This window comes from Schistocerca nitens, chromosome 9, assembly GCF_023898315.1.
Source record: "Schistocerca nitens isolate TAMUIC-IGC-003100 chromosome 9, iqSchNite1.1, whole genome shotgun sequence".
Taxonomy (NCBI): Eukaryota; Metazoa; Arthropoda; class Insecta; order Orthoptera; family Acrididae; genus Schistocerca; species Schistocerca nitens.
This window is the reverse complement of record NC_064622.1, coordinates 342745726-343899158: the sequence shown is the minus strand read 5'-3', so window position 1 is coordinate 343899158 and position 1153433 is coordinate 342745726. Positions and strand designations below refer to the sequence as shown.

Below are 1153433 nucleotides of genomic sequence, written 5' to 3'. Positions count from 1 at the left end.
TACGAGCCTTGATATTTTTATGATAAAGTTTCCTCAAATATATGTATGTTTTTATGTTGTTTTTATATATTTTAAGAAACTGTGATGAATGTATTGTTATGTAAGAGACGTAAAGTATCGTTCAATTTAGCTACATAGGTGAATCGAAGTTATACTACCAAATGCAGATATCTTTGCTAGTTTTGAGACACTGTCCAGTATGAGATTGGTGGGAACTGTGCGTCTGGATTTATCGAGTAGATATCGGTGCGAAATTCACGTCGTAGCTGCTTGTTAATTTGTTTCATGTCGGCGATGGCTGTTATTTGCAAGGTGTATACCATAGAATTCTTTGATTCATTATGTCATCAAAATGACGAACATTAACAACTCGCCAAATTAAAAATACGAGAAATACACTGCACAACGAGAATTAAAGCTATTCTCATGATATCTCATCCGTTGGCTTTACCATCTCTAGCCAGACTGTTACATTATAATGTAACGTATACATCGGGCTCAAATATGAACCAGACTGTCACCACACTCTATATCACAAAACAATTGTATAGAACCAAAATAAATATTGTTTTCGTTCTCTGCCATCTCTGTTCGAGCACGTGTAACCTCGCACTCGACATCATTACATCTCAGGTCAAATCCTACGTCTGGTATCGGCGATTTCAATCCTCATGTTTCCTATAATTTGTGATATTGTGAATTCCAAAAAGCTGGGAAATTGGACAAGGGAATCTAGCGAGTACCCTGATTGAGAGGGAGGCGCTTCTGTCGTGAACTTAACCAGATGTGACTACAGACTTGCCATATTTGAACAAGAATTTATAACCCGCACCACGATCCCAGGTCACATAGCTTTACATCCCGGATGCTGTCGGTTCCACAGCGAAGAGGGTACCACGACGGGAGAATTTAATAATTCAAGGCACAGCAGGAGCGCATCAGCAACAAGTGTGAGCGCTGCAAAGCGAGTGATTGTTCCTTTTGGTGCCGCCGGCCGCCTGCCGGCAGGGTGGCTTTTAATGAGTCGCGCAACCGGTCTCTGGGACTGTCTCGCCCACGGCCGCGAACTGCCAAAAACCATCTCTGCCAACAGCTGCTGCTGCAAGGGCGTCATCACGAAAAAAGCGACTACTTCCAGTAACTGTATTCTTATATTCTTACGTAGCCTTAATGTTAAGTCTTGACAAGGAACGCCGCAAGCGGGATTAGAAAACAAAACTTAGCATAGTGGTTCCATCCTTGAGTAATTACATCCTGATGGGTAAAAAGAAATTTTCTGAGGGGTAAAAACGAAAAGAGTTCGATTACGGTTCCGTAATATAGTAAAATAATTTGTAAAAGTTCATCTTTATGTTCATTGTTCTACATCTTTACTCTTCTGCAAACGAAGGCAGAGGGAACACCACATTGTACCACAAGATTTCTCTTCGTTCCATTCATCTATAGACTTCGAGTAAAATAACTGGTTAAAAGGCTATATGCGCAGTGTAATAGTCTAGTCTTATTCTCGCAATCTCTGTTGAAGTGCCACATACGTATAACCAATCTTCATCACTTGAAGCTAATTCTTAAAACTTTGAAAGTAGCCTTTCTTGGGATAGTTTACGTCTTTCTTCAAATGTCTGCCACTTCAGTTTCTTCAGCATCTCCCTGACGCTCTCCCATAGGTCAAATAAACCTGTGACCATTCGTGCTGCCCTTCCCTATATATTTTCAATACCCCTGTTAGTCCTATATAGCTATGCGTCCCACATACTTGCGCAATATTCTACAATGGGTCGCATGAGAGATTTGTAAGCAATCTCCATTGTAGACTGAATCCATTGCCATACTACTTTATCAATGAACCACACACAGTCTGCCACCTGTTTCACCAACGACTGAGCCTATGTGGTCGTTCCATTTCAAATCCCTACAATTCGTTATACTCAGGTATTTGTACGATTTGACTGATTCTAACAGCTGTACATTGTAGATATATACACAGTGGTCCATTGATAGTGACCGCGCCAAATATCTCACGAAATCTCACGAAATCCGTCTAGCTTGAAGGGGGAAACCAGATGGCGCTATGGTTGGCCAGCTAGATGGCGCTGCCATAGGTCAAACGGATATCAACTGCGTTCTTCAAAATAGGAACCCCACTTTTTTATTACATATTCGTGTAGTACGTAAAGAAATATTAATGTTTTAGTTGGACCACTTTTTTCGCTTTGTGTTAGATGGCGCTGTAATAGTCACAAACGTATAAGTACGTGGTATCACGTAACATTACGCCAGTACGTATGGTATTTGCTTCGTGATACATTACCCGTGTTAAAATGGACCGTTTACCAATTGCGGAAAACGTCGATATCGTGTTGATGTATGGCTATTGTGAACAAAATCCCTAACGGTCGTGTGCTATGTATGCTGCTCGGTATCCTGGACGACATCATCTAAGTGTCCGGACCGTTCGTCGGATAGTTGCGCTATTTACGGAAACAGGAAGTGTTCAGCCACATGTAAAACGTCAACCACGACCTGCAACAAATGATGATGCCCAAGTAGCTGTTTTAGCTGCTGTCACGGCTAATCCGCACATCAGTAGCAGACAAATTGCGCGAGAATCGGGAATCTCAAAAACGTCGGTGTTGAGAATGCTACATCGACATCGACTGCACTCCTACCATATTTCTATGCACCAGGAAGTGCATGGCGATGACTCTGAATGTCGTGTACAGTTCTGCTACTGCGCACAAGAGAAATTACGGGACGATGACAGATTTTTTGCACGCGTTCTATTTAGCGACGAAGCGTCATTCACCAACAGCGGTAACTCAAACCGGCATAATATACACCATTGGGCAACGGAAAATCCACGATGGCTGCGACAAGTGGAACGTCAGCTACCTTGTCGGGTTAATGTATGGTGCGGCATTATGGGAGGAAGGTTAATTTGCCCCCATTTTATCGATGGCGATCTAAATGGTGCAATGTATGCTGATTTCCTACGTAATGTTCTACCTATGTTACTACAAGATGTTCAAATGGTTCAAATGGCTCTGAGCACTATGGGACTTAACATCTGTGGTCATCAGTCCCCTAGAACGTAGAACTACTTAAACCTAACTAACCTAAGGACATCACACACATCCATGCCAGAGGCAGGATTCGAACCTGCGACCGTAGCGGTCACGCGGTTCCAGACTGAAGCGCCTAGAACCGCACGGCCACACCGGCCGGTCTACAAGATGTTTCACTGCATAACAGAATGACGGTGTACTTCCAACATGATGGATGTCCGGCACATAGCTCGCGTGCGGTTGAAGCGGTATTGAATAGCATATTTCATGACAGGTGGATTGGTCGTCGAAGCACCATACCATGACCCGCACGTTCACCGGATCTGACGTCTCCGGATTTCTTTCTGTGGGGAAAGTTGAAGGATATTTGCTATCGTGATCCACCGACAACGCCTGACAACATGCGTCAGCGCATTGTCAATGCATGTGAGAACATTACGGAAGGCGAACTACTCGCTGTTGAGAGGAATGTCGATACACGTATTCCCAAATGCATTGATGTAGACGGACATAATTTTGAGCATTTATAGCATTAATGTGGTATTTACAGGTAATCACGCTGTAACAGCATGCGTTCTCAGAAATGATATGTTCACATAGGTGCATGTATCACATTGGAACAACCGAAATAAAATGTTCAAACATATCTACGTTCTGTATTTTAGTTTAAAAAACCTACCTGTTACCAACTGTTCGCCTAAAATTGTGAGCCATATGTTTGTGACTATTACAGCGCCATCTATCACAAAGCGAAAAAAGTGGTCCAACTAAAACATTAATATTTCTTTACGTACTACACGAATATGTAATAAAAAATGGGGGTTCCTATTTTAAAAAACGCATTTGTTATCCGTTTGACCTATGGCAGCGCCATATAGCAGGCCAACCTAAGCGCCATCTGCTTTCCCCCTTCAAGCTAGACATATTTCGTTATTTGTAGTTTTTTCTTTTGACGCTTATTTTGTGAAATATTTGGCCCGGTCACGATCAATGGACCACGCTTCATAGGGTACTACGTTTTTTTTCGTTTTGCTACGTGCGTAATTTTACATTTCTGAACATTTAACGCATGTTGCAAATCTTTGCACCACTTTGGAATCTTATCAAGATAGAATGAATATTTACGCAGCTTTTTTCAAACAATAGTTTATTACAGACAACTGCATCATCTGCAGAAATTCTTTGGTTACTATTAATGTTGTCTGCAAGATTATTAATAAACAGTATGAGCAGCAATGCTCCCAACACACTTTCCTGGAAGTGTAACCGAAGTTACCTCTACATCTGCAGATGACTCTCAGTTCAAGATAACACGCTGCATCAGTCTTATCACTCAGTCCAGTGATTAATTTCGCTGGACGCCCCAAACAATTGCACTTTACGTAATAAGCATAAGTGTGGAACTGAGTCAAATGCCTTTCGGAGGTCAAGAAATATTGCGACTCCGTGACAGTCTTGATCCTTGTATTTCAGAATGCCCTGTGAGAAAAATATGAAATGGGTTTCACATGATCGATATTTTCGGAATCTATGCTGGTGGCATGAACGAGGTCATTCTGTTCGAGATGCCACATTACGTTTGAGCTCGAAATATATTCTAATATTCTACAACAAATGGATGCCAAGGACATCGGACTCCACTTTTGTGGATCACTTCTGCTGCTCTTGTTTTAGACGGGTGTGACATGTGCTTTCTTGAAACTACGGGGCATAGTGTTTTGTTCGAGGGATCTACCAAATATTATAGTAAAAAGTGAGGGTCACTCAATCACAAAGTCGGTGTAGAATCTGAGAGGGAATCGGGTCCTGAAGCTTTATTGAATTTTAGAGATTTCAGCTGTTTCTGAACTCCAGTTACACTAACGTCTATATTTCTCATCTGTGCAATAGCGTAGAATTAAATTAGGGTGATACTTCCGGATTTTCCTTTGTAAAGGAACATTTGGAGTTCAGCATATTTACTTTTGCTTTACTACTCGGAATTTCAACTCCTGTTCCCTCCATGGCTGTATGTAGACAACACTAACTGTGGTTCCACAAACAGCTTTACATATGACCAGAATTTCTTTTGGTTTTGTGAGTGATCTTTCCTCCTATGATTCGTCTGAGCTATTGCATTCCATTGCTCATTCTGTTTTTATTTACAATGCTGCAAACTCTCGCGAACAAACAAATGCGCTGAAGATTGACTTGTAAGCAATTATGATAGTTCTTTTGACAATACAGTGTAAAGTTCTTTGTATACTGAATCTTCACACATGCGCGGATAAAGTGTTGGACATACTGGCGGCCCAAGAAGTAACAACGTAGGTCTACACAAGAAATGAAAAATACTCGTTCACAGACCAAACTACTCTGCAACATCCATACGTAATAACCACATTAGTCTACAACACCCATACGTAGTAAATCCTATTAGTAACTTGTTTCCCTGCTGTAGAAGTTCTAAGACGAGTTACAGTGAATCAACGTACATTCGCAGATAGTGAAATTCGAGTCGTACTGCATTTTTTCGGACTTTGCGAAGTCACACTGTAAACAGATTATAGCAGTACTGGCAATATTTTGGCGAAAGGTTGTTGGTACGTATCCGTTATTATCAGAATAAAATCTTAATTATACTAATTCCATTCTAGCAGGTTCTAGGTGTAAAAATGAATTTGCGACATCGGCAGATATTTCTTCTGACACATCCATAGGATAGGAATCAGTGTAACCCTGACCTGTTCACGCAGTCGAGTATCAAAAGTAGACCTTAATGATCTAATGTTACTTTCGTGTGAGTGGTATTACAACCAGTAAGTCACTTAGCGTGTGAGGCTAAAATGTTAAAACGCCAGTCTCCCATTAGTATCACTAAGATATTTGCATCAGAAAACGCAAAAGCTTACATATTCATCACAGGCTTCTGTACTGTCATGTGGCTGTCAAGCGCTGGTGCAGTAGTTACGCATTGCGTAATCTCTCTCATAATGAAGTCATCGCATATGGTAAACTGGAGCTAGTCGAGACAGAATGTAAACATAGTCCCGGCAAACAATGTATAACTGTTTTATTGAAAGTACCTGAATAAAAATACTCCTCTTTTTGGAGAAAGTTAATTACTACAATAATCTGTGATAGTTCATGATTAGCCTGAACATAGGCAGAAGGCCTTAATAATGAAACAGTCAGTGTCTTATATTCACTTGGAAAGTAGAGCAAAATAATGTAGTGAAAGTTGACGACCAGTACCAAGTTCCTGGTAGTCTCCAATGCAGAAGACAAGTCCTGGTGATGGTGAAGGCAGGCACTGGCAGCTTCCCCCGTCGGTGGTGGCTGGTGAGGCATGGCGTCATACATAATAAAGGTTCCTATTGAAACTCTGAAGAACTGCGAGAGCAGTAGTCAACTTCAAGTCTAGAAATCAGAATCGAGCGAGACAGGAGCGCACCGGCCGACAGCGTCAAAGGGCAATTGGCAGTACAACGCAGACATACACAACATGGGCGACTGACAAGCAGACCACACAGCGAAATACCAAGACCAGAGAACAAAACTAAATTGGATATGAAGAGGTACCAACTATCAGCGACCAGAGCGACAATGAATAGACAAAGGACCACGAGAGCCCCTACACTACCAGATTTATAGGTGTAGCCCATGCATAGTACTGTGGCAGCGACAACTGCATTTGCAACCTATAGGAATACTGACATCTTGGGTTGTCGGGTGTTCTGCCGGATATCAGCGTCGTACTTGCACGATATTTCGGTCACGTAGCTCGTAACCTTCTTCAGGTGCGACCTGAGACTGCTCCTCGAGTGGACCTGGTCCAGTATTTATGCCTATGGCCTTCCCCCTCCACCAACGGCTGCAGGCGCTTCCTCTGTGGTCCGCGCCCATTCCCTGCGACCTGCTGGAGCGTTGCTGCTCCGTTTTCCGTCCGCTGCGGTTCTAGGTGTTCCCTCTGCGGTTCGCGCCCACCAACCCCGCTCCTGGGGGTTTCATCTACGGTCTGGGGTACCAAGCGTTCCCCCTGCGGTCCGCGCCCGCTCACCACGACCTGTTGGAGCGTTGCCGCTCCGTTTTTCGTCCACTGCGGCTCTGGATGTTCCCTCTGCGGTCCGCGCCCACCAGTCCCACTTCTGGGTGTTCCATCTTCGGTCTGGTGCTCCTGGCAGTCCGTCAGGGGCTCGTTTTCCATCTCCATGTCTCTGGTTCTTCTGTTTGTGCAGTGTTGCAGCTGGCCCCATTGCTCCTTTAACAATTCCAGAGCCGGATCCCAGGCTCTGCTTAGCTGGTACCCTGTGTCACGGTTCATAAGATCGTCAGCCATTTTAATTTCTATCGATTCTCTTATAACACTGTCCCAAAATCTGGGTGTTTGTGCTAGAATCCTGGTATCCTCATACTTCATGGCATGATCTAGTTCTAGACAGTGTTCAGCAATGGCTGACTTAGTCACCTGTCTTAATCTAGTGTGCCTCTGATGTTCTTTGCACCTGATCTCCACAGTTCTTGTCGTCTGGCCAATGTAGGACCTGCCACATTGACAAGGTATATTGTAAATCCCTGGTTTTCGTAACCCCACGTCGTCTTTGACACTCCCCAGCAGTCCCCCAATCTTGTTGGATGGACAGAAAACACACTTGATATTGTGTTTACGGAGGATCCTACTGATTCTGGCAGAAATAGAGCCAGCATAGGGCAGATATGCCACCTTCTTTGTTTCATCTTGGTCTTCTTCAGGAACCTGTGGTATGGTGGCTGGTTGCCCTCTCAATTTGTCTGTCCGTGTATCCATTCTTGGAGAAAACTGTTTTGAGACGTTCTATCTCTATAGGTAGATCCTCTTGGTCTGACAGGGCATGTGCTCTGTGGACTTCATGGCAGGTCCTACATTGGCCAGACGATAAGAACTGTGGAGATCAGGTGCAAAGAACATCAGAGGCACACTAGATTAAGACAGGTGACTAAGTCAGCCATTGCTGAACACTGTCTAGAACTAGATCATGCCATGAAGTATGAGGATACCAGGATTCTAGCACAAACACCCAGATTTTGGGACAGTGTTATAAGAGAATCGATAGAAATTAAAATGGCTGACGATCTTATGAACCGTGACACAGGGTACCAGCTAAGCAGAGCCTGGGATCCGGCTCTGGAATTGTTAAAGGAGCAATGGGGCCAGCTGCAACACTGCACAAACAGGAGAACCAGAGACATGGAGATGGAAAACGAGCCCCTGACGGACTGCCAGGAGCACCAGACCGAAGATGGAACACCCAGAAGTGGGACTGGTGGGCGCGGACCGCAGAGGGAACATCCAGAGCCGCAGTGGACGAAAAACGGAGCGGCAACGCTCCAACAGGTCGTGGTGAGCGGGCGCGGACCGCAGGGGGAACGCTTGGTACCCCAGACCGTAGATGAAACCCCCAGGAGCGGGGTTGGTGGGCGCGAACCGCAGAGGGAACACCTAGAACCGCAGCGGACGGAAAACGGAGCAGCAACGCTCCAGCAGGTCGCAGGGAATGGGCGCGGACCACAGAGGAAGCGCCTGCAGCCGTTGGTGGAGGGGGAAGGCCATAGGCATAAATATTGGACCAGGTCCACTCGAGGAGCAGTCTCAGGTCGCACCTGAAGAAGGTTACGAGCTACGTGACCGAAATATCGTGCAAGTACGACGCTGATATCCGGCAGAACACCCGACAATTCAAGATGTCATTAGATCGCCGGGAAAGCCTGAAGAGTTATAGGAATACTGGTCAGCGGCTGTCGTCTGTCCACGCCTTCAGGTGAGCTGTCAGAATTGTCAGACTGGGACACCAGACCCCTCCCCTTCCCCCCCTCCCCCCCCCCCCCCCACACACACACACAAAATGGGTACATAGAGCCTGTAGCGCCCTGGACGACGTTCTGGGAAGTGAACATGTGGCGTCCCATCAGTGGAGGCCACCAGCTAGTGGAAGGAACGTAGGACTTTGGGCACTGCGCTGTAGAACTGCCGTGTGAGGGATTACTACAGTGCATATGGTGGCTGTGGTGATGTATCGACCTCCATATCCATGTCTACAGGAGCTACCAATGTTGTCCTGGAGTGCAAATGGTACTCATGAGTGGAGGGACGTGTGGGCCAAGGACTGCAACTCAGAGCGATCCATCACTGGAGGTGTAGGTTGGAGGTGAGGACAGAGTTGATTAATGTGCTGACGCTCCAAACTTCATGGGGTATCAACAGTCATAAGATGCTGTCCATGAGTGGCCACTACTGCAGCTGGCATCCATGAGGGTTATGCCCCATATGAATGCCCCAAGCAGCCAAATCTGGAAGATATTGTTCAGCATGTTGGGTCTGGAGTTCCTTGGCTTGGGGTGCCAGGCGATGGAGGATGGTATGAGGCTGTCGACCATGGAGGAGTTCTGCTGGGCTGTGGTCATGGAGAAGGTGGACCTGTAGGCGCTCAGGAATATCATCACAGTTGTGGTAAATGCAACCACAGCCTTCAACGCTTGTTGCTTAAATGTGTGCTCCATCCACTCCACTTCGCCATTGGAGGAGGTGTTTGATGCCACTGGCGGTGCAGAACTGTTCAAAGGCCATAGCTGTGAATTGGGCCACATTTTCAGTTACAATGGAGTGGGGAAGCCTTTCAGTGGTGAGAATCTCCAGAAGGGTATTTGGTGTGACTTGTGATGATGGACACTATCGTGACCACATGGGAGTAGTCGGGAATAAGCATCCATGACAATGAGCCACATAGACCCGAGGAAGGTGACAGCAAAGTCAAGATAAATGTGATCCCAAGGGTGACGGGGAGTAGGCCAAGGGGCGAAAGACTGAGGTGGAACAGCCTGATGGAAAGCACATGCAGAACTGTGGCGAACCATAGTCTCCACATTCTTGTTCAGTCCTGGCCAGCAGACATATCACCTGGTAAGGCTTTCAACCATGATGTACCCCAATGCTCGCGATGGAGGAGTCCCCAGATGTGAGTGCATTAGGTAGTCAGGATGACAACACGATGGGTACCCACTTCCCTATCCACCAGGAGTCCATTGAGGATGATAGACAAATGATGAGAAACGCAATCCCAGGCATAGAGCTCGGGATCAACTGACTTCGAAAAATGAGTGGGTTATCCATGAAGTATACAATGTCTGACATGCCACAAGATAGAAATGCGGCACATGTCTGCCACAACTTGAGCAACGGTAATGGGAAACACCATAAAGGTATGTTGTCATTCCACATCGATGTGAAAACAGGAGATCTCCAGTTGCTCAAATGGCATGTCTTGGCCTGAGGGTAAACACGAGAGGGCATCCGCGTTTGCATGTTGTACAGTATGCTTGTACTCGAAGGTGTAAGTGTACGAGCTAAGGAAAAGAGCCCAATGCTGGAGGGAAGCCGAGAGTGTGGCCCAAAGAGTGCTACTAATGGTTTCTGGTTTGTAATGAGGGTGAACCGGGTCCCAAATAGGTACATATGGGATTTATTCACGGCAAAGACGATCGCCACCGCCTCTTTCTGAACCTGTGAGTAATTGTGTAGGGCATGCGTCAGCTTTTTGGATGTATAGGCGATCGGTTTCTCCATACCATCACGATTACAGTGTGCCAGCACTGCCCCAGTGCCATAGGAAGAAGTGTCTGCAGCCAAAACAAGGGGGCACGATGGGGAAAAGGGCCTAAGGCAGGGTACAGAACGTAACACGCGCTTCAACTGTGTGAAGGCCTGCTCACAGGTCGCCGACCACTGAAACGGAACGCCTTTCTTCTGCAACTGGTTGAGAGATCGAATAATGTATGCTGCCTGCGGAAGGAACTTAAAATAATAATTCATTTTCCCCAAAAAAGCCTGCAACTCCTGGAAGTTTTGGGGACATGGGAGAGTCAATAGCGGTCAGTAGACTGAATCCTGTCTATGGTTAGCAAGTGGCCAAGGTAGTCCACTTGTTCCTGAAAAAACTGGCATTTGGCAGATAACACTTGAGCCCTGCATCATACAATATAGTAAAATGGCTACAGAGGTTATGCTCGTGGCCTTGGTGCATAGTATCTGTGACAAGCCAGGATGGACATGGTTAACTATTCCAGATACCTCCAGATGATCGCTGGAGCAGAAGAGGTTCCAAAAGACAAATGCTTGTATTTGTATAAGTCAAGGTGTTGCGATTCCTCATCTATTGATCATCGATTTAAAATCTGCACAAAGTTGGAGAGAGCCATTTGGTCCAAGCACTAGTTTTGTCCAGTTCTATGACCCCAGCGTCGTGAAAGCGATCGAATTCGAACTTAACGGCCATCCATATAGAAACTGGAAGAGGATGTGCTCGACAGAAATGAGGCACCATATCTTAATAGAAAGAAATAAGTGCCTCGAAATTGGTGGTGCACCCCAGACCCAGCTCAAACAGAGATGCAAAAGAGCCACAAAGGTCATCAAGTCCCAGGAAAGAGACTATGTCCAAAATAATCTGAACTTTGTCTGTGATAGAGAACGCCAACAGCGAGGAAGCATCCACGCCTAAATGTTGCCAGCTGAATGACTGCTGACAACATACAGCGTTAATGCTATGTAATCATATTGTGTATGACCATAGTGGTGAACTGACCTCTGACGGGAATAGAGCTGCCACCATATGCAATCACCTTGAGAGAAGGCTGGTCCAATGCTGGGTAACCAGATGAGTGCATGTCAGGAGATTGACCAGGGAAACTGTCGCTCCCGAGTTGACTTGGAAACGGATGTCCTGACGAGCAATCTTGAGATCAATAAACAATTTGGGGGGCGCAAGTTAGGACTGGGATTTGACTGACCTGATGCCTGATGGCAGATAGTTCAGAGATGTCCATCCTTTTCACAACAGGTGCAGTGCGCTCAACGACCAGGGTAGTCTGCACGTTGGTACATCACAAAACAGTCAGAAAAAGAAGGCAGACCCCGCAGTTCGCGCCGACGTGGCTGGACTGGCTGCTCAGAGGTCATTGACGCGTCCAAAGGTGATGAGTCGCGATGCCGCCCTCGGGAAGAAGGCTTGGGAGAATTCCTTCCCCATGACGGTGGTTGAACTGCTTCGACCTGGGGTGGGTCATGAGACGTTCATTTGTTGCCTGCGCCATCTCGAAAGAGAGTGCGATATTCAGTATGACGTCCAAGGAAGGACGGTCTGGTTTGAGGGCTGCAGTGAGCACTTCTGGATCGGGAGCCAATTGGACCACTACGTCACGAATGAGGGAATCAGCATATGAGGTTTTCTAACACGGGTCAGCACAGGTGGAATCACAACGACGACTCAGACATTGAAAATCCGCCACCTATGAGCAATAAGATTGGCACAGTTGTTTGTGGTACTGATGGAAGTCGAGGCGCGATGCGACCACGTGGAACTACTGTGAATAATAGTTCGACAGCAATGACTACATTTCCTCGAAAGTGAGTGCAACCAGGTTTGAGAGGGAAACCAGCTTCTTAAGTGAGAAAACTGTCTCCAGGAAGCCCAAGAAAGGAGGAGCGACCGTTGGAGAGCGTCGTCAGAAACCTGAAAAGCGGCGAAGTGCCGTTTCAGTCGCAGCAAATATGTGCTCCAGTTATCCTTGGTAGCGTTAAACAGCGGAAACGCGGGTGGATGAGACTCTGTCTGAGACGTTACCACAGTCTGGACAATTTGTTAACCTTGTACCTCTAATAGATCAGACAGAAGCTGAATTTTCTGACGCAAAACTGCTGCTGGAACTGCTGTTGCAATTGCTGCTACAGGAGCTGCTTTTGCTGTCCCACAGGCTGTACAAGTTTTGTGTCCATAATGCACTATTAATCTTTGACTCCACTGCCAATCCTAGTAGCTGAAATCGAGCAAGACCGAAGCGCGCCAGCTGATAGGCGGACAGCGTCAACGAGGAACTTCAATACAATGCACAGACACACAACAGAGACAACTGACAATACAGCAAATACCAAGACCAGAGAGAAAAACCAAACCGGATACTATGACGTAGCAACTATCTGCGACCAGAGCAATAATGAATAAATAAACGATCACAAGAGCTGTAAGAACACAACTGCAGATGCTTTATAGGACCACCGTGAGCGCCGATAGGACGGCGCGGCGGACGTGGCCCGTGCACAGCGCTGTGGCGGTGACAGCAGCGCTCGCAGGTTATAGGGGCGCCGCCTAGAGGCTGGCGTCTACATACATGCCTTCTGGTAGGATCTCAAGATTGTCCGACCGCGATACTAGATTATGGAAGATGACTTAGTGCAGCACTGCCATAAATACACAGGCCGCATAGAGATACTAACGGAACTACGTTTGGTCACATGGCCCATGGAGAGAAAAATGTCCACAGTGCCAGCTACCTCTGGCATCACTTGCACTGCTGCCTGTTGGCCTACGTAGTGCACATAATTCATGCTCTATCATCCCCTTCGAGTTTAGGCCACTGATAAACCACTGGCGTAAGAAGAGATGCCACACAGTACAGTGTACCACCAGTGTGCAGCATCTCTGCCCCTTCCGTTGAAGGACAAGAGGATGTGACAGATCATGATGTCTGAGCAACTTGACGCCTCCCCTTTGGGCGGCTGTCGAACTGGTCACCCTGGTGGGATGAAGTCATTGTCCATTGGAGTTGGTGTCTAGACTGGGACCTGGATATCCTCACCATGGGCCAGAGGGCGTGGAACCAATGGCTGTTGCACATGTGCTGTGTCGTCAAGATCTCGGTAGTGATGATGTCTGACTCTGGAATACAACACCATGACAGTCTACCGCTAGGCGGCGTTGCTGTTTTATGTGGGAACAACTGATTGACATTCTTGTGATAAACAGTGTCATTGTGTAGTTGTACTTATGGGCCATCCAGATAAATGCGTGACTACTGCTGGGGCCGAATTGACGACGGTTTTTGGACAGGACCAACGTCCTGACGTCAACTTCGACGGAATAATGGTGGTGCCAAGGCCGGTGATGGGGAGATGGCGCTCTTGTAGAGTGAACGATCTTCACTGGTGCTGCCACCCACGGAGCTTTTCGCTAGGGCTGACATCGTCCTGAGGAGTGGAACCACAAGATGCCACATCATGATCATGGTGCGACTTTGCTGACAGTGACTTGACAGTGCGCCCAAAATGTCCTGCTAATCCTTTGAATGTTGGATTAAATGCGCTGTGTGCATAAGGACAATGGTGTTGGAAGGAAAAAGAGGTAAATTTGGAAGATGTGAACTGAGGTCTGTTGTCCGTACCATAGTTTTTTAGATGATCTGTGCCAGAGTCTTGATGTTCTGTGTCGAGAATGCTGAAGACAACCGAGAAACGTAGACGAAACCTGTTCCTGCCTCAAACATGATACATCGTGAATAGCCAAGAAAGGTGCCTACAAAGTCTAAATGAACTTGCGACCATGGCGTTGTCTATTTCCTTTGGCAGACGTCATGCTGCCACCATGTTATCAGTATCTGCATTGATGCCTCACCAATACATACGTTGTTGAGCCAGGTTTTCATGAGCACATCTCCCCTGAGAGAAAATATTTGGCCAGAAGATGGATGGTATCACGACACGGTTAGGCCATTTTCTACTTGCTACAAGAGGACTCCACTGAGAATGGAGAACCCGTGGTGCCCATGCCAGAATGCTTAGATTTCTGGATGATATCCACCACCAGACAAAGTAGTTCCCAGGTAAATGAGTCCTCAAAGGAGTGATGGTCGATGTGTTTTGCATTCAGAGGAAGAGTAGCTATAACTTCTTTGTCTTATGTGCACAATGGGCAGCAAAAATCTGGTGCCAAATCGAATTCTGTATCCTGTCCCAATTCGAACTGGAGGAGAAGATCAGTGTTGGCATGTTGAGCTGTTGAGCAATATCTGATGTCACTGAGTATCTAGACAAAAACAATGCTCACCTCTGAAGTCAGCGTGCTGATTTGGTTGGAATGTTAGAATCTACCTTAATTAACGGTAAAAGTGATTTTTGCTCAGTCAATAACGTGAAACGTTGGCCATACACAACATTGTGGAATTTCTTGAGAGTTAACCCAGTAACCAGAGCCTCCTTTACTACTCAGTTGTAGTTGCATTGCGCCAGAGTCAATGTTTTGGATACGAATGCAATAGGACTTCCTACAACATCTACTTCATGGTATAACACTGCCGTTAAACCCAATCTTCCCTCTTTCTTTTTTGGGATAACACTGAACCAAAGCCATAATCAGAAGTGTGAACTGTTCTCATTAAAGGTCCCGACAGATTGCAGGCCATAAGGCAGAGCACGGAGTATGTGAGATCTCAGAAAGCCTTATCAAGAGGGGGTTATGTCGCAGTTGGTGAAAAGGGGGTAGAATGCCATTTCACGTTTTTGCACAACAGCTGATGAAACAGTTCTGCTGTGGCCACGGCACGTGGGATGCATTTCCGATAATAACGTTGCCCGAGTGCAGATTGCGGTTGCTTCACGTCATTCTGGACAAAAAGTTGCTGAACAGTTTCGAAATATTGTGGCTGGGTTGTATTCATGAATCACTAAGAATGTGACCAACGTATTCCACCTGTGGGACGAAAAACAGCATTTGTCTCTGTTACATTTGAGATTGACTTGTTGCAGAACAGCAAACAAGTGCATCAACGTTAGCCACCAACTCTTGAGCGTTTTTACAAGGGACTAGAATGTTCTCCAAATGGTTCGCTGTTCCAAGTATCGTTGAAAAATAGCCAGAGCATTGGCAATATCAAAAGGAAGCCTGTTATAGTAGAATAGTATGAATGGAGTGTTAATGAACACAATGTTCCGTGAAGCCCCGTCCAGAGGAAGCTTAAGGTAAGCATCTCACAAATTAGTCTTGGCAAAAATCTTGACACTTGCGAGGCATGCCGTATCATCCACTTCTGTATTCATTAGGTGTCAGTGACTGACTGTGCGTTAATTATCACTTGAACTAACCACAAATCCAAAGTGCTCAGATGACGGAGGTGGTGCAGAGGTTAGCACACCAGACTCGCATTTGAGAGGACGATGATTCAAACCTGCTTTCAGTCTCCCAATTTACGTTTTCCATTATTTACCTAAATCGCTTCAGGCAAATGTCAGGATAGTTCCTTTGAAACGGCACAGTAGATTTATTTCCCTATCTTTCCCTAATCGGAGCTTGTGCTCCATAATGATCTCATTGTCGACAGGACGTTAAACACTAATCTCCTCCTTCTCCACCTCCGAAGTGCCCAATTCGTTTTTTCCACAATAACGTTGAGGTTGGCCTACTAACTACTGGTGAACGGTGTGAAAGCCGTCTCGGAGGTACTGGAGTTTGTCTGTGGCCTATCTTGGAGAGCAAATAGAACATTCTGAGCTTTGAAGATGCGAGGAGTGGCTGTTGGAAGAGGGTGATGCCGGTAGTAAGATGAGAAAACACTGTCTTGTACTTGGAGTATACGACGTGTAAGTAGGAGTTAGCTTCTGATGGCTGAATGCTGTTAGTATAGCTGTCTACGTCTAAGCCCAAAGCGATAAAAAGACCAAATCAAGGATGTTTTGGTATATTCAATGTTAACCATCAAGATACACGTTAGGAAGACGGTTGAATGATACTGAATGTGAGTCGTGAATTTTCGTATCATTTCGATAGTGTTATTGCTGTAAATATGCAGTTGGCTTGAGAATTCCTGTAGTGGAGGTGTACCCAAATTATGGAAGAACCTGTATCAACCTGGAATTCCCCCACGACTGTGTTGATTCCACTGTGAAAATGCAGTGTGGACATGTAACACATAAAGAGTGTAATGTTGGGCACCTCATCAAGTCCTACGGCAGGGACATTCATGCAGGTGTAATCAACTTCACCTTGAGGGACAACTGGCAAATTTCCGCTTTGTGTCACGTCTTGCTGGAGGAAGAACATTTAGCCAAGTGATAATAACACTGTTACTGTGAGTGAGTGATAAAACACTTGCTGCATGAGGGCAGACATTGTGGGTGATGCCCATTGGTCAAGATTCTGCCAGCTGCAGATAAATCAGCAGTATGTGGCTAGGGTTGTGCCGTTGAGTCTAGCGAGCTGCAAAACTTGTGAATGGTCTTGCAGTGTCGAAGAGGACTGTAAAGACTGCTCAAAGGACCTAATGATGGGGAGGCAAGTCCAAAACGGACCCTAGAGTAAGGAGGTCGTTATAGAGTGTACCATCAACGGAATGTACGAGAATCATGTCTCCCACTACAGAAGTTGCGTATGACTGCTTACATTGAGGTTTGCACACTGGAAGATCATCCACTAAACTTCTGTCAGCTAAAACCTTTATGGCAGATAGCAGCAACGTGCACCTGAGAGACGAAGTATTCTAATACACTGGTCTTTAAGCAATCGTATAGAACATTGGGCTCCACTTCAGGGTTGAGTTGCTGCAGTAAATCGTAAATCTCTGTGTCTGCAAAGGCTAAGAAGAATGGGCGTTCCTGGGTGTCTCCTGTCATGCCATGAGCCAGGAGATGCTGCTCTTTCTTGACATGTAGTTTTCTCAGGGCTCGATCTCCCAGTCAAACCCTGTAACGGCGGCTGCGTCCTCTGAATCCTTCCACCAATGAATCTATGCAGGACAGCCAGTTCTACAGCTCTGGATCAGATGTGGTGATGTTAGGCATCCTGTCCACCATCGCATGCATGACTTGTGTACGTCCTGGAGCGCCAACATCATCTGAGTAAAACATCTGCACGGCTAGACATGATCGAATAAAAATCATTATCTTCAGGATGTAGAAGTCATATACACACACCATCACTGTCCACGTGGGGCGTAAAACACAAATGAAAATTTTGGTTAACAGAAAAAATTCCTCGTCACTACTTCATACGTCTTGTGCCAGTTGAGGTGCAATGCGAACACAGCCCAGGTAAATAATGTATAACAGTCTTATTGGAAAGTACCCAAACTGAAGTACTCCTTCTTTGGGGTAAGTTAAGCACTAAAGTAGATCGTAATTAGCGCTGGTTTTGCACAAGCTTAAACTTAGGCTGATGGCCTTAATAATGAAACAATCAAGGTCTGATATTCAATTTAAAAGTAGAACAAAATAACGTAATGAAAGTTGATGGCCGATACCAGCTTCCTGGTTGTGTCTGATGTAGGGGCCCAGTCCTCAAGATGGTGAAGGCAGGCGTTGGTCGCTGCCTTGGTCGGCGGTAGCTGGTAGCGCACGCCGTCATACATAGCAAAGGTTCCTATGGACACTCTGACTGAAGAACTGCTAGAGCAGTTAACACCTGGACCAGAGCTCGACGGAAGATACCTTAGAGCAGTTTTGTGCTGCCCTTAAACACCCATGGCGTGAAGAGATACTGTTGGAACTATTTGGGGTCACGTGGCCCATTGAGGCAAATAGATCCGCGGGACCAGTGTCATCTGGCGGCAATCGCGCTGCCGCCTGTAGGCCTAGGCAGTGTGCATGATTGCAGCTCTGTCATCTTTGAGCTCAGACGGCTGTTAAACAATGGCTGTGACCTCTAACTTGGCAAAATTGGCATGCAAAGTCTTTCAAAGACTCATCTTCCTCAAAATTCGTGAGACTATGAATTATCAGCGAAATATATTCCAGAAAGTGTAGAAGGATGTCATCAAAAATTGTTTTATGGTGTGCAACTGCCGATTCACAATTCGCCAGTGTCCACTACGATCATGTATTTCTTATCTGCGGACTGCATATTGACAAGTAGCGTTTTCCAATGGACATTTCAAAAATGGCTCTGAGCGCAATGGGACTTAACATCTGAGCTCATCAGTCCCCTAGAACTTAGAACTACTTAAACCTAACCAACCTAAGGACTTCACACACATCCATGCCCGAGGCAGGATCGAACCTGCAACCGTAGCTGTCGCGCTGTTCCAAACTAAAGCGCCTAGAACCGCTCGGCCACACCGGCCGGCAAGTGGACATTTCTGATTCGTCTGATCACATATGATATCGTTACAGAGTGTAACACCAAACGGATGTCTTAGTTGTAGGTTTGCATCGCCACTGGATGACAGAAGGGATCCTGTCCATTCTGAACTATGGTACTACCAATACCCACTATTTCTTTGTTGAATCTGCTGATCCAGGAGTATTATACTCATTTCATGGTATTTTTGATGCTTCTTTTGCCCGGAAGGATAATACTCCTGCATATGGCACAAGAAAATTTCAAGACTTCTCTGGCATTTAGATAAAATCTTTGGCAGGTTAGTAACAGAGTCAGGAAGTCTTGGGGAATACTCAGATGTGAGTATTGGTGACTCTTGGGACAAAAGGCGGAGACTTTTTACCCATTACCTGCATAACTAAAATGCTACGCGCCTCCGACCACCTACATCTGTTTTCTTGACCATTCCCAGTATCCATCCCACATTCTTTTTCCTTCACCAAGGAAATATAATCTTTTAATTTTCTATTCAATGGCTGAAGAGTGGCAATGTAGCAGTGCCGGCCCGTCCCTTAACTGTGGACATGCTACATTTTATATTACAGTTCACTTCATCTTGTCAATACTACAAGTATTACTTGTCAATTAACGGATTACAAGTAAGTCTTAAACATTTGTTAATAATGCTGACTCACTCCTCCAGGCCTTGGTCAGCATCAGAACTCCGGATACAAACGTATTAATAACGGCAAGATGCGTTTACGACCTTAAACAGAAGATGGCTATACCAGTATTCATCATATTCCGTAAAGTGACTTTCAGGTATATACACTGGTGAACCAAAACAACAGTGATTCTGCGTGGCACAGAGTGGATAAGTCCTTGGTAAGTTTCAGAGACATGTGACACCAGACTTCTACGCACAGATCACACAATCCCCGTAAATTACAGGCTTGTGGACGCGAAACTGACACATAGGGTCAAATCAGGTCTATTTAGTGCCACAAACACCAACATGCGTTCACTATCGTGCTCCTCAAACCATTGCAGCACGACTCTGGCCTTGTGACAAGGATAGTTATCTTGCTGGAGGATACCATCGCCTTTGGGGAAGACATCAACCATTACAGGGCGTAGGTGGTTCGCAATAATGTTCACACAGTCCATATCTGTCATGGTGCGTTCGATTACTACCAATGGAAGCCCAGATGAACGTCCCCAATAGCATGAAATTACTCCCACCGGCTTGTGCCCGTAGTGCAATGCAAGTATCGAACATCTGTATCCCTAGATGATAGTTAAACTGGGCACGATAATCGACATGTAAAAAAAAATGTGACTCATCCTACCAGGCAACATGTTCCCATTTATCAGTGGTCCATTCTCGAAGATCCATAGCCTACCACGTCCATAACTCATATTGTCGTCTCTTTAACATGGGGACATGAAGTGGTCGTCTGCTGTGGAGCCCCATGTTCAACAGCCTGCAATGAACGATGTGCTGCGTAGCATTTGCGCCGGGTCCGGTATTGTACACTGTCGTCAAATCTGACAGACATCACCGCCTATAATACTTTACAGAGCGAGCAAGCCTACGACTTCCACATTCTGTGACGAGGTGTGGACTCCAACACTTTGTCGCCTACTCGTTGTTACACAGTTCTTCAACCACTTTCCATAGACGTTCACGAAAGCACCAAGCGAACAGCCGATCAGCTTCGACATTTCGGAGAAGCCCATTCCCTGGAGCCGGATTTGCCCATCGTCAAAGTCGCTTGTATCAGTCGATTTCCCCCTTTGTGACCCTTATCGTCGCTAGCCTCCTCCGTGAACCATGGACCTCGCCAAGGTGCCGTGGGCCACAAGCCTCAGCAATACAGATAGCTGCGCCGTAGGTGCAACCACAATTGAGGGGTATCTGTGAAGAGACCAGGTTAACATATCGTTCCTGAAGAGGGGCAACAGCCTTTACAGTCGTTGTAGTGGCAACAGTCTGGCTGACTGATTGATCTGACATTGTAACATTAGCCAGAATGATGTTGCTATACTGGTACTGCGAAAGGCTTAAATCAAAGGGAAAAGACATGTATGGTTAAATGAGGATTGCAGCCTCTACGGTAAAATATTCCGATGGTCAAAGAGTCATCCATACATATCTCCAGGTGGAGACTACTCGGGAGGATGCCTTCATTAGAAAAAACTAAACTGGTTTTCTGCGTGTCACGTGGATAATGTTACATGCCATATTCGGTTATGCACGCAAGGGAATTTGGAAAGGAAAGTGAATAATTTGAAATTAGGTAGAGTTGGGATTAGTGAAATGCGGTGGCAGGAAGAAATATAAAATCAAATAGGGGCAATTCAGGATAAGGTCTAACAGTGATTAAGTAAATCAGAACGTGGGTAAGCTTCTGTGGTCAGCATAGGGAACGCATTATCGTAGCCAAGATGGACATGAAGCCAACACCCATAATAATAGTACAAGTTTATATGCCAACTAGCCTGCAGATGATGAAGCGATTACAAGCATGCATGATGAGATAAAAGAAGCTATTCAGGTAGTTAAGGGAAACGTAAATTTAATTGTGATGGGTAACTGAAACTCGAAACAAGGAAAAGAAATAGAACAAAAAATAGCACGAGAACATGGAAAGTTGAAAGAGGAAGCTGCCTAGTTGAAGTGGGAGAAAGGTAGGAAATTAAGAAGTTGGGACATGGATAAGTTCGAAGAACCAGATGCTGTAGAGACTTTCAAAGGGACCACTGACATGTACCCCCCCCCCCCCCCCCCCCCCCCGATTAACCATAGACCTTGCCGTTGGTGGGGAAGCTTGCGTGCCTCAGCGATACAGATAGCCGTATCGTAGGTGCAACCACAACGGAGGGGTATCTGTTGAGAGGCTAGACAAACGTGTGGTTCCTAAAGAGGGGCAGCAGCCTTTTCAGTAGTTGCAGGGGCAACAGTCTGGATGATTGACTGATCTGGCATTGTAACACTAACCACTGAAGGGCATGCAGCTTTACTGTATGGTTAAATGATGATGGCATCCTCTTGGGTAAAATATTCCGGAGGTAAAATAGTCCCCCATTCGGATCTCCGGGCGGGGAGTACCCAAGAGGACATCGTTATCAGGAGAAAGAAAACTGGCGTTCTACGTGTCAGAGCGTCGAATGTCAGGTCCCTTAATCGGGCAGGTAGGTTAGAAAATTTAAAAAGGGAAATGGATAGGTTAAAGTTAGATATGGTGGGAATTAGCGAAGTTCGATGGCAAGAGGAATAAGACTTTTGGTCAGGTGAATACAGGATTATAAATACAAAATCAAATAAGGGTAATGCAGTAGTCAGTTTAATAATGAATAAAAAAATAGGAGTGCGGGTAAGCTATTACAAACAGCATAGTGAACGCATTATTGTGGCCAAGATAGACACGAAGCCCACACCTGCTACACTAGTACAAGTTTATATGACAACTAGCTCTGCAGGCGACGAAGAAATTGAAGAAATGTATGATGAGATAAAACAAAGTATTCAGATAGTGAAGGGACACGAAAATTTAATAGTCATGGGTGACTGGAATTCGATAGTAGGAAAAGGAAGAGAAGGAAACGTAGTAGGTGAATATGGATTGGGGGGAAGAAATCAAAGAGGAAGCCGCCTGGTAGAATTTTGCACAGAGCATAACTTAATCATAGCTAATACTTGATTCAAGAATCATATAAGATTGTATACAAGGAAGAAGCCTGGAGATACTGACAGGTTTCAGATAGATTATATAATGGTAAGAGATTTAGGAACCAGGTTATAAATTATAAGACATTTCCAGGGGCAGATCTGGACTCTGACCACAGTCTATAGGTTATGAACTGTAGATTAAAAATGAAGAAACTGCAAAAAGATGGGAATTTAAGGAGATGGGACCTGGATAAACAGACTAAACCAGAGGTTGTACAGAGTTTCAGGGAGAGCATAAGGGAACAATTGACAAGAATGGGAGAAAGAAATACAGTAGAAGAAGAATGGGTAGCTTTGAGGGATGAAGTAGTGAATGCAACAGAGGATCAAGTAGGTAAAAAGACGAGGGCAAGTAGAAATCCTTGGGTTACAAGAAATATTGAATTTAATTGATGAAAGAAGAAAATATAAAAATGCAGTAAATGAAGTAGGCAAAAAGGAATACAAACGTCTCAAAAATGAGTGCAAAATGGCTAAGCACGCATGGCTAGAGGACAAATGTAAGGATGTAGAGGCTTATCTCAGTAGGGGTAAGATAGATACTGCCAACAGGAAAATTAAAGAGACCTTTGGAGATAAGAGAACCACTTGCATGAATATCAATAGCTCAGGTGGAAACCCAGTTCTAAGCAAAGAAGGGAAAGCAGAAAGGTGGAAGGAGTATATAGAGTATCTATACAAGGGCGATGTACTTCAGGGCAATATTATGGAAATGGAAGAGGATGTCGATGAAGATGAAATTGGAGATATGATACTGCGTGAAGAGTTTGACGGAGCACTGAAAGACCTAAGTCAAAACAAGGCCCCGGTAGCAGACAACATTCCATTAGAACTACTGACAGTCTTGGGAGAGCCAGTCCTGACAAATCTCTAGCATCTGGTGAGCAAAATGTATGAAACAGGCGAAATACCCTCAGACGTCAAGAAGAATATAATAATTCCAATCCCAAAGAAAGCAGGTGTTGACAGATGTGAAAATTACCAAACTATCAGTTTAATAAATCACGGCTGCAAAATACTAACACGAATTCTTTACAGACAAATGGAAAAACTGGTAGAAGCCGACCTCGGGGAAGGTCAGTTTGGAGTCCGTAGAAATATTGGAACACGTGAGGCAATACTGACCCTACGACTTATCTTAGAAGCTAGATTAAGAAAAGGCAAACCTACGTTTCTAGCATTTGTATAGAGAAAGCTTTTGACAATGTTGACTGGAATACTCTCTTTCAAATTCTGAAGGTGTCACGGGTAAAGTACAGGGAGCGAAAGGCTAATTACAATTTGTACAGAAAGAGCAGTGGTTGGGAAGGGAGTGCCACAGGGTTGTAGCCTCTCCCCAATGTTATTCAATCTGTATATTGAGCAAGCAGTAAAGGAAACAAAAGAAAAATTCGGAGTAGGTATTAAAATCCATGGAGAAGAAATAAAATCTTTGAGGTTCACTGACGACATTTTAATTCTGGCAGAGACAGCAAAGGACCTGGAAGAGCAGTTGAACGGAATGGACAGTGTCCTGAAAAGAGGACATAAGATGAACATCAACAAACGTAAAATGAGGATAATGGAATGTAGTCGAATTAAGTCAGGTGATGCTGAGGGAATTAGATTAGGAAATGAGACACTTAAAGGAGTAAAGGAGTTTTGCTATTTGGGGAACAAAATAACTGATGATGGTCGAAGTAGAGAGGATTCAAAATGTAGACTGACAATGGCAAGGAAAGCGTTTCTGAAGAAGAGAAATTTGTTAACACCGAGCACAGATTTAAGTGTCAGGAAGTCGTTTCTGAAAGTATTTGTATGGAGTGTAGCCATGTATGGAAGTGAAACACGGACGATAAATAGTTTGGACAAGAAGAGAATAGAAGCTTTCGAAATGTGGTGCTACAGAAGAATGCTGAAGTTTAGATGGGTAGATCATATAACTAATGAGGAGGTATTGAATAGAATTGGGGAGAAGAGGAGTTTGTGGCACAACTTGACTAGAAGAAGAGATCGGTTGGTAGGACATGTTCTGAGGCATCAAGGGATCACCAATTTAGTATTGGAGGGCAGCGTAGAGGGTAAAAATCGTAGAGGGAGACCTAGAGATGAATACACTAAGCAGATTCAGAAGGATGTAGACTGCAGTACATACCGGGAGATGAAGCAGCTTGCACAGGATAGAGAAGCATGGAGAGTTGCATCAAACCAGTCTCAGGACTGAAGACCACAACAACAACATTGTCATGGACTGACTGAAACAAGGGTGAGGAACACAGCAGAACACAAATGGGTAGCTCTGAGAGATGAAATGGTGAAGACAGCAGAGGACGAAGTAGGTAAAAAGGCAAACCCCAGTAGAAACTTTGAAGTAACGCAAGAGATATTTAATAGAACTGACTATATGGGAAAATACAGAAGTGCAGGAAAGGAAGGAGGCAAAGGGGAATACAGACTTCTAAAAATTATATTGACAGAAAGTGCAACACGGCTACACAGGAATGCCTATACGAGAAAGTCAAGGATGTAGAAGCATGCATAACTAGAGGAAAGGTAGTGCAGCCTGCAGGAAAATCTTTGAAGAAAAGAGAATCAGCTTTATTAGTATCAAGAGCTCTGATGACAAGTCAGTACTAAGTAAAGAAGGTGAAGCTGGAAAGTGGAAGGAATATATTGAAGTGCTATGTAAGAGAAATGAAACTGAAGACAACATTACATAAAGGAAAGAGGAAGTAAAGGATAACAACTTGGGAGACATGAAAATGCGAGAAGAATTTTGTAGGTCACTGAAACTCCAAAGGCGGTACAAGGCCCCTGGACTAGATGACTTTCTCTCATATAATAATTAGTATCCTTGGGTGAGCTAGCCATGACAAAACTATTCCACGATATAGCCTCACCTTCAAGTAACAAGTAAAAAATCCAATTCCAAAAAAAAAAAGATAAAAAAGACAGACGCTGCCAGGTATGAATATTCTCGAACTATCAGTTCAATAAGTCATACTTGCAAAATACTGACACGATTTATGTGCACAAGAATGGAAAAACTGGTAGAAGCTGAACTCTGAGAAGATCATTTTGATTCCAGATAAGAGTAGGAATGCACGATGCAATATGATCCTATAACTTACACTAAAGTTAGGTTACAGAAAGGCTAATAAGCCTTTACAAGATTTGTAGATTTAGAGAAAGCTTTTGAAAATGTTGACTGTAACACACTCTTTGAAATTCAGAAGGTATTAAGGATAAAAAACAAGTACCAAAAAGTTGTCTACAATTTGCACAGAAACCAAGAGGTATTTATATAAGTGAAGGGCATGAAAGGGAAGCAGTAGTTGAGACGAGAGTGAGACAGGGTTGTAGAAAAGCTCTATGGTTTGCCTGTGACATTGTAATTTTGACAGGGACGACAAAGGACATGGAAAACCAGTTGAACAGAATGAAAAAGAGTTTATAATATGAACATCAACAAAAGTAAAACAAGGCTAATGGAATCTAGTCAAATTAAATCAGATGATGTTAACGGAATTAATAAGGAAGTGAGAAAATTAGTATATGAATTTCATTATTTGGGCAGAAAAATAAATGATGATGGTCGAAATAGAGAGGATATAAAATGCAGACTGGCGATAGCACGAAAAGCATTTCTGAAAAAGAGGAATTTTTTAATATCTAGTATAAATTTGAGAGTTAGGCATTATTAACTGAAGGTATTTGTCTGGAGTGTGTAACTTTGTACGGAAGTGAAACGTGGACAGTAAACAACTCACACAAGAAGAGAGCAGCAGCGTGAGCTGTATTTGCAAAACACAATTTCCGTACGTTTTTTGTGCAGCTGTACGACTGGTTTTACACCACCACCTTCTCTTTCAGCCATCTCACTGTCGTCTGTAAATTTTTCTCCACGAAAGTATTCCCTCAGTTTGGGGAAAAATGGAAGGACGAGATCTGAAAGGTATGATTAATTTGCTAGAGGTTCTCGTATGCAACGCACGGCGTATTCACAGGTATGTGGTAAGCTTCCAACTCATCATCGACTGTCACACTGTTGTCCAGAGAAACATCTTCTTGTTCCGTCATAACTGGAGATTTGCATTTCGAGGGATCTGTGAGTATGCAGTCACTTTGAATGAACTTTTCTGCAACCAATAGTTAAGCAACTTATGTCTCATGCAATCAACAAAGGAAATATTTCTGCTATTTTTTTTTTTAAATTACCGCACCCTTACTCTTCAGATTAATAGTAATAATTAACGGTCAAAAATAAGTTCCTTTAGTTTCGAAATTTGCCAAAATGCATCCTATATTCTTCCTTTAAAGGGCCGTTTGACACATCGCAACGTGCTATATTCAGAGACGACACAGAAATTTACCCTTAACCGTTCCAGACTTCACATTTCTTTACGATTAGTTGGTTGCTTGCTTGATTTCATGGAGGGGACCAAACAGCGAGGACATGGGTCCAAAAGAATTAGGGAAGGACACGGAAGGAAGTCGGCCGTGCCCTTTCAAATGAACCATACCGGTATTTGCCTGAAGAGATTTAGGAAAATCACGGAAAATTTAAATGAGGATGGCCGGACGCAGGTTTGAACCGTCGTCCTCCCGAATGCGAGTCCAGTGTGCTAACCACTACACCACCTCGCTTGGTGTGGTGAGTTGTATGACGTTTAATTTGGAGAACGACGCTCCATTCACAGTGAAGAAGATGTAAAAATCTCCTAAACCAAATCTGAGATGTTGATGGTCAGTAGACTCAAAATAATTGACTCTTCGCTTGCCGTTGACTAGAAATGGAGCACAACTGATGTAAGAATCGTTGTATGCGGTTCGTGACTGAGTCTCATGCAGTCTATATACAATTTAATAACACGCTTGTGCCTGGTCATCTCGTATATCATGACCCTAACGGACTGGAATACATTCTCGCCAGAGATTATCCGTCACTTGTATTTAGAACGTACTGTAAAGCAAGTGACATTAGCTTTGACCACCAAAATAGCTTGTGACTGTGTCAAGGGAACGGAAGATCATCTAGCAACTACTTCAAGCAGGACATCGTGAAACTCGCGAAGGTCGTATGTATCACCTGGTGCACCAAAGACTAATAGATATTTACTAATTCAGGATTCGGAGATCCAGCCGAGTACTCAGTAAGAGACGATGCTGCAAAATGCTCATGAGGGCAAATAGTGCCCAGTGAAAGTGACAACTGTCATATTAGAAGGCAAGAACATTCATATGAAGATAAAGACTAAAGGATAACGACTTGCTTATTCAAGTCCACTTATCCGTACCGGATTTAGATCTTAATCAATTGTACTAATAAGCCAGATTCATGGAGGAAAGAATCTGTACACCGACAAATATGTAAAATTCACCCACCTATTCATTTTGCTGCAGTAGCAGAAATGAGTCATCTGATGAAATCCACAATTTACATACATATATGACAACGGTAAGTGCACATCAACATCTCTGACAATGTAAACTCTTTTTTTGTGTACCTACAGCCACCGTTACGTTTCTCACTTTGAGACCACCGGTAAGAACTGCCACGAAAGCTTATTTTCATCAGTCTTTCAGATCTACCTGTTTGACTAGATGACTTAGTGAGTAAATGTGAAACCGAGCATTCAAAGCTTCTCGGTTCAATTTGCAGTCGCCCTTAAAAAAATTTCTCTAACTTCTTGTGTCCTTCACCCGCGGCAATCAAAACAGCTTTCAGTCGTCTCGGAATGGTCCTGTATGGCTTTCAAGGGAAACTTCTACCATTCTTCCTGCAAAATAGTGGTAAGTACAGGTAACGAAGATAGAGACGAGTAGCAATCACGCACCCTTTTCTCTAAAGTAGACCAGGGAGGCTCAAAAACATTGACATGGTGACAGGTGGCCAAGGGACATACGACAATTCACTCTCTTGCTCAAAAAATCGGCCTGGACGATGCGAATTATTTGAACGGGGGCCGTATTGTCTTGGAACACAAACATCAAACATTGTACCATGGGCTTGACCTGACCAGGCAAAATCGTCACATAATCCTTTGCAGCAATGCGACCTTGCGGAGTAACCATGCGGTCCATGGTATATCCCGATATGGCTGCCGAAATCATCACCGACCCGACGACGTGTTTCATTCCTCGCCCTAACCTCAGCCAGCAGTTAGCAACAGTATGAAATAAGACTTATTCGACCAGATTGCTTTATTCCACTGTTCGATAGATTCATGTCTTCTGTACCAAATTTTCCTGTTTAAGGACATTTCCATCACTGAAGACTGACATTCCACCTCGTCCTGCAGTTCCGCGTCTATGGGAGTTGCTTCAGTGTCGCTTTGGTGCTGACAGGATTCGCGAGAGTATTATTCAGTTCTGCAGTGTTTTTTGCAGTTGACGTTCTTCCATTTTTTCATTTTTCGTCACAATCCTCTTCAATGACCGTACAGCATCACACACCACACACTTTCGTCCGCGTTGTGACTTAGCGGATGATGTTTTTCCGTTTTCTCTTTATGAGGTATGAATCTTCGATATGATGCATCTTGAAACACCAAGCACCTCGACTATCTTGGTTACGGAAGCAACCATCATACGAGCACCAACAATTTCCCGCTTTCTGCTTCACTTAGCTCCGACATGAGCACTCACAGCAACACAGAACACTATCCTGACCATGACTAACACTTTCGACCTGTTGAGGACGTTTCGTAGGTGCCGTTCGTGGTTAAATACATCAGCGCAAGCTGCAGGCTTGGCTAGCACCTGCGTTTATGTCCAAGTATGCATTTCTGGTGATGTTTCCATATTTTTGTCTAATTCCTGTTCAATAATTGTGCGTATTTACAACACGTGTCTCTAATGCAAGAATTGCTTTTCTCCCAGTAGGTTCATCGAGTCTGTCTCGCAAAGTCTCTCTGGGATTCTGCACCTATTATATCAGAGTAGTTAATCCCTCCATGAGACCATGATGGGAAATTTAGGATTAACTCGGAAAAATAACTTGATTCTCTCTCTCTCTCTCTCTCTCTCTCTCTCTCTCTCTCTCTCTCTCTCTATTCTTCGTTTTCCCAAACATGACCTCAACCACATGACGTCACACGCGTGGACTGCCTAAGTACATGGACAGGGCAATGATGTCACCATCTAAGTTGACGCAATCCATGACCACGCAGTGGCGGGAAATTTGAAAATATCCAAGCTGGCAGAGCTAGCACAGTTGTCGTAAGTTAAAAATGGGTGGAATTTTTGAAAGAAATGGTGGAACTAGCCCAGTCATGCACTGCAACCACTCTGACGTCGCAATCCCAGGTAGTGGAACTAGTCCATTAATGCTGGCGGCCATTATGGTATCATGTTCAAAACTATCTGAACAATCTGAATTGCGTAAATTGGCATAATGTTCAAAAGTATGCGAATGACTTGAACTGCAAAAATGAGTGCCATGTTCAAAAGTATCGAACGACCTGAATTGCATAAAATGGCCCCATGTTCAAAAGTATCCAAACAACTCGAATTATGTAGACCAGTGTCATGTTCGAAAGTATCTGAATGACCTGAATTGCATAAGCGAAGTAGCCAGTGAGTATGAGTCAATATGTAGCCTCAGAGTCGAAAACTTTGCTGTGCTCAAAGTATCTTAATGACATGAAATGCTATAAATTGATGCCATGTTTAAGTGTCAGAATGACCAGATTTATTTATCAAAAATACGTAAGGATACTGACAATATTGATGTCGCTTACAGTATTTCCACATCTAAAATGTATGTATTGTCAAAAATATGGAAGCATAAACAGAATGCTTATATCAAGTGTCACACCGTTATTTTCACCTTTAGAAAGTCTGCATTATTTATTTAAAAAAAGCGTACACACAGTGATTATATGAAGCGTCGAACTGTTGGTTCTACGAAATACTATGATCTAACTTACATGTTTAGCTGCACTGTACAATGACCAAACTAGGATCTTCGTATCACTCTTGGTGCAGGGTGCAATAGAGCCCAAATTAAATAATTCCACGTCTACATTGTTTGCATTATTGGTCTATACCTGTATAAAACTCATGAACTCATGTTAGCTAAAATAATGTGTCTGCGACTGTGAGGGTACAATATTATTGTGTAACATACAGGTTAAGATACACTTGATGTCTAAACCATGATTTCCATGTCTAAATTGTATTGTTATTATATAACAATACAAAAAATATGTCGGTAAAATAACTGCTAAGCAGCCAATCCAGTAATGGTTAACAGTTTCTCTTTCACTTAAATGAGGCTATGTTACTGGTAGTTCAAAAACGAACCTTCATCACCCGACCAAGCATCATTTTAGAGTGGAAGAATATAATGCATCATGTTCTACACTAGAAAAATCTAACTGACATTATTGTCTGTCTAATATAGCATTGTTACTACTTTTGATCTTCGACCAACCTGTGCTTACATTTCACTGTTGCGCAAAAATAAACTTTTTATCAAGGCTACAACATTTGTTTATCGCAACTATGGTTCCCAGACTCTGAAAAAATTTACAGACTGTATCTCCATCATCAAATACTAAATAATTCCACTATTTATAGCATGCGTATCCATCGACGTCACATTCTCCGAGGCTTTAGCACAACTAGCCATACTAAAAACGGTGCGTTTTACGAGATCCTTAATGAGATTTACTACTTAAAACTGCGTATTTTGGTAATATGCAAGTATAACTTCGAATTGCTCCAGACATGATGTGTTAGCTTTGTAAACACTATTGTTTTGGTTATGGCAAATGCAATGACGAACACAGTTCCACACATCTCTGACCGTAAACGAAAATTCGAACTTTGTGTATTGCGTATTGTTTTTATTATTTATCAAAATATGTAAAGATTTCTTCCATAAAAGCACAAAACGCGTGTGGCACCACTGGCCTAACTTTAAAAAATAATGTGTTGATGAAAATAGTTCAATTCTTACACCATGCTTTAAAGAAACTATAATCTGTCTGTATTATTTATCAAAACAGAAGTGGCTAACTTATTGACACTACTGCTCCAGCTTAAAGGTTAAGGTACATTTGGCTGACTTTGAAAAGCAGTTGAAAATGGGTAGTTGAAAGCATAGCAACCCTCATTTCTTACGTATACTTATGTATATTAAGTTCAGATGTTGAACCTACTGTTCAGTATGCTTTTCATCGAGGCATCATGTAGTTTCCATTGCATGATAGCATAAGTCAGTCCACACAAAGTGCTCTTCAACCTGTAACTGAGAACAATAGTGCCAATAAGCGAGCCTTGTGTGTGTTTTGATAAATAATAAATCTACATACATTTTAATAAATAATATGGTCAATGTGATGTTTAAAGCTTTCCCGGCGTACTGATTGTTCCATAAAAACACGGGAGAACTGCCGGATATCAGTAACTTCCTGCCACGATCGTGGCAGGAAGTTACTGATATCCGGCAGTTCTCCCGTGTTTTTATGGAACAATATGGTCAATTTTATTCTGGTGCAGAGACCGAACTTTTGTTCACAAACAGAGATCTGTATGGAACTGTGCCCATCATTGTCTTTGAGATAAGCAAGTAAGCAGCATTTACGAAGCTAACATACACATATTATGCTTGGTGCATTCTGAAGTTATACTTGCTTTTTACAAAAATATTCAATAAGAATACGTACAATGCAGTAAAGATCTCATCGAAACATATCATTTTTCAGTTTGATTTATTGTGCTAAAGTCTCGCAAAAGTGACGTAGTTGTATAAACGTGGTGTAGACGTTAGTTTGATTTAGTATTTGATTATGGAGATATTCTGCAGACGTTTTTAGATAGCCTTGGGATCTGAGTTGCAATCAGTAAATATCGCCAACTTACTCAGATGTTGGTTTTTGTTCGCAAATGGAATATAACCATGGTTAGACCGAAGACCAAAAGTAATAAATAAAGTTATATTAGCCAGTCAATACCGTTAATTATATTTTCCTTGGTGCATTAACTTCTTCCTCACTAAAATAGTTATTGGTCAGGTGATAAAAGTTCATTTTTGCATCACCAATAACATAGCTTCGTTTAGGACGAAACTGAAGTGTCAACTACTAGTGCACTGCCTGCTTAGCATGTCATTTTAGCAAAATGTCTTTTGAACTGTTACAGACATAAATACAGATAATTCAGACATAGAAATTTCATTGTGGCACCTAATTTCAGAGTCCACAGACATGTTTTATTCGTCAAGTGTATCTTAACCTTTAAGTTACACAATAATTGCATTCTTCCTGTAGCTGAGACATTATTTTACCTAAATTGAAATAAACGATATCGGAATTGAAAAACAACTGCTATCACTTAGTAGCGGAAAAGCATCCGGACCAGACGAGATACCCTTAAGATTCTACAGTGATTATGCTAAAGAACTTGCCCCCTTTCTATCAGCAATTTATCGTAGATCTCTGGAAGAACGTAAAGTACCTAGCGACTGGAAGAAAGCACAGGTCGTTCCCATTTTCAAGAAGGGTCATAAATCAGATGCGAATAATTATAGGCCTATTTCACTTACGTCAATCTGTTGTAGAATAATGGAACATGTTTTGTGTTCTCGTATTATGACGTTCTTAGATAATACAAATCTCCTTCATCATAACCAACATGGATTCCGCAAACAGAGATCATGTGAAACCCAGCTCGCCCTATTTGCCCAAGAAATTCACAGTGCCGTAGACACTGGCGAGCAGATTGATGCCGTATTCCTGGACTTCAGGAAGGCATTTGATACGGTTCCGCACTTACGTTTAGTGAAAAAAATACGTGCTTACGGAATATCGGACCAGGTTTGTGATTGGATTCAGGATTTCCTAGAAGAAAGAACACAACATGTCATTCTTAACGGTTCAAAATCTGCAGATGTAGAGGTAATTTCGGGAGTACCGCAAGGAAGCGTGATAGGACCTTTATTGTTTACAATATACATAAATGACTTAGTTGACAACATCGGTAGCTCCGTGAGGCTATTTGCAGATGACACGGTTGTCTACAAGAAAGTAGCAACATCAGAAGACTCGTACGTACTCCAGGAAGACCTGCAGAGGATTAATGAATGGTGCGACAGCTGGCAGCTTTCCCTAAACGTAGATAAATGTAATATAATGCGCATACATAGGGGCAGAAATCCATTCCAGTACGATTATGCCATAGGTGGTAAATCATTGGAAGCGGTAACGACCGTAAAATACTTAGGAGTTACTATCCGGAGCGATCTGAAGTGGAATGATCACATAAAACAAATAGTGGGAAAAGCAGGCGCCAGGTTGAGATTCATAGGAAGAATTCTAAGAAAATGTGACTCATCGACGAAAGAAGTAGCTTACAAAACGCTTGTTCGTCCGATTCTTGAGTATTGCTCATCAGTATGGGACCCTTACCAGGTTGGATTAATAGAAGAGATAGACATGATCCAGCGAAAAGCAGCGCGATTCGTCATGGGGACATTTAGTCAGCGCGAGAGCGTTACGGAGATGTTGAACAAGCTCCAGTGGCGGACACTTCAAGAAAGGCGTTACGCAATACGGAGAGGTTTATTATCGAAATTACGAGAGAGCACATTCCGGGAAGAGATGGGCAACATATTACTACCGCCCACATATATCTCGCGTAATGATCACAACGAAAAGATCCGAGAAATTAGAGCAAATACGGAGACTTACAAGCAGTCGTTCTTCCCACGCACAATTCGTGAATGGAACAGGGAAGGGGGGATCAGATAGTGGTACAATAAGTACCCTCCGCCACACACCGTAAGGTGGCTCGCGGAGTATAGATGTAGATGTAGATGTAGATGTACAGTAACAGAATAATAATAAAACCAAGTGCTGTATATAGACTGAAGTTTGCTAGAACAGTAGTGTGTATTTAGTTAGGAAATTAATATCAACATAAACCAATATTAGCAATATCTTTACCCATTTTTACAGATATTTTAGATATGAGAATAACATTGTAACACTTGACATACTTATTGTGTGCATACTTACGTATTTTTGATAAATAATACAGATATCATCCATATCATTACCTATTTTTGATAAATAATTCATGTCCTTTGTATATTATATCAACCACGCTGCTGGAGGTGCCATAAGAACGCAGTCCAGGTAAACAATGCAAAACAAGTTTATTAGTAAACACATGAATTTAATTTCTTCGCCTTGGAGTAAGTTTTTACACAGATGGTATATGGTTAAAACAGAGCTATACTTGAACGACACAATAACTGATTGTTGGGCTGACAGCCCTAAAATAAATCAATGTTAACTGCTGAGTTCACTTCGGAATTAAAATGTTAATGACAAAAAGCACTATAATTGTCAATACCAAAGTCCACACAGGTCTTCGATACAGCGGCCACCACTTAGCAATGCCTGGTGAGGGCACTAGCTCTCTATGCAGAGGATGCTTCTGTTTGGAATATAGTATTGAGGATCCTTCCGGTTCCTTAACGAAATACTGATTGATGAACTGCTATTGCAGTCAATGTCTGTCCCAGAGAGCTTCTTAGGAATGAACTGTTTGGCACAGCACTGATGCTGGCCTCGAATACTGTGAAGGGGTCAGGTAAGATACAGACAGGGAGTATTTGCACCCACTTGATTCCTTGGGTGCCAGGAGGACTACTGGTCTAGCGCCCTCTTGTAACGATCATGCTGCCCCCTGATGGCCCGATAGGCACAAGAAATCTTCTGGCTTTCATCTGCAGAAGTGGCTCATACCGCTTTGCTGTGTAGGACACACGCCTGATGCTGATATCTGACTGGTTGTTATGTGAGAGGGCGAAGGTCCCTGGTGAAACCTCCCTCCTCCTTCCCGATGGACTAGTGTGTGTGATATATTGATATATCTCAAAGTCCCAGGAAGTGATGGTCTCGGCATCAACGACTTGCACAACCAGCAAACCCAAAGGGCTGCTGTCAACGTCCATGGTAGCATCTGGTTCATGAGATTGATGACCTTGTTTGTATTACAACTGCCAGCATTCAGCTTTGACAGCTCTTGGAGAAGATGAGCATCCAAACCTTATCCTACAAGGAGTATCAGTGGCAGCCTGATCACCGAAAAGAAGGAGAGGCCAAGGACAGCCAGGTGAATAATGAAGAGTTGTGATCGATGCAGCCTACCAGGCAGTTTATCAGCTGGACTGGACCCATCGTGTAAAGAGCAGCAGGAGGCGGCTAAAAACAATGTGAGCACCTCATTGAAAGCATAGTGCCACTGCAGCTTGACCATTTGTGCCTTCAATTTGTGGACAAACTTCTCTGTGAGACCAGTAGAGGCTGGAATGAAAGGAGCTGTGTGCTTGCAGGTAATGTCATTCTCTGAACAAAAAGTGCCATATTCAGCAGATGTAAAAGTGAGTGCCAGTACCTGTCATGATGGTTTCTTTGAGCTCTGTGGTGCAAAAATGTGGGCCAGGGCTTATTTTTATTGTTTAAGTCATTCGGGATACATATGGGAAAGCACTGCCTGCATCGATGACTATTAACCAGGAGTATCCCAAGAAAGGGCTTGCAATCTATAAGCGAAGGCGAGCCTATGATGATGATGCGTCTGGCCGGCAAAAATATTGCTGAGCTGGATCTACCTGTTTAATCCCCTGGATGAGGCATCCTGCAACCATTTAGCAATATCTTTGTCAATATCTCTCCAATATACAGATGCCAAACCAGTCATTTGGTCAGAACTAAACCTCAGTAACCTTTGTGAAGGAACATCAGGACGCATTGTCTCAAAACTTGCAGAATTACCACTTGGTGTGACCATTGTCCCCATAAAACAATAGGATGTCATTGAGAGCTGATGCATCATTTCCGTGTTATCAGTATGCTTGTATTTTTGGGTGGTGCAGATGTTTGTGGTCTGCTGGCCACTAATCGAAATACTTCCCTGATGACTGGCTCACCTAAAGATTGGCAGGTGATGACCACTAAATCCTAAGGGAAGTTGGCCACCATGTCTTTTTGTCAAATAGCTGGAATGACAAGGACGCCATTTGGAATCCTCTCACCAGCGTATCAATGCGTGACAGATAGAGATTTCCTATCGCATTATACTGACGGTAGCCACTGCGTCCAGCAGATATTCTTGAATTTATTGCATCGTCTGGAGAAGCAGTAACAGTTGGACTATAATGTACTTTGGCTCAGTCATGCTGGGATGGAAATTAGGTCAGTTCATTTGAAACTTGGAAGTTAATATGAAGGATACACTGTCTACCTGGAACGCAGCATATGTTTGAAAAACTGAGTTCAACAAAAAACCCTCCTCACCAACTGACATATCCCATGCTGCTGGAGGCGCAATAAGCAACCCTGGTAAAAAATGCAGAACAAGTTTATTAGTAAACAAATTAATTCAAACCCCCTCCTTGGAGTAAATTTTTACTTTGGCAGTATGTGGTTAACTCATGAACTGTATTTGAATGGCATAGTAACTGTTTGTTGTACTCATGGCCCCAAGAAATATCGAAGTTAATCGCTGAGTTCACTTTGGAATGGAAAGGTTAATAATACAAAGCTCTACAATGACACATACCGAAGTCCACACATGTCCCCGGTGCAGAGTCCACGTCTTGGCGAAGCCTGGTGATGGCTATGGCTCTCCATACAGAGGATATTACTATTTGCAGTACGACATCAAAGATCCTGCTTAGCGGGACTCTTAAGGATGAACCACTACTGTGATCGGCTTCTTCCCCAGAGAGCTTGTTAGGAATGAACTGACTGGTATAGCGCAGGCGCTGACCTTAATATCGTGAATAGCCAGGATACAGCAGGGTCTATCTACAGCTACATGATCCCACAGGGGCAAGCAAGTCGGCGGGGACAGCGCCCTCTTGTGGCGATCATGCTGCTACCGGCTGCCTCAGTGGGCAGGCGATCCCTTCTGGCTGTTGTCTGCTGGAGTGGTCCTTGCAGTTTTGCTGTGCAGGTTGTTATGTGCGAGAGCAAATGGCCCTGACATAGAAATGTACTTTTGAACATGGCGCCAATTTACACAATTCATGTTGCTCAGATACTTTTGAAGATGGCCAAGATGGTCGCTAAGGGGTTACATAGTCAGTGGCTGTTTTATTTATGCCATTCAAGTTGTTCAAATATTTGTGAATACGGTGCCAATTTAGGCAAATCAGTTCCTGCAGATATTTTTGGACGTGGCGCCAAATTAATAAATTCAGGTCATTTGGATACCTTCGAAAATGGCGCTAATTTTCGCAGTCCATATTGTTCACATACCTTTGCAGATGATGCCATAGCTGCAGCTGGCAAATGTGGATTAGTTCTGTCATCATGAATTTTTTTTATTCCTACTCTCTTAAACTGAAGACAACTGGATTAGTTCCATTATCACACATTTTTTTAGTTTTCCCTCATCAGCACATTGGATTCCACCATCTTGGATTGTGACGTCAGTGCCCCTGGAAGGAAGCAACCCATGTATGACATCATGCAGTCAAGGTCAATGACTGTGTTCAACATCATAAGTTGCCTTGTTATTAAGGGGACTGCCAAGCTTAGAGTCATACAATTGATTAATGCCGATCGACAATGTCTTACAGCAAAGACTTTGGACAGTCTAGTGTAGCGATAGTTAAAGTTTATACTCCGCACAGCCCTGGGGCTTAGCTAGGCCTATGCGAGGGCCCCGCCAAAGAACAAAGCTAAAGAACAAAGCACATCAAGCCTTGTCACACACTAGATAAGCCGGCCGCTGTGGACGATCGGTTCTAGGCGCTTCAGTCTGGAACCGTGCGACTGCTGCGGTCGCAGGTTCTAATCCTGCCTCGGGCATGGATGTGTGTGATGTCCTTAGGTTAGATACGTTTAAGTAGTTCTAAGTTCTAGGGGACTGATGGCCTCAGATGTTAAGTCCCATAGTGCTCAGAGCCATTTGAACCATTTGAACACTGAGATAAATGAGTCTCATACACTAAGGTGAGAAAAATCATGGAATAGCGATATGCACATGTACAGGTGGCTGTAGTATCGCGATCACAAAATATAAAAGGGCAGTGCAATGGTAGAGCTATCATTAATATCAAGGTAATTCATGTCTAAAAAGGTTTCCGACGCTATTATGGCCACCTAATAGGAATGAACAGATTTCGAATGTGGAATGGTAGCTGTAGCTAGACGTGTGAAACATTCGATTTCGGAAATCGTTTAAGAATTTAATATCCCGAGATCCACACTGTCAAGAGTGTGACGAGTATTTAGGCATTACCTCTCACCATGGACAACGCAGAGGCCGGCAGTCTTCACTTAATGACCGAGAGCAGCGGTGGTTTGCATAAAGTTGTCAGTGCTAATAGACGAGCAATACTGCGCGAAATAAGCGTGGAAGTCAGCGTGGGGCGTACTACGAATGTATCCGTTAGGACAGAGCGGCAAATCTGGCGATAACGGGCTATGACAGCCGACGACCGATGCGTATACTTTTGCTAAAAGCACAACATCGCCTTCAGCGCCCCTCCTGGGCTAGCGACCATATCGGCTAGACCCTAGACGACGGAAAATCATGATGAGTTCCGATTTCAGTTGGTAAGAGATTATGATGGTAGGATTCGAGTGTGGCGCAGACCTCACGAAGCCATGGCTCAAATTGTCAACACGGCACTGTGCAAGCTGATAGTGGCACCATAATGGTATGGGAAGTGTTTACATGGAATGGACTCGGTCCTCTGGTCCAACTCAACTAGTCATGGATTGGAAATGATTATGTTCGGCTACTTGGAGACCATTTTCAGCCATTTACGGATTTCATTTTCCCAACCTATGACGGAGTTTTTGTGGATGATAATGCGCCATGTCACCAGGCCAACACTGCTCGCGATTGGTTCTAAGAACATTCTGGAGAATTCCGGGAATTGATTTGGACACATGTCGAATATTTATAGGACAGAACAGAGAGGTCAGTTCGTGCACATAGTCTTGCAACGGCAACATGTTCGCAATTATGGACGGCTACAGAACCAGCATGCCTCAGTATTTCTGCAGGGGACTTCCAACGACTTGTTGAGTCGTGCCGCATCGAGTTGCTGCACTACGCCGGGCGAAAGGTGGCCCGACAGGATATTAGAAAGTATGCCATGACTTTTGCTACCTCACTATTGATGCATCATCGTTGGTTTCAGAAAAGTTGTCTCTTCTCTCAGCGAGTAATAGATGAAAAAAAGGCGACAAGCAGCATAATAATTCACAATAATGCTACGATCAAAACATACAAACAAAAAAATTTTGCTTGCACGAATAGGTATGTGGCAACTCGATACTCATCACTACATATGTACGCAACTGCTGTGCTGACGCTTCCTCTCCCGCACCTCCCCCCTCTCCCCCTCCACCCACCCCCTGCCCCCGCGCGCTGTCTTCTCTACATACGTCACTACACTCTCCCCATCCCTCCCTGATTCACAAACAGCTCGAACTGCCTGGGAGGATTCCTCTACTTCGCTATACACTGGTGTCCAAAGTTAAAGCAATAAATCGCTCTTTCCCCGTCCTGTGTCAAATTCACGCTATACTCATAAAAACTGTCAACGGATGTCCTTAACCATTATATTCCGCATGGAAGATGGCTATAAGATATTTAAGAATAATAAGTTCAGTGAGGGCCTCTTCCCCCAGACTTTGGTTCAGAATAACAGTGCAGATACTAAACTTGCGTTTATTGTGTATTTGCTTAGGCACCTGGGCCGACGATCCCCCTTCGGGGATCTGCGCCCGGGGTACTTTTGCCCCACACTTTAAACATAAAAAAAAAAACGAAATGAAAAATTGGTGAATACTGTGGCTCAATAAACAGAATTCAACTAAAGTAACTGTCGTTGATATGTCGAAACAGTCGGGAAACATCTCTGACGTGGGAAAAGCATTAAAATTTTGGTGCTCTCACCGGTACAGTAGTACTGTGGCGTGATATTAAGTAGATTAATAAAAATTCACATAAAATTATTTTGAGAAACCATGATGAAAATTTATAAACGTTTTAAAACGAGAGAAAAAGCCTGTGTTGCAATAAATTTTATTTCATTTATTAAATGTTTATTCCTGTGGCTACCTTCTTTTGTTGTAACGCACATTCATCCGATCCACTCACCTGCACCCCCCCCCCTCCCCAAACACACACACACCTCTAGTCGTCGGGTGGCGACTTCCTTGTCTCTGCATGTTATGCAGCAAGGTACTTCCGAAGATTTCCATGGTGCCTGCTAAGATGCACCGACATTTAAAAAAACTACACTCCCCGACTCCAAAGACTACATGATTCACTATTTTTTTTTAAATACACTATCTCGACTGGACTGATTTTGTCGACTTTCGTTCAGATGGTACCCAGGCAATGATTGGTAAAAGAGCAGGAGCGGTATCACTGATAAACAGTAAAGCGTCAAATTGTAGTAGCAGCCGTACAGATGGGACCCAGGCAATGATTCGTAAATTAACAGGAGCGGTATCACTAATAAAAAGTAAAGCGCCAAATTGTAGTTTCAGCTCCTGGATCCTGCATAAACAAGCATTCGCAACAAACAAGATGCTGGCAAATCTAGTACTGGTTCTTGATGAAGCAGGAGAAATAATCAATTACTAACATCACGCCCTATTCAGTACGATTGTTTCCAGCACTGTGTGAAGATTATGGAGGCAGACAAAAACATTGCCTTCTCACACTAAAATCAGAAGTGGTAAGACCACAGCAAGATTTTTCTAACAAAGAGCTGAATTACAAGCTTTTATGACTGACATTTCTTTTAATTTGATACCTTTGGACTGACGTGACTTTGTTGTTTCTGGCTACCTTTTTGGCAGATACACCAGGAAAAATTAATGAACTCAATCTATCTTTACAAGAAAAAAGCAAGAAAAACAAACTACAGCTCTCAGTACTAACAACAAAACATCGGCCTTCAAAAAGCATTACATTTTTAGATTGCCTGTGTTGGTAAGAGACAACTAAAAAGCTTTTTAACGGTTTATGTGTTCTTTGCTGGAACAGCAGAAATACCAAGTTGAGTTAGTGAAGAACTCGTTCAGTGCTCTCACGATATGCGGCCTTCATCTGAGACGTATTTTTACGAAGAGCAGGATACAAAACAGAAAGTTAATTCATCGGTTCAGAACCCTTTTGTAACGAATTTTCAGAAACCAGAAAACTATGTCAAACGAAATTTTCGAATCCTTTCCACAAATGACATCAGATTCAAGCATGGAACCATTGTTAAAAACAACGTCACTTACTGATTTTTGGTGGAGGGTTCAAGCGAATATCCACAACTTGATACACTCTTGACTGTTCTTCTCCTGCTCCCAACAACAAATCTGTGTGAAACGCGACTCTCGGCTTTTGCAATAAAGTGCATGTTGAGCCTGACATGTGTCTTCAACTCGCTTCTATCAAGAAACAGTTGCGTACCTCCCAATACATGGAAAAATTTTTATCAATTTACAAATGGACAATACAGTATTATTTTGTGTACTGTATTATTGTGTGTTTTTCTCCATATAGTTGTAGAAGTCAGCAGTGTACAATGTACCTATTTTTGTATGACATCCATTAAACGATTACAATTAAAGAATGGATATAAAACCAGGTTTCGCTTGTTTTAGGTCTCCGTAAAATATTTAGTATTTCAAAAGGCTTCTGTCTCTCCAAAAATGTTTGGAAACCGCTGGTCTGATGAGTGGTGCCATCTGACTCACATTTCATTTAACATCTTTCCAATGGACACATCTCTGCTATTAGTGTTTTACATTCACTGCTACATACTACGTAGTATTTGGCACGACGACGTGTTATTAAGAAACCTGTACAGAACTTGACAATGGACACTGGAAGCCCTTAAGGATGTACAGTATTGTTCAACCCATAATATGCTTGTGCACACCGAATATTGTTAAGTGGAGGCCACGCCATCTGCCACTGATATTCTGTGGCCGATAACTTCTGTATATACTTTGTACTGTGAACAAACATGATAACCAGTAGTTACTCGAACCAATCAGCAAGCTAAAACTACTAATGCGACGTCAGATTTTTATGTAGTGTTAGTCAGAAATTTAAATGCAAATATGAGGTTGGTTTCGTTCCCTTCCATGCGATATGAGAACAGAAGGCAGAATACTGTTGCACGTAGCTGATAATTCGATTTTTGTACGGTGTACGCACGTTATGTAACAGCCTGTTTCATCGGAATGTGAATATGATCCGCACATTAATTCATTTGGTGGTTGTAAGTAAAGTGGTTGATTGAAATGTACTCCCATACGTCCGTACACTTCAGCTCTCTCTTAATCGTATACATCTTATCAGCAAAATTGAATCTACTGTAAGACGAGGAATGTCACACACGATGTCTAAGGACATTATCAAGATAATAAAACAATTCTCTGGCTACAACGTTCATTTATATAATCACAGTCGAGTAATATTGTCATATCCTGAAAGGAAAATAATTCTAATCATTAAGCAGTTACAGAGCCTATTGTAATAGCATTATTCTTATATATCTATAGCTTTGTCGTCTCTCTACAGTGTCTTGGCCATACTGGATTGCTGCATTTCCCTTGCTGACGGAGTCCTACACAATAGTGCATGTGTCCACAGAGTCTTTCGCGGTGGCATGCTTCAAATAAAATCATGCTGATTTACAAACGCGTCATTTCGAATAAAGCACTCGACCTTTCGATATCTGTCTCCACCATCGTCATCAGGAGTTGAAACCACTGACTGTCGGGGCTGGCACGGTGTCCTGCTTATATAAATGTAAAGACGGCTTCTGGAACCTTCCAGAGAGACTTGACGCTTCTGGGAACGCGGGAATAGCGGTTTCAAACTCGGCGCCTGCCGCTCGCGTCATGTATGTTACTCGGTTCCGCGGCGCGACGGAGCTGCCCAACTTGAAATCCACACACGCGCTAATTTGGCCCTTCCGGGAGGTTCCAGACGCTGTCATTACATCTATATAACCATAACACAATGCCAGCCCCTACAGTCAGTGATTTCATCTCCTGATGACGGTAGTGGAGACAGCTGTTGAAAGCTAGAGTGTTTTATTGGATACAACGCGGCTTGCAACCGAAGAGTTTTTATTGACGATATTGTATGGTGTGACATAACGTTTACATATAATAATACTTGGTACAGCATAACCCAAGCAGAAATAAAATCTTTGAGGTGAAGATTGTTATAGCTGTACCAAAAGGGCCCATCAATACATCAACCATACCAAAGCACAGTATGCCAAAACACACACACACACACACACACACGCGCGCGCGCGCGCGCGAGTATCAAAAAGGCATCCAATCACATTAACTGTGTAATTTTTTAGTTTTTCCTGGACTCTATCAGGTGCACTCGACAAAGCAATTTATTCTGTTCCTCGAATATTACACGACATTCTGAATTTGTTTTAACAGTCCTGAGGTTTATAACAATTCTGAAGTTTTATAACAATCCTGCAGCTATTTAACATTGATCTGTAAGACCGTTTTCGAAAAGCTTCAGATGTCTTCTGTTGGCGTTTTTGCAATATAACTGCTGAGTTTAGTTTTATTCTGTTATTTCTGCGCAAAAATATTGTACAGAAAATTGATTACAAGAATAATCTACAGAACCAAGTGGGGAAATAATATATCTCCCGATGTTCCAATACTCGAAAATATTCGACTTCCGTAAAGCTATCTTATTAGAAGTACATAAAATAAAAACAAGCTAAATTATTTATTACACGTGTAGGAACATGGCGTTGCACTATCGGCTGCGTAAAACACAATGAGAAGTGTATATAAGGCCAAGGAATACAGAACTCCACTGAACGTCAACTGCCATTAAAAACGGCATACATAGAATTAAAAGACTCTTCGTGGAGTGTAGAATATTCTGCCTTTCCATGTCATTGTGTCTGCTCCAGCAAGACTGGGATACCGGCTACAGTAGAATGGCGTAAAAAATCGTAGCAGTTGATGCCGAGCTGTCATCTCTTGGTGGGCGGAAACATTTATATAAAGTGACATATAGCTTAAAGGTAGCACATTCACCACTCTTTACCCACGAAAGGGAAAAGAGCTAAATGAAATGACGTGAAAAAAGTCTTTATTCCACTGAGGTACGACTGATCATTTCCAATTAATTCAGAAAAGACATGGAAAAAAAGGAGGAAAGCGAGAAGCTGTCCAGCAATTAGACAGGGAAGAAAGAAGATATGGCGAAATACACTGACGGAAAAAAAATTGCAACACCGAGAGAGAGCTGTAGAGCTGTGCGGCATAAACGAAAGTTGGTAGGCGTGTTTCTATGTCTGAAAAATAATATATATTCAAATTTCTCGCTAATCGCACTAGAGTGCCGCTAGTAGCGCCACTATGAGGATGCGAATTAGATTTGCTTTAAATACAGGCTGTAACGGCCGTGGCTGCTAGTTACTTTTGAGATTGGACGTGGTGAGTTGATAGTCATGAATGCCTTTAAGGCGACAAAGACGCTATTATGGACACCTTACTGAGTTTGCGCAGGGCTGTTCCTTTAGCGACACTGCAGAAAGACTTGGCAGGGATGTAACCACTGTACAGGATTGCTGCAGTGGTAGTCACGAGAATGAAAGATCGCTAGAAGACCTGCCTCCGAACAGTCTCTTTGCACTACCGAGAGGGAAACCCATCGTATTCGGCGTGCGGGTCTGGCGCGTCGTACTGCATCTGCAACAGCAATCTGAGCAGCTGTTGGCACAACACTGACAGAACGAACTATTACAAATAGGTTACTCCAAGAACAGCTCTGAACCAGACGCCCTGAAGCGTACATTTCACTGATCCCAAACACAACCATTCGTGACTTTAAGCAGCAAGCACCATTTGCAACTTCAGTAGTGTGAATCAAGAGCTGATTGGAGGGCTGGGTGGATGGCTGTTGTGTTTTCTGATGAAAGCTGACTCTGCCTCGGTACCAGAGATGGCTGTGTGGTGGTTAGAAGGAGACCAGTTAAGGACTTGCACCCAGTCTGTCTGTGTGCTAGACACACAGGATATACACCTGAAGTTATGGTGCGATTTCGTATGACAGCAAGAGCTCTCTCGTGATTATTCCACGCTCCCGGATTACAAAACTGTGAGGAAATCTAGTGATTCGCCCTGTTGTTCTGCCATTCATGAACGGTATTCCAGGGGTGTTTTCCAACAGAATAACGTTCGCCCACATGCCGCTGTTGTAACGCCACATGCTCTACAGACTGTCGACATGTTTCTTTCGCCTGCTCAATCATCAGATCTGTCTCCAATCGAGCACATATGGGATATCATTGGATGACAACTCCAGTGCCATCCACAAACAGCATTAACCGCCCCTGTATAGAACGACCAAGTGCAACAAAATGGTTCAAATGGCTCTGAGCATTATGGGACTTAACGGCTGAGGTCATGAGTCCCCTAGAACTGAGAACTACTTAAACCTAACTAACCTAGGGACATCACACACATCCATCCAGAGGCAGGATTCGAATCTGCGACCGTAGCGATCGCGCGGTTCCAGACTGTAGCGCTTAGAACCGCTCGGCCACCCCGACCGGCACCAAGTGCAACAGGCATGGAACACCATCCGGCACCTGTATAACACAATGCAAAACACGTTTGCATGCCTAAAATCAACATTATGGCGATTAAACCGGTTATTAATGTTCAAGCATTTTACATCTGCAATACCTTATCTTAACTGTACATTAACTTGAGAACTTCCAATGTTTATCACCTAAATATGTTAACTACACAAATGTAGTCTTTGCTCTACGTTAATATATAATCTTTTGCTGTTGCGAGTGTATATTTACCTCGCTTCTATTACCAGAATTTACTAAAAATCTTGTCACACAGATAGAACATAGTTCCTCATTAGATTCTGTTTGAGTACATACCCTTAAAACTGCCTGTAATTATTAACAATGACTGAGAAAAATCTAATTCTGGATGGTCGGTCCGAGGTTTGGATCTATAGAAAAATGAAAATTAGATACAATAATGAAAGATATAAACGAAGCATAAAGAAATGAGAGCTGAAGAACTCTTTTGTGAAAGTTCATTTGATGGACTCGCATAGATAAATAATTCACATTTCTTCTGAACAGTTATACAACGTCAACACGATCCACCGATAAAATTTCATTTTTTCAGGGTTATTTTTGGACAAGGGGTTCTAGTGGCTCGTTATAGGGAAATCGCACTTCGTTTGAGTTCTTACCAACATTTGGGGTATCTTCACCTATACAACAAACCAAATGTCTATGGTATGCGCTATGTGTCTTTTATAGAAACAAATTTATGGCGCTTGCTGTTGAGAAGTGTAATGTTCATTTTACTCTTCGGGGTGAAGCTTTTATTCAGTACTGCTCAGTTCTGTCTCGGGTTTGTTTTTCCAGCAGTGTCACTACGCACTCACTGTGATACACAGACTTATGGATGCGTTCACTGACGAAGAGTTGAAAGTATTCACTGAATGCAGTGTCACAGCTGGTCCGCAGCAACGGCGCCAGATCACAGTACTTTTGCATCTGAGGGTTACTGCATTACCCTTTTTTGTGTTGTAGTACAAGGTGGGGCTAAATGGATTGTTTCAACATTTTGAACCCCAAAGGGATAGTACATATTTTATTACGTATGTTAAATTGTAATGGTGAATAGGTCCTACTTATAAGTTATGTATGATAAAGGTACATTGTTTCAAGATCTATTCTTCTTCATTGTAAAATCAAAATTTAAAATGTTGAAATACTGGAAAAGTCAAAAATTTGTGTGGCTATTTGAATCGTAAATGGAGCTAAGTAAATCATTGTAAAGTGTCATATAGTTGTACACAATATGGACGATTACACTTTTAAACTGCTCCAGTGATTGTTAAATACATTTCCCGCATCGGAATTGGTTACGACCAGCAGCCACCACACACATTTCGTGAAACAGCACCTTGCACTTATCACATCTGATTCATTCCCCTTTCTTCACAGATCTAGGGTCATAATATTTAATGCTGAAGATACCAAAAGGTATGTTTTATTCCTCTGACGCAGCTGCAGATGGGGGCGAAGATGAATCCTCTTCTGAATTTGAAAGTTTCTCTTGAACATTTCTGCAACCCTTGACCTCCTTTCTTTGGGAGTTTTCAAAGTGCAATATTCTCTTCCCTCTTCAAAGTCTGAGATGCACTGGTGAAATCAGAAGGTAGGTTGAATTTTGCTCTCCTCTCGCACCTGTGGTAGAGTCCGCACAGGATATGATGGCCGATGTGCAGTGACCAATTTTCGTCCAAAGCACTGGGCGAGTTCACTCTTCTGTTCGGAAGGGGGAGCCGACATTTTTTGCCACTTTCCAATCGGTTGGTGGTGACAGAATCGAGGCACACACCCTGCAATATTTTTCAAACTATTTTATAGAAACTATACCGTAAAAAAATTCGTTCTTGCTTTTCTTTTAGTTTTATATATCAGGTTCACTATTATGTACCCTTCATTTCGTTAATGGTCATAGTTATTGCGATATTTACGTGGACGACACTACACGAAATTCGAAACATTTTTAATGAAAAATAGTGAGTGCTATGATTTTGCATTTGGTGCATATCACACAATATGTTGTTGCGTATGAAATTTAGCTAAAATATTGGATTTTTCTTTAGTCTTTGGTGGAGATCTCTACCACCAGTTTCAATTAAACTGATCTGACACAGCACATTCATTTACGATAACGCCCTGTGAGCGATATAGCCAGAGTGAAATATCCACAACATTCCTCATATTTCATAAATCGTTTGAGATACGATATTTTGGCAAATGATAGCATGGAAAGAAGAGAGTATTTTGCTGTTTGGTCATTATACAGAACTTAATTATCTGCCATGTTATTCCCCTAACCACAGACTTTTTCGCTGCAAGAATGGAATTTTTAAGAGTTATCGATAGCTGGTGAAACGAGAAATGCTATGGGTTTTGGAGCAGCATAAGTGAAGGCATTACACGTTTATTTTGTACCGAGGATGTGCTTTTCATAACATATTAACCCTACTTCTCTTGAGTTCCTCACTTAATAAACTTAATAAACCACTGTTTCAGAATTCTCTCGCAACTGCGTCTGCGCAACATGTTAGTGAGGTGAAACTGTGTAAACTCCGCTGTTTTTTGGCAAAAGAAGCACATTTTAACATGGCAGCAAGTGAAGTGTGTAGCTTTTACTCAAAATTCGCCCCTAGTGGCACTTGTCTGAACATTAAAAATGGTTAACAAGCCAAGCGAAAATAAATAACTGCATTTTCGGCGGAATTCTTTTTAGATACTAACCAATTCAGAGGAGACAGATCTTTTTGAATGGTCACCATGCAAGTGTGGGCGTGGAGGGAGAACTGTACTTCCCCTCCGGCGCCCGGCATTGCCCCCTATAGCACTTGCCCGCAGCCCCCACCATTACCGCTCTCCCCACGCATACCATGGCGTCTGCGCATCTACGTGCCACGGTACTCTGCCTGGACTCTACCGGTGTTTACTTTGGGGCTGGCAAAACAGATGAGGATGATGACGATGAGGATGGGGACGATTATGATGATGATAATGATGCAGATCTCTAACTTTCCGAATTTCTTGGAGAATTAGAAAATTTGCACGATCTGTGTAGTCTTCTGATTCCATGGTAACTAAGCAAGACTCATCATTTATGAATGTGCATGAAGGGAGGAATTTGTGTGATGGTACTGTGTTGGGACAAAAGGAAAAAATTCCAGTGCACTTAAATCCCTTCACAGCATTTCGTACACTACCTCCATGTCTTCAGGAACGTCAAAAATTTTACCAATAGCAAATTTTGTTGTACAGACTGAGTGATTATTGTGTGAAATTAGGCTACATAAACACTTTAATAAAAAATGTAATACATACATTTACATCCGGAAATCCCGATGAAGCCTGATTCACATGGCTCCTTTCTCTGATTATTTTCTAAATGTAAGCAGTTTCTTAAGTTTATAATAGAGTTTCCCAATTGTTCTGTTGATCCTCCAAATCGACGCTATACAACTAGCAGCAGAAAGATTTATAGCTAGCATTCATGTATTTCAACAATAGAGCCATTTTTAAAGACTTTTAATACTGCATGGCGGATTGTTTTAAGCAATACTGTCTTATCTCGTCATTTCCTTCTGGATGACTATTTTGTGGATTAAATACAGTTGGAAAAAGCTTCTTGCCACTATTGCGCAATTTGTCTAGCAATGGTACCGTAACATAATGGCGTCCGAGCTGTGCACAACGGCTGAGCAGTAGAATATTTTCTTATTTCTATCCACCCTTCCCCATAATTCAGAGGCACCACCCTACCCGACATTTTGGTGACGGTGTATTTTTTTCACAGTTTTGAAGCTATTTACACGGAAACAATGGCAACTGGGTAACAAGCCGTTTTAAAACATAATTACATTATTACTATACAACGACCCAACAGAGACCACGAGACCCTGATAACAAAATACTTCGAAAACACCACTTAACAATTTCCGAAATGTTTTCAGTATCGTTCGAGTTCATCACTTATAAGTGCATGAAAATTTATCAAATATTTAGAATGAAAGAAAATGAAAACAGAGAACTGGAATTCACTGTTCGCTTCGGATACAGAATCACAAATATGCTTTAGATTATCATTTGTCCTAGATTAAAATGTTGTCGTGAAGCAGCCTGTAGGTAAGGATAAAAGTAATACCTCTAATGTGAGAGATCGACTACATGTGCTTTCTCTACAAGGTTCCAAGGAGACTTTAGAAATTAAGTTTCCAGGTCCTGCCTTGTACAGGTTATAGAGAAACCTGTGAAAAACTTGAGGGAAGAAAATTTTGCAAAGACTGTACATTCAAAAATGATTGATGCCTCTTATATAATATCTACAAACAAATTTAAGAATGGTGTTAGCTTCACAGGAAACGCATTAATAAACGAAATGGATCCACGAGCATTTCAACATTCCTTAACGAAAATGAAAGTTACAAATTAAAATAATCTGGTGGGCAACAATCAAAAACTTAAATTCCATACACATTTTTCGTGGCAAGGAGTTTAAAGGAGGAATAGCTGAAGTGTTAAGAGTTCATCACTCTGCCGATGTTAAGTACTCTCTGAAATGAACAAGACAGGACGAGGATGTTCTTCTTTTGTGTACCGCGAGGACACTAGGCGGTGGTCATTGGAGAAAAAAAAGAGAAAAGAAAGAAGATGAGTATTTAATGCGCTGTTGATGACGAAGTCATTAGACACGGAAAAAGAAAGCGTCAGTATACTTTCCAAGAGACCATCCCAGTTTCTGTATTAATCCATTTCGAAAAATGTCAGAATATCTAAATCTTAGTAGCCAGGCGGGAATATAAAACCCGCATCTCCCAAAAACGAGTCTATTGTGTTACCCACTACGCGGATCATCATTCACTCCTTGCGCTTGGTTATTATACCACAATAACTGTCGTCACGCCTTTATCATCTTTCGGGTTTGGGCGTTGTTAGTGATGTAGCGTTGCTGGACGCCTTCCTGGGACGGTGTATGAGCCAGACGCTCGTGCACGCATTGCAAGATCATCAGCATACTGTACAGTAGATGGATTTTCTGCTCCATTGTAGTGCGTCTGTCTAGTACTACAATCGAGCTAGACTTAGGGGACACATACTTGCTTCAGCAAAGGATACAGTTACTAAATTGATCCATTTTCACTGTAATTCTGCCCCCACCTGCAACTATTAGCACATATAAGGCTCTTCTAACGTACAGGTCAGCACTACGGAAAAGATCTGCTGTCCACGATTTTTGTGATTTCCATTTATTCCGTTGGAGAATACTCTCCTGTTATAATGATATTGCCTGTAAACTGAATAACCTGCCTCCTTCCCTCGTCCCATTCCTACCTTACTCTAAAAGACTCGTATTCCTCAGCTGACCTCGAAAAAATAAAGCTGCATAATTAACTTTTTGTTCGTTTGCAGGTACATATTTGCAGTCCTGATACTCACTGCAATTATCGGGCCACATTACCGCAGAACACTGTTTGAGGATCCAAAAAAATTGTCGAAGGCTAGTTGAGTACTTACATGGGGCAGGCGTAAAATCTTAATTATCATCTAAGAAAGGTAGTTAGTACTAACATTTTGTATATTTGGAGGTATATGTCTACACTCCCGGTACGCAATGAAATTGCCGCACCACACCACGCTGCAACAAAATGATGTTGCCCATGTGCACTCTGTGAATGGACTGCTTCGCTGTTGAAAGCAACTTACTGTAGCACAGCAATTTCAGTGTGTACCATGACTGTAAGACATGTACCACCAAATATGTAACTCTCTTTCTTCTAAGTGATACTTAAAACTTTATGACTACCCCCCCCCCCCCCCCCGTACTTTACAAGATAAATAAAATGATGACGACAACAATAACGTTCTGTTGAATATAGGATGCTGTTTGTGCCCCGGACCCGAGAAGTTCTGAGAGAACGTCGTCGCAGCTCCACAGGAATAGTTGAAGTTTAACGCCGGCCGATGTGGCCGAACGGTTCTAGGCGCTTCAGTCTGGAACCGTGCGACCGCTACGGTCGCAGGTTCGAATCCTGCCTCGGGCATGGATGTGTGTGATGTCCTTAGGTTACTTAGGTTTAAGTACTTCTAAGTTCTAGGGGACTGATGACCTCAGATGTTAAGTCCCATAGTGCTCAGAGCCATTTGAACCATTTTTGAAGTTTAACGTCAAAAGAAAGTACATCGGACAAGGCTATAAATTCGAAAACTTGGTAGACCTATTGCCTAAGATCATATGCTCCTGATAGATATTAATAATTATACTGAGAGTACAAAAGTCATCGGTTAGCGATATGCACATATACAGATGGCGATAGTATCGCGTACACAAGGCATACAAAGGCTTTCCATTAGCAGAGCTGTCATTTCTACCGAGATGATTCACGTGAAAAGCTTTCCGACGTGATTATGGTCGCAGTACAGGAATGAAGCTAGACGCATGGGGCATTCCATTTCGGAAATCGTTAGGGAATTTAATTTTCCGAGAGCGACAGTGTCAAGAGAGCGCCGAGAAAACCGCCTTTCAGGCATTATCTCTCGCCACGGACAATGCAGTGGCCGACAACCTTCACCTAACCACCGTGAGCAGCAGCGTTTGAGTAGAGCTGTCAGTGCTAACAGACAACCAACACTGCGTGAAATAACCGCAGAAATCAATGTGGAACATGCAACGAACGTATCTGTTAGGATAGTGCGGAGAAATTTGGCGTTAGTGGGCTATGGCAGCAGACGGCCGACGTGAGTGCCTTTGCTTACAGCACAACATCGCCTGCAGCGCGTTTCCTGGGCTCCTGACCGTATCGATTGGCCCTTACACGATTGGAAAACAGTAGCCTGGTCAGATGAGTCCTGACTGCAGTTGGTAAGAGCTGATTGTAGGGTTCGAACGTGGCGCAGACCCAATGAAGCCATGGATCCAAGTTGTAAACAACGCACTTTGCATGCTGATGGTGGCACTATAACAGTGTGGGTTGTGTGTACACGGAATGGACTGGGTCCTCTTGTCCAACTGAACGGATAGTTGATTGGAAATAGTTACGTACGGCTACTTGGAAATCATTTGCGGCCGTTCATCGACTTCATGTCCCCAAGCAACGACGAAATTTTTATGGATGACAATGAGCCATTTCACCGAGCTACAGTTGTTCGTGACTGGTTTGAAGAATGTTTTGGACAACTCGGGCAAATGATTTGCCCAGCCATATCGTCCGACATGAGTCCCATTGAACATTTATGGGACATAGCTGAGAGGTCCTCCCATGAACCATGGACCTTGCCGTTGGTGGGGAGGCTTGCGTGCCTCATCGATACAGATAGCCGTACCGTAGGTACAACCACAACGGAGGGGTATCTGTTGAGAGGCCAGACAAACGTGTGGTTCCTGAAGAGGGGCAGCAGCCTTTTCAGTAGTTGCAAGGGCAACAGTCTGGATGATTGACTGATCTGGCCTTGTAACAATAACCAAAACGGCCTTGCTGTGCTGGTACTGCGAACGGCTGAAAGCAAGGGGGCCGGCCGAAGTGGCCGTGCGGTTCTAGGCGCTGCAGTCTGGAACCGCGTGACCGCTACGGTCGCAGGTTCGAATCCTGCCTCGGGCATGGATGTGTGTGATGTCCTTAGGTTAGTTAGGTTTAACTAGTTCTAAGTTCTAGGGGACTAATGACCACAGCAGTTGAGTCCCATAGTGCTCAGAGCCATTTTAAAAAGCAAGGGGAAACTACGGCCGTAATTTTTCCCGAGGGCATGCAGCTTTACTGTATGATTAAATGATGATGGCGTCCTCTTGGGTAAAATATTCCGGAGGTAAAATAGTCCCCCATTCGGATCTCCGGGCGGGGACTACTCAAGAGGATGTCGTTATCAGGAGAAAGAAAACTGGCGTTCTACGGATCGGAGCGTGGAATGTCAGGTCCCTTAATCGGGCAGGTAGGTTAGAAAATTTGAAAAGGGAAATGGATAGGTTAAAGTTAGATATAGTGGGAATTAGTGAAGTTCGGTGGCAGGAGGAACAAGACTTCTGGTCAGGTGACTACAGGGTTATAAACACAAAGTCAAATAGGGGTAATGCAGGAGTAGGTTTAATAATGAATAGGAAAATAGGAATGCGGGTAAGCTACTACAAACAGCTTAGTGAACGCATTATTGTGGCCAAGATAGATACGAAGCCCACACCTACTACAGTAGTACAAGTTTATATGCCAACTAGCTCTGCAGATGACGAAGAAATTGAAGAAATGTATGATGAAATAAAAGAAATTATTCAGATTGTGAAGGGAGACGAAAATTTAATAGTTATGGGTGACTGGAATTCGAGTGTAGGAAAAGGGAGAGAAGGAAACGTAGTAGGTGAATATGGATTGGGGCTAAGAAATGAAAGAGGAAGCCGCCTGGTAGAATTTTGCACAGAGCACAATTTAATCATAGCTAACACTTGGTTTAAGAATCATGATAGAAGGTTGTATACATGGAAGAACCCTGGAGATACTAAAAGGTATCAGATTGATTATATAATGGTAAGACAGAGATTTAGGAACCAGGTTTTAAATTGTAAGACATTTCCAGGGGCAGATGTGGACTCTGACCACAATCTATTGGTTATGACCTGTAGATTAAAACTGAAGAAACTGCAAAAAAGTGGGAATTTAAGGAGATGGGACCTGGATAAACTGAAAGAACCAGAGGTTGTACAGAGTTTCAGGGAGAGCATAAGGGAACAATTGACAGGAATGGGGGAAAGAAATACAGTAGAAGAAGAATGGGTAGCTTTGAGGGATGAAGTAGTGAATGCAGCAGAGAATCAAGTAGGTAAAAAGACGAGGGCTAGTAGAAATCCTTGGGTAACAGAAGAAATATTGAGTTTAATTGATGAAAGGAGAAAATATAAAAATGCAGTAAATGAAGCAGGCAAAAAGGAATACAAACGTCTCAAAAATGAGATTGACAGGAAGTGCAAAATGGCTAAGCAGGGATGGCTAGAGGACAAATGTAAGGATGTAGAGGCTTATCTTACTAGGGGTAAGATAGATACTGCCTACAGGAAAATTAAAGAGACCTTTGGAGATAAGAGAACCACTTGTATGAACATCAAGAGCTCAGATGGAAACCCAGTTCTAAGCAAAGAAGAGAAAGCAGAAAGGTGGAAGGAGTATATAGAGGGTTTATACAAGGGCGATGTACTTGAGGACAATATTATGGAAATGGAAGAGGGTGTAGATGAAGATGAAATGGGAGATACGATACTGCGTGAAGAGTTTGACAGAGCACTGAAAGACCTGAGTCGAAACAAGGCCCCCGGAGTAGACAACATTCCATCGGAACTACTGACGGCCTTGGGAGAGCCAGTCCTGACAAAATTCTACCATCTGGTGAGCAAGATGTATGAAACAGGCGAAATACCCTCAGACTTCAAGAAGAATATAATAATTCCAATCCCAAAGAAAGCAGGTGTTGACAGATGTGAGAATTACCGAACAATCAGTTTAATAAGCCACAGCTGCAAAATACTAACACGAATTCTTTACAGACGAATGGAAAAACTAGTAGAAGCCGACCTCGGGGAAGATCAGTTTGGATTCCGTAGAAATACTGGGACACGTGAGGCAATACTGACCTTACGACTTATCTTAGAAGAAAGATTAAGGAAAGGCAAACCTACGTTTCTAGCATTTGTAGACTTAGAGAAAGCTTTTGACAATGTTGACTGGAATACTCTCTTTCAAATTCTAAAGGTGGCGGGGGTAAAATACAGGGAGCGAAAGGCTCTTTACAATTTGTACAGAAACCAGATGGCAGTTATAAGAGTCGAGGGACATGAAAGGGAAGCAGTGGTTGGGAAGGGAGTAAGACAGGGTTGTAGCCTCTCCCCGATGTTATTCAATCTGTATATTGAGCAAGCAGTAAAGGAAACAAAAGAAAAATTCGGAGTAGGTATTAAAATCCATGGAGAAGAAGTAAAAACTTTGAGGTTCGCCGATGACATTGTAATTCTGTCAGAGACAGCAAAGGACTTGGAAGAGCAGTTGAATGGAATGGATGTTGTCTTGAAGGGAGGATATAAGATGAACATCAACAAAAGCAAAACGAGGATAATGGAATGTAGTCGAATTAAGTCGGGTGATGTTGAGGGTATTAGATTAGGAAATGAGACACTTAAAGTAGTAAAGGAGTTTTGCTATTTGGGGAGCAAAATAACTGATGATGGTCGAAGTAGAGAGGATATAAAATGTAGACTGGCAATGGCAAGGAAAGCGTTTCTGAAGAAGAGAAATTTGTTAACATCGAGTATAGATTTAAGTGTCAGGAAGTCTTTTCTGAAAGTATTTGTATGGAGTGTAGCCATGTATGGAAGTGAAACATGGACGATAAATAGTTTGGACAAGAAGAGAATAGAAGCTTTCGAAATGTGGTGCTACAGAAGAATGCTGAAGATTAGATGGGTAGATCACATAACTAATGAGGAGGTACTGAACAGGATTGGGGAGAAGAGGAGTTTGTGGCACAACTTGACCAGAAGAAGGGATCGGTTGGTAGGACATGTTCTGAGGCATCAAGGGATCACCAATTTAGTATTGGAGGGCAGCGTGGAGGGTAAAAATCGTAGGGGGAGACCAAGAGATGCATACACTAAGCAGATTCAGAAGGATGTAGGTTGCAGTAGGTACTGGGAGATGAAGAAGCTTGCACAGGATAGAGTAGCATGGAGAGCTGCATCAAACCAGTCTCAGGACTGAAGACCACAACAACAACAACAACAGCTGAGAGGTCAGTTCGTGCACAAAATCCTGCACCGGCAACACTTTCGCGATTATGGACGGCTGTAAAGACAGCATCTCTGCAGGGGCTTCCAACGACTTCAGTTCACCCCACGTCGAGTTGCTGCACTACGTCGGGTATAAGGAGGTCCAACGCGATGTAAGGAGGTATCCCATGACTTTTTTCACCCCCAACGTAGGTTTATAATACACAGAAATCGGTGAAGTAGTGGAAGAGAAATAATTTCTAAAATCTAATAAATGTGTTATAACTGTGCCACTTGTGAAAAATACTTTGACATTAGCTAATATCTAAGCTTCTTACAACATTTACATACGGAATATTCCGTTATTCAAAATATCGAATGCAACAGTAAGTGGAGCTGGAAACAAATGTTACTCAAACATCAACAGTAAAGGAGCTCTAGTCATATGGCTCCCCAACACATGAGATTTCACGAATCTTTCTCCCAAGAACTGGGTCATCCATAATTTTTGAGAACATTTCTCGTGGAGAATATTGCCAATGGTAGCCAGTTTCAGTCAACTGCAACCATCTTCAGCCATACTACACCATGGTGGCAGCCGGCTGCGGTGAAAGGAGTAGGTATGGTGGATACGCCAGTTACAACAGTTGTCGGCCAGTTTATCTCAGGAGAGAATACAAAGGATTTATGACATCCTTCCAACCGAATCAGTGCATACATCCAGACCAGAGAGGGTGAGACCTCACACAGATTTTTTTCTAAATTTAGTTCGATGTTAATATCACTCAAGTTGCACTTCGTTTCGCCCTCCCCTTCTAGGCGCTTTCCTTTATTGTTAGGTAGCGTATTTCTTACGTAACTGAAGTTAGCCCACGTAGTTTCACACACATTCTGAGTGTGCCGAAGAACACTAAATTTAACTGCTTTTTTTCCCCGTTTAATCAAATTTTATTTACAAGTGAACTAAACTGAAATATACTCCGCCGTTATTTAAATGTTTATTTTGTATCATACAAGGCTAAAACTAACGATGCACACATTTACACCAAGAAATAAGGAACCTACTCATATGTCTATTGGCAAGTTACTATTTAACCCAGTAACATGCAGCAATGTAAAAGCAGTACAACAGTAATGGATTTCTTGTTGTATCGTGACAACTGAAGGGTCACAGTAATATTTCAGAATAAGTTACACTAAACTAACACAAAATTAAATTCAGATTTAATCATGTTATTCAGATTCAAGAGAGAGCCAGAAGAATGAGATGAGGAGTTCCAAGTAAATAACGCAGCAAATGTGTGTTCCCGGGACAGAAACGGGTACGTGTGGTGATCAACGTAAGAGCGAAGTGATTTAATATGAGGGTGATACTATTTCCGAGTGATTAGATTAAAAATCACTGGCGTAGGCACAATTTGTTTTTCCCACAACTGAAGTTTGTGGGAGAGGAAAGCGTACCGCTACGACGCTGAGAAATTCCCGACAGCTGTTTGTCGGCAGATAAAAAATTGTTCAAATGGCTCTGAGCACTATGGGATTTAACATCTATGGTCATCAGTCCCCTAGAACTTAGAACTACTTAAACCTAACTAACCTAAGGACAGCACACAACACCCAGCCATCACGAGGCAGAGAAAATCCCTGACCCCGCCGGGAATCGAACCCGGGAACCCGGGCGTGGGAAGCGAGAACGCTACCGCACGACCACGAGATGCGGGCTGTCGGCAGATACCTTTGCTTGATGTGGCAGAAACCTCTAAGCTCTTAACCTGCTAACCTGCAACCGCGTGTGAGACTCGTGGTCCTGTATTCGGGCCATATATGGTGATCACGAGCCTGGACCGTGGTACTGTACGTCGGTCGGTTGACATGTAAACTTCGCGGGACTGGACCGTGGTATGTTTGTCGCGACTTATGTGCCCCACAACAAACAGCACCGATTCTTATTATCTATTTGTATCACATTCATTTACATGTTATTCTTGGTCATGTTCGCACGTCGAAATACGCTGTTCTTAAATATCAGGGATAGGTCCCCACAGAATGTATTCAAAACGTAAATGTGATATGTTGATAATCGTGCCACCGACAGTGACAGTAGTGATTGCATACGTTCTGTACGACAAAAATGCAGGCGATTGATCATTGATGATGATACCACTGGCGAGGATCAACTGCCAGAGCCCTGGATTTGGAGAGAAATACGAAATTGTCGAACAATCTGGAACCATACAATTACTCCTGGCACAATAGAGGCAACGTTACGTCAGGAAAGAGAAAATGAAAGACAACCAGATATATTTAATATAATAATTTATAATATATTCTGAGAGAATACAGCAACCGATACTAACCGGTACCCAGACAACAACGAACCAATACAAACTGAATACGAAAACTCGTCAGCTATTAGTTTCCTGTGGACTGTAATGAAATGCAAAGATATTTTCCATTGTCCATAATAATGGCGCAGGTGAAAAAACACGAAGTATTCGACTGATTGGGTCAAGAGAGCTGTTACAGAAACGCCATATTTAGAAAAATAATGCCGTCAAAAGATATCGGCAAATTACAAGATGTTTGCACTCTGTAAATAATGATCTGTTGCCAATACAGACAAATTGAGCAAAACAAGACCTGTGACCAAGCTTCTGAATCAACAATTTAAAGAAGTGTATACAACGAAACAGAACATTACCTTCGATGAATCGCTCATGACATTTAAGGGAAGTATATCTTACAAACTATTCAGTTCATCAAAAATGGCACGATTGAGTATTAAGTTTTACATCTTATGTGAGTCACATTCAGGTCACTGTTGTTGTTGTTGCGGTCTTCAGTCCAGAGAATGGTCTTCTGCAGCTCTCCATCCTCCTCTATCATGTGCAAGCTTCTTCATGTCCAAGTAACTACTGCAACGTACATCCTTCTGAATCTGCTTAGTGTATTCATCTCTTGGTCTCCTTCTACGATTTTTACTCTCCAAGCTGCCCTCGAATACTAAATTGCTGATCTCTTGATGCCTCAAAACATATCCTACCAACCGATCCCTTTTTCTAGTCAAGTTGTGCCACAAATTCCTCTTCTCTCCAATTCTGTTCAGTACCTCCTCATTGGTTACATGACCTACCCATCTGATCTTCAGTATTCTTCTGTAGCACTACATTTCGACAGCTTCTATTCTCTTCTTGTCTAAACTATTCATCGTCCATGCTTCACTTCCATTCATGGCTAAACTCTATACAAATACTTTCAGAAAAGACTTCCAGACTCTTCCGTTCAACTGCTCTTCCAAGTCCTTTGCTGTCTCTGACAGAATTACAATGTCATCGGCGAACCTCAAAGTTTTTATTTCTTCTCCATGGATTTTAATACCTACTCCAAATTTTTCTTTTGTTTCCTTTACTGCTTGCTCAATATACAGATTGAGTAACATCGGGGATAGGCTACAACCCTGTCTCACTCCCTCTGCTTCCCTTTCATGCCCCTCGACTCTTATAACTGTCATCCGGTTTCTGTACAAATTGTAAATAGCCTTTCGCTCTTTGTATTTGACCCCTGCCTCCTTCAGAATTGGAAAGAAAGTATTCCAGTCAACTTTGCAACATTGTCAAAAGCTTTCTCTAAGTCTACAAATGCTAGAAACGTAGGTTTTGCCTTTCCTTAATCTATCTTCTAAGATAATTCGTAGGGTCAGTATTGCCTCACGTGCTGCAACTTTAAAATATGTACGGGCCATGATAGCTCCTCCGAAAGTGTTGTAAAAAAGCTATCACAGTCGGTGTTACACAGAGGACACACTTTATTCCTAGATAACAGGCACTCCTCAGCGAAAGTTTTTACGAACTTCGCAAATTATAAAACAAATGTCATTGGCACAGTACGTGCGAATACAAAGAATATGCCAAAAGATACCTGTAAGTAAAATTAAAGAGGGAGGAATAGACAATGAGAAGCTGCAATCGAATACTTGCTGTAAAATGGAAAGATAGCAAGATGTTCATATTACGACGACAAAACACGAAAAAAAAACAAATGATTAGACCAGGATCCAAACGTACTTCGAAACCGAGTTGTGTTATTGGGTACAACAACGGAATGATTGAAACTGATCAGCAAGACCAAATATTAGCGTGCTTTCCAATCACGAGAAAATATACGAAAAGGTATCAAAAAATTTTCTTTTATCTGTTCGTTATTGGTCTTTCAGTTCGTACATTTTGTGCAACAAAATAAATAACTGAAAAAAATACAGAATTACGTTGATTATAGGTTTGAAATAGGCGAATCATAACTGAAGAATATACCAAAACCAGATTACAAAGGACGAGGATGAGTATCGTACGGAGTATCACCAAAGAGACTGCTCGCGAAACAATGTGCCGATTTTCCTAAGCGTACTAACACAAGGCCGGCCGCTGGTGGCCGAGCGGTTCTGGCACTACAGTCTGGAACCGCGCGACCGCTACGGTCGCAGGTTCGAATCCTGCCTCGGGCATGGATGTGTGTGTTGTCCTTAGGTTAGTTAGGTTTAAGTAGTTCTAAGTTCTAGGGGACTTATGACCTCAGCAGTTGAGTCCCATAGTGCTCAGAGCCATTTGAACCATACTAACACAACAGCATCAAAATGAAAGCCTTCTCTAAGGTTTGCACGAAAATAGAAAACGTAGTGAAACAAAGTGGGAGTGCAAGAGATGCAAAGTTCTGTTACATGGACCCGTATGTTTCGAAAGATATCACACCCTTGAAGACTACTGATTTGTGTTGTTGCGTTGTAAGAGTGCTAATTATGTGAATTATTAATGTATCCAGAAACTGGAGATAAATGCTATTGATTTATATTTATATTGATTTATATCATATTGTATTGATTGTTAATAAACCTTTTGTGGTATTTCTAACACAAGTATTACATGAAGTTGTAATTACTTACGAAAATTTCGCAAAATTAAACCCGTTGGATCTTGTGAACTTAAATTCCGTAAGTCTTACGAGATTGGTACACGGTCGAACCGATTTGCTGAACTGTGGAATGGCTCGACGGGCGAGCGATCATGTTTACATCTTCGTCCCAGGTCGTTGGAACTAGGTTAAGCGGTTAGGCTGTCTATTGTACTCCCGAACATAGGGAACGTCCAACCGTTGAATACGGCAGCGGCAGGACGGAACAGTCGCTCGAAAGATGCGAGCGGATGGCCGCTTGGACTAACTTTCCCATCGACAGAAGCACGTGGCAGAAAAACATAGAAATTCCGATCACAACATGTCTCCAGGAAGAAAATATTTGTCAGATTAATAGAGTGGCGCCAAGTAGGCAGTGCAAGCCATGAGTCCGTAACACAACATCCCACTGATTGGAGAACATACAGTGGATGAATCAGTAACAGTAAGTCACTGGAAAAGGAGAATAAGAGCTGCAGAAGACTTTTTGTTAGATAGCTCAGTTCGACTGGAGCCGAGGAGGAGAACACTGGGACGCAGAGCTCTGTCCAATTTGAGCACTGGAGCAGTTTGATGCCTCACTAGACGTCGCTGCTTCGAGAATGCAGCTTCGCCAGCTGTCTACATTCCGCACACCTCTCCTAGGTGTGGACGTGAGGGCCGTTGGCTACGCAAGCCACCCCAAAGCACGCTGTTACCTGCTTCTGCTGTTCCGTCGTCGATCTAGTCCCAACGGTAGTCCTTTGATTTTCTGAAGGTCTGTGCTGTTCTAAAACCTTGTCTTACTGTAGACAATAAGAGTAACTTGTAATTCCTTATTTGTGTCCGCAGTGCTTGCTCAGGCAAAACGTCAAGGGAGGATCTTGCTCTTCAGCAGTAGCATGTCAGCATTTGGTTTTCTATCAGTCACTCAGCTTTACAGCTTTTACCACTTTGTTTATGCTTATTTACTATGATTCAACACACGTGCGTACCAACATTAATGTTTGTACGACATTCCTACCAATTCACTTTTACGACTGTACGCACATTGTAGCAAGTTCAACTGCTTTGTAGTAACTAGCACAGCAACCAGTTCAATGAATAAATTTATCTCTTTAAACATAAAATAACTCCAAACAAATTAATTATTCTAGGATTGAAGTATCAATGAGCAATTAATTAAATTAGAATTTCAGACATAACATTTTGGGTCCTACAACCTGGGCTGCGACATTACGGTAACGAGTAACAAATTTAATTTCTTTTAAAATGAAGTTCCATGTTTTCTAGAAGATAAAAATTTTAATTTTCAGGAAAACGAAACATAAATTACTGAAATGTGAGATCACAAACCCGCATTAAGAAGAAAGAACTACATGTAAGCCAGAGAGAACTAATTCGTCCGCAGCTCGTGGTCGTGCGGTAGCGTTCTCGCTTCCCGCGCCCGGGTTCCCGGGTTCGATTCCCGGCGGGGTCAGGGATTTTCTCTGCCTCGTGATGACTGGGTGTTGTGTGATGTCCTTAGGTTAGTTAGGTTTAAGTAGTTCTAAGTTCTAGGGGACTGATGACCATAGATGTTAAGTCCCATAGTGCTCAGAGCCATTTGAACCATTTTTGAGAACTAATTTGAATCGACAAATAACTTTACATTTAAAACAGGGTACAAATTACTGAGCAATGTTGTTAGAAAGGCACTTTGAGAAGAAAAGTTATATTCTATGAACAAAGTGAAAAGCTAAGTTGTTAAGTAAGAAACAAAACGCAACCTAGTAGGCCACAAGTTATATTAGGATGCACAGTCGCAAAGCAGCTTTTATATTACTAAAGGGCTAACCCAGGGTACAGTCACCCGGTTCCAGCTGCAGGTTGCGTATAACGACTTGCAGGGGCAACAAAAATTTGACTTTCAGTATTTCATATAATTACTGACCGCATTTAAAAATTTAAAATACTGCCATAATCTACTCATCAAGCTGTACAACCATGCTTTAAAGGTTTAACACAGCAAGTAAAGTTCTACAGTTGGAAAGAGCATACATGTCTCTAGGTACTGTACCTTACGGCTTGCAAAGTAGCCGGACTATACTCATCCACTATATGACGAGTGCACTTGACGAGTTACGACAAACTTTACACATAATTTAAAACCTCTTCAAAACTTTCTCTCGGATATATGCTATACGCCAAATATTTATCACATTAACTCATTTTGAATCTGTTATATGCATGCGAGTTCGCTTCATTAAAGAAGCGCCTAGAACCGCTCGGCCACAGAGGCCAGCGGAGGTGGTTCATAATGTTCTAACATAGTATATGATGCAGAATCCTACTGCGATTCAATGTCATAGGTTGTAATTCAGTGTATTACTCATATTTCCTTTCTTGATTATTGGTGCGACCACTGTAACTTTTCTGTCTTTGGGTACGCATCATTCGTCGAGCGAGAGATTGTTCATGATTATTAAATATGGAGTTATTATATCAGCAGATTCTGAAAGAAATCTAATTGGTATACAATCTGGACAGGGAGACTTTCCTTTATTAAGTGATCTGAGTTGTTTCGTTACACCGAGGATATTTACTTCTGTGTTACTCACGTTGGCAGCAGTTCTTGATTCGAATTCACGAATATTTACTTTGTTCTCTTCGGTGGACGAATTTCGGAAAACCGTATGTAATAACTCCCCTTTAGTGCCACTGTCATTAGTAGCACTACCACGCATACTCTTTCCTAATATGAAAATCTACACTGAAGTGCCAAAGAAACTGTCACACGTGCCTAATATCGTGTAGGGCCCCGCGAGCACGCAGCAGTGCCGCAACACGACGTGCCGTGGACTCACTAATGTCTGAAGTAGTGCAGGAGGGAAATGATACCATGAATCCTACAGGGCTGTCCATAAATCTGTAAGAGTACGAGGGGCTGGAGATCTCTTCTGAATAACACGTTGCAAGGTATCCCAGATATGCTCAATAATGTTCATGTCTGGGGAGTTTGGTAGGCAGTGGAACTATTTAAATTCAGAAGAGTGTTCCTGGAGCCACTCTGCAGCAATTCTGGATGTATGGGGTGTCGCATTGTCCTTCTGGAATTGCCCAAGTCCGTCGGACTGCACAATGGACATGAATGGATGCAGGTGATTAGACACGATGCTTACGTACGTGTCACCTGTCAGAGTCGTATCCACACGTATCAGGGGTCCCATATCACCCCAACTGCACACGTCCCACACGACTACAGAGCCCCAACCACCTTGAACAGTCCCCTGCTGACAAACAGGGTCCACGGATTCATGGGGTTGTCTCCATACCCGTACACGTCTATCCACTCGATAAAATTTGAAACGAAACTCATCCGACTAGGCAACATGTTTCCAGTCGTCAATAGTCCAAAGTCGGTGTTGACGGGCCCAGACGAGGCGTAAAGCTTTGTGTCGTGCAGTCATCAAGGACACACGATTGCGCCTTCGGCCCCAAAAGCCCATATCGATGATGTTTCGTTGAATGGTTCGCACTCTGACACTTGGTGATAGTCCAGCATTGCAATCTGCAGCAATTTTCGGATGGGTTGCACTTCTGTAACGCTGAACGATTCTCTTCAGTCGTCGTTGGTCCCGTTCTTGCAGGATATTTTTCCGGCCGCAGCGATGTCGGAGATTTGGTATTTTACCGGATTCCTGACATTCGCGGTACACTCATGAAATCGTACGGGAAAATCCCCACTTCATTGCTACCTCGGAGATAGTGTATCCCATTGGTCGTGCGCCGGCTATAACACCGCTGTTAAACTCAATTAGATCTTGAAAATCTGCCACTGTAGCAGCAGGAACGATGTAACAACTACGCCAGACACTTGTCTTATACAGGCGTTCCGACCGCAGTGGCGAATTCTGCCTGTTTACATATTTCTATATTTGAATACACATGCCTATACCAGTTTCTTTGATGCATCAGTGTGTACGCTTTGTCACCTTAAAATTTTTTTGTTCTTTTGTGTTACGTAAGTTGTGATGAATACTCTGTTCTTTTAAATTGTATCTTACTTCATGTACACTTTTATAGGCCCTAATGCTCATGTGGACTAGCTTCCACTTTGCAATAACGACAATGATATCAAGAATTATCCAGGAATATTGCTCCCACGTAATTCTCGCACCACTGCAAAGAGAAGTAACACAGATATCATTGTCTGTGGTTTTGAGAAATAGCTGAAATCGCTAAAATTGATCAATGCTGGACTCATTTCTGATTCTATTCCTAGATTTACTTCTGAGTTAGATCCCTCGAACAAAAAACGGTGCCCATCGACTGGAGGAAGGAACACGTCACAACCAGTTACAAGAAGCGCATCAGAAGCAAACGACAAAATAAACTCGAGTACCCTTGAGATCCATTTGTTTTAAAATCTTAGAACGTATTCTGAGCTCAAACGTAATTACGTATCTCTCCTCCATGCCAAAAGGCGTGGATCCCGAAAACATCGACCACGTGAATCCCGACTTGCAAGTCAAGTAGATGTAGTATTTCTCCATTTCCGAAAAGCATTTAATTCAGTACCACATCTACGATTACTATCCAAAGTACGAACGTATGGCGTATCAAGTGAAATTTGTGACCGAATTAAGAATGTTTGGTAGGGAGAACGCAGCAAGTTAACTTGGATGGAAATTCATCAACAGATGTAGGAAAGTCTATTGGGAGTCATGTGATAATATTGTACAGCAATGACCTTACAGACAATATTCTAGTAACCTCAGACTTTTCGCATACGATGTAGTTATCAATAACGAGGTGCTACCTGAAAGAAAGATACACATATACTAATGAGCCAAAACATTATGATCACCACCCACCGAGAGGTTGAATGTCTTCTAGTAGTGATGCGGATACGTGACGTAGTAAAAATGGTCAAATGGCTCGGAGCACTTTGGGACTTAACTTCTGAGGTCATCAGTCCACTAGAACTTAGAACTACTTAAACCTAACTAACCTAAGGACATCACACATATTCATGCCCGAGGCAGGATTCGAACCTGCGACCGTAGCGGTCGCGCGGTTCCAGACTGTAGCGCCTAGAACCGCTTGGCCACCCCGGCCGGCGACGTAGTAAAGAAAGAGCGTAAGCGGAAGAGAGAGGAATAGGCAGTCACTACAGCGAAAGTGTGGGCCGCAAATGCCGAAATTCATTGATATCAGCGGTTTCGATAAATGGTACATTGCTCACGAGCGGTTAAAGAAATGGTGAAATGACGAGTAGGCCGTATGGTATCGGACGACCACGTCTCATCACAAAACGGAGAAGTCGGAGGATCGCCCACTGTGTAATCCAGGGTAGGCAGCGATCTGTGGCAGATATGACGACATAGTATATTGCTGGTGCAGACACAAGTATTTCGGAGCACACCCTTCAAAGGGCATTGTTGAACATGCACCTCCCATCACACGACCCCTACGCATTCTTGTCGTGATCCAACGACATCGTCAGTTATGATCGAAGTGAGAACAGCATCACTTTAGTTTTCACCGTGGACCAATATAAAAGTGTCCCTGTCGACTTAATCGCATTTCTTGTTACACTAAGGTGATTGTTGGGTCATCCAGGCGAATGGCTGCACGAAACATGCACCGCGCCACAGACGCAAGTCGATGAGAATTGTGCTATGGGGTACATTGAGTTGATCTTCCATAGGATCTGTGATGGTAATCGAAGGCGTCATGACAGCAGTACGGCAATGACATCTGCCAGCAGAATAACTGCCCGTAATGGAAGGTCAGAATGGTGCTACGGCGGTTTGAGGTGCATTATATTGAACTCACATTGATGTTTTGGCCAACAAATGTGCCACCGGAACACATGTCGGCCGCTAGCTGCGTGCCCGTAAACCACCATCCCGTGATTTGTGGGAATTGCTTGACCTGTGCGTAGACATCTGGTGTCACATACTTCTGGGATCCTGTCAGGGACTTGTAGAATCTCTCTTGTACTGCGTTTAAAAATTGGAACAACGCGCTATTAAACAGGAGGTCATAATGTTTTGGCTCATCGGGCTATATTTAGTTAGACCGTGATAAGATTTCAAAGTGGTGAAAAGAATGAAAACTTGCTTTAAATCTTCAGAAATGTAAAATTGCGCACTTCGCAACAGTAAAAGAACGTGGTATCCTATGACTACAATATTAACGAGTCACAGCTGGAATCGGTCAACTCATACAAATGCCTGGAAGTAACAATTTGTAGGGCATGAAATAGAACGATCACATAGGCTAAGTTGTAGGTAAAGCAGGGGGCAGATCGGTTTATTGGAACGATACTAGGGAGATGCATTCAGTTTATAAAAGAGACTGTATACAAATCACTTGTGCGACCCATCTTAGAATATTGCTCAAGTGTATGTGACTCGTACCAAACAGGACAAACAGGGGATATTCAACGAAAAAGAGAAAGGCAGCGCTAATCGTCATTGGTTTCTTGACCCATGGGAGAATGTCACGGAGATGCTAATGAAACTAAACTGGCAGACGCTTGAAGATGGAGGCAAACTATCCAGAGAAAGTCCAGTTAGTAAACTTCAGATACCAGATTTAAATGATGAAGTTAGGAATACACCAATCCCCTATGTATCCGTCCCGTAGGGATCGTAAGGACAAGTTTAGACTAATTACAGCACTCGATGAAGCGTTTAAGAAATCAATCTTTCCGCGCTCCATACGTGAATGGAAAGTTACGAAACCTTAATAACTGTTACAATGAGAAGTACGCTCTGCCATGCACTTCACAGTGGTTTGGATAGTATGGATATAGATGTAGAATTATTGCTATTAAGGAAATTCTTTTCATATTTTAAGTCACGGAAGACGGCACTGGTTAGCACTAGGCGGGGGAGAAAAACTACGTACAACCTATGTAACTCACTTCGACGGGCTAAACCAAAAATCTACCGACAAACGCTGGAAGGTAGTCCAACAATATTTTCTGAGTATTTTGGTGTAAGGATAGAGCGAAATGGAGACAACGGACCCATGCAGCGGACCCCACAGGCACGCGGGACAAACGCTTAAGGAAAAGAAGAAGATTTTAGTATAAGGACCCGTGGTCTCCAGTGGCTCGTTACAAAGTAATAACGTAATTGCGACTCGACAGGCTTTTTACCAGAATTATCTTTGTTTCTGTAAAAATACTTTCACAACTGTTGTAAATTTGTGGTAAGGTCTTACGGGACCAAACAGCTGAGGCCATCGGTCCCTAAGCCTACACACTACTTAAAAATGTTTTTTATTCCAGTCTTTGATCACAATATGAATTCTTTAGACGATGACCGGTTTCAGTCCGTAATGACCATCCTCAGATCTTTTTTACACCATGTCCTAAAGTGATTAGGCCACTTTAGGACATGGTGTAAAAAAGATCTGAGGGTGGTCATTACGGACTGAAACCGATCATCGTCTAAAGAATTCATATTGTGATCAAAGACTGGAATAAAAAACATTTGACAGTATTGGATCACTGTTTGTATACGCGACCATGTCGCAGTTGGTGTACACAATGATCTAACTTAAACTAACTTACGCTAAGGACAACACACACATCCATGCCCAAGGGAGGACTCGAGTCGCCGAAGGGGGGAGCCGCACGGACCGTGACAAGGCACCCGAGACCGCACGGCTACCCCGCGCGGCTTTCACAACACTAATACAGTCTGTAATACGCAATCACCAAAGTGTAATACATGACATGCATGAATACGGTTATTTGTGGGTGTCTATGTACATTTGCAAAACTGATGTTACTTAGTTGCTGTCGCTACGGGAACAGCTGATCACATCATCATTGTGTCGTTTTCCCATTGCATTCATTGAAACCGCCCGATTTTCCGTCAGTAACGCTTTCTGTACTTTGTGTACCACTTTTAACGTGCAATTGACTCTGCGGGAAAATAAACCCGAGACTGAATCGTGCAGTGGAAGTTTGAGGACGAGAGTGAAGGAGGTCTTACTGTTAACAAGAGTAAGTGCCGTGAGTGAATTGAACAAGTTTCTTTCCAAAGAAAGGACACACGTTGTGCACCGTCGACACTGTCACTGTTTTGCAGGTATTTGCAGAGCGGCTGAGTTCTGGTTCACCCTGTATGCGTGCAAAATGCACTTTTCGTTAGAATGACCTCATAAATTACATGTACCATATGCTGATCTGCAAGTATACACCATGCTTTATTGAGTAGAAGAGATAAAATTTTTAAATTCCGTTTCTGTAATTCGGTTTCAATGTTTTCCATTGCACTTTATGAAGATCTGGCCGTAAGTAAAAACTATTATTAAAGGGTCCGACAGTAACAAAAAGAATTATATAATCACTTCCGATTGTAAAAATTTAGGCATTAGAGTTCTTGTTCGAGCAGCCCTAGTCCTCATCAGCACAGCACATAAGAGCGCGCTGGGGCGGGCATTTGGCTCTTCTACCTGCCGGACAAGTCGCGGTTTTGGCCATGGTGGGTTAGTGGACCCTTCCTCGACCTTTCCTGCGTCCACATTTCACTGGGTGCGGTTTACAGGGCACCCTCTGTCTCTCCTCCTGTCACCTGTCTCTCTCTCTCTCCACCTCTTCTTCCATTCTCTATCTGTTCATTTCCTCCCTTCCCACTCTCTATGTCCATTAGCCGCCCCTCCCTCCCTCCCTCCCCACCTACAATTTCCGTGAGCCTTTTTCTTGTTGTTATTGCCAACGAAAACTGATTGGGAATTGAAGCCGCTTAAAATAAATGGGTAAATCGATTGGAATCATTGGTATACGGGGCATGAGAGACTTATCCTGCTGTGAATGTGTGAGAATAGAGGCTTCAGTGGCAGTGTATTCCATAGTTTTAATCTGCAAACGGGTAGCTGTACAAAGTTACGGACGATTCATATTTCACAATAGTATTCTAATCATGAGCTATTCTGTTTAAAACTGATTACGAGAAAGGATACGAATGCACACATTTTCACAGCACAGCATTTTCTTTCTCGCAGTCATTTGTAACAGAAACCTGTATAGTGATGTTCAATACAACGGCCGGCCGCTGTGACCGAGAGGTTCTAGGCGCTTCAGTCCGGAACCGCGCTGCTGCTACGGTCGCAGGTTCGAATCCTGCCTCGGGCATGGATGTGTGTGATGTCCTTAGGTTAGTTAGGTTTAGTCTAGGGGACTGATGACCTCAGAGCCATTTGAACCATTTTTTAATATATCGTATGGAATTCAGAAGTACCGCGGTCAATAACTTTTCGAGATTTTGTTAACAACTTTTCCCCTTTATATAGTACATATATATTTATACACCATACACACGAAAAACATGTAGCTTATGTTTGTCCAGACATACATGACAGTACAGTGTAAAGATTTGAAGTAAATCGGTCAACAATTTCTCGAGATATTTGCAAACATTTCCCCTTTATATACAGGGTGTGCATAAAGTCCACTTTCAATTATTTATTGCACAAAAACTAAACACTGTGCAGATGTCATACATACTGCATTTTGAAGAAGACTCTGAAAGTCTTTTTAACAAACATCCGATATGCGAACTATGAGTGACCCGGCAGATGCCAATACGGTAATCGAGTTCTTGCCATACCCGTCCCCGCATGGTATCGTCGACTATAGCAGTCGCTTCCCGTATTCTCTCCCAGAGCTCTGTTGCATCATGTGGTAGAGGCGGTACACCAGATCTTTAATGTGTGCCCACAGAGAAAAAGTCACACGGAGTGAGATCTGGTGATCGGGGAGGCCATTTCATGAAACAGCTGTCCCCTTCTGTAGCACGGCCGATCCATCGATGCGGCAGCTCCGTGTTCAGGTACCCTCGAACTTCACGATGAAAATGGGGTGGAGCCCTGCTGAAAGATGAACGGAGAGTCCTATTGAATTTGAGGCATCAGCCATTGCTGCAACATGTCCAAGTAGGAATATCCAGTGACAGTGCTCTCGGCCAAGCAGAATGGCCCGTGTAGTTTTTGACGTGACAAGGAACAAAAAACATTTACCTTCGAGGAATCACGCTCAAGTTCAATGCATTCGCGTGGTTTCTTACCGTACTTGGTTCCAAACATCCGTTGAACAGCTGTACTATACTTTTTTTTTGTCGAACTCCAACACACAGAAAGCTCGCTCCGCATCTAAACTCGCCATGTTTGAGCGACTATCGGAAAATTACCAAACTACGCTGTGGCGGTATACATGAAAAAAAAAAAAAAACTCTCAGTGTTTCTCTTCAAAATGACATATGCATGATATATGTACAATGTTATTGTACAATAAATAATTGAAAGTGTTCCCACACTGTATGTTCACCCTCCGAACATTTATTTGACCAACGTGTAAACATTTGAAATAAACCGGTTATGGCTATACACAGTTAACACCTCGTCTGTAGTCAAATGGCCAGCGTCGTTGCCTTTCGTGGGAAAGGACCTGGATTCGATTCCTGTACTTTCTCGGGTTTTTCTGTGGTAGAGAGGTCTGCAACGGGATCCATTCAGCCTAGAGAGGCCAGAGCAGGAGATGTTTTAATAAAGAAGCAGTGGTCTCATCGTCAGGATTCATCTAATGACAATAGCGGGTAGAGTGATTGGCGTCATTCTAATCACACGTCCCACGATCAAGAGCCGCTCCGCGTAGTGCCTTGAAGGCAGCAGTCGGCCAGTCGCAACAGGCCTAAGTCCTTGAGTGGTGTTTACGTCATTTTTACTACACGTATTTAATCACAGTACCCAACTTTTTTCCGTTCGTACAGTTCAAAAATAATTAAAGAAATCAGTAAGGTTGTTTCCAGACAAATATATGAAGTCCTTCATATAGGCCATGGTTGACAACCTCTCCAAACCTCGTGTAACTGAGGGGCGCGGCGCAGAAGCCGGGGCCGTTAACACTGACCTGCGGTGGTAGGCCAGCGAATTGAATCCCCCCGCGATAGGGGGCGGAGTAGGCGGCGGCACGAGGTAGGTCGGGGTGCGCTCCCTGACCAATGGCTGGAGGGGCGCCAGGCGCCACGCTGCCACACCGACTACCCACACCTAGCTCCCAGGTAGCATTGCCTCCACGCACCCAGAGAATTTTCCACAGCGTCTTGCCCCGCACCATAATTTTCTGTTGCAGTATAATATTTTATTACTTCCCCGAGTTGCCTCATTTACAGTTTTACATTGATAATTTTGTGACGGGATTGTAGAGGTTCATTTTATTTAATGGTTGGTCATGGTTTATGTTTTTCTGGTTTATTTTGATAGTCAATTATTATTTATGAACGTTCAGATAGACGAAGATTACTAATTAATAAGGGTATAATTGATTGATACGTAGAATGGCTTTGCGGTGATTTCTTTTAAGATATTCAAAGATGGCTGCTCCATAAAAAAAAGGCATTTATTATTTTAGGATACTTCCAATGGCCGACGCAGAGCAGATAGAGAGATTGATTGAAGACTCTGTATTTGTTATAACCGAGTCTCCTCATGCCGGAAGTAAGCTAAATGAGAACACTACAGTTTACGTCATCATTTGACGAGCTCACATTTCTATTTCAGCGTATGTTGCACAAACAGTGAAACAGGAAGTAATGAAACACATATAGTAACGTAAGTTTACTAACGACATTTGCTGAGATACTAGCTACGCGCAGGTCGCACTGTGACAATATTTGCAAACGAATAGTAAAGGCGCTGCAGTCATGGACTGTGCGGCTGGTCCCGGCGGAGGTTCGAGTCCTCCCTCGGGCATGGGTGTGTGTGTTTGTGCTTAGGATTATTTAGGTTAAGTAGTGTGTAAGCTTAGGGACTGATGACCTTAGCAGTTAAGTCCCATAAGATTTGACACACACACAGTAGTAAAGAAAGACCAGGGTAGCTGGGCGCCCGAGATTATGGTCGCCACACTTTATAGCCCATACCACGTGGCGGTTGTTTAAATGTGTACGAAAGACAATCTTACATCGCCAAAAAGCTACTATTATCTTATTATTCTATTTTATTCTAAGGTAGTGTCGACATATTTGTCATATGGCGAAACGATGGTATCTCCCACATATGTAATTACCAGAAGAGTCCTCAGTAGGCGAGTACCCCTAGTCTGCAAATACAACATTATCCAGCACATTAATTCGAACTCAATGTGTAAGTAGGCTATTTAGGTTTTTATGTTGGTAACGCCAAGTAGCGCTCTGTATGAAAATCACTGAATGTGCTGTGTGCAGTCTGTGGCTGGTTGGCATTGTTGGAATATTCGCTATTGTAGTGTTGGTCAGATGGATGTGAACAGCGCGTAGCGTTGTGCAGTTGGAGGTGAGCCGCCAGCGGTGATGGATGTGGGGGGAGAGATGGCAGAATTTTGAGAGCGGACGATCTGGACGTGTGTCCATCATAAAGAGTAATTTCGTAAGACTGCATGTAAGTGATTCATGAAAGGTATAGGTTATTGTTAGTCAGGGCCATTCTTTTGTAGGGATTATTGAAAGTCAGATTGCGTTGCGCTAAAAATATTGTGTGTCAGTTTAGTGTTGATCAGAATAAGTAAAGAGAGAAATGTCTCAGTACGTTCAGTTTTGCTCAGTTGTTTGAAAATCAAATAACAAAAGAGGTTTACCAGCACAGTAATTTATAATTTTCAAAAGGGGACGTTCCAAATGATCAGTCTGTTTATGTCTAAGAGATAGAATTACCAACGAGCGTGTGTAACTTTTGAAGTTCTTTGGCTTAATTCTAGACCTGTCACCTGTTCGTATAGCTTACCTGTTCATGTAGCTTAGTGTGCATCGCCATAGCTTTCGAGACAAAGAGGTGATTGAGGTGAGCCAGACTGAGCAGGCCATGTGACGGCTTAATCACCACTGATCTAACGAATCGGACAGCGTGAGTGTGCTTCCCCTATGGTGGTGACACACATTCGTTTAACTAAATACTGGGCCGATCCCCAAGTTCCGCCGCATTAAATATAATGGCTGAAGAAAACAGTGAAGTACCCGGAGGACACGGTCGGATGCCGTTGTAACTTCGTATGCTTGCACACCATTGTGTGGTTTGTAGATGATTAGATGTGTCCTCTGGTAGCCGTTCTAGCTGTCACAGAGAATTGTATTAGTGCTGTTAGAGTGTCGTTAGCAGGCGTGGTGGGGTATATAAGAGGCGTGAACAGCGTCAGGTGTTGAGTGAGCACTGAGAATGTCACGCAGATGTCGCGTACTCAAGGCCGGCTGATCAGATCGTGTTATATCCTGATTTGTTGGGCATTGGGACGTGACAGCGGCCCGATCTTGGGTTGCATGAGAATGGGAGTACATACATCCAGGTCTGAAGGGGTGCGGCGTCATACTGATAGTACAGCTCATACTGAAAATTTCCTTTTAAATTTGACAAATTGTTGTAATCGCTGAAATAACATCACTTATCCGTGTACTTTCATTTCATTTCCCTCTCCCTTTCTGTGTACTTCACATTTTTTGCCAGGCAGAGTACGATAACACACAGAACAAACATCTACACGATTCACAAAGGTTAGCTGACGACTATGACGATAGGAAGGGCATCCACTCACATAGCAAAAATAAAATTAATGTAGCAATCCATGAAAATCAGTGGAAATCCTTTAAAGACTTTTGGCGCCCGAATGAAATAATCGTTATCTCCTGTGCAACAAATGAGATAACCCAATTCTTCCCAACATTATTGAACATGAGAGACATTTGTGTTCAATTTTGTGGCTTGTTATGCTCAGTGACCATTGATGCTACAATTATATCATAATCACTGATGTCATCTTCTATTTGTGTAAAAACAAATCATCATTAAGGTGAACCTGTCTGTTGCCTTTTCGTCTGGTACATCATCTTGGATGTTAGAGAAAGTTTTTGAAACAGTTTCAAACAATGTTTGGTCTTGTGCGGTACCTAGCGACTTTGAATTATTCTCAACGTATTATAGTGTGGGCGATTAAAATCCCCCCCCCCCCCCCGTGATTGGGGAGCATATGTGCTAGTGTACCGTTTCCATCGAAAGTGTTACTTACTTCCACAGATGAGTATGGAGACCAACAGAAGGATACAACTACAACTATAATCCTATGTTTTATAGGTATTCTTGTCGAAACCATTTCGAACGCAAACTCAGCTTCCGTCTCAGCTGAGTTAAAAGTCTTGTCTGCTGTTACGAAATTAACGCCTTTCATTTCACGGAGCTTGAATTTTCGGTTTCAGCCAACTGAGCTACCAAGTATTATGTGTACCCCACAGCTTTTCAATAGTGCTTTAGACCGCAGCACTTTTTCCAATTGCTCATATAGTCTATTATTAATATTCTCACCTACTGGGAACATTACTTGGGGTCTGAGACGAGTATTTTGGAGCGCTACGCAGCAATATTTGTTCTATCCGGACAGAGAGTCGTCTAACCTTTCACTGACAGCGGCTCATTTCCGTTTATTTCTGTTTTTATCCCAGTTGATAAGATTGATTCTTACTTGATGCACCGGAATTTTACGAAAAGGGACGTCGAGCATATCGGTTTCACTGAAAAGTCCATTACTTCGCCAACATCGTAACTTTTTCCCATTCGTGCTCTAGGTGTAATGCCACATGTCAGTGGAAAGTGAATATCTAAGAGAACACAGTCACGTCACGTTTCTACCAGGTATAAGCATGGGCATCTAGCAATGATGTGGAACACGTCAACTGATTTACAAAAACGATACATTTTCTTAATGAAAATATGGTTACATTGTATATAAAGAAGAGGTTTCAATTCATACATACACAACACTTAGTCTAATTTATGTCGCAGACTAAGGGTAAGGCATGAATAATGAAGTCATTTTTGTCCTTAGTGTTCTGGTTATCAATACTAGAGATATCTTAAAATTCTGAAGAGTCAATAACGATAAGCCGAGTACCGATAATGGACTAGCTGTTGTCAGACTGCCTAATTAATTATACAGTTTGCAAGGGCAGAATTGCCCAAGAATATAGTTACAAAATACACATATGTTTATTGAACAGTGAAGACGTTAAGTGTATTCAAATTTAGCGGACGGTTCAGAATTGATTAACCTAAAATTACTCTAGTCGCACAAAGTAACGCTACATCAGTCAGTTCCAACAGAGAGTGGCAAAAGGCTTTAAAATTTTGAAGGATTTATTTAGTCGTGGACCTAAATGCTGTGGTCGTACAGTTTCGACACCCCCTCCGGTCGCGCGCCGCAGCCGGGCCGGCGGCAGCGGGCCAAGATGGCGGCGGCGCCAGCGCGCCAAGGTTACGGCTGCTTCGGCAGGGGCGACGACCCTGTCACGACTGCTCAGGGCCACCAACAGCCGTCACACGCGCTAAGCTCAAATTAAACATGTCGCTGTCCGTCGCGGACTCGAGCTAAATTCTCTTGTCAGTTCTAAATACCAGATCACGCGCTGAAACAATAGCTTGCGTCTATGAGAAATGTATTGTTTTATCTTAACACACACATACACACAGACAGAGTATATCATAATTACTAGCAAAAACTAAAACTCGTTTATTATTCACCTCATTCAATCTTTCCAATAGTGTGACCCCTTTAATCTTAAGCTAAAGTGAGTATAGCTGCCATCAATCCGAAGATCATTTTGGGCACCATAGTACTTTACTAGGCATGGTTCTGTTGAAAGTGGTATACTCTTGCCTTCCTCCGAACTTATCCAGCCACTTATAGGGTCTGCTACAGTTTAACTTGGATTCCGAATCACGGTGTGACTCGGCATTTTTAACATCAATGAACTTTGCCAGAGGTTAGGATAAAAATCTTAGGATTAAGAGAGAAACGAAACCGAGATCACTGGATTTATACTCTGACACTTTATCACCGAGGCACAGAATCTTAAGCTAGCAAATACATTTTCAATTGCTGTTTTCATGCCTCTCTATGTCGTGCTGTCCTGTGCCAACTGAAGCCTACGACTTTCTGCAGTTCTTTATCCCAACGGTCTGGTGGTCTGCCTTGTAATCCCCGTCCTTCTGCGGGGTTCCACTCTAGCGCTCCCTTTGTCCCCCTTCTGTCCTTCCTTCGTGCGACATATCGTCCCCACTTCTCTTTTAGAGCCTTTCCCCTTTCCACACATCCTGAACTCCTGTTACTGTCATTATGTCTTCATATGTTTTCCCATCTTTCTTAATAAGACCTACAGGTAACCATAGATGAGCCTGAAACAGTTCGAAAACCGGTTTAATGGAATAAACGAGTATTTCGAAAAAGTTAATGTTTGGAGTTTTTTATATTTATACTGAACGAACAGCCAAGGGTTCTTGCCATCAGTAATAAGTAAGCTTAATCTTTTATTAAGAGTGTTGACATATTACATTTAAAAACTGTTGCGTTTCTTCCACAAGCACTCCAACCTAGCTTGAGTCGTCGAAACATTTCATGTTTTAAGTCTGTTTTGATATTAATTCAATGTCCAAAATAAACATAGTCATTGACTTTTTTAGACAGTTGTTCAATATTATTTGTCTCACAGTTACCTGCTTGTTGTGAATAGTATTTGTTTTGTACAGATTTATCTTAAGGCCCACTTTTTCACAGCAATCTGATAATTTTTTTTTTTACAGAGTATTGCAATTCTATCATGTTTAGAAGTAAACATTGGTCTGAATAATTATGAATGTGTATTATGGGCCAACTAGGACTTGAAATATTGGCCTAGCTAGTGCAACTCATGGTTGGGGGATGTGTTAGATGCGTGATGGGGCAACAGCACATTATATTGTAAGATGATATCAAATTCGCCAGTATTGCATGAGGTGGATAGTTTGAGCTGTACCTCGGCCCATTGATCACCTAATGTCAATCCACTGGTTTTTTTTTTTTTTTTTTTTTTTCTGGGGCCACCTCATAAGTGAAGTGTGCAGCACTGCCGGTGATACGGTCTAAGATATGATGTAAAGAAATGTAGTCTTCTCAAGATTTACGAAATGATCCAAAAGTGATTGAAAGAAATCATAACTCACTGCAGTGTTGCATCCACAACCAGTTCTCTCGGAAACGTCTGGTTTCTGGAGACGTGTCAACTTGAATGTTTTTGCTTCTGTTTATATAAAAGGTAATTATCAACTTTTAATCACAGTACATGCCAAATCGCGTAGATAACATTAGAAAACATACAGGAGCAACGCGGATCTGAAGACCAAAAAGAATAGAAAAGTTTGAACGAGGCTTTTATCCACCAATGTATATCAAACGGCTTCGAATTTCAGTCTGCGGAAACACACAATACGTGTATAACTACTGTCATGGCTTAGTAAGTAACTCTCATTGCAGTTTCGGAGCTGAAGCATCAAATTCTGCTACGATAAAATCTATAGTCACATTTCTAATTGTATTTTACTGTCACGAATTATTATTCTTATAAGCAAGTCGTCTGCTATTTATAAAAACTTAACTTTCGATTTATCGCAGTATAAAAAAAACTAGAGATCTACAATGAAAAATTGAAATGAAGTGCTTCCAACTACACATGATAATTTAGAGAATACTGGTGCCTCGTGTGTTTGTAATTATCATTTCAAAAAATTGTACAGGGTGAACAAATGGAAACGGACGGTTTTCAAATGAACAAAAGTACGTTGATTTTTAAGAAAAAACTTGTACCCATCGTCCACTGTTCGGTTGATTCCGAAATGGCGAACAGTCTCGATGTGGTTGCCGTATATCCAGCTCCCTATCGTCATTTACAGCAGTGTACCAGCCAATCTAAAAACGTCTGTTTCCCATAGGTCACCCTGTAGTAATGAATCTAAATATTCAAACCATGAATATGCGCTAGATTTCTGGCTGTTGTGAACACACTGAAATCTTAAGGGTTTTCCGTATAAAGCCGATTTCGATTTAATAAACATGTGCATTTAGTCGAGTACATAAATAGAGCATGTCGTGTAAAACATGCATATAGCATGGAAATTGCTGTACAGGCTCGTTACGACCTGTAATAAGACACAGCAAAGATTTATCAGCATCTAGAATCAAAAGAGGTTACTGTAACTGTTTCTGAAATTTGGGTAACCTTTACAAAGAATTCTCGTCATTTAAAGCGAAATTGCATTGCAGTACCGAAATTCAGTTTATTTCTGAAATAAAAGTTTCTTTGAACGCAGATTTTATGGGTCGGCTTCAGTAGTCACAGTTTAAAAAAAACTAGATCTGCAAGCAACCACTTTAATTTTGATGATTTTACAGTGCCTGGCATGGTCTCAATAGTGCAATCGTCCGGGGGATTGTCTTCATGCTTATGAATTGTGAAATATGATTTTGACGCGATTTTGAGGAGATAATAATCTTCGCCATAGATAGTCTAAGCACTGAAGGTTTTAATTGCATTTTGTAAAAGTTTCCAGGCCACAATAATATAGTGCCCCTAGACTGCTTGCAATATTATTCATGAAAAATATATTCCAAAATTTACTAACAACAATTAATGCGCGCACACAGAATTGCTCCATTTAGTCTCATATGTTATTTGTGCTTCTCCCCCCCCCCCCTCCCTCTACTATTCTCTGTCTCTAACCAATATTCCACTGCATTTCGTTTACAACAAATCAGTAACTGCTTTTACACCAGTTTTTCACAAATACTGGCAGCCTTTAAAAGAATTTGACATTTTTCAATACCTGTTGCTTGAATTACAAGTGAATTACAAGTTGGGAGATAATGTACGCATCAGTACGACAGTCGGTTATGATGCTATACGTAGCACAAAGTTAACATAATATTGATCAGTTCGAAATATGCGCTTTATAAATACGGAATGGAAATCAATCAATTGTTGAAACTTCCTGGCAGATTAAAACTGTGTGCCCGACCGAGACTCGAACTCGGGACCTTTGCCTTTCGCGGGCAAGCGCTCTACCATCTGAGCTACCGAAGCACGACTCACGCCCGGTACTCACAGCTTTACTTCTGCTAGTATCTCGCCTCCTACCTGTGAGTACCGGGCGTGAGTCGTGCTTCGGTAGCTCAGATGGTCTTACATCCTCCTGTCCATTTCGTTCAACTGCTCTTCCAGGTTTGCTGTCTCTGACAGAATTACAATGTCGATCAATCAAGTACGGCTTGAAATATATGAAGAAGTCAAATACTGCAAAAATAAAACACTGAGTGTAGTATATCTGTTAGTCAAGTGTTACGTTCGTGTTTATTAGTATAAAATGGGGTTACAGCTTGCAAAATGCATCGAATGCACATAATTTAGAGGTATAATAGTTTGCCTCAACAGTGGGTACAATATCTTTGAAATGTAGATCAATTTACATGTATGGCAGAACGTCGATCTCTCCTGACAGTCATAGGAAAAAATGGAGGAATACCCTGAAAGCAACGACTAAACGTTTCTTGAGATGGTCCTTTACCACAGTTAAAAGTTTTTTTATCAGAAGATACACGAAATTTAAACCATATAACATACTGCCACACGAATTTGACACCAAAAAAGATTATAAATATACCGCTATGTCCTAAAATGAGTGACACACATGTGTTTACTGCATGAAAGAGGCATCAAGCAGCATAATATGGCGAAAAAGGTAATATTTATGTGCCGTACTGTGATATTCCATGTTGCTAATTTGAGACTTAGGCTGTGTAGCAACATAAAATGAAGTAACATTTTAAGTAGAAGGACGGGCACTAGTGTTCTGGACACATTCCGCCAAAGCCGTAGTGATAAAAAGAATCCGGACACCTATTAGTGGATATTTACGTTGGGTATGACCACTCTCCGCTTTTATGATGGGTTGAACTTTGCTGAGGACACTTTCAATAAGGTTTCTAAATTTTTGCGGACGAATGGCACCCCATTCTTCCTCACGAGCCGAAACCATAAGTGGCAGTGACGTTAGACACAGGGCCTGGAATGATATTGACGTTCTAACTCATCCCAGAAATGTCTGCTGCGTTCAGACTTCAGAAATGTTATTCTCCATAAACCATTACCTCAAAGATGCTGCTTAATGACAGAGTGCATTGTCGTGATTATACAATCAAACATCGTCTCTGGAATTTTGCTCTGCGAGATGTGTTCATATACTTCCGCATTTAACGCTTCTTGAGCGCAATAAGGGGACTACATACTAAACACGTCTGCATGCCCATAACGTGTCAGCACCTCCTCCGTACTTGACTGACTCTCAGCACTACACATGATGCCAGGTAACATTGTCCAGTCATTCGCCAAACCCAAACCTTAATCACTACGAATCACTAGTTTCCAGACATCCATTGTCCAGTGGCGTCACTCTTTATACAGTCTCAAGTGTCGGTTTGCATTGATTACTGAAATGTGTGGCGCATAAGAAGCTGCTCGAGCATTGTTCCCCATTATTTTTATCTCCCTAAGCATAATCATTGTGCAACCTAGACTGCCGTTAGTATTTTGAAACTCACAAATGACTCCTTGCGTTTATTTCATGCTATTTTTCACAGTCACCTTCCGCAGTGCTCGACGGTCCCTGTCCGTCAATACATGAGGTCTCCCTGGACTTTATTTAGCCGTGATTGTTCCTTCGTGTTTGTATATTACAATCACATTACCAACAGTCGATCTGGATAGCCATAGATGGCCTGGAATATACCTGATGGATTTGTTACTAGTCTACGTACTACATCACTTAACTCACCTGGCCGGCCCATTCTGCTGCTACTGCCTCCCTGCTAACAGAAAACTCTACGCCTTCGTTAGCATTGTCGGGTCCACCGCTTGCGACATCTAGCAGTCAATTCTGAATTACATAGATGTATTCCGATACTTTGCATGCAAGTCATCTTAGTTCTCCTGTGAAATGTGGTACTTGTTCACTATCGCTCGTTGACGCCAGAATAACAGGAGGAAAGTGCCCAGATGTGGACCGCCATTTCGTTTTTGATTTTTTAAGTAGAAAATACTAAAAAATGTGTTTTAAAAGCAAGTAATATTTACATTATAATGTTATATATCATTTACATTGTACGCTTAGAAAATATAATGGAACGTTATTATGAAAGAATCGATTTTCAAATATCTTACTCTAACCGAGTTTGAAAAATAGTTGCCAAAATTGTACCCCTTGTAAAAATAATCAAAATAACACTAAACATAGGGTTTTAAATCAGAGAAATAATAATCTAGTTCGTCCAAAAGGTTACAGAATTTCTATGTGTTTTCTTTTTTGCGCTCAAGAGTGTACATCTTTAAGCACCTCGTTTTATATCTAATTCCCCCGTGTTATCCCTGATATAATTTGACCACAATCCAATATGGAGTGTACTCGAGTAACGCTTAATAATTTCTAAATCAAATGTATAACAGTCAAATAATGGTCTTTCTGTGGGGGGAAAACGTAGTTCACTTAAAATTAACCCGCTATCGCAGTGTTTTTCAACCTGTGGGTCACGACCCCCTGGGGGGGGGGGGGGGGGGAGGGGTTCGCAAAACCTTGCGTTGGGGGGTCGCGGTCGCAGGAGAAAGCAATTGCAGCATGGCCGGTAAAAAGCAAAAAAAAAAAAAAAATTGTCCACTTTATGCTCGCTCAGAGCGAAGCGCGAAGACAATAATCACGTCCGTACATGCTGGCGTACTCGGACAGTTGTCCGATTGTAGTGACCGAAAACGCGCGACTGTGCCCCCGCTGACATCTCATCCCCACGCCTCGGCCGCGGCAAAGAATAAAGTTATACACACAAAAAAAAAAAAATTCATCACCACGGTTCCGAGAGTTCCGAAACCTGGAATAGAGATCACTAGAAAGAAAATTAAATACGTTCCCTTTTAAATCGCTGACATACTTTTATTATGGTTCTGGATGTCGCCAGAATATTTTTACTTGGAAAGGGGTCGCGTATTCAAAAAGGTTGAAAAACACAGCCCAAACGGAATCCACTGGCGACCACTGTAAAACCTGATAAAATTTTGTAGTTGTGTGTACTGTAACTGTGTTATGTTTCAGAAATTATACAACTGCAACTCATAGTGAGCAGCGCAGTTATTTAAATCAATAAACTCGCATTCGGGAGCAGAACGACTCGTTTTCATTTCCGGACGTTCATATTTAAATTTGAATTGCCGTCACCAGATCACTCAAGAAGAATATGGTATGAATTCTCGAAGAGTATAAAGTCCATTACCTTCCCCATGTATGTCCAACAAATGTCCGAACGATAGCTGCGCGGTTAACGCGATGGATTGTAGCCCGAATGGGACCGGGTTCGATTCGCGGTCGGGTTTTCTCCGCTATGGGACGGGGTGTTGTGGTGTCCTTACGTTCGTATCGTCATAACTGACATTTCACTATTGAGACGGCTGCATAAGCACGTTCCGAAAGCCAATAAATTAGAAAAAGAGAGAGAAAGCGTTTGTTCAAGGCGACAGTGTGCCCAGTCTCAAATTACAAGGAGATGTGAAACCTTATCGTCCATCCTGCTTAACATGTGATACGTAGCTGGCCACTTGCGAATCCTTGCAGTAGCTCACAGAGGAATCGCAGTTCTAATGAACTCTGACATTCTCGTGATATGCGGACAATATGTGCTTGTAGGCGCCAAGACGAAGAAATACATGTTTGGCCGTTGCACATTGTTGATTAGTTTTCAAAACAAAAATGCTGGTAAATATATGACACAAAAACACATGTGAACTAAAATCTTACGTCAATATCGAATATTTCCCTTATTGATAACCGGTTTCGGCTCATTGACGAGCCATCCTCAGATCAATCTTTAATGTTGTTTAATGTGGGCCAATCATTATACATCGTCGTACTCTTGGAGCTAAGTCGCCCTATAATGAAAAATCGTGGTTGGTTCTGTAAACTGACAACGTTAATCACTAATCATATATTGTTAAAGCATGATATGATTAGTGATTAACGTTGTCAGTTTACAGAACCAACCACGATTTTTCACTTTAGGGTGACTTACATCTAAGAACACGACGATGTGTAGTGATTGTCACACTGAACAACATATTAAACTGATCTGAGGATGCCTCGTCAATAAGCCGAAACCGGTGATACAGAAAATTGACGATCCTGACGTAGGACTTTTATCCATACATGTTTTAAATTAGTATATCGCATGTCCCCACTGGCATTGTTAAAGAATAACATTCAGTGTTTCTGACTGGCAGCTTTATGCCAGTCATTCATTATCAATGAGCTACAAAAGTGATTGATAAAAGCCCACCTGGACATTACTGATATGCCCTCGAAACCCATTTCCCTCATACAGCAGCCTAAAGAGTTACCGATGTATTTCGTCAGGTGATAACTACTTTGTGGTACAATCTTTGTATTTGTTAGGTTATTATTCGTGTAAATGGCTATGTTGAGTGCTTTACAGTGTAGTATTGTGTTTGTATTGTTGTGGATGATAATTCCACTAAAAAGAAGTGAGAAAGTGGATTTTATAATGACTCATAGCCTACTGCTCTCGAATAGGAACAAGAGGCCGCTGAATCTAAATCCCCCTCCGACGGGCGGATTATCGTCAACAGAATCACATAATCTCGTTCCGCGAGCCACTGTGGTTAGGTCTGGGGTTTCATTCATGCCAGTGGCACAAAGTCTGATAAGGAACTGTATGCCACCAACTGTAAACGTCTTGCTACACAAATGCCGGGTATGAAAAGTCCTTCCCCATCTTGTAAGTATTCAACCGTCTACTTCTGAGCCGAGCGCCACAGAATCGAACTGAGTACTAACGTGATATGAGTAAGCGAATTTAACTTAATTTAATTTACCTTTCACATTCGCCTTCGAATTCACTGTTTATTAATACTGGACGTATTATCGAGAGATAATTCTTACTTTGTGTAAAATTGTTGGGAAATGCAGTTAGTTGTGGCCTTCAGCACTGAAACAGGTAGAACCCAAAACCCAGTTCGTCCGACTGAATGTGAATCCTCGGGCAGAACAACTGCAATCAGTGGCCTATTCCTGTTCTTTGCAATTGTGCAATTTCTTCTGGAAATATTCACAAACAAATTTTAACCAGCACTGTCCGTGAGACTGAGACGTTATTCTTTAATACACGCTTAATATTATGATCTGAGGCATTATTCATTAACAACTGCTTAATAAGACGATCAATTTTGTTTCTAACATAGGCTCACATTGACCTCTGCATAACAAGAACTTCCTCATTTTAACTTGCCCCGAACGCTCAATAAAGTATATCAGCCGTCATAAGCGACATACTTATCTTTTAGTGTTACACACACTTTAAAATGAATCATAGTTCCAAAAACTGTTCTTTAATCAGTGTATGGAATAATAATATACATCTTAGATCCGCAAAAAAATCCTTAATCCATGGAACTCTTTAAATCATTTAAGCATGTTTTTTTTAATAAGTTTATCCTGATCAAACTCCTTACTTATACTAACAGCGAGCTAAGAGAAATCACTGTGCCTCACTCTCTCACCTAGTTTACTGCAAGAATCATTTGATTAAGTATTTTACTGTATGAGTCACAATATTCACCTAGATAAATTGAATGGATAATATATATAAACGAAAGAATGCAGGAAGTTGTATATTCTAACTGGGGAGAAATCATGTATGGGGCTCAGTATTAGGTCCACTGTTGTTCCTGATCTATGTAAACGATCTTCTGTCTGATATACAACAATCAGAATTAATTCTTCTTGCAGATGACTCTAACATTTTTATCCAACCAAGCGTATATACAGAACAGAAGTTTTAAAAAGACACAAAGTATTCATTTCTACGCATCTAATGATGATGAGGATATAATAAATAAGGTGGAAACATCAAAATTCTTGTGTGTTCATACTGATGAGAATTTAGATTGGGGAAAGCACATTTTGAAACTCCTAAAACAACTTAGTTCATCCACATCTACATTTAGAATCATTGTAAACCTTGTGGCAAGATAAATCAGTAACCAAACGCATTTTGCATATTTTCATTCAATAATGTCATATGGAATAACGTTCTGGGGTAACTCATCTTTAGGAAAGAAGGTGTGCACTGCGCAAAACCGTGCTCCAAAAGTAATATGTTATACACCCCCGTTCATCTTGTAGACATCTGTTTAAGAAATTGGGCATTCTGACTACTGTTTCACAGTATATTTATTCCCACATGAACTTAGTTGTAAATAATCAACAGCAGATGAACAGGAACATGATGTACATAATTACAATACCAGAACGGAAAACGATATTCACTATTCCAAAATAAGGTTGCCTTTATCACAAAAATGGTTGCATGATGCTGCAACAAAAAATTTTTATCACTTTCTCATTGATATAAAATATCTGACAGTCAGCAAAGAAAAATTAAGAAAGACAACTGAAAAAGCTTGTCATTGACAACTCCTTGTCTTCTGTAGAAGAATTTGTATTACTGTAAGGTGGTAGGTAGAATTACTAACTCACATCTGTAGGTATAAAAAAAATTATAAATTTTCAGCAAATACCCATATTTAAAAATCAAGTTTCGATGTGTATGTGTAACAAATTGTTCCATATCATTACAGTCTATCGTCCAAATGATCCATGTAACATAAAACTAACTAACTAACCCTAAGATGTATATGGTGCCCCATTGTAATGACGCAGTTTGCTACAGATTTCGACTTGGTCTAAAATATTTTAATTGTAAATGCGCTTAGGGGGCATAATAAATAAAGTGGCCAGGCATATTTACGGACAGGACGACTTTTATGTCACCTTGTCGTCACGGTACTTCAATAGAACGCTTACATCGCCCTGCTCCGCGCCAGCCGCAGGGTCTGCAGTTTGCTGCCACATGAAGTATCATGCCCGACGAGTCATTCTCATTTCAATTAAAAGACAATATAATAATTAAAACATCACTCAATATCAAACGAAAAATTAACGACCGTATTTTCTGTATTTTAACAAAATGAAAGAGGCAACGTGAAGAGAAGTGCAAAAATAAAATGAAAATATTGACATGTGGAACATCTCTTTCTTGGGGTCAGTGAACAATAACCCAGCTTAAAAAACTTAAATAGCCGCATAATCATGCGATTTTGAGCAGGAAGAAGCATTGGGCTTTCTGTCAAAGTTAGAAGTTTCTCATTCCCAAAGTCAGACAAGATACATCAAAGATAAATTCGACGAAAGAATTTGTGGGGCGATCAGTGACTTCTTATCTGTAGTATATCAATCAAAGTCGACTTTAGAACGATAGTAATAGTTTGGGGTAGCATTCTTGCTTGTATTTCATCGATATTTTTCTTTTACCAGTGTAGCACTGAACGTTTTTATACTTTATGATAGTGAGAGGGAAATCATAAGTGAAATGCCAATGACCAGGGTTTTAGATGGAAACCTTACTCGGCGTCGATAAAACTACTGAATTTGGCTTCTAAAAAGTAACCAGTCCAGAAAAACAAATCCGCTCTTTATAGTGATTCTTCCTTGATAAATACCTTGCCATTGTATCTGAATATATAAGTTGTACCGTGTACAATGGCAGCGATAAGAAGCTATTATCTGTCAGGAATAGCCGAGAATTAACTAGTATAAAATAAGGTCTACGTTAACAGATTCGAACATACAAAATATCATGAAAGGGAATTAATTTCCAAGAAGTAAAATTAACAATGTAAAGTAAACTGAGTTATTTTCTAGCTCCAACCTCAGACAAGTGGAAAACGTCGACGTTTTCCAGGCTCAGTATGTTGCAACCACTTAATTGCACTGAAGTGGCAAGAGAAATTCGTATTTGTTGGCAGGAGAACGTCCTCCACTATTGACTCAGAAGTATCAGGACACCTGTCAAGCCGGCCGGGGTGGCCGAGCGGTCCTAGGCGCTACAGTCTGGAACCGCGCGACCGCTACGGTCGCAGGTTCGAATCCTGCCTCGGGCATGGATGTGTGTGATGTCCTTAGGTTAGTTTGGTTTAAGTAGTTCTAAGTTCTAGGGGACTGATGACCTCAGAAGTTAAGTCCCATAGTGCTCAGAGCCATTTTTTGAACACCTGTCACCGGACATTAATATGTGAGGGTGTCCATTCTTTATGATGGTTGAACTCAGCTGGAATGTTTTTAATCAGGTGTCCGAAAGTTCGTGGAGGAATGGCAGCCCATTTTTCCCTAAGAGCTGAAACCAGAAAAGGCAGTGATGCTGAACGCTGGGTCTGGAGTGAAGTCGACTTTCTAACTAATCCCGAAGGTGTTCCAAAGGGTTCGAGTCGCAATTCTGGGCAGGTCAGTCTACTTCAGTGATGTTACTATCTACAAAGCAAGGTCCTCCAGTTGCTGCTGCACGAGAGGATGCGTTTTCATGCTGATACAGTCATCGTCTTCGAACTTTTCCTCTATTGTACGCAGTATAAAATGCTGTCAAATGTTTTGATACCCTTCCGCATTTCATGTTTTCTTGAGGCCACACCCTAACCGCGAAAAACATTTCCATATCATATCACCATCTCCTCCATATTTCTCCGTTGGCAGTCATTCGCCAGACCCACACCTTTCCATCGGACTGCGGTATAACGTGATTCCTCTCTTCACATCACTCGTTTCCAGTCATCCACTGTCCAGTGGCTGCCACACGCGTTGGACTGTCGTACTCTATTCTTTTTAACAAGTTACACACAGTCACTGTGCCAGCTAGACTGCTTGCAGCACTTTGATTTTATTCGATTTTTCACAGTCACATTCTGCAATGCTCGACAGTCCCTGTCCGTCCTTACATAAGATCTGGCAGCTTTCGACGTGGTTGTTCCTCCGCGTTTCCACTTCACAGTCACATCATTAACAGTCGATTTGGGTAGCTTCAGAATAGTTGTAATATTCCTGATGGCTCTGTTACGTTACATCCAATGACAAGTCCACGTTCGAAATCATTGGCCTCTCCTGACCGACTCATTCTGCTGTTTATTATTGACTGTCTTCTCACAACGCGATACTCCCTGCCTCCTTGAATACTGACGGATAAGCCTCTGATGACATCTCGCGGCCAATTCCGCATTACATAGGAACGTCCGGATACGTCTGATCAGATAGTATACCTCAGTTAACGGTACCGGCAACCACTGCGGTTAATTTTGGACATAGTTTACTCTACTGGCATGTGGCGGAAGCCTAGCACACACTTTCCGATTACATTCTCCAGTTGTGGAAAATCATCAAAATATATTGCTGTAATAAGTAATTCTACGATGTACTTCGAATTTCCACATTAGTTTGTTGATGCACATAAACTCTCATCGACTTTTCGTGATTAAAAGAAAATTATTTCTCTAACATGGCATTAATCACGTAAATTTTTGCGAAGCTGTCTGATAAAGGATCAACTGATGCAAAAGGAAAATTCCAGGCGATCTTTTTAATAACTCCTGAAAATAGTCCATGTTCTTAAACTAACTTGTAAGTAGTGTAATGTGTATGTCATATAGTATCAAGTGAGATTATAACCAAAATTTCTGATAGGTAGTGACGTTGCAAATATTACGTACGCATACATGTTCACTCCGAACATATTTGTATGTACTAATATGTCACTTCTTCGTGACTCAGATTTATTGGACAGGAATTAAGCGAAAGTCACCATTCCAAATGTCAGTGCTCATTAGCTGTTAGGACATTAAATCCGTTTTTCTGCGTTTAAATACATATCTTACTAGCATCTATGGACTACGTAATCAATTTATGCCTCTGTGTGACAACTTTCACATGTCAAAGTGAATATATTTTACTATCTACGTCCCGTGCTTGTATTACCTTAGAGATGTCGGTGGAAAACTTCCAAGTCGTATGAAAAATTACAGCCATTTATTCCCTGCATATAGTATGCCAGCTTTGGTGAATTAACGAACGACTTGTAGTAAGCGAAGGAAGTAACGAACATTAATAAACAGTTTCCAGGAAACTATGTCATTATATTGTAGTTATTGGCAAGAATGTGGTATAGATATCTTCACATTTCGGCTCATTCGCAAGTGCAACATGAATCTCGTTGATTCACGAACTGCTTAACTCAGCGTAGCGTTTCCGTTAAGGTAAGCTGGCTTTGTTATGTCTTCTGCTGTTTTATCATTCCATTAGCAGCCAGATAATGACAGAATATTTTACTCGATGGTATACGCTTGCAAGAAAATCGATTCATCATGTCATCGGAAACTATATAGCTCTTTATTCAAAATCGAACTGTTCTCGGTTAAGTATGCGCTTATGTCCGAAACTCAATAACAGTTAACTGATCCGGCATCATCACTGGTGAAAATTCAGGGCACTTGTAACATTGATGTTGCTGTCTTGCTCAATAATCACACTTTGCTGTTATACATATTACTGCAGGTTTTTTCCAGTCATCCCTTAATACAGAAATACACACTGTCAAGTCACATTAATGTGGCCACCTGTCAAAAGTCTGAATAGCCGCCTTTTGCAGCGAGGGCCGCTGCGAGACGTAGAGAAAGAGGGTCATTGAGGTTCTGGATGGTACCGGCAACGGATTGGAGCCACGCCGACACCAGTTCGGTGACCACTGGCGCTAAGTTTTCGGTTGAGGATCCATGGTGCGAACAGAAATATCGAGGCTTTCCCGCAGATTCTCGATTGGATTTAAATCCAGGTAGTTTGGTGGCCAGTGGAGTACGGTAAGCTGATCAATTTGCTTTTCGAATCACGCATGTGGCTGTGTGAAACGTTGCATTGTGCTGCTGGTAGGTGCCATCCTGCTGAGGTAAAACAACTGCATGTAGAAGTGGACATAGTCCCCAATGATATATGCATACTTGTGTTGATTCATTGTGTCTTCCATAATGGCGAGATCACCCATGAAATACCCTCTGGCCTGGCCGCTTTCGACGACTGTTGAAGGGTGCTTGCTTTCAGATGTTTCACGAAGAACACACCAACGGCCACTTGTCCGGTAAAGTGATTCATCCGAAAAGGTCTCCGGTCGCCACTCAGTGGACGTCCATTTGCGGTATCGGCGTGAAACTTCCTGTCTTCGTCGCAGATGAACAGCAGCTAGCATGGGTACATTAACTAGGGGCCTGCTGCAGAGGCCAATACGCAGGAACGTTCGCTGAACGGCTGTTGAGGAGACACTGTTGGTAGCTCCTTGGTATATCTAGGCGGTCAGTTGCTCAACAGTTGGACGTCTTTTCCCCCGTACACACCTCCGCAGTCGTCGTTCATCCCTGTCATCTACGGCCGTGGTTCACCACTGTTACCTCGGCGCCGGTTTTGGATAGCACCGTTTTGCCATACACGGTTTACTTTAATCACGGCGCGCGAAAGGTTTACAGACTTAGCCGTTTCAGAAATGCTTCCACTTATGGGACGAAAGTGAATGACCATGCCCTTTTGGGCATCAGATAATTCGCTCTGTTTCCGCATTACGATAACGACTGCACTGATTACTGTGTTTACCCTTCACTGCTAGTGCTGCCACCTACCGTCTGTGAGTGGTTACTGCACGGTGACATCGAACATAGACGTTGGTGACATTAATGTGACTGGACCGTGTATACGAATGGTTGTAACGTTACCATTAATTTACTATCAACACAATTATTGTTTTCATGTGCTTTTTTAATTTTCATTTGTGGCAATTTTCGTTCACTCTAGCAGACTACTACTCGGAGACGATACTAGATGGAATTCCTGTGCCCTGTGCGTGTTCGTGATCTGTTTTCCAATCATATACATACACCTTGTCGGCTGTTGGAACAGACATAAGCGTGGTGTGATGCTTACCACGATGAAAACGAAGGGATAGGAAAGTGTGTGCTCTGGCCGCAGCGTAGACAATGTACGACCTCCGTTCGTTGTGAATAATCAGTGGCAGCATTCAAGATGAAGGCCTAAATATTCAAGAAAGAGACCGCCAGCCAGTAAAGATATGCAGAGAAGAATATCAATACACTAGAAATGAAAATGAGGGTTTAACGTCTAGTGGACAGTACGATCACTAGAGACGAAATACGAGCTCTGGTTAAACAGTGGCGAGACAGAAAATCTGCTGTTGCCTTTTCGGAGGAATCATCCCGACATTGCCGACCGGAGTGGCCGAGCGGTTCTAGGCGCTACAGTCTGGAACCGCGAGACCGCTACGCTCGCAGGTTCGAATCCTGCCTCGGGCATGGATGTGTGTGATGTCCTTAGGTTAGTTAGGTTTAAGTAGTTCTAAGTTCTAGGGGACTGATGACCTCAGAAGTTGAGTCCCATAGTGCTCAGAGCCATTTGAACCAATTGAACCATTCAGACATTCACAGCAAGCGTTAGGGGGGAAGCCACAGGATAGAGGAGAGTATGAACTCCGTTCCTCTTCCGAATGAGACTTCAATGGCGAAAGCACTGCGACATCTCGCTCGTGGGAAACAAACTAACGATTCAGGCAGTCCGAAATGGCCTAATTACACCACATGGGAGGTGTCAAACAAGTGCTGCTGGATGATGATAAGAAGGCCTATGGGAAATAACACAAAAAATTATAGATTTAGTATATCGAGAATTGAAGTAATCATCTTCTCAAAACACGGCTGGGGAGGCGTAGGGAGCACGAAAAATGTCCCAGCTGTTTTACCATGCAGTATCATTAGTCAGTGCTATCAAATCGAAAACAAGTTTCTCTCAGTATCTTCATAAAGGTGGCTCAGGTACAAAGGCCTACTAATGACTACCCATCTGTGAGTGAATTTTCATTATGGGCTGTCTTGGTTGACTACTCTCAGTTCTAGGAAAAGTAATTTTAAAACCATCTTTGTATCCCAAGATCGCTAATCACGCTAATAATGTAGTAATTGGCCTGGATGCAGTCGAATCGTATGCCGACAGAGAAAGAAATTTTCATCCCCAGTGCTTGGTCCGCAGGATGAGGAAAGTCGATGGAACACAGTTCCCAAGCATCAGACTGAGTGCTAATTTTCTTACGTAATTTGCAAATTGCCCCACACTGCCTCATGGATTGTGTGTGTATAATATTACTGACATTGATCCGTCCATTGGATGTTGGTCTCAAAAGAGATGTTGGAGACCCACTGATAGCATTCAGAACGAGAAGGCTAGGTGTCGGCAATGAGTTTCATCTTCTATTCTTTCATTCATATTCGTTCGTATGCAGATCACAGATACCCACACGTCACAGACATGCATTACAACGGTTAAAAGAGAGAAACCCTACCTCGGCATTACACACATTCCACAAATAAGTATTAAAATTAATCACATAGTTTGGAATTGACGCCAGGCACATAAATTCTTAGCACCAAGGAAGTAGGAAAAAGAAGGATCTAATGTTTCAATAAATTCGCTGCGCCACTAGAAATAGTTAAGATCACATTAAATTACCGACCATCGTCTCCTTGTCTTGTAACATCGCCAGTTCACTTGGCTGGCTGATCGCAACATGGACCTGTAACACTCATTTGAGGTACGCCCGAAGTTACTTTTAAATCTGAATACTTCTGTCCATTGATAATGACACGCAGTGTTCTGTCTGCTAAAAACTCTTCAATTCCATCACACAGCTGATCTGATATTCTGTACACAAATACTTTATTCATTAGGTGACAGTACAGAACTGTATCGAATGCCTTACGGAAATCAAGGAACACAGCATCAACATGGGCGCCGGTATCAACCATCTTCGTGTCTCGTGGACGAAGAAGACGATATCGGCCCCACACGATCATTATTTCCAGAATTCATGTTTATTTCTGCAGAGGATATTATCGGTCTCCTGGAATGGCGTAACACGTGAGAGTAAAACATCTTCCAAAATTCTAAAACAGACCGACATCACAGATAAAGGCCTACAGTTTTCTGCATCTGTTTAACATACATGGAAGGACCTTTGCCTTAAGCAGTTAGCGTCATACAAACTGATACAAGCCTCTATACCAAGCAACAAGATGCCTACAGTGATATGAGTGCATATGTGAAGAAAGGCAAATGACACGACATTTCTTACAAGTTGATTGTGTTGCAAACTAAGCAAGCAAATAAGGTTTTTTTGTACCACTAATGGATGTGTGTGTGTAATTACTGTATTTGGCACATCGAATTTCTGTAATATTAATTAATGATCATGTCAATTGTAAGGTGTCAAACAAATGACACACCTTGCATTGAATTCCTGAAACAATTCCGGTTAGCATGATATGTCACATGACATAGTTATGTGAAAGTGTATGAATTTTATTGATATGCATACTGAACAAATAAACTAACATCTCATGAATATAAACCACTAACATTCACACTAGTAATTGCACGCGGCCCGCAGCTCGTGGTCGTGCGGTAGCGTTCTCGCTTCCCACGCCCGGGTTCCCGAGTTCGATTCCCGGGGTCAGGGATTTTCTCTGCCTCGTGATGGCTGGGTGTTGTGTGCTGTCCTTAGGTTAGTTAGGTTTAAGTAGTTCTAAGTTCTAGGGGACTGATGACCATAGATGTTTAGTCCCATAGTGCTCAGAGCCATTTGAACCATTTTTTTTTTAATTGCACGCAAATAATTTCCCCGACTTGAGCTACAAGAAGCAGTTCTGAGGGAAGGAGAATTTTACAGTGGAAATGCCTGTCCCATGCAGGCCGAAAAAAAAACACAGCTGGACACCGAGAGGACACAATGAGACACCGGAGCTACTGCACAAGCCATCAGCAAAAGCCGCCCGCCTTGTCTTGCTTTTGACGATGACCCTTCGGAAAACCTTTCTACAGGAACACGGAAGGAGGTGCAAGATAAACGTTCGGAGAAACCCAACTCAGAACACTGTAACCACCTGTGTTAAAACTCACGTGAAACAAAAAGCTCTTTATCTCAGTATTATGTAGCAGAAGTTAAATTCTGGCCTATGAAAGAAACGACGCCTGTGATAGGCTACAAAAACTCTAGTGGATGGAGTTATAACAAGTACGAATGCTCTGACTGGTCAGAAAGAAAATGCGTGGCCACCAGCTTTGATGCAGGCAAATAGCAGGCAGCAATTCGCTTCTTCCCTTGCAGAAAATCGTCGAGTGTTTAATCAGGGCGACTCGCGCCGCACTGAGACGATAGCGAGAGGCATTATGTGAACACTTGTTCACAGGCTCGTCTTAACTGATAAGGAGTTAAACTACAAAGCCTTGTAGTATGGAGAGCACCGACAGTTAATGCTTGCGAGCGATTTACGCGCTATTCGAGCCAAATAACGTGTACCATGCCAATTAACTTAGCTAGGGAATAACTAGGAGTCTCGGCTTCACCGAAGATGAAGGAAATGTATCCAATTGGTGTTTAACAGTTGAGAGATTTAGAATAGATTCTCAGGTTCACAGCTTGCGCTGACAGCAGCCACTGCCGCCGCCGAAAAAAAAGGTAAACACACACACTCGTGTGTGATATTCAACTGACACTCACAAGGGAACCTCCCCATCGCACCCCCCTCAGATTTAGTTATAAGTTGGCACAGTGGATAGGCCTTGAAAAACTGAACACAGATCAATCGAGAAAACTATGAAAAAAAAAAAAAGCAAAATATACAAACTGAGTAGTCCATGTGCAACATAAGCAACATCAAGGATAAACTTTGCGCATGAGCGCCGTGGTCCCGTGGTTAGTGTGAGCACCTGTGGAACGAGAGGTCCTTGGTTCAAGTCTTCCCTCAAGTGAAAATTTTAATTCTTTATTTTCGTAAAGTTATGATTTGTCCGTTCGTTCATTGACGTCTCTGTTCACTGTAATAAGTTTAGTATCTGTGTTTTCGCGACCGCACCGCAAAACCGTACGATTAGTAGACGAAAGGACGTGCCTCTCCAATGGGAACCGAAAACATTTGATCGCAAGGTCATAGGTCAACCGATTCCTCCACAGGAAAACACGTCTGATATATTCTATACGACACTGGTGACGGCATGTGCTTCACATGACAGGAATATGTTGTCGACCCACGTAACTTGTACACTTGGCGAATGGGTAAAAAGATTCTTCTACCTTGCCCGATTTAGGTTTTCTTGTGGATGTTATAATCACTCCCAAAAAGTGATGAAAACATAAGAGTTTGTCACATAAACTGCAACAAATGAATGCAACAGTTTCACAGTCGCAGTTTTCCCTGTGCTCTGTCAAAACATATGTTTTTAACGTTTTCAAATTTTTCCGTGTGTAGACCGTCAAATCCTGCATATGTGCAAGCAAATCTGAACATGTCCTGGAATTTTGGAGAGCGAAGTTGATTATGTGTGAGTGCCTGAACTTTGATAATTATCTGAAAACAAAAAATTAAACTTTTCACGAACCAAGTACCTCTCGTTCCGCAGGTGCTCACGCTAACCACGGGACCACGGCGCTCCTAAGCTCACATTATCCTTCATGGACTAGTCAGTTTGTATATTTTGCTTTTTTTTCATAGTTTTCTCGATCGATCTGTGTTCAGTTTTTCAAGGCCTATCCACTGTGCCAACTTATAACTAAATCTGAGGGAGGTGCGATGGGGAGGTTCCCTTGTCAGAACCACGGTCATCTCCGTCTCTCCTTTTTTTGTACATTCAACCATGGCCTGTAGTTAAACATATTCACGACTGTCGGGCTTAAATGAAGCAGAAACGCGAGATACCCTCTCTAACAAAAAGGATTGGTCAGCCACTGGATAGTGCTTTATACTATGGATTTGATGAACTGTTTTAAGGAATTTCGCTTCACAGTTTTGAACATCCAGTATCAATATTTTACGATCCTGAACGTAATTTTTCTAGAATTGCTCTGTCATGAAGTAAAAATAAACCTTAATAACGAAAATCGAAGATTTTCATTTTTTCCTGAAACTGTGCACTAATTTCTGTTAGCGATAACGTTTCCTTTACAGGGAGTGTACTGGAACAGACATTGCGATCATTGATTACATCACTGACCATACTGATGCACTCTTCTGCATGCATTCCGCATGCATGAAATGGTATCTTCCTACCTTGCAGGCCATAGGTTCAACGCCAGATTTCCAAAAACACAGAGGGTCCTTGCACAACTGTGGTAGAAAGGCAGATCAGAACCAGTCGCACACATGTTAGTTTCCTGTTAAATCAAATGTTTATCACTATCTTTAAAATTCTGTTCATACATTATCCTTTCTATCTTTTATCTCTTCTTTTCAATAGTTCTTATAAGATTTTTTTCCCATTCATCTTGTACTGCTTTGCTTCGCAACCTATGAAGATGGTAATTAATTTGGTCACTTCTCGGTTTGTGAGGATGGTTGTTTTTAGGTGTGAACTGTCACAATCAGAAAGCCACTGTTCACGTATCAATTTAAATTTGTATAAGCGAGTGAGTTAGCACCTACAGGTTTCGTACTGTGACAGATAAGTGAAACTAACTCTTTAGATACTGGACAATATTGGATAAAAGAGTAAACCAAGAAGAAAAAAATATCGTTGGGAATATGATGTGGTCATCTTGACAGATGTATTTTTGTTCTGTAGGTTTACTGTGGCTACCGCTCTGAGTGTCTGCTTTACATGTAAGTCCACCTTCAGAATGGAAATTATTCTACTGACAAATTGTCTCTACATAAGTATGTCGCTACAATAGTCTCATCTCTCAAGGTTTAGAAATTTTCCAAGTTATATGATGACTGGTTGAGGGTCTTTCACTAGACGAAGTTTGTGAACCAGGTATATAAGCAGAAGAAGCTTCAGTAATGCAAAGAGCACAAAACCTAGACTTTACCGGACAAATTTAATGGTCTAACGAGGCTACTTTCGCATAGTTCCAATGGCAACGCTGAGAGAAAAGTAATTGCTATCGTTTATGAAATAATTTTAGATGACTGTGTTAGTTCCACATCTACATCTCCATTTACAAACATTTTCATCAACCGATCGTATGGCGCGTGGTGGAGGGTACCTTGTACCACTACTAGCCATTTCCTTTCCCGTTCCATTCGTATATACAGCGAGGGAGAAAAGACTGTCTATATGCCTTGGTACGAGCCCTAATTTCTGTTGCTTTATTTTCGTGGTACTGAAGCGACATGTATGTTGGCGGCAGTAGAATCGTTCTGCAGTCAGTTTCAAGTGCCGGTCCTCTAAATTTTCTCAACAGCTTCCTCGAACAGAACGTCGCCTTCCCTCCAGGGATTCCATTTGGTTCGCCAAACCATCGTTTTAATACTTGCTTGTTGATAGAAGCTACCGGTAACAATTCTAGTAGGCGGCCTCTGAATTGCTTCGACGAATGCTATGTTATGATGGTGGTAATTGTTCTATGCTTCGCGCACCAATTTTTTACAGATGCACGAATCGCTACTAACTTTTGCGTATCGTCATTTGCACGTTCTCTTTTGAAACGAGAGTGGAACTGTCTTCGCTTCCTCAGCGTTTTTCGAATTTTATTACTGAAGCACGGTGAGTGTTTCCCGCCCTTAATCCACTTACTCGGCACTTACTTCTCTAGAGCGTGATTTACAATCCATTTAAACCTTGCCTATAATTCCTCTACATCCATCATACCGGAAGTAAATGATGGGAGTAAATGATGGGAGTAAATGATGTACATTCATTATCTAAGTTCAACTGGGGAAGGTATTGCTCATTGTAGGAGACTGCATCTTCCAGCGTATAATTCCTTTTTATTCCGCTCTAAAGGTCCAAGTGGCCAGTATTACAGAAACCATTTATGGTAAAATAGAAGCATAAAGTGCTCTAAGATAGTACTATTTTCATCATATTTCAAAAGATAATAAACTACACTCCTGGAAATTGAAATAAGAACACCGTGAATTCATTGTCCCAGGAAGGGGAAACTTTATTGACACATTCCTGGGGTCAGATACATCACATGATCACACCGACAGAACCACAGGCACATAGACACAGGCAACAGAGCATGCACAAAGTCGGCACTAGTACAGTGTATATCCACCTTTCGCAGCAATGCAGGCTGCTATTCTCCCATGGAGACGATCGTAGAGATGCTGGATGTAGTCCTGTGGAACGGCTTGCCATGCCATTTCCACCTGGCGCCTCAGTTGGACCAGCGTTCGTGCTGGACGTGCAGACCGCGTGAGACGACGCTTCATCCAGTCCCAAACATGCTCAATGGGGGACAGATCCGGAGATCTTGCTGGCCAGGGTAGTTGACTTACACCTTCTAGAGCACGTTGGGTGGCACGGGATACATGCGGACGTGCACTGTCCTGTTGGAACAGCAAGTTCCCTTGCCGGTCTAGGAATGGTAGAACGATGGGTTCGATGACGGTTTGGATGTACCGTGCACTATTCAGTGTCCCCTCGACGATCACCAGTGATGTACGGCCAGTGTAGGAGATCGCTCCCCACACCATGATGCCGAGTGTTGGCCCTGTGTGCCTCGGTCGTATGCAGTCCTGATTGTGGCGCTCACCTGCACGGCGCCAAACACGCATACGACCATCATTGGCACCAAGGCAGAAGCGACTCTCATCGCTGAAGACGACACGTCTCCATTCGTCCCTCCATTCACGCCTGTCGCGACACCACTGGAGGCGGGCTGCACGATGTTGGGGCGTGAGCGGAAGACGGCCTAACGGTGTGCGGGACCGTAGCCCAGCTTCATGGAGACGGTTGCGAATGGTCCTCGCCGATACCCCAGGAGCAACAGTGTCCCTAATTTGCTGGGAAGTGGCGGTGCGGTCCCCTACGGCACTGCGTAGGATCCTACGGTCTGGGCGTGCATCCGTGCGTCGCTGCGGTCCGGTCCCAGGTCGACGGGCACGTGCACCTTCCGCCGACCACTGGCGACAACATCGATGTACTGTGGAGACCTCACGCCCCACGTGTTGAGCAATTCGGCGGTACGTCCACCCGGCCTCCCGCATGCCCACTATACGCCCTCGCTCAAAGTCCGTCAACTGCACATACGGTTCACGTCCACGCTGTCGCTGCATGCTACCAGTGTTAAAGACTGCGATGGAGCTCCGTATGCCACGGCAAACTGGCTGACACTGACGGCGGCGGTGCACAAATGCTGCGCAGCTAGCGCCATTCGACGGCCAACACCGCGGTTCCTGGTGTGTCCGCTGTGCCGTGCGTGTGATCATTGCTTGTACAGCCCTCTCGCAGTGTCCGGAGCAAGTATGGTGGGTCTGACACACCGGTGTCAATGTGTTCTTTTTTCCATTTCCAGGAGTGTATTTATTGACGTCGCAGCTACGTAAGGTGAAAGGAGCATATAATAGAAACTTATTTTACCGTATACTTTCAACCGTGTTGGTTTTCGCTGTTAACTATAATACATGCTGAACATTCTGTTGGTCTATGTCTGTTCGTTAATACTTAAAATAGATGTAACATATAGGAGAAACACGTGTAGATCAATAAACAGATACAAGTGATTTCTCGTAAACTATTTCTGCCTTTCTGAAGTGACTCCTGTTTGCAGGATACATCTTAAAATGGATGTACAAAAGTCGTGAGGCTGTGTTTTAAACACACAAATAGAAATGTTTGTCCGTGGCTCCTTGTACATGTCACACAAAAGATTTTTAATGGCATGATCTGTGAAATTGTGCTGGATTAATTAACTAGCATTGCCAAGAGGATCGCAACGTCTGCTAGTTGTAAAATAAATAATCAAAGAGTTTATACGACATGAAAACCAGCCATCGATCGATAATGTGTTAAATTAGAATAATTCGGCGGAACTGATAGTCCATGTCATAAAGTGCGGGTAAAGAGAAGTCTGAAGAACAAAGAATGGACCGAGAAGACAATTTATCTATTTAGAATAGTGGTAACTCAAATTCTCTATCAGCCCCTCACTCTAAACGCAGCAGAAAATATTTTTCCTGACACTATAATGCCGAAATACTTGTTAGTACTTTCGGTGGCACTTGGCACTCACCAGAAGACACGTGCTACTCGACGTCACACAACAATGGGTTAAGAATTTTATTTTCCTGGCGGTAGCACATAAGTGTAAAAATCATAGTAACAATATACTGATAAAGCGATGTCAGCCTAATTCTCCTTGGACTGCGAGAATACATTACCATAACCAACTGCAGCTATTTATTTTCTGTTCATACTTTACGACTTTAACAGTACCTACTGCTTACGCAAAGATCTATTTACCCTGCAGCTGAGCTCCACAATTAAGAGATGGCACAAGTTATCTGCTATTAAGGACCGGGATAAAACCAAGCTATGTCTATCATACATTTAACGCCAAAGAGTACTCTTATTTCTCCTGTGCCTTGATGCTTGTTGATGTTTTACACGTGAAAAGTCTTCGTCGGATTTAGCTTTTCCGATGAATTTCTCGTATCTGTTCACTTTCTGTCGTACCTATATACTTCTCCAGTATTAAGTTGTCTCTCTGCAATCACTCGTCGTTTTGTTAGAGAAGAAATTGACGTAAAGTTTTCTCGGCTATTAAGATTTAAATTCTTGGTGGATGCTGAGATGCTTCCTCCAAAATTGTCAATGTCACCGCCTTCCGAATCCCTTCAATCTTTCTTCTATCAGCTCAAGCAAACATGGGTAAACAACATATCTCCACTTCAAGGCTATCGCCAACTCAAGTCATAATCTTTGGTTCGAGTTATACTATCCGATTAAATTATGCCTATCCTCAAATATTGCTTCTCACACTATACTCGCGTTGTTAAGTTAATATTCTGGCTCATATATTTTCTGATTTATTTAATTTATGGATTTATTTGCCATCGTAAGATCAGTCATAAGGCCTCTCTTATGTACAGCCAGGAACTTTCTCATTTTCAGAGGATTAATTGTGACACGTTTCGTAACATAATTCAAATTATATCTTGCGTTTTGTATTGAATATAACGTTTAATGACAGTTATTACAGCAACAGCTACGACAAAAATAATGTTTGTGAGTAGGACAGTATCAGAGATAATTATCACTGTTATGAATATTTAGACTATTGTAGAAGTGGATGTGACGAAGGGGAGGGGAGGGCGAAGAAGGAGGGATAAAAGAACGTGCGGAATCTAAGTGGAGAAGAGCCTCAGGTAGAACGAGGAGCAAGAAATGTGCAGCACACTCCAACCGAGGCCAAGAAGCCTAGGTATGTACAAAGCCTTAGGAAGAAAAAAGTGCTGCTTCTAGGTAGTAGCCATGGGCGAGGTGTAGGCCCTCGGTTACAGGAAAGTTTAGGGGCAGCGTACCAGGCCACCAGTATCTTCAAACCAAATGCAGGGCTAGTCATGTGATGGAGGACCTAGGGTCTTTATGCAAGGACCTTACAAAAGAGGACCATGTAGTGATAGTGAGTGGGGTGGGAAACAGTTTGGACAGGGATGGGGCATATGACATAGGTGGTGACCTGGACAAGATATCTTTCCTGATTCATGGCACCAATGTGCACTTTGTTGAGCTGTTCAGGCGTCATGTTCGACCACATCTTGATGGAGCTGTGAGGCGAATCAATGTGGGGTTAGGGATGGCAATGAGGACAGCCAATTTTGCTCATGTTTCTGTGGTTCCCGTTGGGACTATCAACAGATGGGGTTTCATTACGCATGGCCTACACCTAAACAGGACTGTGAAGGGAAGATTGGTACAGCTGATTCATGAAAGTATAGGGGTTGGATCATGGGCCACACATGGTCAAATACCTGTTGTCATAGGTAGGAAAAGTAGGTCTTTTTAGGATAAATCCAGACAACAGGTTCCCCTGCCTAAAGAGTATCTCCAGCAGTTTAAAAAATACTGAAACAATCGCTCACAAAACAGAATTTAACACTTCAAATATCACATATACCAGATGTCACAAAGAAAAACAAACCACTGGAAAGAGTAACATGGGGCATTTCACAGACGTAACAATCCTCCATCAAAACATACAGTCAATAAAAAATAAAATACAACTACTAGAAGTTGAGCTCCAACCTTTGAACTGCACAGTAGTTTGTATTACTGAGCACTGGTGTAGAGACACAGAAATCCAACATGTAGTATTATCATTGTATGAAAAGGCAAACTCATACTGCAAAACTACTTCAAGGGGTGGAGGATCATGCATTTTTAACAGAAAGGGAACACAGTTCAAATCAAGACATGACTTCAGTACAGTAAGTGAAGACAAACACTTTGAAATATCAGCTATTGAATTAACTTTTTTCGATAAATTATGAGAAGTTCTAGATAAAGTCTCAGCTACAAAGGTCAACATAATTCTGTGTGGGGACATTAACATCAACACTAATATCATAAATGGATCCAGCAGCACCTTCATAAACATCCTTCAAAGTCTTGGCAAGTCCCTATTGGTCAACAGTGCAACAAGGGTTACTACAACGATTACATCAGTAATTGACCATGTGGCCACAAATATGGACAGGGAAAAATGTGATGTAGCTGTAAAATATTCTCGGACTATCAGACCATCTCTGTCAAATAACAACAGTAAAATCAGGCATCGAATCCTTCCCTAAACTACGAACCTACAAACGACATCTATCAGAAATCAAAATAAAATTTTTTTCAAAAGAACTAGAAAAGAAAAGCTGGGATGGAGTGTATAAGGAAACCAATGTGAATATGAAATTCTCTAAATTATCCACATTGTTTAAATTGAACTTTGAAAAGGCATTTCCAAAAGTATGCATGTCTGTATCAACATCTCACAAAAACAGATGGATAACAGCAGGTATTAAGAAGTCCTCCCAAACACCTCGGTTCCATGAAAAAGATTCGCAATGATCCAGAACTCTTAAATTTCTATCATAGATACAAAAAGATCTATAGGAAGGTGGTGATTGCTGCAAAAAAGTTATTTAATGACAAAATAATATGTAATGCAGAGAATAAATGCAAAGCAGTCTGGCATGTTATAAAAAAGGAAACGGGGATAGGCAAACAAACGCAGAATGACATACTGCTAAGGGTGGGGGATAAGGTAATAAATAATCCACAACACTTAGCAAACTATGTGAATGAGCATTTTTCAAGTATTGCAGAGAAGTTACATCAAAAATTCCCCAAAAGAAATATAACACCTGTAAATAATGTTGAACTAAATACAATGATGTTACTTCCAACCACAGAGAATGAATTCAATAAAACTGTTCAAAAACTAAAAAATAAAAAGTCGGTAGGCTTAGATGAAGTGCCAATGTGTGTACTGAAACAATGCACAGAGATTATAAAAGGCCCCTTAACAAATGTAATAAATGAATCCTTCACATCAGGGACATTTCCAGAGCAGTTAAAACAAGCAAGAGTTGTACCTTTGCTTAAGGAAGGTAATGCAGAAGACGTAGAAAATTACCGGCCCATTTCCGTGCTGTCAGCATTATCAAAAATAATAGAAGCAATTATGAAAGACAGATTAATGAATTGCCTAAATAAATACAAGCTTTTAAGCGAATCACAGGTTGGTTTCCGAAGTGGCAAAAATGCGGAGTCAGCCATAGTAGAATTCACAAAAGTTGGACTTGATGCTCTTGATAAAGATGAGTGTGACACAGGCATATTTTTGGATCTTTCTAAGGCGTTTCATACAGTCGACCACACGATTCTATTAAATAAATTAGGAGCATTAGGAATAAGAGGGGTAGCTAATGACTGGGTTCGATCATACCTAGCAGATAGGGTACAAAGAGCAGAGATAGCACATACTTCAAATAGATCTAAATATTTAGTAAAACACTTATCAGAATAAAAAAACATTACCTGCAACGTAGGATATGAGGGCCAATACTGTTCCTGAGATACATCAATGACTTTCCCAGTAGTGGTAATCATGGTGAAAAAATTCTCTTCGCTGATGACAGCAATATTATAGTCACTGAGAAAACAAGAGAACTCCTTGCCGAGAAAGCAAATGAAACTCTCAAGGAAGTTTATGATTGGTCAATAAGCAATAAAGTGACATTGAACATAAAGAAAACTAATGCTATGAATTTCAGTTTGAAGAGGAAAAATGACAATGTTAAATTAAATGTAGATGGCACCTCTATAGACTGTGTAACAAATGCAAGATTTCTAGGAATGAATATTGATTCTCAGTTGAAGTGGTGTGAACACACAAAGATATTTACAAACAGAATGCCATTAGCATGTTATGCTCTTAGAATCCTATCATCAGTGTGTAACAAGCAGTGTCTTTCAGTTACATACTATTCATTCTTAGCTGTGGCATTCTTTTTTGGGGAACAAATGCACAAAATATGAACACAATTTTCAATCTCCAGAAAAGAGCCATAAGAAATATAACCAAAAATGGTAGTCGAGCTCATTGTAAAGATCTGTTCAAAACACCAAGGATTTTAACTGCTTCGTGTGAATACATTTACCAGTCAGCTGTACACATAAAAAATAACATTGGTAATTACTGCACAAACAATTCTGTCCATGACCATGGAACAAGAGCTATACTCAACTTACGTTTGCCAAGAAGAAATAAACATAAAACTCAAAACAGCATTTTCTAACAAGGGAATAAAACTATACAATAAATTACCAAAAGAGATTAAATAAATTGTAAAAATACATTTATTTAAAAAGGCAACTAAGAAGTACTGCTATGCAATACATTTTATCCATTGAAGGATTACTTAGATAAAACAGAGTAGGGTTTTATAAAAAAATGTTACACAAATAAATAATAACAATAATAATGATTATAAAACATCCTACATTCCACATAACACCTTCAATTTATGTTGTTTTCCTTCTTTTTCCTTCCTGGAAATACTTACCCCCAAGCTATGCGTAGCACAATACTAACACTTCCTCTTTCTGAGCTCGACATCTCACTTATTATGGAGGGATGCTGATTCAGTTTTTCAGGATAGCAAATGGGAAGTTGCAGTACAGAAAATGGCCCAGAGATTACCAGAGTGTGTGTGTGTGTGTGTGTGTGTGTGTGTGTGGTGAATGAAGTAATATGAAACAATGTGTGTATAGTGTGTGCAGTGACTGATAGTGAGATATGAGTGAACAGTGTGACATTACATTATTTAATAAGATACCAGGAATAAATCTAAAGATTATCTCTAACTAGCCGGCCAGGGTGGCCGAGCGTTCTAGGCGCTACAGTCTGGAACCGCGCGACCGCTACGGTCGCAGGTTCGAATCCTGCCTCGGGCATGGATGTGTGTGATGTCCTTAGGTTAGTTAGGTTTAAGGAGTTCTAAGTTCTAGGGGACTGATGACCTCAGAAGTTAAGTCCCATAGTGCTCAGAGCCATTTGAACCATTTTTGATTGTCTATAACTAGAAGGCTGTAAATATATATGTATACGAATTAGCTTATTTTAAATTGTAAATACTTTGAAATGTCCCATATCCTTGTAAAACGAGATCTACAGGTGAATAAAGCTACTACTACTACTACTATAGAGAGGGAATTAACGACGAAAGCTGAAAAGATAACAAACAGTCATTATATTAATTTCAGAGAGAGAAGTCACAAGGATGAAGAAAGTAAAGGCTTCCTCAAATTCTTGGCTGCAACGTACTGATAACTATTTCGAAGACTACGGGGCGCTTCTTTCCAGAAGTTTGCAGCAGCAATGAATTATGTTTTTGACAATGTTATTATATGGGTGGATGGATTCAGGGCACAAAATAATTCTGTGACATGGCCGAACAGGTGAATGGTGTAGACGTCATGTACATAAACATTTATAGTCAGCAGGAATTTTACACTAATAACAAGAAGATACTTCTAAAGCGTTTTCTACTAGGGTAAAGAAATCTCATAGTAGTATAATTTACACTTTTCGAAGTAACGTGCGAAGTTTAATAACCATCATACTTGGGCCTATTTGTGAGACATTTCAATAACGAGTAATTTCTAAAGATCTATTTTGTTATCTCCCTGTTTATGATTTGCAATAAGAGAAGTAGCAGCTATTGCTGCTACAAATTTCTTCGTTAACGTAAATTGAAAATAAGACCAATTCCAAATAAAGAATCAAACTTATGGTGTCTGACGAAGAAGTAGCAGACGGCAATGTCACGTGCGAGAAGAAGAATTATGTAGGTAATAGGCAAGCAAACTTCTAGAAATTTAAGACGAGTATTTTGAGAGTTTCAAGTAACATTGGTACAATTTCTCACGAGAAACGCATGTTGAGGTCAATGGTCATCCGCCAAGCACCGTAACGTAGCTTTCACGGTTTAAATACAGCATAACCAAAGTCAGTAAGACGAAGCAGTGTCCAGAGCGTAGATAGGCGAATCTAGGTCTAATTTAGCTTCCCTCTCTGTTGGTTACTGTTCCGAAGGACCTAACTGGTCAACTTAATAGAACTCTCATCCGTCCACAGTTGTCCCTAGCCATGTACACTGCCTTCGAAAATTATTGTTTTTTATTCTCTAAATAAAACACTTGGTCGCGAATGCACGGAATTCGGCCAGGAAAGATTCTCAGAGGAAATAGTACCGTCGTCACGTGCACATCTTAAGATGACAATGACAATTATGTCATTTGGCTGAGAGGTACTTCATGGTAAGAATTACCTAGCCAAAAAACTTCTCGGCTATGGCTGAATCTTGTAATCTGTGATTTACGTAATGCAACAGTAACATATTACGCACGCCGACAATACATTCAAATAAATTCTTTTTCCTACGCTACACAACTTACACATTACCAATAAAAATAGTGTACGTATGTATTGGTTTATTAATATACAGTTTTTGGCTCATATTGGGAACGTAATTTAAAAACTGTTGAACGATTAAAGCACATTTATATCACTGTATGCGTTGATTTAGAGTGAAATAAATGAACCATAAAAAAATAACGCGTTGTGGTAAATCCGCAGAGGGACTTCACTATAGCATAACTACTAACAATCCTGACCCCAAATATATGAGAGATTTATTACCAGTCTCTTTTAACGCTACAGACAAGCTGTTTGAAGGAAGAAAAACCATAATTTAATCTGCCGTCGACAATGAAGTCCTTAGAGATGCATAACTATGCCAGGCCAATAATGACTGGAATGACAGCCAGCTATGATTTATACGAAGAATCATTCTGTCATTCGCCGGGAATGATTTCGGGACACCACTGAAATTTTAAATCGGAGGGTCACGTCGGGGATCTGACCGCTGCACCTGCCGAATGAGAGTTCAGTGTCAACCATTGTGCTACCAAGTTCGCAGACTGCGCCGAAAGCTTTCTCTTATGACCTCAAAATTAAAGCAGGAAACTGTGAACGCCCTTACAACAAGCGACCTTTGGATGCTCATAGCGAGTTCGTGAATTATACACTCCTGGAAATGGAAAAAAGAACACATTGACACCGGTGTGTCAGACCCACCATACTTGCTCCGGACACTGCGAGAGGGCTGTACAAGCAATGATCACACGCACGGCACAGCGGACACACCAGGAACCGCGGTGTTGGCCGTCGAATGGCACTAGCTGCGCAGCATTTGTGCACCGCCGCCGTCAGTGTCAGCCAGTTTGCCGTGGCATACGGAGCTCCATCGCAGTCTTTAACACTGGTAGCATGCCGCGACAGCGTGGACGTGAACCGTATGTGCAGTTGACGGACTTTGAGCGAGGGCGTATAGTGGGCATGCGGGAGGCCGGGTGGACGTACCGCCGAATTGCTCAACACGTGGGGCGTGAGGTCTCTACAGTACATCGATGTTGTCGCCAGTGGTCGGCGGAAGGTGCACGTGCCCGTCGACCTGGGACCGGACCGCAGCGACGCACGGATGCACGCCAAGACCGTAGGATCCTACGCAGTGCCGTAGGGGACCGCACCGCCACTTCCCAGCAAATTAGGGACACTGTTGCTCCTGGGGTATCGGCGAGGACCATTCGCAACCGTCTCCATGAAGCTGGGCTACGGTCCCGCACACCGTTAGGCCGTCTTCCGCTCACGCCCCAACATCGTGCAGCCCGCCTCCAGTGGTGTCGCGACAGGCGTGAATGGAGGGACGAATGGAGACGTGTCGTCTTCAGCGATGAGAGTCGCTTCTGCCTTGGTGCCAATGATGGTCGTATGCGTGTTTGGCGCCGTGCAGGTGAGCGCCACAATCAGGACTGCATACGACCGAGGCACACAGGGCCAACACCCGGCATCATGGTGTGGGGAGCGATCTCCTACACTGGCCGTACACCCCTGGTGATCGTCGAGGGGACACTGAATAGTGCACGGTACATCCAAACCGTCATCGAACCCATCGTTCTACCATTCCCAGACCGGCAAGGGAACTTGCTGTTCCAACAGGACAGTGCACGTCCGCATGTATCCCGTGCCACCCAACGTGCTCTAGAAGGTGTAAGTCAACTACCCTGGCCAGCAAGATCTCCGGATCTGTCCCCCATTGAGCATGTTTGGGACTGGATGAAGCGTCGTCTCACGCGGTCTGCACGTCCAGCACGAACGCTGGTCCAACTGAGGCGCCAGGTGGAAATGGCATGGCAAGCCGTTCCACAGGACTACATCCAGCATCTCTACGATCGTCTCCATGGGAGAATAGCAGCCTGCATTGCTGCGAAAGGTGGATATACACTGTACTAGTGCCGACTTTGTGCATGCTCTGTTGCCTGTGTCTATGTGCCTGTGGTTCTGTCGGTGTGATCATGTGATGTATCTGACCCCAGGAATGTGTCAATAAAGTTTCCCCTTCCTGGGACAATGAATTCACGGTGTTCTTATTTCAATTTCCAGGAGTGTATGTCGATACTCAATGGGGCATTACAAGTTAAAATTGTTATAAAACACAACACAATGAAAAGATACGTTCGTTCATTTTAGAACAAAAATTAAAAGGTCATCAGAATTACATTTTAGCCTTATTTAGCAGCCTGCTGTTCTAGAACAGAATTCCGGATGGTATTCGTCGCAGAAACAATGGAACACAAATTCGTACATCACTACGCACATTCAATGAAAACCACTGACTTGCAGGCACACTGACGTTCCAGAAGAGGTTCTAGATTACACAGTTTGTTTATATTCAAAAGGATTGTTCTTCTTTCGATCAACATCGATGTGAATCACGCGTATTTGATAATTCCTATGACAGCAAGTGCATTATTTTTATGGGATCTCCCCGTGAAGCGATTATTTCTATATTAATCTTTTGCGAGTTGGAAGCGTTTTGATTTTTTTTCCGTGAAAATTTTAACCTATCTGTAAAAATAAACATACAGGGTCAGAAAACCGTACCGTCAGCATGGTAGCCATGAACCTTAACCACTTGCGCTATGCTCGCTCGACAGAAGCAGCAGTTAATATTGCGGATATACAAGTTACACGTGGAACTTCAACATCGATTTTCTCGGCGACTATGAGCTGTGTTTGATGAGTTTGTGACTCTTGCATGGAGTGACACTTGTAAGGAGAGGGAATGTGTTGGGTACATAGGCTTGTCCGCAGCTGCCTGCAATGTATTCTGGGGGAGGCCAAAGCCCATTTCCTGCACCAAGTTCCCTGCCCCCGCACCAGTTCGTAGTGTGTGTGGCTTTTACCCAGAGTTCGGTACTGCAGTAGACCTCTGCATGGCAAATAGTGTCCCTTTTTTTTAATTTTGAGATAATGGAGTTCACCAAGACCGCAAGACGGAAACCTTTACTGATTTTCGACGGGCATCGGTATATAGTGGGCTATATAATCAAACGAAGTGACTTGCTGGCGTAGAGTGAACTTTAAAAACGATTAATACACAGGAAGACTATCGACAAAAAATTACACAGTTTTAAGGGAAGGTAGACTTTTCGTATTGGACATAAATCAGCAAATGAAGTGCGAAGGAAGTTGGTAAAAGAAACAGACGCTACAGTTTAATCAGCTTACGTTGAATAAGTAGGGCAGCTCTTCAGTCGAGACTATGACTGAGTAACATCACACAGAAGAGGGAAGGACTCGTTAAACTGCATTAGGCGAAAATATATGGGAACTACACAAGAATCCACCTACTCTGAAGGAATATTCTTTCAGGAAAATAATTAACCGATGAATGATGATAGCAACTTTTTACTTGTAGATGATAACGGGGGACTGAATGAAAAAATACTGGTGTTTGACAGCGGAAAGGGAAAAGCATCTTTTTCAAAGTGCAAATCATTCTTTGTGGATGGAACACTTAAAACGTTCGAGTAAACAGTTTGGACAGTTGTTGTTTACACTTCACGCCGACCTTAATAGTCCTTGGAAGGGAACAAAAACCATTCCAGTTGTTACCGCTTTGCTGCCAAATAAAAATTGAGAAAAAGATGAACGTTTGTATAAGCTATTAAAACTAAAGTGCCTGGATGGAAACCTGCATCCCTGGTAATGTACTTCGAAATTGTCATCGTCCAAGTTGCTAACAGATTGTTTTCTGGAACAGAGGATACTGGTTGCAGTTATTATTTTAATCAACGTTTGTGCAAACAAGTAAGTGTTGCGGCCTCGTTCCAGTCTATAAGGAAAACGAGGAAATACACTGTCACATAAGAATATGTTCTACTCTAGCACATTTTCCCCTGGAAATGTTGAATGATGGTTTGCTGCATATTAAGGAGAGCACGCCTGAAAACTAAAAGCTTCAGAATTTTTCTGACTATTTAGTGGATCAGTGGCTTGATAAAGAACACATGCCAAGAGAGATGTGGAATTACAGTGGAAGACGCCATCGCAGTAATAACGTCTCAGCAGGATGGAACCGGAGAATAAATACGTTAATACCAAACGTTCATCCGAATGTATATTTATTTGTGAAAAATCTTCAAGAAGATGAAGAGTACCAGGGACACCAGTTTTACCGATTAATTTTAAACTTAGATGGGAAAAGAAGAAATCAGCAATGAAGACTGACGAAAAGATTGAAAAGGCTTTAAAGAAACTTAGAACTGATAGGACATTAGAATCATTTCTGACTTGTGTGGCCTACGACTAAACCTCAGAGTCATTGAAAAATTTGTAAATATTGAAAAGTAGTTCAATGTAATCATTAGCAATCTTGTAAATATTGTTAATAAGTTTAATGGTGAACGAAAAAAAACTACCTCCTCGTGGTGTTCCCTGGAAATGACACCCCCCGATCCTTTTCTGGGAAGTAATCGCGGCATTCGCCTTGTGGTTTTTAGAATCAAACTCTGTATGGACGGACACCGGAAATCTTTGCAGCGAAAACGCAGCCAAGTAACAGGCAATTAAATCCATACTTTCTCCCTCTGTTTGCAAACGAGCAAACCGGCATAAGCTAGTAAAGACAAAATAAATCATCATAAACAAGTGACTGGACGCAGTTTTGCAACATTTCAGTCCATGTCAGAACTAATTTCTAGTAACACATGACTACAGCAGGTCTGTTGAGGATGCGGCTAGGCGAGCAAGAGCGCTCACGCTCGCTCGCCGTCTGGTTTGCGAGCGCTCGCGGTAAAAGGCGATGGCCAGACGTCGTTAGGTAGCGTAGGAGAAGTGAAAACAATATGCTGCCTTCAAAGAAATGACCTTAATTAGTTTCGGCGTAGCCTTAGATACGAACATACATTTTATACGGCTCGGTGCTTAAGGGGAGACTCCACCCAAAAAATTTTCCTTCTACTTTGCCGATAGCAACCACATTTTAAAATCGTGTCTGTCATGTAAAGATGTAGCAATGCCCAAGTGAAATAAATTCCATAGCTTCATTGGTTTTCGAGTTTTGAATTTCTGACATTATTTTAACGGTATTCTTCACATGCCTGACTTTTTCAGTACATTCACAAGACCTAGTTCAACGGTTCTGTGTATTGATTTTATGAGAAATGTTAATAATTTGTTTTCATCGTTTATTTCAAATTTCAGCCTTAAATTTTGTATAATTATCGGTACATAAATGTGATGACAGAATAAGCAAATTACGTTGTAGACAATATTGATGCAGCGAAGTAAGTAAATTCATCAAAACTACTCCCTGGAAAAATTTCATTCAGGTTGGTTAATATTTATGATAAAAAAAGGTGGCTCACAGCCTAGAAAAACAAACTTATGGTAAAATGGGTTTCAACATTTTATCAAAAAATGAATGTCACTACAGGACACATCCCCATTAAAATTCTCTGGCACAATGACGCTTTCAATTCATGATTACATGAGCCTTCTTCTTGTAATTTCAAAATCAGGGTAGCCTTTTCTTGAAGTCCACTCACAGCCATCTCGAGGAGGTGCAAGGGAAGGGATATCTGTTTGTAAGCCAATGCCTATTTCCTTAGAGATTGTTAATTGTTCCGAACAGGACTTCAGTGTGTTCCTTAAATTTATATTTACACAGTCAGTGGGCAAAGTAATTGATTTCCAACGACTATGTGCCAGCTGTTGCGCTTCAGTTTACCTATAAATCTTGCGTTTTTCCCAGTTTGAGTTTATACCATGGTTGGAGTAAAGATGGTTCTGTTTGATGGTGAGCGAAATCAAAAGTTATCTTTGGCATCTTTTGGTGTACGGTCAGTATTTCAAACATTCCATAGACACACGTGTAATTCGAGTACAGTCAAACCGTTTTTGGATCCAAGGATAAGCACTGCAAAGATGTGAAATAGAAAAGTAGCATAATAGTCGCGTTAGGACCTTCAAAGTGGCCAGACACATCCACATCTACGTATCAGTGCAGGATGTCTATTGAATGCGATGGTGTCTTGATACGCGTAGTGTTATATTAATGTGCTACAAAACTTTGAATACGACAATAAAATTCAGTTTACAACAATGTTACAATATTCAAATAACTTACGGGTTTGCTGCCGGGTGACGTCGTCGAACACCGCCGATATTTCGACAGGAGTACACCCTGCCATTCTCAAGGCACAAATGCAAGGAAGAAAAAATGTGCATTTGTGCCTTGAGAATGGCAGGGTGTACTCCTGTCGAAATATCGGCGGTGTTCGACGACGTCACCCGGCAGCAAACCCATAGGTTATTTGAACATTCGATTCGACGGGAAAAGTTAAGGTCTCACAACGTTACAATAGATTTTCATACAAAAGATCAAAAGAAACACACAATGCATGAATCTGCAGTTATATCAAGCAACAACACTGCTTTTTCATGTTGCAAAGGATTGCGCAGTTTCACTGATTTTCGGGCTGTGTTACAGTGTGGAAACTCTGCTACGGCTAGAATATATTTACCAACAGTGTTTGCATGATTAGTTTCACAACAAAATTAGTCTCGTAGTCTTCTGTTTACCCAAAGTAAATTTTCACGACTTAACAAGTCTGTAGCTACGATTATGTCGATGTTTCGACTTACATGTACATATTGCTATTTTACTGAATGAAGAGAACGAAATCCACCCACAGAAGCTCACTAGCAGATTTTAAATTAAGAGCTTGTCTTCGAATTAGCATTACTCGAAATATGTTACCAGACATTGATCCTTTAGCGAAATGCAAAATAAGTAATATTCACTGACATTTGTGTATTTATGTTTAACGTTTAAATAAAATTGTAAGGAAAAATACATTTGTCAATTTAAATTTCGTCCTAAAACGGCAGTCGTCATAAGGTTGCAACAGTCGTTAGAAATATTATGTTTCTTACGTAGCTGCCCCGGTTCTTTTCATCATCAAGATGAGAAAAAGAGATGCTGAATTTCGGCTCGCAGAGCAGCTGAGGTGAACTGCTAGACTGTTTAGCGTGGCTGTAACTGTGAAAAGTCGGTTAGCCCAGCCCGGAAAAAGACCCAGGCTCCGTGCAAGTGTCACTCCGTGCAGATGTCAATCTGTGAAAGTGTTCCAACCTCCGCCAAGCCGCTAACCTGGTACACAGAACAGTTCCCTCTACAACACACCCACTACTCTTCAAACTGCGTGATTGACAGGTCTGATGGCCGTCTTGTGAGATAATCTGACGCTGCAGAGTCCATCTTCGGCAGCCAGTGCAGAAATCGTCACAGAATCAGCTAAGTAAAAAGTCCACGCAATTCGCACGTTTATGTATAAGTAAAAGCCAATTCGGAATTTTTCTTTGTGCGAAACTGCATGTGCCAGATTCGTTTGCAGATTATAAATTCTACATTCGCATATTTTACTGTTCCTGACGCTTCTGCATACTCTTTCACTGAATGTATCAATATCTTTTGTGTTGTGATACATTGTGAAATTTCGAACATTTGCTAGTGCGCAATAAACTCGTACTGTTATCGCCAAATGTAGGCTTAAACTTACCTGTACTCTTTTAAAATTTTTGAGAACAGTAGGCCTATCCTCGTTCAAAATAATCGTTCTCTAATTTCATTGTATAATTATGTGAGAAATAAGTTATATTGAGAATTTTCGGATGCTTAAGAAATCTATATTTTTCAAAATTTTCGTAAGTTACTGGTACGAATGTTGCGGGCAACTTATTTTTCGCAGAATATCAGCGTTTGCAATTCGCAGTTAGTGCCAAAGAATAGATCACCCCGAATTTCAGTGTATATTAATGCAAATAAACGGTATGTATTTAGAATTTTCAGAAATTACCATTGTCCTGTGCATAATCTAATTCGTAGCAAATCGGCGTTTGTGATTACTTACGGTAGCAAGAAAATGTAACTAACATATTGTGTTACATTTGGTTTTCTCCTAATGAGGGGTGTATACTATCTACATTTATCGTAAATTAACTCTATTTTCGTGTTTGTTAACGAAACTCACCTCAAAAAATTTTACGAAACTAATTATTTTCACCACAGGGTTTTCGGTTGTGTTAATAGAAATTTTATTTTGTGCATTTTCTTCAATTCTTATAGGTAATTAGTAATTTTTAGGTCACAATAAAAGATAGACAGGAGGGTTGGTTCAAAGTTCTTAGTTCACTGGCTTGTAATACGCTGCACGAGCCACAATGCAGCCCCACTGTAAATGTTGTTCTCGAACTTGGGATCAGTTGGATGACGTTCGTAAGCAGCTGTAAATCACCCTGACTACTGTCAAACGATTGGCGACTGCTGCGAATCGATATGTCGGAAGCTGAAAGAGTTCCCGGGAGTCTTTGCGTGAGGAGCCATTACCAAAAGTTCCTCAAATATCATGTTCTCTTGTGGATCCTACCTCCTCTGAAGGGAGTACGGAATGTCATTAGTCATCCACCTGACTGGGAGTGGCGTGTCAGTGGTAGCTCTTGCACCCTGTACGGGTTAGACAGTGGTGTTATACCGATCCCTCTGGATAACACGTTCAAGGTTATGCCTTTCACTGAAACGGAAACTGAGCCAGTGAGACTCACTTAATGTGTCCAGTGTCAAGAGGTGACAAACGCAAAAGGGTAGGGGTATATTAATTTTTGGCAGTTCATACCACGACGAATAATGGTACCCCTTAGGGAAATGGCAGCAAGGGACAAGAAAAACACCAGTATATATTCCTGGGGGCCTCATCTGATTTGGTGAAGCGGCTATTCCGGCAGCCGAGGAACAGGGTGCAACCAACTGCAGGCTGTGAGGCAGCTTCGAACAAATCTTGCCTGTCATCTGGCCTCCAACGTCATACATGGATTATTCAAGCTCGCGAAAGAGAATGTTGAGAAGACCAGCCTTGCGCTTAGAATTTCAGCGAAGCTCACAATTTGCGGCAATGTCCCCAGAACTGATGATGGTCCCTTGGTTCTGAGTGGAAGGTCGGAACCAGAGACTTCTAAAGTTCTGTAACAAGCTAGGCTGTGACTTCCTGGACTGCCGCCATAGGGCTGAGAACTGTATTATCCCCCTAAATAGGTCAGCTGTGCACTACACATCAGAGGCCGCTACCCTGGCAGCATACTGTTGTGGGGTGCCCAAAAGGGTTTCTAATCTAGGCGACTCGCCATCCAGTCCACATAACGACAGCTGTAGGAAACTCATAAGCGTAAGATCCAAAAGAATGCCTCTCTCCCGCCATAGGCAAGAGTATTAAACTCTTAGCAGTTAACTGCCGAAGCATTTGTAACAAAGTCACTTTGAAGCGCTCCTGAAAAGCAGATGTGCAGAAAGCTGGTTGAAATCTGAAACTGAAAGCAATGAGATTTATGGAGAACATTTAAATGTATATCGAAAGGATAGGCTAATGGTAAACAGATGTGGTATATTTGCGCAGTAGGCAAGTCACAGCCAAGCTTGAATTTCTGTCTCGGAGGTCACATCCGATTACAAGAAGGGTAAAAGACGTGATCCACGAAACTACTCTCCAACACTCTTAACATCGATTTGTTGTAGAATTCATCACCAGGTGTAGGAAAGTCTATTGGGGGTCATGTGTTAATATTGTACTGCAATGACCTTACAGACAATATTCTAGTAACCTCAGACTTTTCGCATACGATGTAGTTATCAATAACGAGGTGCTACCTGAAAGAAAGATACACATATACTAATGAGCCAAAACATAATGATCACCACCCACCGAGAGGTTGAATGCCTTCTAGTAGTGATGCGGATACGTGACGTAGTAAAAATGGTCAAATGGCTCGGAGCACTATGGGACTTAACTTCTGAGGTCATCAGTCCCCTAGAACTTAAAACTACTTAAACCCAACTAACCTAAGGGCATCACACACATCCATGCCAAAGGCAGGATTCGAACATGAGACCGTAGCGGTTGCGCGGTTCCAGACTACAGCGCCTAGAACCGCTCGGCCACCCCGGCCGGCGGTTTGTTGTAGAATCTTAAAACATATTCTGAGGTCAAAAATAATGAAGTATCTCGAACAGAATGACATTCTCCATGCCAACCAGCATGGATTCCGAAAACATCGGCCGCGTGGGGTAGCCGCGAGGTCCTAGGCGCCTTGTCACGGTCCGTGCGGCTCCCCCCGTCGGAGGTTCGAGTCTTCCCTCGGGCATGTGTGTTTTTGTGTGTGCATTGTCCATAGCGTAAGTTAGTATAAGTTACATTACGTAGTGTGTAGGCTTAGGGACCGATGATCTCAGCAGTTTGGTCCCATAACACCTTACCACAAATTTCCAATTTTTTCGAAAACATCGATAATGCGAAACACAACTCTCGCTTTTCTCACATGACATACTGAAAGGTTTGGATTAAGGTAGTCAGGAAGATGCAGTATTTATTGATTTCCGAAGAGCGTTTGACTCAGTATCAAATCTACGCTTATTGTCAAAGGCACGACCATGTGGGGCATAAAGCGAAATTTGTGACCGGATTGAGGAATTTTTGGTAAGGAGAACACACGATGTTATCTTGAATGGAGAGTCCTCGTTAGACATAGAACTAAGTTCGAACGTGCCCCAGGGAAGTGTGCTGGGACCCTTCCTGTTCACGCGGACAATATTAACAGAATACTCAGACTTCTGAAGATGATGCAATTATCTGTAATGAAGTATTGTCTGAAAGAAGTTGTATAAATATTCAGTCAGATCTTGATAAGATTACAAAGTGGGGCAAAGACTGGCAACTAGCTTTAAACGTTCAGAAGTGTAAAACTGTGCACTTCACAAAACGAAAAAGCGTAGTATCCTATGACTATAATATCAGTGAGTCACAGTCGGAATCGGCCAACTCATACAAACACCTGGATGTCACATTTTGTAGGCAATGAAATTAAATGATCACATAGTCTCAGTCGTGCGTAAAGCAGGTGGTAGACTTCGGTTTTTGGTTTAGTAATGGGGAAATGCTATCAGTCTACAAAGGAGGTTACTTACAAATCACTCGTGCGACCCATTCTAGAATACTGTTCAAGTATGTGGAACCCGTACCAAATAGGACTAACAGGGGATATTGAATGTATAAGAGAAAGGCTGCACGAATAGTTACAGGTTTGTTTGACCCGTGTAAGAGTGTCGCAGAGATGCTGCAGAAATTGAACTGGCAGACTCTTGAAAATAGACGTGAACCATTCCGGGAAAGCCTGCTTACAAAGCTTCAAAAACCGGCTTTGAATGGCAACTCTAGGAACACTTTACAACATCCAACGCTCGCTCTATAGGGACAGTGAGGGGAAGATAAGATTAATTACAGCACGCGCAGAAGCATTTAAACAATCGTAACTCCCGCGCTCCATACGTGAATACAACGAGAAGAAACCCTTGTAACTGGTACTGGAACGTACCCTCTGCCATGCACTTCACAGTGGTTTGCAGGGTATATGTAGATGTAGACAGTAAACTGCACGGGATAGTATCTGCTTCATACAAGGTACTGGGACGTTTCTGTAAATCCGTGAACAGAACTCTCCAAAGGAAAACAAATAGTAAAAAGACGTATGCAATATCTGGTCATGAAGTGTTATCAAGCTTAACCTATGACTTTCGCTTTTGTGACCAACATTGTCTTAAACCATTTCACCCCAATGTTATGAAGCTCATTAACCAGTTGTCTGAATGATAATATTCTGGCACACGGCTGCCATTGGATGTACATTATTATAAAGACAATTAATTATTCATTAGAGAGTAAGGAGTGCTCTAGTTTCGTTAGGGCGAAATTTCAACGCGAATAACCGTTCTTTCACTGATCTATGAGAGAATAACAAATGTAACAACCGCCACACTGCCTGGTGTTCACGTAGCTGCACACCACTGGTTCTCGTGCTAATTTATTCGTACAATATAACTAAGTCGCCGTTTGAATTTGTCTTAATAGTAGAAACTTCATCAAACTTTTTCTTCTTAAATAGGACTGAAAGCCGTTTTGAAATAACAAATGTTTTTACAGTGTCTATTAGATTAAGTTCTTTCATGTTTAGAAGTAATACCCCTATTCTTTAAAGAATAGAAATCCCATGTCTAAAACAGCTTCAAATGTCTGATTACTTTGCGGATGAGTTCATGTGTTAAACATTTGATGCTAAGCATGTAGCGAGTAAAAGTTTAGAAGAGGTTTGAAATTATGATTGAAAGTCTCTAATACTGTTTATGACGTCACATCTCCTGAACTGTGTGTCTTACAACGATATTATTTTGCAAGTACATTCACTGGTAAATGTGTCTACCGTCTGTAAAATGTGTTGCGAATAGAGTAATAGTAGCCGGCCGCAGTGGCCGAGCGGTTCTAGGTGCTTCAGTCTGCAACCGCGCGACCATTACAGTCGCAGATTCGAATCCTGCCTCGGGCATGGATGTGTGAGATGTCTTGAGGTTAGTTAGGTTTAAGTAGTTCTAGGTTCTAGGGGACTGATGACCTCACATGTTAAGTCCCATAGTGCTCCGAGCCATTTGAACCATTTTTAGATTAATAGTAAAGAAGTGATAAATTAAAACCTCATACTTGATGATAAAGTTTTACAGCATGAACGGCGAAATTGTGGTAATCAATAACGTTTTTAACGTTTTTTTTATTTTTTTATTTATTTATTTATTTTTACTTTCGTCATTTTATGGTTGGATCTTAATTGATTAAGTTGTGTTCCAAGTTTTTTGCAAGTCTGTAAGGGCTCTCATTCTTAAATACTGGATAAATATAGACTGGGTAATCTGAGATACGCTGCTTTAAGATATACTCGTATACACAATTTATAATTATAATAATTAATTTATTGTATTAAACCTTTAACGTAAGAAACCTCTTAATGAGTGGATTATGTCAGCATTTTAAAGTTTTAAATTCTGTTAATAATTATATGAAATATTGAAAATTAAATTTTCGTTGTCCTTGGAAGCCGATAGACAGGCAACCTGCAACTGAGTCCATGCACCGTGAAACATGAACCGGGTTTTATACTAAAGATTAGTGGTCAAAACTCCTAGTCGATTTAATAAGTCGCTGGAAAAAAATGGGTTTTATCTGTTTCAGTTTCACAACTATCGTACCTTCATCTTCTTTTAATTGTTAAGAAATTGAATTTCGGAAAGGATTAAAACCGATTTCTGGACCATTAATTCGAGCTAGGCCGGCAGATTAAATTCGCCAAACAGCGAAGTATCAAGCAAATTATAACACTACACCAGATAAGGAAGACGGAGTGAAATATCTGCTTTCCTGAACCAGAACTCTACTTAGTAATACATATCACATACCAATGTGATGATCCTAAAGTAGTTCACCGAACTACTCTTCGTTCTTCAAACGGCGATGGACGAAGGACCGTCGTAACACGACTGAAAGACGTAGATAGACAAATTTGATAGCTATTATAATAAAGAAACGTAGGGTTATGCAGGCGTTAAGACGTAAAGCACGACGTTCACATCATACCTGAGTGTACTTAATGAACCAACCGAGGTGGCGCACTGGGAATACATTCCATATGCATTCGGTACTACGGTAGTTCATATCCCCATCCTGTCATTCAGATTTGGGTTTCCCGCTATTTTTCAAAATCTTTAAAAGCAAATGCTAGAACGATTCCTTTGAAAATGACATGGTCTATTTCTTTCACCATTGTTTCTCTATCTGTGCTTGTGTTCAGTCTTATGAATTGTCGCCGACTGGACTTCAAACCTCAGTCTTCCGTCTAGATTTATCTATTACGTGAAACAATAACTTGTGGAACTTTTCTCGTTTTGCACATAATTTATAGATCGTAAGTGCCAATTTCGCCGTAAGTCACTATGCAACGATATCTGGGATTCTATTGGTTCAAATTGCTCTGAGCACTATGGGACTTAACATCTAAGGTCATCAGCCCCCTAGAACTTAGAACTACTTAAACCTAACTAACCTAAGGACACCACAAACATCCATGCCCGTGGCAGGATTCGAACCTGCGACCGTAGCGGTCACACGGTTCCAGACTGTAGCGCCTAGAACCGCACGGCCACCCCTGGGATTCTATTATGCCATGTCTTCAGCTCCTATCTTGCTACCTAAACTGTTTATGGAAATTGTCTACTTTTCTTCTGGTGGTGGTTCTATGATAGAATTTTTAAAACTGACTTAATATATTACTTGACTAGAACGCATTTAACGCTGAAAAACTTACTTTGACTTGCCGATAGACAATATTTCGTTTATTCTAACATTAGAAACTCGTGACATGTTGTTGACACGCAAGATTTCAATAACTTTATATAGACACCGGAGCCTAACACGTCTTAGCAAACAAGCGTTTCGTATAATAATGTGGTGACACAATCTTTCAACTGTTGGACTGTTATGAGTGTTGTCTTTTAGGTTTTACATGATTTCGCTAAACTGCTTCAGGCGGGCTAAGACAGATACTTTTTTTGTTTTTTTTTTTTCTCTCAGTCATTTTCAAATGAGGTCGCGTATCATCAATTATGATTCGAAGTCGAGGGAACTAAGGCTCAATTTTTCTTCTTTCAAAATGGAACGTTACTAAATAGTATGTAAGCCCCCCCTTATTTGCAGATAAAAAGAGGGCAGTTTACTTTATTTCCAGGTCTGCTATTTCACGTACGTGAAGTGAATGTATCAGCGCTGCAGTACGTACGGAGTAAGGAGCGAGCGGTAGGTTCCCATGCTGGCTAGCAGGAGCAGTTGGCCATGCGCTTTCGGAGCCAGTAGGATGAGGTGCCGATGCAGAAATCTCTTGTGACGCCACCAAAGAGACAAGTAGGGAAACTACATTACTCTGGCATGAATCAAGTACTTGTTATTAATAAAAATTTCCTAAAAAAGCTGCGTTTTCACACTCAGGCGTTACGAGGAGTCTACCGGTCATAAATACTATCTATCAGTAATTTCATAGCGCCAGGTAACCTTGACATAAATAAATAAATGAGTAACTTTGGCGTAAATGAAGATGTACGATCTTATATGAACTATTCCGATTGTAGCAACATGTTGAACATCATTGAACATATCAGGGATGCCTTGCAACGTGCTTTTCACAAGAGATCTCCCCCCCCCCCCCTCTCGTACTCTTACGGATTTATGGAGAACCTTGCAGGATTCATGGTGTCATTTCCCTGCAGCACTACTTCAGACATTAGTCGAATCCATACCACGTCATGTTGCGTCACTTCTGCGTGCTCGCGGTACCCCTGTGCGATATTAGTCAGATGCACCAGTTTCTTTGGCTCTTCAGTATGGATGTTGTCTTTGTGTTTATCTTGGGTACGATAATGCTTTCACTATGCTGTATATAGTAGTTTACCGCATTCATACTTTCTTCTTCATTATTAGAACTGCTGCTGCATTAACCTTACTTAATTTTGTTCACTAACCTGACTAGAAGTCTTGTTCTTCCCACTATCGAATTTTACTCATTCCCACAATATCTAGTTTCAATCTAGACATCCCTCTTTTTAAATTCTCTAATCTACCTACTAGTGTAAGGCGTCTAGCGTCCACGCTCGAACCCGTTGAACGCCAGTCTTGAGTTTGCTGTTGTTGACATCCTCCAGATTAGTCCCCACTCGGACACCGAATGGGTAACTGCACTGTTCTGTAAAATTAAGGACGAGATAGATAAAGCAACATTACATATTACCTACTCGATGGAAATGAATGAAAGTGAGGTCTTTCAGTCGTACAAATGAAGTTGAACATCACATGGCTTGAGGCCAGCGTGGCTATAGCGCCAACTGGGGCTGCCCCCCCCCCCCCCCCCCCCCCCAACGCGAATACTTCGCAGAACGGGAAAAGTCAATGTGTGACCATCACTGTGCAGTTACGGTGCAGTGTGGTGGTGGTGTTCATTACACAGTAGCCTGCAGGTAATATTTCGAAGAGTTTACACGGGGAAGAATTGTCAGGAAACAGGAAGAAGGACGAAATGTGGCGAATGTAGCCCAGGAGTTTGGTACAGCGTTTCATGTGCCTGGCGATCGATCTGAAGCACAAAGGAGAGGAGGTGGCTGACCACGGTCAACTACACCAGCATATGACCGCTACACTGTGCAACAGGCGAGAAGGGATCCACGTCAAACCGCGGGTGCAATTGCAACCACATTTAACAGGACTGCCAAGTACGCAATTTCAAAAAAATGGTTCAAATGGCTCTGAGCACTATGGGACTTAACATCTGAGGCCATCAGTCCCCTAGATCTTAGAACTACTTAAATCTAACTAACCTAAGGGCATCACACACATCGATGCCCGAGGCAGGATTCGAATCTGCGACCGTAGCGGTCACTACGCAATTTCACGCTAAACAATGACACGGCGGCTGCGTGGGGGTGATCTCTTTGTCGGAAGGCATGCACATTGGCGTCACCGTTAATAATGGTGCCAAGAGGATAAGGGAGTGGATAAACAAGTTCTCGGACGAGACCTGATTCAATCTAAGTAGTGATTCTGGACGTACCCTCATGTAGTGAGAGGTAAGAACACGCAAAGCATCCAGATACATTATTACCAAGCACGTTAGTTTTGGTGGTCAAGTGTTATGGTGTGAGAATGCATAATGTTGCATGGACGTGCAGACCTCCAAATCTTTGAACACAGTACACTCACAGGTGAACGTTACTGTGACATGTACCCCTTTCCCACGAGCATATTTTCAGCGCTGCATTCGGCCCCAACTTCATTTTTATGAATGACAATGAGCGATCGCATCGAAAAGTGCAAGAGGAACTCTTGGAACGAAAAACATTCGGCAAATTGACTGGCCTGCCCGTTCCCCCGTCTTAAATCGCATAGATCACATGTGGAATGCGGTGTGAAGGCCTACTGCACCACGTCCACTTGCGCAAGGGCCATGGTGGTGGTGGAGGAATGGAACGCCCTACCATAATAACTTCTTACCTAGCTTGTGCGCAGCATGGCAGCACGTTGCGGAGTATGCACTGCTGTCTGTCGTGACCACACACCCTGCCAAGCAACATGTTCCGCCGTTTGTATCATCCAGGCGAGCATCACGTACCGTGGTGACTTCAGTGTACTTATTGGCTTTGAATAAAAGTATCATTCTGTTCATCACATTGTGTATTACTTTCAGTTACCTCATGTAGTACAGTGTAGCATTTATTTCTATGTATGATACCAGTTTTATCAAGCGATGTTACTTGGCAGTGACACATGATATGAAAGTTACTTTCGTCCTTAAATTTTACACACCAGTGTATTTTACCTACGAAATATTTTACCTAAGAGGGTGTCATCATTATTAAGCCACACTCCTGCATGTCATCGGAAAAATTATGGCTTAAGTTTCCCTTCGTTTTCAGCTGTTCGCAGTATCAAAAAAGCAAATCGATGTTGGCTAGTTACAAAGCCTCATCACTCAGTCATCCAGACCGGTACATCTGCATAGGCTGCTGTCCTTCCTCGGGAACCACATATTTGTCTGGCCCCTCCACAGATACCCTCCGATGCCGCTGCAAATGCAGTACAGCTATACGTATCGCAGAGGCACGCAAGCTACCCCACCATGGTTCGGCGGGTTGTCGGTGGGGGAGGGGGGAGAGGGAGCAATATATGTAATAATGTTAATATATATATAAACTGGCTAAGCTGTTTAAAGCCAAAAATATTACGTTTCATTTCCATGTTAACTGAAATTAGTTCGGTAACGCTTGTAAGAAACTAGACAAAATTGGAGGTTTAAAACTATGTACGAAATATTACATACAGAAAGCTAGAAAAATATGTAAGAATCTTTAAACACAACACAGTGATTACTACAGACTTCAAAAACACGACTTCAGTTATATCAACGGATACTACAGAAGCATGTGATATTGGCTCTTTACAAAAAATCCTCGAGTGTGTTCCAGAAGCAAGGGTCTTTGGAAGAAATTTAAGAAATGCCCTACATTTTAAACGGAAAGACGAGATCCTAACTAAATTATTAATTTAAAGGTATATAATTATTCAGCAACTCTCTCCATAAATTATGCAAAAAGGGTACGTTAGTAATTAGTGACATATATAAATATAAGAATCTTAAACGGCAAGAAGCTCATATTTGCTGAAGGTCTCATAGGCATTCCGTTAACAACGAGAGCAAGATTTATTTTGAACTGTGACTTCTCTATCCTAATTTAAATAACTGAAATTGAATTTTAATATTTTTATATAATTACAACGCCCAGGCACTTACTATGGAAAACCGTGCTGTTTGACAATATGTTCTTAAAAAAAGACCATCGTGCAGATAGACAACAGCCTCTTCAACTATTCGCTGATTGCGACCCTCTTACGATTCGCCATGTACAGCAACACAACGAAGTCATAACTGCAGCAAAAAGTGATAAATTCCTGGTGAAGAGCTAACAATGTTCTATGTTGTATGTAACGAAAATAACGAATTCGTATCGAAACTTTGAGCAACAGTGGAACCAGACGACAGCAGACAGGTAGTTTGTGAACTGCCCCACCCCCTCCTTTTCCACTATTCCCTCCAACGATCTACAGTTACGTTAGGTTTCATGGAAATAAGTATGCTAATGCAATGTATAATTATACCTACTACATTTTGCATATATGTTATACACTGAATCGCCAACAAAAGGAAGATATAGGCATGCGTATTCAAATACAGGATATGTAAACAGGCAGAATACGGCGCTGCGGTCGGCAACACCTATATAGGACAAGAAGTGCCTGGCGCAGTTGTTATATCGCTAACTGCTGTTACAATGGCAGGTTATCAAGATTCAAGTGAGTTTCAAAATGGTGTTGTAGTCGGCGTATGAGGAATGGGACGCATCATCTCCGAGATAGCGATGGAGTGTACCGCGAATATCAGGAATCCGATAAAACATCAAATCTCCGACATCGCTGCGGCCGAAAAAGATCCTGCAAGAACTGGACCAACGACAACTGAAGAGAATCGTTCAACGTGACAGAAGTGAAACCCCGCAAATTGCTGCAGATTTCAATGGTGAGTTATCAAAATGTGTCATCGTGCGAACCATTCAACGAAACATCATCGGCATGGGCTTTCGGGGCCGAAGGCTCACTCGTGTACCCTTGATGACTGCACGACAGAAAGCTTTACGCCTCACCTGGGCCCGTCAACAGCGACACTGGACTGTTGATGAAGAAGTCAAAGATCCACCGGCTCCACAGTAATGGTGATTTATAAAGTAGGAAAGTAATTTAACTTGATAAAAATTATAAAGGAGAGTTGTAGTAAGTTAAAGCACACAACAACAGCTACTTACCAAATACTTTAAGTCTAATTTTTACGAAAATCTTATGAAAATAATTTTACAAACCCTATAGCACACCATGAAAGCTGGAACACCCACTAGTGGGCGGTAGGGACCAGATTGACAACCACTGACATAGGTTCTATATTTTTAAATATACGTGAAGTAGATATACAATAGGGAAAAGTCGTAGCAAACATCTCGAAAAGTTCTTGACCAATTTATTTCAAATTTTTTTACGAGAGTCCTTTTTTTAACATTTAGATGGACATACGCAATATACTTTTTTAAACACAAATGTACAGGTATTCTATTGAAACGTGAGAAAGAACCTGGTGTGCTGTGAGAATGTGCGGTTTTGTTTTCTTTCTCCCAGTCAGTCGTTACTATCAAAGCACGACATTTAAACCATTAGACAAATTGTTCTCCAACTTACATTCTTTCTGTTTTTAATTTCAAACAAAAATTATATACTCAACTACGTGCTGTTATGCTTTTTTCTTTAGTCAGCTTTAAGAGCAAATCGGATGTTGTATTTACGGCTTACGGGCTTATAATTAGAATGCCACTGCCGAATCGGAACGTCCAAAACTTTGTAATACTACCCGCTTGTAGATCAAAGCTATGGGAAATCTCCCACCGAACCTACTATCCTCACATCCAGCAGCGGGAGAGGTCTCTCATATCCAGTATACAAATGATCCTAGCCGATTTACCCATACATTTTAAGCAACTTCAATTCCCAATCAAGGTTTCGTTGGCAATAACGATAAACAAGGCTAAAAATGTCGGCGAGAGAAGGGCAGATCAAATGGACAGTGGAGGATCGCAGGGAGAAAATAGAGAGGGGGATGGAGGGGGTGGATAGAGAGGTGGTAGGATGAGGTGGGGAAAGATAGGAAGGAGGAGATGGGCAGAGAGGGGGAAGGATGTAATGGAGAAGTGAAGGTGAAGAATGTAAACAAACAGATGGGAGAAGAAGAGGTAAACAGACAGAGAAGGGGGGAGGGGGTTAAGGCGATCAGAATACATATCCAATTGCCATACACATTTAGCAAATCGAAGCATTGTCAGGTTCGCTAATGTACGACAGCATCAATCAGTTCAGTTTGATTTCATACATGCCGGCCGCGGTGGTCTAGCGGTTCTAGGCGCTCAGTCCGGAACTGCGCGACTGCTACGGTCGCAGGTTCGAATGCTGCCTCGGGCATGGATGTGTGTGCTGTCCTTAGGTTAATTAGGTTTAAGTAGTTCTCAGTTCTAGGGGACTGATGACCACAGATGTTAAGTCCCATAGTGCTCAGAGCCATTTTTTTGATTTCATACACTTCATGGCACCACTTCCAATTTGCGCTTTGGCTACCAGGTGACTCAAGTCACCTCAGCGGATAATAGAAACCGTCTTCTAACTAGCCTGGTAAGAAGCTGTTGAAGAAAAATTAGCAGAACAGCCCGCACTTCTGCACTGCAGATATTAAGATTACGTTCCGCCCAAGTGGTGACGTTAACAGATCAAACAGAAATAGACGATGATCTGTGTATTGAATATTGCTTCACGTCAGCCTTCATAAGCTTCACACTAATCAAGGCACCTCTGATGCTATATCAAAGCATGGTCTCACGAGGCTTAGTGGATGCTGCGAGTCTTCCTTGCACCGAAAAAGTGCGAGCGGACATCAAGATTCGAGCGCTTAGACAGTTCGTCAACATCATTTGCGTTAGTTAAAAAGACAAACACACCTAGGAAAATAAAGCAAAATTATCGTCTCTTCAGGTGTTAGATACATTAATTAGAGAGAGGTATCTGCCTTCCACGCCTTTATTCTGCTTCTTAGCCCAACTGCAACCTCCTTTGATGGAACACTTAGTAACCATGAGCTTTGATTTTCCTGTTATAAAAAGATTAAATCTCTTAAACGTCTGGTGTTGACTTCAAAATTCCTCGAAATGTCGTTTTCACACTATCAGAGTCAAGATGGTCTGATTGTTGCATACGTATTTTTCCTTCATAATATACTGATTCATTTACCTTTTGGCATTGCATGTTCCTATCAGGCTAACGATGTGCTAATGCGATTTCTGTCTTTCGTTTGTTGATATGTTCATTGTTAGAACCCAATTTTCGCTGTTTGCAATGCACTGTCCTCTAAGGCCGCTGATCGCTCCAACTTTTTTCTGCTACCACCAATGCAATTTTATCCCTTGCAATACACGTCAGTTACAAAAGTCTGCCTTCTTGTCCTTATTTTTATTCATTCCTTAGTTCCAACCGAAACTCGTTCGTTTCTGTGGTGTCGCCCAAAGACCGGGACCTCAACGCAAGGTTGGCACCTCGCAACGAAACCACGGAAGAGTATAGGTAACGATAGTCGCTGCTCGCCGCACCGACGAATGAGAAATGCCTGCGCAGACACGCCTCCTGGAGCTTCTCTTCGCCACCGCAACGGCTCGTTTGCTTACGGCTGAGCAGAGGAGCGCTAGGCTCAGTTCGCAGTTAACGATCAACACGACAGCATCGTCCACATAGGCCTACGGTATATTAAATCTTAGGCAGGACATTATGTGAACATTACGTCAGTAATATTTCAAGTGAAGAGTATTAAGAGTTCCACTAGATTTCCTCCCGGAACAAACAAAAGAACCCACCATTGTACCTGTGAGCATACTTCCGTTCGGCACAACTGTTTCTGTGAGTGAGTGAATTGTGTAGTTTTATCCGCAGAGCCTTTGAACGCAGTTCGAATGTTCCTTCATGCTACACCCAATCTTATACTAGTGGAACGATTAATCTTATTTTTTTTATGACTCCTGTCTACTGTTAGAGAAGAGGTAATAAAGAAGTTATTACTCGTCACTCGTCATTTTATTGAAAAAACAATCCTGGCATACATGTGAAAACATTTGCAAAGTCCTAGGAACTATAATCGGATAGACCACTGACTCTCACTGTGGTTGGTACCTCACCACTGGGAGGTGGTGCGAGGAAATCAGTGAGCGGTTACACTGTTTTGGACTACTATGAGAGGGGGGTGCGGGCGATTGAGCTGGGTCTGAACCTACAGAGCAAATACCAATATCTTCCTCACTTCGAGTTTCTGCTCTTGGTTGGTGGTGACATCTGGTGAGAACGGTCGAAATAACAAATGCCATCCATCGCCAACGGCCGGCCGCAGTGGCCGAGCGGTTCTAGGCGCTTCAGTCCGGAACCGTATGGGACCTCATCATCATCACCAGCAGTACAAACCAGCAGCTACCATAGTGCCCAATTGTGAAAGAGTCTTCTCTAATGAGGCCATGAAGCCTTCGAGAATAATAGAACATCTGATAGTGGCACATCCTGACATGGTGAACGTGGTTTTAAGTTTCTTTAAGTGCCTCCAAGTTAAATTTGACATGCGACCAGCTCTCTCAAACATGTTTCGCAATGGTTCACAACAAGTTACTGATGTTGGCTTGCAGCAAACAACATTTCACTGTTGATAGCTAAGCCCAGACACCGCATGCAATAGATGAGGGACTCATCCATCCATCATATTAACGGTTATTTGAATGTCAGTTCAGAAGATTAATTCTGTTTTGTCACGTTTCTGTGTAAACTCGCTGTCCATTATTAAATTTAAAAGCAATGTCAATTTTTGTTTTTAAATAACGTGGATCACTTTTCCGCATTTAGATCTTAAAGATTAACATAAGATAATTCGGGGGTGGGGGATCGCTGAGAACGAGAGCTTTGACCAAGTGGGCGTTAGAATCATCGGTATAGACATTTGAACTCCGCTCCTCTCAAATACGCATGTAGGCCAGTGGGCTATGATTTGTTGAGAATGTTCATTCAATCCTCATTTGACTTCTCGGGTGCAGCCAAGTGAGGTGACCAGTGGTTGACACCCTGAACTTACATCCAATAGGTGAAGGATTCAATCACCAATCAAAATCAAGATTTTGCCGGTTTTTTCCCAAATTCCTTTAGTCGAATGCAGGGATATTTGCTCTGAAAAAGGCACAGCACATTCACTCTCCCTCTCCTTGCATACATGTGTTTTACGTCTCTAACGATCTCGTCCTCAATGAGAGCTAAATACCAAACGCCGTTCGTTTTCACATTGATCACCACATGAAGAAATTCCTTTTCGTAACGGATGTACTGTGCGTCTTACAAGGACGCATCTGCGTTCACTATAGTCGCTAGACCGCAAAATATCCTTAAAAGTAAGGACAGAAATTCACCTTTAAGGAAGTACTCTAAGACTCCCTTCCTCTTCCATTGCTCTTATGGGCCGAAGTGCTAGTTACCAACAACTTCACAAATTTCCAAAAAGGCAAAACAGACGTACTGAATCGCTTGGGCTAGCAGACGGGTCAACACAACACGAAACAATTCCTAATGTTCTTTTTGGTACGTTTATATGACCGATACTATTACGTAAACAAGGATCGCCTATAACAAGAAAAAGCCATTAAATACCACTGCGGACTGGGAAACACCGGAAGGCACTGTGCAAATGGTGGACAAATTTAAATACCTGGGAGAATTTATAACAGGAAGGAAGAGGAGCAAGGATAAAGAAGAGGAGGTCAGCCTTCTGCATGACGAGAGAGATATACAATAAAAAGAATTTATCCATAGAGGCAAAGATAAGCCACCAGAAGGCAACCGTGAGGAATGCAGTATTACATGCTGCTGAGACGATGGCACTAGGAAGAAATGGGGCAGAACAACTTGAGAAAAAAGAGAGAAAAATACTAGGTCCCAAAAGAGGTGGAGAGAGGTGGATGCGAAGACCTATGGAAGTATTGACCCGGAACATGAGAACAGAATCCGGGGAAATCACACTCAAAAGGGCAAGGTTTGCTGGACAAGTAGTTAGGATGAGTATGGACAGAATGACGAAGAGAGTGTGGGAAACAACAGGGAGGACAAGGGGAAAGACAGGAACCAAGTGCGTTGTTGAACTTCGAAAGGACTGGTTGAAATTGGGGATCAAGGAGGAAGGAAAGGAAAATTGGAGGAACAAATATACACCTACAAATATGCCGGAGATAAATGACAGAGAAGAATACAGGAAAAGGCTAGAGTGTCACCAGTGGAGCCGACAGGAGAAACGGAAACTGAAGATCTCGCAAGAAGAGCGGAAGAGAAGAAGAGAAAGAATGGAGACGTTCTGGGAGAAGAAGAGGAAAATGCAGTCCACGAAGGGGCTATCTGTGGTCCTACAGAGGCCGTAACGCAAGATGAAGAAGAAGAAGAGATGCAGCTTCATCTGTATGAGTCGGAATGACGGTTCTCCTGTTCCGGCTAAATAATTTTTGGGTTAATCGCTAAATCTTCAACACGTCTTTTACAAACCAAGTGAAAATATTTGTGACAGTAATGCTAAGCCTTATTCCGAGGCGACGTATCTGCTGTGCTCTGGCGTGGGCTGCCTAGTCGGCTGCAGCGGCGCGTGCGCCCACGCTACCACAAGGCAAGGCGCTGCCACGTGGGCGAAGTCGTAAGCCACCTCATTTCAGCAGACTGCGTGCCTGCATATCCTCTCTGAGAGAGTCCTCTCACTCTACCATCTAACGGACCGCCGTGTAGACGTACACTACTGGCCATTAAATTTGCTACATCAAGAAGAAATGCAGATGATAAACGGGTATTCATTGGACAAATATAATATACTACAACTGACATGTGATTACATTTTCACGCAATTTGGGTGCATAGATCCTGAGAAATCAGTACCCAGAACAACCACCTCTGGGGTGGACGAGCGATTCTAGGCGCTAAAGTCTGGAACCGCGCGATCTCTACGGTCGCAGGTTCGAATCCTGCCTCGGGCATGGATGTGTGTGATGTCCTTAGCTTAGTTAGGTTTAAGTAGTTCTAAGTTTTAGGGGACTGGTGACCTCAAAAGTTAAGTCCCAAAGTGCTCAGAGCCATATAGAGAGTCAACCACCTCTGGCCATAATAACGGCCTTGATGCGCCTGGGCATTGAGTCAAACAGAGCTTGGATGGCGTGTACAGGTACAGCTGCCCATGCAGCCTCAACATGATACCACAGTTCATCAAGAGTAGTGACTGGCGTGTTGTGACGAGCCATTTGCTCGGCCACCATTGACCAGACGTTTTCAGTTGGTGAGGGACCTGGAGAATGTGCTGGCCAGGGCAGCAGTCGAACATTTTCTGTGTCTAGAAAGGCCCGTACAGGACCTGCAACATGCGGTCGTGCATTATCCTGCTGAAATGTAGGGTTTCGCAGGGATCGAATGAACGGTAGAGCCACGGGTCGTAACACATCTGAAATGTAACGTCCACTGTCCCTATTAAAACATAAATATTACAGGGAGTGTTCGCTATGTTGACGTTGTGTCCGACGTTCGTACAGCATATGTTTTGGATTCTGAACGTCTATGCGAATGTTAGAGACAACAGCGTGAATATTCAAATGATTCTAAGAGGATGATGAAACGACAGGACCTATTACCAGCCAGTTGTAACTGCAAAAGGAAAATGTTGCGTACAGGGTGTACATAAATTGACCCGGCGCTATCTACAAGGACTCAAAAGGAGTCCGTCACGTAGATAATTCGAAGACCGTAGGCACAGTAATGAGAAATAAACATTACTGTTATTGTCCTGCTTTTTTCCCATTACTTGGAAAAGTACTTAACGAACGGTTTTGGTAGATATGTTTGGAAACGAAGAGATGTCTTCAAATTTGAAAATCATTCTGAAGCTATCTCAAGCCCCGCTGATGTTCGTATCTTTTCTATGTTGATCCCTAATTGCAGTTTAACATAAAAGATTATTTCACGAAAAGGAGATGTTGATACTCACAATGTCTAAAAGAAATTATTTAGAAGGAAATATCTCATGTAATTTTATCCACACCTAAATAATGATTGAAGGAATACATCAGGAATCATGCATTCTTATATCATAAGATGATGTATTAACTACTCACTCAAATACACTGGAGTTAGTAATATATCCACTTCATGTAGTGAAAAACTTAAACTAGGAAAGGAACATGGTATTCAGAGTACTACGGAAAATCAGTCTAAGAAAAATAACCCGAAATTAATCGACTCTAAGAGGTGCTAATGAAATTCAGCCGAAGCTAAGTAGGCTGACTCACAAACTAAAGAAAATTCAAGTGTTTTATTCACTACGAAATATGGATTTGAGATATGTACGTTTGCGGGAAGCCGCAAAAAATAAGTAACTGGGTTAAAGGTTTTGTACGAAATATTTTTAGTCCGTAAGCCTATTTTACCGCCACATCAAACTGAACAGTTATATACTGGAAAAATCCGACTTGTGCTTCAAAGTTCAAGAAAATGTTAGAGGTGTGTTAACTTTTTCTGCTGAGGATTATGTAGGCACGTGCTAAACAGTCAGATGAATACGACGTAATATGTACGAGAGCTATGAAAAAGCAGCTAAACAATGATAAAACACCCATACCAGGAAAATGAGTATAGAAAGTGAACAAGCCTCAAACATTTTTGCTCTCTGTTAAACTTCTCTGTTCTTCGTTACATTTTCTCCTAAGAGCTTTTCCCGCAGTTATCCGCAGCCTTCATGTCTTTTGTTAAGTTCTCTAAATGTGTTTTCTTCTGTGGTAGCAAACTCTATTACAGGCGGAATAAAGTCCCTGCAAATGCTATTTCCAAAGATGACGTCTGATACAGAACGAAATGAAACCCAATGGAAAAGTCAAAACACAAAATGACAATTAAACAATTGATAAGAATTCTTTACTTTTAAAAATAGTTCCGTACAATTGTCTTAATCATACAGCAAAAGTAGTAATAAAAGCATAGTATCAGGTTATGAATATAGTATCAAACAGCGCCACATGAAAGAAATGAATCACTTTCCTTTATCATTTCGATCACTCTGATACTGAAATGATTTAGTAAGTCATCTGAATATTATGTAACAAAAATAATAACAAGATAAAATGGAAAAGAAGATTACTATCCAACAAGTATTCGATAATGAAATATCAATGAATACTGCAAAAGATCATAATTTTTTGAAATGTACTTTGATGCTTATATTCACGAACGGTTCTACATGAAATCTTTGTTATGCTGAAAGCCTCTTCATAGAGGACATACACAAACTTGACCGACCGTACTATACATTTCTTAGTAATTGAGTAAATTGTTTGGAAAAGTAGCATAAAGTATGTAAACGCTTAATATTTACTAAATAATATTCTTAACTAACTTTTCTGTTTATATTGTCAAACCTTATTTTCCGGACGACTCCCGAACATGTTTAACACTTAAGTAAATGTGTTAACAATATGCTGCTAAACATCTGCGGTACAGAAAAAAACGAAGATTCTTTTGGTTGCACATTTTCTGTAGTAACACAAAAAATAGTGAATTTAATGTTCATGCTAATTGGTAGATTTGAACCATTCATAACAGGAAAAGTTGCTACCATCGACGGTAGGATGCGCCAGGCTTTTTAGTTTTGTGTCTCACATGCGTGATATTTACTAGGACTCACGTATTAAGTACAACTTCACAACGACCTTGAGGTCAGCAAGGAGCTTCTGAGCGTTAGTGGGAGGCAGTACCAAATCATTTTTTGTCAAGTAGGGAAGACTGTCAACAAAGGAATGTGGACAGTAGTTTCGATTTGGCTCAAATTAACACAAGCAAAGTGAAGATTTTTAACTATGCGTTCTTTACGAAATTGCACCTCTCCCCCGACAACTATCTGCCTAACTCATAAAGCGGTTACGAAGTTTATTCTCGTTGTAAACATTCGCTTTTCAAGACAACACCCGTCGAGACGGAACAGCAGTAGCGCAAAAATTAAAGTTTCTTGCTACATACTGTACTTTAAGAAATGAGAAACATTGATCAGGAGCCAACTGAATCACAAAGATATAGAATTTATGAGGGAATAGCCGGAAAGAGTAACGAAGCAAAGTCCACAATTTGGAACGGAATTTGTGGTCAATCTCAAAATAATTAAATCCGTAATAGAATTTAAGTCATAATCTCCCAGGCTATCAATACTAACCACAAAAGCCGCAAATAAAATATACACAGTGATAAATCCCCATGCCCAAACGAATGACAGAAAAAATAAGAAAGAATACAGACCAGATATGGGTGAATTTAGGGAGTTTTTAGATTTCACAGTAACATTCATAGATAAAAAACACCAAAACTTTAATTTGAGATTTTAGTGCCAAGTTAGGAAGGAAAAGAAGATATAGAGACGAACTAGGGAAATGGCCAGCATAAGAAAGGACAAACAGGAATGGCATGAAAATGGTGGATTTCTGCATACTATTTGAAATAAGCTCAAACTGAACATACTCCAATAGAAGACCAAATAAACTCAAAACTTGGAACCATCCAGACTGGAAATAAGGAGAACGGCAACTGAATTATGTTTGTATAGATAAACATTACAACAGGAAAATCTACAAAGGGAAAGTTCTGAGAGGACAGATAGTGTATCATATCATTACATGATAAAAATTATACTCACCTGGTTGACAAATAAAAACTCCCATCTCAAACAGAAGAGAAACTACGAACCTCATAAACTGATAAATAGCAAAAATACGAAGAGCAGACAAGGAATACAAAAATAATAGATGATCTAGAGGAAATAGTTCCCAAGTTAAAACAGATAGCAGAACAGATAGTCCCAATGAGTCAAAGAAAAAACACCAATGGTGGAACAACGAGTGTGATAAAACAGTGATAGATAGAAACCAAGCCTGGTTAAGGCACCCAAGTCAGAAAAATCACATTTGAAATTCACAGAACAAAGAAAGAAAACCCAAAGGGTCAAACGCCAAAATCAAAAAGATATACTTCTAATGATAGAAACAAATAGCGAGAAAACAATATCGAGGGGCTACTACAAAATATTTAGCAGACAACTACAAAGACATGATCCACCAACATTAATGTTAAAGGATTAAAATAATAAGATGGCCCAAAGCAGTAGAAAAAATACAAAAATCATGGCACAAACACTTTAAAAAATTGCTAAATTGCGAAGATATCCAAGAACTACTTCATATGAACACAGATACCCTATTAAAACACCAGCAGAAAATATAAACTCACCTGCAATCCATGATGTCCATAAATCTCTGAAAGAACTCAAAAACTAAAAAGCAAGTGGAGAAGGTCGAACACCTGCGGAACTTTCGAAATACGCATTACAACCAGCGAAGATATCATTACCGCAACGCACAGTGAAAATCTGGAACAAAGAAGAACTACCAGAACACTGGACTGCAGTTGTAATCCATTATTTACACAAAAACGGAGACTAATCAAATCTAGTAAACGATAGAGGAATTTTCCTCCTGGATATCAGATATAAAGTCATGTCAAGAGTTCTATACAGACGTTGTAAAGGCCAACTTGAACTGGAACTAGGAGAATACCAAGGAGAATTTAGATCCAGGAGAAGTTGCCCAGAACAGATAATCACATTGAAATTGGTAAAGGACTACTACGAAAGAGGACGAAAACTGCAAGTTACTTACTTTGTAGACTTCAAAAAAGCTAATGATTGTATAAATACATCTTCAATGTTGAAGTGCTAAGGAATTTCGGTCTCCACCCCAATTTAATTAAATGATAAACTTAACTCTAACAAACAGGAAATCTAAAGTAAAATTCAAAGGAGAAATATCTCAGACATTTACGATACTCTGGACTACGTGTGAAAGAATGGTACAAGCAAAATCCTAAAAAAATAAAACTGGGAACCAAAAATGAACAAAGAAACTTAATTTGCTTGGGATTCGCAGATGACTTAGCGTTACTAGCTAATAACAGTCAAGACGCCAGAAATCACATGACACGCCTACGAAATATAGCACAAAAAAGGATATCTGATATCATTCGAAAATACTGAGATAATGGTAGCAGATCCGCTAGTAGTAAAAAACACGACAGTAAATAACAGGAACGTGAAAATAGTGAAACAATTTAAATACTTATAATTAATCTAACATGGAACTTGGACGAGAAATCTACATGGCAAGAGAAAAGTAATAAAATTACAAAAGCTCAAAAATTAATATTGTATACATATAATAAAAAATATCTGTCAGTCAAAACTAAACTAAAACGTTACAAGACAGGTACAACCAGGAAAAACAGAATCGGCAAAATCCTAAAAGTAGAGAGAAGAACAGTTAGAACGTGCATAAATAACAAATATCAAAAAAATGGACGGTACTATCACAGAAAAAAGAATCCTTTTTTTTTTTTTTTGGTCACGTTGTGAGGACACCGGAAACCAGATTACCAAGAAATATTAAAAAGAAGCTTTGGAACATGAAGCGAGAAGTAAGATACATAAAGGGAATCAGTGAGGATTCGAAAAGAAATAGAATCAACCACGGACGATTTGCAAAATAAAACAGAAAATTTAAAGAAACTGAAAAATATAAAAATAAAATTTAAACCAAAAATAGACAAATGACAATGAAAAGTGTATTTACAGATGAGAAATGGTAAAAAAAATCAGAACATGTGTAAGACACTGCGCAAGTCGGAAAGAAAAGCTATTGAAGAAGATGACCAGAAAATGATTGGAGCGGTCCACTGAGGCCGAAGAAGCAGAATAAGAAGAAGAAGACACTGTATATAGTGCTAGTTCATGAGAAATCTGTTGTCATCTCGCAGAAGTTTTAGGTGTTGTTTTCAGATGAAGCTTTCCTCAACTTCGTTCCTATTTTATACAGTTGTGAATGTCTTTCGTGCCATCACAAGCATTCCAAACATAACTTGTTTATTCAGTCACAATTATACCTCGCCTATATCAATGGTTACATAAAAAGTTAAATGTCTGTGCAGTAGGTTAATATATCTCTTTTTACACAGATTTTCATTGATTCTCTTTTCATCATTGACCAATGGTACAGAAAGCCCTATTTAAATGCTTCTGATTTCAATACAGTTTATTCTGACTGTATATAAACAAAGAATATGCGGAAGAAGTAATACTTTTAAGCTAGTCGCTCACTGGAATTTTAACACTCGTTTATCGAAAGACTGTTTCCGAGAAGTTTCAGTGTCAAATACTACTTGGTGCCAACAGTCTCTTGGCACTATGAAAGCGACCACTGATTTTCTAGATATGTTAACATGACGTCGTAAATCGGCATCAACCCAATGCAAAACGTTTTATCTACACAGTACGTCCTCAGAAGGTAAGTCCCATAGTGCTCAGAGCCATACACAGTTCGTCTTCAATGCAGCAGCTAATAATAACACAGATCCATGAAGAATGAAGGACGACGGTTTGGCAGAATAACAATCGAGAACTCAAGTAAAATAGAAAGTACTCAGAATCGGGAAGGGAACGGTGAACCAGAGAGGAGAAATGGGTTAAAATGTATTCAGGTAAGTTGATGTAACAAAATACGAAACTTTTACGGCCGTGAAAATTGATGGGTACATTTTCGGTTTGGAAGCGAAAAGTAGCCGGGTTTGAAAAGCAGTGAAACGATGAAAATGTTTGAAGAGGCTGAAAAAAAAGGAACCTATCGGATGAAAGTGAAGTAGGATGTCATATGATGATGACAGTGTTATGGAGAAATTAGAATGTTACTATCGCAAGTTGTCCTCGAAGATGCCCATAGAAACTGGAATTCGATTTTTCTTGTCAGCATACAGATCACGGAAGTTATTTCTTTCCTATTAACTCTACTGCCACCTGCTTTAGTGTTTTACCATTATTTAACTATTCATCTCGATTATTACGGTTGGCGTAATTTGCAACAGAACTCTCTAGCAGTTTCTTGATTTCTCTCAAAACTGTCAGATTTCTTAACAGCAAACTGAAAATAATAGGAGGATACCTGTTCATAGAAAAACGAATAGATCTTATAAAAGGACTTAGCATCAGTCACGCTTCATTTATTTTACGTCAGCTTATCGGCAAACAAGGAGAGTTTTGCCAAGAAATGGATTTAGATTTGATAAACATTGAGAGACTTTGGTAAAACCCGAAGGCAAAGCTGCGAAACACTGATGTAACCCCTAATATTGTCATCAAATATTTAAGAACACACAGATTCCTGGACGCTGGTGGAAACTAGTAGATCTAGTAGGAGGGTATAAATGAATCTCCTAGACTTCAATGAGACACAACTTCGGTTGCTTAGAGCCCAATTTTTAAAGGATTCAGTTGTCATCTGTCCTTATGAGGCTTCTCTGCACCTTCCTATTCCTCAAAACTCGAAAATCGAACCTAGAACCTTTGAGCCTGGAGCTAGGAGCGCTAACCAAGTCAATGGGATTAGCAGAACATTTAATATGGAGGTAATTAAATAACTTACAAAGTGAACCAAAAATAATATTGTGCACGACAGTTGGTCTCTCTCTTAGTTGTACAGAAAGATGTCCTGGGTTTTACATGAGAAGCAAGGACGTTATTTTATTTGCGATTGATCTTGGTGAATGTGCTCTACATTCTGTCAAAAGTTATATTAGCTGAGGAGCAACAGTCATTCTGTCAAAAGTTATATTAGCTGAGGAGCTACAGTAATCTATCAGACATAAACTACAAACTTTCCGTATAGCAACTGCATACAAAGCAATTTGAACGAAGAAAGATACGGTAGTAGAAGACAAAACTAGGTACCTTTTACGGAAAAAATCGCGGCACAGTAAAATAATCGAGTGCGAATTTCGAGAAGAAAGAAATTTATTCTACAAAATAAAACACACACACCTTTTTTGTTATTTATGTCCGTGTACGGTAGCTGCTATACGGGTACAGTTCGCAAACATTTAAATGCGATGGTGTAATTCTAGAGAAATTTTATAATATGTAACCACTGTTAATTACATATGCAGATTAATCACGTATATACTATACATTGCAAATCGCAGCTTTAGATGAATAAAAATCAGAAAGATTGTATGGTATTACAACCAAGACAAAGGAGTGATGCGATGTAATAATATTATGAACTGGTTTGGGATGTACATATCTACCTGTTCAGAGCATTTCATATCTGAGATTTGGGAAGGAATCTTCAACAAGCAGAAAGAACTGAGATTGTTTGGAAAGGTGTTTTATGGCAAACATGACAAGTCCAGAACTTATCGAAAACAAGTAGCTGCACAAACTTCTGCGTTTGATTATTGCGATTTTCTACTTCATCTTTGGAAAATGTTTCTGGAAACTTTCACGCCATTCTGCAAACCCACAGCAAAGAGAAATTTTTATTTTATCTCCTTGACGACATACAAATGACAAGTCGCATCTTATGGTGTAAATAAACCTTAAAAAATCGGAAACTTTAGCATCCTACAGAATGAATAGCGTCGTCGCGGATAACAACAATGTTAAGACGAAGCCAGAAAGAAACAGTAAGTACCATGACGAAGTACAGAACATAGGACAGTGCTGCTAGTACGACAGTAGCTGTGAGGGCGCTGTCTGAAGAGCTCAGTTGGTTAGAACATTGCCTACCATAGGCAAGGTTCTGGATACGAATTCTAGTTCGATGTACGGCTTTAATCTGTCAGGTAGTTTCAAGTAGTATCTACAACTACATAATCTGGAAATTACGATTTCTTAAGAACAGAACAGTGGCTGTTTTCTTAATCGTAATGTACGTGATAAAACACGCGTTTCACTAGCCTAAAAAAAAAAAATCACTGGTAAGAGCTGCCCGGACCTATGTTTCCCTAAGACGCTAAATCACATATCCAAGACCAGGGCTCTACAGCCGTAATATTCATCATGATAACGCCCCATCAGCCGAAAGGAAGATTTTGCTGGCTATTTAGGGCCGGGCGCTGGTGGCCGAGTGGTTCTAGGCGCTTCAGTCTGGAACCGCGCGACCGCTACGGTCGCAGGTTCGAATCCTACCTCGGGCACGGATGTGTGTGATGTCCTTAGGTTAGTTAGGTTTAAGTAGTTCTAAGTTCTAGGGGACTGATGACCTGAGATGTTAAGTCCCATAGTGCTCAGAGCCATTTGAACCATTTTGAGCTATTTAGGTGAAAAGGCTACAAGGATTCGGAGCACGCTCCCTAGACCGCTTTGTAGGAAGTAAGACGTAAGTCGGTGGATGGAAAGGGAAAGTTTCAGCTTAATGGATCCCATTTCAGGTCTGTGTTATTCTATGTGTCGTACCTGAGTGAAAAAACGCTGAAGCGAAGTAGAATGACCACGGGCAAAGCGCCCACATCGGCCACAGCCCGCAGGGAAAGCGGCAACACACGCCATCCTGCGTGGTTATCTACCGCACCGTGGCAGGGCTCGCTCTGAATGAACGTAGCCGCGTGACACACCACGTGTTCAAAGTAAACGGCTATGTACTTCGCTGCATATCGGCTGCACCATGTGGCAAACTTTATTAATATTCGGGTATCGTAGATCCTTTTCCCCGTAAGTAACCGCTGTACAAGACAATGTTATTTAGGTTCATCTCATCAGATCACTTCGAAGAACACATATTTCTGAGCATCCAAATCCTTCTCATATCTCTTACGAGCGCGGGTACAACGAGACTGTCGTCTCTTAAGGGACTGCGCCATTTTTTTAGTGTTTGATGATTTTTATTACCTTTTAGGTAAGTCTGCTATTCTCAAGTGACTCTTATGATGGGCTTCTTTCTTTTCGATTTGGTCTTCTTGGTAGCTGGAGGATTTTTAAAGACATGGTTGCTTCCTCTCGTTGATAATGTGTGAACTCATATCTTTAGTGAACAGACGATACGAGACAAAACAAGATAATGTGTGTCTCAGTTTGTTTCGTTTCTAAGTAACATATTGTATTCTATCTGTTTGGTGAAGAGCCCTGCTTCGCTGTTCACAGTTGCATTAGATTCTTCTGAACGTAGATTCCTCACGCAGCTCGTCAAGTTTATCCACGTTCATAACCTCATATTATCCGCAAACTATTTTTTCATTTTTAATACCTAAGTATCTGTGGCAGGAGAAGCTGCCTAGTATGGATGAAATACGAAAAAATTCGTACAAAGCATTTTTCTCTACTTCAATGAAAACCATTGTTATATTCTACAAGATGACTAAGACCTGCTTTATTGGAGCAGTAAATGGTCATTTGAACACCGTATGGAAAGTTAGGAAACTATATACGTAGTTACTACAACAGCAATCATTCGAGTTTTTCTGAAACTCCCAAGGAACGTTCTTGCCGGTGTCGGCAATAGAACAAATTTCTACCGTATGGGTTTTACAAACGTTGACCAATCAGACACGGTGGCGGGATATACCGGGTGATCAAAAAGTCAGTATAAATTTGAAAACTCAATAAACCACGGAATAATGTAGATAGAGAGGTAACAATTGACACACATGCTTGGAATGACATAGGGTTTTATTAGAACCAACCATATTGCTAGACGCGTGAAAGATCTCTCGCGCGCGTCGTTTGGTGATGACCGTGTGCTCAGCCGCCACTTTCGTCATGCTTGGCCTCCCAGGTCCCCAGACCTCAGTCCGTGCGATTATTGGCTTTGGGGTTACCTGAAGTCGCAAGTGTATCGTGATCGACCGACATCTCTAGGGATGCTGAAAGACAACATCCGACGCCAATGCCTCACCGTAACTCCGGACATGCTTTACAGTGCTGTTCACAACATTATTCCTCGACTACAGCTATTGTTGAGGAATGATGGTGGACATATTGAGCATTTCCTGTAAAGAACATCATCTTTGCTTTGTCTTCCTTTGTTATGCTAATTATTGCTATTCTGATCAGATGAAGCGCCATCTGTCGGACACTTTTTGAATTTTTCTATTTTTTTGGTTCTAATAAAACCCCATGTCATTTAAAGCATGTGTGTCAATTTGTACCTCTCTATCTACATTATTCCGTGATTTATTCAGTTTTCAAATTTATACTGACTTTTTGATCACCTGTTATGTTCCAGACTTTATGGCCATAAAGACAAGGCAAGAACGCGAAACTTTACGTAATAAATTAGTAATATAAATAGAGAATTTTTTATGCTGAGGAAACTACAAATCTCTAAAACGTTTCTAAGTAAACTGTCATGAAGAAGAACTGCAAAATGCAGATGAACAGTTTAAAAATATCGCCATTGTTTCCTAGGGAGATAAGCATGTGCTATGTCAATGTACACTCCTGGAAATGGAAAAAAGAACACATTGACACCGGTGTGTCAGACCCACCATACTTGCTCCGGACACTGCGAGAGGGCTGTACAAGCAATGATCACACGCACGGCACAGCGGACACACCAGGAACCGCGGTGTTGGCCGTCGAATGGCACTAGCTGCGCAGCATTTGTGCACCGCCGCCGTCAGTGTCAGACAGTTTGCCGTGGCATACGGAGCTCCATCGCAGTCTTTACCACTGGTTGCATGCCGCGACAGCGTGGACGTGAACCGTATGTGCAGTTGACGGACTTTGAGCGAGGGCGTATAGTGGGCATGCGGGAGGCCGGGTGGACATACCGCCGAATTGCTCAACACGTGGGGCGTGAGGTCTCCACAGTACATCGATGTTGTCGCCAGTGGTCGGCGGAAGGTGCACGTGCCCGTCGACCTGGGACCGGACCGCAGCGACGCACGGATGCACGCCAAGACCGTAGGATCCTACACAGTGCCGTAGGGGACCGCACCGCCACTTCCCAGCAAATTAGGGATACCGTTGCTCCTGGGGTATCGGCGAGGACCATTCGCAACCGTCTCCATGAAGCTGGGCTACGGTCCCGCACACCGTTAGGCCGTCTTCCGCTCACGCCCCAACATCGGGCAGCCCGCCTCCAGTGGTGTCGCGACAGGCGTGAATGGAGGGACGAATGGAGACGTGTCGTCTTCAGCGATGAGAGTCGCTTCTGCCTTGGTGCCAATGATGGTCGTATGCGTGTTTGGCGCCGTGCAGGTGAGCGCCACAATCAGGACTGCATACGACCGAGGCACACAGGGCCAACACCCGGCATCATGGTGTGGGGAGCGATCTCCTACACTGGCCGTACACCACTGGTGATCGTCGAGGGGACACTGAATAGTGCACGGTACATCCAAACCGTCATCGAACCCATCGTTCTACCATTCCTAGACCGGCAAGGGAACTTGCTGTTCCAACAGGACAATGCACGTCCGCATGTATCCCGTGCCACCCAACGTGCTCTAGAAGGTGTAAGTCAACTACCCTGGCCAGCAAGATCTCCGGATCTGTCCCCCATTGAGCATGTTTGGGACTGGATGAAGCGTCGTCTCACGCGGTCTGCACGTCCGGCACGAACGCTGGTCCAACTGAGGCGCCAGGTGAAAATGGCATGGCAAGCCGTTCCACAGGACTACATCCAGCATCTCTACGATCGTCTCCATCGGAGAATAGCAGCCTGCATTGCTGCGAAAGGTGGATATACACTGTACTAGTGCCGACATTGTGCATGCTCTGTTGCCTGTGTCTATGTGCCTGTGGTTCTGTCAGTGTGATCATGTGATGTATCTGACCCCAGGAATGTGTCAATAAAGTTTCCCCTTCCTGGGACAATGAGTTCACGGTGTTCTTATTTCAATTTCCAGGAGTGTAATAGCAACTGTAGGAATGCGAAATATTTTTGATACATTCCTGTGATTAACTTTACTGCTGAAGAGTCTCGGTCCGGGACACAGTTTTAATCTGACACGAAGTTTCATATCAATGCACACTCCGCTGTAGAGTGAAAATCTCATTCTGGAAACATCCCCAGGTTGTGGCTAAGTTATGTCTCTGCAATATCCTTTCTTCCGGGAGTGCTAGTTCTGCAAGGTTCACAGAAGAGCTTCTGTGAAGTTTGGAAGGTAGGAGACGAGGTACTGGCAGAAATGAAGCTGTGAGGAGGAGTCGTGAGTCGTGCTTGGGTAGCTCAGTTCGTAGAGCACTTGCCCGCGAAAGGTAAAGGTCCCGAGTTCGAGTCTCGGTCCGATACACAGTTTTAATATGCCAGGAAGTTTCAACTTTACTGCTACGTCATTGTCAGTATACTCTCTTGTGTGCTAGGCTATTCACATGGGGATGTTCACTGTAACAGGCAACTTCCACAAAATGCACAAGTGATCTAAACATAGCTTCTGTGTTCTTTAGACCGAAATTAAGTAGTCCCAAAATCCGTAAATCACGTCTAAAGCGGATGCCTGCTCTTGGTGTAAGACCTTCTCGTAAATTTGGTACTCTTTCTTGCCCATGGCCTGGAAATGGAGTATTTCACCTGTTCATTAAATTATCAGAGAGCTGTAACACATCGCATTTACAACCCCACTATACTTTGTTTTGTGTTTTAGTTTTCTTAAACCCCATTTCACTTTTACAATATCACTTGCGGGAGATCGGTCAGTTCAGAAAACTCTTTCGATATATTAGCCTTTTTTATGAGAAAATCTTATTTGTGTAACAATGAGCTCGTGACAATTCTCCGCCTCTGGCTCCTGTAAGAATTCTTTGACACGTTACTGGCACAATAATTTTTATTACACTACCGAAATAGAAGTTCGCTCATATTGGCAAACTATAAAAATTCATCAACACTAGTTTGTGCAACATGCTTTCTGTAAAATCAACGCTAAGGTTTAACGTCCTACCGACGACAAAGTCACTAGGGGAGGAATATAAGCTCGAATCACACAATCGTGACACAGGAATCTGTCGCCGTGGCCTTTTCAAAACTCATTCTGGAATTATTCACGGAATCCATTAAAAATCTATATCTGGATGTCCGGACTAGAATCGTGAATTCAGGTCATCCTGATTGCGAAGCCTTTCCATCCCTAACCACCGAGGGCGCTGATAACCTCGCCGTTGAGCGCTCGTGGGTACCAAACACACACACACACACACACACACACACACACACACACACACACACACACACCTCCACAGCACTGCATTATGCCCCGTCAAGAAATAGTTCTCACATAATTTTAATGGTTTACACGTAATAGCTCGTATTTGTGGCCATACGCTATGTTACGAAAAGGAAGGGACGAAACACATCCAAGATACAAGTTTGTAAGGAAATGTTTAGGTGTTAAGAGGTACAATATGAAAAACAGAAAAATGTGGTTATAGTTTAGCGTATGCCTTTTAGAAGAAAACAACTAAATTCTAGAATCAGAAGATGAAATTGTGTACATTGTACCTATAACGACAGACAGTCCAAAGGAATTATTCGTCATCAGTCAGGAGTGAGAATAAATATTGGCAGAACTAACGGAAGGTGGATTCGTTAAGTACTAAAGTAAAGCTTCTGAGAACTTTTGATCTAATGATAGACAGAAGAACAAGAAGAAGATAAAGAACGAGAACAAGAACAGGAACAAGAATATAGAAAGATGTTCCTGATGCGGATCAATGACTATTTATAAAATTTCTTATATTAATGGATTCTCCATCGCTTCCTGGTAGAAGAGTTTCTTTTTTAACTCTAGAAAAGGACGTCGTTTTGTTATTATTTATTTATTAAGAATAGCATTTTCACTTATTAGCCTAAAATTGGGTAACAGTTCACTAGCATTTTCAAATATAGTCGCGGGTAATTAGGCCCTTACACTAATCCTTAGAAACTATTACTAAGTGCACAGCGTTTGGACCATCCTGTTGTTGTGGTCTTCAGACCAAATACTGGTTTGATGCAACTCTCCATGCTACTCTATCCTGTGCAAGGCTTTTCACCTTCGAATAACCACATCTTTTTGAATCTGTTTACTGCACTCCACTCTTAGTCTCCCTTAACGAATTTTACCCCCCTCCCCCCTTCTTTCCCTCCAATACCACATTGGTGATCCCTTGATGTCTCAGAATCTGTTCTATCAATAGATCCCTTCTTTTAATCTCGTTGTGCCACAAATTTCTTGTCTCTCCAATTCCATTCAGTATCTCCTCACTAGTTATGTGATCTACCCATCTAATCTTCAGCATTCTTCTGCAGCACCACATGTCAAAAGCTTTTTTCCATTCTTGTCTAAATTGTTTATCATCCGTGTTTCACTTCCATACGTAGCTACACTCTAGACACATAAATACAGATAATACTTCCTAACACTTAAGTCTATATTCGTTATTAACAAATTTCTCTTCTTGAGAAACGTTTTCCTTGCCATTGCTTGTCTAGATTTTACATCCTCTCTGCATCGGCTATCATCAGTTATTTTACTGCTCAAGTAGCAGAACTCATCTACAACTTTAAGTGTATCCTCTGATATTCTAATTCCTTCAGCACCATCAGATTTAATTCGACTACATCCCATCATCATTGTTTTGCTATTGTTGATGTTCATCTTATATCCTCCTTGCAAGATATTGTCCATTCCGTTCAGCTGTATTTCCAAGTCCTATACTATCTCTGACAGAATTACAATGTCATCGGCAAACCTCAAAGTTTTTATTTCTTCCCCATGAATGTTAACTCCGACTCCAAATTTTTCTTTGGTTTTCTTTACTGTCTGCTCAATGCACAGATTGAATAACATCGGGGATAGGCTGCAACCTTGTCTCACTTCCATCTCAGTCACTGCCTCCCTTTCATGCCCCTCGATTCTTATAACTGCCGTCTGATTTCTGTCCAAATTGTAAATAACCTTTCGGTCACTGTGTTTTAACCCTGCTACCTTCAGAATGTCGAAGAGAATATTTCAATTAACATAGTCAGAAGCTTCCTCTAAGTCTACAAAAGCTATAAACGTAGGTTTGCCTTTCCTTAGCCTATCTTTTAAGATAGATAGCATCATATATCTGGTCATAGGAAATGTAATATTGGTAGTTATTGATATGCGTCAATTACTGTGCATCTAACTTTCACTTACCGGTTAGTGGGTAATGTTTTAATTACTGTAAATGGCACCACGGTAGAAATAATAGTTACCATAAAAGACACACGTAAACACTTTAGTTCAGATATCAATGGGCTGTACTTCCTGTCGCAAAGTACACACTGATACAAATCCTCCGTGCATGGGACACACAGACACATATTACACAGAATCCTGATTCCTTCATAATAGTGTACGAATACATTTTTCAACTTTCATACCACATTTCAACTAGCGAAATAAGCAGTAATCACAGAAAACTGTTGTATTTCTTTTTAATTACAGATTCGTTTACCCTAATTAGAATTCATGTAACAGGGCATTCTTCACATTTTACCAGTATGCTTCGTTAATTAGGTGTTTTATTTATCATGTAATCGAACATATAGAAACAGTAATGATTGAGAGAATACTACGAGTAACCACAAAATCATGATGAAAACATAGTTAAAAATGTCTGTTAAGAATAGAATAACAGAGGGAATTTACAGGTGCTTGCCTGAACATAGCTGTGACAGCAGAGGACGTGAGGAAAACGATAATGGGAAGGGATAGAAGAAATTGGCGAGTGACAGAAAACACGTAATGAAGAAAAGGGGAAAATCAAATTAAGTGGAAGAGAAAAAAATATAACTGTTAGTTTTTGGGAGAGAAATCACATGAATGACAAAATAAAGAGCTTCAGCTTTTGCTTCAGCTTTTTCTTAACAGCAACAGAATGTTGTATTTTCCGTACAGTACAGGGAAGTTTCTTTCAGACGGATAGCGACACTGGAGAAGGGGTTTGAGAATATTTTTATTTTGCGGATAGCAGCAGTTAGGAAACTAGATAAGCGAGATCTTGCGTTTATGAGAAAATGATAGATACTTTATATATGATGTGAGATGTCTGAAAATGGGTACAGGCTGGAGTGTTGCTTCGATTTCCTTCTTTTCTTTCTTCGCATAAGTTTCATATGGCTATTTCGATGACCATGCAAAACGAATTCTCCTAGAAATGCTGAATAATGGTTTACGGTTAGGCACAAGCTTACAAAGTCAGCTAAAAATTAAACCTTTCATTGCTCTGCTGCACGTTGCAACCGCAATAAACCTTTCAGGAGAGTCAAAACAGGTGACCGTACCGAGCTCCTGGTTTTCTGAGAGAATAGGATGGGTAATCACGTATTACAATTCTTCAGAACACTTCGTTCTCAACGATGGGCTAATTATATACGGATTAAAATTTGTATAACATAGAAACCACTCTCAGGTTATCGAAAAATGCCTTATGAGTAGAAACTGGGGTCACTCTAAGAACGTTGTTGTTGTTGTGGTCTTCAGTCCTGAGCCTGGTTTGATGCAGCTCTCCGTGCAAGCTTCTTCATCTCCCAGTACTTACTGCAGCCTACATCCTTCTGAATCTGCTTAGTGTATTCATCTCTTGGTCTCACTCTACGATTTTTACCCTCCACGCTGCCCTCCAGTACTAAATTTGTGATCCCTTGATGCCTCAGAACATGTCCTACCAACCGATCCCTTCTTCTAGTCAAGTTCAGAAAATATTGGTAATTACTTTACTAGCTGTTCTACTTATTATAAGGAGATTATAGCTCCAGAAATTTACTAACCTTATTAAGGAATAGACAAAAATTCTAAAGCGAAAAGTTTCAAACTAAGTTTCTAAGATAAATAAAGTGATATAAGAAAGCACAGGATCAATCACAGAAGCTATTACAACGTACATCTTAAGCAACAGAAATTAAGCCTGAAAGCCAATGTGATTGGCCTAGCAGAAAGATCTGAAAAAAAGTTGTAGTACAAAAAGATAATAAAATACGTTCAAATGGCTCTGAGCTCTATGGGACTTAACTTCTGAGGTCATCAGTCCCCTAGAACTTAGAACTACTTAAACCTAACTAACCTAAGGACATCACACACATTCATGCCCGAGGCAGGATTCGAACCTGCGACCGTAGCGGTCGCGCGGTTCCAGACTGACGCGCCTAGAACCGCTCGGCCACACCGGCCGGCAATAAAATACGTCTTTGTTTTTGACTACAGTAAGAGGCCGAAAACATATGTTTGATAAATACTGATTCTCGCAGCTGAAAAGCCCTTGATGCAAAGGAAGAGGAACAGAAGACGTGTCGACGGCAGTTCATTGATTCCGATAGACGTATTTCGCTGTTGTCTTCAGCATTTTGGCTTCGGGAAGATGGTGTGCCAAAATAACAGCTTGGGAAAAAAGGGAAAGGACTTGAGGAGAAGAGGTAGAAGAGAAAAGAAGAATTTGTATTTCCACTTAAGGGTCAAATTAAGCAGAAACGTCCTATTTTACGTGGGCAAGGGCCATACTACCTATTGTACTTATGAATGGTCATAAGACGTCTACCAACTGTTCTTTCGCATACTCCACGTTTATCTTGTTTCACACTCTTTTTTGCTACGAAATCAAAACCACATCCATTTGAAGCGACCTCTCCGCCTGGTAAATGGGTAAACAGCTCTATTCTAACGTAGAAAAAAAATTGATTTTACAAAAAATTTAGCTGGTGAATTCATTCAGACTTCAAAAGTTGTATTAAAAAAAAGACACCCGACATATACAGAGCCTCGGCGTTAGAAAATTATATCTATTCGATGCACATGTGATGTTTCTTTCCTGGAATAAACTAAATCAAGAAATGTGTGAGATCAACCATCACATTCATTTTCCGCGAACATACGACAGACATTTGATGCCAAACCCTTCAGTGACATGGCGAAGCAATTAACCACGAAACAGTAACAAGAGAAAAAACTTCTATAAAAAGAATGAATGTGTTGTGACGAGAAATCGAAGGAGCATTTGGTGTCGTGAAACACGTCAGCGACATGGTACATACAAGACTAGAAGTCCCTTTCGTCTAATTAGAAAGTAAACACATACAGATCAATTCCAGCGAATGAAATGATGTGATGCACATTCACTTCACTTCGCAATGTGTTTCTTTCAGTCAAAAACTGAGCAATAAAATAAAAGAGAAAACCAAGGAACATTTGTTTCTCCAAAGATGATAACAGTCTCTAACGGATCAAGCTTATGAAAAAAAACACATATGAAAAAAGAAACGTTTGTCATAAAATGTTAAATGAAATTCTCCGAACTACAGAAACTAAATTTATCCAACTTTTAAATGTCGACTTTGATGTTACATTTTACTGTCCCGAGAGAGTATGGAAATAATTTATGCATATTTTGTCGTCAACGAAGCGTTAGAGGTATAAATAATATACTAGTATTTCCTGTGAAGATTCGGGAATGATATAAAAATACAGTGAAAAGTAGTAAAATTCATTGAACATTACATTTCCCTGTCTCTCTGGAAAATTATCTTCTTTTTTTCCTCACGGTCTGTGGGGCAATCTGAACAACTGATACTTGGTGACTGAATGAGTCACGACACCGTATGGGTCACAAAATCATATTTTAAAAATTATGTGCTTACTATGTTGTGGTACGACTCTACGTGGATCCCTTGCAATTATAATACTTTTATCTCATCAGAAGATGAGTCATTACTAATTTTTTCACAACTATGCAATCCCAAACAGTTCTTATAGCCAGTCTAATGTAATCCACTGTAATCCCACAGCGTCATGGAAGAGCGCCTGCATATTTGAGAAGGTATGCAGAATGTCAGTGAAAAGTCAACACCTTGAGATGACCCGTGTTTAGTGCAAGTGAAAGAGCTCTGTACTGTGAAAGCAAGTGCCAAGATGAAATCTCGATTCGGCATACAGTCTGAACATTTCAGAAATGTTGGACGCGTAAAACATTTTTCTACAGCATATGGCATTACATTTCTTGTAGCCGTCTGTTTATACTGCATTGGAGATTCAAGGTCGCCTCCTTGTGGAAAAGTGCGCAAGTATAGATATCGCACCAGTAGATAGATATCGCAAGGCCTTACTAATACGTACGACACGGACGAATCAAAAACTTTGTGTAATGAAACTGGAAGACCAAAATACAAAATGAGAGAGCAGAAATAATATCGCCGAATAATAGCATTGTCACTCATCCGAGTTCAAATTTTCTAGGGTTTCTTAAATCACTCTACACGAATTCTTTGTTTGTCGCTGGAGTTCTGGTTCACTCTCTATATAAAATATCTAGTGAATAATGTCGCAAGTTCCGTAAGGCTGATCGCAAAACATGTCAATGCACACAGGAAAATTGTAAGGCCACAAAACTGTAGAGAAATGTTAAAAGACATGTAAATATTATATTATTTTACTATAATATGTAAGCTGGGAATAGGGAGAGGAATGAAATAGAAATGACATTATGGAATAAATCTTCACGACGAAATCGTCACTTTCGGTTTCTTTGCTGGAAAATGGTGACTGCTCAACAGAACAAGTGCGAGAAGCAGCACGCACAGCAAGAAACCCCAGAGGAGGAAAAATGAAACACTGCTGAATTCGGAAAACAAACTACATGGCTCCTGGATATAAGTAGTATTTAACGACGAAAATAAATTCTGCTCTCTTGAGTAATCTGTAGAACAAAGCTTTTGTCGAAACTAAAGCTCAATAAAAATTTTAGCCAAGGGCGAAATATGGAAAAATAATCAACGTAGCGTGATTATGAACGCTAGAGGCTTGAATAAGTAATTTCCATAAGTTATACTAGTAACTGAGATTACATTACGGATATTATATAGCAAAATTTGAAGCCTGCTACGAGAGAAATAGTCAAAACACCTTTAATAACGTTAATTAGACGCATTATGTCTTTAAGCAATGGATGCCTTATATCAGATTCATGCGCTCTCAGATACGGAAGTCACTGACTATATACAGCGGCACTCACGCAGAACTGAATTACAAACGTAGAGTTTGCCAGGAAAACGTTATAACAAAATATTGTTTTGTAAAAATATAGCAACGACTTTAGAGTTATAACAGAGACATTTATAGGTACCACACAGTGGTTCGATAATAGTGTTCTCACTTATGAAACTGCTCTGGGTACAAGAATATTATAACTACAGGCTACATTGTGGGTCATTTCGATGCGTCCCTGGCAGCTGCTCGTTTTAAGAGACTCCGAAAAGAAACATACAGTACTAATGTATTGAGATGACAGTGGTATGCCATCCCATTCATGTCACAGAATATCCGTCCGTTTTTCACCAAACGAAAACAATTTGTTTCAGAAAAACAGTTTAAGAGTCCAGTTATTACAGTTAAGTTGCAATTTCACTGTAGCAGTCTTGAAAATACCTTCTGGAAAGCATCTTTACATTTTCAAAACAGAAATTAATTTCAAAAACTGTCTGAACACAATAAGCAACAACTGACGTGGCTCACAAATAACCTACCGTTTCCTTCACCGTGGTGAGTAAAAAATACCACACTAGATACCTAGAACCTATCTTACTACTATTATCACGAGATTTTCTTGCTGTTATTACAAATGTATTGGACAAGGTTCTTTCGAATATTAATATTTGAAGAACGAGAGCGAAATGAGCTTTTGTCGCATAACGCTGTATGTTTAACAGGCACAGGCGACCTAGATGAGCAGACATATTTGTTGTAAAATTCAGACTGCCCCTATATTTCTACTAGTTTCGAAACACAAGTGCGTAAGCATTCTACTACACCTCGTAAATTACCAAATACTACTGGGTTAGCATCAAATAAGTTTTTTCTAAAACGGAAGTGTCATTTTTTGAAGCATTTCAACAAGCATCTGAGTGAAGGAAACCAAGCCATAACAATAGTTCCCCAGAATATGAAAGTTACATATTTATTTTGAGTTTAAAATAGTGATATGACCTTTTTGCTTGTTGCAACTGCCTGTTACTTCAGCTAGTTTTTGGAGACCCCGCTTGTGAAATAGACACAATGCAAAACTTCTCCGATACAAAGCTTATTCAATTCACGTAAACTTAAGCGCGCCTCAGGTAATTCGCTGATAATGTTAATGAACTACAGGAAACTATTAACCCAAGGCAGTTGTACACGAATCCAGATCAAATCTAACAACATTTGTGTAAGGTGTAATACATGGCAGCTAGTGTTCAACATTATCCTCGATAATGCAAATCACATGAGGAAAAATCTCGTAATTTATGAAAGAAAGTTAGAATTTAATTTCCTTAGAGCACAGAGTTCACTAACAAACGAAAAAACACCGTTTCAATTCACATGATCGGGGAGGAAATAGGTTGCGAGCTTTCTGAAGTAGCTGTCACACCCTACGACTGATGCGAATTAGAGCAACCACAGTATTCTGTTATGGTATTAACTATAACTGGTCTCAGTCATAGCGATTAAATACCTAGTGGAGGTTAGGCGACCACGCAAAGTCATTTTCAGACAACGGGAAATGTATATGTTTAGGAGAATTTCGGGATGGTTAACAGCATCTGCAAAGTAAATAGCACAGAAGTTTCCCGCCAGACTTCTTGCGTACTACTCCAGTGTTTGAAAGAAGTTGAAGAAATTCAGAGGCGTACCAAACCAACTAATTAGGTTTATATCCTACCGTCATTATCGTAATGTTAGTATGGACCATAAGGACAAGACAAAAGAGATTAAAGCCTACCAGAGGGTATAGCATCTTCATCATTCTGTCCCAATGCGAGTTTTACAAGGAAGGGAAACAACTAAACAGGTACATCATGTCCTTCGCGGTGTTATATTCAATGGTTTACTGAGTAAGCATCTACAAGTAAATGTGAATGTTTATGTATCCATATTAATAACCAGTAATGCTGCTCGTGCGCTTTTTACGTAAATAACGAGTACAACTATGAGAAATAAAAAAGCAGAAAGAAAAATCGTTGAAATCTGTTATGTAGCAACATTTCAAAAACATCTTTGGAATGATTACAGAACATACAGGGTGTTTCAAAAATGACCGGTATATTTGAAACGGCAATAAAAACTAAACGAGCAGCGATAGAAATACACCGTTTGTTGCAATATGCTTGGGACAACAGTACATTTTCAGGCGGACAAACTTTCGAAATTACAGTAGTTACAATTTTCAACAACAGATGGCGCTGCAAGTGATGTGAAAGATATAGAAGACAACGCAGTCTGTGGGTGTGCCATTCCGTACGTCGTCTTTCTGCTGTAAGCGTGTGCTGTTCACAACGTGCAAGTGTGCTGTAGACAACATGGTTTATTCCTTAGAACAGAGGGTTTTTCTGGTGTTGGAATTCCACCGCCTAGAACACAGTGTTGTTGCAACAAGACGAAGTTTTCAACGGAGGTTTAATGTAACCAAAGGACCGAAAAGCGATACAATAAAGGATCTGTTTGAAAAATTTCAACGGACTGGGAACGTGACGGATGAACGTGCTGGAAAGGTAGGGCGACCGCATACGGCAACCACAGAGGGCAACGCGCAGCTAGTGCAGCAGGTGATCCAACAGCGGCCTCGGGTTTCCGTTCGCCGTGTTGCAGCTGCGGTCCAAATGACGCCAACGTCCACGTATCGTCTCATGCGCCAGAGTTTACACCTCTATCCATACAAAATTCAAACGCGGCAACCCCTCAGCGCCGCTACCATTGCTGCACGAGAGACATTCGCTAACGATATAGTGCACAGGATTGATGACGGCGATATGCATGTGGGCAGCATTTGGTTTACTGACGAAGCTTATTTTTACCTGGACGGCTTCGTCAATAAACAGAACTGGCGCATATGGGGAACCGAAAAGCCCCATGTTGCAGTCCCATCGTCCCTGCATCCTCAAAAAGTACTGGTCTGGGCCGCCATGTCTTCCAAAAGAATCATTGGCCCATTTTTCAGATCCAAAACGATTACTGCATCACGCTATCTGGACATTCTTCGTGAATTTGTGGCGGTACAAACTGCCTTAGACGACACTGCGAACACCTCGTGGTTTATGCAAGATGGTGCCCGGCCACATCGCACGGCCGACGTCTTTAATTTCCTGAATGAATATTTCGATGATCGTGTGATTGCTTTGGGCTATCCGAAACATACAGGAGGCGGCGTGGATTGGCCTCCCTATTCGCCAGACATGAACCCCTGTGACTTCTTTCTGTGGGGACACTTGAAAGACCAGGTGTACCGCCAGAATCCAGAAACAATTGAGCAGCTGAAGCAGTACATCTCATCTGCATGTGAAGCCATTCCGCCAGACACGTTGTCAAAGGTTTCGGGTAATTTCATTCAGAGACTACGCCATATTATTGCTACGCATGGTGGATATGTGGAAAATATCGTACTATAGAGTTTCCCAGACCGCAGCGCCATCTGTTGTTGAAAATTGTAACTACTGTAATTTCGAAAGTTTGTCTGCCTGAAAATGTACTGTTGTCCCAAGCATATTGCAACAAACGGTGTATTTCTATCGCTGCTCGTTTAGTTTTTATTGCCGTTTCAAATATACCGGTCATTTTTGAAACACCCTGTAGAAGAAGTAATAGTACAGTTATTATCTGAGCTGTGTTCGAGCCTTTTGTTTCACTACTAATAGTGTCATTTAAAATGTTTCCCCCCTGTCCTACAGTCTCGGGTTTTTTCCCTGTACGATGTATTGTTCTAGTTTGTTTATAAACTAACGGAACACGAGGCTGTACATCCCTCACATGCGGAATGTACCACAGAAAAAACTGCCGGACTGGCGTAAAGCTATCGTTTCACGATATTTTGTCTATCTAATATTATACAATTTTTATTCTTACGGGGAAACAGCTGATTTACTACTTTCTTTCCTACGAACATTTCTATAGTACCATTTCAGAGATACACTTTTATGTGTTCGGTATTGTACATTGTCAGCAGCATTCACAACCGAAACACAACATATGAAGATATTTTTGTACTAGCTTGTTGGTCAACTGCCTTTATTCTATTCCAACGCGTATACTATTAGTTTCTCCGTACGTTCGTGTAGGTTTGCCATTATTTCTGTCGTTCGCAGTACTGTTCCCTTAACGGCTTCCTAAACGTTCGTAAAAATAATGTTGTTCGGTATTTTATCCTGAATACGTCACTTTCGCAAAATAAGCAGCACAGATGAAACGAGACAAATGAAGAAATGTTACGCTACAACGTACCGTCGACGGCAGAGTCATTAGCGAAATGTCACAGGCTTGGATTGAACTAGAACAAGGAAGGGAATCAGTCACGTCTATTTCAAAGAAATAATTTCGGCATTCGCCTTAATCACTTTAGGGGAGCCATAGAAAAATTAAAGCTGGACATCCCAGCAGGTGTTTGAGACTCCCTTCCTCCCTAATGCGAATCGTATGTCATGATCAACGCGGGTACTTGCTGCGTGTGGTGATAACGAAGCCAGACAATATATACACTCCCTTTCAATGCTTTTAGACAAAATCAAAGAACATGAAGCTAATCATAATTGTAAATATTTCTGTGACTATATAGAAAGAAATAAAGAGAGTGTATAATACCATAATCACTTTCTCCATCGTCAGAACGTCGTTCTTCCAAAGATAGGCTCATGTTTTCACAAGGTGGCACAATCCATAATTTTGAGAATTTATGTGGAATAATTTTTAATACAAACTACGACAAATCTAAGTATATAATGTAATGACAATTTTATTCGCAAACAGTTATTTTATTTATACTCAGTTCGAAATTCCGTCTTCAGTCTATTTAGTATTATTCAATAAAATAGAATAATGTAGTACTCACTAAATCTAAAAAGTTAATTATAAATGCAGATTAGGAAACAGAAGCAAAAGACAAATCTATTCTTGCCAAAAGCCGTTGGTATGAATCTGAGTATAAAAATGGTGTTTTCATTCTTAAATCAAAGACAAAGGAAGTGTTGTGGGTACCTTGCAGCTGTTTCTTATTGTTTCCTATTCTTAACTAGTTTTAGTCCGCATAATTCGCAATTTTGCTTCCTGGTTATGCGAAATTCCCTCTTTCTTTCAGAACGTTTGCAAAGACCCTAATGCTGACTGTAAAGTTTAAGGGAAAACATTCAGAAAGTAGAAGATCTTATTATATAACTAACTGGGAAAAATGTTGGATGGCCAAATATTAACAACATACAGAAAGTATTTCAAGGCTCTGATTTCCACATAGTGGCAGTACGACTGATTACATATGAAGGAAACCTTAAGTGAAGTTAGAAAAAAAATCTTATACCTACAATATAAATCATCTGATGATGTAATTTCCAATGTCGCCAAAACTCGTCTTTGAATATTGCAAGTTTGGTTACTTATGAAACAAAGTAAAATATTGTATATTAGCAGAATGAGATTTTCACTCTGCAGCGGAGTGTGCGCTGATATGAAACTTCCTGGCAGATTAAAACTGTGTGCCCGACCGAGACTCGAACTCGGGACCTATGCCTTTCGCGGGCAAGTGCTCTACCATCTGAGCTACCGAAGCACGACTCACGCCCGGTCCTCACAGCTTTACTTCTGCCAGTATCTCGTCTCCTACCTTCCAAACTTTACAGAAGCTCTCCTGCGAACCATGCAGAACTAGCACTCCTGAAAGAAAGGATATTGTGGAGACATGGCTTAGCCACAGCCTGGGGGATGTTTCCAGAATGAGATTTTCACTCTGCAGCGGAGTGTGCGCTGATATGAAACTTCCTGGCAGATTAAAACTGTGTGCCCGACCGAGACTCGAACTCGGGACCTATGCCTTTCGCGGGCAAGTGCTCTACCATCTGAGCTACCGAAGCACGACTCACGCCCGGTCCTCACAGCTTTACTTCTGCCAGTATCTCGTCTCCTACCTTCCAAACTTTACAGAAGCTCTCCTGCGAACCATGCAGAACTAGCACTCCTGAAAGAAAGGATATTGTGGAGACATGGCTTAGCCACAGCCTGGGGGATGTTTCCAGAATGAGATTTTCACTCTGCAGCGGAGTGTGCGCTGATATGAAACTTCCTGGCAGATTAAAACTGTGTGCCCGACCGAGACTCGAACTCGGGACCTATGCCTTTCGCGGGCAAGTGCTCTACCATCTGAGCTACCGAAGCACGACTCACGCCCGGTCCTCACAGCTTTACTTCTGCCAGTATCTCGTCTCCTACCTTCCAAACTTTACAGAAGCTCTCCTGCGAACCATGCAGAACTAGCACTCCTGAAAGAAAGGATATTGTGGAGACATGGCTTAGCCACAGCCTGGGGGATGTTTCCAGAATGAGATTTTCACTCTGCAGCGGAGTGTGCGCTGATATGAAACTTCCTGGCAGATTAAAACTGTGTGCCCGACCGAGACTCGAACTCGGGACCTATGCCTTTCGCGGGCAAGTGCTCTACCATCTGAGCTACCGAAGCACGACTCACGCCCGGTCCTCACAGCTTTACTTCTGCCAGTATCTCGTCTCCTACCTTCCAAACTTTACAGAAGCTCTCCTGCGAACCATGCAGAACTAGCACTCCTGAAAGAAAGGATATTGTGGAGACATGGCTTAGCCACAGCCTGGGGGATGTTTCCAGAATGAGATTTTCACTCTGCAGCGGAGTGTGCGCTGATATGAAACTTCCTGGCAGATTAAAACTGTGTGCCCGACCGAGACTCGAACTCGGGACCTATGCCTTTCGCGGGCAAGTGCTCTACCATCTGAGCTACCGAAGCACGACTCACGCCCGGTCCTCACAGCTTTACTTCTGCCAGTATCTCGTCTCCTACCTTCCAAACTTTACAGAAGCTCTCCTGCGAACCATGCAGAACTAGCACTCCTGAAAGAAAGGATATTGTGGAGACATGGCTTAGCCACAGCCTGGGGGATGTTTCCAGAATGAGATTTTCACTCTGCAGCGGAGTGTGCGCTGATATGAAACTTCCTGGCAGATTAAAACTGTGTGCCCGACCGAGACTCGAACTCGGGAGCTATGCCTTTCGCGGGCAAGTGCTCTACCATCTGAGCTACCGAAGCACGACTCACGCCCGGTCCTCACAGCTTTACTTCTGCCAGTATCTCGTCTCCTACCTTCCAAAGGCATAGGTCCCGAGTTCGAGTCTCGGTCGGGCACACAGTTTTAATCTGCCAGGAAGTTTCATATCAGCGCACACTCCGCTGCAGAGTGAAAATCTCATTCTGGAAACATCCCCCAGGCTGTGGCTAAGCCATGTCTCCACAATATCCTTTCTTTCAGGAGTGCTAGTTCTGCATGGTTCGCAGGAGAGCTTCTGTAAAGTTTGGAAGGTAGGAGACGAGATACTGGCAGAAGTAAAGCTGTGAGGACCGGGCGTGAGTCGTGCTTCGGTAGCTCAGATGGTAGAGCACTTGCCCGCGAAAGGCATAGGTCCCGAGTTCGAGTCTCGGTCGGGCACACAGTTTTAATCTGCCAGGAAGTTTCATATCAGCGCACACTCCGCTGCAGAGTGAAAATCTCATTCTGGAAACATCCCCCAGGCTGTGGCTAAGCCATGTCTCCACAATATCCTTTCTTTCAGGAGTGCTAGTTCTGCATGGTTCGCAGGAGAGCTTCTGTAAAGTTTGGAAGGTAGGAGACGAGATACTGGCAGAAGTAAAGCTGTGAGGACCGGGCGTGAGTCGTGCTTCGGTAGCTCAGATGGTAGAGCACTTGCCCGCGAAAGGCATAGGTCCCGAGTTCGAGTCTCGGTCGGGCACACAGTTTTAATCTGCCAGGAAGTTTCATATCAGCGCACACTCCGCTGCAGAGTGAAAATCTCATTCTGGAAACATCCCCCAGGCTGTGGCTAAGCCATGTCTCCACAATATCCTTTCTTTCAGGAGTGCTAGTTCTGCATGGTTCGCAGGAGAGCTTCTGTAAAGTTTGGAAGGTAGGAGACGAGATACTGGCAGAAGTAAAGCTGTGAGGACCGGGCGTGAGTCGTGCTTCGGTAGCTCAGATGGTAGAGCACTTGCCCGCGAAAGGCATAGGTCCCGAGTTCGAGTCTCGGTCGGGCACACAGTTTTAATCTGCCAGGAAGTTTCATATCAGCGCACACTCCGCTGCAGAGTGAAAATCTCATTCTGGAAACATCCCCCAGGCTGTGGCTAAGCCATGTCTCCACAATATCCTTTCTTTCAGGAGTGCTAGTTCTGCATGGTTCGCAGGAGAGCTTCTGTAAAGTTTGGAAGGTAGGAGACGAGATACTGGCAGAAGTAAAGCTGTGAGGACCGGGCGTGAGTCGTGCTTCGGTAGCTCAGATGGTAGAGCACTTGCCCGCGAAAGGCATAGGTCCCGAGTTCGAGTCTCGGTCGGGCACACAGTTTTAATCTGCCAGGAAGTTTCATATCAGCGCACACTCCGCTGCAGAGTGAAAATCTCATTCTGGAAACATCCCCCAGGCTGTGGCTAAGCCATGTCTCCACAATATCCTTTCTTTCAGGAGTGCTAGTTCTGCATGGTTCGCAGGAGAGCTTCTGTAAAGTTTGGAAGGTAGGAGACGAGATACTGGCAGAAGTAAAGCTGTGAGGACCGGGCGTGAGTCGTGCTTCGGTAGCTCAGATGGTAGAGCACTTGCCCGCGAAAGGCATAGGTCCCGAGTTCGAGTCTCGGTCGGGCACACAGTTTTAATCTGCCAGGAAGTTTCATATCAGCGCACACTCCGCTGCAGAGTGAAAATCTCATTCTGGAAACATCCCCCAGGCTGTGGCTAAGCCATGTCTCCACAATATCCTTTCTTTCAGGAGTGCTAGTTCTGCATGGTTCGCAGGAGAGCTTCTGTAAAGTTTGGAAGGTAGGAGACGAGATACTGGCAGAAGTAAAGCTGTGAGGACCGGGCGTGAGTCGTGCTTCGGTAGCTCAGATGGTAGAGCACTTGCCCGCGAAAGGCATAGGTCCCGAGTTCGAGTCTCGGTCGGGCACACAGTTTTAATCTGCCAGGAAGTTTCATATCAGCGCACACTCCGCTGCAGAGTGAAAATCTCATTCTGGAAACATCCCCCAGGCTGTGGCTAAGCCATGTCTCCACAATATCCTTTCTTTCAGGAGTGCTAGTTCTGCATGGTTCGCAGGAGAGCTTCTGTAAAGTTTGGAAGGTAGGAGACGAGATACTGGCAGAAGTAAAGCTGTGAGGACCGGGCGTGAGTCGTGCTTCGGTAGCTCAGATGGTAGAGCACTTGCCCGCGAAAGGCATAGGTCCCGAGTTCGAGTCTCGGTCGGGCACACAGTTTTAATCTGCCAGGAAGTTTCATATCAGCGCACACTCCGCTGCAGAGTGAAAATCTCATTCTGGAAACATCCCCCAGGCTGTGGCTAAGCCATGTCTCCACAATATCCTTTCTTTCAGGAGTGCTAGTTCTGCATGGTTCGCAGGAGAGCTTCTGTAAAGTTTGGAAGGTAGGAGACGAGATACTGGCAGAAGTAAAGCTGTGAGGACCGGGCGTGAGTCGTGCTTCGGTAGCTCAGATGGTAGAGCACTTGCCCGCGAAAGGCATAGGTCCCGAGTTCGAGTCTCGGTCGGGCACACAGTTTTAATCTGCCAGGAAGTTTCATATCAGCGCACACTCCGCTGCAGAGTGAAAATCTCATTCTGGAAACATCCCCCAGGCTGTGGCTAAGCCATGTCTCCACAATATCCTTTCTTTCAGGAGTGCTAGTTCTGCATGGTTCGCAGGAGAGCTTCTGTAAAGTTTGGAAGGTAGGAGACGAGATACTGGCAGAAGTAAAGCTGTGAGGACCGGGCGTGAGTCGTGCTTCGGTAGCTCAGATGGTAGAGCACTTGCCCGCGAAAGGCATAGGTCCCGAGTTCGAGTCTCGGTCGGGCACACAGTTTTAATCTGCCAGGAAGTTTCATTGTATATTAGGTTTGACCAGGAATAGATAAAGACTGGACAAAATGTGTACATTCCATCATTTCCTTAAGTATCAGTGGACATCGAGGATACAGGAAAAAGGGCAATAAGAGTCATCACAGGCTCGCTTGACTCACGAAACAGGGTAACAGGAACGCTGAAAGAAGCCTAATACTTCTATAATACGGACCTGGGAACCTGCAGAAGTCGGACCAAAAGAGAATCTGCTGATACTTTTCCTTTACGTTTCTACTTGGAGGTCATGAGGATAAAATTATTCCAATAACAGCTCGCACAAAGACCTGTTTGCATTCTTTCCACGTTCCGTTTTTGTACGTAACAGGGACAAATGTTAATGTATGAAACCTATACGACGCACTCCTTGCTGATTTTAAGCATATACGTGTGGGTGAAGGGAAACCCACATAAAATGGCTCCTCATTTCGGTTTAGGGGTGTGTGTGAAGACGTGCTAAAGTTTAAGTATGTTTTATTTATAACACTGAAAACAAGAACGTGCCACACAGCAATGCGCAACACAAAATCAATCAGTCAATGTCTCAAATAAGACGTTCTACGATCTAAAAAAGAACCACAGCAAATGTTTCATTTTGGGCTTATACATGGGTATAATGACGTAGAGCGGTTTTACCCTGAAGATAATTTAAACAATGAACGTGATCATACTTTTCTCGCAAAACAGAAACGAAATAAATATGTCAAATTACAGTACATTTTCCAAATAAGATAAGCACAAAGCTCTCTGCTCGAATGGAAATTTTGAAATACTTACACAAAGAGTCGTGAGCTGAATCTAAAAACATTGCACTTAATTTTCTGCGGGCAAAGAACAAAACCTTATGTCATTACAGTAAAACATAGCTCCGTCACTTGGATGTTTTAAGTCCGTTATTTTTCTAAATTATCTGATCTTATGGGTTCTTTCATTTTCTTTGCTCCATTATTTTATTTTACTATTTTTAAATATTAAGATCTTACTAATTCTCTTACATACTGATTTTTTTCTACTTTGCTCGTCGATGGAATTATCAGAAACATAATGAAAGATAAATTATGAAGTACAGAGTTTCTTTTGCACTTAACAGAAATATTTCTGTTCTGTTATTACGACTCAGTTCTATTAAGAATATAATTTGCACTGGATACTTTTATAAACTGTTTCACCTTCCGTGTCATGATGAAACAAGTTCATAAGTTTCAGCATTTGCAGTCTAGCTTCGAGCAAATTGATTTCCACAGACATTCCTAAATCAACAGTGTATGCCACAAAAATGTTATGCACAGTGACACTCACCACTTTGTTTCACACTACGTTTAATACCACTATAAATGAGAGAGTAATGTTTTAGCAATTCTTATTTCCTTACAGGAAACGAAACTGCATTGAGGCATTTAACATACTGTGCCATTTTAAGCAGAAACGTGGGTACGTCATTCCGTCAGAGTCTTTAGTTGAAGCACAACACTTTGCCATATTTTTTCGACGAGAAGCTTGGTGTTGCTTGCACATTGCACAAATTAATATCCTATATTGTTCCAACCTCTTAAAAATTGTTAAAGTAACGAAAACGCTAATGCGAAGAACTATTTCCTGCCCTAGAACGAAACATTCAATCGCCTAATCTTGTATTTTGTTCTTTCAGGGTAAAACGTTTCCACCGATGTGCCGCCATTAGCGCAGTAATGTGACACGCTATGCACGTAATAAGATGCCAGTTAAATGGACCACGTCAGTGAGTTTTGAAAACAGGTAATGTGTCATTTTAGTGCGATACGATCTTTTAAGACGGTTACTTTTAACATTTCGTTTGGCGGTGTCCATAAAACTAGCCACTGTTTCCAAGAAAGTTATTTTGGGTATTTGACCGCGCCGTCATGTTCTTTTATAGATCAACGTTCCAGCCACTGTTGTTAAGCGGCCCATTTTTCCTTTTATATATTTTATTTCGTAGTGTTCCGACCCGAGGGTCCTTATACCCAACTATGTAAACATTTTGTATAATAAACATAACATCATAATATTGTGGCAAAAACTTACAGTGGAGGTAATAAAAATGTAGCAACGTGACAAAGTAAAGATTAATATATAAACATGTCTGTAGATTAAGTTTTGTGTTACAACGACTAGTTCATAACTAAATTTTAATGAATGGTGGTTTACAAGGATTCTTATATGTAAATATTACACAACACGCAGCACTATAATAAAAAAGAACGGAATATTAATTACAATGGTGTCTGATCTGTAACATATGTGAATATGTGATTAACAGTATCAGATTTGGTTGTTTATGCTGGTCATGTATGTCATACGTCGATAATTAACAAATTAGTGTGTTGACTGAGTAAGTAAGTTTGCTGTAAAAGTTTTCAGATGTGGAGTGGATTTCTTCTGAAGCAGTTTTAATTTTTAAACCATTGTGGATTGTTGAGTTTGTAACGAAACATAGAGATTTAATGTTATACAAATACTAACAAAGATATAGAGGGGCTGGCCAGTACTTACCTCAGCTCAGTACAGCCGATAGATCCACAAAAAACAGAACCGAAAATTTACGTTCCTAGCTTTCGGAACAAATGTTCCTTCATCAGGGAGGAGAGAGGGGAAAGAAAGGGAAGAAGGGAAAGTGGATTCAGTTACTCATAACCCAGGTCATGAAGCAACAGGGAAAGGAAAACAGGGAGGGTAGCAAGGATGGAGGCATGTTCCCTCTGACAACCATGCCTCCATCCTTGCTACCCTCCCTGTTTTCCTTTCCCTGTTGCTTCATGACCTGGGTTATGAGTAACTGAATCCACTTTCCCTTCTTCCCTTTCTTTCCCCTCTCTCCTCCCTGATGAAGGAACATTTGTTCCGAAAGCTAGGAACGTAAATTTTCGGTTCTGTTTTTTGTGTATCTATCGGCTGTACTGAGCTGAGGTAAGTACTGGCCAGCCCCTCTATCTCTTTGTTAGTATTTGTTTCACATCTTTATATGAGATTTTCCATTAATCATTTAGATTTAATGTTATGCGCGATGTCTTATTTTGGACAGCCAAAAGTTTGTTAATTTGCGTAGACGCAGCTTTTCCCCAAATGGGGCATGCATAGAACATTAATGGCCTTATTATCGACTTGTAGAATAGGTAAGTAATTTTCCTTTTAGAGACGACCTTCTGTTTGTCAACGGATATAAGGCAGCAACCACACAGCTTTATTTGCCACGCGTGTTATATGTTTTGTTGAAGATAAGGCGTTTGTCCATCAGCGGCGTTCATCGGGAGCCTGTATTTACTAGTTCATAGTGAGAGTACTGAGCAGTAGTACATACAGTACCTTGATGAAGGCCACTTGCAACAGCCAGTGACCGCAGCGTTGGTCTACGGAACAACATGACGACGCGGTTACTTGCCCGGAGTAGTTATACTGAGGGTGACAATGCGACCTGTATCGTTACAATACGAACGTGTAACTAACGCCAGAAGCTGGACTTTGCGCCACTCCGCCACGACTGTGCGGCGTACGCGGCACGCAAATTTTTGCACTGCTGCAACAGCAGCAGCGAGGCGGGTTCGCGAATTAGGCCTAACGGGGCGTGCGGCGGGGCCGCGGGCCACTCGCCGCCGCGCGGGGCCCTACCTGCGCTCCGGGAGCGCAGTTCTTCCAAGATGGTGCTCACATGTCATCCAATGCGCTTTTTATTTTATTTCGACTTACATACCTCATTCATAGCATAAGCACCTTTTTTCAGTCACAGCAATCATGTACGTCGTACTTCCTAGTCATCTATTGACAACTACATGGAACAGAGCGGTGCAAGAGCATGTCCGGACAGCAATGGCGTTAAGTTGGAAGTGAGCTTGTCATTTTGATTTTTGCAAGTTATCACTGTGCACGTCAGAGAGAGAGAGAGAGAGAGAGAGAGCAGGTTATGTTACTGTTAAACAATCTTTGGTCTTGTTGTAGCACAGTCTTTACCCTCTCCTCAGTCTGATACATTTTTAGTTGAAGTGTGGTAGGTGATGGACGTATTCAATAGTGCTACGTTGACTTGTGATTGAATCTGTTCGGTGAAAAAAGATTTATTGTAAAGGCCAGCAAGGATGAATATTACGTATATATTGAAAGGCGAAAAGAACATAAGCTTTGAAGAACGTTATTTTTTCTTTAAGAGAAGAAGTTTGAGGTAGGATTGCGACACTGCACAGCTAGTTTGTCGGAATGATTATTATGTCATTGCTCAGAGCTGAGAGAAAGACCACTTCGCTTCCCTGAGTCATGCATTAACATACAACTGATTAAGCTCTTTCGATTTTGTAGAAATTCTCTTTTAACATTATATCCTTTTAAAATCATTGTTCGCTATGTTAAGCATAGCATTGTTCAGACCAATGTTATCTATGAAGATCACGCGAAGCTTTACTCCGCCTTTTTGAATATATACTTCATTCCAAAATCTTTGTCCTGAATATTGTTTGCTGTCGCGCTTTCGAGAAATCTGCAACCATGTTGTCGAGTCGCAAGATAAGTGGATATATTGATTAGGGCCAGATAAATGTTTCACTTTAGTTGTGGGTTTAATGTAAAGACAAGTTGTATTCAGACCAGTTACAGTTCAGTTCAGCTTAGTTTCTGATTAGTCAAAGGTTAGCATATGAGCTTAAGTTGGATAACAGCTTGTTGGTAAACGGTTTTCGTAACACGTAGACTTTTTGTAGAGTAGGAGGTAAATTTGGGCTAAATTTCATACAGAAACACATCTGGGGACCTTACAAAGGAGGAGGAGGAGATGAGTGTTTAACGTCCCGTCGACAACGAGGTCATTAGAGAGGGAGCACATGTTCGGAATAGAGAAGGATAGGGAAGGAAATCGGCCGCGCTCTTTCAGACGAACCATCCCGGCATTTGTCTGAAGCGATTTTGGGAAACCACGAAAAACTTAAATCATGCGGGCCGGACGCGGGTTTGAACCGTCATCCTCTCGAATGCGAGTCCCGAGTGCCCGCGCCATCTCGCTCGGTGGAACTTCCAAACTGACCACGGAAAGTTTCACCGCTGTCCTCACCCTATTGTTTCACGTTCGTGGCTACGCTTCGTTGGGGGTTTGGGAAGAACGTCACTATGAAATCTGTATCTCCAGTATATCAACAGACAATTCCTTTTCTCGTAAAGTATGTAGATGATACAAAAATGACTTACCGTATTCACGTTTTGTATACTGTAAGAATATGCAGCTGTGTTATTACCATTAGTTTACACGGTATATCGACCAAGTGTTCATTGTTCGCTGTCTGGATTCCAATCAAACTGTTTTGTTGGAAACCAAACAGGGAGCAGATCAGCACTCGCGACACCGAAGCCATGGAAATAAAATGGCTGCATTAACTCAGCTGCAATTAAGGTATTTTGAGAATATCAGGTCGTCGGAAAATGTGGAACAGTCCTATCATTTGTATGAAGTTAAAACAAATTCTGCCTCGATGAACGAAGTTTCTTGTGTTCCGTTCGTTTGGTGCAACACAATAATCTTACAAAAGAGATGTGTTTCTTTGTAGTCCATACTGTGCAGTTGTTTTTTTCCCCAAGATAAGTGATATCAAACGAAGGAAGATAAAGTCAGAAAAAAATCGTTAACATGCTCCAGATTCAGTGAGTTTGTTTTTAGCGTGTATGTCTTGTGCTTTCCTATTTAGAGCAAGATTAAATCATGTCTGTAAGGATACTATTACAAACACAATTAGGTAGAAAGTAAATTCAGTAAAGGAAGCGCAAAAGAATGTCATTATTGCGTGCTTGTTATAGTGCAGACATCTTCTTCGGAGGAACATGTGCATCTGTTGTAAACTGATCCTAGCCCATATATTTTCAGTTAACATCTGCAGGAGGGTTAGGGTTTCTTATCCCAAGTCACAAGAAACCTCCAAACGTTGAAATTCATGCTGTCAGTGATGCCCTCTATATGTACACATATATCTATCCAGCACGATAATTCTGCGAAATGCATCCCTACAATGTCGACTGGTTGTCACATCGACGGTTCCCATTGTTGCTAGTTTTAAGTACATACTCATTTGCAGCTCTAGATTTTACGTTACACTAGTTGTAAATAGAGTAAAATAATTGTTTTCTTTAATAAAAGCAAAAATTTCACTATTTTTAATATTACTACAAAGATTATTTTCCATCTATGTTTCTTCACTGCCAAGGTAACGTTCGTTTGAAGATACAGGCGGCGAAATTCGCACTGACGCATCTCGCGACTGTGATACCGCTACTGCTCACCGAGAGTGAAATGTCACAATTTCTGCGCCCTTATTAATGATAACTTCGAAAGCTATGAAAAGACTTAAATTAAGTTCAGAGGATTTACTGTTAAAACCGGAACATGTGGAGTCTAAATTCTGTCTACCTTTTTTGGTAAGTTAATTGAGAGTATTTAGAATTCTTGTGTCACAGAAACATTAAAAATTACACGTAAAAGCCATGAAATATAATAAAACACAGCGTGAAATAACTACTTTGAAATAAACATAGATAACTGAATTTTAACCTGCTTTGAACGATAAATAATTTCATGATCATTGTTAAATGTGCCCAAAGTAGATCTCTGCGCTGTAATGAAAGATTAGATGTGGTATCGTCTCATCTGTTGCTGTGCGGAATTCACTCCGATGAGCTTCAGTCAGCACTTCGCTTCCAAGTACAGAATTAATTCTCTCCTCATTGCCTTGTTTTACGTTAACAAGAATGATTTGTCAACTATCAAATACCATCTGCTACAACATTTATCGCGCTAAATGCAAGGGATTTTAGCCTGCTTCCTCAGAATCGGTATTATTGGGTTTCATGTGCGGCCTCGAGTCGCAGTTAAGACAGCGAGAGAGTGACAACAAAATAGATTTTGTCATTTCAATGCGTATCCAACAAGTGACGCGTCTGCTTGAAAGATGATTTTATTCAACGTTTGTAAAAAATTATTTCATAATTAACCACTTTCGTTGTTAATTTTCTAAACTCGTGTGCCTTGGCCTTTGTTCATAATAAAGTCAATGCTTTATTTAATAAGTTATTATCTTTTTGCTTTGGATTTTAACTGGAACATACACAACGGTGTATCGTGCGCTTATAATTAATACGTTCCTTAACCAAGATTTTAACACAATAAAATATTATAAGACTTGCACCAGGCGAACGGTCTACCAGACGGGAGGCCCTAGCCACACGACATTTCAATAAAATATTATGACGTATTTTAGTATCAAATATCTCAAATGTTCTAAGACTGAAACATAGCAGTCTTCTCATACTTGGAATCTATGAGACAAAAAAATAAAATGAGATATAGGCTAACTAAAAGCTACGACAGCGCAGTTTCTGGCAAACGTTGTTAAACATGTGGGCAAGACGCAGAAACATGATTAATACTGCTACACACATAGAACTACAACTTGCAGCTTTGAACGAAGGTATATGACAAGGAGTACCTTCGCAGAGGAATACATTTAAAAGAAAGTGAAGGAAGAATTTATCCATTAATCATAAAACAAAACAGTATTACAGCCAACAATATAAGGAGTCTCTCATTTCAGCGACGATATCCCGCCATGGACAGAGACAAAAATGCCTATTTTGAAACCCAAAAAAAAAAAATATCGTAGACCACGGAAAATTAGCGGCGTGGGGTAGCCGCGTGGTCTAAGGCGTCTTGTTACGGACCGCGCAGCCTCCCCCGTCGGATCTTCCAGGCCTCCTTCGGGGATGATTGTGTGTGTCGTCCTCAGCGTAAGTTAGTTTGGATTAAGTAGTGTGTAAGCTTAGGGGCCGATGACCCCAGTATTTTGGTCCCAAAAGACCTTACCACAAATTTACAATTTTTTACCACGGAAAATCAGATCCACTACGAATACACATAATGAGCTTTTTAAGTACTGCGAGGCTCTCTTTTCCGTGTTGACAAGTTAGCAACATGTTGTTAACGATTATCACAATGAGACAGCTTTCTTAAGTACGTGCAAGTTTTGTATAAAACATATAAAAAAGTGTAATATTAGACTACATTTCTGCTGTTGAAATATACGAAAGTACATTATAAATATGAACTTTGACAGCGACTACCATATTTGTCTCGTGCAATTAACAGTCATTGTCATTTTCTGTCATAACTATCTGCCGAACAAGCAATAGTATGATGAGGACAAGTTGGTAACAGTTTACTACCGTATACCCGTACTCACCAGGAAACAAATGTCTCTCAGTTCGAGTAAGGATAAGATCTTTTTTTTTAAAAAAAAGTCACTCATTAATTTTCTTAGCCTTTGCATGACAATAAGCACATACTAACGTCAAAATGTAAATTTTTGTTATATTCCAAAAATATACAATTCCAGAAGTTTAAAAGCTATTACTGATAAAACCAAGAAGAAACACCTTTAAATTGTTTAACGAAGCCCCTATTTTTAACGATTTAGGAGTTTTTGGAACGGCTGAGGTACGTTAATACTGGAGTGTCTAGGGCATGTTTGATCTCGCCCCTCTACTGTCAAAAATGGAAACTTCACGCCCCCTCCCCCCCTCACAATAATAATACTGTATTACCTACATCAAACACCTACACATGCGACCGATTATCTCATTGTCTTGGCGGGTGGGGGGGGGGGGGGGGGGGGACGGTTAAAAGGTAAAGTAGCGTGTACTTGGTGAGGAGAGAGTGTCGTGAAACAGGAAAACAAGAAATGCGTATGTATTAATTCTCTCTCGGCACTGCCAACATAAAGCTGCTGCGTGCGCCTTGTACAAAGTAAATATCTCACGGAAGTAACATGAATTCATGAAGACTCATTATTAGAGCCCCATTTCCATACACTACACCGGTTCCCGTGAGATCACCGAAGTTAAGCGCTGTCGGGCGTGGCCGGCACTTGGATGGGGGACCATCCAGCCGCCATGCGCTGTTGCCGTTTTTCGGGGTGCACTCAGCCTCGTGATGCCAATTGAGGAGCTACTCGACCGAATAGTTGCGGCTCCGGTCAAAGAAAACCATCATAACGACCGGGAGAGCGGTGTGCTGACCACACGCCCCTCATATCCGCATCCTCAACTGAGGATGACACGGCGGTCGGATGGTCCCGATGGGCCTCTTGTGGCCTGAATACGGAGTGCAAAAAAAAAGAAAAGTTCCATACACTACCATACCTTAAAAATGTCTACATTCATGAACAGCCACAAGGTCAAAATTGCACAATTAAGCAAAAAGCAATAAAAATACGCAGTGTCAAAATTAAGTTTCAGTTTTATATTTACATTTACTTCATTTTCGCATGTGCTTCTATTCGAAACGTTGGCCGACGGGCATCAGTTCCGTTCCGTAGAAAGAGCACGCACCTGTGGGTCGACAACGTGAACACGACGGCAAAACAACATTCCCTCTGCATCACGTACGCCTTTGAGGTAAGTCGCTAACTAAAATTGCGCGTACAGCAACCACAACAACAATATTCATTGTTAAAAATTATTTCCTAGGTTCACTTTGGGACAAGATCTCATTTTGCAATAGTGGTAAGTGCGATGAGTACACTTCACAGTTCTGTACAAATTTATATTGATGTTTACGCGTACATTGCATTAAGAGCGATAGAGTATCTGTTACAGTACGAACATTTGAAGTTAATGTTTTATCTCAAGGGCGTGCTGGTGTAGGAGAGCGAGAGAGAACCATTGTCACTGTAGTGAGGGGTGACGTGAGAGGGGCAATGTTTATCTCTCTCCGGTTCGGAGCTGCCAACCGACGAGATCGCGCGAATCTTGCCAGAAAGCTGCAGTGGTAAAAATTTGACATGGAAGAAACGTAGATTCGAGACTGCGTATTACAGACTGACGTTCAACTTCAAATGCGTTACTCACATATATAAAGAAAAATCTAACTGTTTTAATTATGTTAAGCAAATTAATCGCTCATTTCGTTATTATTTAAATTGTCAGCAGCGCAGGTAACACACCACGACACAGCACCATTTCCCTAGGGTCTTTAACGACACAACAATAAGATTTTGACGATGGCGCCAGTGGGAAAAAAGATTCATCGATACGAAGTGTTCAGACATGCCACGGGAAGAACAACTAAAAATGTGCGTTCCGTCGGCCACTTCCTTTGCGGGCGACAAGGAAACTTTTCTGCTTTGTCGACTAACATCTTAATATAGACATGGAACGAAAATGGTTTAGGCCTATTGTGTTGTATTTTACACACAATTGTATGAAACGAAGCACTCCAAAAATTGAAAAATTTTTTCGGTTCTAAAATTACCACAACTTTCACGTTACCTTCAGTTTGATCACAATTCACACGTGAAAAGAGAGTAGTTATTAGGCCTATGCAAGTTATTGCAACACCTCCATTGAAGGCAGGAAAATTATTTGTATCCCTTATAAATTTCTAAATAGAAGACACTAAATACAAAATTCTTCGACATAGGCATTTATTCCTTGAAATGGTCAATGCACGTTTATGCATGGAAATTCGGGCTCTACCCATTACAGAGTTGCCAGTTTCAAATACGGTGCTTATTTGTAGCAAAAAAAATGTGAAAATAATTAAGCCCGTTGGAATACATCGCAATGAATAGAAGAAAAATGAAAACTGCTGATAGATCGGTGAGGCTGCGAGCACGCTGAAACAGAAGACAGCTCACACAAAGTGCTTCGAATGAGGGAGATATTGGACGTCTGAACTATGGCTTGTCGCAACTGTTCGCGCGGATAAGAGTAATAAAAAAAAAAGTTCATAAACTTTATAATATAAATTTGTGTTGTGAACATATACGATTTGCACACACATTTGGTAATAAAAAAACAAATAAATCAATGTGATGGGTGAGCTTGCACATTTTTGCAAAGATTTTCAATTCTTGGTTGAGTAGAAGAAAGTGCACTACGTAAACCACTAGCAATATCAAATTTGCTTTTGTATTTAGTTTTAATTGCTGCAACTGCTGAAAATCCCGTTTCGCACGAATAGATGCTTGAAAATGGTAAATGCAGTTGCAGTGCTCACTTTTCTGTGCTGGGATACACTTTCAGATATTTTATCCAAAATAACGGCTTATCTATCTTCTCAAAGTCATATCTGGCTGCAGAATCGTTTCTAATTTCCAAGGCTTACTCTTGCAGTGTTTCCTATAGAACATCTGTGTCAACGTAAAAGGATCCATTGCCAGTCTGTAAGAGTCACTATAACACGAGCTAGGGAATTAGCGTTTGAATTCGTCAGTTAGATGCTGCAATTGATTTGATATTTTGTTCGTAGTATCAGTTTGCTTAAAGAGTGCTTCTTCCAGCATTCCAAATAATTTGGGAAAACAGGAATAATTGCAGGCTATAATTTTACGTTTCCAAAGTTTAATTATAGGTATACGTTGTGATGGCATCCCGATGATAAATTATGTTCGAACCTCCATCTTGCAAATTCAAGTTCAGTAAGTTCAGGGAATAGCAAATATCTAGCAGAAAGGCCAACAAGTTGAATACTTGGCTTCTGGAGTTCCACACACAATTCAGTTTGGTTTTGAATTCCCAGGTTCGAATCCTGCCACGGGCATGGGTGTGTGTGATGTCCTTAGGTTAGTTAGGTTTAGTAGTTCTAGGGGACTGATGACCTCAGATGTTAAGTCCCATAGTGCTCAGAGCCATTTGAACCATTTTTTTGAATTCCCAAAAATTGAATCACTTCATCTCTAAGTTCAAATAACCTATCATGTTTGCTTTTGATAGCCAGCGTACTTCCGTATGAAACAGCAACTGATTATGTTCTGTTTCCGAATCTTCACACAGGACCGTAAAAAGATGAATATTTGGCGCACTTTTATTGACATGAATTCACAGTTTTGATGCATAATTTTAAGACGTCGTTGATTTCGTTGGAAGTGTCTTAGCTGTCAAAGCTTGGCGGTGTATAACACTGTGAATTGAAAGAACATTGGGATACTTTTCTCTGACCATCTGCACGAATTCTGAGCGAGATCCACGACGGGGGGCCATTTGTGCATAGGCCGATTAGCTTTTGCCACGACAGTTCATACTTGCAAAAGAATTCAGATATCGCTGTCATCATATGAACAGCTTTTGAAGCAGTTGTTAGCTCCGTAGAAAATAGCATCTCGTTTTTAATTTTTTTCGTTTTGTATGTATCGAACACAAACTAACAGTTGGCAACAATTTGCAACATCAGTATTTTCGTCTAACTGAATTGCGAAAAATTGTGATTCTTTCAAGGTCTGTGCTACCTGGTTTGTTATGTCTTCCGCCACATCATCAGTCCGACGTTTCACAGTGTTGTCAGAGAGCGCTATTTGTGGAAGTTTTTGTTTACTTTCTGGTCAAAGAACAATATCAGCTGTTTTCAAGAAACAGGGTTTGATAAGCGTTTGTAACACTTATCAGCTAAAAGATGTGGGTCGAAGTCCACGTCTGCTATATGACATTACATATTAAGTGTACATAATTAATTTTAGCAACGAGCAACATAAAAACAACAAATGATACAACAAGTGTGCTAAAGGTTAAACCATATTACACATACCCATTACAGATTTTCCGACACGAGCGCCGTGGTATTAACCTAAATACTACTTGTGTTTCACCCTACACGTTTCTGAAATTTAGTACTAATGGATTTTCTGTTTTTGAACAAGAGGAGCCAGAAATAATACAGTTTAGGTCACCGTGAAACCGTAACCTTTGTGGAGGTTATAAAGTAAAATAATAAAGGACTGGAACAGGGCGTTGTATCATGCCAAAATAAGCTTATGTCAACACAGAACACCTAAGTTTACTGCAGAAATAGAAGACAAAACCTCAAACAGTTTTTAGCGGATATGCTTATAGATTCTGTTAAAAATAAATTGCACAGCTATGATACCGTAAATATAGAAACACGAACTTGTTTTGAAGTGAGTCACAGAACATGACGGTATAGAATTTTCTGTGATTTGTTGTTTGAAATGCTGGAAATGCCGTCTAATTTATCAGATCGTGGTTAAAAACTCAACTCCTTCGAAAAAAATGGGGGTACTGAACACATGTATTACTGTATAAGTGTATAAATGACACTCGGAGAACATACACTATCTGATCAAAAGCATCCAGACATCGTATGAAATACGGAATTGACCACTAAATGTCACGCCAGTACAAAAGGGGGGTAAGAGTATAGGGGTCGGTCAGGAGAGCTCAGTGAACTAGCCATCGGATGTCACCTAAGTAACACTCGTGCGTTCCAAAGAGCAACGAGAAGTCCAGCTAGCGCACTGATTCTGCGTAGGGAGTTAAAAAGAATGGGATATAATGATCGAGCCCCTCAGAAGCCACACTTTTGAATAATCGATGTTAAGCGACGCTGGAGGCGGTGTCAAGTATGGTGCTACTGGACAGTGGATGACTGCAAACCAGAGATTACGTGTAATGAATAACACTACATGCTGTGTCAATCCGATAGAAGTGTTTCGGTTCGGCGAATGCCTGGAGAGCGTTATCTTCCATCACGGGTAGGCTGACAATGAAGTACCGATGACGTGGTGTTACGGTCTGGGTGGTGTTCTTCACGTTTAAGGTGTCGTCCGCTTACTTAAGAAAATGCGGAATTTAGGTAGATATGGACTGATTTTATAGCATAGTGTACTGCTTACTGTGGGGGAAGTGTTCGGAGACGATGACTGTATCAGCATGACAGTGCACTCTGTCATAAGCTGCCTGTGTGAGGAAATGGTTTATGGACAATAACATACCTGAAATGGATTGGCCTGCTGGGATGAGTCAGAACGCCGACTTCGCTCCAGACCGCGGCTCTTCAAAACTAAGCTCCATAGACACTTCATTAAAAATATCCACAGTAGAATTCAAGCCGTCATAAAGTGGGTGGGCACGCCCAATATTAATATCCTCTAATGGAAGTCCGGTTACGTTCGATCAGTCAGTGCTTTTTGCTATCTGTGTTCACTGCACATAAAAAGAAATTCATTACATGAAGAAACAGAAAACAGCAGCATATGCCTAGCTTGCAAGGGGAGACACTTGTGTTACTACATACCGTGATAATTTCACTTGCGACATTTGAGGATTAGAGATTGTTTTAATCATTGTAACATCTAATACAAGTGTCGTCATTTGCAGGAATATTTGCAATGTTTATCTTTGTGAAAATTTAAGTAATACTTTTGCTCCGAGTCTTTGAGATTATTATGTGAAGTATGCTCATTACCTCTTTATCTAGTCCTGCCCCCCGTAATACTTGGTTCAACTAACGTCTGTAATAATGTTTTTGAAGTTTTTATTCGTAGGTCAAGAATAGACTCGAGATCCACTAACGACCGACAGAAGGTAACACCACAGTACTTTCCATAAGTTTATTTTTGGCATTTATTATAAGGAAAATTATTTATTAAATCTATGAGTTTTAAAATTACAAATGTTATAGCAAACAAAGATATAATTTCCAATTCCAAAATATGGGTTATGTTTCTCTACAATAGTATTCTTTTGACCCTAACATGTGACTCACTAGCATTTATAAATACGTGTCCGATAAAATTACGTATTATTTCGCAGTTATATCGGAAATCGTTGTTTTATATATAAGTAATTTAGAAACTTGCTTTTGAATCTGCAGCTAAGGTTATAGCCCAAGAAGTCCTCTCTGACGAAGAGCTAATTTGTTGTAACGTTCTCTTCGACTAACCAAATATTCACTCGCTGAGTACTCTCTTCCCTAGAATAAGAATATTCGACAGACACTTTCAGTGAGCATATTTAGATGGTAGCTATCAACATAGGTTCTTTGTATATTAGTGATGGCAAGGGGTTGTTGGAAAGAGCCAGTAACAAGATATTTTGAATGAACTGGGACGTTTCGACTCATTCTCATAAAATTCCATTACATAGCGTGAACGAGGCAGTCTATCATCGAAAATCATCTCACTGGGAGTGACGTAATAAATGATGCAGTTGCAGTCAGGTAAAAACAGAATAATAATTTTTTATGCACAGTCATCATCGCATTACTGAAAATTACTATCATCTTGGAAGAATATTTTTCGAAGGATATAACAGAGCATCATATTTAACTTCGTTCCATCAGCGGATTGTTAGTAACAACGCTTGCGGTGCCATCTGCGTATAAAACCTTTTCCCGGATGACGTACCCTCAGAAATATTGCGAGAGTAGAGTCAGACAAATTACGACAGCAAGCAGATTCTACTAAGATGTCTTCAACACGTATTTTAGGTAGAATAATTCAGTAGCAGAGTTACTTGAGTCTAGTTCTGTCAAGAGCTTTTGTATGTGTAGCACGATACATAACATTAAAAACATATAACAGCTTAGTTTTTGTACATTTATGAAAATATACAGTTTCGACTGACATGTACAAAGATTCTGCAATGGAACAATTAAATATTAAGACAAAACGTTCAATTATAGCATTCTAACAGTTTTAATATTTTTCGCTTTTAAGGGAACTTCGCGTGGTGTTATCATTTGTACTGCATGACTACTTTTCATTCACTCTCGATTCCATTAATTGCTGTTTCCATATATTTCATTAACAGTGCAAGCTCCAAGATCGTATAGTACCTCTAATCCTGGGGCAACGGTTCTTGAGAGATGGAAATGTTTGTCTTTCCTGATACTTAAGTCTTGCTTAGAAAGAGAGAGAGAGAGAGAGAGAGAGAGAGAGAGAGAGAGAGAGACTGGCAGACAGAGCTTTTTCGTGGCATCTTATCGGTAGACAATTTATAAGTAGTTGATAATTGTCTGTTTATAAATATGTAACTGATATATGACTTTCAGAGAGAACAAATTCGGGATTATTAACCATTATACGTTACGTAAGTACGAATGACTTGGAGTAATGAATCACACTACCCGGTGGCAATCCGCTGGAAGGATTTGGGTTTGGTGAATGCCTGGAAAACATTACATGCCATCATGTTGGCCAGCAATGCAGTTGGATGAGATGGTGTTAGGGTATCGAGGCAAAAAACTGTCTGTCGTTTGTGTGGAGCATAGCACATAGCTTTTTCGTATCAAACGTCCTTTTTATTTGTGGAATGTCAAAACCACGTCACAACAGATAATCTTCTGTCATATTTCTTCAGTTTTATGGGAGCAATAAAGCATTAACTTTTTTCGTGTGTTAGAAGTAACCAATGTTTTAATATTGTCGTTTCTTCCAGAGCTCCCCATCCATTCATGGAGCAGCTCTTCAATAAACTCATTACTATCTGCCAAGTACAACTTTCGTTTTCGTATGACACATACTTTTCCTTCAATGAACACACTCGCAATTTTCTGCCCTTTTTTTAAAAAAACTATGATGTGCACCCGACTAGTAACATTATAATTTGACAACCTATCTGATGACAGAACTTGAATGTAATGTGAAATACTTTACATCGTTTTTATATAATTAAATACCATTGGGATAAGGTCGGCCGAGTAGAGTCGAGAGGTGAATTACGTCAGTTCTAGAAATTTTATCCTGGTCGTCACATACTAAGCGGTAAAAGATGTATTGCCATGTCACGTTTACTGTTGACGCTTGATGTATACATTGGGTTGTAGTAAACAAACATTCCTAGATGTGTTCAATGCTGTGTTAATGTTTGTGGAAGATTATGCTGTTTGCCTGAAATTCTGAAAACATTTTTCTTTGTAAAATAGTTTTGGATTCAAATTAATGTATCTCTGATAACTCGTTTAGCAGTTTATTAAGTAATCACTAGCCAATGAATTTATTAATGAAGATGAGGGTATAGTGCTAGCGGCAAGATTATCAACTTATGGGGAATATGTTTTGCATTTCTGACGAATCGGATCAGTAAAATGCGGGTGAAACCCGTCAGTTATGTTTATGTTAATTTATTCAAATTATTAATTGGTTTTTCTTTTGTATTGTAGATGGAAATATATAAAAGAAAAACTACTTCTTCGTTGAGTGATAAAGTTATGCAAAATGAAATTAAAGCTTATCGTACGGGTAAATGTCAACTCCACGCAGCGAACTTATTCGCTGTGCCATATTCCCGTTTACGAAGACGACTGCGATGTGGAAAAGATGATTCAAACAAAAGTAGAAGGTGGGCAAACAGCACTTAGTATGAAGCATGGAAGATCAAGGGGCATGGAAGATCAACTAGCTCATGTTTAAAAACATTATCAGGACTTTACGAATGAAAACAGCAACACAAGCAGTTGTAGAAAATGGATTTTTGTAACAAATGTTTTCCCAGTGAATGGAAACACAGTGGCTTAACTTGAATTCTTGCCAGCTAGTACATCGTCGAGCCAAGAAAACATACAAAAGGAAAATGATCTTTAGCCTATGTCACCTAACGCTAGTCCCATTCAACATTAAAAAGTCATCTCTTTCATTCCACTAGTTACAGCTGTCTACAAATAAATGTGCAGCAAAATCTTATGAAAGGAAACAGAAATCACTACTTCTTACATCCCCAGATGTTATAACAATAAAAAAGGAAAAAGTCTTGGCATTTACACATTAGATACCCTTATGTTTCGCGCTATGCTGTGCCCGGCCTATTGTGTCTTGCAACTGTCTTCTCAAGAGCTCTCTGTGTCAAGCGGTCAACAACCGAAGTAATTTTTCCTCTTCAACGGCCTCCTCCGTTGTCTACAGAGATTTCTTGTTTTTATCTGAACCTTTCCAAAACTGTGTTTTTTGCAATCCGCCGCATTCATTTTGGGCTTCTTTTTCTTATCACTGTGAGCTTCTTTGCCGTACACGCGCTTGAACAATTGTCTATATTGCTACACTTATAATAAGTTTAATTCAGAATTATTTTACATTTGGTGTCTTGCATCAGACGTTGCATTCAACTTTGTTTGAAATAGTGCAAATCGTTAACGTAAGACTTCTGATATAGAAAAAATTTTCTGCAGGTAAATCACAAATATGAAATTTTCTCTGTTGTTTCACACACCAATTTCTTAATTTCGTCATCCTTGACAATGAATAACAAATTATTACCCTCTTGCAATAATGTGGCACGATTAATGTTTGTGATGTAATTTGAAAACTGAACTGTAGTGGATTCTGCTCAAACTGAGCCATGGACGAAACTCTTCACCGGCAGCCCTCCAAATTTTATCGTTCAGTTCGTATACAAAATTACAAAACTCTCACGAACAGCGTCCACCTTCTTAGGGCTCAAAATAAAAAATTCATATTTAATTAACTGGCTATTTCTTTATGAGGAAGTAAATCGTCTTAACAACTTCCGAAAACCACCCTACTTCTTTTCCAAAATTTAGTCGTATGAGAAGCCTTCAGGGTGTGCAGAAGAATTAGTTCGCCCTGTGTAAGTACTTCTTCTTACATTACAGTTTTAGATTTCGAAACGCCTTCTTGTCCTCAATATATCACTAATTTAGTGCTGTATGTGTAGTGATTCTCAATTTAGGATTCTATTCGTAATTAGCCTCCTTTTCAATTTTTTTCTATACGTGCATAACGATGGTGTATATAATCTCCTTCTTCTTGAGAATAATCGCAGTAGGAGGTAAATAAGTCTTCATGGATAATGTTCCTTCGATGATACACATGTAATTTTTAATTCGTCGCTATCGACAGAAAATAAATTAATTGAACAACCTCAGTGAAAAAGAGAAAGACTAAAATTTTACTATAATCCACTTCTGTTACATGGAAAGGGTGCCGTCTACGGTTAAATATATCTGAATTAAAGTCTACTGGCAGTAAGTTTGCGGAGAAAAAAGCCATTAAGCAATACAAGAATTTACTTCATCTCAATTTCACGCGTTTGTAGCTCAGTTCTCTCTCTTAATTAACGAGAAACAATATATGTAAATTAATGGTTGCTTGGAACGGTAAGAACGATAGTATAGAGGAAATGAAAGTTGTTACTGGATTAAATGAAATCGTGTAAATGTTATTTATCTTCTGGGCAATAATACAATACATACCTTACCCATTTTTCTTAGGTCTTTCAGGTGAAAGCTATCAGAGTGACATGAGCAAAAATTTTCAGGTAATATCAGCACGTTTTCCTGCTAAAACATTTATCGCACCATAAACATATATTACTGTTTTTCAAATGAGAAAAAACATTGATGCTGTGTTATACATCTTAATACTTTCGTGTACTTGAATTGTAATAAAATCGAAAAATTGTCTGCCTCCTCGTCATGTTTTGCGGTGACCTATTTTCAGTATGTTGGAAATTGTATGGTAGCATAATATATCGTTAATAGCCTTTATCATCTAATTTTTCATGTTATCCATCTTCTTCTTTCAGATGATTTATCACTGATGGAACCAGTTATCAGGTGCCAACTGAAAACGTTGTTTTACTAGTAGTAATTTATGAATTTTCCATAAAATTCGTTATTTGTGTCATTTTTTAATCTAAATTTTCATCTGAGAACAAAGAAATACAAGTATAATTAAATGTTGTCGAATTGTCAGCTTATGTTGTGGCAGATAGATTAGCAAATAAACGCTGAAAGTAGCAGACAAGTTCTGCTGTTTCGGCAGCAGAATAACTGATGACAGGAGAAGTAAAAAAGATACAAGTCCAGATTCTCAGCGGCATATATTCTCCGCAAAGAATGATTGTGTTAATATCGAATACAAATTTAAGTGCTATGACGTATTTTCTAAGAGGATCTATCTGGAACGTAGCCTTATCGGGAACGGGAATGTTGATTATGGACACTACAAACAAGTAGAGACTAGTAGCTTTTGACTGGCGCTACAGAAAAATTCTGTCAATCATATAAATAGATTTGATAGCCAATGAAGAGGTACTGAACCCTAACGAGGGAAAAAAATAGTTTTACGGCACGACTTGACTAAAGATCGCATCTTAACGTATCGAGGAATGTGTGATTTGGTAAAGGAAGAAAGTATAGACGGTAAAAACTGTATGGGAAGATCGAGGCTTGAGTTAGGTGAGCAGGTTCATATGGACGTAGAATGCAGAGATAAAGAAGCTTGCACAGCACAGACTATCGTAGAGCGCAACATCAAACTAGTCTCCACATTGAAGACGATCTTCAAAACTAGCATTTGTTTATCGTACTATGAGGAAACTTTTGCGTAAGAAATGTAGACAAAAGAATGTTTTTTGATTTTTAAAACAGCATTTGGTTCTTCTATAGGCTGTTCCCGGTACCTGACGCGAACAGTGGGTGATAACAGCAATGAAACCTCAGTACACAGAAGTATTCCTTGTTTTCTTTACGATAGTCGTTACTAATGTGTTAAATAATGTAGCCAACCCGTTACCGTATAACTTTCGTATTGTAATGCATATTAAAAAAGAGTAATACCTTACATGTATTTGTAATCGAACACTTACTGTAGTTACAAGAAAATAGTTGTCATCTCGCTTTAATTCTTCTCCTACGATGAAGATGACGTATGTTTTCTGCTATATTCCTCATGCACTGAAGATACTGTCATCAGTCCTATGAGACGTCAAAGAAATACATTCTAAAGTTCTAGTTGCTTAGAAGGTAATTTAGTTAAAGACCCTCTCAAGATCAGAATTCGGACGTTAATACAAAAAATCGTCGATGGACATTTTCAGGTGCTAAATTCCTCGCATTTATGTCATACTCGAGTACTGCACACGGTTGCGCATTCTGAGGATCTGTAGTTTCATGTGTAATATCCTTATTCTAACCTCTAGTAAGAACTTACGTCAATTCTATATATGCGCTTCCAGGAATTACCAGATAAATTAGCTTGCAACTTCTTTGCTTCTGCCGGTGAATAGTCTGCATGGACAGCCAGCCTGAAGCACCGCAACTCGAGAGACCAAGTAGCAGCACTGTCTCCAGCGTAGAGGAAACGTGTATCCATTACCATATTCCTTCGCTTTCTTCTTGGAGCAGTAGCCTGTTTCGAGAGTATATCTATTTTTCGATTGGTATCTTGCTACTTGCCAGCCACCGATTGCTAACAATTGCTTGCCAGGAGAAGTGACAGCTACATTTTTACTCCTAATTGGGCTAGCATTGCGTTACATGAGGCAACGAAGTGCAAATCCACTCGCCAGTAAAATAGGTGATTTTGCCATTGTGTTCATTAGGGCGGTGAGCTGTGTTTGTGAGATAGGAGTATGGGGAAATGATATGAGATTACTAGATTGCGAAAACCTAGTACTTGTTGCTCCCCATCCTCACCATCTATCCGCGACCCATCTCCCCGACACTAATAAACACATAGCGAGTCCATGAGATTTTCTTGCTATTCTATGAAAATTACAAATGAGACCACAGTATTTCTTCTAACAACCTCATGTACACTTAGTGGGGCCATTCGTCTTCATTTGTGGGAATGAGGCAGTTACACGATCAGTGCTAGATGTATGGAGGACTCCAGCAAACTTTGAATTTACTGGAGTTCAATTGTCAGTAGATATTTTGAGCATTAAGTTTGAGCGTTGACATATTGAAAGAGTAATCATCTGATCTCTGTTTTTGGCGAATTATTTCAGACGCCTCTTCGAACTGAGCCAGGTACTGTCTCGCCTCCCATTTTCCTCTGTTTCTTGAGGGTCAACCAAAACATATTCCAACACTCATCAAGAGTGTACAAAACAGCCAACATTCTTTTCTTTTGAGATCAGAATATTAAATTTCCATCGGTAAATCCCCATTATCAACACTCAGTTGGTTGTAGCATCATAATAATAATTACAGAGGCTCAGTCATAGGTAAAGGTGGTAGACTTCGATTCGTTGGTAAGATATTGGGAGAATGAGTCTACAAAGGCGATTGAAACTGAAACTTCCTGGCAGATTAAAACTGTGTGCCCGACCGAGACTCGAACTCGGGACCTTTGCCTTTCGCGGGCAAGTGCTCTACCAACTGAGCTACCGAAGCACGACTCACGCCCGGTACCCACAGCTTTACTTCTGCCAGTACCTCGTCTCCTACCTTCCAAACTTTACAGAAGCTCTCCTGCGAACCATGCAGAACTAGCACTCCTGAAATAAAGGATATTGCGGAGACATGGCTTAGCCACAGCCTGGGGGATGTTTCCAGAATGAGATTTTCACTCTGCAGCGGAGTGTGCGCTGATATGAAACTTCCTTGTCTCCGCAATATCCTTTATTTCAGGAGTGCTAGTTCTGCATGGTTCGCAGGAGAGCTTCTGTAAAGTTTGGAAGGTAGGAGACGAGGTACTGGCAGAAGTAAAGCTGTGGGTACCGGGCGTGAGTCGTGCTTCGGTAGCTCAGTTGGTAGAGCACTTGCCCGCGAAAGGCATAGGTCCAGAGTTCGAGTCTCGGTCGGGCACACAGTTTTAATCTGCCAGGAAGTTTCATATCAGCGCACACTCCGCTGCAGAGTGAAAATCTCATTCTGAATACAAAGGCGATTGTTTACATAGACTTGTGCGGCCCATCCTAGAAAATTGCTCAAATGTGTAGCACCCACACCAAATAAAGCTAATAGGAATACTAAACGTTTACAAAGAGGGCCATAGGTTTGTTTCTTCCCCACGTGGAGGTGTCACGGAAATTCTGAAAAACTGGAAGTGCCAGCGGCTTGAAGATGGACGCCAATTACCCGCGAAAACCTACTTACATACGTGCAGTAAGTGAGGAATATATGAATATATTACACTTCCCTACGTAATGGTCCCGTTGGGACACCACAGACAAGGTTAGGTTAGTGTTGTTTAACGTCCCGTCGACAACGAGGTCATTAGAGACGGAGCGCAAGCTCGGGTTAGGGAAGGATGGGGAAGGAAATCGGCCGTGCAGGGAAATCACGGAAAACCTAAATCAGGATGGCTGGAGACGGGATTGAACCGTCGTCCTCCCGAATGCGAGTCCAGTGTGCTAACCACTGCGCCACCTCGCTCGGTACACCACAGACAAGATTAGACTATTTACAACGTGCATAGGGCCATTTAAGCAGTCATTCCTTCCGTGTTTCATACGTAAATGTAAAGGAAGAAAACCCTACTCCTAATAAGAGAAATACTGGGAAGTACACTTTCCCATGCTTATCATAGTAGTTTGCAGAGAATACAAGGGATAGTCATAAAGTTTTTTGTGTCGAAAAAATAAAGTTACATGATTAATGTTTTATTTGTTTAGAGCTTAAAGCGTGCACCTCCAGTACACACTGAAATCCCTGCAGCGCAGCACAGCAGCATGTCACTATTAGGGCCTAAACAAAATGGCGCAGCCTATTGATGAAGGGTATCATGTGGTAATTCATTTTCGGCAGCAACAGAAATGTTGTAGTTGTATCACGCCCATCCAGATGATTTCATCTGCCATCTGGATTGGACCGACACACCTGTGCTCACAGGATTTCACACTTGTATCTAAAAACAATAGAAAATTAAACACGTAAATTTATCTTTTCGATGTGATAATTATTACTACTCATTTTAGATGTAGGTAAGGCTGGAAAAAAGAAAGATAGGTTGGAGTTTGACATGTCGTTTACAACGAAGTCAGCTGGACACGAATAGGGGCCTGTGACCTATTCAAGGAACCATTCCACCACTCGCCTTAAGTGTTAGATAAACCAGGGGACATATAAATCTTGGTGTCTGGGGATTTGAGCCACGCTGCTCCATAATACCAGACCAGTATAACGAAACTGTCCACAGCTCATGTTCTAGTGGCTAGCGTTGCTACCTCTGCATCACGGGGTTCCGGGTTCGATTCCCGGCCGGGTTGGGGATTTTCTCTGCCCGGGGACTGGGTGTTTGTGTTGTCTTCATCATTTCATCATCATCCTCATCATTCGTAACTGTGGATAAATTGGGCTGTGAAAAAATTGGGACTTTGTATGGGCGCTGATGACCGCGCAGTTGAGCGCCCCACAAACCAAACATCATCAGCTTAACGAAACTAGATTACTTCTTCTCCAACACTATCGTTTCCAAAATAAAATGCGACACTACGGATTTTTTGAAGTATATATTTGGTCCATCTGCTTCAGTACCCACACAGAAAAAATATTTCTTACTTTAATATGTTCTTGCAGAATGGTGTGGAATGCAGGTGCAGACTACTTCTACGTTATCATATGACACACGTCGGTCTTCAGCCGCTAGTACTACATCAGCGCTATCTTTTGTGATTATGAAGAATGTGAACCAGAGCTTCTCGAAGCTGAAACTCTCTGCACACTACTTACAATATTATATAATGAGGTGGGCACATATCTTCAAGTACTGCAAACATTTCATTAAGCCTTTGATTCCTGCCAGCCACCAGTTTTTTTCTTCCAGTGCGACTTCTTGTATGGGAACTAATCAACAACTACAGTAAAAGTGAGAGATTCAGCTAGTACTAAGCGCTGCAGTGCGTTTATGGAGAGGTCTCAACATCCAACAACTCACAGTGCAGAACCTCCTTAGCAATCTTCATACACATCTGTACCACGTATGTTCGGTATTGCTGCCTACACACGTTGTAAGTGGTTTAGTTTTGTTTCAAATATGCAGGAGGGAACGTAAAATATCACATGTTAATGCTGCTCTTCGCCTTGACGAACACTTGAGGTGTGAGAAATGGGAGTGACCACTCTGCTATTTGTCACTGCTTTCATGCATATTACTTTCTCACGGAGAGCGGACACAATGTTAGTCGACGGATGAGTAGCTAAAAATTGTGCCAGGCTAGAATCCGCTCCCATTGAGACAATTATCTAACATGCCTGAAACACAGCAGTAAACGAAAGATAACGAATTGCCCGTTAAGATCTTCATTTTCAGAAACATGATAACCTTTCTGATAGGTCAGAGCGAGGTGACACGTTAACTAGGGCAAGGAATCTGAAGGTTGGTTTCAGCATTTCAATGTCTTAGGGATGATTCATTTTGATTCTGTTTTTCCTTAATTCCACTGCTTGACAGAGACAAGTTTGAATCCGACTCACGGTGCAACAAGGTATTTGTCATACAAAAAACATACGCATAAGTGAAAGTTAGATTAAGTCGAGGGCAAACTGAGAAAAAAATCATGGAACTTAGCAGCAGTTAATCCGTATCTGAAGCCATATAACTGCACGCGGAGGCACTCAGGTACACTGGGGAAGTGCTCTGTTCGAATTTCAGACTTGACCTAACAATTGGATGTGGAGCTCTGTCATGTCGTACATTACTTCATATGTGTGTGGAAGATATTGACTATGTAGTGAAAAAATTATAAAATATTGCCAGTAAAATTTCTGAAATTCGTGGCCTTAGCGTAGGAATGGAAATCCACAGATGTGTCAACGTGCAACACACAACACAGTTAAGATGTTGGTAGAAAAATCGCCGGCCGCAGTGGCCGAGCGGTTCTAGGCGCTTCAGTCTGGAATCGTGCGACCGCTACGGCCGCAGGTTCGAATCCTGCCTCGGGCATGGATGTGTGTGATGTCCTTAGGTTAGTTAGATTTAAGTAGTCCTAAGTTCTAGGGGACTGATGACCTCAGATGTTAAGTCCCATAGTGCTCAGAACCATATGAACCATTTTTTGGTAGAAAAATCCACAAATGGGCAGCGCTATGTAAACAAATTGTTTTACAAGCTGAAGTATCGCTGCCAAACATCAATCTAGTTTCCAGTGCTTCTCGGCGAGACATAAAGTGACCTCTATAATATACTAGATCCGAACATTGCCGCCTATGCGACTTAACACTTATATTGATCGGGCAATCTATGCCTGACACAAAAAGAAAAAGAATCCATTTACCAGCAACGATTTTTTAAGTAATGAGTGCAATTGATAAGTTTCCACCCTGGAGTTAAACCAAACAGTTTATAATAGAATTTTTAATCAATAGCGTTCATTCGGCTGGATCTGTTCAGTGGGAACGGTATTGGTATAGTACACGAAATGGACAAAATAATATGAACCCGTTGCGATTCAGAATTCTGATAGAGATCACTGCATACTAATTCCGAATTATACTCGATAGGATGTTATACTAATCCTTGCAAAGAAACCTTTCTAGTTCCTTGTGGGATGCTGGATGAGTACAAAACACTTCAAATAGTGTTTTCACTATAGACAACAGTGGCTCGATAATACGCAAGTACGGATTCTTTGAGGACCTGGAAAGAAATGTAATTTTCTCAGAAAACTAGCCTACAACAATTCTTGTAGTTGGAGTCGGGATACGATAATCCTTGAAGATGGATTCTCTTGCTGGGAACAATGTCTGCAGCAATGGATGAAAATTGTCCCTACAATAATACACAGAACTAATCATTTCACTACCACCATACAACACGCTAAATGTCTTGATATGACTAGTCTTCCTCTTAGAGATAACAGTACTCTTCTCTCTCGTCCACTATTTTGTATAGCAAACGACGTTTTCTTATCACGTGGTATACTACAAGCTCTAGATGCTCTTAGCAGATATGTGATAGTTTTCCTAGCTGCACTGACAATTTTCCATCATTGCACATCTGCAAGCTCAGAGACGATGAGTAGATGGACACAACACAACGATCACAGGCATACTGTCGGCTCAGAAGAGTTTTTTGGAAGATATTAAAAGTACAAGCGAAAGGAACTGTCGGTTAAATAATAACAATACCAGCTCAGGAGTGTAGGTATTTCTATCACGGAGCTTACATCGCAGTACATACTTTATCCCGGTCCTGTACATACACTCCTGGAAATGGAAAAAAGAACACATTGACACCGGTGTGTCAGACCCACCATACTTGCTCCGGACACTGCGAGAGGGCTGTACAAGCAATGATCACACGCACGGCACAGCGGACACACCAGGAACCGCGGTGTTGGCCGTCGAATGGCGCTAGCTGCGCAGTATTTGTGCACCGCCGCCGTCAGTGTCGGCCAGTTTGCCGTGGCATACGGAGCTCCATCGCAGTCTTTAACACTGGTAGCATGCCGCGACAGCGTGGACGTGAACCGTATGTGCAGTTGACGGACTTTGAGCGAGGGCGTATAGTGGGCATGCGGGAGGCCGGGTGGACGTACCGCCGAATTGCTCAACACGTGGGGCGTGAGGTCTCCACAGTACATCGATGTTGTCGCCAGTGGTCGGCGGAAGGTGCACGTGCCCGTCGACCTGGGACCGGACCGCAGCGACGCACGGATGCACGCCAAGACCGTAGGATCCCACGCAGTGCCGTAGGGGACCGCACCGCCACTTCCCAGCAAATTAGGGACACTGTTGCTCCTGGGGTGGCGGCGAGGACCATTCGCAACCGTCTCCATGAAGCTGGGCTACGGTCCCGCACACCGTTAGGCCGTCTTCCGCTCACGCCCCAACATCGTGCAGCCCGCCTCCAGTGGTGTCGCGACAGGCGTGAATGGAGGGACGAATGGAGACGTGTCGTCTTCAGCGATGAGAGTCGCTTCTGCCTTGGTGCCAGTGATGGTCGTATGCGTGTTTGGCGCCGTGCAGGTGAGCGCCACAATCAGGACTGCATACGACCGAGGCACACAGGGCCAACACCCGGCATCATGGTGTGGGGAGCGATCTCCTACACTGGCCGTACACCACTGGTGATCGTCGAGGGGACACTGAATAGTGCACGGTACATCCAAACCGTCATCGAACCCATCGTTCTACCATTCCTAGACCGGCAAGGGAACTTGCTGTTCCAACAGGACAATGCACGTCCGCATGTATCCCGTGCCACACAACGTGCTCTAGAAGGTGTAAGTCAACTACCCTGGCCAGCAAGATCTCCGGATCTGTCCCCCATTGAGCATGTTTGGGACTGGATGAAGCGGCGTCTCACGCGGTCTGCACGTCCAGCACGAACGCTGGTCCAACTGAGGCGCCAGGTGGAAATGGCATGGCAAGCCGTTCCACAGGACTACATCCAGCATCTCTACGATCGTCTCCATGGGAGAATAGCAGCCTGCATTGCTGCGAAAGGTGGATATACACTGTACTAGTGCCGACATTGTGCATGCTCTGTTGCCTGTGTCTATGTGCCTGTGGTTCTGTCAGTGTGATCATGTGATGTATCTGACCCCAGGAATGTGTCAATAAAGATTCCCCTTCCTGGGACAATGAATTCACGGTGTTCTTATTTCAATTTCCAGGAGTGTATCTTCTACTGAAGTTAGTCCGCATCTTGTGGTCTACTGATAAGCGTCGCTGCCTTTAAATCGTGACGTTCAGAGATCGTTTGCCAACCGTGTCGGAGCTTTTCTTCGCTCGGGATCTGAACTGCCCAGATCGTTTCATCTCATCTTCATCGACAGGGAAGTTGCCGAAGTCGCATCAAATGTAAAGACTGGTACTAGGCGGCCGAACAAGCTAGACGGGGTCACGCTAGACACTAATGCCATACGATCATTTTTCTACCACATTTCTGCATAGTTTCCTGCATTACTGCACCATGCATCGTAAAACTGCATAGTTTCCTGCATTACTACACCATGCATCGTAAAACTGTTTCAGTTTTTGGAACGGTCGTCATGGATAGTTGTCACTGTTTCATACACAAATGGTCGTATAAAGTCTGCCAATCACAACGTGTGTGTTGCCATAGTGAACTGTCTTATCTCTTTAATCACTGCATTTCTTCTCTCCAACAAAGAATCTGAATAATATGTGACTGTACAACAATATGTCAACATAAGCGATGCAACAGGAACTGCAGAAACAAGTGAATGCAAAGAAAATTTTATAGCGGTACAAGAAGAACGCCTACTGCGGACCGATGGGATCAGCTAACATGATCCGAACAACCTCTTTTTGAATGCTCCCTACCACGAGAAGTGATTACGTATGAAGAACGCCATGTAAAGCGAACATTTGGCATGGTCTCCTTGGAAGCATGGTGAACGTCAGTGCTTTTTCGATTAGTATTGATTTTCAGTGAGGTTATAGGCACACTGAAAGATATGCTAAATGATATATGAAACTATTTTAGGTGACCATTTTCATTCAATGAGACAGTACGAGATTGCATATAAAGTGATATGGTCCCACTCACATGGATGAATATTTTAATATTGGACGGATGCACATGAAAATAAAATAGGGCGTCTTCATTCTCTTTCAGAAACGCCAGAGATTGATAGTATCAAGCGACTGTGGCCTGTGTTGTAAAAGCAGTCAATGGCTCATTTGTCCCCCAACAATAGTTTACTTTTTCAAGCTATTGCATCGTACTTACCGTAACTTAGTATTCATATGTAACGACCACGTGGAAGATTTAGACTATCTTCGACCGCAAAAATGCTGCTAACCCATAATAGGTGGATGTTCACGTTATTCTGTTCAGCGCCTGCGTAAATATCACGCATTTCTGTCAACGTGCATGAGAACAGTGGAAAGTGCTATAGCGCCGGATTAAATTTTTAGCATGTGCCTACAGCGAGTAATGGAAGAAAATAACGCCCAAAAGAGGCTACAAGACGTGTCAGAATGCGTGTGATAAGTGAGTGCGGCAGACAACAGAGATACAGATACGGCGGCAGGTGGGCTGCTGTAGCGCGAAGCCGGCCTTGAACCGGCGACCGTCGGGGCAAGGGCAAGGCGACGCCGCCGCGGACCCGACCACCACCACTGCAGCTCTCTTATCAACCATCTTTATCAGTTTACACGTGTTCAGCATATCCGCAACGAGATTCCATTTTTGATCTTGTGGATCCCCATCCGTTCTTCAGATTTCACTTCCCATGTCATCTTAGCTATTCTCTGTAGTGTATCGAAAGTTCGCACCGTGTTCATTATTTTATAAGCCAATGCTCATTTCAGCAACCTTCGTGAACAAATACACAAAGGTTTATCATTATTAACAACACCTAATTAATGTTGTTGTTGTTGTCGACAGCCAGAAGACTCGTTTGATGCAGCGCTTTACGCTTGTCCATCCTACAAATTATTATGTTGCACCACTTTCGAAGGTTTTTGTTCTCTTCTTGTCTGCACTGTTTACTGTCCACGTTTCATTTCCAACGTAAGGCTACATTACAGACAAATAGTACCAGAAAATACATCCTTTTACATTCAGTATTAACCAATTTTTCTTTTTCAGGAAAGCTTTCCTTGCTATTGTCTGTATTTTCTATCCAGTCTACTTCTCCCGCCATCAGTTATTTTGCTACTGGAATAACAGAACTCATCTACTTATTTTTAGCGTCTCATTTACTAATCTAAATTCCCCAGCATCATCTGACTTCAGTCGACTGCTGTCTTTTGTTTCTGTTTTTCTTTTATTAATGTTCATCTTATGGGCTCTTTTCAAGACATTATCCATTCTGTTCAACTGATCTTCCAAATCCTTTGTCGTTCCTGAATGACTATGTTGTTAGCAACCGTTACTGTTTTTATTTTTCTCCCTCAACTTCAATTTATTTTCCAGATTTATACCTGGTCTTCTTTACTGTTGCTCTGCACATAGATGATTCACATGGGGAAGATCTTATAACCGTGCCCCACTTTCTTCTTGACTACTCCTCCCTTTCGAGTCCTTCGACACTTCTAAAAGCCGTCTGGTTTCCGTATCAGTTGTAGATAACCCTTTACTACCTGTATTTTATGCCTGATAAATTTGAAAGTAAGCAAGATGCCTGTAAAGCTACTGTCTTTTGTCCAGAAGACAACACAATATCTTTGAGAAATATCAATTAAAAAAGCAACAGTAACAGTAATATAATGGCTAACACCATATGTTGAAATCTACGAGAAACAGAGCAAAGTATTTTTATATATAATTTTATACTATTCTCTCATTTTCTCCTCATGGCTCTGGCCCGTGCCACAACCAGTAAAGTTTACAGTGCGTCAGCATGATATTCTTTTATTATTCCTTTCACTTTTCTGTTTATACTTCTGGTTTGTACCATTTTCAGAAACAGCGTTATTGTCTTCTGTCTCATGTCACACAGTATTAGACACACTGTCATCGCATGTCGGTTTTCTTGCGTACCTGAGTCGCGTGATTGAAATGCCAAGGCGGTCTTCAGTTATCTTTACCTTTTATTTCCGTGTAAAATAAACAGGGAATTAAGATATCGATATTTTGTTTTCGTCATGTTTGTTGGCTTTTAACATATTACTACGATCTCGCCAATGAAAGACCAAAAAACGAAACAAAAATATCTGTATTCGTCGTTATGCAGAAGTCACTTTAAAGAATGAGTAGTGGAATTGATAGAAACAGTTCCTCTGTTAAAATAGTGAGTCAGATCAGTTCCAAACAAGTCACAATCGTATAATGCGTCTCTCAACTACAACTGCTCGTTTCGATGGGCACTACTTAGTAACGGCAACTATTAACAGATTTGCTTGAACAATTTTAATACATTTTGCCTGTTGAGTTTGCGTTACTTTGTTAACCATAATACGACATCCAAAACTTTAAACACCTCTCATAATTCACTCCTGTAAAATAATCTTTCTTCTATTGCTCTCGAAGGACGCTCGGAAAGAGGCATAAAGTCAAAGTTGAAAGACTGACATCGACAACTGTTATCAAAAGTAACAGTAACTGAATGACACACACGGGAAGAATACGTTGAAAACCACTTTCTGTCACTAATTGTGGCCATTGCATTACGTTGTCCATTTCAGGCTTCCTGCTTAGACTTCAGTTATTTAAAATTCATATACACATTTTCATGAAGCCTAATTTTCGCAAATAATATTTTAAGCGAAAGCATGGTACCTATTTAGTTAAAACAGCTGATAACTCATGAATATATTTATTAAACGCCATAGCCACTGGAATACTTTACGAATTTAGATTTTAAGGAGAATGTCATTCACAGAACCGATCTTTTGTTTGTTATGAGTCTACTGATTCTGCGAACGCTATCTGTCACTTACAGATGATCGTACAGTATCATTGAAGGGAATACGAGGGTCATAGTTTGTTTTCGCCTATACAGAGTAACAACACAAACCTTCCAGTTTTTAATAATCTACGTAATAAAGATGTAAGAAGCGTTGGCCTTAGTGCTGCATAATTCGTAGCTTTCATTAACTGATTTTCACACTACTTGATTACAACACTGGGGAAGCTACTCGCTGGACAAACATTTTCTTTTACTTCTCTCCAGAAAAGCGCACGATGTCTATAAAACGTGTTTTCTGTGTAGAGTAGCATGGGCTGTGGATATGCAGACCCGCAACAGCTGGAAATTGAGTGAGAACCTGGAAGTTTATGAAAAGCTTCTAGGAATCAGTAGCTCACGCTCTGGACGATACCGCGCAAAAATGATTCGGTGCATCTCGCGTTTCCTTTGTATCTTTTCTTCTCTTTTGTTCTATTTTGAGTGAACTGCTTTCCACGGGAAACTGTACTCACTGATGGAGCACGTCCACCGACAGGTCATTCCCCTCTCCTGATCGTAAAAAAAGGGAAGACAGGCACAGAGGGAGAGACAAGAAAATTAGCATACCAGTTCCGCAGGGCCGGGGGCGCGTCACACGCACTCGCGTCAAGATGCACAAGCAGTGGCCACCATTCCCACACACGTGTCCCCTCGCCCTTTCCTCGACGGCGTTCCTTTACATCGGCGAACGACGAGTCGTGTGACGGTCGGGGAGCGGCGCACAGCACGGCACGACACTGCTCACCACACCACACAGCACTCACTCACTCACTGCACCGTGCGATAGCGTGCACGCCTACCTACTGGCTGCCATATGGAGCCACCGCCACTAGCTAGCTTTTCTGTTTACGCTGTCGTCATTACTCGCTGACACTTGGCTCGCCCCGCGCGCGCTTTCTCGCCCTCTGCCATTTCGCTGACGAGCGCTTACGGTGTGGAAGAGGGCAAACAAAGAAAAATGCGACTGGAGAGGAAAGGAAGGCGAAAAAACAAAAGGGAATGACCGGCAGCCGGCGGTGCCGCTCTTTAAACGGCCGACGGTCCGCCGGGCTTTAAAACTGCGCCACGCGGAGAGAGAGACAGGCAGGCGGGTCGGTGCGTCGCGCTGCGGTAATCGCACGACCAGAGGAGAAGTTCGCGAACGCCGCGGGAGGGGGCACAGAGAAGGGAGCGGAACGGGGGCACAGGGGAAGGGGGCGGCTAGCGTCCTCGTTGCGAAATTTCTTTTCGCATCGAGTGGAACGACGACGGCGATAGCGGTGACGGCAGACAGAGGGGCAGAGTCGGCGTCGCCGTCGCAGCCAGGCCACCCGCCGTTGGCCACTCTTCTCCCACTCCGAAGCGCCAGTTCGCCGTGACCCACATATTTCGCGTCGCGAAATTTCCTGTCCCGCGGCCTCTGGGAAGCAGAAACTGTACGCGCGCTCCACCTAGCGACCGCCGGCGGTGTCACAGGCGACCGTGGCGCCAGTGTGCGGCACATTGCGTAACTAAAATTCGCGAGCAGAAATGGTGAGAGGCCGTTGAACCGGACCGCGCGAGCGGGTGAAAGGAGCTGAGCGGGTCTTGGGGGGGCTGGGGGAGGGGGGAGGGCAAAGGAAGGGGGACGGTGGACGGGCCGCGGCACTCGCGAATAAAATGAAATAGAATAAAAAGAGGGATTCGCGAGCGGCTGGCCGGAATTGAAACGGTGCCAAGCGGGCGGGCGGGCGGCCAGAGGATAATAACCCTAGCGGCCGGCGGGCCCGCGCCGTTTGTGGAGCACCTGCGGGTTGCGCAGGTGGGAACCGGACCGAGTAGCCGTCCGCTCGTCTTCCATCACACTGCACTCTACCTCAGTTCAGATTCCCGCTTGATCCTCCTGTTCTTCGCTACGACAAACAGAGGAAAAGGCGGTGGTCACGTGCAGCAATGGCTGAAGAAATCAACTAGGAAAGAACAAAGGCGTTGCAGCAAATGGTTCATAACTTACGGATTCGGAGTAAACTACGTCAGAGATTAGAGTTCCTATACAAAGAAATAACTTCATGCACTCGAGAACTGAAACTTCGAAGCACTGAAAACATGCTCTATATAACACAATTAGAATTTAAGACGATGAACTCCTAAATGGAAAATCCTGTTTCTGGTGCAGTGTCACTTTTAGGTGCAATTAATTTCATAGGAAATTACGTCTTTCTTTGAAAGATGGCCTATGCATTGTACGATTATAAAAATTTCATATGCCATTCATTACACTCATAAGTTTTATCTTCGACATCTTTGCAAAACAATATGCTACTTCTGCCAGTACATAGACTATATGTTGTAACGGTTCGAGAGAACCCCCATCGTAATAGCCGATTCCGGCTGCCGTGTCTTTAAATTTGAGTATCCTTCTCGGATATATCCACCAAAATTTCAGCGCCTACAGTAACAGGCGTTCCTTTACTACATTCGTGTTTTCAAGAGCTTTCGAATGTTGTTAAAAAAAGAGTACAGTGCTGCATTTATAAAACACATTGGAAGTCATTTTACAGTGCATGGTAAAGGGTACCTGACAGCAATATTAGCGATTCCCTGGCCTCTTCCATTAGTGTGTTCTGAGAAGAAAATCATGTCTTATAGATCAAAAACATGTCTCGCATTTACGTATACCAAGTGACTAATACTATATAAGAGAATTTTCTTTCGAAGTCTGACCAACAAGTGAAGTATTGCTTATCAGCCGACATTTCCCCAAATATATAACTGAAACTCGTATGTGGGTACGGTAAGGCTGAAATAGTACTGGTTAGCCTCCGGGATGGAAAGGATAGGATAACACTGAATTCTTTTTTTTGGGGGGGGGGGGGGGGGAATTTGTGGTAAATTTTTATGGGATCAAACTGCTGAGGTCATCGTTCCCTAGGCTTACACAATACTTAATCAAACTTAAACTAACTTACGCTAAGGACAACACACACTCCCATGCCCGAGGGAGGACTCGAACCTCTGACAGGGGGAGCTGCGCGAACCGTGGCAAGGCGTGCTAGACCACATGGCCACTCCGCGCGGCTGATGACACTGAAGAATAGCAAAACAAAGACGAGGAGTTTACAAGAGAATGGGAAATATAGTTTATGGCGGACAGTGCTTCGCTCTAATATTACAGATTTTAATTCTGTAAATTTACCCAACGTCGTCTTTCAGCCAAAGATTCCCAGTTACGTTTACTGAGCACGTCTGTTGTCCTTTCGTCTGCCTTGTTACAATCCTATCAGCGCGACCCTTAATTCGTCCTATGTCTGCTTTCACGCCTACAGTACTTTATAAGGACTCCAGACGCTGGAATAATAAACTGGAATGGGTTACACTAGGGTACTGTATGCGGTTTTCTTTACACCTGCATTACATTTTCCAAGAATCCTTCCAACACCACCAAGTCTTTCATAATAAGAGTATGATACATTATTTTACTTTGGGATGGCATATGCAGATACAACCGAAGTTGACAGAAGTTCAACACTGAAACATACGGAACATGCAGCAAAATGTGACTGTTCCTATTAGTCAAAGACTGAAACTTTGTTGCTGCGAGTTTAAAATCACAACCCCTGAGTGTGGTATGTTTTCGGTTTTTATATCTCTTCTTTTTCAGCATCACTTCACTGTTTTCTTTATGTTTACTGCAGCAACAACAAATTGTGTCGTGTACTTCCGGCTTCTTTTCTAACAACAAACAAAACAAACGACAGTTCTTTCTCTGCTAAGTGACCACAAAAGAAAATGAAAAAATCTGGTTGAAAACTGTGATGAAACAACCTTTACATATTCTTTTCTTTTCCCATGTTTTCCTTTTCCTTGGTCCATCTATTTTTACGTCTATTATGTCTTCGCAATTGAATTTCTCATGTTCTTAAATACTAGTTTTTATTTTTTATGGCCTTACAAGAAGTTGTTTGTCAAAATGAACAAAGGAATTACATATATCCAAATGGTTCAAATGGCTCTGAGCACTATGGGACTCAACTGCTGAGGTCATTAGTCCCCTAGAACTTAGAACTACTTAAACCGAACTAACCAAGGACATCACAAACATCCATGCCCGAGGCAGGATTCGAACCTGCGACCGTAGCGGTCTTGGGGTTCCAGACTGCAGCGCCTTTAACCGCACGGCCAATTCGGCCGGCTACATATATCCATTTTTCATCTTTCTGGTATGGTCTTTCATTTCTTCCTCTACTGTCGAATACACTCAAAGATACTTTTTCTTCTTAATTCATTTCTTATTAACATTCTTTCCACTATCTTCAACATGCAATCTTAATTTATGTACATTTTCTATTCCTGTTACATGCATGTCGCCAGCTCGTGTTTATCTTCTGTTGCTCGTATTGTAGATGATACCTCTTCTGTGTTTGCGTTTAGTCAGAGCAGAATCTATTATATAAATTGTCACTACACACGATTCGCGGTCACTTGTGCATCTAATGTAGCGAGAATCTGCCACAAAACGATGAGTGCCAAGTGAGCTGCAGTAGTAGGGCTACCTTCGTAGGAGCACATTTTTTTAGTGTGGGTTGCCTACATCAGGGGCAGGTATGAACTCAGGGGAAAACCTATTGTTCTCCTTTGATTGACAGGTACATAGCCTATTTTTCTGCTAAAAGCTTCCTTCCTTTGACTGACAGGCACTTAACCTATTGTTCCCCCGCCCCCTCTCCCCCAACCCCCCTCCATCCTCAATGTACAGGTACACTTTCAGGTCTGAGTTATTGGAATAGACCCTGTCAATACTATCAATTTCACTATTTAATTAAATTGATCAATTAATTAACCTCTCACCCAATGGTAAATCCCTTCCCATACCCCTCCCCACCACTCCCCCAGAAAATCGCGGGAAATTCAAGTTCCATCAGGACAATGCAAAATACCATGACTACCTCCACTAACTTAAGAAAATGGCGGGAAAAAAGGCACTTGGGCCACCTCCACTAACCTACGCTATCCAACAGCCACCTCCTCCCCTAGAATTGGCTGGAAGAGGATGCAGCCTGTGCTGGATAGAATGGACATAAGTCTTACTTAACCTATTGTTCTTTAAGTGGTTTTCCATGTCACCTCACCCCTTCCCTTAAACTATTGTACTGCCTTTGATACCAAATTAAGTAATTAGTTATGTCCTCCCACCATTTTCTGCTACATTTTGCGAATTTCACATGCTTTTGAACGCCATTTCTGAGTCATTCTTCTTTGTCACCCACCCCCTTAAACAATTGTACTGCGTTTTACATAAAAATTATGCAAATTAATGTAGTGTTCTGCATTTAACCTACTGTTATGATCCATGTTACCCACTCACGCACCCCCACCCCCCTTAACTATTGTATCGCTAACACCATATTGGTATAAAAAATTTACGCAAATTAATTAAATCGACATTTTTCACATGTGGAGGTAGTTTTTTTTTTAATTCGGAGCATCCTATTGGTCAGTGAAATCGATGGAATACAGTTTAAACAAATGATCACTAGTAAAAAACACATCCCACACTCGACGCCCGCCGCCACCGCCGGCATCAGCTGCCAAGCAATGCGTAGGTGTCAGTTCAAGTCCCACAAGGATGAGGCAGCGGCAATACAGATGATCATTCTTTTAATGTCAAAGTGTACGACATTGGATCTGAACCTCAACTCATAAGGAATGTTGAAAGCTCCTCTTTATAAAACATGCTTCTTCTTCTTTGCAGACGTCAAGAGAAACATGATGCATAGATGTCCACAGAGGTATGTATTAAAGTCCTGAGAGCGCCAACAATTGTAGAACACATGTCTTCTGTGAGTGAAGTATCATTGTAATTCTTCTGGCGGTTGCAAGTCACCAAATGAGTAGAAATAGTAGTCGATATCCGCATTTTTCATAACATTTGATACCCAGTGGGTTCCAGGGACTTCAGGAAAATTCCACATAGTCTTCGGTAATGTATCCCGCATAAACACACCACGGAATCTTGGTATGTTGAATTTGTTTCGAACAAACTTAAGAAGATCAGTATTTGTGAGTGGTCGATCTGGTAGGACTGCTAATGGGCTTTTTATTTATTTATGAAAAGACCAAGACCTTTCCTGTACGGTTTCAAGTATAGTCCTCTTCCAGTGGCTGCTGCTTCCATCATGCAGTTATGTCTTCTTGCCTCTTCTAACTGTGCTTGGGAGTTTTGCGCGTTTTTGATCGTTCGAGCAATAGTTGTAGCACCACCAGTGAGGGACCCTACTGCTGAGAGTGTGGAGAGGGCCAGGATGAGAAATGGAAGAAAACCGCCAGATGTCTTAGGTATTGGTAGAACTCAAGGTGCTTTAACCGATCCTCATCTTCTTCCCCTATCTTTCTGCTTCAGTGCCTTTTTAGTTGCATACATCGCTGTCAGGATACACTTCAAACAACTCTGTTCGCACCCTTGTCCTTCTTCTTGTTTAGTGCACAATGTGCAGCATTCATTACTCGCTTGAAATTCATCACTCCTAAACCCAACTTAATTTTTCCTCGCATGGTTTTATCAACAGCAAATGCTGAAATGCGTTAACCTATACCAGTATCCTATCTTCTCCATATCGGCTTGGCCTTATCAGCTAAAATCCTATCTGCAATGTGATGACTTGATAGATGTTTATTTTCAGTGTATGCAATGTCATGTTCCATACACACTTCATTGAACGGATTAAACCCCTTTTCATTTCATGCCAAGCGTTTCTGAAGATTTGTACAGGGTGCACAGTAGTTATACGCAGGGATGTGTGATTCCACTGGCAATCTACATCCCACCACCTCCTCTAATGTGTCTCGTAGCATGCATGTTATGCTATTGCGGTGGTTGAGGACTATGCGCACCCATTATATAGCAAATAGTCGGCATCAGTCCAACTGTTTTGTGTAGCAGGAAAAGCAAGCCATTTGACTAGTGTTTTATTTCCACGACATTTTATGAGCCTTCCACAACACATGGATATACACAGACATACAGAAACTTACATCATTGCAAACGCTGTTTCTATGATGGTGAGCATAGACAGTTCATATTTAAAGATGTTGCGTGTGTAGCGTTCACACAAGATGCTGGAATAATAGAGACATTCTAGGTAAAAATTGCATCACTGATGTCTTTCAAGTATGTGAAGTGTAAAAGACACTGAAGAGTGAAAAGTGATTAACACATTTCTACCATGGATTTCACTGGGATGATGCTGGCATACCCTATAAAGGCTATGGTGACAGTGCTTAAATTATTCAATCACACGAATACCATCGTGTTTGTGAAGAGGAAGGAGAAGATATCACAGATGCATCGAATCTTTAAGTTTGCTGCTATTCAAGACCTGGAATTCTACTGGTGTCCTTCTCTCCATCGACTCAAAAACATGTATGAAAAAGTGTTGCTGTATCTGCTTATGAAAATGTAAAATTACTTTTAAGTTGGGTCAGAAATAAATGAATTTTTACCTCCCAACCTCTGTGATCATTTTTCTCAACCCTGCTCCCACTGTGACACTGTATAGTTTTTTAACCATATGATATGTCTGTGGATTTCTTCAACCACAGAAGACATAATTTTAGGCATGTCTGCTATATATCTTTGGAAGCGGACATGGTCATATGCCTCCTGCTCCCATAACCCAATTCGTGTCGCATGATAGGCATAATTCCATGCAACCATTATATATATTTCGTTATCTCACATCTTAAACTTCACTGCCTTAATAGCACTCATCTTCAGCAAAAAATAATGGTGCTCCCACACCAGCAGCAGCAGCAGTTTCATGGGTAAATTCAGTGAGGAACGGGCTTTCCCATGAGGATTGCTAGGAAGAATGCAGCCTGTGCTATTCTGGGAAGCATTGGAGCATCTACAGGGTGTTTCAAAAATGACCGGTATATTTGAAACGGCAATAAAAACTAAACGAGCAGCGATAGAAATACACCGTTTGTTGCAATATGCTTGGGACAACAGTACATTTTCAGGCGGACAAACTTTCGAAATTACAGTAGTTACAATTTTCAACAACAGATGGCGCTGCAAGTGATGTTAAAGATATAGAAGACAACGCAGTCTGTGGGTGTGCCATTCCGTACGTCGTCTTTCTGCTGTAAGCGTGTGCTGTTCACAACGTGCAAGTGTGCTGTAGACAACATGGTTTATTCCTTAGAACAGAGGATTTTTCTGGTGTTGGAATTCCACCACCTAGAACACAGTGTTGTTGCATCAAGACGAAGTTTTCAACGGAGGTTTAATGTAACCAAAGAACCGAAAAGCGATACAATAAAGGATCTGTTTGTAAAATTTCAACGGACTGGGAACGTGACGGATGAACGTGCTGGAAAGGTAGGGCGACCGCGTACGGCAACCACAGAGGGCAATGCGCAGCTAGTGCAGCAGGTGATCCAACAGCGGCCTCGGGTTTCCGTTCGCCGTGTTGCAGCTGCTGTCCAAATGACGCCAACGTCCATGTATCGTCTCATGCGCCAGAGTTTACACCTCTATCCATACAAAATTCAAATGCGGCAACCCCTCAGCGCCGCTACCATTGCTGCACGAGAGACATTCGCTAACGATATAGTGCACAGCATTGATGACGGCGATATGCATGTGGGCAGCATTTGGTTTACTGACGAAGCTTATTTTTACCTGGACGGCTTCGTCAATAAACAGAACTGGCGCATATGGGGAACCGAAAAGCCCCATGTTGCAGTCCCATCGTCCCTGCATCCTCAAAAAGTACTGGTCTGGGCCGCCATGTCTTCCAAAGGAATCATTGGCCCATTTTTCAGATCCGAAACGATTACTGCATCACGCTATCTGGACATTCCTCGTGAATTTGTGGCGGTACAAACTGCCTTAGACGACACTGCGAACACCTCGTGGTTTATGCAAGATGGTGCCCGGCCACATCGCACGGCCGACGTCTTTAATTTCCTGAATGAATATTTCGATGATCGTGTGATTGCTTTGGGCTATCCGAAACATACAGGAGGCGGCGTGGATTGGCCTCCCTATTCGCCAGACATGAACCCCTGTGACTTCTTTCTGTGGGGACACTTGAAAGACCAGGTGTACCGCCAGAATCCAGAAACAATTGAACAGCTGAAGCAGTACATCTCATCTGCATGTGAAGCCATTCCGCCAGACACGTTGTCAAAGGTTTCGGGTAATTTCATTCAGAGACTATGCCATATTATTGCTACGCATGGTGGATATGTGGAAAATATCGTACTATAGAGTTTCCCAGACCGCAGCGCCATCTGTTGTTGAAAATTGTAACTACTGTAATTTCGAAAGTTTGTCTGCCTGAAAATGTACTGTTGCCCCAACATATTGCAACAAACGGTGTATTTCTATCGCTGCTCGTTTAGTTTTTATTGCCGTTTCAAATATACCGGTCATTTTTGAAACACCCTGTATCTCGGTGCTGGACCCACACCGCAGCTATGGGTCATTGCACCAGCAACAGTACCTGGGTGACCATGTGTTTCTATGGAATTTCTCAGGTGTCATGTATGAAAGAGATGTTGCTGCCTTATCCTTGTGGGACCCGAAGTGACACCTATGCATCACTTGGCAGCTGATGGTGGCGGTGGCGTCGAGTGGGGGATGTGTTTTTTATTAGCGATCTTTTGTTTAAACTGTATTCCATCAATTTCACCGACCAGTAGGATACTGCGAATTAAAAAAAAAACTACCCCATACATGTGAAAAACGTTGACTTAATTAATTTGCATAAATTTTTTATATCACTGTGGTGTTAGTGGTACAACAGTTAAGGGGGCGATGGGTGTGTGAGTGGGTGACATGGAGCAGGACAGCAGGCTAAGTGCAGAACACTTCATCAATTTGCATAATTTTTAAGTAAAACACAGTGCAATAGTTTAAGGGGGGGTGACAAAGAAGAATACGTCATAAATTGCATACAAAAGCATGTGAAATTCGAAAAGTGTATGAGTAAATGGTGGAAGGAGATAACTAATTACTTAATTTGGTATCAAAGGCGGTACAATAGTTTAAGGAAATGGGGGTGACATGGAAAACCACTTAACAGAACAATAGGTTAATTAAGTTTTATGTCCATCCTATCCAGCACAGGCTGAGTCCTTTTCCAGCCAATTGCAGGGGACGAGGTTGCGGTCAGATGATTTAGGTTAGTGGAGGTAGCCCAAGTGCCCATTTTCCCGCCATTTTCTTAGGTTAGTGGAGGTAGCCGTGGTATTTTGCATTGTCCTTATGGAACTTGAACTTCCTGCCATTTTCTGGGGGAGGGGAGGAGATTTACCAATGGGTGAGAGGTTAATTAATTGATCAATTTAATTAAGTAGTCAATTAGATTGATAGTAGTGACAGTACCTATTCCAATAACTCAGACCTGAAAGTGTACCTGTAGGAGTGAGTGGGTTGGTAGGGAGGGGTTTGGGGAACAATAGGTTATGTGCCTGTCAATCAAATGGAAGGATCCTTTTAGCAGAGCAATAGGTTAAGCACCTGTCAAAGGAGAACAATAGGTTTTCCTCTGAGTGCATACCTGCCCCTGATGTAGGCAACCCGCACTAACAAAATTTGCTCGTACGAAGGTAGCCCTACTACTAGCTGCTACATTGGCCATACAGAGAAACAGCACAGATTTTCTGTAGCTTTCAAATCTGAAGACTTAGCAGCTCACTCGAGATGAGAGAGCAGCTAAACGCTCGCCAAGCAATGCAGACACGCAGCTCTCGGCATCTTGGAGGACATAAATGTCAACGTAAGATGGCCGACCGCGGTGGTCTCGCGGTTCTAGGCGCGCAGTCCGGAATCGTGCGACTGCTACGGTCGCAGGTTCGAATCCTGCCTCGGGCATGGATGTGTGTGATGTCCTTAGGTTAGTTAGGTTTAAGTAGTTCTAGGTTCTAGGGGACTGATGACCACAGCAGTTGAGTCCCATAGTGCTCAGAGCCATTTGAACCATTTTTTCAACGTAAGATGTCTGACAATATGTGTACGAAAATGTAAAGGAGAATGCTTCCTCATCTAGGTCTAAAATTACTTTTTCGGGTCGAGATGCTCCTAATGACCAATTTGTGGCAAGTGCTTAGCACATAATCTCAAATTGCTGTAACGTCTGCGATTTAGAACGAATGTAAGGCTTCACACGAATGAGGCGTAATATTCATCATGCATCAGCGGGTTGATGAGTACGTCACCCGAATACAAATGTTCTAAAATATTTAACGAGAGACTAATAACTCTTTCCGTGAACTCTTTTGGGAGGTCTCTGTTTCATATGGAAATCTTCTTAAGGCTGACCCAAATCAGACGTGTCTAAACGGAGGCCTGCATGCAGCCCTGGTTAAGAACGTCTTCGCTCCCCAGAAGTTTTCGGGAACGTAATACGTAACACAGAGAACTTTTGCTGGAATTCCAAATGCATCCAATCCAAGTGTTTCGAAACTTTAAATTATGAAGTGCATGTGGAGCCAGCTGTGAGTTTATAAAGCACCGACATATACAACAGCATTCGCTAGTTCTTTGAATATTCGTTCATTGTTCAATGTTCGGTAGTCTGCGAACGTATAGCTTTAAGCTTTCAATAGTGTTAATTGTGTTAAACTACGGAAAGTTTTGTTTTCCGTGCTATTCAAGTCCGTATCAAAGTGAAGTGATTATTGTTTCTGGAACTACTAAGAAGAAAGGAAAAGTTTCGGAGGAAGGCAGGAATCAGTATTTCTTTACTGAAAGAAACGAAAAAGCAATATATATAATTAGTAAAGAAATAGTTTCAGGCCACAAAAGATATAATATCACATGACATAACGGCATAAAACATGCTTCATCATGTAATAAATTTCAGGGTCAGTTCCGTGAAGACGAAATCTTCGAAATTAGAGCTAAGTGTTTCGGAGTATCAGTTACTTTTTAAGAAAATGTTCTCACACTCCAACTCACTCGTCAAAGCGAGTTACGTCGATATGGATATTACTGCAAGGAAATAAAACCCTTTTCATATAGGGAGTTCGTCAAAGAATCCCTTGAATGCGCTGCTGCTTTTTATGCACTGACAAGCAAGCGCTGTTTCCTAAATTAAACTTATTGCGACATACAGTAGTTCATCGTATTGGCGAATAAGCCATCAGTGTTTGCAACACTTTAAAACAGCAAGCCACAGAGTTTCCATTTTCTTCTCTTGCACGCGACGAGAACTGTGATGCAAGCAGTACTGCGCAGTTAGCAATTATTGTGCGGGAACCGATAAAGATTTCAGTGTTGCGGAAAAATTGGGTGACTTAGACCATCTTAAAGAAACCACAAAAGTTAATGATTTAACGGAGGGTATTATTGGACCCATAAGCAGACTTCATTCGGAACTTACAAATCCGTCAGCAATGACAACTGAAGAAAGTCCTTCAATCGGAGGAACCGACGATTAGATAAATTACTCCTGACAGAAGTAGCTAAGGGGGGAAACAGTTCTACAGTGCAATATCACTGCTTAATTCATTACGAAAACTTGCGTGCTAGATTCTCAAACTTAGCGTCTTGAAAGTTGTCACTAAAGTAGTGAATTTCATTCGTACTCATTCTTTGCGGTACAAATTTTTCTTAACTTTTCACAGAATGTCGAATCAAATAGGGAAACACTGTTTATTACATCAATGACAGGTGGCTTAACTATGGCAAGATGTCTAAACGAGTGTCTGACCAAAAAGACAAAATACAGACATTAACGACGGAATAGGGAGGCTTGTTACTGAATTTAAGGACGCAAAATGGATGTGTGATTTTGCTTTTCTGGTAGATATAACAGATCACTTGAATGAACTAAAGTACATCTCCAAATAAAAGACCGGTTAATAAGTACTCTGTATGACAGTGTGGAGGCAATCGAAATAAAATTAAGAAATTGGGAACTGCAAATATGAAATAAAAATTTCATGAGTTTCTTTCTTGCACAAATGCAATCATAAATATTCTAACACAAATTTATGCATCAATCTGACTTAAAACGTGAATTCAACTGAAGACTTCAAGAGTCGGATACCAGTACTAATTCTAGAACAGATAAAGATCTTATCTCACCACGTCCGCTCATACTTCTGGGCAATTGCGTGGATTTAAAATGGCGGAAAAACCCTCTTTTTCTTTCAAGGCCGATAGGAATCAAGTTAACCGTCCTCTTACCTCTTTTCTTATTATAAATCCAATTGCACGAGGATCATCATTCTTGTTCTATACGCAGTAGTGAAAGTATCATGAAGCACCAGCAGCAGTAGCAGAGATCAGCCACCGCCTCCGGCCAGAATAAAAAAAGAAAGAACACTGTACAGTCCAAAGTAATCATTTGTCCACCCATCTATATTTATTATTGTTATTATTATTATTATTAATAATAATAATAGTACATCCTTTGCGTCTGTACTTAAGTTCTGTTATTTTTCAACAGCACAACAGACCCCCAATGCGGTGCTATCAGAAATGTTGGACCAAGACACCCAGCTGTTCGAGTTACTAGCAACCCACAGACGGCCTTCCCGATTTCTCGCAACAGCCATTTGAGTATTCTGTACGCCGCAGCAATAGCAGCAGTCATTAGAGCTTCCTCAACTCACTGCGTCATAGTTAGGTTGTTCCAGAATAATGGTATTCGTCAAAGCCCTATAATTTGATCTAAGTGTGTGTATGTAGGCGTGGCACTTGATAGCGACTTTGAGGTAATAACTGAAATAGAGAATATTCATTGTCTTGGTACTAGTTCAGCATACGTGGTACGAGTGGAATCACTGACGCTCCTATTAACTTTCATTTATTTGGAAGGAACGGTATTAATCGTTGACATGTATGGAGAAGCCAGTACCGGAATGAACTTCAGGCGATACGTCTATTTAGATTAAAGAAGGAAGCGTCATTAAACTGCTGTGAACTATACTGTATATTAGCGATCGTGACAGATTGTGTCGCTGGCACCAGTATATCAGAGCTGCATTCTATGATTTTGTAGACTGTTTACACGAGCGAAGTGTAAATACGAGTCAGTCAGAACAATCTAGCCGGCCGGGGTGGCCGAGCGCTTCTAGGCGCTACAGTATAAAATCCGTAGAAGCGGAATACCCATGCATGTTATTGCTTCTATAGGACTGAATGTGATTCAGGTCGAATTTAAGGCGTAGAGAAATCTATTATTTGCAAAATATTTCGGAACAGATTGATTGTAAATTAGTGACATATACAGGGTGTCCAATTTGTCTTGACCACCCTAAATAACTGTTTGTCCAGATGCAAATTACAAAATGTTTCAAGCAAATGTTCTTTAGCCGTCATGGGGACATCAATCAGCATAATTACCTTTGTTGTAGCTTTGCTTTTTACAAAGATATGAACAGCTGTATGACTTTTTTAAATGGCACTCTGTATTTTTTTCGGTAATTCATTTCCTCTCCTAAAGACCTATTCAAAAATGTATCACAGTGTACCATTCACTGAAACACAACATTATTAATTACATAACACAACATTGACTTTGAGCCTTTGATCACAAACTCGTCCACTTGCTGGAGTTGTCAGAAAACAAATGCTAATCAAGTAAAAACATAATACAAAAGTGATTTTGACCCTCCTGGACCATTGCCCAGGAGTGGAACATTCAAAAGTGCTCAGTGGTGACCCTGGTAACCGATACACTGTGCACTCGTTGAACGAAAGAATGATTTAATGTTTCCATTGCTGCCTGCTGAAGAGAATTACAAGTAAGCACGATACGCTCCTGCATGTCCTCTTGAGTTGTTGGAATATCGCAATAGACAACGTCTTTCGTGCATCCAGAGGATTTAAATCAGGAGACCTAGCAGGCCAAGTAACTGTTCCTCCTCGACCAATCCATCTGGCAGGACACCTTCGGTTCAGAACACGACGTGCACGCAAGGCATTATGTGCTGGACATCCATCGTGTTGATACCACATAAGCATTCTGGTTCTTAGTGGCACTTCATCCAGAAGAGGAAGAAGAATTCGTCTGAGGGAGTTGGCATACGCTGTGCCGTTTAGACTACCATTGAAGCAATAAGGGCCAATAATTGTAGTACCACGCATCCCACACCAGACGTTAACTCTCCATTGACGCTGATGTTCCACCTGTCTACGCCATCGTGGGTTGTCGCTCGACCAATAACGCATGTTCCCTGTAATTACCTGTGCTCTGTTTGAGAAGGGACATTCATCAGTAAATAGAAGATTGGAGAAGAAGTTCGGACTGGAGAGGATTTGCTGCTGTGCCCCCTGACAGAACTGTGCACGATTCTGGAATTCATTCCCATGCAATTCATGATGTAGATGTACATGGTAAGGATGGTACCGGTGACGTGTAAGAATACGATGTACACTGGTTTTAGGAATGCCCATCTCGTGTTCACGCTGTCGTGTACTCACATGTGGATTCATAGCAACGGAAGCGAGAACAGTAACTTTGGCAGCTTCGTCTGTGCGAATGATACGACGATTGCGTTGACGTGTGTTGAAACTTCCCGTTTCCTGAAGCGTCGTAACAAGACGAGAAAACATACGTGAGGAAGGTGGGTTCTTGTCAGGATATGCTGTCAGTACAGTTCCAGCCTACGTAGCATTTTACCTTTCAATAACAACAATAAAAGAAACGTGATGTCGATGCAGTTTGTAGGAACGACAGCCTTTACTGTATGCCTACTCTACACAACAGTATTTAGAAGGACTAAACTACTGTACTAAATGTACCCGTACATAAGAAATCAGTATTGCAATTACTGGTCTGCTAACTCACATTCCCCATAGATGAGTAGCATTTCTACCTTCTCTTCGTTGGTGTACATCCTATTCACACAACACTTCAACTGACGATGGTTGACGGAATGACGGGTGTGCATTCTACTTATGTTTACATTTGTTCTCTGTCAACGTACGGACGTGGATGTGTTCCATTACCCGGAGTACCTGCACTAAGCGCTGGGAGCGTCAACGTCAATGTTGTGTTATGTAATTAATAACGTTGTGTTTCAGTGAATGGTACACTGTGATATATTCTTGAATAGGTCTTTAGGAGAGGAAATGAATTACCGAATAAAAAATACAGGGTGCCATTTAAAAAAGTCATACTGCTGTTCATATCTCTGTAAGAAAACAAAGCCACAACGAAGGCAATCATGCTGGTTGATGTCCCCCTGACGGCTAAAGAACATTTACTTGAAACTTTTTGTAATTTGCATCTGGACAAACAGTTATTCCGGATGGTAAAGATAAATAGGACACCCTGCATATATAATTCCTGCAAAATCGTTCTGAATTTCCCCACGTTCCCATTAAAATGATTTACAAAAATGTGTAGCAACAGCTCGCTGGAGTGTGTGTGTGTGTGTGTGTTAGAGAGAGAGAGAGAGAGAGAGGTGCCCACACATCAGAAACAACAGCATCCCATACTCCTATTTACATTAATTTAACCTCTCTTTCTTCCACTTTTGAAGAAGCCGCATGTAAAAAATACTAGACTGAACAGTTAGTACACTACAAAGTCTAGGAGGAACTGGACAAGCGGTTCAGCGGCGCCACAATGGCCACTGTATCTGTCTAGTATGCGTATATAGCATCAGGCCATAGAGAGCTGCAGCGTTCGCACCTACGTATAGAGCTCCTGCAAAACACAACAGGCAATGGTCATGAGTCATCGCTACATAACTTAGTAACGTCCTATGTACCTAAGAATCCCCCCTCTCTGCGTCACTCCGAGGAGTTAACAAGTGTGGAGGTTGCCTACACACACACACACACACACACACACACACACACACATACACACACACACACCTCTCAGAGAGAGACAACAGTTGCGCCGCTTCCTTCTTTCCTGACAGTGCCAGTAGGTGTGGATCTAATGTGAAAAAAGACGTAATAAAAACCTGTAATCATCGTAGCTTAGTGTGTGTTGTGTTAGATTCTTAAACAGAAATACGTCCGCATTACCATAATCCAGCAGCTTACTAATCTACGGTGACTACAAATAAAGTTTTTTAAGAAAGAAAGAAAAAAAAACACACTGAGAAATCATCATTTTGTTTGTTCCTTTCTACGATCCTCACAGTGCAGTTCAGTAGGAGGGCTATCAATTTGACATAGTGCATTCACAGCATAGTGCATTGTTCGTACTTAGAAATAAGTGCATCACTCTTGAACACTTGAGATAGCCACTGATATCCGACATGACCCCAGGTTTTCCAGCGGTTCAATGAGTTCAAGAATGGACAGGAGGTTGCTGAAGGCATGGAGCGATCTGGACGTCCTTCAACTAGTGATCTGGACAAAAATGTGGCTAAAGCGAAAACACCAAGAATTTGTGTCTCTGGAAAGAACCTTTTACGCCGTTCTCTGCAAAGAAGTCCTTGCACGCCCGTACAGAGCGGTCAAACAGAAACGTTTGAAAGTTGACAAGTGCTGGAAGCTCCACACATGACAAGGCTCCTGCTGGAAGCTTCACCATGACAACGCTCCAACCCACACCACCTTCGTTGTAATCACCTACCTGGCCCAGCTAGGAGCTGAAACTTTGATGCAGCCACTGTACATACCAATATGAGCACACCGAACCTTTTTCTGTTCCCAGAACTCAAGATAAGCCTGTTCCCACCACCCAACAGGCTATCACCGAGACTCTGATAGAGGTTGCAAGACAGCAATACTTTGGACCCATCGTTCTACTTTATTTATTCAGTCTAGCAGACACATCAGACACATACAATTAGGGTACTGTCATTAGGTTAGAGAGGCTCTATGGTCATTGAGACTATTAGAGAGGGTTGACAGTGATTGTTATACTGAATTCAGTGGTAGCTACGCGCATGAGGTTATTAGTGGTCGTGAAACTTAGCGCTTGGTTTGTGGAACAGCCACAGCTATGGCAGGGAAGGTTTATTGGTGACAGGTCAGAGAACACAGTGGGTCGTGAGAGCAGGTGTTGACAGAGCGAAAAGATATTCTGGCCAGTGCTTTCGCATAGTGGACGCAAAGGCAGAGGATACGACCTAAGACACAGGGAAGTGGTAAGCCCTGAGCGGGCAGCAGCGTATTGTAATTGGAAATTTGTGGTAAGTTCCTATGGGACCAAACTGCTGAGGTCACCGGTCCCTAGGCTTACATACTACTTAATCTAACTTAAACTAGCTTACGCAAGGATAACACACACACACACACACACATACACTCATGTCCGAGGGAGGACTAGAACCTCCGACGGGAGAAGCCGCGGGAACCGCGGCGAGGCGCGCAAGACCGCTTTAATAGAGGTTGCAAGACAGCAATACTTTGGACCCATCGTTCTACTTTATTTATTCAGTCGAGTTAGGGTACTGTCATTAGGTTAGAGAGGCTCTATGGTCATTGAGACTATTAGAGAGGGTTGATAGTGATCGTTATACTGAATTCAGTGGTAGCAACGCGCATGAGGTTATTAGTGGTCGTGGAACTTAGCGCTTGTTTTGTGGAACAGCCACAGCCACAGGACTAGAACCTCCGACGGGGGAAGCCGCGGGAACCGCGGCGAGGCGCGCAAGACCGCGCGGCTACCCCGCGCGGCTCACATCGTATTGACCGAGAGGTCAAAGGCAGAACATTTTACAGCTGCTTTCGCCGAGTTGCGACGTACCAAGCCAAGGAGAAGTGCATTCCGCCGTTTCAGCAGGGATCATCACATTGTTTCCTGGGAACCTTTCTGCAAGATCGGTATCAGTTAGACCTGGGAAAACATTTCGCTGCAGCAGCCGAAATGGGGCGGCATTGCAAGACACCCAATACTGCGGCTGTTCCGTTTATTTTTTATTTTTTATTACTTCGAGGCCATGTAGGCAACAAGCCATGCTGTTTCCAATGCGCACAAAATAACAGGTGTTGACACAGACGCCAACTGTGACATCAGAAAACGTAGCAGTGGACACCTGTTTCATCTCTCAAAATATGTAAAATGCAAACTTTCACGGCTGGGAATGTCACAGTTAATAAAATATTCTGGGCTATTAAGCTACGGTCAAACGGATTTTCCATTAAAACCCAACGTTTCTTCCCCATGTGCGGTGGACATTTTCAAGGGGGATCGTAGTTTCTTTGAATGTCCATTTCACACACTCACTCGCTACTGCTGTGGAAAAATTCCGTTTAGGCGTGCTCATGCGTAGTGATCTGACGTCACCTGCTTTGAATAACCCGGCGTTGCTGGTCGCCGTCATCCACTGTTGCTGTCAGCCCATGGTGGAAGACTCGTACCCTTCTTCCGGAATCTAAATGTCATTCAGTTTCCGCCCTTCTCCTTCGTACTGAAATTTAACGATTTCTATGACCGCTGTATAGTCGTGGATGGTATCCGCTTGTGGCTGCCAGTACTTCAGTTCTATCAAAATGAATGTGGTGCTGTCCTGGCTGCAAAGTATGTCCCGCAACCGCTGACCTGACCATCTCTCCCCTCCTACGGTTGCCCTAGTGATCTTCTAGTCATTTCTTGACCGTTGTTTTTGTTGTACCCAAATACACCTTCGCATAACTACACAGAATCCTACAAATTCTTGCTGGGTTTGTCGATTACAGTGATGTTCCGTTATGCCAAGACTTTTCATAGGCGTTCACCAACGTCCTTAACGAAAGGCAGGCTCTGAGCACTATGGGACTCAACTGCTGTGGTCATCAGTCCCCTAGAACTTAGAACTACTTAAACCTAACTAACCTAAGGACATCACACACATCCATGCCCGAGGCAGGATTCGAACCTGCGACCGTAGCAGTCGCACGGTTCCGGACTGCGCGCCTAGAACCGCGAGACCACCGCGGCCGGCACGAAAGGCAGGAAAACTTTCGATTTCACAGGCGCTCGTGCATTACTACAATGTTTGTGCGGCGGTCTTACCTCTCTTTTTACCTCAGCGGATGAATAACCATTCTTAAGCAATGCATATGCGAGGTGTTTTAATTCTGCATCAAGCAGCTCTAGTTCACAAATGTTCTTGCTTTATCTGTCAACACTTTTATGATGCTTCGCTGTTGTTGCTGTGAGCGTGCGTTTTCGGTAAACTGTGTGGCTTACGCTACCACCCACTTTCTTGAAAATTAGCACACCAAGCAAATTTAATCATCCACCAACCTCCTCCCCCATGGTGAACTGAATCATCGGATTAATCTCGTTGAGATGCTTGTGAAAAATACGTAGTATCTCTCCACGACGCCTCCACAAACCAAATTTATCAACTACATAACGGAACCAAATCTCCCGTTTTTATTTGCAGTTTCCAATGCCTGCTGCTCGAATTTCTCCATAAAGAAATTCGCTATATCTGGGATTAAAGGGCTCCCTGTAGACACACCATTCGTCTGTACGTAGAGCTCATCCTTCTATTTGAAAGTGATCACGAGTCAGTATTTAAACAGTTGATGTCAACAATACGGCATATTTTATCAGCATATTAAACAGCACAGTGATACAGCCGGTAGGACATATTACTTAATTTTGATGTGGTATTGCATTTTACTATGGTTTCGCTTGATTACAGTTTGCAACAGCTGGAGTGAATTTTTCCGCCCGATATTACAGAACTGTTTAAATATCGCCTCACGATCATGTATTTCAAATAGAACGATGACTTCTGTGAACAGACTGACGGCGTGTCTGTGGGATGCTTCTTAAGCCGAATTATAGAGAATTTCTATATTCAAAAATCCGAGCAGCATCCAATGGAACCTATCAATAATAGCTGGTTCCATTTTTTTTTCTATGATACGCTTGTTTTTTACGGGCATGGCAGCATCTCAACGGGATTAATTCGAGGACTCAGCTCACTATGAAGGAGGGGATTAAATTTGCTTGATATGAGAGGTTTCAAGAAAGAAGTCTAGGCCATACAGCTTACCGAAAACACACGCACACAGACTGTTATGAACTGCCATCCACAACAAAAGCGAGACACCATAAAAACGTTGGCAGATAGAGCAAGGAACATTTGTGAACCAGATATGTTTGACATCGAATTAAAACACCTCGCTAATGCATTGCTTAAGAATGGTTATTCGTCCGCTGAGGTAAATAAATATCTAAGACCGCTGCGCACAAATCACAGCGATGCACAAGCGCCTGCGAAATCGAAAGTTTTCCTGCCTTTCGTTAAGGACGTTACTGAACGCATAAGAAAAATTTTTGGCAAAACGTTACATTGCGGTAATCAACAATTTTGAATCTACAAACCCATCCAGAAGATACAAGACTATCTAAAATTGGCCAAGATGCTCGCAAATCGCTGGAAAAAAGGGGTAATTTATAGGATTCTGTGTAATTGTGCGGGGGGGGGGGGGGTGTACGTGGGTACAACAAAAACAACGGTCAAAAAACGACTAGAAGAGCACGACAGCAACTGTGGGAGGGGAAAGATGAACAGATCAGCTGTTGCGGAACATGCTTTGCAGCCAGGAGAGCACCACATTCATTTTGATAGAAGTACTGGCAGCCACAAGAGCATACCATCCAAGTCTATACAGATAGGCCATTGAAATTGTTACACACCCCAGAAATTTCAGTAGGAAGGAGGAAGGCGTTTGATTGAATGATGCTGAAAAAGACGTGTACTACTCTTCCACCATGGGGTGATAGCAACAGCGGGCGATGGCAACCGACAACGACCAACTGCGCCCAGTTATTCAAAGCAGGTGATGTCACGTTACTGAACGGGAGCACACATAAAAGGAATTTTTCTGCAGTCAGTAGGGAGCAAGGGTGTGAATTGGAGATTCAAAGAAGCTACGATCTCCCTTAAAAACGTCCTCCGCAAATGGGGGACGAAACATTGGGTTTTAATGGAAAATCTATCTGACCACAGCTTAATAGCCTGGAATATTTTATTTATTGTTCATCATGATGTGTTAGGATTGGAGGAACAATTTTCCCCGTCTTATAGAGGGAGGCTGTACGGTACACAGGGTGATATGTGATTGGCGCAGAAGAGCGCTACCATTTTCGATTGGCGGCTTTTCGATACGTACTCCATGTGGAGTCTTTCACATACTTGCACGAGGCATGGCGGAATGTGTTAGAATTCCATCTGGCGCCTTGGAACCGAAAATTAATTTTGATATTGTGCCGTGGAGTAAGAGGGAAGTCGATTTAAGCTTGGTACCTGAGTCTGGGTATGAAGGTGGATCCAAACGAGAGGAGGAGACAGGAGTGCACCGTTCAACCCCATGCAGAGGCACACTGGCCACCGCATTCGAGATTTCTACATGCGCATGGTGAGCATATTGCAGCACCGGCACTAAGAACCTTTAGAGTGAACATCACTCACTGTACTGTGTATCCACAGCAGCAGCAGTCGCGTCCAAGTAAAGCGCACTGCGATAGTGTGTTCCAGTCTCTGTCTGACCAAGTTATCCATTTTTAAAGTCATAATTGAGTCATTTTGCCACACTCTCTTCAATTTATAAACTGTACTTCAATACACTTCATTTTCTGAACATGAGCATAAATATAATTGAGCTATTTTTCATGTTATTCATGAGTTGTGGAAATAAATCTATGATGATACTGAATTATATTTGTTATTAAGATAGACAAGATTCCTTGAGCTCACGTCTTAATTTTACTTATTTGCCGCGCGGGATTAGCCGAGCGGTCTGGGCGCTGCAGTCATGGACTGTGCAGCTGATCCCGGCGGAAGTTCGAGTCCTCCCTCGGGCACCGGTGTGTGTGTGTTTGTCCTTAGGATAATTTAGGTTAAGTAGTGTGTAAGCTTAGGGACTGATGACCTTAGCAGTTAAATCCCATAAGATTTCACACACATTTGAACATTTTTTACTTATTTATGTGGGGAGTAAAAGGGGTAGCCTTGGAATAAAATACTTTATATCTTCAGTTACTGCCTCGTGATGACTGGGTGTTGTGTGATGTCCTTAGGTTAGTTAGGTTTAAGTAGTTCTAAGTTCTAGTGGTCTGATGACCACAGATGTTAAGTCCCATAGTGCTCAGAGCCATTTGAACCATTTTTTTCTTCAGTTACACTACACAAAGCAAAAGTCTTCTCATTTTCATTTAAAGTCCAATGCGTATAAATTTTACAGTAGTGTAGATGAAGGGTGGTTGTGTGTCTTAGAGATATGCAGGAGCAAAAGTTATCATGCCTGACCACCAAACAGGACATTTTTGTAAGGTCATGGCAGTTGAGCCTTTGCAATGTGGGATTCGCGTTAGCTCTGATATATCGACGACTATGTTAAGTATTTTGAAGAATTTTAACAACATATACCGATAATATCAATAAATTCTTTTTATCAAACCCAGTCTCTTTACCGAAAACCTCTGTATACTTGCAATAATTGTTGGAACATACATGTAGGTTGCAGTAAGTACTGGGAGATGAAGAAGCTTGCCTAGGATAGAGTAGCATGGAGAGCTGCATCAAACCAGTCTCAGGACTGAAGACCACAACAACAACAAACAGCTGCTGGAGGATGATAGTTATTATAACATTGTTAAAACATCCTGTATATATTTGCTTCGAGAGTGTATACACATATTCAAAAACATTATTTCAGCCCAAATAGCAGCTATTACAGGAGAATTTGCGCAGCATTGACAGAGTAACCTACCTGACAGTCAGTAAAAGCAGTGATATCCTGTCACCTGAAACAGTAAATCCTACCAGTGTATTCATATTTGACAATGTAACAGTGGAAAGCCAGTAGCAAATATAGAAATGTTTTTGTTCTGGCTAACATATGAGTGTTGACGTCTTTCATTTGAGCCAATCATACACCAGGATCCCGTAGAAGTTTGTAAGAGACAATGTCAATCTTACTATCACTTTCAAACAGGGCAATAATAATTTGAAACATACGAGGTGTGTGAGAAAAGTAATGATACCGACAACATTGTCAGCGATCTGGCAACGCAACCGGTGTCATTATCCCTTCCAGATGTTCAGTCCAAGTTTCCGCTCCGTACAGCCGTCACGTGATTTGTGAGAGCGTCATCAGTTAAGCTGTGTTTTGTTGTGCGTCACGAAAACAGAACAGCGGAATTTAGAGCAACGTTATGCCATCAAGTTTTGTGCTGAACTTGGGTAATCCCGGAGTGTGACACTTGAAAAGATGAAACAGGCATATGGGCAACATCCTTTATCAAGAGAACAAGTTTTCGCTGGCAAAAATCACTTTTGGAAGCTCGAGACCATGCTGAAGATGAACCTCGCTCAAGGAGACCATCAACTTCAAAGACAGACGAAAACGTCAAACCTGTATGTGTTCTTGTGAGATAAGACCAACGTTCAACAATAAGGATGATGAGTGACCTGTTAAACTTAAACGCTTTCACCACACATGAAATTTTGATCGAAGATTTGTATATTGCACACAAGTGGATACTGAATCATGACAATGCACATATCACATGACCACTTCCATCACAGAATTTTTGACTTCACGAGGCATTCTTGTTGTTCCACAACGTCCCTGTTCATCTGATCTGAGTCCTTGTGACTTTTTTTTCTTTTCTTGAAATTTTAAAAATCTTAAAAGGATATCATTTTGGGACTCTTGAGAACAGAGAACATTCAAAGGAATGTGACTGACATGTTAAAGGGTCTACCAGTTGAAGCCTTTCAGCGCTGCTACCAAGACTGAGAAAACGACTCCGCCGGTGTATAGCTGCTGAAAAGAACTAATTTGGAAGGGGCACTATTGTTGTTTGATAATTTAGTCTCATTGTCTCACACACCTCATATGCACGTAGTGACCGACATAACATTCAATGAATTCACTGCGAAGTGGGGATTGCTGGAATTACACGCAGTATTCTAAACAAAGTAATCAGAATCTCAAATTTTTTTTTACTTTCAAGAAAAAATAAATGCCTCTAATAACAAGATAAAAACTATATGGAACATAGTGAAACCTGAAACAGGAAAAACTAATCTGCAAATAATGAGTTGATTAGAGATACCTCCAAAATTGCAGACACTTCCAACAACTTTTTCGTTTCAGTGGCAGGCAACTTAGGTTTGCATAGTTCCTCGGAAGACAGCTTAAAATATTTAAAAAATGCATTTCCGCAGACGTTTGACGAAATTCAACTATATCTTACCTCACCGAAAGAGATTTCTAATATTATTAGCTCTCTTAAATCTGCACTTCCATAATTAAATGTTTCTTCTCGGAACTTTGTGACATACTGAGTTACTTATGTAATGAATCCCTCCACAGTGGTACTTCTCCAGATAGACTTAAATATGCTGTTGTCAAACCATTACACAAAAAAGGAGACAAATTATCGGTGGAAAACTTCTGTCCCATTTCATTATTGGCTATAATTTCAAAAGTGTTTGAAAGGGTTATGTACAATAGACTTTATAAACACTTAGTACAGAAAAATATTCTCATTCGCAATTAGTTTGGATTTCGGAAAGGATTGACAACTGATCAAGCAATATTCACTTTTACAGATGATATATTAGAATCAATAAATCAAAAGTTATTACCAGTTGGAATATTCTATGATCTGGCTAAAGCTTTTGATTATGTTAAGCATGATATCCTTACACAAAGGCTAAAGTATTATGGGATAATAGGAGTAGCAGGCTCATGGTCCTCATCTTATCTTTTTAATAGAAAACAGTGTGTGTCTGTATGAGGCTTACCACCTAACAATAGTCATTCAAAATAGGAAACCATCAGATAAAGAGTGCCCCAGGGCCCTACTTTAGATCCCTTGTTGTTCCTATTATATATTAATGACCGTCCATATGCAGTGTCACAAAATGCATATTTTGGCTTATTTGCAGATGATACAAGTATTGGTATAAAAAACAGTACCCATGATCTCACTGAGCAATCAGATGATGAAATATTTGTTAGTATCAATGGGTGGTTCACAGCAAATGGATTGTCACTGAATTTTGACACGACCCAGTACATGTAGTTTAGTACCTCAGAAATAATAACTGACCCTATAAGTATAATGTATTCAAACAATGAAATTAAAGCTGTAGACAGTGTCAGATTTTTAGGGCTACAAATTGACCACAGCCTAAATTAGAAAACTCACACTCTAGACTTAATGAAATGCCTTAGTTCAGCTACATATGCAGTACGAAATATAGCAGAAATAGGTGATTTAAAAATGAAGAAGTTAGTTTATTCGGCTTACTTCCATTCACTAATGAGTTATGGAATCATCTTTCAGGGAAACTCCTCTCACCAAGAAAACATTTATAAAATTCGGAAACGAGTCATTGGAATTATATCTGGTGTCAGTCCTAGATCATCATGCACAGACATCTTTAAGAAACATGGTATTCTAACTACTGCTTCTCAGTACATATACTCATTCATGTCCTTTGTCATTTCCAACAAGTCTCTTTTTAGACAAAATAGTGCAAAATACACTCCTGGAAATGGAAAAAAGAACACATTGACACCGGTGTGTCAGACCCACCATACTTGCTCCGGACACTGCGAGAGGGCTGTACAAGCAATGATCACACGCACGGCACAGCGGACACACCAGGAACCGCGGTGTTGGCCGTCGAATGGCGCTAGCTGCGCAGCATTTGTGCACCGCCGCCGTCAGTGTCAGCCAGTTTGCCGTGGCATACGGAGCTCCATCGCAGTCTTTAACACTGGTAGCATGCCGCGACAGCGTGGACGTGAACCGTATGTGCAGTTGACGGACTTTGAGCGAGGGCGTATAGTGGGCATGCGGGAGGCCGGGTGGACGTACCGCCGAATTGCTCAACACGTGGGGCGTGAGGTCTCCACAGTACATCGATGTTGTCGCCAGTGGTCGGCGGAAGGTGCACGTGCCCGTCGACCTGGGACCGCACCGCAGCGACGCACGGATGCACGCCAAGACCGTAGGATCCTACGCAGTGCCGTAGGGGACCGCACCGCCACTTCCCAGCAAATTAGGGACACTGTTGCTCCTGGGGTATCGGCGAGGACCATTCGCAACCGTCTCCATGAAGCTGGGCTACGGTCCCGCACACCGTTAGGCCGTCTTCCGCTCACGCCCCAACATCGTGCAGCCCGCCTCCAGTGGTGTCGCGACAGGCGTGAATGGAGGGACGAATGGAGACGTGTCGTCTTCAGCGATGAGAGTCGCTTCTGCCTTGGTGCCAATGATGGTCGTATGCGTGTTTGGCGCCGTGCAGGTGAGCGCCACAATCAGGACTGCATACGAACGAGGCACACAGGGCCAACACCCGGCATCATGGTGTGGGGAGCGATCTCCTACACTGGCCGTACACCACTGGTGATCGTCGAGGGGACACTGAATAGTGCACGGTACATCCAAACCGTCATCGAACCCATCGTTCTACCATTCCTAGACCGGCAAGGGAACTTGCTGTTCCAACAGGACAATGCACGTCCGCATGTATCCCGTGCCACCCAACGTGCTCTAGAAGGTGTAAGTCAACTACCCTGGCCAGCAAGATCTCCGGATCTGTCCCCCATTGAGCATGTTTGGGACTGGATGAAGCGTCGTCTCACACGGTCTGCACGTCCGGCACGAACGCTGGTCCAACTGAGGCGCCAGGTGGAAATGGCATGGCAAACCGTTCCACAGGACTACATCCAGCATCTCTACGATCGTCTCCATGGGAGAATAGCAGCCTGCATTGGTGCGAAAGGTGGATATACACTGTACTAGTGCCGACATTGTGCATGCTCTGTTGCCTGTGTCTATGTGCCTGTGGTTCTGTCAGTGTGATCATGTGATGTATCTGACCCCATGAATGTGTCAATAAAGTTTCCCCTTCCTGTGACAATGAATTCACGGTGTTCTTATTTCAATTTCCAGGAGTGTATGATTGTAACACCAGAACCAAAAAAATCTGTATAAGGACTATAAAAGCTTAACATCAGTACAAAAAGGAGTCAAATACATGGGTACTTACTAGACCATATCAAAGGTCTTGTAAGTGATAAAGATCGGTTTTAGAGTGAATTAAAGAACCTCCTCTGGCCAACTCCTTCTACTCCATAGATGAATATCTTCACAAGGATTATAGCTAATAAAAATAAAAAATAAATAAATAACTTTGACTCTTTCCGCATCCCAGAGACTCATCTCCAAGGGATCCATGGAAAACGATAAATTTAATGTAATGTACGGCATTCTAATTATCCATACAACGAGAAAACTGAATGATGGGCAATATACACGAAGTTACGAGGAGTTTCTGTTTAAAAATTAGTGTACCAATATGTAACTGTGTCAGTGTATTGTAGATTATGGACAAAATAGTACTCATGCAATTCACTCATTCTGAGGGAATGAAATACAAGCCAAACATATGTTTATACATTGATACGAAAACTGAAGCTACAAACGAAGGGCTTAAAAAATCTATACTAAGGAAGTTGAAAATATCAACGAAACTCTTAAACTTCATGCTATGGAAATGCAAACGTTGGGAGATGCTACGAAAATGATAACTCTAAAGGTCCATGAAATTTAAAAAGCAACTGAAGATATGAAAAAACTACTCCTGTAAGTACTGCAGAAAGAAAAGCTCAGTAGAAAGCAATAAAACCGTCTGAGATTAATCAATGTAGCAAATATAGAGGTTGATGAGACTGAAGCAGTTTTAGACATACAAAGAGAAAACTCCATATAAGTCTACATAAGATGGGTGCTACCTTCAAGTCAGTATAGTATGAAGCAGCATTTAAACAAAATGTACAGTTATAGAGATGCGTAAGGCTATTCCTATACATTTAACCTAAAAATAGAGCAGTTGGAATGAGACCATTCTCTCTCTGAAACTTTTAGACCAGTAACAGAAAGTATTAAACAGCTTTCACACATGAAGGATTGACAGAGAAGAGGAGGAGGAAGAGGAGAATGTAAAATTACCAGTTATATAAACGATCACACTGTTAGCAAAATAGATGTGAGATACAAGGACAGACAGAACCAATGGCGACCATACCTAGGGAGCAAAAGGGGCCCACGACTCCCCTTAACTCTTAGGTAAGGCACGAAATAAAGTATAATCAGGTCGTTTTCTATGTTGTTGTTATGGTCTTCAGTCCAGAGACTGGTTTGATGCAGCCCTCCATGCTACTCTATCATGTGCAAGCTTTTTCATCTCCGAGTAACTACTGCAACCAACATCCTTCTGAATCTGTTTAGTGTATTCATCTCTAGATCATACAAACACTTTCAGAAAAGACTTTCTGACACTTACATCTATACTAAACGTTAACAAATTTCTGTTCTTCAGAAACGATTTCCTTGCCATTGCCAGTCTACATTTTATATCCTCTCTACTTAGACCATCATCAGATATTTTGTTCTCCAAATAGCAAAACTCATCTACTCCTTTAAGTGTCTCATTTACTAATCTAATTCCCTCAGCATCACCTGAGGTTTTCGACTAGATTCAACTATCGTCGTTTTGCTTTTGTTGATTTCATCTTATATTATCCTTTTAAGACGCCATTCCGTTCAACTGCTGTTCCAGGTCCTCTGCTGTCTCTGACAGAATTACAATTTCATCGACAAACCTCAAAGTTTTTATTTCTTCTCCATGGATTTTAATACCTACACCAAAGTTTTCTTTTGTTTCCTTTACTACTTGCTCAATATACACATTGAATAACATCAGGGATAGGCCACAATCATGTCTTACTCACTTCTCGACCACTGCTTCCCTTTCATGTCCCTCGACTCTTATAAGTGCAGTCTGGTTTCTGTACAAATTGTAAACAGCCTTTCGCTCCCTGTATTTGACCCCTGCCACCTTCAGAATTCGAAAGAGAGTATTCCAGTCAACATTGTCAAAAAATTTACCTAAGTCTACAAATGCTAGAAACTTCGGTTTGCCTTTACTTAATGTATCCTCTAGGATGAGTCGTAGGGTTAGTATTGCCTCGCGTGTTCCAACATTTCTACAGAATCCAAACTGATCTTCCCCGAAATCAGCTTCTACCAGTTTTTCCATTCATCTGTAAAGAATTCCTGTTAGTATTTTGCATACATGACTTATTAAACTGATAGTTCGGTCATTTTCACACCTGTCGACACCTGATTTCTTTGGGATTGGAATTATTATATTCTTCTTGAAGTCTGAAGGTATTTCGCCTGTCTCATACACACCAGGTGGTAAAGTTTTGTCAGGGCTGGGTCTCCCAAGGCTATAAGTAGTTCTAATGGAATGTTGTCTATTCCCGTGGCCTTTATTTTACTTAGGTTTTGCAGTGCTCTGTCAAATTCTTCAAGCAGTATCATATCTCCCATTTCATCTTCATCTACGTCCTCTTCCATTTCCATAATATTGCCCTCAAGAACATCGTCCTTGTATAGATCCTCTATATGCTCCTTCCACCTTTCTTCTTTCCCTTCTTTGATTAGGACCGGTTTCCCATCTGAGCTCTTGGTATTCATACAGGCGGTTCTCGTTCTGCATAGGTATCTTTAATTTTCCTGTAGGCAGTATCTGTCTTAGTCCTAGTGATATATGCCTCTAAATCGTTACATTTATCCTCTAGCCATCCTTGCTTAGCCATTTTGCACTTCCTGTAGATCTCATTTTTGAGACGTCTGTATTCCTTTTCGCCTGCTTCATTTACTGCATTTTTATATTTTCTCCCTTTATCAGTTAAATTCAATATCTCTTCCGTTATCCAAGGATTTCTACAATCCCTCGTCATTTTAGTTACTTTATCCTCTGCTGCCTTCACTATTTCATCTCTCAAAGCTACCCATTCTTCTTCTACTGTATTTCTTTCCTCTGTATTTGTCAATCGTTCCCTAATGCACTTTCTGCAACTCTCAACAACCTCTGGTTCTTTCAGTTTATCCAGATCCCATCTCCTTAAATTCTTACCTTTTTGCAGTTTCTTCAGTTTGAATCTACAGTTTACAACCAATAAATTGTGGCCAGAGTCCACATCGGCCCCTGGAAATGTCTTACAATTTAAAACCTGGTTCCTATATCTCTGTCTTACCATTATATAATCTATCTGAAAGCTTCCAGTGGCTCCAGGCCTCTTCAAAGTATACAGCCTTCTTTCACGATTCTTAAACCAAGAGTTAGCTATGATTAAGTTATGCTCTGCGCAAAATTCTACCAGGCTGCTTCCTCTTTCATTCCTTATCCCCAGTCCATATTCACCTAGCACTTTTCCTCCTCTTCCTTTCCCTACTATCGAATTCCAGTCCCCCATGATTATTAAATTTTCGTCTTCCTTAACTATCTGAATAATTTATTTTATCGTATCATAAGTTTCTTCAATTCTTCGTCATCTGCGGAGCTAGTTGGCATATAAACTTGTAATTCATGGTAGGTATGGGCATCGTGTCTAACTTGGCTAAAATATTGCGTTCACTGTGTTGTTCGTAGTAGTTTATCTGCGCTTCTATTTTTTTAGTCATTATTAAACTTACTGCTGCATTACCCCTGTTTGATTTTGTATTTATAACCCTATATTCACCTGACCATATGTCTTGTTCCTCCTGCCACCGAACTTCACTAATTCCCTTTATATGTAACTTTAACCTATACATTTCCCTTTTTAAATTTTCTAACCTACCTGCCCGAATAAGGGATCTGACATTCCACGCTCCGATGCGTAGAACGCCAGTGTTATTTCTCCTGGTTTTCTTTAAAGGAAATGATTTAAAAGTTGGAGTTATGCAGGTTTTTAATAGGGTGCTTCCAAAATATTAAAAATACTCCATACTCCAGGTATAGCCCCCTCAAACAAACTATCTTATGGGCTCCCTTGGCCTCTATTAGTCAAATCTACTGGGAAAGCTTCCTATACATTTAAGTAAGCAGTTGCTACAAGTTGGAAAGGAGTTTGAACTAATACCCAGTTTAGTGGAATAATATTCTTTAAAACTTCTAGCAACGTATACTATGGTGCCGCAACAAAATAACAGATGAGTTACGACTGGTCACTGTATCAGCTGCTACAGGGAATACAGCTCCTAGGAATGGAATATCAGTAATTCCGGAGCTTTGAGAAAAATGTGTTATTGAATAATAATTATGGAGATTGTGGTCCGATAACTCTACGAACGGGCTTATAAAACATTCCCCCTTCACATGTGTCATAATATGAGATTTGCCTGGTTTATGGCGGGCTGATGTTACAGATGTAACACAATATTCACAGGTAAATAAAGGTTTCAAATACATTTTAATGTTTATAGATATGTATTCCAAATTCGTCTGTGCTCTTCCTGTGAAAACAATGACCGGGAAGAGAGTTCCACAGGTGCCTGAACAATTGCTGCAGACGAGGATGAATCATTGGCTAGACAACCTTCAAATTGATAATGGAAGCGAATATTTCAGTAGGTACTTCAAAACTGTAATGGAGCAATGTGGAATAAACCACTACTCGACATTCCCCAGATGAAAGCGAGAATTGTAGAATTTTTGAACAGAATGATAAAAAACCATTTAATCTTCAACGATCACAAAAATGACTATAGAATTTACTACACGAAATCAGGCAGTATAACTGAACAAAACACACAATACAAATGAGACCAATTAACGTTTATGATAACGAACTTCTAAATACAGTACATAATCGTGTTAAAATGGTGAATCCACACAATCAGTAATTCAGAGGTGCATGACTCAAAATACAAAACCGCGTTGAAAAATTTAACCTGTGGAATTGGTCAGTAGAGATAATTATAGTGTCCAAACTGTAAAAAACAAACCCATAAATGTATATCTTAAAGGTGCAGAAACTTTTGGCAGTTTCTGCACAAAGGAATTATAGAAAACCTCTGAATTGGATATGTTTCTCATAGAGTGTTTCATAATATGTCGGCAGGACAAGGCTGTAGTTAAATGGTTTGTCTTCCTATCATCACACAACATTTCACTGAATACTAATGATGTGGTACATAACAGGGTGGACAAACCTCAAACAGTGCCGTAGCATAGCATGAGTGCTAAGAAGTAGATCAGAGAATTTGGCAGTATTTTCAGTAAGTTGACAGTCGAATTACAAATATCTGATACAACTACTGCGGATCTGGAACAAAGCTGAGCTGAAAAAGGAATTAATCTACTAGATGAGGCCTGCAGGGAACATAATTTAGCGTACACCGCAAGTGAAGATTTGACATAATGTCACGATGTTGTTCGAATTTTAAACAATAAAGCTGCTGAGCAAATAGGTATAGGCATAGGGCAATGTATTGCAACATCTGCATTTGATAAAACAATGTGCGCCAAACTTAAATTGGGTGCTGGGATAAATTTCCGACAAGTTATAAACACGACTCATCATACACTAAACACACTGAAGGAAAAGCTTGTGGCATGTCGAAAAATTTGCATCCAGCGACTAAAGATGCCTTGAAGCAGAAAGGAGTAATGAGACGAAAAAGACATGTCACAATGCCTAGGGCTTTATCACTATCTCAGACATCTGGTAGAATTATCCCATTCCCGTGATGCAGGGATATTCGCTATTGGTTCTTTAGCTCGAGGGGTGGCAGCCATAGCCCGAAGAGTGACGAATGCATGAAATGCACAGAAGCGATTACAGAAGGCTAAGAAGTATAATAAAACGACGGAGGCCATCGCTATCAGGAAAGGACTATATTTAAATCTGTACATTTTGTCTACATCATCTTGTATCATCCCACAGTCACTCAATGACATTACCATTCTGTACACCACAGCATCGTCAGCAAACAATCGCAGATTGATGCCTACCCTGTCCCCCAGACATTTATGTATATAGAAAATAATAGTGGTTCTGTCGCAATTCCCCGGGGCATCCCTGACAATACCCTTGTCTCTGATGAACACTCGCCGTCGAGGTCAACGTATTGGGTTCCACTTCTGAAGCAGTCTTGAAGCTACTCACATATCTGGGGACCCATTCTATATGCTCATACCTTCGTTAACCGCCTGCAGTGGAGCACCATTTCAAATGCTTTTCGGAAATCTAGAAATATAGAATCTGTCTGTTGTCCTTAATCCATAGTTTGCACTGCATCAAGTGACAAAAAGGCAAGCAGAGTTTCACAAGAATGACGCTTTTTAAAACCACCCTGATTCATGAACCGAAGTTTTTCAGCCTCAAGGAAATGTGTTATATCCTAATTCAGAACATTTTCAAGAATTTTGCAGTAAATGGATGTTAAGGATATTGGTCTGCAATTTTGCAGGTACGTTCTTTTACACTTCTTATAGACAGGAGACACGTGCGCTTTTTTCCAGTCGCTTGGGACTTCGCGCTGGGCGAGAGATTCGCAACAAATGCAAACTAAGTAAGGCGCCAATTCCGTGGAGTATTCTTTGAAAAATCGAACTGAGATTCCATCCAGATCCGGCGATTTGATTGTTTTCAACTTCTTCAGCTGTTTCTCTATGCGAGGTTCAAATGATTCAAATGGCTCTGAGCACTAAGGGACTTAACTGCTGAGGTCATCAGTCCCCTAGAACTTAGAACTACTTAAACCTAACTAGCCTAAGGACATCACACACATCCATGCCCGAGGCAGGATTCGGACCTGCGACCTTAGCGGTCGCGCGGTTCCACACTGTAGCGCCTAGAACCGCTCGGCCACGCCGGCCGGCTCTATGCGAGGGATGCCAATTACTATGTCATTCATATGGGAGTCACTGGGATGGTCAAACAACGGTATGGTGGTACGATTCTCCTGCGTGCACAATTTTTTAAACGTGAAATATAAAACATTGCCACTCCTTTTGCTATCTTTTACTAACACACCAGATTGGTCAAATAGTCACTGGGCTGAAGCATTATAGTCCCTTAGCGAATTTACGTTGGATCAGAATTTTCTCGGGTTCTTGGTCACATCTTTTGTCACGTTATGACTGTGGTAGTTATTGTATGTTTCGAACACAGATCTTTTTACAAGTGTACGAATCTCTATTAACCTTTGCCTGTCGTCAGTTACATATTCTCTTTTGAACCAACAGTGCAGTAGCCTTTGCTTTCTCGGCATTTTCCGAATTTAATTGTTAAACCACAGTGGATCTTTTCCAGCCTTAACCAACTTACTACGCACATACTTCTCCTGAGCATGCCACAATTTGTTTAAACTTTGCCCATAATTCTTCTACATCCATCATACTAGAATTAAATGAAACAACTGCTTTTCTGCTCTTTCTAGCAGAAACGCTCTCCTAAGCTTCTTGACTTATTTACGAGTAAGAATAGTCCCTATGATGATATCATGACCACTAACCCCTGTCTCTATGCTGACACTGTCGACAAGGATGTAATATCTCTTTTATATGGTGAAGCGATTCAATGCTTCGAAACAAGCTTTGCAGCAAATGATAGCATGCACAGCAGCATATAATATTTTTATAGTGTTAGCCGAAATACTGAGGCAAGTATGGGTTTTTTAAACGAATGGTATACTTTTTAACAGTGTTTAAAAGTTTTTAAATATACAAAAACGGTAATATAACACATGTTGACCTCGGCGTTGAAACTTTTCATGACAGTGTCTGACAAATGTATTAAAACCGAAAGGCGAGTCTGCCGGAATCTACTATGATAGTGTAAACATCGCCAGGTGGGGCTCATGTCACATTGGTCTGCCTGGATGTGAAAGGCAGGCGTTTTCCAGCATCCTCCAAAATATGGATATACAAGAGTGAAGGAAATTAAATAAGAAGACAAGGTAAGGAATAATAAAGCACACAAACGAATAAAGGAAACAACTGCTCTTCCAAATTATATGGGAAGGAGAAAAATTCTAAAGGTGTGTTTACAACAGTGCGCCTTGTGGTTAGTCGCCGTGCGGCTGTAGCTTGCCCCAAACACAAGTAGAGACGCCCTGTGTGGACACAGGTGTGAATGGAATCGCTCTTACGCACATGTTAAGATGCTCCTACACACTTACCTCTCCTTGAGAGGGGCAAACACAGTCACCCGGCGACAAGGCGGAAGCCACACAGTTCTAAATGCAACTTAAGAAAAACTATTTGCAAAAAATTATCGTTGAGGGAAAGATATAGCTGACTAGATGCAGAAGAAGAAGATGATATGGCAATCTGACAGATTTGAAGAAAAAGTATCCTACCAAGAACTAAAGAAAGCAACAAGGAATAGAATGTCGAGTAGGAGAAAATTCAGTTGAAACTAGTCTTTTAGCAAATTTATAAATGGTGTTTGAATATTATAGGTATAAATGAAAGGGACGAGTTGAGGACAATGAATAAAGCAAACTCCTAACAAACAGAGATCCAGAAACCAATGGTTGCTCTGAAATGACGTACTATGAGCAGATGCACTAACACCTCATATCATAGCCCCCGAGGACCCAAACTGAAGATATGCACAAGTGTTCCACATGGTCCTTGTCCATGCGAAGACGGGCTTCAGCAGGTCTCTTCATCGATGCCCATCCAAAATTCCAGATGTGTTTCAAATTCATTGATAACAATCCACAATACATTCCGGGAGTTAATTGGCATTATAAATAGGGCTTAAAACTTTCAAACCCTCTAGAATGAGGTTTTCACTCTGCAGCGGAGTGTGCGCTGATATGAAACTTCCTGGCAGATTAAAACTGTGTGCCGGACCGAGACTCGAACTCGGGACCTTTGCCTTTCGCGGACGAGTGCTCTACCAACTGAGCTTCTGTAAAGTTCGGAAGGTAGGAGACGAGGTACTGGCAGAAGTAAAGCTGTGGGGACGGGGCATGAGTCATGCTTGGGTAGCTCAGTTGGTAGAGCACTTGCCCGCGAAAGGCAAAGGTCCCGAGTTCGAGTCTCGGTCCGGCACATAGTTTTAATCTGCCTGGAAGTTTCAGTCAAACCCTCTGTATGTGATGATGATGTGCCTCGCATCATCATAATCATATCAACACCATATTCTTTTCAGGTACCCTGTGCAACAGAGGTCAAAGTAAACCTGAAATCCAACAATATCATGCATATACACTCCTGGAAATGGAAAAAAGAACACATTGACACCGGTGTGTCAGACCCACCATACTTGCTCCGGACACTGCGAGAGGGCTGTACAAGCAATGATCACACGCACGGCACAGCGGACACACCAGGAACCGCGGTGTTGGCCGTCGAATGGCGCTAGCTGCGCAGCATTTGTGCACCGCCGCCGTCAGTGTCAGCCAGTTTGCCGTGGCATACGGAGCTCCATCGCAGTCTTTAACACTGGTAGCATGCCGCGACAGCGTGGACGTGAACCGTATGTGCAGTTGACGGACTTTGAGCGAGGGCGTATAGTGGGCGTGCGGGAGGCCGGGTGGACGTACCGCCGAATTGCTCAACACGTGGGGCGTGAGGTCTCCACAGTACATCGATGTTGTCGCCAGTGGTCGGCGGAAGGTGCACGTGCCCGTCGACCTGGAACCGGACCGCAGCGACGCACGGATGCACGCCGAGACCGTAGGATCCTACGCAGTGCCGTAGGGGACCGCACCGCCACTTCCCAGCAAATTAGGGACACTGTTGCTCCTGGGGTATCGGCGAGGACCATTCGTAACCGTCTCCATGAAGCTGGGCTACGGTCCCGCACACCGTTAGGCCGTCTTCCGCTCACGCCCCAACATCGTGCAGCCCGCCTCCAGTGGTGTCGCGACAGGCGTGAATGGAGGGACGAATGGAGACGTGTCGTCTTCAGCGATGAGAGTCGCTTCTGCCTTGGTGCCAATGATGGTCGTATGCGTGTTTGGCGCCGTGCAGGTGAGCGCCACAATCAGGACTGCATACGACCGAGGCACAAAGGGCCAACACCCGGCATCATGGTGTGGGGAGCGATCTCCTACACTGGCCGTACACCACTGGTGATCGTCGAGGGGACACTGAATAGTGCACGGTACATCCAAACCGTCATCGAACCCATCGTTCTACCATTCCTAGACCGGCAAGGGAACGTGCTGTTCCAACAGGACAATGCACGTCCGCATGTATCCCGTGCCACCCAACGTGCTCTAGAAGGTGTAAGTCAACTACCCTGGCCAGCAAGATCTCCGGATCTGTCCCCCATTGAGCATGTTTGGGACTGGATGAAGCGTCGTCTCACGCGGTCTGCACGTCCAGCACGAACGCTGGTCCAACTGAGGCGCCAGGTGGAAATGGCATGGCAAGCCGTTCCACAGGACTACATCCAGCATCTCTACGATCGTCTCCATGGGAGAATAGCAGCCTGCATTGCTGCGAAAGGTGGATATACACTGTACTAGTGCCGACATTGTGCATGCTCTGTTGCCTGTGTATATGTGCCTGTGGTTCTGTCAGTGTGATCATGTGATGTATCTGACCCCAGGAATGTGTCAATAAAGTTTCCCCTTCCTGGGACAATGAATTCACGGTGTTCTTATTTCAATTTCCAGGAGTGTATAACCACATATCAACAAAAGTTTCGCGTCACCCAGAGATATCATACATGTGTGTTGCCATTGTGACTGTTATTGCACCGATCGCGAGATCACTCCTGACGTTTTTATTCATTTATTTTATTTACATGTCAAGTTCCGTAGGAGCAAACTGAGGAGCAAATCTCCGAGGTCATGGAACGTGTCAGTACATGAAATTACAACATAAAGGTAATAACAGATAAAAGTAAAATGTTTAAGAACCCGAATAAAGTCAGCCCTAAAGTTTAAATAAACGCAATCAACAATACAACAAGAATCAGCTTAATTTTTCAAGGAAGTCCTCGACAGGAGTGACCCAAGATGAAGCTCTCCAGTTTCTATTTGAAAGCGCGTGGATTACTACCAAGATTTTTAAAATCTTGTGGTAGCTTATTGAAAAAGGATGCAGTAGTATACTGCACTCCTTTCTGCACAAGTGTTATGGAAGCCCGATCCAAATGCAGGTTTGTTTTCTGCCGAGTATTAACTGAGCGAAAGCTGCTTATTCTTGGGAATAAACTAATATTGTTAACAAGAAATGACAGTAAGGAATATATATATATTGAGAGGCCAATGTCGAAATATCCAGACTCGTGAACAGAGATCGACAAGAGGTTCGTGAACTTACACAACTTATTACTCAAACCGCCCGTTTCTGAGACAAAAGTATCCCTTTAGAATGGGAATAGTTACCTCAAAACATAATGCAATACGACATAAGAGAATGAAAATAAGCAAAGTAGACTAATTTTCGTGTCGAACGATCACTCACTTCAGATCCCGTTCGAATAGCAAAAATGGCAGCATTAAGTCTTTGAACAAGATCCTGAACGTGGTCTTTCCACAACAGTTTATTATCTATCTGAACACTTTGAAATTTGAACTGTTCAGTTGCACTATTCATATGCCCATTCTGTGTAATTAAAACGTCACGTTTTGTAGAATTTGTGTTAGAAACAGTAAAAACTGAGTCTTACTGTGATTTAGCATTAGTTTATTTTCTACAAACCATGAACTTATGTCATGAACTGCATATTTGAAAGGAAGCCTATGTTGCACACAATATCCTTTACTACCAAGCTAGTGTCATCAGGAAACAGAAATATTTTAGAGTTACCCGTAATACTAGAGGGCATATCATTTATATAGATAAGGAACAGGAGTGACCCCGACACTGATCGCTGGGGCACCCCCCACTTGACATGCCCCACTCAGACCACACATCACAGCCATTCTCAACATTGTGAATAATGACCTTTTGCTGTCTGTTGATAAAGTAAGAGGTGAACAAATTGCAAGCTACTCCCCGTATTCTGTAATGGTCCCACTTCTGGAGCAATATTTTGTGATCAACACAAGCAAACGCCTTAGTTAAATCAAAAAATACGCCTAGTGTTCGAAACCTTTTGTTTAACACATCCAGACCTCACAGAGAAAAGAGAATATAGCATTTTCAGTTGGTAAACGACTTCTAAGTCCGAACTGTACATTTGATAGCAAATCGTGTGATATAACATGATCAATTATCCTTACATACACAGCTTTTTCAATAACTTTAGCACACACTGACGGCAAACAAATAGATCTAAAATTATCTACATTATCCCTTTCTCCCTTTTTATAAAGCAGCTGTACTAATGAGTACTTTAATCCTTCAGGAATCTGACCATTCCTAAAGGAAAAATTACAAATATGGCTAAATACAGGGCTAACATGTGCAGCACAGTACTTTAATATTCTGCTAGGCTCTCCATCATAACCATGAGAGTCCTTAGTCTTCAATTATTTAATTATTGACTCAATCTCCCCCTTGTCTGTATCACAGAGGAGTATTTCAGACATCAATCTCGGAAAGGCATTTGCCAAGAAAGTTATATGATTCCCTGTAGAAATTAAATTTTATTTAATTCACCAGCAATGCTCAGAATATGATTGTTAAGTACTGTACATAAATGGTTCAAATGGCTCTGAGCACTATGGGACTCAACTGCTGAGGTCATTAGTCCCCTAGAACTTAGAACTAGTTAAACCTAACTAACCTAAGGACATCACAAACATCCATGCCCGAGGCAGGATTCGAACCTGCGACCGTAGCGGCTTTAACCGCACGGCCACTTCGGCCGGCTACTGTACATAAATCTCATTTATCAGCAACAGAAATATTTTTACTAGGAACTGACTTTATATCGTCGACCTTGTGCTGCTGACCACACACTCCCTTCACAACTGGCCTTATGGTTTTAATTTTATCCTGTGAATTAGCTATTATATTTGCATAACACATACTCTTTGCCATCCTAATAACATTTTTAAGCACCTTTCAATACTGTTTGTAATGGGCTACTGTAGCTTGATTGTGAATACTAACATTTTGATATAATTCCCACTTTGTTCTACATGATATCCTTATCCCACTAGTCAGACACCTGGGCTTCCTATTACTGCTAGTACTCCATTTAGAACGTTCTAATGGAAAGCAGCTCTTATAAAGCATGAGAAATATATTAAGGAAAGATTATATTTATCACCTATGTTATCGGCTCTATAAACACCCTGTCGCTTTTGTTCCTTGACAAGGTTTAAAAACTCTCTGTTGCTGTTGGATTAACTTTCCTGCATAGTATGTAACTATATGTGACATTTGTTTGAGTACAAAAGCCTTTTAGTGTTAAAATTTGTGCATCATGGTCTAAAAGGCCATTCACCCTTTTACTAACAGAATGCCCATCTAGTAATGAAGAATGAATACAAATATTGTCTATGGCTGTGGTACTGTTCTCTAGCTTGAGCAAAAATGCTCTGAAATCAGGGGACCTACAAAAAAACAAGAATTAAGAGCTAAGTTTCACTAAATTCAACTGCCCCAGCACAACGTTCAAATACCTGTTCAGTGTAGTGCCGTGATACGTCTACGGACTCAAATGGAAAACTGTTTTTTAAGTACATAGCCACTCCCCCACCCCACAAGGAGCTCCTTGAAACACAGCCAGCTAATCTGTATCCTGGTAAAGGGAACCTCTGAATTGTCAAATTATTTAAGTGGTGCTCCTCCAATATACCAATAATTTCAGAGTCAACATCTATAAGCAGTTCACTAACTTTATCTCTAATACCTCTTATATTTTCATGAAATATGCTAATTCCTTCTCTACTTGGATACATGTCGTCCTCTGAAGATGAGCCCTTAGTTAGACGGACTCCCTTTAAGCAGGTATACCTATCAGCTGACTTCAATCTAAAAAAGGATGCTGCTCTAACATCAACTATTACTGGAATTTTTCCATGAGTGGACCCACCACCACCCACTACTCTGTCACCTACAAGCTTTGCCAGCCTCCCTTCCCATACCTATTGAGGTGTTGGCCATGCCTAGTGAAACCCAGTCTAATGATAGACCCAACTGGCACCACTGAAATGTGACCCATGCCCTCTGCCATCAGCGCCCTCCTCAGCCCCATGTTAACGCGCCTAACTGCCCCATTAAGATGTGGTCGATAATGATGCTGAAACAGTTGCACGAAATGCAAATTAGTGCCGCCAGTTTGAGTAATCTTTACCAGGTCACCACCTATATCGTATTCCCCGTCCCTATGAAGGCTGTTCCCTGCTCAACTCACTATTACCACCTGGTCCTCCTTCATAAAATTCCTACATAAGTCCCCTATGCTGTCAGTCACCTGAGCCAACCCTACACTGGGCTTCACAATGCTGGTGACCTGGTACTCACTCCCCAACACTTCCTGCCCCGCTACAAGAGGCTCCTTTCCACTCTGGCAGTTGGTCAAATCTATTGCATATACGCAAAGTATAACTGTCTGAATACTTCCTCGCGGCTGCCTTCTTGCCAGCTGCCGGTTTCCGTTCCCCACCACCCTTCACCCTCCTCATCCTATCTAGTCCCTCCTTTGCGCGTTGTAACTGCACCTAAAGGGCACAGATCTTACGCTCCTGCTCCTCTATCAACTTATTTCTACTACAGATTCTGCATTCCCATGAGAGGATCCCGCTAAAATGCCCACTGGCTTTCCCGCTGCATTCCCCCCAATGAAAATACTTTGAACAAATCCCACACCGTAACCCATTATTCACAAACCCACGACAGAGTCCACACTTCTTACTCATGGTAAAATTTTACAGTTACTGAAAAAAAACTATATGTCTACGTCACCCAAGTTCAGTTATACCAGCAGAACTATTTAATGAACTAACAATAGCGGTCTCGAAATTCTCTGTCTACTAAGAAAACAACCACCTGTATTAATAGTACTACACCACAGCTAATACCAATACCAACAAAACTTCACAAAATTATTAGCTAAAACCAAAAATTCAAGCGGCCACTGGAACACTCTACGAAGTTAAAACACTGAATGAAAATTTTATTGAAATATTTTACTAGAAGCAATAATAAACGTCAACTGAAAACTAAAGCACGAAATTTGCTAAACGACTTCAACGCACAGAAAACTCTACAAAACACAGCGAGAGAACATTTCCAGACGTTTATTAAATCGTTGTTTCGCCACAAACAGCACGAAACACCACTGAAGCTATTAAATTTAATAACTCTGTAACAGTAGACAAATAACTTTGGCAGTACTTATTAGCTTCATAACCGATACAGCTGCAACTGCACGCCGGAAAATGTAATATCGAACATTACATACACACACTGACATGAGCGTTACCTGTGGATATAACACCGCATGGAATGCAACATTTTAGTTGAAAGTAAAGCACCAGAGACGTCTGTGGAACAGCAGAGTGAAATGTCCATCACGTCACGAAGGGCAGTCGCCACTAATGATCGTGTCTGCATCATCGCATTAAGTGCAGAACGCTTGTCAAACGGGAAAAAACTCGAAGAGTGCACCAGAGTCAAAGTGATGTGGTCGGACATGAAATCTGTCCCAATTGTCAGGCAGTGTGAAGCATTTACACCACACAGGCCGTTCGCGTTCAATAGGTGCACAGGATGATCGATGCCGGCAACTTTTGAATCAAAGGAACCGTGGGCTGGATTGCTCCAGAAATGAAATCGGCGTTCGAAGACGCCACAAATCGTTAAGTATTGCATCAGACTGTCAGAAAACGACTGCATGATGCTAACCTCCATTCCCACGACCACGACGAGTACCACGTGTACACCACAACACCATGGACTTCGTTACAGCTGGGCAAGACGTCATGCAGAATGGACGCCTCATGTCTGGCGCCAGATGTTGTTTACAGATGAATCTTGGATCTGTCTGTACCATCACAACCGCAGACAACTTTTGTAGAGACAACATGGTAATATCGAACAGCTCCAACACTATGTCCCACATGTGCAACAGAGTGGTGTTGGAGCTACGTTCTGGAGTGGCATTACATGGGGACACCATATACCTCTCGTGGTTGTTGAGGGCGATCTCACTGTTCTACAGTACAGGGAAAAGTTTCTGCAGCCAATAGTGGGTCTGTATCCACAACATTACGGTGAAAATTACACCTTAAGGGATGATAACTCGCGTGCTCAGCGTGCTGTTCTCGTGAACATACTACGAACATACTAGGATCACCAGAATGGAGTGACCTGCCTGTTCCCTAGGTACGAACCCAATCGAACGTATATGGAATCGATTGAAACGCGCTGTTTTTTGTCGTTGATACCGACCACATGCTCTGTGCAGCTTACGCAGAATCACCACAGAACTGTGGGACAGTTTGGAACAGGATTGGCTTTATGACCTCATCGATGGAATGTCACGATGGATTCCAGCCTGCATCCGAGCAAGGGGGTGTTCCACCATGTATTGACATTGTTCAGGAGTGATGTGAGAAACCCTCCATGGGAAACAGAAATTTTCGTCGTTACACTTCTTTAATGATCTGAACACACTGCAGATGAATATACATGCGTTCCTCAGAGCCATTTTTCTTTTTTTTGTGTACATTGAATTTCGCAATAAAGGGTTGATGCTAAAATTTTGTTGATGCGTATGTAGGATAGAGAGCACTAATTGAACACTGAGTCTATATGTATAAATGTAAGCTTTTACGCATGCGCCATGATATCAACAGCGATGAAAAGCCATTGTGTGAGTGACCATGGCTGTTGGGAGTCTTGTCTGTCCAGTGACCATGTCTGTTTAGTTTTGTGACATCTGAATTCTCGTCAAGATTGTTTTAAAGTGTAGAAGGTAAATAATTCACAATTGGTCCTTGTGTGGTTTCTAAAACTGATTTGGTATTCGCTATGGATTTCCTGCAGTTTTTGAGAAATGGTAAATGTGAAGTAAGTCGAGAGACGATAATGTATTCTTTCTAAGCCACATTCGTGACTGGTGCTGCCATCTGTTACTGCAATGGGGAACTCTTTGGGGTTATATGACTACCTCAAAAAAATTTAAGAACGGTTAGTAGAAAACTGATTGAATATGAGGTATTAAAGTCCATTTACTAAACGTACTATTTTGTAATACTATTTAATTATTACTTAATTTACTTCATGTGGCCGGCCGAAGTGGCAGTCGGCTCTCAGCCGTGGCAGCGTGCGGACGTCCTCGCACGCCGGCCAGTGCTCCACTGCAGCCGTTGTTCACTTCCGCGTCGTAGCTTTAAGGCTTGTGTCCGTCCACCGTGAACATGTCGAGCGCTTACCGCCGTGCGACCCTTAAAGTTTCCTTCCCGGCTGAGCATGCGCGACCTCGTGCACATGAAGTTGAAACGTTCATACGTGAAGAAGTTCGTTTAGATCCTAACCACGTTATCGGAATCCATTTTTCGATCACGAGTAGTGTCGTTCACATTAAAATGACAAACACCGAGGTGTGTGAAGATGTTATTCGCCGCCATGCCAATGGACTTAAGTTCAAATACTCTGATGGTCACGTCGGAGCTGTAACACTTGAACTCGCAGAGTACGGTCAACGCACGATTAGGGTGTTTGAACTACCTTTTGAAGTGCCGAAGGACGAAGTTGTCTCTGCGTTACAACCATACGGTAACGTCATCGGTTACGTAGAGGAAAAATGGCAAACCTTCACGACCTACCATGTCCTTAATGGTGTGCGTCAGGTCAAAATTGAACTGAAAAAAAACATATACCATCATACCTGACAATTGGCGGGGTGCGAGCCATTGTCATGTACGACGGCCAACCCCGAACATGCGCGGGATGTGGACAAGAAGGCCACGTCAGATCCGCCTACATGCGACGCCGCCTGACCCAGACGCCGGTCGGCGAGGAAGCGTCCCCAGCGGTGATCACTCAGATCCCTGTCACATATGCCAAGGTTGCCCAGGAAGGTAGCACCTCTACACAGGGACTTCCTGCTCCGTTGACGTCGTCTGATCAGGCAGATGCAACCGCTCCTGAAATTCCTTCTGAGGTGCCACCGACACAAGATCCTGGCCTGCCGAATCATCGCAGCACTGTGAATGAAAATGCTACTGAGATGGACGTTGATCCGGGAGTGGTACCTACTTCTGCTTTCCTTCAGACTGGTCCGGAGTCAGACGAAAGCCACCCGCAATCGGACACTGAACGACCTGTTCGAAAACAAGGGTCGACACGAAAGAGAAAGAAACGTAGCCGTACACCCCCTGATGAATCCTTTCTACAGATGGATACCAGGGATGCAGACCCGAAGATGGACGACAAACCGATCTTTGGTGACCAAAGGTCTGATGCGAAAGACCCGCCACAGGCGACCACTGGCAACGAACACCCCTCCTTACTGGCGCCGTCGCCCCCCCCCCCCCCCCCCCAGGTCGACGTTGAAGAGAGCCTATCCGATGAGACGAAAACTACGTCTCCTCTCCACGTGGATGATGTGCACAGCCGATGCCCTACCGCAGTATCAGTCTCCTGGGCAGACGACGTGGAGATCGAAGGGACTGGGGTGGACGGTGCTGATGATGGGGCACCCCCATCGGTTGCGCCCGCGCCCGCAAACTCTCCACAATAGCAGCCTCTTCGGCAGACCGGCAAGATCGACGACCTGTGCCTGTGGGACTCCAACACCAGCATTATCGTGTCGCAACGATTAACCTCGCGACCATTCGTGCACCCCACAAACTAGCGCTGCTCCGCGATATGATCTATGATGCGGACATAGATATTGCGCTTTTTCAGAAAGTGCATGTCGCCGATTTTCACCACCACACGGCTTCACGGCGCATCTTTCTCCCGCTTCGGACACCGGTAGTGGTGTTGCCATCATCTTACGCGAAGGTCTTCCTGCCGAAGATGTCCTATACCTCCCCAACGGCAGAGGTATGGCCCTTACTCTCTTTGGTGTACGCATCGTCAACATTTATGCGCCGTCGGGCTCCAGCTACCGTCGTGAACGCAATGCCTTCTTCGCGAATGAAGTTACACCCCTTTTTATGGGACCACACGATGACTGGGTCATGGGTGGAGACTTCAACTGCACCCAGCGACCTCAGGATCAATTGCCATGTCACTCACCATGCGCAGCTCTCGAAACAGTAGTCACGCGGCTACAATTTGTCGACACGTGGAGACATGTTCACGGTGATCTTTTGGGCTTTACGTACTACACTGCGCACTCCTCTAGCCGACTGGATCGCATCTACATCTCGCGATCCCTAATTCAACACACTCGACAGGCTGAAATCTGGCCTGTTGCTTTCTCAGATCATGAGGCTTACTTCTGTGATGTTGTTCTCACAAGACAGGCAGTATGGCACGGACGTGGTTTATGGAAACTGAACACGGCACTCCTTAATTCACCTGACTGTCGACTTCTAATAGAAGACACTTGGATCAAATGTAATAGACGCCGACCCACGTATCCGTCTACCATATCCTGGTGGATCCAGTGTGCAAAACCTGCACTTCGAAAAACTTTAATCCGGTATGGCAAAGATGTTGTCGCCTGGAGGAAGAGCACTATGGACTTTTACTACAGGATCCTACGAGAATGCTCCACGATGCCAGCCTCACCGGAGCGCCATACAAGGATGAACCATGCTAAGGCCCAACTCTCCAATCTCATGCGAAGGCATTTGGAAGGAGCGATAGTACGATCTCGTACTGCTGATCGCATGCCTCATGAACATCCGTCGATGTACCTTATCATCCAAGAACGCCAAAATCGACGCCGAAAATTGATTCACGTCCTAACAGATCAAGAAGGGCGTCGCTACGTAACCCAATCTGCAATAGGGAATGTGCTTCACGCCCACTACCAGCAGCTATACGCCGCAATTCCACATTCCCCAGAGTTGATCGAGGAAGTCACACAGCTCAACTTCGGTGGTATCCCAGGAGATGCGGCGATTGACTTGATGTCAGAGGTGACTGATGAGGAAGTCCGCGATGCGATCCGGGCAGGAACCATCAATCGCTCCCCAGGACCCGACGGTCTTCCCCTCGAATTTTATCGCACCTTCCGTGATTTGTTAGAGTCCACCTTCACCTCCATATGTCGGGAACTGATGTCTCCGGAAGTACCTGTGCCGGACGCTTTCATGGAAGGAATTATTATTCCTGTACATAAACCGCATGGTGGCAACAATGACAGTGATTATCGGCCCCTCACCCTCCTTAACAGTGATATGAAAATCTTCACTCGCCTTTTGGCAGCACGTCTTAAAAATGTTGCCCGATATGTTGTGTCGCCAGACCAAGCATCTTTGGGAGGGGATAATAATATCCGCACGGCTTTATGCCGCTACAGGGATATGATCGCCGTTACCCAGGCACAACGCCTCTCTGGGGCACTTGCGTCTTTGGACTTTAGTCAAGCTTTCGATAGGGTTGACCATTCGTTCCTTACGGCCGTTCTCCACCATATGGGTTTCCCAGTCGCCGTTATCACGGTAGTGATGCGCCTTCTGCGGGGTGCCTCATCCAGGATTATGTACAATGGCAGACTCACTCCACCGATAAAAATAGGTCGATCCGTACGTCAAGGTTGCCCTCTATCAGCAATTTTGTACGCCTTTTCCTTGGAATCCTTGCTATGTGGACTAAGACAACGTTTGGTAGGGTTGTCCATAGATCGCTACCGATTCTGTTGCACGGCCTATGCTGACGATGTAGTCATCTGTTTACGTACCGCCGACGAGGTTCGAGCTGTTTTGACGTGGGTAGCGACTTATGGTGAAGCTTCGGGTAGCTCTTTAAACGTACGTAAGTCAAAAGTTATGTTCATTGGCACGGGACTTCCCGTGGAGTGCGTTACACCTCTCACCACCGTTGATACCATTCGTTGTTTGGGAATCGATTTTTCATCTGATCTCCGGCGTTTAGCCACCATCAACTGCCGACGCCTCCTTTTAATGATCAGAGCAGGTCTTATGGACCATCGCCTTCGATCCCTAGATATTCTCCAACGAGCTCGATATGTCAATATATATATCGCATCCCGAGTTCCCCATGTAGCACAAGTTCTACCTTTCCCGCTTACTGTGGCACGTCGCATGTTGGCAGCGATGGCATCTTTCGTCAGCTCTGGGCTGTTGTTCAAAGTTAACTATGCAACCCTTACTCTTCCCCGTGAACGAGGTGGGATAGGCCTGTTTCACGTGCCGGATAGCGCTCGCGCCCTGTTTGTCAGCTCCCAGATGACGGTATGGACACGTTGCCCAACGAGCCTCACTGGTCTCCTCCTGTCGGCATGTTCGCCGGTCTCACTGTCAGCCCCAGTGATGATATCGGATGTTCCGGCCCAGTTCCATTATATACGATACTTCTTTCTGGAACTCAGTTATCTACGCCTCCCCTTACCAAGACAGCTTTTACTCAAGACAAAGGCAGTATACAATGTCCTCCAATTAGGTCGTCCACATACCCCGATTGAACAAAAGTTCCCCCAGGTTGATTGGCGTCATGTATGGCGCGCGGTGTTCGCCTGTTACCTTGACACGAATGTTCAATCTGTCTGGTACCTAACTGTCAATGGTAAGCAAATCAACCAATTTCGCCTTCATCGTATCCACCTCGCACAATCACCTCTATGTTCCACGTGTGGAGTGCCAGACAACGATGAATATCGGTTTGTTTTCGGACCAGCGGCGGAGGTTTGGCACTTGGTTCGACGTATTGTGGCTTTTCTAACGCGGGACATTCCGGATCGGATTACTCCCCTTTCATTATTATTTCCGGAACGCGACTATTTTCCTCGGACAAAGACCAATGCTGTGAATTGGATTCACGGACATGCCATTCACTACTTATTTGGACAAACTGTAAACTCTGTACTCGACTTTTGGACATACCTCAATGACCGTCATTATGTCGTTGTCCGTCACCCAAAATACAGACAATTTTTCTCGAACTTCCTTGGGAGTGCTTTCCACGAGCCGCCTCGCAGCTGGAATGTGTTAAGCCAAGAGAGAAGAAGGTTTCCTGTTTGAACCAATGATCATTTCTGAACAATTGAACGGAACACATCAATTTCGAGAAGACGTGACTCAACATATTACCAGCGGGGCGCAGAAGGCCTCTGATCAATTACACAACAAAACTAAACAAAAAATAAATAAATAAAATAAAATAACATAAAAACAATAAAAATAATATTCAGAAAAAGGAAGATTTTGTTTTGTTTGTAAGGATAGCCCTAACCTTGATTTTCCATATTTCCCCTGCTCTATAGGCAGCACTCTGGAGTAGGTTTAGTCAGGAGCCAACGCCTGAAGTGGACCAGATATTTTTGTTATAGGATGAAAAGTGACGGTGGCACTTGGTTTTTTTTAGTTCCATTTTATTAAAGGGTTTTCAAAAAACATGAACAAAAAAAATAAAAAAAGTGGCCGTGCGGTTAAAGGCGCTGCAGTCTGGAACCGCAAGACCGCTACGGTCGCGGGTTCGAATCCTGCCTCGTGCATGGATGTTTGTGATGTCCTTAGGTTAGTTAGGTTTAAGTAGTTCTAAGTTCTAGGGGACTAATAACCTCAGCAGTTGAGTCCCATAGTGCTCAGAGCCATTTTTTACTTCAGGTGGTGAGGGCCTATAAAAGGGGGCAGAATGAAGTGGCACGAGGGGCCGATGGAGGAGGCATTCAAGTAGCGATGAAAGGGACATCAATATTGGAAACCAGAAAATTTTTGAAGTGCCAGTTAAGAGTTTGTATCGACGCCATCGATAAGAAAAACATGACATTATCTGAATTAGTATTCCTTTACCGAAAAAATATGCGTGTCGTAATTCTGTTGGTGTATTTTCTAAGGATTTGGAAATTTCTCTTGCCAATAGAATAATATATTTGTGAAAAAGAGAATTTAGATTCATACAAAAACTTGTGTACTGCATCTTTCAGACTCTCATTCCAGAACAACACCAAACACCTGAAAAGACACGGCTGGAAACGACTGGTATATTTCAATCTGTCAAAGAAACAATCTCTCGTTGAGAAAAGCAGAGGGTCTCTCGAAATTAAAAGCAGCCGGAGTATGCAAGAGATTGTTAAACAGCATTTCGAACTTGTAAATAGGCTTCTTAAAAATCTCTTGCTCCATGACAAATCTACTCATGTGTACAACGTGGTCGAATCAGAGTTGCCACTCAACAACAGACCTCCGAAGGTCACAAAAGCGGTCCTTTCTTCGACAAGCTCCTAAAGAGGCGAGAACCTTACGGCTATCACTTGTAGCAACGCAACAGGTGCGTATCTACCACCGCTTGTTATCTTCAAGGGATAAAGACACATGTCGGAACTGACTGTTAACTTGCCCAATGGATGTATTTCATGCATGAGTGAAAGCGTATGGATAGTTGAGAAAATATTTCTGCAACAGGTAGCCTTTTTCAAGAAAACAGTGTGCCCAGGAAATAACTTTTTATTTTGGATGGGCACCTGTCACTCCATTCCCCTGCCGCATCTTGGGTATGAAATCGTGTATTCAGTTTCATAACTGCAGTGAAAGTTAGCGACAGGTGTTTGTGACGTACTACACTCCCCGTGTATACATCTGTTTGACAGATGTCCTGTTTACGGAGTTAGTGGCGGCATGACGTGTAATTTCACATGTCAAACACCGCTGTTATGTGTTTGTCTCTTCCTTATAAGAGACATCCTCCGTTAATAACGATCATTTTATATAGAACTGATGCGAGCATAGTATAATTTATGAACCCCGAGCTGATGTGAATAGTTGGAGCTATACACCTCTGGAAAGCTGTATTGTACATGTATCACAAGGAATCGGTGTTTTAAGGAAGTAGTTTTTCATTTTACAGTTTATCACCATAATTTATCGTAGAGAAACCTACAAGGAGAATGTATGTCAGGCGCTGGAAACATATTTCTTACATCGGGATGTAACAGCGTTGCATTCCTCACGACTAATAGGTCGGAAACCGCAACGATCTAACAGTATAGCGTGTTTTAAGTGTAGAAACTTGTAGCCTTAGGAGTGCAAGTGTTTATGTTCTCTCTTACCAATACCTTCTTCATAATGACCCCAGACACTAGAACAATACTTTAGAATTGTAGCGCAGTTCATTTACGTAAAATGCAGCAAACTCCGTCCGTCTGGAGCTCCATCATGCACAAAAACCACGCCTTTCTTGTTCTCAGCCCTCTGTTATATCATCACAACAGATTCATATCTACTATCCACCGATAAGGGGTGCTATCCTCTTCGACATTCGCGCATCTGCAGAAATCTTATGCTCCTGGGTGGGTGTGGGACAGCAATTACAGCTTCGGTTCGCACTGTTCCTACACGAAACGCGGTCAGCTGCAGATTAAATCGGTGCCGGTGCTGCAGGGAACATTGGTCAAAGACATTGCGAGGAGATCTTTCGGTCTCTAACTATATCCTAAGAATGCGAGTGCCCTGCGACTCCATCCCACATAGAGAAAATTGTAAATTACGCACTATGATCGATGTGCTAGAGATATGTAGGTCGCTCTCTGGTATAGTTTGGTGTATATGTTCGTAAGAGTAACAATGAATGAACGTACTGCACAGTCATCTATTTACATTGTCGATGATACTCGGAAAGTAGTGGAGGGGCTGTTTAGCGATGATACAGAAATTGGTAGCATGCTGCCACGTCATTGGTCTGTGTTGAAATTAAGATAAAATTGCTAAAATTGATCGTACTATCAACAATAATGCTTATTATTACAGCACATGGACGGTGTCTTTTCCACCCCAACCATCCACTGGTACGCTGTTGATTATCACATAATGATTTACTGACATCGCTTGTTTGAGATGGAGAAAGAGTCTAGGTGGAGGGAGCAACACCTTCCAAGGATGGCTAGCACCGAAACAGTGATCCCGTGCATAGCAGCAATATGAGGAATTAATCAAATGGAACACAGCGCCAACAACTATCCCGTCACTGTGTATGACGAGTTTAAATGTGGGGGTCGTCAGTCACCTTCGGACAGCAGTTTGGAAACGATCCATAATGCCTCAAAACTCTTCCGGTTTCCTTATGTTGTGACTATCTTTTATTTCAATCAACCATTGTGTGGGTGTGTTGTGGGATCAGCAGCTACAACATGATTTACACCGTATGATGTCTAGTTTTCTGGGGGAGACAATGGGTTAATGTCAGTTTAGAAACTGACACAGACGTCGAAGTGGTAGAAAAAAAAACAACAAATGTATGGCAGTGTACAGAGCGTGTTACAGCAGAAAAAGCGGTGTATCAAACAACGAAATATAGACCCCTCTCCTACGACCGATAACTGTAGGAGATGGTCCTCGTGCAGTACAGGCGATGAAACTTCGCTTTGTGCAAGTGACATCGATCACTGGCCGCCTGCTCTAATGGATCAATAACCGTCTATTTAATAGGAACACCGTATATGATCGATGCCGGCATGCAGATGGTATTTGTTTTCGATATATCAGAAGAGAGAGATGGGTAAAAATCTATCGGATGACGTTAGCGGAGCTTTTACAGTTCGTAATTTTTCCCTGTTGTATGGTACAGAATGACGATGGTAGAATGTTTGGCTGATAGACGTAACGGACTCTGAGGGACGGATCTGCTTCGTACTGGAGTTTGGAGATATATCACAATGCAGTAGCAAAATCCTTCTTCCATGCCCTATATGATGTGAGGTCTTCTTATTTTTCCCAACAAGAAACACCACCAGAACTGTTCGTACTGTCTTTTATACTATGTCGTGTTGCAGGAGCAGGCTTCCTTTGGCACTGACCGTACACATCGTAAACGGGTGACGGAGCTACGACAACATGTTCCCATTTCCACAGAGTGGTCAAAACACACTCCTGTAGCATTAACTCAGCTCACCCTGTTTCTACGCGGATTGCAGAATGTTGTAGATGTATCTCTCTCCAACTTCTGGGTAAAACTGACCTCGCTATCAACCGCGGTGTGTATCACAGTACATTGTTCCATATCAACGGTGTCTTTCCTATCCTGACTGTCCACTGGGTACGCTGATGATTACCCCATAATAACTGACTGACATCACTCACATTGGTTAGAGGGAGCCTTGGCGGAACACCAGTTATCTACTACTTACCGCTGTGGGGCATGGCACTAAATGTAGAGGTCATCACCTCCATACAGTTGTTTGGTAGCGTCCCCCAGTGCTACAGACTGGTGCTATTTGCATATGCTGTGATGCCGTAAACATGCTTTTTTTTTTGCACCAATAAGGTGACAGTACCACTTTTTATTTGTACTAACCCATGCGTCTTGTGAATAGCACCTTCCAGCGTTGGTCAACCGGAACAGTAATCATGAAGGAACAATGTTTTTTCGAAATGGAACACCGAGACGTCTGCTACCCTGTCGAATAGCTGTTGGAAGCTCTCTACAGTACCGCAAACTCTTCCAGTTTCCATATGGTGCGATGTCTTCCACATTTTTGTCACTGTTAAACATTGCCTCTGTGTTTTATTTCTACCAGCCTGTGTTGTGGCAGCTGTACAGTTTATGCCATGTGATGTTCAGCTTTCTGCGAGAGATAGAGGATCGAATTGTGTTAACAGCAGCTGACACGGATCTCTGTCATAGTAGAAAAACAAAATGTATGGTGGTGCACACTGATTGTGTGTCTTACAACCGAAAAAACAGTGTATTAAACTGCTTAAGAAGGAATAATACAGGAAACCTCTCGTGTGACTGATCGTCTGTTGGATATGGTCATCCAACAGTACGGGTGATGAACCTTTACATCGGTCTGTGGAAGTGACTTCAATCACGAACCACCTGCTCCAATGAAGCAATACCTGTATATTTAACAGTATCGCCACATACGTTGGGTGATAGACGTGAATGCACCCTGAGAGACACTGATCTTCTTTGAACTGCAGTATCTGTATGTAGTTTGGAGATATGTCGCAATGCAGTAGCAAAATCTTCACCCTTCCTCCATGCCGTGTATGATGTGGAGTCTTCCTAATTTTTCCAACAAGAAACACCACCATAATTGCTCGTACTATTACTTCGTTTGGCGCTGGCCTTATACACTGTACATGGTTGGCGGAGCTACAACATGTTCCCATTTCCACTGAGTGGTCAAAACGCGTTCGTGTCGCATTAACTCAGCTCATCCTGTTTCCCCACAGGGTGCAGGAGGTCTTAGATATCTCTCTAGGTTCTGTTCAGGTCCGACTTAAATTACGACGAACACATGGACGAAGCTACCGGGAGGACTGGGCAGAGACTTAGGAGCATTACAAGATGCAGGGGGACTGTCTAAAAAACAGCGCTGGAGTTCTTGGGGTGTGGGATCCTTAGAAGATATGTTGGAAAAAAGGTGACTCGTTTCGAGATACGAGAGTGGCATGACTATGAGGACAATATTATGGAAATGGAAGAGGATGTAGATGAAGATGAAATGGGAGATAAGATACTGCGTGAAGAGTTTGACAGAGCACTGAAAGACCTGAGTCGAAACAAGGCCCCGGGAGTAGACAACATTCCATTAGAACTACTGATGGCCTTGGGAGAGCCAGTCCTGACAAAACTCTACCATCTGGTGAGCAAGATGTATGAGACAGGCGAAATACCCACAGACTTCAAGAAGAATATAATAATTCCAATCCCAAAGAAAGCAGGTGATGACAGATGTGAAAATTACCGAACTATCAGTTTAATAAGTCACAGCTGCAAAATACTAACGCGAATTCTTTACAGACGAATGGAAAAACTGGTAGAAGCGGACCTCGGGGAAGATCAGTTTGGATTCCGTAGAAATGTTGGAACCCGTGAGGCAATACTCACCTTACGACTTATCTTAGAAGAAAGATTAAGAAAAGGCAAACCTACGTTTCTAGCATTTGTAGACTTAGAGGAAGCTTTTGACAATGTTGACTGGAATACTCTCTTTCAAACTCTGAAGGTGGCAAGGGTAAAATACAGGGAGCGAAAGGCTATTTACAATTTATACAGAAACCATATGGCAGTTATAAGAGTCGAGGGGCATGAAAGGGAAGCAGTGGTTGGGAAGGGAGTGAGACAGGGTTGTAGCCTCTCCCTGATGTTATTCAATCTGTATATTGAGCAAGCAGTAAAGGAAACAAAAGAAAAATTCGGAGTAGGTATTAAAATTCATGGAGAAGAAATAAAAACTTTGAGGTTCGCCGATGACATTGTAATTCTGTCAGAGACAGCAAAGGACTTGGAAGAGCAGTTGAACGGAATGGACAGTGTCTTGAAAGGAGGATATAAGATGAACATCAACAAAAGCAAAACGAGAATAATGGAACGAAGTCAAATTAAATCGGGTGATGCTGAGGGAATTAGATTAGGAAATGAGACACTTAAAGTAGTAAAGGAGTTTTGCTATTTAGGGAGTAAAACAACTGATGATGGTCGAAGTAGAGAGGATATAAAATGTAGACTGGCAATGGCAGGGAAATCATTTCTGAACAAAAGAAATTTGTTAACATCGACTATAGATTTAAGTGTCAGGAAGTCGTTTCTGAAAGTATTTGTATGGAATGTAGCCATGTATGGAAGTGAAACATGGACGATAAATAGTTTGGGCAAGAAGAGAATAGAAGCTTTCGAAATGTGGTGCTACAGAAGAATGCTGAAGATTAGACGGGTAGATCATTTAACTAATGAGGAGGTATTAAACAGAATTGGGGGGAAGAGGAGTTTGTGGCACAACTTGACAAAAAGATGGACCGGTTGGCAGCACATGTTTTGAGGCATCAAGGGATCACAAATTTAGCACTGGAGGGCAGCGTGGAGGGTAAAAATCGTAGAGGGAGACCAAGAGATGAATACACTAAGCAGATTCAGAAGGATGTAGGTTGCAGTAAGTACTGGGAGATGAAGAAGCTTGCACAGGATAGAGTAGCATGGAGAGCTGCATCAAACCAGTCTCAGGACTGAAGACCACAACAACAACAACAATGAATATGATTCACCAGTGACTGTAATCATTAAAAGACGTCTCTACAGGATCCAACGCAAATATGTGGTTGAATGGATAGACTTGATTCCAAATCGCAGACAGCATTTCTACCAGAAACTGTAACACTATCAGCGTGTGTGCCTGTAGATTCAAGACCGCTTTTCTATGCAGGGTGGTAGTAACACAGGCGTTGTTTTTAATAGTGTGCTCCTTTCGCGAAATGTATGTTGTGGGCAGTATAATCCCTCTGTGGTCAGCTTCAGATGTCATTTCTCAGTAGGCTTCCTCGAAAAGAAAATCATTTTCCCTCGACGGATTCCAATTTGACCTACCTGGTGAGCGTAAGCCGACTACTGAAAAAAGAAATTACTCGCCATGCAAACTGTCTCTCATAATCAATTTAATTACTTAGCCTAACAAATTGATATCAATGAGGTGCCGGCTGGTGGGTAGAGGAGATGGCTAGGGCACCAGGGAATGAATCTTGACAGGTACTTCCTTTTTTTTTCACTGCCGCAAGAATTATATCTTGTTGTTGTCAAACATAAAATGAATGATTTTTTTCTCCGACATGTGAGCCAATTGCGTGGATGATTGGCTGAAATGTTTGTAATAAACGCGTGCATTACAGTTTATTTACTGACAAAGAACATGAGAGACGCTCTCAGGTCGTGTAATTTTTTCAACAAGCTGAAAGATATTGCTTAATTTAGATGTATTTTCTTCAGAGTTTAAATTCTCTCTTTTTCTTTACTCCGAAGACGGTTTCGAGATAGTGAGGACATTCTGCGGTGATCTGTAATTTACACAGCAAAACAGTCGAAGATTTCTTTCCTGATTTTACACATGGACATGTCTCTGCTGATCATTTTTGATCGGTGGTGGTTCACTTCGTTGTCATCACAAAATAATGAGATGTGAATTGTATCCTGCAGTGGAACGTGAAAACTATACCGATTTTGCTCATAAAACTAAAAGAAAACGGACTTCACCTATTTTCGTTCTGAGGGGTGCTGGTGTCATACTTTGACTTGAAGACATTGTAGTGTGAAGCTACAAGAGCTTTAGGTGGAAGGGGCTTCCTGTTTCAAAAGCAGCCGACTTTTGAAAAAGCCATCTGGAGCATTCTCGGGATGGGTGGAATTGTACTAAATTTCCCTTTTGTGTTGTCTAGGACCGTCTCCTCAAGGCATGCCGCGTATCGCGTGGCCTACCCTTGCCGCAAGGTGCTCGGGGAAGCAGCTGGCCATTTGAAGAAACATTTGTCGTCCCAATTGATGGATGTATGGAGAAAGACAGGGGGAGGGGGAGGGGGAGGGGGAGGCGATGGGGGAAGGGAGGGGGCCTCGGTTTTCGAAAGTTTATTATTGTTTATCGAGGACAATTTCGAAGTTAGAATTGTGACTCATTTTCTTTTTCTATCAGTTGTGGTAGCATCTATTGGCTTCGATTACCTGGGTAGCAGGATGGTTTTTGTGTAGGCATCTGTAGCGAACCCTGACGTCAAACAATGATGCATACTATATGATAGTAATAAGGCAAAAGTCGTTTCAGTCCATTTTGTTAGTGTAGGTTGCCGACATCAGGGGTAGGTATGCACTCAAGAGCAAACCTATTGTTGTCCTAATTGTTCTGCTAAAAGGATCCTTCCTTTTGATTGACAGACACTTAACCTACTGTTCCGCCACCCCCTTCCATTCCCCTCCCCCCCCCCCTCAGGAAAACTCCAACCCACCCCCTCCCCATCACTGCTACAGGTACACTTTCAAGTCTGAGTTATTGGAATAGTCCCTCTCACTCTTATCAGTTTGAATGACTTGTTGTTGTTGTGGTCCCCAGTCCTGAGACTGGTTTGATGCAGCTCTCCATGCTACTCTATCCTGTGCAAGCTTCTTCATCTCCCAGTACCTACTGCAACCTACATCCTTCTGAATCTGCTTAGTGTATTCATCTCTTGGTCTCCCTCTACGATTTTTACCCTCCACGCTGCCCTCCAATACTAAATTGGTGATCCCTTGATGCCTCAGAACATGTCCTACCAACCGATCCCTTCTTCTAGTCAAGTTGTGCCACAAACTTCTCTTCTCCCCAATCCTGTTCAATACCTCCTCATTAGTTACGTGATCTACCCACCTTATCTTCAGCATTCTTCTGTAGCACCAAATTTCGAAAGCTTCTATTCTCTTCTTGTCCAAACTGGTTATCGTCCATGTTTCACTTCCATACATGGCTACACTCCATACAAATACTTTCAGAAACGACTTCCTGACACTTAAATCTATACTCGATGTTAACAAATTTCTCTTCTTCAGAAACGATTTCCTTGCCATTGCCAGTCTACATTTGATATCCTCTCTACTTCGACCATCATCAGTTATTTTACGCCCTAAATAGCAAAACTCCTTTACTACTTTAAGTGTCTCATTTCCTAATCTAATCCCCTCAGCATCACCCGATTTAATTTGACTACATTCCATTATCCTCGTTTTGCTTTTGTTGATGTTCATCTTATATCCTCCTTTCAAGACACTGTCCATTCCGTTCAACTGCTCTTCCAAGTCCTTTGCTGTCTCTGACAGAATTACAATGTCATCGGCGAACCTCAAAGTTTTTATTTCTTCTCCATGAATTTTAATACCTACTCCGAATTTTTCTTTTGTTTCCTTTACTGCTTGCTCAATATACAGATTGAATAACATCGGGGAGAGGCTACAACCCTGTCTCACTCCCTTCCCAACCACTGCTTCCTTTTCATGCCCCTCGACTCTTATAACTGCCATCTGGTTTCTGTACAAATTGTAAATAGCCTTTCGCTCCCTGTATTTTACCCTTGCCACCTTCAGAATTTGAAAGAGAGTATTCCAGTTAACGTTGTCAAAAGCTTTCTCTAAGTCCACAAATGCTAGAAACGTAGGTTTGCCTTTCCTTAATCTTTCTTCTAAGATAAGTCGTAAGGTTAGTATTGCCTCACGTGTTCCAACATTTCTACGGAATCCAAACTGATCTTCCCCGAGGTCCGCTTCTACCAGTTTTTCCATTCGTCTGTAAAGAATTCGCGTTAGTATTTTGCAGCTGTGACTTATTAAACTGATAGTTCGGTAATTTTCACATCTGTCAACACCTGCTTTCTTTGGGATTGGAATTATTATATTCTTCTTGAAGTCTGTAGGTATTTCGCCTGTCTCATACATCTTGTTCACCAGATGGTAGAGTTTTGTCATGACTGGCTCTCCCAAGGCTGTCAGTAGTTCTAATCGAATGTTGTCTACTCCCGGGGCCTTGTTTCGACTCAGGTCTCTCAGTGCTCTGTCAAACTCTTCACGCAGTATCTTATCTCCCATTTCATCTTCATCTACATCCTCTTCCATTTCCATAATATTGTCCTCAAGTACATCGCCCTTGTATAAACCCTCTATATACTCCTTCCACCTTTCTGCCTTCCCTTCTTTGCTTAGAACTGGGTTACCATCAGAGCTCTTGATATTCATACAAGTGGTTTTCTTCTCTCCAAAGGTCTCTTTAATTTTCCTGTAGGCAGTATCTATCTTACCCCTAGTGAGACAAGCCTCTACATCCTTACATTTGTCCTCTAGCCATCCCTGCTTAGCCATTTTGCACTTTCTGTCGATCTCATTTTTGAGACGTTTGTATTCCTTTTTGCCTGCTTCATTTAATGCATTTTTATATTTTCTCCTTTCATCAATTAAATTCAATATTTCTTCTGTTACCCAAGGATTTCTATTAGCCCTCGTCTGACTACTTAATTAAATTAATCAATTAATTAAACTCCCCCACCCTCTGGTAATCCTCCTCCTTCCCACCCTCCCTCCTGGAAATTGGTGGGAAAAAGACTCAGTTGATCGATCATTTGGAGGGAATTCGATTGTAGTGTATGGAATATTGTTTAAACAATTTAGAAATTGTGTGGAATATTGTTTATTTAAACAATTTATGGGATTCAGGGAGTGTATGGAATATATGGAAATTGATGGAGAGGAAGGATCTCATAATGGGAAATTCAAGGGTATTTGTTTTTTATATAAAAAAAAAAACAGTTTGTGGGGTTGGATTTCTCTCATTCATCATTATCTGCTGTTTGGAGACATGTAGGTCTTGTAAGAAGCAATTACATGGGACAAACATGTTGCATAACCTAATGTTAGACACTGTACTCTGGGTGACTTAACCTAATGATTGGGCCTTTGTCAGCACTTAACCTATTGTTCTGTTAAGTGGATCAAATGATCCCAGTAGGAGTATGCAAAATAAACTCTACAATACACTTCTGAATAAGAACATACAAACAGCAAAGAACATGTACTTGAAGGCAGAAATTGGATCACCCAGGTAATAAAGTAAAAACTATTTGGAATTTTGTAAAGAAGGAAACAAGGGAAAATGCAGTTTGTAGTGAAAATATGCATATGAAAGTGAAGGTCATCTTGTTAGCAATCCAAAAATAGTTGCAGACTCATTAAACAGACATTTAACAGTAACAGGAAAAATGGGTTCACAAGGCTCCATGAACCAAGCCATCAATCTTTTGAAAACCAGAGTACCTAGCTCAGTACACCACTCAAACACTGTTCAAGAAATTGAAAGAGTTATTAAATCTCTGAAAAGTAAGAACTCTACCAGGATTGATAATATTTGTAACAAATTATTAAAATACTGCTGCAGCCATGTAAGTAAAGTTCTTTAACACATTTCTGATTCGTCACTTAAGCAAGGAATAGTTCCTGAGAAGCTTAAGTATGCAGTTGTAAAACCACTGTGTAAGAAGAGAGATAAGACGGATGCTACTAACTATCGGCCAATATCACTACTGACAAGTTTTTCAAAGGTTTTAGAGAAACTAATGCATGCCCGGACAGTTAAGCATCTCAGGGATCAAAATACCATCAGCAAAAGTCAGTTTGGATTTCAGAAAGGTTTGTTGACAGAAGATGCAATATTTGCATTTGCTGGCAAAGTCTTGGAACCTATCAACAAAAAACTAAAAATGGTCGGGATTCTTTGTCACTTAACAAAAGTGTTTGGCTGTGTCAGTCACCAGATTCTTTTACAAAAATCTGCACATCTCGATATAAGTGGTTCATTAGGGAAATGGCTTGACTCGTACCTGCCAAACAGGAAACAGAAAGCTGTAATGGATAGTCAAAATGGAGTCCCATTATCTTCAGAATAGGGTACCATCATATGTGAAGTGCCCCAAGGCTCAGTTCTGAGCTCCCTACTTTTTATTATCTCTATATATGATCTACCTCTCTTTATGGAATATTGTAGATTCACCATTTCTGCTGATGACACAACGCTACTTATTGATAATTCTGTAGATAAACTCGAGGGAATGGCAAATAAGGTTTTAAGTGAAACTGTGAACTGGTATAATATTAATGGCCTTCCTTTAAATTACACTAAAAAATACTACATTCACTTCCACACAACATTCAAATATGAAGAAATAGTAGTCAAAATATGAGAGCTGGTGATAACCAGGGTGGATACCTCAAAATACCTAGGCTAGCATATTGACAGAAAAACTGAACTGGTCAAACCACATCCTGGATCTATGCAAAAGATTGAGCTCAGCAACTTACTCATTACCCATTGTTTCTTGTTACAGAAGTATGGAAACCATGAAGTCAGCCTATTATGGCTATTTTCATCCCATTATGGCATATGGAATTATATTTTGGGGTAATCAGCACTGGCTAAAAAAATACTGTATGCGCAAAAAAGATACATATGGATCATATGTGGAGTCCATACTAGATCCACATGCAGGAATCGTTTTAAGAAACTTAGAATCCTTACATTCACTGCACAACATATGTTCTCTTCGATGTGCTTCATAAGGAAAGAAAAATCCATTTTTAAACTGAATAGTGAGTATCATAGTAATGAGATGAGAAGAAAACATGATATCCACTATCAGCAGGCAAATCTAACACCCTCCCATCAAGAATTAAGTGTCTGGTAGAAGATGAGCCCTTGTTTAAAAAACTTTAAGGCAGTTCCTATTACAAGGATCATTTTATACAATAGAAGAGTTCCTGAACGACAGTGTTCAGCATTTCTTGTATTGTTAAATGCAAATATGTGCCCAAATCTACATTTGTTACCCTGACTATTGTTTATTGTAAATATATATTTTGCAATATTTATTTTCTGTAACACTTTATTATTTTGTAATATTTATTTATCTCTCAAAATTGATTTTCTGTAGTAGAACCTAAGTTACTATTTGCTGTAATATAAAATTATTTTGTTTTTATGTGTCACCATAGATGTCTGACACATTCCATTTCGTGTGATACTGTCACAACATGGATCACCGGAACAAGAAATAAATAAAATAAATGAATAAATAATGCAGAGGATCGCTATTCTGAGGAATCTAAAATTTAATAGTTTCATCTATGTAAGTATTATTTGAACTTAAATGTTTAGAAAACAATAAACTGCAGTTTTATAATGTATTTCCTTTCCATTGTCCATCAGTTGGTTGTTTCCAAATTTAGGGAAGGCAGTGTAAGTCTCAGCATGACAGAATACTTTTGGGAATTTTGGATACTAAAAAAAGAAAATCAGCTGTTAGAAACTAAATATGTTCATTATATTAACAATGACTACTGCTGCACTTTTACATAGAACCTACACACACAGGGCATAAATTTAACATACCAAAATTAGCAAGGATGTTTCAGCTTTGAAAGGAGGCAATAATATTTCATTATCTCCTATTTGTAGCCTAATATTTATCTATGAATGGAAGTCAGCTACTTTTTTAAGATAATGAACCAATGAATAAATTTCATTGTCTCCAAAGATCTGTTTCTCTTACGAGCAGGTCATTTTTTTTAAAATAAGAGTCTTTGTGCAGTTAAGGATTCCACTATGCATTATAAATCATTCTAGCCATGTTCAGCTATCATCTGGGCTGTCTGGCACGCTTGTGTGTGACACTTGATTAATATGCTGAGTAAAAATATTTTTGTGAGCAGTCCTTTAATGTGGTGGAGTTTGTATTTTCCTAAAATCTAATATGGAATATAAAAGAGGGTGTGAGGCAGAAGCTTTGAGTATTGAAAAGCATTTTGAAGCTGCTTCTGTTAAACTGCATAGGGGCTGGGTAACACAATAATCACAGCAGTTTACAGAGCTCCTAGTGGAGACACACACACATTCACTAGTAAGCTGGAGTCTCTTTTGGACATCACATTTACTGAAGACGCCACAGTAATTGCCTGTGGGGGGTTCAACATGGATATCATGCATGAATCTCTATCTAGGAAACTGGTTCTTAATATATCACACAGCTTCAACATATTTCTTCTTATAAAAAAACCCACAAAAACAACAAAAAGAACAGAAAGTTTTATAGACAACAAACTTTCAAATGATGACAGCACAGAGACAGAAATTATTAATACTGACTTAGTGTTATCTGATCATAATGCCCTCATCCTTACAATAGATAAGTTTCTAGATTTAGTAAACTTGTATGATGGAAGACCATCTGTCTAAAAATATATGTAATCTCTGATCTTAGACTGTCTCACAAACTGTAAACATTTGAATGTCAGATATGAATACTATGTCACAAACTGTAGATTCCTTAATTTAAGTATGGCAATAACAATTTTTTATGTATAGTCCATATATGTAACTCTGTTCTCTCAACTAAATTTAGAAAAAGTTGTGTGGATAAAAGTGCCAGCCAATAACATGTAGTAACCCTTGTAAGTAAGGCTCTGACTTATCCAGAAGACTGGAACAAAAAAACCTTTTTTTGTAATCAGTTGAAGTTGGATCAAAATAAATAAATAAATAAAACAGTGATAAATCATTACACCAATGAAATAGTTAGTAATTTGGACAGTAACAGCAGTGTTGTGGGAATTAACTTAGATCTTTCTAAAGCTTTCAATACCGTCAGTCATCACGATCATATTTTACAATGATAAGAGACACACAAAATTCATCCAGCTTTAAAATATATATGCAATGTGCTTGGATCTACATATTAACTTCACATACAGAAACATTAAAAAAACATTTTAAGTGACAAATAACTATTTTTAAATTGATCAGCACTAATATACTGCACCAGACACATTATTTTCCTCTCAAAACTATTACTTTCTTCTATATTCTCAGCACGTGGTCCATTTTTTATTTTTTGTCTTTTTTTTAGTTCATTATTTGACAGGTCATATACGGATTTATTTAGGGAAAATCCTTTGTTGTGGTCTTCAGTCCTGAGACTAGTTTGATGCAGCTCTCCATGCTACTCTATCCTGTGCAAGCTTCTTCATCTCCCAGTACCTACTGCAACCTACATCCTTCTGAATCTGCTTAGTGTATTGATCTCTTGGTCTCCCTCTACGATTTTTACCCTCCACGCTGCCCTCCAACGCTAAATTTGTGATCCCTTGATGCCTCAAAACATGTCCTACCAACCGATCCCTTCTTCTAGTCAAGTTGTGCCACAAACTTCTCTTCTCCCCAATCCTATTCAATACCTCCTCATTAGTTACGTGATCCACCCACCTTATCTTCAGCATTCTTCTGTAGCACCACATTTCGAAAGCTTCTATTCTCTTCTTGTCCAAACTGGTTATCGTCCATGTTTCACTTCCATACATGGCTACACTCCATACAAATACTTTCAGAAACGACTTCCTGACACTTAAATCTATACTCGATGTTAACCTAACCTAACCTAACCTAACCTAACCTGAAAATCCTTAAGGAAAACAAATTGATCAGAGAGAGCTTACAGTCATTAAATAATGTTCCAGTATACCACTGTCTCAACAAAATTTGTAACTACTAGAAGTGAAATGAGTCCATAATTAGAACATATGTCATAAGAAACCTAATACTCATATATAATAGTGGTGTGTGTGTCATATATATGTATGTATGTATATGTATATAACAATTTTGAGGTAAAAATTTATTTAAAATGAAGTTTCTTTGATTTTTTTGTGATGGTCTGAATCCTCATTAATCCAAATTCTCCATAAGAAAACGCTGCAGAACTATAAGATATTATATTAATTGTGTATTTGCGATAGGAGTGAACTAAAGTGCGCGTCATTTATGTTGGCGGCCGAGTTTAGGTTCGTTCTGCGCATCTGACGTCAAAAAATACAGTCAGCCAATGAACAGAGAACGACGTTGCCAGATCTCGACTGCAGAGCAGAGCACGGACGAGTGTCTTCAGTTTTATAAACGTTCAGTCATAAATAAACTAATAGAACAAAAGCAATGTCTTGATAGCAGACTGTTTTTTGAAAGTTTAGAAAAACCATTCTTTATACCAATTGCTTCATTTTCTATTAATTAATTAAACCAAACAAGCAATAACACTCTTAATTCAGGCGATAGCAAGGAAAGGTGTTTGTATCAACGAACCGCTTTTTCGCAATAAAGAACAGCGGTAATTGTTTATTTCCTATTGTACTTCGACGAAGTGCGAGTAATTCATAGGCATACCAACAGTGTTTGTCAGAATTTTGCGTCACCTGTTAGACTCCTTATGGAGAAACATTGTAGGACGAGCTGCGCTAGCACAACGGTTAAGGCGTTGGGTTAGTAAGGTAAAGAGTTCAAACCTTGTGCGATGCTAAATATTTTCTTTATTTAAAAACAATATCGAAGTGTCTTACTTCACGAATTTTATTCGTTTGAGTGCAATTTTTTGAAATTTCTAGTGCTTTGTCTCTTCATTAATCCTTTCGCTGCTGCAGTCACGTGCTCCCCGCATTCCGCGCTGTGCGCGATTTTGTCATCACTGCACTGCTCGCCTGTGCAGACACATGGTGTTCCCACTGCTTTGACACACTTACCCTTCGATTTCACAGAAACTATTTGGCCCAAAAATTAGATTTTTACACATCTTCTTGACTGATACCTTCCCCCCATAAATGACTTAATTTTGTTTCGATGTTCAACCCAGTTATTGTGCAGCATTAAATGTAGTAAACCATTGCACGAAATTTTGAAGAGTTTGCAGAGGTAAAAGTCCATAGCGTATACTTTCCATATGGCCGATTTTAGTTGCCACAATGTTGAGAATGAAATGTGGACAAGGTACCTAAATTTCATATAAAATTTACTGTATAACAATATCTCATTTAATTTAAGTACCACATAGGTGTCGTATGTAATATTGAGAAATATTCCGTCTTTCGCAACTGTAATAAAAGTCTTATTTACACCGGGCGCGTTTGGCTTTATTTTAAAGCACTTCAATCAGTCAAAGGAAGTGGGGGGAAGGTATCAGTCAAGAAGATGTGTAAAAATCTAATTTTTGGGCCAAATAGTTTTTGTGGAATCGAATGATAAGTGTGTCAAAGCAGTCGGAAACACCATGTGTCAGCACAGGCGAGCAGTGCAGTGACAAAATTGCGCATAGCGCGGAATGCGGGGAGCACGTCTCTGTAGCATCGAAAGGGTTAATGCGGCCGTGGTGGCTTTTCTTAATAAACTGCGCGCTCCCCCCTAAACGTAAGCTTGCGAACTATACTTTACTATGGCGTTGCTTCTCTTGGCGCGTGCGTCGTGTGCAACTGGCAATGCAACAATCTCCCGCGTCTGGGCGGGCATGCGCGAGCCGCCAAGATAAAAGAATTCAACTATAGGACTACAGTGTTAGCCAGTATGTGTATATCAGGTTATTGGGGGTTATGACAAAGTTCCTTTGATTTTGCTAACTACTTGTAAAAAGTTTTTGTCATTGTGTTATTAATTTGTATATGTTTCTTCGTTCTCCTGTTATGTTTATTAATGAAGTACCGGGATTATCTGATCATGTACCGGTATTAACTGGTGACGCGTAAAGAGCTAGAGAACTAATCTAGAACTATTACTCTGGAACCAAAATATCGCATGGCTGCATTTGAAAAAACGAATGCGATACATGCGTCTCTGTGATTAATAAGGTTATAGTAACATTGCTGACAATGTACTAACGTACGGAAAATCCGTAAAGAGATGTAGAACTATTATTCTGGAACAAAAAAAAACCACAGTAACATCTGAAAAAACGAATTTGATACGTGCATTCGGTGGTTAACAAGGTCACGATAACGCAGGGTTCGCAATTTTAAGGCCATAGTGAGCTAATCGCCACAGTGAAGAAAGTTTATAAATATCTACAGCGAATCAAAAAGCATGAACAGATGCCTCACTCTATATGAGAGATTCAAGGAAACGACGCTACCTTGGCACAACGAAGCCGGCTATTTAAAACTCCCTCGCCTCCCATTCAACCGGAGAAACTCAAACATTCCAATTGGAATATCGCGAAAATCCCCCCTTTCGAAAAGCCACTCATGACCAGCACTAGCCAAGAGAGAATAGTATTCACATCTGATTGGATTAAGAGGCCACAATGAATGTGTCAAATATGGGCAGCATGCGTGGTATTAATCGTTTGCCATTTTTATTATTACGGTATTATTATTATTGAATTAAATTTAGTACCCTTCCTAACCGTTCCTAATAAAGGCCAGGTAGTGGAGAGTTATGGCCAAATATCAACATGTATTAAAATAAATGTAGATACGTTTCGTGTGTATTCTAGAACAGGGCAATCTTAATTATACTAGTAGGTTACCGGTAGTTATAATGTACTAATTACCAGAGGCGCTGCTATATGTCTCACGTATCCAGGAGGCACAGTAGAGAGGAAATATTGTTTTATATGTCTGTCCCCTTACGGAGACTCTTCGTCTCCGCACATAGGTTCCTATTCACGTCAGTATCTGGTTGGCGCTCTTTCAAGTTCTAGAAGTCTGTATATGTAATTTAAAACTATTCTTTGGATTTTTAATAACATCAACAAGACAAATAACGGAGAATGATGTCGCTTATCTTTAAAAAAAATGTTAAGCAACTTGTTTTTGACGAAAAACATGGAAGTAGAAACTCTTTACAGTTATATCACAGCGTTATTTCCACACTTGTATTTTACCCAGATGACAACATGTTTCAACGAAAAGTACCATCTGTTTTGTACACAAGTATGTATTCCAAAATAGGGATGTAGATCTTCCTAATTTAACAAAAATTATTAAATTTGTTATAAACATTTAAGGTAAGCTCAGTACCTTCGGTTCCCCATTCGTCTGTAGCTTACATTCACATGTTCATTGTAGAGGCTATATATAGATCCGAGAGATAGTAAATTTCCTTGTTCCAAGACTTTGTGACGTGCTCAAAGAAATTTATTGGCATCTGCTTTTGCCGGGAATAATACTTGATCTGGTAATCAAGTTTATTAGTATTGTCAAGCGTCATTAAATTCCTGGTGGCTTATACATTAACTAGGACAAGTAATTTACCGGTAATGCACTTCCTGCAACTAACACATATTTCTAACAGGAATTTGTGTCTCTAAATCACTTATGTATGTAAATCTCAAAATACAGTAATTGAGCTACGTACGAAAGCTGCGTTGTAACGTTGACGGTATCCTTGTCAGAAATAATATGTAGAATTAAAACACGCAGAGTGCAAATCGCGTCCGCTCGATTATTCACTTTAAACTCGCGCATAGATAACCCTCTCATTATTGGCTAGAGTAATGAAATAGTTGAGAATCGCTACCTGCGATATACGATGAATAGTTTTACTTTGAACGTAATAAAAAAAATTACAGTTAGTAGTCTGCTCTACCAATGTTTTTTTTTTATTTTATATAAATATTCCTCATTGGTAGAATGTTGGGCATTTCCTTCAAAAACTATATCTACTGTACAGAACTTCCAAAAATAGTACCGGTACTTCAGATGCAAAACAGTAAACCACAGGACATTTCGCTTCGCATGCCAAATTGATGTACCTTTTTTTCATTTTTGATTGTCTGCTGGTGACACTAGACCAGTCACTGAGGAACATTGCCGTATCGTGTGCTGTAGTCGCCTGACGAGTTCGTAAGCCTGCAACATTACTCCATTCGTCAATAGAAACAGTCACTACCGTACCGGTACTTTATTTAATAATTATATTTAACGTGAAATTAATATAGGTATACCGTACAGGCACATGACAACAATTATGCGTAAGTAATGAAGAATGAAGCACTATAACAGTATTGCTTTTGTTTAATTGTCGTTAGGTACCGGTAATTTGATGACTTTCTAAGTAGTACTTTCTACCGTACGCTGCTCGTATAAGTAGGGTAGTGGTAATTAGTTCGTCAGTTTTATTACAGTAACATCACTATGTACCATTAAAAACATGCACCACTGTCAATATTTTTTATTTATTTATGGTCAGTTCAACTTGAAGATCCCACTTTTAGTCTTTTCTGTTCTTGCCTCTCCTTGCCTCTTCCAGAACATAAAGGAAACAACTGTTTGTTGCACAGAAGTGACTGATAAGCACAAAGCATGGTGTCCTCTCTATAACCTCTTCTACATAACTCTTCAGCTTCTTGGGCGCATGATGCCAATAACAACCACAGAGTACATTTACTATTTATGAAGTTTGTTGTCAACAATCAGCCACAGTTTGGAAACAACAGAAACATTCATAAATATAATACTCGAAAGAGAAATAATTTACACCATCCTTCACTCAGCCTTGGTGTGGCATAGAAAGGAGTGAGGTATACAGCCATAAAAATGTTTTGCTTCCTGAATGTGGAAATCTTTCTGCTTGTTTTACTTGTGCTTTGTACATTAGTAATCAGTTGTGCTACACCTACCTTATAGCTACTGATACCAGTTTCAACTGTACATACCCAAAGAAGTCATGTCTATTTTGCCTTTAGATTTAAAATATTTCTGAAATATTCCCTCTATTGTCACTGAGATTTGACTGAATGTCAGGAATTACTCAAGAGAGACCTAATTAGGCCGGACCAAATGGTCTGGGGTTTCAACAGCTGATCATCAAATGGGAACATAAGAGACAACAACCAGAAAATGGACAAGCAGAGACAGTGTTACAGTTAATCTAAGCCCAACGAGTAACACTGATACTTTGTAGTTTACTACATCTATCGTTATTTCTGCCAGAGTGAAGGTTTTCTACTCTAAAGCATTCTTGTGTCCACCCCCTAACGGATGCCAGCCTCTGATGTATAGTGCACACCTGACCTATTTAGGGAGAACCTAAAGATCTCGACCCTATGGCACAGGTATAAAATGTTACTGCCTAGCTAATCACAGAACCTCTGAATTCTTTAGTTCATGTCTTCCACTCCATTCAGTACCAAAGTATCATGTCCAGTTCTCAGGACACTGCTGTAAATGTGTGAGCTTCATTGAAATTTTGTGATCAAGGTTTATCTTCTCAAACTGCCAGCTGCTGGAATGATGCAAATATGACTTCAGAGACCATACAAAAAGCATAGTTTGTTCCAATGTGTAGCTGGTTGCATTCTGCTCCATAAATGGCTACTGGAACAGTTCTTAAACATGTCAGATGAAGCCTCCTGGCATACACACTGTATGCATGTGGCTATCATTCCAATCCTCTGCTGCCATTTCCTTTTGGGGTACCATTGTCTGATGTACATTTGAACTGTCAATGATTAACACATCCCTGCCCTTTGTGTGTATTTTCTGAATATGATTGTGGAACAAGCACCAGTTTGCATTTACCAAGGAAAAGCAAACAAAAATGCAAAATAGTAAGTCCTGACTCACAGTAATCTAATACACTTATAATTGTTGCAATTATTTCAATGTAACTTTACATATATACTGGGAGAAAGATAACAACATAAGGAGAACATAGATTGCAACTTACTGTAAAGATGATACATTAAGTTGCAGACAGACCAATTAAAAGACACACATGGGCTTTCAGCCACAACCTTTGTCACAAAAAGAAAAAAAAAAAAAAAAAACGCACACACATTCATTCACACTAGCAAGCACACCTCACTCACACATGACTGTCATCTCCCAGGAGAGTCACTGTTCTTGTTACAGCACTCAGTGGTTTCTATCTACAGCTTCATACAAAGGATTAATGTAACTGATTCCTATAAATTATAGAAAGGATAGCTCATAAGTTACTCTTTTACCTTGTTTCTGAATATCTGGGGTTTTTGTGTTTGCTGCCTAATGTCTACCAGCAATCTGTTACAGGCTTTCACATTACAATACAGAACTCAATGCAAATGGTGTCAGATGTAGGAGATATAAATATAAGAAAACTTGTGTACTTTACTTACTTCCATTCTATTATGAATACGAGATCATATTCAGGGGTAACTCATCAAACCAAGCAGAAGTTTCCAGTGTGTAGTAAGACTCATTTGTGGTGTAAATTCAAGAACATCATACAGAAACCTGTCCAGGGAACTTGGTATTCTAACCATTGCTTCTCAGCGTTTTTATTCCTTAATGAAATTTGTTGCATGTAATATATCTGTATTTCCAACCAATAGCTCAGTACGTCGTATCAATACTAGGAATAAGAACAACTTACTTACAGACCAAAGATCATTTACCTTGGTCCAAAAAGGGATCAGATATTCAAGAACAGACATTTTCAATAAATTGCCAACAAACATTGAAAACTTGGTTTCAGATAAAGCACATTTTAAATAGAGTTTGAAAGACTTTAGGCAACTCCTACTCTATAATACTCAAAAGAGAAATAATTTACACTATCCCTCACTCAACCTTCTGACAATTGTAAGTGCTCGAGAACTTGTCATACAAGACATGGTCAAGGCCTAAGTGGAATAGGAAAGACACTGCTGGCCCAAAAAAATACTTAGTATGGTAAATAACAAATTATCTTGTATCAGCAATTTGCAACATATGTCTCAAGACTGAGAACCAGATTACGGAAACGTATAAGGCTGACCAAGCCTGATATATGACAGACTTGGTCAAAACCTAAAGTGGTCATTAAGGTGAGCTGTGTACCTAATCTAGGTGGATTGACTTTGCTGTATCAGAATGTACAAGGACTAGGCAACAAAATGTGTAAGCTGAAGTAATTTTAAACTGTAATCTTAAAGAGATTTCTGTTCTGTGTATCAATGAGTACTGCCTTCAGGACACTCAGATTTGTGTAGCAAATATACCAGTCTTTGACTTAATAAATAGCTTTTTCAGGGAAACTTATGAATATGGAGGTGTATGCATCTAGGTTAGAAGTAACGTTAAATCTAAAGAGGCAAAACGTAGCAAGGTGAAGTGTGAAGAAAAAGATTTTGAATGTTGTATTTGTGAACCTACAGACTGTCAAACTATCATTGCTTGCATCTATAGGTTCCCGTTGGGTGACTTTACCCAATTCTTATATTATATAGATGATCTTTTAAATGAACTGAGAGGCAGGTCACAATGCACAGTAGTTCTTGGTGACTTTAACATTAATTTTAACAAAAGTAGTAAGAACAAGGTACAATTATTAAATCTGTTTAACACACACAACATGCAACCTACTGTGCAGGAAATTACCAGATATGGGGATGGGTCTGAAACAACACTTGATCAGATATTTACCAACAAAAAAAGTTGAGTACAATATTGAAGTAACAGATACAGGCTTTTCTGACCATATGGCTTTAAAAATGATGATAAGGAATGAGAACAGTAAGAATTGCACAGTCACTGAAAAAATATGTACAAAGAAGACTTCTTAATGCAAACTACATAAGGGTATTTAATAGTATGCTAAAAAGGGTGCAGTGAGGCATAGAACAAACATGATGCAGACAAAAAGTATGACAGTTTTCTCACTGATTATAAATATTGTTATGATGTAGCGTTCCCATTAAAAAGAATTAAAGTCAGTGAGAAGACAAACACATGGGTAACACAAGGGATTAAAAAATCAGCAATCACCCTTAGAAACTTAAGCAAATATGCTAAAATAAATACAAAAATAAAACCATACTAGAGGAAATATAGAACGGTCTATAGCAAAGTTTTACAGGCAGCAAAAAGGCTAAGCAATAATTCATACATTAACAAGGGAAGCAATAAATCAAAATGATTTGGAAGGTTATAAACAAAAGCATAGGAAAATGTAAAACCCAAGACCCACAATTTCAAAATTAAAAGTGGGGGTAAAGTAATAGAAGATGTTCAACAGATAGCCAATATATTCAATGAACATTATGCAAACATAGCACCGAACCTAAATAAAAGCCCGTGCAATTCAAACAACAGAAACATAAAAGTACCAACTTGTGAAAAAGACAATGTTCCTGTACCCAGAAACTGAATGTGAAGTCAGAAATGCTGTTAATAAACTAAAAAATAAAATTTATTGTTGTATTGACTGAATTCCAGACAGGGTAATCAAACATAATTCTACCAGTATATATACTCACCTAACTGACCTTATTAATACTTCTTTCAGGACAGGGGTGTTCCATCAAAACTAAAACTCTCCAAAATAAAGTGACTTCACAAAAAGGATTGTACAGCTGACATAAATAATTATAGGCTAGTGTCATTATTGTCAGGTTTCTCTAAAGTAATTGAAAGAGTAATGTATGAAACGCTGACTGACTTCCTGAATAAAAATAAAATACTGACTAATGCTCAAAATGGGTTTAGAAAGAACACATCCACAGAAACGGCAGTCTTCCAATTCATGAAAATGGCCCTAAATGCCTTGGACAAGGACAAATTAAGCTGCGGGATATTCTTAGATTTATCTAAAGCGTTTGATCTAATAAGCCATGCCTTATTGCTTATGAAACTAGAATTTTATGGGGTCCGGAGACTTGCCTTCAAATGTTTCAACTCTTATCTCTCTGATAGACAACAGAAATTACAAATATGTCATGAAGGCAAAGAGTGTATTTCAGATTTCAAAAAAACTAGCTATGGAGTGCCCCAGGGTTCCGCATTAGGCCCTCTGTTGTTCTTGCTGTGTATAAACGATTTGCCAAACCATCTGACAGTTGCAGAAACGGTGATGTTTGCTGATGACACTAGCATTTTTATAAAAGGATACACCAAGGATAATCTACAGCAGAATGTCTCTAAGACAATAAATGAGACAGGAAAATGGTTTAGCGACAATGCTTTGGTCATAAATAAGAATTAAACGGTATTGATGAATTTCAGTAATATTAAAAGTAAAGCTAGAGGAAGAGTGAAAGCTGAGTTAGGAAACTATGTTATTGTACAAGCTCCATACACAAAATTCTTAGGTATGTGGGTGGATGAGCACTTGAGATGAGAAAAGCTTCTAGAAGTTTTGAGTAAAAAACTAAGTAAATGCTGCTATGTGCTTCGGGAACGTTGCAACACTGAATCATTATATGAACAGTTTGCTTAGGTATGGTGTGATCTTCTGTGAAAATACAGGTGTGGCAAAACAAGCTTTCAAACTTCAAAAAAGGGATATTACACTACTGGCCATTAAAACTGCTACACCAAGAAGAAATGCAGATGATAAACGGGTATTCATTGGACAAATATATTATACTAGAACTGACATGTGATTACATTTTCACGCAATTTGAGTGCATAGATCCTGAGAAATCAGTACCCAGAACAACCACCTCTGGCCGTAATAATGGCCTTGATATGCCTGGGTATTGAGTCACACAGAGCTTGGATGGCGTGTACAGGTGCAGCTGCCCATGCAGCTTCAATACGATACCACAGTTCATCAAGAGTAGTGACTGGCGTATTGTGACGAGCCAGTTGCTCGGCCACCATTGACCAGACATTTCCAGTTGGGGAGAGATCTGGAGAATGTGCTGGCCAGGGCAGCAGTCGAATATTTTCTGTATCCAGAGAGGCCCTACAGGACCTGCAACATGCGGTCGTGCATTATCCTGCTGAAATGTAGGGTTTCGCAGGGATTGAATGAGGGGTAGAGCCACTGGTCGTAACACATCTGAAATGTAACGTCCACTGTTCAAAGTGTTGTCAATGCGAACAAGAGGTGACCGAGACGTGTAACCAATGGCACCCCATACCATCACGCTGGGTGATACGCCAGTATGGCGATGACGAATACACGCTTCCAATGTGCGTTCACCGCAGTGTCGCCAAACATGGATGCCGCCATCATGATGCTGTAAGCAGAACCTGGATTCACCCAAAAAAATGATGTTTTGCCATTCGTGCGCCCAGGTTCATCATTGAGTACACCATCACAGGCGCTCCTGTCTGTGATGCAGCGTCAAGAGTAACCACAGCCATGGTCTCCGAGCTGATAGTCCATGCTGCTGCAAACATTGTCAAACTGTTCGTGCAGATGGTTGTTGTCTTGCAAACGTCCCCATCTGTTGACTCAGGGATCGAGACGTGGCTGCACGATCCATTACAGCCATGCATATAAGGTGCCTGTCATCTCGACTGCTAGTGATACGAGGCCGTTGGGATCCAGCACGGCGTTCCGTATTACCCTCCTGTACCCACCGATTCCATATTCTGCCAACAATCATTGGATCTCAACCAAAGCGAGCAGCAATGTCACGATACAATAAACCGCAATCACGATAGGCTACAATCCAAGCTTTACCAAAGTCAGGAACATGATGGTACATATTTCTCCTCCTCACACGAGGCATCACAACAATGTTTCACCAGGCAACGCTGGTCAACTGCTGTTTGTGTATGAGAAATCGGTTGGAAATTTTCCTCATGTCAGCACGTTGTAGGTGTCGCCACCGGCGTCAACCTTGTGTGAATGCTCTGAAAAGCTAATCATTTGCATATCACAGCATCTTCTTCGTGTCGGTTAAATTTCGCATCTGTAGCACATCATCTTCGTGGTTTAGCAATTTTAATGGACAGTAGTGTAGATTAATGAAATGGGTTCCTTGTAGAGTGTCATGCAGGGAAATATTTAAAGAATTTAAAATAATGACTCTTCCTAGCTTATACATCTATGAATGTGTCTGCTTTCTGAAAACTCACCAGGAATTTTCAACATTAAATAATCAGGTTCATAACCATGGAACAAGGGAAAGAGATGATTTGCACAGAGACAGCCACAAAGGAACACTCTACCAGGAAAGTGTAAACTACCAGCCGAAAATACATTTTAGTGCATTGTCTTCTACAATAAAGAAAATTAAAGAATTTCATAAATTCAAGGTAGATCTTAAACAATTTTTACAACACATAGTTTTCATAACACTGAAGAATATCTGAATATGGAAAAGTAATAGTATTTATATATACTGATCTGAAATATTTATATTTATTATCTGAGTTTTTGTAACAAATTAAATATAAGAAATTATATTGTAATTGACTACATCCATACAATGTATATTGTTAACGGATGAATAAAGGGATTGAACTGAATTGATTTGAATTGAATTGAACCTTAGTGTGGCCCAGAAAGGAGTGAGATATACAGCCATAAAAAAAAAATTTTGCTTCCTGAATGCGGAAATCTTTCTGCTTGTTTTACTTGTGCTTTGTACCAGGGACTGGTAGAGCAGCTTAAGTAAAAATGTCTGTTAGACTTCAGTTTTGACAGCACTTGGTCACAACAGTCAATATTAGGTATTTTGTGTATGATAAATTTATTAAAAGTGCATAACTATGTTTTATTCTGCAAATATTAGTAGTTCCAGTTTACTGTAATTATTGACCTATTTTGACAATCTCCTGACAAGTGATCAGGGTATTGTTATTATATTCAATGTTTTTTATGCTATACTTCCTTTTTCCACACCCATGAGAATCATTTCATTTTTGGGTCTGTGGAACAAAAACTGTATCTAATCTAATCTAATCTAATCAGTTCTGAACTGTAGATGGGGACACAAACCTTGTGTGAATGCTCTGAAAAGCTAATCATTTGCATATCACAGCATCTTCTTCCTGTCAGTTAAATTTTGCATCTGTAGCACATCATCTTCGTGGTGGAAGATGTGAATCTTATAATTCATTCTAAATTCACGCATATTACTAAAAATAAATACCATAAATGTATTGGCAACTGAGTGTTAGAATCCCAATGTCCCTTAGAGGCTTTTGCAATATTTTCAGTTATCAACTTTAAATAATATTTTTGCTTATACTTCTGCAGAAAAATAACTTTTTGACCCATGAACCTGTAGGGACAATTGGATACGACTGAGTATTTGTACAGTGTTTATCATCAGCTTTTGACAAATATCACAAGTTTGCAAAATGTTTTTTAAAATAATAGTAATTCATTCTTTTGGTCACAAATTTATTTTTCCGCATTAAGTCTCCTTATTAAATATTCATTGATAGTACACATCCTGAGGCATCAAGAATCATCAGTTTGGTAATGGAAAGAAATGTGTGTGTGTGTGTGTGTGTGTGTGTGTGTGTGTGTGTGTAAGTGAGTTTAGTGGGGAGGATAAGAACTGTAGATGTATACCAAGGCTTGAGTATAGCAAGCAGTTTCAAATGGTTATAGACAGTTAAAGAAATGGGACGACAACGGAGAATACCAAGACACGGACAGTGGAATGAGTTATGTAATGAAGCAATTGACAATCGACTAGTGGCACGAAAAAACAATAGAACAGTAATAAGAAATGAGAATATTGGGAAGAGTTTAAAGAAGAAAAGGAATAAAGCAGCAGAAATAATCGGTTCAATGAAAAGAAAATATAACAAAGATGTACAAGACGAAATGGTTTCAGACTTTAAAAGAATAACGCTAGGGACTTCTATAAGACTTTCACGGATGTTTTCACAGGAATCCAGCCATAGAGCTTAATTTTAAGGATAAAAATGGAAACATGGTTTTAAGCAATAAAGAGAACTGCCAGCTCTTAGCTGAATACTTTGAAAATCTATTAAATTGTGAAGAGCCTATTGACAGATTATAATTTCAAAAAGCACAACATGAAAATCCACCATCAGAGCCACCTACAATAGAAAAAATATAAAAGATTATCAAGTCGCACCAACAGAGGATGGGATAGTGGCAGAAATGTAGAAATTAGTGGCTTATCCACATGGAAGAAAATTCGTAAGTTAATTACAGACATTTGGACAAAAGCAAACATTTGGGCTGGAAACAAGCACTGATCCATACTCTTCACAAAAAGGAGATAAAGCAGACACCATCAACTACAAGGGTATCTCCTTGTTACCAGTAACATGAAAAATATTGTCTGCAGCACTACTAAACAAAATACAGGAACTAGTAGGATCTAACAAAGGAGGGTACAAATCAGGATTTCGGAGAGAAAAATGCAGAACAAATTCTTAATTTAAAAACCATTTTGAGAGCAAGAGCTATACAAAATAAAAACGCAGTACTGTAGACACTTTCTTCACCTCAAGAAGGCTTATGACTCAGTTGACAAACACTATTTCAGATACTTTATGAATCAGGGATAGATGAAAATACCAGAAGATTTGAAAAAAAAATGCTCACAGATATAACATCAAGGATTTAAGTTTCAAGGTGAAATTTCTAAACTGTTCAAAATCAAAACAGGAGTTCAACGAGGAGATGGACTATCCCTGATTCTCTTCAACCTGGTTGTAGATAAAGTAGTAAAAACATGAGAATACACATTAAAAACAGAGGCATAAAAAGTATAAACATGGAACAAGGAAAGAACAAATCTGAAGTAAAATGTTTGGCCTTTGCAGATGATGAAGCATTGATAACTGAAAGCAGAACAGATGCAACTGTTATGCTTGATCTATTACACGATATTGCTGAAAAGACTGGGCTAAAAGTATCTTATGAAAAAAAAACAAGTATACACAACACAAAGACGATAGAGAAAAATTTATGAAACTAATGGATGGAAAAATTAAAAGAGTTGATACCTCAGAAAACAAATTCAAACCAACAGACTGGATAACACAACAAATAAACAAAAAGAGCAAAGTAGTTAGAATTTGCGTACAAATTATCACAAAACCACTACAATAAGAAATCAATATTCATTCAAATGGAGATTAGACATTATAATTCAGTTATTAAGACAAAAGCAGCATATGGATCAGAGTCCCTAGCACTGAATAAGAAAGGTGAACTAAGAGAACTAGAAAAAAGATACAGGAAATTACTAAGAAAAAGTCTATGTCCTGAGAAAAACAATGAAAATAGTGGGTTAAAAGAAGGAATGAAGATTTATATAAAAATACAGAAAAAATCACAGATACAATGAGGAAGAGATGGCTAAAATTACATGGTACATTTAAAAAGAATGGGAGAAACACAGATTACAAAGAAAATTTTTAATTGTCAATAACCTGAAGAAAATGGTAGGATGGATAGAAGAGTGAAGAAAGATGAAAACAAAACAGGCATTACAGAAGAAATAATGTGTGACAGAAATTGCTTCACGCTACTCATATAAAACACAGACTATGAAGAAGATATGCCAAAATCTCAACCAAAGAGAGTGTGGACAGATGTTCAGAGACGAGCAGTTGGAGAGAAATAAAGAAGTACTGGGAATAAAAGAAAAAAAGACACACCGTAAGTCTTTAGTTGTAGGTGATCCATAGGTGGCCAAATTCGTAAGTTTTACACACACACACACACACACACACACACACACTGTTGTATTTATTAAAGCTATAAAACAATGCTACAAACTTATGCACCAACACAATACATGGGCATGACAACTAGCAAGCTGTCTTCTGCATGAATGGCCTCTGCCAGTCTGTGTCCAAAAGACAGGTGGACCACTCAGTTGCTGAACATGTCACCCAGTACGGTGTGCTTCAGTTAAATCGCTGCTTCACAGCCTGCACCATCTAGATTCTTCCCACCAACAACACCTTTTCTGCATTGCATAGGTGCTAGCTCTGTCTACAATACGACCATTGTTCCTGTAACCCCTGGCCTCAACTTTCACAAGTCCCTGACCTCCACTGCCTATCCCCTTCCCTACCTCCACCTCAGTACTACACATGTCTTCTATCCCACCAATACACCTACATAACCCTTTCCTCTGCTCTACTTCTCTCCTCTCTCATCTCCACCATCTCTAACGACTGCACTGTTGACATGATGTTAAACTCTCTCTTTCTTCCTTCTCCTCTCCCTTTCCTCTTCACCTTCATATTAGAAATAATTGAGCATCCTTAATAAAATGTATACACTTTGTCTGACTGCTTCAAATTCTGAGTAGTTGTCATTATCTGACTGAGATACATTTTTTCCTGGCATTCAGCAAAGATAAAAACCATGCACCTACTGTGTTTAATATTCTGTTATGTTTTACAGTCCCATTTGAAATCTAAACTGTTTGCTACTGAGTTGAGTTGCTTTTCTGTACTGTGAATCAAGTTTATTTTATATTATATTCTCAAAAATATGTTGAAAATACTGGCAGTAATGAGATGGATCAGTAATTCTTCACTAATGTTTTATCCCCTTTTTTGCCAAGTGGTTTGACAACAGCATGTTTAAATCTCTCTGCAAAAGTACCACTGTGAAAATACTTATTATGCAAGTAAATCAATATATTACTAAGGTCAGCTGAACAACATTTCATTAGTTTACTGCTGATTTCACCATAACCAATTGGATATTTATTTTTAAGATAACTGAAAACTTGTTTTGGAGATGGGGGATGAAGATGTATTTCATGAAACTTGTTTTGGAAGGCTTTTCTTATGAACTGTAGGCTATCTGCTACTGACATTAAAAAGTTATAAAATATTCTTGTAATTTCAGGCTGTCTTTGATCAACTCATTACATATCTTTCTCTAATTCATTGTGTGCCTGTCTCTAATTTTACTATGTTCCAAAGTCTTGTTGCAGGAGGATCTTACTTTTTTTTAAAAGTACATACATTTCAATGCTCTGATGACTTTGCTTAGGATTTTTCAGTACAGTTTGTAATGTGATTTAACTCTGTTATCAACCATTTTACTTGATGCCAAACGGAGTCTTCTCTTAGTTTTGCATGATATTCTGACCCCATTTGTTATGCAGAATTTAATAAGAAACTAATCACTGGAAGCAGATTAAATGCACCAAAATTCTGTATAACAAATGGGGTCAGAATATCAAGCAAAACTAAGAGAAGACTCTGTTTGGCATCAAGTAAAATGGTTGATAACAGAGTTAAATCACATTACAAACTGTACTGAAAAATCCTAAGCAAAGTCATCAGAGCATTGAAATGTATGTACTTTTAAGAAAAAGTAAGATCCTCCTGCAACAAGACTTTGGAACATAGTAAAATTAGAGACAGGCACACAATGAATTAGAGAAAGATATGTAATGAGTTGATCAAAGACAGCCTGAAATTACAAGAATATTTTATAACTTTTTAATGTCAGTAGCAGATAGCCTACAGTTCATAAGAAAAGCCTCCCAAAACAAGTTTCATGAAATACATCTTCATCCCCCATCTCCAAAACAAGTTTTCAGTTATCTTAAAAATAAATATCCAATTGGTTATGGTGAAATCAGCAGTAAACTAATGAAATGTTGTTCAGCTGACCTTAGTAATATATTGATTTACTTGCATAATAAGTATTTTCACAGTGGTACTTTTGCAGAGAGATTTAAACATGCTGTTGTCAAACCACTTGGCAAAAAAGGGGATAAAACATTAGTGAAGAATTACTGATCCATCTCATTACTGCCAGTATTTTCAACATATTTTTGAGAATATAATATAAAATAAACTTGATTCACAGTACAGAAAAGCAACTCAACTCAGTAGCAAACAGTTTAGATTTCAAATGGGACTGTAAAACATAACAGAATATTAAACACAGTAGGTGCATGGTTTTTATCTTTGCTGAATGCCAGGAAAAAATGTATCTCAGTCAGATAATGACAACTACTCAGAATTTGAAGCAGTCAGACAAAGTGTATACATTTTATTATGGATGCTCCATTATTTCTAATATGAAGGTGAAGAGGAAAGGGAGAGGAGAAGGAAGAAGGAGGAGAGTTTAACATCGTGTCAACAGTGCAGTCGTTAGAGATGGTGGAGATGAGAGAGGAGAGAAGTAGAGAAGAGGAAAGGGTTATGTAGGTGTATTGGTGGGATAGAAGACATGTGTAGTACTGAGGTGGAGGTAGGGAAGGGGATAGGCAGTGGAGGTCAGGGACTTGTGAAAGTTGAGGCCAGGGGTTACAGGAACAATGGTCGTATTGTAGACAGAGCTAGCACCTATGCAATGCAGAAAAGGTGTTGTTGGTGGGAAGAATCTAGATGGTGCAGGCTGTGAAGCAGCGATTTAACTGAAGCACACCGTACTGGGTGACATGTTCAGCAACTGAGTGGTCCACCTGTCTTTTGGACACAGACTGGCAGAGGCCATTCATGCAGAAGACAGCTTGCTAGTTGTCATGCCCATGTATTGTGTTGGTGCATAAGTTTGTAGCATTTTTTCATAGCTTTAATAAATACAACAGATACATATAACAGATACTTCAGTCATCAATAAAATATTCTCCCTAACTATTTACAACAGTCTCCCAACGCTGGGGTAACATTTCCATTCCACGACTGTAGAAATAACTCATCGAGCCATTTTTGGCATGCATTTTCATCCGCAAAGCAAGTTCCTTGAAGGCTGTTCAATAGAGAGTAGAAAAGATGAAAATCTGAGAGCACAAGATCAGGTAAAAAAGGTGGGTTCAGAATGAGTTCCCAAACCAACTCCTAGCATTGTTAGCTGCAACAGACAGAAGACATTCTTTATTGGTGCTGCACATTTTAGTGATTTTAAGTGAGATAAACTCATACTGCAGTGTTGTTCTTAAGCATGCCAGTGTAGATGTGTGCACAGAAACAGCTAAGTGAAAAATCCATGGAATACACACATTTATTTATATATAAAAGTCAACTTCAGAATTTTACTTCATGTGAGACTGCATGTACAACACGCGTGTGCTGATTTGAAGTTCTAGAGTTACATATTTTACTGTTCATATTGCTTCTGCGTACTCTGTCATTAACGGTACCAGCACCAGTTTGTACTGTGATATATTGCAAAACTTCTAACATTCTTGAGTACAGTTGTCATCAATTGTAGGCCTATCCTCGTCCAAAATAATCATTCTCTAATTTCACTGTATAATTATGTGAGAAATATATTACTTTTGAGAATTTTTGGATGCTTGCAAAACTATATTTTCTTTAGTTGCCAATATGAGTGTTTTGAATACATACCTAATTTCATAGCAAATCAGTGTTTGTGGTTCACAGTTACTGCCAAAGAATACATCATCCTTGAATTTCATTGTATATCAATGCAAATAGCTGTGCATTTTTGAGAATTTTCAGAAGCTGTCATTGTCCTTTGCATAATCTACAAGTAATCTGCAGTATCGGCGTTTTTGATTTAGTTATTGTAGAAGATTTTCTAACTACATATCATGTTGCATCTAGTTTTCCCATAAAGAGGAGTAGCTCTATATATTATCTACATTTATTGTAAATTAACTCCATTTTTGACCACAAAAGGTTTTAGGAAACTAGTAATTTTTACCAAACGTTTTTCTGTTGCCTTAATAGAAACCTCATTTTGTATATTTTCTTCAATTCATAGAGAGAATTAGGAACTTTTTAGCTCAATGGATTAAAACATAATGAGTGGGCTCAATTTAAAATTATTTGTTTACTGTCCTGTAATACATTGCACCCCCTCTGTGAATGCTTTCTCAGACATATTGCTTCCTCAGTTGGGTGACATTCATAAGCAGCTGGAAATCACCATGACTGCTGTCAAATGATTTGCAGCTGCTGCAAATCGGTGTGTAGGGCAGCTCCCGAGAGTTGTGTACCTGTGATCCTGGTACCAGAGAAACCGCAAGTACTATCCTCTTCCAAGGATCCTGTTGCCCCTGCAGGAAGTACAGGATCTGTTATTACTCATCAACTTGATTGAGGATGGCGTGTCGGTGGTGGATCAAGCCATCCTTTACAGGTTATAGGGAAGACTTGGGGTGTTGTACCAATTCCCTTAACCAACAAGTTTTAGGTGCAGCCTTTCACTGAAAATGAAACTGAGCTAGTCGGACTCACTTCAGCTGTTTTAGGGAAATCTGTTTTGTCCACTGTCAAGAGGAGGCAAATCCAAAAGAGTAGTGGTCTATTAATCAATGGCAGTTCAAATGTACAGCAAATTATGGTACTCCTTAGGGAAATGGCAGCAAGGGACAGGAAAGGACACCCAGTGTGTACGTCTGCAGGCCTCATTCAACATGTCGAAGAGGCTACTTTTGCAACCATTTAGGGAACAGGGTGCAACCAACTGCATATTTTGACACACATTGGAACAAATGATACCTGTCATTTGGGCTCCAAGGTCATACTTTGGTCATTCCAGTGAATGGCAGAGAAGGTTGAGAAGACCATCCTCGTGCATGGAGTTTCAGTGAAGCTCGCAATTTGCAGCATTGTCCCCAGAACTGATTGTGGCCCTTTGTTTCTGAGTGGAGTGAAAGGACTGAACCAGAGACTTTGAATGTTGTGTGACAAGCTAGGCAGGAACCTCCTGGACTTGCACAACAGGGTTGAGAACTGTAGGATGTCCCTAAAGGGGTCAAGTATGCACTACACGCTAGAGGCTGCTACTTAGATAGTTGCACACAAGGGTTTTCTAACTTAGGCAACTCTCCATCCAAACAAGATAAAGATAGTTGTAGAAACCCCAAAGTACCAGATTAAGATTGAAAGAAATGCCTCTAACAGGTGAGAGTATTAAATTCTAATGGTTAACTGCTGGAGCATTCTCAACAAAGCGACAGTTTGAGGCATTCCTGAAATGCAGTAAAGCTCACATAATATTAGGTACAGAAAGCTGGTTGAAACCCAAAATTGATAGCTGTGAGATTTTTTGAAAAATATTGAGTTTATATTGAAAGCTCAGGTAAATGGGAAATGGAGGTAGACAAGAATCTAAAATCAAGTGAGATAGAAATTGAAACTGCATGTGAGATTTTTTGGGCAAGACTCAATATCAGGGGTGGGCACAAAATGATAATTAGATTCTTCTATCACCCACTAGACTGATGTAACCAAAAACTTTAGAGTAAACCTCAGTTAACTTCTATGTAAAGTTCCCCAATTGTACTGTAATCATTGGTGGAGACTTTAATCATCCAATAATTAACTGGGAAAATTATAGTTTTGTTAGTGGTGGGCATGATAACACTTCCCGTGAAACATTGCTGAAAGCCTTCACTGAAAACTACCTAGATAACTACCTAGATAATTAGGAACCCCAATCATGATGGAAATATATTAAATCTAATGGCAACAGATAGTCCTGACCTCTTTGAGGCTCTCCACGTCAAAACTGGTATCAGTGAGAATGATGCGATTGTGGCAACAATGATTACCAAAAGATACAAAAGACAACTAAAACAAGCAAAAAGATATATATGTTCAGGAAACTAGATAAAAAAATCAGTAATGTCATACTCAGTAAGGAACTAGAAATTTTCAGTACAGGGCAGGAACATGTAGAGGAACTATGGCACAAGTTTAAAGGAATAGTTGACCATGCACTGCATAGATATATACCCAGTAGAAGAGTCCCTAATGGGAGAGAACCTCTGTGGTATAGAGCCACTTTAAAGTAACTTCTAAATAAACAGAGATTACTGCATAATAGATATAAAACAAAGTGTAGGTTAATAGATAGAGAGATGCTGAATGAGACACATTTGGCTGTCAAGAGAGCAATGCATGATGCCTTCAAAAAACCCAAAGAAATTTTGGTCGTATTTGAAGGCTGTTAGTGGCACCAGAGTTAATATCCAGCCCCTAGCAAGTGAGGCAGAAACTGAAACTGAGGGTAACAAATCACAAGCTGAAATGCTTAACTCTGTTTCCAAATATCCCTTCACAAAGGAAAAGCCAGGAGAATTGCCCCAATTTAATCTTGTACCACTGAAAAGATGATGAGAAACAATGAAATTGTTAAAACTGAACAAAGCTCCATGGCCTGATGGAATCCCTATCAGAGTCTATACTGAATTTGCGGCTGAGTTAGCCCATTTCCAACTATAGTCCACCATAGATCCCCCAAACAAAAAAACGTGCCCAGGTCTAGGAAATGGAAATGGAAATGTCGTGTGATGAGGGCCTCCCGTCGGGTAGACCGTTCGCCTGGTGCAAGTCTTTCGATTTGACGCCACTTCGGCAATTTGCGCGTCGATGGGGATGAAATGATGATGATTAGGACAACACAACACCCAGTCCCTGAGCGGAGAAAATCTCCGACCCAGTCGGGAATCGAACCTGGGCCCTTTGGATTGACAGTCTGTCGCACTGACCACTCAGCTACTGGGAGCGGACAGTTCTAGGAAAAAAACACACATCACACCCATCTACAAGAAGGGTAGTCCAATATCTGTAACATCAGTTTGTTGTAGAATTTTAGAACATATTCCAAGCTCAAACATAATGCCAACTAACATGGATCCCAAGAACACCATTCAAGTGAAACCCAACTCACTTTTTTCTGACATGACATACTGAAAGCTTTGGATCACGGCAGTCAGGTAGATGCCATATCTCTTGATTTCCAAAAAGCATTTGACTCAGTATGACAGCGATGATTATTGTCAAAAATATGATCATATGGGGTCTCAAGTGAGATTTGTGACTGGATTGAGGACTTTCTGGTAGGGAGGATGAAGCATGTTAATGTGTATTAAGAGTCATTCTCAGATGTAGAAGTGGCTTTAGGTGTGCACCAGGGAAGTGTGTTAGGACCCTTGCTGTTCATATTGTATATAAATGACCTTGCAGACAATAGCAATACTAACCTCAGACTTTTTGCAGATAATGCAGTTATCTGTGATGAAGTACTGTTTGAAAGAAGCTGCATAAATATTCATGTAAATGGACAGATAAAAAAATCTACTCACCAAGCGGAGGCAGGGGAACACACACACAAAAGGACTGAACTTTCACAAGCTTACAGAGCCAGTGGCTCCTTCTTCTGTCAGAAGAGTTGAATGGGAAGGAAGAGGGGTGAAGGAAAAGAACTGGAGAGGTTTAGGGAAAGGGATACAGTTTAGAAAAGTCACCCAGAACCCCGGGTCAGGGGATACTTACCAGATGGAATGAGAAGGAAAGACTAATTGTTGGTGACTGCACCATATGAGATTTGAAATCCTGAGAGCTTAGGGATGGAAGACAGGGTAATGTGCAAGATAGAGATTACTGCTAAAACATTATGCACGAGTTAATAAGAGTTAAAAGCAAAGTGCATTGAATGTAACAAATGTGGGAGGAGGAAGGCAAAAAATAGACAGTCAGATAATGAAAGATTTAGGAAACTGAAATGGAGTGAAGAAAGGAGTAGATACTGTGAATAAATGCAGAGACGGAAGGAATTAATGTAAATTAAGGCCAGGTGGGTGGCGAGAACCGAGGACATGTTGTAGTGCTGGTTCCCACCTGTGGAGTTCTGAGAAACTGGTGTCTGGAGTAAGAATTCAGGTGGTGCATGTGATGAAACAGGCAATAAGGTCATGACTGTCATGCTGTACAGCATGATCTACAACAGGATATTGTGTGTTGCCTGTATACAATCTCTGCCTATGCCCATTCATCCTGACTGATAACTGGATGGTAATCATTCCAATGTAAAAGGCTGAACAGTGTTTACACATCAGCTGGTATATGACGTGTCATTTCACAGGTAGCCCTGTCTTTGATATTATATGTTTTTCCAGTTACAGGACTGGAATAGGTGATGGTAGGAGGGTGCATAGAGCAAGTCTTGCACTGGGGACGGTCAGAGGGGTAGTAGGAACCTTAGGGTAGGGGTACAGAAGGAGCATAGGGTCCGAGAAGGATATTGTGGAGATTTGGAGGGAGACAAAAAGCTATTCTACATATGGTGGGCAAAATCTCAGACAAAATGTACCTCATTTCAGGGCATGGTTTTAGGACCCCTGTGACCATCCCCGGTGCAAGACTTGCCCTACACACCCTCCTACCACCACATACTCCAGTCCTGTAACTGGCAAAACATATACTATCAAATGGAGAGCCACCTGTGAAACAGCATGTCATATACCAGCTGTTATGTAAACACTGTTCAACCTTTTATATTGGCATGACTACCAGTCAAGGATGAATGGGCTTAGGCAGAGGTTGTATACATGCAACACACAATATCCTGTTGCAGAGCAAGCTGTAAAACGTGACAGTTGTGACCTCGGTGCCTGTTTCAGCACACGCGCCATCTGGGTTCTTCCCCCAGACGCCAGTTTCTCAGAACTCCGCAGATTGGAACCAGCACTACAACATGTCCTCGATTCTCGCCACCCACCTGGCTTTAATTTGCGTTAATTCCTTCTGTCTCTGCATTTATTCACAGTAACTACTCCTTTCTTTACTCCATTTTAGTTTTCTACATCTTTCATTTTCTGATTTGTCCATTTTTTGCCATCCCCCCTCTCACATCTCATACATACAATGCACTTAGCTTTTCACTCTTATTAACTCATGCACAAAGTTTTGACAGTAATCTCCGTCTTGCATATTACCCTGTCTTCCACGCTTGAGCTCTCAGGATTTCAAATCTCGTATGGTGCAGTCACCAACAATCAGTCTTTCCTTCTCATTCCATCTAGTAAGTCTCCCCTGACCTGGAGTTCTGAGTGACTTTTTCTGAACTGTATACCTTTCCCTAAACTTCTCCATTCCTTTTCCCATTCAACTCTTCCGCCAGAAGAAGAAGCCACTGGCTCTGAAAGCTTGTGAAAGTTCAATCCTTTTGTGAGTGTGTGTTCCCCTGCCACTGCTTGGTGAGAACATTTTCTTATCTGTCCATTTACATTATATTATCAATAATTGATTATTTTCATTGCATAAATATTCAGTCAGATCTTGATAAGATTTCAAAGTGCTGCGGATATTGGCAACCAGCTTTAAATGTTCATAAATGTAAAATTGTGCACTTCACGGAAAAAAAAAAACATAATATTTGTATGATATAATATCAATGAGTCACTGTTTGAAACAGCCATCTCATACAAATACCTGGATGTAACGCTTTGTAGGGATATGAAATGGAATGATCACATAGGTTTAGTCATTGGTAAAGCAGATCGTAGACTTCAGTTCATTAGTAGAATACTGGGGAAGTGCAATCAGTCTACAAATAAGATTTCTCACGAATCACTTATGTGACTGGTTCTAGAATACTGCTCAAATATGTGAGACCCTTACCAAACAGGACTAACTGGGGTATGGAACATATACAGGGAATGGCAGCACAAACTGTCACAGATTTGTTTGATCCATGGGAGAGTGTCACAGAGACACTGAAGGCACTCAACTGGGAGATTCTTGAAGATGGATGTAAACTATACCAAGGTAGTCTATCAACAAAGTTTCAAGAACTGGTTTTAAATGATGACTCAAGGAATATACTAAAAACCCCTATGTATTCCTCACATAGGGATTATGATACACAGAGGCATTCAGACAATCATTTTTCCCACATTCCATACGTGACTGGAATGGGAACTAACTCTAATAACCTGTACAATGGGGCGTGCCCTCTGCCATGCACCTCACGGTTGTTTCCAGAGAATGGATGTAGATGTATAGTGTTTTTGTCAATCTAACAGAATGTGAGTGGGCATTATTGTGGAGTAGCAGCACTTTACACAGTCTTCTTGGTCATTGTTCTTGGATTGCGTCTGCAAGACATCTCAGTTGTTGACAGAAAATGTCAGCAGTGATGGTTACATCACAGGAATGCAATTCATAATACACCTACCATTGCTGTTTCACCAGGTGCGTAGCATTCTCTTTTGTGGATGCACGCAGGTCTTTGTACAGGGAGCTGCTGCTTTGTTTTGGCTCAACCATTCCTTTCTTTTTCTTATGTTAGCATAAAGATATGATTTCTCATCACCAGTAACAATACAGCATAGTAATGGTTGGTGTTGTTCATGAACCATTTGATGTCAAGCAAGAAGAGATGCACATATGGCCACTCACTGATTTTTGTGATTTTGTATTTGAGCATGCGTTACCCACAAACCTGATTTCTGAACCTTCCCCATTGCTTGCAAATGTTGCGTGAATGTGGAATGATCACATTCATCAAATTTGCCAGTTCTTGAGTATACTGACATGATTCATTGTTGACTAATACGTTTAAACAATCTTCATCAAACCTGAAGGTCTTCCTGAACATGGTGAGTCACTGGTATAAAAACAATCCTCCTTAAAATGTGAAAACCATTTTCTTGCCATTCTCTATCAAGTAGCATTATCCTCCCACACAGCACAAATGTTTCTGGCTGCCTGTGCTGCTGTCATCCTCTACTGAACTCAAAAATATGACAGCAGTTGAGTGTGCACCCTGCCGGCTGTGCCCCTGTTGGAACTAATTAATATATAGGCCAGATCACATGGCTCCACCAGCCACTTGTGTATTGCTAATTGTATTGTACCTTGTCTTCCAGGACTGTGTTCTTTTTGAGCAGTAAATTACAGTATTCTTGGCTTTAAGCAGGTTGGTTAGCAAACTAACATATGACCCTAATGCAAATGAGATTTTCATAATTATAAAAATTGTGGCTACAAAACTAGGTAAATTTTGGGAATAATCACCAGTTAAAAATGGAATATTGTGGGAGATGAAAATTTTTATTATAAATAATTTTTGAGATATTTTTTGGAAAAAGCAAAGTGTCAACTGAGCTGAGGGACATAGAGATTTCAGATGAGGTACATAACTTAAGTCAAAACAACTTATTAGTTCACTCTGATGTCCACTTGCATGTGGTTTCCCTGGTGTACCTGCTGTCTGGTGTGCACAGGTCAGGATGTGAGGGTTTTGGATATGTTCATTAGAAAATAATGGATTTAAGTGGTAAAAACGTAGTCTATGATATGGCGTACAAGCTATCAGTCATTCAGAGGTAACATAGTGGATGATTGGTGATGGAGTAGGATCCAAAATGTAGTAGGAAAGAAGAGGGAGAGGAAATCTAGCCTGCTGGATAAAGAGTTGAGAGCAGAGAGCACCAGCTGCCTTCCCAACTGATTCTCTGCTTGCATTCTCCATGTCCAGCATTTGATACCTCCAACATGCATTTCAAGCTTTGCCTGTCAGCTACACTAACTACAAATAATTGCTTCTAGGTGGTGACTGTGGTTAAAATTGGCTTGGATTCCATGGTAGGAAGTATCTGATCACTGACTAATATTTGAAGTGTTAACAAGTTATTTCTGATATGTCTTAGACTTATGATCAGCACAGTCCTTTCTCCTTCCATGGAAACAGCAACTATACTTTAAAAATTTCAGCTCCCGTGTAAAACGTATCAAGATTTCATGGCTACATTTCACTTACTTAGCTTGCAGATTGTAGAAGATGTAACTGAGATGTGTAACTCAGGTTTCTTGCAAGTCCTCCACCTAAAATAATATCTGGGCTCAATTTATGTATGTCATGTAATTTATGTTGAGTTAACGTAAAAACATCATAGCCAAAACACTCTAATATAAAATAATATCTGGGCTCAATTTATGTATGTCATGCAATTTATGTTCAGTTAACGAAAAAACATCATAGCCAAAACACTCTAATACTTAATTTCATCACAACACAGAAAAGACTGACACTGGTTTAATGCCTGAGAATTGACTACATACTTACATAATACTGCCACCAGTGTGGGTGCTTGTACAGGTTCCAACAACTGCAAAGTATTGTTTAAAGTAAAGTTAGCTGAATATAGAATTAAGATTCTCATGTTTTACAGAACTGGTTGTAGAATCTAGCTTGACAAATCATAATGTTTCAGATATAGCTAGTATGTTGAATTACTGCAGTTCTCAGATAAAATTTGTGCAGAATGTACATTGATAACAGTGTCTTAATTATTTCCATTAATTAATTTACAAATATAGTGTGGTTTTTGCTCCTACATTCACTTTTCTATGTATGAATTCCTCAAAAGATAACTGGGCCTTTTTACATTATTTTGGCATATTTTTAGTTTGTAGTGCAATATTTATATAAATTAAACAATGGACAATCCAGAATGGAATGTAACAATATTATGGAAAGGAAAGTTGCCACTCACCATATAGCAGAGATGCTGAGTCGCAGATAGGCACAACGAAAGGATTGTTACAAATTAGCTTTCGGACTTAATGGCCTTTGTCAAAAATAGATGAACACACACATGCAAACACAACTGACACACACTCGTGACTGCAGTATTTGGCAACTGAAGCCACACAGTGTGGCTTCAGTTAACATAGGCTGTAGTCATGTGCATTTGTAGTTGTGTTTGTTTATTTGTGTGTGTGTGTGGGGGGGGGGGGTCTATTTTTGATGAAAGCTAATTTGTGACAGTCTTTTCCTTATGCCTATCTGCGACTCAGCATCTCCACTATACGGTGAGTGGCAACTTTCCTTTTCATAACATTGTTACATCTCTACAAATTAATTAGAATTCATCTTAATTGATCACAGTTCATCTTGAGTCAACTTACTGTCACCAATACAGTAATTCAGTGATGTTACAGTTCCAGCTGTTGCATTTATGTAACTTTGTGTAAGCATCGTGAGGTATTATGTGTTTGGAATTGTACTTTTCATTGAATATTGGCCTATCCTGCTACATTACATATCACCCCCCACATTCTCCAAAAGTACCATACATAAGGATGTCATGCACGAGATTTAGTCATGGTATGCATGTACCAGAATAGGAAGTTTGTTATGCATAATAATTGTGGTGTCCGTATCTGTTTGTAAAACAAAGTAGAGAAAAAGTTCTATTGCATAATTTATGTTACATAGATATTTTATGAAACAAATTGCTTTACCATGTACACATTTTGTTACATAAATGATTAATGTATATATCTTTTTATAAATGCCTTCTCAATGATCCTCCATGAACTTGAAAGTGCTGCCAAAACTAATATTTGAAGCATCAGCTATCAGTGTGCCACTTTTCCTCAGTTTCATACAAGTACTGTGTCTTTCTCTGAAATAACACGTAGTCTCCATTACTAACAGTACAGTCAGATCACAACTTCAGGAAATATGTACAGTTCTAAACAATTGATGCATGGTTAAACTTAGCAGTTACTGTACTAACATTAAACAATTAAAAGTTAAATATCACAGGTAATTATATTATTAAATAGTACAAGTATATAATGTAATCATTTATGTTTCAGATAGCAAAACGATATCATATGTAGTGCCTAAAGATCCTTAGTGACTAATGTTTTGTTCTAGCATTTGAGATGCATGTAGAGTATTTTGATTCAAAATTTGCAAGATAAAATACTAATTAAATCTGTTACTAATAAAAATGGATTCAGTCGCTTTGTTAACTCGCCAAGTAACATTAAGAGTATAATAGCATATGTGTCAAATTTTTTTTGTTTCTGCAATTATAAATATCTACTTTATAGTACAATCTCATTTTAATCCTTCAGTTAACAAGGCGTACATGAGTGTTTGCTATTTATATATATATTGCTTATCATGGCGGAAACTAGATAACTTTACATCTCATGTAACAGTACTGGGCAAATCATATTCCACCATATTATAATGTTCCATTAAAGGGAATTCATACAAGTATCAATCATCTAAGCAAATCACTTAAAAAATGTAACTGGCATTTTGTTTAAGACATTTCATGAATGTAAATGACATGGCAGCCATGTCGAGTGTAAGTCAAGCATGTGTACATATAAACTAGTCCATAAATCAGTTTTGTTTCATTGAGTATAGACTTATGTTAGTATCGCTTTCACAAAAGTATAGTTCAGTAATAATAATATATCTGCTTATGCATTGTATAGCTTTGTAAGTACCGGTTGATCAAAAAGTCAGTATAAATTTGAAAACTGAATAAATCACGGAATAATGTAGATAGAGAGGTACAAATTGACACACATGCTTGGAATGACATGAGGTTTTATTAGAACCAAAAAAATACAAAAGTTCAAAAAATGTCCGGCAGATGGGGCTTCATCTGATCAGAATAGCAATAATTAGTATAACAAAGTAAGACAAAGCAAAGATGATGTTCTTTACAGGAAATGCTCAATATGTCCACCATCATTCCTCGACAGTAGCTGTAGTCGAGGAATAATATTGTGAACAGCACTGTAAAGCATGTCCAGAGTTATGGTGAGGCATTAATGTCGGATGTTGTCTTTCAGCATCCCTAGAGATGTCGGTCAATCACAATACACTTGCGACTTCAGGTAACCCCAAAGCCAATAATCGCACGGACTGACGTCTGGGGACCTGGGAGGCCAAGCATGACGAAAGTGGCGGCTGAGCACACCATCATCACCAAATGATGCGCGCAAGAGATCTTTCACGCATCTAGCAATATGGGGTGGAGCGCCATCCTGCAAAAACATTGTACGTTCCAGCGGGTGTTTATCAGCCAGGCTGGGGATGATGCGATTCTCCAACATATTGGCGTACCTCTCACCCGTCACAGTAGCTGTTACAAAACCAGAATCACGCATTTCCTCGAAGAAAAAAGGCCCGATAACGGTAGATGTGGTAAATCCAACCCTTACCATGACTTTCTCGTCGTGTAATGGAGTTTCCACAACAGTTCTAGGATTTTCGGTAGCCCAAATTGTGCAGTTGTGGGCATTGACAGACCCTCGGAGAATGAAATGAGCTTTGTCGGTCGACAACATTTTACTCAACCAATCGTCATCTTCTGCCATCTTTTGAAACGCCCACACCGCAAATGCCCTCCACTTCACTAAATCGCCAGGTAACAGTTCATGATGCTGATGGATTTTGTACAGATAGCATTGGAGGGGACGCGTAAGTCCCAACCAAACAGTAGTGTATGGAATGCCGGTGTGATGTGCGACTGCACGAGCGCTTACTTCCCCATGCATAGATGAACCCACTACAGTCTCCATTTCTTCCTGAACTGTCTCAGCAGCATTACGCCTTGTGCTCAGTCGGCCACTATGGGGTCTAAACAACCTGTAGCTGCATTTGTCAACGGACCTTTACCCATTTGAATCCCCTTCCTATGGTGATAGGATCGTAATGCTGGACTTGCACATTCCCCTTTCTGATAATACAGCTTCACTAAAAGTGCCTTTTCAGGTAACATCAACATGATGCGACTGCTGGCGTATCTGATTCTCTCTCTCATTATAGCTCCTTTCATACACGTTTGCCATGCGCAGTCACTGACGTTTTGCTGTACAGTGCCATCTGTCGGGCATTTTGTGAACTTTTTTCTTCTTCTTTTTTTTTTTTTTTTCTCTAGTAAAACCCCATGTCACACCAAGCACGTATGTCAATTTTTACCTCTATATCTACATTATTCCGTGGTTTATTAAGTTTTCAGATTTATACTGACTTTTTGATCACCCGGTATAATAGAACTGTTGTATACATGTTGAAGGTAAAGTACTACTTGTCAAACATTGGTGCTAACAGGTATACACCTGTGAAACTTCAGTATATAATGATAGCGAATGATAGACGACACAGCGGTATGGAGCACACAAGACACTATATTTTATAGAAACTCAATACATACAAGGATACACATACCGAGCGAGGTGGCGCAGTGGTTAGACACTGGACGCACATTCGGGAGGATGACGGTTCAATCCCGTGTCCCGCCATCCTGATTTGGGTTTTCCGTGATTTCCCTAAATCGCTCCAGGCAAATGCCGGGATGGTTCCTTTCAAAGGGCATGGCCAACTTCCTTCCCCGTCCTTCCCTAATCTGATGAGACTGATGACCTCGCTGTCTGGTCTCCTTCTCCAAACAACCCCAACACAACATAATGCAACCAAATCACAGAGCAAACAAACATGCTATCGTCCACCATCAGATATTTTTCTGGCCAGTGATGCTAATATTCCCACAGGCCTCGCCCCTCCCTCCCCCCCCCCCCCCTCCCAATCTCTCCCAGTAGTGCGGAGCACACTGGAGGTGATGACGGGAGGACAGGAGGGAGCAGAAGTGAGGGTGGTCTGGTGCAGTGTAGAGATGATAGTCACAGAAATCAGTGAATGCATGGACAGTGCTGTCCGCATGGGTGAGCATGGGAGGGAAAGATGTATCCTCCAGCCCCAGTATGTGTTTGTCGGGTGGTTCAGAGAAGAGTTTGCTGTGCAGAGGAGGCAAGGAATAGTGGAATCATCAGTGAAATATGCATGCTGAGTTGCAAGATCAACATTTTTGGGTAAGGTGAGAACTTCTTGAAATGGTGTACCAGAGGCTGAAGTGAGACCATGCAGTCATTGTGGGCCCCTGTGACTACAAGCTCCTTGTCTATAACTGTGATGATCAGATCCTCTGAGTGGAAGCAGCAGACGTGCGGGGGAGGGGGGGGGGGGGGGTACAGAAGTTGTGTAGACAGCTTCTTGTGTGTAACAAGTTACCCACTAGATGTTGATGGAAATGTGGTTTGCTGCTGGAATGTTTTTTTCAATGCAGTAACCTTGTTCTCCAGGCAGGGGAGAGGGGGTCGAGGATGAGGTGGGGGGTGCCGACTTCTTCAATGGGGGTCGGGCAGAGACGTGAAACTTTGATGAGCTGGGGTGGCTTGGTGAGGAGGGTATTGTGTTCAGTGATAGTCAGTTGAATTTGTGCAAGTTTGGGTTCCCGCCATTGTGAGGCAAATGGAAGTTGCAGTGAGGCAACGTGGCTGCCACTGTTGTCATCTTTGGTTACACATTGTTGATTGTACAAAACAGCAGCGCAGAAAATAATGTCTGTGCACTGTTCAACTGATTGAAAGGCACAATAGTGAAAATGTTTACTGTCTGAACGTGGTGCAGTCAAAATGGTAGCATCAATAAGAGCATGCTGTCTAACTAGTTGGATAGCATGCCACTGTCTGTTGCTGTAATGATACTCCTATCTGAATTTTAGTCTTTTGGAGACTGTTGGACGAGATGTTGTGCAGTACTAAATATGTTGATTATATATTCCATGTCCAAGCAAGCCACCTCTTGCACACTGATGGGGGGCAGAACACTGTAAATGCACTGGGCAGTTGGTACATCACATAGTTGTGCCAATCCAAATATAGTTTGATGAATTGCACACGAATGTCCTATGTTGTAATGTAGCACATAAAACAAGGCTGGAAGGAAATTACTGTCAGTCTGCATAAAATACATAGCAGCAGAGTGTGATAATGGCTGCATTCTCACTGCATGGTAACCACCTTGGTAATAAAGTAAGAAAATATGGCATGACGTTGTAGTCAGGGGTCATCAATGTGGAACTCTTGTACGTAGTGATAGAAAATGATAGACAGCACAGTGGTATGGAGTACACAATGCACTTTATTTTGTAGAAACTTGATACGAACAAGAATACACAACATAACACACTCGAGTCACAGAGCAAACAGCCCTGCTACCATCCACCGTCAGAGGTAAGACTGTGAGTCATTTTTTCTGGTCAATGATATTAACATTACCACAAGTTGTATGATTTAAAGCAGAATATGTACAAAATTCAAGTGTGTATATGTATCTTATATATGGCAAATTAACTACGACAACATGATAAAGTGAGAGAACCTATTCTTTACTGAATTACCTTCTCAAACAAATTTAAGAAATATTCTCATAATTTATGTACATTACTGATCACTAATTGCATAAAAACTCCAAATATAATCCCACAGCAGTTTCAAATTCCTGTGACAGAATGTGTTTCTAGACAGCAGTGTTCCACTGATTTCTGTGTTATCATCAGCATTTGATATCACACTGGGACATCATTTGCTGTATAAAGCTGAAAATAGTGATTATGCTGGTTACTACAAGAATGAGCCATGAGCGAACAGTTCCTCCAGCCACAAGCTGTCTGAGGGAGATGCCCCCTGGAATCATTGTTGCCAGTGCCATGCACCACACTGATAAGAGGCTGTCACACAGAGCCTCCACTCTCCAGTGTTTGGGCTCCAGTGTTCCAGCTACAGTGTTACGAGTCCCCAGAGTCTCTGTCCGAAGCCAGCTTAGCTGAGATAGAGTTGAGAGTGCAAGTGTAACAGACTCAAACCTCTGCTTGTTATCAGACATTGATTAAAGTTTAAGAAGGACTTCTTGTTAGTAGCAATACCTGCACATACTCCAAGCTACCATCTGGATTTATATCAGAACATTCAGTGGAATTATTGTACCAAGTTAAGGATACAGTTATATTGCATGTGTTTTTTAAACTCTATTTTTTGCTATTGAACCAAATGCTGTGCAAATGGTCACAACAAAATTGATTGATTGATTTATTTTAACAGGGGAGCTAAAACAACTTAGGTCTGACCCGCCACTGCCCGCACCAAAACTACGTTTATTGTGCTGTATCGCTCCTTGTAGATCTAGTAAAGGAGTCCCTCTTCCAGTTTTTTGTTAGACACAATTTCTTCAGGTCTAGTTGTCCCAAAGATTCTGTATCTTTTACTCTCCAATGCCATGCATTCGAAGATTAGGTGTGATGCAGTTTCTTCACCCTCATCACACATCCTACATTTAGGGTCCTCTTCTGTTATACCCATTATGTGAAGGTGTTTTTTAAAATTACCATGGCCGGTCATCAGTCCAGTCATGAGTTTGATCTCTTTCCTGTTCAATCCCAGGATTACAGAGCTTCTTTTAAAAGATGGCTTGGGCATCATTACCTTACCATGTTTTTGTTTATGGACCTTGGTCCAATATCCTACGTGCTGTTTCCTAAGCCAGTTCCGTGGTTCTAATTTGATCATAGCATTGGTGGTTGTCAGGACAGGCTCTGGTCCAATAAATGGTGTTGTTGCTCCCATCCTAGCCAATCTATCAGCTTGTTCATTGCCACAGATCCCTGAGTTGCCAGGAACCCACACTAGTTCACCCTATTGCTTCCCCCTAGCTCCACCAGAGCCCTGTGGCAATCTGCAACAATCTTATATCTTGTTTCAGGAGCTGCCAATGATTTCAGGGCTGCCTGGCTGTCTGAATAGATGTAGATGCAATGGTCATTGTAGCACCTACACATATTCTCCTCCACCCATGCCGTGATTGCAGTGATTTCAGCTTGGAATACAGAGGCTGGTTTCCCTAGAGAGATGATGCTCTCCAGTCTTGGCTGAACCCTGTACAACCCTGCCCCAATGCCTTGGTCTGTTTTCGGCCCATCGGTGAACCAAACGATGTCCCCCATATGCTTTCGAACTGTTTTCTCCCACTGCTCCATACTTCCAATTATTATGTTTTAAGGATTGTCGAAGCAGTTGGGAGTTATTATATAGTCGGCAGGCATTTCCCCAGCCATACCTATATTTACCTCACTCATTATGTTAGTGTGTGATTCTGGATATCCGAATGAGACCCAGTTTTGGCCAGTTTTAAATCTGTGTGCCCCAGCTGTGGCCTCCATCTTAACCCAAAGGGGAAGTGGAGGCATATCCAGCATGGCTTCCATTCCAGCTGTTGGTGTGGTGCTAATTCCACCTGTTATGACTAAGCAGGCCAATCTCTGCACCTTAGCAAGCTCCTTAGCAGCAACCCGCTGTTCTACCTTCTTCCACCACACTAGGAAATCCTAGGTCTAACCACTGTGGTGTATATCCAGTGCATACCCATGGGACTTAGGCCCCAGTTTTTGCCACAAGCCCTCCTAGTACTCACTGAAGTACTTTTTGCCTTGGAGCAGGTGCTCATAATGTGAGGGGTCCAAGTTAGCTTATCATCTGAGGTTACCCCTAGATATTTCACTATCCCCTTCACAGGTAGAGTTTCATTGAAGAGCTTTAGATTCCAACTTGCATGCTGAATATGTCTCTTCGTAAATGGCACCATGGCAGTCTTCTTAGAATTAACTCTGAGATCCTGTTTAATGCACCATTTTTGCACAATGTCCAACCCTCCTTGTGCCATATTTCTGACTGTGTCAGTGAATTTGCCAAGTATTATTATGACAAGGTCATCTGCATATCTTTGGCAGAAGCATTGTCTGGAATTTAGTTCCTCAATGAGTTCGTTCACCACTAGACTCCACAATAGAGGAGACAAAACTCCTCCTTGTGGGTTACAACAGAATTACATGTGCCTTTGTTGTTGGAAGAAGAAACTGCACTTTTGAATTTGCATATGCTTCCAGTGTGTTTGTACAATTGCATTGAAGCACAATTCTGATTTCTCCCAGAGACCATGTTTAGCACTGCAATTATTTCATATCACAGTGTTTGTTTTTCAAATTGGTTCAGTGGCCAATTTATTGTTGCTATTTGTGATCTATTTTTCATTTTGGTGCACATCACATACATTTTTTCACATTCTGCTGTGTTGTGAGTCATGGCTACTGCATCACTGAACATGTCACTAAATCAAATCATTCAGCAGCACATGGAAGGCATGAATAAGTTACTGCAATTCCAAAGCGATGTGACAGAATCATTCTTTGCTGCCCACACACCACCACAACAAGCAACACCTGCCTGTGCACCACAATTCTGACCATTCAGTGCACAGCAAGAGGAATGGTTTGAATACAGGGCATAGTTTGATGCTCACTTCTCAGCCCATAAAATTCAAGGTATGGACCTACATTTTTTTGTTGACAGTAGAGGTCAAAGTGTACCATCTTACATGTAAATTGTTTCCCACCATCTGCCCTGAAAGTGTTCAGTGGGGGGAATTGCTGGTTGCTTTAGACAAATATTTTGACAAGCAGATGAGCATGGTGGCTGCTCGGTACAAGACTACATATAAAGCCTAACCAAAGCAATGAGCAGTGGTTAACTAGACAATATAAATTTTGTTGTGAGTGTGGGAGATATTACAGTGACACTATATTGTACAATGCAATTACTCAGAACATTTCAGGTGGCCCATTATGGATGAAATTTTCAAGTTTCCAGATCCGACATTAAAACAAGTTCTAGATTTAGAGGAGTCACAAGACACTCTGCACAGTGTTACGGTTGATTTTGAAATGCCACATATTTTTGTCATGCATGCAGGAAGAGCTAATAAACAGCTTGCACACTCAGGCCACGGATGTCACAGCTGTATGGCACAGTCAGTGCCACAACATGATAGTAAACAATAGCGATGAGCCAAGCAGCAGTCACAAGATGTGAAGTCATATCCCCTTTGTTCCAAGGCACACAAGTAGCAGGCATGCCTCTGCGGTGACACACAATGTTTCCATTGTGGTAAGCACGGCCATGTTCAATCTGCCTGCTTACAAAAGAATGGACAAAACAAGGATGTGGTTCCTTCCTCAAAGTGTCATAGAATGAATGTTAATGTTATAATGTTTAAGCCAATTAGTGTTCACGAAAGAAGTCCAGACTCAGTTAAAATCAGTGTTTCACTCTCAGAACTTTTCACTTATTCAACAGCAAGTAAATAAGTTGTTTATTACATTGAAGATTCTCAGGATGTGTGCAAGCAATTAGACACTGGATCATCAGTAATGAATCTGAATAGGTGGACTTACGAGTGGCTAGCTCAGCTTATGCACCAAAAGTCACCAGCAACTCTCCCCGTGTAAAATGGTTCAAATGGCTCTGAGTACTATAGGACTTAACATCTGAGGTCATCAGTCTCCTAGACTTAGAACTACTTAAACCTAACTAACCTAAGGACATGAAACACATCCATCCTCGAGGCAGGATTCGAATCTGCGACTGTAGCGGTCGCGCAGTTCCAGACTGAAGTGCCTAGAACCATTTGGCCACTCTGGCCGGCTGTAAAATGGACAACACATTCCAGTTCTTAGAGTCTGTAGCTTGCCTGTCACAGTCTTTAACTACATTGTGTTCAGAAAACAGTCTAGACATTTTTGGAATGGATGCATTTTATTCATACAGGTTGCAAATTCAGGACAACACATTGTCAGTGAATATTTTTGTGCCTCAAAACAGTGTCTTCAAATTGCGCGAGGAGTTTAGTGATGGAGGACAGTTTAGTAAAAGCATCAGATTTTGAGGTATGTATCACATTGAAGCATAATGTACAACCTAGTTTGTTTCTGGCATGGCCTGTCCCTGGAGCTATTAGAGAAAAAGCTGCTCAAGAGCTGACAAAATGGCAGAACCAAGGCATAATTACCCCCATGATGGCTAGTCAGTGGGCATCTCCCTAGGTGATTCTCACAAAACCTTCTGGCAAATTGTGATTGTGTGTTGACTTTAAGGCCACAGTTAACCCTCAGACAGTTGTTGATTCTTATCCTTTGCCAGGGCCAGAAGAGCTAATGGACATAATAGGAGCAGGTTGCTTCTTTCCTGAAATTGATTTGCAAGATGCCTGCCTCCAAATTCCTCTGGAATTTTTTTTTGTCATCTACACACATTGGGTCTTGTTTGAGTTTCTGCATCTGCTCTTTGGCAGCGCATCAACACCTGGGTAATATACAATTTGTACAAGAGTTAGAGAAAGAATGATAAGAATGGATGACCAAGAATGAAGTGCTCAGATTAAAAAGGGTGTAAGACAGGTATGTAGACTTTCACTCCTACTGTTCAATCAGTACATTGAAGAAGTAATGATGGAAATAAAAGAAAGATTCAGGAGTGGAATTAAAATTCTAGGTGAAAGGATATCAATGATAAGATTTGCTGATGACATTGCTATCCCGAGTGAAAGTGAAGAAGAATTAGTTGATCTGTTGAATGGAATGAACAGTCTAATGAGTACAGAATATGGATTGAGAGTAAATTCAAGAAAGATAAAAGTAATGAGAAGTAGCTGAAATGAGAATTGTGAGAATCTTAACTCTTAATATCAGGATTGACGGGCACAAAGTAGATGAAATTAAGGAATTCTGCTACCTAGGCAGCAAAATAAACAATGACGGATGGAGCAAGGAGGACATCAAAAGCAGAGTAGCACTGGCAAAAAGGTGCATTCCTGGCCAAAAGAAGTATACTAGTATTTAACATAGACCTTAATTTGAAGAAGAAATTTCTGAGAATGTACATTCGGAGCACAGCATTGTATGGTAGTGAAACATGTAAAATGTGGGAAAACTGGAACAGAAGAGAATCAAAGCATTTGAGATGTGGTGCTACAGATGAATGTTGAAATTTAGGTGGGTTGATAAGGTAAGGAATGAGGCGGTTCTGTGCAGAATTGGAGAGAAAGGAATATGTGGAAAACACTGGAAGGAGATGGGATAGCATGTTAGGACATCTGTTAAGACATCAGGAATGATTTCCATGGTACAAGAATGAGCTGTAGAGGGCAAAAAGTGCAGAGAAAGACAGAGATTGGGATAAATCCAGCAAATAATTGAGGATGTAGGCTGAAAGTGCTACTCTGAAATAAAGAGGTTGGCACAGGAGAGGAATTCGTGGTGAATCACATCAAACCAGTCAGAGGACTGATGACTAAAAAAAACAAATCCATATTTTCCATATTATTTTTGAAAAATCCAAAATGTGCACCAGATTGTTGGGCTCTTGTTTTACTGTAAGTTCCTTTTTTTTGTTCTGCAAACTGGTTACTAAAGTTTGAAATCTCGTTTATTAATTTTTTTACATAATTTCTCATAACATCAAGCGTACCCTGCCTCCCCAATGTCTGTTATAGTTCACCGCTTTTTGGTGCACCAGTTTTACTGCCAAACTCAGTATTTTTTGCCTTGATTCTGCTAAACTGTTCCACTATAATGTATTTAGCTGTTTAAAAAGGTCAGTGTTGGGTCCTAAGAGATCACTATGATCAAAACCTCAGAATGGACTGCAAACATTACTAACATTTCCATCCTCTGCTTCCTCGTTATGAATCTGATGAAGTTCCTAATGACTGTTCATAATTATCTCTGCTTCAGTGAGACTAAAACTAAGTTCCAGATTAACATTTAAAACTGCTTCACCATTAACTACTTCTTACTGATTTGTCATGTCTAATTATTGTCTAAATACTTAACAATCCTAAAAAAGAGTTCTTTTGGATGACCTAAAACACTTTCTTTCACTACAGTACAGAAGAAAATCTAAAATCCTCAGTATTTATCTTTGCCTATGTTTTTGATGATGATGTCCCGTGTAATTATTTCCAGTTGTTTGTTTTATTACTTTCCTTATCCATCCACATGTTTCAGTTTTGGTTGATAGTACTGTCAGTGCTGTCCATGTCCATAATTTTGAATTTTGATTTGAAACTTAGTTTTTCTCATGTATGAATACCTGAAACTTAAAATTCGGTTACTAATTTTTCAACGTTCCCAGCTCCCAACACCATGTTAAAACATAACCAATTTTTGTGACTATATTTCAATTACTTAACTTCCTGATTGTGGAAGACATAACCAAGGTATGTAATTCAGGTTTATTGCAAGTCCTCCAACTAAAATAACATCTGGGTCCAGTTTATACATGTCAGGCAATTTATGTTGATTTAATCAAAAAATAATGTAGTGGAAACACTCATTATACTTCTTAAATATTAATTAAAGACTGACATGGGTTCAGTGCCTGAAAACTGATTACATACTGACCTAATATGACTACCACCATGTATGCTTATATAGGTTCCAACAATTACAAAGTATTGTTTAAATTTAAGTTCAATTGAATTTACTTTTAAGATACCAATGCTTTTATAAAATTGGTTATGGAATTTGGCTTCACAAATCTGTATAATGTTTCAGATGCAGTTAGTATGTTGAAATATTGCAATTCACACATTAAATTTACATGGAATGTACACTGATAACAATGTCTTAATTATGCCTGATAATTAATTTACAAATATAGAGTGACTTTTGTTCCTATGATACATCCTGTGTTTTACAGTTGACTATATCACAACCACTATTACTTTTCAATATATGAGTTTCACAAATGATTAATTGGGAATCTTTTACATTATTTTTGACATATTTTTAACTTATAATGCAGTACCTCTAGAAATTAATTAGAATTCACCGTAACTGATAACAGTTCATCTTAAGTTGACCTATTCTCATCAGTAAAGTAATCCAACAATATTACAATCCGAGTCTTGCATCTGTTTAACTTCGCGTAGGTATCACCAGGCTGTATCACATTCTTAAATATGTTTAGAATCATACTTTTCATTAAACGTTGGCCTATTCTGTTATGTTATACATGATAAGATGGGTTGCCCAGGTGGGAGGGGACTTAAATTTTAGAGGTTACAATTAATCCTATTTCTCAAAATCTATCAAAACAAGACATGTAACAGTGGGTAATGTAATTGGTACAAAATACAAGCATTCATGCAGGCTCTTAGTTGTCAGCAGATTGTGTTGTTGGATGAAGCGGTGTAAGTTGACAATGTGTTGGTTTGGTGGTTGGGCTGCCGAGATTGGTGGCAGGCTAGCTCTTGAGGCAGGCGTGTTCGTGTCCTTGCAACACTTTGACAACTGGCACAAAACTAGGGACTCAGAGGAATGTTACACAGTAGTAGTACGTTAAAGGCTAAGGGATGGTTTATAAAAACCTCTAATCAAAAAGCCAAAGCGTCAGATAAGAATTACTTAAATTATGATCTGCATGACACTAGTTAGTGTCTGTCTAATTTCACTGTATATAAAATTAGAGAGGGAGAAAATGTCTTTAAGTATATGGAAAATTTGTTAAAAGCCAATGATTTACTTTAACTACAGTTGTGTGTACACGCATGCCTGATGATTAGGGAAGTACCACCCAGAAATTTAAGGCAGTTAACAGAAGTCTGCACTATCAATATAATTTTTCTTCTTAACATGACAGCCATTACAGGAAGTATTTATGGACTTTGCACACTACAGACACATTAACAAGTTAATGTTAACCAAAGTATTCCACCATGTGTGTAAACACTAAACCCATGTGTAGCTCTTTAATTGTTATGGAAATTTATGTAAAAAACTTGAAACCCATGTGTTTCCTATAACCAAGTTTGTCCTAGGATTACCTTAGCATAAAACTGCAAAGGATTGTATACACTATGCCACTCCATAATACTAAAAGTGTCATGAAAAGAAATAAACATATCAACACCTATAACAATTCCCCTTAGTATTAAATCTTAGCTAAAGAATTCATAGAATAAATGAAGTTAATTTCAATGGCTACAGATCAGTAAGGTCAAAAAACTGTTGGCAGAAAAATGATATAGGGCTGATATTAGCATAGGAATATGCAGTAAAATAGATCAGTATTCACGCATGTAATGAATGACTTGGAACTACAAAAGTTAGAGGGCAAGACAATAAATGATACACAGCTAATATAAAATAAATGAAATGAAGATTTCCCAACCTCAGTAAGTAAAGCACGATGTACAAAATGTTATATCTGTTAGTTAATGCAAATAAAATTTTATTATTTTTTTTTTTCTTTCTTACCCAGTAGATTACACCTTACTGGCTGAGAAACTATTTTGCTTTGAATACAGCAGCAACAGCAAAGCAAACTTACATCCTGTCATTACAAAACAAGTTTTAATTGAACCAGAATCTGAACTCCAATGTGTATAATCAAGGTAGGGGCAAATATTAAAATACTCTTACCCACACAGAATAATCATGTCCTATACTAATTAAAAAACTGTAGATCATACTCCTGTTCTTTTAGGGATGTTGTAAAATGCACAGGCCTTACCAAGTGAATACAAAAATCTATATCCTGTGTTTTACAGTTGACTATATCACAACCACTATTACTTTTCTATGTATGCATTTCACAAATGATTAATTGGGAATCTTTTCCATTATTTTTGACATATTTTTAGCTTATAATGCAATACCTCTAGAAATTATTGAAACAGTGGAGTGACAGCAAATGATACAATAGTCAAACAAATATAAATTAGGTACAGATTCCATCCACCTGACCTACATTTAGAGACAAAGTGGAAGGCTGCATGTTTGACAATACGGCAGCATAAGTTAAAAAATCATCATCACAAGATAATTAATGCCATTGTACTTGTGTGCCCATGAACATTTGTCGAGGGGGAAAGTGTCACCCAGCTACTGCAACTTATTCATGATTTGTTCTACTTTGTGATGACCTCACCTCATGGGAAAAATAAATAGCAAAATCTGAACTTCGAAGTCACCCAACATTCTAGGTGGAAGACCAAACTATTTGTTATACTTCTCAATTTTTCACAATCCCACTTTATTTATGAACAGAAAAACTGAATGTTGACAAGAAATTGCTCTGAAAATGACCTGAGTCAACAAATTTGTGTATATACCCTCTGAAACTTCAGAAACATCAAAGACTATATCAGACAGAATTTAGAAAAGGTGACAAAATTACGTGAATCACATTCAACACTGTTAATAATTACATGAATACTTGGGGGATTCACCACATGTCTACCCACTTTTGAGTATAACAAGCATCTCTCAATACTACGACTCATAGCAATGCAATATCAAAGCTTTTAATACTGTGTAAACATTCCCTACGTGTTTTGACAACTGACACATGATTCACACTCATGGCAGGAAATGCACCAATGGTGAAACAGCAGCTTTTATGTCATTGGCCAGATCTCAGGCAATTATTGCGGTTGCTGTAATTTACGCACGCTGTCATATGTCATGACAAAATACTCTTAGCAGTGACCATCACATTGCTGTACTCATAACAATACATAAAATCACATAAAATAATGCAGCTGCAATAATTTTGTCATACAATGAGAAATAGTTCTGATGAGAGGAAGAAGTTTATATTTACTAGTGTTTCAACATTGACTACTGAGCAATTATTAGTTCATTAATGGTACTTTTATTTTTGATAGCAGAACACAAACATAAACAAGCACAGAAATGATTTGAATAGAGGCCATAATTCTACTACTTTTAATAGAGAAAGAATGCTTTTAGATCATGGGATAGTGTTCAGTGAAATATCCTAACTTTTCATTGCATACAAAGTGTTGCGGTGGGCAGTATGATGTCGATGGGTTACGATGTTGTGAGGGGGATACAGGCAGTTCTACTTGTTAATCTTCTTTGGCAAATGCAAAAACAAATTTTCTTGTTGTTGTGGTCTTCAGCCCAAAGAATGGTTTGCCGCAGCTCTCCAGGCTACTCTATCCTGTGAAGCATCTCCCAGTACCTACTGCAACCTACATCCTTCTGAATCTGCTTAGTGTATTCATCTCTTGGTCTCTCTCTATGATTTTTACACTCCACGCTGCCGTCCAATACTAAATTGATGATCCCTTGATGCCTCAGAATACGTCCTACCAACCGATCACTTCTTCTAGTCAAGTTGTGCCACAAATTTCTCTTCTCCCCAATTCTATTCAATACCTCCTCATTAGTTATGTGATCTAACCATCTAATCTTCAGCATTCTTCTGTAGCACCACATTCCAAAAGCTTCTATTCTCTTCTTGTCTAAACTATTTATCATCCATGTTTCATTTCCATACATGGCTACACCCATACAGATACTTTCAGAAACGACTTCCTGACACTTAAATCTATATTTGATGTTAACAAATTTCTCTTCTTCAGAAATGCTTTCCTTTCCATTGCAAATCTACATTTTATATCCTCTCTGCTTTGACCATCATCAGTTATTTTGCTCCCTAAATAGCAAAACTCATTTATTACTGTAAATGTCTCATTTCCTAATCTAATTCCCTCAGCATCACCTGACTTAATTCGACTACATTGCATTATCCTCATTTTACGTTTGTTGATGTTCATCTTATATCCTCTTTTCAGGACACTGTCCATTCCGTTCAACTGCTCTTCCAGGTCCTTTGCTGTCTCTGCCAGAATTAAAATGTCGTCAGTGAACCTCAAAGTTTTTATTTCTTCTCCATGGATTTTAATACCTACTCCAAATTTTTCTTTTGTTTCCTTTACTGCTTGCTCAATATACAGATTGAATAACATCAGGGAGAGGCTACAACCCTGTCTCACTCCCTTCCCAACCACTGCTTCCCTTTCATACCCCTCGACTCTTATAACTGCCATCTGGTTTCTGTACAAATTGTAGATAGCATTTCGCTCCCTGTATTTTATCCCTGCCACCTTCAGAATTTGAAAGAGAGTATTCCAGTCAACATTATCAAAAGCTTTCTCTAACTCTACAAATGCTAGAAACATAGGTTTGCCTTTCCTTAATCTATCTTCTAAGATAAGTCATAGAGTCAGTATTGCCTCACATGTTCCAGTATTTCTACAGAATCCAAACTGATCTTCCCTGAGATCGGATTCTACCAGCTTTTACATTCATCTGTAAAGAATTCGCATTAGTATTTTGCACCCACCACTTTTAAACCGATAGTTCGGTAATTTTCACATTTGTCAACACCTTCTTTCTTTGGGATTAGAATTATTATATTCTTCTTTAAGTCTGAGGGTATTTCGCCTGTCTCATACATCTTGCTCACCAGATGGTAGAGTTTTGTCAGGGCTGGCTCTCCCAAGGCTGTCAGTAGTTCTAATCGAATGTTGTCTACTCCTGGGGCCTTGTTTCGACTCAGGTCTTTCAGTGCTCTGTCAAACTCTTCACACAGTATCATATCTCCCATTTCATCTTCATCTACATCCTCTTCTATTTCCATAATATTGTCCTCAAGTACATTGCCCTTGTATATACCCTCTATATACTCCTTAGACCTTTCTGCTTTCCCTTCTTTGCTTAGAACTGTGTTTCCATCTGAGCTCTTGATATTCATACAAGTGTTTCTCTTTTCTTCAAAGATCTCTTTAATATTCCTGTATTCAGTGTCTATCTTACCCCTAGTAAGTATGCCACTACATCCTTACATTTGTCCTCTAGCCATCCCTGCTTAGCCATTTTGCACTTCCTGTTGATCTCATTTTTGAGACGTTTGTATTCCCTTTTGCCTGCTTCATTTACTGCATTTTTATATTTTCTCCTTACATAAATTAAATTCAATATTTCTTCTGTTACCCAAGGATTTGTACTAGCCCTCGTCTTTTTTACCTACTTGATCCTCTGCTGCCTTCACTACTTCATCCCTCAGAGCTACCCATTCTTCTTCTACTGTATTTCTTTCCCCCATTCCTGTCAATTGTTCCCTTATGCTCTCCCTGAAACTCTCTACAACCTCTGGTTCTGTCAGTTTATCCAAGTCCCAGCTCCTTAAATTCACACCTTTTTGCAGTTTCTTCAGTTGTAATCTACAGTTCATAACCAATAGATTGTGGTCAGAGTCCACATCTGCCACTGGAAATGACTTACAATTTAAAAACTGGTTCCTAAATCTCTGTCTTACCATTATATAATCTAAATGAAACCTTTCAATATCTCCAGGCCTCTTTCATGTATACAACCTTCTTTCATGATTCTTGAACCAAATGTTAGCTATGATTAAGTTATGTTCTGTGCAAGCTTCTACCAGGCAGATTCCTCTTTCATTTCTTACCCACAGTCTATATTCACCTACTATATTTCCATCTCTTCCTTTTCCTACTATCAAATTGCAGTCACCCATGACTATTAAATTTTCATCTCCCTTCACTATCTGAATAGTTTCTTTTATCTCATCATACATTTCATCAATCTCTTCGTCATCTGCAGAGCTAGTTGGCATATAAACTTGTACCACTGTGACAGGTGTGGGCTTCATGTCTATCTTGGCCACAATAATGCATTCAATATGCTGTCTGAAGTAGCTTACCTGCACTCCTATTTTTTTTATTCATTATTAAACCTACTCCAGCATTACCCCTTGAGCCATGTGCGGATCGTGCTCTTGCCGTTTGTTCTTTGGCATTTCGTCCCATTGATTGGCATCTTGTTTCTTCCTTACTTACTGGTGTAATGAAGTTTCTGGCTTGCCTCCTTGAGTGGCGGCAGCAACGCTTATCCATACTAGTACTGTCCTACTATATTTGGTGTGACCGCTAGTATTTCCGGGTGGTGGTGGTGTGTGTGCGGTGGTCAGTTGGTTGGGACTGAGCAGCGAGGAAGTCTCCACGGTGCAAGGCCAGGCCAGGACTGCTGGTGGCATGCACGCACGGTTGGATCGTGAGGTGCTAGCTGCGAGAGTGACAACGTTCGTTGCCCACTGAACCTGGACACTGAAGTTGAATGATCAGTTAACTTGTTATGAAATCTCAACTATTGTGACATCTCTTCATTCACTTGCTGGTTGTTGCTTCCTGGACCATTCGTGCTAGCAGCAACGTATGATGTGTTGGAGTTGGCGAAATCTAGCAGCCGTCTTCCTATATTGTGATTAATTATTAAACTGACTGTTACTTGCCAGTTAAGTGCACCAGCGGTATTTTCTGCCCTGTGGCCGTTAACGCCCCAGTTACCTGCCCTGCTAGTTTTCCGGCAGTGTGCCTTCCCTCATCGCGTTGATGCTGTCCGGCATGGCGTCTAGTTCAACAGCCTTTTAAGTTGATTGCTTCATATTTTGCATTGAGTGGTTATTGTTCCCTTGGCTGTTTTTGGACGCCAATTTCTGAAGACACAGTGCTGTTCGTATCCTTGTCCTTGGCCGATATTTTCCATCGTTGTCCATTGGTGTTGGTCGGTCCTTGGGCCGTCCCCAGTTTGGGTTGCCATCCAATTGAAGGGTTGAGAATGACATAATCCAAAGCCACAAAATGTAAATTTTTCAGGGGAGCATTTTAAAACTTCGAATAAATCCATAAATCATATTTCAACTTTTCGGGTTTTTTGACAAAACTAGTTTCTTTCTCTAATGTGTTAATATACATGTTTACATAGTTATATTGTGAACAAAGTTAAACATTATTAATAAAAAAATATTTTATCCCTGGGTGACACAACATTGGGCTTTGGCCTTTTCATACTAACTTTACACAAGGTTTACAAAAATTTGTATATCAATATACAACATAACTTACAATGATAGTCACTACAGTGTTTCACACAATATAGCCAATATCTGTCAGCTCTGTTTCATTTTCATCACTTTGTTCCTTTGATTCACTCAGACTGTTGAAGTATCCCTTCGAAACATCTTGTATGTATGGCATTAATGACATAACATCTTTCAGTTTTTTGTCACAAATTGGAATGGGCTTTAAGTACTTCCTCGAGAGCTGGAACGGATTACCCTCCTGATGTGCTCGTCCTTTTTTAGTGATATTTACAGTGTGCTGATACTTCACTTTTAAATGTGATGGCACTCCTTCATCAAAATGAAAAGCTGTCGCTTTAGAAAATCGGAGCTGAGACCCATCATCATTTTTGTCCTTTTCTGCAATATTTATCTGCAGGGGTGTCAGATCTCTAAAGTCTGCTTGCTTCATTTTAACGACTGAAAATGGCTTATTCTTGCACGATTCTTTAATGACTGTAACCCAGTCATGAGGGGTGTACACAGTGCGGTTTCTGTTCTTATCGTGCTTCTCAATTCGACCGAAATCTCGGTCATAGGGCAGTCGTGTGTGTCCAACATGTGGAAACCAATGTTCAATGGCCTTAAATTTTTCTGAACGCACTAGTGATCTCTCTAGTTCAAAAATTGCCCAGTTTTTGTCTTGGCCTCTGCAATTATCACTAATAATGTGAAGAATGTTTGCCTGAGACCTTTGTATTTCTAAGAATTTTATCAGATAGCTTTCTATCTCATCGGATCCACACTTTATTTCATCTTCACTCCACACGAATATATGTCCCTTTTCAGACCCACAATCATGAATACCAAAATTGTAAGTCCACAACTTCCTCTTATAGAATGCAGGCCCAGATGTAAGCCTTGGTGTTGGAAAGGTTTGTTGTAGATCAAAGGCTATCGTAAGATATTCCTCCTGAGCTAATTTGGAAAGCTGTGTAATCATATTTTGTTCAGCAGATGTTTTGGCATGATGTAGGTCCCTTTCAATTTTTAATCTTCTAATAATATCTTCAGAGTTGTTCAATTGTGCATTATTTTCTTCACAATATTTCAAATAATGTTCTTGATATAATGAAGAAATGGACATGGTCAAAGTACACTTTATTGGGGTTCTGTGAGTGGCTGTAATGAATGGCATACATAGGTATATTACTTACGAAATTGTGAACTGTCTGAACTGCTACTTGTGAAATTTTCCTTGATGGGTTCCCTTTTCTTCCTGGAAACAAAGAAAAAGAAAAAGTGATTTTAAAGATAAATGCCCAGGTCAGACGAATTTAGTGAATTTGTGTCTGAATATGATATGTAAAGAAAACACTGGATAAATAAGCACAACAGAACAAAATTATGGTTTTTCTTGGAAGCAACATTAATTTAATCGTTAAATACCTCTTCTGTCTTTTGGAGAAGTGGTGTGCCCATCATGCAAGTATTTTTGTAAGTTCTTAAGACGTCCTTGATTGTTCTGAAGCCCATGCACAATTAAAAATGCTTCTCTGCATACCAAAATATTACAGCCATTAACCTTAACCTGGTACAAAAAAGTGACCATTCACCGTGAAATTGTGCTTTTCCTTTTCTTTGGGTACCTTAAAAGTGAAATATATTAATCAAAATAATAATACTTTATTTACAAAAAGTACATGATATAAAAATCAATTTCAAATTATCATTAATCATAGTTACCTCCTTTGCTCAGAAGGTAGTTATTTTGGCAATTGAAATCACCCATATCCCAAAAAGAACTGAATATCTGCTCTACACATTCATGAATTTTGCTCCAAGACTTGTTTTTACATTTACATCCAGGACCAAGAATTTTACCACCAACAATTTGCCCTGTTTTATCAGATATGTACTCTCTGCCATAATTTCTATGACGTTTACATTTTTCCCTTTTCTAATTGCTCATATTTCTCCTATTTTTTCTGCCTTTAGGTTCTTTACCAGGAGACCTTTCACATTCATCAGCATTCTAAGCCAAATAAAGTATTCAGAATGAGAAAGACCAAAGCCACTTAAACACATATACCAAACATTAATATATTATACAAATACGCTTATAATATTTAAATTATTACCAGTAATGCAGTAATTAATAGGTGAAGTAAAATTTGTTCATGATTCACATGTACATATTTTAATTAGCGAGTATATAACAGTTATAATTACACAATAATATTTCACTGTGACACAGACCTAAGCCTCAATGTTTTAAATGTTTAAAAAAGTAAGTATTTTAGACTTACCACGTCATTTTCAGATGAACAATAACTGCTGCCACTGGACGAAAAATCGTCTTCAGAACTAGCCATTTCTATATGTGAATCTTCTTTTTCGCTTATGCACGGAAGTAGCCTCTTCTTTGGAAGCACCATTGTACTGTGGCTTTGGGTTGTTTCAGGCGCGAAAAAGACTGCTTCCTCACAGTATGAGAACAACAAGTGTGAACTGCTCTGCCATCTAGTGAGGGAAAGTTAAAATATTTACACAGTAGGTTCCCCTGATGAGCAGAAGTTGAACTAACACAAAAAACGTATTTTGAGAAAAGTGTGGCTTTGGACTGTATCATTCTCGCCCCTTCAATTATTTAACCTCAACTCTTGCCTGCCTGTCTCACCTCACCTTATGTTTGAGCTACCTTCTCAGGCCGACCCTAGGAACACTTCTGAGCACCACTTGTTCAGTTTGTTTTAGATTATGATTTTCATTTTAGTTTGGAGTATTGTGTGAGGCCTTCAACCGTGTATTAATTCAGTTCTTTTTAAATTTTACATAAAGGCCTTCAGCCGTGTTAAATTAAAATTTTGAAGATTGATTTTATTTTTTAAAAAATCCTTAAAATTTGTTCTATCTGAAATTGTTTGTAATCCAGGCCCTAAGCCATTAGTTGTTGGATGTGTTATGTGTGCCCTTTAGCCAAGGATTTACGTGAACCCTTTTTGATAAGGCCTTCAGCCATGTGTATTCGTTCAAGGAAAATTTTTATAAGAAAGAAAGGGTTTATTTTAAATTGTTTGTCTGAGTTGTTGTTCAGGCCTTCAGCCATTGTTTCAAGTTTGTTTGTGGCCTTCATTGGTGCTATAAGTTAATATTTTTTAAATTAGGCTTTCAGCCGTTCTGTTGTAAGTTTAAAAAGAAATTTCTTGGTTAGAAAAATAATGTTTATTAATGTGTTTTAATTATAGTTGTCCTTCAGACATGTAGTGTAGGCCTTAAGCCGCTAGTTGTTTTAAATTGCATGTTTTTTTTATTTTTTTTATTTCACCTATTTTTAATTGCTTTGAGTTCTAAGCCAGGCTGTCAGCTGTTCTTGTTTTTGGTGTGGTTTTGGGCCTTCAGCCCAGAAAGCATCTCAAGTTTTCTTTAGAAATGAAATGTTAAATATAGTCAATAGTTTTGGTTTTAAACACACAGTCAATTCCCCAACTGGAATTGCTGCCGATAGTAAAACTGCAGTTGACCACGTTTTATTAGACTATGTGACCTAAATTATAGCACTAATGTTATAAATATGGGTTACAGTGACCATGAAGCTCTATTGAACTGAAATCAGACACTAAGTGTGGACCAAAAGCTAAAATAGTTGAACAAAGAGACTTCAGTGACCAAAAGCTAAAATAGTTGAACAAAGAGACTTCAGTGATAACAACATTAGAGTGTTTAATTTTATGCTGTCAAGGGAAACATGGGGTGATGTCTTTAGTAAAACTGAAGTTAATAGCACGTTTGACAGTTTCCACAATGGATACCTTCACTACTTTCATATAGCGTTTCCAATGAAAAAAAGGATAATTAAGATAGAAAAAAATAAATGGTGGGTAACGAAAGGCATTATAACTTCCAGTAGAAAGAAAAAAATTCTTCACTGTCTTATTAAGCACAGAAATACTACTCCAGAATTCAGAAATTATGTGAAAAAATACAACCAAATATTCAGCAACGTAATAAGAGAAGCCAAAGCACGAAAAAAATGATGAGTACATCTCAAATACAAACAATAAAATGAAAGCTGTATGGAAGGTTATTAGAGCAGAAACTGGTACAGAACAGTCAACTTCACAAAATATCTCTCTTCAAATTGAAAATAACAGACACTCAGATCCAAAAGAGGTAGCTGAAAAGTTTAACATGTACTTTACTAATATCGCAAAGCAGATAATTGAAAATCAATATAACGATGGACCGACATGCCTACCAAATTATTTAAATGCTAGTGTTAAGTCTATATCCCTTCAAACAGTCACGGGAACAGAGGTGAAACAAATAATAAGGTCATTCAAAAACAAATATTCATGTGGACTGGATGGTGTGCCAGACTATGTCTTTAAAAAGTCATCTGATAATGTATTGAAACCTCTAATATATATATATTAAACAACTCCTTATCAACTGGAATCTTTCCCAATAGCCTAAAAACAGCTAAAGTAACTCCACTGTTCAAAAAAGGGGACTCTGGAAATGAAAATAATTATTGTCCAGTATCCCAACTCAGTGTTTTCTCCAAAATATCTGAGAAAATTTTCTGCAATAGACTACTAAGCTGCCGGCCGGAGTGGCTGTGCAGTTCTAGGCGCTACAGTCTGGAGCCAAGCGACCGCTACGCTCGCAGGTTCAAATCCTGCCTCGAGCATGGATGTATGTGATGTCCTTTGGTTAGTTAGGTTTAATTAGTTCTAAGTTCTAGGCGACTGATGACCTCAGAAGTTAAGTCGCATAGTGCTCAGAGCCATTTGAACCATTTAGACTACTAAGCTACATCACAAAAAATTCATTACTCTCAGCAAATCAACATGGGTTCAGTAAATCAAAGTCTACAAAAGCAGCAATGTATAAGTACATAGAATCTGTGCTTAAAGCACTAAATGACAGAAAAGATGCTACTGTTATCTTTCTGGACCATTTAAAAGCTTTCGACATAATTGACCATGACTGCCTTATTCACAAATTACATCAGAAAGGTGTCCGAGGAATCCCAAATCAGTGGATAAGATCTTACCTAGAAAACAGGCAGCAAGTGGTGGTTTTAAGGCATGATGACATTTCAGTACATGGAAATATTATCACAACACATGTCTCCAGTAAATCAACAATAAAGTACGGAGTGCCCCAACGTTCTGTCCTAGGACCTCTACTGTTCCTCCTTTATATTGATGATATAAATGACTATTAAATTGGGAAAACTAATCTTATTTGCTGATGACACCAGCATATTAATAACAACTGCTGACAAAATCTCATTGGAAGTAGCAATAGATACTGTAATGTCCCAAATTACTAGCTGGTTTCAAAAAAATAAAATAATAATAAATAAAGAAAAAACTGTCTTTATGAATTTCCACTCTTCTCCACATGTGCAAAACTTTGTTACAGTACCATACCTTGAAAATACATTACTGAACTCGGTTACTGACACTTAGGTTCTAGGCCTATGGGTACAAGATAATTTAAAATGGGACTGTCATATAAAATAACTTGAGAAAAAACGTTCAAAAGCTTGTTATGCTCTGCGTGTGTTAAATAAAAGTGCAAGCAAGTCAACAGTTATTCAGGTGTATTATGCATACTTCCATGCACTACTTCGATATGGGCTAATCTTCTGGGGAAATTCAGCCACCAGCATAAAGATCTTCAGGTTGCAGAAAAGAGCAATTAGAGCTATCTGCAACCTAAGAAAAATTGGAAACATGTAGACCACATTTCATCCAGATGAAAATAATGAGCCTACTAAGCCTTTACGTATATGAGTGTATCCTGTTCGCAAATGAGTATCTTTTAAACCAAACTGGACATCTTCAACAAAATAAGCATATACACAGTCACAACACAAGAAACACAAATAATATCCACATGTCACAGTGTAGAACAGCACTGTACCAAAAAAGTGTATCACAGAAACAGTTCAGCTATATAACAGCATACCCAGTGATTAAAAGCGCAGCAACATAAAATTTTTTTTTAAACATAATCTTAAGTCATTTATAGTGGAAAAATGTTTTTACTCTGTTAAAGAATTTTTAAATTACAAAAAATAGCCTTGTAAACAATGATTATGTAATAATGGTTAAATTAAAATTGCTATATTTGTCACTTGTAATTTATGATTGTTATCTGTAATTAATTCTCTCTCTCTCTCTCTCTCTCTCTCTCTCTCTCTCTCTCTCTCTCTCTCTGTGTGTGCGCGCGTGTGTACGAGCGCGCGCGCATGTGTGCGCGTGTGCGTGTGCGTGTGCGTGCATGGGTGGGTGTTTCTGCTCCTTTCGCAATTTTGACTTGTCCTATATTCAATGTACTGTTTAAGTATTAATGAATCAAATGGGCCGATAAATAGACCTTCAGCCATATTGTCTAATTGTGATCCTTAAAGTAGTGTGTAAATAAGTGGTTCTTAGAAAAATAAATTTGTGTGTTTGATTGTGCAACTCGCAGTAACTGGTTACAGCCCCATCCACAATTCCACAATTGTAACCTTAGCCTGTACGCTCTCTGAGTATCTACCAACCAGGTTTCACCCCTATTTGATTTTGTATTTATAACCCTGTATTCACCTGACCAGAAGTCTTGTTCCTCCTGCCACTGAACTTCACTAATTCCCACTATATCTAACTTTGACCATTTCCCTTTTAAATTTGCTAACCTACCTGTGTAATTAAGGGTTCTGACATTCCACGCTGCGATTCATAGTTTCTACACAGCTGAATCAGCAACCCAGTGGCATGTATCAAACCAGTGGCATGGTCTGCAACCATTGTTGACATATCCTTTCTTGCAAAGTACATTATGTAGACAGCATTCGTTTATACACTCTGTGCACTGTCTGTGACACTTTTATCCATAACTACACAATTCATCGCATTCATATAGCCATAGCCATAGCCACAAATATGCAGTTTGTTGTTCTTTCATGTGATGCACACTGTAAACAATGTCCACTCTTCTCACAGATCAAACTTCTGCAACGTTATTGAAAGTCAGATATACTGCACAGTTCATTAAAGTCTCCACTTTCGCAGCATGATAGAATGCGAAAGACAACAGTTCCACTACCTGAATATTAATGCCAGCAAAGTTCATTTGTGTAAAAGCACTGTTCGTGTCAGTCACAATAAAGTCTTGTTAGCGGCACTTTCACAGTCCGGTTTACTTCCTCCTAAAGTTTGCTGGTAATGGCTTTATATACTGCAGTGGTAAAGCAAATTACATTCTCATAGTTGGGTGTCACTGTTCATACAATTCCAGGTGCTTTTAATAAAAACATAGCATCATTTTCCTGCACACGCTTCTCAGACGCATCATCCACCATACCTTCTATTACACTGCCTCTGTTTGTGGCTATCAATATCGCTATCACTGTCCCCTGTCTACAGATGTTATATCATTATTGCAAATTACATAAATCTTTATAAATGTTCTTGACTGCATTTTCACAATTAATTATATACCAAAAAAGAAATTTACAAACTTTTCCACAATCACAAAGCAAGAAACACATTTACCTGTTGGCAAACGAAATAATCACAATTACATCTTTACATTTAAAAACCACAGTAGTATTATGTCATCCTGGTAAGAACAAAAGAAAAAAAGAAGAAAAGAAAATAAAAAGAAGGAAAATTATAGCAAAAAGATTTATATGGGTAATTAGCAATGCCTTCACATATGCCCTACCATTTTATCATGAGATGTTCCCCAGAACCTCCCAAGATAAAATGCATCATAGAACAGTACAATCCCACTTAACGATAGTGAAAAAGTATTTTACACAATTCTTACAGAGTACTGACATCAGTCAAGCAAATCAATGTAAGAAATGAATATTTTATATAGTAAAGACTATCACCAAGACATGTGAGTTACAGCACAAAAACAAAAAAATTCTAAGATAAACAAATAATTACAATAAACTTATACAATACTGCTTCAGACTAATTTCGCTAGATCCTTAACTATTTTATATGCTACTTATCACCACACACTCTGGAGTGTCTTTGGAAGAATTTCTAGCTCTACATTACTGAGTTCCATTTCTAACAGCCACATTTACTTATATGCACTCAGTTAATAGAGTTCTTTATTATTTGTCACTACATGTAACTTTTATCCTTTTTGTCTTATATCTTTAAAAAGTTAAGCCACAGTCTACTGTAACAACCCACATCTGATTGCTTAGAGCTACTTGACTCATCACACCATCAAACATGTCACATTTCCCATCAGTTTACTCTCTCATGACAAAATAACTATCTGGTATCAAACAAAAGAATTATATACCGGTATACAAGAAATTATTCTTCAAACACTTCTCATTTACAGTCCATAATCAAAGCTTTACACCATTTACACTGCAACTTGTTTCCTCTGGAAACACCAAGCAGCCATATGTATGGATTAGTGTCTAATTTAACAAGTCTGGTAGATTTAAGTATATTATCTGTTACCCTCTTGGAATTTGTTATTGCTGTGTACATTTCTCATGTTTCCCACTAACTCAATTCCTTCAAGGTTTTATGATGCGCCATACCATACTGATCAACACTTTCCACATTTATTGCTAATTCCTCAAAACCTTCTCTCTTAGTGATCCCCTTTCAACCTTCACTGAACTCTAATCAGTCCTTCCGATTACAAAATGGTAAGGTCCCTAACAGCTTCCCTATAAAACATCCTCTAATCTTCCTTTTTATTTATTTACCCTTCCCTCCATTTTACATTATAATCCTCTCGGAACTACTGCTCATCTTATTTTATCTCTTTCCTCATTAACCTCCTCGTCTATCCCTTCTGCACTTCACCATTTCACTCCATCTCATAATTTTCCTGTAATTATCACTCATTTCATCTTACACATATTTCTTCACTATTACGCTGACCTATTCCTTCCACACTTCAGTAGTTGCCTATTACATTATCTTACCATTTCCCATCAAATTTCATGATTTCACCCAGCAATCACTTCTTATCCTTTCGTCCACACACATCCGCAACCAGATCTCATCCACAGGTTCACTGCTTTGCACCTGTGTCACACATTATCAGTTTTTCTTATATTCAATGACTATCAGTGCACAGCAACTAGAACTCAAATTCCCTGTTCAAGTTACTTATAAACCAGATTCATTACCCAATTATCATACCAGTCTTTCCTTTTGTTAGTACTTTCAACCTTACTACACAAAACTGTTCCCAAATAATTATATTAATATTGTTGATCTCTCAACCACTCTTCCATCACTAACTCCTTATCTTGTCATCATCAGGAAAAATGCCACATTTGAGAATACAGTCACAACAGGTAGTACATATACTATGTCATCAAAAGTATCTAGACACCCCCAAAAACATACATTTCTCATATTGGGTGCATTGTGCTGCCACCTACTGCCAGGTACTCCATATCAGTGACCTCAGTAGTCATTAGACATCGTGAGAGAGCAGAATGGGGTGCTCCGTGGAACTCATGAACTTTGAACGTGGTCAGGTGATTGGGTGTCACTTGCATCATACATCTGTATGCGAGATTTCCACACTCCTAGTCATCCCTAGGTCCAATGTTTCCAATGTGATAGTGAAGTGGAAACGTGAAGGGACACATACAGCACAAAAGTGTACAGGCCAACCTCATCTGTTGACCGACAGAGACTGCCAACAGTTGAACAGGGACATAATGTATAATAGGCAGACATCTATCAAGACCATCACACAGGAATTCCAAACTGCATCAGGATCCACTGGAAGTACTAGGAGTGTTATGCAGGAGGAGAGAAAACTTGGATTTCATGTTCAAGCGACTGCTCATAATCCACACATCACGCCAGTAAATGCCAAATGACGTCTCGCTTGGTGTAAGTGAACAATTGAACAGTGCAAAAATATGTAGATTGACAAATCACGGTACACAATGTGGCCATCTGATGGCAGGGTGTGGGTATGGCAAATGCCTGATGAACGTCATCTGCCAGCATGTGTAGTGCCAATAGTAAAATTTGGAGACAGTGGTGTTATGGTGTGGTCGTGTTTTCCATGGAGGGGGCTTGTATCCATTGTTGTTTTGCGTGGCACTATCACAGTACAGGCCTACATTGATGTTTTAAGTATCTTCTTGCTTCCCCTATTGAAGAGCAATTCGGGGATGGCGATTGGATCTTTCAACACGATTGAGCACCTGTTCATAATGCATGGCCTGTGCGGAGTGGTTACATGACAATAACATCCCTCTAATGGACTGGCCTGCACAGAGTCCTTACGTGAATCCTATAGAACACCTTTGGGATGTTTTGGAATGCCGACTTCATGCCAAGCCTCCCCAACCGACATCGATATCTCTCCTCAGTGCAGCATTCCATGAAGAATGTGCTGCCATTCCCCAAGAAACCTTCCAGCACCTGACCTGCGAGAGTGGAAGCTGTCATCACAGCCAAGGGTGGGCCAACACCTTATTGAATTCCACCATTACCGATGGAGGGTGACACAAACTTTTAAGTCATTTTCAGCCAGGTGTCCGGATACTTTGGTCACATAGTATACTTAGTCCTTGCTCTGGATAGTTTGATAGTTAAACTGTTTTACCGATAAAAAGAATAGTAGAAGAGTAGGAAGCAGTGCAGAAAAATAAAGAATGAAACAGCACTGTTGCAACTTGGGGCCTATGCACACCACTGCACATGTTTACTACAGGGTGGTGAACCCCTGAGGTTCACTCTCCACACCCTATCATCCCTCTGTATTTCCTCGTGGGTCCCAAATCTTGCAAAGAAAATTCATTCCCTTCATTAAATCCACAGTTTTTATCTGTGTTGTTCTTGCCTTATATAGTTTTAAATCAACAACATTCTTAAGAGCAAATTTCTTCTTTGACTGTGGATAAATCACATAGAATGCATTCAAATGTGAAATATTAGCCACTTTGAAAGGTCCTCTGTATTCATTGAAAAATTTGACACTTTGCTATTTATCTCCATGGATTTCTAATAGGCCTTAACCAACACTAGGTCTCCTATTTTAGTATCTACCCTCTTTATCCTGTCATCATGTCTTTTCTTCCTCACCTCTAACCCCTTTTCTACTAATCCCCTCATTACTTTCTTTCTCTCATCCCAACTTAATTCTTCCCTATGAGGAAAAGACAGTGTCTCCTCTGTGAAACTTAAAGACCTCTCTCCCTTCACAATCTCATAAGGAGTAAACCCTGTTACATCATGACTCACAGTATACATCACATCCTTGATATTTTATATGATGTGTCCCCATGAATTACGCTTGTTGCTACATTACGTGCGGCACAATCTTCCAATTTCCCTCATATAAGTTTCGCAGGATTTCCTGCCGGTTGATAAATCGATGTATGTATTACAGTTATTTCATGACTAGCAAGCCCCCCTTTCACTTCTTACCAGTAAACTGTGACCCATAGTCAGAAAGCATAGCTTTGGGTTTACCAATTTTCACAAAGTAGTCCTTTTCTAACTTAGCCAAAATTGCCTTGCCAGTTGCTTTGCACAAAGGATAGAACTTTACAAGTTTACAAAACACCTCCAATACTACAAAAATACAAGCAAAACGTCATTTGGTTTTCAGCAAATGGCCATAAAAATCCACTGCTAATAAATCCATTAAGTCTTTTGGTTTAACATTTTGCATTGGAAGCCTGCATATTTGATTTGTAACTTTTGCTCTTTGACATTTGTCACATGTGTTAACATGGTTATTCACCCTCTTTACCATACTGTCAAAAATTACACATTCTCTCAATTTCTGTACACACTTTTTAGCACCTACATGTCAAACTCAAGTGAATGTAGTCAATTATGTCATCTATGTATTCTCTGAGCCAGCACACCTTCCAATCCTCTGAATTTTCATTGGTTCTTCTAAATAAAACTCTCCCATGTACTTTGTAGTATTTCGGCAACTTATTGTTAGCATTTGGCATATCAAAGTCTCTCTTTACCATTTTCCATACCTCATCATGATTCTGATATCTCCTCATGAATTTACAAATATTTTCTTTTTTCTTATCTACAGGAATTCCTTTTATATAAAATAATTTTACGTGCCCTTCATCTAAATCTTGACCTACTTCACCATTTGCTCCTAGTGGTAACCTGGGTAATGCGTCCATCACCCTGTTCTGTGTACCTTTAACATATTTGATCTCATACTCAAACTGCTGCATAAATACTGTTCACCTTGTCAACCGTGAATGCATCAGCCTAAATTTCTTGAAAAATATGAGAGTTCTGTGATCAGTATAAATGATAGTTTTGTTCCCCCACAGATAATCTCTGAATTTTTTGAATCCCCAAACTATCACTAAAGCTTCACATTCAGTTACAGTATAATTTCTCTCATATTTAGTCAGTGCTCTGCTTGCAAAGGCAATTGTCCTATGATTTTCCTTCTCATCATCCCCAAAATTCTGAAATAATCCCTCTTCGATACCATATCCACTGGAGCCTTTGCAAGTGGAATTTGCCAGTAGCCATCTGTCAGGTATAAGGGATAATATGGCTTGTCCTCAGCTAACAAGGACTTAATAAACTCCGTAAGGGAATCCAACAAAAGTAGAGGACTTTTCAGAAGCATATGCTGTGAGAGTGCCAACAACCAAGCTGGTCTATGACCCCTTTGCCCAACTCGATTGACTATGCAAGCTTCTAGTATCTTGAGAATATTGAAAAACTTTGAAGAAGTTCTAGAATTTTTTTGAAACATTTTCTGCAGAGGACAAAACAGAGGCGACCTTGAGTCAATGTTACAATTCAAGACTTATTTCTTTTTATGTCTCTATTGTCATGCAATGAACACAGTAGAGGATGTCAATGAATAAATTCAATGCCCTCATCTAAGTGTTGCTGATAAGGAAAAAATATATGAGGGCTCAACTTGTATATTGAATGGAATTGATTGAATTGATTGAATGATTGATTGAATGATTGATTTGAACACTTTTGGGAATTGTGTTTAAAAGAACAACCTTCACAAGTTGATGATCATTCACTTCTTCAGAATCAAAGTATACCAAAGAAGTATGAAAACAATTAAACCAGCTCACCGCACACCTCCAAAATCCCAAAGGAATACTACAAAGCTATTGTAGTATGTGAAACGGTGCAATCTTGCATTGCTGGACTCACACAGGTCATTGCAGTTGAACAAGAGTTTTAGTAAACAGAGGTGAAACAAAATTGGAAAAATCAACTAAGTTTTTCAAAAATGACCTAGACATTGAGAGACTGCACTTACACTTGAATATGTTAACCGATATCGCTAATAAAAAATAACTGTAAGAAAGTACATTACACAAAAGCCTGCAGTTGGAGAAATGTTATGTGAAGTAGTGAAGTGCTTTAAGCTTCTCCAAGTAGTTCCAGTCACGACAGCAACAGCAGAACGATTATTTAGCGCCCGTAGACATCTGAAGTCATACCTCCAATCAACAATGGGACAGAAGCGATTGAACAACTTGGCTGTTCTTCATGCCGACCGAGATGTTTTGGATGAACTGGATATCTGACCAGTCACCAATGACTTCATATTCAGCAATACAGTCAGACAGTCGACATTTGCACCCTTCTAAAGACACTAAATGGCATTTAGACCAATATTAAAAATCTTTATAAAATAGAGAAACTACTGCGAAAGCAAAGAGAGCTTCACTCCAAGTTTAAACGCAGCCAAATCCTCTCAGACAAACAGAAGCTAAACGATGTCAAAGTTAACGTAAGGAGGGCTATGCGTGAAGCGTTCAGTGAATTCGAAAGTAAAATTCTATGTACCGACTTGACAGAAAATCCTAGGAAGTTCTGGTCTTACATTAAATGAGTAAGTGGCTCGAAACAGCATATCCAGACACTCCGGGATGATGATGGCATTGAAACAGGATGACACGCATAAAGCTGAAATACTAAACACCTTTTTCCAAAGCTGTTTCACAGAGGAAGACCGCACTGCAGTTCCTTCTCTAAATCCTCGCACAAACGAAAAAATGGCTGACATTGAAATAAGTGTCCAAGGAATAGAAAAGCAACTGGAATCACTCAACAGAGGAAAGTCCACTGGACCTGACGGGATACCAATTTGACTCTACACAGAGTACGCGAAAGAACTTGCCCCCCTTCTAACAGCCGTGTACCGCAAGTCTCTAGAGGAACGGAGGGTTCCAAATGATTGGAAAAGAGCACAGGTAGTCCCAGTCTTCAAGAAGGGTCGTCGAGCAGATGCGCAAAACTATAGACCTATATCTCTGACGTCGATCTGTTGTAAAATTTTAGAACATGTTTTTTGCTCGAGTATCATGTCGTTTTTGGAAACCCAGAATCTACTCTGTAGGAATCAACATGGATTCCGTAAACAGCGATCGTGTGAGACCCAACTCGCTTTATTTGTTCACGAGACCCAGAAAATATTAGATACCGGCTCCCAGGTAGATGCTATTTTTCTTGACTTCCGGAAGGCGTTCGATACAGTTCCGCACTGTCGCCTGATAAACAAAGTAAGAGCCTACGGAATATCAGACCAGCTGTGTGGCTGGATTGAAGAGTTTTTAGCAAACAGAACACAGCATGTTGTTCTCAATGGAGAGACGTCTACAGATGTTAAAGTATCCTCTGGCGTGCCACAGGGGAGTGTTATGTGACCATTGCTTTTCAAAATATATATAAATGACCTAGTAGATAGTGTCGGAAGTTCCATGCGGCTTTTCGCGGATGATGCTGTAGTATACAGAGAAGTTGCAGCATTAGAAAATTGTAGCGAAATGCAGGAAGATCTGCAGCGGATAGGCACTTGGTGCAGGGAGTGGCAACTGTCCCTTAACATAGACAAATGTAATGTATTGCGAATACACAGAAAGAAGGATCCTTTATTGTATGATTATATGATAGCGGAACAAACACTGGTAGCAGTTACTTCTGTAAAATATCTGGGAGTATGCGTGCGGAACGATTTGAAGTAGAATGATCATATAAAATTAATTGTTGGTAAGGCGGGTACCAGGTTGAGATTCATTGGGAGAGTGCTTAGAAAATGTAGTCCATCAACAAAGGAGGTGGCTTACAAAACACTCGTTCGACTTATACTTGAGTATTGCTCATCAGTGTGGGATCCGTACCAGATCGGGTTGACGGAGGAGATAGAGAAGATCCAAAGAAGAGCGGCGCGTTTTGTCACAGGGTTATTTGGTATCCGTGATAGCTTTACGGAGATGTTTAATACACTCAAGTGGCAGACTCTGCAAGAGAGGCGCTCTGCATCGCGGTGTAGCTTGCTCGCCAGGTTTCGAGAGGGTGCATTTCTGGATGAGGTATCGAATATATTGCTTCCCCCTACTTATACCTCCCGAGGAGATCACGAATGTAAAATTAGAGAGATTATAGCGTGCACGGAGGCTTTCAGACAGTCGTTCTTCCCGCGAACCATACGCGACTGGAACAGGAAAGGGAGGTAATGACAGTGGCACGTAGGGTGCCCTCCGCCACACACCGTTGGGTGGCTTGCAGAGTATAAATGTAGATGTAGATGTAATGTTAAATTTTCAGTTTCAGAGTATTAGTACCTGTTTAATACTATATTACTATAGTACTGTATTAGTTATTTTCAAATACTTAAATATTTTTAGGATGTAAGACCCAATTAAAACCCACTATTTACATACTTTTTAACTGAAAGTATTAGGCATACTATATTAACTTTATTAACTGTATTCAATCATTAACTTTGAGATATTGTTTTTATTTAATGAACCCTGAGCCTTATTCAAAGTAAGTTTAAATTAGCTGTTTGACTTATTAATCAAAGTGCTATTACTGTGCGACAGCAATATTTCATGTTTTATTGTTTTAATGGATTGTTTTAGGATTTAATTAAATATAATTTCAGTCTTTTCAGAGCTATATATTCACTGCTCTGCAATAGTCTATAAGCATGATTATTACTGTAAATTAAATTTTTACAAAAATACTGTGCATGATTATGTTTTGTTTCTTTTTTTCAAAGCCAAAAAGTGTGTCAGGCTTGTTGAGTTTCCCGGAGTTTTGAGTTATCGAGAGTCCTGTTTTTGGGGTTCTAATGTTGATCATATGACTCTAAAAATGCTGAAAAAAACTTTAAAACTCACTATTTTTCATCTAAAATTTAGAAAATTTCCCAGGGCAAGACCCCCAGTATGCCCCCCCCCCCCCCCCAATATTTTTTATAAGTCAGCGCACCTGACCAGAAGCACATCTGAAGATGTCCAGTGCTGTTCTGGACAAAACATTAGGAATGTAAAAGTTTCATGGACTATGGCCACACAACCCAGTAGGCTCACCAGCAGCAATTATTTTAGCAACGGTTCTTTGTTAGTATCAGAAATGCATCATTTATCCCAGTGTTATGGGTAGTGTTAGATTGGAAGAAGCTATGTAGATGGATGTTCTGAAAATTAATTTCCCATACTTTTATCAGTCGAATATCAGAAAAAGGGTTTTAGTCACACAAGATTGGGCTGATAAGTAACAGATGCATGTACGCAAGCTGCGTAGTGCTTCTCAACTCAGTTCTGGATTCCCTCTTCTTTTGTAATAAAATGAAGTTTTTAGAACGTACACAACATAACTTTAGAGGAAAAAATTAAGTTTTATTGTCGCTCTGGCATTACAAGGAAACCAACTGTTCCTTTGTTTGAAGTTACCTTTGTGAAAGATTCGATAAATGTTCTGGAGTGTCAATGTGATAGGATGACTAGGTAAATGAAATTACTCAAAACCAAGGGATAATTTCAGTTGTGAAATTTGCTGTGATCATCTGTCCCATGAATTGGTACCAGGTGTTGTGCATAAAGCATTAACTATCAGTCACTGCACCAAGTACTCCAACAGAAAATTATGTGTGTCATGCCTAACTTCTATATGGAGTGTGGAAAAGAATCACATGTTGGTTTCATTAATGAATTAAAGCATATGTGGGTTAGAAACACTATCCACAGGGATCAATTCCAGCAATATGTGAGGGGATTGCTTAAAACATGGCTGTTTTGGGCAAGATTGTATAGTGTGCTTACAAAAGGGTTACTAGATTATTGAAGACAGTTCAGAAAGATCTGTGTAGATGTACAGATGCAAATTGCTTTGTATAATAAATTAAGAAAGTGTAAACACAATGAGAATGTGTAGAACCTACTGGGAGGAAAAAGATTAAAACAGCACACATGTTTCATTCTAGGCTGTTCCCTTCACTAAGCTTCGAGTGAAACTTTCTGCCAGAGTACAGTCGGGACACAAGCAAGAGAACTCAAAAAGTGTGCAGCACAGTTGATACTGGTGCCTCACAAATGCAAACCTACTGCAGAGGCCCCTATGGCTGTCGCTGAGAAGTTCTAGCAGGAGTTCACGAAGTCTCAGTAACTAAAATAAGTGTGTAGCTGATGAGGCTGAATGAAAGTGCTGGTCCACAGGCAGGTGTGTTGAGGGATCATAGGCCTGTAATGTGTGGGTGTATGAGACTTCAGCAAAATTATTGACAGAAGAGAAGGAGCCAATAGCAATGCATTGTGGCTGTTAAAAAGTTGCGTTCATGAAGGCAGACAGTGAGTGCACACTTTAATGGCCTTAACAGTTAGTGACAGATTACCTGCCCAAGCTGAAAAAATGATTGAAACAAATACACTTCTCGGGTTTGCCACCGGATCGTATTGTGTAACTTGCACAATGTTTGATTCATGCAACTGTTCGACATCATCAGGTGGTGGTAGCTGCTGCTGTCACTGCTGCAAGGCGCAACTGATGATAATCGCCCGGTGGCAGTGGAATTTATCATGCCAGGAGCAGGCATCACAAATCAACTCATACAGAGCTATATATGGAGGCCACAAGTTGCCATCATCGAGCGCAACACGGTAGTGTTCTACGCTCTTTGGTGCATAGTGCACATGTAGTCTCAGATGCCGACAGTCCATCTGGTGAACCACAACACATGAGAATGGTTTTCCAACATAATGGCTATTCCAGTAGGCAGATATGCCATGCATTCTGTTCCAAGCAAACTCGAAGCAGGGGTGTAAATGAAGATGCTGTGACACCCACTGCAACAGCGTTCTTGCCCTATTGTGGCAGCATGTCTTTGACAAGAAAAAAATCCTCAAAAAGCATGACATCAAGTGTCTTTTTCCACCACCAGCAAAACTGAGAAATTTATTGTGCTCAGTCAAAGATGACCTTGGCCTTAGGAAATGTGGCGTGTATAAAATCCCATCCAAATGTAGAAAATCTTATATTGGACAGACATGTCGAACTGTGCAAGGATGTTGCGTCAAACACCATCATCGTAGATACCTGGGGCAACCTGATAAATCAGCGGTAGCGGGGCATTGCCTGGACACGGGACATCGTATGCTTTACTTAAAGACAGAAATTTTATCCCCAGCGTCATCTTTCTGGGACTGTGTTGTTAAGGAGGCCATACATATCCTTACGGCGGACAATCTTATCAGCAGGGATGCAGGTTTTCAACTAAGCACCACCTGGAATCCAGCACTGGTCGCCATTAAATCAAAACAGGGAAAACAAGAACTTGTGATTCATCAAGTGATGCAACACGCAACTGAGATTAGGTCAGACTTTAATCTCAGGAGTGTCTGGCAGCACAGTCATTGCCCATAGCACACACGCAGATGGCCTTTCTGCGGCCCCCAGGAGTGTCTGGCAGCACAGTCATTGCCCATAGCACACACGCGGATGGCCTTTCTGCGGCCCCCAGTAGGGGACACCAGGAGTGCCACTTTCCTCCAACTATGAGCGTCTTCCTGCACATATGTACTGCCTGCTCCTGGCATGATAAATTCTTATGCTGCTGCCAAATTATCATCAGTCGCGCCTTGCAGCAGTGACAGCAGCAGCTACCACCACCTGATGATGTCAAGCAGTTGCATCGATGAAATATTGTGCGAGTTACACAATACGATCTGGCGACAAACCCGAGAAGCATATTTGCAACAGATCTATTGGGAAAGAGTCTCATGATTGAAACAGTTTCCACATCACTGCATACACGCAAGGAACACTGGATGTTATCTCAGAATGAACCAATATTTTGGCAGATTGCAAGGATCAGTGTAAAGGGGATGTTCATGTATTGATGTCTGACAGTTGTTTACAGGATGGATGATCGTTATTGTGTTCATGATATAGAAGGAATATACATCATATGGAATTGGGAGCAGAAATGACTGAGATGTAACCAAAAGAGGGTACACTCCTGACAGCAGTTTGAACAAGTGTCAGATGTTATTGCAGAAACATATAAAATTCCACTTGTTATCTTGTCGTAACTGACTGATAAGGTGTGGATCGTTGTAAGGGTACTAGTTTTATTAACTTAGACAGTCAGTCTAAGCAATAAGAGATGAATCCTTTATGTGAACTACATAAGAGGCTGATAACAGAGCATGATGATACCTCAACAACAGACCTCACAAAAGATTATTATGACGCTGGCACAAATGCACAGATAATCAATAAGTGATGAAGGTGAAATGATTATGGATATATAAATACTCATGACATCACCTGTTGACTCAGTGGAATGATTGCTGCCATAAATCTTGCAACTTAAGACCTCTAGGTGGTGTGATGTTCAGTATATCTAGGATTTGTAAAAGCAACTGCAACTACAAAGAGAGAGCAAGAAATTGGTAGAGAGACTGAATTATCACAGCATCTAATCACTGCTGAAGCAACTTGCCTTCGAAAACCATGACAGGTCAGAGCATACAAAAACTCAGTGTCGGGTAAAAAAAAAAAAAGTATGAAACAAATCTTGAAAAAGGATAAGGGCATAACAAATTACATGAAGGAATGAACTTCGATTAGAGCAGCACACATCTGGAGAGTCTAGTGTGTTGCATGTGTTTTTGTTGTATGTCAATCATGTACGATATTATCACCTCTTTGCTCATTTCAGTTAGCTATGGTGAATGATAAAACTCATAACTGCCATGGTAATAGCTCAATTTGAATGAACCAACGTCCACAACATTGGGAAAACCACATATCATGCATGCTCTCATTACCATAGGCCATGCGTCTCATCCTGTTCTGAGAGGAGGCTACTGGCAAACCAAGTTAAGGGGCTCCGGAAAGGCTCAAAATCATGAAAAGTTCAATTTTTACTTTTTTGCATTTTCTGAATCTGCAGACTATTACCTTTTAATAGATATATAATTTATTCAATTCCGAAGACTACAACTATTTTTAAATTTTTTTTGAAATGTGTTCTACATGGGCGTGACCCACTGTGGCACTGTTAAACTGCTGTCAAATGGTGTTATTATTAACGTCCGTGTTCATCAGGTACATTTTAGTGATGTGAGATAAAGTATGTGTTGTGGCTAACCTGTGATGGTTCAATATATATCGCTGGTGTGATTGTCGATTGTTTCATGTTTATTTACTCTGTCGTTATCTCGAAAATATTCATAATTAATTCTGTTTCTTGAGTCTCTGTTTTGTTGAAGTATAATAATGAGTAAAAGAAAAGTTATTAGAAATCCTCTGAAGGCTTTTAAGAAAAGGAGAAATGTTGGAAAGCCAAAGGTATGTGTTATTACTGTAAACAATAAAGACGATAACCAAGTGAGTGAACCTAACCTCTCAAGTACACCTGCCCATAGCAGTCAAAGTGGGAAAGAAAATACTTCACAGAAGAAGCTTGGTTCAATGAGTGAAAACTATGAATGTTTTATGGGCGAATCGGATGTGAATGAAAAATTTGATATGTCAGTTCTCAAAGGAATTTTTTCAAACTGTGTAAGATGTATTCATTGTAGTGAAGTTGGTCTGGAACTCTCCATAATAAAGCACGTAGGACTTGCTAGTGAAATACAACTGAAATGTGATAAGTGTTCATACATGACCACCTTTTGGAACAGTGTTGCAGTAACTGCAACTGAAGAAAATGGTAGCAAAATCTACGAACACAACATTAGATTTGTTTATTCCTTGCGTTCAGTTGGTAAGGGTGCTACTGCAGGTGCAATTTTCTGTGGCATCATGAATTTTCCAAATCCCCCAACCAAGTTTACGACCTATAATAAATTAATAGGGTCTAAAGTAGAAGATGTCTGTATAGAATCTATGAAGAATGCTGTGGAAGAGGCAGTAATGGAAAATAATGGTAACAGAGATTTGACTGCAGCGTTCGATGGTACTTGGCATAAACGGGGACACACATCTCTTCATGGTGTAGTATCTGCCACCAGTATGTATACAGGGAAAGTTTTAGATGTAGCAGTAATATCAAAGTATTGTAGATGTCCACAAAAATATAAAGGTACACATGAAAATAATTGCAAAGCTAACTATAGTGGCAGTAGTGGAGGAATGGAAGTGGCTGGTGTTGCCAGTATATTCCAGCGTTCTGAGGCGTGTGATAAAGTGCGATATGTTAATTACCTTGGTGACGGTGATTCTAAAAGTTTCAAACATGTTCAAGGACTGAAGCCCTATGGTGATGATGTTGTAGTGCAGAAATTTGAGTGTATTGGACACGTACAGAAGCGAATGGGAACAAGATTTTGGCGACTGAAAGCTTCGTACAAAAAACAAAAACTCAGTGATGGTAAAGGGTTGGATGGGAAGGGAAGGTTCACTGACAGTGTAATTGACAAAATACAGAACTATTATGGAATGGCTATTAGGCAAAATACACAAAGTGTCGACGAAATGGTTCAAAATGGTTCAAATGGCTCTGAGCACTATGGGACTTAACATCTATGGTCATCAGTCCCCTAGAACTTAGAACTACTTAAACCTAACTAATCTAAGGACATCACACAACACCCAGCCATCACGAGGCAGAGAAAATCCCTGACCCCGCCGGGAATCGAACCCGGGAACCCGGGCGTGGGAAGCGAGAACGCTACCGCACGACCACGAAATGCGGGCATCGACGAAATGAAGAAGGCTGTTTGGGCTCTTTTTTTTTTCATACTTCTTCAACCGATGAAAATCCCCAACATAGCTTGTGTTCCAAAGAAGAAGACAGTTGGTGTAAATATAACAAAGGATTGCTAACTGGTGAAGTGTACACTCATAAGCATACTCTGCCTCGTGCAATAATGGAGGTGATAAAACCTATTTTCAGAGACTTAGCAGCACGTGAACTGTTGAAAAAGTGTATTCACGGAAAAACTCAAAACCCCAATGAAAGTGTAAATAGTGTTATATGGTTGAGAATCCCCAAGACTGTATTTGTTGGAATAGAAACACTTCACTTTGGTGTGTATGATGCTGTTGCGACTTTCAATGATGGCAACATTGTAAGGTGCAAGGTATTTAGAAATATGGGAATGAAGATAGGTTCTAACATGGTACGAGCGATGCTTACTTTAGACAAGGAACGCCTTCGGGCCGCAGACAGGGCTGTAAAGAGTCTAGAAATACAAGCAAGAGTAAACAGGAGGAGGAACAAGAGGAAGCTGGAGGAGGAGTTTGCAGAGGATGAAGATAATCCATCCTATGGACCTGGAATGCACTAAAAATTTAATCCAATCTTTGTCGCTCAATTCCCAAAACTTTTATTTTCTCATACTAATTACATGTTTTCTAAGGATCTTCCAAACACATTTGTTTCAAACTTTCAGTAAATGTTACACAGTACCTTCTGCATAATTTAACACAGCCTTTTTCCAAAAAAACTGTATATTTTTGAATATATAAATAAAAAATTGCAAAAAAATGTTGTGTATTTTCATTACAATTGAAAAAAAAATCATCTTTAATAACTGAACCAAAATTTTGTAAAATCCCTGTGTTAAGTTGTAGCCCATATTCCAATAAATAATCTGTAAAAAGTTCAACTTCCTACCTCAAATACTTTGTGAGGAAAGATGTAATTTATAAGCGTTATTTTAACATTGCAAGTATAGGGCATTCCGGAGCCCCTTAAGTCAGATGAACCAAGGACAGTCCACTGCCAAATTCCATATACTTTACAATAAGTAGTCGGAAAAAGGAGTTACCATAAAGTAGACTTACCTGCCATTCCATAATCAGGCTCACCACTGCCACTTCAAATCCCTAAGCTCTGGGAAGATAAATGAAAGTAAAAAATTAGGTCTCAGACAGTTATGATACTATTTGATTGTTCACCACCGTGGGGAGATTGCTTCCATACTAAAACCAGTTACACTGTAATTCTCATGGGTGCTCCACAGACATGAGAGCCTTAAGGACTTGCACAAACAATATGTGATGTGTCACACTTACTTCTTTGCAGGGAGGCAGTTCCTATTGAGGGAGCAGAAGAACTGAGATTTAACACCAGCAAAAGAACTAAACTGTTCAAATAGAAGCCACTGTTACCAATGTCTCCTCAGTAGCAGCGATGAGTCAATTCAACAGTTACTGCTGATAGCGTACTACCACCCTATCAACAAGGAGTTGGAGGATGTGTGGACAAACGAGTGATCAAATTGACACTGAACATAAAACATGGAATATTCACCATTGAATACTGAATATTAGAACATTGAAACTCAAATATAGGACATAAAATGAATGGAATTTTGAATAGTAACTGAACAAAACAAGGCTGTAAATGAGATTTGAAGGACTGGCTCACATATAACAGAGAGGTAAGAGGCTGACAGGGAAGTATCTCTCCTGATTAATCCTGATTGCAGTATGTTAAACTCAAAGTCTTCCTGGAATATGGAATATTCAAAACTTCAGTCCAACTAACATGAGTGAGTATTGATGCAAAAGATGATAGAGTTGAGGATGAATTGTAACATGAAAATGAAAATGACAAAGCTGTGATCAACAAGGACTCTCTGTGGTCACTACTACACAATCACAAACCATGAGGCCCCAGAGGATGACTCTGCATTTACTAAGAAAGAGACTAAAATTTCAATAAGAACTACTTGAGAGGACCACACTGTCTCTCTTTAATACATGGCTTAAGGATACCTGGAACATAATGCAGGCAAATGTGCTGGAGTCAGATGATTTTTTCATTTCCTAGCAACTAGGGTTAACTCGCAGCAGACTCACAGAAACTGTGGCGGGTGGTAGTGTCAAATGGCAATGATATGACTTCAGCCTATTATAATGTAATCCCTTAAGTGTCCATACATTATGAAGAATTTCAATTTTATTCTTATGTTATATGAACTATTTCATAGTTTAGACAATATTTAAACTAGTTTGTGAAAGATATTGCATTATATTTGTAGATAAATAGTACTTACCTTGTGAAGTTGATCTCAGTGTCAGGGCTGCTCCTTTGTTCCTTAGTAACTTATTGGAAAGATCTTGTCCAGGTTTGTTTTAAATGACAATTCACTGACACATTGTGCTCTGTGAACTATTGTTTTTTTTTTTTATGAAACATTTTACAATTGCTTAAATAACACTTCTTCAGAAGTACATTGTGGAATTTGCTTGTGCCATACAATAGTTATAACAATGAAAAATAACCAATTATTGATAATACAACGTAAATTAATATTTAAAAAATCTACTCGCCAACAGGTGGCAGGGAAGCATACTCACAAAAGCATTTAACTTTTACAAGCTTTTGGAGCCAGTGTCTCCTTCTTCTGTCAGAAGAGTTGAACAAGAAGGAAGAGGGGTGAAGAAAAAGGATGGAGAGGTTTAGGGAAAGGGGTACAGTTCAGGAAAGTCACCAGAACCCAGGGTTAGGGGAGAATTACCAGACAGGATGAGAAGGAAATACTGATTGTTGGGGACTGGACCGGGCAATATTTGAAATCCTGAGCTTAAGGTTGGAAGACAGGGTAACATGCAAGACAGAGATTACTACTAAAAAGACATGCCAAGTTAATAAGAATGAAAAACTAAGTGCATCGTGTGCAATGGATGTGGGAGGGGGGACGGTGAAAAATAGACAAGTCAGAAAATGAAAGATGTAGAAAACTAAAATGGAGTGAAGGAAGGGGTGATGACTGTGAATAAATGCTGAGACAGGAGGAATTAATGTAAATTAAGGCCATGTGGGTGACACGAAACAAGGACATGTTGTTGTGCTAGTTCCCATCTGCTGAGTTTTGAGAAATTGGTTTCTGTGGGAAGAATCCAGATGGCATGTGTGGTGAAACAGACACCGAGGCCATGACTGCCATGTTGTACAGCATGCTCTGCAACAGGATATTGTGTGTTGCCTGTACATACCCACTGTCTACGCCCATTCATCCTGAGTGATAACTGCGTGTTTGTCATGCCGATGCAAAAGGCCAAAGAGTGTTTACATAACAGTTGGTAAATGACATCTGTTATTTCACAGGTGCTCTCCCTTTGATAGTATATGTTTTGCCGGTTACTGGACTGGAATAGGTGGTGGTAGGAGGGTGCATAGGGCAAGTCTGCAGTGGGGGGATGGCATGGGATTCGGAATAGGACCGTGTTAAATTTAATTGGGAGAAGGTAATTACAGATTCAAGGAATTTTACCAGGCCAGGTTCACGATGAGTCCATATGGCAAAGATGTCATCAATATATCTAAACCAGACCAAGGACTGAAGGCTTATGGATCCCAGGAAAGCCCCCTCCAAGCAACCCATGAAAAGGTTGGCACAGGAAGGAGCCATCCTTGTTTCCATGTCCATACTCTTGGTCTGTCCAGATGCATGGTGCTAAAAATATTCTATGTGTTACAGTTCCAGATTCTGGATTGTGCACATTAATGCTAACATGACAGTCTTAATTCAGATTGGTTTTTGCTTTTAATTTATATATTGTTTTCCGAAAACAATCATTTAAGTAAAGAGTTATAAACTTAATGAATATTAACAAAGGTTGCAAATTTTGACAGTAAGAAATATAGGAGCTTCCTGTTATTTTATAAAATTGATTTCATTATGGGTAGTAAAATTAATAACATTATAAATGAAGACTGAAATTTTGGTTACATAAGAACTGAAGACTAAAAATATTGTCTGTAATGTAAACTTGTTTTAAGATCATTTAAATTAATAACTGCCATTACTAATTTTCGTAGTATGAGATCAATGCTATGAAATATGTTGATATAAATAATAAAAATATATTGACAGAAAAATGGTTTTTTGAAAATCCAAAAATATCTACAGATGAAAAACACACAATTTAAGTAAGAAAATTAATCCACATCTGGCGAAAATTGATATGGAATCCAACATTTCAGTTGACCTGTGAAAGGTATGAAAGGGTTAGCTTTATTATACTACTGGAGTGCACAACCACAAACCAGTCTGCTAACAGTATCTTGACAATGACATGTGATGTCAGATGCATAATCTGATACAGTCTTTCATAGGATGGGAGGAATTTTTTCATCTTTTCCTTTTTGAGTACAAGGTTTCTTAGCAAAACCCAGTCACCTTGTTGGTAAGGCAGTAGTACAATGTCTTGCCTCCCTTAATTTGCTTAACAGTTCCTTTAAAATTATTCTGCTATATCTTTTACCAAATAGTTTTAAGTCACTGTGCCAGTCCTTTGGTCTCACATGAATTAATATCCAGTGGCAGTTTATGTACTCACAGGGAGAACTCATTGTTCATGCATATACAACATTGTCAAGTGAATATCCTATTGATTTGTGGATGCAGCAGTGTAGACAAATAAAATGTAGGGTATATACCTGTCTCAATCATTGTGCATTTTGTTAACATAATAAAATAACGTCCTTGTAATCATTTTATGAACCAATTCAACTCTGCCATTGGCTTTAGGGTGAAAAGGGGTGGTTCTGCACTGCTTAATAATCAAAAGTTTGCAAACATGCACAGATAAAGAAGCCATAAAATTTGTCTATCACGATTGCATCGGTGCTTCCAAAAGTAGGAACTAAATGTGTGACAAATGGTTTCCTTGCTGTCTCAGCCATCATATTAGCAATCAGCACCAAGACTACGTAAGTCATCAGTAATTGATAATAAAAAGTGTTCCAAAAAATCTAAGTATTGCACAGTCTTGGGATAAATCGAGGAACAACTAACCGAGGAATATACTAACCATGGACAACTTTGAGTGTGTGTTGTACGATGCCATTTTATTCCTTGGTTAGCTATTCTTGGAACAGTGTTCCCATCCATTTAAGCTGGCAGCAATAGTAGACTATGCTGGGTGTTTTCATACTCATCACTCATATTTAGTCACTGTCTGCAGAAAAAATGTGTTTAACAGGAGCTATAAGCATTATAGATTGCCATACTATTCACATGTGGATACTTTGAGGCTGATCAATGCTGTAAAGAAGTTCAAAAGAGTAGTAGAAAACGCAACACTGATGCAGTCTCCTGCAATGAGAAGATTAGTCCAAAACATTTAACGGCCTTGTTAAATACCTGTATGTATAGCATAACAATCTACCTCAAAATTAGTTAAAGTGTCAGGTATCTTCCTAAACTTCAGAATAAAGCGTGAGAAAAAATATACAGCAGTTTCAATTCACAAACAACTACACATATATTGAAATAGAACCTACAACAGAAGTATGATTCGTTAAAGAAAGAAAGCGTCTAAATGTTATGCCCACAAAAGATAGCAAAACCTACAGATTGGTGGTAGCTCATATTTCGAACATAAGTTCCAAGTTATGTATACTAAAATAAACAGTTTGATCAAGTTTTCAACAGAAGTATGCCACAGTTAGTTCTATTCAGATGCAACATTTCTATGTAAGATAATATATTGTCATATGTAGCTATATGGCAGATGATGAACTGTAAGTGGACATTTAATACAGTAGCAATTTTGAAATGTGATCTGCTTTGTGAAATCGTTAATGTATGTTCCTCATTGCATCTTTTTCATAGTCTTTTCAGAGTCTGTAACAATATGTGACAATGCAGACATCATGGAGAGTAATTTGACAAATAATTTTGGTGCATGTTACTCACTGGGCAGCTTACTGTTGTATTTATGTCTTAGAAAGATTAATTCATCACTGCAGCAATGGATGTTCTACATAAAGTACACACATAAAAAAAAGTTTTGTATCACCCCGGTTCCCAGAACTGAAGACAGACGTTGACTGTGGATACTGTATCATAAACACGGACCCTTTGACTGTTCAGAGACGTCAATAAACCTGCCCAAAGATATTAGATGGGGAGGGTCCAACAACTGATCAGTTCCAGTCATTCCAACAGGAAGGAGGTGCACAGCTCATGTTGTTTGTAGTTCAACCATGCCTAGACGGTCAATACCATGGTTCAATCGTGTCTGCATTGTTACTTTGTGCCAGGAAGGGCTCTCAACAAGGGAAGTGTCCAGATGTCTCAGAGTGAACCAAAGCGATGTTGTTCGGACTTGGAGGAGATACAGAGAGACAGGAACTCTCAATGACATGCCTCACTCAGGCCACCCAATGGCTACTACTGCATTGGATGACCACTACCTATGGATTATGGCTCAGAGGAACACTGACAGCAACACCACCATGTTGAATAACCCTTTTCATGCAGCCACAGGACACCCTGTTACAACTCAAACTGTGCGCAATAGGCTGCACGATGTGCAACTTCACTCCCAACGTCCATGGCAAGATCCATCTTTGCAACCACGATACCATGCAGCGCAGTACAGATGGGCCCAACAACATGCTGAATGGACTGCTCAGGATTGGCGTCATGTTCTCTTCACCTATGAGTGTCGCATAGTGCCTTCAACCAGACAATTGTCGGAGACGTGTTTGGAGGCAACCTGGTCAGGCTGAACACCTTAGACACACTGTCCAGCAAGTGCAGCAAGGTGGAGGATCCCTGATGTTTTGGGGTGGCATTATGTGGGGCCAATGTACACCGCCAGTGGTCATAGAAGGTGCCGTAATGGCTGTACGATACATGAATGACATCCTCCGACCAATAGTGCAATCATATGAGCAGCGTATTGGCAAGGCATTCATCTTCATGGATGACAATTCATGCCGCCATCGTGCACATCTTGTGAATGACTTCCTTCAGGATAATGACATCACTCGACTAGAGTGGCCAGCATGTTCTCCAGACATGAACCCTATCAACATGCCTGGGATATATTGAAAAGGGCTGTTTATGGTCGATGTGACCCACCAACCACTGAGGGATCTACACCAAATCGCCGTTGAAGGGTGGGACAATCTGGACCAACAGTGCTTTGACGAACTTGTGGATAGTATGCCACGATGAATACAGTAATGCATCAATGCAAGAGGATGTGCTACTGGGTATTAGAGGTACCAGTGTGTAGAGCAATCTGGACCACCACCTCTGAAGGTCTCACTGTATGGTGGTACAACATGGAATGTGTGGTTTTCATGAGCAATAAAAAGGACGGAAATGATGTTTATGTTGATCTCTATTCCAGTTTTCTGTACAGGTTCCGGAACTCGTAGAACCAAGGTGATGCAAAACTTTTTTTGATGTGTGTGCATTTGCTGAATTACAGAACACTATTTATGCATCCACTATTGCAGTTCTTGGGCATATACAAATCCTATTTCTATAACATAATGGCTACTAATAATTATATTGGAAGAATATATAGAAAATGAGTTGCCAACATTTACAATGAACAATGATAACCCATTTTATATTTCTGTGGTAAAAGTTTACCAGTGGCATATATCCTAACTGGAGGCTATTGTCATTGCACCCCACCTAAATATTTGAGAAACAGTAACCACTGAATACATAATTTTGGCTTGCACAATAATCTCCAGCAGCTTTATGTAGCAACTACAGATGTAACACCTTCATTATGTTCTTCCTTGTATTGCACAATCATCTCATCTGAAAACTGTCAATTGTGTTTACGGAATAAAAATACCTATTCTCAACTGTGATAGACTTAGCAGAGTTGCAGATGGTGCTGCTTCAAAAGTTGCATAGTTGCATGATGACAAGAATCACAAGGAGGGGGGGGGGGGGGGGGGAGAGAATTTTATTGGTTCATAAAAGGAGCATAGAGCATTTAGAATTAGAAAAGGAAAATTAAAACAATTTTTTTCAGAATAAAAATATATTAATCAATATATATATTTGTGTATTTTATTTTCATTTAATTATTACAGGAAACAAAATAAACAAAACTGACTCGTGCATATGTTGTCCAATATCATTTACATCCTTTTAATAAACCTGCTGGGTGTTCCCTTGTCAGCATCAGTAGGGTCTCCAGTGGACAGAAGGATATCACCAGAGGAAAAGTATCTGTGTGTCAGTAGTAGCTGATTCACTGATGAAACAGTCATTTCTGAAAGAAAAAAAAATATATATGTGACAAGTTGTGTGACAGGTCAAGACAAAATTAAAAGCATAGCTTGCCAACCACTCCTTCTACATGTTATCATTATGTAAATTCAATAACTAAAGATTTCTTATAGCTGAATGACAAGTACCAATGCTCTTATAACACGCAGGTAACTGTTACTTTGTGATCAGTATGATGCGCTTTGTGGATAATACTAATAATTGAGGAACACAACAGCTATATTCTATAGCTGAGAAAGCATATTTTTCATTTAAGAAGACAAGGAACTGACTTTCCTGTTAATTTTGCTGTGTTAAACTTAGCTTGTGTAAGCACAAATTCTTGAAATATTTCCGGAATGAATTTTCACTCTTCAGCAGAGTGTGTGCTGATATGAAACTTCCTGGCAGATTAAAATGGCATGCTGAACCAGTACTCAAATGCAGTACTTTCACCTTTTTCAAACAAGTGCTCTACCTGCTGAGCTACTCATTGTCACGGTTTTATTTCCACCAGCGCCTCCACTCTTATCCTCCAAACTTCACGGAAGTTCCCCTGTAAAACTTGCAGGACTAGCACTCCTTTGTTCCAGGCGTGCTAGTCCCGCTAGTTTTGTGTCCTGATCCTGTGCTACCTGCGACCCAACAATAAGTATCTCATATGCTTGCCACACAAACCTTTGTGCTCAATACATCATCGTTCTGGCGCACCTTGCTCAATTTAGAACATACTGTACCTTGCCATCATATTTGTTCAGTTTTAAAGCCCTTCATGTAAGCTGACTACTTATATCCTTTAAGTTTAAAAGCCACATCAGGGCACCATGATTGGTACCTATTGCAAAACATCTACCATACATTTATCACTTAAAATACTTCACTCCAAATACCAGGACTCACAACTTTTTCTCAGTTGTGCTGTAATTAATCTCTGCTTTATTGAGCTAGTGAGATGCATAATCAGTTTGCTTTTCCTCACCAACCCACAACCCACAGCACAATCAAAATATGGATAGATTAACAAGGTAGATTTTGTCAGAACATCCTTAATCTGTTTTATTGCTATCTCACATTCCTTGGCCAGTCTCCGTTTTCAATAACTTTGTTGATGCTTTTGTGACAGGAGCATAATCGTGAATAGCTATACAACATTTATTAGCAAGCCTGAGAAATGATAGTACTTCCCTCACATCTGTGACACAGAGATCTGGTTTCACTCCAGTAGAACTTATAATATGGCCCATGTATTGCATGTGAGACTTGCAAAAGAACAAACAGTTCTCCAATTTTAAAATTAGGTTTTCTCCTGAGGTAACCAAAAACTTCAGAGAAAACCTCAGTTCACTTGTACTTGACTTTCCCAACCATTCTGTAATCATCAGTGGTGACTTCAATCACCCAACAGTCAATTAGGAAAATTGCCTTCTGTGAAACCTATCTAGAACAGATCATTTGGGACTCCACTCATGATGCAAATGTGTTAGATCTGATGGCAACAGATTTTATCTCTCCGAGGGTGACCAATCGAAACTGGTGTCAGTGACCATGATACTGTTGTGGCAACAATGCAGCTCATAGTACAAAGGGCATCTAAAACGAGTGGAAAGATGTATATGCTCAGTAAACTAGATGAAGAAGCAGTAGTGTCATACTGCTATAAGGAACTTGAAACTTTTAGCACTCCACAGGAACGTGTAGAAGTGCTATAGCTCAAATTTAAAATAATAGTTGACCATGCACTGGATAGGTGTGTACCCAGTTCATAATTGGGAAGGGACCCTTCATCATATACAGTCACTGTAAATAAAACTTAAAGAAACAGAGACATAAAACAAACCATATGGCTATAGATAGAGATGCTGAATTAAACACAGTCAGCAGTGCAGTGTGTAAAGCCTTCATTGTCTACAGCAACACAATGATCTTTCACAAAACCCAAAGAAACTGAATGCATGTGTTGTTGTTGTTGTCGTTGTTGTTGTCTTCAGTCCAGAGACTGGTTCGATGCAGCTCTCCATGCTGCTCTACCCTGTGCAATCTTCTTCATCTCCCAGTACCTACTGCAATGCACATTCTTCTGAATCTCTTTAGTGTATTCATCTCTTGGTCTCCCTCTACGATTTTTACCCTCCACACTGCCCTCCAATACTAAATTGGTGATCCCTTGATGGCTCAGAATATGTCCTACCAACCGATGCCTTCTTCTCGTCAAGTTGTGCCACAAATTTCTCTTCTCCCCAGTTCTATTCAGTACTACCTCATTAGTTATATGATCTACCCACCTAATCTTCAGCATTCTTCTGTAGCACCACATTTCCAAAGCTTCTATTCTCTTCTTGTCTAAACTATTTATCGTCCACGTTTCACTTCCATATATCGCTACACTCCATACAAATACTTTCAGAAGCGACTTTCTGATGCTTAAATCTATACTTGATGTTAACAAATTTCTCTTCTTCAGTAATGCATTCCTTGCCATTGCCAATCTACATTTGATATCCTCTCTACTTTGACCATCATCAGTTATTTTGCTCCCCAAATAGCAAATTTCATTTACTACTTTAAGTGTCTCATTTCCTAATCTAATTCCCTCAGCATCACCTGACTTAATTCGACTACATTCCATTATCCTCATTTTACGTTTGTTGATGTTCATCTTATATCCTCTTTACAGGACACTGTCCATTCCGTTCAACTGCTCTTCCAGGTCCTTTGCTGTCTCTGCCAGAATTAAAATGTCGTCAGTGAACCTCAAAGTTTTTATTTCTTCTCCGTGGATTTTAATACCTACTCCAAATTTTTCTTTTGTTTCCTTTACTGCTTGCTCAATATACAGGTTGAATAACATCTTGGATAGGCTACAACCTTGTCTCACTCCCTTCCCAACCACTGCTTCCCTTTCGTGCCCCTCGACTCTTATACCTGCCATCTGATTTCTGTATAAATTGTAAATAGCCTTTCGCTCCCTGTATTTTACCACTGCCACCTTCAGAATTTTAAAGAGAGTATTCCAGTCAATATTGTCAAAATCTTTCTAGAAATGCTAGAAATGTAGGTTTGCCTTTCCTTAATCTACCTACTAAGATAAGTCATAGGGTCAGTATTGCCTCACGTGTTCCAATATTTCTACGGAATGCAAACTGATCTTCCCCGAGGTCGGTTTCTACCAGTTTTTCCATTCGTTTGTAAAGAATTCGCATTAGTATTTTGGAGCCATGACTTATTAAACTGATAGTTCAGTAATTTTCACATCTGTCAACACCTGCTTTCTTTGGGATTGGAATTATTATATTCTTCTTTCAGTCTGAGGGTATTTCGCCTGTCTCATACATCTTGCTCACCAGATGGTAGAGTTTTGTCAGGGCTGGCTCTCCCAAGGCTATCAGTAGTTCTAATCGAATGTTGTCTACTCCTGGGGCCTTGTTTCGAATTAAGTCTTTCAGTGCTCTGTCAAACTCTTCACGCAGTATCGTATCTCCCATTTCATCTTCATCTACATCCTCTTCCATTTCCATAATATTGTCCTCAAGTACATCGCCCTTGTATAGACCCTCTATATACTCCTTCCACCTTTCTGATTTCCCTTCTTTGCTTTGAACTGGTTTTCCGCCTGCGCTCTTGGTATTCATGCAAGTGGTTCTCTTTTCTCCAAAGGTATCTTTAATTTTCCTGTAGGCAGTATCTATCTTACCCCCTAGTGAGATAACCTCTACATCCTTACATTTGTCCTCTAGCCATCCCCGCTTAGCGATTTTGCACTTTCTGTTGATCTCATTTTTGAGACATGTGTATTCCTTTTTGCCTGCTTCATTTACTGCATTTTTGTTTTCTCCTTTCATAAATTAAATTCAATATTTCTTCTGTTACCCAAGGATTTCTATTAGCCCTCGTCTTTTTACCTACTTGATCCTCTGCTGCCTTCACTATTTCATCTCTCAAAGCTACCCATTCGTCTTCTACTGTATTTCTTTCCCCCATTCTTGTCAATCGTTCCCTAATGCTCTCCCTGAAACTCTGTACAACCTCTGGTTCAGTCAGTGTATCCAGGTCGCATCTCCTTAAATTCCCACCATTTTACTGTTTCTTCAATTCTACTCCACAGTTCAAAACCAATAGATTGTGGTCAGAGTCAACATCTGCCCCTGGAAATGTGTTACAATTTAACACCTGGTTCCTAAATCTCTTTCATACCATTATATAATCTATCTCAAACCTTCCAGTAACTCCAGGTTTCTTGTACATATACAACCTTCTTTCATGATTCTTGAACCAAGTGTTAGCTATGATTAAGTTAATCTCTGTGCAAAAGTCTACCAGGCAGCTTCCTCTTTCATTTCTTACCCCCATTCCATATTCACCTACTACGTTTCCTTCTCTTCCTTTTGCTACTATCGAATTGCAGTCACCCATGACTATTAAATTTTCGTCTCCCTTCAATATCTGAATAATTTCTTTTATCTCATCATACATTTCGTCAATCTCTTCTTCATCTGCGGTGCTAGTTGGCATATAAACTTGTACTACTGTGGTAGGCGTGGGCTTCGTATCTATCGTGACCATAATAATGTGCTCACTATGCTGTTTGTAGTAGCTTACTCACATTCCTATTTTTGTATTCATTATTAAACCTACTCCTGCATTCTCCCTATTTGATTTTGTATTTATAACCTTTATTCACCTGACCAGAAATCTTGTTACTCCTGCCACCGAACTTCACTAATTCCCACTATATCTATATCTACATCTACATCTACATCTACATCTATACTCCGCGAGCCACCTTACGGTGTGTGGCGGAGGGTACTTATTGTACCACTATCTGATCCCCCCTTCCCTGTTCCATTCACACATTGTGTGTGGGAAGAACGACTGCTTGTAAGTCTCCGTATTTGCTCTAATTTCTCGGATCTTTTCGTTGTGATCATTACGCGAGATATATGTGGGCGGTAGTAATATGTTGCCCATCTCTTCCCGGAATGTGCTCTCTCGTAATTTCGATAATAAACCTCTCCGTATTGCGTAACGCCTTTCTTGAAGTGTCCGCCACTGGAGCTTGTTCAGCATCTCCGTAACGCTCTCGCGCTGACTAAATGTCCCCATGACGAATCGCGCTGCTTTTCGCTGGATCATGTCTATCTCTTCTATTAATCCAACCTGGTAAGGGTCCCATACTGATGAGCAATACTCAAGAATCGGACGAACAAGCGTTTTGTAAGCTACTTCTCTCGTCGATGAGTCACATTTTCTTAGAATTCTTCCTATGAATCTCAACCTGGCGCCTGCTTTTCCCACTATTTGTTTTATGTGATCATTCCACTTCAGATCGCTCCGGATAGTAACTCCTAAGTATTTTACGGTCGTTACCGCTTCCAATGATTTACCACCTATGGCATAATCGTACTGGAATGGATTTCTGCCCCTATGTATGCGCATTATATTACATTTATCTACGTTTAGGGAAAGCTGCCAGCTGTCGCACCATTCATTAATCCTCTGCAGGTCTTCCTGGAGTACGTACGAGTCTTCTGATGTTGCTACTTTCTTGTAGACAACCGTGTCATCTGCAAATAGCCTCACGGAGCTACCGATGTTGTCAACTAAGTCATTTATGTATATTGTAAACAATAAAGGTCCTATCACGCTTCCTTGCGGTACTCCCGAAATTGCCTCTACATCTGCAGATTTTGAACTGTTAAGAATGACATGTGTCCTTTCTTCTAGGAAATCCTGAATCCAATCACAAACCTGGTCCGATATTCCGTAAGCTCGTATTTTTTTCACTAAACGTAAGTGCGGAACCGTATCAAATGCCTTCCTGAAGTCCAGGAATACGGCATCAATCTGCTCGCCAGTGTCTACGGCACTGTGAATTTCTTGGACAAATAGGGCGAGCTGAGTTTCACATGATCTCTGTTTGCGGAATCCATGTTGGTTATGATGAAGGAGATCTAACTTCAATCTATCCATTTCCCTTTTTAAATTTTTCTAACCTACCTGCCTGATTAAGGGATCTGAAATTCCACACTCCGACCCGTAGAACACCAGTTTTCTTTGTACTGATAATGTCCTCCTGCGTAGTCCCTGCCCTGAGATATGAATGGGGGACTATTTTACCTCCGGAATATTTTACCCAAGAAGACGCCATCATCATCATTTAATCATACAGTAAAGCTGCATGCCTTCGGTAAAAATTACGGCTGTAGTTTCGCCTTGCTTTTAGCTGTTCACAGTACCAGCACAGCAAAGCCATTTTGGTTTGTGTTACAAGGCTAGATCAGTCTATCATCCAGACAGTTGCCCTTGCAACTACTGAAAAGGCTGCTGCTCCTCCTCAGGAACCACACGTTTGTCTGGCCTCCCAACAGATACCCCTCTGTTCTGGTTGCACCTATGGTACGGCGCTGTATCGCTGAGGCACACAAGCCTCCCCACCAAAGGCAAGGTCAATGCCATGGTTCATGTGGGGGGGGGGGGGGGGGGAATGCATTTAAAGGCTGTTAATGGAACCAAAGTTAGTGCCCACTCATTTGTGGATGAGACAGGAACCGAAATTGACAGTAGGAAAGCTAAATCATGAATATTCTGTTTTCAGGTGTTCCATTACAAAAGTTTGGAACTGCACGAATTTAATCCTTGTCACCACTGAAAGGATGAGTGAAGCGACTGAAATCGTTAAAACTAAACAAAGATTCAGGACTGAATTGAAAACTTAGATTATTTACTCAGTTTCTGGCTCACTTAGCCACTCTTTAAACTATAAGCTATTGTAGTTCTGTTGAACAAAGATGCATGCCCAGTAGATGGAAGAAAGCACAATGACACCCATTTAAAGAAGGGTGGTAGAAGTAATCCACAAAACTGTCATCTAATATACTGGACATCAATTTGTTGTAGAAGCTTAGAACATCATATGCACTCAGGTGTAATAAGTGAGGAATAGATTTTTATGTAAATAAATATTTTTTGTTAATATATAAGCATTTATTAATGAGATATCTTGAACAAAATGACCTCCTTCGTGCCAAACAGCATGGACTCCGAAAACATTGATGGTGTCAAACCCAAGTTGACCTTTTCTCGCATGACGTACTGAAAGGTTTGGACCAAGACAATCAGGTAGATGCAGTCTTTCTCGACTTTCAAAAAGCATTGACTCAGTACCACACCTATGCTTATTATCAAAAGCATGACTGAATGGAGTATCAAACAAAATTTGTGACTGGATTAAGGTAGGGAGGATGCAGCGAGTTATCTTGGATGGAGAGCCATCAAAATATGTGTTAGTAACTTAAGCTGTGCCCTAGAGAGGTGTGTTGGGACCCTTGCTGTTCTGGTATATATTAATCACATTATGGGCAATATTAATACTAATCTCACACTTTTAGTAGATGATGCAGTTATCTGTAATGATGGACTTTCTGAAAGAAGCTGCATAAATCTTCAGTCACATCTTGATAAGATTTCAAAGTGATGAAAGATTAGCAGCTCTTTTAAATGTTCACAAATGTAAAATTTTGCACTTCATAAACTAAGGAAACATAGCATCTTACGCCTACAGTACCAAAAAAATCACAGTTGGAATCGGTCAACTCCTACAAATACCTGAATGTAACAATTTTTTAGGGATATAAAATGGAACAATCACATACCTCAGCCGTAGGTGACACAGTTAACAGACTGTGGATCACTAGTAAAATCCTAGGGAAATGCAATCAGTCTATAATGGAGCCCATACACAAAACACTGGCATGACCGGACTCGTATTAGAATATTGCTCAAGTGTTTTGGACCCATACTAAATTGGACTAACAGGGGATATTGTACATATACAGAGAAGGACTGCACAAATGGTCACAGGTTTGTTTAATCTCTGGGAGAGTGTCACAGAGATGCTGAAGAAACTGAAGTGGCAGACTCTTGAATATAGACAAACTATTCCGAGTATGCCTACTTACAAAGTTTCGAGACTGGCTTTAAATGATGACTCTAGGAAGATACTATCACCTCTCCCACACCACTACTCCCTCCAAGTATTACTCCTGTGGGGATTGTGAGGACAGGACCAGATTAATTACAGCTCACATGGAGGCATTTAAACAATCATTCTTCCCAAACTCAGTATGTGAATGCTACAGGAAAAAAACCTAATAACTGGGACGGTAGTACATACCACCTGCCATGCACTTCACATTGGTTATTCAGAGTATAGATGTAGGTGCAGACAGATATAACCACGACAGCACGCTTCTTAGCTGTTCACCGTATTCTTCTGTCATCCGTGAAAGGACAATAATATCAACAAGAAATACAAAACAAATAGTTTGTTACAATCGCTGCAATAATAGATCTGCGAGCTGCTTGGAAGTAGCAGGCGTGTTTCTCTAACCGAAATGAGTTCTAATAAGCTTATATAATCCCAAAGGCACAACACATTCCATTTCAGGTATGTCCTGAGGCTCAGTGGGAATCTGATGATAACTTGATTACATGTCCAAAGCAGAAAAGTACTTGCAATTTTCTAATCAGTCAAATGTCTCATCTATGCAAGGCAGCAGATATGTATCAGGAGAAGTCATCATGTTCACTGCTCACGTCAACACAAAGATGATAAGTCTTCCAATTATTAATGTTCTTCTTCAGTATGATTACATTAGGAGATGCTCAAGGACTGAAGGAAGGTTGACTAATTCCACATCTAACTGTTGCTGGATACTTTTCTCCACAACTGGCCGTGAATGATAAGGGATGCAATACGGCTTTTGCACTATTGGTCTCACATTCACTGTTGGGATTTTGTGATGTGGCTGACAAGTACTGGCTTTTTCCAAACAGGCATGCTAATTTCTCCAACACTGGATACAGCAGGTCTCTATCAAATGCAACAATCTTTCTTTTAGCTGATTCCTTAGGGGTGATGTGCTTGTGTACAGTTCTTTAATTGGTAGCAACCTTTGCTTTGAGGGACCTCAATTGGCATGAATCTAGAGACGAGCCAAAAATTCGTTGTGGCTAAGCAGTTCAACCAGAAATACAGTTTCGATAAGCTCTCGGATTTTAGTTGTCACCAAATAACTCCTCCCATACCGTTACATATGATTTCAGGTGCACTGACTGTTAACACTGAGATGTGTGGTTGAATGGAAACTTGGGGAATAGGCTTCTTTCCCCAGTTTCTACCCATCTCTGTGGTGTTATTACTACCAAATCAATGAATTAAAGAACCAAACTGAATATTTGCAACTTAAGTTAATGACTCCCTGACAGTGGTGCAGAAAATCATTCTCCAGAATAACTTAAAAGTCCTAACCTACTTCCTGATTGCCTCTATTTCAACTCTATACTGTCCATCTCCAATCACAGCATCAACACGATGTATACCTAATGGACTAATGATTTCTGTTCCTAGACAACTGATGCGACAACAAGATGGTATCAGTATCTACTTATCATCAGAGGGTAAAACTTGCAAGCTCAACTGAGTGTCTGTATCCTCCTAAATATTGACCAGCATGTCTTCAATATTATCATGTATAATCATGCTCAAGACCTTTGGCCACCTGTGGAAACTGTCAGGGTAGACTGACCTCACTGGGAGTGTGGAGTGATGACCGCTCTGACCCCTCCGTCATATTCCTGATGTGACCTCCTACTACGTCTAAAACTATGAAATCTTCCCTGGCCTCAGTCTGGCCTACCCCATGACTGACAGCAATCAGCACCTAAGTGCCAGCTCCACTACAGTGGTGGCAGCAAGGAGCCCAACACCTGTCAGAAGTGGGACCCAGCTGCTTACATCACCCACAATTTGTCTCCGAGGTAAACGTGCATCAGGGATCGTAATTATGTGAAACTGTGAAGCAAAATGTCCAGCTTCCATCCTTAGCTGTGCAAGACGAACTGCCTCTTGCAAGGACAAGGTCAATGCCCCTTTATTTTCCTCCAGTTTGTGTACTTATTTCTCTGATAAATACATCAGCAGCTTGTACCTCTACTTCCTCTTGTGGATTATCATTCCTTATCTTGTCCAATCCCAAGGTATAAGTACAGCACAAAATTATCCAGATACAATCTGCAAAAGCTTCAAAATCTGTCCCTATCTTTGTCAAAGAGTGGACAATTTTTCCCATAGTAGCTCAGCTCATTTTGTCTGAATACCGCTCTGTTACTCTCTTAGCCAGCGCCTCAAGCTTATCAGAATTTCTCAATATGTTCACCTGTACTATGTAAGTTTGAGGATCTCCCAACAAATGCAAATATGCCACGTTCAGCTGTAATCCATCAGCCCACAAACAAATGTGATCAATGTTCTTCAAAATTATAGTCACATTCTTTCAATGTTTCCAAAACAAAAAACAAAAACAAAAAAAAACTAGAACAAAAGTGACTGCTGGAAAACTGTTACCACACTATGCCGTGGTGTGGGAGAAGTGCCACCCTTATGTCCCATCCCATAACCTTGTCAGGGATAGTCTGAACACTTAATCTGCTTTCGGAGGTGACTCCTGTGGTATCGGCTGCCATCCAGTTGGCTGCATTTTAAAATACGCGTGTTGCCTGTCACCCCGACATATTTCCTATAGTCGCCACCGTGGAATGAAGGCACTGCCATGAATGCTTATGCTATTGCCAATGATATGCAAGCCTCCCCTGTCTGTAGCTTCAGAGGCAGGCCTACTTTAATTTCAAACATTCACAGAGCACTTTTTTGTGTGTTTCCCAGTTCAGATCATTTACAGACTTTCATAGTGGACAGAGCTCATCCTCTATGGAATAAATAGTGTACTGAAGTCTGACTCAATTGTAAACCTTTGTAACTGTATACATTTCAACATTCAAATCTACTGTTGGTAACTGATGGTGCAACAACAGAAAACAAAGTTATATATTACTTTTACTATTTGGTATTAGATGCAGAATAAATTAATATCTGATTTTGTCTCCATGCACCACATCTGTTCCTCACTCCTGTATCCACGAAAGAACCACAAAGAATGTAAAAGAAGTTACAACAATGCCAATGTTCACACTCCCTCCAACTGTTCATGCAGCTGCGCAGCTGAAAATTCTTAAAAGAAAGTGCAACTATCTAATCCTCCAAGAGTTTGGCTGGATCAGCACTACAAGTCTCTACTCCATGCTCCAACTACAAGGGTATGGTAGGCATTTTTCAACCAAGAATGGAGACCAGACTTATAACTAAACAAAATGTTACAAAGCGAAACAAAATCTGCACCACTCTGGAGCATAGCACCTGGAAAGGACAACAGTCCTGTTCTTTGGCTACCATGGTATTCTCAACATCCTGTATTGGCAAGCTGGTGGCAGCAACAGGTTGCTACGATAAAACTTACATTTTATGCAACAGGTAGAAATGGTGGCACAACACATTGTGGTCACAAAGAAATCAAAACACTCAGGGCTGGAATGCTGGCAGCAGGATAAAGCCAGCCCAGCAGTGAAACTAAAACCCTCAGGACTGTGATGGCAAGACTCACACCCAGCTGTGAAGCAGCATGGCAGTGAAACAGTTGCGCTTCAGTGAGGACAGGATGCTGGTGGTGGCATGTGGACTCGGTTGGCTCAGGGTTGTTAGCTGCAGGCATCTCACAGCACTAGGTCCCTGTACTTATTGTTAGGCAATGGCAGCAAAATGTGCTAGGTAACCAGCATGACACTCCACAGTGATGACTGGTGAAGAACTGCCATGGCTGGACAGTACCAAGCCTACTTCACTCTCTACCAGCAGTGATGTTCAGATCCCAGTATTTAGCCATGGGAATACATATTCACTTGTGGACCAAAAGGTGGGAAATTCTATTGCACTGACACCAAATTGATGTAGGTGGGTCAGTGAGTATGGGTGTCTGGATATTTTCATAAGAAAACAGTGAGTCTAAGAGGTAAAAGCAAAGTATATTCTGTGATACAGAGTACAATGGGTGCACCCTAGGCCCAGCATACAAGCCACTAGTCAGCAGAGGGGTCGTAGAGGCTTATCAGTTATGGACCAGGGTTCAAAAGTTAGTAAAAAAGGGGAGGGAAGGAGAAACCCATACTGCTGGGTCAAGAGCAGGGAGCACCGGCCCCCTTCCGAAATGACAGTCACATCCTCCACATCCAGCTCGTGATACATCCCTCACTCATTTCATTGGCTGCTTTGTGGGAAATCTTTGTCTGGGATCAACACTAACTATGATTAACCACTTCTAGGAGGTAACTATGGTTTAAAGAGGCTCTGAGGCCATGGTAGGAAGAATTAAAGTACTGGCCGTTATGAAAAAAGAAATGTTGAATTACGATTGATACCCACAGATTGATAGTGGCCTGCACACTGGCTCTAAAATTACGAGTATTTACTCATTAAAATTATTTCTAGGCTAACCAGTTATGCTATAAGTATTAGTCGCCTGGAAATTACGCTATGAACAATATGAGTTTAAGATTCTCTCCTTGAACAATAAAGTAGGTAATTTGTGGAATAGTAACACATGTCATTCATAAGAATAAAATTGTAATTTTATCAGGGGTGGTATAAGGACAAGTGGATGATTCCAACTTGCTCTGTTGCATCTGTCATCATCAATTGCAATTTTGCTTCAGTGTAGACACAAAAGTGAAAAAAATATTCCTAACTTTCAGTACTGTTACTTACTTTCTCAAGGATAACAGAGGGGAAGGTTGGGATAGAGTGATAAGTCACTCAGAAACCAGGGTTCCTAGAACAAAAGGTGGCAATGATTGAATTTTATCTCTTAAAGGTATGGACTGGGTAGACATTCTGCCTCTCTGTAATAAGATTTCTTAAATTAATTCTGTTTTTTATATAATTTTTCTAAGAAATCCATCTTGATGGTGATATTGGTAGTGTTAATGTTAGTATACTAATTATTTACTAAAGATGCACAGCATATCGATACTTACAAAGTATTCCGATATTGTGTTGTTTGATTGATGATGATAGGAAAGTTTCAGATGCAGCTGTGTGTAATCTGTCACTACATGATGCTGTTATGCAGAAGGATAGTCATCTAATTTTCTACGTCTAATGATGTTCATTCTTATTGTTGTACAGATTCCAATATGAAAGTGAACACACTGGAATTTGAAATGAGAAAAACTAGTGATAAACTGAGTTATGTAGCTGGCAAAAACTAATGCATTAAATTAATGGTTAAATAACATTACACAGCAATATTCTGTTTGTGATTTGTGTCAACACAGTTACCGATGCCCTAACATTTACACAGCTGTACTTGTATTTGTCAACAAATGAAAATCATTATCATGTCTTAAGAATAAAGGCTTTTTATTTACAATGAACATTGATATCTGGCTGCCAGAAAGTTTCCAGTCTATATATATTGAACCTGTTTGACAGTTTCTACAGTTTTGATCCAACAGAGGATTTGTATAAAATGAAATGGATGATAATGTTAAAAAACAATGTAGGGAAACAAGGGAAATGTATTAAAAATTGTTTCTAAATGTGACTAAAGAACATAATACATGTTTTTGTCACTACTCCACCTATCACTAATGAGGCACTGAACTCAGAGATAAGGAAAGATCTAATAAAATGTACAGACAGAAATTAAATAATTATAACATACTGGCTCACATTGCACCTTTTAGGAGTCGCTGGGAAATATACAAGATAGTGAGATACAAACATCGCTGTTGCTCCCCTAGCGGCCTGACAGCCAGGAACGATGGTCTCGTGTGCTATTTCTCTTCAGAGCAGGGCCCCTCTGGTTAAATCCGTGGCATCCTTACAGCCCAGTGGTCGTCAACGAATTTTTCTGAAATTGTAATCATTTGCTTGCCTATACATGTACGTCACATCTATCGATTTCCGTCTCATTTGGATAATTCCTTAGAGGTGCGTCTTTTTTTTTTTGTTTGTGTATTCATCTTGGAAAGTATTGTAATGATTAAAAGTTCTTCAAAATTTCTCTACTCAATTCCCTTTGGCTAACTGTATTCATGATATTTATAACCTTCTTCTGCAGTTCAAGATACCAGCTGTAATTTTCTATGGATCAACAGTGAATTGCACTAGGTAGCGTAAGAGATTTACAGACGTATTACAGAATGTGAAATAGCAGCTTGTGATTTCTGTATTACTGTATCTTGCAATCATGTACAAATTTTTGATGAAGTCCTTGTTAAACAGTTGGCTTAACTGTATATCTGCTCAGTCGAGATTTTTGAAAGGTGGCTACTCCTGGTTTAATCTGAGGTACCGTGTACAGTTTACAGAAGTAAAGTATGTGACTTAGAAGTGTTAGGAAACTCTGTAAGTGAAATTTCAGATGCAAAAATTCTATGTATAACTGAGCACTTAATGGAAGCATAAGAAATTGAAAGTATAGTGCTCCTACAGTTCAAACTAATAGACAATTTTTCAAGAAAATTTACAAAGGTGGAGGGAGTTGCATATTTGCAAGGGAAAGCATTGAAGCCCATCCACTCCAAATATGCTGTTCTTAGAGTGTTGAAAAGGATATAGAACTATCTGGGATTCAACTTACTGATCTCAATTTACTAATAACAACTGTTTCCAGATCACCCTCTGGTAACATAGGCTCATTCTTTAAAAATTTACATCCGTATTGGTTAAAAACAGTCTTGGTTGCAATTTTAGTTTTTTATTTTTCAACTACACGTTTCGCCTTATTTAGGCATCTTCAGGTTATCTTAATTTGGTATTTCTTAGAAGGATTCTTTAGTCAGTGTAGCCAAAGGGCATCGTCGAATATATGAGGCCAACATCACCTTTGTTAAACTCAGTAAAAACTTTTCTAGATGGACGCGAGTGACAACAAGACCTGCATAATGCGTTCCCATTCACTGTGAAATGCTGTTAAGCACTGGTTTGCTGTATGCCACATATGGATTGGAAGAATTTGTATTCATGAAACTCTAACAAAGAGAAGCATTCCAAATATCTCAATCTGTGGCAATTTTAATACTGACTTGTTGAATGAAGGCAGCAGCCAGACAGCCTTCATAAATTTTATGACTTCTTCCAGCCTTCATTTGAAAGTAAAATCTGCAACTAGAATTACATTGCATATTAGTATTGACCAAGTAGCCACTAACATAGAATGTGTTGCAAACTCTGTACATCTAGAGTTCTCAGACCACAATGCTATAATTATAAATGCAAAGTTACCGCATAGGGATGTCTTAGTCAAAAATGTAGTAAGAGAAAGCAGGAACTTTTCAGAGAACAATATTCTAAATTTTTTATCCCACATGAGTAAAGAAAACTGGCAGACAGTCTTCCAATCACAAACCGAAGGTGATAAGTATGAAGCCTTCCTAAACATTTTCTCCCATTACTTCAATTACCATTTTCCTTTTAAGTTAAAAAAAGTTGTTCCTATCTATTCCAGAAAGTGGATCGCTTTAGGCATAATAACTTCCAGCAAAAGAAAGAGGGAGCTTTTTTCCCTGAGCAAAGTAAACTTTGGCAGGAGTGTTCAGTTTAAAAAAATACTTCACTGCTTATAAAAAGATATTCAGAAATGTTTCCAAGGCAGCTAAAAAACTTCATTATGACATACTTCTCAAAAATTCAACTAAAAGAAGTAAATGTATGTGGAAGATATTTAACACTAATACAGGTATGACTAAAAACATTACAAATAGCAGTAACCTAGAAATAAATGGAAGATTGATTACCAATAAAAAAAGAAATGGCTCATGAATTTAACTCATTCTTTACAAATCCTGTTGAAACCCTTATTAGTCACTTAAAGATTAACTCTATGCTGGCCCCTCTTATGAGCAACCCAACTGATTCACTATTCTTATCACCAACCTCAGAAGCAGAAATCAAAAATACAATCAGCCAAAAAATAAAAAAGATTCCTTCTGCTGGACAAGATGAAATCCCTTGTTTCCTTGTTCACAAATGCTCAAGTATAATTCATAAGCATCTATCACATATCATTAGTCCTTCAATTTTGGAAGGCACATTCCCTAAATTACTTAACATAGCAAAAATTATTCCAATACGCAAAAAAGACTCTAAACAAGATCCTGATAATTATTAGCCAACAGCAGTCCTTTCTGTGTTTAGTAAAATATTTGAGTATCTAGTGACTGAGACTAAAATCATTTCTGAATAAGTATAGTATCCTTTCTCGAGATCAATATTGATTCCAGGGGGGGGGGGGGGGGGGGGGGGGGGAACAGTTGAAGCTGTTTATAAATTTCTAGATACAACTCTCACGCTCGTAGATAAGAAACAGACAGCAGTGGGGTTGTTCCTTGATGTTACAAAGCCCTTCAACACTGTAAACCACAGAATACTATTACAAAAACTATAACTATGGCATACGGGGCACTGCCTACGACTGGTTTGCAAGCTACCTACTAGACAGAAAACAGTATGTGCAGTTATGTGAGGTCACCCCTTCAGGAAAATCCACAGTTTCATGTTCTGATATGCAAACCGTAAAACATGGTGCCCCTCAAGGATCAGTTTGAGGCTTGATCCTATTTCTCCTGTTCATTAATGATCTTCCTCTTCACCTACTGACTTGCAATACCTACCTTTTTGCCGATGATACCAATATTCTGATATCTGACTCTGATGATCACACTGAAGCTGCAGGTAACCAATGTAAAGCTCTACTGGATTCATGGCTTACTGCTAACAGGTTACTTCTTAATACAAAAAAAGACTGTAGGCCTAACACTTCATACAGTTCAGAACACAAATCCTATTATCCCAACTATAAAAATAGGTGGAAATAGTATTGAATTGGAAAATGTAACTAAATTCCTTGGAATATCTATCTCTGACGCTCTAAGCTGGAAAAAGCACACTGACAGCTTAGTTACCAAGCTAAGTAAAGTATATTTTATGCTTCTGTCAGGGAAGTGACAAGTATGAAAATCCTAGTCAGTGTACTGTGCTCTTTTCCACTCATTCCTAACATATGTCTCATGTTCTGGGAGCCACACTTCTGAGTCCAATAAAATATTTAAGCTCCAAAAGAAAGCTGTCAGTATAATGTTATTTAAAAAGCAGAGAGACTTGTGTAAAGAACCATTCCCAAAACCAGGTATTCTTCCACGTCCATGCCAGTACATATTGGAGATACTAAGTTTTATCAAGCTAAAATTGGCAGCCTCAAGCAAAATCTGGACTACCACCAGCACAAAACTAGCGGGAAATACTTGCTAACACAGTTTCCCGGGTCGACAGAAGGGTCCGATCCCACGCGTCGGCTTTGACCCGTGACCTAAGGGTGTTGTGTGTGACGTCATGACGGCGCGGAGTTTGGTTTGAGTGTCGCTGCCTCCAGTTCTGTTTTATCTTGTTTTATTTACTTTTCTGATCTGTTCGTTCTATCTCGTGAGATTTTTTTTTTAATTTAAAAACACTTATTACTTATTTTAATTATCTGTTTCCTCCAATTTCTGTTTTAGTTTATTATATTTATCTTTCTGATCTGTTCGTTCTATCCCGTGAGATTTTTTTTTAAGACAAAAAACACTAAATCAGCTACTGAAGCATCTTTATCTTCTATGGGTTGCAGGGGTTACGACCCCTGGGGAGGTGGGTGGGTATTCATGCATGGCTGTCTTCACTTACACGTTGTAGCTACGCAAGGCGTCTAAATTTATTTATATTTAGTTTGCCCCCCACCCAAAACACCCCATTTCCCGCGCTTGTCCCGTTAGTGTCATTAGGCTTCTTGTGGAAAGTGTTTGTGTTTGTTTTTGTTTCCGCCATATTTGTGACGTCATGGGTCAAAGCAGACGGGCGGGATCGGACGCTTCCGTATTTCCAGTTTCCCAATTGCACCAAATTATATAGTGATAGTGTAAAATGCATGGGGATTAAACCTTGTAATCATCTACCGCCACACATAAAAAAACATCAACAATCCAGCAAATTTTAAAATAAGGCTCAAATTGGCATTATTAAAATACTCTTTTTATAACACATGAATATTTTGAATGTGATTTTTCTATGTAATATATTTGCACACTTATGTTTCTGTACTATAATTTGTCTTCAAAATGTAAATTTCAACAAGGCCTAACAAACTTAAAAATTTATCTACTTGTATGTACTATGTAATGCTTATCTGTATTTAATTTTATTTTAAATGTATCCTCAAATTTTAATTTTAATTAGGCCTAGTTGACCTTAATTTTGAACAACTTGTGAGTATAATAATACTATATCTTGTAATCTATAAGTATCATACAATTGTGTAAGTCTAGGTGTATGTAATTGGATGTTATGTATTTTTAAATGTTTAACTGCTATAATGACTTGCCCCATATCATGTAGTAGGCCTACTCTCTGTACACAAGATGATTCAGTGGATCAGTTAAGAATGAATGAATTTATTAATTTCTGGCACGCCCAAAGCGAAACACACAAACAGGTTGATGAATAATGAAATAATGATCAAAGTTGCATCTGCCTCTTATATAAAATTCTCGGAAACTTTACTCGTTACATAATACAGCTATACCAAAGCGTTCTCCGGACGGAAACGTGCTGGAGGCAGTCCCCTGTTCGTTTTCGCCTGCCTAGGTAGCGTTCCCCACCTGCTGAGTACTCGGAAGAAGGCAGTACTGGGAATGCTGTGTAGCAACCTTGCTGGGAACTATCAGGATTCCGCAGCCACGTACTCCTACAACTGATGCAATCGCGCACGGGGAATCCTTATATTCTCAGAACAAAGCACTATTTTTATTTTATTTTTTTTTTATCTGCGTCAATGGCGGTTTCTCCGTTCTCTTGCGGTTTTGCGCGTGAGTGTGAGGAAAGGTCTGCCAAGGTTGTCTGACATGTATTAGATATGTGTGCAGACGTCCAACACATCAGAATTTCTCATCTACAAACAATTCAATATTTCGAAATTAGAAGAAATCTGTGATTATGAAACAGACAAGTATCAAATCCAAGAAACATTTATGTATTCAATAACAATTCTGTTTTCAATAGATGAAGTGTTTGGCCTAGCTGCTGAATAGCGTAGCCAGATACTGCATAATGTGACCTTACAACACAAGCAACGTTTTAAGTAAAAGATAAAAATTAAGTATTATATCGTAAATAAAATCTATAATCACTGTAAAGCTGAGAACTTTACATTATAGCCTAGCGATTACCAGATTCCACAAGAAAATAACGCAGACATTTTCAAAAGCTGGTATTCCGTCAACAAAAGCTTTAGGCCTATATGGGACACTGCAACGTCTCCTCTCTGAAAAGTGCCCCGCTTTACTGCAAAGAGTTTATTTGGAATGTGCCTAACCATTTGTAGACTGTTTCAGTAATGTAACGACGGAAACGTATCTTTTATAGATCAGTACCGGTAACTGGTTTTGAGTCATTTTCGCACTACCTACTATTTTGAAGACCTTATGAGAGTCAACGTACCCCTAATGATCTATTTCAGTTAGTATTTAGTAATAATCTACCGGTTACTATTATACACGGTGTTCCAGAAATGTTGCGACAGACCTCTAGGGGAAGTGGGGTACAGCATAAGGTTGAGAATTGCACAGCAAACCACGGCCGCAAATGTAAGGGTTAAGTGGTAGCAGAGGCCGAAGATCGGAAAGGAAGCAAGAGAGTGGTTCATTTCAAATATTTACTGGACGTGATGAGTACGCAAGGTGTACAACATGAACACAGCTCTGGTGTTGCAACAGATACTCGACGTTTGCAGCATCGGACGCCACGCACGCCTCACACTGACGGAGCACTGAGTGCGGGACATGCTCGAACACACAGGGAGATTCTTCGATTGTTAAATTGAGCATGTTGTGAACACAAGCTGCTCGTCGCGTTTACTGGGCCATCTTCAAGCAAGCCAGGAAGAACTTGTTGCAGAAAGGTCTGATAATACGCGGCGGTCAAGCGGGATGGTGAAAAGTACGGCCCGACTAAACAGTCGCCGACCAGACCGCCCACACATTAGGCCTACGTAACTACGAAACGACGTTGTGCCGCGTGGCGCCGCACGCCGTGCGGGTTTTCTAGTCCCCACAAACGCTCAGTGTGGTGACTGAATAAGTCATACCTAATGAACGTGGGCCGGCCGAAGTGGCCGTGCGGTTAAAGGCGCTGCAGTCTGGAACCGCAAGACCGCTACGGTCGCAGGTTCGAATCCTGCCTCGGGCATGGATGTTTGTGGTGTCCTTAGGTTGGTTAGGTTTAACTAGTTCTAAGTTCTAGGGGACTAATGACCTCAGCAGTTGAGTCCCATAGTGCTCAGAGCCATTTGAACCATTTTAATGAACGTGGCCTCAACAGTGAACAGCACATTAAGCTGGGAAATTCACAACTCGGCCGTTTTGTTGCAGAAATCACTGTGCGAAACGGATTCGTGAAGGGTGGTCATCGGGGTGCAATAACTGCACCCTTTCGAGATAAAAGGCATTTAAGGACGCGGCGTTCAAAACACGCTGACATTCATACGTCCGAGGCAACGACACGTATGCTGGTGCTCGGGTTTAAGGACCGAACGAGCTGATCGTGGCCTGCCCTTTAAGCCCAGCCGTTTCTTAATCACCGTACTAGCACAAAATTCGATGCATACTTGCAAACAAACTGTGGTGCGGATGATGTCTGTCTGGGTAGCGTTCTCGATAATTGCGTACGTCTCCAAGCTCGTCGTTCGTATACCATTCCATGCTCCTTGTATGCTGCCTAGCACTCCCTGTACAGCACCATCTAGCGGCGTACGACGACGTTTGCGGCCATGGTTTGCTATCAGAGATGCGCTGTACCAAACTACGGTTCGGAAGTTTTGGTACAGCACATAAACGACGTAGTAAATAGTAGGATATCCGGTAGTATTGGTAACATTGGCAGGGAAAGAAACAAATTAATGTGTGTGAGAGAAACTGGGAGCCGACGACTTCTCTTTCTTCTCTCTCTCTCCCTCATTCTCTCTTTCTTCCCGCCTAATTAGAACCGCACATCGTTCAGTGTTAGTCCATTGTGTATTTTATAAACAACTTGCATTTTAGAAGTAACATGAAGCGATGTTTGATACATTTTTGTTTTGCAGCTTTTTCCCTTAATTTTACCGCTCTCTGGGAAATTGCGTTTTCCAGCGCTATGTAATAAATATATATATATTTTTTTAAAAAAAACTTTTACTATAAAACCCTCTGATTCATGTTCCAAATCAACAGTTTTCAAATAAAACCACAATTAAACGTAGACAATTTTAGTTTCTCTATAAATACTATTTCTTTTTTAATAACAGACAGATGGATAACTACACTCCTGGAAATGGAAAAAAGAACACATTGACACCGGTGTGTCAGACCCACCATACTTGCTCCGGACACTGCGAGAGGGCTGTACAAGCAATGATCACACGCACGGCACAGCGGACACACCAGGAACCGCGGTGTTGGCCGTCGAATGGCGCTAGCTGCGCAGCATTTGTGCACCGCCGCCGTCAGTGTCAGCCAGTTTGCCGTGGCATACGGAGCTCCATCGCAGTCTTTAACACTGGTAGCATGCCGCGACAGCGTGGACGTGAACCGTATGTGCAGTTGACGGACTTTGAGCGAGGGCGTATAGTGGGCATGCGGGAGGCCGGGTGGACGTACCGCCGAATTGCTCAACACGTGGGGCGTGAGGTCTCCACAGTACATCGATGTTGTCTCCAGTGGTCGGCGGAAGGTGCACGTGCCCGTCGACCTGGGACCTGGACCGCAGCGACGCACGGATGCACGCCAAGACCGTAGGATCCTACGCAGTGCCGTAGGGGACCGCACCGCCACTTCCCAGCAAATTAGGGACACTGTTGCTCCTGGGGTATCGGCGAGGACCATTCGCAACCGTCTCCATGAAGCTGGGCTACGGTCCCGCACACCGTTAGGCCGTCTTCCGCTCACGCCCCAACATCGGGCAGCCCGCCTCCAGTGGTGTCGCGACAAGCGTGAATGGAGGGACGAATGGAGACGTGTCGTCTTCAGCGATGAGAGTCGCTTCTGCCTTGGTGCCAATGATGGTCGTATGCGTGTTTGGCGCCGTGCAGGTGAGCGCCACAATCAGGACTGCATACGACCGAGGCACAAAGGGCCAACACCCGGCATCATGGTGTGGGGAGCGATCTCCTACACTGGCCGTACACCACTGGTGATCGTCGAGGGGACACTGAATAGTGCACGGTACATCCAAACCGTCATCGAACCCATCGTTCTACCATTCCTAGACCGGCAAGGGAACGTGCTGTTCCAACAGGACAATGCACGTCCGCATGTATCCCGTGCCACCCAACGTGCTCTAGAAGGTGTAAGTCAACTACCCTGGCCAGCAAGATCTCCGGATCTGTCCCCCATTGAGCATGTTTGGGACTGGATGAAGCGTCGTCTCACGCGGTCTGCACGTCCAGCACGAACGCTGGTCCAACTGAGGCGCCAGGTGGAAATGGCATGGCAAGCCGTTCCACAGGACTACATCCAGCATCTCTACGATCGTCTCCATGGGAGAATAGCAGCCTGCATTGCTGCGAAAGGTGGATATACACTGTACTAGTGCCGACATTGTGCATGCTCTGTTGCCTGTGTCTATGTGCCTGTGGTTCTGTCAGTGTGATCATGTGATGTATCTGACCCCAGGAATGTGTCAATAAAGTTTCCCCTTCCTGGGACAATGAATTCACGGTGTTCTTATTTCAATTTCCAGGAGTGTATGTAGGACAAAGATGTTCCGTAGGTTACGCTGCGCTTTATATAAGGGGCGTTCAAAAAGAAACGAGCCGGAGGCGTAATTACAGAAACCAGTACCTGTATGTTAGAAGTATTGACCCCGGCTGTTGAGACACTTGTCACACTATGACACAAGACGGTGAATGTCTTGTCTCATACAATTCCTGGGGCTGCGATGTTAACCAGTTCCGGGCGTACAGGTGGACGTCATCGTCCGAGGTGAATCGTTTGCCGCTCAGAGCCTTTTTAAGGGGACAAAAAAATGGCGTAGTCATAGGGACAACAGTGGAATGCCCAGCGTTACTAGCAAGTCTTGACCACCCTTCGCCAAGCGATCAAATCAAAACGATCAGGCAATCTCACCATAGAGTAAATATCTCTGGAGTGAGCATTGCGTTCTGCGCATGTTGTCAACATTAAACCAGGATTGTCACGTGTTTTCGGGACTTCACTGTGCGTGTGTGCTTCTGCAGCGTTTGAAGTTTGTAATATCAAGAGTTTTTGTTGTGTTTCACCGTTTGTTGATAGTGTAATAGCGAGGGTGAATTAGTGTTGTTGCTACGGATGCAAAGAAAAACATGTGAAAGGAGGGATAGTAACTTTTCATGGGTACATACCATGTAGCTCTAATTATAGTTATAATATTAGTAAGCGACACTGTTTATGTTTAAAAATTTCGAGACGCCTTATAATTAAGGCTTGATTCTTAGACCTATTTTTCTGCGATTTTATGACTATAAAACAGATATTACGGCTCGTACAAAAGCTTACAAACAATCGCTTCCTCTCGTAAATTTGCTAGTGGAACAGGAAAGGGAAAGGTTAGTTGTTTCAGTAAATATTATCCTCCATGCACTTATCAGTGACTTGTCAATTATGTATATACATTACTCAGTCTACTATTTATTTAATAAACTGGGGGCAAGTACTTAAAATGCGTTAAATAAATACCTCAAAGTGCCACCAGTAAGAAAAATTGTGCTTTAGGTCGCAAAAACGACTATCACTGCAAAAATGTACGTCAGGCTCTGTAATACTATAAAGTGCCGTATCATAGCGAAAACTATGAAAAATCGAGTGCATCTGAACTATGACACCTATCGCAAAGAAGCAGAATGTAATATCACTTGCCCTTAAAAGTTACGTAGCTGGTTTATTCCCGGTATCAAATGGATATTGTTAAAATGTCTGCGCAACATATATAAATAATCCACGACACGTACGAAAAGAATCCGTCTGTACTAGGGATGTAGTGACATTCTAAATACACAGGGCGCTATACGGACAAACACACGATGTCCCGAGATCACGTGACCAGGCCGGCAATGTACGTTGACAACAAAATCTGTTCTGCGCATGTGAATGCTCACTCCAGAGACATTTACTCTATGAATCTCACCCGTGGGGTCATTCTACTCCACGACAATGCAAAGCGTCATACTGCCAACACAGTCGCGGCACTCTTGCAGAAATTCAAATGGGGGGTTCTCTGTCACCCTCCATACAGTCAGGATCTCTCTCCATGCGATTACGCCGTTTTTGGTCCTCTTAAAAAGGCTCTCAGGGGCAAACGATTCGCCTCAGGTGACGACGTCCAGATGTACGTTTCAGTTTCTAGACGGTTCATCACTTTCAGCTTCTAAGGGAATCTAGGAAGACACTAATCTATAGTCCACGCTAACTTGTGTCTACGGTAGCCTACCTTATTTTTACAACTATTTGCTATGCAAGTCTCACTCCTTATGAAGTTCGTCGAGACATTTCTGGGACACACCATAAAACTATCGTCATGGGTATTAAACTGGACAAAAAATGTTATCTGGTGATATGGCGTTTACGGAACGCGAGCGATAGAGTAAGAAACTAATAGTGGTAAGGAGGAATTCTCATCAGATCAAGAACATCAGAAATATGGACTAGTATGCAGATTGCAGTAAATCGTAATTTTTTCTCTTTTTTTAACCACTTACTACAGAAGGAAAAATCAATAAATGGGATACTTGGCCCGAATGCCAATTTCTGCACTCACCAGTACTAAACTGAATTAAATTCGTTCAGATGCCTGCATCCGGAGATCAGTGGTTCTCTCCATCCGAATGTTCCAATATTATATTTTCACCATTCAGAAAACTTCTGCGACCATACAAACTGCTGCTGCTGATATTCATTTTTTTCCTCAAAGCATTACCGTCGCCATTGTAAAGAAGTGGTGGGTACTAGGGCATTTCAGTTGATTTAGATAGTAAAGGATGAAAATGAGCTAATAATTTAGCTTCTTTACTGCCTGAAATAATTTCTGCTTCAATTTTGGATGTGGCCATTAGCATCGGCAATTGAATTTGCCTGCTGTACATAGACTGAAAAAAAAATGTGAAGCATGTTTGAACATTGATGAGTTGAGAGGATATGTGATGTTACTGAATTGCTTACAAAACTGAGTCAGTTTTATTAACAGCCTGGCAGTATGAGTCAACATATCGCTCTGACATTGCACCCCCTGTGGCCTGAATGCACGTTCTCATTTGGTAGGGAAGGATGTCCCCTCCTGAAGTAAGCTGGCCCCTATCTGTTATAACTGGCTCTCGATATCCCGGATACTGGCACTGTGACAGAGCTGACATCCGAGCTGGTTCCATTCTTGCTGAGTCAGGGACAAATGTGAGGATCTTACTGGCCGAAGGAGCACCTAAGCATCAGGCAGACAGCTCACAGAGACATTCTGTGTGTGGATGAGCATTGTCCCGTTGAAAAATGGCACCACGATGCTTTAGCTTAAGAATTATCACACGTAACTCAGTGTATTGAACACTTACATATTTTGTGACAACATATTTATTACCTTTTAAACAAAAAGTGTTTAAAGATTATTTTTACTTTACTTATTCCACGTCCACGAGGAACACTTCACTTGGGTTGAAATGGCTCTAAGCACTATGGGACTTAACATCTGAGGTCATCAGTCCCCTACACTTAGAACTACGTAAACCTAACTAACCTAAGGACATCACACACATCCATGCCCGAGGCAGGATTCGAACCTGCGACTGCATGAGCAACGTGGTTCCGGACTGAAGTGGCTAGAACCAGTCTGCCACAACCTTCACTTGGGATCTTTGTAAATATTCATTGTGTGTTCGTGTTTTTTTGACATGTTCTGCATGCTAGAGGATTACCTAACTATGGATCTATTGGAACGAAGCGTATATCTAATCAGCTGTGACCTGAAGTCATACCTGATGGCTCAGGAGTAACATCATAGAGCCTCTCCAAAACACTGGAAAAATGGAACGTCACCCTCGGTCGCCGCCAGAATCCCCAGCGATGGTCGTCCTAGACAGAGCAGAGCTGCGATTCACCCTTGAGCACAGTGCGACGCCATTCATCAGCGGTCCATAGTTCCCAATCGCGGAACCACTCCAAACGCAGCCGCTTGTGTTGTGGTGTTAATGGTAGCCTTTGGATGGGGCAGTAATTCCCTATTCCGGCTGTTGCTAGTCTCCGTCCAGTGGTGCAGGATGACACAGAATGCTCCACGGAATCCGTCACTCTTTCTGGGAAGGCAAGGGGTTACAACGTGCTTGGTGCACAATACGGCGATCCCCCTTGTCGGCCATAACCTTGACGGCGAGTACGCCTTCCCTCACGTTATCAAGCAGTGCAAAATCGAGCCACTGTCACATGCGAATACCCTAGAAATCTGGAATCTGAACGATTCGACCAGCTAGTCAAGTGGAGAACCACGAGGTCTCTTTCTAACACTTTCAGCTGCTGACAACGCTGTCTGACACGGATAGGCGGTATTTTAGCGCCCTTCACAGTTATTAGTCAACATCTGACGCTTTTCAAGCATCCCGTATACTCTAAAAGGCCTCGGAACAACAATAAGACGAATAACAGCGATGCACGTTCGTGGCAGTTCCATCTGCCACAGATAACCAACTCTAATCGTTTACATATCTGCTGATGGTGTGTACATGTATGAAGTTACATTGGCTTTCTGAGCACTTCTTTCTCAGGCACTGTATTAACCAACCAAAGTAAGCTAATCGGACAAAATATTAGTCACTTAAAAGGGCACATTGTCACTTTGGAATGCTGTAGATGGCGTTTAGCTGGAGACCTTCCAAGACTTACGTCAGTCATGGCAGTGAAGTTGTATGTAGCTTGTTTGCAAGAATCAGAACTGTTCATTAAATCAAATTTTGGGTTTCAAGTAACTATACTGACCAGTAAAATTAAAGGATCACATTTTCGAAACCCTGTAATTGCCTCCCATGGCGACGCATAATTTTGTAATTTGGCTGAAAGGTGTGTCCAAATTTCCTCAGTAATGGTGGAGAAGCGTGCTGCCCTGAGGCGTCCTTCGAACAGCAAGGTGTCGACACATACGGAAAAAAAAATCCACAGCTCAGAAGTTCAGGTGAGCTGTAAGGTAGATTAATGATGTTACATTGGCACCAAGTTTCACCATAATTCTGTCCAACGCCACCGTCACATCCCTTCTTACGCACATTGCATTCCTTCTTTTGACCCCTCTGCGATGGAGATCAGAAACGCAACACCCAGAGCTGAAATCACACGGTTTTCTTATGGCTGAGCGGTGAAGACATCTGGGACACACTGGCGATCGGAATCGACACGAAAAGGCTTCGGAGGAAGGTATAAAGTGCATCAATTAAACCATCCTTTTACTGGGACGTTGATTCACATGCATTTCGCTGTCGTAAACGACAGTTCGCAGTGCGATGAGCTACAGGAATACGTTCTCGACAGCCACTGAGACTGCTGACGCCCTCGGCCGTTTCAACTCTTCTCTAAGGATATTCCCCACTGAACTGATCGAACCCCTTTGGGGTGCAGCACGACCGCAATTTTTTGCAGTAATGTACAGTTTGGAACCACTAGGGACTGTCCAAAACCATTCCACGAAATCTGTACGTGATGCGAAGCAGCAAAGGATACTTACGCTTCTTCAGCTCTCCTATTTTCCACTCTCCTGTGGCGTGACCACGGGGGAGTGCAACATTAGCACGTGCGTGAATAAAACGGCAAAAGATCTCTCTAAGACACCCAGCTGGGCAACACTCTTGGTGCCACCCACGCAACTTCGTTGAGCACGTCACCAATGTACCTGCCAGAAACTTTGACACCAATTCACCCCGGCGGCTGAAGGTAGGCAAACCCCGCCCAAGGAGTGTCGAAGTGGAGGGAAGGGATGATTTCAGTGCTGCGTGTCGTGAGTAATCACCGAGACGTGAAAAGAAGGAGTAAAATTTGAGTAAGAGGGACTGTGACGACATTCTCGTCGTGTGACACGTCCGCGGTGGCATTGGGCAGAACTGTGGTGAAATTTGGTGTCAATGTGACATAATTAAACCGCCTTACAGCTCACGTGATCTTTTGACCTGTGGTCTTTGCCCCGCATCTGTCGACACATTGCTGTCTGAAGCGTCGCCGCAAACATTGCAGAGAAAGGTTGCAGGCACCTTGGAGCCAAATATCACTCTTATGGGTCGCTATGGGAGGCAACAACGGGATTTCTAAAACGTGATCCTTTCATATTGTTGCCCAGTGTACTACGAGGGTCACTCCAAAAGAAATGCACACAATTTTTTTAAATCCATCTTTTATTCAACATGTTTGAAAGTTTTACAGTGTGTAGATACAATCCTTTGGGAGCAATATTTTCATTTCTCCACATAATGTTCATCCCTCTCAACTGCCTTACACCATCTTGGAACCAGCGCAAGTATACCCGCACGGTAAAATTCTGGCCCAACCTGTTGAAGCCACTGTTTGGCAGCGTGCACAAGGGAGTCATCATCTTCAAACCTTGTTCCACGAAGAGAGTCTTTCAGTTTCCCAAAGAGATTACAGTCACTTGGAGCCAGGTCAGGACTGTAAGGCGGGTGTTTCTGTGTTGTCCATCCGAGTTTTGTGATTGCTTCCATCGTTTTTTGACTGACATGTGGCCGCGCATTGTCGTGCAACAGCAAAAAATCCTGATTTTGCCGATATGGTCGAACACGACTCAGTCGAGCTTGAAGTTTCTTCATTGTCATCACTTATGCATCAGAATTTATGGTGGTTCCACTTGACATGATGTCCACAAGCAAGAGTCCTTCGGAATCGAAAAACACCGTAGCCATCACTTTTCCAGCAGAAGGTGTGGTTTTGAATATTTTTTTCTTGGGTGAATTTGCATGATGCCACTCCATTGATTGCCTCTTCGTCTCTGGTGAAAAATGATGGAGCCATGTTTCATCACCTGTCACAATTCAAAAATGGCTCTGAGCACTATGGGACTTAACATCTATGGTCATCAGTCCCCCCTGTCACAATTCTTCCAAGATATTCATCTCCACCATTCTCGGACTGTTCCAAAAGTTCGCTGCATACAGTTTTTCTTGTTTCTTTGTGAGCCACTGTCAACATCCAAGTTTGAAAACAAGCAAGATGTATGTATCTACACACTGTAAAACTTTCACACATGCAGAATGAAAACTGTACTTTTTACAAAAATAGTGTGCATTTCTTTTGGAGTGACCCTCGTACTTACTCAGAAACAAGGTTCAGTATACAAATGGATACTCAAAATTAAATAAAAAAAATGAATTACACGTATGTTTCCTGATTTGAATAACAATGCGAAAATTAACCCCGTTAGAAACGCACACTTTCCTAGTGCTGCCACATCCAATTCGCAGGAAATGGGGACTTAGAGACTGGTCACATAAAAAATGGCGGCCAGGGATCTAAAAGTCAGGACATAAAAATACGAAGTACGTTTTCAAACATTAGATAACTATTTTATTGTACTACACTGCCTGACAAAATAAGTAAAGCACCCAGAAGACATTGTCGGATGTCAATGTTACTTAGTGCACTGCAAACTGTTACAACTGTAATCAATACTGTTCTGTTCATCAGAATTATTAATTTTAGGGAAAATATTCCGACACACTTCAGTGCAGGTCAACAAAGTACACGAAAATGGGTCAAATTTATGCACAGGGCACGTTTACTCTGAGTACTTTCCTTGGGAAGCGTTCTTGCTAGAACACTACCGACAACGAATGATTAGTACTATAATATACTGAGGGCTCCCACTAACTTCTGGCACAAGTTGAGTGCACGTCTTAGCGCGAATAACATATCTGCGTTTTTGAGCAAGCTGAGTAAATTTCGTTACTCAAACAGCGAAGCTCCTAGGGAGCATACATTTTAGAACTGAGAACAGATAAATATATGTCCGTTTCCAGGAGATTATTCTACTTTACAAGATGTTGTGGTTGTTGTGGTCTTCAGTCCTGAGACTGGTTTGGTGCAGCTCTCCATGCTACTCTATCCTGTGCAAGCTTCATCTCCCAGTACTTACTGCAACCTACAGCCTTCTGAATCTGCTTAGTGTATTCATCTCTTGGTATCCCTCTACGATTTTTACCCTCCACGCTGCCCTCCAATGCTAAATTTGTGATCCCTTGATGCCTCAGAACATGTCCTACCAACCGGTCCCTTCTTCTTGTCAAGTTGTGCCACAAACTCCTCTTCTCCCCAATTCTATTCAGTACCCCATTAGTTATGTGATCTACCCATCTAATCTTCAGCATTCTTCTGTAGCACCACATTTCCAAAGCTTCTATTCTCTTCTTGCCTAAACTATTTATCGTCCACTTTCATACATTGCTACACTCCATACAAATACTTTCAGAAGCGACTTCCTGACACATCTATACTCGATGTTAACAAATTTCTCTTCTTCAGTAATGCATTCCTTGCCATTGCCAATCTACATTTTATATCCTCTCTACTTTGACCATCATCAGTTATTTTGCTCCCCAAATAGCAAAACTCCTTTACTACTTTAAGTGTCTCATTTCCTAATCTAATTCCATCAGCATCATCCAATTTAATTGGACTACATTCCATTATCCTCGTTTTTCTTTTGTTGATGTTCATCTTATACCCTCCTTTCAAGACACTGTCCATTCCGTTCAGCTGCTCTTCCAAGTCCTTTGCTGTACCTGACAATTACCATGTCATGGGTGAACCTCAAACTTTTTATTTCTTCTCCACGGATTGTAATACCTACTCCAAACTTTTCTTTTGTTTCCTTTACTGCTTGCTCAATATACAGATTGATAACATCGGGGAGATGCTACAACCCTGTCTCACTCCCTTCCCAACCGCTGCTTCCCTTTCATGCCCCTCGACTCTTATAACTGCCATCTGCTTTCTGTACAAATTGTAAATAGCCTTTCGCTCCCTATATTTTACCCCTGCCACTTTCAGAATTTGAAAGAGGGTATTCCAGTCAACATTGTCGAAAGCTTTCTCTAACTCTACAAATGCTAGAAACGTAGGTTTGCCTTTCCTTAATCTAGCTTCTAAGATAATTCATAGGGTCAGTATTGCCTCAAGTGTTCCAATATTTCTACGGAATCCAAACTGATCTTCCCCGAGATTGACTTCTACCAGTTTTTCCATTCATCTGTAAAGAATTTGCGTTAGTATTTTGCATCCGTGACTTATTAAACGGATTGTTCGGTAATTTTCGCATCTGTGAACACCTGCTTTCTGTGGAATTGGAATTATTATATTCTTCTTGACGCATGAGGGTATTTCGCCTGTCTCATACATCTTGCTCACCAGGTGGTAGAGTTTTGTAAGGACTGGCTCTCCCAAGGCCGTCGGTAGTTCCAATGGAATGTTGTCTACTCCCGGGGCCTTGTTTCGACTCAGGTCTTTCAGTGCTCTGTTAAACTCTTCACGCAGTATTTTACCTCCCATTTCATCTTCATCTACATCCTCTTCCATTTCCATAATATTGTCCTCAAGTACATTGCCCTTGTATAGACCCTCTATATACTCCTTCCACCTTTCTGCTTTCCCTTCTTTGCTTAGAACTGGGTTTCCATCTGAGCTCTTGATATTCATACAAGTGGTTCTATTTTCTCCAAAGGTCTCTTTAATTTTCCTGTAGGCAGTATCTATCTTACCCCTAGTGACACAAGCCTCTACATCCTTACATTTGTCCTGTAGCCATCAGTGCTTGGCCGTTTTGCACTTTCTGTCGATATCATTTTTGAGACGTTTGTATTCCTTTTTGCCTGCTTCATTTACTGAATTTTTATATTTTCTCCTTTCATCAATTAAATTCAATATTTCTTCTGTTACCCAAGGGTTTCTTCTATCCCTCGTCTTTTTACCTATTAGATCCTCTGCTGCCTTCACTATTTCATCCCTCAAAGCTACCCATTCTTCTGCTACTGTATAGATCTGTATAATTTGAAAGCCTGAAAGTTGCTACTGTAGTTTCGAATTTATTCGAACATAGAGATGGGGCACGTTTACACAGTTCTGTTGGGATATTTTTATTCGGTGTTTTTCATTGCCATCCTAAGACCCCAGTCAAGAAAACTTTAATATAACAGCAACTTAAAACAAAATCTAAAAAATATTGATGTATAGGAGAGTAACAAGTAGGAATTGCTAAAACATAGCTATTTAAACTCAATGCAATTCAATCAGAAATAATTAATTCTATGAGAGCGAGGACTGATAAGAGCAATAAATTGCTAAAAGTAAGAACAAGGAGAAATGCGGTTAGGCCTGCTTCTGATATCATCAGTGTTTATCCAAAGACAGGTTTCCACATGGTAACTCTCCACGCTGTCGTGCCTTATGCCATCCTCTTCAGGTGAGCCTAACTTTCGTTTCCCTTTAAGTCGTCATCAACGTCGTGTCTCTTCCTTCCTCTCGCTAACTCGTCCTTCCAAAGCGTCTGTTAGCAAGAACTCCCGTGTCAACGAATGTCCATCCAGTTCCTTTCTCTCATAACCTGCAGCATTCTGATGAAGAGGATGAAAATTGCCTTTAAAATCATACAACCAGTCAAAAAGAAATCAAGAATGAGTCCAGGGCCTTTGCTGTAAAAGGTGGGCTCACGACGTCTGTGACACAGGAAACATTATTTTCTGTGTGTACAAATTTCAGCTTGAATAATGATAATAACTATGACTTTAACATTCACATTTCTGTGTAGGCCATTTTATGCTAACAGGCGGAAATTCGCCAAAAAATTTGTTTACTGCCAGTAAAATATTTGTATTTTACGATATTAATTGGTGTAATTTTGTTTACTGCCAATTAAAGATATTTTTAAAATTTTAGTAGTCTGTTTTGTATACTTATTATTGCGTTCTATGATATGGTAAATGTGGCTGTATAGACGCGTAAACCCGCCACATATGGGTTGTACGTTTACACATTCGACTTGAGCGTATTTAAAATTATTTTGCACTCTTAAATATAATGTTAAGTTAGAAGTATCTGTATCACCTTACACTTTAATAACCATGTTATAAGACTAAGCAATGTTAAATACGATAAAACTAAATTTTTTTTAATATCATAAAGGTATCGGCGTAAATGTGCCCCTGTCTCCACAACTAGCTGGCGCGACAAGGGAGGTCCGATGCAGTCGATAGGCGACAGTAGTTGAAACACCGTTCAGAAAATAGCAACCTGATGTTAATAATACAAAATCAGAAGTGGCTGAGTGTTTTTGGAACGTACATTTCGGACATGCGTTGAGGCAGCGTCCCTTTGTTTAATCCGCTGACGAACCTTCTGGCACACCGTATCTGACTTTCTGGGTTATCGCCATCGACGCACTCAGAATCTTCCTTCGGAAGTTTCAGATATTCGACCAATTTATGAAGTGAATACGCATTATTTTTCAAATTGTTAGCACGACCCTAAAGTCACAACAATGGTATCCTGGGCAATGTTTACATCAGACGGGTGATGGCACCCCTGAAACCTGGAACATCCCCTTGAGTTCGGGGAGCACTTCTCTGCCCCATCGATCGAAAAAATTAGTCGCCGGCCGCGGTGGTCTCGCGGTTCTAGGCGCGCAGTCCGGAACCGTGCGACTGCTACGGTCGCAGGTTCGAATCCTGCCTCGGGCATGGATGTGTGTGATGTCCTTAGGTTAGTTAGGTTTAAGTACTTCTAAGTTCTAGGGGACTTATGACCACAGCAGTTGAGTCCCATAGTGCTCAGAGCCATTTGATTTTTGAAGAAATTAGTCACAACTTGGCGCCAGAGGATTGTCCCGGAAAACGATGGGTAGCTACCGACCCATCAGTCTTCTGAGTTCGCTCAGCAAGATTGTTGAGAAGATGATTCTCAAACGCATCACTAGGCACTTTTTTAACAAATGACATCCTGAGACCGGAGCAATTCGGCTTCAGAAATCACCACTCCACAACACAACAACTCTTACGGGTCGGCGAACATATAACACATGGCTTCAACACAAACAAAGCAACAGGGGCGGTGTTCCTGGACATCGCTTTCGACCGTCTATGGCACAACGACCTCATTCGCAAACTCAGTGACGCGGGGTTCTCCGACGGGCTGGTGCGTCTCATACACTCATACCTCATAGACAGGAGTTTCAACACTGGCGTGCAGGGAAAACAATCAACACAACAAGGTATACACGCGGGAGTACCCCAGGGAAGCATCCTAGGGGCCCCTACTGTTTAACCTCTACATAAACGATCTCCCAACCACACACAACACAACGATGGCAATCTACGCGGATGACACAGCCATCCTCGTGCAAGACTGGAAACCATCAAACATTACGTCACGATTACAGACCGCACTCAGTAGCTGAGCCTTGGTTAGAGAAATGGCGTGTTAGAGTAAATGTCGACAAGTGCGAAGCCGTTCTGTTCACTAGAAGACCGAAGCAACAGCGCAAACACCGATACTGCAGACCAATAACTCTACATGCACGCCCAATACGTTTCCGCGAGAAAGTCAAATACCTTGGTGTCTGGCTGGACCGGAAATTACTCTGGGAGGACCACATACAACACATGACCAACAGAGCAAGCACGAGGCTCAAACAGCTCTAGCCTGTGCTCAACAAACAGAAGGGTGTCGAGGTCCATGTACATGACACTTATTCGACCCCTGATGACGTGCGCAGCCCCTGTCTGGGGATACGCTGCGCCCACACGCCTGCGCCGTCTGCAGATCATACAAAACAAAGTACTCAATATCATAAGCAATGCTCCACGATACACACGCATCGCGGACCTTCACCAGGAATACCGACTTGAGACTCCCACGGAGGTAATCCACAAACTCACCACAAGACTATACACAAACTCCAGACATTCGCAGAACCCGTTCATTCTGCATCTGGGGAACTACGAACACAACCATAGATGGAAACATAAAAGACCAAAAGACATACTTGCAAGGACCTAACATCTAAGTACACGCAAACAACGGTGCAGGTGAGCCCCTGTTAATCAGACACCATTACTGGATACCCAGTTGGAACACACTTGCCGAATCACTGGCACCACGAAGGGAAGCCGTACCGTACATTACATGCAGACAAGCCACACACACACACACACACACACACACACACACACACACACACACACACACACACACACACACACACACACACACACACACCATATAGTGAGATGATCTACGGCCGATCTCCCACTAATATATAACGATCCTGATTGTTCCAGGAATGCAGCGGCTGCAGCAAACCGGGCTACATCGCCATCGCCTGCCACGGTAATGATGCATGATACCCACACTAACAAACCCAACCTTGCAAGAACTATCGCAGCTAGTAAGCCACTACTGCTCTTACTACCCATCCCACTGTCGCAGAGGTTTTTTTCTCACGGCACGAGCCTTGGCACTTTTTTCCCTCTGCTCTTCAAATTGCTACCCTCATCCGCGTTTCGTTCGCTATGTATCACCTGATGGACCGTGTTAATGCGTAGTCTTATTCAGACGCACGGATAACATCACAGCCCAGCATCCTGCGATCCACCTACTAGATAACTAACATGTTGACGCAGGCGACAGTAGAACTTTTGGTTTGGTCACCACGTTGGTACGGGCGTGGAGGGGCCTCATCTCTATTTTCCTGCAGAAAGCGCAGCCGCTTCTCTCTAGGCTTGTCTGCTTCTCTCTAGGCTTGTCTGCCGGCGCGGTTCACGCCGCGGCAGTTGGTGGCGGCTTCCAGCGGCGAGGGACGCCACGCAGGAAGCGGTTCACATACAGCGGCTCATACCGGTACACGACAAAAATGAGTTTTCCGAATTTCTTGCTGTAAAAAATATTGTATGTAAATTAAGCAAAACTATGTCAACTCCTGTAGTTAGTTTTTCGACAGGTATTCTTTTCTTCTTTTAAAAACTTAAAAGCCACTTCTTTCGGTTTTGTGCATTTTCTTCACTATAAAAAACTGAACTAATTGGCTCAAAACGTTGATATTTCCATATCTTGTAGTTTCACGTTATAGATTTATGATGAAGTGTCTATTTTGTCGATGTTGGTTAGAGTTATTTTGATACCTACTTTACAAGTACTATGTAGCATAAATTTTAAAGGGTTTGCTGTGAAAAATGTGATCGCTGGCTACTTTACGTTTCGTACGTTTCAGGTGACATGTTGGTGCGAAATAAATGTAGCTAATATATCGAAATTGTTTTCAATGTTGGAACGAAACCCGTATCTCAGTAGAGTGTGAGAAAATAGAAGTTAAAATACTGTATTTGTGTATGCTGGCGCCGGTCGCGCTGCCTGAGCGCTCCACAGCCATGAAGAAAAAGCTATTTTATTCCAACAGTTGGATAATGGAAAACTTGAAACATGTCCCACCTTGTCTCAACAAGGCTTGCCAAATTTTCATTTACGATACTTGTCAATCTTCATTTATTAAACGGAGACAAAGTTCTCTGAGTTCTTCTTGTTAAGTATTTCCCAGTTTAACTATTTCCTAGATCTGGTCAAAGAAGCTTTCGGGAAAAACCTATCAAATAGATATTTGTGTCGAGTAACACCTGACCTGAAATTATCCGCAACATTCAAGAAAGAAAAGTAAAAACACTTTGAAAAATTACAGTAGTTTATCATTTATTCTGTTGTAAATGGCGTTTTTTTCCCATATGCCTGACAAATACGAATAAAAGCGGAACAGTCGCATTTTCACTTCAGTAGAACTTTATACCGTTTTCAAGACAATAAAGCAACTTTGCATTAAAATATGGCATGTTCTGCACAAGAACATAACAAATTATCTGAAATGTGACAACACTTATCAAGCGGAGCCTGTCGTAGCCACAGAGGCATTCTCTCTAATATCTTATAGCGCAGTTAACTGCAGAGGTAACCAAGTTGCATTTTCAGTAATGGGCATTTTGGTAGACTACTACAGTACTACATTTGAGTAAATGAATATCTTTAAAGGATAGAGAATCAAGCGACACCTCTGCGAAACTGAATCCAAGACCTAATTTCTTTTTTTGTGTGTCCAGACGTAATTCTATGTCTACATCTATACTCTGCAAACTGCTGTGAAGTGTGTGGCAGTGGGTATGCCTTATTGTACCAGTTGTAAAGGGCTTATTCCATTCCATTCGCGCATGGAGCGCGGGAAAATGACTATTTAAATGCCTCTGTGCGTGGTGTAATCAGTCTAACGTTGTCCACACGACCCACATGGGAGCGATATGCAGCAAATTGACTATATTCCTTGAGACATCATTTAAAGCCGATTCTTGAAACTTTCCAAGCAGGATTTCTCGGGCTAGTTTACGTGTATCTTCAAGTATCTGCCTGTTCAGTTCTTTCAACATCTCAGTGACACTCTTCCGCAGATCAAACAAACCTGTGACCATTCTGCCGCCCTTCTCTGTATACGTTCAGTATCACCTGTTAGTCCTGTTTGGTATGCGTCCCACACGCTTGAGCAGTATTCTAGGACGCGTCAGATGAGCGATCTGTACGCAATAGCCTCTGTAGACTGATTGCATTTCCCCAGTATTCTGCCAATAAACCGAAGTGTGATACCTGACCTGCCCCACCCATGATAAGCCTATGTGATCATTCCATTTAATATCCCTACAAACTATTACAAACATATTTGTAAGACTTGGCTGATTCCAATTGTGACTCGTTGATATTGTAGTATAGGATACTTCGTTTTTTCGAACAATTTTACATTTCTGAACATGTGAAGCGAGTTGCCAATGTTTTTTTTTTTTTTTTTTTTTTGTGGTTTTTGGGCGCACAACTTCAATGGTCATTAGCGCCCTGACTACTCTAAGAATGCACCGCGAGGCACAAGTTGACAACAACAACTAAAAGGGAAAACACAATAAAAGACAGACTGACAGGCATAGGATTAAAAAACATCAAATGTCCTTAGCGAGGTTTGTCAAATTCATAAAACAAAGAACACGAGCAGCTGCTCGTGGGTCATCCGCTAAAATGGCATCTAAAGTAGGAGGCAGGTTAAGATCGAGGCGCAGTGTTTTAAGATCGGGACAGGACATTAAAATGTGACGAACTGTCAGCAAGTGCCCACATGGGCAGAACGGCGCCGGCGCAGCCGTCAGCAGATGGCGATGGCTGAACCGGCAGTGTCCAATTCTTAACCTTGCTAAAACGACCTCCTCCCGCCGAGAAGGGCGTGAGGAGGACGTCCAAGCCACGGGAAGAGGTTTTAAGGCCCGAAGCTTGTTGTCGGTAAGTGCAGCCCAATCGGCATTCCACAGCGACACAACGCGCCGACAAATGACCCTGCTAAAATCGGACGAAGGGACACAACAAGAAGCTGTCCGAGGCTGGAGGACGGCAGCCTTGGCCGCGGCATCTGCAGCTTCGTTCCCAGGGATACCGACATGGCCAGGAACCCACATAAAGCTAACCGGCGTACCGACGTCCACCAGCTGCTGAAGAGAGCGTTGGATCCGGTGTACGAAAGGGTGAACCGGGTACGGAGCATTGAGGCTCTGGATGGCGCTCAGGGAATCTGAGCAGATGACATAAGCAGAATGTCGGTGGCGGCAGATGTACAGAACAGCCTGGTAGAGGGCAAAGAGCTCAGCTGTGAAGACCGAACAATGGCCATGGAGCCGGTATTGGAAACTTTGTGCCCCGACAATAAAGGAACACCCGACCCCGTCATTGGTCTTAGAGCCATCTGTATAAATGAAAGTCATGTTGTTGAACTTCGAACGAAGTTCCAAAAAACGGGAGTGGTAGACCGAACCGGGGGTGACCTCTTTTGGGAGCGAGCTGAGGTCGAGGTGAACGCGGACCTGAGCCTGGAGCCAAGGTGGCGTGCGGCTCTCGCCCACTCGAAAGGTTGCAGGGAGTGAAAAATGAAGGAGGCGACGAAAGCGAACTCCAGGGGGTAGCAAGGCAGAGACATACAACCCGTATTGAAGGTCAAGAGAGTCGTCAAAAAAGGAACGATAAGAAGGATGGTCGGGCATTGACAGTAGCCGACAGGCATACCGACAAAGCAGTATATCGCGCCGGTAGGTGAGTGGCAATTCGCCAGCGTCAGCATGAAGACACTCTACGGGACTGGTATAAAATGCTCCGATCGCAAGTCGTAAACCCCGATGTTGTATGGAGTTGAGGTGGCGTAAGATGGATGGCCGTGCAGAGGAGTATACGAAGCTCCCATAATCCAGCTTGGAGCGGACGATCGACCGATATAGACGAAGTAGGACGGTTCGATCCGCTCCCCACGACATACCACTGAGAACACGGAGGACATTTACAGAACGGGTACAACGGGCGGCCAAATATGACACATGTGGAGACCAGCTAAGTTTCCTGTCAAAGGTAAGGCCTAAAAATTTGATTGTCTCCACGAGTGGGAGAGCAACGGGACCGAGTCGTAAGGACGGTGGGAGAAACTCTTTGTAGCGCCAGAAGTTAATACAGACCGTCTTCTCGGCAGAAAAACGGAAGCCATTGGCGACACTCCAGGAGTAAAGACGGTCAAGAGAACGCTGAAGACAGCGCTCCAAGACACGTGGACACTGCGCGCTGCAATAGATGGTGAAATCGTCCACGAAAAGGGAGCCTGATACATCAGCTGGGAGGCAATCCATTATTGGATTGATCGCGATGGCGAAGAGAGCGACGCTCAAAACTGAGCCCTGTGGCACCCCATTCTCCTGGCGAAAGGTGTCGGACAGGACAGAACCCACACGTACCCGAAACTGTCGATCCATTAAAAAGGAACGAATAAAAAGAGGGAGGCGACCGCGAAAGCCCCACGTATGCATGGTGCGGAGAATGCCCGCCCTCCAACAGGTGTCGTAAGCCTTCTCCAAATCAAAGAACACAGCCGCGGTCGGGCGCTTCCGCAAGAAGTTATTCATGATGAAGGTCGACAAGGTAACCAGATGGTCGACAGCAGAGCGGCGCCTTCGAAATCCACATTGTACATTGGTAAGTAGGCGGCGAGACTCGAGCAGCCAAACCAATCGAGAGTTAACCATTCGCTCCATCACTTTACAGACACAGCTGGTAAGCGAGATAGGTCGATAACTGGAAGGCAAGTGTTTGTCCTTCCCCGGCTTAGGAATCGGGACAACAATAGACTCGCGCCAGCATGCGGGAACATGTCCCTCAATCCAGATGCGATTGTATGTACGAAGAAGAAAACCTTTACCCGCAGGAGAAAGGTTCTTCAGCATCTGAATATGAATAGAATCAGGCCCTGGAGCGGAGGACCGTGATCGGCCAAGTGCGGTTTCGAGTTCCCGCATGGTGAATGGGGCATTATAACTTTCACAATTCGAGGAGCGGAAGTCACGTGGCCTAGCCTCCTCGGCCTGTTTGCGGGGGAGGAAGGCAGGGTGGTAATGAGCGGAGCTCGAAACCTCGGCGAAAAAGCGGCCGAAGGCATTGGAGACAGCCTCAGGGGCCACAAGGACTTCATTCGCGACCTTCAAGCCAGAAATTGGGGAGTGGACCTTAGTGCCAGATAGCCGGCGCAGGCTACCCCAGACAACAGAAGAAGGAGTAGAACTGTTGAAGGTGCTGGTGAAAGCAGCCCAGCTGGCTTTCTTGCTTTCTTTAATAATACGACGACACTGAGCACGTAATCGTTTATAATTAATACAATTCGCCACTGTAGGGTGGCGTTGAAAGGTGCGTAAAGCACGTCGACGAGCACGTATAGCGTCCCTACATGCTGCGGTCCACCAGGGGACCGGTACGCGACGGGGAGAAGAGGTAGGGTGAGGGATGGAATATTCAGCAGCAGCGAGAATGACTTCCGTGAGGTGTGCGACCTGACGATCGCAGCTTGTGAAGGTTTGATCCTGAAAGGTCGCCCTGGAAGAGAAGAGCCCCCAGTCTGCCTTGGAGATGGTCCAACGAGAGGAGCACGGAGAGGGAGTATGCTGCAGGAGATGGATAATACACGGGAAGTGGTCGCTCGAATATGTATCAGCAAGGGCATACCACTCAAACCGGCGTGCAAGTTGGGGAGTACATATAGAGAGGTCTAAATTGGAATAGGTATGAGATGTGTCCGAAAGAAAAGTAGGGGCGCCAGTATTGAGGCAGACAAGATTGAGCTGGTTGAAAGGTCTGCTAACAAGGAGCCCCTCGGGCAGGATGCTGGAGAGCCCCAAAGAGGATGGTGGGCATTGAAGTCTCCAGTTAACAAAAATGGTGCAGGTAGCTGAGCAACAAGTTGCGTCATGTCTGCCCTGGTAACGGCAGATGACGATGGAGCGTAAACGGTACAAAAGGAAAACGTAAAAGTGGGGAGAGTAATGCGGAGGGCAACTGCCTGCAGGCCGGTGTGCAACGTGATGGGATCGTAGTAAATATCATCCCGGACCAGCAACATAACCCCTCCATGAGCTGGGATACCTACCACAGGGGGTAGGTCAAAACGCACAGAGGTGTAGTGCGCCAAGGCAATTTGATCGCATGGGCGTAGCTTCGTTTCCTGGAGGGCTACGACGAGCGGACGATGCGAGCGGAGCAGCAACTTCAAGTCCTCTCGGTTGGAGCGAACGCTGCGAATATTCCAGTTAATAAGTGCCATCGGAAGAAAAGGAAGATGAGAGAAGGGGTCACCTCGAAGGCCGCTGAGGGCCTGGCTTCGAGCGAGCACTGCCGCCGCTATCAGTAGGCGGACAGTCATCGTCCATTGGTTCTATAGGTTCATCGGCCATCTTGGGAAGATGGCCGGGAGGGGGAGCTTCCTCCGCCGGTGAACGGCCAGATGTTCGGCTACCAGCGGTGCGGCCAGGCGAAAGGGATGACGGCCTGGGGCGGCAACCGCTGGGTGGCGCAGGAGAAGAAATGCGCCGTGGCGGAGAAGGAGAACTGTGCTTCCTATTAGCCTTCTTGGATGGTCGTTTGGTGGAAGTACCGGACGAAGGCTGGGAGGTCGAGGTACGTAGGAAGTCTGCACGGGACGGTTCCTTCTTGAAGGCCCGTGCATCTGACTTCTGGGTCTTCGTCTTAGCAGAAGCTGATGAAGGGGCTGGTGTCTGTGGGGTGATGGGACGAAGAGGAGACGTCGACCGCGCGATCTTAGCACTGGCCGAACGGACGACCGTGGTGCTGAAGGTCAGATCGCATGTCTGGGTTGCTACCTCCCGGGTAGTCCGAGGAGAGGCGAGGACAGTGCTGTATTTCCCCGCTGGGAGCAGCGTGGGCTTCCTACTAGCCAATAGCTTGCGAGCAGCCGAGGTGGACACCTTCTCTTTGACTCGAATTTCCTGGATACAGCGTTCTTCCTTATAGACAGGACAGTCGCGGGAGGATGCGGCATGGTCACCCTGACAGTTCACACAACGAGGAGACGGAGGTGGACAGTCACCCTCATGGGCATCCCTGCCACAAGTGACACATTTAGCCGCATTGGAACAAGACTGTCGAGTGTGATTGAAACGCTGACACTGGTAGCAGCGCGTAGGTGTCGGGACATAGGGGCGAACAGAAATAACCTCGTAGCCCGCCTTGATGCGCGATGGCAGCTTAACACTATCGAAGGTTAAGAAAAGTGTCCGGGTCGGTACAAGGTCATTGTTGACCTTTTTCATGACCCGATGGACAGCCGTCACGCCCTGCTCAGCGAGGAAAGATTGAAGCTCCTCGTCAGTCAATCCGTCGAGAGAGCTACTATAGACTACACCACGAGACGAATTCAAAGTTCGGTGGGCCTCCACCCGGACAGGGAACGTGTACAAGAGTGTGGCCCGAAGCAGTTTTTGTGCCTGAAAGGCACTCTCAGTTTCTAGTAATAAGGTACCGTTACGCAACCTGGTACAAGATTTGACAGATCCGGCTATGGCATCTACGCCCTTCTGGATAACGAAAGGGTTGACAGAGGAAAAATCCTTTCCGTCCTCAGATCGAGAAACTACGAGGAACTGTGGGGCAGGCGGTAGTATTTTTGTCACTGTTGGCTGGTCACGTTTCCGTTTGTGGGTCGAAGTCGAAAGCGATGGAGTAGAATCCATTGCGGAGGAATCCCCCATGATTGCCAGCGTCTCCGATGGCGCGCTCCTTCCTTGTGGGGACCCTCTCAGAGGGCACTCCCGCCTTAGGTGAATGTTTACACCTCAGGTCACACCTCCCGAGAAACAGACGGAGGGACCAATCGGCATGGTCAGAAGGTATCAGCTCAGGCAATCACCCCTCCCCGGGCCTGGCCTTTACCAGGGGGTACGCGCGTGCCTTACATGTCTACCCAGGGCGGGGACTTACGCGTTACCCCGTCACCGGCTACGCGTGCAAACGCGTGGGTCGGCCTTCAGACACGCACAGGGAGGAAGGAAGAAGAGGAAAAAGAAGAGAGGGAGAAAGAGGACAGACTGTCTCAAACGCCGAGGCGGAGACCAGAGAAGGCAAGGAGAAGAAGGCAATGAGAAGGCAAGGAGAAAAAGGCAATGAGAAGGCAAGGAGGAGTCAAGGGAAAGAGTAAGGAAGACAGTGAAGTGGAGAAGAGCAAAGAAAGGAACCAACAAAAGGAAGGAAGAAACGAGAAGTGAAAAACCAAAAAGACCACGATTATAGGTCGTGAAACCGTCCGTCTCCGGACGCAGGCGCTAACTACCCCCGTGAGGGGGATGGACTCCTTTTAGTCGCCTCTTACGACAGGCAGGAATACCTCGGGCCTATTCTAATCCCCGGACCCGCAGGGGGGGAGTTGCCAATGTGTGCACCACATCGAAATTTTCAGTGGTGGCTCCTAGGTATACATACTGGGTGCTCACTAATTTTTAAATTCAGATAAATATCAGAGTGCGAAATTAATAACATCTGCTGCGTAACATTTATATTTATCAACATATTTATACAACTTCAGCCGCTGTCAATAATAACAATAACAGTAATAATACGCATAACTTGTCTGAAAAAAGGAAGAATTGTTTTTGTGGAACTTTCTTGTTTTGTACATAATTAAGTCTATGGCATGAACGAAATAATGTTTAAGCTTTCGCTGCTCCCTGTGTAGCATTTTTGTGTAAGTGGAAGTTTGTGCTTTTTTATTTTTTCGGTCTAATGTGCAAGATTCCTAATTTATGTATTAGTTAGGAACTTCCGGGCTGAAAACCAGGCATTCTTACGTTGCATCCACGCAATAACTTACGCTTATTACACATTTCGTTGTTCGCTTGTAGTCACGCTTATTTGATTTCGTCAATTTCTCAGACAACGGGTCTGATCTGGGAGGCCCTGCTTCCTTTGCCATAACTTTTCTCGGTAACTTTCTCCCCTGTTAGCGCTTAATGCAGGTTCAACACAGTTCATGTTGACGCTGCACAGGAAAGCCGATTTCTGTACAGTAAACAACCAACTCCAAGCACAAAACTGCCGTTTGCGGAAATTATTAAATTCAATTAGTACTATCTACTACAACGTCACTGGACGACTAAAATACAAATGAGGCGCTGAGAGCCATAAGGGCCAAAAGCACACAGTCTTCAACCCCTCACATTCGAATGAATACCAGAGAAACCAGTGAGGCAGCTTTTCGTGAATGTTCAGATATATGTACAATGTGAACCCACAGTACAGATAAACCTGTCCCACCCTAAGATCAACAGATGGCAGAAGCATGAATAGATACTACAGTCTCACAATCGACGCTGATGTGCCTTATGGTTCTCAGCGCGCCAAATATATTATTGTATGATAAAATCCAAAACTTAATGTACTATATCTCATTCACAATCCCATAAATAGGTTTTTCTATCAGTATAACTATAACATACACTGATGATCGATCTAATTTTATTATATAGTGAGTGAGTTGGCATATCTGTGAAGTGTGCGCCATGAACTGTGCACATTATTTATCAATTCCGTATGTTCAAATTGTTCTGAGCACTATGGGACTTAACATCTGTGGTCATGAGTCCCCTAGAACTTAGAACTACTTAAACCTAACTAACCTAAGGACGTCACACACATCCATGCCCGAGGCAGGATTCGAACCTGCGACCGTAGCAGTCGCGCGGTTCCGGACTGCGCGCGTAGAACCGCTAGACCACCGCGGCCGGCCTAGAACTTAGAACTACTTAAACCTAACTAACCTAAGGACATCACACACATCCATGCCCGAGGTAGGATTCGAACCTGCGACCGTAGCAGTCGCGCGGTTCCGGACTGAAGCGCCTAGAACCGCTCGGCCACCGCGGCTGACTCAATTCCGTATGTATTTGGCCCATAAGGCAATCAAAAATGTTCAAATGTGTGTGAAATCTTATGGGACTTAACTGCTAAGGTCATCAGTCCCTAAGCTTACACACTACTTAACCAAACACACACATCCATGCCCGAGGGAGGAGTCTGGCCTCCGCCGGGACCAGCCGAACAGTCCACGACTGCAGCGCCTGAGACCGCTCGGCTAATCCCGCGCGGCTAAGGCAATCATGTCACGCTAGTTGCGCATGTGCAGAAGCTCCTTAAAATGTGTAAAAGTGAAGGTGTGCTCACGGCCGTGATGCCAAGTTTCAAGAAGTCTAAAGTAGCAATGTAGCACATCGGGGTAGATTTAGTACCGCGTATTTCAGATTACCGCGCCTACATCTCGTTTAACAACGTTCAAAGAAAAATGACTGATCAATCCGCAAGAGGTCAAAAGTTTGGTGGTTCATGTGCTCTTGTGCTCGTACACAACAGCAACACATCAATGAATATTTATTTACACAGCTACTTCCGGACAGTACTTCAGAACAGATAATTACATGACCTGCTAGAACCTGAGGCTACTATTAATATCTTTCATAAGATCATAAATACAGAACGTGGAAAGCAAGGGTACACCCGAATTTACGTCAACATCTCTGGATGACTCTCTATCCAAGACAGCTTGCTGCATATTCGCTATCAAAACCTCCTCACTCCAGTCACAAATTTCACTTGATACCCCTAATGATCGAACGTTTGATAATAAGCATATGTGTGATACTGAGTCAAATGCTTTTAGGAACTAGAGAACTACTACACCCGCCTGATTGTCTTCATTTATGGCTTTCTGTATGTCATGTGAGAAAAGTACGAGCTGGATTCCACATGACTTATGTTTCCGAAATCTGTGCTGGTTGGCATGGATGATACCTCCTTATGTCTGAGCTCAGAATGTGTTCCAATATACAACAAATTTACGTGAAGGAAACTGGACGGTAGTTTTGTCGATTACTTCTGCTACCGTTCTTGTAGTCTGATGTGGCCTATGCTTCCTTCCAACTACTGGGCACGGTTTTTTGTTAGAGGGCTCTGCGACAGATTGTAGTTAACGGGGAGGCTACTTCCGCCGCAATGTAAAATTTGATAGGGATTCCATGAGGCCCTGTGGCTTTGTTCAGTTTTAACAAGTACATAAACTCTTTACTGATTGCAAATTTTAAGCACACAATTTCTCATAAGATAGGAGGTATTGCTTTAAATTTTATTATAAAACACCTGTATGGAATAACCTTTACAGTTGCTGGTGTTAGAAACAAGAATGGAAAAAATTCGTCGTGACATTAGAGATACTATGAGACTAGCATATTTTCGTTCGGATGCGAGACGTAATTGCTTATATGAAGTTAGATTTTCTGCGTGTCGCTTTTTCTTTTGATCTCATGGTTGGTTACATAATTGCTGTAGCATCTTTCAGTTGCTTCAAGATGTAATATACACTAACTGATTTCCAGTACTTAACACTGTACTGTACTTCATCTTATGTAACTTATTGCTCTTGTGAAAATTAAAATTTTTGCAAAAATATTTACCATTTTGAACCAGTTTGACAGCTATATCCCTCCATGCTTCGGTGCTCTTCCAAATTTTCTCACATTCTGCATCGTACAAGAAGTTGTACTTCTGCACTTGTTCGATAAGTTTTTCTGTTTGCATCATTTCCACTGAGTACACTGCACGCCCACCGATACGACAGATCTGCCCCCCGCCGCTGCTGTTTCAGACGTCGGTGTGAGAACACGGCAAAAAGTTGCGGCAGCTGGCGCTCACAGACGCTGACCGCGGCGGCGAATCTGTACTTTGAGACAGACTGGCGCTAACCGCGGCGTCTGATCGGTCGCCGCGGCGGCAAGACCTCAGTCTGTGTGACCGACACGATGCAACAACACGTATTTCAACGACGCGGCCAGCCCGCCGCTGCTCAAGGTCACAGACCGCCCGGGCAGATCGTGTTCTATGTGGCCAGGCCTTAAGCTGTTCATTGTTGGTACACAGGCAGCAACCAGCTTAGAGAAAAGAGCAGCGACACTTACTGTGGGACTCGCCCGCCATCTCGCAGGACAATGCTCTGGCTCATGTGGCGCGAGTTGTGACTAATTTGTTCGATAGTGCAGTACCACGCACCACATTCCCCGGGCTTACTCTCTGGCGAGTTCCCGAGATGAAGGAAGCACTTCATGGCACTCGTTTCAGAAATGTTGCAGAGATTCGTCAACGAAGAGACAGCTCCACTAGCTACCAACACAACTGATGCTGCTAAGGGTATCCTATAACTTCCACTTCGCTGTCGATGGGTTCTACACAACGCTGGTGACTACTCTGAAGGACAGTAAAACTTTGAAACGTGCATCTACTTTACGGAAGTTTTAGATAAATACACTCCTGGAAATTGAAATAAGAACACCGTGAATTCATTGTCCCAGGAAGGGGAAACTTTATTGACACATTCCTGGGGTCAGATACATCACATGATCACACTGACAGAACCACAGGCACATAGACACAGGCAACAGAGCATGCACAATGTCGGCACTAGTACAGTGTATATCCACCTTTCGCAGCAATGCAGGCTGCTATTTTCCCATGGAGACGATCGTAGAGATGCTGGATGTAGTCCTGTGGAACGGCTTGCCATGCCATTTCCACCTGGCGCCTCAGTTGGACCAGCGTTCGTGCTGGACGTGCAGACCGCGTGAGACGACGCTTCATCCAGTCCCAAACATGCTCAATGGGGGACAGATCCGGAGATCTTGCTGGCCAGGGTAGTTGACTTACACCTTCTAGAGCACGTTGGGTGGCACGGGATACATGCGGACGTGCATTGTCCTGTTGGAACAGCAAGTTCCCTTGCCGGTCTAGGAATGGTAGAACGATGGGTTCGATGACGGTTTGGATGTACCGTGCACTATTCAGTGTCCCCTCGACGATCACCAGTGGTGTACGGCCAGTGTAGGAGATCGCTCCCCACACCATGATGCCGGGTGTTGGCCCTGTGTGCCTCGGTCGTATGCACTCCTGATTGTGGCGCTCACCGCCAAACACGCATACGACCATCATTGGCACCAAGGCAGAAGCGACTCTCATCGCTGAAGACGACACGTCTCCATTCGTCCCTCCATTCACGCCTGTCGCGACACCACTGGAGGCGGGCTGCCCGATGTTGGGGCGTGAGCGGAAGACGGCCTAACGGTGTGCGGGACCGTAGCCCAGCTTCATGGAGACGATTGCGAATGGTCCTCGCCGATACCCCAGGAGCAACAGTGTCCCTAATTTGCTGGGAAGTGGCGGTGCGGTCCCCTACGGCACTGCGTAGGATCCTACGGTCTTGGCGTGCATCCGTGCGTCGCTGCGGTCCGGTCCCAGGTCGACGGGCACGTGCACCTTCCGCCGACCACTGGCGACAACATCGATGTACTGTGGAGACCTCACGCCCCACGTGTTGAGCAATTCGGCGGTACGTCCACCCGGCCTCCCGCATGCCCACTATACGCCCTCGCTCAAAGTCCGTCAACTGCACATACGGTTCACGTCCACGCTGTCGCGGCATGCTACCAGTGTTAAAGACTGCGATGGAGCTCCGTATGCCACGGCAAACTGGCTGACACTGACGGCGGCGGTGCACAAATGCTGCGCAGCTAGCGCCATTCGACGGCCAACACCGCGGTTCCTGGTGTGTCCGCTGTGCCGTGCGTGTGATCATTGCTTGTACAGCCCTCTCGCAGTGTCCGGAGCAAGTATGGTGGGTCTGGCACACCGGTGTCAATGTGTTCTTTTTTCCATTTCCAGGAGTGTAGTTTCTGCTATTAAAGTTCAACCTCCGTATCCAGACACCTATTGGTGGACGCTAATATGAAATGTGTTCACAATTCACCTTTATGGTGGGTAAAACTCTGCCAGGGACACTTTCAATGAGGTGCCTGAATGTCTGTGGAGGAATGGCAGCCCATTCTTTCTCAAAGTCGAAACCAGAGAAGGTATACATGTTGAACGCTGCGGCCTGGAGCAAAGTCAATGTTCTAAAGGCCAATTCACACTGGCCGTCACGTCCCATCCCGTCAAAAAATTCTGCAATGCATTTAAAAATTGCGGCATCCACACTGACCGTCCGGTCCCGTCATGGCACTATCTAGGTTTCTCGGGAATAAAGTTTTGACAGTTGGCGTAATCCATCCATTTTTGTTCAAATTATCTCCAAGCTCATTTCCTCCAATAGATGGCCATGCACAGATCTCCATATTTCATTTCGTCGTGGTTGATATCAGCTGTTTGTTGTTCACTATTAGTTATAAACTGTTCCATTTCATTATTTCTTTTGTTAAAATTTATAATAAATTACAAAAGATTAATTGCAGCAGTGAGGTACCAGTCTGAATTTTACGACATGAGCGTCCTAAATTGCTTGTCCTCTACTACATTTATAAAATGGATTTTTATTCGTACCAGTACCGTATTTGAAGTTTTACAAGGAAATGGATTGCAATATGGCTGCAACTTGAAATGAAAAAAAAAAAAAAAAACACTGAATAGCATCAGATTGATTAGTTGGTGGAATTTATTTTCTTGTTGTCAGGCATTTATAGCATTTCATAAAAAAATCAGACTGATTAGTAGCTGGAATTTATTTTCATGTTGTCAGGCATTTGTAGCATTTTATAAAGTAATGGACTGAAAACTTCAGACACTAAGTCGTTTGTTTAAATATGAGTTTGTGGCAGGCTTGTTTATTGTCAAGTAGTTCTCCGCATTGTGTGTGAAACAGTTTTGCTAGCATCACTGGTCAACATTTCTGTGGTTTCACTGGCTAACTGGCTTAACTATCTGGCCCTCCGGTCCACGGTGGCGATCCTAAATACTGGCGGCTGAGAGGGCGTTGGTGGCGTGTTTCCAGCGAGTCTTGTCGTTGGGCAATATCACATATGAAAACAATACTGTATCATTCTAGATCTCACTGAAGATGCCTTAAAGTAAAAGGCGAAACGTGTCTGGCAGTAATAATAGGCATTGCAGAAAGAAAAGGTGGTTTGTATTCACGAAATAAAATAGATGTTCTCTGTTACAGCGAGTGCTGAGGAAAGGGAATTTAAGGAGACTGCACCAGCTAAGCACACTGGAAAATGAGGGAGATCTGGTTGGAAAGAAGAATGTACAGGAGTAACAAGAACGTACAGAGGCAATGGTAATCAGTATTGCTGCTTTAGTAGATATGTCATTAACTGTCTTATGGTGCTGTAGAAGTTATTTAGTTCTCTAATATAATGTGGGAGGTTATTCCAGAGTCGGGTTCCTGCTACAGAGGACTTCGATAAAGTGGCTAAACGGTGTAATGGGATAGAAAGGACTTGTTCCGATGGGAACGGGTGTTGTTGCCACTCTATTGAGGCAAGAGTGTTAAGATCGAGGATAGATATGAGAGACATTGTACGTTGATAAGCCAATAGAGAAGACAGAGTATGGACATCTCTGCACACAGCCAGGACAGCTGTGCATATGATGGTGAATTAAGAACAAAGAGTCGAACGTCATAGATATAACAAACACAGACATTCTTAATCAGTTCCAACGCCGTGATCTTTCCTGAGAAAGATGTTGTAGGATAACATTGGTGTAATCAAAAATTGGACGCATAAGTGTATGTACAAGTTTCTTTCTCAGATCATGGTGGAAGAGCCTTTTATACTTTTGTAGAGCACGGAGAGATACTGATACTTTCTCGCACATTGTACTTACATGCTAAGTCCAGTTTAGATTTTCATTTGTTATAGCTCGTAGGCTCTTTGCAGAGGAAAAGAAATTGATATTTGTCCCAGAGATTCCCGATGTTTCGAGCTAATGAGCTAGTGTGTACCCGTGGTCTAGGGAGCCGGCACGGTAGCTCAGCGTGTTCGGACAGAGGCTTACGTACCCTCTGTAATAAAAAAAACTGAGTTAATCGATCATCAACGAACTTAATCGGATGTCTTACGACGTCCGCCCCGAGCAGATACAACGAACAAACGCGGACAAAATGAGAGGGAAAAAAGGGGGTAGCGTCTTTGATTCATAATCAAAACGTCTTCGGTCCCAGGTTCGATCCCCGCCACTGCCTAAATTTTGATAAATAATCAGCATTGGCGGCCGAAGACTTCCGGCATAAGAAGTCAGCCTCATTCTGCCAACGGCCTTGTCAAAGAGGAGCGGATAGAGGTTCAGGGCACTCTCTTGCCTAGGGGTGGGAAATTGCCCCTAAAGGCGGAAGAATCAGCAATGATCAACGACATGAGGATGCAGAAGGCAATGGAAACCACTGCATTAAAGACACGTAACGTGTATCCACAGGACATGTGGCCTGTAATTGAAGAAGTGTCATGATGATCTCTCCATTGGCAAAAGATTCCGGAATAGTCCCCCATTCGGATCTCCGGGAGGGGGCTGCCAAGGGTGAGGTTACCATGAGAAAAAGACTGAATAATCAACGAAAGGATAACGTTCTACGAGTCGGGGCGTGGAATGTCAGAAGCTTGAACGTGGTAGGGAAACTAGAAAATCTGAAAAGGGAAATGCAAAGGCTCAATCTAGATATAGTAGGGGTCAGTGAAGTGAAGTGGAAGGAAGACAAGGATTTCTGGTCAGATGAGTATCGGGTAATATCAACAGCAGCAGAAAATGGTATAACAGGTGTAGGATTCGTTATGAATAGGAAGGTAGGGCAGAGGGTGTGTTACTGTGAACAGTTCAGTGACCGGGTTGTTCTAATCAGAATCGACAGCAGACCAACACCGACAACGATAGTTCAGGTATACATGCCGACGTCGCAAGCTGAAGATGAACAGATAGAGAAAGTGTATGAGGATATTGAAAGGGTAATGCAGTATGTAAAGGGGGACGAAAATCTAATAGTCATGGGCGACTGGAATGCAGTTGTAGGGGAAGGAGTAGAAGAAAAGGTTACAGGAGAATATGGGCTTGGGACAAGGAATGAAAGAAATGGCTCTGAGCACTATGGGACTTAACAGCTATGGTCATCAGTCCCCTAGACCTTAGAACTACTTAAACCTAACTAACCTAAGGACATCACACAACACCCAGCCATCACGAGGCAGAGAAAATCCCTGACCCCGCCGGGAATCGAACCCGGGAACCCGGGCGTGGGAAGCGAGAATGCTACCGCACGACCACGAGATGCGGGCAAGGAATGAAAGAGGAGAAAGACTAATTGAGTTCTGTAACAAGTTTCAGCTAGTAATAGCGAATACTCTGTCCAAGAATCACAAGAGGAGGAGGTATACTTGGAAAAGGCCGGGAGATACGGGAAGATTTCAATTAGATTACATCATGGTCAGACAGAGATTCTCTCTAACGCTATAGATACAGCAATAAGGAATAGCGCAGTAGGCAGTACAGTTGAAGAGGAATGGACATCTCTAAAAAGGGCCATCACAGTGTTGGGAAGGAAAACATAGGTACAAAGAAGGTAGCTGCGAAGAAACCATGAGTAACAGAAGAAATACTTCAGTTCATTGATGAAAGGAGGAAGTACAAACATGTTCCGGGAAAATCAGGAATACAAAAATACAAGTCACTGAGGAATGAAATAAATAGGAATTGCAGGGAAGCTAAGACGAAATGGCTGCAGGAAAAATGTGAAGACATCGAAAAAGATATGATTGTCGGAAGGACAGATTCAGAATACAGGAAAGTCAAAACAACCTTTGGTGACATTAAAAGCAACGGTGGTAACATTAAGAGTGCAACGGGAATTCCACTGTTAAGTGCAGAGGAGAGAGCAGATAGGATGAAAGAATACATTGAAAGCCTCTATGAGGGTGAAGATTTGTCTGATGTGATAGAAGAAGAAACAGGAGTCGATTTAGAAGAGATAGGGGATCCAGTATTAGAATCGGAATTTAAAAGAGCTTTGGAGGACTTACGGTCAAATAAGGCAGAAGGGATAGATAACATTCCATCAGAATTTCTAAAATCATTGGGGGAAGTGGCAACAAAACGACTATTCACGTTGGTGTGTAGAATATATGAGTCTGGCGATATACCATCTGACTTTCGGAAAAGCATCATCCACACAATTCCGAAGACGGCAAGAGCTGACAAGTACGAGAATTATCGCACAATCAGCTTAACAGCTCATGCATCGAAGCTGCTTACAAGAATAATATACAGAAGAATGGAAAAGAAAATTGAGAATGCGCTACGTGACGATCAGTTTGGCTTTAGGAAAAGTAAAGGAACGAGAGAGGCAATTCTGACGTTACGGCTAATAGTGGAAGCAAGGCTAAAGAAAAATCAAGACACTTTCATAGGATTTGTCGACCTGGAAAAAGCGTTCGACAATATAAAATGGTGCAAGCTGTTCGAGATTGTGAAAAAAGTAGGGGTAAGCTATAGGGAGAGACGGGTCATATACAATATGTACAACAACAAAGAGGGAATAATAAGAGTGGACGATCAAGAACGAAGTGCTCGTATTAAGAAGGGTGTAAGACAAGGCTGTAGCCTTTCGCCCCTACTCTTCAATCTGTACATCGAGGAAGCAATGATGGAAATAAAAGAAAGGTTCACGAGTGGAATTAAAATACAAGGTGAAAGGATATCAATGATACGATTCGCTGATGACATTGCTATCCTGAGTGAAAGTGAAGAAGAATTACATGATCTGCTGAACGGAATGAACAGTCTAATGAGTACACAGTATGGTTTGAGAGTAAATCGGAGAAAGACGAAGGTAATGAGAAGTAGTAGAAATGAGAACAGCGAGAAACTTAACATCAGGATTGATGGTCACGAAGTCAATGAAGTTAAGGAATTCTGCTACCTAGGCAGTAAAATAACCAATGACGGACGGAGCAAGGGGGACATCAAAAGCAGACTCGCTATGGCAAAAAAGGCATTTCTGGCCAAGAGAAGTCTACTAATATCAAATACCGGCCTTAATTTGAGGAAGAAATTTCTGAGGATGTACGTCTGGAGTACAGCATTGTATGGTAGTGAAACATGGACTGTGGGAAAACCGGAACAGAAGAGAATCGAAGCATTTCAGATGTGGTGCTATAGACGAATGTTGAAAATTAGGTGGACTGATAAAGTAAGGAATGAGGAGGTTCTACGCAGAATCGGAGAGGAAAGGAATATGTGGAAAAGACTGATAAGGAGAAGGGACAGGATGATAGGACATCTGCTAAGACATGAGGGAATGTCTTCCATGGTACTAGAGGGAGCTGTAGAGGGCAAAAACTGTAGAGGAAGACAAAGATTGGAATACGTCAAGCAAATAATTGAGGACGTAGGTTGCAAGTGCTACTCTGAGATGAAGAGGTTAGCACATTAGCACAGGAAAGGAATTCGTGGCGGGCCGCATCAAACAAGTCAGTAGACTGATGGAGAAAAAAAAAAAGCTAGAATGACCAACTAATACCGCTTGGGTTTTGGATGGGTTGAGCTTTAACCCCATATCCTGCATCCATTATGATAGTGCACGAAGGTCGGTATTGAGATACTCTGTAGCTGGCTTCAGGTTTATTAGCTTTGTGCTTCGATACAATTGGCGGTCATCGGCGTTCATGTAGCATCTGCAGTAGGACGAAACTGATGACATATCATTGACATACAATGAAAAGAGTATACGGAACACTGGGGGCGCCATATACTACCTATCTCCAGATGACTTTACAGTGCCGGACATGACGCACTGCTGGCGAGGCGTCACGCGTAAGCAAAACCATTGCACTGCACTTTGCTAGAAATTTAGACTGCTAATTTGACAAGCAAAATGTCTCAACTGAAGTGTGAAAGGCTTTGCTGAAGTCCAAGTAGAACATAATAGTCGCCTCTTGTGCACCCACGGAGCCGGCCGGTGTGGCAGTGCGGTTCTAGGCGCTTCAGTCTGGAACCGCGTGACCGCTACGGTCGCAGGTTCGAATTCTGCCTCGGGCATGGATGTGTGTGATGTCCTTAGATTAGTTAGGTTTAGGTAGTTCTAAGTTCTAGGGGACTGATGACCACAGATGTTAAGTCCCATAGTGATCAGAGCCATTTGAACCATTTTTGCACCCACGGAGAGCTACAGGCCACATGTTACCTTTATTAAGGCAGATGGTATGTTGCGATGTTTACGGAAATCTGATTGATATTCGTCTAGTAGGTTGTTTGTAGCCTAGTAGTTTGTTGGCTGGTCGTGGACTAAATATTCTGAGGCCTTGGGCAGTGCAGGAAGAATGCAAATAGGCCAGTGCTTCAGAAACACGCTCCCTGTTAGGACGACTTAAGGTGGCTTACTGATTATAGTAGTCAATGGAAGTAACGTAAGGACTTATATGCAAAGATAGCGAACGCTCCCCAATAGTTTTACCCGTTTCCGATGTCCGCGATTGATTGCAGGTAGTCAATTTCATGATACTGGCATTTCAAGTATGAGAATTTTCCAGAACGTGCTGACATTCTCCTTCAGGCCTGAAGGAAATGTTGCTAACATTCTCCTTCAGGCCTGAAGGAAATGTGACCTCGTCTCTGCGCTAACATATCAGTGAGGGAGTGGTTACAAAAGACAAGTGCCCTGCCTTCTTCTTTCTCCTGTAGAATTTCAACATCGGCAAGCGTGTGGCTTTTCGCGGAACCAACGCACAGTGAACTATACGCACGCCAGAGGCGGTCGAGGCATGTAGATCTCGTGTCGCAGCCAAAACAAAGAAATATGCGGAGTGCCGCGGGAAGTCCCCTGCCGCCGACGAGATGCATATTAAATGCGACGCTCTAGCAGCGTACGCCTCGGAGACAGCCTGGCGTTTAACTCCCCATTGCCAGCGATATTGTGCTATACCCGGGCAGTACCAACGATGGAGCACGCTTATGCACGTAGCTGTCGACATATTTTCGTGATGTTGCCACTGTTCTCCACCAAGGATGGGGAATATTTCGCATGGCCGGGCCATACTTACCACTGACCTTTTCCGTCGTTACTTTCCTCTCACTCGCGGCCTTCCCTTCTTTCCCTCACGCCGTCAGCGCTGCAGTGCCGAGTCACTTTATCTGAGAACCAAAACAATATTATTTCGCCTCAGTTCGAAAGATGACGCGCGTATGGACGGCATTCTATTTGCTTGTTGCCTACGGAAGAGTAGAAGTGGGCAAAAGAGACAACGGTGAATTCCTTAAATGTGACACATCTTCAACCGAGCTATGGAACAGCAATTACGAGGAGGTGCTGAAAAGTAATGCCTCACAATTTTTATAATGTGAGAACTATTAAAGCTTTTTAAATGAAACAAACTTTATTATTGGGTTGGTGCATAAGTTCGCAGTGTTTTTCCATCAATTTAATACGCACGACAGATACACATAGCAGAGCCTTTAGTCCTAACTAATATATTCTCCTTCGCTATTTACAACAGTTGTAAGAGGCTGTTTAGGTTTTTATGTTGGTAACGCCACGTAGCGCTCTGCATGAAACACTGATTGTGCTGTGTGCAGTCTGTGGCTGGTTTGCATTGTTGGAATTTTCACTATTATAGTGTTGGGCAGTTGGATGTGAACAGCGCGTAGCGTTGCGCAGTTGGAGGTGAGCCGCCAGCAGTGGTACATGTGGGGAGAGAGATGGCAGAGTTTTTAGAACGGACGATCTGGACGTGTGTCCATCAGAAAAAGGAAATTTGTAAGACTGGATGTCATGAACTGATATGACTTTTGAACACTATTAAGGTAAATACATTGTTTGTTCTCTATCAAAATCTTTCCTTTGCTAACTATGCCTATCAGTAGTTAGTGCCTTCAGTCATTAGAATCTTATTTAGCTGGCAGTATTGGCGCTCGCTTGCAGTAGTTTGAGTAACGAAGATTTTTGTAAGTGATTCATGAAAGGTATAGGTTATTGTTAGTCAGGATGATTCTTTTGTAGGGATTATTGAAAGTCAGATTGCGTTGCGCTATTGTGTGTCAGTTTATTGTTGATCAGAATAAGTAAAGAGAGAAATGTCAGTAGTTCAGTTTTGCTCAGCTGTTTGAAAATCAAATAACGTAAGAGGTTTATCAGCACAGTAATTTATGATTTTCCAAAGGGGACGTTTCATAGTCTGCCAAAGCTGAGGTAACTTTTCCATTCCAAGATTGTAGAAATCAAGTGGTATTGAGGCGAAGGATTCGTCGAGTCATGTTCGGAGCGTAGTTTCATCCGCAAAGGAATTTCCGTAAGTTTGCTTCGATTGAGAGCGGAAAAGGTGACATTCGGAGGGTTCCAGATCAGGTGAATAAGGTGGGTGCGAATGGCTGTCCAACCCAACTCCTGTACAGTGTCCTTTGTCAGTCTAGCAGAATGCGGGCGGGCGTTATCGTGGAGTAGCATCACTTCACGCAGTCTTCCTGGTCGTTCTTCGTGGATTGCATCTGCAAGACGTCTCAGTTGTTGACAACAAATGTCAGTAATGATGGTTACACCTCGAGGAAGCAATTCGTTGTACCAGATGCATAACATTACCTTTTATGGATGCGAGCAGGTCTTTATAGGAGAGGGGGGAGGGGGGTTGCTGCTTTGTTTGTGTTCGACTATTCCTTTCTTTTCCTCGTCACCAGTGACGATATTGGCTAGGAATGGTCGGTGTTGTTCACGAGACAACTAATGACGAGCAAGCAGGAATCCACATTCGGCGACGCTTTGATTTTTGTGATTTTGGCTTGGAGCATGCACTATCCATACACCCGATTTTTGAACCTTCCCCAACGCGCTTCATCGAACCCCGAAAGTCTCCCTGAACGAAAAGAGTCACTAATATCGCAACAATCCACCTTACACAGAGAAAACCAATTTCTTCCCGTGCTCTGTCCAATGGCGTTATCCCATACACGGCGCAAATGTTTCTGCCTGCTTCTGCTGCTGTCACCCTTGTACTGAATTCAAACAAGAATATATCGGAAATGTTCCGATTTCTCCACTTGGCACTCAACTTTCAAGCGTCCGCAGCTCTACTCACTATCTGTAAATGACCAAATGACAATGTGTAAACTCAAATAGTAACAATGAACTACAAGTTAAAAAATGGCAATCTATAAATAAACCAATACCGGAATACCAACATGCAAAAGAAAAACGCTAAGAAGTTATGCACCGACCTCATATTATTCTGCAGCTTTATCCTTTCACCTACAAATTTATTTCTCGACATAGTCGCGCTACCACAAACGCATTTCTCCCAGCGAGAGACCAGTTGTTGATACCGTCTCTGTATAGAGTGTCTGACTTTGTTGACGGAGCCACAGCTTCACCTCTGTTTGCACCGCTTCATCGCTGTGAAGTGAAGTCCTTGAAGGTGTTCTTTAGGTTTTGGAAACAGATGAAAATGGGATGGGACCAAATCAGAACGGTGTGGGGATGATCATTACAAGGAACCCAAGGCGTCCGATTGTTGCAGATATCGCAGTGCTCGCGTGTGGTCTGGCATTGTCATGCTGAAGAAGGGCGTGCTCCGTGAGTGGATGAACCCTTCGAATTAGAGCTTTCAGTTTTGTGAGGGTCTCTCACACACCGACGTAGTTACATTGAACAACTCCACATTACGAGGAATAATTCGTAGCCCTGTATTGAAAGAGGGTTTGCAACATGCGTCAGCGAAGCTAAAAGTGACGAAGTGATATACGTGACATGTAATCTATCACAATCTACAGAAAATAGAATGAATAATTCGGAGGCATTACTTTTCAGTACGCCCTCGTAACACACACAAAGATCGAAATCCGAAAAAGTAGTTATCGGCACTACCGTCGTAGTAGAAGATACGCAGTAGTGAGCCATAATTTTATCCTGCTTAGGTTCAAATGGCTCTGAGCACTATGGGACTTAACTTCTGAGGTCATCAGTCCCCTAGAACTTAGAACTACTTAAAGCTAACTAACCTAAGGACATCACACACACCCATGCCCGAGGCAGGTTTCGAACCTGCGACCGTAGCGGTCGCGTGGTTCCAGACTGTAGCGCCTAGAACCGCTCGGCCACCCCGGCCGGCCCTGCTTAGGTACATAAGACTTCAAAGCTTTTTAAAGACTCATTATCATGTATGTTTCCGTGTTCACTGAGGAGAAGCTTACCAATTATCTGTTTTTTTTTTTTTAAATTACGCTATTTGCGTACATTACTTTCCACGTTCCATAACCTTAGTCGTAGGTGTACCGCATTTAAGAAATTTGTAGTTCCATCGTTGTAATGGTGGAGCACGAAAAAGTGTTAACGTAACTAATTAATTTTATTTGAAACAAATAACATAATTTCCTAATATATCAAACTTCTGCAGGAATCACCTGTAGGGGAAAACTGAAGGGCGGTCGCCAATCTGATTGTAACTGGCATATAGTCTTTAATATGCTATTAAGCTTACCAACTCTTCGACAAAAGTTTTTAAAGGACATATTCAGTATTGTGTTTCGTCATTCTCGAAAAGGTATGTAACCAACATTAGTTCACGGCGTTAAAGATGCGGCAGCAGTTCGTTAACTTAAAGAAGAACGTATCCATAAAGCCCGATTTCTCTTTTCCCTGCTCATTTTTATGTTTATACAGTGTAAATGCAGAGGAGCCACCGTCAAGTGCACTAGCTCGCCCCGTGTAAACACTCGCAGCAACAAACATTACTGCGCAACAGAGACCAGCAGTGTTGCGAATGGCCCGCATCTCGTGATCGTGCGGTAGCGTTCTCGCTTCCCACGCCCGGGTTCCCGGGTTCGATTCCCGGCGGGGTCAGGGATTTTCTCTGCCTCGTGATGGCTGGGTGTTGTGTGCTGTCCTTAGGTTAGTTAGTAGTTCTAAGTTCTAGGGGACTGATGACCATAGATGTTAAGTCCCATAGTGCTCAGAGCCATTTGAACCATTTTTTGTTGCGAATGTGTCCCTGACACCACTGTTGGATTACATAGTCGACAATACGCAATTTTCGTGTCGAGTGACGTGTCACCTTTAGAGATGGGGCGTTAGCTCACTTGGATAAGGATGAGGCAATAATACGGCCATGTTGAATTTGAGGAACCATCGTGATATGCGGCAGTGAAGATTTATGAAACCATAACTCAGGTTCGTCGGATGACAACTCTAATTCCACTCATTAGTATCAAAACGAATCTTTTGGTCTATCACAACCCCATTTTGTGTGTTTCTCTCGTGACATTTCTTTATATTTCTATATTCTGACACGATTGTCATAAGCAGTGTGACTAAAATATTACTTAAATATTTATTTGACACTACAATATTGAAGCCATAGTCACAGATATAAAATATTTCCTTTAAAAAGAAAGGTTCCAACGAACGTCGTGATTTTCAAATGTAAAACATCAGTTGGAGAATATATAATGGGGATTATGACCATAAAACTGACAAAAATTACGAGAAATAATGAGACCAGGCAACTGCGGCAATGGTGGCACAACGAAGTCACTACATGTTATCCCCATGCTTGCCCAAACAGCCATTCCATGTCCTAATGTAGAATACATAATAACTACACCGTGATGAAATTTGCGAAGAATGCTTGTAATGTGGCCTGCTGTGGCACAACGATCGTATGGCTGACATAAATTCACAGTTCGTAAGTGTATCAAGCATAGCAAGCTTCCATATGGAACGCAGCACATAATTTTAGCATGCTGCGAAAAAAGAATCTCAAAACACAATGTACTTTCATGTAGGACTGACACACAGTCCTGTAGCCTCAGGATTGATTGAAAACGTCTAAGAAGCGAGATTAAGAGCTGTCGATTGCAGTGGACAATTACGCCAAAGGGTTAGGGATGAAAGTAACATCACTGCGAAGTGATATAGCTCTACGAAACTTGGACCATATATAGAAAGAACTGCTACTGTATAGTACAGTACAATACAGTAGACAAGATAATTGAAAGAAATACGCAATAAGATGAACAGAAGTGACACTGAGTAAGAAAATAATTACACTGAGCTCGCCGCGATTCATGATGGCCCTCCGGACATTACAAAAGACGAGACGTAGTTTTCAATAGGTTGTGCGATCGCCACGGACTGTAGTGCATGCTCTGCAACGTGCTGCCATGCTGGTCACAAGGATGGTGACCATTTCCTTTGGTAGGGCTTTCTAATCCTTCACTAATGCGGTTCACAGCTGGTGGCTTGTTGTTGGTGCATGTGATGTATGTGGTCATTACGTCTCCGCACGCATGCAGCGCGTGCACGGTGGGATTCAACTCGGGGGATCTGACAGGCCAGTCGATTCACCGAATATCGTCTCGTTTCAAGAGCTCCCCCACCTGCGCCATTCGATGCTGTCGCGCACTGTCATCCGTAAAAACGAAATCAGGGCCGAATACACCCTTCAAAAGACGCGCATAGGGAAGAAGTAGAGCGTCACATAACACTGACCGGTGAGTGTCTCATGTCCGTGCCCATGTAACATCATGCCTCGAGCACCATAACAGTCATGTTCGACAGTTCTGGACGTAACCTCACGCGGAGCGAGGTGGGAACACGTAATGCACTCGAGAACTTTGTCAAATACAAGTAGACTCCACAGATGGCACAGTCAATCGATCACTGACGTAACTGACATACTCACAATGTGGTTGGTAGCTGATTTACACACAGGCACGTGACGTGCACCCCAGTGCGCAGTCAATTTTTACCTCTCTAGCGTAAAACAGGCTTTAATGACCTTCTACTGTGGCGCCAATGGGAATGATCAGATATAGATACTGCCTACAGGAAAATTAAAGAGACCTTTGGAGGAGAGAGACACACTTGTATAAATATCAAGAGCTCAGTTGGAAACCCAGTTCCAAGCAAAGAAGGGAAAGCAGAAAGATGGAAGGACTATATAGAGAGTATATACAAGAGCGACGTACTTGATGGCAGTATTATGGAAATGGAAGAGGATGTACATGAAGATGAAATGGGAGATAGGATACTGCGTGAAGAGTTTGACAGAGCACTGAAAGACCTGAGTCGAAAAAAGGCCCCGGGAGTAGACAACATTCCATTAGAACTACTGACAAGCTTGGCAGAGCCAGCCCTGACGAAACTACCATCTGGTGAGCAAGATGTATGAGACAGGCGAAATACCCTCAGACTTCAAGAAGAATATAATAATTCCAATCCCAAAGAGAGCAGGTGTTGACAGATGTGAAAATTACCAAACTATCAGTTTAATAAGTCACAGCTGCAAAATACTAATGCTAATTCTTTACAGGCGAATGGAACAACTGGTAGAAGCCAACCTCGGGGAAGATCAGTTCGGGTTCCGTAGAAATGTTGGAACACGTGAGGCAATACTGACCTTACGGCTTATCTTAGATCAAGAAAAGGCAAACCAACGTTTCTAGCATTTGTAGACAGAGAAAGCTTTTGACAATGTTGACTGGAATACCCTCTTTCAATTTCCGAAGGTGGCAGGGGTAAAATACAGGGAGCGAAAGGCTATTTACAATTTGTGCAGAAACCAGATGGCAGTTGTAAGAATCGAGGGGCATGAAAGGGAAGCAGTGGTTGGGAAGGGAGTGAGACAAGATTGTAGCTTATCCCCGATATTATTCAATCTGAATATTGAGCAAGCAGTAAAGGAAACAAAAGAAAAATTCGGAGTAGGTACTAAAAATCCATGGAGAAGAAGTTAAAACTTTAAGGTTCGCCGATGACATTGTAATTCTGTCAGAGACAGCAAAGGACTTGGAAGAGCAGTTGAACGGAATGGACAGTGTCTTGAAAGGAGGATATAAGATGAACATCAACAAAAGCAAAACGAGGGTAATGGAATGTAGTTGAATTAAGACGGGTGATGCCGATGGAATTAGATTAGGAAATGACACTTAAAGTAGTAATGGAGTTTTGCTATTTGGGGAGCAAAATAACTGATGACTGTCGAAGTAGAGAGGATATAAAATGTAGACTGGCAATGGCAAGGAAAGCGTTTCTGAAGAAGAGAAATTAGTTAACATCGAGTATAGATTTATGTGTCAGGAAATCATTTCTGAAAGTATTTGTATGGAGTGTCGCCATGTATGGAAGTGAAACATGGACGATAAATAGTTTGGACAAGAAGAGAATAGAAGCTTTCGAAATGTGGTGCTACAGAAAAAATGCTGAAGATTAGATGGGTAGTTCACATAACTAATGAGGAGGTATTGAATAGAATTGGGGAGGAGTTTGTGGCACAACTTGACTAGAAGGGATCGTTTGGTAGGACATGTTCTGAGGCATCAAGGGATTGCGAATTTAATATCGGAGGGCAAGGTGGAGGGTAAAAATCGTACAGGGAGACCAAGAGATGATTACACTAAGCAGATTCAGAAGGATGTAGGCTGCAGTACGTACTGGGAGATGAAGCAGCTTGCACAGGATGGAGTAGCATGGAGAGCTGCATCAAACCAGTCTCAGGACTGAAGACCACAACAACAACAACAAAAATGATTGATTTTTTCGACTTAAGGTCTGCTTCACGAAAATACCGTATGCAGACTTCAGCTGCCGACATCAACTGGAATTATGAAATACATCTTTCGCTCGATTTTCGCACCTGAAACTGCCTGGTGTACAGGCCTGTATTTTCGGACTGCACGGCACGGCCTCATTGAGCCACAGCTAACATTAAATGTAGTCGCAATTGTGAATGTGGACAACCATCAGCTGTATAATGGAATGACAAGGAAAATTTGTGCCGGACCGGGCCTAGGATTCGGATTTCCTGCTTATCGCTAGTGGTCGCCTTACGTTTTTTTTTACTGTCCCACATTTAAAACAAAAATACAAATGGACTTTTTCAATTATTAAGGAATCGGATTTGAGAACAAGTGGAATGGTGGGACGAATAATAGATATAAGCAGCTTCGTAAGTACAAAACAATAATGGACTTCGTTCCTCTTCGTGGCCGCGTTTCTCGCCAAATCTGTTAAACCATGGATTTACTTTCAAAATCCTTTCTTAAAGAATTTACTAACGATTCATCAAGAACATTAATACATTTAAACACACTATGTGAGCGTGGATGTAGTTGCCAGTAGGTAACTGATGAAAACAAATTAAATTTCAACAAATTGAAATTTTATTCCTAAAAACCCTTTCTTTTTTTTAAAAAAAAAGGATTTAAAAATTATAATCAGAAAGCACCCTCTAAATATTAATTCATTCAGAGACAGAAACACTTTTTGTTTTTGTTTTTTGACAGTATGAGCTTTCGGGCTGAGAAACTTGCCGCTCCCTTTTAACACGGCCGTCGTCACGACCGCTCACAACAACTTCTGAAAGACTACACTGGTGGAAATCTACAACACACTTTAAACTAAAAATTTTAAGAACTCACACAAACACAAACTATGCACCCCGTAGGAGGGATGGAAATGGTACAAAACACTCACATTAAAAAAATAAAAATAAAAAATTACTTGCCACCGAAAGTGCAACTTGTTTTTAAAAGAAAACTCTTATGGTGGCAGGGTGGCAACTTTATGTACTAAAATGACCATTTAAATAAAAACCCATGAAATGCAGTCTTACATAAAATGTACAGACATGCTCTACATTACATATATAGCGCCTCTCAAGATGATAGGCAAGATAAAAACATATTTCAGGAATTCGGCCTTTACACCTTAAGCAATAAATTCGGTAACACCGAATCCGACAAGCATGACAGAGGCAGCTATTAACGTACGGCAGACCGACAGACAGACAGACACTAACTACCTAACAAATGCGGACAAGAGAGACGAGCAAGCTGGGGACGGGAGACTGACCAAGAAAACAAGTAGAATTTAACAAGCAAATGAAACAACATATCACGAATCACTTAACTTCTAATAAACTGCGATGACTGGCAAAGACCTGGCGCAGCACCCCCAAAACGCTCACCCGAACCGTCCGCTGCCAGCCGCTTCAACGGACGTAGGAAGGCGCGCCGATCTCCCGTCTCACGGCGTCGCAGCTCGCGCCGGCGAGACCGATGTCGTGGGTTGGCTCCTGTTGCTCTCGTGTCGGCCGCGAAGCCACTACCCCTCGCTATACGGCGCGGCCCACTGGACTGACGTGGCGACCTCACATGCGCTGACGCTCAAGACGGACAAGTCATCTTGTGTCCCAGTGCGCGACCGACCAACCGATCGATCCAACCGTCAATGCCCATTGCCTGAGCAACCTCGAGCAGACTGGCGGCCTAACACACGCTAGCACTTCGGACGACAGACAGACACTGACTGCCCCACACTGACCCGGCTGACCAACTGACCAGACTCGCCGCCTAGCGAGATTTTTTTTTCTTTATTGTGATTTTAAACACCTTATACAAAGGCGGGCTTTCAGCAGCACAAGACGCCGCTCTTCAGCCTTGAGTTTGACAACAAGTAGTACATAAAGGTGGCACAGAGAAGACAGTGAAAACGGTGGGCAAAAAATGTAGACACTAAAAATCAAAAAAACATGGAGCCGTTCACGCTGGACGAGAAACATCACTAACACTAGGTGACAAGGCGCACATAACATGGATGATGGCGACGGCACGTGAACGGTAGTGGCGTGATGGCGAACAAACACTACACACAAACGAAGGCACACACACGAAACACTGATGGCGATGATCTCCGGAGCGCGAATGTTCACTGAGCATGTGCGAGTCCGGGGACCTGCCAAGAGAGGAGGAGGAGGAAGGGGAATGGGAGAGGGGAGAGCAGAGATGCCATGGGCAGGGGAGATAGGGGGAAGGGAGGAAGGAGGAGGGGAAGAGGGGAGGCGGGAGGGGACGGGGGGAAAAGGAAAGAGCAGGGAAGAGAAGGGAGGGAGGGTGCCTAAAGGAAAGGACACAGGAAGTGGGGGGGAGGATCAAAGTTGATAGGAGGGGTAGATGGAGGGGAGGAGGACATCATCAGGGAGGGGGAGCTGGCGGAAGCCACCTTGGGAGAGGGTAAGGAGGGTGGGGAGATGGAGACTGGGTGGGACGTGGGAATACAGGCGCGGCAGCGGGCGGGGGTGGGAGAGGATTGGTGAGACAAGCGGATGAGGAGGATCGAGTTTGCGGGAGGTGTACAGGATCCGTATCCTTTCAAGGAAGAGGAGAAGGTGGGGGAAGGGGATGAGATCATACAGGATCCGCGTGGGGGAGGGGAGACGGATGCGATAGGCGAGGCGGAGAGCATGGTGTTGAAGGATTTGGAGGGATTTATAAAAGGTAGGGGGGGGCGGAGATCCAGGCCGGATGGGCGTAACAAAGAATAGGGCGGATGAGGGATTTGGAGGATGGTGGAGGGGTCCAGACCCCAAGTACAGCCGGAAAGGAGCTTGAGGAGACAGAGTCGGGAGCGTGCCTTGGCTTGGATTATCCGTAGATGGGGAGTCCAGGAGAGGCGACGGTCGAGGGTGACGCCAAGGTACTTAAGGGTGGGAGTGAGGGCGATAGGACGGCCATAGATGGTGAGATAGAAATCAAGGAGGCGGAAGGAAGGGGTGGTTTTGTCTACAATGATAGCCTGGGTTTTGGAGGGATTGACCTTGAGCAACCACTGGTTGCACCAAGCGGTGAACCGGTCAAGATGGGATGGGAGAAGATGTTGGGAGCGCTGCAGGGTGGGGGCAAGGGCAAGGAAGGCGGTGTCATCGGCAAACTGAAGGAGGTGGACGGGGGGGTGACGGCGGCGGCATGTCCGCCGTATACAAAAGGTACAGAAGGGGGAGAGGACGGAGCCTTGGGGCACACCGGCGGAGGGGAAAAAGGTGTAGGAGTCGGTGTTATGGATGGTGACGTAGGAAGGACGGTGGGAGAGAAAGGAGACGATCAGACGGACGTAGCTAATGGGAAGGGCGAAGGTTTGGAGCTTGAAGAGGAGACCGGAATGCCATACGCTGTCATAAGCTCGTTCGAGGTCCAGGGAGAGGAAGATTGCGGAACGACGGGAATTAAGCTGGTCGGAAAGGAGTGAGGTGAAGGAGAAGGTCGTCAGAAGAGAAGGACGGCCGAAAGCCACACTGCGTAACGGGAAGGCCACACTGCGTAACGGGAAGGAGGCGGTGCTGGCGGAGATGCTGGTGGATACGTCGGGTGAGGATAGATTCCAGGACCTTGCTGAAGACCGAGGTAAGGCTGATGGGACGGTAGGAGGAGATGGCGGACGGCGGTTTGCCAGGTTTAAGGAACATCAGGATACGGGAGGTTTTCCACAGGTCAGGGTAGTAAACGGTGGACAGCACTACATTGTAGAGCCTGGCCAGGGTGGAGAGGAAAGAGGCAGGAGGAGTGTAGCAATGAGATCCCGTGTAGTGATAGGGGCATTGAGTTCCGTGTGTGCAATGTTGTCCAAGTACTGGAAACCAGGAGCGAGGGGAGGGACAGAGGTGTCAGTTCGATCGCGGACATCCGGGAAGAGGGAGTAATCGAACTGGGGATCATCGGGGATGGAAAAGACATCGGAGAGGTAAGAGGCAAAGTGATTGGCCATACTAAGGGAGTCAGGGAAGGGGTGATCATCATGGAGAAGAGGATAGTAGGGGGAGGGTTTAGTTCCGGTAAGGCGACGGAAGGCTGACCAGAACTTGGACGAGTTGATAGGTAGGGTAGCAGCCTAGCGATTCATAGCGCCCCTTAAATGCACGTGAACAGGCACTCTTTCCCCTTTCCCACCAGAGGGAGACACCAAACCTGCGATTGCCACAGCGGCGCCAACGCCAGAAACGGAGGGCGACTGCATCACACAACGCGCTGCGGCGCGCTCTTCAAACAGCAAATTTTACCGCGGCTCAACTGTTGTACCTCATAATGCAGCCAGGCATGTTTTTGCATTTAAAAACTTTATTTATTTATTTATTTATAACAGCTCATGAGTAGAAGAAAATGAAAGCACTTTGAAAACGAAATAACTCAAAGGAAACAAAAGACACTTCTTTTTGAGTTTACGACGATGTTATCCGCAGGGCGCTATTCACTAGGGAAATTTATTTATTTTATTTAGCGTATGGCTATACATGCAACATTAATACATCAAGTGTTAGACATTAAAATCTTATAACAATCATGAATATAATTTATGTTTATATTGGTCAGTTAAAAGGTTATATCGAGGTTCGAGATCCATTCTAGCGCCGATGGGGATGCCTCCAGGAAGTCGGACCAGTTCCCTGCATATGCTCGCAAGGAGCATTCACCATGGATGTGTTGGATCGTCTGTCTAGGGGCACCGCTGTCGCATTCTGGTGACATCGCTCTTCCCCATTTGTGTAGTGAATCCGCACACCTGCTATGTCCAGTACGTATTCGATTTAATGCGGACCATGTTTTCCGTGTTAGTTCCATTCCAGAGATGTTGCAGTTATAGCTCTCAAACCAGGTCTGTAGTTGGTCATTTGTCTTTTGGTTCCAATCTAGTCTCCATTGTTTCATGTGGTCATAGTTATTATTTGAAGCTGCTCAGCTGTGCGTATGGGTGGCTTTCTTGATTTCAATCGAGTGTGTGCAGTTGTCAGAATTCTTCTTTAATTGGTAGTTTTGGTTTTGTCTCAATCTTTCTGAATTCGTGCAGTAGGGCCGCTTTTCTACGCAGGTCCGGGGGCAGGATATTACATAGCACCGGCAACCAGTACGTGGGCGTTGATTTAACAGTTCCAGAAATCAACCTCATTGTGTTATTTAATTGCCTGTCAATAAGTTTGGTGTGACAGCTATTAATCCAGACTGGAGCGCAGTACTCAGCCACAGAGAACACTAAGGCGATAGATGAGGTGCGTAATGTTTTTGCGTTAGCTCCCCAAGTAGTACCGCTAAGTTTTTGAATGATGTTATTCCGTGTTCCAATTTTTGCAGTGGTGTTCTCCAGATGTTTTCGGTAAGAAAGAGTGCGATCCAATGTTATACCTAAGTACTTTGGAAACTTATTATGTTTGAGGTTGGTGTTTCCGAGTTTTATGTTAATAATTTCATTTGCCATTTTGTTATTAAGATGGAATGTAGATACTTCAGTTTTGTTAGGGTTTGGCTTGAGTCTCCATTTCTTGAAATAATTGTATAGTATTTCAACGTCATTATTAAGGACTTCCTCTGTATTGAAGAGATACTTGTCTCTGGTAGCCAGTGCTATGTCATCCGCATAGCAAAATTTTCTTGACTTTGTGTTTGGGAGATCTGCTATATAGAGGTTAAACAGAAGAGGGGCCAATACGGAGCCTTGCGGGAGCCCGTTGTTAATAAGTTTTGTTTTGCTTGTCTTTCCGTTTATGATGACCTGGAAGGTTCTGTTACTCAGCATATTATGTATTAAGGATGTTAAAATCTGGCAAGGAATCACTCTTAAGAGTTTGTAAATTATTCCATCTCTCCAAACAGTATCATATGCAGATGTTAAGTCTAGAAATACAGCACTTGTTTTCAATTTCTGTTGAAAGCCAGCCTCTATGTAGGATGTTAATGCCAGAACTTGGTCACAGCAACTACCGCCAGGTCTGAAGCCTGCCTGTTCTATAGGTAAGTTCTCCATAATAATGCCGCTAATTCGATTATGGACAAGTCGTTCGAGAAGTTTGTATGTACAGCTAAGAAGTGCTATTGGTCTGTAACTTAGCGGTTGGTCTGCTGGTTTCCCTGGTTTCAGCAAAGCTATTATTCTTGCCTTTTTGAATTCTCTAGGGAGATGGTTTGTAGTCAAAATGTTCGAAAAGAAATTTGCCAACCATTTGACTACGTTCTTTCCAGCGTAGGTTAGAAATTCTGGATGTATGTTGTCAAAACCTGGGGCTTTGCCCGGTTTCATATCCTTGAGGGCAGTAATGACATCATCCTCAGTGAATGGTCTGGAAAGCTCTGATATATTTGGAGTATTCTTTTTTAGTGTTCTGAGTTCGCGCTTAATCATCCTGGTATGTGGTTTGTCTCTCGGAGCTCTTGACATTTCGACAATGTTATTTGCAATTTTCTCTGGTGTTATGGTTGGATTTTTCTGGGCTGGTCTTGCCGTACCTCCGAGTTTACGTAACAAACTCCATGCCTTCCTGCTTGATTGAGTGAAATTCATTCTTTCAGTTGCTTCAGTCCATCGTTGTCTTCTTGCGGAATCTAGATTGTGGAGGAGGTCATCAGCTATTTCTTGGTCACCACTACTAGTAAAATCCTCATATAGCTGATGGCATTTTGCATCCCATCCTGGGATGTATTCTTTTCGAAACCCCCTATGGATGTGTTTTTTAGCTGTGGTAATTATAGCTTTCCTGAAACGATCGTAGCATTTAGGTAGTGACGGTATAAACCGGATGCATTTATCAAGGTCCGCTGAATACTTCTCCCAGTCAGCTTTTTGGAAATTCCATCTAGGTCGAGGGAAGGACCGTATCAGGGGTATAGTGACACCGATGTCTAAAATAACAGGCCTATGCTGGCTGTGTGGGAAATCTGTGGCAACCCTTCTATGTATAGGCGCTGGTTTTCCCTCGTTATCGGTAGTTACAAAGCAGAGGTCCGGATTGTAGTCCCTGCGCCAGGCGGCCGAGTGGAATGTGCCCCTCTCCTTGGAATCGAATATAAGATGTAGATTGTTCTCGTCGGCCCATTCCACCAGCGCTTCTCCGTTTTCATTATTTTGGGTGTATCGCCACATTTCATGATGGCTATTAAAATCACCGGCATATATCGTTGGGTGTTCATGTGCGGGTAGTACAATACTTGGCCAGATTTGGTTTGGTGGTTTGTAGACATTTATAAGTCTTATGTTGTCTACTTTTATATCAACAACATGGATGTTGTTTTCTGTGCTTGTGGACAGCAGGTGTGCATGTTCAATATCGGATCGGGCATATGTGGCGGTGCCATAGGCGTGATGATATGTTGCACCTATTTGTTGGAAGCCTTGAATACGTCCTCTTCTTTTTAAGTCTTCCTGCGAGTCGGTATGTGTTTCCTGAAGGAGTACCACATCGATGCTATTGTCCAATAGAAACTTTGAAAGATATTCAGATTTGGATCGACTAATTCCCTCAATATTTAGCTGGCAGATCCGGACTGATGGTCCCAATCTTCTAATCGGATGGTTCCCAAAGGAATCGTTCGTTTGGTCGCTTCGTTGCATGTTTGAATTACCAGGAGATCCCAAAGAATAGTCTGGTAGCCAAGTTTGTAGACTATTTAGCCGCGATATAATCACGTTGCCCGGGGTGCACCACGAGGAGGCTAGTCTACTACGCACCCCACTAGGGAAATAATACGTGTTCTCAAATAAAAAGGGAGGAAAAAAACTCTACTGGTGTGTGAGTATAAGCGCAGTCCTCGCTGGCTCTGCTGCCTCTGGGAACGTCGTCTCTTACAGCTGAAGGGGATAACCGTTTCGTCATGGCCAGTGTATGTCTCTTCATCGTGTTCAACATCAGCTTCTCATACCCAGTATATTCCAGCTGCGTGGGGGATCTCGCAACGCACTCCTCACGAAATTAGAAAAATATTGTTGGTATTTCTGGTTGTACACAATTTCCGTATATCGTTTATGCAAGTGGTTCCAGAAGTCCAGCACATTCTTGGGGCGGTCGCGAAGCAGATAATGCACCGCTTGTACTCGTATCCATATCACCACGTTCGTCTTCACTCGTACGTAGTAAGTTCTGTCCAGAAAAAGAAAAGTCGTAGGGTCAATGGCTTGTTGTCCTACACGGAGAAGGAAGGAAATCGTCTTCTTCAGTATATGCCACAGTTCCACAGGGGGACCGCACATAAGACGGTGGGTGTGGTCGTCTCTGACCTGACACACTTAGCATAACGGGTAGTTCAGCATATTGATGGCGTGGAGACAGGATCCGATGACTTGTTTACCGTTAAATACCAGCTACCGCGTCCTTTGTGTTTCTGTGCCAAGGGTGGTATGGTGAACTGTTCGCCACATCACCAGCCAGTGGATTGCGGGGGCTGCGCTTCCACAAGGTTGGCGGGGCTCCTGCTCGTGAGTATTCGATAGATATCTCGCGCTGTCAGCGGCCTACTGGCCGGGAGATCTTTCATAACGTAGCTGCATTCAAGGACAAAAATCTATGATATGATGAAATGGTTGAAAAACGTTCTTTATAGTCACCGGCGCAATTCGAGCACCTGGTGTTAGTTTGTCTGTCAAGAGTCCCGACAAATTCGGCTGTTGTCCATCCCACTTTTTCAACATCGCTCTGGGATAAAGGGCCACCGTACGATCGTGAACGTGTACGAACCTGAGGCCTGTGGATAGGATCAGGGCATCATACTGGATCTTGAAGAGTAATCCCGCGCTGCCTGTATGCGTCGAGCGATCATCGTCGGCATCGGAAGAATCTGTGCCTAGTGGGGACTACGCGACGCCAAGTATATATTTATGTTGGCGACCCGTTGAATCACGTCGAAGGCGGTCTCACGTCATTTGCAAAGACGATCCCCAGACACTTTGTACTGTCCTGCATCTGGAAGAGTACAACGCAGTTAGCCGGCCGCAGTGGCCGAGCGGTTCTAGACGCTACAGTCTGGAACCGCGCGATCGCTACAATCGCAGGTTCGAATCCTGCCTCGGGCATGGATGTGTGTGATGTCCTTAGGTTAGTTAGGTTTAAGGAGTTCTGTTCTAGGGGACTGATGACCTCAGAAGTTAAGTCCCATAGTGCTCAGAGCCATTTGAACCATACAATCCAGTCAGCAGGTACTACAGTACCAACATTCAGGACGACCGATTTGTCTACGTTCACACAGCTACCAGTAGCAGCGCCATATCTGTTGATCAGTCCAACGCCGCATTTGTGTCGTTGCCAGTCGGCACCACCAGTAATAGCTTGTCTGCATACTTGCACTGAAAAGTGTGTCCCCATATCGTAAGTCTTCTCAAGTGTTGTACATATATTATCGTGGATAAGGGACAATCTTGTCGCATTGATCTCGGAATAGTAAGGGGCCCCACCAATCGGCGATTAATAAGCACTTTGCAGGTGGCTCCTTGTAGTAACCGCATCGTCGTGGCGGTGTAGGGGCTGCAGAAACTTCTTTTATGCTAACACCTACGAAATGTAGGTATGGCTGACCCTGTCAAAGGCTCGGTTGAAATCTATGGATATCAGAGCTCCACGTAGTTGACATGCTTTCGCAAGTGCGACCGAATCGCGGTAGTCGCCGTGTGCCGCCTGGACGCTGCTATTGTCGACTAGAAATGTCTGGTCAAGTGACATCAAGCGATGCAGTATTCTTGTAAGCCGTGCCTCCATCAATCTGTTAAAATATTAAAATCACTGTTAAGTAGTGTTAGTGGGCGGTAGTTTCTAAGCCGTGTACCGCATGAAGATTTTTATAATGGGATGATCAGCACCTGTACAAAGTTAGGCGGATGTGGCACGTCGAGAGACATTAGTTCGCAGCAGATTTCAGTCCAGCAGTGGGGCACCAAGGTTCGTTAGAACTGCAAGGGGCGCTCCTTTGCCTATTACTTCTACCACTAGTATGGCCTCCGCCTCTTGATCGAGCACCCCAAACGGCGTGTGAGCAACATCTTGTAGGGCCGGCCTGCCATGTTCTTCTTCGGCGTATAAACGAGTGTAATGGTCAACGACGGCATTCGCAATGTCATGGTAACGTAATAGGGCTCTGCGGCGCCGCTTATGTTCATTAATGACATTGGGCATCGAAGGGCGTTCGCCCACGACTCGACGTAGTATCCTCGCGCGGACCGCCTCTCCTGCCAGATGAGAATGCATAATAGCAATCATTCGTGCCATGGCTCGTTGAACCGCCATTGTCTTTCAGGATAGTGGATCTGGTTGGTACATTCTAGTAATACCGTGAAACAGAAGTTTAAAGTTTGCTGTCTCCACTGTGAATGTTCAGGTACCAACGCAATCAATGCACGTCGTACCGCCGGTTTGGTACATTCCAACCACCAACGTAAAGTCGAATGATATGTATATACGTCGACGTCTGTCACAAGATCGCCAGACTTCTTTAATAACATGGTGACACTCTAGAGCTTTAAGGTGGGCTATATTCACTTTTCATAAGCCGTGGCTTTGCCACACCTGATGCCTTTGGAGGGCGATCTTGCAGATATATACCGAGTGGTCGGTGAAGGCATCATTGAGGATGTGAGTTGGAAGTGGCGCGTGACGTAGACGCGATCAATCCCTGCTGGTGGAGAAGTTAGTTACATACGAATATCCAGTTCCGTCTCCATGGATGTGTTCCCATTAATCTACCAACGGCAGATCTTTTACCAACGTACTCAGTTCTGGGCACCCGTTATAATGTGGGACCTGATTCTTCGGCGCCAGCATATTGCTGAAGTCGCCCCCGAGGATGTAATGAGCGTGCCGTCATAGAAAGAGCGGGACTATTTCTTCCACGAAGAAGCGTGATCGTTCTCTTCGTTTATCCGTAGATGTAAATAAGCCGCACTCCAAGTACAGCCACAGCCATTCCACTTGCTGTGTTTAGTCGGTGATGTCCTTCCTTAAGAAGTAGCGCTATTCCACTACCAGTTTCTGAAGCTGGTGACATCGAGTTGTCATAACCATAGAGGAACGGGAATTCGTCGACGTATACTTCCCGTAAGATAGCAATATCTATATCTGCCGCATGTAGTGTATCAGCAGGTAAGGTCGTCTTGATCCGGGATCGTATGATATTAGAATTAACGAATGTGATGCGGAACGCCTTTTGACGTCTTATGTATTGTGGACTGTGCGTGTTAGGCACACATTGTCCTGGTCGGTGTGCTCTACATCGGTGGCTACAGTGAGTCGGCCATCGTCGGTTATAAAGTGGGTTCCGTGGCGGTATTGCTTCAACCGTGATTACCATGGGTGCAGACGGCTGGATTTCCTATCGTCGACCCAGTTTTGCCAAGATGACTCCTGCGGGCGGACCTTCTTAGCCTCTGCTATTATGACCATGTCTTTCTCTACTGTGTCCAGTTCTGGGACATCCTGGGGATTTGCCTGAAAGGTCGATGGTGGAAAGAAGGCCTTCACATTCGATGGTATAATGTTGGTCGTCGTCGGAGACTCCAGCACTCTCTACTGTGCGGCCTGCCTGTTCTCGTTCATCGTCTCACGTACAGAGGAAGCAATCGTCCGACATTGTGCGACGTCTTTTCTTTTGCCGTTCTGGTGACCTCTGTTTGTGCTATCGTTCATCCATTTCCATATCCGAATGCTTTCTGGAATCCCCGTCGTCTTCGAAGTAGGGGACAAAAGCGGCCGTCGGTACCATCAGCCGGCCGATTTCCATACTCGTCTCCGTTCCCACGACGTCGGATTTTTGTTGCTACTGCTCAACGGGGCGTTACTCGCTTGTCATCTTGGACGCATTTTCATCCATTGGTACTGTGGAATGCGCAAGGTAGACTCTTTTCGGAAGGCGGCAGCTTACGACAGAGGATGGATGGTGTCGTGGATGGTGGTAGAACTTCGCCCGTCGATACTTAAATTATTCTCCTTTTGACGCACTCTGTACCTGGCTCTCCTTGCCACAATCCGAGCAGGTCATAAATAATTATCGCTCTGCAGCCACCAATAAGAAGGTAAGATGGGGCGTGCCTTTTATGCTCGATGCGAACTTGCCTCACCCCAATAAGAACGGGATATGTCGTAAAAGTGGTCCATTTTTCGGCGACATGGCTGAGGACGCGTACGGTTGTAAAGCACTGACCACTACGTCTTCCAGAACTACAAAGGGAAATTCGAAAACCCTGCGTGATCGATTGAGACTTTCTGCACGTTGCAAAAAAAAAAAATGGTTCAAATGGCTCTGAGCACTATGGGACTCAACATCTTAGGTCATAAGTCCCCTAGAACTTAGAACTACTTAAACCTAACTAACCTAAGGACATCACACACACCCATGCCCGAGGCAGGATTCGAACCTGCGACCGTAGCAGTCCCGAGGTTCCGGACTGCACGTTGCCATCAGAATGTTTTAATTTCAGCCCATTCTTATGGTCACGTACAATTTTATCACATACTGTGTCGTTGACCAATTTAAGGTAAACCACAGTACTCATAATAGAGAGGTGGATGCCTATCGTCCTGTGGATCTACCCCGATCGCTTCCCATACTAAGCGTTCGATTTCGAAGGCTTTGTGTCGCGCGAATCCAGTAGGGAAGCTGATCTTGATGGTTGACTTTCTGTAGGAGTGAGTCACGCTGTGTCTCTAGCGTAGTTCCGAGGCGTATTCGGAAACTAAGGTCCGATTAGGCGCGGAATGGAAACCGCTGTGAAAATCCTATGGAACTTTGCACAGATATGTTGGGCAGTGTCTTTAGTGTGCCTGTCGATTGCTTCACGTTGATATTTTCAGTTCAGAGAGGAAAGTGATCACGTGGAAATGCCTCAAACAGCAGTATCTCCCGCTAAGTATGTGAATCTGATGAGAGATTTCACCTGAAGCAATGCACCCCACATAACGTAAATGCCATTCGTTTCTTTCTTCAAGACAATTTTCAGCCACATTCTGCAGAGGCAATGAAAGCGCTCCTCGGCGTTTTCGATAGGAAGTGTCTGATCACCCACAATACAGCCCTTAATTGGATCCCTCCGTTGCTCATCTCTGCTCACACGAACCGCTAGCTATAAAGACAACATTCTGGCACAAACAACGAAATTCAGACCAGCGTAATCAAATGGTTCAAATGGCTCTGAGCACTATGGGACTTAACATCTATGGTCACCAGTCCCCTAGAACTTCGAACTACTTAAACCTAACTAACCTAAGGACATCACACAACACCCAATCATCACGAGCCAGAGAAAATCCCTGACCCCGCCGGGAATCGAACCCGGGAACCCGGGCGCGGGAAGCGAGAACGCTACCGCACGACCACGAGCTGCGGACGTAGAGAATCGGCAGAAAGCACAGGCGGCTGCGTTCTTCGACGAGGGTACTGGGAAGTTTGTACAACACCACGACATATGTCTAAGTCGGAGCGGCGACTATTTAGAAAGGTATATGAAGCTGGTATCTGCTCTTTCTGACATGTCCGAAAGAACAGACACCATCTTCAAATATAGTTTAGGCTAACCGGCCATTGACCTTCTTCTTCTGTGCTGGTTGCACACGCATTGCCCGCACCCTTTACGGGACTCGGTAAGATTGTCTGCCGCGAGTAATGAGTGTAATGGGCAAGGGCACAACGGATGTAGTGTGTGGACATTGAGTTGGGAATATGTGTCTCACGGGGAGCATGCCACCTGCACTCACACATCCATTATGTATATTCCCGTATAGGGGATGCATTTTAATTGAAAGTCGCTTGCCCGGTGCATACATATCCAAAGGAACATGCGTCGTACTTCTGAACAAAAAAAGGCACTGTAATATCGTATATGTTTACATTGGTTTGCGAGACGAGCTGAATAGCCGATTAAAAGCAGTCGAAATATAATTTAATATTAACAGAGAAATAAAACTTTCACAATGTTGTTCTCAAATTGTTAAACAGTATTCGCAAATAACTAAATGAAATGGCTCACGCGTTCCCTGGCATGTGCTGCCCTGGGGTCAGGCAAGTACAGCTGTGTAAGCGCGGCTAAAATGCAAACAAGTTGACGAGGAGACGTGAATTACGATGTAAGTAAAGATAAAGGACAATATATTAACAGGTACCATATAGATACAAAACAGCCTACAGCGATGATGACGCTTAAATGCAAGAAGTAAAGTTCGGAACGAACTTAGGTCAAACGCCTCGATCAGTTGTCAAATAAATATGGGTCGTTAACAGTGTACAACAGGATGTCTTCTGTTATTGGTGTTGCAGTCTTCAGTCTAAAGACTGGTCTCATGAAGCTGTCCACGCCAGGCTATACCGTGCGTCTCTCCATAACTGAACCTGCTTCCATCTGAACTCGCTTCACCCTTCACTCCATTACTGTACTGACGATTTCTTGATTCAGTCCCATCAGCTGATCTCTTCTCTTAGTCCAGTTGTGCCATAAATTTCTTGTTTCCCTAATTTGATGCGATATCTTGTGACGGGACAAAAGATTTAGAGTGCCGTCACGGATTCTTTAGCGTTTCAACTTATTAATTTAGAGGTTGGAAAGACGTTAAAACTATGAACATTGTTGTAACTTTATTGATGTTATGGAGCTAATGTCATTGCACGTCAATATGTTGTAGAAAAGCGAGCAAACGTCTGCGCTTAGAAGTACGAGGAAGTTGCGGCAAAGACTCCCCAGTGCGCCGGCAGCAGAAGTCAACAGATGACCGCGTTAGGGATCCCATCTCATCCAGCTGGCCACTACATGACGCAGCGAAGGCCGCGGGACAATAAATATTGAATTGTTAAAAGCGATGGAATCGTAATATGATTGTCAAAAAGTTGGTGCCCCTACGATTAATATGGGTTAGATAGTCAGTTCTGTTTCAGATCATGTAAAGCGAAGTCAACATTTAGTTATTGCGTGTAACAGTCGCCTGTGAAAGACAGACTATCGGTGATCTAGCTGAGATCGCAAACGGTAAATTTGTTGGGAATATCATCGATGAGCTGGTTTGATGTGAGATATCGATGTAGATGTTGTTGGGAATTTTTATCTGTTAGTCTGTGTGATCGATTATCGAATACGAGTTGTGCAGTGTGTCTGCCAGTAAGAGGTTTCGTTCCGTAAGAGAGGATTAGGGTACGTTGAGCGCAGTCAGTTTTTTTTGCAAGGTGTCCAAAAGTGACAATCGCAAAGATGTGTCTTTTTTCAGGAGTTTTAGAGATAACGAAACAATGAAAGTTATTTGTCGTAATATTATTCAATTATAGAAAAGGTTAATTATACATCGGAAAAGGTTTTAATAAGAAAAGAAAAAAGTAATAACTTCCCTAATTAATAGTTTACTTCAAGTATTTAAAGAAATAAAGATAACAAGGCTAAAAATACAAAAAAGATTAAATATCTCAGAGGTAGAATACGCTCTATCGCTGATTCATAGTAAAATTATAACTGATGGCATTGATCGGAATTCACGTTATAAGATACGAGTTTTAAAATTATTATTTGAGAATTCTACTTAAACGGAAATAACCGTAAATAATATTAGCAGAAATTACCAGTAAGGTTTGTAAAGTGTGCTAATATGCATTGAGTTTAATGAAGTAATTTTACGCACTCTATCGTAGAGTATTTCACCGATCGATAGCATTTATTTGCGGTAAAAGACCAGCACTAGCCGAAGTTCTCTCTCACAGAAAAGTTAACAAATATCTTAACGTATTCGAAATTTCAATTGTTCTATTTGATAGTTCATGGTTTGCATAATATTGCGTGAAAATAATTCCAATACGATTTGTTGATGTGAAGATTACCTTAGCAAAGTCCTGTGTAACAGAATTAGAGTTCGTGATTAAGACTCATTTAACAAGTGCCAAGGACACAAGGCTTATTTAATTAATATTTATTATCGGAGAATATACTAGTTCCGACGCTTAAGATATATTTACCACTTTCAGCGTGCCTTAATTTTATTGTTAGGGACAGTTAATTGCATTCATAGCATACTGACGCTTTATGCATGAACTGGTGATTCATGCCAGTGTTCTTCTGTAATACCATTGCACATACGTTAACTGCGCGCAGCCACGATGACGTAAATGTAATAAACAATACTGGATTAAAATTTAACTTTGTATTCGTACTACGAATGAGGTGTTGCTAATGATAATGGCAGGGCTGGAGTCTCATTGACAGGTTAGCGTAGCATCTCGCCACGGCAGTTAGTTCATTAGTTATACGATCTACCCATCCAGTCTTCAGCATCCTTCTGTAGCACAACATTTCAAAAGTTTCTACTCTCTTCTTGCCTAAAGTGTTTATCGTCAACTTTTCACTTCCGTACAGAGATATAATGACTTCCTAGGACTTAAATTTACATTCATTGTTAACAAATTCCTTTTTCAGAAATACTTTTGTCCTACTGTCAGTCTGCATTTTGACCTACTCCTGAATTACCCCTACCTGATTCATAATGCTGTACTCACCTGACCAGAAATTTTGATCCTCCTGCCACCACACTTAACTGATTGCCACTATATCTAATTTAAACCTACCAATTTCCCTTCTTAATATATCTAACGCTGCCTTCCCGATTAAGGGATCTAACATTCCACACTGTGACCTATAAATGCCAGTTCTGTTTCTCTTTTCCTGATAATAAGATCCTCCAGAGTGATTAAAATAAAGTCTTATGTTATGCACGGAACTACAGTCTAAGATAAAAATTAAAAAAAAAAAAACCTCATAACGAAAGACTTATCCAAATGGGACGGAAATCGGTAGATGTATTATACATGTATAGACAAACAAATGATTACAGTTTCAGAAAAATTGCATGATTTAGTCAAGAGAAAGAGCTACACAAACTGAGCAAATAAATAACGCGTTGGTCCACCTCTGGATCTCGCGCAAGCAGTTATTCGGCTTGGCATTGATTGACAGAGCTGCTGTGGCGCGTTAGGTCGTCAAAATCCCAAACTGGTTCGAGAGCCCCGCGAATTATGCTCCATACGTTTGCGATTGTGGAGAGATCCGGCGACCTTGCTGGTTAAGGTAGGGTTCGGCAAGCACGAAGACAATCAATAGAAACTATTGCGATGTGCTGGCAGGCAATATCTTGCTAAAATGAGAGCCCAGGATGGCACCTTAAGAAAATGGCGTGAAAGAAAGGACACTTGTACTAACTTCAGTCGCCCGACCGCCACCTCCTCCTAATTATTCATGGAAAAAAGTACTTGGACATAAGTCTTTATTTAAACAATTTCAAACAGGTGTGTTCAACACAAGGTCCGGACTCCAACTGACTTAGCACACATCGCCACCACCAGAGGGCATTCTCATCTGTGATGTAATCCAAGATGGCGGCAAACTGTGTTTGCCACAGGGGCTGGACTCAAATTGACTTAGTACATATCGCTACTGCCAGAGGGCGCTACCGTGACGTCAGGTGATGACGCAAATACCGTAATCCAAGATGGCGGCAAACAGTGTGTTCGCTGCGAGGCCTAGTACATATTGACACCATATAGAAATCTGTCCGATGGTCAAATGAGGGTATGTTCGTAGGGTAGCGTCAGCTGAATTTCGTTATTAGACCATGATGCGGCTTTTTCATTCTTTATCCACTTACAAGGCACGTAACTCTCCAGACCACGATTTACAATCTGGTTAAACTTTCCAGAATGAGATTTTCACTCTGCAGCGGAGTGTGCGCAAGTTTCGCAGGAGAGCTTCTGTAAAGTTTGGAAGGTAGGAGACGAGATACTGGCAGAAGTAAAGCTGTGAGGACCGGGCGTGAGTCGTGCTTCGGTAGCTCAGATGGTAGAGCACTTGCCCGCGAAAGGCAAAGGTCCCGAGTTCGAGTCTCGGTCGGGCACACAGTTTTAATCTGCCAGGAAGTTTCATGGTTAAACTTTGTCCATAATTGCTATACATCCATCTTACTGGAACTAAGTCACGCCAATTCACTGTTTAAGCGAGATGTTAATTTTTGCTTATCTGCTGTATCTAGCAGAAACACACTCCTAGCCTTCTTCACTGATTTATTAACTTTCGTAATCATAGTTGCTATAATGACATCATGATCGCTAATCGCCGTTTCTATATTGACATTGCCGATAAGGTCCAGCCTATTTGTAGCTACAAGGTCTAAGATATTTCCAATGCGTGTGAGCTGCCAAGCTAGCTGCTCTAAACTATTTTCAGAAAACGTTTTCAAACGCATTTCGCATGACTGTCTGACTGTATCCCCCGGAATGAATCCATAGACATCCCAGACTACACTCGGCAGGTTAAAGTCGCCTCCAGCCAGTACTGCATGATCTGGGTATTTACGCGCTATTGACCGTAGACTTTCTTTGATAAGTGACCCTACACGAGGAGGTTTGAAGCAATCGATCGTCTTCTTAGGGAACATGGGACTTTGAAGCCCACTAGCGACTGGGGGAGGCCTAAAAGGTCGATGATACCTCAACTGGAGGAGGAACTTCTTCGTGCTATTGACAACAACACTAGTGTCAGCGTGAGACAATTAGCTGCAACAAGTAACGTTGATCAAAAGACTGTCTGGGTACGAAGAGTGCTACTTGAGAACCTGCTGTACATGCGAAGAGTTGTACAACCCGAACTCTAACATGAAAATAAATCATTTTCGGACCCATGCCCATATAACATCCACTGCCGTAAAAGAATTAGTACACCATTTTAGAGGTTTCCAATCCACACAAGACTTATTATTGCAACAGTGCATATGAAGTACATAAAATAATTGCATTTACGAGCAGTTCTGAGGTAACAGCTATCGACCCATACTGAAACACTCATATAAGTACATGGTGAAGCCTCCACGGGTGGCATCCAGTCGATTGTACAGGTGGCGAATACTGTTCTGGGATACATTATGCCACTCCTGCTCAAACTGTTCATGTAGCTCTGTAAGAGTTGTCGGTTGACAAGTTAGATGAGCCACTTCTCATCCCGCCATATCCCACATGTACTCGATTGGAAACAAGTCCTGAGATTGTGCTGGCCAGAGAAGCTGCTGCACGCCTTGCAGAGAACGTTAAGTTTCGCGGGTAGTATGTGAGCGCGCTTTATCCTGCTGGAACGAAGTATTGCCTTCCTGCCGAAAGAACGGCAAAAGAACACGTATGACAACACTCTGCACATAGAGAGCGCTGGTTTGCGTCTGCTCCAGAAACACCAAGGGTAGACGAGCGTTGTAGCTTATTGCACAACAGACCATAATGCCTGGGATAGAGCCAGCACGTCTTGGACGAATGCACTCTACGAGACAGTGGTCGCGAGGTCTACATCGTACATGCAAACGACGATCACTTGAGTGCAGGCAGAATCTGCTTTCATCGATGAGGGCCATGACGCACCATTCCATGACCCAAGTAATCCTCTGACACCAAAAGTCGAGCCGTGCACGTCGATGCTGTTGCCTAAGTGGAAGACGGACAGGAGGTGTGTGTGCCCGTAGTCTCACAGCTATTAACCAGTTCGTGTTGACACGATTGGGCTTACAAGCCCTCTTATCTGCACTGTGGCAGCAGTAAGATCGTCCAGTGCTGCCCTTACAATACAACGATCTTGGGGGGCTCTGTGCTGCATGGCTGTCCAGAACCTCGTCTACAGGAGTGGGAATGCTCAGTGACCACTGATATCAGTATCGCTGCATAACCGACGCAGCACGTCCAACTTGTGTGTCAATCCCCCGAAAGGACTATCCCGCCACTCGGAAGGCCACAATTAGACTCCTTTCAAACTCGCTAGGTTGGATACAGGATGAACGAGTACGTCTCTGAGGCATGGTTGCCTGTTTACTTCGCATTTTTGCGCCACACTGAGCCTTCTGGCTGTGAGCCTTCCCTATTAAAGGGTAGACATAGATGGCGCTCTAAAGGATATGCCATATCCTGTCTGTTGGCGGACGAGGGTGAAACGTTTATCGGTATATCTACTATGCCCCAAGCGGAATATGCCGTTATCGGATTAAAATCGGCGTCATTTTTCCAGGTGTATTAATTTTTCTCGGCAGTGTATTTTCTTCCGCTACGTGTGAGGAATGTTTCCTGAAAATTTGGCCATTTCTTTTTGTTTCACTTTGTAAATTCCTACAAACTGTTCACCCAGGTATTTGTATGAGTTGACTGATTCCAGTTGTAGTCATGGAAGACTATGCTTTTTTTTCATTTCACGAATACATAACTTTACATTTCTGAATATTTAAAGCAATTTGCCAATCTTTGTTTCACTTTGAAATCTTATCAAGATCTGACTAAATACGTTTGCAGTTATATTCACCTAACAGACAAGACTGAGATTACTTTTAGTATTATCTACATTATCTACCTGGCCATTATTATACAACTTGAGTAACAAAGGTATCAACAGACTTCCCTAAGGCACACCTGAATTTTCTTCTAATTCTGTCGATGGCTCTGCACCCATGATAACATGCTTTGTCTTCCCTACGGAGAAATACTCAGTCCAAAATTTCGTTTGCTGCCTTTAGTAATAGTACTTTCGTAGATGTGATGAGTCAAATGCTTTTTGCAAGTCAAGAAAGTCTGCATCCGACTGTTTGCTTTATCCATCATGGCTTCAGGATGTCATGTGAGAAAAGCACAAGTTTGATTTCGCCTGTGACATGTCCTTTCTTCCACTCAGTGGACACAGTTCTTTATATACTGGGTGTTACAAAAAGGTACGGCCAAACTTTCAGGAAACATTCCTCACGCACAAATAAAGAAAAGGTGTTATGTGGACATGTGTCCGGAAACGCTTTATTTCCATGTTAGAGCTCATTTTAGTTTCGTCAGTATGTACTGTACTTCCTCGATTCACCGCCATGATTTCATACGGGATACCCTACCTGTGCTGCTAGAACATGTGCCTTTACAAGTTCGACACAACATGTGGTTCATGCACGATGGAGCTCCTGCACATTTCAGTCGAAGTGTTCGTACGCTTCTCAACAACAGATTCGGTGACCGATTTCCATGGCCTCCACGCTCTCCTGACCTCAACCCTCTTGACTTTCATTTACGGGGGCATTTGAAAGCTCTTGTCTACGCAACCCCAGTACCAAATGTAGAGACTCTTCGTGCTCGTATTGTGGACGGCTGTGATACAATACGCCATTCTCCAGGGCTGCATCAGCGCATCAGGGATTCCATGCGACGGAGGGTGGATGCATGTATCCTCGCTAACGGAGGACATTTTGAACATTTCCTGCAACAAAGTGTTTGAAGTCACGCTGGTAAGTTCTGTTGCTGTGTGTTTCCATTCCATGATTAATGTGGTTGAAGAGAAATAATAAAATGATCTCTCATCTCACATGGAAAGTAAGCGTTTCCGGACACATGTCCACATAAGAATGTTTCCTGAAAGTCTGGCCGTACCTTTTTGTAACACCATATTATTATTAATATACACTCCTGGAAATTGAAATAAGAACACCGTGAATTCATTGTCCCAGGAAGGGGAGACTTTATTGACACATTCCTGGGGTCAGATACATCACATGATCACACTGACAGAACCACAGGCACATAGACACTGGCAACAGAGCATGCACAATGTCGGCACTAGTACAGTGTATATCCACCTTTCGCAGCAATGCAGGCTGCTATTCTCCCATGGAGACGATCGTAGAGATGCTGGATGTAGTCCTGTGGAACGGCTTGCCATGCCATTTTCACCTGGCGCCTCAGTTGGACCAGCGTTCGTGCCGGACGTGCAGACCGCGTGAGACGACGCTTCATCCAGTCCCAAACATGCTCAATGGGGGACAGATCCGGAGATCTTGCTGGCCAGGGTAGTTGACTTACACCTTCTAGAGCACGTTGGGTAGCACGGGATACATGCGGACGTGCATTGTCCTGTTGGAACAGCAAGTTCCCTTGCCGGTCTAGGAATGGTAGAACGATGGGTTCGATGACGGTTTGGATGTACCGTGCACTATTCAGTGTCCCCTCGACGATCACCAGTGGTGTACGGCCAGTGTAGGAGATCGCTCCCCACACCATGATGCCGGGTGTTGGCCCTGTGTGCCTCGGTCGTATGCAGTCCTGATTGTGGCGCTCACCTGCACGGCGCCAAACACGCATACGACCATCATTGGCACCAAGGCAGAAGCGACTCTCATCGCTGAAGACGACACGTCTCCATTCGTCCCTCCATTCACGCCTGTCGCGACACCACTGGAGGCGGGCTGCCCGATGTTGGGGCGTGAGCGGAAGACGGCCTAACGGTGTGCGGGACCGTAGCCCAGCTTCATGGAGACGGTTGCGAATGGTCCTCGCCGATACCCCAGGAGCAACAGTGTCCCTAATTTGCTGGGAAGTGGTGGTGCGGTCCCCTACGGCACTGCGTAGGATCCTACGGTCTTGGCGTGCATCCGTGCGTCGCTGCGGTCCGGTTCCAGGTCGACGGGCACGTGCACCTTCCGCCGACCACTGGCGACAACATCGATGTACTGTGGAGACCTCACGCCCCACGTGTTGAGCAATTCGGCGGTACGTCCACCCGGCCTCCCGCATGCCCACTATACGCCCTCGCTCAAAGTCCGTCAACTGCACATACGGTTCACGTCCACGCTGTCGCGGCATGCTACCAGTGTTAAAGACTGCGATGGAGCTCCGTATGCCACGGCAAACTGGCTGACACTGACGGCGGCGGTGCACAAATGCTGCGCAGCTAGCGCCATTCGACGGCCAACACCGCGGTTCCTGGTGTGTCCGCTGTGCCGTGCGTGTGATCATTGCTTGTACAGCCCTCTCGCAGTGTCCGGAGCAAGTATGGTGGGTCTGACACACCGGTGTCAATGTGTTCTTTTTTCCATTTCCAGGAGTGTATATGGTTCAAATGGCTCTGAGTACTATGCGACTTAACTTCTCAGGTCATCAGTCGCCTAGAACTTAGAACTAATTAAACCTAACTAGGATGCACTGACAAGCTGACACAAACAGTCATCGTCTCCGAACTGTTCTTCTGCAGTAAGCGGTACATTTTTTCTTTTTTTGTCATCAGTCTTCTGAATGGTTTGATGCGGCCCGCCACGAATTCCTCTCCTGTGCCTACCTCTTCATCTCAGAGTAGCACTTGTAACCTGGGTGCTCAATTATTTGCTGGATGTATTCCAATCTCTGTCTTCCTCTATAGTTTTTGCTTTCTACAGCTCCCTCCACTACCATGGAAGTAATTCCCTGATGTCTTAACAGATTTCCTACCATCCTGTCACTCCTCCGTATCAGTGTTTTCCACATATTCCTTTCCTCTCCGATTCTGCTCAGAATCTCCTCATTCCTTACCTTATCAGTCCACCTAATTTTCAACATACGTCTATAGCACCTCATCTCAAATGCTTCGATTGTCTTCTGTTCCGGTTTTCCCACAGTCCACGTTTCACTACCATACAATGATGTACTCCAGACGTAGATTCTCAGAAATTTCTTCCTCAAATTAAGGCAGATATTTGATATTAGTAGACTTCTCTTGGCCAGGAATGCCCTTTTTGCCATTGCTAGTCTGCTTTTGATGTCCTCCTTGCTCCGTCCGTCATTGGTTATTTTACTGCCTAGGTTGCAGAATTCCTTAACTTCGTGACCATCAATCCTGATGTTAAATTTCTCGCTGTTCTCATTTCTACTACTTCTCATTACCTTCGTCTCTCTTCCATTTACTCTCAATCCATACTCTGTACTCATTAGACTGTTCATTCCGTTCAGCAGATCATGTAATTCTTCTTCACTTTCACTCAAGGTAGCAATGTCATCAGCGAATCGTATCATTGATATCCTTTCACCTTGAATTTTAATTCCACTCCTGAACATTTCTTATATTTCCATCATTGCTTCCTCGATGTACAGATTGAACAGCGGGGGCGAAGGGCTACATCCTTGTCTTACACCCTTTTTAATACGAGCACTTGGTTCTTGGTCGTCCGCTCTTATTATTCCCTCTTGGCTATTGTATATATTGTATATGACCTATAGCTTGGCCCTACTTTTTTCAGAATTTCGAACATCTTGCACCATTTTACATTATCTAACGCTGTTTTCAGGTCGACAAATCCTATGAACGTGTCTTGATTTTTCTTTAGTCTTACTTCCATTATTAACCGCAAGGTCAGAATTGCCTCTCTCGTGCCTTTACCTTTCCTAATGCCAAACTGATCGTCATCTAACGCATCCTCAATTTTCTTTTCCATTCTTATGTATATTATTCTTGTAAGCAAATTGGATGCATGAGCTGTTAAGCTGATTGTGCGATAATTCTCGCACTTGTCAGCTCTTGCCGTCTTAGGAATTGTGTCGATGATGCTTTTCCGAAAGTCAGATGGTATGTCACCTGACTCATACATTCTACACACCAACGTGAATAGTCGCTTTCTTGCCACTTAGAAATTCTGCCTTATTCGACCTTAAGTTCTCCAAAGCTCTTTTAAATTCTGATTCTAATACTGGATCCCCTGTCTCTTCTAAATTGACTTCTGTTCCTTCTTCTATCACATCAGACAAATGTTCTCCCTCATAGAGGCTTTCAATGTATTCTTTCCACCTATCCGCTCTCTCCTCCGCATTTAACAGTGGAATTCCCGTTGCACTCTTAATGTTATCACCCTTGCTTTTAATGTTACCAAAGATTGTTTTGACTTTCCTGTATTCTGAATCTGTCCTTCCGACAATCATTTCTTTTTCGATGTCTTCACATTTTTCCTACAGCCATTTCATCTTAACTCCCCTGCACTTCCTATTTATTTCATTCCTCAGCGACTTGTATTATAGTTTCCCGGAACATTTTTGTACTTCCTTCTTTCATCGATCAATTGAAGCATTTCTTCTGTTACCCATGGTTTCTTCGCAGCTACCTTCTTTGTACCTATGTTTCCCTTCCCAACTTCTGTGATTTTAGAGATGTCCATTCCTCTTTAACTGTACCGCCTACTGAGCTATTCCTTATTGCCATATCTATAGCCTTAGAGACCTTCAGCCGTGTCTTGCCATTCCTTAGTACTTCCGTATGCCACTTCTTTGCGTACTGATTCTTCCTGACTAATGTCTTAAACTTCAGCCTACTCTTCATCACTACTACGAGGGTTGGAACTTAAATAGTGGCAACACTGCTGTGGAGACACTATGCAATGGAATCTAGTATCGTCGCTGATAGCACACGTTGTTGACATACCTACCTTCCCTCCGAGCAAATGGACTCGCCCGTCCCACGTCACCGGCGAGCGCACAATCAAGGGAAACACAGTCACTTGTGAGCGAGCGGTGTAACGTGTGTTATCCTAAAGCATTTTGTTCCTCCATGGCAGACCGTCAGTTCATTTTTGGAGCATCACCTGCGACAAGCTTTGCGAAGAGAAGCAGCAGCAATTTCTGCGCAACCCACCAATCATTTTGCACGACAATGCGCGGGCGCATATAGCGCAAGCTGTGGCTACCCTGTTCGGTCGATGGGACAGGGAAGTACTGTACCATCCAGCATGCTCCCCGGACTTAAGTCCTTGTGGCTTTGATTTGATTCCGAAGATGAAGAAGCCACTTCGTGTCATTCGCTTCAGAACTGTTGCAGAGATTCGACAGGAAATAGACCGCTCCATTCGCACCATCAACAGAACAGGTTGTGCTAAAGGTATACTACGCCTTCCTCCTCGCTGGCAACGGTTTCTACACAACGCCGGTGACTACTTTGAGGGACTGTAACAGGTGCAAACACGTAACTCTTTTGAATCAACACGTAACTCTTTTGAATCAGTTGTGTATAAATAGTTGCCACTATTTAAGTTCCAACCACGGGTACATAACTCTGTAAAATTTATTCATATCCTTCCGCATTTAGAGTACTTATAAGCACACCAATAGTATCACATCCTAACCAAGGAAAAAAAGCACCCGCATACCGTAATACCAGTTCCTTCGCTGTTGGCACTATGCATGAGGGCAGGTATCGTTTCCCAGCCGTTCTCAATCTATCGGATTGCCTCAGGGTATAGCTCCTCCACAATTTTCGATGGTCCGTGTCAGTGCTTAATTTCTAAAATTTTAGGAAACGGAATGCACCTTTTCAGCCATACAACCTAAACCTCTCCCAGCCATAAAAATCGCGAGCTCCGAGTTTTGAAAATCTGTAGTAAAACTTAGGTGAAAAACCATTTTTTTACAACATACTGTTCCGAAATTCAGTTTTTTAAAAGATGATATATTGTAATAAAAATAGTAAAACCACAAGATTTAATTTAAAGGCGAAATGTACCGATTGCAACATATCTTGGTATTGCTAAGATCGTTGGCAGTGGTAAACAAAAGAGACTCGACACGAAGGTTACCGATAGGTACCGATCAAAGCTTCGGGACAAAGTTCATCTATCATCGGTATAGTGTACACACACACACACACACACACACACACACACACACGCACGCACACGCACACACAGTAAGTCGCCCCACGTTCCTGTCCACTGCACTGCGTTGGTAGCCCATTGTCGGGTTCACCGATGCCGCGGCCGGCCTGGGTGGCCGAGCGGTTCTAGGCGCTACAGTCTGGAACCGCGCGACCACTACGGTCGCAGGTTCGAATCCTGCCGCGGGCATGGATGTGTGTGATGTCCTTAGGTTAGTTAGGTTTAAGTAGTTCTAAGTTCTAGGGGACTGATGACCACAGAACTTAAGTCCCATAGTGCTCAGAGCCATTTTTTTTTTTTGAACTGATGCCGCGGCATCGGTAAGTTACCGTTACATTGCGATTTAATACAGGTGTACTGTTTTAAATCTCCAGTGCAGACTTGTTCCAGCGATTTCAAAAGAATCCCTGGAACTTGCTGGAAAACCGTTTCGGCCGAAATTAAGCCCTTGTCCCTACTCATCAGTTCATTAGGTCTACCTGATCTTCGTTTTGCCGTGGTTGTTCCTTCGCTTTTCCACTTCACAATTACATCAGCAGTTGACTTGGGGCCGGCCGCGGTGGTCTAGCGGTTCTAGGCGCTCAGTCCGGACCCGCGCGACTGCTACGGTCGCAGGTTCGAATCCTGCCTCGGGCATGGATGTGTGTGATGTCCTTAGGTTAGTTAGGTTTAAGTAGTTCTAAGTTCTAAGGGACTGATGACCACAGATGTTAAGTCCCATAGTGCTCAGAGCCATTTTTGAGTTGACTTGGGCCCTTTTAGGATTGAAATGTTGTTGATGGATTTCTTAGCCGTGCTCCGGTGGCATCCAGTAGCTAGCACACGTTGTAAGTGACTGAGCTCTCGTGAGTGACATAAGCTGCTGTTACTGTTTCTCTACTGACGTCAAGACAACCCACGCCTACTTGTGTACTGGCGTGACATTTTGTGGTCACTTCTGCATTACATAGCGTTGCCCGGATACTTTAGATCACTTAGTGTACATCACTCATCCTTGCAGTGTTACGAGAAGTAAACTGAAGCAGTGCTTCTAAACTTCCTTTGTGAAGCGCGCTGCCACTGAATTTATCGAGAGCGTTGAATCGGTAATAGCGTAAGAGCACAGTTATAGGTTAAAATTAAATTCGTGCATTTATACAGATACGATTGCACGGCTGGTTGTAATGTAATGAGACTACTTTCTTGTCACACCTCTTACGAACGGCGTTCAGTAAGTAATGCAACACTTTTCTTTCTCGGTCAATTTCGGTTGAAAAAAATGAGGATTTGTTGCGGGACATCGTGGAATATTTCCACTTCAGCCCCTGTATTTTCATGAAATTCCGATAGGAAGGCCGGCCGCGGTGGTTTCGCGGTTCTAGGCGCGCAGTCCGGAACCGCGCGACTGCTACGGTCGCAGGTTCGAACCCTGCCTCGGGCATGGATGTGTGTGATGTCCTTAGGTTGGTTAGGTTTCAGTAGTTCTAAGTTCTAGGGGACTTATGACCACAGCTGTTGAGTCCCATAGTGTTCAGAGCCATTTGAACCATTTGAACCGATAGGAAGCAGAAAGCTGTAATTGAGTTTCTTTTGGCGGAAAGCTAGGGCATCGCAGATATCACAGGATCTTGCAGAATGTCTGCGGAGATCTGGCAGGGAACAAAAGCACGGTGAATCGTTGGGCGAGACGTGTGTCACCGTCGCGACAAGTTCGCGCAAACACGTCCGATCTTCAGCGTGCCGGACGGCCACACACAACTTTGATTCCAGAAATGATGGAACATGCTGACATTCTCGGTCGACGTAATCAACGGATCACAAACACCTCGCTGCTCTGTTGGTAGTGCTGACACACTCGTCCACCAGTTGGGGTATTCAGAGGTGCGTACCCGCAGGGTACAGGCAATAAGGAGCGACGGAGGACCATTTGTGCAGAATTGCTCGCGCGTTACGAGGCTAATCGTGACGGAACATCGTCACAGGCGGTGAAACACGGGTTCATCCCTTCGAACCGAAAGCAAAACGGCAGTCTATGAAGCAGCACCACACTGCCTCTCATCCGAAGAAAAAGTTCAATGCCGCACCCTCAGCCGGTCTTCTGGCACTCTGAAGGAGTAGCTACGTTTGGTGTCATCCCTCATGGTGCAACGGTCAACTCTGAATTGTACTGCGCTATATTCAGGAAACTGAAATTGAAGGAAACTGAAATTCAGCATTTTCGTCGCCACAAAAATGCAAACGAACTTCTCCTTCTCCATGACAACGTAAGGCGTCGCACAAGTCTGCGCATCCGAGAGGAGTTCACAAAACTTCTAGCCGGCCGAAGTGGCCGTGCGGTTAAAGGCGCTGCAGTCTGGAACCGCAAGACCGCTACGGTCGCAGGTTCGAATCCTGCCTCGGGCGTGGATGTTTGTGATGTCCTTAGGTTAGTTAGGTTTAACTAGTTCTAAGTTCTAGGGGACTAATGACCTCAGCAGTTGAGTCCCATAGTGCTCAGAGCCATTTGAACCATTTTTTGAACAAAACTTCTCCTCCACCCTACAGCCCTGGTTTCGCACCTGGCGACCTCCACCTGTTTGGCCCAACGAAGGGATGCACTCTGCGGGAAGCAGTTCGTGGATGTGGGGAGATTATTGGCTCCGGCGCCGACCAGTAACGTGGTACCGTGCGAGCATACAAGTCCTCCACCTTACTAGGTGGCGAGAGGGCGTCGCACTCAAAGGAGATTATGTTGGAAAATAGGGTTTTATAGCCAAAAGAGTGGGAAATAACATGGCGTATTCTAATCCTGAATAAAACCAACCTGTTTTAAGAAAAAAAGCGTTGCATTACTTATTGAAGCCCCTTCGTACTTCGCAGAGGAAAGGTGCGTTTTTCATGAGGTGAAGCCCGCACTCGTAAATTTTTTAGTACTAAAAGTGGGCGGAAATCGAATTTATTTACTTACTAGCTGACAAACCCGGCTGTTCATTTTGCCAGTTTTCCATTAGAAACGAAAACAAAGAATGGACTGTGTTCGTAGTGTAATATCCCGGACAGTTTCCGCTTCGCTTGTCTACGACGCTATTTTGTAAACGTCTCTATGGCAATGCCTCTTCGTAGCTCTACAGGGTGTATCATAATTAATGGCGTAAACGCATACTGTTGAAAGAAGAAGAAACTAGAAGCAAAAAAGTCTCAGTAAACATAGGGTCGAAAATGCATACCTTAACAGCTACGAGCTATTTTTCATCTTCCATGCTCTGAAATAAATCTCTTCTACTGCAAACTCGTTGCTTTCCATAATTTGGGAAGTGGCAGTATGGACCAAAACAATAAAAATTGTCCAGTAAACATGTGCTCTAAAACGCATTCCTTAAAAGCTATGTGCACTTTTTCATCTTCGCTACTTTGAAACATAACTCTTCTAATGAACAAACGGTCAAACTTATAAGGTATGCGTTTTACAGCACATGTTTACCGGACTTTTTTTTCTTTTTTTGATCCATACTACAGATCCCAAAATAAGGAAAGCAACGAGTTTTAAAAATTGCCCGTAGCTCTTAAAGTATACATTTTCGACCCTATGTTTACTCAGACTTTTCTGCTTCTACCATCGTGTACTTTCAACTGTATGCGTTTACGCCATTAATCATATTAGCCTACACCCTCTATAAATCACACTGTTTTCGCCTTCAGGCGTTTGCGCTTCGCAGTTGAAAGCTGCCGGCTTCAGTAGTTTCTTTAAGTCGACTAGACTGTAGGAGAGTCTTAATAGTAAGGAATGAATGTATTAAAGCTTTATACATGACGTGGCATTTTCACGCATCTCAGTGTTTATGACATCATGTCTCTTGAATTATGTGCCGTACAACGATATATTCGTTTAGTTACACTCAGCGCCATCTGTAGATAACAGTCTGCAAAATGGCTCGCGAATGGAGTCAGTAGTAAAGAAGTAATAAATTTAAACGTCACGCAGAATGCGGCAGTTCTTCGCCCATCTCACACGGGGAGGCCACAACGTTGGGATCACGGATTTACTTCAAACTTTGTACACCTTTAGTAAGCCATCAAAACACCACGATGTGCAAGTAGTAAAGTGCACTGCTCTGGCAATTCCGAGAAAATCGCAAGAGAAGTTTTAGGTGTCTTCTTACCTAACTGATCTCCCCCCCCCATTAACCATGGACCTTGCCGTGCCGTTGGTGGGGAGGCTTGAGGCTTGCGTACCTCAGCGATACAGATGGCCGTACCGTAGGTGCAACCACAACGGAGGGGTATCTGTTGAGAGGCCAGACAAACGTATGGTTCCTGAAGAGGGACAGCAGCCTTTTCAGTAGTTGCAGGGGCAACAGTCTAGATGATTGACTGATCTGGCCTTGTAACACTAACCAAAACGGCCTTGCTGTGCTGGTACTGAGAATGGCTGAAAGCAAGGGCAAACTACAGCCGTAATTTTTCCCGAGGGCATGCAGCTTTACTGTATGGTTAAATGATGATGGCGTCCTCTTGGGTAAAATATTCCGGAGGTAAAATAGTCCCCCATTCGGATCTCCGGGCGGGGACTACCCAAGAGGATGTCGTTATCAGGAGAACGAAAACTGGCGTTCTACGGATCGGAGCGTGGAATGTCAGATCCCTTAATCGGGCAGGTAGATTAGAAAATTTAAAAAGGGAAATGGATAGGTTAAAGTCAGATACAGTGGGAATTAGTGAAGTTCGGTGGCAGGAGGAACAAGACTTCTGGTCAGGTGAATACAGGGTTATAAATACAAAATCAAATAGGGGTAATTCAGGAGTAAGTTTATTAATGAATAAAAAAATAGGAGTACGGGTTAGCTACTACAAACAGCATAGTGAACGCATTATTGTGGCCAAGATAGACACGAAGCCTACGCCTACTACAGTAGTACAAGTTTAAATGCCAACTAGCTCTGTAGATGATGAAGAAATTGATGAAATGTATGATGAGATATAAGAAATTATTCAGGTAGTGAAGGGAGACGAAAATTTAATAGTCATGGGTGACTGGAATTAGGTAGTACGAAAAGGGAGAGAAGGAAACGTAGTAGGTGAATATGGATTGGGGCTAAGAAATGAAAGAGGAAGCCATATGGTAGAGTTTTGTACAGAGCATAACTTAATCATAACTAACACTTGGTTCAAGAATCATGAAAGAAGGTTGTATACATGGAAGGATCCTGGAGATACTAGACGGTATCAGATAGATTATATAATGGTAAGAAACAGATTTAGGAACCAGGTTTTAAACTGTAAGACATTTCCAGCGGCAGATGTGGACTCTGACCACAATCTATTGGTTATGAACTGTAGATTAAAACTGAAGAAACTGCAAAAAGGTGGAAATTTAAGGAGTGGGACCTCCTGGATAAACTGACTAAACCAGAGGTTATAGAGAGTTTCAGGGAGAGCATAAGGGAACAATTGACAGGAGTGGGGGAAAGAAATACAGCAGAAGAAGAATGGGTAGCTCTGAGGGATGAAGTAGTGAAGGCAGCAGAGGATCAAGTAGGTAAAAAGACGAGGGCTAATAGAAATCCTTGGGTAAAAGAAGAAATATTGAATTTAATTGATGAAAGGAGAAAATATAAAAATTCAGTAAATGAAGCAGGCAAAAAGGAATACAAACGTCTCAAAAATGAGATCGACAGGAAGTGCAAAATGGCTAAGCAGGGATGGCTAGAGGACAAATGTAAGGATGCAGAGGCTTGTCTCACTAGGGGTAAGATAGATACTGCCTACAGGAAAATTAAAGCAGTTGTATGAACATTAAGAGCTCAGATGGAAACCCAGTTCTAAGCAAAGAAGGGAAAGCAGAAAGTTGGAAGGAGTATATAGAGGGTCTATACAAGGGCGAAGTACTTGAGGACAGTATTATGGAAATGGAAGAGGATGTAGATGAAGATGAAATGGGAGATACGATACTGCGTGAAGAGTTTGACAGAGTACTGAAAGACCTGAGTCGAAACAAGGCTCCGGGAGTAGACAACATTCCATTAGAACTGCTGACGGCCTTGGGAGAGCCAGACCTGACAAAACTCTACCATCTGGTGAGCAAGATGTATGAGACAGGCGAAATACCCTCAGACTTCAAGAAGAATATAATAATTCCAATCCCAAAGGATGCAGTTGTTGACAGATGTGAAAATTACCCAACTATCAGTTTAATAAGTCACATCTGCAAAATACTAACACGAATGCTTTACTGACGAATGGAAAAACTGGTAGAAGCCGACCTCGAGGAAGATCTGTTTGGATCCGTCGAAATATTGGAACACGTGAGGCAATACTGACCTTACGACTTATCTTAGAAGAAAGATTAAGGAAAGGCAAACCTACGTTTGTAGCATTTGTAGACTTAAAGAAAGCTTTTGACAATGTTAACTGGAATACTCTCTTTCAAATTCTGAAGGTGGCAGGGGTAAAATACAGGGAGCGAAAGGCTATTTACAATTTGTATAGAAAGCAGATGGCAGTTATAAGAGTCGAGGGGCATGAAAGGGAAGCAGTGGTTGGGAAGGGATTGAGAGAGGGTTGTAGCCTCTCCTCGATGTTATTCAATCTGTATATTGAGCAAGCAGTAAAGGAAACAAAAGAAAAATTCGGATTAGGTATTAAAATCCATGGAGAAGAAATAAAAACTTTGAGGTTCAAATGGCTCTGAGCACTATGGGACTCAACTGCTGTGGTCATCAGTCCCCTTGAACTTAGAACTACTTAAACCTAACTAACCTAAGGACATCACACACATCCATGCCCGAGGCAGGATTCGAACCTGCGACCGTAGCAGTCGCACGGCTCCGGACTGCGCGCCTAGAACCGCGAGACCACCACGGCCGGCGTTGAGGTTCGCCGATGACATTGTAATTCTGTCAGAGGCAGCAAAGGACTTGGAAGAGCAGTTGAACGGAATGGACAGTGTCTTGAAAGGAGGGTATAAGATGAACATCAACAAAAGCAAAACGAGGATAATGAAATGTAGTCGAATTAAGTCGGGTGATGCTGAGGGAATTAGATTAGGAAATGAGACACTTAAAGTAGTAAAGGGGTTTTGTTATTTGGGGAGCAAAATAACTGATGATGGTCGAAGTAGTGAGGATATCAAATGTAGACTGGCAATGGCAAGGAAAACGTTTCTGAAGAAGAGAAATTTGTTAACATCGAGTATAGATTTAAGTGTCAGGAAGTCGTTTCTGAAAGTATTTGTATGGAGTGTAGCCATGTATGGAAGTGAAACATGGACGATAACTAGTTTGGACAAGAAGAGAATAGAAGCTTTCGAAATGTGGTGCTACAGAAGAATGCTGAAGATTAGATGGGTAGATCACATAACTAATGATGAAGTATTGAATAGAATTGGGGAGAAGAGGAGTTTGTGGCACAACTTGACAAAAAGAAGGGACCGGTTTGTAGGATATGTTATGAGGCATCAAGGGATCACAAATTTAGCATTTGTGGGCAGCGTGGAGAGTAGAAATCGTATAGGGAGACCAAGAGATGAATACACTAAGCAGATTCAGTAGGATGTAGGTTCCAGTAAGTACTGGGAGATGAAGAAGCTTGCACAGGATAGGGTAGCATGAAGAGCTGCATCAAACCAGTCTCAGCACTGAAGACCACAACAACAACAACCTAACTCAAACATCTATGTGTAGAGGGCGGACGTTAGAGTTCACAGTGGTCAATCGGTTTGCGTTCGAGCTACAGAAGACGAACGGGTATGGGGCGACACTTCAACACCCGCTCAGGCCTTCATTTTTGTAGTACAGGTGTAAATTCTATGATGTTCAAAAAATTTGCACCTACGCTATTCGTTCTCGCTACTTTAGCTACGTCTCACCGCGACGCAGGTTAACTGCCGAATTGGGCCTGTCCGTGTTTGCAGCTCGAAGCCTTGAAGTACAAAGTAGTTCCGGGTACCTTACCAGATTGCATGTGAGCGGGATTTCACAAATCACGACAGGTACACATTTTTAGGAAGAGTCTATGCATTTCTTCGTTTACTTGTCGATAGTTATTAACATGTTGTTCTAATAATTAAATTTAATTAAACATAGTAAGTACTCCAATAACATGAAATTCTCCAAAACTTCTTGCACTTACACGTGGATTTTTAAAATTATATTACCTCTCAAATGTCATATAAATTAAATAATGTGACCAGTGGTGCAAAATTATGGATTAAAAATAGTGTGTGAGTGGGAGTAGCACGAACGGTAACCACTTGTCCACCATGAACTCTTAACGTCCGGCACCTACACACAGATACATCACTAACACAGATTTTCTCGGAATTGCCAGAGTAGTGCACCTTATTACTGGCACATTATGTTGTTTTAATGACCTACGAAATGTGTACAAAGTTTGAAGTAAATCTGTGATCCCAGGGTCTTGGCCTCCCCTTGTCAGTATTGCTGACGTCATATCTCATGATCTATGTATGGTAACAAGATTTACTTTTATAGCTACATTTAGCTGCAAATGTAGATACTGTCTGCGACATTTACTGTGAATTGAGTTAGCAGCACAGAAGTTCAAATGGCTCTGAGCACTACGGGACTTATCATCCGAGGTCATCAGTCCCCTAGAACTTAGAACTACTTAAACCGAACTCACCTAAGGACATCACACACATCCATGCCTGAGGCAGGATTCGAACCTGCGAACGTAGCAGTCGCGGGGTTCCGTACTGAAGCGCCTAGAACCGTTCGGCTACCACGGCCGGCTCAGCACAGAAGTAACAAATTTAAACGTCATACATGATACATGATGCGGCCGTTTTTCACGCATCTCATTGTTTATGACGTCATATCTCCCGACGCATGACAGGCAGGTGGTTGTTACGCCGACAGCGATTGTTGCCAGACACTAAGGGATACGTGTACTAAGTTTGGTTGAAATCTGTCCAATAGTTTAGGAGCGGATATGGAACACACATTTGTGCAGCGTTCGTATTGTTGTCAATCGTTTAGAGCCACCCACGGGAAAACATACAGCTTAAGATATGTAGGGGAGCGAGACTCATCCTTGAAATTTAAAACAGAAGTATACTGTTTATCATGAAGATATTGCTTCTCGATGACTTCCAGGAAGCAGTAATTACCACTGTAAGAGAATATAACTGCTGTGGATATAACGGAGTGGGTTGCAATTCTCTAGCGTTATGTAACAATCAAGATTCAGCAAGCATACCTGCAAACAAAACCGGGGATGTACCTGGCGATCACGAAGAAATATACTTCCTCGGTTTTCCTTGTGTTGCAACACGCCCGATGCGTTGCGCCGCGTGGAGGGCAGATATATAGCAGGGTCTACATGTTACCGAGCCAGTCTCTCCAACATGCCCGTCGACACCATCCTTGTAGGTTTCTCTGTCAACCGTTCGTGCACTACGAATGAAGGTAAATTGCGCTATTTTTAAAGATACATTTCAAATGCTGCGATAACACAGTACGGGTTGTAGTCATAAAGTTTTAATTGTGATCTAATAAAAATTAAAACGATACGTTAAGTTTGCAGCCGTGGTGTACATTGATATTCCCCTGCCACAGTACCTTAACACGCCGCTAGAGGAAACAAAGGAGAATGGCACAGGTCGTTATTAAAGTGAAGCGTCGTGCGACGATTTGTTTTTAGCTGCAGCACCCGAAATGTTGTGGCTATGTCGATCCAGATGACTTTCTTTAGCCATCTGTATTGATCTGATAAAGCTATAGCATTTCCGCTGCTGCCGGAAACGAATTACCGCTCGATACTCCACTACAATAATGTGCTGCGCCTGTTCGTGCAGCCTCTGTTCTTGCTTACTACCGTCCTGTAGCGCAGTGATTTCAGTGTGTACCAAGACTGCAGACTTGTATCTGCAAACAAACAAATAACTAATTACGTAACTTAATTTTTTTGTGGTGATAATTAAAGTTTTATGACCACCTCTCGTAGTTAGTTATCGTTATTTTAAACAATATAGTGCAGCAATGAAAAGATTATAGAGTTAAATTTTACGTTTTTAATATTTTGGTTACGGTTGTATTTGCAGATGAACGGAAAACGTTACTGGACAACGTGGAAAGTGTCTTAGGCGATTACCTTCCGTTATTGAAGTTTCAGAGAAGTATGCAAGTTGGTGACATCTTTGTATCAGTGTATACAGCGGATAGAGACTCTATAGTGAGTGTCAAATGTTTTTCGGCGGGTGGTGTGATTTGTGCTATCGAGTATTACAAGGAGGACAACGAGAAACCACTTCTCAATTTTGAGGTGAGTTCTCCAGTAAAGTTTAATTTCTGTTCTTGTTTTTTGAACTCAAAATGTAAACGGTAGTCGAGGGAGGTCGCCAACGTGTTGGTGTTCGGTCTAGACTTAAAATGATACTGATACTGAAAGGAATCTTCAAAGCCAGTTATGTTTTTTGGTAATTTTTTATTTGCATGTTGCATGGATCGTTCAGTCACCAAGGTAAGAAGAGGTGTTGCCATAAAGCTCTTGTTGTGGGTTAAATCTCAAACCTCCCCACAATGTTTCACATAACAGACGGATTTCGCGGTGTTACTGATGTTCCCTCCATTGAACTGGGTCATTAAGCTTGGCTGCCCCCTGCTGCTATTCAAGACCAATGGAACGCTCACAGAGAACACTTTTCATACTGCATTGTCCACCGTCAGCAACGCAAACACGACAAAACTACGTGCAGGTAGTACCTACAGTAACACACTTTACATGTGCTTTATAAAGGAGCAGTACTATAAGTGAACGAAAATCTTTCTGATGGGATGAATAAACATATCTACCTAGATCTTCTGCCAACGATGTTGTGTCAATTCAAATTACTGATCAGTAAATTAAAACTGTCGGCTGGCTGGTCCAGAATTGAAACCAGAACACCTGTCTTCCATAGGTAATGTGCTGTACTCTTTATATCTAGCGAAATAGGTATGTTACCGCCATCAGCATCTAACCTGTCTTTCTGTTATATATTCCATTTTAAATGAAAATTTAGGTGTACCAATACGTGGTACAAGAGGGAAGTTCCCTCTGTCATTAACTTCACAGTGGCTTGTAAAGTGTAGATGTGAAGTACTTATTTCTGGTTTTAGTCAGCTTTCCATTATAAGCAGTACCACTAAATGAAAGTAATCCTGGGACCGCAACCTAACCACAGCAGTAGGGAAGCGTCCGATTCCACCCGTCTGCTTTGAGCTGTGACGTCGTCATTATGGCGGAAACGTCATCTTGCAGAGTGTACAAAATGGCGACGATACCGTTGCTACGTACGCATGCCAACAAACGGTAACAAAATAAAAGCGGCACAAGAACGTCTCACTTCAACAATAAAATGAAACCAACGGGACAACCGATCATTATGGCGGAAACGTCAACTTGCAGAGTGTACAAAATGGCGACGATACCGTTGCTACGTACGCATGCCAACAAACGGTAACAAAATAAAAGCGGCACAAGAACGTCTCACTTCAACAATAAAATGAAACTAACGGGACAACCAAATGAAATTAATGGGACAACCGCGGGAAGTAGTTTTACGGCGGGGACAAGCTAAATATAAAACAATACGAAACACCACACCATGCCAAAACAAATATTATAAGAGAAACTCTACAGCCACAAAACCAACAGGAATCGTACACTTCACTCGACCTATATAACTCAAACGAAGCCCACGATACCAAAGCACCACATTTCCCTTGACTTAGACAACTCAAACGTAGTTCTCTATATCTACTGGCAAACCACAAATAAAAAGACCACAACCTTAAACTTCATACACGTACATAACTCACAAAACACCGCCGAAGCCAATACTCGAAAACCGAAAGAAGCCCATATTGACTTGAATATTTAAAATGCAGCTGAAATACCATGAATATAAAATAGACAAAGCATCACAATTACTGTAGAATAGTTTGCCCCCAGTAGCTGAATGGTCAGCACGACAGAATATCAATCCTAAGGGTCCGGGTTCGATTCACGGCTGGGTCGGAGGTATCTCCGCTAAGGGACTGGGTGCTGTGTTGTCCTAATCATCATCATTTCATCCCCATCAAAGCGCAAGTTGCTGAAGTGGTGTCAAATCGAAAGACTTGCACCCGGTGAACAGTCTACCCAACAGGAGGCCCTAGTCTCACGACATTTACATTTTACTGTAGAACAAAACCAAAACAAAAATTACCTACCAACAAAAGCCTCCACAAATCATCTCCATAAACGCCATCAACCTCCCACTCACAATCCAACCCCAGCCCACTCAATACTGTTCCCAAAAGCAAAACCCACAAAGAAAAAAAAAAGTGAAAACAAAAATCAATCACACCTTACAAAAAAACAAAAAGCTGCCAACAATACCCACAACCTCATCCCCACCTTCCTCCTCCCCCCCCCCCTACACACACAGACGAATCAGATGCCTTCAACTAACCACCTTGGGCATGTACATCCTCACCATAGCTCTCAAAAAAACATGAAAAACACAAAAATTGTCAGAAATTATCTTCTGCCAGGGAGATACTAATCTAAATGAGATTGCAGGTTGGAAGAGTGCATCTTCACTCTCCCTATAGCAGATTTAATTGCCCCCCAAAAATTCTCCTATGGTGTTAGTGCAAGCCTCAGTGTCACAATCTTTAAACTGAATACTATGGTTAACTACTAAGTGTTCATAACCCCTCTTCCCCAAACACCTATACAATGAAACCGAGCAAAGTGGTGCAGTGGTTAGCACACTGTGCTTGCATTCGAGAGGACAGCAGTTGAAACCCACATCTGGCCACCGTGATTTAGGTTTTCCATGACTTCCCTAAATTGCTTCAGGCAAATGTGGGGATGGTTCCTTTGATAGGTCAGGCTGACTTCTTTCCCTCCTTCCCTAATCTGATGGAACCGATGACCTTGCTGTTTGATCCCCTCCGAATTGGGATTTCATCTGGAACTGGCGACTTATTTGCTTTCAACTCTTTCAGCTACTTCTTTAAGCCAGGGACACCTGCTACTATGTCCTCCAGGAGTCTCTACGATGGTCGAATGATAATATGTTGGTATGATCCTTCAGTGTGAATGATCTCTTAAACAAGAAATTTAAAACTTAAGCTTTCCCATTGCTGTCTTCTACTGCCACATCAGACTGGTCAGCAAGTGACTGGATAGAAGCAATCAGCAATTTTATGTAGGAACAGAATTTTCTCTAGTTCTTGACAAGATCTTCTGCTAACATATTCCCACCATTTCCACCATTCAATGGACAATGATAATGTGAATGGGATTTCTTTGGAATCAACTGTTTCTTGCATGTAGTGAGCAGGTTCTTAATTTTTGCTTTAGAAATTGAAAGTTTTTTCATATGTGTGTGGGAATCGACATTCATGTTTGCATTCATCCTCTTCGTATTTGACATTGTAGGGCCTCTTTTACAGTAATACTCAGGCTTGAATTAAAATACCTTCTTTTTTTGTCCACTTACATTGCGAACGATTAATCCACCAGCCTGGCCCCATTGATATCAGCCACAGGTGGAGATCTTAATGATGTGGTAGCATAACTCAAGAGGTGCTGGCATATATGATCACCATACGCTCTGACAGCGTATGTAGTTGGTGTCTGACACACTGGTGTTGCTTAACATACCATCACAGCATTTTGAAAGAGTACTTCTGTCATAACTACAGTCACATTTAAGGTAGGTATGAAAATGTCATGGCAGTTTGCTCTGAGGCAAATACTTTTAGCTACTTTGTATATTTTTTGTTAATCGCTTCTTGGCCATTTTTGCATATGATTTGCAACAAACTGGTTTTGTTCATCTGACCTTTCCTTGTTATTTAAAACACATACTTCTTGATTTGGTGGTCTATACCTACTAACATAAAACGTTGGTGTATGCCATTATTCTTGATACAGAGCAGGTATGAGTGATGAAAATCTCAGTGGGTTCATAAAGAATGTTACTTCATCTTCTTCTACTACATCTTTGCGTAGGTTCCTTTCATCTTGGTTGCATGTATCTATATTACTGATGTTATTGCCCCAATTAACAACTCAGTCATCACCAGAGCTGTTTGTTTCAATACAGTCTGAATGCTGAAATTTTTCAATATACCTGTGACCATCTAAAGAACAAAGTTCTTTTTTTCAGATTTAAATATAAGAGTGCAAAATATGTTCATATTTCTCATGACTGAATTATGAAATTGAACACTTTTTCTGAAAATAATGGTGTGCTCTTTAGCTATGAGAGATAACATCATTTATAATTGCTGTAATGAACTGAATAGATAAATGAACAGCTATAGCGCCCCCCCCCCCCCCCCCCGCCCAATGGAGTATCATATTGCAGTGGATAAAATGACTTAAGAAATCAGTAAATATATTACTCCAACAGATTCAATTCTTTTTAGCTTACTATCTAAACCAATAAATATCATTTAACTTAAAATGGGCATCTTATTATTTATTAATACACATTTTTTACCTTGAACTCCAAAACGGTTACCAAAAACTGCTTTATGCAAAACCAAATTTTACCAGTTTGTCAGTGGAAGACACCAACTCTCCTTTAGTTAAGTGAGATTCCAGTCCCCCAAACCCCCTCTCCCCCCCTAAGACCCCCCCCCCCTTGACCGACTTCTAGAATCGCCCCTGTCTCAATACATTGTTATGCATGAGATGACACAAATAATGACAAAACATGTAATTGTAATTGCACATAATAAAATTTGTTGGTAGATCTAATCGATGTATGTAAAACATCTGTACTTGCACAGTGAAGTGAGAGCATTCAGTGCAGCACCAAGAGGATGATTTGCCACATTCATCCTTTTGATGTTACGCGGTATGAGTCAGCAGAGTGTCAAAATGGTGAATGTGCTACATTCGTTGTTATGGCACTACAAAGTATATTTCTTTTGAACTTTGAAGATACTGGACTTTCTTCAACACTATCACAACTAATCATATTCAAGATTTTTCCATAGCAAGGAACACAAAAAATTAAACTTCCTGATTAATTCAGAATCACTATTTTGGCACATCTGCATTTTTGGCATAAGAGAGATGATAATACTCTTCTGTACAAGTGCTGTTTTTTACGTGTATATGATGTTTATCTATACAGTGGTCACATACAACCATCAACCCAATAACACGGGTCAAGACAGCTGCAATCAAGACTGTCACAGTACCAGTGTTGGTGCTGTTTTATTTTTTATTGTTTCTGATTTGATATGAGTTCCATTAACTTAGTTAATGAAGGAGCCGTTTCAGAATTTGCCTAGAATGATTTAAAGAAACCCTGAAACACCTGGATCTGGATGGCCGAATAGGAATATGATCCTTTGTCCCCGGATTATGAGTCATACGTTTTAACCAGCACTCCTTGTGGGATATGGAACGAGTAAAGTTTTATAAGATAGACTTACTGTCAAAAAGTGTATATCAGAAATATATAGATTTCAGAATAGATTCTAGTATGAATATCTTGGTTGAGCTCCACTTGTAAAAATATTTGATTTGATTTAATCATCTCTTCAGTTCCAAGCCAGAGTACAATGCTACATATTGTAGAATGTTTCCAACACATGAGCTAGTGCACAATTTTCATTTCTGCAGCAATCCCTTGAAACTAACTTTCCAAAAACTATAATTTTAATGTTATTTAGGAGAGCAGTAATTTCAGTTGAAATATTCTTTATTCCAGTGTATTCGGAAACTTGAGCAAAGTTTAATCAAGAAATGTCATGGCAAAAGGAGCAATGCCTTTCCGGCCATAGAACTTGGAGCTGTTGTCGACAGATACTTCACAGCAGCAGGTAAGCTTATTTCACATGTGCCTTATTATTACTGACTGAGTGTTTAAATTCTAGAATACAGTAACAAATTTTTCCCTTCAGTAAGAATGTATGTATGAAGTATAGAAACAAAATGAGATACTAGCAGTTTTCAAACATGTAAAAGAGCTACATTTTTGGAACTAGTTCACTATCTTTAAAAAACAACCTCATATTATGCAGTATACCATTTCTCAATAAATTTTCGATCATTATTAGTCAATCTATTCTTTAGCAGTCCTTGCCTTCACATTATGTTTTTCCCAGCAAGAGAATAATATCTGAAATTTATTATGAAAAAATTCTGCATAAGATGTAGGCCTAGTTGATAGAATAACAAAATGCAACAAATATTTGTCTGGTGAAAAATAATAATGATTCAAATTCAATCAAGTCTGTTTTCTGGAAAAAGACTGAACAACTAGCATATCAATCAGTTACAGTGCAAGTGTCATCACTTTTCCATATCTGCACCAGTGACTATTGAAATAGTTCATACATTCTTACCCAGGTGCAAATAGTGCTAACAAAGCATGGTTCACAAGGAGATAGCAAGTAACGACCAGAAAATGAAAGTGAATACTGCGTGGAAAGTGGGAATCCATGAAGAATGTGCATTTTCAGTTGTACACATATTGTCAATATTGTATGCTCTTGTACTTGTTCCTGAATACTGCAACACTCTCATAGAAGGAGCAGTCAAATGGAAACCAAACACCCACCACAACTTGATAATGGAATTGTTCCATTCAGAAGTAATTGCCATACACATCAAGACATTTATCCCAGTGGGAGGCATGATGATCAATTCCTCATCAGCCTGAAACCGAAGTCCATGCACGTCTCTCTTAAGGTCATGAAAGAAGTGAAAATCACACAATGAAAGATCCAGGCTGTATGGAGGATGTTGCAGTATTGTCCAAGCAAATTGTCGAAGTGTATCTTTTGTTTAATTGAAAGTGTGGGAGTGGATGTTATTGTGCAACAGGATGCTTCCTCTGTTCGTCAAGTTCCTTAAGTGTGGAACAACAGTCAGTTCGCGGAAGAAGCAGCAACGTGGCGTAGAGTCAGAGGGCCTAGGAATTCTGTTGGACGGAATTATCCTGTTGCACAACAACACATGCCCCTCACTGACAGTTGGACAAACACTAAAGTTTGGTGATTAATCTTTTATCACATGATTTTCACATCTTTGGTGACCTTAAGAAAGACATGCGTGGACATCGGTTTCAGTCGGGCTAAGATTTAATCATATCGGCTCCCAGTAGAATAAATGTCTTAATGCCTGCAGTGATTACTTTTTAATGGAACCAGTCCATGGTCACATTATAGCAGGTGTTCAGTTTTCATTTGATTGCCTCTCATAGAATGAATAGGGAGGCCATTTGTGTGAAGGTCGTGTCATATTATATTTTATGCCATAAGCAGGCAATCATCTCTTTCTGCACTGTCAGCAATTGCTAACACAAAAAAAAACAAAGCAAGTTTAAAGAAGAGGTGTATAATCCAAAGAGTTAAGAATTGCTCATTCTTTTGATTGAATAGTAAATCAAGAAAGGTAGAGATGGATAAGGGGAGGGAAGGGGGCCAGGCTAGGAAGACAGCAAGGGGATGGAATGGAAATGTGAAATTTGTGAGCTCACCTGTGCACAGACAGGTGGGCTGCAGGTACACACAGTCAAGTGGAGGAGTTGACTGGGAGAGGGAGGTGAGATCAGAAGATGATAAAGACTGCAGAGGTGAGGCCGTGAATGTAGAGTGAGAATGAGAGGGAGTTGGAGGTTGTTTCCATTTTGTTTAAATGGATTTTGATAGCTTTAGGCGTTAAATACATCATAAGTGGTTACCTGTAGTCCCTCCATTGTTTCCATTCAGGACTTCCCATATTGTAATTGTAGTTAATGTTCATTTTTTAAATTTCATATTGCAAGTTCTTATTTTGTACAGTGTTCTTTGTGCTCAAAGAGGATAAAAGATTAGTGACTGGAAGGCAATAACATACCACATTCAGGTATTGTCATTATCTTGCTGATATGTTTCTGTACATTACTCCACTGGATTCCTGTTTTCCTACTGGAGTGCAGGTAATATGAGTGTAGTAGCCAAGTAATACATGAAGACGGTTCAAGTAACCCAAATAATGGCTTGATTCATGAACAGTAATGGAAATTAGACTCTCCTCACACAATATTTACAACTGAGAATACTGTACCTGATTGGACACAAGGTGAACAGCATTGGTGATAGAAAGTCCAAATGCCTGAAATGTCTCCATCCTGAATAATTTCTCAAAACTGGCATCAGCAAATTACAAGTAACCTGGCACCAGCAAATATTATGGAGCAAACCACTGATTTGTAAGAGGTAGATACCATAAATTGTTGCAACATGGCAATGTTCTGTTTGTTATAACTGATGAGCCTCCTGTTATAACTGGTGAGCTTCCACATTGGTGTAACTGAGGTCCTTCTGCATGACTGGTGTCATAGGTCTGGGGATTCCGTAACGTTACTGCAGCAGTTGTGTCGAGCTGTAGCCGGATAACTCAATGAAAAACACTTAATTCGATAAATAACTTGGGAGACAGAGAATGTTGACACTATGTCAATTGAGGCTGCTTGGGCTGACCTTGTTCAACTCAGCATTTGGCCCGCATGTTTAATGTTGCCACTGCCGCTTCCTCACACCAGCTGTCATCCTGGTGGGCACATCTTCTGACACTAGTGCCACATTGCCTCATGCTTCAATTTGATCATCCACTGCCAGAGAAACTTCAGAAAATTGTGCTATTTGCCTTCTAGTGCAGTATCTTCTCTGGACTTAACAGATAATTATGTTGCACACCATTGGCCTGTGTAAGAGTTATTACAGGCATCAGTAATGTATTGACACTTGCCCAGGCCCTGTATGACTGGTTTGGTTTCTTGCAATATCAGTATAATTCAACTCCTGTCGCTGTAGTTGGTTGATTAGTTTGTAGGGTAAAGGGACTAAACAACATGTTCATTAGTGCCGTTTTTCTTAGTCAAACAGGTCAAGGATTAAAATCATACTCCAAAAGAATCCTATCACCTGAAATACAGGGAAGGAACAAAATGTGTAAAACTAAGTGTGTAACCACACCGAAGGAGAAAATGAAAGTAGCAAGCAAAAATGGAAAACATTAACTATAAGGAAGAAACGATGGAAGGTTTTAAAACAATATATCAGACACCCTGGGCTGGCAGATTGCAAGACTAAAAAAGGGATGAGCCAACCATTCTGCAGCACATTAAAATTTTCACCCTAATATCACAATGCAAGAGAAACACAGATGGTGAAGTCAGAACAGATGGCACCAGACCAAATGAGGAAAAGTTAAAATACAGGTAGGGTGAAAGCCTGAGTGAGAAGGCCAGACACCTACCCTTAGATTGAGTCATAAAAACTGCCCTCTTGAATAAAACTTAAAACTATATCAGCCATTGAGGCATTGTCACTTACCACCATAGGTAATACATCAGGGAGGCTAAAAGTCCGCCTCAGGGCACCAGGATTGGGACAGTCCAACAATATGTGGACCACTGTCAATTGAGAACTGCAGTGACACTGGGCTGGGTCCTTGCGACGGAGCAGATGACCATGAGTCAGCCAAGTATGGTCAATGTAGAGTCGGCAAAGGACAATGGGGTCCCTGCGAGTGACTCTGTGGGTGATCTCCACACATTTGTTGTGTCCTTTATAACATGTAATGTATTGGGCATAGTTAATGCCATTCAGTATGCCAGTTACCAAAAACTTTATGGTATAATACCAATTGGAGATCATTTTCTGGTGTGCCGATCTCCGGACTCCATTTATGAGTAGCCTCTTTGGCTAGCCTGTCGGCAAGTTTATTTCCCAGAATTACAATGTGTCCTGGGGTCCATATGAAGACTGCTGACCATCCATGTTGTTCAAGGACATAAATGGAACCATAGATCACCATTACCAGAGGATGCTGAGGATGTGAGTATAGCACTGGTTGAGAGCTTATAAGGGACTCAAGGAATTACTACAAATGAGGAAGGACTCCCCTGAGAAGGAACAGATGTACTCAAGAGCACAAGAGATGGCTATCAGCTCTGCAGTGAAAACACTACAGCCATATGGCAAGGAGCACTGTTCAGTACGTCCTGCATAAGCATAAGCGAACCCAATGTGACCATCAAGCCGTCTGTGTAAATTACTTCTGAACTCTAGGATGTGTCAAGAATAGAGGGAAGTAGGTGATGGAGGGCTGCAGGATGAACTGAGTCTTTTTGGACTTGTGATAGGTCCAGACAAAGCTGTAGTCAAGGTATACACCATCGAGGAGTATGTGAGTGGACCCAGAGAAAAGGTAATTGAGGGAAAGACTTGAGTTCAGTGAGAAGGGACCAGACACAGATGGCAATTTTAATCCCTGATCTGGGCTGCTGTTAGGGAAAAGAAGACAGTAATGTGGATGTTGAGGCAAACTCCGAACATGTGCAGTATCGTTGGCAAGCAGTTGTCGCCTGATACGCAATGAAAGAATCCCAGTTTCCACAAGTAGGCTGTTCACTGGGCTTGTTCAGAGAGCTCCTGTCACAAGTCGAACTCCACAATGATGTATAGGGGCAACCATCCACAGTGCCAGGCTCCCACGGTCAAGACAGAACTGTACAAAGGCTTTGTACAGCTATTTAGGGCGATCTGCACCCCATTTGGTGTGACTCAGGCACCCAAGAATGTTAAGGTGCTGTCAGCACTTTTGCTTAAGCTAATGAAGATGTTGAAGTTGAATTAAGCTAGCATCACAGATGAGGCCTAAAAAGTGATAATAGTCCACTACATTAAGGAGATGGTCATTGAGATAAAGCTGTGTGTGCAGGGGAACTGTACAATGGTGAGAGAAGTGCATGGCGTAAGTCTTGGCAGTGGAAAACTGAAAGCAGTGGGTGAGGCCCCATGTGTGCATCTTTAGTGTGGCTCCCTGTAGTCGATGTTTAGCCACACCAATAGTAGATGAGTGGAAGAAAATGCAAAAGTCGTGATCACATAAAAAAGGTGATGTTGAGGACCCCACAGCTGCTGTTAGACCATTAATGGCCACTAAAAAGAGAGGTACTCTCAGTACAGAGCCCTACAAGACACCATTCTCTTGAATGAAATGGGAACTGTGTGAAGCACTGACTTGAGCTCAGAAGATGTGGAGTGATAGAAAGTTCTGTATAACAATTGGGAGAAGGTCCCAGAGACCTCACTCACGTAGTGTAGTGAGGATGTGGTGTTGCCAAGGGGTAGCATAGGCTTTCGTCAGATCAGAAATGATGGCAATAAGATGATGACGGCAGGAAAAGGATGTTCATATGTTAGACTCTAGGTACGACAAGCTGTCAGTCGTGGAACCACCTTGGCAAAAGGTGCCCTGGGACAGAGCCCGAAAGCTCTGAGACTCAAAGGGCCAACACAACTGCCGGTCACCATATGTTCAAGCAGCTTGCACAGAATGGTGGTGAGGCTAATAGGATGATTGCTATCCATATCTAGTGGGTTCTTACCTGGTTTTAGCACTGGAACAATGATACTTGCAATGTGATAATAAAGTAAGAGTAAAGCATTTTTTCCACTTGCAGTGATAATTTGCCATTGCTCCAGATGTGGTTGAAGATGGCAAGGAGATGGCACTGGTTATCCACTGATAGATATTTAAGCATTTGAGGTTTGATACGGTTTGGTCCAGGAGGTGTATCTCACACCACTATGAGATGCATTCATTTGTGATGGTAGTAGGACAATAAACTGCATATGTGATCATAAGTAAGAGCTGATGGATCTTGTAAAGGGGCAAGCTTACACAGTAATTGATACACCTTAGGTGGATTCCACAAGAGGAAGAAGGCTTTGCACAAATTCGAGTCTATCACACTGAAAGCCAAAAAATGCTGCCTGAGTCTTTTTTTTTGGTAAGCTTCCCAGACCTTGGCTGAATCATAATGTGGAGGAAAAGTAGGTGGATAGATTGGTGGAATGTACCCCGTCTGTTTACGGAACCTGACAAAATGGTTGCAGCCAAAGTAAGCTGTTCAATCAGAGGTGGTCGCACGGTGTGCATAATGAATAAATGTGATGAAACTGCACTTAAAGATTGCACATGCAGAAACCATTCCAAAATCATCGCCAGTCACGTAGTAACCAAGAAATACACAAAACCAGTCCAAGTAACACAGATATGACTTTATTTATGAACCGCTGAACAGTAATGGAAATCAGACTCTCACTGATCCCCACATAACAAGGCACAGAGCACTGATGTGAATAGTACAATTGTAAGAACATAAAAGAGAGTCAATGAGAGCTGCTCTGCACATATACATGTGCAAGCCACTGGCAAATGGTGCGGTGGAGACTACACCATGCGCATGACTTAGACAGGCAGTCTCCGGCAGCTGGCTCAAGCTGATACAGTTGGTGACCAATTCAAACACATACATGCGGTGACACTACACTCGGCACACTCACATGCACTAGTAGCAGTATACAGCAATGAGATGTGCATAATCCATGTTGTTAATTTGGAATCTCTCCAGGACTGTCAACATATCAAAAAATCTATGGACAAATTTTACTTTGTTAGCCAGTGAGCATTTGGCTTTCACGATAGTGCTCATAACATTTTTTTTTTTCCCTTAAAAATATTGTGAAACAAATACTGCTTATTTAAAAGGACTATGTTTTATCAGAATTTGAGAATCCTTTACAAGAGGAATACAGTGGTATAGTGCTTGTTGTGGTATACAGTGAAAGTTTTCTTGTTGGTAGAAGTGGACAACTGGGTCAAATATGAGGACCTGTGCTGATTTGGTTGGTCTTAATACATTACACATTCCTTGTGTGTCTTTATGAAATACTTAACTGCAGACTACAACTAGTGTAATGTCACTGTCACCCCTCTTTTTAAAGCACTCATGGATGCTCTTCTTCACCTACACATAGTGAGCATCCCTTGCGTCTTTTTCTGAAATATTTTACTGCAAACCACAGCCAACATCGTATCAATAGACTTCTCTATCAAATGCTCTCAAATACTGCTAAAATGTACACACTGCAGTTTCACTTTTAAAAAGTCATTTTGCCTCAGTATATGGTGAAATGAAAATGTTAGGAGCATTGTTGGCTCAGAAAAATGCTTTACCCTTATTTTATTATCACTTGATGAAAACATTTTATACTGTTTTGTGCTATAATAGGTTATTCTTGTATTTTATGAGTACTTTAAGTTCTGAATCAAAATTTCCATTATGTAATTGGCAACTGCATTCAGCTCCATGGACATAAAATTCCATACAGTTGAATTGTAGCACGTGAATCCCTTATAAACATATTTAGGCTTTTGTAATGTGTTTGAAATTGTTTATCTACAGATGACCGTATTTTGGAATATGACATTGACAGTATTGTATATGAAACTACTTCGCCTTATCAGAGAATAAGAATTATGCATTCTCGAACACTTGGAAATTTACTTGTTCTGGATGAACATCAGAGTGAGTAATCTTCATATTTATTTGTGTACATTATATCTGTGTGTGTGTGTGTGTGTGTGTGTGTGTGTGTGTGTGGTGCGTGGAATGAGTCAATCTAATAATCTACTTATATTTTGTCTACAGATTTGGCTGAAAGTGATCTGATATACACAGAAACATTAATGCAGCGAGGGAAGGAAAATTATGAAGGAAAAGAGATAGTTATTTTGGGTGGAGGAGATGGAGCTCTTTTATGGGAACTTTTGAAAGAGAAACCAAAGTTTGTTACAATGGTAGAGGTATGTATTCACAATTACTGTCTAGTTTATTCTTTTTATTACAGTGACCATTAAAATTTTTTGTCACACTCTGTTTTTGGTAATAAGTTTTTCAAGGCAAACTTTCATTAGAAAACAAAATATTAGTAGATAACTATGTTAAATACAAAAATTTGAAGCCCTGGTGTAGATTATATAGATGATAGATCCAGATGTAATTTCATTAGAAGTGGTTGAATGATGGTTACCATGTAGAGAAGCTGTGTTATGACCCACTCAGATAGCCAAGCAGGATTAGACAGATGGCTCTAAATCCTTTGCATTAACTTCCATATCAGGAGCTAGATGTATACTAACGTAAGAGTAATGATTCGGCATATTACGCACCTTACTATTTTCATGAAAAATCCCACTTGTGTGCTAAACCTGTTGAGGCAAACTGTCAACAGACCATACTGTGTATGTTTATTTATTCTAATCATATACTGTTAAATTTGGACTTAGTTGCAACAGTGTGCATTTGGTGACTTTTTTCATGTTCATGGTTTGATGATAGTCATCAAACCATGAACATGAAAAAAGCTCAACGTATAGGGGTCCAAGAGTATGTGTAACTTCTGCACCACTTGAAACAGTTTGTTATTAGAGCACAGTTAGGATCCATTGTGACACTGAAGTCAGTTACATGACTTGCCTTGCAGTGAAGAACAAAACTGTGTTAATAGAACTCCCAACTTTAATTTGCCTCATCAAAGCAAATGATGGTTGAGAAGAAGGTGATGATGCTACAGCCACAGGCTGTTGTTCATTTTGCAGTATATGTAGCAGAAATTCCTGCTATTGTTGCTGGAATTTCCATTGCTTTTCTTGCTGTTGTTGCAGTTGTTGCTACTGCAGCTGCAGCCATTGCAGCCACAGCTATAGAAACTCATGAGCCATGTTTCCCAGTGAATAGCTGCATGCTGAGAAAGTCCTCATTGCCATGTTTCTGTCAACTCAGTATTGGTAGGATGCAGTTTGATAAATCACACTGGCAATGACACAGTGACTGGTGGAACAAACAGGCAGTTCCTGTACTTGATGGTGGATTTCACAAAGTGAATGACTAGCCAGAAGCAAAGTATATAGCATAGTGAATGTCATCATAAGGTTAGGTTGTGCAAACCACCCATGAAGCAATACAAATTGAAAAGCATAAATACAGGCTAGACCAATCACTCTGATTCCATTTGTGCATATCAAAGGCTTCAGAGAATAGTGAAACCTGCCAGACAAATGTGGGGCTGTGGTATTTAAGGACACTGTCATGTCAGTGGACAGGCCTATTAGACATGCCCGTGATGGTGGCAGTGACTTCTATTGGAGAACACTGCAGCCATAATATGAAGCCCAAGTTTGTTTGCCCTGATATTTCCTCCATATCAGTACTCGGGACTGGGGTGGGGAGGGGGGGGGGGGGGAGCCTGATTATCGTTGGATACTAAATTGGTAGTTCTTCATTAAATAACAATAATTTTCTGTAGAGTGAGAATTAAGATGAACAAAGTTATGTTTGCAGTCTGTTCACAGTATCTATTCACAGTACAATACACTGTAATGAAATGCTGTATGGTGTGCACTTTAAGCTGATGTTTTATGTGATATGCAGACAAGGGAACAAACCTGTTAGGGCGAGACCTATGCAAAGTCTTGGGTGCCATAGGGGTTGTGTTCTGTGTTTATTACTTTTCTTGGTATGTATCAGACAGATGATTCAAAGAAAATTCTCTTTGCAGATGACACTAGTTGTGTTGTGAAATACATATAATGCAATGTAAATAATCTAACTAATTGAGTATTCATAATGGGGATAGATAAAATCTACTCACCAAGCAATGGAACAAGGAAACATAAGTAAACCTTAAGTAAATATGCAAGCTTTTGGAGTCAGAGGCTCCTTCTTCTGGCAGAGGGGTCAAAGGGGTGGGAACAGGTATGAAGAAAAAGGACTGGTGAGGTTTAAGAAATGCGGAGAGTTCAGAAAGGTTGCCCAGAACCCTGGGTCAGGGTAGGCTTACCAGATGGGATGAGAAGGAAAGACTGATTGTTGGGGACTGCTCTGGACAACAGTTGAAAACCTGAGAGTTAAAAGGTGGATGATAGGGCAATAAGTAAGACAGAGATTACTGACATAACATCATGCATGAGTTGATAAGAGCAGAAAGCTAAGTACATTGTATGTGGTAGAGGTAGATGGCAGGGAAAAACTGATAGGTCAGAAAATAAAAGATATAGAAACTAAAAAGAAGTGAAGGAAAGAACAGTTGCTGAAAAGAAATGCTGTGATCAAAGAAATAAATGTAAATTAAGGCCAGGTAGTTAGCGATAATCAAGAACAGATTGTAACACCAGTCCCCAGCTGCAGAGTTCTAAGAAAGCAGTATCTGGAGGAAAATCTAGATGGCACAAGTTGTGAGACAGACACCGAGAACATAGCTGTCATTTTGTGGAGCATGCTCTGAAACAGGGTATTGAGTTCTTGATAACGTCAGTGCATGTTTTTCACAAAGTGGAGTAACACTCTAGTACATCAAAATGGAATGTGTACTTAATGCTAAACTCTTGTGAAATCAAAATTTTATTGTTTCCAGCTGGTCAAACAGTCAGTGAAGTTGCCCATTTTAAATTCTTAAGAGTGACAGCTGATGGAAAGCTGTCTTGCAAGTATCATGTTAGACATACTATACAGAAACTGAGTGCTGCTGTCTTCTCTACAAAAATAATATCGCCACTGTTTCTGACACTGACATGTAATGTTTTGAAGGCTTGTTTACAGCACTTACTTTCACTATATTATCTTGTGGGGTATCATATTTTGGGGCAACTTTGTGTACTGACCAAGAATATTACTAGCCCATAAAAAGTTAGACAGATCTGCAGTGTCAGTTTACAAACTTTGTTTAGATGTCCTGGAATTCTGCCTCTACCATCCATGTACATACACACCACAATAGGATTTGTTATTAACAATATTGACTCATTCAGATGAATCTGCAGTTTTTATTCAGTGAATGCAAGATGGACAAACAATTTGCTGTTAGTTAACACTTTGTTAAGTCTCCTACACAAAGGTCTTTAAATCATGGTTGGAATGTTATGTTGAGGCATACCCGTGTACAATAGTTGCTTGCAGTAGATGAAAATTTTTCTCTCAGATATGTTATTTATTTGTACTCTCTCTAACAATTTTTTGCTTTTGTTTCTTAGTTATTTAGTTTATTTTATTTATAAATTTTTTAACCAGTATTCTGTAAACTATGCATTATCTCATTCCATGTCGAAGTAACTTCGGCTGGCATGGTCCCACATAACCTGATGAATAATTCACTAGTCCATTGTAACTTTTACTCTGTTAATTTCTTCTTTTTACAGATTGATGAGCAGGTGATGCAGGCATGTCAGAAACATCTTCGCTCTTGTTGTGGTAACTGTCTAGATCAGTATAAAGGAGAGAACTATGAGGTTTGTACAGAACTGGCTTACAAACTTGCTATTGGGAAAATGCTCATCAAAGTTGCTTCATATTTAGGAGATATGTTGCTGTTGCCATACAAGGAAGTGTTGTGTTCATAACTATTATGTCGTAAATGTTTTGGATAACTAATTACTTTTTACTTTCGTAACTCCATATATCTCATAATATCTGATAATTATCAGCCTATAGGCAAATTAAGCTGAGTTCAATGTTGAACACTCAGTTCAATTTTTAACATTTGTTGTATGCTTATACAACACTGCTGCCACTGCCATTATACTGTCTGCATTTTTTTTTAGTTATTTTTGTAACTTACTGTTGACTAATATCTACAGTGTCAGTAGCTTCCATACACAAACAATATTGCATCAAATGCTGTTCATAAATGCGTTCCATTGGAGGTGCCACAAGCACAAACATGTCTGAGCATTCCAAAGTAGGGACTGTCTTGCATTTGCCAGTGTATGCTTTGTGATCACATTAACTTGTAATTTTTTTTCTTTTCACAGATTATTGTTGATGACTGTGTAAAAGTACTTGAGAAATTCATCAAAGAAGGCAAGAAATTTGACTATGTGTTTGCTGACCTTACTGACATACCACTATCGTCAACACCACAAGGAGAACTGTGGGATTTCATCAGGCTAATTTTAAATATCTCATTCAAAGTTCTAAAACGAACGGGAAAGTACATGACTCATGTAAGTTGAGACTCTATTGCAGATTTAATACCAGTACTCACAACATTAACAACTATATTAGCAGATGTTATTATTTATGACATATTTTTACCATTATTGATAGACTGTTTTCTTGGGCCCAGCTGGACTGACAGTTTTATTTTTCTTTATTAATACAACACAAAACCTAATTGTTTTCACCATGAGCTTCAAGCAATAGTCATACTGAAAATCATGCATAAAGCACACACACAGAATGGTCACTCAAAGCACTTGATGAAAATTAGATCAGTTATTAATTAGGAAAAGATGTTCTCAACTTGAAGTTTTTTTTGAATGCCACAATGTTTTACAAGGCATGATCCTAAAGGAGGAGACATGCCCTTGCCTCAGGATTGTACACTTGCTTAAAACCAGCACATCTCACAGTTCTGCAATCCATTGACCTGAAATGTCAATATTCCCCATCTTCTTACTGCCTCTGCCCCCTTTCAACTATCCTGCCTCTGCTCCTCCATTCTCCTCTTCCTTTTCCGTCCCCCTTTTTGGTTTCAGATTTTCCCATTTCTTCCTGACCATCATTTAGTATTTATTTTAATTAATTATTCATTTTCTTCATTTTATTTTGTGCTTCTCATGTATGTTTCTGCTATTCCTAGCCTTAGCCCTGACTCCTTCTCCCACCCACCACCACCCTTCTTCTCCCTCCCCCCCCCCCCCCTCTCTCTCTTATGCAAATGCATGTGTGTGTGTGTGTGTGTGTGTGTGTGTGTGTGAGTGTGAGTGTGTTTAATTAATTTTCTCAGCCTGTTTATTGGATGCTTCCTAATGATATTGTGTTGCCATATATTAACCAGTATGAAAGATTTTACAGTGAAACTACTGTAATATACCATAATTGTGAATCTCTTTAATTGACCTATCAGATTTTTTATATTAAGCAAACAGTTACATTAGTAGCAAAATAGCAGTAGAATAAGTACACTTACAACAAACAAATTTGAACAGCTTCTGCAGGATGGACAGATATACAAATGACAAGACAATCATTTAGCTTAACTGCAACCTGTATCTCATTGTTTAGAGCAGTAGGAAAGTAAGAAGATATTACTTATAATACCTGAACCTATTGTATCTTTTCTGCATACCAAGGATTCCAAAATACTTGTTCCTCATCCACTACTTTTACTTTTATCCTAAATTTGTTTTCTTTTGTGAAGAACATATATTGTTACTCAGAACCATACATCTATTGTCTTTGTTTTGTATATATCACAGTTTTTCAGTTTTGTCATGTACTAAGCAGATGCTGCAGTTCTGCCATTCACACTGTTACTCTTTGTTTTATTGACTTTACTGAAATTATCAATATTGTTTTTACACTGTCAAAACTTGTTGTAGGCCAATGGAGTGTCATGCCCAAGTGCTCTCAGTATGTTTGAGTCACAACTTAAACAGCTTCCCGTACCAGTGAAATTTACACGTGACCAGGCCTTTGTACCATCATTTATGGAAGACTGGGTCTTCTACCAGGTGCAGCCAATATGCAGATAGCTTTCAACACAGACCATTTATGTAAATCCGTGGACATTCTATCTGCTACAGCTTGATCTTAAGTTCAATGTTATAAAGCAGTGAAGCATTCTACATTGTGAAATGGTTTAAGTGAAGTAATGTAAGTTACATTACATGAAACAAAATATTTTGTTCAGTATTATAGATGTAGCACATTTTTGTGTTAAATTGACTGATTTTATATGATTAAAATAAACAGTAAATACTATACACTGTGTAAATTTATTTAAAAGTTAAAATTCTCATAAGGATTCATACTAAACTGCATAAGAAAGGAACAGAGAGTCATGAGTGCAGTGAAAGTTTTTGATGCCAATTGTTTGGTAACAGTTCAGAAAAGCAAGTGTAGTGCTCTTGGTTTTGGTTGTCTCTGTCACCTTTACTAGTTATAATGTGTTTTGAATCATGGGACATTGTATCATTTATGTTCCTACATTTTCTAGGGTGATTTAATCTCAAATCATACAGGTCATGTCTACTTGTGCTCATGAATTCCTCTGGAAAAAATATATATTAGACTCTATGTCGTAAGTGTTAAAGAAATAAAGTATTTTCATTTTATCTTAATTTTTGTAAGTGCTATCGCCCTTTGAAAAATGTATATTTTGTAAATAATTCTTAAAACAGTTGAGAGCAAAAAAGAAATATAACTAATAAACCAAAAGTGCTGGAGACCTGGGAGATGTTTTGTATTACAGCTCCCTCTTAGTGTGTTGAAATTTAGTTGATACCCAAACACTAACGGGCTTCCTTTAACTTACAAATTTAAGACAAAAATATGTAATTTAAGTTAATTTTTTCACTAATATTTTTTTTTTTCTGTTCCTAATTTGGAAAGTCATAGGAAGCTCTCTTTTCTGTCATATTACTACATGCTACTTATTTATTTATAAACAGTATCTTCTACATGCCAGATATCTGTATTATGTTAATATTTATTACTAAACATGTAAAAAATTGCATTTTACAAGTTTTTACAAATTACTTATTTGAAAACACCCATCCAAAAAGTTTTGAGAATTGCACAAAACATTGTTTTGTTAATATGTTAGTAGTTATTGCAAACACAGTGGGCAGTATTTTTCCATGTAAAATGTTAACAATTTTTCAACATTCTGCATATTTCGCATCACTGAATTTCTGGTGTAAAATATGCATGTTGGCAACACTGTTTCCACTGCTCTTCTGTTTATAACAGATGAGAACTTGCATGTAAACCATACTGCATTGAGTTTTGTGTTTGCTTTGAACTTTTTATTAGATACAATATCAGTGAGGAAATACAGTAGTGAAAGAGTGAGCTGTGTGGACTACGAAAAAAAGACACAAGTAGATAGTGTTTAAGAAAAGCGGAAAACACTTCACAGTTGTTGGAACTCTATCAGAGGTATTGCAGAAATATCAATTGTGGAGGAATTGCTACACTCACTACAAGAAGAAATTTTGCGACAACCCACCTGAGCAATCACCATCACCTGAAGGTGAAACTGAAGAAGACAGTGCAGATGATTGTGTTCCCGGATTTGAAGTTGTTGATGTGTTGAATGTTAGCATTTCTGTTGTAGGCCCTATTATATCTCCCTATAAACATCCAAAAAAGGTAGAAGCACGAGAAGAAAACAGTCTATATAAAGAAAAGTGGAAGAAATTGAAACAAGTTTTACACATGCAGCTTCTTCAAAACTTTGTGAAATGCATAATGTAGAAGCATTTGATGCAGAATCTGAAGATAGTGATATGTGCATGAAATGTGATGTGTGGTTTCAAAATCTAAATACTGCTATCTCAGCAGCCACCTATACTGAGAAGGTACAGTTACTGAAACTGATATCAGGTAGCTACTCAAAGTAGCAGATACAGAAATACATACCCACTTCCTCACATTATTTAATTTCAAAAGCCTGTAAAATAAAGAGTGAGAAAGGTACAAGTATTTGGGCATGTGCAGATTTTTACTGTGGGCTTTCATTCCAAGATGACATGCTTACTGTTGCTCTGGAATATTACCTAAGTGACGACAAAGATTGCACCAGACAAAGTCCTAATCAGGCTGATGTTATCTCCGTTAGTGAAAAACTTAAAAAGCTGAAAAGATATATGACAAGGCGAGGAAGAGAAGCATTCTCCTAATGAAAAAGAAGAACATGAATTTAAAAATTGACCTCACAATTACACAGAAATGGGCCCAATGCTTTTTTGTATATGTCACCAACATCATGATAAATGTTGGTTGCAGGAGTGTGCTATGTGTCCTGGTGCTGAAGTGATGATTGCTGAAGCATTACACCGTCAGGATACTGACAATGATGTAACGTGTACATTGTGGGAGGTAGGAGAGTTGGTGAAGAAGACAGTAGAGTAATACACTCTTGATGAAATCATCAAGGTTTCTAATGAATTTCTGCCAATTTCAGCACATACCAGGTGATTTAAAAATATATGATCTGTTCTCTTCAGCAGATGCGTTGGCTTCAGTCAAGATCTGTTCAACAGTTCTCAAACTGATTACGCACGACTCTGTTGTTTGTTCTTGGCAACATACGGAGATGCTTTGTGATCAGACATGGATGCCACTTCAGACTCCCTTCTAAAGAACTGATACAAGCGTAACACTATTTCTCTCACTCACTTTTGTAATAGTGGGTGAGATTTGCTTTTACCACTCATGTTGATAAGATTGCCTCGAAATAACTTTCGAAAAAACGCCACGCAGGATGCTAAAATTAGTCGTAAACAGATTAGGCATTGGATCATGAAAGGAATAGCTCAGCATCATATCCAGAGGATTAAGAGACAGGTCGTAGCAGAAGTAAAATCAGCCACATCTCAGAGTACTGACACATAAGTTCCTCATTTCAACTTTGCTGAGAACTGGTCTGTTGCTTTGCAGAACGAAATTCAAAGTTACCATTGGCGAACATCACAGATATCAATATTCACGTGTTGCTCACTTCCTTGGAACATCACACTGTTTTGCTATTGCCAGTGGTGATCTCATTCATGACAGTGCACATGCATGCTACTCTGTCACCATGATAATTGATGACTTAACATCTAGAGGTCATGCATTTCCTAATCGTGTGTATGTGACTGATGGTACAGCATCTCATTTTAAAAATTGCTTTCAGCTTTATGAGCTTGGTCAACAGTGTAGTACAGGAATTACGATAAAAATGGATATTTTCAGCAACAGGTCATGGAAAAAGTGCATGGGATAGAGCAGAAAGTCTCTGTAAACATCTTGGAACAAGACTTAATCGCCAACATGAAGCTGTTGATGATGTAAGAGATGCTATTCAATTTGTAAGCATCAAATCAACATTAGTAACAAACATGAATCTCTTACTTCTAAATGAAAGTACATTAAGGGAATTCTGTTAAAAAAAAGAGAGAAGAGTGGTCTGCTGTGAAGCCTTTGGTAGGAATTCAATCAAGTCACTACTGGGTTGTAAAATCATGACAGAAGACAATAACATCATAAAAAGAAAAATGGGTACAAATACTCTAAATCTCATTTTTGTAATAAAATGCTTTCGAACAAAATTATGACTTGTTTTCCTACTCACTTAAAATGTTTTAAAGTAATTATTTTGATCCAGAAAAACCAGTTTTACATGACATTTATTAAAATCAGTGATCAGTTTAAATATTTATCTGTGCCTGATTTTTTGACCTTGAGAAGAGAGCTGTATCTACCAAAACATTTCTCACATTTTGTACAGCCAAGTATTGCCCATTCTGATTGTACATTCACTAAGTACAATAACCAACTAACATACCATGAAATTTTTAGAACATTCAGAATGGAGGTTTAGGTTTTGGAGAAAATAATTACTAAATTACCAAAATATCTCAGGTCCTTTCATCTTTATGTACAAATATTTTGACAGTTTAAGAATGTTATGCATTAATATCATAGCTGACAGTTATCAGTCTTTCCACTTTATCATTTCTCAAGGCAGTTAACATCCCGTGACTATTCATATTTTCAAAACACAATTTTGAAATTCACAAAAAGTTGCAAATTTTCATAGTTTATTAAAAAAACGAAAAAAACCTCAGAAGTGCTTATGTATTAATCGTGTCTCACAGTGTTTGGAACAAAGTATTTATGGAAAATACATTCAGATCTCTATCACTTTTGGTTTCTTTATTATAATTTTTCAATTTTCCCTTTCGTTACGACATTTTCACAAATACTCTCATTTAGAGAGGTCTGTAGCATTTTAACAAAATCATCATAAAATCAAAATATTGTAGTTGTTGAGAGGTATCATGTGGAACTTCAAAATATATTTTTTTCAGCAAACTTTGAAAAGTGATGTGACACATTCATCATTCGCCTGAATGATTCGAGATGAAATCGCCCTCTAGCCATGTAAATTGGCAGAAAAAGATTATGATTTCTACTTAAACGTGATAAGCATACCAAAGAAAACATCGTAGTAAGTGTTTAATAATGCTTTTCTGTCAGTGCCAGTGCTCAAAAGTGGCAAGTTTTACAGCTTTTACATATGTTGCAAGTTCATTTTTCTGAATACATCAATGACCTAAGTGAACTCACTGTTCAAAAAATTCACTCACTATTTATTTCTTCCATAGAAGTACATTATAACTTTTTAATTAAGATATTGAGATGTAATAAGACAATGGCATACTGCTTAATATTCAGCATAACATTTTTTTACTTGCATGATTTTTTGTAATTTATAGGCAAGTGAACGAAACTAAAAATGCTGCTAAACTTTTGCACAACTCTATCAGAATACACACACACACACACACACATGGCTAAATTGTCCTAGCTGCTTACATTGTCCCTGTTGCTTGTCTGGTCTGAGAGAGAGAGAGAGAGAGAGAGAGAGAGAGAGACTAAGCATAGAGGACTGCAGTGTGTCCACTCCAACATGATGTTAAGCAGTGGACCTGGAGGGAGGACTAGAACAGAAGAAGAGGGAGGATCTGGAAAGAAATGTGTGAGTCTAGAATGAGTGAACTTAGGAGCATGGCAACAAAGGTAGAGGCGGGTCTAGAGAGGGGGATAGTGGAGACTGAGGCTAGGAGGATTGTAGGTTCAAAGGATGTGTTTGCAAAGACATTTCACATGTGGAAAATGGCACCTTTAAATTTTGGAATTTTTATTGACTTAGTACGATAATTGTATCTTATCCTTAGCAGATATAATGTCATTTATTCAGCTACTTTTATTTACTTCTACTCCAGGTTTTGTAGCCATTGGAAAAACCATCCTAAATGAAATATTCTTTCCCTAAACCAGAAAGTGGATTCTGACCTTATTTTAAGGTTACTGATGTTATCATAGTACAAGGGTCTTTTACGTACATACTATTCTTCCCACATGTATAATGGGGAAAAATAATCATGTTAACCAAAAACAGCATTGTTATTTTAAAATGAATTTATGGTACATCAAACAATGAAAATTCCTAGTTGGAATAATGACAACATGAAACCAATAGATTGAGAGGAGTTGTTGAGTGGTAGACAACTGCTAGCTAGTATTAGCTATTGGACTATATCCTCATCTGATGTAGACAAAACACACACACACACTCACAAAAACACACACACACATGGCCACTGTTATCTCCAGGCACAAAGGTCCGACTGCGACTGCAGCCAGCTTCGATCTTGGCTGGTTTAAGGAAGAGGGGGTGGGGGAGGGGGGGATGGGACAGGAGAGAAACAAAGAAGGGGAAAGGAGAGGACTATGTAGGAACACTCGTGGGACATGCATACGTATGGTTGGAGTGGAGGCAGGGAAGAGGATAGAGAAGGCTAGATCACAGTGACTAGCAAAGACTAAGGTCAAGTGGTTATGGAAATGAAGAATATATTGCAGGAAGTGTTTCCCAGTTGCACATTTCAGAAAAGTTGATGTTGGCGGGAAGACTCCAGATGACAGGCCGTAAAGCAGTCATTGAAGGTAAGCACATCATTTTGGCTGGGATGCTAAGCAATGGGTGATCCATCTGTCTCTTGGCCACAGTCTGGCACTGGCCGTTCTTGAAAAGAGACAGTGTATTAGTGGTCGTAACCATGTAAAATGCCCCACAGTGGTTGCAGCTAAGATGGTAGATCATATGGTTGCTTTCACAGGCAGCCCTGCCTTTGGTAAGGTAGGAGATGACCGTGATGGAACGGCAGTAAATGGTAGTGGATGGATGTATGGAACAGGTCTTGCATCTACGTCTATTACAGGGATATGAGCCATGGGGAAGGAGTTGGGAGCAGAAGTGGAATAGTTATGGACAAGAATATTGCACAGGTCGATCGAGTGGCAGAATATCATTTTGAGAATATTGGGCGGGTTAGTAAGTGGGATATTTCTCATTTCAGGGCATGACAAGAATAGTCAAAACCCTGATGAATAATGTAATTCAGTTACCCCAGACATGGGTGTTATGAAGTCAGGAGGGGGTGCTTTTTGCAGCTGGTCTGTGGGAGGATGGTAGGTGACTGGGGATATATAGGGCACAGGAGACCTGTTTCAAGACAAGGCGATGTGTGGGGGGTAATTCTGATCTGTGAAGGTCTCAGTGAGACCCTTGGCATATTTGGAGAGGGACTACTCATCATTACAGATGATGCACATACAGATGATGAGGCCGTATGGAAGGGACTTCTTAGTGTGGGGTAAGTGGCAGCTGTGGAAGTGAATGTATTGTTAGTTATTGGTAGGTTTGATGAGATCAGAGGTACTGATGTATTCATCTCTGAGATAGAGGTTGACATTGAGGAAGATGGCTTGTTCAGCTGAGGAGGACCAGATGAATTAGACTGGGGGAGAAGCTGTTGGAAGTTCTGTAGGAATATGGATAGGTGTCCTCACCCACAGTCCAGACCATGAAGATGTCATCAGTGTATCTGAACAAAATGAGGTGTTCGGATTGTGGGTGGCTAGGAAGGATTCTTCTAGATGGCCCATGAATATGGTGCCATGCAAGTGCCCATAACTGTATGACAGATTTGTTTGGAGGGTATGCTGTCAGAGAAGAAGTAATTGATTTCTGCTCTGGTGGGTAGCGGGGATACAGATGAGGCATGGGGAGGAAAGGGTAGCGGTGCAGGAAGGTGTTATAGTGTTGCATGAGGGTGTGTTCAGGGATGTGGCAGGGACACAGTAGCGGGCTGCTAATATCTCGATGGGTTGGGCAATAAGAGGCACAGAAGAAGTGCGTGGTGGCGAGGAGAAGGGCCTCCCTGCAACATATCCTCCATTCCCATAACCAGTATGGCCCCAAACTTTGCTTAGTCCCTGTCTTCTGCCTGCGTCTAGCCCTTCCCTGCCCCCACTAGTCCCTGAGATGCTATGGGTGTGTGAGTTATTTATTTGTTTACATTCTCTCTCTCTCTCTCTCTCTCTCTCTGTAATGCCTCCGTTATGTGGTGAGTAGCAGTCTGTCCATTTCATCTTGTTGTTGAATTATTGTATACTAACTGCAACCCGTGATATTACAGTTACTTATAAAGAAATGTTAATGCTGAAACTCACTATCCATATGTATGCACCATCACAAAAGTTATCTCTTTGAGATATTGAGGCAAGGGCCATTTGCAGTCCAGCAAATTGTACAACATTGGAGGGGTGGCAGCAAATTTTGAGACTATGAGAGAAACAGATAGAATACATGTCACTCACAACTCACTCACTTCCTTAAGGAAAAATTTTTATGTGACTGAGTATAAAATTACAAAATGTGCTAGAAAAAAAGAGTAAATAATTTAATGACTGTTTGTGACATGCCTAGCATGGAAAAGATCATAATTGTCTTCATTGAATTCAATGAACTGTGGATGAAGCCCGACCAACAGACATTACATGCATTGATCAAAAATGATAGTGCACTGAGAATGGCTAGTTTCTAGTTGAAACCTAGATCTGCCAATAAAATTTCAAAAGGATGACTGATAGCTGAAATCTATTATTTACAAGATTATAAATTGTGCTCTGGACAGTATGTTTGTAGTAAGTGGATTAACAATGGAAAAGACCCACAATGGTTTAACAATTAAATTCTGAAAATTTTGAGAAGCAATGGCAGTTGCTCTCTTGGTTTAAAAGAGAATGCTCAAATAACGACAGGCAAAGGTTAGTAGAGACTTGTGCACCTGTGAAAAGATCTATGCATGAAACATACAACAACTATAACTGTCATACTTTAGCAAAAAGATCTGGCTGAGAACCAAAGAAAATCCTGGTCGTATTTAAAATTGCTAGGCGGGTCCAAGGCTTCCATCCAGACACTTGTTGACCAGTCTGATGTGGTAGAAGAAGATAACAAAAGGAAGGCCAAAGGTTTAAATTTTGCATCCAAGGAATTTTTCATTGATATGGATCAAAAATTAATAAGCATCCCTGGAAAGACTGATTGTTGGGGACTGCACCTGATGAGATTTGAAAACCTGAGAGCGTAAAGGCAAGTCTTGTATATTACCCTGTCTTCCACCTTTAAACTCGCAGGTTTTCGAATTTTGTACAGTGCAGTCCCCAACAATCAGTCTTTCCTTCTCATCCCATCTGGTAAGTCTCCCCAGTAAATCTCTGAACTCTACACCTTTACCTAAACCTCTCCAGTCCTTTTCCTTCACCCCTCTTCCTTCCCCTCAACTCTTTTACCAGAAGAAGAAGCCACTGGTTTCAAAAGCTTGTAAACGTTAAATCCTTTTGTGTGTGTGTTCTGCTGCTGCCACTTGGTGAATAGATTTTTTATCAATCCATTTATATTACACTGTCAATAATTTAACACTGGACAGGTTTATGTAGTGCCCCTAAATTTTTTAAGTTATGTCAATATTGAAAATATGACTCATTTTGTGTAAGAAACAAATAGATCTTTTGCACAGCTCAATAATAATGACATTGCGTGTACTTAAGAATAACATAATAACCAGTAATTGACATAAGTGAATAAAAAGAACCAAGAGTGTTAGTTTTTACACGTGTAATCAAATATGGTTCATCTACTTTACTAGACATGTGTATCTCATTGCATGTCCTTCAGTTTGTGTTCCTTGGTCCATTATGTTACATTACATGAGGAATACTTGGACATCTAGTTTGTCCAGTGATGGATAGCTCATAGAGTTCTTGTAGAGTGGCTGCCACATTCCTCAGATTTAAATCCACTAGATTTTTGTCTGTGGGGACATGTTGTCTCAGGGGGGAGATTGTTGGAGCTTGTGCTTGTATTCCAGTGATGAATGGGTGAAGTCATACTCTGTAGCCTTTACATGTTGTTGTTGTTGTTGTTGCTGTTGTTGTTGTTGTTGCTGCTGCTGTTGTTGTGGTCTTCAGTCCAAAGACTGGTTTGATGCAGCTCTCCATGTTACTCTGTCCTGTGCAAGCCTCTTCATCTCCAAATAACTACTGCAACATACATCCTTCTGAATCTGCTTACTGTGTTCATCTCTTGGTCTTGCTCTGTGATGTTTACCCCCTACCCCCCCCCCCCCCCCCCCCTCACCCACCTTCCTCCAATACTAAATTGGTGATCCCTTGATGTCTTATAATGTGTCCTATCAACCAATCCCTTCTTTTGGTCGAGGTGTGCCACAAATTTCTTGTCTCCCCAATTATATTCAGTACCTCCTCAGTAGTTACATGAGTAACCCATCTAATCTTCAGCAATCTTCTGTAGAGCCACATTTAAAAAGTTTCAATTATTTTTTTGCCTAAACTATTTATTTTCCTCATTTCAATTCCATACATCACTACACTCCACATAAATACCTTCAGAAAAGACTTCCTAAGACTTAAATCCATATTCAATGTTAAAAATTTTTTCTTATTCCTAATCTAATTATCTCAGCAGCCCCTGATTTAATTTAGTTACTTTCCATTAGCCTTGTTTGCTTTTGTTAATGTTCATTTTATATTTTCTTGTCAAGACACTGCCCATTCTGTTCAACTGCTCCTCCATGTCTCTTGCTGTCTCTGACAGAATTACAATGTCAACAGCAAACCTTACAGTTTTCATTTCTTCTCCCTGAACTTGTAACTTCCACTCCAAATTTTTCCTTTGTTTCCTTTACTACTTGTTCAGTGCACAGATTGAATAACATTGGCAATATGCTGCATCCCTGTCTCACTCCATTTTCAACCACTGCTTCCCTTCCATGACTGTTGACTCGTGGAACTGCTGTCTGGTTTCTCTGCAAGTTGTAACTAGCCTTTCACTCTCTGTAGTTAACTCCTGCTACCTTCAGAATTTCAGAGAGAGTATTCCAGTCAACATTGTCAAAAGCTTTCTCTAAGTCTACAAATGCTTTGTCTATACTCAACCTAGATTCTAAGATAAGTCATAGGGTCAGTATTGCCCCGAGGGTTCCTAAATTTCTCTGGAATCCAAAATGATCTTCCCCAAGGTCAGCTTCCACCATCATTTCCATTCAAGAATTTGTGTGAGTGATTTGCAGCCATGGCTTATTAAACTGAATGTTCAGTAATTTTCACTTTCAGCCACTGCTTTCTTTGGAATTGGAATTACAACATTCTTCTTAAAGTCTGAGGGTATTTTGTCTGTCTCATACATCTTGCACACCAGGTGGAAGAGTTTGGTCATGGCTAGTTCTCCCACGGTTATCAGTAGTTCTGATGGAATTCTGTCTACCCCCAAAGCCTTGTTTTGACTTAGATCTTTCAGAACTCTGTCAAATTCTTCTCACAGTATCATATCTCCCATCTCGTCTTCATCAACGCCCACTTCCCTTTCTATAATGTTGCCTTCAAGCTCATCTCCCTTGTACAGACCCTCTATATACTCCTTCCACATTTCAGCTTTCCCTTCTTTGCTTAGGATTGGTTTTCCATCTTAGCTCTTGATATTCATACAACTGCTTCTCTTTCCCCAAAGGCCTCTTTAATTTTTCTGCAGGCAGTATCTATCTTCCCCGTGGTGAAATATGCTTCTAAATACTTACATTTGTCCTCTAGCTGTTCCTGCTTAGCCATTTTGCACTTCCTGTCAGTCTCATTTTTTAAACATTCGTATTCCCCTTTGCCTGCTTCATTTGCTGCATTTTTAAATTTACTCCTTTCATTGGTTAAATTTTATGTATCTTGTGTTACCCAAGGATTTTGCTACGCATTGTCTTTTTACCTATTTTATCCTCAATTGCCTTCATTATTTCATTTCATAAAGCTACCGATTTGTGTTCTACCATATTCCTTTTCCATCTTCTAGTCAGTTGTTGCCTATTGTTCTGAAAATATCAACAACCTCTGGTTTTTTCAGCTTATCCAGGTTCCATCTCCTTAATTTCCTATCTTATTCCTTTTCTTCAGTTTTAATCTGCAGTTCACAACAAATAAATTGTGGTCAGAGTCCACATCTGTCCCTGGATGTGTCCTACAGTTTAAAATCTGGTTCCTAGATCTCTGCCTAACCATTATATAATCAGTCTGAAACCTTCCAGTGTCTCCAGGTCTATTCCATATATACAACCTTCTTTTATGTTTCTGAAACCAAGTGTTAGTGGTGATTAAATTATGGTGTGTGCAAAATTCTACTACGTGGCTTCCTCTTTCATTCCTTTCCTCCAGTCAATAATCACCAACTATTTTTCCTTCTCTTCCTTCTCCTGCTATCAAATTCCAGTCCCCCATCATAATGAAATTTTAGTCTCCTTTAAATTTCTTTTATCTCGTCATACATTTCTTCAATCTTTTCATGATGTGCAGAATTAATTGGCATATAAACTTGTGCTACTGTGATAGGCATGGGGTTCATGTCTATCTGAGCTATGATAATGCACTCACTATGCTGTTCGTAGTAACGTCAACCTATCCATTTCCCTTTTTAAATTTTCTAACCTACCTGCTCAATTAAGGGAGCTAACATTCTATGCTCCAATCTATAGAATGCCAGTTTTGTTTCTCCTGATGACAGCATCCTCCTGAGTAGTTCCCAACTGGAGATCCAAGCAGGGGACTATTTTACCTCCAGAATATTTTACCAAGGGACTATTTTACCTCCAGAATATTTTACCAAGGGGATGCCATCATCATTTCACCATACAGCAGACCTACATCTACATCTACATGGGTACTCCGCAAATCACATTTAAGTGTCTGGCAGAGGGTTCATCGAACCACTTTCACAATTCTCTATTATTCCCATCTCGCATAGCGCGCGGAAAGAATGAACACCTCTATCTTTCCGTACGAGCTCTGATTTCCCTTATTTTATCGTGATGGTCGTTCCTCCCTATGTAGGTTGGTGTCAACTTCCTCCCTATGTAGGTTGGTGTCAACTAAATATTTTCGCATTCGGAGGAGAAAGTTGGTGATTGGAATTTCGTGAGAAGATTCCATCGCAATGAGAAACACCTTTCTTTTAATGATGTCCAGCCCAAATCCTGTATCATTCCTGTGACACTCTCCCATATTTCGCGATAATACAAAACGTGCTGCCTTTCTTTGAACTTTTTCGATGTACTCCGTCAGTCCTATCTGGTAAGGATCCCACACCGTGCAGCAGTATTCTAAAAGAGGACGGACAAGCGTAGTGTAGGCAGTATCCTTAGTAGGTCTGTTACATTTTCTAAGTGTCCTTTCCCTTGGGGAAAATTATGGCTGTAGTGTCTGCTTGCTTTCAGCCAACTGCAGTACCAGCATAACAAGGCTGTTTCGATTGATGTTACAAGGTCAGATCAATCAATCATCCAGACTGTTGCCCCTGCAGCTACTGAAAAGGCTGCCATCTTTCTTCAGGAATCACACATTTGTCTGGCCACTCGACAGATACCCATCCATTGTGGTTGCACCTACAGTATGACTGTCTGTATTGCTGAGGCATACAAGCCATCCCACCAACAGCAAGGTCTTTGGTTCATGGGGGTGCCTTTATGTATTGTCACTAACATTTGCCTTGTTCTGTACACAGTGCATCTAAACACAAGAATGAATGAAGCCATGCTTTATGCTTAATGAAGCATATCATTATTTTTCCAAAGTAATTTTATATGTTGCTATATTGCAGTGCCTGTGTTTTTACAATGTAGTCTGTGATATGTCTGCGTAAGCAGAAGAAACTAACGATCAAACTCCAAACAATTTATTGGACTGTTCAAATAACCAAAACAAATTCTCCAAGTATAACACCAAAACAAAACAGTGATCTGTCTTCGAATCACACCTACATACAAGAATAAGATAGAAAACAACTGAAATAATTTCCTACTAGTCTCCGCCGGAGACTTCTCCGATATACCAAGCCTAATCCAGAGATCAGTGAGAAGATCCAAGCTGGGCTGCTGGGGCGGCAGCTATCCAAGTCTGCTGGCAGTCGATGAACTGCTGATGTGCGGCCAAGCGCCGGCCTTTATACGCTTTGGCGGATGAGTACCTCGGAACTATTTTCCATCACGTGGTTGACGTGTGAAAATAGTTCCAGGATCTGTAGCGACCTCTTCCTTACGTTTACGTGGGCCGGTGGTGGCCCTGGTGTCTTTGCTGTGGTGTTGTTGTTGTGGTTGTTGATGTGGCTGTTCATCAATATTGCCTGTCGGTTGTGTAGTGCTTCGGTGTGCCTGCGAAGGCGGGCAACCTGCGGCTGCAGGCTGTCAGTTTGGTTGCTAATACTCTAGGCGCCATGATGTCTGATGGAGAAGGCCACAGACTCTGCAAGGTCCTTCAGACATGCATGCTTGCATCAGAACATTGCAGAGTATATCGTAAAACACAAGCACAGCAATGTAGTATTTCATGCCAAGACAAGGCCACAAAAATAATAATAAGTCTCTCCTTGGCAGGAATCACAGTAATTGTGCAAGTACAGGATGTAGACACATGGTGACATAGGGTTGGTCCTAGGGCTGTGCTCAGAAATCTGAGGAGGTTAAGATGACTAGTTGTGTAAAGCAAGAAAACTTGGTTTGAGTCCGAGTCTGGCACAAATTTCACTGTCACCAAGACATTGTCCAGCAGAGTCTGATCATATTCATAATTGCAAATACATTTCTTATATTTCATACAGCTGTTGGTTGATTGCAGCAGAGCCTGTTACTTCACACATCCACCCCATGTGTACACCATATAAATTCAGGCACTGTAATATGGAATTTCATGCCAAGACAGGGCTCTGACAATAATCATAAGTCTCTCCCTGTGTGGGAATCACAGCAATTGTGCAAATACAGTACATAGTCACACAGTGGCAAATGGAAGTTTGGGTTGGTCTTGGAGGCATGTTCCAGTGGTCAAGGTGGGGTAGACAAGCACTCATGCAAAGTGTTAAATCTGGGTTCAAGACCTGGTCTGGCACAAATTTCCACTGTCACATTGTACAGCTGGAGTCAGATCATACTCGCAGTTGCAAATACGTTTCTTGAATTTTATATGTGTTTAATATGTCACATGTCCCCCATCCCATTTGAAAATATAAGTTTCATCCAAAGGTTGCAGTTTCTAAAATGGACACCACGATGATAAGATAGTCTCACAGGTTTCCCTGCTCCCCCAGGTGAAGAAACCACCAGTTCATTTTTTAGGAAATTAATTGAAATTTCATATTTCCAAAAGAGTTGTATTCCCTTTTGTGTGTATATTGTGGTGCTTCTGTTTTACCACTGCAGTTATGTAGTGCTAAAAGGAGAATGTAGTAAGATTGCTAATGTGAAGCAGATATTAGCAATTATGAACTTGTAGGTGAGGCCCTTATGTATGACTGAGGACAAAATCAAGGCAAAAGTGTTGAGTAGCTACCTATACAATGCTCCAAGATCAATTTTTTGGCCTGCCAAGGGGATGATGTAAAGTCTTTCATTCTACAGTTTATGACTGTCCACTCCCAGACGTGTTTCCTATGAGAGGAGTTTTGTATCTTTTCTGTCTTCTTTAGCCTACTGCTTTGATCCTGGTTCACAACATACTTCTTTTCATCTTCCAGCTTCCACTCATTCCTTGCATACACTGTAATTGTTCAACTCTTCTGATTTCTGTGAAGTTCTAATGGATCAACCACAAGTAGAACGACTTGACAGGATGGCTGCCAACCTTTTTGAGCCTTGACCTTTATAGCTCGACAACCTGAAAAAATAGGTGTTCCTCAAGGAGAAGCTGTAGTTACCAACTGTATAATTCCAAATACTATCCAGAGAAATAAAGGTTCATTTGTTTTTATTTTTATGTGTATAGTTTGTTTAAAATTTTCATGTTTAATTTTTTTGTAAATAATAGTTTCAAAACCTCTGAAGGTTTAGTAAAGTCTAATGACTGGGTTGAGTAACAAATTAAATGGTTTGTGGATTTATATGCATATTTGTAGGTAGTGTTAAACAATGGAAAGTACAGGACAGAATAACAGCAATATTATCAAAAGTAACAATGTTATGAGAAGGAAAGTTGCTACTCACCATATAGTGGAGATGCTGAGTCGCAGATAGGCACAACAGAAAGATTTTCACACTTAAAGCTTTTGGTCAATGGCCTTTGTCAACAATACACACACACACACACACACACACACACACACACACACACACACTCATACTCACTCACTCATGCAAACGGAACTCACACACATGACTGCAGTCTCAGGCAACTGAAAGCCGAAAGCTTTAAGTGTGAAAATATTTTTGTTGTGCCTATCTGTGACTCAGCATCTCCGCTATATGGTGAGTAGCAACTTTCCTTCTCATGATATTGTTACATTCCATCCTGGATTTTCCGTTGTTTAATATTATGAAAATGATAGATTGCTACTACCATACAGAGTAGGCATTGAGTCACAGACAGGCACGATGAAAAGGCTGCTAAACATTTAAGCTTCTGGACAATGCCTTGTGACTCATATATCTGCAATATATCTGGATGCAAGACCTTTCCCATAAATACTCCCACTACCATCTACTACAGTCCTATCACAGACATCTCCTGCCCCATCAAAGGCAGGGCTACATGTGAATACAGCCATGTGATCTACAAACTAAGTTGCAACGATGTGTTGCTTTCTACATGGTCATGACAACAAGCAAACTGTCTGTCCGTATGAGTGGCCATCACTAAACAGCATGCAGCATGCAAATAGCTGAACCACCTGGTTACTGAACATGCTACCCAACACAATGTGCTATGTTTCAGTCTCTACTTCACAGCATGTGCCATGCTGATCCTTCTTGCCAACACCAGCAGATGGCATCCCTCCCAATAACACATTGTATGTTCCTGTAAACCCTTTGGCATCAACTTCCACTAGTCCCTGTTCTCCACCTACCTATCCCCTTCCCTGCTTCCATTCCAACACTAAACATGCTTTCTATTCTGACAATGCACCAACTAGTCTCCTTTCCCCTTTCTTACTCTCTCCTCTTCCCTCTCCCTTTTCCAATCCCTCTGCTCTCCACAGCATAGCCTCCTAACTCTGCATCTACCAGCCCTATCCTGTCCAAAGTCCAGCACACTCTCACAGGTAGAAATAAATCTTCCCCCACCCCTATCCTGCTATCCCTCCTCCTCTGTTCTCCATGCCACATCTTTACATTCACCACACACCTCAGATTGTTGCTCATGTCAGACACAGATGCAGTCGCTGTCCGCAGTCAGGTCGCAGCAGTCAGATACAGTGGCCATGTCTGTGTGTGTTTTTTCTATTTCCAAAGAAGGACGTTTTTGTCTGTAGGCTTATATGGTTAGCAGATTTTTCATTGTGCCTGTTGTTACTGAATGCCTTCTCTGTGTGGTGAGTATCAATCTTTCCTTTTCATTATATTGTTGTGTAGGTAATGTCAATTACAGGTAACATAGGTGAAAGTGTAGGGAAGATTCAGTAAATGTTTAAGGTCTGTGAGCTTACTGGTGTAGTGACCAGATACAGAGGACAGTTGCTGTTGAGTAAAGAATTGGGGAATTTGTTGCAGGCCAAACACATTAATGATTTTTATAAGATGTATGTTGGCATAATTCAGTTGATAAAACTCTTAAAATTAAAATGAGACAGTCTGCCTCACCAGGACTTACCTTCAGAAGGCAAAATTCTGTCATTGATGATTGAAAGATTTGAAGAAAGTTCAAAACCTATTTTTCAGAACTTGGATGCTCCATCTTCACGGAGGAAAGAGGGATGGGTTGGGTGCGGTCTGGAAAGGTAGGGGCAGGTCATTCAGACAAGGTGAAAGGAAGTACCTGTTGTGAGGATCAGGAAGACAAGGGTAAACATAAAATACAGTTGTTGCTAGTGTTAGATGGGTTCTCATATTTGAATGGAAATTATGTTGGACCTATATTTATATAAAAAACGTTCTGAAGAAGAAATATTTTATACTGAATGACTATAACTTTTAAACGTAACGTTACTGAATAGATCATAGAATTCCAAATATATTCATATGTTATGTTTTCCTAAGAAATATAAAAGCCTTAAATCTGTTGTGAGATATATGTATTCAAAATGGCAACAAGTCATTTCAATTTCTTCATAAGAATAAAGGAGTAAGTTATTAAATGTGATTTGTTTTAGAGGCTTTTGAGTCCACACTAATGTGACAAGTCTATTACCCAATAATTTTCTCCTGTTCCATACATTTGTTTCAGAATTTCTTTCAAGATGTGCATCCAATAAATGTGACACCATTCCAATAGCCACACCTTCCTTTCCATGAAAACCAGAAATCTTAAAGAGAGGCAGAATTACTGGTGACTATTTACCTTCAGAAAGTAAAAATCTGGTACTACGAATAGATACACATAAAAATACATGACACTATCCTAGTTTTTGGACCTATTAGTTCCTTTCTCCACCAGGGAAAGGAAAAAAAATCTCACAAACAAAAGTGGCACCAATGTGTCTATAGACAACCTAGAGAAAGGTCACGGGAAGTGGTGATCCTAGAGACCAACATCTCTCCAAAACCTGAAATCATAGTGTGGGGAAGTACTGGAAATGACAACAGGGCTGGTTTGGTAATTTTTGAAGAGAGACTAAAGGCCAGCATGTCACAAGAATGATAGACCTTGCTGCATGCCATTCATGACCTTGGTACCAAATGGCAGTTTCCAGTAGAATAATGCAGGGTCTCACACAACATTTCACATCACAAATGCCTCAGCGAATGTAGGGGTCCTTCATTGGCCTAGTTGGTCCCGCAATTTGTCACTCATACAGCACATCTGGCATGCTATGGGAAGGCATGTGCTTTCATACCAGCTCCATATGAGTTATTAGTGCTTCTTCCTGTTCCATTCATGTACAGAAGACAGAAAAAATTGTTGCTTAAAAGCCTCTGCGCACATCTAACATTACCTTCATGATCACTGTGGGAATGATACATGTATTGCAATATATTCCTAGATTCCTCACTTAAAGCAAGTGTTTGAAACATTGTAAGGTGAGTTTCATGTAATAGTTTGTGTCTACCTTCAAGTACCTGCCAGTTTTGTTTTTCCAGAGTCTGTAGAGCATTCTCCTGTGGGCCAAACAAATTGTATTGAATCATATTATTTTTTCAGTCTTTTCTTTTCTTACATGGAAGCTGTATGTAAACTGAATGAGTTATAGATGCCAAAGGTAAATTAATGAGATGTTTTGTGACAATGTTTCGATAAATCATTAAATATCTGTACGAAACATAGTAAGAAATACGCTCTTCAATTTATTAATTCCTGTATATTCACCCTTTTGTTTTGAGAAGTGGTACCATGTGAATGTATGCTTGGATCCATCGTACCAGCATTGTTAAAAATGTGTATTTCAACCGTTCATTAAAAGTGTTATAAAAAGTTATTAGAAAAGCACTATTTATTCACACTGTTTAGAGGTCAACTCCTAGCTGTTCATCATTTCACTCACTGCCAAGATCCTGCATCAAGAGGTTCGGCGCAGACAAGAAGAATTTACACAGTATCCAGAGGAGTGTTCCTGCATTGACATTGTCACAATCAAGAATAAACACAATGGAATTAATGTGAAGCAGTACATAATGCAAATTATGTTTATTGACCTTGAATGTGTGGATATTAAATGTCTGTTGATATTGGTATAAGTTATAGTTCACCCAGAATTGTGCACAGATTCATAAATCACCTTCAAATATCTTTCAACTATTCTTTCCAATCAATTTTTCCAATTATTCATCAATTATTAATCAATTTCCCTCATGCCACATACCTATTCAATGGCTATCTTGACAGGCCGGTGCCAAGGAATATATGAACATACCTTTCAATTGTTGTTGTGGTCTTCAGTCCTAAGACTGGTTTGATGCAGCTCTCCATGCTACTCTATCCTGTGCAAGCTTCTTTATCTTCCAGTACCTACTGCAACCTACATCCTTCTGAATCTGTTTAGTGTATTCATCTCTTGGTCTCCCTCTATGATTTTTACCCTCCACACTGCCCTCCAATACTAAATTGGTGATCCCTTGATGCCTCAGAACATGTCCTACCAACCAATCCCTTCTTCTAGTCAAGTTGTGCCTCAAACTGCTCTTCTCCCCAATCCTATTCAATACCTCTTCATTCATTATATGATCTACCCATCTAATCTTCAGCATTCTTCTGTAGCACCACATTTCGAAAGCTTCTATTCTCTTCTTGTCGAAACTAGTTATCGTCCATGTTTCACTTCCATACATGGCTACGCTCCATACAAATACTTTCAGAAACAACTTCCTGACACTTAAATCTATACTCAATGTTAACAAATTTCTCTTCTTCAGAAACGCTTTCCTTGCCATTGCGTCTACATTTTATATCCTCTCTACTTCGACCATCATCAGTTATTTTGCTCCCCAAATAGCAAAACTCCTCTACTACTTTAAGTGTCTCATTTCCTAATCTAATTCCCTCAGCATCACTCGACTTAATTCGACTACATTCTATAATCCTCGTTTTGCTTTTGTTGATGTTCATCTTATACCCTCCTTTCATGACACTGTCCATTCCATTCAACTGCTCTTCCAAATCCTTTGCTGTCTCTGACAGAATGACAATGTCATTGGCGAACCTCAAGTTTCTTATTACTTCTCCATGGATTTTAATACCTACTCCGAATTTTTCTTTTGTTTCCTTCACTGCTTGCTCAATATACAGATTGAATAACATTGAGGAGAGGCCACAACTCTGTCTCACTCCCTTCCCAACCACTGCTACCCTTTCATACCCCTCAACTCTTTATAACTGCCATCTGGTTTCTGTACAAATTGTAAATAGCCTTTTGCTCCCTGTATTTTACCCCTGTCACCTTCAGAATTTGAAAGAGAGTATTCCAGTCAACATTGTCAAAAGCTTTCTCTAAGTCTACAAATGCTAGAAACGTAGGTTTGCCTTTCCTTAATCTAGCTTCTAAGATAATTCGTAGGGTCAGTATTGCCTCAAGTGTTCCAATATTTCTACGGAATCCAAACTGATCTTCCCCAAGATCGACTTCTACCAGTTTTTCCAATCATCTGTAAAGAATTTGCGTTAGTATTTTGCATCCGTGACTTATTAAACGGATTGTTCGGTAATTTTCGCATCTGTGAGCACCTGCTTTCTGTGGAATTGGAATTATTATATTCTTCTTGACGTCTGAGGGTATTTCGCCTGTCTCATACATCTTGCTCACCAGGTGGTAGAGTTTTGTAAGGACTGGCTCTCCCAAGGCCGTCGGTAGTTCCAAAGGAATGTTGTCTACTTCCGGGGCCTTGTTTCGACTCAGGTCTTTCAGTGCTCTGTCAAACTCTCCACGCAGTATTGTATCTCCCATTTCATCTTCATCTACATCCTCTTCCATTTCCATAATATTGTCGTCAAGTACATTGCCCTTGTATAGACCCTCTATATACTCCTTCCACCTTTCTGCTTTCCCTTCTTTGCTTAGAACTGGGTTTCCATCTGAGCTCTTGATATTCATACAAGTGGTTCTCTTTTCTCCAAAGGTCTCTTTAATTTTCCTGTTGGCAGTATCTATCTTACCCCTAGTGAGATAAGCCTCTACATCCTTACATTTGTCCCCTAGCCATCCCTGCTTAGCCATTTTGCACTTCCTGTCGATCTCATTTTTGAGACGTTTGTATTCCTTCTTGTCTTCTTCATTTACTGCATTTTTATATTTTCTCCTTTCATCAATTAAATTCAACATTTCTTCTGTTACCCAAGGATTTCTATTAGCCCTCGTCTTTTTACCTACTATATCCTCTGGTGCCTTTACTACTTCATCTCTCAAAGCTACCCATTCTTCCTCTACTGTATTTCTTTCCCCCATTGCTGTCAATTGTTCCCTTATGCTCTCCCTGAAACTCTGTACAACCTCTGGTTTAGTCAGTTTATCCAGGTCCCATCTCCTTAAATTCCCACCTTTTTGCAGTTTCTTCAGTTTTAATCTACAGTTCATAACCAATAGATTGTGGTCAGAGTCCACATCTGACCCTGGAAATGTCTTACAATTTAAAACCTGGTTCCTAAATCTCTGTCTTACCATTATATAATCTATCTGAAACCTGTCAGTATCTCCAGGCTTCTTCCATGTATACAACCTTCTTTTATGATTCTTGAACCAAGTGTTAGCTATGATTAAGTTGTGCTCTGTGCAAAATTCTATCAGGCGGCTTCCTCTTTAATTTCTTAGGCCCAAATCCATATTCACCTACTACGTTTCCTTCTCTCCCTTTTCATACTACCGAATTCCAGTCACCCATGACTATTAAATTTTCATCTCCCTTCACTATCTGAATAATTTCTTTTATTTCATCATACATTTCTTCAATTTCTTCATCATCTGCAGAGCTAGTTGGCATATAAACTTGTACTACTGTAGTAGGCGTGGGCTTCGTGCCTATCTTGGTCATAATAATGCATTCACTATGCTGTTTGCAATAGCTTACCCGCACTCCTATTTTTTTTATTCATTATTAAACCTACTCCTGCATTACCCCTATTTGATTTTGTATTTATAACCCTGTATTCGCCTGACCAAAAGTCTTGTTCCTCCTGCCAGCGAACTTCACTAATTCCTACTATATCTAACTTTAACCTATCCATTTCCCTTTTTAAATTTTCTAACCTACCTGCTCGATTAAGGGATCTGAGATTCCACGCTCCGATCTGTAGAACGCCAGTTTTCTTTCTCCTGATAACGACGTCCTCCTGAGTAGTACCCGCCTGGAGATCTGAATGGGGGACTATTTTACCTCCGGAATATTTTACCCAAGAGGACGCTATCATCATTTAACCATACAGTAAAGTTGCATGCCCTCGGGAAAAATTACGGCTGTAGTTTGCCCTTGCTTTCAGCTGTTCGCAATACCAGCACAGCAAGGCCATTTTGGTTAGTGTTACAAGGTCAGATCAGTCAATCAGCCAGACTGTTGCCCCTGCAACTATTGAAAAGGCTGCTGCCCCTCTTCAGGAACCACACGTTTGTCTGGCCTCTCAACAGATACCCCTCCGTTGTGTTTGCTCCTACGGTACGGCTATCTGTATCGCTGAGGCACGCAAGCCTCCCCACCAACGGCAAGTTCCATGGTTTTTGGGGGGGGACCTTTCAATTATTGAGATAAATTATTCATATTATTGTTACAAGACACTAATGAAATTTTCGTTGTTTTTGTTACATGTCCATGAGATGGGAAATGATAAAAACATTGAAGGAGCAAATTAAAATTTAATTCTGCCTACAAACAAGATGAGCCAGGAATGCTGATTTCAGCAGTAAAGGTAGAAAGCTGCTATGCTGTATGCTAGTATGGCCGTGCTTGGTTCCATCTCTCTGGCAGTAGATGAGTTCCTTTTCTTCCAATTAATATCCCTTACAGAAAGTGCATTTCTACAGAAAAGACAAAAATTTGTACAAAGTCACAATTAAAGTGCAAGATAAGTCATCCACATTCTATCTATAAGACTGTGTCAGATAATAATCAAGTTCATTAGTGAATATGCAGCTAAACCTACTTTAATTGAAAAGTACCGATACAAACAAAATTTCATTTTTGCAACAACAACAAAAAAATCATTATTTTGTTAAAAACTATTCACAATGGGGTCAAAGGAAATGGCCTTTGTTGAAAATTCATTACAAAATGCAATATGTCAAGATGTCAGAAATCCGAACTTGGCAACAGTTGAAGGTAACGCACCAACTCGTGAACTGGCCGATGGCAATCTAAACAACAAAGTTGGTATCCTACTATCAATAAATGATGACACTTGTTTCCCTCTGTTATAATCATGATGTCACTTTTATGATGCTCAATGAGAAAATTTCTCTGTTCTCAGCGGGAAACATTTTTCTCAAATAGTGAAACTGAAGGGTGCAACAGCAAAAATTTCTTTGATTACTTGCTCACAACATCATGAATGCAAGAACAGGAAACACTTTGTAAAAACAATGTAAATACTTGTGAGACACACAGTTTGTTCCAACACATGCAACAAATAACACAACAGTTTACAAAACAACAGGAATTTCAGGAAAGTGTAACACAACAACTTAAGGGTATAGGACAACAGTTTACACAGCAAATTGAGGCATTTAATGATTTCAAGAATAATATTAGTCAACAGTTCAGTGAGGTGAGCAAAATTATGTGCACTGAATTATCTGACGAACTGTTCAGGAAGTTGACAGAGCAAGATAAACCACTAAAACAAGAAATAATTGCTGCAATATCCCACAATGTGAATATGTTAAGAGAAAAGAGTAGACAATAAGCAGGAACAACTAGCAGGTGAGTTACAAAACCTCAGTGAAGCGTATTCCCAAATTTAGGAGAGGCAATCCCAAGTGGATGTATCAGTAAAAAGTATGACAAATGCGAAGCAGGGTTGCTGGATAAGGGCAGCATCCTTGCTGAAAAGGCAGTGTCAGAGTGCAAAATTTATGTAGATACTGTAGAAGAAGCTCTAAAAGAGAAAAAAAGTCAATTTATAGCTAAAACGGATTCAGGTTTAAAGGAAGCAGAGGAAAGGTTATGAGGCAGTCTTGCTAAAACTACTGACATTCCAAAACAATACTGGACAGAAAACAAACCCATGACTTAGATAAGTTAGATACTTTCACTGGTTACCTACAACACTTGGCTAGCCTGTCGAAGGAAAATAGCGAAGGTTGCAGAATTCAGCAACACTTGCTGGTAGCTGTACCTGTTGAGCAAGCGCAACTGCCATGTGCTATGTCACAAGCGAATGTAAACATACCTGTCACTGACAGCATGGAGTGTTTGTCAACATTACTTGCAGATGAGGGATTACTTAGGCAGCAACAATTTCCAGTATTTACCTCTGAAGGGAAAAGAATAAACTCTGTGGTCTTTATCAGAGCATTTCAAAATGTTTTACCTCATACCTGGACTGAAGCCCAGAAAATTAGATTTGTTGTTGAATACACACAAGGTGACATTCCACTATAGGCTACAGACGTGAAGAATGTTGCCACTACTATGAACAGTTTGAGAGAGCCTTTCTGGATAAATATTGGTGTGAGGCTGTTTAAGTGAGGCTCAGACGTGAAGTATTCAACCCAGCTCCATTCAATAGCAAAGATGGAAGCTTAAGGGGCTATTTTGAAAATATTTGAATAAAACCAGATACTGGACGAACCCGGTATCTGAAGTAGATGTGCTGAAAATTTTAAAGAGCTGTCTTCCTGCCCATGTTAGGGAAAAATTCATTACCATTCCGGAACATACAACCGAATACTTTCTATCTGTACTGGACTCAATGATTTAATATAGAAAGAGAGACCAGTACAACCCAAGCCTGTTAATGCACAGATAGTGCCACAGAGATTTACAGACCAACAAGTGAACAACGTATTCATAGTACAACATGGATGGCAACCTTATCCCACACATACCTATGGTGATGGTAAAGGTAATCACAACAGCAATGGCTAAAGCCATAAATTCAAGGGTCGATGCAAAAGAAATGGGCAAAACTTTAACAAAAACAACTACAACGGGCAAATAGAGTATGGCCAGCCTTACACTATCTATAGACACAAGCTACCAGAAATAATCAGCAGATCACTTGGCAAACTCAAAACAATACCCCAGACAGTCGAATAATCCACAGACAGCAGTATTTGGTCAGCAAAGTAATGCACATATGCCGAATAACATGCAAAGGCAAAGAGGATTTCAGTCCAGAGCCTCACAGGGTACTAATTGGTGTAATCAAACACCAACAGTCCATATAGTCGAAATTACACCTAACCCAGAGACCAATGCCACCATGACAGTCACAGTAGGCTCCAGTTCTGTGACCTGGGAGGAGACTGGGGGACAAGCTTGATCAACTCTTTCTTCATTATATATGATCAAGGTAGTGATGTGAAAGATGATCTGTATACTCTCTAAGTTATATTAGATTTAGGATGCTGGAAAGTCATATTCCAGAATTTATATTGTTAGTTGTTAAGGAAAATTCTTGTTCGTGTTTTTTTCTTATATGTCAAATTTGTAAACGATAATACGACTGGTTGTAACATGAGAAAATTTTACTTTTATGTGTCTAGAGATGACGATACTTTAAATACAATGCTTCACATTGTACGTAGCCCAGTTGTAAACAAATAAATGAACTTGTGAAATGCTCAGTAGCACCCAGTGCAATACACAACTCACCACAATGCAAGTGGTATCAGAGCAATGCAACGCATGCGCATTGGAGAGCAAGCTAGTAACAAACTGCAACCGCGCGCTCGCCAAACAGGCACAGCTGGAAGTGTTGGAGCGCCCAAAACAAACAAACGTGATGAGCTACAGCCCACACTAGCATTTGTAAAGCCGATTGAATAAACAAGGACATAGAAAATTAAGAGTGAGTCTATACTACAACTATGACTATCCACACAATACACACACACACATACACACACACACACACACACACACACACACAAAGATAAGCCAAGGGATTATATACACAGGAATGGGACGCTAAACTATGAGATATTTACTTAAGCTATGCTACTGTACACATTATATCTACAGGGTGTTACGGCCAAACTTTCAGGAAACATTCCTCACACACAAAGACAGAAAATATGTTATGTGGACATGTGTCCAGAAACGCTCACTTTCCATGTTAGAGCTCTATTTATTACTTCTCTTCAAATCACATTAATCATGTAATGTAAACACACAGCAACAGAACGTACCAGCGTGACTTCAAACACTTTGTTACAGGAAATGTTCAAAATGTCCTCCGTTAGCGAGGATACATGCATCCACCCTCCGTCGCATGGAATCCCTCATGCGCTGATGCAGCCCTGGAGAATGGCGTATTGTGTCACAGCCATCCACAATACGTGCACGAAGAGTCTCTACATTTGGTACCGGGGTTGCGTAGACAAGAGCTTTCAAATGCCCCCATAAATAAAAGTCAAGAGGGTTGAGGTCAGGAGGGCGTGGAGGCCATGGAACTGGTCCGCCTCTACCAATCCATCGGTCACCGAATCTGTTGTTGAGAAGCGTATGAACACTTCGACTGAAATGTGGAGGAGCTCCATCGTGCATTAACCACATGTTGTGTCGTACTTGTAAAGGCACATGTTCTAGCAACACAGGTAGAGTATCCCGTATGAAATCATGATAATGTGCTCCATTGAGCGTAGGTGGACGACGAAACTAAAATGAGCTCTAACATGGAAATTAAGTGTTTCCGGACACATGTCCACATAACATCTTTTCTTTATTTGCGTGTGAGAAATGTTTCCTGAAAGTTTGGCCGTACCTTTTTGTAACACCCTGTATATATGTATAATATTTACAAATTTAAGTATTGAAAGTGCATGCACTAATTATACTTCATGGACAAGAAAAGTCTTGCTGCAGGCAAACAAGCTAGTACAGTATAAGTGGCAAACTGAATAAGAGAAAACAATCAATTATTGATAAAATTATTTAATTGGATAGGCAAGAAAATCTACTCACCAAGTGGCAGCAGGACACACACATAAAAGACTGTTGTGTCTGGCAAGCTTTCAGAGCCAGTGGCTCCTTCTCCAGGCAGAAGGATTGAAGGGGAAGGAAAAAGGGTGAGGGAAAAGGACTGGAGAGGTCTATAATTATTAAACAATATTAAATAATTTTATGAAAAACTGAATAAGAGGTCACACCATGCCTCGAATACACTTTATCTTTTAGATTTATAAGGTAAGTAGAGACACACACATTACGTTAAATAAGTTTTGTGATAGCACGACTGCACACTGAAGTGAATGACTACATGGTTGGATATATGAAAAAATTATTAGTAGCCATCGAGCCACTATACACCTATCTAAGAAGATTTAGTTTTAAGTTAGTATTAAGTTTTTTCTTCCAGGGAACAATGCATCGCCATGTCCTAAAGTGAAGAAAGATAAATGCTTGTAGACTGTTAGGTACCATATAAAAATAATAAAAGACTGGAATGATATTTTCACTCTGCAGCGGAGTGTGCGCTGATATGAAACTTCCTGGCATATTAAAACTGTGTGCCCGACCGAGACTCGAACTCGGGACCTTTGCCTTTCGTGGGCAAGTGCTCTACCAACTGAGCTACCGAAGCACGACTCACGCCCGGTACTCACAGCCTCAATTCTGCCAGTATCTCGTCTCCTACCTTCCAAGCTTTACAGAAGCTCTTCTGCGAACCTTGCAGAACTAGCACTCCTGAAAGAAAGGATATAGCGGAGACATGGCTTAGCCACAGCCTTGGGTTCGCAGAAGAGCTTCTGTAAAGCTTGGAAGGTAGGAGACGAGATACTGGCAGAATTGAGGCTGTGAGTACCGGGCGTGAGTTGAGTTGTGCTTCGGTAGCTCAGTTGGTAGAGCACTTGCCCGCGAAAGGCAAAGGTCCCGAGTTCGAGTCTCGGTCGGGCACACAGTTTAATCTGCCAGGAAGTTTAATAAAAGACTGCACTACAAGTAAATATAGTTGTAAATTTATGTTACATATGAATGTGATAGTGTGAAAGTGTGTGAAGAAGAAAACAGTTGCAGTATGTCACATATCATGATGCTGAACTAAGGCTGAGTACTATCACATAATCAAGGGGTCGAAACCTAATTACTGTGAATGTCGACTACCTATGAAAGCATCAAACACCTGAATTACATTGAAATTTTTATGCATGTTTCTTATTTATGTAAACATTGTTTTACACTCATTAAACATATCTTATTAATGATACAACATAGAAAGAACTACTCCAGTATAGTACATAAGGTAACTCAGAGAAATGTGACTAACAGAAATGACACTTTTATTCAAGGACAATAATTACACAGAGGTCATCGTGATTTATTAGGGTCCCCTGGATATTACAAAAATTTAAACCTCCACTTGGCTGACCATATTTAGGTTCCCCATTGTTTCCTTAAACTGTTGTATTGAAAGTCCAAAGCAGTTTCGTTTTGTGATCCTAATATGTTCTCAGTCCTTAATGATTTCATCATCAACAGAACAACAAACCCTAATCTTTCTTCCTTTTGTCGCTGTTACTGGGATGCTAGGCATGTTCAGTAATATGATAGAGAATGCAGTTAAGATTATTACCCATATCTTGTGTTGGATTATTCATAAGTATCTCTGTGGTTTTCAGAAGACAACTATCTGAATATTACAAGACATTGCAGCATAAATGTTTATTAAAGTTTGTAACTGTTTCTTAAAATATCAAACTGTTTCTGCAAATGTGGAGCTCTTAATATACTTGTATAACAGCAGCTTGACTGTACTTTCCACTTTGATCATCCAGATTTCATCACCAAAATTCCTTTAAATCCAGACAGTGGTATCTCATTTACACGACATTAGACATTAGGATAAAATTTCACACCATTTGAAATTGAACTTACTATATATTTTCCTCTGTTTTACATACATCAACAGTTCATACTAATTTGATATGCTCAATTTTTGCAATTATGACATCAGTGTCAACTCAAAGAGTTCAGAATGCTTCCATTACACCATTTTTCTGTTCTTGATGTAACAGGTCTTGAGAACGGAATGAGATTTTCACTCTGCAGCGGAATGTGCACTGATATGAAACTTCCTGGCAGATTAAAACTGTGTGCCGGACCTAGACTCGAACTTGGGACCTTTGCCTTTCGCAGGCAAGTGCTCTACCAACTAAGCTACCCAAGCACGACTCACGCCCCGTCCTCACAGCTTTACTTCTGCCAGTACCTTGCCTCCTACCTTCCAAACTTTACAGAAACTCTCCTGCGAACCTCGCAGAACTAGCACTCCTGAAAGAAAGGATATTGCGGAGACATGGCTTAGCCACAGCCTGGGGGATGTTTCCAGAATGAGATTTTCACTCTACAGCGGAGTATGCACTGATATAAAACTTCCTGGCAGATTAAAACTGTGTGCCGGACCGAGACTCGAACTCGGGACCTTCGCCTTTTGCGGGCAAGCGCTCTACCAACTGAGCTACCCAAGCTGTGAAGACGGGGCGTGAGTCATGCTTGGGTAGCTCAGTTGGTAGAGCACTTGCCCGCGAAAGGCAAAGGTCCCGAGTTCGAGTCTCGGTCCAGCACACAGTTTTAATCTGCCAGGAAGTTTCATATCAGCGCACACTCCGCTGCAGAGTGAAAATCTCATTCTGGAAACATCCCCCAGGCTGTGGCTAAGCCATGTCTCCACAATATCCTTTCTTTCAGGAGTGCTAGTTCTGCAAGGTTCGCAGGAGAGCTTCTGTAAAGTTTGGTAGGTAGGAGGCGACGTACTGGCAGAAGTAAAGCTGTGAGGATGAGCGTGAGTCGTGCTTGGGTAGCTCAGTTGGTAGAGCACTTGCCCGCGAAAGGCAAAGGTCCCGAGTTCTAGTCTCGGTCCGGCACATAGTTTTAATCTTCCAGGAAGTTTCAGGTCTTGAGAAGTCTGTACATCTCCAGTACAGGATGGTGATCCGTGAAATACCTGATGCCACATCTGAGCAAGTATTTCCTCTCACTAAATCACTGTGCCCATCATTCCCCACTGTATACCCACATCTTCTCTCCACATAGCTCACCATGTGCACCATAAAAATAGACACACACTGTTAGCCCATTTACATTGGACATAATTTTATGTTATTTTTTCCTCACCAGACATTACTTTTGTTTTAAGCCTCATTCCTATGTAAAAATGTTTAGGGATGATCTTCACTCCCCTGAAGTGGTATGCGTCACTATAATATACAGAAATAGACACATCAGTGGATAGAGCATCCCTCCAAGTTTTTAGCACGTATTACAGGTGCTCAGTATGCACACAGTTTTTGACATGGCAAATACCATTACGATAGTCACATTTGTGCCTCATACATCCATAGGCAAGAGGAGGCACTGGCCCCATCCTGGAAACTAGGTATAGTTTTTATTCATTATTGAGTTCTCTCAGACTTGTAGGAATCATTTATTGCTACTTGACTGAGCTATAGCAATATAAAACCATATGTCATGTGTTTTCTTAGTTGTCACATTGTTCATGGGAAATTATGTTGATTCCTCGTTGCAGCTGCAGTTTCCATGCTTTGCATCAAGATGGATATGATTCCACATGAAACCATGCTGAAACAATGTCTTGTATCTTTTTCTATCATTTCCTGGTACAACCTCTACCAAACTTCAGAAAGGAGCCAGTCTAATACCGTGGAGCACAGATTCCATAGTCAGTCCCCAACACAATTTGTGACAGTCATCCATCCCCAATTTCCTGTCATACACAATGAAATCACAACAGTAGTTTACCATTTCTCTGTGGAAGACGAAAATCCATGATAGCTTGCTGATTCCACATTCAGTCTTACACAACAGATGTTGTAAGAAAATAGCTGTGCTGTATTGTAGGTGTGTATGTCTATATTTAATTCCAAACGTATCTATCAAAAAATGGAAATACCACTTTCTACATTAAAGGAAAGTGGAAAAAAAGGCTCACCAGGATTGGGACCTCCTCTAAGCCTGTGTGTGCAATAATGCACCATCTGCAGTCACAGAGCTACGAATTCTGCATTCCAGTTGGCGTGCTGCACAATAATGCGGCAAAATGTAGAGATGAGGATTACCTCAGTGCAGTTCTAGTTTGCTAAAAGTTGCTTCTAATGGGCAGTTTGAGAATGATTTTTGGAGGTTTTCCACATTTGTGTAGTCATATGTTGGCCATGGGCTATGCTTTACCTAACCCAGAAAAAAAAGCTGTTAAATTACATTACAATCCACTTCACTTATGCTAGCCAATACTAAAAGAATATAGATCATGAAAATAATACCAAAGATCCATTAATGTGAACAGATGCGAAGTTTTATAAGCCAACAAATTCTTATGTATGGCTCAGAGTTGAACACCCCTTTCTTAAAGTTTATTTTCTGTGTCTCCACTTTGAGGGGTGTTAAGGTAGTATTTTTGTTGATGTCTAGCAGGATTTTATAAATCATCCTCTTTGCCTGTTTCACATTCATTTTCAATCTACCATTATGGGAGTGTCATTTTTTTGTGAATCCTTTCTAGCTTTATTTGATAACTCACTGATATCCTAAATTTAATCATATGAGGACATAATTTCTGATCATCCAATGAAAAAAGTGACATCCATATTCACATTACCAAGATAAAAAGAGGTACTTTGCTTATACTGTTGAAATACACTTACCATTTAGGTACCAAAGTAATCTACTTTAAAACTACTAAGCAGACACATATCAAACTGTTGGCATACAATATGTTTACAGGAAAAATTTTTGCAGATGCACATGTACACATCCCACCACGTCATGTTTAATATCAGTGATTGCATGAATGATCCTTCCATGCAGTTCTTCAATGGCAGTTGAGTGAGGAACACATAATCTTTGAGATAACTCCATAAGAAGAAACCATATCAAGTTGATTCAGAAGTATGTGAGGGCCACTGAAGAACTGGAGTGTCCTGTAGGAAAAACATCCACTGTGATGCTGAGGCAGTCCAGTAATGAGCTGCTACTGAACAACTGAAAGGAAGTATCCGGGAGAACCGTCTTTCTGCAAAATGAAGTCTGCACTGTCTTGCTGTAATTACGGCAGAATTCATTGCTCCAGCATGTCCAGGTACAGTTGACAAAACAAAACTGTTCACACAGAATACGACTAAGTACCACACCGGGCATTCTCGGCATGCACAGCCATGTCACAATTTTTGACAACTCTTTCGTCCTGTTAATGTCCATGTTGCATTATAGTGACAACATATTATCATGCCAGTGAAACATACTGTAGACAAGATTAGAAATTAATACCAATTAAGCATTACATGTGGACATATCAGATATCGAAGTGACTGCAAAATATGTTGTTATCTGACCAGAAACGCAAGAAGCGGTCCAAAGGAGGTCTTGGGATCACTATGCCAGTAGCTTATGGTCAAACTGTCTAGTTGTCACTCCTAAAATCAGAGTTCAGTTCCTCCATATGGTCGATATATTTTCGTGTCCCCATTGTGGCAGTTGCCAATGGCCTTTCTGTGGTAGCTCTTCTTGTATTGATGAGTATAATACTGGTGTATATTATTTGTAGTCTTTAAGAGAACTACTGTAGTGAGCTAAAAGAACCGTATCAAAAGAACTAAAAAATTTATTAAAATGCTGTTGGACACATATAACGATCTGAAAGAAATAAGCAGGGACATAACTCCGTAGATACCCAATGACGTAGTGTATGACTCTTTGGCTTACTACTATTAGAATTTAATTTGCGCAAATGACTATTTTTGTTCTGATTTGACATTGTTTTTAATTTACCCATAAGATACTACCATTACTGAAAATGATTTTGAATATGGAGTAAAGGTGCCTGTTACAGGAGGGTTCACTAACATGTTAATGTGGGAAAGCTACTTTCTGGCTGAAGTAAGTGATCAGCTTTCTTGGAGGGTATCATAATGTAGTTCTCACAGTGCACGAGGCGTACAGCAGTGACAGTAAGACCACTGCAGAGTTGGATATTGTCAAGAATCCTTTCTTTAGAGGTGTTCAATCTCAATTTTTTTGAGTGTATATGCTCGTGGGGGTTTAATGTCTGAAGTCGAGTAGCTGTTTTAACAATATTTGTGTGATCATTCATCTCTGTACAGGGAATATTCAAAACAATTCAGATATGTGACAGCTTAGCAGAACCAAAGGAGACAGAAGCGAAAGTTTTGTTCTTGAAAAATAAAAAGAGAAAAACACCAGAAATAATCTTCCAGTCATTCATAGTATGTTTCGTACATGCAATCTGAACACAAAGAAGAAGACACTGAGTGCATGTTCTGCAGAGATCATTTGTCTGAAGGCTAACAGAGAGAAATGGGCACAGTGCATGGAATGTTATGCTTGGGTGCCCAAAGAGTGGTAACTTCCAGAACAGCTTTTATATGTTCTGACAGCACTTGGACAGCAAGGAAGAGAATATTATTAGTTTAGAGTTTACCTGTTCTTAAATTGGTCAATGCTGAGTGTTTCCTCTGATGGCCTCGTATTAGGACAACATTTCTATTTCCTATTCAAATTTACTTGTTTGAGCTTCTTTTCAAATTGGCATGTATTTAAATGCTAAGTATCACAAATTAAATAAACAAAATGTAATTACAATAATCTGCATCAAGACAGTCAGATAATTTCAGTAATTCGTGATTTTGGAAAAGTACCACATCTACACTTATTGTCAAAAGTATGATCATTATTATTACTATTATTATTATTACTATTTTTAGGATGCAGCATTTTATGTTGAATGGAGAGTCGTAATGAGATGTAGAAGTGACTTCAGAATGGGACCCTTATTGTTCATATTATATATTAATGACCTCATGGACAATATTAAAAGTAACCTCCGACTTTTTGCAGATGGTGCAGTTATCTACAATGAAGTTCTGTCTGGAAGTAGCTGCATAAATATTTAGTCAGATCTTTACAAGATTACAAAGTGACACAAAGATTGGGAACTTGCTTTAAATGTACAGAAATGTAGAATTGCGCCCTCCACAAAATGGGGGGGGGGGGAACCATAGTATCTTATGACTATAATATCAATGAGTCACAATTGAAATCAGCTGATATATACAAACACTTAGGTATAACAGCATGCATGGATATGAAATGAAGTGATCTCATGGAGGTAGACTTTGGTTTATTGATTGAATACTGGGGAAACGCAAGCACTTTACAAAGGAGATTGCTTACAAATCACTTGTGCAACCCATTCTAAAATATTGCTCAAGTGTATGGGACCCATACCAAATAGGACTAACAGAGGATATTTACTATATACAGAGAAGGGCAGTATCATGGATTTTCGACTTCCACAGACAAATGGTACACTACTGTTGTGATTTCATTGTGTATGACAGGAAATTGAGGATGGATGACTGTCACAAATTGTGTTGGGGACTGACTATGGAATCTGTGCTCCAGGGTATTAGACTGGCTCCTTTCTGAAGTTTGGTAGAGGTTGAACAAGGAAATGATAGAAAAAGATACAAGACATTATTTCAGCCAAAACATGGAAACTGCAGCTAGAATGAGGAATCAACATAATTTCCCATGAACTGTGTGACAACTAAGAAAACACATGACATATGGTTTTTTATTGCTATAGCTCAGTCAAGTCGCAAAAAATGATTGTTACAAGTCTGAGAGAACTCAATAATGAATAAAAATTATACCCAGTTTCCAGGATGGGGCCAGTGCCTCCTCTTGCCTATGGATGTATGAGGCACAAATGTGATTATCGTAATGGTATTTGCCATGTCAAAAACTGTGTGCATACTGAGCACCTGTAATACGTGCTAAAATCTTGGAGGGATGCTCTATCCACTGATGTGTCTATTTCTGTATATTATAGTGACGCATACCACTTCAGGGGAGTGAAGATCATCCCTAAACATTTTTACATAGGAATGAGACTTAAAACAAAAGTAATGTCTGGTGAAGAAAAAAATAACATAAAATTATGTCCAATGTAAATGGGCTGACAGTGTGTGTCTATTTTTATGGTGCACATGGTGAGCTATGTGGAGAGAAGATGTGGGTATACAGTGGGGAATGATGGTCACAGTGATTTAGTGAGAGGAAATACTTGCTCAGATGTGGCATCAGGTATTTCATGGATCACCATCCTGTACTGGAGATGTACAGACTTCTCAAGACCTGTTACATCAAAAACAGAAAAATGGCGTAATGGAAGCATGCTGAACTCTTTGAGTTAACACTGATGTCACAATTGCAAAAATTGAGCATATCAAATTAGTATGAACTGTTGATGTATTTAAAGCAGAGGAAAATATATAGTAAGTTCAATTTTAAATAGTGTGAAATTTTATCCTAATGTCTAATGTCGTTTAAATGAGATACCACTGTCTGGATTTAAAGGAATTTTGGTGATGAAATCTGGATGATCAAAGTGGAAAGTACAGTCAAGCTGCTGTTATACAAGTATATTAAGAGCTCCACATTTGCAGAAACAGTTTGATATTTTAAGAAACAGTTACAAACTTTAATAAACATTTATGCTGCAATGTCTTGTAATATTCAGATAGTTGTCTTCTGAAAACCACAGAGATACTTATGAATAATCAAACACAAGACATGGGTAATAATCTTAACTGCATTCTCTATCATATTACTGAACATGCCTAGCATCCCAGTAACAGTGACAAAAGGAAGAAAGATTAGGGTTTGTTGTTCTGTTGATGATGAAGTCATTAAGGACTGAGAACATATTAGGATCACAAAACGAAACTGCTTTGGACTTTCAATACAACAGTTTAAGGAAACAATGGGGAACCTAAATATGGTCAGCCAAGTGGAGGTTTAAATTTTTGTAATATCCAGGGGACCCTAATAAATCACCATGAACTCTGTGTAATTATTGTCCTTGAATAAAAGTGTCATTTCTGTTAGTCACATTTCTCTCAGTTACCTTATGTACTGTACTGGAGTAGTTCTTTCTATGTATGGTCTATGATTCGTCATACTATGTTACTTGCCAGTTCTTTTCATCGTTAAGTTTTGGACACCAATATATGGAAACATTCCTTCATATATATATATATATATATATATATATATATATATATATATATATATATGTATAGAGAGAGAGAGAGAGAGAGAGAGAGAGAGAGAGAGAGAGAGAGAAGGAAACATTCCACGTGTGAAAAAATATATCTAAAAACAAAGATGATGTGACTTACCAAACGAAAGCGCTGGCACGTAGATAGACACACAAACACAAACATACACACAAAATTCAAGCTTTCGCAACAAACTGTTGCCTCATCAGGAAAGAGGCAAGGAGAGGGAAAGACGAAAGGATGTGGGTTTTAAGGGTGAGGGTAAGGAGTCATTCCAATCCCGGGAGCGGAAAGACTTACCTTAGGGAGAAAAAAGGACGGGTATACACTCGCACACACACACATATCCATCCACACATATACAGACACAAGCAGACATATTTAAAGACAAAGAGTTTGGGCAGAGATGTCGGCCGAGGCGGAAGTGCCGAGGCAAAGATGTTGTTGAATGACAGGTGAGGTATGAGTGGCGGCAACTTGAAATTAGCGGAGATTGAGGCCTGGTGGATAACGGGAAGAGTGGATATATTGAAGAGCAAGTTCCCATCTCCGGAGTTCGGATAGGTTGGTGTTAGTGGGAAGTATCCAGATAACTCGGATGGTGTAACACTGTGCCAAGATGTGCTGGCCGTGCACCGAGGCATGTTTAGCCACAGGGTGATCCTCATTACCAACAAACATTGTCTGCCTGTGTCCATTCATGGGAATGGACAGTTTGTTGCTGGTCATTCCCACATAGAATGCATCACAGTGTAGGCAGGTCAGTTGGTAGATCACGTGGGTGCTTTCACACGTGGCTCTGCCTTTGATCATGTACACCTTCCGGGTTACAGGACTGGAGTAGGTGGTGGTGGGAGGGTGCATGGGACAGGTTTTACACCGGGGGCGGTTACAAGGGTAGGAGCCAGAGGGTAGGGAAGGTGGTTTGGGGATTTCATAGGGATGAAATAAGAGGTTACGAAGGTTAGGTGGACGGCGGAAAGACACTCTTGGTGGAGTGGGGAGGATTTCATGAAGGATGGATCTCATTTCAGGGCAAGATTTGAGGAAGTCGTATCCCTGCTGGAGAGCCACATTCAGAGTCTGATCCAGTCCCGGAAAGTATCCTGTCACAAGTGGGGCACTTTTGTGGTTCTTCTGTGGGAGGTTCTGGGTTTGAGAGGATGAGGAAGTGGCTCTGGTTATTTGCTTCTGTACCAGGTCGGGAGGGTAGTTGCGGGATGTGAATGCTGATGTCAGGTTGTAGGTGTAATGCTTCAGGGATTCCGGACTGGAGCAGATTTGTTTGCCACGAAGACCTAGGCTGTAGGGAAGGGACCGTTTGATGTGGAATGGGTGGCAGCTGTCGTAATGGAGGTACTGTTGCTTGTTGGTGGGTTTGATGTGGACGGACGTGTGAAGCTGGCCATTGGACAGGTGGAGGTCAACATGAAGGAAAGTGGCATGGGATTTGGAGTAGGACCAGGCGAATCTGATGGAACCAAAGGAGGTTGGAGAGGAAATTCTGGAGTTCTTCTTCACTGTGAGTCCAGATCATGAAGATGTCATCAATAAATCTGTACCAAACTTTGGGTTGGCAGGCCTGGGTAACCAAGAAGGCTTCCTCTAAGCGACCCATGAATAGGTTGGCGTACGAAGGGGCCATCCTGGTACCCATGGCTGTTCCCTTTAATTGTTGGTATGTCTGGTCTTCAAAAGTGAAGAAGTTGTGGGTCAGGATGAAGCTGGCTAAGGTAATGAGGAAAGAGGTTTTAGGTAGGGTGGCGGGTGATCGACGTGAAAGGAAGTGCTCCATCGCAGCGAGGCCCTGGACGTGCGGGATATTTGTGTATAAGGAAGTGGTATCAATGGTTACAAGGATGGTTTCTGGGGCAACGGATTGGGTAAGGATTCCAGGCGTTCGAGAAAGTGGTTGGTGTCTTTGATGAAGGATGGGAGACTGCATGTAATTGGTTGAAGGTGTTGATCTACGCCAACCCAATGTTTGGTACAGAGTTATTGATGACATCTTCATGATCTGGACTCACAGTGAAGAAGAACTCCAGAATTTCCTCTCCAACCTCAACTCCTTTGGTTCCATCAGATTCACCTGGTCCTACTCCAAATCCCATGCTACTTTCCTTCATGTTGACCTCCACTTGTCCAATGGCCAGCTTCACACGTCCGTCCACATCAAACCCACCAACAAGCAACAGTACCTCCATTACGACAGCTGCCACCCATTCCACATCAAACGGTCCCTTCCCTACAGCCTAGGTCTTCGTGGCAAACGAATCTGCTCCAGTCCGGAATCCCTGAAGCATTACACCTACAACCTGACATCAGCTTTCGCATCCCGCAACTACCCTCCCGACCTGGTACAGAAGCAAATAACCAGAGCCACTTCCTCATCCTCTCAAACCCAGAACCTCCCACAGAAGAACCACAAAAGTGCCCCACTTGTGACAGGATACGTTCCGGGACTGGATCAGACTCTGAATGTGGCTCTCCAGCAGGGATACGACTTCCTCAAATCCTGCCCTGAAATGAGATCCATCCTTCATGAAATCCTCCCCACTCCACCAAGAGTGTCTTTCCGCAGTCCACCTAACCTTCGTAACCTCTTAGTTAATCCCAATGAAATCCCCAAACCACCTTCCCTACCCTCTGGCTCCTACCCTTGTAACCGCCCCCGGTGTAAAACCTGTCCCATGCACCCTCCCACCACCACCTACTCCAGTCCTGTAACCCGGAAGGTGTACATGATCAAAGGCAGAGCCACGTGTGAAAGCACCCACGTGATCTACCAACTGACCTGCCTACACTGTGATGCATTCTATGTGGGAATGACCAGCAACAAACTGTCCATTCGCATGAATGGACACGGGCAGACAGTGTTTGTTGGTAATGAGGATCACCCTGTGGCTAAACATGCCTCGGTGCACGGCCAGCACATCTTGGCACAGTGTTACACCATCCGGGTTATCTGGATACTTCCCACTAACACCAACCTATCCGAACTCCGGAGATGGGAACTTGCTCTTCAATATATCCTCTCTTCCCGTTATCCACCAGGCCTCAATCTCCGCTAATTTCAAGTTGCCGCCACTCATACCTCACCTGTCATTCAACAACATCTTTGCCTCGGCACTTCCGCCTCGGCCGACATCTCTGCCCAAACTCTTTGTCTTTAAATATGTCTGCTTGTGTCTGTATATGTGTGGATGGATATGTTTGTGTGTGCGAGTGTATACCCGTCCTTTTTTCCCCCTAAGGTAAGTCTTTCCGCTCCCGGGATTGGAATGACTCCTTACCCTCTCCCTTAAAACCCACATCCTTTCGTCTTTCCCTCTCCTTCCCTCTTTCCTGATGAGGCAACAGTTTGTTGCGAAAGCTTGAATTTTGTGTGTATGTTTGTGTTTGTTTGTTTGTCTATCTACGTGCCAGCGCTTTCGTTTGGTAAGTCACATCATCTTATATATGATATGGTTATAATAGAGGGAAACATTCCACGTAGGAAAAATATATCTAAAAACAAAGATGATGTAACTTACCAAATGAAAGTGCTGGCAGGTCGACAGACACACAAACAAACACAAACATACACACAAAATTCAAGTTTTCGCAACAAACTGTTTCCTCATCAGGAAAGAGGGAAGGAGAGGGAAAGACGAAAGGATGTGGGTTTTAAGGGAGAGGGTAAGGAGTCATTCCAATCCCGGGAGCGGAAAGACTTACCTTAGGGGGAAAAAAGGATGGGTATACACTCGCACACACACACATATCCATCCACACATATACAGACACAAGCAGACAAGCAGACATATTTAAATATGTCTGCTTGTGTCTGTATATGTGTGGATGGATATGTGTGTGTGTGCGAGTGTATACCCGTCCTTTTTTCCCCCTAAGGTAAGTCTTTCCGCTCCCGGGATTGGAATGACTCCTTACCCTCTCCCTTAAAACCCACATCCTTTCGTCACAAAAGCGCTGGCAGGTCGATAGACACACAAACAAACACAAACATACACACAAAATTCTAGCTTTCGCAACAAACGGTTGCTTCGTCAGGAAAGAGGGAAGGAGAGGGAAAGATGAAAGGAAGTGGGTTTTAAGGGAGAGGGTAAGGAGTCATTCCAATCCTGGGAGCGGAAAGACTTACCTTAGGGGGAAAAAAGGACGGGTATACACTCGCACACACACACATATCCATCCGCATCTACACAGACAGTCTATGTGTATATAGAAGATATGAAAGGCATTCAAACATTTAAGAGATGCTTATTTTGAATCTTCTTCTGTGGTCAGAAGCAAAAAACCTCACAGTCTTTGGATGCTATAATATCTGTCTAGTAAATGAAGTACAAGAATTAAAATTACAGCATCCATTGTGTCAATGAAACGAAATTATATATAACTGCCTATTTCCAATAAGCAACTATTACTTGGAGCCCAGCAAAAAGTATTCGGAAACCTTGATTATCTGGTTTTGGAGCTGCCTAGAGAAATTTTACTTGGCTGATGTTCTTGAAATATAATGACAAACTTCCAACAAGTTCTCCTGTACAAAGAAATCTTCCCTTGAAAGATGCTCATGGAAGAGCCACTGTGCTAGCACAGACGAAAAGGAAATGTTTGAGTTTTTCACTTCTACAGCATTTATTTAATAAGTTCCAATAAAAAAAACTGAGACTTATAATATATCACTGCATTAAAGAAAGCTCAATTGCAGTCAGCCGCCTATTTCCAGTGATAAGGAATAAATAGAAATTGTTTGATTTACTGTTAAACTGGATTGTGGGACTAGTGTACGTAGTAGAGGCAAGCATGACAAAGTTTCAGTTTGTTATTGTATATTAAACAAATCATACACATAATTATCAAAGACATCACATGAACTGTAATCAACAAACATGGACCAAAAAAGTTATTATATTGGTTCCCAACAACTGCTGATGCATTTGAGCAATATCACACAGATTCATCCTTTCCTTGAGTTATTACAATGATGAATATATGGAGGAAAGCAGGTATTATGGAAGAGTAACTAAGAAAGAATGTTAGGTTACTGAGGTGAATCTAAAGTGAAATGTGGCTTTTGTCATAGGATACTAAAATCCTACAGAAAACTGCAGGTAAGATGTAAAACTCAAGTGCGAAACAATACTGACATACCTGTATATTTGTCTATGCATTAATTTAACTTCTAGAAGAGCTTTAAAATGAAAAACTTTTAGGTGCCAGAGTAACTGTACTTTGTTGAGGGTGACGAATTCCAGAGGCAACAGACAAGATTGTCATGCCTGTCACTCCAAAAATATCCAGCACAGGGTCAAAAACGTAAAACATAGAAAAACATTAACGTAGTCACAAATTTTTGTACAGTGGTAGAAGTGACTGCCATGAATTATATACTACAAATCAAGACTGGTGGGGTGTGACCGGGGTCTGGGGGCATGTTTAAAGGTCACTTTTTTATGTTTTTCTTAAATAACTCTAAAACTGTGGCTTAAAGTGAAAATATTTCCCAGTATAAAATTAATCTACATAAAATTTCCTACAATAAATTTCCTATTCATTTTTCTCTAGGGCAAACAGTTTCAACATTGCAGGGGATGGAAAACTGCAGGTTTTTAAAAATAATTTTGTAATAGTCTAAGATTAATGTTTATTAGAACATGAGTTTTATAATTTTATTAATGTGTATTAGTATAGGAACCCCCCACCCACCCACATGAACCTTGCTGCTGGTGGGGAGGCTTGCGTGCCTCAGCGATACAGAAAGCCGTGCCGTAGGTGCAACCACAACAGAGGGTTATCTGTTGACAGGCCAGACAAATGTGTGGTTCCAGAAGAGGGGCAGCAGCCTTTTCAGTAGATGCAGGGGCAACAGTCTGGATGATTGACTGATCTGACCTTGTAACACTAACCAAAACGGCCTTGCTGTGCTGGTACTGCGAACGGCTGAAAGCAAGGGGAAACTACAGCCGTAATTTTTCCACAGGGCATGCAGCTTTACTGTATGCTTAAATGATGATGGCGTCCTGTTGGGTAAAATATTCCGAAGGTAAAAAAAATCCCCCATTCGAATCTCCGGGCGGGGACTACTCAGGAGGACGTCGTTATCAGGAGAAAGAAAACTGGCGTTCTATGGACTGGAGCGTGGAATGTCAGATCCCTTAATCGGGCAAGTAGGTTAGAAAATTTGAAAAGGGAAATAGATAGGTTAAAGTTAGATATAGTGGGAATTACTGAAGTTCGGTGGCAGAAGAAACAAGACTTCTGGTCAGGTGAATACAGGGTTATAAATACAAAATCAAATAGGGGTAATGCAGGAGTAGGTTTAATAACGAATAAAAAAATAGAAGCACGGGTTAGCTACTACAAACAGCATAGTGAACGCATTATTGTGGCCAAGATAGACACAAAGCCCATGCCTACTACAGTAGTACAAGTTTATATGCCAACTAGCTCTGCAGATGATGAAGAGATTGATGAAATGTATAATGAGATAAAAGAAATTATTCAGATAGTGAAGGGAGATGAAAATTTAATAGTCATGGGTGACTGGAATTCGATAGTAGGAAAAGGGAGAGAAGGAAACATAGTAGATGAATATGGATTGTGGGGAAGAAATGAAAGAGGAATTTTGCACAGAGCATAACTTAATCATAGCTAACACTTGGTTCAAGAATCATAAAAGAAGGTTGTATACACGGAAGAAGCCTGGAGATACTGACAGGTTTCAGATAGATTATATAATGGTAAGACAGAGATTTAGGAACCAGGTTTTAAATTGTAAAACATTTCCATGGGCAGATGTGGACTCTGGCCACAATCTATTGGTTATGAACTGTAGATTAAAACTGAAGAAACGGCAAAAAGGTAGGATTTTGAGGAGATGGGAAAGAACTACAGGTTGTAGAGAGCTTCAGGGAGAGCATTAGGGAATGATTGACAAGAATGGGGGATAGAAAAACAGTAGAAGAAGAATGGGTAGCTTTGAGAGACAAAATAGTGAAGGTAGCATAGGATCAACTAGGTAAAAAGATGAGGGCTAATAGAAATCCTTGGGTAACAGAAGAGATATTGAATTTAATTGATGAAAGGAGAAAATATAAAAATGCAATAAATGAAGCAGGCAAAAAGGAATACAAACGTCTCAAAAATGAGATCGACAGGACGTGCAAAATGGCTAAGCAGGGATGGCTAGGGGACAAATGTAAGGATGTAGAGGCTTGTCTCACTAGGGGTAAGATTGATACTCCCAATGGGAAAATTAAAGAGACCTTTGGAGGAAAGAGAACCACTTGTATGAATATCAAGAGCTCAGATGGAAACCCAGTTCTAAGCAAAGAAGGGAAAGCAGAAAGGTGGAAGGAGTATATAGAGGGTCTATACAAGGGCAATGTACTTGAGGACAATATTATGGAAATGGAAGAGGATGTAGATGAATATGAAATGGGAGATATGATACTGCGTGAAGAGTTTGACAGAGCACTGAGAGACCTTAAGTTGAAACAAGGCCCCGGGAGTAGACAACATTCCATTAGAACTACTGACAGCCTTGGGAGAGCCAGTCCTGACAAAACTCTACCATCTGGTGAGCAAGATGTATTAGACAGGCGAAATACTCTCAGACTTCAAAAAGAATATAATAATTGCAATCCCAAATAAAGCAGGTGTTGACAGATGTGCAAATTACCGAACTATCAGTTTAATAATCCACTGCTGCAAAACACTAACACGAATTCTTTACAGACAAATGGAAAAACTGGTAGTAGCCGACCTTGGGGAAGATCAGTTTGGATTCAGTAGAAATATTGGAACACGTGACGCAATACTGAGTATACGATTTATCTTAGAAAATAGATTAAGGAAAGGCAAACCTACATTTCTAGCATTTGTAGACTTACAGAAAGCTTTTGACAATGTTGACTGGAATACTCTCTTTCAAATTCTGAAGGTGGCAGGTTAAATTACAGGGAGCAAAAGGCTATTTACAATTTGTACAGAAACCAGATGGCAGTTATGAGTAGAGGGACATGAAAGGGAAGCAGTGGCTGGGAAGGGAGTGAGACAGGGTTGTAGCCTGTCCCCGATGTTATTCAATCTGTATATTGAGCAAGTAGTAAAGGAAACATAAGAAAAATTTGGAGTAGGTAGTAAAATCCACAGAGAAGAAATAAAAACTTTGAGGCTCGCCGGTGACATTGTAATTCTGTCAAGAGACAGCAAAGGACCTGGAAGAGCAGCTGAATGGAATGGACATTGTCATGAAAGGAGGATATAAGATGAACATCAACAAAAGCAAAACGAGAATAATGAAATGTAGTCGAATTAAATCGGGTGATGCTGAGGGAATTAGATTAGGAAATGAGATGCTTAAAGTAGTACATGAGTTTTGTTATTTGTGGGGCAAAATAACTGATGATGGTCAAAGTAGAGAGGATATAAAATGTAGTCTGGCAATAGCAAGGAAAGCATTTCTGAAGAAGTGAAATTTGTTAACATCAAGTATAGATTTAAGTGTCAGGAAGTTGTTTCTGAAAGTATTTGTATGAAGTGTAGCCATGAATTGAAGTGAAACATGGACAATAAATAGTTTAGACAAGAAGAGAATAGAAGCTTTTGAAATGTGGTGCTACAGAAGAATGCTGAAGATTAGATGGGTAGATCACATAACTAATGAGGAGGTATTGAATAGAATTGGAGAGAAGAGAAATTTGTGGCACAACTTGACTAGAAGAAGGGATTGGTTGGTAGGATATATTCTGAGGCATCAAGGGATCACCAATTTAGTATTGGAGGGCAGTGTGGAGGGTAAAAATCGCAGAGGGAGACCAAGAGATGAATACACTAAGCAGATTCAGAAGGATGTAGGTTGCAGTAGGTACTGGGAGATGAAGAACTTTGCACAGGATAGAGTAGCATGGAGCGCTGCATCAAAACAGTCTCTGGACTGAAGACCACAACAACAACATAGTACATGAAGTGGGTTATGGACAAATATTAAATGTATGTATCATCTAAGAGTAGTAGAACTGTATTAATGGATAAATTGTGTTCTTGGTGTACAACAGGCAGGACGGGACTGGAGGAGTGTGAGGGAGGATAGAAGCATGAGGAAAGACAAGTTGCTCAATTGTGGTCATGCAGTTCTCACACTCTGTACCCCACTAGTCACAACAAGCAACTGTAGGATGTTTCAAAAAATTATATGGCACTTCCCCATGCCCAGAGGGTGGTGGCATCAACACCCGATGGAATACAGATTTGATCTACTAACAATACTAACACAAGAAATGCTTATGGACAGGTGTGCTTCAATCTCTGCACACAGCCAGAAGCAAAATTGATTCTCAATCATCCTGTACGGCAGTTGCATTGCTCTTCCAGGTAAAACGGCTTCCTCCACCATGAACGCTGCTCACTTTTCAGTTTACAGACAGAACATACTTCCTCAACTTTTGCTTTCCACGTCTCTTATGTGAGTAGACAAAATAACATCACTAAGCTCGACATTTATATAGCGGAGTTATTTTTAGTTTATTAAGCAATTACTTATTTGCAACTGCCAAATGAGCTTTTATGTAAAATATGTTCCTATAAAGAATGGCTGCGATGTTTTTAATTTGTGTGATGTTCTCTGCGACCTATGTAGCGGTGATAGGAATGAGACTGGATTGGTAAATGTGGCATCTTGCAGCTGTGTATCACTGACAGTGCATTTTAAAGCCATGTAACATGTCATAGTCATTTGGTGATGAATCAATGAATGGTCCAAAAGTTATTGCACTTCTCTCACCATTAATTGTGTTACTTATTATTGTTAACTGTGTCAGTGGTAGACTACATAAATCTCTTCCATTCAGGAACTGCTGACACTTTTAGAGTGGGCTGCATTGATTGGAGCCATTTAGCACTCACCTACAGAATACCTGATTTTATTTTATTTTTTTTATTTATTTATTGATCCATTTCATCTACAGCTGCACAATGTGCAAGAGGTATTTGAATTTTTTTGTTAATATTAACAGTTTTACATATAATATACCTTTGTACATAATAACACATATTAATATATCAATGAATGATGAATACTTAAATAAATGTTGTTACACTATATACAGAGAGATAAAATACAAATGTTCTTCTGAATGAGACTACATTGGGTAAACACACAAAAATTTAGTTTTGTAGGTATTCATTTACTGTGTAAAAGCAGTGATCAACCAAGTACGACTTCAGTTTAGATTTGAAGTGACTAATGTTTTGTATGTGTTTAATTGTATCTGGTAAGGCATTGTATAGTTTGATACTAGGATGGATAAGGCTGTTTTGAAATAACTTTGTGTTGGCGATTTGAACATGTACATCCAATTTTTGTCTCGTATCATAGCTGCGTATTGTGTGATTTTGAGTGATGAGTGGTCTTTTTGTATGTAAGTTTTGCTTTAAATACATTATATTTTCAAGTATATAGATGCAAGGAAATGGCAGGATCATTCTTTTTTGAAACAATGGTCTACATGATTTGCGATTATCTACCCCTTCCATTATTCTTATAATTTTTTTTTAAATTTTGAAGGCATCTCCAGAACATAATCCCATACCGGAGGTGAGAGTGTACAACTGCATAATACACACACTGAACGGTGTTGTAGCTGGTACAATTTTTTAATGTATGCAGCACAAAACAAGAAGTACTTAATTTTTTGTTCATTTGCTCAATAAGTGCTTTTCATTTCAAGTTGTCTTGTAGATGAAGTCCAAGAAATTTGGTACAGGCTGTTTTGGCAATTTTCTGTCCGTATAGCTCTAGATTGGGTGACATCAGATTTTTTGTTTGTGCTGTGTGTATATCCATAGCTACAGTTTTTTCAGTGTTTATTATTAAGTCATTGTCATCAAAGTAACATGTTAGCTTGTCAGTGGTTTCTTTTATGTTTTTTACAAGAGTTTCTTCTGAGTTTCCTGTAATTAGAACACTCGTATCATCAGCAAATTGAAATATTTTACTGCTGTCATTGCTTATGTTTAGGTCATTTACATAGAGCAAGAACAGAACAGGACCTATTACTGATCCTTGTGGCACTCCATGTTTAACAGTCAGTAGCTTGGAATTATATTTCCTAATGACATTGTCCCTTTCTTGATCTATTTCCACATATTGTTCCCTGTTTTTAAGATAAGAGCTGAGCCAGTTGTTAGCTGTTCCCCTAATGCCAAGATTTTCTAGCTTGCGTAGCAATTTATCATGATTTATGGTGTCAAATGCCTTTGACAAATCTAAAAATATGCCCATGGTAAGCTTTTTGTTGTCTAAAGCTATCAGTGCCTCTAATAGAAAGGAGTGAACTGCAGATTCGGTTGAGCGGTTTGCTCTAAATCCATGTTGAGATTCTGACAGAATGCTATTTACCTCTAAGAAGTCTGTTAGCCTCTTGTTGAAAAGTCTTTCTAATATTTTTGAGAAAACAGAAAGAAGTACCAGGGGTCTGTAGTTGGAAACATCATCTTTGTTTCCTTTCTTGTATAATGGCTTTACTTTTGCTACTTTTAAACATGAAGGAAAAGTTCCTGTAGCAAAAGACAGGTTACATAGGTGGGTTAAGGGCTCAGTAATCAAGTCCCCACACTTCTTTATAATGAAATCAGGTATATCATCTATACCTGCAGAGTGTTTCATTTTGAGACTTTTTATTGTAACCTGAACTTCTTCTACATTTGTTGGGTACAGAAACATTGATCTGGTTGAGATTTTTTTCCCTGTTTCTGTATGCTGTTTTCTATTAGAAGTCTGTTGTAATAGTTTCTCTGTTACATTTATAAAATAGTTATTAAACATATTAGCTACTTCCTGTGGGTTATTAATGTTTTCCAAGCCAGCCTTTAATACTATATTATTAACTCTACTTTTGTAAGATTTGGTTTCTTTTTTTACAACTTGCCAGATTGCTTTGGTTCTGTTTGAAGCATCTTCTATGTATTTGTCATTTTCTCGTTTTTTTGCCTCCTTTATTATTTTATTTAAAATAGATTTATATTTTTTAAAGTAACTATCAAACTCCTGAGTTGTGTTGTTGCTTCTTGCAATATTGTGAAGGTACCGTTTTCTAGCACAAGATTTCCTTAGACCACTAGTAATCCACTTGTTGCTTTTAGTGGTTTGCGTTGTTTTGGCTTTCAATGGAAAAGCAAGGTCAAAATAATATTTGAAAATATTCATGAATGTCTGAAACTTATCAGAAATATTTTCTGTACTATACACTATCTCCCATGATTGTTGTTGGAGATAATTCTGGAATGTTTGTACTGCAGTATTACTGAAAGTTCTTCCCATGTGTGTAGTCTTCCTCATATAATTATAGGATGGATTAGTGTTTACACAAAAGCTTATAGCCTGTGCATGATGGTTTGCCAGTCCAGCTTTTATTACAACTGATTTATATTTTATTTTGGAGCTTCTTATTATTTGGTCTACGGTAGTGCTAGAGTGATTCGTTTCACGTGTAGGGGAGTGGATTGTAATCTCCAAATTTTTGGCTGTTAAAATGTTCATCAGCTCAGATTTTGAATTGCTTCGCTTATTGAAGTCTACATTTAGGTCTCCATGTATAAGAACTGTTTTTCTATTTGTTACTATTTTATTTAGTAAAGTATCAAGCCGAGTGTTGAATTTTTTTTTGGTGGGTATCTGGAGATCTATATAAACATATTACAATTAACTTGAATGCTGGAATTTCTATGCCCGATATTTCAAAATCTTTCTCAGTGTTTAAGGATTCAACATTGTCCAAGTTATTGAATTCGATATCTTTATGCATATGCAGTTCCCTCCACCTGTAAACTTATTTCTACAAGTTTGTGCTGCTAACACATAATCCGTTATTTTCACTGTCTTTAACTCATTTTCTTTCAGCCAGTGTTCAGTTAAACACGGTATATTAACGTATCGTAGTTCACTTGATAGCAAGATTTCAAGCTCTCTTACTTTATTCCTAAGTGACTGTATATTCTGATGCAGAAGAGTGACCTGGTGAGATTTTAGGTTTGTTCTGATTGTACTTGGTTGACCACTTACCTTTATTCCTGAATTTAAATTGTGTGAGAAATCTTCGTTCTCGTCTAGAAGTGTGGTTTTTTCCATTGGTCATAAGAAAATGTCCTGATGGTGAATAGGGGCAGTTGTCTTGTGACAGCCAGAGCGAGAGCACCAGCAGCAGCGAGTACTGTTTGTATAAAGCGTTTATTTTGCATTTTGTTTACGACCTTCCACTAAGGAAGGGATTCTATTAGTGTTTATCTGCTCTGCATAGTAACTAACAGTTCTTGATAAAACTTTACGTAGTTTTCGTGTTAGATTTCTTAGTGTTTTCTTGATCGTTTAGAACAGAAAGCGCCCTAAAACCGTCTTTTGTTTGTTTCGCGGCCGTTAGCCACTAGTCACTTGAATCAGCAGTTGTCTTGTGACAGCCAGAGCGAGAGCACCAGCAGCAGCGAGTACTGTTTGTATAAAGCGTTTATTTTGCATTTTGTTTACGACCTTCCACTAAGGAAGGGATTCTATTTGTGTTTATCTGCTCTGCATAGAAACTAACAGTTCTTGATCGTTAGGAGAGAAATTTATTTTGTACTTATTTGCTGCGCTTAGCTTTTAAATAGTTTTTCTGGGAAAACCTAGCGTAGTTTTCGCGTCTCGTATTTCAGTGAGTGTTTCTTGATTATCAGAGTAGCTCATCAGAAGATTATCTTGGGAATTTGTCACCGTATAGAGTAGGGTAAACATAGTCATGTGTAGGGACTGTGGTTGTTGTGAGCGGACGCAAGGAGAATTGGCCACTCTTCGGGGGCAGGTGGAGGCTTTGTCTGTTAGGCTCATCGAGCTCGAGGCGCAGGCGTCGGCTCGTAGTGGCGTTGGGGCAACTGTGGTGAGACCTATGCCTACTTCGGTGGCCTTGGAATCACATGGAACCCCTGATGTCGCTGCGTCTTCCGGCAGTGAGCATCTTACCGGTCAGCCATCACTCCAGGGTGAATGGCGGACAGTGGTGGGCTCGCGCGTGCCTGGCCGAAAGGCGAAGGTGGGATCTGGCCGCGTGGCAGCTGCCTTACCCCTTTCCAACAGGTACGGGGTGCTTCCTAGTGGTGATGACATCGTTTCCGAGCCACCACAGGATGCCTCGCCTGTTGGGCCAGTGGCCGATTCTCCGGCAAGGTCCCGACAGTCACAGAGGGCGGGCCTATTAGTTATAGGGAGCTCCAACGTTAGGCGGGTTATGGAGCCCCTCAGGAAAATAGCGGGTAGGTCGGGGAAGAATGCCAGTGTGCACTCGGTGTGCTTGCCGGGGGGTCTCGTCCGTAATGTGGAGGAGGCCCTTCCGGCAGCTATTGAACGCACTGGGTGTGACCGGCTGCAGATAGTAGCACATGTCGGAACGAATGACGCCTGCCGCTTGGGTTCCGAGGCCATCCTTGGTTCCTTCCGGCGGCTGGCTGATTTGGTGAAGACAACCAGCATCGCACGCGGAGTGCAAGCTGAGCTTAATATCTGCAGCATAGTGCCCAGAGTCGATCGTGGTCCTCTGGTTTGGAGCCGTGTGGAGGGTCTAAACCAGAGGCTCAGACGACTCTGCGACTATAATGGTTGCAAATTCATCGACCTCCATTATTGGGTGGAGAACTGTAGGGCCCCCCTAGACAGGTCAGGCGTGCACTACACACCGGAAGCAGCTACTAGGGTAGCAGAGTACGTGTGGCGTGCACACGGGGGTTTTTTAGGTTAGAGGGACCCCCCCTTGGGCGAAACGATAAAATACCTGACGGCTTACCAGAGAGAACATCAGCATCGTTGATAAAGAACGTCCGTCCTCAGAGACCAAAAACAGGAAAAGTTAACGTAATATTGGTAAACTGCAGGAGTATCCAGGGCAAGGTTCCTGAATTAGTATCGCTTATTGAAGGAAATAGTGCGCATATAGTATTAGGAACGGAAAGTTGGTTAAAACCGGAAGTGAACAGTAACGAAATCCTAGACACAGAATGGAATATATACCGCAAGGATAGGATAAACGCCAATGGTGGAGGAGTATTTATAGCAGTAAAGAATTCAATAATATCCAGTGAAGTTATTAGCGAATGCGAATGTGAAATAATCTGGGTTAAGTTAAGTATCAAAGGTGGGTCAGATATGATAGTCGGATGCTTCTATAGACCACCTGCATCAGCAACCGTAGTAGTTGAGCGCCTCAGAGAGAACCTGCAGAACGTCGTGAAGAAGTTTTGTGATCATACTATTGTAATAGGGGGAGACTTCAATCTACCAGGTATAGAATGGGATAGTCACACAATCAGAACTGGAGCCAGGGACAGAGACTCTTGTGACATTATCCTGACTGCCTTGTCCGAGAATTACTTCGAGCAGATAGTTAGAGAACCAACTCGTGAAGCTAACGTTTTAGACCTCATAGCAACAAATAGACCGGAACTTTTCGACTCCGTGAATGTAGAAGAGGGTATCAGTGATCATAAGTCAGTGGTTGCATCAATGACTACAAGTGTAATAAGAAATGCCAAGAAAGGAAGGAAAATATATTTGCTTAACAAGAGTGATAGGGCACAAATCGCAGAATACCTGAGTGACCACCATCAAACGTTCATTTCTGAGGAAGAGGATGTGGAACAAAAATGGAAAAAATTCAGAAACATCGTCCAGTACGCCTTAGATAAGTTCGTACCGACTAAGGTCCAAAGCGAGGGGAAAGATCCACCGTGGTATAACAATCATGTACGAAAGGTACTACGGAAACAAAGAAAGCTTCATCATAGGTTTAAGAGTAGTCGAATCATAGCTGATAAGGAAAAGCTGAACGAAGCGAAAAAGAGCGTAAAGAGAGCAATGAGAGAAGCATTCAACGAATTCGAACATAAAACATTGGCAAACAATCTAAACAAGAACCCTAAAAAGTTTTGGTCATATGTAAAATCGGTAAGCGGATCTAAATCCCCTATTCAGTCACTCGTTGACCACGATGGCACCGAAACAGAGGACGACCGAAGAAAGGCAGAAATACTGAATTCAGTGTTCCGAAACTGTTTCACTGCGGAAAATCGTAACACGGTCCCTGACTTCAGCCGTCGCACGGACGCCAAAATGGAAAATATTGAAATAAACGATATCGGAATTGAAAAACAACTGCTATCACTTAGTAGCGGAAAAGCATCCGGACCAGACGAGATACCCGTAAGATTCTACAGTGATTATGCTAAAGAACTTGCTCCCTTTCTATCAGCAATTTATCGTAGATCTCTGGAAGAACGTAAAGTACCTAGCGACTGGAAGAAAGCGCAGGTCGTTCCCATTTTCAAGAAGGGTCATAAATCAGATGCGAATAATTATAGGCCTATTTCGCTTACGTCAATCTGTTGTAGAATAATGGAACATGTTTTATGTTCTCGTATTATGACGTTCTTAGATAATACAAATCTCCTTCATCATAACCAACATGGATTCCGCAAACAGAGATCATGTGAAACTCAGCTCGCCCTATTTGTCCAAGAAATTCACAGTGCCGTAGACACTGGCGAGCAGATTGATGCCGTATTCCTGGACTTCAGGAAGGCATTTGATACGGTTCCGCACTTACGTTTAGTGAAAAAAATACGTGCTTACGGAATATCGGACCAGGTTTGTGATTGGATTCAGGATTTCCTAGAAGAAAGAACACAACATGTCATTCTTAACGGTTCAAAATCTGCAGATGTAGAGGTAATTTCGGGAGTACCGCAAGGAAGCGTGATAGGACCTTTATTGTTTACAATATACATAAATGACTTAGTTGACAACATCGGTAGCTCCGTGAGGCTATTTGCAGATGACACGGTTGTCTACAAGAAAGTAGCAACATCAGAAGACTCGTACGTACTCCAGGAAGACCTGCAGAGGATTAATGAATGGTGCGACAGCTGGCAGCTTTCCCTAAACGTAGATAAATGTAATATAATGCGCATACATAGGGGCAGAAATCCATTCCAGTACGATTATGCCATAGGTGGTAAATCATTGGAAGCGGTAACGACCGTAAAATACTTAGGAGTTACTATCCGGAGCGATCTGAAGTGGAATGATCACATAAAACAAATAGTGGGAAAAGCAGGCGCCAGGTTGAGATTCATAGGAAGAATTCTAAGAAAATGTGACTCATCGACGAAAGAAGTAGCTTACAAAACGCTTGTTCGTCCGATTCTTGAGTATTGCTCATCAGTATGGGACCCTTACCAGGTTGGATTAATAGAAGAGATAGACATGATCCAGCGAAAAGCAGCGCGATTCGTCATGGGGACATTTAGTCAGCGCGAGAGCGTTACGGAGATGCTGAACAAGCTCCAGTGGCGGACACTTCAAGAAAGGCGTTACGCAATACGGAGAGATTTATTATCGAAATTACGAGAGAGCACATTCCGGGAAGAGATGGACAACATATTACTACCGCCCACATATATCTCGCGTAATGATCACAACGAAAAGATCCGAGAAATTAGAGCAAATACGGAGACTTACAAGCAGTCGTTCTTCCCACGCACAATTCGTGAATGGAACAGGGAAGGGGGGATCAGATAGTGGTACAATAAGTACCCTCCGCCACACACCATAAGGTGGCTCACGGAGTATAGATGTAGATGTAGATGTAGATGTAGTTCTCCATCTCTCCGGTCATTTTACTTGTGTAGTCGATGTTGAGGTGGTTTCTGTTTTTGCTGCAAGGACTGCTACTGGAGGTGGTGTTGATAGGTGCACTAGTTATCCTAATTTGGTCTTGAGGCTTTTTGGGAATAAAAAATCTTGTAGATGACATGGTCGCCTTACACTTCTTCTCACTGGATGGAATGGGGCAGATCATGTTCAGGTCCAAAGCAGTAATCTGCTGAAATGAATTGCTTGACTTATTTTAAAATATCTGAAGTTCCGTAACACCTAGGCATGATCTATTTATGTTGCAGAGGGAACCAATTTAAGCTTCTGGGTCTCTTCACAAGTTCCAAGAGCAGAGGCTGGGGTGATGGATTTGATAACCGTCATGTTGGAAAAGTGATCCAGGCACTGACATTAGAGACAATGAAATCTAGATGCCCGAATACACATTGACAGCAAGATACACTTGAGACAGGCTCTTCAGTGTGGCAGACAGTTGGAGCTCATTTAACAACCACAAATAAGTTCCCATTTAAGAAACTGAAAATAGCTGCTACATAAACGTGGAGCTGAGTGGAGTTATTTGTTCACCCATATAAGAGAACTGGACAGGAAATGCTGAGGACATAGAGCTTGTCTGCAAAATAAAAAGTGATCAGTGTTAGTGGTGGAGGATACTGCCTTTCCTGGATTAACACTACAGCTGCTGTACAAGCTGACTAAGAATCAATATCCCTACTACCAGAGTAACACAGTGTTCAGAGATTTACATACATTCTGTCCGTGTGCATTTCTTGTGTTAGTGCTACTGGTAACTCATATCTGTATTCCACGTAATGTTAACATACTACGTACAAAGTAATCGCCATCTGGGCATGTCTAGCCACAGTCACAAACGCGCTGCAGAATGGCCAATATTAACTTTGTGAAACATCCTGTAGTAGCTTTTTGGGGTGTAAGGGGTAGAGATAGTGGGGAATCACCTGACTGCTCTTCAGTTTGTGGACCTATGAAGGAGGGAAATGCGTGATTACAATCCAGCAAACTACATCCCCTCATGCTCTAATCTGCCCCCACCTCCCCTCCCCCCAAGCCCTTCTATTCTTTTACAAGCCCAGAACACAATTTATCCCTCAATACAGTTCTACTGCACTTAGATGTGGTATATACATTTAATATTTTATCTTAACCCAATTTACTTAATAGAAATCTAATTTTATACTATTATAACACTGTAATTTCTGAACTTTTCCTGGTGTATTTCTTGTTTCAACATTTTTGGGTATGCTGTCAGATCCCATCAACATTCGGCCCCGATATTTCAGCCCAGAGATGTCTGGAATCTTCAGGCAAGTAGGCAACTGCTGAAGAGCACAGGTGCACCCATTATATTTATGCCGAATCTCACACAAGCAAAATGTGCTGGCAACTTTCGGGGCACGTGTGAGGTGATGACGTATGTGACTGCCGAGTTGTGTATGCTGCCCTCAGTGATGGAAGTGACAAATGACCTAATTGAGTATCAAATGACCCCAATGGTTCCACTATCAATGGATAATTTTAATTATAGGATTTCAATTTTTATCCAGTTGAAAGCAGTTGTCATGGTGTATAAGATTATCAGCAAGACGTATTTCCACCAATTCTTTGATTAGCTATAATAACAAGGAGCAACACACTGAGGGCACTGATAATGACTATAAATCAACTGTGTTCCTTCCATATTCTGGGAATGAGTCTTCTAAGATAGACAGATTGCTTGGGAGAAATAAAATCAAGGTTATCTTCCATGCAGCAGCGAAGAGCTTGTATCTGGTTGGATCCGTTAAAGATGACTTACAACTGAAAAAAAGTGAGCATTTAAAAAATTCCCTGAGTGTGGTGTTGCATATATAGGCCACATAACATGAACTGTCCATGAGTGTTGTACAGAACACGAAAGATACACCCATTTTTGGCAGTTGTTAAAATCAGCAGTAGCAGAACGCTATATTTCCATGGGATACTAAATGGAACACAATAGAACAAAAATTTTAGCACCAGTTTCCAGGTTTTGGGATTCACTAATCAAAGAATCGGTAAAAGTACATCATGCTGATAATGGCTTTGAACTGGATAAAAACTCTAATCCTAGAACTAAAATTATCCAGCCACAGTCAATGGGGTCATTTGATACTCAATGGTTAGATTATCTCTCATATCCACTACCAAGGTCAGTACACACAACTCGGCTGCCATACGCATGTCATCATCTGACACGGGTGCCGAAAGACACCAGCACATTTTGCACGAGAGATTTGGCATAAATACTGTGCGTACACCTCGGCTCTTCAGTACTTGCCTACTCATATGAAGATGGCCCGCCATCTCTGTACCTATATATTGTAGCAGAATGTCAACAGGAATTGGAGGCACACTAAAAATTGTTAGAAGTATTATAACACTATTTTTAGAAGTAACTGATTTTTCCATCCCCTGCAAAGCAGAAACTATTTGTGCTGGAGAAAAAAATGAATAAGACCTTTCTTGGAGGACATTTAATGTCGTTTAATTTGTACTGGGAAACATTTTCGCTATACACCATCGTTTTAAGAATCATTCAAGAAAAACATAAGAAAGTGTCTTCCCTTCTACAATATTCACAATCCATAGGTCAGGATTTTTTGTATGTTGTTCATCACACTCCCTCTTACCACTGTATAAAAATTTATTACTACACAGATTTTTTCTCCTAATTTTCCTTTGTTGACTGGACTGGTAAGTCAATCTATGCGGCAGAACTAGACTGTGATCTGAATGGTGTGTCTCAATGCGGGTAGCAGTATATGACAATAAAGACACAATCAGCATGAAATGCAGGGAGAACATCTCTAGCAGTCAAAGCGTTAATTAATAATTTTCTGTTCAGTGGAGTATGCAAAGCATACCTGTACCCAGGGACCAAACTTAACCAATTTCAGAGTTAGGATAGGATTTTATATTGTTTCTTACTTGGCTGATGACTATGTTATAAAAACTGGCTTAAAAAGCAGCTTATATTTTCTGTAATCTTAGTGTGTAGAAATACACTGCTGCCTCTCTATTTATGGAAGATGTTCAAGAGACTTCATGTCTTGGAGGAGTAAATGTAAAAACAGGACTTGCGCAATATGACAAACTCCATTCTTTGATGTTTGGGCATTATTTATTCCAATTTGCAATTCTCCATTAACAGATTCATATGACAAAATCTCCAGTGCAGTTTTATCTCCTGTCGGATAACACAACATGAAGTGCTACAGGAGGAGGTAATGACTGTATAATGAAGAATGTGAATGACACAGGATCAAAGCGAAATGAGTTTATTAGTAACAATGTGATGGAACTGCCAGAAACTAACAACAATTATTTATGTCTGCAGCAATGATAGTCTCTTAACATTCGAATGATGGCTGCTATTGGTAGAAATATACCATTAAATACTGCATTCAATAATTTTATATGCAATGGGTGAAGAAGGAAAATGCCAATAGGTTCACACACAAATTTCAATCTGCTTTATAATATAGTCTATTTACATTTACATACATCACTTCATAATATATGTATATATATACATATGTACATCCACAAATGTATACAAATTTGCTGAAATATTACATATAAACTGGACAGTGTACAACATAAATTGCAACTAACAGACATTATGAAGAAATCCATAGCTTGTCACACTGCAATGGTTGTCATTTTACTACCCACAGAAAATAGGTTGTTATTAGACAAAATAAATCTAATGAGTATCACATTAGAGGATGCCAAAATCTGCTTTGGCATTAACAATTAAAATAAATTATCTTGAGAACTAAAATGTTCCTTTACAGTATGAGTGATGGTCCTGGAGACTTAGTGCAAACTATTTATTCCCACCGTGTGTTAAACTTCCTGGGAATGCGATTAATTCTGCTGTCTCCATAAAGCTAAATAAAAATGCTACATAAATAATAAAAAATATCCATGGTCTTCTTAAAAATCATAAAATAATTGCACTACAGATTAAGATGTACAGTTTGACAGAGAGCTGAGTGATCAACAGGAGCTGACAACAAAAATAACAACAACCATTCCTGTCTGGTGTCTACAGCTTTTATGGCAAACTTCAGCGTTTGAAATTAAGATATAATTTTTTAATGAAACTGAACACTAATTGTAAATGATGTTGCTTCACTCCAAAATCTAAATGTTTTTCTTGCAATAAATAAGTGGTTACACTTAAATCGCTATTAACGAACAATGAATCTCTGCAATTCTCATGAGCAGTTTCAGAGATCACAATATTTTTCATATATTTGAAGTTATGTGCACTTGTCAGTGAAACTGCAACAGGGAAGAAAGCTGTGGCTGCAACATAGGATAACTAACATTTTATAGATCAAAAGGAGTGTCTGTCTCAATATAAATTGTGTACAACGCGGAAGTCAAATCATTGAATTTAGCTACAAAAGCTAACACGCCTAAATACAATTGGGAAATTATTGCCATGACTATGATATTCACATTGAAACATACCACCTATGTTTTTTAAAAATATTCAAGCATTTATAAATTCTTTTCTCACCTGTGCCATCCATAACACAATTAAATACGGATATATTTATGATCAGTGTGGCACACAAAACAGGAACAAGTATAAAATGAAAGCTACTGCCATCCAAGAAAGCAGTTTGGATGTTATGCTACCTTTTAGCTTGCCTAACATGGGAATAACCAAATATGATCACACACATTATCTTCTATCATCTATCTGGTAATTATACAAGTAGAAATAAATTAATGAAGATTTTTGGCATTTTAACATTTACACTACACTGTCCAGATTTACACAAGACAGTTAATATTTCATATTAGTCACGATGCGAGAGTTTTAGAAAAAGACCAAAGGCAAAACTTCAACAAAAGCATGAGATCTTTAACCATCTAATGATTGTGACCTCCATGGCTTAAAGGCACTGTCTTACATCTGTACTCACACACAATCAATCATCAGGTAACACTAACTGATCAGCCATCAACCAACCAGGTTTCCACAGCAAATTTACAAAAATAAATTAATGGTACTTATACAAACACGATCTTCATTAAATGTTACATGTTGTACAGTTTGAACATTTGGACATAAGGAATTTTGTTATAAACAATTTGTAGATTAGTTCACAAGGAATGAACTTATTTTTGACATTTTCTATTTACAAAAGGCAATTGAGTAAATAGTTCACTCAACAAACTATTTAAAATAAAAAGATTTCAAAAAATGTACACAGTCTTTAGAAAAATATTCTGTTTTCTATGGAGTTTCAGCAGTGAGAAAGGATCTGAAAATCTTTGCTTTCAAACAATAAGAATTACATATATGTAATTATATACATATTATACTGAGGCTATAATAGTGCTGTTACAAAAATTTGTGTGAATTGTGAAATGCTTGGGGATATCTTTTATCAGCACATTTCTCACAACCTTCATAATACATATACACGCAAAACACGCTGTATTGTAACTCAAGTAAGAAAGTACTGAAGTCAGTGGCAATACTGAATGATGCAACACATGACACAGATACACTAAATATACCAACTTTCAAATAAGGTACCTTTCCATCATCGTAATTTTGAAGTTCTATTTGTACTTTTATCATTGTCAAAAAGCTATCGGTCAGCACTGCTCATACCATTAAAGTACAGGGTACTGATAATAGAATGTTTCAACACTGATATGTTAGCAATCTTAGAGAAAAAGACTGAATGAAAAACTTAAAGAACTGTACCTATGCTATACAAGATGGATATTGGGACTTGGTGAATAGTAACCTGTTTCTTCAGTCTGACTTTTTCATCACAAAAGGTACAGAAGATGAGAAAGTAAAGACAAGTAATTAGTTATGTGAGAAGAAGCTATCTACAAACTAAAGATATCAATACGCCAGTAACAAAATATACAATGATCACTAAACTTTTGAATTCATCAGCTTCTCTTATAAATAACCAGGCAGCAAGTTGGAATACGCATACTTTCACCAAATTACTCTATACAAATCTAAAAATTTGTATGAATTTTTTTTGTTTATTTGGGGATTACAAGAGTAACTGTTTAGAAAGTTCAGTGGGCTAAATGACCTGTCCAATTCGTATTTTTAAGTTCGTATTTTATCCAAAAGATGAACCACTTTCCTTTCACTGAGAAATAAACAGAAGAAAATCTTTTTTATATGAAATTCAATTACGCAGAAAAGGTATACAAAGTTTCAATGTGTCACAAGCAAGAGTGCGTGTGCTAAGAAACATGACCCCCATGGAAGACACTAATTTTAGTTGCAGGTATTACTGGTATTGAGTCATGGAATAACACACAAGATTTAAGATTTAACACACTGCTGGAGTGCCTGTGATTTTTAAGCTTAAAAAATTATAAATGAATGAGAAGAAGCAAAATGCATATTACTTCTTCCAAAATTCTGTAAACAAATCTCTTCCAAGAAATAATATAAATGTGATAGCCTAGTCTGCATACAAATCATTCTTAGGAAGTTATTTTTTTCTTTTCTTTTGTTTTTAATCTGTTAAGACTTACACTCTTCTTAAACAGCAGCTGCTGCAACTTTTTATTACATTTGACTCTAAATTTTATATTTAAAATATTGTAATATTTCTGCAGCCCCATGCAATTTTTTCTTGATAAGGAATATGTCCATCTGAATTAGGCTTCACACCTTGTTTGAAGCATTTGTAGCAGGAAGCCAAATGTTAGGGATTGGGGGGCACTCGCAGATGCAAATTTACAACCTGTTATATAAATAAAGGAGATAACAAAACTTAATATTTGCTGTTAATAAACTTTTTTTTTTAAAAAAAAGCAAGACAGAAAGGGGAAAACAAACAATCAAATCAATCCACAAATATCCTGTTCCTTGCTTATGGAATGACTGATCTGGTAACCTCACACCTGGAGTGGCAAGAAAAGGACCTCTGCATCAGTAAAGGGGTGAACATACAAGCTACTGTGTGAGCCAAAGGTTAGCAACATGATGAGCTTTAATTTTACCACACTGTCATATTTGCTTGTACGTGTATCACTTTTCCATGTATGAATACTGGTGGAAAAACATACTGGACTGACACAAAGAAAGTTTAGAATGTCAGGTAACACATACTATACCACGAAGATTTTAATTGTTACTACTTCAATAATGGTAACAATAAACCTCTACACAAAAGTAATAAAATAATTTATAAAACTGTGTAGGACAACCACAATTTATCTTGTCCATATAGAGTTTTTGTGTCAATACGGCTGTGGCCTTCTTTCTTATTACCTCTTGCCTGTCTATAAATTCATGTACATATGCATATCCCCATCCCTCATCCCTTCTGCCTCTATGTATTACCTAACTGTTCAAATAGTCTCCCCTCCCTACATACAGCATATACAGAATGAAAAGATATGTAACATCTAGTTAGTATGTATTAACCTGTTCTATTAGCATTTGAAAACATCTGATGAATTCAAAAGTGCAAGTCATAACCAAATACACTTAGTGACTATCATCACAAAACGAATTTTTTCACTGCCATCACTTAAATTTAAAGAGGCATTTTCAAACAACTACCTGAATATGAAATGAAGCAATACTTGACCCAGAAAGCGTAATACCTGTGGTTTACAAAATTAGATAATTAGTAAAATAAAATTAAGTAGATCCAAAATAATGAGAAATGAAGCTACAAATGTTTGAATACACTATATATTGGAGACATCACACTAAATTAAACATGAACTGCTTTCTCATTCGTGACTTACTAATTAAGTTAGAATAGCATGTTCCAATAACATGTTGCCAATCTAAAGTATTCTATTACTGCCTTACAGTAATTGTATATTAATGCAGAAATGTAAGGCATCAATATAAGGAACTTAAGGATGGTACATGCTGCTAAAATATGTTTCGATAATTGACTTCATAAACAGAGACGATAATAGGAAACTGTGTTTAAGTTATTAAAAGTGATTCTAAAAGTCATAGAATACTCTTGATTACAAAGTGGTGAAAATTAAGTCGTCATCTTATGTTCTGATTGATAAAAACACAACACACTTTTAAAATGAAAATTAAAGACACAAGCAGCTATTACACAGTTAGAGAGGTGTGGTTGTGGCAGAAGAATGTGATGAGACTAAGAGATAGTAGTTTTGAGACAACAGTTGACAAATTAAAAAGGTTACATATTTCTAAATGTGCATTAGCTTCTTCAATTAAGAACTCAAAATTGTTAAAGGCATAAATCTGTTTACAGTGAATCAGAAAATGCAACTTTTATAGCAATGCTGACTTTCCAGCTTGTTTATACAAAAGCAAGAAATTTCTTTTGAATCGTGCAACTGCCACACCATTCAATATATTTTATTACGAATAAATTGCATTGTAATGCAGCCATTTAAATTTTGGAATGTTTGCTCCACTGTGAATAAGGATCTTAAATATCCTGCATTCACAGTAACTGAGAGAATTTTGGTCCACACTGACTGAACATAGCAATCTTGCTAAAGTTTTCTAATTAACACTTTCAAATGCGTAACCAAAAAATTAGTACTCATTTTATTATCGCAAAATTGAGGCACACACATTGGGAGAAAAGCACCTCTTTAGCAGTCAACACACAACACATTAAAACTGTTCATGCAAAGAGAATGATTTCGGACTTGCAAAGATCACAAAACAGAGCTTAAATTCCTTAAAAATGTGATAACGACCAATAACGTTTGGCACGATACAAAAATTATGCTATGAGCTACTAATAATAACTGAAGTACTTCACCCATTTTGTTTTAAAATGTACAAATTATTTCTAAAACATACACACAAAAAAGATTTGTCTTCCAGTGTAGCCTTGTTTGCCACAATTACACAAAAGTGATGTTCTGTAGGTTGCAGTACTGCAGATTGAAGACAGTTTTGTATCTCAGTGCCAGGAAAATTTGCTACACACACACACACACACACACACACACACACACACACACACACACACACACACACCAAAGCACTGTTACTAGCCTAGAAAATGCAAAATGTACATCTTTTAGCAGACAGAGACTCCTGTCAAACAACACTGCCGACATGGAGCAAGCCGGCCTGGCTGCCAGCCCCCACAGAAGCTTCCTCCAGAGAGTCCAAATCCAAGGCAGATTCTATCATGGTGGTGTCTTGCAGCAACCGTAATCTTGATGCACTTAAGGGCATTGCAACAGAAGCATCACAGAGTGTGAAGTCCGTAACAGTACCTGCAGCTTCTTCGCATGGTACTTGGGTAATGAGTGTGGGGTGAATGGGAGCAACCGCATCTTGAGCTGGAGACACATTTGAACTAATGGCTGCTGCGGTGACCCCAGTGGGACTGCCATTTGTGCTACTCGCATTACTACCTGCGGAAAAATGTCAATATGTTAATTATCCCACCACAAAGTTGAGATAGACATAATAATGAAACTGTAAACAAAGTGAACGTTGCTACATCATTTGCTTATCCATACTACATAACATTATTGTTTAATACCTCTGGGGTGGGAATGAGAGGCATTTAAAATAAACTGATATTATGCTAGCTGCTACATGCTGACTACATTTAAAGTATATAATTTTAAATATTATACATCAGTACATACTCTTCAGCATGACCACTAAAAGGTTCAGCACTAAATTCTCAGTCAGTCCTAGCATTTTTTTCCATCACTTATCACTTCTTTATCCCCTAGCTATGATTTTTATAAGTGAAAAATGCCAAGTTGTACCATGGTTTGGAGACCATCAAAAATTGCCTAACTGATCAGGTAAGTCAATCTGAAGGTCGGAAGGTGGTGGTGGTGGTTGACATCCACTGCTGAATAAAATCTTCCTTTATCAAACAATGGAAACTCCAGTCAGAAATATCAACATTGTAGGAAAGATCAATTGCTACTTACTGTAACTTGAAGTGTCTTCTGTATGGTAAGTGGCAATTTAACTACTCCTACATTGTTGAATATCTTCCTTTAGATTTTTACATGTATTACAGTCTTCAGCTATGTGGAGCCATGTGACTCCTGCATATTTCTACCCATCTTCCATTAGATCAATTTCTTGGGGTCTTTTCTTATAGCTCCAAATCCAGCAGACAACCTTCTTGGTTCATCTTCCACCCAATCGTCTGGCTACATGTCCTGCCAACTGCCATTTCATTTTCATTAGTATCATAATTATGTATTTCACTCCATTCTGTTCCCTGGCCAATTTGTTTCTTTTTTCTGCCTCTCCTTGTAATTCCCAGCTTTCACCGCTCCCAATCCTTCAATTTTGGAGTGGTTTTGTGTTAAAAGACAATATCCTATTTCAATATGTCAAAATTCTTAAGAGACACTAAATGTGAACTACCCATTTAAGAGATATCAGAAACAGTTTTGAAGACCTTTTTTGGTTCACCAAAAGCACTCCAAGCTATATTTTACTCTTTGCTGCATTTATTTCACTGTCCATCCACTCAGTGTCTTCCAGAGTCCTACTAAATACAGAACCCCATAAAACAGGACAGCACTGTTAATTTTTACAGTTTATTTTTCAGAGTGTTCAATGTACATTATTTTAGTCTTATTGTAGCTGAATTTTAGTCTTATTATAGTTGAATTTCCTGACCTGTCAAACTCACGAAATTAGTTTGTTCCAAAAAAAAAGTGGTTCTGATATTTCTGTTTAATACATATTCCCTCTTTATTTTTACAGTTCAGGATCAGAAAACTTCCTTGACCGGTGAGAATAATTTCTGTGATATGGAATCCCTTGTTTGATTTCTATTTGAAATCTGAAACCTGATACAGCCTAATTGAAGCTGTAGCACTGACATATGTATTCCTCAGTATACAGGGTGTTACAGAAAGGTATGGCCAAACGTTCAGGAAACATTCCTCACACACAAAGAAAGAAAATATGTTATGTGGACATGTGTCCGGAAACGTTTACTTTCCATGTTAGAGCTCATTTTATTACTTCTCTTCAAATCACATTAATCATGGAATGGAAACACACAGCAACAGAACATACCAGCGTGACTTCAAACACTTTGTTACAGGAAATGGTCAAAATGTCCTCCGTTAGCGAGGATACAGGCATCCCCCCTCCGTCGCATCGAATCCCTGATGCGCTGATGCAGCCCTGGAGGATGGTGTATTGTATCACAGCCGTCCACAATACGAGCACGAAGAGTCTCTACATTTGGTACCGGGGTTGCGTAGACAAGAGCTTTCAAATGCCCCCATGAATGAAAGCCAAGAGGGTTGCGGTCAGGAGATCGTGGAGACCACGGAATTGGTCCGCCTCTACCAATCCATCGGTCACCGAATCTGTTGTTGAGAAGCGTACGAACACTTCGACTGAAATGTGCAGTAGCTCCATCGTGCATGAACAACATGTTGCGTCGTACCTGTAAAGGCACATGTTCTAGCAGCACAGGTAGAGTATCCCGTATGAAATCATGATAACGTGCTCCATTCAGCGTAGGTGGAAGAAACTAAAATGAGCTCTAACATGGAAATTAAGCGTTTCCGGACACATGTCCACATAACATCTTTTCTTTATTTGTGTGTGAGGAATGTTTCCTGAAAGTTTGGCCGTACCTTTTTGTAACACCCTGTATACTATCCAAGTCAAAAGATTTCTAAAAGCCCATGAAACCCAGCAAAGTGATAATTCATACTTCCCTGCTTCATTCTATACTTTCGTTCACAATTTGCACATGGTCAAGCAGTTCTAAAGCCACCTTGTTTCTCCAAATGATTAAAGTGTAATGTTTTTTTTCCATCCACGTGTACTTTATGAGAAAGGGGGGAAGGTGATGGGTCAATATTTGAGCGTTGTTTGCCCCATTCTTGTGAAGCAGAAGCACTGTTCCACGCTTGGGGAATTTTCTTTTGCAAACTTTCTGAAAACAATATTGCAAGTTCCTTTCATATTACTTTTCCTCCACTGATTTAACCATTTCTATACCGTCATGTCCATGCACCTCTCCTCTTCCGTATCTCAAACGGCTTTATATTCCTCACTTGGTACGTCTTCCAAAAAGTCATTATTTTCATTATCAACTACCTATATTGCTGATTCATTTCTGAAACTCCACAAACATTTAAAGATATCTTAGAATGCTTGCACAGTTTTCTCTCAGTTGATAGTTATTGTGCCATCTGCCATCTTAACTGATGAAATGTGGTGTCTACCCAACAAAAGTTTGTTTAGTTTTCTTCAAGCTGTTATGTCTAATAAGTTCTTTTATAAATCTATCACATTCCTATCACTATTTGCAGATTGCCTTCTACACTCCTGGAAATTGAAATAAGAACACCGTGAATTCATTGTCCCAGGAAGGGGAAACTTTATTGACACATTTCTGGGGTCAGATACATCACATGATCACACTGACAGAACCACAGGCACATAGACACTGGCAACAGAGCATGCACAATGTCGGCACTAGTACAGTGTATATCCACCTTTCGCAGCAATGCAGGCTGCTATTCTCCCATGGAGACGATCGTAGAGATGCTGGATGTAGTCCTGTGGAACAGCTTGCCATGCCATTTCCACCTGGCGCCTCAGTTGGACCAGCGTTCGTGCTGGACGTGCAGACCGCGTGAGACGACGCTTCATCCAGTCCCAAACATGCTCAATGGGGGACAGATCCGGAGATCTTGCTGGCCAGGGTAGTTGACTTACACCTTCTACAGCACATTGGGTGGCACGGGATACATGCGGACGTGCATTGTCCTGTTGGAACAGCAAGTTCCCTTGCCGGTCTAGGAATGGTAGAACGATGGGTTCGATGACGGTTTGGATGTACCGTGCACTATTCAGTGTCCCCTCGACGATCACCAGTGGTGCACGGCCAGTGTAGGAGATCGCTCCCCACACCATGATGCCGGGTGTTGGCCCTGTGTGCCTCGGTCGTATGCAGTCCTGATTGTGGCGCTCACCTGCACGGCTCCAAACACGCATACGACCATCATTGGCACCAAGGCAGAAGCGACTCTCATCGCTGAAGACGACACGTCTCCATTCGTCCCTCCATTCACGCCTGTCGCGACACCACTGGAGGCGGGCTGCACGATGTTGGGGCGTGAGCGGAAGACGGCCTAACGGTGTGCGGGACCGTAGCCCAGCTTCATGGAGACGGTTGCGAATGGTCCTCGCCGATACCCCAGGAGCAACAGTGTCCCTAATTTGCTGGGAAGTGGCGGTGCGGTCCCCTACGGCACTGCGTAGGATCCTACGGTCTTGGCGTGCATCCGTGCGTCACTGCGGTCCGGTCCCAGGTCGACGGGCACGTGCACCTTCCGCCGACCACCGGCGACATCGATGTACTGTGGAGACCTCACGCCCCACGTGTTGAGCAATTCGGCGGTACGTCCACCCGGCCTCCCGCATGCCCACTATACGCCCTCGCTCAAAGTCCGTCAACTGCACATACGGTTCACGTCCACGCTGTTGCGGCATGCTACCAGTGTTAAAGACTGCGATGGAGCTCCGTATGCCACGGCAAACTGGCTGACACTGACGGCGGCGGTGCACAAATGCTGCGCAGCTAGCGCCATTCGACGGCCAACACCGCGGTTCCTGGTGTGTCCGCTGTGCCATGTGTGTGATCATTGCTTGTACAGCCCTCTCGCAGTGTCCGGAGCAAGTATGGTGGGTCTGACACACCGGTGTCAATGTGTTCTTTTTTCCATTTCCAGGAGTGTATTTTATAGCTGCCTTGTTCCATTCGGAACTTCCTTTTCTTTTGGTTTCTTCATAATTGCAACATATGCTGTCCGTACAAGTTTCTTTCATCTATATTGATATAAACTTTATTTCTATGATTCTGCATTTGCAGCACAATTTGACCTCGTACACCTAAGTATTCCTAAATAAATTCTCATAATCTGCTTCGTCAGTTCTCCTTCTGGAAGACTTTATTTCTTTCTACCTTTGAATATGTTTTTACTCTGCACCTACGCAAGACATATCACCTCCAGTCCCCAACATGACCATGCCCAGTAAGGCACGGAATGTACAAGTCAGTCTTCATATTTACCTTCTGAAGAAATTGGCTTTCTGTCAATTAAGACCATGGTTTTTTGTGCTAGCTTTTTGTCTCCTACTAGAAGAGCCATCCTCAGAGGTTATAAAGATGTATTCACATGATTCTCCAATTTAAAGCTAGCTCAGCACAGTGAACTGCTGACACTGATGTTATCTCTTATGACTAACTGGTTAACACAAACATGAATACAACAGTTAAAAAATAGAATACAACAGTTAAAAAATATAATTAAGCTTAATGGAATCTTTCAGCCAAGTAAATAATAATAATAATAATAATAATAATAATAATAATAATATGGTGACAGCTATTTAACATCGATATATCTTCTTTTCTTAGTATTAGCAACACATTTTATTTTTCTAATATTGCCTATACCTTAAACATGGTTATTAATATAAACTATATTCAGATACATGCGATGAGGTTTAATAGAAATACAATTAGAGAGCAATTAACCACTTATGTCAATTGGTAATAAAAGTATTCTGCAGAACAGAACAGAAATAAATACGGAGTACAAAGAAGTGCTAGCTCAACAGTTCATATATTATGCTCAAAATGGTAACAGTAAAAAATTGATAAATTCTTACAGACAAAGTCTGGAAATATGAAAGCTGCAAGTTTTTACCTTTTGCCATATGATTGACGGTAAAAGTGTAACTTTATAAAGTTCAAAATTATTTTCACTACAATGACTGTAAATGTGACAGAATGCAGAAACTAATGACTAGAAGATTTTTGAAGTTGTGGATGAAATAATGAGTTCCACTAGGAAGAGCAAATGTGTCATGTGCCATTATTTCTCTTGTAGAGGGTGAACTCATGAGATGTGACTTTTTCAGAGACAAAGGTAACACTTCAGACATGTGTATTGTTACAAGTCTAGCACTGTCATACACCGAAATAGCAGTTGTAAGAGGAATAGAGCTAAGGCTTAGCTTTATCTACTATTCATGAAAACACTTTGTAATCCAGGGTAAGTTATGGTTTAGTTTTAAATGAACAACAGAATTTAAGCTTTTGTAATTATATGCTGAAGAGCCAAAGAAACTGGTACACCCGCCTAATATCCAGTAGGGGCCCTGTGAGCATGCAGAAGTGCCGCAACAAAACATGGCAAGGCAAGGACTTGACTAATGTCTGAAGTAGTGCTGGACGGAACTGACACCAAGAATCCTGCAGGGCTGTCCATAAATCTGCAATAGTACGAGGGGGTGGAGATCTCTTCTGAATAGCATATTGCAAGGCATCCCAGATATGATCAATAATGTTCATGTCTGGGGAGTTTGGTGGCCAGCGGAAGTGTTTAAACTCAGAAGAGTGTTACTGGAGCCATTCAGTCGCAATTCTGGATGTGTGGGGGTGTCACATTGTCCTGCTGGAATTGTTCAAATCCGTCAGAATGCACAATGGATATGAATGGATGCAGACAGGATGCTTACATACATGTCACCTGACAGAGCCGTATCTAGATATATCACGGGTCCCGTATCACTCCAACTGCACATGCTCCACACCAATACAGAATCTCTACCAGCTTGAACAGTCACCTGCTGACATGCAGTGTCCATTGATTCATGAGGCTGTCTTCATCCGCTCGATACAGTTTGAAACGAGACTCATCCGACTGGGCAACTTGTTTTTAGTCATCAACAGTCCAAGGTCAGTGTTGATGGGCCCAGGGAAGGTGTAATGCTTTGTGTCATGCAGTCGTCAAAGGTACACGAGTGGACCTTTGGCTCCAAAAAATACCAGTAATGTTTCATTGAATGGTTTGCATGCTGACACTTGTTGATGGCCCAGCACTGAAATCTGCAGAAAATTGTGGAAGGGTTGCACTTCTGTCTCACTGAATGATTCTCTTCAGTCATCATCGGTCTCTTTATTGCAGGATCTTTTTCAACTGCAGTGATGTTGGATTTCATTTCTTACCTGATTCCTGATATTCACAGTACACTCTTGAAATGGTTATACGGGTCACTTGTATGCAGACTATAACACCACGTTCAAACTCACTAAAGTCTTGGTAACCTGCCATTGTAGCAGCAGTAACCAATCTAACAATTGCGTCAGACACATGTTGTCTTATATAGGCATTGCCGACCACAGCACTGTATTCTGCCTCTTTACATATCTCTGTATTTGAATGTATACCATTTTCTTTAGCACTTCAGTGTAGATGGACAGTAAAATCTGAATTAAAAATATGTCACTACTAGTATGCACAACAATTTAAGATTGACTGCCATACCTCTTCGAAAAACTCCTCACACAGAATCACTTTACCTATTTACTTTGTAAAGTTTATAGATCAATATCTTGTTGAAACAAATCAATGGTCATTTTAATTCTGCTGTTTATAGGTAGCCTACAAACCAATTCCAGTTTAACATAGCTGTAAAGCTTTTTCTATGTTTTTTTCACATTCCTCGAAATAAGACAGTTTTGGTTGCAAATTTTATTCATATATTTACTGCCAATGACGCACTTTGCCCTTGTGAGTCATCTTCAGATTAACGGAGTCAACATCAGTCCATTAACGTATGCATACGGCATTAAGATAAAAATTTTAAGGAAACATGCTCCTAACATATAATAAAGCAAATAATATCATAAGGGACATAATATAGAGCCATCACATTGTTCATAATAATGTAGAAATTGCACTATTATCTATATTATGAATACTTCTTGTAAGCCTCATTGTCACCCCCCCCCCCCCTCTCTCTCTCTCTCTCTCTCTCTCTCTCTCTCTCTCTCTCTCTCTCTCTCTCTCTCTCTCTCTCGTTGCTTAGGTAGATATCTGATGCCTATTGCCCTTGGTGCTGTATTCTTCCACCCTTAGCTAGCAAATCACACAAGTTTAATACTTCATGAGTGTTACATTCTCCATTAGTTCTCTCATTCCTTTCCTCTTTTCTTTGTCAAATTTAATAGCAAGTTGTTACACCTGTGTAAGTACCTTTCCCTCAGTTATTTTCCATTCTTGCATTCTGACGATTTTGAGCGAACAGTGCATACCACTAACGTCTGGAATTTGGTGGTATCTACTAACATGGACAGGTCTAGTTCTCTCTACTGCCAGGAGCACTATTTTCTTTGTCATGTAATAATAATAAATTAAACTTTATAACAGACTCTGATAATAGCTGAACTCACAACAATAAAAATGCACAACACACAATAGTAAATTACATTATAATATGTTTCAATGAGAAAATTATGCAATGACAGCTTCTGAGATGAGGGTATCAGATAAGTATATACCACAACTGCTGGAACTTTATTACAATACTCCTACCAATCCACGTACTAAAGTAATAAGCTTTGTGTCCAAAATCATATCAGACATTTATGTCTGAACTGCTCAAATTACTTAGTTAATGGAAATTTGCTGAAAATAGTTACACTTTGCGCAAGGTGATTAAATGAAAACAGACTGGAATCGTAGGATGCATGTGATTTTGTTCACTTTGTACTTACTAAAACTGGCATAAAATATAAAGGCGAACATGGTCCTATTTTCAGTATATAATTCCCAACAGTTCAAGAACTGGATGCTTCAAATGTCCCACACTGCTGACTCATATAACAATAATGTTTCATTGATTGATTACTAACACGTATGTCACATACATGCAGAACATATCTCACTGTGAATCAAATTCACAAATTTATTTAACAAAAAGAACACATAGTTTTCATCAAGTTCACTATTTTCTTTATATTCACATGCAAAATAAACATACAATGAGCAAAGCACAAATAACCCAATTTAGACAAGCTTCAGAGACCATACCAACTCAGTTTCTATAAATGAAACTCCAGTGTCTTTTGTTTTGCCAATATTTCAATTTATAATGGGGCAAATCACGGCCATGCACACATCAAACTAATGCCTCATACACAGTGTAGCGTCCATACTTAAGACTGCATTCAATACTAGGAGGATAGAAGTGGCAGTAGCATGCAGAACTTCACTACAAACATAACTTTGCTATACTTCTGTAATAGCACTCAGCAGCTATCACTCATAAGCTACCAGCAACATGCAAATGCATTTTTCTTTTTCTCTCTCTCTTTTTTTAAGAAAACAATCATAACCATAAAGCCCTCACTTACCCTAAATGTTTGACCCTCCAAAGATACGGAATGAAAAGAAAAAGTAAAAGGGAATTTAAACAAAGAGAAACTCATCATCATACACATTGAAATGCATAACAACCATACAGTATTAAACAAAATTACACATGAAAATGTACATAATACTCTGGATATATGGTGCTACCAAAATGCTAAGAATAATTATAAGAACAATAAAAAAACATACATACATTACACACCGAAAAAGTATTTCAGCAAGACAAATTTGAATGCAGAAAATGCACTTCATGACCATACACAAATGTTTTTCATATCAAGCGGATACAATATCAAACGCAAATGTTGCTTTTGGTAAACTACTTTTTATGAATGTAATGGTAATATTATACTACTAATCATTTCTTGCACTAATGGATTTTATAGGGAGGATAGTAGAATTGCTGTCTTATAAAAGGGAGTAGGATATCATTTCATTGCTTTCACGTAAAGTCTACTAGTTTCAGGGATTGAGCTTTTACCATATTACTAATGTGACAACTTACAGTTACATTTTATATCAAAGGCCATTTAAAGACAAAGAAAACTGTATTTTCTTTGTTTTTGATGATATTCATCACCTGAATAATTAACAACAGACACAAAGTAGGTAGCATGAACAATAAAACTAAATATTAATTTGATGTGTATCTCTCTATTTTTTATATTTAGCACACTCACACATGATGACTTCCATTCTCAATAAACAAGGAATTTAAAATGTCTAAAACAAATATAAAAAAAAACACAGAGGTAGGAGGCAAAAACAAAGAAACAATCAACTGGTTACAGAAAAATAAAGGAATAAGAAAGATTTCTCAATAAGGTATAAACACTTTAGTACTCATCAATAGTAGCAGTTGTGATAAGGCTCAAGGTAACAAATACTATATACAGCCTGTTCTTGAAATATCAGTTAAGAGAAGAGGAAAAAGGGAGGCAAATAAAGTTATGAATGGTGCAGAGGAGAAGTCCTCAAAATACTGTGTGAAGAGAATAAAATATGACAAAAGACAGGAAGAGAAGAATGAATTAGACAAGATTATAAAACTAGTAAATTAGTCAGCAACGAGCAGAACAAACAGCTGAGTGGCTGTGTGCTATAGAAATAGCACAGAAAATATGAAGCCGATAGGGAAGATACTCATGTGATTTAATATATACCATGTTTATCCATCAGCAAATCATCACTATACCCTTTTCCTTCTGGTCGGATTTATGTCAGTTGGTTGTTTACTAAATCCAAGAAAACACACAAAATTCCAAAAATAAATTTCATAGGCTTCCATTAGAGTTAGCTCAGCAAAAAAATGTAATGTTTTGATGAGGTCCATTCTATTTTCTTCTGGATCGGCAGAGAATTGTATTACTGTGCATCACTGTCAAAGATGATGTGAGTGAACTGCACATGTTTTTACCCCACAAATACTTGGCTAGTGGCCCATAAGCTTTACACTAGTTCAAATTAATTGGAAAACTGGTGAGAGTAAAACAGATAGAGCGTTGACAGAAATGTTACTGAAGCAATTTCACTTTAACCTGAAATAATAATCCCATGAAAACAACTAAAACCAATTCCCTAAGGAACCAATATCAACAAAATTATTTACAAATCGTAAAATGATTTTTTTGCAAATAAGACTGTGGTTCTCTCATAGCATTCCCTCAAACTACTATTACCATATCTCCATATTTAAATATCATGTTCTCAGGGCCTCTGAGAAGATTTTAATGAAATCAGAAGTCTAATGAAATCAGAAGTCGAGAACACCATCAACTTTGAATATGCAAGAGGTCCCCCCCCCCCCCCCCCCCCCCCCTCATGATATACATATATTCATTTTGTGAGTTGTTCACAGCTTATAACATTCCTCACTTCTCTCAACCTCCACAGTGTAGGACCTTCCAAATCCCCCTCACCCCCTTCCAGAGATGGCTATACCACAGTAACTTCTTCCTCTTAATAGTTTCCATTATGATCTCTTCCATTTCTATCATTTTTCTGATTTCTTAATTTTGGATATGTTATAATCCTGAGATTCCAGCATTTCATCTCCAGTAACATCTGTGAACTTTGGATTCTGCTAGGTGAACATATTCGTAGCTACTCCACACTGTCTTTTAGATAATTGTAATGGGGTCCTTTGTGTATCTGGTATGCTTCCATTATTATGAGACACAAATAAGTTCTAATGTTTTGAATATTACTATTATTTAGTGAGAGCAACAGCTGTCACTCAGCAATGGAAATGGGGCGATTGGACAAACTAATGAAAACTAGCAAGGGCATTTGGAAATTAAATGGAAATTCTTCAAAAAATTTGTTACTTTTTAGACTAAGATTTCAGGATCACATAACCTGTCTAGTTTATTACTAAAAGAAGTGCTAGTGCTATCAGCATCCACTGTGCATAAATAGATTTCCTATTAAAAGTCAACACCACTGGAATCAGATCTCATTACTAAATTCTAATTTGTAGGAATTCACCATAAAATTTTTGATGTATATTTCATTAGTAGTACTGTCAGTTGTAAATTGTTTTTTTACTCCAAACGAACAATTTGAATAATTCTGTAATTACACATCAGCTACATCTAGCGGTAAGTTTTTTGACTGCCTACTGATATGTATGTCTGGTGGCTGACTCTCCAATCATTGAACGAATCATGATCACTGTTATGGTTTCTGCACCATGCATCAAAACTTAGAACAGGATGAAGAGATACTGTCATCATCTTGTGATTCAGAAAATATCATTAAATACTAACAACAGTTTTTAAAACAAGCCTACAGCAAAACATTATAAGATAATGATTCCAGCAGTGATAATACGGAATGGTGTTCTGTAGCTTAATTCTGGACAAGCTACATGACTTGGAATTACACTTTCGGAAATAAAGTTGTTTCCTTCTGCTTTTCTATTTTTCTAATGATACAAAATTTACTAACAGTGCAAAGAAAGAGATAATCTTAGGAAGAATTAAAAGCTCTTGCTGACAAGTCGTCTTATCACATCATATTTTTGCTTTATCTAAAATTTTATCACTGGTCTGGATGCTTTGTTCTGTTCACAGTTGTTACAAAATAAAGAATACAAATGAAAGGATTACTTTATCAAACAGCTAAGTACTCAAAGAGAACCTGCTCCAACTTTTGGAATCCGATTTCTTTCCTGTCTGCTGGATAAGAGCGAAAAGAGGGACAGACAATTCAAAAGAAATGAAATAAGTAAATAACAGACGGACAAGAAGCCCAAATGAGACTGAACAATTTGAAATGTCTAAGTAGAGATGAAAAGTCGCTCAACTTTGCTGAGCGCAAGGCCAGAAGAACTTTCACTTAACTTAATCTCTCGAAGCTAACTCATTATATTTTTTCATTATATCTGCAGTCATGTTAATGACTCAGTTACTAGGTTTAAAACTAGCCTACCTACTGGGTAGGTGGGTGGATTCTGTGTGTGTGTGTGTGTGTGTGTGTGTGTGTGTGTGTGTGTGTGTGTTGTGTCTCAAATTATATGAAGAAAGAAATTTGTGAATTTTATCATATCACTAAATGCTTTGTCATCCTAAGAAGGACTACTAAAAGTTGACTGAAAATTCTACTTTTGTTTTATAGATTCTATTGAATTTTAGAGAATGATATGGCTAATATCCAGGAGGATTTCAATCATGTATGTTTCTGTTCAGACATTATTGGAGTTTTGTCAGGAAAGTCCTGCTGGAAAGGAAATAAATATCTTATTGTCCAGCAGAAAAATATTTAACAAATATCTGAGAAGATAATTGACAATGTTTTCGCAGCTATTTTTGGAAACAGACAAACTTTTGTTTAATTACTCCAAATACTGAAATACCAATTTTACACCATAAAACTGCGATCTGCTTAACATCACCACGCAGCCTCAACCAAGTATTCATAACATTAAAGAAATTCAAACAATGGAAAATTCCGGATGGAATGTAACAATATTACAGAAGGAAAGTTGCTACTCACCATATAGCGGAGATGCTGAGTCGTAATAGGCACAACAAAAAGATTCACACAATTACAGCTTTTGGCCATTAAGGTGTTTGTCAGCAATACACACACACACACACACACACACACACACACAACTTGCACACACATCTGCAGTCTCAGGTAACAAACTACACTGTGAGCAGCAGCACCAGTGCATGATGGGAGTGGTGACTGGGTGGGGTAAGGAGGAGGCTGGGGTGGGGAGGGGTAGTATGGTGGGGGTGGTGGACAGTGAAGTGTTGCAGTTTAGATGGAGGACAGGCGATAAGGTGGGGAGGTGGAAGTAGTGGAAAGGAGAGAAATAAAAAGAAATTAAAAAAACTGGGTGTGGCAGTGAAAAGATGGCTGTGTAGTGCTGGAATGGGAACAGGGAGGGGGCTGCATGGGTGAGGACAGTGACTAACGAAGGTTGAGGCCAGGAGGATTACAGGAACGTAGGGTGTATTCCAGGGAAACTTCCCACCTGTGCAATTCAGAAAAGCTGGTGTTGGTGGGAAGGATCCATATGGCACAGGCTGTGAAGCAGTCATTGAGATGAGGGATATCAGGTCTTGCAACCAGGTCTCTTACAGTCTCCTACAGGGGTATGAGCCATGAGGTAAGGGGTTGGGAGCAGGGGTTGTGTAAGGATGGACGAGTATTGTGAAGGTTTGGTGGATGGTGGAATACCACCGTAAGAGGGGTGGGAAGGATAGTGGGCAGGAAATTTCTCATTTCAGGGCATGATGAGAGGTAATCGAAACCCTGGCGGAGAATGTAATTAGTTGCTCCAGTCCCGGATGGTACCGAGTTATGAAGGGAATGCTCCTCTGTGGCCAGACTGTGGGACTTTGGGAGGTGGTGGGAGACTGGAAAGATAAGGCACGGGAGATTTGTTTTTGTACAAGATTGGGAGGATAATTACGGTCAGTGAAGACCTCAGTGAGACCCTCAGTATATTTTGAGAGGGACTGCTTGTCACTGCAGATGTGCCGACCATGGGTGGCTAGGCTGTATGGAAGAGACTTCTTGGTATGGAATGGGTGTCAGCTGTTGAAGTGGAGGTATTGCTGGTGATTAGTAGGTTTGATATGGATGGTGGTACTGATGTAGCCATCTCTGAGGTGGAGGTAAACATCTAGGAAGGTGGCTAGTTGGGTTGAGTAGGACCAGTTGAAGCAAATAGGGGAGAAGTAGTTGTCATTCTGGAGGAATGTGGATTTGGTGTTCTCACCTTCAATCCATATAGCAAAGATGTCATCAATGTATCTGAATCAGGTGAGGGGTTTAGGATCCTAGGTTTTTAGGAAGGATTCATCTAGATGGCCCATGAATAGTTTGGCATAGGATGGTGCCACGTGAGTGCCCATAGCCGTATCTGGGGTATGGCTATGGGCACTCGCATGGCAACCTATTCATGGGCCATCTAGATGATTCCTTCCTAAAAACCCAGATTCGTAAACTCCTGCTATCTGGATTGAAGGTGAGGGCACCCTATCCACGTTCCTCCAGAATCTCAACTTCTCCCCCATTTGCTTCAACTGGTCCTACTCAACCCAACAAACCAGCTTCCTAGATGTTGACCTCCACATCAGAGATGGCTACATCAGTACCACCATCCATATCAAACCTACTAACCACCAGAAATACCTCCACTTCAACAGCTGACACCCATTCCATACCAAGAAGTCCCTACCGTACATCCTAGCCACCCATGGTCGTCACATCTGCAGTGACAAACAGTCCCTCTCAAAATATACTGAGGGTCTCACTGAGGCCTTCACTGACCGTAATTATCCTCCCAATCTTGTACAAAAACAGATCTCCCGTGCCTTATCTTTACAGTCTCCCACCACCTCTCAAAGTGCCACAGTCCTACCAAAGAGGAGCATTCCCCTCCTAACTCAGTACCATCCAGGACTGGAGCAACTGAAATACATTCTCAGCCAGGGTTTCAATTACCTCTCATTGTTCCATGAAATAAGAAATGTCCTGCCCAATATCCTCCCCACCCCTCCTACAGCAGTATTCCGCCATCCATCAAACCTTCACAATATACTCGTCCATCCTTACACAACCCCTGCTCCCAATCCCTTACCTCATGGCTCATACCCCTGTAAGAAACCCAGTTGCAAGACCTGTCCCATACATCCTCCTACCACCACCTACTCCGGTCTGATCACTAACATCACCTATCCCATCAAAGGCAGTGCTACCTGTGAAACCAGTCATGTGATTTACAAGCTAAACTGCAGCCACTGTGCTGCATTCTATGCAGGCATGACAACCAACAAGCTGTCTGTCCGCATGAATGGCTACCGACTAACTGTGGCCAAAAAACAAGTGGACCACCCTGTTGCTGAACATGTTGCCAAACATAATATCCCTCATCTCAATGACTGCTTCACAGCCTGTGCCATTTGGATCCTTCCCAACAACACCAGCTTTTCTGAATTGCGCATGTGCAAACTTTCCCTGCAATAAATCCTACGTTCCTGTAACCCTCCTGGTTTCAACCTTCGTTAGTCACTGTCCTCACCCATGCAGCCTCATCCCTGTTCCCATTCCAGCACTATACAGATGTCATTTCACTGCCACACTCAGTCTTTTAATTTCTTTTTATTTCTTTCCGTTCCACTACTTCCCCCTCCCCACCTTCTTCCTGCCCCCCACCTAAACTGCAACACTTCACTGTCCACCACCCCCACCATACTACCCCTCCCCACCCCAGCCTCCTCCTTACCCCACCCAGTCGCCACTCCCATCATGCACTGGTGCTGCTGCTTGCAGTGTGGTTTCAATTATCTGAGATTGCAGACGTGTGTGCAAGTTTGGTTTCCATGAGCTGGCATGTGTGTAGGTGTGTGTATTGCTAACAAAGGCCTTTATGGCTGAAAGCTATAACTGTGTGAATCTTTTTGTTGTGCCTATCACGACTCAGCATCTCTGCTATATGGTGAGTAGCAACTTTCCATCTCTAATATTGTAACATTAAAGAAAGGAAGTAAAGTTTTTCAGTGTTTATATGCCAGTCAAAATAGTGCCAAAGGGGTATGACAGCAAGGCATCAGGAGCTCTCAATCAGGAATTAAAAGTTACAGACTACTACTTTTAAACACTGGTCGTGAATGAAGATGACAACAAAATAAATTCATGGTGGTGGAACTGAATGTACCTGGTCATTTGCTATGTCATACTCATTACAGCCAATTTGGTTCACAACACAATCTAGTAATTGAAACAATTATATCAGAAAGTGGAGTTTGAGATGCCACTCTTAGCATTATCAGCCAGCTAAACAGTACATCTCATAACAGTCCACTCAGTGACATAGAGATTCTTTGCATTCTTGAGGGATCTGAAAGTGATCTTAGCAATCTTCTTGATGCTGATGGCATGGTTGAAGACAACACTTACAATTTATCTGATCCAGGCAAGAAGGCTTCTGTGATTTTGTTTTTTTGTTTTATACATATGTGCATGTCATGAAATAATATAATACAATATTTTTATTAATGTTTCTTTGCTATTATGTTACATACATGCTCATGTTCACTCATAATTTATTTATTATTTGTGAATCAAGTGTGTTTAATGAAAAAGTAACGTAAGCTGCTGCTGGGCCCGCAGAAACTGAGAGGCACTTGCAAGTAGCAAATGACAGAGGATGAAAATGGTCAAGAACAAGGTCAGTGCAGAAAAATGACTGGAACAAGAGGGATGATATTCAAAAAAGTATTTCAATTTATACTGGCCTTAATGCAAGTATACACATGGATACAAACGTGAACAGTAAAAGTGATCTGGAAGATTTATTTTACTATTTTATCGATGATGAGCTGGAACACCTCATGAAAGAGCAGACAAACCTGTACGAAGGGCAGAAAATACAAAGAAAACAACACCTTAATCAACTACAGCCAAACGGCACACTAGTGGTGGAAAACAGCCGCTCTGGACTACATTTGAAAATTTACTGCTATCATTTTAGATTTGAGTGTTAGCGAGCAACCATCAATTGCAGATCGTTGGAGCATAGCTCCAGTAGCATCATGCAGTTTCTGTCTGACCATAATGAGTAGAAATAGGTGTTTACTAATATGTTCCAACTTCCACATGAATGGTAAAAATTCATGTGAAAGCTAAAGGTGAACCAGGATTGATTCGCTATTTGAAACATGGCAGAATATGACAAAATATGTCACTGATGCAAGAGAGGATATAAAGGCAAATATAACCTCGCCATTAATGAAGGGATGCGTCCATTTCAGGGATGTCTTCGTTTCAAACAGTATATGCCACAGAAGGAACACAGATACTGAATAATATGTGCTTGTGGAAGTAGAATCAGAATGTATTTGATATTTTGATGCATCCTGTGGCAGGACAATGCTGTGATGAATGTAGTGCTAAGACTTCTTGATAACTTAGCAGTAGGGCCACACAATGTTAACTGATCAGTACTATACAAGTGTACAGCCATCGACAGCTCTTGAAAGAAAGTGCACTACTCTCACTGGTAGCATTAAAAAGTAAAGAAGAAGAATGCTGCCTGCCTCCTAAATCACTTGAACAGACAAACAGTTATCCACTGTGAAGGAAAGACAACAGACATGTATATGATAAGCACGACGTACAGAGGAGACATGCCCTCCCATACTGACAGAGGGGAAGGGGTGAATCAGACTAGTGGCAATCATTGATTACAATAAAAACAAGCTTGGTGTTGACTCCAGTGGCCAGAGAATGTCACATGGAATATTCAACCATTGCTCTTTGAAGTGGTGAACAAAGCCTTTGTTGCACCTAATTCTCACTGCTGTTTCAGATTAGTTTGTATTAAATACACAGTTCATGAAGAAGAAAATTAGTACCAGCCAATTCACTAGTTCTGTTTGCAAAGATCTGTCAATGATGTGTTACTCACACTCAACTTCCGCAAGTGCTACTGAGATTTCACAGGTGATTAGAAATCATTTCCTGTAAAAGAGTGAAGCACAGAATGCATATAGAGTGTGCTCAGGAAGAGAGAAGAAAGGAGTAGCCAAAAGGAAAGGTAAATCATTTCTGTGAGGTGTATGCAAAGTGGTGTTTTGTGTGCAACGACATTGCCAGCTCTACCACACAAAAAATAACTATGTCGAACATTAAGTTATTATCGTAATATATTCTTCCTTTTCACCGTATACATAGATTTAAATATGTACTTTCGCTCTTAAATTATAAATGAAATGCTAATATAAACCTTTATTCACCTGAGGAAGGCAGTCTTTATCTTGACCTCTGATGACCAGAGGTTTAGCAGAAGAAAAATATATTTTATGCTTATTTAAAAAAGCAACTGATGCACTTTATTTTTAAGTGTGAAAATTGGTTTCATTTTTTTTTTCCAGTGCAGAGAGTCAAATTAGAGATAAACTGCCCAGCACGAGGTGAAGGATATAACAGGCTGCTATTGGGATGAGTATGTTAAAATAAGTGACTAGCACTCAAAGTGTTAAATCTTCGCCGTCTTGCAGCATTGCTCAGCTGGTGGTTAGGACGGCATGAGTAAGTGTGTATTCTTGTTTGCTACTTCAAGAAATAAATACTCAGAAATCTGTCTTAATAATAACATGGGGAAGGCTCCAGGCAGAGTTGCATGTATATAAACTGTCACAGGTTAACGTATTCTGTTGCTTGAGGCTGGGTATCTCATTTATGAGGACACATTCATCTGCTACTTGTCAATGTCTTAAGTGAAAAGCTCAGTAAACATGGCAATTGTTAGTTCATGCACCCTGGAGACCTGAATGAGTCCACCAGACTTTCATTATTCTTTAAGCAGGGCGTCCCTAAGAGCTGACATGGTTATTCACCTGGACCAAGGTTTCTGCTGCTACTACACAAACCATTCATCAGCTGAATATGTTGATGGAATTGTTAAAATTTCCCTAATGTTGGGATGTGGTCACTGAGAAGCAGCAAGGTTATCTCTCTACAGCCCTTCAGTACAAAGCTAAGAAAAACACAAAACATGGAAATAAATAAATAAAATGAGTGCATCATTTATGAATGACCTTAGTATCAAAATTTTTAGTACAAGGGAATGAGGGAAAAATACTTTCCATTTCATAGACAAATGTAAGGAGAAGTGCTAGAAGAAAAAGAATCATCATGGAGAAAGGAAATAAAAATGGAAATGAGTAAATGGAAGAGGAAGAGCAAGAGGAGGAGGAGGAGGAGGAGGAGGAGGAGACAGTGGTAGAAACTGTAGAATGTAAAAAGTAATGAATAATACTCAAAGTAAAACTGAAAAGATAATTTTCTGAACTAAACCACAGAGAAACAATTATTTTTGAAAGGAGACAAAAAACTGAAGTACAATGGAGATTAAATTTGTGTGCCACCTCATCTTTCTCTGTTTCTACTTTCATTTATTCTATATAATTCTCATTTTTATATGCCTCTCTCATTCTTACTAACCATGATGCCAATTTATATTTACTTTAAATTTGGTATTTTGTGTGATTTTTGCTTGAAACCATCATCATTCTGACCTGCACTTTTTCTTGTGATTTTTCTGGCAACTTCTCCATCTATGCCACCTAGCCTGCTTATGGATATTCATAGTTCTTCGGTTGTGGTACTTTCCCTGTAATCATAACCATATCTCATTTGCCCCCTGCCTCACCTCACTGTCACTTGAAATCTCCTGTTTCTTCCATATGTCTACCAGTTTCCAATGATTATAAAAGTTATGCTATTGCATTAGATGACAGGAATCACATAAAAAGTGAAAAAAGGAAAAGTGGCAGCAGGGTCTTGCAGCTCTGGAGGTGGGCAGAGCTCAGTAGTGAAGTAGGCATTCTCCATAGTCCTTGTTCACTATCCACAGTAATTTTTATTACTCTTTATTAACATTAGCTTTAACATGAATCAGAGTGCAAAATTATTTCATAGCTAATACATTCTGCATTTTAAAGATGTGATTAATGAAGAAGCATGTGCACAGAATACAGCCTCTCAGTTATTTAAATTAATCTTCCACGAGACAATATGAATATGACTAAGCTAGCTCCATATACAGATCCATAATTGTTATACGTGAAAAACTTGAATTATATGCACAAAACACATCTGCTAGAAAATCCCACTGCAGAGATGGAAATAAACTCATTGCAAGTAAATAAAACAATATTTTAGAGGAACAGAAAATCCAGCCTGCATAATATACAACTTAACACACCTATCACACAGATAGCAGCATTGCAATAACCATTTGTAGGATACTACAGAGACACCAAGGAGAAATTTGGAATGGAATTATAGTTCACAGAGAAGAAATTAAAACTGAGATATGACTATAACATTGTAGTTTTATCAAATTCACAACAGACCTAGATCAGTTGAAAAAATGGATAGTGTTTTGAAAAGAGGTTATAAGATGAATATCAACAAGAGTAAAACAAATATAACTGAATGTAGTCAAATTAATACAAATGATGTTGAGGGAATCAGATTAGGAAATGAAAAATTAAGAGTAACAGACGAGTTTCAATATTTGGGCAGAAAAGTAATTAATGATAGCCAAAGTAGAGAGGATGTAAAATGCAAACTGATAATAGCAAGAAAAGCATATCTGAAAAATAGAAATTTGTTAATGTTCAATATAAATTTAAGCATTAGAAATTCTTATTTGAAGATAGATTTCTGGAGTACAGCTCTGTACGTAAACAGAAAGTAAATGATAAACACTTTAGATGAGAAGCGAATAGAAGTTTACGAGATGTGTTTCTACAGAAGAATGCTAAAGACTAGATGGTTGGATAGTGTAACTAAGGAAGACATACAGAACTGAAGAGAAAAGGAATTTGGTTAATAAAAGTGGTCAGCTGATAGGACACACCCTAAGGGATACAGAAATTCCCAATTTGGTAATGAAATGTACAAGGTAAAAATTGTAGAGGGAGACCAAGCAAGTTCTATATGCAAACCCACAATTGTTCATACAAAGAATTTGAATTACATAAATAACCGCTGCAAAACACTACTGCAGATACGAAAAGAAACTGCAGTAATGATTCAAACCAATGTAACCAAATAAAGCTATAATTTAGAACATTAAGAAAATCCTGAATAATGTTGTCAGTTACGAATGATCGAAAGCACAATATAAAAATTAACTCCAACCATACAGATAGTAGTAATAACCAACTGTAAAACACACACACACACAAACACACACATGGACATTTCTCAAATTTTTAAGCTTGAAAAGCAAACAAACTACGAGGTGTGGCTAGAAAAAAACCGGACTAGTACTGGTGAAACAATAAAATGAATGCAATAAGGCTGAAAGTCGCGTGGCCTGTCACGTGACTCTCGCTCCGCCTACTGCTCGAGTTTCATCTGCCTCCTGCACTCAGTCTGCCCGTGGCGTCTGTTTTAAGTAGTTGACGTTTTGTCTGTGCGTCGGAAAATGTTGAGTGTACAGAAAGAACAGCGTGTTAACATCAAATTTTGTTTCAAACTAGGAAAATCTGCAAGTGAAACGTTTGTAATGTTACAACAAGTGTACGGCGATGATTGTTTATCGCGAACACAAGTGTTTGAGTGGTTTAAACGATTTAAAGATGGCCGCGAAGACACCAGTGATTACACTCGCACTGGCAGACCATTGTCAGCAAAAACTGATGCAAACATTGAAAAAATCGGTAAACTTGTTCGACAAGATCGCCGTTTAACAATCAGAGCAGTGTCTGAGTTAACAGGAGTTGACAAGGAAAGTGTCGAACAAGTTTACCGATTTTTTCAATGTTTGCATCAGTTTTTGCTGACAATGGTCTGCCAGTGCGAGTGTCATCACTGGTGTCTTTGCGGCCATCTTTAAATCGTTTAAACCACTCAAACACTTGTGTTCGCGATAAACAATCATCGCCGTACACTTGTTGTAACATTACAAACGTTTCACTTGCAGATTTTCCTAGTTTGAAACAAAATTTGATGTTAACACGCTGTTCTTTCTGTACACTCAACATTTTCCGACGCACAGACAAAACGTCAACTACTTAAAACAGACGCCACGGGCAGACTGAGTGCAGGAGGCAGATGAAACTCGAGCAGTAGGCGGAGCGAGAGTCACGTGACAGGCCACGCGACTTTCAGCCTTATTGCATTCGTTTTATTGTTTCACCAGTACTAGTCCGGTTTTTTTCTAGCCACACCTCGTATGTATTGTTCCACTAATATTTCTTTATTATTAACCAAACCAGTTTTCTACTTGCAAAGTCATCATGAGATAGTTAACCGCACCTGCTGCCTAATTAAACAGTTTCTATTACCTGGCATTTTCCCCTTTAAATCAGAACTTAATTAGCTTAAATATTATTTCTCAGTTATAGATTGTCAAATGAGACCTCACCTAGGAACGTTTGTTGCTGGTTGCAGTCACCCTCAGCAATATTTTCTTGGAAGTTTCAAAATGTATGTAATAATTGTCTTTTCCACAATTTGATTCTTAAGAATTATATAAAAGTCCCTAATGCAACTCTCTTTGCTGGCTTAACATCAGATGGGTTGACTGTCTCATTCTGCCACCACTTAACTTTTTCCCCCCTGAAGAAACTGAATTAACTGATCACATTCAGTTTTTTCATCCTACACCATGACCCCTTCCTCCTCTCATCAATTGGCCTTTCTACCCCTAATGTCTGGGAGCTCACTTAACAGTGTCTACACCCTCCCCCTCACCACCACCACACCTGTGAAATTATACTTTTAACAATGTTATAAAAAGGATAGTTGCTACTCACCATATGGTGGAGATGCCGAGTCGCAGATAGGCACAACAAAAAGACTGCCAGGAAGTGAGCTTCCAGCCAACAAGGGCTTCTTTGGAAACACACACACACACACACACACACACACACACACACACACACACACACACAAAACTCTCATACACACGACCACAGTCTCTGGCTGCTAAGGTCAAACTGAAAGCAGCAGTGGCATGATGGGAGAAGCAACAGGCTGGTGGTGGTAAGGAGGAGGGAGGGCCACGGATAGCAAGGCAGGGGCTGGGGACAGTAAAGTGCTGCTAATGAGAGCATACAGGGCTGAGGTCGGAGAGAATAGGGTAGCTAGGTGCAGTCGGGAGGTTAGACTGCAACTAGCTGCCCTAACCTTTCCCCACCTCGTTCTTTTATGCCTGTATGCTCCTACTGGCAGCAATCCCAGTCTCCTCCTTACCACCTCCCCCCCCCCCCCTCCTCCCACCAGGTTGCTTCTCCCATAAAGCGCTGTTTTAGTCGCAGTCTGGTCTCAGTGGCCAGAGACTGTGGTTGTGTGTGTGTGTGTGTGTGTGTGTGTGTGTGTGTGTGTGTGTATTTCCAATGCAGGCCTTGTTGGCCAAAAGCTTACTTTCTGACAGTCTTTTTGTTGTGCCTGTGACTCATCATCTCCATTATATGATTAGTAGCAACTATCCTTTTCAGACATTACTACATTCCACCCTGAATTTTCATTGTTTGAAATTAAACTTTTAGGTGGAGCAAAACTGAATTATTGAAAGAATATTATTTTTGTCATATATATACAGGCCACTGACCATGGTGAGATGAGGTGATGTGCATGCCTCAATGATACAGTAGCCTTTAGCACATCTGTACCCACATACATGTGGTTCCTGAAGATGGCAAAGCCATTCATAGCTGTATGGGACGGGGGAGGACGATGGATGGGGGGGGAGGGGGGGTGGAGGGGGGGGCGGCAACAGCCAGGACGACTGACTGATCTGGCATTGTAGCATTAGCCACCACGGTCTTGCTATGCTCGTACTGCGAATGGCTGAAAGCAAGGGGAAACTACGGCCATTACATTTTCTGAGGGCATGCAGCTCTATGGTACTGTTAAATGAACAGGACTTCTTGTCACATGAGTACAGGGTTACAAATCCAAAATCAAACACAGGTAAGGCAAGAGGGGGTCTAAAAATGAATACGAAAATAGGAATATGCATAAGCTACTATGAACAACACAGTTAACACATTCACAGCCAAGACAGACAAAAAGCCAACACCCACCACAACACTACAATTTTATATGCTAACTACATCTGTAGATGATAAAGAAATTGAAAGCAACTGTAAAGAGATAAAAGAAATTATTCAGATAGTTAGGGAGATGAAAAATTAACAGCGATGGAATTTGGCAGTAGGGAAAAGACGAGGAGGAAAAATAGTAAGAAAACATGGACTGGATGAATGATGCCATCTGATAAAATTTTGCAAAGAGCATAATTTAATCATCACTAGCAACTGGTTTAAGAATCACAGAAGGTTTTATATCTGATCTGGGGACGCAGCCAAGTTTCAAATAGATTACATAATGCTAAAACATAGATTTAAAAAAACAGATTTTAGACTAAAACAACATTTTCAGCAGCACATGTGGACTCTTTACCATAATGTTTTGGTTATGACTACATATTAAAACTGAGAACATTACAAAATGTACACAATTAAGGATGTGGGATCTGGGTACATTGAGAGAACCAGACATTGTCGAGAGTTTCAAAGAGATCATTGGAGAACAATTGACTGAAACAAGGGAAGAAATGCAATGAAATACGAATGGGTAGCTTTGAGGGATGAAATCGTAAAGCCGGCACAGGTTCAACTTGCAGGAAAGAAAATGCTTTGTAGAAATCCTTAGATAACTTACAAGATAATGAACGTAACTGATGAAAGGAAAAAATATAAAAAGAAAACTGATGAACTACAAAACTGCAAATCAGGAATGGCTAAACAAGAAATTCAAGGATGCACAAGCACACACAACTCGTGGAAAGATAGATCCTGCATATACGAAAATTAAGGAAATTTCTGGAGAAAAGACATGAAGCTGTATGAATATCAGATGGCAAACCAGTACTAAGCAAAGAAGGGAAAGCTGAAAGGGGGAAGGAATATATAGAAGGGCTATACAGGAGAAACATACTTGAGGACAATGAAGTACAAAGAGAGGAGGAAGTATATAAAGATGAGTAGGGAGATTTGATACTGCGAGGAGAATCTGACGGCATTGAAAGTCCTAAGTCAAAAGAAGGCCCCTGGAGTAGACAATTTTCCCTGAGAGTTATTGAGGCCCTTGGGAGAGCAAGTCATGACAACAGCATTCCGCCTGGTGTGCAAGATATATGAGTCAGGTGAAATACTCTCAGACTTAAAGACGAATGCAATAATTACAATTCTATGGAAGGCAGGCACTTTTGTAGATTCTCTTTGAAATTCTGATGATGGCAGGTACAAAACACAGGAAGCCAAAGGTTATTTATAACTTGTAGCTGCTATCTGGTTTCTATACAAGAGTTGAAAGACGTGAAAATAAGCAGTAGTTCAGAAGGGAGTAAGACAGGCTTGTAGCCTATCCCAAATATTATTACTTCTGTACTTTGAGCAAGCTGTAAAAGAAACCACGAACAAATTCTGAGAGGAAATTAAAGTGCAGGAAGAAAAATTAAAATTTTAAAAGTTTGTCAATGACACTTTAATTCTGTCAAAGATAGCAAAGGACTTGAATGAGCATTTGAATGGAATGGACAGTGACTTGAAAAGGGTTTACAAATTGATTATCAACAAAAGAACAACAAAGGTATTGGAATGTAGTCAAATTATATCAGGTGATGCTGGAAAAATCAGATTAGGAAATGACACACTAATAGTAGTAGACAAGTTTGGCTATTTGGGCAACAAAATAACTGACGATCGCCGAAAGCGAGGAAATCAAGTGCAGACTGACTTTAACACAAAAAGCATTTCTGAAAAAGAGGGTTTGCTAACATTTAGAATAAATTTAAGTATTAGGAAGACTTTTCTGTATGTATTTGTCTGGAGTATAGCATTATACGGAATTGAAATGTGGACAATATACAGTACAGACAGGAAGAGAACACAGGGTTCTGACATGTTATGCTACAGAAGAATGCTGAGTATTTGATACACAGGTCAGGTAACTAATGATAGGTACTGAATCAAACTGGGGGAAAAAAGAAGTTCATGAGAACTTGACTAAAAGAAGGGATTGGCCGATAGGACACATCCTAAGGCGGGAGGGAATTATGAGGCAATAGAGAAAAGTGTGGGAGAAAACTGTAGTGGGAGACCAAGGGATGAATACAGGAAGCAGATTCAAATGGATGCAGATAGCAGCTGTTACTTGGAGAAGAGGGGGCTGGCACCCACCGATTAGTGTGGACAGCAGCATCAAACCAGTCTTGGGATAGAAGACTCCAAGAGCACCACAGTACAGGACACAAAAGTAACTCTAGTCTTCCTACCAGCTGATTGAAAGTTTCTTGAATTACCTGAATGAACTTCAATAGCAACAAAGTTGTATTAATTTTTTTATTATGTGCCTCCAGGTAGATGATTAGATGTAAATCATAAATACCAGATTATAAGATGAATAAATTACTATTCACAAAGTTCAAGTATTCCTGCTAATACAGGTTTTCCACTTCCTTAACCAATTACAGCTACTTGTGCTATCATTTTTTTCTGAATTATATGACAACCCAGCTGGATCATCATGAGAACCAGGATGTCACCTAAGAAATATCTACTTGGATAAAATTAGCTGAATATCACCTGAAATATTCCTGTTATGTCTAACAGGTGTTCCTGCAACAAGTAGTGTGTTTAATGAGCAGCCTGCAATATACATCTGTGGAAAATATGTGCTAGAAACTGCTAAATGGAGAGCACAGGTTTTAACACTTTTACAGTTAGCTTCCAAGAAAATTTTATAATAATGTGATTTTTCTGAAAACACGATTTACATTTCAATTTCACCTTGGTGTGTGTGTGTGTGTGTGTGTGAATGTGTGTGTGTGTGTGAATGTGTGTGTGTGTGTGTGTGTGTGTTTGAGAGAGAGAGAGAGAGAGAGAGAGAGAGAGAGAGAGAGAGAGAGAGGAGGGGGAGGGGGAGAGGTGAAGGGTGTAAAAAATTTTCCCCTTCTCTTCATCAAATGTTTCCTCCTCTGCAGAATAATAACAGCCAAAGGATTCAGTTCATTATTTAGGGAGAATTATGTGAAAAATTTACTGGGGAGATTTATGTGAGAATCTTATTGGAATATAGCAGATAATTGCTGTATTCCTCCAATGTGCTGTTCTTGTGATCTGCTTCTTCCCCCTGTTTCAACCAATGGTTATAAAAACTTGAAAAATTCAATTATACAATCTTCAGACTACACCCTATCAATCATCACACAGGAACTGATATGCAGTAACTTTCACCTTTTCTATGGTGTAATTTTTGGACTAGAATGTGACAAGCATTGTGATATTGTTGTTTATTATGTTTAATCAGAATGTGAGGATTCTTTATATGAACTACTACAAATTAAAACTGAGTGGAAAAATATGATAAAGAAATAATTTTCTCATATGAAACATGCAGGAGAAAAATTAAGATGCATGTGAAGGGTACTGGATAAAATTGCACTTGAAATAAGTTGCATGTAAAATTATAAAAACCATATTATTAAATTCATGACTTAACACACCAAAATTTTTCTGTGCAGGCACAGAGATACACATGCACATGAAAACACACACCCATCTGGTGTGTGTATACATTTATATTATGGAGATTGTGTGTGCAATGGATTGCAGAGAAATAGTAACCATATCTGGAGAAAGCTTCTTTTTTGCAGTATCGGAAAAGTTGTACATACCGAGTGTTGAAAGTTATCCAAAAAGGTGAATTCTTCCACATATGAGTCTCACACAACCTTATCAGCCACTAAACACAAGACAGGAAAATAATTATAATAATTAAAAAGCTAAAATACTGATATCAGGTTCCTTCATCAGATGCAGCTATCACTGGAAATAAAGCATACCAGCATCTGTTATAACTAGGAATTTATGGGCAGTTTTCAAATATGTAGTAGCACTATTGAAGCACTCAACATAGTGGGACTAAAAATCCCCATTTTCATCTTCAGAATCAGGTTCACTGACAATGACAGAAGAGTCAAGGGGCACGAGTCCCCCAAAGGCATCACCGAGAGCTACGAGATTGCTGAGGCCACGAAAACCTCCTGCTGAAACAACAGGTCCTCCGACCAGCGGACTGGCTTCACGAGGAGCGTGAGGGCCTCTCAGAGCAGGTCTACAGTGTCGAATGCGGCCCGTCAGCCTCTCCCCCCTGGTTTCATTTACTAAAGCTGAAGAGGCAGACACAACACTTCGTAATCTGTACGCACCGTGCAATGACGTTGCCAGAGTCGTGGTTGTACCACCACTCCCTCTGATGGCACTGGCTCCAGAAGGTGAAGTCACTAGATTTTGTGTAGAACCCAATGCGTCATTTGCGACACTTCCTGTCTGGCTAGCACCATTCTGAAATAGCAAAGAAAATGTACTGATTATTGAAAAACAAAGTACTTTTACAACACTGAGTGTCAAGCATTTATTTGCATTTATTTCCTGCACAGTGCTGGTTTTTATTGTCTGCAGTAAGAGGTGATTATCCTTGCAATATTTTGACACAAAATAAGAAAAAAAGAAATATTATCACTTTCTTATGCAAGAATTGAATCGAATCCTGTCTCTATTCAAAATATATAATCGATAAACAATAATAAGAATGTAAGATTTACTGGGGTAGTCAGTTTATCTCTAGAGAGCTCTTAAGTCTAGTTTATGGGAAAACTACTCATCTGGCACATATCCACAAGATAGGTCTCAGTCAAGATGACTCAAGAAGACTGCTTACATAGAAAATCAATTAGATAATTATGATAGAGCATGCCAGGCTTATAATATTCTCTCAAAAGAGCGACATTTACTTGTTAACTCATCAATCTTAGGTCTGCCATTGTTCCTCATATATATAAATTATCTTCTGTCCGAAGTACAACAAGCAGATTTTTTTTTTTTTTTTTTTTTTTTTTTTTTTTTTTTTGTGGATGACACTAGTATTGGAATCAATTCAAGCATACATACAGCAACAGACAGAATGGTACACAATATTCTTAACAGTGTCATTGGTTTCTGTGAATGGTCTCATTCTCAATTTTAAAATGACACAACATACTCAGTCCTGCACATCTAGAGTTACTATACAAATGATAAGTGTAACTAATAAATATAGTGGGAACTTCAATTTTTTTTAAATCATCAATGTTGATGAGAATATAAACTGGAAATAGCACATTTTGGAACTCCTAAAAGACCTTAATTCAGCCACATTTGCACTTAGAATCACTGCAAATCTTGGGGACAGACAAATCACTAGGTTATTTTGCATATTTTCATTCAATAATGTCACATGGAATAATGTTCTGGGGTAACTCATCTACGAAAGAAAGTCTTCACTGTTAAAAAAGTGCTGAAAGAACAATATGTGGTGTTCACCCAAGATCATCTTGTAGACATCTGTTTAAGGAGCTGGGAACTTTGACTACCACTTCACAGTATATTTATTCCCTCACAAAATAGTTGTAAATAATCCACTGCAATTCAAAAGAACAATGATGTACACAATTACAATATCAAAAGGAAAACTGAAATTCATTACTCCAAATTAATGCTGTTTTTAGCACAAAAAGGGGTACACAGAGCTGCAACAATAAGTGATCACTTCCTCAGTGATACAAAATGTTTGGTGGAGAGCAAAGGAAAATTCAAAAACAAACCAAAAAAGTCTCTCTCTGATAACCCCTCCTATTCCACAGAAGAATTTCTATTATTGTAATATGTAAAAGGGGTTGGGCAGGAATTACTAATCCACATCTGCATGTTCAATAATAATAATAATAATAATAATAATAATAATAATAACAAAAATGTTTATAAATGATCAACATCTGGTCATGTTTACACATTAATCTGCAATGTAAGTGTGAAATGACTCATTCCGCATCATTATGATTTATGATACAAATGATCCATGGAACATGAATGCAACTAACTAATTGTGTCCTGAAGAAGGCTTTATAATTGTGAAACCTGTGATAAAAAATGTGTATTGTGATTGAAATATTAACAAGATGTTGGTGTGCATCTTATCTCGTGGAGATTCTGATGAAATAAAACCCACTTAATATTTTTTATAAATTCAGCAATATTTTGTTATGAGTGCAGCACTCAGTATGTTACACTACAAAGACTGAATCTGTCATCAATACATTTTATTGTAACATATACATCCACATCCATACTCTGCATGGCAGAGGATACCCTTTATCACAGCTAGTTATTTCCTCTCTTGTTCCTTTTGCAAATGGAATGCGGGCACAGCAACTGTCTATATGCCTCCGCATGAGTCCTAATTTCTCTTATCTTGTCTTTGGGGTCCTCACATGAAATGTACACAGGTAGCAGCAGAATCATTCTGCAGTCAGCCACAAATGTTGGTCTCTAAATTTCCTCAATGGTGTTTTACAAAAAGAGTGTCGCCTTCCCTCCAGAAATTCCTACTAGAGTTCATGAAGCATCTCTTAATACTCATGTGTTGACTGAACCTACCAATAACTAAAGCATCAGCATGTCTCTGAAATGATTCGATGTCTTCCTTCAATCCGACCTGCGGGGATTCCAAACACTTGAGCAGCACTTAAGAATGGGCCACACTGTGTTCCATACGTGGTTTCCTTTATAGATGAATGACACTTTCCTACGATTCTCCCACTAAACCAAAGTCAACCATTTTCCTTCTCTATTACCGAACTTAAATTAACAAAAATAACTGCTCCCCATGAAATGCCAGATGTAAATTCATCATCTTTCTACAAGATCTTGTGGGGAGCGATTATTATTCTTAATTTATGGTCAATTTTGAGCTTGATGTTCTGCACTTGTACGTCAATGACATGAACTCAATCACTTGAAAATGGCATACAAGGCCAAAACCTGGGTCGTAATTAAATAAACAATACAGTCAAATGGTGAGTTGTTCATTTAAAAATCATTGTATGACTGTTGCTCAGCAACACCAAAAACTATTTACACCATTAGTACTATACTCTAACATCAGAGGATTTTTTTCTCCTATTCACCTGCATTAACTTACATTTTTTTCTACATTTAGAGCAAACTGCTGTTAATCACACTAACTTGAAATATTGTCTAAGTCAGTTTGTATCTTTTTACAGTCATTCAATGACGACACCTTCCAATATAGCACAGCATCCGCAGAAAACAGCCCAGATTGCTGCTCACCCTGTCCATCAGATCATTTATGTATGTAGATAATAAGGGCAGTCCTTATCACACTTCCATGTGGCACCCTTGACGATATTCTTGCCTCTGATGAACACTCGTTGTCAAGGATAACATACTGCACTCTAATACATAAAACATCTTCAAGCCACTCACATATCTAGGAACCTATTCTGTATGTTTGTACCTTGGTAACCAGTCTGCAGTGAGGCACCACATCAAACACTTTCCGGAAATCTAGGAATATGGAATCTACCTGCTGCCATTCATCCAAGATGTTAGACAAGAAAAGAGCGATTTAAGTAGGAGCAATACTTTTTAATCCCGTTCCTCTATCCTTCTTATATACAGACCTCAATTGCATTTTCTTCCAGTTGCTTGGGACTTTGCACTGAGTGAGAGATTTATGATAAATATAAGTTAAATGAGGAGCCAATATCAAAGAGTACTCACTTTAAGAACAAACTGGTATTCCATCTGGACCTGGAGACTTGTGTGTTTTTAACTCTTTCAACTGCTTCTCAATGCCAGGGATGTCTATTTCTATGACCTACATACAGGAGTCTGTATGACAGTAAAATGATGGCAAGCCTGTACAATCCTCCTGTATGAATGATTTTGTGAATGTGAAATTTAAAATATCCACTTTCCTTTTGTCATCTCTATTGCCACACCAGACAAATCACTACATCACTGGATCGAAGCCTTTAACCTGCTTAATGATTTTATGCAGGACCAGAATTTTCTTGGGTTCTCAGCAAGATCTGTCCCTAATGTATGACAGTGGAAACTGTATGTTTTGTGCACTGATCTATTTATGGACCCCAAGTGTCTACTGAAGTTTGCCTATCAACACTTCTGTATTCTTTTCTGGACCAAAAGTGCAACAATCTCTGCCAGATAGTGTATTGCTCTACAGCATATTAGGTTTAAGTTCAAACACTTGTTCTGTGTCCTATTGTTTCCTGAAAAAAAAAATCATGGTTTACATTCCCAGAATTAACATTTACAATTTTTTTTTAATTGTTCCCGTCTAATTTCCTATGTACACAATGTTAATTTGCACCCGATTTTGGGTCAACATATTTATAATTTTCCCGCGATTTATTATGAAAAAATGAATTTATTATGAAATTATGAATTTATTATGAAAAAATGTTCGTGGAGAAGAAAATGATGCTGGCATACTTTTGTCCATCCAGAAGTGTTTACAAATGTTACATGGATAAGTTCTTGACACCAGCGCATTCTATTCAACGGATCTGAACCACAGACATGTAAAATTTGGAACAATTTGTGCCTTGAAACTTCCTGGCAGATTAAAACTGTGTGCCCGACCGAGACTCGAACTCGGGACCTTTGCCTTTCGCGGGCAAGTGCTCTACCAACTGAGCTACCGAAGCACGACCCACGCCCGGTACTCACAGCTTTACTTCTGCCAGTACCTCGTCTCCTACCTTCCAAACTTTACAGAAGCTCTCCTGCGAACCATGCAGAACTAGCACTCCTGAAAGAAAGGATATTGCGGAGACATGGCTTAGCCACAGCCTGGGGGATGTTTCCAGAATGAGATTTTCACTCTGCAGCGGAGTGTGCGCTGATATGAAACTTCCTGGCAGATTAAAACTGTGTGCCCGACCGAGACTCGAACTCGGGACCCGAGTTCGAGTCTCGGTCGGGCACACAGTTTTAATCTGCCAGGAAGTTTCATATCAGCGCACACTCCGCTGCAGAGTGAAAATCTCATTCTGGAATTTGTGCCTTATCTCCTGCCGCTGCCAAGCCCTACTTAGCGTGGTGGCTGAGGGAGTTTTGTTTGAATAAAGACATTGTGACCAATCGCATCCATTTCCAACTGTCTATACTGCACAAAAGCAGTTTCGTGATTGTTGCCATCATTGTCACAACTTTGTCTAACCAAACCATATGCAGTGTAATTCGGTGTTTGGCCACTTGTAGCGCTAGTTGACAACATCATTAGCTTTGCGTTGCTCAAATACTTTCAGTTTAAACACAGTGGCAGTTACATATTTTTTTCATGCTGAGCAAAACATATTCCAAGAATTTATTCTTTTTGTCAAGTGTAGTATTTACATATGTATTTTTTGTGATGTTACACAGACAAACAATGTGAGTGATAGTTTGCATGTGTGTGGTTTTCCACATAAGTGAGGAGGCACAGTACCTGATAATCTTAAAAAGATGACTACAGTGCAAGAGATACAGAAAGACACATATTCAAACAGCACATAAAACATTCATGTACACATTTACACTTGACAATGAGGAAAAATTCTCGAAACGCATTGTGCTAAACATGAAAAATATGTAACTAGTGCAGTACTTCATTATTTAAATAATGAATGATAGCTGCAGACTTTCAAAAATGTTAATTATGGCGTATGAAATTGAGTCAAACATTCCTACTTCCCAGACAGTTATCAGTTCCAGTTACATCAGAAGTTTATTAGATAATAAACCTTTATTAGATGGTAAACAAGTCTTTTAATGTCTGTTATGTATATATATCACAGATAAAGTGCATAAATCAAAGGGGTATCCTATACATAACTTTTATGGCTTAAAATGTTATTTCCCACATTCTACATTTACCCGCATTTTACACAATTTTTTTGAAGTTCCTTGAGAAGTGTAAAAGCGAGGTTTTACTGTATAACATATCATACCATACTGGAAGATAGCAGGTAAGAGTAACCTATAGCATCTTTTAATGTACTCCAGAAAATTAAATTATCAAATTTTGTATCTGATAATTCAGACTGGCTGGTGATTTGTGAATACCAATGAGGGACACACATAGTCAGAAAATGATTACTGTTGATGAAACACACCAACAATGATGCTAACAATATCTATCAAGACTTTACAGTACGAATGTCACCTGTCTTGTCATACAATCTTCTGATAAATTCTGTCTCAAACAAAGTGTGCTTATGTCACAAATGTGAGCAGTAAAATTACTATGTGTTAGTTCACAACTAAATATTATATAAAAGCCTCTGAGAGGTCTCAGCAAGTTATATCCCAGCGAACATGGCCTTTATATTATTTGCATGCTTTTATACACATAAAAAGCTTAAATGGCACCTGACAGCTATGCAGAAACTGCAAGAGTTTCAGATAAACAATAATACGAAGATCCAGAATATATACATCTATATTTATACTCTGCAACCCACTGTGAAATGCGAGATAGTGGATACTTCCAATTGTATCAGTTACGAGGGTTACTTCCTCTTCCATTCACATATGGAAAGAATGATGCTTAACATCTTTGTGTGCAATATATAACCAGTCCAAACTTGTCTTTGCAATCCCTTTGGGGGCAACACATTGAAGATATTAGTATATTCCTAGATTCCTCACTTAAAGCTGGTAATTTTCACTCGATTGACTGCATCTATCTTTCAATGACTGCTAATTCAGTTTATCCAGAATCCCCATGACTCTCTTCCATGGGTCAAACAAACCTGTGACCATTCATGCTGCCCTTCTAGACATATGCTCAATATCACTTGTTAGTTCTATTTAGTACGGGACCCACACACTTGAGCATTATTCTAAATGTTGAATTAAACTGAACTATGCATAAATGTCTTGACAAGGATGTGTAAATACAATGAAAATTTGGTAAAAGAAATAAATGGGAACACTATTAGAATTTTAAAAAATAGAAATAATGTTGGATAGAAACTACATTTCATTAGTTAAGTTGGCAGATGGCTCAGTAACTAACACCAGAAAGAAAACTGAACAAACATTCCCAGGTTTCTTCACTGTTGGTATTGTTCAAGAAATGAATCAGAAACAATTAGCAACAAATTTCATGATGTAGTACTAGAGAAATATGTAAAGCCACTTGAGGTACGAAGAAAGGAAAGATGGTGGGAGATGATGGTGCTTCAACAGAAAGATTAAAGCTAGAGGTACACATACAAAGGCAACTTGCAAAATTAGTTTTGAGAGAAGACAATTCCACAAAACTGCAATATTTTATAGTTATTCCACTTCACAGATAAAGGTACAGACAAAAATGGAAGAAATAATCAGCCTCCTCTCCATAATGTACAAAATAGTCACTGAAACTGTCATCAATTACACAAAAAAAAAAACATTAGACTTTCAGCAGGCAAATGAATGAGTCGCCTCTAGAAGTGGATGAACCATATGCAAGTAATGAAAGAAAGTACAGAGCATAGCTATGAGTATGGATTACCATTTTGTCTGGGATTAATAGATTTTGAGAAAGCTATTGACTCAGTTTCAATAAAACCACTGGTAAACATAGAGAAACAAGTATACTGAAGAATATAGATGTCACTGCTACAGATTCCATTATACTCCATTATGATACAGAAAAATTCAAAACTGAAAGAGGAGTCAGGCAAGGAGATTCTATACCATTCAAATCATTCTCTACAGTCCAATGAAAGTTTCTCAGACCCTCAAGCTGGAAAAAAAGAAGCATTTTGCCGAGGACCTTACACTGTTTGCTCCTAATGCAGATTAACTCCAGCAATAAATAGAAGAAATTCATAGAGCAATTTTTAAAGAATGCTTGAAAGTCAATTACAATAAAGGTAAAGTAATGTATCATTAACAAATCAAAAAGAAATTAGTACAAATTAACACTGAAGTCATACAACCAGTTAATGAGTTTTCATATTAAGGACAACAAATGAAATTAACAGATGAATAAAAATGATGTAGAGGGCTTTTGACAAACCACATTTAAGGTTTTCAAAACTATGCTTCAAATAAGTGTGAAAAGAAACATTCAGAAGTCATGTGTATTAGCAGATTGGACTTGTGCAATAAAACATGAATTTTAAATGTGAAAGCCATTCAAAAACTGTGGTCGACCAAATGAGTGATGGAGATATGCATGCTTGGTTTACCAGGAGGTACTGGAAGCAAACAAATAGATAAGGAAACAGACTGGAATGGAAGAAGAAATTATGGCTGTAATGAAACTGAAATGAAGGTGAGTGGCATATGTAGTCAAGCAAATAGATGGTAGAAGCACCAAGGTAGTTGTTTGCTGGAAACCAAGATATTAGAAAGGATTGAGATGATGATATAATGGAAGATGGGTAGACGATGATAGAAAACAGGGAACCCAACTTTTGCATGCATATAGCTGAAGACTCTGCATGGGAAATCTAGAGGAGTATTTTATCAGACAGAGAAGGCTGAATGGAATATGATGATGCTGATGCTTCTGCTGCTGCTGCTGTAGCCTAAGATGAAGAAGAAGAAGAAGAAGAAGAACATAATATTTGAAATCTTGAGTTCAGAATGAGGTCCTATACTGTGTGACAAATTTCACTAATAAGCTACCAGTAATCATGAAACAGGAATAGTTAGAGGGCATATGCAAGGCTGTAGAAGCATGCATAACTAGGTGAAAGATAGATGCCACCTTTAGGAAAACTAGAGGTATCTTTGGAGGAAAATTAGCGATACCTTTGGAGAAGACAGAAGCGGCTGTTTGAATATCAAGAGCTGAGATGACAGGCCAGTACCAAGCAAAGAAAGGAAAGTTGGAAGGAATACATAAAGGGTCTTTATAAGGAAAATAAACTTGAGAAAACTTACTGAAAGGGAACAGGAGGTAGGTGATGAGATGGATGATATGATGCTGCGATAAGAATTTAACAGAGTACTGGAGGACATAATGCTCCTGGAATAGATGACATTCCTTCAGAACCATTGAGATCCTCAGGAGCCTGTGATGTGACTGGTGAAATACCCTCAGACTTTAGGAAGAAGATAATAATTACAAATCCAAAGAACGCAGGTGCTGACAAGTTCGAATACTATTGAACCATCAATTATTAAGTCATGGTTGCAAAATATTGACATGAATTATTTACAGAAGACTGAAAAAACTGGTAGACGTCAATATCGCGGAAGATTAGTTTGGCTTCTGCAGAAATATAGGAAAGTTACTCTGAAGGTAGCAGGGATCGAAGAGAGGGAGCAAAAGGCTGTCTAAAATTTGTACAGAAAACAAACTGCAGACTTGAAAAGAAAGCCATAGTTGAAAAAGAGAGTGAGACAAGGTTGCAACTCATCCCTCATATTATTCAATATGTACAGATTAAGTTTTTTTAGATTAGATTTACTTTCATTCCAATTGATCCGTAATGAGGAGGTCCTCCAGGATGTAGAACATGTCAGAAAAACAAATAATACATGACAAGTATTTACAACCGAAACAAATAAGCTAATGTACCTTCCACAGGTCCCAAGTGGAATGATCATCATTTTTTTAATGAACACTATATGAAAGAATGATTTTACAAACATTCATAAGGTAATAAACATATAATAGAACAATATAACTACTACAATACTTATTTACAATGAACACATTACTGCACTGAAATGTTGTAGAAGTTAGATTGGGTGTGGCCGCTGGCATGTTATTGAAAATGTGTGTTCCTGCACACCTTTTTGTACAAGAGTAAGTGACTTTAAATCCTTGTGAGTATTATTCTTATTTCTAGTAATGATTCCATGAACTGAGTTGTTGGTTTGAAAAAGTGATATATTTTTAATGACAAATTTCATTAAGGAATAAATATATTGGGAAGCAGTAGTTAGTATCCCTAGTTCCCTAAACAGGCTTCTGCAGGATGTTCTTGAGCTCACACCACATACAACTCTTATAGCATGTTTTTGTGTCAGGAAAACTTTAGCTTGACTTTATGAATTAGCCCAAAAAATAAGCCCGTACGACATTATGGAATGAAAGTAAGCATAGTAAGCCAGCTCTTTCATTTTTATATCCCCTATGTCTGACCATTCGCATTGCAAATAGAGATTTGTTAAGACGCTTCAGCAGTTCTGTGGTTGCTCCTCCCAGTTGAATTTATTATCAAGCTGCAATCCCAAGAATTTAACACTGTCCACTTATTCTATCTGCTTGTCATTGTATGTTAGGCATATACTCGTGGGACACCCCTTACAAGTTCTGAGCTGCATGTAGTGTGTTTTTTCAAAGTTTAGTAACAAAGAATTGACTAGGAACCAATGATTAACGTCCACAAATATTTTATTAGCCGATCTTTCTAAGACTTCTTAAACAATGGCTTACTTCAGCATATTTCACCCATTCAGGAAATATTCCACTGCTAAACAACTGGTTACATAGATAGCTTAATATGTTACTTAAGTTAGAATCACATTATTTAATTAACTTTGTTGATATTTCATCATATCCACTAGATGTTTTTGATTTTAAAGATTTTATGATGGACATTACTTCTGCTGGGATAGTGGGGGTCAAATTCATATTATGGAAGTTTCTTGAAATGTCTGGTCTGAGGTATTCCATAGCAGCATCTACAGAACATGACAATCCCATCTTTTCAGTAACAGTTATAAAATGTTCGTTAAAAAGTTCTTGCAATGTGCTATAGCATCAACATCAGAACTGTTTCAGATTGACGGATACAGTTTTCTTTTTGTTTTACAAGATACCTCTATTCCTTGAGTAATCCATGGCTTCTTTGTAGACTTTGCTCTAATCTTGGTTAGTTTGGGGGAAAACAGTGTTCAAATAAGGTAAGCACTTTATTCACAAAAATGTTATATTTTTCATTCATGCCAATGAGCACTGTAAACATCACTCCACTGAATGTCCCTGAGGAGTGTCCTAAAATAATCCATTTTTGGCTTATTGATTACCCTCTTGAGCTCAGATTTAACAGATTTTATACCCTGTTCAGTATTAACATTTAACCGAAGGAACTGCATGTCATGATCTGAGAGGCCATTGACTACTGGTTTTGTAATATAATTTTGTTCATTGGACTTTTCTATAAAGATGGTGGCTGTTTGTGAGCAACTGGCTACTCTAGTGGGGAACTTTACAGTGGGAATTAGGTTGAATGATAGTGTTACTAACTCAGATAAGTTCTTACTGCGAGAGTCTTTAAGGAAATCTACATTGAAGTCACCAGCAACCACTATCTCTGTTTTTGGTTGTTAAATGGGCCAGTACAGCTTCGAGGTGGTTTACGAACAGATTGAAGTTACCTGCAGGTGTTTGATATACACTTAATATTATGAAGAATTTTTTGTGAAATTTTACTTCTATTGCACTTGCTTCCAAATGCTGTTCTAGGCAAAATTTATGACTGTCTATTTTCTTAAATTTATGATGGTCCCTGATGAATGTGGCAACTCCCCCTTTCTCCATCTCTGCTCTACAAAAGTGAGATGCTAACCTAAATCCTGTAACAATTAAAAAGATCTGTACCAGTGATGATGTTCAGAGAGGCAGATTATGTCACCTGGATTTGAGGACTAATTCATCTATGCAGATAATTAATTCATTAATTTTATTTCTCAGTCCTCAAATATTTTGATGCAATAAAGATAGATGACATTTCACATTGACTGAATTAAAATTGGGTAGAGTTGAAATTTCTAATGACTACTGAAAATACTTAACAAACAGCTGTTTATGCTGATGTAATAAGGTAGAATTATGTTTCTTGGTTTCTTTCTCAAACTGAAGGTTTGTCTCAAGCCTAACCTCTCTTAAGACTTTGTTTCTTTCTCTCCTCCCTACCCTAAAAAGGTCTTTTCTGAACCCTAAAACCACTGGTATTTTATCACTCATGACAGTGCCTTCCCCCTTTAACTTTCCTGCTATTTTCCCAACCAATTTACCCTTCCTTTTCCTGTTAAGGTGAATACCATGCCTGGTATAATCCCACCTGAGCAGGCAGAAACGAATCCAAGGAGAAATTATGAAATGGAATTAAAAGTTCAGGAAGAAGATATGAAAATGTTAAGCTTTGCCAATGACTGTCATTCTGTCAAGAGATGGAAAAGGAATATACTGGAAGAACACATGAATGGAATGGATAGTATCTAGAAAAGACATTATAAGATGAACATCAACAAAAGTAAAACGATGGCAATGGATTGTGATCAAATTATATCAAGTAGTGATGATAACAGAAGAAATATTGAATTTAATTGATGAAAGGAGAAATATAAAAATGCAGTAAATGAAGCAGGCAAAAAGGAATACAAACGTCTCAAAAATGAGATCGACAGGAAGTGCAAAATGGCTAAGCAGGGATGGCTAGAGGACAAATGTAAGGATGTAGAGGCTTATCTCACTAGGGGTAAGATAGATACTGCTTACAGGAAAATTAAAGAGACCTTTGGAGAAATTCGCAGTACGTATTAAAGTCCATGGAGAAGAAATAAAAACGTTGAGGTTCGCTGATGACATTGTCATTCTGTCAGAGACAGCAAAGGACTTGGAAGAGCAGTTGAATGGAATGGACAGTTGTTGAAAGGAGGATATAAGACGAACATCAACAAAAGCAAAACGAGGATAATGGAATGTAGTCGAAATAAGTTGGGTGGTGCTGAAGGAATTAGATTGGGAAATGAGACACTTAAAGTAGTAAAGGAGTTTTGCTATTTAGGGAGCAAAATAACTGATGATAGTCGAAGTAGAGATGATATCAAATGTAGACTGGCAATGGCAAGGAAAGTGTTTCTGAAGAAGAGAAATTTGTTAACATCGAGTATAGATTTAAGTGTCGGGAAGTCGTTTCTGAAAGTATTTGTATGGAGTGTAGCCATGTATGGCAGTGAAACGTGGACAATAAATAGTGTAGACAAGAAGAGAATAGAAGCTTTCGAAATGTGGTGCTACAGAAGAATGCTGAAGATTAGATGGGTAGATCACATAACTAATTAGGAGGTATTGAATAGAATTGGGGAGAGGAGGAGTTTGTGGCACAACTTGACAAGAGGAAGGGACCGGTTGGTAGGACATGTTCTGAGGCATCAAGGGATCACCAATTTAGTATTGGAGGGCAGTGTGGAGGGTAAAAATTGTAGAGGGAGACCAAGAGATGAATACACTAAGCAGATTCAGAAGGATGTAGGTTGCACTAGGTACTGGGAGATGAAGAAGCTTGCACAGGATAGAGTAGCATGGAGAGCTGCATCAAACCAGTCGCAGGACTGAAGACCACAACAACAACAGGATGAGGCAATTAGATTAGGAAATGTGAAACTGTGAGTAGTAGATTAGTGTTGCAGTGCTGGCAATAAAAAAAAAAATAATAATAAAAAAAATAAAATAAAAATAAAAAAATAAAAAAAATTGATGATGGGTGAAGTAGAGAAGTTATAAAATGCTGATTGGCAGTAGAAATAAAAGCATTGCTTCAGCATCTAATACCAATTTAATTGTTAGGAAATCTTTTCTGATGCTATTTCTCTGAACTGTAGCCTTGTACAGATATGGAATGTGAGTGATAAGCAGTTCAGAAAAAATAATACAATATTTTGAAATGTTGTGCTACAGAATAAAGCTAAAGATCAGATGGGTAGGCTGTTTAACTAATAAGGAGGTACTGAATCAAACTGCAAAGAAAAGAAATTTATCACACAACTTGACATGGACACATTCTGAGCCATTAAGGAATTGTCAACATGCCACTAGAGGGCAGTGTGGGGAGTAAAAATTGTAGAGGGAGACCAAGGCACGAACACAGTAAGCAGATTCAAATGGAGGTACGTTGTGGCACTCATGCAGACATGAAGAGGCATGCACAGGACAGACTAGCACGGAGAGCTACATCAAACCAATATTCAGACTGAAGACAGCAACAACAACAACAACAACAAAAACACTCATGAAATGTACTGAGAACCCACACATGAATATAACATTAAATTAAAACTTTATCTGACTTAAGTAGCATTTGATGCTCTCTTTAACCATGACACTGAAAGAAATCAACAGACGGCAATGTCTTCATGTAGCAGTAACAGCATGGAGAACTGAAATAAGAGCTGTGAAATATTCACAGTTTTGTTAGTGATTAATTTAATGTAGATCACAATGAACAGTGAGCCATACATTATAATATTATTACCTCAATGTCAGTTAACATTATTCCTGGAAATGTAAGAATAATGGTATCCAACATTTGTAACTGTTGTGGAGAGAAGGCACACAGTGTTGGCAATTAGAAAAATAATTTTCCCAACACAGGTAACTGGTTATTATCACAACAACTGCAAATACTCAACAACTGCTAGTACTCAATTACTAGTTCTTTACTCTGCCTGAAGGGTGACTTTCAGTGGTCCGTGCAAATAAATAGAAGTGAGAAGAGAAGGGATAGTGTAGATAGGGGTGAAGGGAGCAAAAATGTGGCAAACAACAACAATAACCAGAAGTATTCCAAAATGCTGAAACAAGATTGAACACTTCATCATACGTCAACAATACAACTAAAATAAGTATGATAGTTGTCACTCACTGATGTCTGAATGGCTTTCACACTGCCATAAGTTTTGTTGCTGTTTACAACAGTATCTCTGTCTTCAATGACCTTCATCTGTTCTGCTGCATACTCTGGAGTCACAATTCCTCGTCGATCTACAAATAAACAAATGACCATAATTTTTCTCATAATGAATGTTATATAACATCAGGCATGAGTAACATAACATTTATTTCTATAATGACATGGTTGCATTGTACAAAATCATAATTTGATGTCTGAATAATGGACTTTTACAGCTGCTGAAGTTCTGTCAGAGCTAGCTGGGAACTTTCCAAGAAATTTCACTTATTATGTACTGAAACATGGTATAACATACGATCTCTGAACCATCACCTCCGAAATACAGGGGATTAAATAGCAATCATTATTGTTATCTCTCTCTCTCTCTCTCTCTCTCTCTCTCTCTCTCTCTCTCTCTCTGACCTTTAATGAAAGTGTGTGCCAGATTTTGTCAAATTATGGTTTCACCAACTTGTGCTGAAATTTCATCAGTCTCAAAAGTTCTATATCACACTATAACCTCAAGTTCTCTTTTGTGCAACTTACAAAACTGAAAAACACATTCCATTAAAGAAGTTCCATAATTCCCACTTCCGTCCAATGCCGGAAGCCTGTATCTGCATTTAAAGAAATTCAAGAATTTTCTTTTATGCTAATTTAAGTAACAGGAAAATTTTGAATGTTCAATACCTCTTCAAAAAAAAAAAAAAATTACTCATCAACTGCAGCTTCCCCTTCATGCAGAATACCATGTAATTATGATCACTATCAGCTTATTCGTGCTATATTAATACTGCAGATTGCAATTTCGTGTGTCCAGTGGACTCTTTTTTTCCAGCAATTCCTGGAACAACATATAGGCAATACTTTTAATTAGTTTAACTATTTAGACAATATAATTGTGATGACAACAGATCTAGGAAATCATTTACAACGTCTTTGCTACAACAAAGGACCAGTGTAGCAACTTTCACAAGCTGATTTTTTTTACAGTATGAAGATCAATTCCAGGGCAAATCATGGTCAAGAACCATGTGCGACCTCCAAGCTATTCACAACCTTCCTACACCTTGGAATCTTCATGAACTACAGGCAGTACTCGGCAAGTTAAATTATTTCACAGTCAATGAAGCTGTAGCTGCCAAACCATCGCTTAAGCTCCGCATTGCTGTAGTGTGTCTTTTGAGCAAACTTTGGAATACAATAGTGCTTTCTCTAACCTCAGTCATTACTTGATCCGAATACATGACTTCACTGACTTCATTTCCGGTTGCCCCGTATTGTGGCATCTGACATGTATCAGCAAGTAATTGGTGTAGCGATACTCCATCATCCGTCACGTGAATCTGAGCGACCAGTTTCTTTTGTGTTAAAAGCATTATCAGCCCAAACCAACTACTCACAGAGAGAGGAGAGTGTTCTCCCTATTGCTTTTGGCATGCAAAAATTCCACGAACATCTTTCTGGCACTTCATTCAAACTAGTCACTAATCATAATCTCCTTGTTTGATTCTTTGCCCCCGACTGCCACATTCCATAATGCTAAATGCCCAATGATTACAATGCTGGGCTCTCTTCTACTGTAACTACCAACAAAGAATTTCATTTCAATCCTCACTATGCAGTGCCAATGTAGAAGACAAGATGAATCCTTAGACTCCTCTTCACAGCACTGCTGTTACATTGGAGAAGCTACCCCCACTGCCCTCACAGATCTACCCCGATAGAGTTGCAGGCTGCGGAATCAACAACTGGTCTGAAAAATTCTAACCAAAACAACGGGAGGCCGAAAGCATGTTCTCCATCTGCCATCAGCCTCGGGTACACAGAAGGTGACTGTGTGGTCAATCTACAAAGTCTTTCATCAGACTTCTTAACACTCCTCCATCAGGGAAATATGCGCCATCAGGGACATTGGTACGGCACCAGAGACTTTAAGTCTAACAATGTAGTATGTAGTGGCACAGAATGAACTAGGACATCATCAAAGTGTACACCACATCCCAGCCAGCATCCTGTCAGCAGTTTCTGTCTTGGCCATCACCTCAGGGTCCCTCAGATCACCTCCATGTGGACTTTGTGTTCACATTCCGGTCATTTATATCGATGACAGTGCTGAACGCATTGTCACCCTAACCATATGTGATCCAAATGTCCGCTCCACCTCAGTGGAAGCCATGACTACGCTATTAGGTCACACATTCTAGATAGAAAGCCTTCTGGATGTCAAAATTCCGATCCTGTGTTTTCAAGAGCTTCTGTGCCATTAATGGTATCTGCTATCTACCATATGTACCATTCAACCCCTCTACTAACTGTCTGAGAGAATGTCTTACACTGGACTTTCAAATAACACCATTCAGCCTTCAAGAAGCCAACTATACAGGGTGATTCAGCTGTCCCTATCAATCTCATTTTATGCAGCCAGCAATGTTATATGCAATTTTCATTAGTGACGTGCGAGATTTTCATACACACTCACTCACTACGTGGTGACTATTAGTCCTACAGAAAAAATAAATAGGACCTTATTTTGTAAGAAAATTGATGTAGTTAAATTTTGTACCAGGATACATTTTCACTGGAGGCCATGGTTTTCAAGTTATTCAAGAAAAAACATATAAAAGTGACTTTCAAACGTACCTCCACCCCCACACACATCCCTCACCAGTCAGAATTTCTAGTATGTTGTTTGTGGCACTCCCTCCTATTACTCTACAAAAATTTACAACTACAGGAACTATTCCTGATATTCAGCTTTTTTTGGTCTCTCTTGACTGGGCTATTACACTACCAGCACAGCTGGCTATTTCATTGACATTATTAATTTTAATGTGCCCATGAGGGTAATGAAGGAAAAATGACTTTTGTAAACTGTACACTAAAACTAATTACTTTGACAATTTGATCAAACTTAACCCTTATAATACAAGCACAGTAGTTTTGCAGTCAGAATTCCTGACAATTAAGACAACATAATTGTTTAGTTTATGCTGTTAAGTCACAAAATTGTTAGCTAAAGTTTACGCAAACATCAGTTTTACAATTTTCAAGTTCTCAACTAAGCCAGTGGTGTAATAAATCCAGTCAGTGAAGAACAAAAATTCAAATGTGGGAAATAATCTGGGCAGTCGCAAATTTTTGTACAGTCTTAGGAGGGAGTGGCACGAACAACATCCTAGATATTCTGACCAGCGGGGATTGTGTGTGGGAGTTGGGGTGCATTTGCAGGTAACTTTTGTTATGTTTTTCTTGAACCTCTCAAAAACTACAGACTCTAGGGAAGACATATTCCACTACAAAATTTAGCTACATTAAATTTACTACAAAAAGATCCTGTTCATTTTCTCTGCCGGACTAACAGTTTGTGCATAGCAGGGGGAAGAATATGAAAATCTCGTCTGCTGTTAATGGAGACAAGATAGAACATTGCAGGTTGCATAAAACTACAATGGTAGAGACAGCTGAATCACCCTGTCACACAGCATTAACAACCTTTTTAATGACCTTCTACCCATTGGGAGTGTTGCATCATGAATTTCAGGGAGGCTTTTTCAACCAGACAAGCAAGATGAGAGCCAGCCACTGACTTAATTCTGTGGGTGGGTACTGCAATATTCTGTGCAGCACCTGCAATCCAACAATCTGCCATCAGTGTGTGACTGTGTTGCTACACAGTGCAGGAAAATGTCGGGTTTCCACAGCTGGCTACATGATGGGAGCCTAGCTCCTGTCATAATGCACCCAGTCAGAGGGAATGTCAATTCTCCCAGCTCTGCATTCCTTCTGTGTTGCCCATTCACATGTGCAGTCTCAGCGCCAGTTAAGAGTCGACTGTACAGCCCAGCTACTCCATCCTAACAGAGAAGTGTCACTCGCTGATCTGCGAGCCATCAGCTTTGGTAGTTCCTGACTTCAAACTGAATTTTCTGATGTGGGATCATCCAATGGGTGTCACTGCCTGACACTCCAGTCAACCTCCGGACATCCCAGGTTTAATATGGGGCCTCTCAGCTGCCACGGGCCACAGATGTGGCACACCAGTCCCGCCACCTAGCCACACTGTGCCGAGGAGGTGACACAACTTGCACCAGCAACGGTATTGCCCACCAACAGCCACTGCCGTCTGCCCACTGCCATTGACATTCTGTTTGGGAGGCAACAAATAATAAATAATGGTTTTTTTAAGTAAATATTCTCGACTTGGTGCTCACCTTGCTGCTGTAGAACCCACACCACGTCTTCCCACACATACACCTCCGCAGCAGAAAGTGGCTGTGCTGCAACAAGGTGAAGAATCTAGTCAAGATATTCCACAGCACCAACCGTGGACAACACTTCGTCTACTTCAGCCAGATGATCGGCATCTGTCGCGTTTACCTGCCATTCCTTCCACATACAGAACTAAGGAAAAAAAGAAGGTAATGCCTGTTCATGGTGTATGCAGTGTCTGCACAAGTAAATCTAAAGCATTCGTATTTGGTTAGGAGCACAGCTTGCAGTGATTGTGCCAGAAATCATTGAATTTTGTGGCAAACGATTTGAAAGTGTCACCATTTCTGTCAGAGCTCTTCCTGGGAGGTTAAATTTCATTTAGATGACAAGATCGACTCAGAGTGCTTTGAAAGTTTTGTAAATGATGTCTTTATGAGTGTATATCTTTCCCTAAGATTTTTCTGGCTCCTTTATACTTGGAAGTAGGACTGTTTGCCTCCTTGCAGTCAAACAATAATGGGTCTTCTGGTCTACATATGCACTTTACACTACATTTATTGTCAGTTAGTCTTTACATTAGGGATGCACAGACCAAGGCCTGGAGGTCACTTATGGCCCATCATCGATCTGATGGCAGCCCACACCGATTAGTTCTTGTACATTTTTTACTTATCTTTCATTCCCTCCCGGAAAGGTCAGGTCAGCCCATGTAAAATGTAGTGCTGTTGTGCTATGCCAGGCATTCGGCCATAGGGATGCCAATTCAGAATAATAACTTGTCTCTCAGCACATCATTTATGAACAATGTAGTTGTGATAACAGGTGCTGCACGTGGGTCTGCTGAGAATGACATTGATTAGTCATCAGTGATTTGCGTATTCCACAGTACACACTTTGTGTCAGTACGCTTTCTGCAACAAAGGTGCAAAATTTTATGTATTTCTGTGGACCCATAAGCGTTTACTTCATGATTATCAGCCAATAACAATATAGGAACAGTATAAAATTTCAGTAAAGTAAATATTTTGGGATACAATTTTTCTTTCTTACTCCCCGCCACTCCCCAACCCAACCCCTCCGGTGGCCCTTACATATTGACAGTGAGTGGTATGCATGCTACGGTACTAACGAGTCTGTATGCCCCTGACTTACATCAAGTGCTGATGCTCTGCAAGGCTCCAGACATTTCGTAACAATTTCTAACAGCATTCACCCTCTGTATACAACTGTCATCTGCGTACAGCCAGAAAGATTTACAAACAATGAGCAGTAATGGTCCATCAAGCTGTGAAGCATTATTTCTTTGATAAGTGTGAAGAACAAAGTGTGAATGGCAAATAACAGTTCCAACAAATGAGTAATGTATGGCTTTGCGAACAGATCACTTGCGTTAAAATTTTGATTAACTGCTTGGTTAAGAATTCACATAAATGTATATGTAAATTTCATGCCAATTGAAAGGATTATAATTCAACTAGCCATCTTATTATGTTGATGAACTGGTGAACTAATGAGGCATGGTGGTCTGGTGGGTGGAGCACTAGTCTCTGGTGTTAGAGCTCACAGGTAAATTCCCTGATATTTTTTTTTTTTTTTGGGGGGGGGGATGGGGGGGAGGGGCTGGTTTTACTTTGTTCCAGTCTATCCAGGATGACCCCAGATCCATACAGACCGGTGTCAAAATGAGTGCTGAAGATTTTCCTGTGAATAAAAGGCTGTTGGTACGAGAGGGCCTTCACCTTCCCCCTTCCAGTGCCACAGTGCATAAAAGGGCTGCACTCTACCTGCAATCATGCTGATAATCAACTCACGCGCTTGTATCATAGACTGGGCACCTATATTCTAGCTTCTGAATAGTTAACATCCCACGGTCAATTATTTAAGGGAATACTAAGATGGTGGATGGTTCATTTAGAAAGTTCTGTCCTCCACGGGCAACCAGAATACACCCAAAAAAACCACTGTACTGGGGGATTGTTTGGCAGCTTCCATTAAGAAAAAGTGGTGTGAGGATCCTTACCAAGTATACCTACACGGGAACCTGGCTTCTATTCTGTGCCTACCAAGCTCAGGAAGAGGGCCCACCTCCCCTGCCCCTATAAAAGAAACAAGGGTGTCATCCTTAAAATTTGACAGTTCTGTTTGCATTGGGATAAGATGAGGGGGATAACACCACATGTCAGTCCTCCATGACTGAGGTAATAAAATGACAAATCTGATTTAATTTGCTGTCATTTTGCTTGTTTAGATCAATTTCTCCAAATTCGTGCAGTCTGTGGATGTGATCTTGAATTGGTACACCAACATTTCGTGTTACTAAATGATAGGAGCAGCTAAAACTTCCTCCCTTTTTTTCCAGCATTAAAATACTCTACTGGCCATTAAAATTGCTACACCACGAAGATGACATGCTAGAGACACGAAATTTAACCGACAGGAAGAAGATGCTGTGATATGCAAACGATTAGTTTTTCAGAGCATTCACAAAAGGTTGGCGCCGGTGGCGACACCTACAACGTGCTGACATGAGGAAAGTTTCCAACCGATTTCTCATACACAAACAGCAGTTGACCGGCATTGCCTGGTGAAACGTCGTTGTGATGCCTCGTGTAAGGAGGAGAAATGTGTACCATCACGTTTCGAACTTTGATAAAGGTCGGATTGTAGCCTATCGCGATTGCCGTTTATCGTATCGCGACATTGCTGCTCGCGTTGGTTGAGATCCAATGACTGTAAGCAGAATATGGAATCGGTGGGTTCAGGAGGGTAATATGGAACGCCGTGCTGGATCCCAATGGGCTCGTATCACTAGCAGTTGAGATGACAGGCATCTTATCTGTATGGCTGTAATGGGTCGTGCAACTACGTCTTGATCCCTGAGTCAACAGATGGGGACATTTACAAGACAACAACCATCTGCATGAACAGTTCGACAACGTTTGAAGCAGCATGGACTATCAGCTTGGAGACCATGCCTGCGGTTACCCTCGATGCTGCATCACAGACAGGAGCGCCTGCGATGGTGTAGTCAATGACGAACCTGGGTGCACAAATGGCAAAACGTCATTTTTTCGGATGAATCCAGGTTCTGCTTACAGCATCATGATGGTCGCACCCTTGTTTGGCGACATCACGGTGAACGCACATTGGAAGTGTGTATTTGTCATCGCGATACTGGTGTATCACCTGGCGTGTTAGTACGGGGCGTCACTGGTTACATGTCTCAACCAACTCTTGTTCGCATTGACGGCACTTTGAACAGTGGACGTTACATTTCAGGTATGTTACAACCCGTGGCCCTACCCTTCATTCGATCCCTGCAAAACCCTACATTTCAGCAGGATAATGCATGACTGCATGTTGCAGGTCCTGTACGGGCCTTTCTGGATACAGAAAATGTTCGACTGCTGCCCTGGCCAGCACATTCTCCACATCTCTCACCAACTGAAAACGTCTGGTCAATGCTGGCCGAGCAACTGGCTCATCACAATACGCCAGTCACTACTCTTGATGAACTGTGGTATCGTGTTGAAGCTGCATGGGCAGCTGTACCTGTACACACCACCCAAGCTCTGTTTGACTCAATGCCCAGGCGTATCAAGGCCATTATTACAGCCAGAGGTGGTTTTTTCTGGGTACTGATTTCTCAGGATCTATGTATCCAAATTGTGTGAAAATGTAATCACATGTCAGTTCTAGTATAATATATTTGTCCAATGAATACCCGTTTATCATCTGCATTTCTTCTTGGTGTAGCAATTTTAATGGCCAGTAGTGTAATTCCAAAAAGGATCATGTTAGCGCTCTCTCTCTCTCTCTCTCTCTCTCTCTCTCTCTCTCTCTAGTGCCAAAGGAAAGAATCTGACTGCAACCACAACCTCACAACGCTTTCCTGAGGAACACGGCACATTTATGGTCATGTCCTCCCATTAACTGACAGAACTGTACTAATGGTTTTAAGCGAGCAAAGAAACATGCCAGCCACCTCAACTCCGCTTCCAAAATCATCTGTGTATTGAAATCAAATTGAGCATGTTGAGTATCACTTTATCATCAGCTGCAGAATTCATGTTTATTTCCACTGAGGAGATTCTCAGCTAAAAATTGCTGCCATAGAAGAAAAGGGGTCCCATAACTCTACAATAAATTAACACTAGTGAGGCTAATCTGTAGGTCTACGGAAGCACCTGACAGCTGACTCATTCTACAAAAACAGCTAGTTATTCTGCTCTTATAACCCATTTGTTACTACAGTTCTTCCTTCTACCAAGTGACTTTCTTGGTGATTTAATTTTGGAAGGGATAATTGAATTATTCTGTCTCCATTTATCATGTTTCATTTTGGTACCATCATGTTCAGTTAGAATCTGGGCAACTGATTTTCCTCCACTCACCAATTTTAAGCAGGACTTAAACTTCAAAAGTTCTGGCCAATCTGTTGGTAATATCTTGTTCAAAGTTTTACTGAATGCATCTTTCACAGCTGTCTTGGCTTGTGTTTTGAATTTGTAGATTATTTTATTTATTTATTCAGAATGGAAGTCTGCTTTGAATTTGCCTTGCTGCTCTCTGCTTTCAGAGTAACTTTCCAATGTTGTTAATGAATCATGGTGGAGCCTTCATGAAGTTTATTTTCTTCATCCTGGCAAATATACTGTATGCAAACTAAACTGCCTCTTATTTCTTTGCTAATTACTCCATCGCCTGCCTAGAACTGGAGCTCCTAAATATGAACAAGTCCCTTCTCTGTGATAGTTTTGACTGTGTACGAAGATCGAAGTCCCAACACATTAGGCAACTTATAATGAATCAGGAATCTTCTCAGCATTAGTCAACTCATCATACCTATTATTAAACCACACAGGAACAACTGTGTAGCCATATCCATATTACTTTTCACCCAGAAATGCCTGACCCTGCCGCTGTCTGCAATTAACCTTTGTGTACAGCTAATCTTTAATAATCACATAATGTAATAGTGGACTTCATGAGATTGTCTACTGCTATACCGCAAACACACTATGTGTGAAGATCAAAATTACTCTCACCCTTCAATATGTGCCCCCCACCCTTTCTTTCTTCAATATTTGTCACTTCTATCTCAGAACATTCTAACGGCCATTAGTAGCAGCCAAATATTAATATGTATACCATCAGGGCATTTCAATTAATGCTGCTGGAGATAATGGAATCATAATTCATGTTAAAGGACTTACCAATTAAGCTAGGTGGCACTGGGCCACAGAGAACGTATAGGCAGTTTGAACACACGTTTCCTTGGCTGTAGGGGTTGAAGTTTTCCTGTCCTCGTTTGCTTGTGAAAGAGCCTTTGATCTGTAAAGTGAAAATGAATTATCTATCTATTTATTATTATTTAACAAGAAAATTTACAACTGTTTTCATTTATGAAACAAATATAAGGGATTAAGCATACTCTAAGCATCTTGCAGCATGAAAAGGCAAATTTCTTTTTCTTTATGGCATGTGAAGTAGTGAGCTCAAGAAACACCCTTCAAAAGACAAAAAAGTAGTCATGGGAGTTGAAATTTCTCTTACAATTTTGTTAGTATTTTGGATGCAAGGTACACCTACACAAGTATTGGCATAATTAGATCACTTTTGCGAAACCCATATTCTGCATTTAGTGGCTGGCAGTTTACGAAAAACAAATCAGAGCAGCCACTATTGGAATTAGAATGGTCCTGTCCTACGCTAACACATTTCCATGGGCCACTTAGAAGAAGAACTGACCCAGAAGCTAGTCCTCTTTGACTTAGTACAGATTTATCAATGATATCTTTGTGGGGTGGACTCATGATGAAAATGAGCTGCTTCACTTACTGCAACAAATTAATTCCTTATCTCAACTCAAATTCACATGTTCCTCTTCAAAACCCAAATATTGAGCGCCATCTCATTAAAGCTCACATCCATACCTCGGTCCACATAAAACCTTCCAATAAGAAACAATACCTGGATTTTGACTGTTCCCATCTCTTCCACATCAAATACTCTCTTCCCTACGGTCTGGGCATTCACAGCCAACATACCTGCTCCACCAATGAATTCCTCAACACATACATCAATAACTTCACCTCTGCTTTCCTCTCTCTCTCTCTTTCCTCTGCAAACGAAATCTGCTGGGCATTATCACCCTCTCATACTCTGGCTAATGGAGCTCCCACTCACAAAAGACTCAGAAGCATCCCCTTGTCATCTGGTACCAACCAGAGCTTGGACACCTCGATATTTTACTCCACCAAGGCTAAGACTTTCTTGAGTTAGAACCTGAAATGAGATCCTCTCCTCCTCATATCATCCCCACATCACTCACTGTAGTCCTACGTTGACCTCTGACATCCCTTTTAAACCATATGACATTCCCAGACCAGACCATTATCCCTAGTTATTCTGCTCTTATAATCCATCTGTTACTACAGTTCTTCCTTCTACCGAGTGACTTTCTTGGTGATTTAATCCCTTCAATTGTTCCTGATGTAAATCCCACTCCATTCAGGACCAATAGCTTACTCCAGCTCCTCCACTAGTAAATCCCACAACATAAAAGATGAAGCAACATTTGAAACTTTGCATACTGTTTACCAATTTATACATGTTCACTTCATGGCATTTTATACAGATCTTTATTTACTTTTTATGTACACTATTCCTTTCCACCACTCCTTTTGCCCCCCTCCCTCCTCTTCCACCATCTTCACTTAAGTTTTTAAATGGACTATTCATTTCAATTCCCATTTCTCCTCCTCTGTCCCACTTTTGTTTCTCAGCCTGTCATTATATTGTCTCTGGACTGAAGCTGGCAGTGTGCTTACCAATATACCATCTTAGTGATTTCTATTTTAAAAGTGTCTACTGGCAGTACTAAAATTTCAAATACTGAAGGTAAGTACTGGCCAGCCACAGTGTCTCTTTCTAACTTTAAAGCTGATAAAATTCCACTCATCTGTGTTCATGTTTTCCATTATAACAATACAAAACTACATGAACACACTGGATGATGTGGATAGAGAATAACTGAAAAAACACCATGAAAACTTGTTTTAAAAAAGCCATGCATAAATAATTAATTTTTAAGTACATCAGTTTTCCCTTGCCTTTCCGCTTTTTACAGCTCTACAACATGAGTTGGAAAAACTGGTGGTATCAAAAGCGTGGCGACATACATACACTATGTGATCAAAAGCATCCGAACACCCCCAAAACCATACGTTTTTCATATTAGGTGCATTGCACTGCCACCCACTGCCAGGAACTGCATATCAGCGACCTCAGTAGTCATTAGACATTGTGAGAGAGCAGAATGGGGTGCTCTGCAGAACTCATGGAGTTCGAACATGGTCAGGTGATTGAGTGTCACTTGTGTCATATATCTGTACACGGGATTTCCACACTCCTGAACTTCCCTAGGTCCTCTGTTTCCCATGTGATAGTGAAGTGGAAATGTGAAGGGGCATGTACAGCACAAAAGTGTACAGACCAACTTCGTCTGTTGACTGACAGAGACTGCAGACAGTTGAAGAAGGTCGTAATGTGTAATAGGCAGTCATCTATCCAGACCACCACACAGGAATTCCAAACTGCATCAGGATCCACTGCAGGTACTATGACAGACGGGAGGTGAGAAAACTTGGATTTTATGGTCGAGCGGCCGCTCATAAGCCACACATCACACTGGTAAATGCCAAATGACGCCTCTCACTTGGTGTAAGGAGCGTAAACATTGGACGATTTAACGGTGGAAAAACATTTTGGGCGTGACGAATCATGGTAAACTATGTGGCGATTCGATGGCAGGGTGTGGGTGTGGTGAATGTCTGGTGAACGTCATCTGCCACTGTGTGTAGTGCCAACAGTAAAATTCAGAGCCGGTGGTGTTATGGTGTGGTCGTGTTTTTCGTGGAGGGGGCTTGCACCCCTTGTTTTGCATGGCACTATCACAGCACAGGCCTACATTGCTGTTTTAACACTTTCGCTGCGGCTGAAGCTTATAAGTGTCACAACAAGCCAGGAGCCAGTGTGGCTGATGCTTATAAGCGTCCGCACTCACTGTCGGATTACTCAGTCTAGTTGCTGCACCTAAGCTAGCATCAAGGCGTGTAAATTTTTGTTTTTTGTGGTCAGTTATCGAACGTATATTGTTCATAATGGTGGATAATGAACAGATATCTGGACCTTCCAATGTGAAAAGGAGCAGGAAAAGTGTTGAACTGACAGAAGAACAGTTACTTAGGGTACTAGACGACAGTTATTTTCTGTGTAGTGAGGACGAGGCATACCACGGAGATTGTCATTTAGAGGCTGCAGAAGAATTGCAGAGTGATGATAGCATGGAAGCACAGCTTTCACATCTGTTTCATGACAGTTCTGAATCTGATGTTATGGATCATTTGACAATGAAAAAGAGCCCGACCTGTCACACGAAGATAATCCAGGTGAGTCCTGGCATAAAGAACCACATAATATGCAGTATCACCCATTTACAAAGGAAGAAGTTTTGCAAATTCATCCTGCTGGTAATTCTCCTACAGATTTCTTCAGATTATTGCTAACAGACTAATTATTGCAACTTGTAGTTGACGAAACGAACGATAACGCAGTCAACATATTGCTGAGCAAAAATACAAAAGAGGGATCTAGGATCTGTAAATGGAAACCTCTAAGTATTGGCAAATTACTAGTTTTCCTGGGAGTTTCGTTACATATGGGTAACGTTAAATATCTACGATTACAAGACTACTGGAAGATAGAACCGCTGTTTGAGAATAGAGGAATAGTGATGAGTATCAGCAGAGACCGCTATTTGATCGTATTACACTCTCTGCATTTTGCAAAAAATCCACTTCCAGAAAACCCAAAACCAGACGATCGTTGATATAAGATACGATCTACATCGGATTATTTTAACACAAGAATGTCTCAAGTGTATTACCTGGGAAGAGATTTATCAATAGATAAATCAATGATTCTTTGGAGGGGAAGATTGTCATTTAGACAATACATAAAAAGCAAACGTACCTAATAAATATGGCATTAAGATGCACATGCTCAATAATCCAGACGGTTTCATAAATAAGTGCGCTGTGTACACGGGAAGTAGTGGAGATATGGGGGGGAAAAGGTCGTTTTGCATTTGATGGCAGAAAAGCTGCATGTTGGTCATCACATTTATTTGAACAATTATTATAACAGTTTTCATTTAGCTACAACTATGTTGAACCTAAAAACACTTTCCACAGGAACTCTGAAATTAAACAGGAAATATACCACCGAAGGCGTTGTATTGGCAAAACTTGGGAGGGGAGAGACAATTGCGCGGTATTCTAATGGAGTTTTGATTGGAAAATGGAAGGATCGACAAGAGGTTTCCTACATTTCCACAGAACATCTAGATGTTATGGAGCAAGTGACGAAAGCGCACCAGCAAATAGTCACAAAACCTTTGCCTACGATTAGGTACAATGCGTGTATGTCTGGGACTGATAAACAAGATCAGATGGTTGAAAAAACTATTCTTTCATGTCATTGACATGCTAGTTTTCAATTCTCAATACCTGTACAGCAAATACTCAGGAAATAAAATGACGTCGTATGATTACAGAATGAACATTATAAAGGGCTTCCTTCCACCAATGGACGTTCCACGAAATGTGAGCAAGAAACATAAAAAACAAACAAACACATGTTGTGCAAAAGTGGGAAGCTACTGCAGGGAAGAGCGCGGAACAAGGCAAGCACACTGATACACCATACAAGTGTACGATCTTACCAGACAAACATGGATACTGCTTGAACTGCTGTATAGTTTCCCATAAGTAGCAAAAATGCGATAATATCGGGGAAATTATGATTATCAAAGACAATTTCTTTTATTTCTTTTGACATTGCATGGTTTCTTTTTACGACATGAAAGGTTAGAACTTTTTTTCACGATTACTCAGAAAATGAGGTTTTCTTTTGTGTTAAGTCGACTTATTTCTTATTGCGTTGTAAAGCGTTCACTTCAGCTTTTTGAGAAAGAATTTGTTGTGCTAAATTTGTTTTAATAGCACCGCAATTGAAGTGATGGGAGACATGAGAGAAGCCTCCACGTAGGATGTGTTTCGCTTACTAATATCTACACATCCGGGCGTCCCCTGAGCATCTATGATAAATGTAGACGGCTAATTCTCTCATACCAGGAGCAAACATGCTACTAAACTGACGACCTCTATCAGAGTCAATCTTAAAAATGCACATTTGAAGTAAATATAATTTCAAATGAATCCAGTTTCCTGTTTACTTTTTTTCCTTCTTAAGAATTTGCATTTTGGAATCCAAATTTTTCCTGAATGCAGTGGATTTGTTACTTGTTTGAACTGTATTTTTTGTTACATTATCAACAAATCACGAACATTTGAATGACGCCTGTGACCAGCAAACAGACTTCACAACCTGACCAAAATACAGTCGAAGCTTATTTGAAGTAATGCATCTAAGATGTCACCATTAAGTCAGTATAGAACATGATCCTACAGATCTTACAAGGTCTTGATGTCAGCCTGTAGCTCAGGTGTGCTTAGGAGCGTCGTCTCCAAGCGGTGCCTGCCGTTTCAGTGTTACCGGCCCGCACTCTTACCAGCCCGCAACCGCACATTGCCGGGCCGCACTGGAGAGTTGCGCGCCTGCACTGATGCCGCAGCGAAAGTGTTAAGCACCTTCTTGCTTCCCACTGTTGAAGAGCGATTGCGGGATGGCGATTGCATCTTTCAACACGATCAAGCACCTGTTCATAAGGCACGGCCTGTGGCAGAGTAGTTACATGACAATAACATCTCTGATCACTGTAATGGACTGGCCTGCACAGAGTCCTGACCTGAATCCTATAGAACACCTTTGGGATGTTTTGGAACACCAACTTCGTGCCAGGCCTCCTCGACCGACATCGATACTTCTCAGTGTAGCTCTCCATGAAGAATGGGCTACCATTCTCCAAGAAACCTTTCAGCACCTGATTGAATGTATGCCTGCAAGAGTGGAAGCTGTCATCAAGGCTAAGGGTGAGCCAACACCACACTGAATTCCAGAATTACTGATGGAGGGTGTCACGAACTTGTAAGTCATTTTCAGCCAGGTGTCCAGATACTTTTGATCACATAGTGTATGTAATCTCATTATTCAAACATAAAGATAGGAATAATTCTGAAAACTATTAAGGACCAACCTGCTGAACACTCTAGACAAATTTTAGAATAAGATTTTGTATAATACTGCGAAAAGTATACAGACTGAGGTGTCTGTTAAGTGAAGAACAAATCAGGTTTGGCAGATGCAGCATTTGTGTTAAAGCAAATAATTAAAAAAAAAGAAGGAGAATGGAATAGAGGATCTCACTATTCAGTTGTTACCTTTATTGACTTTATAGAAGCATTTTATAATGTTAATAAAGAACATCTACGTAGAAAAAGGTTACCTATTACATCTGGTAGACTTTCTAAGAAGCCTCTACAAAATTACACCATCATGGGAAATTTAATGGAAAATAAACACAACCTATATCGACAAATAAAGGGATATGAGCTGGCTGCAATGTGTTACCTGGATCTATCTAAGTGATAGTAGCTTACACAGCTGGTTAGCACAGGAATGCAGTGTTTTATTTAAATTGTTATAGTGCAGGAATTACTTGTTCAAAATTAATTAAATTTCCAAGAATTGTGAACAATAGACCTTTATTATGTTTAAAAACCACATCATCAATAAAAATGAACTTTCAATGTGGTACACACTGAAGAAATCTACAAAACAAAGTTCTACGCTGCAGTTGGTTCCTGTGAGTTTTCAGCTGTTCTGTTGTGAGAGAGAGTCTGAAATTTATAAGTACATCTTTCTTTGTCTTTTCAACAGATTCATAAACAATGCTGGAAATTTGCCAGAAGATGGAAAGAGAGAGTAGACTTCTGAAACATCACTATAACACTGCAATCTTATGCAGCAAGAAACCTGTGAAGATTTTATTCCACATTTTGTGGTTAAGAATCAGAAAAAAAGTTCCATGGTGACAAATCTGGGAAATACAGTGAGTGGGAGACTGATTCAAAAGCAAGCTTCTGCACGTTTATCCTTACAATGCGTGAGTAGGCATATTATCTTGATGTGAGAACACTTATTGTACTTCAACAAACTTTGAAAAATAATCAAATAATTTGGTATAATTTGAACCAGCACTGCTTTATCCATTACATAATAATCAATCACAGTGCTACATTGTGCTTCATAACATACCATGATTACATTTCCCATTTAGTAGTCTTCTAAATATCTTCACATAACACGTTATAAATTTTTCTCCTTGCACGAGAACAGTTTGCTGCTCCTGATTTTTTTCTGACTTGCACACTTCCCAACAAACATCTTAGCAATGCATCAGCACAACATCCCTGCATTTATCTCAAAAAGTGGTGTTGCCTGTCATCAACTGATGGCAGAGCAATACAGTTTTACTTGTGAAACTGTAACTGGTGAATACATGGTCAGTTTACAGCCAGTGCAAATGCTAGGAATATCTGAGTACAAAGAGAGGCAAAAAGATTGCCCGGCCCAAATAATTTAGTGTCCAAGAACAGAAAATTGTACATACTCAAGTTCAGAAATGCCAGTATTCACAACTCTGGTTATCTCTGCAGCTTCAGCCTTGTGTTTGCATCATGAAACACAAACAATATAGTAGTTAGGATACAGTACACATCAAGATTCATTGCAATTTAACTCATCGCATCATTTCTTTTGAAAATCATTATTAGAGCACATAGAAATGGTTGAAATATATGGATTTCATGCTGGTAGAATTACCACAATGACGAGCGTTTCACATCTGTTTCAAAGGCTGAGTGGATCGGCTGACAGTTTATAAATGTAAAGCATGAGCATTCAAATCTAGCTAGAGTCAAGTGTGTGTGTTTTTTTTTTTTTATTTAGACCTGTGCAGATAATACTTTGAACCTTAATTTGTTACAAATTGTTCAGCTGCAGGCATTTCTAGGTTCCACGTTCTTTGGTAAGATTCCATTTTATTGAAGTCTAATCTTTAAACAAACAGACAAATGGTCATAGCAAAAATATTGAAAATGGATGTATTTATTTTTAATTACTTTGACCATTGCCTGGTGTCACTACAGGTTTCAGCTAAGAGAAGCGTACCAATTGATTGGCATACATCATACACCTGCATCAAAATGGCTGATGTGAATTTACGAGCGAATTATTTCTCTTTAAAAACTGTGTTAGTGCATCTGATGCAGTATGTCATTATGGTGTTGATATTTCCACAGCAAAGAGATGGATTATAGCTCCTGGGAAGATGTTGATTGGAGGAAAGTCATTTTCTCTGATGACTGCATGACTGAGACCATGAGTAGGGGTCCTGTTCTCGTTTACCGTGCAGGTGTGTGACAATATGATGCACACTTTGTGCCCAAATGCACTAGAAGCGGACGAATAAGTGTGAAATGTTGGGTCCGGATGTCTTACATTGGTGAAAGAACATTAGAACGTATCCAAGTCAAGTTCAATTCAGCACACTATGAACATTTCCTTGAAAATATAATCATGCCTGGAGCTCGATTTTGGTATACTGAAGGATGTCTCACTTACCAACATGATAATCATCCATCATACACTAGCATTAGGATTTGGAGCTGGTTTCAAAAGAGGGAGAATATTATCTGTCTTCCATGGCCAATCTTATACAGCATTCATGTGCTCAGCTCAAGAATAATATATGGGGCAATTGGCCAAACCCACCTCCAGGAACTGTGAAAACCCTATGGGATTTAGTTCATTCTTCATGGGAGAGAACTACCATGGATGAGGACTTTTTCGACAAACTTGTCAATTCTATGCCTTGAAGGATCCACGCTGTTCTTGATGCCAATGGCATGTGGACAAAATACTGAAGCTATACTTAGTGTACTCTTCATTTTATTTTATTTCATTTTTCTGTAAAAGGCCTACATAGTTATAAGGCCAACAATATTAATTTCAAAATACAAATCTACTTGCTATTATATTATATATAAGCTCCGAAAGCTTGTAAAAGTTAAATTCTTTTTATGTGTGTGTTCACTTGCCGCTGCTTGGTGAATAGATTTTTTGTCCATCCGCTTATATTATCTTATCAATAACTGATTATTTTCTTTGTTGAAAACCATAATTAGTTATTTAATGAAGAGAATATTGAAAAAAGTAATACAGGGTGTATACGTGGACAAGGAAAAAAATTCACGGCTTTTTCCCAGTTAAAAAATAAACTTCCTTCCACGTGAAAATATGCTTTCTCTGTGTTAAGTGACAGTATACTTTCCCTCGGGATCGTAAAACTTATCAATCCATTGAATGGTTAAGGTTTCATACATCAGTGTAGAACTTCCCGCCAGTTTAGGAAACAAACTCAGCAAAAAATGCGTTTTGGAAAGATATTCGATTTGCAGTAACATGTAAGCTGCATATTTCCGTATTATGAAAGTATATAATCGATTTCAACCAAACACAGAAGGGTAGTTTCCGAAGCATTGAAATTGAGATCGCCATGTGCTTTTGTGAGCCAATCATACCTCATGCCATGTGATCTTGTTAGCCAATAATAGCAGATATTCATCGCGTTGACATGGGGCTCCCAAAACCTGTGTGCCATCTCTGGCACACAGCGCCCTATCTTTGACTCTTATTTCTTTGAACTACTTTTGTTCTATGTCTTCTCTCGGCATGCAACGTGTGTTCTGCCATGTTTGTTCTTTCTGTCTCAGTGTTTAATAAACGTATACATGATACTTCGTGTGTGTTATTACTGACTAACCATATGTGATAACCACAGTGGTGACCCCAACATCTTCGTCGTGTGATTGCAAGTTATTTTGTGCTTGTTTTTGTCATTAACGAACTTCAGGTGCCAGCCCACATTGTTCTCGCCACAATGGATCTATCAGTGTCTTTCTGTGCTAGTGCCATGCACCCTATTAATTGCGCTTGTGACCATGAGTGGTCAAGTGAACCTAATGCACGTTTGGTTCACAGTGAACAATTATTTACCCCCACTATGCCAGCGGCCATCTAACCTTAACAGGCTCAACATGGCCACCATCTAGTGTGGCAGCACAACAACGGCCACAACATGGACAGAGCACGCCGCCTAACAACATTGTGGATGATCATCCAGACATTGTGGTTTACCTCTCATCTACCAAGGTACCTTCGGGTTGGTTCGACGTGCAGATGAAGTTCCAGAACTTTGATTTGAACATTTCTACGCACAGGGTAGCAAATTCTTATATGCCTAGTGTCGAACCCCCCCACTCACGCACTGCCTACGCCGCCCCGGTTCAGCTAGGTCAGTGAACCAACTTGCCTGCGGATCCCTTCCTGACCCCTCTTGAGAACTTCCCTTTGCGAGTAATGGCAGTTGTCATAAGATTTGCACCACAGATGGCCCACCTGTACGTTACAGGGCCAGACGCCTTAATGCTTCCAAACTTTTGCACGCCAAGGAAATTGTTCAGGATTTGTTGGCTTCAGGCATGCTTCACCCTTCCAATAGCAACTGGTCTTCACCTATTCACCTTGTTCCTAAAAAGGACAGCACCTTACGCATGTGCAGGGACTACAGGTCCATTAATGCTCGCACCATTATCGATAACTACCCAATTCCTCATATCGAGGATTTCAAGCAATTACTACATGGTTCTAAGTTTCTCTCTTTTTTAGATTGTTCCAAGGCGTACCATCAAATCCCTATGCATCCACCGCATATTCCGAAGATGGCCATCATCACACCCTTCGGCCTATTTGAATATTGTTACATGCCTTACGGATTGAAAAATGCTGCGCAGACTTGGCAGCAGTTCATTGATTCCATTTTGCTACCTCTGCCATTTGCTTACGCTTACTTAGATGATGTACTGATCTTTTCCTCCTCTACTGAGGGGCATAACGTTCATCTCGATGCAGTCTGTTCAGCCCTTGCTGCCAATGGCATAGTGATGAATCATAATAAATCTCAACTCTGTTCCACATTAGTTACCTTCCTAGGCCATAATGTCTCTGCCGATGGCCTCCGACCAATGAGTTCTTGTGTCGAAACCATACTTGATCTTCCTCTTCTTGAGGATTATGCTCTGCTCTGTCGTTTTCTGGGTATGGCAAACTTTTACTGCCGCCATATTCCTCAAGCTGCCTCTGTCCAAATGGTCCTCACTGACACCCTCTCCAGCAAAAACACCGCAGGGAAACAGAAGCTGGACTGGACCAAACCCATGCTCGACACCTTTGGTAACCTTAAAACTGCCCTTGCCAAATCCGTTACACTTGCCCACCCTGACCCAGAAGCCCAAGTTTCTATCACGACTAATGCGACTGACTCAGCTGTGGATGCTATTTTACAACAGCACACTGTGAATTAAATGCAACCACTCCACTTCTTTTCCAAGAAACTAAGACCCAGTGTAAGTGGTCGGTTTTCGATGGTGAGCTCCTCACTGTGTATAAGGCAATTAAACATTTCCGTAGTGACCTCGAGGGGCGACCTTTCACGATCTACACAGATCACAAGCCACTCGTGGATGCTATTCGTAACCCGCCAAAGGACCTTCCACCAAGGGGTTTCCGCCTTATGGACTAAGTCCGTCAGCACTTTTCTGCAGCGTGCTATATCCGTGGTGCAGAGACTGTTGTGGGAGACTATCTTTTCCGCATCTGCGTGCTAGCCGCACCACTGAATCTGGAAGAGCTCGCCCGACTTCAGGCTGAAGACAATGATATACAGCGAATAATATCAGACAATGAGTCATTGCTTTCTGTACAACTCCATATCCTACACGGATCAACGATCACTGTACTTTGCGACACCTCTACTGGCACTCCCCGCCCCCTGGTTCTTATCTCCCTTCGTCACGAAGTCTTTACTGCTTTGCACGGCCTGGCCCAACCTGGAACGCGAGCAACGATGTGGCTGGTTACTGAGTGCTTTGTCTGGCCTGGCGTGAAGCACAACTGCCGCATTTGAACCTGCACTTGCATAGCAAGGTCGGCAGGCACACTCAACCTCTGTTGGGCAAATTTTACATTACAAAGGGGTGTCTTTGGCACATTCACATCGATGTTGTTGGCCCCCTACCAAGGATTACAGATAAATCTAATCGATCATCGATCGCGACCCACTGGGTCGAGGCAGTCACGGCTGAGACCATCACTCGTTCTTTCGTCTCGGCATGGGTTGCTCATTTCGGCTGTCCCTCTCATGACTGATCAGGAATGACAGTTCGAGTCCATCCTCTTTGCACGACTGTGGGAACTCTGCGATGTTGCCAAATTCCACACCACAGCTTACCACCTGCAGGCGAACGGCCTAGTCGAACAGTGGCACCGCACTCCCAAGGCCGCGCTTATGTGCCACGTTGGCTTATGGTCCGGGGTACTCCATTAGGTCCCGCTAGGCATTTGCTCTGTCTATAAAGAAGACTAGCGCGTATCGCTTGCCGAGATTCTATACGGTGAACCCCTCCCCCTTTCCGCAAAATTCGTGGAGGATTCACCGTCAGCCAAAACCGTGGATCTTCCTGCTCTGGTTGAATGGGTTCGTGCGCGCATTGCATGCCTCCGCACCCCCCCTTCCACGCCCTCACACCACCCCACCTGTGTTCGTCCGTAAGGACCTTGCTTCGTGTGAATTTGTGATGTTGCCCAATGACACTGTGCAAGCAACCTTGCAGGTACCTTATTCAGGCCCTCACGCGTGTTACATCGGGGTACGAACACGTATGTAATCCACCTTCATGGGTGACTACAGATTGTGTCTGTTAATAACATGAAACTGGTGTGGTCACTCACCAACCTGCCTCCCGATGCTGCTGCCCTGCCACTGGATGCTCCCGACCTGCCTTGACTCTTGCAGTGTAGTTTCTGAAGCGCACACTTCTCGCGATGGCCGCCGCCTACAACCGCCGCGCTGGAACGAAGATTATGAATTCGAGTGATGAAGTTCCATCCGTCGTGCTGCGCACTACCAGGGGGATGGGGGGGGGGGGGGGCTCTGTAGCATCTCTGGCACAGAGCACCCTATCTTTGAGTATTATTTCTTTGAACTGCTTTTGTTCTATGCTTTCTCTCGGCACGCAACTTGTGTTCTGCTATTTTGTTTTTTATGTCTTGGTGTTTAATAAATGTATATACGATTCTAAGTGTGTGTTATTACCGACCAACCATATGTGATAACCACACCTGATTTTGTAAATCGATCTCCCAATACTGCTCCTGGGTGGTCAGGTAATCACTTCAAAATTGATTATGGAAATCCGCTTCTGTTTGCCTGTTTTCCAGTTCCACAATCTATTTTCGCTGCCATGTAAACGCAGCTGGTATTGAAACGTGCTCGGACTGTCAGGTTTTGTCTTGTTTTTTTAAAAATTTCGGCCAATATTGATGAAGTGGCTTTTTGTACAGTGAAGGATAAGTAGAAATATTAGACTGAAGCTGTTTACAGCCTCATCTAACTGAAGAGAAATAGCAATTGTGCTGGCTAAATCATAAACTACACCTGCTGTTTTCCAGGTGCCATAGTTAACTGTGTTAGCAAATCTGCTTAAGACCTTAACACGCAAACCAAACAGTGAAAAACAGAATCCAAAACTTGGTTTTCGTCTTTCAGAAGATGTGTTGCATATAAAAGTAGTGATTCAGAGCACAGGACACATGATGTAATTAGCCTGTAGCGATGTCACTGTTAAGTAATGCGAACACAGATAGGAAAAGTTAATGATTTAAATTAATGTACATAGAGTAGCTACAAGAAAAGCTGATGTTTCACATATAATATTTGTCTTTTTTGCAGGTGTTACACTTAGAGTTATCATACATCTACATCTACATTTATACTCCACAAGCCACCCAACGGTGTGTAGCGGAGGGCACCTTACGTGCCACTGTCATTACCTCCCTTTCCAGTTCCAGTCGCGTATGGTTCGCGGGAAGAACGACTGCCGGAAAGCCTCCGTGCATGCTCAAATCTCTCTAATTTTACATTCGTGATCTCCTCGGGAGGTATAAGCAGGGGGAAGCAATATATTCGATACCTCATCCAGAAACGCACCCTCTCGAAACCTGGACAGCAAGCTACACCGCGATGCAGTGCGCCTCTCTTGCAGAGTCTGCCACTTGAGTTTGCTAAACATCTCAGTAACGCTATCACGCTTACGAAATAACCCTGTGACGAAAGGCACCACTCTTCTTTGGATCTTCTCTATCTCCTCTGTCAACCCGACCTGGTACGTATCCCACACTGATGAGCAATACTCAAGTATAGGTCGAACGAGTGTTTTGTAAGCCACCTCCTTTATTGATGGACTGCATTTTCTAAGGACTCTCCCAATGAATCTCAACCTGGTACCCGCCTTACCAACAATTAATTTTATATGATCATTCCACTTCAAATCGTTCCGCACACATACTCCCAGATATTTTACAGAAGTAACTGCTACCAGTGTTTGTTCCGCTATCATATAATCATACAATAAAGGATCCTTCTTTCTATGTATTCACAATACATTACATTTGTCCATGTTAATGGTCAGTTGCCACTCCCTGCACCAAGTGCCTATCCGCTGCAAATCTTCCTGCATTTTGCTACAATTTTCTAATGCTGCAACTTCTCTGTATACTACAGCATCATCCACAAAAAGCCACATGGAACTTCCGACACTATCTACTAGGTCATTTATATATATTGTGAAAAGCAATGGTCCCATAACACTCCCCTGTGGCACGCTGAGGTTACTTTAACGTCTGTAGACTTCTCTCCATTGAGAACAACATGATGTGTTCTGTTTGCTAAAAACTCTTCAATCCAGCCACACAGCTGGTCTGATATTCCATAGGCTCTTACTTTGTTTATCAGGCGACAGTGCGGAACTGTATCGAACGCCTTCTGGAAGTCAAGGAAAATAGCATCTACCTGGGAGCCTGTATCTAATATTTTCTGGGTCTCATGAACAAATAAAGCGAGTTGGGTCTCACACGATCGCTGTTTCCGGAATCCATGTTGATTCCTACATAGTAGATTCTGGGTTTCCAAAAGCGACATGATACTCGAGCAAAAAACATGTTCTAAAATTCTACAACAGATCGACGTCAGAGATGTAGGTCTATAATTATGCGCATCTGCTCGACGACCCTTCTTGAAGACTGGGACTACTTGTGCTCTTTTCCAATCATTTGGAATCTTCCATTCCTCTAGAGATTTGCGGTACACGGCTCTTAGAAGGGGGGCAAGTTCTTGCGCGTACTCTGTGTAGAATCGAACTGGTATCCCATCAGGTCCAGTAGACTTTCCTCTGTTGAGTGATTCAGTTGCTTTTCTATTCCTTGGACACTTATTTCGATGTCAGCCATTTTTTCATTCATGCAAGGATTTAGAGAAGGAACTGCAGTGCAGTCTTCCTCTGTGAAACAGCTTTGGAAAAAGGTGTTTAGTATTTCAGCTTTACGCGTGTCACCCTCTGTTTCAATGCCATCATCATCCCAGAGTGTCTGGATATGCTGTTTCAATCCACTTACTGACTTAACATAAGACCAGAACTTCCTAGAATTTTCTGTCAAGTCAGTACATAGAATTTTCCTTTCGAATTCACTGAACGCTTCACGCATAGCCCTCCTTATGCTAACTTTGACATCGTTTAGCTTCTGTTTGTCTGAGAGGTTTTGGCTGTGTTTAAAATTGCAGTGAAGCTCTCTTTGCTTTCGCAAATGAGTCAGCAAAATTTTAAGTAATGCCCTAAGTGTCTGGTTTCTGAGTTTAAATTCTTCTAAGTGGCTGGCCCTCAAAGTGTTAAGCTTTAAATGAAAATCGAACACTCTGTGATTTAAGAAATTCAAAGCACATTCGCACATGAACATAACTAATATTGTGTAAAATTAAATGTACTTTGAAAGTAATGCTTTTCAAACAACCAATTGCAATATTTTTCGGCGACCCATTAGAAATCTGAATTTCATAAATCATATTAAAATCCATAATTCAACTTATAGAGCATATTCGTATGTCCATATTCACAAAGAAGTAGGTCCCAAGCTGTGGTTTTCGGAATGCAAATTTTCTTGAAGTACCAGTACTGTATTATCTCAAGTTTAGTTCTATGGCATAATGCCAAACTTCGCAAAAGCAGAAAACTGAGACTAATTACATGTTTTAGCCTTCCATAATTATGTAATATTTTAATTTGCTACATAGCTCCCGGTCACAGAAATCCGTTTTGTTCTAGAGAGCTGTAAACCAAGACGAAACAGTAATATCAATAAACATAAACACGGTTCACACGGAGACTACCCCTCATGCCACTACAACTCCGAATGCTCTGCGCATTCACGAATCTGGCAGCTTGAGTGTACCAGAGAAATGTTTCCGGGTATCATCTGGCTGCTTGTTTCTACTGCTGATACAGCTTGTGTCTAGTTACCTTGGATACAGCTAACAGCTGCACTTATAGTAGCCAGAAGCATAAGAAGGTACTGCTCATACGCATCTCAACTGCAACTGTGCATACGCATAAGCCTGCTGTCAACTTCTCAAAAGAACCTAATGTCAACTGCTGTGACATCACAGCCATTGGAAGCAGTTTGTTGTATTGCAGTCTTCATCTTAAAGCCTTTGACACATTTTGCTGTTGGCAGGCGCTTGTGTGTGCGCTGTGTTTTGTTGTTGTAAATGGCACATTTCCTTTGCAACTTAAGTTTTTTCCCCCCTCATTTATATTTTAATTGCTGCAGTATTATATTGCAGTAATGGGCTAAAGTAAAATTCTTTGTTAGAGTATTACTTCTTACCAGTCAAAACTACAAAAATTTAACTGAACACTAAAACAACGAAAATTCCCCAATTGTTAAAAATTCCCGGTTTTTTCCCAGTTTTCTCCCAGATGAAAAATTTCCCGGGTTTTTCCCGGTTGTCCCGGAGCATATACATCCTGTAATAAAAAAGAAAATATAATTTAACAACAAAAAGTAAATACATAACGAAACATCTGCGACAGGATAAAAAAAGGTTGCAGTGAGATTTGATCTGACACTAAACTGGAAACAACACATATTGGAAGGCACATCCACTTGCTCGTGTAAACCGGATATAAGGACTTACAAAGATATGCCAATCAGTTGATACATTTCCCTAAGGTGATAACAGTAGTCATGCCAGGTTGTGGTCGAAGTAATTACAAATAAATATATCCATTTTTAGTATTTTTACTATGACCATTTGTCTATTTGTTTATATGTTAGACCATTACAAAATGGAATCTTTTACAAATTAAGGTTTAAAGCATTAACTGCACAGGTCTTTAAAAAGAGAGACAATTGACTCCTATTAGATTCGAATGCATGTCCCTTACATTCGTTCATAAACCGGCAACCCATGCACTCAGCCATTGAAACAGATGTGAAACACTCACCATTGCAGTAATTCTAGCACTGTGGAGTCCCTATATTTCAACCATTTCTACGTGATCTAATAATGATTTTCAAAAGAAATGATACGATGAGTTAAATTTCAATGAATCTTGACATATACTGTATCCTAACTATCATATTGCTTCTATTTGATAATGTAAACACCAAGCTGAAGCTGTACAGACTGCCAGAGTTATGAACACTGGACTTCTGAACTTGGGCATGTGCAATGCTCTGTTCTTGTACTATAAATTATTCAGGCCAGGCAATCTTTTTTGCATGTCATTGTACATACTAACTTTCTTGCCTTGAGGAACAAGAATGGATAGCCCAGTATTATGTAGGTATTCCAATAGACTGGCACACTATTTTATCATGTCTCTTGCATGCAAACAATGTCACATTTTGGTCAAAAAAGAATATGATAAACAAAATGGAAATTATTTGTTGGGCAGACTATGCAATGTAAGGAAAATGAAAAAAATTGTTTTTAAAGAAAAAGACCCATAAAGACCAAAAATTTTTGTTGATAATGAAATATTAAAAAAAAAAGTTAAATATTTTAAACATCTAAAATGTGACATTAAATATGAATATGGTACGAGATACTTATAAGAAACTAACCCAATTCTTATATAAACAACAATATGTAACTGCGCTAACAATAAAATTTAATAATTAGACAGAATTAAGAATAAGGATGTTGGGAATGACCTGAAATAAAATATGGAAAATAAAAAAAAAAAAAATCCATGAAAAGAAAACAAATTGGAATGAACACTTGCAAGTATTATTAGCACAGGATTACCCCTCAAAATCAGACGTAGACAAACCTAAAGAGATAAACTGTCAATGAAGACTAAGAAAAAGATTGGTATACACAAGATGCGGATCCAAACACTTTAAGTGTAGTAGTAGTAGTAGTAGTAGTAGTAGTAGCAGCAGCAGCAGCAGCAGCAGAAAAAGAAGAACAGGAAGAAATAAAAATTCCAGTAGGTATTTTAAGCAATTAAACTACAGCTGTCACTATCACTTTCATCTTGGTTATGATGCAGTTCTGATTCTACACATCACAAATCATCTGACAATGTGCAGTGAAGCCCATCAGTACTGCTCTATAATATTAGAGGTTCAAATATTACACTCAAAACCAAAAACTCGACTTTCCAATAGTGATGCTTATGTTCTGATATGGACATCATTTGAAAATGGCAACTTTAATATCTCATGGCACAGGCTCCCTGCAGAGAGCTACAGTTTTCTGTCTAAGTGAATGTTTCATTTGATCAATAGATCCCAAACTCAAACCCATCTCACTGTTAACTCATATTCTGATGTCATGCAAGCCTATAATTAATTGACTTTAAGGAAAAATTGCAATTAAAATTTGTGAGAAGTTAAAATTGTATGCTGGTCTGGGGCTTTGCTGTGGACACCTGCATATCAGAGGCAGCGATCTCTAAGCAAGTCACCTGAACATGAGCTAAAGACCGAGTCACAGATTCAACATGCTACAAGAAGAGAGAAAGACAAGGGATTAACATTCCATCAACGGTGAGGTCACTAGATGCAAAGCACAGGCTTGGATTGGTAAAGGATACAGAGGGGAAATGGGCCACTTCCTTTTCTGGTGTCCCCTGGGGCATTTGTCTCAATCAATTTACGAAAATCATGGAAAATCAAAATCTGATGGCTGGATGAAGATTTGAACCATGAACTTGTTACAGCCTCCTCTTCATTTGTAATCATCTGCAATGAGGACATCTTACTGCCATGTTGTGAGACCATACACTGCAGTCACTGTTTAAACTCAGCCTGCAAACATCTCTGTTGACAACTAATACAAGCTCTTCCTTCCACTAGGACTCTGGCTATAGCAACTCACCACTGTAGCTCAATACCAACTGCTTGTACAGACAAAAGTGGGAAATGTAATATCTGACTTTTAGAAACACTTGTTTTATATATAATAAAGTTGTAACTAATTTTCTGCTGGTAAGAGACAAAGATCGTGCAATTTTTGTAGTACAGCTGGATAACAATATCCAAGCTTTTTTCCTACTTAGTCTTACACCACTCTTAACTGCCATTCTTCAAACTGTCCCAGAAAGAAAAAGACTCCATTTCTACATCTAACAATATAATCAGTGTAGTAACAAAGGAAAACAGTACTGGGTTGTAGGATGGGAGAAAAGCCGTTAGGCTAAATCAATGGCAAGTCAATGGTGGAATAACATTACAAAATGCTTCATTTGTAACACTGGAATGTGGTCCAGAGAAAACATGAGTTGAGGGAACTTCACTGGGGCTCTAAATAGGCGGTGGAGTTAATTTATTCCTGGTGAAATAAGTTTCAACACTGTCATATGTGCAGCACACACCTGATACATTTCCAACAACTGGCTGAGATTCTTCTGAAGAAAACGACAAACTCATTTCATTGTGGCAGATTACTGTCACATTTACGGGTCACGTGATTGTTGTGAAGGTAGGCATTTTATGTGAGTTCTGCTTATGTAAAAGCTAAGTGAGCAATGGAAGCTCTCTATAGATAGCTGTCTACAGACCAAAAATATTCAATGAAGGAAAAAGCTGAAGTGTAGTTCAAAGCAGTTCCGAATTTATTAAGAGACTGCAGAGGTAACATAGGAGCAACATTACACTCAGAAGACATGGCTGCTGTCAAAACAGTGCAGTGTGGAATGCGAAAGTGTGCCAGGAAAGCAAAAAGACATATTGATCATGGGAAATTTAATCATGACATTTTATGGAACTCACAACATAGCACTGACACTGGTTATTAAGTAAAGGATAAATCAGTACTGGTTCAAATTGTACAACATTATTTGACCATCTGCATAATTTGTTGAAATACAAGTAGGTGTTCTAACATCAAGATATTATGCCCGAAAGTGCATTGATCGTTTCAAGGGTAAAAGCGCACAAGCTTGGTTCTGAAATTGTTTTCCACCCACTCCATTTCACAGATTTACCACCAAGTAATTTTTTTCCTGGTTTCTAACCTCAATAAAATCTTCACAGGTTTTTTTTTTTTTGCCACAAAAGACTGTGAGAGTGACATTTCAGAAACACTACTCTCCATCATCTGGTAAATTTCTGGTGTGTCAGTCTCTCTCTTCATCAGTGGTGGGCATTTGAATCTCACAATGGCCACTCTACAACAGTTTAACAGAAGGCCAGATAACTGTTTACACAGCTGATAACTTGCATCCACCATCCACTGTTGACTTGTGTGGTGCAGACTGTTGGCTCTCCTATCTCATTGCTTTAAAGGCTGGTTGTGAAGCTGCACTGTGGGCAAAACTCTAGTCAAACATGCATTATTGGGAAGAAATTTTCATTGAATGAATAAGTTTTCCGTGGAATAAGTAATTACTGTACTCAGTTGAAAGGGACAAACGAAAATTTTCATCGACAAAATACTCTGATTCAATGGGAATCATGATTGAAAATAATTTGTGGTTTCTGAAAAAGGGGAAAAAGTGACTGTTTCTAAACAACTTTTCAGTCTACCCTCAATATACTACCCACGCACATTTCCTCGGGTATGAGCGAGCATGCGCACATGCTCGCGCCCATGCCCACGTGCAAGCCCACCTGCACAGGTTGTCTTCTTCATTACAAATATGGCAGTCCACTCAGAATGTGGTGGTTACAGTTGGAAAGGCACCATTTGTGAGATCTGAGATTGGTCCTTGCTCATTGTGATTTTACAACGCGAACCAGAAAAGCAAAAGTAGTCTACAACAACGACATAACCAGATGCTCAGAAGGCATATGTAAGACCGAAATTCATAGGATTAACTCTAAGGAAATGTAATTCATCCACAATCCAATCCTTGAAAGCTGTTCATTAGTGGAAGTGTTTACAAGGTAGGATGAGTAAAGTATGTAGAGAAGATTCAAAGAAAAAGAATATTTTTCATTACAGGTTCAATTATTCAACATGCGAGTAGTGGCGATACTAAAGCAAATCAAGTACTGAGCGCTACAAGAGATGTGAGGTAGATTACCAGGAAGCTTATTGCCAAAATTCTAAGAAGGCTGGCAGGAAGAAAGCAAAAAGGGAGATTAGTGTTTGACATTTCACTGATGAGGTCCTGGGAACAGTGGGTAAAATTCATGCAGATCAGAGATTGAAAATGATTTATTTGAAAATAATTTTATTTACATCAATAGATGCAAAGTGAAACTTTCATTACAATGACCAGTGTCTGCTGTACCGTATTTACTTGAATCTAAGCCGCACTCGAATCTAAGCCGCACCTAAATAATGAGACTCGAAATAAAGGAAAAAAAAATTTCCCGAATCTAAGCCACACCTGAAATTTGAGACTCTAAATTCAAAGAGAGAGAAAAGTTTTAGACTGCACCTCCAAATCGAAACAAAGTTGGTCCATTGTAATATGAGACACAATTTAGGTCGAATGAATGACGATACACCTACAGTAGTTTGGTTCGAGTCGCAAGCTTAGCCGTTAAGCTTTACCACGTAACCCTTGCTATGCGTCAGGCGCTCTGTCCGTATTTATACGGGTACCCTTCCTTTTTCACGTGCTTCGTCTGGTTTGAATCGATTGCTTATTTTGCTTTGATCTGATAAGTGCCGTTTTCTTTGTTATAGGTGTTAACGTCACTCTAAGCTGAAAATGCATTACTGTACTGTGTCATGCATTGTTTGTCGCATTCTTATAGTGTGTGTTTACGGCCTGTCGCCGTTCGCGGCATGGCTTCCTTTTGTGCACGCTACCGCCGCCTACAATTAAAAAAAAAAAAAAAGGGAAGAAGAAGAAGAAGAAGAAGAGGAATCATCCCATTAGCGAAACAACGGCAAGAGACTGCTATTTGTTGTTACTTACACTGCTGCTTTCTTTGATCATGATCAACAAGAACCAAATAATAAACTGCATATGATAGAACATGTTCTGAACGAGAGTTAGGCGAAAATTTTTCTCCGTTTGAAAATCTTTGCGGCCGCTTCTTTAGAACATCAAATTCTGCACAGAAATTAGAATCATCTTAGATTTAAAAATCTAGTCAGTTGCCGTGCTTCATTTCTGACTGTATCAATATTAGGCATAATAATAATACGAATATAAACATGACACGATATGATTATTCTTCCGCGTTTGCTGTTGTCTCACTCTAGTTTCATAGTTTATTAGGCAGACAGGATTTAAATGAGATAGCAGCAAACACGAAAGAATACATGGCAAAATGTTTATGTTCACATTATTCTTATGGCGAAGAGAATACTGTATGTGATTCACATTTCATCGGGTTCCTATTAGCAACCATCTCTTCTCACAGGTAGGAAAAAATTCAGAACGTAGAGTTGGCCATATTGACAAACATCCCAAACAGTCTTGCCAGTCGGATTTTCGTAGTACATTGAAATTCTGCTACATTCGAAGATGAACAATACGGCATTTGTATTTACTTCGTTGGATAATGTATGAAAATGTAGTGGTTGAAACTCGGGGCGGAGAAAAAAAAGCTCGTCTTCCACCTTTTTTTAAATTTATTTACTGACGCAGAGATTTTGACACCAGTATTTATCTTTGTGCCTACAAAACATGACTGTGTAGCGTTACATATATTCGACAGCAGAAGTTAGTTGTGGCGGCACCTACCAACATTTTTCAGAACTTCCGCTTGCTTTGCACTCGATTCTAAGCCGCAGGCGGTTTTTTGGATTACAAAAACCGGAAAAAAAGTGCGGCTTAGATTCAAGTAAATACGGTATTCATCATCTTCAAATCTGACCATCAAATCGTGTCACAAACAGATCTGAAGGTTGCCATGCACACCTCAAAAGGGTAACTGTATGAAAATTTTGTATTGCAATTGCTGATAGAAATTAAATTATATGGGAATGCAGGCTTTCTCAGCAAATTTCAATTAAGGGAATGAGTTAGAGACTTGGTGAAACACTTTGACAACATGGCACCATGATTCTACTGACAATCCAAGAAGATTTCATCGAAGGAAAGAAATATTTTCAAATAAATGCTCACTAAATGGAGTACAAGATTAACTTGAGAAAGATGAGGGAAGATATAGGTTAAGACATTCAGATGGGGATTTGAAATGTGTCCATTTCAAATGTAAGTCCAGTGCCCTCACCTATACAAAACTTAGCTTAGTGCGCAACAAGGAGTGTCGAGCTACATAGTTTTTCCTCACTTATGTGTCATGAAATTACCACAACGGTAAAATCAGAGAAATTTGAACATTTACACAGACTTACTGAAAAAAAATTCTTGCTGTACAATTTTTGCAAATAGAACTGAAGACAGGGTGAAGTGATAATTGCACATGATATACTCTGCCACACACCGAAGATGGTAAACAGAGTTAAAATGTAAACTTGGTTATATTCATTATGAAGATAGTAACTGTTCTGAAAGAACAGATACCAATTATGACCATGCAGCTTCTCTAGAAAGAAATGATAATTAATCAAAACCCTCAGCTGACAACAGGTGTTGTTGATATACCTCAATGGGGACAGCTGAAAATGTGTGCCCCGACCAGAACTCGAGCTTGGGATCTCCTACTTACATGGCAGACGCTGTATACATCTGAGCCACCGAGAGCACAGAGGATAGCGCGACTGCAGCGACTTAGCCCCTGCATGCTTCCTGTGAGACCCACACTCCCAACTGTCCACAACCTACATTCGTAATGTTCCCAAAGGATATTTGCCCATTCACTCACTACTCGCACCAACTAAGGTGACGATTCCCGTAAGAGTTCGGGCAAAGTGTGCGCATTCGCACAGAAGAAGGTCAATGGCCTTTAACTGCATGTAGATAGTAACTGTTGTGAAATAAATTTTGCAAAAAATAACAGCAAATTTTGCAAAAAGTAACGGCAAATCTTGCAAAAAATAACAGCAATTTTTACAAAAATTAAAAAAGTAACACCAAATTAAAAAAAAACACCAAATTTCAAATAACTACAGAATTCGTAAAACACCACCTAATTCAGTAAAAAACCACTGAATTTGGCAAAAAATACACCAAATTTGAAACAAAACCCTACATTGAAACTTGCATGAAACACCTAATTCGGTAAGAAAACAACACTGAAATTGGAAAACCACCAAATTTAACAAAAACAACCCTGTATTTGGCCTAAAACAGCACCAAAATCTAAAAAGCAATGGAAAGCGGCAAAAACACCGAATTCGGCAAAAAACTGAACATGGAGGGGGGGGGGGACATCGGATTTGGAAATAAACCACATGGAATGTGACGCAATAAATCAAATTTGGCAAAAAATAACACTGAATTTGATTAGAAATAACATCAATTTGGCTGTAAAATAACAGGAATTTTTCCTGCCCCTAATGATATACAATATTGCTTTACTTCTCTATAACTTAAAAGAACACTCTGCGACTCACAGTTCTTTGAATGCTGCCAACCATTTATCCTATGTTTTTTTATATTCCATCAATATTTCAATTGGCATTAAAAGAGCAATAAAGATCTATCCACTCTAAAACACATTTAAACAACATTAGTGTTTCAAGTTGTACGAGAACAGTGTCTAGCTGCTGCCTTCTTTGATAAATATAAGGGGTGATCAATAAGTTTCCATACAAAGTGCGTATCGTCCAGAATCAGCATGCCACTGGGCAAAATTGCCTGCTGTGAGCATTGAGGCAATCATGCCACTGACGCAGCAAGTTGAAGATACCAATTTGGAAAAACACCACGTCCTGCTGAGCGAAAAAGTCCTGCTCCACGTCCCCATCTGACAGGAATTGTTGACCCTTCAAGACTGTAGGTGCGATAATTGCATGGGGAAAGAGGACTTCAGGATGGGGGCTCGAGTGTCTCTGACTTGAGTCAGCATAATGTCTAAATTACAACATTTTCTATATGGGGACGTACACTGTCACGAAGCAGCAGCACCCCTCTACAGTGAACCACTGCACAGTGGTGGTTTTCGAGACATGCTGCCCCATACAAATTCTTCACTCTCTGATGGATGCCTAGCGGTGTTTGTGCTTTGGCAACCGAAGAAAAGAATATCATCATGTTGGTCCTCCTCAGATGCACTTCGTAATAACGTCATCATAGTTATAATTTTGAATTTACTGCATCCAACTTGGAAAGACATGAATACCACACTAATCCCTTGCCTCCATGTTAGTGCTTATATACCCAGTCACATTTGAATTGCACTGTGTTTCATATAAGCTGCAGGAATGTACTCAAACAGAAATTTTTTGATCGCCCCTTATATGGTGTAGCATCAGGACCTAATGAATAGCAATAATGTGTAATAGTTGACTGTAGTGTATTCCTACACACACACATCAGCAGTGTTATCAACATGTGGTGTGTATTTTCTAATTCACAAGTAATCTATAAACAATTAAGCATTATAAAAGAAATTTGTGCTCACTACAAAAGTTTCACAGCATAAGAATTAGACATTTAATTATTAAGCATGTTCCTTCCCACTAGTCTGCAAGAGCACATCTCAGTTTCATACACTTTTTTTTCTTTTCATAATGTAAGGAATAAAAGTTACAACTTACACAACAGTAGAGGCACTTAATCACCAGAAGGCACATAAAGAAGACTAAGAACCTCGCTAGCTTTCAGGAAAATTTTGTTTCAGAACAATGAAAGTGCACACACTTGCACCATCTGTCCTTTGTTGCTGTCTCACGATTGAGTACGTTTGTGTCCTCTGTATCTCTAAAAAGGATTCATCCAAAGGCTAGCAAATTTCTCAATGTAGTTTATGAGCCTTTCAATGATTCAGGAGCCTCTACTATCTTGTGAGTTGTTGCCTTTACTCCTTAGGTTCCTTAAATTATTTTCTTTCCAGCAGATCTTCCTATCAACTTATTTAGTTGGCTTTTCTGTCCAAATAAATACACCATTTCATAATTACAATATAAAAATGACAAAACAACTAACGTCTTCATTTGTAGTCTGGTTTGACGTGGCAAGATAAGTGTGAAAGCCTGCTAAGCCAATAACGCTCCACACACTGAAGAAGCAGACGAGGCTTACAATAACACTGGCTGGAGAGTCCTTAACAGCATCAAGGAATGGACGGTCATCCTTTGTAACTGGAAAAGTGGCAAGAAAATCATCAATATACTGTTTTCAAAACTGAAGCTTATCAACAACATTCAAAATGATTCTATATATCTGACAAATTTTACTTACGTAATATTAAATGTGTAATAGCACAAGCAAATATAAAAACGCAGAGAAAAGCCAGTGATACGATGAACATATAGAAGTAACGATAGTTTCTTTTGCCGACACAGTTTCCAACCCAAGGGCAGTGGTGGTCAAAACGATCTGGCAATAAAAACAAAGAAATGTCAACCACAATACTATTGCCACTAACACAAATAGAAACTGTTCAGTAGTGCAAAGGTAAAACTTAATATTTTATTTAGTCACACATTTATTTCTCCTGCAAGACCAGGATTATCCTTACAGTATCTACTAATACGAAATATGAAAGTCGATATTGGTTAAGAGAAACAATGAAAGAATACACGCATAAGACTATCGATGTAATGTTAATAATAGAAGTATAAGCTGTAGTAGCAGTACTGAGAGTTACCATAATGAGAACACTTACAACGTACAAATAACTTGATGCAATAGTCAGATCTATACTGAAGGGAAATGATTGTCTACATCTAATAATTATTTAACAAGTAATAAGTAGTAGTAGTAGTAGTAGTAGTAGTAATTGTTGATGTTGTTGTTGTTGAAGCAGAGAGGTGTTCATTTACTCTGTTGCTGTTGGAAGCAGGTGTACAAAGGGTAACAACTGTTTCTCCTTAAACAAGCCTTGATGACAAAGCATTCATTAGTTATTTACCCATATTGTGGCACCCATAATTATAACGGTTTATTTTCAATGGATTTAATGATCACTCATATAATGGAATTAATTTTGTATGCTGTTGGATGCTCTTCCTGTCACAGTCTTATTATAAGTGACCGAAGGAAATCATTCACCCTATTAGTAATTGTTTCTATTTCAGAAGCAACAATTATGAGAAATACTCCTCGGTTTCTGCATTCAGAACATTCAGAAGAAAGGCAATCAGATGGATACCATGTTTTCTTGACATTCAGAATGCTTTCGATGAATTTCTACAATGTTATTTTAAGTCAATAAAGCCTGGGAGGGACAGAGGGAGAGAGGGATGGATGGATGGATGGATGGATGGATGGTGGGGGATGGATGGATGGATGGATGGATGGATGGATGGAGGGAGGGAGGGAGTGTGATGGCGGCAGAGACCAGCGGGGCAGTCGAGACTGGGGTGGAGAGGGGGTAGAAGCAGAAGGGGGTGGAGAGGGTGTAGAAGGAGAGAGGGAAGAAGGGGCTGGGGGTGGAGAGGGGGTAGAAGGGGAAGGGCGTAGAGAGGGGATAGAGGGGGTAGAAGGAGGAGGTGGTGTAGGGAACAGGAGAGGGCTGAGAGCTCTTTTTCTACTTATGCTACGGAAATACTTTTCTGAACGTTTTAAGTGGGTCTCCCTTTGTTTTTGTTTTCACAAAAACTTATACAGCTGTAATACCAGCCTGAGGCTTGGTGGATACCTCTGCCTCTTGTGTTAGGCCACTAGCCATAGTGACAACTACTTATGCTGCATCAAAAGCTAAGTGCTAGAATATGTGTATCTGTGCTTGAACAAAAGATAGTGCCAACCCAAAAACTGGTCTTGTGCAGATAACCAGCTTTATATAGCGTAGATAAAATCATTGACTTTATTTTGTCTTTTTGTAGTAATTCAGATTGTTTAAAAATAAAAATTCCAAATCAATTCATAAGGGTTGTATTGTCTATAAACTCTTGATAGTTTTATGAACATAAGAGAATTTTCCTTTCATGGATGAAAAACTTGTATGTTAAGCAGAGCCAAGTGTGCTCAGAAAATTTCCTTATTATTTTCTTGAGTTTGGGGGAGGAGAGGAGAAAGAGAGAGAGAGAGAGAGAGAGAGAGAGAGAGAGAGAGAGAGAGAGAGAATTAATGTCAAACATGGATGATAACAATTTACTTGTTTCTTCGATGGTAGAAGGATATGCTGTTGAAGATTCCTTACGCAGTAAATTTTCAAGATTATGAATGAGAGATGCTTTTGTATATTATGAGCAAAATCTCACAGAAAACAATCTCATCAAAACAACATCATCTGCAATAATTCTTGAACAAGTAATGCTACTAACAGAAGGTCCAAAATACAAGCTTTATGCTAAGCAAAGTTTGTAACAAATGAAGAGTTTTTATGAGAAGGCAAAAAAAAAAAAAAAAAAAAAAAAAAAACACCACTGCTCGGGCTGTAGAAAGCTTTTTATTACAACCACACCTGGTTTCACACCAATTTAAGCACATCCTTAGTTGACATGAATTGTGTCTACAACATTATTTTACACTGTTCTGAAGCCTCTCCCCATCCTTCACATCAGTAATAGATTACAACTGGCTACCAATAATTGTCAGTGACCGGGCAGAGGCTTCAAGAGAGAATAAAATAATGTTGTAGACACAATTTATATCACCTGAGGATGTACATAAATTGGAGTGAAATTGGTTGTAGTTTTAATAAAACATCTTTCTACAGCCAGAGCATTGTTTTCTGCCTTCTTATAAAAACATGGACATTTGGCTGTGGTTGCCTACAATACAGAATAAAAACTCATAATTTAATGTGTTAATCAGCACATACTTGATTAATTTTATATTTAACAATTTAATTATTTGAATTGAATAGAAAAATATCCAAATAATGAGCTAAGTGACACTCAGGGATTACCATTCTACTGACAGAATGGAGCAGCACATCAAAAACTGCCCTCTCTTTAGTGAATTAAAGTAGCTTGGAGTCCTTCAAAGTCAATTTTCTAGAGAATTTTTGAGAATTGCATTGAACTGTAGGTATTCGAACATAAAAAACTACAAAAATCGGACTGCCATATGGCCTCCACGTAAGCCAGCAACAATAAGATACGTGAGACATGCTAAGCACAAGACCAAGCACCAAAATGACAGACTTCACGAGTCAGGCATTACCTGCCACAGCAGTAAGGCCAGCCAGCTGCAGCCACAATATCTGTGATATTCTAGTTCAGAAGTGTAGTCTAACGTTCAAAGGTTCACTGTTCTCGACTAACTGCACAGCACTACGGTTCAGTCATGCCTAGATTCAACATGCTCCGAAATATAGTCACATGACGGCCCTGTTAACACAGTGCAACTGCCTTGGATGTGAGCGAAGTACACTGAAGTGAAAAAATTCATGGCGCACCTCATAAAATCGTGTCAGACCTCCTTCGGCCCAGTGTAGTGTAGCAACTTAATGCGGCTTTGACTCAACACATCAATGGAAGTCCCCTGCAGAAATGTTGCCTCTATAGGTCTCCACAACTGCGAAAGTGTTACCGTTGCAGATTTTGTGCAGGAACTGACCTCTCGATTACATTCCACAAATGTCCGACGGTATTCAAGTCGGGCAATCCAGGTGGCCAAATCATTTCCTCAAATTGTTTGGAACGTTCTTCAAGCCAGTCGTAAACAATTGCAGCATGGTGATGCAGTGCATGGCCTGGTGGCACAGTACAATTTCATGAGAACTCCATGAATGGCTGCAAATGGTCTCCAAATAACTGAACATAATTAATTCCAGTCAATGACCAGTTCGGTTGGACCAGAGGACCCAGCCCACTCCATGTAAACACTGCCCACACCATTATAGAGCCACCACCAGCTTGCACAGTGCCTTGTTGATAACTTGGATCCATGGCTTCATGGGGTCTGTGCAACACCAACATGCCATCAGCTCTTACCAACTAAAATCGGATTATCTGACCAGACCACAGGTTTCCAGTCATCTAGGGTCCAACTGATACAGTCACGAGCCCACGAGAGGCACTGCAGGTGATAATGTAATGTTAGCAAAGGCTCTCACATTGGTCGTCTGCTGCCATAGCCCATTAACGGCCAATTTTGTTCGCCACACTGTCCTAACGGAGACATTAGTCACACATCCCTCTTTGATTTCTGTGGTTATTTCATTAAGTGTTGCTTGTCTTTACAACTCTATAGCAAACACTGCTACTCTCAGTCTTTAAGTGGAGGCCATTTGCCGCTGTGTTGTCCGAAGTGAGAGGTAATGCCTGAAATTTGGTATTCTTGGCACATTCTTCACAATGTGGTTCTTGGAATACTGAGTTCTCTAACAATTTCCACAATGAAATGTCTACACATCTAGCTCCAACTACCATTCTGTATTCAAAGTCTGTTAATTCCTATCACGTGGCTATAATCACACCAGAAACCTTTTCACATGAATAACTTGAGTACAAATGATAGATCCGCCAATGCATTGCCCTTTTATACCCTGTGTATGTGACACAACTGTCATCTATATGTGTGCATACTCCTATCCCATGACTTTTGTCACCTCAGTGTAATCACAAAACTTCCACTGACAGACCCATAGGAGCTGCTGAAAGAAGATGTTGTGTGGTGGCTATCACCTGCAAGTACGCAATGATTGCAGCTGCTGCTGTACAATGAGGAGCTGGGAATCTGAAAACCAGCTCAATTCTAGCAGCACCTCTGCTTGTTGACAGATCCACATATGCCTGACAAATTCCTGCACTATACATGGGTATCACACTTGCCAGAAACTCACTGCACCAACTGTCAACAACACATGAACTGTAGTTGAACAAGCATGCACAAACTGTGGATAGCAGTTCAAAGGTGCAGCTTCAAAGGAGTTTAAGACAGTGGGGGCTTTTTATCATACCATTAGAAGCTGCAAGGTACGATATGTTCTTTTTTTTTATTTTTTATTTTTCAGGTGAAAGCCATACTGTCACACTGCAGTGTCACACTGCAGTGTCCCACTGGCAACTTTGATCTGATGTTGCCCCTTCCAAGCAGCCTTGATTCACTACCCAACCAAATTTAAAGGGGTAGTCCAAAGACTCCACTGTATGACCTTACTTCCGGCAACATTGTTAACCTGTCAATCACTGTCAGGCATTAGAGAAAGTTGTGAGAAACAAGTAGGGCCAACAAGATCCACATGCAGATGTGTAGACTGTGTGTTGGGAGTAACAAAGTTTTGAAACAGTGCCTGTACATGATGTGTCACTCTGCACTTCTGGCAGGGCACACATATTTCGGTCCATGAGCAGCAATCTTTCTGGGGAAAAAATAAATAAATAAATAAATAAAAAATAAAAAATGCTGGGTCACCAGTGCCTTCATAGCACAGATGCTATGCAAGGACTTGATTACACAGCAGTGTAGTTACCTGTGTATGTACTGCTGCAGCCAGCCTGTGGCTTCATCACAGCAGACTGCTACAACACCTGATAGTGGTACACACTGCAATTTCCGACATTTCTTGCAGCAAGTCCTTCAGTTCTGCATTATTGTCCTGTGTCATTTTTAGCCTGTTGAAATCTATTGGATCAGGTATGGCATAGGCTCAAGACAGTGCATCAGCAACCACTATTTGGCACTACTGGTTTGTGAATGTTGGTCATGAACTATGCAATAAAATTTACATGGTTTAGTTTTAATGGCCAAAATGTGAACATCAGCAGTTGATGGCCTGTGCATAAGGTCAGACTTAGCCTTTGACCATAAACCAAAAACATTTTATGGATACACAGACATCCAGGAGCTCTGTATAAAATGATTGGCTAGAGTACTGTTTTTGAGTTGGCTTTTTTGATGAGAAAACCTAAGGATATCCAGGCTCCGTTGATGTGCAGCTGCAAAATCACACTCACTGAACATGCTAAAACATCTGAAAAGGTCTCCAACGGGATGTGTGAGCAGTGCAACTTGTGCAAGACTCATCTGACACTCTCCAAAGTCTTCTGTATGTCTTTAATCCATTAAATGATGTGCAATTATGCACTGTGGTGGCAACTGGGACTTCCTCAACTTTGGCAGTGAGGCAGGTAAAGATAATAGAAGTTTAACTGCACAATTCTCATTCTGTTGTTGGCACTAGATAATCTCTCAGGACAGATGTAGTGCTGATATAGCATTTGTATATCAACAAAAATAATCAATTTGTGAAAATATAATGTAATTGGATGCATATAAATCTACTCACCAAGCGGCTCCAGGAGCATACACATATAAACATACTTAAATTTGCAAGTGTTCATAGCCAGTGACTACGTCTCCTGGCACAAGGGTTGAAGGGTTAAAGGGAAGGAAGTGGGGTGAAGCAAAAGGACGCTGAGATTTAGGAAATGGGGAGTTCCAAAAAGTTGACCAGGATCCCGGATCAGGTGGGACTTTCCAGATGGGATAAGAAGGAAAGCTTGGTGAATGGATTTTGTATCTATCCAATTACATTATGATACCATATTTTGCGAGATTATGCTTATTACAAAGTTTAACATGATGAAAAACTTCTCAAAGGTAGCATTTGTGTTATTTTGCACATGATGATGCTACTAATACACATCAGTGTAGGTGAAACAGAGATCTAAGCCCCTTAGCACCTTACCAACAAACCACTGAAAAGTCTGTGCAGCACTGCACAGCCCATACAACATGTAGGGTAATTCATTATCTCCAAACATATTGTGATAGTTATTTTGTGTCTAGCTTCTGTGCTCAATGGGATCTGTTTGTAGATCTTGACAACCAGTGTAAGAAAAACTGCATGCCAGAAAGATGACAATTACGTAAAATCTCCAATGTGTCACACCAGGCACTTGGGAACTGTCCGAGCATTCAGTGATCTATAATTACAGCACAGATACAAGTCAAATGGCTTATTTGCCACCAAATGGCAGCTGTGATGCCTATGTGCTTTCCAATGGCCGTGCTATCCCTTCCTGAAAGATTGTATCAAACTGCACCTTGGATACCCAGAATCTGTTTCAACAACTATGCTGCCACAACAGCCAGAGACAGCAGCCATGAGTGCATGAGATTTGCTACTGTTCAACGCGTGTTTACCTTCTACTTCAGAAGAAGATCTTTGGCCGAAAGATAAAATGTATAGTAGTCTTTCTGTTGTGCCTGTCTGTGGCTCAAATGTCTCCTCTATATAGTGAGTAGCAATCTAGCCTTTTCATAATATTGCTGTTCTTCATATCCACCAGATGATTTCGAATCTGATTTGTCATACATTTCTTCTGTGTCAACTTCGAGTAATCTCTGTAATTGTCTTTCATTTTCTTCATGTGTACACATATTGTTGATTGAGTTGTTAGCCTATAGTGACAGAAAGTAAACCGACTCCAAGACTTTTATTTTTCTTGGAAAGCAATTACAATAACTGTAATAAATAACAATGAGTTCACTTAATATAACATGAAATGCAATGAAAATGAAATGCCTGTGAAATTTAAAAAATTGACGCTCTGTATTATTTTGATTTTTGTCACACTAGGACTGGTGCGGAATGTCTCTAACACCCCAGTGTATGAGACAATTCAATTTATTAACAAGGGTAACTAGAATTTAATGTTTTATAATTTAATTATTCACATAAATGTTACAAAGCTAACAGGCGATTTAGAAAATTATGAAAGTTTAATAATACGGGCAGTTTTTAAAGTTTGGGGTGTCCCCACCACCCCACACCTACACAAAAAGGGTTAAGCTAGCAGAGTGAGAAGACAACATATGTTGTTCCTTTAATCATTGCTGTCCTGCAGGTATTTTGTATCGGCCACTTTCCGCACAAATTCTCCCATTCTTTCATTGTGAATGCAGTAAGTTTAATTCCTCTATGATGAGCAGTGTTGTATATCCCTTGTCTCCTTGTAAATGGGCACGGCTGCACTAAGTCTCTATTCACATGAAAGCCTTTTCTTTATAGAACTGCCTCATGAAGCCCCACAATATATTCCTGCCACACCCAAATAATTTTATGCTTTGATGGGGATTTAATCTAGACAAGCTGTCTTTCCAGCTTTGATTCTCTTCAGCACTGTTAACCCTTCCCATTATCAATCCCATATTATGGTCTATTGGCATCACTTTTTCTGAGAAGATTCTTTGGTTTTCTTCATTCAGAAGTTTCTCAAAGTAATATTTTCAATGTTCTTCAACCTCACCATCATCTTTGAACAGAGATCCTACTTTGGTAATTTGACTGTGTAATGTGAGTAAATCCTTGTCTGTGGTCTACACTATTCCAAAAAAGGGCGTGTGTTGCTTTTGTCTGCAGTTTTTCACAGCTTTCATTCAAGGCAGCTGCATTCACTTTTCTCATTGGTCTTTTTGCATTTTGTTAACCGCCTTGTGCAACTGTTGGTCCTTGGCTGCTTAAGTTTCGCCCTACCTCTTCCTGTTTTTTTTTTTTTTTTTTTGTTTTTTTTTTTATCAACAGCACAACCTCTCCCTGAGGTTTCTGCCAACACTTCTTATGCACACTTTTAATGATGCCTATTTTTATCTTTCACTACTTTTGTAACTTCCCCAGAAGTTGTATTTTGGTTAATATCTTTCCCTTGGTGCTACCTCTACTATTTCTATAGTTTAGCCTGTGTGCATTCTCAGTAAACTAGAATTAAATATTCTGCAACAGAAGTTTCATAAATCAGTTCTATAATTGACAGTTATTAACATTTCAAGAATGTACTTTTGAAGGGATTTTTAAGAACATACAAATGTCTCAGCTACCACTCCTAGCATACACTCCAGAGAGCACTGTCCATGAAAATAGTACATAATAAATCCACTGGGTGAATTCGTGGTGCTTGCTCTTTATGCTGTAATTAAGTTACTTTCAGCCACTGAACACACCATACAAATAATACTTTAATAAGTATTTTGCATACTTATTTAAGAGACAAAATCACAAGCATACATACCAACACAATTATCACACAAGCTGCAATGCGAAGCTCTTGGTGGCCGAAATATTTTGCACGTGAAACAATATTTCAACTTCACCGTCTGTCCTCGTACGAGAACTTCCTTTGTCCTTGGAGGTGGTCGATATGTGGGAGAGTTTGCACTGTTGGGAACTTCTGGCAAAGAAAACATAGCATTAAAGCCATTTCAATACATTAATAATAATAATAATAAAGTAGAAAGGAAGGAGGAAGGGGATTTATCGACATAAAAAACCTACATGATGGACAGGTAGACAATTTAAGAAAATTCTTTATAGAATGAGCAGAAACTAGCAAAATACACAAAGCAATCACTCATATAAATACATCGGCTACACCATTGCAATTTCATAACCACTTCTACAACCCTTTAGATCACGTAACATCAACAGATACGAAGAAAGTAAATTGGAAAAAGAAAACACTACATGGCAAGTACCCGTATCATCTAACACAGCCACACATCGATCAAGACACATCCAACACATGGCTAAGAAAAGGCAATATATACAGTGAGACGGAAGGATTCGTGATTGCAATACAGGATCAAACAATAAACACCAGATATTACAGCAAGCATATTATTAAAGATCCCAATACAACAGATAAATGCAGACTTTGCAAACAACAAATAGAAACAGTAGACCACATCACAAGCGGGTGTACAATACTAGCAAATACAGAATACCCCAGAAGACATGACAATGTAGCAAAAATAATACATCAACTACTTGCCATACAACATAAACTAATAAAACAACACGTTCCCGCATACAAGTATGCACCACAAAATGTACTGGAGAGTGATGAATACAAATTATACTGGAACAGGACCATTATAACAGATAAAACAGCACCACATAACAAACCTGACATCATACTCACCAATAAAAAGAAGAAATTAACACAACTAATCGAAATATCCATACCCAATACAGCAAATATACAGAAGAAAACAGGAGAAAAAATTGAAAAATACATCCAACTGGCTGAGGAAGTCAAGGACATGGGGCATCAGGATAAAGTTGACATTATACCAATTATACTATCAACTACAGGAGTCATACCACACAATATACACCAGTACATCAACACAATACAGCTACATCCAAATTTATATATACAACTACAGAAATCTGTAATTATTGATACATGTTCAATTACCAGAAAGTTCCTAAATTCAATGTAACATATACCGTACAGTTAAAAGGAAGTCACGCTTGATCAAGGTCCGCGTCACTTTCCATTTTTAACCAGACATAATGTCTGAGAAAGGAAAGAAATAATATAGGTATACACTGAAACATCAACAGCACGTTTCCCTGCATTTTAACTACTACTGATAATGGTTGAATTTAGAAGTAATTTAAAAATATGTCAATTCAATAATAATGATACTAAAATATCTTCATATGATAAAAATAAAATTTTTCAGATGAAACAATAATGGTTGGATGTGAGTTCTGTAGGGAGGAGGAAAGGAGGGGATGGGGAGTAAAAGGAAGAACAGCAAATCAGTATAATCTAAGACACAATTATATGTGGAGCACCAGACCTAAAGCTTGAAAAAGAATGAGTCATTGTACTCATTAGTATAAAACTGATGATGCAAGTATAATCATCAAGCCTAATGCACTAACTTCAATAAATTGGAATGTAAATATTATTGCATGAAAATCAATAAGCGATTTTCTGCAAATGGACTCTCAATGAAATAAGATAAAAAAACATGAGGCCTATATGCATTTCAGTATTGCACACTGCCTGATCATACCATTAGAAATAATGTATGTGGGTAAATCAATAAATGGAACTATGTTTTAAATTCTGGTATGTCTGTATTGACAAGAAAGTGAAATGGAAGTCATGTTATAGACCATCTTAAAAGTCTAACCCTTCAATTTTTACATTACAGATACCACAGTTTGGAGATGAAAATATCAAAATGTTGACTTACTTTCCTGTTTTCATTCACTACTGTCTCATGACGACATATTCTGGGACAAATCATCACTGAGGAAAGAAGGATTTGTTGCACAGAAGTGTGTAATTATGATAACAGGTGGTGTCTATTCCAGAAATCCTCGCAGACAGCACCAAACATTTGGTCGTACTGACAACAGCATCTTAGTACATCAAACCAGTCTCAGGACTGAAGACCACAACAACAACAACGAAACTTTCTATCAATAATCAATCAATTTGAAAATAACAATAACATAGACAAATATAACACTATAAGATGGCACCATTTACACTATTACTCAGTCTTGACATGGCACATGAAGATATGAGATATTAAACCAAAAAAGTCTGAGACAACAAATCTTATGGGTCATGTAAATGGGCAGCATTTTGCCATGTTAGCCAAATGCTTGACATTGTCTTTAACATGCTCTTATTTTCCAGGATAGTGTGCACCTAGTTATGAACACAGGAATAAATAGTGCAAATTTATCAACAATATTTTACAGTATGTTTGGAATCCATATAGTGAGCAAAATTCAGACCACAACTCACAGCTCCTTATTAAGATAATGGGTTATAAAATGAAATACTCTGGATCACAAACAATTCACAACCTGACTGGAAACAAAAAATACACCTTGTCTCAATCAAAGCAAGGAAACCTCAGAAAAAATGCAGCTTACACGATTTTGAGAAATACAGGCCACAGACCATTTCAAAAATGACAGAGCAAACTATGATAGTTTCAAATTTGTACTTAAAATGTGACAGAATAGCACAACAAAGTTACAGCAGAGAGATGTCTATGAGAGCCCAAATTCAAAATTATGTGTAGAGTCAAAATTTACTTCCATATTGTCATAAAAGGAAGCCAAAGTCTAGGGGGTGTACTGAGGTTCGTCATCACATCCTGGAAGTGCATAGGGTGCAGACAATGCCATTTCTAGCCACTATGGAATGTATGCCATCATTTTAAGAAGTTACCATAAGCAACAAACTACAGTATTCTTACAAGATGAGAGCTTATATGCACTTAAAGTCTAACAATCACATGATGATCAGACAATTTTCAACATTATTGCTTATGCAACACCGTCTTGTCATTACTGAATCACAAAGTAATGTACATGGCTGTTTTTTCCCTAATTAAACTATTTGCTAATTTAATTCAGGTGCTCAATTCTTATAAAACTGTTTTATTTATTAATGATATGAATATAATAGAGGGAAACATTCCATGTGGGAAAAATATATCTAAAAACAAAGATGATGTGACTTACCGAACCGAAAGATATGTTTTATTTATTAGTTACAACCCACTTAAGCAGCTCTGAACTAGCATGAATTTCATTCAGAAACTTGTGAGCAATGTTCATTTGGTAATTCTTTTGGTTGCTACTCAATGAATTAGGGACAAATTTTGGTGCTAAATGTTTCTGGAGAAGTGGAGTCCAAATCCCTATGTACCCATCCAGATTTAAATTTTACCTAGTTTCCATTAGTTTCAGGATAGTTCTTATTTAGATGATTCAGCTAAGTCCATTCCTTTCCTTCTCTCATTCTGAGGTTGCGGTCTGTCTCAGGGGATCTTGTTGCAGGTGTGGTGTGTAACCCTATCCTTCCTACCTTCTTACTTACTGAATGATCCTAACAAGAGAGGTGTTGTTCGGAAGCAAAGCAAGCCCAAAATGGACACAAAGCTTTGCATGAAGCCAAGGGGGAGGGGAGAGATGTCTATGAGAGTCCAAATAGTATAGCAAGAAACGTGAGATGAAGCTTTCAAAGCAGAATATGAAAGCGAACTCCAAGAAGTAGCAGAACTTGCCTAAAATTGGCGTTCAAGGGAGTTACCAAAAAAGGAAGCATAAGACGAGTGACTGGACACACAGCACCATCAGCAAGCTTTTTCGCACAGGATAATACCACACTGCAATGACTGATGCAATTTGGCAGCTTCTGCGTACAGATTCTGAACTGGCATATCCTGTGAAGATAGACCTTGTTAAGATGACATAAAATGGATCATTGTGCAGATAAATATACTTTACATCCATAGCACAGCTTCACTGAACCAATTATCAACAAAAATCACCATCTGGCCACTCCGCATGAGGTATCACTTACAATGAAAAGGACATTCAAAGAATGGAAGCAGTGTGTTTCCAGATACAGTATACAGGAGGAGCTACACAGTTTTCTATTAAGTGTTAACCCACAAGAATTTTGTGGTTTTGATGAATGGAAGAGTAGTGTGATTGAGGTCAAAGGGTGGTGGAAGGAAATCCTTTTGCCACAGGTGTGTTTTTCAGTGGAAATGTGGATGTCTTTGTCTACACTCCCACAAGTAGAGGTGGTCGCAAGAGTGTTAAAATCATCTCTCAAGTAACCAGATTTGCTGAGAGCTGCAATAGACCACAAGATCATCTATCAACAAAAAGCCTGACATGCCCGGTGAGTGACAGTCGATAAGGGGTTGATTGCTCTAGCAATAAGGCCACAATTAGCACTGAGTCCTATGGTGCACTGTTCTCTCGAATAAAAGTGTGCACACAAACATTGAAAGTCTGGTCTTCCAAAAACTCTCAAATAAAGAGGAGCAGGTGGTATCATAAGCCCCACCTGTGCAGTGTATCCCATCCTCCAGCAAGCACCACAGGTATTTTACAAATAAAAAAACACAGGTAAACTCTGGCACTTCCACACAAAGCAGTCTGTGAGCAAGTGACAGCTTCCCTGTACCCACTGCGCTAAGGTATGGATGGTATGCAGCGCACAGAGGCTTTGAAGCGTTCTGAGAGTGTCTGAGCAGATGATGAAATTGAAAATCCTGTGTCACTGGATGTATTGCATTGCCTAATACAGGGCAAAGAGCTCTGCTGTAAATACTAAGCAGTGTTCCAGAATGCAATACCACAAAACTTCGGGACCAATGACATATATACACCCAACACCGTGGTCAGTCCAAGAACCATCAGTGTACACTATTGTGAAATTCCATGTGAAGGTTGTGAAACTGAAGGCTGGGGTAGTGTTCCTAGTAAGCAAATGAATGCCAAGGTGAGCACAAAGTCAAGGTGGTGAAGGGTTCATACCCACTGGGAAAGTTGCTCCCCGCCGCCGTTGGATAAGCAGCTGCCAGCAGCAAGTCATATACTCTTAGCTGACTTATTTGTTACATAGATTAATTCTTAATTTCTTTGCGTGTTTTTGGGTACTTGCATTGTTTAATTCATAAATTTTGGGTGTATTATAGTATTTGAGAGTTGTAGCATCGCGTTTTAGTACCTGAATAGTGTAAAATCGCGTAGTCTCCTTCCGCTGCCGAGCAGTGTGTCAGCAGTGCGCAAGTAGCAGCATTACTGCATTTACTAGGCAATCTTGTATTTTAATAACCGTTTAAATTTTGTGTCGAATTGTTTGTGCTCTCTGTAGATTAGTTCAGACGTTCCCTTAGGGATATGGCATCAAGAGAGGGGAAGAAAACCAATGTGCACTCCGTCTGCATCCCGGGGGGAGTCATTCCAGATGTGGAAATGGGTCCTTCTGGATGCCATGAAGGGTACAGGGTGCACCCATCTGCAGGTCGTCACTCATGTCGGCACCAATGATGTGTGTCGCTATGGATTGGAGGAAATCCTCTCTGGCTTCCGGTGGCTATCTGATTTGGTGAAGACTGCCAGTCTCGCTAGTGGGATGAAAGCAGAGCTCACCATCTGCAGCATCGTAGACAGGACTGACTGTGGACCTTTGGTACAGAGCTGAGTGGAGGGTCTGAATCAGAGGCTGACACGGTTCTGCGACCGTGTGGGCTGCAGATTCCTCGACTTGCACCATACGGTGGTGAGGTTTCGGGTTCCACTGGATAGGTCAGGAGTCCACTACATGCAGCAGGTGGCTACACGGGTAGCAAGGGTTGTGTGGTGTGGACTGGACAGTTTTTTAGGTTAGATGGCCTCGCGCAAGTACAGAAAGGGCAACAGCCTCAAAGGGTGCGGGGCAAAGTCAGGGCATGTGGGGACCAAGCAGCAATTGGTATTGTAATTGTAAACTGTCGAAGCTGCATTGGTAAAGTACCAGAACTTCAAGCGCTGATAGAAAGCACCGAAGCTGAAACCGTTATAGGTACAGAAAGCTGGCTGAAGCCAGAGATAAATTCTATCGAAATTTTTACAAAGGCACAGACGGTGTTTAGAAAGGATAGATTGCATGCAACCAGTGGTGGCGTGTTTGTCGCTGTTAGTAGTAGTTTATCCTGTAGTGAAGTAGAAGTGGATAGTTCCTGTGAATTATTATGGGTGGAGGTTACACTCAACAACAGAGCTAGGTTAATGATTGGCTCCTTTTACCGACCTCCTGACTCAGCAGCATTAGTGGCAGAACAACTGAGAGAAAATTTGGAATACATTTCACATAAATTTTCTCAGCATGTTATACACTTAGGTGGAGATTTCAATTTACCAGATATAGACTGGGACACTCAGATGTTTAGGACGGGTGGTAGGGACAGAGCATCAAGTGACATTATACTGAGTGCACTATCCGAAAATTACCTCGAGCAATTAAACAGAGAACTGAATCGTGGACATTACATCTTGGACCTACTGATAACAAACAGACCTGAACTTTTTGACTCTGTATGTGCAGAACAGGGAATCAGTGATCATAAGGCCATTGCAGCATCCCTGAATATGGAAGTAAATAGGAATATAAAAAAAGGGAGGACGATTTATCTGTTTTGCAAGAGTAATAGAAGGCAGATTTCAGACTACCTAACAGATCAAAATGAAAATTTCTGGTCCGACACAGAGAATATTGAGTGTTTATGGAAAAAGTTCAAGGCAATCACAAAATGCGTTTTAGACAGATACGTGCCAAGTAAAACTGTGAGGGACAGGAAAAACCCACCGTGGTTCAACAACAAAGTTGGGAAACTACTGCGAAAGCAAAGAGAGCTTCACTGCAAGTTTAAACGCAGCCAAAATCTCTCAGACAAACAGAAGCTAAACGATGTCAAAGTTAGCGTAAGGAGGGCTATGCGTGAAGCGTTCAGTGAATTTGAAAGTAAAATTCTATGTACTGACTTGACAGAAAATCCTAGGAAGTTCTGGTCTTACGCTAAATCAGTAAGTGGCTCGAAACAGCATATCCAGACTCTCTGGGATGATGATGGCACTGAAACAGAGGATGACACGTGTAAAGCTGAAATACTAAACACCTTTTTCCAAAGCTGTTTCACAGAGGAAGACCGCACTGCAGTTCCTTCTCTAAATCCTCGCACAAACAAAAAAATGGCTGACATCGAAATAAGTGTCCAAGGAGTAGAAAAGCAACTGGAATCACTCAGAGAAAAGTCCACTGGACCTGACGGGATACCAATTCCATTATACACAGAGTACGCGAAAGAACTTCCCCCCCTTCTAAGAGCCCTGTACCACAAGTCTCTAGAAGAACGGAAGGTTCCAAATGATTGGAAAAGAGCACAGGAAGAAGGGTCATCGAGGAGATGCGCAAAACTATAGACCTATATCTCTGACGTCAATCTGTTGTAGAATTTTAGAACATGTTTTTTGCTCACGTATCACGTCGTTTCTGGAAACTCAGAATCTACTCTGTAGGAATCAACATCGGTTCCGCAAACAGCGATCGTGTGAGACCAACTTGCTTTATTTGTTCACGAGACCCAGAAAATGTTAGATACAGGCTCCCAGGTAGATGCCATTTTCCTTGACTTCCGGAAGGCGTTCGATACAGTTCCGCACTGTCGCCTGAGAAAGTAAGAGCCTACAGAATATCAGACCAGCTGTGTGAATGGATTGAAGAGTTTTTTGCAAACAGAACATCGCATTTTGTTCCCAATAGAGAGAAGTCTACAGATGTTAAAGCAACTTCTGGCGTGCCACAGGGGAGTGTTGTGGGACCATTTCTTTTCACAATATATATAAATGACCTAGTAGATAGTGTCGGAAGTTCCATGCGGCTTTTTGTGGATGATGCTGTAGTATACAGAGAAGTTGCAGTATTAGAAAATTGTAGCGAAATGCAGGAAGATCTGCAGCGGATAGGCACTTGGTGCAGGGAGTGGCAACTGACCCTTAACATAGACAAATGTAATGTATTGCGAATACGTAGAAAGAAGGATACTTTATTGAATGATTATATGATAACGGAACAATCACTGGTAGCAGTTACTTCTGTAAAATATCTGGGAGTATGCGTGCGGAACGATTTGAAGTGGAATGATCATATAAAATTAATTGTTGGTAAGGCGGGTACCAGGTTGAGATCCATTGGGAGAGTCCTTAGAAAATGTAGTCCATCAACAAAGGAGGTAGCTTACAAAACTCTCGTTCGACCTATACTTGAGTATTGCTCATCAGTGTGGGATCCATACCAGATCCGGTTGACGGAGCAAACTCAAGTGGCAGACTCTGTTGTACAGGTTTCGAGAGGGTGCGTTTCTGCATGAGGTATCGAATATATTGCTTCCCCCTACTTATACCTCCCGAGAAGATCACGAATGTAAAATTAGAGAGAGTCGCGCGCGCACGGAGGCTTTCCGGCACTCGTTCTTCACACGAACCATACGCGACTGGAACAGGAAAGGGAGGTAATGACAGTGGCACGTAAAGTGCCCTCCGCCACACACCGTTGGGTGGCTTGCGGAGTATAAATGTAGATGTGGATGTAGTGTGAAGTTAAGCTGCCAGAGCAAGAGCTGAAAGAACTCCAGAAGGAACAGGGAGAGGCACGCACCCTGTACTGGCAATCAAAGGAGTTATCGAAGAAGAAGGCTCAGGATGGGTGGCACGCATGGCAGACAAACAGCACGCATATCTGCTGAAGAGAAAGTCACGGCAGTAGGACAGTGGTAGTTTGGTAGCCTCTGTATACAGGCTCTCAGCTGGTCTAGAGTACAAGGCAAGTGTGACCAAACCGATGCCCCGATGGTGGATAGTTTTGCAATAGCATAAGAGACGGATGTGCAGTTACATAAACGAAACACCCATAGTCTAGTTTCAAACAGACAGGGGACAGTTTCCTACTGAGCACGAGCCCCAGCAATGTTGTAGTTTCAACGAACAAAAGAGCAGCAGGCCCAAGATGTAAAGATGGTGGAAGAAATCAATTGTGCCACCAGAAATTCATACGAACAGTTTTGTCAGTGGAAAAACGAAAGCCACTGTTGATGCTCCACAAGTCGAGGCAATTGAGACATCGCTGAAGACGCTACTCAACAAGTCTGTCTGGAAAACTGCAATAGATGGCAAAATCGTCAACTAAAAGGAAGCCAGAGATCCACGGCGGGAGATGGGCCATTATAGGGTTAATGGCGATAGCAAAGAGGACAACGCTTAGGATGGAACCCTGAAGCGCACAATTTTCCTGGATGAAGGTGTCCAACAATACAGAACCCACACATACCTTGAAAACTCAGTCTCTTAAAACTTCCTGAAGAAAATGGGGCAGGTGGCCGGGGAACCCCACGTGTAGAGTGTACAGAGGACACCAGTCCTCCAGCAGGTGTCATAGGCTTTCTCTAAATTGAAAAACATGGCTGTAGTCTGGGATTTCCACAGAAAACCATTCATGACATGGGTGGACAAAGTGATGAGATGGTCAACTGCAGAACGCTGCACACAAAATCCACACTGTGCAGTGGTTAGTAAATTGCGAGACTCGAGCCACCGTACCAGATGAGCAGGAATCGTACATTCCATCACCTTGAAAACACAGCTGGGGAGAAAAATGAGGCAATAACTAGGAGGAAGGTGTTTTTCCTTACGGGTTTAGGTATGTGTATGACAGTGGCTTCACGCCAGTGTCTGGGAAACGTATTAAGCAGAAACTGCTTGCCCGCAAGAGAAATGTGCTGCGACATCTGAATGTGAACAGCACCTGACCATGTGACGGAGGATTGGGATGAAGTGAGAGTATGATCTAGCTCCTCATAGCAAAGGCGGCATTTCAGCACTCACAATTTGGAGAAGAGAAGGGTATCACCCGAGGCTCCTCCGCTCATTTCCAACGGAGGAAGGCAGGGTCATAGTGGGAGGTGCTCGAAATTTCTGCAAAATGGCGGTCCAAAATGTTGGAGATAGCAATAGAGTCCACAATGACAACATCTGCTACTGTCAGGATGACGGTTGGCCCACACAACGGAAGTGGAACTATTAAAAGAACTAGTGAATGAAATGCAGCTAGCTTTTTTGCTATTCCGAAGAATGCGACAACACTGTGCACACATCTGTTTATAATGAATGCAGTTTGCCATCGAAGGATGACAGTTAAAAACACAGAGAGCACATCTCCACACACAAATTGCACCGCAGCATGCCTCAGGCCATCAAAAGACTGGGACACAGAGTGGTACAGAGGAAGTGTGAGGAATGGAACGTCCTCCAGCGGTAAGGATAACATTTGTAAGATATTCCATCTGCTCATCACAACTGGGGAAATGTTGTTCATCAAAAGTTGCCAGGGAGGAGTAAAGCCTCCAGTTGACCTTAATAAGCTGTCATCTGGGGGTGTACGGAGTCAGCAAATGGATAGGACAGGGAAATCATCGCTCGAGTATGTGTGAGAGAGAATGAACCACTCAAGATGATGGGCAGGCTGAGCAGTGCAGAAGGATAGGTCCAAATGGGAATAGGTGTGTGTGACATCTGAAAAGAACATGGGTGCTCCTGTGTTAAGCAGAAGAGGTTAAGTTTATTGAGAAGGTCAGACAAGAGGGTGCCTCTCAGACAGGTTCTGGGAGAACCTCAAAGGGGATGGTGCAAAAACCAAGCAGCAGAAAGGGATGACGTGGCTGCCCAATTAGGGAGAAGACTACCCTGGTGACATTATATGAAGAAGAGGTGTAAACAGTACAAACGGAAAACGTCAAGTGAGGAAGGAACTGGCGAACAGCAACAGGTTGAAGGCAGGTAGTCAGGTAGTCAGGGAGATGAGTTGATTATGAATGTAATCCCATATGAGCAGCATGACTCCCCCATGAGATGGGAAGCCGTCCTTGAGATGGAGGGTCAAAACAGATCACAAAAAAATGCGAGAGCTCAAAGCGGTCGTGAGGACGTAATTTTGTTTCCTGAAGGCAGAGAACAAGTGGATGCTGTGATTCAAAGAGCAGTTCCACTGGAGGAGGGTCATGACAAGGAATAAATGAAGGGGTGTCGCCTCGGCGGCTGCCGAGTGCCAGCCTTCGAAGACTCGCAGTTACAGGGCACAGAGGCAGGAGGGTCCTGCTCCATGAGGTCTACAGAAGCATCGGCATTCTTCTGCTCTCGGCCTGCAGAGTCTTGGGCAGAAAAACGGTTTGTGGTGCGCATAAGGAGGTTGGCCAGACGAGGGTATCACAGGGCAACACCATCAAAGAGGATCTTTGAGTTGGCCAAGGAGAGACCGTTTGCCTTTGTTTGACTTCTTTGAGCCTTTCAGGTTAGCAGAGGAAGACTCAGGTGTTGGTTGGCTGGAGGGACGTACGAAGTCTTCACCGGAGTATTCCTTCTGTCCTTTCTGGCCTGCCAGTTGTGCAGCTGGTCACTTCGCCCCATGAGGCAAGTGGTGTGTTGCACAGCTGGAGGAGGAGATGAGGATGCTACCATGATGCTGGGTGACCTCACAACCACTGTGCTAAATTCGAGGTCGCACGTCTGCGTGGCCATGTCCTTCGTGGAGCAAAATGTAGCAAGAACAGTACTGCAGGTGCCTGACGGTAGAACACAGGGTTTCCGACTAGCCAACAACTTGTGTGTGACTGGGTAAGGCACTTTTTCCTTCATCCAGATCTCCTGGACAGCCTACTCATCAAGACACATGGGACAATTGTGGGAGAAGGGAGCATGGTTGCCATTGCAGTTGATACAGCAGGGAGGAGGCGGTGAACAATTGCCCTCATGAGCATCCCTACTACAGGTTACACATTTGGCTGGGTATCAACAGGACTCTCGAGTGTGGCTGTAATGACAACACTGGTAGCAGCACATCAGGTTTGGAATATACGGTCTGACTGTGATAACTTCATAACCTGCTTTGATCTTTGACGGAAGAATCTCTCTATCAAAAGTGAGAGAGGGAGCGTGTGTGGGTACTTTAGCAGCAACTACTTTTTTTTCATCACCCGATGGACTGCTATGACACCCTGATTAGAGAGATACATTTGGAATTCTGCCTCGGTCAAACCATCGAGCAGCCAAGTGTAAGTAAAACCACGGGAAGAATTCAGCATTTGATGGGCCTCAACACTAACAGGATAGCCATAGAGGAGCAAAGCTGCAAGCATTTGTTGTGCTTGAGAATCAGAAGTAGTCCCCAAAAATAAAGTGCCATTGCGTAAACGAGAGCAGGATTTCACAGGGCAAACAACTGCATCAACACTTTCTGAATAATAACTGGATTTACTATAGTTAAGGAGTGCCTGTCTTCAGTACGTGAAACCATGAAGAATCTTGGTGCAGCTCAGAGGGTTTTTGAATCGTTAGCCTCATCCCATTTACATTTTGTAGCCGCCAACTGTGAAGATGATTTGCTCATTGCGAGAAAATCCCTCACGATTGCCAACCTCTTCGATGCACGCTCTTTCCAACTGGGGGCCCCCTAGAGAAAGGAACGCACCCGCCTTGGGTGACACACCTCAGATCACACCTCCTGAACACCTGACAGAGGGACAAATCAGCAAGTTGAGAAGGAAGCAGCTCAGGCAATCACCCCTCCCTGAGTCTGGCCTGTATGAGGGAGTACGCGCAAACCCTACCTGTCGACCCAGGGCTGGGAATCATGGGTTACCCAGTAACCTGTTACATGTCAGACACATGGACTGGCCTTCAGGAGCGCACAGGGAGGAAGAAAAAGAGGAACCTCAAATGCCGAAGTGGAGGAAAGATAAGAGAAGGTGAACAAAGAACGAAAAAAAGGAACAGTGGAGAGTATTCTGATACTGACTACTGAAAATGCAGAATACATTTTCAAAAATAGCCCAGAGGTGTTCCCCAAGGGAGAGGAAAAAGAACAGCAAGAGGATAGAAATGCAGCACGGAAGGGAAAAATGCTGCAAAGCCCGGGAGCCCACAGTAGCCAAGCACAAACCCGCCGAAGAGCAGCGAGCCCCTGGGGGCCGTATGAAGGTGAAAGTGCTTGCTACTGCAACATATGAATGTTAATGTCATGTGGTCCTGAGACGGGGAGTTGTGACGAAGAAAGGGCATGCTCCAACTCCCTCACAGGAAAAATGGTATTGCAGCATTCACAATTATGAAAATTGAAGGAGATTTTCTGAACCCTTCAATGTTCACTTCTGAAGTAAGAAGGTACAATGTTTATATAAAGACCTCGAAATCACAGTGAAGTGACAGCCCAAGGTGAAGAGATCATCATCTACAAAGAAATCATTTACAACAGCCAAACTGGGTACTGGAAGACAGACATTTTTGCCACGGAACACAGCATATAGTGTAAAACTATTACAAGAATTAACAAAAGAGATCAAAGTGTTTTCTTCTATATTTCTGTGAGAAGGTCATAATGTTCCAGGGTGAAGTGTAGAAGATCAAAGTGGTCTTGAGGGTGTATTTTCATTTCTTGGAGACATGTAAGAGCTGGGGACTGTGAACATTGTGGCAGCTGAACTTCTCTCCTATGTGATCTGATGCCAGACACCTTCTACCAAAAGAAGAAAAAGAGACGTTTACAGCATTAGCAGTGATTATCTTAGAAACACTGGTTTTGTATGTGTTGCACTACAGTGTTCAGTAGCAGGAGGATCCTACTCCATTATTTCTTCAGAGGTAAGATTTGCGACAATGTCACAGCTTGTGAAACTAGTGCCATTATTTCGTTGACTTCATCCCATTTAAAGAGATCACTTTGCTGAACTTACTGCAGTTTGGTCACTAAAGATTGCCAGGCTCTTCAATGGTGTGTTCCTACCTTCTTGAGGTTTTCCACACAGAAGTATTCATCTTAGGTGACTGTCCACAACTCGCACCACACTTTTCAAGCTCCATGAAGAGGGACCAATCAGCAATTGGGAAGGTACCAGTTCAGGCAATCACTTCTCTCTGAGCCTGGCATGTGGTATGTGCCAGCCCAATCTGTCAACACAGGATATGGCATCACGAGAGGGGAAGAAAACCAATGTGCACTCCGCGTGCATCCCAGGGGGAGTCATTCCAGATGTGGAAATGGGTCCTTCCGGATGCCATGAAGGGTACAGGGTGCACCCATCTGCAGGTCGTCACTCATGTCGGCACCAATGATGTGTGTCGCTATGGATTGGAGGAAATCCTCCCTGGCTTTCGGAGGCTATCTGATTTGGTGAAGACTGCCAGTCTCGCTAGTGGGATGAAAGCAGAGCTCACCATCTGCAGCATCGTCGACAGGACTGACTGCGGACCTTTGGTACAGAGCCGAGTGGAGGGTCTGAATCAGAGGCTGAGATGGTTCTGCGACTGTGTGGGCTGCAGATTCCTCGACTTGCGCCATAGGGTGGTGGGGTTTCGGGTTCCACTGCATAGGTCAGGAGTCCACTACACAAAGCAAGTGGCTACACGGGTAGCAGGGATTGTGTGGCGTGGACTGGACGGTTTTTTAGGTTAGATGGCCTCGCGCAAGTACAGAAAGGGCAACAGCCTCAAAGAGTGTGGGGCAAAGCCAGGACATGCGGGAACCAAGCAGCAATCGGTATTGTAATTGTAAACTGTCAAAGCTGCATTGGTAAAGTACCGGAACTTCAAGCGCTGATAGAAAGCACCGAAGCTGAAATCATTATAGGTACAGAAAGCTGGCTGAAGCCAGAGATAAATTCTGCCGAAATTTTTACAAAGGCACAGACGGTGTTTAGAAAGGATAGATTGCATGCAACCGGTGGTGGCGTGTTTGTCGCTGTTAGTAGTAGTTTATCCTGTAGTGAAGTAGAAGTGGATAGTTCCTGTGAATTATTATGGGTGGAGGTTACACTCAACAACAGAGCTAGGTTAATAATTGGCTCCTTTTACCGACCTCCTGACTCAGCAGCATTAGTGGCAGAACAACTGAGAGAAAATTTGGAATACATTGCACATAAATTTTCTCAGCATGTTATAGTCTTAGGTGGAGATTTCAATTTACCAGATATAGACTGGGACACTCAGATGTTTAGGACGGGTAGGGATAGAGCATCGAGTGACATTATACTGAGTGCACTATCCGAAAATTACCTTGAGCAATTAAACAGAGAACCGACTCGTGGAAATAACATCTTGGACCTACTGATAACAAACAGACCCGAACTTCTCGACTCTGTAAGTGCACAACAGAGAATCAGTGATCATAAGGCCGTTGCAGCATCCCTGACTATGGAAGTAAATAGGAACATACAAAATAGGGAGGAAGGTTTATCTGTTTAGCAAGAGTAATAGAAGGCAGATTTCAGACTACCTAACAGATCAAAACGAAAATTTCTGTTCCGACACTGACAATGTTGAGTGTTTATGGAAAAATTTCAAGGCAATCGTAAAATGCGTTTTAGACAGGTACGTGCCGAGTAAAACTGTGAGGGACGGGAAAAACCCACCGTAGTTCAACAACAAAGTTAGGAAACTACTGCGAAAGCAAAGAGAGCTTCACTGCAAGTTTAAATGCAGCCAAAACCTCTCAGACAAACAGAAGCTAAACGATGTCAAAGTTAGCGTAAGGAGGGCTATGCGTGAAGCGTTCAGTGAATTCGAAAGTAAAGTTCTATGTACTGACTTGACAGAAAATTCTAGGAAGTTCTGGTCTTCCGTTAAATCAGTAAGTGGCTCGAAACAGCATATCCAGACACTCCGGGATGATGATGGCATTGTAACAGAGGATGACATGCGTAAAGCTGAAATACTAAACACCTTTTTCCAAAGCTGTTTCACAGAGGAAGACCGCACTGCAGTTCCTTCTCTAAATCCTCGCACAAACAAAAAAAAAAAATGTCTGACATCGAAATAAGTGTCCAAGGAGTAGAAAAGCAACTGGAATCACTCAGAGGAAAGTCCACTGGACCTGACGGGATACCAATTCAATTCTACACAGAGTACACGAAAGAACTTGCCCCCCTTCTAAGAGCCCTGTACCGCAAGTCTCTAGAGGAACAGAAGGTTCCAAATGATTGGAAAAGAGCACAGGTAGTCCCAGTCTTCAAGAATGGTCGTCGAGCAGATGCGCATAATTATAGACCTACATCTCTGACGTCGATCTGTTGTAGAATTTTAGAACATGTTTTTTGCTCGAGTATCATGTCGCTTTTGGAAACCCAGAATCTACTATGTAGGAATCAACATGGATTCCGGAAACAGCGATCGTGTGAGACCCAACTCGCTTTATTTGTTCATGAGACCCAGAAAATATTAGATACAGGCTCCCAGGTAGATGCTATTTTCCTTGACTTCCAGAAGGCGTTCGATACAGTTCCGCACTGTCGCCTGATAAACAAAGTAAGAGCCTATGGAATATCAGACCAGCTGTGTGGCTGGATTGAAGAGTTTTTAGCAAACAGAACACATCATGTTGTTCTCAATGGAGAGAAGTCTACAGACGTTAAAGTAACCTCAGCGTGCCACAGGGGAGTGTTATGGGACCATTGCTTTTCACAATATATATAAATGACCTAGTAGATAGTGTCGGAAGTTCCATGTGGCTTTTTGTGGATGATGCTGTAGTATACAGAGAAGTTGCAGCATTAGAAAATTGTAGCAAAATGCAGGAAGATTTGCAGCGGATAGGCACTTGGTGCAGGGAGTGGCAACTGACCATTAACATGGACAAATGTAATGTATTGTGAATACATAGAAAGAAGGATCCTTTATTGTATGATTATATGATAGCGGAACAAACACTGGTAGCAGTTACTTCTGTAAAATATCTGGGAGTATGTGTGCGGAACGATTTGAAGTGGAATGATCATATAAAATTAATTGTTGGTAAGGCGGGTACCAGGTTGAGATTCATTGGGAGAGTCCTTAGAAAATGCAGTCCATCAATAAAGGAGGTGGCTTACAAAACACTCGTTCGACCTATACTTGAGTATTGCTCATCAGTGTGGGATACGTACCAGGTCGGGTTGACAGAGGAGATAGAGAAGATCCAAAGAAGAGTGGTGCCTTTCGTCACAGGGTTATTTCGTAAGCGTGATAGCGTTACTGAGATGTTTAGCAAACTCAAGTGGCAGACTCTGCAAGAGAGGCGCTCTGCATCGCGGTGTAGCTTGCTCACCAGGTTTCAAGTGGGTGCGTTTCTGGATGAGGTATCGAATATATTGCTTCCCTCTACTTATACCTCCCAAGGAGATCACGAATGTAAAATTAGAGAGATTCGAGCGCGCATGGAGGCTTTCAGACAGTCGTTCTTCCCGCGAACCATACGCGACTGGAACAGAAAAGGGAGGTAATGACAGTGGCACGTAAAGTGCCCTCCGCCACACACCGTTGGGTGGCTTGCGGAGTATAAATGTAGATGTAGATGCTAGGAATCATGCATATCCCAGGCACTCTTTATATGTCAAACAACTGAGCTGGCCTTCAGCAACACACAGAGAGGAAAAGAGGCAAAATTGGAGACCTCAAATGTCAAAGTGGACGAAGAATGTAAAAAGTCAGCATACGAGAAAAGAAAGGAAAGATGGCCTGTGCATAAAATGGGTATGTTGTAGTGTCAGAAGTGAGGAAGGAGGGCTGAGCAGCAAAGATGAAAATAGAAGATTGGGCCTGCCCTGGGGAAGCAGATGTCAGTACTGGCTGGGAACCCAGTGGGTGCCAACCAGTTGCTCACCAGACATGAGCTGCTGGGAGGGGGGGCAGGGGGAAGGGGGGCCAAGGGAGGGAGGGAGGGAGGGAGGGAGGGAGGGAGAGAGAGAAAGTGGGGCAGGAGAATAGGAGGGGGGCAGACTTGTGGCTCTGGAAGAAAAAAAAAAAAAAAAAAGTAATACTGCAAGGTCTAGGGGCCTGTGTTTCTCAAGCAAAAATTCACCAATAAACTGCGAGTTACCCGTGAGTCTTTTTCTATCTAGGGAACAAGCCACTCTACTGACCTAACTCAGTGAGGAGTTAAACAGTGTACCTGACTGGAAATTGAACCTGGATCCCTGGGTTTCATGACAGTACACTATATACTGTGCTATCTGAGCATTTACTGTTGACTGATATGAAAGATCTCTCTGTATATCTCTGATCTCATTTCTTTCTGCTACTCACTCTCTTCAGCAGAGTGGCCAGAAAACAAACACACACACACATTTTTTACTAACTTTCGTTCATGGGAAGTAATGCATTTGTTTGGTTATTGACCATGTTAGTTATAATTCTTGAGACAGTTGGTTTAATAATATACCCATTTAATGACTCACAACACAAAACAGTAAGTAAATACAATAATATTGGAAGATAAATGAATGTAACAATTGAACACAAAACTGTCAATTGTAGCACCTCTATATCTTCACAGAATTTCTATTTAAATGCACAACATTTTTTGGTGCTTTGAAGATACGACATTCCCTTGCCAGTTTATTTCAGAAAGCGGTTAAGCACCCTCCCCCATTTTTTTCCAAAGAAACCTTGTTGGTCTCTTTAGTTTGGTAGGTGTTCCTTCAATCCATGCATTTTCTGATTTAGCTTTTTAACCCTTCATCGGCGCACCTTTCATACTTCCACAAGTGGGCGCATTGCGGCTTTTACACTGGAATTAGTATTACATTTTTAACCTAAAGAAAAATAATCTTTATCTAATTGCCAGTTACATTTTATTGGAGAAAACATATCACAACATTACATGGCTCTATAAAATTAATCTTTTATTTATTTGTTGCCTTCATAATTGTCTAGTATTATCAATATAATTTATAACAAGCCGATATTCTTTATTGCCTTCATGGTTCTTTTAATTATATCACTTAATTGCACTGATTCACATGAAAAGAAAGCAACAAGGGAAAACATTATGAAATGGAGCATTTGTAAATCCCCACTCCTGTTTACGATTGTGAATAAATTAGTCAACTTCCACCTGCAGCTCACTTTCACATTGCACACATTTTGTATCTGTGACACTATGTTTCTTGCATACATTTTTCTTGTATTTCATACATACTGTTTCGGTTCTGTTTTTATGCCTGCCACATAGGTAACAAATTCTAGGTTTTGTTGGTTCCTAGGTCTCTTCTTCATGCCTATACTTGGTCAAGACGGAGTGGATATCCTTGGAAAGTGTCTCAAGTAACACTCTTTGATTCAGATGTTCTTCCATTAGGTGCAGAGCAAGATGTTTTCAAAAAACTCCTCTTCTTTCTTTATTATCAGGATTGTTGAATTTGAAAATAATGTTTGCATTTATCCCAGCAATACTTAGATGTCTGTAGAAAAGTGCAAGTGGCCATTGTTTCATTATTCTGGATGTACTGTAGGATGAGCACATCTGATCTACAGTGTCTACTCCTCCTTCGGTAGCATTGTAGTCCAAATTCACTCTCGATTTGTTAGTCTCTTGATCTATTCCATTTGTGCTGTGCATTGTCAATAAGAAATTCACAGCTTTGTTCTTTTTAGGAACAGTCGAGACCATACAATAATCATCTTGAAAACCGAAGTGACATGACAGGGTTTTATTTTGTCAGTTGTAAGATTTCCGTTTGTTTTCTCAACTGGTGTCACTAATATTTGAACACTGTCATCAGGCTTGTTAATTCTTCAGGTAGGGTCCTGGCATCTGCTTGCCACAATAAATTTCATAGTTCATGGTGTAAAATGTTTTGGCATAAAAAAGGTATAGATCTTGATCCCGTATTTTGCAGGCTTATTAGAGATATACTGTAACCCCCCCCCCCCATGAACCATGGACCTTGCCGTTGGTGGGGAGGCTTGCGTGCCTCAGCGATACAGATAGCCGTACCATAGGAGCAAACACAACGGAGGGGTATCTGTTGACAGGCCAGACAAATGTGTAGTTCCTGAAGAGGGGCAACAGCCTTTTCAGTAGTTGCAGGGGCAACAGTCTGGATGATTGACTGATCTGGCCTTGTCACACTAACCAAAACGGCCTTGCTGGGCTGGTACTGCGAACGGCTGAAAGCAAGGGGAAACTACAGCCGTAATTTTTCCCGAGGGCATGCAGCTTTACTGTATGGTTAAATGATGATGGCGTCCTCTTGGGTAAAATATTCCGGAGGTAATATAGTCCCCCATTCGGATCTCCGGGCAGGGAATACTCAGGAGGACGTCGTTATCAGGAGAAAGAAAACTGGCGTTCTACAGATCGGAGCGTGGAATGTCAGATCCCTTAATCGAGCAGATAGGTTACAAAATTTAAAAAGGGAAATTGATAGGTTAAAGTTAGATATAGTGGGAATTAGTGAAGTTCGGTGGCAGGAGGAACAAGACTTTTGGTCAGGTGATTACAGGGTTATAAATACAAAATCAAAACGGGGGAATGCAGGAGTAGGTTTAATAATGAATAAAAAAATAGGAGTGCGGGTAAGCTACTACAAACAGCACAGTGAATGCATTATTGTGGCCAAGATAGACACGAAGCCCACGCCTACCACAGTAGTACAAGTTTATATGCAGACTAGCTCTGCAGATGACGAAGAAATTGAAGAAATGTATGATGAAATAAAAGAAATTATTCAGATAGTGAAGGGAGACAAAAATTTAATAGTCATGGGTGACTGGAATTCGGTAGTAGGAAAAGGAAGAGAAGGAAACGTTGTAGGTGAATATGGATTGGGGGGAAGAAATGAAAGAGGAAGCCGTCTGGTAGAATTTTGCATAGAGCACAACTTAATGATAGCTAACACTTGGTTCAAGAATCATAAAAGAAGGTTGTATACATGGAAGAAGCCTGGAGATACTGACAGGTTTCAGATAGATTATATAATGGTAAGACAGAGATTTAGGAACCAGGTTTTAAATTGTAAGACGTTTCCAGGGGCAGATGTGGACTCTGACCACAATCTATTGGTTATGAACTGTAGATTAAAACTGAAGGAACTGCAAAAAGGTGGGAATTTAAGGAGATGGGATCTGGATAAACTGAAAGAACCAGAGGTTCTACAGAGTTTCAAGGAGAGCATAAGGGAACAATTGACAGGAATGGGGGAAAGAAATACAGTACAAGAAGAATGGGTAGCTTTGAGGGATGAAGTAGTGAAGGCAGCAGAGGAACAAGTAGGTAAAAAGATGAGGGCTAGTAGAAACCCTTGGGTAACAGAAGAAATATTGAACTTAATTGATCAAAGGAGAAAATATAAAACTGCAGTAAATGAAGCAGGCAAAAAGGAATACAAACGTCTCAAAAATGAGATTGACAGGAAGTGCAAAATGGCTAAGCAGGGATGGCTAGAGGACAAATGTAAGGATGTAGAGGCTTGTCTCACCAGGGGTAAGATAGATACTGCCTACAGGAAAATTAGAGAGACCTTTGGAGAAAAGAGAACCACTTGCAAAAATATCAAGAGTTCAGATGGAAACCCAGTTCTAAGCAAAGAAGGGAAAGCTGAAAGGTGGAAGGAGTACATAGAGGGTCTATACAAGGGCGATGTACTTGAGGACAATATTATGGAAATGGAAGAGGATGTAGATGAAGATGAAATGGGAGATATGATACTGCGTGAAGAGTTTGACAGAGCACTGAGAGACCTGAGTCGAAACAAGGCGACGGAAGTAGACAACATTACATTAGAACTACTGACAGCCTTGGGAGAGCCAGTCCTGACAAAACTCTACCATCTGGTGAGCAAGATATATGAGACAATCTAAATACCCTCAGACTTCAAGAAGAATATAATAATTCCAATACCAAAGAAAGTAGGTGTTGACAGATGTGAAAATTACCAAACTATCAGTTTAATAAGTCACGTCTGCAAAATACTAACACGAATTCTTTACAGACGAATGGAAAAACTGGTAGAAGCCGACCTCGGAGAAGATCAGTTTGGATTCCGTAGAAATGTTGGAACACATGAGGCAATACTGACCCTACGGCTTATCTTAGAAGCTAGATTAAGAAAAGGCAAACCTACATTGCTAGCATTTGTAGACTTAGATAAAGCTTTTGACAATGTTGACTGGAATACTCTTTCAAATTCTAAAGGTGGCAGGGGTAAAATACAGGGAGCGAAAGGCTATTTACAATTTGTACAGAAACCAGATGGCAGTTATAAAGAGTCGGGGGTATGAAAGGGAAGCAGTGGTTTGGAAGGGAGTGAGACAGGGTTGTAGCCTGTCCCTGATGTTATTCAATCTGTATATTGAGCAAGCAGTGAAGGAAACAAAAGAAAAATTCGGAGTCGGTATTAAAATCCATGGAGAAGAAATAAAAACTTTGAGGTTTGCCGATGACATTGTAATTCTGTCAGAGACAGCAAAGGACTTGGAAGAGCAGTTGAACGGAATGGATAGTGTCTTGAAAGGAGGATATAAGATGAACAGCAACAAAAGTAAAACGAGGATAATGGAATGTAGTCGAATTAAGTCGGGTGATGCCGAGGGAATTGGATTAGGAAATGAGACACTTAAAGTAGTAAAGGAGTTTTGCTATTTGGGGAGCAAAATAACTGATGATGGTCGAAGTAGAGAGGATAGAAAATGTAGACTGGCAATGGGAAGGAAAGCGTTTCTGATGAAGAGAAATTTGTTAACATTGAGTATAGATTTAAATGTCATGAAGTCGTTTCTGAAAGTATTTGTATGGAGTGTAGCCATGTATGGAAGTGAAACATGGACGATAACCAGTTTGGACAAGAAGAGAATAGAAGCTTTTGAAATGTGGTGCTACAGAAGAATGCTGAAGATTAGATGGGTAGATCACATAACAAATGAGGAGGTATTGAATAGGATTGGGGAGAAAAGAAATTTGTGGCACAACTTGACTAGTAGATGGGATCGGTTGGTAGGACATGTTCTGAGGCATCAAGGGATCACCAATTTAGTATTGGAGGGCAGCGTGGAGGGTAAAAATCGTAGAGGGAGACCAAGAGATGAATACACTAAGCAGATTCAGAAGGATTTAGGTTGCAGTTGTTACTGGGAGATGAAGTAGCTTGCACAGGATAGAGTAGCATGGAGAGCTGCAGCAAACCAGTCTCAGGACTGAAGACAACAACAACAACAACAACAACAACAACAACAACAACACTGTACAAATCTGGAGCGTCCTCTGAAGGGATGCAACATCTCGTCAACAGTGACAAACTCGCTGACATTGTAGTGAGCAAAGCAGTTGTTGACAAACTCTTGATGGAAGTCCCGAATAGGTGCCAGTTTGTCAGTTTGTTTACTTTTATTCCAGGTACCCAGGTCGTCAAACCTAAGCATTTGAAGCAGAAAGCGACGAACGTAAGAGTTTGAAGCAGATAGCAAAAGGGCTTATAGCTGAAGAGAGCTCATAAAATAATCATTCCTGTACCATCTGCACCCCACAGTTCACAGCAATTTGTGTGTCCTCCTTTCTTTATACCCATTAAATATAATGCACTTAAAAGAGCCTTTATCTCTGGTTTTGTGGTGTCTCTGCAGTCTTTGTTCTCTTGAATATTGAACTTCAGCTCTTTTACTATTCCGGATGTATCGGTTTGTATTTTCCACAATGTTGTCAATCATCCCATCAGTAATAAATAGGTAAAATGCTTCAATTTCTTTTTCTGTGATTTCAGCACTTGGCTTTTGGACCTGGCGTATCTTTTAGGATGTTCTTGGCCTTGGTTTTAGACAAAGGAAAGGGTTCACTCATCCAAATAGTTTCTTTATCGTTTCCTACGTAAAATAGGTAATCATCTGTTTGCTGTCTCCCCTATTCAACCAGGTGGTCATCTGTTTCCTCTGTTGATCGTTCGGAGTCACTGCTGTGGTTTTCTTCTTCGATAACTTCCTCTTCTGACTCAGATTCACATGAAATTGACAATTCTTGTAATTCTTCTTCTGACAACTCTCGCAATACTTTCTCATAGTCTTCAGGACGTTCAATTAGACGGTGCCTGTCAAATACCTTCTTTTTCTCCATTTCCACACTTTTATGAGACCTAATGAAACACATGTTTTTATAAAAGTAATACATTGTAACAAATCAAGATCCAAGATTGTAAAAAGTAATGAAAATTGCATATGGGAACTTTGATTCGATTTGAATATTCATTATATACTAATATAGAAGAAAGATTGCCTCGAGGTGAAAGGAAGACACAAGTATAGAAAATACTTACATCACAAGGCATATAGCGGCAAACACACCGCAAACGCAACACTCATGTTTCAAACAACAATAGCGACCAAAGTGCTGAAAGCATGAATCGCACAAATGTAGTAAGTGGTGACATCTGTTGAGAATAACAAATAGGTATCTCGACATGGACGCAACTGTAACACTATCTGTGATACTAACAGAAAACTAAATCTTGCGGCTAACTGCCGCAGGCGTGCCCACCAAAGGGTTAAGAAGAGGAAAAGCAACGCACCCAAAATACAAGGCTGGGTATCAATGTAACTTCACAGAAGAACACGCCATCAGCAGGTATGTAAATGATTATAGCTGAAATTACTCACAATAGGTAGCATGATCAACAGAGTGTTTGGTATTGTTACATCAGATGCTGAGTGAACATTGTGATGGACATGGAGATTCCAGGTACTCATGTGATGCAGCGCCATCAACAATTGCATATTGCAATTCTCCATTTGGGCAGACGCTTGAATCGTGCAATATCAAGATTTATGGGGAATTGCATGTGATAATAGCCCAATGTTGGACCTCATGGGAACATGAGGGCAGGCATACTCAACATCAAGGTTTCAGTTGACCATGTATGACCACCATGAGGCAGGGTTGCTGTATCGTGTGCCAAGCACATGGTAGCCCCTTCACATCTGCATCTGCCATCTGATAAGTAACGAACTTCCTACAACATTTTGTGTCATCCTGAACCAGTGGTCAAAGACTAGCAGAAGACGGACTAGGGAATTATCTTCCTAGGCATAGGCTACCATTAGCACAACACAAACGGCTGCAACTGGAGTTGTTATTGTGATCAAGAAACATCAGCAGATGAAGAATGGTGTCACACTGTGTTCAGCAATGAAATGCAGTTCTGCATTAGCCCAGATGACTCTTGTCAACTACTATGGTGGCGATTTGGAAGAAAGTCTCATTCTGCTACTGCTTTGAAGACTCAGAGTCACATTACTCCTGGTTGCATGGCATGGGGCACCATCGGATATGATTTTAGGTCACCGCTGGTAATAGTACTGCCAGCACAATGGTACATTGCAAGTGTCCGGTGTCCTCGTGTATTACCTTGTAATTGGTGAGATAACATGACATATCCTCTCACAATCCCTGAAATTTCGTTTCCTGCTTCTGGGTCCTTCACCTTTTTCGTCACCAATTTTGTTTTCCTTTTCCTTCCTCTGGAGTCCATTTTCATCTTTCTCTATTGCTAGTTGAGTAGGTGGTTGAATTAAGTGTTACTGATATTAAATTCTGTGCAGGCTACTATTCTCCAAAATGCTGCATTATCCAAATCTGTTCTGATGCTTTCTGATGAATCTGTGAGGCAGCATTTTCCCTAGCTGTCTGATTATACTGCCAATGATCCATGGCAATTCTCTTGACAAATTCTTCAAGAAATTTTTGGTACATACTTGACTGCAAACTTGGAATTTTTAATTCTTCTTTTGCTTCTTTTTTTCCCTTTCCACTAAAGGATCCAACAATGTGATCCTTGGCTGATGTCCACTAAGTATTTCAGCAGGTGATTTTTCCGGTTACTGTATTACCAGTTGTGTGATAATTTATCAAAATTGTCTGCAGTGCATCTTGCTTCTTCTCTCCAAACCAGTTAGCCTTTCTCATGACTTCTTTGGAAGTTCTGAAAAATCTTTATACAATGTACGAAAAGACAGATTGCTACTTACCATGTACAGTATTTAACAATCATTTTCTGAGTATTGCTGGTAAATTAAATAAAAATTTAGTTTCTACAGGGAATCATATAACTTTCTTGGCAAATGCTTTTCCAAGATCGATGTCTGAAATACTTCTCAGTGATACAGATGAAAGGGAGATTGAGTCAATAATTAAATCACTGAAGACTAAGGACACTCATGGTTATGATGGAGTGCCTAGCAGAATATTAAAATACTGTGCTGCACATGTTAGCCCTGTATTTAGCCATACTTGAAATTTTTCCTTTAGGAATGGTCAGTTTCCTGAGTGATTAAAGTACTCAGAAGTAAAGCCACTTTATAAAAAGGGAGGAAGGGATGATGTAGATAATTTTAGACCTATTTCTATGCCATCAGTGTTTGCTACAGTTCTTGAAAATGCTGTGTATGTAAGGATAATTGATCATTTTATATCACACTATTTGCTCTCAAATGTAGAGTTTGGATTTAGAAGTTGTTTAACAACTGAAAATGCTATATTCTCTTATCTCTGTGAGGTACTGGATGGGTTAAACAAAAGGTTTCAAATGGTAGGCAAATTTTTTGATTGAACTAAGGCATTTGATTGTGTTTATCACAAAATATTGCTCTAGAAGTTAGACCATTACGGAATACGGGGAGTAGCTCACAGTTGGTTCACGTCGTACTTTAGCAACAGGCAGCAAAAGGTCATTATTCACAATGATGAGAATGGCTATGATGTGGGGTCTGCGTGGAGTACAGTCAACTGGGGGGGTGCCCCAGGGATCAGTGTTGGGGCCATTCCTGTTCCTTATTTATATAAATGATATACCCTCTAGTATTACGGGTAACTCTAAAATATTTCTGTTTGCTGATGACACTAGCTTGGTAGTAAAGGATGTTGTGTGCAACATTGGCTTGGTCTCAAATAGCACAGTTCATGACCTAAGTTCATGGCTTGTAGAAAGTAAAGTAAGACTACATCACAGTACGACACAGTTTTTACAGTTTCTAACGCACAATTCAATTCAACAAAATCTGACGTTTTAATTTCACACAATGGGCACATGATTAGTGAAACTGAAAAGTTCAAATTTCTAGGCGTTCAGACTGTTGTGGAAAGCCCACGTTCAGGATCTTGTTCAAATATTACTGTCATTTCTTGTTAACAATATTAGCTTATTCCCAAGAATTAGCAGCTTTCACTCAGTTAATATTTGGCAGAAATCAAACCTGCATTTGGATTGGACTTCCTTTGTGCAGAAAGGTGTGCCACATACTGCTGCATCCATTTTCAATAATCTACTGTTGAAATTCAAAATCTTAGCAGTACTCCATATGGTTTCAAATCAAAACTGAAGAGTTCCCTCAAGGGTCACTCCTTCTATTCTGTTGATGAGTTTTTTGAAAAATTTAGTTGATTCTTGTTGTATTGTTGATTGCATTTATTTAAATTTATGGACTGACTTTTTTCGAGTTCATAAACATTTATTTTTATCTGTTAATACTTTTATGTTGTAACTTCATGTACTGACACATTCCATGACCTTGGAGATTTGCTCCTCAATTTGGTCCTATGGGACTTGACATGTAAATAAATAAAAAAATAAATGAAACACATCAAGTTGCAGAAAGGCACAATTAAAAGATGCTTACATAAAGCTTTTGGCCAAAATCTTCATCAGTAAAAAAGAAACACATACCATTCACACACACAAGCATGAAAACCTCACAAATTGCTGGAGTTGGCAGTCATGTTTGCGTGAGGTGTACTTGCTTGTGTGTGTGTGTGTGTGTGTGTGTGTGTGTGTGTGTGTGTGTGTGAAAATGGTATGTGGCTCTCTTTTACTGGCAAAGGCTGTCGCTGAAAGCTTTATGTAAGTGCCTTAAATGCGCCTGTCTGCAACCTGATGTGTCTTCTTTACGGTAAGTAGCAATCTGTCTTTTCCTACATTGTTGATATTCCTAGATGGAGTTTCCATTATTTGATCTGACATTTCCTTCTGCTTCACCTCATTTAAGTAGGGTGAAATGGAGCTGTATTTGGATGTTCTATGCCATTCCTGACACATAATCTTTGATACAAATTATCTCTCATTGTCTGAACTATGGTCTCAGGGAGCCCTTCTAGAGTGCCTATATTGCAGCTTTTGCACTGGTTGAAATCACTTTAACAGGTATGACAACATTGAGTATGCATCCACACATTTGAATCAAGGTGCTGTGCAAAAATGATTTAGTCCATTCAATACGGATTCTTTCCATGGTTCTGTTACTTGTTGTCAATTTCGAAAATCCTTTTTGTCATTTGGTTTTGTGATTTGATAAGGTTTACATTGCGAAACCATTTCTACAAATTCTTTGTACAGTTTTGCCCACTAGCAATTCCTTCTTGTCATTTGTTTTATTCTGATGATGCCCCAGAAGTCTACCCTGAAGTCCCTACAAAATTTTCTTTCAGCACATTTTGGGCATAATGACACTTTCGAAATCTGTCTGAAGAAGTAAAAATCTATGACCAGTGTTGAAGGCAGTACTTTCTTTGAAAATATGCCTGCAAAAATTCTGTGACCTTACAGAAATAGTTTGGTAGTGATTCACCGTTGATTATGGCTTCTCAATTTTTTCTGCAATCGACTGAAAATGAATTGATTTGTTTGTTAATATCTACATACATCTGGCAACAAGACTCTTCAGACATGAATTTTTCATCTAGACCAGTAGCCAGCCCTGAAAGGCATCAGCATTTCCTTTTATTTCTGTGGGACTGCATTGCATTTCATTTCATAGTTGTATGCCATCCGTGTAACTGCCCATCTTTCCAGTCTCTTGTCAATCACCATTGGCAGCTATATGACTGGGTGCAATACTTAAACCAGAGACTTGTGATCTATGAACAATTCAAACTGTATTCCATACATGTACTGTTGAAATTTCATCAAAGTACTTGGCACATGGAAGAGCAATTGCAATGTCATACAATAGTCTCTTGTACTCTAACAGTTCAACTGGAGTATTGATGACTATTAGCTTCTTTGTTACTTTGTCAGTTCCAACTCCAGATATGCACTTGATAAATCTATTTTTGTAAAACACACACCGTCCGTCTCTCTCTCTCTCTCTCTCTCTCTCTCTCTCTCTCTCTCTCTCTCTCTCTAAGAACTCTTCAGGCCTTGGGACTGGATACTGATCTATTTCCAGCTGTGGATTTTGGTCACTCTGAGATTCTTATTGATCCATTTGCCATTGATATAGCCACAATTTGTGTAGCCCACTGGCTAGTGTTCAATGGCTTTTCATATTCCTTCTTTGGTCAGCCTCTCAATCCCTTTTTTTTTTTCACTTTGTCCCATCATAACAAATGGTACTGGCCTAGCCTTGGAAAATTTTATTGTGGCTACTGTCTGCAATTTCAGGACTGGTTTGTAGGTTTTGCAGGTGCATAACTCAGGCTGGAAAAGGAATTTCGGATCATGTTTTTTTCTCTCCCCAGCTCCTTTAAAACTGTTTTGATCCATCAAGCTTGCAATCAGTGACTTATTTTCACCGATATTCAACTTGAAGACAATGAGCCAGTCCACGCCAAAGAGATTGGCTGTTTTTCTGAGTTGAATGGAAGTTCCTGGATGTTCCATTGTATCTGTCCACTGACACTGCTTTTCGCATAGTCGTTTGTCTTCTGTTTTTGTTTTGAACGGCCAGTGTCGGTTGGTCACAGTCAGTGTGCTCCCTGCCGTCGTTAGATAAGCAGCTGCAGCTGCAGCAGCAAGTCGTATACTCCTAGCTCACTCATTTGTTACATAGTTTAATTCTTAATTTCTTTGCGTGTTTTTGGTACTTGCATTGTTTAATTCATAAATTTCTGGCGTATTATAGTATTTGAGAGTTGTAGCATCACGTTTTAGTACCTGAATAGTGTAAAATTGCGTAGTCTCCTTCTGCTGCCGAGCAGTGTGTCAGCAGTGCGCAAGTAGCAGCATTACTGCATTTACTAGGCAATCTTGTATTTTAATAACTGTTTAAATTTTGTGTCGATTTGTCTGCGCTCTCTGTAGATTAGTTCAGACGTTCTTTGCACAACAGTTTTTAGCATGGATAGGGACTGCAACTGCTGTGTTCGGATGCAGGCTGAGTTGGCATCCCTTCGCTCCCAGCTTCAGGCAGTGTTGGCTTCGGTCACACAGCTTGAGGCTGTTGCCAATGGGCATCACTGTGGGGTTCCGGATGGGGGTTTGTCGGGGACGGCCAGCTCGTCCCACGCATCCCCCGATCGGACTACGACTGTGGTTGCCCGGGATACTGCCCGCATTGAGGCTGATCCCTCACCTGTGGTAGAGTGGGAGGTCGTCTCAAGGTGTGGCAGGGGGCGAAAGACATTCCGGAGGGCTGAACGGAAGGCCTCTCCAGTTTGTCTGACGAACCGGTTTCAGGCTCTGTCTCAGGCTGATACTGATCTTCGGCCTGACATGGCTGCTTGTCCTGTTCCAGAGGTTGCCCCTCAGTCTGCAAGATCCGGGCGATCGCAGAGGGTGGGCTTACTGGTAGTTGGGAGCTCCAACGTCAGGCGCGTAATGGGGCCCCTTAGGGATATGGCAGCAAGAGAGGGGAAGAAAACCAATGTGCACTCCGTGTGCATACCGGGGGGAGTCATTCCAGATGTGGAAAGGGTCCTTCCAGATGCCATGAAGGGTACAGGGTGCACCCATCTGCAGGTGGTCGCTCATGTCGGCACCAATGATGTGTGTCGCTATGGATCCGAGGAAATCCTCTCTGGCTTCCGGCGGCTATCTGATTTGGTGAAGACTGCCAGTCTCGCTAGCGGGATGAAAGCAGAGCTCACCATCTGCAGCATCGTCGACAGGACTGACTGCGGACCTTTGGTACAGAGCCGAGGGGAGGGTCTGAATCAGAGGCTGAGACGGTTCTGCGACAGTGTGGGCTGCAGATTCCTCGACTTGCGCCATAGGGTGGTGGGGTTTCGGGTTCCACTGGATAGGTCAGGAGTCCACTACACGCAACAAGCGGCTACACAGGTAGCAGGGGTTGTGTGGCGTGGGCTGGGCAGTTTTTTAGGTTAGATGGCCTTGGGCAAGTACAGAAAGGGCAACAGCCTCAAAGAGTGCAGGGCAAAGTTAGGACATGCGGGGACCAAGCAGCAATCGGTATTGTAACTGTAAACTGTCGAAGCTGCGTTGGTAAAGTACCGGAACTTCATGCGCTGATAGAAAGCACCGAAGCCGAAATCGTTATAGGTACAGAAAGCTGGTTGAAGTCAGAGATAAATTCTGCTGAAATTTTTACAAAAGGTACAGACGGAGTTTAGAAAGGATAGATTGCATGCAACCAGTGGTGGAGTGTTCGTCACTGTTAGTAGTAGTTTATCCTGTAGTGAAATAGAAGTGGATAGTTCCTGTATATTATTATGGGTGGAGGTTACACTCAACAACAGAGCTAGGTTAATAATTGGCTCCTTTTACCGACCTCCCGACTCAGCAGCATTAGTGGCAGAACAACTGAGAGAAAATTTGGAATACATTTCACATAAATTTTCTCAGCATGTTATAGTCTTAGGTGGAGATTTGAATTTACCAGATATAGACTGGGACACTTAAGATGTTTAGGACGGGTGGTAGGGACAGAGCATCAAGTGACATTATACTGAGTGCACTATCCGAAAATTACCTCGAGCAATTAAACAGAGAACCGACTCGTGGAAATAACATCTTGGACCTACTGATAACAAACAGACCCGAACTTTTTGACTCTGTATGTACAGAACAGGGAATCAGTGATCATAAGGCCGTTGCAGCAACCCTGAATATGGAAGTTAGTAGGAATATAAAAAAAGGGAGGAAGGTTTATCTTTTTAGCAAGAGTAATAGAAGGCAGATTTCAGACTACCTAACAGATCAAAACGAAAATCTCTGTTCCGACACTGACAATATTGAGTGTTTATGGAAAACGTTAAAGGCAATCGTAAAATGCGTTGTAGACAGGTACGTGCCGAGTAAAACTGTGAGGGACGGGAAAAACCCACCGTGGTTCAACAACAAAGTTAGGAAACTACCGCGAAAGCGATGAGAGCTTCACTGCAAGTTTAAACGCAGCCAAAACCTCTCAGACAAACAGAAGCTAAACGATGTCAAAGTTAGCGTAAGGAGGGCTATGCGTGAAGCGTTCAGTGAATTCGAAAGTAAAATTCTATGTACCGACTTGACAGAAAATCCTAGGAAGTTCTGGTCTTACGTTAAATAAGTAAGTGGCTCGAAACAGCATACCCAGACACTCTGGGATGATGATGGCATTGAAACAGAGGATGACACGCATAAAGCTGAAACACTAAACACCTTTTTCCAAAGCTGTTTCACAGAGGAAGATCGCACTGCAGTTCCTTCTCTAAATCCTCGCACAAACAAAAAAATGGCTGACATCGAAATAAGTGTCCAAGGAATAGGAAAGCAACTGGAATCACTCAGAGGAAAGTCCACTGGACCTGACGGGATACCAATTCGATTCTACACAGAGTACGCGATAGAACTTGCCCCCCTTCTAACGGCCGTCTACCGCAAGTCTCTAGAGGAACAGAAGGTTCCAAATGATTGGAAAAGAGCACAGGTAGTCCCAGTCTTCAAGAAGGGTCGTCGAGCAGATGCGCAGAACTATAGACCTATATCTCTGACGTCGATCTGTTGTAGAATTTTAGAACATGTTTTTTGCTCGAGTATCATGTCGTTTTTTGGAAACCCAGAATCTACAATGTAGGAATCAACATGGATTCCGGAAACAGCGATCGTGTGAGACCCAACTCGCTTTATTTGTTCATGAGACCCAGAAAATATTAGATACAGGCTCCCAGGTAGATGCTTTTTTTCTTGACTTCCGGAAGGCGTTCGATACAGTTCCGCACTGTCGCCTGATAAACAAAGTAAGAGCCTACGGAATATCAGACCAGCTGTGTGGCTGGATTGAAGACTTTTTAGCAAACAGAACACATCATGTTGTTATCAATGGAGAGACGTCTACAGACGTTAAAGTAACCTCTGGCGTGCCACAGGGGAGTGTTATGGGACCATTGCTTTTCACAATATATATAAATGACCTAGTAGATAGTGTCTGAAGTCCCATGCGGCTTTTCGCGGATGATGCTGTAGTATATAGAGAAGTTGCAGCATTAGAAAATTGTAGCAAAATGCAGGAAGATCTGCAGCAGATAGGCACTTGGTGCAGGGAGTGGCAACTGACCCTTAACATAGACAAATGTAATGTATTGCGAATACATAGAAAGAAGGATCCTTTATTGTATGATTATATGATAGCAGAACAAACACTGGTAGCAGTTACTTCTGTAAAATATCTGGGAGTATGCGTGCGGAACGATTTGAAGTGGAATGATCATATAAAATTAATTGTTGGTAAGGCGGGTACCAGGTTGAGATTCATTGGGAGAGTCCTTAGAAAATGTAGTCCATCAACAAAGGAGGTGGCTTACAAAACACTCGTTCGACCTATACTTGAGTATTGCTCATCAGTGTGGGATCCGTACCAGATCGGGTTGACGGAGGAGATAGAGAAGATCCAAAGAAGAGCGGCGCGTTTCGTCACAGGGTTATTTGGTAACCGTGATAGCGTTACGGAGATGTTTAACGAACTCAAGTGGCAGACTCTGCAAGAGAGGCGCTCTGCATCGCGGTGTAGCTTGCTCGCCAGGTTTCGGGAGGGTGCGTTTCTGGATGAGGTATCGAATATATTGCTTCCCCCTACTTATACCTCCCGAGGAGATCACGAATGTAAAATTAGAGAGATTTAAGCATGCATGGAGGCTTTCAGACAGTCGTTCTTCCCGCGAACCATACACGACTGGAACAGGAAAGGGAGGTAATGACAATGGCACGTAAAGTGCCCTCCGCCACACACCGTTGGGTGTCTTGCGGAGTATAAATGTAGATGTAGATGTAGAAGTCTGTCTAGGATCCATTGAATGTCTCAATGTTCAATTTTGATTAAAGTATTCTGGTGATGCCAGTAATTCATGGGCATCTAAGTATATCAGGGCACAAGTTGCACCAGGATTCAGTAGAAATTTGATTGTGCAGCCTTTGATTTCAAGTGATCTACAGATTTTTCCTGCTTGTTTACAGTTGATTTATTCAGGAAATGCAAATTCATTTACTTCATTTTGTGTTTTCCTGTGCAGGGGTTTGGATGCTTATGTTTCTTGGCAGTAAAACATTTCACCCCATGCATATGATGGATATGTGATCAGTCTTCCTGCAAATGTTGCATACTGCATTCCTGAGTTTTCACTCATTTAAAGTTTCATGCCACATTTTGGGCAACACAAATATTTTTCCTGATCAGGGTTTGATTCTTTTGACAAGCTTCTTGAATGTGGACTTCTGGACTTGTAGCAGCTGGTCATTAAAAAAAAATATATATCAAGGGAACCTTTTATATTTTCACCCTTGATTAGTAATTACAGTGTATTAAGTAGCAGACTTTAAAACTTCATCCAGTGAAGACGGTTATACTCTGGACCAAATTCTACATGAGAGGTATGCAGTACAATGACAACCTTGACTGTTCTGAGAGTTCAAACTGATTTTCTCTTTGATGATGAATGGCTAAAATAGCCTATGAATTATCATATGCATCTTACTTCATTGTATGTTTAAATGATGATTTTATTATTCTTTTTTTTCTTTTCTTTTTTACTGCACATCTATAAGGACCATTTCACTGTGACAGATATATTAGATATGTCTTTTTCTTTGTAAATATGTACTGTGTATTCTTGCTTTCTGGCATATTCTTCATCCTTGATGATTTCCTCACTGTGCATCTATTGAACAAAAAGTAAATTTAATCTGATCTATGAAACTGCAATCCTTAGTTCACATCCCAAAAACTATTCATCCATTCTAAGTATGCCGGTGAAGACTTCATTTTTGTATTGAGAAATTTGTAGGTGACCATCTGCACATGCACTTTTGCTTTAAGAGGTCAATAGGCGCTTAACCAGCTCAGAATATTTTTCTCTACGGATGTCCTTTTGTCCAAAGGGGTTTGTTAGCAGGTCAAATGTGTCAATGCTGACCCACAACAGAAAGTATGCCCATTTGTGGTTGTTGCCTGTCAACGGGCATGACTTGAAATGTTTATCTAGACTGCACAGGTGCATGTTTCAGTGTTCCTTTGATTTTTTGAATGCTAAAAATGCTGGTACATTTAACTTTCGATTCAGTGATGTTGCATGGCATTTGTTCAGCAATTTTAACAACCCACAGTGTTCTTTTGATGCATTCGGTTCCTCTTCCAGAAACTGCTGATGCATCCACAGATTTCAGTCGCTTTTCTTCCATCAAATGCTGCTGCATCTCAATGGATAATATACACATTTGCTAACTCAAAACACAAAGCTATAGGTAAGCAAAATAATACTAAGTGAATACAACAACTTCACACAGAACTGACAATTGTGGCACTTCTGTACAATCACGTAAATTCTATTAAACTGTAGGAGAGATTCTGGAGCTTCTCAGATTTACACAATATTATTTTGAGAGTAAAATTTGAGCTTTTCCATTATTAATTTATCTGATGTAAAAGAAAGGAAAGTAACAGTTTAATGCTCTGTAGAGGCCATCGGAGTCAGGGACCTATATCAGCTAGACAAGTGCAAGCAAAGGAACTGGATATAAATTTCTTAAAGAAACCATCCTAGAAGTCAGGCCATTGCCTAAACTGAGCAAATCATGAAACCACACAGACACCAGGGTATCCTATATCTGGATGGAGACCTAAACCTCAAACCTGTCAAACCTGAAAATGAGTTTACTGTATTAAGGTCTGTGTCACCTTGCTTGGATTGAACTGACACAATAAGAGCCACTGAGAAACATTGCTTACACGAATAGGTTTCTTTCTTCTAAACAGGATTCTTCAGGGTTGACTCAAAAGATACTGAATAAGATGAAGGTTGCACAAATTTCTTTTTTTTATATATATAATGGCAAACTATCTATCTGGTTCTGTAATTTTAGTGTCCGATTTTATTTATACTCTTCATTTCACACTACAAGTCTTGTTGAGAGGTTTAAAACACACTTGCCACACAGAATGACATACCAAGCTCCAACATTCCAAAATTCACACAACTTTTTAGATATTTACAGAAGGAGTTAGGAATTTTGTGGGGGGAGAGGTGGGGATGGCAAAGCCAAGCGTGAGAAATTTAACAAACTTCAGCCATCAACAGATTCACAATAAATTTTTAAACAAAGATTCTGATTCATTGATGCACAAACAAGGCTAGAGCAAAGAGTTGCAAAACATGTGACAGAGTCTTCTTCTTCAGTCTGATGACTGTTCTGATGCAGCTCTCCGTGCTAGTCTATACTGAATAAGCCACTACTACTATATATAACTACTGTAACCTGCATCCATTTGAACCTGGTTACTGTGTGCATCCTTTGCTCTCCCACCGTAATTTTTAACTCCCACACTGCGGGTCATAATTTTCTTCTCCCCCCACCCCCAACCCCCCCTTTTTTTTGCCAGTTTGATTTAATATGTCTTCATTAGTTACTTGATTTACCCATTTTATATTCAGCAGTCATCTGTAGCAAAGCACTTCAGAAGCTTCTTTTCCTTTCTTGTCTGAATTCTTACTGTCAATGTTTCACTTCTGCACAGGGCTTCACTCCTTAAATGACTATAACATTGAAATTTATATTCTGTGTTAACAAATTTATCTAGTTTACCTTTTACAGATAACCTTTTCTTTCTACTAACAGTTTGCATTTTATGTACACACAACTTAGGCCATCTTAAGTTATTTTGCTGCCCAAATAGAAAAACAGTCAACTGTTTTCATAAAGCTCAACAACTACGAAATTTGCAAAAATTACTTATGTATGCATTTGCGTACTTCTAAATGAGACCAATCCATTGCAGCACATGGCTTTTATCAAAGCTTACTATTTTCCAGTTTAATCTTGCAAACAAAATTGTGAGGAAAAAAAAAACAACAAGGTTAGTGCCATTTGCAGAGTCAATGCAACATACGTTTCCTCTCCAATCACTGTTGATGTGAAGAAATCTAACATAGGATTTTTCAAGGACATTGATTGAGCAATTGTAATAAAACCTAGACACCATGCAAGTGTCAAAACAGCTAATGATGTAAAGGAACTGAAGACAATTTTTGTTACTTTATCAGAAGAAGCCAGAGACTGTTGCATGAACATGACAGTGAAACTAATGAAATACAGTACCTTAAAGAACCCATTTATTAAATAATTATTTGTTCTGTACATTAAAATCAACTAGAACATTATTGCTATAAAAAAATGAACCTGCAGATATTCAGTTTTGGAAAAGTCATGATTTTTACATTTGTTTTATTTACAACTGAATCCAGATAGAAGTGTTTTTCCACCATTTTATTGTCTATCTAGAGCTTATTTGTAAAATATGATTTTGCAAGGCTTCAGAGTGTATACTGTTCAAGTAATTCAATAAAATATGTTTCCTGAAAACTTTGCTTTATATAGTTGTCAAATTTTGTGAAAACATTCCTCAATTCCTCTACTGCTTTTAGTGTCTCAGCATAGCCTGATTTTGAGTACATTCCACAACCCTTGTTTTACTTTTGTTGATTCTCATCTTACACCCTCTGATCAGAGATTATTAAGACAGTTTTCATATGAAAGCGAAGTGTATATCAGCAAATGTTACACTGAAGGAGAAATAGCTGAATTGGTAGAACAAAACTGTTCTTTCTCATGATGCTAACAGCTACAGCAAACACACGTGTTGTGGAACTGTACTCAATACGGTGAGAGATAATCCCTGACAGATGGCAGCACTCAAAAGGTCACAGTCAGTACTGACTGAAAATTGTATGTCCTCTTGAATTGCAGAAACACAGAGGTATGCCACAGAAACATAAACAAAATCATGTTACATGATTGGTCTTGGTAGACATGTGAAACAACTGTGCTGACAATGCCATTTTTACTTTTATGGATTTTCTCCAATCAAGCAGATTACAGCAATCCTAAGCAAAGGAACAGTTAGAATTAGTAGGGCCCGGATTTTAATGACAAGTCATACTTTTTCTGAACTATAGGGTGAATTTTAGAACAATTTATACACAAATCTAGGCATTTTAGTGTCGAAAAATGTATTTTGATTGTGCATATAAAGTCATATTTCAACAAATTTTAGTAATAGGTCTTACTGCTGCTAACTTTTAATGTAATAGGTCATATTTCCATCAACTTTTGCAAAAAAATGCATATATCCTTTTTCTCATATCTTACAGGACACACGAATAAGAAAATGAATATGTTGCTCACGAGACAATATTTAACGTGCTATTATGAAAGATAAACAGGTAAATTAGTACACAGCTTTATTTCTCAGAACTGTAGCAGAAAATCGGTGTACCACAACAGTCATTTCGCGAACATAAAACATTGTTGTGCAGAGTCGACAATACGCTCTCAGAGCCAACAAAGGCAGTTTCTGCCATAATAATCATCGCAGTCGTACAGGTGTTCCCAGTAACCTGTTTGAATACAACCTTTGCCTTGTTCAACATGCCTAAAGCAAACTCCTCCGACAGCGTGAAGTTGGGAGGATATGTTCAAGAATTTGGAGAGAAGTTCTTTAGTACTGATGGGAAAATATTATTTTGTAAACTGTGTGAAGTTAAAGTTAGTGCAGAAAATTCGCTTTAATGTGCAACAACACTGTAATACTGCTAAACACAGCAGCTGTGTGAAACGAAGTGCTGAAAATAACAGCAGGCAAAGCTGTTATTTGAAGAGACAGGTCAATCGTCAACTGTGTAATCATTCCGCAAGGATTTGTGTGAAATGATGGTGTGCTGCAACATCCCATTGGAAAAGCTGAAGAATCCATGCTTCAAATGGTTCTTGGAGAAGTACACAACACATCCAGTTCCATATGAATCTACACTGACAAAGAACTATTTATCGGTATGCTACAATGATGTGCTCAACAAAATACAAATTACTATTGCTGAGCAAAAGATCTGGCTGTCAATAGATGAAACTACAGTAGTAGTGGGCGATAGATTGCAAATGATGTTGTTGGTGTTCTAAAAGTTGATGGCCCTGGAGATATGTTCCTACTAACGTGTGAAGCTCTCGATAGAGTAAACAATTCGACGATTGCTATTTTGTTTGACAACTCTCTGAAGCTACTGTGGCCGGATGGTATGAAAAGAGACAACGTTTTGCTGCTTGTAACAGATGGTGCTTCATATAAAGCTAAAGCAGCCAAAGAGCTTCAGATTCTCTACCCCAGTATGGTGTACGCCACTTGCCTTGCACATGCGTTGCACAGAGTTGCCGAAGAGGTGCGATCAAATTACCCTGATGTGGGCAAATTAATTTCCTGTGCCAAGAAAATCTATGTGAAGGCTCCGCTACGGGTGCAGAAATTCAAGGAACAAGAACCTTCAACGCCCCTCCCACCTAAACCTGTTCTTACACGTTGGGGTTCTTGGCTTAATGCTGCTGAGTACTACTGCAGCAACTACACCCAAATAAATACAATCTTCTGTGAGCTTGATAGCTATGAATCAAGTGTTATCAAAACTGTGAAAGAAGCTTTTACAGATATATTGTCTCAAAACTTGGCATACATCAACGCCAATTTTTCAGTGCTATCAAAAGCCATCAAATGACTGGAAGCTGTTGGCACTCAGTTATGTGAGGCCTTGAGTATTGTGCAACATGTGCGGAGTGAGTTGGGTCGAGCTTGTGGTCATGTGGCTGACAAAGTGAAAACCAAATTGCAAAGTGTTCTCCTACGGAATCCTGGATATTCTACACTGTGCAAAATTAGCGACAGTATTTCAGGGAATGCCGCAACATTTGAAGATACGGAAACAAAGCTTAACTCCAGTGACCTGGCTGCCTTCAAATACCCTCCACTGATGTCTTGTAGAGTGGAGAGGAGCTTTCTGAGGTACAAAACTATCCTCAACGACAACCGTAGATCTTTGACGATGGAAAACCTGAAAATGCACCTTGTGATCCAGTGCAACTTTGTAGATACTGAAGATTGACATACGGTATTAAATAATGTGAAACACTTTAAATACTATGTAGAAATAAAAACATTGTTTTACTGTTTCGACAGATGATCTTCTCACTGTACTTTGTGTTTAGAAAATAAAACATTCAGACATTCAAAAAATAGGTGCAAATTAGCCACAAACCCTACAGAAATAAAGAACTATGCTTACAATATTTTGAGAAGTGAATTTTGTATTAGTTTATGGTGAATAAAAAATTTAATAAACAAACAAGAATGCTTTAAACAAACTTCTATTAAGTCATATTTTATTTTTTAAGGTCATATTTATGTACGTTTCAGGTCATAAATGCTTGCATATTTCACTGTTTTTTAGGTAATTAAAATCTGAGCCCTAATCATTAGTTACCTTTTTTTTGTCTAATTTGTGAAATACTTTTTTTTAGAGGGATACAATACTAAGTCAAGGGAGTATACCTAGTTAAACTGACAGTCATACCATTTTAGGAACCTACTTTCTGGGACAAAAGTCCAACAACTGAAGCGTGTCCATTTAAAATCTGTCCAGAAAGGACAAAACAATCTCTTAGCAAAGTCTGAAGGAACAAATGAAGCTGGTTGTGTTTTTACTGAAAGACTACTCCTAACTTTCACACCAAAAATGACTGCTTGTGCAACTGTAAAAGAACTGAAAATTACTTCCTTCATTAAATGAAAATTTTTAAGAAACAGAATACCTGTAATCTTTTTTTACAGAACTGTCACATTACTGCATCAAAATCTGATCCGGAAGGGTCTAGAACTTATTAAACTGTTACCGGAAGAAAGCATAAATATGACCATCTTCCATGGAAAGATGTTTGAGAATTGTAATCATCACATTTTATTTAGGTCTTTACAATTTTGTAGTATATTCTTTTTAGAATAATCAGATGACCTTTCAGAGTACCCCAGTTTCTCGCATATTTTTGGAATTTGGCTCTGAAATTAAACGCCAAACACACACAATTAATGTTACTGCATTTTCCTTTTGACCAAGCGCATTTGTTGTTAACTGTACAAATACTGTTAATGCAATTATTTAAATTCCAGGCATATTTAAACAGAAATAAGTCTTGATGTGGCAGGGTCCTCAGTACTCAATGATACAGACAATCAATGCAAGGTGAAGAAAATCAATGGTTTCTGTGGTGGATGGAAATATTAATCTCAATGCCAAAAAAGGTGGACAAGCCATTTTCTCCAGACAGCTGATACTTCAGTTGTAGTAGAGGCAGAGAGCACAGACCTCAGTATGGCAGATCTAGCTGAAGAGAGAACCCACCAAGCACAACTGCCACCAAGCAGAACAAAGATCTACATCGCATCTGACTCTTAACAAGCAGCTATGTCATCAGCACCTGCCTACATGTTGAGGGCAGCTGCAAAAATCAGTAGAGTCTGTTACCAAAGTGGTCAGCTATGAAAGGCAGTCTGTTAAGACCCACCTCGTCAACACCCCCTCCCAATTTACTTTCAATGAAGACATGGTGGTAAACAGTGAATGAAAAAGTTCTCCAGGAGGCAAAAAATGCTTCACCACTGGAAACAGCAATGCAGGTAGGCCACCAGATTCTGGAAAGCCTGGAACATCATGTAAGGAAGAATCAGGGCTTCTCGCCTAAGAAAAAACATCTGATAGGCACATTGAACATCAATACTTTACTAAAGGCTGGGAAACTTAAACAACTGACATATGTATTAAAAAGATGCAACACATTCCTACTAGCACTTCAGGAAACCAGATACAGAGATGAGAATGCATTTGAATCAGAGGGCTAAAGGACTTATAAAAGGAAACCAACCACAAAGAATAAATAGAAAATCAATATACTTGGAACGGCTTCCATGGCCAAAAAGAATCTAACATAATCCATAAAAAATTTTGTGTCTCCATCATATCGAATGTCACTTCTCTCATTTAGACCTGCGAACAAGGGCCATACCATCATAAATGAACATGCACCTACCAAACAATGACAACAGAAGAAAATTGAGAAAAGGTCTAACAATTCTGGGAAACACTAGAAAATGAGACATCAAAAGTAACAAAGCACCACATACAAGTACTCGTACGAGACTTCAATGCACAGATTGACAGAAGAGGAATACAAGGCAATAGTAGGAAATTATCATAAACACACCAACAAGAATGGAGAAAGGCTCATCAACTTCTGCAGACAATTCGACTTAAGACTAATGCCAACCTTTTTAAGAAAATTGCCAAGTAAAAAGGATTCCTGGGCTTCTCCTAATACACATTTAGGACCATATCAACTGGCTCACATAGAAATGACCAAATGAAACCATAGAAAAATCATGAATGTATGTGTCAGCAGAGGACTAGGCATAGACTCAGACCTCTTTCTTTTTTAATAGATATCAAAGTCAACTTTCTACCTAAAAAACCAAACCCCAAAATTAAAAAAGTCCATAGAATTGACACAAAATTTCTTTCAAACAACAGAAACAAGTTCATTAAAAAGCTTCACACAAAGAAGATGGGAAACTGGTATGAGCTCAGAGAAGTAATGATAGAAATGGCGAAAACCTAGAACAATTACCAAGATGATGGAAACAAAAGTGGTGGAATAAGATGTTTGATGAACCAATAGAGTGTAGACTAATGGCTTGGAAAAATGGAACTCCTATAAAAAGGAAAGACACTGGAACACATTCACTGAGATAAGAAAACAGACATAAAAAATTATTCGAAGAGAGAAACAGCACTATGACAAAAAATAATTAGAGGAAACAGATACAGATTTCAGACAGAACACTCCTACAAAGTTTTCAAAGAAGAAATAACAGGGTACAACCCAATGAGCCTTCATTTCAAAGATTCAACATGCAAACTGATTACCATTAACAAAGACAAATGTGAGTTACTAGCAAAATACTTCAGAAATATTCTAAACTGTGAGGAACCAACACAACAACTCCATTTCAGGCTGTCTGAACAGTACATTGGCCAGCTGAAAGACAACAGAGTACCAGGTGAAGACAGGGTATTAGATGAGATGTGGAAACTGGGAGGGAAGTGGGCTGCTTAAATCATTTATGCAGTTATTACAGACTGCTGGGAGAAAGGAAGAACAACAGACAACTGGAAATGATTCATAATCCATCCAATACATAAGAAGGGAGTCAGGACAGACAGTTTCAGTTACCAAGGTACACCTCTGCTCCCAGTCACCTACAAAATTATATCCAAAGCTCTACTGAATAAAATGCAAGACCAGGCAGAACACACAACTGGAAAGAACCAAGCACAGTTCAGAAAATGCGGATAGTGCCCAGAGTGAATTTTTAACTTGAAACAACCCTCAGGATCAGAACAACGTGGAACTTTAGCACAGTGGTTACATTAACTGATTTCAAAAAAGCCTCCGATTCCAAAGACAGACAGACAGACAGTATTCCTAGCACTGGAAGAAGCAAATAATTAAACAGTAATTAAAGTGGGAGCATATGGAACTGAATGTATAACATAGACTAAAAGAGATAAACATGAACAACTTGAACAACCTGAAAAGAAAGGAAAATACTCCAAAAAATTTTAAAACCACAAAAGAACAAATATAATAACTGGACAAAGAGAAGAAATGAAGATCTATAAACAAACATAGGAACAGTCACAGACAATATGGAAGCAAGGATTAAGTTTTATGATCATATTTACAGAACGAATGACAACAGGCCAATGAAGAAAATTTTTAACTTCATTTCCAAATTAAAAAACACCAAGAGATGACTGGAAGAGAAAAATGAGATTTGAGAAAACTTAATGTCAGAGAAGACACCATGCCGGAGACTTTAAATGCTACTTTACGAAGGAGAATCCAGGAGTACTCACCACAGTTTAATTCTCACACCACTGCAAAGGTAAGTGATACATACATATTGCCGCGAGCTGTGCTGCGTGTGGTGTGCTGTAGTCGTTAGCACTGCTGGCTGGTCTGCTATTGTTCGTCAAGTCAAACATGACCACCCGCAATTATTTGTCATTTAGTATTTAACAGTTCTGGAAAGTTTTTGGAATTTCTTATGTTTGTATATTCTGGAATATTTTATGTTTGTATAAAAAGCTACACAGCCTATCCAGGGGCTCAGTTCTGTTGTAGTTGTACAGGGTGTTCATAATAAATGTGCTTTTAGTGCTTAGTGTTTTATTTCATCGAGAATCCTGGTTTCGGATTTGGACTCTATTGTGGTTACTACACGAAACCATTTGGCGCAGACGCAGTGTACTTCAAAGCATCTACATCGTCGTGGCTTCAATTAGTCAACATAAAAGACATCATCCCTACATGGACAGGAATCAGAATACAAGCAATTAATCATTCACATGGTCCATATATTCAGAAGACCAATTCACTTCATAAAAGCAGTAAGACAGCTGCATTTCAGGCATCCATCAATATTTTCTAGAGATGCTGGTCAGAACATGGCGAAATGGCTGAGGCCAAATACAACAGGTGGGATGACAAGATGTGTTTGCCGCTGTGTTCTTTTACTTGGATGGCACAGCACAGAAATGATATGACAACAATGTAAGAGAAGTTCAATAGCTGCAGCAAGCCTATTGGTGAAAGAAATACTGAAGTACAGTAGGGTTCAATGTCATAGGGAGTAGACACAGCCCTACACAGAGAATATTTTGGCCCATGCCACAAGGCAATCCCAAATATTGAAAGGAAAATCAGCATTGGCCGTATTTTGTTGTTTTATTGACAGCAAAATCGATTTTCGGTCACTTAGTGACCATCCTCAGTGCTGTAATATACAATTAAAATTGGTAGGCACTGGTATCAAGCTACAACCACAAGCTTATAGCTTGATACCAGTGCCTACCAATTTGAATTGTATATTACAGCACTGAGAATGGTCACTAAGTGACCGAAAATCAATTTTGCTGACAATAAAACAACAAAATATGGCCAATGCCGATTTTCCTTCCAATTCTATCCACTATTTGGTCGTGGTGCACACAACATGCCATGGAGTCACCAATCAATCCCAAGTACGTCAGAAGCTGACTAAGTCTCACATTTGAAGAAAGAAGTTGCATAAGAAATGTTTGAAGATCTTCTAGAAAAGGATTTCACAAAAACCGAGTAATTCATCAAGTGGCACCAGTGCATCGAAGGAATGCAATAGAAAAAGAGCTGGAAGAAAGCGGTATGACAAACTCACCTATGTCATCCCAATGGTTGATTGGTTTAAAAGAGGTGTGGGGGGTGGGTCCAACTGCGAGGTCATTGGTCCCTTGTTCCCAGTAGAACAATTACCCATGGGAAATAAGAAAGCAAAGATGATGTACGGCACAATAAAAGGAGAAAGGAAGACCCAGCAGAATGACAGAAGGACAACAAACACTACAATGGACAAACAACACCACAGAGAGACACAAGAAACAGGGAGAAGAGATTAAAAACAAAAAAGCAGATTACCATGGCTGGCTGATCATGAGAATAAAAAAGCAGAAGCCAGCCACTCTGCAACACATTAAAACCTCCACCCAAAAAGCCCTAGGGTGAAGGACACAGAGAGACAAGGGACATGCGCTAAAACTCAGATCAAATGATAGAACTCGCCCTCAGGAATAAAATGTAAAAGTAAAGCTGCTGTTGAGGCATTGTCGCCCAACACCAAAGGTAGGGTGCTGGGAAAGTTAAAAGTCTGCTGCAGAGCGGCTAAAAGTGGGCACACCAGCAAGAGGTGGATGACTGTAATTTGGGAGCCACAGCGACACTGAGGTGGGTCCTCACGACGGAGGAGGTAACCATGTGTGAGCCACCTATGGCCAATGCAGAGTCGACAAAGGACGGCAACTGATTTCATGCGAGAAGCCCGCAGGGGAGAATTCCACACATTCGCAGTCTCCTTAATGCCACGCAGTTTGTTGTGCATACTGTTATGCCACTCCGTCTCCCAAAGCTGAAAAACCTTGTAGCATAAGGCAGAACGCAGGTCAGTTTCAGAGATGCCCATCTCCAGCAGTGGTTTCCGCATAGCCCGTTTGGCCAGCCAGTCAACAAGTTCGTTGCCTGGGATTCCGACGTGTCCTGGAGTCCACACAAACACCACTGAATGACTGGACTGTTCCAGGGCAGAGATGGACTCTTGGATGTTTGCTACCAAAGGATGGGGAGGGTAGCACTGGTCGATAGCTTGTAAGCTGCTCAGGGAACCAGAACAGAGAAGAAACGACTTACCAGAACAGAAACGGATGTACTGAAGTGCACGAGATATGGACACAAGCACTGCAGTGAATACACTGCAGCCAGTGGGCAAGGAATGCTGTTCAATATGGCCTCTGTGGACATATACGAAGCCAACACTACTATCAGCCATCGAGCCATCAATGTAAACAACTTCAGAGCCCTGGAACAGATCAAGGAACAAGAGGAACTGACAGCGGAGAGTGGCGGGGTTAACGGAGACCTTAGGGCCACACAAAAGGTCCACACGAAGCTTCGACCAAGGTGTACACCATGGAAGTGTACATGAATGGACCTAAAGTTCAAGTAGTAAAGGAAAAGACTCCAGTTTGGAGAGAAGGCATCGCACGCGAACTGCAATCTTGAGTCCTGACCAAGGCCGCCAATGCAGGAGATGAACTGCTGTGGGTGGTAAAAGGAGACAGTAATTCTAATGCTCAGGAGAACTACGAATGTGTGCAACATAACTGGCGCAAGCAGTTCTGCACGTCGGATCTTCAATGGAGGCACTCCAGCCTCCAACAGGACACTGGTCACCGGACTCATTCTAAAAGCTCCCATCACTAGGCGAACACCACAGTGCATTGAGGAAACGCAACACTGAGGGGTTCCACCAAACCGTAAACCAGACTCTCATAGTCAAGGCGGGATTGAACAAGGGCTCTGTAGAGCTGCAGCAGCATAGAGCGACCTGCACCCCACTTTGTGTTGCTCAGGCAGCAGAAGGCATTGAGGTGCTGCCAGCATTTCCATTTATGCTTATGAAGGTGAGGAAGCCAAATCAACTTAGCATCGAAAACCAGTCCTATGAATCGATACGTCTCCACTACAGTGAGGGGATCATCATTAAGATAAAGTTCAGGTTCTGGACGAACGGTACAACACTGACAGAAGTGCATGACACACAACTTTGCGGCTGAAAACTGGAAGCCGTGTGCTAGAGTCCATGGCTGCACCTTGTGAATGGCTCCCTGTAGGCGCCACTCAGCAACACCAGTACTGGAGGAGCAATACAAAATGCAGAAGTCATCCACATACAGAGAAGGAGAGACTGGCAGCCAAACAGCTGGTGCTAGGCCATTGATAGCCACTAAATACAGAACCCTGTGGAATGACATTCTCCTTAATTCTAGGGTAAATGTGGGAGACACCAACTTGGTCACGGAAAGTACGGAGTGACGGAAAGTTTTGGATAAAAATCAGGAGCAGGCCCTGCAGACCCCACTCATATAATGTGGCAAGGATATGATGTGGCCAGGTTGTGTCGTATGCTTTACACAAGTCAATAAAGATGGCAGCCAGATGTTAGCGTCTGGAAAAGGCTGTTCAGATGGCAGACTCGAGGGACACAAGATTATCAGTGGCAGAGCAACCCTGGCAGAAGCCGCCCTGACATGGAGCCAGTAGGCCACACGACTCCTGGACCCAACCCGACCCGACCCGACCCGACCCAACCCAACCCAACCCAACCCAACCCAACCCAACCCAACCCAACCCAACCCAACCCAACCCAACCCAACCCAACCCAACCCAACCCAACCCAACCCAACCCAACCCAACCCAACCGCCAACACACCATACATTCCAACATCCTACAGAGAACATTGGTGATGCTGATGAGCCAATAGCTATCCACATCATGCAGATTTTTACTGGGTTTTAGCACCAGAATGATGATGCTCTCCCGTCACTGCAATGGAAAGATGCCATCACACCAGATCCAGTTGAAGATGACGAAGAGAGATTGCTTGTAGTAAGATGAGAGATGTTTAAACATCTGACTGTGGGTCAAATCCGGCCAAGGAGCTGTGTCAGGGCAATGTGCAAGGGCGCTGAGGAGCTCTCACACTGTAAATGGGGTGTTATAGGGTTCACTGTGGCATGTAGTGAACGAGACTACTTTCCTTTCCATCTGCCGTTTGAGGGTATGAAAGGCTGGGGGGTAGTTCTCCGACGCAGAGGCTCAAGCATAGTGCTCAGCAAAGAGCTTGGCAATCGCGTTTGATTTGGTAGATAACACACCACTGACATTAACACCAGGGACAGCTGTTGGGATCTGGTACTAAAAAGATGTCTGATCTTCGTCCAGACTTGCGAAGGTGATGTATGGCACCCAATGGTTGACACATACCTCTCCCAACACTCCTCTTTCCATCATTTTATAAGCAGGTGAACTCGGGCACGGAGCCACTTACAGGCTACTAGGTGCTCTAGGGAAGGGTGCCACTTATGTCACTGTAGAGCTCGTCGACACTCTTTAATTGCCTCAGCAACTTCCAGTGACCACCAAGGGACTGTCTTCTGCCATGGGCACAGTAGAAAATGAGGGATCACATTTTCTGCTGCAGAAATTGTCATTGTAGAGACCTGCTCAATCACAACATCAATAGCACCATGTGAGGGAGATTCAACAGTGACAGCAGAGGTGAAGACAAACCAGTCTTCCTTATTTAAAGCCCGTCTGGGTAGGCATCTGTGGGCATGATGCTGGAAGAGTGACAGGAAGATAGGGAAGTGGTCACTACCACACAGCTCATCACGTACTCTCCAGTGGATAGATGGGAGGAGTACTGGGCTGCAAATTGATAAATCCATGGCAGAGTAACTACCATGAGCCACACTGAAATGTGTGGCGGCTCAGTATTTAAGAGGTAGAGGCTGAGTTGGGACAGTACATTTTTGACATTTCTACCATGGCCAGTAAGCACGGTGTTACCACACAAGGGGTTATGGGTATTAAAATCTCCCAAAAGTAAGAAGGTTTAGGGAGCTGATCAATCAGTGCAGCCAATATGTTCAGGGGTATTGCACCATCTGGAGGAAGGTATACATTGCGGACAGTTATTTCCTGCATTGTCCATGTCCTGACAGGCACAGCTTCAAGAGGGTCCTCTCTCAGATTTCGTAATGCAGCCCTTTCTGCAGAGGTATTGAAAGCTGACAAAGGTAATGCAACTGTTTTGTTACCTCGTGGTGTGTATAAAGATAAGATGTATGGTCTGATAAGTGACTCTACCTATAGGAGAATTGATTATGATCCTACAGGACGTGTGCAACGAAAAACTTCAGCACGATTAAATTCCTCCTCCTTACCGCAAGAGACCATTAAGAGGTTAAGACCACATGGTTGTGTACCTCCAAGACTGTATAGCCTTCCAAAGATTCATAAAGAGGGTCTTCCTCTGCATCCAATAGTGAGCAACATTGGAGCTCCTACATATGATTTAGCTAAATATCTCGCTTCCTTACTGAGACTTTTCGTAGGCAAGTGCTCACATCACATATGAAACTCAGCTGATTTTATCAATAGACTGGGGGCTCTTCGTCTTAGCAGTGTAGACCTTCTAGTAAGTTTTGATGTGGTCTCACTTTTCACAAAAGTTCCTCTTGCAGATTCTTTGACACTGATTGGTAACATGTTTCCTGTTGATATCACTGCTTTGTTCAGGCACGCTCTTTCCTCAACTTATTTTATGTTTAATCAAGAATATTTTGAACAGACTGACGGGGTCGCCATGGGTAGTCCCCTGTCTCCTTTGGTGGCCAACCTTTTTATGGAGGATTTTGAAGAGAGAGCGCTTGAATCAGCTACGCTGAAGCCAACAGTTTTTTGGCGGTATGTGGATGACACTTTCATAGTGTGGCCTCACGGAGAAGGTAAATTAATGGAGTTTCTACATCACCTCAACTCCATTCATAGCAACATCCTGTGCACCATGGAAATAGAGAAAGATGGTTGTTTGCCTTTCTTGGATGTCCTGGTTCGAAGGAAGAATGATGGCTCTCTAGGGCATTCAGTTTACCGGAAACCCACTCATACTGATTTGTACCTGCAAGCATCGAGTTGCCATCACCCATCGCAAACCATGAGTTTGCTTAAAACACTTGTTCATAGAGCTCATACTGTTTCAGATCTAGATAGCTTACCTCAAGAACTCACCTATCTAAAGATAGTATTCAGCAAAAATGGGTATTCCATCCGGCAGATTAACAGGGCACTAACAGTTAAAACTAAGAAGCAGGAAGTGAATAAAGAGGAGAACATGCCGGAACAATCTCTAGCTTTTCTTCCTTTCGTTGGCAACACTTCGTTTAAAATAGCAAGAATCCTCCGAAAATTTCAGGTAAAAGTGGTTTTCCGCCCACCATCGAAGATTGCTGACCTTGTGGGATCAGTTAAGGACAATCTGTTACTACGAAAGGCCGGAATTTACAAGATACCATGCCAATGTGGTATGGCTTACATAGGTCAAACCACACGCACCGTGAAAGAACGCTGCACTGAACATCAACGTTACACTCGCCTTTTGCAGCCAAGATGTATGGTCTGATAAGTGACTCTACCTATAGGAGGATTGATTATGATCCTACAGGACGTGTGCAACGAAAAACTTCAGCACTATTAAATTCCTCCTCCTTACCGCAAGAGACCATCAAGAGGTTAAGACCACATGGTTCTGTACCTCCAAGACTGTATGGCCTTCCAAAGATTCATAAAGAGGGTCTTCCTCTGCGTCCAACAGTGAGCAACATTGGAGCTCCTACATATGATTTAGCTAAATATCTCGATTCCGCTATTGCTGAACATTGTATTTCTACTGAACATTCAATGGAGTATGAGAAAACAATTATTATTTCCACAGCAATGTCTTTCTGGGACTCCATTATTAAAGAATCCGTAGAAATACGACTGGCAGAAAACCTGTTAAACCGTGACAGCGGCTACCAGCAGCTGGACAGTGCATGGAATCCCATCATCTGCACTATTTGCTCAAATCGAAGACGACAGAGTGCGTCGACGGCCGTGGCAAACAGCAACGCAGAGGGCGACTGAGTTCCGCTATTCCACCAGCGAGGGCGCTGCCGGCGGGCAGTGTGGTTCAACTATCAAGTTTTCGACGCATGCGCAGAATACTTACAGTACGCTATATATTGCGGAACGGAGGACGTTTTAGCCAGTCTGCGACGGCTCACCTGAAGATGACTGGCAGGTGCCCAGTTGAAATATCGTGCGAAGTATTGAACAATGACCGGCTGCAAGCCCGAAATTTGTTTGAACACTTTGGGCCTATTATACCTCGGGCCTATTCTGACCTCCAGGCCTGCAGGGGGGAGATCATCCCTCTGGCAGCTGTGAAAGATTACCATAACCTCGGCTGTATCATAAACCAGGTTGTAAGAGAAGAGATACAGAACTTCATAGCAGCCAGAACTATTGTGTCACATAAGCAAGAAATAGCAGAATGTCGACCCTGTAAGTCAGGATGTAATAAAATGTGTTGAAGAAGAGGCGTATCAATCTTTAACATCAACTCCACCAGGAACGCTACAGGAAGAACAGACTCCGGCAACTCAGCTTTATGCCACTGGCATCGAACGCCAACCCATTGTCTGACCCAGCACCAGGTACTAGACCCAGCATTGCTGAAAACCACAGAAACTTTGAACAATGAGGAACCAATCAAAGGAGAGCTCCAATTAATACACAGAACATAGTACAAGAGAAGCTATGATACGATGAAGCTCATAACCACAGTTCAATTAAGGCCAGCTATTTCCAAACCTTTCCGATGATCTGGTCACTTGGGATTCATGAAGGCTCTAGACCGAATTAGATGCAGATATTGCAGGTCAGGTCTCTACTGATTTGTTCAGAATGTCATCAATGGAAGCACATGTTGTAGTTATCTCTGAAGCGCCTGGTACCAATTCTGCCTACAGCATCACAATTCCACCAAATTGGAATCAACCTCTTGAAGAGGTTCCTGAAGCTTACAAACAGAAATTGATGGCTAATAGCCTGTACTAAGTTTCTCACCAACTGCGCGATCACAAACACTATGCTGACTGTCGATGCTCAGAACACTGCAGTGTTATTTGTAGAACGCATCATTTTCAAGCATAGAGCATGCTGTATAGTGATCTCTGATCATGGAAAAGTTTTCTGGTCGAGACTAGTACCAGAGGGAATTTCACAAAGCAACTTTATCCACAGGATGACAAATGCCCACCACCCACAAACGAACATCTCACAGAACTTGAGACACTGGCAATTTAATTTTTAGGTTTTCTGACGTCGAACAAAGAGATTGGGGAACAACCTTGCACGTCATGATATCCACATACAGCAAAGAGAACAAGACACTACAGATTTCACACCATTTTCTTTTTGCTCCACAGGTACAACGTCGACATGACACTGTCTCCGTTTTGACCACATGAATACATAACTGCTACTCAAACAGTGAAATACAATATGTGGCACTGAAAGAACATTCGTTACAAGCACCAACATACGGCCAGAACAGAACTGAACTCCTGGACACTTCAATTTTAAAGTGCTTTTAAGCACTTACTTAAAAGTGAGACCAACTTTCATTTTATTATAATGTCATGGTCTAATTACATTTCCTCATGGGTTCCAAGCAATTTTCAATTTTTCTCATTGTCAAAATCTTACAGCTTTATGACAAGTTCAATGGAGACAGTTGAAGCAAAAAAAATACTGTTTGCAATGTCTTTTTTGGAAAGCATAATAGGGCCAGAAATTATTAAATAGTTTCTTGGATTCTTCAGGAAAAAAGCTACATCAAGGCATGATATCCAGTTTCCTAACACCACCTTTGTGATTCATCTCAAATTGATCAGAAACGAAGCTAATAAATGAAAACAATATTAAAATGTAATATGATATAGAATTTTAAGCTCTTACATAGCTGTATCAAAAATAATGTAAACTTAAGAAGACAGTAGCATTGGTGAAGAGAAAGGGAGGGGAGGGGGGGGGGGGGGGGGGGAATTGCTTCAAAACAGGATCAATCTTGCGAACACTACATAAGAAATACAGCATGCCACCTGCTACGCAACAAGTGACAATGTGTTCATGTAGAGCGTTTATTTACATCAAATGATCCTCGTAGAAATAAGCGCATGTAGTGACTACTATCTCATATGGATCTCTACGAACAAGTTATATCCAAATTTTATGCATCTTCTCATTCTTTCGAACACTTAAAAACAACTTTTCAGGAGTTTCTATAGCTATATTTGTACGATGTGATACTACACCTCGTCTGTAGCCAATTTCCAAAATGTAATTTTCAAAACAAGATAGTACTGTGATCGAGCTTTATGACAGTAGGAGAAGCATGCTAATCGGTTATGTCACAGGCATCACGACTCAAATGGAGCATTTTAGCAAACTTCCAAATTATTTGAATTTCATTTCCTTTTAATTCTGAAATTCACATGGAAAGAAAAGCATGTTATGAGCATAAAATAATGTGATTAACAATTTCAGATGGCTTCCAGAAAACAGTCAAATATCCAATTATTTGTCATGTTCGTATTTATCATTTATGGAAGGTTCTCAATATATTTTATGTTTGTAACTTTTGAGCATTCTGGAATATTTGATGATTGCATAGATAGCTGCACACACTGTCCAGGAGTTCAGTTCTGTTCTCGCTGTATGTTGGTGCTCATAATGAATGTTCTTTCAGTGCCACATATTGTATTTCACTGTTGACCTTTCTTTAAGGTTCAAATGGCTCTGAGCACTATGGGACTTAACTGCTGTGGTCATCAGTCCCCTAGAACTTAGAACTACTTAAACCTAACTAACATAAGGACATCACACACACCCATGCCCGAGGCAGGATTCGAACCTGCGACCATAGCTTTCTTTAAGATTTGCACTCTCTTCTACTTGTTATATGACAATAATACTGACATGAGAAGCAGCTGAAATTCATAAAATTGAAACCTCCCCAAGGCCTCATGGAATTTTTAACAGTTTCTTTACAGAGTTTGCAGATGTGTTAGGTCCTCTATTAACCTAGACCTTTTTCAGATGGTACAGTTATATATAATGATGTAGGTTAGTGTTTGTAAAAATTGCACAAACATTGAGTAAAATGTTGATAAGATTCCAAGGAAGTAAAAATTTGTCAGTATGCAATAAATGCTGAAAAATGTAAAAGTGTGCACTTTACAAAACGCAGAAATGTAGTGTCCTATGACTATAATACCTACATGTCACAACTGCAGTCAGTCAAATCATAGGGATATGAAATGGATTGTTACTATACATTCATTCACTGACAGGATACTTGAAAACTGCAACCAGTCTACAAAGGAGATGGCTTACCAAACACTTGAGTGATGTGTCTTAGAAAATTATAAAATTATGCACGTGTAAGGGGCGCATACCAAAAGGACTAACAGAAGGTACTGGGTGTATACAGAAAATGACAGGCAAGAATGGTTACAGGTTTGTTTGACCTACGGGAGGGCATCATCACAGAAAAAACTGAAATGGCAGATGTCTGAAGATGGATGGCAACTTCTATGTGAATCCCTATTTACATAGCCTAGTTCCAAGGACCAATATTAAGAGAGAAATTTAGGATTAGACGAGAGCTTCCTACATATCACTCCCGTAGGATCGATGAAGAAATCATCACACTGAGCATAGCACACACACAGAAATTTAAGCCGGCAGTCTTTGCACGCTCTGTATGCAAATGGAATGGGGAGAAAACATAACATATGATGAAAGATAAATATCCTCAGCTGTGCACTTCACAGTAATTTGCAGAGTATGGCTGTAAATGTAGATAGACTCAAACATGGATCCTTGCCTTTTATGGATGGTGCTCTTAGCTAGTCTGATTCCCCAGGCTGGTCCATTGCCTCCTTTAATAGCTCAAATACTACCTGCCCGTATTTAATTCCCACAATCCTAAATAATCATAAAATTTACTCCTGACAGAAAGGGCATAGCAGGGAAATATTGTAGCTAGAGTTTTGGAGCTGTTTGATCTGTGAAAGTTTCACAACAATGCATACCTCACCACAGAGTGGAAGATGCATTCAAGACATGACCTCATGCTGTGGCAAAACCATCTATCCACCAGGAGTGTTAATCCATCAAATCATGTTGTAAAATTTCTGAGGAATGTGGAATGCACAAGAGTGATACTGGCAGTATAAAAAGCTGTAAAAGTGGGTTACAAGTACAGTCTCGAGGGTTTAGCCAATAAAAGCATCATTCAACAAAGGTAAGGGCTGAGTCCGTGTTTTAATCTGTTAACACTGTTAAGTCATGGGTCAAAGCTGGTGTGTGGCATCATAATCCTCACTTGACCCATGTTAACATATTAATACATCTCTGGTGGTGGTTCTATAGATTAACTGAAGTGTTCAGATACTGTTTTGCCAACTCACAATCAAACCGTCACCTTTTAATCTAACCTAGAACTCTGGCTACAGATCAATATGTCATCACGTCTAAGAGTTTACATTCATATCCAGTGCCTTCACGTCTTAGTCAATCACCTTTTGGCCAAACCTAGACTTTGTACTATGTCATGGATCATTCTCTCACCACAATCTACATTTCAAAATCTAATATAGATGGAGAAGAAATATTATTGGTGTTCTGTTCTCTTCTCTTTCGGTTCATGCACATATGTTGTCACATAGCATTTCACCATTCAATTCCAGGACAACGTCAATATTCGGTATCGCAAAGTCCAGTTGACCCAATTCCATACTAATGGCATTTTGCTGTCTGATATTTTGAAGGATAGTTTAAAGACGTCCAATTCTGCTTGTTACAATGTCTGTGAAATTCATACTCCATCCAAATAAGTGATTAATGTAAGCCAGCTGTAAAAAAATCTTAAGCTTCCTTATTCAAAAATTCAACTTAATAAAATGACTCATAAAAACAAATTTGAAGGCAAAATCTCTAATAAAATGAAACATCTGTATTAGGCCTGGATCCATTATTTTAGTTCATGAAAAAGATAAAGTTATGGGCTTGTGGGTATCATAATGAATTCTCAGACCCACAATTCAGATGGAAAAATGTAACAAATGAAAGATTACACAACCTGTTCAGCATTTTCCGATACTTTGGTGTCAACAGAGTTAATTTTATAAATTAAGGTGGAAGACTTTGAGAAACTTGAAATATACACTATTTATAATACTGTTTCTCTGTACAAATGACAAACTTACAATGGACTGCAGTATAGCTATAAAGTAAAACATATTTCTTTAACAACTGTCCAGTAAACTTCCCTCATGGGCGAGACTAAATGTCCCACATGCATGTGAAACCGAATTATATCCCACAAATGTTGATTGTTAACCAGAAGTGTACAAAAGGAACAAACAGAGTTTCGTACATAACTGATTTTACCTCAGTCAAACAGAAAAACTACTGCTAATTAGCGTCTGAAATATTGAGTGACATGACAACAGTCTATGGACTACGACTGAAAGAAATGCACACACCTATTTGCTTTTCTGTGTAGGCTGCTTCGTCGGGTGTGGCCCTTGGTATTACACCAGGATCACTGAAGCTCGTGCGGAGTAACGCTGACATGACAAAAATAAATAGGATTCCTCCGATGATGGGTATTACTGGCGTCAAATTCGTTGCTAGGTACGGGCAGCTGAAAAAGATAACATTTCATGAAATGCCTCCCTTGTGATGCGGTATCCTGTGTCATAAAAGTTTTTACTTACTCGAATGCAAAAAACAGTGCGCTAGTTCCCACTATAAGGATGAGAGTAATGTAAAAGACGCCAGTCTGTGGTGCCATCATTATTCGTCCATCGCAGCAGAACCGATTTTTCCCTGGAAATGATTCCCATTTCCGTGTAACATGAGGCATTTTTTTAACCTCGTCAGTGGACTGACAAGATGGTCCAGTTGGTGACTCTGTGAGGACAGGTTGATAGATGTGGTTATGGTCCTTGACCATTAGTTTTGAACTAAGCTACGGTTCTCCAGGGGCACATGACAAGAAATAATCAGCTTGGCACTATTTAAATGCCATTATAGCTCTTCTGTTGCTTATGGAATCTCATGTTAGATCGTATTTCATTTTTACTCCATCACGACAACCATAGCCCATTTTCACTTTAAACATGCCTCGAACTTGCAGCAAAAAACATAATTGACAGCTATTTCTGCTACACTCCCTTTTAACACAATCAACATCACACACATCACAGCGCTAGCAAAACTCCGTGGGGAACTACAGTACTACAACGAACAATCCACTATCGGGCGCCAAAGGGAACCATGCAATGCATCGTGCGGAGTATCGTCTGTAGTCTGTGCGAACTTCAAATGCGATTTAGATATCTATAACTATTGTTGAAACAAGCAAAATAGGTTAGTGTTTGCAAGCCTCGGTGACAAGTGATGACTAAATTTACAAGTTTCTAAGACTTACATAGTCTGTAACGCAAATACAGTCTGTAATGAACTGCATAAATAGAAGAAATGGAGAAGAAGCAACTGACTGAACGCTTATCGTTATTAATCGTGTGATATGACTGAAGATAAAGACAACAAATTCAAGGCCAAAGGTTCGTAGCTATTTATGTTGAAATCACAATAGAACTCTTCGTACGACTTATCCACTTTGAATATTGGAAATAATGACTCCCTCAAAGCAGCAGTGCTACACCGTATTAGGTACACAGACCCTAAAATCAAAATGCATTCTGCAACTTATTTCACGCACACTCTGCCTATGTAAGTGTTTGGTCTCTTGACAATGCAGGGAACGTGTTGCGGTATTCTTGGACATGAATGGATGCCAAGAATGGTCTGATAGAGAATTAAGAACTTTTGCACTTGATGAACTGCAGAACTCTTGGATTTGCTTTGTTGAAGTGCAGTCTTTTAATCATGAAAATATTCGTAAAATTAGATTAATTTTGTGGTTGAGAGAGAAATAAAGCTGAGGAGCCTAATAAGTGTCTGGAGTCGCTAACGATTTCTGCTGAGTATGGAGTAATAGAACTCAATTCCCTGCCATGTTCGTAGATGGAGAACATTGCACTAGCTATCTCACTGAAGTGAATAATTTAATTTTTTAAAAATGTTTTACTTCAGTTAAATGTAAGATTAGGCCTAGTTTCTAAAGTAAAACTTTAATTTGAGACATAACAAAACCTACTGGCGACATTTATTAAGATATTGGTCTTGTCATGAAATGAGATGAAACAAAAGTTCTTGGTGTGAAATCCATAACCACTTCATGCAGTGAGTACCGGTGTCTCATTCTGTCTAGGAATATAAAATAAAAGCTATCTGTGAAGTTACCTACTTTTGAAGTGTCATTAGAGATCTGCAAGTTTCTACGTTACAAAAAATAAGTAGGAGAATGCCCGCTGCTGTATATTTGGTCTGATCTTAAGTGCACCACATCTGCCAGATCTAATGTCATAATATCTTTTTATTTGTGCTCGAGTGTTCTTCCATTGGAGAAAGGCGTGCATTCAAAATAGGCTATTTAGATGTGCCAGTCAGATAGATGGACATATTTAGGAAAGCTGTAATAGTAATAAAACACAACACTTAATTTGAGATATCTGTCATCAAAACACCCCCTTCTTCTCCCGACTAACTGTGCACCTTGCCGTGCCGGGGCAGTCTGCATGTCTTGTAGGTTCCTATCACATTAGATTGATATATCTGAAGATGCCACACTAACATATGGTTATTAAAGATGGGTGGTAGCCTAGTTGCAGGGGCAACAGTGTGGATGATCAACTTGCCACTTAACATAAGCCAACATGGCCATTCTGTTCTGGTACTGCATCAGTGTTTTGGTTTAAACCACTTTAGTCCCACTGTCTGCTTGACAATGCTGTAGAGGCCCGTTCTTTTCCTAATATGTTCTTTCTTGATCCTGCATCTGACTCAACACTTGGAGTGAGTCTGAGAGATAGGATTCAGACAAAGAGGTAAGGAGAAGAATTGGGGTCTATGACATTGAACAGACAGAGAGACTGAAGTGGCATTGTGCAGAACATTTGGCCAGTAACAACTTTAAATGGACCAAAACACTGATACAGTGTATTTGAGGGAGTCAAAGAGCAGTGTCAGTCCTCTTGACAGGATGGGGAAATTCCATCCAATGACATGCAGGAAAAAATTGATTACAAACTGCCCAGTGAAGATTGACATGGAAATCTTTGGAAGAGGCTTATGCCCAGGAGTTGGTGTAGAGACTGAAGTAGAAGAAATGACTGACACCAAGAGGAAATTAAAGCCATTCACCCCTCACATCCATCAAACACATGCACCTACACTGAATTGTGGCGAATTCCTAATTCCTTCAAACCAGTTTTCAAACTGAAGATCACAACAGTTATGAAAGAGGTCGAGTGTACGACTTTGAAAATCCCCCCCCCCCTCTCTTTTTTCCGAAATGTTAGGTCTTGTGACAGACTGATCTGTAGCATAGTCCCAGGCCAAGGTTAGGTTGAAAGGTGCTAACTAGGTTGATTGTTGGTGAAGCCAGCAAAAGTGAATGTCAAGAAAAGATTGTGTTTACAGACTGACCTGTAACATAGTGTAATATTTATATTTGCACCATGTTTATGTGCTTTTCATCATAAGGACCAAAACTGCATACTATATTCAGAAAATTTTTCAATAATGGACAAGTTTCCAGTGAGTATATTAATGTATATGGTGTACATGTACATACAGTGTTATGTAAAGGATAAATTTGCTACATTTGCACCATATAGAGAAGATCTTGAGCTGCAGACAGGATCAGTGAGAAGACTGTTACACATTAAAACTTTCATCCAAAAGGTATTTTTATTGTTCCTAGGTGTGACTCAGCACCTCCTCTCTATGGCGAGTCTGTTAAAGATTTTTTTTTTATCGCAGATGATGTGCGCCCTACATATCAGTGCAGTCAGCACTATCTGCCGTTGCATTAGATTGTGGTAGCTCGTTGTATGCAGGTATAGGGCTGCTTGTGTATTCTTCCTATATACTGAATAGCCTAGAGTACAACGGCCTTCTTCCTTATTAGTGTGTCCAGGAAAGGAGACAACCATTCTTCTCTGTTGACACAGCGATCAAGGAATATGAAATCTGCTTATTGTCCTTCATCTATGGCTTGTAGGTTATCATGTGAGAAAAAGGGCAAACTGTGTTTCACACGAATGATGGTTGCTGAATCTATGCTGGTTTGTGGATAGAAGCTTTTCTGTCTCAAGGAAATTTATTGTTCTCAAAGTCAGTATGTGTTCCAGAATTTTGCAGCAAACCAATGTTAATGGTATTGATTTGCAGTTAAACCATTACATTCTGTTTACCTTTCTTGTATACAGGAGTCACTTCACTTTTTCCAGTCACTTGGGGCTGCGCTGGGCTAGAGATTTGCAATAAATGCAAGCCAAGTAGGCCTAAGGGGTCATGCTACAGAGTACTCTCTCTAAAAATTAATTGAGAATCCATCTGCACCTGTCAACTTATAATTGTTTTCAATTCTTTCAGTTGCTTCTCTACTCAAGGGATACTTATGTATATGTCTTCCATGCAGCAATCTGTGCAACAGTCAACAACGGTTTGTACGATCTTCTTGCATGAATGAGTTCTTAAAAACGAAATTTAAAGCTTCAGCTTTCCTTGTGTTGTCTTCATTGCCGCACCAGACTGGTGACTTTATGTATGACCAGAATTTTCTCGGATTTTAGGCAGGATCTCTCACTAAGATATGACATTGGAGGTTGTATGCTTCACACTTGAATCTTCATACGCACATAAATTTCTGCTACTCTTTGCCTGTTGAAATTTGTGCATTCTTTTTTGAACCAACATTCTTTGTTTCCTCAGCAATTTCCGAATTTGATTATTAAACCACAGAGCATCGTTTCCATCCTTAATCCACTTACTTGGCATGTACATCTCCAGAGTGCAATTAATAATCAGTTTAAACTTTGCCTGTAATTCCAATATGTTTGTTGTATTCAAAGTAAATAATGCCTGTTCATTGTCTAAGAGGGATGCTAACAGCTGCTTATCTATTTTTTCTTAGCCATCTGGAAGGCTTTATTAACTTTACTAACCATTATTGTTATGTTGACGTCATGTTCACTTATCCCTGTCTTCATACACAGACTGTTGACAAGGTAATGTCTGTTCATGGCAACAAGGTCCTAAATATTTCCATTGTGTGTGGGCTGTTGAAGTAGTTGTTCAAGGCAGTGAATCAATAGGTGTCCCAGACTGTACTCAGTAGATTAAAGTCACCTCCAACCAATATTGTGTGACCTGGATGTTTCTGCAAGTGTTAGAGTGGAATTTGAGTTCACCAAGGCCTGCTACTTGTGTCCAGATAACTACAGTCAGACTCAGTTTTGGCTTTGATAGGCACGATATTTTTGCTGACAAAAATGAACGTTTCCCTTCCTGTGGCACCTAATATGTCTGTTTGATATACATTCCATGCCATGCTAAATATATCGGCACTTTCTACATTGGGTTTCGTCCAGCTCTTGTTTCTGAAAATAATTTGAGTGTGACAACTTTCCTGGAAGGCAGTAAGTTCAGGAACTCTATTACGAATACTTTGACAATTTACTGTTAAAATTTTGACAGTCGAAGTGTGTCTACTTTGTGTGCGATCTGATTTTGCTCTCTGTGTATTGACTGTTAAGTGTTCATCAGAGGCCTTCAAACTACCGCCTAGCCAAAAAGACCCCAAGTACTCCACAAGTACTTTGCTGCCAGAGTTCATCATTCCATGATGACAACAAACATTCTAATAAGTAGGATAGCCTTTTAGTTGTGCTTACAGTTCAGCAGATAAATGTCGCTGTCTAGAGGATGTTCCCTAATTTAGAATTCTGCAGCAGAATAACAGATATGCACATTACATCCTTATTAGGACATAAGCATCTACTATACAATAAATCATATCAGATGTTGTTTGATGTTTGTGCTCACTCAGACTGGATGGCAGCAGCTGTATTTTATCATGATAGAGATATATGGAACATTTGTCAAGCCGTCTCCATTCGTTGAGCACAGGAAACTTGAACAAGGAGCAGCACATTGAATATATGCTAAATGACTGTAGAGTAACTTTCCCCTCATCGAATGTGTAACTGCTTGTCATATAGCACCAGCTTTTCAGTGCAATTTCACTTGGAGAATAATTTTTAAATTTAGAACACACAGGAGTCTTAATTATAACTATATTTCCTATGATATGGAGATGGTGGATGATAATGTTGTTGATAGTATTTGAAGTTACAAGTATTTTTAAGCCGATTACAGGACTTGGTAATATCGCCTCTGATTTAGACTCTCTGGGACAGTTCTTGGTAATGAAAATAAGGTAGTGGTTATGGTTGGAGTCAACAAGAGTTGGGATCACAACTTTACGTAGTAGTTGAGAATGACATCAGGCATGCTTCTGAAAATTCTCATCAGACTAATACAAAAATTGTGTCCCTTTTTTCATTTGCACGATTGACAGAATTCTTCGTAGTATTGATTTGCTTGACCATCACATTAGTCAGATACATTCTTAGTGATGCACCTGATGGCATCCTTGTTTGCATGATTGAGATTATGGTCCCACCAGAAGACACAGCTTAGTGTACATCTGAATGTTATCTGTAAGAGGTAACTCGCCTCACCAATTTCCCTAAGTGTTCAGAATACTGTCTATCCAATCCATTTAATTTGTAATATTTTCACTAGGCCTTTTTAATGTTAATGTTTCTGGAAGCGAGAACTGCCAGATAAGAATAAACAAAGTAGCAGCAATCAGTGATGTACAGCCAGCTGACACCAGTGCTGGAGGATAGCATGTTTGACGGTGATGTTACATGTGGAAGCTGTGGGATGGGGTCTCCAGTACCAAGGCAAGTATGGAGTCAAGAATGCTTTCTTAACAGAAATAAATAATTTTCAGTTACCATTCGTATAGCACTCCAGTGATGGCAACTCAGGTTCTGGTTATAGTTGATGATGAATAATGTATGCTGAGGCATTAGAATGTTAAGGCAGCACAGTGGTGGCTGGCAGTGGGCAGTGTCCTTGTTGATGCAAGTCGGCTGTCAACTCAGCAGTGCAGCAGTGTTTTTTTTTTTATGGCCTAGTGCGTCTGGCAGAAATGTGCAGGCACCCTGAGTTGAACCCGAGACCCTCAGAATCTAGCCGGAATGTCAGGCAATGGCACCCACTGGGCGGCCTCGTCTCGACTGACCCAGTTCCAAGCCCAGAACCATCTAGGCTAATTGATATCTCATAGCTCAGTGGTTTTGCATCCATAGTCGGTCACACTGCTCAGTGGAACTGTTGTAGCTTCACCACAACTGACATGGAGACAGTCAAATGCTCTTTGTTCGAAGGAATGCTGCTACCAGCTGATCTAGCAGCATATATGCTTGCTGCAGGTGGGTGTGTTATGACAGGTGATAGGCTCCCGTCATAGTTGGCTGTCAAAACATCTAAGTATTATACTGCAGCATATAGTGATCCCATTAATGACTGAAAATGAAATGCTGTGTTGTACAATGCTGAACCAGCACTGTTCCAGGGCCCAGTTGTGGGACTACGTGTTTGGCCCATATAACTCTTGGCTGATTGTGAAGGCCTGTCTGAATCACATGCCACAACTGTGGAAAAACAAAAAACCAAAGAGTGGAGAGCACAGAGTGTAAAAATCAAAACACATTTCAATTTTTCTATCAAAACATATGAAGTCTGCTGGTAGTAAAAAAGATGAGTTTCTCATATCACTATATGAAATCAACAATCGAAAGGAATTTTACAGATGTGTTCTGCACAGAGGTGTTCAAATTTTCCTTCCAGACTGCTTGCCGACGTCTCCACCGCAATCATTAAAGCAGCTCAACCTGCAGCAACAGATGCACAAGGATACACATGTACTGAAGCACAGTGGTTAAAGCAGGCCAGATTGGGTTTCCGCTAGCCTTACAAGCTTCACGGAACCCATTCATCCTGCTGCGTCACAACAGGTTGCACTATCAGTCCAGTGTAACTAGCCAGAGTGTGTAGGTAGTTTCACTGCAGCTCACTTATCATAATGGTGAGGGCAGCAAAATGAACTAACAATACGTAAAGGAGATAGAGGAGAAATTGAAAACTGGGGAATATATACCCAGTCATTAAACAGAGCGCAAGTCAAATGGAGGAAAAGATGGTGTGTCTTTATGAGATAGCTTCAAATGAATTGGTAGGTGTCTTGCAGTGCAAGTAATGTAAAAAGTTACGAAAAACTCACTCAGGAATGTTGAGTATGTTAAGACATATTTGTAAATTTGACACACAGTTTCCTCACTCCATGTACATTTTGAAAGAGGACTAAGACTTCGTACCTGACAAGTGTGTGGAAATGTGTCCTAAGGACTTGAGGCCATTTAGCAGTATATAGACTTTCTAAATTTAGGGCAAAAAATGATCAAAATAGGAAAAAAATGCAGTTCAGTGGATATTAAAAAATCACAGTCTGAAGTGCAAAGAAAGCTTAGTGCAAAATAAAAGTTTCTTATTTCAGATATGTGCTTTTTGTATTAAGTATGAAGAACGAACTTCATGCTTGCTAAAAGGTATTTGGTGAATTTAGAATATACTATTTTGGCGTCTTAGAATGAATTCTACAAACCTGCAATACATATCGTGGCAAAAGTAATTAAAATTGGTACAGCTGGCATCATATTTAGCTGTAACACACTAAGGTTACAGAAACTAGACTTCCAAACTTTCTTTAGATGATGTTGCAGTATAAGAGACATCTTCAGGTTCTTAGGTGCAAAAGCTCAAATTTCAGAGATGGTTCTCATAACTACAGAAAACATGTATTAGACGTGTCGTAATGATGCTTCGAATTGGGAAAGTCCAGTACTAGTCGAAAGAGGGTGAAGATGCTGGGAGAATCATATCTAAATAAATCAGCCCAAAATACACCAAAAAGGTAAAAAAGGACAAATAAAATCCATCATTTTCTGGGATACAATTACATGAAATGAATATAAATTTCATTGGGCTTCATCTTGTGATATTCAGATATTTTCATCAATTTCCAAACCCCACTCACTGCACTACAAAGAAAGTGTACAGAATAAGCTACATAGTGCAGGCCAATGGGAAGACAGACAAGCAAGCAAGACTCCTTTAGCATGCTTGGGTTGGGCATAGCTTGGCTTGGATGGGAGTAAAGCAGCCTGCGCATTCTGCTGATTACAGGCAAGCATGGGCAGGCTAAAAGCAGAATGTATACACCTCAAGTTCTGCATTACAGAAGATCATTTGGAAAAAATTTAAACAATGCTCCCAGATTGATACAAGTTTGTACCTCGTTGCTGCAGCCATCATACAAGAAAAGGGGGAGTGGTTATATACACAAAAGGTCGAATTAAGTCCCAGAGTATAGACGTAACAGAGTACTGTTTAAACAACTTTTTGCTGTGCTTCAGTAATAGACCAGGAGACATAAAAGATTGTGTTTCTGACAGTCTACTGGCCTCCGATATGAAAGTTTTTAATTGCATCGGCAAGTAGCCATGTCATATACCCTGAATCTGGAAGTGGGCTTCGTTGCAGAAAGACAAGTATCCATACAGACTGCGTGGCAACATCTGTACCTCCATGAATGGACAGTGTGGTGACAATTATTACTGCAACAGAGAGAAGATTTTGCTCATTTCTGTATTCAGTTCTCATTGTCAACTTACACAACACTTGGTTAACAATAGTCAAGAGTAGTTCAGAACTCATTCTATATTTATCAACATATGGAGTGAAATTACAGTTAGTGCTACCAACTGAGTCATTCAGCCACAAGTAGAGTACTAAGTTAAGTAGCTGTCTGGCCAAACAAATAAAGTTAAATAATTCTCATATTAATACTCTAATAGCCTAGAGATGATGATAGTTTGAACTATCACATTGTATACACACATTAGGCTCTTCAGCCTGTTGCAAAAGTATCAAAAATTGTACTAAGAGCAAACTGCACCAACTTCAAGGCGCTGCATAGAAACAACTCATCCTGTTGAATTGCTGATTGTTATTTGGATTACAGTCAATCAGGATAATATTTTACCAGTCAGGGTATCTTTGTACCAGATGTAGTTGAAAGTATGTTGAAGCAGAATATTAGCTTAAAGGAAAAAAGACAGGTCGGGATCAAACCAGAATAGGAAAAGAAGAATTCTGCTTATAGGCAGCAACCATGGGAGGGGTGTGGGTCAGCAGCTTCAGGAGAAATTAGGGGCAGGGTACCAGGTCACAAGTTTTGTGAAACCAAGTGCTAGCCTTAGCCAGGTGACAAAAAACTTAGGTCAGCTATGCAGGGACTTTGAGAAGGAAGATCAGATAATTATAGTTGTGGGAGCAGGAAAGAGCCTGGCTATGAATCCAAGATACAGTATTAGGAGTGACCTGGATAAAATAGGAGCAGACAAATGTGGGGTTTGTGGAGGTCTTTCAGTACCATGATCAGCCCTGGGTAAACACTGCTGTAAGGCATGTTACCACTGAGCTGAACAGGATGCTCCAGACACCGGCAAACTCGCACATAAGTGTTGTTCCAGTAAATGCTATTGGTAGGTGGGGATACGCTACACATGGCCTGCACCTGAATAGGATGGGGAAAAATTAGTTAGCTTCTCTATTAGCAGAAACTGTAAGGGGATGGTCCACAGTCACACAAGAGGTGATCCCTGTGGTTAATGGGTCTAGGCAGACAGGCTTTTTTTTAGGTAAAAGCCAAAGTCCAGACAGATGACAATCAAGATACATAGAATAAAAGAAACTCATGTATAGTAAATAGGGGCAAAGCTAATGGTAATATCAGCTTACTTCATCAGAATATCAGGGGAATAAAAAATAAAGTAGATGAGCTATTAGTTTGTTTAGAGGACCTCAAAAATAAGAATGAGATTAATATACTCTGTCTGTCTGAACACCATGTAACTGTGGGCATGGACAGTGTCAGTATAAGATGTTATAATTTAGCATCTTACATTTGTGGATCTAGGATGGATAAAGGAGGAGTTGAGTTGCCATTTTCATAAAACAAGGGTATAAATGCAAAACTGAAGAAGTAAGCAAATTTTGTGTTGATCAGCACTTTGAGGTTTGTGCATGTGAACTTCAGCTAGATAATGTAGTATCGATATTAGCAACAGTGTACAGGTCCCCATTAGCAGACTGGGAGCTGTTCATAAAAAAGTTTGACTCCCTATTATGCTGTCTGTCAGACAAAAAGAAGAAGTTATTAATCTGTGGTGATTTCAATGTAAACTTTCTAAGTAATTCTGATAGGAAAAGTGAACTAGAAGTGTTATTAACAACATAGAATCAGTGATCAATTTCCCTACACATATTGCTCAAGACAGTAGCACACTAATAGATAATGTATTTGTACAGAAAGAGGATGTAAAACAAACACATGCTTTCCCTGTGGTAAACAGATTGTCAGTCCATGATGCACAACTGATTAACTTACAAAACCTAACAGGGTGTACAGTTCGGAAACCATTAAGTAAAAGTGTGAGGTCACTCAACCCTGAATCCACAGGGTGTTACAAAAAGTTACGGCCAAACTTTCAGGAAACATTCCTCACACACAAAGAAAGAAAATATGTTACATGGACATGTGTCCGGAAACGCTTACTTTCCATGTTAGAGCTCATTTTATTACTTCTCTTCAAATCACATAAATCATGGAATGTAGACACACAGCAACAGAACGTACCAGTGTGACTTCAAACACTTTGTTACAGGAAATGTTCAAAATGTCCTCTGTTAGCGAGGATACGTGCATCCACCCTCCATCGCATGGAATCCCTGATGCGCTGATGCAGCCCTGGAGAATGGCGTATTGTATCACAGACGTCCACAATACGAGCATGAAGAGTCTCTACATTTGGTACCGGGGTTGCATAGACAAGAGCTTTCAAATGCCCCCATAAATGAAAGTCAAGAGGGTTGAGGTCAGAAGAGTGTGGAGGCCATGGAATTGGTCAGCCTCTACCGATCCATCGGTCACCAACTCTGTTGTTGAGAAGCGCACGAACACTTCGACTGAAATGTGCAGGAGCTCCATCGTGCATGAACCACATGTTGTGTCGTACTTGTAAAGGCATATGTTCTAGCAGCACAGGTAGAGTATCCCGTATGAAATCATGGCGGTGAATCGAGGAGGTACAGTACATACTGACGAAACTAAAATGAGCTCTAACATGGAAATTAAGCATTTCCGGACGCATGTCCACATAACATCTTTTCTTTATTTGTGTATGAGGAATGTTTCCTGAAAGTTTGGCCGTACCTTTTTGTAACACCCTGTATAGAGCACTTCAGAGAAAGCTTAAGAAATGTTAATTGGGGAGATGTATATAATGATAAATGCAACATATTTCTTGATAAGTTTATATCCCTTTTTGAACATTGTTTCCCAAAGAAAATTACCAAGTGTAACACCACACACTTTTCAAAGCAACCTTGGATTACTACAGGTATTAAAGTGTCTTCAGAAAGAAAAAGAAAACTGTACGAGATAGCAAGAATGAGTAAAGATCCAGAAGTAGTTTTACACTATAAAAATTATTGTAACATACTGATAAAAGTTGTAAGGAAATCAAGAAATATGTATGTTAGAGAAGAAATTAAAAACTCTGGCAATAAAATAAAATGAATGTGGAATGCTGTTAGAAGGGAGACAGGAAAAGTAACCACTGGGGTAGATAGTATTACTAGTATTACTATTAAAGAGAATGAGACCATCCTAACCAACAGTACACAAGTAGCTAACGTATTTAACAACCATTTCTTAAGTGTAGGAGAAAAAATTGGTGAGGACAGTTCAGAAGAAAAAGCCAGGCAGCACATGGAAGAGTCTGTTTTGAAAAAATTTAGTCAGATTAAGTTTCACCTAACAACCTCTTGTGAAATAAGTAAAATTATTAAATCTTTGAAAAATAAATGTTCTGTTGGAGTAGATGACATCTCTAATAAGATATTAAAACAATGTGGAGCAATTACAGCTGATGTTATGAGTCACATATGTAATGCATCACTAACTCAAGATATTTTTCCAGTCAGGTTAAAATATGCCATTGTCAGGCATCTCTACAAAAAGGGGGACACCACAGGTGTCAATAATTATCAGCCAGTACCCTTGCTTACATCATTTTCAAAAATCTTCGAGAAAGTAATGTACTTGAGAGGTTAGCCATCTCAACAGTAATGGGATACTTAGTAAATCACAGTTCGGATTTCAAAAATGCTGTTCCACTGAGACAGCAATATAAAATTTCACTGTCCACATAATAAAGTCTTTAGATAGTAAAATGTCACCAATAGGCATTTTCTGTGACCTGTCCAAAGCATTTGATTGTGTGAACCACGACATTATGTTACAGAAATTACAATTGTGTGGTATAAATGGCATAGCATGTGAGTGGTTTAAGTCATACCTACAGAACAGGAAGTAAAAAGTTTCCTTATATGGGTCAAATGATTTAAATAAGTTTGCCATTTCATCTAACTTGGGTGAAATTACATTAGGTGTTCCACAGGGTTCAATCATGGGTCCCTTTCTGTTCTTGATATATGTGAACAACCTCCCTTCCTGTCTGAAACAGGAAGCTGAACGGACACTGTTCGCTGATGCTACAAGTATCATTATTAATCCTGTAAAAGAAACTCCAATTGAAAATGATACAAATAAGGTCTTTGGAAAAGTCATTAATTGGTTTTCTGCAAATGGGCTTGCTCTAAACTTTGAAAAAACACACTACATTCAATTTTCTGCTGCAAAAAGTGCAGTTCCTTCAATAAATGTAACACATCAACAGAAATCAGTAGACAGTGTAGAGCATACTAAGTTTTTGGGTGTACATATAGATGAGAATCTTAATTGGAAAATTCGTATTTTAGATCTTCTAAAGTGACTAGGTTCAGCAACTTTTGCAATCAGAATAATTGCCAATTTTGAGGATATAGAGATTAGTAAGCTAACATACTTTGCATACTTTCATTCTCTGATGTCATACGGAATAATATTTTGGGGTAACTCAACATTTAGACATAAAGTATTCACTGCTCAAAAGAAAGTGGTTAGAATAATGTGTGGGGTTCATACACTCCTGGAAATGGAAAAAAGAACACATTGACACCGGTGTGTCAGACCCACCATACTTGCTCCGGACACTGCGAGAGGGCTGTACAAGCAATGATCACACGCACGGCACAGCGAGCACACCAGGAAACGCGGTGTTGGCCGTTGAATGGCGCTAGCTGCGCAGCATTTGTGCACCGCCGCCGTCAGTGTCAGCCAGTTTGCCGTGGCATACGGAGCTCCATCGCAGTCTTTAACACTGGTAGCATGCCGCGACAGCGTGGACGTGAACCGTATGTGCAGTTGACGGACTTTGAGCGAGGGCGTATAGTGGGCATGCGGGAGGCCGGGTGGACGTACCGCCGAATTGCTCAACACGTGGGGCGTGAGGTCTCCACAGTACATCGATGTTGTCGCCAGTGGTCGGCGGAAGGTGCACGTGCCCGTCGACCTGGGACCGGACCGCAGCGACGCACGGATGCACGCCAAGACTGTAGGATCCTACGCAGTGCCGTAGGGGACCGCACCGCCACTTCCCAGCAAATTAGGGACACTGTTGCTCCTGGGGTATCAGCGAGGACCATTCGCAACTGTCTCCATGAAGCTGGGCTACGGTCCCGCACACCGTTAGGCCGTCTTCCGCTCACGCCCCAACATCGTGCAGCCCGCCTCCAGTGGTGTCGCGACAGGCGTGAATGGAGGGACGAATGGAGACGTGTCGTCTTCAGCGATGAGAGTCGCTTCTGCCTTGGTGCCAATGATGGTCGTATGCGTGTTTGGCGCCGTGCAGGTGAGCGCCACAATCAGGACTGCATACGACCGAGGCACACAGGGCCAACACCCGGCATCATGGTGTGGGGAGCGATCTCCTACACTGGCCGTACACCACTGGTGATCGTCGAGGGGACACTGAATAGTGCACGGTACATCCAAACCGTCATCGAACCCATCGTTCTACCATTCCTAGACCGGCAAGGGCACTTGCTGTTCCAACAGGACAATGCACGTCCGCATGTATCCCGTGCCACCCAACGTGCTCTAGAAGGTGTAAGTCAACTACCCTGGCCAGCAAGATCTCCAGATCTGTCCCCCATTGAGCATGTTTGGGACTGGATGAAGCGTCGTCTCACGCGGTCTGCACGTCCAGCACGAACGCTGGTCCAACTGAGGCGCCAGGTGGAAATGGCATGGCAAGCCGTTCCACAGGACTACATCCAGCATCTCTACGATCGTCTCCATGGGAGAATAGCAGCCTGCATTGCTGCGAAAGGTGGATATACACTGTACTAGTGCCGACATTGTGCATGCTCTGTTGCCTGTGTCTATGTGCCTGTGGTTCTGTCAGTGTGATCATGTGATGTATCTGACCCCAGGAATGTGTCAATAAAGTTTCCCCTTCCTGGGACAATGAATTCACGGTGTTCTTATTTCAATTTCCAGGAGTGTAGTTCCACAACTTGTAGACACCGTTTTAAAAGATAGGGAATCCTTACAACAGCCTCACAGTACATTTACTCACTAATGAAATTTGTTCTCAACAACATGGACTAGTTTAAAAACAGTGACATTCATGATTATAATACCAGAAAAAAGAAAGATTTACACTATCCTATACTCAACCTATCTTTGGCACAGAAAGGGGTAAAATATGCTGCTATAAAAATTTTCGACATGTTACCAGATGAAATAAAATGTCTGACAGACAGCAGTAATAGCTTCAAAAATAAATTGAAATTGTATCTCCTTGACAACTCCTTCTATACCATAGATGAATTCTCGAATAGCAAAAATCTATAAATAAATTTAGTATATGCATTTTGTGCCATTTAAGGGAATGCGGTGTTGTTGTTGTCTTCAGTCCTGAGACTGGTTTGATGCAGCTCTCCATGCTACTCTATCCTGTGCAAGCTTCCTCATCTCCCAGTACTTACTGCAACCTACATCCTTCTGAATCTGCTTAGTGTATTCATCTCTTGGTCTCCCTCTATGATTTTTACCCTCCACGCTGCCCTCAAATGCTAAATTTGTGATACCTTGATGCCTCAGAACATGTCCTACCAACCCGTCCCTTTTTCTTGTTAAGTTGTGCCACAAACTCCTCTTCTCCCCAATTCTATTCAATACCTCCTCATTAGTTATGTGATCTACCCATCTAATCTTCAGCATTCTTCTGTAGCACCACATTTCGAAAGCTTCTATTCTCTTCTTGTCCAAACTATTTATCATCCATGTTTCACTTCCATACATGGCTACACTCCATACAAATACTTTCAGAAACGACTTCCTGACATTTAAATCTATACTCGATGTTAACAAATTTCTCTTCTTCAGAAACGCTTTCCTTGCCATTGCCAGTCTACATTTTATATCCTCTCTACTTCGACCATCATCAGTTATTTTGCTCCCCAAATAGCAAAACTCCTTTACTACTTTAAGTGTGTCATTTCCCAATCTAATTCCTTCAGCATCACCCAACTTAATTCAACTACATTCCATTATCCTCATTTTGCTTTTGTTGATGTTCATCTTATATCCTCATTTCAAGACACTGTCCATTCCGTTCAACTGCTCTTCCAAGTCCTTTGCTCTCTCTGACAGAATGACAATGCCATCAGCGAACCTCAACGTTTTTATTTCTTCTCCATGGACTTTAATACATACTCCGAATTTTTCTTTTGTTTCCTTTACTGCTTGCTCAATATGCAGATTGAATAACATCGGGGACAGGCTACAACCCTGTCTCACTCCCTTCCCAACCGCTGCTACCCTTTCATGCCCCTTCACTCTTATAACTTCCATCTCCTTTCTGTACAAATTGTAAATAGCCTTTTGCTCCCTGTATTTTACCCCCGCCACCTTCAGAATTTGAAAGAGAGTATTCCAGTCAACATTGTCAAAAGCTTTCTCTAAGTCCACAAATGCTAGAAATGTAGGTTTGCCTTTCCTTAATCTATTTTCTAAGATAAGTCGTAGGGTCAGTATTGCCTCACGTGTTCCAACATTTCTGCGGAATCCAAACCGATCTTCGCCGAGGTCGGCTTCTACCAGTTTTTCCATTCGTCTGTAAAGAATTCGCGTTAGTATTTTGCAGCTGTGACTTATTAAACTAATAGTTCGGTAGTTTCCACATCTGTCAACACCTGCTTTCTTTGGGATTGGAATTATTGTATTCTTCTTGGAGTCTGAGGGTATTTCGCCTGTCTTGTACATCTTGCACACCAGATGGTAGAGTTTTGTCAGGACTGGCTCTCCCAAGGCCGTCAGTAGTTCCAATGGAATGTTGTCTACTCCCGGTGCCTTATTTCGACTCAGGTCTTTCAGTGCTCTGTCAAACTCTTCACACAGTATCGTATCTCCCATTTCATTTTCATCTACATCCTCTTCCTTTTCCATAATATTGTCCTCAAGTACATCGCCCTTGTATAGACCCTCTATATACTCCTTCCACCTTTCAGCTTTCCCTTCTTTGCTTGGAACTGGGTTTCCATCTGAGCTCTTGATATTCATACAAGTGGCTCTCTTTTCTCCAAAGGTCTCTCTAATTTTCCTGTAGGCAGTATCTATCTTACCCCTAGTGAGATAACCTCTACATCCTTACATTTGTCCTCTAGCCATCCCTGCTTAGCCACTTTGCACTTCCTGTCGATCTCATTTTTGAGACGTTTGTATTCCCTTCGTCTTTTTACCTACTCGTTCCTCTGCTGCCTTCACTACTTCATCCCTCAGAGCTACCCATTCTTCTTCTACTGTATTTCTTTTCCCCATTCCTGTCAATTGTTCCCTTATGCTCTCCCTGAAACTCTGTACAACCTCTGGTTTAGTCAGTTTATCCAGATCCCATCTCCTTAAATTCCCACCTTTTTGCAGTTTCTTCAGTTTTAATCTACACTTCATAACCAATAGATTGTGGTCAGAGTCCACATCTGCCCCTTGAAATGTCTTACAATTTAAAACCTGGTTCCTAAATCTCTGTCTTACCATTATATAATCTATCTGATACTTTCTAGTATCTCCAGGATTCTTCCATGTATGCAACCATCTTTTATGAATCTTGAACCAAGTGTTAGCTATGATTAAGCTATGCTCTGTGCAAAATTCTACCAGACGGCTTCCTCTTTCATTTCTCTCCCCCAATCCATATTCACCCACCATGTTTCCTTCTCTCCCTTTTCCTACTCTCGAATTCCAGTCACCCATGACTATTAAATTTTCGTCTCCCTTCACTACCTGAATAATTTCTTTTATCTCATCATACATTTCATCAATTTCTTCATCATCTGCAGAGCTAGTTGGCATATAAACTTGTACTACTGTAGTAGGGATGCGCTTCGTGTCTATCTTGACCACAGTAATGCGTTCACTATGCTGTTGGTTATAGCATACCCGCACTCCTATTTTTTTATTCATTATTAAACCTACTCCTGCATTACCCCTATTTGATTTTGTATTTATAACCCTGTATTCACCTGACCAAAAGTCTTGTTCCTCCTGCCACCAAACTTCACTAATTCCCACTATATCTAACTTCAACCTATTCATTTCCATTTTTAAATTTTCTAACCTACCTGCCCGATTAAGGGATCTGACATTCCACGCTCTGATCCGTAGAACGCCAGTTTTCTTTCTCCTGATAACGACGTCCTCTTGAGTAGTCCCCGCCGGAGATCCGAATGGGGGACTATTTTACCTCCAGAATATTTTACCCAAGAGGACGCCATCATCATTTAAGCATACAGTAAAGCTGCATGCCCTCGGGAAAAATTACGGCTGTAGTTTCCCCTTGCTTTCAGCCGTTCGCAGTACCAGCACAGCAAGCCCGTTTTGGTTAGTGTTGCAAGACCAGATCAGTCAATCATCCAGACTGTTGCCCCTGCAAATACTGAAAAGGCTGCTGTGCCCCTCTTCAGGAACCATACGTTTGTCTGGCCTCTCAACAGATACCCCTCCGTTGTGGTTGAACATACGGTACGGCCATTGTATCGTTGAGGCACGCAAGCCTCCCTACCAACAGCAAGGTCCATGGTTCATGGGGGTAGGGCGGTAAATAATACAAATAATAGAAATATTAATCTTTAACTCTTTATTGTTATATATATTAAAAAGTCTTGTTTCATATGTGCATTTCTTGTGCACTTGACACGTTCCACATCATAACGGCTGTACCATGCGATTGATCAATGGAACACGCAACCGAGTAACTAACTAACCACTTACCACTTTTGTTTCAAAGGGCTGCTGCTCCACCTCCTTGCATTATTTAGTAGTAAAAGTTACAGTTTTATTATGTCTGTGATTTCCATTTAGTATTTCAATTGTCATTTCAACTTCCTACCTACAAGTTCTTAGACTTGTGATCAACCTTTAATTATATTGGCAGTGAAGAGAGCTTGTGGTGACAGTGATTTAAGTTGAACAATGCCAGGTCAGTACAAATATCTTGATATTTCAAAGTAAACCTGGAGTACTGATGAATTAACATTGTTTGTTTTTACTTCTTACTAACAGCTAATTTTCTTCTGGTATGATCTACATTTTCCCAGAGCATTAAATACAGGTTAATTTCTTAGTTTTTTTTTTTTTTTAGAGTGGTCTAAAATTATGCTAAATGACAGCGTGACTTTGCACCAGCATTAAAATTGAAATTTTACTCTAATAGGCCATAGTTAGTATATATTTTCAGTTTTTAAAGCACTCAGTAATTATAGATGTAAAATGTTACAATGTATGTTGTGATATGTAATTTATTGTGTGTCCACTATTTTCAAAACATGGTAAAAAGTGGTACAAAGCTGCCCTGATTGACTGTACACTCTGTTTTGATCACACTTAAAATTTAAGATTTCATTCATCAAATGCATTTTGCTTTTATTGACAAAGCATCAGCATCAATTATATCGTAATTATTACAAGTAGTGGTACCTTTCATTCTTTTGAGTAATATAATTTCAGCAGCGACCTTTTGCTTAAGGGTGACATTATATAAAGTGGTCGTCAAACTTTTTTGTTCAATAACGAACACTGACAACACTGTGGGGCACCATCTCGGCTGTCTGGCAGATGATTAACTGATTAATAACAGTAGTTGTATTTACATTTAAATGCATTATGCTATATGAGATACAATCACAGGTGTGTATTAAATATTTTGAATGTCATTTTTCATCTATTCATTGAGCTATATTACAACAGTCTTAACATAATTTCAAATTCCCAGGTACAAGTATGTACTGCATTTGAATGCATAGTCCATTTGAAATTTATACAATGGCAGCTGAACAGTATGAGTCGTGCATCCGCATGAGGTGTCAGTACTGTAAGACAAGCAATGACACATTCCCTCCCACATTTTCTAACAATGCACTGGCTTTACTATTTCCCCGTCTGCCCCTGAGGTAATCGGCCAACTTTACTTAGCTCTTGGTTGAATTCACCAATTTCAATTAAAACTGAGCACATCTTGAAATAGTACTATCTCTGTAAGTATTTTTGTTTGTTGTGAGCAGAGGAACTACACTCTTAATAAACTCATAATGTTAGTTACTAGAGGTATATTATTATAAAATATGGCTGGGAACCATGGACCACAGAAATACTTGATTCGGGCTGCAATTTTACAACCACTCATCTAGATATTACAGTCAGTATTTTTTCGTATTCTTATGATAAATTATTCTTCTTTCATTTTAAGAGTTGCTGAAGCAATAGACACATTTGCTAGTTTCATTTGTTCACTGCCTTTCGGTTCACTTTTTGTGGTAAGTGTGCATAGTTTCCTTGAACAATTTACTTTCTTAATTTGAACCTTTGTTATTCGTTGTTGTTGCAGTCAGTCCATCTTAATATTATTCTTAATTATATTGTAGTTCCCAACCCTGGTTACAGAAATGGGAATAAAACTCATTCGACTGTCCAATTGGTATTTCAGCCGTCTGTCAACCAGCATGTGCTTATGTCACATCTCTGCAGCATATGCTGTGTTGCTCAAGTCCACTTATTAGAAAGGTCGGCTGTGGAGAGGTATTCTTCCTGCTGCTAGTGTAATTAAAGCTTGGCTATATCACAGAATATGTATGGCAGTTCTGTGCTGTTGACTTACTTCCTGGAATGGCACAGAATTATCCTACTAAGTTCACTTGACATTCTCTTATCATCTCTAATAAGATTCCAAATGATTCTCACTTCAGCTGTGACATAGAGTTAGTAAATTTATTGAGATCATTCCATGCAGAGGCTACAACTAATCTCATATTTTAATTTGGCAATAATCCATTAGTTGTCAGTGTTGCATGAGAGACAGGGAATAGAGCAGTGGCTCACTCTTAACAGGTTGCATTATTTGCAGTTCCAATCTCACTGGTAGCCAGTATACCCCATAAGCTTTGTACCTCTCCTCTGACCAGGCTGCAAGCAACTAGATTGAAAATGTGTAAGGAAGTCTTTAAGAAGACAGGTTTACATACTTCCCTACATCCACTGAATTCAAATGTTGCTCTTGGAAATGTTTTTAGAAGGTTTTGCAATTACTGACAGGGCAGCAAGTGAAATAGACTGGTGCTTTCAGCAGACTCATGAAATACAGTTTAAAAAACCAAAAAGGGTTGACTACAAATACTTGACTGTACATCCACAATGTGCAACATTTACTAACAGACCATACGCATATATTGTGCCAAAACCGTTTGAATGAAAGTCAACATTTCCTCCAAAAAGTTCTGCATTCTACAGTGTGGCATTTTGTGCAGATGACTGGAATTTTAGTTCTAAGAGATGGCAGAGTTTATTGGCTCCTTTAGTGGATGACTCAGACTCTGCAGTGGTCAGCCAGTGACTTATGACATTCTGTAAAAGCTGCACCTAATATAGTAGTTCATGATGGGAGGAATCTTCCATGGCGCACAGTCACTGTTAATAAACCACATTACAAGAAGTTAAAAGCAGAAATGATGAACTCCTTTTTAATGTTACTTTACAGAGGAACTTCTGTCCAATTTAATTCCCACACCACTAAAAAGGTGTATGATATGAATATTAGTGTCTGTGGCACTGAAAAACAAGTGCAATCACCAAAATTAAACAAAGATATGCAGGGCCAGATTGAAGTCTCATCAGACTGTGTAGCTTTGTTATCTCCCCTTTTAATCCTAATTAAATGAAACAAAAACTATACTCTGTGGTTACAAGAAAGCAAAGTCACACCTACCTACAAGTTGCAAAAGTGATTTGGAAAACTACTGTCCAATCTCGTCTATGTACATCTGTGTAGAATCTGAAAGCATATACTGAGCCCAAAAGAAGATCTTATTATAGCAAGAATTTCTTTCTCTGCTCCCTTATAAAACAGGACAAATAACAGAACAGTATTTTAACATTAATACTGAAGATTAGCTAGAAACATAAAGAGATGCCAGAAACATCCAAGAGCCCCAGCGCCTCAACAAATCAAAGGCATTGGAGTGGTGACATATCTGTACATACCCCTAGAGAAAGACCCAAGCAGATAACACAGCTTATCACATCTGCAGCAGCTGGGGAAAGGCATGACAGTGCACCTTCGCACATTCATAGCATTCAAAAGATTGAGGAAGTGCAGTAACAGAAATCAGTTTGATGTTTAATAATACTATTATTAACAAAGTAAGGGTTTGAATGTGGAATCCTACAACATCAGACATCAAAGTGCAAGGTATTTTGGCTTGTTGACCAAAATATTTTTGTGGTAAAAGCAGGGTTGAGGTTACTGAACTCAGAATATATTCTAATATTCTACAAAAATGTACATGAATGAGGTTGAGGTGTAGTGTTCTAAATCACTTTTGCTACACTTCTTGTTGATGGGTGTGATTTTTGCTTTCTTGTAATGACTGAACATAGATTTTTTGTTTGATTTAACTGCAATTAAAATGGGAGCAAAAAAGCTTAGATTTTGTAAAGACTCTGATGATAATTCAATTAGGCCCTGGAGAACTATGTTTAATTTTAGTGACTGCAGCTGTTTCTCAACACTGCAGACACTAATATCTATATCACTCATCGTTGTAGTGACATTGGAATTAAACGAAACAGTGGGTTCTTCATAAAGAGATAGAGGAGCTGGCAAGTACTTACTTCAGCTCAGTACAGCCGATAGTTACACAAAACAGAACAGAAAATTTACGTATCCTAGCTTTCGGAACTTTGTTCCTTCATCATGGTGGAGAGAGGGGAAAAAAGGGGGAAAAGGGAAAGTGGATTCAGTTACTCACAACCCAGGTTATGAAGCAACATGGGAAAGGTAAACAGGGAGGGTAGCAAAGATGTAGGCATGGGTGTCAGAGGGAAGCCAAAGATATTCTAGTGTAAGTACTGTGCCAGCTTCAAACCAAAGAGAATGCATTCAGAAGTAAAGAGGTATATAGTATAAAGATTGTGGTGTCACCGCTAGACACCACACTTGCTAGGTGGTAACTTAAATCGGCCGCGGTCCTGTAGTACATGTCGGACCCGCATGTCGCCACTGTGTAATCGCAAACCTAGCGCCACCACATGGCAGGTCACAAGACACGGACTAGACCTCGCCCCAGTTGTACGGACGACATAGCTTGCGACCAGACGTACCAAGTCTTCCTCTCATTTGCCGAGAGACAGATAGAATAGCCTTCAGCTTAGTCCATAGCTACTAACTAGCAAGGCGCCATTTGTATCAGTGCTTATAGCTTACTACTATTCAAGAGATGTATTCCAACAAGAGAATAAAAGTTAAGTAACATCTACGTACTTTTCTTCTTATTCATTAATAAGTCTCATGTTCCAGAACTTCAAGCCCGTCTGCGTTAGTTTAGCGTGCACCTAGCTACCTCATTGTGTCTATGCTGTAAACAAGACACAACAAAGATAAACACAACTATGTAGGGTGCTACCCACTACTGGTAAAACACACAATTCAAGGCAGGGCCACATGTGAAACATCACGTGTCATTTATCAGCTGACATGCCTGCACTACACAGCCTTTTACATTGGTATGACGACAACTAAACTGGCTGAGCGCATGAACGGGCACAGACGAACTGTCCGCCTAGGAGATGTCCAATACCCAGTAGCAGAGCATGCCCTCCAGCATAATTCTAGGGACCTAGGAATCTGCTACACTGTACGTGCCGTTTGGCTTCTCCCACCCAATACCAGTCCCTCAGAATTACGGAGATGGGAACTTGCAGTCCAACACATCCTTTCATCCCGCCATCCCCCTGGACTGAACCTACGTTAACCAACCTCACTCCCATTTACTCTTCAGTCTTCTCCTTTTTCCCTTTCCTCTTTAGCCATTAATGTATCTTATCATCCTACATAGTTGTGTTGATCTTTATACTATATACCTCTTCCTTCTGATGCATCCTCTTTGGTTTGAAGCTGGCATAGAATATCTTCGGCTTCCCTCTGACACTCATGCCTACACCTTTGCTACCCTCCCTGTTTACCTTACCCATGTTGCTTCATAACCTGGGTTGTGAGTAACTGAATCCATTTTCCCTTTTTCCCCTCTCTCCTCCATGATGAAGGAACAAAGTTCCGAAAGCTAGGATACGTAAATTTTCTGTTCTGTTTTGTGTAACTATCAGCTGTACTGAGCTAAGTACTGGCCAGCCGCTCTATCTCTTTGTTAGTATTTGTTTCACATCTTTATATGAGATTTTCCATTAATCATTTGGTTCTTCATAAAGTAACATTTAAAAAGGAGTTCATCATTTCTGCTTTTAACTTCCTGTAGTACAGTATGTATACAGTGACTGTGTACCACCAATGGTCTGTCCCATCATGAACTGTTCTATTATGAGGGTTGCCCAGAAAGTAAGGCACCACATTTTTTTTTCTTCAACAATTCTTTATTGAACATAATGAGAATTACACACACAGAGAAGAATGGTGTTTTACCTACACACCCTATTTTTCCACATAATCTCCATCCTGTTCTGTGGCATCCCTCCAGTGCGAAACAAGGGCTTGTTTGCCCTGTCAGTACCAGGCCTTGTCCTATGGCGGAGCCAGTGCTTCACTGTGTGAATCACCTCCTCATTGTCTTCAAAATGCCTTCCATGAATGGCATCCTTTAGTGCATCTGTCCTTGCGAATGACATCATCAGCTCACTGCAACACTTGAGGTGTGATAGACTTGGATGGTCTCCCCGACCACTGAAAATCGTGGAGCTCGAACAAACCGCCTTCTGATGACCTCGCTCTCCATGCCTACTGACTAACTGTGCTTCTATCAACAGCAGATGCTCCATAGACTTTGCACAAGCGTTTGCAAATATTCCCCACAGTTTCTTTCTCTGCAGTGAGAAATTGAATGATGGCATGTTGCTTGTAATGTACATCACCTACAGACGCCATTTTGAAACTGTCCTGCAGTGCAGCTACGCTATCTGTCGGAAGTGATGGAAACTTGGCGCAGCTGCTCAGGAGACTTTATTAATACATACGTAATGTATCACTTTCGTAGGATTGTTTTTGGCTGAGAAAAAAAATGCGGTGCATTACTTTCTGGGCAACGCTCATAGCTTCACATAAAAAAAAGAGTAAAAGACAGAAGACCATTGGCTGATTACTGCAGAATTTTTAAGTCTGAGTCATTCGCTAAGGGGCCAATAAACTTTGCTCCCTCTCAGAATCGAATGTCCATCATCTGTACGAATTGACAACACTGTAGGATGTGGGACTTTGTGGGGGAAATGTTGATTTTTGTTTGAGCTGCTCTGGTGCAATATCTGCACCTAATTTTAAATGTTGCACAGTTGAGTGTTTGTAGACATTTGTTTCTTGATTTTTTTTTTTAAATTGTATTTCATCAGCATGCAAAAAGTACCAATCAGATTGAAGCAAAATTACTGGTTTTCAGTTTCTACTCTTCTTGTAATAGCAAAACCTTCCAAAAAACATTTCCATGAAAAAGCAACCTTTGCATTCAGTGGGTCCAGGAATACTGCATGTCTTATTCAAACAACAAAAATCAATGGTTGCCATGAGATTATGAAGGAAGCCTATGTCTAGATGCAGTCCTGAATCATAGTCCAGCAGTGTTCCATACTAAGGTATGGAAATCTGTCAGTGGGAGTAGGTGCATGAATAAACCCAATAATAAAATTAGTCAGTGACACATGTTAATCAATCAAATTGTGTATTCATAAGAAATGAAAAAAGAGAAGGAAAGGAAGACAGGTGTTAATAAGTGTACAGTTATGAATGTCATAAGTTTTGCATCTTCAGGTCTGCTACTGAATTGAGGTGCGAGAAGACTAATGATGGAAAAGTTTTCTTGAAGACTTCATTACAGCTTTTCGATCTGGCAGTTTGTGACCTGATCATACGAGATCTAAAAAGCTGATGGAGTATACTAGCTCCTCAGGTAGACTCGAACTGACAGCTAATGCAATCATCACTTCATAAAGTGACGATATTAGCAGTGAGCTAGTGAAGCATATTTTTTTGGTTGTTGAAAATAATATTACTCTTCTACAAAATCGAGAAGAAACCACCTTGAACCTTGTAAATCAGCAGATATAACATGCAGATATATTTTCCCTACAACAGTTGTAATTGATAATGTTTCATAATCCAAAAAATCTGAATGAGAAGATGAAACAGTTGGGAAAGGAGTATGCTTTAGTGCCACGTTCGATTGAGAAAAAAGTTGTTTTAAACCAGTTATAATTCATCTGATGTGTTGACTTCAGTACACAAGTGTCAACTAGATAAGTCAACACTGACCAAACAGACCTTGGAGGCCCAATGGTACCGACCGGCCACTGTGTCTGCCCTGTCCTTGGGCATCACCGAATGTACAGGGCTATTACAAATGATTGAAGCGATTTCATAAATTCACTGTAGCTCCATTCATTGACATATAGTCACGACACACTACAGATACGTAGAAAAACTCATAAAGTTTTATTCGGCCGAAGCCGCACTTCAGATTTCTGCCGCCAGAGCGCTCGAGAGCGCAGTGAGACAAAATGGCGACAGGAGACGAGAAAGCGTATGTCGTGCTTGAAATGCACTCACATCAGTCAAACAGTGCAATGACACTTCAGGACGAAGTTCAACAAAGATCCACCAACTGCTAACTCCATTCGGCGATGGTATGCGCAGTTTAAAGCTTCTGGATGCCTCTGTAAGGGGAAATCAATGGGTCGGCCTGCAGTGAGCAAAGAAACGGTTGAACGCGTGCGGGCAAGTTTCACGCGTAGCCAATGGAAGTCGACGAATAAAGCAAGCAGGGAGCTAAACGTACCACAGCCGACGGTTTGGAAAATCTTACGGAAAAGGCTAAAGTAGAAGCTTTACGGTTTACAATTGCTACAAGCCCTGACACCCGATGACAGAGTCAAACGCTTTGAATTTTCGGCGCGGTTGCAACAGTTCATGGAAGAGGATGCGTTCAGTGCAAAACTTGTTTTCAGTGATGAAGCAACATTTTTTCTTAATGGTGAAGTGAACAGACACAATGTGCGAATCTGGACGGTAGAGAATCCTCACGCATTCGTGCAGCAAATTCGCAATTCACCAAAAGTTAACGTGTTTTGTGCAATCTCACGGTTTAAAGTTTACGGCCCCTTTTTCTTCTGCGAAAAAAACGTTACAGGACACGTGTATTTGGACATGCTGGAAAATTGGCTCATGCCACAACTGGAGACTGACAGCGCCGACTTCATCTTTCAACAGGATGGTGTTCCACCGCACTTCCATCACGATGTTCGGCATTTCTTAAACAGGAGATTGGAAAACCGATGGATCGGTCGTGGTGGAGATCACGATCAGCAATTCATGTCATGGCCTCCACGCTCTCCCGACTTAACCCCATGCGATTTCTTTCTGTGGGGGTATGTGAAAGATTCAGTGTTCAAACCTCCTCTACCAATAAACGTGCCAGAACTGCGAGCTCGCATCAACGATGCTTTCGAACTCATTGATGGGGACGTGCTGCGCCGAGTGTGGGAGGAACTTGATTATCGGCTTGATGTCTGCCGAATCACTAAAGGGGCACATATCGAACATTTGTGAATGCCTAAAAAACGTTTTGAGTTTTTGTGTGTGTGTGCAAAGCATCGTGAAAATATCTCAAATAATAAAGTTATTGTAGAGCTGTGAAATCGCTTCAATCATTTGTAATAACCCTGTAGATATGGAGGAGCATGTGGTCAATACACTGCTCTCTTGGACATGTCAGTTTTTGTGACCAGTGTCACTACTTCTCAATCAAGTAACTCCTCCATTGGCCTCACAAGAGTCAAGTGCACCTGCTTGCCAACAGCACTCGGCAGCCCGGACAGTGACCCATCCAAATGCAAGCCCAGCCCAACAGTGCTTAACTTCAGTGATCTGATGGGAACCTGTGTTACCACTGTGGCAAGGCCATTGGCTCTGTCATGATATAGGGCTACTACAGATGATATGTTCGTTTTCAGAACTGTATATTTTCCAAAGAAATTACATGTACAAATATGATTGATGCATGAACAGAACAATAAAGTCATCAAGTCATCAAGTTTGCATTTTGTAATCTACAAATGTTCTTTGAGTGCCCCTCCGGTCACACGATTCACATCCAAATGGCAGTCAGATTCAGTCCGTGCTTTATGTGGTAACATTCTGTCAGTGGTCATTACAGCAGCAGTAATGCTCCCTACATCTACATCTGTGTTCTGCATACCACAATGAGGTAATGGCAGAGGGTACATCCCAGTTGTACCAGTTATTAGGGTTTCTTCCTGTTCCCTTCAAGTATGGAGCATGGGAAAAATGATTGTTTGAATGCCTCTGTGCATGCAGTAATTATTCTAAGCTTATCTTTGTGATCCCTATGTGAGCAATACATAGCGAATTGTAGTATATTCCTAGAGTAATCATTTAAAGTCAGTTCTTGAAACTTTGTTAATAGATTTTTTCGGGATTGTTTATGTCTATATTCAAGAGTCTTACAGTTCACTTCATTCAGTATCTCTGCGACACATTTACATGTATTACACAAACCTGTGACCATTTGTGCTGCCTTCCTCTGTACACGTTCAATATGCTCAGTATCCTCTGTTAGTTCTATTTGGTGTGAGTCCTACACACTTGAGAAATATTCTAGAATCGGTTGCAAGAGTGGTTTGTAAACAATCTCCTTTGTAGACTAATTGCAGTTCCCCAGTATTCTACCAATAAATTGAAGTCCAAACAATCTCCTTTGTAGACTAATTGCAGTTCCCCAGTATTCTACCAATAAATTGAAGTCTACCACCTGCTTTACTCACAACTGAGCCTAAGTGATCATTCCATTTCATATCCCTACAGAGTGTTACGTCCAGGTATTTGTATGTGTTAGCCAATTCCAACAGTGACTCATTAGTATTCTAGTCATAAGATACTATGGTGTTTTTTGTTAAGTGTAAAATTTTACATTTCTGAGTATTTAGAGCAAGTTGCCAATCTCTGCACCACGTTGAAATCTTACCAAGATTTGACGAAATATTTATGCAACTTCTTTCAGATAGTAATTCATTGTAGATGACTGCATCATCTGCAAAAAGCCTGATTTTACTATTAATATTGTTTGCAAGTCATTAATATACAGTATGAACAGTAAGGGTCCCAACACACTTTCCTGGGGCACACACTGAATATACTTCTACATCTGACGTTGACTCTCCATCCAAGATAACATGCTGTGTCCTCCCTATCAAAAAGTCTTCATTCCAGTCACAAATGTCACTAGATACCCCATATGATTGTACTTTTGATGATAAGCATAGATGCAGTACTGAATCAAATGCTTTTTGGAAATCAAGAAATACTGCATCCATCTGGTTCCCTTCATCCAGAGCTTTCAGTATGTCATTTGAGAAAAGTGTGAGTTGGGTTGCACATGATTGATGTTTTTTGAAATCCGTGCCGATTGGCATTGAGAAGGTCATTCTGTTCAAGGTACCTCATCATGCTTGAACTCAGAATATGTTCTAAGATTCTACAACTAATCGATATCAAGGATATTGGACAGTAGTTTTTTGGATCATTTTTACTACCCTTCTTGTGAATAGGGCATGGTTTTTTGTTCAAGGGATCTACGATACATTATAGTTAGAAGAGGGGCTAACTCTGCCACAAATTCATTGTAGAATCTGACAGGGATTTCATTTTAATGATTTCAACTGTTTTTCAACACCACTGACACCAACACTTCTTACCAACACTTATTTCATTCATCTTTTCAGTGGTACGAGGATTAAATTGGAGCAGTTCTTGTGAGTTTTACTTTTGTAAAGGAACATTTTCAAATGGATTAAGCATTTGAGCTTTTGCTTTGTGACCCTCAATTTCAGTTCCTGTCTCATTCATTAGGGACTGGACACTGTCTGTGGTGCCACTAACAGCCTTAACATGTGATCAGAATTTCTTTGTGTTCTTTGAAATACACCTTGACAGTATTCTGCTGTTGTAGTCATTGAAGGCTTCACGCATTGCTCTCTTGACAGCCAAACACGCTTCATTCAGCATCTCTTTTTTATAGCCCTATATGTTGTTTTACATCTGTTATGCAGTAATCTCTGTTTCTTTGGAAGTATTTTCACAGTGACTGTATACCATGAAGGTTCTCGACCATTATGAACTGATCTACTGGGTACATATCTGTCCAGTGCATGGACAACTATCCTTTTAAACTTGAGACAGAGTTCCTCTACATACTCCTGCCCTGTGCTGAAAGTTTCAAGTTCCTCATTGAGGTATGACACTACTGATTGTTTATCTGGTTTACTGAATATAGGTATCTTTCTGCTCATTTTAGTTGTCCTTTATACTTTAGTAATCATTGTTGCCACAACCACATTATGGTCACTGATACCAGTTACCACTAACAAAAGTGTAATTTTCTCAATTAATTGTTGGATGATTAAAGTCTCCACTGATGATTACGGTATGATTGGGGAACTTATGTACAAGTGAACTGAGGTTTTCTCTAAAGTTTTCGTTCACATCAGGGGATGAGTATGGTGGGTGATAGAAGGATTAAATAATCATTTTATGCCCACCCCTTATACTGAGTCTTTACCAAACACTCTCATATGCAGCTTCTGCCTCAAATACATCATGTCCATTTCCCATTTGCCTATCCTTTCGATATACCTTTAAGTTTTCCCCAATAATCTCACTGCTGTCACTTTCAGGTTTCGACCATCGTTCTATACTTAATACCATGTGAGCTTCACTGCTTTTCATGAGTACTTCAAACTGTGGTACTTTGTTGGCAAATGCTTCATCAGTTTACCATTAGGATTTTAATATGATCACCTGTGGGAGGCATTTCTTTCAATCTTATACTGATACTTCTGGGTTTCCCACAGCTATTATTATCTGGATTGGAGAGTCACCTAATCTTTTAACCCTTGTGTCCACACCACACACAGTCAGCTACATGAGTAGCAGCCTCTGACATGTAGTGCACACCTAACTCTTTTTTTTTTGGGGAATGCTACAGGTCTCAATCCTATGGCGCAAGTCCAGGAATTCACAACCTAGCATATCACAGAACCATTGAAATTTCTGGTTCAGTCCTTCCACTCGACTCTGAACCAAAGGGCCACTCTCAGAGAAGCTGCAATGTTCTTGGCTGTTAGTGTACCCCTACAGGAGGAAGTCAGGTTGCCTTAGGAGCCCAGTGAACAGAGCCACTATGCCCAATCCAGTAATGTGAAAGTTCATCAGCTTAGGTAGTGATGTAAATGGTTGCACGATGTGCCAGTGAGGGCGTGCCATATTTTGTTCACACACACACACACACACACACACACACACACACACACACACACACACACACACCTATGCCCCTACATGGTGCCAACCAGACACACAATGTCAGTGCTGCATTTCGGCACATGGACTAAGTCGAGGTGGGGTTTGTATCTGGTGGTGTAGGTAGTAAGGGGGAGATGGGGGCGGGGGGCAGGGAGAGAGGTTGTGGTGGGTGGCTAATGGCTCAGAGGGAGGCAGGCAGCTTGCCAGAAAAAAATGTGGGAGGCAGGGTTTGCAGGTGCATGGGCTACACACATGATGTGTGATTGCTGGAGCCAGCAAGAAGTGGTGTACGCTGGAGATGAAGGTGATGTGAATTGGGAGGGGGTGCCAGGATGGAGAAAGGGGAAACTGTTGGGTGGATTGAGCCCAGCATGGTTACAGGAGCAAAAGATGTATTGCAAGAATAGCTCCCTTCTGCATACTTCATAGAAGCTGGTGGCACAGGGACAGAACCAAATGGTCTGGTTTGTGATCCAGCTGTTGAAATCAAGGGTGTTATGATCAGCTGCATGTTGTCACTGGGTGGTCAATTTTGTTCTTGGCAGCAGTTTGTCAGTGGCCATTCTTTCTGTTGAACAGCTGGTTGGTAGTCATACTGACATAAAAAGCTGTGCAATGTTTGCAGTGGAGTTGGTATATAACATGGCTCCTTTCACAGATGGCCAGGCCTCTGATGGGGTAGGGTAATCCTGTTACAAAATTGGATAGGAAGTGCTGGATTTGGCAGGTCTTGCATTTTGGTCTTCCACAGGAATATTATCTCTGTGCCAAGGGATTGGGAGTGGGAGAGCCGTAGGGTAGGACTAGGATGTTGTGTAGGTTTGGTGGTGACGGATCACTTTAGGAGGGGGCAAGGATATGCAGTAGGATGTCCATTATTTCAGGGCATGGTGATAGATAATCAAAGCCCTGAAAAAGGATATGGTTCAGTTGTTCCAGTCCATGCTGATATCAGATGGTGAACGGGGTGCTCCTCTGTTGCTGATTCTTAGGTGTGGTGGAAGGAATGCGGGTATGTGAGCATATGGCAGGGAAATCTGTGGACTAGGTTTGGGGGATGGTGCTGCCTTTGTGAGAAGAGCTTCAGCGTACAGGGCAAGGCAATTCTCGTCTGTGCAGGTACACCTTATGTGGGTGGCCAGGCTGTGTGGGAGGCATTATTTGGTATGGAAGGAATAGCAGCAGTCAAAACGCAGGTACTGTTGGTGGTTAGTGGGTTTAATGTGGACGGAAGTGTGGATGGAGCCATCGAGATGTGGAGGTTAGCATCCAGGAAGATAAGTTGGTTTGAGGGGTCCAGGTGAAATAGATGAGAGAGAAGGTGTTAAGTTTGTGAAGGAATGAGGATGGGTTTCTTGGTCCTGAGTCCAGATTATGGTGATATCAGCGAATCTGAACCAGACTAGTGCTGGAGATTTGGGAGGCTAGGAAGGTTTCCTCTAGATGGCTCATAAACAGGTTGGCATAGGATGGTACATAGCAGGTACCCAAGGCAGTCTCATAGATTTTTTTGTGCACCTTCCCTTCAGAGTAAAAGTAGTTGTGTGTCAGGATGTAGTTGGTAAAGTATATGAGGAATGAGGTAGTGGATTTGGAGCCTAAAATATGTTGGGAAAGATGGTGTTCAGTAGCAGCAAGTCAATGGGAATTAGGGGTGTTGGTGTATAGAGAGGTGGCATCAGCTGTGATGAGTTGGGATCCAGTAGGCAGAGGGGTGGAGACAGTGGAGTTGGTGAAGGAAGTGGATAGAATCTTTGATGTGTGAGACTAGGTTTCAGGCAGTTGGTTGAAGGTGTTAATAGACGACCTTAAAATTGATCCTGACCTGATCATCCTTCCTGCAAACAAAGGCTTCACCACTGTTGTGATGAGTTGCATTGACTAGGTAGCAGAAGGTCTCAGTCTGACTCCCACACCTACAATCTTTGCCGTATTGATCCCATCCCAGAAGTTCAACATAACCGTTGACCCTTACTGAGATCCAAGTCCAACAAAGCCTCCAGTCTCTACTGAAACCCATTGGCTCTTTCCAGAACCTGTCTCCCAAGTCCATCTTCCTTTCTTCCTCCTCATCCCACCAACACTCTGCACATTCACCTTCTACATGCTCCCCAGAATCCACAAACCCAACAGTCCTGAATATCCCATCCCAAAGCAAGATATTGTGCTTCCACAGAAAGAATTTCCACTCTTGCTGACCAGCACCTCCAGCCAGCCGCTTGAAACCTTGCTTTCCACATCAAAAATACTAACAACTTCCTTCACCAACTGTCCACAATCCCCTTCCTTTACCTTCTGGATCCCTGCTTGTCACTGTTGACACTACTTTCCTGTAAGTCAACATCTGTAATGCCCATATCCTTGGCGCTATCAAACATTACCTCTTGGTACGTTCTTGTGTAACAAGGCATGCAGCAGGTGGGCCAATATGGCCGCCTGTGGTAGGAATTTGTGGTAGTAGCTATCTTCCCTAGAAAGGTCTGAAGCCCCTTCATGGATGGGGGCAAAGCGTAGATGTAATAATAGAGATGTGGTCCAGCAAACGGCAAACCCCATTCCATGAGACATCGAAATCCCAAAGTTGAAGGTTGAAAAAAACTGAGATTCACGAGGTTACTCTGTAAGCCTGCAGGCAGTAGGATAAAATACAAAGTGTGCAGATTTGTCAGGTGATCAGCCATGGAGGAGCCCGTGACAATATCATCCAGATAATTAATGCATCCCAGGACAGGCATCAGCAGTTGCTCTACAAGTTGTTGGAAAATAGGAGGAGTGCTAGCCACACCAAAAGGAAGTTGCAAATATTGATAGAGATCAAAAGCAGTATTCAAAACCAGAACATGCTGAGAATCTTCGTATGCAGGAACCTGCAGATACGCTTCAGACAAATCAATTTTTTAAAAGTACTGCCTTCCGATATTTTCACCAACAATTCCCCCTAGCGTGGAAGAGGATAACTTATCCACGATTGACTACACATTGACAGAAGTACTGAATTCACCAAAGAGATGAAGTTTCCCCAACGGTTTCTGAACTACAACCAGTGGAGACAACCTTTCACTAACCGTAACAGGTTGTACCACCACTAGAGATTGAAGTCTGTCCAGTTCTGCTTTCACTTGTCTCTCAGGGCAACAAGAATAAGAAGCACATGACAAAAACAAGGCCGGGCTGTGGATTTCAAAGAAATATGAGCAGAAAATTTTGTAACACACCCTATACCTTCTGGAAACAAGCCCAAAAACTCCTCACCGAACGTTTCAATGTTTCCAACTGAGAATACGATACCTGATTGGACACCAGGTAAACTGTGTCAGTGATAGAAAATCCGAAGGCTTGAAAAGCATCCTTCCCACACAAGTTCTCAACACCAGCATCAGCATCCACCAAAAATTTTATGGAGCAAACCACTGACTTATAAAAGGCAGTTGCCATAAATTGTCCCAACAGCACAATGTTCTGTTTGTTATAACTGACCAGCTTCTGTGTGACCAGTGTCAACGGAGGTGAGCCTAAACTCACATAGGTTTTGAGAATTAAATAATGTCACTGCAGCCCCTCTGTTGACCTGTAGCTGGGTCACTTTGTGAAAAACCTCTAACTTGATAAATATCTTTGGAGAAGTCACAAGCATTGAAGTCACACAGCTTATGTCTATCTTCATATCTCAAGCAATTTTCCATGAATGACACATGAAGGCAATGTAGCCTTTCCTCCAGCAAGCATTACAAGTAACCCAATGCTTAGGCCACACTGAATGTTCATACTGGACAAAACAGAAAAGACAAGACAGATATAAATAACACAGATGTGGGCACTGTGGTGGTTACTGCTGCTTAGCCCAGCCTTTGTTGGCTCGGTGCTGGGCCCACATGTTTGCCTCTGCCACTGCTGTTTTCTTGTGCAAGCTATCTGCCATCCTAGTGTGCATAAATTGTGACACTACTGCCAATATCGTCCCACCCTTCAATTTGGTGACCAGCTGCCCAAGAAACTTAGAGATTGTGCAATTTGCTAAACTTCTGCCAATGGGGGGTTTCCACAGAGTAAAACCTTGTAGCACACTTCCTTGTCTGGAGCTAAGCAGGTAATTGTGTCATACACCATAGAGTCTGCATAAGAGTCATGATGGGTGTCAGTAATGAATTGACATGGCTAGGGCCGTGAAGTTTGGCTGCCCAGGCCCTGTATGACTGGTTTGGTTTTCTTGCGGCATTAGTAGAATTCAGCTTGTGCTGCTATGACATGCATTCATTTGCGATAGTAGCTGGACATTACTGTACAAGTGATTAAAAGTAAGAGCTGCCGGTTCTTGTAAAGGGTATGCTGTCACAGTAATTGACAAACATTAGGTATAATCCACAAGAGGAAGAAGGTTCTGCACAAATTCGAATCTGTCACTCCAAAAGCCAGAAAATGCTGCCTGAGCCTCTCTTCTTAAGCATTCCCATCCTCAGCTAAATCATCATGTGGAGGAAATGTTGGTGAATGGATCTGTGAATGGGTACCCTGTTTGTCAATGGAAAACAACAAAGTGGTCACAGCCGAAGTAAGTTGTTCAATCAGGGCCGGTAGCACAGTGTCCAATAATGAATAAACCTGATGAAACTGCACTCAAAGACTGCACATGCAGAAATCACTCTAAACTCGTCACCAATTGTGTAGTAAGTAAGTAATACACAAGTCTGGTCTAAGTATGCAAATTTGGCTTTATTCATGAAGCACTGAAAAATAACAGAACATAGGCTCCATGGATCTCCACATAACAAGACACAGTACGCAGATGTGAGCGGTACACTGAAACGACATACAACAGAATCAGTTAGCGCTGCTCTGCACACACACACATATATACAGGGTGTTACAAAAAGGTACGGCCAGACTTTCAGGAAACATTCCTCACATACAAAGAAAGAAAATATGTTATGTGGACATGTGTCTGGAAACGCTTACTTTCCATGTTAGGGCTCTTTTTATTACTTCTCTTCAAATCACATTAATCATGGAGTGGAGACACACAGCAACAGAACATACCAGTGTGACTTCAAACACTTTGTTACAGGAAATGTTCAACATGTCCTCCAGACCGATGACCTCGCTGTCTTGTCTCCTTCCCCAAACAACCCAACCCCAAAATGTCCTCTGTTAGCGAGGATACGCACATCCACCCTCCGTTGCATGGAATCCCTGATGCGCTGATGCAGCCCTGGAGAATGACGTATTGTATCACAGCCATCCACAATACGAGCACGAAGAGTCTCTACATTTGGTACTGGGGTTGCGTAGACAAGAGCTTTCAAATGCCCCCATAAATGAAAGTCAAGAGGGTTGAGATCAGGAGAGCGTGGAGGCCATGAAATTGGTCTGCCTCTACCAATCCATTGGTCACCGAATCTGTTGTCGAGAAGCGTACGAACACTTCGACTGAAATGTGCAGGAGCTCCATCGTGCATGAACCACATGTTGTGTTGTACTTGTAAAGGCACATGTTCTAGCAGCACAGGTAGAGTATCCCGTATGAAGTCATGATAACGTGCTCCATTGAGCGTAGGTGGAAGAACATGGGGCCCAATCAAGACATCACCAATAATGCCTGCCCAAACGTTCACAGAAAATCTGTGTTGATGACGTGATTGCACAATTGCGTGCGGATTCTCGTCAGCCCACACATGTTGATTGTGAAAATTTACAATTTGAGCACGTCAGAATGAAGCCTCATCCGTAAAGAGAACATTTGCACTGAAATGAGGATTGACACATTGTTGGATGAACCATTCGCAGAAGTGTACCCGTGGAGGCCAATCAGGTGCTGATAGTGCCTGCACACGCTGTACATGGAACGGAAACAACTGGTTCTCCCGTAGCACTCTCCATACAGTGCTGTGGTCAACGTTACCGTGTACAGCAGCAATTTCTCTGACGCTGACATTATGGTTATCATCAACTGCATGAAGAATTGCCTCGTCCATTGCAGGTGTCCTCGTCGTTCTAGGTCTTCCCCAGTCGCGAGTCATAGGCTGGAATGTTCCGTGCTCCCTAAGACGCCGATCAATTGCTTCGAATGTCTTCCTGTCGGGGCACCTTCGTTCTGGAAATCTGTCTCGATACAAACGTACCGCGCCACGGCTATTGCCCCGTGCTAATCCATACATCAAATGGGCATCTGCCAACTCCGCATGTGTAAACATTGCACTGACTGCAAAACCACGTTCGTGATGAACACTAACCTGTTGATGCTACTTACTGATGTGCTTGATGCCAGTACTGTAGAGCAATGAGTCCCATGTCAACACAAGCACGGAAGTCAACATTACCTTCCTTCAATTGGGCCAACTGATAGTGAATCGAGGAAGTACAGTACATACTGACAAAACTAAAATGAGCTCTAACATGGAAATTAAGCGTTTCCGGACACATGTCCACATAGCATCTTTTCTTTATTTGTGTGTGAGGAATGTTTCCTGAAAGTTTGGCCGTACCTTTTTGTAACACCCTGTAACATGAATCGCAGGTGGACAGAGCCGGGGAGATGTTGCCACATGCACACCTGCCACAGGCTGTGTCCAGCCCACGCGGATTCAGTTCGTGTCCATTCAAACGCACACATGGAGCGACACCACACTCGGTGCATTCACATTCATACACAGTAATAGAATACAGCAATTGAGGTTATATGAAATGGAGATTTTAATTTAATTTTTTTTTTTATTTTGGAGCATACAAATTCTAGAGATATAGTTAAGACCCCTGCCATTTTATGTTCTGTAAATACCTCCCATATAATGTGTAACAAGTGTTATGGGCATCAGTCACATATTTCCTTTGAAGGTTGCAAATACATAGTGTAAATCCTTATAGTTCAAGCACGAACTGATAAGTAGGAAAGGAGTTGATGACTTCAAGATTCGTATGACACCCTTGATGTTTAAAAAAAATAATAATATATTTCTTAACTTTGCCATAGGCTAGATTGAAAAGTCCCAGAAAGCACCTTGAATAACTAGATTAAATGCTTCTGAGTCCTTGGTTGCATATAGAATCAGAATATCATACAAAATAAGTGAAGGCTATACTTACCATAGCATTGAGGGGCATAGATGATGACACAGTTAAATCATATTACAAGTAATATTGTAATATTGAACTAGTCTTCAAAGTCTCAGAATATTTGGATTTTCAAGGAAAAAACAAAGTTCTTCCAGGAACAAGAGAGTAAAAGAGAGTGACCAATTGCGGGGAATATTTCTGTGTAGATTGTAAGAGGTATATTACTTACATGATTAGGCTGCTCAACACTGAATTCTGTATTTAAGGCAAATGGATATTCCAAAAATCAGATCAATCGAACCTTGGAGGTAGGGCCATCACTGAAGGTATGTGATGACAGTGTGAATCAGTTGCATTCTTTCCTTATGCCAGTAGTGTATATATTGAAATGTTTGATAACTGTTTGCTCACCCTGTGATAGCTGTTGTTTCTCCTTTCTTATCATAATGATTAATTGTCTGCAAGAGAATCTGTCGCATGCACAATCAAGAGCCTTTGAGAGAATCAAGAATAAGACTGCTCAATTTATTATGTATTTCAAGGTTGGCTATGCGATATGGAGTAGTAAATGGCCTTGCTAACACACCAAGAGCTTAAAATTCTACAATGTAGTTTTATTGTTACTGCATTATTCTTACCAATAACATATTATACAGTGGATAGTTTTTTTTTCCAGTAACTCCATGAAACAAGGCTGAATGATGATCAGTACAACAGTTACAGTAAAATAATTACAATGACAGAAAAACCATTAGTTCATCTGTTTCATAGTCCATGTTACTTCTTTACACCATAAAGAGTGAAACACTACTTGCAGAGACCAACTTCACGGTTTTGTCAATCATTCTTACTGTGTTTGTGCTTTTCTACAGTGTTGCAGTAAACTGTGCCATGTCAGTAACAGTTTACCTATTTATGGAACAATATGGAACTACAGTGATACAAACTACAGCTTTGTTGCTTGAGAGCTTTTTTGACTTTCTTTATTCCCTTGTGCTCCTTGATTTATGGGTGAGATGATTGCTTCATTTTCTTTTTCTGAACAGGCTGACTAACTAGACTGCTAAAATTCATCTTGGTAATGGGTTTCAACTTGCTTAAGCTGGGTTTCCCAGCTACTGCAGGTATACCAATTAACACTGTCAACATACAGGTTTTAGTCTTTTATTGCATACAGAAGCTGAACACATTTTCTTTTGACTTCCTCAAATGTGGACGTACCACTTCCTTACAGTATTGTCCACATTGCTGCTTATGGCCATGCACTTTGTCCCTCTGCCTTTCCATTTTGTGACAGATATATCAGAATAACAAGCCAAGTGTGATACACCAACTTCAACATTTTGTCATCACTGATATGTTTTGAAGAACTGAAAGCTGAGTTGTTCTGGGAAGTCGTTGACATGCAAAACATTATGAAGAGGGTGAATGCTGATTTTGTGAAATCAGACTTTTTGTACTGACTTCCAGCAGCACAAAACTTCCATAACACATTAAGGCTTGTTTCCTTCGCCTCAGCGAGCAGTCTTATTTTCCAAACCCAATTCACCGTTTTAAATGCTAGCACTTTGGGCGCACTACTCTTGGTTGTAAGGGATAAGCAACTTGTGGTAAATGTGGCAAAGCTGCCCATGACTGAGTTGGTTGGTCTTCTCCTCTGAAGTGTATCAACTGTGCTGGGGATTATCCTATTTAGAAGAGGGACTGCAATGTCTTCCTTGAAGAACAGAAGATCCAGGAGGTAAAAACAACAAAGTGCATCCTGTATGGTAGTGAACCAAAAAGATGTACAAGGCCATGCAGCTGCCCATGTTCATTGCCTTCTTTGCTTCCATTCTCAGACAGCCAGTCCAGAAAACTGTGTTTATCAGTGTACTTGCACTGCTGCAGTTTCTTTGAAGCCTGTCTCTCCCCCTCAGAACTTCAGAGAAGGCCGTGGTTGCTGACATTGTTGAACTTTCTGCCCCTTCAAAGATAAAGCCTTGTCCACCGTCCAGCACTGTCACTTCCACCTCCATGCTTGGGGCTCTGAAGCCATCTCAGACAAAAAACTTAAAGTCAAAGACAAAGAATTGCTCACTGATGGAGACGAGAAGTACATAGCTCGCCGATGTTGAAGTCATTATATCTGACACCTCACTTGTCTTCTTTAGAGGCGGCAGAGCTTGGTGTAAGATCGGGGCAGTCATCTCACCCCAAGACTGAGCCACCACCTGTTGTAGGCTCCCCTCCCAGGCAAAAAGCCAGGATGAAAGTGGTACCCCTCTGATAGATGGCTCTCTTCCTACAGTGGAACAGTAATGGGTTCAGGACACATGTGGAGAAACAGAGAATCCTAGCACAGGAGTGTCCCCTGTGCTTGTGTTTGCAGGAAATGCATTTCAAAATGTCTGATGCCCCTGTACGACGGGGTTATACACTCTGTTGCAAGGGTGACTCGACTAGGGAAAGGGCGAAGGAGGGGTAGCTGTGTTTGTTAATAACCCACACCACGCCTCTGCTCTCCCCCTGGCTACGGACCTGCAAGTTGTTGCTGTTGTAATTCTTGTGTGTCGAAAGATCACTGTTAGCTCCCTGTATCTACCTCCACAAAATGCAGTAGACGCTGAGGCTTTCACAGATCTTACAGAACTCCTCCCCCGACCATTTCTCCTACTGTGAGACTAATTTCCATCATGTTTTGTGAGATCTACCTCTACTTGCCCTCGGGGGGAGGGGGGGGTCGGTTTTGAGGAGCCTCATGACATCTCGGGAGCTGTGCATCCTTAACACAGGTATGCCCACTCATTTCTGTGCACCTACTGGGTCACTCGCAGCCATCAACCTCTCATTCTGCTCTCCAGCCTTCATGGACTCTGTTCAGTGTGTTCAGTGAGAAGTCATTGACGACCTTCTTTCCAGTGCATTCACCTACTGGATGGAAGATAGCTTGATCAGAAGCCACTGAAATGGTTGGTCAGCATGGCTAACTGCACGTTGTTCAGCCAGTTGGCTATGTTTGAACACCGCAACAGGGTCCAGGAATGGATGGACTACATCGCATAAGTGATCATCGTGCCACTGACTTATCCATCCCAAAGTCTTTGGGTTGTCTTTGGAGGCAAACTGTACATGAGTACCTTTCAGAAATCTGGGACAAGCGTGTGGTTCTTCAACATTTCAAATGCCGCTCAACAGCAAAGTACCTCACAGGCTTTCAAGTATTGAGAACCAAGGCTTCACACATAAATAAGAAGGGCATGAAAAGGTCATGTCAAGTGTTCCTGGACTCCATCAATCATTCCACTTGTTCTACAAAAGCATGGGAAGCCATCCAGAGAATTTCCAGTGAAGATAGTCAGTTACTTATAGCAGTGTTGTTGAATAAGGGATGTCGAAACAGCATCTAGAGGGGTAGCACAGACAGTAGCAGAACATTTTGCACTGAGTACTGCCATTGCCAGCCAGGATCCAGTGTACCATCATTACCGTGACACCATATAAAGGGGTGAGTTGGACTTTAGGTCTAACAATCCAGAGATCATGTGGGAGCTGAATTCGGCACTGTCTGCAGCTCGTGATACGGCACCTGGTCGCAACCAAATCTGATACAACATGCTGTGGAACATGAAACCAGTGTCCGAGGAAATCCTCTTACAGTGTTTTAATTTGATGTAGCAGACAGGCCACTTTCCCAAGTTATGGAGGGAGGCAATTTTGGTACCTCTTCTCAAACTGGGAAAGGACCGAACTTATTTCAGTAGTTACCAGAGCATCACCTTAATTAGTTGTGTAGGAAAGATCTTGGAGCAAATGGTTAGCCGTCATCTGGTCTGGATGTTGGAGAACAGACAACCCCTAAGTCGCTCTCACTGTGGATTCGGGAGACTTCGATTGATTGTCAACAACCTGCCCTTGCTAAAGATGGCTATTCAACAAGTTTCCCTATGTAAACAGCATTGTGTAGGTATAATTTTTAATATTAGTAAGACGTACAATACTATCTGAAGACACCTGTCCTGGTACAGCTCCACGAGTGGGGCTCCCATGGCCATCTCCCCATCTTTATTTGGTCCTTTTTATCAAAGCACTTGGTTTGATACTGAGTTGATGACATGCTGTCAAATAGTTTCAAGCAAGGGAATGGTGTTCCTCCGGGCAGTGCTTTAAGTGTTACCCTCTTTGCTATAGCCATCAACAGTATCTTGTCTACAGTAAGGAGCCCTATACAATGCTCCTTGTTTGTGGACAAATTTTCAATTTTCTGTTCCTCCTCCAGTAATGCAGCAGCAAATCATCAGTTGGTACTTACATTGAAGAGTTTGGAGGAGTGGGCTGCACAGATTGGTCTTACTTTTTCTGCTGAGAAGTGTGTGTGTGTGTGTGTGTGTGTGTGTGTGTGTGTGTGTGTGTTCATTTTTTAATCGTTCTCGTCATATTTTTTTTTACCTGAATTGCATATGTGGAACACTATTCTCCCTTTTAAAGACTCTTTCCAGTTTTTTGGCCTCATTTTTGACTCCAAGCTGTCATTGTTACCACACCTGGAAGACCTGAAGGCAAGGGCCGAGAAGGCACTGAACATTTTGAAATATCTTTGCCACAGATCCTTTTATTCAGTCGCGGTACACAGTGTATGGTTCAGTGAGGTCTTCATACTTGAAAATCATTGATGCTGTCCACCGTGAAGGGATCAGGCTGGCCATGGGTGCTTACGTGACCAGACCCTTACCCAGTCTCTGTGGTAGGGCTGGTGAACCATCCGGCAGCAATTCCTCATGATGCATCTGGTGTGTCAGCTTCTCGCTACTCCCACATCCCCAGCATACCATACCATTGCTCATTGGAAAGCCTCTTTACGAACCATATACAGGCAATGAGGCCATTTCGGATCCGTGTGAAATGTGTGCTGGTTTCCCTTGGTGTGAGGCATGTATGAGCTCTCATCTGGTTTTTTAACTGTCTGCCACCCTCGTCACTGCAGAGGCCCAGAGTAATTTTATATTTAGAACAGTATAGGAGAAACGGTACTCCTGCTTCTGTTTTTAACACTCGGGCATCCAGACTTTGCCTGCAGCCTTGAACGCCCAGAGGGGTCAATTTGACTCCTACCATTTAAAAAAAGTTTTCTAAACTATTATTGTGTAATTTTAAGCATTTATTATATTTTAACGTTTACAAGATTTATAGCTGTTTCAAATACAGAGTTGTGAATAAAAAGAACAGACACAAATTATATTATTTATTGACATATAAAAAAATTTCACTGAACCTGGTAACACGCAAACAAGTGTAAGCACATGAAGGGCTTTTCTTGGTTCTAAATTCATGAAAAACTGAACTTTTCATGCGTACAGAAATTTCAGCTACCTCATTGGTTGACACATTTGTATTCTGTTTCCTTTGTACATTTTCCACAAACCATCATATTACAAACACTGCACTTGGAAATAGTTTTATTACATTTGCAGAATTTGAGAACTTGACATTTACGGCGCTTCTGTGGTATTCCGTCTTAATCTTCATTTTCATTCTTTTCATACTTGTCTGTGGTCATATGAGGAAAGCAACTCTTCACATACTCAGAGCGTAGTTCATCTGCAAGGTGCTGAATAAAATATTTTCTTTTGATCTTCTCCCCAGCAACAGCCCTAAATACTACACAAGCATTTATTCCTGCTAGATCAAAGATATTGTAGGAGGAGTGCGTTGGTCATATTCTGGAGGAAGCGTTGACTGAATACTGCCTTACCATTTTGTCTACTATGTCAACCCCAAATTTTGTTTTGTTGTAATAACATACAGTTCGTAGAGTTTATTTTCTCATTTGTATTTATGGTAACACTGGTCTACTATGTCAACCCCAAATTTTGTTTTGTTGTAATAACATACAGTTCGTAGAGTTTTCTTTCTCATTTGTATTTATGGTAACACTGTGATGAAAGGAAGACATTACTAGCACATTTTTTGCTTTCTTTCCTTGAAAGACCGTCAAGGAAATATCATGTTTTAAAACTTTTGTGGAATACAGAGGTGTCTTCAAGGACTTCATAACATGTGGTATTTCTCTTCTTGCTCTATTTACTGTTTCTACAATGGAAGTTGATTTGTCTTTAAATGTATGGCACATCAATAAACAAAATTATAGAATTTTCTAAAGGGGCAATATGACCCCTCTGGGCATTAAAGGTAAAACTAGAAAAATGTGATAATCAGTTAGCCAAAATGCACTGTTTTTTAATATAATGAAAGCACATGCCAAATAAATAAATGTCACAAAAGTAAATGTCGCTTGAATTATTCTTCAAAACGTAGCTAGCACTTAAAAACCGAAAAGGGTCATTTTGACGCCTCTGGGAGTCTGAGTGTTAAAGAAACATTTTTTGACATTTTATATCAGCATCACAACTATGTAGCTGTCTTCGTGGATGGTTCAAACAGGGGGACTCTGTTGGTTGCTCTGTTGTTTTCCCAGGTTGTGTCTTAACGATTTGTTTGCCTCTAGAGTTCACTGTTTGACACCAAACTATCCACAATCTTGTGGGACCTGGATTAGATGCGATGTGCGACGCCTGCTAAATTTCTCACTTTTTCCAACTCCCTGAGTGCCCTTCAGCATCTGCAAACAATGTATCCAGCTGATAAAGCTGTTCAGGATATGCAGAATGCCCTCCTCTAGCTACAACAGCTGAGAAAGAAGGTATTATTCCCCTGGGTGCCAGGACACAAGGATATCGTAGGAAATGAAAGGGCAGGTGTAGCAGCCAAGCTGGTGTCTCTTGATCCTCGGTTAGTTCAGTGTGCTGTCCCTCTGCTTGCTCTTGTCTCACTGCTGATGTAGAGAATCATGCGTCAGTGGATAAGCTGTGTCTAGTAAAACCCACTATGCGGCCTCAAAGACTGGATTAGGTCCTACTTACTTGTCTTTGTATAGGCCACAGTCCTCTGACACATGGCTTCTTGCTCCAGGGAGAGGACCCTCCAATGTGTGGTGCTTGTGGTGTACAAATAATTGTGCACCACATTTTACGAAAGTGTGTTTTATTTTCGGATCAGAGGGCATCAGCAGCAGATTTGCCAGTAGATCTGCCTTCTCTTTTAAGTGACACAGAAATTGATTCAATTTGTGTTTTAAGATTCTGCGATGTTTCCAGCTTGTCTCCAAAACTTTTAGTAAGATGCTTGAAGTGTGTTAACAGGGTGACTGGCTCACATATGTTTTTTGTAACTGGTCAGCCAGTCACATTTCCCAATGCTTTTATTTTTAGCTCTTCTGTAGTTTTACTTCTGTTTTAATCCCAGGCATAGCCTCTTGCACCCTTCTGCATTGGATTAAGGCCTGCGAGATGGAGTGATAGTGTGAGTCTAAGTGAGTGGGATGGGAATGAGTGTGTTGTGGGACTAGTTGTATTTACTTAACTGCAGCATAAAAACACACTGTAACTCATACGACTCCTTTACTAGAAAATTAAACAACAGAACAACCTTAAAACAAATGAGGAAACATAAGTCAGAGACTGCTCCAGAGATAATAATTACTAATGGCAATGACTCGCACACAGCATTACACTGCACATAACACTGCACTTCATTACTCCCCCCTTAGTGTCAACGGTACTTTTTGTTGAAATGGACATGTAGTCTGGACCGGCTTACAACGGGTCGTGCACAGGCTTCTGATGGTGCATTAGAGGTAGCCTCAGACATCCGTTGAGACTGACCTGTGATGTGCAGTGGAGTGGCTGGAACTTCGGTCATGTCCTTAGTGTGTGTAGATGCGTCCGTACCAGTGTAGGGAGTGCGGAAAGCTGGTTTGAGCCTGTTAACAGAGACGGTGGTTGGTGTACCCATCACATCGACATTGACTGTCTTCTCATCCATACTGATGACACGATAAGGTCCATTGTAGGGTGGCTGCAGTGGCTTGTGTACTACGTCATGCCATAAGAAGACATCTTGGCATTCCTGTTGCTTGTCAAACACAAATGGGCAATGGGTCTGCTGATCCCTTGGAGCAGTGGGGTGTATTTGCCGCATTTGTGTATGCAGCTTTTGTACAAAACCTGAAGTGTCAATGCCGTTGTCTGGTACATTAGCAAAGAACTCACTGGGAAGTCGTATCGGCTGGCCATATACAAGTTCTGCAGCCATGGCATTCAGGTCTTTTTTCAGTGACGCACGGAGACCTAGAGGACAATGTGCAACGTCTCTGTCCACCGCTGAGAGTCGTGACAACAAAGCGACACTTTCAGTTGGTGGTGCATGCGTTCAATTAAACCATTTGCTGACAGGTGGTAAGCTGTAGTTCTAATGTGTCTTGTACCCAGTAGGATAGAGAATGCTTTGAACAAATAAGACTCAAATTGTCTTCCTTGGTCTGTTGTGATTCGTAACGGCACTCCAAAACGGGCGATCCGTCCCCTGAAGAACGCAGTAGCGACAGTTTCGGCAGTGCTGTCGGCAATCGGGAACACCTCGGGCCAGCGTGTAAAACAATCGATGTCTGTAAGGCAGTAGATGCATCCTTCCGATGGTGGGAGAGGTCCTACTATGTCTAGGTGGACATGATCAAATATCTGATTTGGAGGAAGAAATATGCCAAGAGGTGACCTAACATGCCGGCTAACTTTATTCTGTTGACAGGCCACACATTGTTGCACATATTGCTTGCACTCTTTGTCCTTGTGTAGCCAGACAAAAGCTCTCTTCACCATGTTGGTAGTGGCTCTTCACCGTGTTGGTAGTGGCTCATATTCCAGGGTGCGACAAGTTATGTAAAGAGGCAATTGCCTGTTGGCGAAAGTCAATAGTCACAAAAGATCTCAGTTTGTTGGTGGCGACATCACAATACAGCAGTACAGTTTACAGTGGCAGTGTAATACAGTGGGGTTGTAGACCCGATGGTTGCGCCAACAAATCTCGGAGCTCACTATCAGATTGTTGCGCTATGGCGAGAGCTACAAAATCAACTGCTTCACTGATTGCTTCAATCTTGGAGAGTGCATCAGCTGGCACATTTAGTTCTCCTTCAGCGTGGACAATATTGGTGGTGAACTGTCCGATATAGTCAAGGTGTCACAGCTGACGTGGCAATGCCTTCTCAGGATGCTGGCGGAAAGCATATGTTAGTGGCTTATTGTCTGTGATGCAACATCTGACGAAATTTCTTAATAGCAGCGTATGCAGCATACAGTTTACGATCATATGTGGACCAATTCTGTTGAGAAGGCGATAGCTTTTTACCGAAAAAGGCTAAGGGCTGCCAGTGCCGGTCTATTTGCTGTTGCAGTGCAACACTGATTGCAGTTGCAGATGCATCGGCCATCAGGGTGAGAGGCGCCTGCGGAAATGGGTGCGCTAACAATGTAGCTTCTGCGACGGCAGTCTTCAGCTTGTTAAATGCCAACTCAGCCTCATTGTCCCACTAGAGTTTGTCTTTCGGCTTCGGTGAACCTTGCAAGAACTTATTCAGTGGTGCAGTTAGGGAGGCATGATTGCAAACGAATCTAGGGTAAAAATTGGTTATGCCAAGAAATCTACGTAATTCTTTAACTGTCATAGGCTGAAGAAAATTCAGTACAGTGTCTACTTTCTCCTTTGGTGGCCGTATGCCTTGAGCGTTGATAGTGTAGCCTAGGAGCTGTACTTCAGCTGCTCCAAAAATACAGTTTGGCGGGTTGGTGAGCAGGCTATGTGCACGTAAATTAGTGAAGATCTGTTGTAAGTGTGATAGGTTTTCTGCCTCTGAATTTGACATGACCAAAACATCGTCAATATACACATAACAGAAGTCTAAGTCACGTGTCACTTCATCCATGAACCATTGAAACGTTTGGGCAGCATTACAAAGTCCAAAAGGCATTCGGGTAAATTCAAAGAGTCCGAATGGCATGCAGACGGCAGTCTTGGCAACGTCGTCAGGTGCCACAGGTATCTGGTAAAATGTATGAACTAAGTCCAACATAGAAAAGATTTGCTTACCGTGGACATTGAAAGTAAAATCTTTGATATGCAGGACTGGATAGCGATCTGGAATGGTTCTGGCAATGAGCTGTCTGTAGTCGCCTCATGGATGCCATGCGACCACGTGTAGAGGAGATGACCAACTACTGCTCGATGGGCGGCAGATTCCTTGTGTTCGCATGTACGAGAGAATTCCTGCTCAACTATCTTCAGTTTCTGAGGTGTCAAGCAGCACAGTCGAGCATGAAGTGGTGGCCCAGGTGTAGTCTAAATATAATGCACTGTCGAGTGCTGCACAGTTGCTAGTGTGGGAGTCGGGCATGTGATCTCTGGGAAATGTCTGAGGAGCTCTGTAAATGGAGAATCACCAGTAACCATTCATACTGCTGTGTCTTCCACACAACGCATGCGACCTTGGCTTGCTAGGTTTGTAGTAATGTCAAGAAGGCAGTAGTCCATAAAATGATAAAAAATCTGCTCCAAGTATGGGGTGTGTCACATCTGCTATGAAAAATTGCCATTCAAATTTGCACTGCAGGCCCAAGTTCAAAACTAATGTGACCTGACTATATGTTGTGATTGTGGGACCATTGGCTGTGAAAAGGTGGTAGTCATCACATTTACGACGTGGCAGACAGGCAGGTGGATAGACTGCCACGTCAGCACTCGTGTCTACCAAATACTGTAACTTTGTGCTATGTTCCGTTACAAACAGCCGACGGCTGACCATCATCACTGACTTCCTGCTGAGTTTCCCTGCTCACACGGCAGTTTACACTTGCATGCCTTGGAATCATACCGCCGTTGATACCAACAAATCATACTGTCGTTGATACCAACAGATTCTTGTTGATGAAGGTGAGCGGCTGTGCTTACCTGGTGAGTGGTCCGTAGCGGCTAGTCTGGGTCCGTAATGCAGCTGCGTGTGTGGTAAGCTCAGCAACCTATGCTTGTAGTGCGGCAAGAGTGTTATCTGCTCGAGATTGTGAGCAAACTGTTGCGACGCATGTGGAAGGATACATTTTCGCTTTGCGATCCACAGTTTGCACGAGTGCATCCAGATCACCGGCACACATTGTCAATATTTTGTGCGAGTCGGGTGGTAGGCGCGATAGCCAAACATTCCACAAAATGTTGTCACTGACCACGTTGCTTGCTAATGTATGCAGTCGGAGTAGTAGCTGTGATGGCGTGCGATTGCCTAGCTCCTCTGTTCGTAGTAGCTTCTCCAATCTCTTCACCTCGGACTGCAAGAGCCAGGTAATCAGAGCGTTCTTGATGGTTGCGTAATGATCAGTACTCAGTGGTGATGCCAGAATATCTTGTACTTCTGCAGCCATATCTTCATTGAGTGCAGCAGCTACATAACTGTACTTCGTTTTGTGTGCGGTAATGTGCACTAGCACAAATTGACTTTCTACTTGAGCAAACCACAGCATGGGATTCTTTTGCCAAAACTGTGGCGGTTTTACTGTCACACGATTAATTACTGTGCCAATAGACCCTTCTGCAGTTGGTGGTGGGTCTGCCATCGTGAGTTATGGCAAAATGGAACACGGAAGATGCGCGACATGGCTGACACAGATGTTCGTATTTAATGCGACGCGGCACGATACGGAGCATTAGTGATTGTTGAATTTTACGTTAGTGACCGTCGGACATCACGTCAGGTCACTAATGTTGCGGGACTAGTTGTATTTATTTAATTGCAACATAAAAACACACTGTAACTCATACCGCTCCTTTACTAGAAAATTAAACAATAGAACAAATGAGGAAACGTAAGTCAGAGATTGCACCAGAGATAATAATCACAAATGGCAATCACTCACACACAGCATTACACTGCACATAACACTGCACTTTAAGTGAAGACTATAATTTTATAGGTTTCCTTCCCACTGAGCGACAGACAGTTTAGATGCTTTATCCACATTGGTTTCTTTTAGTATATGTAAAGGTGTTGATAACCTTGCCGTTGAGCATCCATAAGATCTGCACACACACACACACACACACACACACACACACACAAAACATGTGTACTCCGTGTATTTCAGTAGTGCACTTTGACTCCTAGAGTGGATGGGTCTCATGCACACGTTGTTGCTTTTACTAAAATGATTATTAATGTAGAAAGTTGTTCACGTAAGTAACAGCAATGTTATGAGTCATGGTGCCTTTTTGTACCCCTAGGAGTGTGGTTTCCACTAGGGACAATTCACCATAGAACATCTGGAACAGTAATACAACAGGCCTTTTTTTTTAAAACTACATTGTGGTATATGATCCTGCTTGATTAACCCAGTACAGGCAAAGACTGAGTATAAGGAGTCTGTGAGTGACATTCAGATGATGGATCATGGATTATGAAGCTAATAAGAGCCTGGACCTATTGTGATCAATCTGGAGCCCGAAGCAGTTCCCAATCAGTGGGAGTTTAGCGAATGCAGAGTTATGTGGGTAAAAAATAGTGGAGAGTTCAAATTATCTTTTATGCATTCAAAAGGTAGATGGATAAGAAGACGGCACAAAAATTATTGCACAGTGGTTGGGAGGTGTTCAGCAAGAACCGATGCATTGGTGCAAAGCACACCACGAAAGAGGCGACCTGGAAGAGTTGTTGATCTTTCGTGGCCCAGGTAGACTGAGTAGCTCAGCCAACATCTGGGATGAAGAGACATAGGTTCCCATGAAAGAAACACATGCTTTCAGCATTGCTTCTTACTGTGATTAATTAGATAGCACGCCTTTGCATAGAGCCACTTTAAAGTGGTGATGGATATGGCGAAGGTTGTCATGTGAGACGCTGCAAGGCCCTTTGAGGGTCCTGAATAACTATTGCAAAGTCTTTTATCCACAGTGGTATCGGCAGCCAATGGAGGGGGGCCTGTAAAAAGAGGGATAGTAGTTCCAGGCACACTAAGATTGGTGGAGTGCAGGAAAAAGAGCAAGGTGCGCACCTTTGCCCAGTGAGTGCAGCATGTAGTTGATTCCATTATGTCTTTGCTTCAGTGCAGTGGCAGCAGTCATCCCTGGAGGTCATGCACACCGTTGGGAGGCATCGTGTGACAAGTTGCTGTGTAGCACTCAAAGCTGCGGTAGCCAGTGCAGCTTGTGCATCATTTTTGCGGGCCAGAGTGACTGTACTTAGCACAGACAGGCAAAGGCTTCACCAGATTCAAGAGACAGCCCAATGGTGTTGAACTTTGAACCCCAAGGAAGGTGGCCTGTGGCTGTCTGGAGGAGACTGTCTGACCTGATGCACAAGTCTGTTGCAATCTGGTGCTGAATTCTTCACAGAGCCCTCACTGCTGCTAGGCAGCTATTTGTACACCATCACACTGACATTGTTTGCTGTCTACCAGTAGTGACATGCATGTGTAATTGACATAATGCAGGGTCGACACATCATTACCAGAATCTTGGCAGAGGTTGATGTGTAGAGAAGTTTTCAGTTTGGCTGCGTCGTCAGCTTCGTGCCTTCGGGATGGCAAATGGATCCCTATATCCTGAAATTACTTGGCACTGTGGTGTTCTGCGTACACTGTAACGTACCTCTCCCTTTCTGAGAAACTCTGTTCCCGAATGTAGCAGTGGTACATATCCAATGAAATCTAGTTAGGACAGACACTTAGACACTTTTAGGAATGACAGGTCTCTATAGTTTGTATAGTTCTAATCAGTGGTTGACTCCAGAAACTATTTACACGTGCTTTGATCAGACACTAGGACAGGTGATACATTTATACACTTCGACTCCAATTGCTAGTTTTGCCCACCTGTTCACCTAGTCCACTCATTATTTCATGCAACACTTTCTATGCTATCCCACTGAGTCTAGACAAAGTGAGTCTGTAGAACGCTTTGACAGTCTGAAATTCATTTGTCCATCCTGCAACAGTTTTAACCATCTTGTAGGGACAGGGTTTTGGGATCCTGGGAGGTTTTGTATAGTTAAACAATCACTAATTCATACCTGTTTGACCTTTCTAAAATTACAGAACATTACATAATTATATACTATTCATATCTATGAAACATTTTTTTTGAAAATCAGAAGTGCAGGGTTATGTGCCATGAAATGCTACGTGCAAGTGGTAACTTTTTAGTGGTTATCTTTGGTGAAGTCACTGAATTATGTTTTCTCTTTGTGTTTATGTGTGTTGTATTCTATTGTTGAATGTGCTATGTAACAGAGTTGTATGACTTATGGTTCAGTATTCATGTTACAATGAAGCTAATTGTACAGCCCCACAACAATAGGTGATCTCAGTGTAATCTCTGATGGTCATAAGATTGCTGGTATCACTGACGTTATAGTTCCTAGGTACTGAAGTATAGCCCGCTATGTGAACAGGAAACTTGGCAGGAAATCAGTGATGACAGCCGCTGGCCCTTCAGAGGGCAGCCATCGACTGTTTGTAATTGAACAACAAAATTAAAGTTTCTGGTATACATGGGTCTGATGTGTCAGTCTATCCATCTGCCTGTCTGCCGCATTGCAGCAATGATGACTGCCATCTTTTCATTGCCCACGGTTCAACAGTCACAGTGTATCATTGTCACATTACTGTTGAACTTAGGCCTATGGCACAAATTTGATTTTAGTCATAGCGGATGTAATGCATTTCGTACTCAGAGTGGACTTTTTATCATTTTATGGACTCCTACCTGACCTCCATCACTGATGCCTTCTTGACACTTAATACCAACATAGCAAGCCAAGGTAGAGTGCGTCGTGTGGAAGACAGAACTGTAGGGATGAGTACTAGTGATTCTCCGTTCATAGAGCTCCTCAGACAGTTCCACGAGATCACATACCAGACTCCCACACCAGCACCAGCACCTGTACAGCACTTGACTGTGCACTATATTTTGACTACAGTTGGACTACCAGTTCATGCTCGACTGCACCACTTGACACCCCAGCAACTGAAGAAGATAGTTAAGCAGGAATTCTCATCAAAGCTTGCACAAGGAATCTGCCATGCATCAAGCAGTAGTAGTAGTAGTTGGTCATCTCCATAACACATGCTCCTAAAAAGAATAGTGGATGGCATCTTTGTGACAATTATAGACACCTCAATGCCAGAACACTTCCAGATTGATATCTAGTGCTGAATATCAAAGATATTACGTTCAATGTCCACAGTAAGCTCATCTTTTCTGTGTTGGACATAGTTCGTGCATTCTACCAGATACCTGTGGCACCGGATGACATTGCCAAGACCAACGTCTGCACACCATTCAGACTATTTGAATTTACCTGAATGTCTTTTGGACTTTGCAATGCTGCCCAAACATTTCAGTGGTTTGTGGATGAAGTCACACGTGATGTAGACCTTTGCTAAGTGTATATCAGTGAAGTCCTGGTCATGTCAAACTCTGAGGTGGAACACGTGTCACACTTGTGACAGATCTTCACTCGTCTGCGTGCACATGGCCTGCTCACCAATCTATTGAAGTTCATCTGAAGTATAGTCACTAGGCTGTACTGTCAACACACAATGCGTACAGCCACCACAAGAGAAAGTAGGAGCTATACTTAATTTTCCCAGCCTATGATAGTTAAAGAATTACAATGATTTCTTGGTGTAACCAATTTTTACCAACGGTTTGTTCATGATCATGCCGTCCTAGCTGCACCACTGAATAAATTTTTGCATGGCTCACCGAAGCCAAAGGACAAACTTCAGTGGAATAATGAGGCCAGATTGGCATTTACCAAGCTAAAGACAGCCATTGCAAATGGAGAATTTAACATGCCAGTTGATACTCTCTCTTGGACTGAAAAAATCACTGATGCAGTTGATATTGAAGCTCTCGCTGCAGTGCAACAATCAGATAGCGAGCTATGAGGTTTGTTACCGCAACCATCAGGCCTACAACCATAAACTGTGCTGCTGTATTGTGACATCACCACTCACGAACCACGACCATTTGTGACTATTGAATTTTGCCAATAGGCAATCACCTTCACATAACATGTTACACCCTGGAGTATGAGCTACTACCGTAATGGTGAAGTGAGCATTTGTCTGGCCACACGTGGACAAAGATTGCAAGCAATATGTTCGACAATGTGTGGCTTGCCAATGGAATAGAGTTAGCTTAGCTGGCACATTAGGTTACCTCTTGTCATATTTATTCCTTAAAATCATAGATTTGAACATATCCACCTAGACCTCGAGAACATCAGGAGGATGCACCTACTTCCTTACAGCGATCATTTATTTTACATGCTGGCCTGAGATGTTCCCGATTGCCAATATTACCGCCAGCACTTGACTGTGTTCTACTGGGGATAGATTACCTGTTTTGGTGTGTCTCCACGAATTACGACAGACCAGGGAAGACAATTTGAGTTGTATCTGTTCAAAGCACTCTCCGTCCTACTGGGTACAAAGCAGGATTAGAACTGTAGTTTACCACTCGGCAGCGAATGGTGTAGTTGAACGCATGCACCACCAGCTGTAAGTGTCGCTTTGATGTCATGACTCACAGCAGTGGACAGAGACATTGCCCATTGGGCATCGCTGAAAGAAGACCTGAAAGCCACAACTGCAGCACTTGTTTATGGCCAGCTGATAAGACTGCCTGGCAATTTCTGTGCCAACGTGCCACATGACTGCATTGATCTGTCAGATTTCGTACAAAAACTGCATACACAAATCGGGCAACTACACACTGTTGCTCCAAGAGATCAGCAGACATATTGCCCGTTTGTTTTTGATGGGCTATGCGAGTGTCATCATATCTTCATATGGCATGACGCAGTATGCAAGCCGCTGCAGCCACACTACAATGTCTTTACTGTATCGTTAGTAGGGAAGTCAAGCCATTCAATGTTGATGTGGTGGGTATGCCGACCACAATCACTGTTGACAGGCTTAAACCTGTTTTCTACACACCCTACCTTGGTACAGGCTCATTTTCATACACCTTGAAGTAGACAAGCCCTCAGGCCAGTCCACTGCCTGTTACAGATCAGCTGCTACGGACAATGTAGATAACTACTTATGTGCCATCAGCAGCCTGTTCTTGACCCATTGTTACCTGGTCCAGACAACACATCCGATTCCACAGAAAGTATTGTTGACACCAACAGGAGAGTGGTGAAGTGTGTGTTATGTGACATGTAATGTTGTGCGCAAGTGATAACTATTTTTAATGATCATCTTTGGGGCAGTCACTGATTTACGTTTTCTTTTTGTTTTTATGTCTGTTTTACTCTGTTGTTGAAGGTGCTATTTAACGGAGTCGTAGGAGCTACGGTTGAGTATTTATGTTGGAATAAAGCTAATTATCCAGCCCCGCAACAAATCTATACCTGTCTTCATCAACATATCACTCATCATCAATATATTCGTCAAATTTCCCACATTATACATTATCCTATCAACCGAGTGTGTCTCATAATTACATCATAAAATCTGCTATTTAAATTGCAAGGACAAGAATTTGGCCAGGAGGACTTAATGGTTGACAAGAAGAATTCATGATAGTCACTATATCTGCAGTGCTGATCATAACACTTGGAGAACCATTGCTCAAACCATAAAACTTCGCCCATCTTCCCAGAGAGAACCATTCAGCATATTGTTCTCCATAAGCTGTGTTATATCACTGACATATGTGATTACTCACAGATGCTCTACCAACTTCAATATGTGCTACCTTATTTCGACTTCTATTAGCATTTTTTCCTTGAAACTTGCTGAGTACTACCCTAATGACAGTTCTGATCTTTCATCCATAATCCCCTACACTGGTTCAGCAGTTGGCTCAAGCAGACTCTTTGATATCATACCAGCTGAGCTTTCAGGGGCCAGGAGCGGTATAGTGATGACATTATGGCCAATAACAGTCTTATGTCTGTGTGATATCTCAGCACCATACTTTGCAGTTTTGAGACAGATTTTGCATGACAAAAATACAAAAAATCTTACTATAGGACATTATTGCAATCAATTCATGTTGAGACTAGTCTATGCCGAATCACAGCTTTCACCTACTGAACTAGAGAAAATAATCATAGATAGAAGCAGGAGGAGTGTGGTGCAGAAACTGGAAAGGAAGAGAGAGGCTCCACACATGACTTTGGCACTCTGTGGGCATCAACCCACCCATTACTAGCGTAGATTCCTGGAGCACTCCTAAATTTATAACTTACCTGTCTACTATTTACCAAACTACACCTACACTTATCTACTATTTATGCTTGTATATACCTCCCCAACAAAACAAAGAACCCACTAGCAGTTACAATACGCACCTATTATGCTTACTCATGATGGCATTGAAGATATTAGTAGTATCTCCTCAAATCACCCTTCTGCCACCAAATGTAGGCTGTAGTGATATAAACACTGGAGACGGGTTGAAAACCATTCTCTCGATTCTCAGAATGTCGTAGCTGCTCTCCCACATACTGATTGTGCAATTGACAGAGCGACGGGGACTGCAGGAATCCATCAGAGGTGGAAGTGGACACATCAGGTAGATGGGGTTCAGGAAAACTCTTTATTATGCATCAAGCATGAGCAGACGGGGTTGTATGTTTTCGTCTGGTGGGCCTAGCACGGTGTCAGTCTGCAACATCTTTATGTCGGTGCAATTGTGCCGGTCACCCCTGAAGGTTACGCCTGCTGATGGGAGACAGCACACTGACGAGGCGATGAGTAGCGCCATCAGCTATAACGTGCAGTATTCTTGCTGGTCAGAAGAACTGCACGGTAACACTGCTGGTGGTGGCTAGGCGAAGTCTTCTTAGGATTCCGTAAGCAGCGCAATGGAATTTAACTTTGGGCCCGAGGAGCGTGGCAGGCTGGAGGAGGCTGTGTGACCTGAGACACAGGTGTGCTGCTCTGTTGCCAAAGTTTTCTCTGACTGTTGCTGCTGGTAGGCAGCTATTTGTAGCACCCTTGCACTGAAATTTTTTGCTTTTTGGCAGTGGTGACATCTACATGCAATTGACATAATGCTGTGTTCACATGTTGTTACTGGAGTCTTTCCATGGGTTGACAAAACATGCCACACGGTTCGGGTGTTATAAGACCTGTGCTTTTGGGACAGTAACTGGTCAACACTGTGTCCTATAATTCCTTGGCGTTACAGTATTCTGTCAACACTGCAACACAACCTTCCTAACAAATTTTATGACCTCAATATGACTGCCACTGAAGATAGGACTGGCTTGAACAGCACTGCCTAGAACATCATTAGAACAATACGGTAAGGTGGACTCGAGTGTGTTAAAATGCATGAGGTAAAGTAATACAGTATTGAATGAATGTTACCTAGCAACAGATGATTTTCATTTCACATATGTGCACTGCCAAAAACCCTGCCTTTATTTTGATTATCATTTTGTGTTTATTTCTCAGTTTTAGTTTCAAAGAACTTAATCTTTCAGTCCCAGATCTGCTTGAATCCAAGTCCATACACAGTTAGTGTATATACAGGTGGTTAAAAAATTACAGATTTATATGCCAAAATTTCAAGGAGGAGAAACAGTTAGTGTATATACAGGTGGTTAAAAAATTACAAATTTATATGCCAAAATTTCAAGGAGGAGAATGGATTTACAAATATTAAATTCAGTCACACCTTGGTTGTGGACACATTGTATTTGGAGCATCAAGCCTTACTAACGAACAATCCCTGACCTGCTCTACGTGCCACCTCTCTCTTCATCTTTGCCTACACTCAACCTAACTACAGGTGGGGCCCTTTCATCCTAGAGTATGGGGGACCTGCAGTTCCTTATAAACTTCCCCACCCTGTCTATGTCTCCTCTCTGAGGAATTAACTATCTGTCGTGAAAGCTAGGAAATGCCTCACTTTTGTATGTGTGTGTCGGCAGTACTACACGTTTCACATCCTGTAGACAAGTACTGGAGACGGTTCTGTCTCATAATCTTCGTTTCCTTGACTGGATTTTCCTTTGATGTATTTTACAAATATTAGCATTATCAATATAGAAAAAAAAATCTTCTATGTTGTTAGCTAACCATGAATACCAGAATATCCTGAAGAAGATCCCCTTATGTGGGTTAAACCGGTAGAAGAAATTGTGGAACAACATGATGACATAATAACCTTTAAGTTTTTACCTTCAATGAAAATGGATCAATATATGTTCATGTATTGAAATATTTACAGAAGATACTGCCATGCAGACAGCTGGTCAGACCTGCTATATTACTGCTTGAGAAGAATATTGGCTGGTTTTATTTTTATGTACATTCAGGGTGCTTAAGAAATGTGTTCCATATTTGAGTGGTGGAAGTAAGGATCAAGACAAGATAAAATATACTAAAATATACACATCTACATGCATACTCTGCAAAACCACCGCAAAGTGCGTGGCAGAGGTTACGTCCTACTGTACCAGTTATTAGGGTTTCTTACCATTCGGTCACATGTGGAGCACAGGAAGAATGAATGTTTGAATGCCTCTGCACGTACTGTAGTTATTCTAATCTTATCCTCAAAATCCGTATGTAAGTGATATATATTTCCTATAGTCATCATTTAAAGCTGGTTCTTGGAGCTTTGTTAGTAGACTTTCTCAGGATAGTTTATGTCTGTCTTGCGAGTCTGCCAGTTCACTCTTCAGCATCATTGTAATACTCTCCCACAGGTCAAACAAACCTGTGAGAATTCGTACCGCCCTTATCTGTATATGTTCAATATCCCCTGTTAGTCTTCTTTGGTGTTGGTCCGTGCACTTGAGCAGTATTCTGGAATAGGCAGGATGAGTGATTCGTAAGCAATCTCCGTACTAGACTGATTGCACTTCCTCAGTATTCTACAAATAAACCAAATTCTACCATGTGCTTTACCCACAACAGAGCCTATGTCATCATTCCATTTCATAGTCTTACAAAGTGTTACATCCAGATGTTTGTATGAGTTGGCCAAGTCCAACTGTGACTCAGTGATATAATATTCATACTGTACTACATTTTTTCGGTTTTTGAAGTGCACAATTTTACATTTCTGAACATTTAAACCAAGCTTCCAATCTTTGCACCACTTTGAAATCTTCCCAAGATCTGACTGAATATTCATGCAGCTCCTTTCAGACAGTACTTCATTTAAATAACTGCATCATCTGCAAAAAATCTGAGGTTACTATTAATATTGTCCATGAGGTCATTAATATACAACATGAACAGCAAAGGTGCCAACACATTTTCGTGGGGCACACCCAAAGTTACTTCTACATCTGACAACAGCTCTCCATCCAAGATAATATACTGCTTCTTCCCCACCACAGATTCCTTAATACAATCCCAAATTTCACTTATACAACTGAACTTTTGACTTTAAGCACAAGTGTGGTACTAAGTCAAATGCTTTTCAGAAATCAAGAAATAGTGTATCTATTGAACTACCTTGATCCCAACCTTTCAATACGCCTTGTGAGAAAAGTGGGGTTACGCATGATCCATGTTAGATGGCACAGAGGTGGTCATTCTGTTCAAGAGGTATCATAGTGTTTTGAGATTGGAATAAGTTCTAAGATTCTACAACAAATCGATGTCAAAGATATTGGACAATAGTTCTGTGAATCACTTTTACTACCCTTCTTGTAGACGAATGTTAACCTGTGCCTTCTTCCAACTGCTAGGCACAGCTTTTTGTTTGAGTTATCTAAAATGGATTATATAGATTCAATATAGAATCTGTTACAGATTCCATCAGGACCTGGAGCTTTGTTCAGTTTTAACCATTTCAGCTGTTTCTCAACACCACTGACACTAATACTGATTTCACTCATCTTTTCAGTGGTATGAGGATTAAATTAGGGCATTTCTCATGGGTTTTCCTTTATCAAGGAACATTTGAAATCAGGGCTAAGCATTTGAGCTTTTGCTTTGCTACCCTCAATTTCAGTGTGTGTCTCATTCACTTGGGACTGAACACTAACTTTGTTGCCACTAAGAGCATTTACATATGACCAGGATTTCTCTGGGCTTTGTGAAAGGCCATTTGACAATATTCTGCTATGGTTGTCATTGGAGGCTTAACACATTGCCCTCTTGACAGCCAAATGTGTTTCATTCAGCATCACTGTATCTGTATTCCTACACTTTGCTTTACACTTGTTATGCAGAAGTCTCTGTTTCTTTAGAAGTTTCTTTACAGTGACTGTGAGTGTATGTCCCTCCGATTATGAAATGGTCTACTTGGTGAATATGTATCCAGAACATGGCTAACTATTCTTGTAAACTTGAATCATAGTTCCTCTACATGCTCCTGCTGTGTACTGAAAGTTTCAAGTTACTCATTGAGATACGACACTATAGATTTTTTATGTAGTCTACCAAATGTAAATATCTTTCTGCTTGTTTTAGTTGTCCTCTGTACTTCAGTTATCATTATTACCGCAGTTGCATCATATCACTGATATCAGTTTCGGTGTATACATCATCAAAGAGGTGGGCACTATTCTTTGCTGTTAGATCCAATATATTTCCATCATGAGTGGGATTCTAAACTTTCCGAACTAGGTAGTTTTGAGAGAAGGCATTTAGTGATGTTCCACAGGATGTCTTTTCACACCCACCACTAAAAAAACTGTAATTTTCTCAGTTAATTGTTGGTAACAGTATGATTGAGGAACTTACATACAAACAAACTGGATTTTCTCTAAAATGTTTGGTTGCATACCATTTTTTGCTCACCTTTGATACTGAGTCTTTCCCAAACAATCTCACGTGCAGTTTCAATTTCTATTTTGGTGGATTTGAATTTTTTGTCTACTACAACAAATACACCACCTCAATATCCCATTAGCCTGTCCTTTTGATATACACTTAAATTTTCTCCAAAAATCTCACTGCTAGCAATTTCAGGTTTCAACTAGCTTCCTATACATAGTACTATGCGAGCTTCACTGCTTTTCAGGAGTGCTTCATACTCTGGCACTTTGTTGTGAATGCTTCAACAGTTAACCACTAGGATATTAATACTCTCATCTGTGGGAGGTTTCTTGTGATTTTACACTGATACTTCTGGCATTCCTACAGCTGTCGTCATCTGGATTGAATGGAGAGTTTCTTAATCTAAAAGTCCCTGTGTGCATCACAAACACAGCCAGCCAGCTAGCTGAGTAGCAGCCTCTGATGTGTGGGGCACACCTGTCCCATTTTGGGGCACCCTACAGTTTCCAACCCTAGGCGCTAGTCCAGGCAGTTGCAGCCTAACTTGTTACAGAACTTCCAAAATATCTGGTTCAGTCCCACTCAACGCAGAATCAAGAGGTCATGATCAGTTCTGGAGACAATGCTGCAAATTGTGAGTTTTGTTGAAAGTCAGTGCGCAAGGCTGGTCTTCTCAACTTTCTCTACCAGTTGCTGGAATAATCCAAGAATGACCTTGAAGCCCAGATATTTGTTCCAATGTGCACCACAATCTGCAGTTGCTTGCACCCTGTTCCATCAGTGGCTGCTGGAATAGCCTCTTCCACATGTTGAACGAGACCCGAAGGCAGGCGTGTGCACGCCCCCCCCCCCCCCCCCACACACACACACACACGCACTGTGTGCACCTGGTGTCCTTCCCTATCCCTTTCTCCCTTTCTGCCATTTCCCTAAGGAATACCATTGTTCACCTTACATATGAACTGCCAACAATTAATAGAGTGCTACGGTTTTGTGTGGACATTGGACAGAACAGGTTTCCCTAAAACAAGTAAAGTTATTCCCGCTGGCTCCATTTCAGTGAAAGACTTCACCTCAAACTTGGTTAGGGGGGAACGGTGTAGCACTTGAGTCCTTCCTGATCCCCGTCCACACTGTACGGGATGCCAAGATCTACCATTGAAACTCCACTTGCAGTCAAGTGGGTGAGTAATGACAGATTCTATGCTGCCTGCAGAGGAGACAAGATCCACAGGTGACGACAGTGCTTCAGGTACCTTTTGTACCAGTACCACAGGTACATGACTCTCAGGAGCTCTTCCAACACAATGATTTGCAGCAGCTGCCAGCCAATCTTTTGACAGTAGCCAGCGCAATTTCCAGCTGCTTAAGGATGTTAGCAAACTCATCATGTATTCGAGAACAGCATTCACAGTGAAGCTTCGTTTTGGGTGGTGCAGTGTATCACAGGACAGTGAACATATTAGTATGAATTAAGCCTGCTGTTTATCTTTTCTATCTGCTGAGTGGAAAAAATTACTAATTTCCTAAAAGCTTGGAGGTTAATTATAGTTATTAGCAAACACGATAGCAGAGTTAATTTATAATAAACATAAATCATATGTACTCCTCTCCAAGGGAAAATATGTTAGTTAAAATGTCTGCTATAGTAACTAAATCATGAATGCCAATTTCCTACAAATTAGATATCCAGTGAACATAGACTCTAAAATGCATGCGTTAAGAGATCTGAGCACTTGTTCATTTCCGCTACAGTGAAACACATCTCTTCTGCTGCAAGCTCTTTGCTATTTCAGATGACCTACAGAATACAGGAAGCAAATGAGGGCACATTCCTCCAAGCTCTTTGGCCCCAAGATCAGTCTGCCAGAATGCAGTTCTGCCAATTGCTGTTGCAAAGATGTTGAAGAAACAAGACATCATCTCCAATTTTCAATTAATATATTGACAGGAATTGTTGACGATAGACTAATAGGACCTTAGGTACTACCAAACAGGTTGATTGGTGCAAGGTGTTGTCAGTTCCTGTCAAATAATTTGCCTGTTCTGCTAGAGACTGTACCACTTTAACAGCTGTTGGGGATAAGGTTCATGCACACTGGTGCACCAGCCCAGTTTCCTCCTAAATGTATTGGTGTACCTCACACATAATTTAATATGCAATGGATTGCTCAGGAATATCCAGTGTTTCCAGAATGAGATTTTCACTCTGCAGCGGAGTGTGCGCTGATATGAAACTTCCTGGCAGATTAAAACTGTGTGCCCGACCGAGACTCGAACTCGGGACCTTTGCCTTTCGCGGGCAAGTGCTCTTGCCCGCGAAAGGCAAAGGTCCCGAGTTCGAGTATCGGTCGGGCACACAGTTTTAATCTGCCAGGAAGTTTAATATCCAGTGTGTTGGCCAGCTTGTTCCCCAATCTTTTTCCCTATAATTTTTTGTTTCGGGGACACTTGAAATCTTGGATGTATAATAATTCCTTTTATGGTGTGCAAACACTACAGGAATGTGTTAGCAATGCCTGGCAATGCATCTGTGACTGATCTGGAGTTTTTCAGAGAGTGGATGATTCCCTAAGACATCAGACAGAAGTATACCTTACTATCAATGGACACCATGATGAGCACCACCTTTAGCGATGACTAACAAGTGCAAGTCATATGTAATAGCAATCAGATTACATTAGAAGTTCTGTTGTTTCACAGTCACTTAATAATGTCTTCTCATTTGTTTATTGCATTCTGTAGGTCATTTGTAATAGCAGAGAGCTTGCGATAGAAGAGACGTTTCCCAGTAGCAAAGCTGAACGAGAGCTCATAGGTCTTAGTGTATGCATTATAGAGCCCATGTTTACTGAACATTTTTTTTTTTTTTTTTCTTTTGGCCCATACTACCATCTAGCGAAATACGGAATATTTTTAATGCCCTGTGTGTGTGTGTGGATGCCCATTTCAATGGCTTGTTTTATACATTGTTCCAGCTGCTGCATTTCTTGCCACTGTGGGCAGTATATCAGCACTTATAGGCTTTGGTTCTACTCTTGCTTTGGTCAAAAGGAAAGATCCGGCCAATTTTGATAAAGGACTCGAGGAGACAGGTGTCTCACTAGCTATCAGAGCTCTGGGTAGAGGAACATTATACGCTTTTGCAGGTGTTGGTTGCCTTTTTTATGCAATCTGGAAACTTTCAGGAGCAAATAATGTAAGGATTATAGTTTAAGCTGTAGCATAGTCTCTCATAAACATGCACATGTTGTTGTAGCAGTTATTAATGCTAACATTTAAAACTGTAACTTTTTGCAAGTATTATGTATGCTTAATTGGTTCTTTTAAAACTTTGAGCTTTGCAAATGAGGGCATTTCTTACCATTGATGTAACCTTTCTGTGAATACAAATTTGAGTTTTAAGGTTCCATGTATACACTGGAAATTAAGTAATTCCTTCCTTCTTTTTTTTACGTAAATGAACGCCCGCATCTCGTGGTCATGTGGTAGCGTTCTCGCTTCCCACGCCCGGGTTCGATTCCCGTTCCCGGCGGGGTCAGGGATTTTCTCTGCCTCGTGATGGCTGGGTGTTGTGTGCTGTCCTTAGGTTAGTTAGGTTTAAGTAGTTCTAAGTTCTAGGGGACTTATGACCACAGCAGTTGAGTCCTATAATGCTCAGAGCAATTTGAACCATTCGTAAATGAACATCTTTTACAGACCATGACTGCCATCAGAGGCAGAAAACAAGTTATTTGGACTGCTTGAAAGTTGCATAAGCACTGTCTAAAATAAATATAAAATGATTTTTTCCTATATTCATGTGTCAACATGGGAATTCAAGATATATCTAGATTCATCAACACCATATTTGAAAATTGTTTTGCCTGTGGTATAGAGAAGTGCAAAGATAACATGAAAAACCAAACTGACGGAATCAGGCAGTGCTCAGTTTTCCACTTTAGTTTGTAAAATTCTCAAGATGGTGGTGATGAGTATTGGTATTGGGTGCATCATGTAAATAGGATTTTGTTGTCTTGGTGCTGTTTGGCACAACTGCCTGATACTGAAAACTAGACTGTGCAAAACTTAAGAGGACAAAAGTAACTTTTGCATGATGTATCACAGCCAAGTAGTGTAGCTTATAGAAACTTGGACTACACATAGGAAGAATGCTACGTTACAGTACAGAAGGTAACTGAAAGAGATGAAACTTTTATTCAAAGATAATAATTACACTGGGCCCACTGTGATTTATGCTAGTCCCCTTCACATTAAAAAAAGGTGGGACATGGCTTTCGATAGGGAGTGCGATCATCCTGGTTGACGGTGCACGGTTTGAAATGTGCTCCCATGCTGGCCAGAAGGCTGGTAAGGAGTTCTAGCAGTAGCATGTTCCATTCGTCCATCAACGTGGTTGACAACTCCTGGATAGTCGGTGGTGCGTGTGGACGTGCTGCAGTACGACTCCCCAACACATTCCACACTGCTCGATGGCATTAAGTCACGGGAGCATGTGGGCCAGTCCATTCACCAAATATGCTCTTGTTCCGAAAGCTCCTCCATCTGCACTGTTGTATGTGTTCACATTTGTCATCCAAAAAAGTGAAGTCAGTACAGAATGCACCCCTGAAAAGACACACATGGGAAAGAAGTACAGTGTCAAAATAACTTTGACTGATGAGTGTACCATGTTACAAGATTTGGAGGTCAGTACGCCCTTTGCAACATAGTGCCTCCCCACACCATAACACTTGGACCACAAAAGCATGTTTGATAGTGCTGGGTGTACCCTCGTATAGTGAGAGGTGAGAACACACAGTGCACCTAGGAAATTTGTCAAATAGGATTGTTTCGATAGTTTACATTTACAGCGCGTGAAGGCAAAATGTTGCACAGTCATACTAACCTCCAAATCTTTGAACACAGTACACTAACCGGTCAGCCGTGATTGTGACATTTCACTCCATTCTCCATTCCCACATCCAATCTAGTGGCCAGTGTGAGGAGTGTGTGTGGGTCCCCCCCCCCCCAGTTGCCTTCTGTACTATACTGTAGCAGTTCTTTCTATGTACAGCCAAGTTTCATTGAGCTATGTTACTTGGCAGTGACACTTCATGCGAAAATTACTTTCGTCCTTAAGTTTTGCACCTCACTATACTTGCACTGTTAGCAGCATTAAACATACATTAGAACAAGCAATGATTACAACTGTGCAAGACTTGCTATGGGTATGTTGACTTTGTTGCATGAAATACGAGGAGAGTGTAAAATGACAAATGATTTAAGCAATGTGCAAGAAAGGAAGTATCAGTATTGAAATTCAGTCCTCATGAGATCTGCAACACTTTATTCCTGTTAACCTTAACCTAGCATTCACTTAATTTTTGATGGAAAGTTAGTTACAAATATATTTTTCAAATAATGAATTACAATACTAAACAACCAGTATACCTCCTAGTGGTCTGAATGAATGGTAAATGCCTGTTTAACAATGTACAATGACAAGCCAAAACATTACAACCACCTTTGGTACAGCAGCAATTCTATTTGCAATAGATTCAACAAGGTCTTGGTAGGGTTCTTGGAGGTGTGTGCCTACTCACAGTTTACATAATTCCTGTGAACTAGGGACCAGCAGCTTGTGGGTAAAAACCTGGCTGCACGCTTCTCAAACCACTGTTGTATGATACTGGCCTCGGTATAGAGACAGTTATACTATTGAAAATGTCATCGCCTTTAGGAATGGTAAAATCCTATATTTACTAGTTTGCTGCTAATTTATCTTACTCTTGCAACTCACTTGAATGTACACCATTGCTTCTAGCTGAGGGTGTAGCTGTATGTGTAGGAAACATGCAACAGTCCTCAGCAGATAGGAAGCCTAAGTCGGTTGCAAATTCTAACAGAAAGAAGAACGTTCTGCTGCAAGGTAGTTCGTATGGCAAAGATGTGGGCCAGCAGTTACAGGAAGTATTGGGGTATGAGTACCATGTCACCAGCATTGTGAAGCCTAGTACAGGGTTGGCTCAGATAACTGACAACATAGGGGTTATGTAGGAGTTTCACGAAAGAGGATCAGATAGTGATTGTAGGTGGTGCTGAAAATAGTCTTGATAGGGACAGGGAGTAAAATGTAGGTGGTGGTCTGGTAAAGATAGCTACTCAAACTGGTGGCACTAATGTGCACTTCATGAAACTGTTTGTGTCATGATCAGCCTCATCTTAATGCTGCTGTCAGATGTGTTAACATAGGGCTAGAGAAGGCACTGATGGTGGAGTATATGGCTCACACTGCAGTGGTGCCAGTTGAGTCTCTCAATATATCAGGTTTCACTAGGCATGGCTTGCACCTCAATAGATATGGGAAGGGAGGCTGGCAAAGCTTATAGGTGATAGTGTAGTGGGCAGTGGTGGGATCACTCGTGGGAAAGTTCCTGTAGCAATTGGTGTCAGAGCTGCACCTTTTTTAGATTGAAGTCAATTGATAAGTATCGTTGCTTAAAGGAAGTCCCTCTAACAAAGGAATCACCTTCAAAGGAGGCCAGATATCCAAGTAGTAAAGGAATTAGCCTATTTCATCAAAATATAAGAGGTATTAGAGATAAAGTTAGTGAACTGCCTATAGGTGTTGCCTCTGTGAAATTATTGGTATGTCGGAGCACCACTTAAATAATTTGGCAATTCAGAGGCTTCCTTTACCAGGATACAGATTAGCTGGCTGTTTTTTAAGGCGTCCTTTGTGGAGTGGGGGAGTTGCCATGTATGTAAAAACTAGTATTCCGTTGGAGTCCGTAGATATATCACAGCACTGCACTGAACAGGTATTTGAATGTTGTGCAGGGGCAGTTGAATTTAGTGAATCTAAGCTTCTAATAATTGTTGTTTATAGGAAGTGCCAAAAATTAGTTAAATGTGGTGACTTCAATTTTAATTTTGTATGTGATTGGGCAAGAAAAAGAATGTTGGATGATCTGCTAAATTCTGTGTTCTTTTTCCAACCAGGTTCAGGGGAACAGCAGCACAGCCACAGACAATATTTTTTTTTTTTCATTCTTCATTAATGGATGGGCTTTCAGTTAATAAAATGGCGAATGGCCTTTCAGACCATGATGCACAAATTTTAACACTAAAAGGTTTTTGTATTCAAACAGCTGTTATACATGATTACAAACTATGTAGAAAAGCTAATCCAACAGCAGTAGAGAGTTTTTTAAACCTCATTAAGGAACAAGAATGGCAAGATGTTTATAGTGCCAAAAGCATAGATGACAAATATCATGCTTTCCTTAACACATTTCTCATGCTCTTTGAAGTTGCTTTCTATTAGAACGTTCTAAACATGGTACTAGCAGCAAAAGGCATCCTGGGTGGCTGAGTAGTGGGATAAAGATATCATGTGGAAGAAAGTGGGAATTACATCAAATATTAGAAGTAGTCACAATCAAGCTACAACAGCCATTACAAACAGTAAGGTGCTAAAAAATGTTATTAGGAAGGCAAAGAGAATGTGGTGCACAGATAAAATAACTAAGTCATAGGATAAAGTTAAAGCCATATGGTCAGTCATGAAGTAAGTGTCTTGTCAGCAGCACAAGGTTGACAATATAAAGTCAGTTTGTAGTAAAAATATTTCTGTTTCTCATACATCAGATACAGTATGTAACAATCACTTTCTGAGAATTGCTGGTGAACTAATAAAAACTTAGTTTCTAGAATCATAGAACTCTTTTGAAAATGTCTTTCCAAAGACTGGTGTCTGAAATACTTCTTTGTGATTCTGACAAGGGAGAGATCTAGCGAATAATTAAATCACTGAAGACTAAGGACTCTCATGGATATGATGGAGTACCTAAAAGAATATTAAAGTGCTGTGCTGCACACATTAGCCATATACTTAGCCATTTTTGTAATTTTTCCTTTAAGAATAGTGAGTTTCCTGAATGATTAAATTACTTGGTAGTAAAGTCATTTTATAAAAACGAAGAAAGGTATAATGTAGACAATTTGAGACCTATTTCTATGCCATCAGTGTATGCTAAAGTTATCGAAAATGCTGTGTATGTAAGGATAAGTGATCATTTTATTTCACATAATTTGCTATCAAATGTACAATTCAGTTTTAGAAGTGGTTTAACAACTGAAAATGCTATATTCTCTTTTCTCTGTGAGATACTGGATGGCTTAAATGAATGTTTTCAATCACTAGGTATATCTTTTTTAACTAATGCATTTGATTTGTTGATCACAAAATATTGCTCCAAAAGTTAGACCATTACGGAATACGGGGAGTAGCTCACAATTGGTTCACCTCTTACTTTAACAACAACCAGCAAAAGATCATTATCCACAGTGTTGGGAATGGCTATGATGGGAGTCTGAGTGGGGCACAATCAAATCAGGGATGCCCGAGGGATCAATGCTAGGGCCCTCCAGTTCCTTGTTTATATAAATGATATGTGCTCTAATATTATAGGTGATTCTAAAATATTGCTGTTTTCTGATGTCACTAGTTTGATAGTAAAGGATGTAGTGTGCAACATTGACACAGTTTCAATTAGTGCAGTTCATTATAGTAGTTTGTGGCTTGTAGATAATAAATTAATGCTAAATCACAGTAAGACTTGGTTTTTACATTTTCTAGCACACAATTCACCAAAACCAGACGTTTTAATTTCACACAATGGGCGTATGATTAGTGAAACTGAACAGTTCAAATTTCTTGCTGTTCAGATATAGTAAACTGTTGTGGAAAGCCCTCATTCAATATCTTGTTCAAATAGTTAATGCTGCCATTTTTACTATTCGAACGGTACCTGAAGGAAGTCATCGTTCGGTACAAAAAGTAGACTGCATATTTTCATTTGCTTATGACATATGGTATTATATTTTGGGGTAACTCTTCAGTTTCTCAAAGGATATTTTTGGCTCAAAAATGAGCAGTTTCAGCAATAAGAGGTTTAAGTTCGTGAACCTCTTGTCAACCCCTGTTCATTAATCTGGGTACTCTAACATTGGCCTCTAAATATACATAATCTTTACTGTTGTTTCTTGTTAACAATATCTGCATAGTCCCAAGAATTAGCAGCTTTCATTCAGTTAATACTAGCCAGAAACCCAATCTGCATTTGGATTGCGCTTCCTCGACTCTTGTGCAGAAAGGTGTGCAGTATACTGCTGCATCCATTTTCTATAAGCTACCACAAGAATTCAAAAATCTTAGCACTAATCCACACGCTTTCAAATTGAAACTGAAGAATTTGCTCATGGTTCACTCTTTCTATTCTGTTGAAGAGTTCCTGGAATAAGTAAGCTGATTCTTGTGTTATATTGTTGATTGCATTTACATAAACTTATGGCTTGTCTTTTTTTTTTGGGTTCATAAACATTTTAATTTATTGGTCATTACTTTTATGTTGTAATTTCATATACTGACACATTCCATGACCTCAGAGATTTGCTCCTCAGTTTAGTCCTACGTAACTAGACATGGAAAATAAAATAAATAAATAAGACCTATATCTCGTTGATTGATGTATCGAAGGATGAATTGGTCTTATGACACGTCAGACTCTAGGTATTGTACATCACATTACTTACTTATTATTAGGCAATGCATTTTAATTTGCCATTTTTAAACTATAACACAAGTCACAATGAAGTTTGAAAAGTTGCAGTGTCAGTGAACAATGTTTGTTTTTTAAAATGAGCCAATATTGCTGCAGCTCTGAACCAATGGCAGTTAAGCATAGATAATACTTGTCAGTCATAAATGCTTGACACCGAATATTAGTTGGTTGTTGTTCAGATACAATTAACATTGAAGTAATGGTGTGTAATCCACCTCCTAAGCTAGTTAAAAGACTTGTGTGTTTAAGATGAGAAAAGAAATATCCTTGGCTTGCACACATCAGTAATGATTCGATCAAAGTAAAATCATAAGCTGTTTTAGGGTTACAATTTTTAGCAGTTTTAGTGGAAATTGTAAGAATAACAAAAAAGTTAACTAAAGCAAATTAAATAGGTAAATAAGATTTTGTCGGAGATAAGCCTCATGATGGAATGGTATGTTAATATTCAGTGTTCAACATTTTAAATTTTTTGCAATTATATAAACTAGATCTGTAGTATTTACAGTCAAAGTTGTTAATATGATATTTTGCACTGAAGTCGTTGAAGTTTAGTGATTTTGTGGCATACATCTTCCCCTTAATAAAGTAACAGCTGATTGGCATTAAATTTTGAGCTGTGACATGGTACATGTTTTGACCAGCCATTTGCCTAGATGATGGCATATGCAAATGCACCAATCAACCTGGTGTAACAAGAAAATTGATTCATCTGACCAGTAACATGTTTCCACTGATCTGCAGTCCAATCTTGATAATCCATGGTGACTGTAATCATAATTGACAGTATCATTCTACATCTGTACTCTGCAAACCTCTAGGAAGTGAATGGCAGAAGGTACTTCCAACTCAGCCAGTTAGTACGGTTTTTTCCCATTCTATTCATGTATGGAGTATGGCAAGAATGTCTCTGCATGCATCGTAACTAGTCTAATCTTGTTGGTGATTCCTATCGGAGTGATACATAGGAGGCTGTAGTATATTCCTAGATTCATCACTCAAAAGTTGGATCTAGAAACTTTCTGAGTAAGCTGTTGTAGGATAGCTTGTGACTATCTTTAGTAATCTGCAGAGTTGAGTTCTTTCATCATCTCCATAACAGTCTCCCATGGGTCAAAAAATCTATGACCATTCATGCTGCCCTTCTCTGTATATGTTTGTCTTATTTGGTACAGGTCCCACACACTTAAGCAATATTCTAGAATGGGTCACACGAATGATTTGTTAGCAATGTCCTGTGTACACTGATTACATTTACCCAGTATTCTGTCAAAGAACCACAATCTTCACCTGCTTTACCTACAACTGAGCCTATGTGATCGTCCTATTTCGTATCCATAAAAAAGTGTTGAACCCAGGTATACTTGTATGAGTTGTCTGTTTCCAATTGCCACTCATTGATATTTTAGTCATAGGATACCCTTTTTCCATTTTGTTTCATGCAAAATTTTACATTTCTAAACATGTAAAGTAAATTGCTAATCTTTGCACCACTTTGAAATCTTATCATAATTAAAAATTTGTGCAGCTTTTTTCAGATAACTGCACCATGTGTGAAAAGCCTGAAGTTACTATTAATTTTGTCTGAGAGGTCATTAATATACAGCATGAACACTAAGGGTCCTAACACACTTCCCTGGGGCACAATTGAAGTCCCTTTACATCCATTGATGAATCTCCAGCTAACATTCTGTGTTCTCCCCACCAAGAAATCCTCCACCCTGTAGCAGATGGTGTTTTATAGCCCATATGAACATGTTGTTGTTGTGGTCTTCAGTCCTGAGACTGGTTTGATGCAGCTCTCCATGCTACTCTATCCTGTGCAAGCTTCTTCATCTCCCAGTACCTACTGCAACCTACATCCTTCTGAATCTGCTTAGTGTATTGATCTCTTGGTCTCCCTCTACGATTTTTACCCTCCACGCTGCCCTCCAATGCTAAATTTGTGATCCCTTGATGCCTCAAAACATGTCCTACCAACCGATCCCTTCTTCTAGTCAAGTTGTGCCACAAACTTCTCTTCTCCCCAATCCTATTCAATACCTCCTCATTAGTTACGTGATCTACCCACCTTATCTTCAGCATTCTTCTGTAGCACCACATTTCGAAAGCTTCTATTCTCTTCTTGTCCAAACTGGTTATCGTCCATGTTTCACTTCCATACATGGCTACACTCCATACAAATACTTTCAGAAACGACTTCCTGACACTTAAATCTATACTCGATGTTAACAAATTTCTCTTCTTCAGAAACGATTTCCTTGCCATTGCCAGTCTACATTTTATATCCTCTCTACTTCTACCGTCATCAGTTATTTTACTCCCTAAATAGCAAAACTCCTTTACTACTTTAAGTGTCTCATTTCCTAATCTAATCCCCTCAGCATCACCCGATTTAATTTGACTACATTCCATTATCCTCGTTTTGCTTTTGTTGATGTTCATCTTATATCCTCCTTTCAAGACAATGTCCATTCCGTTCAACTGCTCTTCCAAGTCCTTTGCTGTCTCTGACAGAATTACAATGTCATCGGCGAACCTCAAAGTTTTTACTTCTTCTCCATGAATTTTAATACCTACTCCGAATTTTTCTTTTGTTTCCTTTACTGCTTGCTCAATATACAGATTGAATAACATCGGGGCGAGGCTACAACCCTGTCTCACTCCTTTCCCAACCACTGCTTCCCTTTCATGTTCCTCAACTCTTATAACTGCCATCTGGTTTCTGTACAAATTGTAAATAGCCTTTCGCTCCCTGTATTTTACCCCTGCCACCTTCAGAATTTGAAAGAGAGTATTCCAGTTAACGTTGTCAAAAGCTTTCTCTAAGTCTACAAATGCTAGAAACGTAGGTTTGCCTTTTGTTAATCTTTCTTCTAAGATAAGTCGTAAGGTTAGTATTGCCTCACGTGTTCCAACATTTCTACGGAATCCAAACTGATCTTCCCCGAGGTCCGCTTCTACCAGTTTTTCCATTCGTCTGTAAAGAATTCGCGTTAGTATTTTGCAGCTGTGGCTTATTAAACTGATAGTTTGGTAATTTTCACATCTGTCAACACCTGCTTTCTTTGGGATTGGAATTATTATATTCTTCTTGAAGTCTGTGGGTATTTCGCCTGTCTCATACATCTTGCTCACCAGATGGTAGAGTTTTGTCATGACTGGCTCTCCCAAGGCCATCAGTAGTTCTAATGGAATGTTGTCTACTCCCGGGGCCTTGTTTCGACTCAGGTCTTTCAGTGCTCTGTCAAACTCTCCACGGAGTATCTTATCTCCCATTTCATCTTCATCTACATCCTCTTCCATTTCCATAATATTGTCCTCAAGTACATCGCCCTTGTATAAACCCTCTATATACTCCTTCCACCTTTCTGCCTTCCCTTCTTTGCTTAGAACTGGGTTGCCATCTGAGCTCTTGATATTCATACAAGTGGTTTTCTTCTCTCCAAAGGTCTCTTTAATTTTCCTGTAGGCAGTATCTATCTTACCCCTAGTGAGACAAGCCTCTACATCCTTACATTTGTCCTCTAGCCATCCCTGCTTAGCCATTTTGCACTTTCTGTCGATCTCATTTTTGAGACGTTTGTATTCCCTTTTGCCTGCTTCATTTACTGCATTTTTATATTTTCTCCTTTCATCAATTAAATTCAATATTTCTTCTGTTACCCAAGGATTTCTATTAGCCCTCGTCTTTTTACCTACTTGTTCCTCTGCTGCCTTCACTACTTAATCCCTCAGAGCTACCCATTCTTCTTCTACTGTATTTCTTTCCCCCATTCCTGTCAATTGTTCCCTTATGCTCTCCCTGAAACTCTCTACAACCTCTCGTTCTTTCAGTTTATCCAGGTCCCATCTCCTTAAATTCCTACCTTTTTGCAGTTTCTTCAGTTTCAATCTGCGGTTCATAACCAATAGATTGTGGTCAGAATCCACATCTGCCCCTGGAAATGTCTTACAATTTAAAACCTGGTTCCTAAATCTCTGTCTTACCATTATATAATCTATCTGATACCTATTAGTATCTCCAGGATTCTTCCAGGTATACAACCTTCTTTTATGATTCTTGAACCAAGTGTTAGCTATGATTAAGTTATGCTCTGTGCAAAATTCTACAAGGCGGCTTCCTCTTTCATTTCTTCCCCCCAATCCATATTCACCTACTATGTTTCCTTCTCTCCCTTTTCCTACTGACGAATTCCAGTCACCCATGACTATTAAATTTTCGTCTCCCTTCACTACCTGAATAATTTCTTTTATCTCGTCATACATTTCATCAATTTCTTCATCATCTGCAGAGCTAGTTGGCATATAAACTTGTACTACTGTAGTAGGCATGGCCTTTGTGTCTATCTTGGCCACAATAATGCGTTCACTATGCTGTTTGTAGTAGCTAACCCGCACTCCTATTTTTTTATTCATTATTAAACCTACTCCTGCATTACCCCTATTTGATTTTGTATTTATAACCCTGTAATCACCTGACCAAAAGTCTTGTTCCTCCTGCCACCGAACTTCACTAATTCCCACTATATCTAACTTTAACCTATCCATTTCCCTTTTTAAATTTTCTAACCTACCTGCCTGATTAAGGGATCTGACATTCCACGCTCCGATCCATAGAATGCCAGTTTTCTTTCTCCTGATAACGACGTCCTCTTGAGTAGTCCCCTCCCGGAGATCCGAATGGGGGACTATTTTACCTCCGGAATATTTTACCCAAGAGGACGCCATCATCATTTAATCATACAGTAAAGCTGCATGTCCTCGGGAAAAATTACGGCTGTAGTTTCCCCTTGCTTTCAGCCGTTCGCAGTACCAGCACGGCAAGGCCGTTTTGGTTAATGTTTCAAGGCCAGATCAGTCAATCATCCAGACTGTTGCCCCTGCAACTACTGAAAAGGCTTCTGCCCCTCTTCAGGAACCACATGTTTGTCTGGCCTCTCAACAGATACCCCTCCGTTGTGGTTGCACCTACGGTACGGCCATCTGTATCGCTGAGGCACGCAAGCCTCCCCACCAACGGCAAGGTCCATGGTTCATGGGGGAAGCATATGAACATACATTCCATAATAAGTGTGTGTGTGATACAGAGGCAAATGCATTTCCGATGTTAAGAAACACTGCATCTACCTGACTGCCATGATTTTTTACTTTTGAGATACCATGTGAGTAAAACATGAGCTGGGTCTCACATGATCGATGTGTCTGGAATCAATGGTGGTTGGCATTCATACAGTCCTTCTATCAACAAAGTAGGAAAAGACATATTGCTGCTTACTGGAAAGATGACACGATAAATTGCAGACAGGCACAATTAAAAGACATTTAAACGAAGCTTTCGGCCACAGTCTTTGCTTGTGTAAATGAATTGATGTGGGTTTTTCTTTTTGTGATGGAGGCTGTGGCCAAAAGCTTTGGGTAAGTGTCTTTTAGTTGTGCGTGTCTGCAACTCAACATGCCATCTTTACAGTAAGCAGCAATCTATCGTTTCCTACATTGTTGATGTTCCTATCTGGAGATTCCATTGTTTGATTAAAGTCATTCTATTTGAGATATCTCATTACGTTTATGCTCTGAATATGTCATAAGATTCTTCAAGAAATAGATGTCAAGGGCATCATGTGGTAGTTTCGTGGATCACATATGCTACTGTTCTTGATCACAGGTGTGACTTGTGCTTTTTTTCAGCTATTGGGCAAGAGGGATCTACGGTAGATTTTGACTAAACCAATGGCTAATTCAACTGCAAATTGGGTATAGAATCTAATAAGGATACCATCAGGCCCTGGAGCTTTGTTCAGTTTTAATTATTTCAGCTGTTTCCAGTGCCAGTGCAACTAATATCTATTTCACTCATCTTTTCAGTGGTATGAGAATTAAATTGGGGGCAATACTTCTGTGTTTCCCTTTGTAAAGGAGCTTTTAAAAATGGAGAAGCATTTCTGCTTTGTGACTCTCAGTTTCAGTTCCTGTCTTGTCCATGAGTGTCTAGATACTATCTGTAGTGCTACTAGCAGCATTTACATACAACCAGAATTTCTTTTGGTTTTGGTAGGGTCTTTCAGTACGTTTTTCCTATGGCAAGTGTTGAAAGACTCATGCATTTCCCTCTTCACAGCCAGATGCGTTTCACTTCATATCTCTCTATCTACAGTGCCATACTTCGTTTTACATATATTATTCAGTAGTCTCTGTTTCTTTGGAAGTTTATTTACAGTGAGCACATACCATGAAGGGTCCCTCCCAACATGAACTGTGCACAGTCAGCTATTCTTCTAAACTTGAGCCAAAGCTCCGCTACATGCTCCTGTCCTGGGCTAAAAGTTTCAAGTTCCTCATTGAGATATGACATTGCTGTATCTGTGTAGTTCAACTAACAAATAAAAGTTGCTGCTTGTTACAGTTGTCCTTTTCATTTTGGTAATCATTGTTGTTACAACTGCCTCATGGTCACTGATACTAGTTTGACTGTGGATATCCTTAAATAGGTTAGATTTAATTTTTGCCATTAGATCCAATGCATTTCGATCATAAGTGCGGTTCAAAAATATCTGTTCTAGAGAAGGCATTTTGTAATGTTTCTCAGGACATTTTGTCATGCACACCACTAAAAAAACTTAAAATATTCCAGTTGATTTTTGGAGGAGTGGAACGTACTAATGAGCTGAGTTTTTCTCTGAAGTTCTCAGTTACATTGGTAGGTGAATGGTGCTTGGTAGGAGACTCTAGTTTAAGTTTATGTCCACCCTTGATACTGTGCATTACCCAAACAAACTGGCATGCTTCTATTTCTTTCTCCATGGAATTGGGTTTTTTGTCTACTGTGATAAACACACCATCTCAATTTCTTATTAACCTATCCTTTCGGTATACACACACATTTTCCCCATCGAACTTGGGACCTGTAGGTGTTGTCTTATGGGGAGCACCATGTTCAAGAGTGTGTGCTGTATGGTGAGCTCCAAACGCTTGTGCCTGCATGCGCATTATACTCTGTCATTGAATCTGCCTTAGATCGCTGCCCATCCTGCCTTTTATAGTGAGCAAGCCTGTGATCTCCAGATTCTGTGATGAGTTGCAGATGTCCAACATCTCTCTTACTTACAGTTTCACCATACTTCAATCATTTCCATAGATGCTTAAAACAGTAGCACATGAACAACCAACCAGATTAGCTGTTTTTTAGCCAGCCAGGGTGGCCGAGCGGTTCTAGGTGCTACAGTCTGAAACCGCGCGACCGCTACAGTCTCAGGTTCGAATCCTGCCTCGGGCATAGATGTGTGTGATGTCCTTAGGTTAGTTAGGTTTAAGTAGTTCTAAGTTCTAGGGGACTGATGACCATAGAAGTTAAGTCCCATAATGCTCAGAGCCATTAGCCGTTTTTAAAAGTCTTGTTTGTAGACACTAACCATAACAATCTGCCCTTTGTCAAAGTCGCATGCCTATGTATTTCCCCATTTGCAGCCCATATCATGGCTAGCATTGTCCTTCATTTGCTCCACTTCCTTCAGCAAGTCATGTGCCCATAACATCACCGTGCAGCATTCATTCCAGCCATGTGCACTGGTCATAATGTCTACTTGGAGCTGCCAATGATGGCAGCTGAGTGTGTATGAGGTGTGCTTGCCTGTTTGAATGTTTTCTTTACTAAGGAAGGCTTTGGCTGATAGCAACATGTGTTACAATCTTTTGATTGTGCCTGTCTGCAACTCAGTGGGTCATCTTTGCAGTGAGTAGCAATCTATGCTATTCTTAATATTGTTGTTATTCCAAACTAGAGTTTCCATTGTTTAATCATAATATTTTGTCTCATCAGAGTGTGTGTGTGTGTGTGTGTGTGAGAGAGAGAGAGAGAGAGAGAGAGAGAGAGAGAGAGAGAGACTAAAAGAAGTTATTCGCACAAGCACAACTAACACACACATGGCCACTTTATCAAAGCACTGAGGCCCAGCTCATACTTAAAGTGAATCACATCGTGTTGGGCAGCTAGTTCAGCAATTGGGATATCCAGGTGTCTCTTAGCCACAGTTGACCATTTAGGAAGTGGCACAGTAGTTGTAGCTTAGATGGTAGATCACAAGGCTGCTTTCACAAGTGGCCCTGCCTTTGATGGGGTAGGAGATGCTTGTGATAGTACTGCAATAGGTACTAGTAGGAGGGTGTATGGGACAGGTCTTGGATGTAGGTCTGTTGCAGCGATTTGAGCCATAAGCAAAGAGTTGGGAGCAGAGTTGGAGTATGGATGGACAAGGATATTCGGTGGGTGACTGATTACTATTGTGGAAAGAGTGGCGAGGATATTCATCATTTCAGGGCATGATGAGAGATGGTCAAAAGCCTCATGGATAATGTGATCAGTTTCTCCAGACCTGGGTGGCACTGAATTATGAGAAGAGTGCTCATTTGTGTCCTGACAGTGTGTGTGTGTGTGTGGGGGGGGGGGGGGGGGGGAGATGATAGGTGACTGGAGAGACACGAGATCTGTCTTGGAACAAAGGGAGAGTAATTTGTAATTTCAATCTGTGAAGGTACCAGTGAGAAGCTTGGTGTATTTGGTCACGGACTGCTCATTACCATAGATGCAACAACCATAGGGGGTTAGGCTCTACGGAAGGGTGTTCTTGTTATGGAATAGGTGGCAGTTATTGAAATGGAAGTACTGTTGGTTGTTGGTAGGTTTGATGTGAATAGAGGTACTGATGTAATAATTCTTGAGGTGAAGGTCAACAATGAGGAAGGTGGCTTGTTGGGTTGAAGAGGACCAGATGAAGCAATTGGGGGAAAAGGTTTTGAGATTCTGGAGGAATGTGGATGAGGTGTCTTCACAAAGAATCATCAATGGATTTGAACGAGATGAGGGATTTGGCATTCTAGGTGGTTAGGAAGGTGCAATGCAGGCGCATGTTGCTGTATCACTATTTGTTTGTAAGTGATGCCCTCAAAGGAGAAGTAATTGTGAGTGGATATATAGAGGTCATGGTGACCAAGAAGGAGATTGTGAGTTTGGAGTCAATCAGACATTAGGAAAGGTAGTGTTCAGTAGCAGCAAGGCCGTGGACACTGGAGATTTTAATGCGGAGGGAGGTGGCATCAGCAGTGACAAGCAGGGCTCCAGATGGTAAAGGAACAGGATTGTCTTTTACTTAGGAGGGTAGGCAATAGGTCCACAAGAGCAGTGATTCTTTCTATGGTGGCACAGTAACCAGTCACGATGGAGTGTCCTACCTGGTTGGGTTTACGAACTTTAAGAAGCAGCATGTAGCATGTAGGAGTGAGGGTAATGGGTAGGGCTGAGGAGAAAGATAGACTCAAGGGAGAGTTTCTGGGATGGTCTTAAACATTTGAGGAACTGGAGATCCTGCTGGATTTCAGGAGTGGAGTCACTGAGGCAGGATTTGTAACTGGGCATATCTAACAGCTGGCAGAATCTCTCAGGCATGTAATTCCTGCAGTTCATAACCACAGTGCTCCGTACTCCATGCCTGCTTCTAACTCCTTGCCATGTGGCTCATATCCCTGCAATAGGCATAGAGGGAAGATGTATCCCATAGACTCTCCCAAAGGCATCTCCTAACCCATCAGAGGCAGGGCTACCTGTGAAAGCAGCCATGTAATCTACCAAATAAGCTGCCACCATTGTGCTGCTTTTTACGTGGGCAAGACAACTAACAAGTTGCCTACACGTATGAATGGCAACAGCAAAACTGTGGCAAAGAGACAGCTGGATTACCCAGTTGCTAAACATGCCATCCAACACAGTGTTCTTTACTTAAAAGAATAGTTCACAATCTGTGCCATCTTGGTTCTTCCTACAAGCAGCAGCTTTTCTGAATTGCGAAAGTGAGTATTTCTCCGTACAATATATCCTTCATTATTGAAACCCCCCGGTTCCAGTACTACACATCTCTTTCATCCTGCAATGCACCTGCCTGTTCTTTCCTCTTCTTGCTGCCCCCTCCCCCTCCCCTGCTGTTATTTCAAGCTTCAGCAGCATGAATGTACTGTACTCACTTATTTATTTAACAATGTTTGTCTTAATAATGATTTCTATATTATTTATTTCTCTTCAATTCGTATTTGTACAAAACGAAAGCTTTGTTTTGTAATGGTAGTAGGTTGTGAACTGACAGTTGCAAAAAAATGGTTCAAATGGCTCTGAGCACTATGGGACTTAACATCTGAGGTCATCAGTCCCCTAGAACTTAGAAGTACTTAAACCGAACTAACCTAAGGACATCACACACATCCATGCCCGAGGCAGGATTCGAACCTGCGACCGTAGCGGTTGCACGGATCCTGACTGAAGCACCTAGAACTGCTCTTCCACACCAGCTGGCTGACAGTTGCAGTTGAACTTGATTTGATCCACCAAATTTAACATGAATTCACATGTGCTATGGTATTAATAAATGCAGATTATCTGACACATTCATACAGTTTCAGTTAATGTTGTTACCATTATTTTTCCAAAATTAAATTTCTACACCTTCTGGTGAAAACTTTGTGGAATTGTCTGGAATTTAAAAAACAAATAGGGCCAAGTAGCTAGTAAATTAAAAATTTTTGTGAAATTACTTCTTTACTTGTCTGGATGTTATGGAAAACTACTGCAGATACACATCTGGAACATGTTTTATTAGATTCACCAGACCAAAACAACAAAATAAATGGAAATCGTGCTTTACTTTAACCTCGTACAGTTTTGCGATGGCTTCATATTAGCAAAGTTGCTAAATTTCAGGCAAAACCTTTTATTAGCCATAACTCCGTAGGTAAACATTGTGGACCTATGTTTATATGGACTTTTTTCTTTAGTTTTACTTGTAGAATAACATATTAAAATATTTGCATATCTTCGTGAATCACCCTGTATATGATTGTAGTGACACAATCATACATTAAAAGACAAAAATTCATTTCATTGTTTTTTATTGCCACCTAGAGCTACAATCATGTGTGAAGGTGTGGTGCATCATCTTGAGAGAGTTCCTGGGTGCTACTTTCACTTGTAATTACAGACCATGCACAACATAATCCCACCGTGTCCCACGTGTTCGTCAGTGTGTGACTAGGCTGAAGATTGTCATGGTCTGAAGAGTTGATGTATCTTGGTGAATATGTTTGATTATGAGAGAGATTTTTCTATGCTCATTGTACTGCTGGGAGAGCACATCTCCATGGTATAGAAACAGGAATAATTAAGTGGATAAATATGTGGCTCTACCCTGCATTGTTTAGTACTGTGTACTGTTTAGTATTCCCTCACCAAACTGTGGTGATCTCTGATAGGCTTGCCTCCCCCATGGAATGATGCACAGAAGTGGTCTGGGTATGAGTACTTGATACTCGCTCTGATGGTGCACTGGCACTAAGGCAGAATGTGCTATCATTAAATGGAACTTTCCACATCATTTAAGGTGGGCAAACAATATTAGATTATGTCTGATTCTTGAAATTTTCCCGGCGGACATAATGTTCCATCATCTTTCGGGCGTGCACTCGGGACAGCAACAATTCTTCTTGCGATATTTCGGCTAGAAACCTCCCAGCCATCTTCAAGGCGAGTCAGAGACTGAGTTCGTAGTGATTGCGCGTGCCTATTTATACGGAGAGTCACGTGATACAAAGCTGCTGAGGATTGAAAGCGCATGCGTCAAAGATTTCAAAGTCGCCACTACTGCGCTAGTCATAGATAAGATGTATATAGCAAAGATAAACATATAAACGCAGAGTGAAAACAAAATAGTGCTGCTGCGAATCCACCGTGCTTTTAAATAAATAATTAATCTTTAAAAGTGGTAACATCTGTCGGAAGTGAAGATGCAGAAATTCTTTCCGAATGAAGGTGTAAAATAAGCGGTTTCCAAGCATTGTCAAGATGAAATCCTTCATCACGGTTTAGCAGGTTGTCGGCTAGTTGTATTTCTACAGCTTCCTTAACAACTGAGTCCCAGAAAGATGAAGCAGTACTTAAAATCTTAACATCTTTATAATCCATGGCATGGCCAGTAGAAATGCAATGTTCGGCAACTGCTGATTTGTTGGACTGAAGAAGACGTGTGTACCGCTGGTGTTCGACGCATCGTTCCTATACAGTGCGCATGGTTTGCCCTATGTAACGTTTGCCACACTCACAAGGGATTTCATAAACTCCCACCTTTCACAAGAGCAGATCATTCTTAACGGATCCCAACAAGGCTGCAGTCTTAGCTGGTGGGCGGAATATCACATCCACTTTATGTTTCTTCAAGATTCTAGCGATTTTAGAAGAAACATTACCCACGTATGGAAGAGAGGCTGTAGATTTCACTTCCCTTTCCACTTCCTCATCCTTTTCCTGTGATTTTTCTGCAGCTTTTATTTGCAGGGCTTTCTTAATCTGCTGTTGCAAATAGCCATTTCTCCTAAAAACTGCCTCCAGGTGTACAAGCTCATCCTGCAGGCTGTCAACATCAGACACTACATGAGCCCTGTGGACCAAAGTTTTCAGAACACTCATAATTTGCGACGGATGGTGGCAGCTAGATGCCTGCAAATACAGGTCTGTGTGTGTGGGCTTACGGTATACGCAATGACCTAGGGATCCATCTTCTTTCCGGCGAACCAGCACATTCAGAAACGGTAAACAGCCATTCTTCTCTCGCTCCATAGTGAACTTGATGTTTCCGTGAATGGAATTAAGATGTTCCAAAAACTCTATCAGTTTATCCTCTCCGTGGGGCCACACTATAAAGGTGTCATCCACGTATCTCCAGAAGACCGTCGGTTTTAATACTGCTGAGTTGAGGGCTTTCTCTTCAAAATCCTCCATAAACAAATTAGCCACCAGGGGAGAGAGAGGGCTCCCCATAGCGACACCGTCAATTTGTTCGTAATATTGTTCATCATTGAGGATGATATAACAGCTTTGTTTAAGCATGCATTAACCTCCACTTATTTTTTATTTGATGAACAATATTACGAACAAATTGACGGTGTCGCTATGGGGAGCCCTCTCTCTCCCCTGGTGGCTAATTTGTTTATGGAGGATTTTGAACGTGGGTAATGTTTCTTCTAAAATCGCTAGAATCTTGAACGAACATAAAGTGAGTGTGATTTCCGCCCACCAGCTAAAAGACTGCAGCCTTGTTGGGATCCGTTAAGGATGATCTGCTCTTGCGAAAGGCGGGAGTTTATGAAATCCCTTGTGAGTGTGGCAAACGTTACATAGGGCAAACCACGCGCACTGTACAGGAACGATGTGTCGAACACCAGCGGTACACACGTCTTCTTCAGTCCAACAAATCAGCAGTTGCCGAACATTGCATTTCTACTGGCCATGCCATGGATTATAAAGATGTTAAGATTTTAAGTACTGCTTCATCTTTCTGGGACTCAGTTGTTAAGGAAGCTGTAGAAATACAACTAGCCGACAACCTGCTAAACCGTGACGAAGGATTTCATCTTGACAATGCTTGGAAACTGCTTATTTCACACCTTCGTTCAGAAAGAATTTCTGCATCTTCACTTCCGACAGATGTTACCACTTTTAAAGATTAATTATTTATTTACAAGCACGGTGGATTCGCAGCAGCACTATTTTGTTTGCACTCTGCGCTTATATGTTTATCTTTGCTATATACATCTTATCTATGACTAGCGCAGTAGTGGCGACTTTGAAATCTTTGACGCATGCGCTTTCAATCCTCAGCAGCTTTGTATCACGTGACTCTCCATATAAATAGGCACGCGCAAACGCTATGAACTCAATCTCTGACTCGCCTTGGAGATGGCTGGGAGGTTTCTAGCCGAAATATCGCAAGAAGAATTGTCGCTGTCCTGAGTGCACGCCCGAATGATGATAGATTATGTCTGATTAGCAGCATCCTTTTTTGTTGACCACCTTCCAGTAAACAATACCATTGGTCGTAGCTTACTTTGGTTGCAGCTGTGTTGTAATTTGTGCTACATCTGTTATGTGAGTCTTCAGGATGACGACTTAACCTCCTGCAGACTCATTATATAACTTTCTGAGATTCAGTTAATTGCACACATCAAGACTGCAGTGGCATGTCCCAGTGTGTACTAAACCAGTATGATACTTGAAACAACAGCTCACACTTTTGGGCAGGCAAATACAGATTTTATAGGCTGGGTTCTCTTATTCAATACTGGGTCCCTACTCCTTTCACAGCATGTTGGCTGTATTGCCTTCTGAAAATATGATGTTTCTATGTTATGTCTGTTCATTTTCCAACTGTGTATCTTGAATTTTATGTGGTTTTTATTATTCTGAGTCAAAACAATACTGTAAAATTGATTACTGATATATTATTCTAGCAGTAGTTCTAGGTGATAACTTTGTGGCGTAAGTTTGTTTGTTGTTTTTTTTACATTAGAATTGTATCTAAAATATGGAACCTAACTCTGTTCAACAGAGAGCAGACTGTTACATATTACTGTCAGTAGGCTGTTGAACTGATGAAACCAGTGAAAGATGCAAATAGCCAATGTCTGTAATGTAAAATACATTGCTAAATACAACATTAAGTAAAACTGTATGTTCTAGCTTCAAGAATTCAGAGAAAAAATGGGGTCTGCTTTACCAAGAATACCAAAGAACGACCCTCCACAAAGCAGGACAGAATTTGAGGGACTGACAGATCTACTGAAGTACATTTCAGAAGAATATGGGAAGAAGTAATTCTCTTGAGCTATAGTCGAGTTTCATAATGTTAAATGACACACAAAAATTCTGAAAAGATAATTTTTGTTAACTTCTGTTTTACCTACAATATTTTCCAAACATCAAGTAGTTTGTCACTACAGATATAATTATGCTCGAGTGCATGCTATCTCCACTGTCACATGGATACCCATTTATCATTTTCTTACAAATAGAAAATAATTCAATCTTGTATTATTTAAAACCTATGAAATAAATTTAAGTAAACTTAGTAATCTGTAAACCACGCCCTGGAACAGAAGATGCAAGATACATGAAAGAATTGTCTCTCCTGGTGCAGGGATGGAAGTTATTTGTCCTTTATATGTGTTTCTTCTTTCCTCGTTTTTAATGGGAAACTGCAGTCTTTAAAACTTCAAATGCTAGAGGTCCAGTGGTAATTTTTTTTCTTTTTAATTTATGAGTCTGTCTGCCCTGCTCCAGTTCATTCCTACAGCTTATAAATTGATGCTCCTGTATTTTTTTACACCTAATATTTTAGGTTATTAATAAAACTAGCATACCGAAGTAAATATTATTTTAGAATTCTGAAGGAACAATTTAGTGGGCACAAACCATATGAGGATCTTGCCATAAGAATTAGTAGTGTTAAAACGGACAGCAGGAAGTTGCATAAAAGTGTGTTCATATCCAAGATAGCAAAGTGACAGGGACTTCATCCATTCAGCAGGCAACAATGAGAAAAATTCTTCCATAGTTGCCTGTGCAGTACGTGTGTAATTCAGTGAAAAGCTAGAAGTGGTTCAACAGCTGATCTTTAAAAGACTATCCATTCTCTGGACTTGGTGGAATAACTGTGACACAAAGAGACTATGCTACTACTTGAAAATGTATTTTGAAGCCCCATCTGTAAGACTTGTAAAATCAAGAATGCTCTTTAAGTGTTGGACTGATTGCTGCATGAAGAATCTAAGGTATGTACCTTTTGGCTGATAGTGCATTTGCTGACAGATCAGCAGAAATCTATGTGAGTGGGCTGGTGTTAATTTATTTTTAAAAAGAAAACATGTGACACCGTTATTGCTAATATTTATCTGGCACCAAATTCTGTCAGATTGAGGTTGCCTTTTCTGTTTTGCTGGTGCAAGCTGCAACCCTCTGCCACTAGAGGGCTCCGAACTGTAGTATGTAATCTGGCAATGTGTAACATAACTATTTCGCTGCATAAGAAACAGCATGTTGTAATCAAAAGCACTTATTCAGAGAGTTTGTATGCACATGGAGAACCCTATCCTTCACAATTACAATGTCAGACTGCTCATTAATGCTGTGACATTGCAACAATCTGATGCCATGGTTCACTGTCATTGATTATCCTCCGTACAGTCTCAACTAGGTCTTACCCATTTTTTATCTGTTTCCAAAACATAAAGAATACCTTCAAGGACTTCACCTTGAATGTGATGAAGCAGTGCAAGCAGAGGTGAGGTTGCGGCTCCGTCAACAAATCAATCCTTGTACAGTGATGGTATCAACAAACTGGTCTCTTGTTGGGAGAAATATGTTAGTCGCCTGGGTGAATGTCGAGAAATAAATATGTAGGCATGAAGAATAAAGTTTTATGATGTTAATAAAATTTGTTTTGTTTAAAAAGCTTTAAGTTTTCATAAAACAAAAATTAGTTGGCGTTACTTGTCAGCACATCCTTGTACAAGACATACTTTCATATTGGTTATAACTTCTAATTTTGAACATAAAGTCTCATATTCAGTGGCTCCCCTCGAAAGTAATACCAACCAAGTTTTATTCTGCTTCCACGTGAAGAGATCCACAATATCACAGATGAAATATAGAACAGTACAAAGTCTCATAACTATAGAACACATCAGTATAGTGTCTCGTAGGTGACAATATAGTAAGCGCTGGGCCTGTTTCATGATAAAACATCTATGGTGTGAACTGTCAAGAAAATTGGAAAAACCATTTGTTTAAGCTCTCTATTGTTATGGCCCCTCCCTATCATCCCCAGTTTAATGGAGAGGTGGAGTAGCTGATCCTTACATTCAAAACCCAGATGAAAAAATATATCACTCAATCTTCTCCCGAGGAAGCCCTTCATATGTTCTTGAGTTCATACACGTTCACTCCAGTTGGGAACCAGAGCCCACCGGAGCTGCTGTACAGCTCCAGCCCTATTCACTTTTAAATCTGCTCCGGCTGATGTGATGTGACCAGTTGACACCTGCTTCACAGTGATTCCATCCAGGCTCCACCATCTGGGTCCATGGGTTTGGCCAGCACCCTAAGCATGTACCAGCAGTCATCCATTGCTTCTGAAGCTGACGCCTCTACATTGTGCACACCTCCACTGACTTGGTGTTGAGACACAATGACCAACTCTGTCCATGCACGGCTGACCTTGTACTGGACAGACCTCCACCCCTTGTGGTGCAGTGCACGCCTGTTTTATCATAAAACAACTGTGGCGTGAACAGTCAAAAAATTACAGGAAATATCTACAATATTATATCAATATATTATGCCACACAGTATAAAACAGCCCAAAATCAACATGAAATTGATATTTTGTAATTCCACATGAAATATAATGAGAATATCCACAAGATACATTCACACCAGATGTTATGTACACATCACGACAACATAGACTTACTTGAAAATGGAAATCTTCCGAACAGCTGTCAGTCAATAAATGTTTTAAGGAGTGACACTGGAACCCTAATTACAATGATTTGTCCAAATTACATTTAGAACCAGCAGCCTGTAGCACCGTCAGAAGGCATGGAGGTTCTGCAAACATTCGGCTGTTGAGTGACCTGAAATCACATTATCATCTAGGTAGTTAAAGCACACCAGCATGGAGACCACGAGCTGCCCCAGAAATCGTCGGAAAAATGGCAGGGGCACTAGCCGCATTGAATGGCAGGTGCTGTTACTTATATAACTTGAACAAAGTATTCACTAGAGGGACACATTTGGAATCATCATCCAGAGACAGTCGGGAATAGACTTCGTACAAATCTTCTTTAGAAAAATATTGGCCCCCTGAAAGCTGTGCTGAAAGTTTGTCCGGACAGGGTAAGGGATAGGTATCAATAATGAATTGTGAAGTTACAGACACTTTTAACTCGCCACAGGGCTGAAGGGTACCAATAGTTCCTTTGACAAGTACCAGTAAAGTAGACCACTCACTATAGGAGACAGGCGTGACAACACTCAGTGTTGCAAGTAGGCCATGGAGGCACTTGTTTCGCATGCTGTGTGATTATGCACATTCACACTATGGGAACAGGATGAAGAAAACAGAGGTACTAAGTAAGATATAGAAATGGGAATTAGAGAAAGTGCTTCTGGAGCTCTGGGAAAAGAAAGTATTGGGCTGTGACAGAATACTGTCTGAAGCACTGCAAGTCTGTAATTCGAAAGTCAGTAGCCTCATTTATTGAGGTAGTAAACATAATTTGACACAGAAATTTGGCTTCAAGGTGTCTTCAGAATCATCTAGTATCTTTACAAAAAAAAGTGCAACACGAGACAAATACAAAGACAATTGGTTTTACCAGTGCTGTTACAAAGGCCGTTAACGAGGGTCATACTTAGGAGAATTTTAAAGGAAATACTGTGAAGACCAATTTGGGTTCAGAAAGGGTAAAGAAACAAGAGATGCTATAGGTTGTCTTAAGAGGACTGGAGAAAGAATGATAGACTGGGAGAAGAGTTTTAGTAGAGTCAACTGTGGTATACTGCTGAGAATTGAAAATGTGTTTGTGTAGACTGTAAATATAGGTCAAAAGTGATAAGAATAAGAAAGAAGGAAGCTGCACATAACATATTCTTAGATGGAAAAAAGATAGAACAAGTAAAATTCTTTCTGCACCTTGGAAGTTTACTGACATGTAGCATAAGCTGTACAGAAGAAATAAGGATGATGATTTCTAAAGGAAAGAGAGCATTTGAAAGCATCTAGAATTTGAACGGAGCTGGGAAAAGATTTGCTAAATGTGTGTGGAGTGTAGTGTTATAAAGCAGTGAATCGTGGATGGATAAAAAAGATATTTAGAAAGTTTTGAAATGTGGTTATGAAGAAGAATGCTTAAGGTGAACTGGACTGACAGATTTAAAAATGAAGAAGTAAGGAAGAAAATAAGATTATTGAAAGGATAAAAAAGAGGAAAAAATCTTGGCTGGGACATGTACTGGGTAAGAGTTGTTTGCAACAGAGAATTATAGAGGGAAGGTGGAAGGAATGAGAGGAAGATAGGGAGAGAATTGGAATGATAGATGACATTAGGGAGGATGAACAAACAGATGAGGGAAGATGCTTGGAACAGGACAGGACATAAGACAGATACACCACTAAAGAAGAATAAATTTTATGTTGTGCATACGTTTGTAAATCTCCATGGGACACTAGTAATTCTTGAATCATTCTAATATTAAACAGTAAGCAGTGCTGTCCAAGAAAAGCAAATATATAAGTTCAGGTAATCAAGAGGCATTGTTGGGTAAACACTTCAAGGTGTTCCACTACATGCTGTGATCAAGATTTTATTAAATTTTTGTGAGAATAAATTTTAATGTGATTGGAAAAAAGAGTATGAAAATGACTTTCTCCAAACTTCGTTGGATTTTAGTGTAGTTGCTAGCAAAGTTCCAATGATTAATTAACAGCAGAATATATTCTGACATGTTCAAGGATGAGGCAAAAGGGATTATTTTTTCCTAAAATAATCAATATCAGGATGTGCATGAATTTTCAATGACAAAACCCAGGGTGTACCTTTTGTACTTCTCTCATACAGAATGTGGCGCGAGGCACCAGACCATCAATAAGTCTAGTAACTTACCTCAGCCAGAATTAACTAAGGCTGCCTCAAGAACTTCACTGCCATATTCTCTGCAGCATTTGTATAATAGGAGCGCATACACTAGTGTCACACTGCACAAACTGACCAGTGGAAATGTAGCCTTCAGCACATGCGACTGACACCATAGGCATAGTTCCACAAAGCAAACAACACAATACAAACTGAACATCAGTATTAAGATTTTAGATTTCCTAAATTTATTATATTGAATTTTGGAGTGAGGTCTTTGAGAAAACCACAGTCTATTCTCTTTTGCATCCAAGCATGTACACCATCATAAATGGCATTGTCAATGGGACATTAGATCCTAATCTTTCTTTCTTCATTTAACAAATGTTTTGATATCAAAACAATTGTTTGGCTTGTTCAGTCATAATGTATCATTGAGGGGCTGGGGTACAAGTGCTTGCTGAAGCAAACTGAGTAAATGGCAGCCAAAGTTAAATGGCTATTTATAAATTACATGAATTACTACTGAAATGTCAGATATTTTTTTCTAATCGTCAGTTAGTCCATGTATGGCTGTAGATATGGTTCAAGATTGTAAGGCTTCTGCATTGTTTTTATAGTATATTATACATACTTATACTCTTTACGTCTTAAAACTTTTTAGCATAAAATAAGTACAACGGCAAAAACATCATCTTTACTGTGCTTTATTCTGATGAGTTTTGCAGTACAGTACTCTTAGAACAATACACATACATTATGAAACAAGTGTGTGTGTGTGTGTGTGTGTGTGTGTGTGTGTGTGTGTGTGTAATTAAAGCAAAATTAATATAATAAACTGAAAAAAGCAAATAAAAATACCTAAATGAATATATATTGGTATGGCTCCAATACATATGAGAGATTTTAGTTGTTGTTATTTTCTATAGCCACCTTACTGTCAGTGCCTTAATATAGATTCCTTCTGTGGTATCTCTTGAAGAATGTCACTCCTGGGGCAACACTAGTCATGCTGTAGCAGTGTGTTGTGTATTTTCAGCCTTGTTTGTTCCCTTCTTTGACCACGTCCTCCTCTGTCCCTACTACCTCTCCTTACATCCATGGTAACTGTGGTCTGGGAGTGGGATATATTGTTACAGAAGTTATGATAAATTCGAGGGATGTAGTTTATTTCCCGAAGATTTTTTCACTTCTTAAATTTTATTTCATACTCTTCTTGATGCAAAAGCTGCAGAAGTAGTATTGATGGGCAACAAGTCTAAAATCCACTTCAGTACACTCAAGGTCACTTGTTAGTGAATACTTGAACTGCATTGTTAGATGATTTTCTTTGCTGATTCTGATTGTACTAATATTCCTTCATTGTATTTTGTTTCATTGAATGTCTTTAGCAATTTTTTTTCTTTGCTATTGCACTCATGGCTTTAATTGAAAGTTTTCCTTTTTCATTAACAATACAGAAAACTATAGGCTAACCTCCTTCCCTGCTTCCATCCTGTCTTGGGGACAAGTACGTACACTATGTGATCAAAAGTATCTGGATACCCCCCAAAAAAAATGTTTTTCGTATTAGGTGCATTGTACTCCATATCAGCGACCTCAGTAGTCGTTAGACATCGTGAGAGAGCAGAATGGAGTGCTTTGCGGAACTCACGGACTTCAAACATGATCAGGTGATTGGGTGTCACTTGGGTCATACAACTGAACACAAGATTTTCACACTCCTAAACGTCCCTAGTCCACTGTTTACGATGTGATTCTGAAGTGGAAATGTGAAGGGAGCCGCACAGCACAAAAGCGTGCAGGCCGACCTCGTCTGTTGACTGACAGAGACTGCTGACTGTTGAAGAGGGTCATAATGTGTAATACGCAGACATCTATCCAGACCGTCACACAGGAATTCCAAACTGCATCAGGATCCACTGCAAGCACTGTGACAGTTAGTTTGAATGTGAGAAAACTTTTATTTCATGGTCAAGCGGCTGCTCATAAGCCACACATCATACCAGTAAATGCCAAACAACGCCTTGCTTGGTGTAAGGAGCATAAACATTGTACGATTGTACAGTGGAAAAACATTGTGTGGAGGACGAATCATGGTACATAATGCCAACAGTAAAATTCGGAGGCGGTGGTGTTATGATGTGGTCATGTTTCTCGTGGAGGGAACTTTCACCCCTTGTTGTTTTGCATGGCACTATCACACCACAGGCCTACATTGATGTTTAAACACTTTCTTGCTTCCCACTGTTGAAGAGCAATTCGGGGATGGCTACTGCATCTTTTAACACAAACGAGCACCTACCACCTGTTCATAGTAGTGATGGGGAGCTCGTGAATGAGTTGTTCAAATGAACGCTTCACTCCTGTGAAGTGTGAACTAACCACTCAATTTCAATGAACTGGTACTTCAAACTCTTCACAGATGGCACACTCCACACTTTTTTCTAGTTCACTCACTCTCTTCCCCTCTCCCTCACCCACGTCACTCCTCCTCCCTGTGCTGCCAGTGGACGAATCGCGCGGTGTTAGTGGGGAACGATAGGTTTAGGACTGTGAGGTGAGGGGCGAGGAGAAGGCAGCGTCAGCTGCTACCTGCAGTGCTAACATCATTACCCATGAGTATTTGTGCAGTTAAACTTCGCGTCTACGGGTAGCCTACCGTTGGCAGCGCTTGAAGACAAATGAATATTAAAGATAGAAACGAAGAGGCTATCTGTGTGAGCACGCACAGCAAACATGAAAATAAAAGGTTTGTTAATAACACTGAAAGTGGGATTTTACCTGAAATCGTACCAATCACTACAGGTGACAGTTTACGTTTTGAATCTAGTGGGTTATTATTGTCAACAAAAATAAAATCTACAGGAAAACTTCTGAATAATTACTTAACGTAGGTATATAGACTTTGTGACAGTGTTAAACATACTCATTCTATTTTGGATTAAATTTTAAAAGGAACATAAAATTGGACTGCATTTCGTTGGTAGCCCTATTTTTCAGTCCATGAATACAACAAATAATGTTTCATTTGGCAGATAAAGACTTTTTTGGGCGCTTCACGAGAAAACGTCGAGCAAGATTAAATGTAGTCCCTTCTTTATATGTGACAGCCTTCTCTGTTTATCTTTCCTTTGTCCCCCTTTTTTTTCTCTTTATTGTCATTTTGAAACCTGTATACAGGCAGGCCTGCAGCAGCATACTACGCCGCTCTTTGGCCGCAGAGAAACACAAAAGATAGAAATGAAGACAATTCGAGAAAAAAGATGGTGGACATATAAACGGAGACAAACACTTTTTAAAATACAAGGTGCCGTTCACGGGCGTAGAGTCCAAGATAAAATTGTTCAGGCACTTGGACACAGACAGAAACGCCCTTTGTCCCCTTCGACCATGCTCTATTTAAGATAACTCAGACGCTGTAAGAGCGTAAAACGTTGCGTGCACGGTACTCCATAGTTCCGCCATCTGTTGGTAAAATTGTGAAGTATTACGAAGCTTTATTGTACGAGCGAGCGCAGTTGAGCGCGCGATGCCGAAGAGTGCGGACAACGGAACGCGCGCGTCCGAGCCAGCCGGCTCGGTCGCGCCGGGGCCGGCCGCTGGCCGGTCGGTGGGGCCTGTCCCGGCGGCCGCTCCCCACAGGACGGATACAATGGCGACGACCCCTGCAACGACAACGGATTCTGACAGGCAAGGTTATGAGGACAGGACCTCGACGAGCGATATGCGAATGCAGAGCGGAGGACACCGTACGTCAAACCCCTGTGACGAGAGAAATCAGCTAACACAGAACGATCGGCAACAACGGGAACTAAGACGTGAAATACAGCACATGATTCTGCAAAGTCAGGAAGTATACGACAACCGGACTAGTACGGTTCCTACTTCACAGCCTGAAGAACAAGTAGGCGACGTGGAACAATTTTCTCCACCGGAAGACGACGACGAAATGGAGGGAGTCTCCTCTGAAGAAGTTTGGACCATGCAGCCCACCGACGGAGAGGGCGATTTTACACTAGTTCGCCAAAGAAAACGACTCAACGCTTCTCCTAAGCAGAACAACTCTCGGAAGCGACAACGTCCAGAAGAACTGAAAACTTCCAACCGTTATGCGGCTATTGCGACGGAAGATACTGTGGATGCTCCAGAGCGTATGGACCAGACGAGTGGCGTCAATATCGAAGCAGATAAAGAGGGGACAGATGGCTCTGGCCGTAACTTACTACGCAAAGTCCCGCCCGTTACTATTTACTATACCAAGAACTACATGGAACTCAACAAGGCGCTGAAAGCGAATATTGACGGCAGTCTTAAGGCCATCTACCAACGAGACAGGATCAAATATCATTTTGACTCCTATGAAGATCAACGGCGAGCCATCAATTTCTTTGTGTCAAATGACATCCACTTTTTTACACATCAGGCCGCAGAGGACAAGGACCTCAAAGTGGTTGTCAAACGTCTACCTGCCGAAGTTACGGAGGAAGAACTGAAAGACGCACTGATAGAGAAGGGTTTTCCTGTCATCAACGTCCACCAGTTTAAAAATCGAGACGACAACACAAAGGAATTACGACCTCAAGATGCTTACTGTGTCACGTTGCCAGCCCAAAAGGAAAACTACAAGATTTACGACATCAAATACCTTCTATATACTAAAGTCGTTATTGAAACCTACAACAGACAGGAAGGACCTGTTCAATGTCGCCACTGCCAGCGATTCGAACATACAGCTAATTATTGCAGCTTGCCTGCTCGCTGCGTTCGCTGTGGAGGGCAACACCGATCTTCAGCCTGTACTCATCCCCGAGGGGCTCCGCCTAAATGTGCTAACTGTGAAAAGGACCATCCTGCCACATGGCGTGGCTGCCAGAAGTACCAGGAACTTCTCAGGAAGTACAGACAACGGTCTTCCCCGCAGCCCTCTCAACGGAGGACTGGTGTAATACGAAACTCCAACCTGACGCCACACCCTCCGCCCCATCGTCAGCAACCGCCACAAGAACAGCCGGCGGCGACACGGCAGCCAGTAACACAGCCTCCTCCTGAAGCACGCCCACCTCGACAGCACCGCCAGCATTATTCATACGCCCACGCAGCATCACCACGCCGACCGGAACCGGAAACCTACGTCTCACCAGCTCATTTGATGGAATCCATAGCTCCAGCGCTCTCTGATGTCGCGAAACTTCTCACCGCCGTGCAGCAACAACTAGTGGGGATACTTTCTTTAATCGAAAGTGTATTGACGGCCTTTGGAACACCTTAAGATCGATCGCCCTGGGACCACGAGAAACCTGAAAATCTGTATATGGAACGCCAACGGAATGAAACACAAGAAAACAGAATTCACTGAATTTTTACAATGTCACAAAATCGACATCGCACTTGTATCGGAGACGCACCTTCGTCCAACAACTGAGCTCAGATTTCGTAACATGTACGTCTATAGAACGGACAGACAAGGCCAACGAGGTGGAGGGACCGCAGTTCTGATTAAAAGGGAACTGCGGCACCATCATGAAACACTACCACACCTCCAACATCTGGAGGCAACAGTAGTAACGGTTCGATCGGCGACAGGCAACATTACTTTCATTGCGGCGTACAACAGCCCCGGTAAAAACCTGGTGCCAGACGACCTAAGGAGTATCTTCACCAATTTTGACAAAATATTCCTCGGAGGTGACCTCAACAGCAAGCACGTCGCGTGGAATTCCCAGCGTACGAACCCTCGTGGACGAACTTTGATTGCCATGGAAGAAGAACTGGGCATCACAGTCCATGGCCCACGACAGCTGACACGGATTCCTTACGTCGATCGGCAAGAAGCAGACGTCCTAGATATTGCTATCATCAAAAATATTGAGACGAACCTCCAGCTCCGCACCGTCGACGATCTTTCGTCTGACCACCGACCTGTTATCAGCATAGTGGAACACGCAACGGCCAACCTTCCGCCCCCAACCTCACAAACTCTGAACTGGGGTCAATTTCGGACATATCTTGACAACAATATCTGCCCGACGCAGGACGTTTCAACACCGGAAGCCATCGACATCGCGGTACAAACTTTGACGCAGAAGATAAAGGCAGCCAAACGGAGGGCAACTACTCACACGGTCTACCCTGTAGTAGCTTTCGATGAGTTCCCGCCTCTACTCCAAGAACTGAAGACACAGAGAAACAGGAGTAGGCGACGTTGGCTCCGCTATAGAAACCCGATCGATCGACGAGAAACACACGTCTTAACACGAGAACTGCACAGGAGAGTGGCCGAGTGGCGACAGCAGGTCTGGGAAGATAAGATGGATGAGTTCTTACTTCGAACCAAGAACGAATGGCAGGTAGTCAAGAACATACGACACCAGCGGCCACCTAAACGAGCCATCAGAGGACCAGATGGCCTCCTCTATGACGAACTCGCCCAGGCGGAGCTGTATGCTACGACTTACCAAGAACAGATGTCTACACCAGCGACCCCCGTGAACGACGTCCGCCTGCAAGAACAGGAAGCCGTCGTTATAGCAGAATTGACTGCTTTTCGTGCTGCGCCTGTGCAGAGCCGCCCACAACTCACCACACCAGCAGAGATCCGTAAAATTATCCAGAAGACTCGGAATAATGCGCCGGGCGACGACTCCATAAGCAACACCGATTTGAAACAGTTGCCCAGGAAGCCAACTGTGCTCCTTACCCGAATTCTCAACAGCTGTCTTCTGCAGGGATATTTTCCTACGGCATGGAAGACGGCTCGAGTAGTACCAGTACCCAAGCCAGGTAAAGACCCAGCAGAACCCAACAGTTACCGGCCAATTAGCCTCTTGCCGACCCTTGGCAAGGTGCTCGAGAGAGTGCTGTTGAAGAGGCTCCATGACACGCTTACAGCGCATGATGTTATACGACCCGAACAATTCGGTTTCAAGGACAAGTTATCTGCCGAACTTCAACTTTTACGGATCACCGAACGGATACAAGAAGGATACAACAAGCAGCACTTCACGATTGGTGTCTTCCTTGACATCGAAAAAGCTTACGATAAGGTGTGGCGGCCCAACCTTATCGTTAAACTGCATCGCACTACCCCTATTGTGGATTGTTACATTAGACTCATAGACAGCTTTCTGCAGGACAGGAAACTGTATGTCCGAGTCGACGACAAAAACTCCGAAATGAAACTGATCTCCGCAGGAATTCCGCAGGGCTCTGTCATTTCGCCTCTGCTTTTCAACTTATATATAAATGACATCCCAACAGTCCTTGTTATGGCGAGTTTTTATGCGGACGATACGGCTTTTCTGACAACTGGACGACACTTGGACCAGCTAATCGCTAGGATGCAACGGCAACTTGCTGTAATGGAACGCTGGGCGCTGCAAAATAAGATAACGATCAACCCGACGAAGACGGCAGCCGTTCTGTTCACACGGAGGAAACCAGTTCTGAACGACAGACTCCAAATAGCTGACCAATTTATCCCATGGTCGCCGGGAGTGAAGTATCTCGGTGTCTACCTTGACAAACAATTACTCTTTACGCAGCATATTGACGACAAGAAGACGGCAGCCCAGAAGATGGCCAGGTCATTGATTCCGTTCCTGAAGAGTAAGGATCTCAACCCTAAGACTAAACTCCAATTGTATAAAGCAACAGTGGAACCCACAATGTTGTATGGCTCCACCTCGTGGGGAACTACGTGCGTCTCCAACTACAACAAACTCCAAGCGCTGCAAAACATTTGCTATCAATGGATCACAGGAGCTCCATGGTGGACAAGAAACGTCGACATCCGCACCGCACTCCACGAAACCACTATACAAGAGAAGGTCCATGACAAGGCTCTACGAGTTTTTGACAAGATCGATGCCCTTAGGGACGAAGTTCAACAATTAGAATCGGTAGGAACGGTAAACCCTGCAAGATGGCACAAGTATCGAGTACCGAAGTCAATAACGTTTCACCCCCCATAGGCAATCTGTCATAACACGAGGAAGCAGTCACACATAACAGCCTTGACACATTTCACCCTCCACGGGAGATAGACATCACCAAAGACAGCAGGCTAAAGGACCCATTGCGTGCCCAAGCCTAACTGAATGTGTAATAAATAAAGTGTTTTCCTTTTATCCTTACATCCCATCCTAGAAGAATAAGTCATCAAGGATGATCTCTTCAGTCCACACCACACACTATATATATAAAAAATTAAAAAACGAGCGAGCGTAGCAGCGGCTGAGCGGCGAACTGGGCAACTTCGCTAGGCTTCCGTACTTCACGAATGAACTACTTCATTTGAACGCTTCACGGCAAAGAGTGAAATGAATGAAGTAGTTCACGGGAATGAACGAGTTCGACCCATCTCTAGTTCATAGCCTGTGGCGGAGTGGTTATACAACAATAACATCTCTGTAATGGACTGGCCTGCACAGAGTCCTGACCTGAGTCTTATAGAACACCTTTGGGATGTTTTGAAACGCTGACTTCCTGCCAGGCCTCACCAACCGACATCAATACTTCTTCTCAGTGAAGCACTCCGTGAAGAATGGCCTGCGATTCCCCAAGAAACCTTCCAGCACCTGATTGAACATATGCCTGGGAGAGTGGAAGCTGTCATCAAGGCTAAGGGCGGGCCAACACAATATTGAGTTTCAGCATTACCGATGGAGGGCGCCACAAACTTGTACCGTATTTACTCGAATCTAAGCCGCACTTTTTTTCCGGTTTTTGTAGTCCAAAAAACCGCCTGCGGCTTAGAATCGAGTGCAAAGTAAGCGGAAGTTCTGAATATGTTGGTAGGTGCCGCCACAACTAACTTCTGCCGTCGAATATATGTAGCGCTGCACAGGCATGCTTTCAGGCACAAAGATTAATACTGGCGCCAAAACCTCTGCGTCAGTAAATAAATTTTTAAAAAAGGTGGAAGACGTGCTTTTTTCTCCGCCCCGAGTTTCGACTACTGCATTTTCATACATTACCCAACGAAGTAAATACAAATTCCGTATTGTTCATCTTCGAATGTAGCAGCATTTCAATGTACTACGAAAATCCGACTGACAAGACTGTTTGCCTGTTTGTCAATATGGCCAACTCTAGTTCTGAATTTTTTCCTAGCTGTCAGAAGAGATGGTTGCTAGCAGGAAATTTTATGAATTGTGAATCACATGCAGTATTCTCTTCACTATAAGAATAATACGAAAATAAACATTTTGCCATGTATTCTTTCGTGTTTGCTGCTATCTCATTTAAATCCTGTCTGCCTAATAACCTACGAAACTAGTGTGAGACAAGAGCAAACGCGGAAGAATATACGTATCATGTCATGCTTGTATTCGTATTATTCTTATGCCTAACAGTGATACAGTGAGAAATGAAGCACGGCAATTGCCTAGATATTTGAATCTAAGATGACTCTTAATTTCTGTGCAGAATGTAACGTACTAAAGAAGCGTCTGCAAAGATTTTCAAACGGAGAACAATTTTCGCTAAACTCTCGTTCAGAACATCATCTATCATACGCAGTCTATTATTTAGTTCTTGTTGATCATTATAAAAGAAAGCAGCGGTGTAACAGCAAATGGCAGTCTCTTGCCATTGTTTTGCTAATGAGACAAGTCCTCTTTTTTTATTGTAAGCGGCGGTAGCGCGCATAAAAGCAAGCCATGCCGCCAGCTGTGACAGGCGGTAAACACTCATTGTCAAAATGCGACAAACAGTGCATGACACAGTACAGTAATGCATTTTAGCTTAGAGTGGCGTAAACACCTATAACAAAGAGAACGGCACTTATCAGATCAAAGAAAAATAAGCAATCAATTCAAACCAGACGAAGCACATGAAAAAGGAAGGGTACCCGTATAAATACGGACGGAGCGCCTGACGCATAGCAATGGCTACCTGGTAAAGCTTAACTGCTAAGATTACAACTCGAACGAAACTACTATGGCTGTATCGTCATTCATTCGACCTAAATTGTGACTCATATTACAATGGACCAACTTTGTTTCGATTTGGAGGTGCGGTCTAAAACTTTTCTCTCCCCATGAATTTCGAGTCTCAAATTTCAGTTGCGGCTTAGATTCGGGAATTTTTTTTTTCCTTGATTTCGAGTCTCATTTTTCAGTTGCGGCTTAGATTCGAGTAAATACAGTAAGTCATTTTCAGCCAGCTGTCTTAGATTAGATTATTTATTCGTTCCATAGATCCGTGCTGAGATCCTCGTGAATGTGAAACATGTCTGGATACTTGATCATATAGTGTAGTTAAAGTGTTTCTTTGCATTATCACATTCTACTTACCTGTGGCCCTGTTCAAGCAACTAGTGATCTATTGTGTCAGTGTGCTGATTTTGCATAAAGGTGTACATCCACTATTTCGAAACTTAAACATGCATTAAACATTACTAGAAGTAATCCTAAAAGTGTACTCATTAGGCTGTTGCAATACTTTTAAGAAATGCATACCTGAAGCTTCATTAAAGATAGCAGCAGTTCTCCATTCCACTTGTACTAATTGTATTCTAAATGCAATCCAAGATTTGGCTTAGAGCCTAAACTTTATTATCACAGTGTGCAGAACTATGCATGAAATTGCTTGCACTTCTTTTACCCTGAAGAGATTCACACATTATCTTGACAGATGTTTGCTTAGATCACTTTCTTTTGAAATGTCACTCGTACTCTCAGTTCCTCAATTATTTGATAAGTGAATCTGTAGACCTTATCTTTGATGAACATCTTTTTCTCATTTCCATTTCATCAGTACTTCTCCAGCTAAGCCTCAGTTACATCTATATTATTTTTAATGACAACATCTATAAACAGCGAAATGATATAACATTGGATCATTATATCTTGTACTATAGTTAATGTATACATAAATCATTTGGAACAAAAATTATTAACAGCCATTTATCCTTCCTAAAGAAAATTAAATTTTATAAGAGATATGTAAACGTCACACTACTGCTAGTGAAAGGGGTTGCCAAAGACATAATAGACATTATGAATTACTGCAATAGCTTACATCAGAAAATTACATTTGTACAAGAACAAGATGAAAGCATCAGTTGCCTAGAACCCAAATATTACAAGACACAACAAAACATGAAATTTATAGAAAAAATTATAGAATGACAAAAGTATATCAGACTGTCAAGGTGCTCCAACAACTAAACGAAGGGCATAAAATGGATCTGTTAGAAGAACTGGAGATATATTCACATTACAGAAAATATGAAGGTAAAACATTACATGAAATACTTGAAAGTGCTCCTCAAATGCTTTGGCAATACACTTAAACAAAATAGTAACTCATAGCAGTAAGCACCACGGTAACAGGCATAAGTAGATTATGAACCAGATTATTAAGATAAATTTCCTCTGCACAAAAGTAATTTATACTCTGTGGAAGACCTATAACATTACCTCTGTTGACTACATCGGTGACCAAGGTTCTCCTTTTTTTTTTCCTTTCTTTAAAAAAAAAACCTCCCAGATCCATTATTAACCACCTGTTTCTCCCAGATATTTCGTCAGTGATCATTGGCATAAACATTAATACCCTGAAGTACAGCTGATATTTTAGTAATGACAGCAAGGACATTAAAAATGTTGCAGATGAGCAAGCAGTAATTTTTCATAACGTCAAACATATTGTCCACTTCAAAAGTATGGACTTGGAAATAAATTGTTTATTTTCCATAACTCTAATTTGTAGATATAAACAATGACTTGTAGGTTGCCCATAATATATATTACCCCCCCCCCCCCCAAACCCATAGGTGCCACCACAACAGAGGGGTATCTGTTGAGAGGCCAGACAAACGTGTGGTTCCTGAAGAGGGACAGCAGCCTTTTCAGTAGTTGCAGGGGCAACAGTGTGGATGATTGACTAATCTGGCCTTGTAACACTAACCAAAACGGCCCTGCTGTGCTGGTAATGCGAATGGCTGACAGCAAGGGGACACTACAGCCATAATTTTTCCCGAGGGCATGCAGCTTTACTGTATGGTTAAATGTTCTGGTCGGGTGAATACAGGGTTATAAATACAAAATCAAATAGGAGTAATGCTGGAATAGGTTTAATAACGAATAAAGGAGTGCGGGTAAACTACTACAAACAGCATAGTGAACGCCTTATTATGGCGAAGATAGACACGAAGCCCACGCTTGCTACAGTAGTACAAGTTTATATGCCAACTAGCTCTGCAGATGACAAAGAGATTGATGAAATTTATGATGAGATAAAAGAAATTATTCAGATAGTGAAGGGAGATGAAAATTTAATAGTCATGGGTGACTGGAATTCGATAGTAGGAAAAGGAAGAGAAGGAAACGTAGTAGGTGAATATGGATTGGGTGTAAGAAATGAAAGAGGAAGGCACCTGGTAGAATTTTGCACAGAGCATAACTTAATCATAGCTAACACTTGGTTCAAGAATCATAAAAGAATGTTGTATACATGGAAGAAGCCTAGAGATACTGGAACGTCTCAGATAGATTATATAATGGTAAGACAGAGATTCAGGAACCAGGTTTTAAATCGTAAGACATTTCCAGAGGCAAATGTGTACTCTGACCACAATCTATTGGTTATGAACTGTAGATTAAAACTGAAGAAAATATAAAAATGCAGGTGGGAATTTGAGGAGATGGGACTTGGACAAACTGAAAGAACCAGAGGTTGTAGAAAGCTTCAGGGAGGGCATAAGGGAACAATTGACCAGAATGGGGGAAAGAAATACAGTAGAAGAAGAATGGGTAGCTTTGAGAGACGAAATAGTGAAGGTAGCAGAGGATCAAGTAGGTAAAAAGCCAAGGGCTAATAGAAATCCTTAGGTCACAGAAGAGATATTGAATTTAATTGATGAAAGAAGAAAATATAAAAATGCAGTAAATGAAGCAGGCAAAAGGGAATACAAACGTCTCAAAAATGAGATCGACAGGAAGTACAAAATGGCTAAGCAGGGATCGCTAGAGGGCAAATGTAAGGATGTAGAGGCTTATCTCATCAAGGGGTAAGATCAAGAGCTCAGATGGAAACCTAAGCAAAGACGGAAAAGCAGAAAGGTGGAAGGAGTGTATAGTGGGTCTATACAAGGGCGATGTTCTTGATGACAATATTATAGGAATGGAAGAGAATGTAGATGAATATGAAATAGGAGATATGATACTGCGTGAAGAGTTTGACAGGCCACTGAAAGACCTAAGTCGAAACAAGTCCCCGGGAGTAGACAACATTCCATTAGAACTACTGGCAGCCTTGGGAGAGCCAGGCCTAACAAAACTCTACCCTCTAGTGAGCAAGATGTATGATACAGGCGAAATACCCTCAGACTTCAAGAATATAATAATTCCAATTCCAAAGAAAGCAGGTGTTGACAGGTGTGAAACGTACCGAACTATCAGTTTAATAAGCCATGGCTGCAAAATAGTAGCATGAATTCTTTACAGACGAATGGAAAAACTGGTAGAAACCAACTTCGGGAAAGATCAGTTTGGATTCCGCAGAAATGTTGGAACACGTGAGGCAATACTGACCCTACGACTTATCTTAGAAAATAGATTAAGGAAAGGCGAACCTACGTTTCTAGCATTTGTAGACTTAGAGAAAGCTTCTGACGGTATTGACTGGAATACTCTCTTTCAAATTCTGAAGGTGGCAGGGGTAAAATACAGGGAGCGAAAGGCTATTTACAATTTGTACAGAAACCAGATGGCAGTTATAACAGTCAAGGGGCATGAAAGGGTAGTAGTGGTTGGGAAGGGAGTGAGACAGTGTTGCAACCTATCCCTGATGTTATTTAATCTGTATATTGAGCAAGCAGTAAAGGAAACGAAAGAAAAATTCAGGGTAGGAATTGAAATCCATGGAGAAGAAATAAAAACTTTGAGGTTTGCCAATGACATTGTAATTCTGTCAGAGATAGCAAAGGACCTGGAAGAACAGCTGAACGGAATGGACAGTGTCTTGAAAGGAGGATATAAGATGAACATCAACGAAAGCAAAACGAGGATAATGTAATGTAGTCGAATTAAGTTGGGTGATGCTGAAGGAATTAGATTAGGAAATGAGACGCTTAAAGTAGTAGATGAGTTTTGTTATTTGGGGAGCAAAAAAACTGATGAAGTTGAAGTACAGAGGATACAAAATGTAAACTAGCGATGGCCAGGAAAGCGTTTCTGAAGAAGAGAAATTTGTTAATTTCGAGTATAGATTTAAATGTCAGGAAGTCGTTTCTGAAAGTATTTGTATGGAGTGTAGCCATGTATGGAAGTGAAACGTGGCTGATAAATAGTTTGTACAAGAAGAGAATAGAAGCATTCTTAATCTGGTGCTACAGAAGAATGCTGAAGATTAGATGGACAAATCACATAACTAATGAGGAGGTACTGAATAGAATTGGAGAGAAGAGAGGTTTGTGGCACAACTTGACTAGAAGAAGGTATTGGTTGGTAGGACATGTTCTGAGGCATCTGGGGATCACCAATTGAGTATTGGAGGGCAAAAATCGTAGAGGGAGACCAAGAGATGAATACACTAAGCAGACTCACAGGGATGTAGGTTGCAGTAGTTACTTGGAGCCGAAGAAGTTTGCACAGGATAGAGTAGCATGGGGAGCGGCATCAAACCAGTCTCTGAACTAAAGACCACAACAACATTGTCAGTGTATATCAATGTGAATAAACAAAAAAATTTTCAGGCGTTGTGGATGTTTTCCATAACATATTTTGTGGTAAATGGCAGTTGCAATTCAGTTACTATAGCGCATATTATAAATAACATACCATGTTGGTTTTCTGTTTCAGCAAGCCTATATTATTGTTGTAAATTAACGCTATTTTCACTTTTGTTAGCACCCATAACCTCACAGAGGTTCCAGGAAATTGGTAACTTTCATAGCATGCTTTTCTGTTTCCTTAATAGAAAACTCATTTTCATACTAATTGCTTCAGTTCTTAAAGCGAATTAATACGTTTGGCCTAACAGCTCAGCAAAGTTATTTGAAAGTTATTTATGCACTGTTTTGCTAAACACTGGATCAATCACGAAACAGACCCACTGCGAATACAGTTCTTGAACACGGGATGAGAAATCGCCGTGACTACCGTCAAATTATTGGAAGCTGATGCAGACGGGTGTGTTGGAACAGATTTTATACGTGGACAAGGGAAAAAAAGCGTTTCCTGGGTGAAACTACACTTCCTCTGTGTTAAGTGACAGTATTCTTTCCTCGGAACTGTAAAACATGTCAATCCTTTGAATGGTAAAAGTTTTATATACCGGCGTAGACCTCCCCAACACTTTGGGAAGTGAAAGCCAGCAGAAAATAACGTGTTTCAGCAAGATCTTCGATGCGCAGCAACATGTACGCTGCATATTTTCATATGACAAAAATATAAACACAAATTCCACCAAATGCAGTACGTTAATTTCCAAAGCACTGAAATCGTGGTTGCAATCTGCTTTCGTCAGCCAATCATAGCGTCTGTCACATTACCTCACTAGCCAATGACAGTAGATATTCAGATCATAGGACACGTGATGTAGTCAGCAAATAGCAACATCACTGTTATGTAGTGCGAACACAAATAGGAAACCAAGCTTTCACATATAATATTGTCTTTTTTGCATGTGTTACCCTTTAAGGTAAATGAGGATGTAAATGTCTCTTCTTCTCCCCCTGAAATTTTTGTAAGTGTTTGGTCCTCAAAGTATTAAGTTATGGAAGGTAGTCAAACGCTCCGCGATTTGAGGAATAACGCTTCTCAAACTGCCATTCACAATATTTTCCCGCGACCTATTAGAAATAGGTTCTTTTGAGCAGTTGCCAGACAGCACCAGGGGTTACTGCGCATATGCAACTGTGATGAAGTAGGAAGCATGCTGTGGCCGACCTATGCTTCCGCAACTACCTTAGTCCCACACTTTTTTTTACACAGCCGCTTCCGCATTTTTATTTCGGATCTCTCAATAATGGCGGGGTTGTCGATGTGCGCTTACTGGACCAACGCACAGCTGCTGCGCAGTCGGGAGTTCGTTGAATGGGACGTACCGATTGTTCCGTTTATAGGATTATTACGCGGTGATGTCTGTCCATCACAGCAAAAAAGAAGCGTTTTCTCACTCGTCGGTCTACTTTGTGTTGTTGTATAACAATACTATATTGTACAGTGATTTTTAGTCAACAGTTTTGTAGTGTAATGTAAGATAAGAATGCAATAGTGAAAACAATAACAACTCTTAGTTGTAACTATTTCGTGGAGATTAATGACTTGTGTTTATACATCGAGAAATTTGCAGAATTTGAAAAGTTAGATGAACAAACTTCCAATGGAGGTGAAAACCAAAAGGTTAGACAATATTTATATAATAATGTAATTGGTACCAGTAACATAGTTAGATTATTATAGGGTGAGCTCTGTCCACTGCTGGTGCAAAGCTGTTTTATCCGAATGATTCACAATACGATAACATTTTAAAGAGCTCACCAAACCCTCTGGTTCTGGTAGTGCTGTCTATTCTCGTTGCTGCCAGCACTTCACGATATAAGAATATTACATCTGTGACACGGAATAAATACACCACTGTGGGATGTGAACTGCACAGGAGGGTATGTTTGCAGCACTGCACGAAAATTAAACTGGTTTTACCTGCCCCTCATTCAATCTGAGGTGAGCATTTTAAGAAGTTATCACAGTATATATAAAAACGTTTCTAAGAATTTTCTCTTTCATTTATCTACAGAAGAATCTGTAGAATGTTAATTTATTTATTACATTTTATTCTCCATGTTGTATACCAGGTGTCTGTAACTTCTGTACCAGCATCATTTCTAAAATAATCACTAATGGTGACAAATAAGTTACTGAAACCTAGTATGCAATATGAAGAATAAAATCCAGTATTTGTAAACTACTACTGAGAAACTGCAGCAACTGGTTCAGAAACGTTTCTTTTACAATTGTCGCTCTAGTTGGGTGCGCTGAAAATTATTGACTTGCTGCACGTAATAACTTAGAATTTTTACGAATTTAATTTCTTGTGGTATTTTACTCTTTTCATTGTGTGACTGTTATAGGTTCCTTTTCCTTCCGGCCAAAGATGCTAAGCAACAACTTACATTGCAACATAGTCTGCATGATTATAGGGATTCCTCACACCTAAAGTCTCAACAAGTGGATCATGTGATTACTGAAATGGCTGGCCTCCAGAATGTATCTTTTAATTTTGTTGAGGGTACCGACTTTCACTGAGTAATAAATGCTGCTCTTTCAAAGAATAAGTTCACAGGTCGTGATTTTTTTCCCTTCATATTTGTGTCATAGCATTTACAATAAGCGGGTAAGAAAAATCAAAAATTTACTTGTAGAATTTGAAAAAAATATCTTTAACAACTGACAAATGGTCTGATTTACATTCTGAAACTTCATAACTTAGTTTGATTTCTCATTATACAAGGGTGATTTGAAAAGTTCTCGGAATGGAAAAAAAAGTACTTACATCACTGAAACATTTTTTTTATTTTTTAGTGTATTCTCCTTGTAGATTAATGCACTTGGTATAACGATGTTCCAGTGCCTTGATCCCATCTCGAAAATGAGTTTCCTCCAGGCCTGCACAATAGTTGTCTACTCCAGCCATCAATTCTTCATTTGAAGTGAATCTTCATCCACCAAGAATAATTTTCAATTTTGGGAAGTAATGGGAGTCTGACGGAGCCATATTGGGTGAATAAGGCAATGTTGCAACAATTCAGACCTTAGTTCGTGTAATTTTGCTATGGTGATGGCTCGTGTGTGTGGGCACGCGTCAAGAATAGCGGCACCCATGTTGCAGATAATTTTTTCATTTCTAATTGTTCAGTTAAAATGTGATATACCCTTTCAGACGACATCTGGTAAGCGTGAGCAATTTCACGCACTTTCAATCGGCGATCCTCCTTGACCATTTTGTGCACTTTTGCAGTGATTTCTGGAGTAGTGACACATCTTGGCCGACCGCTGCGTGAATCATCATCCTCCCAACGAAATTTAAAATAAATTGTCCACTTGGTAACAGTTGAATATGAAGGAGCAGAGTCCCCCAGTGTATTCTGGAAATTGGCGTGAATGTCCTTTGCTTTCGTACATGTCTTTGCTTAGTACTTAATCACTGTTCAAATCTCTTTTTTCATTCTCTGCAGATCACTACCCAGGAACAACAACAGAGCCACATTACCACCACAGCTCTCTTCCAAGAGCACTCACATGGCAAGTGTTTACAGGCAACAGTCCAATTAATATCACGTGAACAACTTGTTGCGATAGTACCTGCCGACCTCTTGTTGTGATTCTGAGAACTTTTCATACCACCCTCGTATTTCAACGGATTTTCACAAGATGTCTATAATTTTGAAATGTGAAGTCATGACTGGGCGCCATACTGGTGACGCAATATCGACAAAATCTGAAACGATACTTCAAGAATGGAGCATAAATCATCAGGCAGTGTGTTGTATTGTTCGTGACATTGGTTCTAACATGATTAAGCCATTGCAGTTGTCTGTCTTTCATTATGTGAATTGTGTAACACATCACATTCAACCTTGTATTTGAGCTGCTGTGGAATCACAGGAGTACCTACAACTTAACTGCTAAATTGAGAAAAATCGCCATCCATTTCCATCGTACTTGGTCACACAAGCCAAGAAGGCAAAATTTCAAAGGGGAGCCTTAATCAACCTGTTTTATCTGTTATTCAGAATTTCCCAGCTTGGTACATATTGTTAAATATATATAAAAATGAATTTTAGTTTTATAGTATATCTTTAGTGTAAGTATTGTGTGTTTTGTTATGAAAATCCTTTCTGCTAATTTAATTTATTTTATTTCCAATTGGAATAGCATGTTCTATATGATGGAGCAATTTTAAAAACTCAAGGGTTCGCTAATTTTGCACTTACGTTCAAATCCAATTACAATGATCTCCACTGACGACTGGATAAATCTTCAAAAATTTGTAGAAGTAATGAAAACTTCCGAAGAAATTACTAGAAGCTTAGGCAGTTCTCAAGTGAGAATTTCATCAGTCATACTGCAAATTCAAGTTCTTGTCACCACTTTACAGCAAGATGAAACAAAAACTGATATGGGGTTGCTTTGTACCACTTTATTGTCAAAAATTTGCTTTTGAGCAAAATGAGATACTTGTAGTTAGAATTTTTAGATGAAATTTATTTGTAAACCTCCAGAAGGATTTAGGAACATGATTAATGAGTCATATTTTCGAAAAATGAAATTTGTTTTATATTGTACTAAAAAATGGTGCAAAGCTACCCACTGGAAGGGGCTGCTTTCCACTAACATAACTTTGCTTTTACTTTATGAGATATGGTGCACTATTTGACCGTCTGAGTCATACATTGTACCTTAAAATCAACAAGTAATCAACGTATTATGTTTCAGGTTAAATAGTGCTTTATTTTTAAAATCAAAATGTCTTTTATAAATACAAAAATAATGTTATAAGTTGATACAGTAAGAAAAATATGGTTAACTTATTTGGCATCATAACACAAATATCTATGTAAACAATTAGGCAGACCACTTCATATCAATTTATGGGTCGGAATACAAGCCTCTCCTAGATATTTGCTTGGGAGGATTAATTCCTCCAAGTACATCCTCCCCTTGGTACTCCATTATGTCATCCCTTTCTGGCCATTTCCATGATTTGGTGAATTGTTGCATTGCTTTGATAACTACACAGTCTTCTTTAACTTTCAGTTTCTGCCCAGGAAATATTTCACCTTCATACTGGAGGACAACAAATTCCCCAAACATCCTCATGAAAAGTTTCTAGCGGCTGATGGTGACGTCTGAATTGCAGTAGATGAGTACGAAGTAGAACCATGACTTGCATGGGCAATGCTTTTACCTGCTTGTACTTGTATTCGCTTCCTGTCATAACTAGACTTTCATTTCTCTTCTAGGTATTTAGTGAAACTCGTTTCAACGTCCTCTGCATTGAAACTTGATGTTGGTAGTTGTACTAATAGGGGTGCAACAGTGCATGGGTATATTCCACACTTTAAGAAAACAGATTTCAAAATTGCTGGAAAATCCGGTTTTTTAAAGCACAGTATTTTTTTTATTTCGTTTGGGCTGTCTTTGTACTGGGATAAAATACATTTCCACTTTCTCTTCAACGGTCCAAAGAAAGAAACATCTAAGGGCTGTGTAAGATGAGTACTATTGGGGGGGAGGGGGAGGGCACACACAAAATAGATTTCATTTTGCAGCCATAAATTTAGCACATTTTGCATGATGTGTGACGATAAATTATCTCCTATCACCACTTTCTTCCCCTCTAACTGTTTAAGTCTTGGAAACAACATAGACTGGAACCAATCAAAAAATGTTACAAGAGTTAAACCACCCACTTGGTGTGTTGTGCCTGGCACCTTTTGGCCCAATTTCAGTCCATGTACTCCACATTTGGGCAGCCTTATATACAAGATAACGAGGAAGAAGATCTCCAGCTGCGTTGCAATAGTACATCAAGGAAATTCTAGTTTTTGATGTGTTTCATAGTATCATTCCCCTCGGTAGACACTTTCTTCTGACCATGAGGATTATCACTCAAGTTCGTTTCATCACAGTTCCAGATGTTCTGTTTTGGAACATCTTTCTCAGTTTCATATATAGTCTTGCAGAACTTGTGCACTAATTCCAGCTCTTGTTTTCTTATATATATATATATATATATATATATATATATATATATATATATATATATATATATATATATATATATATATATATATATATTTGCAGCAAAGTGGGCAGACATGCACTGATGCCATTTCATAAAAGATTTAATCCAATCATTACTTCATAAGCTGTTTTTGAACTGGGGCATATACCTTCCCCTGGCTTTCAAGCAATACTTAACAATATGCTCCAGGTCGAATTGATCGACTGGGAACCCAAAATTACTCAATTTTATAATACAATCAACAAACAGTTCCTCTTCTTGAGGTGAAAAACAAGTGGTTTTCCTGGCTTCTTGGAGTGTTTGCTCTTCAGTTTATAATTAATTGTCCTCCTGAGGATTTTGAAATAAGCTTCAGCGGCCTTCTAGATCATTTTTCCACTTCTTACTGCTTCAAGACACACTTCCATTTTTTCCTGTGAGTAGTTATTATACTGTCCGGAACCTAAGCAGCATTTGTATACCCTTGGCATGACTGAAGTGAGAAACAGACAACAAATCTAAACAATTCAAATAAGTTAAATTATACAATTTAAAGTTTTAGAATGTTTCTCTAATGATAATGACACAATTTAATAATATAAAACCAAATGGCGATAACATAATCTAATTAACTGGTGCAATGTAATCCCATATTAGCCTTGAATATGTCTTGGTGACAATATTGTTCTCAGGCACGAAATACTTTCACATGAGATTAACAAACTATATCAGACACTGTGAATACATAAATAAAAAGTAATTTGATATGAATCTTACATTCTTGTTAAGCATGCTGGTTGTGATGGAATATAATTAATTTCACTTATATTTCACTCACTGGATAAGTTCACCAACTCCAACAATGAAGATATTCGTTGTCGTCGATTATTGCTGACACAATGCATTTGCATGCCATCTATCGCCGAAAGGGGAAAACAAATTGATTTAGTTCCCTCGGTCGTCACAAGCGTCTTACAAATAGTTCTCTAATAATGGTGCAAAGCTACCCCTCAGATGCAAAGTAACTCCAGCTTACGGTACATCATCAGAAGATATAAAGAACTGACCAAAAACTATAATTTCATAATTGCAGCGTATTTAGACTTGTATCGCAAGTCAAAATTTTTCAAAGGCTTCGTCACAGAGCAAGATAAGTGCCAAATACTTAATTTGATGATGATGAAAGATATCCAAACTCACCTCAAATGACTGCATACCTAATAGCTCTAAAAGCGGCCGATTTGAAATTGAAAATCAGCCTTACAAACGTTAGAATTCACGTTAAATATGAACGAAGATCAGCCAGACCACTATGCAAAACGAAAATGACAATTTGCTTTTGATGCTAAAAGCAAACCTACGGGAGTACAAAAAGGAAATAAGACTTCCTGTAAAAGACGATCCGCTAATGTGATAGAAATCAAATGGAAGCAAGTACCAATATCTATTAGCACTCACTCGCCAATATTTGTCATTTCCTCCTAGTACCGTAGCCAGTCAACAATTATTCAGTGGAGCTGGCCTCATATATGAAGAACATCGAAATAAACTACAGGGTGAAAAAGTTGCAAAATTACTCTTTGTTAAATGTAATCTGCCACTGATAAATTCTGAGTATTAATATAATTAAAAATAGGTAAAGAATTGTTAGTTTTCTTAACCCTTCACTGCGTTGCTTTGCAGATGTGCAAAGCAAAGTTTCAAATCTCTTTCCGCCGTTGTTCTTGAAGTTTAACGCTTGAAACTGCTTTGCTGTGTTGTCTTATGAGGGTAACTGATAAGATTATGCCCCTAGAATGTGCTATTGAGTGTATGACGCGACAATGTGTGTTGCTGTGAGTAGCATTGTAAGTCAGGCTGACATTGCTCTCTTTCGGCGGTGATTGTCAGTAGTTGAAAGGAAGAACACGTGAATGCAAAAAATTTGTAGTGCTTCTACAACCTTTGTAGAGTTTTCTGCTCCATTCATCTTGTATTTCTGCTAATAAATATGTGAGTAGTATACAAATCAATTTCGTTTGCATATGTGCAGTAGTGCGTAATAATACTTCTATCCACTGTAACGTCTATGAGCAAAAGACATTATGTAGCAAAAATAAAACAAAATTGTATCATATTTTGTTATTGTATGGAATTATGTATTTTTTTATTATTATTATTTATTTTAGATAATATCTGTGTCGGCGAGTACTGAAACCGCACAGACGATAAATATCATACAAAGATGAAAAAATACGACTAGTATAAATAATACAGAACGAACATTAATTTCTTTGTCTTCTTCTTGGAGTTACGGGAGTAAGATAGCCTGTGACGCTGTAGTAAATGCTAACGTAGTTTTCTTTTGTCATGGTCGATAGATGTACGCCATTACGTACTCATTTTAAAAGGTGTGTATTAGTTAACATATTTGAATGTTTTGAATAGAGTTATTTAATGAAACCTTGCATTATTATCTGTAGTAGCTTGCTTGGAATATTATCCCATCCTTTTGAGACATTTTCAGTTATTTAAATATTATCCGTGGTGCAGAGCTGCGCTACGTACGAACGAGCCACTGCCGCGGCGCATTCAAACTGCATTAAAAGAAATCTATCATACCGCAAAGAAGCGGGAAGGTAATAGTGAAATAAAATCATCTCTTTCAGCTTCCGGACTTGCAGAGCAGAGGAGCAGATTTTGTGATGTGTTTTACAGGTTGACGCGGGCTGCTGATAATGTATTACTAACAGTACAAAAGAGATAATTTACCTTCGTAACATAACAGGAATTTTGCTGTGCTTAGTTCTGGTCTGGCAAACCTTATAGTAAAAACGTGTTTTTCTCCGACAATAGTCTCATGTTCTTGTGCTAGTCGTGGTAATTATTGGTGTTTTATTCTTAACAAAAATCCACTGCAAAATTTTGATGTTGAACAATCTTTGCGAACTGTAACATCAGTATTCATAAAAAAGTAATTTTCATTTTCAATAACGATAAAGTAGGGAAGATATGTTGACTTTTATAGTGAGTTACAGTAACGAAAAATGTTCCTTTAATAGAAAGCCAGATACAGAACAATAAGAACCCAATATATTCTGTTTTGTGGAAAATTAATGATTATAAAGAAATTCATGGCACAGCATTACTAAAAGGTATTTCGCGGCTCTTTTCGTATATGCGTTGTTACGCAAATAATAATAGTAATAATCACAATAATAAAACAAAGCAAAAATAATAGAAAAGAGTTTTACGAAGTGAAACCACAATCGAACGATGAGAACGCAGCGTTTCCTTCTTTCTGATTTTTTCTAGTTTATCGTGATAGTTCGAGTGCTGTAATGGAGTCATTCTCATATTTCGACAATGGACGACGTAAAGTGATGACGTATGAAGAATTCATGTCCCTAGAATGCCCTTCTGGCAGTGAAGATGGGTTAGTTTTTGACGATTCAGATGAAGACCCGACAATAAACGTAAATGATATGGAATCTGCAGATAGTGATAGCGAGCCTGAGGCTACTGTAGTTAATACACATAATTCAAATAATTATTGTTTGAAGGATGATGAGAATGAAGCTGTCGCTGATGCACAGGTACCACAAGCTTTTGCATATGTGCAAAGTGTTACTGACAAAAACTGCTTTCTTGCATTCCATAGTGTTTAAGACAAGTGTCCTTCATTAATTTTCGAATATGTCATTAATTCTTTCATATCTGTTGTTAATTTGACATGAAAAAAAATATTTTTTACAGTTAACCTTTTTGTGTGAAAAACACACGATTTTGCATATGTGCAAAGTATCACTTATGAGTGTATATGGTAAGTTTCCAACAGTTTTGCATAAATGCAAACTGAATAAAAATAAATTTTTTTCTGAATTAAAAACATCTTATTTTTTTTTCAACATTTTTCCTAACATCCTTGAACAATTTGAAGTACAAAAAAAATATTTTAACTTCTAAAAAAAAGTGTATAATGAAGGGTTAATATATAAATTTCAGCTTCTGCATCCGTTTCTGATTCTGCTAAAATTGGCTTTTGACATCTGTATCCATTTCTGCTTTTGCTATCATACTTCCAACGCATCACTACGTGGTATTTGCTCTGTTCATAACATTTCGTCGCATTTCTGATTGGAATCAGACGTGACCATGTATATAGCACTGCGGCATGTTGTTCGTAGGGGACACGCGGCGTTGCTACACACACACACACACACACACACACACACACACACACAAAAGGCGCCTCCTGTCTGGTAGACTGTAGAAATGATGATGATTAGGACAACACAACACACAGTCCCTGAGTGAAGAAAATCTCCGTCCCAGCCGGGAATCGAACCCGAGCCCTTAGGATTGACATTCTGTCGCGCTGACCACGCAGCTACCGAGGCGGGCGTTGCTGTACCTAATGCAATTGTTTTATTATATCCTATCCAGATAAGAAATGCAAAATTAGAAAGCAGTGTTTCGCACAATATTCATTCCAAAACTATTCTCTACAACTTAAAAAAGAACGTGGTGACTTTAACAGATTTTTTTATTAATATTCCGCAGTACTTTATGTAACATTTCCAATAAAGTTTACATCGACACAACATTGCCAAAAGCTATAAGCAGAAAAATTAAACAACCAGTTGTTTGTATACACTAGAACTAAGAATATTAAGCTTTTTGTGACTTTTTCAAACTGAAATTAACAAGGATACTTGTGAAGCCAAGAAATTGTATAAGTGGCAGTTTATATTCTACTCTAGGAGCAAATATAAATCTTTGGGGGGGGGGGGGGTTACGATGATAAAACATGGTGCGCTGCCAGTCTACAATTTACTGAAGACTGATGTTTTGTCAGTTTAAGGCGTGAGCGACACAAATTAAGAAATAACGTCAAACTTAGAGGAGATACCAGTCAATTGTTATAACATTTATTGTGGTCGAAAAGTATTGTTTTTCACAGAAGGCAGAGTTCTGCTACGGCTTTTCACCGTGGTTTTCGCAAAGCCAATTTTCTTGGAGTGCCATTGCTGTATTATCTCATGTTTGGTTCTTTATTATGGCATAATGACAGAAGATAAAAACGTGCATTTGAAATTCAGCGAACAGATGAAATTAGCTAATACGGTGGAATGAAACATTCCCTTTCAAATAATTTTACTGCTTCTGCGGAAAAATATTAATAAGTGCCAAATTTCTTTAGCACTTTCATTGTTCTGCAAAGCGATTAATGCTTGGTTGCCAATTACGTGGAAATAAAATCAGGAAACAAAGTAATAACATGTTTTAATCTTCCGTAATTATGAGTGTCTTAATTCATTTCATAGCTCCCAGCCACAGAAATGTCTTGTTTCCATTTGACATGAGAGCTGTAAACGAAGAGAGAACTGCAAAATCACGAAATGTAAACGCAGGTCTTGTAGAGACTACTCTTCACTACTACTGTGACTGCTCTGCGCATGCGTGAATCTGGTAACTCACCTACACCAAAAAATTTTTTTCCGGGTAGCATCCGGCTGGTTGCAATTTCTGCTTTAGGCATGACATCCACACTTCAACTAGCGAGAGAAGGTGCTGCTCATACGCGACTTCAGCTCCGCATGAACCCTGCTGGCAACTGCTCAAACGAATCTAATTTAAATAGTTGTGATGTCACACTCACCGAAAGCAGTTTGTTGTTATGAAGTATTGCATAGTTTAGTCCTAAAGCCGTTTAAGAACTTTGCTATCGGCGGATGCTTTGTGCTCACCGTGTTTTGTTGTTGTAAATGGCGCATTTTCTTTGCAACTCAAATTTTACTTTGATGTTTATCTCTCGTTTATGGTTTATTGCTACAGTATTATTCGGCAACGGCAGATTAAAGTAATATTCTTCGTCGGAGTATGAGCCGTTACAAGTCGAAATTACAAAAACTAAAACAATGAAAAATTCCTGGGGCATATATGCCCTGTGGAAGGGCTACCAAGGGTTGTGTGCCAGATACCAAACGATTTAAGTTTGTCAAGACTTGCAGCTCTCAAATACTGAAGAAAAGAAATTTTAACTCAAACTGCTGCTTATTTACTGACTGGTTAGTTTCACGCTCTACCCATTTTCACAGACCATGTGTAATCCAATTAGAGCAAATTTTCTGGTGTGTATAAAATATCGTTGCTATGTGGATCACATCATGCTGGTTAATGAAGATAATGAGATACATTTAAATGTGATGACATAAATAGAACTGTCCACAGCAGCCAAATATGAGTGCGTCACTTATGAAAATGGGTAAAGCCAAAAACTAATCAGCCAGTAAATAAACAGTAGCTTTCGTGTTACATGTCTTTCCTTCCATAAATACCAAAGGTACGTCAAGCACTATCCACTCATTTTGACTCATCTCCTCTATGGGAAGTACTGAATCCATCACAACTCATCCACTTTACTGTGAGTGGCTTATCAGTGATAGTGCAAGCTACCCTGTCAAGGGCGACAGGAAACCAAGTCAATGGCCCGAGACACTGACCAAACTTCAGGAATTTTCTACGGTTCAACCCGCTACCCTATGACAACTGCGCAGTCAGTGGCCAATGTTCGAGACATTTCCGCATGACACAAAAACAAGACTTCTTCACATAATCAGCTCCAGACAGCTGCTTTTAAACCCCCATGGCCAGCCCATCACTGTTGAACAGCTGAGCAGTAGCATAATGTCTAGCCAGTGCTGGGCAGCACCATATCAATGACACTGCCACCACCGCCACTGGGGCTCAAACTTCTATTCACCACTTGACCGCTTTGGTGCCAGGACAGCTGAGCACTCTTCACAGGACTACAATGTTGGGGTCCAGCCATCCCCACACCTGCTGAGATTGAAACGGAGGACTCCTTTGCTCTGAGCCACTGGGGAGTGAACACCAGTTGCCATATTAACGGTGACAGCAGCCAATGTTGGACCATCAAGCCATGGACATATAACAGTAGACTTCCCTGGACAGCAGCATTGGCAGGACGCGGCGGACAGTGTTGTGCTAGGTGGTCAACACACTGGAGACATCGTGTTGGTATATTTCCTGCACTCCCCAGGATTCAATACTAATAGCACTGAAGACTAATGGGAGTAATAATCTGCAATAAAAAGTTACTTGTATCCATGAACTTTCTCCTTTGCTGCTCCCACAGCCATCTCAGGTGGAGAACAATCTAGGCACCCTTTATACTTGGTGTCAGAAGTGTGCATTCTTCTACACCAATATAAATGTCAGCAAATGACTGAAAGGAACCCCAAGTGCACTCAGTACATAGGCCTGGGGGGCCTCATTCAACATGAGTGACTATTATGGTAGCAATTTATGGAACATGTTGCAACCAACAGTGGATTGTGGCACACAGAGGAACAAACAATGCCTGTCATCTGAACTTTGAGGTCCTACTTGGATCAATCCAGCGACTGGCAGAGAAGACTGAGAATACCAGCCTTGCTCAGGGAGTTCCAACAAAGCTCATGATGAGCAGCATTATCCAGGAACCGATCGTGACCTCCACGTTCCAAGTCTAGGGAAGGCTTGATACAGAGGCTTCAAATGTTCTGAGTGAGCAAAGCAGTACAGTGGTTCAAACCCACATCCGTCCATCTACACTTAGGTTTTCCGTAATTTTCCTAAATCACTCAAGGAAAATGTTGGGATGGTTCCTTTCAAAGGGCACACCCAATATCCTTCTCCATCCTTCGCACAATCCGAGCTTGTGCTCTGTCTCTAATGACCTCGATGTCAACGAGATGTTAAACTCAATCTTCCTACCAGATGTTCTGTGGCAAGCTAGGATGTGACTTCATGCACTTGTACTGTAGGAGTCACGTGCAGTACACAACAAAGGCTGCTACCTATGTAGCTAATTGGGTTTGGCATGCAGACAAGGGTTTTCCAGATTAGGTTACCCATCGTCCACAACAGATAACAATAGCTGTAGGTGATGAGGAAGTGTCAGCATAAAATCCAAAGAGATGCCCTGGGTGAGCGTATTAATGTCCTAGTGATCAGCTGCTGAAGCATTCACAACAAAGTGCCACAGTCTGAACTTCTCATGACACTAGGTACACAAAGTTGGTTAAAACTCAAAATTGATGGCAATGATAATTTTTGAGAAAATTTTAAGTGCATATTGAAAGAATAAAATGTTAAATAGAGGTGTTATAAGGATTGCCAGAATTCTGATGCTAAGTGATTGATTCCAGTAATCTATGAGAAAATTTTACGCATCACTGCATCAGTTGGGAAACCGTCTTGTCAGTGCCATGGGCAACAAGGTCCACTGGCGAATGACCATGAGATGGCCGGACGTGCTGCATGAACAGCTGTGAATGGCCCATGCAACAAGAGAAAGAAAAACGAGAAGATATACTGCACAAAGGACAAGAAGCAACATCTCAAGAATGAAGTAGGAAAAGCCATTGTTTTCATTTGATGTGAGAACTACAAAAAGACAAGGAGACAGAAAAATCAATGAACGTAAACGTGAGTCATGTGGAGACTAACCCTCGCCTCTGCAACTCAAAGTGAATTTGGCAACTTGGGTGAGTCAGAAAAAATGTTCTGGGTTGCCTATAGCTGCTTGTCGCTACTGCTGAAACAGCTAATAGCCAGAAGTGGAAGAAGGTACTGCTCATTAGCGACTTAACTGCATGTGCATGAACCCGCTGGCAAGATCTCAAATGAATGTAATGTAAACAGTTGTGATGTCACGATCATTGGATATACCGTAGTTTGTCGTTATGAAGTATTGCATAGTCTTCATCCTAAAGCCTTTGTTTGCTAATGGCAGACACTTGTGTGTGCACTGTGTTGTAAATGACGCATATCCTTTGCAACATAAATTTTATTTTTTCCTCTTCTACATTATTTATTGCTGCAGTAGTGATACACAGTAAAATTATTTGTTAGATTATCATTTCTTACCAGTCAAAATTATAAAAATTTAGCTGAAAACTAATACCATGAAAAATTCCTGTGTTTTTTTTCCATTTTTCTCCCAGATGAAAAAATTCTTGAGTTCTTCCTGGATTTCCTAGTTGTCCAAGGGCGTTTTGATTTTTTTATTTACACATCAAGTTGACCAAATTGAGGAGCAAATCTCCAAGGTCATGGAACATGTCAGTACATGAAATTACAACAGAAAAGTGTTAACCGATAAAAATAAATGTTTATGAACCTGAAAAATGTCAGTCCATAAGTTTAAGTACACACAGTCAACAATACAACAAGAATCAGCTTAATTTTTCAAGGAACTCCTCGACAGAATAGGAGGAGTAACCCAAGAGTAAACTCTTCAGTTTTGATTTGAAAGCACGTGGATTACAGCTAAGATTTTTGAATTCAAGTGGTAGCTTACTGAAAATGGATGCAGCAGTATACTGCACAGCTTTTTACACATGAGTTAAGGAAGTCCGATCCAAATGCAGGTTTGATTTCTGCCGAGTATTAACCGAGTGAAAGCTGCTTATTCTTGAGAATAAGCTAATATTGTTAACAAGAAATTACAGTAAGGAATAAACAAAGTTGTTGTGACTTACCAAACGAAAGCGCTGGCAGGTTGATAGACACACAAACAAACACAAACATACACACAAAATTCAAGCTTTCACAACCAACAGTTGCTTCATCAGGAAAGAGGGAAGGAGCAGGAAAGACGAAAGGATGTGGGTTTTAAGGGAGAGGGTAAGCAGTCATTCCAATCCCGGGAGCGCAAAGACTTACCTTAGGGGAGAAAAAGGACAGGTATACACTCGCACACACACACATATCCATACACACAGACACAAGCAGACATTTGTAAAGGCAAAGAGTTTGGGCAGAGATGAGGCCAATGTCAAAATACCCAGACTCATGAGCAGGGGTCAACAAGTAGTTTGTGAACTTACACCACTTATTGTCTAAACTGCCCATTTCTGAGCCAAAAATATCCTTTTAGAATGGGAAGAATTACGCCAAAATATACCACCATACGACATAAGCGAACGAAAATGAGCAAAGTAGATTAATTTTTTGTTGAACGATCACTCACTCCTGATACCGTTCGAATAGTAAAAATGGCAGTATTAAGTCTGAACAAGATCCTGAACGTGGGTTTTCCATGACAGTTTACTATCTATCTGAACACTTAGAAATTTGAGCTGTGCAGTTTCACTAATCATATGCCCGTTCTGTGAAACTAAAATGTCAGGTTTTGTTGAATTGTGTGTTAGAAACTGTAAAAACTGAGTCTTACTGTGATTTAGTGTTAGTTTATTTTCTACAAGCCATGAACTTAGGTCATGAACTGTGCTTTTTGAAATTCAGCCAATGTTGCACACAACATCCTTTACTACCAAACTAGTGTCATCAGCAAACAGAAATATTTTGGAATTACCTGTAATACTAGAGGGCATGTCATTTATATAAATAAGGAACAGGAGTGGCCCCCAACACTGATCCCTGGGGCACCTCCCCACTTGACCGTACCCCACTCAGACCCCACATCACAGTCGTTATCAACATTGCGAATAATGACCTTTTGCTGCCTGTTGCTAAAGTAAGAGGTGAACCAATTGTAAGCTACTCCCTGTATTCCGTAATGGTCCAACTTCTGGAGCAATATTTTGTGATAAACACAATCAAATGCCTTAGTTAAATCAAAAAACTTGCCTAGTGTTTAAAACATTTTTGTTTAGCCCATCCAGTACCTCACAGAAAAAAGAGAATTTTCAGTTGTTAAACGACTTCTAAAGCCGAACTCTACATTTGATAGCAAATCGTGTGATATGAAATGATCACTTATCCTTACATACACAGCCTTTTCAATAACTTTTGCAAACACTGATGGCATAGAAATAGGTCTAAAATTATCTACATTATCCCTTTCTCCCTCTGTATCAAGTGGCTTTACTACTGAGTACTTTAATCACTCACGAAACTGACTACCGTATTTACTCGAATCTAAGCCGCACCTGAAAAATGAGACTCAAAATAAAGGGAAAAAAAATTTCCCGAATCTAAGCCGCAACTGAAATTTGAGGCTCGAAATTCAAGGGGAGAGAAAAGTTTTAGGCCGCACCTCCAAATCGAAACAAAGTTGGTCCAATGTAATATGAGACACAATTTAGGTCGAATGAAAGACGATACAGCTACAGTAGTTTGGTTCGAGTCGTAAGCTTAGCAGTTAAGCTTTACCAGGTAGCCATTGCTATGCGTCAGGCACTCCGTCCGTATTTATACGGGTACCCTTCCTTTTTCACGTGCTTCGTCTGGTTGGAATCGATTGCTTATTTTGCTTTGATCTGATAAGTGCCGTTTTCTTTGTTATAGGTGTTTACGTCACTTTAAGCTGAAAATGCATTACTGTACTGTGTCATGCATTGTTTGTCGCATTTTGATAGTGCGTGTTTACGGCCTGTCGCTGCTCGCGGCATGACTTGCTTTTGTGCGCACTACCGCCGCTTTAAAAAATCGTCTCATTAGCGAAACAATGGCAAGAGACTGCTATTTGTTGTTACTTACACTGCTGCTTTCTTTGATAATGATCAACAAGAACCAAATAATGGACTGCGTATGATAGAACATGTTCTGAACGGGAGTTCAGCGAAAATTTTTTGAAAATCTTTGCAGCCGCTTCTTTAGTACATCAAATTCTGCACAGAAATTAGTCATCTTACATTTAAAATTTAGTCAGTTGCCGTGCTTCATTTCTGACTGTATCACTATTAGGCATAAGAATAATACGAATATAAACATGACACGATACGTATATTCTTCCGTGTTTGCTGTTGTCTCACTCTAGTTTCGTAGTTCATTAGGCAGACAGGATTTAAATGAGATAGCAGCAAACACGAAAGAATACATGGCAAAATGTTTATATTCGTATTATTCTTATGGTGAACAGAATACTGCATGTGATTCACATTTCATCAGGTTCCTATTAGCAACCATCTCTTCTCACAGGTAGGAAAAAACTCGGAACGTAGAGTTGGCGATATTGACAAACATCTCTAACAGTCTTGTCTGTCGTCTTTTCGTAGTACATTGAAGTTCTGCTACATTCGAAGACGAACAATACGGAATTTGTATTTACTTCGTTGGATAATGTATGAAAATGCAGTGGTCGAAATTTGGGGCGGAGAAAAAAAAGCTCGTCTACTACCTTTTTTTTTTAAATTTATTTACTGATGCAGAGGTTTTGGCGCCAGTATTTATCTTTGTGCCCACAAAGCATGCTTGTGTAGCGCTACATATATTCGACGGCAGAAGTTAGTTGTGGCGGCACCTATCAACATTTTTCAGAACTTCCGCTTGCTTTGCACTCGATTCTAAGCGAGCAGGCGGTTTTTTGGATTACAAAAACCGGAAAAAAAGTGCGGCTTAGATTCGAGTAAATACGGTATTCCTAACGGAAAAAATTACAAATATGGCTAAATACAGGGCTAACATGTACAGCACAGCACTTTAATATTCTGCTAGACACTCCATCATAACCATGAGAGTCCTTAGTCTTTAGTGATTTAATTATTGACTCAATCTCCCTCTTGTCTGTATCACAGAGGAGTATTTCAGGCATCAATATTAGAATGACATTTGCCAAGAAAGTTATAGGATTTCCTGTAGAAACTAAATTTTTATTTAATTCACCAGCAATACTCAGAAAATGATTGTTAAATACTGTACTTATATTTATCAGTAACAAATATTTTTACTGCAAACTGATTTTGTATCGTCGACCTTGTGTTGCTGACCAGACACTTCCTTCACAACTCACCATATGGTTTTAATTTTGTCCTGTGAATTAGCTATTCTGTTTGCGTACCACATATTCTTTGCCTTACTAATAACATTTTAAGCACCTTACAATACTGTTTGCAATGTGCTACTGTAGCTTGGTTGTGACTATTTCTAACATTTTGATATAATTCCCGCTTTGTTCTACATGATATCCTTATCCCACCCGTCAGCCACCCGTGCTGCCTGTTACTGCTAGTACCCCATTTAGAACGTTCTAATGGAAAGCAACTTTCAAAGAACATGAGAAATGTGTTAGGGAAAGCATTGTACACTCCTGGAAATTGAAATAAGAACACCGTGAATTCATTGTCCCAGGAAGGGGAAACTTTATTGACACATTCCTGGGGTCAGATACATCACATGATCACACTGACAGAACCACAGGCACATAGACACAGGCAACAGAGCATGCACAATGTCAGCACTAGTACAGTGTATATCCACCTTTCGCAGCAATGCAGGCTGCTATTCTCCCATGGAGACGATCGTAGAGATGCTGGATGTAGTCCTGTGGAACGGCTTGCCATGCCATTTCCACCTGGCGCCTCAGTTGGACCAGCGTTCGTGCTGGACGTGCAGACCGCGTGAGACGACGCTTCATCCAGTCCCAAACATGCTCAATGGGGGACAGATCCGGAGATCTTGCTGGCCAGGGTAGTTGACTTACACCTTCTAGAGCACGTTGGGTGGTACGGGATACATGCGGACGTGCATTGTCCTGTTGGAACAGCAAGTTCCCTTGCCGGTCTAGGAATGGTAGAACGATGGGTTCGATGACGGTTTGGATGTACCGTGCACTATTCAGTGTCCCCTCGACGATCACCAGTGGTGTACGGCCAGTGTAGGAGATCGCTCCCCACACCATGATGGCGGGTGTTGGCCCTGTGTGCCTCGGTCGTATGCAGTCCTGATTGTGGCGCTCACCTGCACGGCGCCAAACACGCATACGACCATCATTGGCACCAAGGCAGAAGCGACTCTCATCGCTGAAGACGACACGTCTCCATTCGTCCCTCCATTCACGCCTGTCGCGACACCACTGGAGGCGGGCTGCACGATGTTGGGGCGTGAGCGGAAGACGGCCTAACGGTGTGCGGGACCGTAGCCCAGCTTCATGGAGACGGTTGCGAATGGTCCTCGCCGATACCCCAGGAGCAACAGTGTCCCTAATTTGCTGGGAAGTGGCGGTGCGGTCCCCTAAGGCACTGCGTAGGATCCTACGGTCTTGGCGTGCATCCGTGCGTCGCTGCGGTCCGGTCCCAGGTCGACGGGCACGTGCACCTTCCGCCGACCACTGGCGACAACATCGATGTACTGTGGAGACCTCACGCCCCACGTGTTGAGCAATTCGGCGGTACGTCCACCCGGCCTCCTGCATGCCCACTATACGCCCTCGCTCAAAGTCCGTCAACTGCACATACGGTTCACGTCCACGCTGTCGCGGCATGCTACCAGTGTTAAAGACTGCGATGGAGCTCCGTATGCCACGGCAAACTGGCTGACACTGACGGCGGCGGTGCACAAATGCTGCGCAGCTAGCGCCATTCGACGGCCAACACCGCGGTTCCTGGTGTGTCCGCTGTGCCGTGCGTGTGATCATTGCTTGTACAGCCCTCTCGCAGTGTCCGGAGCAAGTATGGTGGGTCTGACACACCGGTGTCAATGTGTTCTTTTTTCCATTTCCAGGAGTGTATTTATCATCTATGTTATCGGCACTATAAACATCCTGCCACTCTTGTTCCTTGACAAGGTATAAAAAACTCTCGATTGCTATTGGATTAACTTACCGACATAGTTTGTAATTAAATATGAAATTGGTTTGAGTACAAAAGCCTTTTAGAGTTTAAATTTGTGCCATTCACGCTTTTACAGAATGCCCATCTAGTAATGAAGAATGAATAAAAATATTGTCTATGGCTGTGGTACCATTCCCCTGCACCCTAGTTGGAAAAAACACAGTCTGCATCAGATCATATGAATTTAGGAGATCTACCTACATCCTTTTTCTTGCACCATCATATGATGATGATGATCATCATCATCATCATCACCTACATCCTTTTTCTTGCACCATCATATACAAAACTAATATTGAAGTCACCACATATAACTAATTTCTGGTACTTCCTACAAAGTGAATCAAGAACCCTCTCTAGCTTGAGCAGATATGCTCTAAAGTCTGAGTTGGGGGACCTATAAACAACAACAATTAGAAGTTTAGTTTCACTAAGTTCAACTGCCCCTGCACAACATTAAAATATCTGTTCAGTGCAGTGTCTTGATTTGTCTATGGACTCAAATGGAATACTGTTTTTTTTTTTTTTTTTTTTTTGTTTTTTTTTTTTTTTTTTACATACATAGGCACTCCCCCAACCCGCAAGGAACTCCTTGAGAAACAGCCAGCTAATCTGTACCTGGTAAAGGAAGCCTCTGAATTGTCAAATTATTTAAGTGGTGCTCTGATATACCAATAATTTCAGAGTCAACATCTATAAGCAATTCACTAACTCTATCTCTAAAACCTCTTATATTTTCATGAAATATGCTAATTCCTTCTCTACTTGGAAACATTACATCCTCGGAACGTGAGCCCCTAGTTAGAGGGACTTCCCTTAAGCAGCTATACCTATCAGCTGACAGCCTGACACTATTCTGGCAATACTTTCAGAGAAAGGAAAGATTGATGTGATCAGGCATTTTCCTGTTCCTCACACAAAAATACAAGTAAAAGCATTCCCTGGATTAATGTCATTTTTTTTAGTAATTTGTTCTGGACCAGCTTTTGAATACTGATGTCTTGCTGCATTTTTTGAGTAAGAATTCCACCTGGTTTTGCTCAAGTCAATGCCAAAAGATTTTGAGGCAATCAAGGGAGCCTTAATCAGTGCAAACCATTTGCACCATCCAGATGTGAATAAAGGTTTTTGTCTAGCTGCAGATGTGTGTTTTAACAGAATAGGGATATTTCTACTTTAAATTTGAGATGGTGACAGAAAGCCTGCTACTTGTGCAATAAGTTTTGCAAGCAGAGTTCTCACAGCGTGTGAATGATCGTACACAGTGACAAGAGTTAGAAGCAATAGCGGCTGCTTGGGCTTTCAGGAAATTTAAATATTGCCTGTGGCGTAAACATGCCAAAGTTTTCTGTGGCCACCAAGCATTGTCATTCCTTTTAAGCATACTGGTCCCTCTCTCTTCACGAGTTTGACTTTGAAACTGCATACATAGAAGGAGAACAGAACATTGTTGCGCATACTCTTTCACATCTTCCACTAGGTCTTAATACATTTATAGAGATCACTGAGCAAATGCCCAACTGAATCCATACAGCTCACTGAGCAAACATCTGACTTTCTCATTTTACTCATACATCAGGGCTCTTTCTATTCTGATTATTTACAGATGAATCCTCTGCAAGATGTGGGTCACTAATGGGGAATTGTAAAACCAAAACTCCCACAAAATACTCATGATAAACAAATAAATACTACATTAAAGAATTTCCAGGCATACAAACAAAATAGTAGCCTATTGTTATTTACCTATTGTGTCATCAAGTTTTGAAATTGTATATTTTTTGCTAGAAAGCAAACCCTTCAAACCAGTTTTGTCTGACTGAACTACATCCTATCATTCTGACGAAGCCCTTGGAGTTAGTATCCTTGAATACTGTGGGACCCCACCCTAGACTAGGATAGGTGTGTAGTATGTCATTGCTTTACAAGATGTCTTCACAAAATATCTTTAGTTATACGCTGTCAAGAATAAACATCAGCCACCATTAAAAGGATCTCGGAACACTACTTGCCTAGAGTTAGCAAAAGCCACTGCTCTTTTAACAGGCAACATCTTGGATTTTACAGGTGGAAAACTTTTTTGAACGACAAACAAATAATGCACATTTTAGTTCTGATTTAGATTTGGAAGCAGATTCCCTGGAAAAGATTTTTATGGAATTCAATAGGTTTATCAGGATATGCATTCCTACAAAACAGACTAGATGTGTAAAATACTTAGCTCCTTTTGAACAAATTATGCACATTCTTTCAAAGATTTTACCATAACAGAACTGATGTCGTGCAAGTCTGAAGTGGATGCCTGGATTACACCCCTAGCTAGGATATCACCTGATTAAGTTCCCCAAGAGGAAAAGGTTCATTTAGGGCTGATAAATGGTTCAAATGGCTCTGAGCACTATGCGACTTAACTTCCGAGGTCATCAGTTGCCTAGAACTTAGAACTAATTAAACCCAACTAACCTAAGGACATCACACACATCCATGCCCGAGACAGGATTCGAACCTGCGACCGTATCGGTCGCTCGGTTCCAGACTGTAGCGCCTAGAACCGCACGGCCACTCCGGCCGGCTCTAATAAATCTGAGTGAAAATGCAAAACAGGGGGGAAAAACTCTTTGACAAAAGGCTACAACATACTTGTGAACATCAAACACAACCAAAATCAACTAAAGAAATTCAACTGCATGTGGCAATTACTATACTCAGATCTGTGAGTGATCACCAATATTCCACATCTTGTTTATTTGTCAATTAAAATCCAGGATAGATGCAAGCTTCATTTCTGCACAAAGACTTAAAGAAATTTGTGCACTGATCACTGGCGGAATGAACCTGTTATTGTAAAAGCATTATATATAATATAATCAATAATACACAAAATGCAGATCTTATTATTTACACATTAGTCACAAGTAGAAAACCTAGGAAACTGAAAACAAAGGTAACACTGCAAGGATGGAAAGTAAACGAAATGAATGATAAAAATTTTTACTGCACCACACTGCCTACTCTATGAACCACTTACAAGATAAAGGGCCAAGAGAATTTTCATGAAGGTAAGTCTTCACCAGTAACAAATGCACCTGACATTAGAGGCGAAATGTTATTAGATTAAGGAAATAAAGCAATTATCATGTCAAATCACAAGAACGAGTCTGACTCAAGACATCTTTAATTTTCATAAGTGCATACTGTGTAGATCATTAAGACAACATAGAGTACGCATTGGAGAATAAGAGTGCTGATGGTACCTAGCTGACACTGTGAGTGTGTGGTTGTGGCTAACCTATTAGGGGCCAAGCACTTTAGTTCATTTATGTGTTAGTAGTATAGCATTGGTAATGATGCAAGGGCAGGTCCTACAATGATATGGAGGATTAATTATTGAACACAGTTGTAGGAGCTGAAGTAGGACCCCACTGTTCCAATGTTTAAGTGTGTGTGTGAATGTATTGAAGATAGAAGTCAGGTGGAGTAAGGTGGCACATATGGGTACTAACTATGAAGACTATGACAAGTAACATTGCTCTGTTTCTCTATTGAGTCAAATGAGATTACACACAAAGCTATATTGGTGTATCAGTTGAATCAAAGGGATATGATCTAGACATTGAGCGATGAACTACTTATTAGATTGTGTTTAACTGACTAGTAAAGAATTGAAATGCTCAAGGAGATTAATTCTCTCACTTACACCTGGAGATACGACTACTTACATAAAAGCATTAACGACATAGAATTTTAACATATTATACATTCTGTTACATGGAACTCAGTCTTGCATACTGAATGATAACTAGAGCATACAATGCAGAATACAATTCAAGTAGAACTTTATACAATAACTCAGCATGGAATATGAAATTAGTGATGTGAAATTTAAAGAAAATAAATTATGAATATTATTTAGAAAAGGTGAAACACAAACTAAAAGAATTAGTTCAAAGCTGATGTGGCACCAACTTTAAGCAGGCACGATTTCTGAACAATGTCACTCTGGATAAAACTTTTTATGTAAACATGTACATATTCTTAATATTGAACGAGGCAAGTGATAAGTAATTTTGAATGATCACATTTGTAGAGCACAAGCATGAATACCGTTAACAAATTCTGAGTAAAAATAAGGACACACATGTTGGAAACAATTCAATGTGAAGATATGATGAGGAGCTACATTCTTTGCTGTAGATTCAATATGTATTTAACTTAAAATATCTCCTTGCTGCGGAATTACCTGGAACAATAGAATACAATTGAAAGGAAATTTCTGTCTGATAATATTCATTTACAGTCTGGGATAGACATTCATATTGCTGATATTATCATTAATTGAAATTATACACAAAATAAAACAAGAAATATGAGAAAGTTGTGCGTTTCTGTGGGTGTGTGTAGAAACATCGAGAGAATGGCAGTAATCTGATAGTAAAATCATTTAACACACACATGCCTAAGTCTACTCACACTGAAAAAGAAAACCCAATAGTGTTCTCAGAAAATTCACTGTAATAATATAGGTAGTTAATGTGAAGATAAATTGTTGCCGTTCACAGCCATAGTTTTGTAAAAAATAGAAAGGAGACTTCAGTATCACAGATTTATTTTGTTCTTTAAGAGAGTACGAAAACAAGCTCATTTCAAATTATGGGAAAATGGTTCTCATTAACCGATACATTTTATGTAGTGAAGGATTACTTCAGTAACACAGGGTAGAGGTTAGATAACTAGTACTACAAAGTAGTTAATAATAATTCAAATCTCATATCACTTCAACACACACTTTTATACTACAATGCTTGCCTTTTTTTTTTTTTTTCCTAGAAAACTTTACACCAAAACTCTATGAGCTCGACATCTCACTCATTACAGCGGGATGCTGATTCTGCAATTAGCAGCTCTCACTAATATGAATGTATATATAATAAAGATTTAAACACATTGAGATTAAACTCCCGAACCATTCCTCAGTAGTGTATGAGCAGGCCAAACAAAAGATTTTAGAAAACATTATTAACAGTTGGTGCACCAGAGATAAAGAGCAGTGCAAGTTGGCAGGAGGAAAAAAGATAAGAGGATAGCAAAAAACTCTTGAAAGACTATAATACATACAATATAATTTGGAACATATGTTACATAACAGTTATTGAACAAGAAAGAGCAGCACAAGAAAAAAATAAAATAAGGTACTGTACAACAGATGAATGGGAAGTGACAATTCATACCCTAACTTATGGGAATTACAGTTTATTTCTGTAAGAGTGACATATCACAACCCAGCAAATGATAAATGAAAGGAATAGCAGCAGGCAGTTACATTATGGCTATGAAGCCGAAAATGTTACAACATTGTACATTAAATAAAACGCATATAGTGAGTGTCCAGTACACTACCAAACAACCAGCAAGCAGCATCTTTATGAACTGTGAAATTTACACAATATTTTCAGACATGAATATTAAAATTTTAAAAAGTTTTATTACAGTAACCTGTAGTCATCCAAGTAACAACTCAAAAAACGCACATATACATTTATTACTACATACTTCCTCATTTTGCTACATAGGATTACTCTGCCGAGTGACAGTTGTGAAGAGTTTACCCACATTTAGTGAGGGCACTGCGCATGCACGTACGCTCACACACTCATACTCACTCACTAACACTCACTCTCTCTCTCTCTCTCTCTCTCTCTCTCTCTCTCTCTCTCTCCCCCCTCTCCTCCCCATCCCCTCTCCATATAAATCTTCATGGTATGAAAATAGGATGGATATCACTCAATTTCAAGCGCCGACAGCAAGTTGGACATTCCTTTGAGCTCTTTAGAACACTTGTAATACAGTTCTGACAAAACAGATGGCCACAAAGTGTTGACATTACTTGACGACCTTGAGATGGTGAAAAGAATTCCAAATTCTCCAGGCAGATTGGGCATGCACTATCAGCCAAGCTATTCGTCTCTTCACCCTGCTTTGTTTTGTCAGTCTGGAACTCACTGTGGTGGAGACAGCACTTTTTCACATCAGTCACATTTTCTTCAGATGAAGCATTATTCCGAAACGTCGTAGGAAAACTGTAACAACAACTCCAAAATTTGAAGCAAAATTTTGATGCAAACACATAGGATGAAATGATCATAAATTTCACAAAATTTCTTACACAGATTTCAAGTATCAGTAGTGCCAAGCATTAGCAAACACAAAGAGAATGTCATGTTAACAAAAAATTCAAATTTGATAATTATGTTCTGCACTCAGGTGAATACTCAAACTCTTATTTTATCGAGTAAAAATAGAGCAGCCAAAACAAAATGACGCAGCCCCTTTCCACTCAATGGTCTGCTCTTCTAGCAGCATGCTATGAAACTGTGGCATGTGTGTTTAAAATATGTACCAGGATGGCAGATATGTACCTGCAAATAGAATAAAAAATTAACTACGTAATTTTCTATTACAGGTGGTGAATGGGAGTCATGCCCAGAGCCGGAGATTATTCCACAACTATCCCTTATCACTGCCCTTTATGTATTACCTATCTTCTGCCAAGAAGGTTGACTACATCTTAGACTCTATATGGAGCGGTCATCAGTCTCTTCTTAGTTTACAAATCAAAGCCTCTAATGGATTAAGTTAGGAGATACAGGTGAACAGGCAATTTTACTACTATCATCTGAGGCACCAAACTAGGTAGAAGTATATGCAAGGAAAGACAACCATAAGCAGTAATAAAACATAAAATGTTGCAAGGGAGGGTGACAGAAAACAAGTTGAAACCCCAGAAGGAGTCCTGTGGTGGGAGGTCAAGTTGTACACCCACCCGACCAGCAAACCGTCAGTCACTGTAAAATCAGAATGCTGTCTTCGCTGAATAGTAAAAATGTACAATAAGAAACAAATTATGGAAACAATGATCTGTATAAAAGCATACAGAGGTTGAAATAAGTACATGTCATGCAGGTCTACAATTGAGGGGCAGATACACAGTCAATGCAATCTTTAATCATTTCATTTTTGGTGTAAAACACAACGAGAAGAAGAATCAAGTTAAAATATCAATAAAAAGTAATAAACTACAGTGAGGTGACAGAGATGTGTGGGTCGAAAAGGCAGGGCTCCCCTCAGGACCTAGCATGTGGGAAGAAACTGGTTTCTGCAACGAACCTGATATGGGAAAATGACTTGAGAATTGGGAAAAGAATACTCTTGGAGAGAGTTCTCTATGTATTCTCCATTAGAACTGATGGGGGGAGGGGAGCGTAAAGGAGCAAATATTGATAGCTGAATGTGTTCCACATGCCACTGCAAAAGGGGGGGGCACTGTATAATAAACATTGGTCAAGTTCTGTGATCCCTTGTTTTATTAGTTCGCGTAGGTCAGATATTTTAACACCATCCCACAAAGGATTGTGGGCTTTGAAATCATCCAGCAGGAGGAGAAGCAGGGGTAGCTGATAGATCAAGTTAACTATCTCTTCACATGCCAACTCCCTGTCTGGAGGGATATAGACATTTCAAAGACCAAAATCCATATGCATACAATCACAGCTATATGGAGTGAGTGGTAGTTTATTATTAAAAATGCCTGCGAAATAGGTGTGCATGCTTAGCAGAACAGAGTTTCCTGAAAAGCAACACCTAGTACATAAAATTACAGAAGGTATCAGATATAGTAGATAAGATGATAATGGCCTCACTTCAAACTGGTGGTGAAACTAACAATTACTACTCCACTGAATGCAGGGCTAATAATCCTGAATTAATTTTACACAAACTTTGATACTGCATGTGCAGACACTTATAGCAAATAGGTACTCTGCAGAGTTTGAATATCTTTGGTTGACATGGTAACAGAATCAATTTTAGTCATTGATCAACACATATTACATGATTAAACTAAATACATTTCTCTTCTAAAGATATGAATTTGCAGCCATAATTCAAATGCTAAAGTGGAACAATCCTGCATTAATTTATGTATTCAATTCTTTGGAGGTCGGTTAGGTATAATCCTTGGAACCAAGTAGCAAAATTCAATCTGAACACTAACTACACTACTGTCCAAAAATGAAGGCTGCACCACAAGGAACTCTGCAAGGCAGTGCTCATCTGTTGAGTAGGACCACATAGAGGTTACCTTTCATGATGGGGGCGGGAGGGTTATGAGTGTGAGGACTCCATTGCAGCAGGGGATGGGGAACGGAAGTCCTTAATGCAGATATAGCGGAACAGGAGGAAGGGGATCATTTGCCCCCACAACCATATGACTATCACGGCTTGCACTGGAGGAGATGTGAGTGCCTTTACCCTTGCATATTTGCAAAGTTTGTTGTCATTTGAATTTAATGATATTTTTCCTGTGGTTCCAAATACAAAAGACAGTGAAAAGCTTTGCACTCCTATGTCTTCGTATCCTCCTATAAAATGAGAAACTTCAAAGACCAAAGGATTGCCCTCCATGGCTGATACATATTGGCACCTGGTCTCATTCCATAGCCATCTGCTGTCTCCACAAATGGGTAATTTGTGAGTATGGAGATATGTGCCCAAAATGAAAACAATTAAAGCATCAGCTGAAAGGCGGAATGTATGGCTTTTACCTCAAATTGGTATACCACTACTTTTAACTTTTCAAGTAACATTCTCCCTTCAAAAGCCAAAATAGAAGCACCAATTTCCACTCTTTATCTGTTGGTCTTTGTTAGGTGTAGTAAATAAACCGAACACCTTGTTGTTCAGGGTTTGTACACAATTCTTTGTGTGTCAGCAATGTGAAATCATGATACAAATTAACACCCTGGAGCATGTTGATGGTCTTGTTGAGATGTCATAGTGACAGGTATGTCACTGAGGTTCTTATAAGAGGGTGGGGGCATTGTATGGAACCACTTCATCTCTTACTAATTGATGCTAAACATTTTCATTTTCAGAAAGAACTCACCACGAGTACGGGTACAAACAAGGTATTGAGGAAAGTTTAGCACTGCCAAGGAAGGGGAAAATCTTGAACTCATACCTTTCTGTGTTGAAACAATATATTCTCTCTGGTGAAACTGCTGGATTTCTGTGGTCATCAGTGTGAGATTCTCCCCATGGGTGCCACCTCGCTGCAGCAACAGCTACCCAGCATGGTAATCATTGTCCAAAATACCCGTGTCCCAAACTCGAAAGGTATATAATCCTTGGCATGCATAAATAGTGTCCTGGCACCAACACAGTGTTGTCAAAGGCTGTGACTAAGCAGGTACCTGACAACCCCCCCCCCCCCCTCCACAGATTGACACGTGTGTTGGACTGTGTGTGTCAAATGTGTTCTAATCACAAGATATGCTTATGATATTATTGCACAATAAAATGTACAGAGTCAGGGAGTACAATTACAGCAGAGGAAAAAAAGGAATATTGCAATAGCTCAGTGCCCCAGGCTCACCACACACATACTATTAGGGTTATGAGCTCTCTAGGGGATGTTTCATATTCATTACACTTATTTCTTCATCAGTGTGGACACAAGCCAGTGCATACATACCCAGAGCTAGGGAATTGTAGCATCCAGATACACTTGTGTCTCTATTGCTGCTGTTGAGTAAAGATATCAGCTTTTGAGAATCAACATTCTTTTGCTTAACTACAACAAAATTCATTAATCACAAAATATACTATTATTATACGCTGATGAGCCAGAAGATTATGACCATTTGCTTAATAGCTTTTCCATCTTTGATCACTGATTCTCGGGTCTCATGGATCCCACAGTTGGTTGGTAGGTTTGTGAAGATATGTGGCATTAATAACTATGCACAGGTCATGTAATTTGTATAAATAACGGACCGCTGATTTGCGTAAGCAGCAATGGCATCCGATAGCAACCAAGGTGTGTTCCATAGGATTTACATCAAACAAATTTGATAGCCAAGACATCAACATGAATTCACTATAATGCTCCTCATACTGCTGTAACATAGTTCTGGCTCTGAGACATGGACAACAGGCTATTTTCCCATGTTAAAAACATGGTTTGGATGTTGTTGTTTTGATTCATTGTAACATTTAAATAGCATTTAAGATCGATATTCTCACAAAATATCTGTGATTTTTATGTAAATAAAGCAAAAATATCATTAAATATCAAGATATGGTCAGATTGAAAATGCTCCGTTACTGACTAATGCTCTGTGCTGTCACAGACTAGGAATAAGACAAAGCTATATGGGTGTTATAGGTGCCTTAAATGAAGTTACAAGGTTTTTATGTACTTTTTCTGCAAACAGTTTATTTATTTAGTTATGGAAAACATAATTATAGCTTTTAAGTAACAGTAGAAAGGAATTGTGTGAATGCTGATAGTGGATGTCTTGCAAAAGTTAATACATTTATACTTCACCCATTTAGAGCCATTAAACTCACTCAAAACTAAGGAACTATAGAATTTTTGCAAATGTGTCTGTATATTATAACTAGATTGTCAATTGTCAGTCATGAGCTATGTCCCAAAGTGCAATAAATTATTCTTGGCAAAACTTAGTGCGGATTTCCTGTGTTTAACACACATAGGAGAGATACTTCCTCTAGCAGGCGATTGGTGGTGCAATGGGTAGTGCATGAGACTGTGGATAAATAGGACACGTGTTTTTAAAAGTTTTACATGAAATACAAAAATAGTGTTAGCAAGAGTTGTTTCAATTTTGGGATGTATTATATATAGCTTCACATTAGTCGTAGTCTGAGAAATGGACAATAGAGGATAAATGCATTTCCTCTGCAAACAAGCAATTCACTTTTTTGGAAGTGATCTATGGACATCATATTATAAAATTTGACTGTCTACTGTTCTAACAACTGAGCTACTGAATAATTGAGGTGTAGTTGGGTAAAACAACAATTTTCACAAAGAGTTTAATGTTATTAAATGATTCTATTCTTTGTTGTAATAGTGGGAGAGCACATTTCAGAGGTAAGTTAATGTTAACTTCGCAGTGAAACACATTTTTAATTAAGTTAGTGAACTTGTGCATCAATGTGGTGGCAATTTGCCAGTACAGTGCAACCACATTTTATGCATCTTCTCAGTCTATAGAACACTCAAAAACATCTTTCCAGAAGTTTTCACAGATGTATTTGAACAGTATGGTACTACACATCATTTTCTGAAATGTAAATTCCAAAACAAGACAGCACTGTGAATTAACATTACGAAAGTAGGAGCAGCGAGCTAGCTAGTGATGTCGCGCAAGCATCACATGACTTGAACGGAGCATTTTAGTGGGCTTTCAAATTATTTGGATTTCATTTTGATTTTTATAAAATATTACTGATATTCAAGGGGGTAAAGCACGTTAGGAGCATAAAATGAGGTAAATGATCATTTAAGATCATTTCCAGGAAACAGTCAAACACCCTATTATACTCCTGAAAGATGACATCGCTGTTGGGGAAGACATCAAGCATGAAGTGATGCCGGAGGTTCGTAGCTGTCAGTGTGTCTTCAATTACTACCATAGGTCCCATGCAAGTGCAAGAGAATGTTTCCCATAGCATAATGCTGTTCCCACCAAATTGCATCCGTTGCACCCTGCACATTTCGAGCCACTGTTCACCTCGATGACAGCGTTTCTGAAGACGATAATTGACCTAGTGTAATAGGTTTGTTTATAAAAAATTATTCTGCTACCAGTCACAATTACCTTTATTTACTTTTCACATGTCGCATTCCAGGAAACGGTACCCATTTTCAAGTGCATTTTTTGTGTGCATTATGCCATTTCTATGTAATGTTGTCAATGTGAGAGAGTCTGCTTCATTTAGTTGATGTTACTGCAATGTAGAAGAAACATGTGAGTTTTTAGTTGGTTATCAATCTTTTTATGAAGTTAATGGCGAAATTTAGACGACTTTGTACTTGCAGTTTTCTTATGGTTCATTTGTACACACACTTAACATCACACACATGTTGCTGTACACTTTAAACATTGAAAATATCTTACATAAACAAAACAGTTACAAAGGTGTTCCTACAGGCAGTCCACAGAGATAACATTATAGGTCTTCCACAGATTATGATGTGCTTTTGTACAGAGGTTATTTATCTTAACAATTTGTATCATAATTCACTTATATCGATTTTACAATTGTGCTTATTTCTATGTGTTACTATTTTTATTTAAGTATACTATCAAAACATCTAAAGAAATTCACTTTCAAGTTTTTTGTTTAATATTTTATCTTTACATTTTATCTTTATATTTTCTGTAATGTGAATATATCTCCAGTTTTTCTAGCAAATCCATTTTATGTCCTTAATTAGGCGGTGGAGTACACTGACATTTTACTCCATTTTTCCAAATGGGTGTCCTGCATTATATATGTGTGTTGCTATGGCTGATAAATTCGACAGTCTCTGTGTTTCATAAGATTCTTTTGTATTACTGTTACAGCTTCTTGTGTGGGTATGTTTGAGTAAAGCTTGGTGATGTCAACATACCCATACAAGAAGCTGTAACAGTAATACAAAAGAACCTTATGAAACACAAAAAAACTTTCACACACAGAGATTGTCGAATTTATGGAACTCCTTCAGCTAACCCTAAGTTACAACTACTTTACCTTTAATGGCAACATTTGTGAACAACCAGAAGGCTTATCAATGGGATCATATATATCTGGTATCATAGCTGACATATACATAAACCACCTACAACGAAATTATTTAAGAGGCAAGAACCTTGCCTAAAGAAAATTGAGTTTCGTAGGAGACATGTAGATGACACACTGCTGTTAGTGAAAGAGGATATCAAAGACATCACAGACATTCTAAATTACTTCAATAATCTACATGAGAAAATTAAATTTACAGTGGAACATGAACAAAATAGGAGCATCAACTTTCTGGACCTAAATATTACAAGACACAACACCATATGCACATTCAAAATTTATAGGAAAACTGCAATGACCGATACCACAATCCCTCCAACCTCATGTCACCCAAATATCCATAAACAGGCAGTATACAAGCCAATGCTACATACGACAACCAGAATACCATTGAACCAAGAAAACATGCAACAAGAAATAAACACAATGAAAAGATTGGAGTTGCCAATGTTACAATGTTTCCATGGTTGACATAATCCTAAACAAAGTGAAACAAGACCCAGATGCAAACTGCACCACAGAAGAAAAAGAGAAAAACAAATGTATATCTAGTATCCCACACATTGGCAATGTATCACAGAAGATTGCAAATATTTTCAAAAATCACAAAGTAAAAATTGTGTTTTCTACATCTAATAAGCTACAACAAAAACTAATACATAATATAAAGTGTAATAATGATCCATATTCAGACTCTGGAATGTACAAGGTAGCATGCCATGAATGCTCTAGTCTCTGCCTCGGACAAACAGGCCGAAATTTCAACACCAGGCACACAGAGCACACAACAGATGCACTACATCAGCCATAGCAACACACATATATAACGCAGGACACCCATTTGGAAAAATAGAGCAAAATGTCAATGTACTCCACCGCCTAATTAAGGACATAAAATGGATTTGCTAGAAGAACTGGAAATATATTCACATTACAGAAAATATGAAGATAAAATATTAAACAAAAAACTTGAAAGTGAATTTCTTCAATTGTTTTGATAGTATACTTAGATAAAAATAGTAACACATAGAAATAAGCACAATTGTAAAATCGATATAAGTGTTTATGATCCAAATTGTTAAGATAAATAACCTCTAAACAAAAGCACATCATACTCTGTGAAAGACCTATAATGTTATCTCTGTGGACTACTTGTAGGAACGTCTTTGTAACCATTTTGTTTATGTAAGATATTTTCTATGTTTAAAGTGTACAGCAAGTTGTGTGTGATGTTTAGTGTATGTGAGACTCTGCACAAATGGACCAAAATTCCTCTAAATTTCGCTACTAACTTCACAAAAAGATCGATAACCAACTAAAAACTTGCGTGTTTCTTATATGTTACAGTAAAGTCAACGAAATGAAGCAAACTCTCTCACATTGAGAACATCACATAGGAATGGCCTAATACATACAGAAAACTCACTTGAAAATGGGTATCATTTCCCGAAACATGTTGCCTGAAAAGTAAATAAAGAAAATCATGACTTATAGCAGAAGAATTATTTATAAAAAAAAACCTATTGCTTTCACAGTTGCAGGCTTTCAAAACCATTTATAATGGATCAGATCAGATGACCTAATGTAGGAAATATGTAATTCAACTGAAGAGCCAAAAAGTTTGCATTGGTTGGACATCCGAGTCCTGATGGTCCCTTGCCCACAGCAATCTTAACTGACGAAGTTGCTGTGTTAACATGTGAACATGTAGGGGTGGTCTGTTGTGGAGCACCATGTTCAACTATGTAGGATGAATAGTGTGCTCCGAAATGTGTGCATGAACTAGCTTTGTGCTCTTTTGGCAGAGATGCCACAGAACACCAATTATCCTACTTTACAGAGCAGACACTCCTCTGAGCCCCACGTTCTGTGAAGAGTCATGGACATACAACAATTTAGTGCATAGTGGTAGTGTCACTACTCCTACTTCTTTCTGTAGATGGTCACAACAGTAGCACATGAACATTCTACCAGCTTTGCCACTTTCGAGACACTTGTTCACAGGCTCTGCGTAATAATAATCTGCCCTTTGTCAAAGTCACTTATCTCAATGGATTTCCCCCTTTGAAAGCCATATTGTCATTATGGTGACCCCCAACTGTGTCTGCTCCACCCACTTATATGCTTTTGTTACTGTGTCACATGCCAGCAATGCCACCAGGCATCATCCAGTGTCATGGCAGGCAGTGGTTTTGGTTTAGCAGTGTAATTTCTAGTTTCCTGATACCTGCCACAAAACACCCTTCTGTGAACTCACTGTGTTCCTAAGCAATAATGTTTATGCCTTCTTTCATATTTCTTTTCTCTTTCAGATACTATCACTTTAAGGAAATAATGTCTCCTAAAGTAACATTAAAAAACTCAACTTTCATCACATTTTCATGGAAGAGACATTTGTTGAGAATGATTAATAATTCTAGTGGATTTACTATGACTTTACAGCCATATTGAGAGAGAGAGTGCAGCAATTAAGGTATCTGGAAAGTGTAGAGTTCAAATTTTTGCCCAGCCATCCAACTCCATGTTTTCATTGGTTGCCCTAAATCATTTAATGTGGAAGCAAGACAATGGCCAAACCTTATCATCACAGACAACTTTTACATAAAGAAGATAATACGAGGTGTGGCTAGAAAAAAACCTGACTAGTACTGGTGAAACAATAAAACGAATGCAATAAGGCTGAAAGTCGCGTGGCCTGTCACGTGACTCTCGCTCCGCCTACTGCTCGAGTTTCATCTGCCTCCTGCACTCAGTCTGCCCGTGGCGTCTGTTTTAAGTAGTTGACGTTTTGTCTGTGCGTCGGAAAATGTTGAGTGTACAGAAAGAACAGCGTGTTAACATCAAATTTTGTTTCAAACTAGGAAAATCTGCAAGTGAAACGTTTGTAATGTTACAACAAGTGTACGGCGATGATTGTTTATCGCGAACACAAGTGTTTGAGTGGTTTAAACGATTTAAAGATGGCCGCCAAGACACCAGTGATGACACTCGCACTGGCAGACCATTGTCAGCAAAAACTGATGCAAACATTGAAAAAATCGGTAAACTTGTTCAACAAGATCGCCGTTTAACAATCAGAGCAGTGTCTGAGTTAACAGGAGTTGACAAGGAAAGTGTCGAACAAGTTTACCGAGTTTTTCAATGTTTGCATCAGTTTTTGCTGACAATGGTCTGCCAGTGCGAGTGTCATCACTGGTGTCTTCGCGGCCATCTTTAAATCGTTTAAACCACTCAAACACTTGTGTTCGCGATAAACAATCATCGCCGTACACTTGTTGTAACATTACAAACGTTTCACTTGCAGATTTTCCTAGTTTGAAACAAAATTTGATGTTAACACGCTGTTCTTTCTGTACACTCAACATTTTCCGACGCACAGACAAAACGTCAACTACTTAAAACAGACGCCACGGGCAGACTGAGTGCAGGAGGCAGATGAAACTCTAGCAGTAGGCGGAGCGAGAGTCACGTGACAGGCCACGCGACTTTCAGCCTTATTGCATTCGTTTTATTGTTTCACCAGTACTAGTCCGGTTTTTTTCTAGCCACACCTCAAATTCATTCAGAAAAAAAAAAATTGCAACGCCAGGGACTGCAAAAACAGTAACCATCACTTAAAGACCAACAAATGAAAACTAAATAATTAATTGCATAATCTAATTTAATTTAGATGGCATCTAACATCGGAAGTCCAAAGTTACAACACTGTTATTAAGACAAATATTGTCTGCCACCACTGAGCTGTGCCCTCTATAAGAAATTTGTGGACTCTGGATCTCTATAGTGTCACTAAGCATGTCAAAGATCTGTTCTTAATTTCAGTTTCAAGTGGAACTACGTTCCCATCCTCTTGATGGGATTTTCCTAGCTGGGAAACACTTTCAGAGCTATCATGTCATATTGCAAAAACAATTGAACTCATTTGACGCTGAAATACTTCCTTTCTTCCTTTATCATCAAAATATCCCATTCAGCAACATATCTTTCCAAAGTTTCATGTCACATTCAGTTTGCACTCTATAATTTTCATAAAAATACTCTGAAGAGCCAAAGAAACTGGTACACCTGCCTAATATCATGTAGAGACTGCAAGCACGCAGAAGTGCCGCCACACATTGTGGCATGGACTCGACTAAGGTCTGAAGTAGTGCTATTGGGGGCTGTCCATAAATCCATAAGAGTACGAGGGGGTGGAGATCTCTTTTGAACAGCACGTTGCAAAGCATCCCAGATATGCTCAATAATGTTCATGTGTGGGGAATTTGGTGGCCAGCAAAAGTGTTTAAACTAAAAACAGTGTTCCTGCCACTCTGTAGCAATTCTAGATGTGTGAGGTGTCACATTGTCCTACTGGAATTGCCAAGCCTGTCAGAATGAGCAATGGACATGAATGGATGCAGGTGATCAGACAGGATGCTTACGCATGTGTTACCTGTCAGAGTTGTATCTAGACGTATCAGGGGTCCCACATCACTCCAACTGCACACATGCCACTCCATTACAGAGCCTCCACCAGCTTGAACAGTCCCCTGCTGACATGCAGGGTTCAGGGATTCATGAGGTTGCCTCCATACCCATACAAGTCCATCCACTCGATACAATTTGAAACGAGACTCGTCTGACCAGGCAAAATGTTTCCAGTCATCAACAGTCCAATGTCTGCCTTGACGGATCCAGGCGAGGCATAAACCTTTGTGTCATGCAGTCATCAAGGGTACACGAGTTTTATTGAATGCTTTGCACACTGACACTTGTTGATGGTCCAGCACTGAAATCTGCACCAGTTTGCAGTTTCCTGCAAGTGAAGTGTACACCAAGTTCAAATCACAAGGAAGTCTGCATAACAGATGCACTACCCCAGGTTGTAACTGATGACGAAACCAACATTACATCTTGTAATGCGTTTGAATTGGAATATGATGAAATGATTTATGAGTTTTTCAACAAGTATTGCTAGTATGGAACATTAAATGTAAATTCTCCTCTGAAATTGGGAAACAGAAGGAATTTAAATTATTTCTACAAAAGTACCGCATACCAATTTTAGGAGTCAAGAGTTTTAGATTAGACTGTAGCTGATATGCAACATTACAGAATGTATAAGGGAAACCAGCACTAACAACAATATAAAACATGCCAAGCTTTGAGAAACATGTAAGTTGAGAAGGAAAATCAATTTAAGAATAAATGTAAGTTGTATAAAATGTTCCAGTTAAAACTGATAACACATTTTCACAAACTACAAAGAAAAGGCACAAACTACAAAGAAAAGGCAAACATACACGCCTTCAAATCCAAATCTACAAGAATTTCAAATGGATCACACAGCAATGTCATAAAGAAATATCAAGGAAATTATAGATGTTTAAGTGTTCAGAACTAGGGAATTTGATTCCGATCATTATCCTCTTGATGATTAAAATAAAATTTCTCCCACCTAAATCAAAAAAGAAAATCTAGAGAATAATCGGACACAACCCTCTTAGCCACAAACAATCCAGAGCTAATAGAGAGCATCATGACTGATACGGGGATTAGTGATCACAAGATCGTTGTAGCTAGGCTCAATACCGTTTCTTCCAAATCCTCCAGAAACAAACGCAAAATAACTTTATTTAAAAAAGTGGATAAAGTGTCACTAGAAGCCTTCCTAAGAGACAATCTCCATTCCTTCCGAACTGACTATCCAAATGTAGACGAGATGTGGCTCAAATTCAAAGATATAGTAGCAACAGCAATTGAGAGATTCATACCTCATAAATTGGTAAGAGATGTAACTGATCCCCCATGGTACACAAAACAGGTCCGAACGCTGTTGAAGAGGCAACGGAAAAAGTGTGCGAAGTTCAGAAGAACGCGAAATCCCGAAGATTGGCTAAAATTTACAGACGCGCGAAATTTGGCACGGACTTCAATGCGAGATGCCTTTAATAGGTTCCACAACGAAACATTGTCTCTAAATTTGGTAGAAAATCCGAAGAAATTCTGGTCGTATGTAAAGTACACAAGCGGCAAGACGCAGTCAATACCTTCGCTGCGCAGTGCCGATGGTACTGTTACTGACTACTGTGCCACTAAAGCGGAGTTATTGAACGCAGTTTTCCGAAATTCCTTCACCAGGGAAGACGAATGGAATATTCCAGAATTTGAAACACGAACAGCTGCTAGCATGAGTTTCTTAGAAGTAGATACCTTAGGGGTTGCGAAGCAACTCAAATCGCTTGATACGGGCAAGTCTTCAGGTCCAGATTGTATACCGATTAGGTTCCTTTCAGATTACGCTGATACAATAGCTCCCTACTTAGCAATCATATACAACCACTCGCTCACTGATAGATCTGTACCTACAGATTGGAAAATTGCGCAGGTCGCACCAGTGCTTAAGAAGGGTAGTAGGAGTAATCCATCGAACTACAGACCTACATCATTGACGTCTGTTTGCAGTAGGGTTTTGGAGCATATACTGCATTCAAACATTATGAATCACCTCGAAGGGAACAATCTATTGATACGTAATCAGCATGGTTTCAGAAAACATCGTTCTTGTGCAACGCAGCTAGCTCTTTATTCGCACGAAGTAATGGCCGCTATCGACGGGGGATCTCAAGTTGATTCCATATTTCTAGATTTCCGGAAAGCTTTTGGCACCGTTCCTCACAAGCGACTTCTAATCAAGCTGCTGGCCTATGGGGTATCGTCTCAGTTGTGCGACTGGATTCAAGATTTCCTGTCAGGAAGGTCGCAGTTCGTAGTAATAGATGGCAAATCATCGAGCAAACTGAAGTGATATCAGGTGTTCCCCAGGGAAGCGTCCTGGGACCTCTGCTACTCCTGATCTATATAAATGACCTGGGTGACAATCTGAGCAGTTCTCTTAGGTTGTTCGCAGATTATGCTGTAATTTACCGTCTAGTAAGGTCATCCGAAGACCAGTATCAGTTGCAAAGCGATTTAGAAAAGATTGCTGTATGGTGTGGCAGGTGGCAGTTGATCCACGTGAGTTCCAAAAGAAATCTGTTGCAATTCGATTACTCGATAAATAGTACAATTCTCAAGGCTGTCAATTCAACTACGTACCTGGGTGTAAAAATTACGAACAACTTCAGTTGGAAAGACCACATAGATAATATTGTGGGGAAGGTGAGCCAAAGGTTGCGTTTCATTGGTAGGAAACTTAGAAAATGCAACAAGTCCACTAAAGAGACAGCTTACACTACACTCGTTCGTCCTCTGTTAGAATATTGCTGCGCGGTGTGGGATCCGTACCAGGTGGGATTGACAGAGGACATCGAAAGGGTGCAAAAAAGGGCAGCTCGCTTTGTATTATCAAGTAATAGGGGAGAGAGTGTGGCAGATATTATACCCGAGTTGGGATGGAAGTCATTAAAGCAAAGTCTTTTTCGTCGCGGCGAGGCCTATTTACGAAATTTCAGTCACCAACTTTCTCTTCCGAATGCGAAAATATTATGTTGAGTCCAACCTACATAGGTAGGAATGATCATCAAAATAAAATAAGAGAAATCAGAGCTCGAACAGAAAGGTTTAAGTGTTTGTTTTTCCCACGCGCTGTTCGGGAGTGGAATGGTAGAGAGATAGTATGATTGTGGTTTGATGAACCCTCTGCCAAGCACTTAAATGTGAATTGCAGAGTAATCATGTAGAAATAGAACCCAGTACGGCCAATATTGTACATAAAAAAAAAAAAAAAAAAAAAAACAGAGAAGAATTTGACAGAACTAAAAAGTTAATTGATATGAAATCCAGATACATATTACTAAAGAAACAGAGAAAACAGGAGGACTGGCCAAAGAATAAAAAGAAGACATGTGACATGAGGAGCATGAAGAAGCACTGGAACAAAGAGCTCAAAAATGATGATGTTACAACAGAACAGCTAGAACAAATCGGGAGGGGGGGATCCAAACAATCACAGGAACATTTGAAAACTCTCAGCCTTTAGAAATACTAGAAACGTACAGCAAAAATAATACTAGAAATTGTTACAAAACTGTTAAACAATTACTTAAAGGATATCTAGTACTTGTTTCAAAGATAAAAATGGTAAAACAAGGTTAAATAACAGGAAAAATTGTGAAATAGTAGTAACATTTTTTGACGAGATCTTAAAACTGTATAGTTCGAACAGTTAAATTGGAATTCCAGCAATACCGAAAATCTTGAGGCAGATTTGCCGCCATCAATAAAGGTAGAAATTCATGAAGCAACCAAATCACTCAAAAACAAAAGAGCAAGACTCGATTACAGCAAAATTACTGAAATGATCAGAACCAAAGAGTATTAGTAATCTGCACTGGCCTTATGAGAGCATCTGGAAAATGGTAAAGATTCCAGGAAAGTGGAAAATAGCATTAATCCACCGATTACATAAGACAGGAGTCAAAATGAAGTGTCAACGATTAGAAGAGTATCACTTTTGCGAGTAGCATACAAAATATTATCAAACTTCTCCTAAACTGGTGGTTCCCAACCTGGGGTTAATTACGCCTTAAGGGGTAAAATGAAGTTTTCTCAGGGGTAAAAAACAAAAGGGTTTGATTATGTTTCGGTCACGATACTAAATATTTTTTAAAACACCATTTGTTGCTGTTTCATGACTGTAATACTATTTACACAATTACCAATAATTACATTTTTTTTCAAATGCTGACATTAATGTGAGACAATGAGGTGGAAGTTACAGCTTCTGAAACAAATGCAATAATATCTTCCTCAGGTAGTCCACCCATTACACACATACTTTGTGCCATGCATCTACCACAGTAAAACTGAGACATGTCACGTATCCTTAAATCTCTCATGAAAACATCTTCTCTGAGATGTAGGTAGTTCCCACGATGAACCAAAAATTGCTTCATTATTTATCTCTCATCAGATAAATGAACTAATAGACAGCATAATAAAACTAACTATGTAATGACTACTACATTGCTGTAGTACCTACACATTATTATTACTACTACTACTACTACTACTATTATTGTTATTATTATCATTATTAGCAGTGGTCGGACACAATGCGCAGACAGCCTGAAATCTTTCAGTTTCTATAAGGAGATCATTAATCAACCGATTTACAAACACTAAGTATAGGGTACACATTTTAACTTGGTGTATTTTAAATGGTAGTGCAGAGTATGCGTGTAGAAGTGCTGCTAGGGAGAGGAGTGGTGCAGAGGAAGCATGTCTTGTGTCTTGCAAGCAGTGTGTACCATCAGTGTGAGCAGTTAGCTTTCTTTTCTGAGAAGGAGTTGTAGGTAGCACTTGCAATGCCCTGGGAATTGCTTCACACACACACACACACACACACACACACACACACACACACACACACACGCCAGATGTTTCACATCCTGACTTACACAATCTATTTTATTACAGGTCTTCAGTATTTCGTCATTTTTTGTAGAAACTCTATACAAATATCATGCATAGCAGTACAGATTAATAGGTATCCACCCAAGGAGGAGAAAATACAGTATATATTTCTGGAATTATAAAGCTTACAAATGCATGCCTTGCAATAGCAATGAAAGAAAAAAACAAAATGTGGTTACATCTGAAGACTTGTTAAGAATGTGGGTCAAATAGGGTCTCACACCTAACCCCACAGCATAATAAATAAATTCTACAAGCTATTTCATCCTTTTATGCAGGAAGGTTATCTCTGAACATTAAGTAACGCCTATTGTAGTGATTACTTACTTATTGATTTTTGAAGGACTGTCTGTGAGATCAATGAATGCAACTGTCTTTGGTACAGTTCTTGCCACACGTTTTGAGTGTCTGGGTGTCATAATGCCATCAGCTATAACCTTCTGCAAAAGGGAATACAAATGTAGTAAGAGCAAGTACGTTCTTATGAAGGCATCAGCATGGTACTTGGAAAGTAAATAAAAAAATGAACTATTTCATCATAGATTTCAAAATTAGCACACAGTGTACTGGATAACCCAATTTTCTGCTTCATTCCCATACATTCAACAGCATCATACACAAAAACTAGTATTAAATTAAATTATATTCAAAACTACAGCTAGTTGATTTCACCACCAACATTTTTTATATCTATGACAAAGTCTCTCAGATAATTTGTGATTATTTTTTTTATACTTCAAACGTATTTTTCAATTTATCAGAATAAATAGGGGAGAGAACCCAGATTCACAAGAAAGTATTTTAAGAAGTGAAAGCAAGGCAATGTTAAATCACTGCCTGGTAACTAGTACTTTAATAACATAGTTTATTAACGAAGATGGTAATGAGTTCCAAGGCCATGGCAGTTTGAAATCTGCCTTTTTGCATGCAATAAATGTTTGTTTATTGTTTTTTCTCCAAAGCACTGTTCTTACCCAGAGCTGTTCTGGATTTTTATAATGGAGAATGAATTTTCTGCATAATTAGTTCCTTTACATTGATCTTCAGTTCTACAATACCTGCACTTTTTAATGCTTTTGAGTGCATTTTCTTTTTCACTGTTAATTTTCTTAATACGACAATATTATGAAAAGGATAGTTGCTGAGTCGCAGATAACTGCCTGAGACTGTAGTCATGTGTGTAAGAAGTTGCATTTGCATAAGTGTGTGTGTGTGTGTGTGTGTGTGTATTTTTGACAACGACCTTGTTGGCTGAAAGCTTATTTTGTGACAGTCTTTTTGTTGTGCCTATCTGTGACTCAGCGTATCCATTATACGGTGAGTAGCAACTATCCTTTTTATAATATTGTTACATCCTAGATTTTCCATTGTTTGATTTTCTTAATTTTAGGTACATTGTTTCAGAGCTGGGTTGGCCTATCACATGATCACTTCACATCACTTGAAATGTGATTGTGAAATACATGTTTCTCCAGTTATATTATGTACACACTCTTGAGTAGTATAAGATGTTTACTTGTGAAAGAAATAGCTGATCATTGATCACCTGTACATCAGACATTGCTGCAAAGTACTGCTCGGTAAATTATTGTACCAGATTATTATGACAAACTAATGAAAATAAACTGTGATACAGCAATGGGCACCGCACCACTCTATACCCACCTATTCATGGACCATATAGAGGAATCCTTCCTAACCACACGGAATCCTGAACTCCTCACATGGTACACATTCACTGATGACATCTTCATGATATGGACTAGGGATCAGGACACCCTGTCCACATTTCTCCAGAACACAACACCTCCCCTATTTGCTTAACTTGGTCCTCCTCAACCCAATAAACCACCTCCCTCGATGTTGACCTCCGCCTCAAAAATGTCTACATCATTACCGCTATCCATAACAAACTTACCAATCATCAGCAATACCTCCACTTCGACAGCTGCAATCCATACAGCCTAGCCACTCGTGGCTGTCACATCTTCAGTGACAAGCAATCTCTCTTGAAATATACCAAGAGACTCACCGAACCCTTCACAGACTGTAACTACCCTCCCAACCTTGTACAGAAACAGGTCTCTTGTGACTTATCTCTCCAGTCAGCCACTGCCTCCCAAAGCCCACCATTCAGTCACAGAGGAGCATTCCCCTCATGATTTAGTACCATCCAGGACTGGAGTAACTGAATCACATTCTCCACCAGGGTTTTGACTACTACTTGTTGTGCCCTGAAATGAGGAATGTTCTACCCACTATCCTCACCATCCCCCCACAGTGGTATTCCACCATCCATCGAACTGACACAATATCCTTGTCCATCTCTAGCCCACCTCTGCTCCCAAACCTTTGTCCCATGGCTCATATCCCTGCAACAGACCTAGACACAAGACCTGTCCCATACATCCTCCCACTATTACCTATTTCAGCACTGTCACAAGCATCTCCTGCCCCCATCAAGGGCAGGGCCACCTGCAAAAGCAGCCAGGTGATCTACCAACTACGTTGCAGCCACTGTGCGACTTTCTACGATCGCATGACAACTAACAAGCTGTCTGTCCACAGGAATGGCCAACACAAAACTGTGGCTATGAGACAGCTGGACCACCCAGTTGCTAAGCACACTGCCCAACACAATGTTCTTAATCTTAATAACTTCTCCACAGCCTGTGCTATGTGGTTCCTTCCTACCAACACGAGCTTTTCTGAATTTTGCAGGTGGGAACTCTGCCTGCAATGTATTCTACACTCCTGGAAATTGAAATAAGAACACCGTGAATTCATTGTCCCAGGAAGGGGAAACTTTATTGACACATTCCTGGGGTCAGATACATCACATGATCACACTGACAGAACCACAGGCACATAGACACAGGCAACAGAGCATGCACAATGTCAGCACTAGTACAGTGTATATCCACCTTTCGCAGCAATGCAGGCTGCTATTCTCCCATGGAGACGATCGTAGAGATGCTGGATGTAGTCCTGTGGAATGGCTTGCCATGCCATTTCCACCTGGCGCCTCAGTTGGACCCGCGTTCATGCTGGACGTGCAGACCGCGTGAGACGACGCTTCATCCAGTCCCAAACATGCTCAATGGGGGACAGATCCGGAGATCTTGCTGGCCAGGGTAGTTGCCTTATACCTTCTAGAGCACGTTGGGTGGCACGGGATACATGCGGACGTGCATTGTCCTGTTGGAACAGCAAGTTCCCTTGCCGGTCTAGGAATGGTAGAACGATGGGTTCGATGACGGTTTGGATGTACCGTGCACTATTCAGTGTCCCCTCGACGATCACCAGTGGTGTACGGCCAGTGTAGGAGATCGCTCCCCACACCATGATGCCGGGTGTTGGCCCTGTGTGCCTCGGTCGTATGCAGTCCTGATTGTGGCGCTCACCTGCACGGCGCCAAACACGCATACGACCATCATTGGCACCAAGGCAGAAGCGACTCTCATCGCTGAAGACGACACGTCTCCATTCGTCCCTCCATTCACGCCTGTCGCGACACCACTGGAGGCGGGCTGCACGATGTTGGGGCGTGAGCGGAAGACGGCCTAACGGTGTGCGGGACCGTAGCCCAGCTTCATGGAGACGGTTGCGAATGGTCCTCGCCGATACCCCAGGAGCAACAGTGTCCCTAATTTGCTGGGAAGTGGCGGTGCGGTCCCCTACGGCACTGCGTAGGATCCTACGGTCTTGGCGTGCATCCGTGCGTCGCTGCGGTCCGGTCCCAGGTCGACGGGCACGTGCACCTTCCGCCGACCACTGGCGACAACATCGATGTACTGTGGAGACCTCACGCCCCACGTGTTGAGCAATTCGGCGGTACGTCCACCCGGCCTCCCGCATGCCCACTATACGCCCTCGCTCAAAGTCCGTCAACTGCACATACGGTTCACGACCACGCTGTCGCGGCATGCTACCAGTGTTAAAGACTGCGATGGAGCTCCGTATGCCACGGCAAACTGGCTGACACTGACGGCGGCGGTGCACAAATGCTGCGCAGCTAGCGCCATTCGACGGCCAACACCGCGGTTCCTGGTGTGTCCGCTGTGCCGTGCGTGTGATCATTGCTTGTACAGCCCTCTCGCAGTGTCCGGAGCAAGTATGGTGGGTCTGACACACCGGTGTCAATGTGTTCTTTTTTCCATTTTCAGGAGTGTATGTTCCTGTAACCCTTCTGGCCTCAATCTTCAGTAATCATTGTTCTTCACCCACATATCCCATCCCCTTCCCTGTTTTCACTCTAGTACTATACGGTCTTCAATTGCAACTGCACCCAAAGTTTGTAACTTCTCTCCTCCCCACCCCCCGCCCCCCTCTGGATCTCCCAACTGCACCCAGCTGACCTACCTCTGTCCACCTTGTTCCCGTACGCTCCCACAAGCAGCACTTTATCGTTCCCCGTCCCTACACTGCCATCCCTCCCCCTCCCCACCCTAAGCTCATCCTTATCCCCACAATCCAGACTGCTTCTCCCATCATGTACAGTTCCTCACAGCCTGGCCTTGGCAGCCATGACAGTGGTCATGTGTATGTGAGCTGTTTTGCGTGAATGTGTGTGTATGTTGTCCATTTCAAAATAAGGCCTTCTGGCTGAAAGCTTGTGTGTTAATTGTCTTTTTGTTGTGCCTGTCTGGGACTCAACATCTCCTCTATAAGGTGAGAAGCAATCTATCCTTTTCGAATATTGTCATTATTCCAGCCTGGATTTTCAATTTTTTAGTGAAAAAATGAAAATTTTCAAGTTTATCAATATGGACAAACTACAAACATATCAATACGGACAAACTACAAACAAACTGCAGGGTAAGTGATACAACACAGATTTGAAACTCATTGTGTTGCATAGAATTACTAAATAACATACTGTGATTCAGTATGTTTATTGGGATTTTCAAGATCACATAGGGATTGTAAGGATATGATTAGAATAATTACTGCAGGCACAGAGGCATTCAAACAATTATTCTTCCTGTGCTCCTAATGTGAATGGAATATGAATCAGTTCAAAAAATTCCGGAACAGTTGTAATTTTGCACCAATGGTGTGTTGGGGCGAAATGCGATTGACATCCCTGCACACGCCTGTGTTTAATGTGTAAATGCCGGAAGTTTCATTACTGTATGTCTGTTAGTTATTGTTCAGTGTTGTATTGAGTAAAATGCTGTGTTGCACATTTTGTGAATTTCGAGATGGCATAGTTAGAAGAGCAACGTGTCTGCATTAAAATTTTGTGTGAAATTCAAGAAAACCTTTAGAGATGAACGAAATGATGCAGGAAACCTATGGTGATGAGTGCTTAAGCAATACTCTGTGTTATGAATGGTTCACACTGATTAAAAATGGCCAGATGGAAGTTAAAGGTGACCTTCGTTCAGAATGCCCTTCAGTGTCTACTGACAATGCTCACGTCAGGAACGACAATGACATTGTGTGTGCCAATCTAAGACTGATTATTCAAGAGATTGCATTGCAGAAGAATGTAACAGTTCAGTTGGATCATGTCATGAAATCCTAACACAGCATCTTAGAATGCATTATGTTGCTGCCAAGTTCATCTGATGGTTCATGAGTCATGTGCTGCCTCATCCTCTGCCCTCTCCAGAACTTGCCCCTGGGGACGCCTTTCTTTTATTTCCAAAGTTGAAAACCCCATTGGAAGGATGAAGATTTGCAAAGATAGACAAGACAGAAGAAAATTTGCAGACTGTGCTTCACGTGATCCAGTAATAAACGTATCAAAACTACTTCTGGAAGCGGAAATGACGTTAGGAGTTGTGTATCAATTGGGAGGAGAGTATTTTGAAAGAAACCATGCACAATATGTAAAAGCTCAGCATAGAAAAAATTTGTGGGCAAAGTTTTGGAATTGTTTGAACAGACCTCATAAGAAGAAACCTCAACAACTGATACAACGGGGCGTACCCTCTGCCATACACCCCACAGTGGTTTGCAGAGTGTAGATGTAAATGTAGAATGCAATAGCAGAGGCATAGAATTACTCAGAATGCAATAGCAGAGGCATAGAATTACTCAGAGTTAAGAAAGTGTTGACTTAATTTAAATATAGAGTACATAAGTGTAGCTTTCATGTTCCAAACAAAATTTCCGTTTTTCTTTGTATTTAGGCAAAACTTTGACTGCATAAACTAAAAAAGGAAAAAATAGAGAATTCTGATATAAATGATAATATAACCTTATGTAAAGTTTTTCATTTAAAATACTTGACCAAACAGTGCACATTTGTTTCACTTTCATTGTATTTTGCAAGAGGGGTAACCATTATTTGATGCACTGCAGCGCAGACAACAAAAATATTTTGGAATATAAACAGCAAAATGTACATGTCCATGCCAAAAGGAGATGACTCAAAAGAATGACGACATGTAGGTAAGTTATGGATTCTTCCAAACCATATTGATGCACTGGGCAGCAAGCATGTAAGAACTGATGAATAGTGGTTCAACATACTTCGATTACAAATCATACCACTCGACTCTATTAATGCAATTGCAAGCTGCAGTGCTACGGGATTACTTACAATTACTCAGACTGGTTATGCTGAAAGACATAGTGACAGAGGAAAATTTAATGCTTCCACAATCCAATAGTGCATAACACATGTAGGCCTCGTTATTCCACCTTCATAAAGATTAATGTACAATGACAGTCACATCCATTTTCATTCTATTCAGTAGTAGATGAAGTGTTCTCTTTTTCATGAGATCTTTCTCTAAAAAAATTCTACAGAATATGAAAAAAATGCTTAAGTACAAGCTAAGCAGAAGAAGAAAAATGATTGAATGTGCAATTAGAGATGTTTTTCTACTTTCATCATCAATTTAATGTTAAATGCTGAGTCAATAAAAATATGATCTCTTGAAACTGAGAAATTACACTCACTGGCAACTTGCGCAGTGAGTTGCCTGGAAATGGTCACAAGCTGGTTACTAACAAATTTCTAACTGGTATTGTCATGTGCAGCATACCACAGCACAATATAGGAGGTGAATGCCCAGCAATCAACTTCCAATTTGTGTAGTAAGTAATTCCCCTTTGGGTAGTCTTGCAGTTACTACCCCCAGAAATAAGTGAAGTGATCATCATTTAACAAAACTGTTGACGACACTCCATTCCATACAGCAAGAGAAAGCCCAAGACAGCTGGCAACATTGCTGTCAACTTTCAACTGCAAAGTGCATAAGGCTGCCATCAATACTGACTGAAGAACAGCCACCTAAAACTCCATCAACACTGTGGTGCCACTGTTTTTGTCCTGCGGCTGGTTTGATGCAGCTCTCCATGTTACTCTATCCTGTGCAAGCTGCTTCATCTCCCACTACCTACTGCAGCCTACATCATTCTGAAACTGCTTAGTATATTCATCTCTTTGTCTCCCTCTATGATTTTTACCCTCCACGCTGCCCTCCAATACTAAACTGGTGATCCCTTGATGCCTCAAAACATGTCCTACCAACCAATCCCTTCTTCTAGTCAAGTTGTGCCACAAACTCCTCTTCTCCCCAATTCTATTCAATACCTCCTCATTAGTTATGTGATCTACCCATCTAATCTTCAGCATTCCTCTGTAGTACCACATTTAGAAAGCTTCTATTCTCTTCTTGTCTAAACTATTTAGCGTCCACGTTTCACTTCCATACATGGCTACACTCCATACAAATACTTTTAGAAACGACTTCCTGACACTTAAATCTATACTCGATGTTAACAAATTTCTCTTCTTCAGAAACGCTTTCCTTTCCATTGCCAGTCTACATTTTACATCCTCTCTACTTCGACCATTATCAGTTATTTTGCTCCCTAAATAGCAAAACTCCAATACTACTTTAAGTGTCTCATTTCCTAATCTAATTCCCTCAGCATCACTCGACTACATTCCATTATCCTCATTTTGGTTTTGTTGATGTTCATCTTATATCCTCCTTTCAAGACACTGTCCATTCCGTTCAACTGCTCTCCCAAGTCCTTTGATCTCTCTGACAGAATTACAATCTCATCAGCGAACCTTAAAGTTTTTATTCCTTCTCCATGGATTTTAATACCTACTCCGAATTTTTCTTTTGTTTCCTTCACTGCTTGCTCAATATACAGATTGAATAACATCGGGGAGAGGCTACAACCCTGTCTCACTCCCTTCCCAACCACTGCTTCCCTTTCATGTTCCTCAACTCTTATAACTGCCATCTGGTTTCTGTACAAATTGTAAATAGCCTTTCGCTCCCTGTATTTTACCCCTGCCACCTTTAGAATTTGAAAGAGTATTCCAGTCAACATTGTCAAAAGCTTTCTCTAAGTCTACAAATGCTAGAAACGTAGGTTTGCCTTTTGTTAATCTAGCTTCTAAGATAAGCCGTAGGGTCAGTATTGCCTCACGTGTTGCAACATTTCTACGGAATCCAAACTGATCTTCCCCGAGGTCGGCTTCTACCAGTTTTTCCATTCGTCTGTAAAGAATTCGCGTTAGTATTTTGCAGCCGTGACTTATTAAACTGATAGTTCGGTAATTTTCACATCTGTCAACACCTGCTTTCTTTAGGATTGCAATTATTATATTCTTCTTGAATTCTGAGGGTATTTTGGCTGTCTGATACATTTTGCTCACCAGATGGTAGAGTTTTGTCAGGACTGGCTCTCCCAAGGCTGTCTGTAGTTCTAATGGAATGCTGTCTACTCCCAGGTTCTTGCTTCAACTTTTCTTTCAGTGCTCTGTCAACCTCTTCACCCAGTATCATATCTCCCATTTCATCTTCATCTACATCCTCTTCCATTTCCATAATACTGTCCTGAAGTACATCGCCCTTGTATAAACCCTCTATATACTCCTTCCACCTTTCTGCCTTCCCTTCTTTGCTTAGAACTGGGTTGCCATCTGAGCTCTTGATATTCATACAAGTGGTTCTCTTCTCTCCAAAGGTCTCTTTAATTTTCCTGTAGGCAGTATCTATCTTACCCCTAGTGAGACAAGCCTCTACCTCCTTACATTTGTCCTCTAGCCATCCCTGCTTAGCCATTTTGCACTTTCTGTCGATCTCATTTTTGAGACGTTTGTATTCCCTTTTGCCAGCTTCATTTACTGCATTTTTATATTTTCTCCTTTCATCAATTAAATTCAATATTTCTTCTGTTACCCAAGGATTTCTATTAGCCCTCGTCTTTTTACCTACTTGATCCTCTGCTGCCTTCACTACTTCATCCCTCAGAGCTACCCATTCTTCTTCTACTGTATTTCTTTCCCCCATTCCTGTCAATTGTTCCCTTATGCTCTCCCTGAAACTCTCTACAACCTCTGGTTCTTTCAGTTTATCCAGGTCCCATCTCCTTAAATTCCCACCTTTTTGCAGTTCCTTCAGTTTTAATCTGCAGTTCATAACCAATAGATTGTGGTCAGAATCCACATCTGCCCCTGGAAATGTCTTACAATTTAAAACCTGGTTCCTAAATCTCTGTCTTACCATTATATAATCTATCTGATACCTTTTAGTATCTCCAGGGTTCTTCCATGTATACAACCTTCTTTCATGATTCTTGAACCAAGTGTTAGCTATGATTAAGTTATGTTCTGTGCAAAATTCTACCAGGCGGCTTCCTCTCATTTCTTCCTCCCAATCCATATTCACCCACCATGTTTCCTTCTCTCCCTTTTCCTACTCTCGAATTCCAGTCACCCATAACTATTAAATTTTCGTCTCCCTTCACTACCTGAATAATTTCTTTTATCTCATCATACAGTGCTTCCATTTCTTCATCATCTGCAGAGCTAGTTGGCATATAAACTTGTACTACTGTAGAAGGCGCGGGCTTCGTGTCTATCTTGGCCACAATAATGCGTTCACTATGCTGTTTGTAGTAGCTTACCCGCACTCCTATTTTTTTATTCATTATTAAACCGACGCCTGCATTACCCCTATTTGATTTTGTATTTATAACCCTGTATTCACCTGACCGAAAGTCTTGTTCCTCCTGCCACCGAACTTCACTAATTCCCACTATATCTAACTTTAAGTTATCCATTTCCCTTTTTAAATTTTCTAACCTACCTGCCCGATTAAGGGATCTGACATTACACGCTCCGATTTGTAGAACGTCAGTTTTTTTTATTTTCTTTTTTATTTTCTTTTTTCTTTTCTTTTTTTTTTCTTTCCTCCTGATAACGATGTTCTCTTACGTAGGCCCCGCCCGGAGATCCAAATGGGGGACTATTTTACCTCCGGAATATTTTACCCAAGAGGATGCCATCATCATTTAACCATACAGTAAAGCTGCATGCCCTTCAGTGGTTAGTGTTACAATGCCAGATCAGTCAATCATCCAGACTGTTGCCCCTGCAACTACTGAAAAGGCTGCTGTCCTCCTTCAGGAACCAAACGTTTGTATGGCCTCTCAACAGATACCCCTCTGTTGTGGTTGCACCTACGGTACGGCTATCTGTATTGCTGAGGCACGCAAGCCTCCCCACCAACGGCAAGGTCTATGGTATCGGGGCTGGGGGGGCTGTGCTATTATAGAAACATAAACATAATTGCATTATGTGATTGGCCGTAGTAGGTACATACAGCAACTATGCAATGCACATTTAAACTGTCACCTATCATCTCTGGCTGAATGGAACTATATCGTTAAGCATAGATTTTATTGTCTACCATTTTGAATGAGCTAAAGATATAATGGGGGAGGAAATAGTCATAATCTATTTTATCTCCTTTCTTCTACAACCTCACTTCATTATTTGTAGGTGAAATAATAATGGGTGTATTGGTGGACACTGCCTATGGCCTCCAGGAGTAACTAAAACTAAATGGTGGAGATGTATCCACACAATGTAGCGCAGTGATGAACAGAGCAGATAACTTCAAGAAATCAAGAACTTTATCTACAAATGAATTGAACACACATTACAAAATAAATGTTTTCATTTAAGTACAGGCTGGTTGCTGGGAATACCATATGTTTCAACCACACAACCTGTCACATGGGTAAAATAATTTGTTCTCTGACATGTATTCAGCATACCTGTGTGTCCATAATGTGGGATATGATGTTGTCTATGTCCACTTTATACTCTAAAAACTACTATGAAGTGCATGGCAAAGGGTACTTCTATTCTACCATGTACTACAGTTTCTATCCAGTCCATGTGTAGTATATTAATAACCTGATAGATGATATCAATAGCAATCTCGACATGGAAAGAACAACTGCTTACATGCTTCTGTGAATGCAGTAATTAGCCTGATCTTGTCCTTCACAGGTCCTATGAGATTTCTGTCTTAGTACTTGTGTCTGAAACTTTGTGTTTTTTGTCAGATAGCTGGTGTCTATTTTCAAGTGTTCACCTATTCACATTTTTCAGCATCTCCATGATATCTCCAGTGGGTCAAACAACAAGCATATGACCATGTGTGCTGCCCTTCTTTTTATACAGTCAACAATGTTTGGTATGTGTCACATACATGTAAGCAATATTTCAGGATGTGTTGCACGAGTGTTCTGTAAGCATTCTTCTTTGTAGACTGTACACACTTTCCCAGCAACCCACCACCAAACTGAGGTCTGTCACCTGCTTTACATATTATGAGGCCAAATTGATCATTCCATTTCATATCTCTACAAAATGTTATACCCAGGCATTTGTAGGAGCTGACTGATTCCAATTATGTCTCACTGATACTGTAGTCTTAAGGTACATTTTTTTTGCATTTTTGAAGTGCACATTTCTGAACATTTAAATCAAGTTGCCAATGTCTGCACCACATTAAAATCTTATCAAGAATGGTCTGAATGTTTATGCAGACTTTTTTTCAAATCATATTTCACTGTAGATAACTGCATCGTTACAAAAAGCCTGAGGTTAACAATATTAGCATTATCTATCAGGTCATTAATACACAACATGAGCAGCAAGGTACCAACACGCTTCCCTGGGAGCACATCTGAAGGTGCTTATATATTTGTCATCAACTCACTGTCTAACGGAACATGCCATATTCTAGCTACCAATTGATTTCCAATCCAATCACAGATTTTGTTCGATACCAATTATTACTGCACTTTCATTAGTATGTGCTGATATAGTACTGAACCAAATGCTTTTCGGAAGTCAAGAAAAACTGTGTCTACAGTTAACTGCTGTGTCTCTAAAGAAAATGGTTTTATGTAAATGTATAAAATTATCCTCAGCCTCTGTAGTTAGTTTTATCTTTATCATGCTGCCTTTCAAACAAGATTTTAATGAAACTATGAAAGGGTGCAGAAATTTTGAGATTAAAAACCCTGATATATATGTGAAAGTTATCAGCCTTAAATTTCCGCTCCCTCAATGTCGAGTATGAATGAGTAAATACATCAAGTTATAATATCATTCTTGTACTGATTGCATATGACATTTGTCTTAGTGTGAAATTTTATATCTTCTGTTTGATGTGTTTGTTGGGCTAAGGGCAGCAATTAGGGTGCAGTAGCCAACATTTTGACATCAGAGCAAGTGCAGCAGAGAAATCTCATCGCCAACCACAGCTTCTAGGAATACGCCGAATGGAAAATTCTGTGAACCCAAATTAACAATGGAAAGGAAGAGAACATAAATCTTGAATGTATAATCAATCCCTCTCTCATTCAAAGTCTCTTGCTAACCCTCTTATGAGAGTATCTTATGAGAGATAACTTGTGTACCCAAGTTTGGGAATAAGATATTTTGTTAACACTAACTGCAAGTGTACTGCTTTGAATAGATTTAATAAACAACTATTTTTGTGGTATACTATGCTTCATGAAATGTACGAGAGTACTGCATGACAAACCCTGGTCACAGCTGAACACAGTTTAACTAATACAAATTCATACGACATCACTGTAATTATGTGGTGTGGAGGGAAGGGAAGAAAAACCTGATTCTTTCCCTTATTGCTGTTTCATTCGCTTTCTGATAATTCAATTTCTATCCTTTCATTATTAGCATTAGATATAAGGATGCTACTCCCCTTACTCTCCGATTAACCTGCTACATACTTTATGGACAGCCCCACTACAATTAAAGTTCATTTAGAGTTACGTTTGATTCCTAATTTACAATTTCACCGACATTTATTTGCAGAGAAAAGGTTTCCATTTTTTCTTCCGTGACATAGGTTAACGAATTTTGAGAATTTCATTCTAGAATAAGCCGAAACATAAACAATTCCAGTATTTTTATCATAACTTTTAACAGAATATGAAAGCTATTCCTCAAATTTCTGTATTAAGAAGAAGCTGGGAACAAACTGAAATGAACATACATCCTAGAGAAAACAAAGCCTTTAGAAATGCAACCAACTGTTCTCAATTGCTACCATTATGGGCCGAACCACAATGAGAAATAGGTCATGTTATGGGACGTTCTATTCGAATTACAAAATCAGTTCCTGAGAACATCATGAACACACTGTAATTAAGAACATAGTTCTTATTTCTTGGATTGCCCAACACTAATGTACCAAGCACAACAACAAGAATTTGTCTAATACATCTTTGATTTGGTGATGAGATATGTAGCTCTTAAAGAAATTTTTGAGGAAATTCAGAGAACATTGGTTTTGTGTCAGCAATTATACAATGGTTGCTCTCAAGCTGCTTATAACTTAGAATTATCCTAGTGTAATGTAAAATTCCTTTATTTAAATACTTTTCATAAGTGATAATTTCCATAACAATGACTATTGACAACATAAAAACACAATTACAAATTAATAAAGATGATGTTCCTACATCATCATCATCAGGGACTAGACAGAATTACTTAAAGGTGCATAGTAAGTGATCCCACGAGTTAGCACCAAGATGAAATTTTAGTGACTGGTCTTGTGCCTCACAGGAATTATGAGGAAACTATTTACAATGACATACAATTTCAACAGCACAAGATGGCTGAAATCCTTCTAAAGCAAAAGTGCCTGTGTCCAATGCAAATAGTCTAGCTTCTTCTGTTACAGTTTCCATTGTTGTTGTTGTGGTCTTCAGTCCTGAGACTGGTTTGCTGCATATCTGTCCAGATGTACTAGAACAAAATTTCTTACAATGTTGAATTCTGTCTTTCACTGTGGCACGTCCCAGGCTTCTCGATCAGCTTAGTACAGTAACAGTAAACAAGAAGTCTACTATAGCACTCTTCTAGAAGACAAAAACTGTGGAGCTTCAGCATGTCCTTAAGGAAAAGGGCATGCAGAAATGTTTTAAACTGTGGAAGGAACGAACATAAGTTCAATTATACTAACTGCTCATCCACTGCCACTGAGGTGATTGATTTTAAACTTACAACAGTGTAGGGACACAGTTCAAGGTTAAGAGTGCCTTGCACTAATAAGATATGGCAAACAGTTCCTTAATGTAAACAGCCGAGTTTCTTATTTATTTTACATTATATGATAATAGTAGAATATCTTCACTGATCAGTGTGTTGCATCAACAAGGGCAAGGGAATGTAAGATGAACATTTTATGGACGCAAACACTGCCACTGAGATCAGCCTACAAAATATTCTTAATTCTGCAACTCCATGATTACATGGGTATCCCCACTCATGTCGATTACATCAATACCAAGCTTCAGTTTGAAAAACTGTGCAGTCTTCATCTTGCAATAAACGGTAAATCTCTGTAAAGGAGGGAGATCATTTTTCAGTATCATAATGATCTTTCCTGCATGGCAAATTTCACAATGGAACAACCTGGTATGTATGTCAATCCAGATCTGACTGTTACTAAGAAAAAAATATAAGTAGCTAGCTGATTGCCAATAAAAACTTTGTCATCAGCCAGCCTTATTTTTCCACAAAATTTGCACCACGTCACTCATGTGATCAGCCGAGTTAATGAAGCTAGCCTACAGGGTCACTGGTCCCCACATGCAGAGGATATCACGCCAATATGGTTCCACCAGAAGGAACAGGATAGTCAGCCAAACAGATCCATAAATGATTTAAGTAGTCCAATGAAACAGTGACTCGGGTCCAGAGGAATACAATGTACCTCTTGTTAACATGTGGGTTGGAGAGATGATCATGAATAGTCATCATCAAGAAGTTTCTAGTGTAATAGTTATAGCCTGTAAGCTGTTAATGGGTATCTCTAAATTAGTTACCCCTTTAGTGAATCTCACTTTGGCACAGAAAATGGTTCAAATGGCTCTGAGCACTATGCAACTTAACTTCTGAGCTCATCAGTCGCCTAGAACTTAGAACTAATTAAACCTAACTAACCTAAGGACATCACACACATCCATGCCCGAGGCAGGATTCGAACCTGCGACCGTAGCGGTCGCTCGGCTCCAGACTGTAGCGCCCAGAACCGCATGGCCACTCCGGCCGGCTTTGGCACAGAAAGAAGGGAAGCACAGGTATAAACTTTTAACAATCTTCTAATAGAAATTAGATGTGCTGTGTCTTTCAAACAAGACACAGCCAGAGCAAAAGCACCACAAGTGCAAAGATGCAAGCTGGTGCCAGTGCCAAAGACACTCGTCACTTGCGCAAGTTCCACCAGCACCACGGGCGGTGCTGAGGATGAAAATATTAACTTTGCCTCAGTCACTTACTGGCTGAGTACAACCTGCTAATGACCAGACAACAATGGACAGAAGCCTACTTGGATGATACAAGAGCAGCTCTCGCCGACTTGGTTATAGATCATCGTCCAGGACTGACTTAGACATGGAACGTTGTTTAGTGAACTCTTAGAGGTGAACAGACAGTTGTTGTAAATTGCATTTGTTATGTACTTAGCACTTAGCCACATACATACAGTGTTGCAGGCTTCATTATTCGACAAGTCACAAAGATAAGTTCACTTTTTTAACTCAATTGTGTGACTTTGTTACTAATTTGTTGGAGTGTTGTAGAACCTTTGCTCTCGTATCCTGTTACCCGACCTTGGGGCATAGCTGTCTAATAGGGGCAGGTAGAAATTGTCTTAGTGGTGTTCTGCACCAGAAGCCATTTCACGAACTCTCAAACCTGGCGTAACGTAACAACAATGGCAACATTCGGCCTCCACAGCAGTAGTGACGAGGCCTTTACAAAACTGGGGACGAGGGTTTACAAAAATACGTCTGCCACAGAATGGAAGTGTTTTCACAAATGCAGATTACAGTAATCTCTCCTTGACTACTCCTATACTATAGAGGATTCTTCTTATAAATGTAGCATATGATGGCTATTTACAGTTTTTTTTTCCTTAAAAAGATCTCCTCTGCAGTATGCAAATACTAGATAGGGAGAAACATCTTAATTTACAACCACTTCTGCTGCCAGTCAGATATTTTATTTCCATGGGGATATGTATAGGATGGCCACTTAGTCTCACCAATAGTTTTTCCTGATTGATATTCCGAATTTTTCTGAAAAAGTTATGTAATATACATGGGCAAGTTTTACTCTGTAAGTTTTCATGGGCACATATGATTTCTCTCTCTTCTTTTTCTGGAGTTGCCACATCATTTATTAGTGTCTGTTCAAAGTTCAGCTGGGATTAATATAGAAATATTAATATAAATGAATTTACAATAATTCTGTAATACTATGTCACAACTGTTAAAAAGAAAGCCTCTGAGGCAGCCAAACTTTAACATAAATTTCTTCAGTGGCAAAACTCTGAGCCGACAAAGTACGTTGCATTATGTCTTCTTCCATGACCTGATCTTGGACTAAAAGTACTACAGAGAACAGTAAATGTTTGATAAACTGCATTATCGTACGAACAGTTTAGGAAAGCAGATATGAAATGTATTGAATATAGCAGGAACTATGTCCTTATGGCTCATTTTCTTTCTGTCAGCCTTGTTTAAAAAAGTAATGTACTGAAAATAGTCTACATGGTACATTTTCTAAACGTTAATTTGTTAGTTAATGCTTCAAAAAGCGATTTAACGTATTATTGTGCTGTATGTAAAAGTACGTTAGGTTAAAACGATATCTACTTTTTTTTTTTTAATTAACACATGCGGATATGTCCACTGTGTCCTTTTTTAAGTGCGCCGCCCCAAAGTAAAGTTCTCGCACAGCATGGTCTAGACCTGGACAAGATTATTATGGCATCAACTGCAATTTATTGCGACCCGGCATAGTAAGACAGGCACAGGCGTCACCCGTTGTTCTCTAATCCGAATCAGGGCTTTAGAACGCGGCCGCCTCACAGGCGTGTCACACGACTCTTTTTCATGCATTCTAAGCACATTTCCTCGTGAGGGATCTGTGGTTATTTTGCACAGATGCTGAAACTTTCCATTTACATCCACATTCTCAAGGCACTTCTGAAAACATTCCGAAGTACTTTCTTTACATAAGTAAGCCAAATTTCGTCGTGAGCATTGAATATTCACGCCAACAGCAGACGCAATTTCCTTTTTTCAGAACAGAGGTAAAAATAAGACATTTTACGCAATTTTTAAAACTAAACGCATTCAAGAGTAAGCATTTTGAAACAGAGCAACAAAGGCAAACAGAGCCGCGCCAGATACGGACGTTAAAAACAATTCTGCTGCAGGATTTTTTCAGCCTTACTGTCAAAACGAGGCATTTCGAAACAGGACTGGAAAACCGATGACTTAGATTCTTGAGTACCTGAGGCAGTTTGTGTCTAAATAATCATCCAAATACTGAAACATGAATACAAAACAATATTTTAGCCACGATCCGTTTCGGTCCTTAAGGTTCCGAACTGTCTCAGGACGCCTGACAGGTTACTAGAAATGGCCTTGGGGGTCGAAACCGATAGTAGTCCAAAATAAAAGTGCAACTGATGACGACGTTTCCTTCAAAACCACTACAACAGCTGTGGAATTGTCATCAAGATGTTCTGAATGCTGTACAAAAACTTTACAAAACAATAGTATATTTGCAGTTTTATCAGCAGTTCTGCATGCTTAAGCTTATGTCCCCTAGATATCCCATCGTTAGCGTGGGCTGCCGCCATTCCATACCATGTCACTATGAGATACGGTGACAAACTACATGAGAAGTTACAGCAGGAATACGCTTCGAACTGTTGTCACTGAAATGAAACATCAATAGACTTTGATAGCAAATGATGCACCATGTTTCAAATCACATGCTTTTCATACCATGATCACTGCTATCTGTGAGCAATGCTTTGTGAGACAGTAAGGAAAGCACTAAACTGAAGATAAATTAGCAAAAGAATTGAGAATCCCGGATATTTAATGGTGTTGTACAAAACATGCAAGTTCAGATAAGGATCCGTATTTTTATTTAAAAAATTTAAAAGCCTACCTTGCTTTTGTGTGAATGATAGCTACGATACATGACAGTTTCTCACACTAACTTTTCACACTCACAATCATACTACGAGAATCGGTCTTGGAGCCGAAGAACTCGACGGGTTAACACGAAGATTCCCGAAGTTAGCGTGCGGACCGAAGTTGACAAGCGAGAAATATAACAATTCAATGTGCTTCTTCACCTTTCCTATGCGACTACAAAACAGACTGTTTACGAAGCATAATCTCAACTGATTTATATTAAAATGATAATACGTTTCCTTCGTCAACGAACAACGATTCTAAACGCCCCTGTGTCTCCAATTTCGTGGAGTCACCTACGAGGGGGCTTCAAAAAGTTAAGTTACGACATGTCGTCCCATGAAGACCATTTCCCAAGAGTGGCGTATTGTCATAAGAGAGTTCATGTTGTGGGTTTCCTGAAGGATCACTTTTGATGCGGTACGGAAAACAGGTGCATCACAACGTGGGAATGAAATGTCGCGACAACTGGAAACTTACTCCAAAGCTGTAGTAAGCGGGACAGTACCATTCTTGTGGGCAAAACGTCTAAATTGCACACAGATTCACCGTGAAATTCTGGCGGCGCATGGTCCAAACGTAACGTCACAACCAGCTGTAGTGACATGGTGCCAACAACATGACCAACGCCGCACAGACTTGGGTGATGGTGATCGGTTAGGAAGCCCATCGACATTTGCGACAGACAATATCCAGGCAATCGTGGAACCGATTTACAACTATCGTAGATGCTCGGACGATGGAGGCGTTGACACAGTGGCTCAAGATTGGTCCCGTGACCAAGGCGCTGATTTCTGTTGTCGAGGAACTGAACGATTTACAACATCCCGACAATTGGTGGCTGTGCTGAAAAACAGTGTAGTGTATCTGTCACTGTGAAGTGTAGTACAGAATGCTGCAAGTTACTCAGCTTGCCATAATAATCTGTAACTTACTTTTTGAAGTTCCCTTACAGAATACCCGACATTTCAGTGACTTTCTCTAGTGAAATCAATTTCCCTGACAGTTCCATGTTTTCTGCACAAATTACCAGCCACAATAAACGCCTCTGCAATCTTCTGTTCAATTGAATCATTAATTATCGTAAACTTTATCGTGAATATGATCTAGGGAATTTGGAACTAACCCAGACAAACTCATGTCATTGATTACGGATATGTCAAAGAAAATGAATAATGGCTAGCAGTTCTGTTGTGAAAATATGTATCTATGTGGCAGATGTATGTGAAGGCACAACCTACGAGGTGCAGAACTGTTGGGCAATCTGTATATATGATTTCCGAACAGAGAAAGGAACAATTGTCGGTGAGCACATAGTTGTATAATATCCATCGGTACAAGGTATATATCCAGATTCATTATGTGCAGTGTACACGTCATAAGGTATTTGCGAGAATGGCCAAATGCCAGGATTCGGTGGAGGTAGGTGTATGTCAGAACGAGTAGATTATACACAGACTGATGTCAGAATTCTGGATCAGCGTCGCTTCTGTGAGGTTTGTATCCCCTTACTGGGAAAAGGAAATAGTGTTTCTGAGGTTCCACGTAACAATAAACGTGTAGAGTATACTCAAGTGGTAGTTGGTCGCTTGCGGTCCACAAAATGACAATCATCATTTGCGTCAGGAGGCTGTCTACAGGGCACGTCGGAAAGGAACCAGAATAAATATGGTACCATAGTGGTATGTCGATTCTAAGAGTCATATGCTGATGGGGGTACCGACACACAGGCCTGGAGTAAGGTATTGAGTTTTAAATGTCACTTCTGCTAAAAGCTGACCTCTGGTGGTAGCCATTTCAGATTGGCTATAAATACTAGTCCTAGAAAATATGCCTCTACTATGCTGCGTAAGGTAGGCAGTACAAATTCAACAGGTAGACCATTCCCGGTTCATACTCTGCCATTTGTAGCGCCCGCTGACGTCACCAGAGAATTAGTGCTGCGAATTACAATTCACCGTTGTCCTTTTTTTATAGGCGGCAACCATGATGTTTCTAATTATTTGTCGTCCCGATCATAATCAATTACGGTATACCTTTTAGCTCTGATACATTTTAAAACTAACTACGGTTCTCCTCAGTGGATCTGAATGTGTTACATTGTAACAATATTAAAAATAGAATGAGACTTCTCAAATTAAAAGAACGTTGCAGTGATGGCCTACCATCCCACAGAATTGCGTACGTTTAACAATTAAAATAATTATCAGATCAACATAAATACTATTTTCACCACACTTATGTTTCACATCATATTTGTTATGCATTTGTTAGAGCAGTTTGTTTAATCTGTGAATGCCAAAAAAGAGACGTAGTCCAGAACCGATTTCTTCTTGCAGCATTCTTAACAGCCCTCCATTTCGCCTTTCTATTTAGACGTATAATCCGAAACGAAGTACTGTCTTCACATTTTCTTAAATGACTGTTCTGTTAATTTTGTCGAATTGATAACATATGTGACTTTCCATCACCTTTTTGGAATTTCTCCGTGGAAAGTAGAGAAAATGTGCTCGAACTTTATCAACACAGTGCGCCACTGCTTAGGAAATGGATGTGCGACCTCCTTTAGAAATCATTATAATTCAGTCTTGATCTGCAACTTCTTTTGCGACAAGTTGACAACTTACTGTTTAACCTCTCAGTGAACTGACAATGTTCTTGCCTTTGAACGCAAGGCTCAGGTACCGTGTGGCACATATTCAGCGAGAAATTCTGAATGGTTAAAGTCAATATTTAGAACCAAGTTATCTTTGCTTCTCTCTCTCCTACTATTACTGATTAAATTGGGGCCTAGTTTGATACATACCCGACTGGAAAGAAAAATTTTGTTATCTGAACTGGATTCTTAGCTACTAACATCAAGGACAATTTCTCACCAAGCAGCCAATTATCTGAGGAGACAGAAACACACTTTTCCCTGCCGTTCAAAGCCTCGACAAAGCACGAAACAAGTTATGTGTGATAAGACGGGTAATATTCTTGATTAGAACTGGAACAAATATGTTTAAAGCCTTGTACGAGGTATCTGTTCTTTCCTGCGACAATTAACGTTGATGGTCAAAGAAGTTAAAACTGCTGTGGCACTTCTGGTGCTGACTAACAGCAGCTTCTTTGAGCGAGGTCGGCAGACAATACATCTGCATGGCAGAGGATATGTCTTATTGTACCAGTTATGGTTTCATACAGTTCCATTCACTTATACACTGATGAGCCAAAACACCATGACCACTGCGACGTCGAATGATGCGTTGCGGGCAAGTGATGCAGTAACAAAAGTATGCAAGCGAAGCAGAGAGAGATGGGGGATCTCCATAGGGAAGTATGGGCTGCAAATGGGGAAACCCACTGATTGTAAGATAAGCGACTTCAAGAAAGAGCAGATTATCACGCAAAGCCTGTGAACGAGTATCTCAAACGGCGAAGCTGGTCGAATGTTCATGTGCTACTGTCGTTACCGTCTACAGAAAGAGATAGGACAGTGACACTACAACAAGACGCTGAAAAGTTGGACGTCCAAGCTCTCCACAAAACTTAAAGCGTTCGGAGGCCTGTCTCCTTTGTAAAATAGGGCAGATGGTGATGTGTGGCACCAAGAGCAAAATGCTGGTGCACATACCGATGTTTCGGAGCACACTGTTCATTGTACATTGTTGAAGATGGAGCACCTGCAGCAGTCCACCCATTGTGTTCACATGTTGACTCGACGACATTGTCAATTACGATTACACTGGGCATGGGTACATCGAGATTCGACTGTCAATCAATGGGAACAGGTCGATGGTGGTCTCCACAAATGCTGTCATCGAGGTGAATGGCACCTCAAAACGGGCAGCACGCCAAGAATGTAGGCTGGTGTGAGCAGTATTATGCTATGGGAGACATTCTCCAGCACTTGCATGGGACCTGTGGTAGTAATCAAAGACACACTGGCAGTTGCACACCACCTGCATCCCTTCATGCTTGATGTCTTCCCTGACGGCAATGTCATCTTTCAGCAGTATAATTGTCCATGTCTCTGAGCTAAAACCGAGCTGCAGTGGTTTAAGGAGCGTCATAAGTGAATTCTATGGAACCCAACTGTGTTGCTACTGGGCGTCACCATGTACACACATCAGCGGCCATTTGTTTAGCGAATTACGTGACCTGTGCCTAGACATCTAATGCCGCATACCTCCACAAACCTACCAACAAACTTTCAGATCCATGATACGCAGAATCAGTGATGTATTTCCGTTCCAAAGAAGGACAAGCAACCTATTAAGCAGGTGGTCATAATGTTTTGGCTCATCAGTGTACAGCACGAGAAGGATGACATTTTAAATGCCTCTGTATGCACTGTAATTAGTTTCATCTTGTTTTCACAATCTCTATGCGTGCAATACATAGGGGGTTGTAACATATTCCTAGAGTCATCACTTAAAGTTGGTACTAGAAAGTTAATGAGTAGGTTTTCATGGGCAAGTTTGTGTCATCAGGCACATGCCAGTTTAGTTCTTTCAGCGTCTTCATGACACTCGCTCAAAGGTTGAACAAAACCAGTGACTATTCATACTGCTCTTCTCTGTATCCGTTCATCCGGTCAATATACTCATTACTCCTTTGTGGTATGGGTACCAGACACTCCAACAATATTCCAGGATGGACTTAGACAAAGAGCAGACCCCATAGAAAATCTTCAGAAATTATAAGTAAGATAATGTCTTTTCTCTTCGGATTACTAATTTTCATGATACATCATACAGTTAGTGCAGTTCAGCATGTAGCAATTTTTTTCCTTCAAACAATCCAACAGGATGGTGAACACATAAGAACAAGAAAAAGTTCTCAAATCTTGCCAGGAAAAAAATAAGGTGGATATTCCCAATTTTGACTTCCAACAAAATCTGCCATACCCTTTACTCCCCATGAATGAAATATTATACCTGTGTCAACTATGATAATTCAACTTTAGTATTCAGAGTGAAAAAACAACAAAAAGTACAATGTTTATGTGGGATGAAACACACGGTCATAAGTGTGTTAATGAAGTTATTTTGCGTCCAAACAGGTACATGACAAGTACATCATCGCCACAAGTTGATACATTTTACTTGTTCTCTGATGGCTGTATTGGGCAGAACAAAAATATGACAATGATTCATTATCTAACAACTTTAGTTGCTTCTGGAAGATTCAAGTACATCAGTCATTACTTTCCCACGAAAGGCCATAGCTTTCTTCCATGTGACGCCAACTTTGCAAAAATAGAAAAAATTAAAAGAAAGAAAAAAGGTAGGAACTCCTAGAGATTAGGAAGACACTGTAGAAAATGAGGCACATTTCAATGTGGTAAGGATGACAGGTAGTGATTTCCAGGAATACTAATGACATTTAAGTCAGTATTAAAAAATGTCAGTAAGAAGAGAGGTCAGAAATTTTCTAAGTATAAAATATTTAAATACACATACAAATATCAGGAAAAAGTTGCAGTTGCAAAAGCAATGGGAGGAACAGACTTCATAATACAGGGTGATTCAAAAAGAATACCACAACTTTAGGAATTTAAAACTCTGCAACGACAAAAGGCAGAGCTAAGCACTATCTGTCGGCGAATTAAGGGAGCTATAAAGTTTCATTTAGTTGTACATTTGTTCGCTTGAGGCGCTGTTGACTAGGCGTCAGCGTCAGTTGATGCTAAGATGGCGACCGCTCAACAGAAAGCTTTTTGTGTTATTGAGTACGGCAGAAGTGAATCGACGACAGTTGTTCAGCGTGCATTTCGAACGAAGTATGGTGTTAAACCTCCTGATAGGTGGTGTATTAAACGTTGGTATAAACAGTTTACAGAGAATGGGTGTTTGTGCAAAGGGAAAAGTTCTGGACGGCCGAGAACGAGTGATGAAAATGTAGCACGCATCCAGCAAGCATTTGTTCGCAGCCCAGGAAAATCGACTCGCAGAGCTAGCAGAGAGCTGCAAATTCCACAATCAACTGTATGGAGAGTCCTACGAAAAAGGTTAGTTATGAAACCTTATCGTCTGAAACCTGAACGTCTAACTACCCGAGGCGATGGATCGGCCGCCAGGCAGCCCGTGACAGAGCACTTCATCACTGGCCTCCAAGAAGCCCTGATCTTACCCCCTGCGATTTTTTCTTATGGGGGTATGTTAAGGATATGGTGTTTCAGCCACCTCTCCCAGCCACCATTGATGATTTGAAACGAGAAATAACAGCAGCTATCCAAACTGTTACGCCCGATATGCTACAGAGAGTGTGGCACGAGTTGGAGTATCGGGTTGATATTGCTCGTGTGTCTGGAGGGGGCCATATTGAACATCTCTGAACTTATTTTTGAGTGAAAAAAAGAAACCTTTTTAAATACTCTTTGTAATGATGTATAACAGGAGGTTATATTATGTTTCTTTCATTAAATACACATTTTTAAAGTTGTGGTATTCTTTTTGAATCACCCTGTATATTCCTTGATGAAGGATCCCTCCCAGCAGATCACTTTCAGCACTCTGACATTTTAAACCAATACACTACCCATAAAATCAGAAAAGCTGGAAAATCTGAAACATCTAACATAGTACTTATCACCAGAGGATGCAGCATTTTATTTATTACTCACAGGATATTCCCAACCTGAAGCGACAGCGTTGCAATCAGAAGAAGAGGAAACAACATAATGAAAGAAAAATTAGTTCTTTTTCATTGCACTAAAAGTTATATACCTTATACTTCTTTAATTCCAAAGATTATGAAGTTTCAGTCATATACAGGGTGATTATAATTAAGTTAAACTTTCAAACCGCTATTGAAATAACACCACTGGTCAGAATGACATCAAATTGCAAGGGGGAAAACGTATGGCAGAAGAAATAGTTACAAAATGTAGCAACAGATGGTGCTGTAAGCATCACAATTTAATAGTGGCTGACTACAAATGACAAATGAGTCATACAACAACGCGTAAGGCGTATGTTTGATGTTAAACTGTACTACTCAGTGTACATGGGTGTACAGGTGTGATACCGTTAGTTATGTAAGAACGTGGCAAGGTCATATCACATCGGATGGAAAAAATCGGTTTTTAATTGTCCCGAGGCCAAAAACCGCATAAAAAGCATCAATCATGTCAGTTTTTAATTGTCCTATGGCCAAAATTTGCATAAAAAGCATCCATCAAAATCAAATCAGATTATTAATTTCCATGTGACTGTGGCAAAACATGTTCCATAAGTTGTCTACCGTTTTCTGCAACAAGTTGAAATCGAGAAACAGCACGTTCCAAGACTGATCGAAGCGGTTCTGGGATCACATTCAGAATGTGTTGTGCAATGCATGCCTTCACTGCAGCTAAGTTTGCAATTGGAACACTGGACACAACATCTTTCAGCTAACCCCACAGCCAGAAGTCACACAGATTAAGAGCAGGTGATTGGGACGGCCAGGCTGTATGTAAATGGCAGGTAATAATTCCAGCATTTCCGAAACAGCGCTTCAGCAGCTGTCTAGCTGGATTTGCAATGTTCGGAGGTGTGCCATCTTGCATAAAAATGATCCCATCCACAAATCCATGCTGTTGAGAGCTGGAACGATGTGGTTGCGCAACAGACACTCATAGTGCTTAACACTGACGGTACAGGTAACAGGACCTGAAGCACCTGTCTCTTCGAAGAAATATGGCGCTACGATATATGATGCCGTAAACCCACACCACAAAGTGACCTTTTCAGGATGAAGTGGTACTGCTGTGGATTCCATTGCCCACATTCGACAATTTTGTGTATTGACATATCCTGTCAGATGGAAGTGGGTTTCGTCTGTCCACAGAACCTTCCATGGCCAATCCTTGTCCACTTCCATGCGAGCAAGAAATTGTAAAGCAAAGGTCTCTCTTGCTGGCAGATCTACAGGAAGCAACTCGTGCACATGGGCCATTTTGAAGCAAAGGAGGATGTTTCGTAGGATTTTATGCACCATGTTCACGGGTTAAGTCCAAAGTTTGGGCAATTATCCATGCACTACACATTTGCACACCACCATTCATCTCCTCCTGAATTGCTGTGGCCACTGCTATCACTGACTTCGAATCAATTCATTTCCTTCCTCTACCGGATTGCACACCAAAAGAACCCGTATTTTCGAATTATTTTCTACAGACCCATGGCAGTCATTGGACCCATGCCTTTTTTCAAACCCCTTCAGTGCCCAGAACTTCTGCAGAGTGATGTGTGCACAGTCATCATTCTTGTAATACAGCTTTACAAGCGGAGCATGAACCTGCATTGAGATAGTCATGGCAAACGTCGCTGACACGAAAGGAGGAAAAGCCGTGTACCTGGCATGTTTATACCAACTTCACTGGGTCGTGCGCATAACAGGTGTTTTCATTTACGTATTCTGACACATACAGCGCCACCTATTGATCTCTTTTTGCACTGCTTTTTCTTTTTTTTTCCTTCTGCTATGTGTCTTCCCCTTCTCTGATAATATTCCATTGTAATTTGACATTATTCTGACCAGTGGTGTTATTTATACAGCATTTTGAAAGTTCAGTTATAGTCACCTTGTATTCAATGCCATAAACCAAGTTAGGATGTAAAAAAATATAATTAAAAATAATGTTTCTTTCACCAATGTCTATCTTCTTACCATGCAATAAAAAACATTCCAAGTCCATGATTATGTGTTAATCATTTTCTCTCAAATATACACTCCAAGTGTCTGAAATTTGCAGGGAATATAAAAGTGAGCAATTCGTAAGTGAAGACTAAAAATTACGCTGATAAAGCAAAACCATCTCCAGTTATAATATTTTTGCCTCTCCTCAAATAGGTTTTCAATTGTCAAGTTCTATGAGTAATACAGCAGTGTAACACTTAATCAAAACTGTAATGTTTTGAACATGATTCCCATTTTACATATTCCTTTCATTTGAATGTACGATTAAATATTACAAATTTTGTGGGAGATATTCAAAATATTATGAATGAGATTTCTTTCTCTTCTAGGAAAAATTTTCCACTAAGTTTTCATGTGGAGATTTCTTGGCAAACGATAAGGTACAGCTCTTCCGGAGCTTTCATGCATTGAGATGGTCAATGTGAAGATATGTGGGACAGAAGTGTGTGTCTCATTGTCACTGTTCACTTATATATTATTTGCTTTTAGAAATTGGTAAGGTACACATATATTAAGACACTTTTTAATGTTTTGCATATTACACCTTGCAAAGATAAGTTTTAATCAACAAATTAAAGAGCAATTTACCCTTTGAAGACAAAAGAGGAAAGCACTCCAGCTGGCCTCACACAATCATGGATAATGAGAGTCTTAGCAAAGAAACACACTGAATAGTTTCCAGAACAAGAAAGCCACTACTGCAGGTGTAAAAGTGTTGCCCAAAATTTAGTGTATGCCCTGCCGATACCGGAAAAAGCAAAACAATGGCTATGAATGTGGCTGTGTATCAATCTTCAGCAGGTATTCTTCTGTCCACCACTGAACCATTTTCTGTATTTTATCAATGGCAGCATTCTGTTTACAACCTGGCAGTATATAATGCAGGCAGTAATACTGGTTTCATGCAGTTTTAGCATGAAATCATTGCCAGGAGATGAGCAGCAGATACGCCTATCCATTCGGAAGTACAGGGTGTCCTACTCAAACCTCCCCGATTTCAAGGACCCAAGAGAGAAAAACCACAGTAGATATCACAATGAAAAATGCACCATATTGTAGAGCATCTCAAAGAATTTACATTGCAGCATCAGAAGTGCAAAGTATCGTCGCCAGAGTGCAGCATGGTCGCATGAAGTGAACAACTCCACAGCAGCGCGCGCAAGCAGTAGTGTGGTTTGCAGAAACAAAATTGCCGATTACTGGGCAAAGAAATTATCATCGTTTGTATGAAAGTGATCCAGCTGATGTGAAAACAATTAAGGAATGGTATAGGAAGTTTCTGGCAACAGGAAGTGTTCTGAAACATTCTGGCGGTGCACATTACGGAGTTTCAGAAGAGACAGTGGAGGAAATCAAACAAACGTTTCTCAGAAGCCCACGGAAGTCAATTTGTAAAGCACCTAGGCAACTAGATGTAGCTTGATCAACATTAAATCGTGTAGTTCACCAATGTCTTCGTATGGGTGCTTATTACAAAGTGCACATTCTGCCACATCTGACGCTGACAACAAACCACGCTGACAACGATTTGTTGCGGATATGCTGCACCGTACTGATATGGGTGCCAGCATCCTGGAAAGATGTTTATTCTCAGATGAGGCAAGCTTTCATCTATCAGGAAGGATTAATAGGCATAACACAATATTTGGATTTGGAATTCGCAAAATCTACCCATTGTCATTGAACATGTTTGTGACAGCCCTAAGCTAAATGTCTGGTGCGGGCTAATGCACGACAGGATTGTTGGACCGTTCTTCTTTGCGGAACAAACAGTGAATGGGTAGTGTATCTGGACATGTTGGAGCAGTTTGTGTACTCTCAGATACAAGGCTTGCAACCCAACATTTTTCAACAAGATGGAGTCCTGCTGCAATGGTCAACGGCTGTTCGCAAGTTCCTGGATAGGAAATTTCCCAATCGTCAGATTGGACACGGAGGACTCATTGTCTGGCCACCACGTTCACCTGACATTATGCCGCCTGATTGCTTCATGTGGGGATCCGTGAAGCGTGTATGTGACCAGAGTGGACGGTATTTCTATGTTGCGACATTGTGTCACCAATGTGATTGCAACAATAACAGAGGAAATGTTACTAAGAACTTGGCAATAAATTGAATATAGACTCGATATTTTTTGTGCTAAAAATGGTTCACATGTAGAGGCGTATTGATGATAAATAAGTAAATTCTTTGAGATGCTCTACAATGGGATGCATTTTTCATTGTTTTATCTACTGCGGTTTTTTTCCCATGGGTCTTTGAAATCAGGGAGGTTTGAATGGGACACCCTGTATAATCTTACACATTCCACTTCTCTTACTATGGTGAGGTTCGGAATCTAATCATATGGTCTGCCCACTGTATTTGGCAGAACAATCTGCGGATGATTTCTGTTAATGAAAAATCCGATCGTAAATATTTCACAGTGAATTTGTAAGTTTGTCTGGCAAAACCAAATGAAGTGAAATGCTGGATGTACAGGTACTTATTTACTGTAATTTCAGTAGGAACAGCATTAAAATTTTCAGTCACCTCCTCCTCCCCTTCTTCTTGTTACAAAATATGCAGAAATGCAAAATATGCATCAAGAGAGCCCAAATAGTTAAGGATAAAGAAGTTTTTCCTTGTGTAAAATTTGCTTATAGGTGCAACACTGCTCTAGTGAACTTCTGAATTTACAGTTTTCTATTATTTACATTAATTCCTATTATGTGTAATTATTTTTCATAATAAAATTACTTAAAAACATTTGGTGCTATTTTTATAAAACAAAGTGGAATTCCGTCACCTGCATAGAAAACCAGGCTAAAAAACTTTTAGTAAGAAGTTCTCTCTGTTAATTGCAGCAGCTGCTAACTTTAGTAATAAATTTCTCTGTGACAAAATTCCTATAAAAGCTTTTTTTCGTACTACATTTTTAACCGCTAAATAAATAGCAGTAACTGCATTTAATGTCTTATTTGCTAGGGCAGTGATACCCACTCTGTCAGCCATTCTTATAAGTTAATAGTTTTTATCATTTTTCTGTCATAGTAAGTCTTAGTATCATGAGATCTGCTTCACATTCATTCCAAAATGAATCTAAATCTTTGGCTACTTCACAAGAAGCAACAGATGAAATTTTCCTGAAAATAGGAGGAATTTCATCTTGGATTACATTTTACGTACTTGCCACAAAGATAAATACTGAGATCCTGCCATTATTATTGGATGCATTTTTGTTATTTTCCCAGAATACAGTGACATTTTCAGATCATTATTCATCACAACTGCACACAAAATAGTAGGATTGTTATCTTTTTCTATAAGCATGAAATTGGTGGCAGATTCTGATTTTATCATAACCTAGTGGCTGCTTTTAAACACAGGACGCCTAAAAGTACACAAAATATGAAGAGATGAAATTATATATAAATTAGTCTCTGGCTGCAAGACTAGCCTTCAATTTCTTTATTATGGTGATATCTATTTTGGGGCTTCCAGCTCCATGCTCTGATGAGCTTTGATATATGCATGTAATATGTTAAACAACGGAAACTCTAGGCAGGAATATCAATAATGTAGGAAAAGACAAGTTGCTACTTACCATAAAGATGACATGTTCTGTTGCAGACAGGCACAATTAAAAAGAGACCAACATATAGCTTTTGACCACAGCCCTTATCAGCAAAAGAGAAACAGAGAAACACACATTCATACATACAAGCAAGCACATCTCAAACACACGAGACAGCCAATTGCAACAGCTTGGGCTAGAATGCAGCTATCATGTTGGATTGAAGCAGCAATCAGGAGGGGGTGGGGAAGGGAAAGGGACAGTAGTGTATGGGTGGAGGGAGAGAGGAACACTGTCTGGCGGAGCGTGCAGGGACTAGAACACCAACAGGTGCAGGGCCAGGAGGTTGTGGGGCACAGAGGTGGGGGAAAAAAGGATCAAAAAAAGGAGAGGAGCAGGGAAAGATGGGAGGGTGTGATGGCAGAGGGAGGCAAACATAGAGGGAGGGAGATGATAATGGGAAGCAGATGTTAGAACAGAGGGGATGGAAACTGTTTGAGGGTGTGGGAACAATATGTTACCGTAGGTTTTGAGGCCAAGATAATTACAAGAGTGGAGATAACGTCCATCTGCGCAGTTCAGAAAAGCTGGTGTTGGAGGGGAGGATCCACATGGCTGTTTGGTGAAGCAGCCATTGAAATCTAGCATGCTATGCTCAGTTGCATGTTGTGCCACAGGTTGGTCTATTTTGCTCTTGGCCACAGTTTGGCAGTGACCCTTCATTGTAATGGACAGCTGGTTGGTGATCATACCAATATAAAAAGTTGCACAATGATTGCAGCAGACAACATTGCTGCTTTCACAGGTGGCCCAGCCTCTGATGGGGGTAGGATAAACTTGTGACGGGATTGGAATACGAAGTGCTGGGAGGTGGATTGGGCAGGTCTTGCACTTTTGTCTTCCATAGGGACATCCTTGTGGAAAGGAGTTGGAACTGGGAATGGTATAGAAATTGACTAGGATGTTGTGGAGTTGGGTGGGTGATGGAGCACCACTTTAGGAAGGGTGGGAAGGATCTCAGGTAAGATGTTCGTCATTTCAGTGCATTATCATAAGTAATCAAAGGCCTGGTGAAGAATGTGGTTCAGTTGTTCCAGTATGGGGTGGTACTGGGTGACAAACGGGGTGCTCCTTTGTCGTCAGTTCTTGGGGTGGTGAGAGGATTGGTGGTGTGAGGGGGAAATGGCCTTGGAGGTCTGTTTGCAGACTAGCTCTGGGCGATAGTGCCTGTATTACAAGGCCTTAGTAGTTCTTGTCGCTGCAGATATGCTGCCCTGGGCAGCCAGGCTGTATGGGAGGGACATTTTAGTGTGAAAGGGATGAGAGCTGTTGAAATGAAGGTACTGTTGGTGGTTGGTGTGTTTAATGTGGACAGATGTGTGGATGGAGCCATAAGAGAGAAGGTGGTCAATGTCTAGGAAGGTGGCACGATGGGTTGAGAAGGAAGCATATGAGAGAGAAAGTGTTGAAATTGTGAAGGAAAGAAGACAGAGTGTCTTGGCCCTGGGTCCATATCATGAAGATGATATCAATGAATCTGAACCACACTGAGGGTTTGGTGTTTTGGGAGGCTAGGAGGATCTCCTCTAAATGGCCCATAAACAGGTTGGCATAGGTGGGTGCCAAGTGGATACACATGGCTGTGCCGCAGATTTGCTTGTATACCTTCCCTTCAAAGGACAAGTAGTTATGGTTTAGAATAAAGTTAGTAAGGTGCATGATGAATGAGGTAGTGGGTCCAGAGTCTGAACAACACTGGGAAAGGTAGTGCTCAATAGTGTTAAGACTAAGGGTATGAGGGATGTTTGCCTATAGGGAGGTGACAAGTAAGGATCCAGGAGGTAAAGGAGTGAAGGAAATGGCTGATATCTTTGACGTGAGAGGCTACATTACGAAGAATTGGCTGGTGGTGTTGGTCAATGAGGGTAGAAATTTTATTAGTGGGGGCACAATAACCAGCAACAATGAGGCATCCAGGATTATTGGATTTATGGATTTTGGGGTGGTGCAAAGGTGTGTGTGTGTGTGTGTGTGTGTGTGTGTGTGTGTGTGGCTAGATGGGAGGGGGTGGTTGAGGGTCACAGCTGGATGGTGGTACAAACTGAAAAAGGCAGGGTTCAATGTTGGAATTAGGTTGAAGGGATTGGCAGACGAGAAGTGCTTCTATTGCAGAGATTGCAAGCAGGAGAGTAGATCTTTGACAAATACAGCATGGTTAAATTTAGGTATAGGGCTAGTCATGAGGTCTTTTAATAGGATGAACTTCTGTGTAGTTGAGGGTATTTATGGAAAGGTTAACAATAGTGCTACAGAAATGTTTTGGCTCTGGATTTGGTGGCGCGTTGGTAGGACGTTTAAGGCTATGTGACAAGTGGAGAAGGTAAGCTAAGGAGGGTTTAGGTGTTATGAGGAGAAAAACTGAGGGTGATATGGGGGTTGTATAGTGGTGCCACGAGGTGGAATGGTGCCCTGAGGCGGAAGTTGGATTTTGGTAGATTGGATAACTTATGGAGATGGTGTCTGGAATGCTCCTCCAGGTGCTGGAGAGCAAAGGATTCTTTACCTTCAATTTTAACTCCAACAACCTACCCCAGGTCCCTTCCTCAGAACACAAACCTTTCAGCAGAAGAATGAATAGCCATACAACCTCAAAACAAATCTTGACCTAATCATCCTACCTGCTGACAAAGGTTCCACCACTGTTGTTATGGACTGTAGTGACTACCTGGAAGACAGCCTCCACCATATGTCTTATTCCTCCACTTGCAAACTCTGCCAGAGTTACTTCATCCCAGAAGTCCAACACAAACTCCAATCCCTGCTTAAAGCCTTATAACCTTACCAGAATCTCTCATCTGAACCCATTTCCCTCCTCACCCTATGACCCCCCCCCCCCCCCCCCCACACACACACCTCTTCTATATCCTCCCCAAAACCCACAAACCCAACAATCCTGGATGCCTGAATGTGGCTGGTTATTGTGCCACCACTGAAGGAATTCCAGCCCTCGTTGAGCAACACCTTCAACCAGTTGCCCGTAACCTAGACCCCAAGTAAAAGATACCAAACACTTCCTTCACTGACTCTCCATCACCGGATGACTACTCATTACTGTTGACGCAACTTTCCTATTCACCAATGTCCCTCATGCCAATGGTCTCACCCCTATTGAACACACCTTTACCCAAAGTCCTTCAGATTCCAATCTCACTGACTCATTCCTCACACACCTTACTAACTTTATCCTAAACCACAACTACTTCTTCTTTGAAGGGAGGGATACAAACAAATCCGTGACACAGCCACTGACACCTGCATGACATCCTCCTAAGCCAACATGTTCATTGGTCAAGCCTCCAAAAATACCAAACCCTTAGTCTAGTTTAGGTTCATTGATGATTGTTGGTTGGGTGCATATGATCCCAGTTGTTTTTTGCACCCTAAAGCAAAACACAAGTCAAAACTGTAGAAGAGTTAAAAAAAAGGGCTATACATTAGTCCCAATTGACATTAGAAAGGACAGCTAAAACTGGGACACAGAGAAAGGGCTAAAAAGACACTACAAAAACAGAGGTCCAAAACTAAAAATTAAATTGCCTTCGCCATATTGCTTTGCAGATAAAAAGTAAAACACCGTCGACAGCCAGCGCGTCATTTGCTTAAACGGCCGATAATTCAAGTGGGGACATAAACGGTTAAAAAATGGGCACTCTGTCAGGAAGTGGTGGACAGTCAAAACTTGGGTGCCATGTGTACAAAGTAGTGAGGTAGCGCCACTTTTCAGATGATGATGGCTAAAAAGTCAATGCCCAATACGCAGCAGAGTAAAAATGATCTCCTCCTGGTGGGAGGGCTGAGAGGAGTTCGTCCAAGCCGCCGAGGGAGGCTTAATAAGCCGGAGCTTATTCCCGTGAAGGGAGGACCATTGGCGATGCCAAAGGGACACAACCTCCTGACAGACAACAACACAGGGATCACTGGAGGGGAATATAGGAACTAGTGGGATGAGGTGCGAGGACTGCAGTCTTGGCAGCAGCCTTGTTTCTGGCAGACCGACATGACCAGGAACCCACATAAACATCACAGTGGCTCACCAAGAGTGAGCAAGTTTTCCTAGTCCAGTTGCAATAAGGGATGGGCAGTGTATAGCACACATAGACTTTGACGGGCGCTGAGTGAGTCTGAGCAGAGGACACAATAGAAAATTCTGTCACCGAATGTATTCTGTGGCCTGATACAGGGCGAAGAGCTTGGCTGTAAATACTGAGCAGTGTGCTGTAAGCCAATGTTGAAAGACACAGGCACCAATGACGAAAGCACACCCGACCCCACGGTCAATCTGAGAGCCATCAGTGTATACAAAGATACTATTCCGAAGTTCCATGCAAAGGTCATGAAACCGAAGGTGATAAAGCGAGGCTGGAGTAGAGGAAGCGAATGAAGACTAAGGTTAACACTGGCCACTTCACAAAGCCAAGGTGGTGAAGGATTCACACCCACTGGGAAAGTTGCAGGTAGTCTGAAGTTAAGCCGCCATAGCAAGTGCCAAAAGCGGACTCAAGGATGTAACAGAGAATATGGATGCACCCCATACTGGCGATCAAAGGAATCATTGAAGAAGGAGGCATAGGATGGCTGGCCACACATGGCAGACAAACAGCATGCATACCTGCTGAGGAGAGAAAGTCACAGTGGTAGGACAGTCGTAGTCCAGCAGCTTCAGCATACAGATTCTCAACCAGGCCAGTGTAAAAAGCGACAGTAGGCAAACAAATGCCATGATTGTGACTAGTGTTGAGACGGACAAGAGACCGGTACAAATGGAGGAGGGTGGATCAATCAGCACCCCAGGAAGTACCATTGAGAACACGCAGGGCATTGAGGAATTGTGTTCATTGATGATGACTTCATGATCTTGCCTCAGGGCCAAGATATCCACCTTCATTCCTTCGCAACATCAACACCACCTCTCTCATATGGTTCACCCAGTGTGCCACCTTCCTAGACGTTGACCTCTTCCTCTCTAATGGCTCCATCTGCACCTATGTGCACATTAAACACACTAACCAACAGCACCCGAATTTCGACAGCTGTACTCCCTTTCACACCAAAAAATCCCTTCTATACAGCCTGGCCACCCAGCGACAGCATATCTGCAGTGACAAGAACTCCTTTGCTCAGTATGCTGAGGGTCTCATCTAGGCCTTCACAGACAGGCACTACCCCAAAGACCCAGTCTGCAAACAGATCTCCCATGCCACATACCCTCATACCCCCAATCCTCTCACCACCCCAAGATTTGACTACAAAGAAGTGACTCCTTTGTCACACAGTTCCACCACAGACTTAAAAAAACTGAATCACATCCTTCACCAGTGCTTTGATTACCGATCATAATGCACTGAAATGGGGGACATCCTACCCATGATTCTTCCCATCCCTCCTAAAGTCGTGTTACGTCACCCACCCAACACCCACAATGCCCTATTCCATTCCTATCCCACTCCCAATTGCAATCCCTTGGTACAAGAAGGATCATATCACTGTGGAAGACCCAGGTGCAAGACCTGCCCAGTCCACCCACTCAGCACTCATATTCCAGTCCTGTCACAAATTTATCATACCCCATGAGGAGATTGGCCACCTGTGAAATCAGCTATGTCATTTATCAGCTCTGCTCCAAACACTGAGCAACTTTTTATATTGGTACAACCACCAATCAGTTGTCCACAATGAGGGCCACTGCTAAACTATGGCCAAGAGGAAAGTAGACCATCCTGTGGGACAACATGGAACTGAGCATAATATGCTTGATTTCAATGGCTGCTTCACTACTCAAACCATCTGGATCCCCCCTCTAACACCAGCTTTTCTGAACTGTGCAGATGGAAGTTATATTTAGAACACATTCTCCACACACTTAATTATCCTGGCCTCAACCTACTGTAACATATTGTCCCCATGCCCTCAACCCAACAGTTTCCACCCTGTCCGTCCTTTCACCTTCTTGCCCATTGTTGTCTCCCACCACCTATGTTTGCCACCCCTCCCTACGCACCTGCCCATCTTTCCCTGCTACTTTCCTTTCTTCCTCCTTTTTTATCACCTCCCTGCACCACAGCCTCCTGACACTGCGTCTGATGGCATTCTAGTCCCTGCACACTCCGCCAGAGAGCGTTCCTCTCTTCCTTCAACCGTACACTGCTATCCCTTTACCTTCCCCGCCCCTCCAGATTGCTGCTTCCATTCCACGTGACAGTTGCATTCTAGTCTGAGCTGCCAGAGTTGGTGGTCATATATGTGTGTGAGGTGAGTGTACTTGTGAGTATGAATGGTGTGTTTCTCTTTTGTTGATGAAGACTGTGGCTTTGTGTAAGTTGTCTTTTAATTGTTCCTGTCTGTAACTTATCGTGTCTTCTTTACAGTAAGTTGCAATCTATCTTTTCCTAGATGGTTTACCCAATGTTAGGTGTATTTTGCCCATGGTCACGGCTGGTTATCATCACTAACCAGCATAGTGTGCCAAACCCTGTCTCTACGGCATCACTTAGGGAGTTGACACAACAGAAGTCAGCAGCACCTCAGAGTATTTTGCCTGTCTCATGCCTTGCACACCAATAGAAATAGTTTTCTTCATGGCTGGCTTTGCCAAGATTCTCAATTCTTAGGGAATGTCATCCGCACCAGGGTGCCTCTTTTCTTTTTTTTAATTTTTTTTTTTTTCCCATACCATCATCATCGCATACACATTATAGAGAATAAAATACATAGTTGTTAATATGCCAACTGCTACAGGTTTGAATGCCATATTGACTGTCAATCACTAACTTATTCATTCAAACTGTTGCAAGTACTTAGGTCCAATACCACCTGATGCTCTTTCAGGGCTAATATTATTTTCAGGAGAGGCACAGTGTTTATGTAAGGTAGGAGTATATGTTTCAGGGAACCGAGTTTTCTGATGGACAATACGTAACACTGTACAAAAACACTAAGTGTCTGATAGTAGGTCTCTCATTCCCATTAGATAGGGAAGATGATGTTTACAGATCCATACAATATTTACTGGAAGTGTATTCATGACTGATGGGAAGGACGTTGGACCATCTTTCTTCCTTTTTCTGTTTTATTATTTTATTTATTTTTGACCAACTTCGTCATTACCGGTCCCAAGCCCAGATGAGAAAGGGGGCGGGTTAAAGGATGGGCCAACCCCCCTTCCTCCATGAAAAAAGAACCCCCCCTTCCTCATTGAAAAAAGAACCCAGTTAAAGAAAAAGATAAAAGGAAAAGCCAGACTGATCAAAATATTGACAAAACTGACTACGTAAATGGATTCTCTGGATTTAGAAATGGAATATGAAATGTAAGGTCAATTATGATAGGGGGAATGCAACAACTTTGAGAAGAACTGGGTAAATATCAATGCCTAGTGACAGCAATCCAAGAAATGAGACTCCCTGAGGGTGTTTTTTTTTTTTTTTTTTTTTTTTTTTTTTTTTTTTTTTGGGTGGGGGGGCTCAACTACTGAGGTCATTAGCGCCCAGTCACAAATTTAAGTGCACATATTATCTGGTAAAACTCAAGGGGGGGGGGGGGGGGGTTTACACCAGAAAGTTCTTACAAAGACACACATATAATAATTAAAAGAGTTAGATGTCTTTGGACAAGTCCGTCAAAGTAATAAAACGGAGAACACGAGCAGCTGCTCGAGCGTCATCAGCTAAAATTTCCTGTAACGTAGATGGCAGAGACAGGACAACACTAGATTGATTAAAACGGGGACACGACAATAAAACATGGTGCACTGTCAATGCATGACCACAAGGGCACTGTGGGGCAGGGTCACCGGATAGCAGGCAGCAGAGGCTAAACCGGCAATGCCCAATCCACAACCTGCCAAAAGGACCCCCTCTCGCCGAGATGCTCAGGAGGAGGTTGTCCAAGCTGTTGGGAACGGTTTTATGGCCCGGAGCTCATTTTCTTGAAGTGACGACCAAGTATCCCACCATAATGACACAAGCCTCTTACAAACAACCCCACTAATGTCAGATGATGAGACACAAAGGGAGGCTGGCGAAGGCAGGAGGGCTGCAACCTTGGCCGTAGCTTCAGCAGCCTCATTCCCAGGCACTCCTATGTGGCCTGGAACCCACATAAAGCTAACAGGAGAGCCATCATCAGCGAAAGAATGGAGGGATTGCTGGATCTGTTGCATCAAGGGATGGACCGGATATGGAGCTCCAAGGCTCTGAAGAGCACTGAGTGAATCAGAGCAGAGTACATACGGAGAATGGCAGTGGCGGCGGACATACTGAACGGCCTGATTGAGAGCAAAAAGCTTGGCCATAAAGCTGGAACACTGGTCGAGGAGCCGGTATTTAAAGGTGACGTCCCCGACGACAAAGGCACAGCCGACACCATCGTCAGTTTTGGAGACATCAGTGTAAATAAAGGTGTTACTGGCAATTCGCGCACGAAGTTCGACAAACAGTGAGCAATACACTGCATCCGGAGTACCCTCCTTTGGGAGCGAGCTGAGGTCAAGATGAATGTGAACCGGAGCCTGGAGCCAAGGTGGTGTTGGGCTCTCACCCTCTCTGAAGGTGGTAGGGAGGGCAAAATCCAATTGTCGAAGCAGGCGACGAAAGCGGACTCCAGGGGGCAGCAGGGCAGACACATACAACCCATACTGACAGTCGAGAGAATCGGCGAAGGAGGACTGATAAGAGGGGTGGTCGGGCATTGACAACAGTTGGCAGGCATACCAACAAAGCAGTACGTTGCGCCGGTAGGTCAATGGTAATTCGGCAGCTTCAGCATACTGACTCTCGACGGGACTAGTATAGAATGCTCTGGTCGCAAGACGTAACCCCCGATGATCGATAGAGTTGAGACGGCGTAGGAGGGATGGCCGAGCAGAAGAGTCTCCCATAATCCAGCTTTGATCGGACTATGGACCGATGTAAGCGAAGCAGGACAGTGCGATCCGCTCCCCAAGATGAACCACTAAGAACACGAAGGGCACTAAGGGAACGTGTAGAATGGGCAGCCAAATAAGAGACATGCGGAGACCAATAAGGTTTCCTGTCCAGTGTGAGCCCTAAAAACTTCGTTGTCTCCACGAATGGGAGAACAACGGGTCCGAGATGTAAGGATGGCGGAAGGAACGCTTTATATCGCCAAAAGTTGATGCAAACGGTCTTCTCTTCAGAGAACCGGAAGCCATTAGCCAAACTCCATGAGTATAGGCTGTCAAGACAATGCTGAAGGCAGCGGTCCAGGAGGCATGTACTCTGGGCACTGCAGTAAATCGCAAAGTCATCAACGAAAAGAGAGCCTGAGACGTTAGGTGGAATGCAATACATAATTGGATTGATCGCTATGGCAAAAAGGGCAACGCTCAAAACGGAGCCCTGAGGCACTCCGTTCTCCTGGCGGAAGACGTCGGACAATGCAGAACCCACACGTACCCTAAACATTCGATCTGTTAAAAATGAATCAATAAAAAGGGACAGGTGACCACATAGACCCCAGCTGTGCATAGTGCGGAGGATACCTCCTCTCCAACAGGTATGGTAAGCCTTCTCCAAATCGAAGAACACAGCTACCGTATGGTGCTTTCGCAAAAAGTTGTTCATGATGAACATCGACAAGGTCACAAGGTGGTCAACAGCGGAGCGGCGTCGACGAAAGCCGCAATGAACATTGGTAAGTAGCCGTCGAGATTCAAGAATCCAAACCAACCGGGCGTTAACCATGCGCTCCATCACCTTACAGACACAGCTTGTAAGAAAAATGGGGTGGTAACTAGAAGGAAGGCGTCTATCCTTCCCGGGTTTGGGTTGGGAACAACGGCCTCACGCCAACGCATGGGGACCTGACCTTCGGTCCAGACAAGATTATAGGTATGATGAAGAAAGCATTTGCCTGCCGGAGAAAGGTGTGTCAGCATCTGAACGTGAATGGCATCTGGCCCCGGAGCAGAGGACCAGGACAGTGCAAGTGCACGTTCGATTTCCCGCATGGTAAAGGGGGCATTATAATCTTCCAGATTCAGCAAGTGGAAGGAAGGTCGCTGAGCCTCTTCTGTCTCTTTTTCTGGGAAGGAAGGCAGGGTGGTAATGGGCGGAGCTTGAAACCTCTGCGAAAAAGTGGTCAAGGCGTTGGAGACATCCACAGGGTCCACAACTACCTCATTACCTGAAGTCAGGCCAGGTATCGAGGAGTGGGCCTTAATGGCCGAGAGCCAGCGCAGGCCACCCCAGACGGCAGAAGAGGGAGTAAAACTGTTAAAGGAGCTTGTGAAAGAGGCCCAACAATCTTTTTTGCTGTCTTTGATTACTTGACGACATTGCACTTGGGGTCGTTTGTAATTAATACAATTCGCCAGCTTAGGATGGCGAAGAAAGGTGCGTAAAGCACGTCGTCAAGCATGGATAGCGTCTCTGCAAGCCTCATTCCACCAGGGGACTGAAACGCGACGTGAAGAAGAGGTAGTACGAGGAATGGTACGTTCGGCAGCATTGATGATAACAGCCGTGAGGTATTTGACCTGACTGTCACAGCTGAGAAAATCTTGATCCGGAAAGGTCGCCAAGGAGGAGTAAAGTCCCCAGTCAGCTTTTGGTATGTTCCAGCTCGAGGGACGTGGGGATGGGGTGTGGTGCAGGAGACGAACGACACAGGGGAAATAGTCGCTCGAATAGGTGTCAGAAAGGACATACCACTCGAACCGACGGGCAAGAGTGGTAGAACAGATTGAGAGGTCCAAGTGGGAGTAGGTATGAGTAGAGTCCGAGAGGAAAGTCGGGGTGCCAGTATTGAGGCAGACAAGATTGAGATGGTTGAAAACATCCACCAAGAGAGAGCCTCTCTGACAGGATGCAGGAGAACCCCAAAGGGGATGATGGGCATTGAAGTCGCCAAACAATAAAAACGGCGGAGGAAGCTGCGCAACCAGGTGCATCATGTCAGCCCGACTAACTGCGGATGACGATGGAGTGTAGACAGTACAAACAGAAAAAGTAAAGGCAGAAAGAGTAATACGGACAGCTATTGCTCGGAGCGGGGTGGTCAATGGGATGGGATGGTAATAGACATTGTCCCGAACGAGCAACATGATCCCACCAAGAGCTGGAATACCATCCACAGGGGTGAGGTCAGATCGCTCGGAGGTATAGTGGGTAAAAGCAATACGGTCAGTTGGGCGCAACTTCGTTTCCTGGAGACCAATGACAAGTAGACAGTGCAGGCGGAGGAGCAGTTGTAATTCCTCCCGATTAGATCGAATACCTCTTATGTTCCAATGTAACAGAGCCATCGCGAATCAGAGAAAGGGGGAACGAAACGGTGAAGAGCTAGTCACCTCGACTGCCGCGGAGGGTCAGGTTTTGAGGGAACACCACTACAATCGTCGGGAGGCGGATCCTGTTCCATCGAGTCATCGCCAGTTGCGGTCACATTCCTGGGTTGCGCAGGAGGGGCAGCATCGTCCGCCGACGACAGGCCAGCTGAGCGCCTGGCAGCAGAGCGTCCCGGCGAAACTGAGGACAGCCGGGAGCAGCGACAGTCTGATGGAGCATCAGACGAAACATGCCGGAGTGGAGAGGGGGATAAAGACTTCTTCTTTGAGGCCTTCCTGGAAGACCGATGAGTCACAGGGATGGTGGGCTGTGGGGGCTGGACCCGAAGGAAGTCCTCACACTCGGGGTCCTTTACGGAACACCGGACCTCGGAAGCCGGGGTCCGTAACATTTCCCCGATGGACGCCTGAGAATAGGATTGCTTCTCAGGTGGCGGAGGAGGAGGGAGAGGAGGAGGAAGGGTGGCCCCTGGGACAGAGGGGGCAGGGGCCGCGAGGAAGGAAGATTTGGAAGGGAGGGATTTGGGAGGTGGAGGCAGAGACCCCGGATGGGGTGAGGAGGTGGAGGGGGGACAGGATAGGGGCGAGGATACTGCGGAAGGAGTGGACATGACCGAAGCAAACGACGTTGTCAACATCACAGAATGGAGGCGGTCATATTTCTTCCTGGCCTCAGAATAAGATAGACGGTCCAAGGTTTTCAATTCTTGTATCTACTTCTCCTTCTGATATGTGGGGCAGTCGAAAGATCTAGGCGAGTGGAGGCCAGGGCAATTGACGCACCGAGGTGGTGGGGTGCACGTATGTCCCTCACGAAGAGGACGTCCACAATCGCCACAAAGGGGCTCAGCTTCACACCGTGACGACATGTGCTCGAAGCGCAAACATCGAAAGCATCGCATAGGAGGCAGGACGTAAGGTCGCACGTCGCACCGGTAGCACATCACCTTTACCTTTTAAGGGAGAACATCCCCCTCGGAGGTGAGGATAAATGCCCCAGTGTCGATGGGATGGTCTTTGGGGCCGCGCTGGACTCGTCGGACGAAATGCACGCCGCGGCGCTACAGGTTGGCCCTGAGCTCCTCATCAGATTGCAGCAGGAGGTCCCGATGGAAAATAATCCCCTGCGTCCTATTGAGCGCCAGATGTGGGACAATGGACACTGGCATGTGCCCTAGTCGGTTGCATGCCTGGAGTGCCGACGACTGTGTAGCGGATGTGGTCTTTATGAGAATGGACCCCGAACGCATTTTACTAAGAGCCTTGATGTCTCCGAAGACAGGGTGTATACATGGACAACGAAAAAAAATTCCCGGGTTTCCCGGTTGAAAATACACTTTTTCCGTTTTAAGTGACACTATACTTTTCCTCGGCACTGTAAAACTTATCAATCCTTAGAATGTTCATGGTTTTCTACACAGACATAGAATTTGCCGGCACTTTAGAAAACGAAACCCAGGGTGAAAAAAAAAACACGCTTTGGAACGATCTATGATGTGCAGCAACATGTACGCTGCATTTTTTCGTGTTACGGAGGTATAAATTCGAATTCCATCAAACAGTGCATGTTACATTCCGAAGCAATGAAATCGAGATTGCGATGCGCTTTTGTAAGCCATTCATGGCTTATGTCACGTGATCTCGCCAGCTGATGACAGCATAGGACACGTGATGTAGTCAACCAATAGCAAGATCACTCTTAAGTAGTGCGAACACACAAAAAAGAAAAGTTAATGGTTTAAATTAATATACATAGTGTTGCTACAAGAAAAACAAAGCTTTCACACACAATATTGGTCTCTAATGTTTAATAAGCTGCAAGAGAAGCTAAGCTTCCACATATAATGCTGATCTTTTTGCGCGTGTTACACTTTAAGATACATCACACAAATGTGTCAGTAAAATTTTTAATAATGACGTAAATGTCTGATCTTCTGGGCTCGAAATTCTTCTAGATGGTTGTCCTCAAAGAGTTGATTTTTAAATGAGAGTCAAACGCTCTGTGATTGAAGAAATTCATCGTACATTCTCGCACGTAGTTCATCTTGCGTAAAACGAAATTTACTTTGAAAGTAACACTTTTCAAGCCACCATTCGCAATATTTTCCCGTGATCTGTTAGAAATTGGTTCGTTTCAGCAGTTGCCAGAGAGTGCCAGATAACAGGCCTCACTGCACCAGTGAAGCTATGACGACGCAGGAAGCCCGCATCTCCGTACATGTAAAACGTTAAAAGATCTTGCATTATGTCATAAAAGAAACAAGACATCAAAGGATACTTCAAGAGCATTGGAATTTCGTGAACCATACTAAAACGCATAATTCGGCTTAAAGTGCACAGTCGTTATATCCAGATTCGGATGTAAATTTTCTTGAAGACCAGTACTGTATTATCTCATGTTTGGTTCTTTATTATGGCATAATGCCATACGAGCTAGAAGATGGAAAACGTGCACTTGAAATGCAGCGAACAGTTGAAACTAGCCAACAGTGTGAAATTAAACACTTCGTTTCAAATAATTTGACTGCCTCTGCGCAAAAGATTAATAAAGGCCAAATCTCTTTAGCAAACCTACAAAAATAACTTCATTGTTCTGCAAGGCGATTAATGCTTGACTGTCAGAAAGGTGGAAATAAAACCTGAAACTAACAACATATTTTAGCCTTCCGCAATTATGCGAACGTATTTTAATTCATTTGGTAGCTCCCGGCCACAGAAATCCGTTTTGTTTTCATTTAATGTGAGAGCAATAAACGAAGAGAAACAGAAAAATCACTAAACATAAACAGAGGTCACGTGCAGACTACCCACCTCCCCACTACAACTCAGACTGCTCTGTGCATCAGCCCCTGATCTACGATATTTCCGGACCGGAGCAATTTAGATAGTGGTGCCCAGCCACACATTTGTAGCCAGAAGCGGGAGAAGATACTACTCATACGCGACTCAACTGCGCATGCGCAAGAGCCGGCCCGCAACTGCTCAAATGAATCTAATGTAAACAGCTGTCACATCACGCTCATCGGAGGCAATTTGTTGTTAGGAAACACTGCATATTTATCCCAAAGCCTTTGACACACTTCGGTTGGCAGACGCTTGTATGAGCACTGTGTTTTGTTGTTGTATATGGCGCATTTCCTTTGCGACTTAGTTCTATTTTATTTTTTTTTTCCTCTCTCTCGTTCATGTTTTGTTGCTGCAGTATTATTCTGCAGAAGCGGGATACAGTAATACCCTTCGTTAGAGTATTGGTTCTTACCAGTCAAAATGACAAAAATTTAACTGGTAACTAAAACAATGAAAAATTCCCGGAATTATAAAAAAAATCCCAGGTTTTTCCCGGTTTTCTCCTGGACGAAAAAATTCCCGGGTTTTTCCCGAATCTCCCGGGTCGTATACACCCTGGAAGATATCCTCGATATGCTGTACAAAGATCATGGGCTTGGGGGTGGCGAACGTCCCCTCATCGGTCTGAGAACAGACTAAATAGCGGGGGGAAGTATTTCGCCCCAAGCCGGCGGGCCTGTCCTTCCTCCCAGGGAGTGGCCAAGGGGAAAAAGGCAAAAGTACCAGAACCAGAGACAGAGACAGAGACAGAACCTTTCCTCTTAGAAGACGTGACCGCAGAGCGAACTGATGCATGTTGACGTTTCATCTGCGAAACGTCCGTCCCGATACCACCCACTCCGACCAGGGGCTCACCCCACGGGCGCCACCCCGCCTCAGCAAGGGCCACCTGGAAGGACGACTGTTGCCGGGAGTTCTGATGCCCCAGGTAGACGGGTATCTACTCCTTGGCTTACGTGGGGAGGGTGCAGCTCAGGTATCGGCAGTACGATCCCTGTGTTGTCATGGGGCTACAACCTAGAGGGTACATGACGACTCCACCACAACAGGCTGGCTACCGTGCTGGATTTCGGGTGACATAGAAAGTCCATCATGATCGTAGGTGCAGATGGGGATGCACTATGAGCGTAGCTTGTGCAACCCATCAGCTGTTTAGGCCCAAATTGGTGAACAGTGGGTGCAGTTACGACGCCGTTACAATGATGAGTACCAAGGTCTTAGTGCACTGAGGACCGGTGATACACCACGTAAGGTGCCCTTCCCCAAAACGCTCGTACTTCTGTAGAATTTTGAAAAGATGGAGGTCAAATCCCAATGAGGACCATTACACTGAAGGCCAAAATGGTTGAAACTCCTTTTAGTCGCCTCTTACGACAGGCAGGAATACCTCGGGCCTATTCTTACCCCAGACCCGCAGGGGGGCTTCCTGAGGGTGTTATGAGGATTGGAGATATCCACACGCCCTTTGACAGCAGTGAGCAAAGTCAGACCTGGACTTCGGGGGTTAGATTTTCTGTCCACAAAAAATGATATCGGGTGTCAACAAATGGGCTCCAGCATTTGCTGGATGATTTTAAACACTAAACCACATAAGATCTGCCTAGTGAGCTGTCACGCTCCATCAGAGGATGCTGATGAGGAAACAAAGAAAGATTTCTGCCTTGAACTAGAGAATGTAGTAGACACTACAAAGACATTCAGTTCACTTGATAATGGAAAACTTCAACGGCCAAGTGGGAAGAGAAGTACAGTATCGTCCAACGATTGGTCTTGATAGTGCTGAAGAAATCCTGAAAATATGGCCTGCTTTGACAAGGACAAGTTGGAAGATGTAGGAGTGAGACAATGCTATCAAGATAAAATTGCAGAAAACCTCACAATATCAGAGAACCCTCCACTTTCGAAGACACATGGTTGGTGTTGAGGAATGCAGTGTTACAGGGTGCAAGAGGAGAACTTGCTTGCCTTCCAAAACACAGAAGTAAACCATTGGGATGAGATCAGCGAAGAGGATACAATGGTTAGAAAAACTCTCAGAAGAAGCAAGGGTAGCCTAATGTGAAGTGAGGCACAACATGGACAAACTCATGAGAAAGAAGAAACAGGAACACCATCAAAGACTGTTGAAAGCAGTAGAAGAAGCAAGGTCATCTCGCTCGTTTTTCCAGGCCTCAAGATTTGACAGAGATGTCTACCGACAATGTACACTGGTTCTAATGAACGAGACGGGTGAAGTGGTACTGCCAGAAGAGCAGGCAAACCTATTTAAAAACATTTTGGGAACCTATCCAAGCGGGACATTCTGTTAACAGTGAAAACTTAGACGGGAGCTCATTTTGATACAGTAGAGGTCCCTGAACCATCAGAGGAAAAAATCAGTGTTGCCTTAAAACCACTCAAGAACAACAAGGCCCCAGGAAGTAGTGGTATCACAGCTGAGATGCTTCGCTTGGGAGGACAACCCTGGATGGATGCATTGACACGATTAATATCCACCATCTGGGTAGCAAAAATAATTCCTTAAGAATGTAAGGGAGCAATTATATGTCCCATTTTCAAGAAGGGTGATGCTACCCAAGTATCCAACTACTGAGGAATTTCACTTCTTTATAACTCAGCTGCTAAACCAAATGAAACCACTGGTTGAAGGCATTAATTGTGGGCACATAACAACATGGGTTTGTCCCCAGACTGTCTACCACTGACCACATATTTTGTTTGAGGCAGTTGATAGAAAAATTCTACGAGTTCAATCGGGAAACCAGAGAAATGGAGATGGTGGGAGCAGACACAATTCTGGTATTTGCTGATGATGTTGTGATCCTTGGCGACACACTAGAGCAAATGTGTGCTGATACTTCCAGATTCCTCCAAAATGCATAGGAAATTGGGCTGGGGGTGGATGAGGACAAAACTAAAAATATCTTGGAGTATCACATTGTCGAGTTCTCCCTCCTTCCACTGTTACAGATGGGAATACCTTAGAACAAGTTGAAGAGTTCAAGTACCTGGGCTCAATAATAACCAACAAAAGTGAAGAGATGAAAGAAGTACATTAACGCATACAGAGTGCTAACCGTGTGTTCTTTAGTCTGAACAACCTTTTTAAATCTTGTCTGATATCTCAGAAGAACAAAGTCCATCTGTACATGACACTGGTGAGGCTAGTACTTTTATACAGTTGTGAAACTTGGGCAATATTAGCAACAACAGAAGATTCAATATGTGCGTTTGAAAGAAAGGTACTTTGGAAGATCTACGGACCCGTCTACAATAACATGGAAGGTATATGGGAAAGAATAAAGAAAAAAGACCTGTACCAGAGTTTTGGAAAGCTACACATTGGACAAATATTGGGACAGAGGCGACTACAATGGTTTGGTCACATCTTACGAGTGGACGAATCCCTTACTGAGAGAGTCCTCCATTCTCAACCCAAGGGAAAACATCTGAGGGGACGCCCAAAAACGCGATGGAAAGATCGAGTGGTGATGATCCTTCAAGAAGTGGAACTGGCGGCCATGGAGGATGATGCTAAAGACCGAAAAAGATGGAGTGCCATCTGCAGCAAATACCTCCTCTATTGTGAATGACAGACAATCCTTTCATTGCGATTTTTGTGTTTGTAATGTTTTTTTTTCTCCCTATTGTTGTTCTACTGTAGGCCTCAAAGGCTTGTTAATGCAATAAATGATGATTTATTTTTGACCAGAAACAATAACAAAATGCGTAGTTTCGACACCAGTAGTATGGGATTCTGACACAGCCAGAGCTGCTGGATTTGCCTTGAACTATTTCTTTTCCCCTTCACTTCTTAATGTGTTTTTAGACTAAGCTGAAGAGTGTTAAAGTAGTAGTCTGGAACTGAGGGGAAGCATGCAGATCTACAGACTGCAGGTTCTTTGAAGACTACTTCACACATCATCTCATCTAGAGGCATATTTTCTTGCGAATCATTAAAGGCCACAAGACAAACTTGTTTGGACAATTTTGGAGCTTTTCATTAAGGCTTCTGGTGTCTTTGATCAGCTGTTGAAGCTTTATTTCAGGTCAAAGTGTGTCCCTTTTCTTTTCTTTGTATTTTGATACAGCAAGATGAGTAATCTTCATTTGGTTGGTTAATTGGTTGGTCGGCTGGCTGGCAGCATGAGATAGTCCACCTGAAGTTCGTGATAACAGCCAGAAAGTGGACTGAATTGTGATAGTATGCTGGAATGATATTACTACAGCACTGAAAGCCGTACTGGTATCCGAGATGAAAGTAATTGGAAGAGGTAAAACTATACGTGCCAAGCCAGTCTGCAGACCCAAGAATTGGTGAGTGTCCCCAAGGGCTCATTAGCATCATAGCCAGAAACAGCTCCCCCCACATCTGACCCTTACTGTCCTGATGTGGGGTTAGCCAATAATGGAATGAATAAAAAATAAATAATTTCTTCTATCCATAATCACAAAAGAGAAATAACTAAAAATGTAATAAGCACCAGCAGTAGACAATAATAAAATGTCAGAAATAGTTAAAATAGTAAAATTAACTGAGAGGAATAATTAGGTCATTCACTGGGTTGGCCCAGTTGGATGCCCCCCTAGCGCAGCTTGCAGAGGGAGGATTCCCTTTCACAATAGTCCCAGATCATTATGATCAATTTGTTAAAGACAGGAATAGAACCCATTCTTTCGGAGGAAGCATAAAAGCCTGTTCAACTCATTTTTTGTCACGAGCTAGTATCAAGAATTAGAAATCCTTACAGTTTTGTTATCATCAGAATGTTACATGCCAGGGACTTTCTAATAAAATAACCTAGAGTGTGGCAAAAAGAGAGTTTAACCAAATCTGAAAGTAATTAACAGCGGAGTAAAAGAGGGGTGAGCAGGGCTTCTGGCAATGGAGCTGGACATAAAACAGCCCCCGGGCCCACCATGCAGCAGAGGATATTCGAACTCCAACTACCCCACCTCCTTCCTGAAACTATTTTAATACATTAGACCAGAGAAGAAAAACAACTTTTTTGAAGAAAGCTAAGAACCAATGGAAATGGCTACACATGTTCTCTCATTAGAGGCAAACAATCCTAAAGACAATGTTTGGCATGTAGAGGCTGGAGGAGGACGCAAGCCACCAGGATGTGAGCTACTATCTGTGAGAATCCGCAACCACAACAGGAGGGGGAAGGGTGTGATTCATTGCATAAGATGCAACTATAGATTAATCTGGTACAACCAACTGATTGATTGATTGAGAGGGTTTATGGGACCAAATGGCGAGGTCATCAGTCCTGCAATTTCAAAGAAGAAGCAGAATACATGCGGCTGCATTCCCGAAACTTAATGGAGCAGTCATTACGCCGCGAAAACCTGAAAATTTCAAAGTTATTCACAGATGAAAGAGGCTATGCTAAAATGAATGGATCCAGTCAGGAGAGTCAAATTATAAAATAATGAAGTTAAAACACACACAGTAAAAAGCATAGAAGTTGGGGCCAAATCCACAAACTGGAAGAAAAGGGGTGATCTTTCCATGGGGGAGCGGGCATCGGGTCCCAGACCAAGAAAGCATGAGGAGAGGCTCCAACCACTACCAACCTGTCCCTGCTCCAGCATTAAAGCAAAACCACTTTCATGCAGGACACTGAGGACCAGTTCAACCATCTGTGAATCATCTGCTGATATTAAAAATAAGGAATCTGGAAGACTAAGTACAGAGGGTCAACAGAAGGGGACATTCCACCAATATATGAAATACCATCAGTTTGGCTCCACAATCACATTGAAGGGGTGGTTCACTATGCAAGAGGAAACAATGGGTGAGTGTGATGTGAATAATGTGTAGATGGCATAAAACAATGGACTCCTTCCAAGAGGAGCGGAAGGAAGAGCACCAAACTGCTACAAAGAGAGATTTGACACAGACCAACATATCCGCAGCTGGAATCAGGATAGCCAAACGGTCAGACACTTCATTCCCTGGGATGCCCACATGACTTGGGACCCAGTGAAAGACATCCGAGCAAGCGGCACGGCCAAGGGCAGAGAGAGGGTCATGGGGTGATGAGAGTAGGCTCGGTCAATGGCCTGCAGGCTACTCATTATGTTGGTACATACTAAAACACTGTGCAATGAGGCCCTGTTAATAGCTAGCAGCTCTGCTGTGAACACACTACCTGATCCCAGCAATAAATGGTGTTCTAAGCCAGTAAGAGACGTGAAAGGGTATCCTGCCTTATCTATCATCTTAGAACCATCAGTGTAGAAGATAACAGCACCCTGGAACTCTTCAAGGTTGAAACGCAGAAGATGCCAGAATACCATAGGGGCGACAGAGACCTTAGGAACCTGGACTAGGTCTGTCCTAATCCATGGTCTAGGCAGCGTCCAAGGGGGGGGGGGGGGGGGGGGGGAATACACGGCACACATTCCAGTATGTAAACATGTAGATTCCAACAGAGGGAAGTGAGACGCATTCCAACCGGCAGTCCCAAGTATGGGAAGTTATCAGGAGGGATGCATCTCTGATTTGCAAAGAGGACAGGGTACACGAGATGGTAAGGAAATCAGCGAATGGAGATTGCATAAGAAACCACAACGGTGAACGGGGCCAAGTGCTTTCAGAGTGGAAGAAGCCGATGAGCCATAAACCTGACTCCATAATCTAGTCTGGACAAGACCAGAGCATGGTAATGATGACGAGTAGCATGGCCTGCACCCCAAGATGTGTGGGCCAGGAGGCGGACAGCATTAAGCTTCCGCATGCATGTAGTCTTTAGCGGGCGAATATGGGGCAGACATGTCAGCTTTTTATTGAAAATAAGGCACAAGAAACGTGACTATAGTACAACATCTAGGAGATAGTTGGCTAAATAAAGTTCTGGGGAGGAGTGTACTATGAATCGATGACGAAAATGCATAACATGCATTTTGGAGGGAGAAATCTGAAACCAAGGGAGACGGCCCATGCAGAGGCCCGCCGTATTGCGCCTTAGAGCGAGCACTCAGCAGATGCTACCGAGTGGGAGCTGCAGCAGATGCAAAAATCTGTCGACATACAATGTCAGGATAACCAAAGACCCAACAGAGATTACAAGCCCATTGTCAGCTATGAGGAAGAGTGTTACACTTAACACAGAACCCAGTGGGATACTGTTCTCCTAAATATGAGGAGTGCTGTGTGAAGTACCAACTCGAACCCGGAAGAGCAGGTAGGATAAAACGTCGTGAATAAAAATCAGACAGGTGCCGTGAAAGGCCCAGCCATGGGGGGTAACTAAAATGTGATGGCGACAAGCTGAGTCGTATGCCTTACGTAAGTCAAAGAAGACCGTGACAGGGTGCCAACATTCAGTAAAAGCCAGTTGGATGGCTGCTTCCAATCAGAGTAAATGGTCAGTTGGAGAGCGTTCTTCCCGGAAGCTACACTGATGTGGGACAAACGCCCTGACATTTGAGTACCCAGCATAATAGGGAACTAACCATCCTCTCGAGCAGTTAACAAAATACGTTCGTCAGGCTAATCAGACAGTAGGTGTCAAGAGATGTTGGGTTCTTCCCAAGCTTCCACCCTGTGAGGGGGAGGCACCCGTCATCCAAATGCGGTTGAAGACCACAAGTAGATGTTGCCTCTGGGTAATGTCCAAGTGTTGGATCATTTGGTTGTGGATGGAATCCGGGCATGGGGCAGTGTCATGGGAAGAGGTGAGAGCCTGCAACAATTCCCAACAGAAAGAGGTGGGAGGAGAGGGGTGCCTGCCTTGTTAACTCGGCATTTCCCCCCAGATAGCAGGATAGGAAGAGGACACCGATGCTGTCACAAGTGTGTCGTGAGGTGTTCTTTAAGGACCAATGGATCAGTACACAGAGCACCTTTGAGAATAAGACCCTGGGCAATTGACTGTTGCTGGTGGCCCAGTAGGCTATGGAGCTTGGACCAAACCTGCAATAAAGAGGTATACATCCACAGGGAGGAAACAGTTCCCAGCATTCCTTTTTACTCTGCTCCATTAGGTAGCAAGCCTTAGCATGGAGATGCTTAAAAACGAGGAAGTTGGTCTGTGAAGGATGATGTTTGAATCACTGCAGTAACCGCTGGTGGTCCTGGTTAGCAAGCTATGTCCTTGGTACTCCATGGTACAGTCGATGACGAGGGGAATCTGGAGATAGGGGGACAGCAGTGCCAGCAGCATGAAGAATAGTGGCAGATACACCCTGCATGACCACATGAATGCATTCGAGAGAACGGTGTCCAATTGCTCAGCAGACATATATAAAGACACATTGGCCCTTCATATCGCCGAAAGTCGGTGCCTGTCTGCCTGGCAGCAGCAGGAGAACAACAAAATCAGCAGAAAGTTGTCATTGTCACACAGATCATCATGACGTGACCAACGTAGGGAAGCTATAAGAGCAGGGGAGGAGATAGTGAGATTGATAGCAGTAAAGGTGCCATGAGCGGCACTGTAATGGGTAGGGGAACCGTCAAAGTTTGTTATAAGTTGGTCAATTAGAAGACCCCCTACCTGCCAATGTGGCACTCCCTCTTAGGGAGTGGTGTGCATTGAAGGTCTGAGGAGGAGATACAGGGACAGGAGTTTCTGTATTAAGGTAGATAGGTTAACATAAGGAAGTAGCCTACCTGGAGGGAGGTAGACATTGCAAACAGTGATTGCCTGAGTAGTTTGCGCACTCTAACCACTATTGCTTCCAGGTTGGTATGAAGGGGTCCAGTCACTAATGACATTGGTATGAACCAAAGTGCAGACTTCTCCAGATGCTATCCCAAGATCAGCACGGTTTCAACAGAATGCCCGATAACCACAAAACATTGCAGAGTGGTCATCACAGAAATGAATTTCTTGAGGAGAAAGACAGAATGCAAAATAGGAGGAAACAAAGCCTTATATTTCCGGTACGTGACAATAATATCCATTGCAATTCCACTGGATTATTGTGTGGCGAGAGTCCAGTTAGATATAAAGAAGCTGAGGTGAAGTTACGTCACTCAGTCAGTGGTTGTCACCAACAAGGATGGGGTCACATCCATAAATGAGACGTCAGACCCAGGTTGTGACATTGAAGAAACACTGCAGCACATGGATCAACGCAGGATGTTAGACTAAAGGCGCACAAATTGGACTTTGTTCAAGGAAACGGTTGACAGTCGCATCCCACCCACCCACGCGATTAATGAGACAGCTCAAATTGATGAGGCAGTTGAAACCCTCACCAGCGCCGTACAAGATGCAATAGCCGACACCATACCAATCCATACACCACAACAACACACTGCTGCCCTGCCCCAGGAGATCCTGGGCCATATCTCAATGTCCCACAGACCCAGCGTTCACACATGCGACCGACCAGGAGGTCACACGCATCCCGGCCCAACCAGCGCGCAACATCATCCGACAGGCTAGCACAGCTGAAGTCAAATGGGCCACCATGCATACCACCGCTAGGAAGGCCCCTGGTCACGATGGCATTTAAAACCGTGTCCTCCAGGAGTTCACGGAGAAAGCAGTAGAATACCTCACACACATCACGAATGCCATACTTAAACACCAATACTTCCCCGCCCTTTGGAAGACGGCCAAGGTCCTGATGTTCAGGAAGCCGGGGAAAGACCACTCCCTCCCACAAAATTACCGACCCATCAGTCTGCTGGGCGCGCTCAGGAAGATCGTTGAGAAGGTAGAATCACCACTCGACAACACAACAACTCCTCTGCGTCGTTCAATACATAACACACGGATACAACACAAACAAAGTAACTGGGACGGTGTTCCTGGAAATCAAAAGGCTTTCGATCGTCTATGGCACAACGGCCTTATATGCAAATTCAGCGACGCAGGGTTTCCCAACGGGCTCGTACATCTCATACACTCTTATCTCACGGACAGGAGTTTCAACACTGACGTGCAGGGCAAACAATCAACACGACATGGTATCCAGGCAGGAGTACCCCAATGAAGCATTCTAACCTCTACATTAACGACCTCCCAGTTACACACAACATGATTGTGGCAATCTACGCGGATGACACTGCCATCCTTGCGCAAGATTGGAAGCCATCTAACATTAACTTACAACTACAGACTGCACTGAGAGCGGCAGAGCCTTGGCTGGTGAAATGGCGTGTTAGAGTAAACGTCGACAAGTGCGAAGCCGTACTGTTCACTAGAAGACCGAAACTACTGCGCAAACATCAGCACTGCAACCCAACAACACTACATGCACACCCAATACGTCTCCGCAATAAGGTCAAATACCTCGGTGTCTGGCTGGACCGGAAACTATTCTGGGGGGACCACATTCAACACGGGACCAACAAAGCAAATGCGAGGCTCAAACAACTCACCCTATGTTTTACAGGCATAGCACACTGAATAGGAGGGTGTCTAGGTCCATGTACATGACACTTATTCGACCCCTGATGACGTACGCAGCCCGTCTGGGGATACGCTGCGCCCACACGCCTGCAGCTCATACAGAACAAAGTACTTAGAATCATAAGCAACGCTCCGCGCTACACACGCACCGCGGCCCTTCACTGGGAATATCGGCTAGATACCATCTTGCAGGTATTTCAAAAACTCTCTACACGACTGTACAATAACACGAGACACTCATGTAACCCGTTTATCCTTTCTGTGGGTAACTCCGACCACAACCGTAGATGGAAACATAATAGACCAAAGACACTATTGGCAAGAAACTAAACATATATGGTCCACAGCGCGCTAACACAACAGTACAGGCGAGCCCCTGCAACACAGCTACTACTGGTAACCCCAGATGCTCGATCCGCCAAAAAACAGGCAACCGCAGGGAAACCGTACTGTACACAGCATGCAAACCAGCCCCACACACCCACTACACTGTGAGCCGATCTACGACCGATCGCCCAGTAATGTATGATGACCTTGAACTGTTACAGGGACACAGCAACTGCAGCAAGCCCTACAACGAGCTTCCGCAATGACAAAGGTAACAATGCACAATATCTCGCACTAACATAACCACACCTTGCATGCACTGTCGCAGCTAGCAAGCTGCTACTGCCCTTACTACCCGTCCTACTGTCAGACATTTTTTTCCCCTTGGCGCTTTTTTCTCCCTCTGCCCTTACAACCGCTACCCTTCAATCGCTTTCGTCCACTTTCTATCTCCTGATGGACCATGTAAATGAGTAATCTTACCCAGATGCATCGCTAACATCACAGCCAGCATCCTGTGACTCCTGATTCAAAAACTAACGTGTTATACGGAGGTGACAGTAGAACTTTTGGTTTGGTCACCACGTTGGTGTGGGCGTGGAGGGGCCTCATCCTATAAAAAAAGGTTGTAAGAGGGGAGATGGCACCTCCGGGGGCCTTGTCCTGGGAGTTATGTTTCTTTGGGAGTTAGAGGAGCTGCAGTGCATTGAGGGAGAACAGACTTCTGCAAGATCCAGACACAAAAGAGAATGGGCAATCTTTGGGCGCACAGATGGTGCATCTCACAGCCGAGTTGTGGTAGTAGGCCTCCAGCCTGAGAGATGTCAGGGGAGGGGAGGGGTGGGGGTGGGGGTGGGGGAAGAAAGAGGGCACTTCTTCGGGTAGGGAGAGGAAGTGGCTCCTGGAGGGTGTGGGAAATGTAAGGAAGAAGGAGGGGCAGGGGAAGGCGGAGAGAGGGGGCACCAAGGCTGGGGTAAGGAAGGAGGAGGAGGGGAAAACGATGTAACAGAGGTAAAAGTTGAAGAAAGTGACACTGGTTGGAGTCTTTCATGTTTTTGACGAGCCTCAGCATAAGATATTTGGCGATCCAGGACTTGTACTCTTGGATCTTCTTTTCTCTCTTGTAAGCTAGGCAATATGGCGAGTATGAAAAGTGGCAGTAATGACAATTGACACAAAAAGGTGGTGGAACACAGGGGTTTCCCTCATGGAGTGTGTGTCAAGTCACACAATGGAAAGACATACGCCCAAAATGCAAGCACCAAAAGCACCTCATAGGTAGTGGAATGTACAGCTTCATATCACACCTATAGCACATAACCTTGACCTTCTCTGGGAGGGTATCTCCCTCAAAAGCCAGAATGAAAGTGTCAGTCTCAGTACAGTTATCTTTAAGACCCTCCTGCACACTTTGAACTAAATTAATGTTGCATTGCTCCAAATTAGCACAGAGTTCCTCATCAGTTTACAGGATGAGGTCCCTATGAAAAATCACTCCCTGGAGCACATTCAGACTGGTGAGGGGTAATAGACATTGGGACATCACCAAGATGATCACAAGCATGAAGAGCTGCAGACTAAGCAGCTTTGATCAACAGGGAGGCCGGCCACATCTTACTGGGGACTTCACTTCACCAAACTTGTCCTCAATGTCCTCCACAAAAAACAATGACTTTGTGGAGATGAATGTGGCCCCATCCATCTTGGTACATAGAAGGTAGTGGGGAAAGCATTTCATCCCAAGAGGGCGAGCCTGGCTCTCCTCCCAGGTGGTAGCCAGGAAAGGGAAGGCTGCCGGGTCATACGAAGCAGCATTCAATTATCCTTTAAGATTTGAAGAGAGAGCCATTTGCGAACGGGCAGATTTTTGCAGCTTGATGCACTTCATGTGCCAAGCATCCACCCTGATACCACCCACTCCAATCAGTGGCTCTCCCCATGGGATTACCCAGTCACAGTAATGGCCTCCTGGCACAGTGGCCGTTGCCAGGAGTTCTGATGTTCCAGGAAGACAAGCAACCACTCTTTGGCATACACGGGGAGGGAACAGTTTAGGTATCAGTAGTGTGATCCCTGTGTTGTCAGGGGGCTCAAGCCGATGGGTACATAACAGCCCCACCACAGGAACTGGCTAGACATGCTAGTGACCTAATGGGATGGAGCGGAGCTATGGCAAGAAAGGAAGGAAGAGGGGTAGGAAGATGTGAGAGAAATCCGTGCTGTAGAAGCTATGGAGAGAATTTTTCCCCAAATGGCTCACACCAAAAACAGAAAATTTAGAAGGGGAGGTCAAACCCCAAGCAGGGACCTGAACACCAAAAAGGATGAAAGAGAGCAGGCACAAGGAACAAAATTGCTAGCAATGCAGGGAACTAGGTGGATAGCCAGGTCGACATAAATCGAAGCACCAAGAGACGGGTAGGAGAAGGCAGTGGGGAAGGACCAAGGATAGGGAGGGACGGGCACTGTGGAGGAAATGGACCCAGTATAGGGAGAATGGGCTGCAACAGCTCGGGACCCATGTGCCCCACGCATGAACTTACAAAAGAACAGTGAGTCCCCCCATGCCATCAAGGAATATCGCACCGATTATTCTGTTGACTGGACACTGCACGCCACACAATCACCTGTTGAGGGTGAAGAGACTTCTTGATCATGAAATGCAGATCATCAGTCCCCTAAATATGCCAGTTTTCCTTACTGATGAATCCATCCAAATTAAAGTGGGGTTCGTCACTAAACCAAACCATAGTGCGCATACTAATTCCCATCATTTCCCGCGTCCCACTGTGCAGTTTGAATGTCCTAACAGAAATCATTCAGAAGTTATGACGATTTAATTTCATATAGTTCAGTAATGTCGTCCTGTATGAACATGAGGCAGTCTATAAAACTAAGAGATAGGTACCCATTTTTACACAAAGTTTCATAATAGCAAAAACTCAGTGTGTAATTTGTGTTTATATTCTGACAGACAGACTGGCAGTCACATTAACATTTCTGGCCACTGGGAAAACATTCCAGTCACTGGAATATGCAATAAGAGTTGTAGCAAATAAATTATTTACAATAAATAACACTGACTATTACAGACAGTTCTTCTATTAAATTAACAATCAAGATGTGCAACCTTTTAGAGATACTAAAATGTAGACTTTCACGACCGGAAATATCATGTCCATTATAATTATCCGGGCTGTTATGCCGTGGTCAGTTGATGAATTTGGTCTCAATTCCCAACGTTTCGTCTCCGACTGCAGGAGACATCTTCAAGGGGGTCCGTAGGTCGATGGGACGTCCAACACACCCACTGGCTCACTACTGACTGTAGCGAGCCAGTGGGTGTGTTGGACCTCCCATCGACCTACGGACCCCCTTGAAGATGTCTCCCGCAGTCGGAGACGAAACGTTGGGAATTGAGACCAAATTCATCAACCGACCACGGCATAACAGCCCGGATAATTATAATGGACAACCTTTTAGAGAACAAAATGTGAAGAAAAAAAAATGGGGAGGAGCTGGATACAAACTTGCTACCTTTCTCTTAACAGCTCACGATGCTATTAACGGCGCTATGGCTTTGACAAACCATCTGCTCCTCTGCATACAATATGTGTTGTGTAGAGGCTTTATTTACAAATACCATTATTTGATATTTAACCATGACAAACTGTATCAAAACAATGTGTTTTTGATAGATCATTATGCTGTAGCACTGAAACGGTATACTTTCACAACATACTAGTTTTAACACTAAAAGCATTATATACAGATAGCCTTTAAACAGTAATATGTAGTTTTGTGTCATTTCATTATAACAAATCATGCCTAAAACATTGCATTTTTAAGAGATCCTCTATTTGCTGATGCACTGGAAAAGCTTATGTTTATACTGTACACACTATAGTAATAGTAATAATAATAATGATGATAATGATGATAATAATAATAATAATAATAATCCCCCGTGGAGGCCCGGGAAAAGAATAGGCCTCCGGTATGTTCTGCCAGTCGTAAAAGGCGACGAAAAGAACAAACCACTAATAGGGCTAACCCCCCTTTTAGTGTGATTACTTGGTTCAGGACAGAACTAAAGAAGCCTCGGACAAGCGCCGTCATGGTCGGGGACGACGCTTGAACCCTATGCCCGCCCACAATGGTAACGACACTGCTAGCCAACTGGAAAATGATGTAAATCCAAATAGAGGTGTTTTGCAGGATATGCTTCCTGCAACCACCCTAGAAGGAAAACAAAGACAGAGGATGAGATGGTCAGATGAAGTTAATCGACACCTCATGTTCTGTTATTACCAAGCAACAAACCTAGGAGCCAACACAACTGGATACAGATCACAAGTACACACAACATTTATTACCAGATACCCAGAATTAAAATTTTTAACAGAACAACGACTAGCTGATCAGATCCGTGTAATAATCAAAAATAACAGGATACCCCAGTCAGAATTAGAAAACATCAAACAACAAGTACAACAAATACTAGAACAAAATAATGTGCAATCAGAAGAAGAAGAAGAAGAAAATACAGTAATGGACTCAAACATCCCAGAGCAAACAAACAAAGAACAACACACATCAATTAAACAATCAGAGGAAAACGACATCTTAAGACAGCCACCAGAACAAGCACAAATAGAACACGAAGTGACACACATGTTAGATATAGAAGAGAAATTTCAGCTGACATATATAGAATACAAAGACACAAATACAGACATTAGACCATTCTTGCATAGACCACCAAATAACCCACAAGTCGAAACAACAATAACAACTATCAACACAATCATACACAACAAAATAAATGAAAATACAACAATGGAAGAGTTACAACTACTGGTTTATGTAGGAGCACTCACTACACTAAATATACACACTAGGCAGAGATCAGAACCAACCAACACACAGAAGAAACCCACAAAACCAGCATGGCAACACAGGCTACAGATCAGAATAGAAAAACTGAGAAAAGACATCGGACAGCTAACACAATTTATAAGAAATGAAATATCAGACAAAAAACGAAAAAGGTTAGGTAAAATCTCACAACAAGAAGCAATGGAGCAATTAGATGAAAAGAAGCAGAAGTTACAAGCATTGGCCAAACGACTTAGAAGATACAAAAAAAGTGAAAATAGAAGGAAACAAAACCAAACATTCAACACAAACCAAAAGAAATTTTACCAGACAATAGATAACACACACATTAAAATAGACAATCCACCAAACATAACAGACATGGAACACTTCTGGAGCAACATATGGTCAAACCCGGTACAACATAACAGGCATGCACGGTGGATACAAGCAGAAACAGACTCATACAAGATGATACCACAAATGCCTGAAGTGATAATTTTGCAACATGAAGTCACCCGAGCAATTAATTCTACGCACAATTGGAAAGCCCCTGGAAATGATAAAATAGCAAATTTCTGGCTAAAGAAGTTCACCTCAACACATTCACATCTAACTAAATTATTTAACAGTTACATTGCAGACCCATACACATTCCCTGATACACTTACACATGGAATAACCTATCTGAAACCTAAAGATCAAGCAGACACAGCAAACCCAGCTAAATATCGCCCCATAACATGCCTACCAACAATCTACAAAATATTAACTTCAGTCATTACACAGAAATTAATGACACATACAACACAGAACAAAATTATAAATGAAGAACAAAAAGGCTGTTGCAAAGGAGCACAAGGATGTAAAGAGCAACTGATAATAGATGCAGAGGTGACATATCAAGATAAAACTAAACAAAGGTCACTACACTACGCATACATTGATTACCAAAAAGCTTTTGATAGTGTACCCCACTCATGGTTACTACAGATATTGGAAATATACAAAGTAGATCCTAAATTGATGCAGTTCCTAAACATAGTTATGAAAAACTGGAAAACCACACTTAATATCCAAACAAACTCTAATAATATCACATCACAGCCAATACAGATTAAGCGTGGAATATACCAAGGAGACTCATTAAGTCCTTTCTGGTTCTGCCTTGCTCTGAACCCACTATCCAACATGCTAAATAATACAAATTATGGATACAATATTACTGGAACATACCCACACAAAATCACACATTTGCTATACATGGATGATCTAAAACTACTGGCAGCAACCAATCAACAACTCAACCAATTACTAAAGATAACAGAAGGATTCAGCAATGATATAAGTATGGCTTTTGGAACAGACAAATGTAAGAAAAATAGCATAGTCAAGGGAAAACACACTAAACAAGAAGATTACATATTGGATAACAGCGACTGCATAGAAGCGATGGAAAAAACGGATGCCTATAAATATCTAGGATACAGGCAAAAAATAGGAATAGATAATACAAATATTAAAGAAGAACTAAAAGAAAAATATAGACAAAGACTAACAAAAATACTGAAAACAGAACTGACAGCAAGAAACAAGACAAAAGCTATAAATACTTATGCCATACCAATATTGACCTACTCATTTGGAGTAGTGAAATGGAGTAACACAGACCTAGAAGCACTCAATACACTTACACGATCACAATGCCACAAATATAGAATACATCACATACATTCAGCAACAGAAAGACTCACATTAAGCAGAAAGGAAGGAGGAAGGGGATTTATCGACATAAAAAACCTACATTATGGACAGGTAGACAATTTAAGAAAATTCTTTCTAGAACGAGCAGAAACTAGCAAAATACACAAGGCAATCACTCATATAAATACATCGGCTACACCACTGCAATTTCATAACCACTTCTACAACCCTTTAGATCACATAACATCAACAGATACGAAGAAAGCAAATTGGAAAAAGAAAACACTTCATGGCAAGCACCCATATCATCTAACACAGCCACACATCGATCAAGACGCATCCAACACATGGCTAAGAAAAGGCAATATATACAGTGAGACGGAAGGATTCATGATTGCAATACAGGATCAAACAATAAACACCAGGTATTTCAGCAAGCATATTATTAAAGATCCCAATACCACAACAGATAAATGCAGACTTTGTAAACAACAAATAGAAACAGTAGATCACATCACAAGCGGATGTACAATACTAGCAAATACAGAATACCCCAGAAGACATGACAATGTCGCAAAAATAATACATCAACAGCTTGCCTTACAACATAAACTTATAAAACAACACGTTCCTACATACAAGTATGCACCACAAAATGTACTGGAGAATGATGAATACAAATTATACTGGAACAGAACCATTATAACAGATAAAACAACGCCACATAACAAACCTGACATCATACTCACCAATAAAAAGAAGAAATTAACACAACTAATCGAAATATCCATACCCAATACAACAAATATACAAAAGAAAACAGGAGAAAAAATTGAAAAATACATCCAACTGGCTGAGGAAGTCAAAGACATGTGGCATCAGGATAAAGTTGACATCATACCAATTATACTATCAACTACAGGAGTCATACCACACAATATCCACCAATACATCAATGCAATACAGCTACATCCAAACATATATATACAATTACAGAAATCCGTAATTATTGATACATGTTCAATTACCCGAAAGTTCCTAAATGCAATATAACACATACCGTACAGTTAATAGGAAGTGACGCTTGATCAAGGTCCGCGTCACTTTCCATTTTTAACCAGACTTAACGTCTGAGAAAGTAAAGAAAATAATAATAATAATAATTCGTGGAGGCCCGGGAAAAGAATAGGCCTCCGGTATGTTCTGCCAGTCATAAAAGGCGACGAAAAGAACAAACCACTAATAGGGCTAACCCCCCTTTTAGTGTGATTAGTTGGTTCAGGACAGAACTAATGAAGCCTCGGACAAGCGCTGTCATGGTCGGGGACGACGCTTGAACCCTATGCCCGTCCACAATGGTAACGACACTGCGAGGCCACACTGAAAATGATTTAAATACAAATAAAGGTGTTTTGCAGGATATGCTTCCCGCAACCACTCTAGAAGGAAAACAAAGACAGAGGATGAGATGGTCAGATGATGTTAACCAACACCTCATGTTCTGTTACTACCAAGCAACAAACCTAGGAACCAACACAACTGGATACAGATCACAAGTATACACAACATTTATTACCAGATACCCAGAATTAAAATTTTTAACAGTACAACGACTAGCTGATCAGATCCGTGTAATAATCAAAAATAACAGGATACCCCAGTCAGAATTAGAAAACATCAAACAACAAGTACAACAAATACCGGAACAAAATAATGTGCAATCAGAAGAAGAAGAAGAAGAAGAAAATACAGTAATGGACTCAAACATCCCAGAGCAAACAAACGAAGAACAACACACATCAATTAAACAATCAGAGGAAAATGAAATCTTAAGACAGCCACCAGAACAAGCACAAATAGAACATGAAGTGACACACATGTTAGATATAGAAGAAAAATTTCAGCTGACATATATAGAATACAAAGACACAAATACAGACATTAGACCATTCTTGCATAGACCACCAAATAACCCATAAGTCGAAACAACAATAACAACTATCAACACAATCATACACAACAAAAATGAAAATACAACCATGGAAGAGTTACAAATACTGGTTTATATAGGACCACTCACTACACTAAATGTACACACTAGGCAGAGATCAGAACCAAACAAAACACAGAAGAAACCCACAAAACCAGCATGGCAACACAGGCTACAGATCAGAATAGAAAAAGTGAGTGAAGACATTGGACAGCTAACACAATTTATAAGAAATGAAATATCAGACAAAAAACAAAAAAGGTTAAGTAAAATCTCACAATAAGAAGCGATAGAGCAATTAGATGAAAAGAAGCAGAAATTACAAGCATGCGCCAAACAACTTAGAAGATACAAAAAAAGTAAAAATAGAAGGAAACAAAACCAAACATTCAACACAAACAAAAAGAAATTTTACCAGAAAATAGATAACACACACATTAAAATAGACAATCCACCAAACATAACAGACATGGAACACTTCTGGAGCAACAGATGGTCAAACCCAGAACAGTGGATACAAGCAGAAACAGACACATACGAGATGATACCACAAATGCCTGAAGTGATAATTTTGCAACATGAAGTCACCCAAGCAATTAATTCTACTCACGATTGGAAGGCCCCTGGAAAAGATAAAATAGTAAATTTCTGGCTAAAGAAGTTCACCTCAACACATTCACATCTAACTAAATTATTTAACAGTTACATTGCAGACCCATACACATTCCCTGATACACTTACACATGGAATAACTTATCTGAAACCTAAAGATCAAGCAGAGACAGCAAACTCAGCTAAATATCGCCCCATAACATGTCTACCAACAATATACAAAATATTAACTTCAGTCATTACACAGAACCTCCCCATGAACCATGGACCTTGCCGTTGGTGGGGAGGCTTGCGTGCCTCAGCGATACAGATGGCCATACCATAGGTGCAACCACAACGGAGGGGTATCTGTTGAGAGGCCAGACAAACGTGTGGTTCCTGAAGAGGAGCAGCACCCTTTTCAGTAGTTGCAAGGGCAACAGTCTGGATGATTGACTGATCTGGCCTTGTAACAATAACCAAAACGGCCTTGCTGTGCTGGTACTGCGAACGGCTGAAAGCAAGGGGAAACTAGGCCGTAATTTTTCCCGAGGGCATGCAGCTTTACTGTATGATTAAATGATGATGGCGTCCTCTTGGGTAAAATATTCCGGAGGTAAAATAGCCCCCATTCGGATCTCCGGGCAGGGACTACTCAAGGGGACGTCGTTATCAGGAGAAAGAAAACTGTCGTTCTACGGATCGGAGCGTGGAATGTCAGATCACTTAATCAGGCAGGTAGGTTAGAAAATTTAAAAAGGGAAATGGATAGGTTAAAGTTACATATAGCTGGAATTAGTGAAGTTTGGTGGCAGGAGGAACAAGACTTCTGGTCAGGTGACTACAGGGTTATAAACACAAAATCAAATAGGGGTAATGCAGGAGTAGGTTTAATAATGAATAGGAAAATAGGAATGCTGGTAAGCTACTACAAACAGCATAGTGAACGCATTATTGTGGCCAAGATAGATACGAAGCCCACACCTACTACAGTAGTACAAGTTTACATGCCAACTAGCTCTGCAGATGACGAAGAAATTGAAGAAATGTATGATGAAATAAAAGAAATTATTCAGACAGTGAAGGGTGACGAAAATTTAATAGTCATGGGTGACTGGAATTCGGTAGTAGGAAAAGGGAGAGAAGGAAACATAGTAGGTGAATATGGATTGGGGCTAAGACATGAAAGAGGAAGCCGCCTGGTAGAATTTTGCACAGAGCATAACTTAATCATAGCTAACACTTGGTTCAAGAATCATGAAAGAAGGTTGTATACATGGAAGAACCCTGGAGATACTAAAAGGTATCAGATAGATTATATAATGGTAAGACAGAGATTTAGGAACCAGGTTTTAAATTGTAAGACATTTCCAGGGGCAGATGTGAACTCTGACCACAATCTATTGGTTATGACCTGTAGATTAAAACTGAAGAAACTGCAAAAAGGTGGGAATTTAAGGAGATGGGACATGGGTAAATTGACTAAACCAGAGGTTGTACAGAGTTTCAGGGAGAGCATAAGGGAACAATTGACAGGAATGCGGGAAAGAAATACAGTAGAAGAAGAATGGGTAGCTTTGGGGGATGAAGTAGTGAAGGCAGCAGAGGATCAAGTAGGTAAAAAGACGAGGGCTAGTAGAAATCCTTGGATAACAGAACAAATATTGAATTTAATGAAAGGAGAACATATAAAAATGCAGTAAATGAAGCAGGCAAAAGGGAATACAAACGTCTCAAAAATGAGATCGACAGTAAGTGCAAAGTGGCTAAGCAGGGATGGCTAGAGGACAAATGTAAGGATGTAGAGGTTATCTCACTAGGGGTAAGATAGATACTGCCTACAGGAAAATTAAAGAGACCTTTGGAGAAAAGAGAGCCACTTGTATGAATATCAAGAGCTCAGATGGAAACCCAGTTCCAAGCAAAGAAGGGAAAGCAGAAAGGTGGAAGGAGTATATAGAGGGTCTATACAAGGGCGATGTACTTGAGGGCAATATTATGGAAATGGAAGAGGATGTAGATGAAGATGAAATGGGAGATACAATACTGCGAGAAGAGTTTGACAGAGCACTGAAAGACCTGAGTCGAAACAAGGCCCCCGGAATAGACAACATTCCATTGTAAATACTGACGGCCTCGGTAGAGCCAGTCCTGACAAAACTCTACCATCTGGTGAGCAAGATGTATGAAACAGGCGAAATACCCTCAGACTTCAAGAAGAATATAATAATTCCAATCCCAAAGAAAGCAGGTGTTCACAAGTGAAAATTACCGAACAATCAGTTTAATAAGCCACAGCTACAAAATACTAACACGAATTCTTTACAGACGAATGGAAAAACTGGTAGAAGCCGACCTCGGGGAAGATCAGTTTGGATTCCGTAGAAATACTGGGACCCGTGAGGCAATACTGACCTTACGACTTATCTTAGAAGAAAGGTTAAGGAAAGGCAAACCTACGTTTCTAGCATTTGTAGGCTTAGAAAAAGCTTTTGGCAATGTTGACTGGAATACTCTCTTTCAAATTCTAAAGATGGCAGGGGTAAAATACAGGGAGCTAAAGGCTATTTACGCCGGCCGGTGTGGCCGTGCGGTTCTGGGCGCTTCAGTCTGGAACCGCGTGACCACTACGGTCGCAGGTTCGAATCCTGCCTCGGGCATGGATGTGTGTGATGTTCTTAGGTTAGTTAGATTTAAATAGTTCTAAGTTCTAGGGGACTGATGACCACAGATGTTAAGTCCCATAGTGCTCAGAGCCATTTGAACCATTTGAAAGGCTATTTACAATTTGTACAGAAACCAGATGGCAGTTTTAAGAGTCGAGGGGTATGAAAGGGAAGCAGTTGTTGGGAAGGGAGTAAGACAGGGTTGTAGCCTCTCCCCGATGTTATTCAATCTGTATATTGAGCAAGCAGTAAAGGAAACAGAAGAAAAATTCAGAGTAGGTATTACAATCCAGGGAGAAGAAATAAAAACTTGGAGGTTTGCCAATGACATTGTAATTCTGTCGGAGACAGCAAAGGACTTGGAAGAGCAGCTGAACAGAATGGACAGTGTCTTGAAAGGAGGATATAAGATGAACATCAACAAAAGCAAAACGAGGATAATGGAATGTAGTCGAATTAAGTCGGGTGATGCTGAGGGAATTAGAATAGGAAATGAGACACTTAAAAGTAGTAAAGGAGTTTTGCTATTTGGGGAGCAAAATAACTGATGATGGTCGAAGTAGAGAGGATGTAAAATGTAGACTGGCAATGGCAAGGAAAGCGTTTCCAAAGAAGAGAAATTTGTTAACATCGGGTATAGATTTAAGTGTCAGGAAGTCATTTCTGAAAGTATTTGTATGGAGTGTAGCCATGTATGGAAGTGAAACATGGATGATAAATAGTTAGGACAAGAAGAGAATAGAAGCTTTCGAAATGTGGTGCTACAGAAGAACGCTGAAGATTAGATGGGTAGATCACATAACTAATGAAGTATTGAATAGGATTGGGGAGAAGTTTGTGGCACAGCTTGACCAGAAGAAGGGATCGGTTGGTAGGACATGTTCTGAGGCATCAAGGGATCACAAATTTAGTATTGGAGGGCAGCGTGGAGGGTAAAAATCGTAGAGGGAGACCAAGAGATGAATACACTAAGCAGATTCAGAAGGATGTAGGTTGCAGTAGGTACTGGGAGATGACGAAGTTTGCACAGGATAGAGTAGCATGGAGAGCTGCATCAAACCAGTCTCAGGACTGAAGACCACTACAACAACAACAACAACAACAACAACAACAACAACAACAACATTACACAGAAATTAATGACACATACAACACAGAACAAAATTATAAATGAAGAACAAAAAGCTTGTTGCAAAGGAGCACAAGGATGTAAAGAGCAACTGATAATAGATGCAGAGGTGACATATCGAGCTAAAACTAAACAAAGGTCGCTACACTACGCATACATTGATTACCAAAAAGCTTTTGATAGTGTACCCCACTCATGGTTACTACAAATATTGGAAATATACAAAGTAGATCCAATATTGATACAGTTCCTAAACATAGTAATGAAAAATTGGAAAACCACACTTAATATCCAAACAAATTCAAATAATATCACATCACAGCCAATACAGATTAAGCATGGAATATACCAAGGAGACTCATTAAGTCCTTTGTGGTTCTGCCTTGCTCTGAACCCACTATCCAACATGCTAAATAATACAAATTATGGATACAATATTACTGGAAGATACCAACACAAAATCACACATTTGCTATACATGGATGATCTAAAACTACTGGCAGCAACCAATCAACAACTCAACCAATTACTAAAGATAACAGAAGTATTCAGCAATGACATAAATATGGCTTTTGGAACAGACAAATTTAAGAAAAATAGCATAGTCACGGGAAAACACACTAAACAAGAAGATTACATATTGGATAACCACAGTGACTGCATAGAAGCGATGGAAAAAACAGATGCCTATAAATATCTAGGATACAGACAAAAAAATAGGAATAGATAATACAAATATTAAAGAAGAACTAAAAGAAAAATATAGACAAAGATTAACAAACATAATGAAAACAGAATTGACAGCAAGAAACAAGACAAAAGCTATAAATACTTATGCTATATCAATATTGACCTACTCATTTGGAGTAGTAAAATGGAGGAACACAGACCTAGAAGCACTCAATACACTTACACGATCACAATGCCACAAATATAGAATACATCACATACATTCAGCAACAGAAAGATTCACATTAAGCAGAAAGGAAGAAGGAAGGGGATTTATCGATATAAAAAACCTACATTATGGACAGGTAGACAATTTAAGCAAATTCTTTCTAGAACGAGCAGAAAGTAGCAAAATACACAAAGCAATCACTCATATAAATACATCGGCTACACCACTGCAATTTCATAACCACTTCTACAACCCTTTAAATCACATGACATCAACAGATACGAAGAAAGTAAATTGGAAAAAGAAAACACTACATGGCAAGCACCCGTATCATCTAACACAGCCACACATCGATCAAGACGCATCCAACACATGGCTAAGAAGAGGTAATATATACAGTGAGACAGGATTCATGATTGCAATACGGGATCAAACAATAAACACCAGATATTACAGCAAGCATATTATTAAAGATCCCAATACCACAACAGATAAATGCAGACTTTGCAAACAACAAATAGAAACAGTAAATCACATCACAAGCGGATGTACAATACTAGCAAATACAGAATACCCCAGAAGACATGACAATGTAGCAAAAATAATACATCAACAACTTGCCATACAACATAAACTAATAAAACAACATGTTCCCACATACAAGTATGCACCACAAAATGTACTGGAGAATGATGAACACAAATTCTACTGGAACAGAACCATTATAACAGATAAAACAACACCACATAACAAACCTGACATCATACTCACAAATAAAAAGAAGAAATTAACACATCTAATAGAAATATCCATACCTAATACAACAAATATACAGAAGAAAAAAATTGAAAAATACGTCCAACTAGCTGAGGAAGTCAAGGACATGTGGCATCAGGATAAAGTTGACATTATACCAATTATACTATCAACTACAGGAGTCATACCACACAATATCCACCAGTACATAAACGCAATACAGCTACATCCAAACTTATATATACAACTACAGAAATCTGTAATTATTGATACATGTTCAATTACCCGAAAGTTCCTAAATGCAATTTAACATATACCGTACAGTCCGTACAGTTAAAAGGAAGTCACGCTTGATCAAGGTTCGCGTCACTTTCCATTTTTAACCAGATATATCGTCTGAGAAAGGAAAGAATAATAATAATTTTAAAATAGAAAATACCAAATACAGAATTTTACTTCATACAATATGCTGGCTCGTAACTTCTGCTTGTTACATAAAAATGCTGTTGCATCTCATTGGCAAAATTCCTCTCCTCAACACAAAAATCTGACTAGCTAGATTCTTGATTTCACACTTTGTAATGTAATGTAATGTGGAATTCCACACTGTGGCATCACCCTCTCCTCTTCCATTTGTCTTCATGAACCATAAGAGAAACAGAGAATAACAGATACCATACGCCGACAGTAATAACATCAATACAAGGTCTTTTCAAAAAATTCCGGAGTATTCGTAATTTCATGCCAATGGTATGTGGTGCAAAATGCAGATGGCATACCTGCACACACCTGTGTTTAATGTGTAACTCCCAGAACTTTAATTGTTGTATCTCTATTAGTTATTGTTCAGTGCTGAATTGGGAAGAATGTTGTGTCGCACATTTTGTGAATTTCGAGATTGCAGTGTTAGAGGGGCAACGCGTACGCATTAAATTTTGCGTGAAACTCAAGAAAATGTTTTCAGAGACACACCAAATGATGCAGGAAGCCTACAGTGATGTGTGCTTAAGCCACACAGAGTGTTACGATTGGTTTGAGCAATTTAAAAATGATTGGACAGAAGTTAAAGTTGATCCTCATTCAAGACACCCTTTGACATCTACTGACGATGCTCGTGTCAGGAACGTGAATGAAACAGCATGTCAATTGAAGACTGACCGTCGCAGAGGTTACAGAAGAACGTAAAATGTCAGTTGGATTGCATCACGAAATTCAGACACAGCATCTTGGAATGCATAGTGTTGCCCAAGTTCATCCCACAGCTCACGAGTCTAGACCAGAAAGAGTTTTGCCTCACAATCTGTGAAGAGCTTTTGGATTGTGCAAACAAGAACAAGATGTTTCTTAAGAGTCTTCACAATGGGTCAGGAAAGTCTCTCCAAGACAAAAAAAGCTTGTCAGGTCAGGTCAAATGTCAATGCCATGCTGATAGTTATCTTTGACTTTAAAGGATACTTTCAGTATGAATTTATGCAACAGCGACAAATTGTCGATCAGTGGTACTATTGGGACATGTTGCGAAGCCTGTGAGAAAATATGACTGCGTCCTGAAATGTGTCAAGACAATTCACAGCTCTTGTATCACGATAGCACACCTGCACATTCATCCTTATTGCACAAAAAACGAAATCACTGTGCTGGCTCATTCTCCATACTCTCCAGACCTGATCCCTGCAAACTTTTTTTTTTTAAGTTGAAAACCCCATTGAAAGGACGAAGGTTTGCAACAACAGATGATATAAGACAAAATTTGCGGAGAGCTCTTCGCATGATCCAGCAAGAGGCATACCAAAGCTATTGGAAGTTGAAACAGTGTTGGGAGCAGTGTACCAATTGCTGAGGAGAGTATTTTGAAGGAGACCGTGCACAATACGGAAACGTAACCGTAAAATAAAAAAAATTTGTTGACAAAGTTACAGATTTTTTTTAACAGACCTTCTAAATAACCAGGAGACTGTTCACTGAATCTCTACAAATTAAAACTTTGTCGAAAGAGATCATTTAATAAAACTTAGGCCTCTGTTAGTGACTATCAGTTTCACTGAGAAACCATTACATAATCCCAGTAACAGGTGTTGGTCTAGACTGTCAGGAGATGTAAACGCACATTGTTGTATCAATAGTTTTAGAGCCAGCAGAGTACACGATGATAGCACCCTGATACTGCTGAAGAACTGAGAGGAACAGACACCAAGCAATCATGGGCATGACAAACTATAGGTCCATGACATAGACTGGTCCTAATTTGCAGTCTGGGTACTAACCAAGGAAGTGTGCATAGCAATACATGAGAAGTACATTCTAAAAGCGGTAGGAGAGTGTCTTGGTGGAGAGTCTCGAGGTGCATTTCAATTTGGAAACCAACTGAGGGTAAGCGTCTGGCGGTCAACACCACCTGAATGAGAAAAGAATTTGATAATTAAGATGATCATGACATTGTGTTGTAGTCATTGTGCCAGGACTGAAGAGGTAAGATCCCCACTTCATTGAGGAGACTGTCTATGGCAGCAGTTCTCAAACTCTTTTGGCAACATTCCCCTTTTGAAATACCTAATATATTACAGAGCCCTAAAATAATCAAACTTGGTTTATGTTCATTCTTTAACTATAATAATTTAATGAAAATCAAATAAAAATACGTACATTATATACTACTGTCTTCTACAACAATATACGCACAAGAAACACCATTATACAATACACAAAATAACACTGTATTGATTCCACTGTAAACTGATAGAATTGTTTCCATATAATGGGAGGCATGAAGTTGCTTTCTTATTTTTAACCAACTGTTTAATGCCATGCTTGATAGAATAGAGTTGAAGAAGCAAATCAGTTTCAGCATCTAGTATGATGTAGTGTTTCATCTTTGTAGCTGCATATGCTGAGACTCACTTTTCACAAAGTACGAGGGTTATTTGGAAAGTATGGTCTGATCGGTCATGAAATGGAAACGACTGTGAAAATCAAAAATGTTTTCTTTGCAACACTTAGCTACACCTTCCAGCTACTTGTCTATATAGTCATCAATCCCACTTAGATATCTGTCACAGTGTTGTACACTGGTCTGTAGCTTGTTGTCTGTGACAAAATGCTGTCTTCATAGCCAACGGTACATGTCAGCAGAGACGAAACTCGGGGAGCAAATTACGAGCTGCATTGTGGGCAATCAAACACCTTCCAGCAAAAACTTTGCAGGAGCACCTTCATTGCCCAGCAGAGTGTGGCTAAGAACTGTCATAAAGAAGGAAAGGTCTGGCAGTTATAAGGGATGTGTGACATCAAACGAAATCTCTTAGCAGGCTTTCATATTTGGTGGGAGACACTATTTAGGCATCTTTTCATGCTCACTGTGCACTCAGAACTGAAAAGAGTGACTTGATACGATCACCAGAGACACTGTTTAACATCTGTGGAAAGCTGCATTGGATTTTCATTGTGGTTTCTATTTCGTGCCCGATTGTACACCACTTTTTGAACAGCCTCATATATTGTTGGGAATAGGGAAAGAACAGTCAAGAGCCTGTGTGCTAAGTTATGAATATTCATCATGAACCCTGCACAGAAAATCATCAAGTGGTATTGTTTTGAACAATAATTCCTTTCTTTGGTTTCTGCAAGTTTGTCACAAAAGGATTCTGAGCCTATGAATTCATTGTCAGTTTTGCATTCTGCTCTTTTTCGTGGATAAAGGCTCCACCACTGCTGTTTTGAACTGCAAAGATTATCTGGCAGAAGGACTCTGTCAGCTGTCAGATACATCCACCTACAAACCTTGCCACAGTGACCCCATTCCAGAACTCCAGCAGGATCTCCAGTCATTCCTCAAATCCTTAGGCCCTTCCCAGAAACTCTCCCCGGCCATCTCTCTACTCACCCCTACCTCTATCCTCATTCCCACTTTCTACATGCTTCCTAAAATCCACAAACCCAACCACCCAGGGCGTCCCAAAGTGATTACTATGCCCCCACTGAGAGAATCTCAGCTCTCAAAGACCAACAACTTCAACGTATCACCCGGAACCTACCCTCGAATATGAAAGATACTAACCATTTCCTCCACTGTTCCTGTCCCTTTACCACAAGGTGCCCTGCTCGTCACCATTGATGCCATCTCCCTTTACACCAACATCCCTAATGCCCATGGCCTTACCGCTATTGAACACTACCTTTCCCAACATCCGACAGATTCCAGAGCAAAACCCTCCTTCCCAGTCACCATGACCAGTTATATCCTCACCCACAATTACTTCTCCTTTGAAGGCACGACATACAAACAAATTGCTCTGGGCACCCGCATGGCACCATCCTATTTCATTCAATTCATGGGTCATCTAGAGTAATCCATCCTTAATACCTACACTCCTAAACCCCTCATCTGGTTCAGATTCATTGATGACATCTTTGCGATTTTGATCAAGGGTGAAGACACCCTATCCACATTCCTCCAGAACCTCAACAACTCCATTTGCTTCACCTGGTCCTACTCAACCCAAAAAGCCACCTTTCTAGATGTTGACCTCCACCTCAAAGATGGCTACATCAGTACCACCGTCCATATCAAACCTACTAACCACCAACAATACCTCCACTTTGGCAGTTGCCACCCATTCCATACCAAGAAGTCCCTTCCATAAGGCCTAGCCACCAATGGTCGTCGCATCTGCAGTGACGAGCAGTCACTCTTGAAATATACTGAGGGTCTCACTGAAGCCTTCACAAACCATAACTGTCCTCCCAACCTTGTACAAAAACAAATCTCCCATGCATTATCTTTCCACCACCACCACCACCACCACCACCACCACCACCACCTACTCCAGTCTGGTCACAAACATCACCTATCCCATCAAAGACAAGGCTACCTGTGAAACCAGTCATGTGATCTCCAAGCTAAGCTGAATCACTGTGCTGCATTCTATGTGGGCATGACAACCAACAAACTGTCTGTTCGCATGAATGTCCACCGACAAACTGTGGCCAAGAAACAAGTGGACCACCCTGTTGCTGAGCATGCTGCTGCCAAGCATGACATCCTTCATTCCAAAGACAGCTTCACAGCCTGTGCCATATGGATCCTTCCCACCACCACCACCACCACCACCACCACCACCACCACCAGCTTTTATGAATTGCGCAGGTGGAAACTCTCCCTGGAATACATCCTACATTCCCATAATCCTCCTGGCGTCAACCTTCATAAGTCATTGTCCTCCCCCATACAGCCCCTTAACTGTTTCCATTCAAATACTACACAGCCCTCATTCCTCCATCGTACCCAGTCTTTTTACTTCTCTCCTTTTCTGCCGTCCCATCCCCTCCCTCCATCTAACTTCCTGACTGCACATAGCTGCCCTACCCTCTTTCCACCTCATCCCTCCGCGCTCCGCAACAGCACGTCACTGTCCACCACACCTACCCTACTATCCCTCCCCCTCCCCGCTCCAGCCTCCTCCCTACCCCCACCCAGTCGTCACTCCCACCTTGCACCAGTGCTGCTGCTCACAGTGTGGCTTTAGTTGCCTGAGACTGCAGTCATGTGTGTGAGAGTTGCGGTTGCGTGCATGTGTGTGTTTGCCGTCTAATTCTGACAAAGGCCTTTCTGGCCGAAAGCTATTATTTGTGACAGTCTTTTTGTTGTGCTTATATGCAACTCAGCGTCTCTGCTACATGGTGAGTACCAATTTTCCTTTTCATAATATTGTTACATTCCATCCTGAATTTTCCATTATTTGATCTTCAAATATTTTATTCGAAAAAATTGCTGTCTTACCAACAAGCACACTCAGTGATAAAAAGCTTTTGTTAAAAAAATTTCTAGTTCTCACTTGCCAGCACAAGCAATCCAATATATATAACGAAAGTGTTGGTATGTTGATAGACACACACACACACACACACACACACACACACACACACACACACACACACACAAAATTCAAGGTTTCGCAACCCACGGTTGCTTCATCAGGAAAGAGGGAAGGAGAGGGAAAGACGAAAGGATATGGGTTTTAAGGGAGAGGGTAAGCAATCATTCCAATCTCGGGAGCGAAAGACTTACCTTAGGGGGAAAAACGAACAGATATACACACACACACACACACACACACACACACACACATATCTATCCGCAAATATACAGACACAAGCAGACATATGTAAAGGCAAAGAGTTTGGGCAGAGATATATTTTTCCCACGTGGAATATTTCCCTCTATTATATATATATTTGGTGATCATTTTGTTATTAGTATTGAAAACCACTATATGTTTTCCACAGAGAGATAGATTTACAATTCATTAATTTTTTCCAAATATATCTGCCAAAAAAGCTACTGTGGACAATCAAGTTACACTGCTCAGATTTTCTCTTAAATTAAAAAAAAAAAAAGTCAATCACAAAAGTCTGTAATTTAGTTCTCACCCCAAGATAAACATCTAACCTCGATGTGGAGCAGTCCCATAATTTTCACACAGCACTGAAAACAACTGGCACAGAAAAGTGTGTTTTTAATGTAACTGATTATGTTTATTGCTTCATCAAGAACTAATTATAGATTTGATAGCATCATCTTTATCAGGTGTGCTTGTTTATGCACAATACATAAGCTGGAACTACAGTTTGGCACTTTACTTTCTATTAATGATACCACTCCAGCTACTTTACTAGTCATTGCCAGTCACTATCTGTACAAATATTGATATGGTTGTTCCGATCAAGATGGTTTATTTAAAAAACTGTAAATTGCTTAAAAAATTTCTTCTGCAATAGTGATACTCAGCAGCGATGTGCACATAAGCAAGTCTTCTTAAAAAGAATGTTTATGTGGATATCTTAACTATCTGCGAGATGGCCAGTTCAGTATCATCAGTCAACGCATCCATTTGCAAGGCGAATTTGTTATATTGAAGTCACCCAACCAGTGCTTGCTGATAAAGCCTGCAAATCGTTAATTCGATATGAAACAGTGTCGTTTGAAAGCGGCACTGTAAAATGCTTTGCACATTTTTCACCAAACATACAATGTGTAAATTCTGCTCACAGACAAATGGAAAAACTTATAGTAGCCGTCCTCGGGGAAGATCAGTTTGGATTCCGTAGAAATGTTGGAACATGTGAGGCAATACTGACCCTACGACTTATCTACATCTACATCTACATCCATACTCCGCAAGCCACCTGACGGTGTGTGGCGGAGGGTACCCTGAGTACCTCTATCGGTTCTCCCTTCTATTCCAGTCTCGTATCATTCGTGGAAAGAAGGATTGTCGGTATGCTTCTGTGTGGGCTCTAATCTCTCTGATTTTATCCTCATGGTCTCTTCGCGAGATATACGTAGGAGGGAGCAATATACTGGTCGACTCTTCGGTGGAGGTATGTTCTCGAAACTTTAACAAAAGCCCGTACCGAGCTACTGAGCGTCTCTCCCGCAGGGTCTTCCACTGGAGTTTATCTATCATCTCCGTAACGCTTTAGCGATTACTAAATGATCCTGTAACGAAGCGCGCTGCTCTCCGTTGGATCTTCTCTCTCTCTTCTATCAACCCTATCTGGTACGGATCCCACACTGCTGAGCAGTATTCAAGCAGTGAGCGAACAAGCGTACTGTAACCTACTTCCTTTGTTTTCGGATTGCATTTCCTTAGGATTCTTCCAATGAATCTCAGTCTGGCATCTGCTTTACCGACGGTCAACTTTATATGATCATTCCATTTTAAATCACTCCTAATGTGTACTCCCAGATAATTTATGGAATTAACTGCTTCCAGTTGCTGACCTGCTATTTTGTAGCTAAATGATAAGGGATCTATCTTTCTATGTATTCGCAGCACATTACACTTGTCTACATTGAGATTCAATTGCCATTCCCTGCACCATGCGTCAATTCGCTGCAGATCCTCTTGCATTTCAGTACAATTTTCCATTGTTACAACCTCTCGATACACCACAGCATCATCTGCAAAAAGCCTCAGTGAACTTCCGATGTCATCCACAAGGTCATTTGGAGGAGGGAGGATATTAGTGTTTCACGTCCCATCGACAATGAGGTCATTAGAGACGGAGCGCAAGCTCGGGTGAGGGAAGGATGGGGAAGGATATCGGCCGTGCCCTTTCAAAGGAACCATCCCGGCATTTGCCTGAAGCGATTTAGGGAAATCACGGAAAACCTAAATCAGGATGGCCGGAGACGGGATTGAACCGTCGTCCTCCCGAATGCGAGTCCAGTGTGCTAACCACCGCGCCACCTCGCTCGGTACAAGGTCATTTATGTATATTGTGAATAGCAACGGTCCTATGACACTACCCTGCGGCGCACCTGAAATCACTCTTATTTCGGAAGACTTCTCTCCATTGAGAATGATATGCTGCGTTCTGTTATCTAGGAACTCTTCAATCCAATCACACAATTGGTCTGATAGTCCATATGCTCTTACTTTGTTCATTAAATGACTGTGGGGAACTGTATCGAACGCCTTGCGGAAGTCAAGAAACACAGCATCTACCTGTGAACCCGTGTCAATGGCCCTCTGAGTCTCGTGGACGAATAGCGCGAGCTGGGTTTCGCACGACCGTCTTTTTCGAAACCCATGCTGATTCCTACAGAGTAGATTTCTAGTCTCCAGAAGAGTCATTATACTCTAACATAATACGTGTTCCAAAATTCTACAACTGATCGACGTTAGAGATATAGGTCTATAGTTCTGCACATCTGTTCGACATCCCTTCTTGAAAACGGGGATGACCTGTGCCCTTTTCCAATCCTTTGGAACGCTACGCTCTTCTAGAGACCTACGGTACACCGCTGCAAGAAGGGGGGCAATTTCCTTCGCGTACTCTATGTAAAATTGAACTGGTATCCCATCAGGTCCAGCGGCCTTTCCTCTTTTGAGCGATTTTAATTGTTTCTCTATCCCTCTGTCGTCTATTTCGATATCTACCATTTTGTCATCTGTGCGACAATCTAGAGAAGGAACTACAGTGCACTCTTCCTCTGTGAAACAGCTTTGGAAAAAGTCATTTAGTATTTCGGACTTTAGTCTGTCATCCTCTGTTTCAGTACCATTTTGGTCACAGAGTGTCTGGACATTTTGTTTTGATCCACCTACCGCTTTGACATAAGACCAAAATTTCTTAGGATTTTCTGCCAAGTCAGTACATAGAACATAACTTTCGAAGTCATTGAACGCCTCTCGCATAGCCCTCCTCACACTACATTTCGCTTCGCGTAATTTTTGTTTGTCTGCAAGGCTTAGGCTATGTTTATGTTTGCTGTGAAGTTCCCTTCGCTTCCGCAGCAGTTTTCTAACTCGGTTGTTGTACCACGGTGGCTCTTTTCCATCTCTTACGATCTTGCTTGGCACATACTCATCTAACGCATTTTGTACGATGGGTTTGAACTTTGTCCACTGATCCTCAACACTATCTATACTTGAGACAAAACTTTTGTGTTGAGCCGTCAGGTACTCTGTAATCTGCTTTTTGTCACTTTTGCTAAACAGAAAAATCTTCCTACCTTTTTTAATATTTCTATTTACGGCTGAAATCATCGATGCCGTAACCGCTTTATGATCGCTGATTCCCTGTTCTGCGTTAACTATTTCAAATAGTTCGGGTCTGTTTGTCACCAGAAGGTCTAATATGTTATCGCCACGAGTCGGTTCTCTGTTTAACTGCTCAAGGTAGTTTTCAGATAAAGCACTTAAAAAAATTTCACTGGATTCTTTGTCCCTGCCACCCGTTATGAACGTTTGAGCCTCCCAGTCTATATCCGGCAAATTAAAATCTCCACCCAGAACTATAACATGGTGGGGAAATCTACTCGAAATATTTTCCAAATTATCCTTCAGGTGCTCAGCCACAACAGCTGCTGAGCCAGGGGGCCTATAGAGACATCCAATTACCATGTCTGAACCTGCTTTAATCGTGACCTTCACCCAAATAATTTCACATTTCGGATCTCCGTCAATTTCCTTCGGTACTATTGCTATCGCTATAAACACGCCTCCCCCTTCACTGTCCAACCTGTCTCTGCGGTATACATTCCAATCTGAGTTTAGGATTTCATTACTGTTTACATCTGGTTTCAGCCAACTTTCTGTCCCTCGCACTATGTGGGCGTTGTGACCGTTTATTAATGAGAGCAGTTCTGGGACCTTTCTATAGACGCTCCTGCAGTTTACTATTAGCACATTAATATTGTTATTCCCTGTTGCATTTTGCCTACTCCTACCTTGCCGCGTCTCAGGAGGCGTCTTGTCGGGCCTAGGGAGGGAATTCTCTAACCTAAAAAACCCACATGTGCACTCCACACATCCTCTGCTACCCTTGTAGCCGCTTCCGGCATGTAGTGCACGCCTGACCTATTCAGGGGGACCCTACAGTTCTCCACCCGATAGCGGAGGTCGAGAAATTTGCACTCCAGATCTCCACAGAATCGTCTGAGCCTCTGGTTTAAGCCTTCCACTCGGCTCCAAAGGAGAGGACCGCGATCGGTTCTGGGAGCGATACTACAAATAGTTAGCTCTGATTCCACCCCGCGAGCGAGGCTTTCCGCCTTCACCAATTCCGCCAACCGCCTGTACGAACTGATGATGACCTCTGAACCCAGACGGCAGGAGTCATTGGTGCCGACATGAGCAACAATTTGCAGTCGGGTGCACCCAGTGCTCTCTATCGCCGCCAGTAGGGCCTCCTCCACATCTCGGATGAGACCACCCGGCAAGCAGACAGAGTGAACACTGGCCTTCTTCCCCGACCTTTCAGCTATTTCCCTAAGGGGCTCCATCACCCGCCTAACGTTGGAGCTCCCAATAACTAATAAACCCCTCCCCCCGTGTGCCTGCTCGGACCTTGCTGAAGGACCAGCCACATGTCCACTCACAGGCAGAGCGGGCGATGCCACACGGCCAGCCTCCACATTTACCCTCCGCTTCGTGCGCCGTGAACGCCGCTGAACCCACCACTCCCCTTGGGGAGAGGGTGGCCCAACCGCGCCCGGTACCCGCGAAGATGTCTCGACAGCAGGGACATTAGGTGAAGCATGTAACACCTGGGGTGTACCTTGCGACGCACCAGACTCCCCACTGCCGCTACACTCCGAGGCAGCAGCCTGAAGACGGCTGAATGCGGCCATCAACACGTTCAGCTGTTCGCGAACAGTGGCCAGCTCCTCCTGCGTCCGTACACAGCAGTCACACATCCTATCCATCCTAAGGAATCTATTTACTGAAGAGAGTTAATCAACTTTTAACTAGACTGCTAATTCACTAAAGGCGGCTGATTATTGACTAAACTGTGATTGCTAGCCACTTCTTGTAGAAAGCAATGAAAATAGCACTACCTGTCTCTGGACTGTATTGAAAACAAACACTAGCACTACTGGCATTATGGTAGGGACTCTCTCTGACTGTATTCAAAACAAACACGAAATCTATGGAACACTATTAATAGCACTCGACAATTAAAGCTTCCTAAGAGCAAAAACACACGGAAGAAGAAGTGACAAGTAAGAAAAATACAGTAATACTCAAATTAAGGTAGCTCGCTGCACAGCAGACGTGAAGCAGACGGCGGTTAGGATGACACTGAAGAAAGATTAAGGAAAGGCAAACCTACGTTTCTAGCATTTTTAGACTTAGAGAAAGCTTTTGACAATGTTGATTGGAATACTCTCTTTCAAATTCTGAAGGTGGCAGGGGTAAAATACAGGGAGCGAAAGGCTATTTACAATTTGTACAGAAACCAGATGGCAGTTATAAGAGTTGAGGGACATGAAAGGGAAGCTGTGGTTGGGAAGGGAGTGAGACAGGGTTGTAGCCTCTCCCCGATGTTATTCAATCTGTATATTGAGCAGAGCAGTAAAGGAAACAATAGAAAAATTCAGAGGTAGAATTAAAATCCATGGAGAAGAAATAAAAACTTGGAGGTTCCCCAATGACATTGTAATTCTGTCAGAGACAGCAAAGGACCTGGAAGAGCAGCTGAACGGAATGGACAGTGTCTTGAAAGGAGGGTATAGGATGAACATCAACAAAAGCAAAACGAGGATAATGTTATGTAGTCAAATTAAGTCAGGTGATGCTGAGGGAATTAGATTGAGACACTTAAAGTAGTAAAGGAGTTTTGCTATTTGGGGAGCAAAATAACTGATGATGGTCGAAGTAGAGAGGATATAAAATGTAGACTGGCAATGGCAAGGAAAGCGTTTCTGAAGAAGAGAAATTTATTAACATCGAGTATAGATTTAAGCGTCAGGATGTCGTTTCTGAAAGTATTTGTATGGAGTGTAGCCATGTATGGAAGTGAAACATGGACGATAAATAGTTCGGACAAGAAGAGAATAGAAGCTTTCTAAACGTGGTGCTACAGAAGAATGCTGAAGATTAGATGGGTAGATCACATAACTAATGAGGAGGTATTGAATAGAATTGGGGAGAAGAGGAGTTTGTGGCACAACTTGACTAGAAGAAGGGATCGGTTGGTAAGACATGTTCTGAGACATCGAGGGATCACCAATTTAGTATTGGGGGGCAGCGTGGAGGGTAAAAATTGTAGAGGGAGACCAAGAGATGAATACACTAAGCAGATTCAGAAGGATGTAGGCTGGAGTAGGTACTGGGAGATGACGAAGTTTGCACAGGATAGAGTGGCATGGAGAGCTGCATCAAACCAGTCTCAGGACTGAAGACCACAACAACAACATGGTTTTAGTAAATTCTTGCCAATAGCGTGCTCTTCGTCTGCTTGTGCAATGTGATAGCTAATCTAATACGATCCCTCTGGCTTTTTCATTCACAGTTTGGGATGCATACTTCGTAGTTTTTTTATAACAATTTTTCCTTCTTATGCATAAAATATTTTTCATTATTGGCTTTGCAATTAGGGCGTATAGTTTCTAAATGTCAATGCATCTTGGCAGGTAGTGTGGAACTTTTCGGTGCCTTTAGAATCAATAAATCTGAGATTGACGTAAGATTTGTCACACTCCCCCCAACCCCCCCCCCCTTTCTCCCCCCTTGAAACCACTGAGATTAAGTTGAATCTCACAATCCCTAATGGAAATCTTTGAGGTTGATGCTGCATTTTCCAAGCGAAGCACTTTTCAACTTTCGGTGCAAGATGTTTTGCAACAACTTAAAGCCAATGCTCCATTTTATCTTTTGAAAGCAACACGTTAATTTTACTCTTTGGCAACCATAGAATATCACCACAAGATATTGCATTTCACAACTGTAGTCAATAACAAATATGAATTATCGTATTTACTCGAATCTAAGCCGCACTTTTTTTCCGGTTTTTGTAATCCAAAAAACCGCCTGCGGCTTAGAATCGAGTGCAAAGCAAGCGGGAGTTCTGAAAAATGTTGGTGGGTGCCGCCACAACTAACTTCTGCCGTCGAATATATGTAGCGCCATACAGGCATGCTTTGTAGGCACAAAGATACATTCTGGTACCAAAATCTCTGCGTCAGTAAACAAATTTAAAAAAAAAAAAAAAAGAGTGGAAGACGAGCCTTTTTCCTCCGCCCAGAGTTTCGACCACTGCATTTTGGTACATTATTCAACGAAGTAAATACAAATTCTGTATTGTTGATCTTCGAATGTAGCAGCATTTCAATGTACTATGAAAATCCGACTGGCAAGACTGTTTGGGATGTTTGTCAATATGGCCAACTCTACGTTCTGAATTTTTTCCTACCTGTGAGAAGAGATGGTTGCTAATAGGAGCTTTTATGAATTGTGAATCACAAGTAGTATTCTCTTCGCCATAAGATTAATACGAATATAAACATTTTGCCATGTATTGTTTCGTGTTTGCTACTATCTCATTTAAATCCTGTCTGCCTAATAAACTACGAAACTAGAGTGAGACAACAGCAAACGGGGAAGAATATACATATCATGTCATGTTTATATTCGTATTATTCTTATGCCTGATAGTGATACAGTCAGAAATGAAGCACGGCAACTGACTAGATTTTTAAATCTAAGATGACTAATTTCTGTGCAGAATGTAATGAACTAAAGAGGCGCCTGCAAAGATTTTGGAACGGAGAAAAATTTTCGCTAAAATTTCGTTCAGAAGATCATCTATCATACGCAGTCTGTTATTTGCATTCATTCGACCTAAATTGTGTCTCGTATTACAACTAGACGAACTTTGTTTCGATTTGGAGGTGCGACCTAAAACTTTTCTCTCCCCTTGAATTTCGAGTCTCAAATTTCAGGTGCGGCTTAGATTCGGGAAAAAATTTTTTCCTTGATTTCGAGTCTCATTTTTCAGGTGCGGCTTAGATTCGAGTGCGGCTTAGATTCGAGTAAATACGGTACCTAATATACCAAGCAGTGCGCAGGTCCACTGTGCCAAATTGGACTGCACATTGCAGTAAAAAACTTTAGTAGGAACTGTACTCGTGCTGTGTGACGTGCATTTATACAGACCTGGGCAGAGAGGCATAGGTAGTGAAGGGATGAAATCCAAGGTGGTTCAAGATGTTTGTGGATCAGAGAGAAATGGAAAGAGTGTAGTGATGTTTATAAGAGTTGTTTTTCTCTGGCATTTCCAGGGTCACTAGGGCAGGCTTCTCCCGAGATTTCTTCTTTTGCTCCTTAACTCTTTTAGAAATTCAGTATTCTTCCAAAGTCTTGCCTGCTGTGAAAGTAAGAACTGAAGAGAAGCAGACAGCATTGGCATATGCAGTCCATGGCTCATTCAGCAGCTGCCTGATGTTTGGTTGTTTGCCAACAGATTTCGAGGCAGAGAGTTCCCCAGGAGGGAGCAATGTCACTAGTAGATGCCAGAAGAGGAAATTGCTTCTGCAGCTTGGTGCAGTTAGGCTACATACCTGAAGATGTTGCTGCAAGAACGCCAAGATGAGGGTTCCTAACTCTTCTATGGCCTAATTTTCTTGTGCAACTACCCGAGGTCAACATCAAGGGAGTAGCCACTGTGGAGACAAAATTCAATGTCATTGGAATGAGATGTAAGCTATCATATTTTATTCAGGCTTCAAAATGAGAAAAGTGACAGTAACTTAAGTTCCAGGATTTTAATTCCTTAATTAAAGTAGTACAGTTTGGGAATAAAGGGAGGAGTTTGTCACTGCAACTGACACAGAATGGTTGCTCACACAGGATGTTTTCAAGCAGTGGCCAACCAGTCTCTACATCCACATCAATATTCTGCAAATCACGTTCAAGTGCCTGACAAAGCATTCATCGAACCACCTTCACAATTCTCTATTAGTCCAATCTCGTATAGCGCGTGGAAAGAATGAACACCTGTATCTTTCCATACGAGCACTGATTTGCCTTATTTTATCATGGTGATCGTTCCTCACTATGGAGGTCGGTGTCAAAATATTTTCGCATTCGGAGGATAAAGTGGGTGATTGAAATTTCTTGAGAAGATTCCATCTCAACGAAAAATGCCTTCTTTTAATGATGTCCAGCCCAAATCCTGTATCATTTCTGTGACACTCTCTCCCATATTTCACAATAATACAAAATTCGCTGCCTTTCTTTGAACTTTTTCGATGTAGTCCGACAGTCCTATCTGGTAAGGATCCCACACCGCGCAGGAGTATTCTAAAAGAGGACGGACAAGCATAGTGTAGGCAGTCTCCTTAGTAGGTCTGTTACATTTTCCAAGTGTCTTGCCTTAAAACGCAGCCTTTGGTTAGCCTTCCCCACAACATTTTCTATGTGTTCCTTCCAACTTAAGTTGTTCGTAATTTTAATACCTAGGTATTTAGTTGAATTTATGGCTTTTAGATTAGACTGATTTATAGTGTAACCAAAGTTTAACAAGTTCCTTTTAGCACTCATGTGGATGACCTCACACTTTTCATTATTTAGGGTCCCCTGCCACTTTTCGCACCATTCAGATATTTTTTCTAAATCGTTTTGCAGTTTGTTTTGATCTTCTGATGACTTTATTAGTGGATAAACCACAGTGTCATCTGCTAACAACTGAAGACGGCTGCTCAGATTGTCTCCCAAATTGTTTACATAGATAAGGAACAGCAATGGGCCTTGGGGAACACCAGTAATCACTTCTGTTTTACTCAATGACTTTCCGTCAGTTACTACGAACTGTGACCCCTCTGACTGACAGGAAATCACAGATCCAGTCACATAACTGAGAAGATATTCCATAAGCACGCAATTTCACTACGAGCCACTTGTATGGACAGTGGGTCAATAGACCGTTTTCTTCGAGGTAATTTATAATGTTCGAACACAATATGTTCCAAAATCCTGCTGCATATCAACATTAACAATATGGGCTTGTAATTTAGTGGATTACTCCTACTACCTTTCTTGAATGTTAGTGTGACCTGTGCAACTTTCCAGTCTTTGGGTATGGATCTTTCGTCGAGCGAACGGTTGTATATTATTGTTAAGTATGGAGCTAATACATCAGCATACTCCGAAAGGAACCTAACTGGTATACAGTTTGGACCAGAAGACTTGCTTTTATTAAGTGATTTAAGTTGCTTCACTACTCCGAAGATATTTACTTCTACGTTACTCATGTTGGCAGCTGTTCTTGATTCAAATTCTGGAATATTTGCTTTGTCTTCTTTTGTGAAGGCATTTCGAAAGGCTGTGTTTAGTAACTCTGCTTTGGCAGCATTGTCTTCAATAGTATCTCCATTGCTAATGCACAGAGAAGGCATTGATTGTTTCTTGCCGCTAACATACTTCACATACAACCAGAATCTCTTTGGATTTTCTGCCAGGTTTCAAGACAAAGTTTCGTTGTGGGAACTGTTATATGCATCTCGCATTGAAGTCCGCACTAAATTTCAAGCGTCTGTAAAAGATAGCCAATCTTGGGGATTTTGTGTCTGTTTAAATTTGGCATGTTTGTTTAGTTGTTTCTGCAACAGTGTTCTAACCCATTTTGTGTACCAAGGAGGATCAGCTCCGTCATTTGTTAATTTATTTGGTATAAATCCCTGAATTGCTGCCGATACTATTTCTTTGAATTTGTTCTTTGAATTTGAGCCACATCTGGTCTACACTTAAATTATTAATTTGGAACGAGTGGAAATTGTCTCTCAGGAAGGCGTCGAGTGAATTTTTAACTGCTTTTTTGAATAGGTATATTTTTCGCTTATTTTTCGAGGATTTGGGGATTACAATATTCAATCTTGCTACGACAACCCTGTGTTCACTAATCCCTGAATCAGTTTTGATGCTCATTATTAACTCAGGATTATTTATTAAGTGTGTTCCCACAACCGTTTACTATTCACGTGGGCAGATGAACTAACTGCTTGAAATAATTTTCAGAGAATGCGTTTGGCACAATTTCGGATGATATTTTATGCGTACCTCTGGAATTAAACATGTATTTTCGTCAACATATAGAGGGTAAATTAAAGTCACCACCAACTATTATCACACGAGTTGGGTACATGTTTGAAATCAAACTCAAAGTTTTCTTTGAAACTTTCAGCAACTGTATCAACTGAATTGGGAGGTCGATAAAAGAATCCAATTGTTATTTTATTCCGGTTGCCAACAATAACCTCTGCCCATTCTAACTCACAGGAAGTATCTACTTCAATTTCACGACAAGTTAAACTGCTTCTAACAGCAACAAACATGCCACCACCAACCGTGTTTAGCCTATCCTTTCGGAACACCGTTAGGTTCTTCGCAAAAATTTCGGCTGAGCTTATATCCGGCTTTAGCCAGTTTTCAGTGCCTATAACAATTTGAGCATCAGTGCTTTCTATTAGCGCTTGGAGCTCTGGTGCTTTCACAACACAGCTACGACAATTTACAACAGTTATACCAATGGTTCTTGTATCTATGTTCTTCCTACGTTCAGGCTGCACCCTTTGTGACTGAAGCCCTTATTGTGTTTTTCTGAGACCCTCTAACCTAAAAAACCATCCAGTCCACGGCACACAGCCCCTGCTACCTGTGTAGCTACCTCCTGCGTATAGTGGACACCTGACCTATTCAGCAGAACCCAAAACCCGACCACCCTTTGGCGCAGGAGTCGAGGAATCTGCAGCCTACACGGTCACAGAACCGTCTGAGCCTCTGATTCAGACCCTCCACTTGGCTCTGTATCAGAGGTCTGCAATCAGTCCTGTCGACTATGCTGCAAATGGTCAGCTTTGCTTTCATCTTGCAAGAAAGACTGGCAGCCTTTACCACTTCTGTTAGTCGCTCGAAACCAGAAAGAATCTCTTCTGATCCAAAGTGACACACATCACTAGTGTCAACGTGAGCAACCACCTGCAGCTGGCTGCAACCTGAGCTCTTCATGGCATCCGGGAGGACCCTTTCTACATCTGGAATGACTCCACCCGGTATGCACACGGAGTGCACATTGGTTTTCTTATCCTCCTTGTCAGCCAAGTCCCTAAGGGTCTCCATAACGCGCCTAACACTGGCGCTCCCAACTACCAACAATCCCACCCTCTGTGATTGCCCGGATTTTGCAGGCTGAGTGATTTCCTCTGGAACAGGGCAGGTGGCAGCATCTCGCTCAGTGACAGTGTCAGCCACAGACAGCACCTGGATCCTGTCAGACAAACTGGGGAGGCCCTACGTGCCCCCGCCTGGGAAGACTTTTGCCGCCTGCTTCACCGTGGGGCAACCTCCCACTCGACCACAGGTGAGGGGTCAGCCTCAGAGCGAGCAATAACTGGGTTGGCCACCCGTGAGGACCGATCAGAGGACTCAGATGTGCTCAACGTCCGTTAGATCCCCACGGCCGGCCCACAACACATATGCCCAGATTGGTGGCATTTAAAGCACCGCATCAGTGGTGAGAAATACAGCTTCACAACTGCAGCCTCAAGCTGTGTAACCGAAGCCATTACAGCCTGAAGCTGAGCGAAGTATCACCAACTCGGCTCGCATCCGCACACAACAATCGCAGTCCCTGTCCATACTAAAGATGTGGAAAACTAAACTATGCAGATAAATGGACTATCGGCACGTGCTGCGCAATACTACTGCAGACACTGACAAAAATGCAGGAACTGTGTCTAATAATACGCAGATATTCAAAAACCTAACTACCGAAGCACTCAGGTGAAACTAAAAAATTCACCCGATTAGGAACGTGTAATATGTCACAAAATCGGTTTACTTTCCGACGCAAACAAAAACGCGAGAACTGTTGCTATTAGATATTAAATTTACACGCAGAAACTCAAGAAACTAAACTATTAAAGCACACAGATGATATAATAAAATTCGCTCCTGGTAAGAAACTCGTAAATGTCACAAAAGTGGTTACTTCCCTGTTGCTGCGTCTGTCTCGGTTGGCTACTACTGGGTTGTTCGTATACCTGAAGACATATGCCCAGATTGGTGGGATTTAAAGCAATGCATCAGTGGTGAGAAATACAGCTTCACATCACAAAAGTACACTCATGATTTCCACCTTAGCCATTAGCACTCTGGACTCACATTCAGGACGACAACAGTTCAAACCCATGTCCTCCCATCCCGATTTAGGTTATCCACAATTTCCCTGAATCTGTTCAGGCAAATGCCAGGATGGTTCCTTTGAAAGGGCATCGCTGACTTCCTTCCCTCATTCGACGGAACTGATGACCTCTATGTTTGGTCCCCTCCCCCGAATCAACCAAGCACCCAATCAACCAACCTCACTTCTCCAACCTTTCCTCATTTGATGGGACTGATCAACCAACCAACCTTACTTCTCCAGGTTTTCGATTAATTCCTTATCAGTTTGTAGTGTTAAGTCCTGGTAAAAAATTAAACTCCGTACCACGTTCAAGCTCTTGTAGATGTTATGGTGATGAAAAGTATGACACCAAGTTTCTTGCAAGAGTGTTAACACTTGGAACTGTGTAGATGGTGCTGTTTTGATTAAGACATAACCACTTCATAGTTTACAGAGTGTTCTCCGAATACATTTTCAATATTATCTGCAAAGCAGTGTGTGTGTGTGTGTGTGTGTGTGTGTGTGTGTGTGTGTGTGTGTGTGTGTGTGTGTAGAGAGAGAGAGAGAGAGAGAGAGAGAGAGAGAGAGAGAGAAATGAATGTGGTTAAAATGTGTAAAGTGTTAAACAACAGATAAGAGTAAATCATACTTAATTACACTGACACTCTACCAATCCCACCCGCAGTCATTCACACAGTCACACTATCTCACATCCCTGAAGATAACGGAAATATGGCCAGATAGTCTAAAACTGTGAAATCAGTTACAACAGTATGAATACAAGAGGAAATCTAAAAGAATTATGAGGAATACATTGATGGCTGATCACTTAACTAAGCTACTTAAAATCTTAGGGAGCAAGTCGGACATAGCACAGAACTTTAAAAGTTGTACCACATTTGTGTCATTGTCAGTTGAAATAGAGGACAAGTATGCTGGAACATCAGCTACTGCCTTCTAGTCTGAATAGAAAATACAATCTACTAAAACGTGTCACACTAAGATCTGTACATCACAGGCACCACACACTGGGGGTCCTCTCATGGGAGCAAGAAACCATGCATCATATGCATGTGAAGACGAGTGTGATCGACCTCATCCTGTCTGTGCAATTGGATGGATGTACACCATGGCCGAGCTGTTGACTTTACTAAATGCAGGTTATTGTCTGCACTTCCAGCAATTCTTTTACACACGACTCCCTACATCAACAGTGAGGTGACAGCATGCACAAGGACGGCACACTGAACTATCTAATCAATATGCCTTCTTGGCTGCTACATCTGGCATTTTGTTTCCATTAAAACCCACATGCCCTGGTATTTAGCAGAAAGTCACCTTCCTCCCGAGCCTTTGTAGGTGGAGAGAGGAATACTTGGTCTGCTGGTTACTAGTGTTGTAGAGAGTAAGGATCCAGAACAGATGAGGAAAATCCTCCTCCTTACTGTAGGCTTTATACACTTATGGCTATGGCAAACAGGAAACACTTAAAACACTTTCCTGAGAAATACCATTTTCACACTCAAAACTATTTGACAGCACATCACCAACTCACTACCTAAAAAAGCGTTTAGATAAGATGGACCAGCTGAATTTGTGCAGATGGCTATAAAAGCCCTATGATGGAACTGTTCCAGAATATTGTGCCTCCAAATAGTGTCGTGCAAAATACAGAGTTCAAAAAATTTTGCCTTACAATTTTGTTTATGTAGGAAAGCCCACTGGATAGCTATCTCTAGCAAATCTAAGGTGGCAGAAAGCAGGGAGGAACAACACAAACAGCACACTCTAGTTGAGGGGAAGGGAAAACAGGCAAACAAAGAGGTAATAGGAACATCCTTGCAGCACAAAGAGTAAAGAACAGTGGAGTGGCTGAGGGGGTGGGAAATGGCAAGAGCAGGAGCACTCTAGAGACACTATGCATGTCAGAGCACCAGCACCGCCGTCGACTCTTCCCAATCTCGGAACCATATCATGATCACGACACAATGGAACCACCACCAGGGGAAGGACATACAAGAAAACAGAAGACCAGATAAAACATAGGGAAAAGAAGGGGGACGGTGGTATGGGGAGCACTACCATAAGCATCAGAAAGTGCCAACTCGAGATCCCACTTGCAAAATGGCATTTGTATGACTCAGAATTGTGGAATCTGAAGTCCAACTCACCACTCTCTATGGTCAGATGGTAGCAGCAGAATACTAGATCCAGGTTGGTTGGTTGATTCGTTTAAAGGAGGGGGGAAGGGACCAAACTGCGAGGTCATCAGCCCCTTGTTCCCGGTAAAATAATTACACAAGAGAAAGAAGAAAAGAAAGGAGATGTCAAGCACAATAACAGGAGAATCGAAGAACCAGAAGAACGACAGAAGGATAACCAACACTACAATGGACAAAACAAGACAAGAAAACCACAGAGAGAAGCAAGAAACAGGTAGAAGGGATAAAAACAAGAGAGCAGATGACCGTGGCTAGCCGATCATGAGAATCAAAAGGAAAAGCCAGCCACTCTGCGACACATTAAAACATCTAGCCTAATAACATTAAAGTGGAGAAGACAAAAGGACAAGGGACATGCGCAAAAACTTATATAGAATGATAAAACCCACCGTCACATATAAAACGTAAAACTAATTTAGCCGATGAGGCATTGTCAACTAATGTTAATGGCAACGAGTCCGGTAACTGAAGAGTCCATCGCAAGGCAGCCAAAGGAGGACAGCTCACCAAGATATGGGCCACTGTCAGCCAGACGCCACACCGACACAGGTGGGTCATCTCGGTGCAGGAGGTAGCAGTGTGTCACACAAGCATGGCCAGTGCGGAGCTGACAGAGAACCACAGAGTCCCTGCGAGAGGCCCGCGTGGAGGTCTTCCACACATTCATAGTCTCCTTAACGGCACGCAATTTGTTGTGCATACTGAGGTTACGCCATTACGTCTCCCAAAGCCACAAAATCTTGCAGCGTAGTACTGAATGCAGGTCAGTTGCAGAGAAGCCAATCTCCATAAGCACTTTCCACATAGTCCGTTTGGCCAGCCTGTCGGGAAGTTCACTGCCTGGGATTCCGACATGACCTGGGGTCCAGACAAACACCACTGAATGACTGTACCATTCCAGGGCATGGATGGACTCCTGAATGGTCACTACCAAAGGATGACAAGGGTAGCACTGGTCGATAGCTTGGGCTGCTCAAGGAGTCAGTACACAGAAGAAACGACTTTCCAGGGCATGAACTGATGTGCTCAAGAGCACGAGATATAGCCACCAGCTCGGTAGTGAAGACACTGCAGCCATCAGGCAAGGAATGCTGTTCAATATGTCCTCCATGGACATACGCAAAGTCGACGTGATCATCAGCCATCAAGTCGTCGGTTTAAACCACTTCATGGCCTCAGTACATGTCAAGAATCGAGAGGAAGTGGCAGTGGAGAGCCACGGGGTTAACTGAGTCCTTAGGGCCATGTGAAAGGTCCAGGCGAAGCAGCGGCCTATGTGTACATGAATGGACCTCAAGTATAGGTGGTAAAGGCAAGGGCTCCAGTTTGGAAAGAAGGGATGGGACATGAACTGCAATTGGAAGCCCTGACCTGGGCTGCCGATGCAAAAGATGAACTGCCATGGGTGGGAAAAGGAGACTGTAATTCCGATGCACAGACAACTACAAATGTGTGCAACGTAACTGGCCAGCAGTTGTGCACGCCTAACCTGCAATGGAGGAGCTCCGGCCTCCACCAGGACGCTGGTCACCAGACGTGTCCTAAAAGCTCCTGTTGTTAGACGAGCCACAGTGGTGCACTGGGTCGAGCAAACGTAATGCCGAGGGCGCTGCCGAACCATAATACAAACTCCCATAGTCAAGGCAGGATTGAACAAGGGCTCTGTAGAGCTGCAGCAGCATAGAGCGATCTGCACCCCAGTTGGTGTTTTGTTTTTGTTTTTTGTGGTTTTAGGGCGCACAACTACTGTGCTCATTAGTGCCCAGACTAAGTTATGAATGCACTGCGAGGCACAATCTTAAAACAGCAACTAAAAATGACAACACTATAAAAGGCACATTAACAGGCAAGGGATTAAAAGAAAACAGCATAATCAAACATCCTTAGACAGGTTTGTCAAGTGGATAAAATGAAGAACGCGAGCAGCTGCTCCTGGGTCATCCGTTAAAATAGCATCCAGAGTACATGGCAAGCCACGATCAATGCACAGTGTATTAAAATTCGGACAGGACGTTAAAATGTGGCATACCGTCAGCAATTGCCCACATGGGCAGAACGGCGCCGGTGCAGCCGTCAGCAGATCGCGATGGCTGAACCGGCAGTGTCAAATTCGTAACCGGGCCAAAACGACCTCCTCCCGCTGAGAAGAGCGTGAAGAGGTCGTCCAAGCCGTGGAGAGAGGTTTCAAGGCCCAAAGCTTGTTTTCAGTAAGTGTAGCCCAATCGGCATGCCACAGCGATAAAATGCGCTGACAAATGACCCTGCTAAAATCAGATGAAGGCACACAACAAGAAGCTGTCCAAGGCTGGAGGACCGCAGAGGCCAGGAACCCACATAAAGGTAACTGGAGAACCATCGTCCGCCAGCTGCGAAGAGAGCGTTGGATCCGGTGCACAAAAGGGTGAACCGGATACGGATCACTGAGGCTCTGGATGGTGCTCAGGGAATCAGAGCAGATGACATAAGCAGAATGTCGGTGGCGGCGGATGTAAAGAACAGCCTGGTAGAGGGCAAATAGCTCAGCTGTGAAGACCAAACAATGGCCATGTAGCCAGTATTTGAAACTGTGAGCCCCGACAATAAAAGAACACCCGACACCGTCATTGGTCTTAGAGCCATCTGTATAAATGAAGATCGTATTAATGAACTTCGAACGAAGTTTGACAAACCGGGAGCGGTATACCGAAGCTGGGGTAACCTCCTTTGGGAGCGAGCTGAGGTCAAGGAGAACGCGAACCTCAGCCTGGAGCCAAGGTGGCGTTTGGCTCTCGCCCACTCGAAAGGTTGCAGGGAGTGAAAACTCAAGGTGCTGAAGGAGGCGACGAAAGCAAACTCCAGGGGGTAGCAGGGCAGATACATACAACCCGTACCGACAGTCGAGACAGTCGTCAAAAAAAGACGGGTGGTCGGGCATTGGCAATAGCTGACAAGCATACCAACAAAGCAGTATATCGCGCCGGTAGGTTAGTGGCAATGCACCGGCTTCAGCATGAAGACTCTCGACAGGACTAGTATAGAACGCTCCGATCGCAAGACGTAACCCCTGATGTTATATAGAGTTGAGGCAGCGTAAGATGGACGGCCATGCAGAGGAGTATACAAAGCTCCTATAATCCAACTTTGAGCGGACGATCGACCGATATAGACGAAGTAGGACGGTTCAATCCGCTCCCCACGACGTACCGCTGAGAACACGGAGGACATTTAGAGAACGGGTACAACGGGCAGCCAAATATGACATGTGGAGACCAGCTAAGTTTCCTGTCAAATGTAAGAACTAAGAATTTTGTTGTCTCCACGAATGGGAGAGCAACGGGACCGAGATATAAGGTTGGTGGGAGAAACTCTTTGTAGCTCCAGAAGTTAATACAGACCGTCTTCTCTGGAGAAAAACGGAAGCCATTGGCGACACTCCACGAGTAAAGACAGTCAAGACAACACTGAAGACAGCGCTCAAGGAAACGTGTGCTGTGTGCTGCAATAGATGGTAAAATCGTCCACAAAAAGAGAGGCGGATACATCAGCTGGGAGGCAATCCATTATTGGATTGATCGCTATGACGAAGAGAGCGACGCTCAAAACTGAGCCCTGAGGCACCCTATTCTCCTGGCGAAAGGCGTCTGACAGGACAGAGCCCATACGTACCCTGAACTGTCGATCCATTAAATGTATGCATGGAGCGGAGAATGCCCACCCTCCATCATGTGTCTTAAGCCTTCTCCAAATCAAAGAACACAGCCACAGTCTGGCGCTTCCGCAAGAAGTTATTCACAATCAAGGTCGACAAGATAACCAGATGGTCAACAGCAGAGCGGCGCCTCCGAAATCCACATTGTACATTGGTAAGTAGGCATCGAGATTCGAGCAGCCAAACCAAACGAGAGTTAACCATTCGTTCCATCACCTTACAGACACAGCTGGTAAGGGAAATGGGTTGATAATTGGAAGGCAAGTGCTTGTCCTTCCCCGGCTTAGGAATCGGGACAACAATAGATTCGCGCCAGCGTGTGGGAACATGACCCTCAATCCAGATGTGATTATAAGTACGAAGAAGAAAAACTTTACCGCAGGAGACAGGTTCTTCAGCAACTGAATATGAATAGAATCAGGCCCTGGAGTGGAGGACCGTGACCGGGCAAGTGCATTTTCGAGTTCCCGCATGGTGAATGGGGCATTATAACTTTCATGATTCGAGGAGCGGAAGTTAGGTGGCCTTGCCTCCTCTGCCTGTTTTCGGGGGGAGGAAGGCAGGGTGGTAATGATCGGAGCTTGAAACCTCTGCGAAAAATTGGCCGAAGGCATTGGAGACATTCTCAGGGGCCACAAGGACGTCATTCGCGACCGTCAAACCAGAAACTGGTGAGTGAACCTTAGTGCAGATAGCCGGCGCAGGCTACCCCAGACAACAGAAGAAGGAGTAAAACTGTTGAAGGTGCTTGTGAAAGCAGCCCAGCTGGCTTTCATGCTTTCTTTAATAACACAATGACACTGCGGACGTAATCGTTTATAATTGATACAATTCGCCATCGTAGGGTGGCGTTTAAAGGTGCGTAAAGCACGTTGACGAGCACGTAAAGCGTCTCTACATGCTGTGGTCCACCAGGGGACCGGTGTGCGATGTGGAGAAGAAGTATGAGGGATGGAATACTCGGCAGCAGTGAGAATGACTTCTGTGAGGTGTGCGATCTGACTATCGCAGTTTGCGAAGGTTTGATCCTGAAAGGTTGCCCTGGAAGAGAAGAGCCCCCAGTCTGCTTTGGAGGAGCCCCCAGTCTGCTTTGGAGATGTTCCAACTAGTTGAGCATGGAGAGGGGGTATGATGCAGGAGATGGATAACACAAGGGAAGTGGTCACTCGAATACGTATCAGAAAGTGCGTACCACTCAAACTGGCGTGCAAGTTGGGTAGTACATATGGAGATGTCTAAATGGGAATAGGTGTGAGTTGTGTCCGAAAGAACAGTAGGGTCGCCAGTATTGAGACAGACAACATTGAGGTGGTTGAAAAGGTCTGCTAACAGGGAGCGACTCAGGCAGGATGCTGGAGAGCCCCAAAGGGAATGGTGGGCATTGAAGTCTCCAGTCAACAAAAATGGTGCAGGTAGCTAAGCAATAATTTGCATCATGTCTGCCCTAGTAACGGCAGACAACGATGGAGTGTAAACGGTACAAATGTAAAATGTAAAAGTGGGGAGAGTAATTCGAACGGCAACTGCCTCCAGGTCGGTGTGCAATGTGATGGGATCACAGTAAATATCATCCCGGACCAGCAACATAACCCTTCCATGAGCCGGAATACCTGCCACACGGGGTAGGTCAAAACGCACAGAGGCATAGTGTGCCAAGTCAATTTTATCGCATGGGCATAGCTTCGTTTGCTGAAAGGCTACGACGAGCGGACAGTACAAGCGTAGCAGCAACTTTAATTCCTCTCGGTTGGAGCGAATATTCCAAAGAAGAAGTGCCATCGTGAGAAGAAAAGGAAAACAGAGAAGCAAGAAGGGGTCACCTAGAAGGCCGCTGAGGGCCTGGCTCCGAGCAAGCACTACCGCCGCTATCAATAGGCGGAGAGTCATCGTCCATTTGTTCAGTAGGTTCGTCGGCCATCTTGTTAAGATGGCCGGGAGGAGGAGCTTCTTCCGCCGGTGAACTAGTGGTGCGGCCAGGCGAAACGGATGACAGCCTGGGGCGGCAACCGCTGGGTGGCGCAGGAGAAGAAACGCGCTGTGGCGGAGAAGGAGAACTTTGCTTCGTATGAGCCTTCTTGGAAGGTCGTTTAGTCGAAGTACTGGTCGATGGTTGGGAGTTCGAGGTATGTAGGAAGTCTTCACGGGACGGTTCCTTCTTGAAGGCCCGTGCATCTGACTTCTGGGTCTTAGCCTTGGCAGAAGCTGATGAAGGTGCTTGTGTCTTATGGGTGACGGGAGGAAGAGGAGACGTTGATTGGGCGATCTTAGCACTGGCCGAACGGATGACCATAACGCTAAAGATCAGATCGCATGTCTGCGTCGACACCGCCCTGGTTGTCCGAGGAGAGGCAAGGACAGTACTGTACTTCCACGCTGGGAGCAGCTTGGGCTTCCTACTAGCAAATAGCTTGCGAGCAGCCGAGGTGGACACTTTCTCTTTGACCCGAATTTCCTGTATATAGCGTTCATCCTTGTGGATGGGACAGTCGCGGGAGGACGCTGCATGGGCACCCTGACAGTTCACACAACGAGGAGTCGGAGGTGGACAGTCACCCTCATGGACGTCCCTGCCACAAGTGACGCATTTAGCCGCAAGACTGGGGGCTGCGATTAAAATGCTGACACTGGTAGCAGCACGTAGATGTCGGGACATAGGGGCGAACAGAAATAACCTCATAGACCGCTTTGATGCGCAACCGCAGCTGAACACTATCAAAGGTCAAGAAAAGTGTCCAGGTCAGTACAAGGTCATTGTTGACCTTTTTCATGAACCTATGGACAGCCGTCACGCCCTGCTCAGCAAGGAAAGACTGAATCTCCTCGTCAGTCAATCCGTCGAGTGATCTAGTATATACCACACCACGCGACGAATTTAAAAGTGCAGTGAGCCTCCACCCGGACAGGGAACGTGTACAGGAGTGTGGCCCGAAGCAGTTTTTGTGCCTGAAAGGTACTCACAGTTTCTAACAACAAGGTACCGTTACGCATCCTGGTACAAGACTTGACAGGTCTGGCTATGGCATCTACACCCTTCTGAATAATGAAAGGGTTGACAGATGAAGACTCCTTTCCGGCCTCAGATCTAGAAACTATGGGACAGCCACTGGTGGCTGGTCAAGTTACTGTTTTTGGGCAAAAGTCGAGAGAGAAGAAGAAGAAGAAGAAGGAAAATCCATTGCACAGGAATCCCCCATGACTGCCAGCATCTCCGATGGCACTCTCCTTCCTTGTGGGGACCCTCTCAGAGGGCGCTCCCGCCTTAGGTGAATGTTTACACCTCAGGTCACACCTCCCGAGAAACGGACAGAGGCACCAATCGGCATGGTGAGAAGGTGTCAGCTCAGGCAGTCACCCCTCCCTGGGCCTGGCCTTTACCAGGGGGTACGTGCGTGCCTTACTTGTCTACCCAGGGCGGGGAATTACGCGTTACCCCGTCACTGGCTATGCTTGCGAACGCGTGGGTTGGCCTTCAGGCACGCACAGGGAGCATAGAAGAAGAGGGGAAAAAAAGGGAGAGAAAGGAAAGACTGTCTCAAACGCCAAGGCGGAGACCATAGGGTGGGCAGGTAGGCGAGGAGAGGTAGGTAGGCGAGGAGAGGTAGGCAAGGAGAAGAAGGCGAGGTAAAAAGTAAGGAAGACAGTGAGGGAGGGAGAAGGACAAAGAAAGGAACCAAACAAAGGAAGGAAGAAACCAGAATAAGCGAAAAACCAAAAAGACCACAAATGTAAGTCGTGGAACCGTCCGTCTCATTTCTTCAATTAAATTAAATATTTCTTCTGTTACCCAAGGGTTTCTACTAGCCCTCGTCTTTTCACCTATTTGATCCTCTGCTGCCTTCACTATTTCATCCCTCATAGCTACCCCTTCTTCTTCTACTGTATTTCTTTCCCCAATTCCTGTCAATTGTTCCCTTATGCTCTCCTTGAAACTCTGTACAACCGCTGGTTCTTTCAGTTTATCCAGGTCCCATCCCCTTATTGAATTTAATTGATGATAGGAGAAAATATAAAAATGCAGTAAATGAAGCAGGCAAAAAGGAATACAAACGTCTCAAAAATGAGATCGACAGGCAGTGAAAAATGGCTAAGCAGGGATGGCTAGAGGACAATTGTAAGGATGTAGAGGCACATATCACTAGGGGTAAGATAGATACTGCCTACAGGAAAATTAAAGAGACCTTTGGATAAAAGAGAACCACTTGCGTGCATATCGAGAGCTCAGATGGAAACCCAGTTCCAAGCAAAGAAGGGAAAGCAGAAAAGTGGAAGGAGTATATAGAGGGTCTACACAAGGGCGAGATACTTTAGGACAATATCATAGAAATGGAAGAGGATGTAGATGAGATGAAATGGGAGATCAGATACTGCGTGAAGAGTTTGACAGAGCACTGAAAGACCTGAGTCGAAACAAGGCCCTGGGAGTAGACAACATTCCATTAGAACTACCGACAGCCTTGGGAGAGCCAGTCCTGACAAAACTCTACCATCTGGTGAGCAAGATGTATGAGACAGGCGAAATAACCTCAGACTTCAAGAAGAATATAATAATCCCAATCCCAAAGAAAGCAGCTGTTGACAGATATGAAAATTATCGAACTATCAGTTTAATAAGCCACGGCTGCAAAATACTAACACGAATTCTTTACAGACGAATGGAGAAACTGGTAGAAGCTGACCTCGGGGAAGGTCAGTTTGGATTCCGTAGAAATGTTGGAACACGTGAGGCAATACTGACCCTACGACTTATCTTAGAAAATAGATTAAGGAAAGGCAAACCTACGTTGCTAGCATTTGTAGACTTAGAGAAAGCTTTTGACAATGTTGATTGGAATACTCTCTTTCAAATTCTGAAGGTGGCAGGGGTGAAATACAGGGAGCAAAAGGCTATTTACAATTTCTACAAAAACCAGTTGTAAGAGTCGAGGGGCACGAAAGGGAAGCAGTGGTTGGGAAGGGAGTGAGACAGGGTTGTTGCCTATCCCCGATGTTATGCAATCTGTATAAAAAGCAAGCAGTAAAGGAAACAAAAGAAAAATTCAGAGATGGAATTAAAATCCATGGAGAAGAAATAAAAACCTTGAGGTCTCAGATGACATTGTAATACTGTCAGAGACAGAAAAGGACCTGGAAGAGAAGCTGAACGGAATGGATAGTGTCTTGAAAGGAGGATATAAGATGAACATCACCAAAAGCAAAACGAGGATAATGTTATGTAGTCAAATTAAGTCGGGTGATGCAGAGGGAATTAGATTGAGACACAAAGTAGTAAAGGAGTTTTGCTATTTGGGGAGCAAAATAACTGATGATGGTCAAAGTAGAGAGGATATAAAATGTAGACGCAATGGCAAGGAAAGCGTTTCTGAAGAAGAAAAATTTGTTAACATCAAGTATAGATTTAAGTGTCAGGATGTCGTTTCTGAAAGTATTTGTATGGAGTGTAGCGATGTATGGAAGTGAAACGTGGACGATAAATAGTTTAGACAAGAGAGTAGAAGCTTTCGAAATGTGGTGCTACACAAGAATGCTGAAGATTAGACAACTTGATTAGGAGAAGGTATCAGTTGGTAGGGCATATTCTGAGGCATCAAGGGATCACCAATTTGGTATTGGAGGTCAGTGTGGAGGGTAAAAATCATAGAGGGAGACCAAGAGATGAATACACTAAACAGATTCAGAAGGATGTAGGTTGCAGTAGGTACTGGGAGATGAAGAACCGTGCACACAATAGAGTAGCATGGAGAGCTGCATCAAACCAGTGTCTGGACGGAAGACCACAACACCAAACAACCCCACCTGGGCTGGTGCTAGTGAGGCAGCAAAGAGTATTACAGTGTGATCAGAATGTTCACTGCAGTTGGTGAAAATAGAAGCCATGTCAAGCAGGCATCGAAAACCTATCCCAGAAACTGATAAGACCCACCACATTGAGCAATTGATCACAGGGTAAAATTCTGGTAGTGGACAGATAGTACGATCGTAGCAGAAGTGCTTGACGTGTGTCTTGGCAACTGAAAACTGGAAGCCTTGGGTGACAGCCCAAACTGCACCTTTCGTACAACACCCTGCAGTCGGCGTTCAGCGACCCCCACATAAGAGGAGCAATAGTAAATATAAAATTTGTCAGCATACAAGGAGGGTGACACTGTAGATCCCACAGCTGTAGCTAGACTATTGACAGCTACTAGAAAAAGGGACACACGCAATACAGAGCCCTGCAGGACGCTGTTCTCTTGTACATGGGATGTACAACGGGAAGCACTGACTTCAATCCAGAAAGTAGTATGGCGTGACAAAAGTTTTGGAGAAAAATTGGGAGTGGGCCTTATAGATCCCACTCATGTACAGTATTAAGGATGTGATAATGTCATGTGGTATCATAAGCCTTTTGCAATTAAAAGAAAACAGTAATAAGGTTTGACACTAGACAAAAGCTGACCAGATAGCAGATTCGAAGTAGACCAAATTGTCAACAGGAGAATGGCCTTGGAGAAAAGCATTCTGGAACAGAGTCGAAGGGCCTCAAGACTCGAGGTACTAACACAGCCATTGGCGCACCATATGTTCCAGCAACTTACAGAGAACATTAGTGAGACTGGGTATTAGCTGTCCATCTCAGGGGGTTGTTTACCCAGTTTCATTACCATGAAAATAACACTTTCTAAGCAATGAAATGGGAACACACACACACTCAAGATACAGCTGAAAATGGCAAGAACGTTACGTTGGCAATCCACCGATAGGTGTTTCAGCATTTTGCTGTGGATGCAATCTAACCTGGAACCATGTCAGGGCAAATGGCTAGGGCACTGAGGAATTCCCATTCATTGAATGGAGCAATATCTGGCTCCGAGTGACATGTAGTGAAAAGTAAGTGAATTTGCTCTGCCTGCTATTTGAGGACATGAAATGCAGGCTGTGGTTGTGCTCTGTCCAGCTGCATCAATACATCCACAAAACAGAGTGCTTAGGATGGCAGCAGAGACAAAGGCATCCCAGTTAGCACTGTTGACAGCCCATCTGGGTGGACACCATGTGTCACTGCAGAAGGGACAGGACGATCATAAAATGATCAGTAACACAGGACATCATGGACTCTCCAATGTATGGAGAGAAGACTAGGGCTAAAAATGAAAAGTTCAATGGTCGAATAAGCCATACACTACACTGCACTGCAAAGAAAAGCTCCGTGAGCAAAGTTTGAATGGCTTTACTGTGGCCCCCTCAGAAAGGAGTGTGGGCATTATAGTCAACCAGAATGACAAAAGATAGGGAAGCTGAGAAACCAGTGCAGACAACACATTCTGAGACTTCACCATCAGGTGGGAGACACACATTACAGTGCTGCTTCTCTTTCCATGCTGCAAGTACAACTTTCTGCTACGATTTTTTCCCCTTCTGCCTTCCCATTTTTATTTCTCTTCCACCACTTTATACAACTTTTCATCCTTAATTGCATGGTCCCCGTTATTGGGTTTGACGTACCATTCCTCTTCCAAATTTTACAGAAGTGCAGATTGAGTGGGGAAGGCTGCCCAACTCAGTGTACATTCCGCCTCCTGTGCTTTTCTATCTATGCACCCTTCCTATCTGGCAAAAGTAATACACCCAACACAGCAGACATGCCATTGTGGGGGGACGGAGAGCATCATGTACCTGAATGACAGTAGCACCCTCACCATACATGAATCACAATAATGGTGCCCGAGCTGGAATTCCCCACGTATGGCAAGGATTGTATGTCCATCGGACCAGGGGCACGGAGACTCTGGGGAGCAGTTAACCAGCCAGGTTGATGTGACTGCGTCGCATCCATGGGGAGAGTCCCCATTCAGAGTAGGTAGCACCATGGTGGATGACTCGCAAATGTAGTGACACATTTTCTTCCATTTTATTGAACTTTTCAGGTAATGAGCCACCTTCAGAGGCCAAGCTGGAAGCCCCAGTACCAACCCTATTGTCCTTTGGTCCGCCTAGCACACAACTGACAAAGTGCACCCCCACCACTCCAAATTTACACGCAACTCATCACTGGTCTGTAAAAGGAGGTTGTGGTGGAAGATGGTACACTATATCATATTAAGACTGTTATGAGTGTGACTGTTACAGGAATGTTAATGAGCTTGTTACAGCAAGCGGCACCCACATCTGAGCAGTGGATGACAAACAGAACCACTTTTCATTGTTGGTACTTCCCCAAACCTGTCCTTGAGGTGTTCAACAAGGAACTTTGTACCAATACAATGTGAAACCATATGACACCCTCCCATGTCGTGTTTCAAATGCGTGAATTTCAGGCATATATCTTTGCATCGTAATGTCAGTGCCATCTGTAGGGATTGTGAATGTCTGTTGCTGATAAATGCTCTTGTGCCCCTTCCCCTGTATGTATCAGTTGTGAGCAGCAGCATTCCCCTTATTCACTGGACTGCACCGTCTTCCAACAAGAAAAGAAAATTCAAGAATACAAGAGTCTTGACCGAAGAAATGTATCTTTGCATCCTGTACATATGGCAATGACGTTGCTATGGCTGTTATAACAACATCCTCTCTAGCAATAATAACTTTGCCATATGTGCCTTCTACATCAGGCCCTTGAGGCCGCTTGACTGCACGTGCTCCCCTGGTGTATGGGGAGGGTGAGCTCCTGCTATCCCCCCCCCCCCCCCCCACACACACACACCCATTGTGGGAACATTGACTCCCCACACTGACTCCCCAACCTCCAGGCGGAGAAGCAACACCATCCTCAGGCATCCCTCATCAGGAAGGCACCAGGAAGGAGTCCCTCGGGTGCTCCCTTACCAGGATTATGTCAATCTGCAACTGGACACCAGCCAACGGCTGAAGGAGCACAGGTCGCTGGTCGCAGAACTTTGTGGTCCCCCTATGGCACTGAAACTAAGGCAAACAAGTCCTCAAGAACATAGAAACCATCCAAGGAGAAGAGGCTATTGATGCTATAAGATGCTACTGGATTTGTACACACTATATCAACATTAGTAACAAACATGAAGCTCTTAATTCTAAACGAATGAACATTAAGGGAATTCCATTTAAAAAGAGAGAGAGAAGAATGGTCTGCTATGAAGCCTACAGTAGGAATTCAAGCAAGCCACTACTGGGTTGCATCCAGTAGGGGCATATACATTACAAGAACAGTTCTCCACGAAATGCAGCCTGTTACTGTGTGTGAAATGCAGAGACCACAGTATACATTAGAAGACTTTGTAGTGAGCCACTTCATTTCTTCTGTGTATGACATTCAGTGGTGGGTGGGACAGACAATAAGTGTGTCATGAACTACAAGATATAATTTTATGACACCTCATTATCCTGCTAATGCTTTTCAATGGGCATCATGAAAAGATTAGTCTCCAGTTCCTATTTCCAAAGTACTGCTCTTGTTGCATCTCTGTTGTCAGCTCGGCTAAAGAAGTTCAATGAAAAGCACAGACGAAAAAAACAGATGGACTCCTTTCAAAGTGCAGAGTTGATTGTTACAGTGTAGGCAATTTTAATTCATGGAAAATCATGACAGACGACAATAATAATGTGTGAATAATACCATAAAAAGAAAAATGGGTATAAATATCCTATATATCATTTTTGTTATAAAATGCTTTTGAACCAAATCATGAATTGTTTTCCATTTACTTACAATGTTGTAAAGTAATTATTTTGATTCATAAATACCAGCTTTGCACGACATTTACTTCAAATCAGCAATCAATTTAAATATTTAAGTGCCCATGATGTTTTGAACTCTAGAGTAGTGCTAGGTCTACTTAAAAAATTTCTCACATTTTGTATAGAGAAGTATGGCCTAATTTGAATGTCCATTCCATAAGTAGAAATTTTTAGGACATTTAGGATGGGGGTTTTGGAGAAAATTTCTAAATAATCAAAAAATTTCAGATTCGTAGATGATAGTTAGCAGTCCATCCACTTTATCATTTCTCAAGACAGTTAGCACCCTGTGACTATTCATATTTTCAAAACATAGTTTTGAAATAAGCAAAAAGTTACAAATTTTCATAGTTTATTCCTTGGGGGGGAAAAAAAAAAAACTCATAAGTATGTATGCATTAATCATGTCTGATAGTAGGGCCTACTGGGAACAAAGTATTTATTAAAAATAAATTCATGTCACTATCACTTTTGGTTTCCTTATTACAAATTCTCAATTTTCCCTTTTGTTATATTTTCACAATTACTCTCATTTAGAGAGATCTGTAGTGTTTTAACAAATCATCAGAAAATCAAAATATTGTAGTTTTGGAAAGGTGCTATGTGGAACTTCAACAAACATTCTTTTTAGAAAGCTCTGAAATAGTGGTGTGACACATTCACGCTTGACCTGTATAATGACACAAATCACCCAGAATAAGATGGCACAAGCCCTTAGTAAATCAAAATAGGAAAAGTTAGTCACCATTTTGACCTTTCTATCTCTAAAATCCAACATTTACCACAACACTAAAGTTGCAGTGCTTAAACATTTCAAAAGATCTCTAACATATCTTATAACTTTTAGTTCAGGTTCTCACCAATGAACTAACTAAAAATTCAGAATATGATCACATTTTTTTCCACAAACACTACAAAGGAGTATAGCAGTAATCACAAGATTAAACTTCAAGGGCATCACAACCTCCTTGTGAATATAGGAAGTATTTTTAAACACACTGTATTGAACCGAGTGAAAACCTGGGTAAAAGCTAAACAATTTTAACAACATAAGATTCTGGTCTCAACTAATTTCTGTAGTCAGTTGCTTTTTCAAAATTAAAATGCAACTATTTAGTGGTTGTGGTCACATAAGTCACCACACGTCCTGAATTTTTCAGTCTCCAGTTTTTCCCGCCTTTAACATTTTTTTATAAGCTTTTAAAATATTATGATTTAGTGATTTGTGGATTACAAACTCATTGGGGATTATGTCAGTGTGTTTTCTTCCTGTAAATACAAACAAAGGGCAACGAGTGCAAACAGCAACATTTTCCCCCAATTCCGCAACACTGACATTTAAAAATTATATCCTCTGGTCAAATTTTTAGGAATCTGTAAAAAAATAAAAGAGAGAGCAAAGGATGAATGATGCCATTAATCTAGTGAGGGAAGACAGAACCAATGCTTTTGGATGACAAAACGGAGTTTATTTTGGAGCGACAAAAAGGTATTCGTCCAATATTGTCTACTGCATTAACTTAAATAGGTTTTCTTGCCACTTCCGCTAATACACTTCACTTCTTTGGCAGTCCCATGTAACAGACAATAATAGCAGTTTTGTGTGAAAAACTGACAAGAACCTTTAACTTCCATTACGAATTCCTAACAATGATGCTCGCAGTGAGCTAAGCATTACTCTACTTGGCGATAAACCATATACTTTGCGTCTATAAGGACAACTACTGAATTATTACCATTTCAGTTTCTTGTTCATATAAATCCTGACGTAGGCCGAAAACATGAGTTTAAACATGAATATAATGCAGGTTTCCACACTTACGGATTTTTGTGTGCCCTTGAAAATTGACTTTAATCTAAGAAATTATAGTGCACCAGTAAATTAGAAATAGTTTATGAGTGTCTTTTCACAGGGAGGGGGCGAATAGGCATAAGCCTCAATAAAAAATATATTATTCATTTAACAAAACCGTGGTAAAATGACAACATCAACCGTCTACATCAAACGTTCCTAAGACGTACCGTATTCAAAACCAAACTCATATCGATGGTATGGGACTAGTTTATATTATGTATCACAGAATAAAAACTCTTAGATAGCACATAACTAAAGACCACTACAACAACGTAGAAATAAAATATCAGTTACCTTTCTAACTTGTACAACTTTGAATTACAGCGCCGTACATTTAAAAACTGGTAAACAAATGATATGCTTCCAAAGATTCTCTTGTCGTACTAGCGGCCCCCTGGACGGGCATTTATTCCTCAATATTTCTGGCTATGCAATAATTTTGAAAGGTTGTGGGGTAGGGGAAAACGTTGTGAAGTACTACTGATCAGATCAAAAACTTTTAAATGTGTTGGGTGTGTGATGAATTTTGTGCTATTTTTGAGCATGTTTGTAAACACTGATTTTGAGAGACAGGTTGTAAACACAAAGCAGCTTTACTTGCTGCGTCGGTATGTATCAAAAGATATAGTTTCTGAACTGCTACCGCTAAACGCCACTGTACGAGGCTAGTGTTTGTTTACATTCTGTTCAGTAACGCTTTGTGTAGCAGAGTACATGTTGCGTTGTGTAAAAAATAATGGATTGGACAAGAAATCAAATTTTCAAACTTGTCACATTCTGAATCAATGAGACGGAAGGGCCTCTGGAATAAGCGTCCACCAAGATCCATACTCATTAAACCAATGCGAAGTGCATGGCACAGGGTACGTCCTGCCTGTTATGGGCCATTCAGGTATGGAGGCCTGAAGAAGCACTGTGCAGACTGTAATTAATCTTTCCCTCGCGGCCCCAAGAGAACGATACGTAGGGTGGGCGTGCGTGCAGGGGGTAGATATTCGTAGACTAATAATTTAAAGATACATCATAAGATGGCTTTCTCAGTATAGTTTAAGACTATTTTCAGGTGTGTGCCATGTCAGTTTCTTCAGCATCTCCACGACGCGCTCACATGAGTCAGACAAATCTGTTACCATTCGTCCTGCCCTTCTCTGTATATGTTCAAATCCCCTGTTAGCCCTATTTGATTTGATTCCCACACACTACAGCATACTTCAGGATGGGCCGCACAGGTGTTACGAAAGCAGTCTCCATTGTGGCCTCACAACACTTTCCTAGTATTCTTCCAGTGAACTGAAGTGTGCCATCTGCTTTATCTAAGATTGAGCCTATGTATTAGTTGCATTTCATATGCTTAAGTGCCCCCTAAAAGATCCATAATATTGCGCAATGTTTCCTGGCGAACAATAATTTTGAATGCATAGGAGTTACATTGAAAGGTTGTGCGTTCATACTGTTCTCATCAAAACCTTAAAAACTTATGAAATATATTGTGTTGCCCGGAAATATTGTGCCACCTGTTTACAGTTAACAAAGTCACCCAACGAGAACAGAAGACAACATATGTTACCATCACAACATAAACAGTCGCAATGCACTAGGATTAAAGATATAAACTGAGTGTACAACTTCAAGTATACAGCAAATAGCTGTAAATTAAAAGGAAGGAAGGAAGATTGTCTTAAAGTCCCATCGGCATCAAGGTCATTAGAGATGGAGCACAAGCTCAGATTGTGCAGAGGATTTGGAAGGAAATCAGCTGTGCCCTTTAACAGGAACCATCCGGGCATTTGCCTGGAGCGATTTAGGGAAATCATAGAAAATCTAAGTCTGGATGTTCGAATGGTTGTTTGAACAATCATCTAATAGAATTTGTAAATTAATATGTGTTGCATTAGAAATAAGCTTTTGGAATTAGAGCATTCAGCGATTTGATATGTGTGTATCTGAGCATTGCTTAACCCAACATCAAGTAAATATATTTTTTCCTCAAAGTTATGTTGTTGGAGTCATAACATGTAAAAAACAAAGAAAGTATGGTGGGGCATAACTTTTCTCAAAGAAGAAGTGAAATTTTCCAGATCTATTTTATCTACATAATTCTCAGAATTTGATGGAGAGTTTGGTTGTGTAGAATTAGAGAATGAAAATATAATTGTAGTTAGTCTTGTGAGTACATTATAGTATGGGCCAGTATTTGCAACTACCATTGATAATAAATTCAGCAGATACATCTACGGCATCTTTCTTAGCCCACATAAATACATGCAACTGCCAAAAATCAAGACTCCCTGAACAGTCCAAAATATTATTCACTTCTCAATGCTGGGGTCTTTGAAGACTACATTGAGATCGATACTCTCATGGTATAGGTCTCCTGATGGTAAATTTGTTTACTGGATAATGTGAATTAACAGTTTAAAAAAATCTGAAAAATTAAACCAAGAATCGTTACTGTGGTGATTTCAACATAGAAATGGCAAACAGAGAGGCAAGTCAGAAGGACATCTCAAAATACAGCACAAACAATTATGCTGCACATAAGAATGCCCGCTTACATAATATTATCATTAACTTCAATAGGAAAGATTTTACAGTCTGCCTTGCAAAAGGTTTTGCGGATGATGAGCCTTTACTCTTCTCCCTCTATAAGAGACGACCAATTAAAATGAAAGAACCTGGTGCTGGCAAGATGGCAAAAGGAAGAGCACATAAGATTGTTGTTCATTGGTAGACAAGGTAATGCAAATTGGGACTTTCTATATAACTGTCAATCAACAAAAAGGGGAGCTGAAATTGTCTTCAATAACTTTTTAAGGAAATATGCAGATTTATGGTATTCTTGTTTACCAGTAACAAAAATTAGATCTTCGACTGCACCAAAAAGTAAAAGAATGAACTGGATTTCTGAAGAACTGGTGGAAATCTGAGAAAACACGCTCATACTAAACCAGAGGCATAAGCATACCTGCACCTCAGAGAAGGAGCTTAGCTTTATACCATTTTTGGCATTTAAGATTGTTGTTGTTGTGCTCTTCAGTCCAGAGACTGGTTTGATGGAGCTCTCCATGCTACTCTATCCTGTGCAAGCTGCTTCATCTCCCAGTACGTACTGCAGCCTACATCCTTCTGAATCTGCTTGGTGTAATCATCTCTTGGTCTCCCTGTACGATTTTTACCCTCCACGTTGCCCTCCGATATTAAATTCGTAATCCCTTGATGCCTCAGAACATGTCCTACCAAACGATCCCTTCTAGTCAAGTTGTGCCACAAACTCCTCCCCAATTCTATTCAATACCTCCTCATTAGTTATGTGAACTACCCATCTAATCTTCAGCATTTTTTCTGTAGCACCACATTTCGAAAGCTTCTATTCTCTTTTTGTCCAAACTACTTATCGTCCATGTTTCACATCCATACATGGCTACACTCCATACAAATACTTTCAGAAACGACTTCCTGACACTTAAATCTATACTCGATGTTAACAAATTTCTCTTCTTCAGAATCGCTTTCCTTGCCATTTGCAGTCTACATTTTATATCCTCTCTACTTCGGCCATTATCAGTTTTTTGCTCCCCAAATAGCAAAACTCCTTTACTACTCTAAGCGTCTCATTTCCTAATCCAATTCCCGCAGCATCACCCGATTTAATTCGACTACATTCCATTTTACTCGTTTTGCATTTGTTGATGTTCATCTTATATCTTCCTTTCAAGACACTGTCCATTCTGTTCAGCTGCTCTTCCAGGTCCTTTGCTGTCTCTGACAGAATTACAATGTCATCGGCGAACCTTAAAGTTTTTATTTCATCTCCATGGATTTTAATTCTACCTCCGAATTTTTCTATTGTTTCCTTTACTGCTTGCTCAATATTCTGATTGAATAACATCGGACCCTGTCTCACTCCCTTCCCAACCGCTGCTCCACTTTCGTGCCCCTGGACTCTTATAACTGCCATCTGCTTTCTGTACAAATTGTAAACAGCCTTTCGCTCCCTGTATTTTACCCCTGCCACCTTCAGAATTTGAAAGAGAGTGTACCAGTCAATATTGTCAAAATCTTTCTCTAAGTCTACAAATGCTAGCAATGTAGGTTTGCCATTCCTTAATTTATTTTCTAAGATAAGTCATAGGGTTAGTATTGCCTCACGTGTTCCAACATTTCTACGGAATCTAAACTGATCTGCCCCGAGGTCAGCTTCTACCAGTTTTTCCATTCGTCTGTAAACAATTCGCGTTAGTATTTTGCAGCCGTGACTTATTAAACTGATAGTTCGGTAATTTTAACATCTGTCAACACCTGCTTTCTTTGGGATTGGAATTATTATATTCTTCTTGAAGTCTGAGGGTATTTTGTCTGTCTCATACATCTTGCTCACCAGATGGTAGAGTTTTGTTAGGCCTGGCTCTCCCAAGGCTGTCAGTAGTTCTAATGGAATGTTGTCTACTCCCGGGGCCTTGTTTCGACTCAGGTCTTTCAGTGCTCTGTCAAACTCTTCACGCAGTATCATATCTCCTATCTCATCTTCGTCTACATTCTCTTCCATTTCTATAATACAGGGTGATTCCAAAAGAATACCACAACTTTAAAAATGTGTATTTAATGAAAGAAACATAATATAACGTTCTGTTATACATCATTACAAAGAGTATTTAAAAAGGTTTTTTTTCACTCAAAAACAAGTTCAGAGATGTTCAATATGGCCCCCTCCAGACACTCGAGCAATATCAACCCGATACTCCAAATCGTTCCACACTCTCTGTAGCATATCAGGCGTAACAGTTTGGATAGCTGCTGTTATTTCTCGTTTCAAATCATCAATGGTTGCTGGGAGAGGTGGCCGAAACACCATATCCTTAACATACCCCCATAAGAAAAAATCGCAGGGGGTAAGATCAGGGCTTCTTGGAGGCCAGTGATGAAGTGCTCTGTCATGGGCTGCCTGGCGGCCGATCCATTGCCTCGGGTAGTTGACGTTCAGGTAGTTACGGACAGATAAGTGCCAATGTGGTGGCGCTCCATCCTGCTGAAATATGAATTATTGTGCTTCTTGTTCGAGCTGAGGGAACAGCCAATTCTCTAACATCTCCAGATACTGTAGTCCAGTTACAGTAGCACCTTCGAAGAAAAAGGGACCAAAAACTTTATTGGCTGAAATGGCACAGAAAACGTTCACCTTAGGCGAGTCGTGTTCATACTGAGTTGTTTCCCGCGGATTCTCAGTGCCCCATATACAGACATTGTGACGGTTGACTTTCCCGTTAGTGTGGAAGGTTGCTTCATCACTAAACACAATCTTTGAAACGAAAGATTCATCTGTTTCCATTTGAGCAAGGATAAAATCACAGAAATCGATTCTTTTAATCTTATCAGCTGCAGACGGTGCTTGAACCAATTTCAGACGATAAGGTTTCATAACTAACCTTTTTCGTAGGACTCTCCATACAGTTGACTGTGGAATTTGCAGCTCTCTGCTAGCTCTGCGAGTCGATTTTCCTGGGCTGCGAACAAATGCTTGCTGGATGCGTGCTACATTTTCATCACTCGTTCTCGGCCGTCCAGAACTTTTCCCTTTGCACAAACACCCATTCTCTGTAAACTGTTTATACCAACGTTTAATACACACCTATCAGGAGGTTTAACACCATACTTCGTTCGAAATGCACGCTGAACAACTGTCGTCGATTCACTTCTGCCGTAATCAATAACACAAAAAGCTTTCTGTTGAGCGGTCACCATCTTAGCATCAACTGACGCTGACGCCTAGTCAACAGCGCCTCAAGCGAACAAATGTACAACTAAATGAAACTTTATAGCTCCCTTAATTCGCCGATAATAGTGCTTAGCTCTGCCTTTTGTCGTTGCAGAGTTTTAAATTCCTAAAGTTGTGGTATTCTTTTTGAATCACCCTGTATTGTCATCAAGAACATCGTCCTTGCATAGAGCCTCTATATACTCCTTCCACATTTCTGCTTTCCCTTCTTTGCATAGAACTGGGTTTCCTTCAAAGTTGTTGACATTCATGCAAGTGGTTCTCCTTACTCCAAAGGTCTCTTTCATTTTCCTATAGGCAGTATCTATCTTACCCCTAGTGATATGTGCCTCTACATCCTTACAATCGTCCTCTAGCCATCCCTGCTTAGCCATTTTTCACTGCCTGTCGATCTCATTTTTGAGACATTTGTATTCCTTTTTGCCTGCTTCATTTACTTCATTTTTATTTCTCCTTTCATCAATTAAATTCAATATATCTTATGTAATCCAAGGATTTCTATTAGCCCTCGTCTTTTTACCTACTTGATCCTCTGCTACCTTCACTATTTCGTCTCTCAAAGCTACTCATTCTTCTTCTACTGTATTTCTTTCCCCAATTCTTGTCAATTGTTCCCTTATGCTCTCCCTGAAGCTCTCTACAACCTCTGGTTGTTTCAGTTTATCCAGATCCCATCTCCTTTAACTCCTACCTTTTTGCAGTTCCTTCAGTTTTAATCTACAGTTCATAACCAATAGATTGTGGTCAGAGTCCACATCTGCCCCTGGAAATGTCTTACAATTTAAAACCTGGTTCCTAAATCTCTGTCTTACCATTATATAATCTATCTGATACCTTCTAGTATCTCCAGGATTCTTCCATCTATACAACCTTCTTTCATGATTCTTGAACCAAGTGTTAGCTAAGATTAAGTTATGCTCTGAGTAAAATTCTACCAGGCGGCTTCCTCTGTCATTTCTTCTCCCCAATCCATATTCACCTACTACGTTTCCTTCTCTCCCTTTTCCTACTATCGTATTCCAGTCACCCATGACTATTAAATTTTTATGTCCCTTCACCATCTGAATAATTTCTTTTATCTCATTATACATTTCATCCTCATCTCAATATAAATAATACCACTACTAAGACACTAGCAGGTATATGTGTGAAACACACAGTGAATAAAAGTAGTGGGACATAAAGGCTATGCTGCTGATAATCCGTAATGTTGGCGGTTGAGCATTCAGTGGAGCTGGTTGACAGATACATCTCAGGATATTGCTGGAAAGCCATAGGTCCTGCTGCAGTGATTGCTGATCGGTCTCTGACTGATGGGCTGCTAAAAGCCAGCGCATGAATTTGTCCAGAGCTCTGGTGGAGCGAACTGATGACATTTGGGATTGCACTGCCCTATATAGCTGGGGTGCAGAGGAATTGATGCTGATCCAGTCTGTAACACCTCCGTTTTTATCCCGACCTGATCTGATCGAACCTAATGGGGCTGGTAATCGGAATTGACTGCTACGGAAGTTTTTACTTTCCAGTTCGATCTGCTCAATACTATAATACTGAATGTCTGGTAATGAGGAACACCAACACAGTTTTACTAATTACGAAATTCTTCTCAAAACACAAAACAGGAGATAGCCACTGCCTTCGTCATACATATCTAATTACGACTAATCTCAGCACAGGCTTCCTTCGTTTTCCATTATCGTCACACGCTAATCCATCACTGCATCCAACACTGCAATCCAAGGTTAGGCCGGCGCGGTAGACGCGAAACCAAATATCGGCACTAGTAACGTCACTGATCACTTTCGTAATGACATTTCTTCACTTTCCCAGTATTAATCTATTACATAGGGGTCTAACCACGGCGATGGCGACACCCTTCTCCGTTAAAACCCTGTATTTCAACAATGGCCTTCACACACATAAACCCGCCAACCACACTGGCGCATCTCCAAACTCATTCTCTCAACACGTCGCAATTGATTGTTCGTCCTATCGACCTGTGCCAAGTACAAAGCTATAGTAAGGGCCTATGGACCCCTTACAAGTACCACACTTGTGACATGGTGGAGGAAACATTTTCCTGGCGTGGAGGACCTCTGGTGCATGTCCTGCCATTCCTTGTCCTTTTTGTGATCAGAGCAGTATGGGGAGGCAACGCCTTGTACATATGCAAACCTGTGATGCTTCAGCATCTGATGGGTTGTCAATACCTTTAGGTGAATGGGGGAGGGGGGTACACGGCAATTGGTATTATGTGATCCTAGCAAAAACATTTGATTATATTTCTGTTGACATTCTACTAAGCAAACAAGAGATATATGGAGTTATTGGGAGCATAGCAGCTGTGATGAGTCATGTTGTTGTTGTTGTGGTCTTCAGTCCTGAGACTGGTTTGATGCAGCTCTCCATGCTAATCTATCCTGTGCAAGCTCCTTCATCTCCCAGTACCTACCGTAACCTACATCCTTCTGAATCTGCTTAGTGTATTCATCTCTTGGTCTCCCTCTACGATTTTTACCCCCCACACTGCCCTCCAATGCTAAATTTGTGATCCCTTGATGCCTCAGAACATGTCCTACGAACCGATTCCTTCTTCTAGTCAAGTTGTGCCACAAACTTATCTTCTCCCCAATCCTATTCAATACCTCCTCATTAGTTATGTGATCTACCCACCTAATCTTCAACATTCTTCCGTAGCACCACATTTCGAAAGCTTCTATTTTCTTCTTGTCCAAAGTATTTATTGTCCATGTTTCACTTCCATACATGGCTACACTCCATACAAATACTTTCAGAAACGACTTCCTGACACTTAAATCTATACTCGATGTTAACAAATTTCTCTTCTTCAGAAACGCTTTCCTTCCCATTGCCAGTCTACATTTTATATCCTCTCTACTTCGACCATCATCAGTTATTTTGCTCCCCAAATAGCAAAACTCCTTTACTACATTAAGTGTCTCATTTCCTAATCTAATACCCTCAGCATCACCCGACTTAATTTTACTACATTCCATTATCCTCGTTTTGCTTTTGTTGATGTTCATCTTATATCCTCCTTTCAAGACACTGTCCATTCCGTTCAACTGCTCTTCCAAGTCCTTTGCTGTCTCTGACGGAATTACAATGTCATCGGCAAACCTCAAAGTTTTTATTTCTTCTCTCTGGATTTTAATACCTACTCCAAATTTTTCTTTTGTTTCCTTTACTGCTTGCTCAATATACTGCTTCCCTTTCATGTCCCTCAACTCTTATAACTGCCATCTGGTTTTTGTACAAATTGTAAATAGCCCTTCACTCCTTGTATTTTACCCCTGACACCTTTAGAATTTGAAAGAGAGTATTCTAGTCAACATTGTCAAAAGCTTTCTCTAAGTCTACAAATGCTAGAAACGTAGGTTTGCCTTTCCTTAATCTTCCTTCTAAGATAAGTCGTAAGGTCAGTTTGCCTCACGCGTTTCAACATTTCTACGGAATCCAAACTGATCTTCCCCGAGGTCGGCTTCTACCAGTTTTTCCATTCGTCTGTAAACAATTCGCGTTAGTATTTTGCAGCCGTGACTTATTAAACTGATAGTTCGGTAATTTTAACATCTGTCAACACCTGCTTTCTTTGGGATTGGAATTACTATATTCTTCTTGAAGTCTGATGGTATTTCGCCTGTCTCGTACATCTTGCTCACCAGATGGTAGAGTTTTGTCAGGACTGGCTCTCCCAAGGCCGTCAGTAGTTCTAATGGGATGTTGTCTACTCCCGGGGCCTTGTTTCGACTCAGGTCTTTCAGTGCTCTGTCAAACTCTTCACGTAGTATCGTATCTCCCATTTCATCTTCATCTACATCCTCTTCCTTTTCCATAATATTGTCCTCAAGTACATCGCCCTTGTATAGACCCTCTATATACTCCTTCCACCTTTCTGCTTTCCCCTCATTGCTTAGAACTGGGTATCCATCTGAGCTCTTGATATTCATACAAGTGGCTCTCTTTTCTCCAAAGGTCTCTTTAATTTTCCTGTAGGCTGTATCTATCTTACCCCTAGTGAGATAAGCCTCTACATCCTTACATTGGTTCTCTAGCCATGCCTGCTTAGCCATTTTGCACTTCCTGTCGATCTCATTTTTGAGACGTTTGTATTTCATTTTTGCCTGCTTCATTTACTGCATTTTTATATTTTCTCCTTTCATCGATTAAATTCAATATTTCTTCTGTTACCCAAGGATTTCTACTAGCCCTCGTCTTTTTACCTACTTGATCTTCTGCTGCCTTCACTACTTCATCCCTCAGAGCTACCCATTCGTATTCTACTGTATTTCTTTCCCCCATTCCTGTCAATTGTTCCCTTATGCTCTCCCTGAAACTCTGTACAACCTCTGGTTTAGTCAATTTACCCATGTCCCATCTCCTTAAATTCCCACCTTTTTGCAGTTTCTTCAGTTTTAATCTACAGTTCATAACCAATAAATTGTGGTCAGAGTCCACATCTGCCCCTGGAAATGTCCTACAATTTAAAACCTGGTTCCTAAATCTCTGTCTTACCATTATATAATCTATCTGATACCTTTTAGTATCTCCAGGATTCTTCCATGTATACAACCTTCTTCTATGATTCTTGAACCAAGTGTTAGCTATGATTATGTTCTGTGCAAAATTCTACCAGGCGGCTTCCTCTCATTTCTTCCTCCCAATCCATATTCACCAACTGTTTCCTTCTCTTCCCTTTCCTACTCTCGAATTCCAGTCACCCATGACTATTAAATTTTCGTCTCCCTTCACTACCTGAATAATTTCTTTTATCTCATCATACATTTATTTAATTTCTTCGTCATCTGCAGAGCTAGTTGGCATATAAACTTGTACTACTGTAGTAGGCATGGGCTTCGTGTCTATCTTGGCCACTATAATACGCTCACTATTCTGTTTGTAGTAGCTTACCCGCTCTCCTATTTTTTTTATTTATTATTAAACCTACTCCTGCATTATCCCTATTCGATTTCGTATTTATAACCCTGTATTCACCTGACCAAAAGTCTTGTTCCTCCTGCCACCGAACTTCACTAATTCCCACTATATCTAACTTTAACCTATCCATTTCCCTTTGTAATTTTTCTAACCTACCTGCCCGATTAAGGGATCTGACATGCTCCGATTCGTAGAATGCCAGTTTTCTTTCTTCTGATAACGACATCCTCCTGAGTAGTCCCCGCCCGGAGATCCGAATGGGGGACTATTTTACCTCAGGAAAATTTTCCCCAAGAGGACGCCATCATCATTTAACCATACAGTAAAGCTGCATGCCCTCGGGAGAAATTACGGCTGTAGTTTCCCCTTGCTTTCAGCCGTTCACAGTACCACAACAGCAAGGCCATTTTGGTTAGTGTTACAAGGCCAGATCAGTCAATCATCCAGAATGTTTCCCCTGCAACTACTGAAAAGGCTGCTGCCCCTCTTCAGGAACCACACATTTGTCTGGCCTCTCAACAGATACCCCTCCGTTGTGGTTGCACCTACGGTATGGCTATCTGTATCGTTGAGGCACGCAAGCCTCCCCACCAACAGCATGGTCCATGGTTCATGGGAGGGTGGGTGATGAGTCATAAGCAGAATAAATCTCTATCCAGTTATTATGCACAGATATTATACCATACTATACTATAATACTTTATTGATGCTAGCTCTTAGAAATTTTCCTGAAGTGTATGTTATTATGATACTATAGTTTATTGACATTTGTTTATTTTATCGTTGTGTAGATTATTACTACATACTGTGTTATTCTTCAGTGATGAAGCCTATTTCATTGTACAATGATCAAGTGTGAATAAAACTTCTTCATTCTTGATTGACAATATCCTTAACAGTCTGTTGCATGCTACACAGCCGAAGCCACAGGTGAGGTTTGTTGTTGTTGTGAGGAAAATGAGTTCCAAGCAAGAGGAAAGAGTGTTATTTATTGTAGTGTATTGAAATATATTAATCACTGCTGGCACTGTGGGATGTTAGAACATATGAGTAAAAGAACAGAAGTCTTAAGAATCATGAACCGCCTGACTTGTTGCTCAGAAAGTAGAGAGCTGCTACCCATGGAAGATATTTTTTAAGAAAATAATTACTGCAAAGTTATGAATAAAAGTATACATAAATATTTATCTCTGTGTATACATTACTTACCCAAAGATAATCCTTTAGTGCATTTATTATTTCATGACATGTTTCCATAACTATGTCTCGAATAATGCAAGTATCAAAAGAATTGCCAGTAGCAAGGCATTGTAGCATTATAGATGAACACCAACTGCATCATTTCTCACTGTATATTGTTTGATAACAGGGAAATGGGTTTCTGCAGAAATCTCTCTGGAGGGGGAGAAGGTTCAAGAGCAGACGCGTTTGTGTGGGGACATTAATGTATGGGGAGAACCATTTAGAGGAAAGTATCATATGCTGGACCATGAATGTAGAAAAAATTATTATAATAATTGTTTTTGTTCAGTCTCAATTGTCTCAACAAATTTCCATGAATAATCTTTGATGCTCTTCGAAATGATTTCTCATCCAGTTTTTTCTGCTTGTAAATAAGAATATCAGTTATCACAGCAGCAGCATCTCTTTTGTTCAACATTTGGAATCACAGTATTAATGCACAACATTATTGATTATTATACATGTATACATTCCATCGTTCTTCTTAACAACACAGGCATTGCAATATCATACAAACCAATATCGCTCATTACATCTTTCATGTGACACCCAGTGTCATTCCATTTACAAATAAAATACTGTTTAAAGTGGAATTATGTATGCCCATTTGACAGAGCGATCCGAGGTTAGTGTATTGCAATGTTCCGTTTATCGATATGTGTTAATTTTATCTATATGTATTAACATGGACAGTGAAGCATGAAGAGTAAACAGCACTCTGGCAGTGATTGAGCAGCCCTTCTGCATGGCAGTAGCAGTCAGCCTGGACATATCTCCAGATCTCATCCGGATTTTGCACTGCAACATTGCCAAATATGAAAACACTGTTTGGCTTTACTTTTCCAGGTAGTGGAATATTATTGCTGTCACTGAGCATCTGGTACGTTATTACCTCAACACTGTGCAAAATCTCTTGCAATAGGCGTATTTTTGCCGAAACAGGGTTTTTGAAAAATATATACATGCTCAAAGTGGACTACCTTAGGAGTTGCTAACACTATTAGAACAAGGTTAATCAACCCACAACCCAAGAACCATTCGTCTTGTTGTTCCAGTTTCCAGTACCATCAGTGCAAGACCAGTTGCTTATGATTAGACCCTTGTGATGAGGTTGTTTCATCCACTCAGTCATGGAGGTAACTTCATTTAAATTGCGCTGTAGGGATTTTTATAAACTCTTACGTGTAACTGGATGTGTAAAGAAATTTACATAAGATCATATTTCTGTGTTCACATCTGTAATGTTCAATCATGTGCTTCCAAATCCATCGATGTACAGAATGCATTGTAGAATATGGCTATTCTAGCGGCACCACGGTTTAGGATAGGGAAAGTTAGCTTTGTGCAGTATCCTGAGCACAAGTTACAGGCAGGTGCAGGCCGGATTGCAGTGAGTTATGCATACCAACAGTTGTGAAGTAGAGTAGAGGCCACAGGGCTGTCAAATTGCTGAAAGAGTATGTGTAGCAGTTTTGCATGTCGCAAATCACAGGCAGAAGGGGCCCACTGGCCAACATAGTGTGATATGAGTACGTGATGCGAAGCAGCGCGTATGGCAAAACAGAGGTGCACAGCCATGTATAAATAGGTATAGGTTTCTAACGGGATTCATTCAGGTGTGGCAGCTCTCCTGGATGGTGGGGCGTGTCACACCACCAGCTACACGTAGCAGCAGATTGGGTGCCAGCGTTCCAGTCTACGGTGGGTCGCTGGTTCGACCCTCTGAGGCCGACGTGAGGTCCATAGCCAGCCAGCAGCGGGCCACTCCATGGCTTGCTACCATGGGCAGGCATCCTGGCTTCCAACACACGCCAGAGGATCCCGAGGCAAGGGCCGCAAATTCGAATGTCAGATTGCGGTCGCTTGTTGTCGCCACGATCTCAGCCATTCCGGCGAGAAGTACGCAGCTGGCCAATTGCAGCTCACACCGAGCAGCGCTGAGTCGACAGGGACGCAGACCGCTGAGTCGACTGCTGGCATCCTGACGACACTGCAACTCCACTGGTGTACAAAGTCGACACACAGTGCGTGCACGGGTTGCTGACGCAGCCATTCCGCACCAAGCCGTTTCGCAGACAGCAAATTGGTGTCCGCAGCACTGCGGGATCCAGTGACGCAGAACGACACGAACAGGGGCACTGTAATTGGAAACAATAAATCGTTTGGAAAGCTTGGACGAGTCTTAAACGGTGCCTTCTACCTCTTCCTATTACATTTGGTGTTGCTGTTACATTCGGTGGCAGAAGTTGCCACTACTCTATGTTTCTTCTTATGGGCAGAGAGTTTGGCGAGCTAACGCCCGCAGATTATTTCACAATGTCTCATATGACAACCACCTTTTGCGATACTCTAACCCATGCTGTATTGCACAGTCAGCATTCAATAAATTCATAAAAGTAGTTCATGCAGATGTATGCACTCTTTGTTGTTAAACATTTTAACTGTACTAGGAAAGTCCACTACAGAGATTGTATGTTCATCCATTATCTCCGATGGAGAGTAAATGTTTCTGTGGAACAAGTCTGAAATATGCATTGACACACTGCATAGTCAATGCCATTCATCCATGGATAGTATTACTTTGATGTCACAAAATTGAGTGTTTTCAAATACTACCACCAGATAGAACTCTCGATTTGATATCATATCGACACTGGCATGCTTACACCCACTGATGTTGAAACAGTATTTGACCAAACAGCATAATTTCCATGTTAGGTGAAAGCTGCTGGAGTAACTTTGCCTTACGTGCAAGGAAAAACACATTAGTTAAGCACGTTTTCTTTTTTTCTCTCATTAATCACTATCAATGTTAGTACTTAGACTGCCTCACCATAGGGAATGTTGATATACTTCTTGACAGCCTTACCCTAAAATGTTTCTCTCACAAATGGGTGAACTATTTATTGATCACTGTAAATACATATTCGTAACCTCTACAGTCATTATAATTGTCTTTGATTGAGCTACCTGCATCTAGGCTTGTGAGGCTAAGAAATTTAGGAAGTTATTCTAGGTGGCATGCTGACATACGCCATGTGGCTGATAAGCACCTCAGAGCCAGAGGCGGCATGCCCTGCATTTACAGTTTAAAAAACTGCATGTGTGTAGGTCATCTAGTTAGGTGACAAAAGTCATGAGATAGCGATATACACATATATAGGTGGCAGTAGTATCACATACATAGGGTATAAAAGGGCAGTGACTTGATGGAGCTGTAATTTGTAATCCATTGATTTATGTAAACAGGTTTCTGTCGTGATTATGGCTGCATGTCGGGAGTTAACAGACCTTGAAAGCAGAATGGTAGTCAGAGTTAGATGCACTGGACATTCTGTTTTGCAAATGTTTAGGGAATTCAATATTCTGAGTTCCACAGTGACAAGAGTGTGCCAAGAATTTCTAATTTCAGGCATTACCTATCACCACAGGCAATGCAGTGGCTGATGGCCTTCACTTAACGACCAAGAACAGCGGCGTTTTTGTAGAATTTCCAGCGCTAACAGACAAGCAACACAGCTTGAAATAACCATAGAAATTAATATGGAACGTACAACAAACATATCTGTTAGGACAGTGTGTTAAAATTTGGTGTTAATGAGCTATATATGGCAGCAAACGACCAGTGACTCTGGTAACACCATGACATCACCTGGAGTGTCCCTCCGGTACATGTGACCATATCAGACCCTAGAGGACCCTAGAGGACTGGAAAACTGTGGCCTGATCAAATGAGTCCCCATTTCAGGTGATAAGAGCAGATGGCAGAGTTCGAGTATGGTGCAGGCCCCTTGAAGTCGTGGATCAAGTTTGTCAACAAGGTACTGTGCAAGCCAGTGGTGGCTCTATATAAGATGCAGGCTGTGTTTACATGCAATGGACTGGGTCCATTGGCCCAACTGAACCAAACACTGACTGGAACTGGTTATGTTCAGCTACTAGGAGAACATTTACAGCCTTTCAGGAACTTCATGATCCCAACCAACATTGAGACTTTTATGGGTGACTACGCCATGTACTAGGCCACAACTGTTTGCAGTTGGTCTGAAGAACATTCTGGACAATTCAAACAAATGATTTGGCTACCCAGATCTCCCGACATGAAATCTGTGGAACATCTAAGAGACATAATTGATAAGTCAGTTTGCAGCACTTTCACAATTTTGGATGGCTATAGAGGCAGCATGGTTCAATATTTCTGCAGGGGACTTCCAACAACTTGTTGAATACATGCCATATCGAGTTACTGCAATACGCTAGGCAAAACAACCTCTGACATGGCATTAGGAGATATCCTGTGACTTTTGTCATTTCAGTGTTTTATTTATAATATTTCTCCTGATAGGCGCGAAGCCAGTGCTATCCACAAAATTATACGCATTTATTTAAGCAATAATTATTTATTATTATATAATTTCTTACAATATCCTCATTATAGCAAGATGTTTCAATCACACCCTCAGCACTGCAAATGGAACTTGCCTGCACATCATCATAAGTGCACCCATCATGTCATGCTATGGATAAAATAAGTAAATACAGAAACGTAAATGCTTAGCAGTGTGAAGTGGAAATAGCAGACTTTTTTCCAAATATTTACAGCTGACATGTTCATCAATCATCATCATCGTCAAGATGCGCTGTGTGAGGCTATTTCTAAAAACCAACAATCTGTTGCTGCTACTGTGAACACCACCATTAACTCTGTAATAGCACAAAAAGAAATTAATCCTAAATATGATGTCATACAAACTGAGTAACAATTATAGATAGCTGAATTCTTAGAGTAATTGCTTATTCTTCTTTTGTGGTGCAAGACTGGATAGGCTTTTTGACCTTTTCAGACCTGAATTTTTTTCTGGAGGAAGAAAAATTTTTCTTTGTGTGTTAATGTTCTTAGGTGATTTTTTCAATGACTTCAGATGCAAGATTTGTACAACACTATATGCGCATTTTAAGTGAAATATACTTTGTACACTTGGGTTCGTTTTATGGACTAAAATCTCTAATTATTAAATATTCTCTATTGTAATAAAAAATGATCATTCAATAATTACCATGTAAAATAACAATAACAATATTCAAATATACAGTGATATATAGCGAACCAACCACAACTTCGTGTTCTGGTGGTCATGAGGTATTCTCATAATGATACCCAACAGTTAGACAGCACTTGCACATGACGAAAATGTTGAACATTCACGAATGTGTGCTTCAGGTTTCCATTCGGGAAAAATATTTCTGTTGCAGTTAAGACACAGTAAAAGTTATGCAAGAAATAATAGCCAGAGGGTATGAAAGGTTTAAAAATGGTATACAGTTACAACATGTGCAGCCCGGTGTGTTTATGGTCAAAATCATGTAATGCATCTTCTTGCCTTTCTGTGGCATAGGCGCGATTTGCTGAACAATACTCCTCCTATATGTAGTCTAATGCTCCTCCACTATCATTCCCTTCTACTCTTGATGTAGAAAGTTGTCTCTACATTTCTCCTACAGTTGATTACAACAAATAGACTTGTCAGATTTTTCCTTGCTCAATGCAAGGGTATCATTAATTGAACAGATGATGTACTGATGGCGAATAAATCATCGAAACGCTGATTGTGTACATGACTGCAATATGAGGAATCTGTCGAAGCGGAACACCAAGCCATCTGCTCCCCCACCACCGTGAAAGATGAGTTTAAATGTAGAGGTCATCAATCGCCTTTTCACAGCTGTTTGGAAACGTTGCACAATGCAGTCTCCATATGTTGTGACTGTCTTCTATTTAGAAATCATCCTGTGAGTGTGTTGAGGGAGCAGCAACAACATAATTTACACTGTGCGATGCCTAGTTTTCTGTGAGAGCCAATAAATCGAAATGTGTTAATGTCAGTTTAGAACCTGACACAGACCTTGAAGTTGCGGTGGAAAAAAAAAAGTAGGGTGGTGTACAAAGCTATAGTAATACATTTCTTAGATGTGGTACAGCACAAAAAATCAACATATCAAACAAGACAAATGCTTCAAATGGCTCTGAGCACTATGGGACTTAACATCTGAGGTCATCAGTCCCCTAGAACTTAGAATTACTTAAACCTAACTAACCTAAGTACATCACACACATCCACGCCCGAGGCAGGTTTCGAACCTGCGACCATAGCAGTCGCGCTGTTCTGGACTGAATTGCCTAGAACCGCTGGGCCACCGTGGCCAGCCCAAACAAGATAGGGACCCTCCCCTGCCACTCAGTCTGTGGGATATGGCCCTTATACAGTGCAGGTGATGGAAACTTTACACTGGTCTGTGCAGGTGACTTCGATTACTGAGTGGAGCAATACCTGTATCTGTATACCTAATAAGATCGCCCCACATGTGCTCGATGCAGATTGTATTTCTTTTCGATATATATATATACAGGGTGAGTCACCTAACATTACCGCTGGACATACTTCGTAAACCACATCAAATACTGACGAATCGATTCCACAGACCGAACGTGAGGAGAGGGGCTAGTGTAACTGGTTAATGCAAACCATAAAAAATGCACGGAAGTATGTTTTTTAACACAAACCTACGTTTTTTTTTAAAATGGAACCCCGTTAGTTTTGTTAGCACATCTGAACATATAAACAAATACGTAATCAGTGCCGTTTGTTGCATTGTAAAATGCTAATTACATCCGGAGATATTGTAACCTAAACTTGACGCTTGAGTACCACTCCTCCGCTGTTCGATCGTGTGTAACGGAGAGCACCGAATTACGTAGGGATCCAAAGGGAACGGTGATGGGCCTTAGGTACAGAAGAGACTGGAACAGCACATTACGTCCACATGCTAACACCTTTTTATTGGTCTTTTTCACTGACACACATGTACATTACCATGAGGGGTGAGGTACACGTACACACGTGGTTTCCGTTTTCAACTAAGGAGTGGAATAGAGTGTGTCCCGACATGTCAGGCCAATAGATGTTCAATGTGGTGGCCATCATTTGCTTCACACAATTGCAATCTCTGGCGTAATGAATGCCGTACACGCCGCAGTACATCTGGTGTAATGTCACCACAGGCTGCCACAATACGTTGTTTCAAATCCTCTGGAGTGTAGGCACATCACGGTACACATTCTCCTTTAACGTACCCCACAGAAAGAAGTCCAGAGGTGTAAGATCAGGAGAACGGGCTGGCCAATTTATGTGTCCTCCACGTCCTATGAAACGCCCGTCGAACATCCTGTCAAGGAACTTCCTGGCAGATTAAAACTGTGTGCCCGACCGAGACTCGAACTCGGGACCTTTGCCTTTCGCGGGCAAGTGCTCTACCATCTGAGCTACCGAAGCACGACTCACGCCCGGTACTCACAGCTTTACTTCTGCCAGTATCTCGTCTCCTACCTTCCAAAGCTGTGAGTACCGGGCGTGAGTCGTGCTTCGGTAGCTCAGATGGTAGAGCACTTGCCCGCGAAAGGCAAAGGTCCCGAGTTCGAGTCTCGGTCGGGCACACAGTTTTAATCTGCCAGGAAGTTTCATATCAGCGCACACTCCGCTGCAGAGTGAAAATCTCATTCTGGAAACATCCCCCAGGCTGTGGCTAAGCCATGTCTCCGCTATATCCTTTCTTTCAGGAGTGCTAGTTCTGCAAGGTTCGCAGGAGAGCTTCTGTAAAGTTTGGAAGGTAGGAGACGAGATACTGGCAGAAGTAAAGCTGTGAGTACCGGGCGTGAGTCGTGCTTCGGTAGCTCAGATGGTAGAGCACTTGCCTGCGAAGGGCAAAGGTCCCGAGTTCGAGTCTCGGTCGGGCACACAGTTTTAATCTGCCAGGAAGTTTATATCAGCGCACACTCCGCTGCAGAGTGAAAATCTCATTCTGGATCCTGTCAAGGGTCAGCCTAGTGTCAATTGCGGAATGTGCAGGTGCACCATCATGCTGATACCACATACGTCGACGCGTTTCCAGTGGGACATTTTCGAGCAACGTTGGCAGATCATTCTGTAGAAACGCGATGTATGTTGCAGCTGTTTGGGCCCCTGCAATGAAGTGAGGACCAATGAGGTGGTCGCCAATGATTCCGCACCATACATGTACAGTCCACGGTCGCTGTCGCTCTACCTGTCTGAGCCAGCGAGGATTGTCCACGGACCAGTAGTGCATGTTCCGTAGATTCACTGCCCCGTGGTTTGTGAAACCCGCTTCATCGGTAAACAGGTAGAACTGCAACGCATTCTCTGTTAATGCCCATTGACAAAATTGCACTCGATGATTAAAGTCATCACCATGTACTTGCTGATGTAGCAGCACATGAAACGGATGAAAGCGGTGACGATGCAGTATGCGCATGACACTACTTTGACTCAGTCCACCGGCTCTCGCAGTGTCCCGTGTACTCATGTGTGGGTTCATGGCAATAGCAGCTAACACACCAACTGCACCCGCTTCTCCTGTGACGGGCCTGTTACGGACCCGTTTGCGTGCTACGACCATACCTGTTGCATACAGTTGGCGGTAGATGTTTTGCAACGTACGGCACGTTGGATGCCCTCTGTCCGGGTACCGTTCTGCATACACCCTGCAGGCTTCAGCTGCATTTCGTCGACACTCGCCATAGATGAGTATCATCTACGCCTTTTCGGAGTTCGAATACACCATGGTCACAGTTCCTACAACACTACACTATCACAGACGTCTGGTAGCACGGTGTACTACAGTTAGTCTGCGTGCGGAGACGAATGCAGAATTACAATAGCAGCAAGCGCTACATGCGGACACTGCGACAGCTAGACCAAACCACAACAGTGCACTACAGCCACACTCGTAAACACGGTCGTCATCGTAAACATGTCCCTGCAGATGCTGCTCGCCGGCCGTAGTGGCCATGCGGTTCTAAGCGCTTAACCGCGCGACTGCTACGGTCGCAGGTTCGAATCCCGCCTCGGGCGTGGATGTGTGTGATGTCCTTAGGTTAGTTAGGTTTAAGTAGTCCTAAGTTCTAGGGGACTGATGACCTCAGATGTTAAGTCCCATAGTTCTCAGAACCATTTAAACCATTTTTTTAGATGCTGCTCGCCGACCGTGGCCCGTGTTTGTTACAACACGCAACTGAACGTCGGAGGTTTCAAGCGTCAACTTTAGGTTACAATATCTCCGGATGTAATTAACATTTTACAATGCAACAAACGGCACTGATTACGTATTTGTTTATATGTTCAGATGTGCTAACAAAACTAACGTGGTTCCATTTAAAAAAACGTAGGTTTGTGTTAAAAAACATACTTCCATGCATTTTTGTATGGTTTGTATTAAACAATTACACTAGCCCCTCTCCTCACGTTCGGTCTGTGGAATCGGTTCGTCAGTATTTGATGTGGTTTACGAAGTATGTCCAGCGGTAACGTTAAGTGACTCACCCTGTATATGTATCCGAAGACAGGAACGTGGTGATATCTTATCGAGTTCTGTACTGGATGACTTTAGTGGAGTTTTTATAGTTCATAGTTTTTTATTCTCTGTTTGATGGTTCAAAATAACGATGACAGACTTGAATGCACCATGAGGAACGCAGATCTCCTTCAGACTGCAGTACCTGTATGTAGTTTGGAGACGCACTGAGGTGCAGTAGCAAAATCATCGTCCTTCTTCCAGTTCCCATACTGTCTTTTTCTAATACTACCTCGTGTCCAGGAGAGAGCTTCGTTTTGATGTTGGTATTACACAACGTACATAGTTGGCAGAGTAACGACAATGTACCCCCATTTCCACCGAGTCGTCAAAAAAGACGGTCCAGTCGTATTAACTCAGCCTACCATGTTTCTCCACAAGAAGCAGAAGGTCCTAGATGCAGTGGATTCCGATTTCTACTCACTTCCGATTTAAATTGGGACGACCACATGCACGAAGTTGCAGGGGTGGCGGGGCAGAAACCGAGGAACAGTTACAAGATGCATAGAGACTGTATAGAACGACATAGGAGTTTTACTGTAGAAGAAAGCTTCGAAAAAGGTGACTCGTTTCGAGATACCAGAGTGCCATGAATGTGATTCACTTGTGACTCTAATCATTAAAAGACATCTATTGCAGACAGCATTTCTATTAGAAAGCGTAACACTATAGATCTCAATCTAGCATTGGATTTTTTAAAAAGTGATTCGTCACATAGCACACCAACTACTTTATGTAATCATTATCAATCAACTATCGCCTACAATCCAGTGGATATATCATAGAACCTCTGGCATGGCATCGAGATAGAACGTGTTACAAATACTTGGAAAATATCTAGCGGCAGCACGAGGCAGTTGCAAATACCGGCTTTATACCATGTTCCTTAGCCGAACCACTTTCTAAAGTCGGTGCATCGTGCACCCACACTTTCAGTCTGTTAATACTACCCCACGATCACTGTCTGTATTGAATATCGCTGTATTTCAATGGAAAATCAGTTCATTCGGATGCAATACCATATCTTGATTTATAAAGCTTGTATAGTTTTTAACACGGATATCGTTAGCGGTACTTGTGTCCGCCTGTAAAACCAAGACCACTTGTGACGTAACATAGTCGTTGAAAATCGTGTTTTTAACATATGGTGGCTTGTAAGACGATTACCTCCCTCTCCCTGAGACACACTGATACCACTCACAAGAAAAACAAATGAGACATGTCCAACCATCGCGGATTGTCGCTCGGTATTGTTTGGTGTCACCAGCATTCTGTTATTGGCGAAGTATTATACTTAGTAGGGAATTTGTGATAGAATCGCTGTGATCAGTGGGCTTATAAAGTACCATATGTCTGTATTCGGACATGCTCAGAGAAAATGGCATCATTCTATCGTGTGGAAGGTATGGATTTGACGTAGAAAATTACAATAGCAGTGAGGGGAATGAAAATTTTGTACGTGGAAAATTATGTCCAGTCATAAGAAAGCTACAGATTTTTATATTTCCAGAGCCACCGTCGCCAGGAGGGGGTATATCTGATACTTCCCTCAGTGTTGAATGTCATCACATTGAGGCTGCAATCGTAATATTTAATTGTAAGTACAGTGATGATTCTGCCTGGCGTGCGGGAGCGCGCATGGTGGCTGTAGCCTGTGGCCAGAACAACTGACATATCCGGCTTGTGGCGGGAGCTGTCTGGATTGGAGCTGACCTAACTGTGTCGCCCTCTTGGCGGTTGACTAACGGACTAATACTCCGTATGTGTTGGGCGGCCTTCGTGATCGGGTGCGTTCTCCGTGGAAATGTGAGAAGATTCAACATGGGCGTGTGTTTGCGCTGGACAATTATTCCCTCCCATGTAAATTGTCTGGTTGACTGCTTCTGCTTGGTATTTCCCGTCTGTATTTGGTTGAGAGAACATCGGTTGTGGTATGTGTTGTGTGCATCTAGATGGTAAAAGACATGTGAAACAGATGTTTGCTGGTTCTCTAGACATGAGAAAACCTTTAGCCAACTTTGTGAAGTACAAGGATTATTTGGAAACTTTTATATCATTGACATCGGTATTCATTAAAAAATATGGATGGAACTACCAGTTACCTCTACTTTTTCAAGTTTTCACATAAAGATCTTCGCAGATGAGATAAGTTTGTAGTTACTCAGTGGTTTGCAGCATATTCCACCTTGTTGCACTTCGCTAAAATTTCGGGTTTCTAGAAATATAATTTCTGTTTGGGTTTCTAGAGATATAATTTCCGAACTATCTTCGGAACTATACTGTGCAAGAGATCAGTAGAAAACTGCTATGTGTTCGATATCGAGAACTATTGCATAAATGGTATGATATTCTGGTAAACCAAGTGAAAATACATCCGCTTTTGTAATTCCAGAGTCCGGGAATGGGTGTAGAAAGCACTGTCGCAAGCAAGCAAGCAATCTGATTATGGCCGGCAACAGTAACGCCTTTGAGCCGAGGGGAACCATCCCAGTCTTTGTACGCCTGTTGAGAGAGTGACCTCTGTCTGTTAAGGGTGCTCTGATCGCACATCGGGCCAGCGTGTGTGTTGGGGCAGTTGACTCGTGACCGTTGGCGGCAGTGGCTGATCGTCTGATCTCACGGGAAGTATCTAGTGCCACAACTGTATGTAAAGTGCATGTGCTTATGTTTCTTTGGGGTCTGCCTATCTTCGTGGTATATGTACGAGAGTCTGGTGGTCGATAGCTATAAGCAGGACGCAGAAGTGATGATTTTGTATGTTGCAGGATATGAATTGTGTTTACTACATCGAGAGGGTACGTTTTGATATAGCTGGGTAGGAGGTTGGTTTCACAATGAAAAGGTAAAGGTTTCATGATCTGCAGACCATTTTCGCAGCGTTTAACTGTCACTGCAGTATGACTGCTGCATGTTTTTTTCGATCTGTACAAAATAGTTTTGCCGCTGAAAGTCTCATCTGCAGGAAATGGCGGACAGTGCTCTCACACTGGCAGCAGGAGCAGTTTGGCGGAAAAATTCAGTAAGGGCCAATCAGAACGCTCCATTCCGAGGACGTCCTTTGTGTGTGGCATAGGAGCCTCTACAGACTGTTTCGAAGGTAAGGTATCTATGGGACATTCTGAGAGACACTTGATGTCTTCTTTGTTTGAATGTTTAGAGACAAGCCATAGCAGACTTTTCTCCTCTTGCGGCATGCTGTCCCTCATCCACCATTGCGGTTTGAGCATCTCCAGACCACCAGCAGTAGAACATCGAAAATTGACCAAAAATTCCAGCTTATTTCTCGTCTGTAGAACAGTGCTTCTAATTCTGTTTGTGCAATTGTTCTGATTTTCCCGTCTGCGCTTAGATACCAATGTGTGATTTGAGAAGTGAGGAAAATAACGTCACTTACTCCAGCAGCAGCAAATATAAAAGGCCACTCACTGTTTCAGAAAAATGATGAACACCACAGCAGCTGTGGGACTCAGAAATGTTTCTCTTTCTCTCTCTGGCAGTGCCTTCAAACAAGCAGCTATAACTCTAAAAGTGGTGAGCGTCCTGTATAGATTTTCAGAGATATTTATTTCGACTTCCAAATATCGTCGTTATGGCGTGCAAAATTAGATATTGCAGCTGATACCGTGTTTGGGATCTGTTTCCCCCAAAAACGTGTGAAGTGTCTCAGTGACGTTTCACAAGTGTGCAGTGATCTTTTTTTGAGTCCTTGTTCGAGCGTAGCAGAGATCTTTTTTGAAAATGTGTATTTACAGACATATTCAGATGGATTTAGCAACTCCTGAAGAAACCCATGCACAACGACAAGGGTATTTCCCACAAAAGCGCGTGAAGTGTCTCTGGGATGGTTTCACAAGTGCGTCGCGATCTTTTTAGAGTCTGTGTTCAAGTATGACGGTGGTGGTATTCCTCTGAATAAAACGTCTAATTGTCTAAATACTCTTGCGTCATCTTCAAAGCTCTCTCTCTCTTTGTGCAGTGGTACGTTTAGTTCCTTTGACATCTTCATGTTATGGATGTAACAATATTCCACAACACCAGATGTAATAACTCCCAAAGCAGTTTGTCTTTAACGACAAAGAGTATGCATACCCCAGGGATGGGAGGGAGGAAAGCTGCAGGTATTTCCAACGTGACAGGAAAAGTACGTGGCCACTTCTGTGGCTATCGCGTGGCTGTGTCGAAAGCCTGCGTGTGGCCTCTGGGGAGAGGGAGCACGTGCACCTGGATGAACGTCTTGCCTCCGGCACTTTGGAAGACTGATTGTACTTTTAACGAATGACCTACAGTTACAACACACACGTTTATCAGTATGAGTTGCAAAGTGTAACTTAGCCCCATCCCGCTGCATCTTCATTATTTCATGAAACGTGTTTGTCTTCACGAAATGTCATTGCTATCAACACATTACTCAGATGATTATTACAACTGATATATCCATTTAACTACTCCTTCTCCAGCACATACATCATCTGTCGAACACAGTAAACTATTACATCTGTTCTCCCAGTCCAGCAGGTAGTTACAGTCTGAGTCCTTTTCCCACCATTTCTTCCAGACCGCCATCTTGGATTATGTCATGGGAGGGGAGAGGGGGAGGACTGACAGTGCTCTCTGGTGGTGGTGGTGGTGTGTACTAGGTCAGTTGGACTCTGGATCTCATGGTGAACACACTGGACGGAGCCACTCTATAAGACAACTCAAATTGTTTAAACAGACAATACATACTTACGTCCATCCTATCTGGCAGCCCAGCACAAACTGAGGTCTTTTCCCGCCAATTTCCAGATGGGGGAGGGGATCCCTGCACACAAAATAAAGACTTACATATGTCATATCCAGCAGCCCAGCTCAGATTGAGTCCTTTTCCTACCAATTTCCAGGTGGGGGAGGGGGGAGAGTGGGGACAGGGGAGAGGGTTAGGTTAGTGGAGTTAGCCCAATTGACCTATTTTTCCGCCAAAATTTGAACCTCCCTCCATGACATCACTGCGACATTGCTACATCTATGGCCGCCATGTTGGATCCGCCATCTTGAATAAATTTGGCAACAGTGCAGACTCGGGTTACACTGTCTGCTACTCTCACGCACGCACATTATCTTTTGAGCTGTCCCTACTGCCTTCACTGTTCCACTGCATCCAAAGTGAATCAAATGTCATCATTGTGAGACTCTTTCCTGACAATCCTTTTTCACTGATGACCTCAGCAGTTTGGTCCCATAGGAACTTATCACAAATTTTTTAATCCTTTTTCTAACTCTTAAGCAATCCTCCTCATAAGCTTTAAATACGCAAAAATCAACATGTCACTGCAAGAACAGTACCAGAACCTTAAATAAAAACGACGACTGATAAATACACTTACAGCAAGCAAACAAAAACACAATGATCTTAAGCACCAACTGACTTTTTTGAGGTAAAATTTGTCCGCAGTGATAGATTGCATATTTCAATATTCCTCACGAGCAATGGTCACAGCGCTGTTGTTACTGCATAGTGTCCAGATGATTTACCTAAGATATTTGCTGATGAAAAATAAATTATAATAATAAATCATTTTCTGCTTGCCATTTGAGTGCATAAACAAGTGCTGTAGATCATAAGCGTAAGGCGCGAATTGTCGCGATTTTCCATCCAATACAGACAACAATCACAGTAGTAGATCTCAAAGTATTAGTATAAGACTCGATGAAATGGCCTATATGGATGAAGAGATTAAAATTCTAATGATCAGTTGCCAATGCATAAACAACAAAGTGCCAAGCTTTGAAACAACCCTAGCAAGCAGTGGTGATCATATAATAATAGGCACAGAAAGCTAGCTAAACACCGAAAGGATAGTCCAAGCGAAAATGGAAATGATGCACTTGTAGCCTTAGGCAAGAAACTCAAGTCAACCAAGGTAGAAACTGGAGCTGCATACGACATTGTTTGGGCAAGACTCAGTATAAAGAATGCATGTAGACTTCTAATTGGGTAATTCTATCGACCACCAGACTCAATCTCTTTTGCAGACGAACACTTTGGAGAAAACCTCAGTTCACTGGTACAATGTTCCCCAATCATACCATGACTTTAGTCATCCAATAACCGGTGACAAGACTTTGAAACACTACTAAATCCTACTCTGGAAACACCCAGAGCAAATAGACCAGAAAGTTACTCATGCCATAAATATATATCAGAATTTGGCCTAACATCAATAGAAGGTTGTTAAGGCTTTCGTGGCCACTTGTTGACAAACTGCCTATTGGCTTCTGTCTCGGGTTCTTCGGCCGACGTTCATCTAATGATTTTTCTGACGTTTCGCCAGCACGAGTGGCTGGCATTGTCAAAGTTTCACCCTCCATTGCCGGTGGTGAACTGGAGTTTCAACAAGAAAGAGGAAAGCCTTAAGGTAAACGGATCCTGGCTTCCCGTACTGCAGCGAACGACCGTCGCAGGTAGCAAGAGGAGAACCGCACCGGAAATGACCGCGGAGAAGCCCTCGGACGTTGGCGCGCCAGGTACATATACACTCCTGGAAATGGAAAAAAGAACACATTGACACCGGTGTGTCAGACCCACCATACTTGCTCCGGACACTGCGAGAGGGCTGTACAAGCAATGATCACACGCACGGCACAGCGGACACACCAGGAACCGCGGTGTTGGCCGTCAAATGGCGCTAGCTGCGCAGCATTTGTGCACTGCCGCCGTCAGTGTCAGCCAGTTTGCCGTGGCATACGGAGCTCCATCGCAGTCTTTAAGACTGGTAGCATGCCGCGACAGCGTGGACGTGAACCGTATGTGCAGTTGACGGACTTTGAGCGAGGGCATATAGTGGGCATGCGGGAGGCCGGGTGGACGTACCGCCGAATTGCTCAACACGTGGGGCGTGAGGTCTACACAGTACATCGATGTTGTCGCCAGTGGTCGGCGGAAGGTGCACGTGCCCGTCGACCTGGGACCGGACCGCAGCGACGCACGGATGCACGCCAAGACCGTAGGATCCTACGCAGTGCCGTAGGGGACCGCACCGCCACTTCCCAGCAAATTAGGGACACTGTTGCTCCTGGGGTATCGGCGAGGACCATTCGCAACCGTCTCCATGAAGCTGGGCTACGGTCCCGCACACCGTTAGGCCGTCTTCCGCTCACGCCCCAACATCGTGCAGCCCGCCTCCAGTGGTGTCGCGACAGGCGTGAATGGAGGGACGAATGGAGACGTGTCGTCTTCAGCGATGAGAGTCGCTTCTGCCTTGGTGCCAATGATGGTCGTATGCGTGTTTGGCGCCGTGCAGGTGAGCGCCACAATCAGGACTGCATACGACCGAGGCACACAGGGCCAACACCCGGCATCATGGTGTGGGGAGCGATCTCCTACACTGGCCGTTGCATGGGGGCTTAATAAATATTAGTAGCTGTCTGTCCGATTACGAAGTCTCGTAACGGTTGGCCCTGACTGTTATTGTTACGCAATCTGACTGCTTAGAACAATAACAAAGAATGAAATGGAAATTTTCATTAACACAGTTAATTAATTAAGCCCCCAGCAACTATAAAACCAACGCAACAACAAGCACAAGAGTAACTGTTCTGTGTGTGGGAGTGTGACTCAACGTACGCATCTGGCACGGTTCTTCTTCAACAACACAACAATTTTTAAATAACATTATACTGAATTAATTAAAGAAAATACAAATACCATAATTACTCAAGAAAACCACAATTACACTCTAATCCAAGAACCCAAGCCAGATGCTTTGTTGACTGAACCTGTAATGACACATTATTTAAAACATGGAAATAATGAAAAATAAATCAAGTTTCGTTACCTTCATATATTGACCAAAATCACTCTCATAATTACAATATATCTCCACACCGCCTCGCTATTACCACATCTGAACAAGAACCTTTCAGTATCACATCTCAGCAAGCACTCCCTACTAGCACATCTGAACACCAACTGACTACTACGAGTCCTGGACAAGCACTGACCTCTAGCACATCTCAATAATGACAGCCCGTGGAGGCGGCGGAACAATGCTCTCTAGCGATCTCTGGCGCTGTGGCTCAGTGTAGCCACCTTTCACCGTACACCACTGGTGATCGTCGAGGGGACACTGAATAGTGCACGGTACATCCAAACCGTCATCGAACCCATCGTTCTACCATTCCTAGACCGGCAAGGGAACTTGCTGTTCCAACAGGACAATGCACGTCCGCATGTATCCCGTGCCACCCAACGTGCTCTAGAAGGTGTAAGTCAACTACCCTGGCCAGCAAGATCTCCGGATCTGTCCCCCATTGAGCATGTTTGGGACTGGATGAAGCGTCGTCTCACGCGGTCTGCACGTCCAGCACGAACGCTGGTCCAACTGAGGCGCCAGGTGGAAATGGCATGGCAAACCGTTCCACAGGACTACATCCAGCATCTCTACGATCGTCTCCATGGGAGAATAGCAGCCTGCATTGCTGCGAAAGGTGGATATACACTGTACTAGTGCCGACATTGTGCATGCTCTGTTGCCTGTGTCTATGTGCCTGTGGTTCTGTCAGTGTGATCATGTGATGTATCTGACCCCAGGAATGTGTCAATAAAGTTTCCCCTTCCTGGGACAATGAATTCACGGTGTTCTTATTTCAATTTCCAGGAGTGTAGTCTGCGGCCGCGAGCTCGGCTCCAGTTCACCACCGGCAATGGAGGGCGAAACTTTGACAATGCCAGCCATTCGTGCTGGCGAAACGTCAGAAAAATCATTAGATGAACGTCGGCTGAGGAACCCGAGACAGGAGCCAATAGGCAGTTTGTCAACAAGTGGCCACGAAAGCCTTAACAATTTTGTATTACGCCTCTACGGGGAGGAGATTTGCAGATTGTACCGACGCCTTGACCAACGACGGAAGAAGAAAGCGCGACTGATGTCCTCTCTCGCCTGTCACGGTGCCGAGATGAATGTGCTACACCGAAGTTCTTGAGATGTAAGCGCCTATTCAGCACCGCCCAAGCACATCGTATCTACGACAGAATGGAACGAGCTTTTCTTCGTGAGCGAATACATACAACACGGAGAGACTTGGCAAGAACGGATCAAGAACTTCTGGACATTTTCTATCAACTAAGTAGCAGAATGCATCGAGAAAACTGGGACAAGATCGACAGCATCACTCACAGGAGCATGCAGAACGAACTCGAGCGCTGCACCGAGCGGCAGAAGAAAAAGTTTGAAAGATTTGAAAGATGCCGGAAGCAGACCGACAAGGCGATTACCGACATGTCACACACAGTGTTCAACCTCACTGAACGACAATTGATCGAAGAGGAAGTGTCTGTTCTTCAAAAACGAGGGAATTTCGCTATCATCCCGAGAACTATACCTATGGAGGACATCATTGCCAACACCGAAGCAGCCATTCTGACCCTTCCTTGTGAAAGGGCAGAGGAAATATGCACTGAAACAGCCAGGATACTGCGCCGAGCAAAACCAGCAGCTTGCAACCTGAAGAAAGAAGAGGTACAAGCCGTTAGGAATCTCAACGCCGACAAGAGTATATTGGTACTGCCTGCCGATAAGGGGAATGCGACCGTCGTAATGAAGACCGAAGATTATGAGCAAAAGATCCGAGACCTATTAGATCCGACGACGTACCGAAAACTAAGCGCAGATCCGACGCAGCGTATCACTCGGAATACGAATCGATTAATCAAGGCGTCTTCTCTGCCGGCGGACATACAGAGAAACCTGCGCAACACAGAAGCCCTACCACCTCGGCTGTATGGATTACCCAAGATCCATAAGAACAACGTTCCACTGAGACCGATCGTTAGCGCTCCTGACTCACCAACGTATAAACTGGCAAAACACTTGGCCTCTCTGCTCCAGCCACATGTGGGGAAGACCGACACGTACATTAAGGACTCAGGACATTTCATTGAGAAGCTGAAGAAACTGAAACTTGCACCGTACGACATCCTGGTCAGCTTTGATGTTGTTTCGTTATTTACGAAAGTGCCACTCAGTGACGCTCTGGAGCACATCGGTTCCAGGTTCCCGCAAGACATCAAAAAGCTCTTCCATGCATGTCTCACCACGAGCTATTTCACGTGGAATGGCGATTTCTACGAACAGCTGGGAGGCGTCGCCATGGGTAGTCCTCTCAGTCCAGTGGTGGCCAACTTCTTCATGGAACAATTCGAAGCACAGGCACTGGACTCGGCGACTTGCAAACCTAAGGTGTGGTACAGGTACATCGATGATACTTTCGTGGTGTGGAGCCATGGTGAAGGACAGCTCGGTGACTTCCTAAAACACTTGAACAGCCGCCATGCCAACATAACATTTACCATGGAAGTAGAAAAGGACAAGAAACTGCCATTTCTAGATGTGCTGGTCACAAGGGACGGCGAAAACCTGGGACACAGCGTGTATCGAAAACCGACACACACGGACCGATACCTGCACAAACTGTCAAACCACCACACGAGCCAAAAAAGAGGCATGATTAGTACGCTCGTAACGAGAGCAGGACGAATATGTGAGCCGCAACACCTCAAACGAGAAATGCAACACCTGGAAACTGTTCTGAGGAGCAATGGGTACTCCACAAATTACGTTAGAAGTGTAACAGAGCCAAACACTCGGCGAAGTAAGGAACCAGAAAAAGAAATGTCGGGTACGGCCTTTCTGCCATACATTCCCAGAGTGACGGACAGAATTGGCCGTATATTGAGCAAATATGGCGTAAAGACGATTTTCAAACCGTCAAGGAAGATCAAAGAGTGTCTTAGATCGGCGAAGGAGAAAAGAGACCCACTGGCAATGTCGGGAATATACCGTATACCATGAACATGCGGAAAAGTTTATGTCGGAATGACTGGACGATCAATTAACACCAAGTTCAAAGAGCATAAGCGACATTGCAGGTTGGGGCAGGTGGAGAAATCGGCCGTGGCAGAGCACGCACTGAATGAGACCGACCACGTAATAAAATTCGCCGACACGGAAGTTCTGGCTGTAGAGAAGCACTATAACACGCGCTTGTTCAGAGAAGCTGTAGAAATACAAAAACACGCGAACACTTTCAACAAGAAAGAGGAAAGCCTTAAGGTAAACGGATCCTGGCTTCCCGTACTGCAGCGAACGACCGTCGCAGGTAGCAAGAGGAGAACCGCACCAGAAATGACCGCGGAGAAGCCCTCGGACGTTGGCGCGCCAGGTACATATAGTCTGCGGCCGCGAGCTCGGCTCCAGTTCACCACTGGCAATGGAGGGTGAAACTTTGACAATGCCAGCCACTCGTGCTGGCGAAACGTCAGAAAAATCATTAGATGAACGTCGTCCGAAGAACCCGAGACAGAAGCCAATAGGCAGTTTGTCATCAATAGAAGGACCTAACCACTTTGAAACTGGTATGTGAACTTGAGGCAGTTGCGACAATAGTGATTACCAAAGTGCAAAAGGCAACAAAAAGGAGTGGGAAGATTTATATATTCAGCAAGTTAGATAAACAGGTAATTATGTCATATCTGAAAGTGGAATTCAAAACAAAGTATAAAAGAATAGTTGTCCATTGTGCAGATAGCTATGTATCTAGCAGGACGCTTTATGATGAGAGGGATTCTTTATGGTATATGGTATGTCACTTTAATGTGATGACCTTTTAAAAATCAGAATAACCACATTTTACAGTGCAAGACATGCAGAAAGAGAGTCAATGAGATTCTGAAGGTACTGGTAGGGACGTGGAGCCATGCTGACTCCAGTGCTGTGGTCAGCTGCGCTAGGTTTCTCATTTGAGCGTCCATGGTGCGAACAGCCCAGTCATGGTGATCCCACAGATTCTCTGCATCTACATCTACATCTACATGATTACTCTGCAATTCACATTTAAGTGCTTGGCAGAGGGTTCATCGAACCACAATCATACTATCTCTCTACCATTCCACTCCCGAACAGCGCGCGGGAAAAACGAACACCTAAACCTTTCTGTTCGAGCTCTGATTTCTCTTATTTTATTTTGATGATCATTCCTACCTATGTAGGTTGGGCTCAACAAAATATTTTCGCATTCGGAAGAGAAAGTTGGTGACTGAAATTTCGTAAATAGATCTCGCCGCGACGAAAAACGTCTTTGCTTTAATGACTTCCATCCCAACTCGCGTATCATATCTGCCACACTCTCTCCCCTACTACGTGATAATACAAAACGAGCTGCCCTTTTTTGCACCCTTTCGATGTCCTCCGTGCATCCCACCTGGTAAGGATCCCACACCGCGCAGCAATATTCTAACAGAGGACGAACGAGTGTAGTGTGTCTCTTTAGTGGACTTGTTGCATCTTCTAAGTGTCCTGCCAATGAAACGCAATCTTTGGCTCGCCTTCTCAACAATATTATCTATGTAGTCTTTCCAACTGAAGTTGTTCGTAATTTTAACACCCAGGCACTTAGTTGAATTGACAGCCTTGAGAATTGTACTATTTATCGAGTAATCGAATTCCAACGGATTTCTTTTGGAACTCATGTGGATCATATCACACTTTTCGTTATTTAGCGTCAACTGCCACCTGCCACACCATACAGAAATCTTTTCTAAATCGCTTTGCAACTGATACTGGTCTTCAGATGACCTTACTAGACGGTAAATTACAGCATAATCTGCGAACAACCTAAGAGAACTGCTCAGATTGTCACCCAGGTCATTTATATAGATCAGGAACAGCAGAGGTCCCAGGACGCTTCCCTGGGGAACACCTGATATCACTTCAATTTTACTCGATGATTTGCCGTCTATTACTACGAACTGCGACCTTCCTGACAGGAAATCACGAATCCAGTCGCACAACTGAGACGATACCCCATAGGCCCGTAGCTTGATTAGAAGTCGCTTGTGAGGAACGGTGTCAAAAACTTTCCGGAAATCGAGATCCCCTGTCGATAGTGGCCATTACTTCGTGCGAATAAAGATCTAGCTGCGTTGTACAACAACGATGTTTTCTGAAACCATGCTGATTACGTATCAATAGATCGTTCCATTCGAGGTGATTCATAATGTTTGAATACAATATATGCTCCAAAACCCTACTGCAAACTGACGTCAATGATATAGGTCTGTAGTTCGATGGATTACTTCTATCACCCTTCTTAAACACTGGTGCGACCTACGCAATTTTCCAATCTGCAGGTACAGATCTATCGGTGAGCGAGCGGTTGTATATGATTGCTAAGTAGGGAGCTATTGTATCAGTGTAATCTGAAAGGAACCTAATCGGTATACAATCTGGACCTGAAGACTTGCCCGTATCAAGCGATTTGAGTTGCTTCGCAACCCCAAGGTATCTACTTCTAAGAAACTCATGCTAGCAGCTGTTCGTGTTTCAAATTCTGGAATATTCCATTCGTCTTCCCTGGTGAAGGAATTTCGGAAAACTGCGTTCAATAACTCCGCTTTAGCGGCACAGTCGTCGGTAACAGTACCATCGGCACTGCGCAGCGAAGGTATTGACATCGTCTTGCCGCTTGTGTACTTTGCATACGACCAGAATTTCTTCGGATTTTCTACCAAATTTCGAAACAATGTTTCGTTGTGGAACCTATTAAAGGCATCTCGCATTGAAGAGCGTGCCAAATTTCGCGCGTCTGTAAATTTTCTTTTTTCTTGGTACACTTGCATCTACCAGCAGGAGCAGATAGCTCACAGTGTACGTGCATGATTTTCTCAGTTGGGTTTCAATCCAGGGAGTTGGTGGCCATGGGAGTGCAGTAAACTCATGATGGTGCTCTTTGAATCATGCACGTACACTGTGAGCTATCTGCTCGTTTGCATTGTCCTGCTGGTAGATGCAATTCAAATGGTTCAAATGGCTCTGAGCACTATGGGACTTAACATCTGTGGTCATCAGTCCCCTAGAACTTAGAACTACTTAAACCTAACTAACCTAAGGACATCACACACATCCATGCACGAGGCAGGATTCGAACCTGCGACCGTAGCAACCGCGCGGTTCCGGACTGCGCGACTGGAACCGCTAGACCACCGCGGCCGGCTAGATGCAATTGTACGAAGAAAAAAGAAACTGCATATATGGGTGGACATGGGGTCCAAGGATAGATGCATACTTGTGTTGATCCATTGTGCCTTCCAGAATGTTGATATCACCCAGGGAATACAACGAAAACATTCCCCAGAACTCAGCATTCTATCCTCCTACCTGGAGCCTTCCGACGAAATGTACAGGGTGTTTACTTTCAGACGTTTCACGCCCTACAACCTCCGTCGAAGCATAAAACGTGATTTATCTGAAAAGATCACCAGTCACCTCTCATTGCGGGATTGGCGAGCAAATTCCAGGCTTCATCGTCGATGAAGAGGAGTCAGTACGGGTGCATGAACCAGACGCCTGCTGTGGAGGCCTATACGCAAGCAACGTTTGCTGAACAATTGTTGAGGAGGCACTGTTGTTAGCCCCTTGGTTCATCTGTGCAATCAGTTGCTTAACAGTCGCACTTCTGTTCGCCCTTGCACACCTCTGCAGCCGCTGTTATGGATGGCCTGTTGTGCATCACAGTTGGCTCGGCGCCAATTTTTGATAATGCCGTCGTCGCATGCATGGTATACTTAAACCACAGCGGCACGCAAATAGTTTACAAACTTTGCTTTTCGAAAATGTTTCCGCGCCTGAGCCGAAAGTCAATTATCATGCTCTTTTGGACGTCAGATAAATCGCTCCATTTCCGCATTGCAACAACAACTGCATTCTTATAACGTACTTTATGTAGCCATATGAGTTTTATAATTAATTTTAGCCCATGAGGCGTAAACTGTCACTGTTACGTGCTATAGTAATTTTAAACATCCAGCACATTACAGACACGAGAAAAAGTAAGAATTGTAATTTTACATGGTTTTACTCATAATAATTTCATGTTACTACTTAGTTACTACACAACATAAATATTACAAAAAATGTCGTCAAAACTGTAAAATTCAGGCGCAGCTCATAGAGGGCGCCATACGCAAAACCGATGTGTACTGTTGTAATGTCTCTTGCAGCGGTCTCTGCGCGATATTTTCAGAAATTTTATAAATTATATAACTCAGTACATATCTCGAAATATCTCTTCTTATCTTACCGATTCCTAAACTTTAATATACGATGATTATCAATGCAAAGTAGTTTCAAGCCCTATTATTCTTTGGAGCGTCCATTTACTCCATGGAATAGCTTCTCTGCTATCTGTTTTCTCTTATGGAAAGAATGAGGCAATGCTTGCTGATTAGCCGTGAAAGGAGGATGTATATGTATGTATTGTTGAGCTAGTCGCCATCTTGATGAGATTCTGTATGAGAAGGAATTTAATACATGAACTAAAGTAAGTGTGTTCGCGTATTATTTAACTGACTATTATTGACAGTGTCTGCTTACTACACTGTGTTGTATGGGATCAGTGGGGAACGTCTGATTTACACTGGACGAACCTGCCGTTTTGTATGCTCAAGATATCCAGTTACTTCAAATAAATAGGCTAACACGGTCTTACCAGCAGATCTCCGGTCTTCCCCATGTGATCACCGAAAGTTAATAATTATTACAAATGTTTTCAGGAGATCGACTGACAATTTTCGTCGCACCGAGACTTCGAAATTGCTTCACTGCCTTATGGAATTTATTTAAGAATTTAAGTTAAGCTCAATTTAATCAGGACAGAACAGTATTGAAGTGTGTGAATGTGATAAGCCTGCTTTGTGAATGAAAATTTCCTTAGCATGCGCATGTTTTTACTATCCTGATCAGTGAAGCTAATCAGGCCGGTGTGAGAGAGTCTTTTAAATTTTTTAGATCCCACAAAAAGAAAAATATTAAACTGTGAAACCAACATATAATTTTACGACAGTAATGGCTGAACTGCGTAAGCATTCACTTGAGCACGAACAACTGCTACAATTCCACACTGGCATGTAATGTTAACATTAAAAGAGAACGATGTGATGGACTTATAACTTTTGTAAATCACATTGTAATATATACTCTTGTATTTGTTTTAGCATTGATAATGACCTGACACAGGTCGAAATCTGATCTGCGTTGTGACTATAAATGCCATATTAAAGCAACTTAATCCTACGACTGATTGCTGCTCTATCTAACCCAACAAATGCATTGTTTTTCCGTGTCCCCCAGTTTGCTTCATATACTCTCCAGTGCTAGTGCCGCCTGTGAATGGTTAATTATTGGACGCTGACGTAGAACATAGGCGGCGGTCACATTAATGTGACTGGACCATGCAGAAACTTCTTTGATACACCGAGCACTGCAAATACGTATAAAACAAAGAATAAGCCTATCTACAAAGAGATGCTGAATAAAACGCATCTGGCTATCAAGAGGACAGAGAGGACAATGCGCCAGATCTTTAATGACTGCCATAGCAGAATCTTATCGAAAGAGCTCTCACAAAACCCAAAGAAATTCTGGTAATGAAACCAATCTAGCTACTGTAGACTCATGGTTGACGCAGCAAGTAAAAATGTGGATTTCAGAGCAAAATCAGAAATGCTGAAGTCCGTTTTCAAATGTTCCTTTACTAACGAAGATACAGAAATACTGTCCTGTGAAGGCTACACCACACACTGATATCGGTGTTTCGGCTTGGGTCGATACCCAGTACCTCAGAGTAATATGTGCTGTTGATCCGTAAATGTACTGATTTCATGTATTCGATATGCACTATTGCAATAATAGATCTTGAGTAAATTGGAAACCTCTAAAAGAGTGTACGATTTTTTTCTGGTATTGTGTAACATCAGTGAGACACAATTGATATTCGTCTACTCTTGCGAGCAACTGGATTCAAGAATTTACACGAAACGGAATGCTTACATAGGCTCAGTCGTAGGTAAGGCAGACAAGAGACTGTTCATTGTCAGGATACTGGGAAAATGCAGTACGTCTCATATTAGAAAATAGTTCTGGTATGGGGGGCCCATATCAACCATAGAGCCGGCCGGGGTGGCCGAGCGGTTCTAGGCGCTACAGTCTGGAACGGCGCGACCGCTACGGTCGCAGGTTCGAATCCTGCCTCGGGCATGGATGTGTGTGATGTCCTTAGGTTAGTTAGGTTTAAGTAGTTCTAAGTTCTAGGGGACTGATGACCTCAGTAGTTAAGTCCCATAGTGCTCAGAGCCATTTGAACCATCAATTATAGAGAGTGGACTAAAATACGCAAACACCGCGAGAATGCATGTTCGAACAGAAATGCAGATGCTAGTCAACACTGCAGTTTGTCCTGTTCTATTTGACCACGATCGTCACCAGTGCAATGTCCTCGCATGTTGCAAGTGTCAGTCTTGGCCAGACCGTTGTTCCGTATAGTTGTGTTCGAACTAAGTGAATTCCATCGTTGGCAAATTGTTGGTGCTTGCATGGTGGCTGCTTCCGTAATCAAAGTAGCCCAAATGTTTGGTGTCTTGAAGAGGATTCATATCGAAGATTGATAGCGCATACAGGGAAAGCGCGAGTACGTCTCCCACTATGTCACAAGGTGGACGGCAGTGTGTGTGCTGTGATCGTAACAGACGAACATTGAAGACTATTGTGATGGAAAATAAGAGGACGATAGCTGCAAAAGTCTCCGCAGAACTGAATGTCGCACTCACGAACCATGTCAATACCAACACAACATGAGAGCAATTGCTTAAGTAGCGAACTGCAGGGCCAGCTGGATCTCCAAACTCACTCATCAATGATAGAATGCCCGTAGCAGCAAAACAAGGAGTCGAAACAAAAGATGTGGACTATGGAGCAATAGAAGAACGTTATTTGTCCATATGAGTCTTGTTTCATACTGTTTCCAACTTTTATCTGAGTTTAGGCTCCAAGAGTGAAACATAGTTAGGGTTGGGTGATGATTTGGCCAGCCATATCGCAATATTCCATGGGCTCCATGCTTAGTCTGCAAGATCGCATTACTGACAAGGATTATGTGACCATGAGGTGACCATGTGATTCATCCCATGGTACAATGTTTGTTTCCAGTGGCGCCGCTGTGTCCCAAGACGACAGGGCCACTGTTCACACAGCTCATATCTTCCAGGACTGGATTTATGAGCACTGGGGTAAGTTGTCGCAACCCTCCTGGCCACCACAGTTACCATATCTGAATATAATACAGCCTTTGCGGTCTATTTTGGAGAGAAGGGTGTGATATCGCTATCCACCTTCATCATAGTTATCTAAACATGCCACTATTTTGAAGGAAGAACGGTAGCGATTCTACTGAAAACCGTACGAGATATTTTATCCACTCCAAGACGACTGAAGGTGTTTTGAATGACAACAGATTATTGGACATGGTAATGTGTTATGCTTTGGGGTTTCCATATTACTGCCCACCGCCTATGGGACCAACAGGAGACATCGAACGTATACAAATGTCACGGAATTGAAGAACGTGAACTGACAGAAACTTGATGAGATGCCATTTATGTGACGAAAGGCCACTTACAAACTCTCTAGAACCAGTATTAAATGAAGACTTTAGAGATATTCTTCATTACCCTGTGTACAGTTGCCATAGAGACAATGAAGATAAGACTGGACTAATTACAACTCGCACAGAAGCTATTAAGCAGTCATTAATCCCGCACTCCATACTCGACTAGAAAGGGAAGAATCTTTAAAATAGTATCATGCAAAGTACCTCTTGCCAAGCACTTCATGGTTTGAATAGTATGTTACGTTGTTAAAGACCACTAATTATTAGTATGACATGAAAATGTCCAATATGGTGTCACTTTTATGCAGATTTCTGCGTGATATGTAAGAAATGGAAACGATGTACCTCCCCCTAAGTGCCAGCACTCCTCTGCTGACAAGAGCTCTCAAGTTCCTGGCATTTCTACTTGGGATTGGTGTAGTCATACCATACTTGCAGGGTCTACCCGCTAGGATCGTGTGAAAATCTAGATGTACATCTACATGATTACTCTGTCATGATTACTCTGTCATTCACAATTAAGTGACTGACTGAGGATTCGTCGAATCACCGTCGAGCTATTTCTGTACTGTTCCACTCTCGAACAGCACTCGGGAAAAACGAACACTTAAAACTTCCTGTGCGAGCTCTGATTTCTCTTACTTCATTATGATGATCATTCCCCCCTACGTAGGTGGCACCAACAAAATATTTCATATCCTGAGAAAAATTTGGTGATTAGAATTTCGTGAGAAGATCCTGCCGCAATGGAAAGCGCCTTTGTTTTGATGATTGCCACCCAAATTCGCGTATCATATCCATGGCACTCTTTCCCCCTGTTTCGCGATGATACAAAACGGACTACCCTTCTCTGAATATTTCTGATGTCCTCCGTCAATCCTATCTGATTCGCATCCCCCACCGCACAGCAATAGAACTACTCCAGAGGAGGACGGACAAGCGTACTGTAATCACTAATCAGTCTCTTTAGTAGCCCTGTTGCATTTTATAAGCGTCCCAGTGTTTCGTTTGCTTTTCCCCCAGCATTATCTATGTGATCGTTCTAATTTATGTTATTCTTAATTGTAATCTCTAAATATTTAGCTGATTTATCGTTTAACCGAAATTTAGCGGATTCCGTTTAGTACTCATTTGTACGACTTCACACGTTTCATTACTTGGAGGCAATTGTCACTTGTCGTTCCATACAGATATGTTGTCTAAATTGTCTATGATCGTCTTATGACTTTACAAAATCGTGGATGTAGATCAAGAACAGCAGACGGCCTGTAACGCTTACTTGTGAAACGCCATATATTACTTCTGTTTTACTTGATGAGTTTCCATCAACTAAAGAGAGTGCTTACACTACGCTTGACTGCCTCTCTTCTTGAGTAACGTTGTGCGGTGTAGGATCCGTGTCAGACAGGATTGATGAAGGACATCGGGAAAGTTCAGAGAAGGACAGCTCGTTTTGTATTATCGCGAAATGGGTGAGAGAGTGCCACGGATATGATATGTGAATTGTGGTGGCAATCATTAAAACAAAGACGTTTTCGTTGCGGCAGGATTTTCTCATGACATTCCAGTCACCCACTCCCTCCTCAGAGATTGGAAATACTTTGTTGGCGCCCACCTACATAGGGCTGGAACGATCATCGCAATAAAAGAGACATCAGAGCTCACTCGAAAGATACAAGCGTTCGTTTTCCTGCGCGCTGTTCGAGAATGGAACGGAAAAGAAATAGCTTGAATGTAGTTCAGGCGCTTCAGTCTGGAACCGCGCGGCAGCTACGGTCGCAGGTTCGAATCCTGCCTCGGGCATGGATGTGTGTGATGTTCTTAGGTTAGTTAGATTTAAGTAGTTCTAAGTTCTAGGGGACTGATGACCTCAGATGTTGAGTCCCATAGTGCTCAGAGCCATTTGAATCATTTGAAGGTAGTTCGATGAACCGTCGGGCATGCACTTACTTCTGAATTGCTAAGTAGTCACGTAGATGTAGATGGCCAACGAACGACAATCAACTGCTTTATTGGGTGAGCTTTTCTTAGTGGGTTCGGGTAGCAAACGGGCACCAGCAAAGTGGTTGGCATTGACTGAGGTTCAACATCGAAGTGTTGGTTGGCGGTGTGTTGGCCTTGGGACCCCTCCTAGTGTGAACACTGGGACGGATGTTCGTTGTTTTAATAGTGATTTTACCTTGTTTGTTGAATGAGTGTACATTTATTGTACATGTTTCCCACATACGTAATCATAAATATAAATATAAATATAAAAGAAAGTCTCCAAAATTGTTATTCAGTAATTGACTCTACATTTTTCTTTATCATATCTCAGAACACATTAGATTTCAACTAACTTTTTAAGTACCTTATTGTAAAAATAGAAATATTCTCATCACAATAGCCCTGGAGTTCTACCTCTGAATAACCATCTTGTTCACTAGCAGAACTGTGAAGACTGGATAATATAAAATCGTCGTCTTTTGCGTGTGTTTCTTGTCGCATTTTTTTTCCCAGAGGTCTATGAGAAAAATAAAAAATTGTGTCTGAAGACTAGAATATACATATTTTCTGGTATTTATTGTGTTTAAAAATACTGGAGTAAGTACTGGAATTAGGAGACAGCATTAAAGCTGATAAGAGTTGTTCCATGAACTCGAATGTTAATGCAACCCTACAAACTGCGATTAAAAAAAAAGTTGAAAACACAGATACCTCAAGGGAACTAAGTCAGCTGTTAGAAAGTAATGTGTACGATGTGAAAAATAAAATGAAGTCTTTATTGATATCTTTTCGCCGTGAACGACAAAGAGAAACAAGCAAAACTGGGAATCGTGCTGATGAAGTCTGCAAATCAACATGGTTCTCTTTTAGCAGTGTGAGCTTCCTGCGGGATAAACAAACAAAAAAATCTGTGAACACAGATGTTATTTTACTTTTTTATATTTTGTTTCAATGATATTATTATCATTTCTCTAATGGAAAATAATGTTATAAAATATAAAACGCGGTTTTGACCTCAATAGAAAACACAGACAATTTAAAATTACATTATTTTTTATAGTTGTAAAAAATGAGACTCACATAAATTGCAAAACTTGTTCAGATTCACGATGCATTTAATTCTGAATGAACACTTCAAATACACAGCAAAGCTATACCTTTCTTCACTCACAAGGTGATTTTTCTGTAGCGCTTACAGCGAGGTGGGGTCTCTGGAAGGGTCCTCTGTTTAACGCAAGATTTAAGCCTTGAATCATTTGAAATTTTTGAGTTGTATAACAATTATTTAAGAGTTCTTTAAATACCCCATTTTAATTTTATTGCACTAAATAAGCCTGCAGTATTTTACTTTTATTCACATACTTTTTCGCATTTTTAATAGTACACAAAATTTTACATTCTGAAAAATTGTAGTCTCTCTGTAGCAAGTAAATGTTCAAATAAAACTGAATTCCAGGGTTCAAAATTGCACACATAGATACAAAAAGAAAGTCTCCAAAATTGTTATTCAGTAATTGACTCTACATTTTTCTTTATCATATCTCAGAACACATTAGATTTCAACTAACTTTTTAAGTACCTTATTGTAAAAATAGAAATATTCTCATCAAAATAGCCCTGGAGTTCTACCTCTGAATAACCATCTTGTTCACTAGCAGAACTGTGAAGACTGGATAATATAAAATCGTCGTCTTTTGCGTGTGTTTCTTGATCTATGTCACTGACATCTTTCTCCATCCACTGACTAACATTTCCATCTAACTTAGGATCGTTAAAAGAGACGGGTTTCTGCGAAACATAACGTACAGTACTGAAGAAAACAGGTACTTTGCTCACGAGGTACGGTCAACGAGAACCCCCCCCCCCTCCCCTCCGACAGGTGTAAACTACAAACAAAACAAAATAGATGGTGATCCAACCGCCAGCAAAATACTGTAGTATTAGACATTTTAGTTGGGTAGGGGGAGTTCGGAATCTTCGAGAGCCAGTGTCGGCAGTTTTTTTGGTGGCTTTTGTTGCATCTTCCAAGCGTTCTGCCAACAAAACGCAGTCTTTGATTCGCCTTCCCCTCAGCATTATGTACATGATCGTTTTTATCGGTTCGTATGTGACACCATGCGCTACGTAATATGTTCCGAAACGCCGCTCATAAAAACGCTATTCTTCCCGGGCTCATACTCGGTTCCGTTGGTGATACAAATGTAGGATCAAGTGTTTTGGAAAGCCCTTGGGCTAGGGACCATTTTTATACCCATCAGAAGGATAGTTTTAGTGTCACTATCGTACAGTACAGGACCAAAGTATGAATATTACACATATCCCTCACACAAGTGGAGCAACTCGGTTGGTTCCATTTTATTTGATCTGGTTTTCCGTGTTACCTTAAGGAACTTGTGGAGGCATCATTAATTAGTGGCTGATTCCTTAGAAAACGCGAAAAAAGTTTTACTTAAAATTTTTTTGGTATCAAAACCAAGCCGCGGATTCTAAGGCGGCTAAGCACAAGAAAAATGGCTGAAATTTTTAGGTTATATTCCTAAGATTTCGATCTCGAACAAACTTGAAAATTTTCTTGATATTTGTTCTTGATATCTTTATCCGGGATACGGAGCTTCGAATTTACCCTTCTTCTGCATGTAAAACACGCACGTAAAATCCTGTATGACTGCAGCAATCTGCTCAAATTTTGACGTTAAATTCTCTACACGTTTATCTAGAAGTGTCATCTTTTCATTTTCAAAAATATTTATTAGCTCAAAAGAGGTTCCATAGAAAATTCCAAGAAAATCGTTTCTTTTTTCATTTTTTCGTTTCAAAACAGAGCCGTGAATCCAAGACGGCTATGTACAGCAAATGACTGAAATTTTTGCAATATAGTCCTAAAACTCCGAGCTCGAGAAACCTCGATTTTTTTAAATATCTTTATCCATTCCCGAGATGTACAGATGTTACCCTACCTATACACATAAAATACACGCGTAAAATCCGGTGTGATGCAAAAATGTAGTTTATAAAGTGACACGGCATGAAGAAATGTGATGTAATTACGTTTTTTATCATCAGAAGGGTTCTGGGAACCCCATGGTATAGTACTGAAACACAGGTAAAATTTTTATTCACATAAAACCCGGTCGGGTATGGCAAGTGAAAGAGAGAGAGGGTTTACGTGTTTATGATAAATGCCTTCCCTCAATAATTTCCTTCCTTCACATGTCCTGTGTGCTACCACAGATGACATGTCACTGATCTCACTTGTACTAAGACTGCAGAAAACGAGGCGTCTAGTTCCTTCCACCGCCCTGTATAAATAATTAAATTTTGAATTGGTTTGTTTAAATGCGATGCCACTCGCTTTTTATTAACAGAATATGAGAAACTGCACTGTTATAGTTCGCTGTATGAATCACAAGTACTTTCCATTGCCCGCATCTCGTGGTCGTGCGGTAACGTTCTCGCTTCCCACGCCCGGGTTCCCGGGTTCGATTCCCGGCGGGGTCAGGGATTTTCTCTGCCTCGTGATGGCTGGGTGTTGTGTGATGTCCTTAGGTTAGTTAGGTTTAAGTAGTTCTAGGGGACTGATGACCATAGCTGTTAAGTCCCATAGTGCTGAGAGCCATTTGAATTTTACTTTCCATTCTTTACACTACGGAAAATCAACAAAACTAATTAGTATCAAACTAGTTCTCAATTATATCTTCAAAACACCTGAGACTTCTAATTAAGTTCTTTACCAATACCGACTGAGACAGACAACAGGTCTGTCTTCCGAGAATGCAGATCGAGCTACATATTTACAAACCAGAGATTAGAAGTAAGTCTTCACTGATACCGACCGCAGCAGACAACATGTCTGTCCTCCGAGGCTGCCGATGGAGCTATTATGATCTTACAGCCGAACCTCCTCACCCTCCACCCAAGATAGGCGCCACTCGAAGATCTCCGAAGAGGCTTCATTTTCGTTCAGCAATTCTGTATTATTATGCTCAAAATTAACACTTCTGAAATAATGGAATCACAGCGTGCTGTTCAGAGATCCTTTTATATGAAAGGCAAGTAATTCACTGTTTGGTCTTTGTAATATTAATAACAGAAGTTTATCATTTTGGGGCGCTATTTCCGAATACAACGCCAAATTGCGGAAAAGGGCCACAAATTAGGCGGTATTTGTCAGGATACACGTACCGAATAAACCATCTGTCACTGGTATCTCAAACCACATTACGTGATCTTCCCACTGCCGCCTTCTCAACTGCCCTAGGAAGAAATTCTTGTAGCTGGATATGATGGTTGTAAAGCCAGAAATACTACGTGAGGTGTAAAATTATTTTCGTGTAATTTTAATCACATAAGTCAACTATCAAAATTTTACCGAGCGGTAAAGTTCTTGCCATATGAGTGACATGCCCTGCTGTGACGGGGATAAAAAAGGGAACCAGCGGAGAAATGCTCATATCTGAACTACATACAACCAATACACTTGGCTGGTTACTAAGACCTACAAGAGGTATTAATGGAGGAGAAAGACGTAGTCACCCGTGATGATCTCCATCTGGTAATATCAGTAACGATAGCAGACGTAATATTTAAAGGTATTATGGACAGTGGTAGTAACATAGCGGCCATTTCGGAACATGCTTTTCAGCGTTGTTCGGAGCAACGGAATTGGCCAACGCTTGCCATGACCAAGACGCAATAGCCGGAAAAGTGACCGAGGCCAATCTTCAGGCCAGGATTGAGTTTGAGTGTCAAGGACTCCGCCTGGAGAGTAATTTTATAGGGATACCAAACCTGGCCATAGATATAATTATTGGTATGAATTTTCTCAGGGAGTATCAGGAGGCACTCGACCTGGGAAGAGGCGAGGCCCGTTTGAACAAGTGAAGGATGTCTATATCCTGTTCGATGAGAACGCGCTACGAGCTCCAATACCGGCAGAAAGTGTCAATCTTTGTTACACTCATGACGACCAGAGACTGTCTCATAAGGTGGGAGACAATGATAGCGACAACCACAGACGAAAAGAAGGCGAACTGATGCAGAAAATTGAGGAGACAATTGACACAAAGGTGGATTCCGTTCAGCATATAGAACCGATAGAACAGGAAGAGCTCAGGGAGATGTTATTGGCAAACACAGCTGTTTTCTCGCCGAAACCTGGGACTATAAATAACTTTTGCTACAAGTTCAATGCACGAGGGTGAGTCAAATGGAAACCTTAAATATTTTTTTAAATATTATTTACTGTGCAGAAGTGGTACAAAGCTGTATCACTTTTCAACATAATCTCCCCCACTCTCAATGCAAGTCCTTCAGCGCTTTCGAAGCGCATAAATTCCTTTAGAAAAAAATTCTTTTGGTAGTCCACGCAACCACTCACGCACCGCGTGGCGTACCTCTTCATCAGAACGTAACTTCTTCCCTCCCATTGCATCTTTGGGTGGTCCAAACATATGTAAACTACTTGGTGGTGAGGAATGGCGCCATTCCTTGCTCGCTCTCTTCGTTTCCGGTTGGTGGAAGTGAACCCCGGCTTCGTCCCCAGTAACGATTCTTGCAAAGAAGCCATCACCTTCTCGTTTAAAGCGCCGAAGAAGTTCTTCACAAGCATAGACACGTCGTTCTCTCATTTCAGGAGTCAGCTGCCGTGGCACCCATCTTGCAGACACTTTGTGAAACTGGAGGATGCACAATGTGGTGTGCCGACCCATGACTAATCTGCAAACATGCTGTAATGTCATTCAGTGTCACTCGGCGGTTTTCCTTCACTATGGCTTCAACTGCTGCAATGTTCTGTGGAGTCACAACTCGTTGTGCCTGACCTGGACGAGGAGCATCTTCCACTGAAGTCACACCATTTGCCAACATCCTACTCCATTCGTAGACTTGCTGCTGTGACAAACATGAATCACCGTACTGAACCTTCATTCGTCATTCAATAGGTTTCATACCTTCACTACGCAAAAACCGAATAACAGAACGCTGTTCTTCCCTGGTGCAATTCGCAAGTGGGGCGACCATCTTTACACTGATATTGCGAAGGTTTGTATGCATCTGAACTATGCTGCCACCTACAGGCCATTCTGTATGCTGTTTGTAGCACGCTTACCAACTTACAGGATAACGGCGAGAAATTTCGATTTGTTATTACAGATTTAAGGTTTTCATTTGACTCACCCTCGTAGAAGAGTATACAAAATTCTTTGTGCCTCCTTACCCTATACCGAATGTGTATCGCAGACGCGTAGCAGCAGAGATTTCCCGAATGTTGGCCGACGGTCGATGTACAGTAGCCCGATCCGTGTTGTCGAGAAGAGTGACGGGACGATCCACCATGTTCTTGACTCTCGACAGATAAATACGACATTCGAGACGGAAACAGAGAGACCAGAGAGGCCGGAAAAGCTGCTCCAGAATTTCCACGGTGTTACTGTGTTTCCATCCATAGATCTGCGGAGTAGCTTTTGGAAGATTCAATTACACCCTGAATGTCGAAAGTACACCTCGTTCCTCGCATTCGGTGGATGTTATCAGTTCCGAAGACAGCCATTCGGTATGAACATCTCGTCTGCGGCCTTCATTAGGAGAACGCATGGGATCATGAGTTACTTCCTTAAGGAACATGTCACCACATACGTTGGCGATCTGCTGATATCAGAGAAAACATAACGATACCACAATGTAGTTCTCAGAGGAGTCCTTAAAACATACAGTGATCACGGGGTCACAGTTGACATCGAGAAATCGTGTTTCGGGGCCACCAGTGTCAAATACCTGGGATATGTCATTACGATGGAGGGGATATCGCCTAACGCAGACAAAATAGAAGCAATAACAATATTTCCACGTCCGACAACCAAACGACAACTGCGCGGTTTTCTCGGTACCATAAATTTCTATCGGCGTTTCGTCCATACAAATACCTTGAGTAATCCTCGTCTAACCGAACTCACTGGCAAGAAAACACCGTGCGTATGGGACGAAGAACCGGAAAAACGATTTTAGGCACTGGTTGGCTCCACCTCAGGCACCGATACTGTCACACCTGAACCTAGCAGAGGACTTCTGCATGGTGACAGACAGTGCGTATTCTGGGCTTGGAGTGATGATTTTTCAAAGATATATGGAAGGAGGCAACCTCGCATGGAAAACTATAGTGTCTGGTAGCCGAGATCTCACCAAAAGCGAAAAGAACTACTCGGTGACGGAGTCAGAGGCGCTCGCCGTCGTGTGGGGGTTCCAGAAGTTGAGGTATTTCTTGTTTGGACGTAGAACCAAGGTCTACACAGACCACAAGGCACTGGAATTCCTGCTCACGGCGAGACTGTCTCATAAACGCCTCACCAGGTGGGTTCTCCTGCTTCAGGAGTATAATTTGGAGATTATCCACATAAAAGGTAGTACCAATGTAATAGCTGATGCTCTGACTCGGTCATCCATTGGCTTTAAGGAAGCCAACGATAGTGAGCTAGAGGGAGACCGCTTTTGCATTTATTACATGTGGAAGGTCGTATTCGATGTCACTACTAGCATGCGACGTATCAGGGAGGAGCAGGACAAAGATTCAGCGCTCTTGAAACTAAAGGAGAAGTGGAAGGACCGGAGAGAGGCTGTGATCCGGCAGTTCTACCTTCTTAGGAAGGTAATTCTATTTGACAGGGGAAGCACGGAGGATTCCCTATGGCGCCTGTGCCTACCGGAGCAGCTTATAGTGAAAGTTGTCTGACACACCCATTGTAGTCAGGGCACATTGGAGATCGGAAGTGTTACTTGAAGGTGCGGACCCTTGCCCACTTCAACAACATGGAGAGGAGAATCCGCCGCATCCTGTCGGTGTGGAAGTCATGCCAAAAGGCAAAACACTGCATCATAAGCATGGAGGCTCCTCTCTTCCCCACTGTATCACGGAAAGTTAAACGTTTAGCAGCGACGGACCTCATGGGCCCTGAGCCGTACGTGCCTCGCCGTCGCACCATTTGGTATTTTACACCCTGTTTTAACGTATTTCCATCTCATCACGTTGGTTTAAATTACTGGCGTTACTGAGTTGCTGTTTTGCCTGACCGTCATCGGCGCTAGTAGCGCGTATCGATATATTCCCTCTGATAGGATCTTTGCTCAGCTGCTATGGCTTCCCGGTTGTCATCAATTGTGGAGTGAGTCGGAAGGTGCGAGGAGAAGAGTTCACGGCGGCAGTTCGGGTCGTGAGTTGGGCCCTGCCAGGGAGTCGCAACGCGCCTGGAACGTAGCGCGGGCCAGCCAGTCGCCGGCTTGCAGCAGCAGTGAGCCCTGCGTGGACATCGCCCGCCCGACCGTTGCCGCCACGCATCACTTCAGCCGGGCCTGACCTCTGGTGGATTGTTGGGCGGTCGGTTGGTCCGAGGACATCTCCGTGCGGCGTGGTCGACTGGACCGCTGGCGGTGTCTGCGCAGTGTCGGAGTCTGTCTGGAGCTGTCCGATCGGTACAAGCATCGTCGCTCGCCGACCCAGGTTAAGTGGTTTTGAGCATTACGTTGTTGGTTCCGGCGCTGCTGCTGTGGAGGTTTTTCCTGTGAGCAACAACGAGTGAAGTGTTCGAAATAGCCGCCGTCAGGTGGAACTGATTAAATTAATTTATCCATAGTTAAGAGCACCAGCGGAATTTTCTGCCTTGTGGCCGTTAGTGTCCTGGTTACCTGCCCTGGCCGCTAACATAATTTTTAGGCAGTGTGTTTTCCTCACCGGTTGTTGCTGCCCAACATAGTGTGTAGTATTGGCAGCTCAGTTCACATTCGCATTTGTTTGGGGATAGTGATACTTTTGGGGCCTTGAATTCTCGTGTACTCCGCCGTGGCAAGCAAGCGGTTGGTCGGTCGGTCCGTGACTGTCCCTTGGTTGGATTCAGACGAATCGAGTGTATTTGGGCCCACCGCCTGTCTCGCCCAAGTGGAGGGCAGACCGATCCCCTGGAGGCTCCTGAGTGCTGTTCCCTTAATTATTCTTTGCCAGTGTTAACGTAGTTGTAATTTATTTTAAAAGGTTTTTTGGGGCTTTACTGTATTTTATATTTTCAATTGGGCAAAGTTAATTGAGGGCCTTCAGCCCTGGAAACATGGTCTCATAGTTTCCTTCAAGTCCAAACATTATTGCCTTCTGCTCTTGAAAGGTTATTGTAATTTCCTCTGAAAGTTTTTACAAGTTATTGTTGGCCTTCCGCTGTTGGTGTTGCAAAAGGAAATTCGTAAACTTAATGTATTGTTTTACCGATTGTTGCAATATATATATATATATATATATATATATATATATATATATATATTTCCCTTATTTTCAGAATTTAACTTTGTGGCCTTCAGCCATCTTATTGCGTTTGTTTATCTCTTTCTGTGCACCTTGCGGGCCATCAGCCCTTTTAGCATCTTAAAACACTGTGGCCTTCTGCCTTCAGTAATCATCATAGTATATTTGGAATTTTGAAGATTTAATCCGGCAGCCCTCAGCCGCTCCGCATATTGATCTCATATATGTATACGATTTATCTTATTCGTAAATTTAACTGTGTGTCATATCTTTTCCAAAATTGAACTTATTCTAAAGCATCTCTTTGGAGGCCTTCAGCCGCGAAGCAAATTTAATTCTTTCAAAAGTGTATTTGTGAACTAAATGATAATAAATTACAATTGTGAAATGAATCCGACCGCAATTCCCTTGACCCTTTCCACAACCCTAATTACTTGTTAGCCCTGCGTGATTTATCGAGCGTTTTAGGCCCTTTACCTCGCACCAAAAGAAAGTACTTTTATATCCTCGTCTTCGTGGTGGAGCTTTCCTCGAAGTTCATAACGCTGGTACCTCTTAAGAGAGCGTCAGCGAGAACGGTGCCGCGGGCTCTAACTAAGAAGATCATCTCGGAGAACAGTCCACAGTTTCAATCGAGGGGATGGAAGGAGGTGTTGAAGAAACACAAAGTTGAACCTCTGTTTATCTCCTCCCACCATCCAAGTCTGAATCCCACGGAACGCGTGATAAAGGAACTGGGTAATCTCTGCAGGATATGCTGCAATAAGCAACATACGACGTGGGATGTTTTCCTGCATGACTTTCAGGAGACACTCAGTGAGGTGCTTCAAGGCGTGACACAACTCGCACCCGTAACAATATTCAGGAATCGGCAGCCAAAGGACGTGATTAGAACCATTGTTGATTACCCTGTGAGGACGCGGGAACAACATAAGAGAGTGGTAGAGGAAGCGCTCCGTAGAATTCAGGCAGCCGCACGCAGTGGGAAAATTCGGACTGACAAGACTGCACGAGTGCGGCAGTTCCACATGGGAGACAGTCTTGGTGAAATGTTTCTGGCCGTCTAATAAGGTGAAACAGCTGTGCCACAAGTTGTCCACGATGTATAACGGGCCTTACCGAATGCGCATAATAACAGAAAAAAAATGTTCAAATGTGTGTGAAATCAGTCCCTAAGCTTACACACTACTTATCCTAAATTATCCTAAGGACAAACACACACACACCCCTGCCCGAGGGAGGACTCGAACCTCCGCCGGGACCAGCCGCACAGTCCAAGACTGCAGCGCCATAGGCCGCTCGGCTAATCCCGCGCGGCTGCTCATAATCACTCACGAGAACGCCCTGGAATTGGAATAATTGAAGATGAAAAGGTCTATCGGCCTTCACCCCGTGTGTCACGTGAAAAAGTTGTGTTTTTTGTTTGTTTCCTTTTTGTTCCGTAACTGCTTCTCTTGTGGAGCATGAGCCACAATTGTAAGCGGTACTTATCGGTGTTTGGACGAATGCATTCGCTTTGTGGGGTCATGACTGCTACATGGGTGATTTCAAAAATGGCTCTGAGCACTATGGGACTCAACTGCTGTGGTCATCAGTCCCCTAGAACTTAGAACTACTTAAACCTAACTAACCTAAGGACATCACACACGTCCATGCCCGAGGCAGGATTCGAACCTGCGACCGTAGCAGTCGCACGGTTCCTGACTGCGCGCCTAGAACCGCGAGACCACCGCGGCCGGCTGGGTGATTTCGGCCTTTGCGTCCTTGACGGGGTAATCGTCATCTGGCATGTGTGAAACCTGGGCCGGTCTTTTGTCTCTGGTGGTATTCAAAAATGGCTCTAAGAATTATGGGACTTAACATCTGAGGTCATCAGTTCCCTAGACTTAGAACTACTTAAACCTAACTAACAACCTAAGGACATCACACACATCCATGCCTGAGGTAGGATTCGAACCTGCGACCGTAGCAGCAACGTGGTTCCGGACTGAAGCGCCTAGAAGCGCTCGGCCACAGCTGCCGGCTCTGGTGGTGGTGTGGGGTGCTTACCACTCTTACGAATGCTTATCACAGTGAGTGGGTCACGCACTCTTTGCGTTGCACCTATCTCTTGATCAGTTTCGAGTGTGTATGGGCACACCCTTGAGCGTTGTGCCAATTTTTGTATTGTTTCTTCGACTGTGCTTAGTCACGCCTGAGTTGCGTGTGCTGAATTCGGATTCGTGAAATGCTAAGGAGCCCGCCTAGCCCGCCCTCGCCGCTGTGCGTTGGGTCATACTTTGGTATTGTGATAAGTTTGGGTCACCTCCACGTTTAAATACGCGTGTGTGTGCAATCTCATCGTGGAGCAATGATAGTAGCGAATAGTGAGTCGCACCCCTACAACGAAACCGAGACACTGGACTGGACTGCGTATTTCTCATACATATCAGTTACGTTCATTGTAGCGATAGTTCCGTTTTATTGCCTGTGTTTCTTGGCTCTTGGTATAACCGTACACATCTGGACGTTTGTCCAGCTTTCCTTGTGGGGTTTCAGAGTCTGTTACGCATTTCGTCCTCGAGGTTACAGGAATACCTAAGCACAAACATAGAAACCTGGAGATTTGGAGACGAACTGCCGTCGAATGATCAATATCTCGGCGAGAGGGGAAAGACGGCATTTCGCAACTCTGTTTTATTTCCCTTCATGCAGGTTGTACTGCCGGTATTCGCTGTCTTTTTTGTGTTGCATCTTTTTTTTTGTTACTGTGGACCCCTGTGCTAGTCTTTAAAATGTTCACATATCTCCCAGACGCCGCTACCATGTAGGAACACTCCGTTTTTAGACTTACTATTGCATGTTGAGCTTAATCATTTAGTTTTGTATCTTAGATTTGGTCTTCATTTGTGTTTACCACTGGAAATGCCTGAATGTTTAGGTTATAAAAGTTGTCGGAGGGTAGTTTTTAAGTACAATTAGAGCCTGTCTGCTGTTAGATATTAGAGTAATGTTTGTGATTTTTCATATTTATTACTATGTGCAACATTTTTGTATCTTGTTTTATCTATATACAGGGTGGTCCAATGGTCGTGACCGGGCCAAATATCTCACGAAATAAGCGTCAAACGAAAAAACTACAAAGAACGAAACTTGTCTAGCTTGAAGGGGGAAATCAGATGGCGCTATTGTTGGCCCGCTAGATGGCGCTGCCATAGGTCAAACGGCTATCAATTGAGTTTTTTAAATAAGTACCCCCATTTTTATTACGTATTCGTGTAGTACGTAAAGAAATACGAATGGTTTAGTTGGACTACTTTTTTCGCTTTGTGATAGATGGCGCTATAATAGTCACAGACATATGGCTCACAATTTTAGACGAACAGCTGGTAACAGGTAGGTTTTTTAAATTAAAATAGAGAACGTAGGTGCGTTTGAACATTTCATTTCGGTTGTTCCAATGTGATACATGTACCTTTGTGAACTTATCATTTTTGAGAACACATGTTGTTACAGCATGATTACCTGTAAATACCACATTAATGCAATAAATGCTCAAAATGATGTCCATCAACCTCAATGCATTTGGCAATACGTGTAATGATATTCCTCTCAACAGCGAGTAGTTCGCCTTCCGTAATGTTTCCACATGCATTGACAATGCGCTGAGACATGTTGTCAGACGTTGTCGGTGGATCACGATAGCAAATATCCTTCAACTTTCCCCACAGAAAGAAATCCGGGGACGTCAGATCCGGTAAACGTGCGGGCCATGGTATGGTGCTTCGACGACCAATCCACTTGTCATGAAATATGCTATTCAATACCGCTTCAACCGCACGCTAATTATGTGCCAGACATCCATCATGTTGGAAGTTCATCGCCATTCTGTCATGCAGTGAAACATCTTGTAGTAGCATTGGTAGAACATTACATAGGAAATCAGCATACATTGCACCATTTAGACTGCCATCGATAAAATGGGGGCCAATTATCCTTCCTCCCATAATGCTGCACCATACATTAACCCGCAAAGGTCGCTGATGTTCCACTTGTCACAGCCATCGTGGATTTTCGGTTGCCCAATAGTGCATATTATGCCGGTTTACGTTACCGCTGTTGGTGAATGATGCTTCGTCGCTAAATAGAACGCGTGCAAAAAATCTGTCATCGTCCCGTAATTTCTCTTGTGCCCAGTGGCAGAACTGTACCCGACGTTCAAAGTCGTCGCCATGCAATTCCTGGTGCATATAAATATGGTACGGGTGCAATCAATGTTGATGTAGCATTCTCAACACCAATGTTTTTGAGATTCCCGATTCTCGCGCAATTTGCTTGCTACTGATGTGCGGATTAGCCACGACAGCAGCTAAAACACCTACTTGGGCATCATCATTTGTTGCAGGCCGTGGTTGACCTTTCACATGTGGCTGAACACTTCCTGTTTCCTTAAATAACGTAACTATCCGGGGAACGGTCCAGACACTTGGATGATGTCGTCCAGGATACCGAGCAGCATACTGTAGGCCACTAGTGGTCCCGGTCGCCTATGGTGGACTGGAAGCTGAGCGGCGACAGCTCTGGTTGTCAGGATGCTAGGAAATGACAGTGCACACGTCAGAAACGCCAAAGAAATACTATTAATTCATGACACCTTTATTCCCGCTGAGTACAATGTGGCCCACGTAACACAGGCTGGCTGAGCTTGGTGATATCAACAACCTTCCCCGAGTCCTCGCTGACCAGTCTTGCTAGCGCAGCGCCGCGTGCTGTGATGTAGCGTGGAATGCTTACTTCGGCCGCGCGTGGCTGACGGCGCCTGGCTGGCCGGACGGCTCAGTGGCGGACAACAGGCCGCTGCGCGTATTAGGCTCCGGGTTGGAGTCCCGGCGCTGTCGGCATGAGAGGCGTTCTCTTAGTGTGGAGTGTACTCTATCCCACCCCATCTTCTTCCCTGCCCCTCCTGGTGGCTCGTCTGCGGTGGACGGGTGGAACGGGCTGCAGTCCCCCAGCATCCTCGGCTCACCCGGTTATGACGGCGGATGCACAGGGCCTTGGCCCTGCACGATCTCGACAACGGCTCACTGATGTGGTCAGCATTGGCGGCGAGCGAGTCTGCCGCGATGTCTGCTAATCCTGGGTTGATGATTGACAGCGGCAGCAGAGAGTACAAGAGCTGGCACTGTCCCCTCACATCTGCTGCTGGAAGAGCCGCCCTTACTGCAACATCTCCTTAATAAAGATTAACATGTCGATCACCGAGCTGAGCGCTACGCAGCGTCCCAGTACACATCTAACTGCAAGTCTAACTGCGAGTGCCTTGTTGCTATCAAAGCTGGGGTATTTAAAGGAAGCACGAGCGACGTCCTGACGTCATGCTCGTTTGTAATGAACGCATTCGTTCCACTTATACTGCTGATTTATCTGTCGTACTCACCCCTTAGGTGTTCTTGTGACAGAGTTACGTAGTTGTTACGGCAGACTTACGCGAAGTTATGAAATGCAGTACAGCTGACACTATACCTCTGCCTTACACTCTACGAAAGTCTCCATCTAACACAAACCCGCACGCTAAGCAATTGAAGGGGTCGGAGAGATATAGTCATAAGCCACATCGAACTAGTTTTGAGATACAGCGAGTTTAAAGATCCACGGAGGTCTGAAAATGTTTAATACAAAATAGAAACTTTATTTCTACTGCAAACACTTGCTTAATACTTGCGAAGCATGTTGTTAAATAGTCAACTCTCTTCATGCTATAACATATTAATTTCAGAATGATTCTAATTAAGATGTAGTCAATGGTGGCTTATGACTATATCTCCCAAAAAATTGTTTAAAACATAAAGTATGAATTTGTAAGGATTTATTTTAACTACTCTTACACAGCAAGCAGAATATATAATTTTTACACGTTAATATATACATATCAGGTATCTGAGATGTAAAATTACTTTTTCATTGATACAGTTACATCAAGGAAGTTCCTCTACCTCATCATCGTACACGTTATTTCCAGTACATGACCGAAAGAAATCTTGATTTGCTGCAGGTATGTATGGCATAAGAGACAGTACATCACCAATTTTTTTCTGGTTAATTGGTAGTGGCTTTCTATACTTTATTGGCATCTGATATGGATTCGGTTCGACAAGCCTTCCTTTCTTTTTGACACGAATATCCACTGACATGAAAGCTCCTATGTCTGAATAAGAGTGCTTTACACTTAGCTTGAAGGGATCTTCAAACTTAAATTGAGTAGCTTCACTGAAATGGTGGGGATCTCCAGACGTGGATTCTGTACGTTTTGAGATCAATGTCTTCAGGCTTTCCAAACTTCTGAAGTCTTCTCTTTCCATTTTAGTTACAATGAAATGTTTTGGACTCGCAGATTTTATTACTTCTGCCCATTCATCTGGAGTGTACACTATTGGACGTTTGTTCCTTGCATACCGTTCAATGCGACCAAAATCACGATCGCAAGGCAGCATGGTGCGACCCATCACAGGGAAGTAATGCTGGACAGAATCAAATCTTTTGGTAGCAACAAGGGACCTTTCCAAAGCAATAATAGTCCATTTCTTTGCCTGACCCTTGCAGTTGTCTGTGATTATGTGGAGATGTTTTTTCTGAGGATTAGTTATCTCTAAGTACTTCAATAAGCAGCTCGCAACCTCATCTGAACCCCGTCCTCCATCTTTCTCGCTCCACAGAAACATATAACCCTTATTTGATCCACAGTCATGGATACCATAGTTGTATATCCATATTTTCCTCTCGTAAAATGCTGGACCAACTGTTAGTTTAGGTGTGGGGAACGTTTGCTGCATATCCATTGCTATCACATGATGCTCTTTCCAATATTCTTCAGCCAGAGCAGTTAAAGACGCAATCATATTTTGTCCTCTGTCAGCCTTTTTGAGATGCAGATCATATTGTTGTTTCTTTCCTGTGACTTCTTCTGCACATAATTCTGGGTTATTTATTGCAATTAGAAATCCATCACATTTTGAACAGGTGTCACTTTTTGGTAGTTTGAAGCCTATGTTAAATTCAGATACGAAAATTTCTCTGAATTTACTTTCAGATACTGCAGGAACCTGCTTCTCCTAGCAGTGTTCTGAGTATTTATCTCGAAATAAAGGAAGCAGTTGAGAGATCACAACCCAAATACACTTTATTGGGGTTCTGTTGCCTACTGTAATGACTGTTATATTTCGGTATGGCGTTGAGAAATTCTCTAACACTTTGTACAGCTTCGTCTTGAAATTTATGTGGGTAGTTTCCATGTTTTCCTGAAAGAAAAAAAAGATGAGCTTATATCCTCTTCCTAATAGAAATATTTGTATAGTACTCAGTTTGAGTACACCCCTAACTTACAGCACAGAGTAACATACAAATCTCTTCCATCGTCTTTTGGCACTACAAATCCCTGCTTCATTTGATGTTGCAAATTCCTCACTCTTCGTGCATGTATCTGTAAGCCATGAACCCTTAGGAAAGCTTCCTTGCAGATCATGACTTCTATTCCACATACCCTCACATTATAAGAAAATGTAACATCCCTGGACGATATTTTCTTGGAAGTCTTTTTTGGATAGCTCTGAAAGAAATTATGACAAATATAACAAAATGGAATAAATATGCAAAATATTAAACCATTTTTATTTAAATAGTGAACAAACTTCCGCTTTTTCGGTTCCATTTTCATATAGCTCATCAGGTAAGTATTCTGGGCATTAAAGTTTCCTATGTCCCCAAATGGATGAAAAATGTTTTCTTCCACTCCAAGCAGTTTTGTGAAGAATTTATTTCAACAAGTACAGGGACTTGCTATAGTAGCAGCCTGAACAGTCTTGTGGGTTTTTAAAGACTTATACTGCTGACCAGCATTTCGTCGACGTTTTGCTTTATTTTTCTTCCACTGGTCAATATTTCGCTTTCTTCTCCGTGAAGGCTTTGGTTTTCCGGGTGATTCTTCATTTATTCTACTTATTTCAAGCTATAATATGAAGAACAAAATAGTCTAAGAATTTGCGTGAGATATAGTCATAAGCCACACAAAACATTAAATTTCGCTAAAATCACATTAATGAGAAAATATTTTTTACACATCTTTTGCCTTTGAAACTACACTATTGCACCATTAAGCAGTAATATAAATGTGCCCATCACGTTTCATCATTAACGTACAGGATGGCTGTCAAATGCGTTGGCAATGTTGAGAGAAACAAAGTCACAAGCCACAGGAAATTAATCACCAGAAATAAACCGTTTTATATACTTACCGAAACATCATCTGAGCTGGAACTGCTGGTCAATGGATGCCAAGATTCATCACTGTCAGGATCCAAAGGGAAAAGCTCTTCACTTCCACTACTGTCTGTGTCAAATATGCGTTGAAGACCCGAAGACGCTTCAGACGCTCCTGACCCACCTGCCATTTTAACGTAGCTTGTGACTATGTATCTTCTGAAACTACCACCAGATGGGACAGCATAGAACTGCACTCCATCATAGCCTGCCATCTGTTGAAGTAACATGGAACTTTTTCAACACCTTGTGAAGAAGATATTGTTAAGAATGCCACAACATGAAAAACTCAATTTCGTGAAAGTTGTGGCTTATGACTATATCTCTCCGAGCCCATCAATTCTCTCTCGCCTGTTGTGTGTAACCAGGCTACTGCCCCTGCGTGACGACACATTCCGATACATGTGCAATCCTCTTACCTCTTGGCTAACCTACTGCCACTGGCTCTCGGCATAGGCAACGAAACTTTGACAATATTCCACGTTTCCAACTCCTTACTATTCCACGACACTACAATACATAGCACATGCCCGTTGGGCATTTTGATCACAATAGCCATACATCAACACGATATCGACATTTCCCGCAATTGGTAAACGGTCCATTTTAACACGGGTAATGATCACGAAGCAAATACCGTCCGCACTGACGGAATGTTACGTGATACCACGTACTTATAGGTTTGTGACTATTACAGCGCCATCGACCACAAAACGAAAAAAGTGCTCCAACTAAAATATTCATATTTCTTTACGTACTACACGAATATGTAATAAAAATGGGGGTTCCCTTTTTTAAAAACGCAGTTCATATCCGTTTGACCTATGGCAGCGCCATCTAGCGGGCCAACCATAGCTCTATCTGGTTTCCCCCTTCAAGCTAGACGAGTTTCGTTCTTTGTAGTTTTTTCGTGTGATGCTTATTTCGTGAGATATTGGGCCCGGTCACTATCAATGGACCACCATGTATACGGAAAACCAGAGGAGCAAATTAACGAAACGATGTGACTCACTTATTGCATTTGGTAATGCATAACATGTGGTTGGGCCAGTCAGTGCAAGGGTTCCAAATCACCCTATCTAGGTGGAACGAGAAAAAGGTGAGGGCCTAACAAGCAAATGAACGTAAAAGTGTAACGTCATGACGATTTACTTGCTATGGTCGATGTTACCCATTATTTTTAATGATGTTTTTACTTCTTTTTATCCCTTGTTCATTCATTTTGCCTATGTACTATTTATTGCCTTGTTGCTTAAAACAGCACATACTGTTACATGTTCGAGAGGTATTTAGCATAACGGCCTACCACAGTTCGTTTATATTCGATTATCCTTCTAACTGAAGTATTGTAAACGTTCAGACCCGTCAGTCCAGATTTTCTGTATCTTCGCTGATAATGACGTCGGTTCAGTTCCTTGTATACCGCAGGCGCCTGCGCCGCAAAGTACCACCAGAGCTCCGGGGAGCCCGTCCTCAGCCGTTAGCATACGGCACGAGTCAGCTAACGTCGACGAGGCGCTGTGCGACTTTTGTGATGTCACTTCCTGCTATTTCACATTGAGGAGCCATTTCGTCAAGTGAAACATAAAATAAGTTTGCGATATTTCGGCGACGTGTCACGTGAAGTAGAAGCAATTGGAATCAAGAATGCTCTCTACGACAAATACACGACTGAATATGTGTCTGTCTGGCGTCAGCAATATAGAGTTCACGGCCAGCGACAAATACTTGTCAAAACCCTTTTGTCAGATCTTTGGCAGTGTAGTAGGGAAGCTTTTACAAAACATTTCTGATAAAAGTTAGAGCGAGAGCCATTGTTTATGTGTCACTTCGCTTACCTTAGTGAATTTAAGCCATAAAATGATGCAGTATATTTGCTGCATGACTACCACCATAGTGATCATTGCATAGTATGAAGAATACGAAATTGTTCATAACACAAAGCACACTGACTACAAAAAACCTAATAAGCGGTCTGAATCTTACAAAGAAACAGGTGCTTTCGAAATGGCTGCATTGTGGATGACGCTATTCTTACATATAAAAACAAAGGATGTGGAAGGAGATCGAGATGTGAAACGCAAAGTGTGTTCAGAGCATACATAAGTGAAATAAATGCATTCATTTGTAACCTAAATAACCTAATTTAGCCTTCATAAATTCCTCATTAAGTGATCTATATATTGGTTCACGTTTGTGGAATAATACATAAAATGCTACACTGCGGGATCCGAGTACTATGTTGAAAGTTGGAATAGCTTTCGCCTGGTGCTAAAAATCTTAACTTAGCCATGAGATGCTCTTTAGTACAAGTAGCATTCATGATTTAAATAATGAAACGCTGCACCAATTACGTATTTTTCACGATTTGCACACTGTTTTGCGAGAATTTATTCTCATCATCAAGCACTAATATTTGCATAGGTGTTTCATAAAATCTGATAAAAGAACTCTGTATGATTGCAGTAAACCATAAAAACAACTATGAGGTACTTGCGGAAGTAAAGCTGTGAGGACGGGGCGTGAGTCGTGCTTCGATAGCTCAGTTGGTAGAGCACTTGCCCACAAAAGGCAAAGGTCCCGAGTTCGAGTCTCGGTCCGGCACACAGTTTTAATCAGCCAGGAAGTTTCAAGTTTGAGGATATCTCTGACAAAGCATGCATTTGTGTTGACACTACACTGCTGTCACATAGACTTGTGCTTAGGCCTGTATTTATTGTAGGCCACGCAGAAAACTTGATGCTTGCAGAAAGCAAGATGCCATATTGCACTTGATCGCCGGCCGGAGTGGCCGAGCGGTTCTAGGCGCTACAGTTTGGAACCGCGCGACCGCTACGGTCGCAGGTTCGAATCCTGCCTCGGGCATGGATGTGTGTGATGTCCTTAGGTTACTTAGGTTTAAGTAGTTCTAAGTTCTAGGGGGCTGATGACCTCAGAAGTTGAGTCCCATAGTGCTCAGAGCCATTTGAACCATTTTGCACTTGTTCAGTGGACGCTCATATTCGGTGGGTTTTATGTTATACTTTGCACTACATGAATATATGCTGTTTGTCAGTCCCAGAACATTGAATATTTCGAGAACGAATCATTGGTTTGGTTTGTTGTGATAAAACTATGGAGAACGTCATAAGTAGTAGGGTAAAGCCGCTATGAGGTCAATTTTTTTGTGGGCTGCATACATTCAGGGGCAAGCATCATTCATCGACAAACCCATTTTTATGCTAATTGATTTATGACCCCTGGGGGTTGATTTATGACCCTCTGGGGATTATCTGTCCTTCTGAGAAACCCCCCACCCCTCACACTTACCCAACTCCTCACCCACCCCTCTGGGAAACCCCCAACCCTTCCCCTCACCTTGCTAATACAAGCACACTTTTAATATCAAATTAATTGACTATTTAATTAAATCGCCACACAGGGTAGCCACGTGACCACAGGCCACAGGCACCTTGCCACTGTTCATGTGGCTCCCCCCCGTCATGGTTCAAGTCCTCCCTCGGGCATGGGTGTGTGTGTTGTCCTTAGCATAAGTCAGTTTCAGTTAGATTAAATAATGTATAAGCCTAGGGACTGATGACATCAGCAGTTCGGTCGTATAGGAACTTACTGCAGATTTCCAATTAAATCGATCAACTAATTACCACGTGCCCTCCTTTGATCCCCCCTCACCCACCTGGAAATTGGTGAGAAAACCACACACTATGTGCTGAGCTACTGGAGAAGAAGAATATAGGGTAGTTTATTTTCTTTATTTTGTGCACTACTCTGTTGGAAATTGCCAGGAAAAGTTCAGCCCCTCCCTTCCCACTCCCTCACCGCCGATATTAGCGCACATTTTGAATTTCACGCGCTTTTGAATGGATTTCTGGTGCTTTTTCGTTGTCAACCCCCTTAACCTATTGTTCTGTTAAATGTCACTGCTTTTGATATCAAATTAATTGATTAGTTAATTAAATTGGTCGAAAAATTGGCAGTCGATACCCAGTTGAGGTACTCCCTCTCCCCTTAACTTACTTTATCACTTTTAGTGTCCTGTCATTGAACACAAGCTGCTTCAGGTCTGGCCTGAGTTATTCAAGTAGCCTCATCCCACTCCATCAGTCTCATACACTAATTAATTAAATCAATATCCTTTTTGTGTGGGACAGTTGTCCTTAGTGGATACAGCTCCCTTCTGGAAATATTGGTTGATTGGCAGGAAACTGATTACAGTGTATGGAATATTGTTTATTTAAGCAATTTTTGGGGTACAGTGTGTGAAATATTTAAACAACTATGACCTTTTTTATTCTGATCATGAAAGGAATACCGTCGTGGAGTACTTGCCACAACTTAATAACAGTCACAGATAACACTAAATATATATGGTGATTGCCAGGCTGCACCATAAGCCAGTGTCCGAGTCAGCCAAGAGGCTGCACTATGCACTGGCTACTGGAAGCCGCAATGTGCCCAGTCCCATGACACCACTCAGCACCCCTAGGGATGCAGGCCATCTGGTGTTTAGAGTACATCTCCTGGTATTAGCATGTTGACTGTACAGAGACCGTTGATCAATATAGACCAGGGGCGGGCAGACGTTGCACGCGGCTCATGAGCGCACAGCGCTGCACGTGTACTGCTCGCGTGCAATCGTCGACTGGGGCAGTTGGCGACAGCCGGCAGGTTGCTGCACTGTAGTGCCAGGCTAAGCTGCGGACGTTGATGCGTAGCCATCACTACGCAGTGAACGTTGTATTTCAAGAAACGGAGAATACAGAGTGAAACAAGGAAACGGGGAAGTGGAGATTTGCTATCTTTTAAAAAGTAATGGGAGAATCATTTTTTCTCTGTGCAAAAACGTGAAAATTCGAAATGTTTAATATGTGGCAGTATTCTCGCTGGTCAGCGGAAGTTTAGTATTGAAAGCCATTATAACAAATTTCACAAGGACGAGTACAATGTAAGGTCAGCGGAAGTTTAGTATTGAAAGCCATTATAACAAATTTCACAAGGACGAGTACAATGTATTGTCGGTTTCTGAGCGGATGGGGAAATCGACTGAGCTTAAGAAGAGCGATCTGACGATACTAGATGAATCTGTCGTAGTTGCTGTGGTCACGAGAGATCTATGACTTCCTTTAGTCATGTCTCTCATCTAACTGATTTAACATTTTGTGGAGCACTGTTTTCAATTTTTCAGGACGACAACAATAATAGCCCAGCGGTACGTGCAACTTATAAGATTGCGCTTAATATAGCGAGAGCTGGAAAACCATTTGCTGAATTAGAAAGTGTCGGTTAACAGCAAACATCAGTGATGAAAATTTAAGTAACTGTTTGTGTTTTTCTGTATGTAGAAATTTTGTTCCACTCTGTGATAATTAAATAAAACGTATCGTAGGTAATAGGTACTCTTTCAAACCACGATATCTTTCAAGCACTCCTACTAATCTTATTCCTTCACTCAATAAAGCAAGCTAGGAAACAAAACGCATTGCAGGAGTGGACAGAATGTATGGTGGGGGAGGGGAGATAAGCGGGTGGCCAACTTGCCCCTGTGTGCACGCAGAACACCTGTTAACTGCACGCGTGCAAGTGCACCGCACACGTGCAGGATTCCTGCCCGCCCCTGATATAGACACTCAGCATCCAGAGAGCTCCACTGCCTGCAACAGTGGACACGAGTTACATTTTTTGTGACTGTCTGGCAGCCAAGCGACCCACAGCTGTGGTGCCTTTTTTCACTGTGGCGCCCTTTGCTGAGAAATTTCTACTTTAAGTGGCTGCTTCCAGTTGCAGCACCTGCACAATCTGCTCCCAAACACACACCTTCCACACCAGGTCCATGGAAACAGCTGCTCCATGTGCTCGCCCTGCTGCGCAAATACTGACTGAGTTAGTTCACAGTACCACTGGCATAGGATGCTCCCTCCAATCCCCTCCTCCCCTCCCCTCGCCTCTCTGGTTACTTCCCGTCGAACAAGCATCAGGTGGCTACAACTCCTTGACATTGATATCTGGGAATTCCTGTTGAAACACAGTCTCTCTCCCTCTCTCTCAAGTAGTTAATTCCTGCCCAGCAAGCGTCCATTCTGTACCACACTAACACCACTTTTGTCCTGAACAACTAAGTCGATACCTGGCAAATTCCCAGCAGTGGATGTCTTGGAAATATTGCCTCACTCTGTCAGATTGAGTGACTAATTAATTGAATTTATACCCTTTGTGTGTGGTCAGTTTTTCCTTGCATCCTGTTGGCGGATACTAGGACTGGTATATTTGCCGGGATTCAATCCCGCAAAGTACCCCATTTCCAAACCCTACTGGTTGCAAATTCATTACGCTACAGGTAGCTGAAAATTTCTAATTTCAACTCAGTTGCATGCAATGACCTTCAACAATTTGTGGGAGACAGGGCATGGGGTTGGACTGTTGTGTGTGCTCGCAATATCACTATCGGAAACAATAAGTTGATCAGTCGGGAATTTTATGTTACGCTTGGGTTTTTAAAGCACTATATAATCCCTAAGTTGGTTCCCTCAGCTACACCAGAACGAAGAATGAGGAGAAGGAGGAGGCAGAGAAAGAAGAGGATGAGTAGGAGGAAGGGTCTGCCACATGATTGCTTACTAACAACAACAAATACCACTCCCACCTTTCCACTGCAAGACAAAATCCTTGGGCTGTATTGAGAAGCAGTAATCTCCACACACTTAAAACCATGTTCCATTCCACAGTAGCAGTTTTTACAGTTGGAGATCACTGAAACACTTGTACATCACGTGCACTCATGTCTCATTGTCCACAGGCAGCGCCCTGGCCAAAGAATCATGCAGCCCTAGTTGCTGCTGTGGATGCGTCTCTCAATAACTGCGCCAGGTCTGCAGCTGGACTTGGTCCGCCAGTGAGGACCATCCATCTGTGGAAGGTGCCCAGGATGACTGGAGCGATAGGAATCCGGATGTTATCAATACTTCCAGTGCCAACACTTGTCAGTGATCGATATTGAATGTTCTCAAATATCCACATAAAAACTGGAGAATACTCGCAACACACATATTTGCGAAGAATGCCCAACACATACTGAGTATTAGTTTGGTATTTACCTGTCCACAGGGCAACATGGTGAGGTCAGCTGCATCGCCATTACCCGCCTGACCAGTTCGGGAGACTCATACCTTAAGCTGGAAATGCCCATTCTTTCTGGCTACTGGCTACCTCTGTCACACACCCGGACTCCTGGCGGAGTTGTCCCAGGGAACCAGCCACATATTTATCAGTGTATCTATAGTTGAATATTACGATTGTACCACCAATCTGGTGACATTCGATGATGAGCGTGGTATCGGAAATAGCTCCTCTTGACGATTGTGGCTCTGGAAATATCAATCTCTTTATGACTGGACATAATTTTCCATGTAAAATCTTTCATCCTCCTCACGGCTACCGATGCACTGATATCGCAGTTTTCCATGTCAAATCTACACCTCCCTTACGACCAGACATACTCACACCATCGCCATTTTCTTTCGGAACTCTGACGACAGCAACGTTACGTTCCAACAGCATAACATTTCCCACTATCGTTTATATGTGCATATAGCGTCCAAAGGAATTGTGGTTTATCCACACTCATATTAGTGTGGTATCGCTTCGCACTGCCAAGAAGCAAAACCGCCCAGCCACATCGCCATTATCGTATATTTGTCGAGGAATAAAGGGTGTGATAACAATTGAAAAGCCCTCACGTCTTTTATTTATGTCACGTATGTTCTTGTGCGATAGCTGGCGTTTGCTACAGCGGGAAGAACTGATACTTCCAGCTAAGTCACAAACCCCTACTAATTCTCTCGAAATCCCATCACATCCCAACAGCTAGGTTCTATAGTTAGAAGCCTGTCTATCCCTCCGTTCGCCACTGACTAGGTAGAGAGCTATCACAACAAGAAAAATAGCACGCTAGCTTACAGGAGGAACTTCTTAACCATGTAGAGTACACATGGGCTGCACAAAGAAATTCAGGAACATAACACCTAAAATCCTTTGATACTGAATGACAGTCTACAAATATCCTTTTGTGCGTATCTTAATCTCCTTTATCGTACTCCTATGATTACAGCGCTAGAAATGCGACAGTGTAATGGTGTCAGAGTCTCTACTGACAGTGCAGTGTTGCCCTCTCTCTTCGTTATTTCTGTAAACTCCAACGGAGTAAAACTACGAATTATAAAAGCTTCAGTAATGTCACATGGTAGAGAACTCAATAAGATTTTTCCGTATCTCTCTCTTCCGATATATAGGAAACAAATATCATCTCCGTGTTGACATCGACCATATGTGTTAATCACATTAATTATACACATATTTGCCCCCTGGAGCACGTGAACAGTGATCGAAGTTGCTTCCACAGATCTTTCTAAAGTTTTGTCGCCTGTTCTGGAGGAATACAATATCCTACAGACTATCAGTCACAATAGAGGGTTCTTGTGTTGTTGTTTCGTAAGCAGTTTGATACATAGTAGTTTACTGTAACACATCGAAGCACTGTATGACTACAGCTGTGTGCACATCTATACATTTTGTTTTTCTACCGTTATTTTGAGATCTGTGTCATGTAGTAAACCACCATTAACGCGTTTCGATCCATCGACTCTCACAGAAAGCTGAACATCACATGGTGTAAACTAAGTTGCTCTCACAACACACAGAATGGCTGAAATAAAAGACAGAGGCGGTGTTTCTTATTGACAAAAACATGGAAGACATCACAATATATAGAAACTGGCAGATTTTGTGGCATGGTGGAGCGTGTCAAACAGTTATCCGAAGATGATGACTTCTGCATTTAATCTCATCATTCACAGTGACAGGGTAGTAGATGTCTCAGTATTCTGTTTTCGAAGAAATTCAGAGCATTGATTCCTCATACTTGTGATTCCTATTGCTTCCAGATATGTGATCACTGTGTCGGTGTCCTAGGTGGAAGTCACCCTGACACACAAATCGTTGAACACTGCATCTTTGATTTTTATGGCTCATAATACATAACCACATGTGGAACAAGGGGGAATTCTGCAGGACTTAAACCCACAGAGCGCAGATAATGGGCATCATCAATTTTCAATCCCACCAGTGAAGAAATTGAATGATTTTCATACTCCCAGGCGAGCATGTAAGTACACTCACCCCTTCATATTTTTGTTGTATTTTCATCAATTTAACGTATTTTCCATGAAATTTCGTGCTTTCACCAGGTTTTCCATAGTTTCAATACATTTTACTCAATTACTCGAGGCCAAAACCACCACTCTCAATGATTTGTCACTTCAACAAAACGTCTCATCGCGTCAATCTCGTGATGCTATGGCAGCATGTTCTCAGTTTCTGTACCATTACTAAACAACGCCCACGATTACTTTGCAAGGGACATATACATGTGGACATATTGTGAACCCTGTTACACTACCTATATGACTGTTTCGTAGTGAAGGAAACAGCCATCAGCAGAAAGGAGGTGAAAAAACTACATTCCCTACCCAAAACAATTTATTTGGTAAGATTTTATTATGATTTTCCATCTCCCCCTTTGTGGATGGGAGTCACAAAGTATACTCACATTCGAGGATAGTGTTGGAGATTCAAAGATCTAGCACTCTGCCCTCCATTTAGAACTGAGATACACCTTCGTTGAACCTATTGGCTAAGGCCTCTGAGCAAAACTCTATATGGCCTGTCCACAGACGCTAACTCCCTGGAGTCAGAGAGGGCCCGAGCCCCCTCAAAAATTAGTTTGGGGGCCAGAACCCCTCAATAATTTAAGAAAACTATTTGTTATAGTATGCTTTGTAAAATCACAAAATTATGTTGGAATTTTTTATTTTCTTTGTTTCCTCGTTACCTTTTAAAATACATTCAGTAATGAACTAAAACAAATAATTACTTAGGTAGTAAGCAGGTTAACTGAAAACGAGTAGTGTGAATGATGATAGTATAATGGTGCTGCAGGCACTCTTAGAAATTATCCCAGTGCGCGAACCTTCGGGTAAAGGCTGGCGCCGGCGGGCCAGTGCTGCGGCCGTGGCGACAGCAAAAGGACTGTAGCAGAAGCGTCTGGAACCCTCCACCACAAGTTGCCATTCAGTGTGGATAGTTTCGTTCAGTGCATGCTGCAGACGTGTTTAGTGTTCCGACTTCAGTGTCTAGTGAACTATTTTATATGACTTATATGACTTTAATACTTAAATATTTTTAGGGTGTAAGACCCAATTAAAACCATTTACATACTTTTTCACAGTTTATTAACTGTATTAAAGTATATTGTTTTTATTTAATGAACCCTGAGCCTTATTCAAAGTAAGCATAAATTAGCTACTTCACTTATTAATCAAAGTGCTGTTACTGTGGGACAGCAATATTTTAATGATAGTTTAGGATTTATTTAAATATAATTTCAGTCTTTTCAGAGCTATATATTCACTGCTCTGTAGTAGTCTATAGGCATGATTATTACTGTAAATTAAATTAGCTTTTTACGAAAATACTGCGCATCTTTATGTTTTGTCTCTTTTTTCAAAGCCAAAAAATGTGTCAGGCTTGTCAAGTTTCCTGGAGTGTCGAGTTATCGAGAGTCAAGTTTTCGGGGTTCTAATGTTGATCATATGACTCTAAAATGCTTAAAAAAACTTCGTGTAAAATCTAGAAAATTTCTCTGGCAAGACCCCCAAGTATGGGCCTCCCCAATATTTTTTATAAGTCAGCGCCCCTGGGCCTGTCTCTATGCATCTTGTAACTCTTCCTTTGTCTTTAACCAACTCGCCCTGCAACAACGTCTCCAATTTAATTTGGAACTGACCAAAAGCAGGAGGGTACTACACCACTTATGTTTAGCGTCTCTTAAAGGAATAGAATGGGCTGAGTTCCACATACGCAATATATGTTGATATTTTGCTTTCACAAAGTGTAGAACAGGTTTTCCAAACTTGTACTGATCGACGCTAGTGATGTAGACTGGTATTCTCATTCCAACGCTGTAGCTCCCATTCTATACAGGTCTTACTCACGTCACCCATCCAATTGTATATGATCTCTTTATGCTGAGGAGTTTAGTAGTCCTTGTTGGTGTATAGTAGATACGAACCTGATACATTTGAGAGTACTGTGGTGACATAACAGCCGATTAAGAAGAAGAAGTAGAAGGAGAAGAAGAAGAAGAAGAGATGTATGTTTTATACACAATGGAGCTCCAGAAGCAAGGAGTTTGAAACATTTCCCGTAAATTTCTTGTGCTATCCATTCTGTAGAACTGTTGTAGTGTTTATATACCCTATCAGGAAGGCACTGGGAAGAGAGAAATGATCATAGAACATAAACACACACTCCTACACAGTTCTGCACTTAATCATGCTATAATGTTGAAGCCGTGTGGTTTCTGATACATTAGTTGCATCAAATGAAATGCTGTTAATACTCCAGTGCAGGAAACATATATCCAATACATGACATATATTCACTCTGGAAGCTTTCTATCCCACTCACTGTGTTGAGACATGTTAAGACGATAAAAATACTACATCCTACACCAAAAGAAAAGAATCATAGATTCTTTGTGATTCACGCACTATATAGCTTTCCGAGGGGGAAATAGCACCACCAGTTTACATTTGATTATGGTTTGTAAATTGTGTGATGCTCTCATCACTCCTATAAAATGATCGTCAGCAACGGAAAATGCATGACATAAATGAGGAAATAAACAAACGCATGGCAGTGGTGTTTAACATGTGAAATTGTGGCTGCTCTAACTCTGTGAACAGAACACAGTCTCTTCTGTGCATGCCATTTGTCAAGCAAATGTATACAAAGGGATTGCAGTACCTCACAAACCACTGTCACTAACTTAGAATCTTTGCAGTTATGAAAATTAAGACTAGATTTATGTCCAAGACGTGGAAGACGAATGGAGTACTTTGCATACATATTCATTCGTCTAGAAAAGGTTGCTGGAACAGATTTTCCATCAGTTTGGTAGACATGATTCATCACATGTACGACAGAAGCCCCTGATGACTGTGTTATAGAGAGGCTTGCTGTTAATGATCGCAGGTAGATAGCTCTCTAAGTAAGGTATTTGTTAGTTACACTATATGACTGTATTTGCTAGAGAGTACAGAGAAGCACGTTGCAAATACTGTTTGTTAGAGTTTGAAACATGTAAACAGTCTTGCATAGGGTAAAACATGCAATACACACTGTAGTTGCAGCGCCCAAACTGGTAATTCAATGCTCTTAGGCTAAGGACACTTTGTAAAAATCTGTAAGGTGGTTGCTGATAAAAGCGGGTTGCAACTGGGTTCAAAATGGTTCAAATGGCTCTGAGCACTATGGGACTCAACTGCTGTGGTCATAAGTCCCCTAGAACTTAGAACTACTTAAACCTAACTAACCTAAGGACAGCACACAACACCCAGCCATCACGAGGCAGAGAAAATCCCAGACCCCGCCGGGAATCGAACCCGGGAACCCGGGCGTGGGAAGCGAGAACGCTACCGCATGACCACGAGATGCGGGCGGTTGCACCTGGGCTTGTGATCTGACATATGTGAATTTATTACCCTACATTCGGTGATCATCCACATTAAACAATCTATTCCAGTCATTTTATCACAAACCATAAAAAATGACTGTTTCCCTGGTTCCCATTGCTTCTATGTCAACTTTTTCCCACATTCCTCTTGTTGTTACATACTCATTCTCATGTACAAGAATTTTCGTGCAGCCAAGCATACATGTATGTATTCCCTCATTCTCTCTCAATTTCCCGGCATTTTGGCGTATTTTCCCTGAATGTATACATGTTTTCCATAATTTTGTGTCTCTTCTCCTTGTGTAATCATCACATTACTTCTTGCCATGTACTCTAATATTGCTTGTAAATCTAATACAGTTGTCCATACCACATATGACTGCGTTATTTTTCTGTATGTATTGAAAGGTGGCTACACTGAGCCACAGCGCCAGAGATCGCTAGAGAGCATTGTTCCGCCGCCTCCACTGGCGGTGATTATTGAGATGTCGTAGTGGGAGTGCTTGTCGAGGACTCGTAGTAGTCAGTTCGTGTTCAGATGTGCTAGTAGGGAGTGCTTGCTGAGATGTGATACTGAAAAGTTCTTGTTGAGATGTGGTAATAGCGAGTCGGTGTGGAGATATATTGTAATGATTAGAGTGATTTTGGTCAATATATGAAGGTAACGAAACTTGATTTATTTTTCATTATTTCCATGTTTTAAATAATGCGTCATTACAAGTTCAGTCAACAAAGCATCTGGCTTGTGTTCTTGGATTAGAGTGTAATTCTGGTTCTCTTGAGTAATTATGGTATTTTTATTTTCTTTAATTAATTCAGTATAAATGATATTTAAAATTTCTTGTGTTGTTGAAGAAGAACTGTGCCAGATGTGTACGTTGAGTTATACTTCCACACGCAGAACAGTTACACTTGTGCTTTGGTTTCGTAGGTTTTATAGTTGCTGGGGACTTAATTAATTCATTGTGTTAATGAAAATTTCCATTTCATTCTTTGTTATTGTTCTATGCAGTCAGATAGCGTAATAATACTAGTCAGGGCCAACCGTTACGAGACTTCGTAATCGGACAAACAGCTACTAAAAACAAAAAATTAAAATTATTTTCATTATATATTAATTAAGCCCCCATGCAGTATGTATGCCTGTATCAGTTGCAAGTGGGCAGGGGGGGTGGGGGAGGTGTCACATGGTGCAGGGTAGGTTCAGGATAGAGCTCTTAAGTGGATATGTCACGTTTTATGGCCAGGATACGGTTTGGAGGTGAATCCATCATGCATTACGGCCGGGCTAGGTTTCAAAGGTGGTTCCTCTAGCTATATGTCTGGGGCAATGTCTGAAGGTGGACTCACCAGTGGTAGATTTGGAGTACGGTCCGAGGCACCATGTTACAGTGCAGAGATTAGGTCAGAATAGGGTTTGAGTCCTGTCGTATGTAATATTTTTTCTTTCACTTTCACATTTTCCAAAAGATTGTGGGAGTTTCTGATGAAATCAATAGAAATAATGTCTGTAATACTTAATGTTATGGAAGTATAAGTGCGTTCTCTGTCAGGAGTGAGTTTGTTCGATTTGGTAAACTTTTAAAAGTTGATGTCCTCACTAACATATATTTTCTGTCTTGTTGTATTACATATTCACGAATATTGAAGTTTTTATTTGTATATACTGCAGATCGAATAACGTGACTAGCATGTAAACAGAGGAGGAAATGCGTGTTTTAATAAGAGTTAACGTTGGAATCATATGTGTGTCCATTTTTATGAACATACTATATTGTTTGTGTGGCAAATAAAGCCGACAACGGCTAACTAGCTCGTTCCATGTGCCAAAGGCGTTACCCCTCATGACACTGGACATTCCTCCTGCGTACACATCCATTGTTAGCTGCCTCATCCCGTATGCTGACAACTTTAAGGCCTGGCCAGACAGAAAGTTGTCTGGCTATGGGGTTGACGCTGCAGCGATTGGTAGCAGCGTTGAGCAGCGAGGGCATCCCTGCAGGAAGCAGTTCCCACACGGCGGCTGATATCAGTGCATGAGAAAAAAGTGTTTCCCAAATTTCTTGCTGTTGAAATAAAATGTCGTGTGGCTAGGGCCTCCCGTCGCGTAGACCAAGCGCCTGGTGCAGGTCTTTCAAGTTGACGCCACTTCGGCGACCTGCGCGTCGATGGGGATGAAATGATGATGATTAGGACAACACAACACCCAGTCCCTGAGCGGAGAAAATCTCCGACCCAGCTGTTAAAAATACTATATGTAAATGAAGCAAAGCTACGTAAACTCCTGATTCCTGTACTCAGTTTTTCGGTGCAGATTCTCCTTTTCTTTTAAAAAATTAAGAAGCACTTCTTTCGGTTTTCTTAGCTACAAAATATTTCTAGTTCAGTTCTGAGGAAACTAATTGGCACAAAAAGTTGATGTTTGCTTGTCTTATAGTTTCACATCACAGCTTCATGACAAATTGCCTATTTTTTGTCGATACTGGTCACAGTTTTTATGACAGTTATTTTCCTATTAGTATACAGGGTGAGTCATCAACGATTGCCACCGAGAATAACTCCGAAAGTATGACAGTAGCTGAAATCTTTGTGGCACAAATGTTGCATGGGACAATGGGGGCATAATATGACGTTGGTTTTTTGTTGCTAGGTGGGGCCACGTCAGAGATATGAAGGTCAACTTTGTTTTCATAAATGGGATGCTGTAGTTTGATACTTATTTTCTGATAGCGGCTATGGAGACGAATGTGTAACAGTAAGGTCTTTGAAGGTCAACAAAGGTCAAAAAGGTAGCATGAATGTCCATTTACAGAAAGTGTTCGATGTGATAACCATTGGTATCAATGCAGTGCTGCAATCTTCTTATCATGGATTGAGTGGTATTCCTTATCACTTCGCCACTTATCGAAGCACATGCTCTGACAATTCTATCTCGTATATCGTGCAAATGGTAAATATTCGCTGAATACGGCGTATCCATCTAATGTGCCATTGACATGTAAATACCATTCGACAGTTTCGCAATACAACACTAACAGGAATGGTACGACTAGTGTCGACGAAGAAGTTTTTTTTTCTTTATTGAACACTCCTGGAAATGGAAAAAAGAACACATTGACACCGGTGTGTCAGACCCACCATACTTGCTCCGGACACTGCGAGAGGGCTGTACAAGCAATGATCACACGCACGGCACAGCGGACACACCAGGAACCGCGGTGTTGGCCGTCGAATGGCGCTAGCTGCGCAGCATTTGTGCACCGCCGCCGTCAGTGTCAGCCAGTTTGCCGTGGCATACGGAGCTCCATCGCAGTCTTTAACACTGGTAGCATGCCGCGACAGCGTGGACGTGAACCGTATGTGCAGTTGACGGACTTTGAGCGAGGGCGTAGAGCGGGCATGCGGGAGGCTGGGTGGACGTACCACCGAATTGCTCAACACGTGGGGCGTGAGGTCTCCAAAGTACATCGATGTTGTCGCCAGTGGTCGGCGGAAGGTGCACGTGCCTGTCGACCTGGGACCGGACCGCAGCGACGCACGGATGCACGCCAAGACCGTAGGATCCTACGCAGTGCCGTAGGGGACCGCACCGCCACTTCCCAGCAAATTAGGGACACTGTTGCTCCTGGGGTATCGGCGAGGACCATTCGCAACCGTCTCCATGAAGCTGGGCTACGGTCCCGCACACCGTTAGGCCGTCTTCCGCTCACGCCCCAACATCGTGCAGCCCGCCTCCAGTGGTGTCGCGACAGGCGTGAATGGAGGGACGAATGGAGACGTGTCGTCTTCAGCGATGAGAGTCGCTTCTGCCTTGGTGCCAATGATGGTTGTATGCGTGTTTGGCGCTGTGCAGGTGAGCGCCACAATCAGGACTGCATACGACCGAGGCACACAGGGCCAACACCCGGCATCATGGTGTGGGGAGCAATCTCCTACACTGGCCGTACACCACTGGTGATCGTCGAGGGGACACTGAATAGTGCACGGTACATCCAAATCGTCATCGAACCCATCGTTCTACCATTCCTAGACCGGCAAGGGAACTTGCTGTTCCAACAGGACAATGCACGTCCGCATGTATCCCGTGCCACCCAACGTGCTCTAGAAGGTGTAAGTCAACTACCCTGGCCAGCAAGATCTCTAGATCTGTCCCCCATTGAGCATGTTTGGGACTGGATGAAGCGTCGTCTCACGCGGTCTGCACGTCCAGCACGATCGCTGGTCCAACTGAGGCGCCAGGTGGAAATGGCATGGCAAGCCGTTCCACAGGACTACATCCAGCATCTCTAAGATCGTCTCCATGGGAGAATAGCAGCCTGCATTGCTGCGAAAGGTGGATATACACTGTACTAGTGCCGACATTGTGCATGCTCTGTGGCCTGTGTCTATGTGCCTGTGGTTCTGTCAGTGTGATCATGTGATGTATCTGACCCCAGGAATGTGTCAATAAAGTTTCCCCTTCCTGGGACAATGAATTCACGGTATTCTTATTTCAATTTCCAGGAGTGTATTTCAATTCCCCATCGGGGCAGGCTAGCAGCAGCATATGCGCTGCTCTTCAGCCGAGAGACATAGAACAAACAATAGAAGACGTTTAAAAATAACAAAGGAGAAAACACGGTGTACGTAGATATAAGAAAGAGGGAACATCACGGAAGACAATTGATAAAAAAGGGGTGACTGAAATGGAGATAAAAACCATAACAAAGTAGCGCACACAAAAAACCATACACTGGGTCAATTAAAAGAGCACAAGGCACAGTATGACCGGAGCATGAAAGTATCGACGGATGGCATAGCACATAACAAACACTGACAGTAACACTAAGTATAAGGCCAGCACACAATTAAAATTGCACCTCTTTACACACAGGAGAAACAGCACTAAACACAATGCTGATGTGACACACTGATGATAATCAAAACGGCGGATCTGCCAGGCGCAAGGAGATGAGGGAGAAGGGAAGAAGGGAGGGAGGGGTAGAGGGGGGGGGAGATGGGCGGGGGGCGCGGCGAAGAGGGCCAGGTAGGGAGGGACGTGGGAAGGAAAGAGGCAAGGATAGGGTGCAGGGTCTCAGGGGGAAGGGGAAGGAGGAAAATCCGCTCTGGGAGGAGGAGGGGAGAGGAAAAAAGGGGGAACAAGGCCAGATTATAGGTGAAAGGAAGGGTATATGTCACAGCAAAGTTCATCGTCCGGGAGGGGGAGGCGCTGGAAATTACCCTGACGAAGGAGAAGGAAGATGTGGAGAGAGGGAGGGATAAAGCGATAGAGGAGCGGCAACAGGCGGTGGTGGAGACGGAGGAGGAAACCAGGGGGTGGGGGGGAACAAGCCTGCGGACAGTGTAAAGGATGCGGAGATGTTGGAAGAACAGGAGGAGGTGGGGGAAAGAAGAAGTCGATATGCTTCTGATTTATGGAGAATGCCAACGAAATTCAGTGAGAGCTAGAGACTTATATGTTGAAAGATATCCTCAGTGTGCTCACCCTACATGACGTACATTTAAATATGTGTTTGATAAATTGAGAACAACTGGATCTTTAATGCATCGGAAACATATCTGGTGAAGGAAAGTTACTAATGAGGAAACGGAAATCGGTACTCTTGACACTGTGGTTCGAGATCCTTGTGATAGTTTGTGTCAAATTGCAAGGGAATCTGGCATGAGCGAGCGTAGTGTTGTTCGTATTCGTGTTCGTGTTCAAGAACAGACTTAGCTCCACATGTTGTCAGTGCACCTGAGCTTTATTTGTGATAGATTATTAGAAAGATGGTAACATTGACAATTCAGCACATATTTAACAACATTTTACGATGTAATAAGTGTCGTACTCATCATATCTTGTGGGATTCTCGCATTCAAAAGACTGCATTTTGATGATGACATGTCAGATAGTCTTATATTCTGACACACTGTAAATTTTGCAGTGTTACTTGAAAATGCATTCATAATAATAAATATTTCATACAGTCAACGGCAACTATGATGTTTTTAAAGAAATATTATATGACTGTGAATTCCAATAATAAATATTTCATACAGTCAACGGCGACTATGATGTTTTTTAAGAAATATTATATGACTGTGAATTCCAACCATGAGAAGTTTTGAATTCAAAATCGGTTAAAATATTAAACAAATGAAAAAGCATTATGAACTATTGTGTTGATTTTCCATTTCAAGTTTAATAAACAAATCGGTTAAATAATTAATTTTTTATTCTTTACTTTTACAACAACCATATGGTAAAGTATTTATTCCATCTTCTAATGTAAACCTTTTGTCATCATCAGAAATTAAAACAATTAATTCTATAATTGTTAAAAGTAATTTCATTTGGCATTACAGATTTTTTACTCCTTTACATTTTTTTATATTATTTATCTTCTACTCTACAAGCATACATTTTCGACTGTAAAGTAACATAATCTAAAATAATTTTTTCACTATTTTCATCTTTCATTTTTCCTACAACTTACCTGTTTTCTTGTGGAATGTCGTAAATATTATTATTTGGTAAACACTTGCATCAAATTCATTTATAATCAGTTTCATGTCTTCATGAAAATCTTTAGCTCTCATATCATCAATAAAAGAATCTATATCCATACCTTTTAAAAAATATTTGCTATCAAAAACAGTCTTGATCACAATTTATTTATTCCGGCGACCAGTTTCGACCACTAGTGATTTACCGGCAGAAGGATGTTCTTACTCATTGGTCTGAAGATGACCACAGTAGTGGTCAAAACCGGTCACCGGAATAAATAAATTGTGATCAAGACTGTTTTTGATAGTACATCTTTGTAACAACATTGATCACGGTTCACTCCCACAATGTATTCAGAAGTAATTAATTTATTACCTTATCCCCCTTCCTTAGCGGTATGTTATTCTGGGTTTGTTTGCCTCTCCCTGTTCCCTTTTTTATAACATACCAGACTGGTTTGCTTTTATTTTCTGCATTATATATTATTTTGTCATTAAATGGCTTTTTTGCAGCATTCAGCACCTTCCTATAGATCTATTTGTACCTATGATAGAAATTTAAGACTTCTGGATCATTGCGAATCTTTTTCATGGAACTGAGGTGTTTAAGTGTTTGGGAGGACTTCTTAATACCTGCTGTTATCCATCTGTTTTTGTGAGATGTTGATAGAGACATGCATACTTAGGAAATGCCTTTTCAAAGTTTAATTTAAACAATGTGGAGAATTTAGAGAATTTCATATTCACATTGATTTCATTATAAACTTCATCCCAGCTTTGTTTTTCAAGTCCTTTTGAAAAATCTTTTATTTTGATTTCTAGGCTTGTAACTTAGGGAATGATTCAATGCCTCATTTTACTGTTGTTATTCGACAGAGATGGTCTGATAGTCCGAGATATTTTATAGCTACATCACATTTTTACCTGTCCATATTTGTGGCCACATGGTCAATTACTGCTTTGTCACTGTAGGGACATGCCAAAACTTTGAAGGATGTTTATGAAAGTGCTGCTGGAGTCATTTATGATATTACTGTTGATGTTAATGTCCCCACAGTGAATTATGTTGACCTTTGTACTTGAGACTTTATCAAGAACTTCTGTTAATTTATTGAAAAAAGTGTCCACACACACAAAATGATTAATTTCTTGGTGATATCAAGCCCTGTCCATTCAATAGCTGATATTTCAAAGTGTGTGTCCTCACTTACTGTACTTTGGTCATGTCTTGATTTGAACTGTGTTCTATAAAGACAAATCAGTCAATCGATCCCAGCGGAAATCTCGAAACATCTAACATGGTTAAAATTTGACTTCAAGTTTATTGAAAGAGGAACACACGTCCTTTGTAGCAGTTAATGTCAACAAAACACTTAGGTTCAATTTAAAGAATAACATTGTATCTGATACAATCAGCAGAAGATATGTTGAATGTTATTACAGTTACAAAATGGGACATTTCAAATCTTAGGGGAAAAAATGTATAGCAAGGCTCGATATGAAGGGTAATGCTTACGAGCACTATGCTTTATGACTAGAGCAAGCAGATGTTTTTTGCTCCAGGTTGCGAAAATATTTTGTTAGTTTTTAGTGCTTTGTCAAAACATATGACATCATGGAATGATTGGTTCAACACTTTTATTACAACTCAATCTGATGATGCCTTTGTTCAAACTGGATACAATTCAATTTTTAAGGCAGAAGTCAATAAATCCACTGAAGTACTGACGTTAGTTGAGGGAAAACGGCATGTTCACATTTTTGGAAAAGACATTGTATATTCCTAAGCTAAAGAAAAATTTGTTTTCTGTGGGAGTAGTCACATAAAGGGGAATAAATGCTATTTTTGAGGACTAGACAATGGTAGTTTGCAGTTCGGGCCTAGTTACAACAGGAATTGAGTATGCCAATCAGCATCATCAAATGTTATTTAAATGTCAGCTGTACTTCAGGCTATACTACTTCCTTGAATTTCACAATGATCTGGCATGAAGACACATCCATTGCAAAGATCTGAACAACATGACTGATATGAAATTAATTCCTAATTACAAGCAAAGAAAGATGGAGATCTTTCTTGCAAATCATATCAGTGTGGCAAGATCAAGAGAAAATCATTTAATTCAAATTTAATCAGCAGTCAAAGTTTCTTGTGAATTTATTCATGCAGATTTGAGTGAATGGGCGAGAAAAACATCTCTTAAAGTTGCACATTTGTATATAATTTTCAAGGATAACTGCATTTTATACAGATTTGTGTATTTCCTTAAAAGCAAACATGATAATTTCCCCATGATATTGGAATTTCAGAGACTGATTGAAAGACAAACTGGAGACAAAATCACAGTTCTGAGAAGTGACAGTAGGACCAAATTCATAAATAAGCAATTGGTAGATTATTTCAAGCAAAATAGAATAATACATGAGAAAACAACTCCCTATACCCCACTGCAGAATGACTGAACTAAGTGGGAAAACAGTTCCATTGTTGTTGACTATTTTCTCGCTGACTACAGCCTTGTATCACGAATTTTGGGCATACACAGGAACATCTTAAAGTGACAATCACATAAAACAAACAATAATGTTATGCCATATGAAAAATTGTTTGGAAAACCTGTTTCTTCAGGACACATGAGGAAGTTAGATCAGCTGCATATGTACACATTCCTAATCAGTTTCGATCAAAATGAGATAGTAAATTGAAGAATGTAGTACCAATTATCGCATCTACAATGTTGAATCATAGAAAATTACAATTTCCTGAATGTCTCTTTCAGTGTGGGAGAAACTAGTGGCTTAAACCTGGAACAAAGGTATGCTGAATTTTATCTGGGGGTCATGCTGCAGAAGCGGTTCAAGTGGAATCTCCAGAGAACAATGCTATTGAAAAAGTCAAAGAAAATGAAAGACTGAATCTGAGAGATTGATGTAATCTACGAGAACCAAGGTATAGCTTGTTCTGCCATTACCTTTCAACCTCAAGCTTTTGAAGAAGCAACTGAAGCACAGGTAACTTGCACACTTTACAGAAACTTCACCATGCAACACCTTCTTTTAATTTTGACAGAAAAACTGTCTCAAACATGAGTGTGACAAAATCTTTAGGTATACGTATTCAAGAGAACTTGAAATGGAAGACACACATGAATAATATACATAAAAAGTTAAATACACTAACATATGTTGTAAGAATCCTCTCACAAAATGCGACTCATGCATCAGTGGTCACTATGTAGCATGACAGAATCCATTCATTACTGATGTGTGAGATTATCTTTTGGGGAACTCCATGAGTAGCAGAAAAACATTTGGGCTGCAAAAAAATGTTGTAGGAATAATATCACATGCTAAATACAGAGACTCCTGTAAACCAATATTTAAAAGTCTCAATATACTTTCCTTTCCTTATTTATACATCTACAAAACGCTAATATTCATAAAATTAAGCATCTTATAAGAAGATAATATCGTCAAGAATAACAGTGATTTACACTCTCATGGTACTGGGCAGTGCATTACCTGCATCTCAATACAGTAATTGCAAAAATTGGTAGGGGAGGAGTGTTTAGTACTTGCATTATGCCTATTGAAAACAGACACAAAAGCTACATAAGTTTAAGTTGAAACTGAATGAATACCTGCTTGACCACTGCTTCTGTTCTGTTTCTGATTTTTTGGAACATATAGTGTAATAAAGAACATATAGTGATTACATATTCTTAACCATACTATTTTTTCAGTCATCTTATTGTTTTATAATTGTTTCGATATTCAGTATCAAAATCACAGCATGTATAAACTTGTATGTACTATATCGAACTGGGCTTTTCCTACAACATTTGTACAAACTGTATACTAAATAACGATTTACAGGACGAATAAAGAAGTACAAAAAAAATACTAGAGTCATCAAAGTGGAAACAAGCAATGGAAGAGAAATTGCACCTTTGAAAAAGTACAATACTTGTGATCTGGTGCCAAGGCAACACAACTGCAAGACAATTTCACCAACATTAATTTATGGTTAAAGCTACTTTATGCTCATTAAACTTTGGAACATCCACTATATGCAGTTCAGAACCTGTAAGAGATTTCCATCCAGTATGTGTATGAAATACAATGACATGCAAATAGAAGAGGTCGACAGTGTTAAATTTCTGGGATTACAACTCGATAATAAATTCAGTTGGTAAGTACATAACATAGAACTGCTGAAGCACCTGGACAAGTCTATATTTGCAATGCAAATCATGTCAGATATAGGAGATTAAAATAAAAAAACTTACATTCTTTGCTTACTTTCATTCTATTATGTCACATGGGATATCGTTTTTGTGTAACTCATCAAAGCAAGAGAAAAATAAGACTCATTTGTGATGAAAATTCAAGAACATAATGTAGAAAACTGTTCAAGCAATAGGGTATTCTAACCAACGCTTCTCAGTATATTCAAACTGATGATGGTCGAAGTAGAGAGGATATGGCAATGGCAAGGAAAGTGTTTCTGAAGAAGAGAAATTTGTTAACATCGAATATAGATTTAAGTCTCAGGAAGTCGTTTCTGAAAGTATTTGTATGGAGTGTAGCCATGTATGGAAGTGAAACATGGATGATAAATAGTTTGTACAAGAAGAGAATAGAAGCTTTCGAAATGTGGTGCTACAGAAGAATGCTGAAGATTAGATGGGTACATCACATAACTAATGAGGAGGTATTGAATAGAATTGGGAAGAAGAGGAGTTTGTGGCACAACTTGACTAGGAGAAGGGATCGGTTGGTAGGACATGTTTTGAGGCATCAAGGGATCACCAATTTGTTATTGGAGGGCAGTGTGGAGGGTAAAAATCGTAGAGGGAGACCAAGAGATGAACACAGCAGATTCAGAAGGATGTAGGCTGCTGTATGTACTGGGAGATGAAGCAGCTTGCACAGGATAGAGTAGCATGGAGTGCTGCATCAAACCACTCTCAGTACTGAAGACCACAACAACAACAAGATTGAAATTGGTTGCAAATAATATGTCTCTATTTCCAAGCAACAGCTAAACACATAGTGTCAATACTAGGAATAAGAACAATCTACATAAAGACCTAAAATCACATTCTTTGGTCCAAAAGTGGCCCAATATTCAGGAACATACAATTTCAATAAATTGCCAGTGACAATTAAAATCTTGGTTTCAGATGACGCACAGTTTAAACCGAGTTTGAAAGACATTTTGGTAGGCAACTTGTTCTACTCTATAGATGAATATCTTAACAGGGACTGTTAGACTGGATTAAGCAAAAATGTCTGTTAGATTTCAGTTTTGACAGCTTTTGGTCACAACGGTCAAGATTACGTATTTTTGTGTATGACAAATTTATTAAAAGTGCATAACTATGTTCCATTCTGACAGTGTATTAATCCATTAAATAGTAGCAGTTCCAGTTTACTGTAAAGTATTCAAATGATTTGATTATTTCCAGACAAATGATCTGGAAGTGAGTATTATATTCAAATGTTTTATGTTTGTGTGGTATACTTTCTGACATGTTCCACACCCACGAGAAACATCTCATTTTTGAGTCTATGGACGAAACTGCATCTAATCTATTCTAATATTATCTGTTCTACTATTATAGACCAGTACACAGACAGCACCACAGTAGTCTACATACAAATAATTTGAATTTGAAATAGAGCTGGCCACTGAAAGGCTCTATCGGTGTTTGGGGAAGGCTAGTGGCATCACAAAGTTATAATTTTTGGTGGCAAAGCACAAAGTGGCGCCACTCAATCTTGTAGTTTTCACATGTTATCGAATAGCATCACTTTAATATATGTGTTCTGGCTTGTTCGTTCCCAAGCTATTAATATATGGGAAACTTTGACAGAATGCACAAGCCAATGTACGGTGAAAACGAAGCAGTGAGCTCGATACTAAATTAGTACTGAGGTCACTGAAACCAAACTGTATTACGTTTGGGTCTTTGTGTAGAGCAGAACAATGAGCTAACTGGAGCAGAACCACTGGTGAGTCTCTTCTCAATATATCCACATAACGACTCTTGGGATGATATCACAGTCTAACATAACAGTCGCGACTGTAATTTTAGTTACCGTTTGATAGATGGAGCGACACTGAAGGAGAACTTCAGATGTGTCGTAAGCATGATGTTTGTTTTCATACGTGGTTTATGAAATACTTGAATTATTTTTTTGCCTCCATTACTTTGTGTAAAATCAGAAGACATAGATGTTTCTAAAAATGATTCTAAAACAAGAGCAAGTAGGGATAAAAATCATGAAATCAGTGGCAAGTTACAACACATTCGTGGAGAAACATTTGTGACGTTGGATAGAACTGCAGCTTAGCAAGTTGATATCAACGGAATATAAACACATGGATTCACACATAAGAAGCAGAGACGCCGCATTTGTCGTTCCATAGTTCTACTGTGTTTTAGTCAGTGTCGCCTGTTGCCACACGTACGATGTTCATCTTTATATTATTCTAAGTGGGACAAGCAAGTGCCAAATAGTGGGAGAAACATACTGCTAGTGTAAATCTCAAGTCCTCCAAACAATAACATTCTCAGAAGTGCTGTCATATGTTAAATTTGCCATTAGAGACTTTTCATCCAATGACATATGCACTAGTTTATCAATATCGGAGAAAAGCTGTACCCTCTGCTTTGAAAGGTGGAACATATTGTCACTTATCCTCTATTTTATTTGTATATCTTCCACATACCTCTGTAATGTATGCACTGATGGAAACATAAAATATTTTGACAAAACCTGTATGTCTGAGTGCTGTAATATAATAAAATTAGAGCAAGCAGCTTATTTTTGTCTTTCCATCTTGCAGATGGCATGTTTATCTGGCTTAACAACAAGTCAAGGGCATATTTTTTTTTAAATATAGGGATCCTATAGTCTTCAAAATTTGTCTGTCCTTCTTCACTTGATACCTCTGATATTTTCCTTTGCTGTCTGTAACAGTTTTGCATAAAGTCTAGCGATTAGCACATTCTGGCATTCCATGCACTTTTTCTAGACATGAATAATTGCACTTAATTTTACCACTTGATCGTCGAAGCAGGTCTGTGTTGACGATTCAGATGAATCTGGCACTGATATATGGAGAATTGAACTGGCTGCTTCAGTGCCATAGAAGTGTTTTATAGCTTTAGACGGATTGTCGAACCTCTGTGGCATTTTTCTCTTCAGCGTCAGTTGAAGTGGCTTATCTGGAATGCCAAACAATGTGGTTAACTGCATTCCACACGAGTTTATTATCGTCTGCATTCATGAACTGGTTTTGTTCGACGTGTAGTGGACAAAACTTAACATTATTATAAAGGTAAATAGGGTCTTTTTCACGAGATGTTCTCATCTGCTATTCACTATCCATTTTCTGCTCATAGAAGGAAACATTAATCACCAATATACATGTAGTTTGCAAGCGAATCCTGACGGCAAAGTTTAGTAACATGCTGTTATATTCCTCTCAGAGTCCTTAGGATTCCTGAAAAAAAAAAAGACAGATGTGGTATCTTCTTCTTGTTGTTGCTGCAATTTATTGCGCTACGCTGCGTTTCAATTTGTAAATACACAGTCCAAACCAAAATAAACAACTACTGCGCTTTCGCTTTCACGATCGTGCTGAACTCAACAGTTTAACTTACTGGCCGCTTGGCGCGCTGCTGGCGCAGAAGGCAACAAAAACGAGGCGTAGTGTCACGACTGTTATGTTATACGACAGTCTAACATAACAGTGGCGACACTCACTGCTGTAAAAGTTGTTACCGTTTGACAGATGGAGCGACACTAGCGCTCCAAGCAGCGAGTGTGGTGAACATCAGACGCGTCGTAAGCATAATGTTTGTTTTGCATCCATATCCTATGTAATTTACAAAACAATTGTGTTATTTTCTTGCCTCCAAGGGTTTGTATAGTATCAGAAGGCATATATGTTTCTAATAATGATTCTAAAATAAGCGCAAGTATGGACAAAAACCATAAATCGAGTGGCAAGCTCAACGCATTCGTGAAGAAACATTTGTGACGTTGGAAAAATTGCAGCTTACCTCGTTGATATCAAAAGAATATAAACACACAGATTCACACGTAAGAAGCACAGACATGGACCTCTACATGCAAAAGCGATCGACAGCTCATTTATCGTTCTGCAGGCCTACTGTGTTTGTCATTGTCGCCTGTGGCGCATTCTGTCATCGTTGCCGACACATATGCAGCTGGGGGCCGCAGTTGACCCACCACCACGCACCTCAAGATACGGACTACGTGTCAATTTCTCAACAAGCTATTTGGAATGACGCTCCGCTTCCACCATGGGGGCTGATTGGCGTATTCTGTCATCGTCCAGCTCCGTGACATGCTCGGGTGTTTGAAAGTACAGTGCTGCGAAACTTTCCCGCTGGACGCCAGAGGCGCTATACACAAGCAACATTTCTTCTGTGTTTTATTCTTTGATTGTTGATTTCTGTTTCATGTTCTACTCCTGGCGAAAGCGTGAATCAAAGTGTGTTAGATACGGAATAATTTACCGTACTGAACTTTTCTCACGCCTTCGCACGAGTTATCGGTTGCAGTGTATTATTGTCTGTTCCGACCGCAGGGTTTCGTTAATAAATTACTGCATCAAGCTGAGGCAAGCCTACTTCTCTTATTCAGCCTACAAGTACACGCAGATGTTAAACCGTCAATCGCGGTAATTCAAACGGGTACCGACATCGCCTGTTGCCACAAGTACGCCCATCATCTTTATATTATTCTAAGTGGGATAAGCAACTGCCAAATAGGGGGGGTGAAATATGTTGAAAATATTATAATGAACTGATTACAATACATTTCACGCAAAACCATATATTTCAATAATTTTCAAACAATCTGTCAGTGAACAAGGTGATAACAAAATAATGTAATCACACGAAGGAAGCAAGGAAAATTAAGTGACTAACAAGAGAAGTGAATGAAATACATACCAAACAATAGGCTTTTGTAAGACACGAATAACTGCACTTCATCTAACCACTTTTTCGTCAAAGTAGGTCTGTGTTGACGATTCACACGAATCTGGCACTGATACATGGAGAGCTGAAGTGGCTGCTTCTGTGTCGTAGGACCGTTTTACAGCTTTAGATGGATTGTCGAATCTTTGTGACAGTTTCATCTTCATCGTCAGTTAAGGTGGCTTATTTGGAATGCCAAACAGTGTGGGTACTGCACTATACACGAGTTTATTATTGTCTGCGTTCATGAAATGGTTTTATTCGAAATGTAGCGAAAAGAACCTAATATTATTATACAGGTTAACTGGGTCTTTTTTCATAAGGTCTTCTCATCTGCTATTAACAGCTATTTTCTGCTCCTAAAACGAAACATTAATACACAAGTAGTTTGCAAGTGAATCCTGACGATACAGTTTACTAACATGATGGTATATCCCTCTTGGGATCCTTAGGAAACCTAAAAAAGACAGCTGTGGCGTCTTCTTCCTGTGTTGCTGCAATTTATTGCGCTACAAACGCTCCCGCTTGTAAAAACCATTGTAGAAATAAAAATAAACAACCACTATTCGCTTTCACGATCGCGCCGAATTCACAGTTTAAATTACTGGCCGCTTGGGGCGGTGCTGGCGATATAGGCAACAAAATCGAGGCGAAGTGTCGCGACTGTGTACGTTTACACTGGGATACATGTATCGCGACATGTGTGAGCGACATGACATGTCGCGATACATCACCTCATACAAAAATTCACGGAACTTGTATGCGGACCCTCGAGCTCATACATGTCAAGTATACATTTTGTATATCGCTTTTTGGCCATATACGCGACATGTATATGAGCGACATTTTAAGAACTCGCGCATGCGCAGTACTATCATTTCCTGTCGTCTTGTCGCCTGCCGCTTATTTTGACGCTTAGCGCATGCGTAGTACCAGGCTCTTTGGCGGCTGTTTGAGTTTTGGAGGTGCCGACTGTCGTTTGTTGTGTAGTTATTTGCGTATTGTGTCGTGTGTTGTGCTCGCATGTAATACTTTAAAATTTACCATGACTTCTTGGTCAAAACAAAATACACTGCATTTTATAGAGGCAGTGCGCAGGCATCCCTGTATATGGGATGTGAAACTAGGAGACTATAAGAACACTCAGAAAAGGTACGACGAGTGGGAGGAAATTGCCAAGGCATTTGACGTGTCAAGGAAGGAATGTGAGGACAAGTGGCATAATTTAAAAAGCCAATATAGTCGCGAGTTAGCGAAAAGGAAGAGCAGCAATGTGTACCACTCTTCATGGTATGCTTTTGAAAGTATTCAGTTCATAAGAGACAATTACAAACCACTCTCTCATAGAAGCACACATGAAGTAGTACCAGTAAATAAATTTGTTATATTATTTTATTAATCATATATTTGGCAACAGTTTTTGGGTCTAGTGCAGCAGGGGATACAACCCGTCGGCTTTGAACAATTACGTCATTCCTTAGTCATAGATCGTAATGTCTTCACTTCGAGGCATAGATAATAAAGCAGTTCTGTGTTCTAATAAGCACTATCATTAAAATAATTTAATGTTAATCTAAAAGCGATCGCTTGATATTCGGTGCATCATTAAATGTGTGATTTAATTAACTTAATTGTTTGTTTTTTATTCGTCCGGTACTTAATATTTTTCGTAATGATATTGAGGTAATGTGGATTGTGTTTTTTGGCTTTTTTTTTAAAAAAATCTCACGAGATAGAATAAACTGATCCTACTTTATTCAGCAATCAATAAAAAAAACTAAACTAAAACATAACAGCTTTTGCTGTTATCTTTCCATTTCGTGTTTTTACTGATTGCTTAATAAAGTAGGATCAGTTTATTCTATCTCGTGAGATTTTTTTTTTAAAGCCAAAAAACACTTATCAGCTACTGGAGGCAGCTACAACACTACGAAGAATCGCTTCTCGGCTTCTGACAAGATATTGCTTAATAAAGTAGGACCAGTTTATTCTATCTCGTGTGATTTTTTTTAAAAAAAGCCAAAAAACACTATTGCTTAATAAAGTAGGATCAGTTTATTCTATCTCGTGAGATTTAAAAAAAAAAGCCAAAAAACTCTTATTACGTACTGAAGGGAGCTAGAACACTAAGAAGAATCGCTTCTCGGCTTTTGACAAGATATTGCTTAATAAAGTAGGATCAGTTTATTCTATCTCGTGAGATTTTTTTTTAACAAGGCAAAAAACAGTTATTAGGTACTGAAGGGAGCTGCTTGATAAAGTAGGATCAGTTTATTCTATCTCGTGAGATTTTTTTTAAAAAAGTCAAAAAACACTTATTACGTACTGAAGGGAGCTAGAACATTAAGAACAATCGCTTCTCGGCTTTTGACAAGATGTTGCTTAATAAAGTAGGATCAGTTTATTCTATCTCGTGAGATTTTTTTTTTAACAAGGCAAAAAACAGTTATTAGGTACTGAAGGGAGCTGCTTAATAAAGTAGGATCAGTTTATTCTATCTCGTGAGATTTTTTTTAAGTCAAAAAACACTTATGCTTTTGACAAGATCAATGTTTATCTCTCTCGCATTCCTTTGTTTCTCAACATTCTCCTCAGCTCTTTCATCTCTGTAATACATGCTCTCTGGCGACTTGTGACGTCATTGTTCAAAGCCGACGGGTTGTATCCCCTGCTGCACTAGTCCCCAGTTTTTCGTGCTAATGCTTTACATAATGTGAATATTTACAATTTCACTGAAAAACATGATTCTCCATACTGCTATGGTTTGAAGTCGTGAATACTGCTGAAGAATAGAGCATATTACTTCATGTCATCATTTAACAATGATGTGGAACTTATTTTCCATACTGCCATGGGATGGAGCCCTGAATACTGCAGAAGTATTCAGCATATTCTCTTCTGTTGTCATTCAGCAATGAAGTTCTTCAGCCAGTTTTTTCATGCAGACCTGGAAATGGTTTCACAATATTTTCCTCTAGGCCAAAGGCTTCGTCAGCGACGAAAACATATGGAACAGGCTTGCTCCTACCAGGAAGAGGAGTTGATGGTGGTTTATTTAAAGTTTTGGTTTCTAACATTTTGTAAAATGTGGTGTCTTTAAGGACACCACCATCTGAAATTCTCCCCTGCATGCCAACATCAGCGTAAATTATTCTATAATTAGCATCAGCAATTGCTAGCAAAACAATGCTGAAGCGCTCTTTATAATTAAAATAAACTGTTCCGCTGTTGGGTGGTGCCACAATGTCAATGTGTCTCCCATCTATAGCTCCCAAACACCTGGGGAAATTCCATTTTTCTTCATATTCTTTGGCAATTTTCAGCCATTCCTCTGCAGTAGCAGGAAGGTGGAAAGAAAATTGTTACTTTTTTAATTTAATTTACGCATGGACACTCAAAAAATTCTCAATACATTAAGATGCTTTGATTAAATGTATGTATAACATATAGCTCACTTTGTCTTATAAATGTCTTATGTATTTTAAAGGTCATGGAAGCCCCAGCCACAGAAGGAGATGGTGAAGGAGAAGGAAGCATTAGTTTCCCTTTCGATGTAACAGAAATGGAGGAGCTGACATCTGCCACGCCCCCACAAGACATTGTGGAAGTGGAAACCACTCCAGTCATCTCTGTGCCTCCACATGAAAGTGGATCTGCAACCGTGTCACCCTGTACCACTCCAAGTCCGAGTGGAAGTGGTAGATCAAGTGCACTGAAGAGAGCCAGGAGAGACCTGGATGAAGACCGAGGTCTTTTACAGACCTTAAGAAAAGTTGGCGACAATTTAGCAGGCAGAAAAAGGGATCAGTTTACCCACTTGGGTGACTTTGTCGCCAATAAGCTCAGATTTCTTTATGAAAATGGCCATACTAGAATTATGGCAAGACTTGAGAACGGAATATACAGATGTTTGCAGGAGGCAAACGATGAACTAATAGATGCAAATGCAACATAATATATGGATTCCTTAAAAACATGTATAAATGTTGAAATATGCATGTCATGTGCTGTCAAGTACTACTTAATAAAACTAAATACAAATTAATGTTGTTGGATATGTTTACTGTGCAGAAAGTGTCCTCAGAAATTGTGATATTGTATTACTGAGTGAAGCATGTCAGTCGTTCCAAAGAACTAAAAGCTAACCCATTTCAGCAAAATTTGAGAAATTTATGCTGCAAAATGTATGTGCCGTTAAAATGTGAATTCCTATTCCAGCAGCCTCACGTGGTTATGTTGGCAACATCAACGGCGCGGTAGAAAATTTGTGTTGCTGTTCCTGGTTGACAGTTACTTGTGTGTACCCTCGTCCGCTCGTTAAAAGTAATTGCCCTCGTAAAACGAAGATTTCATGACAAAACATTTGCATTGTCGCGCGATTGCTAATGCCAACGTCTCACACACGATTGTCGGCATTAGCATCCGTTGTCAACATTATCACGTGAGGCTGCCGGAATAATAGCAAAAAACTGATATACGTGCCAGATGCATGAAAAAATTATATAATATATTACATACTCTGATATATATAAAACTTTTACCTTCACTTCTTGGGATAAAACTTGCACAATGGCCTCACAAACACGAAGAATAATGTTGCATATTGCACTTTTTGATATTCTATGCAGATACATTAACGTCGAAAAGGAATCCCCAGTGGCCAAAAAAAGGAGTGTTACTGGCAACTGATCCTCTGGTGGAATCGCTTCCCGAAAGTTTGTGTTGGTTTTGGACACAAGAGGAGCAACAAGAGATAACAAACCGCGGAAATCCTTCATACTCATCCTAACATAATTTCTAAAATATGCGCCATCCTCTAGCGTTAATTCCTGAACGAGCATTGCGTAAGCTCCGTGAGTAGAGCGTTTGCGAAGAAACTCTCTCTGCCACCATCTTCGCTTCCTCCGCCTTTTCTTCCTATCATCTTCCAAAAGAGCAAGTGTACCAGCACATAAAAATGTGAAATCTTCCAAATCGTCGTCGGAAGCCATCGCACAGTGATACAAATCAATCAGTGTAAACGTACGCTCATACATGTATGAAGTTGATACTTGTCAACTCATAGAAGTCGCGATACATGTCGCAAAGTCGCATATACATGTATCTCATACATGTGCCTATACAAATCGCAGTGTAAACGACTTACGTCTGGGGACAGCAAATTGTGGAGCCGCTCGGGTTTGTTGTGTTTGTACATCTTTGGAGTGTGTAACAAATATGGCGTTAGAAGCGTGGAGACCAATGCTCACGTGGTTGTGTTGTTGTTGTTTGTGAGTAGTGTCCGTGTTGACAGTTAGTAATGACACAGTAGTAACTAACGTGTGCCACCTGTATTTAGCTAGAAGACTTTTCTTGCTGTAATTCGAAATGGAAACAGAACAATCGGCGTTGGATAAGAAAAAAGTACATCGAGAACGACATGCAGGTGAGAAACAAAATTCAGTTGCATACAATAACATAAAATTATCTCTTGGGGGTGGTTATTGGTCACACACGCGTGATTAACAATACAAATCGCAGTGAGAGCACAATTGCGCTTAATGGAAGAACTACAGCAAAACTGCCTAAATGAAATCCAAGAGTAATGATGTTGAGTAATAGGTGTTTGTAATTATTCTAAAGACATGTATTTTTGTATAGAGTAAAATAACACATGGCAAATTTTGTCGAATACTTAATTGCATTTCTAACAGGCAGTGGATTGGAAAATTGATGACATCATTAAAAAACACCTGACGAAAATAGTTTGATATCCTTGCATGCGTCTTATGTTATTGCAGTAAGATGTTAGGGGAAAAAATCAAGATTTTAGTGGGGCCCTATTCTTTACTTTAACCAAAGCGAGTTCATCTACAGCAACTACCTGAAGAGATGAAAGAGAATGGGCATAACGCATACTAGGAACTGAATATCTGATTGATGCTTCTGCATCTCCTGGTATATGGACCATCTTCCCAACTGTAAGAAAAGAGTGAGTGACACTGTGATAATAATACTCAGTCACTTACGCACGGAGTAAAATGTCGGCCAGGTGGCGAAGTTTACCATACTCTACAATAACACCCCTTGATAACGCCATATATTTCGTAGATACATCTTCATTCATACTACATCTCATTTGTAGTGTACAAAATTAGCGTATTTACTGTACTACTGGCTTCAACTGAGCGAAGCTGCACATTGGTTAGTACAATGGAGTCACACTCTGGAGGATGACAACATTTCAAATCCCTGTCCAGTCACCAGATTTAAGTTTTCCGTGATTGCCCTAAAGTGCCCCAGGCAAATTCCAGGATGGTTCCTTTGAAAGGAGTACATTTATTTTCTTCCCCATCCTTTCATAATCCAAGAATGTTCACTGTCTCTAATGACCTCGTTTTTGATGATATGTTAAACTCTAATCTTCCTTTCTTCCTGGCTGATTCCATGTCAACTAGTCCATGAGTTCTCACTGATCCATTTCAGATTTAGTGTAAGTCTACAAGTTTGCTAAACAACCTAACGAGGATTTACAAACTTTTTGTCAAATTTTAATACTTGGTAAGTAGGAGCATCCTAAGTCAAGAGTGCTAAAATGTGATGTTTTGCTGTGGCAAAATGTCTATGAAGCTGAAATTGCTTGTTCTCTTGTTGCCTGATAGCCTGTGTATCTGTCAAATTTTATTGCTGTTGGGTTCATTGTTTTTTAGATAGATGGGAGTAATGCAAAGCTACAGAGCTTTTAAACCCTTGTATGTTAAAAGACATATCTCTCTCTCTCTCTCTCTCTCTCTCTCTCTCTCTCTCTCTCTCTCTCTAAGTTTGTGTGTAGTATATCAGTTCGTCTGTGAGAAGCACCAAAATATTCTGAATTTACCTTGTAGTTAAGTTTTTATAGGAAGAAGTGTGTTGAATATGACATGAATGTATACAATCAGGCAACACTGCAGATAAATGTGTCACCATAGCTTTTATTTCACATTCACATTTGTTGTATTCAGCAAATTACTACCAGGTTATGAAATACCTTCTGACCTATGCTAGACTTTGGATAATGCTATATATCAGTTTGTCATCACAACCAAGAATGCGAGGTAGGGCCACTATCAAACTCTAGCCCATAACTGCATTAACTACAATTAGAAAAAACATTTGTTTCTTAGTCTACAGAATATCAGTTTTCCATGCTTTCTTTCTTCTTCATCAAGAACTACAATTCTGTGTGTTAAAGAGAAATATTAAACCTATCAAAACCAGCTGTCTGCTTTGACCCATGATGCCATAAAATTGGTCATGAACCACTCACCATAGTCAAATGTTGATAAATTAAGTTTATGTGCCATAGTAAGAATTATAGGTGTTGTCAACACATCGGTCCAAACTTTTTAATGGCCGAACATATCATGATGTTGTTATATCTACAACCAATATAAATATTGTATGTCAGTCATGGGTGGGTTGTTCAGTCGGCATGTCATTTAATTGGCAACATATCAAATATCAAAGTGGATTGTGTCTGAAGGTGACTAGTTTCTCATGTGCAAGCCTCTTCGTCTCTGCAGAACTATTGAAATCTTCATCCATGTGAGCCTCCTCACTGCATTCGAGCCATGTCTCTCACAACAGTTTTAATGCCTCACTCTTTCCTCCATTACCAAATTGATGATTCCTGTATGCATAAAGATTTGTCCTATCGGTCGATCCCTTCTGTTTAGTCAAGCTGTGCAAAAAAAAAAAAAAAAAAAAAAAAAAAAAAAAAAAAAAAAAAAAAAAAAAATTGCCCTGATTCGATTCAGCATCCTGTCTTACCTATAGGATTCTTCTGCAGCACTGTATTTCAGAATTTACTATATATTCTCATCTTGTCTAAGCTGGTTATTGTCCACATCTCACTTCTGTGCACTCCTAACAAATACTTCCAGAAAGGACTTCCCGACACTCAGTTTAATGTTTGATGTTAACAATTTTCTCATTTGCAGAGCATCAAAAATGGGTCAAATGGCTCTGGGCACTATGGGACTTAACATCTGTGGTCATTAGTCCCCTAGAACTTAGAACTACTTAAACCTAACTAACCTAAGGACATCACACACATCCATGCCCGAGGCAGGATTCGAACCTGCGACCGAAGCAGTGCAGAGCATCTTTTCTTTATATTGCTGGTCTGTATTTTTATGTCTTCTCTACTTCTGCCCTCATCACTTATTTTTCTTCCCAAGTAGCAAAACTCATCTCCTACTTTTAATGTCTCATTTCTTAATCTCTCAACATTGGCTAATTTAATCTGAGTACATTCCATTATGCTGGTTTACTTTTGCAGCGTATGTTCATTTTGTAACCTCTTTTGAAGACACTATCCATTCCATTTAGCTGCTCTTCCAGTTTCAGTGTCTACGATGAATGTCAATGCTTTTTTCTCCTCCTCCTTGAGCTTGAATCCTCTTACCAAGTTTCTCCTTGGTTCCTTTGCCTCTTGCTTAATTGCAGTACTGAATAACATGAGGGATAGGTTACATCCATGCCTCACTCCATTTACAACTATTGCTTCCCTTTCATGTCCTTTACATTAGATTCAATTTTTGTTCTATAGACCCAAAAATGAGATGATTTTCATTGGTGTGGAACAAGTCAGAAAGTGTAACATAAAAAAAGGAACATTTGAATATAATACTCACTTCCTGATCATTTGTCAGGAGATTGTCAAAATATGTGAATACATTACAGTAAACTGATATTTACAGGGTTAATACGGTATCAGAATGAAACATAGTTATGCACTTTTAATAAATTTATCATACACATAAATACCCAATCTTGGCTGTTGTGACCAAATACTGTCAGAACTGAAATCTAATAGAAATTTTTACGTAAGCTGATCTAACAGTCCCTGTTAAGATGTTTATTCTTAGAGTAGGAGGAGTTGGCTATCAAAAAGTTTTTCTGACTTTGTTTAAACTGTGCTTTACATGAAACCAAGTTTTTAAAGGTTGCTGGCAGTTTATTGAAGATGTTTGACTTTTACAACTGCAGTCTGGTTTATGTACAAGTTGTGAATAACATTTCACTCAATGTACTTTATTCCTACTATCTTCAGAACATCAAAGAGTGTAGTCTAGTCAACATTGTCAAAAGATTTCTCCAAATCTGCAAATGCTGTAAATGTAGGTTTGGCTTTTTTCGATGTGTCTTCTAAGGTAAGTCATATGGTTGGTATTGCCTTGTTTGTTCCTACAAAATTAAAATTAATCTTCTGTGAGATAGGCTTCTATCAGTTAATCCATTCTCCTATAAATAGTTCATGTTTTTATAATGCAGGCATGACATATAAATATTGCTGCACAGTGTGCTGTAATGGTTAGTCACTGCCTGGCATGCTGCAGGTTGCCAGTTCAAACTCAGCAATTAGCTGTTTTTTGTTGTTTAGTATTTATCATTTCTAGAAGGCTCTCGAAATTTTTTATGTTTGTATATTCTGGGTTATTTGATGTTAGTATAAACAGCAGCGGTCTGCATCCAGGTCACTTTTGTTTTGGCTGTATGTTGGTGTTCATAGTAAATGTCTGTGTTGTAGGTTGTTTACAACACTGCTTGTGGCTATTGTGTTACATTGTTTTGTGGTGACACTAGCTACTTCAAAACATGTATATAAACATGGCTGTAATAGGCAATGTAAAAGCAGTCACCTACACAGACAGGAATCAGAATACAAGCTGTACATTGTTCCCATGGTCTGTATATTCAGGAGACCAATTGATTCCAAAGCAACAGTAAGTCAGCTGCACATCAGGCATTTATCAGAGTTTTCCTGAGGTGCTGGGCATGGCCTGATGTAATGGCTAAAAGGACTCAACCAAGCCATCAAATATAATAGGGGGGATGGCATCAAGTATTTGGCAAATGTGTACATTTACTTGGATGCCACAGCCCAGCAGTGATTTGAGAACAACAGAGAAAAGATCAACAACTGGGATATATTTCTAGGTGAACTGAAAAACTGTTTGCCAACAACCAGCAGCAAATCCACTGAGCAGGAGACCAAATGAATAACAGGACTCAGCCTCACAGTCTGACATTCAGAATGTTTTAGCTTTATTCCACATTGTGAATCATAAAATGACGGAAACTGACAAAATCTTACACTTTGTGAAAGGAGTCGCAAAAGAAATGAACCAAGCTCTTCCTTTACAGCTGTGTCCAATCCACAGCCTCCAGGCCACATGTGGATGTGGTCCACAGCAACTATCAGTGGAGCCTAAAAATTGAGCATCTATCACCTAATTGTTAAAAAAAGAAAGGAATACAAAATTCCATTTATGTAAAGTTATGATAACTTTCCTGATGAGGCAACAGTTTGTTGCGAAAGCTTGAATTTTGTGTGTGTGTTTGTGTTTGTTTGTGTGTCTATCGACCTGCCAGCGCTTTCGTTCGGTAAGTCACATCATCTTTGTTTTTAGATATATTTAAATTAAATATTTTTGACTTGAAACTCCTTCCACATGTGCTACTCTCTCATTGCTCCATACCGTTTTTTTTTCCCTCCTTTTTTCTTTTTTTTCTCCTTGGTTATTATCAGTGTTAAGCAAATGAGTGTTGTGTGTTCGCAGTATGGTCCAGGTAAGGTAAAATGTTGGTCATCACTGTAGTAAAGGTTGTTACAGCTACAGATGAATTCATCACATGGTGCCAGTGCATCAACGAAATACAACAGAAAAGACAGATGAAAAAGATATGATGGGCTCCTGAATAAGGGTCCGTATGGCAATTATGGAAGACCACCATTATCTTACCTCTCTTGTGTGCCAGGTTGTGGAAGAAGAGGTACAGCATTTTATGCAACCACAACTGTCATATCAAGAAAGAAAGAGTCAGCAGCCATGAATGTTGACCTGATACGTCCGGTAGTAAAAAATAAATGTTGAAGAGGTGTATCAATCACCAGCACCTATCTCCAACCCAAGACGAAGCGCCAGGAATAATGGATTTGGCTATGTCAGACTTCATGCCGCAACACAGCACCTGACAAATGCACATACAACTAACTCCTTCACCAAGTATAATGCCCCTCAGATGAACTGACATTTGAAGGACAGCATGCCATTATGTTGTCACTGTGCATGCCCTGGACATGTGCCCTACTGTGTAGAAAGGAGACGAGTTCATGATGACCAGATGTCAAATACGACAACAGTTCCTTTTGCATCAGCCAATTGCAGCTGATTATAGCCGACATGTTGGACAATGCACATCACCGTAACCTGGATGAGATCACTCCCCAACACTCAGTAACAATTCCCTGTTGCCACATAGAGCTACAGATGACTCAACTAGCTGCCAAATTCAGGAAAACTAAGTGAGGTGACCATCTATGGAAGTGAGGCTGCTACAAATGAAAATCCTCCAGAGATTCCAGTCACATGGCCGTCAAGAAATCTCAGTGGCAAGTCTATCCAGGTGCTAGTTGACTTGGGAGCTTCCTTTTTTGTATTGTCGAATGCTTATTATTGTTAGCTAGAGAAAACTATGTTCTGGAATTCGAAAGCAGTGGTGTTGAAAGTCTTAAATGGAAAATATATCCAATCGACAGGAACATGTTTGTGAGAATGACTGACTGTCAATGACAGAACACAGCTCTTTGAATTTGTTGTTTTATTAGGATGTAGCTGTAATGTTATTTCTCACATTGGACCGCTACCAGGTGTCATATACAAACATAGACTGTGGACGACCATCACTCCAGATTGAAGGAGCTATTTCAACAAACGCAGTACGAACAAAGACTGCTCTGGGCCGGTGCTTGCTGTTGAAGACGATGTTATTCCACAATCATCAGAAAGACGAATTCCAGTCACCAATCTATATATTCAGATAACTTTTGAAGCTTTTTTTGATTTCAGGAAGTTATTCTGGCTCATGAAAGAAATCTACATGCCAATGATGATCTTTCGTGTAATAGGTTTTCAAGGAGAACTTTGGATGAGTAATCGTCATAAACAGCCACAAATCATCCATTGAGGTATGTGCATAGGGGTAGCCAAACAACTCCAGGAAGGGTTGCTTTAATGCCGTTGGTAAAGAATCATGCTCTGTCACCACTACATACAATGCTAGGAAGCAGTCCACTATCCCTCTCTCTCCCTCTCTCTCCCTCTCTCTCTCCCTCCCTCCCCCCCCCCCCCCCCCCCCCTCCTCAGGGGCCTCACAGTTCTTTTGTGAGTTCGTGCATGGTGCACATGGGGCCACGAGCTATTGCAGCCAGTTCTTCCTTCCGTGGCTCCTTCAACTTGCCCTCCCTTACTATTCTCGACCCCCCCCCCCTCCCTGACGTCTCTCAGGCCGGAAGACACCTACCGCCACTCGGCCACAAGATGCACCATCTGTGCACCTCAAGATTGTCTGCTCTCTTTCGTTTCCAGATCTTGCAGACACCTGTACTTCCTCTGTACCCTGCCCTCATCCACCTCTGAAAGAGAAGAAATGTAAGTCCCAAGACAAGACACCCCCTGCCCCCTGCCTCCCCCCCCTCCCCTCTCCCTGGTGCTCCCAGAGGTGCCATCTCCCCTCTGGTAACCTGAGTCTGACATCTTATTTATGTATGTCGTCCCATCCTTGTTGGTTACGACCACCGACTGAGTAACATGACCTCCTCTTTGGCTTCTTAATGTCTAATCTGGACTCTCACCACACGGCCATCCAGTGGATTGCAATGGATACTATCATCTCTTAACAGACATACAATCTCTTGTCTCTTCCTAGACTGTGTTCTGTCTTGTTTTTCAAGAAATGCACTTCCTTGATGTCCTCTCTCTCCAATATGTCTTGGTTATCAGATGTTCTGCCGGAACCGTGCCGGCCCTGGTGTAGCATCTGGTGGGATCTGCATTTGGTTCACTCCGATGTCATTATTGACTGGATCCCCCTACGTACCAACCTGGAAGCAATAGTGGTTAGAGTGCAATTGACTCAGGCAATGTCTATCTCCCTCCAAGTAGGTCACTTCCTTACATTGAACTGTCTACCTTAAACCAGCAACTCCCACCCATTTCTCCTCTGTGGGGACTTCAGTGCACACCATCCACAGTGTGGGAGTGCTACTTCAACGGGTGGGGTCTCCCAATTGACCAACTTATTATGGACCTTGATTTATGTCTCCACAACGATGGTTCCCCTACCTACTTCAGTCCCGCTGATGGCATCTTTACTGTTATCAATCTCACAATATCCTCCCTTGCTCTCGTGGCTTCCTCATGTTGGTCATCCCATAATGACCTTAGTGACAGTGACCACTTTCTGATGATCCTATTGTTCCCCTGCTGCCGTCAGGCAGGCAGGCCTCCCATGTTGGGCATTCTGCAGGGCCAATTGGCCTTTATATATGTCTGCTGTGCACTTCAACACCTGCCCCTCAAATTCCATTGGGTGTGGTTGTGCAAGGCATCTCTGTCACCATTTTTCTTGCTGTTGGCACTGCTGTCCCCATATCCACAGGTCCCCCTCAAAGTTGACCGGTATCACGGTGGACAAAGGATGTAGCAGTCACTGTCCGGGACTGCCAACGGGCACTGCAACAATTTAAACAACATCCTCCACAGACTAACCTCCTCGCTTTTAAGCGTCTCCATGCTAAGGCTCATTACTTTACCAAGCAGAGTAAAAAGAAATGCTGGGAGCGCTGTTTCCTCCCTGGGGATCTATGCTTCTTCATCGCAGGTTTGGTACAAGCTCCATAGCCTTATGGTCTGCCAGTGACAGTCAACTGTCCAGGCTCTTAACCTTCGAGGTGCTCCCTGCCGCCGTTGGATAAGCAGCTGCCAGCAGCAAGTTGGGAGCTCCAATGTCAGGCGCGTAATGGGGCTCCTTAGGGATATGGCGGCAAGAGAGGGGAAGAAAACCAGTGTGCACCCCGTGTACGTACCGGAGGGAGTCATTCCAGACGTGGAAAGGGTCCTTCCGGATGCCGTGAAGGGTACAGGGTGCACACATCTGCAGGTGGTCGCTCATGTCGGTACCAATGATGTGTGTCGCTATGGATCAGAGGAAATCCTCTCTAGCTTCCGGCGGCTATCTGATTTGGTGAAGACTGCCAGTCTCGCTAGCGGGATGAAAGCAGAGCTCACCATCTGCAGCATCGTCGACTGGACTGACTGCGGACCTTTGGTACAGAGCCTAGTGGAGGGTCTGAATCAGAGGCTGAGACGGTTCTGCAACCGTGTGGGCTGCAGATTCCTCGACTTGTGCCATAGGGTGGTGGGGTTTAGGGTTCTGCTGGATAGGTCAGGAGTCCACTACACACAGCAGGCGGCTACACAGGTGGCAGGTGTTGTGTGGCATGGACTGGGCAGTTTTTTAGGTTAGATGGCCTTGGGCAAGTACAGAAAGGGCAACAATCTCAAAGGGTGTGGGGCAAAGTCAGGACATGTAGGGACCAAGCAGCAATCGGTATTGTAATTGTAAACTGTCGAAGCTGCGTTGATAAAGTACCTGAACTTCAAGCGCTGATAGAAAGCACCGAAGCTGAAATCATTATAGGTACGGAAAGCTGGCTGAAGCCAGAAATAAATTCTGCCGAAATTTTTACAAAGGCACAGACGGTGTTTAGAAAGGATAGATTGCATGCAACCGGTGGTGGTGTGTTTGTCGCTGTTAGTAGTAGTTTATCCTGTAGTGAAGTAGAAGTGGATAGTTCCTGTGAATTATTATGGGTGGAGGTTACACTCAACAACCGAGTTAGGTTAATAATTGGCTCCTTTTACCGACCTCCCGACTCGGCAGCATTAGTGGCAGAACAACTGAGAGAAAATCTGGAATACGCTTCACATAAATTTTCTCTGCATGTTATAGTCTTAGGTGGAGATTTCAATTTACCAGACGTAGACTGGGACATTCGGATGTTTAGGACGGGTGGTAGGGACAGAGCATCGAGTGACATTATACTGAGTGAACTATCTGAAAATTACCTCGAGCAATTAAACAGAGAACTGACTCGTGGAGATAACATCTTGGACCTACTCATAACAAACAGACCCGAACTTTTCGACTCTGTAAGCGCAGAACAGGGAATCAGTGATCATAAGGCTGTTGCAGTATCCCTGAAAATGGAAGTTAATAGGAATATAAAAAAAGGGAGGACAATTTATCTGTTGTGCAAGAGCAATAGAAGGCAGATTTCAGACTACCTAACAGATCAAAATGAAAATTTCTGGTCCGACACTGACAATGTTGAGTGTTTATGGAAAAAGTTCAAGGCAATCGTAAAATGCGTTTTAGACAGATACGTGCCGAGTAAAACTGTGATGGACAGGAAAAACCCACCGTGGTTCAACAACAAAGTTAGGAAACTACTGCAAAAGCAAAGAGAGCTTCACTGCAAGTTTAAACACAGCCAAAACCTCTCAGACAAACAGAAGCTAAACAATGTCATAGTTAGCGTAAGGAAGGCTATGCGTGAAGTGTTCAGTGAATTTGAAAGTAAAATTCTCTGTACCAACTTGACAGAAAATCCTGGGAAGTTCTGGTCTTACGTTAAATCAGTAAGTGGCTCGAAACAGCACATCCAGATACTCCGGGATGATGATGGCATTGAAACAGAGGATGACACGCATAAAGCTGAAATACTAAACACCTTTTTCCAAAGCTATTTCACAGAGGAGGACTGCACTGCAGTTCCTTCTCTAAATCCTCGCACAAACGAAAAAATGGCTGACATTGAAATAAGTGTCCAAGGAATAGAAAAGCAACTGAAATCACTCAACAGAGGAATGTCCACTAGACCTGACGGGATACCAATTCGATTCTATACAGAGTATGCGATAGAACTTGCCCCCTTCTAACAGCCATGTACCACAAGTCTCTAGAGGAACGGAAGGTTCCAAATGATTGGAAAAGAGCACAGGTAGTCCCAGTCTTCAAGAAGGGTCGTCGAGCAGATGCGCAAAGCTATAGACCTGTATATCTGACATCGATCTGTTGTAGAATTTTAGAACATGTTTTTTGCTCGTGTATCATGTCATTTCTGGAAACCCAGAATCTACTCTGTAGGAATCAACATGGATTCCAGAAACAGCGATTGTGTGAGACCCAACTGGCTTTATTTGTTCATGAGACCCAGAAAATATTAGATACAGGCTCCCAGGTAGATGCCATTTTCCTTGACTTCCGGAAGGCATTCGATACAGTTCCTCACTGTCGCCTGATAAACAAAGTAAGAGCCTATGGAATATCAGACCAGCTGTGTAGCTGGATTGAAGAGTTTTTAGCAAACAGAACACAGCATGTTGTTCTCAACGGAGAGATGTCTGTAGACGTTAAAGTAACCTCTGATGTGCCACAGGGGAGTGTTATGGGACCAGGGGACGGATGACCTCCGATGTTAAGTCCCATAGTGCTCAGAGCCATGTTTGTTATGGTACCATTGCTTTTCACAATATATATAAATGACCTAGTAGATAGTGTCGGAAGTTCCATGCGGCTTTTCGCGGATGATGTTGTAGCATACAGAGAAGTTGCAGCATTAGAAAATTGCAGCGAAATGCAGGAAAATCTGCAGCGGATAGGCCCTTGGTGTAGGGAGTGGCAACTGACCCTAAACATAGACAAATGTAATGTATTGCGAATACATAGAAAGAAGCATCCTTTATTGTATGATTATATCATAGCGGAACAAACACTGGTAGCAGTTACTTCTGTAAAATATCCGGGAGTATGCGTGCAGAACAATTTGAAGTGGAATGATCATATAAAATTAATTGTTGGTAAGGCGGGTGCCAGATTGAGATTCATTGGGAGAGTCCTTAGAAAATGTAGTCCACCAACAAAGGAGGTGGCTTACAAAACACTCGTTCGACCTATACTTGAGTATTGCTCATCAGTGTGGGATCCATACCTGGTCGGGTTGACAGAGGAGATAGAGAAGATCCAAAGAAGAGCAGCGCGTTTTGTCACAGGGTTATTTGGTAAGCGTGATAGCATTACGGAGATGTTTAGACTGGCAGACTCTGCAAGAGAGGCACTCTGCATCGCGGTGTTGCTTGCTGTCCAGGTTTTGATAGCGTGCGTTTTTGAATGAGGTATCGAATATATTGCTTCCCCCTACTTATACCACCCGAGGAGATCACAAATGTAAAATTAGAGATATTCGAGCGCGCACAGAGGCTTTCCGGCAGTCGTTCTTCCCGCGAACCATACGCGACTGGAGTAGGAAAGGGAGGTAATGACAGTGGCACGTAAAGTGCTCTCCGCCACACACCATTGGGTGGCTTGCGGAGTATAAATGTAGATGTAGACACACTGTGCTACTGTCCTCTTCCTATCCTGCTACCTGTCTCCGGCAGAAATACCGTGTTGAACAGTCTCCTCTCTGTTTCAACCCCCACCAAGCTGAACCATATAATGAACTCCTCACTAAATGGGAATTCTTGCTTCTTCATGAGACGTAGCCACACGCCCAGATTCCATCCACAACCAGATGGTCTAACACTTTGACATTCCCCACGGTCAACATCTACTCATGGTCTTCAACTGCAGTTGGCTCACGGGGTGCTTTTCCGTCACAATGGGAGACAGTATAGTTATCCCCGCCCTTAAGCCCGGGAAGAATCCAACATCTCTCAACAGCTGCCATCCGATTAGCCTGACAAATGAATTTTGTGAACTACTTGAGGGGATGGTCAGCTTCAGATTATTTTGGTTACTTGAATCTCTGGGCCTTTTGTCCCTGTATCAGTGTGGCTTCCGGGCCGGACGATCTCCAACTTACCATTTACTGACATTGGAAGCCGCCATCCAACAGACTTTTACTAACCACCGGCACCTTGTCGTGGTCTTCTTTGACCTACATTATGCATATGACATGGCTTGGCGCGATCACATTTTAGTTACCCTCAATGTCTGGAGCTTCCGTGGCACCATTCCGATTTTTATCCTCGTGTTTTTATCTCACTGATTCTTCCAAGTTCAAGTTGGCACTTCACTCAGCATCCCTCAGATTCAGAAGAACGGTATCCCACACGGTTCTATGCTAAGTGTCACACACTTCCTCATAGCCGTCAATGGGCTTGTAACCTCTGTTGGGCCTGTAGTTACCCCAGCATTGTATGTCAATGGTTTTTGCGTCTGCTGCAGCTCCCACTCAGTAGCATCTGCTGAGCGCTGGCTCCAAGGTGCCATCCGATGGCCCTCTGTGTGAGCTACCTCCCATGGCTTCCAGTTTTCTCCCTCCAAAATGCAGTTTGTGCATTTTTGTCATCGACCCACAGTACACCTCCATCCAGAGCTTTATTTAGATGACCAGCCCCCTGGTGTTTGATGTTCGGTTTGTGGGGTGCTCAACTGTGCTGCCATCAGCACCCGTACAGTGTCCCAATTTTTACACAGTCCAATTTTTTTTACCCAATCCAATCTAGCCACTGTCACAGCTCCTTGCTGTTATAACACAATCACGTTTCTTGGGCCTTATTTTCTATAAAAAGCAGATATGGCTGCCCCATATTCACCGCCTACAGACTAGATGCATGTGGAAGGTTAATGCTTTCTACCTCCTGGCCCACACATCTTTGGGTGCAGACTGTACCACTCTTCTCCATCTTTACCATGTTCTGGTCTTGTCCAGAATAGATTATGGTAGTCAGGTTTATGGCTCAGTGGCTTATTCCACTTTGCTACTACTTGATCCTGCTCAACATTGTGGGTAGTGTTTGTCTATTGGTGCCTTTTGCACTAGACCCATTGACAATCTCCTCACAGAAGCAGGGATTCCCCCTCTACAGATATGACAGAGGCAACTCCTGGTTTCTTATGCAGTCGCCATTCGCCAAATCCCTGACAGTCCTATGTACCCTGTCCTCTTTGCAAATGAGGGTTGTCTCCCTCCTGACAACTGCCCATGGGTGGGATTGTCGGTTGGCATATGTCTCACTTTTCCATGTCGGGATCTCGCATCTCCACTCACTGGAGTGCACCCCATGTATTTCCTCCCATGCCTCCTCCCCCCCCCCCCGCCCCCCTGCACCCTCCCTTCCTTGGATGGTGCTTAAACAAAGGACTTGGACCAACCTATTCCAGCGTCCTAAGGTCTCTGTTACCCGTATGGTCTTCTGGCATCTTGTATGTACCATCATTGCAGAGTTCCAGGATGCCACCATCTTCTAACTGACGCTTCCATGTCTCCTACTGGCTTAGAACACCATTTATTGCTGGGATCATGTAGGGTGTTCACAGCAGAGCTTCTAGACATTCACAGAGCCCTCAGTTTTATTTCTCAGGCCTCCCTCCACAGTGTTTTAATTTGTTCAGAGTTAATGAGCAGCCTGAAGTCTATCTACCGATGCTACTCTCATCACTCTTTGGTCTCTGCTATCCCTGACCTTCTCTCTCCCCTTGGCTGTGTTGCTTGCTCAGTTGTCTTTCCCTGGGTCCCAAGTCATGTGGGCATCCCAGGGAATGAACTGGCTGACAGTTTGGCTAGAGGAGCATATACTTACCTCCCCATTCCCTTTCGTGATTCCTGCTGTGTGTATGCAGATCTACGTCAAATCTCTCTTTCCTCAAAAGTGGAATGACGTCTGGTATGCTACTGCTCATAGTAATAAACTCTGCACAATCAAGGAGTCTACTGCAGTTTGGCACTCTTGCTTCAGCTCTTCTCGGAAGAAGTCCACCGTTTTATGCTGTCTATGCACTGATCATACCAGGTTCACCTGTTGTTTCCTCCTGCAGCAACTCACTCCCACAATGTGGTTGTGGAGCCAAACTGATGGTGTCCCACATATTGTTGGAATGTCTCCTTCTTTTGGCCCTCCATGCTAAGTATAGTATCCCCGATTCCTTAATTTTAATATTAGCAGGCGATTCACAGATGGTTGAACTAGTCCTCAGTTTCCTCTGTGAAAGTGGTTTTTATTTCCAGGTATAAGGTTTTGCTTTACTCCTGGAGCAGGGGCGGTGTGGTTGTGGTTGAGACCTCTCTTCATGTCTTCTCGGTCAGGGACCCCATGACCACTCCCCCATGGAAAGACTGGCCCTTTTTTCCAGTTTTTAGATTTGGTCTCATGTTTTATGCCTTTTGCTGTGTGTGTTTTAACTTCATTACTTTATGATTTGACTCCCCTGACTCGATCCTTTCACGTTTAGTGGACCCGTTTTCCTTGCAAGTAACTTCGGAATCGTGGGACTGATGACCTCACCGTTTGGTCCCATAAACACTCTCAATTAATCAACCAGTCTTACTATTAAACTGTGAATAGGATCTACCCCAACTGAAGAACCGCATGAGTGATTGTTGGCCATTCCATGCCAGTTTTTGGATGATTTTAAATCTCAAATGGAGAAAAGACAGACAAAGTAGCTCCTAGTGAAACAGCATATCAACACTGGGGATCATCCACCAGTTACCTAGCGCTCATGCAGGGGGTCGCCAGCTGAACAATAGTCAATCCAGAAGGAAGTGGAGAAGAGTCTGCAAGATAACATCATTGAATCTTCAGAGAGTCTTTGGTCATTTTCTTTGGTTCTTCTGAAGAATATGGATGACACATTTTAAACTTGAGCCAGAGTTAATCTACTTGCTCCTACCCTGTGCTGAAAGTTTCAAGTTTTTCATGGAGATATGACAATACTGTTTTTTTTATCTAATTTACTGAACATCATGTATCTTTCTGCTTGTTTTAGTTGTCCTTTTTACTGTTGTAGTCATTGTTGCCACAATTGCATCATGTTCACTGATACCAGGTTCCATCTGGCCATCCTCAAAGAGGTCAGGTCTATTTGTTGCCATTAGATCCAAATATTTCCATCATGATAAGGTTCCTAACTATCTGTTCTAGGTGGTTTTCAGAGAAGACATTTAGTAAAGTTGCACAGGATGTCTTATCACGCCCACTGCCAACATAACTGTAATTTTCCCAATTAATTGCTCAATGATTAAGGTCTCTACTGATGATTATAGTATGATTGGGGATCTTATGTATGTGTGAACTGAGGTTTTCTCTTAAGTTTTAGGTTACATCAGCAGCAGATGAATCTGGTGGTGGGTGTTAGAAGGATCCAATTAGCAATTTATGCCCACCCCTGATAATGAATCTTGCCCAAACAATCTCACATGCAGCTTCAATTTCTATCTCGGTGAATTTGAGTTTCTTGTACATTGTGACAAATACATCTTCTCCATTTTCCATTTGCCTATCCTTTTGATATACACTTTAACTTTACCCAAAAATCTCACTGCTATCAATTTTAGATTCCAATTACCTTTCTGTACCTAGCATTATGTGAGCTTCACTGCATTTCATGAGTGCTTCAAACTTGGGCACTTTGTTGCAAATACTTCATCAGTTTACCATTATGATTTTAATACTCTCAAGAGTGGGAGGCATATCTTTTATCTTACACTTCTTGGCTTCCTACAGCTGTCATTATTTGGATTGGAAAGAGTGTCACCTAATCTAAGAAGCCTTGTATGCGGCTCACACACAGTCAGCATTCAAAGTGGAGTAACATTTTGGCTGGTGCAATGTATTAAAAGGCAGTGAACAAATAACTTTAAATTAAGCCCACTGATTAAAAGATAACCTGTTGACCTAAAAAGTTGCTAAGTCCCTATGACAATTGAAGCAGATACACAAAATGAGATTTCTGTTAAGGTAACACAAAAACCTGTGGTAAAAGTTACTAATTTCCTGAAACATTTTGACTTTAATTCAAAGTTGATGGTAAGTTGACAATAGAGTTAATTTACAATGAATCCAGATATTATATATGCCTAGTCCTCTTTAAGGGAAAACTAGATGTAACACAATATGTTAAGTTAGAAAATCTGCCACAGTAATTAAATTACAAACGTTGATTTGCTACAAATTGCTCGTACATTATGCAAAGGTCGATGGTAGCTTATGAAAATTCTCAGAAATGCAAGTTTATTTGTGTTGATATGCAACGAAATTCAGGGGTAATGTAGTCTTTGGCAGAACTGTGAACCACAAATACTGATTTCTGCATCTACATCTATGCTCTGCAAACTACCGTGAGGTGGATGACGGATGGTATGTCCCATTGTAACAGTTATTATGATTTCTTCCTGTTCCATTCATGCATGGAACATGGGAAGAATGATTGTTTGAATGCCTCTTTGTGTGCAGTAATTATTCCAATCTTATCCTCGCGATCCCTATGTGAGCAATACTTAGGGGATTACTGTACAGTGTGATTATAATTTAACTTTCAAACCACAGTAGAAATAACACTACTGATCAGAATGACATCAAATCGCAACAAAATATTATCGGAGAAGGAGGAAAACATATGGCAGAAGAAAAATAAATAGTTACAAAATGTAGCAATAGATGGTGCAGTATGCATCGTAATTTAATGGTAGTTGGCTTCCCAAATGGCAAATGAATCATACAGCAATGCCTAAGGTGTATGTTAGACGTACTCAGTGTGCATGGGTGTACAGGTGTGATTCTATTAGTTACGTAAGCCTGTCCACCACGGCAAGGTCATATTACATTGGATGTAAAAAATCGGTTTTTAATTGTCCTGAGGCCAAAAACCACATAAAAAGCATCAATCAAAATCAAATCAGATTATTAACTTCTGTGTGACTGTCACAAAATATGTTCAGTGTGCTGTCCACCATTTTCAGCAACAAGATGAAATCGAGAAACAGCGTGTTCTGCAACTGATCGAAGTGTTTTCGGGGTAACATTTGTAATGTATTGCTCAATGCGTGCTTTCAGTGCAGATAAGTTTGCAGTCGGAACACTGAACACAACATCTGTCAGATAACACCACAGCCAGAAGTCACACAGATTAAGATCAGTTGATTGGGATGGCCTGGCTGTAGGGAAATGGCGGCTGATAATTCTAGCATTTCCGAAATAGCACTTCAACAGCTGCTTAGCTGGATTTGCAATGTGCAGAGGTGCGCCATCTTGCGTAAAAATGATTCCATTGACACATCCATGCTGTTGGAGAGCTGGACTGACGTGGTTGCGCAAAAGACATGCATAGCTCTCACCAGCGACGGTACAGGTAACAGGACTGGAAGCACCTGTCTCTTCGAAAAAATGTGGCCCTATGATGAATGATACCATAATCCGGCACCGCACAGTGACCTTTTCAGGATAAGTGATACTGGTTTATTTATGCGTGGATTTTCCGTTGCCCACATTCGACAATTTTGTGTATCGACATTTCTTATCAGATGGAAGTGCGCTTCGTCTGTCCACAAAATTTTCCACAGCCAATCACTGTCCACTTCCATGCAAGCAAGAAATTCAAAGCAAAGGTCTCTCTTGCTGGCAGGTCAACAGGAAGCAACTCGTGCACATGGGTAATTTTGAATGGATAACGAAGAAGGGTGTTTCCTAGGATTTTACACACCATGCTCACAGGTATGTCCAGTGTGCACTACATGTTTGCACACCACCATTCGTCTCCTCCTACATTGCTGTGGCCATTGCTTCCACTGGTGTCAAATCAAATTGTTTCCTCCTTCTACCAGGTTACACACCAAAAGAACACATCTTTTTGAATTTCTGAATCATTTTCTCATCGGACCAACGCCTTTTTTTCAAACCCTTCAGTGTCCGGAACTTTCGCAGAATGACATGTGTGCAGTAATCATTCTTGTAATACAGCTTTACAGGCAGAGCGTGATCCTGCATTGAGGCAGTCACGGCGAACATTGCAGATGCGAAAGGAGGAAAAGCCGTGTATCTGGCATGTTTATACCAACTTCAGTGGGTCGTGCTATCTATTGATCAATTTTCACACTATTTTTTTTCTTCTGCCAAACGTTTTCCCCCTTCTCTGATAATATTCCAATGCAATTTGACGTCATTCTGACCAGTGGTATTATTTGTACAGCATCTTGAAAGTTTAACTTTAATTGTAATCACCCTGTATATCCCTAGAGTGATGATTTAAAGGTGGTTCTTGAAACTTTGCTAATAGATTTTCTTGGGTTAGTTTATGTCTCTCTTCAAGAGCCTGCCAGTTCAGATCCTTCGATATCTCTGTGACGCTCTCATACCGGTAACTTATGAAAATATTGTTTTGTAAGTGTCCAAAAATTCTCAAATTAACCTGTTTCTGATGTAATTGTACAATGAAATTAGAGAATAGTTGTTTTGAAAGTTCTCAAAAATTTAAAAGAGCACAATTTAGTTTAAGCCTACAGTTGATGTTAACAGTACAAGTTCATCACGGCACTCGCCAAGACTTGAAATTTCACAATATATCACAATACAAATGGGTATTGATACAATCAGTGAAATATTATGCAGGAATGATGTGAACACTAAAATATGCGAATCTAGAACTTTAAATCGGTACACAATCTTAAACTCAAGTACTCACCCAAGGGGAAAGCACAGATTTTAGACTTAGCAGAGGGGAGATCCAGCATAAAACCACGGAAGACCTGATTCCAATCAATAAACAGAGCATTGTATAAGAAGAACTGTAGTCTGATGGTGTGAAAATTGTTGATCATCATTTCAGCTCATCTATGACCATATATCCTGAACGTTTTCTTTGAAACTACAGTATCTGATCACCTGGGATTTGTGAAGGTTCTGGACAGCCACAGGCAGAGGTGTCACTAACCAAGTTTCTACACTGCTCGATTAGGCATTATATGAACCAATCTAAGAAACGCCAGAGACAGAAGTATGTGCGGCAGTACCAGTGGAGCATGTGGAACCAATCCCACCCATATTTTGTAGAAGTATTGACATTTCAGTTGTCACTTGTTAAAAATGGTAAGGGAAAGTCCTTCATGGAAGCTAAAAAGTGGAAGAAATGAAGGTAACACCTCAGTGATTATCTGAGGCATTGAGATGTTGACAGGCACAGAGACAAGGCTGAAGATGTTGCTAAGCCTTCAGACAAATCATCCATCAGAACAAACAGAATACTCACAATCACTGTTGTAAAAATAATATATTCTCTAGTGTCATTAATAGAATTCTTTCAAAGTTCGATAAAATATTGTCCAGTTCCTGTAAACTGTCACTGAGCATAGTGGCAGAGAAACTAAGACACTTGGTTATATCCGGACTGGTCACAGTAGATTCCTTCCCCTGTACTTACCCTCTGTGAGGCAGTGTTCTTGTTGAATGCTTTTGTGGGTGGCGACCTGCACCACTGACAGTCATTTGTCTGTTATGTTGACTGATGTCAGCTTTCAGCATCACCGTGTGTTGCATGCTTCTGACAGTGCTAACTACATTGCTGGTCATTAAAATTGCAAGGTGAAATTCAACAAATGCCAAACTGACAGGAAGTGTATTACATGCCTGGATATGCAAATGATTAGCATTTCTGTGCAACTACATAAAGTGGAGAGGGGTAATGCCATTTTAATTCGATATGTAAGGGAAGATTATGCAGCAATTCCTCATTTGGGAACTCTATTTCAGTGATGTTTGTTTGTGAGACGATAATGTATCGTCTTGTGAAATAACGAGAAGCATCTACTGGCAAGAGTTGGAATTCAAAAGCAACAGGATTGTAGCGTGTTGAGACTATCATTTATCATTCAGTGTCACTGACAGTCCCACAGCAGTACCCAAATATGGAATTAATAGGTGCAGAAGAGCCATATTCGCTGCCTCCATCTGTGGAGGCTCAGAGGAGAATGAATATTGCCAGATTGCATTTGTTGTCATTAAATTTGTCCAGCATTTGTCGTGATGGTATGCGGTTCCACAGGATACAAAAAATGATCTTCTCTGGTTTGCATAGCCAGTAATTTGAACAGCAGTCATTTTAAGTATCTGACACATGATAAGGTCAGCTATGCCCTATCATTGAGGTCTAGTGACATTATCTTTCAGGAAGATAACACAAGACTGCAGGTTGTCTGTGCTGTTCCGACATGTCTCGATTCAGAGGTTGTGTGAATGTTGTCCTGGCCAGCATATTCTCCAGATAACGTCTACTCGGGGTTGCCAAGAGACTGACATGCCACCACTTGCAAGTCACTACATTTAAAGCAACATGGAATGATGTTCGTCAGGGCTGTCCATGGCATGCCAAACTGCACATGACCCTTATGTGCGGGCTGAGGCTTGTCCTGCCTTGGCTTCGATCAGTCCTTCTCAGAACTACCTGGCATGGCATGACATTTCTTTTAATATTGTGGTGCAGCATTTGTCATTCGCCTTGCCTCTCTTCAGTTCATGGTATGAAGATGTTCGTGGGTCCAGTGGCTGTTTGTGCAAAAAGAGGCAGTCTAGCTATCGTCACGAACCTTTAAAAATGAGTGACAGAAGACAGCAGCGAGAATTCTCAAATATCTATTAAGCAGTAGTGTAATCAATGGGTACTGCCCGTTCTCTGTATAACAGTGTTACACCACTACGTAGAAAGAATTTTAAGATATAGTTGACAATGAAAGAGCAAAAAATTACAACGATAATAGACAGAATTCATTGTTCTATACATCAAGAAGCTCTTTGAGCTAAACTTGCAGGCATGGAGTACAGAAGGAATTGGTGATATGAATAGTAAAATTTCTGAAGTCACATGCACTATTCCACTGTCAGTTCCAACAGTTTTCAGTGGAATTGAACAAAGAGTGTGGAGGCTTTATATATTACTGCAGAGTTTGTTGGTTAACTAAAGGGGAATGTCTGGAATGAGTTTTCGATTTAAAAGCTACTATTGTTGAAATTATGAAGAAAAAAGGAGTGCAGTAATGAAAATTAGAACATCTAGCGTAGATTACAGACCTCTCATTTTAAATTTCATTGTCATTAAAGAAAACACAAGGTTTGAATTCTGGCCTGAACTGTCATTTGTGTTTACTTTTGTTTCTTGTGTTTAACTTCGGACTCTTTATTAAAATTGCAAAGAAGGAGAATGGCTGCCTAGTGTTGATCTCCAGGAGACAGTTCGGAAGTACTGTCGATAGAAGCAAAGTAAGTAATCGTAATCTTAAGTTTTCCCACCCACCTCAGTCCCACCTTTGGCCTTAATGACCTGCACTTTCCTGTCTTAGTGAAGGACCATGTATTTCTGAAGGTAGGATTACTTAAAGTAGATGAAGTCTTCTTTGCTTTTAGCTGTAGCTGTTTTCTTACTGAAAGTGAGCATATCATTTAAAAAATATATAAGATCGTTGGAATAGTATTACAAGAAGTTAGTAAAATGTTTCTATTGGTAGTAATTGAAATTCCACTTCATTAAGATAAATACTTGTCATGATGAACATCATTTCTTGGTCCTTGCAATTTCATGTTCAAGAAAATGTATGAAATCCAACCATTGTGATCTTGAAAGAGTATTGCCATCAATTTATCGTTTCATGTGGCAGGTTGCTTCTTTTGATGTGATGATCCTCATTGCCCCAGTAGCGTTGACTGCCTTTTTCTCAGGATGAAAATGAAACTGCCAGATTTTAGTACACTTGATGACTTCATTAAAGTGTTTCCGCAAACCCCCAAAAGCTCTGTATAAGATTACCAAATTTGTTTTTCTTCTGATTTGCATTACCTTCTTGTCAAGAGTCAGAAACCATTAAGCACACTGGTTTCCATGTCCTAATTATTCAGTTATCATTAACAACAGATCCTTTTACCACACCTGAGTACTCTGTGATCTGACCTATTTGCGGCGCCTCTGTCATTATGGATTACTTCACAAATGATTGATACATTTTCATCAGTTGTGACTGTTGATTTATTTAAATGTGCATATCACTGGATACTGTAATCTCTATGCTGAAACCTCGGAAGCCGAAAAACGGGAGGAAAAAAATATTTTTAAGGCTGGTAATAGAAATTACCCCCCATGACCATAGACCTTGCCGTTGGTGGGGAGGCTTGCGTGCCTCAGCGATACATATAGCCGTACCATAGATGCAATGACAACGGAGGGGTATCTGTTGAGAGGCCAGACAAACGTGTGGTTCCTGAAGAGGGGCAGCAGCCTTTTCAGTAGTTGCAGGGGCAACAGTCTGGATGATTGACTGATCTAGCCTTGTAACACTAACCAAAACGGCCTTGCTGTGCTGGTACTGCGAACGGCTGAAAGCAAGGGGAAACTACAGCCGTAATTTTTCCTGAGGGCATGCAGCTTTACTTTATGGTTAAATGATGATGGCGTCCTCTTGAGTAAAATATTCCGGAGGTAAAATAGTCCCCCATTCAGATCTCCGGGTGGGGACTACTCAAGAGGACATCGTTATCAGGAGAAAGAAAACTGGCGTTCTACGGATCGGAGTGTGGAATATCAGATCCCTTAATCGGGCAGGTAGGTTAGAAAATTTAAAAAGGGAAATGGATAGGTTGAAGTTAGATATAGTGGGAATTAGCAAAGTTCGGTGGCAGGAGGAACAAGACTTTTGGTCAGGTGAATACAGGGTTATAAATACAAAATCAAATAGGGGTAATGCAGGAGTAGGTTTAATAATGAATAAAAAAATAGGAGTGCAGGTAAGCTACTACAAACAGCACAGTGAACACCTTATTGTGGCCAAGATAGACACGAAGTCCATGCCTACTACTGTAGTACAAGTTTACATGCCAACTAGCTCTGCAGATGACGAAGAAATTGAAGAAATGTATGATGAGATAAAATAAATTATTCAGATAGTGAAGGGAGACGAAAATTTAAAGCTCGTGGGTGACAGGAATTCGATAGTAGGAAAAGGAAGAGAAGGAAATGTAGTAGGTGATTATGGATTGGGGGTAAGAAATGACAGAGGAAGCCGCCTGGTAGAATTTTGCACAGAGCATAACTTAATCATAGCTAACACTTGGTTCAGGAATCATAAAAGAAAGTTGTATACACGGAAGAAGCCTGGAGATACTGACAGGTTTCAGATAGATTATATAATGGTAAGACAGAGATTTAGGAACCAGGTTTTAAATTGTAAGACATTTCCAGGGGCAGATGTGGACTCTGACCACAATCTATTGGTTATGAACTGTAGATTAAAACTGAAGGAACTGCAAAAAGGTTGGAATTTAAGGAGGTGGGACCCGGATAAACTGACTAAACCAGAGGTTGTGCAGATTTTCAGGGACAGCATAAGGGAACAATTGACAAGAATGGGGGAAAGAAATACAGTAGAAGAAGAATGGGTAGCTTTGAGGGATGAAAGTAGTGAAGGCAGTGGAGGATCAAGTAGGTAAAAAGATGAGGTCTAATAGAAATCGTTGGGTAACAGAAGAAATATTGAATTTAATTGATGAAAGGAGAAAGTATAAAAATGCAGTAAATGAAGCAGGCAAAAATGGAATACAGACGTCTCAAAAATGAGATCGACAGGAAGTGCAAAATGGCTAAGCAGGGATGGCTAGAGGACAAATGTAAGGATGTAGAGGCTTATCTCACTAGGGGTAAGATAGATACTGCCTACAGGAAAATTAAAGAGACCTTTGGAGAAAAGAGAACCACTTGTGTGTATATCGAGAGCTCAGATGGACACCCAGTTCCAAGCAAAGAAGGGAAAGCAGAAAAGTGGAAGGAGTATATAGAGGGTCTATACAAGGGCGAGATACTTGAGGACAATATCATAGAAATGGAAGAGGATGTAGATGAAGATGAAATGGGAGAACTGATACTGCGTGAAGAGTTTGACAGAGCACTGAAAGACCTGAGTCGAAACAAGGCCCCGGAGTAGACAACATTCCATTAGAACTACCGACTGCCTTGGGAGAGCCAGTCCTGACAAAACTCTACCATCTGGTGAGCAAGATGTATGAGACAGACAAAATATCCTCAGACTTCAAGAAGAATATAGTAATTCCAATCCCAAAGAAAGCAGGTGTTGACAGATGTGAAAATTACCAAACTATCAGTTTAATAAGTCACAGCTGCAAAATACTAACGCGAATTCTTTACAGACAAATGGAAAAACGGGTAGAAGCTGACCTTGGGGAAGATCAGTTTGGATTCTGTAGAAATGTTGGAACGCGTGAGGCAATACTGACCTTACGACTTATCTTAGAGGAAAGATTAAGGAAAGGCGAACCTACGTTTCTAGCATTTGTAGACTTGTAGAAAGCTTTTGATAATGTTGACTGGAATACTCTCTTTCAAATTCTAAAGGTGGCAGGAGTAAAATACAGGGAGCAAAAGGCTGTTTACAATTCGTACAGAAATCAGATGGCAGTTATAAGAGTCGAGGGGTATGGAAGGGAAGCAGTGGTTGGGAAGGGAGTGAGACAGGGTTGTAGCCTGTCCCCGATGTTATTCAATCTGTATATTGAGGAAGCAGTAAAGGAAACAAAAGAAAAATTCCGATTAGGTATTAAAATCCATGGAGAAGAAATAAAAACTTTGAGGTTCACCGATGACATTGTAATTCTGTCAAGAGACAGCAAAGGACTTGGAAGAGCAGTTGAACGGAATGGACAGTGTCTTGAAAGGAGGATGTAAGATGAACATCAACAAAAGCAAAACGAGGATAATGGAATGTAGTCGGGTGATGGTGAGGGAATTAGATTAGGAAATGAGACACTTAAAGTAGTAATGGAGTTTTGCTATTTGGGGAGCAAAGTAACTGATGATGGTCGAAGTAGAGAGGATATAAAATGTAGACTGGCAATGGCAAGGAAAGCATTTCTGAAGAAGAGAAATTTGTTAACATCGAGTATAGATTTAAGTGTCAGGAAGTCGTTTCTGAAAGTATTTGTATGGAGTGTAGCCATGTATGGATGTGAAACATGGACGATAACTAGTTTGGACAAGAAGAGAATAGAAGCTTTTGAAAAGTGGTGCTACAGGAGTATGCTGAAGATTAGATGGGTAGATCACATAACTAATGAGGAGGTATTGAATAGAATTGGGGAGAAGAGGAGTTTGTGGCACAACTTGACTAGAAGAAGGGATTGGTTGGTAGGACATGTTCTGGGGCATCAAGGGATCACCAGTTTAGTATTGGAGGGCAGCATGGAGACTAAAAACCGTAGAGGGAGACCAAGAGATGAATATACTAAGCAGATTCAGAAGGATGTAGGCTGCAGTACGTGCTGGGAGATGAAGCAGCTTGCACAGGATAGAGTAGCATGGAGAGCTGCATCAAACCAGTCTCAGGGCTGAAGACTACAACAACAACAATAGAATCCTTATGCTTATTGCTGTACTAAAGTGAACCGTGCATTACACTTCGACTAGTCTTCACATTTTGAATCTTTCCGCATTTGTCTTTCTGCTGATAATGGCATCAGCATCCAAAAACAAATCCATTATCTTATTAACATGTATTTATCATCATTCAGAACTGTTGCTTAATGAATCAAATATTCAGAGATTTAAATGTTTACTCTTAGAGAGAAATGATTTGTGGGCTACTTAATGACACTGTTCCTATTTTAGGTCGAAAGGCAGAGAAGAAGAAAGCAAAAAATAAACATGTTCAGGAACTTACTGATAAACAGAAGAATCCTAAGGCATTCACCTTCAACTCTGCTGTGCGTGCAGAAAGAAGGTTCAGAAGGTAAGTTGTTGCTTTTATTAAATAATAATTATTGATAATGAATTGTCAGATTGTTAGATACGGTCCAGTTTGTAGGAACATTGCCCCCCCCCCCCTCGCCCCCCTCTCCCAAATCATTCTGGTAGCAGCTTGCCCAGAAGTTTTGTATGCTCCTGTGTGTGTGTGTGTGTGTGTGTGTGTGTGTGTGTGTGTGTGTGTGAAAAAAGAAGTCAGTAGACTCAGTTGCTGCAAATGTCAAATATTTAATGTGGAATGATTTCATGAATCATACTGCAGGGAAGGCAGATTTCAGACTGAAGTTCATGAAAGGTTCCTAAGGAAATCTGTTTCATCTATGAAGAAAGCTGCTTATAAAATTTTCATCCACTCAGTTATTGTTTATAGTCTTGGCCAATACCATTTTGAATAGAAGAGATTCAGAATACTTTAAGGAGAGTTTCATGATCCAACAGAGGCTTGTTGAGTCACAAAAATATTCAACCAACTCCAGTAGGGGAGAGCTCAACATGTAAGTGGTGCATAACGTAAGGACTTACTTTGAATAATGTGTCAATTCATAAATAAAATGTGTGTAGGTTCCATGCTGAGTCAAGTAACATATTTCTTCTTTGTACGTCCCCAGGGTTATATATATCACTCACTCTTAACTGCATTAGCAAAATCACAGAAAACATAATGAGTTATCTGGGTGGCTGGGCGAGGACATGAATTGTTATCTTCCGAAATATAAGTCGGATGTTTTACCACACCACTGCCTCAAGTGAACAAAGCCACAGGAGATACTAGACAAGCTACTAAGGAATTAAAAAGGCAGTATATCCAAGAGAATAAGAGTTACTCTGCCACGCTGTCTGATGAGTATGATATGCCAATAACAGATGTGTCAGTTCCCAGATTTCTAACCACACTAATACAGTATCACTTTTCAATCCTCCATCATTTATTAAATTTTGTCATATAACTCTTGAATTTCGCTTTTTCAACTATTGTGTACGACACTCAGCCTACTGTCAGACACACATCAGTTTCTAGTAAAAACATTTCTAAAGCTTTACTCTATTATCTATGTGTAAAAATTAGTAGAAGTATTGATTGAGGTATTACAGGTCATGCATATTACTTGATTGACTTCCCCACTTCAGAGATGAAAGTTGCAATTCTCTGCCACTAGAGGGCTCCAAATTGTAGTGTGTAACATAATGCTATGTAACATAACTATACATAATGTAACTACGTGTGGGGAACTGAAAGCACGAATTTGAAAAGTTTGTCCAAGATAGAGCACCATCTCTTTCAGCATGTCAATGCCAGCATCTGCAACAACCCAATGCCTTGATTTCGTTGTCATTGATCATTGTCCATACAGTCCCAACTCGGCTCCATCCAATTTTCATATGTTTCCAAACCTTAAAGAACACCTTGAAGGACTTACTTTTAATAGTGATGAAGTGGCGTGAGAAGAATTGAGGTTGTAGCTCTGTCAACAATTCAAACTTTTTTCAGTGATAGTATCAACAAACTGACCTCTAATTGGGAGAAATGCGTTCGTCATCAGAATGACTATGTCTAGATGTAAATTTCTAGTCACAAAGAATAAAGATGTAGAAGGTTAATAAAGTTTGTGTTGTTTAAAAAGCTGTCTGAGTTTTCACATAAAAATTTGGAGACATTACTTTTCAGCACACCCTCATATTACATCAGAACATATTATACATAGGTGATCCAAGAACATCTGGATTGGTTGAGATAGGGAAGCTATGCAAGTTTATGGATTCAACTTCAATTATTTTGAGATTTCACTTTCTTATGTTTTCAGTTAAGAACTTGTAATGTATTCACACATTTCTAAGTTATTGTTAGTGTCTACCACCTGAATGTGTTCATAGTTTTTCGGAATATATATATATATATATATATATATATATATATATATATATATATATATATATATATATATATATACACACACTCTGGTTTGGAGAGATAGTGGTAACACAGGTGTAATTCTGAAAAACTATGAACATAACAGAGGGAAACATTCCACGTGGAAAAAATATATCTAAAAGAAAGAAAGTGATGAGACTTACCAAACAAAAGCGCTGGCAGGTCGATAGACACACAAACAAACACAAACACACACACAAAATTCAAGCTTTCGCTACAAACTGTTGCCTCATCAGGAAAGAGGGAAGGAGAGGGAAAGACAAGAGGATGTGGGTTTTAAGGGAGAGGGTAAGGAGTCATTCCAATCCCGGGAGCGGAAAGACTTACCTTAGGGGGAAAAAAGGACGGGTATACACTCACGCGCACACACACACACACATATCCATCCACACATATACAGACACAAGCAGACATATTTAAAGACCCAGTGATGTGGGAAAAACGGAAATGGAAATAAAGCGAAAGTTATTAGAACTAGCCAAAATGGTCATTTAAAAGGTGAAAGGAACTGTTTGTGAACTAGAAATGGTGGATTTTATAGCGGCGGTAGTGTTGAAAGCGGCAAAAAAATATGTCTGCTTGTGTCTGTATATGTGTGGATGGATATGTGTGTGTGTGTGTGTGTGTGTGTGTGTGTGTGTGTGTGTGTGTGTGTGTGTGTGTGCACGAGTGTATACCCGTCCTTTTTTCCCCCTAAGGTAAGTCTTTCCGCTCCCGGGATTGGAATGACTCCTTACCCTCTCCCTTAAAACCCACATTCTCTCGTCTTTCCCTCTCCTTCCCTCTTTCCTGATGAGGCAACAGTTTGTTGCGAAAGCTTGAATTTTGTGTGTGTGTTTGTGTTTGTTTGTGTGTCTATCGACCTGCCAGCGCTTTCGTTCGGTAAGTCACATCATCTTTGTTTTTAGATATATTTTTCCCACATGGAATGTTTCCCTCTATTATATTGATATCAGTAATTTGAACCCAACAATTACATTTGTTATTGTCACTGTTGAATTTCGAAATCTTTTCTGTCGTCTTATTTTCTCTTTCTGTTTTTGCCACTTTGTATTCACCTTCTCCTTTTTACCGTAATCTGCTACATACAATTTTATCCCGCCTATATATACTCAATAATACGAAACCCACTTCCAAACCATAACAAATATTTTTTTTTTTTTTTTGCCGCTTTCAACACTACCGTCGCTATAAAATCCACCATTTCTAGTTCACAAACAGTTCCTTTCACCTTTTAAACAACCATTTCGGCTAGTTCTAATAACGTTCACTTTATTTCCATTTCCGTTTTTCCCACATCACTGGGTCTTTAAATATGTCTGCTTGTGTCTGTATATGTGTGGATGGATATGTGTGTGTGTGCGAGTGTATACCCGTCCTTTTTTCCCCCTAAGGTAAGTCTTTCCGCTCCCGGGATTGGAATGACTCCTTACCCTCTCCCTTAAAACCCACATCCTCTCGTCTTTCCCTCTCCTTCCCTCTTTCCTGATGAGGCAATAGTTTGTTGCGAAAGCTTGAATTTTGTGTGTGTGTTTGTGTTTGTTTGTGTGTCTATCGAACTGCCAGCGCTTTCATTCGGTAAGGCACATCATCTTTGTTTTTAGATATATTTTTCCCACGTCGAATGTTTCCCTCTATATATATATATATATATATATATATATATATATATATGGTTATAATAGAGGGGAAACATTCCACGTAGGAAAAATATATCTAAAAACAAAGATGATGTGACTTACCAAATGAAAGTGCTGGCAGGTCGACAGACACACAAACGAACACAAACATACACACAAAATTCAAGCTTTCGCAACAAACTGTTGCCTCATCAGGAAAGAGGGAAGGAGAGGGAAAGACGAAAGGATGTTGGTTTTAAGGGAGAAGGTAAGGAGTCATTCCAATCCCGGGAGCGGAAAGACTTACCTTAGGGGGAAAAAAGGACGGGTATACACTCGCACACACACACATATCACACACACACACATATCCATCCACACATATACAGACACAAGCAGACATCTCACAAGCAGACATATTTACCTTCTCCCTTAAAACCCACATCCTTTCGTCTTTCCCTCTCCTTCCCTCTTTCCTGATGAGGCAACAGTTTGTTGCGAAAGCTTGAATTTTGTGTGTATGTTTGTGTTCGTTTGTGTGTCTGTTGACCTGCCAGCACTTTCATTTGGTAAGTCACATCGTCTTTGTATATATATATATGGAAATTGAAATAAGAACACCGTGAATTCATTGTCCCAGGAAGGGGAAACTTTATTGACACATTCCTGGGGTCAGATACATCACATGATCACACTGACAGAACCACAGGCACATAGACACAGGCAACAGAGCATGCACAATGTCTGCACTAGTACAGTGTATATCCACCTTTCGCAGCAATGCAGGCTGCTATTCTCCCATGGAGACGATCGTAGAGATGCTGGATGTAGTCCTGTGGAATGGCTTGCCATGCCATTTCCACCTGGCACCTCAGTTGGACCAGCGTTCGTGCTGGACGTGCAGACCGCGTGAGACGACGCTTCATCCAGTCCCAAACATGCTCAATGGGGGACAGATCCGGAGATCTTGCTGGCCAGGGTAGTTGACTTACACCTTCTAGAGCACGTTGGGTGGCACGGGATACATGCGGACGTGCATTGTCCTGTTGGAACAGCAAGTTCCCTTGCCGGTCTAGGAATGGTAGAATGATGGGTTCGATGATGGTTTGGATGTACCGTGCACTATTCAGTGTCCCTTCGACGATCACCAGTGGTGTACGGCCAGTGTAGGAGATCGCTCCCCACACCATGATGCCGGGTGTTGGCCCTGTGTGCCTCGGTCGTATGCAGTCCTGATTGTGGCGCTCACCTGCACGGCGCCAAACACGCATACGACCATCATTGGCACCAAGGCAGAAGCGACTCTCATCGCTGAAGACGACACGTCTCCATTCGTCCCTCCATTCACGCCTGTCGCGACACCACTGGAGGCGGGCTGCACGATGTTGGGGCGTGAGCGGAAGACGGCCTAACGGTGTGCGGGACCGTAGCCCAGCTTAATGGAGACGGTTGCGAATGGTCCTCGCCGATACCCCAGGAGCAACAGTGTCCCTAATTTGATGGGAAGTGGCGGTGCGGTCCCCTACGGCACTGCGTAGGATCCTACGGTCTTGGCGTGCATCCGTGCGTCGCTGCGGTCCGGACCCAGGTCGACGGGCACGTGCACCTTCCGCCGACCACTGGCGACAACATCGATGTACTGTGGAGACCTCACGCCCCACGTGTTGAGCAATTCGGCGGTACGTCCACCCGGCCTCCCGCATGCTCACTATACGCCCTCGCTCAAAGTCCGTCAACTGCACATACGGTTCACGTCCACGCTGTCGCGGCATGCTACCAGTGTTAAAGACTGCGATAGAGCTCCGTATGCCACGGCAAACTGGCTGACACTGACGGCGGCGGTGCACAAATGCTGCGCAGCTAGTGCCATTCGACGGCCAACACCGCGGTTCCTGGTGTGTCCACTGTGCCGTGCGTGTGATCATTGCTTGTACAGCCCTCTCGCAGTGTCCGGAGCAAGTATGGTGGGTCTGACACACCGGTGTCAGTGTGTTCTTTTTTCCATTTCCAGGAGTGTATATATAGTTATAATAGAGGGAAACATTCCACGTAGGAAAAATATATCTAAAAACAAAGATGATGTGACTTACCAAATGAAAGTGCTGGCAGGTCGACAGGCACACAAACGAACACAAACACACACACAAAATTCAAGCTTTCGCAACAAACTGTTGCCTCATCAGGGAAGAGGGAAGGAGAGTGAAAGACGAAAGGATGTGTGTTTTAAGGGAGAGGGTAAGGAGTCATTCCAATCCCGGGAGTGGAAAGACTTACCTTAGGGGGAAAAAAGGACGGGTATACACTCGCGCGCGCGCGCACACACACACACACACACACACACACACACACACACACACACACACACACACACACACACACACACATATTTAAAGACAAAGAGTTTCTGCACTTCCGCCTCGACTGACATTTCTGCCCAAACTCTTTGTCTTTAAATATGTCTGCTTGTGTCTGTATATGTGTGGATGGATATGTGTGTGTGTGCGCGAGTGTATACCCGTCCTTTTTTCCCCCTAAGGTAAGTCTTTCTGCTCCTGGGATTGGAATGACTCCTTACCCTCTCCCTTAAAACCCACATCCTTTCGTCTTTCCCTCTCCTTCCCTCTTTCCTGATGAGGCAACAGTTTGTTGCGAAAGCTTGAATTTTGTGTGTATGTTTGTGTTTGTTTTTTGTGTCTATCGACCTGCCAGCGCTTTCATTTGGTAAGTCACATCATCTTTGTTTTTAGATATATTTTTCCCACGTTGAATGTCTCCCTCTATATATATATATATATATATATATATATATATATATATATATATATATAATTTATTGCTTGTTTTATATGAATGTGAAATGAATTCTTACAGAAAACAAGATATCCAGACAAAGAAACAACATATACCTCTGGTAGATCGAGCACCATTGGAACCTCCACCAGTAGTTGTGGCAATAGTGGGACCACGTAAAGTTGGGAAGACCACACTTATGCATTGTCTTATCAAACATTTTACCAAGCAGCCAATGACTGTTATCAAGGGACCAGTGACAATAGTTTCAGGTTTGTAGCTCTCTTCCTTTTATTTTTGTCAGAACTGTACCTTTTACACATTTGCTACAAATATATTGTGACTATAATTGCATTTATAAGGGGCATTCAAATGAAACTCAGTCACTAGTGTGAAGTAATGTTGATAATTTTATTAACTAAAAAAATGTAGTTATACACCTTACATGTACTCAAAAATAGTCCCCAAAACTGTTGGCACATATATCCCATTGCAACACTAGCCAGTTGATTCCATCCTTGAAGAAGCTAGTAGGCTGCTGTCGGATCCAGGCCTGGACCCAGTCACACACTTTGCCATCCATTGCGAATCGATGTCTGCGAATAGCTTGTTTTAAAGGTCCAAACACATGAAAGTTACACAGTGAAAGGTCGGAACTGTACTGTGGATATTCCAGCATTTCCCACCGAAATAATGTAATGTCGTCTTCACGGCATTGGCCGTGTATGGGTGGGCATTATCGTGCAGGGGGATAACACCATTGGATAACATGCATTGGCATTTCAACTTGACGGCTCTTCTAAGGTTCTGTGAAGTGGCGTGATAACGCTGGGCATTAATGGTGGTTCGCCGTTCCAGGAACTCTACAAGCAGTGGGCCCTTCTGGCCGAAAAAAAAAGGGCATTGTGACATTAACAGAACTGGTGTGCGTGGCCTTTGATTTCTTTGGAGGTGGTGAAGTTGCATGTTTCCACTGCTTGCTCTGACGCTTGCTTTCCGGTTCAAAATGGTGACACTGTATTTCGTCACCTGTGACAACACCCGATAGAAACCCGTATTCCTCCTCATGATAATGTTGCAGATGTCTCAAAGACAGTGCCATTAGAGTATTGCGCTGTTTGTCGGTCAGTTGGTGGGGAACCCACTGCGCACAGATTTTGGTGCAGTATAGTGTGGGCAGTGCCCATGCTAATACCCGTAACTAATGGATCTCATCCATGGTATTCTGCGGTTGTCCAACACTAAAGCATTCACTTCCACAAGCATTTCCAGTGTGATGACACGATGAGCCTGTCAAGGACGAGCATCGTCGTCGAGTGACTCGCACCCATCAAGGAATCATTTGCGCCATTCCACAGCACTTTAATAACCACACTGTACTCATCGTACACAGCTTTCATCTGTCGATACATTTCACGGCCTCCAATTCCCACCGCCACCAAAAATCGAACCACTCCTTGTTATTCCTGCTTACTTGCCTGCCCGTTTGGTAGTGGACGATAACTTGTGTGACCACCTTCTCTTCAGCGTGCTACATCAAACGCTGCACATGCGTCAGTCTCTCTACCATACAAGCTGTTATGTGGTGCCACCTTACGTGTAAGGCAAAGATAGGTGCACTGACCAGGTTTCATTTGAATGAACGTCATAATAAACTAGGTTGTCCACATTGTGTGTGATACATTAATTTTTATTGTTACCCGGTGATTATATGCCAAGTCAAAGTATAATACTTTTTAAAATCAAACCTTCAGTTTGCTAACATGATAAGTGACAGAAAAAGTTGAGAGACAGTGACAAGTAAAATTAGTGAAAAGTGAAAAGCAGCAAAGCAACAGTTGTGTGTGAAATAACAAGCGGGACAAAAACAAGGTGCTGAGTGGGTAATTTATGGGATGTTAGTGCACTAAATTTTTGAACAAGTACATGCATTTTTATTTTGGTAGTTGAAGAAATTGATGAATATGGACTCCACCAGTCCTGCTTACTAAGCTGAGTAACTTTATTGTTTTTCTCGTTATTTCCCTCCATCTTCATTATATGCCCACTTGATCACATCTTCTGTTGTTTCTATTTCAGTTGTCATCTTCTTATTTCTTATTCCTGGCTCATCGACTGCTTTTCCTGCCATATTGTTGCCTGCTCAGAAATTGTATCATCTGCATTCATTATGTCTCTCTTGACCTTATATTTTGAGCAACCCATTTTTGTGCAGTATCATGTCAACTTCTACATTCCTCTCTTCACCCTCTTCCCATGCAGCTCATAGAAAAGTGACTAACTTAACCAATATATTGACTGTTTATAATGTATATGTTTCTCTTGTACTACTTGTATGTTATCATGGTATCATTGTAGTAATACTGACTAGCCTACACTTGTAGGTGATGTATTAGTGTTTTATCTGATCCATCTTTATTTACTTACATGACACTGATAAATGTAAATAATAACTTATAGTCGTTACATTTATGCATCTGGATTCATATACCTAATTTTGAACTGGGAACACTCATATTGTTACATTTCTGTTTATAACTGAGTAATTGACTTTTCATTGTGTTCTGGTGGAACTGTGATTGTAAAAATTCCCATGCACTAGAAAGTAATAGCATATAAATGTGTCTGGTAAGGTTGTGTCTGATTAATTTGAGAGACTAATGAATTTACTCTTCTTTTCAATAGGTAAAAGAAGAAGACTGACTTTGATTGAGTGTAATAATGACATAAACAGTATGATAGATGTAGCCAAAGTTGCTGACTTAGTCCTTCTGTTAGTTGATGCATCCTTTGGATTTGAAATGGAAATATTTGAGTTCTTGAACATTTGCCAGGTGAGTGAAAGGATGTATTTTTTGTTGAAGTGTAGAGAAAAAATAGTTACACTTTAGTGAAACAGTATAATAGATGTAGCCAAAGTTGTTGACTTAGCCCTTCTGTTAGTTGACACATCCTTTGCCTTTGAAATGGAAACATTTGAGTTCTTGAACATTTGCCAGGAGAGTGAAAGAACTTATTTTTTGTTGAATTGTAAAGGAAAAAATAGTTATGTTTTGTTGTAGGCAGAAATATATTCTCTCCCTGATGAGCTGTAGATATAAGAACTGATGCATAGGTTGGAGTTAAGACTACACTTAACTGTTGTGGACATGTGACAGGGGTAGAGTAACAGCTGACTTGATGATGAGAGTGAAATTAAAACATGCATAATCATTTCAAGGCACACAATAATGACCAGTTACCAAGAACAAAACAATCATGAACACCAAACTTAATTTCCTCAAAGAACATAATATTCACTGTTGATTGTAATCATTTGTTTCACGGTTGCAATTTCAGCCTCTTGGCCAGTTTCAAGTGATACTGCAAAAGATTTTTCTTCAGCACTTGTATACATGTCACAGGATTTTAAAGTCTGACATGCACCGAAGCAGACTGTTGTGAACCCCGACTATGAGACGTTAACGAAAATGAGTGTCCTGTGAAGGGCACATTCTTGCAACAAGGCACATACAGGGGATAGGCAAAATAATGTATTTACTTGGGAATGGTTTACGAATAATGGGTTGGACCCCTATTTGCCCTTAATACAGATATGATTCTTCTTGGAATGCTGGTATATAATGATTGTAGGGAACAATTGACAGGAATGGGGGAAAGAAATGCAGTAGAAGACGAATGGGTAGCTCTGAGGGATGAAGTAGTGAAGGCAGCAGAGGATCAAGTAGGTAAAAAGATAAGGGCTAGTAGAAATCCTTGGGTAACAGAAGAAATATTGAATTTAATTGATGAAAGGAGAAAATATAAAAAAAAGCAGGCAAAAAGGAATACAAATGTCTCAAAAATGAGATTGACAGGAAGTGCAAAATGGCTAAGCGAGGATGGCTAGAGCACAAATGTAAGGATGTAGAGGCTTAACTCACTAGGGGCAAGATAGATACTGCCTACAGGAAAATTAAAGAGACCTTTGGAGAAAAGAGAGCCACTTGTATGAATATCACGAGCTCGGATGGAAACCCAGTTCTGAGTAAAGAAGGGAAAGCAGAAAGGTGGAAGGAGTATATAGAGAGTCTATACAAGGGTGAGGTACTTGGGGACAATATCATGGAAATGGAAGAGGATGTAGATGAAGATGAAATGGGAGATACTATACTTCGTGAAGAGTTTGACAGAGCACTGAAAGACCTGAGTCGAAACAAAGCCCCGGGAGTAGACAACATTCCATTAGAACTACTGATGGCCTTGGGAGAGCCAGTCCTGACAAAACTCTACCATCTGGTGAGCAAGATGTATGAGACAGGCGAAATATCCTCAGAGTTCAAGAAGAATATAGTAATTCCAATCCCAAAGAAAGCAGGTGTTGACAGATGTGAAAATTACCGAACTATCAGTTTAATAAGTCACAGCTGCAAAATACTAACACAAATTCTTTACAGACGAATGGAAAAACTGGTAGAAGCCGACCTTGGGGAAGATCAGTTTGGATTCTGTAGAAATGTTGGAACGCGTGAGGCAATACTGACCTTACGACTTATCTTAGAGGAAAGATTAAGGAAAGGCAAACCTATGTTTCTAGCATTTGTAGACTTGTAGAAAGCTTTTGACAATGTTGACTGGAATACTCTCTTTCAAATTCTAAAGGTGGCAGGAGTGAAATACAGGGAGCGAAAGGCTGTTTACAATTCGTACATAAATCGGATGGCAGTTATAAGAGTCGAGGGGTATGAAAGGGAAGCAATGGTTGGGAAGGGAGTGAGACAGGGTTGTAGCCTGTCCCTGATGTTATTCAATCTGTATATTGAGGAAGCAGTAAAGGAAACAAAAGAAAAATTCGGAGTAGGTATTAAAATCTATGGGGAAGAAATAAAAATTTTAAGGTTCGCCAATGACATTGTAATTCTGTCAAGAGACAGCAAAGGACTTGGAAGAGCAGTTGAACGGAATGGACAGTGTCTTGAAAGGAGGATATAAGATGAACATCAACAAAAGCAAAACGAGGATAATGGAATGTAGTCGAATTAAGTCGGGTGATGCTGAGGGAATTAGATTAGGAAATGAGACACTTAAAGTAGTAATTGAGTTTTGCTATTTGGGGAGCAAAATAACTGATAATGATCGAAGTAGAGAGGATATAAAATGTACACTGGCAGTGGAAAGCAAAGTGTTTCTGAAGAAGAGAAATTTGTTAACATTGAGTATAGATTTAAGTGTCAGGGAGTCATTTCTGAAAGTATTTGTATGGAGTGTAGCCATGTATGGAAGTGAAACATGGATGATAAATAGTTTGGACAAGAAGAGAGTAGAAGCTTTCAAAATGTGGTGCTACAGAAGAATGCTGAAGATTAGATCGGTAGATCACATAACTAATGAGGAGGTATTGAATAGAATTGGGGAGAAGAGTAGTTTGTGGCATAACTTGACAAGGAGAAGGGACTGGTTGGTAGGAAATGTTCTGAGGCATCAGGGGATCTCAAATTTAGCATTGGAGGGCAGTGTGGAGGGTAAAAATCGTAGAGGGAGACCAAGAGATGTTTACACTAAGCGAATTCAGAAGGATGTAGGTTGCAGTAAGTACTGGGAGATGAAGAAGCTTGCACAGGATAGAGTAGCATGGAGAGCTGCATCAAACCAGTCTCAGCACTGAAGACCACAACAACAACAATAGTCTCCAGTGGAATGTTATGCCACTCTTCGATCAGAACCTGTTCTAACTCCTGTAGTGATGAGGGAGGTGGAAATCTGCTCCAGAGTCTGCGCTCCAATAACCCCCAAAGGGTTCGATAATGTTAAAGTCCGGGGACTGTGCTGTCCAGGGAAGATGCTGCAGTTTAGTTGCATGCTCCTCATACCATGATTGTACTGTCCTTGCTGTGTGAATGGACGCATTATCGTCCTGAACTAGGGCATCATTGTTGGGGAAGAACATTTGAATCATGGGGTGCACCTAATCATCTAAAATGTTCACATAATCGTTGGCTGTAACAATGCTTTTGAGGGTAATGATGGGACCAGCAGAATACCATGATATGGCTGCCCACATCATCACACTTCCACCTCCAGGCTTAACCGTTGGAATAAAGCAATCAGGATTTTAGGCTTCTTTTGGCATTCTCCAGATGTAAACCCAGTCCGATGTTGGAAATAACGAAAACGTTGACTCGTCTGACCGTATGACGTATTTCGACTGGTCAGCCATCCACGATTTATGCTCCTGACATTATGTTTTATGCTTCTTTGCATTGGTTGTCTTCACTAATGGTTTCGGTATAGCAGCTCATCCATGAATATTAGCTTTATGGAGTTCTCGGCAAACAGTGTCGATAGATATGGGGTCTTGAAGATGGCTGTTGATCTCTGCAGTCACTTTAGCCACCATAGTTTTGTGTTGTTTTTACACAATTGGTATTAGCGTTCAATGACCTCTGTCATTTAGTTTTGATTTGCGCCCACTATTACGTTTACACAATGATGTATTTCCATGTTTTGTGTAGGTTTCATGACTGTTAAAAATGTTGCTCGTGAAAGATTCAACAAATTGGCTGTCTTCGTTACTGATGCCCCAGCTAATCAGGCCCCACAATCTGCCCTCTTTGGACCTCTGTTAGATCTTTCAGTGCACGTCAACCTTGGCCTCCGAATGCAAATACAAAGTGTGCAATACCCGTAAACAACCTGGAATGATGCCTAGTTCATACTGAACATGCACAGTCCAGCGCGACACGTGCCTTATCTGTGTTGTTGACCATCAAACACAACCATCCCATTACTACCATTGTTCACATTATTTTGCCTATCCCATGTATAACTAACTGGAGATAATGCTGTTTGTTGTCTGTCTTGATATGTCATTTATATTAAGGATATATCTTTCATTTTGGAGGAAGACAGTGCCAGAAGTTCAGGAAGCAGATTGCAGTTACACTGGAAACTCAAACTTTGAAGAATTACAGGCAGAACCATACCGGCTACCTGAAGTCCACAAAGTCTGGAAGTATCCTCTTCTGCAATGACAGATGCCAGTGATAATTCCATTTTGTACTTATGTTGTTCTGTAGCACCCCAAGCTCTTTACACTTTTCACCTCATTCATCTGTTCCTCTTTAATTTCTGTACATTTTGTATCTAAAGGACTTCTTTAACAGGGATAATTGGAATCTCATCCATTAGGACTTTCTGACCGTGCTTTAAACCAAATGTTGCATCCAGCGACCAGTCTAGTTGCTCAGTGACAGTGGCTGCTGGAGAAGGTCCGTCCAGTCAGCTAACATGATGATGGCTAACTGAAAGTTTGAAAGAGTTATGGAACTCGATCGACTATACATGGTCACTGTCAGTGCAGTGTCGCACCTTGCGGCTCTCCACATGATACCTTGTGAGTTTATGTAACATTTCCAGCTAATGCCCAAACCAACGCCCTTCCCTTGGCATCTCCTTTGTACTTTCTAGAAAACTTATTCATTCTGGCTTCTGTCCTGTTGGCTTTCAGACGTTGGGTTTTTTAAATATGTGACACAAATGTAAAACTTTGAAACCGCAGGAATGTGTAATGCACCTTTCTTGCTGTGAAACAATGATATACTGAAATATTTAGTCTTACACAAAGCAAACATAATCTGCCTGTGTGAACCAGTTATATGTACCATTACATGGAACCAAACCTAAGCCAGACAAAGACACAAATAACTTAAGCAGTATCAAAAAGAGTCTGGTAAGAATCATTTTTGAAAGCATGAATAAACAGTTCTTTTAATGAAACTTGAATGTCAATGTGGGGTCTTGCCCACTCGTTGCTACTAGGGTGCCTACGGGATGCGGCATTCATGGAATGCTATACAATAATTTCAAACAAATAACATACGTAGTTTTATTTCCAGAAAGCAAACTGACAATACTTAACTTTCTTTACAGCAAATGTCACTAGCAAGAGGCGGAGTGAAAACAGTACAGTTCTTGCGACACAGTGAGTCCAAGGAAACACTTGATATGGATCTGACAGAGTAGCACTAATCATGTTGCAAGCTTGGGATGATCGGAGCGGCCGAGGCTAGCAGGAGCATTGTCTATATGCACTTGATGCAGGGGGTGGGGTGCAGTCCAATTCTGTGCACCATTGGCCACAGTTTCCTCACAGCCTTCTCTGCTCTTGCGTTCCGCCTCTTCATTCTGGCATTGATGGTGACACCAGAACAGACAAGACTTGAATAACTAGAATCATTAATTGCTTGTCTGTGCAAGAATTGGATGAAGATGTACGTGAATGTACACTACTCCTGATTGTGAAATCCCATGGAGTGGATATGTGGATAAGTTTGAGTGTGAACAAAGCCAGAGTGAATATTAAAAGTCCAGGCCCCTGGTCTGACCTAATTAGACATCGCTCCTGGACCATTGTCTGTTCTGAACTCTCTCATAGGTTATGCTGCCCGCGCCTTTTATTTGTGCAGCAGGCTGCATCGCCCCTTCCACTCTGGAGCGTCTGAGTACCATGCTGCGGGGCCTCATGTGACCATACATGGTCACTGTCAATGCACTGCCACACCTTGCGGCTCTCCGCATGAGCTCACCTGATACCTCGTGAGTCTACGTAACATTTCCAGCCCATGCCAAAACCAATGTCCTTCCCTTGGCATCTCCTTTGTACTTTCTAGAAAACTTATTCATTGTGGCTTCTGTTCTGTTGCCTTTAAGCTGCATTTTTTAAATGTACGACACAAATGTAAAAATTTACAAACTCATGACTGTATAATGCACCTTTCCTGCTGTGAAACAATGATGTACTGAAATATTTAGTCTTACACTAAGCAAACATAATCTGCCTGTGTGAAACAGTTAAATGCACCATTACATGGAACCAAACCTAAGCTGGACAAAGGCACTTATAATTATAGCAGTTTCAAAAGGTTTTTGATAAGTCATTTGTGAATGGATGAATAAACAGTTCTCTTAATGAAATTGAACACCCAAAGACCACCAATGGTACCCTGAAATCTTTAGATCAGTTGTGTGGCTTTTCTGCTAACTTTACAATTAGATCTGCATTCATTATCTCCTCCATGGAATTAAGGGCGAGAATTAAAACAATAGAGTCAGAATTATTTGTGCATGAAATAATAACAATATTTTATTGAAATATACCTGTTGTTATGAAGTGAACGAGTCTGCAAGATGCTTAGATGTTCTTCCATTTACCACAGGATGATGCGGTGTTGAATAGCGTTTGTGACAATGCTAAATTTCCAATATGCATTGTATGTGAAGAACAATGAGCCTATATAGCTAATGCCCAGTTAATTAAACATTAAGTGTAAAACTAAACACATGAACCCAAAACTGTATGTTCATGATTTTCACTTCCATATCAGTGTGTCTTTCCTTGTACTTTTAATGTGGTGCTGAAATATAGGCTGAAATTGTATTCTCTTTGTTGTAGGTCCATGGAATGCCTCGTGTGATGGGTGTGTTAACTCACCTGGACATGCTTAAGAATGCAAAGCAGCTGAAAAGAACTAAAAAAACACTGAAACATCGCTTCTGGACTGAAGTTTATGCTGGTGCAAAATTATTTTATCTTTCTGGCTTGCTACATGGAGAATATCTTAGGAATGAAATACGTAATCTGGGCCGTTTCATTTCTGTCATGAAGTTTCGTCCACTGACCTGGCGTACTTCTCACCCTTACGTTCTCGGTAAGGAAGCATTTTGATGCTAAAGTGATTTGTGATTTTTACATATAATTTGACTCCTGTTGCTTTGTGTCATGTTTTGTTACTGCAGTATCATTATTGTATTTGCCATCTAAATGCTATGAAAATGCTTCATAACAATTGCAATCTTCATTCGTAAAAGTCCTCCGTATTATCACGGCCAAAATTTTTAAGTTTTACAAATAAAATGTTTTCTGTGTTGTCATGGAGAAAAAGTATGAGAATTTACAAACCTATTTGAGAAGTGAGGAATGAAATTTATATTGATAAAACAATAATTCTAATTGTAATTGTAATGCAAAAGTTCTTAAACCTCACTTGTTTAAAATGTCCAAGAATATTTATTATCCGAAGGCCTGTATTCAGTCATATACCGTATTTACTCAAATTTAAGCCGCACTCAAATCTACGCCGCACCTGAAAAATGAGACTCGAAATCGAGGAAAAAAAGTTTTCCCGAATCTAAGCCGCACCTGAAATCTGAGACTCAAAATTCAAGGGGAGAGAAAAGTTTTAGGCCGCACCTCCCAATCGATACAAAGTTGGTCCATTGTAATATGAGACACAATTTAGGTTGAATGAATGACGATACAGCTGTAGTAGTTTGGTTCGAGTCGTAAGCTTAGCAGTTAAGCTTTACCAGGTAGCTGTTGTTATGCGTCCGTATTTATAAGGGTACCCTTCCTTTTTCACGTGCTTCGTCTGGTTTGAATTGATTGCTTATTTTTCTTTGATCTGACAAGTGCAGTTCTCTTTGTTATAGGTGTTTACGCCACTCAAAGCTGAAAATGCATTACTGTTCTGTGGCATGCATTGTTTGTCGCATTCTGAAAATCAGGGTTTACGGCCTGTCGCCGCTCGCGGCATGGCTTGCTTTTGTGCACGCTACCGCCGCTTACAATTAAAAAAAAAAAAAAAACAAAGAGAGGAATTGTCTCATTAGCGAAACAATGGCAAGAGACTGCTATTTGTTGCTACTTACACTGCTGCTTTCTTTGATGATGATCAACAAGAACCAAATAATAGACTGCGTATGATAGAAGATGTTCTGAACGAGAATTTAGCGAAAATTATTTCCATTTGAAAATCTTTGCAGACACCTCTTTAGTACATTACATTATGCACAGAAATTAGAGTCATCTTAGATTTAAAAATCTAGTCAATTGCCGTGCTTCATTTCTGACTGTATCACTATTAGGCATAAGAATAATACGAATATAAACATGACATGGTATGTATATTCTTCCGCGTCTGCTGTTGTCTCGCTCTAGTTTCGTAGTTTATTAGGCGGACAGGATTTTAAATGAGATAGCAGCAAACACGAAAGAATACATGGCAAAATGTTTATATTCTTATTATTTTTATGGTGAAGAGAATACTGCATGTGATTCACAATTCATAAAAGTTCCTATTAGCAACCATTTCTTCTCACAGTTAGGAAAAAATTCAGAAAGCAGAGTTGGCCATATTGACAAATATCCCAAACAGTCTTGCCAGTCGGATTTTCGTAGTACATTGAAATGCTGCTACGTTCAAAGAGGAACAATACGGAATTTGTATTTACTTCATTGGATAATGTATGAAAATGCAGTGGTCGAAACTCTGGGCGGAGAAAAAAAAGCTTGCCCTCCACCTTTTTTTTATTTACGGACGCAGAGGTTTTGGTGCCAGTATTTGTCTTTGTGCCTGCGAAGCATGCATGCGTAGCGCTACATATATTCGACGACAGAAGTTAGTTGTGGCGGCACCTACCAACATTTTTCAGAACTTCCGCTTACTTTGCACTCGATTCTAAGCCGCAGGCGGTTTTTTGGATTACAAAAACTGGAAAAAAAGTACGGCTTAGATTCGAGTAAATACGGTAGTTTCAAAAATTAAAGGTCATTTATATAAGTAACAGGCTTTTGCTTATACATTTTATCTTGTTTCCTCAAGATCAATTTTCGATCTGCCATTCATCATTCCACTCTACATTGGCTTTTCTGTTCACTTACTCCCATCAAACAAGATGAGCACATCAGTTACAACATAAATATTTTAGGTTATTCAATTTATCTATCCAGTTGCATCATATTTTCAAAAGCCACTTGGTGAACAGATTTTATTTATCTATCCATATTTTCAAAAATTAATTATTTTCGTTGATAATTAGGTTATCCAGTGTAAGATTATTAACATTTACTGTGTCAGTGATGGGTGAAGTATTGTTACATTCACAGTAAATAGGTTGTTGTTGTTGTTGTTGTTGTTGTTGTCTTCAGTCCAGAGACTGGTTTGATGCAGCTCACCATGCTACTCTGTCCTGTGCAAGCTTCTTCATCTCCAAGTAACTACTTCACACTAAATCCTTCTGAATCTTCTTAGTGTATTCATCTTTTGGTCTCCATCTTCAATTTTTAGCCTCCATGCTCTCCCCTCCAATACTAAATTAGTGATCCCCAGATGCCTCAGAACATTTCCTACCAACCGATACCTTCAAGTTGTGCCACAAATTCCTCTTTTCCACAATTCTGTTCAGTACCTCCTCATTAGTTACATGATTTACCCACCTAATCTTCAGCATTCTTCTGTAGCACCACATTTCAAAAGCTTATATTCTCTTCTTGTCTAAACTGTTTATCGTCCATGTTTCACTTCCGTACATGACTACACTCCATACAAATACTTTTAGAAAAGACTTCCTGACACTTAAATCTATACTCCATGCTATCAGATTTCTCTTCTTCTGAAACACTTTCCTTTCCATAGTCTGTCTACATTTAAATCCTCTCTACTTCGACCATCATCAATTACTTTGCTCCCAAATAGCAAAACTCGTCGACTACTTTAAGTGTCTCATTTCCAAATCTAATTCCTTCAGCTTCACCTGATTTAATTTGACTATATTTCCTTATCCTCATTATGCTTTTGTTCATTTTCATCTTATATTCTCCAAGACACTGTCCATTCCATTCAACTGCTCTTCCAGATCCTTTTCTGTCTCATAGAATTACAATGTCATTAGCAAACCTCAAAGTTTTTATTTCTTCTCCATGGATTTTAATTCCTACTCCAAATTTTTCTTTTGTTTCCTTTACTGCTTGCTCAATATACAGATTGAATAACATCGGGGATAGGCTACAACCCTGTCTCACTCCCTTCCCAACCACTGCTTCCCTTTCGTGCCCCTCGACTCTTACAACTGGTTTTTTGTAGAAATTGTAAATAGCCTTTTGCTCCCTGTATTTCACCCCTGCCACCTTCATAATTTGAAAGAGAGTATTCCAGTCAACATTGTCAAAAGTTTTCTCTGAATCTACAAATGCTAGAAATGTAGATTTGTCTTTCCTTACTCTATCTTCTAAGATAAGTCGTAGGGTCAGTATTGCCTCAGGTGCTCCAACATTTCTACAGAATCCAAACTGATCTTCCCCAAGGTCAGCTTCCACCAGTTTTTCCATTTGTCTGTAAAGAATTTATGTCATTGGTAGTGGATTTTATTTGTAATTATTGCTGTCTCTCACATGATGTATTATTTCAATGAAAAACATGTAACAAGAAACTGGCGTTACCAAACATTGTTACTTATTGAAAGAATTTTGTGTTAGGCAGTGCAGTCAAAAATTAACTGTATGTATTTTCTGTCAAATTTTATTAAAGTAGATTTTAATTTCCTCCTAAAAATTACAATTGTAAATACAATTAATGTTTACACACAGTACATTATTATTTTTTGCAATGTCTTCTTTAGTATTAAATGTGCCAGAACGTTCATCATTTCAGTCATTTTGTCACTGAAATGATCTCTGGCTAGCTGCATGTACTTCTCGTTATGTTTGCATCTCTGTTGTAGTGGGAACAGGAAGTACAATGTTGATTTCATTGTTAAATTTTGTCATCATCATCAACGTGATATTTTGAGCTCTGAACGATATCTGAAATGTCTTTGTATGTCAAAATTTGCTCTGTACTCACATCATTGTTGACTACAACAAATTCATCCAGTAAGATTGTAGGTCAGTCTAATAAACTTAAACCTTTCCCCGTTTCTCTTCTATTGCACTATCAAAGAAAATTTTTATTTAAAAACATGAAAGATTTTTACACACAATTCAGATGTTTGACATGTCTGACACTGAATTCGAAAGCTGAGGTGATTGTTTCGGCCATAGCAGTACCCAGAGAGAAGTGCTAGCATAGGGGCAGTAGTAACCACTATTTACTCTGTTTGGTCTAACAGAAAAAAGCCACTAAATCTTGCTGGGGCTACAACTACAGGAAGCAGATATATTTGTTTGCCTGAGAAGCAAAATGTTTTCATTTCCGGGACTGTAGTATCATTTTGTGGTAACATATTTTTGTGGTAAATATCTTAGTGTTAAATTTTTTTCCCCATATATGCTTCTTGATACTTTTTGATCGATTGTCTACCATGTGTAAAACACTTTTTCAGTCTCCAGTTGTGAAGTGCTTTCTCATTGTGAATTTTACACAATTCTGTAGTCTGTAAGGAATTTCACTTGCCGTGATAGTGAAATTGAATGCTGACCATTTGTAGTAGATGTACGACACTGTCAATATATGTGGTACCTGTTTCTTGTTCATGATTTTCATATTCATTGAATCAGTATTTTATTAATCTTCAGCAACTGTAGTTGTATATATCAAAATAATCAGCAAGTAGTTGCCTAAAAGAAATTTAATTTTTTAACTGGTTTTAGGCACTTAAGTGTTCTTCTTCAGAATGCTATACCTATTGCATTATTTGCAAGTGTCAACAATAAGATGCTTGCAACATATTGCTGTGGTCACGTGATTTATAGTGTCTGTACCAAAACGGTATATAGAAGCCAAACAACAAATGTAGACATACGGTTGAGGTTGTCAGCACTTGTTGTTTGGCTTCTTTACACTATTTTTGTACATGCATTATGAACCACATAACCAGAGAATATGCTGCATGCATCTTATGTTGACACTCACAAATAATCCATTAGATATAGCCATATGAAGAAGGACACTGAGTGCCTGAAAGCAGTTAAGGAATCAAATTTCTTTTATGCAACTGGTTGCTGAATATTTTGATATATCATTGAATCGACATGTTTCTGCATCATTCCCAAATTAATTTTATGTATTTTCTTAGTGATACTGATTGTAAACACTTATTTGGCAGGAAAGAATTGTGAACATTGAAGAATTGTTGTATTTAGTTTTGTGCAATACAGTTTCACTCAAACTGCTCTGACTCAGTGGGCAAGCATCAGATTACAAATCCAAATGTTTGTCGTTTGAGCCTCAGACAGTCCAGATTTTTTGTGTCATTTATCACTTCTTTCACCTCTGGCAGCGATTTGTTGATGTGAAAAATGCCAATTTATACTGTAGTTTGGAGTCCACACTGAACCAAGTTCTCTATCAGAACCTGCTGATAGCATAATATTGGAATTTCAGTCATAGTCTTTCTGATGTCATCCAGTTTTCCAGGATTTAACAGTGTTCGCACATTCCAGGTGCATACATTAAATTATCTTTTTCCTTCTTTTTCTGGTCTCTACACTCCTTTGCTGTGAGGATTTTGTGAAATGACGACCTGAGAAGGCTTGCTTCTTCTTCTGCCTGCCAGACCTCGGGATCCGAAACCCGTGATCAGTAAAGATACGTTTGTTATGAGATACAGCCACAGTTTCTAAGAACAGGATATCGAAACCAATGTTTAATGTGGTAATTTCTCATCACTTTTCTCATCGGCTTTGGTGGCTCATCAACCTTTAAGGATAGTTTCTCATCCTAAGGACAAGGGTGAGCCCTCCGAGGAGACCACCAGCACTTTATAGAGATTGCATCCTTGTTCTGGGAGACATTCAGTTCCCTTTTATGTTGATTGCTTGAAGTGTTGCTCACTACCCACAGCCAGGGGCTGTAGGTCAGGTTTTTCCTTTAATTGAGGATGAGGCAAGTAACGCATTACTTGTACCTGTCTACTACTTCTGGGGTGCACAAATTAATTATTAAAAGAAAATTCAGTGAAGAAACGTAATAAATTGGAGTGCTGGGCAGTACTTACTTTCAGGAGACAAAATGTTTATTACAGGTCACTCACACTCCAGGATGAGATAGACGCGGCTGTAGTGAGGAGGAGGAGGAGGAGAATAGACCATGTCCTAACTACATGTTTGTCTCTCTTGTTCTGGGATCTGAGTGACCTGCCATTCCTTTTTAACCATTCCCTGCCCCAAGGAATGAACTATAAGTTTGGAAAGCTACAGAATGTCTCTCTTTTGTGTTTATACGTGTCTGTTGGCAGACTGAACATTTTTGCCTTGTGAAGGGAAGTACTGAGCAGCAATTTGGTCTCATAATTTAGTAATATATTTAAATGTTATGTGTTATTTTTGAAAGATTTATTTCATATGGTTATGTAACTATTGCAATATTCAACAACAGTATGGAAAGGATAGATTGCTACTCGTCGTCATGTAGAGGAGGCATTGAGTCGCGGAGAGGCACGAGGAAAAAGACTTCTAGAAATACTTCCAGCTTTCGGACAAAGGCATTCTTCAGAAGCAGAACACACTCACATTCACGTGACAACAACTCTCATGCAAATGATCACTGTCTTTGGCCACTCTTTGAGTGTATGAGCATTCTACTTTGAAGGAAGACTTTGCCTGAAAGCTGAAAATATTTCTAGTTTCCTTTTTATTGTGCCTGTCTGCAACCCAACACCTTCTCTATGTGGTGAGTAGCAACCCACCTTTTCTATATTGTTGTTATTCCATCCTGGATTTCCTATTATAGTATTCTCTATTTATATAGTGGACAGAATGGAAGATTTAACACCACCTGAAATGCTACGGCAGAATCCTAAAGTTGACAGGACAGTCTCTCTATATGGCTTTGTGCGAGGGATTCCTCTAAACAAGAAGAGTAGTGTCCATATACCAGGTAAACAGTTAGATTAAATATATTTGTGTAATATTGCTGGATTCCAAATTGTGTATTTTTTGTGTTAGTAGCAAGATATTTCATATATAACTTGCAAAACCAATAGACTTTATCCAAATGTGAATTCATTTATTTCAGTTTTGTAAGTGTAATAATGTAAATGGAGAGATTAAAAATCTACTCACCAAGCAGCAGCAGGGGAGCACACACACACTACAGGACTTAACGTTTATGGGCTTTCGGAACTGGTGGCTTGTTCTTCTGGCAGAAGAACTGAAGGGGAAGGAAAAGGGTTAAACGAAAAGGACTGGAGAGGTTTAGGGAAAGAGGTACAGTTCAGAAAAGTCAGAACCCCAGGTCAGGGGAGACTTATCGGATGAGATGAGAAGGAAAGACTGATCATTGGCGACTGCACCGGATGAGATTTGAAAACCTGATAGCTTAAAGGCGGAAGACAGCGTAATATTATTATTACCCTGTCTTCCACCTTTAAACTCTCATCCGGTACAGTCCCCAACAGTCTTTCATTCTCGTCCCATCCGTTAAGTCTCCCTGATATGGGGTTCTGGGTGGCTGGACTGTACCCCTTTCCCTAAACCTTTCTAGTCATTTCCCTTCACCCCTCTTCCCCTTCAACACCTCTGCCAGGAGGAGGAGCCACTGGCTCCAAAAGCTTGTAAACATTAAATCCTTTTGTGTGTGTGTGGTTTCCCCTACTGCTGTGTGATCAGTAAACCTTTTATTTGTCCATTTACATCATATTATCAATAATCAATTAGTTTTGTAAGTCCGTTTCACTACACAGAATATTCTTCTTGTGAGATCTGTTTATAATTTCTTTTTTATGTGATTTATTTCAAGCCATGGGTTACACCACAGATTATCATCTTAACCTTACTGGGGGACAGAATGGCTGCCCTGTACTTACCTTCATGCAACGAAGTTCCTAGTACAACCAATATAAATACTTAAAGTAGAGATACTAGTTGTAGCTTTTTGAGCATGTATGTTCCTTTTTCAAGAAGTGAAGAGAGATTGGATGGGGAATGTTGGAAGAGAGGAATCTGTCTCTTCATGCCCTAGGACGAGAGGACCTTATCTGTTGTGAGGACGAGAGAGAGCTAGTATTCTCACTTTAAGTGTTTCTAATACAGTACTAGGAATAGCATCTCATGAACCCAGTTACTGGCCAGCCCTTTTATCTCCCTACAATTGTAACAGTTTTCTCAGTTGAATTGTCCATTTGGTACAAATAGTAATGTTGGTATTGTACTGAATTTTGTTTTTGGAAAGGATCAAGTTCTCTTACTGATCACACCATAAACAGTTGACTTCAGTTGACTTTTTCATGATGCATGTGACTACTGTAGTGATTTCCTCAATGGTGCTGCAGGTTATGTCTCCATTCTCCTTCCTTCTGCAACTTCTATATCCAGCTAGTCAGAGCAGTTTGTTTGTGACTCCAAACATGTGGAATGTGAGGCCGAAGAAAAGAAAAGTGTGTATAATTGGGCTGCTTAACAAACCTTGCTGTTAATGGTGCAGAATTATCTTGTAAAAGAAATTAATAGTTTTATTTTTGATATAATTGACTTACTTAAGCCACTTGAAGTAATACTGTTCAGAAACATGGATTTTCAGACATTTTAAATTTCGAAGGTCGACTTATCGCATTTAAGTAGCATTTACAAATGCAATGGAGTATTGCTTCCAGTGTACCCTTTTTGTGGTCCAGTGCTATCTTGCAGTATTTCTCGGTTCTATTGCTTCGATGCTCCTTGCCAAGCACCTGTTGAAATAAACTGCTCACAAATGTTTTACACTACTTGGATGGTTATATGTAAATGCATGTTGGCTTAGGTTTGAGAAGAGCAGGCAATGGAAGAATAATTCTTATGAAACTTTTTTTAAGAGAGAGACAGAGAGAAGATTTTTTTCTCACTCCTCTCGTGCTTTTGTCCCGCGTCTGTGCAGAGTCATCATGGTTAATAATGGCTGTGGCAAGGTTGATTTAAGGGTTGGCCAGATGCCGTTCCTGTCGCCACCCTGTTATCCCCACCAAACGACCCCCTCCCCCGCCCAGGACATAATATGTGTACCCCCAACTGCCAACTGTCTGCATGTAATATTACTCATGTGGAAATATGTGAAAGGTTTCTAAATGTATCAAGTAGTATATCTGAGGCAGGACTGCAGTATCAGCCTGGTATTTAGATAGTGGGATGTGGGGAAACTGTCTAAAAATCACATCTAAGCTGGCCACTGGACAGATTCGACCCGGGGCTTGTACACCACCCAACCACATCTCCACCCTACTCCCCCTGTCTCAGAAGCAGTGCCTTAACGTGCCGGCTAGCTGTGTGAAAACAGAGATAGATAGAACAATAACCAAATAAACACAGTCTATTTGAAAGTAGTCTCCTTTGAAATCAATCTCTCCTGCTGGGTAACATTCAGGACAGAGCTGCTCCACCCCATGTAGTGTAAGTGTGGAGCCTCTTTGATATGCTGCTTGTAAGGTGGTCAATTTGTTACTCCGTGGACTTGTCCCACTCTTTTATGGCAATCCTCCTGACCTCGTCCAGTGTGTGAGGAGGATTGTTGTGACTACACATTGAAAGTATGTCAGCTGGCCTCAGACGTGATCAGTTGGATCTGTCAACAGATACCATAGGCCATTGCGTACGATTCATCACTGCCTGCTGGAGGAAGGGTGTTCATGAAGTGTGGGCGTCAACTACTCTGGTATTTTCATCTCAAAACATGTACCTGTTGCTGAAGTCTTGGCTTTAGAGTTGGACAATAAGACAGAGTATCTTGTTTTGTTCTGCACAGCCCTTAAATTACTTTCAATATTGGTAAGGCACGTCCGACATCTGTACTTCATACAGACCTAAAACTTGACTGACCCACAAACTTGCAGGACCCTTGCGACTGTGTGCCTGAAACACGCATTATTACTTAGTTGTCTCTACACTCTTCTGCTCCTATCATTATTTGTCAAAGAAATTCTGCACTTGTCTGTGAAGAGAACATGACACCATTGATCCAGCTACCATTTTAAGTGTTCCCTTTTCCACTTTCTTAGTGCACCGATATCCTGTTGAGTTTGTTCCGTAGTTCATAATGAACACGTAGAGGTCAACTTGATTGCGTGCAGATGATGGCATACTATTCAGGTCATCACAGCCCTCCCGATTACCTCCAAAATCATGTAGCACAATTTCTTGTTTATTTTCCTTTTAGTACCTGTGAACCTTAATGTGTGAATTGTACCCAAAGAATGCTTCACTATATATAATTCAGGGAAGAAGCTTAGATGTGTCAGTGATGATGGAGGAGCAATTCAGTATTGCAGTGTCTTTTTCTTTTTATTGAAAGGAAAGGGGCTACAATAGTCCAGTAAGGTTTTTGTCTGAGGTCATTGGCCAGTCAAGGGGGAGGGGGGGGGGAGGAGGTTTTAGTGTTCATTCTTATCTTCATCAAATTATGATCTGGATTAACAGCTCGTATTGTGTCTTTGCCTGGGAAGTTGTTAGGGACTTATATATGTATGATACGTTGGGTGTCTAAATCTCCTGTCGTGCAAGGCAGCCTACGTGTCTGGCAAGAAACAGTGTTCTGGGCGTGATATGTAGGCTGCTCTGCATGATAAGTGTGTCATGTTGGATGGTGTTGGCCTGCTTTATTCAACTGTATTGCAGGGGCTACAAGTGTCAATGAACATGGCCGTGGACAGTTAGAGATCAGTGGGGGTGCGGGAGAGGGGGGGATGTGCAGAGTGAGGGGGAGGAGAAAATTTATGCAGAGAGGGGAGGAATGGGAGGTGCATGAGGCATGTGGGAGGTGTATAGGGATAGAAGACAGGTGGAAAACAGAAGGGAGAGGGGCAGAGACGGAAAGAGAGGGTGGGTGTAAAATATGTTCAGAATTAGGGGGAGGAAGGTCCTAATGGTAAGTATACTTTAACACAATGTAATTAATGAACTTAATTGTAGTACAAATATAACTCTGTGTCTTTTTTTTTTTTTTTTTGCACTGCCATATATTTTTGTAAAATTTTCTTGTTGTATACCAGGTTGTGGCGATCTCAAGATCAAGGATGTATCATTCTTGCCTGATCCATGCCCTTTGCCTGATAAATTGAAGAAACGTAGTCTTGTGGAGAAGGAGAGGATTATATATGCTCCATTTTGTGGGATTGGTGGCATTGTGTATGACAAAGATGCTGTATACGTTGAACTGGGTGGCAGCCATTCGTATATGGAAAAGGTAAACTGTAAATGTGTGTAACACAGATATACAATTTAGAGGTAAATATACATGATAGAAAAGAAATAGTGGGCAGGTTGCACACAGGTCAGTTGAAGATGGAGGTATACAGAGGGAAGAGATGGACAAAAATTTGAAAATATAATTTGCCACATTTGCACGAACTAGTTTAATAATTGAATTCCCTATTTAAAATAAACAGTGACATGAGGATAGAAAATCAAATCATGGGGGGTAGGGGGCATCTTTGGTTGCACCCATATGTTGCGATAGGGTGTGCATGTGCACTTAAGTTGGGGAAGGAGCAGTCCTGGACAATAAGCACCCTGTCACAAATCTGAATGCCAAGCTACAGTGTTCAGCAGCATGTGGTTGTGCCAGTTAATTGCTTGCTGCTTTTTCTTTATGGTGGATGTTTTTCTGTCCTCATACCATTATTTTCTCAATAATTTTCACAATGTGATACCTGTTGTCCCATATTCTAATGAAGTATAATAGCAAGAACATAACCTGATTGTTTTGCCATTACTCAAATTACCAATGTCCAATTTACAACTGTTTCATACTTAGCACACAGTGGATATATTTAGTGAAGCATTGCATGACATTTGAATTTCAATATATTAAACTTATTTCATTCTGGCTCATTTTTGTTTACTGATTGGGTTATTTTGAGATACACTTGATATTGGCGTGTTATTACAACCTGTATAAGATTCAGACTTGTTTTTTTCTATGCTAGACTGTTATTTACCTCAAAGTTAGGTTGACATGAAATACAAGCACAAATTGAAGGATATGAATGAGCAAATGACACTGCGTCATTTTCAATAAGGAAGTAAGTAGTTTTGCAGCACTACCCATGTCACATTCAGGAAGAAAGCGCACAGTACTCATAAACAGCCATTTTGCCTCCCCTAAGTTGCTTACTCTCATCTGGAGTTTATAGTCCAGATATCCTTCCAGTCTCCTGAAGCATGATATAGATAAAACTAGCTACATACATCATAGAGCAAGAAGTAAATTACATATCTCTTTCCATAGTCACTCCTCAAAATAAATGGATTTTCACTGTAGCAAGCTTCTTCCTTTCATCACCACTTTGAAGTGTTCTACCAGAAAGCACCATTTTATTTTCCAGTAAATCAAGTTCAGTTACTCTAAAAAAAATCTTGTATCTAATCAACTACTGAAGGAAGTAGGTAGTTAAACACTGTTTATGAAATCTCAGTAAGCGACAGTTTTCGGGAATGAAAACAGAAAAAGGTTAATCACATAAAATAATGTACAGTGTTTTGTAGACTGGAAGATAGTTGAAATTATTCCTCCATATGAAACAAAAGAAGAAAAAAGAATGGCTTTATGCACATCCAACAAATCCGGAAGATAAAGATGAAATTTAACACAAGTAAAAAATATATTTTGGCAGTAGTCAAGATGGAAGTAATGTGATTATCAGTCATTTGCCACAGCCACAGTGGACTAACTCATTCCGGTCGCTGTCTACAGAAATGTTTGGCGCATAGTAATTTCCCTAACACTCAGTGCTCAAGAAGTATCTTCAATCACAGCTTTCCTGTTTGTTGCTTCATAGTGCATTATTTCCAAGCAGTGGTGGCTTGAAGTCAGTTGTTTGCTCTTTTAGTACTGTGGAGAGCCACTAGATGGATGTTCCTGCTTCCACAAAGTGCTAAGCAACTTGAAAAAAATACACTTATGGAAAAAGAAAGTCTGAACACCAAAAACGAGTTGTATGAGATAAACAAAAGTTGGTAGGCATGTTTCTGCATCTGAAACATGACATCTATTGAAATTTCATACCAGTTCCATCAGAGTGGTGCCACTAGGAGAATACAAATCACATGTACTTTAAATATTCTCTGTAATGGTCATGAGCATTAGTTACCTTTGAGACTGAATGTAGTGTGTAGATATTAGTCAGGAAGGCCTTTAAGATGACGATAGTGCCATTATCAACAGCTCACTGAGTTTGAATGAGATTGTGTGATTGGACGACGAGAAACCAGATGTTCCTTTTGTGATAATACTGAAAGACTTCACAGTAATGCAGCCACTGTACACGATTACTGGTGACCATACTCACAGGAAAGTACAGTTGCAAGAAGGCTGGGTTCCGGACAGCCTCGTGGAATCACAGAGATTTAATGAACTGTTACAAATCAGTTACATCAAGGAAAATGGGCTTGTTTATAAATATCTTTTCTGATACAGTTGTGATTTTCTTTTATTCATATTTCACACTGTGCATTTCGGGAAATGATTCCTACTTTCAAGTATGTTTTCTCTTTGCACAATGTCATTCTTATGTAAAGTGTTTGATGCTTGAGAGTCTGCTTTTTTTATGCAATATATAAAGAATGGGCAATTTTTAGTAAGTTATCAATTTTTATGTGTAATTAGTGGTGAAATTTGGAAGAACACCACGTGCAACCTTTCGTGTACAGCATACATTGAGAATAACTTACATAAACAAACAGTTATGTTTTTAGATGTAGTTGACAGAGATAATGTTACTGGTCATACAAAAAGAATGACATGCTTTTGCACAGTACATATTTATCTTAACAATATGGATTATAATTTGCTTACATCTTTTTTACAATGTTGCCTATTTCTGTGTGTTACTATTTTTATTTAAGTATATTGTCAAAGCATCTGAAGAAATTCACCAATTCAGTTTTAAGCTTTTTGTTTAACATTTTGTCTTCATATTTACTTTAATGTGAATATATCTCCAGTTCTTTTAACAAAGCCATTTTATGCCCTTTATCTAGTCAGTGGAGTGCTTTGACATTTTGCTCTACTTTCCCAGATGGGTGTTCTGTATTATACATTTGTGTGTGTGTGTGTGTGTAGGCTTTAATGTGCTCTGTGTACCTGGTATTGAAATTTCAGCCTGTTTGTCTTAGGTGGAACATGGAGCATTCCTGGTGTAGAACATGGAGTATTCCTCAAATACTACTTTATCTTATGTATTAGTTTTTATTATAGTTTATTTGATGTAGCTATGAGCCTGTCACTCTGTAGTCTGCATTCTACTGACTCCAAACCACCACCATTTGTGACTTCAGTGGTGTCAAGCGAGAGCTCATTGCAGGGCGGAGAGGTAGTCAGTTGTGTTCTGTAAAGAAAGCTAGATTTGTCCCAGTGCCAATGATGGCCATGTGTTGGTTAGGAGGAGGCAAGGTGAGAGTCTGCAACCAAACTGTCTGCTTTGTAGACTTGTAGACACACTGGACCTACACCGGGGGGTTGGGGGGGGGGGGGTCTGGGGTGTGAGATTTTGTATGATAGCTGGAGAGCACTCTGTAAATGGTCAATTACCAAGACTCACCATTGCCAGGAGCACCTCCAAAGATGTCAAGAACTGAAAAGTTTCTTTGACCAGAAGACTCATCAGCAACATCTGGCTGTGAAAGCCTTCATTATGTATTCCAGTGTATATTTTTCAGCAGGATAATGCTCACACACATACCACTGTTGTAACCCAGCATGCTCTACAGTGTCTTGACATGTTATCTTCACCTGCTCGAACACCAGATATGTTTCCAATCAAACACATATGAGACATCATCAGACAGCAGCTTCAGTGTCATCCACAACCAACATTAACCACGCCTCTATTGACCGACAAGTGCCACAGGCATGGAACTCCATCCCACAAACTGACATCCGTCACCTGTACACCATAATGCACGCATATTTACATGCTTGCATTCAAAATTCTGGTTGTTACACCAGTTATTAATGTACCAGCATTTCACACATTTTCTTGTGCTTACATTAACTTGTGATCTCACAATGTTAATCACTTAAATATGTAACCTAGACAAATGTATTCCTGAAACTTCATTACTCTACATTGATTATTTTTTTAGAGTTGGAATTTTTTTCTGTCAGTTTATTGCAGATATGATCACTTCCCACACATTCATTGTTGCAGTGTGGTTCTGTACTATTAAAAATGAGTCAAAGGTGAGAACTAACTCAGAGTAAATAAAGGAGTTGTAGTGAAAGAGTACTGGCCTAAACACATAGTTAAAAGAGCTAGCTGCTGATTTGGGTGCTGTTTGATTCTAGGTTACCAGCTGAGAATTTTTTGTAAGGAAATGGTCTGAGATTGTGTCCACCCAGCCTAATTAAGAAGTTGCGTGAATAAATAAGCATAAATATTCAAATGCAAATTGTCAAAGCATCTTTAAGCCAAATACCTTACTTCCACCGTGCTATACGCCACATAACCATTGTTCACCATTGTATCAGCTGATATACGTTTTTAAGGATTTACATATTGTTCATTTTTCATTAAACATTATATGTTAACTATCTGATAGGTGGAAGATGGTACCAAGAACCTAGTGAGCAGCTTATTGGACACACAGGAGACTCTGGATAGCAAGATAGCTCGTAGTGAAGTTCAGCTCTTTTCAGATGCTGCACCTCTTAAGTCATCGGATGTCCCAGAGTAAGTTTTCTGTTTGGTTCTTATGATTAATTTTTGTTTTAAAAATTAATTTAAGTTTTAATGAACATAACAGTTCATTTTTTTAAATGCCAAATTGGTTTTAATTTCTCTCTGTGTCAGTGTAGTGTGAAATGGAAAACAAATAGTATCAATAGTATCAAATGAAAACTTTGCTAGAATCCAGAGCGAGGCAGGTGAGGATTACATTCTGCGCAGAGCCGCATTCTGACAGCTGATTTATATTGGCATATATATTGTTCCGCTGAAGCATTCTCAGTAGCACACACACACAGAGCGTTGTTTGTAATCATGTCGATGGTGTAACTCATTTCTTTTAAATACTTTCCAAGTTTGGTGTTTTGTCTTTGAACAACAACAACAACAACAACAACAACAACACATTTTATTAATCAAACAACTTTTTGCATTGCGTGCATTATTTATCCATGTAGGTAGAATAAGTTTAAAGCATTATCTAGCTGTAAAAATGTTTGACCTTAAAGATGTCAGATGCAAATCATTTAATGAGCTACTGAAGGCTAATTTTGTTTTGTTGTTCCACCTGCTTGTGATGTATACTGTCTTGCAGTCAATGTATTTGCATTATGTATTTACATAGAATTAAGTGTCTTATGAAGAAAACTGCTATATTATATGCCCAAAGAGGAATAACTGGCTAGTAATAATTTATAATCCAGCTGCAGCCATGATCACCAAGATAACTCCATAAGTAGATGTAAGAAATAAATGCTGTTGTTTTCACTGCCTGATACAGATGACTTACACCATGAAGATTTGTAGCAAAAGGTTCCATAATTGTGTCCCCACCAATTTATAGTAATCTCTGTCCTGCAGTTTTTCCATGGTCTTATGCATTTTGATGATGCAGTTGCTGGATGCTTCAGGTGTAACTCTCTCACCATCTTCACTTCTGGATGTATTGTCCTCCTCCACAATATAAGACTGCACCTAAGTTCATACCAACTATTTTTGGGTTATAGTGACAGTGCTATGGAGGTTGACTAACATGTCCAAGCTGCTTCACAATTGTATCCCTCTTGTAAATTCAGTACACAGACATATGGTCATTGACAGGATCCAGCAACTCTGCTCTGGTATGTGATGAACTATAAGGTACTCTAATAGGGGACAGCCATGCATTAATGTCTGCTACTTTGGTATCCATAGTTAGGGCTTTGATCAGTTCCACAGAGGGTATGCTCACATTGTCCATGACAGTCACTGAATACTCAGCTAGATATGGCATCAATTGTTCTTTACACCATCTTTTAGAGTCACTGTACATCATTTCAGGAAGATAATTCTCAGAATTCTTAACTCTTGACATCTTGAAAATCAGCCTAGCTCTGGAGAATAAACCCAATTTTTACCAATCTGATGCAGAACACTATAAGTCTACCACCTATGTCAATTGGAACTTTTAGTCCACCATACCCATTGCCCATTTTCCAGCATATATCCTGGCATGGCCTTTTTTATATGAGTTGCATTTATGTAATAAATTTGAAATATGCTAGCTTGTTCGCTTACATTGTACTCAGAAATGCAGTCCTCAGATCAGTACAGTATTTTATGGACTAAAAGACACTACGAACTATAAGATTCACCTTAATTTTCAAGTAATTTTTTTGAAAAATAACATTTTTACCATTTTTATGATTAGGCTGCAAAGCCAGACTAAAAAAAATTCTTAGTTTATAAAACCAAACTGACCTTTAAAATCCCTGAAAATCACCATCTGAACTTCCTTCTTCTTCTTCTTCATTGTCTTCTTCGTATGTAAGATGGTCTTCCCTGCCATCAGGAACGTTACTTGTGCCACAATTCTTGAAAGATTTAACAATGTTTTCTCTCACTCTAGAGCATAACTGTTTTATCCATTGACACACTTGTTTGTAGGTCATTTTAAAGCTCCCTCTGACTTGAATTCATGTTGGGTTTCATCCATCATTCATTTGTTAAATTCTTCTCTTATATACACTTTAAATGGTTTATTTATTGAGACGTCAATAGGTTGTAATCCTGATTTAGTCAACCTGGAATAATAGCAAGGTTTGCATTTCCCTGTCTTAGTTTCTCTTTCACAGAATTTTTCAAATCATTACCGAACTGATCTATCACAAGAAGAGAAATCTTCTTCAATAAAGCTCCTTTCCTTCTCTCCCACACTCTGTTAATCCATAACTTCATATCAGCCTCGTCCATCCAACCCTTGTCATGTTTGTGGTATTTCAGAAAGTTTTGATATTGTTTTGTGCTTGAAAATGATCATTGGACTAAGTTGAGCACTGTCAATGAAACATGAAAGGACAACAGTGTAGTGCATTTTTTCATGTCCACTTGTTTTTATAGTTACAGTTTCAGCACCTTTCATGGCAACAGTTCTGTTACTTGGCACATCAGATGTCATTCATATTTCCTATTTGGCTTAGTTCCACACTGGTTTTCTTTCGATATTGAATAATAAAGTGATCGAAAGATAATATTTTCTTTTCATACTCTTGTGGCATTTTTGAGCTATTTTGGTTTTGTATTGCATGCTAAATCCATGACGCTTTATGAACCTGTAGCACCAGCCAACTCCACACTTAACATCTGTTAAGTTCTACTGTAAGGCTAGATTATGAGTGTGTATTTGAATAATTTTTGTATTAATGCCAGTGCCATTTTGATGGTGTTCTGGAATCCATTTCAGTACATCATCTTCTAGTTGTAGCCATTTTACATTCAGTCCTCTATGTGCACATTTACTCAATGGCAGGGCTGGAGGGAGATTGTGTTAGTAAGCTTGTGATTCCCTAAAACTCATTTTTGTTACTTTGGTGCACAGCTGGTGCCAGTTGAATCCAGTGTTGCCAGATAGGGGTAGGTTTCACGCGGCATTGGATATACTGCCATTTTTAAGACTGGCGGGAATTTGAAATGAAGCACTGGATATTTTTTATATTAATTTAGAGTATAAGGAGCACCTGAATTTTGGAGTCAATTTTTCGAAGACAAAAGTGAGTCTTATAGTCTGTAAAATATGGAATCATTACATTCTATAAGTAGTTTCTTACCAATGTCCATTTTCCAATATCTGAAACATATATCATTCACTAACCTTAACATAGTCTGTTTGCTCTCAGTCCTGAATTGTATAATTGCTGAGTACTTTCACAAAATACTGTTTGCAAAATTCTGTAGGTCACCCAATACTTTCTTTCTTTTTTTTATATTTTTTTAATTTTTTTGTGCATATATTTGATTATCTGGTTACTTGAAAACAGCTGTGCAATAGACTTGAATAGACACTTTAGCTTCACTGCATTTTCTGCGAACAGTCTTTAAACAGAACCCACAGGATTCTACCACCTGCTCCCTCCATTTGACAATGGTTCGACAAGTGCCGTGGGCCAACTGGGGTTTGGCACAAGATTGTCTTTTAAAGTTCTCACACATGACACACTATCCTTGCTTGTTTGTACAACTCTTGACATAACTGCTTTCTGTCATTCATGAACACTGTGAGGGTCACTCAGTCCTGAATTCTATAATTGAAAGAAACAGTAAGTGTTAAGATTACAGCACAATCCGCATGTAACGAAGACAAGAAAGTTGACTAATTTGGCAGTGGCTATAAATCACACGGTATACTTCAGTTTTCTGCTGTTCAGCTGACCTCGACCTCCCATTGTTCATGTTCTGAACTCTTATCAGTGTGATAGGGTACACAGGAAAGGGGTAAAAGATGGTCGACATTTGTACAATTACATATGGAGTGACTGCAGAGACAGTGCTGATATATCACAGCAGTTCTTTCTCTTTAAATGTCGTGCAGTGTTCAGTGAGCGGTGTAGCTACTGCCAACGCTGACTCCAGTTATCTGTTTCCTTTAAGATGTAACTTAGCTAGCATTGTGTGGGAGGAAGTGAAATTCCATGTGCCAAGGAAATCCTCATGCTTCTACCTACATGAGTCAGGAATTTTCTTGCTCACCTGTGCCGTAATGACACAGTATTCACAGTAACAATGATCTCAGTGGGACTGGCAGAATGCAAATCAAACAATGAGTACAACTGCACTCCTGTCCTGTTCATGACAAACATTCAAGCAGTTGTAGTAGAAGTTCATATTGTGTTCAGCATAACACTGTGCAATATTTATTTGCCATCCTCATTAAACTGGTAACAGATAGATTTTCCCTGTTCTTATGTCACAGCCACTCCCACTTGTGTAGAAGATTTTTAGTGCAAACTGTGTGCTGTAATGTTGATGTCTGTCTGCCCCGTGGTTTGACTTATTGATGAGCACAGTATTATGAAAGGAGTCATGCGTTCCCAGTAAGAGAATGGGCGTATTCACCTTCCACGGAGTTCCCCTTCCTCACAAACTCTGCTCAGTGGCAAGTGATTGATATTTGCACTCCAGGACCCACTTCTCTATCAGAATCCAATCAGACACAACAGTTTCCGTAACCAAGCCACAGAGATGTGTTCTCAGCAGAGCAGGTGCATGTTGTTCAACCAATTAGCAGGTTGTTTTAACACTGTAAAGTGTCCAACATCGAATTAATTACATCATAAGCATATTTACCAGGTCACCAAATTTCTACAAACAACATGCAACACATCTATGAGCATAAACACATTTCTCTTAAATCATGTCACTGAAAGTGAGGATTCAGTGCTGCTTCACCAGTGAGAATTTATAGAGGGAAGAAGTCAGTATTTCCATTCCATTATCACCAAGGAGAACAACACTTCCATCTCCATATTGGTTTTGGCTTCTGTACTGTTGAAGACCCAAGAGACTGCATCTACAAACACCCAAACCAGAATAGCTTTATGACATAAAAAAGGAAATTCTGCTACATGTCTTTATGTAAAAGCGACTGATGGAGTGTACATTTCTCAGAAGTCGTCATAGTGGTGTCTTCACTTGCTGTATAAGACCTACCTATTATTGCCTGACAAGGGTCCTAGAATCCAAAAAACTACTTAGTTATATCCAGTCAGTCCTGCTAAAGGAGACAGCATGAAAGGCATTTGTCAGGATTCATCTTGTTCTGTTAAGTTTGGAAGGTAGGACACGAGGTACTGGCAGAAGTAAAGCTGTGAGGATGGGGCGTGAGTTGTGCTTGGGTAGCTCAGTTGGTAGAGCACTTGCCCGCGAAAGGCAATCCTTGGACAGTTCTGCAGATCAGACTTCCGTGGCTACCTTTATGTCTCCATGCACTAATGTATAAAACATTCTCTGACTTCTTGCCATGTCATTTCAGGTTTTCCCCTACTTATTGCTTGTAGTTGATAATAAAATGATTTAAGAAGTGGACAGGAAGCACAGGCTTTAAATTTTAACGAATTCACAATAAGTTATCCAAAATTTTATACTAAGCTCACTGAAGCAGATCAGATACTGGTGCTCCAATTCCTTGAGTACTTTTCGAGCTATTCAACCCATGTACCCAGCACAGAAGGAGATGCAAACCATACAGTACATAACATTCTTTATCTTTGTGGTCAGGGATAAGAGATGTCTTTCTGCTGACTGCCAGGGCACATGTAAAACTAATGTTATAAGCTTAATTACAAAATGGTTAAGGGAAATAAAGAACAAAGCTGCATTACATTGTCCATTGGGAAATCCCGTGTGGTAAGCCAGCTGCATGATCAGAAAGTATTTTCTTCCTTTAACCACAATGGCCTTTTTCCTTTGTGGTGTAAGTTTGGGTGACTCTAATGAGTATGCTTACTATGTTGTGTTATGTTTGTGTTGTTGTTGAAATAATGCAAAGTCTAATTATCAAGAGTGTGATGGGATCATCCCTCCTCCCCTTGCCAGCTAAATACTGATGGTGAAAATTTCTTCTATCACCAGCATTTGAACTGAATACTCTTGAGTCGAGCATCACTGCACGAGCATGTGTTAGCAAACTTTGATACTAGGAAGGTGTCATTAGGAAAGTGTTTGTGGGATAGACTGTGGTATAATATGTTGTCCTCCTGTATACTGTTTTGTTAAAGTGGAGCTAAAGCTTCATTTGTCAGTACAAGAAAGAACTGCCAATGTTGCTGGGTTATGTTCTGTGATCAGTGAAGCTACAGCGTGGCAAGTTGTATTCCTCCTCCTAGTCATGTAGTCACTGACACTGGACAAAATAATATTAGAGGTACCATCCAACTTTAGCAAAAGAATGCACCAGTGCACATTGTGTGCATTGGACAAATTTTAGTATGCTATATTTTAACAGAATGTATCATCAGGGTGTATACAGCCCGGGACATCCGGGAGATCCGGGAAAAACCCAGAAATTTTTTCATCTGGGAAAAACCCGGGAATTTTTTAGAATTCCGGGATTTTTCATTGTTTTAGATTTCAGTTAGTTTTGTAGGTTTGACGTGTAAGATCTGATACGCTCACAAAGAACTTAAGTCCACTACTGCTGAATAATACTGCAGCAATGAAACATAAATCAAAGAATAACACCAAAATAAAAGTTTAGTTGCATAGAAAATGTGTAATTTACACAATGCACAGACCAGTTTGCCGACACCGAAAAGTGTCAAAGGCTTTAGGTCGAAGATTATGTAGTACGTGCGTAACAACTGACGTGCATTCGATGTGCGTGACGTCACAATTGTTTACACTTCTAACAGATCACCAGAAAATATTACGAATAGTGGCTTGAGATGCGTTACTTTCAAAGTAAATTTCGACGCAAGATGATTTATGTTACGTGTGAGAGTGTGCAGTGAATTTCTTAAATCACAGGGCGTTATAACTCTCATTCAAAATGTAACACTTTGAGGATCAGCCATTTGAAAAATGTCGGGCCCAGAAGATAAGTCATTTATGCCACTATTTAAAATTTTACCGGCACATTTGTATTTGATATGACTTAACGTGTAACACACGATGAAAAAAGACCGAGCTTCAAGTTAGTTTTCATATTTAATATTGTTCTTTCATAGATAAAAAATTATGCAATCGATGGCAAAAAGTGTAAGTGACCTTCAAAAAATGTGCATAATGTGTTACTGAGCAATGTCACAAGTCTCTTCATGCCAGAACACTTTGACTTTTCTATGCAACTGATAATGATTTTGGTATGATTTTAATTGCCAAATTAGAGCCTGTTAGTAGGCCTACAGGCTTCCTATCATTGTAGGACTAATAACAGTGGATGCCAATAGACGATGCAATTCTCGTTCATACATACACATCTACTTACGAGTTAACCGGTGTAGAAACGCACTTTGCTGAGTTGAGCGAGCTCGGCCTACCTTCGTAACGTACGCGCCGCAGCCTGTCTTCCTCGTAGGCCTCGTGCTCTGAATAACTGCCGTCATTCGCTAGCGAGATCATGTGACATGAGCTATGGCTGGCTGACAAAAGTGCATCACTCAATGCTACCGTGCTGTAATTTGTGGAATTTGTGTATATACTTTTGCAACACGAAAATAAACTCTGTGTATACTGTCTCGCATCAAACAACTTTCCAAATGCATTGTTTTTCCTGGATCCCGTTTCCTAAAGTGCTGGGAAGTCCTCCGCCGGTATAAGACCTTTACGATTCAAAGGACTGATAGGTTTTACAGCTCCGAGGGAAAGTATACTGTTACTTAACAGGGATGTATTTTCACCCGCTTTATACGTAATTTCATCCGGGAGAAATTGTGTTTTTAACCGGGAAATCCGGGAAAAATCGGGAATTTTTTTTTCTTGTCCACGTAGACACCCTGATCGTGAAAAGACAGCAGCACCTAGTGTACCGGTAGCAGCAAAAGGTCTCTTCACAGCTTTCTAGTTCTCTAGGATTGTTTTGGATTTTGGACTCTTCCTGAACAGTATGTTCTGAAACTTCCTGGCAGATAAAAACTGTGTGACTTACCGAGACTCGAACTCGGGACCTTTGCCTTTCGCGGGCAAGTGCTCTACCAACTGAGCTACCCACGCTCCGTCCTCACAGCTTTACTTCTACCAGTACCTTGTTTCCTATCTTCCAAACTTAACAGAAGCTCTCCTGCGAAACTTGCAGAACTAGCACTCCTCAAGAAAGGATATTGCGGAGACATGGCTTAGCCACAGCCTGGGGGATGTTTCCAGAATGATATTTTCACTCTGCAGCAGAGTGTGCGCTGATATGAAACTTCCTGGTAGATTAAAACTGTGTGCCGGACCGAGACTTGAACTCGGGACCTTTGCCTTTCGTGGGCAAGTGCTCTACCAACTCCGCAATATCCTTTCTTTCAGGAGTGCTAGTTCTGCAAGTTTTGCAGGAGAGCTTCTGTTAAGTTTGGAAGATAGGACACGAGGTACTGGCAGAAGTAAAGCTTTGAGGATGGGGTATGAGTCGTGCTTGGGTAGCTCATTTGGTAGAGCACTTGCCCACGAAAGGCAAAGGTCCCGAGTTCAAGTCTCGGTCCGGCATACAGTTTTAATCTGCCAGGAAGTTTCATATCAGCGCACACTCTGCTGCAGAGTGAAAATATCCTTCAGTATGTTCTGTTACACATAGATGCATTTGTTGGTTGTGTTCAACACTACTTTATGTTATTTGCATATGCTTCTCTTCCCATAGCTTTAAAATTAAAGTGGGAAATTTACCTCTGTGTGTGCTTGGTTAGAAGTTGATTTCTGTGAAGTGTCATTAATGCCAGCTAATTTACATTTAATTAATGAATGAATTTCTAACACAGCTACACAATACAGCAGCCACAATTGTAATTTTTGTGCCAAATGTCAGCTTTTTCCTAATAAACAAGATTTTTTGCAGAATTTGCTGTTTTTTCATTTAGCAATGAAACCACTTCAAATGTACTATGGAGGGCAGTTCCATAAAAATGAGACTATCATAATTATCTTATGTAGGTGTATTCTTCTTGCAAGAACAAAATGTTATGAAAGTAATTTATATTTGATACGCAACCACTTAACTGAAGGTGGCTTTGCAATTCACTGTCAGGGGACACAAGAGCACATGGGAAGTTAAAATGATATTTAATCCCAGCCAGAAGTGACTGAAAAACATTTTCCCTTATTCACCTTTCACTTACATTAGATATTAATACTACACACGTAAAAAAAAATGTTCTGCATCACTTTGGTTCCAAGAGTTCTGGAATCTGTACAGAAAATTGGAATATAGACCAACATAAACATCATATCCGCCCTTTTTATTGCTCATAAAAACCACACATTGCATGTTGTACCACCATACAGCGAGATCTTCAGGGGTGGTGGTCCAGATTGCTGTACACATCGGTACCTCTAATACCCAGCAGCACGTCCTCTTGCATGCCTGTATTTGTGATGCATGCTTGTATTGATGGTGGCATACTATCCACAAGTTCATCAAGGCACTGTTGGTCCAGATTGCCCGACTCTTCAATGGCAATTCGGTGTAGATCCCTCAGAGTGGTTGGAGGGTCACATTGTCCATAAACAGCCCTTTTCAATCTATCCCAGTCATGTTCAATAGGGTTCATGTCTGGAGGACATGCTGGACATTCTAGTCGAGAAACATTGTTATCCTGAAGGAAGTCGTTGACAAGATGTGCACAATGGGGGCGTGAATTGTCGTCCATGAAGACGAATGCCTCGCCAGCATGCTGCTTATGTGGTTACACTATCGGTCAGAGGATTGCTTTACGTATCGTACAGCTGTTACAGCGCCTTCCATGACCACCAGCGGCGTATGTCGCCCCCACATAATGCCACCCCAAAACAGAAGGGAACCTCCACCTTGCTGCACTCGCTGGACTGTGTGTCTAAGGCATTCAGATTGACCAGATTGCCTCCAAATATGTCTCTGACAGTTGTCCGGTTGAAGGCATGTGCAACACTCATAGCTGAAGAGAACGTGATGCCAATCCTGAATGGTACATTTGGCATGTTGTTTGGGCCCATCTGTACTGTTCTGCATGGTGTCATGGTTGCAAAGATGGACCTTGCCATGGACGTTGGGAGTGAAGTTGCACATCATGCAGCCTATTGCCCACAGTTTGAGTCATAACATGATGTCCTGTGGCTGCACAAAAAGCATTATTCAACATGATGGCATTGCTATCAGGGTTCCTCCGAGCCATAATCCATAGGTAGCGGTCATCCACTGCAGTAGTGGCCCCTTGAGTGGCCTGAGCGAGGTATGTCATCGACAGTTCCTGTCTCTCTGTATCTCATCCATGTCCGAACAACATTGCTTTGGTTCCCTCCAAGACATCTGTACACTTCCCTTGTTGAGAGCCCTTGCTGGCACAAAGTAACAATGTGGACATGATCAAACTGCAGTATTGACTGTCTAGGACTGGTTGAACTACAGACAACACGAGACATGTACCTCCTTTTTGGTGGAATGACTGGAACTGATTGGCTGTCACACCCCCCTCAGTCTAATAGGTGATGCTCATGCATTGTTGTTTACAACCTTGGACAGGTTTAGTGACAGCTCTGAATAGCCAAAGGGACTGTGTCTGTGATGCAATATCCACATTCAATGTCTATCTTCCCAAGTTCTGGGAACCGGGGTGATGCAAAACTTTTTTTGATGTGTTTATTTTGGGTGCCTAATGTTGTTATAGTACTGACACAGATAAAAGCAGACTTTGAATCTCCAATTTTTGGACCGAGTGAGGTGGCACAGTAGTTTGCACATGGGACTTGCTTTCAGGAGGACGACAGTTAAAATCCCTAACCGGCCATCCAGATTTTGGTTTTCAGTAATTTCCTTAAATTGTTCCAGGCATATGCCAGGAAGCTAAAGGTCACATCTGATCCCGTATCCCATCCTCTGGTAACCCGAAGTTGTGCTCCATCTCTAAAGACGATGTTGTCGATGGGCATTGAACTCAAATTTTCTTTCTTTTTTTCTAGTTTTTGGAACAGTTCTTTCTTTGTGAAGGAGAGCTTGTAGGAAACTGCAAAAATAAAAGGGAAGAACTGCAGCTATTAGGCAGATGGTAACAGTACAGACTCTGGACAAAGATAGAGGAGATAACAATCTGTCTGCCAACCATGCTCATTTTTCTTAGTTTTCTGTTATTTGTTGTGTTGTAAGATATTTCTTGTGTGTATAATATTAATTTGTTCTGTTTATGTCTGTTTTAAATCACATCTTAGGAAATATACGTTCTATTTAAAAATTTCATTAATTTTACTTATTTTTCCTTGTAATTATTATCTTCAGAAAATCAAAAGGAAATAAGAATAACGGCAAAGATGACACTTCAGGCAAGTGTGTCACCAATGGTGTTAGTGTCGATGAAGAAGAAGAAAAAGAGGAAGAAGAGGAAGAAGAAGAGGAGGAGGAGGAACGTGTTATTGACAGTGACAGTGATGTAGATAGTCACAACAGAATGTCATCTGATGATGATGATGATGATGATGATGAACAAGTAATTAATCAAAAGAAAAAACGTAGAAAGGTAACTGATAAGAGTATACCCAAGAAGAAACTGAGGATAGAGGACAGACACAAGGGTGCTAAAACTGTTGTAGAGGCTGGTTGTAAAAATTTGGACTTGAGCTCAAACTCGGTGGCTAGAGTGAAGAAGAAGTTATTGGCAACCATGGGTGACTCCACGTCAGATAGTGACACTGAAGAGAGTGATATTGAAAATAATGCAGTGATTGATGACACAAAGGAAGGATGTAACACAGGGCTTGAAAGGACAAAAAATAATGATGTGAGGTATGCAATATACGCTATAGATTTATTTGGTTTTGTAATAAATTTATGTACAATCCTTTAATTTGCTTTATATGTTTGTATCATTTTCTTCATTGCAGCTATCATGAAACAAGTACAGTAAAAGATAAGGAAATTAAAAGTAGAATATCTGAAGCACTGTTAAAATTAGAAAAATCCCAGAAAAAGAAAGCCTGGGATGAAGATGTGGAAAGTTCTGTTTCAGAGTATGGTAGTTCAGATTTATCAGATTCAGAGGATGAATGCAGTGATTCAAAGAAAGATTCAGGTGTTACATCTGATGGACAGAGTACAGAGGAGAACAGTGATAATGATAGTGGGTCTGATGAAGAAGCTGGTGAAAGTACTGCCGAGCTGTCAGCCGCACGCTGGAAAGAGAACCTTGCTCAGAAGGCTGCAGATGCCTTTCTGGAAAGACAGGCTAATACTCGGAGTCTTTGGAAGCTTGTTTATGGTATGAAACTAGATAAATAACAGATTGCATTAGCAGTATAATTCTTAGTGCCATTTGTATCCTTTGTTGCAGTTACTTGCCTATCCACACTATCTTTTAAGAATTAATACTAAAATATGTTGGTAAGCTTTTGTAGTAATAGCCCTTGTTTACAACTTCGCTCATTCACGTGAAGCTCTCTGTGTCCTTGACCAAAAACATTCAGACAAAGGAAAATTCAGGATGGAATGATGACTATATTATATTGACTGGAGCAACTGCCTTACATTCTCTGCCAGGGTTTCGATTACCTCTCGTCGTGCCCTGAAATGAGAAATGTCCTGCCCACTATCCTTCCCACCCCTCCTACCGTGGTATTCTGCTGTCCACCGAACCTACACAATATACTCGTCCACCCTTACACAACCCCTGCTCCCAATCCCTTACCTCATGGCTCATACCCCTGTCCCATACATCCTCCTACTACCACCTACTCCAGTCCAGTCACTAACATTGCCTATCCCATCAAAGGCAGGGCTACCTGTGAAACCAGTCATGTGATTTACAAGCAAAGCTGCAACCACTGTGCTGCATTCTATTTAGGCATGACAACCAATAAGCTGCCTGTCCACATGAACGGCCACCGACTAACTGTGGCGAAAAAAAAAGGGGACCACCCTGTTGCTGAACACGCTGCCAAACATGATATCCCTCATCGCAATGACTGCTTCACAGCCTGTGCCATACGGGTCCTTCCCACCAACACCAGCTTTTCTGAATTGCGCAGGTGGGAAATTTCCCTGCAATACATCCTGTTCCCGTAACCCTTCTGGCCTCAACCTTCGTTAGTCGCTGTCCACACCCATCCAACCCCCCCACCCCTATGTTCCCATTCCAGCACTACACAGCTGTCATTTCACCGCCACACCCAGTCTTTGAATTTATTTTTATTTTTATTTCTCTCCTTTCCGCTACCTGCACCATCCCCCCTCCGCACCTTCTCTCCTGCCCTCCATCTAAACTGCAACACTTCACTGTACGCCACTCCCACCATACTATCCCTACCCATTCCCGCCCCAGCCTCCTCCTTACCCCCACCCAATTGCCACTCCCATCATGCACTGGTGCTGCTGCTCGCAGTGTGATTTCAGCTTCCTGAGACTGCAGACGTGTGTGCAAGTTGCGTTTACGTGTGTGTGTGTGTGTGTGTGTGTGTGTGTGTGTGTGTGTGTCTACTGCTGACAAAGGCCTTAATGGCCAAAAACTTTAACTGTTTGAATCTTTTTGTTGTGCCTATCGTGACTCAGCATCTCCGCTATAAGGTGAGTAGCGATTTTCCTTCTCTGGTTTTGTTACATTCCATCCTGGATTTTCCATTGTTTAATATATTATAAAAAGGATAGATTGCTACTCACCATGTAGCGGAGATGTTGAGTCGCAGACACTCGCAACGAAAAGACTACTAAACACATAACCTTTTGGGTAGAAGGCCATCTTCTCAGAAGCCAGAGACAGTGGTCGTGTGTGAGAGATGTGTTTGTGTGAATGTGTGTGTATTGCCTATTTCAGGAGGAGGCCTTATGCCAAAAGGTTGTATGTTTAGTAGTCTTTTTGTTGTGCCTGTCTGTGACTCAGCATCTCTGGCAGTCTATCCTTTTCATAATATTAACCAAACACATTTCTTCACTCCTAGCTGTTGTGTAATGTAATAAATTTCAGTATTTAATGATGTGCTTAACTGTGAAATATTTGTCAGAATAGTGAAAATTAATCTTTTAAAATTGAAACATAATGCTACTGCCAATAATAATATTTTCTGACACAGGTATTCTGGTACTGAAAATTAAGCCTGTGAAACCAAATTTTTCACTTTCAGATGAGATATCAGACATGAGAATGAAGAGAATATTGTCAGAATATTGCAGGTTAGCACTGATTGTGCATAAATTTTACTAGCTTTTATTGTGATTTGTGAAACAGTATTGTTTATACAAGAAGTGTAGGCAGAACAATTACGAGAATTTTCAGTGTATACCTTAATTGCAAGTGCACACTTCTTATCATTATATTGATAACAGTTGTTCATTTCGTAACTGACCAATATTTGCATATATTAAATAAACCAAGCGTGACAACATACATTATAGCAATTTGGACAGTTTCAGTAAAAAAGGATATTACAATCACTTTTGTTAAAAAAGACCATATGTCTAAAATTATGGTTTTATAAGAAGGACCAGTAAACTCAGAAAATTCTTTTGTATTAAAACTGAGATTAGGAAATCCTATAAATCCAAAGAGAAAATAATTGTGTGAACTGCATTTTACGATGGAGTGTTTTTGTGTTACTAGAACAGCAGTACATAAATATGATTGTTATTAATGTTTTTATTAAAAGTGGACAGCTACAGGTGAGCTGGCATTAGAATCAAGGAATTGTTAAAAAAAACATAAATACAGCGCATAAAATATACCATTAAAGACCTATTTTTAAGAAAAAGGAGTGTGTTATAAGTGCAAGAAATTAGGCATCGTGAGGGCATTCACGGGAACTTGTGAATCATTAATTATTTGAGTTGATAAAATAGGGCTGCCAGTTATTCATTTGGAAAATTGTAATGTTCTATCTTGTCTATATCCCCTCCACTTCCATAGCAGCTAGATATTTGCCTGTTGTGCCATATAATAAATGCAAGTCTGAGTCATTTACATTGTCGTCTTACATTTTAGGGAATTACAACAAGGAAAATGAGCAGAATATGGAAACAAATGCTGAGGAAGGTGTGGAGGAGGTTGGAGGGTTGTTCAGAGTTGTGAGGCAGCGACAACAGCAGCAGCAGGAAGCTAAAGAACTCTGTGATGCTGAGGACTGTGCCAGGTTCCCCATCACACAACTGCATGACTGGTCTCTGTCGGAGGTACAGTAGTCAACAAAAATAAGCCACTCTGTGGCATAGAATTACAGTATGAAAGAGGAGGAGGGGGAAAACTTTTAGTTGTAGGGAATGTTGGTCAAACCATTTCAGTTACAATAAGAAGCAATTTTTTCATGATGCAAGATTTCATGTAGAATAGTGAAGAAATAGAAATGTGTGAAAAATAGCAGTGAGTCCTAAATTTCTGAAGACAGGGCTTTTTCTTTAGAAGAAAGAAATATTCTTTTTCCCCAACTCATACCTGAATAATTCTGACAATTTAATCTTTTCTTTGTAATATCTGCTGCATTTTAACATGTTTTTCTGCCTTTCTTTACTTACACTATGTGATCAAAAGTATCCGGACACCACCAAAAACATACATTTGGAAATGTGTAGACACATGTACAGCATAAAAGCTTACAGGCCGACCTCGTCTGTTGATTGACGGAGACCACGGACAGTTTAAGAGGGTCATAATGTGTAATAGGCAGACATCTATCCAGACCATTACGCAGAAATTCCAAACTGCACCAGGATCCATTGCAGTTACTATGAAAGTTAGATGGGAGGTGAGAAAACTTGGATTTCATGGTCGAGCGGCTGCTCATAAGCAACACATCATGCCAGTAAATCCTAAACGACGCCTTGCTTAGTTTAAGGAGCCTAAACATTGGATGATTGAACAGTGGAAAAATGTTGTGTAGAGTAATGAATCATGGTACACGATGTGACGATCCGATGGCAGGGTGTGGGTGTGGTGAATGCCCGGTGAACATCATCTGCCAGCATGTGTCATGCAAACAGCAAAATTCGGAGGCGGTGATGTTATGTGGTTGTGCTTCTCATGGAGGGGGCTTGCACCCCTTGTCGTTTTGCATGGCACTATCACAAACAGGCCTACATTGATGTTTTAAGCACCTTCTTGCTTCCCACTGTTGAAGAGCAATGCAGTGTTGACGATTGCATCTTTCAACACGATCGAGCACCTGGTCATAATGCACGGCCTGTGGTGGAGTAGTTACACAACAATAACATCCCTGTAATAGACTGGCCTGCACGGAGTCCTGACCTGAATCCTATAGAGCACCTGTGGAATGTTTTGGAACGCCGACTTCGTGCTAGGCCTCACCGACCGACATTGATACCTCTCCTCAGTGCAGCACTCTGTGAAGAAGGGGCTGCCATTCCCTAAGAAACCTTCCAGCACCTGATTGAACATATGCCTGCGAGAGTGGAAGCTTCACCAAGGCTAAGGGTGCGGCAACACCCTATTGAATTCCAGCATTACCGATGGAGGGTGCCACAGATTTATAAGTCATTTTCAGCCAGATGTCGGGATACTTTTGATAACATAGTGTAGCTTTGTAAAGGAGAAGCACTACTCACCATTTCTTAATATTCACTGTGAGGTTTAATTTGTTATTGTTGTCGAAGCAAAATATTCCAAATTTACTTAGACACACATTAATTTGCACATTGAATGTAGTTGCTGATTTTATTTATTGTTCTTCTTCTTATGCATTTAGGTGTGGACATTTAATATTTAAATCCGTCTTCTAGGTACAGGATCTTATAAGAGATTGCTTTGTCACTGGGAAGTGGAAACAGTCGGAAGATGCTGAAGAACTTTTAAAACTGGATGATGTGTTAAGTGATGATGAAATGTTTGGTGATTTTGAAGACTTGGAAACTGGTGAAAAGCATGGAAGCAGTGATGTAGGTGAACATGACAAGAAGTCTGATCAAACAAGTGAGTTTAGAAATAAGACAATTCTATATTAGGAAATTAACCTGTCAAATCTCCGAATATGAATAAATGAAATTTTTTCACAGAAAACTGTATAGTTTCTAAATTAGGCACTTCTTTAGGTTCAGCTATATATTTTAAGCATTTTGTATTCAATTTGTACTGATTTACTTGCAGGTGGTGCATTAGACTAATTATAGAAGTTAGTATGTAGACTAATTATATAAGTTAGTATGAAAGAAATGTCACTTCTCTTTTTTCATCTCGAGTAAAAGTTGTAAAGTTTAAGGAGGGTCATGGGGTGGTTACCTCAAAATATCCTTGAACCCTGTTCTCAAGGTCAAACCAAGGCCAAGTTCATTTTTTCAAATGACAACACCTATTTTTTATTCCATATTCACATTCTTCGTGAAAAAATACGCATTGTTTGTAGGGAACATTTTTTTCGAAAAACCAATGGTTTGTCGCCTGGGGGTACTTCATTGTAACTTTCCCAGGTTACCAGTATCTCGAGAACAAGGTGAATCGGGAAAATTTTCAGTGAAAATCTTATGTGGTTTCTGAACTCTGTCCACTGGTGAAATTTTCATGAACTTGAAATGGCCTAGAAATTCTTCAGTGGGGATTAACCTGAAAGCAAATATTGTCTGCATTAGTGGAACCCAGCGTGCACCACATGGAGGTTGCCCAGCAGACTTTGCACATTGTTAGCCCTGAAAAGTGCTGATTAACATGGTTCTCACTGGAAATTTAGGGTGTCTTGCCTAATGTACATTTGCACTCTGTGTTGGAAACTGGTCTTGACATCATTCAATGTCTGATGGGTGATCGCCTGGAAAGCCACCACAATCCTTTCTCTCATATCCTCTGGCATTGTCAGGGGAGTGGAGTACACCTTCTGCTTCACAGCTCCCCATAAGTAGTAGTCCAGCGGTGTTAAGTATGCCAATGTTGGTGGGAATTCATGAATTGCACTATTGATACGAATCCATCGATGCATGTAAGTTGCATCAAGGCACCTTCTGACAGGTAAGGCCTGATGTGTAGGGCCACCATCATGTTGAAACCACATACGTCCCCGTATGTCTAGGGGGATATTTTCTTGTAATGGAAGCACCAGATTCTAGAGAATACGTTTTGCCATAAAAAGCGGGAGCTGTTATGTAATCTCCAACTAAGCCCATCCAGACATTGGTTGACCACCATCTCTGTGTTTGGTGATCTTGTTGCCAGCGACGATTTGCTTCCGCCCAGTAGTGTGTGTTATGGACATTAACTCTCATGTTGTCTAAGTTTGCCTTGTCCGTAAAGTGAGTACATGCGAAGAAAAACAGCTCACGATGTATTTGCGTATCGGCCTATCGACAAAATACCAGGTGTGTCTCAGGATCCTCAGGCTCAATTGCTTGGGTGATTTGTAAGTAATAGGGGTAGAATTTAAAGACCTAATTGTAACCTTTGTGTAATGACGAGCATCAGGATGCCTTTCGGCATACAATCTGTCCACGGCTGCATAACAATCTGTCCACGGCTGCATAATTATCGCGACACTCGCCGACAGTTTTTATCATTCTCATTATTTCTAATGACATGTAATCAGCCATTTTGGACAGATTAGAGTCAAAAAATAAGTTGTACTGATCACTTTTACTATTATTTGTTTTCTTAGGTTTTTCCTTCAACAAAACATCCGTAAGCATGTTTGCAGGACAACTGACTAATTTCAGTGTACATGACCTGTTTGTTTACACATGCTCGCTGTTTTTTACGCCACCACGTAAAGCCAAAACATACAGTATTCAAGTGCGCTCTTGCAGAAAATTACTTAGGTGTCTAACAGATGTGTGTGTTTCAAGAGGGCACCTTTACATATCTCGATATTGACGTAACTACGTAATAAAGTAGTGAAATACGCCATGGTAACCTGCCCTTTACAGATATGGAGAGAAGGCAGAAATGAAAGATGGGCCCAAGAAAGTCAATTGTGAGAACGGGTGACTCGGATAAATCTTTCTCTTATGGGCTCCAAACATTCATGTTGAGAATAATTATGCTTGTATGGTTGTGGAAAAATTTCACTTCACAGGAACTCATTAGAGTCTCACGAGACGAGATTGTACTGAATCCCACGAGGCAAAATTCATCAGAGTTCGACGAGGTTGAACTTTTTTAAATCCCTTAACCTACATTTTTTCTAAGTCCAGTCAAGAATCATTCTAAGTGAGCACAGCCAAGAAATTTTCAGAATCTCCCAAGATAAAATTTCTCTGAACCCCCAACCCCCAGTCATGATTTCAAATTTCCCGACGATGACCCTTATTAGTTAGCCTCAAAGATCCACCTTTCTCTTCTCTGATTGTGCTGGTACAAGGACAGTGCTGGTCTCTGATTTGGCACCCTCCAAGTGGTGCACATTGGATGTCACTAATGCTGACAGTATTTGCTTTCAGTTTAATCTCTACTGAAGAGTTTCAAGGCCATTTCAAGTTCATGAAAATTACACCAGTGGACAGAGTTCAGAAACAATACAAGATTTTCACAGAAAATTTTTCCTGATCTCGCTTACTCTCAAGATACTGGTAACCTGGGAAAGTCATGATGAAGTGTCCCCTGGTGACAAACTGTTGGCTTTTCCTAAAATATGTTCTCTACGTACAATGTATCTCCCCCCCCCCCCCCCCCTCCCTCCGCGAATACAAATATGGAATTTAAAAAATAGGGGTTACCATTTGCAGAAATTCGGCTGGTATAGATTAAAATGGGACGCCGTGTGTGTGTGTGTGTGTGTGTGTGTGTGAGAGAGAGAGAGAGAGAGAGAGAGAGAGAGAGAGAGAGAGAGAGAGAGAGTATAAAATAAGAATGCTTTGCAGGTGGGTTGTTTAGCTTAATGGTTAAGGTACAGTCCTCACATGAATTGGGTTATGTGTTCAGATCTTGCCAGATACTTTGAAATTTTTTATTTTTAGGTCTTAATTGAAATGACTTTGCTCATTATTTTTATGCAATTAATTGGTTTAAAAGTATTTTTTATTTGTATTCCTTTGTCACATCATTTTAATAATCTATTAACTGTATCATTTGCTCTCATATTTTTCTTCTAATCATTATTTTTCCACTTGGAATCTTTGTTCGTGTGAATTTATGTTTATTTGATTATCATAATATTCAATCATTTGAAATGCCATTGCATTGGTTAAAAACCAAAAGAGGAAATAATCTATTTATATTGACTGTGCAGTTGTGTCAAGAATGTATTTTTCGTTACAGGATCAGATAAAATAGATGAAGATTTAGATGAAAGAAGGGGTTTTAAGTAAAATGAAATTCAAGTAAACTGAGGAACAGAAATAGTGAATACAATACCCTAGACAAAAATATAGGATGATAAAATAGAAGAAATTAAATCAAACTGAATACATAAAAATAATTAAAATTACTTGAACAAGGATTCCAAGTGGGAAATGAGTGTAGGAAGAAAAATGAGAGCAAATGAAAAAGTTAATACAGTGTTTAAACAGAAATAAAAAAAGATACATTTAAGCCAATTAATTGAATAAAAATAATGATCAAAGTCATTTTGATAAATATTTTAAAATAAAAAAATCAAAACATCTGCCGAGATTCAAACCCACAACTTCTTGTTTGTGGGAGCTGTACTTTAACTATTACACTATGCATCCAGTCTGTGTAGCATTCATTTTTTAAAGCTGTAGAGCATCATGTGAAATTCTGAATAATTTCTTCATCAATCATTAACAAGTGAGGGTCCACTAAGATGAATGGCCGAAGGATATGATACCTTGGGCCTTAACCTACATCACCATATAGATGGTTTAAAAAAGTCAATCCCATGTTAAGTACTTTTTCTGGGTGTTGTGCTGTACTGAGACAGGAACAATGTTACTGAATAGACTGTATTGCAAATGTGCATGCAGGTCACCTGCATTGTAAGCCACTGTTTGTTGCTTTTGGCCTAAGATTTAGTTGATACTTGCTTTTCTGTTCTAAGAAACAAACAGTAAGATCCTGGAACATAAAATGTGCTTGCATAATTTTGTCCTGTGCTGTTCTTATTTCATAACTTCCTTGTATAGAGTAGGTGCATAAGTTCATAGCATTTTTCCATTAGTTTAATAAACACTACAGCCTGCCAATGCTGTGGTAACTTTTCGTTTCTACGACTGTAGAAATCGTGTAGTTTTTGAGGCGATGAACTCGTCGAGGCACGTTCAAAGTGCATTTTCATCTGGAAAGGAAATTTGTTCCGTAGTGAGTGGAAAACGAGAAAATCTGAGGACACAAGATCAGGTGAATAATGTGGGTGCAGGATAGCTTCCCAACCCAGCTCCTGTATAGTATTCTTTGTCAGTGTAGCAGAATGCAGGTGGGCATTATTGTGGAGTAGCATCACTTCACACAGTCTTCCTGGTCATTGTTCTTGGATTGCATCTGCAGGATGTCTCAGTTGCTGACAGTAAATGTCAGCAGTGATGGTTGCATCTCAGGAAAATGGCTGGTGTTAATGAGCCAATTGATGATGAGGAAGCAGAGATGCACACTGATTTTTGTGATTTTGGCTTAGAGCATGGGTTACTCATGTACCTGATTTTTGAACTTTACCCATTGCATGCAAATCTCGCATGATGGTGGAATATCACAGTTCATCAAATTTGCCAGTTCTTGAGTACACTGACATGGATAATCGTGGATTAATGTGTTTCAAAGGTCTTTCTGAATGCAGAGAGTCACAGATGTCAAAACAGTCCTCCTTAAAACGAGAAAAGTATTTTCTTGCTGTGCTCTGTTCAGTGGCATTATCCCCATACACTGCACAAATGTTTCTGACTGCCTCCACTTCTGTCACCCTTCTATTGAACTCAAACAGAAGAATATGTTGAAAATGTTCCAATTTCTCTGTTTGCCACTCCATTTTTTAGTGTCCACAGCTCCACTTGCTACCGCCAAATGACAAAATGACAGTATGTAAACTCAAATAGCAACAGTGAATTACAAATAAAAATGACAACCCAAGTAACTGGAATACCAACATGCAAAACAAAACTCTACACAAACTTATGCACCAACCTAATACTATAACATTTTTATATCTTCATTATGTGTAGGCAGAAAAATATATTAACTGCAGTGTATAAAAAGAAACTCATGTATTGAATTTTTAGTTTATTTGTTGTTGAAATGATTACAGCATCACATGAACAAGATGACGAAACAAGTAGAGAAAAATTGTTGGAAAAGAAGCGCAAGTTGAAAGAAAAATTTGACAATGAATATGATGAGCAAGAAGGTGGGAAGACTTACTATGATGAGCTGAAGCAGGAAGCAGACACGCAGGCTCAGGTATTTAATCTCTCATTAAATAATTTGATTTGGTGGATGCTGATTAACAAAATAACTTTGTTTAGTTTATCCAGTAGTAAAGATATAATTTTAATGCCTTGGTATATATACTCAGTGTTTGAACAATAAATTACTATTTGTGAAAATTACAACGTCCAGAAGGAATGTTCTGAATCACTCCAAAATGGAAGATGTGTAGAATAGTGGAACAACTAAGTGATTAAAATTGCAGAGATATGTCATGCTCGCAGGCCCAGAACCACCTTTTTTTGTGCGACTGGACAGGTCACTGTTCTTTTTCCTTGCGGAGCTGTCAAACGGAGTAGATATTTGTAAACAAGTGCAAGTTTGCTGCATCAATGTCGTATCAGCATTTTATGAGAGAATTTTAATAGGGCACAATGATCAGTCTCTGGAAAACAGGTAGACTCGCACAGGGCATGCTGCTATCACAGTGATGTGTGAAGGGAAGCATTGGATAGAAGAGAGCTGTAGACAGCTATGAAAAGGTTCTAGACCACAAAGTGTGACCACTACATTGGGTGGCCACCATCTGGTCTGCACAGCCGTAACTGTCAGAACAGCTTCATCAACAGTGTTGGCTTGACGTCAGAACACTGCAATGGTAGCCGATATTTCTGCATTGATAGCTCATGCAGTCCACTGAGCGTTGAACTGCTGGCACACATGTCGTTGCTTTGGCTTCATCAACCGGGAACCACTAATGCCTCAGACTGCGGTGGGCACACGAACGATGTCACTAGGGTCTCGTGTGGCAAAATGTGCTGGTTTGAGACGAGTCCTGCTTCAATTTGCCCCACATTGATGGCTGCATATGTGTTAGGTGCTACAGTAGTGAACAAAGTTCAGCAGGTTGCTTTGTTGAGCAGTACAGCTGACACATGCCAAGTGTAACAGATTGGGACACCATCGGCTATCGTGCGCGATCTCACCTCGTACATGCTGGGTGTGATCTGAACAGCATCCAGGACATCACAGAGGTTTCAGAGCCTGATGCACTGTCCATCTTGCAGGCAGCTCCACATGTGGTACTTGTGCAGTAAATGTCATGCGACTACTGCCTCCCGTCGGGGGCAAGTCTTTCGATTTGACGCCACTTAGGTGATTTGTGCGTCGAAGGGGATGGAATGATGATGACTTGGACACCACAACACCCAGTCCCTGAGTGAAGAAAATCTCCGACCCAGCCAGGAATCGAACCCGGGCTCTTAGGATTGACATTCTGTCGCGCTGACCATTCAGCTACCGGGGGCGGACACTTGTGCAGTACAACCCCTGGCCATACACGGTGAGGAATGTTCGAGCTTTCTTCGAAGTATGAGTAGTACCCCTACTTCCCCAGCCAAATCATTCACCTAACATGTTGGCATTGGATGTGTCCGAAATATGGTCGGTCAGTGACTTGTTCATTCAGAACCTCTAGCAACCACTGTCTGTGCTTTATCGATGTGCCTCAAACTACGTGGAAATGTATTCCCCGCTGCATATCCAAGCTCTTTTTGGTTTCTTGCCACATCATGTAGAGGCTCTGATTGTGTCCCCTTGGTGTTGCAGTTTTTACAAACAGTAGGAAGGGGGGTGGAGTGGTAAGTGAAAGTGAAAGAGATAGTGAGAGAGAGAGAGGGGGGGAGGGGGGGGATTTTATGTGTAAAACAAGGGATGGAGTGACTGGCCAGGACCCACTTTCAGGTGGCAAAATTCCAAGTACTGCTGACACACACCTTTAGAAGTAGAAACAAACTATATGTAGTTTTTTGAATTTTTATTTTCTCCCACAAAGAGGAAAGGAGGGTCAGGTAACTCAGACCTCTGGTTGATAGGTCCCATCTGTTGGGAGAATGAGGAAGACAAAGAGTTTATTAAACTGAATAAAAGAGTGTTTTGTCGAACTCTTGAGACTTACATCTCTTGTTTGAAGGGGGCAAACATTGGGAAGAGGCTCATTGGATGTCAGTGGGTAGTTTATGAATAGTTGTGGAGCATCTCTAAGTGTCAGATTTAGAGAAAAAGGTGCTTAGAATTTACTGTATTCAGTAAAATGTGTGCCTATTGAAATGTGGTCAGTATGTTTGTTGTATGGGCCACGTGCACTGAAGTCTTGCTTTTCATTAGAACACTTCAACTCCATCCATCCAAAGACAAAATTTATTATGGAACATGGAGAACAGGGCCAGTACACCTCTCTTGGTGCTCTAGTTAAGAGAGACCAGATGAATATTTGCAACATAGTGTACAGAAAATTTACACATCAGCCTGTGTCTACACATTTCAAGTCATCACCATCCTTAACAAAAAAAATGGCTCTGAGCACTATGGGACTCAACATCTTAGGTCATAAGTCCCCTAGAACTTAGAACTACTTAAACCTAACTAACCTAAGGACATCACACACACCCATGCCCGAGGCAGGATTCGAACCTGCGACCGTAGCAGTCCCGCGGTTCCGGACTGCAGCGCCAGAACCGCTAGACCACCGCGGCCAGCATCCTTAACAAAGACAAGCATTTTTGAAGATGCGCAGTTGTAGAGTCCACATGCAGATACCTTATCTGCTGTGTTTGGCCAAATCTGTATTAAAAAGATTTAAAAAAATGATAGAGACCCATGAATATGTAGTGTGTGTTGTTATTAGTTCCTACTAACAAAGATTGAAAAACTATTTCATAATGTTAAAGACTATACACACTTCCAGAAATCAAGTTTATGTCTCATTTTGTGACAGTGTAGCATATTGTGTGTGAAATGATAGCTACCAGTGGCATCTGCTTGTGATAAGAGTAAAATGCCTTCTCTTTCTGCCACACCTACAGTGTCCTTGGTTGTATGGTGCTCGAATCTTTCCATTTTTGGAGGAGATTCTGGATGATGCAGATATTCATAAAATAGAAACTGTTAAGTTAATGTCCAGCAATCAATTTTATGCAGGGATAAACATACAAAACATGTTTATCACTCGAAAAGAATTGGTTTGTTAGTAGTATTGTGCAGCTTATTCTAGTAAAAAGTGCCCACTTTCATCATACTAATAGGGAGCAATACAAATAACTTTAGATATTATTGTAAGCCTTGTCTTTGTATCCATTTCTCCTTTGTGTATTATCATGTCAAAGTAATTGGAAGTGATAATACACATATCCACGTTTTTTTTATATATTTGCTACTGTTTTTCTTTCACAGCTGAATAAAAGTCAATTTGAAGGGCTCGATGATGACATAAGAGTTGAACTAGAAGGTTATAGACCTGGAATGTATGTGAGAGTAGAGCTTGCTTCTGTACCTTGTGAACTCGTTACTCATTTTGATCCTGAGTATCCTCTAATAATGGGAGGTCTCCAGCCTGGTGAGGAGAATGTTGGGTATGTCCAGGTATGTATCCAGCTCAGGTTACATATTTTTTTTTTCTCCAAGCAGTTTGTTTCCGTAGATACATGCTCGAGATGACTCATTTTGAACACATTAAACTTGCATGTCAGATATTAAGATGGCTCTTTAAAATCTAAGGCACCAGAAATTAATGTCATGTCAACTGCTGTGAAGTTCTGGGAGTTTACATCTAGCAGTGGTTTAGTTTTTGGCGATGGTATTAGATACAGTCATTAACCTTTTCTCTAAATCATGTTTCTGATGACTAACAATGTAGGAAACGATAGATTTTACCATAAAGGAGACATGTCAGGTTGCAGACAGGCACAGTTAAAAGACACTCACATATAGCTTTCGGCCACAGCCTTCATCAGTAAAGACTCTCTCCCTCCCTCTCTCCCACCTCTCCCCCTCTCCCCCTCTCCCCCTCTCCCCCTCTCCCCCTCTCCCCCTCTCCCCCTCTCCCCCTCTCCCCCTCTCCCCCTCTCCCCCTCTCCCTCCCTCCCTCCCTCCCTGCCCCCTCCCTGCCCCCTCCCCCCCTCTCCCCCCCTCTCCCCCTCTCCAGCATCTCGGGCAAGAAGGGGCTCGATGATGACATAAGAGTTGAACCAGAGAACTTGGCAGGTGTGTGTGTGTGTGTGTGTGTGTGTGTGTGTGTGTGCGTGCGTGCGTGCGTGGGTGTTTACTGACAAAGGCTGTGGCCAACAGCTATATGCCAGTGTCTTTTAATCGTGCTTGTCTGCAACAACTTGATGTGTCTTCTTTACAGTAAGTAGCAATGTGTCTTCTCCTACATTGTTGGTATTCCTGCCTGGAGTTTCCATTGTTTGATTTCTGATAACTAAAATCACATGAGTTCTGTTCATTAAGGTGCAGTCATCGTCCATTCTGAGCCATAAACAAATTCTTGTAATTGCAAAAACGTAGGAGTTTAGAATGTAATACAGTTTTTATACTGGGATCTTTGGAGGATTGGCACTAACTCAGGTGGAGAGAGACAGAAATCAGCCATGGCTGTGCTTGCATCATAGATAAGTAATATTTTGTTCTCCACATTCACACTGTTTCTATGCAAATCAGCTGTTTCTTTTTTAAAATTTTATTTCTTTACCTTGCATAACAAAGTGAGGCACAGCATACCAAAAATTGTAACAGTGTCCCTTTCACAACTATGAAGATGAGGGTGTTACTGTAGCACCCTTCTGTTGTGTTATATTGCATTTTGAATCAGGTTTGCTTTGTACCTCTCTGCAGGGAACCACTCATTCACTTTGTGTATTGCATTCTCCAAGCACCACTTGCTCCAAGCTGTGTCCCTGATATCTCGCACATTGCATGATGTGAGAAAAAACTTTAGGCACTGGCCTTGTGTGACTGAAGGAAGCTGTGACTTTTTCTTTTTTTCAGTATCAAAAGGACTTTAAACTATAATCTACCTTGCGTCTCATATCAGGTCAGAGCCAAAAAATGTAAAAAAAATTCTCCAGTAGTAAGTCAGACAGCAAACTGTTCCAAATGCCACCGGTCACTAGTTACTGTTAAATATGGGCTGCTCTGTGGTTGAATAGGTGCCAGGTAAGACATTGTTTTCACTAGGCCAATCATCTCTTTTGCTCATGTCCAATGGAACATAGCATCGTACTTCTGAACGACACAGGCACTGCAGTATTGTATTTATCTACCGACACCAGGCTAGCAACTTAGTTATTATAATGTCTCCCCTGTACAGTAATATATGTAATGGATGTAAGATGCAGATTGCAGGCCCGTGGCTAGTGACATGTGGAAGTTTGGGTTTGGCCATGAGGCATGTTCGAATAGCGTAATGATAAGGCAATCGCTCACGATAAACAGGAAATCTCTGTTCGAGTCCTGCTCTGTCACAAATTTTCATTGTCATCAATCCATTATAAAGCTGATGTTTGTCCATATTTACAACTGTGAATACCTTTCATGCATTCCAGTCTCTGCTGTACTTTCGCCCCATAGCTACACCATTACAGTTTCGTCAATTCATTTATTTATATCTCAGCTATGTATTATTTATCGTTCATTCTTTCATGTGTGTATGGTCCCAGTTAATTTTCCTCACAGCTTCCCCCCTCTCCACCACTGTCTTGCTGCATCTCCTTCATTTGTTTCTTTTTGTGTCCTTTAATTTGCATTGTTGTATTTTTTTAATTAGTCAAGTTATTCATTTGTTAATTGATTCTTCCTCTTACTTGTTAAGTATTGTAATCTGTTTAGAGAAAGGATAATAATAAGTAGCTCATGAACTTTGGTCTACAAAATATTTCCTAATAATGCTTTTGTGGTATTGATTTGTTATAATATTTCACAAGAGTGAAGCACAGTAAGTGCCTCATTTATATAAAATATCATCTCGGTGTTTGCATTGCTGAATGCAGAGTTCTAATTATATCAAATTCAACAACAACAACAGCAATGTACAGCAAGTTAAAATGCATCCTGCAAAAAGAATTAAAGGGATGATTCTGTAATTTGACACTGTAGTTCTAATTTTTTCCAGTTCACTTGTCTACTTAGTTGTGTTAGCTTTCTCTCCAGTTGTGAATATTAGACTCAGTTGTCTACTTGTGTTTACAATCATTCAGACAATTCTTTGATATCATCTTACTGATTAGGTTGTTCATAAAGCTAAAATTCCTAGATCTGGCTCTCATCAAAGTTCTCTAGTGCTTCATCAGTCCTCCTTAGCAGGGACCTAAATTTGAGACAGTAACTGCCTATAGTAATAGCCAGCTTAGAAATAATCTCAAAGATAGTGTCTCCTAGTCACACTTGTGAGCACTCACAATGGTGAAAAGTGTGCATGTTGCGCCATATATGTGTAACTGCCTCCTGTTCAAATAGAATCATAAGGAGATGTCCAAGAGTGAGGGAACTTGATAAAGCAGTTTTGGCACTGTGTGAATAGTAATTACATTCATTAGTAGTGCAGTACATCACTGCCAAGTTTCTTGCCAGAAAATGTTATACGCACAAAAAGTTAGGAGTTTTCTGAGGACAATTACTGGAGCAAACACTTTAAAAGATCTTGTGTTTGTTTGTGATAAATGTGCACAATAGAATCCTTTTATAACAATTTAATACCACCATTAGCATCCACAGGTATATATCACAGGATGATGTATTTGTGCTAGTCTCCCCCCCCCCCCCCCCCCCCCAAGAGAATTCTCAATCCAGAGGAAAATAGTTTTCTGACAGGGTTTTCCTTCCTTTGGCTGAAAGGCACCAAACACTTGCCCTTCACCTTAGATTGTCTACTACAACCCTGAAGACTATGAGTATGTGAAAGCAATATTGACAGGTAAAGTTATTACAGAAGACTGCACATATTCTTGAAGGTTTATATGTGCAGATTGTTAACTAAGTAGTATAATTTAGACACATCTCAGGTGCTACCTTATACACACTTATCATTAGGTTTCTGAGTAAAACCTAGCAAACTTTCAAAGGGTGTACAGAACAGTTAGAACAACTCTACAAAAGACAAGTGAAATTTGTGTATGTTACTAGAACTTTCCCTAAAAAAAGGTAAGTCAGAACTAGAATTTAGGCAACTGAAATTGCCGGACTTGACTCAGACTCAGATGAGACTCGATTGAAAAAGAAGTGAAAATATTTACAAGATTGATGAAATTGAAGAGTGGGAAGAAAGGATGTTTGAATGAGATGCCACTATTTGTCAAATCTTATTCTTGTACATCAACCAGATGGGAGAAACAGCATGGGGAGACAAGCAAAATGAAGTCTGATTGAGTAAACAGGCAACAGTACCTAATCTGTGGGAGACATGGTGAGCACCATTTTCTTAAGTGTATCAAATATTTGCTTGTTTGCTATAAAATGTGTTTTGGCAATATTTTGTAACCAGAAACTATTTTTGTGTTCAATTTGTGTGTGTGTGTGTGTGTGTGTGAGAGAGAGAGAGAGAGAGAGAGAGAGAGAGAGAGAGAGAGAGAGAGAGAGAGACCAATGGCGGTGTGTGATATAGCATTGTGCCGTTGACACAGGTGTCCAATTGAATAAAAGATAAATTAATACAAAAAATCCTGGGGTTCCTTTGGTAGGCCAAGGACAATTTCTTCTTTCTTTCCAACCAGTCCTAGTTTGTAACATGTTTCAAATAAACTCATAATTGTTAAACTCTGATCTTCCTTCCTCCTCTAAACAAACAAATCCAAGACATTGTATGAAGTTGGGGGTAGGAGAATGACATGGATTCTAACTGCCATTCAAAATGTCTTATCTGACGAATGATTATCTATGCTTGTACCATTTTTCAGACTCCTTCTAAGATTGTTCTTTGTTTTAATGATCTTCAGTGCTGTCATTCGTAAGTAAAGTGAAGGGGCTAAACTGGAGAATACATGTGAAAGTTCTGTCTAAGAGCAATGTTACTGAGTTGTTTGCAATAATAGAGTTTACATTTTTATAAGACTTAGTAAAGCTTTAACCAGTTGTCCAAACAATTCCATGACTATTTTATGCAAGCATAATTTTTCAGGTCCGTGGCAAGAAACACAGATGGTTTCCAAAAATATTAAAAACGAAAGATCCCCTCATTGTCTCTCTTGGATGGAGGCGTTTCCAAACATTGCCCATATATGCAAAACTCGAGGATAATTTGCGACATAGGTAAGAACAGTGTGGAAAGCTGCACAAATATAATTTCACAGTAATTAATTTACACTTGGGTGTTATGTAGTTCAGTGAATTTGCAATTTGAGTAAGCTGCCCTCCAGTGTAGAAGACAGATTCTATGATGACATTACACCTAAATGTATTAGCTCACACAGAATGTATAGATTTTACTCAAACTGTCTGTATTTTTAAGTTATATCTGTGATCTGTAGACATGAACAATTAATAATGTGCTTCTAAGTACCACTGTATGCTTGCCACTTCGATCGTCTGCCACAGACAAGATTTTATAACTGTTTGTTCATTTCAGGTATCTCAAATACACTCCACAGCATGTTGCCTGCATGGTACATTTCTGGGGTCCAATTACACCCCAAGGTACAGGTTTCCTAGCAGTCCAGAATGCCGACAACACGGTAAGTTGAGATATAAAGTTCTTTGCTGCATTAATATCTTCATTGTCTTAAAGAAGTTGGTGATTATTTAAATCCTTTTGCTACTTATTATGCTCAGATGCTACAAAAAGTTGTTTTGATCATTCATTTGCATTGTTGTGCCATATTTATTTATTTAATTTTTTATGTATTTTCTCTCCTATTGATATAGCAACAGACATTTCGAATTGCACTAACAGGCTCTGTGGTGGAACTGGACAAGTCCGCTCAGATTCTCAAGAAATTGAAGTTGACTGGCACCCCACTAAAAATTTATAAGAAGACTGCTTTTATTAAAGGCATGTTCTCTTCAGCTCTTGAAGTTGCGAAGTTTGAAGGTGCGAAAATCAAGACTGTGTCAGGAATAAGAGGCCAGATAAAGAAAGCTGCTTCAAAACCGGAAGGTGCTTTCAGGGCAACATTTGAAGACAAGGTACAACTTAGTGGTAAGTGACAGTTTTTATGGAATGAGTTTTATACTAATACAACTTCTTGAAAATAGACACTGGCAACTTGTTTTAAATTGAACATAAACTAATTTGCTTCATATGATGAACACAGTCAGTCAAAATTCTATGAGAAAACATATGGGAGTTTATGCTTTTGGCTAGAGCCTTCTTCAGAACAGGACACACACACACACACACACACACACACACACACACACACAAGCAAGCACACCTCATGCTTACATGACTGCAATTTCTGGCAGCTCGACTGGAATGCAACTGTCATGTGGAACGAAAGCAGCAACCTGGAGAGGGCAGAGAAGGGGAAAAGATAGTAGGGTAAAGGTGAGCAGATTGAGGGGACAAGAATGCTGTCTGGCAGAGTGAGCAGAGACTAGATGAAGGCATAAAAAGACTGCCACCGGGTACAGTTTCGGGAGGGGGGGAGTGGAGAAGAGGAGCATGTGAGGTATATTTTTCCTTCTTTTCCTACTGTTGTTTATTTTGTAAGATTTGTGGTGGGTCTTATACCAGCACTAGCAGGAAGTTGCGTCCCTGGCCAATATAACAGGGCAATATTTAGCCGACCCAAATACACTGCCAGATGAAGGAAGTATTACCTTTATCCTCTTGGTTGTCCAGATCCTTCCGCGCCACCTTCCTGTCGGTCCACCTGCTATGAAGATCCTTGGAATGCTTCCCCAGGTTCTCTCTGTTGCGCTACTGCTCACTCACAGGGGTATATTTTGCCCAACATTTTCATTATTACTTTTCACAACACAACTAACAAATGCTACGGTAATACCACTCTCTTGAGTACATTCAAACTTCCATATATGCATACTGTAGGGCCTGAGAGAAAAAACCAGAAAAACAACTACCTCTCTTCAATTGTTCATTACGCTCTTGTTGGTGTGTCATTTGCTCCATGGCTCTCAGATTCAGGCACTTGCTGCACCATTGCGCAAATGACTCCCGGACGACCAGTGGTTGTAATACCATTTTTACTGGTCCCCTTCTCCCTGGCTCCACCATTGTTCCACATTCACCGCATACAAGGAAGAAAAATACAGTTTCCCTTTCCCACTACATTTATCCTGATTCAGTTTACTCATGAGCACCTCTTGTCGACGACTTTCCAATGGTGTGTTGGGATGTTTACAAATATCCCAAAACACTACATATCCGGCCACTCAGACAAGAGATTTCATGCTTAAGTCGCTAGTTACATACACATTTTTACTAACGATTCTATTATGATTATCCTACTCTTACATCTTTAAGCTGCCTTTACATAGTCTCTCCAACATAACTTTTAATAATTGTTAATGATTGCTCGTGACTACGTTCACTTAGTAACTTAACTACTTCGTCCCTGTTTGGCAGGATTCATTCCTTTTCTTCATACTTGTAATATTATTTCTCATATCTTGTTACTTTCTTTAATAGTATGGCTACCTTTTCTAGATCAGCTGAAGTATCTGAGGAACATGCTTGGCAATACAGACATATTACTTGCCATTAATGTTATTCTTATGTTCCTTTTATTTGTGGTCCTCTTGACCTCATAACCAATTAACCAATTTCGTTTTCGCTTTAAGACAATTTTACTGTCTATCTACTGCATACTTGTGAGACATTTATTCTGATATACTTAGACACCATAATATTATTCCTATTTAAATAGGTAACGCAATATTAACCTTCTTTACATAGATAGCTCATCTTTCGTTATTATACTGATTATAAACTTTCTGAGTTTCCACTATATTGACATCTAGTTCTTCTCTATTTAGAGAACTTAACTTCCTTAGTATCCCAACTTCCAAGAGTACAGACTTGTATACCAAAGCTTGTTAATTATAACCAGCTTTAAGAATAATCTATGGATTACCCATTTAACAAAACTTATCCACACTTCCACGAAAGACCACTTCTGTGGCTCAGTACTGTAAAATATTTCTATTTCATTCAGTGTGGTAGTGCCCCGTATTAATTCCTATTCTAGTATGGTACAAGTCAATTCCTTTCTTGGTGCCCCACCCGCACAGTACAGGTCAGCCATTCTTAGGTTTGCCTATCTGCCATTTATTCATCATTCCTAATTAGGTAGTACACTCCACATTTCAGATATATTTATATCTTCCATCACTTTTCCGTCTACTTTCTCCCATGTTACTTTGAGGTTCCCTTTTGACTTCCATGTCTGTACTCTTTCAAGTGTTGAGTCTTTTGTTACTACCTTCTTCATATTTCGACTCCTCTACTGATGACACTACATGTCTAAGTATTTTTAATTGCACTCTATTCTATCTTTTGTTCTCTCTTTTCTTAAAACCCAAGCTCCAGCTAGATTATCGATTCAAAACGTTACTGTTTCTACTGCCTCCTGTTAATCCATTTTCTGTACCTGTACCCGGTCTTTCTATTTGTCATCCTATGATTATAGTCATATTGTCATGTAGAAGGAGGTGTAATTAGATGAATGACGAACACAAACTTCACTTAATGAAGGTTTATTTAGCACTTGTACATACAAGAGCACGGAGTAAACTGCCACCGGCCAGAATATGTACAGTATATATACAGCTACAGAATACAGTCAATGATTCTTCACATTTGTGGATACTTCTAGAATGTAGTCGAACTGAATATAGAAATTAAAATTGTACAGTCCAGGTGAGTTTTGAACTCGTGACCTTCCATGCAACAGTTTAGTATTATAATCACTACACCACGGTGCTACTCAGCTTCTTCTGTGGCATTGCTCCTTCCTTAAGAGAACAGCATCTCGGTGTTACGTCCTCCTAGTCCGGGAACGAGTCATCGGTCCTGCATACTCCAGCTGCTGATGACTGATTCTCGCCCTGGCGGTGATCTTCTTAAAACTTCTTTTGCCGCTATGCTCTTCTTCATCTTTCCGCTTGTTACCTGTCACTGGAGATTTTTACCCTCGGTTGGAGGATCCTTATAGGGCTTCATTCGAAGGACGTGGACCCAGTCTCTGATCTTTCGTAGTCTTATGTCGGGGTTGAAATCTTCAACTTCATAAGTAACATCAGACAATTGTCTTACAACCTTATAAGGTCCAAAGTAGTGCCTGAGGAGCTTCTCAGAGAGACCAGCCTTCCGAATAGGAGTGAAGATAATAGGAGTGAAGATCCAGACGAGGTCACCAGGCTGGTAGACAACAGAGTGGTGGCTCGTGTCATACCTTTGGTGATCATTTTCTTGGGCTTGCAGTGTGCGGAGTCAAGCTGGTAAATATGTGGTCGATGTAGTCATTGTCCACGTCATCAGGATGTAATGGAAACACAGTGTCCATCGTCATAGTTGCCTCATGCCCATGCACCAGGAAAAATGGCGTAAATAATGTTGTCTTGTTTGGCAGTGTTGTAGGCAAATGTCATGAAAGGTAGCACCTCATCCCAGTTGCTCTGCTCAACATTGACAAATATTAATTGCATGTTGATCAAAGTCTTATTAAGGCGTTCTGTAAGTCCGTTAGTTTGCAGATGGTGGCAGTCGTCATGTGATGAGTAATGTTGCACCGATGGTTTATCTCTATCACAAGATTCGATTGAAAGACTTTCCCTCGTTCTATAATTAACAACCTTGGGGCACCGTGTTTTAATAAACGTCTTCCACGATGAATTTGGCTACCTCGAATGCTTTGGCTGTTTTCACGGCTTTTGTAATGGTATAGCATGTCAGATAATCAGTGCAAACAATAATCCATCTATTGCCACTAGCAGATGTTGGAAATCGTCCAAGGAGGTCAATCCCAACACGCTGGAAAGGTGTTTCGGCTGGTGGAATTGGTATGAGTCAGGCACGTGGGTTCTGAGGAACTGCCTTTCTCCTCTGGCACTCTCGGCAGTGTGAAACATAGTGACGGACACTCCTAAATAAACCTGGCCAGAAAAATCTCTTGCTGATTCTATCGCATGTCTTAATAAATCCTAAAGGTAGGCATGTCATGGAATTTCTGTAGAACATCTAAGCGCCTATGTTTAGCAATCACTGGTAGCCACCTCTTTCCAAGTGGATCAAAGTTTTCCTTGCAAAGTAATCCTTTAACTACCTTAAATTGTCCTTTCACATCCTCTGACTGATTTAAGGCAAGCATAATTTGAGATATCTTGGCATCCTTCTGCTCAGCAGAGAGATCCTGGAGTGCCGTGAGACAGTCACTATCTTCATCAAATTCTTGATGGTCTTGCACTGGGTTTCTTGAGAGACAATCGGCATCTTGGTGTTATCTTCCACTTTTGTACACTATGGTAATGTCATACTCTTGAAGACGTAGTGCCCACCTGGCGAGTCGTCCTGTTGGATCCTTAAGACCTGTCAACCAGCAAAGTGAATGATGGTCTTTAACAACTGTGAATGGCCTTCCATAGAGATACTGCCGAAATTTGCACACGGCCCAGATCACAACAAGACATTCTCTTTCTGTAGTTGAGTAGTGTCTCTCGGCTTTTGTAAGTGTCCTACAAGCATAGGCTATAACCTTCTCTTTTTCCATCCGAAATATGCACTAGAACAGCACCGATCCCATACCTACTGGCATCTGTGTATAGTTCTGTAGGTGCTCTCTCACCCTACAGACCAAGTACAGAGTCAGTCATCAGAGCTTTTCGCAGCACATCGAAAGAATCTTGTTGAGCGCCACCCTGCATAAATTTAGCATCAGCTTTTAACAACTCTTGGAGTGGCCTGGCTTTGATACAAAAGTCTTTGATAAAACAACAGCAATAAGAACATAATCCAAGGAAGCTTCTCACATCTCTAATACTTTTAGGAATAGGAAATTCCGTTATAGATCTCACCTTTTCTGGATCTGGCCGCACACCTTCGTTTGACCAAGGTATCCAAGTATTTTGATTTCTTTTGCTCCAAAGAGACACTTTCTTGGATTAAGTTTCAGTCCGCCTTGTTGGAGACACTTAAGAATGGCCATCAGTCTTTTTGCATGTTCATCAAATGTCTCTGAGAACACTATAATGTCATCTAAATAACAAAGATACATCATCCACTTCAGGTGACGTAGAAGATTATCCATCATCTGTTCGAAAGTTGCTGGTGTATTACACAAACCAAACGGCATAAAGGCCCTCAGGGGTGATGAATGCAGTTTTCTCATGATCAGCCTCATCTACTTCGATTTGCCAGTATCCCGAGTACATGTCCATGGTTGGGAGAAGCTTAGCCCCCTTCAGACAATCTAGTGTATCGTTAATTTGTGGAAGAGGGTAAACATCCTTTTTAGTTACCTTATTAAGCTAACTGTTATCAACAAATAAGCGCCTCCTGCCATCCTTCTTCCTGACGACCATGGGCTCTGCGAAGGCTGAATGATGTCATTCTTCATCATTTTTTGTACCTCGTCATGAATTATTCGACGTTCCGTTGCTGACACATGGTTTGCCCTCTGGCTTATTGGTTGATGGTCTCCAGTGCTAATGCGGTCTGCCACCATTGATTTGTCTAATTTGCGCTTCACTTGTGAAGTGAAGCATTCAGAGAACTCTTGGAGAATGGCAAGTAGCTTCTTCTGTTGTTCCTTAGTGAGATCTGGTGATAGTCGAGCTAGAAGATCTTGTCTCGTAGTGGTAGCGCTAATTTCGCCCCCAGACTCGGCATGCGAGGATTCTATGACACTCAGCTGTTCTTCAATTAATGGCTCAGCGTTTGCTGCTCACATGTGTCTTGGAAGGATCTGTGGTTCTCAGCGACAGTTACCTATCTACAATTCACCAAATCTGTTCTTAAATGTGATGACAGAGGCTGGTATGACCAAGTTATTCTTCAGTGGTACGCTTCTCTTACATTCCACTACATGATCCGTGGTTTGATGCATGGCATGACACGACACATGACAGTTACCTTTCTAGCACTAACTGAAGGAATGATTACTTCATACAGCACACATAGTCTCCTCACACTCCGATCCGCATCTTCCTCTCCACAGTATCTCATCTCATCTAGCATAATCTTCGAGCGACCACAATCTATAATGGCCTGAGAAGCTTTCAAAACATTCCATCCGAGAATGACGCCATGACTACACTCTTGTAAGACGATGAATTCTAAGAGCTGTGTATGGCCACTTGTACCCACACGAATCGTACATCTTCCTGTAGGTTTTACATATTTGCCATTAGCCACCTTCAGCAGAGATGTTTTCTTGTTAAAGAATACGATTTTCTGCAACTGGTGACGGTACTTCTCCAAAATGATTGAATATGATGCTCCAGAGTCCACAAGAGCTTGGGCTGGTCGGCCATCCATGAGAATATTGATGTAGTTTCATATCATTTTTGTAGTGATCGACGGCAGAGGATTTTTCTCTCCGGCGGCCTCACCTCCAAGGAAGATCGCACCCTTTAGTTTTCCAGGTTGTGGGTTCTAGGTGATCGGCTGGAGCTTGTAAATGGCGATGGAGACCTTGATTGGCATGTTGGGGAGCGTCCTCTCCAGCAGCTAGCATGCGGTGCTGGTGACCTACATCGTCCTGCACCCACATCTTCTTGTTCATCTTCGTCATCTCGGAGTTGGCATCGGCTAAGATCGGTTTGCTGTCTTCTGGTGCGGGTGTCATCAAATATCCGCTGCCTTTCTCGACAATAGCGCACCACATGTCCCGGTCGTCCATATTGGAAACATACTGATTGGTTATCCTGGGTCCTCCAGATGTCAGTCTTCCAGGGTGCCCAAACAGCTTCCTCATGCGGCATTTAAAGGAACATAACTGCTGGGTCTCAACTTTTTCACCATTTTAAAGGGAAATGAAGGACGAGAGATTGTGTTCAATGTCTGTCCCACTTCCTCCTTCATAACCTCTTGAAGCGTCTTGGTTTTTTACTCACCGTGCAATTCAGGTGCCTTCTGAACTTCCTCTCTCACTATCTGATGAAGAACACTTGTGAAATCAACTGCTTCCTCCATCACAGACATCAATACGACGTTTGAAAGCCATTCAAACTTCTTGCGTGTAATTCTTTCTTGATGCATTGTCTCGATATACTGGCACCATTTTATGAAGTCGTTTGCTGTCGAAACCTCCTTCAGGAGTAGGGCTTGATACGTGTCCTCAGCAACACCCTTCATGAAATGTGCAACCTTATCTTCCTCCTTCGTTCACGATCCACCATTTTACACAGCTCCAAGACGTCTTACATGTAGGATGCTGTAGTGTCTCCTGGATGTTTTGCCCTGCACTTTAGTTTATCTTCAGCCTTGCACTTATGCCGTTGTGTGTTGCCGAAATACTTGTGCAGTTCTGTCTGGAATACTTCTCAGCTTGTGAACTTCTCCTCGTGGTTCTCATACCATTGCTTGGCAGTGCCCTCCAAGTAGAAAAATACGTTAGCCAAACACCCGCTGTCATCCCATTTGTTAAATTTGGCTATCTGCTCATATACCTTCAGCCACTTGTTTGGATCTTGGCCATCATCACCAGAGAACCCAGAAGGATGTCTCATGTGGTGGCACACAGTTGCTGTCATCGTAATGTTTTCTTCTTCTGTCTCCGATAGATTGTGATCTGTTGAATATGGCTAGAACTCGGGTTTCTTGCCATGTAAATGGCGGCTCTGTCATGGCCTGATGGGAGCCACTGTGTCATCGATAATGTGCACTATCACAAGTTCCAATACCCAGTGTCTCCACCAGAATAATGTCACATAGAAGAAGGTGTAATTAGATGAATGAAAAACACTAACGTCACTTAATGAAGGTTTATTCAGCACTTGCGCGTACAAGAGTGCGGAGTGAACTGCCTCTGGTCAGAATACATACAGTATACAGGGTGTTACAAAAAGGTACGGCCAAACTTTCAGGAAACATTCCTCACACACAAATAAAGAAAAGATGTTATGTGGACATGTGTCCAGAAACGCTTAATTTCCATGTTAGATCTTATTTTAGTTTCGTCCACCTATGCTCAATGGAGCACGTTATCATGATTTCATACGGGATACTCTACCTGTGCTGCTAGAATATGTGCCTTTACAAATACGACACAACATGTGGTTCATGCACGATGGAGCTCTTGCACATTTCTGTCGAAGTGTTCAATCGCTTCTCAACAACAGATTTGGTGACTGATGGATTGGTAGAGGCGGACCAATTCCATGGCCTCCATGCTCTCCTGACCTCAACCCTCTTGACTTTCATTTATGGGGGCATTTGAAAGCTCTTGTCTACGCAACCCCGGTACCAAATGTAGAGACTCTTCGTGCTCGTATTGTGGACGGCTGTGATACAATACGCCATTCTCCAGGGCTGCATCAGCGCATGAGGCATTCCATGCGACGGAGGGTGGATGCATGTATCCTCGCTAATGGAGGACATTTTGAACATTTCCTGTAACAAAGTGTTTGAAGTCACGCTGGTATGTTCTGTTGCTGTGTGTTTCCATTGCATGATTAATATGATTTGAAGAGAAGTAATAAAATGAGCTCTAACATGGAAAGTAAGCGTTTCCGGACACATGTCCACATAACATATTTTCTTTCTTTGTGTGTGAGGAATGTTTCCTTAAAGTTTGGCCGTACCTTTTTGTAACACCCTGTATATACAGCTACAGAACATTCCAGTCCAATGATTCTTTACAATTATGGATACTTCTAGAATGTAGTTGAACCGAATATAGAAATTAAAATTGTACAGTCCAGGTGAGTTTTGAACTCATGACCTTCCATGCAACAGTTTAGTATCATAACCACTACACAACGGTGCTACTCAGCTTCTTCTGCAACAATATCAAATACTGTTTAGTGCTTGGTTGCTTGTCCTCTCTAATTTTTATGTTTATTTATTGCACAGTTTGATTATACTTATGTTTATTTATTGCATAGTTTGATTATACTTCTTTAGTTTGTCGGAATTATACAAATCTTTCTCCTGGCCAATTAAATAGTATGCTTTCGGATGTGGACCGTCCATTATCATAAATGATCCTGCATATTTCAGAAAAAAATTCTGTTTCCATTTAAGATTAGAACTGTGATGTACTTCTTTTACCAACACAGGATAGTTTATTTCAAATGCTGGGTTTATTGTTGACGTATTATATTTTCGTGATCTTTTATCAGCTGTTCTACGCAATTGTCTATTTTGTCTAAGTTAGCACTTTCTTCCTGCCGTACTTCTGGCCATTGGAAGAATTTTAATAGTGGCTCCCCTACTATAAATTTTCTTCGTAGTATTTCTACAGGTGACAATCCTGTGGACAAATGGTGTAGTTCATTCAAAACCATTTGAAATTCTGGCACCAATATTGTCCAAGTTGTATGTCTTGGTGAACAGTAAGTTCTGCATAAACGTCCTATCTCCTCCATAATCCTTTCACATGGATTCAATTTTGGATTGTATTTTGGTATCGTGACATGCCTTACATTCTGTGTGTGATGTTCATACACACTAGAGGGGAAAATGATTTTGATATTGTGACGTGCCTTACATTCTGTGTGTGATGTTCATACATACAACACTAGAGGAAAAAATGACCTTTCCTATCTGTTATTGAAGCTGTCAATTGCTCAAAAAGGAGTACATTATTCAGCAACAAAAATCTTTGATCATTTGCCCAACAATATAAAGTGTCTGGCAGGTAGCAGATCAACTTTTAAATCTAGCTTAAAATCATTTCTTTTGGACAACTCCTTCTACTCCATGGACAAGTTTATGTTTCAGAAATGGTTAAAAAAAACCTCTGAATGTAGTTGCACCTGTAAAACTAAAAATTTCAGTAATATTAATATTAGCACAATTCATGTGTCTTTATATATCTTGTAATCTGACTTGTTCCACATCGTATCAATAAAATAATCGGGAAATTGATCTGCGTAACATGACATGACTAAAAAAAAAAAAAAAAAACTCCCAAGCTAGAAACTCTTTAAATGATTGACTCACAAACTGTGAACCGTTATGTGTTAATAATCTCATAGGTTTTCCTACATCTACGAAATATTTGAGCATACAGTTTATAACTGTCTTTGTGTTAGTTTCTTTAATTGGATGTAATGTAACATATTTAGACCAACACTCTAATAGAACGTAAATATATCTGATGCCTCCTTGACTTGTTGGTAATGGTCCGTAAAAATCCGAAGCTGTTAAATCAGGTAAAGCTCTCGTTGTTATAGGATACATTGTGTAATGTGTTCCTTTATTATTTTCTTTCACCTTTTGACAGACTTGACAGGTTTGTAGTAATCTTACAACTTTCTTACCTAGTTGTTTAAAATGGTAAAACTTTATTGTATGTTTTATACACTTCCTTATTCCAAAAAGCCCATAACCATTATGTATAAACCAAATTAAATCAGTTTTTGCACACTCAGGTGCACATAATTTCCAATATGATGCATTTGTATTCTCTCTCCAAAACAATGCTTAATTGATCACTGTCCAAAGTTTGTCTTCTGTGGGCGGTAACTCATTTTTCTCATACTTTAACATTTTAAGATTTAACTCTTCTTCATCTTTGATTCCTTGCCTGATTTTATTAGTTAATACATGTACTTCATATTTCTTATAGCTTATTTTCATAAAATTTATATTAAAATCATTCCTGGTTCAGTAGTTCTGAGACTTACTCATTCCTAATGGCAATCATGATCATGCATCTGGTACGCAATTTAATGTTCCCTTGATGTATACTATTTGTATCTGAAACTGTTGTAAAAACAGTACCCATGCCATGAGCTTCCTGTGTAATAAACAACTTTCCATTAAGAATGTCAGTGCTTGGTGATCTGTATAAATAACAATTTCTGAACCTCATATCTGTGTTTCAAATTTTTTTAAGCTCCATACCACAGCAAGTAATTCTTTCTCTGTTCCTGTGTAATTGACTCATGTTTGTCTAGGCTACGACCAGCAAAAGCATTGGTTTTATGTTCTCTCTCTTCTGAGTCCCATTTCTCTTGAAATACTTCTGCTGTTATTCCATATTCTGATGCATCTGTTGCGATGCCAAATGGTTCACGAAGACTCGGATGGTTGAAAATAGGAACATTTACTAGGGTATCCTTTACTTCCTGGAATGCATTTTCATCCCATACCCATTTCTACTTTTGTTTTAATAGTGATAGAAGATGTGGATTATTGATTACTTGTCCTTGTATATACTGTGTATAAAATCCCACTAATCCTAAAAAGGAATGTAACTGTCTCAGTCTGTGGATGTGAACATTCTTTAATTGTCCGAATGCCTTCTAGATCTGGTTTAATTCCTCTTATTCCTCCGAGATGTCCCAAGAATTTTACTTCCTCTCACCCAAAATGCGATTTAGCAAGCTTAATAATTATTCTCTTGGTATGAAATATCTCTAGTGTTCTTGCAAGTAAATCACAATGTTCCTCCCAGGTTTCTGAAACAGAAAGTACACATTTTTCATATTAAGTGCATTGTGCTGCCACCTACTGCCAGGTACTCCATATCAGCAACCTCAGTAATCATTAGACATTGTGAGAGAGTAGAATGGAGTACTCTGCAGAACTCACGCACTTTGAATGTGGTCAGGTGATTGGGTGTCATTTTTGTCATACATCTGTATACTAGATTTCCACACTCCTAAACATCCCTAGGTCCACTGTTTCCAATATGATAGTGAAATGGAAACATGAAGGGACACGTACAGCACAAAAGCGTACAGGCCGACCTCGTCTGTTGACTGATAGAGATCGCTGACAGTTGAAGATGGTCGTAAAGTGTAACAGGCAGATGTCTGTCCAGACTATCACACAGGAATTCCAAACTGCATCAGGATCCACTGCAAATACTATGACAGTTAGGCAGGAGGAGAGAAGACTTGGATTTCATGGTCGAGCGGCTGCTCATATGCCACACATCATGCCGGTAAATGCCAAATGACACCTTGCTTGGTGTATGGAGTGTAAACATTGGACGATTGAACAGTGGAAAAACATTGTGTGGAGTGACAAATCATGGGACACAATGTGGTGATATGATGGCAGTGTGTGAGTATGGCAAATGCCCGGTGAAAGTCATCTGCCAGTGCGTGTAGTGCCAACAGTAAAATTTGGAGGTGGTGGTGTTATGGTGTGGTTGTATTTTTCATAGACGGGCTTGCACCCCTTGTTGTTTTGCGTGGCACTATCACAGCAAAGGCCTGCATTGATTTTCTAAGCACCTTCTTGCTTGCCACTGTTGAAGAGCAATTCAGGGATGGCTATTGCATCTTTCAACAGAATCGAACACCTGTTCATAATGCACAGCCTGTGGTGGAGTTGTTACACGATAATAACATCCCTGTAATGGACTGGCCTGCACAGAGTCCTGACCTGAATCCTATGGAACACTTTTGGGATGTTTTGGAACGCCAACTTCATGTCAGGCCTCACCAACCAACATCGATACCTCTCCTCAGTGCAGCATTCCATGAAGAATGGGCTGCCATTCCCCAAGAAACCTTCCAGCACCTGATGGAATGTGTGGCTGTGAGAGTGGAAGCTGTCATCAAGGCTAAGGGTTGGCCAACACAATATTGAACTCCAGCATTACCGATAAAGGGCACCACGAACTTGTAAGTAATTTTCAGCGAAGTGTCTGGGTACTTTTGATCACATAGTGTATATCATTTACATAAATCAATAGCTCTTATAACATCCGTCTCCGTAATGCTTGATCTGATGCTCCTTAAACACTGATGCTGATATGTTTAACGCATATGGTAAAACTTTAAACTGGTATGATTTTCTGTCGTATAGGAATGCGGTATAAGGTCTAGATTCTTTAGCTAATTTTACCTGCCAGTACCCCTGTGAGATTCATGGAACTAAAATAATTTGCTTTTGCAAAACGAGTAAGTAATTTGCCTACGCATATGGGATGATATCTCTCTGGTTCAATGTGACAATTCAAGGTTCTTGCGTCTAGTACTAGGCGCACACCTCCTGTTGTCTCTGAAAACTAACAGTGGATTTTTGTATCGGCTTGTACTTCTTTCTATAACATTGTTATCTACCATTTTATCTATTTCTTCCTGTCTGTCCTGTTTTATGTTGAGAGGTACAGGGTAAGGTCTACAGAAAAAAAGGTTCCTTGTTTTTAATCTTAAAACTACATACATAATCTCCTATATTCTCTGGTCTGTCCGAAAATACGTTTGAATAACTGCATAATATTCCATAGAGCTCTTTGTGTTGAGTAAAGGTTAACACTTCTGATTCGTTACCCTTTGCATACAAGTCAGCTTTATTTGCAGTTTGTTGTGGATTGCTTACATCCTTCTCCATTGAACTCATATTTGCTATTAACCATAAATTATTGCTCCCATTTAGTCCTTGACAGCGATCTGCCTTAAATAAGATCTCTTTATTATACACTCCTGGAAATTGAAATAAGAACACCGTGAATTCATTGTCCCAGGAAGGGGAAACTTTATTGACACATTCCTGGGGTCATATACATCACATGATCACACTGACAGAACCACAGGCACATAGACACAGGCAACAGAGCATGCACAATGTCGGCACTAGTACAGTGTATATCCACCTTTCGCAGCAATGCAGGCTGCTATTCTCCCATGGAGACGATCGTAGAGATGCTGGATGTAGTCCTGTGGAACGGCTTGCCATGCCATTTCCACCTGGCGCCTCAGTTGGACCAGTGTTCGTGCTGGACGTGCAGACCGCGTGAGACGACGCTTCATCCAGTCCCAAACGTGCTCAATGGGGGACAGATCCGGAGATCTTGCTGGCCAGGGTAGTTGACTTACACCTTCTAGAGCACATTGGGTGGCACGGGATACATGCGGACGTGCATTGTCCTGTTGGAACAGCAAGTTCCCTTGCCGGTCTAGGAATGGTAGAACGATGGGTTCGATGATGGTTTGGATGTACCGTGCACTATTCAGTGTCCCCTCGACGATCACCAGTGGTGTACGGCCAGTGTAGGAGATCGCTCCCCACACCATGATGCCGGGTGTTGGCCCTGTGTGCCTCGGTCGTATGCAGTCCTGATTGTGGCGCTCACCTGCACGGCGCCAAACACGCATACGACCATCATTGGCACCAAGGCAGAAGCGACTCTCATCACTGAAGACGACACGTCTCCATTCGTCCCTCCATTCACGCCTGTCGCGACACCACTGGAGGCGGGCTGCACGATGTTGGGGCGTGAGCGGAAGACGGCCTAACGGTGTGCGGGACCGTAGCCCAGCTTCATGGAGACGGTTGCGAATGGTCCTCGCCGATACCCCAGGAGCAACAGTGTCCCTAATTTGCTGGGAAGTGGCGGTGCGGTCCCCTACGGCACTGCGTAGGATCCTACGGTCTTGGCGTTCATCCGTGCGTCGCTGCGGTCCGGTCCCAGGTCAACGGGCACGTGCACCTTCCGCCGACCACTGGCGACAACATCCATGTACTGTGGAGACCTCACGCCCCACGTGTTGAGCAATTCGGCGGTACGTCCACCCGGCCTCCCGCATGCCCACTATACGCCCTCGCTCAACGTCCGTCAACTGCACATACGGTTCACGTCCACGCTGTCGCGGCATGCTACCAGTGTTAAAGACTGCGATGGAGCTCCGTATGCCACGGCAAACTGGCTGACACTGACGGCGGCGGTGCACAAATGCTGCGCAGCTACCGCCATTCGACGGCCAACACCGCGGTTCCTGGTGTGTCCGCTGTGCCGTGCGTGTGATCATTGCTTGTACAGCTCTCTCGCAGTGTCCGGAGCAAGTATGGTGGGTCTGACACACCGGTGTCAATGTGTTCTTTTTTCCATTTCCAGGAGTGTAGTTATCTAGATTGCACTTAAAAGGACCTCTCTGAAAGTGTTACTCCTAGTAATACTTGCATATTTCATTTAGGGACTATTAACATGGTTTGTCCGCAGCTCATGGTCTCGCGGTCGCGTTCTCGCTTCGCGAGCACGGGGTCCCGGGTTCGATTCCCGGTGGAGTCAGGGATTTTCACCTGCCTCGAGATGACTGGGTATTTGTGTTGTCCTCATCATTTCATCATCATTCATGAAAGTGGCGAGATTGGACTGAGCAAAGGTTGGGAAATTGTATGGGTGCTGATAACCGCACAGTTGAGCGCCCCACAAACCAATCATCATCATCATAATATTAACATGGTTTGTTCAAACACCATTTGATCTATTCCAAAAGTAATTCTTGTTTCCCATTTCACTACATTACTCTTAGTACCAGTAATACCTACAATATATACTCCCGTAACAGGAAACGTAGGAAATTCCTTTATTCTTACACTTAATTGACATTCCTCCAAAATTATTGATAGTTTGCTTCCTGAATCAATGTAAATTTCCACTCTTTTATTTCCTATTCTTCTCATTACAATTGGTTTGTTATCAGTCTGATTTCTTCCCCGTCTGTGGTTATTGTGATTTAAAATGTTATCCCTGCTGTGAAAAGTTTCATTGCTGCTTCCTCTACAATAATTGGATTCCTTTGTTTGCCGTAAGGAATTAGGAAAGGATTTGTTATTCCTATTCCCCGTATTTCGGTCATTCACAGAATAATTTTCATTTCTTTCGGTATTCCGTGTATCTAAACCTTCAATAAACGTTAATAACTCGTTCACGGTTTTCCACGCTTTATACAATATTCCTTATCGAGCTTGATATGGTAAACTTTTACTAACTGCATTTCATCAATTGGATCATCTAAGTACTTTGATTTTGTCAAATGCCATTCTTTGTACTTTTTATGTGTGCCCCATGAATTATTGTATGGAGTCGAGTCTAATAACTTTAGGGTTAATTTTTCCTGAGTACTTCCTCTTGAAGCTTTTCTCACGCTCTTTCCAAGACACAAATTCTTCTGCATGAGCATTTCCCTATTCCGCAGTGCCTCATATTAAATATACAAATGTGAAATCTATTTTCTGTAAGTCATCCAACTTTTTAGGTAAATATGTGGCACACACTTGTAAAAAATAAATTGGGTGTACATCACTGTCTGGTTTATACTTTGGAAATTGGTTTGCTAAATTAAACCAAGTTCCTATTTATAAATCCTCTATTACATCTTTAGTTACTCCTGTCATAGTTTCAGGTTTACTATTTTCTAATTTCTTTTTCTATCATCTATTGCTTCCCATATACTATCAAGTTCTTGTTTATTGTTTATTATACCCTTGTCATTATTTATTTATGTTTTGTCTTTTACTTCTTATTCTGCAAATAACTGTAAACATTTTTCCAGATGTTTTATAGCGTCAGGTGTCCCGTTACAGCATTTCTCTGAATGGTTGTGATACACTTATTTGCATCTGGAACCGGGAATTCACATTCCTGCTTAGGTGGCGCTGCTGCTGCATGGCTGGCAGACAGCGCCGCATGTAGAGGACACGTACAAACTGCACAGTGGCACTTTGAAAGATCGGCGGCGAATCACAACACACATTATCAACATAGCCCGTCCACTGTTGGGTTGTTGTTCTGTGTACACTTTCTTGTAAATCATCTGTTAACACTTGTTAACTACTTGTTGTACCTCTACTGGCACTGATTCTTGTAATTCATCTACTTTAGAGTTTATTTCCACTGTTGTAATGTTTTGATTATTAATTTGTGCATTAAAGTTAGATTCTCAGTTAGCTTTAACCTCTTGTATTTTATGGCTTAGTATGTCATCTGTTGTTGTTGTTGTTGTTGTTGTTGTTGTTGTTGTCGTCGTCTTCAGTCCTGAGACTGGTTTGATGCAGCTCTCCATGCTACTCTATCCTGTGCAAGCTTCTTCATCTCCCAGTACTTACTGCTACCTCCATCCTTGTGAATCTGCTTAGTGTATTCATCTCTTGGTCTCCCTCTACGATTTTTGCCCTCCATGCTGCCCTCCAATGCTAAATTGGTGATCCCTTGATGCCTCAGAACATGTCCTACCAACTGGTCCCTTCTTCTTGTCAAGTTGTGCCACAAACTCCTCTTCTCCCCAATTCTATTCAATACCTCCTCATTAGTTATGTGATGTACCCATCTAATCTTCAGCATTCTTCTGTAGCACCACATTTCGAAAGCTTCTATTCTCTTCTTGTCCAAAATATTTATCGTCCATGTTTCATTTCCACTCCACACAAATACTTTCAGAAACGACTTCCTGACATTTAAATCTATACTCGATGTTAAAAAATTTCTCTTCTTCAGAAACGCTTTCCTTGCCATTGCCAGTCTACATTTGATATCCTCTCTACTTCGACCAAAATAGCAAAACTCCTTTACTAATTTAAGTGTCTCAATCTAATTCCCTCAGCATCACCCGATTTAATTGGACTACATTCCATTATCCTCGTTATGATTATGTTTATGTTCACCTTATATCCTCCTTTCAAGACACTGTCCATTCCGTTCAACTGCTCTTCCAGGTCCTTTGCTGTCTCTGACAGAATTACAATGTCATCGGCGAACCTCAGTTTTTATTGCTTCTCCATGGATTTTAATTCCAACTCCGAATTTTTCTTTTGTTTCCTTTACTGCTTGCTCAATATACAAATTGAATAACTCGGGGAGAAGCTACAACCCTGTCTCACTCCCTCCCCAACCGCTGCTTCCCTTTCATGCCCCTCGACTCTTATAACTGCCATCTGGTTTCTGTACAAGTTGTAAATAGCCTTTCGCTCCCTGTATTTTACTCCTGCCACCTTTAGAATTTGAAAGAGAGTATTCCAGTCAACATTGTCAAAAGCTTTCTCTAAGTCTACAAATGCTAGAAATGTAGGTTTGGCTTTCCTTAATCTATTTTCTAAGGTAAGTCGTAGGGTCAGTATTGCCTCACGTATTCCAACATTTCTACGGAATCCAAACTGATCCTCCCTGAGGCCAGCTTCTACCAGTTTTTCCATTCGTCTGTAAAGAATTTCTGTTAGTATTTTGCAGCCGTGACATATTAAACAGATAGTTTGGTAATTTTCACTCCTATCATCACCTGCATTCTTTGGGATTGCAATTATTATATTCTTCTTGAAGTCTGAGGGTATTTCACCTGTGTCATACATCTTACTCACTAGATGGTAGAGTTTTGTCATGGCTGGCTCTCCCAAGCTATCAGTAATTCTAATAGAATGTTGTCTACTCCCGGGGCCTTATTTCAATTTAGGTCTTTCAGTGCTCTGTCAAATTCTTCGCATAGCATCATATCTCCCATTTCATCTTCATCTACATCTTCTTGCATTTCCATAATATTGCCCTAAAGTACATTGCTCTTGTATAGACCCTTTATATACTCCTTCCACCTTTCTGCTATCCCTTCTTTACTTAGAACTGGTTTTCCATCTGAGTTCTTGATATTCATATAAGTGGTTCTCGTTTCTCCAAAGGTATCTCATTTTCCTGCAGGCAGTATCTGTCTTGCCCCTAGTGATGTATGCCTCTATGTCCTTACATTTGTCCTCTAGCCATTCCTGCTTAGCCATTTTGCACTTCCTGTCGATCTCATTTTTGAGACGTTTGTATTCCCTTTTGCCTGCTTCATTTACTGCGTTTTTATATTTTCTCCTTTCATCAATTAAATTCAATATTTCTTCTGTTACCCAAGGATTTCTACTAGCCCTCATCTTTTTACCTACTTTATCCTCTGCTGCCTTCACTACTTCATCCCTCAGAGCTACCCATTCTTCTTCTACTGTATTTCTTTCCCCCATTCCTGGCAATTGTTCCCTTATGCTCTCCCTGAAACTCTGTACAACCTCTGCTTTAGTCAGTTTATCCAGGTCCCATCTCCTTAAATTCCCACCTTTTTGGAGTTTCTTTAGTTTTAATCTACAGTTCATAACCAATAGGTTGTGGTCAGAGTCCACATCTGCCCCTGGAAATGTCTTACAATTTAAAACCTGGTTCCTAAATCTCTGTCTTACCATTATATAATCTATCTGATACCTTCTAGTATCTCCAGGATTCTTCCACGTATACAACCTTCTTTTATGATTCTTGAACCAAGTGTTAGCTATGATTAAGTTATGCACTGTGCAAAATTCTACCAGACGGCTTCCTCTTTCATTTCTCTCCCCCAATCCATATTCACCAACTATGTTTCCTTCTCTCCCTTTTCCTACTCTCGAATTCCAGTCACCCATGACTATTAAATTTTCGTCTCCCTTCACTACCTGAATAATTTCTTTTATCTCATCATACATTTCATCAATTTCTTCATGATCTGCAGAACTAGTTGGCATATAAACTTGTACTACTGTAGTAGGCATGGGCTTCGTGTCTATCTTGGCCACAATAATGCGTTCACTATGCTGTTGCTAGTAGCTTACCCGCACTCCTGTATTTTTATTCATTATTAAACCTACTCCTGCATTACCCGTATTTGATTTTGTATTTATAACCCTGTATTCACCTGACCAAAAGTCTTGTTCCTCCTGCCACCGAACTTCACTAATTCCCATTATATCTAACTTCAACCTATCCATTTCCCTTTTTAAATTTTCTAACCTACCTGGCTGATTAAGGGATCTGACATTCCATGCTCCGATCTGTAGAACGCCAGTTTTCTTTCTCCTGATAACGACGTCCTCTTGAGTAGTCCCCGCCCGGAGATCCGAATGGGGGACTATTTTACCTCCGGAATATTGTACCTAAGAGGACGCCATCATCATTTAACCACACAGTAAAGCTGCATGCTCTCGGGAAAAATTACGGCTGTAGTTTCCCCTTGCTTTCAGCCGTTCGCAGTACCAGCACAGCAAGGCCGTTCTGGTTAGTGTTACAAGGCCAGATCAATCATCCAGACTGTTGCCCCTGCAACTACTGAAAAGGCTGCTTGCCCCTCTTCAGGAACCACACGTTTGTCTGGCCTCTCAACAGATACCCCTCCGTTGTGGTTGCACCTACGGTACGGCCATCTGTATCGCTGAGGCACGCAAGCCTCCCCACCAACGGCAAGGTCCATGGTTCATGGGGAAGGGTATGTCATCTATGATTCAGGAACAAAGTATGTCGTCTATGATTCAGTAATTTGTTCCTTCATAGACTTAATTAATTCTACTTGTTCCGCTTTCTGTCTTTCCTTATCTTTCTCTGCGTGTTCTGTAATTATACCTTCTAGTACCAATCTTAACTCCTTGTTTTGCATTGCCATCTTCTTTGTGATTGGCATACACTATTTATTACCAATCGATAATATTAACATTAAACCCTTTACTCACAGAACTGTTTCTACTTTTTAAATGTTAACTGCTCACCCTTCTGCAGAACTGTGAACTGTGTGCTGGTTGTAGAACAGCCAAAGCTGAGGCAGACACTGAAGCTGAAGCTGACATCTGCTCTCGTGCTGCACGCTGCCGCTGACTGGACAACACAGCACCCCGTACTTGTCTGACTGCTCACTGCTATGCATTGATAACTCCTGCTGGATTGACATCCACCACATGCGTCATCCAGTCGAAACGATTTTGTCAAGTTTTGAACTAATTCTGTGCACTCGTTGCTTTTAATATGGGTGCACATTCTGCTGCCACTGTCTTCTTCTTTCTTTCTGTTTCAGATTTATGACAGTAAATTATGTTTTCCATTCATTATGTGTTTACTATTCTTTTTTTAACAATTTGTTCAAAAGAAGCTCTTAATTATTTTTGATTTCTTGTTACGTGCATTATAGGGCAACTTCTCTGTCTTCTATTCTTTGTAGTCGTAATTTTGACTCAAATCAATTTTCTGCACTTGCTGATGCGTTCTCCATTTGCATATATCAGGGTCACCATATGGGGTGTATTCTTCCTCCTTTTCCTGCTGTTCTTTATTTTGTAAAGATTTGTGGTGGGTCTTATACCAGAACTAACGGGAAGTTGTGTCCCTGGCTGATATAACAGGGCAATATTTTGCCGACTCCAATACACTGCCAGATGAAAGTATTATTGCCTTTATCCTCTTGGTGGTCCGTACCCTTCCGTGCCACCTCCCTTTCAATCCAACTGTGGTGAAGATACCTGGAATGCTTCCGCAAGTTCTCTCTATTGCGCTACTAAATAAATATCCACACTTCCCACACACAGGTGTATATTTTGCCCAACATTTTCATTATTACTTTTCGCAACACAACTAACAATTGTTACGGTAATACCACTCTCTTGAGTACATTCAAACATCCATACATGCATACTGTGGAACTGCGGAAAAAAAAAAAGAAAAACAACTACCACTCTTCAATTGTTCATTACGCCATTGTTGGTGTGTCATTTACTCCATGGGTCTTGGATCCTAGCATTTGCTGCACCATGGCATAAATAACTCCCAGATGATCAGTGGTTGTAATACTATTTTTCTTGGTCACCTTCTCGCCGGCTCCACCACTGTTCCACATTATTCACTGCATATGAGATAGGAAAACACACAGATTCCCTGTTCAAACAAATTTCGGGCTTGCAGCCAGTCGTCGTTCAATACTTCGCACGATATTTCAACTGGGCACCTGCCAGTCATCCTCAGGTGCCCAGTTGAAATATCGTGCGAAGTATTGAACGACGACCGGCTGCAAGCCCGAAATTTGTTTGAACAGTCAATTCGCCAGGAAAATTTTAAAATTCACACAGATTCCCTTTCCCACTAAATTTATCCTTGTACAATTTACTCACGAGCATCTCTTGTCGATGGATTTCCAATGGTTTGCTGTGATGTTTACAAATATCCCGAAACATTACATAGGAAAAGGAGAAAGACACGTGGGTGCGTTGGCAGAGGGCGGCACGTAATGAGGGAGGAGTGATGAGAATGGGGAGGAGGTGATAGATCACAGGGGGTGGAAACTGTTGGGTGGTGTGGGGAAGGTAGGTTTCCATAGATTGAAGCTGGGATAATTTCAGACGCAAAGAATGTATTATACGGATAACTCCAATCTGCACAGTTCAGAAAAGCTATCGGTGGAGTGGATCCAGATAGCTCAGGTAGTGAAGCAGCCATTGAAATAAAGCATGTTATGTTCAGCTGCATGTTGTGCCACGAGGTGGTCTACTTTGCGATAACCGAGTGACGGGACTGGAATAGAAAGCACTGAATGGGTGGATTGGACAGGTCTTGCACCTGGGTCTTTCACAGGGATATGATCAGAGGTTTTGGAAATGCCTTAGTGATGGACTAGGATGATGTGAAGGCTGGTTGGGCAACAGAACATCACTTCAGGAGTGGTGGGAAGGGCCTTTGGTTGGATGTCCCTCCTTTCAGGGGACGATGATAGGTAGTCAAAGACCTGACGGAGGATATGGTTCAGTTGTTCTGGTCTAGGGTGGTACTATGTGATGAAGGGGGCACTCCTCTGTGGCTGCTTTTTGGGGGTGCTGGGAGTATTAGGAGTGTGTGTGGAAATGATGTGGAGATCTGTTTGTGGGCTAGATCTGGGGGACAGTGCCTGCTGTGAAGACTTTGGTGAGACACTCAGTATGCTGGGCATGGGGAGAGGAGTTCTTGTCACTGCAGGTATACCATCCTCGGGTGGCCTGGCTGTACGGGAGGAATTTTTCAGTGTGGAAGGGATGACAGCTGTCGAAATACCGCTGCTATTAGCGGCCAATGAACAATACAAGCTGTCATCATATAGTACAATAAATAACAATACAGAGTTTATCCGGTGAAGGAATTGTTTAAAATGTTGATCTCCTCTTGTATGACAGAGTTTACAGTGAAGAGGTACATCTCATTCAATCATCAAACTATGTTTACATATAACTTGGCACTTCTCTGATAATGGAGGAATTGGTGGAAGTCTGGATGACTTGGGTCAGATATGGAATGCTTCCGCCCTTATACTTACCTGAGAGCAGCAGTTGCCTAATACAAGTGTTTGTTACTGAAACTTATCTCTCCTGCAGGTAATAAAGAGATTAAGAAGGATGAGAGCTGATGCAAGTGTATGAGGAATAGGCAGGAAGCCACAAATTGGAGATAGAGGAGAACAAAACAAGTAGGAGATCAACAGTAGATTTGCAGGCACGGATGATATATGAAAACGTGATTGGGTTATAAAGTGAACAATACCAGTATCCATAGTTCCAGTTACTAATGTAATAGTCAAACACAATGGCAGAGGGCTTGAAATCTGGCACTGAAAGAAATTTTCGTCATTAGCATGTGGCTGACAGGGAGCAGGTGAGGTAGTGATGTAAGGTTGTGGAAAACTAAACTATGTGCCGAAGTTGACTTTTGATCTCTGGAGCTTTCTATAGTACAAGGTGACAGTGTATGATGCTGCTTTCGATCCATCTTAAAGATGGAGATGTTTAACTCTGCAGCCCTCATGCTGATTATGTTTTAGAGGAATAGACTATGTTTCAACATTTGGTTTCTCTTCCTCATTTCATTTCATTTCATTCTGTACTCACTTGTAATTTCAAAAAAGGAAATCTATATTGTGCAAACACTCACCACATCAGGCTGTTCTGGCTTAACTCCCCACCTGTGGGCATACAGGAACTCTTGGACAGAGGTGGGGAAATAGTTAAGATATGGATACGTAGGCAGCCAGGCACTGGGGAGGGGGAGGGGGAGGGGGGCCCAGGGGTACCCCCAGTGGAGGGGGCCAGAGGTCAGCAGACAGCAAGTGTGCAGCCAATCAGTACTGTGCATACAGCAGTATTGGCTAATTAGACGCGATGGTGAGCAAATACAATTGCGATACAAAGTACTTAACAGATAAAACATTAGCATTTTTTATTTTAATGGAAATCATTATTCCTGTGAAATGTGGTGTTTTTCTTTTTATTCATAAGTGATGAAATATGTTGTCAGGCTCGTTATGCCACAAGACGCAGAACACTCATTAATGTTGAATCAAGAAGCTGGGACCTATTCATATAGTTTGTATTGAATCTTTCTTGAGCATCGTACTGACTTGTCTGTTTTGGACTAAAAAAAGGTTTTCATTCTTTTTTTATATCCATATGCTTCTCATCTTTGATTTAAGCAATTATTCGGTTAATTCCACACGCAGGTCTCCATTATTTTTTCGTGTTAATACTACATTACTAAGTGGTGCCTTTCATATCTTTTGCCATCATCTGACAAGCTCTGCGTAATGGTATACTGCAGTTATACTTGACACTTGACACCTGACTAATTGTTGACTAAGTGAACTTCCCACTTCCGAGTTGCATGAAAGAGATCATGCCTCTGGTTACATCTTTGGGTAAGGTTATTATTATTATTATTATTATTATTACATCTTTGGATAAGGTTGTCATTATTATTATTATTACTACTACTACTGTAAAAGTAAACACAGAAAATGAGTTAACTGTGCTGGATTTTGTATTTTATCACTATTATGACACTTCAAAAGCATATAAGAATGCATGATGTATTGGTGGATAATTTGTGACTATCCCAGTGATGTGGCATTTTGTAGCAGGCAGACGGGTCATTGTAAATAGTTTTTAAGTGTTCATTAATGTCTTTTTGGCACTGTTCCCAGTGTGTTGAGAACTACTGGGACCACTTTCACTGTTTTATGCCAGAGTCACTGTAGCTCAGTTTTCAAGCACTCATGTCTGGTAGCATTTTCAAGTCCTTACTTGTCGACTCTGCTGCCCGTTTGGGTGGGGTCGTCAATGGCCCACACTTTATTTTTCTCCACAGCTATGACGTCTGGTGTATTGTGTTTCAGAATTCAGTTTGTGTGAATTCGTAAGTCTAGCAGTGATTTGGCTTGCTTGTTTTCAACTACTTTTTTCCGACTAGCGGTGACAGCAGCTCCTTGCCACTGGCAGATGATAATTTCCACTAGGCAATCCATGCCACATCACTGTGCTTTTGCTTGTAATTAGTCTTAGTGATCCTTTTGCAACAGTTCAAGATTGGTCAGTTGTTTCATCAGCTTCTTTGCAGATTCTGCACTTTGTGTCTGTTACTAATTCGTCACTTCTGGTTTTGATGGTGGTGTTTCTAATGGTTTGTTCCTGTGTGGTAAAAATCAGTCCTTCAGTTTCCTTTAGCTAAAACCAGATCTTTTCTTCTTCTATTTCATGTTCAGTCTTGTCTAGAAATTGCACATGCGAGGCTTTCTGGTCAGGCATTGGAATACACCTTTCTGGTATTGATTCTTAAGTTGCTGTACCTTGAGAAGTTTTCTTTTGTTGACTTTAATCAGAGCTGATCATGTCGTGTGCCAGTGCATGCTCCTCTTCTTCCACTGTCTGCCTACCTTGCAAGTGTCATCTACTGACTGCTTTTCTAGACAAGTACAGCCTGTCAACATCACTGTGAGGGTGGAGTGCATGGTGTAGTGGACTGTTAAGGCAGCCAGTCCACAGTGAAGTAGCCGAAAGGGCACGCATCAACTCACGCCGTCTGGCGTTAAGTCTGGAACAGGATATGTGATGAATGTGATAAAGAAAAGAACGTAGCTACTAGAACACTTAACTTTTATATCGTCCTTTGGTATACAGCATTCTTGATGATACAAGTGAGACTATCTTGAGATACATGCAATGGTACAAATGGCGCCTTGCTAGGTCGTAGCCATTAACTTAGCTGAAGGCTATTCTAACTGTCTCTCGGCAAATGAGAGAAAGGCTTCGTACGTGTAGTCGCTAGCAATGTCGTCCGTACAACTGGGGCGAGTGCTAGTACGTCTCTCGAGACCTGCCTTGTGGTGGCGCTCGGTCTGCGATCCTGACAGTGGCGACACGCGGGTCCGACATGTACTAATGGACCGCGGCCGATTTAAGCTACCACCTAGCAAGTGTGGTGTCTGGCGGTGACACCACACATGGTGCTTTCATATCCAGATTGTCCACCTCTAACTTGGGTCCAGCTCACAGTGACTGCTTTATATGTGATGACTGGTATAACTAAGGTATTGAGTGCCTTGATGCTATTGCCGTTATTCAGTTTGATTTTTAAACATTTTCTGTTATGTCTACGCTTGCTGACCTTATTTTTTACATGCCCATACTTTATGTTGCTGAGCTGCAAAATACAGGATTCTGGCTACTGGTACTAGATGGTTTGTCCATTTGGCAGTTCAGTCCATCACTGCTGAAGATTCTCCTTTCTTTAGTGCCCTTGTCTAAACCAAATTCTGTCATGCTCATTGATAACTGAAGTTCATTTTCAGTAAGGTGGCTGATAAATAACAGCAGGGTTAAGTCCCGTGGCAAAAGCCTCTCTTGATGTCGACTATTCCTTTACTTTATTTTCCAGTGAATTACCATCAGTATTAAGAGGCAAAGTTAATACATTTAGCTCAGAATGTGCTTTGTTGAATAGTCATAAAATTTGTGCATCGCTGTCTCGGTACAAGGGCAGTATATGATCAAAAGCATTAACGATTAAAAGTTTTATTGTGATTGAGAAGGCACTGGAATATTTTGCCTTACAGCAAATGACAGTACCAACTAAAAATCGATCAGCCACACATAGACGATATGCCCATGATGACAGCCATATTGGTCAATTAGGCGTAACATTGAATTATTGGAGCATGTCGCATCTTATGTTCTCATCTCTGTCTTGTCTTATTTCTTGTGCTATGAGCCATGGTATAAGAAATGTGACGTGGCAGAGATGATGATGTTACAGGTTTGATTTCCTGTTGTATTAAGACTACAGTAGTTGTCCATGTAGAGGTCACTGTTATGATGGATATCCCTGTACCAAGAGGTATTCCTCAGTTGTATTGGGTATACAGTCTTCCACTGATTTTAGGGATTCTCTCTGACTTTCTCTTTCAGTTGTAAATCCTTTATTTCATCCTTCCTTGTAGTGTGTGAACTGGAGGGAATGGTTGTCAATTTACCAATATTTAAATAATCAGTTGATGTTAGGATGTCTTCGATAATAGGTCTGAAATTTATAGCAGCTTTTGTTCGTACAAGAAAGTCTTAATGCTTTCTTTGTTTGGGCGTGACCACATAACTTTCAAGAGCAACCCTTTGTGGAGCCTATCATACACTCCCTTCTCACCAAAATATCATGCCCATATGAATTCTTATGTACAGTACTGTTTTACTTAAGTTTGTTAACTTGTCTGGAAAGATCTGACAATTCTGCACTTTCTGAATGAAAGGTAGTTTCAGGCATCAAAAGAAATGGTAAGTGGACAGCTTTTGTGTGCTGACAAACACTGCTTGATTGCCAATAACATGCTGGTGTGCAAGTGTGAAATGAATTTGAGTTGAATTGCTCATGTTGTGGCACATGTTAATAGAATCATATATGATCATTTGATTAAAATGCTGATTTCACTTTATATTAGTCCTGCAGAGTCAGAGCCTGTAGCTCCTTGACCTTTGTCAGGTTATAGTGGCAATTATGAATTATCTTCCATCTCAGACACAAATGGAGGACTTTGCTGGTGTGAATGGTTATTTTTGAACACTCTGAATTCAATAAGTTTTTGTAGTTCCAAGATGGCCCTACTACTATTCTGTTGTTTTAGAAATGACTGACTTATTACATGTCAGCACGAGTTGAATTTTGTAATTTCAAGTAAGGGTTTGGAGGTGCTTATCAGCATTACACTTGTTTTTGTTTTACATTCTGGCATTGTTGTACATGGGATGCAGAATTTCAAAGGTCAGAATTGTTCATCTTATCTACAGCTTAGGACTTGGTTCCAAATTTAATCTCACTCTACAGTGGAGAAAGTGCTGTTTTCCTCTGAAATATCATTTCTTTTGGTAGTGCTAGGGAAGAAAGTTATGCAGGAGAACTTCTGTGAAGTTTGGAGGGGAGGAATGAAGTAATGGCAGAGCTGAAGCTGTGAGAGTAGGTCGCGAGGTGCCTGGAAAGCTCAGTCAGCCAAGTTCAAGTCTTGGTTCAACACACAATTTTAATCTGTTTGGAAGTTGTGAAATAGCATATGACCTTTGCAAAATGAAAGATTCAGCTGGATGGTTTATTTTTATAACATTAAGCAAACAACTGGATTCTATTTGATAATGTGATAAATGTTTGTTTAGAGAATTCTTTTTTATTCTTCCACTAGATATTGTATTCTGTCGGACATGGTACAAAGTTGATGTACCCAAGTTCTACAATCCGGTCACATCGCTTTTGCTGCCGCCAGACCAAAAGAACCTCTGGAGAGGAATGCGCACTGTTGGTGAACTGAAACGAGCTAAGGGTATACGACGGGATCCTGATTTTGATAGTTTGTACAAGGTGAGTGGGATCCACAAGTTTTTGTGACTAATAGTGCTGCTTCATGATGTCACCAGCATTGGGAATTGCCAACAGATACTCTAAAATGGATTATGTCAATGATTTTGAAACTGGTAGTCTAATTTATCCTGACTGTGACACATAATTAATCACAAGGTTCTAACTGTTAATACTGTTAAGTTACTGACTACATTTTTCAAATGAAGGAGTAAAAGGAGAAAGATAACCATTTAATACATTGTGATACATTGAGCTGGAGCCACACATGTAAGAAAGATTTGGAGTTCATATCATAACTTTCTTTCATTGTCCTTATTCAGAGATAGCAAACACACACATGTATACAAAACTACAGTGTTCCAGTACTGCATCTCAATTAGGATGAGGGACTGGGTCAGGTAGAATGGGAAATAGGACCAAAGAAAAAGGGAAGGGTGAAGGGTAGGGAGGGGTAGCAGGCAATAAGGAGGATAGGAAAAGGGCATGTGCACGCTCACCCTGCTGCAAACATGGGAAATCGTGTAGTACATGATGAACTAGTAAGGGGAGAGGGGGATGTGTGTACAGCGGCAGATGTGTGGACAATCAGGCAGCCAGACCATAGCATTTGCAATCGTATTACCCCATCCGACTGTCCACAGGCAAGACAACAATGTGACTTGCAAATACTATACAACTGAGAGAAGCTGGTGTTGGTGGAGAGGACTTGAATGGCATGTGATGTGAACCAAGGCCTCCCCCCCCCCCCCCCTGTATATCCATAGTTCTAAGAACAACCATATTGAAATGTGAACTTTTCATTTCAAGAATAAACTAAAATTCTCTTTATAATTAAAATATGTGTTTTACAGCCAATAGAGCGCACACCCAAAGTATTTCCAGAGCTGGTCATTCCACGTAGTTTGCAGAAACAATTGCCGTACAAGGACAAACCAAAATTAGGACCTGTGCGTGGCAAGGACAGTCTGGAGTCGAAACGTGTTGCAGTTGTGCGAGAGCCTCATGAACAGCAGGTAATGTGTAGAGCCTTAGTCTGCTCAATTGTATCATTTCATTAATTACAATAATGTGGTGCATGGTATTACAAAATGTTTTATCCTCTGACAGTACTTTTCTGATGTTTTATCGTGAGAAAAAATGTTTATTATGGGCAGATTGATGATGTATAGTGCGTTACTGCATTGCACTAGAATATGTTGGGCAAAACAATATGAATATCTTGATGTTAACGCCTCATTTCTGCAGTTATTAAGATTGATCTATAATGTGCCAACATCTTCTCTTGCTTTGCCTTTGTACCACAATACCTCTGGAAATGTTCTCAGTTGCCATTACAGAGGATATCATTATGGTGGTGTGTTGCTACACTTCAGTAGTCAGTCCTTAAAAACAAGGAGGAATCGTTGGTGCCAACCTAGCTGGTTCATGCTTGACAACAGTTGTAAAACCATCTAGAGCTGCTTAACTAGTGTCATGACGGCCCTAGAGCATGTGTGAAAATGTCAGGCTGCTCAGCATAATATTGAAGGAAAAGTAGACATTGATAAATGTGAAGGCTTTGAAGGGGATTGTTGTTTGTAATAAGACAACTTCCACAAAAGTGATTGCTAATATTAATAATATACACGTAGAGAAATCAGTGTAGTGAAAACTGCATATAAATGGAACATTCCTTGTAGAGTTGCTATTGACAACTCGATTGTAACTCTGGTGAATGCATGGAGGATCTTCAGTAGTGCAAAGAGTAAAAAATCTCATTGCCAACCCATGGAAATATGTAATATAGTCTGAAAAATCTGCTTTTACACTGTTTAGTTCCTATTTCCAAGCCTTAAACATCTTCTTTCAACTGTAAAGCACGATGCAGGTACTGTATTGATTTAGTGATCATTTGATAGGTTGCAATAATGGAAATTCGTGGATGGAGCAATATGTAAAATAAGGGAAAGGCAACCACTCACTTATCATGGATTGATACGAGGAGCACAGTAACACATAACAAAAAACAGCATTTACATTAGCTTAGAGCACAGGATGTGTGTACTACTGTCGGAAAAAGAGCGATTGCTTGAAAGCTAGTGTGAATGCTGGTTTCTGTTATGTTATGTGCTCCACACATCAATCCGCTATAGGTGAGCTGATTGTCTTCCTCTTATTTTAAATATGGTGGGTTTCAGTGAACACATGGTCAACCTGAAAACAACAAAACTCGGAATGTCTTATTCAGTGATGCAGGTATTGGTGCAGTTGGGTGTTGTATCTTAATTCCCTCACTATAAACATGGAAGAATGTTTTGATGAACAAACAGATGAAATGGCATGTCTTCAGTGACACTCACAATTGTCTGATATGTTAGTTATTTAAAATATTTGTGTTATGTATTGAAATAACAATTGATGATCTGTTACCATCTTCCAGGCATTCTCGTCGTTGAAATTAAGCATACAACGTATTAAATGGATGTTCATATTATCATGTCCGATGCTTGTACTAACTTTCCTTTTTCAAAGGCAGCCATGTCACATTGACATACAAAAGTTAACATTGAAATGAGGAATATAATATTATAAGAATAGTATGTATGTAACAACCATTGAAACTTAAGCGACTATGGCAAGATTGGTATAAATTCAGTATCAAGAACATTTCAAAGGTAGAACTGTAGAAGCAGTTGCCTCTGGGAACAAAGATAAGATAAAGGCAAAAAATTAATTGGAGATAAAATTAGGTATAATAGAAACTAGTTTTGCCACAAATTTTGCCAATGTTTTTCTATTTCAACTTCTCTCTGGGACTAATAACATGACCTATTCCTCACATATGGTATTGACTTGATAGTTGCCAGCTCTAATAACACTGATATGTGAACAGGTTGCTGCCATGATGAAGATGCTGAAGGCTTCCTACAGAATCAAGCAGGAGAAGCTGAAACAAGCCATTAAAGAGAAAAGAAAAGAGCATAAGAAAGAACTGGAAAAAGAACAAGAGAAATTGCTACGTAAGCAGAGAGAGCTGAAGAAACAATTTTGTCGGACAGTCAGCAAAAAGAAAGGAGAATATAAACCAAAGAAAAGGACAAGTTAACTATCAAAGAAGTTAATTAGAAGTCCTTATATGTGTACAGTGTATCATAAAATAAAAATGATTGTTTTTCACTTTGTAATTATCACTCTTTTATTGCCTACCTCTGTTATTCTTGTCTTTTTAATTTTACTGAAGATGTCCTGAAACAAGCACTCTTAATTGTGAAATATACATTTCAAAATGCGAGGAGGGATATATATAGTGAAAGAAGTACAGTGACATGTAAGTCAGCATATAATTCCCAGGTTCAGTATTTAAGCAAACCAAATATGTAATTTCTAGAGAAAGCTGATGTATGTTTGGTGATTTGGAATGAATTAGCTAACAATCAGTTTAAATTTCATGGAACTTCCAATAACATATGGTAAGTAATTGACAGATCAAAAATTAAAACTAAATTAAAGAAAAAAAGTTACAGGCTGGATACAAAATAGTGATTAAGGGAGGCCAATGGTTACAGAAAAGATGATGATCTAAAACATAAATAGAAAAGGTGGAGGAGGAAATCTGTGGAAATTACTGGAGGAAACAAGTCACCAGTCCTTTGGCTGCTTTGTCACAGTCCTCAGTCTCTTCTTATCTTGTATTAATTTTTTATCTGTACATAATTATTGCACCCATCATTCCCCATAATTTGTTTTATATACAGTACTCTAGTCCAGGGCTTAACAACACACTGATTTTGAGTATGAGGACTTGTGCATGTTCATGCTCTTATTTACAAGAAGAGCAGTTGTGGTTTGGTGAGGAGTGAATAAAATGCATACGTGCCATGTTATTATGACAATAATCATAAAGGAAAGCCTCAGTTCTGACAGCAGTGCCATCTTAACAAAAGCAGTGACGTGTCAGCACTGTGTGTGACAGGCAGTGTCTTTGCGTTTCAAACTTGATTCTCACTGTAAATATGACACACTAGGTTGCAGACAGGCACAAAAAAAGGACAATTACACATTTAGCTTTCGGCCAAAGCCTTCTTCAGAAAAGGAAACACACACACACACACACACACACACACACACACACACACACACACACACACACACACACACACACACACGACTACCACCTCTGGCGGGTTAGAGCAGAATGCAACTGTCATGTAGAAGAGAAACAGCAATCTGGAGAGGGTGGGGAAGAGGAAATGATAGCGTGGTACGACTGGGGAGAGAAGGGCACTGTCTGGAGGAGTGTAAGGGGACTAGATTGCCAACAGGCAAAGTGTTGGGAGGTTGTGAGGCAGGGAGATATGGTGCGAGAGGAGTGAAAAGGTAGCAGAGCAGGCAAGGGGAAAGAGAGGTGGCTGCTTTGTCAGAGGGTGGCAACAAATTGTTGGCTGGAGGATGTGAAGGCAGTAGGTTACTGTAGGTTGAGGCCGGGATAATTTCGGGAGAAGAGAATGAGTAGTGAAGTTAACTCCGATCTGCACAGTCCAGAGAAACTAGTAGAGGAGGGGAGGATCCAGATGGCCTTAGGGACTGGAAAAATCTACTGGTTAAAAATGATAATATTTTAGTTACAGGTATTTTTCGGTGTTCGTTTGGTCTCAATTATAACATATATTTTATTTTTGTACTAATAACTGAGTAAAAACAAATAAAAATATTAATTACCCATAGCAGAGGTGCTAAAATATTTCATATTTAAATAAACCTTTTTGAAAAAAAAAGTAATTTTTATTCATAAAATTTGTATTGGTTTGAAATATTGCATTGTTATGAAAAATCGGAAAAGCAATCAGTGCTACATTTTTAACAAATGTCGACAAACAGTAAACAGGTGGCCTAAAAATTGGTACAGCATTCTGGAGACATAATAACCGTGTGTCATGTGTTGTGGCTTAAAGTATGTATGTACTTGCAGTGTGCAAGACTTGCCTTCACCTGGTCTATACTGTAGTTTGTTTCTGTCGTTGCCAGACCTCTATTGTACTGCAGAATGGCACCAACTCAATCCAGGAAATATTTTTATGAAGTGATGTAGCAATGAGGTACAATGCTTCATTTGTTAAGATTTTTTCCATTCCTATGAAGTAATAAAAGAATAAGGAAATTATAGTTACACTAATAAACTCTGTGGGTCGCAGCTATAGGACACTATGTCACATTTACTAAATTTTTGGTCCTTTACTGTGTTCTCCCTCAAATATCTTTCCTATTAATGGCATCATCGTAATGAAATTTGGTCAGTTTACACTTTTAACATTAAGTATCGTGTTGTTTCACATGTAATAGCCTTTTTTCGTTTTGTAGATATATAATGGACATGGTGTTGTATACCTCTCATAAACATGTTGCATTGTGTGGCATAGTGCTCTTGGTATTTAATGAATAATATTACTCATTCACATTAATTTCATTGTAAGAATATTTTACATGAACAGTATATTACTGACATTGTGGTACAACTTGCTATATGAACGTAAATGTCACATTTGGTTCTAAATCTCATCTGTGTCGCCTTCTGGATAGTCTGTTATGTTTGTATTCCGTGTATGTTCTAGGTTCTTATAAAATGCATGACAAACTGAAGGGATATATAACAACAGTGCCATTAAATCATTATATTTCTGTAGTGAAATAGGTCTTGGGACATCTGAGAGTTGGTTCAAATCTGCTGGAAATGTAAGTCCATGTCTGCATAACCTAACGAAGTTGGGCTGTTTGTTGTCACCATCAAAAGATATTTTGAAGTACAGAATTCCCATGTTTTCCTGTTACTTGTAATTGCACACACTTTGATAACAAAAATGAGCGTTTCTCCATATCCATTTTCCTCTGAACAAGGGGAGGCCTTCCAGAGTGGCATAACTTTTGAAATCTTGAAGCTGCATATTATGAACAATGTATTTGCTGGAAGTGTGTCTTACCAATTGTTGCCAGTCCCAAGGTGTTAAAATGCTCATATTATTCAATTTCTTCCGCTTCATCTCTCTCAATGTATGAACACTGTCAGCCTCCATGTGGGTATGGCCTTTTAGTAGAAATTTCTGAGTTATGGTCTTAATTTGTGGATACTTATGCAGTAACCAGAAAAACACATAATAATATTCACATTCTTATTTTGTCCATAGCAGTTGTCTGTTTAAAGTGTGATTTCTTCCACCTCACTGTCAGGTATGACACTATCTGCCCACTTCAAAATTGCTGATGCAGTTTCGTTTCCGCCCGCCCTGCTTTTGACTCATCCCACATCGCACAGTGAACTGAGGAATCTGATGCATCATACAAGGTAAAATTTATGGCCCAAAGTTTCCTTTTATAGAAACTAATACTATTTGATATGAGTGGGGATTGTAATCATTTCTGAAGGTTTCCGGTTGTGTGGTGGTGTTCCTCTTGCCTTGTTAATTTCATTACTTTTTAGAAGATACCTGTTTTTTGATTCATTCAGATGAGCAGTATGCTCAGCTTCAGAGATTCTTTTTCTTCTGGAGTCAAATTACTTTTCAGCTTTGTCTGAAACATATCACAGATGTTGTTTTCAGGTGGTTTGAATGACAAATTGAACTGTTTATTAAAGATGTGTGCGTAAAATCATTTTTCACTCCTTAACTCTGGGTCAATATTGTTTTGAATACAGTCATCTGTGTATAGGTCATACATTTTTTGTATATTCAGTTCTGGTCGTAAATATTTCCTGACGCACACTGTTCTCTACTGTAGTGACTTTCGTAATGTGGGAAAGAAGAAATATGTCTTTTGATATGTTCAACTGTTTTATCAGGTGTTTTTCTGCTTGGAGTATGCCTATCCCTTTGATCGTTTCTTACTACTGCACCTGGCTCCAAGTTTTTTTTTAAAGTTTACTACAACTGTATTTGAGATAGAAAGTGTGTTAAGAAACATAATCTTGCACACCTTTACTCGTCCACCATTTACAGTAAGTTAGTAGCTTAGTGTGTTTTCGTTACACTTATTTAAGGTTAAGTTTCTTATTCTTGAACGAGTTGTGCTACGTTGCTCAACACACGTGCCAACAAATTGCCTTTTCATATCTGTAGACGTTTCCTCATGCCAATATGAATGAAAAATCTTTTGTCTTTCAGTTTCAGGCAGTTTTTCTGAGCATTTCATCCTACAAATGCACAGATACTTTAGCAGGAACAGTCCTACCTTTTTTATTGACATATTCCTTCCCACCAGCTACTTTGCATTTATGGACGTTACATTTCCATTCGTCGTCCTGAACTACATGCTTTTTATCATACTGTGGAATATTAGTTTTATTGTTTACTTTTCTTCCCACACATTCATTCATTTCTAAAACTGCACAAATTTTTACAGCAATTTTACTATTACTGCTTAAGTATAAATCTTCCTCTAGTGTATTCGGTATTTCTTTTTTTTGGTGACAGTTTGAACATTACTGTTGTTTTTTAACCTATTCTTTGATTGAGTCTGTGTACTGTTGTTATCATCCAAATCAGAACTTGCCCCACTTAAAGGTTCATAGGTTTTGTCACAATTGGAGATAGTTAGTTGGAGTAGTATTTGATTCTGAAACAAAACAGATCACATAATGGTTCCTCATCTGGCGAAATACAAATGCCTCATAAGTTAGGTTATGTTTACAATCACATTATTCATTAATATAACGATTGTAGAAAACATTATAGCTTACCTATTGAGGCAGCACTATTACTGCCTTTAAGTAATGTCATAATTTTGTACCCATGAGAGTTTGGATTCAATATTATTAACTTGTACGAAACACAAACTGGAGATAACGCTGTCAAATCCCATATAAATCTGACTGGACTGACCTTAGTCCATGCTAGTGCCACCAGAGTGTGCAGAAGTATGCAGTACTATCTCCAGATGGTTTTGTATACCTCTAGGGTAAAGTGGACTTGGTGTTATTTCATTGCACCGTAACTCCACCAATATTCAATGTAGGACATAGTGTGGTGTACCTCTGGGTAGAGGATGAGAAACTCATATAATTGTGCCAATCATCTCATTTTGGCCAAAAATGGACAGTGTGTCCCGTACCTCCAACCCACTGAACTAAAAAATAACAATTCATTCATAGTCTACAGTAAAAACAGAAAGTAGCTGATGTGCTGCCTGCATGTATGTAATATACATTATCTGCTTGTAGCCACTAAAAGCAGATAAATTAATATGACAAACAGTGTCCTTGGACATCAGTTTTCACCCTTTAGAACTGACCTTTCATAATCCCCACATAGTGGTGTGATCCCTGATTACAACATGCTTTTTGAGCAGTTTCAAAAATTTAGAGTTAATGGGAGAATATTACCCACAGAACTAAAAAATAACAATTCATTCATAGTCTACAGTAAAAACAGAGAGTAGCTGATGTGCTGCCTGCATGTATGTAATATACATTATCTGCTTGTAGCCACTAAAAACAGATAAATTAATATGACAAACAGTGTCCTTGGACATCAGTTTTCACCCTTTAGAACTGACCTTTCATAATCCCCACATAGTGGTGTGATCCCTGATTACAACATGCTTTTTGAGCGTTTCAAAAATTTAGAGTTAATAGGAGAATACCGGTGTTTTTTTCTGGTATTCAACCACTTAACATTTTTAGAGAAAGGCAGCAATGGTAGGTGGACTAAGTTTTCTTTTATTTGCCTATTTATTGTAACATTGTGATTCACTCGAAGGGTCAAAATTTTTACATTTGTTACAGGAAGTAATAGGAATAAAAAAGCAAAAAGTGGGTATTTCAGATACAGTTTTTTGAACAGTTTTAACAGTCATGTTAAACTGGCGTAGAACAAACCAATATAACTGAAAACTGGTTGTCTCAGTGATAACCACCATCCCTAGGTGGCTCAAGTTTAGAAGCAGCCCTTGACATCAAGTACATTATGTTCAGCTGCATGTTGTTCCAGAGGGTGGTCTATTTTGCTTTTGGTCACTATTTTGTGGGACCATTCATACTGGTGGACTGCTTGCAAAAAGGTCAAAACTGAGAGCAACTACCATGATGCAAATGGAGATTAAATATAAAAAAAGGGGCAGAGAACAAGTGACAAATGGTTGTTGTGGGGTGTGAAGTTGATTTTGTACTATGTAGATATAATTGACCTACTATACTGTTTCAGCACTTCTGAAATTAACAAAACTTGCAGACTCTCAGTGTGTTTTCAAAGGACTCTGGTCTGAATTCTTGTTTCTTATTTTGCTGCTATGATCTCGTTCTATTGTATGATGTCGAAGTTTTTCACTGTGACATGCTTGTATAAAATTTGAACAGTGTTCAGACCACATCCTAATAGTGTTTAGGTTAAAGGTTGGAACACTTATGTGGAATATCACAACAATCAGTTAATTTATTCTTTAGGTAACAGATTTCTTTCCATTAATCCTATTCAGTCTCAGAAATTTTGCCTTCACCTTGACTGTGAGGTATTCTAGGAAAAAAATTTAAAAAAGAAAAAAGGTATGGCTAGGAAGACCTTCTCTATGCTCATGGACAGTGATTGAAATTTCTTACAATTTTAAAGCTGTTAAAGATATTGTAATCGAATATAAAGCTGAATTATTTATCATTCTTTTTGTTATTTGGAGAGTACATCTAATCCCAAAGGGTTTCTGTACTTAAACTACATCAAGTCTTATACCTAGAGATAGGAAAAAATCGTTTTACTATATGGCCAAATTCAGTGTTATTTCTTGCAAAATTCAGTGTTATATATTGCCATGTTCGATGTTATTTATTTTTGCATTCAGGTTATTTTTTCCAATCTTGTATTTTTTGCAAACTTCAAATTTTTGCCAATTTCGGTGCTGTTTTCGATATCACATCAAACTACATTGACTGGAAATGAACTGTCATTCTTAAGATTACAAATTAAGTTCAGCCTTGAGGAGATAAGTCAAAATGCAATTGTAACATTCAGTAACTATCAGTTTATAAATGTTAGTTAACTACTGTCCTCAGATTTATAACATTTTTGTATAACGAAATTACGAATCTCATGATTACTCATACAAATTCTTCATTTTGCATTATTTCACTAATTTTTTTTTTTCCATTATCATTTTTGTGTGCCTCAGCGATACAGATAACCATACTATAGGCGCAACCACAACGGGGGAGGGTGGGTATCTCTTGAGAGACCAGACAAGCAAACGTCTGGTTCTTGAAGAGGGGCAGCAGCCTTTTCAGTAGTTGCAGGGGCAACAGTCTGGATGATTGACTGACTTGTAACATTAACCAAAATGGCATTTCTGTGCTGGTACTACGAACAGCTGAAAGCAAGGGAAACTACAGCCGCAATTTTTCCTGAGGGCATGAAGCTTTACTGTATGGTTAAATGATGATGGTGTCCTCTTGGGAAAAATATTTCAGAGGTAAAATAGTCCCCCCTTCTGATCTCCGGGCAGGGACTACTCAGGACGACGACGTTGTCAGGAGAAACAAAACTGGTGTTCTAGGGATCAGAGCATGGAATGTCAGATCCTTTAATTGGGTAGGAAGGTTAGAAAATTGAAAAAGGGAAATGGATAAGATAAAGTTAGATATAGTGGGAATTAGTGAAGTTTGGTGGCAGGAGGAACAAGACTTCTGGTCAGGTGACTACAGGGTTATAAATACAAAATCAAATAGGGGTAATGCAGGTTTAATAATGAATAAAAAAAATAGGAGCACAGGTAAGCTACTACAAACAGCACAGTGAACACATTATTGTAGCCAAGATAGACATGAAGCCCATTCCTACCACAGTAGTACAGGTTTGTATGCCAACTGGCTCTGCAGATGATGAAGAGATTGAAGAAATGTATGATGTGATAAAAGAAATTATTCAGATAGTGAAAGGAGATGAAAATTTAATAGTTATGGGGGACTGGAATTTGACAGTAGGAAAAGTAAGAGAAGGAAAAGTGATATGTGAATGTGGAATGTGGGTAAGGAATGAAAGAGGAAACCGCCCTGGTAGAATTTTACACAAAGAATAACTTAATCATAGGTAACATTTGGTTTAAGAATCCTGAAAGAAGGTTGTATATGTGGAAGAGGCCTGGAGACACTGGAAGCTTTCAGATAGATTGTATAATGCTAAGACAGAGATTTAGGAACCAGGTTTTAAATTGTAAGACATTTCCAGGGGCAGATGTGGACTCTGACCACAATCTATCTGTAGATTAAAACTTAAGAAACTGCAAAAAGGTGGGAATTTAAGGAAATGGGACATGGAGAAACTGAAAGAACAGAGGTTGTAGAGAGTTTCATAGAGAGCATTAGGGAACTATTGACAAGAAAGGGGGAATGAAATAAAGTAGAACAAGAATGCGTAGCTTTGAGAGATGAAATAGCAAAGGCAGGAGAAGATCAAGTAGGTAAAAAGACGAGGGCAAGTAGAAATCCTTGGGTAAGAGGAGAAATATTGAATTTAATTGATGAAAAGATAAAATATAAAAAATGCAGTAGATGAAGAAGGCAAAAAGGAATACAAATATCTCAAAAATGAGATTGACAGGAAGTGCAAAATGGCTAAGCAGGGATGGCTAGAGGACAAATGTAAGGATATAGAGGCATACATCACTAGGAGTAAGACAGATACTGCCTACAGGAAAATGAGATACCTTTGGAGAAACGAGAACCACTTATATGAATATCAAGAACTCAGATGGAAAACCAGTTCTAAGTAAAGAAGGGATAGCAGAAAGGTGGAAGGAGTATATGGAGGGTCTATACAAGAGCAATGTGCTTGAGAGCAATATTATGGAAATGATAAAGGATGTAGATGAAGATGAAATGGGAGATATGATACTATGTGAAGAATTTGACAGAGCACTGAAAGACCTTAGTTGAAACAAGGCCCTGGGAGTAGACAACATTCCATTAGAATTACCGATAGCTTGGGAGAGCCAGCCATGACAAAACTCTACCATCTAGTGAGTAAGATGTATGACACAGGTGAAATACCCTCAGACTTCAAGAAGAATATAATAATTGCAATCCCAAAGAATGCAGGTGATGATAGGAGTGAAAATTACCAAACTATCAGTTTAATAAGTCACGGCTGCAAAATACTAGCACAAATTCTTTACAGATGAATGGAAAAACTGGTAGAAGCTGACCTCGGGGAGGATCAGTTTGGATTCCATAGAAATGTTGGAATACGTAAGACAATACTGACCCTATGAATTATCTTAGAAGATAGATTAAGGAAAGGCAAACATACATTTCTAGCAAGTGTAGACTTAGAGAAAGCTTTTGACAATGTTATACTCTCTTTCAAATTCTGAAGGTGGAAGGGGTAAAATACAAGGAGTGAAAGGCTAATTACAACTTGTACAGAAACCAGATGGCAGTTATAAGAGTCGAGGGGCATGAAAGGGAAGCAGCGGTTGGGAAGGCAGTGAGACAGGGTTGTAGCTTCTCCCCGATGTTATTCAATCTGTATATTGAGCAAGCAGTAAAGGAAACAAGAAAAATTCGGAGCAGGTATTAAAATCTATGGGGAAGAAATAAAAATTTTAAGGTTCGCCGATGACATTGTAATTCTGTCAGAGACAGCAAAGGACTTGGAAGAGCAGTTGAAAGTAATGGACAGTGTCTTGAAAGGAGGATATAAGATGAACATTAACAAAAGCAGAATGAGGATAATGGACTTTATTCAAATTAAATCAGGTGATGCTGAGGGAATTAGATTGGGAAATAAGTTTTGCTATTTGGGAAGCAAAATAACTGATGATGGATAAAGTAGAGACAATATAAAATGTAGACTGGCAATGGTAGGAAAAGTGTGTGTGTGGAGAAGAGAAATTTGCTAACATCGAGTATAAATTTAAGAGTCGGGAAGACTTCTGAAAGTATTTGTATAAATTGTAGCCATGTATGCAAGTGAAACATGGGTGATAAATAGTTCAGGCAAGAAGAGAATAGAAGCTTTTGAAATGTGGTGCTACAGAAGAATCTGAAGATTAGATGGGTAGATCATGTAACTAATGAGGAGGTTGTTGTTGTTGTTGTTGTTGTTGTGGTCTTCAGTCCTGAGACTGATTTGATGCAGCTCTCCATGCTACTCTATCCTGTGCAAGCTTCTTCATCTCCCAGTACTTACTGCAACCTACATCCTTTTGAATCTGCTTAGTGTATTCATCTCTTGGTCTCCCTCTACGATTTTTACCCTCCACGCTGCCCTCCAACACTAAATTGGTGATCCCTCGATGTCTCAGAACATGTCCTACCAACCGATCCCTTCTTCTAGTCAAGTTGTGCCACAAGCTCCTCTTCTCCCCAATTCTATTCAATACCTCCTCATTAGTTATGTGATCTACCCGTCTAATCTTAAGCATTCTTCTGTAGCACCACATTTCGAAAGCTTCTATTCTCTTCTTGTCTAAACTATTTATTGTCCACGTTTCACTTCCATACATCGCTACACTCCATACAAATACTTTCAGAAACGACTTCCTGACTTTTAAATCTATACTCGATGTTAACAAATTTTTCTTCTTCAGAAACGCTTTCCTTCCCATTGCCAGTCTACATTTTATATCCTCTCTACTTCGACCATCATCAGTTATTTTGCTCCCCAAATAGCAAAACTCCTTTACTACTTTAAGTGTCTCATTTCGTAATCTAATTCCCTCAGCATCACCCGACTTAATTCAATTACATTCCATTATCCTCGTTTTGCTTTTGTTGATGATCATCTTATATCCTCTTTTCAAGACACTGTCCATTCCGTTCAACTGCTCTTCCAAGTTCTTTGCTGTCTCTGACAGAATTACCACGTCATCGGTGAACCTCAACGTTTTTATTTCTTCTCCATGGATTTTAATACCTACTCCGAACTTTTCTTTTGTTTCCTTTATTGCTTGCTCAATATACAGATTGAATAACATCGGGGATAGGCTACAACCCTGTCTCACTCCCTTCCCAACGACTGCTTGCCTTTCATACCCATCGACTCTTGTAACTACCATCTGCTTTCTGTACAAATTGTAAATAGCATTTCCCTCTCTGTATTTTACCCCTGCCACCTTCAGAATTTGAAAGAGAGTATTCCAATCAACATTGTCAAAAGCTTTCTCTAAGTCTACAAATGCTAGAAACATAGGTTTGTCTTTCCTTAATCTTTCTTCTAAGATAAGTTGTAAGGTCAGTATTCCCTCACGTGTTCCAACATTTCTACGGAATCCAAATTGATCTTCCCCGAGGTTGGCTTCTATCAGTTTTTCCATTCGTCTGTAAAGAATTCGCGTTAGTATTTTGCATCTGTGACTTATTAAACTGATAGTTCGGTAATTTTCACATCTGTCAACACCTGCTTTCTTTGGGATTGGAATTATTATATTCTTCTTGAAGTCTGAGGGTATTTCCCCTGTCTCGTACATCTTGCTCACCAGATGGTAGAGTTTTGTCAGGATTGGCTCCCCCAAGGCCATCATTGGTTCTAATGGAATGTTGTCTACTCCGGGAGCCTTGTTTCGACTCAGGTCTTTCAGTGCTCTGTCAAACTCTTCACGCAGTATCATATCTCCCATTTCATTTTCATCTACATCCTCTTCCATTTCCATAATATTATCCTCAAGTACATCACCCTTGTATAGACCCTCTATATACTCCTTCCACCTTTCTGCTTTCCCTTCTTTGCTTAGAACTGGGTTTCCATCAAAGCTCTTGATATTCATGCAAATGGTTCTCCTTTCTCCAAAGGTCTCTTTAATTTTCCTCTAGGCAGTATCAATCTTACCCCTAGTGAGATAAGCCTCTACATCCTTACATTTGTCCTCTAGCCATGCCTGTTTAGCCATTTTGCACTTCCTGTTGATATCATTTTTGAGACGTTTGTATTCCTTTTTGCCTGCTTCATTTACTGTGTTTTTATATTTTCTCCTTTCATCAATTAAATTCAGTATTTCTTCTGTTACCCAAGGATTTCTACTAGCCCTCATCTTTTTACCTACTTTATCCTCTGCTGCCTTCACTACTTCATCCCTCAGAGCTACCCATTCTTCTTCTACTGTATTTCTTTCCCTCATTCATGTCAATTGTTCCCTTATGCTCTCCCTGAAACTCTGTACAACCTCTGGTTCTTTCAGTTTATCCAGGTCCCATCTCCTTAAATTCCCACCTTTTTGCAGTTTCTTCAGTGTTAATCTACAGTTCATAACCAATAGATTGTGGTCAGAGTCCACATCTGCCCCTGGAAATGTCTTACGATTTAAAACCTGGTTCCTAAATCTCTGTCTTACCATTATATAATCAATCTGATACCTTTTAGTATCTCCAGGTTCTTCCATGTATACAACCTTCTTTTATGATTCTTGAACCAAGTGTTAGCTATGATTAAGTTATGCTCTGCACAAAATTCTACCAGGCGGCTTCCTCTTTCATTTCTGTCCCCCAATCCATATTCACCTACTATGTTTCCTTCTCTCCCTTTTCCTACTCTTGAATTCCAGTCATCCATGACTATTAAATTTTCGTCTCCCTTCACTACCTGAATAATTTCTTTTATCTCATCATACATTTCATCAATTTCTTCATCATCTGCAGAGCTAGTTGGCATATAAACTTGTACTACTGTAGTAGGCATGGGCTTCGTGTCTATCTTGGCCACAATAATGCGTTCACTATGCTGTTTGTAGTAGCTTACCCGTACTCCTATTTTTTTGTTCATTATTAAACCTACTCCTGCATTACCCCTATTTGATTTTGTATTTATAACCCTGTATTCACCTGACCAAAAGTCTTGTTCCTCCTGCCACCAAACTTCAGTAATTCCCACTATATCTAACTTTAACCTATCCATTTCCCTTTTTAAATTTTCTAAGCTACCTGCCCGATTAAGGGATCTGACATTCCACGCTCCGATCCGTAGAACACCAGTTTTCTTTCTTCTGATAACGACGTCCTCTTGAATAGTCCCCGCCCTCCGGAATATTTTACCCAAGAGGACGACATCATTATTTAATCATACAGTAAAGCTGCATGCCCTCGGGAAAAATTACGGCTGTAGTTTCCCCTTGCTTTCAGCCGTTCGCAGTATCAGAGCAGCAAGGCCAATTTGGTTAATGTAACAAGGCCAGATCAGTCAATCATCCAGACTGTTGCCCCTGCAACTACTGAAAAGGCTGCTGCCCCTCTTCAGGAACCACACGTTTGTCTGGCCTCTCAACAGATACCCCTCCGTTGTGGTTGCACCTACGGAACGGCTATCTGTATCGTTGAGGCACGCAAGCCTCCCCACCAACGGCAAGGTCCATGGTTCATGGGGGGAAGAATGAGGAGGTACTGAACAGAATTGGAGAGAAGAGGAATTTGTGTCACAACTTGACTAGAAGAAGGTATCGGTTGGTAGGATATGTTCTGAGGCATCTGGGGATCACCAATGTAGTCTTGGAGGGCAGCGTGGAGGGTAAAAATCGTACAGCGAGACCAAGAGATGAATACACTAAGCAGACTCAGAAGGATGTAGGTTGCAGTAGTTACTTGGAGACGAAGAAGATTGCACAGGACAGAGTAGCATGGAGAGCTGCATCAAACCAGTCTCTGAACTGAAGACCGCAACAACATCATTTTTGCTGTCCCTACTTATATTGCATACAAAATCAACAATAACGACATCTTCAATAACACAAAGTATAGAGGTATATGTTTCCAAACTGTGAAATTACTTTGGAGAGTGGTCACTGTAATGACTACAACTCACAGAAAAATGCTTGATTTTCAGTGTCAATGTAATTTTAGTCCTCAGTTATCTTTGTATATCTGTTCATTTTACAAAATTTGGGGACTGGGTGTTTGTGTTGTCCAAATCATTTCTTCTCATTTTCTTTGACAAGCAAGTTGCTAAAGTGGCGTCAAATGGAAAGACTTGCACCAGGTGGCCAAACAATCCCAGGTGGTTCCTGGCCCATTATGCCGTATGATCGTTTTTTTGTGTGTATTATTTTCTTACACCAGCCATTTTGCCTCTATTTAGTGTGTTCTATTAGTTGAGTTTGTTTTACAGCCAATACTTATACTTTCAAAAAGATGCATTTCAATGGCTTTTGTAAGTTCCTGTTTGTGGTCAACCAGAAGGCACATTGGTAAGTACAGACCAGCTTCATAGCAGACTAGAGTGCCACAATAGTAACTGTTCAGTCACAAACATCCCTACATTCCTACAACTGGCATGTGAATGGAGTTTATGATCAAATTCTTTCACCGGATAAGTTAAACACAGAAAGTGCCAAGAGGCTACTGTTATATATACGTAAATTAGGTTTGAGTTATTGTCTGCCAGTGAGTCGCGAGTGAATGAGAGGGTATTCTGTTCATCAGCAAGCAGTGTATCCCTTTTCAAATACTGGGTGTCTGCAGAGGAAAAAGAATGGGCTGCTAGCTGAAGAAGTTTGATACATAATGAAACAATGCAGGTTGGAATATCACCAATATTAGGAAAATGGGATATTGCTTCTCACCATAAAAATGATTTGCTAAGTTGCAGACAGGCACAACAGAAAGACTGTTGCAGATTTAGCTATTGGCCGAAGCTTTCCTCACACACACACACACACACACACACACACACACACACACACTCACCTCCCCCCCCCCCCCCCCCGCCCCACACACACACACACACACACACACACACACCTCACACGCGTACCATGCCCACCTTTTCCAGCTTGCTAGTTTTTCTTTTCTAAAGAAGACTTTATGTTTCTCACGTTGGAACCCAGAGTGTTTTTTACCACGGATGTGAGACTATCACTGATACCCTTCTTTACTTGTGGAAACAAATAGCTCCAACTCATGGGATACTTGCACAGGTGCAATATTCATCCTTAGTTGTTGGTTGGTTGGTTTGGAGAGAAAGGGACCAGCATCCCTAGTTGTCTCAAACAGAAATTTCACTAGTTCTATGCATGTCTCGTGCACTCTAGAGCGAAAATGTGTAGAGTAAGGTAAGGTGAGGTGACCAGATGCTTACATTTCCCAGAAGGGAGTATGACATGAGATCCCAAACAGATAATGGAGAACAAGAATTAAAATTCTAGAGATTGACTGCTAAAGGATCAAGTGGAGTAAGGGAATTCACTTTCACAAGGGAAATAGTCATACTAATGTGGTGGATGAAATACAATGTAGAGATTAATGAACTCATCAAAAAGACACAGAGCATTCAGAAAAAATAAGGTAAGTTTTCAAGGAGAAGGAATTTTTATTGCTAAAATACATCAAATAAGAAGTCAAGTAAACACAGCAAAATTAGTTTCTTTGTTATAGTCTTCTTACATAATCAAATAGCTAAGTGCAAACATTCCTGGAGGATTGTTTGAACTCACAGAACACCACATGTCCACATGTGGTTTATCATGTGTATGAGTATTTGCTGCTGAATCAACTTTGGCTCATCAGTTAAACTTTAGTGATGTAATTGGCATATTTACCAACAAATTAGACTGACTGGTATCCAGTAGTAAACACTGGAGCCTGACACACTGTTGCATTTTATGAGTCTGTTGATCTATTAGGTATGTATATAGCTTTTCTACATTCATTTATAACTCTGAACTGTAGGATGCCATGGTGCACAATATATGAGAAACTGTAAATCACAAAATCATGCTATGGCATATAATGGAGGTCCTACATCTCACATGCATTTCCAATGCGCGTGTTGTATACTGCGTACATATAGTCATATTGATATTTTGTGCAATAAAAATGAGCTGCTTTTACCAAAAATCATTGTTTCGTAGCATTGTGAGCGAAGGCTGAAGGAATTTAGAGGTGTACTACAAATGACTTTCTCACATGCTTGAGAAATATGCAATGTAAATTTCCAGAAAGGAGCAATGTTGATACCCATCTCATGTAAGCAGTTGAGTAAGTTAATTGCAGAGTACCAGTATATAATACATAAGAGATGTGATTCCAAGGTAAGAGATGTTAGTACAAATCTCGGAACTTAAACAGCAATATTTGCTTCACTAATTGAATAAGAAATAATGACATGCTACGTCATTTAGTATACCCTGCACATTCCTTTGCAGAGTCATAAAAAGATAAGTTTGAACTTTCCAAGATTCATCAGGATTGTTTGCCAAGTATTTGTTCATCTTGGAACCCTTCTTTAACGACTTAGCTAATCCTCCTTGGTACACAAAACGGGTTAGAACACTGTTGCAGAAACAACGAAACAAAAATGCCAAATTTAAACAGACGCAAAATCCCCAAGATTGGCGATCCTTTACATAAGCTCGAAATGTAGCATGGAGTTCAATGCGAGACGCCTATAACAGTTTCCACGACGAAACTTTGTCTCGAGACCTGGCAGGAAATCCAAAGAAATTCTGGTCATTTGTCAAGGATGTTAGCAGCAAGAAACAATCAATGCCTTCTCTGCATGATAACAATGGAGATACTATCGAAGACAGTGCTGCCAAAGCAGAGATACTAAACACAGCCTTCCGAAATGCCTTCACAAAAGAAGACGAAGTAAATATTCCAGAATTCGAATCGAGAACAGCTGCCAACGTGTATAACGTAGAAGTAAATATCTTCGGAGTAATGAAGCAACTCAAATCACTTAATAAAAGCAAGTCTTCTCGTCCAGACTGTATACCAATTAGGTTCCTTTCCGAGTACGCTGATGCATTAGCTCCATACTTAACAATCATATACAACCGTTCTCTCAACGAAAGATCCATACCCAAAGACTGGAAAGTTGCACAGGTCACACCAATATTCAAGAAAGGTAGTAGGAGTAATCCACTAAATTACAGGCCCATATCGTTAATGTCGATATGCAGCAGGAGTTTAGAACATATATTGTGTTCGAACATTATGAATTACCTTGAAGGAAACGGTCTTAACGCACATTAAGTGCTGAGTGCTATTGACAAGGGATTTCAGATCTATTCCATATTTCTGGAAGGCTTTTGACACTGTACCACACAAGCGGCTCATAGAAAAATTGCGTGCTTTTGGAATATCGGCTCAGTTATGTAGCTGGATTAGCGATTTCCTGTCGGAAAGGTCACAGTTCATAGTAATTGACAGAAAGTCATCGAGTAAAACAGAAGTGATTTCAGGCCCCCTTTATAAACGGTTTGGGAGACGATCTGAGCAGCCGTCGTGACGCTGTCGTTTATCGACTAATAAAGTCATCAGAAGATCAAAACTAACTGCAAAACAATTTAGAAAAAATATCTGAATGGTGCGAAAAGTGGCAGTTGACCCTACATAACAAAAAGTGTGAGGTCATCCACATGAGTGCTAAAAGGAACTCATTAAACTTCAGTTACACGATAAATCAGTCTACTGTAAAAGCCGTAAATTCAACTAAATACCTAGATACTACAATTACGAACAACTTAAATTGGAAAGAACTTATAGAAAATGTTGTGGGGAATGCTAACCGAAGGCTGCATTTTATTGGCATGTAACAGACCTACTAAGGAAATTGCCTACACTATGGTTGTTCGTCGTCTTTTAGAATACTGCTGCGCGGTGTGGGATCGTTACCAGACAGGACTGACGAAGTACCTCTAAAAGTTCAAAGAAAGGCAGCACGTTTTGTACTATCATGAAATATGGAAGAGAGTGTCACAGAAATGAAACATGATTTGCACTGGAAATCATTAAAAGAAAGGCGTTTGTCGTTGTGACGGAATCTTCTCACGAAATTCCAATCACCAACTTTCTCCTCCGAATGCGAAAATATTTTGTTGACACCGACCTACATAGGGAGAAATGATCACCATGATAAAATAAGGAAAATCAGGGCTTGTACGGAAAGATCTAGGTGTTCATTCTTGCCGTGCGCTACACGAGATTGGAATAATAGATAAGTGTGAAGGTGGTTCGATGAACCCTCTGCCAGGCACTTAAATGTGATTTGCAGAGTATCCATGTAGATGTAGATGTAGATGCATCAACCTCTTTGATATTAGGTTCATAAAACAGGTCCATTCTGTCCAACATTTTGCGCATCACACCTAGAATAGCTTTTTATCACACTCCCTATCTCTGCAATGTCCTTGTCAGACCCTATGCTCCATCTGCACCTATTTCTCTACCCTATGGCTCCTAATCCTGTGACCGTCCCCACCATAAGACTTGCCCTATCCACCTTCTTACCACCACTTATACAAGCCCTGTAACTGGCAAAACGTACACTATCAAAGGGAGAGCCACCTGTGAAACGAAACATGTTGCATACTAGCTGTTATGTAAACACTGATTGGTCTTTTACATTGGAATGACTACCACGAAATTATCCATTAGAATGAACGGACTTGGCTAGAAGGTGTATACTGGCAACACACACTGTCCTGTTGATGAGTGTGCTCTACAATGTGACAGTCATGACCTCAGTGCCTGTTTACCACATGTGCCATCATTTCTCAGAACTCTGCTGGTAGGAACTTGTGTTACAAGGTGTCTTTGGTTCTCGCCATCTATCTGGTCTTAATTTACTGTTAATTTCTTCAGTCTCTGCATTTCTTCACATTAACTATTCCTGTCTTCACTCCCTTTTAGTTTTTTATCTCTCATTTTCCAATCTGTCTATTCCCCTCCTGCCCCGACTCTATCACATACAATGCACTTAGCTTTCCACTCTTATCAGCTCGTGCACGATGTTTCGGCAGTAATCTCTGTCTTACATGTTACCCTATCTGTCTTACGTATTACCCTATCTTCTACTTCTAAGCTATCATGTTTTCAAATCTTGTCTGGTGCAGTCCCCTACGATCAGTCTTTCCTTCTCATCCTGTCCTGTAAGTCTCCCCTGACCTGAGGTTCTGAGCAACTTTTCCAAATTCTCCCCGTTTCATAAACTTTGTCAGTCCTTTTCCTTTGCCCCTCTTCTTTCCCCTTCAATCCTTCTGCCAGGAGGAGAAGCCACTGTCTCCGAGAGCTTGCGAATTTTAATACCTTTATATGTGTGTTCTACTGCCACTGGTTGGTGTGTATATTTTTTAAATCTATCTTGTTATATTATATTTTCAAAAACTGATTATTTTCGTTGATGTAATTTAACAACTTAGGAACAAAGAAAATTTAAACATGTTATTTTCTCTGCACTGTTTGGGACTCCAGTGAAATAAAGCTAGTACACCTGCAAGGAAGAGAGTGACAATACAGAGTGGTTACTGTATTTTTTGTTTTTGTTAGTATGACAGGTGTTAGAGAACTGAAAATGAATGCAAGGCTCCTATGGTGAGTGCCTGCAACTGGTAAGATGCCTTGGATTAATTCTGAAACAACTGCCTCCCAACTTATGGCAGTTATTGGTAATAGTAGTGATGAAGCATGTGCAAACTAAGTATGTGACTGTGCCAGTGAGCGAACATGCCTCCTATGCCATGTTACTAAGTAATGGCTGGAATTAGAAACAGTGTTCTCCAAAAAACAAATATGATTTTTAACTGATTTGTTTTTTCTCTGTGTAACTAGTAAAAGGTTCTGCAAAGTGAACTGGTTGTGTTGTAAAACAGAAATGCACATTTTGAAATGAGTCAGCATTTTGCTTCAATTACTGGAACTAGCAAACAATCGCGCATCACAAAAATGTTTACTAAACATAAATAGGTTTTTTCCTGTTTTATTAGTTCGACATCTTGATGATACAAATGTACAACATATTACGTAGATTTTCTACTGTCATTCTGTATTTTATTTCTGGGTAACTTCACACTGACACTTAAAAACAACAGTTAAACAGTCAAAACACACATATAACATTACTACTTCTCAGACAGAGATTATCATATGAATTGCTTCCATAGTGACAAATTTCCACATTAATAGCAAATTACTGGCAACAGCTTTTAATGACACTATGACTTCCCAACACTTGTTGATTGTTAGTATGCCAAACAACATATATCTGAGCAATTCTTATAATAATTATCAATGATTTACTATTTTATGAAAGTCATTACATTCTTACAGTTTAAGAACACTCTGGCAACTTCTACACAATCATAAAACACATCTCACTCAAAGTAGCACTCATCTCATAGCAGCTATGAAAAAAATCTGAATCTTCCTATGCATTTGGGCACAAAACCCTACTTTCAATTGGCTTCACAGTTATGACTTAATCATCTGGTGTGCATGTTACATTACCAAATGTTCTGCAAAATACACATATTTGTCTGCAATGCTATCAGAAAGATATTTAAGAAAAATAGCTTTCAAAGGCAAACACCATCTCCAGCATCTGTTTGCATAAATATTATGATTCCAGACATTGAATATACTGTAGGGTATGTGTATAAAGAAAAGTATCCAAAAATTAAACAATAAAAAAATAACATTTTAAACAACTTCTACAGATCAGGCTGAAGCTGGCAGACACATGCAGTAATGAAACATGGCAAAATAACCTATATAGTACCATCACGCAATAATAATAGTAGTAATAATAAAGCCATCCACATACTGAACTTGCATTCTGTCCTGCCAGGCTATTAATTCTGGAAAATCAGAAGAAAGATAAGAGTACATATTAATATTCACTAGCAATATATGTAACTAGAGCTATTTGTTGTGGAAGCTCAATACTATTTCATTATTCACTGAGAAGCCAACATGAATTAGTATTACCTGACCATCACTTAGTACACCCAGTTGAGCAGCAGAAGACTGGTTTTGTTTTAAATGATAGAGGGGAGGAGATAAGTTTGGGTTAAGGTGGAATAGGAGGTGACATGAGATAAAGGTGAGCACCAAAATAAAGAAAGGGAGATAAGAAGTAATTTGTGAAGAGAAAATTAGAAGAAAGAAATCAAAACAACAGATGTCGCAAAGCATCAGGGAAAAGCGAAAAGAGAGAAAACAGGTAGATGAATGTAGGTCTTTTATGGTGGGCAACTGCAACTGACAAAAATGACTTGACTTAATTCTGGAACAGCCTGTAGACGAAGTTTTTTTCCTTGTATATTTGGGTTCTGACATGTAAAGAATAATATCACATTGCACCCGTAGTAAGACTGTGGCTAGTGAGCATATTTCAGTTTTTGAACATGCATCCTCACCAAGAGCCTTAACTGTTGCTGTGCCAACATAAAAAGCTGAACAAAGGTCACAAACAGGCTAGAACAATTGCTTCACCTCAAGGACAGTATTGA

At 41.1% G+C, this 1153433-nt stretch overlaps 5 protein-coding genes, 1 long non-coding RNA gene and 1 pseudogene across 9 annotated transcripts; 3 read left to right on the top strand and 4 right to left on the bottom strand.

The window, feature by feature from the left end:
• Nucleotides 1–270012: 270012 nt before the first annotated feature.
• On the bottom strand, nucleotides 270013–665579 carry LOC126203827 (palmitoyltransferase app-like). Of its 3 annotated transcripts, XR_007540386.1 has the most exons (10): nucleotides 665078–665579; nucleotides 664844–665004; nucleotides 608320–608478; nucleotides 599651–599788; nucleotides 599396–599550; nucleotides 573164–573281; nucleotides 563706–563824; nucleotides 549411–549546; nucleotides 518744–521329; nucleotides 270013–270024 (listed from the first exon to the last, which is right to left on the bottom strand). XR_007540386.1 is itself a non-coding variant. In XM_049938196.1 (9 exons), exons 1-9 carry the CDS (start codon nucleotides 665314–665316, stop codon nucleotides 521007–521009), a joined length of 1548 nt encoding a protein of 515 aa, XP_049794153.1. In that variant the 5' UTR covers nucleotides 665317–665579; the 3' UTR covers nucleotides 515059–521006. The 3 variants fall into 3 exon arrangements, 2 of the variants coding, with proteins under 2 accessions (XP_049794153.1, XP_049794154.1); XM_049938196.1 differs by lacking the exon at nucleotides 270013–270024 and having other exon boundaries at nucleotides 515059–521329; XM_049938197.1 differs by lacking the exon at nucleotides 270013–270024 and having other exon boundaries at nucleotides 515059–521329; nucleotides 608320–608475.
• On the top strand, nucleotides 438071–459002 carry LOC126203828 (spermine synthase-like). Of its 2 annotated transcripts, XM_049938198.1 has the most exons (8): nucleotides 438072–438213; nucleotides 438849–439069; nucleotides 444513–444624; nucleotides 452049–452171; nucleotides 452295–452449; nucleotides 455840–455929; nucleotides 456452–456643; nucleotides 458024–458998. In XM_049938198.1, the coding sequence occupies exons 1-8, from the start codon at nucleotides 438153–438155 to the stop codon at nucleotides 458174–458176; spliced, it is 1107 nt and encodes a 368-aa protein (XP_049794155.1). In that variant the 5' UTR covers nucleotides 438072–438152; the 3' UTR covers nucleotides 458177–458998. The 2 variants fall into 2 exon arrangements, with proteins under 2 accessions (XP_049794156.1, XP_049794155.1); XM_049938199.1 differs by lacking the exon at nucleotides 452049–452171 and having other exon boundaries at nucleotides 438071–438213; nucleotides 458024–459002.
• Nucleotides 665580–665618: 39 nt separating the features above from the next.
• LOC126203830 (transmembrane protein 242) lies at nucleotides 665619–750490 on the top strand. The gene is made up of 3 exons (XM_049938200.1): nucleotides 665619–665929; nucleotides 728925–729145; nucleotides 750103–750490. Exons 1-3 carry the CDS (start codon nucleotides 665893–665895, stop codon nucleotides 750235–750237), a joined length of 393 nt encoding a protein of 130 aa, XP_049794157.1. The 5' UTR covers nucleotides 665619–665892; the 3' UTR covers nucleotides 750238–750490.
• On the bottom strand, nucleotides 692751–692868 carry LOC126204608 (5S ribosomal RNA; annotated as a pseudogene).
• A 1613-nt stretch (nucleotides 750491–752103) lies between the features above and the next one.
• On the bottom strand, nucleotides 752104–781313 carry LOC126203251 (uncharacterized). The gene is made up of 3 exons (XR_007540250.1): nucleotides 781257–781313; nucleotides 752894–753056; nucleotides 752104–752680 (listed from the first exon to the last, which is right to left on the bottom strand). It is a non-coding gene; the product is annotated as an uncharacterized LOC126203251 (long non-coding RNA).
• A 13680-nt stretch (nucleotides 781314–794993) lies between these two features.
• On the bottom strand, nucleotides 794994–830825 carry LOC126203890 (uncharacterized). Its single transcript, XM_049938273.1, has 3 exons — nucleotides 830700–830825; nucleotides 812738–812850; nucleotides 794994–796437 (listed from the first exon to the last, which is right to left on the bottom strand). Exons 1-3 carry the CDS (start codon nucleotides 830730–830732, stop codon nucleotides 796113–796115), a joined length of 471 nt encoding a protein of 156 aa, XP_049794230.1. The 5' UTR covers nucleotides 830733–830825; the 3' UTR covers nucleotides 794994–796112.
• Nucleotides 830826–1012081: 181256 nt separating this feature from the next.
• Nucleotides 1012082–1132432, top strand: LOC126203315 (ribosome biogenesis protein BMS1 homolog). The gene is made up of 20 exons (XM_049937581.1): nucleotides 1012082–1012319; nucleotides 1038197–1038317; nucleotides 1044752–1044942; nucleotides 1047356–1047504; nucleotides 1054101–1054356; nucleotides 1061173–1061301; nucleotides 1065380–1065573; nucleotides 1069929–1070059; nucleotides 1081248–1081751; nucleotides 1081850–1082223; nucleotides 1084933–1085120; nucleotides 1086681–1086870; nucleotides 1092074–1092225; nucleotides 1095424–1095612; nucleotides 1100141–1100271; nucleotides 1100588–1100693; nucleotides 1100884–1101157; nucleotides 1129093–1129268; nucleotides 1130120–1130281; nucleotides 1132141–1132432. Exons 1-20 carry the CDS (start codon nucleotides 1012262–1012264, stop codon nucleotides 1132351–1132353), a joined length of 3888 nt encoding a protein of 1295 aa, XP_049793538.1. The 5' UTR covers nucleotides 1012082–1012261; the 3' UTR covers nucleotides 1132354–1132432.
• Nucleotides 1132433–1153433: the final 21001 nt, after the last annotated feature.

Bases quoted from the DNA above. Each gene is read 5' to 3' on its own strand.
- LOC126203828 (XM_049938198.1), top strand. From the start codon at position 438,153: ATGCCCGTCGACACCATCCTTGTAGGTTTCTCTGTCAACCGTTCGTGC. The intron at 438,214-438,848 runs GTAAATTGCGCT...TTGTATTTGCAG, and splicing joins TTCGTGCACTACGAATGAAG to ATGAACGGAAAACGTTACTG. The intron at 452,172-452,294 runs GTGAGTAATCTT...TTTTGTCTACAG, and splicing joins TGTTCTGGATGAACATCAGA to ATTTGGCTGAAAGTGATCTG.
- LOC126203827 (XM_049938196.1), bottom strand. From the start codon at position 665,316: ATGGTCAAGGACCATAACCACATCTATCAACCTGTCCTCACAGAGTCA. The intron at 665,005-665,077 runs GTAAGTAAAAAC...TATCTTTTTCAG, and splicing joins GCACTGTTTTTTGCATTCGA to CTGCCCGTACCTAGCAACGA. The intron at 563,825-573,163 runs GTAAGTCCTTTA...GTTTATTTGTAG, and splicing joins AGTGCCACCTAGCTTAATTG to ATCGACGAGGAATTGTGACT.
- LOC126203830 (XM_049938200.1), top strand. From the start codon at position 665,893: ATGACTGAAGATAAAGACAACAAATTCAAGGCCAAAG. The intron at 665,930-728,924 runs GTTCGTAGCTAT...ACATTGTTCCAG, and splicing joins CAACAAATTCAAGGCCAAAG to CTGCTGCATTTCTTGCCACT. The intron at 729,146-750,102 runs GTAAGGATTATA...TGTATGTTCTAG, and splicing joins AACTTTCAGGAGCAAATAAT to CTTCAAGAATTCAGAGAAAA.
- LOC126203890 (XM_049938273.1), bottom strand. From the start codon at position 830,732: ATGTATCGTAGCTATCATTCACACAAAAGCAAG. The intron at 812,851-830,699 runs GTAGGCTTTTAA...TCCCTTTTGCAG, and splicing joins ATCATTCACACAAAAGCAAG to AAGGTTATAGCTGATGGCAT. The intron at 796,438-812,737 runs GTAAGTAATCAC...TTGTTGTTACAG, and splicing joins AGTCCTTCAAAAATCAATAA to TTTTCCTACGACGTTTCGGA.
- LOC126203315 (XM_049937581.1), top strand. From the start codon at position 1,012,262: ATGGAAACAGAACAATCGGCGTTGGATAAGAAAAAAGTACATCGAGAA. The intron at 1,092,226-1,095,423 runs GTATTTAATCTC...TTTCTTTCACAG, and splicing joins AAGCAGACACGCAGGCTCAG to CTGAATAAAAGTCAATTTGA. The intron at 1,100,272-1,100,587 runs GTAAGAACAGTG...TGTTCATTTCAG, and splicing joins GAGGATAATTTGCGACATAG to GTATCTCAAATACACTCCAC.